Source organism: Bufo bufo, chromosome 5, assembly GCF_905171765.1.
Source record: "Bufo bufo chromosome 5, aBufBuf1.1, whole genome shotgun sequence".
In the NCBI taxonomy this organism is placed as follows: Eukaryota; Metazoa; Chordata; class Amphibia; order Anura; family Bufonidae; genus Bufo; species Bufo bufo.
Window position 1 is genome coordinate 536,103,224 of NC_053393.1, and position 1,153,433 is coordinate 537,256,656.

The 1,153,433-nt window shown below is 43.9% G+C and overlaps 3 protein-coding genes and 1 long non-coding RNA gene across 7 annotated transcripts; 2 read left to right on the forward strand and 2 right to left on the reverse strand.

Moving 5' to 3' along the window:
• Positions 1-259,624: 259,624 nt before the first annotated feature.
• On the reverse strand, positions 259,625-780,173 carry THSD7A (thrombospondin type 1 domain containing 7A). 4 transcript variants are annotated; one of them, XM_040431277.1, is made up of 32 exons: positions 779,963-780,173; positions 703,853-703,955; positions 592,389-592,445; positions 540,950-541,452; positions 389,596-390,427; positions 381,700-381,945; positions 379,225-379,406; positions 370,567-370,635; positions 357,023-357,178; positions 355,003-355,206; positions 349,707-349,898; positions 345,313-345,544; positions 344,430-344,545; positions 335,681-335,813; positions 323,178-323,281; positions 319,123-319,317; positions 318,473-318,736; positions 307,961-308,139; positions 301,025-301,030; positions 298,534-298,667; positions 297,348-297,501; positions 283,655-283,796; positions 278,554-278,669; positions 277,807-277,924; positions 276,357-276,502; positions 275,446-275,620; positions 273,057-273,230; positions 272,088-272,183; positions 269,234-269,316; positions 267,452-267,665; positions 266,425-266,512; positions 259,625-262,642 (listed from the first exon to the last, which is right to left on the reverse strand). In XM_040431277.1, exons 4-32 carry the CDS (start codon positions 541,086-541,088, stop codon positions 262,558-262,560), a joined length of 4,974 nt encoding a protein of 1,657 aa, XP_040287211.1. In that variant the 5' UTR covers positions 541,089-541,452; positions 592,389-592,445; positions 703,853-703,955; positions 779,963-780,173; the 3' UTR covers positions 259,625-262,557. The 4 variants fall into 4 exon arrangements, with proteins under 4 accessions (XP_040287211.1, XP_040287210.1, XP_040287212.1 ...); XM_040431276.1 differs by lacking the exon at positions 592,389-592,445; XM_040431278.1 differs by lacking the exons at positions 592,389-592,445; positions 703,853-703,955.
• Positions 332,881-350,661, forward strand: LOC121000681. The gene is made up of 3 exons (XR_005778876.1): positions 332,881-332,891; positions 346,386-346,389; positions 350,477-350,661. It is a non-coding gene; the product is annotated as an uncharacterized LOC121000681 (long non-coding RNA).
• Positions 780,174-875,293: 95,120 nt separating the features above from the next.
• Positions 875,294-886,908, forward strand: TMEM106B (transmembrane protein 106B). The gene is made up of 8 exons (XM_040431280.1): positions 875,294-875,418; positions 877,961-878,182; positions 879,510-879,573; positions 881,243-881,402; positions 883,062-883,202; positions 883,294-883,343; positions 883,604-883,657; positions 885,789-886,908. The coding sequence occupies exons 2-8, from the start codon at positions 877,969-877,971 to the stop codon at positions 885,919-885,921; spliced, it is 816 nt and encodes a 271-aa protein (XP_040287214.1). The 5' UTR covers positions 875,294-875,418; positions 877,961-877,968; the 3' UTR covers positions 885,922-886,908.
• Positions 886,909-898,350: 11,442 nt separating this feature from the next.
• On the reverse strand, positions 898,351-1,007,822 carry VWDE (von Willebrand factor D and EGF domains). Its single transcript, XM_040431275.1, has 31 exons — positions 1,007,662-1,007,822; positions 974,397-974,581; positions 971,031-971,262; positions 970,482-970,544; positions 970,147-970,397; positions 968,455-968,544; positions 967,916-968,060; positions 955,102-955,319; positions 954,349-954,422; positions 949,777-950,050; positions 942,953-943,161; positions 940,576-941,525; positions 940,363-940,499; positions 939,394-939,549; positions 937,506-937,610; positions 935,860-935,974; positions 934,706-934,956; positions 929,614-929,833; positions 928,726-928,860; positions 928,299-928,427; positions 913,055-913,624; positions 911,117-911,212; positions 910,932-911,027; positions 909,065-909,160; positions 906,989-907,084; positions 906,353-906,448; positions 902,831-902,926; positions 901,815-901,910; positions 900,378-900,473; positions 900,166-900,269; positions 898,351-899,004 (listed from the first exon to the last, which is right to left on the reverse strand). Exons 1-31 carry the CDS (start codon positions 1,007,738-1,007,740, stop codon positions 898,990-898,992), a joined length of 5,475 nt encoding a protein of 1,824 aa, XP_040287209.1. The 5' UTR covers positions 1,007,741-1,007,822; the 3' UTR covers positions 898,351-898,989.
• Between the last annotated feature and the right edge of the window lie 145,611 nt (positions 1,007,823-1,153,433).

Consider the following 1,153,433-nt stretch of genomic DNA (forward strand, 5'->3'; position numbering starts at 1 on the left):
GGGCGGTGAGTGCTCCACATTTAGCCTATTGCTTAAGCTGCAGAGAAGCTAGCCTCAAATATTAAATGTGCGAAAGTCAAGCACATGAGAATAAAGGAACACTAAATCCAGAATCCAAATATCATATGTGATACTGTCTGCAGAGTCGTGTATCTAAGCCTATCATGTGCGATACGTTTTGCTAAGGTATGTATCTAATCCTGTCATGTGTGATAATTTCTGCTCTGCTGTGTATCTAATCCTAGCATGTGTGATACTGTCTGCTAATCCTAGCATGCGTGATACTGTCTGCTGAGTTGTGTATCTAAACCTATCATGTGTGATACTGTCTGCAGAGTCATGTATCTAAGCCTATTGTGTGTGATAATGCCTGATGAGCTGTGTATCTAATCATATCCTGTGTGATACTGTCTGCTGAGCTGTGTATTTAATCCTATCATGTGTGATACTGTCTGCTGAGCTGTGTATCTAATCCTATCCTGTGTGATACTGTCTGCAGAGTCCTGTATCTAAGCCTATTGTGTGTAATACTGCCTGCTGAGTTGTGTATCTAATCATGTGTGATACTGCCTGCTGAGCTGTGTATCTAATCCTATCAGGTGTAATACTTTTTGCTAAGCTGCGTATCTAATCCGATCATGTGTGATACGTTTTGCTAAGATGTGTATCTAATCCTGTTGTGTGTGATCATTTCTGCTGAGCTGTGTATCTAATCCTATCATGTATGATACTGCCTGCTGAGCTGTGTATCTAATCCCATTATGTGTTATACTTTCTGCTGAGCTGTGTATCTAATCCTGTCATGTGTGATACTGCCTGCTGAGCTGCGTATCTAATCCTATTATTTGTGATACAGTGGCTCATTTTACATTCCCAGGTTTTTCTGTCTCTATCCTTCTTACAATTCCCTCTGGAGAGGAAGGTTTTATGTGAAGGAACAGATCTGAGCAGGAGGTCGGATGGAGGGAGAGAGAAGAAGCGTCTTGCTGGGTGCAGCGGTTTTCGGCAGTGCAGGAAAGTGGGGGTAATAGTTGTGGAAAGCAGAAACATTGTTTGCAGTGTATATTTCTTTAGTTACAATTCTTGTATAATTTGATTTTGAGCACTTAGGAAGTTTTCTTTTTGGATGAAGACCAATGTCTCAGAAGAACTAAAGCCTCACATTTACACTTCTAGGTGTGAACAATCGAGGAGCGGCTGGATGTAACTGAATCAGGGACTAATCACAGAACCGCTGGATACAATGGTGAATAGTCAGAGCAAACAGACAGCTAATAAAGAGAATGGAGCCCTGATAGAAGCAGTAAATATGAGGCCTGGACACCTAGATGATGGGACATTTGTGAGAAGCTATAATGCTAGATGCTAACATACCAGGGCTAAACACAGTGATTTTCAGCCAAAGACAGAAGTAGAAATCCTTCCTTTACTGTATATTTCTAATTCCTTTCCAATCCATTTCTGGAGGCAGGTCTGCTTCACATCCTCATCCCAAACACTTTATGTGGATTTAGCCTTAGTGCATTCACATGACCATATTTTTGGTCTGCATCCGATTCACATTTTTTAAGGACCCATTCATTTCAATGGGGGCAAAAAAGATGTGGACAACACCATGTGCTGCCTGTTCTGTATGCCTGTTCTGTGGCCGCCCAAAAAATATAGAACCTGTCCTATTCTTGTATGTTTTGGAGGGGGAAATCTCCATTGGCAATACAGGGTGGTCAATATATATTTATTGGCAAAGCATGCAATATGAGGAGGGAGGTCGACAGAGTATTATATACTGGCACTACTGGTGGAAACGGAGGAGCATTAACCACTTCCCGTCACACTAACGCCGATAGGCGTCAGGACGGCGGCGCTCTCAATGACGCGTATTGGCGTCATCTCGTGAGACCCGAGATTTCGCGTGAACGCGCGCGTGCATGCACGTTCACAGAGGCGCGCAGCTCTAAAGTTAAACTACAGCCTGCCAGCGCTGATCATTCGCTGGCAGGCTGTAGATGTTTAAAAAATCGCATCAGAAAGGTATATTAGACGCTGTTTTGTTAACAGCGTCTGATATACCTGCTACCTGCTCCTCTGGAGGTCCCCTTTGCTTGGATCGACCACCAGAGGACATAGGCAGCTCTGTAAGTAGCACCAATCACCACACTACACTACACCCCCCCTGTCACTTATTAACCCCTTATTAATCCCTGATCACCCCATATAGACTCCCTGATCACCCCCCTGTCACCCTCCTGTGATTGATCACCCCCCTGTAAGGGTCCCTTATCACCGGCAGTTACTTAGCTACTTGTTAGGTAGTTAGCGCCCACCGCACCGCAGTCCCTGATTAGTCGCTGATTAGCGTCATCGCTGTCGCTAATCAGCACTAGTACTATATAGTATCTGTAAGTGATCAAGACTGATCGCAATCAGATCTATATCAGTACATTAGGGTCACCTTAGGCTCTACAAAAATCGCAGTGTTCGCCCGATCAGGCCTGAACTTGTGCCCACACTTGCGTTCAGTCCGCCCCACCGCAGTGACAGAATAATTTTTTTCAGATCACTACAAAAACACCGTAAAATCGCTGCAGCGCTATAAAGATCACTTTTGAGCTTTTTGGATCTTTATTAGCGATCGCAGCTTTACTTCGCAAGCACTCCTTTTTACTAGGCAGGTGTGCTCTTTTTCCTGGGTAGTCTCAGAGGAATACCCCCTAAATTTAGTTAGCCCAAAATGGCAAAAAAGGGGTATTCCGCTGAAGAGTACTTTTAGGATTTCACAGGGCATTTTTACGCATTTGGATTCCAAACTACTTCTCACACTTTAGGGCCCCTAAAATGCCAGGGCAGTATAAATTACCCACAAGTGACCCCATTTTTTAAAGAAGACACCCCAAGGTATTCCGTGAGGGGCATGGCGAGTTCATAGAAGATTTTTTTTTATTTTTTTTGGCACAAGTTAGCGGAAATTGATATATATTTTTTTTTCTTACAAAGTCTCATATTCCACTAACTTGTGACAAAAAATAAAATTTTACATGAACTCACCATACCCCTCACAGAATACCTTGGGGTGTCTTCTTTCCAAAATGGGGTCACTTGTGGGGTATTTATACTGCCCTGGCATTTTAGGGGCCCTAAAGCGTGAGAAGTAGTTTGGAATCCAAATGCGTAAAAATGCCCTGTGAAATCCTAAAAGTACTCATTGGAATTTGGGCCCCTTTGCGCACCTAGGCTGCAAAAAAGTGTCACACATGTGGTATCACCGTACTCAGGAGAAGTAGGGCAATGTGTTTTGGGGTGTATTTTTACATATACCCATGCTGGGTGAGAGAAATATCTCTGTAAATTGACAACTTTTTAATTTTTTTTATACAAAGTTGTCAATTTACAGAGATATTTCTCTCACCCAGCATGGGTATATGTAAAAATACACCCCAAAACACATGCCCTACTTCTCCTGAGTACGGCGATACCACATGTGTGACACTTTTTTGCAGCCTAGGTGCGCAAAGGGGCCGAAAGTCCAACGATTACCTTTAGGCTTTACAGGGTTGCTCACAATTTAGCCCCGCCCAAAATGCCAGAACAGTAAACACACCCCACAAATGACCCCATTTCGGAAAGTAGACACCCCAAGGTATTCACTGAGGGGCATAGTGAGTCCGTGGGAGATTTTTATTTTTTTTTTGCCAGAAGTTAGCAGAAATGGAAACTTTATTATTAATTTTTTTTCCTCAGAAAGTGTCATTTTTTTTCCGCTAACTTGGGGAAGAAAATTAAATCATAGATAAACTCACCATGCCCCTCTGCGAATACTTTGGGGTGTCTTATTTTTAAAATGGGGTCATTTGGGGGGTATTTATTCTAGCACCTCAAGAAACATGACAGGTGCTCAGAAAGTCAGACAGTGGCGTAACTACCGGGGAAGCAGCTGCTTCGGGGCCGGGCTGCCAAGGGGGCCCGGCGTCCCGGCAGTGTGTGTGACAGTTTATTTTCAAGTTAGTTAAATATCGATGTCTTAATGTTCAGGGCAACTTCACAGCAGCGGCTGACCAGGCCCCCTCGCTAATATGATCTAATCTTACGGTCTCCTAAAGTCTCCTGATGTGCCTGGGTTTCGAACCCACAACCTCCAATGTATCAGTGTATCAGAGGCAAAGCATTTGTCCACACAACCATAAAGGCTGCATTGAAACTGATTGAAAAAATATGAGACTTCTACTGTTATAGCTGGCTAAGTGTACATCTATACACATGACAGCTGCCCCAACACACGCAGCACTGCTATATCTCTATATGACAGCTGTCCCAGCACACTCAGCTCTGCTATATCTCTATATATGAGCAGCTGTCATGTGTATAGATGTATACTTAGCCAGCTATAACTGTAGAAGTCTCATATTTTTTCAGTCAGCAGCAAGGCAGCTCTTATGGTCTTGTGGTTAGATGCTTTGACTCTGATACAGAAGGTCATGGGGTCGAATCCCAGCAGAAACTTTTCTGAAATACAAGCACTGACTCCATATATGGACATACAGGGCGGGACACAGGAAGAGGCTGCATCGCATCGCTGACATGGAGGTAAGTAGAAGTGTTTATTATTTTTTTTAATACCCGACTGTTACTGCCATGGGGGAGCGGGAGGCACTTGATACTGGCAACTGGGGGGGGGGGAGAGGGGTTGGCACCTGATATTGGCACATGGGGGGGAGGGAGAGAGGCACTTGATACTGGCACTTTTTTTGTGGGGGAGGGAGATGGCACTATGATACTGGGACATGGGGGGAGGAGAGAGAGGCACTTGATACTGGCACATGGGGGGGTTTGGCACTATGATACTGGCACATGGGGGGTGGGAAAGAGAGAGGCACTTGATACTGGCACATGGGGGGGTTTGGCACTATGATACTGGGACATGTGGGGGGGGGGGAGAGGCACTTGATACTGGCACATGATGGGGGGGGCATCTATGGGGACACTTACTGGCAAATTATTGGGGGGCATTATGGGGCACACTAGGCCGGCAGCCTATCAGAGGCCGGACACTGAGGGGCATCTACTGGTGCACTATATATGTGGCATTTTATACTGGTACATTATGGGGGGGGGGGCACTAGCAGGAAGGGGGGAGAGGAGCACTATGGGGGAATTTACTGGGGGCACTATATAGGGGTATTTTATACTGGGACATTATGGGGGCACTATGGGGGCACTATGGGGACATTAGCTCAACTGGGGCATTACAAGGGGGTATTTTTGCACTGTCACATTAAAAGGAGAATTATTACTATTGGGGGGGGCATTATAGTGGGCTTTATAACTCCCCCATGGTATGACCCCCTAGTAGCAGCACCATCCTCTCCCTGCTCTGCTAACCCTCTGCCCCTTCTCCAAATCCTTATTATGAAATCTTTCTCATTAGGATAAAACACATCAGCTCCGCCGACCCCCCGGCCAAAGTGTTGAAGTGGCGTCCGAGATCCCCAAGGACCAAGTAATTGTAAGTTTTCATATGAAATATGTTTATGTTATACACATATAGCATCCACTGTGCCACACAATATACAGTATACCGCTACACTGTGCCAAAGGATAATAACTTTTATAATTCTGTTAGTTAGGTGGGCGGCAGCGGCGGCGGCCATTTTATGCAAGCTCAGTGCACCAGCACTGCATCTGAGCTTTTGGGACATTGCAAATCACAATTTTTTTGGCAATCTACAACATTGTGATTAGTCAGTGTGCAATTTGAGGTAGAAATACACCCATCATTTGGTTGAGGTTTTAATTGAGGTTTTAATTGAGGTTTAGTTGAGGTTTTAAAAACACACTTTTTTGCCCAAAAACTGTATTTTCCCGATCTGCAAGTGTGAAATTCAAGTTTAATATATACAGCTTTCATATTCTGTTACCAAAAAAACACATTTTTTGGCAATCTGCAACAACTGGATTAGTCAGTGTGCAATTTAAGCTAGAAATACAGCCATCATTTTCTGGGGTTTTAAAAACACATTTTTTTCCCAAAAAACTGTATTTTCCTGATCTGCAAATGTTAAATTCAAGTTTAACCCCTTAGGGACTTAGGGCGTACCGGTACGTCCTAAGTTTAAAAAAAGATTGCGGCGCGGCGGGGTTTAATTGTGACAGGATGCCCGCTGAAATCATTCAGCGGACATCCTGTCACAACGCCGGGGGGGTCATGTGACCCCCCCATATCGGCGGTCGCAGCAAACCGCAGGTCAATTCAGACCTGTGGTTTACGGCTTTACCTGCGGTTTGCGGCAGCGATCGGGCGTGCCATCGGGTCCCCATGCGGCTGTAGGATCTCACAGCCCGGAAGTTGTATGAGTAATACACACAGTATTACTCATACAGCCAATGCATTCCAATACAGAAGTATTGGAATGCATTGTAAAGGATTAGACCCCCAAAGTCCCAAAGTGGGACAAAAAATAAAGTAAAAAAAAAGTTTAAAAAATATAAATATCACATGACCTACCCCTCAGATGAACACCGTAAAAAATAAAAAATAAAAGCTGTGCTAAATAAACCATTTTTTGTCACCTTACATCACAAAAAGTGTAATAGCAAGCGATCAAAAAGTCACACGCACCCCAAAATAGTGCCAATAAAACCGTCATCTCATGCCGCAAAAATCATACCCTACCCAAGGTAATCGCCCAAAAACTGAAAAAATTATGGCTCTCAGACTACGGAAACACTAAAACCTGATTTTTTTTGCTTCAAAAATGAAATCATTGTGTAAAACTTACATAAAAAATAAAAAAGTATACAATTTAGGTATCGCCGTTTCCGTATAGACCGGCTCTATAAAAATATCACATGACCTAACCCCTCAGATGAACACCGTAAAAAATAAAAAATAAAAACTGTGCTAAATCATTTTTTGTCACCTTACATCACGAAAAGTGTAAAAGCAAGCGATCAAAAAGTCACACGCACCCCAAAATAGTGCCAATAAAACCATCATCTCATCCCGCAAAAATCATACCCTATCCAAGGTAATCGCCCAAAAACTGAAAAAATTATGGCTCTCAGACTATGGAAACACTAAAACATGATTTTTTTTGCTTCAAAAATGAAATCATTATGTAAAACTTACATAAAAAATAAAAAAAAGATACATATTAGGTATCGCCGCGTCCGTATCGACCGGCTCTATAAAAATATCACATGACCTAACCCCTCAGATGAACACCGTAAAAAATAAAAAATAAAAGCTGTGCTAAATAAACCATTTTTTGTCACCTTACATCACAAAAAGTGTAATAGCAAGCGATCAAAAAGTCACACGCACCCCAAAATAGTGCCAATAAAACCATCATCTCATGCCGCAAAAATCATATTCTACCCAAGGTAATCGCCCAAAAACTGAAAATATTATGGCTCTCAGACTACGAAAACACTAAAACCTGATTTTTTTTGCTTCAAAAATGAAATCATTGTGTAAAACTTACATAAAAAATAAAAAAGTATACAATTTAGGTATCGCTGTGTCCATATAGACTGGCTCTATAAAAATATCACATGACCTAACCCCTCAGATGAACACCGTAAAAAATAAAAAATAAAAACTGTGCTAAATCATTTTTTGTCACCTTACATCACGAAAAGTGTAATAGCAAGCGATCAAAAAGTCACACGCACCCCAAAATAGTGCCAATAAAACCGTCATCTTATCCCGCAAAAATCATACCCTACCCAAGGTAATCGCCCAAAAACTGAAAAAATTATGGCTCTCAGACTATGGAAACACTAAAACATGATTTTTTTTGCTTCAAAAATGATATTATTGTGTAAAACTTACATAAATAAAAAAAGTATACATATTAGGTATCGCCGCATCCGTGACAACCTTGTCTATAAAAATACCACATGATCTAACCTGTCAGATGAATGTTGTAAATAACAAAAAATAAAAACGGTGCCAAAACAGCTATTTCTTGTTATCTTGCCTCACAAAAAGTGTAATATAGAGCAACCAAAAATCATATGTACCCTAAACTAGTACCAACAATACTGCCACCCTATCCCATAGTTTCTAAAATGGGGCCACTTTTTTTGAGTTTCTACTCTAGGGGTGCATCAGGGGGGCTTCAAATGGGACATGGTGTCAAAAAAACCAGTCCAGCAAAATCTGCCTTCCAAAAACCGTATGGCATTCCTTTCCTTCTGTGCCCTGCCGTGTGCCCTGTTTACGACCACATATGGGGTGTTTCTGTAAACTACAGAATCACGGCCATAAATATTGATTTTGGTTTGGCTGTTAACCCTTGCTTTGTAACTGGAAAAAAATTATTAAAATGGAAAATCTGCCAAAAAAGTGAAATTTTTAAATTGTATCTCTATTTTCCATTAATTCTTGTGGAACACCTAAAGGGTTAACGACGTTTGTAAAATCAGTTTTAAATACCTTGAGGGGTGTAGTTTCTTAGATGGGGTCACTTTTATGGAGTTTATACTCTAGGGGTTCATCAGGGCGGCTTCAAATGGGACATGGTGTCAAAAAATCAGTCCAGCAAAATCTGCCTTCCAAAAACCGTATGGCATTCCTTTCCTTCTGCGCCCTGCCGTGTGCTCGTACAGTAGTTTACAACCACATATGGGGTGTTTCTGTAAACTAAAGAATCAGGGCCATAAATATTGAGCTTGATTTGGCTGTTAACCCTTGCTTTGTAACTGGAAAAAAATTATTAAAATGGAAAATCTGCCCAAAAAGTTAAATTTTGAAATTGTATCTCTATTTTCCATTAATTCTTGTGGAACACCTAAAGGGTTAACACAGTTTGTAAAAATCAGTTTTGAATACCTTGAGGGGTGTAGTTTCTAGAATGGGGTCAATTTTGGATGGTTTCTATTATGTAAGCCTCGCAAAGTGACTTCAAACCTGAGCTGGTCCCTAAAAATTGGGTTTTTGAAAATTTCTGAAAAATTTTAAGATTTGCTTCTAAACTTCTAAGCCTTGTAACATCCCCAAAAAATAAAATATCATTCCCAAAATGATCCAAACATGAAGTAGACATATAGGGAATGTAAAATAATAACTCTTTTTGTAGGTATTACTATGTATTATAGAAGTAGAGAAATTGAAACTTGGAAATTTGCAATTTTTATTTTTTTTTTTGTAAATTTGGTATCTTTTTTTATAAATAAATAAAAATTTCCGGTGTACTAAACCTTTATGGAATTCCAGGAGAAACCCATTCTGATAGTGACCTGCTATCCAGTATACTCACTCCTGTGCAAAGTGGAGGTGTACCTGGTCCTGTAGCCACAATCTCTTTGTCAAATACTTGATCATCAATCAAATAGGACATGTGTACCTCCTCTGTAGCTGCTGCTTTTCTTTGCAGAGCTGAAGCCTCCTGAATTGCTTCCTGGACCCCTTTATGTACTTCATCCTTAATAAATTCTTTGAGATCACACACATGTGCCTGCAGATCATGCATACAGTATGTGCCTTCAAATCATTCATTTCCTGAATAAGCTGTCCCATCATTCCATTGCACTTACATGGAGCAGGGCTGACACAAGAGGATATCAGCTTTCGCCGTATCCATCTTTGGATGCGGACTATTGGCTTTTGGAGTATACTCGAGACGAAGTGGAAACATTTGTTGTTCTGCTCTATTCATTTGTGGCAGAGCTCGTTTGAAGTTGGTGCAAACATTCTCCTGGATGTCGACTTATTGTAAAAATGTCCAGGCTTTCTTTAAAAAGTATTCCAGTGGCCATCAATGAGTCTTCCGGTATGCTCATCTCTTCTTCTTTAGCCAGCACAGATGGTTCCTGCATTTCTGGGGACATCACACTCACTTCTTTTGACAATGTCCCCTTTGCTCTGCTGGCCAGGCTCTTTGTTTACTGCTTGCTATTCCGTCTTTGGCACATTGCATTCTTCTATTTTGCTAGTATATGACTGGGTTTGGGTTTCTGAGGTATCATCTCAGCAAGATGAGATGTAGTTGCACTTTAGAAGGTCTTCTTCTTCATTTTCTGATACAGTACCAGTAGAGCAGACAATGAAATGGGAGATGTACAGGACTGTTTGTTCACTTCTCCTAAAGTCCTGAGACAGTTTTGAAATCTTTTGAAGTTTCCCTCCTTTGGGTTTTCATTGGTTAACGGCTATGTTCATTACACCGTAGAAGTTTTTAAAGTTTCAGTTTACTTGCTGTGTTATTGTATGTCTGTACACTGTACATAAACGTTAAGATTTTCACTGAAGAAGATGACGTTCAAAATCTCCAAGTATTTGAGTGAGGTCATAGCTAACATGAAGAAGCAACATGTGGCAACAAGAGAGATTCGTACATGGCTGAAAAAAGTTGGAATCCAAGTCTCTATGGCAACTGTGCGCTATCATGCATTTAAAAGGACTCGACTCCGAATACTGACGCCTTCTAAATGAACATGGTATGTGTCATATGTTTTACTACACCATTCTAAAGTGCGGTGCTGTCCTTATGTCTATCACATGCATGTAAATTGACATTATACTGTCTGCTAAATTTTGTTGTAAGAGTATGAGGCAAATTGTGGATGCCTTGAGCCATAAAAATGATGAGCACACTGCTGCCCAAATACAGACCATTCTTCATTCATAGCATCGTCTTGACATTTCCTGCAGTAGTATTAAAAGAATCAGAAGGCAACTGGGATGGACTTTTGGTTGTACAAGGTACAGTGCACAGGAAACGTACAGTACACATACAGTCAGGTCCATAAATATTGGGACATCAACACAATTCTAACATTTAGTTTGCATATGTGCCTCCCACTTGTTAAGGAACCAAAAGTAATGGGACAGAATAATAATCATAAATCCGACTTTCACTTTTTAATACTTGGTTGCAAATCCTTTGCAGTCAATTACAGCCTGAAGTCTGGAACGCATGGACATCACCAGACGCTGGGTTTCATCCCTGGTGATGCTCTGCCAGGCCTTTACTGTAACTGTCTTCAGTTCCTGCTTGTTCTTGGGACATTTTCCCTTCAGTTTTGTCTTCAGCAAGTGAAATGCATGCTCAATCGGATTCAGGTCCGGTGATTGACTTGGCCATTGCATAACATTCCACTTCTTTCCCTTAAAAAACTCTTTGGTTGCTTTTGCAGTATGCTTTGGGTCATTGTCCATCTGCACTGTGAAGTGCCGTCCAATGAGTTCTGAAGCATTTGGCTAAATATGAGCAGATAATATTGCCCGAAACACTTCAGAATTCATCCTGCTGCTTTTGTCAGCAGTCACATCATCAATAAATACAGGAGAACCAGTTCCATTGGCAGCCATACATGCCCACGCCATGACGCTACCACCACCATGCTTCACTGATGAGGTGGTATGCTTAGGATCATGAGCAGTTCCTTTCCTTCTCCATACTCTTCTCTTCCCATCACTCTGGTACAAGTTGATCTTGGTCTCATCTGTCCATAGGATGTTGTTCCAGAACTGTGAAGGCTTTTTTAGATGTTGTTTGGCAAACTCTAATCTGGCCTTCCTGATTTTGAGGCTCACTAATGGTTTACATCTTGTGGTGAACCCTCTGTATTCACTCTGGTGAAGTCTTCTCTTGATTGTTGACCCTGACACACATACACCTACCTCCTGGCGAGTGTTCTTGATCTGGCCAACTGTTGTGAAGGGTGTTTTCTTCACCAGGCAAATAATTCTTCGGTCATCCACCACAGTTGTTTTCCGTGGTCTTCCGGGTCTTTTGGTGTTGCTGAGCTCACTGATGCGTTCCTTCTTTTTAGGAATGTTCCAAACAGTTGTTTTGGCCACGCCTAATGTTTTTGCTATCGCTCTGATGGGTTTGTTGTGTTTTTTCAGCCTAATGATGGCTTGCTTCACTGATAGTGACAGCTCTTTGGATCTCATCTTGAGAGTTGACAGCAACAGATTCCAAATGCAAATAGCAGACTAGAAATGAACTCTGGACCTTTTATCTGCTCATTGTCATTGGGATATTGAGGGAATAACACACACCTGGCCATGGAACAGCTGAGAAGCCAATTGTCCCATTACTTTTGGTTCCTTAACAAGTGGGAGGCACATATGCAAACTGTTGTAATTCCTACACCGTTCACCTGATTTGGATGTAAATACCCTCAAATTACAGCTGACAGTCTGCAGGTAAAGCACATCTTGTTTGTTTTATTTCAAATCCATCGTGGTGGTGTATAGAGTCAAAAATGTTAGAATTGTGTCGATGTCCCAATATTTATGGACCTGACTGTATATAACCATAGGATTTTAAGACTATTTAATCGGGAATTTAAACATGTGTTATTGTGCATTGGTTTGCTGTTTTTATCATTTGTCAGTTTAATGACTTTTTATTTATTTAATTTGTTTTAATTCATCATGAATCACCATACATCACGTATACGCAGGCTAATCTGCCTAAACGCAGCGTTTTTAAATCCAGCAGCAGCATCAGCAGTAGAGATAGAATCTTTTAGGCCAGGGATGCTCAACCTGCAGCCCTCCAGCTGTTGCAAAACTACAATTCCCAGCATGCCTGCACAGCCTACAGCTATTGAGGCATGCTGGGAGTTGTAGTTTTGCAACTGCTGTTGGGCCGCAGGTTAAGTGTCCCTGCTTTAGGCCATTTGGCAGGGCTGCAGAATCTTAAGGTGGTATGGCTGTGTTTATGTTACCGTTTATTTTTCCGTTCTTCTAATCCATTAGAAGTCTATAAAAATATAAAAATAAAGGATCCTGTATTATGAGCATCCGTAAGGTCTCTTTCAGCGTTATAACAGTGGTTGGTGGGTTGACTTTTTTTTTTTTTTTTGGGGGGGGGGGTATTTTTTGTGTATTTATTTATCCTATTTATCTTATTAATCATTTACATGGAATAAATATTTATATTATATTTGTATTTGTCACAAAGGATGGTTCCCATGATAAGAGATGAAAATAAAGTAAAGGCACGTCGATGGATTGAGAGTGGAGAAAAGTTTTACAATGTAATTTTTACAGATTAAAAAACCACTGTTGCCCTAGAGAGGTTCTCAAGGATGTCATTTAGAAAACGTTCCCATATTTCCATGAAACCTCGCCCAAAGCATCCTTTGAAAGTTCATGTTTGGGGTGGTATCTCATGTAGGGGTGTAGGACCCTTAGGCCTCTTTCACATTTTCCATTTACGGGCTGTTTTTTGCGTTCCGTATACGGAACGATTCATTTTAATGGTTCCGCAAAAAAAATACGGAATGTACTCCGTATGCATTCCGTTTCCGTATCTCCATTTTTCCGTTCCGTAGGAAAGATAGAACGTGTCCGATTATTGCCCGCAAATCACGTTCCATGGCTCCATTCAAGTCAATGGGTCCACACAAAAAAACGGAACACATACGGAAATGCATCCGTATGTCTTCCATATCCGTTTCTGTTTTTGTGGAACCATCTATTGAAAATGTTATGTCCAGCCCAATTTTTCCTATGTAATTACTGTATACTGTATATGCCATACGGAAAAGAAACAGAAACACAACGGAAACAAAAAATGGAACAACGGATCCGTGAAAAACGGACCGCAAAACACTGAAAAAGCCACACGGTCGTGTGAAAGAGGCCTTACTCATATTTAAAGGTGTAGTATAGTACTTATGCTATGATATTCTCTAATCCAGGCAATGACATTATTTTCTCACTTTTAAAAATGCATAAACTGCAATCACATTATAATGAATTTCCCCTTTTGGTTAGTCCTGTATGCCAGGTATCCTGGACAAAGTTTTCTTCCAGGAGGAAATTATCAAGGTTCGTCTAGTGCCATATGTGACAACCTACTGCCCAGGATAACGACCCAAAACACAAAGCTTCAGCAACATTTTTGATGGACAATGGAATCAATTGACAATGCAGCCCACCAGAGTAGGTACAATACTTAACACTAATTTGTGGTAAACTGTATAATAAATAAATCTGCAGCTCAGAATAGAGATGAGTGTATTTTGCAAATGACAGTATCTACAGTATTTACACCTGCAGATGCAGGAACAGAACGCATTGATTACAGACGCTGATGCAAATCGAAAGGGGGGAGAATGATCACAACTGCAATCGTCCATTACCCATTCCACTCAACTTACTATCGGCAGCACATTCCAGAATACATTGTTCTGCTGGCAATTTGCTTCTTTTATACCGCATAAAGGATGGAATCAGCCATCCACTGAGCAGTTTTTTTAATTGTTAGCTGATCGGCAGAACTATTCTGCTTTGTTCACACAAAAAGTTTTCTATGGAAACCCCCCCCCCCCCAAAAAGCATAAGAAATGAGTTTTTTTATTTCCTTGTTATGTACTGTGTAGCGTTAGACCCAAGTGTATAAGTACTTTACTGTTATCCACCTTGTCAGTAGCAGTGATGGTCAGTTCGCAGCTGCCATCTTTAGTAAGGTAGACTCACCCGTCCGGCGATGCACCAGTAAGCCCTTACCTGTGCCTGTGCCGGGAGCTGGTCTGAAATCAAATGCAGTCACCGGGAGCAGGCAGTTCCGAGAACAGCCGCCAGGGGCCTTCATCGGGCTGTTCTCGGGACTGCCTGCTCCTGGTGACTGCATTTGATTTCAGACCGGCTCCCGGCACAGGCACAGGTAAGGGCTTACTTACTAAAGATGGCAGCCCGCATGTGTTCGCTGGCGAGCACTGCGAACTGACCATCACTGGTCAGTAGCACTTGGTTATTTAATGGGGCTAATTTGTTTAAAGGGGTCGTCTTCTTACTTTACATTTTCATGCTTGAGGTGAGAATACCAGTGTCTCCGCCTATCTAAAGTGGTTGGGAATTACGAAAGCAGTCAAAGGCAACTATGCTATGCTGTTTCTGTATGTGACTTAGAGGCAAATATACAATAAGTTACGGAAACATCAGAGCTGAAAAAAAACTTTATTAAAGTTACATCCAAAGATATTTGTCCATCCGTAATAAATGTTCAGGATAACTTTACAGACTGGCTCTTATCCTTCTGAGGCTGCATTCATATGATGTGTTGTGGATGCATTTTCTGCAAACAAAAAAAGCATAAAAAAACTCATGTGTTTTGGAAACATGCACGCGGTTTATAAAAAGAACAACCTGAAATACTGCACTGGAAAGTGGTGCATCATCACGGGAGTGCTGCCTGTAGAGTCTACCTATTTTTGTAGTAGAATGTGGATGCTGTGAAAATTACCATTACTATATGGCTATTCAGTAAAGTGTGTTTTTTATTTGTTTTCTACGCAGATCACCAGACATGAATCCGATTAAGTTGGTCTGGGCCCAACTGAAAAGATTTATAAGGTCTGAAATAAAGCCAAGGACTAAGCAGGAGTTGATTGATGGGATACTTAAGTTCTGGGATGATGTCCTAACTGTACAACAATGCAACAATGACATTGATCATCTGTGTAAAGTCCTTCCATTAGTGATCGAAAAGAAAGGCCGTGCCACTGGCATGTAACATTCTGTATCACTAAAGCTTTTCATGTTAGCCCTTTCACACGGGCGAGATTTCCGCGCGGGTGCAATGCGTGAGGTGAACGCATTGCATTCGCACTGAATCCGGACCCATTCACTTCAATAGGGCTGTGGAGATGAGCGGTGATTTTCAAGCATCACTTGTGCGTTGCGTGAAAATCGCAGCATGCTCTATATTGTGCATTTTTCACGCAACGCAGACCCCATAGAAATGAATGGGTCTGTGTGAAAATCGGAAGCAAGTGCGGATGCGGTGCGATTTTCACAATATGGTTGTTAGGAGATGATAGGGATGAAGGCAACCCCGGACCCCATTAAAGTGTATTCATTTTATTATTTTCCCTTATAACATGGTTATAAGGGAAAATAATAGCATTCTTAATGAGGTGGTTATTATGGGGGACTTCAACTACCCAGATATAGACTGGGAAACTGAAACTTGTATATCTCATAAGGGAAACAGGTTCGTGGCTATAACCAAAGACAATTACCTCTCCCAACTGGTTCAGGACCCGACTAGAGGGACGGCCATACTGGACTTAGTATTAACCAATAGACCTGACAGAACAACAGACGTGCAGGTCGGGGGACACCTGGGAAATAGTGACCATAAAGTAATAACCTTCCAATTATCATTCAAAAGAGCGTTTCTACAGGGAGGAACAAAAATACCAAACTTCAAAAAAGCTAAATTTAGCCAACTAAGAGAGGCCATAGGCCAAACTAACTGGGACAAAGTCCTCAAAAATACAGACACAAAATGGGATATCTTTAAAAACATCCTAAAAACTCATTGTGAGAGGTACATACCGTATGGTAATAAAAGGTTAAGGAACAAAAAGAAACCAATGTGGATAAATAGAACTGTAAAGAAAGCAATAAATGACAAAAAGAAAGCATATAAAACACTAAAACAGGAGGGTTGCACGGAAGCACTGAAAAACTATAAGGAAAAAAATAGAACATGTAAAAAACAAATAAAAGCGGCCAAACTAGAGACCGAGAGATTAATTGCCAAAGAGAGTAAAACTAACCCTAAAATGTTCTTCAATTATATAAATGTTAAAAAGTATAAAGCTGAAGGTGTTGGCCCTTTAAAGAGTAATGAGGGGGGAGTCGCAGAGAGCGACGAGGAGAAAGCAAAGCTGTTAAATATTTTTTTCTCCAATGTATTCACTGAGGAATATAAACTGTCAGATGAAATGCTGAATGCAAAAATAAATTCCCCATTAAAAGTGTCCTGTCTGACCCAGGAAGAAGTACATCAGCGGCTTAAAAAGATTAAAATAGACAAATCGCCAGGACCGGGTGGCATACACCCCCGTATCCTAAAGGAATTAAGTAATGTCATAGCCAGACCCTTATTTCTGATATTTGCGGACTCTGTACTGACAGGGAATGTCCCACAGGATTGGCGCGTGGCATATGTGGTGCCAATATTAAAAAAGGGGCCAAAAACAGAGCCTGGAAACTATAGGCCGGTAAGTTTAACATCTGTTGTGGGTAAACTGTTTGAAGGTTTTCTGAGAGATGCTATATTAGAGCATCTCAACGGAAATAAGCAAATAACGCCATATCAGCATGGCTTCGTGAGGGATCGGTCATGTCAAACTAATTTAATCAGTTTCTATGAGGAGGTAAGTTCTAGACTTGACAGCGGCGAATCAATGGATGTCGTATATCTGGACTTCTCCAAAGCATTTGACACTGTACCTCATAAAAGGTTAGTATATAAAATGAGAATGCTCGGACTGGGAGAAAACATCTGTATGTGGGTAAGTAACTGGCTGAGTGATAGAAAACAGAGGGTGGTTATTAACGGTACACACTCAGATTGGGTCACTGTCACTAGTGGGGTACCTCAGGGGTCAGTATTGGGCCCTATTCTCTTCAATATATTTATTAATGATCTTGTAGAAGGCTTGCATAGTAAAGTATCAATTTTCGCAGATGACACTAAACTGTGTAAAGTAATTAACACTGAAGAGGACAGTATACTGCTACAGAGGGATCTGGATAGATTGGAGGCTTGGGCAGATAAGTGGCAGATGAGGTTTAACACTGATAAATGTAAGGTTATGCACATGGGAAGGAATAATGCAAGTCACCCGTACATACTAAATGGTAAAACACTTGGTAACACTGACATGGAAAAGGATCTAGGAATTTTAATAAACAGCAAACTAAGCAGCAAAAACCAGTGTCAGGCAGCTGCTGCCAAGGCCAACAAGATAATGGGTTGCATCAAAAGGGGCATAGATTCCCGTGATATGAACATAGTCCTACCACTTTACAAATCGCTAGTCAGACCACACATGGAGTACTGTGTACAGTTCTGGGCTCCTGTAAACAAGGCAGACATAGCAGAGCTAGAGAGGGTTCAGAGGAGGGCAACTAAAGTAATAACTGGAATGGGGCAACTACAGTACCCTGAAAGATTATCAAAATTAGGGTTATTCACTTTAGAAAAAAGACGACTGAGGGGAGATCTAATTAATATGTATAAATATATCAGGGGTCAGTACAGAGATCTATCCTATCATCTATTTATCCCCAGGACTGTGACTGTGACGAGGGGACATCCTCTGCGTCTGGAGGAAAGAAGGTTTGTACACAAACATAGAAGAGGATTCTTTACGGTAAGAGCAGTGAGACTATGGAACTCTCTGCCTGAGGAGGTGGTGATGGTGAGTACAATAAAGGAATTCAAGAGGGGCCTGGATGTGTTTCTGGAGCGTAATAATATTACAGGCTATAGCTACTAGAGAGGGGTCGTTGATCCAGGGAGTTATTCTGATTGCATGATTGGAGTCGGGAAGAAATTTTTTATTTCCCTAAAGTGGAGAAAATTGGCCTTTACCTCTCAGGGGTATTTTTGCCTTCCTCTGGATCAACTTGCAGGATAACAGGCCGAACTGGATGGACAAATGTCTTTTTTCGGCCTTATGTACTATGTTACTATGTTACTATGTTACTATGTTAATACAGAATGCTTAGTAAAATGTGGATGGAGGGGTTAAAAAATAAATAAAAAATTAACTCACCTCCTCATCTTGTTCGCGCAGCCGGCATTGTCTTCTTGCTTCTTCTTTCAGGACCTGCAAAAGGACCTTTGATGACGTAATCGCGCTCACCACGTGGTGAGCGCGGTGACGTCAGCGCAGGTCCTGCTGAATGATGATAGAAGATTATGTCACCAAAGGTCCTTTTGCAGGTCCTGAAAGAAGAAGCAAGAAGACGATGCCGGCTGCAGGATCAAGTGGATAATGTAAGTTAATTTGTTTTATTTTTTAACCCCTCATACCACATTTTAGTAAGCATTCTGTATTAAGAATGCTATCATTTTCCCGTATAACCATGTTATAATAGAAAATAATAAAATCTACAGAACACCGAACCCAAACCAGAACTTCAGTGAAGTAGTCCGGGTTCGGGTCTGGGTACCACATTCAGTTTTTTTCTCACGCGCGTGCAAAACGCATTGCACTCGTGCTGAAAAAACTGAACATCGGAACGCAATTGCAGTCAAAACTGACTGAAATTGCGTGCCTACTCGCGCGGTTTTCCCGCAATGCACACGCGACGCATCCGGAGCAAATCAGGAACGCCCGTGTGAAAGAGGCCTAAAGGGCACACCTACTGTAGATCCATGATGTGGTCCTGGACTACAGCTGCTCGATTGTAATTCATTGGGATTGGGAAATGTTGCAAATAAAAATGGTGCAATTGTTGTTTTCTGCATTAAACCCATAATTAAAGTTTATTAAAATTAAACCCTGAATCAGGAGTACTCAAGCATTTTTTCTAAAGGTCCACATACCTGGGTCTGCCACTAGGTGAAGGTCTGAACCGCCAAAAAAATTTAAGGGGGACAAAACCCCCTTTTTTTTTTTCAAAAAATAAGCACCGCCTCAGGGACCCAAGACAATAAGAATGTTTTGTGCTATGTTTTTCTTATAGCAACATGAATGGGCATCTATAACTTATTTAACTTGTAATACACAAGACAGGGAAATACAGGGACTGAAATCCATCAGCACCTGCCCCGCGGTGGCTGGAGTGTACAGTATGTACACGAGCAGAGCTCCTTATATCTGTATCTATATAACACTCTTTACAGATACATACAATAGCTTCATAGACAGTATCACACATAATAGGATTAAAACAAAAATGGAAATTGAAGACGCAGCACACTAACAGTCGGGTGCAAAATCAGGCCAATACGAACTGCCACCAGGGTCCCATTCAATGGAGAAAATTCAAAAAGCCAGCAGCACTCCAATATAATCAAAAAATCAACATGGTTTATTCACCCAGTGTCAAATAGCAGCGACGTTTTAACCGCTTGTTGCGGTCTTTCTCAAGCTAAGTGAACATGTGTTACAAACACAGAATATAAAAGTGTATCAATTCATTACATGAAATATCCAATTAAAAATAAAAACAATCACAATTCATAAGGGCAATGTTTAAATAACTACATATTCATCAGCATCAATGTGGAATTACATGCAGTACAGATAAAAAGACAGCGCCTCGTGCAAAAATACATAGTACATAGCAAAAATACATGATCGAATATAATTGATAGTTAAAAATACACGTGTTCCCAATATGTGGTGTTGATTAAAAACGTACAAAACCAGTTAGAAAACAGTGTCGACAGAGCATCGCGGTCTCGAGAGCGTCCACATTCAGTTAATGCGCATGTGCGAGATCCATGGATCTCGCGATATCTCAGGCGCAAAGGAGCTCTATGGAAACCTCATCAAAGTTGGCCAAATCTGGAAATACTTACATGTGCGCATGTCTGAGCAATAGTTGCCACCCAAAACAAAGTCATGTGATCATAGTCACATGATCCAGATCGCAACAAGTAAACATGATCAATGGTACATAAAGGATCAAGACTGTGTCAGCAGTCAACGGTTCACTAACTGTAGGTGATGGAGACGACGCCACGGATCCCCGGTGCCAAACGTCCCCCCAACTTACATAACGTTGTATAGACCCTAACAAATAAACTAATATAAACCGCTGGATTGAAGGTGTCTCACAGTCAAAACCGACCGGATCAGCAGTCAGGTCATCACTGTTATGGGGAGGCGAAGACGTTGGCACGGGTTAACGTGTCAAACCGTCAATGGCGCCCAAAAGACCTCAAACAAATCTATACGTACAGTATGGCAGATATATATATAAAACAGACGCAGTGTAACCCCCAAGGCCAGGGGGAAACCACCATCTCAATTTTTCCAAAAAATATCATAAATAGTCATATGTAAAGGTGGACAAAAAATTGCAATTTACAGCGTGACGCATGTATAGTACTATATAAATATGGCCATCCTATAATTATTAACAATATGTCAAAGAAACAGAATGTGGATAGCTGGTGTAAGGCCGCGATGCTCAAATCATCACACCGGATGTCCACTAGAGTTGTAACTCGTAGCTGAATCTAAAAAGATTTATAAAGAGAGAGAGTTTATTACTCTTTTTATAACATACTTGTAAAATATAGGCATAGTTATTTACACACATGTCCAAGAGGACTAGACCAGGGAAGGAGAACAACACGAAACACGGAGAAAGACACCATCAGTTCACCCTGAAGTCAACGTTCAGGCCGTTTGGTTTAAGTGGTGTCTTCAAAGTGAATATCCAAAATAATTCTCGCTTTTTAAGGAGAGCCTTCCTATCACCACCACGTGTGCCCACCTGTACCTGCTCCAACACACGGAAACTAAGGTCTTGTTCAGAATGACCTGCCTCCTTAATATGTTTGGAGACTGGCAAATCCATTTTCTCCTTCCTAATAGAATATCTATGTTGGTTTAAACGTGTTTTAACATCCCACGTGGTCTCCCCAACATACCACGCCTCACATGGACATGACAGTAGGTAGACCACGTGGGACGAATCACACGTCAAATACTGAGCAATCTTAATTGTTTTGTTTGTCGCTGGATTGAGGAAAGAGTCCCCCTTTAGAATGAGGCAACAGTTGAGCAGTTGAGCAGTCCATGTGGAGCCACAAAGACCTCACAGTGGTTCTGTTGCTGCCCACATCAGATCTAACTATTCTATCACCCAAATTTCACCCCCTACGGTAGGAGAAAAGTGGGGGTGTCCGAAACTCCTCAATCTGAGGGAAACTGTTACCAATAATCTTCCAATGTTTTCTGATGACAGGCGCAATCTGCGGACTGTCAGCAGAATACTGTGAAATAAAGGGAATGTGTGGGGCTACTGTAGTCTCTGCTATTTGACATTGGGTGAATAAACCATGTTGATTTTTTGATTATATTGGAGTGCTGCTGGCTTTTTTGAATTTTCTACAAAGTACATAATAGGATTAGATACACAGCTCAGCAGACAGTATCACACAGGACAGGATTAGATACACAGCTCAGCAGACAGTATCACACATGAAAGGATTAGATACACAGCTCAGCAGACAGTATCACACATGAAAGGATTAGATACACAGCTCTGCAGATAGTATCACACATGAAAGGATTAGATACACAGCTCAGCAGATAGTATCACACATGGTAGGATTAGATACGCAGCTCAGCAGACAGTATCAAACACAATTGGCTTAGACACATGACTCTGCAGACAGTATCACACATGGTAGGATTAGATACACAGCTCAGCAGACAGTATCACACAGAATAGTATTAGATACACAACTCAGCAGACAGTATCACACACAATAGGCTTAGATACACAACTCAGCAGGCAGTATCACACACAATAGGCTTAGATACACAACTCAGCAGACAGTATCAAACACAATAGGCTTAGACACATGACTCTGCAGATAGGATTAGATACACAGCTGAGCAGACAGTATCACACATGATAGGATTAGATACACAACTCAGCAGGCAGTATCACACACAATAGACTTAGATACACGACTCTGCAGACAGTATCAAACTCAATAGGCTTAGACACACGACTCTGCAGTCAGTATCACACATGATAGGATTAGATACGCAGTTTAGCAGACAGTATCACACATGATAAGATTAGATACATGACTCTGCAGACAGTATCACACATGATAGGATTAGATACACAGCTGAGCAGCCAGTATCACACATGATAGGATTAGATACACAGCTCAGCAGACAGTATCACACATGATAGGATTAGATACACAGCTCAGCAGACAGTATCACACATGATAGGATTAGGTACACAGCTCAGCAGACAGTATCACACAGGATTAGATTAGATACACAGCTCAGCAGACAGTATCACACAGGATTAGATTAGATACACCACTCAGCAGACAGTATCGCACATGATATGATTAGATACGCAGCTTAGCAGGCAGTATCACACATAATCTGATTAGATACACAGCTCTGCAGAGAGTATCACACAAGATAGGATTAGATACACAGCTCAGCAGACAATCAATAATCAATAAGTATTTTAAATGTCATGCAAAAATTGCGGTATATACTGACACCCAATGTGTCTGAATTGTATTATGTACATTTGTAACATGTAATGGGACTTTTAAAAGTATATAATAATCTCTGCATAATACTGTGGTTGGTGTGTTTTTTTGAATATAATAAATATAATACTAGACTAGCACTGTATACTGACACCAAGTGTATCTAAATCATAGTATACGGCATATAGAATTGTAGTGAACAATGGCACAGGTCAAAATATATGGTTATCTTTGCACAGTAAAAAAAAAGAGCATCCGTTGGAGAGATTTGTTTAATGTAAACAATATATTTTTTATATATATTAAATGTAAGACAAAAACCTGATGTGAACCCGGCCAAATTTCACAGTTGTAATTTCATTACCAGGTCATTACCTTAAAGGGATTCTGCCACCTAGTTTTAGGTTAGAGATGCGGACATGCACGGCTAGATCGCCGCTAGCATGTCCGCAATATACATGTCCTATAGGGCTGTGTGCTTTTATTTAGTTAAAAAAAAGATTTTATAGATATGTAAATGACCCTGGTAAGGAGCCCAAGGGGCTGTACTAACCTTCTTGGTGCCCAGCCACGCCCCCCTGTGAAGGAGCCCAGCACCCCCTGCGTCCTCCGAATCTCCTCCTTTCTTCACAGTTAGATTCCCGTAATCTCGCAATGCGCGAGATCGAGCATGCGCAGTGCCGGTATAGAGTTCCTTTCCTGTGCTGGCATTCAGCCTCAGGGACAGAACTGCGCATGCGGAAGCTCGCCCATCACGAGATTACTGCAATCTAACTATGTACTAACTATGTACAAGAATATAACTACTATAATACTGCTCCTATGTACAAGAATATAACTACTATAATACTGCCTCCTATGTACAAGAATATAACTACTATAAAACTGCCTCCTATGTACAAGAATGTAACTACTATAATACTGCCTCCTATGTACAAGAATATAACTACTATAATACTGCTCCTATGTACAAGAATATAACTACTATAATACTGCTCCTATGTACAAGAATATAACTACTATAATACTGCTCCTATGTACAAGAATGTAACTACTATAATACTGCCTCCTATATACAAGAATATAACTACTATAAAACTGCCTCCTATGTACAAGAATGTAACTACTATAATACTGCTCCTATGTACAAGAATATAACTACTATAAAACTGCCTCCTATGTACAAGAATGTAACTACTATAATACTGCTCCTATGTACAAGAATATAACTACTATAATACTGCTCCTATGTACAAGAATATAACTACTATAATACTGCTCCTATGTACAAAAATATAACTACTATAATACTGCCTCCTATGTACAAGAATATACCTACTATAATACTGTTCCTATGTACAAGAATATAACTACTATAATACTGCTCCTATGTACAAGAATATAACTACTATAATACTGCTCCTATGTACAAGAATATAACTACTATAATACTGCCTCCTATGTACAAGAATATAACTACTATAATACTGCTCCTATGTACAAGAATATCACTACTATAATACTGCCTCCTATGTACAAGAATATAACTACTATAATACTGCTCCTATGTACAAGAATATAACTACTATAATACTGCTCCTATGTACAAGAATATCACTACTATAATACTGCTCCTATGTACAAGAATATAACTACTATAATACTGCCTCCTATGTACAAGAATATAACTACTATAATACTGCTACTATGGACAAGAATATAACTACTATAATACTGCTACTATGTAGAAGAATATAACTACTATAGGAGGCGGAGCTTGACCGGCTTCCTGACCGGCTGCATGTGAGGAGAGCTCTCCTCTTCTTTGCCTCACAAAGTGGTTTATTTCGCTTCTTAATTGCACAAATATGGGGAAAATCGGCAAATACCTGCCCAAAGAAAGACCTGAACCCCTCAAGCAAGATCGGGGTCCCTCTGAGATGGAGAAATACTTTAACAAGCAGTCTGCAGCTCCAGTAACAGAGAGACCTAAGATGGCCCCTCCTGACCCTGATGACAGCATGGAGGAGGCTGAGAGAGCAGACAGCCCGGCTACTGAGAGCTCCCAGGGATCGCAGGCTGAAGCTGCTGAACCCATCTCAAAGCGGTTCTTGCAGCAGGCCCTCCTGTCAGTGATACGGCCAGTGATGCAGGAGCTCACTGAGATAAAGGAGGACATTAAGCACATCGGCCATAGAGTGGAGAGGCTTGAAGATACACAGGGGGCCATCCTGGATTACACCCGTGCGATTGGAGATAACAGTTCTGCTTACCTGTCTTCTCTGGATCATGCATATGCCCTGATTGAAGATCAGGAAAATAGAAGCAGGCGCAAAAACGTGCGCTTCAGAGGCTTGCCAGAAGCAGTGTCACATGAGGAGCTTCCTGCAGCAGCATCAGCCATTTTCACATCCCTGCTGGGCCCTGAAGGTGCATCTGCAGTCACAATCGAGCGCATCCATCGCTCTCTGCGACCTAAACCCAGGGAGGGAGAACCCCCTCGTGATGTGGTCTGCGGACTCTTGCGGTACGTAGATACCGCTGCGATTTTTAAAGCGGCCAGGGAGAAGGGAGATCTAAAGCATGATGGAGCCAAGATTCTGCTATTCCAAGATCTCGCGCCTTCAACCCTGAATAAAAGAAGAATCCTGCGGCCTGTCACCGAGATTCTGCGCCAGAGAAAGATCCCCTTTAAGTGGCTTTTTCCATTTGGCCTCACATTCTCCAGGGAAGGAAAGAGGTGCACGATCCGGACCCCCAGTGATCTGCCGGCAGCGTGGGAGCTGCTCAACACCACGCCACAAGATATCCCATCATGGCTGCCCTCAGCGGACACTGGCGTCCCGCTCCCAGAACTCCCTGATAGTTCCAGATGGTCGAAGGTGCCATCAAGAAAAGGAGCAAAGCAAAGAATTACTTGAACATTCTCCACAGGTTGTATGTGGGCTGTTAGATTGCAAGCTCCTCAGTTAATGTTCAATAGGAGCACATTTAAGATGGAGGACGTCATTGCTCCCTATGTGGAGGGTGGAAGCTGCATTCACTTCATGTTGTTATGGGCGACTACCATAGAGGTTATATAAGTAATGCATTCTCTCAGGTTGTCAGTTAGTAGGTGCACACAGTATACTGGGATTCCCTGATATGTATAGCCAGATTCTGTCAGGCAGTTATAGGAGTGGCTATGTTCACACATGCATACTAATGTCAGCACACTTTGTGGGGGTGGGGACCCCTGATTTGTGACCAGGAGCAGTACTGTCTGACACTATGTCACCCTGCTCCCACCTTGTCACCGGTGGTTCCTGTGCTCCCGCACGGAGTTCTCTTATTTCCTTTGACCCCCTTTTGCTTGCAGGATTACATATTTTGCTTTTATTAACAAAATTCTGGCTAAAGGGATCAAAGGACCTTGTCCAAGACAAGGCGTTCCCCTGTTTGTTCCCCCTGTTTCCCTGTCCATGCTCACGTATGTTATTATATGCACGCACATGTGTATATCATTACACTGATGGCTGCAGTTAACTGCACTACATTCAATGTACGGGGTTTTAATACCCCCCAAAAGCGCTCACAGGTGATCAGACTTCTAAAGAAGAGACGCACAGATGTCTGTTTTTTCCAAGAGCTGCACCTTAAGCTCGGCCATGTTCCTAAACTCTCCCAGTCCTACTTTAATCAGTGGTTCATCAGCTCTCATGCCAAGGCTTCCAGGGGCGCGGGGATTGCCATATCCAGGAGGGTTCCCTTCTCCCTTGTCTCATCCTTGACTGACCCAGAGGGACGCTTTATGTTCGTAAAAGGTAAAATTGGGACCGTGTTGGTGACACTGGCAAGTCTATACAGTCCTAACCGGGGTCAGGGCCTATGGTTGAAGACTACATTGACTAAATTTACTTCCTTTGCAGAGGGCATTTGTTTAATAGGGGGGGATCTTAATGTGGCCCTAAACCCACTAGTAGACGCTTCAGATCATTCCTCACAGTTGACCCAAGCGGCTATTGGCAGGATTAATAAGCATCTAGCAGGGGCCCATTTACTGGACACTTGGCGCCTGACTCATCCCACTGACTTAGATTACACGTTCTTCTCAGCTGCGCACAAGGTCTATTCCAGGCTAGACTATATTTTCATCTCTGACGCTCACGCTGAACTGGTGAGTAACTCCACCATTGATCCTATGACAGTATCAGATCACGCTCCTGTCACGACATCCGTGGTGTTCTCTGAATTACCTCAGCAATCTCGACAATGGAGGTTAAATGAGACTCTGCTGGATGATGTGGAGGGAATGAGAGATATAGAAGCTAAATTACAGCACTTCTTTAGGGAGAACACCACGGATGACGTCTCTGTCACGACTGTCTGGGAGACGCATAAAGCGGTCATCAGAGGGGAGCTGATTGCCCTGGGTAGTCGGAAAAAGAAGGAAAGACAAAAAACATTTCATACATTACTAGAGAAGATCTCAGCTTTAGAATCTCTGCACAAAAAATCCAGAACCACAGAGGCCCAACAAGAACTAACACTAACTAGGAAAAAATTAAAAGATCACCTTAACTATCACCAGGCCAAATCCTACCAATATGCCCAGTTCCGTTTTTATGCTCATGGAGACAAAGGGACGAGGCTTATGGCTTCGCTCCTTAAGCAGAAAAAAGATGCTTCCTATATAGCTGGAATTAAAGATAAAGATGGCAGGCTATTACATAAAACTTCAGATATTGCGAGAGAATTCCATAAGTTCTATAGTCAGCTTTATGGGCTCAAATGCCCAGATGACGACACAGAAGCTAATATAGAAGAGGCTGCTGACAAGTTCTTGGGGAACCTCAATCTGCCCAAACTGGAGACCAAAGATAGGGAAAAACTCCTTGCCCCAGTCACAATAGAGGAAATATCAAATATTCTGAGCTCCATGCCAATGGGGAAATGCCCTGGACCTGATGGGTTTTCTGTGGGGTATTATAAAAAATTATCATCTGTCCTAACCCCTCGTATGGCCACTTGGTGTAATTCCCTATTAAATGGTTCTGTTCTCCATAGGCAATCCCTGGAAGCGACGGTCACAATTCTCCCAAAAGCAGGTAAAGATCCTAACCAATGCGGCAGTTATAGGCCGATATCGCTTCTCAACGTAGACGTTAAAGTATGGGCAAAGTTGCTGGCTTCCCGCCTTGCTCCCCTTCTGCCGAAACTAATTCACCCGGACCAAGCCGGGTTTGTGCCTGGACGAGAGGGAAATCAAAACTCCTGTAGGGTTCTCTCAGCAATGCAATTAGCTAAGAAAGAGAAGGCCTCACTGGTCCTTTTGGGCGTGGATGCGGAAAAGGCCTTTGACAGGGTAAGCTGGAGCTACATGAGGAAAACCCTACATAAACTTGGCATTCCAGAGCAATTCCAAACTGCCATCATGTCCCTCTACCATGAACCTAGTGCACGTATAAGGGTAAATGGTACATTATCCCAATCGTTCCCGATTACAAACGGGACTCGTCAGGGCTGTCCTCTGTCACCTACACTGTACGTCATGGTAATGGAGACATTACTGCAAGCTATAAGAGAACACCCCGGTATAAAGGGTCTCAAAATTAGGGATAGTTCTGTAGAATTTATAAATGCCGCTTATGCGGATGACCTACTGGTTATGCTCACAAACCCTGTCGAGGCCTTTCCGCATCTTCTATCCCTTTTCGAATTATATGGGAGGATCTCTAACTTTAAAGTTAATTATACAAAGTCAGAGGCGATGAACGTCTCAGCGCCAAGCAAAATGATTTCCTCTTTAAAAGGCACAACCCCGTTTATCTGGCAGGGTTCTCATCTTTCCTACTTAGGAATTAAATTACCAGCAGATTTGGACCAAACTTTCAGTTTGAACTTTAAACCCCTCTTAAATAATATACAGAAGCAGCTTCACTCGCTTAAAATCCCATATGTCTCTTGGATGGGTAGAAAGAACCTTCTGAAGGCCTTCATCATGCCCAGGCTCCTGTATGTGATGCAAATGTTGCCCGTTTTTATCCCTATGTCCTTCTTTTGCCAGGTCAGGAGGTTATTTAGAACGTTCCTTTGGGGTGGGAAATCCGCTAGATTGGCCCATAGCAGGCTGATACAGGGGAGGAGCACGGGGGGGTTTGGGTTACCAGACGCACACCTATACTATCAGGCGATTCATTTAAAAAGATGGATTCAGCTACATGCCACTAAATACCAGACTTGGGGATGCGACTTAGAACTTGCCCAACTTTCATCTGTCCAGAGGGCGGGCCTCTGGGGTCTTACTACTTCTAATCTTAGGTCGCAAGTTCTGCTTAGGGGAACCGCCTCAGTAATTCAACAGTTAAATGGCAAACTTAACCTCCTAAATAACCCCTCTCCATCTATGCCAGCGGATCTTCTTCCTTTCACTATACGACCGAATACCAAACAAATAGCAACGACCTGGCATAAACTACGCAAGTTCACAACAGAGGAATTCCTGGGGGCGACCTCGGGGGACTTATCTGATCAACACCCACTACACAACCTTATAAAAAAGTGTAATTTTCTAGAACTGATTGAACTTAACTCAGTCTCCAGACCACTAATAGAGAGTAATAGACATAAACCTACACAGTCTTGGTTTGAGAAACTTTTAACATTTGAGTCCATCCCACGTAAACTGATCTCTCTGTGTTACTTGGCTTTGGTTACTCCCCGCTCCCCTGGAACACCGCAATACCTGAGGCATTGGGCTGCTGAACTTGAGGTGGAACTGAATGAGACTGACATTATGAGGATACATGCGCACTCCCACGGTTTCTCAAGGTGTACCAGGATACAGGAACACACATACAAAGTCCTCACCCAGTGGTACATGACTCCGAAGCAGATGTTTATCAGGGGTATGAGACAGGACGATAAATGCTGGAGGTGTATGGAAGATACAGGTACTCTGTCTCACATCTTCTGGTCTTGTCCTAGGATCCGTCCATTCTGGGAAGGTGTCTTATCCACTATTCAGAAAATAACACATGTAGTTGTGGAGGTGCCCCCTACTCTTGTGCTCCTGTGGCTCCCGACTCCCTCTTTCTCTCCCTCAAAAAGATGCTTAACCACCCAATTACTCCAGGCGGCAAGGCTGCTCATCCCGCAGCACTGGTTGAGTACAGAACCCCCCACTGTGGAGGCATGGCTGAACAAGGTGGACCATATCTGTCGTATGGAGAAACTGGCGAGTTGGGAGGACAGGAATCACAATAAATATGTGAAGCTTTGGACACCCTGGCTCATGTTTAGGGATGACCCTCCGAATAGTCAGACGGCACACGGGTCTGCTAGTAGAGGTACATTATGAGCTCACGGGTAGAGGGTATATATGCGCATTAATGGTACGCGTTCTAGACCATGTCTGAGTCACTGACAAAATAATACCTGTGAATATGAATACATTCAATATGCACTTTAGATATCTAATATGCTGCATACGAACGAGTGTCATGGATGGATTGTTGTTTTTGGTTATTCCTCTTTATCCTTCCCTCCCCCCTATTCCTTGTCCCTATCCCCATATCCTTCCCCTCCCCTTTTTCCTCTATTTCTGCGTCATTATGTTCACCAGTCATACTACAAGACCTTTATATACTGGTAAGATGCATCTGTAACCTTTGCATAATACTTGTATAATGGGATAGGATTATTCTGTCTATATGTGAAAAATGGGAAATTAGTATTGTCCTGTTATTTATATACGGAATTCTGTTTAGGTCCATATCTACAGTCCTTCAAGCTGTTATGTATACTCGAAGCAATGTACGATATCAACCACTTTGTATATGTCACTGCATAATGTTGTAGTATGTATTTTCAATATACTTTTCAATAAAAAGAGAATTTTCAAAGAATATAACTACTATAATACTGCTCCTATGTACAAGAATATAACTACTATAATACTGCTCCTATGTACAAGAATATAACTACTATAATACTGCTCCTATGTACAAGAATATAACTACTATAATACTGCCTCCTATGTGCAAGAATATAACTACTATAATACTGCTCCTATGTACAAGAATATAACTACTATAATACTGCTCCTATGTACAAGAATATAACTACTATAATACTGCTCCTATGTACAAGAATATAACTACTATAATACTGCTCCTATGTACAAGAATATAACTACTATAATACTGCCTCCTATGTGCAAGAATATAACTACTATAATACTGCTCCTATGTACAAGAATATAACTACTATAATACTGCTCCTATGTACAAGAATATAACTACTATAATACTGCCTCCTATGTACAAGTATATAACTACTATAATACTGCTCCTATGTACAAGAATATCACTACTATAATACTGCCTCCTATGTACAAGAATATAACTACTATAATACTGCTCCTATGTACAAGAATATAACTACTATAATACTGCTCCTATGTACAAGAATATCACTACTATAATACTGCTCCTATGTACAAGAATATAACTACTATAATACTGCCTCCTATGTACAAGAATATAACTACTATAATACTGCTACTATGGACAAGAATATCACTACTATAATACTGCCTCCTATGTACAAGAATATAACTACTATAATACTGCTCCTATGTACAAGAATATAACTACTATAATACTTCCTCCTATGTACAAGAATATAACTACTATAATACTGCCTCCTATGTACAGGAATATAACTACTATAATACTGCTCCTATGTACAAGAATATGACTACTATAATACTGCTCCTATGTACAAGAATATAACTACTATAAAACTGCCTCCTATGTACAAGAATGTAACTACTATAATACTGCTCCTATGTACAAGAATATAACTACTATAATACTGCTCCTATGTACAAGAATATAACTACTATAATACTGCTCCTATGTACAAGAATATAACTACTATAATACTGCTCCTATGTACAAGAATATAACTACTATAATACTGCTCCTATGTACAAGAATATCACTACTATAATACTGCTCCTATGTACAAGAATATAACTACTATAATACTGCCTCCTATGTTCAAGAATATAACTACTATAATACTGCTACTATGGACAAGAATATAACTACTATAATACTGCCTGCTATGTACAAGAATATCACTACTATAATACTGCTCCTATGTACAAGAATATAACTACTATAATACTGCTCCTATGTACAAGAATATAACTACTATAATACTGCTCCTATGTACAAGAATATAACTACTATAATACTGTTCCTATGTACAAGAATATAACTACTATAATACTGCCTCCTATGTGCAAGAATATAACTACTATAATACTGCTCCTATGTACAAGAATATAACTACTATAATACTGCTCCTATGTACAAGAATATAACTACTATAATACTGCTCCTATGTACAAGAATATAACTAATATAATACTGCTCCTATGTACAAGAATATAACTACTATAATACTGCCTCCTATGTGCAAGAATATAACTACTATAATACTGCTCCTATGTGCAAGAATATAACTACTATAATACTGCTCCTATGTACAAGAATATAACTACTATAATACTGCCTCCTATGTACAAGAATATAACTACTATAATACTGCTCCTATGTACAAGAATATCACTACTATAATACTGCCTCCTATGTACAAGAATATAACTACTATAATACTGCTCCTATGTACAAGAATATAATTACTATAATACTGCTCCTATGTACAAGAATATCACTACTATAATACTGCTCCTATGTACAAGAATATAACTACTATAATACTGCCTCCTATGTACAAGAATATAACTACTATAATACTGCTACTATGGACAAGAATATAACTACTATAATACTGTCTGCTATGTACAAGAATATCACTACTATAATACTGCTCCTATGTACAAGAATATAACTACTATAATACTGCCTCCTATGTACAAGAATATAACTACTATAATACTGCTACTATGGACAAGAATATCACTACTATAATACTGCCTCCTATGTACAAGAATATAACTACTATAATACTGCTCCTATGTACAAGAATATAACTACTATAATACTGCCTCCTATGTACAAGAATATAACTACTATAATACTGCCTCCTATGTACAGGAATATAACTACTATAATACTGCTCCTATGTACAAGAATATGACTACTATAATACTGCTCCTATGTACAAGAATATAACTACTATAATACTGCCTCCTATGTACAAGAATATAAGTACTATAATACTGCCTCCTATGTACAAGAATATAACTACTATAATACTGCCTCCTATGTACAAGAATACAACTACTATAATACTGCTCCTATGTACAAGAATATAACTACTATAATACTGCCTCCTATGTGCAAGAATATACCTACTATAATACTGTTCCTATGTACAAGAATATAACTACTATAGAGGGGGGCGGAGCCTAGCCACGCAGCTGAATGGCCGCACGAGCTTGAGCTCCTCCAGCATTCCGGCTCACTAACCCTATATAAGCCTATAATTTACTTTATTATGGGGAAACCTGGCAAGGAGAAGATCAGAGGAAGTTGCCTCCTATGTGCAAGAATATAACTACTATAATACTGCTCCTATGTGCAAGAATATAACTACTATAATACTGCTCCTATGTACAAGAATATAACTACTATAATACTGCCTCCTATGTACAAGAATATAACTACTATAATACTGCTCCTATGTACAAGAATATCACTACTATAATACTGCCTCCTATGTACAAGAATATAACTACTATAATACTGCTCCTATGTACAAGAATATAATTACTATAATACTGCTCCTATGTACAAGAATATCACTACTATAATACTGCTCCTATGTACAAGAATATAACTACTATAATACTGCCTCCTATGTACAAGAATATAACTACTATAATACTGCTACTATGGACAAGAATATAACTACTATAATACTGTCTGCTATGTACAAGAATATCACTACTATAATACTGCTCCTATGTACAAGAATATAACTACTATAATACTGCCTCCTATGTACAAGAATATAACTACTATAATACTGCTACTATGGACAAGAATATCACTACTATAATACTGCCTCCTATGTACAAGAATATAACTACTATAATACTGCTCCTATGTACAAGAATATAACTACTATAATACTGCCTCCTATGTACAAGAATATAACTACTATAATACTGCCTCCTATGTACAGGAATATAACTACTATAATACTGCTCCTATGTACAAGAATATGACTACTATAATACTGCTCCTATGTACAAGAATATAACTACTATAATACTGCCTCCTATGTACAAGAATATAAGTACTATAATACTGCCTCCTATGTACAAGAATATAACTACTATAATACTGCCTCCTATGTACAAGAATACAACTACTATAATACTGCTCCTATGTACAAGAATATAACTACTATAATACTGCCTCCTATGTGCAAGAATATACCTACTATAATACTGTTCCTATGTACAAGAATATAACTACTATAGAGGGGGGCGGAGCCTAGCCACGCAGCTGAATGGCCGCACGAGCTTGAGCTCCTCCAGCATTCCGGCTCACTAACCCTATATAAGCCTATAATTTACTTTATTATGGGGAAACCTGGCAAGGAGAAGATCAGAGGAAGTTCAGAGTCGACCCCACGGCACTCCAAACAGCCAGAGATGGAGAAGTTTCTCCGGAAAACGCCGAGAGCTGCCACACAGAAAGGCGCCAATATGGCGGCGTCTAATGCTCATGACTCCGACGCAGGAGAACTCTCTGATGCGGGCAGCGGCTCTGATATTTCAGATAGAAGGCCCAGAGATCCGCCTCTATCGGAGCGGACCCTTCGCCGGGTTCTTGAATCGGCCCTTACGCCTCTCAAACAAGATCTGGCGGACATCAAAGACGACATAAAACATCTAGGCCAGAGAGTGGTCACATTAGAAGGCACGCAAGAAGCCATTTTGACCTATGAAGGCAAAGCATCAGAGGTGCTAGCATCTCACAAGGCCCTATTGAACGATGCCTTCTTGAAACTGGAAGACCAGGAGAACCGGAGTCGCCGGCGCAACATACGCATCCGCGGCCTACCTGAATCTATTGCGGCAGAGGCCTTGCCGACAGTGGCGCGTGAGTTATTTTCCATGATGCTTGAACCGGAAAGAGCAGAGGGAATAGTGGTGGAGCGCATACACAGGGCGCTGCGCCCTAGGCCCAAACCTCAAGAACCGCCACGTGACGTGATTTGCGGCCTACTAAGTTTTGTAGATACCGCGGCACTGTTGAAAAGGCAAAGAGAAATGGAGGTACTAGAATATGAGAATACGCCGATTCAGATGTTCCAGGATCTAGCGCCATCTACCCTGGCTAAGCGGCGCTTATTTAAGCCCTTGCTGGAAGTCCTCAGGAAGACGTCGACCCCGTTCAGATGGCTATATCCCTTTGGGCTGGCGATCTCCAGGAATGGAAAGCTGCTTACAGTTCGCTCTCCCGCGGACCTAGAGTCAGTTTGGAGGTCCCTGGATGTCCCTCCGGTGGAGATCCCCTCGTGGCTACCAGCCGATCAAGATGGCCCCCTGCCTATCCCGCCACGTGTGTCCTCCTGGCAGACGGCATCTGCAAACAAGTCAGATCGTTTGGGTCGCAGCAGGATGGACGGAGCCCTTACCTGAGCTCAAACCAAGGTGACATTGGTACTATTTGTCTGCTAACATAGACTGCCAATATTAGGTCCTACCTCATTTTTCTACTATAAGAGATGACTGTCTCCCGGCCCCTCGGCATAGTGTTTTATGCGGAAGGTAGTGGCCTGTTCACGATTGTTCTGTTTTTGAGCCAATTTTTTACTTTTTTACTATTGGCTTAGAGTTATGTATGAGACGTCAGACCTTAACCGGGACACTCTTCTGCTGTTTTGGAACTCTGCCTTCATGAAGGCAACTTTTGCTTTCCCTATTTGCAGGGTAATGTCCGGATAGATTCCGGTGCTGGAAGTATTTTTTGTTGTTGGTCTCCCCTTTTTGTTGTAGACCAAAAGGTGCTTTACCTGCCCCCTCGCCAATCCAACCCTGTCTTGGATGGTGATAGGTAGGCACCTACTTTTCTCTAGATGAATATTTCATCTGAGCTGGTTTTATACCAGCCTGACATGCTGTTGGTTATCTTTCTCATTTTATATTATTTTATTTTATTCTATTTTACTTGTTCCCCTTTCCCCTCCTTTCCTCATCCTGCTCATATATGCTATGCTCTCTCAGATATTTCCATGGATAATATATGCTTTTTCTCCTTAGTATATATATTGTCATGTCCTCAATTGTAGTCGCCTCTCTAAACGCACACGGGCTGAACGAGCCATGCAAAAGGTCTCAAACCATCTCTCTCCTTCTGAGGGATAAAGTCTCAGTAGCCTTCCTGCAAGAGACACATTTTAGGACAAATAAAATCCCTAATCTTCCTCCCAGGAAGTTTGCTCAGTGGTTTCATAGTACACATGAATCCGCCAGTAGAGGTGTCAGTGTAGCTATACACAAAAACCTTCCCTTCAAGCATACCGCTACTTCAGCGGATCCTGAGGGCAGGTATATTTTTGTAAAGGGGGTAGTTGGTGACTCTCCAGTTACATTCGCCAATCTATATGCGCCTAATAGAGGCCAAGTACCATGGCTCGTTCAGACCCTCGCTTTATTGTCATCTTTTTCTGATGGACTGTTAGTTTTGGGAGGCGACTTTAATGTCGCTCTTGAACCGGCAGTAGACACGTCAGTAGGTAGACCGTCTGTGTCCTATAAGCTTTTGAAAAGGCTTAAAACTTCCCTGAGAAAACTGAAGGTCCGTGATGTTTGGCGTACTATAAACCCCAATGGCCGAGACTACACATTTTATTCACATGCCAAGATGTCATTCCATAGATTAGATTATTTGTTCTTGTCTGACTCACATATTCGTAATGTCTCTGGAGCCCGGATTGGTAGTATTACGTTATCTGATCATGCCCCTGTTATCATTAACTTCTCCCTGTCCGGACCACAGAGAAAAGAACGCCTATGGCGTTTGAACGACACCTTGATTTTGGACCCCACCCACGCGTGCAAAATCAGGGCCTCGCTTTCCGAATTTTTCGCGCTAAATGATACACCAGATTCCCCGCCTTCTCCTTCCATACTATGGGAATCCCATAAGGTAGTTATAAGGGGGGAACTAATTGCACTAGGGGCCTATGTAAAAAAGCAAAGAACACAGGCATTAGACGCTTTGCTAGCGAAGATTGCTCGCCTTGAATCCTCTCACAAGGAATCACAGGCTAAGCGCACCCTGACCGAACTAACTGAAGCCAGAGTACACTTAAAAAACCTATTAAATATAACCTCTGCAAAGCTGATCCTACGCTCACGATTTAAAGCCTATGCACATGGGGATAGAGGAAACAGACTGATGTCGGCGATTGCCAAGAAGCAGTTCTCTGACTCCTTTGTTTCCTCTATTAAGGACCCCAAAGGTAAAATACATAAATCTACCCCAGATATAGCTAAGGCATTCTGTGCTTTTTATGAGACCCTATACAATCTACCCCCCCCAGATGGTGCATCTGTTAGTGATCTCTCAGAAGCTACTGATAAATTCCTACAGAATTTAGATCTCCCTTCTATAGCCCCGGCCAAGGCATCTCAATTGACTAGACCTGTCACTGATCTAGAGATTCACAAAGTACTCATGTCCATCCCCTCGGGCAAAAGCCCAGGACCAGATGGGTTCCCCATCACTTATTATAAATCCTTCAAAGATGTTCTAATTCCCCGTTTCAGGAACCTGTGCAATCATCTTCTCACTGGTGGCTCCCTTGCCCCTCATTCCTTATTGGCACACATTACTGTCCTACATAAGGAGAATAAGGATCCGACATGCTGCAGCAACTATAGGCCGATCTCTCTACTAAACTGTGATGTGAAGTGGTGGGCGAAGATCTTGGCCACTAGGCTTCAGGATGTGCTGCCTGACATCGTCCATGAGGAACAGGTGGGTTTTGTCCATGGCAGACAGGGGTCAGAAAATACAATAAGGCTTCTTCATCTTGTAAATTGGGCTAAAAGATCATCTAAGCCCTTGGTGCTAGTAAGTACGGACGCGGAAAAGGCCTTCGACAGGGTCAGTTGGCATTATATGTCGCGGACCCTGTTGAGATTTGGCCTACCTGACCAATTTATTACTGCCATTTATACGTTATACTCGACCCCCTCTGCCATGGTCAAAGTTAATGGAACACTGTCACCACCATTTCACATCACTAACGGGACAAGGCAGGGATGCCCTTTATCTCCTGCACTATTCATCTTAGTGATGGAGACCCTTTTATGTAGAATAAGAATGGACCCAGAGATAAAGGGCTTACAAATAGGATCTTGTACACACGTTGCTGCGGCATTCGCGGATGACCTTTTAATCATGACCTCAAACCCCAGGGAAGCCTTGCCTAGATTGCTGTTCATATTTGAAGATTTTGGGTTTATATCGAATTTTAAAATTAACTATGGGAAATCCATGGCTCTCAATATCTCTTGTCCACAAGCAGTGATTAATGATCTTAAGCGTGCTACTCCATTCACTTGGGCCTCCAGAGACATTGTGTATTTAGGTACTCATGTTTCGGCTAATGTCCAAGATCTGGCTTCCCTTAACTACCTGCCGCTCCTTCAAACGGTCCGGACACATCTTCAAAACCTGAAACTCCCATTTGTCTCTTGGGTAGGACGAAAAAATTACATCAAGACCTTTATCCTTCCCAAATTTCTGTATTTGCTACAATCCCTACCTATTTGGCTTCCAAATTCATATTTTACTGAAATACGTAGGGTATTCACACGCTTTCTTTGGAATGGCAAGTCACCACGTATTGCTTACTCTGTCCTCACAAGGGATAGGAGGTTCGGAGGCTTTGGGATGCCAGATGTGAAGCTTTATTATACTGCTGTACAGCTAGGCAGATGCGTAACTATTATGTCTCGCCAATCTAGCTCTCTTTGCTCCCGTCTTGAAAATGCACTATTGTCTAACCAAGAATTGCTTACTTTATGGGGTATTAGGCCTATCTCTGCTAATCACTGTTATACGTCCCCGGTTTGGAAAGGCATGTTGGTGGAATGGTCCAAAATGGTTCAGTCCCGTATCTTTAATTTCCCTAACACTGGTATGCCGCTTAGACTACTACAAAGCCACATCCATCCAACGGTGTTAAACCCCTCCGGGATTTGGTCTAAGCTCGCTGATATTCCTCTGCGGGATGTCCTTCTCCCGGATGGCTGTTTAAAATGGGATTCAGTAATGGACCTCCCTGAGGTCAAAACAGCACCCTTTTTCCACCTAGCAAATTTCCAGAGAGATACCAAATTGTGTACCGGGCCATTTTCTGATAGTAGTTCGCCCTCCTGGCTTGAAAAGAAGGTCTTGGCTACCAAACCCCCCCTTAGGCCATTATCTCAGATGTATAAAGAAATGCTTTCCTCCCTGCCCCCGGAGCTTCGTTTTGTGGCCTCATGGGAACGGGAGCTCTCCATATCCCTTACAGAGCCAGAGAAAGCGTTCATACTAGCTCATTCACACGGCTTCAATCGTTGTGTGAGGATTCAGGAGAATTCCTTTAAACTCCTGTGTAGATGGTACAAAACACCTGAATTCTTGCATAAATTGAACCCAGAAATTTCTGAAAAATGTTGGAGATGTGGCCTGGACACTGGCTCCTTGTCACATATTTGGTGGCTCTGCCAAAAGATTCAACCGTTCTGGACCTTAATTGAGGATTTAGTTAATCAAATATGCAATACCAAGATATCACTGGATGCTAAGCTTATCTTGCTATGGTGTCCGAACAAATCCCTCACACCCACCAAACATGACCTTCCAACGATGCTGCTCACAGCAGCTAAATTACTTATCCCCTACTTGTGGAAGAACGACTCCCCACCAACTCTCCTTATGTGGACTGATAAAGTAGACCAGATCTACCGTTTTGAGGAGCTAGCGCACTGGGAAAATAACTCACGCTCTCGCTTCCTAAAATTGTGGTCTCCATGGAAAGCCTATAGAAACTTTACATAATAGAGCAGAAATTTATCACCTCCTTGTTTCCCTCCCCTCCTTCCCTTCCTGATCTTCCCCTCCCCCTTCCTTTTCTTGGATATCACTCTAGGGTCAATGATAATAACTGTTTTGTATTGCTTACACTTGACATGTATGCTGGATACTATTTGGTACCATATTGTCATCAATGTACTGTCTTGTGTGGGTCACGGCCCTGAATTTTTCTTTCAATAAAAAGAAATATGGTTAAGAATATAACTACTATAATGATCTTTTTATTTAAAATCAGGCAACAGAATATTACAATACATTTACAATAAAGTCATAGAAAAGAATAATATAAAGTTACATCACTCTGATAATAAACATCACAGCGCATTATACAAAAGCTTCTTCACACTGTTCACGTTTATAGAGCTGATTCTCAGCCTCATCCAGGTCACTTAGTTTTCTTACTCTTTTTTCTCCTTCCACTGCTGTGACCTGTATTGCCCCATCTTTTGGTGGACACTGGAGGGTCAGGTTCATCTTCCAGAGGGTCACCATCAGGGTTATGTGAAGCAACATACTCCATTTCTGCCTTTTCTTCTGACTCTTCTTCTCCTAGCGCACCATAATGCCCGGAGGTTATGGCCAGCACTGGCGGATCCGAGGTTTTCTTTGCTGTAGTGCTGTTCTTTCTTTTTACAGTCTGGAACCCCTCTTCATCCACAGAGGACCTCCTGAGCTTCCTGAGCCCTGCAGTTGGACCATCAGGCTTTGTAGACGTAGAGGGCAGTTCTTTAGGTGGTTTGGAAACTGGTTTACTGGTCACTTTACTCTGCATATAAGAATTCTCTTCAGTGGCTGGTACTTGTAGTGGTGAGTTGTTTGTGAGTCGGCCTTATGCTCCTGTAATTTGCCCACTGGCTCCTGGTATCGCCCATACGGCTCAGGTAGGAGAGTGTTAGGTCCCGGGCTACTTGAGAAACCTTGGCGTGGTGTCCGGGCTTAGACATGTTCTACACCGTAGGACATGTTGACTAATCTCTCAATTTTAAAATCAGTTTGAGGGTCTAGTGAGACTGCAGAGTGAACCTGTCCTTGTTATTGTTTTGTTATATTGTTATATTAATTATGACATCCGCACTTGTTATCTTGTGTAGGATGTCTATTGTGGTACTTGTGGTTCGCCGCGGGCATCCTCCATTATATGCATTTTGCTGGGGATTGCCATTAGCAACGGGCCACAAGTGCAGGATTTGCTCCCCTATATATATGCACAACTGCATGTGGGTTTGAGCACCTCCTGCTAATGCCAACCTGTCTTCTTAGCCTCCCCTCTACAGGCTTACTGACTCCATATTGTCCTGCAAATCCACCTGTGTCTGCTCCAGACTGCTGTGTACCTGACACTGTGGATGACTGAGGGTCCTGTATACTGACCTCCATGTCTGCTCCAGTCTGTGTAGTTGCCTCCTCTGAGAGCTGACTTTCATCCACAGCACTGAGCGGGGTCTCCTCCACAGCACTAAGCGGGGTCTCAATCACAGCACTGAGCGGGGTCTCAATCACAATGTCCATACATGAAGCAGTCTCCTGCTCACACACAGGATTGCTGTTCGCATTCACTTCACCAGAGTTACAAGCTGAGTCCACTGCAATTAACCCCTTGTTGGATGGCTCACTTTGCTCCATAGTATTCCCAGCATTTTCAGAGACTGACTGCTCAGACCCCATACATAGCGACCCTGAAAGCAATGACCCTCCAGGCGCTGCACCCACACATCTCTGAGGGTTTCCTTGCTTCACCATATTATGCACATCGCTGTAATTTTTATTTTTTATTTCTATGATTTCTTTTATCTTCACATTCTGTTCTCTGGCCTCCCTATTTTTCTCCATTGCCCAGCTTTCCACTTTAGGTATTGTGTTTTTACCTTTATCTAGTTTATTTTTTAATATATCAAGTTCACGCATGGAGTCATCCAGGCATTCATACTTCATCAGCTTTTTCTTGGGATCAGCCTCTGTCTTTATCTCATCTCTTAACTTAGAAATGCGCCTTTCCAGTTTAAATAAACTTTTCTTTGTCACAGTTGTACTCAATCCAGAAGCACTACAAGTTTCAGTTGACTCACCAGCCACCATTTCCAGATTATCGCTTCCACCATCTCCATGCTGCAGGCCACACTCCAAGCTCTGGGCTTTCCCAGGATCATCTGCCCAGCTCCACTCCCCTCCACCTGGGTCAGAAGCCATGCCCCCTCCCTGCAGGGAGCTCAACAGCACACGTCTATCCTCTGCTATGGACAAGAATAGAACTACTATAATACTGCCTCCTATGTACAAGAATAGAACTACTATAATACTGCCTCCTATGTACAGGAATATACCGGTAACTGCTATAATACTGCTCCCATGTACAAGAATATAACTACTATAATACTGTTCCTATGTACAAGAATATAACTACTATAATACTGCTCCTATGTACAAGAATATAACTACTATAATACTGCTCCTATGTACAAGACTATAACTACTATAATACTGCTCCTATGTACAAGACTATAACTACTATAATACTGCTCCTATGTACAAGAATATAACTACTATAATACTGCTCCTATGTACAAGAATATTACTACTATAATACTGCTCCTATGTACAAGAATATAACTACTATAATACTGCTCCTATGTACAAGAATATAACTACTATAATACTGCTCCTATGTACAAGAATATAACTACTATAATACTGCTCCTAAGTACAAGAATATAACTACTATAATACTGCTCCTATGTACAAGAATATAACTACTATAATACTGCTCCTATGTACAAGAATATAACTACTATAATACTGCTCCTATGTACAAGAATATAACTACTATAATACTGCCTCCTATGTACAAGAATATAACTACTATAATACTGCTCCTATGTACAAGAATATAACTACTATAATACTGCTCCTATGTACAGGAATATAACTACTATAATACTGCCTCCTATGTACAAGAATATAACTACTATAATACTGCTCCTATGTACAAGAATATAACTACTATAATACTGCTCTTATGTACAAGAATATAACTACTATGATACTGCTCCTGTGTACAAGAATATAACTACTATAATACTACTCCTATGTACAAGAATATAACTACTATAATACTGCTCCTATGTACAAGAATATAACTGCTATAATACTGCTCCTATGTACAAGAATATAACTACTATAGGGGGCGGAGCCGAGCCACGCTGCTGAATGGCCGCACGAGCTTGAGCTCCTCCAGCATTCCGGCTCATTTGCCCTATAAAAGCTTATAATTTGATTGATTATGGGGAAACCTGGCAGAGAAAAGAACAGAGGAAGCTCAGAGTCCACCCCACTGCGCTCCAAACAGCCAGAGATGGAGAAGTTTCTCCGGAAAACGTCGAGGTTCACGGCGCAGAAAGGCCCCAATATGGCGACGTCTGCTGCACAGGACTCTGACGCCGGGGAATTATCAGACGCAGGCAGCGGCTCCGATGTCTCGGACAAGAGACCCAGAGACCCACCTCTCTCAGAGCGAACCCTGCGCCGAGTCCTCGAATCTGCCCTCTCGCCCCTGAAACAAGACCTGTCTGATATCAAGGACGACATGAAGCATCTGGGGCAGAGAGTGGTGGCGTTAGAAGCCACTCAGGAGGCCATCATGACATATGAAAGTAAAGCGTCGGAGGTGCTGGCGTCTCACAAGGCCTTGCTAAATGATGCCTTCCTAAAATTGGAAGACCAAGAAAACCGTAGCCGCCGGCGCAATATCCGCATCCGCGGCCTACCTGAGTCGTTCGCAGCGGAGGCCTTACCGACAGTGGCACGTGAATTGTTCTCTAAGCTGCTGGACCCTGACAGAGCGGCGGGAATCGTGGTGGAGCGCATACACAGGGCGCTGCGCCCTAGGCCTAAACCGCAAGAACCGCCACGTGATGTAATCTGTGGCTTGTTAAGTTACGTTGATACCGCAGCCATCCTCAAAAGCCAAAGAGAATTAGAGGTACTGGAATACGAAAATACCCCGATCCAGATGTTCCAGGACATCGCGCCATCCACCCTGGCTAAGCGGCGCCTTCTCAGGCCTCTCCTGGATATCCTGAGGAAAACCTCGACCCCATTCCGCTGGTTATACCCCTTTGGGTTGGCGATTTCCAGGAATGGTAAGCTACTGACCGTGCGGTCACCTGCAGACCTGGAATCTGTCTGGCGGTCCCTGGACGTTCCTCCGATGGAAATCCCCTCATGGTTACCGGCTGACCAAGATGGCGCCCTCCCCATACCACCTCGTGTCAACGCTTGGCAAACAGCATCTGCGGGCAAGTCGGACCGTTCGGGACGCAGCAGGATGGAAAGGGATCCCACCTGATTAGAGGTGTTTGTAAGCATACCTTGCTGATATTTCTACCTCCACAGAATAGGAGATGACTAATGCTCACCTATGTGTTATATAGGTTATTGAAGGCGGACATGATCTTCCTACATTTTCAATGTTTTCTACATTTTTAGTGTTTTATTTTTGTGGCCTACTGGGCTCAATGTTATGTTTAAAGGGCCTTGTGCCGTGTCATGGCTGCTACAGGACGCTACCTCTAGGACATTGCATTCTGTTCCTCACTGCAGGGCGATGACCGGATAGATTAAGATGCTGGACACATCTTTCGTTTTTGGTCTCTTTTGTTCAGACCACAGGTGCTTTACCTGCCCCCTCGCCAGTCCAATCCTGTCTTGGCTGGTGATAGGTAGAGTGCCTAACCCTCCTCGGACGGGTATCTTGTCTGAGTCACTCATTTGTCAACTTGACATGTTTAATGTTCTCTTACTCACTTTTTGTTCTTTTGTACTTCCCTTACCTTCCTTCCCTCCTCCTGCTCATATCATCTGTGTGCTCTTCCATACTTCCATGGATGTATTATGCATTTACCCACCTGAAAATATGCAGAAATGTCTTCTATAACAGTCGCCTCACTAAACGCGCACGGGCTGAACGAGCCATGTAAAAGGTCTCAAACTCTATCTCTTCTTCTGAAAGATAAGGTCTCTGTGGCCTTTTTGCAAGAGACCCATTTTAGAACAGGCAAAGTTCCTAAACTTCCCCCCAAGAAATTTGTCCAGTGGTTTCACAGTACTCATGATTCCGCCAGTAGAGGGGTTAGTATAGCTGTGCATAAATGCCTCCCCTTTAAGCACTCAGCTATCTTAGCAGACCCAGAGGGCAGGTACATCTTTGTAAGGGGTTTACTGGGCGAATCTCCAGTAACCTTTGCTAACTTATACGCTCCCAATAAAGGCCAAGTACCATGGCTCGTTCAGACCCTTAATGCGTTGTCCTCCTTCTCTGAGGGCTTACTAGTTTTGGGGGGCGACTTCAATGTTGCCCTGGAGCCAGCGGTGGACACCTCGGCGGGCAGACCCTCAGTATCTTACAGGCTCCTGAGAAGATTAAAAATCTCCCTGAGGAAACTTAAAGTACTAGATGTCTGGCGGGCCCTAAACCCCAATGGCCGAGATTATACTTTTTATTCACATGCTAAACTGTCTTTCCACAGATTGGACTACATTTTCCTGTCCAGTTCTCACGTGCGTAATGTCTCTGGAGCCCGGATAGGTAATATAACACTGTCCGACCATGCCCCTGTCATTGTTAATTTTTCCCTGTTTGGACCACAGAGAAGGGAGCGCTTGTGGCGTCTCAATGATACCCTGATTCTAGACCCCAGACATGCAGACAAAATTAAGGCCTCAATATCTGAATTTTTCACGCTTAATGATACCCCAGAGTCGCCTCCTTCTCCTTCTATATTATGGGAATCCCATAAGGTGGTCCTCAGGGGGGAGCTTATAGCTTTGGGAGCTTTTTTGAAAAAACAAAGGACACTAGCCCTGGACGCCTTATTGGCGAACATAACCCGTTTAGAATCCTCCCATAAGGAATCTCGGGCTATAAGCATCCTAGCAGAACTAACTGAAGCCAGAACAAAACTAAAAAATCTATTGAATGTCACCTCAGCAAAGTTGATACTTCGCTCCCGATTTAAGGCCTATGCACATGGGGATAGAGGAAACAGACTGATGTCGGCAATTGCCAAGAAGCAGTTCTCTGACTCCTTTGTTTCCTCTATTAAGGACTCCAAGGGCAAAACACATAAGTCCACTCCAGATGTTGCTAAAGCATTTTGTGCCTTCTACGAGGCCTTATATAATTTGCCGCCCCCTAATGGGACTACACCGGGAGATTTATCCGAGGCCACTGATAAATTCTTGCAGTCTCTAGATCTTCCCTCTGTATCCCCATTAAAAACTTCCCTCCTGACTAAGCCTATTTCAGATTCGGAGGTGCGCAAGGTCCTTATGTCTATCCCATCGGGCAAAAGCCCCGGACCGGATGGCTTTTCCATTGCATACTATAAATCCTTCCAGGATGTGTTAATCCCACGTTTCAGGAACTTGTGCAACTACCTCCTGACAGGGGGGTCTCTTGCTCCTCATTCCTTATTGGCGCACATCACTGTCCTCCATAAGGAAAACAAAGACCCAACATGCTGCAGTAACTATAGGCCAATATCTTTACTCAATAATGATGTGAAGTGGTGGGCGAAGATTCTGGCTACCAGGCTTCAGGATGTCCTCCCTGACATTGTACATGAGGAACAAGTAGGCTTTGTCCATGGCAGACAGGGGTCGGAGAATACGGTGCGACTTCTACATCTTGTGAATCGGGCCAAGAGATCCTCTAAACCTTTAGTCCTGGTGAGCACGGATGCGGAAAAAGCCTTCGACAGGGTCAGCTGGCTCTTTATGTCGCGGACCCTGTCGAAGTTTGGCCTCCCGGACCAATTTATTAGTGCTGTTAACACCCTTTATTCGGCCCCCTCTGCCATGGTCAAAGTCAATGGAGCATTGTCCCCACCATTTCGCATCACAAACGGGACAAGACAAGGGTGCCCCCTCTCCCCGGCACTGTTTGTGCTGGTCATGGAGACCCTTTTGTGTAAAATTAGGTCAGATCCAGCTATCAAAGGCCTTCAGATTGGCTCGCAAACCCATGTTACTGCAGCATTCGCGGATGACCTTTTAGTCATGACCTCCAACCCTACAGAGGCCTTGCCCAAGTTGTTGAATACTTTTGAGGATTTTGGATTTGTATCCAATTTTAAAATAAATTATGGGAAATCCATGGCACTTAATATTTCATGTCCCCAATCTGTAGTCAATAGTCTAAAACAAGCCACCCCATTTACCTGGGCCTCCAGAGACATTACATTCTTAGGAACACGGGTTTCGGCCAATATTCAAGACCTAGCCTCCCTTAACTATGCTCCTCTCCTGCAAGAGGTTCGCACTCACCTACAGAATCTGAAACTCCCTTTTGTTTCGTGGATAGGGAGGAAAAACTATCTGAAAACTTTCATTCTCCCCAAATTTCTTTATTTGCTGCAAGCCATTCCCATATGGCTGCCAAACTCATACTTCTCAGAAGTCCGCCGAGTGTTCACGCGCTTCCTCTGGAATGGTAAGTCTCCACGCATTGCCTACTCTGTCCTTACAAGGGACAAGAAGTTTGGAGGCTTTGGGATGCCTGATGTAAAGTCATATTACACTGCTGTTCAGTTATGTAGATGTATATCTGCCCTGACCCACAAATCTAACTCTCTTTGCTCACGGCTCGAATCTGCACTACTCACCAGCCAAGATCAGCTCACTCTATGGGGTGTTAGGCCCTTTTCAGCCAATCACTACGCCTCTTCCCCGGTTTGGAAAGGAATGCTAGTAGAATGGTCTAAAATGGTCAAATCCCAGCAGTTTAACTTCCCTAACCCCTGTATGCCTCTTAAATTGTTACAGAGCTATATTCATCCTTCTGTGTCAAACCCCTCCGGGATTTGGTCAAGGCTCGCTGGTTTGTCCCTGCGGGATGTCCTTCTCCCAGATGGTAGTTTGCAATGGGATTTAATAATGGATCGCCCCGAAATCAAGTCAGCTCCTTTCTTCCACTTAGCAGACTTTAAGAGAGATACTAAGTTATGCGTAGTGAACCTTGCTAGTAATAGCTCCCCTTCCTGGCTTGAAAAGAAAGTCTTGGCCCCTAGGCCTCCTCTTAGGCCATTATCCCAGATGTATAAGGAATTGCTTTCCTCTTTACCTCCAGAGCTCGGCTATGTGACCTCATGGGAGCGAGAGCTTTCCATGATCCTGACGGAGCCAGAGAGAGCCTTTGTTTTAGCCCACTCTCATGGCTTCAGTCGCTGTGTAAGAATTCAGGAGAATTCTTTTAAGCTACTAAGTAGATGGTACAAAACTCCTGAATTCTTGCACAAACTTAATCCTGAGGTACCTGAGGTGTGCTGGAGATGTGGCATAGAAACCGGTTCACTATCACATATCTGGTGGTTCTGCCATAAGATTCAACCGTTTTGGAAATTGATAGAATCAATGATTAATAGCGTTTGCAAAACTAAAGTCCTATTAGATGCCAAACTTATCCTACTGTGGTGCCCTAATAGCACGATAACCCCTGCTAAGAATAATTTCCCTACAATGCTGATCACAGCTGCGAGATTACTGGTTCCCCTTTTGTGGAAAACTGATTCCCCACCAAATCTAGAGATGTGGACGGACAAGGTAGATCATATCTACCGCTTTGAGGAACTGGCGCATTGGGAAACAAACTCTCGCCATTGTTTCCTAAAGCTATGGTCCCCATGGAAATCACACAGGAATTTCACATGATAGAGCAGGATCCCCTCACTTCTCTGCCCCCTCCCCCACCTAACCCATTATCTCCCCCTCCTCCCCCTTTTCTCCTCCTTTCGATGTTTGTTTTATGGTGATGATGATGATGATAATCGCTAGTATTGTCTACACATGACTTGTATGCTGGATAACCGCTGTAACTTTTAATGTTATGATACTGATGTCCTATGTGGGCATGTGGCCTTGTTTTCTTACCTCAATAAAAAGAAATATGGTTAAGAATATAACTACTATAATACTGCTTCTATGTACAAGAATATAACTACTATAATACTGCTCCTATGTACAAGAATATAACTGCTATAATACTGCTCCTATGTACAAGAATATAACTACTATAATACTGCTTCTATGTACAAGAATATAACTACTATAATACTGCTCCTATGTACAAGAATATAACTACTATAATACTGCCTCCAATATACAAGACTTCAACTACCTCCTAGTATTATATTGCTCCTGATTTCAGATCTGATTCTGTTTTTATGTATATCATCAGCTGATTTCAAGTGATTGTAATAGTTATTCTTTTGGATTTATTTTATTACATTAACACCTTTTATAAGAAAAGATGAATCTGGAATCTTTGTTTCTACATTTTTTCTGCTTTGAGATATTGCTTTGATCTCCATTTGTACAGCCGAACAGTCAGGGTCACCAAGGATAAAATAAGGCTGACATGCCAGGTAAGCCAAACTGAAGCTGGAAGCAAATAAAAATAAATGTAACGAAAATTAAACGCAAAGGAAAAAAAGGAATCAGTGTCAGGAGAGAAAATAGAAAAATGGGAATCTGTAACATTAAGAAAGAAAGTGAATGAATGGAGATCACAGAGAAGCGTCTAATACAAAGACTCATAGCAGCAAGAATAACTCACTTTAACTGAGCCCTTAAAGGGCCACTAACCGTAAAGCCAGCAGTTTATAAGGGCTGCAGTGTTAAAAAAGGAGAATTGGATATTAGTTACATATAGAGGAAAATGTTTACATAGTGTCTGAGCACTGGCTTTTGACAACAAACAATATAGAGCTATTTTGGACAGAAATCCCTGGAAAAAGACACAAAACACCTTGCACAATATGATAAATCAATATGCGGATGTACAGTACAGACCAAAAGTTTGGACACACCTTCTCATTCAAAGAGTTTTCTTTATTTTCATGACTATGAAGGCATCAAAACTATGAATTAACACATGTGGAATTATATACATAACAAACAAGTGTGAAACAACTGAAAATATGTCATATTCTAGGTTCTTCAAAGTAGCCACCTTTTGCTTTGATTACTGCTTTGCACACTCTTGGCATTCTCTTGATGAGCTTCAAGAGGTAGTCCCCTGAAATGGTCTTCCAACAGTCTTGAAGGAGTTCCCAGAGATGCTTAGCACTTGTTGGCCCTTTTGCCTTCACTCTGCGGTCCAGCTCACCCCAAACCATCTCGATTGGGTTCAGGTCCGGTGACGGTGGAGGCCAGGTCATCTGGCGCAGCACCCCATCACTCTCCTTCATGGTCAAATAGCCCTTACTTTCAAAGTTTTCCCAATTTTTCGGCTGACTGACTGACCTTCATTTCTTAAAGTAATGATAGCCACTTGTTTTTCTTTACTTAGCTGCTATTTTCTTGCCATAATACAAATTCTAACAGTCTATTCAGTAGGACTATCAGCTGTGTATCCACCTGACTTCTCCTCATCGCCACTGATGGTCCCAACCCCATTTATAAGGCAAGAAATCCCACTTGTTAAACCTGACAGGGCACACCTGTGAAGTGAAAACCATTTCAGGGGACTACCTCTTGAAGCTCATCAAGAGAATGCCAAGAGTGTGCAAAGCAGTAATCAAAGCAAAAGGTGGCTACTTTGAAGAACCTAGAATATGACATATTTTCAGTTGTTTCACACTTGTTTGTTATGTATATAATTCCACATGTGTTAATTCATAGTTTTGATGCCTTCAGTGTGAATCTACAATTTTCATAGTCATGAAAATGAAGAAAACTCTTTGAATGAGAAGGTGTGTCCAAACTTTTGGTCTGTACTGTACATGGCTACATTTATAAAAGAAAAATCATAGAAAATAATCCACTAGCACAATAGATGCAAACATTATATCTGGACTAAGCCCCTCACTCTGATATGATAACATCCGAGACTCTAAGCCAGGGATGGCCAACCTGCGACTTTCTAGCTGCTGTAAAACTACAACTCCCACCATGCCCTGCTGTAGGCTGATAGCTGAAGGCAGTCTGGGCATGCTGGGAGTTATATTTTTGCAACAGCTGGACAGCCTCAGGTTGGCCATCCCTGCTCTAAGCCAATATATTTTGATCAAGCCACATCAGTGCCCGCCTACCGGCCACAAGGTGGTCTCAGTCAGGCAGGCCCTACTCTAAACCTACCTATGCTGTTGGGCATCTACATTCAGGAGAGCAGACCCTGCTCATATAATTTGTTGCTCCTAGTTACCTCTGTGTGCATCAGCAAGCAATGAGAGGAGGAGCGTGCACACCTATATGTACCACCTAATCAAGGTCGCCTGTGGGTTGGTGGTGCAAAAATTGCACAAGAATGCTACTCCCCAGATAATAGGAACGCATTCGTACTTGAAGGTGTCACTCCTTCAAGAACATAAACATCAAAAATCATGTGATTTTTCCATGATTTTTTATTTTATAAATGTAGCCATGCACATTCGCATATTTAGTTATCATAGCGTGCAGGATGTTTTGTATATTTTTCTGTGATTTTTGATGTTTATGTGGCACCTTCTAGTGTGAATACGCTTCTGTTATCAGGGGAGCAGCATTTTTGTGCAATTTTTGCACCACCTATCCCACAGACGACCTTGATTAGGTGGTACATATAGGTGTGCACACTCCTCCTCTCATTGCTTGCTGATGCACACAGAGGTAACTAGGAGCAGCACATTATATGAATGTAGATGCCCAACAGCATAGGTAGGTTTAGAGTAGGGCCTGCCTGACTGAGACCAGCTCGTTGCTGGTAGGCGGGCACTGATGTGTTTGAATCAAAATATATTGGCTTAGAGTCTCGGGGCTTAGTCCATATATAATGTTTGCATCTATTGTGTTAGTGCATTATTTTCAGTGATTTTTCTATTTTGGACAGATCTTCTCATACTTGGCTGTCTGTGGCCACTGGCCAGTCCTATAGACTTTTAATGCAGTGACAGGGTACATGCTCAAATGCTGCTCCTTTCAAGCTCCTTTTCACTGTGGTCATAGTATGAGGAGCATCGTGGGTATGGAAATCCCATTTTAGTAACATGGTGGATGGTTTGTGTGCTAGCACACGGTAGGGTACTTCTTTGGCGCACAAAAACGACCTTAATTCGGGGGCTTTTGGTGTAATAGCTGTTTATTGTGCAATGGACAACACGTTTCGGAGTTTATAACTCCTTTCTCAAGTCTTGGGGGCGCCAACAACAAGAATGGCCAGGTGGCTGGGAGCCTCCTCTGGTGCGTGCTGCTGTGTATGGCGCCCCCAAGACTTGAGAAAGGAGTTAGAAACTCCAAAACGCGTTGTCCATTGCACAATAAACAGCTATTACACCAAAAGCCCCCGAATTAAGGTCGTTTTGGTGCGCCAAAGAAGGACCCTACCGTGTGCTAGCACACAAACCATCCACCACTTCCTCCACAGTCCTTAGGAGTTTTTGGCAACTCCATCCAAAAGGACCGAACGGGTCCTGGCAGCACCGACCCCCTTCTCCCTGTGTATCTGCCCTTACGGACGTTGTGCTCACACACGCACAACACCAAAAGGTGAGCATACTCCATCCATTTCGCTAAACTGAACTATCATTGCTTACCACCCTATGAGCGCCTCTCCCCATTTCTCTCTTGCCATAATTGCTGCATTTTAGTAACAGTTGGGGCTCTCTGATCAGACATTTAATACCTATTGTATGGTCAATTATAAATTGTGGGAAAACCCCTTTAAACCCCTGGTGGTCTAGGTTAGTGAAAGGGTTCATTTGAAGTTCTCTGGTAGTCTAAAGCAGCAAAGTAACCTTAAAGCTAGTGGTTTATAATACTGCTACAGCTTTGTAAGAGGAGCAACTGATATTAGTGACATATGAAGGAAAATGTTTATGTATGCTCTCAGCACTGGAACTTGGACAACAAGCAATATAGAGCCCCTATTTGTTTATTTGAACACAGTTTATCATAAATGCCTGTCTCTGGTCTGTCTCATAGGCTTTGAATGGAGTGACAGGGTGCATGAGATATTTATCACCTAACCCATGGTCAATTGTAAATTAAGGGAAAAGCTTGTTACATTCCTGATGCTCTGGGGTAGTGTCACGGCGGACGTGCACAGTATAACAGATAACACACCAACCAGGCTCTGGACGAGAGACAGGGGAAGGGTCACCTCCTAGTCTCTCCCTGACCTCTTTCCCTTCACTGCTCAGCCCACAGGCAGACCTGAAGGTAGGTTTGCTGTGTCCTCCAGCCTGGACTGACAAAACCCTGAACTCCCTGAGATGGTGAAGTGGGGAGAGAGGAGCAGCCTGCTCGCACAGAACCTGGATGGGATAGATGACATAAACAACCAAACAAGAAATGACACTTATCTTCTGAGAGCAGGAACTGACAGCCAACCTTCCCTCCAAACTTCCCAGACCAAAATGAACAGTATAATCCGCTCAGAGCACTTAGCTGGAGACCATTTAAACTAATGACTCCACCCAGTGCACCTGATGCGAGGCGGATCCAGCACGGCATCAAAACAAAAACTAAACTCGTGCTGCAATCCTGGCTGACCTCCGCACATCGTCAGAGTGGGGCATGACAGTAGTGGGCATGGGAAAACGATTTTAGTAATCACTGGGGGTCCCAGTGGTTGGAAGCTTCAGCGATTAGACATTTATTATCTATTCTAATGTCAATTACAAATTGTGGGAAAACCCTTTACGTCCCTGGTGGTCTAGGGTAGTGAAGGGGTTCTTTTGAAATTCCCTGCTGATCTAAGGCAGCAAAGTAGTTCATGTTACAGTACATGGTGGTCTGGCCAGTGCAATGGTAAATTTGTCTCCTGATGGGGCCTTGGGAAATTGCCCATGCCCAGTTTACCATCCCCAAAAAACAGATATGCCTTGGAGGTTTCCAAAATGAAGTAGTACCCATAGGGGGACTTAATAGCAGCAAATCCACTGAATGATGTAACATTCAGCTTTACTGCCTGAAGTGGCGGATAACAGTGAACAATACATTAGTTTCAGATTCAGAAAATATATATTTTAGGGTTAGTATCCTTTTATTAGTGCATTTTTTTCTTTGGGAGAACTTTCATTTCATTTTGGAATTTCTTTTATTATATCTTTAAAGTGGCTAGTGCTCGTTTTTCTAATAGAGAGCTACAAATCTCCAAGTCCACACAGTCATAAAGTTACATGACAAAATTCTAGCTGCCTTCAGCCACAACTAGGGGGAGCTCACTGAAGATAAATTCAATTTTTTTAAAATTAATTTACATCTGTGTGCAGTGTTCTCCCCCTATTGGTGGCTGTAGGCAGTCAGCTTTTATCATGTAATTCTATTACTTCGTGACAGGAAGAAAGGAATTTCGAGCTCTGTATCAGAACACCATATTACATAACCCGATAAACATATATCATTAAATTAATGAGCACAGAATTTTGGACATATTTATAAGTGTTAAGAAAATCGAAGTGAAACTAATTGAATTCGATCCGAATTTCAGGAAAACTTCCATTTGCCACAAATCCGAATCTCCTCTCGCTTTGTTGTAACTAATCGATTTTTTTCTAAAATGTCGGCTATATGTGTTGCAAAGTAAAAGTAAGAAGCCCGGAAAGGGGATATGACCATGGAGCCAGCCAAACAGCAGATAGCCATTCCAACCGGTTTGCACCATTTTCCTATGAGCTGAGCATAGGGAGAGACATGGCAAGTGCTAGGAACAGTGTTTCCATAATCTTTTAATTATTGAATATTGGATAGGGACAGTGCAGGGACAGCGTAGGGAGAATTTTCAGACACTGTAGGAAGAGCATAGGGATAAATATGTTATTGGTGCATCAGACTAATTTTCAACAGGCGGTGTAACATTTAGATGCGTTTTTCTACTCTATCTGCTGCACCAATTTATACTTCATCTGTTACATTACTGATTAAGTTACTGTACACCATGACCAACAGACAGTTGCCTGGGCCCTGAAAAGGAACGGGCAATGGCAAAATGTTGCTGTATCCGGCACAAGTAGCAACAGAAGAAGGGATGGTGGTAGCAGCAGCCGCAGCAACAGGCCAGAGCTGCCACTGTCATCCAGAGGTCGTGTTTTGACCAACAATCCAGCTATACTGGAATGATTGACTGGCTCTTTAACATCATCTCAGGTGACAACAGATATACACAGCCAGGAATCGGTAGACTCCTCTGACACCACACTTAGTTGGCATGGCCCAGGAACAACCTCTGTGCCCTCAGTTGTTCTACCACTGCCTCTTTCTTTTGCTGCTTCTTCTGCTTAGGAAGTTATGCATTCTGCCAGCTCTGCTCCAGTTGTCTCCTAGGCTTTGTCCAGTAGAGGTCACTGTTTCTTCTCGTTTCGCACTATACATGCCTATCTGCCCACAGCTCGCTGTCTCTGCTGTGTGTGAGGAGTCAGAGATACTTCCGCAGCACAGCCAGCAGTCCGTACCCCATAGAGACGGGGATGCCACAGGTTGCAGGGGGTGAGCAGTGGGCAGGGCCGGCGCCATCCATAAGCAAAGTAGGCCATCGCGGGCGCCCCCAGCAAGAGTGCGCTCTACGCGGTGGCCTACTTTGCTTATGGGTGGCACCGGCCCTGGACAGACACAGCAAGTGCTGCATCCAGCGTCCCCACACACCTTCTCCAGCAGTCAGGGCTCCTCAACCTCAGCAGAAAGAAGCTGTCATTCCTTTCCTTTATCTATTGTTCCTGATGCTCCTCCTCCTCCTACTCCTCATCATGTGTTTCACCAACAATCGATCACTGAGGTGATTGCAAAGAGACAACGAATGCATGCACTCATCCAATGGCACAGAAGATGAATGTACACCTGGCCAAGTTGCTGGTGCTGCAGTCCCTCCCTTTCCATATCATGGAGAACTGATGGTTTGTGCCTACCCAAGGTGGACAGTCCCAAGCAGTCATTACGTCTCTACAAAAAAGCTGTACCAGCCCTGCACGCATATTTGGAGCAGATAGTGGGCCAGTCCTTGAGCCTGTCGGTGTCTGGTACAGTTCATAACAGTGTTGAATTGTGGAGGAGAGATGACCTTGTGGTTCGCCCGGCGGTCGTTTCGTGGCGAACTTTGCTCGTTCGCGATTCGCAGAACATATGGCGATATTTGCACGCTCCATATTTTTTTGCATAGAGCCGAACTTTGACCCATGACACATCCATCAGGTGGGACAGGACAGCCAATTGAGACGTTTCAGCACATGGACACCCCCCATACCCTATGAATAAACCCGATCTGGCCGCCATTTTACATTCAGTCTTTTGCCAGTGTAGGGAAAGGTTGCTGTGTGGAGCAGGGACAGACTGTTAGGGACACCAAACGCTAGCTAATAGGGCCACTAAAGTCTTTTTAAGGACTGGTATAGGTGTGCTATCGATAGGTGTGACATACTGAGGGGTGTGATATACTTCTAATATACTTTCTAATATAGAAAGTATATTATAGTGCATTTGTATTGTGCAGCAGTTGTGTGCGGTTCTGCTGCGATACCGCAGCTATATAGAGGGAGAAACGCTATTGGAATAACTAATTGCAACTGGTGTGATATGCCAGTTGTCCCCCAATAAAACTGATTGAGGCAGTGGTGTGATATACCTATAATATAATTTATATATAGTGCATTGGTATTGTGCAGCAGTTGTGAGCGGTTCTGCTGAGATACCGCAGCTATACAGAGGGAGAAACGCTATTGGAACAACTAATTGCAACTGGTGTGATATACCAGTTGCCCCCCCAAAAAAAATGATTGAGGCAGGGGTGTGATATACCTATAATATACTTTCTATATAGTGCCTTTGTATTGTGCAGCAGTTATGTGCGGTTCTGCTGAAATACCGCAGCTAAACAGAGGGACAAATGCTATTGGAACAACTAATTGCAACTGGTGTGATATACCAGTGGCCCCCCCAAAAAAACTGATTAAGGGGTTTGATATACCTGCTTTCAGCAAATAATTATTAAGGGGTTCTTTATACCTGCTTCCACAAATACTGCTCTTCTATAGGGACTTTGTCACAGGGTCATTTTGAAAATGACAAGCAGAGAAGGAGGCAGGCCATTCCGCAGGGGTGGTAGGGGTCGGATAGGTGCACCAGGCTGGAGCCTAAGTGGGAAGTTGGATAAGGTGCGTGCGATTACGTCAAAGGATGCAGCAGAGTTGGCTGAGTGGCTCACTCAGCCTTCCGGTTCTGCACCCTCCTCATCCTCTGTATCAGCACCCTCCTCACTCTCTGCTGTGTGCACCCCCAAAGACACCACCACCATAGCCCCTCCACTCGAGTCAGAGGATTTATTTTCCCATCCATTCCCAGACCTTACCGATGCGCAGCCATTCTTGGCATCGGATCAGGAAGAGGAGGTAGCAACAGCTGCCACCAAGCGGTCTGACAACAGTACCCAGATCAGCCCAAGGACTGAGGTCTCCGCTGTTGCTGCCTACTCCGAGATCTCTAATGTCAGTGTTGGTGAAGGTGACGATGATGACCTGTCAATGGACGTCACGTGGGTGCCCACAAGAGAGGAAGAGGAGGGGAGTGCAGAGGGAGAGACAGAGCAGCAGATAGGGGGTAGAAGAAGGAGAAGGAGGCAGAATTTGCAGTGCACAGGAGGCAAAAAGCAGACGGCAAATGTATCTGGAGCGAGCCATCCACCATGCACGGTCACATCTGGTGCTCCCAGGATGCTGGCACATGGCTCTGCAGTGTGGGCTTTTTTAACGTGTCAGCTGCTGACAATGGTGTTGCCATCTGCATCTTGTGCTGTCAATGCCACTCACCTAGGGACGACCGCCTTAAGAAGGCACCTGGCCTCCCATCACCGAGCCCAGTGGGAGAAACACCGTCAGAACCCACAAAGCCACACTCCCGACACTCCACGTCCTGCCTCTTCTTCTCCTCTCTCCTCCCATTTGTTCTCCACTCCACCTTCCACCATGCTGTCGTAGCGTTCATTGGGCAAAAGGCAGGCTTCCGTGGCCCAAATGTTTGAGCGTAAAAAGTTGATGACGCCGGATAACCCTCTTGCCCAACGGCTGACCGCCGGCTTGTTGGATCTGCTAGCCCCCCAACTACTGCCATATAAACTGGTGGACTCGGAGGCCTTTAGAAAATTTGTGAATTTGTGGCCATTGGCACACCGCAATGGAAGGTCCCCGGAAGGAAATATTTCTCCCAGAAGGGCATCTCAGAGCTATATGGCCATGTTCAGCGGCAAGTTAATGTATCTCTGGCACACAGTGTCGGTGCCAAGATACATCTGACCACAGACACGTGGTCTAGCAAACACGGGCAGAGAAGGTACATAACTTTTACTGCCCACTGGGTTAGCCTTCTGACGACCGTCAAGCATGCAACCTGTGGCACCCGTGTAGATTTGGTGTTACCGCCACGGATTGCATGCAGGCCTGCCTCTTCTTCTCCTCCTCCTCCATCCTCCGTCTCCTCCTCGGCTGACTCCTCCTTTTCCACTGCTACCACCTCTTCCGCTGCACCCCCCCAGCTCCCCAGAACCTATTTGATGTGCCAGGTGAGACGTTTCCATGCTGTGCTGTGGCTGTTGTGCCTGGAAGCCAATCTGCTGAGCGCGCTGAAACAGGGCAAAATGACACACGTGCCGTGCATGGCACACGTCCTGAATTTAGACGTGCAGCAATTCGTTGCCAAATACTCCGGGGTCCAGGACATCTTGCTGCAGGCTAGGAAATTCTCTGGCCATTTTCGAAGATCTTACACGGCCATGGCTCGCCTTGCTGACGTTCAGCGGCGACACCACTTGACCATCAGACGTCTGATTTGTGACTTCCAGACGCACTGGAACTCCACCTTGTATATGCTTGATAGGCTGCTCCAGCCTATCCAGACTACCTGTATGAACTCTTCAGCAGGACAGGTTCTGGGGAGCTTGTTTTTTTCACTGCAATGCATGCAGACTTCTGCGGTCATTTGATGAGATCACCAAACTGGTCAGTCGCAGCCAGGGCGCCATCAGTGACATCGTACCTTACGCTTTCTTTCTGGAGCGCTCATTCAATCGTGTCATTGATCAAGCCGTCAAGGAGCAGGAGCAGGAAGATGAGGAAGTTACAATGCTGAATGAATTCCCTGGGGGGGCTACTCCATCTGAGACAAGTCAGCAGGAAGAGGAGTCAGAGGAGGATGGTGCCTGGTGGGAGGAGGAGGAGGAGTGTAGTGTACGGGAGCTGTAATGCCCGTCACTACAGAAGGGTCACTTGTTGTGCTGTCGTTTCCCCTTATTTATGGGGAGGTTGGTATAAGTCATCTTCATAATGTAATGCTATGTACTTCCCTGTTACTGTGAAATTTGCGTGTGCAGGCCTGCTAGGGGTGTCATTCCAGCTCTGAGTCACTAGAGGGAGCTAGGGAGCCCTAGGTTATAAAAGGCCCAGTCAGGGAGAGGAATAGCAGATTTAGACTGTGTTAGAGATCAGACTATGTCTGAGTTAAGTCCAGGCCATGAGCCTGTGAAAGCAGAGCAGGCCTGGAGCTTGCAGACTAGGAGAGGGTATTGCAGTCCCTGTAACCGGGTTCCAGATCCAAGGAGAAGGTTCCCCTCCTGAGTCCATATTTGCAGAAGCAGGAACACCACGGTTAACCAGCCTGAGGACACTGAGAGCAGAGTCAAGTCTAGGAAAGCAAGAGGTACTAAAGACTGCAGAGGAGGTACTTGATATTTATAGACCCAAGGATATACGCCAGAGCTAGGGCATCGGGCCTTGGAGAAGAGTTTCCATGTTCCAGGATCAGTCAGGAATAGAGTGCAAGCCGCCTGTACTGCAAGTCCTGTGTTTAACCCTCTGAAATCACCTTGCTACATATGGCCTGCATTAAATGTACCAAAACTAACTGTCTTCAAAGGAACTGCGTTTCCAACTATGTCCGTGTATGACAACCACTGGAGAACAAGTAAAGCATAAGTTCTGTTTTATTATTACGTGGTTCCTCAGTTATTCCTGCTATCAGCAAACGGTGTGCCACCGTTACTTGGCACTGGCGTCACAAACACTACCTTTCACTACTTGCCCTTGCAGAGAGTCAGCTGTCTCAGGTTAGTGGTCACAATTGCACTACAACACCCAGGAACACTATTAACCCTAACTTGAGTACGCTGCAGCTCTCTTTTGGCGTCACGAACAGGATGCGCACGCTTTCTAGTGCAAGAAGCGTGAACTTTGTGCCTTATCCAGTTTGCCCTGTGACCAAAGTGACAAATTGCCTGTTTATTTAAAGTGGACTTTGTGGACTGAAAAACATACAAAAAGTGTCCCTAAAACCTCCAAAAAGCGCTGTGCGGTGTTGCGCTATCAAGAGGAAGAAAATCGCCACATCAAAGTGTGTTTTTATGGACTTTTTATCATCCTGCTTGCTGTCACTGAATAGCTGCATCATGGCGCCCAAGATGGCCGCCGGCGCCGTTGGACTTATTCCTGCGCCATCACTGTCTGCAGTGGCGCGAATATTTGGCGCCAAAACCCTCCAAGAGGGAGGAGAAAGCTGCCCTGGGACACCACCCACCTTGATGGATTATAATGTGGCCGCCGTCCCTATTGTGTTATGCCTAGGGGGCGGGCCTGTGACCAGGGGAGAACTGCCCAGTAAGAGGGAGGAGCCCGGGGGAGAGCTGAAGGAAGCTGGGAAAAAGATGGAGACGTCGGACGTTAAGATGCCTGAGCTAGAACCCATGATAGAGTGGGGTGCGACTCCACCAAGCTCTCCTGAGCCGGAAACCTGGGACCCTTCAGGCTGGATGATCGGCTTGAGGGATCAAGCCACAGAGCTAGCTGTGACCCGCCGCCGGCACCCGCAATGGCCGACGCTGATGGCTGAACTACGGGTAGTGGTGGCTAAAAAGACTACCACGAGAAAGAAGCGGTTTGAAGAAATGGCGAAGTCTATCCAGGCGGATCCATTCCCGGGTAAGCCCCAGTTGGAGCGGCGCCGCGGGATTGTGGTGACTTTCGATAAAGAACGGGGTTTCGGCTTTATCCAAGAGCTGGGGACAGGCCGAGATTTCTTTGTAAATAGGCGTTCGGTGAAGCGCCACTATCTGCCTGATCGTTTGCATAACCTCGTGATGGGAGAAATAGTGGAATACACTCCGGCGGAGGGTTTGAGGGGACCCTATGCCACTGCGGTTACCCGCCCTAGGGTGCTGCCTGAGAACTGGGAAGAAGAGGATGAGGGTGACGCACCAGCCCAAGATAAGGATCCAGGATCCCAGCCGCCCCGCTCCACTCACCTGCACAGCCAGATCTTTTTTGGGCCTGACGTGTTCTGGGAGCCCATTGTCCTGCAGAGGTCTGCTGACCCGTATCCCCCTCCTGAGGCAGTATAGCGGGAGGTCAAGCGAGAGATCCAGGACAGTTGCCGGAGGGCCGAGGTCTGTGCTGAAGCCCGACGTTTGGCAGCGGTCACCGCACCTCCACTGGAGCCGTCTGCAAACGGACCTACGGCTGTAGACCTACTGCAAAAGAGAATATACCGGGTGGAAAGTATCGGATACGCCGGGTGCGTGCAGTGGGTCCCGTTCCCCAGAACCCAAACGGAGGTAGAAGCGATGCTGGAAAAGCCCCCTCCAGTCAAAATAGTGCGAGGAGACGGATTCCAAATATGGCCTGCGAGGCCAGAACAATTGCTGTGGGAGCCCAATGATGATTCCTCTGAAGAAGAGTTCGATACACGCCTGTAAGTAGGCCTACTGGGCCCTTTTGTATGTCCCCACAGAGACATTACCGTTATGGCTGGAACTGTCTGCTATGTTTGCCAGGCTGGTGAAGCTTTCTGCCAGTTCTCCACGGCCGGTGGCATTATGCTAAATTGCCACTGTGAACCACTGCTCCCAGCCTGCCCATGTTTGTTTTCGGGACACCCTGCCTGCATCTGAGAATCCCAGTTGTGCCTTTAATTGCACAGTTTTCCCCTTTTAACCCCCATTTCAGGTTGAAAGGGTTCTTTTATGTCAGCACCGTTTTAAAGGGTAAGCAGGACTTGCCAGGATAACGTGGCCCTGGTATTGTCAGAGTCCTGTATTGTCATTTTATATGTGAGATGCTGACCGTATTTAGTAATAGGTTTTTATTCAAGTCTATGTGCCCAGAGATGGACTTCCTATGTGCGAGCCTCTGAGATATTGCTTTTATTATGGACTTATTCATTGTCATGGACTATCCTGGTTCCTTAACATCCGCTGTGCCAGGTCAGCGCCCCAGTTCCACCCACTATCCTGAGAGAAGAGAACGACGCCCCTTGTCACCACACTTCACCTTTGCCAATTGGACCTGATATGAATGTATATGCAGATGAATTACGTATATGTATGCCTGCATGTGTCTTTTTCTATTTCAGGTGAAAATTCCAGTTGGGCGGGCCCTGATGGAGTACGAGGTCGTACTCAGCTTAAAGCAGCGGGGTATGTAGTGTACGGGAGCTGTAATGCCCGTCACTACAGAAGGGTCACTTGTTGTGCTGTCGTTTCCCCTTATTTATGGGGAGGTTGGTATAAGTCATCTTCATAATGTAATGCTATGTACTTCCCTGTTACTGTGAAATTTGCGTGTGCAGGCCTGCTAGGGGTGTCATTCCAGCTCTGAGTCACTAGAGGGAGCTAGGGAGCCCTAGGTTATAAAAGGCCCAGTCAGGGAGAGGAATAGCAGATTTAGACTGTGTTAGAGATCAGACTATGTCTGAGTTAAGTCCAGGCCATGAGCCTGTGAAAGCAGAGCAGGCCTGGAGCTTGCAGACTAGGAGAGGGTATTGCAGTCCCTGTAACCGGGTTCCAGATCCAAGGAGAAGGTTCCCCTCCTGAGTCCATATTTGCAGAAGCAGGAACACCACGGTTAACCAGCCTGAGGACACTGAGAGCAGAGTCAAGTCTAGGAAAGCAAGAGGTACTAAAGACTGCAGAGGAGGTACTTGATATTTATAGACCCAAGGATATACGCCAGAGCTAGGGCATCGGGCCTTGGAGAAGAGTTTCCATGTTCCAGGATCAGTCAGGAATAGAGTGCAAGCCGCCTGTACTGCAAGTCCTGTGTTTAACCCTCTGAAATCACCTTGCTACATATGGCCTGCATTAAATGTACCAAAACTAACTGTCTTCAAAGGAACTGCGTTTCCAACTATGTCCGTGTATGACAACCACTGGAGAACAAGTAAAGCATAAGTTCTGTTTTATTATTACGTGGTTCCTCAGTTATTCCTGCTATCAGCAAACGGTGTGCCACCGTTACTTGGCACTGGCGTCACGAACACTACCTTTCACTACTTGCCCTTGCAGAGAGTCAGCTGTCTCAGGTTAGTGGTCACAATTGCACTACAACACCCAGGAACACTATTAACCCTAACTTGAGTACGCTGCAGGAGGAGCAAGAAGAGTAGGCTTTAAACTTTTCTGGGATCTCTGGTGTTGTCCGTGGATGGGGGGAGGAGACCGAGGACGACATTCTCCTGGGCGATGAGCAGGAGCCAGGCCGCTCCACCGCTTCCAATAGTGCAAATGGGGGCCTTCATGCTCTAGTGTTTGAAAAGGGACCCCCGTATAAAAAGCATAAAGGGCAAGGACCAGTACTGAGTGACAATGTACTTAGACCCCCGGTACAAACACAAAATGGCGGACATGTTACCAGCATTACAGAGGGGTGGCAGAATGCACCATTTCCAGGCCTTGCTTTGAGAGATGCTGCATTCTGCTGTTGCGGGCGCTGGCAGAGGAATCTCCTTCCACAAAGAAACAGTTGCGGGTACCAATCCTACTGCGCAAGCAATAAGAGGGCGGTTTGAAGATATGTTGGTCACTTCGGATATGAGATCATTCTTGCAACCAACCCATCGACAGCCGCCCTCCAGATCCAGTCTCAGGGAACGCCTAGACCGACAGGTGTCCAACTACATCGGGTTAACAGCTGATGCTGAAGCTCTGAGAAGCTAGGAACTCCTGGACTACTGGGTGTGCAGGCTTGACCTGTGGCCAGACCTGGCACAATTTGCCATGGAACTCTTGGCTTGCCCCTCGTCGAGTGTCCTGTCTGAAAGGACGTTCAGCGCAGCAGGGGGGATAGTGACCGATAAGCGCACTCGCCTAGCTCACGACAGTGTGGACTACCTCACATTTCTAAAAATGATTGAGGCATGGATCTCGGAGGAATTCAACACCTGTGACGACCACGTTTGATTGAATTTCACCTATTACTATTGAGGGTTTTTTCAAGAGGGGGGATTTTGTTAGCCATGTTTTTAATCCAATTTTATATTTTTTGTTCTTTTAAACATATGTATTTGACATGTATTCGCTTTGGCCTGCAGTACAATTGATATCCAATGACCGTCTAATATACCTCCAGCCACATAATCACTTGATGTTTTCTATCCAGTGAATGCTTAAAGTCTGGGGCCTGTACTCCTGTGGTCTAAAATACAATTTTTCTAGGCTCCAGCAGGGCACATTTTTGACAGTTTCCCTTTAAGACACATAAAAATGGCCCCTGATTAAAATACATATTTTTTGTGAGAATTGTTGCCATTGATCCCCCTATGGTATGTCACTGTCCATGTTGTGGGACGATTTTTGCACTTCTAGTAAGTATTTGTTGGCTGCAAATATGACCTGAAGGTTTTTCAGGTTCGCCTGCCATTAAAGTGAATGGGGCCCGCTGCGAACTTGCAGTTCATTTGATCGCGTTCATGCATCGTCCCGGCCGATGTTCGTCCATCACGATTGTGGAGCTCTAACTATGGTCAAGGACAATATATGTCCTTTACAGCCCACTGGGTAAATGTGGTTCCGGCCCAGGCACACCAGCAATTTGGCAAGGTGATGGCAATGCCACCTCTGTGTTTTCATAATAATGGGATTTCTGTGCCAATGTCCTCCTCATCCTCTATCTTGTCCTCAGTCTCCACTGTAAGCACAGTTTAGAGTGGTCCTCCAGCATACCACCTTTTCAAAGCACGACGTTGGCATGCAGTACTGCATTTGGTCAGCCTAGGCGAAAAACTGGGGAGGAACTGCTCCACGTCATCAACCAAGAAATCGAATCCTGGCTGTCTCCTCACCAACTGGAAATAGGAACCATGATTACTGATAACGGGAAGAACGTTCCATCTGCACTGCGTCAGGGAGACCTGACCAATGCGCACTGCATGAAGCACATCTTCAATCTGGTTGTCACCCAGTTCCTGAAGTCTTCCACCCAACTGCAAGATGTCTTGAAAATGTCAAGGAAACTGTGCATGCACTTAAGCCACTCTTATCGTGGAAAAGACACCCTTCTTGAGTTGCAAAGGCAGAATTGTGTTCCTCTACATCGCCTCATATGCAATGTTTTCACTTGTTGGAACTCCACCCTCCATATGTTGGACTGACTGTATGAGCAAAGGAAACCCAGGACTGATTTATTGATGATGCAGACGGACAGGACTACTCCGGTGTGTAACTTTGAGGAGGCCACTTTAATTGTCACTCGCCAGGACGACGGGATGAATGCTATAATTCCACTCCTTCATGTCTTGGAGGGAATGCTGATAAATCTAACTGGTGAGGGGACACAAAACATGGCCCCTACATCTAATGGCCATTTGAGCCCTGTGGAGGCTGAACTGGCACGGGGGGAGGATGAGGACAAGGAGAAGGACATAAACGCAAATAAATTCTATACTGAACTAGGTGGTTTAATGCCCAAGTGACGGAAGAGGAGCAGGAGGAGCAGGAGGAGCTAAAGGGCAATGATATAGACAACACAGATGACGCCGATAGACCATGTCAGTATGCAGTGAAGATGGAGGCAGGGAATCCCTCCGAGTCCCTTGCGCAAATGGCCATATGTGTGCTGAGTTGCTTGCGTAGTGACAGTTGCATTATCACCGTTCGGCAGAGGGATGACTACTGGCTCTCCACAATGTTAGATCCTCTATTTATCGGGCTAAAACGGTTCCCTTTTTTTGCACTTTCTGAGAGGGATGAAAAACTCAACTATCGAGACATCATTTGTAGTCACTGCCTACGCTCCCCTTCGCCCATCCTCAAGAAGATCTAACCGAGGGAACCTCTGAGCTCACACTCCACTGACTTGACTGCTGGAGGAGGGTGCAGGAGCAGCACTATCTCCATCAGCAGCAACTTAAGTCTTGAACTTAAACACTTTTCTTCACCCGCCTACTGAAGAAACCACCCAGCAGCAGCAGGACATTGAACAGTACCTGAACCAACAGGTGGTGGCATACTTGGACGGAATGCTGTCACCCCAGACCCAAGATCACCTAGACCACTGAGCAGCCAAACTTGAATTGTGGCCCCAACTGGCCAAGCTTGTCCTGGGCAAGCTTTCCTGCCCGACCAGTAGAGTGGCATCAGAGCAGGTGTTTAGTGTGGCGGGGGCATAGTTACCCCATGGAGAACTCACCTTTCCTCCAGAGATGAATCAGGCGTGGATCAGCCAGGATTTCCAGACACCTGTGCGTGATACAACAAACTAGATTATTCTGGCAGTAATGATTTGACTGTAGTGTGCTGCGACACCAGAACATTGTTACAAATGGCCCGTTACTTCTGCCTGCTGCCACTACTCTGATGCTGTCAGCCACACACCTGCTGTCTCTACTGTTATCTGCCCCTACTGTGATCTGCCACCATCTTGTGCTGTTACTGCCTAGCCTGTTTTCACCCCTCACCACTATTGTGACTCTTCATGCTGCTGCCATCCTCAACAGTCTGTTCCGGGGCCACTATTGTAAATCTTCATGCTGTTGCCACCCTCACCAGTCTGTTCCGGGGCCACTAGTGTCCCTGTTTGGCCATGGTGACATCACTATTTATTTTTACGTTCTTCTGATCCATCAGAACAACAGAAAAATAACAAGAAAAAATGGGTCCTGTTGTTTGAGTATCCATAAGGCCTCTATCACACGGTCAGTATTTTGTATCAAGATTTGGAAGCAAAAAGCTGAAGTGGGTACAAAACACAAAAGACATGCATATATTCCCATCACATTTTATCTCTATTTTGGACCCACTCCTGTTTTTGCCTTACCAATACTGATCAAACGCTGACCAAATACTGATTGTGTGAAGGAGGATTCTCAATCTACAGGATCTGCTTTTTTGGCCTGTTCTTCTGATAGATCAGAAGAAAGGAAAAATAAACAGTGATGCCTTACTGCTGACACCATTAACACTGTCGTGGGGCCACTAATTGAATTTTGGGCCACTGCACGGTTAAGTTCAAACAGATAAATTAGAGTTGACGCTAACATTGACCTGTAAGGCGGAGTTCTCACTTCTGTTATTTGGTCAGTTATTTCCATCACTTATTGTAAGGCAAATTCAGGAGTTAAGCCTTCTCTCGGATTAGGTATCATGAATAGATCTGCAACTTTTCTGTGGGTTTGACCCGCACCTGCTTTGGACTGACCAAATAAGTGAAGTGTGAACTAACCCTAATAGTGATGTGCAGTCATTCTACATCTAACAGAAGGGATTCAAATGGATGTGTTTGCACTGCCATAACATGGGTTAAAAGAAGCTGTTTTTCTCAACTACTTTATTGGCACATGTTATTTTGTTCCACTAAAGAGTCATTGGGACATCTGCAGGGGCACGCAGCATTTATTTATTTTTTTGCTTTACTGAAGGCTGCTGTATGCTTTTCTTTGGTTTAGCTAGATGTTAGATAGGAATGTTGTTAGCATGCACAATGATGTGCACAGCCATATATGTTATCTGCCTGTCATTCTGACACACAGAAACTGTTTCACTTCCAAAAAGGACTATCTATGTATGTTGCTGCACTACACAGTGATGTATACTAGGTTACATTCTCCCTAAAGCTAAACTGCAGGCCAGGATAGACCCGATTTAACGCAGTTTGTGAATAATAAATTTGCGTCAAAGCAAATTTTTGGGTATAATTTGGCAAAGTGACTGAATTGAATTTTTGAAAACTTCGCTCATCTCTAATATTTATGTAAAAAATAAGTAAAAAAATATATATTTCTACCACTAGGTGGAGCGCTAAAATCGAAAACTTGCCTAAATCAAAGTTCTTTGTGTTCACATTGCTCACAGGTGAGTCTCACCCTAACAGCGCACAATGTGGTCAGATGTGGTATTGCAGGTAAAAGGTTTGCAAGGCAAATTCTTGACTGAAAGCATTGCCGTGACACATGGACTACACAAAGGGTTAACGTTAGTCTTGCAACACTGGAAAGTAAGATAAAAACACAGATCCGGGATCTCTTTGAGGACAATTATAAGTCATGCAGAGATGTGTTCCCTTCTATGTATTCCTCAGTCTTCCAGCAGTGGATGTTGGTAATAATACTGTCCTGGAGTAGTAATGTGATCTGTGAGCATGCACCTGCTATTCCTTTCCCAGACACCTGTGCGGTTACCATTCTGTCGTCCTTGTGTCATTCGGAAGATGGAATCCAATTTATCCTCCCACGTTTTATAGTCTTGTAAATGAGTGTGTGTCAGACAGAACTGTGGCTGATTTAAATTTTGCTCGTCCCATCTGGAAACCTCTGACTTTTCATTATTTCTACGATTATTTCTATACATTCACTGATGGTCCAGGAAGAGAAGGAAAAATGTCAATTGTAGTGTTGATGTTTTAGCCTACAGCAGTCAGCCCAGGTCCTGATGCAAGACAGGGTCCAAACCTCAATAGAGTCTTCAAGGTCCTGTCAACTGCAACCCCATCTGGTGGTAGAAAGAGCATCACTATTTTTGGTTTATTACTGAGTCATTTTCAATGGTATGATGTCCAATGATAACAGTAGTATCTGTGAAGTCATTTAAAGGAGCTGTCCTGATGAAGGCTACATGGCCACCACTGACTGCTAGACATTTTGATGGGATATGAAGCCAAAGATATTATGATAGTTTCACTTTAACCCCTTAAGGACTTAGGACGTACTGGTACGCCATGTTTGCCGAGTCCTAAGTTTAAAAGTACATTGCGGCTTGGCAGGGGTTAATAGGAACAGGATGCCCGCTGAAATCATTCAGCGGGCATCCTGTCACAACGCCGGGGGGGTCATGTGTGCCCCCCGTATCGGCGATTGCCGCAAACCGCAGGTCAATTCAGACCTGCGGTTTGCGGCTTTTACCTGTGGTTGCGGCGGCGGGCGGTGCCATCGGGTCCCCATGCGGCTGTGGGGGGGACCCGATGGCATGGAAGGCAGCGCGATGTCTAAGGAAGGCATCGCGCTGCCTTCCGGTGAAGAGCCTGTGAGATCCAGCCCCCTGGATCTCACAGGCCGGAAGCTGTATGAGTAATACACACAGTATTACTCATACAGCCAATGCATTCCAATACAGAAGTATTGGAATGCATTGTAAAGGATTAGACCCCCAAAAGTTGAAGTCCCAAAGTGGGACAAAAAATAAAGTGAAAAGAAAAGTTGAAAAAAAATGTTTTCCCCCCCAAAAAATTAAAGTTTCAAGTAAAAATAAACAAAAACTTAATTTTCCCCAAATAAAGTTGAAAAAAAAATGGTAAAAAATAGGGGGAAAAAAAAGTGTACATATTAGGTATCACGCGTCCGTATCGACCGGCTCTATAAACATATCACATGACCTAACCCCTCAGATGAACACCGTAAAAAATAAAAAATAAAAACTGTGCTAAATAAACAATTTTTTGTCACCTTACATCACAAAAAGCAAGCGATCAAAAAGGTGTTTGCCCACCAAAATAGTACCAATCTAACCGTCACCTCATCCCACAAAAATGAGCCCCTACCTGAGACAATCGCCCAAAAAATAAAAAAACTATAGCTCAGAATATGTAGTAAAATGTCGCACTAGGAAAAATAGACCCCAAACTGGTGCTCCTGTGTAATTGAGACCACTCACTCAATCAAAAAGGTATATAGTAAATAATATAACAGGGCACTCAAGAAACCGTGACCATGTGGTTCATATAGTTAAATACTTTATTTGTAGTTATAATCAAAATGCTGGTATTGGATGGTATTATCAAAAAGATGATTGATATTAGGCAGCAAAAATAAAAGTGATTCGATTATCACAATAGGTACATCAATTTGTGCAATATACTGATAATGATACAATATAGTAATATGACTTGCAATTATGGATCAATAGTCCCAAAAAATATCTTGAATAAGTTGGTCGATCATTAGATCAAAACATAATTGTTGCACCTGGGTGTCGATATGTAAAATCAGATGTATAATAACAAATGTATAAAAATCGAGTCTTTGTGTCCACCCTCGGTATCGGCAGCGTCCCACCAATACGAGGCAAGTAGCGGCGTCCCGCTACGTAATTACTTGCAAGTTTTAAGCTGGTTACCTTGTCTCTGACCGCAGATTGTTAGATTTCCTCTCCCTTGATGTGCGCAGCACAATGTATCAGGAGGCTTTTCCTCGACGACTCTGTAGTTGTATTTCACGTCACTGCCTGGATTTCCGGCTTACGGCCTCTGAGTGAAGGATTCCGCAGTGATATTATACCGGAGGTTTTTGCAGCAGTGTTATATCAGAGATTTCTCGTCGGGAACGATGTCCAGTGGTCGATTTAAGGTGCTTGGATCTTTCAGTATAAATAAGCAGGGGGTGTAGCACCAGACGCGTTTCGGGGTCCAACGTATTGCCCCTTCCTCAGTGGTATGCTTCACCCCTACCATTACCCCTCTTATATACAGCCTCTTCTACGATTTCATTGGTCACTCATTTAAACATCCGAACCTGTTTGTTAATTAGCCCAGGTGTTCAAAATTACTATTCAAACTTAGTCTCAAAAATAACCTGTCTTAAAAGGATATTTGTACCTCTTAGCAATGTAATATAGTTGTATAATTTCACCCACTGATATAACTAGGAGTTGTGTTTCTTCTAAAGAAAAAACGCATGGTTACCCCATGCGTTTTTGATGCGGTTTCCATGCGTTTTTTCATTTTTCTTTCTTTTCATGTCTCTTTCCCTCAACACAAACTATTACTCCCTTACAGGCATTCTCATATAATTGTGCTTCATATTAATAAACATAAGTGAGGAACATTACATAAAATATACATATAAATGTATATATATAAAACTTTACAATATTAAGTGGCAAGATAAAATGAAAAATATTCAAGAATATAAAATATTAAATATTAAAATGGGAAATATACGAATTTTTTAGACAAATATAAATAAATATAAAAATGGATGTATATAGATGGAGACCCCTGTGTAGAGGAAAAACCGCATGCAATATATCGACATGCGGTTTATCGTCGACACATGGATCCCCATCTGACTCATAAAAATCCAAAGAGTTCAAATTCTGCGTTAAGACCCTTCGGTATCAGGGAATCAAATTCAAATATTCTCTTTGTTTCAAGTCTGGACATTCTCTCTATATGGTTGCCTCCTCTCCATTCTTTTTCTACTTTGTCTATGGCAAAAAACTTCATACCTGAGGGATCCTGATTATGACTGATTTTGAAGTGATATGATAATGAGTGGGTTTCTACTCCCTTCCGTATATTGTTCATGTGTTCCGAAACCTGCTTTTTTAATGTTCTTTTTGTCCTACCAATGTATATTCTTTCACATGGACATTCAATAGCGTAAATTACATTGTCGGAATTACAAGTCAGACAATCTCTAATTAAATGGCGATGGTTGTTATTGGTGGATATTAATTCGTTGGTTCTTTTCGAAAAGGATGTTGCTCTGCAATTACCACAGGTGCCACACCTAAAAAAGCCTTGTAGGCCAATCCAATTTGAGATGGTTAAGTCCCTATTTTGTTGTTGTTTTTTAACTGTGGGAGCCACCTTTAAACCTAAATTTGGGGCCTTTGTAAATGTGATTTTTGGATTTTGTGGTATTAGTGTGCCTATGATCTTGTCCTTCTGTAATAAATGCCAATGTTTCATCATTATTTGGCGGATTTTCTTATAGTTATCACTGAAGGGCAGGACCATCCGCACAATCTGCTGTAATGTGTCAGATTGTTGTGTCGTTTTCTCTTCAAAAAAGGACTTCCTATCCATATTTTTCACCTCTTGTAATGCTTTGTCTAAAATCTCGGTGGGGTAATTTTTCTCCAAAAAATTACTTCTCATTTTATCTACTTCCAAATCAAATTGATCTTCTAATGTGCAATTCCTTTTTGTCCTCCGGAATTGTCCCTGTGGAATGTTAGTTTACCAACTCGGGAGATGGCAACTATCAAATAAAATGTAACTGTTTCTGGCAGTGGGTTTGGTAAAAGTGCTACAAATCATGTCCTGATTCTGAATTTTGATGTTTAAGTCCAGATATTCAATATTAGTCTGACTTGTCGTACCTGTGAATTTTAAATTTCTATCATTGGAATTGATATCTTCCAAAAATGCCTGTAAATTTTCTTTCCCACTCTGCCAGACAAAGAGAATGTCATCGATATAACGTTGCCAGAGCACCAGATCCGTCCCCATCCTTGGCTGAATGGCCAAACGTTCCCACTCCGCCATAAATAGATTAGCATAACTGGGGGCGAATCTAGTGCCCATGGCAGTCCCCTGTATCTGTAAATAAAAATCTCCCTCAAAATTAAAATAATTATGATTTAAAATAAAATCTATCCCCTCTACTATAAAATCTATCTGTTCAACGTTCAATCGTCCTTCTAGTGTCAATTGGGACCTTACAGCTGCTTTCCCCTTTTCATGTTCTATTATCGTGTATAGGGATTGGATGTCCAATGATCCCAGTATCCATGAGTCTTGAAATTTCAATTTTTTTACTATTTGGATGATTTGAGTTGTATCCTTAGTGTATGACTCCGTTTTTTGAACCCTTGGCTGTAACATTTGATCTATGTATTGGGACAAATTGGACGTGAGGGATCCAATCCCCGACACTATAGGTCGACCTGGTGGATTTGATTGATCTTTGTGTATTTTTGGTACACAGTAGAACATGGGTATTCTAGGAGTTTTATTTATTAAAAATTTATGTTCCTCACTCGTTAAAATGCCTTTCTCATGGCCCTTTCTACAAAATTCTAAAAGTTCTGCATAATACTGGTTAGTAGGGTCATTAGGTAGTTTTTGGTAAGTGTTGATGTCCAGTAACTGTCTCAGACATTCCGTATTATATTTGGGTAGATCCTGAATGACAATGGATCCTCCCTTATCTGCTGGGCGTATTACTATATTGTTTTCTTTTTGTAATATTTTCAGAGCTTTTGTCTCATCATTGGATAGATTATTTCGTTTGTATTTGGTACTGTTTTTTATTCTCCGTATATCACTTTCAACGCATTTTTTAAAACTTGCCATTTCATGGCTTATTTCATTTCTAGGATATTTTTTTGATCTGTTTTTGCAAGTAGTATGTACATATTGATCTCCATTGTCCATATCTCTAGTTATAGGGTTTTTAAGGAAGTACTTTTTTAGGCATAAATGCCTGATAAATTTTTCTACCCCTATAAATGCGTCAAACTTATTGAGGGTAATTGTGGGGGCAAATTTAAGACCTTTATTTAATAATTGTTTTTGGGCATCAGTCAATTCCATTGAGCTCAAATTAATAATACAATCATTTGTTATTGGGTCTAAATTTATCTGCGATATCCCCTTTTTCTTCCTACATCCTCTTCTTGTTTTGATCTGTCTCCCTCGTATGACCTTATCCTTTTTGGGTAATATTGTTGTTTGTGATTGTGATGATTCTGTTGTGAAGTGTAGTGCTCTCGGTAAGGAATTTGGTGTTGCTGTGAATTCTCTACATGTTGGTGACGTGGGGTGTAAGGTACCTGAGGCCTGTTCCTCAGGTTGTATTGGTGATCTCCCTGGTTATTGGTATTGTGTGTTTGCAATTCCTCCTGTGATGTTAACCGTTTGGTCCGTGTCCTGTGATGGGGTGGGGTCCTGTCTAAAAAAACCTGTCTATCTTCCAGTGCTTCAAAACGATTGTGGGTGGGTATAGTGTATTTGTTTTTATGCATATTCTCTTTATCCACGAGTACTTGTGATTCACTTAAAGGGACCCCATTAATAGTGTCTACATTTATATTGTCTGTGTTTGTATTATACCCATTTTTGGGGACAAACAGAAATTTTTTAATTTTCTTATCCATTATTTCTTGTTCAACTCTATCGAGATTATGGCATAATTTAGTTTGCCAATAATTATACTCATCATTCTTTGGTATCTTATTCATGGTATTTTTCATCTCATTAATTTTATCTGTTACCTCGTTCAACATCTCATTCCTTCTTTTCATAATTAATTCCACCAATGAGAGGGAATGTAAGTGAAGCAGTTTGTCCCATTCAGAATTAAATGTGGGACTATGGAGATCCTGTGCTGGAGATTTGATAAGTGTCAGGCCCTTTGGGACCTTACCACATTCCAAAAATCTACACAGTGTTTTGATCTCCCATCTCTGTCTTAACTGCTTCACTAACAAATTTTCTAATTCCCTAAATGTATTTCTTATTACCACATTATTCTCCACATTACTTTCTTTGCTATTAAACATGAAGTTTTCAACCTTTAGTCTTTTGGTTTCCACATGGTCCCAGATATCTATGGTGTCTATATTTTCCTGTGCGGCCATCATGAGTGGGGTTGTTCAAAATCGGTAATGTAGTAAAATGTCGCACTAGGAAAAATAGACCCCAAACTGGTGCTCCTGTGTAATTGAGACCACTCACTCAATCAAAAAGGTATATAGTAAATAATATAACAGGGCACTCAAGAAACCGTGACCATGTGGTTCATATAGTTAAATACTTTATTTGTAGTTATAATCAAAATGCTGGTATTGGATGGTATTATCAAAAAGATGATTGATATTAGGCAGCAAAAATAAAAGTGATTCGATTATCACAATAGGTACATCAATTTGTGCAATATACTGATAATGATACAATATAGTAATATGACTTGCAATTATGGATCAATAGTCCCAAAAAATATCTTGAATAAGTTAGTCGATCATTAGATCAAAACATAATTGTTGCACCTGGGTGTCGATATGTAAAATCAGATGTATAATAACAAATGTATAAAAATCGAGTCTTTGTGTCCACCCTCGGTATCGGCAGCGTCCCACCAATACGAGGCAAGTAGCGGCGTCCCGCTACGTAATTACTTGCAAGTTTTAAGCTGGTTACCTTGTCTCTGACCGCAGATTGTTAGATTTCCTCTCCCTTGATGTGCGCAGCACAATGTATCAGGAGGCTTTTCCTCGACGACTCTGTAGTTGTATTTCACGTCACTGCCTGGATTTCCGGCTTACGGCCTCTGAGTGAAGGATTCCGCAGTGATATTATACCGGAGGTTTTTGCAGCAGTGTTATATCAGAGATTTCTCGTCGGGAACGATGTCCAGTGGTCGATTTAAGGTGCTTGGATCTTTCAGTATAAATAAGCAGGGGGTGTAGCACCAGACGCGTTCTGGGGTCCAACGTATTGCCCCTTCCTCAGTGGTATGCTTCACCCCTACCATTACCCCTCTTATATACAGCCTCTTCTACGATTTCATTGGTCACTCATTTAAACATCCGAACCTGTTTGTTAATTAGCCCAGGTGTTCAAAATTACTATTCAAACTTAGTCTCAAAAATAACCTGTCTTAAAAGGATATTTGTACCTCTTAGCAATGTAATATAGTTGTATAATTTCACCCACTGATATAACTAGGAGTTGTGTTTCTTCTAAAGAAAAAACGCATGGTTACCCCATGCGTTTTTGATGCGGTTTCCATGCGTTTTTTCATTTTTCTTTCTTTTCATGTCTCTTTCCCTCAACACAAACTATTACTCCCTTACAGGCATTCTCATATAATTGTGCTTCATATTAATAAACATAAGTGAGGAACATTACATAAAATATACATATAAATGTATATATATAAAACTTTACAATATTAAGTGGCAAGATAAAATGAAAAATATTCAAGAATATAAAATATTAAATATTAAAATGGGAAATATACGAATTTTTTAGACAAATATAAATAAATATAAAAATGGATGTATATATCTATATACATCCATTTTTATATTTATTTGTATTTTTATATTTATTTATATTTGTCTAAAAAATTCGTATATTTCCCATTTTAATATTTAATATTTTATATTCTTGAATATTTTTCATTTTATCTTGCCACTTAATATTGTAAAGTTTTATATATATACATTTATATGTATATTTTATGTAATGTTCCTCACTTATGTTTATTAATATGAAGCACAATTATATGAGAATGCCTGTAAGGGAGTAATAGTTTGTGTTGAGGGAAAGAGACATGAAAAGAAAGAAAAATGAAAAAACGCATGGAAACCGCATCAAAAACGCATGGGGTAACCATGCGTTTTTTCTTTAGAAGAAACACAACTCCTAGTTATATCAGTGGGTGAAATTATACAACTATATTACATTGCTAAGAGGTACAAATATCCTTTTAAGACAGGTTATTTTTGAGACTAAGTTTGAATAGTAATTTTGAACACCTGGGCTAATTAACAAACAGGTTCGGATGTTTAAATGAGTGACCAATGAAATCGTAGAAGAGGCTGTATATAAGAGGGGTAATGGTAGGGGTGATGCATACCACTGAGGAAGGGGCAATACGTTGGACCCCGAAACGCGTCTGGTGCTACACCCCCTGCTTATTTATACTGAAAGATCCAAGCACCTTAAATCGACCACTGGACATCGTTCCCGACGAGAAATCTCTGATATAACACTGCTGCAAAAACCTCCGGTATAATATCACTGCGGAATCCTTTACTCAGAGGCCGTAAGCCGGAAATCCAGGCAGTGACGTGAAATACAACTACAGAGTCGTCGAGGAAAAGCCTCCTGATACATTGTGCTGCGCACATCAAGGGAGAGGAAATCTAACAATCTGCGGTCAGAGACAAGGTAACCAGCTTAAAACTTGCAAGTAATTACGTAGCGGGACGCCGCTACTTGCCTCGTATTGGTGGGACGCTGCCGATACCGAGGGTGGACACAAAGACTCGATTTTTATACATTTGTTATTATACATCTGATTTTACATATCGACACCCAGGTGCAACAATTATGTTTTGATCTAATGATCGACCAACTTATTCAAGATATTTTTTGGGACTATTGATTCATAATTGCAAGTCATATTAGGCTACTTTCACACTAGCGTTCTGCTGTCCGCTCGTGAGCTCCGTTTGAAGGGGCTCACGAGCGGAGCAGAACGCTTCCGTCCAGCCCTGATGCAGTCTGAATGGATGCGGATCCGCTCAGACTGCATCAGTCTGGCGGCGTTCAGCCTCCGCTCCGCTCGCCTCCGCACGGCCAGGCGGACAGCTGAACGCTGCTTGCAGCGTTCGGGTGTCCGCCTGGCCGTGCGGAGGCGAGCGGATCTGTCCACACTTACAATGTAAGTCAATGGGGACGGATCCGCTTGAAGATGACACAATGTGGCTCAATCTTCAAGCTGATCCGTTCCCCATTGACTTTCAATGTAAAGTCTGAACGGATCCGCTCAGGCTACTTTCACACTTAGAGAAAATTTTCTAAGTTTTAATGCAGACGGATCCGTTCTGAACGGATGCGAACGTCTGCATTATCGGAGCGGATCCGTCTGATGAAACATCAGACGGATCCGCTCCGAACGCTAGTGTGAAAGTAGCCTTACTATATTGTATCATTATCAGTATATTGCACAAATTGATGTACCTATTGTGATAATCGAATCACTTTTATTTTTGCTGCCTAATATCAATCATCTTTTTGATAATACCATCCAATACCAGCATTTTGATTATAACTACAAATAAAGTATTTAACTATATGAACAACATGGTCACGGTTTCTTGAGTGCCCTGTTATATTATTTACTATAGCTCAGAATATGGAGACACTAAAACATCTTTTTTTTTGTTTTAAAAAAGCTGTTATTGTGTAAAACTTACATAAATAAAAAAAAAGGATACATATTTGGTATCGCCGCGCCCATATAGACCGGCTCTATAAACATATCATATGACCTAACCCCTCAGATGAACACCGTAAAAAATAAATAATAAAAACTGTGCTAAATAAAAAAAAAATTGTCACCTTACATCACAAAAAGTACAACAGCAAGCGATCAAAAAGGGCGTTTGCCCACCAAAATAGTACCAATCTAACCGTCACCTCATCCCACAAAAATGAGCCCCTACCTGAGACAATCGCCCAAAAAATAAAAAAACTATGGCTCAGAATATGGAGACACTAAAACATCATTTTTTTTGTTTTAAAAAAGCTGTTATTGTGTAAAACTTACATAAATAAAAAAAAAGTATACATATTTGGTATCGCCGCGTTCGTATCGACCGGGTCTATAAAAATATCACATGACCTAACCCCTCAGATGAACACCGTAAAAAAATAAAATAAAAACTGTGCTAAATAAAAATTTTTGGTCACCTTACATCACAAAAAGTGTAATAGCAAGCGATCAAAAAGTCATATGCACCCCAAAATAGTGCCAATCAAACCGTCATCTCATCCTGCAAAAAATTAGACCCTACCTAAGATAATCGCCCAAAAACTGAAAAAAAACTATGGCTCTCAGAATATGGAGACACTAAAACATGATTATTTTTTTGTTTCAAAAATGATATTATTGTGTAAAACTTACATAAATAAAAAAAAGTATACATATTAGGTATCGCCGCGTCCGTATAGACCGGCTCTATAAAAATATCACATGATCTAACCCCTCAGATGAACACCGTAAAAAATAAAAAATAAAAACTGTGCTAAATAAACCATTTTTTGTCACCTTACATCACAAAAAGTGTAATAGCAAGTGATCAAAAAGTCATATGCACCCCAAAATAGTTCCAATCAAACCGTCAGCTCATCCCGCAAAAATCATACCCTACCCAAGATAATGGCCCAAAAAAAAAAATATGGCTCAGAATATGAAGACACTAAAACATGATTTTTTTTTTGTTTAAAAAATGATATTATTGTGTAAAACTTACATAAATAAAAAAAAGTATACATATTAGTTATTGACCGGCTCTATAAAAATATCACATTACCTAACCCCTCAGATGAACACCGCAAAAAATAAAAAATAAAAACTGTGCTAAATAAACAATTTTTTGTCACCTTACATCACAAAAAGTGTAATAGCAAGCGATCAAAAAGTCATATGCACCCCAAAATAGTGCCAATCAAACCGTCATCTCATCCCGCAAAAATCATACCCTACCCAAGATAATTGCCCAAAAACTGAAAAAACTATGGATCTCAGACTATGGAGACACTAAAACATGATTTTTTTTGGTTCAAAAATGAAATCATTGTGTAAAACTTACATAAATAAAATAAAAGTATACATATTAGGTATCGCCGCGTCCGTAATAAGTTACTCTATAAAAATGTCACATGACCTAACACCTCAGGTGAACACCATAAAAAAAAAAAAAAGGTGTAATAAAAGCAATTTTTTGTTATCTTACATCACAAAAAGTGTAATAGCAAGCGATCAAAAAGTCATATGCACCCCAAAATAGTGCCAATCAAACCATCATCTCATCCCGCAAACAATTAGACCCTACCTAAGATAATCGCCGAAAAACTGAAAAAACTATGGCTCTCAGACTATGGAGACACTAAAACATGATTTTTTTTGTTTCAAAAATGAAATTATTGTGTAAAACTTACATAAATAAAAAAAATTGTATACATATTAGGTATCGCTGCATCCATGACAACCTGCTCTATAATAATACCACATGATCTAACCTGTCAGATGAATGTTGTAAATAACAAAAAAAACCTGTGCCAAAACAGCTATTTCTTGTTACTTTGCCTCACAAAAAGTGTAATATAGAGCAACCAAAAATAATATGTACCCTAAACTAGTACCAACAAAACTTCCACCCTATCCCATAGTTTCTAAAATGGGGTCACTTTTTTGGAGTTTCTACTCTAGGGGTGCATCAAGGGGGCTTCAAATGGGACATGGTGTAAAAAAAAACAGTCCAGCAAAATCTGCCTTCCAAAAACCATATGGCATTCCTTTCCTTCTGCGCCCTGCCGTGTGCCCGTACAGCAGTTTACGACCACATATGGGGTGTTTCTGTAAACTACAGAATCAGGGCCATAAATATTGAGTTTTGTTTGGCTGTTAACCCTTGCTTTGTAACTGGAAAAGTCACACGAAGCCCAAAATAGTGCCAATAAAACCGTCATCTCATCCCGCAAAAATCATACCCTACCCAAGTTTATCGCCCAAAAACTGAAAAAACTATGGCTCTCAGACTATGGAAACACTAAAACATGATTTTTTTTTGCTTCAAAAATGAAATCATTGTGTAAATGTCATGGATGGTGTACAGGAAACAAGACAATGCAATATATTCAATGACTCAATGGATCCACAACTAAGGAACAAAAGGGAAACCTCTGCATGAGACCTGCCACTCTCCCTGACTGCTCAGCCTATGCGAACACCCCAAAGGTGGATGGGCGCATATCCACGTACCTCGGCTATCTAATACCTGAAGACCCTACAATAGTGAGGGGACACGACCACCGGCTCCCTACACTAGACACAGAGGAAGTCAGGGTCTCCTGAAATCCAGCAGACAGAAAATCACAAATAAAGGAACAACACTTATCTTGCAGAGGACTGGGAAATAGGAACAGTATGCACACACACTCCAGGAAGTTGTATAAGCCGCACACTACTGCATTATGGGGAGGAACTTAAAGGGAAGCAATCAGTCCAACTGCATGACAGCTGAGATAGACTAATGAGATGAGGAACTGAAACCAAAACAAAGAAACTCAAGGAGGAGGATCTGGAAGGCTCCTGTCAGAGCTTCTCAGCTGTCTGGTTGTGACAGTACCCCTCTCTCTACGAGTGGACTCCGGACACTCAGAGCCCACCTTCTCAGGATGGGACCTATGGGCCCTGATGAGACGAGTGGCCTTAATGTCCGTCACTGGGACCCACATCCTCTCCTCAGGACCATAACCCTCCCAATGAACGAGGTACTGGAGGGAACCGCGGACAAGACGAGAATCCACAATTCTAGAGACCTGAAATTCAAGATTTCCATCAACCATAATCGGAGGAGGAGGCAAAGGCGAGGGTACAATAGGTTGAACATAAGGTTTCAATAAGGACTTATGAAAAACATTATGGATCTTCCAAGTCTGAGGAAGATCAAGACGGTAGGCAACAGGATTGATGACAGACAGGATCTTGTAAGGCCCAATAAACCTAGGACCCAACTTCCAGGAGGGAACCTTCAATTTGATATTTTTGGTAGACAACCACACCAGATCACCAACATTCAGGTCCGGACCAGGCACACGTCTCTTATCTGCCACACGCTTATATCTCTCACTCATGCTCTTTAGATTATCCTGAATCTTTTGCCAAATAGATGACAAAGACGAGGAGAATCTGTCCTCATCAGGTAAACCAGAAGACCCCTCTCCCGAGAAAGTCCCAAACTGCGGATGAAACCCATATGCACCAAAAAATGGTGACTTATCAGAGGACTCCTGACGACGGTTATTTAAAGCAAACTCAGCAAGGGACAAAAAAGAACACCAATCCTCCTGATTCTCCGCCACAAAACAGCGCAGATATGTCTCCAGATTCTGATTGACGCGCTCTGTCTGGCCATTCGACTGCGGGTGGAAAGCAGAAGAGAATGACAACCGAACCCCCAAGCGAGAACAGAAAGCCCTCCAGAATCTGGAAACAAACTGCGTGCCCCTATCAGAGACTATGTCTGAAGGAATACCATGCAATTTGACAATGTGGTCAATAAATGCCAGCGCCAGCGTCTTAGCATTGGGCAAACCAGGAAAAGGGATGAAATGCACCATTTTGCTAAAACGGTCCAGCACCACCAGAATCACAGTCTTCCCCGAGGAACGAGGCAAGTCTGTTATGAAGTCCATGGACAGATGTGTCCAAGGACGGGAAGGAATGGGTAAGGGAAGGAGAGGACCTGATGGCCGTGAATGAGGGACTTTGGCACGAGCGCAAGTCTCGCAAGCTGCCACAAAACCCTCAACCGACTTACGAAGCGCAGGCCACCAGAATCTCCGAGCGATGAGATCCAGTGTGGCTCTTGCCCCCGGGTGCCCAGCAAGGACCGTATCGTGGTGTTCCTTAAAAATCTTGTGTCTCAAAGCGAGAGGCACAAACAACCTCCCAGGAGGACAAAGATCAGGAGCCTCTGACTGGGCTGCCTGCACCTCTGCCTCCAATTCAGGAAAAAGAGCAGAGACCACCACACCTTCAGCCAAAATGGGACCCTGGTCTTCAAAATTCCCACCTCCCGGAAAACAACGTGACAGGGCATCTGCCTTCACATTCTTAACCCCAGGGCGGAACGTGACAACAAAATTAAACCTTGAAAAGAACAAAGACCATCTGGCCTGTCTCGGGTTCAGACGCTTGGCTGACTCCAAGTAGGCCAGATTTTTATGGTCAGTAAACACGGTAATAGGGTGTCTGGCTCCCTCTAGCCAATGGCGCCATTCCTCAAAAGCCAACTTGATGGCCAACAATTCCCTATCTCCCACATCATAATTTCTCTCTGCGGAGGAGAGTTTCTTCGAGAAAAAGGCACACGGTTGCCATTTGGCAGGAGAGGAACCCTGAGACAAGACCGCACCCACCCCTACCTCAGAAGCATCAACCTCAACTATGAAGGGTAACGAAATATCAGGTTGTACCAGGATGGGAGCGGAAGCAAAACTCTCCTTGATATTAGAAAAGGCCTTACGCGCCTCTACCGACCAGGAAGAAAAATCTACCCCCTTTCTGGTCATATCAGTGAGTGGTTTAACAACAGAGGAATAATTCAAAATAAATTTCCTGTAATAATTGGCAAAACCCAAAAAACGCATCAGCGCCTTCTGATTCTCAGGAAGCTCCCACTCAAGCACAGCGCGGACCTTCTCGGGGTCCATGCGAAAACCAGAAGCGGAGAGAAGAAACCCCAGAAATTGAATTTCTGGAACCGCAAACACACATTTTTCCAGTTTCGCGTATAATTTATTCTCCCGCAGGATGAGCAAGACCTGATGTAAGTGTTCCTTATGAGTCTTGAAATCAGGAGAAAAAATCAAAATGTCATCCAAATACACTAATACAAATTTTCCCATTAAATGATAAAAAATGCTGTTCACGAAATGCTGAAAAACGGCTGGGGCATTCATCAAACCAAAAGGCATAACCAAATTCTCAAAATGGCCCTCAGGGGTATTGAAAGCCATCTTCCATTCGTCTCCTTCTCTGACCCTGACCAGGTTGTATGCCCCTCTTAGGTCTAATTTGGAAAAGACTTTAGCCCCAACAACCTGGTTAAACAGGTCCGGGATCAGAGGAAGCGGATAAGGGTCACGAATAGTGATACTGTTCAGCTCCCTGAAATCCAGACAAGGTCTTAAAGAACCATCTTTTTTCTTAACAAAGAAAAAACCAGCGGCAACAGGTGACTTCGAGGGTCGTATGTGTCCTTTTCTCAGACTCTCAGAGATATAAGCACGCATAGCGACCCTCTCAGGTTGGGAAAGATTGTATAAACGAGATTTAGGCAGCTTGGCGCCTGGGATGAGATTAACAGGGCAATCGTACTCCCTGTGCGGAGGCAAATCCTGAACTCCACTCTCAGAGAAGACATCCGAAAATTCAGAGAGTCTTAGTAGATTCAGAGAGTCTTAGTAGAAACCTCAGAAACAGATGTCATGAGGCAATTCTCTCTGCAAAAGTCACTCCAACCATTTATTTGCCTCGCTTGCCAATCAATGGTGGGGTTATGTTTAGTGAGCCAGGGTAGCCCCAACACTAGAGGAGTAGGCAAACCGCTAAGGACGAAACATGACACATCCTCAACATGAGCATCACTCACAATTAAATGGATATTGTGAACTATGCCCTTCAATGATTTCTGAGAAAGTGGAGCAGAATCAATAGCAAAAACAGGAATATCCTTTCCCAAAGTGCATACCTGGAAACCATGAGTTATTGCAAATTGATTATCAATGAGATTGACAGCTGCTCCACTATCCACAAAAATCTCACAAAAAATGCTCTTGCTCTCTAGCGCCACCCTAGCAGGCAGGACAAAACGGGAACTACAAGCAAACAGAAAACCTTCAATTTCCGCCTCAACCCTGCCAATAGTAACAGACGGAACATTTTTAAAAGATTTTTTCCTTTTTGATTCTTTATTACTCCCAGAAGACTGCCTGAATCTCCTAGAGGGACAAACATTTGCCAAATGATTTATACCTCCACAACAAAAACAAACCCTCCCATGCGGGCTGAATCTTCTATTGTCAGAGGCAATCAACCCCAGCTGCATGGGCTCCTGCTCAGAAGGGGCTGACAGCGACTGAGACCCCTGCGCACAGAATGAGACCGCTGCACTGTCCCGGGACTGAGTATGACAGGAAGGAGAGATCTCTCCTCTCTCTCTAAGACGCCTGTCAATACGAACGGCCTGAGACATAGCAGAATCCAAGGAGGTAGGTCTCTCATGAAAGGCAAATGCATCTTTCAATCCCTCTGAAAGACCATGGCAAAATTGACTTCGGAGTGCAGCATCATTTCAACCAGTATCAGCTGCCCATCTCCGAAATTCTGAGCAGTATATCTCTGCGGATTGTTTACCCTGGCATAACAGACGTAGTCTAGACTCAGCCAGAGCAATACGATCCGGATCATCATATATCTGACCCAGGGCTAAAAATAATTCATCCACTGAACGGAGGGGCCGTGCCCCCTCCGGCACTGAAAAGGCCCAGGACTGAGCGTTACCCCTGAGCAGCGATATAATGATCCCCACCCTCCGTTCCTCATCACCAGAGGAATGGGGAAGAAGGCAAAAATGGAGTTTGCAAGCCTCTCTAAAACGTACAAAATACTCACTACCCCCGGAGAACGTATCCGGGAGCGAGATCTTAGGCTCAGAACAAACTCCATGAACGCAAGCTGAACCGGTCACTTGAAACTGAGAAAAAGTCTTACGGAGATCAGCTACCTCCAATGAAAGACCCTGGAAGCGTTCAGCCAAAAGTGAAACCGGATCCATGCTTGAGACGGGTTTTGGCGGCTTATAATGTCACGGATGGTGTACAGGAAACAAGACAATGCAATATATTCAATGACTCACTGGATCCACAACTAAGGAACAAAAGGGAGACCCCTGCATGAGACCTGCCACTCTCCCTGACTGCTCAGCCTATGCGAACACCCCAAAGGTGGATGGGCGCATATCCACGTACCTCGGCTATCTAATACCTGAAGACCCTACAATAGTGAGGGGACACGACCATCGGCTCCCTACACTAGACACGGAGGGAGTCAGGGTCTCCTGAAATCTAGCAGACAGAAAATCACAAATAAAGGAACAACACTTATCTTGCAGAGGACTGGGAAATAGGAACAGCATGCACACACACTCCAGGAAGTTGTATAAGCCGCACACTACTGCATTATGGGGAGGAACTTAAAGGGAAGCAATCAGTCCAACTGCATGACAGCTGAGATAGACTAATGAGATGAGGAACTGAAACCAAAACAAAGAAACTCAAGGAGGAGGATCTGGAAGGCTCCTGTCAGAGCTTCTCAGCTGTCTGGTTGTGACAGTAAAACTTACATAAATAAATAAAAAAGTATACATATTAGGTATCGCCGCGTCCGTATCGACCGGCTCTATAAAAATATCACATGACCTAACCCCTCAGATGAACACCATAAAAAATTTAAAATAAAAACTGTGCTAAATAAACAATTTTTTGTCACCTTACATCACAAAAAGTGTAATAGCAAGCGATCAAAAAGTCACACGCACCCCAAAATAGTGCCAATAAAACCGTCATCTCATCCCGCAAAAATCGTACCTTACCCAAGGTAATCGCCCAAAAACTGAAAAAATTATGGCTCTCAGTCTATGGAAGCACTAAAACATGATTTTTTTTTGCTTCAAAATGAAATCATTGTGTAAAACTTACATAAATAAAAAAAAGTATACATATTAGGTATCGCCGCATCCGTGACAACCTGGTCTATAAAAATATCACATGATCTAACCTGTCAGATGAATGTTGTAAATAACAAAAAATAAAAATGGTGCCAAAACAGCTATTTCTTGTTATCTTGCCTCACAAAAAGTGTAATATAGAGCAACCAAAAATCATATGTACCCTAAACTAGTACCAACAATACTGCGACCCTATCCCATAGTTTCTAAAATGGGGCCACTTTTTTGGAGTTTCCACACTAGGGGTGCATCAGGGGGGCTTCAAATGGAACATGGTGTAAAAAAAAAACAGTCCAGCAAAATCTGCCTTCCAAAAACCGTATGGCATTCCTTTCCTTCTGCGCCCTGCCGTGTGCCCATACAGCTGTTTATGGGGTGTTTCTGTAAACTACAGAATCAGGGCCATAAATATTGAGTTTGGTTTGGCTGTTAACCCTTGCTTTGTTACTGGGGAAAATGGATTAAAATGGAAAATTTGCCAAAAAAGTGCAATTTTTAAATTTCATCTCCATTTGCCAATAACTCTTGTGGAACACCTAAAGGGTTAACGACATTTGTAAAATCTGTTTTGAATACCTTGAGGGGTGTAGTTTCTTAGATGGGGTCACTTTTATGGAGTTTCTACTCTAGGGTTGCATCAGGGGGGCTTCAAATGGGACATGGTGTCAAAAAAACCAGATCAGCAAAATCTGCCTTCCAAAAACCGTATGGCATTCCTTTCCTTCTGCGCCCTGCCGTGTGCCGGTACAGCTGTTTACGACCACATATGGGGTGTTTCTGTAAACTACAAAATCAGGGCCATAAATATTGAGTTTTGCTTGGCTGTTAACCCTTGCTTTGTTACTGGGAAAAATTTATTAAAATGGAAAATTTGCCAAAAAATTAAAATTCTGAAATTTCATCTCTATTTGCCAATAACTCTTGTGGAACACCTAAAGGGTTAACGACGTTTGTGAAATCAGTTTTTAATACCTTGAGTGGTGTAGTTTCTTAGATGGGGTCTCTTTTATGGAGTATCTACTCTAGGGGTGCATCAGGGGGGCTTCAAATTTGCACATGGTGTAAAAAAAACCAGTCCAGCAAAATCTGCCTTCCAAAAACCGTATGGCATTCCTTTCTTTCTGCGCCCTGCTGTGTGCCCGTACAGTAGTTTACGACCACATATGGGGTGTTTCTGTAAACTACAGAATCAGGGCCATAAATATTGAGTTTGGTTTGGCTGTTAACCCTTGCTTTGTAACTGGAAAAAAATTATTAAAATGGAAAATCTGCCAAAAAAGTGAAATTTTGAAATTGTATCTCTATTTTCCATTAATTCTTGTGGAACACCTAAAGGGTTAACAAAGTTTGTAAAATCTGTTTTGAATACCTTGAGAGGGTTAGAATGGGGTTGTTTTTGGGTGGTTTCTATTATGTAAGCCTCGCAAAGTGACTTCAGACCTGAACTGGTCCCTAAACATTGGGTTTTTGAAAATTTCTTAAAAATTTTAAGATTTGCTTCTAAACTTCTAAGCCTTGTAACATCCCAAAAAAATAAAATATCATTCCCAAAATGATCCAAACATGAAGTAGACATATGGGGAATGTAAAGTAATAACTATTTTTGGAGGTATTTTTGGTAAATTTGGTATTTTTTTATAAATAAAAATGATTTTACCAGTGTCATGAAGTACAATATGTGACGAAAAAACAATCTCAGAATGTTATCAGCACTTAAAGTGACACTGGTCAGATTAGCAAAAAATGTAAGTCCGTAAGGTGAAATAGGGACGAGTCCTTAAGGGGTTAAAGGGGTTCTCAGTGTTGGAAAATCCCTACTAGGTTCCTTGAGAACATGGTGATCATAAAGAATTTCCCTGCCGGGACCTTATTGTTTAGCTGTAATCTGTAATGAGTTTTTAATTTCCCTGCAGCACTACTACAGGAGTAATGAGGTATTACACACTGTGCATTTACATCAATGGGTTGTCTGTCTAAGGGTCCATTCACACGTCAGTATTTTGTAATCCGCATCCATTCCACAAATTTGCGGGACGAAATGCGGACCTATTCATTTTAATGGCCCCGCAAAAAATGCGGACAGCTCTCAGTGTGCTGTCCGCATCTGTAAAAAAATAGAGCTTGTCCAACTATTGTCCGCAAAATGCGGTCCATGGTCCCATTGTAGTCAATAGGTCCGCAAAAATGCGGATGACATGTGGAATGCATCAATATGTCATCCGCAATTGTGGATCCGTTTCCAGGAAATAGAAAAAAAATAATCTTTCGTACCCTAGCAACATACTCTCACCTAAAGAATTATTAGGAACACCATACTAATACGGTGTTGGACCCACTTTTGCCTTCAGAACTGCCTTAATTCTACGTGGCATTGATTCCACAAGGTGCTGATAGCATTCTTTAGACATGTTGGCCCATATTGATAGGATAGCATCTTGCAGTTGATGGAGATTTGAGGGATGCACATTCAGGGCACGAAGCTCCCATTCCACCACATCCCAAAGATGCTCTATTGGGTTGAGATCTGGTGACTGTGGGGCCATTTTAGTACAGTGAACTCATTGTCATGTTCAAGAAACCAATTTGAAATGATTCGAGCTTTGTGACATGGTGCATTATCCTGCTGGAAGTAGCCATCAGAGGATAGATACATGTTCTCATTCTGGTTACGCCTGATTCGGACTCTACCATTTGAATGTCTCAACAGAAATCGAGACTCATCAGACCAGGCAACATTTTTCCAGTCTTTAACAGTCCTATTTTGGTGAGCTCATGCAAATTGTAGCCTCTTTTTCCTATTTGTAGTGGAGATGAGTGGTACCCGGTGGGGTCTTCTGCTGTTGTAGCCCATCCGCCTCAAGGTTGTGCGTGTTGTGGCTTCACAAATGCTTTGCTGCATACCTCGGTTGTAACGAGTGGTTATTTCAGTCAACGTTGCTCTTCTATCAGCTTGAATCAGTCGGCCCATTCTCCTCTGACCTCTAGCATCCACAAGGCATTTTTGCCCACAGGACTGCCGCATACTGGATTTTTTCCCCTTTTCACACCATTCTTTGTAAACCCTAGAAATGGTTGTGCGTGAAAATCCCAGTAACTGAGCAGATTGTGAAATACTCAGACCGGCTCGTCTGGCACCAACAACCATTCCACACTCAAAATTGCTTAAATCACCTTTCTTTCCCATTCTGACATTCAGTTTGGAGTTCAGGAGATTGTCTTGACCAGGAGCACATCCCTAAATGCATTGAAGCAATTCAGGGGCGGGCTGGGCCGGGGGGCAGGGAGGCAATTGCCCCCCAGGCCGCCCTAAATAAACGGCCGCTGGGCCGCCCGTCTTAAAAAAAAAAAATTTAATTTTTTTTTTTCTTCAGGGCCGCACCGCCGATCATCACCACAGGCGGCGCGGCCCTGGATGCCATTGCGGCCATGCTGTGTGTGTGCTGTGGGGCAGGGGAGGGAGAGGCGTGTCCCTCCCCTGTTCTTCTGATAGGCCGCAGGCACTAATGCCTGCAGCCTATCAGAGGCCGGCTCAGGCAGAGCGATGACGTCATTATCATCGCGACGCCTGAGCCCGGCAGCACACAGCAGGGACACAGGCCAGAAGAGGCTTGCATCGCTGCTGATGGAGGTAAGTATTAGTGTTTTTTTTTCTTCTTTGCGGGGGGCTGGCACTATGGGGGGGGGGATCTGGCACTATAGGGGGGGCTGGCACTATGGGGGTGGGCTGGCACTATGGGGGGGATCTGGCACTATGGGGGGGATCTGGCATTATGGGGGGGATCTGGCATTATAGGGGGGGGGATCTGGCATTATAGGGGGGATCTGGCACTATGGGGGGGGATTTGGCACTATGGGGGGGATCTGGCACTTTGGGGGAGCTAGCACTATGGGGGGGGGGGGATCTGGCACTATGGGGGGGGGATCTGGCACTATGGGGGGGGGGGATCTGGCACTATGGGGGGGGGGATCTGGCACTATAGGGGGGCTTGCACTATAGGGGGGGCTGGCACTATGGGGGGGGGGATCTGGCACTATGGGGGGGATCTGGCACTATGGGGGGGATCTGGCACTATAGGGGGGCTGGCACTATGGGGGGGGAGCTGGCACTATGGGGGGGAGCTGGCACTATGGGGGGGAGCTGGCACTATGGGGGGGAGCTGGCACTATGGGGGGGATCTGGCACTATAGGGGGGCTGGCACTATGGGGGGGATCTGGCACTATGGGGGGGGATCTGGCACTATAGGGGGGCTTGCACTATAGGGGGATCTGGCACTATGTGGGGGATCTGGCACTATAGGGGGGCTTGCACTATAGGGGGATCTGGCACTATGGGGGGGGATCTGGCACTATGGGGGGGGCTTGCACTATAGGGGGAGCTGGCACTATAGGGGGGCTGGCACTATGGGGGGATTTGGCACTATGGGGGGGAGCTGGCACTTTGGGGGGGATCTGGCACTATGGGGGGGGGGCTTGCACTATAGGGGGATCTGGCACTATAGGGGGGGATCTGGCACTATGGGGGAGCTGGCACTATGGGGGAGTTAGCACTATGGGGGGGGCACTATAGGGGGAGCTGGAACTATGGGGGGGCTGGCACTATGGGCGGAGCTGGCACTATGGGGGGAGCTGGCACTATGGGGGGAGCTGGCACTATGGGGGGCTGGCACTATGGGGGGCTGGCATTATGGGGGAGCTAGCACTATGGGGGGGCTGGCACTATGGGGGAGCTAGCACTATGGGGGAGCTGGCACTATAAGGGGGCTGGCACTATGGGGGAACTGGCACTATAAGGGGGATGGCACTATGGGGGGGGGGAGCTGGCACTATGGGGGGAGCTGGCACTATGGGGGGAGCTGGCACTATGGGGGGGGAGCTGGCACTATGGGGGCATTTCTTGCTGGCACATTATGGGGGGCCCCATGGGGGAGAGGAGCACTATGGGGGTATCTAGGGGCTCTAAAGGGGCTTTTTTTTTTTATTATTGGCACATTCTGGGGGGCACTATAGGGGAGAGCAGCACTATGGGGCATCTGGTGTTACTATAGGGGCATTATTTGGGGGCACTATGGGGAAGTGGGGGCTCTAAAGGGGCCTTTTGTATTGGAACATTATGGGGGGCACTATGGCATTTGGTATCACTAAGGGGGCATTTTTTACTGGCACATTATGGCAGGCACTATAGGGGAGAGCGGCACTATGGGGCATTATTTGGGGGCACTATTGGGGCATATGGTGGCACTAAGAAGGGGAATTTTTTTACTGGCACATTGTGGGGGAGAGGAGCACTATAGGGGCATCTGCTGGGGGCACTAAGGGGCATTTTTTTACTGGCATATTATGGGGGACACTATGGGGAAGGGGGAGAGGAGCAGTATGAGTGCATTTACTGGGGCACTATATAGGGGTATTTTATACTGGTATACATTATGGGGACATTAGCTCAACTGCAGGCACTAAGCGGGGGTATTTCATGTACTGTCATATTATAGGGAGAATTAGTACTACTAGGAGGTATTATGGGGAGCTTTACTACTACTGGGGGGCTATGAGGAACATGATTACTAGGGCACTATAGGGGCATTATTACTACTAAGTGTGCTCTGGCAGAGAATTATTTCTATTGGTGGGATTTTGGGGGGCACTGTTACTTTGGGGGCACCCTGGCATAGTATCAGCTTAGCACAATTATTTTTGGGGGACATTATCTTTATACTATTAGTGTCTGAGCGCAGTTATTTTTTAGAGCACTGTATGCCAATAATTGTTTAAGGGGGCACTATCTGTGTGGTAGTAGTATTCCCAGGGGTACTGTTTCTGCAGTATAGTATTAGGGGCACAGCGGGCACAGTATTGGGGGCACTATCTGTGTGGTAGTAGTATTTCCAGGGGGACTGTTTCTGCAGTATAGTATTGGGGGTGGCAGGAAACTAATGTCTGTTTCTCAATCTCTGCAGAGACGGGAGATGGCAGAAAAATCATCATGGCGGTCTGGTCTGAATGGAGAAGATGAGGAAAGAGAACGTCTACAACAAAGGTGACATCACTGGATGTAAGAGGTAGGGGGCGCTATGTAGGAGAGGAGATGCTCTGGCTCCCCCCCCCCCTGCCATTTGCAGCAGGAGGATTCAGAGCTGGGTGAGGACGGCCAGGGGGGCAGCAGGCCACGGGCGGGTGGCAGATGTTGGGGGGGAACCACAGGCCTTGAGCAGGATCTGGGAGGGAGGAGAGCGGAGGAGCTTCCTGGCTGTAGCTTGTTGTATAAGCAGGCAGTGCAGCCAGGACAGACCCTCCCCTCTCCGTATGATGTGTAGACCGGCCGCAACTATAGAATGTCAGCTGTACAGTGTGTGTTGGGAGTGGCCTATTATATGTAGGAGGGGCTTCTAATAATGGGCGGGGCTAAAAATGGGCCACTTGACTGGATTTGCCCCCCAGGACTAAGGCTGCCAGCCCTCCCCTGAAGTAACTGCCATGTGATTGGTTGACTAGATAATTGCATTAATGAGAAATAGAACAGGTGTTCCTAATAATTCTTTAGGTGAGTGTATATTCATCCTTCAAATTTTTTTTTTTGCGGAACAACTGAACGGATGCGGATGTACAATTGGTAAAAACTGAAGGTTTTTGCGGAAACACGAATCTGCAAAAAAAGGAACGAAAATGAGGAAAAGAAAAATACTGACGTGTGAATGAACCCTAATGCATGAAAGGACAAGTCCTCCAGATTGAGAAATGCTCTTTGAAACCTCTGTGTCTAATAGAGTTGAAGGCCCCCCAACAATAATTCAGAATTCCCTAGTAGGGTGTATGAACATGGGTTTTCCAAACTGTACACATCCTTGCAAAATAAATAAATAAATAAATAAAAAACCTAGACTGAAATAAAAAAAAACAATAGAATAAATGGATTGTACAAAGTTTCACCGCATCCAAAAATATTCAGGCTATTATGTTATTTATCCTGCATGGTGAATGGAAAGAAAATATGCCAGAACTGCCATTTTCTGTTTTCTAGTATTAAAATATAATAAAACTATATAAATTTGTTATCACCGTAATCGTACTGACTTGCAGAATTTAATTATAGTATCATGTCATTTTTACTGTACAAAGCACGCCTTAAAAACAAACCCAAAAAACAACCGTAATTTTTTTAATTTTTCAGCCCTCATACAATATAAATATGAAAAAGTTACAGCTCTTGAAAGGTGATAAGCAAAAATTGAAAAAGACTTTTCCAAAATTGTCCTGGGAGGGTTAAGCTCTACTTGTATTATATACATGTATGGTAGGCCCAAGCAGTGACATTCCATCATTGGAAGCAGACCACATCATTGCTATGGGGCACCCAGCAAGGTTGAATGGCCCCGCCCCTTTTGCAACACTTTAAGGAGTACCTCCCTGGCCCCTCCCTCTTTCAGAGGCTGCCTTCAACTGTGCTCTAAGGAGTCCCTGCTCTTTTGTATGAAGTCAGTACTCTGCGCTTTAGGAAACCCCTTAAAATGTATTACTATTTCATTACTATTATTATTACACTAGACCCCAAAATTATTGTCCTTGAACCCTCCACTTCATTAAACCAACAGTATTTTTTTCTAATTTTCTGTTGTCTAAATCTGGGGTTTGCCTAACAGGTGCGTCTTATAGTCTGAAAAATTGCAAAAATGTGAAATACAATAAACACATTTTTGGATATATATACTGTATATATATATATATATATATATATATATATATATATACTGGTGTATATATATATATACAAACCGGATTCCAAAAAAGTTGGGACACTATACAAATCGTGAATAAAAATTGAATGCAATGATGTGGAGGTGCCAATTTCTAATATTTTATTCAGAATAGAACATAAATCACGGAACAAAAGTTTAAACTGAGAAAATGTACCATTTTAAGGGAAAAATATGTTGAATCAGAATTTCATGGTGTCAACAAATTCCGAAAAAGTTGGGACAAGGCCATTTTCACCACTGTGTGGCATCTCCCCTTCTTCTTACAACACTCAACAGACGTCTGGGGACCGAGGAGACCAGTTTCTCAAGTTTAGAAATAGGAATGCTCTCCCATTCTTGTCTAATACAGGCCTCTAACTGTTCAATCGTCTTGGGCCTTCTTTGTTGCACCTTCCTCTTTATGATGCGCCAAATGTTCTCTATAGGTGAAAGATCTGGACTGCAGACTGGCCATTTCAGTACCCGGATCCTTCTCCTACGCAGCCATGATGTTGTGATTGATGCAGAATGTGGTCTGGCATTATCTTGTTGAAAAATGCAGGGTCTTCCCTGAAAGAGATGACGTCTGGATGGGAGCATATGTTGTTCTAGAACCTGAATATATTTTTCTGCATTGATGGTGCCTTTCCAGACATGCAAGCTGCCCATGCCACACGCACTCATGCAACCCCATACCATCAGAGATGCAGGCTTCTGAACTGAGCGTTGAAAACAACTTGGGTTGTCCTTGTCCTCTTTGGTCCGGATGACATGGTATCCCAGATTTCCAAAAAGAACTTTGAATCGTGACTCGTCTGACCACAGAACAGTCTTCCATTTTGCCACACTCCATTTTAAATGATCCCTGGCCCAGTGAAAACGCCTGAGCTTGTGGATCTTGCTTAGAAATGGCTTCTTCTTTGCGGATGGCACGGTGGATTGTGTTCACTGACAATGGTTTCTGGAAGTATTCCTGAGCCCATTCTGTGATTTCCTTTACAGTAGCATTCCTGTTTGTGGTGCAGTGTCGTTTAAGGGCCCGGAGATCACGGGCATCCAGTATGGTTTTACGGCCTTGACCCTTACGCACAGAGATTGTTCCAGATTCTCTGAATCTTCGGATGATGTTATGCACAGTTGATGATGATAGATGCAAAGTCTTTACAATTTTTCGCTGGGTAACACCTTTCTGATATTGCTCCACTATCTTTCTGCGCAACATTGTGGGAATTGGTGATCCTCTACCCATCTTGGCTTCTGAGAGACACTGCCACTCTGAGAAGCTCTTTTTATACCCAATCATGTTGCCAATTGACCTAATTAGTGTTAATTGGTCTTCCAGCTCTTCTTTATGCTCAAATTTACTTTTTCCAGCCTCTTATTTCTACTTGTCCCAACTTTTTGGGGATTTGTTGACACCGTGAAATTTTGAATCAACGTATTTTTCCTTTAAAATGATACATTTACTCGGATTAAACGTTTGATCTGTCATCTACGTTCTATTACAAATAAAATATTGACATTTGCCATCTCCACATCATTGCATTCAGTTTTTATTCACAATTTGTTTAGTGTCCCAACTTTTTGGGAATCCGGTTTGTATATATATATATCCATATGGGGAGGGGCCTAATTCTGACATTAGTACCCAATTATTTCTGTTTTCACCCCTGAGCCCAAGATACTTGGATACTTGTCCTTTTAACCGCTTGCCGCCACGCTAACGCCGAAAGGCGTCATTGCGGCGGCTCCCCCAGGCTACGCTAACGCCAATAGGCGTCATCTCGCGTGAGCCGAGATTTCCTGTGAACGCGCGCACACAGGCGCGCGCGTTCACAGGAACGGTAGGTAAGCGAGTGGATCTCCAGCCTGCCAGCGGCGATCGTTCGCTGGCAGGCTGGAGATGTGTTTTTTTTAACCCCTAACAGGTATATTAGACGCTGTTTTGATAACAGCATCTAATATACCTGCTACCTGGTCCTCTGGTGGTCCCCTTTGTTTGGATCGACCACCAGAGGACACAGGTAGCTCAGTAAAGTAGCACCAAGCACCACTACACTACACTACACCCCCCCCCCGTCACTTATTAACCCCTTATTAGCCCCTGATCACCCCATATAGACTCCCTGATCACCCCCCTGTCATTGATTACCCCCCTGTCATTGATCACACCCCTGTAAAGCTCCATTCAGATGTCCGCACGATTTTTACGGATGAACTGATAGACTGATCGGATCCGTAAAAATCATACGGACGTCTGAATGGAGCCTTACAGGGGAGTGATCAATGACTGTGGTGATCACCCCATATAGACTCCCTGATCACCCCCCTGTCATTGATTACCCCCTGTCATTGATCACCCCCCTGTAAAGCTCCATTCAGATGTCCGCATGATTTTTACGGATCCACTGATAGACTGATCGGATCCGTAAAAATCATACGGACGTTTGAATGGAGCCTTACAGGGGCGTGATCAATGACTGTGGTGATCACCCCATATAGACTCCCTCATCACCCCCCTGTCATTGATTACCCCCCTGTCATTGATCACCCCCCTGTAAAGCTCCATTCAGATGTCCGCATGATTTTTACGGATGCACTGATAGACTGATCGGATCCGTAAAAATCATACGGACGTCTGAATGGAGCCTTACAGGGGAATGATCAATGACTGTGGTGATTACCCCATATAGACTCCCTGATCACCCCCCTGTCATTGATCACCCCCCTGTAAAGCTCCATTCAGATGTCCGCATGATTTTTACGGATCCACTGATAGACTGATCGGATCCGTAAAAATCATACGGACGTTTGAATGGAGCCTTACAGGGGCGTGATCAATGACTGTGGTGATCACCCCATATAGACTCCCTCATCACCCCCCTGTCATTGATTACCCCCCTGTCATTGATAACCCCCTGTAAAGCTCCATTCAGACGTCCGCATGATTTTTACGGATCCACTGATAGATGGATCGGATCCGCAAAACGCATACGGACGTCTGAATGGAGCCTTACAGGGGCATGATCAATGAATGTGGTGATCACCCCATATAGACTCCCTGATCACCCCCCTGTCATTGATTACCCCCCTGTCATTGATCACCCCCCCTGTCAGGCTGCATTCAGATGTCCGTATGATTTTTACGGATCCACGGATACATGGATCGGATCCGCAAAACACATACGGACATCTGAATGGAGCCTTATAGGGGGGTGATCAATGACAGGGGGGTGATCACCCCATATAGACTCCCTGATCACCCCCCCTGTCATTGATCACCCCCCCTGTCATTGATCACCCCCCTGTCATTGATCACCCCCCTGTCATTGATCATCCCCCTGTCATTGATCACCCCCCTGTCAGGCTCCATTCAGACATTTTTTTGGCCCAAGTTAGCGGAATTTTTTTTTTTTTTCTTACAAAGTCTCATATTCCACTAACTTGTGTCAAAAAATGTAATCTCACATGAACTCACCATACCCCTCACGGAATCCAAATGCGTAAAATTTTTTAGACATTTATATTCCAGACTTCTTCTCACGCTTTAGGGCCCCTAGAATGCCAGGGCAGTATAAATACCCCACATGTGACCCCATTTCGGAAAGAAGACTCCCCCAGGTATTCCGTGAGGGGCATATTGAGTCCATGACAGATTGAAATTTTTGTCCCAAGTTAGCGGAAAGGGAGACTTTGTGAGAAAAAAATAAAAAATATAAATTTCCGCTAACTTGTGCCAAAAAAAAAAAAATTCTATGAACTCGCCATGCCCCTCATTGAATACCTTGGGGTGTCTTCTTTCCAAAATGGGGTCACATGTGGGGTATTTATACTGCCCTGGCATTCTAGGGGCCCCAAAGCGTGAGAAGAAGTCTGGTATCCAAATGTCTAAAAATGCCATCCTAAAAGGAATTTGGGCACCTTTGCGCATCTAGGCTGCAAAAAAAGTGTCACACATCTGGTATCGCCGTACTCAGGAGAAGTTGGGGAATGTGTTTTGGGGTGTCATTTTTCATATACCCATGCTGGGTGAGAGAAATATCTTGGTCAAATGCCAACTTTGTATAAGAAAATGGGAAAAGTTGTCTTTTGCCAAGATATTTCTCTCACCCAGCATGGGTATATGTAAAATGACCCGCCAAAACACATTCCCCAACTTCTCCTGAATACGGCGATACCACATGTGTGACACTTTTTTGCAGCCTAGGTGGGCAAAGGGGCCCATATTCCAAAGAGCACCTTTCGGATTTCACTGGCCATTTTTTACAGAATTTGATTTCAAACTCCTTTGCCTAAAAAACTACCATTTTTTTATACAGAGTTGTCTTTTGCCAAGATATTTCTCTCACCCAGCATGGGTATATGTAAAATGACACCCCAAAACACATTCCCCAACTTCTCCTGAATACGGCGATACCACATGTGTGACACTTTTTTGCAGCCTAGGTGGGCAAAGGGGCCCATATTCCAAAGAGCACCTTTAGGATTTCACAGGTCATTTACCTACTTACCACACATTAGGGCCCCTGGAAAATGCCAGGGCAGTATAACTACCCCACAAGTGACCCCATTTTGGAAAGAAGACACCCCAAGGTATTCCGTGAGGGGCATGGCGAGTTCCTAGAATTTTTTATTTTTTGTCACAAGTTAGTGGAAAATTATGATTTTTTTTTTTTCTTACAAAGTCTCATATTCCACTAACTTGTGACAAAAAATAAAAACTTCCATGAACTCACTATGCCCATCAGCGAATACCTTGGGGTGTCTTCTTTCCAAAATGGGGTCACTTGTGGGGTAGTTATACTGCCCTGGCATTCTAGGGGCCCAAATGTGTGGTAAGGAGTTTGAAATCAAATTCTGTAAAAAATGACCAGTGAAATCCGAAAGGTGCTCTTTGGAATATGGGCCCCTTTGCCCACCTAGGCTGCAAAAAAGTGTCACACATGTGGTATCTCCGTATTCAGGAGAAGTTGGGGAATGTGTTTTGGGGTGTCATTTTACATATACCCATGCTGGGTGAGAGAAATATCTTGGCAAAAGACAACTTTTACCATTTTTTTATACAAAGTTGTCTTTTGCCAAGATATTTCTCTCACCCAGCATGGGTATATGTAAAATGACACCCCAAAACACATTCCCCAACTTCTCCTGAATACGGAGATACCACATGTCTGACACTTTTTTGCAGCCTAGGTGGGCAAAGGGGCCCACATTCCAAAGAGCACCTTTTGGATTTCACCAGCCATTTTTTACAGAATTTGATTTCAAACTCCTTACCACACATTTGGGCCCCTAGAATGCCAGGGCAGTATAACTACCCCACAAGTGACCCCATTTTGGAAAGAAGACATCCCAAGGTATTCGCTGATGGGCATAGTGAGTTCATGGAAGCTTTTATTTTTTGTCAGAAGTTAGTGTAATATGAGACTTTGTAAGAAAAAAAAAAAAAATCATCATTTTCCGCTAACTTGTGACAAAAAATAAAAAGTTCTATGAACTCACTATGCCCATCAGCGAATACCTTAGGGTGTCTAATTTCCGAAATGGGGTCATTTGTGGGGTGTTTGTACTGTCTGGGCATTGTAGAACCTCAGGAAACATGACAGGTGCTCAGAAAGTCAGAGCTGCTTCAAAAAGCGGAAATTCACATTTTTGTACCATAGTTTGTAAACGCTATAACTTTTACCCAAACCATTTTTTTTTTACCCAAACATTTTTTTTTTATCAAAGACATGTAGAACAATAAATTTAGAGCAAAATTTATATATGGATCTCGTTTTTTTTGCAAAATTTTACAACTGAAAGTGAAAAATGTCATTTTTTTGCAAAAAAATCGTTAAATTTCGATTAATAACAAAAAAAGTAAAAATGTCAGCAGCAATGAAATACCACCAAATGAAAGCTCTATTAGTGAGAAGAAAAGGAGGTAAAATTCATTTGGGTGGTAAGTTGCATGACCGAGCAATAAACGGTGAAAGTAGTGTAGTGCCGATTTGTAAAAAAAAGGGCCTGGTCTTTAGGGGGGTATAAACCTGTGGTCCTTAAGTGGTTAAAGTGTAACAATATGAAACAAATAAAAATAAAATGCATCTTGATATACAGATATATAGCAGTTGCAGAGCTGAATTAGTCATTTACCCAGAGTGCACTGAAGTTTCTCGCTTGCATACTGTATATTTTAGGATTTGTAAATCCTTCTTATTCATTATTCCAAGACCAGTTCTGGTTCATGGAATAATAATTAATCCAAAAATCAGAGGGATTGCTGTTTTTTTTCCCCCTAGGTTGAGCCTTAAAAACCAGAATATGTAATTACTTTGAACAGCTCTGCCAAGATGACTTCAACAGCTTGAAAACTGCTGATAAACACCGTCAAAAAACCCATCCAGGAGCAAAGTTCATTCGGGCACTGCCTGTCCAGATAGACTTGGATGACTGCCACCGGGAGAATCAGATGTGGTTTGGACCAGGGTTGCAGGAGACAATCTGTTCCAGTAGCACTGGGGCCTGAAGACGAGTCCCTACATCAATAATACAATGTTCACTGTCTTTTTATCTTCAGAAAATATTCTCCTTACAGCTCTAGCAGGAGACAGTGAACAGAACATTTTTGCAGTCATTGTCCAAGCGGTTATCTCGAAGGATCAGGGGTGAAGGATGTGAGTATACATATTCATTGTGTTATAAAAGTTTTGCTTTTGTAATGATATATTGTTATATTACTCATCCAAAAGGCGGTAAGATAATGAATTAATATTTTATAAACATTCAAATTTGCTCCTTTCTACGATCTACCATCAATCCCCTGTTTCGTGGTCTCAAACTCTCTGCCAGCCTTGTCTGAGCTTAAAGGCTATGTATACCTTCGGAGGCAATTTTTTTTAGGATTGCATGTTGCTCATTTTTGGCTAAAAAAATCATATTTTCAATTGCCCTTTATTAAAAATATTGAGCTGTTCTGTCACACAGGGTTAACATTTTTTTTTTTAGCTGTGTGACTAATGTCATCTAATAAACCTTATTTCTAAATTGCTGAGAGGTCATCAACACTTATTTAAGCCACATTCTTATCAGTAGGATAAGAACTGAGCGATAATGAGTGTTTATAAAGTCAGAGGACAGAGATAAGGAGCCCCTCTGCTCCTGGTCTGAGGGAAAAGAGAAAATCCAAAGGGTGCTACTAGAGAATGTCAGCTCTGTACTGAAAAAAGGATGCCATATTTTTAATAAACTAAATAAAATGCCTACAATGCAATAATAAAAAAAATGCCCCCAAAGGTGTACATAGCCTTTAAAGAGACAAATTTTACAGAAAGGATACTTTTGGCTCATGTGTAGTCTGTGTGACCCCCTCACTCTAGGATGGGGCAACAAGCACAATGTTATACAGTTGCTCTACGGTTGTGGTGTCTCTGTCCTCGCAACCATTGCACACGCTCCACGGTATTCTGGTCCTCACAATATTCAGTATTGCTTAAAGGCGGCAGGCTGACTCTGTTTACTGTACAGGTATTACCTGCTGTCAGGGTGGCAGCTTCTGGAACCCTGGTTAGCAGCTTCTGACTACCACTTGCTCTAGCCTCAACTCGTAGCTGTGTCTTTGCCCTACCTGGGCACTAAGATGGTGCACCTTTAAAGCTAGTTCAACTCACCTGCACTGCTAGCTAGGTACACGCAAGAATATGTATCATCTTCCAGCTCACACTAGTGCTGTGTGACCCTTGACTATGTCCAGCCTCTGCCCTTTTACCAGGCTGTTAACCCTTAACTGCCAACAATGGTTCACTTCAATACTCATCATCTACAGTGTGTTTCTTACTGGAACTCTTTCAGTTCACCAGTAACCAATGTGTACCTTCCACATGGGCTGTTTGACACCCTGTCCAAGGTATGTGACTCTTCCGAGTTTTCAGGCCACTGTCAATGTTTTTTTGTAATATCATTACCATTCACCCTGCCATGGCCACAATACATACAAAGTGTTATCAAAACAGTGGTGAAAAAGAAATACAGGGTCACTATCAGGGACCACTACAAGCAAACACTTAATCTGCTACCTAAGGCTACTCCTTCATGTTTACAAGGTCCCGCCATGAGGCCAGTTGGACTTGGCTGCTAGAGACCCATGTTATGTCTGCGGAGTAAGGCAGCAGAAAACAGGTGCGAGCTCACAGGTAGCAGGCCTATCAGATGCCAAGGAGTATCAAGAGAGCAAAACAAGCCATAGTCTAAGCCAGAAGAGTCAGTAGAAGCCAAAACAGTAGATAGTATGTTATTCCAAGCCAAGGAGTCAAAGCCAGTAGAATAGGTAGAAGCCTAATCAGTAGACAAGGGGCTAATCCAAGAACAAGCCAAGGAGTCAAAGCAAGAAGAATTGGTAGAAATCTAATCAGTAGACAAGGGTTTAATCCTGAATCAAGCCAGGTTCAGTACACGGGACAGTCCAACAGAAATGCAGCACAGTAAAGAGCACACAGAACAAACTGGATATAATACATTTCATAACCATAGCATAAACATAATGCTGGTACGGTATGTTTACAGAAGCAGTCACATAACAGTTCAAGTAAGGTGGTATCACCACCAGAACATGGTTAGTGGTAACACACAGCAACAGAACATTGAAAAGAAAGCAATCTTTTTGTAAAAGTGGTAAAGCTGATTTCATTCTTGTTGACCTCTTCTTTACCTCTGGATTGACACCTTTGTTTTGTTGCTCCTGTTTTTATCACCTGGTTCTTGTAGTTCAGCTCCTTGGTTAATAAACTTTTTTCTCCTGTTTATATTACTCTTTATTCCAGATCCACCCTCCTGGTATTGACCCTTGGCTTTGTTCAGACTCTGCTTCAGTACTAAATTCTGTATGAATCCAACTGGGACAGGCCATAACCCTTGTGGCCATTCTAGAGTGCAGAATGGAGAGATTGCTTCAGCAATCCAAGGGTCCAATTCTCTGGTGAAAGCTATAAGTTGAACAAAACTGGGACTAAAAGGCAGCCCGGGTGCACAAACCACAACAGCCCATATATAATCTTGCTGCCCCCCATATCTTGAACAAATAGCAAGGCACCAATTTTGCAAGGCTTGGTCACACACCCCTCACTATTTTCTTAAAGGGATTGTGTGGGATTTTGATATTGATTGCTTATGCTCAGGAAGGGTAATCAATATCTGATTGATGGGGGTCTGACTCCTGGCAATCCCACCAATCTTGTTGTTTGAACAGGTCGTGGCCCTCCTGTGAGTGCTCCAGCCTCTTCCTAGGCAAGTGACATCATGTTTATTGGTCACGTGGCCTAGGAGCAGCTCTGTCCCATTCAAATGAATATACCTGAGCTGCACTACCAAGCACAGCCGCTATACAATGTACAGAACTGTGCTTCATAAGCTGTGAAGAGGTGGCACCTCTCACTGATGCAATGCTTCCTTTTAAAACAGCGATCAGAGGGGGTGTCGGGAATTGCCCCACCACCGATCAGGTACTGATGACCTCTCCTGATGATAGGACATCAATACTAAAATCCTGGACAACCTCTTTAACCCCTCCAGGACCTTGGACAAGAATGCTCATCCTAAAAGGCCGGTACTTTGCTCCCCAGGACAAGCATTCTCGTCCTGTGGTCCTTCCTCCCCCCCATGTGCGGTGCCGTGATCTGCAGCACGGATCCGGCTGTCCTGCTGCATCCTGCTGCATCCACCAGCATTGGTGATAACGCCGATGCCGGTGGATTAACCCCTCATATGCCGCGGTCAGCGCTGACTGCGGTATATGGGAGGTTTGCGCTCCCTCTCCTTAGCCATCGGGTCCGCACGCTGCGGTGGCGGGGACCCGATGGTTGCCATGGCCGCCCCAAGCCATTCCAAGGCCTTGGGGCTTGGCATGTATGGAGGCCTATAGGCAAACTATCAGTGTATTACACTGTGCAATACACTGATAGTCAATGCATGATAGTCTGTATTTGTTCGTGACACCAAATGCAGCGTGCGCAGGGTACTATCCCAGGGCCCTTCCAAGGTGTTATAACACACATCCCAGATTAGGAATGCCAGAGTGGTGTAATGGCCTATAATGTCTCTATAGGGTGGTGGTAATTGTGTCAACGGTGTCTCCTACCTGGGCACGGCTGGACTCATGGCTCCTGGCTCACTTGCAATAAATTTGAGTGTAGTGATAGTAGGAGTAATAGAGGAATTTTGCAGCAGAAATGTTTCTTTACTGAAGATAACTTGTGTCCAAGCAGTATACAGCTTTGGTCTCTGGTCCCAGCAGGTTTTGGCAATCATTGGTAGGAATAAATGCTTATGCTTGATATGTGGGGAGCTTGCAGGATAGGATGTCTGCTTGGTAGCTCTGTAATTGTGGCAGGAATTAATCTTCTGCACTTTTCTGTACCTTCTGCTTTGTGGGGACAGACTAGCTGAGGAGGAATGGCTTCTCCTAAGTCTCTGGACTTAAAGGGGTTATCCGAGTTATTTTTTTGTTCTTTCTATGTTCCTAACTAAGCAAATGTAACAGCTTTCCAATTAACTCACTTTATCTGCAGTGGCTGGTTTCTCAGATTTCACTGAGGGTCACATGACCTGTGATGTCAGCTTCTCTCCCTGCTCTGATAAAGGTCGTTTACAAGCCTGTAAACGAGACGTCACTGTGCTGGCCACGCCCCCCTTCACTGCTGCCTGCTCTCTCTCTCCGAAGATTCTTAACCCCTTCAGCTGCACATACTGGCTAGCTGCAGCAGGCAGTGAGGAGACAATTCTGGGCACAGGATCTGACAGGCTAGAGAGAGCATTGCACAAGAAGGTAGGGGGAAGATCCTGTGTGTATTAGCAGTGTCATTATACAGCTGGGACTTGTAGTTCTACACTTACAACATGCTGCAAAGTCTCCCAGCAGGCAGACATGTCACTCAGGGCAGCTCTTGTATTCACTCCCTTAGCAGTGACATTATACAGCTGGGACTTGTAGTCCTACACATACAACATGCTGCAGAGTCTCCCAGCAGGCAGACATGTCACTCAGGGCAGCTCTTGTACCCACTCCCTTAGCAGAGGAGGGGGAGGGGCAGAGATTGTCTTTATTGCATGTAAACAAAGGGCCAGAAAAGAACCAGGGAAATGAGGAAATATACAGTACAGACCAAAAGTTTGGACACACCTTCTCATTCAAAGAGTTTTCTTTATTTTCATGACTATGAAGGCATCAAAACTATGAATTAACACATGTGGAATTATATACATAACAAACAAGTGTGAAACAACTGAAAATATGTCATATTCTAGGTTCTTCAAAGTAGCCACCTTTTGCTTTGATTACTGCTTTGCACACTCTTGGCATTCTCTTGATTAGCTTCAAGAGGTAGTCCTCTGAAATGGTCTTCCAACAGTCTTGAAGGAGTTCCCAGAGATGCTTAGCACTTGTTGGCCCTTTTGCCTTCACTCTGCGGTCCAGCTCACACCAAACCATCTCGATTGGGTTCAGGTCCGGTGACTGTGGAGGCCAGGTCATCTGGCGCAGCACCCCATCACTCTCCTTCATGGTCAAATAGCCCTTACTTTCAAAGTTTTCCCTATTTTTCGGCTGACTGACTGACCTTCATTTCTTAAAGTAATGATGGCCACTCGTTTTTCTTTACTTAGCTGCTTTTTTCTTGCCATAATGTAAATTCTAACAGTCTATTCAGTAGGACTATCAGCTGTGTATCCACCTGACTTTTCCTCAACGCCACTGATGGTCCCAACCCCATTTATAAGGCAAGAAATCCCACTTATTAAACCTGACAGGGCACACCTGTGAAGTGAAAATCATTTCAGGGGACTACTTCTTGAAGCAAGAGAATGCCAAGAGTGTGCAAAGCAGTAATCAAAGCAAAAGGTGGCTACTTTGAAGAACCTAGAATATGACATATTTTCAGTTGTTTCACACTTGTTTGTTATGTATATAATTTCACATGTGTTAATTCATAGTTTTGATGCCTTCAGTCTAAATCTACAATTTTCATAGTCATGAAAATAAAGAAAACTCTTTGAATGAGAAGGTGTGTCCAAACTTTTGGTCTGTACTGTATATGTTTTTTTTTGCATAAAACTTGCTTAGCTCAGTTATATATTGCTGCCCATCATATTTTCAGTGCTATATTATTTTTTTTCATAACTCGGACAACCCATTTAACTCACAGATGATTTCTCAGGGGATGCTTCCTTCCGGGAACTCTGTAGATTGTAGTTAGTTTTCTGCTTCTTCATCCAGCTGAGGCTGAAGGTGCCCAGACTGGGGATGTGATCAGGTCTCAGCCGAGACCAGATCGTTGCTGTCTTCCCTATGCAGGGGACCTCCTGAACGCTATCACACAGCCTTCCCCTAGCAGGGGGGAGGCTACACTAACTCTAACTTCCTTCTCCACCCATGCTGCAGGATGTGGGAACAGTCCACACCTCCACAGAGGGGGAGCTACACTAAACTAGGACTTGTACCTGGCCAATGCATTTCTGCCACCTGCTGGTGAACCTGGAAAATTACAAGAAACTATTACATTTAACATGGTTTTATATGCACATTTGTGAAGACATAATAAAAAACTACATCAGATGACAATATACAAGCTCTTAAAAGATAGTAGCGGTGTAGAGGCATGTAGTAACACAACTCTGGAGTGTTACATATGGCTTTCAGAAAATAAGGACACCAAAACATCATTTTTTTTGTTTCAAAAATGCTTTGTTTAACCACCTCCGGACCGCCTAACGCAGATTCGCGTTCCGGAGGTGGCAGCGCTGCGCACAGTCACGCATATACGCGTCATCTCGCGAGACGCGAGATTTCGCTCCAAGCCGGCCCGCGCATGCGCATCGCGGGCCGGCAAAAGTTAAAGAACAAGTTAGTCACCAGCCTGCCAGCAACGATCATTGGCTGGCAGGCTGGCGATTTTTAAAAAATCCAATCACAAGCCATATAACAGATCATATTAGTAAATATGATCTGTTATATGGCTTCTCTGCTCCTGTGCTGGTCCTTTTCGTCGGTTGGATCCAGCACAGGAGCAGACTGAACTGTGAGTAGCACCAACACTTCACTGTAGCCCCTGATCACCCCCCTGCACCCCAATTAACCCTTTGATCACCCCTTTGATCGCCCCTGTCAATCACCAGTGAAAGGAAAAAAAGTGATCAGTGTAAACTGTCACTTTTTTTTTTTCACTAGTATTGGCTGTTAGGTTTTAGGGATAGTTTAGGCCCCTTGGTTAGGTAGTTAGCGTCAGTTAGCGCCCACCCCACCGCACCGCAGTCACTTTTATTCGCTGAATAGCGTATCGCTAATCAGCATTTGTACTTTTATAGTATCTGTAAGTGATCAAAACTGATCACGGTCAGATCTATAATAGTATTAGTGTCACTTTAGTTCGCCCTCCACCCAAAACGCAGTGTTTGCCCGATCAGGCCTGATCGGTCGCCCACACGTGCGTTCACCCACGCCCGCCCCACCGCAGTGACAAAAAAAATATATTTTTTGATCACTGCACATTCATTTTACACGCACTGCGGCGATAAAAAAATCAGTTTTGATATTTTTTATCAACCGCAGCGGCCTCCGGTACTTCGCTAGCCTCCCCTTTGTAAGACAGGTTTGCTTTTTTTCTTGGGTAGTCTCAGGGAATACCCCTAAATTTAGTAGTCCAAAATGTCAAACAGGGGGTATTCTTCTGAAGAGGCCTACAGGATTCTGACCCAGTCGGATGAGGAGTGGGAACCCTCATCTGATGAATCTAGCGGGTCAGAATATGAACCTGTGGAAAGCAGTGGCTCTCTGACCCAAAGTTCGGACGAGGAGGTGGAGGTCCCTGGCAGCACCAGGCGTACCCGGCCCCATGTCGCTAGACCACAGGTTATGCAGGATCCGCTTCAAGAGCAGCAGAGTGGGGCTGTCGCTGCCGGATCACGTGGTGAGGCATACACCAGCAGCGCAGCCCTCCCTGGACCTAGTACCAGCACTGCCGTACAACATGGTGACGTGGCGAGCACCAGAAGGGCAGTTGAAGCTGGTACGGTGGCACGTGCACTAGTTACCCCGTCGCAGCCACCGCAAAGACAGGCCCGTAGAGCCCCTAGAATCCCTGAGGTGCTGGCAAACCCTGATTGGCAGTCACCAACTTCAGCCGCACCTGTAGTTCCCCCTTTCACCGCCCAGTCTGGAGTTCGGGTTGAGACGGCTCAAATCGGTTCGGCCCTGGGATTTTTTGAGCTGTTCTTGACTGCGGAGCTCTTGGACTTAGTCGTGGCAGAGACCAACCAGTATGCCACACAATTTATATCCGCCAACCCGGGAAGCTTTTATGCCCAGCCTTTCCGGTGGAAACCAGTCCAAGTTTCCGAAATTAAAATTTTTTTGGGCCTTCTCCTCAACATGGGCCTGACAAAAAAGCATGAATTGCGGTCATATTGGTCAACGCACCCGATTCATCACATGCCCATGTTCTCTGCTGCTATGTCCAGGGCACGATTTGAGGCCATCCTCCGTTTCCTGCATTTTAGCGACAACACCACCTCCCGTCCCAGAGGCCACCCAGCTTTTGACCGGCTCCACAAAATTCGGCCCCTCATAGACCATTTCAACCAGAAATTTGCAGATTTGTATACCCCCGAGCAAAACATCTGCGTAGACGAGTCCCTAATACATTTTACCGGGCGCCTTGGCTTCAAACAGTACATCCCAAGCAAGCGTGCCCGGTATGGGGTCAAATTGTATAAGCTCTGTGAAAGGGCCACAGGCTATACCCACAAATTTCGTGTCTATGAGGGAAAAGATCAGACCCTGGAGCCGGTCGGTTGCCCTGACTACCTGGGGAGCAGTGGGAAGACAGTCTGGGACTTGGTGTCACCCTTATTCGGCAAGGGGTACCATCTTTATGTGGACAATTTTTACACAAGTGTGGCCCTCTTTAGGCATTTGTTTCTAGAACGGATTTGCGCCTGTGGCACCGCGCGAACTAGTCGCGTGGGCTTCCCCCAACGGCTTGTAACCACCCGTCTTGCAAGGGGGCAGAGGGCTGCCTTGTGTAACGAAGAACTGCTCGCGGTGAAATGGAGAGACAAGCGTGACGTTTACATGCTCTCCTCCATTCACGCAGACACGACAATCCAAATTGAGCGAGCAACCCGTGTCATTGAAAAGCCCCTCTGTGTCCACGACTATAATGCGCTCATGGGAGGGGTGGACTTCAATGACCAGATGTTGTCTCCGTATTTAGTTTCCCGCAGAACCAGACGCTGGTATAAGAAGGTGTCTGTATATTTAATTCAATTGGCGCTGTACAATAGTTTTGTTCTCTACAGTAAGGCTGGGAGAACACGATCTTTCCTCAAATTCCAGGAAGAGATCATCGAGAACCTCCTTTACCCAGGAGGTTCCGTGGCCCCATCCCCCAGTGTAGTTAGCCGTCTACACGAGCGACATTTCCCCAGTGTCGTTCCTGGTACCTCAACCCAACCGTCACCCCGAAAAAGATGTCGTGTCTGTAGCAGGAGTGGAATAAGGCGTGACACCCGCTATTTCTGTCCTGACTGTGCTGACCACCCTGCCCTATGCTATGGAGAGTGTTTCCGGAAGTACCACACACAGGTACACCTAGCATAGGGATTGCATCTCACAGGACAGGCACACAGGGCTATTAGGGCCCTTTTACTCTCAGCTGCTGCAAACCTCTCCTTTCACCTGGGATAAAGTGCATAACGTACTTCGCCACATCTTTGGGCGATTTGCGCTTTGCACATTGTCCCATGGGGAAGGAGAGGTTTGTTCTATAAAGGTAAAAAAAACTAAACAAAAAAAAAATTACCGGTAAGTAAAAAAGTTAAAAAAGTTTAAAAAAGTTAATATGTTCTGTTCTAAAGTTAATAAAGTTATTGCTTTGCGGCCTGGTTTTTTCTTTTTTGTTTCTTTTTTTTTACCTTCCAGGTGGACCAACCGATCGACCAGCTGCAGCACTGATGTGCATTCGGACAGAAGCATTGTGCTGCTGTCAGATTACACGCAAGTCGGTGTATGCGGCGCTGCAAGACGAGATTTCTCCTCTGCAGTAAAAGATATGTTTGCCGAGGCATATGAGCTGAGGAGGTGGCGGTGTTCATATACTTTGGCAAACACTTTGTATATATAAAAAAAAAATCCCGGCAATGATTTATTCATCCACATCGATTGATGTGAATGGAGAAATCTGGTTTGCCAGGGCATACGAGCTGAAGTGGGTATGGATGTTGGGCGGAGCTCCTATGTCCTGGCAGACGCCTTTCCCCTCCTTTTTCTTTTTTTGGCAGAGATTTTTTCATCCACATTGATCGATGCGAATGAAGAAATCTGTGCCGTTCATTTTTTTCTTTCAGCCCAGAGGCTGAACGGAAAAAAAAAATCTCATTACCCGTATGCTCAATATAAGGAGAATAGCAGAAACTCCTAATGCTGGGCATACATGTAATGATTGCGGAGACCCTCAAATGCCAGGGCAGTACAAACACCCCACAAATAACACCATTTTGGAAAGAAGACACCCCAAGGTATTTGCTGAGGGGCATATTGAGTCCATGAAAGATTGAAATTTTTGTCCCAAGTTAGCGGAAAGGGAGACTTTGTGAGAACAAAATCCAAAAAATCAATTTCCGCTAACTTGTGCCAAAATTTTTTTTTTTCAATGAACTCGCCATGCCCCTCATTGAATACCTTGGGGTGTCTTCTTCCCAAAATGGGGTCACATGTGGGGTATTTATACTGCCCTGGCATTTTAGGGGCCCCAAAGCGTGAGAAGAAGTCTGGTATCCAAATGTCTAAAAATGCCCTCCTAAAAGGAATTTGGGCCCCTTTGCCCACCTAGGCTGCAAAAAAGTGTCACACATGTGGTATCTCCGTATTCAGCAGAAGTTGGGGAATATGTTTTGGGGTGTCATTTTACATATACCCATGCTGGGTGAGATAAATATCTTGGTCAAATGCCAACTTTGTATAAAAAAAATGGGAAAAGTTGTCTTTTGCCAAGATATTTCTCTCACCCAGCATGGGTATATGTAAAATGACACCCCAAAACACATTCCTTACCTTCTCCTGAGTACGGAGATACCAGATGTGTGACACTTTTTTGCAGCCTAGCTGGGCAAAGGGGCCCACATTCCAAAGAGCACCTTTCAGATTTCACAGGTCATTTACCTACTTACCAGACATTAGGGCCCCTGGAAAATGCCAGGGCAGTATAACTGCCCCACAAGTGACCCCATTTTGGAAAGAAGACACCCCAAGGTATTCCGTGAGGGGCATGGCAAGTTCCTAGAATTTTTTATTTTTTGTCACAAGTTAGTGGAAAATGATGATTTTTTTTTTTTTTTTTTTTTTCATACAAAGTCTCCTATTCCACTAACTTGTGACAAAAAAAAAAAATTTCCATGAACTCACTATGCCCATCAGCGAATACCTTGGGGTCTCTTCTTTCCAAAATGGGGTCACTTGTGGGGTAGTTATACTGCCCTGGCATTCTAGGGGCCCAAATGTGTGGTAAGGAGTTTGAAATCAAATTCAGTAAAAAATGACCTGTGAAATCCAAAAGGTGCTCTTTGGAATATGGGCCCCTTTGCCCACCTAGGCTGCAAAAAAGTGTCACACATCTGGTATCTCCGTACTCAGGAGAAGGTGGGGAATGTGTTTTGGGGTGTCATTTTATATATACCCATGCTGGGTGAGAGAAATATCTTGGCAAAAGACAACTTTTCCCATTTTTTTATACAAAGTTGTCATTTGACCAAGATATTTATCTCACCCAGCATGGGTATATGTAAAAAGACACCCCAAAACACATTCCTCAACTTCTCCTGAGTACGGCAATACCACATGTGTGACACTTTTTTGCAGCCTAGGTGGGCAAAGGGGCCCATATTCCAAAGAGCACCTTTCGGATTTCACTCGTCATTTTTTACTGAATTTGATTTCAAACTCCTTACCACACATTTGGGCCCCTAGAATGCCAGGGCAGTATAACTACCCCACAAGTGACCCCATTTTGGAAAGAAGAGACCCCAAGGTATTCGCTGATGGGCATAGTGAGTTCATGGAAGTTTTTATTTTTTGTCACAAGTTAGTGGAATATGAGACTTTGTATGAAAAAAAAAAAAAAAAAAAAAATCATCATTTTCCACTAACTTGTGACAAAAAATAAAAAATTCTAGGAACTCGCCATGCCCCTCACGGAATAGCTTGGGGTGTCTTCTTTCCAAAATGGGGTCACTTGTGGGGTAGTTATACTGCCCTGGCATTCTAGGGGCCCAAATGTGTGGTAAAGAGTTTGAAATCAAATTCTGTTAAAAATGACGAGTGAAATCCGAAAGGTGCTCTTTGGAATATGGGCCCCTTTGCCCACCTAGGCTGCAAAAAAGTGTGACACATCTGGTATCTCCGTACTCAGGAGAAGGTGGGGAATGTGTTTTGGGGTGTCATTTTACATATACCCATGCTGGGTGAGAGAAATATCTTGGCAAAAGACAACTTTTCCCATTTTTTTATACAAAGTTGTCATTTGACCAAGATATTTATCTCACCCAGCATGGGTATATGTAAAAAGACACCCCAAAACACATTCCTCAACTTCTCCTGAGTACGGGGATACCAGATGTGTGACACTTTTTTGCAGCCTAGGTGGGCAAAGGGGCCCATATTCCAAAGAGCACCTTTCGGATTTCACTCGTCATTTTTTACAGAATTTGATTTCAAACTCCTTACCACACATTTGGGCCCCTAGAATGCCAGGGCAGTATAACTACCCCACAAGTGACCCCATTTTGGAAAGAAGAGACCCCAAGGTATTCGCTGATGGGCATAGTGAGTTCATGGAAGTTTTTATTTTTTGTCACAAGTTAGTGGAATATGAGACTTTGTATGAAAAAAAAAAAAAAATCATCATTTTCCACTAACTTGTGACAAAAAATAAAAAATTCTAGGAACTCGCCATGCCCCTCACGGAATAGCTTGGGGTGTCTTCTTTCCAAAATGGGGTCACTTGTGGGGTAGTTATACTGCCCTGGCATTCTAGGGGCCCAAATGTGTGGTAAGGAGTTAGAAATCAAATTCTGTAAAAAATGATGAGTGAAATCCGAAAGGTGCTCTTTGGAATATGGGCCCCTTTGCCCACCTAGGCTGCAAAAAAGTGTCACACATCTGGTATCTCCGTACTCAGGAGAAGGTGGGGAATGTGTTTTGGGGTGTCATTTTATATATACCCATGCTGGGTGAGAGAAATATCTTGGCAAAAGACAACTTTTCCCATTTTTTTATACAAAGTTGTCATTTGACCAAGATATTTATCTCACCCAGCATGGGTATATGTAAAAAGACACCCCAAAACACATTCCTCAACTTCTCCTGAGTACGGGGATACCAGATGTGTGACACTTTTTTGCAGCCTAGGTGGGCAAAGGGGCCCATATTCCAAAGAGCACCTTTCGGATTTCACTCGTCATTTTTTACTGAATTTGATTTCAAACTCTTTACCACACATTTGGGCCCCTAGAATGCCAGGGCAGTATAACTACCCCACAAGTGACCCCATTTTGGAAAGAAGAGACCCCAAGGTATTCGCTGATGGGCATAGTGAGTTCATAGAACTTTTTATTTTTTGTCACAAGTTAGTGGAATATGAGACTTTGTAAGAAAAAAAAAAAAAAAAAAAAAAAATCATCATTTTCCGCTAACTTGTGACAAAAAATAAAAAGTTCTATGAACTCACTATGCCCATCAGCGAATACCTTAGGGTGTGTACTTTCAGAAATGGGGTCATTTGTGGGGTGTTTGTACTGTCTGGGCATTGTAGAACCTCAGGAAACATGACAGGTGCTCAGAAAGTCAGAGCTGCTTCAAAAAGCGGAAATTCACATTTTTGTACCATAGTTTGTAAACGCTATAACTTTTACCCAAACCATTTTTTTTTTACCCAAACATTTTTTTTTTATCAAAGACATGTAGAACTATAAATTTAGAGCAAAATTTCTATATGGATGTCGTTTTTTTTTGCAAAATTTTACAACTGAAAGTGAAAAATGTCATTTTTTTGCAAAAAAATCGTTAAATTTCGATTAATAACAAAAAAAGTAAAAATGTCAGCAGCAATGAAATACCACCAAATGAAAGCTCTATTAGTGAGAAGAAAAGGAGGTAAAATTCATTTGGGTGGTAAGTTGCATGACCGAGCAATAAACGGTGAAAGTAGTGTAGGTCAGAAGTGTAAAAAGTGGCCTGGTCTTTCAGGGTGTTTAAGCACTGGGGGCTGAGGTGGTTAAAACCAAAATATACTGTATTTTTCGCCCCATAAGACGCACTTTTTTACTGGGAAGAGGAGCTGGGGGCCGGAATAGCGGCGGGGCGGTGCAGTCAGTGTACTATAGCCCCGCCCCGCCGCTCCGGTATAGTAATATTAAATGTCTTATTCAATTAAAATGTATTTCATATGCCCCCTCACTCCTAAATTCCTAATAGTACCTTACATCCTATTCCTAATAGGTTCTGCATAATGCCGGCAGCCGGCAGGCAGGCCGGGCGGGCGGCAGCGTAACTCCCTGATGTTACGTGCCTGCTCCGCCTACTTTATGAATGAAGCGGGCGGCGCAGGCAAGTGACGTCAGTGAGTGACGCGCCGGCCGCCCGGCCTGCCTGCCGGCATTGTGCAGAACCTATTAGGAATAGGATGTAAGGTACTATTAGGAATTTAGGAGTGAGGGGGCATATGTTGTAAATTTTAATTGAATAAGACATCTTATATTTGTATACTGGGGGGGGGGGGCTGGGGTGGCGGCGGCGGCGGCGGGGGGGGGGGGGGTATGATCCGTGGATAGCACAGTTAAGGGGTGGGGGGTCTGTGGATGGCACTGTTATGGGCTGGGGGGTCTGTGGATGGCACTGTTATGGGCTGGGGGGTCTGTGGATGGCACTGTTATGGGGTGGGGGGGGTCTGTGGATGGCACATATATAACAGTGCTATCCACAGATCCCCCCTGTAACAGTGCCATCCACAGATCCCCCCTATAACAGTGCCATCCACAGATCCCCCTTGTAACATTGCCATCCACAGATCCCCCCTGTAACATTGCCATCCACAGATCTCCCCTGTAACAGTGCCATCCACAGATCTCCCCTGTAACAGTGCCATCCACAGATCTCCTCTGTAACATTGCCATCCACAGATCCCCCCCTGTAACATTGCCATCCACAGATCTCCCCTGTAACAGTGCCATCCACAGATCTCCCCTGTAACATTGCCATCCACAGATCCCCCCCGTAACAGTGTCCGTCATCCACAGATCTCCCCTGTAACAGTGTCCGTCATCCACAGATCCTCCCATAACAGTGTCCGTCATCCACAGATCCCCCCATAACAGTGTCCGTCATCCAGAGATCCCCCCATAACAGTGTCCGTCATCCACAGATCCCCCCATAACAGTGTCCGTCATCCACAGATCCCCCATAACAGTGTCCTTCACAGATCCCCAGTAATAGTGCCATCCACAGACCACCATTAGTTCCAAACCCACCAAAAGCACACCTTTTGGTTAAAAATATTTTTTTTCTTATTTTCCTCCCCAAAAACCTAGGTGCGTCTTATGGGTCGGTGCGTCTTATAGGGCGAAAAATACGGTATTTTAAAAAAACAGACATATTGGGTATCGCCGCATCCATAACAACCTGATATATTAAAATATAACATGAGCTAACCCGTCTGGTGAACACCGTAACATTTTTTAAATAAAAACGGTGCAAAAACAAGCGATCAAAAAGTCATATGCACCTCAAAATAGTGCCAATCAAACTGTCATCTCATCTTGCAGAAAGATACCCTACCTAAGACAATCGCCCAAAATATTAAAAAAACTATGGCTCTCAGACTATGGAGACACTGAAACAGTTTTTTTATGTTTCAAAAATGATATTATTGTCTAAAACTTAAATAAAAAAAAGTATACATATTAGGTATCGCCGCTTCTGTAAGAACCTGCTGTATAAAAATATCACATGACCTAACCCCTCAGGTAAAAAAATAAAATAAAAACTGTAAAAAAAGGCATTTTTTTGTCACCTTACATCACAAAAAGTGTAATACCAAGTGATCAAAAAGTCATACGCACCCCAAAATCATACTAATCAAACCGTCATCTCATAGCGAAAAAAATTAGCCCCTACATAAGACGATCGCCTAAAAAATGTAAAACTATGGCTTTCAGAATATGACACAAAAATTTTTTTTTTTTCTTAAATGCTTTATTATGTAAAACTGAAACAAACAACGCAAAAAAGTAGTCAAATTTGGTATTGTCGTGTCTGTAACAACCTGCTCTATAAAAATACCACATGATCTAACCTGTCAGATGAACATTGTAAATAACAAAAAATTAAAATGGTGCCAAAACAGCTATTTTCTGTTACCTTGCCTCACAAAAAGTGTAATATAGAACAACCAAAAATCATATGTACCCTAAAATAGTAACAACAAAACTGCCACTTTATCCTGTAGTTTCCAAAATGAGGTAATTTTTTTGGAGTTTATACTCTAGGGGTGCATCAGGGGGTCTTCAAATGTGACATGGCAGCTTAAAATTATCCCAGTGAAATCTGCTTTCCGAAAACCATATGGCATTCCTTTCCTTCTGCGCCCGGCCGTGTGGGGTGTTTCTGTAAACTACAGAATCAGAGTAATAAATATTAAGTTTTGTTTGGCTGTTAACCCTTGCTTTGTTAGAGGAAATTTTTTTATTAAAATGGAAAATCTGCCAAGAAAGTGAAATTCTGAAATGTAATCTCCATTTTCAGTTAATTCTTGTGGAACACCTAAAGGGTTAACAATTTGTAAAATCAATTTTGAATACCTTGAGGGGTGTAGTTTCTAAAATGAAGCCATTTTTGGGTGGTTTCTATTATGTAAGCCTCACAAAGTGACTTCAGACCTGAACTGGTCCTTAAAAATTGGGTTTTGGATATTTTCTTAAAAAATGTAAGATTTGCTTCTAAACTTCTAAGCCTTCTAACGTCCCCAAAAAATAAAATGGCATTCACAAAATGATCCAAACATGAAGTAGACATATGGGGAATGTAAAGTAATAACTATTTTTGAAGTTATTACTATCTATTATAAAAAATAGAGAAATTAAAATTTGGAAATTTGCTAATTTTTCCAAATTTTGGGTAAATTTAGTATTTTTTTAATAAATAAAAATGACATTTTTTGACTAAATTTTACTACTGTCATGAAGTACAATATGTGACAATAAAACATTCTCTGAATGGCCCGGTTAAGTAAAAGCATTTTAAAGTTAGTACCACATAAAGTGACACATGTAAGATTTGCTAAAAATGGCCTGGTCGTTAAGGTGAAAAATGGCAGGGTCCTGAAGGTGTTAAGTATGTAAACCACATCCTCAGCGCAAGAAGAAAATTTAAGGTGAAACACAGAAGCACCTAGTCCTACAATAAAGGACGAACAGATGTGTGCTACCACCATGCTAGCACCAGTATAACCAATAATACCACCATGCAATGACCATATAGTGGTCAAATATCATTTCTACACAAGCTATACAAGCGACTACATACAGTCCTGATCAAAAGTTTAAGACCACTTGAAAAATGGCAAAAAAATCCTATTTAGCATGGCTGTATCTTAACAAGGTTCCAAGTAGAGCTTCAACATGCAACAAGAAGAAATGGGAGTGAGACAAAACATTTTTTGAGCATTCAATTTAATGAAAACAACGAATAAACTGAAACAGGCTGTTTTTCAACTGATCAAAATTTTAGGACCACATGCATTTAAAAGGCCAAATCTGTGCAAAGATGTGGATTCATTGTCATTTTCTGTCAGGTAGTCACACGTTGTGATGGCAAAGGCAAAATAACTCTCCCTTTTTGAACGTGGTCAGGTTGTTGAACTGCATAAGCAAGGTCTCTCACAGCGCGCCATCGGTGCTGAGGTGGGACGCAGTAAGACAGTCATTTGGAATTTCTTAAATGATCCTGAGGGTTATGGAACAAAAAAGTCAAGTGGAAGACCCCAAAAAAATTCTTCAGCACTGAGCCAGAGGATCCAATTGGCTGTCCGTCAAGACACTGGGCGATCCTCGACCCAAATTAAGGCCCTTACTGGGGCTGACTGCAGCCCCATAACCATCAGACGGCATCTGAGACTGAAGGGCTTCAAAAACAAAAAAACGTCTTCAAAGACCTCGTCTCCTTGAACGCCACAGAACTGTTCTTTAGGACTTTGCAAGAGAGCACCAAACATGGGACATTCAAAGGTGTAAGATAGTTTTATTCTCTGATGAGAAAAAATGTAACCTTGATGGTCCTAATGGTTTCCAATGTTACTGGCATGACAAGCAGATCCCACCTGAGATGTTTTCTACGCGCCACAGTGGAGGGGGCGCCATAATGGTCTGGGGTGCTTTTTCCTTCAGTGGAACAATGGAGCTTCAGGAAGTGCAGGGGCGTCAAACGGCCGCTGGCTATGTCCAGATGTTGCAGAGAGCATTCCCCATGACTGAGGGCCCTCGTCTGTGTGGTAACGACTGGGTTTTTCAACAGGACAACGCTACAGTACACAATGCCCGCAGGACAAGGGACTTCTTCCAGGAGAATAATATCACTCTTTTGGCCCATCCTGCGTGTTCCCCTGATCTAAATCCAATTGAGAACCTTTGGGGATGGATGGCAAGGGAAGTTTACAAAAAAAGGACAACAGTTCCAGACAGTAGATGGTCCTCGTGCGGCCGTCTTCACCCCTTGGAGAAATGTTCCCACTCACCTCATGGAAACGCTTGCATTAAGCATGCCAAAACGAATTTTTGAAGTGATAAACAATAACGGCGGAGCTACTCATTACTGAGTTCATGTTTGAAAGTTGTATTTCTGTTTTGGGGTTTTTTTTTTTTTTTTTGGGAGGTGTGGTCCTAAACTTTTGATCAGCTGAAAAACAGCCTGTTTCAGTTTATTTGTTGTTTTCATTAAATTGAATGCTCAAAAAATGTTTTGTCTCACTCCCATTTCTTCTTGTTGCATGTTGAAGCTCTACTTGGAACCTTGTTAAGATCCAGCCATGCTAAATATGATTTTTTTGCCATTTTTCAAGTGGTCTTAAACTTTTGATCAGGACTGTATTATTCGGAACAGTGGGAGGCCATGGAAAGTGGCCCAAGTGCAATCCCATAAAATTAGTCCTTTAGAATAGGCCGAGTTATATACATGCACGGCATCAGTGCTATAGATTATATAAATGGGCTGTACTGCACATGTATGTATTCATAGGTAAGGGTGGGGCACAAGTCTGAAATCTGTAAATGATTGTGATTGATGGGTTTTAATTTTTCATACTAAAGTTTGAATCATGGCTTCTAATGCTGGACTATCCCTTGATATAGTCATGAACCAAGCTGGACCAAAGCGGAGTCCTTATATACTACCCACCAGTGTAGAAATCTTATCAGCCTGGTGGCCAACGGCAAGAATTTGCTCACTGAGTCTATTAATTGGACTCACTGATACCAACTTACTGGCTCATTGTTGGATTCACTAGGTTTGATTGTTAGGTCTGTGATCCGTGCCGTCGCCCTCCTACTGTTTCCTGTGAGTGCGAAAACCTGCACCACTTCCCATACCATCCAACGTCCTGGTCGCTGACATTCGCTGCTGCCTCCATGCTCCTGCCTGATGCTTCCTTAGTATGCACACGTGCCCACCTCCCGTCAGAGTGCGCACTCTCAAATCCTTCCTGAGCCAATGGCTGAGGGTCCCTGTGTATTTAAGGCGCCATCTCCATCAGGAGAGTGCCTGAGATTTACGTTCTCTGTAGCCCACTAAAGGTATTTGATAGTTTAGTGCTTTTGGGATATCACTGCATTTATCCTGCGTTATCTCCTGCCTGTATTCCCACCGTGTTTCTAGTATGTGTCATCCTGCCTGTGCACACTTTAAAGTGTAAGTTTAGTACATTTTGTGTTTAAAGGCTATGTACACCTTCGGAGGGATTTTTTTTAAATGATTGCATTTTACTAATTTTGGGCTAAAAATATTTTTATTTAAGCCACATTCTTGTCAGTAAGATAGGGATTGAGCTATAATGAGTGTTTATAAGGTCAGAGAGCAGAGATAAGCAGCCCATCTGCTCCTGGTCTGACGGAAAAGACAGAAAAATCCACAGGCTGCTACTAGAGCATGTCAGCGCTGTACAGAAAAAATGCCGCCATATTTTTAATACATTTAAAAAATTATTTTTATCTCAAAATGAGTACAATGCAATAAAAAAAAAACATTGCCCCCAAAGGTGTAAATAGCCTTTAAGTTAACCCACTCTGTCTAGCCTGTCTGTGCTCATTAAGTCTCCAGCCTGTCTGCCTCGTGTTTGCCTCATCACTACTCCACCCACAAATCTGTGTCTGCATTAACTGCTCAGGCTGGATCTCTAAAAAACCGGGACTATCCCAAGAGGTAGCCATCTGATTACTTCCCTGCAGTGAAGTCCAGATCCCTGTATAAGGGTTAAAGGGCGAAAACCAGGGGAATGCCAGAAATAATGCCATTAGGGTTTAGCCAAAAGCCAAACAGGTTAGTTGGCACAGTGGATTCACACTAGCTGATTTCCAACAGCTTCCATTAGGGTACTGAACAAAGCGCCATTAAAGTGGTGTATTGAGCTCTTGAGTAGAGATGAGCGAATCAAGCTGACGAAGTGGAATTCGATCTGAATTTCAGTAATTATTCGATTCGCACCAAATCCGAATTTCCTCACGCTTCATAGTAACGAATCAAATTTTTTCCTAAAATGGCACATGTTAGGACATGGAGCAAGGAACTCTGGGAACGAGGGATCACCCACAATTCCATGCATGCAGCCATACAGCACCCAGCCAGCCCTGTGATGTCACAGCCCTATAAATAGCCTCAGCCATCTTGGATTCAGCCATTTTCCAGTGTGCTTAGTGCAGGGAGAGACGTCAGCAGGCGCTAGGGACAGTGCTAGGAAAACTTACATTTTGCTGAGTAGAAGTTCAGGGAAAGAGCATTAGAAGTGTAGGGAATGGATAGGGAGGAATCATTCCACAGTACTGAAACAGAACAGGGTACAATAGGGGAGTATACAGCCTGGGTAATAGGAACAATTCTATTACACGTTGCTGCACTGACTGCAGATCCAAATTGCCATTATACTGCTGCTCATTTCAGGTTTGCAATACCTCTGTAATTCCAGCAAACCGTTCTTGTTATTCGGGTCTTATTATCTTGAGTGCCAGGCAAGAAGGCCTGGGCTGCCTAGGAATAAACATGTGTGGAATAGAACTAAAAGACTGTAAGACTAAAAGGGTGGCCACCAGAAATCTTACTATTAGTGCAGATGGTTAGTCTAGGTCTAGCTGTAAAATACTTGACAAGCGTACTGTCGAGTCGTTCTTCCCTATATCCCCCCAATTCCCAACCAAATAAAGGCACAACACCTCATGTGGATTTTATTGGCCACAGCAGCCATTTTATTAAATTAAATTACCTCTAGCCGATAAACACCAGCTCAAAGGCAGAAAAACGGTAACCATGGGCAACAAATGTGGGCAGATACCCGCCATATCACGCCCCAAATTCCAGTACCTGGGGAGTCCGGATAGACTCCCATCGACCAATGCGACACATTAAATCATCCCCCAACCCCCTCCTAGCGGCCTCTGTGGCCGCGCCAATTCGAAAAGAGTGACCTCCAAACAGCGAGGGGTCTCTATTCAACCTTGCCAAACAAGCCCGAAGCACTGCTAAAAACTGGAACCGTGAAAAAAGACCCATCCTCGTGAACCAACAGCGGCCCCTCACCCCCAACCTTTTCCCCCTAAAATTCATTAAGACACCGAACTGGGCACCCGACCGATCCCACTACCTGGTATAAAACAACTCGACAACCACGACCCAACTGATCCGTTTTCAAACTCCTAATACAAAATTCCACCCTATAAGCAAATAACTCTGCATCCTCTCTCTGAAGCCCACCTGCGCGGCTCCTACTCGGACTGACCAATTCCACAATGCGCAATGCCCGAAAAAAGGCCAAAGAAAAAGCTAACCGAAACAACCTAACCTCCCCAACTGACACACAAACCCGACCCAACTGATCCATCATGTCTGGTAATAGCGTAAAGGAAATAGGCCTACGCTAATCCTCCCTGGGAGACCCCCTCCTCCAACCCTTTAAAGCATGCAACACCCAAAATGATTTTGTCACATCCGTTTAGCCCGACACTTACAACCAAAAGCCACCCCCGCTAAAAACGTCCCCATTCTTGACACCGACCACCCCTCCTCTCTGCAATGCCCCACAAACAACAACAACAGAACCCCATCCTCCAAACCATTCCCCTGAAAACACTGACACCATTCCTCCCACAATCCCCATGCCTTATCATATGCCGCCCAGGTCCCTGCTGACAAGGATCCTCTCACCAACTCTCCAACCGACCAAATGGCAGATTCCACAACTCCTGGGGAAAGCTCATTCGCGTCCCCACCTATCCCTTGGTTGAACTTGATGGACGTTTGTCTTTTTTCAACCGTATTAACTATGTAACTATGTAACTATGTTCCCTGTTCGTCCGCCTCCGGTGCTAACGCCCGAAACCGGTCCCACTGAAAACGAGACAATGTATCCGCAATTGAGTTACTGACCCCAGGCACATGGGTTGCTACTATCCAAGCATTCAATGATAGACAACCCAAAACCAAATGCTGAAGCAAGCACACAACTGGTAGAGATGAAGCCGAAATGCGATTAACCACCTCAGCCCCCAGTGCTTAAACACCCTGAAAGACCAGGCCACTTTTTACACTTCTGACCTACACTACTTTCACCGTTTATTGCTCGGTCATGCAACTTACCACCCAAATGAATTTTACCTCCTTTTCTTCTCACTAATAGAGCTTTCATTTGGTGGTATTTCATTGCTGCTGACATTTTTACTTTTTTTGTTATTAATCGAAATTTAACGATTTTTTTGCAAAAAAATGACATTTTTCACTTTCAGTTGTAAAATTTTCCAAAAAAAACGAGATCCATATAGAAATTTTGCTCTAAATTTATAGTTCTACATGTGTTTGATAAAAAAAAAATTATTGGGTAAAAAAAAAATGGTTTGGGTAAAAGTTATAGCGTTTACAAACTATGGTACAAAAATGTGAATATCTTGGTCAAATGCCAACTTTGCATAAAAAAATGGGAAAAGTTGTCTTTTGCCAAGATATTTCTCTCACCCAGCATGGGTATATGTAAAATGACACCCCAAAACACATTCCCCACCTTCTCCTGAGTACGGAGATACCAGATGTGTGACACTTTTTTGCAGCCTAGGTGGGCAAAGGGGCCCATATTCCAAAGAGCACCTTTCGGATTTCACAGGTCATTTTTTACAGAATTTGATTTCAAACTCCTTACCACACATTTGGGCCCCTAGAATGCCAGGGCAGTATAACTACCCCACAAGTGACCCCATTTTGGAATCAAGAGACCCCAAGGTATTCGCTGATGGGCATAGTGAGTTCATGGAAGTTTTTAATATTTCGTCACAAGTTAGTGGAATATGAGACTTTGTATGAAAAAAAAAAAAAAATCAGCATTTTCCACTAACTTGTGACAAAAAATAAAAAATTCTAGGAACTCGCCATGCCCCTCACGGAATACCTTGGGGTGTCTTCTTTCCAAAATGGGGTCACTTGTGGGGTAGTTATACTGCCCTGGCATTTTCCAGGGGCCCTAATGTGTGGTAAGTAGGTAAATGACCTGTGAAATCCTAAAGGTGCTCTTTGGAATATGGGCCCCTTTGCCCACCTAGGCTGCAAAAAAGTGTCACACATCTGGTATCGCCGTATTCAGGAGAAGTTGGGGAATGTGTTTTGGGGTGTCATTTTACATATACCCTTGCTGGGTGAGAGAAATATCTTGGCAAAAGACAACTTTTCTCATTTTTTTATACAAAGTTGGCATTTGACCAAGATATTTCTCTCACCCAGCATGGGTATATGTAAAATGACACCCCAAAACACATTCCCCACCTTCTCCTGAGTACGGCGATACCAGATGTGTGACACTTTTTTGCAGCCTAGATGCGCAAAGGGGCCCAAATTCCTTTTAGGAGGGCATTTTTAGACATTTGGATACCAGACTTCTTCTCACGCTTTGGGGCCCCTAGAATGCCAGGGCAGTATAAATACCCCACATGTGACCCCATTTTGGAAAGAAGACACCCCAAGGTATTCAATGAGGGGCATGGCGAGTTCATAGAATTTTTTTTTTTTTGGCACAAGTTAGCGGAAATTGATATTTTTAATTTTTTTCTCACAAAGTCTCCCGTTCCGCTAACTTGGGACAAAAATTTCAATCTTTCATGGACTCAATATGCCCCTCACGGAATACCTGGGGGTGTCTTCTTTCCGAAATGGGGTCACATGTGGGGTATTTATACTGCCCTGGCATTCTAGGGGCCCTAAAGCGTGAGAAGAAGTCTGGAATATAAATGTCTAAAAAATTTTACGCATTTGGTTTCCGTGAGGGGTATGGTGAGTTCATGTGAGATTTTATTTTTTGACACAAGTTAGTGGAATATGAGACTTTGTAAGAAAAAAATAAAAAAATTCCGCTAACTTGGGCCAAAAAAATGTCTGAATGGAGCCTTACAGAGGGGTGATCAATGACAGGGGGGTGATCAATGACAGGGGGGTGATCAATGACAGGGGGGTAATCAATGACAGGGGGGTGATCAGGGAGTCTATATGGGGTGATAACCACAGTCATTGATCACGCCCGTGTAAGGCTTCATTCAGACGTCCGGATGCGTTTTGCGGATCCGATCCATCTATCAGTGGATCCGTAAAAATCATGCGGACGTCTGAATGGAGCTTTACAGGGGGGTAATCAATGACAGGGGGGTAATCAATGACAGGGGGGTGATCAGGGAGTCTATATGGGGTGATCACCACAGTCATTGATCACGCCCCTGTAAGGCTTCATTCAGACGTCCGTATGCGTTTTGCGGATCCGATCCATCTATCAGTGCATCCGTAAAAATCATGCGGACATCTGAATGGAGCTTTACAGGGGGGTAATCAATGACAGGGGGGTGATCAGGGAGTCTATATGGGGTGATCACCACAGTCATTGATCACGCCCCTGTAAGGCTTCATTCAGACGTCCGGATGCGTTTTGCGGATCCGATCCATCTATCAGTGGATCCGTAAAAATCATGCGGACGTCTGAATGGAGCTTTACAGGGGGGTAATCAATGACAGGGGGGTAATCAATGACAGGGGGGTGATCAGGGAGTCTATATGGGGTGATCACCACAGTCATTGATCACGCCCCTGTAAGGCTTCATTCAGACGTCCGGATGCGTTTTGCGGATCCGATCCATCTATCAGTGCATCCGTAAAAATCATGCGGACATCTGAATGGAGCTTTACAGGGGGTTGATCAATGACAGGGGGGTGATCACCACAGTCATTGATCATGCCCCTGTAGGGCTTCATTCAGACGTCCGGATGCGTTTTGCGGATCGGATCCATCTATCAGTGCATCCGTAAAAATCATGCGGACATCTGAATGGCGCTTTACAGGGGGGTGATCAGGGAGTCTATATGGGGTGATCACCACAGTCATTGATCATGCCCCTGTAAGGCTTCATTCAGACGTCCAGATGCGTTTTGCGGATCGGATCCATCTATCAGTGCATCCGTAAAAATCATGCGGACATCTGAATGGAGCTTTACAGGGGGGTGATCAGGGAGTCTATATGGGGTGATCACCACAGTCATTGATCATGCCCCTGTAAGGCTTCATTCAGACGTCCGGATGCGTTTTGCGGATCCGATCCATCTATCAGTGCATCCGTAAAAATCATGCGGACATCTGAATGGAGCTTTACAGGGGGGTAATCAATGACAGGGGGGTGATCAGGGAGTCTATATGGGGTGATCACCACAGTCATTGATCACGCCCCTGTAAGGCTTCATTCAGACGTCCGGATGCGTTTTGCGGATCCGATCCATCTATCAGTGGATCCGTAAAAATCATGCGGACGTCTGAATGGAGCTTCACAGGGGGGTAATCAATGACAGGGGGGTAATCAATGACAGGGGGGTGATCAGGGAGTCTATATGGGGTGATCACCACAGTCATTGATCACGCCCCTGTAAGGCTTCATTCAGACGTCCGGATGCGTTTTGCGGATCGGATCCATCTATCAGTGCATCCGTAAAAATCATGCGGACATCTGAATGGCGCTTTACAGGGGGGTGATCAGGGAGTCTATATGGGGTGATCACCACAGTCATTGATCATGCCCCTGTAAGGCTTCATTCAGACGTCCAGATGCGTTTTGCGGATCGGATCCATCTATCAGTGCATCCGTAAAAATCATGCGGACATCTGAATGGAGCTTTACAGGGGGGTGATCAGGGAGTCTATATGGGGTGATCACCACAGTCATTGATCATGCCCCTGTAAGGCTTCATTCAGACGTCCGGATGCGTTTTGCGGATCGGATCCATCTATCAGTGCATCCGTAAAAATCATGCGGACATCTGAATGGAGCTTTACAGGGGGGTGATCAGGGAGTCTATATGGCGTGATCACCACAGTCATTGATCATGCCCCTGTAAGGCTTCATTCAGACGTCCGGATGCGTTTTGCGGATCCGATCCATCTATCAGTGGATCCGTAAAAATCATGCGGACATCTGAATGGAGCTTTACAGGGGGGTGATCAATGACAGGGGGGTAATCAATGACAGGGGGGTGATCAGGGAGTCTATATGGGGTGATCAGGGGTGATCAGGGGCTAATAAGGGGTTAATAAGTGACGGGGGGGGGGGTGTAGTGTAGTGTAGTGGTGCTTGGTGCTACTTTACAGAGCTGCCTGTGTCCTCTGGTGGTCGATCCAAACAAAGGGGACCACCAGAGGACCAGGTAGCAGGTGTATTAGACGCTGTTATCAAAACAGCGTCTAATATACCTGTTAGGGGTTAAAAAAAACACATCTCCAGCCTGCCAGCGAACGATCGCCGCTGGCAGGCTGGAGATCAACTCTCTTACCTTCCGTTCCTGTGAGCGCGCGCGCCTGTGTGCGCGCGTTCACAGGAAATCTCGGCCATCGCGAGATGACGCGTATATGCGTGACTGTGCGCAGCGCTGCCACCTCCGGAACGCGATCCTGCGTTAGGCGGTCCGGAGGTGGTTAATAGCCTCCACCACCCCCAAGTTGTCACAATGGAATCGCACCTTCCTATTTCGGAAAAATTCCCCCCAAATGGACACCGCCACCACAATGGAAAAAATCTCCGGCAGCACTAAATTCTTCACCCAACCTTCTTCTCTCCAACGCAGCGGCCACTCCCCTACACATCACTGACCTTGTAAATATGCCCCAAAACCGTGCACACCCGCCGCATTAGTAAACAAGTCCAGCTCAGCTGCCAACAGCCCCTTCACCATCCATAAAGACCGCCCATTATATTTTTCTGAAAAGGAAGCCCACACCTTTAAATCGTCCCGCAGTTCCCGATTAAGTCGCACAAAATGATGAGGAGCCTGAACCCCCGCTGTTGCCCTGGCAAATTTTCTAGAAGAAATCCGCCCCATAGGCATAATATGACATGCAAAATTAAGTTTTCCCAACAAAGACTGCAACTCGCGTAACCGCATTTTTTGACGGCTATATGCTGCTGACACCTCACGCTGAAGATCATCCAACTTGTCCTCAGGCAACCTACACTCCATAGCCACAGTATCTATGACGATACCCAAAAAACTCAGCACCGGCGTAGGGCCTTCCGTTTTTTCCCTGCACCAAGGGAACCTTAAAAAGTTCCGACATGGTTTCAAAAGAATGCAACATCACGGAGCATCCATTCGAATTTGGCGGGCCAATGAACAAGAAATCATCCAAATAATGGATAATCGAACCCCAACCAGACCACTCACGCGCCACCCATTCCAAAAATGTGCTGAATGTCTCAGAATAAGCGCACGACACCGAACAACCCATGGCCAAATACCAATCAGCAAAAAAAAAAAAACGTCCCAAAAACAACCCAGCAAGTGCTGACAATCCGGGTGTACTGGCAGAAGACGAAAAGCCACCTCAATATCCACCTTAGCCAACAACCCTCCCTGCCCATAAGATCGAACCCAACAAACTGCCTCACCGAACGACGTATACACCACCGAACACAACTCTGGCACAATCCCGTCGTTAACCGAACCCCCTTTTGGAAATGAAAGGTGATGGATAAGGTGAAATTTTTTTAGGCTCCCTCTTCGGAACAACCCCCAGTGGTGACACCCGCAGATCCTGCATCGGCAGGTCCCGAAAGGGCCCTGCCATGCAACCTAATACTACCTCTTTCCGCAATTTTTTGGTAACCACTCCCGGACGCTCTTTTGCTGACCAAGTTTTTTCTCCCTTGCCAAAACTTGCCCTCAACGAACGGAATCAGAAAACCCTCCCTAAAACCCCCCAACAAAAACTCTGCCGCCTCCACATTAGGGTACTTATTTAGGAAGGGCACCATCTCCGCCCCTTTTCCATACCCATCGCCCCACCTTTCCCCTTACGACTTTTGAAGCACCGCTGTGCTCCATGATTCCCCCCACATGAGGAACACTCGTGCTTAAATTTGCACTTATCCCCATACCTGCATCCACCCTTGTTAAACTAGAAACATAACCCCTTTTGCGAGGCCGCCGAGCGCTCCAATTGTCCAGAACCCCCGGCGCCCCCAGGAAAGGACTGCTCCGCTGTGACTGGAGCCATTAACCGCATCCACAAACCTATATCCTTATGATCCCACCGAATGCTAGACCGAGTTGCTTTTCGTTGCCGAAATTGCTCATCATACCTCAACCACCCCAGCCCCCCATATACCCTATATGCCTCCCCTATCGCGTCCAAATAACAGAAAAGCGCAGAACAATTCTCTGGCGCCTTTTTTCTAATGACACTGGCCAGGATCACAAACACCTGCATCCAGTTGGAATAAGTCAGCGGAATCAAACTGTACCGCCGCCTATCCTCGTCTTCCTTCATTTTATCATCCTTCCTCTCCCTATCCAAATTAAACCGATCCAGCGGGAGCAATGAAAAGATGTCCACGTATTCCCCCTTCCAGATTTTTTCTTTCACCTCCATCTTTCAGTGGGCCCGGCACTACTGACCCCTGCACACCCCAAGCGGCCAACGGTGACCCCGTCCCTGGTCCAGTACCCTCCAGTCCTTCTACTAACTCCCGTAAACCGAATAAGAAATCCCCCAGCCCACCCGCTATGGACACCCCCGGGCCCCCCCCCCCCCAAACCCCGGGAGCCCCTCCAAGACAAGCAACCGCTAAGGAGGATTCCCGTGTATCTCACTTGGCTGTGTGGACGCTGTGTGCCACTGAAGCCTGCAGCCACTCCTGACCCCTATTCTCCACTGCCGCCCGGAGCTGTGCCAGCAACACATTAATTGACGACATCCCTGCAGGTACCGAACAGCCACTGAAGAGGTGGTGCAACAGTTCTAACAATGGGGCTGCTGCAGATCCGCTGTCCATGCAAAATGGCCCCTTTTCCCGCTCTTCCCACCCCTTTTAAAACCTCCCCTAATGCAACGCTCACACTTACCTGGCAATTAACCCCATAACTCCCTAACAGCTCCACTCCCTCCAAGCCTCTGTCATGCCAGGCCTCCCCCCAGGGTTGCAGCCCTAAGTCCGGTCTGTTCTTTATCATGTTTCTCAACTTCAGGCTTCAAGTTCTGAATTGAATATGTGCCCATGGGAAGGAGACAGTCTGCAAACACAACCTGTTGGTGGAACTTGAATCCTGAATTGAGAAACATTGGTCTAGATCCTAGATTATCAACCTGTTGTGGGTGTACCTAAAGGAGTACAAGTCATGTCCCTGGTGGGCTGGCTGTACTGGTGCAGCACTGCATGCTCAAAGCCTTGGACATGCCTTGTTGTACTGTAATTAATTTTTATTAGAGGGTCCTGGACTTAAGAAATATTGGTCTAGACAAGAGTGTCTTAACTCCAGTTCCAAATTTACCCAACAGGTTATGATTTGGCAATAGATAGTCAGGTCCATAAATATTGGGACATCGACACAATTGTAACATTTTTTGCTCTATACACCACCACAATAGATTTGAAATGAAACAAACAAGATGTGCTTTAACTGCAGACTGTCAGCTTTAATTTGAGGGTATTTACATCCAAATCAGGTGAACGGTGTAGGAATTACAACAGTTTGCATATGTGCCTCCCACTTGTTAAGGGAACAAAAGTAATGGGACAATTGGCTTCTCAGCTGTTCCATGGCCAGGTGTGTGTTATTCCCTCATTATCCCAATTACAATGAGCAGATAAAAGGTCCAGAGTTTAGTTCAAGTGTGCTATTTGCATTTGGAATCTGTTGCTGTCAACTCTCAAGATGAGATCCAAAGAGCTGTCACTATCAGTGAAGCAAGCCATCATTAGGCTGAAAAAACAAAACAAACCCATCAGAGAGATAGCAAAAACATTAGGCGCTGGCCAAAACAACAGTTTGGAACAATCTTAAAAAGAAGGAACGCACCGGTGAGCTCAGCAACACCAAAAGACCCGGAAGACCACGGAAAACAACTGTGGTGGATGACCGAAGAATTCTTTCCCTGGTGAAGAAAACACCCTTCACAACAGTTGGCCAGATCTAGAACACTCTCCAGGAGGTAGGTGTATGTGTGTCAAAGTCAACAATCAAAAGAAGACTTCACCAGAGTGAATATAGAGGGTTCACCAAAAGATGTAAACCATTGGTGAGCCTCAAAAACAGGAAGGCCAGATTAGAGTTTGCCAAACGACATCTAAAAAAGCCTTCACAGTTCTGGAACAACATCCTATGGACAGATGAGACCAAGATCAGCTTGTACCAGAGTGATGGGAAGAGAAGAGTATGGAGAAGGAAAGGAACTGCTCATGATCCTAAGCATACTACCTCATCAGTAAAGCCTAGTGGTGGTAGTGTCATGGCGTGGGCATGTATGGCTGCCAATGGAACTGCTTCTCTTGTATTTATTGATGATGTGACTGCTGACAAAAGCAGCAGGATGAATTCTGAAGTGTTTCGGGCAATATTATCTGCTCATATTCAGCCAAATGCTTCAGAACTCATTGGACGGCGCTTCACAGTGCAGATGGACAATGACCCAAAGCATACTGCAAAAGCAACCAAAGAGTTTTTTAAGGGAAAGAAGTGGAATGTTATGCAATGGCCAAGTCAATCACCTGACCTGAATCCGATTGAGCATGCATTTCACTTGCTGAAGACAAAACCAAAGGGAAAATGCCCCAAGAACAAGCAGGAACTGAAGACAGTTGCAGTAGAGGCCTGGCAGAGCATCACCAGGGATGAAACCCAGCGTCTGGTGATGTCTATGCGTTCCAGACTTCAGGCTGTAATGGACTGCAAAGGATTTGCAACCAAGTATTAAAAAGTGAAAGTTTAATTTATGATTATTATTCTGTCCCATTACTTTTGGTCCCTTAACAAGTGGGAGGCACATATGCAAACTGTTGTAATTCCTACACCGTTCACCTGATTTGGATGTAAATACCCCCAAATTAAAGCTGACAGTCTGCAGTTAAAGCACATCTTGTTCGTTTCATTTCAAATCCATTGTGGTGGTGTATAGAGCCAAAAATGATAGAATTGTGTCGATGTCACAATATTAATGGACCTGACCGTATATGATGACAGAGAGAGAAGATATAAGACATTTCCCTTTAAAGATAATACAAATTTACATATGTCTGTCAGGTGTTGTGAGAAACTCAAATGTTTCAATGCCCTCGTGTCACTTATCTCAGGATATCTCATGCCTAGAAGAAAGGTAAAGAATTACATATCTTTACTGAGAAGATGCAGAAAACATGAGCAGTTGGGGGTGGGGTCTCAGTAGAGGATAAGTAATGTATGTACACAGTGACTGCTCCAGCAGAATAGTGAGTGCAGCTCTGGGGTATAATACAGGATGTAACTCAGGATCAGTACAGGATAAGTAATGTAATGTATGTACACAGTGACTGCACCAGCAGAATAGAGAGTGCAGCTCTGGAGTATAATACAGGATGTAATTCAGGATCAGTACAGGATAAGTAATGTAATGTATGTACACAGTGACTCCACCAGCAGAATAGTGAGTGCAGCTCTGGAGTATAATACAGGATGTAATTCAGGATCAGTACAGGATAAGTAATGTAATGTATGTACACAGTGACTCCACCAGCAGAATAGTGAGTGCAGCTCTGGAGTATAATACAGGATGTAACTCAGGATCACTACAGGATAAGTAATGTAATGTATGTACACAGTGACTGCACCAGCAGAATAGTGAGTGCAGCTCTGGGGTATAATACAGGATGTAACTCAGGATCAGTACAGGGTAAGTAATGTAATGTATGTACACAGTGAATCCACCAGCAGAATAGTGAATGCAGCTCTGGGGTATAATATAGGATGTAACTCAGGATCAGTACAGGATAAGTAATGTATTTACACAGTGACTCCACCAGCAGAATAGTGAGTGCAGCTCTGGAGTATAATACAGGATGTAACTCAGGATCAGTACAGTATAAGTAATGTAATGTATGTACACAGTCACTCCACCAGCAGAATAGTGAGTGCAGCTCTGGAGTATAATACAGAATGTAACTCAGGATCAGTACAGGATAAGTAATGTAATGTATGTATACAGTGACTCCACCAGCAGAATAGTGAGTGCAGCTCTGGAGTATAATACAGGATGTAACTCAGGATCAGTACAGGATAAGTAATGTAATGTATGTACACAGTGACTGCACCAGCAGAATAGAGAGTGCAGCTCTGGAGTATAATACAGGATGTAATTCAGGATCAGTACAGGATAAGTAATGTAATGTATGTACACAGTGACTCCACCAGCAGAATAGTGAGTGCAGCTCTGGAGTATAATACAGGATGTAATTCAGGATCAGTACAGGATAAGTAATGTAATGTATGTACACAGTGACTCCACCAGCAGAATAGTGAGTGCAGCTCTGGAGTATAATACAGGATGTAACTCAGGATCACTACAGGATAAGTAATGTAATGTATGTACACAGTGACTGCACCAGCAGAATAGTGAGTGCAGCTCTGGGGTATAATACAGGATGTAACTCAGGATCAGTACAGGGTAAGTAATGTAATGTATGTACACAGTGAATCCACCAGCAGAATAGTGAATGCAGCTCTGGGGTATAATATAGGATGTAACTCAGGATCAGTACAGGATAAGTAATGTATTTACACAGTGACTCCACCAGCAGAATAGTGAGTGCAGCTCTGGAGTATAATACAGGATGTAACTCAGGATCAGTACAGTATAAGTAATGTAATGTATGTACACAGTCACTCCACCAGCAGAATAGTGAGTGCAGCTCTGGAGTATAATACAGAATGTAACTCAGGATCAGTACAGGATAAGTAATGTAATGTATGTATACAGTGACTCCACCAGCAGAATAGTGAGTGCAGCTCTGGAGTATAATACAGGATGTAACTCAGGATCAGTACAGGATGAGTAATGTATGCACACAGTGACTCCACCAGCAGAATAGTGAGTGCAGCTCTGGAGTATAATACAGGAGGTGTTGTCAGTGGCTGACAGCTATCTCTCTATGTACACTTACACACACAGTGCCATCAATCCCTTTCCCTTGTACCAATAGCTGTTCACAGGAGGTAGAACAAGCACAGATAAAAATATATAAATTACAGGTTTTACTGAACCTTCCCCCCCCCCCAAAAAAAAATATTGCTCAGTTTCCCCTGCTCTATAACACAGTGCATTCAGATTGCACTACATTTTGTGGTGATAGGTCCACTTTTAGAGGTCATGAGGACGACCCCCTTAACTCTAGTCTTACGAAACGTAATAACACAGTTTTTTTTTAAATGACTTCTTTCCCTTTAAATGTTTTGCATTGTTTAAGTCTTCAGAAATCTGTGAAATTGTGTAAGTGCTGCCCTTCATCAAGAGCTGGCAGAGCAACAAAGCTGCGCGCCTTGATTACACTGACCTAGGAATCTCTTTCTATAAAATACTTGCATAAAAATGTAACTGGTAAGATCCCCCCTGCCGGCCTATAATGTGCTTATTTTTTTACATGTCAGGCAAAGTGCTATCATGTGAACATTGTAACATTAGCGAAATTAATTCATAAGCCAATTCTGTCTGTCACTGTGTTCTATCTAAATGCATGCTCAGCGTGCGACAGTGAAAATTGCCTACCGCAATAGTGGAGGGAAGAGGAGATGGAAGCAACGTCCCTTCTATGTTATTGTGGTTGGATAGAAGCCGCCAGTTATTGGCCTTTGTTTGCATGGAGATCCTAAAATAATTAAAGTGGATGTTAATAACCTTCTCTGCCTCCAAATGTTTTCTGAAACAGACAGCGATCCTCTGTTTCCTGCAAAAGGTCACTACCCGACAAAGGCTTGAAGAGTAATGGCGGCTGATATCACGGCGGGTGTTTGATTTTGTTTTTCTGATGTATTAATGTTGCTTTTGCAGTGAATTAACTTCAAATTGGTATTTTTCTTTATGTTAGAATATATCTAAATAAAAAGGGACAAGAAATGCAACATTGTATCACAATGTATCATTTGCAAACATCTATGCTCGCATCTCTTCGCTAAGTCACTGACCTACGACTCTCATTTTTCTCTTTCCTATCCGCAGGACTTTTCTCCCCTTCTATATTATGCATGCTTGACCTCCACCTATCACGAGATCAGGGCTCCTGCGGCCGGTCAAGCATGCTGCTGCAGCAGTCACAGGAGGAGCGGAGGATGGGAGTGGTTGTGACTCTGGCTGCAACAGTTATTCACATTGGCAATCCTCCTATGGATGCTCTCCTCGGGATATATTGTGGTAGGAGAGCACACCCTTTCATCTCTTGAGGCACACCCTGATGTTAGGGTTCCTGCTTGATAGTAGTTGGGGTGCCCCTGCTACAAGGCAGGAGATATGGCCGGCATATAATGCTGCTAAAGTGCAGAATAGAAGTTGTAGCACATCCAACGGTATCTCACAGTGCACCCAGATAGTAATGCATGGATATAAGCAAAAGTTGGGGGCTGTAATACTGCTTCCCTCTATCTCTCAAAAGTCTCTTTCGGCAGAATCTAAGACTGGCAACACTGTGAAGGAGCCCAGCATCGGGCCCGCATCCTCCGAATCTCTCCCTTCTTCCCCTGATGTCACATAGTTTATGCGTCGCAATCTCGCGCATGCCACCTAGAGCATGCGCAGTCCATTCCCTGAGGCTGATGTCAGCACAGGGAAGGAACACCATGCCGGCAATCACATGCAGCATACTCGCGCATGTCCGCAGCTCTATAGGCTCAAACTTGCTAACAGAATCCCTTTGATAGTTATTAGTTGTTTTAGCAGTGGCTATAATTTTATTTTTATCTCTTAGACCAGGGATTCCCAACCTGCCTTCCTCCAGCTGTTGCAAAACTACAGCTCCCACCATGCCCTGACAGCCTGCAGCTGGGCATGGTGGTTGTAGTTTTACAACAGCTGGAGGGCGGCAGGTTGAGCATCCTTTTCTTAGGCTATCAATTTATGTTGGGATTTTTTGTGACCTGTGCAAGTTTTTAAATTTTTTCTATAATTTTTATATGCATATTTTTATTACATATTTAAATAATTTAAAGAGTAAAAATTGTAAAAATACATGATTTGTATGTTCTAGTTCATTACTTTTGGTGTAACCCAGAGAAAGGCCTCATGCACACGACCGTTGTGTGCATTCGCGGCCATTGTTCCGTTTTTTTTCGCGGACCCATTGACTTTCAATGGGTCCGTGAAAAAATTGGAAAATGCACCGTTTTGCAGCCGCATCCGTGATCCGTGTTTCCTGTCCGTCAAAAAAATAAGACCTGTCCTATTTTTTTGACGGACAACGGTTCACGGACCCATTTAAGTCAATGGGTCTGTGAAAAAACACGGATGCACACAAGATTGCCATCCGCGTCCGTCATCCTTGTCCGTAGGCTACTTTCACACAGACGGATCCGCTGATCCGTCTGCATAAAAGCTTTTTAGATCTGATTTCTCACTTCGTGAAAACTCAGATCCGACAGTATATTCTAACACAGAGGAGTTCCCATGGTGATGGGGACGCTTCAGGTTAGAATATTCTAAAAGAACTGTGTACATGACTGCCCCCTGCTGCCTGGCAGGTGCTGCCAGGCAGCAGGGGGCAGACCCCCCCTCCCTCCCCCCTGTTTTTAACTCATTGGTGGCCAGTGCGGCCCCCCTCCCTCCCCTGTATTTAACTCATTGGTGGCCAGTGCGGTCGGCCCCCCCTCCCTCCCTCCCTTGTATTTAACACATTGGTGGCCAGTGCGGCCCCCCCCCACTAATTAAAATGACCGACCCCCCATCATTGGTGGCAGCGGAGTGTTCCGATCGGAGTCCCAGTTTAAATACAAGGGAGGGAGGGGGGGCCGGCCACACTGGCCACCAATGAGTTAAATACAGGGGAGGGAGGGGGGGCCGCACTGGCCACCAATGAGTTAAATACAGGGGGGGGGGTCTGCCCCCTGCTGCCTGGCAGCACCTGCCAGGCAGCAGGGGGCAGTCATGTACACAGTTCTTTTAGTATATTCTAACCTGAAGCGTCCCCATCACCATGGGAACGCCTCTGTGTTAGAATATACTGTCGGATCTGAGTTTCACGATCTAACTCAAATCCGATGGTATATTCTAACATAGAGGCGTTCCCATGGTGATGGGGACGCTTCAAGTTAAAATATACCATCGGATTGGAGAAAACTCCGATCCGATGGTATAAAAGGGACTCCTGACTTTACATTGAAAGTCAATGGGGACGGATCTGTTTGCAATTGCACCATATTGTGTCAACGTCAAACGGATCCGTCCCCATTGACTTGTATTGTAAGTCAGGATGGATCCGTTTGGCTCCGCACGGCCAGGTGGACACCAAAACGACTTTTTTTTTCATGTCCGTGGATCCTCCAAAAATCAAGGAAGACCCACGGAAGAAAAAACGGTCACGGATCACGGAACAACGGAAATCCGTTTTGCGGACCGCAAAAAAAAAAACGGTTGTGTGCATGAGGCCAAAGTCTTTTTATTCATGTTTGTTGTTGTCTACTAACAATTTTGATATATTACATGTCTATATTACATGTTGAGTTACAGGATTTGGACCAGGTTCCTAAAAAGATCTTTATTACTTTATACAGTGTGTATGTTTCTGCCGTACACTATTCCACTGTAACTAGAAATCTACATTTGTACAGGAAATCACCCAGAATCCCAGCAATCACATGACCAGTCATGTGATCACAGCGACCAAAAGCCGCAGCAGCAGCACTACCGCTTCCTCTGTTCCTCTGTTCCATACAGAGCATTTATTAAGTGCCACAAAACTGCATATCCAGAGTAGTGATGAGCGGCATAGGCAATATTCGTTTTCGCGAATAAATAAATTAGCAAATTCTAGAATTCGTGATCTCCAGTCATTATTTTTGCGATTGCGCAAATCGGCACTAATGATGCGCATATTTTTTGCGCAATACATGTAACTTCACATTTTATCAGGTCTGAGTAGATATTACTGATTGGTGCAGTAAGTATTGTTGTGACATCACAGCACTGTGTCTGTATGGACTGCAGAGAAACAGTAATCCCTATCACACTACCTAACACCCTGCACTGCAGCCTATCAGCTCCACTATATCACTATCTGACCTACACTGACTATCTCCTACTAACTGTCTGTATTATATATATATGAGCTAACTAACTATCTAACTAACTATCTAGTGTAACTGGATAAGGATCCAGATGAAAGCACAGAGCACAGCAATGTCACTGCTCTCACTCTCAGAACTGCAAAAAAACAGCAGAAAATGGCTGCTGGGGAGGTTCTTATATAGTAAGGGGTAGGCAACTTTCCTATTGGTTGCTAGGGATGTTGCTAAGCTCTGACAAAGACATTGCAGCCTTCTCATTGGCCCACAAGCAAGAAGGGAGGTTACTGATGAAAAAAAAATCTAGAATATTCGCGATTGCGTATATATAGCACAATTCTCGAAGTGCCGATATTCGCAATAAAAATTTGCAATAAGAATATTCACGAACAACACAAATTCAGAGCGTCAATCTGAGAGTCAGCCTTGGACATGTTACGTGGGTTGAATGTTGGATTTTTCCATCCATGTGAACATATCTATAGGGTCCTTAAAGAGGTTGTCCGTTTTTTTTTCTGTTGATGACCTATCCTCAGGATAGGTCATCAATATCAGATTGGCAGGGATCTGACACCCGGCACATCGGCCGATCAGCTGTATGAGGAGACGGTACGTGCCGTCTAACTTCCCTCTTTCTGCTCTCCACTGTATGTCTATGGAACAGCAGAAGCAGAGCAGGAAAAGAGAAGGGAGGCAGAACATTAGCACTGCGCGCGCCGTCTCCTCATACAGCTGATCGGCGGGGGTGCTGGGTGTCAGAACCCAGCCGATCTGATATTGATCAACTATCCTGAGGATAGGTCATCAACAGAAAAAGCCCGGACAACCTCTTTAATGCATACCCAACATTCAGGTCAGCATATAAAGTGCCAGGAAACTGTATCCTTTATAAAATTGTAAACTTGTAGACATAGAACATACAGTAGACACATCCCTTATTGGGACAGATGACCACTGCTCTTGCATACATATTAGCATACTATACTCTATGTAAATTTCTAGGCAAAGAGCATACAGTAGACACCTCCTGTATTGGGTTAGATGGGCATTACTCTAGCTAACATACTAGCATACCAAATTTAAATTTGTAGGCCTAGAACATGCAGTAGACACCTTCCTGGTTGGTGCAGATGACCATTGCTCTAGCATACATGCCAGCATACTATTTTTACATTTGTAGACATAGAACATATAGTAGAACCGTCCCTGGTTGGGGCAGATGACCACTGCTCTAGCATACATACTAGCATTCTACACTGTATATGTAAATTTGTTGGCAAAAAACATACAATAGACACCTCCCTCGTTGGGACAGATGGCCATTACTCTAGCTTACATACCATATGTAAATTCGTAGGCCTAGAACATGCAGTAGACACCTTCCTGGTTGATGCAGATGACTATTGCTCTAGCATACATGCTAGCATACTATATGTAAATTTCTAGACATAGAACATGCAGTAGTCAAGTCCCTTGTTCGGACAGATGACCATCGCTCTAGCTTACATACTGGTCTACTGTATATAAATTTGTAGACATACTGTAGAACATGCAGAAGACAGCTCCCTGGTTGGGGAAGATGACCATCATTCTAGATTACGTAGTAGCATACTATATGTAAATTTCTAGGCATAGAAGATACAGTAGACACCTCTCTGCTTGGGGCAGATGGCCACCTTTCTAGCATACATATTAAGATACTATAGGTACATTTGTAGATATAGAACATGTAGTAGACACCTCCCTGGTTAGGACAGATGACCACTGCTCTAGCATACAGTATCTTTTACAAGAGGATCCATATAATGAGCAAAGTCTTGACGTAAAATCTTAAGAAATTATTTTTTAAGAAATTGTTGGTTCTTGCTCTTTCTCCTACTGTGGGCTTTCCATAAAATTATTAATTGGAAAGTATAAACTGAAAAAAACTTAATTGAAAATGTTAATTAATGCATCTCAGACTGATATTCCAATAGGTTCCAGGCTCCTTAACTAGCAAGGGAACAGGATATATGATGCCATTGACTATACTTTAATATGTTTTTGTATTATAGTGAAATGAATAATAACTGATAAACAACATGAGAACGATTATCTGTTCCTCTATCACAGCAGTAGACTGGTTATAAAAATAATGGATGCAGAAAGCATCACTTCATGCCTTATCTATCCTGGTAGGACAAATCACTTCCTGCAGAGATGTTTTTTGCCCTAAGCCAATCCAAAAGAAATGTAATGCAAAAATAAAGCCACACTGTTGTATTTGTGAAACCAAGTTATTAAGGACTATGACATCTCCTGTAATAATAAGACTCACCGAGGAGAGGAACCATGGAAAGGTTCTCAGTTTCACCCTTTTCGATAACTTTTGTAATTAACAGGATGCCCACTCTTTACACTCCTTTTCTTGTAAGAAGGAATCCTAAAAGTTGAGCTGATGCCAGTTTTTCCAGCTACTGGGACTGTCATCAATCAGCTGTAATCTGTAGGAGAACCTGGCAGCAAGTGTCTAGTTTACCTGCAGCGCCACCACAGGGGAAAGTAAGCATTACATTGAAATCAGTGGACTGTCTATTTACAAATGGAAATGTTGGGTCATCCAGAGAACCTATGTAGTCATTCTGGCTTATTGATGGAGGTTCAGAAAGAGAATTTAATCTAATCTATATATAAAGAAGGACGTATATATGTGTGTGTTTGTATGTATGTATGTATGTTCCGCGATCACTCAAAAACGCAACCATCGATTTCAACGAAACTTGGTATACACATCCTTTGCTACCTGAAAAGAAATCTTGTGGGGGTCATCCGCCCCCTACACAGCAGCTGCATGGAGTTTGTATGCTCCAACTGTTTTTGCTGCACACCTATTGCTCTGTAACTCAAAAACTCATCAATCAATTTCTAGTGATGAGCGGCATAGGCAATATTCTAATTTGCGATATTTCGCGAATTTTTGGCCGAATATTTACCATAAATTTGCAAATTCGAGAATTCATGATCTCCAGTCATTATTTACTTGTTTGTCGAAAATTGGCAATGTAATATATTCGCGATAAAAATTCGCAATTAGAATATTCACGATCAACACTAAGGGGTAGGCAAGTTTCCTATTGGTTGCTAGGGATGTTGCTAAGTACCGATATTCGTGATTAGATCATTCGCGATCAACACTATTTGCGAAAACGAATATATAGCACTATATTCTAAACATTCGCAAATGCCCGAAGTGTCGATATTCACGATTAAAATTTGCGATTCGAATATTCGCGCTCAACACTAATTTCTACTAAACTTGGTGACATATCACTTACTATCTGGGGAAGAATACTGTGGAGGTAATATGCCGGTACACAATGAGTTTCTGTCTGTCCCGACGTCTGTCTGTTTGTTTGCTCTTTATGCGCGACCCGACTGGACCGATCTTCACCAAATTTGGAACACAGGTACATCACGTGTCCGGGAAGGTTTTAGACTGGGTCTCAGCTCTCTAGGAAGTACTGTTCCTGAGATATTCCCAAAAAGTGTCCTGCATTAGCCAATACAAGCCTGCAAGTCTTTCTCTTCATATCCCAACTGCCATACACACGGTCACATGTCCCTTATCAGCCAATAGAATCTCGCAGGCTCTTAGTCTCCACATACACACAGTTTTACTCCAGGTTTCCATAACAACCCAGCCATTTTTCTTCACTGCTGTAGGTCAGCTTTAGGCTAGGGCTACACGACGACATGTGTTGACTGACAACATGTGTTGAGTGATAATGATTGTTTATAATTAGTTAGATTATAATCAAATATCCACATGACAGGTTCCCTTTAAGTGTGATTTCCCCCTCCTTATCTGCTTTGTGAGCTCAGGAAACAACCATATTGGGAAGTAAGGGAAAGGACATCACAGCAGTACAGTGCTGGCAGATTCCACAGAAGGGAGACAACCTCTGCTTGTGAGAGAAATTCATCTTGCTGTGCAGCTGAAAAGTGGAATAATTAGGCTGAAAAGGTATTTAGGAAGCCCAAAAAATACCTGTTGCTTCACAGTTATGATTGTACAAAGAAGCACAGCCCTTATGCTAACTTTTTTTTTTTTTTTTACTCAGGAGGAGTGCAGTTAGTTATTATTTTGGATGGTGAGGGGAGAGTGGAAGGAGCATTGAAAAAAAATCATACGCACACACACAATGGAAAGAATGGAGGCAAAACAAAAAATTACCCAAGCAATTCCTGCCTTAATTTTCTCCTTTTCTTGTTTCCCATGCTGCCTCATATTCCACTCATCTGTGAAAATAGCGAAAATTATGAATTCTTTTTTGTCTGTCCCAGAAGAAGAGCAATTTTCCATCAGATCACTCTGGCTGTAAAGCAACTGATAGGAGCAGGAGCCCTCCCCGGGTTGCACTGTCTAAAATTGTAAGCAGGGGACACTAAAACCTATCTGATTTGCCAGCCAATTTAGCGACCCCTTTTATATGGATTCCTATGGATTGGGATGAATGGTCATACATTCAATACAAGGACAGCTCAAGTCCTGGCTCATAGAGGAGGAGTCGGGTGCAGGGGAACCTCTCGATGACATCAACGTGCCTGAAATAATGCATCTTTTTAGATTGCTGCACATACTGTACAGTTGATAATCTTTTAAGATGCTGCTGCTGCATAGACCTGCCTTAGAAATAGCCATAAGATCTACAAAAGATCCAGAAGAAATAAAAGGAAAGATGAAAGTATCAGTTGACGACTAAAAATAGACAACGCAATTCTAACTTGTCTTTTCTGCATACGCAACAGTCACCGCGTCAATTACTACGGAGGAAGTTTCCATGAGACGGCGATATTAGAAACTTTTCTGAGCTTGCTCTGGTAATATTTCATTATGTGACATCGTGCGAGGATGTGTCACACTGGCTGTGTTACAGCTGCTTCAATTAAGATAAATGTAGTTCTTAAAAAAAGAAAAAAATTCTAATTAAAAATGCTGAAATACACTCAATGTTTCATCCACTTTTCAAGTTTAATGACTGTAAGATTTTTTTTCCCCTCCCTTTCAGCAAATGAAATATGTTATGTGGAGTAATTATCATTTTTGCAGTTCTATATTTATTAAAGCATTTGAAGAATTTCACAGTTGAAACATTGTTATCAAACACGGCGCGTGCCCGTGCCGCCAAATCCGACCGGATAATGGTACAACAGGGGTAATCCATCCAGTGCTGCTATATGGTTACCATACCTGGTAGTGGCAACTGGGGAATGGAAAGGGGGCTTGGATGTGGTGAAAAAAATTGATATGGAGAAGTAAGGGTTAAAATCAGGGCCAGTATGAAGTTGATTCTACTGATGCCACTCCCTTATTATTCAAATATAGTCCCTAAATACAATCCTATAGCGCTCCAAAGTAACTATATGGTGCAGAAATACAACCCTATAATGATGAAATGCCAACATATGGTTCCCAAATACAACCATTTGATGTACAGGGTGGGCCATTTATATGGATACACCTTAATAAAATGGGAATGGTTGGTGATATTAACTTCCTGTTTGTGGCACATTACTTTTCAAGATGGGTGGTGACCATGGCGGCCATTTTGAAGTCGGCCATTTTGAATCCAACTTTTGTTTTTTCAATAGGAAGAGGGTCATGTGACACATCAAACTTATTGGGAATTTCACACGAAAAACAATGGTGTGCTTGGTTTTAACGTAACTTTATTCTTTAATGAGTTATTTACAAGTTTCTCTTTGTTTACAGCCATTGACATGTCGCCGAGGTTAACACGCGAGGAGCGGATAGAAATTGTGTTGATGTCTGGTGAACGCAGTAACCGGGTCATTGCAGCAGATCTCAATGCAAGACACCCTACAAGACCACCCATCTCCCATGCTACAGTTAGCAAACTGCTTGCTAAGTTTCAAGAAACTGGTTCAGTGTTGGATTTGCCAAAATGTGGACGCATGAAATCTGTCTCTAATGAAGAAACATCAGTGGCTGTCCTAGCTTCATTCAGCAAGAGACCACAGCGTAGCACTCGCCGCATGTCACAGGAGAGTGGCATTAGTCAAACATCCCTTCGGCGGATATTAGCTACTCACAAATGGCACCCTCACAAACTCCAGCTACTGCAGCATCTCAACGAGGATGACCCAGATCGGCGCTCCGAATTTGCAGAATGGGTAAAACAAAAATTGGAACAGGACCCTCAGTTTACGCAGAAGATTTTGTTCAGTGATGAGGCAAACTTTTATGTGAATGGTAAAGTTAACAAACAAAACCACCGCTATTGGTCTGACACTAACCCACATTGGATAGATCCCTCCAAGACTGATGGTATGGTGTGGTATATGGGGTACAAAGATAGTTGGGCCATTCTTCATCAATGGAAACCTCAAGGCCACTGGATATGTGAAATTGCTACATGATGATGTGTTTCCCTCTTTATGCACTGAAGCTGGCACGTTCCCTGAGTTTTTCCAGCAAGATGGTGCACCACCACATTATGGGTGTCAGGTCCGAGCATTCCTAGATGAACAGTTTCCTGGAAAGTGGATTGGTCGTCGTGGGCCAGTTGAATGGCCCCCAAGGTCTCCCGATCTGACCCCCTTAGACTTTTATCTTTGGGGTCATCTGAAGGCAATTGTCTATGCTGTGAAGATACGAGATGTGTAGCACCTGAAACTACGGATACTGGAAGCCTGTGCTAGCATTTCTCCTGCGGTGTTGCTATCAGTGTGTGAAGAGTGGGAGAAGAGGGTTGCATTGACAATCCAACACAATGGGCAGCACATTGAGCACATTTTATAAGTGGTCAGAAACTTGTAAATAACTCATGAAAGAATAAAGTTACGTTAAAACCAAGCACACCATTGTTTTTCTTGTGAAATTCCCAATAAGTTTGATGTGTCACATGACCCTCTTCCTATTCAAAAAACAAAAGTTGGATTCAAAATGGCTGACTTCAAAATGGCCGCCATTGTCACCACCCATCTTGAAAAGTTTCCCCCCTCACATATACTAATGTGCCACAAACAGGAAGTTAATATCACCAACCATTCCCATTTTATTAAGGTGTATCCATATAAATGGCCCACCCTGTATATATAGAGTACAATTATGTAGTGCCAAACAGTGATGGTCAGTTCACAGTGTTCGTCAGCGAACACATGCGGGCTGCCATCTTGACTCACCCGTCCGGCAATGTACAGATAAGCCCTTACCTGTGCCTGTGCCGGAAGCCGGTCTGAAATCAAATGCGGTCACCGGGAGCAGGCAGTTCTGAGAACAGCCCGATGAAGCCCCCCGGCGGCTGTTCTCGGAACTGCCTGCTCCCGGTGACCGCATTTGATTTCAGACCGGCTCTGGCAAACACTGCGAACTGACCATCACTGGTGCCAAATACAAACATATGGTGCTCAAATACAGTCATGTTTTGCCCATAGACAACCATGTGGTGGCACAAGTGCCTAAAATCAACGAAAAATTGCCAATATGGGGCCCATATGCAATTAGTGCTAAACACAACTATATGGTGCCCAAATACAATCATACTCCGTTCCTCCATTGAAGTGAATGCAATACTGGACACAACCCAAAGACAGGGGTGGCGCTGTTTCTGGAAGAAAGCAGCCATGTTTTTCTGGATACTCCCCCTCCCCTTGAATGTGTATAGTAAAACAGGGGCAAACATAACCCTTATGAACCCTTCCAACCCTCTTCTGAGTTAATTAGAATCTCAAGGCCGTCCATTAATCAATAATGAAAATCTCTGTCTCTCCGAGAAATACATTACAAATCTGTATTGATCTTCTCGAGGATAGATTTATGTGCCTTTAATTGGCTCTAATTAAAATTGATAAGTACAATTATTTTCACTTTTGATCACAAACTGCAGCCTTTATTTCATCTGAACTGGGTTCTAAGGTTAATAAGGAAAAGCCACGATTGTTGATTTGTATCAATATGTTACAATTAGGGATCAAGCAGAGATTGATCCCTAAGATATTTAAGTAGGAAAATTGATTACGTTCAGTGCGAATGTTGTGCGGAACCGGGCCCCTTTGGAGACAACAGGGTGCCGATACTGGTGGAGGTGAACGGGATGCAATGCATCCCCCCTTCCTCGGTCATCAAGCCTGACGAAGGGGTCAGTCGTACGTCCTATGTCCTCTGTCTCACCTACACCCACAGCCTTGTCTTCTTCATTGCATCAATAGACTCCCCTAGGCATCGCTATGTGGTCTCCAACTGCAACTTCCCTCATGTGGGTGCCAGGGGATAATGGAAGTTAGTGGCGTACCTGTTGTAGAGGAAGATTGCCATGTGGTCTATGGTGAGAGGTTCTGACGCTGTTTACTTGGCTTCTTGCCCCAGATCTAGAATTGGTCTGAAACTGCCACTAGGTGGAGCGCCCTACATACATCTCTTAAAGGGGTTGTCCAGAATTAGAATAAAATGGCTTCCGAAAACAGCAGTACACCTGTCCATAGGTCATCTGGTGGAAATGTAGCTCAGCAGCTTTTACTTCAAAGGAGCCAAGATGCCATGCCGTACACACCCTATAGAGAGGTGTGGTGCTGTTTTTAGGAGAAAGTAGCCATGTTTATCTAAGGATGGACAACCCCTTTATAGAAGTTTTGTCATAATCAGCACCCATGACAGGATAGATGAGAAGAGTCTTATTGTTGCAAGGGGGAGAGGAGGAACTGCTGGGGCCCCAATTGATCATATTACAGGGATCCCCTGTCTCCAGTCAGTTTGAATGGAGCGGGGTTCATGCATGTAAAATTCAATTTCTATGGGACAGATGGAGACAGCCAAGTACAGCGCTCCAGGAGAATTCAAGTTTGAAATGGTAATGTGCATGTGTGAGCACCGCTCCATTCAAATAGGGAGGGTGGCTAGAGATTCCTGTTCTAGTGATCAGTGGGGGTTCAGTGGTCAGACCCCCAGCAATCACATACTTATCCTTTGGGTAGTTGAAAAGTGCCGATTACGGATCTTTAATGTGACTGTCCCTGGCTGGTCATCATAATGGTTCCCCATAGGTTGGGGTTACTGTTGGTGGGTGAAAACATTTAGATCCACATATAGTGTCCTTTTAAAGGGATTGTCTGCATAGACAGTGCAGCGAGGTATGTGCACTTTATGACAGCTGCAATAGCTGGAAGTCCTTCAACAATGACATACGTTATTGCAGCCCCCAGGAAGTGATGCAGTAAAGCCCTTCCCCTGAGGATCAAGGATTGACAGGGGAGCTGCATATGAAGGTTTTTCTGTGTATGATGTTACAGTCTTGCCTTACCTAGGCATCCAGCAGTTTAATAGAATTTTCCTTTGTTGGGTCCATGGTCCCTGCCCACCACAGTCCTGCTCACATGCCATCAGTTGTTCTGGCCTCAGGCGTTCCTTACAAGCTGCTACCTCCATGCTGCTGCCCAGTATTCCAGTTGCTGTCTCCTTAGGGCATCTGTGCACTCACCTCCAGCCTCCTAAAGGGCTAGTGTGCGTGCTGGCTAATCCTTTCCCAGCCAATGACTAGGCACCCTCTTAAGTGCCTGAGCTTCAAGGTTCCTCGGTGAACAGCAAAGGTGTATTGAAGTCTAGTGCTTCAGCAATTTGTCTACAGTTTGCCTGTGTTACTTCTGTATTCAGTGGGTCTCTAGTCCTGAGCTGCCCTGCATGTGTGATCCTGATCCTGCACTTTCTGTTTCAGTTTTGTTTGTATTTTGAGTTAACCCAGTTTGTCTGTAGTCCTGAAAATCCCTATCCTGCCCTGCTTGTGTCTGTATACTACTCTGCCAGCCAGTCTATCCTGTGTCTGCATTCATCTACACTGTGGTTCCTGGATCTCTAAAGAAGCAATCAAGTCTAAGTAACTTTTGAGACTATACTTGCGGTTTTGGTGCGTTTCTTGTTATCCTGATGCTAGCACCAGGGTACCTGACCCAAGTAGGCCAGCTGCTAACTACACTGGAACTATCCCAGGAGGTAGAGGTCTGATTGTACCCCTGCCATGAAGTCGGATCTCTGTACAGGAGTTAAAGGGTAAATACCAGGGGAGCGCCCAAATAACACCCTTAGGCCTCTTGCACACGACCGTATGCCCTCCGAGACCATATGTCCAGGAGCTGCATTGATCGTGCGCACGGGGGTACACAACATCATAGATTGCAATGATGTTGTGCACATCAGGTCGTCAGCGGGTCTATTGTCCCCCACTCATAAGATCATATGAGTGCGGGAAAATAGTCCAGTGGGTGGCCCGACGTGCACAGCATCATTGTAATCTATGATGCTGTGTACTCCCGTGCGCACGATCAATGCCGCTCTAGGACATATGGGCCGCTCACGGACAGTATGTCTCGGAGGGCATACGGTCGTGTGCACAAAGCCAAACCACTTAGTTGGCACAGTGGGTCCACACTCAGTAATCCATAACATCTTTAAATCCCTTTAAATGATAATGAGATGACTTTGCTCATTGTGTCTCAAGCTATGCAGCAAAGCTGATAGAAGTGAAAAAGCATCTATTTGCTCCAATAGCCTTCCTAAAAATTGCAATTTTTCAAAATAGGGGCATAAAAATAAGAGAATACTTTTAGAAATATGTAAAAAAAAATATATATGATTATATAAAAAAAAATATATATATATATATATAAAATTTCCGATAAAAAAATTCCCTTATAAGAAAAAGTGTAAATTTCTTCCAGTTATGTTGTATGTATTATAGGAACTTGGAAGGAACAACTCAGCGGCACCCTGACCCTTTACTCTGCTCAATGTACCTTGCAATTTGTTAAGGAACAAAGTAACTTGTAAAAAAAAATATAAGAAAGAAAAACCTTATAAAAACAAATAATGTGTTCGAGTAACTGAGGTAATAAAAGGCAAAATACCAGATTAAAACTGGATAATGCTGTTTTTACCCCCTGCAGTAATTCAGACATAACATGGAATGCATGTTGTTCCTTAAAACGCTTCGCCCTCACAATAATCCCTCCTACGGTTGCAAGGCAAAAAGGTTACTTATTAAATGTCCCCGGCGGAATGGAAAAAAAAAAGACAAAAATTTTATTTTCCTATGTTTCAAATATTGTCTTTATTATTAGCCTGCAATTATTTAAATGAGAGCAATTTTCCTGAGATTTGATTAATAGTTGCATGGAAGTGTTTAGCTTCCCTTGACCTTTTGACAATAAAAGCATCCAGGCTGGAGCCCCCCATGGCACGGAGGAAATACATGAAAGAAAAAAACAATGTATGACATTGTTCCCACATCTGCCGCCAAACTATTTCATTACTTTCCTCATTCTATATAATTTCAGCTGATTTCCTCTCGGTGAATCCTGTTGATTTTCTTTTCTTTGCGCTGTACACTATAATCACCTTTGGTTTAGGTTCAGTACACTACTAAGCCACCCACCGAAAAACTAAAACCATTTTGATGAAGCAATGAGCTTTTTAGAACGCTGTTCCTCCACCTTCCCTGCTTGAGCTTTACATTTTCCCACCTGATTTTCTAAGGCTCTGGATTTCTTTATTTACTGTGCGCTAAGCCGTTCTTGCCCAATTTGGCTTTCATGTCAGCTTTAGCTTTAAGTGTGTCTTTTTTTCTACAATTTTTTTAGAAGCATGCACAGAACGATAGAAGTACACCGATCAGCCATAACATTAACAGGTAAAGTATATGACGTTGTATTGTGACTACAGGGTGGAGAGCCGAAGACCGGTCATTGCGTCCGCATTGACTCCTGTCCACTGCTGAAAAGCACCTACAATGGGCATGTGAGCACCAGAACTCGACCATGGAGTAATGGGAGAAGGTGACCTGATCCGATGAATCATGTTACAGTGCATGTGCGTCACTTACCTGGTGAAGAGATGGCACCAGGTGATAAGCCTTTGCAGGTAGTGTGATGCTCTGGGCAATGTTCTGCTAGAAACCTTGGGTCCTGACATCATGTGAATGCAACACATAACAGCTACTTAAAGACTGTACAGACTAGTAGCCCCATCATGGCAGCAACGTCTTTCAGTAGGATAATACCCAGGCAAAAACTGTTTGGAAATGAGGAACATAACAAAGAGTTGAAGGTAAAAATTTGATCTTCAAACTCTCCAGATCTCAATCGACATCTTAGGGATATACTCTAAAAAAAAAAGACCAACCCATGGAGGTCCCAACTCACAACCTGCAGCATCTGGTGCTAATGCCTTGGTGCCAAAAATAAGAGGACCTTCCATTCTATAGAGTCCATATTCCAATAGGTCAGAGCTTTTCTGGGGAACAAGGAACTTCATAACATTACAGAGGTTGTGTTAATGTTATGGCTGATTGGTGTATATGGCCAAATTCTATACTGCTAATTTTCTGTCTAAATTACGTTTATTTCACCAAGGAGAGAAAGCTAAAAGCTAAGCAGCCCGGAAAGCAGCAAACATTGTGCACCTGAGGAATGTATCAAAGAAAGAGTCCAGTGGAGCCTTAGATCCAAGTCTGGAGGCCAGAGTTGGAGTCTAGGGATGTGAAGTGAGGGATCATCATGGTTGTGGTGAGCCAAAGATGGCTGCATACGGGGTAGTAACCTTCAAAGTGTGGGGAACGAAGGTGTCTCCCTTGCTGTCAGACTGGATGCAAGTGTACAAAAGTGGTCAGGCAGTCTTTGATGCATAGGGGCTGCTGAGATGACCTGCAGAAGACAAGGCAACCTGAGGATGAGATAGCTGCAGAAGCAATGACTGCAGATGAGATGGCTACAGCAACAACAGCCAACGACGAGCTTATGTGAGGAGAAAAAGTCTCCCTGCATGACAGAGCGCCAGGTTATAGCTGGGTCCTTGGAAGAACAGACAGCCGAGAACAGAGTTAGTGCCCGCAGGCTTGAGGAGGCATGGGCACCCTCGCCTGTGTTTCAGACCCATGGAACACTAGAGCAGCAGTAGGAGTACTCACTGACGCAAGTGTGACAGGTGCATGTAGAGAGGAGACAAAAGCACTTGAGGCCTAGAGGCCAAACCTCATGCCTGGATTATGGAGGTCTCTCTTGGGACTTTTGTTATGGACTGCAAATATGGACTGGCTATAGTTTAAAAACTGTGCCTTTGAGTGATGTAACCCTTATGCATGTTTTGCCTTCATGTTGAGTGATGTAACCGGCAAGCATAGTGCCTGTAAATAATGTATGATAGTAACACAACGCTAAATAGTTCTGTGCCCTTCTGTGGAATGAATATAAGTAGATGTTATACAGTAAAGTTCAAGTTTACAACAAAACTGTAGGTGCCTATGCCTACCTTACTCTTCCAGATGAACTGAAAATGTTCCTGATTCACTTTACAGGTTGACAACTGAGGATGCTATTAGTAGTTATCATGTATGGACATTCAGCACCTGGTATCTGTCTGACTCAGGAACATATCCGTTAAAAGGGGTATTCTTGCTACTATAAATGACTCACTAGATTGGATAACTGATTGGTGGGGATTTCTGACCGCTGGGACTACAGATCCCATCATCCACCATCTGAATTGAGTGGAATATGTGCCTGCCAGATGTAGGATACTGTAGAACATCCTGTAGTCAGGACAGGATTAATGGGGAAGCACAAGATGCATGTTCTCCCTTCTATGGACCTAGGAGCGTTGTACTACCCACTCTCTCTGATGACTTCTCAGTATAGCTTAGCCATGACGATTTACATGAATGTCATCCAAACACTCTGATTTTGGTGAGACAAACTGACCACCTTATATGTATGAAGCTGTCATGACTTTTTCCAAATGGCAGATGTTGAGAGAAAGAAGGGTGGGTCATTCCCAATTTCAACAGGCCCAAAGATTTGTCCACAAGGGAGATAATCCATTTTATGTTGTTCTTATGCTAAAAAAGAAATAAAAAATCCAGTTTTTCCAGAACATTCTGCACTCAATCCCCCATAATGAGAAAGTGAAAACAGAATGTTCAAAATCTTTGCTAATTTATTAAAAAGGAAGAGCTAAAATCCTGCATTGACATAAGTATTCAGAGCCTTTGCTTAGGACATAAGTCTTCAGGCCCTTTACTCAGGACCTAGTTGAAGCCCCTTTGGCAGCGATTACAGCCTCCAGTCTTCTTGGAGATGATGCCACAAGGTTTGCACCTGTATTTGGGGATTTTCTGCCATTCTTCTCTGCGAATCTTGTCAAGCTCAGACAGGTTTGATGGGGATGGTCAGTGGACAGCCATTTTCAAGTCTCTCCAGAGATGTTCCAGTGGGATGCTTTCTTGGCAACTCAAAAACATTCACAGAATTGTCCCTAAGCAACTCCTGTCTTGTCTTGACTTGTCTTCAGGACACAGGGCGTACAGGTATGCCCTGATGTCCTGGTACTTAAGGACACAGGGCGTACCTGTACGCCCTGTGCATTTCCGATCACCGCCACGCGGCGGGCGGTGATTGGAAGCCGGTGCCTGCTCAAATCATTGAGCAGGCACCTCGGCTAAATGCGCGAGGGGGTCCCGTGACCCCCCATGTCGGCGATCGGCGCAAACCGCAGGTCAATTCAGACCTGCGGTTTGCGGCCTTTTATGGTGCGGGCGGCGGTGCCATCGGGTCCCCATGGGGCTGTAGGGGGGACCCGATGGCATGACAGGCATCTTAGGCATCTGCGCTGGCTTCCGGTGACGAGCCTGTGAGATCCAGCCCCCTGGATCTCACAGGTCGGAAGCTGTATGAGTAATGCACACAGTATTACTCATACAGCCAATGCATTCCAATACAGAAGAATTGGAATGCATTGTAAAGGATTAGACCCCCAAAAGTTGAAGTCCCAAAGTAGGACAAAAAATAAAGTGAAAAAAAAAGTTGAAAAAATAAAGTTTCCCCCCCAAAATTTAAAGTTTCAAGTAAAAATAAACCAAAACGTAATTTTCCCCAAATAAAGTTAAAAAAATAGACATATTAGGTATCGCCGCGCGCATATCGACTGGCTCTATAAACATATCACATGACCTGACCCCTCAGATAAACACCGTAAAAAATAAAAAATAAAAACTGTGCTAAATAAACCATTTTTTTGTCACCTTACATCACAAAAAGAACAACAGAAAGCGATCAAAAAGGCGTACGCCCACCAAAATAGTACCAATCTAACCGTCACCTCATCCCGCAAAAAATTAGCCCCTACCTGAGACAATCGCCCCAAAAAAATAATATATGGCTCAGAATATGGAGACACTAAAACATAATTTTTTTGTTTTAAAAAAGCTGTTATTGTGTAAAACTCACATAAATAAAAAAAAGTATACATATTCGGTATCTCCCTGTCCGTATCGACCGTCTCTATAAAAATATCACATGACCTCACCCCTCAGATGAACACCGTAAAAAAAAAAAAAAAAAAAACCTGTGCTAAATAAACAATTTTTTGTCACCTTACATCACAAAAAGTGTAATAGTAAGTGATCAAAAAGTCATATGCACCCCAAAATAGTGCCAATCAAACCGTCATCTCATCCCGCAAAAATCATACCCTACCCAAGATAATGGCCCAAAAACTGAAAAAACTAGGGCTCTCAGAATATGGAGACACTAAAACATGATTTTTTATTTTTTTCAAAAATGATATTATTGTGTAACACTTACATAAATAAAAAAAAGTATACATATTAGGTATCGACCGGCTCTATAAAAATATCACATGACCTCACCCTTCAGATGAACACCGTAAAAAAAATAAAAAAAAACCTGTGCTAAATAAACAATTTTTTGTCACCTTACATCACAAAAAGTGTAATAGCAAGCGATCAAAAAGTCATATGCACCCCAAAATAGCGCCAATCAAACTGTCATCTCATCCCACAAAAATCATACCCTACCCAATATAATCGCCCAAAAACTGAAAAAACTATGGATCTCAGACTATGGAGACACTAAAACATTATTTTTTTTGTTTCAAAAATGAAATCATTGTGTAAAACTTACATAAATAAAAAAATTGTATACATATTAGGTATCGCCGCATCCATGACAACCTGCTCTATAAAAATATCACATGATCTAACCTGTCAGATGAATGTTGTAAATAACAAAAAAAAACTGTGCCAAAACAGCTATTTCTTGTTACCTTGCCTCACAAAAAGTGTAATATAGAGCAACCAAAAATAATATGTACCCTAAACTAGTACCAACAAAACTTCCACCCTATCCCATAGTTTCTAAAATGGGTTCACTTTTTTGTAGTTTCTACTCTAGGGGTGCATCAGGGGGGCTTCAAATGGGACATGGTGTAAAAAAAAAACAGTCCAGCAAAATCTGCCTTCCAAAAACCATATGGCATTCCTTTCCTTCTGCGCCCTGCCGTGTGCCCGTACAGCAGTTTACGACCACATATGGGGTGTTTCTGTAAACTACAGAATCAGGGCCATAAATATTGAGTTTTGTTTGGCTGTTAACCCTTGCTTTGTAAAAGTAAAAAAAATATTAAAATGGAAAATCTGCCAAAAAAGTGAAATTTTGAAATTGTATCTCTATTTTCAATTAATTCTTGTGGAACACCTAAAGGGTTAACAACGTTTGTAAAATCCGTTTTCAATACCTTGAGAGGTGTAGTTTTTTTGAATGGGGTCATTTTTGGGTGGTTTCTATTATGTGAGCCTCACAAAGTGACTTCAGACCTAACTTGGTCCTTAAAAAGTTGGTTTTTGAAAATGTCTGAGAAATTTCAAGATTTACTTCTAAACCTCTAAGCCTTGTAATGTCCCCCAAAAATAAAATGTCATTCCCAAAATGATCCTTACATGAAGTAGACATATGGGGAATGTAAAGTAATAACAATTTATGTAGGTATTACTATGTATTATAGAAGTAGAGAAATTGAAACTTGGAAATTTGCTAATTTTTCCAAATTTTTGACAAATTTGGTATTTTTTTATAAATAAAAATTATTATTTTTTACTCCATTTTACCAGTGTCCTGAAGTACAATATGTGACGAAAAAACTATCTCAGAATGGCCTGGATAAATCAAAGCGTTTTAAAGTTATCACCACTTAAAGTGACACTGGTCAGATTTGCAAAAAATGGCCTGGTCCTTAAGGTGAAATTAGGCTGTGCCCTTAAGGAGTTAAAGGATATGGCCACCTTTGTAAAAAAAAAAAAAAATAATAATAATAATAATAATTTTACACTAATAAATTTATTTTGTGGAGAATTTTTTTTTTCCAATTGGTTTTATTTATCTTTCTTTTTTCATTTTGGTTCTGCAGCCTGCTGTGCTTCCTATTCACAGCAGGCTGCTCTCAGTGGATTTACAGAGAATCCCATCATCTGACGGATTCTCTGTAACTCCTCCTCGCTCCACATGGGAGCGCGCACTGTCTCTAATGACAGCCCCAGTCTACGATGTGTTTTACAGCTCCCAATACACATCCCAGGCGTCTGCACTTTGCCATGACTATTAGGGGCTGTAAAACACACCCCAGGCCAGTGCTGTCATTAGCATGCACATTGTATGATAAGGACAGTGCTCTGGCCTGTCATATGTCAGTGCTCCCCTTCACATACAGTGCGGTCACATTGGGGGACCGCTCCCTGCCCCTTGTTCATTCTCCCATTCCCACACAATCAATAAAAGAAGGCTGCCCAGTGCCCACTCTACCCCCATGATTCAGCAGCCAGGAGAAGCAGCGCAGCAGTGAAGAGGAGCGGCACAGCGGCACACATCGCTTGCATTTTCAGGTATGTGCCTGCTGCCTGCGCCCACCTGGCCCATGCCTGCAAGAAAGTTCTGGGCATGAGGAGAAGGGAAGGTGTGTGTGTGTGTGGGGGGTAATATATACAGAGCTGGAGGTATATATAGAGCTGGGGGTATATACAGAGCTGGGGGTATATACAGAGCTGGGGGTATATATTGAGCTGGGGGTATATACAGAGCTGGGGGTATATACAGAGCTGGGTGTATATATAGAGCAGGGGGTATATATAGAGATGGGGGTATATATAGAGCTGGGGGTATACAGCTCTGCGGCACGGTGGCCACTATATACACAACTTTGCCACATGGTGCCCACTACACACACAGCACTGCTACATAGTGCCCACTGCACACACAGCTTTGCTACATGGTGCCCATTGACACACAGCTCTGCCACATGGTGCCCACTGCACAAACATCTCTGCCGCACGGTACCCATTGTACACACAGCTCTGCCGCATGGTGCCCACTACACGCACAGCACTGCCGCATGGTGCCCACTACACACACAGCTCTGCCGCATGGTGTCCACTACATACACAGCTCTGCTACATGGTGAGTACTGCACACACAGCTCTGCTACATGGTGACCACTGCACACATAGCTTTGCTACATGGTGCCCATTGACACACAACTCTGCCACATGGTGCCCACTACACGCACAGCCCATGCCTGCACCCACCTGGCCCATGCCTGCAAAAATGTTTTGGGCATGAGGAGGAGGGAAGGCGGGGGGTATATACAGTATATACAGAGCTGGGGGTATATACAGATCTGTGGGTATATGTAGAGCTGGGGGTATATACAGAGCTGGGTGTATATATAGAGTGGGGGGTATATATAGAGCTGGGGATACATATATAGAGCGAGGGGTATATATAGAGCTGGGGGTATACAGCTCTGCCGCATGGTACCTACTACACACAGAACTTTGCCACATGGTGCCCACTACACACACAACTCTGCCACATGGTGCATACTACACATACAGCACTGCTACATGGTGCCCACTACACACACAGCTTTGCTACATGGTGCCCATTGACACACAGCTCTGCCACATGGTGCTCACTGCACACACTGCTCTGCCACACCATACCCATTGTACACACAGCTCTGCTGCATGGTGCCCACTACTCGCACAGGACTGCTGCGATCGGGGTGTCAGAGGTTAGAGCAGGTAAATACTGATCTATTGCTTCCATTATGCTCACAGGACAAACTAAGGGGATTCATTATTTGGGAACATCCACCCAGAAAGTATATTTAGCAGAAAAAAATAACTCTTCTGAGGAATCTTGTAACATTGACTCCAATCTTGCTCTACTTTGTGACGGTGTGAAGTGCGCCAAAGTTATTAATTTTTGTGAAGTGCTCTTGCTCATTTTGGTGCATCTCCTCAGGTCTGTGTGCCAGAATCTGAGATCTACGCCAGCAAGGAGCAAGAAGACTGGCGTAAGTAATCTTTAATCTGTCAGGCTGCGTAGGTTTTAAAATAGTGGCAAGTACGGCGTAAAGCAGAAAAACATGGGGAGTGTAAGAATTTTTACTTTTTGACATCAGTTTTCTGGAACTGAAGAAATGATAAATTCTCTTAGTCTTTGTTCAGACCAGGCAGTGAAACAGTATAGGGACAGGCAGAGGTCAGTCACAAGATCAGGGGAAAGTGATCATTTGTAACATAACGTGAATTCAAAAGATTTCAGAATGAATAAGCTTATGCAGGCTAAGTGAATAAATCAGTTTACTAAGTGTGATTAAATATACAATAACACCAACAAATCACATACTGAATAATAAAAAGTAAATACATCACTAGAATAAATATGCAATATGGGATGAGACTATGGGGTGAGACTCCAGAACCTGCTATAACACATGGCTGTCTACCACGTTATAACACATGACCAACATCCCAGGTCTTACAAGAGATAGGGCAAATCAATACTTACATCCTACCTAGGATGAAGTCTTCAATGGAGTCTTCTTAATGAATGTGTTTTACAGATTTTAAGCGTTTAGACCCTCCTTCAGTGTGCAGCACCTAGATCACGCAGGAATGTGGTATTATCAGCACAATGGGCGATGGGTACTAGATTACAAGGCACATCATTACACAGAATGGTAATAATAAAAGGGAACATAATTAAAGGTCAGAACCAATCAGTACTTTAAAAATACCCTTACAGTACATAATTGTTCTCCTTTCATTTCATATGGCAGGTCATAGGAAGACATCGCAAGACATGGATGAATTTAGAGTGAACTTTCAAGGGGTTCCTTCCTGTAGATTGTAGTTGGGATCGGGGTACCTTATGTTCCATGTGATGTCAGATTGGAAGGAACCCTCTAGAAATAATAGATTGTAAGCCTTAAAGTCAATCTCCGGTTATGTAATATACAGGGTGGGCCATTTATATGGATACACCTTAATAAAATGGGAATGGTTGGTGATATTAACTTCCTGTTTGTGGCACATTAGTATATGTGAGGGGGGAAACTTTTCAAGATGGGTGGTGACCATGGCGACCATTTTGAAGTTGGCCATTTTGAATCCAACTTTTGTTTTTTCAATAGGAAGAGGGTCATTTGACACATCAAACTTATTGGGAATTTCACAAGAAAAACAATGGTGTGCTTGGTTTTAACGTAACTTTATTCTTTCATGAGTTATTTACAAGTTTCTGACCACTTATAAAATGTGTTCAATGTGCTGCCCATTGTGTTGGATTGTCAATGCAACCCTCTTCTTCCACTCTTCACACACTGATAGCAACACTTCAGGAGAAATGCTAGCACAGGCTTCCAGTATCCGTAGTTTCAGGTGCTGCACATCTCGTATCATCTGAAGGCAATCGTCTATGCTGTGAAGATACGAGATGTGCAGCACCTGAAACTACGGATACTGGAAGCCTGTGCTAGCATTTCTCCTGCGGGGTTGCTATCAGTGTGTGAAGAGTGGGAGAAGAGGGTTGCATTGACAATCCAACACAATGGGCAGCACATTGAACACATTTTATAAGTGGTCAGAAATTTGTAAATAACTCATGAAAGAATAAAGTTACGTTAAAACCAAGCACACCATTGTTTTTCTTGTGAAATTCCCAATAAGTTTCATGGGTCAAATGACCCTCTTCCTATTGAAAAAACAAAAGTTGGATTCAAAATGGCCGACTTCAAAATGGCCGCCATGGTCACCACCCATCTTGAAAAGTTTCCCCCCTCACATATACTAATGTGCCACAAACAGGAAGTTAATATCACCAACCATTCCCATTTTATTAAGGTGTATCCATATAAATGGCCCACCCTGTATATCCCTCCTCTCTCCTTACCCTCACACATACATTTATCTCTCTATCATTAAGGGTGCAAACCCTTCAGGGGGTATAAATGTTACCCCCCATTATGATGCCCTTATGGTGAACAGTTGTCATGTTTTATGGCATCCAGTAGATGGTGAATACATTAATATTTTATGATTCACATTTTGGCAAGGTGTGTTACACCTCTACCTTTCTCTATCTCTTAGGTGCACACATGCACGCACACGCGCAGACACGCATCTATCTCTTTCTATACAGAGGTGGAACTGCAGCGGACCGGACCGCAGGGGCAGAATGTGAGTGCACAGTGGGCTGATGGGGGTAGTAGTCATACTCATGGTTTTGCAGCTCCCTGGGTTGGCGTGCAGTGAAGAGGAAGACAGCACTAAATCCTCCAGGGGACTCTCTATTGTAGGGAAGACCAGCCAGATGGAAGTTAAGGTGCTCTTGATGGTAGTAGGTATGCTTAGGGTGCTTTGGTGGCTGGGCCCCTATGTTCATGATGCCAGCACCGTAAGGTGCAATTAGGAGATGATGTAGAATAAGGAGACCAAGTTTCTTAACAAACTCACAGTACTTTACTGCAGCTGATCCAAAGGTCATCAATGTATGCAAAAGTCATTTACAGCAAAGCAACTTTTACAGTGATTCATTCTCTCTAGGAATACTATATGCTAACAGGTTTCTGTCCTTGGTTATGATGGGTAGCTTGTAGCTTAGAATCTCTCCTCCTAATGCAAAAGAGACTAGAGCCTGATAAACGACAGTTACCTTCCTTTGCCAATATTCTCACTCCCTCTCTGAGTTGCCTGGTTCCTCTGTAATCTTTCCCTTCTATGGGCTGGTTCATGGAACTAACTATGGAGTTTGGATAACTCTCCAAAATGGCTGCTGAGGTCAGACATCACACACACTGACATTTTTCTCCTTCTCCTCTGTACTGTGTGCAGGGCGGAGTCAGACCTGGGAGGCTTGTTAGAACCTCCTTCTCCCTATGCAACTTTATTGGAACTCATATATAAGCACAATTTACATGAAACACGATCACAGTATTAAGCAGTGTGTTTCAGGACACTGCATCCCCCCCTGCTTTAATGTAAGTTGTCCTCGACGCACTCTTGCCACGATGATGCATCACCTGAAAAATATAAAAAGAGCATGCATGCATGCATATACTCAGTACCAGTACCCCATTCTTGTGTTTCCTCTTTGGCTATAAGAGAATTTGGTTAGGCATATACATCAGGAGCATCACAATATAGAATGAGTAACAAGGGCCATAGTTTCTCTTGTAACTGGGAATCTGGGGGAGCTGACCTGGCACAGAGTACAGTAAAGACCAGGACAGTCCATAATGTAAACAAAAAGGAAACTTCTCAGGAGGCTCACAGGGTATGAGTCCATTCCCTGGGCATGAAGCATGATAGTTGCAGAACATCACGGGGGGCTTTAGTACGTGAAAGTCCATCTACGGGCACATGACTTTAATGTTGCAAAATAAGGGCAAAAGAGTCTATAGAGAGTCCTTAGAGCAAGGCAGATAATCAAGACAATGAGTCTCTTACTCTGTAGCTACAAATGATGTAAGAATGCAATCACAGTTGAACTGGAAGGGCTGGAAGTCTTCTCCTCGGCTGCAGCTGCTGGAATTCCCTATAATGAGCAGGCGGCTGACCTTTAGTGGTCTGGTCGGATCTCCAAAGTGTCTGTGGCTCTATAGGCCTTGGTTCAAGGTAAATTGGTACATCTTGAGCTTCTGAGGATCCTTCATGAGGTAGTTCTTCTGGCTGAAGTGGGGCTGTATTAGTCTTGACGGGAACAACAAAGTTAAGCCATGGTGTAAGGAATTACTGAAGGGGATCTGAGTCTAATAGTAATTTTCCAATAGACTGTGTTGGTTCCTCTGGATCAGGTGACTTTTCAGACAATTGCTCTGTGGATGGAGTTTCTTCTTGGACAATTTATTTCAAACACAACTTGATACGGTTGCGATGCACTATTTGTGGTGCTCTGTTCTCTTTGGGGATTTCGTAGAAATCAATTTCAGGATTAGTAATAGCTGTGATGACGTAGGGTTCTCTTTCCCATATACTATTCACTACCCCCTGATGAAGCATTAGCGAAACGCGCGTCGGGTCGCAGGAGGAGACGGCTTTTTAGGTATGATCATACATATGGATGCTATTTGACTTTGCGTGGGCTGCAAAAGGATATATATGTGAAACGAGCATATGCACTTTGCTCTTTATTTTGGCCCTACCATAATATGCATGTATATCTAGGTGGATCAATTGTCCAGCAATATGTTTACATTTAGCCATTAGCCTGTATTCCCTGCTAGGGCATTATTAGCCATGTATGTGTTCGTATCACCAACCATTTTAATATTGTGATTAGGTCTGAAACGATTACTCGATTACATTTTTTGCATCGAAGATTCGTTTGTGTCATGCTTGCTCTTACTCCCGCTCCGTGGTCTCTCGCTGCGCTTGGAATACTCACCTTTCCAGCAGGGGGCCTCCGGACACTTCACAGCACGTCCATGGTCCCACGCTGCACTGACCTCCTGACGTACACACGCCGTGACCGGATGCACTGTGTGACGTCAGGCGCAGAGCAGCGCGGAACGATGGAGTGTCTGCGGCGCCCCTCCTGGAAAGGTTAGTTGCTAAAACCAAGGGGGTGGGGGCACGACTAAGGCCGGGTGCCCGCAGTGCACAGCGTCATAGCAACCAATGACGCTGTGCAATCCGGGTGTCAGGAGGAGCAGGGCAGCAGAGATTATGGCACAAGGGGGGAGAACTGATGGCACAAGGGGGAGAGCTGATGGCACAATGGGGGAGAGCTGATGGCAGAGTGGGGGGGGAGAGCTGATGGCACAAGAGGGGAGAGATGATGGCACTGGGGGAGTAAAGCTAATGGAACAAAAGGGGAGATTTTGGCATGATGGGGAGAGCTGATGGCACAATGGGGGAGAGCTGATGGCACAAGGGGGAGAGATGATGGCACAAGGGGGGAGAGATGATGGCACTGGGGGAGTAAAGCTGATGGCACAAGGGGGGACAGATGAAGGCACAAGGGGGAGAGCTGATGGCACAATGGGGGAAGAGCTGATGGCACAATGGGGGAGAGATGATGGCACAAGGGGGGAGAAATTATGGAACTGGGGGAGAGCTGATGGCACTGGATGGGGAGAGATAAAGGCACTGGGTGGGGGAGAGCTGATGGCACTTGGTGGGAGAGAGCTTATGGCACTGGGGGAGTGGAGCTGATGGCACTGGGGTGGGGGAGAGCTGATGGCACTGGGGGAACGGACCTGATGGCATGGGGGAAAACTCATTGGGGGATAGTGGAGCTGATGGCACTGGGGGGAACTGAGCTGATGGCACTGGGGAGAACAAAGCTGATGGCACTGGGAGGAACTGATGCACTTGGGCTGATAGCACAGTGGGGAATGAAGGGTATTGGGAACTAATTGCAGGGGGTCTTATGAGTTCTTATAAAGGAAAACAGTCTATTAATTAATTTTTTCCTATTAGATTACTCGATTAATCGTAAAAAATTATTGATAGAATACTCAATTACTAAAAATACTGTAATTGTTTACTGCAGCCTTAATTGTGATTTTAATTATGAAATAATAAAGATATATTTTCGTTATTTTCTTCTTGGACTTGCTTTGATTGGTGTGACCATTTACTATCCAGCTTACTAGTGCGATTATTATTTTTCAGCCACACATGGTTACCAATTTTTAAGGGTTCTGCTTTTGCAGACTGATCATAGTCTTTCTGTTGCTTTTACCGTGCATTCGCCATGCGGATCTGGACAATCTCTTGGGCATCAGCTAGGCGTTTTTGATGTTCACTCACCCAATCTGTTTGTGGTAAAGGATTGATGGAATCTGGAACTTGTACATCCAAGGTGAGATCTGCAGGTAATCTGCCTTGACGGCCAAACATAAAGTAATATGGGGTGTATCTAGTAGAACAATCGATGGTATTGTAAAGATACATCAGTTGAGGTAGTAGAGTTGGCCAATCAGTTCTTTTAGCAGGTGGTACAGCTCTCAACATTTTAATCAAGGTTTGGTTCATTTTTTTCGCAAAGTCCGTTACCTTGAGGATAGTAAGCTGTTGCTCTCATCTTCTGACAATTGTGAAGTGAACATAGTTCATGGAAGATTTGGGATTCAAAGGCAGATCCTTGATCTGTGAGAATCTTTTCAGGGCATCCATAGGGCAACAGGAAATTCTTCCAGAAAACGTTTTGGCTGTCAAGTCTTTAACAGGTACAGCTACTACAAATTTTGTGTTGTGATCAATTATTGTCATGGTGTAGGTATATCCTGAGCAACTTGGTTCTAGCTTTATGTGATCAATGGCCACTATTTCTAGAGGTGTTTTGCTTACAATGGGATGTAATGGTGCTCTTTGGTCATGTCTCTCATTTCTTCCAATGGCAAAAGTAGAACATTCTCGACACCAATTTTCAATATCTTCTCTTATTCCAACCCAATAAAATCTTCGGCGGATGGTAGCTTCTTTTTTTGTACACCAAAGTGTCCTGACTTGTCATGATACATTTTGAGGACAATTCTGGCATCTCGGCATGGTATTATAATTTGATACAGCCAATCATTGGTGATGGGATCTAGGGTTCTTCTCAACATAAGTCCCTTCTGCATAAACAGTTGCTTTCTGTGTCTCCATAGCTTGAGCAACTCTGGATCTGCATTTTTTCTGCGGATTCTTTCTGGTGTTCTTCCACTAGTGAGGAAATCATGTAGCTCACCTAATACTCTGCTCTCTGCTTGCAACTTGATCCACCTTTCTTTCTCAACTTGGGGTTCTAGATTTCTCTGCTGTTGGAAGTTGAGGACATCTTTCCCTTTGTCTTTGATGGTAATAACATCTTGTTGGGCAAAATGTTTGTAGAAATCCGGCATCTCTACTTCTTCCCAAATATCTCCCTGTTCAGTAGGGTCTTCTCTGGTAGGCAGATGGGATAAGGCATCTGCATTTTCATTTGACTTGCCTGTTCTGCAATTGACCACAAAGTTGTAGTTGGCAAGACGTGAGGCCCATCTTTGTTCTAAGGCTCCTAACTTGGCTGTGTTCAGGTGCGCCAATGGGTTGTTATGAGTATCGGCCACAAATGGTGATGCTGCGAGGTTGTCTTTAAATTTTTCAGTGACAGCCCACATGAGTGTGAGGAATTCCAGCTTGAAGGAACTGTAGTTCTGGTCATTTCTCTCGGCACCTTTAAGAGATCTGCTAGTATAAGCAATTACACTCTCCTTACCTTCTTGCAGTTGATACAGGACAGCTCCCAGACCTTTCTTACTGGCATCAGTGTAGAGATGGAATGGCTGTTGGTTATCTGGATAGCCTAAGACAGGTGGTTCGGTCAACTTGTTCTTCAGGAGTTGGAAAGCAATATCTCTGTCTTCATTCATTCAAATTGGTATCTGGGCTTTCTGGTACTTCTTAGGATGTCCTCTCAGGAGTACTTGTATCAGTTCAGCAATCTGGGCAAAGTGAGGGATGAAATGTCTGTAGTATCCTGCAAAACTATGAAAACCTCTCACCTCTTTTACTGTGGTAGGAGTAGGCCAATTCCGGATTGTGGCTATCTTCTCTGGATCTGGTTTGACACCTTCAGAATTGACAATATGTCCCAGGTACTTGACTTCTGGTTTCAGTAGGTAGCACTTAGAGGGTTTGATCTTGAGTCCATGCTTGATGAGGACTTGAAAAACTTCTGCAAGATGTTTTAAGTGGTTTTCATAAGATTTAGAGTAGATGATGACATCATCTAGGTATAGCAAGACAGTTTCAAAGTTCTTGTGGCCTAAACAGAGTTCCATTAGTCTTTGGAAAGTTGCAAGTCCAAACGGCATAATAGTTAAATTCAAATAAGCCCTAGTGTTGAGCACAAATATTCGAATAGCCAATTTTTATCGCGAATATCGCCACTTTGAGAATTCGCGAATATTTAGAATATAGTGCTATATATTCGTTATATCGAATATTCAGCATTTTTTTCCATCTGAACACATGATTCTCTGCTTCTTGCTTTTTTGGCCAGGAAGCAATGTCAAGTTCACAACAATACTTAGTGCACCAATCAGTAATCTGTAGTCAGACCTGCTAAAATGTGAAGTTGCACGTAGTGCGAAAAAATATTCTAATCACTGCCGATTAGCGCAATCGCGAATATATTGGAGCACTTGACTCTATCTGCACATAAAGCTATTGTAATGTTCTGCCGTGCCAACCATTTTCTCCAGTCTCAGGAGAAACGCATGAAACTTCTAGCAGCTTGAAAAATGTAGCCAAAGTGACCGACGCCTGTATTTCTCGTTACGAATTCGCATCTCGCGATTTTTACATTGCCGTTTTTTCGCATTCAATAAAATAATCTCGAATTCTCGAAATTCGCAAATATATGACGAATATTCTACAAAATATTCTTGAAATATCACGAATTCTAATATAGCCCCTGTCACTCATCACTAATAGGCCCATAGGGGTACTAAATCCTGTTTTTTCACAATCTTTAGGAGCCATGGGTACCTGCCAGTACCCACTGGTTAAATCCAGAGTTGAAAAGTAAGCTGAGGATCCTAATGCTGTCAAGGACTGCTCGATTCTTGGTAAAGGATAGGCATCCTTGTGGGTAATTTGATTAATCTTCCTGTAGTCCACACAGAACCGAATATTACCATCTTTCTTTCGGACAAGGACTAGAGGTGCAGACCATGGACTATGACTCTCTTTGATGATTTTTGAATCTTTCACCTCCTGGATCATATTTTTCACAGATTGGTACATAGTTGGTGGCATAGGCAGGTGCCTTTCTTTTATTGGAGGGTGTGAACCGGTAGGGATGGTGTGCTTGATTACACTGACCTCTCCATAATCTGAAGGATGTTTACTGAAGGCTTGATGATATTCCATCACGACTTTTAAGACTCCTTCAATTTGTTCCTCAGGTGTAGCAGTATCTCCCACATTGAGTTCTTACCACCATAATGTATTTGGAGTATGATCTTGAGTATTCAGCTTCCGAGTAGACTGTTCAGTCGTAGTTGCAGGTAAACTGATAACATCTTGAAAAGTGACTTGTAACAACTGAGCAACAGGGTAGTGCTTGGTCAAGGTTATATTGCTACTACTTAAGTTCAGGAGAAAAATTGGCACTTTACCTTGAGAAACGGTCACTAGGCTTCTTGTAGTTCGGACTAGAGGATGGTCCTCTAGGTTGATAGGTTCTACTAGGGCTTGGTAGTCTTGACCTTGCATTTAAAAATCAGCTCGGCACCATAGGAGTGTTTCAGTATTGGGTTTCAGTATCACTGATTGGTTACCTTTGATGCGAGCACAGCAAATCTCTACTTTCTCATTATTCTGTTGTGCACTTAATACACGGATGGTCTGTTGTATCACCTTTTTGGAGGCATGTGAAGCGGTAGGCATGGACTTGTCTAAAGCTTCAAGCATTTCACTATAACAGTTCCTAAGGACGTTCATTCCTAGGACTACTAGAGGGTTGTTATCATCCCTGACTTGCACAACAATGATACCTTGTTGGGGTAGTGTGGTTCCTCCCACTTGAAGAGTTGGTTCCCAGTACCAATGCACTGGCACGGGTTTGTCGTTGCTGGCTATAATGCTCAACCAGGATTCTGCTGGCTGTGTCAGCTGGTCGTGGTCCCAGTATTTCTCAAATGCAGTCTGTTGGATAGTTGTAACTTGAGACCCGGTGTCCAATAAGGCAATAAAGGGAAACCCACTGATTCGGAGAACCACTTCTGGACGGGATCCTACATATCTGGGCATCCAGCTAGGATCTTCTGGACCTACTGCTTTACCTCCCGAGGGGCGGTCCTTGGCCTTGGGGGTCGGCCTTTTAACTGCCAGCACATCATTTCTGTATGGCCTGGCTTGTGACAGTATCTAAAAATGGGTTGCTTTTGCTCGTTAAAGCGGTCAGTGGGTCGTCTACAATGGTTTCTGGGATAAGTCGCTTTATCATCAGGAGGGTAATGTGCAGCGTACTCAAGTTAGGTTTAGAAATGTTCCTGGGTGTTGTAGTGCAATAGACACTAACCTGAGACGGCTGACTCTCTGCAAGGGCAGGTGATGATGAGAAATGTTCGTGACGCCAGTGCCAATTAAACGGTGGCACGCCGTTTGCTGATAGCAGGAATAACTGAGGAACCACGTAATGTTAAAACAGAACTCCAACTTTAGTAGTCATCATGCATGGACATAGATGGAAGCGCAGTTCCTTTGCAGACAGTTGGTTGCAGTACATTTGATGCAGGCAATATATAGCAAGGTGACATTCAGAGTGTTAAACACAGGACTTGCAATACAGGCGGCTTGCACTCAATTCCTGCCTGATCCTGGAACATAGAAACTCTTCTCCAAGGCCCAATGCCCTAGCTCTGGCTTATATCCTTGGTTTTATAATGATCAAGTACCTCCTCTGTTATCTTTAGTACCTCTTGCTTTTCTGGGCTTGCCCCTGTCTTTCTCCCTCAGCTTCCTCAGGCTCTAGAAACTTCTGAACTCCCTTCCTAGGCTAGGCCCTGCCTATTTATACTGCACTGGGAGCTCCCTCTGCTGACTGGAACAGGGATCACCTGCACAGGCCTAACTGGCTTAAAGGGAAACACACATACAACCTAGCAGTGTCGGGTAACCTACCCGTATGCTGCACACCCCCAGACTTTGACGTGAGTAAGGCCTCGTACTCACACACCTTCCTGAACCGGCATAACATGGTGCATACCTTAAGCATTACATTACAAATACATCAAATAATTGTTTCACACAGAAAAAAATAACATTGGTAACTTCATAAATAAGTGAAGCAAGGGAAAGGGGCGTCTTCTTGCTTCTTAGGCACGGCCGCTGACCTGGCACAGCGGACTTAGGGTGAACCAGGTTAGTCCATCTTTCTTTGGTGGCAGTATAATAACGGAACTACCCAGGAGTTTCCTGTGGATGTATCACAGGCAAGGGCTCACGTGGGGGAGTCCATTCTTGCGCACAAATGTCCAGCAAGGTATTACCAGTAGCAACTGTTTGGGAGGAGACACCACCAGAATAGTCAAAGTCTCCTAAACGGACTGGCGGGCGTCCCCTGGTCATCCGGGTAGACCTTCTCAATATAGGGGTCTCTTCTTCCCTTAGCAACGAGGTAGAAGAGAGAGAAACAACAGGAGGGTCTCCATCAGTGAGACCTTGGTCAGGAACAACAGGAACAACAGGAACAACTAGATCCACTAGATCCACTAGATCCACTAGAGGGGAAACTGGATCCGGGGCATCTTGAACCGGCTCTTCTGGAGGTGAAGATACAGTAGGTGCTGGAGCGGGCACCAACAAGTTCAGCCACGGTGTCAGAAGCCAATGCATGGGATCAGCGTCATATCTTAGATTACTGACAGCCTGCATAGGATCCTCGGGCTGTATTGCTGACTCTGACACAGGGGATTCAGATCCAGAACTCTCGGCACTTGGTTTTGGTGTCAGGCAGAGCTTTAACCGGTTTCGGTGTACAATTTGGGATCCCTTGCCTTCCCGGGTGATCTCATAAGTGTGAGTTCCAACATTTGGGATTGCAGTGACAACATAGGGACTTCGCTCCCATTTACTGTCCAGTTTACTGGTACGGCGGTTATTTTTTAACCATACCACAGCCCCTATTGTCAAGGGTTCTGCATGGGCTGCTTGATTATAGTATCTCTGCTGTCGGTCCCTAGCATAGTCCATACGTTCCTGAACAATGGCTTTGGCTGTATTCAATCGCCTTTGATGTTCAGCAACCCAGTCGGTGTTAGGTAATGGGTTAATGCAATCAGGTACGTGTATGTCCAATGAATGATCAGCAGGCAATGTCCCTTGGCGCCCAACATCAAATAAAAGGGGGTATACCCGGTGGAACAATGTATGGTATGATTGTATGTGAACATGAGCTGTGGCAACAGATTAGGCCAATCTCCTCTGGTTTCAGGAGGCACGGCCCTCAGCATCTCTATCAAGGTCTGATTCATTTTTTCACTTAATCCATTACCTTGAGGATGGTAGGCCGTTGTCCGGATCTTCTTACAGTTGTGTAAGCGGCACAGTTCATGGAACAGATGGGACTCAAAAGCAGGTCCTTGATCGGTGAGGATCTTTTCTGGACATCCGTAGGGCAGGAGGAAGTGCTTCCAGAACAGTTCGGCTGTAGTCTTGGCTGTCTGGTCTCTCACAGGCACCGCTACAACAAACTTAGTGAAATGGTCAATAATAGTCATGGCATAAGTATACCCTGAGCGACTAGGCTCCAGTTTCACATGGTCGATGGCGACAAGTTCAAGAGGACAAGTACTTACAATGGGTCTCAGTGGTGCCCTCTGATCATGGTGCTCACTTCGTTTTAAGGCACAGGCTACACACTCCCGACACCACTTCTCCATGTCTTCTCTCATGCCCACCCAGTAAAACCGCTGGCGGATAGTAGCCTCAGTCTTTTGGACCCCAAAGTGACCGGATTGATTGTGGTACATCTCCAACACCATACCTGCATCTCGTCGGGGTATGAGAATCTGGTGCACTCTCTCGTTGGACACTGGGTCTAGGCTTCTCCGTAGCAATAGGCCCTTTTCTATGAAGAGTTGATGGCGCTGTCTCCACAGTTTGATGAGCTCAGGATCTGCACTCTTACGCCGAATCCTCTCAGGGGCTCTGCCACTAGTAATGAAGTCCAACAACTCACCCAGCACTTTCAGACTGTAGTTTCACCCACCTTTCTTCCTTAGGATCAGGCCTACTGGAGGGTGAAGGAACTGCAGCTCTGTCATTGGTAGTTCGAGCCTGATCCTGTTGAGCAAATTTGTTATAGAAAGCCGGCATCTCTACATCTTCCCAAGCATCTCGCACATCATCAGGAGCTGTCTCTGTGGGAAGCCTGGATAAAGCATCAGCATTATCATTAGTACGTCCAGCACGATATTTTACAGAGAAATCATAGTTGGCGAGGCGAGAGGCCCATCTCTGCTCCAAGGCCCCTAATTTAGCTGTATTTAGATGTGCCAAAGGGTTATTGTCAGTGAATGCAATGAACGGGGTGGCGGCTAGATAATCCTTGAATTTTTCTGTCACTGCCCACACTAATGCCAGGAACTCTAGTTTGAAGGAACTATAATTCTGGTCATTTTTCTCAGCTCCTTTCAGGGAGCGGCTCGCATAAGCTATCACTCTTTCTTTTCCCTCTTGGATCTGGGCTAACACAGCTCCCAGGCCTCGCTTGCTAGCATCAGTATACAGATGGAAGGGCTTGCTGTAGTCTGGATAACCTAACACAGGAGGCTCGGTCAGTTTCTTTTTTAGCAATTGGAACGCTATCTCTCTTTCCTCATTCCACTCAATGGGCACCGGAGTTCTAGGGCTTTTCTTGGGTTGCCCCCTCAAGAGCTCCTGGATAGGATCAGCTATTTGAGCAAAATGGGGGATAAAACGTCTATAGTAGCCGGCAAAACCAAGGAAACCCCTCACTTCCTTGACGGTAGTAGGAACCGGCCAATTACGGACAGCCGCTAGCTTATCAGGGTCAGGTTGCACGCCCTCTCCGCTGACCACATGCCCCAGGTATCTTACTGCAGGTTTGAGCAGGTGACACTTGGATGGCTTTACCTTCAAGCCATATTTGATAAGGATTTCAAATACTTCTGCCAAATGTTTCAGATGGTCTTCATATGTTTTTGAGTACACAATGACGTCATCTAGATACAGCAGCACTGTTTCAAAGTTTTTGTGACCCAAACACCGTTCCACCGTTAGTCTCTGGAAAGTTCCTGGGGCATTACATAGCCCGAACGGCATACAATTGAATTCGAACAGGCCCATGGGAGTAGTGAAAGCAGTCTTTTCCCTATCTGCAGGGGCCATGGGTACTTGCCAGTAGCCACTGGTCAAGTCCAATGTGGAGAAATAGGCAGAGGAGCCCAGAGCAGTTAGTGACTCCTCAATGCGGGGCAGTGGGTATGCATCTTTGTGGGTTATTTGATTAATTTTCCTATAATCCACACAGAAACGGATACCACCGTCCTTCTTCTTTACAAGGACTAGGGGTGCAGCCCACGGACTACGGCTGTCCCGGATTACATTAGAGTCTTTCATCTCTTGGATCATTTCTTTTACAGTCTGATATGAAGTAGGTGGTAAAGGTCTGTATCTCTCCTTGATAGGAGGATGAGAGCCAGTAGGTATGGTGTGTTGTATGGCACTCACCTCTCCATAATCAGTAGCATGCTTACTGAAGGCCTGGTGGTACTCTTTGACAAGCTGTATAATCCCTTCTTGTTGTTGTTGTTGGGGGTAGTCTCGTCCCCCACATGGAGCTCTTCCCACCAGGGCACTTGTGGCTGGGTCACCAACGGACGTCCGCTGACTGCAGCTGGCGGCTTTTCTGTCACTGGAAGACGAATGACGTCTTGGAAGGACACCTGGGACAGCTGGGCAACACGGCAATGCTTAGTAAGCGCAACAGGATGATCACTTAGGTTAATCAGACGGACAGGTACTTTACCTTGGGAGACGTTCACCAGGCACTTGGCAGTTCTCACATAAGGGTAATCCTCCATCTGGATTGGTTCCACCAGGGCTGGATAATCTCGGCCTTGGACTCCCAGGACAGCACGACACCATAAAAGAGTTTGAGAATTGGGAGGCAAAGTCACAGGCTTAATATCACTAATCCTGGCAGTACAAATTTCTCCTTTCCCATTAGCAAACCTCTGCTGGGCACTTAACACTGTAATAGTCTTTTGAATCACCCTCTTGGATGCAGAGGAAGCAGTGGGCAAAGTCTGGTGTAATACGGCAAGTACTTCTGAATAACAGTTTTTGAAGACATTGGTGCCTAGAATGACAGGATGTCCTCCTCTGTCGCCGGCCTGTACTACTATCACCCCCTGTTGTGGTAAGGTTACTTCTCCCACCTGCAGGGTGGGTTCCCAGTATCCATGAATCTTTACTGGTTTGCCATTGCTGGCGATAATTTCCACCCAGGATTCAGGCGGCTGGGTCAATTGGTTGGTGTCCCAGAATCTTTCAAAGGCGGGCAGCTGAATAGTAGTGACCTGAGACCCAGTATCTAATAGGGCTTCAAAGGGGACCCCGTTGATCTCTATATTGATTTTAGGATGGGATCCTACATAACGTGGCATCCAATTTGGATCCTCTGGACCTAGTGTTCTACCTCCCGAGGGGTGGTCCTCAGCCTCAGGGGTTGCCCGTTTAACTACCAGCACGTGGATTCTGTGTGTCCCAGCTTTTTGCAGTATGTACACACGGGCCTCTTGCGACCTCTATTACGCCTCCCAGGATCCCTGGGGTGAGTCTCTTGGTATGGAGGTGGGAACGGCCTAGGAGGTGACAGGAACTCTTCTTCTGACATTATGGGTTTTTCCCATTCCTCTATTTTTCTGCACACTCTCTCTAGACTTTTAGTGAGGTGATTTACTTGCTCTGTCAGCATGGCAATAGTATCGGTAGCTGACACTTGAACAGCTTGACCGGCCTGAGCTTGGTTAGTGATAAGCGGTTTCGGTCTGCAGGCTGATGACTCAGATAGGGCGCTCAACTCTGTAGATACTGCTGACCCCAGAATTTTTATAGCCAGTTCTTTAATGTCCAGAAAGGCACTGTTAGGGTGCTGGGCGGACAGCATCTTTAATTGGGTCCTTATTTGCTCACTAAACACCCCGGTGATAAATTGTTCCCTTAGGGTCTGGTCCTGATTATCAGCCTCTTTGGGATCTATCTGGATTACAGCCCCTAAAGCCTCCTGAAATGATAGGGCATAGTCACGGAGGGACTCACCGGGCTTCTGTTTCTTGCCAAAGAAGTGCATCTTTATCTCTGAGGCAGTCCTGGTTTCAAAAGTGGCCCTGAGGCGGGTGAATATCTGTTCTAGAGTACTCCGCTCAGTAGCAGGCCAGGATAATACCTCCCTGCGGGCAGCTCCCTCCAGCTGCGCTAGCAGGATTTCCATTTGCTGATCGGCATTTATGGGGTACAGTTTGAATAATGCCAGCAACTTTTCTTTAAAGTCTCTCAGGGTATGGGTCTCTCCTTTATAGCGGGGAAACCATGGGGAACTGCTCGGGAACTCCCGGTTCTGACATGTTAGATTATTGCGATGCGGCCGCTGGCGACTAAAGGGGCCGGAACAATCCCCTTCCCTCCGGTTACAAGTTCTTACCGGTATCGCCGGGCTTGCGCAGGCCAAGTCTCGAGAGATTCCGGACGTCCTGAGTACGCGATGACGTAGAAGAAACCGGGCCGCGGCGGTGCGATGATGACGAGGGGCGGGATTTTCTGTGTCTTTGAAGGGATCCGCCCACGAAGGTCCTCAGCATCGCGGGAAACTTTACTCCAGGCGGCCGGTGGCCATCTTTTAGCAAGAAACGCTGTCTATTCACTGACAGCAAGCAGGATGGTAAAAAGTCCATAAAACCACACTCCGGTGTGGCGATTTTCTTCCTCTTGATAGCGCAACACTGCACAGCGCTTTTTGGAGGTTTTAGGCACACTTTGGGTATGTTTTTCAGTCCACAAAGTCCACTTTAATAAAACAGACAATTTGTCACTTTGGTCACAGGGCAACTGTATAAGGCACAAAGTTCACGCTTCTTGCACTGGAAAGCGTGCGTATCCTGTTCGTGACGCCAAAAGAGACGTGCAGCGTACTCAAGTTAGGTTTAGAAATGTTCCTGGGTGTTGTAGTGCAATAGACACTAACCTGAGACGGCTGACTCTCTGCAAGGGCAGGTGATGATGAGAAATGTTCGTGACGCCAGTGCCAATTAAACGGTGGCACGCCGTTTGCTGATAGCAGGAATAACTGAGGAACCACGTAATGTTAAAACAGAACTCCAACTTTAGTAGTCATCATGCATGGACATAGATGGAAGCGCAGTTCCTTTGCAGACAGTTGGTTGCAGTACATTTGATGCAGGCAATATATAGCAAGGTGACATTCAGAGTGTTAAACACAGGACTTGCAATACAGGCGGCTTGCACTCAATTCCTGCCTGATCCTGGAACATAGAAACTCTTCTCCAAGGCCCAATGCCCTAGCTCTGGCTTATATCCTTGGTTTTATAATGATCAAGTACCTCCTCAGTTATCTTTAGTACCTCTTGCTTTTCTGGGCTTGCCCCTGTCTCTCTCCCTCAGCTTCCTCAGGCTCTAGAAACTTCTGAACTCCCTTCCTAGGCTAGGCCCTGCCTATTTATACTGCACTGGGAGCTCACTCTGCTGACTGGAACAGGGATCACCTGCACAGGCCTAACTGGCTTAAAGGGAAACACACATACAACCTAGCAGTGTCGGGTAACCTACCCGAATGTCAGAGTGAGTGCAGTTGGGGAAAATTAACCTTAATAAGGACTGTTTGGGATCACAATCTGCCTTACAGAGCACCATAATCCTCTATATTAAGCTGTCACAGCGACTCTTAAAGGGTGATGATGATTCTCAGGCTGCAGGGGAGTTGGAGCACAATTTTTTTTCACGGTCGAGTTGCTTTTACTTCCTGTATGGGTACAGCTGTTTTTTATGTCCTCCTAGGAACTTGCACTCAAACACTTTTGTTCCTCTGTGGAGGCAGGCTGTTTGTCTCCCTTAGTACATGAAGAGCAAAAACAAGATGGCTGATTATCCCCTATTTTACCAGCAGCAAATAAATGCAATACAGTCACTTGTATTGGGTTTTTACAGATGCTGTAAGCTTCAGCAGTGATCTGAGAGCACATATATATTGTTTATACTAAGGCACAAAGGATTTGGATCCTGTTCGCGGACATCAAAATTAATGCAGCGGGCCGGACCGCAGAGGCAGTATGTGAGTGCATGGTGGGCTGATGGGGGTAGTAGTCGTACTCATGGATTTGTAGCTCCCTGGGTTGGCGTGCAGTGATGAGGAAGACAATACTAAATCCTCCGGGGCACTCTCTATTGCAGGGAACACCAGCCAGATGGAATTTGAGATGCCCTTGATGGTAGTGGGTATGCTTAGGGTGCTTTGGTGGTTGGGCCCCTGTGTTCGTGACGCCAACACCGTAAGGTGCAGTTAGGAAATTATGTAGAATAAGGAGACCAAGTTTCTTAACAAACTCCCAGTACTTTACTGAAGCTGATCCAAAGGTCATAAATGTATGCAAAAGTCATTTACAGCAAAGCAGTTTTTACAGTGATTGATTAGTTCCCAGTAGTTGCATAAGGAGCAGTTTTCTATGACAATCAATCTTTTCCCCTTATTTCTCCAGGCTGCAGGGATGTACAATCTCTGCGGTACTGTATAATCATATACTTCTGTATCCTCTCTGGGAATACTATATGCTGACAGGTGGCCTTTCTGTCCTTGGTTATGGTGGGTAGCTTGTAGCTTAGAATCTCTCCACCTAATGCAAAGGAGACTAGAGCCCGATAAACAACAGTTACCTTCCTTTGCCAATATTCTCCCACCCTCTCTGCGTTGCCTGGTTCCTCTGTAATCTTTCCCTTCTATGGGCTGGTTCATGGAACTAACTATGGAGTTTGGATAACTCTCCAAAATGGCTGCTGAGGTCAGACATCACACACACTGACCTTCTTCTCCTCTGTACTGTGTGCAGGGCGGAGTCAGACCTGGGAGGCTTGTTAGACCCTCCCCCTCCCTATGCAACTTTATTGGAACTCATACATAAGCACATTTTACATGAAACACGATCACAGTATTAAGCAGTGTGTTTCAGGACACTGCAGAACTTCCCAGAATCGCAGATGAGGCTCAAAGGTACCTCTGCCGCAAGGTAGGTCATCGGAGATGGCGAGGGCCATTGTGGATGACAAATGCCTGGACCTTGTATATAAATGCATGGGGTTAAAAGAGAGCTACACCTCTATCTCTGTCTCTTATACAGTCAGGTCCATAAATATTGGGACATGGACACAATTCTAACATTTTTGGCTCTATACACCACCACAATGGATTTGAAATGAAACGAACAAGATGTGCTTTACCTGCAGACTGTCAGCTTTAATTTGAGGGTATTTACATCCAAATCAGGTGGACGGTGCAGGAATTACAACAGTTTGTATATGTGCCTCCCACTTGTTAAGGAACCAAAAGTAATGGGACAATTGGCTTCTCAGCTGTTCCATGGCCAGGTGTGTGTTATTCCCTCATTATCCCAATTACAATGAGCAGATAAAAGGTCCAGAGCTCATTTCCAGTGTGCTATTTGCATTTGGAATCTGTTGCTGTCAACTCTCAAGATGAGATCCAAAGAGCTGTCACTATCAGTGCAGCAAGCCATCATTATACTGAAAAAACAAAACAAACCCATCAGAGAGATAGCAAAAACATTAGGCATGGCCAAAACAACTGTTTGGAACATTCTTAAAAAGAAGGAACGCAACGGTGAGCTCAGCAACACCAAAAGACCCGGAAGACCACGGAAAACAACTGTGGTGGATGACCGAAGAAATCTTTCCCTGGTGAAGAAAACACCCTTCACAACAGTTGGCCAGATCAAGAACACTCTCCAGGAGGTAGGTGTATGTGTGTCAAAGTCAACAATCAAGAGAAGAGTTTGCCAGAGTGAATTCAGAGGGTTTACCACAAGATGTAAACCATTGGTGAGCCTCAAAAACAGGAAGGCCAGATTAGAGTTTGCCAAACGACATCTAAAAAGCCTTCACAGTTCTGGAACAACATCCTATAGACAGATGAGACCAAGATCAACTTGTACCAGAGTGATGGGAAGAGAAGAGTATGGAGAAGGAAAGGAACTGCTCATGATCCTAAGCATACCACCTCATCAGTGAAGCATGGTGGTGGTAGTGTCATGGCGTGGGCATGTATGGCTGCCAATGGAACTGGTGCTCCTGTATTTATTGATGATGTGACTGCTGACAAAAGCAGCAGGATGAATTCTGAAGTGTTTCGGGCAATATTATCTGCTCATATTCAGCCAAATGCTTCAGAACTCATTGGACGGCGCTTCACAGTGCAGATGGAAAATGACCCAAAGCATACTGCAAAAGCAACCAAAGAGTTTTTTAAGGGAAAGAAGTGGAATGCTATGCAATGGCCAAGTCAATCACCTGACCTGAATACGATTGAGCATGCATTTCACTTGCTGAAGACAAAACTGAAGGGAAAATGCCCCAAGAACAAGAAGGAACTGAAGACAGTTGCAGTAGAGGCCTGGCAGAGCATCACCAGGGATGAAACCCAGCGTCTGGTGATGTCTATGCGTTCCAGACTTCAGGCTGTAAGTGACTGCAAAGGATTTGCAACCAAGTATTAAAAAGTGAAAGTTTGATTTGTGATTATTATTCTGTCCCATTACATTTGGTCCCTTAACAAGTGGGAGGCACATATGCAAACTGTTGTAATTCCTGCATCGTTCACCTGATTTGGATGAAAATACCCTCAAATTAAAGCTGACAGTCTGCAGGTAAAGGACATCTTGTTCGTTTCATTTCAAATTCATTGTGGTGGTGTATAGAGCCACAAATGTTAGAATTGTGTCAACGTCCCAATATTTATGGACCTGACTGTATACATAACCCATAATTACTGCACTCCTCATCCTCTCTATGTCATCCTCTGCACTCCTCTCTTTCCCTCACCCTCTCTATATCTGCACTTCTCTCCCTCCCTCATGCTTTCTTTATCACTGCACTCATCTCCCTTCCTTGCCCTCTCTATCTCTGCGCTCCTCTCCCTCCCTCACAATTTCTTTATCTCTGCACTCCTCTCCCTTCCTTGCCCTTTCTATCTCTGCACTCCTCTCCTTCCCTCGCCCTCTCTGTCACCGAGCTCCTCTTCCTCCCTCTATTTCTGCGCTCCTCTCCCTCTCTCATCCCTCTATCTCTGTACTCCTTTTCCTTTCTCGACCTCTCTATCTTTGCACTCCTCTCACTTGCTTGCCACCTCTAACTCTCCTCAACCACCTGCCCTTATCCTGTCTCCTCGCTATTTCACCTTTCTATGTCACTGGATGCTGTTTGATAACATCAGTCCACAGCCGCCACAATCCACACATATCACATGTATATATCACCCATAAACACACACATTACATATCCATCCTCCATACGCACACATTACATATCCATCCTCCATATACACACATTACATATCCATCCTCCATCCACACACATATTACATATCTCCATCCACACACATATTACATATCTCCATCCTCCATCCACACACATATTACATATCCATCCTCCATACACACACATTACATATCCATCCTCCATACACACACATTACATATCCATCCTCCATACACACACATTACATATACATCCTCCATACGCACACATCACATATCCATCCTCCATACACACACATTACATATCCATCCTCCATACGCACACATTACATATACCTCCTCCATACGCACACATCACATATCCATCCTCCATACACACACATTACATATACCTCCTCCATACGCACACATTACATATACATCCTCCATACACACACATTACATATACCTCCTCCATACACACACATTACATATACATCCTCCATACACACACATTACATATACATCCTCCATACACACACATTACATATCCATCCTCCATACACACACATTACATACACATCCTCCATACACACACATTACATATACATCCTCCATACACACACATTACATATCCATCCTCCATACACACACATTACATATCCATCCTCCATACACACACATCACATATACCTCCTCCATACACACACATTACATAGCCATCCTTCATACACACACATTACATATCCATCCTCCATACACACACATTACATAGCCATCCTCCATACGCACACATTACATATACATCCTCCATACACACACATTACATATCCATCCTCCATACACACACATCACATATACCTCCTCCATACACACACATTACATAGCCATCCTTCATACACACACATTACATATCCATCCTCCATACACACACATTACATAGCCATCCTTCATACACACACATTACATATACATCCTCCATACACACACATTACATATACATCCTCCATACACACATATTACATATACATCCTCCATACACACACATTACAAATCCATCCTCCATACACACACATTACATATTCCTCCTCCATACGCACACATTACATATACATCCTCCATACACACACATTACATATCCATCCTCCATACACACACATTACATATCCATCCTCCATACACACACATTACATATACATCCTCCATACACACACATTACATATCCATCCTCCATACACACACATTACATATCCATCCTCCATACACACACATTACATATCCATCCTCCATACACACACATTACATATACATCCTCCATACACACACATTACATATCCATCCTCCATACGCACACATTACATATACATCCTCCATACGCACACATTACATATACCTCCTCCATACACACACATTACATATACATCCTCCATACACACATATTACATATACATCCTCCATACACACACATTACAAATCCATCCTCCATACACACACATTACATATTCCTCCTCCATACGCACACATTACATATACATCCTCCATACACACACATTACATATCCATCCTCCATACACACACATCACATATCCATCCTCCATACACACACATTACATATCCATCCTCCATACACACACATTACATATCCATCCTTCATACGCACACATTACATATACATCCTCCATACGCACACATTACATATACATCCTCCATACACACACATTACATATACATCCTCCATACGCACACATTTAGAGTTCAACGGGTTCAGCTGAACTTTACAAAAAAGTTTGAGTTCGGGACCCGAACTTGACCCCGAACCCCATTATAGTCAATGGGGACCCGAACTTTTGAGCACTAAAATGGCTGAAAAAATGTAATGGAAAGGGCTAGAGGGCTGCAAATGGCATCAAAATGTTGTTAAGAGCATGGCAAGTGCTCTGCAAACAAATGTGGATAGGGAAATAACATAAAATATGTAAAAATAAAAAATAATAATCTTGATCTAGGAGGACGAGGCTCATATGGAGTAGGAGGTTGAGGAGGCGGTTGATGTTGCGGTGTAGGTGGAAGCGGCGGTGGAGGAGGCAGCCTTGAAAAAGGTAGCCTTTTTGGTTCTAAATTTATTTATATTTTTTAAAATTAGGGTACACCCCAAAACATTGGGAAATATAACCTGTGATAACCCCCTCCAGTCGTGCTAAACACACGTTCAGACAATTCACTGGCTGAGGGGCAGGCCAGCACCTCCAAGGGGTAAAGGGCAAGCTCAGGCCATGTGCCCAATTTGGAGACCCAGAAGTTGCAGGGGCTGACCCATCAGTCAGTTCGTGTAGGCGTGTGCACACTTACTGCTCCACCATGTCGCACGTCCCTGTGATGTTCACGATCCAATTGGATATCTTCTCTATCAACTTTTGATGTTCTTTTCTGCGCCTACCATGGTGATCACGGTTAGCGGCGAATCAGGGTTCCAGGCCGGAGAAGGAGCGTGAGAAAGGGATTGCACATCCAAAGGAGATCAATGAATGAAATTTAATTGTGCGAAGCGGAAATGTGGGAGAAGCTATTAAAACGGAAGAATTGAAGGAAAGGAGGGGGCGCGCGGCAATTACCCACTCCCGACTCGGGGAGGTAGTGACGATAAATAACAACACAGGACTCTTAAGATGCCCTGGTATTGTAATGATTAATAAAAAACTATAGGGAATGTCACTGGGGTATTTAGGATTTGGAAATGTTAGCCAGGAGAGGCCCTGCTGCCGCTTTGTTGACTCTAGATAACTTCTGCCTGATCGCACGTCCCTTTGACGTCCACCATCCATTTGGATATCTTCTCTATCAACTTTCGATGTTCTTTTCTGAGCCTACCATGTTGATCACGGTTATCGGCGAAACAGGGTTCCACGCCGGAGAGGGAGCGCGAGAAAAGGAATACCACATCTAAGGGAGGTTAATGGCTCCAATGTGATCGAGCGGAAATGTGGGACAAATAATGAATTTTTTTTACCTGTCTACTAGGTATAGCAGTGGTATATCACAGCCAAAAATTGGTGAATTTTACCAGAAAATGTAACAGACAAATTAGTGAAACGTTTTTATCTGTCTACTAGGTACAGCCGGGGTATATCACACCCAAAAAGTGGTGAATTTTACCCGAATATGTAACAGACAAATTAGTGAAATGTTACCTGTCTACTAGCAGGAGCAGGGGTATATCACACCCAAAAATTTGCAAATTTCACCAAAAAATGTAACAGACAAATTAGTGAAATGTTTTTACCTGTTTACTAGTTACAGCCGGGGTATATCACACCCAAAAAGTGGTGAATTTCACCCGAATATGTAACAGACAAATTAATGACATTTTTTTTTACCGGTCTACTAGGTAGAGCAGTGGTATATCACAGCCCAAAATTTTTGAATTTCACCAGAAAATGTAACAGACAAATTACATAAAATAAAATACGTAAAAATTAAAAAAAATAAACTTGATTTTTGAGGTGGAGTTCCATATGGAGTAGGAGTTTGAGGAGGCGGTGGACGTAACGGTGTAGGTGGAAGCAGCGGTGGAGGAGAACAAGATAGCCAACACTGATTTTTGGTTTTAATTTTTTAAATTTTTATTTTATTTTGTGAAATATCCAAAATACAACAATGAGCAATTGCGCTGCAGTATAACAATGGCTGGTTAGTGCCGGTATACATGTCTATTCTGCACAAGGTACGGACAAGTCCTGTGGGATCCATGCCTGGTTCATTTTAATGAACGTGAGCTTGTCTACATTGGCTGTGGACAGGCAGCTGCGCTTGTCTGTGATAACACCCCCTGCCGTGCTAAACACATGTTCAGACAATACACTGGCTTCAGGGCAGGCCAGCACCTCCAAGGCGTAAAGGGCAAGCTCAGGCCATGTGCCCAATTGGGGGACCTAGAAGTTGAAGGGACAGACCCATCAGTCAGTACGTGTAGGCGTGTGCACACATACTGCTCCACCATGTTGGTGAAATGCTGCCTCCTGCTAACACGTTCCATATCAGCTGGTGGTGCTGGTTGTTGTGGCGTGCTGACAAAGCTTTTCCACATGTCGGCCATGCTAACCCTGCCTTCTGAGGTGCTGGCGGTGCCCCAGCTGCGTTGGCGACCTCTTCCTCCTTCTCTGCCTTCGCTTTGTGCTTCCACTGTGCCCCCCGCTGTCAGGTGGGAATGCCACCAGCAGCGCGTCTACCAGCGTGCACTTGTACTCGCGCATCTTACGATCACGCTCCAGTGACGGAATTTAGGTTGGCACATTGTCCTTTTAATGGCCACCCAGAAATCAGCACAAGTTATAATGGGGCAACTCGGTGGTCGTTGCGGAGACACTGCAGCATGTAGTCGCTCATGTGTGCCAGGCTGCCCAGAGGCAACGAAAAGCTGTCCTCTGTGGGAGGTGTATCGTCTGTGTCCTCTGTATCCCCCCAGCCACACACCAGTGATGGCCATGAGCTGGTTTGGGTGCCACCCTGCTGTGAACACGGTTCCTCCTCCTCCATCTCCTCATCCTCCACCTCGTCATCCTCCAGAACTGTGCCCTGGCTTGACAATTGTGTACCCGGCGTTTGTGGGTGCAGGAACCCACCCTCAGAGCGACTTGTGAATGACTGGCCGGAAACCCTATGAAATGATCAAAGTGGTATTGTAACGCTGATAACGGCGTTATCGGCACTAGCCATGTTGGTGGAGTACTTGAAACAGCGCAACAGGGCACACAGGTCTCGCATGGAGGCCCAGTCATTGGTGGTGAAGTGGTGCTGTTCCGCAGTGCGACTCACCCGTGCGTGCTGCAGCTGAAACTCCACTATCGCCTGCTGCTGCTCGTACAGTCTCTCCAGCATGTGCAAGGTGGAGTTCCACCTTGTGGGCACGTCGCATATGAGGCGGTAAGCGGGAGGGCCGAAGTTACGCTGCAGCGCTGACAGGCGAGCAGCAGCAGGGTGAGAACGCCGAAAGCACGCACAGACGGCCCCTCACTTTCTGCAGCAGCTCTGACATATCGGGGTCATTTTTAAGGAACCTCTGCACCACCAAATTCAGCACATGCGCCAGGCAAGGGATGTGCGTCAAACTGGCTAGTCCCAGAGCTGCTACGAAATTTCGCCCATTATCGCACACCACCAGGCCGGGCTTGAGGCTGACTGGCACCAACCACTCATCGGTCTGTTGTTCAAGGCCCGTCCACAGCTCCTGCGTGGTGTGGGGTTTGTCCCCCAAACAGATAAGTTTTAAAACTGCCCGCTCTCGTTTACCCCTGGCTGTGCTGAAGTTGGTGGTGAAGGTGTTACGCTGACTGGATGAGGAGCTGGTAGAGGATGAGGAAGCGGAGTAGGAGGAGGAAGCAACAGGAGGAAAACTGAAGCGCCCTGCAATCCTCGGTTGTGGAAGGACATGCGCCAAACAGCTCTCCGCCTCAGGCCCAGCCGCCACTGCATTTACCCAGTGTGCTGTTATGAAGATATAACGTCCCTGACCGTGCTTACTGGTCCACGTATCCATAGTTAGGAAGCAGGAGGAGCCAGACCTTTCTTGGTTTTTGAGGTGTCTACTCCACTGCAGCTCGTGCCTTGCACTTAGATGCCTGGTCATGCAGGTTGTGCTCAGGTTGAGAACGTTTATGCCTCGCTTCAGGCTCTGATTGCACAGCGTGCAAACCACTCGTGTCTTGTCGTCAGCACATTGTCTGAAGAACTGCCACGCCAGGGAACTCCTTGGAGCTGGCTTTGGTGTGCTCGGTCCCTTGCTGCGGTGGGCAGTAGCAGGCGTACTGTCTAGAGCTGCGGTCCCCAACCGCCGGGCCGCGGCCCGGGACCGGGCCCTGGAAGATGGTTTGCCGGGCCGTGGCGATCAGGACAGTCTTTAACGCTGTACTAATGAAGCACTTCCATTATGGAAGTGCTTCATTAGTACAGAAGGACCAGGAAGCGGTGAAGGATCTGTACTCACCACTTCATGGTCCACGGCTCGGTTATTGGCTGTGCATGGCTGCGCACAGCGTAAGGTCTCTCTGTGACCTCACACTGGGCGCCGCTATACACAGCCAGCCGACAGCAGAATGAAGAGGATCGCGATGGTGACCAGGAGCAGGAGAGATAAGTGTTTTTTTTATTTTATTTTATTTGCACTGGGGGCTGATGGCTGACCTGGGGGATATGGGGCTGACATGAGGGACATGGGGCTGACATGAGTGGCTAATGGGGGGCTTATGGCTGACATGAGGGGCTAATGGTGGGCTTATGGCTGACATGAGGGGCTAATGGGGAGCTTATGGCTGACATGAGGGGCTAATGGGGGGCTTATGGCTGACATGAGGGGCTAATGGGGGCTTATGGCTGACATTGGGGGGCTTATGGCTGACATTGGGGAGGTTTATGGCTGACATTGGGGAGGTTTATGGCTGACATTGGGGGGGGGGGCTATGGCTGACATTGGGGAGGTTTATGGCTGACATTGGGGGGCTTATGGCTGACATTGGGGGGGGCTATGGCTGACATTGGGGGGGCTATGGCTGACATTGGGGAGGTTTATGGCTGACATTGGGGGCTGATAGATGGCTAAATGTTTGGGGGTTGATCTGAGCCATTGGGGGTCTGACCTGAGGTCTGATTAACATTGGGGGTCTGATTGCTGGTCTGACCTGAGGTGTAATGAAAAATATTTTTTTCTTATTGTTCTCCTCTAAAACTAGGTGCATCTTATAGGGTGAAAAATACGGTACAGTGCAGCAGAGATCAGTGCAGCAGAGACCAGTGCAGCAGAGACCAGTGCAGCAGAGACCATAGTCAGTTTATATAGTCGTTATATAGTGTTATATATTTTAATATGCACCTTGTGTTTTGTTATGCGTGTGAATCAGTCAGCCCCGCCCACCCCCTAAGCACCGCCCCAGAACCTACCCTGCTAACAGAGTCATCAAAAAGCAGAAGAGACTGCTGCATGACTTGGGGCTCAGACTACTTGGCTGATTTGCAAGGGGGTAAGGTGAAAGACTGATGGACATCGGCTGCAGGTGCCAACTCTGATCTTTCAGCAGGAGACTGGGTGGGAGACAATGTGAAGGAACTGGAGGCACTGTCAGCAACCCAATCTACCATAGTCTGTACTTGTTCTGGCCTCACCATTCGTAGAGTCGCATTAGGCCCAACCAAATAATGCTGAAGGTTCTGTTGCCTACTCGCACCTGAGGAAGGGGTTTCACTTGTGCGTGTAGCTGGCACAGATCGACTACGTCTTCTCCCTGCAACAGGAGCTCCACCAGCAGCACCATGACCAGGGCCACTTCTCTTATTTGACGCTCTCCTCATATTTCTCAAATTTAGGATCTTGCCCAAAATGGGTGTTTTTTTTAATAGGAGAATAGAACAACAGTATCTAAAGGGTGTATCTCACAATGACAGATGCAGCAAAGGCTGCAAAATTAAGTTTTTTCACCCAAAATAGGTGTTTTTTTTAATAGCAGAATAGCACAGCAGTGTCTAAAGCGTGTATCTCACACTGACAGATGCAGACAAGGCCGCAAATTAAGCATTTTGCCCAAAAAGGGTGTTTTTTTAATAACAGAATATGACAGCAGCATATAACGCTTGAATTTCACACGTACAGATGCAGCAAAGGCTGTAAAATTGAGTATTTTGCCAAAAAAGGTTGTTTTTTTATAGCTGTATTTCTAGCTTAAATTGCACACCGACTAATGCGGCAAAGGCCCCAGATGGGGGGTATTGCCAAAAATGGGTGTTTTTTAAAACCCAGAAAATTTTTGAAGTATTTCAAGCTTGTTTTTAACAATCACAGATGCAGCAAAGGCTGCAATATTAAGTACTTTGCCCAAAAAGGGTGTTTTTTTAATAACAGAATATGATAGCAGTATATAATGCTTGAATTTCACACGTACAGATGCAGACAAGGCCGCAAATTAAGTATTTTGTCCAAAATGGGTGCTTTTTTTAATAACAGAATAGCACAGCAGTATCTAAAGCGTGTATCTCACATTGAAAGATGCAGACAAGGCTGCAATATTAAGTACTTTGCCCAAAATGGGTGTTTTTTTTTACTAACAGAATATGACAGCAGTATATAACGCTTGAATTTCACACATGCTGATGCAGCAAGGGCTGTAAAATTTAGTATTTTGCCCAAAAAGGGTGTTTTTTAAAACCCAAAAAATGATTGCTGTATTTCTAGATTAAATTGCACACTGACTAATGCTGCAAAGGCACCAGATGTAGGATATTGCCAAAAATGGGTGTTTTTTAAACCCAGATTATTATTGCAGTATTTCAAGCTTGGATTTGAATGTCACAAAAATGTAGTGCTGGTGCACTGAGCTTGCATAAAATGGCAGCCGCCGCCGCCGCCCACTTAACTAACAGATGGATAAAAGTTATTTTTCTGTGTCACTGGGCTCAGGGCAGAGTAAAAAGATTGTGCACTGCACCCACAAAACTAAATCTATGTAGATCGCTGAGTTAACAAGCATTTCAGAATAAAGATTTTGTCATATTCTCTCCCTCACAGCAGCAGCATCCTCTCCCTACACTTGTAACAGCAGAGTGACGTGCAGCGCTACATGACTCCAGCTTATATAGAGGCTGGGTCACATGCTGCACTGGCCAATCACAGCCATGCCATTAGTAGGCCTGGCTGTGATGGCTTCTAAGGTCAGACAGTTAAACGCTTGTTGATTGCTCTGCAGCCTTTCAAAAAGTGCTAAGAAATCGCCGAACACCGAACCCGAACCCGAACCTTTACTGAAATGTTCGGGTCCGGGGTCCAAAAATCCTAAAGTTCGGTACGAACCCGAACTTTACAGTTCGTGTTCGCTCAACCCTACACATATTACATATACATCCTCCATACACACACATTACATATACATCCTCCATATGCACATTACATATACATCCTCCATACACACACATTACACAGCCATCCTCTATACACACACATTACACATATACATCCTCCATACGCACACAATTCATATACATCCTCCATATGCACACATTACATATACATCCTCCATACACACACATTACATATACATCCTCCATACGCACACATTACATACACATCCTCCATACACACACATTACATATACCTCCTCCATACGCACACATTACATATACCTCCTCCATACACACACATTACATATACATCCTCCATACGCACACATTACATACACATTCTCCATACACACACATTACATATACATCCTCCATACACACACATTACATATACATCCTCCATACACACACATTACATATATACATCCTTCATACACACACATTACATATATACATCCTTCATACGCACACATTACACATATACATCCTCCATACACACACATTACAAATACATCCTCCATACACACACATTACATATATACATCCTTCATACACACACATTACATGTATACATCCTTCATACGCACACATTACACATATACATCCTCCATACACACACATTACATATACATCCTCCATACACACACATTACATATACCTCCTCCATACACACACATTACATATCCATCCTCCATACACACACATTACATATATATCCTCCATATGCACACATTACATATACATCCTCCATACGCACACATTACATATCCATCCTCCATACACACACATTACATATACCTCCTCCATATACACACATTACATATCCATCCTCCATACACATTACATATCCATCCTCCATACACACACATTACATATCCATCCTCCATACACACACATTACATATACCTCCTCCATATACACACATTACATATCCATCCTCCATACACACACATTACATATCCATCCTCCATACACACACATTACATATACCTCCTCCATACACACACATTACATATCCATCCTCCATACACACACATCACATATCCATCCTCCATACACACACATTACATATCCATCCTCCATACACACACATTACATATACCTCCTCCATACGCACACATTACATACACATCCTCCATACACACACATTACATATCCATCCTCCATACACACACATTACATATCCATCCTCCATACACACACATTACATATCCATCCTCCATACACACACATTACATATACCTCCTCCATACACACACATTACATATCCATCCTCCATACACACACATCACATATCCATCCTCCATACACACACATTACATACACATCCTCCATACACACACATTACATATACCTCCTCCATACGCACACATTACATACACATCCTCCATACACACACATTACATATCCATCCTCCATACACACACATATTACACATCTCCATCCTCCATACACACACATTACATATCCATCCTCCATACACACACATTACATATCCATCCTCCATACACACACATTACATATCCATCCTCCATACACACACATATTACATACACATTTTAATCATGGAAATAATAATACTATGTATTTATATAGCGCCACCATATTCCGCAGCGCTTTACCAATTCATAGGGTTCTTGTACAAAACAAAAGTAACTGGCTAATATACAACTGAAACACTAGGAGTCAGGGTCCTGCTCGCAAGAGCTTACAATCTTTTATGGAAATAATTAAAGCAACAGACAATGAATTTTGTAAAGGGTGTATACAAAACAACTTGTAGCCAAAAGATCATGGAGGAGGAGAAAAGTCATGAATGGATGGAGACCAAACAGAAGTCAAGGTCAGATATTAAAGTGCACTTACCATTACACCTACTTTTAAAAATCCCTTGTGCCACCACTAGGCGGCAGCCTATAGTTGTACTGCAATTATTTGGACCTATATAGGAGCTTTATAGCAATCGGTGGTGACCCTAGTGGTGGCAATTGGAAGCTGAGCCTTCTGTAGAGGAGCAAGAATAGAGCTGTTTACAAGTCCTGAGCATCTATGTGATAGACACTGACACATTGTAACATCCCCAATGAATGGCCTTCCTAATCTCTGCTCCCAATGGTTATTAGAAATGGAGTGGCTTGAAATAAAATGACCTTTTTGGATTTTTCTATTTAATAATATGTTTAAATACGACTTGAGATAAATCTGTGTATGAGAAGATGGCTGCGTCCGAACTCTACAAGTAATACGTAACTATCTGACCCAAGTCTTCAAAGGAAAGAGCCTCAGAATAACTCTATATAGAAGGACTCTATAATGTGACAGATGCTTGTCTTCTGCCCCCCTGCTAATACACTTAGCATTGCATAGTCTCACTTTGGGTTTTACTGCCATCTAGTGGTCAGATTAAAGATTGCCACTGTAGATGAATACAGACGAAGCTGGGCTGGATTTGCCATTAAACTCTTCTATGGCATAAAGATTTATGGAAGGTCATAGATACCACGTTACGATATCTGGAATTCTGGATGTTTTTTGTTAAACAGCAAACTCCACTTTGCTACATTGGTCACAAACAGACTCACCTAGTACAGCTCTTCTCCTCTATTATACTGCCTGATCTGTCCAAGGCATGGTTTGGAACTACTAGGTTACAGGTACAGCAGTTACTATAGGGCCTGACAAGTAGGCGGGTCTCTTCTGCTGAGTGAGAAAGTGCAGTTAGTGATGACTGAGGAGGGTGGGTAACTGGGTGTAGAAAATTGTCTCTGGACTGTTATAACTTTTGCAATATTTGTGTACATTGTAATACCTGCATGTACAGTAACAATATTTAAAAAAAAATCCATACTATGATGTCACAGCGTACATAGGAATGTGTGTGTTATCCCTGTACTGTGACATCACTGTGTTTATTATCTCTGTACTGTGACATCATTGTGTGTATTATCCCTGTACTGTGACATCACTGTGTTTATTATCCCTGTACTGTGACATCACTGTGTGTATTATCCATGTACTGTGACATCACTGTGTGTATTATCCTTGTACTGTGACAACACTGTGTTGATTATCCCTGTACTGTGACATCACTGTGTTTATTATCCCTGTACTGTGACATCACTGTGTGTATTATCCCTGTACTGTGACATCACTGTGTTTATTATCTCTGTACTGTGACATCACTGTGTTTATTATCTCTGTACTGTGAAATCACTGTTTATTATCCCTGTACTGTGACATCACTGTGTTTATTATCTCCGTACTGTGACATCACTGTGTGTATTATCTCTGTACTGTGACATCACTCCCATATATTGTGACATCACTGTGTGTATTATCCCTGTACTGTGATATCACTGTGTATATTATCTCTGTACTGTGACATCACTGTGTTTATTATCTCTGTACTGTGACATCACTGTGTGTATTATCTCTGTGCTGTGGCATCACTGTGTTTATTATCTCTGTATTGTGACATCACTGTAACATCACTGTGTTTATTATCTCTGTACTGTGACATCACTATGTTTATTATCCCTGTATTGTGACATCACTGTGTTTATTATCACTGTATTGTGACATCACTGTATTTATCTCTGTACTGTGACATCACTTTGTTTATTATCCCTGTACTGTGACATCACTGTGTTTATTATCCCTGTAATATGACATCACTGTGTTTATTATCTCTGTACTGTGACATCACTGTGTTTATTATCCCTGTACTATGACATCACTGTGTTTATTATCCCTGTACTATGACATCACTGTGTTTATTATCCCTGTACTGTGACATCACTGTGTTTATTATCCCTGTACTATGACATCACTGTGTTTATTATCCCTGTACTGTGACATCACTGTGTTTATTATCTGTGTACTGTGATATCACTGTGTTTATTATCTCTGTACTGTGACATCAGTGTGTTTATTATCTCTGTACTGTGACATAACTGTGTTTATTATCCCTGTACTGTGACATCACTGTGTGTATTATCCCTGTTCTGTGACATCACTGTGTTTATTATCCCTGTACTGTGACATCACTGTGTTTATTATCCCTGTTCTGTGACATCGCTGTGTTTATTATCCCTGTACTGTGACATCACTGTGTTTATTATCCCTGTTCTGTGACATCGCTGTGTTTATTATCCATGCACTGTGACATCACTGTGTATATTATCCCTGTACTGTGACATCACTGTGTGTATTATCCCTGTACTGTGACATCACTGTGTGTATTATCTCTGTCCTGTGACATCACTGTGTATATTATCTCTGTACTGTGACATCAGTGTGTTTATTATACCTGTACTGTGACATCACTTTGTTTATTATCCCTGTACTGTGACATCACTGTGTTTATTATCCCTGTATTGTGACATCACTGTATTTATCTCTGTACTGTGACATCACTTTGTTTATTATCCCTGTACTGTGACATCACTGTGTTTATTATCCCTGTAATATGACATCACTGTGTTTATTATTTCTGTACTGTGACATCACTGTGTTTTTTTATCCCTGTACTGTGACATCACTGTATGTATTATCTCTGTACTATGACATCACTGTGTTTATTATCCCTGTACTGTGACATCACTGTGTTTATTATCCCTGTACTGTGACATCACTGTGTTTATTATCCCTGTACTGTGACATCACTGTGTTTATTATCTGTGTACTGTGATATCACTGTGTTTATTATCTCTGTACTGTGACATCACTGTGTGCATTATCCCTGTACTATGACATCACTGTGTTTATTATCCCTGTACTGTGACATCACTGTGTTTATTATCCCTGTACTGTGACATCACTGTGTTTATTATCTGTGTACTGTGACATCAGTGTGTTTATTATCTCTGTACTGTGACATCAGTTTGTTTATTATCTCTGTACTGTGACATAACTGTGTTTATTATCCCTGTACTATGACATCACTATGTTTATTATCCCTGTTCTGTGACATCACTGTGTTTATTATCCCTGTACTGTGACATCACTGTGTTTATTATCCCTGTTCTGTGACATCACTGTGTTTATTATCCCTGTAATATGACATCACTGTGTTTATTATTTCTGTACTGTGACATCACTGTGTTTATTATCCCTGTACTATGACATCACTGTGTTTATTATCCCTGTACTGTGACATCACTGTGTTTATTATCCCTGTACTGTGACATCACTGTGTTTATTATCCCTGTACTGTGACATCACTGTGTTTATTATCTGTGTACTGTGACATCACTGTGTTTATTATCCCTGTACTGTGACATCACTGTGTGTATTATCTCTGTACTGTGACATCACTGTGTTTATGATCTCTGTACTGTGACATCAGTGTGTTTATTATCTCTGTACTGTGACATAACTGTGTTTATTATCCCTGTACTGTGACATCACTGTGTGTATTATCCCTGTTCTGTGACATCACTGTGTTTATTATCTCTGTACTGTGACATAACTGTGTTTATTATCTCTGTACTGTGACATAACTGTGTTTATTATCCCTGTACTGTGACATCACTGTGTTTATTATCCCTGTACTATGACATCACTATGTTTATTATCCCTGTTCTGTGACATCACTGTGTTTATTATCCCTGTACTGTGACATCACTGTGTATATTATCTCTGTTCTGTGACATCGCTGTGTTTATTATCCCTGTATTGTGACATCACTGTATTTATTTCTATACTGTGACATCACTGTGTTTATTATCTCTGTACTGTGACATCACTGTGTTTATTATCCCTGTTCTGTGACATCACTGTGTTTATTATCCCTGTACTGTGACATCACTGTGTTTATTATCCCTGTACTGTGACATCACTGTGTTTATTATCCCTGTACTGTGACATCACTGTGTTTATTTCTATACTGTGACATCACTGTGTTTATTATCTCTGTACTATGACATCACTGTGTGCATTATCTCTGTACTGTGACTTCACTGTGTGCATTATCCCTGTACTGTATACACTCAATAGAGTGAAATATGCAAAGTAGATTTATTGTAGTACAGTCCAAAAAATTTGAAAAAAATTGTGGAAAATAATTGAAGATAAATTGGAGATAAATTCATAGTTAATTGCCTTGAACTGTAGGCATGTATTGTCTGATGACAGATGTGTATTACAGCTCTAAATTCTCGGTTTTGCCATATGTTGGATCGTTAATCTTGTCCAATGAGGCTGCGATATTTTAGACGTTTCGGTCGTTGTTGACCTTTATCAATCTATCGCTGTAACATAAAAGGAAAATATGAATATCTAGAGAGTGCCTATAAGCACTGTATATAAAGGAGGTTGCTCGTTATAACTGTGTTCACCTTTACTCTATTTCCTATATTTAGTGACTATGAGCTATAACAAGTGAGAGTACATTATAGTTAAAGATTATATGATTGAGCTATTCAGAATATTAGCAATCTACAGGTGAAACTTGAAAAATTAGAATATCGTGCAAAGTTCATTTATTTCAGCTAAAACTAATATATGAGAGAGACTCATTACAGGCAAAGCGAGATATTTCAAGCCTTTATTTGTTATAATTTGGATGATTATGGCTTACAGCTTATGAAAACCCAAAGTCTCAATTTTGAGGTCCCCTTTGCTCATGGGGTATGGATTAATTAGCTGACTAAAGTGCGACACTTTGAGCCCAGAATATTATACCTTTTCACAAAATTCTAATTTTAAGCTGCTTTAATGCAATTTCTTTTAATTTGCATTGAAATAAATGGACTTTTGCACGATATTCTAATTTTTCGAGTTTCACCTGTAGACGTTAGCTTAAAATTGTAAGGATAAGGCCTCCTGCACACGAACGTATTTTTTTGCGGTCCGCAAAAACGGGTCCCGTTTTTCCGTGATCCGTGACCGTTTTTTCGTCCGTGGGTCTTCCTTGATTTTTGGAGGATCCACGGACATGAAAAAAAAGTCGTTTTGGTGTCCGCCTGGCCGTGCGGAGCCAAACGGATCCGTCCTGAATTACAATGCAAGTCAATGGGGACGGATCCGTTTGACGTTGACACAATATGGTGCCATTTCAAACGGATCCGTCCCCATTGACTTTCAATGTAAAGTCTGGAGTCCCTTTTATACCATCGGATCAGAGTTTTCTCCAATCCGATGGTATATTTTAACTTGAAGCGTCCCCATCACCATGGGAACGCCTCTATGTTAGAATATACTGTCGGATATGAGTTAGATCGTGAAACCTCATTTCCGACAGTATATTCTAACACAGAGGCGTTCCCATGGTGATGGGGACGCTTCTAGTTAGAATATACTACAAACTGTGTACATGACTGCCCCCTGCTGCCTAGCAGCATCCGATCTCTTACAGGGGGCTGTGATCAGCACAATTAACCCTTCAGGTGCCGCACCTGAAGGGGTTAATTGTGCTATCATATCCCCCTGTAAGAGATCAGGGCTGCCAGGCAGCAGGGGGCAGACCCCCCCTCCCCCCTCCCCAGTTTGAATATCATTGGTGGCCAGTGCGGCCCCCCCCCCCTTCCTCCCTCTATTGTAATAATTCCTTGGTGGCACAGTGTGCGCCCCCCCCCCCTTCCTCCCTCTATTGTAATAAATCGTTGGTGGCACAGTGTGCGCCCCTTCCTCCCTCTATTGTAATAATTCGTTGGTGGCACAGTGTGCGCCCCCCCCCCCTTCCTCCCTCTATTGTAATCGTTGGTGGCACAGTGTGCGCCCCCCATTGGCCCCCCTCCCTCTATAGCATTAACAACATTGGTGGCCAGTGTGCGGCCTCCCATCTACCCCCCCCATCATTGGTGGCAGCGGGTTACTAGCAATAGTACAATAGTAAAAGATTCATACTTACCTGCGAGCTGCGATGTCTGCTTCCGGCCGGGAGCTCCTCCTACTGGTAAGTGACAGTTCATTTAGCAATGACACTTACCAGTAGGTGGAGCTCCCGGCCGGACACGAACATCGCAGCAGCCGGTAAGTATGAATCTTCTACTATTGTACTATTGCTAAGTAACCATGGCAACCAGCGTCCTGGTTGCCATGGTTACCGATCGGAGCCCCAGCGATTAAATCGGAACTCCGCTGCCACCAATGATGGGGGGGGGGGGATGGGAGGCCGCACACTGGCCACCAATGTTGTTAATGCTATAGAGGGAGGGGGGGGGCCGATGGGGGGCGCACACTGTGCCACCAACGAATTATTACAATAGAGGGAGGGAGGGGGGGGGGCGCACACTGTGCCACCAACGAATAATTACAATAGAGGGAGGGGGGGGGCCGCACTGGCCACCAATGATATTTAAACTGGGGAGGGGGGGGAGGGTCGGCCCCCTGCTGCCTGGCAGCCCTGATCTCTTACAGGGGGCCGTGATCAGCACAATTAACCCCTTCAGGTGCCGCACCTGAAGGGGTTAATTGTGCTGATCACGGCCCCCTGTAAGAGATCGGGTGCTGCCAGGCAGCAGGGGGCAGTCTTGTACACAGTTTGTAGTGTATTCTAACTAGAAGCGTCCCCATCACCATGGGAACGCTTCTGTGTTAGAATATACTGTCGGTTCTGAGTTTTCACGAAGTGAAAACTCAGCTTTGAAAAAGCTTTTATACAGACGGATCTTCGGATCCGTCTGTATAAAAACTAACCTACGGCCACGGATCACGGACACGGATGCCAATCTTGTGTGCATCCGTGTTCTTTCACGGACCCATTGACTTGAATGGGTCCGTGAACCGTTGGCCGTGAAAAAAATAGGACAGGTCATATTTTTTTCACGGCCAGGAAACACGGATCACGGATGCGGCTGCAAAACGGTGCATTTTCCGATTTTTCCACGGACCCATTGAAAGTCAATAGTTCCGCGAAAAAAAGCGGAAAACGGCACAACGGCCACGGGTGCACACAACGGTCGTGTGCAGGAGGCCTAACACTGCTGTATATCTCAAGGTACGAGGTAGAGAGGGGTTAGCACAGAATAATATAGGTAGACCATGGGACAGGTGCCGGGTCGGAGGAAAGGGGGCATGAGGAAGAGGAGGAATGAAGCTTACCAAGGGATGATCTGGTGAAGCAATGGCAGTCCAAATGTGGACTCAATGTAGAGCTGTTGTGTGGGGCTTTGGTGTGAGCGTCCAAAAATACGACCGTTGTTCATCACTTCCTGTATTTGCGCTAGGACGCGGGCGCATGCGTGTTGAGGATAAGAAGCACATGGAAGTCGTATAGGGGAAAGTGGCGCATGCGCACTGTGTATGAGAAGTTGCCTGTGGCCATCTTGCAAAAGGGAGCGCATGCGCTGTGTAGTCTAAAATGTATCAGTACTAGGGTTGAGCGAACCCGAACTGTAAAGTTCGGGTTAGTACCGAACTTTTGTTTTTTGGACCCCGGACCCGAACCCCGAACCTTTCCGTAAAGGTTTGGGTTCAGGTTCGGTGTTCAGCGCTTTCTTGGCGCTTTTTGAAAGGCTGCACAGCAGCCAATCAACAAGCGTCATACTACTTGCCCCAAGAGGCCATCACAGCCATGCCTACTAATGGCATGGCTGTGATTGGTCAGAGCAGCCTCTATATAAGCTTGGGTCACATAGCGCTGCACGTCACTCTGCTGTTACAAGTGTAGGGAGAGGATGCGGCTGGACTTGTGATTTCTGGGAGAGCATAGGAGAGAATCTAACTCAGCAATCTACCTAGAAATAGTTGTGTGGGTTCAGGGCACAATCGTTTTACCCTGCCCTGAGCTCATTGACAAAAAAAAAATGCAAGCTCAGTGCACCAGCACTGCATCTGAGCTTTTGGGACATTGCAAATCACAATTTATTTTGGCAAACTACAACATCTGGATTAGTCAGTGTGCAATTTAAGGTAGAAATACACCCATCATTTTCTGGGGTTTTAAAAACACAATATTTTTTTTCAAAAAACAGCATTTTCCAGATCTGCAAGTGTTAAATTCAAGTTTAATATATACAGCTTTTATATTCTGTTACCAAAAAAAAGACTTTTTTGGCAATCTACAACATCTGGATTAGTCAGTGTGCAATTTAAGGTAGAAATACACCCATCATTTTCTGTGGTTTGAAAAACACACTTTTCCCCCCAAAAAACTGTATTTTCCAGATCTGCAAGTGTTAAATTCAAATTTAATATATACAGCTTTCATATCCTGTTACCAAAAAAAGACTTTTTTGGCAATCTACAACATTTGTATTAGTTAGTGTGCAATTTAAGCTAGAAATACACCCATCATTTTCTAGGGTTTAAAAAAAAACACACTTTTTTGACAAAAAACACTATTTTCAGGCCTTGCAGCATCAGCACGTGTGAAATTACAGGCTTATATACTGCTGTCAAATTCAGTTGTTAAACAAACACTCATTTGGGCACAAAAAATTTAGTTGGCAGCCTTTGATGCAGATGTCATTGTGAGATACACCCTTAATACATTTGGGTTACATTCAGAGATTTTAAATACCGCCATTTGGTGCACCAATATTGAATTCAGGCCTCCACTGGTTCAGGCCATGTGAGATACTCCCTCTACATACAGGGGTTTGAATCAGGCATTAGAAATACAGCCATTTGAAATACAGCCATTTTGGGCAAAGAAATATTGACTTCAGGCCTACACTGGTTCAGGCCCTGTGAGATACCCCCTCTACATACAAGGGTTTGAATCAGGCATTTGAAATACAGCCATTTAGGGCAAATAAATATTTACTTCAGGCCTACACTGGTTCAGACCGTGTAAGATACCCCCTCTACATACAGGGGTTTGAATCAGGGATTTGAAATACAGCCGTTTGAAATACAGCCATTTTGTGCAAAGATATATTTACTTCAGGCCTACACTGGTTCAGGCCCTGTGAGATACCCCCTCTACATACAGGGGTTTGAATCTGGGATTTGAAATACACCCATTTGAAATACAACCATTTTGTGCAAAGATATACTTACTTCAGGCCTACACTGGTTCAGGCCCTGTGAGATACCCCCTCTACATACAAGGGTTTGAATCAGGCATTTGAAATACAGCCATTTGAAATACAGCCATTTTGGGCAAAGATATATTTACTTCAGGCCTACACTGGTTCAGGCCCTGTGAGATACCCCCTCTACATACAGGGGTTTGAATCAGGCATTTGAAATACAGCCATTTGAAATACAGCCATTTTGGGCAAAGATATATTTACTTCAGGCCTACACTGGTTCAGGCCCTGTGAGATACCCCCTCTACATACAGGGGTTTGATTCAGGGATTTGAAATACAGCCATTTAGGGCAAAAAAATATTTACTTCAAGCCTACACTGGTTCAGGCCCTGTGAGATACCCCCTCTACATACAGGGGTTTGATTCAGGGATTTGAAATACAGCCATTTGAAATACAGCCATTTTGTGCAAAGATATATTTACTTCAGGCCTACACTGGTTCAGGCCCTGTGAGATACCCCCTCTACATACAGGGGTTTGAATCTGGGATTTGAAATACAGTCATTTTGTGCAAAGATATATTTACTTCAGGCCTACTGGTTCAGGCCCTTTGAGATACCTCCTCTACATACAGGGGTTTGAATCAGGCATTTGAAATACAGCCATTTGAAATACAGTAAATTTGGGCAAAGATATATTTACATCAGGCCTACACAGGTTCAGGCCCTGTGAGATACCCACTCTACATTCAGGGGTTTGAATCAGGCATTTGAAATACAGACATTTGAAATACAGCCATTTTGTGCAAAGATCTATTTACTTCAGGCCTACACTGGTTCAGGCCCTGTGAGATACCCCCTCTACTTAAAGGGGTTTTTAATCAGGCATTTGAAAATACAGCCATTAGAAATACAGCCATTTTGGGCAAAGAAATATTTACTTCAGGCCTACACTGGTTCAGGCCCTGTGAGATACTCCCTCTACATAAGGGGGTTTGAATCAGGGATTTGAAATACAGCCATTTGATATACAGCCATTAAGGGCAAATAAATATTTACTTCAGGCCTACACTGGTTCAGACCGTGTGAGATACTGTCACGGATGTAGTAGGGGAGAACACCAAAAGACAACAAGAAGGAAGGGAAAAGACACTAGGCCTCACCGCTAGGGAAGGAAAAGGGTCACCACCTATAAAACCCTGCTCCTGGCCCTAACTCCTATCTGTATGGGCACCTCTCGATGGTAGAGATGTCCATACACAGGAACCTAGAAAACCCTGGTGGCCCTCGGATGCCCTAATGTTAATGACAGGGCAGAGACTACCTGCTCCTTCCCTGGTGAAGGAACCAGCGTCTCACTGAGGCCTAGTAAACAACAAAGGTGGGGGGGGGGGGGGGCTACAAAATAGAACAAACGGAACACTTAAATTCTGAGGCTGATGGATGATGGATGATGGATGAACAGGACTTCAACTAGAACCACACTCCATAGAAACATATAAACATAGAATGTATCGGCAGATAAGAACCATTTGGCCCATCTAGTCTGCCCAATATATCTGAATCCTATGAATAGTCCCTGGCCCTATCTTATATGAAGGATAGCCTTATGCCTATCCCATGCATGCTTAAACCCCTTCACTGTATTTGCAGCTACCACTTCTGCAGAAAGGCTATTCCATGCATCCACTACTCTCTCAGTAAAGTAATACTTCCTTATATTACTTTTAAACCTTTGCCCCTCTAATTTAAAACTGTGTCCTCTTGTGGTAGTTTTTCTTCTTTTAAATATGCTCTCCTCCTTTACCGAGTTGATTCCCTTTATGTATTTAAAAGTTTCTATCATATCCCCTCTGTCTCTTCTTTCTTCCAAGCTATACATATTAAGGTCCTTTAACCTTTCCTGGTAAGTTTTATCCTGCAATCCATGTACTAGTTTAGTAGCTCTTCTCTGAACTCTCTCTAGAGTATCTATATCCTTCTGGAGATATGGCCTCCAGTACTGCGCACAATACTCCAAGTGAGGTCTCACCAGTGTTCTGTACAGCGGCATCAGCACTTCACTCTTTCTACTGCTTATACCTCTCCCTATACATCCAAGCATTCTGCTGGCATTTCGTGCTGCTCTATTACATTGTCTTCCCACCTTCAAGTCTTCTGGAATAATTACTCCTAAATCCCTTTCCTCAGATACTGAGGTCAGGACTGTGTCAAATATTCTATATTCTGCCCTTGGGTTTTTACGCCCCAGGTGCATTATCTTGCACTTATCCACATTAAATTTCAGTTGCCAGAGTTCTGACCATTCTTCTAGTTTTCCTAAATCCTTTTCCATTTGCCGTTTCCCTCCAGGAACATCAACCCTGTTACATATCTTTGTGTCATCAGCAAAAAGACAAACCTTACCATCGAGGCCTTTTGCAATATCACTTATGAAGATATTAAACAAAATTGGTCCCAGTACAGATCCCTGTGGAACCCCACTGGTAACATGACCTTGTTTTGAATGTTCTCCATTGACTACAACCCTCTGTTGTCTGTCACTCAGCCACTGCCTAATCCACTCAACAATAAGGGAGTCCATGCTCAATGACTGCAGTTTATTGATAAGTCTTCTATGTGGGACAGTGTCAAAAGCCTTACTAAAATCTAGATATGCGATGTCTACTGCACCTCCACCGTCTATTATTTTAGTCACCCAGTCAAAAAAATCTATAATATTTGCTTGACATGATCTCCCTGAAGTAAACCCATGTTGTTTTTCATCTTGCAATCCATGGGATTTTAGATGTTCCACAATCCTATCCTTTAATAGGGTTTCCATTAATTTGCCTACTATTGATGTCAGACTCACTGGTCTATAGTTGCTCGATTCCTCCCTACTACCTTTCTTGTGAATGGGCACGACATTTGCCAATTTCCAATCTTCCGGGACGACTCCTGTTACTAATGATTGGTTAAATAAATCTGTTAACGGTTTTGCCAGCTCACCACTAAGCTCTTTTAATAATTTTGGGTGTATTTCATCAGGCCCCTGTGACTTATTTGTCTTCACCTTAGACAGCAAACTTAGAACATCTTCCTCTGTAAAGATACATGCATCAAACGATTTATTAGTCATCCTTTCTAGTGGAGGTCCTTCTCCTTTTTCTTTTGTAAAAACTGAACAGAAGTATTCATTAAGGCAGTCGGCTAGCCCTTTATTCTCTTCTACATACCTTCCGTCCTTTGTTTTTAATTTAGTTATTCCTTGTTTTAATTTCCTTTTTTCATTTATATATCTGAAGAATGTCTTATCCTCTTTTTTCATAGACTGAGCTAGTTTTTCTTCTGCCTGCGCTTTAGAAGTTCTTATAACTTGCTTGGCCTCTCTCTGCCTAATCTTGTAGATTTCCTTATCTTCATTGCTCTGGGTTTTTTTATAATTACAAAATGCTAGCTTTTTATTTTTAATGATTTGGGCCACTTCTGCTGAGTACCACAGTGGTCTCTTCCTTTTTTTGCTTTTACTGACAAGTCTAATGCAATTTTCTGTTGCCTTCAATAATGCACCTTTTAAGTAGTCCCATTTCTCCTGGACTCCATGTAATCCGTTCCAGTCTGATAAGGACTCATTTATGACTAATTTCATTTTTGAAAAGTCTGTTTTTCTAAAATCTAAAACTTTTGTTTTTGTGTGGTGGGACTCTTTCATAGTTCTTATATTAAACCACACTGACTGGTGATCACTAGATCCCAAGGTTTCGCCTACAATGACATCATATACCGAATCCCCATTTGTGAATACCAAATCCAAAATGGCCTCCCTCCGGGTTGGCTCCTCAACCACTTGTTGTAGAGATAACCCCAGTAGGGAATTTAGAATATCTGTACTCCTGGTAGAACTTGCTATTTTGGTTTTCAAAAACCAAATGAAGCTATCCAGAGCAAGGAGTGATGGGTAGAGTCATAATAAATAGGAGGAGGTAAAGGTCACATGATCCACACCTGAACAGGAGGTGTGGACATACAAGCAACACACAGACAAAGTGAAACCAAAACCAAAAGAGGTGCCACATCGTCTTCTATCATCGTCAGGAGCGTTTTTTTCAAGGAGGCATAGAAGTGGGATAGTAACGCTGAGAACGGCGTTATCGGCACTGGCCGGATACGACAGTGTCACGCCGTCTTGGGGTTGACTTGCCTGAAAGCAGAGAGTCACACCGGACCAGCACTCCTGTCCGCCCTGAACGCACAGGTGGATCAGTGGCTGACCCCGCACCAACTGGAGATCGGCAAAGTGGTGTGTGACAATGGAAGCAATTTGTTGGCGGCATTGAATTTGGGCAAGTTGACACATGTGCCGTGCATGGCACATGTGTTGAATCTGATCATACAACGCTTTGTGCATAAGTACCCAGGCTTACAGGACTTCCTCAAGCAGGCCAGGAAGGTGTGTGGCCATTTCAGGCGTTCCTACACGGCCATGACGCACTTTTCTGATATTCAGCGGCGAAACAACATGCCAGTGAGGCGCTTGATTTGCGACAGCCCGACACGTTGGAATTCAACACTCCTAATGTTTGAACGCCTACTCCAACAAGAAAAAGCCGTCAACAAGTATTTGTATGACCGGGGTGCTAGCCTCTGCGGAGCTGGGTATTTTTTTGCCACGTTACTGGATGCTCATGCGCAATGCCTGTAGGCTCATGCGTCCTTTTGAGGAGGTGACAAACCTAGTCAGTCGCACCGAAGGCACCATCAGCGACATCATCCCATTTGTTTTCTTCCTGGAGCATGCCCTGCGAAGAGTGCTGGATCAGGCCGTAGATGAGCGTGAAGAGGAAGAGTTGTGGTCACCAGAAACAGCCTTATCATCATCGCTTGCTGGACCTGCGGCAACGCTGGAAGAGGAGTCTGAGGAAGAGGAGTCAGAGGAGGAATGTGGCTTTGAGGAGGAGGAAGACCAACCACAGCAGGCATCCTAGGGTGCTCGTTGTCACCTATCTGGTACCCGTGGTGTTGTACGTGGCTGGGGGGAAGAAGAGACCTTCAATGAGATCAGTGAGGACAAGGAACGGGACATGAGTAGCTCGGCATCCAACCTTGTGCAAATGGGGTCTTTCATGCTGTCATGCCTGTTGAGGGACCCTCGTATAAAAAGGCTGAAGGAGAACGACCTGTACTGGGTGGCCACGCTACTAGATCCCCGGTAAAAGCAGAAAGTGCCTGAAATGTTACCGAATTACCGGAAGTTGGAAAGAATGCAGCAGTTCCAAAACAAGTTAAAAAGTATGCTTTACACAGCGTATAAGGGTGATGTCACAGCACAACGGGAATCTAACAGGGGAAGAGGTGAAAGTAATCCTTCTCCTACCACGACCACGCCGGCAAGGACAGGACGCTTTACAGACATGTTGTTGATGGAGGACATGCAGAGCTTTTTAAGTCCTACGCATCGCCACAGCCCTTCGGGGTCCACCCTCAGAGAACGACTCGACCGACAGGTAGCAGACTACCTCGCCTTAACTGCAGATATCGACACTCTGAGGAGCGATGAACCCCTTTACTACTGGGTGTGCAGGCTTGACCTGTGGCCTGAGCTATCCCAAATTGCGATAGAACTTCTGGCCTGCCCCGCTTCAAGTGTCCTGTCAGAAAGGACCTTCAGCGCAGCAGGAGGTATTGTCACTGAGAAGAGAAGTTGCCTAGGTCAAAAAAGTCTAGATTACCTCACCTTTATTAGGATGAATGAGGCATGGATCCCGAAGGGACTGACAGTGGGGGATGCAGATGAGGCCTGATGAGATGCCTTGGGCTAAAAACGGTCCACACGCGGCTGTATTTAATCTCTGCATGCCGGATGACTTGCATGACTTCTCTGCCACCAACTAGGGTTGAAGCCGCAATGTTTTAGTGCACTTTTTGCCTGGAAAACAACAATACCTAGTTTTTCAGGCATGTGTACATGTCTAATTTTTCTGGCCTCTGGTGCTGCACTGTGGCTGCAAAAACAAAACAAAAAAAAAAGGCACATACATGCGTCAATTCTCCTTCGTGATCGTTACCTTGTTGTGGTGAAGGGGCTTGCGTATCACAATGAAGCGATCACCTCTATGAGTGTGTTGGCAATGGCAATGTTGGCACACCCCAGATGATAAGGTCGTTGCTTCATTGTGAACAGACCAAAAGCGATCGGCTTAACATTAATTTTCTTTGTGATCATCTAAGGTGATCATAAAAGCCTACTAGGCCAACAATTGGCCCACACTGCAGAATCATTGTTTTCTGGGTCACTTAACTGTCACTGAACTACCTCAGCATGACCATAGGCTTTGAAAAACCGCCATCGCCTGCAATCTTCCAAACGTGCGCACGAGCACAGTCATCACTACACCAAGATTGACGCATTTAGGAATAAAATGTATGTCATGAATGTGTCAACTATTGACAACTCTTTGCGGTTGTCTAAAATCTATTCGATACACGTCCCCTGATAGGGGACGTAACAGGGATTAAACTGATAAGAATAGTACTACTTAACACATCACTCATATAGGGTGGCACAGTACATTGCACGGCGCACGCGCAGTGCCCCAAATTGGAAGTAAGAGGACCGACCAACCATCTTTTTCCATCTCCCGGTTCCTAAAATTTATTCCATACACCGGCCCCTGATAGGGGACATAACAGGGATTAAACTGATAGGAATAGTAATACTTAACACACCACTCATATAGGGTGGCACAGTACATTGCACGGCGCACGCGCAGTGCCCCAAATTGGAAGTAAGAGGACCGACCAACCATCTTCAGGCCGTAGATGAGCATGAAGAGGAAGAGTTGTGGTCACCATCACCACCAGAAGCAGGTGATGTCGTCGATTGCTGGACATATGGCAACGCAGAGAGAGGAGTCTGAAGAAGAGGAGTCAGAGGAGGAAGGTGGCTTTGAGGAGGTGGAAGACCAACCACAGCAGTCGTCCCAGGGGGCTTGTTGTCACCCTTGGTGTTGCACGTGGCTGGGTGGAGGAAGAGACCTTCAATGACATCAGTGAGGACAAGGAACGGGACATGGCTAGCTTGGTATCCAACCTTGTGCAAATGGGGAGTTTGCGGTTGTGCAAATAGACTGTTTGCGGTTTTTTGCGGTGCGTTAAACGGGAAGTTTGGTCTGTCAGAGTTTGGTCTGTCACTGTGAAGCGGGCGTAACCCTTACACTACCTGATCGATAGAACATCATACCTGATCGTATACACACACTGGATGTTTTAAAGCACGTTATTCCAAACAATTTAGGAATGTTAGGTGATTTATGCCCTTTATGGATTAAAACCTGACTCTGCGTCAACTACGTAAATTTCCATGGGAGTTTTGCCATGTATCCCCCTCCGGCATACCACAGTCCAGGTGTTAGTCCCCTTGAAACAACTTTTCCATCACTATTGTGGCCAGAAAGAGTCCCTGTGGGTTTTAAAATTCGCCTGCCTATTGAAGTCTATGGCGGTTCGACGGTTCGTGAACATTTGCGGAAATTCTCGTTCGCTGTTCGCAAACGGAATATTTTATGTTCGCAACATCTCTAGTACTGAATGACGGGTCTGCCCCCTTTAACTTCTGGGTCTCCAAATTGGGCACATGGCCTGAGCTTGCCCTTTACGCCTTGGAGGTGCTGGCCTGCCCTGCAGCCAGTCTATTATCTGAACGTGTGTTTAGCATGGCAGGGGGCGTCATCGCAGACAAGCGCAGCCGCCTGTCCACAGCCAATGTGGACAAGCTCACGTTCATTAAAATGAACCAGGCATGTATCCCTCAGGACTTGTCCGTACCTTGTGCAGAATAGACATGCATACCGGCACTAAGCAGCCATTGTTATACTACAGCGCAATTGCTCATGTTTGTATTTTGGATATTTCACACTCTTTTGGAGTGTACCTTAATTTTTCAAAATTAAATTAAAACCAAAATACCTGTGTTGGCTACCTCGTCCTCCTCCACTGCCGTTTCCACCTTCTCCGCTACGTCCACCGCCTCCTCAAACTCCTACTCCATATGGAACTCCACCTCATAAATCCATTTTTTTTTTGTACGTGTTTTATTTTATATCATTTCACTACTTTGTTATTTACATTTTCTGGTGAAATTCACCAATTTTTGGGTGTATAGTTCCACTGCTATACCTAGTAGACCGGTAAAAAAAAATAAAAAAAATTGTCAGTTACATTTTATGGTGAAATTAACACATTTTTGGGTGTATAGTTCCACTGCTATACCTAGTGGACCGGTAAAAAAATAAAAATAAATTGTCAGGTACATTTTATGGTGAAATTCACCAATTTTTGGGTGTATAGTACCACTGCTATACATAGTGGACAGGTAAAATTAAAATTGTCAGTTACATTTTATGGTGAAATTAACACATTTTTGGGTGTAATATACCCCTCCTCTACCTAGTTGACAGCTTAATAAATTTCAATAATTTTTCTGTTATATTCTTGGGTTGACATTATACAATTTTAGACGTGAATAAACCCCTGCTATGCATAGGTGACAGGGAATAAAATTTAATAAATTATTCAGTAATTAATGCGCACCATATCCTTTCATTCAATGCTTAAACTTTGAAAAGTTGTCACACTTTTATGCTTTAATAATTTGTCCCATAATTCAACTCTAATTTTAAATTTGAAAAAATGAATCCTCCCTTGGATGTGGTCTCTCTTTCTCACGCTCCCTCTCTGGCCTGGAACCCTGATTCCCCGCCACCCGTGATCACCATGGTAGGCGCATTAAAGAACATCGAAAGTTGATAGAGCAGATATCAAATTGGATTGTGAACATCACGGGGACGTGCGACATGGTGGGGCAGTAAGTGTGCACATGACTACACGAACTGACTGACAGGGGTCAGCCCCTGCAACTTCTGGGTCTCCAAATTGGGCACATGGCCTGAGCTTGCCCTTTACCCCTTGGAGGTGCTGGCCTACCCTGCAGCCAGTGTATTGTCTGAACGTGTGTTTAGCATGACTGGAGGGGTTATCACAGGTTATATTTCCAAATGTTTTGGGGTGTACCCTAATTTTAAAAATAAAATTTAAAACCAAAAACCAGTGTAGGCTACCTCCTCCTCCTCCACCGCCGCTTCCACCTACACCGCCACATCCACCGCCTCCTCAACCCCCTACTCCATATGGACCTGGTCCTCCTAGATCAAGATTATTATTTTTTATTTTTACGTATTTTATGTTATTTAAAGTCATTTCCCTATCCACATTTGTTTGCAGGGCACTTTCCATGCTCTTAACCACATTTTGACGCCATTTTCAGCCCTCTAGCCCTTTCCATGACATTTTTACAGACATTTTAGTGCTCAAAAGTTTGGGTCCCCATTGACTTCAATGGGATTCGGGTTCAGGGTCAAGTTCGGGTCAAGTTCGGGTCCCGAACTCGAACTTTTTTCCGAAGTTCGGCCGAACCTGTCGAACCCGAACATCCAGGTGTCCGCTCAACTCTAATCAGGACAATGCGCTTGCGTGTTTGTATGTGTAGATGTGGTGGTGGCCATCTTAGAAGTTGGTGGGATGTATGGAATGAGTATAATGATAAGGGAATGTAATATGTGCATAGTAAAGAGAAAATGAACAAGTAGAATAGATATGTAGTGGGAATGAGTAAAATAAGGATAGTGAGTAAGGTAAGAAAAAATTGAAAATAATAGAAAGGTGTGAAAGAATATGAAAAAATATATAAAAAATATAAAAATATATAAAAAATATAAAGAATTATGAGAAAATTATGAAAAATAGGAAAGATAAGGAAAAGAAGAAGGAATTAAGGGGAAAAAGGGGAAAAGAGAAAAAAAGGAAAAAGGAATTGAAAGGAAGAGATAGGAAAAGAGAAGAATGTAAATATGAAGAGAATAAATTAAATGAAAGTAATGGGTGGGGGGGGGAGGTGGGAACCTGATACTACCTGTGATGGACAGGGAGAATATTTTCAACGTGTCTGAGGAAAAAAATAAAAGTTGGGTTAATCAAAAATGAACAATTACATATAAATATCCACAATACAGGGAGTGCAGAATTATTAGGCAAGTTGTATTTTTGAGGATTAATTTTATTATTGAACAACAACCATGTTCTCAATGAACCCAAAAAACTCATTAATATCAAAGCTGAATATTTTTGGAAGTAGTTTTTAGTTTGTTTTTAGTTTTAGCTATTTTAGGGGGATATCTGTGTGTGCAGGTGACTATTACTGTGCATAATTATTAGGCAACTTAACAAAAAACAAATATATACCCATTTCAATTATTTATTTTTACCAGTGAAACCAATATAACATCTCAACATTCACAAATATACATTTCTGACATTCAAAAACAAAACAAAAACAAATCAGTGACCAATATAGCCACCTTTCTTTGCAAGGACACTCAAAAGCCTGCCATCCATGGATTCTGTCAGTGTTTTTATCTGTTCACCATCAACATTGCGTGCAGCAGCAACCACAGCCTCCCAGACACTGTTCAGAGAGGTGTACTGTTTTCCCTCCTTGTAAATCTCACATTTGATGATGGACCACAGGTTCTCAATGGGGTTCAGATCAGGTGAACAAGGAGGCCATGTCATTAGATTTTCTTCTTTTATACCCTTTCTTGCCAGCCACGCTGTGGAGTACTTGGACGCGTGTGATGGAGCATTGTCCTGCATGAAAATCATGTTTTTCTTGAAGGATGCAGACTTCTTCCTGTACCACTGCTTGAAGAAGGTGTCTTCCAGAAACTGGCAGTAGGACTGGGAGTTGAGCTTGACTCCATCCTCAACCCGAAAAGGCCCCACAAGCTCATCTTTGATGATACCAGCCCAAACCAGTACTCCACCTCCACCTTGCTGGCGTCTGAGTCGGACTGGAGCTCTCTGCCCTTTACCAATCCAGCCACGGGCCCATCCATCTGGCCCATTAAGACTCACTCTCATTTCATCAGTCCATAAAACCTTAGAAAAATCAGTCTTGAGATATTTCTTGGCCCAGTCTTGACGTTTCAGCTTGTGTGTCTTGTTCAGTGGTGGTCGTCTTTCAGCCTTTCTTACCTTGGCCATGTCTCTGAGTATTGCACACCTTGTGCTTTTGGGCACTCCAGTGATGTTGCAGCTCTGAAATATGGCCAAACTGGTGGCAAGTGGCATCTTGGCAGCTGCACGCTTGACTTTTCTCAGTTCATGGGCAGTTATTTTGCGCCTTGGTTTTTCCACAAGCTTCTTGCGACCCTGTTGACTATTTTGAATGAAACGCTTGATTGTTCGATGATCACGCTTCAGAAGCTTTGCAATTTTAAGAGTGCTGCATCCCTCTGCAAGATATCTCACTATTTTTGACTTTTCTGAGCCTATCAAGTCCTTCTTTTGACCCATTTTGCCAAAGGAAAGGAAGTTGCCTAATAATTATGCACACCTAATATAGGGTGTTGATGTCATTAGACCACACCCCTTCTCATTACAGAGATGCACATCACCTAATATGCTTAATTGGTAGTAGGCTTTCGAGCCTATACAGCTTGGAGTAAGACAACATGCATAAAGAGGATGATGTGGTCAAAATACTCATTTGCCTAATAATTCTGCACGCAGTGTATATATAAGGTACAATACACAAATTATGATGGAAAAATGTCATATTCACGATTGAGGCCTCTGGGGGTGTCGTTGTTAGAAGGTCTGAAAGACTGACTGCACATGAGTGATCTGACAGCCTCTTTTGGTTTCACTTTGTCTGTGTGTTTTGCTAGTATGTCCACACCTCCTATTGAGGTGTGGATCATGTGACCTTTACCTCTCCCTATTTAGTCTGACTTTACCCATCACTCTTTGCTCTGGATAGCTTTATTTGGTTTTGTAAAAGCTGGGGTGTGGTTCTTGTTGAAGTCCTGTTCATTCATCATCCTCAGAAGTTGTCTTCCGCTTGTTATGTTTTGCATCCACCCCCTTGATGTGTTGTTTACTAGGCCTCAGCGAGACGCTGGTTCCTTCACCAGGGAAGGAACGGGTTGTCTCTGCCCCGTCATTACCTTTAGGGCATCCGAGGGTTACCAGGGTATTCCAGGTTCCTGTGTATGGGCATCTCTACCATCGAGAGGTGCCCATACGGATAGGAGTTAGGGCCAGGAGCACTGTTTTATAGGTTGTGACTCTTTTCCTTCCCTAGCGGTGAGGCTTAGTGTCTTTCCTCTTCCTTCTTGTTGTCTTTTGGTGTTCTCCCCTACTACATATGTGACAGGGGGCCAGTGTCTCTAAGGTGTGGATCCAATAGGATTCCCTTCTCTTTAGAAGTCCAACGAGGTTGCCGCCATGTCTTGGTCTTGTGATCTGTTCGATAATTTGGAACCGTAACTGTGCGACATTATGTCCCGCCTTTTTGAAATGATCCGGTAATAGAAGCCAAGTCTTTTGACATCGTATGGTAGATTTATGGCTGGCTATTCTGTTTTCTCTATACAAGTATTTATGGGCACAGACCCGTACACCACGGCACCTCACAAAAAACATATGAGAGCATATTCCATCTTTTTTCTATTTTTTTCTCCCTGTACTGTGACATCACTGTGTTTATTAGGTAGGTAAAAATAATAATTAAAAAAATTGAGATTCCAGAATTGACTACTTTATTTAACCCCTTAAGGACCTGACCATTTTTTACCTAAAGGACCAGGCCATTTTTTGCAAATCTGACGTGTCAATTTAGGTGGTGATAACTTTAAAAAAGCTTTTACTTATCCAGGCCATTCTGAGAATGTTTTCTCGCCACATATTGTACTTCATGACAGTGGTAAAATTGAGTAAAAATAAAAAAAAATATTTATAAAAAAATTCCAAATTAGCAAATTTCCAAATTTCAATTTCTCTACTTTTATAATAGATAGCAATACCTCCAAAAATAGTTATTACTTTACATTCCCCATGTGTCTACTTCATGTTTGGATCATTTTGGAAATGCCATTTTATTTTTTGGGGACGTTACAAGGCTTAGAAGTTTAGAAGCAAATCTTGAAATTTTTCAGAAGATTTCTAAAACCCACTTTTTCAGGACCAGTTCAGGTCTGAAGTGACTTTGTGAGGCGTACATAATGGAAACCACTAAAAAATTACCCCATTTTAGAAACTACACCCCTCACGGTATTCAAAACTGATTTTGCAAACTTTGTTAACCCTTTAGGTGTTCCACAAGAATTAATGGAAAATATAGATAACATTTTAAAATTTCACTTTTTTGGCAGATTTTCCATTTTAAGCAATTTTTTCTACTAACAAAGCACGGGTTAACAGCCAAACAAAACTCAATATTTATGGCCATGATTCTTTAGTTTACAGAAACACCCCATATGTGGTTGTAAACTGCTGTACGGGCACACGGCAGGGCGCAGAAGGAAAGGAACGCCATACGTTTTTTGCAAGGCAGATTTTGCTGGACTGTTTATTTGACACCATGTCCCATTTGAAGCCCCCTGATGCACCCTAGAGTAGAAACTCCAACAAAGTGACCCCATTTTGGAAACTACAGGATAAGGAGGCAGTTTTGTTGGTACTATTTTATGGTACATATGATTTTTGGTTGCTCTATATTACACTTTTTGTGAGGCAAGGTAACAATAAATAGTTGTTTTGGCACCATTTTTATTTTTTGTTATTTATAACATTCATCTGACAGGTGAGATTATGTGGTATTTTTATAGAGCAGGTTGTCACGGACGCGACAATATCAAACATGACAACTTTTTTGGGTTTTTTGTTTAAGTTTTACATAACAAAGAATTATTTTTATTTTTTTTATTTTTTTGTGTCTCTACATTCTGAAAGCCGTGGTTTTATTTATTTTTTGGGTGACTGTCTTGTGTAGGGGCTCATTGTGTTCAGGATGAGATGACGGTTTGATTGGCACTATTTTGGGGTGCGTATGACTTTTTGATCGCTTGCTATTACACTTTATGTGATGTAAGGTGACAAAAAATGGCTTTTTTTACACCGTTTTTTTTTTTTTTTTTACGGTGTTCATCTGAGGGGTTAGGTCATGTGATATTTTTATAGAGCAGGTTCTTACAGATGCGGCGATACATAATATGTCGACTTTTTTTTATTTACTTAAGTTTTACACAATACCAGCATTTTTGAAACAAAAGAAATGATGTTTTAGTGTCCCCATATTCTGAGCCATAGTTTTTTTATTTTTTGGGATATTGGCTTAGGTAGGGGCTCATTTTTTGCGGGATGAGGTGACGGTTAGATTGGTGCTATTTTGGGGGGCATACACCTTTTTGATCACTTTGTGTTGCACTTTTTGTGATGTAAGGTGACAAAAATGGCTTTTTTTTACATCGTTTAAAAAAAAAAAAATTATGTTATTTATTGGACAGGGTGGATCATGTGATATATCTATAGAGCCGGTCATTATGGACGTGGCGATACCTAATATGTTTGTGTGGTTTTTTTTTCTTCTGTTTTTTATTATAAAATAAGGGTAGAGGGGCGTTTTTTATTTTATTACTTTATTAATTTTATTAAAAACACTTTTTTTTTACTTTTTTTTTCTTTACTTTATTTCTGATGTTCACTTTTGGGGGTCTGATCCCCTCTGCAATGCATTACAATACATTTGTATTGTAATGCATTGCCTGTTCGTGTTCTACAGTGAGTAACAGGTTGCCTATGAGACCCAGCCTGAGGCTGGATCTCCTCGGCTCCCATAGAAGACAGGTCTGGATGCCGTGCAAGGCATTCGGCAGCCTCTGCATGGCATCGGGCTGCCTGCTGAGACATCGAGTCCCCGCCACAGCAGCGCGGGGACTCGATGCGATCACTCAAACACAAACCCCTTCTATGCCACGGTCAGCGGCATAGAAGGGGTTAATCCGCAGCGATCACTGATACGGGGGGGGGGTCTACCCCGGCGTTGACCCATGGTGCCTGCTAATTGATTTCAGCAGGCACCCATTTCCCATCACCGACCGCCGCATGGCAGTGATCGGAAATACACAGGGTGTACAGGTACGCGCTGTGTCCTTAAGTGCCAGGACATCAGGGCGTACCTGTACTCTCTGTGTCCTTAAGAGGTTAAAACTATAAAATAAAATGCCTGAGTGCTATCTATCTATCTATCTATCTTCTATCTATGTATCTATCTTTCTATCTAATCAATCTACGTTAGATTTCTGCCTGGGTGCCCAGACCACTGGTAGTTGTCTTACATCTCCATGTACAGCAGTGCTGGGCCTGGCTGAGTGAGAACAAGTGCAATGAGCAGGACCGTGGTACGGTTACACTGACGCCAAATTATGCAGTGGGTCAGGATATGGGTATAATAGTCTATAGTTGTGTTCGTGACGCCAATTGCAGCGTGCGCAGGGTACTGTCACAGGACCCTTTTAGGGTGTTATAACTCACGCCCCAGGTTAGGAATGCCAGAGTGGTGTAATGTCTCTGTATGGTGGTAATATTGGTGTCAACGGTCTCTGCTACCTGAGTACGGCTGGACTCCTGGATCCTCATTTGCAATAAATTGAGTGTAGTGCTAGTAGGAGTAATGGAGAGATTTTGTAGCAGAAATTGAGATCCAGACCTTTGGTAAAGTTCAAACTTGTCTTTACTGATTGTAACTTTCATTCAAGCAAGATACAGCTTTAGTCTTTGGTCCCAGCAGGTATTAGCAATGTTTGGCAGGAATTTATCTTCTGCTCTATCAACCTGGAGCTTGCAGGAAAGGGCGTCTGCTTTGTAGCTCTATACTGTGGCAGGAATTTGGCTTCTGCACTTTCTATCTTCTGCTGTATGGGGACTGACTAGCTGAGGAGGAATTTGGCTTCTCCTGGGTCTCTGGACTTTACTCACAGTTATCTCCTTAGGGTATGATTTCTTCCTGGAACTGGAGGTTGTCTGCTTGCTTCATCCAGCTGAGGCTGCAGGGCTCAGATTGGGGATGATGATCAATGTCTCAGCCGAGACAAGATCCTGGCTTCCCTATCTATCTCAGGGAGCTCCTACATGCACACCCTACCCCTAGCAGTCCCACTTCCTTCTCTTCCCATGCTGCAGGATGTGAGCACAGCCCACTCTGCTCACATAGGGGGAGCTAAGCTGGAATGAACTATTCCAGCTTAGAAATACTAAACTGAACCTAAGTCCTTACCAACACATTGCTGCCACCTGCTGGTGAACATGGAAATTACAGCAATTATTAGAGATAACAAGGTTTTATCCACATTTGTGAGGATATAATGTAAAATTACATCAGATGACAAAGTGAAAGCTCTTAACAGATTGTAGCAGGGTAGAAGAGTTTCGTAACACAACTCTGGGGTGTTACACAAGTCTTAAGAGTATAGTCTCTTTGGTGTAGATAACAGGATGTGGGGGGTGGGGGTGGAGAGGGGGGATCCCTCCTTGAAGTGCTTCCCAGTACTTTTATTACTTTTACATAGGAGGGATAACAGAAAACATTACTTGCACAGAATGAGTTAAATACCGGCTGCATGCTGGACATGTACTGAGCTGTAACAAGCGGTAGCAGCGGCTACATTCTCATTAGACCTTGTGTTGTATTGTTTTTATCGCTCTGAAATTAAGTAATACATTTACTGGAATCATTTTGTAGGGAAATTTCACCAATTAGATGTTTATTGTTGTTTTATCTTCCTTTCATATAACCCATTACTATTCTATTATCATCCTGACATTATCCAAATAGGGCACTGTACACATTCACATTAACCTGAGTGCAGTACTATTAGCTTATATCTCTCTGTTAAAGAGTAAGTTAACGCTATAACACCAATCTATCTATCTATTCATCTTTCTATGTACAGTGGCTATAAAAAGTCTACACGCCCCTGTTAAAATGTCAGGTTTCTGTGCTGTAAAAAAATGAGACAAAGATAAATCATTTCAGAACTTTTTCCACCTTTAATGTGACCTATAAACTGTACAACTCAATTGAAAAACAAACTGAAATCTTTTAGGTGGAGGGAAGAAAAAATATAAAACTAAAATAATGTGGTTGCATAAGTGTGCACACCCTCTTATAACTGGGGAAGTAGCTGTGTTCAGAATTAAGCAATCACATTCAAAATCCTGTTAAATAGGAGTCAGCATACACCGGCCATCATATAAAGTGCCTCTGATTAACCCCAAATAAAGTTCAGCTGCTCTAGTTGGTCTTTCCTGAAATTGTCTTAGTCGCATCCCACAGCAAAAGCCATGGTCCACAAAGAGCTTCCAAAGCATCAGAGGGATCTCATTGTTAGAAGGTATCAGTCAGGAGAAGGGGACAAAAGAATTCCCAAGGCATTAGATATACCATGGAACACAGTGAAGACAGTCATCATCAAGTGGAGAAAATATGGCACAACAGTGACATTACCAAGAACTGGACGTCCCTCCAAAATTGATGAAAAGACGAGAAGAAAACTGCTCTGGGAGGCTACCAAGACGCCTACAGCAACATTAAAGGAGCTGCAGGAATATCTGGCAAGTACTGGCTGTGTGGTACATGTGACAACAATCTCCCATATTCTTCATATGTCTGGGCTATGGGGTAGAGTGGCAAGACGAAAGCCTTTTCTTACGAAGAAAAACATCTAAGCCAGGCTACATTTTGCAAAAACACATCTGAAGTCTGCCAAAAGCATGTGGGAAAAGGTGTTATGGTCTGAGGAAACCAAGGTTGAACTTTTTGACCATAATTCCAAAAGATATGTTTGGCGCAAAAACAACACTGCACATCACCAAAAGAACACCATCCCCACAGTGAAGCATGGTGGGGGCAGCATCATGCCAAGGGGCTGTTTTTCTTCAGCTGGAACTAAGCTAGAGGGAATTATGATCAGTTCCAAATACCAGTCAATATTGGCACAAAACCTTCAGGCTTCTGCTAGAAAGCTGAACATGAAGAGGAACTTCATCTTTCAGCATGACAACGACCCAAAGCATACATCCAAATCAACAAAGGAATGGCTTCACCAGAAGAAGATTAAAGTTTTAAAATGGCCAATCCAGAGCCCAGACCTGAATCTGAAGAGGGCTGTGCACAGGAGATGTCCTCGCAATCTGACAGATTTGGAGTGTTATTGCAGAGTGGGCAAATCTTGCCAAGTCAAAATGTGCCATGCTAATAGACTTATTCTATGCTATAATAAAATAAAAAGGTGCTTCAACAAAGTATTAGTTTAAGGGTGTGCACACTTATGCAACCATATTATTTTATTTTTATATGTTTTCTTCCCTCCACCTAAAAGATTTCAGTTTGTTTTTCAATTGAGTTGTACAGTTTATAGGTCACATTAAAGGTGGAAAAAGTTCTGAAATGATTTATCTTTGTCTCAATTTTTTACAGCACAGAAACCTGACATTTTAACAGGGGTGTGTAGACTTTTTATATCTACTGTATATATCTATTATCTATCTATCTATCTATCTATCTATCTATCCATCCATCCATCCAATCTGTCTGTATATTAGAGATGAGCGAATCAATTTGAAATAAATCAGATTTGTTACGAATTTCACCCAAAATTAATTTCCAAACAAATCTGATCTTTTGGTGATTTGTTTCAGACGAACTGCTTAAGGGCTCATGCACACGACCGTATGCCCTCCGAGACATACGGTCCGTGAGCGGGCCATATGTCCCGGAGTGGCATACATCGTGCGCACGGGAGCGCACAGCATCATATGTTACTATAATGCTGTGTGCATCACCGCACTATTGTCCCGCACTCATATGATATTATTAGTGCGGTAAAATAGCCCCGCGGGCGGCCCGATGCGCTCAGCATCATAGTAACCATTTTACTGTAGGGACTTTGATCCAGGAAACATATATAAAGAGAGTGAGGGGCTACTCACTCAAAATTGTGCGTTTAACACATAAACTCATGTTTTCTGTATATGAATAGACAGATGCTTTTTTTAAATCTCAAGTTTCAACAGTTCATAGGCTTAGTGCCAGTAGTACCCTAATAGCATTTTGATGAAAATAGCTGAGCAACATTTTTTTCTTCTAAAAACCAATTAAATGTATTATATCCATATTATTAAATGTGCATATTACTGCAAGATAAAGGGCAGTTATAACAAAATTTTTAACAGCAATATTGCCGATTTTATAACTATGTTATTAAATGCATTTTATTTTTACTGCAAAAAACATGCTGTATAACTGGAAGACACTGTGTAGCTCAAAGACATTAACTGCAAAAATTGCTTTATTATACCCGTGTTAGTAAACACAAAACTGCAACAGACCGTGACATTTACTGTAAACATGACATTGTTTTATCCATGTTAGCGAATGCATTACTGCAACAGACTGTGTAGTTTTAACTTACTACAAAAATTGGCTTATTACTAAAGTAAATTGTTGATACCAGTTTAAAGTGTGTTTGTAGAGAAGGGGACATTTAATTGTGCCTGAGGCGGCGTTCATATCAGGGCTACTTCCTCAAGATTATACTGCGTGTCGTCTCACTTGCTTCAAGTGAATGGAAAAAGCACTTGTGTATTACACTGCGCGTCATCCTGGAAGTCTCAGCGGCGCAGTGTAATACACAAGTGCTTATTGAAAAGGAAATAGCACTCCACTTCAAACAGCGGATCGGTGGAGATCATAGGAGTTGGACCATCACCAATCAGATATTGATCACCTATGCAGAGCTGACTGCACAAACCCTTTAATAATCTGTGTAATAAACCTGTGACTTTTCATTCATAGGCCTCATAATAAAAAGTCTGGTAAATGGAATAGTGCAAAACAAAAGATCCAGGTCTTGTCATCCCACAGTCAGAATGTGGGCAGTAGCAGCACTAACTCTCCGACCGTAAGTAGTTGTAGTAGTAGTGGTGGTAGGCTGCAGTTCTCCCTGGCTTCGGATAGGTGCGACATTATCATTGAAGACAGAAAGGATGAGATTGTTTATTGGATGGCTTACCCCTCCTCTCACAGCAAGATGAATTGGAGGTGACTTCAGAGTCCGACACTGTGCAGTAGAAAGAGGGGTCACAGCATTCCTCCTTCTCCTCCTTGCAGTCCCAGAGAAACTTTACAGTCAAATCTTCTCTGTCTTCCCTACCCCTTCCTAGTGGGGTGCCCTCCTTTTTCCTCATAAGAGGCACCAAGACCTCATGTGCTATGACAGATACTCAAGATAGTTTCCCTGTTGATGACTGTGTGACAACAGTCAATATTTGGACTACAATTAAGAGAAGGTTCATTGGGAGGTTGGGGACCCCCTGTAGTGCTGTGTTGGTGGTGGTAGCAGTGGTACTTGTAACAACGAAGGCACTGGTAACGACAATTTCACTAGGGCAAATACAGAGCAGGGAATTGGTAGGGGGCCATGGAGCCCACAATGACATTCACCGTCTGCCAAAAGTGGCGTGGAGGATGAGGATGACAATGTCGATGATCGTGTGTACGACAGCACCTGGGAGCCAGATTGGTGTGCTGAGGAGAAGGTAACATCAGAGGAGGAGAGTGAGGGTCATGACAGCAAAAATGAGCAGAGTCAACGTATGGCCAGAACCTCTAAAAGAACTGCCATGGCCAGATCTGCTTCTATTATAGTAAGCTCGGGAACTGGTGATGCCGTTGATACGGTGGAGGCTCAAAACATGCTAGACTTAATCAAAGCTCAGCTGCCGCTAGCTCTGTGTGAGTATCTCCCATTTGGCATTTTGTTTTCACAGTGCCGGAAGACAAAAGCATTGCCTTCTGCAAGATCTGCCAGATTAAAATAAGCTGTAGGCATACAAACATAGGAACCAGTGCTCCATTGTAGCACATCAGTCAGCATCACCAGTTACTGTGGAAAAATAAAAATGGTCACCAGCTAGTGCAAAAAGAGTCTCCTCCTTCTCTCGGTCTCCTTTGTGACGGTACAGTGTCCTAGTCATAATCAGTTACTGCTTCTCCCACTCAAACTTCTTCTCCTACTCTGCTCTGTTCTCAGCAATCAATAACAGAATATTTGGTCAGGAAACAACTCTAGTTGCTGGCGGTGCAGTCACTGCCATGCCACTTTGTTTTTTACACCCAATCAGACAAAGCTGCCTTCTGCCAGTGCACAAAACATCACTTATGTAAAAATGAATGGGGCATGGATGTATGAGTATTTTTACATACCTCTGGGTCAGAGAAATAAATACACTCACCTAAAGAATTATTAGGAACACCATACTAATATAGTGTTGGACCCCCTTTTGCCTTCAGAACTGCCTTAATTCTACGTGGCATTGATTCAAGAAGGTGCTGATAGCATTCTTTAGAAATGTTGGCCCATATTGATAGGATAGCATCTTGCAGTTGATGGAGATTTGAGGGATGCACATCCAGGGCACGAAGCTCCCGTTCCACCACTTCCCAACTGCTGCGGACATATGCACTACTGGCTCCTGCTTCACCGAGGCCAGGAACCTTGGTGACACATATTTTCCATCTATGATAGTCCCTTGTGCTTTTCTACATACACCCCCCCCCCCACACCTCTGCCCAAAGCCGGGCGTCTGGGCAACACCAGCAAACATGCAGTGTACCCTAGACAGGGCATCCGCATTTCCTTGTAGCCTGCCCGGCCTATGCTCTACCGAAAACCTAAAGTCCTGTAGGGCTAGAAACCAATGGGTGACATGGGCATTCTTACCCTTTTTCTCTCTTAACCATTGCAGAGGGGCTTGATCCGAGACCAGTGTAAATCTCCGTCCCAGGAGGTAGTATCGGAGATAATCAAGGGCCCACTTAATGGCCAAACATTCTCTTTCAATTATTATAGTAATTCCGTTCTGCCGGGGACAGTTTTCTGCTGAGGTAACACACTGGATGTTCCTCCTCATTTATGACTTGAGATATTACTGCCCCTAGGCCTACTTCTGATGCATCTATCTGAACAATAAATTCCCGGGTGAAGTCAGGGGTTACCAAGATGGGCTGTCTACAGAGGGCCTCTTCAGACTCCTGGGACCACTTGATCACAGCAGACTTCCCCCTTTTGTAAGGTCGGTCAGGGGTACTGCTATTTCTGCAAACTTAGGAACAAATCTGTAGTATCCCAATACCGAGAAAGGCTTTGACCTGTTTCTTGGTAAATGGGCGGGGCCATTCTTGGATAGCTTCCACTTTAGTTACTTGGGGTTTTATTATTCCTCTTCTTACGACATATCCCAAGTATAGAGCCTCTTCCAACCCCATGGCACACTTACTTGGATTAATAGTGAAGCCTTTTGTAGCGCATCTAGGATGCTTTGAACTTTACTAAGTTGACTCTCCCAATCTTAACTGAAGATCACTATATCATCACTATATCATCCAAGTAAGCGGCCGTATATTCCCGGTGTGGGAGTAAGATTTGGTCCATAGCTCTCTGGAAGGTGGTGGGGGCCCCTTGCAACCCAAACGGCATCCTAACGTACTGGAAGGACCCTTCCGGTGTAGAAAACACAGTTTTTTCCCTAGCTTCTCTCGACAACGAAATTTGCCAGTATCCCTTTGTAAGATCCAGGGTCGTTATGTAGCGAGCTGGGCCTAGTCGCTCAATTAGCTCATCCACCCGGGGCATGGGATAAGCATCTACTTTGGACACCTCGTTTAATTTGCAGTAGTCTTTACAAAACCGCCATTTTCCATTGGGCTTTGGGACTAGCACTATGGGACTAGATCACCCACTTTTCGATTCTTCAGTTACCCCCAGTTTTAACATTCTCTGGACCTCTTTGGAAACTATCTCCCTTCGGGCCTCAGGTATTCTGTACGGTTTAAAATTTACTCGCGCCTGAGGGTCCGTTAGAATCTCATGTTCCACAACCTTGGTTAACCCAGGGGTTTCTGTGGTAGTTGATGTGGTAGATTTGATAGGGCTTTCTCCTACCTGGCTGATGTATCTGGTAGTTAACTTCGCCCACCCTCTCAGTTATCTCATAGGGCCCTTGCCACTTGGCCAGGAGCTTGCTCTCTACTGTGGGGACTAAGACTAGAACCCAGTCCCCTGGACTGAAATGTCTAAGACGGGCCGTCCTGTTGTACATGTTTGCTTGTGCCTCCTGTGCATGGAGCATATGCTCTTTCACAATAGGTGTTATTTGAGCTATTCACTCCTGCAATGTAGTGACATGTTCAATGACACTTTTGTAAGGCGTGACCTTACTCTCCCAGGTCTCCTTAGCGATATCTAACAGGCCTCGTGGATGCCTTCCATACAATAGTTCAAAAGGCGAGAAACCTGTTGACACTTGGGGTACCTCTCTGATTGAGAACAGTAGATATGGCAACAGGTAATCCCAATCTCAGCCATCTTTCTTGACCACTGTTTTCAACATGGCCTTCAAAGTTTTATTGAAGCGTTCCACCAGATCATCTGTCTGTGGGTGGTTCACTGAGGTACGCAACCTGGTAATTTTTAATACCTTACAGAGATCCTGCATGACCCTGGACATGAACGGGGTCCCCTGGTCAGTAAGGATCTCCTTGGGCAGCCCTGTTCTGGAAAAAATCTGGAACAGTTCTCTGGCTATAACTTTAGAAGTAGCTTTCCTCAGGGTATCAGGTAGCATAATCCATTACCACTAATATATATTGGTGCCCCCTAGCGGACTTTACCAAAGGCCCGACTAAATCCATCGCAATTCTTTCGAATGGTATCTCGATAATTGGTAATGGTATTAGAGGGCTGCGGAAGTTTGCGACTGGAGAGGTTACTTGGCACATAGGGCAGGATTGGCAGTAATCCCTAATTTCTCTGTAACACCCAGGCCAATAAAACCTCTGCAAAACCCTTTCAAGGGTTTTATCAGCCCCTAAGTGTCCCCCTAATACATGGCTATGTGCCAGGTCCATTACCATGTGTCGGTATGGTTTAGGAACCACAAGCTGTTCCACTAATTCTTCCCGAATTTTAGTCACATGGTACGACAAACTTTCATTCATTGCAAAGTGAGGGTACCTTTCTTCTGCCCCTGGCTCTTGAGGTAACCCATTGTTTAAGGCCCCTTTTAGAGTCTCATCTTGGAACTGAGAAGTCCCAAAGTTTCCCACGAGACACCTCTAAGTCAGGGACGGTCTCCTCAAGAGCAGACTCCTCCTCATTCTCGCCTACCATGGCCAAGAACAGAAAGTCAAGGACCATCTCAGGGTCAAGGAGCATAGGGCTGTCTGCGGCCCCAGGGCATGGTTGCGGTACTGCCTTGGCCCACAGGTCCCAGAACACAGGACTGTCTCGGCCAATAATCATCTTGTGCATCAACCCATGCACGACCCCTACCTGGTGGTACACCGTACCCTCTTCTGTTTTTAAGGTGACCTGGGCTATTGGGTAGACCTTGGTATCACCATGAATGCAGGTGACTCCCAAGGTCTTCCCAGGAACCCACTTATGAGGAATACGGGGCGTTAGTAGCGTGACCAGGCTCCCTGAGTCCAGAAGTCCCTTTGTGGGGCTGTCATTCACATTAATTGCACAAAAAGGAAGTCCTTCCTCAACATTAAGAATCGCACTACACGCAAACACTGAGGTTCGTCTCCCCACGTAACAGTCCATTTGTTCTGGGCTGATGAGACATTGGGCTGCCATATGGCAACTTCAGCAGATGACCTCTCTTAGGGTAGAATGGTAGACTCTTGGCCTCATAACGTCCACCCCGGGGGGGTTTTAGTCGCTTTCTCTGAACTTCAGAGTCAACCCGCGCCTTCCAGTAAGGGGAGTTCAAGGATCCTGAGGCCGCTAGGGTCGGCTATATGGCATAGTACCTCTCTACCAAGCCTATTAAGTCATCTGAAGTCTGCGGATTTCCTTGTGCAACCCAGCACTGTACCGGCTTAGAGAGAGCATGCATGAATCGGTCCATTACGACCCGCTCCACCATTTTGGCTGGGGAACAGACATCCGGCTGTAGCCATTTTTGGACGAGGTGCAGTAGATCAAACATTTGGGACCTGGGAGGCTTGCCTCTCTGAAACTCCCACTGGTGCACCCTCTGAGCTCGGACAGTGATGGTTACCCCCAGACGTGCCAATATTTCTGCCTTTAGTCTGGAGTATTCCCGTGCATCCTGCAATGATAAGTCATAATACGCCTTCTGGGGTTCACCTGAGAGAAAGGGGGCCAGCACCTCGGCCCATTGCTCAGCTGGTAGTCTCTCATGCTCAGCGACCCGCTCAAAGATGGTGAGGAAGGCTTCGTCGTCTTCTGCGGTAATTTTTTGTAAGGCACGTTTTTTCTTCTGCCCACATTCTGTTCATCCACATACTCCACTGGTTGTGCTGCCATTCCCTCTCTTAGGGGTGCAATTTGTTCCGACAGTAGGCGGTTCATCTCCTGCTGATGGGCAATGGGCATTAGCCTGCCGTTGAGCCTGCAAAGCCTCTGCATGCTCCTTTGCTGCTGCTCCAAGGCCTGTCTCGGCTGCTCCAATGCCTGTTGCTGCTGCAGATTGCTCTGCACCATCTGCTTGATAAGATCCTCCATTTTCACTGACTCTTGTTGAAGCTCCGCTGCTGCTTTAACCCAGGACATCAATTGGAAAACTTCCTTCCAACAAAAAAATGTCCATTCAGTAATTTAGGCTACTGGCCCTTTAAGAGTCCAACCAGAGGGGGGGGGGGGGGGGGGGGGGGGGGAAGCTTCTAACATTTTAACTTGTTGCTGCTTCAAGCAATCCTGGGTGTTCCTGCATCCTCCACCAATTGTAGGGATTTCCCAAATGGTAGCCTTCGGATAAATACACAGCAGCCTTTTTTCGGTGAAAAAAAGTAATAAATGTCTTTTCTTGTTGACACACATCAAGTCAACAGGCGGCAGTAATCGGCTTACTCCAGCTGACACTTAAAGAAAAAAACAATTCAGTCCTGTATCTGGTGACATCACACACGTATTATTAAGGCACAGTACTGTAATCCCCACGGAGTGGAGTGGGATATTGCTTTGTCCTCTGTCTCTCGGAAGAGACCCTCTGACTTTCACTCAGCAAAAAAAACACCCAGCTATCCAGAGCTCCACAGTCAGCCAGGTAATCTCACACACACACCTCCTGACCCTGGTGGCTGACTTTTGTAAGCCAGTCAAAACCCGCCCTGGACCATGGAGAGTAGTCACCCGCCCAGCACTATGGCTTCTCCCAGTAAGAGCCGTCCTGGATTAGCTTTTCACAGCTATCCTAACTACCAAAGTGTCCATCAGCAACTTTTGTGGACATATGCACTACTGGCTCCTACTTCACCGAGGACAGGAACCTCGGTGACACATATCTTCCATCTATGATAGTCCCTTGTGCCTTTCTACACTGCCTACCATCATGTTCTGTGCCATGTGGCTGCTGCCGCTATCATGCCACTGCCGCTGTCTGTCTGCCTATTATCTTGTTCTGTATCATCTGACTGCTGCTGCCATCATCAAGCCACTGCCAGTCTGTCTGCCTACCACCATATTTGGCAACGTATGACTGCTGCCGCTGCCATCATGCCACTGCCGCTGTCAGCCTGCCTACCATTATGTTCTGTTCCATATGGTTGCTGCTGCCATCATGCCATGGCTGCTGTCTGTCTGTCTGCCTATCATCATTTTCTGTACATTGTGGCTGCTGTTGCTGCCTTCATGCCACTGCCACTGTCTGCCTGCCTATAATCATTTTCTGTACACTGTAGCTGCTGCTGCTGCCACCATCAAGCAACTGCTACTGTCTACCTGCCTACCATCATGTTCTGTACCATATGACTGCTGCTTCCACCATCGTGTCACTGCCACTGTCTGTCTGTCTGCCTACCACCATATTTCATATGTTATGGCTGCTTCTGCCATCATGCTACTGTCTGCCTACCTACCATCATGTTCTGGACCATATGGCTGCTGTTGCCATCATGCCAATGCGGCCATCTTTCTACTATCATGTTCTGTACCATAAGGTTGCTGCCGCTATCATGCCACTGTCGGTCTGCCTACCACCAAATTTTGTACCGTATGGCTGCTTCTACTGCCATTATGCTGCTGCTGTTGTCTGCCTACCTACCATCATGTTCTGCACCATATGGATGCTGCAGTCATCATGTCACTGCCTTTGTCTGTCTTTTTACCATCATGTTCTGCCACTGTCTGCCTTCCATCATGTTTGATACCGTATGGTTGCTGCTGTTCCAATCCTGCCACTGCTTCTGTCTGCTTGCCTACCATCATGTTCCATACCACCTGGCTGCTGCTGCCACCATCTTGCCACTGCCGCTGTCTGCCGATCACCAAATTTAGTACCATGTGGCTGCTGCAACTGCAATTATACCACTGCCACTGTCTGCCTGCATACCATCATGTTCGGTACCATATGACTGCTGCTACCACTATCATGCCACTGCCTGTCTGCCTACTATCATGTTTCATCATACCACTGCCGCTGTATGTTTGCCTACAGTCATGTTTCATACCATCTGGCTACTGCTGCTGCCATCATGCCACTACTGCTGTCTGTCTACCTAACACCATATTTGGTAATGTATGGCTGCTGCTGCCATCATGCCACTGCTGCTGTCTGCCTGCCTACCATCATGTTCTCTACCATATGGCTGCTGCTGCTGCCATCATGCCACCTCTGATGTCTGCCTGCCTATCATCATATTCTGTACATTATGGCTACTGCTGCCACCATCATGCCACTGCTACTGTCTGCCTGCCTACTATCATGTTCTATACTATGTGGACACTTCTTCTGCTGCTATCATGCCACTGCAGCTGTCTGCTTGCCTCCTATCATGTTCCATACCATATGACTGCTGCTTCCGCCATCATGCCATTGCCAATGTCTGTTTGCTTACCATAATTTTCTGTTCTGTATGGCTGCTGCCGCCATCATGCCACTGTTACCATCATGTTCTGTAGCATATGGCTGCTGCTGCCACTATCATGCCACTTTCGCTGTCTGTCTACCATCATGTTTTATACCATATGGCAGGGATCAGCAACCTCTGTCACTCCAGCTGTTCTGAAACTGCAACTTCTAGAATCCTCCTTTCACTGCTATGGGAGTTACAAGAGCAGCCGAGTATGTGTGCATGCTGGGAGTTTTAGTTTCACAACAGCTGGTATCTATCTATCTATCCATCTCATATCTATATGTCTATCTCCTATCTATCTACAGATGCAGCTGAGCTAAACTTGATAGTTAAAGCATTAAGTAAACAATGGCAGAAAAATTTTGACTGTTTCAATGGATTTCAATGTTATTTGTCAGAGATAACACTGTGACATCTCTTATCAGAGTCAAGTTTAGCTCAGCCACATCTGTATCTATCTGTAGGGGCACTAGAACGGAGAGATGCTGCAAAGAGCGGCTCCTACTTTGAAGCACTGGGTATGCCTATATACTGTATTATGTAGAATAATCGCCCATTCTAGGAATATGCACCATGTACTACCACATTTCTTCTATTGTGGCCGCTGAAGAAAGTATGGCTGATAATAGCAGCCGAAGCTCGGCGCTGTGCCTTTTAATAACACTAATGAAAAACTTTTCTGTTTGTCAGTGTGTATACTATACATTTATTCAAGCTACAGAAACAAACAGCCTGCCTTTAACATTGTGCGTTTCACACATGGATTTACATAAAACTTTGTTTTGCAGCAGTATGGAGAACTTTTTCTAACACTCAGCCAAAATTAGGCCAAGCCTATCCTTCACCCAAACCTATTGTTTAATTAGTTCAACAGAGGGGACAGATGGGAGACTTGAAATGATGGCGTCCATAGTGAGCTATGACTATTGGCTCCAGTAACATCCCGTAGATGCGTTTGCAAAATTATTCAACCCTTTATGTAGATTATATACAGGCATAAATTGGAAAATTACTGTATATTAAATATATGACCTCTGCTTTCTTCGCTAAAAGTTAAAAAAAATCAGATATCACACAAATCAGAGAGGTAGCTGAAGAACACGACCTTATCGGGAAACATAAGACAGAGACAGATGGATGGGATTCTGTCTTCGAACAGTTACCGTCTTCATAATTAAATAGAAAACATGGAAAATTTGATAAATCATAACGCACATGCCAGATGGCGGTAGAGAAAATGGCGCTCTGTGTATGCGATGCCAAGCAGCCCTATGTCCTATCCTGACAAGAGTGCGACAATTATGATCGATGATTAGTGGCTCTCTCCTCCTAACTTGGAACATTTCCTTCAATGTTATCGCCCACCATCTTGGGACAACACTTTGCATTTCAACGTAAACAGGTCCAAAAATCTGTGCTGAGTAATTGCTTTATTTTTCCTTATAGGGCTTGAATCTTTGTCTCTCAATATTAATGATAGCAGCAAGGAGGGGGCAGAGGTTATAAATGGCAGATCAGAGTGTGGAGGGTGGGGAAAGTATCTGCAACGGGCAGCCTCCCCCCAGGGCCCTCTATATATATCGTGTCCCAGGTGTAGGAATGCCGAGTGGTATAGTGCGGCCCAAATGTCTCTTTATGTGTCACGGTACTCCTCCCTGGATATGACTGGACCCCAGGCTTTGGCACCGAAGCAATAAATAGGGGGAATAATTGAGGGATTGGAAAGAATATCTTGAGTCCAGAACTTGAGATGAAATTCAATGGCAGCTTTATTACTTGAATAAACGTTTCTCCATAACATGATCAAAAAAGAAGTGACAGTGGCTCAACCCACTCAAGATCCAATGGTATAGTGATCGCCCCACGACACACCCGCAGTAAAAGTAAAAATGAACTAATAAAAGAAGAATTGGGGGACACTCCAATATCTAGGTATATGGATGAATATATCAAATAGCGTAGCTATTTTTTACTCAAATATTACATAAAATGAGGCATATTTCATAAGAGATCAATTCGGCTTCCACATTTAAATTACATAAAAAACATGCAAGTTAATCATCTTGAAAAAAACGCTTAAAAAGACAAAGAATAATAAATAAATAAATTAATAAAAAAAAGACACAAAAAATAGTGTCCAATTCCGTTACAGATGTTATAATGCTATATATATTTTTTGGCTTGTTGATATATCGCTCAGATTGCGTTATCCAAATGGCAATGTCACTATAGTAATATACACTCACCTAAAGAATTATTAGGAACACCATACTAATACTGTGTTGGACCCCCTTTTGCCTTCAGAACTGCCTTAATTCTACGTGGCATTGATTCAACAAGGTGCTGATAGCATTCTTTAGAAATGTTGGCCCATATTGATAGGATAGCATCTTGCAGTTGATGGAGATTTGAGGGATGCACATCCAGGGCACGAAGCTCCCGTTCCACCACATCCCAAAGATGCTCTATTGGGTTGAGATCTGGTGACTGTGGGGGCCATTTTAGTACAGTGAACTCATTGTCATGTTCGAGAAACCAATTTGAAATGATTCGAGCTTTCTGACATGGTGCATTATCCTGCTGGAAGTAGCCATCAGAGGATGGGTACATGGTGGTCATGAAGGGATGGACATGGTCAGAAACAATGCTCAGGTAGCCAGTGGCATTTAAACGATGCCCAATTGGCACCTAGGGGCCTAAAGTGTGCCCAGAAAACATCCCCCACACCATTACACCACCACCACCACCAGCCTGCACAGTGGTAACAAGGCATGATGGATACATGTTCTCATTCTGTTTACGCCAAATTCGGACTCTACCATTTGAATGTCTCAACAGAAATCGAGACTCATCAAACCAGGCAACATTTTTCCAGTCTTCAACAGGGAGCTCGTGCAAATTGTAGCCTCTTTTTCCTATTTGTAGTGGAGATGAGTGGTACCCGGTGGGGTCTTCTGCTGTTGTAGCCCATCCGCCTCAAGGTTGTGCGTGTTGTGGCTTCACAAATGCTTTGCTGCATACCTCGGTTGTAACGAGTGGTTATTTCAGTCAACGTTGCTCTTCTATCAGCTTGAATCAGTCGGCCCATTCTCCTCTGACCTCTAGCATCCACAAGGCATTTTTGCCCACAGGACTGCCGCATACTGGATGTTTTTTTCCTTTTCACACCATTCTTTGTAAACCCTAGAAATGGTTGTGCGTGAAAATCCCAGTAACTGAGCAGATTGTGAAATACTCAGACCGGCCCGTCTGGCACCAACAACCATGCCACGCTCAAAATTGCTTAAATAACCTTTCTTTCCCATTCTGACATTCAGTTTGGAGTTCAGGAGATTGTCTTGACCAGGACCACACCCCTAAATGCATTGAAGCAACTGCCATGTGATTGGTTGACTAGATAATTGCATTAATGAGAAATAGAACAGGTGTTCCTAATAATTCTTTAGGTGAGTGTATATAGCAATGCAGTAAGTTTCATATATTCTCCCAGAGGGATAAGAAGCCTTCCAAATTGTATAATGAAGAGGGCGTCCTGTTCGATAATTTCTATCAAATGGCAATAATGGTAACGTGGTATATTATACACTGTTCGATCAGGTCACTCATAATTGATAAGTATACTGTATGTGGAGCAACGAACAAAGCTCCTACTTAAATACAATGGCGCCTGTTTAATTCATATATCTCTGTGTCAATCTGTGTAGCTGTATCACAGAGATAAGTAACAGTAGCTGTTTGTAGTTGAATGCAGTACCTTACCCTTCTTGTACTTGCTAACGTCTCCTGGGGTGAAGGCTTGCAGGCGCTCGCACTTGATCTGTGCAGGTCTGGGTAACGGCGTAGCGTGGCGTCCCACGTGGTCTATGGTGCCGTATTATACTATTCACATCCAGAGAGCCAGTCAGTCAGCAGTATAGGCAATGGTCCCACCTACTGGAAGTAGATATCCATATAGGTAAGCGATGCGTCTCAGCACATTAGGAAACAATGCGTCTCAGCAAATTGTAGGGACACAATCTTTCAAAGTGTATAGAATATCTCTTCAATCACATAATACAAAACGCGTTTCGGAACAGCTTGTTCCTTCTTCAGTGATCTGCAGTGTATTATCCCAATGCATATATTTAAAGGGTATTAAATCATTAAGGGAGGTACTTCAGGAGATGTTCCATTTTGGAAGGTGTGTACAAAGAGATGGACTAGATTGATCGTTGAGAGTGTATGTATATAGTAGATGCATAAAACAAAGATCAAGTAATAAGTGAACATATAATCAACAGACATATATTCTTTGTCTTATATATGATAGTACATTGACTTCCATGTGAATCCCTAACAGTAAAAAATATAAATAACCAAAAATTTATATTATCAGAAAAAAACACGCATATGCGTTATTATATAATACTAATATATTTTCTAAGGTCGTGAGCATATAAAAATATAAAGAAGGCAAAAACATATCTAGTCAAGTCTGGCATGTGCAATACATTGCAATGTATATGATATAATTTAACAAAGCATCGATGTATTTTATTTTATTTTTCTACATGTGGATTTTTATAATTTTTATTATTATTTTTGCAGATGGGATTCTATGTGTTCCTCTATTCCAGAGGGTGTGGAGAGGAGACAAATGGGGATGGGGGCCTACCCAAGAGGGGAGATCGGGGTGCTGGAAAACAGCCAGACGCTGATGTCCCGTCTCAGATGGGAAATGCCAAATCTACAGAAACCCAAATATTTCCACTTCCGCGTTAAGTCCTGACGGGATTAGAGTATCAAATTCAAAAATTCTTTTTGATTCCATTCTGGACATATGTGAAATATGGTTGCCGCCCCTCCATGGTCTTTTAATCTGTTCGAGGACTATGTAGGTAAGTCCAGATGGATCTTTGTTATGATAGTCCCTAAAATGTTTGGACACAGAGTGTCGAAACCTTTTTTGATGTTTGTAATATGTTCCGCTACTCTCTTTTTTAATGATCTTTTCGTTCTGCCTACATATTGTTTGGCACAAGGGCATTTCAATATATAAATTGCATCCTTTGAGTCACACGTAAGACTATCCTTAATTTCAAACTGAAAAGAGTTCTTTAATGAACATACCACTGTTGTCTTCCTGGGAAGCGAGGTGCTTTTGCAGTTATTACACCTACCACATCTATAAAACCCCTTTTCTGTAAGCCAATTAGATGTACTTGAAATTGTCCTATTCTTAATTGGTGCTACTTTTAGACCTATACTTGGGGCTTTAGTGTATGTTATCTGTGGAAAATTACTTAGCAAAGAGCCAATGATCTTATCTCGTAGGAGGTGGTGCCAGTGTTTATGTAGGATTCTTTCGACCGATTTTTATTTGGCATGGAATGGTAATATAATCTGCAGAGTGTCATCTTGTTTAGAATTGGCCCACAAGCAAGTAGCAGGGAGGAATCATGTTTTTACTCGGCAATTAAAAAATTAGCAATAAAAATTTGCATTATGAAAATTCTACTCCTAAAGTCAAAGATACTGCAGCCTTCTTATTGGCCCACAATCTTGAGGCAGGGAGGGATCATGTGTACTGCTAAAAAAAAAAAATCTCGAATGTTCGAACTTACGAATATATATTACTATATTCTAAATATTTGCAAATTCTCGAAGTGCCTATATTAGCGATAAAAATTAGCAATTCGAATATTAGTGATCAACACTAGTAATGATTTGCTCTTCCCATTCTGCCATGAACAAATTAGCATAATTGGGGCAAACCTGGTGCCCATGGCTGTTCCCTGTGCCTGTAAAAAAAAAAATCACTGTCAAAATAAAAATAATTATGTGTTAAAATAAATTTTACACCTTCCACTAAGTATTCTATTTGTTCTAGAGATAGTAAGTTGTCTTTTAATAGTTGGTTTTTCATTGCTTCCATTCCTTGTTGATGGTCGATAATAGTATACAATGAATGTACATCTAAAGTTCCTATTATCCAGTGTGGTTCAATCCTCATATTTTCTACTATCCGGATCATTTGTGCCGTATCTTTTATATATGGCTTTGTCCTTTTTACTGTAGGTAATGCAATACATTATCAATATATTGAGATAAGTTTGAGATGAGGGAGTTAATACTAGAAATAATTGGATGTCCAGGTGGATTTGACAGATCTTTATGTAGTTTGGGTAAACAATAAAATACAGGCAACCTCTGCTGTGTATACTCCTGTTCTAATAGGATGCCTTTCTTTAAACCACCCTCACAGTATTGTATGAGTTCTAAATAGTATTTTTTGGTAGGGTAATTTTTCATTTTCGTATAAGTGGTTGTATCCATTGATTTTCTATTACATTCCATATTATATTTTTGTGTGTCCAGTACAGCAATAGCCCCCCTTTGTCGGCCGGACGGATGGTAATTCCTTCTTTCGCCTGTAGTTCTTTAATTGCTTTTATTTCTGTTTTAGTTAAAATGCCAGTATTATTATTATCATATTTATCATTCATTTTTCTAATGTCATATTCGACATTTTGGCGAAATGTAGCCAGTTACTCACTGATATCCTGCCTTGGGTACTTTTTAGACTTATCCCTGAGTCCTGTATGTTGGAATTTCTCAGGTCTAACTGTTTGTTCTCCCGTTATTATTGGATTTTTTAAGAAATATTTTTTAAGGCATAGTTTTCTTATGAATTTTTCCACCCCTATATATAAATCTAATTTATTTGGTTTGTTTGATGGTGCAAATTTTAGCTCTTTACTAAGTAAGCTTTTTTGTGCTTGTGTAAGTGTGATGGAACTTAAATTCACTATCTGATTATCTTCCTTTTCATCCGTCTCTATCTGTTGTATCTTCTTCCTATTTCTCCCCCCCCCCCTTTCGTATTCTCTTCTTCCCCTTTCGTGTCTGTGTGAGGTGTGATTGTGTCTCTGTGGTTGATTGTTTGTTATTTGGTGAGGCTCCACGATTGCTGTGACTCGTTTTCTGTGTCTGAGAGATCTGTGTCTGTTCCTCAAATTGTAGTGGTGTGCTACTGGTGACTTTAATATCCGTCTTGGTGATTGACGGAGACATGTTTTGTGATGGGGTGGGGTTTTGTCTAAAAATTTTGAACCTGTTCGTGACTGGTATAGGGGTATTTTGTTGGCATAGTTGCACTAGATTTTTGTTCTTTCTTCTTATATTGATTTGGTTGTGAGTTTGAATAGTTCTCAACCTGATGATTTTCTCTACAGTTATTGTTTTTAAATTTTTAGTTTTTTTTGTTAATAATCTCTTGTTCAACCCTATCTAGACTTTTGCATATCCTTTGTTGCCATACGTCATAATCATAATTTTTAGGTAATTGCTCTAGCCCTTCTCTTATTTGATTTATTTGGGTAGTCACCTGATCCAGCATTTGTGATATTCTTTTTGTAATCAATTTTACTAATGCTATACCCTGTGCTTGTAGAAGCGCCTCCCATTCTTTGTTAAATTCATCATTACATAAGTCCTGTGCCAGGATTTCGGATACCATTAATCCTTTCGGTATTTTCCCGCATTCTATATACTGTTTAAGAGATCGGATCTTCCATTGCTGTTTTAGCTGTTTAATTAAGAGGGATTCCAAATCTCTAAACATGTCTGTCATAGATCTTTCTTCCACCTGGTCATCTCGTATATCTGAATCAAATATATATGTTTCCACTTTCAAACGTTGATTCTCAATGTGATTCCAAATATCCATAATTAGTGAAAAGGGAGCTCAACCCTGTTTGGGTGTATAATGGGTAATATATAATATATAAAATGGGTGGCTCTCCCCTACAACATATGGAAAGATTGCAACTTTGTATCAATCTTCTGTAAATAAATAACTTTCCCCATGCATAAATATACACAATAGCAAGGGACCTTACTCAGTTAGAGAATACCATCTAACATATAAATATTGTTCTCAAAAAATCTCTAAAAAGGAGTTGCGATATTATAAACATTTTTACCCTCAGCAATTAAAGGGACAATATATATGCGCTGGGCATTAAATACGACAAGCGACATCAGGTACTTTATGATTGCAACAAGACTGTGCGGTGTTAAATACTAGCCAGTGCCTTACAAAAAGATATGGATAATTAATATGGACACCATGTAAATTGGATGGATTTGCAAAAGTATTAGTGTTTTGATGACTATATTATTATATTACTGCATATGGGCATATATTGGTGGATCCTCACAAGATGGTTTCCATTGATTTATTGACATTTTTATGTAATTTTATTGTTTTTTACTTTGATGTAATCAGCAATAATAAATTGGTTCTTGGAGTGATTCTGAAATAGGAGTGCCGATCCCTTTTTAATTCTATATTTTCTCGCTTTTTTATTGTGACAGGGTGAGTGACAGATGTCAGTGCACCCTTTCCATATGGTGTAGGGGAGAGCCACCCTATTTTATATATTACATATTTCACATATGCCCAGAATGGAATCAGCTCCAACACAGACATCTATACAGCAAGGTACCCATACCGCAGACTCCCAGCCTGCTAAGATGGGCCAAAGTGCTAAGCCTTCATCTTTAACATAGTAACATAGTAACATAGTACATAAGGCCGAAAAAAGACATTTGTCCATCCAGTTCGGCCTGTCATCCTACAAGTTGATCCAGAGGAAGGCAAAAAAAACCCTGTGAGGTAGAAGCCAATTTTCCTCACTTTAGGGGAATAAAAAATTCCTTCCCGACTCCAATCAGGCAATCAGAATAACTCCCTGGATCAACGACCCCTCTCTAGTAGCTATAGCCTGTAATATTATTACACTCCAGAAATACATCCAGGCCCCTCTTGAATTCCTTTATTGTACTCACCATCACCACCTCCTCAGGCAGAGAGTTCCATTGTCTCACTGCTCTTACCGTAAAGAACCCTTTTCTATGTTTGTGTACAAACCTTCTTTCCTCCAAACGCAGAGGATGTCCCCTCGTCACAGTCACAGTCCTGGGGATAAATAGATGATGGGATAGATCTCTGTACTGCCCCCTGATATATTTATACATAGTAATTAGATCTCCCCTCAGTCGTCTTTTTTCTAACGTGAATAACCCTAATTTTGATAATCTTTCAGGATACTGTAGTTGCCCCATTCCAGTTATTACTTTAGTTGCCCTCCTCTGGACCCTCTCCAGCTCTGCTATGTCTGCCTTGTTTACAGGAGCCCAGAACTGTACACAGTACTCCATGTGTGGTCTGACCAGTGATTTGTAAAGTAGTAGGAATATGTTCTCATCACGGGCATCTATGCCCCTTTTGATGCAACCCATTATCTTATTGGCCTTGGCAGCCGCTGCCTGACACTGTTTTTTGCAGCTTAGTTTGCTGTTTATTAAAATTCCTAGATCCTTTTCCATGTCAGTGTTACCGAGTGTTTTACCATTTAGTATGTACGGGTGACTTGCATTATTCCTTCCCATGTGCATAACTTTACATTTCTCAGTGTTAAACCTCATCTGCCACTTATCTGCCCAAGCCTCCAATCTATCCAGATCCCTCTGTAGTAGTATACTGTCCTCTGTAGTATATATATACAGTATACTGTCCTCTTCAGTGTCAATTACTTTACACAGTTTAGTGTCATCTGCGAAAATTGATATTTTACTATGCAAGCCTTCTACAAGATCATTAATAAATATATTGAAGAGAATAGGGCCCAATACTGACCCCTGAGGTACTCCACTAGTGACAGTGACCCAATCTGAGTATGTACCGTTAATAACCACCCTCTGTTTTCTATCATTGAGCCAGTTACTTACCCACTTACAGACGTTTTCTCCGAGTCCGAGCATTCTCATTTTATATACTAACCTTTTATGTGGTACAGTGTCAAATGCTTTGGAGAAGTCCAGATACACGACATCCATTGATTCGCCGCTGTCAAGTCTAGTACTTACCTCCTCATAGAAACTGATTGAATTAGTTTCCTCATAGAAACTGATTAAATAAATAACATCCCAAGATGCGCTACCTAATTCTGGTGCCGCTTTGTCTCAGGACCAGCTAAGTCCTTCAAAAACGGACCTAACGAATGAGCAATGGGATTGGAAATAGAACATGAAACTTTTGCCCACAAGACAGGAGATGGAGAAGTTCATCAAAAGATAGGAGGGCTCTTACAAACAAGAAATATCTACAGTTAAGGCGTTCATACAGGCTGTAGAGGAAAGAGTTGAAGAAGTGACCTCTATTCAGGACCATTCAGCAAGTAAAGTAGAAGATTTGGCGATGCAAGGTGCCATTAGAGACCGCCATATTTGTCAATTATATCGCCTACACGATGACATTGAGAACTTAAACAGGAGGAACATTAGGATAAGAGGTTTGCCAGAATCCACTAAAACAGAAGACCTGATACCTACGTTGCAAGGGGTATTCAGCTCCATACTAGAAAGGCAAGTCTCTGATCACTTAGAAATAGATAGGGCACACAGAACCCTGGCGCCTATCAATCCTGACCCCTCTAGACCGAGAGACATTATATGTCGTCTTCATTACTATTCTGTAAAGGACGAGATCATGCGGAAAGCCCGTAATCTCACCTCCATTGACTTTGATGGCGCCTCTCTGATAATCTTACAGGATCTTTCACGTGCTACGCTTGCTCAGAGGAGAGCTCTTAAACCTCTACTGGATATCCTGAGAGCTAACCATATCCCTTACTCATGGGGGTTCCCGTTCTAACTGATTGTAGGTAAGGATGGCTGCCGCCTTGAACTAAGAGAGCCTGAAGACCTGGATTCTTTCCTTAAGGCTTTAGATCTTCCTCCTATGTAACTACCGGACTGGCACAGCATTCTTCCTATTCCCACCGGCCTCCACTCAGAAGAAACAGAGATGACTCCTGTAAGGTGCTACGAGGAAACTCCTCCCACTTGAGATGGACACCCAGGCATCTGCTCCTACATGTCTTGAAAAGATGCGCTCTCATTAGGACGTATGTCTGGATCTTCTCCTAGTTGTGGTTTACCCTTGTTGGGTTTCCACCCCACGGTTCAACCTCACCCCCAAGTGGGGGATTTGGGGTTGCTTCCTTCTCTGTTAATTACAATGTTTACGATGCTTGTTGTATCTTATCTATACTCAGTGTGTTTTGCAGGGGTCCATCTTCTCGATGGTTACTTCAGGTCCGGATGGTCCCATTGCTCACAATGTGTGGGCGCCCTGCCTCGCCCTGTTGGGACTCATTGATCTCTACTCATAAGATGCCTCCGTTTAACTTGTTGAAGTATATTTTTGCTTCCCTAGGGTCATATCGTCCCTCATTGTTCTTACCTATCTTTTCCACGTTCCAGTTCCCCTTTTAGCTAGTGTTCTTTCCTTCTCCCCTTCCTTTATCTTCAGATATCCGAACCTGTGCCGAGATTCTTCTTGTCTACATCCAATATAGTTAGGTTGGGGTTTTCCTAGGTTACTTCAACTAGGCCAGCTCCCATTAGACCTTCCTAAAGCCTGGCCTTTCTGAGTTTATAGTCTCCTAGAATATACGGACTAGCTCCAATAGTTTTGGGCTTACTTAATATTTATTTTCCACTAGATTTCATTCCCTCTCTGTAAAATCAGGTCTGTTGAGTATGGCAGCGATGTCGCCACCTAGTGTCAAACTTGCCTCATTGAGTGTCAGAGGATTTAATGTTCCTGAGAAACGTTCTAAGATCCTGTACGATATGCATAGAGAGAGGATACAGATTCTCCTTTGGCAGGAGACGCATTTTAAAAAAGGCCATGTACCTGGAATTTCATCTAGGCATTTCACTTACTGGGCTCATAGCACCAACCCAGAAGCAAAATCAAAAGGGGTTTCCATTGCACTGCATAAATCTCTCCCTTATTCATTTGTAGATCTCCTGATGGACCCTCGCGGAAGATTCCTGCTTTTGAAGTTGAAGATCCATGAGAGAACGTATACTATCAGGAATCTTTACTTGCCAAATGTAAGACAATCCTATCCCGGCTAGATGAGTTCGCGGAGGGAATTGTTCTTTTGGGGGGTGATTTTAACATGGCGCTGGAACCCTTGCTGGACTCCTCCGCGTGTAAAACGACGGTTCGAAAATCCACACTCCTGAATGTAAAGCAGTCTCTTACCTTAAGACGATTGGTAGATGTATGGCGCATTTTACACTCTAGGGATCGGGATTACACTTTCTTCTCCCCCTCACATTTGCCCTAAAGCAGAATTGACATTCTTATTTCCCAATTTGCTCTGACATTTCAACTATCGGCGCGTATTGGACTCCGTATATGGTCAAACCATTCTCCGGTGTTCCTTTCACTAGAACTCCCGGGTCTAATAGCTAAAGAATGGACTTGAAGATTAAATGAGACATTGCTTAGAGATAGTGTGTGTAAAGCAGACATCGAAGCTAACATAGGAGACTTCCTAGAGATCCATACTTCAGACTCCACAACCCTCCCTGTACAATGGGAAGCCCTAAAGTGTGTCATAAGGGGTATTCTGATAAAACATGGGTCCAGGCTTAAAAAAGAAAAAGCGGCCAAAATCTCTCGTTTATGGTCACAATTGGCTACTTTAGAACAGGCTCACAAACGGTCCTTAGATTCTCAAACCCTCAGTGAACTTACTGCGCTCAGGGAACAGCTTCAGATGTTATTGACTGAATCATCACACAGGAATAGGGAAAGATTCTGTGGCTACCTATTCGAACATTATGGTAAATCAGGTAGGGCCTTAACGAGATTACTTCATCCTCGCTTACAAACGAACTACATCCCCAATATTAAAGACGTGTCAGGTTCCCTGATCCACCATCCCAACCAGATTGCTGAGACTTTCAAAACTTATTTTGAATCACTCTATAACAAAAAAGGGCAATTAGCATATATGCCGGTGACTGTGCTCGAAAACCAGATTAATCAATATGTACAAGACACAGCTCTCCCGACGATTTCCCAAACAACAGCTACTAAATTAGACGATGAGTTCTCAGACATTGAAATTGGGGAAGCCCTACCTAAGTTAAAAGGAGGGAAAAGCCCTGGGCCGGATGGATTCACTGCACCCTTTTTTAAATCATTTAATGACCTTCTTGTACCTTTTTTGAGGAAAGTGTTTAACAGTATCTCTCCCACATGCCCCTTCCCTAAACAGGCTTTAGAAGCCCATATTGTATTGATTCCAAAACCCAACAAGGATGCATTGGCTTGCAGTAACTATCACCCTATTTCATTAATTGTGACATTAAACTATACTCCAAATTAATAGCTACATGCCTAAACACAGTGATCCCGGAGATTATCCATAGAGACCAGGTGGGTTTAATACCAGGGAGGGAGGTTAGAGACAACACCATTAGGGCTGTCAATCTGATAGCAACAGTGAGACGCCGAAAGATCCCCCTATGTCTTTTATCGGTTGACGCGGAAAAAGCTTTCGATAGGGTACATTGGGGCTTTATGATAGCTTCCCTGCGACAAGTTGGTTTGGGCCCCATCCTAGTTAATCGGATCTGTGCTCTTTATTCACATCCCTCTGCTAGGGTCAGGACCAATGGCATTCTTGCTCCAGCCTTTGAGATCCGATACGGCACCCGACAGGGTTGCCCTCTATCGCCATTGCTTTATGTCCTGGTTATGAAGCATCTGGCCAATGCTCTGAGAAATAAACAGGATATTTTAGGGACAGATACGAAAGGACACCAACACAAATTAGCGTTATACGCGGATGATTTACTTTTGTACACTTTAAATCCCCATGTTTCCCTCCCATATATTAAAAGAATTTCAACAATTTGGGTGCCTTAGTAACTTTAAGATTAACCTCAATAAAAGTGAAATGCTGAACATCTCGTTACCAGAACGCGAGGCCTTACTTATACAGTCCAACTTCTCCTTCAAATGGCAGACCACGAGCATTACATACTTGGGGCTACAAATACCGGCACAACTTCCTCTCCTTTACCCACTTAACTATCTGCCTCTTCAAAATAGAATGGTAGCAGATCTGGGGAGGTATTCTCTTAAAACTCTATTGTGGTTTGGTAGAGTAAACGTGATTAAAATGGATATACTTCCAAGATATCTTTATCTTTTCCAAACCATTCCCATTTGTGTACCTGGGAAATTTTTCATCACCCTGACTAAAGCTATGACACGTTTCATGTGGGGTTCTAGCAAGTCTAGATTGAGCAATCGGACATTGACTAAAGCCAAACACAGAGGAGGCATGGGCATGCTGGACCTGAAACTTTATCATGCATCGGCATTTCTCATGCGGATTCTGAATTGGTCTGAAGGGCCAGGTGCGAAGCTCTGGGTTCAATTAGAATTTGATCTCTCTCCAATGGATCTAAAAACAGCGCCCTGGATAAGGGTTGTAGATAGACCTCTGATAGAGGAATGGCCCTTTTTAGTGCGACATACCCTCACTCAATGGGATAGTTGGCCCCTAAATTCTCAACTATCTCATAGACATGTCCAATGACTCCTCTTATGGGCAATCCAGCCTTTTCCCCAGGGTGTCAAGTGAACAGATTTCTGAAATGGCCCCAATCCGCGTGTCCGAGAGTTAGAGATACCATGACAGATTCTACATTGACTCCGTTTGATGCCTTGGTGCCCTCGAATGTGAGACAGGGAAGTTCTTGGCTCAATTATGCTCAGTTGAAAGCATTTATTGAAGAATTATTTGCACTCTCCTCATATCCGGCAATGGCAGATTTTGACTCCCTCTTTCTCAAACCCGAAGCACATGACAAACTGCTTTCACAGCTCTACAAAATCTTATTGAAACAATGTAATGATGATTTAGCGCCTTATTTCCAAAAATGGGAAACGGATCTCCGAGTGTCCTTCTTGCCCGAAGAGGTTGGCAAAATGTGTACGTTTTCTCATGGATTGTCCATCAACTTCAGCCCAGGAAAAAAACTTCATAAAATATTTCCTTCTGCTTCCAATTTATGTTGGAGGTGCAAGGCAGATGAAGGTACTTTGTTACATATTTGGTGGGCATGGCCAATGATCAAAAACTTCTGGGACAAGGTGCTACGGGTCTATAAGAAGTTCTCTGGGAAGGAAGTTGAGAACACTCCCAAAATTACCCTTATCTCGCTGGTGCCTGGTTCTTTGGCGCAAGTGAAGAAAAACGCGCTTAGATTCTTCCTCACGGCAGCTCGCATGATGATTCAGAGAAATTGGAAATCTCTCAGAATACCCTCTCTGTGTGAATGGGCTAAGGAACTTAGGCATTTATTCAGAATGGAAGAATTGATCGCTCTTTCGCATGAACAGGGTGAGAGATTTGAACGCAGGTGGCGTCGTCTCTCTGATTTCCTTTTCCCCTCTGAATTCTCTGTGGCAATTGACGTTCGGGTGGATACTGTCACTTAGCTCACGGAACCTTCTCTAATTCTAGTTGAGGGTTAATGCTTTAACATTTGAGATGACTCAATTGAGACTTTGACCGTTCTTACAGAAAACCCCCCTTATTATCTTCCCCTCCCTTCTCTTTCCTCTACCGTTCGTCCGTCCGTCCCCCCCCCCCGTTTGTCAGTCTATGTGTAAATGTTTAAATACTGCGACAGACCAGGTTGATTTAAAAAGTTATTTTATTACTGCTCGAAGTTCACAGCAATTCTCCTAGTGGTTTCAACAATACCAGGGTTCTCTCTACATAGGAAAGACAGAGAAGGCAAGAAGGAGGAGGGGTGGCCCTGTATGTGAAAGATAGCAAAAAATCTAATTTAATACAAGTTAGCGAGACCAATTTAGAGTCAGTTTGGGTTACCTTGCAGCTTGATAATCATAAGGTAACTCGTGTAGGTGTGATATTCAGACCACCTAGCCAAGTCAAAGAATTAGACGATCTACTAGTTGAGGAAATAGCTAAAATGACATTGAAGGGGAAGTTATCATTATGGGAGACTTTAATCTTCCTGATGTAAACTGGAAAACCAAAATAGCTAGTTCTGCCAGGAGTACAGATATTCTAAATTCCCTACTGGGATTATCTCTACAGCAAGTAGTTGAGGAGCCAACCCGGAAAGAGGCAATTTTAGATTTAGTATTCACAAATGGGAATTTGGTATCTGATATTACTGTAGGGGAAAGCTTGGGATCTAGTGATTACCAGTCAGTGTGGTTTACTATAAGTACAGTGACTGATTCACACCCCACAAAAACAAAAGTTTTAGATTTTAGAAAATCTGACTTTTCTAAAATTAGATTAGTGGTATACGAGTCCCTATCAGATTGGAACAGTTTCAATGGAGTCCAGGAGAAATGGGACTACTTAAAAGTGGCACTATTGAAGGCAACAGAAAATTGCATTAGGCTTGTCAGTAAAAGCAAAAAAAAGGAAGAGACCATTGTGGTACTCAGCAGAAGTGGGGAAAATCATTAAAAACAAAAAGATAGCATTTAGTAATTAAAAAAATTTAAAAAAACGAGGATGACAGGCAAATTTATAAGATTAGGCAGAGAGAGGCCAAACAAGTTATTAGAGCTTCTAAAGCACAGGCAGAAGAGAAATTAGCTGAGTCAGTGAAAAAAGGCGATAAGTATTCTTCAGATACATAAATGAAAAAAGGAAACTAAAACAAGGAATTACCAAATTAAAAACAAAAGAAGGAAGGTATATGGAAGAAGATAAAGAACTAGCTGACTGCCTCAATGAATACTTCTGTTCAGTTTTTACAAAGGAAAATGAAGAAAAAGGACCTCAGTTAGGAAGGAAGACTAATGAATCTTTTGATGCATGTGTCTTTACAGTGGAAGAGGTTCTAAGTCAGCTATCTAAAATGAATACAAATAAGTCACAGGAGCCTGATGGGATACACCCAAAGCTATTAAAAGAGCTCAGCAGTGAACTAGCAAAACCATTAACCAATTTATTTAACCAATCACTGGTAACAAGAGTCGTCCCAGAAGATTGGAAATTAGCAAATGTTGTGCCCATTCACAAGAAAGGTAGAAGGGAGGAATCGGGCAACTATAGGCCATAAGCCTATAGTTGCCCGGGGAAATAAATGGAAACCATACTCAAGGAGAGGATTGTGGAACATCTAAAATCCCATGGATTGAAAGATGAAAAACAGCATGGGTTTTCTTCAGGGAGATCATGTCAAACTAATCTTATTGTTTTTTTTGATTGGGTGACTAAAATAATAGATGGAGGAGGTGCAGTAGACATCGCTTATCTAGACTTTAGTAAGGCTTTTGATACTGTCCCACATAGAAGGCTTATCAATAAATTAAAAACGCAAAAACACAAATGCAATAGCACTCTGCAACCAGCACTCTGCCCTGCCTCTATGCTGGATGTTGAATGAGGCATTGGTGTACATTTTGGCCAAAGCGTAATAAGCCACTCACCACGTCAAGGTCGCCTCTATGAGTGGTCCCTAACACTAGTACCTACCTGTTATGGGCCATGATAGCCACACAAAATCCAGGGAGCGCAGGTACAGCATGCACGCCAGGCACACTCTGCTTTTAACCCCGTCCGGTGCCGTGACAGCTTTCATCGGATCCAGGGATGCAAGTACCAACATGCATGCTGAGCCCACTATATACTTCTCCTGGAGCCAAATGGCTACTGGTAGGCGCTGTAAAAGCAGACTCAGTTTTATACTGACTTTAAAACCAGCCTCCAGGGCAGACTAACTGGTCAGGTGTGCATGACTACATGGAGATCGCCACACCTCCAATATATACTCAATAAATTAGAGTCTTTGGGCTTGGACTCCCATATTGTTGAATGGATTAGGCAGTGGCTGAGGGACAGACAACAGAGGGTTGTAGTCAATGGAGTATATTCAGACCAAGGTCTTGTTACCAGTGGGGTACCTCAGGGATCTGTTCTGGGACCCATATTGTTTAATATCTTTATCAGCGAAATTGCAGAAGGCCTTTTTGCTAATGACACAAAGATTTGTAACAAGGTTGATGTTCCTGGAGGGATACACCAAATGGAAAAGGATTTAGGAAAACTAGAGGAATGGTCAAAAATCTGGCAACTAAAATTTAATGTTGATAAGTGCAAGATAATGCACCTGGGGCATAAAAACCCAAGAGCAGAATATAAAATCAGTGATACAGTCCTAACCTCAGTATCTGAGGAAAGGGATTTAGGGGTCATTATTTCAGAAGACTTAAAGGTAGGCAGACAATGTCATAGAGCAGCAGGAAATGCTAGTAGAATGCTTGGGTGTATAGGGAGAGGCATTACCAGTAGAAAGAGGGAGGTGCTCATGCCGCTCTACAGAGCACTAGTGAGACCTCATCTGGAGTATTGTGCGCAGTACTGGAGACCATATCTCCAGAAGGATATTGATACTTTGGAGAGAGTTCAGAGAAGAGCTACTAAACTAGTACATGGATTGCAGGACAAAACTTACCAGGAAAGATTAAAGGACCTTAACATGTATAGCTTGGAAGAAAGACGAGACAGAGGGGATATGATAGAAACTTTTAAATACATAAAGGGAATCAACTCGGTAAAAGAGGAGAGAATATTTAAAAGAAGAAAAACTGCTACAAGAGGACACAGTTTTAAATTAGAGGGGCAAAGGTTTAAAAGTAATATCAGGAAGTATTACTTTACTGAGAGAGTAGTGGATGCATGGAATAGCCTTCCTGCAGAAGTGGTAGCTGCAAATACAGTGAAGGAGTTTAAGCATGCATGGGATAGGCATAAGGCCATCCTTCATATAAGATAGGGCCAGGGGCTATTCATAGTATTCAGTATATTGGGCAGACTAGATGGGCCAAATGGTTCTTATCTGCCGACACATTCTATGTTTCTATGTTTCTATGTTTCTATAAGCTTAAATTGTGGGGATCCTGCGTGATCCTATAGTCTTACATTTTCTTAAATTTCCTATAGTATACATTTTCAAGAGACTGTCATGCTATTTTTGTCATTTAATGAAAATAATAATAATCTGAGTAAACATAAAATATATTAGTATTATATAATAACGCATTTGCGTTTTTTTCTGATAATATTTATTTTTGGTTATTTTTATTTTTTACTGTTAGGGATTCACACGAAAGTCAATGTACTATCTATCATATATAGATACATATATACATATGTTGATTATATGTTATACCCCCCAAAATCAGTTTTATCCTAATGCATTCTGAATGTTGAGCAATCCGTTCAGGATGCATCAGTTCAGTCCCTCTTATGTTTTTTGGCCAGAGAAAATACCCCAGCATGCTGCAGTTTTCTCTTCGGCCAAAAATCCTGAACACTTGCCGGAATGCCGGATCTGACATAAATTTCCATTGAAATGTATTAGTGCCGGCATTAAAATTGCCACATTTACGGATCCGTTCTTCTGGTCCGTGCATGTGCAGACCTTTAAATCTGTGAAAAAAATAAAATCAGTTTTTTCCGGAGGACACCGGAGAGACGGATCCGGTATTTCAATGCATTTGTCAGACGGATCTGCATCCAGATCCGTCTGACAAATGCCATCCGTTTGCGTCCGAATTGCCGAATCCTCTGCCGCAAGTGTGAAAGTACCCTTACTTGATATCTGTTATATGCATCTACTATATACATACACTCTCAACGATCAATCTAGTCCATCTCTTTGTACACAAATGTTCCATTTTACCATTGTAAAATGGAACATCTCCTGAAGTACCTCCCTTAATGATTTAATACCCTTTAAATATATGCATTGGGATAATACACTGCAGATCACTGAAGAAGGAACAAGTTGTTCCGAAACGCGTTTGGTATTATGTGATTACAGTGATATTCTATACACTTTGAAAGATTGTGTCCCTACAATTTGCTGAGATGCATCGTTTCCTAATGTGCTGAGACGCATCGCTTCCCTATATGGATATCTACTTCCAGTAGGTGGGACCATTGCCTATACTGCTGACTGACTGGCTCTCTGGATGTGAATAGTATAATACGGCACCATAGACCACGTGGGACGCCAAGCTACGCCGTTACCCAGACCTGCACAGATCAAGTGCGAGCGCCTGCAAGCCTTCACCCCAGGAGACGCCAGCAAGTACAAGAAGGGTAAGGTACTGCATTCAACTACAAACAGCTACTGTTACTTATCTCTGTGATACAGCTACACAGATTGACACAGAGATATATGAATTAAACAGGCTCTATTGTATTTAAGTAGGAGCTTTGCTCATTGCTCCACATACAGTATACTTATCAATTATGAGTGACCTGATCGAACAGTGTACAATATACCACGTTACCATTATTGCCATTTGATATAAATTATCAAACAGGACGCCCTTCATTATACAATTTGGAAGGCTTCTTATCCCTCTGGGAGAATATATGAAACTTACTGCATTGCTATATATGTTACTACAGTGACATTGCCATTTGGATAACGCAATCTGTGCGATATATCAACAAGCCAAAAAATATACACTGCCTGTCCCAAAAAAAAGTCACCACCTGGATGTAACTAAGCAAATAGTTCCGAGCCTCCTATTGGATAATTACTGCATAGGCGATTATCTTTCAGCTGGCAACAAGTTATTTAACCTCAACTGGTGCAATGAGTTGCTTCTCATTTCTTAAACAAACATGTCGAAAGACAAATCTCGTGGTCGTGGAAAATATGTTAGTCTGTTTGAGAAGGGACAAATCATTGGCATGCATCAAGCAGAGAAAACATCTAAGGAGATTGCAGAAACTACTAAAATTGGGTTAAGAACTGTCCAACGCATTATTAAAAACTAGAAGGATAGTGGGGAACCATCGTATTCGAGGAAGAAATGTGGCGGGAAAAAAATCCTGAATGATCGTGATCGTCGATCACTTAAACGTTTGGTGAAATCAAATTGAAGAAAACAACAGTAGAACTCAGGGCTATGTTTAATAGTGAAAGTAAGAGCATTTCCACACGCACAATGCGAAGGGAACTCAAGGGATTGGGACTGAACAGCTGTGTAGCCATAAGAAAACCACTAATCAGTGAGACAAACCAGAAAAAAAGGATTCAATTTGCTAGGGAGCATAAAGATTGGACTCTGGAGCAATGGAAGAAGGTGATGTGGTCTGATGAGTCCAGATTTACCCTGTTCCAGAGTGATGGGCGCATCAGGGTAAGAAGAGAGGCAGATGAAGTGATGCACCCATCATGCCTAGTGCCTACTGTACAAGCCTGTGGTGGCAGTGCTATGATCTGGGGTTGCTGCAGTTGGTCAGGTCTATGTTCAGCAACAGTATGTGCTCCAAGAATGAGGTCAGCTGACTACCTGAACATACTGAATGACCAGGTTATTCCATCAATGGATTTGTTCTTCCCTGATGGCACGGGCATATTCCAAGATGACAATGCCAGGATTCTTTAGGCTCAAATTGTGAACGAGTGGTTCAGGGAGCATGAGACATCATTTTCACACATGGATTGGCCACCACAGAGTCCGGACCTTAACCCCATTGAGAATCTTAAATTATTTTTGGGTGGGGACTTTTTTTTTTGGACAGGCAGTGTATATAGCATTATAATATCTGTAACGGAACTGGACACTATTTTTTGTGTCTTTTTTATTTCATTTTTTATTTATTATTCTTTGTCTTTTCAAGCGTTTTTTTCAAGTTGATCAACTTGCATATTTTTAATGCAATTTAAATATGGAAGGTGAATTGATCTATCTTATGAAATATGCCTCATTTTATGTAATATTTTAATACAATTTTTTTTTTATCAGCTACACTATTTGAGATATTCATCCATATACCTAGATATTGGCGTTTCTCCATAACGATTTGCAGGCCTTGTCTTGGTTCTAGCAGGCTTTAGCATGAATCTGGCAGCCAAACTGCCCTCTGCTATATATGTTTCTCTCTGACTCTGCTGTATTGACAGGCTGGCTGTATAACTCAGCTTCTTCTGTACGCTGCACTTCACTTTGTAGTCTGACTCTAGGTTACGCCAGGGAACTTTCCTCCTGGCTCCTGAGGCTTTAAGCTTTGGCCTCCATGGCCAGCAGAGCTTAAGGTGCTCTGGCTGGCTTTGACATGTCCAGCAGAGACATGCCCCTGCACACCTTTCCTCTAGCTGGGGGTAAGCTAGACTGAAGCTAACTAGAACTGGTCCCCACCCTTCCTGCAGGAAGTGGGACTTGCCCACTTCTCTCAATAGATGGGTTAAGAATGGAATAGAAAGCTCCATTCTACCTAAGTACACCTCTGTCGTGTTTGCCACCACCTGCTGGTGAACCAGGTACATTACATGAACATAACAGTTACAAGCAGATTAGGAATGCACATTGTGCAGGACCTGGAAAGACACACATAGGATTACATTATATTAGCCCATTAGAGATAGTAGCAGGGTGCAGTAGTGGTAACACCATTCTGGGGTGTTACATATCTAAGGTAGGTAGCTCTCACCAGCTGTAGATAGGAAGGAAAGCACAGACAATGTATTTTGCATGAGAAGGCAGCGGCATCGTGGACACACAGATTTGGATTTAACATGGATACTGGGCTTATTATCCTAGTCTAAAACTATTGATACAGAGAAGGCTGCAGCATCCTGAACACACAGATCCAGCATGGATACTTGGACAGAAAAGTCTGAAAGCTCAAGCAGGTTGCAAACTGAATGGTGCAAGTGATAGAGAAAATGCCCTGCTCTTAACTTCCTTCAATGTTATCACTGATACTTGGAAACCACCTTCTTTGGACAACATTTTGCTAAATAGGTCCAACATTCTGCACTGATTTATTTCTTTATTTTTCCTTATGGAAGCATTGTTTTTTTCTGACAGAGTTAAAAATTCTTTGCGTAGAAGCAAAATGATAAAAATCTGGCTGCCTGCAGTCACCAGTAGGGGGAGCTTTGGAGTTTATGGCATAATGTCATACATTTAATAGCTACAGTTGCAGTAATTTTCAGTCTACAATCTTCATTCCTTTGTTCATTTTCAGATGACTTCTTATTCAATTAGCTACCTGCTCCTAGTTTCAACCTTGGATGAGTCCCTCCCAGTATTCATGTTGAATCTGAATCTGTGAGTGTTTTCCTTCCTATCCACAGCCTGTGAGTGCTACCCTCCTTGGATGCTACCCTCCTGTTAGCACTCTGATCTGCTGTGTAAAACCTCCTCCCCCTCTCTGCTGCTCTCTGACCCAGAGAGAAGGGAAGGCTAGAGCACTGAGATAGATCACATACATTAGCTAGCATGGGGTTCTATAAGAGCCTTGGTTGGTTCCTACCATGTTATAACTGCGTCCTGTTGCTAGAAAAGCTGATTCTCCCTCCTCTGCTGCTCTGGCCCCCATCTTTTGTTGTGGCCCTGCTGTTTAAGACCATGCCTCCTGCTCTAGCTGCATGGCGGTGTCAAGATGCTAAGGCAGTTGACATTCAAGAATGATGTGAAGCCTAGTGGTCTATTTAAAGGGGGATAGTCCTGCCATGCCTTGCCTGCTGATTGAGGTCCATTACCTTTCCTGGCTCTTGTCCCTTGTGTTATTTACCCTGATCCTAATCTTAGCTTGTTCCTGATTTACCTTTAGCTCTGTTCCTGACTTTGCTCCTATCTCTTCCTCTTTCTGGTGACAAGCTACTACTACAAATTGATGTCCATTCTGGGGGTTAGTACCTGGGAATCTCCTGCAACAAAGTCCACCCCTCCTCGTGGAGTTTAAGGTTGAAGACCATGATATCCCTTAGACTCCTTACTGCAGTCTAGCCAGCACCAAACACAATATGGCTTAGAGATTTGGAGAAAGAGAAAGACATGGGAGAAAAGTCAGGAACAGAGCAAGGTATATCAGGAACAAGCTAAAATTAGGATCAGGGTCAATAACACAAGGGACAAGAGCCAGGAAAGGTAATGGACCATACCATAACACAAGGAAACACCAGACTCTTCTGTCCTTGGTGGGTGAACCCTCATGGAAGACCATGCTTGGCCTTTGCTTTGAGGTCCTTCTATAATATGTACCTCACTAGATGACAATGAAAAGTCAACCTGAAATTCAAAGAGGATCCTACAGTTTCTGTACCAGGAAGAATCTGACAGCTACCATTACCAGCCATATTAGCTCTCCTGTGCCAATTTCTTTGTCAATAGGTCACTGAGATGGTTCTCTTACTTGCTCTTTCAGGATTTTTGGCAATTAAATTCATAGGACCCTCTTGCAGTCCCTCCCACTGTGTCTATGTTAGTATGATCAGAATAGTTTATCAGTGGAGGAGGAAGTAGCTAACTTCTCCCCCTACTGGCTGGCCAGTGACATAGCTACAGGATAAAACGTGCAACATTGTATCAGTTATCATGCACCCAGAGACACAGCGCTGCGGTAACACAATTTATTCATTTTCATTCTACCGCAGTCCAGTTAATGAAAAATATCTACACGACCTAATAAAAGGTTTCTAAATTTTTATCGCTGGCCTCCGTAGAGGTGGAATTTAATTTCTTATTTTTTAGGATTTACATTCACACTAAGCTATTTTCTAGAGTGGGATTTTTTTTATTTTTTTGTAAATACATAGGCTGCATTTTCTGGCAATTTTATAGAGGCAATTTTAATAAAGTGAAATGCAAACCCCAGGAGAGTTTTTCCTCACCAGCCACTAAATCATCCGGACATTATTTCCAGTTTAACGTACGATGGATGAAGCTACAAATGCAGATTAGTCTTGTGCATGACGATCACAGCGTACATCTCACTTAGGACCAAAGAGCCAAGGTGTGGGGGAGATATCTAATCCAACAGTGAACCTTTGCTGCCCTCTAGTGGAAATGACATGTGGATACATTGCTTATTTTGAAAAAGTTGAGGGTAAGCTATACCGAAACCTAATACTTTACCCTTTTAGGGCCAAGATTTTTCTAATTTTTACCCCAAAATTCCAGTGCGTTTACATACTTCTGGGGACCATTATTAAGTCCATAGTCACACCAGCACTGATGGCCATACTATCCTCCTCTTTGTACAGTACAGTGATCTGGAAGGGTTAATTACCAGAATCATAGATGTCTCCAATCACAGCATTTGTGTCGGAAATCTGGCTGTGTATTTAATTTTTTTCTGTTCTATATATAAATACTGTATATAACACTAACATATTCCGCCATGTTGTCACCACTCATATCAATCCCTGTTCCGTGTAAGGACCCGTAATATAACGTAGAAGCCAATTAAAAGCTCCTATGGACAAGGTCTTCTCTTCTGTAGAGTGTAAGCTCTTATGATCGAGTCCTCTCTCCTGTAGAATGTAAGCTCTTATAGACAGGGCCCTCTCTCCTGTAAAGTGTAAGCTCTTATGGGAAGGGATCTATATCCTCCAGAGTGTAAGCTCTTATGGGCAGAGACATCTGTCCTGTAGAATGTAAGCTCTTATGGGTAGGGTCCTCCCTTAGGTACAGTGTAAGCTCTTATCAACAGGGTCCTCTCTCCTGTAGAATGTAAGCACTTATCAACAGGGTCCTCTCTCCTGTAAAGTGTACTCTTATCAACAGGGTCCTCTCTCCTGTAAAGTGTACTCTTATCAACAGGGTCCTCTCTCCTGTAAAGTGTAAGCTCATATGGGTAGGGTCCTCTGTCCTGTAGAGTGTAAGCTCTCATGGGAAGGGATCTCTATCCTCCAGAGTGTAAGCTCTTATGAGCAGAGACCTTTCTCCTGTAGAGTGAAAGCTTCTATGGGCAGGGTCCTCTCTCCTGTAGGGTGTAAGCTCTTATGGCGTGGGATCTCTATTCTCCAGGGTGTAAACTGTTATGGGCAGGGACCTCTCTCCTGTAGAGTGTAAGCTCTTATGAGTAGGGTCTTCTCTCCTGTAGGATTTACGCTTTTATGGAATAGTGCCTTTGGCCTGTAAAGTGTAAACTCTTATGGGCAGGGTCCTCTCTTAGGTACAGTGTAAGCTTCTATCTCCTGTAGAGTGTAATCTCTTATGGACAGGGTCCTCTCTTAGGTACAGTGTAAGCTTCTATCTCCTGTAGAGTGTAAGCTCCGAGGGGCAGGGACCTCTCTCCTATAAAGTGTAAACTCTTGGGCAGGACCCTCTCCTGTAGAGTGTAAGCTCTTATGGGAAGATACCTCTCCCTTGTAGAGTGTAAGGCTACTTTCACACTAGCGTTAATATTTTGCGGTATTGAGATCCGTCATAGGGTCTCAATACCGTGAAAAAACGCTTCCGTTTTGTCCCCATTCATTGTCAATGGGGACAGAACGTAACTGAACAGAACGGAGCGCTGCCAAAATGCGGATCCATTTTCTCTGACACAATTGAAAAATGATCCGTCCCCCATTGACTTTCAATGGAGTTTATGACGGATCCGTCTTGGGTATGTTAAAGATAATACAAGCGGATCTGTTCATAACAGATGCAGACGGTTGTATTATCAGTAACGGAAGCGTTTTTGCTGAACCCTGCGAGACCCAGCAAAAACACTAGAGTGAAAGTAGCCTAAGCTCTTATAGGTAGGGTCCTCTCTCCTGTAGAATTTGTGCTTTTATGGACATGGACCTCTCTCCTGTAAAGTGTAAACTCTTATGGGCAGAGTCTTCCCTCCTGTAGAGTGTAAACTCTTATGGGCCTCTATCCTCCAGAATGTAAGCTCTTATGTGCAGGGACCTCTCTTCTGTAGAGTGTTAGCTCTTATGATCAGGGGCCTCTCTCCTGGACAGTGTAAGCTCTTATGGGCAGGGACTTTCCTCCTATAAAGTGTAAGCTCTTAAGAACAGAGTCCTGTCTCCTGTAGAGTGTAAGGTTTTATGTTCAAGGTCTGCCCTCCTGTAGAATGTAAGCTCTTATGGGCAGGCATCTCTATCCTCCAGAGTGTAAGCTCTTATGCGCAGGGACCTCTAGAGTGTAAGCTCTTATGCGCAGGGACCTCTAGAGTGTAAGCTCTTATGGGCTAAGTCCTCTCTCCTGTAAGGGGCCATATCTCATCTTGTATCCAGGTTAGAGGCTGCATATCATCTTGTACCAGATTGGAACTCGTACCTCATCTTGTATACAGGTTAGAAGCTGCATCTCATCTTGTATCCAGACTAGAGGCTGTATCTCATCTTGTATCCAGACTAGAGGCTGTATCTCATCTTGTATCCAGACTAGAGGGTGTATATCATCTTGTATCCAGGCTAGAGGCTGTATATCATCTTGTATCCAGGCTAGAGGCTGTATATCATATTGTTTCCAGGCTAGAGGCTGTATATCATCTTGTTTCCAGGCTAGAGGCTGTATATCATCTTGTTTCCAGGCTAGAGGCTGTATATCATCTTGTATCCAGGCTAGAGGCTGTATATCATCTTGTATCCAGGCTAGAGGCTGTATATCATATTGTATCCAGGCTAGAGGCTGTATATCATCTTGTTTCCAGGCTAGAGGCTGTATATCATCTTGTAACCAGTCTAGAGGCCGTATCTCATCTTGTATACAGGTTAGAGGCTCTATCTGATCTTGTATTCAGACTACAGGCCGTATCTCATCTTGTATACAGGTTAGAGGCTGTATCTCATCTTGTATCCAGGCTAGAGGCTGTATATTATCTTGTATCCAGGTTAGAGGCTGTATCTCATCTTGTATCCCGACTAGAGGCCGTATCTCATCTTGTATCCAGGCTAGAGGCCATATCTCATCTTGTATACAGGTTAGAGGCTGTATCTCATCTTGTATCCCGACTAGAGGCCGTATCTCATCTTGTATCCAGGCTAGAGGCTGTATCTCATCTTGTATCCAGGCTAGAGGCCGTATCTCATCTTGTATCCAGGCTAGAAGCCGTATCTCATCTTGTATCCAGGCTACAGGCCGTATCTCATCTTGTCTCCAGGCTACAGGCCGTATCTCATCTTGTCTCCAGGCTAGAGGCCGTATCTCATCTTGTCTCCAGGCTAGAGGCCGTATATCATCTTGTCTCCAGGCTAGAGGCCGTATCTCATCTTGTCTCCAGGCTAGAGGCCATATCTTATCTTGTATACAGGTTAGAGGCTCTATCTGATCTTGTATCCAGACTACAGGCCGTATCTCATCTTGTATCAAACTTCTCCTTTCGCTTTAAGATGGTGATCACTTCCATTTATCATTACAATCACATATAGAAAGCTTCATTCCAGCATCTCTTTGTTGGTGCATTTTTTTTCAATGAGTGTATTTATATGGACATGATTTTGCTTTATAAATGTGTTCCATGTACTCGCGGTACAGCATTGCTTATCTGGGTCATCATATCTGGACACTGAGCTCAATTTAGCACTGATTTAGCCCAACTAGGTCCTACAATGGAGGTTGGAATCCGAGATTACATTTTGGACCTTTCTATTTACCTTCATCAGCTGCATATAGGGTATTTCTTGAAACTATGGCACAAAAACATAATGACGCGAACAACACAATTTGATTCATTTTTTTATTTTTATTTACATATTCTAGGTTACAAAAAGAAATGTACAAAAAATAAAGTTAAATGATACATTACAGAATGTACAAATGAACAGAAGAGTAAACATTCCACGGACAGGAACATGACTTAAACATTCATGGAAAATCCATTGGTCGGAGGTCGCATGAGTCTGAGCAATGGACTGCAAGTGTAAAGGTCTGGTTAATATCACTTTCAGACTGAAATAATTTTGTCTGCCCCAGTGAATATTTTAGTTTCGGTAAATTTAGAGTTTATATCACAGTTATAAATTATATAGAATTGTTATATTAGCTTTAGCACGGATTTGAGTAAAGCCTGTATTACACCAACAAATTATCTGACCAATGATTGGTGAGAAAATCCGTTGATAATTTGTAGGTTACAAGAAACATTGAAACATGAAAGAAAAGAAAGTAGGACTGCAGGATCAGACTACATAGGGCTTGTTTGTAGTCTGTAACCATGGAGACACATAGGTCTCTATAGGAGCAGTAGACACAAAACCTTAGAATATTTATGAAATTGTTGCTTTTTTAAACTCCAGAAAATGGTTGCAAAGGTGGAACCACCCTTGAAATGCCACCTTCAACAATCACTTGTAAAATGTATTGTTTTTCACTGCTTCAACTATTTGTTTTATCTCTGTATTGCTGAAATTCTCTGCTACAAGGGAACCACCAACAAGCTGCTGTTGATGGATCTTGTCATCCTTTTTATGTACTTTATGCTCGCTTCTGCCTGCCTTTCTAACAAAAGGAACACTCAAATATGTATCCATGAGATCAATGAGCAAAAGAAATAAACCTGACTGCAGCTCTGGATGTGAATGGAGTATAAAACCTGATTTAACCCCTGATGAATACACACCTCTTATAAATACTGCATATAATTATATACCGTGAAAAAAATGGTCCGAAAAGAGTCACCATTTAGAAGCTTTCCACAAACAGCAATCATCACCTGTCCATAGAATAGGTGATAAATATATGATCACTGTAGGTCTGAGTCCTGGAATCTTCACCAATCACAAGGATGGGGGTCCTTAAAGGGGTTTTTACGCAAATTTCAAGCAAGCACATGAATCTGAATAGTTGTGTGACGGCATGTAACTAAAATTTATCGCTACTGAGTTATTTATTGAAATCCATCTGTGTAGCGCCACCTGCTGTTTCCTCTTTTTCTAATTTCTCTGCCCTGCCCAATGAGATGGAAGCACATGCTCAGTTCCATCCTTCAACTGCCACCAGCTATAGCAGACAGGACGAGCCTCCTAATAAAGGACACCCCCCGTGAGCTGTGATAGGGAGAAAGCTGCAGCTGAAAGGACACCCCCCCCGAGCTGTGATAGAGAGAAATCTGCAGCTGAAAGGACACACCCCCTGAGCTGTGATAGGGAGAAAGCTGCAGCTGAAAGGATACACCCCCTGAGCTGTGATAGGGAGAAAGCTGCAGCTGAAAGGACACACCCCCTGAGCTGTGATAGGGAGAAAGCTGCAGCTGAAAGGACACACCCCCTGAGCTGTGATAGAGAGAAAGCTGCAGCTGAAAGGACACACACCCTGAGCTGTGATAGGGAGAAAGCTGCAGCTGAAAGGATACACCCCCTGAGCTGCCAACTTGAAATAAATCTAGCAGAACAATTGAAGCAATGAATAGGGAGATCTCTGGACTCATGTGATGTACAGGGCTGGTTCTAGCTTTTTAAATAGAAATTATCATCCACTATATGATGTATGATTTTCATTTTAATCATGGGATAACCCCTTTAACCCCCCTACGCGAATGAATAGGCTATGTGCATGTGTGCCCACTGCTCCATTTACTTCTATGGGACTGCTGGAGATACGGGCAATCAAGGGCTATCTCCATCAGTCCCACATGTGCACCACCAGTACATTCACTCAGGGAACTCGGGAACCCCCTGATCTCATGATCGGAAGCAGTCTTAGCGGTCACACCCCCATGGTCATACATTAATCACCTAGCAGGTCACTTTTTGTTCGTCGACCACCCCCTTTATTAAGGAATTTCATGTATGACTTACATTACTGGTTGGAGGTTGCGATTTTGGTGATTCTTTCTTTCTGCAACAATGCACTAAGAATACATTTTAACCAACTGTATATGAAGTTGTCTGGCGCCATACGAGGCGGCATGTGCCATGGTTCATATTGGCGCCTCGTGTAACTCTCCACCTTCAGATTGCTTCTCCAATGCAAAAATTGATAAATATATATTTTGAATTTTTTTTTAATGACTATTTTTGAAATATTACTGAAAGTCGAGGAATATAATGTAACTGACCTGGCTATACTGCAAACAAGTGCTAACTGCTAGATACTGTTCATGACTCTGCTATAGGTAGGTGCTATGAAGTCGAGGTATAGGTGGACTGTTGGTACAGGTACATGGATATACAGTAGTAGTCACACTTCACATTTACCGTAATATGTCAGCTGGATATTTCTGTGTGTAGATACAACAGCTCACCATATAATGCATTGGAAGCCAACGTAGAGCCGAAGAGAGATTAAACACAATAAGGCAGATAGGAAGCGTTTGCTATCTTGTCACAAATATATATTATTACGGTTATTATTAACGTTACATCATTCGTTTCATTCCGAGGCGGATCTTTCCTCTACGCAAACACTATTCTATGACCTTGGTCTTAAAGTAAATGTCCACTTTTTCACACCAAGCTGTTTAGGTGTGATATTCTGTGCTAATTTCTTTCTTAATCTATCTCCATAATGGTCAGATCAGACACAGAGCTCCGAATCCCCAGCATAGACATAGAGTTAAATATTGTCCACTTCCCTATCTGCAGTCACCACTAGAGGGAGCTTGGGAGCTTACTTCATAAGGCTTGTACATTGAACTGCAGGAGATCACAGTATTAAGCATCCTAGCTCCCCCTAGTGGCAGATGCAGAGGAAAAGGATTTTTATCATTTATCTGTATGCCTATGCAGTGGATTTTGAGGCTTGATAGATGAATGTTTTTGTTTTTTTTTGTTCTAGATTTAAGATGAATGATTTTTTATCACTATTTTTAAGGCATGCATTACAATTGTCTAAATTTCATGGCACCTACAATTTTGTGTTCAACCTTTTAGGCTCACACTTAATGGGGTATTCCTATCTCAGACATGTACGTCATAGTGCTAGGATATGCCATCTACAGGGGTGGATTGGCCATAGACCTTACAGGGAAATTTACGTGGGCCGATGCCAAGGAAGCCACCTGGGTCCTCCTCACGGTCGGTCAGTGGAAGTTTTTGGTTATGTATTTTGTGCTGCTGGCAGTATTTTGTGATGGACTGTGGTATTTGGCTCTGTTGAGGTGGTATAATGTGCCACAATATGGTATTGATGGCCCCCTTTACTTCTGTTGGCCCTGCCTTCCATCAATTTGGACCCAACTACAAAACGGGGCCACTTTTAGTACTTTTTCCTGGGCCACTTTAAGTTCCCAGTCCGCCCCTGGCCATCAATGTCAGGTAGGTGCAGGACCCACCTCTGGGGTAAAGGAGAGGACACCATGCATGTGCGACCCACCCAGAAATAGCCGAGTGCTGGCTTAGCTATTTCCAGCAGACTCATAGTGGTGAATGGAGAGGTGGCTGCGCATGCGCTGTGCTCTTTCCATTCAATTCTATGGGACGACTTAATAGCCAAGCGAGCACACTTCAATTCGGGGCCAAGTTCTGGAGATCGGAGCAGATTCCAGAGGTGAGAACCGCACCTAACATTGATTGCATATCCTACCGATGTGCCATCAATGTCTGAGATGGCGATACCCCTTTAAAGGGATTCTGTCACCTAGATTTTGCATGTAGAGCCGTTTATAGGGTTAGACAGATCTCCTATAGCATGTCCGCAATATATCTTTACCGTAGATATGAATGCTTCAGTTTATTCTGAAAATCGATTTTATCAATATGCAAATTACCTCTGAAAGGAGCCCAAGGGGCTGTTCCTAATATCTCTGGAGCCCAGCCATGCCCATTCTGAAGGAGCACTGCGGGGGCGGTGCAGAATAGACGCGGCTCTAGATACGTTAGGAACAGCCCCTTGGGTTCCTCTCAGAGGTAATTTGCATATTGGTAAAATCGATTTTTTAAATAAACTAAAGCTAAAGGACATGCTATAGGAGATCCAGCAGACCCTATAAACGGATCTATATGCAAAGTTTAGGTGACAGAATCCCCAAAAAGACTAACCATATTGTAATTCAGAGTTGGTGATGTCACGACACAAAAGTTGAAATTATAAAAACAAAATACCACAAAGAAAAGTAAAAATATACCACATAAAAAAAAAGATAAAATGTTTTAAAATTCCATGAAAAATAAAATAAATTAATTTAACAAATTAAATTTGAAAATAAAAGAATTTTAAAAATATAAATGTTTTAATATACCGTACACAAAAGCAAAATTAATTACGCTGAACATGAAAAAAATAGAAATTTCACATTAAATTTCAAATAAAAATAAACATAAAATACACATAAAATATTCATTTATGCATTATATTGACGTCACATTAAACATAATAACTTTGATGTACATAAGCATTAAAATTATTTTAACATACTGTATTCAGACAAAAGAAAATCCCAGTATTTTTTTTTTTAGTTTTCACCGTTTTCCGGTATTTGGCACTCAGGATTGGTTAGTGAAACGTTAGAAACCAGCAAGAAGAAGTTAACAGTTAGAAGACATGTAATAACTATATTATTAGCAGATTTAATAGCAATGTAAGTCCAACAGAAGAAATGTTCAGTGAACCATTAAAGAGGTTGCCTAGGATAAGACGTATAGCTTCTTTCTTCTAGAAACAGCACCACACCTGTCCACAGGTTGTGTTTGGTATTGCAGCCCTGCTCAACTGAAGGAAAAAGGGGCTGAGCTGGAAGAACGCATCCAAGTTCTTTAAATCCTGGACAACCCCTTTAAATATATTCGAGAAAACCAATGGATGGTGGTAACAAAATGTACATGTCGCTAAAATATTAATGTTATGATATAAAGCTACTATTTAAAGGGGTTTTCTGATATTGATGACCTGTCCTCCGGATAGGTCATCATTGTCACATCTGCGGGGGTCCGACTGACAGCACCTCCAATGATCAACTGTTTGAAGAGGCTGAGACGCTCGGGTCAGCACAATGACCTCTTCCTAGGCCAGTGAGATCACGTTGATCTGTCACTTGGCCTAAGGGTAGCTCAGTCCTATTCAAGTCAATGGAGCTGAGCTGCAATACCAAGCACAACCACTATACAATGGGCGGCGCTGTGCTTGCTAAGCTACGAGGAGGTTGCAGCCTCCAGTTGATCGGGTGGGGGGGGGTGATGTCACGTGTCGGACCTCAACCGATGCGATATCAGAATCTTGGAAACGCCTTTAACTGGGGTATTTCATCCAATTCCATGTATCATGTAGCCACTCGGTAGGAAATACAAGCAAAAGATATGACTGCTGGGTTTACCCAACGATCATTGGACTAAGAGACCCAAGACTCCCTTGACTTCCAAACTACCACCTCAACCGTGATAAGGAGGAGCATAGGAGAAATCTACAGGAATTACCGATGAGCACTCCCACTACTACTCCACGTAACTCCTGCTCATGGGCAAAGACCACCATTCTAGTGATCAGCGGGGGTTCCCTCAGTCAGACCTCACCAATCTAATATTTATTGCCTATCCAGTGGATAGGTGATACCTGTTCTTGGCTGAAATACCCCTTAAAATGCTAAGGGTTCAGGCAGTAATACCCCTTAAAATGCTAAGGGTTCAGGCAGTAAAGAGTTAAAAAGCATACATATGTATTGTTCAGTAAGCCATAATATGTGACTGACTTACTGTACTTTTTATACTTTACAATAGATGTAAAATTCAGCAAAACGGTAAAAAAAAAAAAAATAATGTAAACTCTAAGTTCTTACAGATCGGCAGTCAGTAGAGGAGGCGAAAGATATTCATTTACGTCACTTTTTTTTAGGATTTATATGGGTAGATACACAGATAATGTTCATCTGTTCAACTGGTGGTGTCTTGATTTACGGCAATTTTTATTAAATGAGTTGTATTAGACTTTTCTATATTTTCATCTAATATGACCTTACACTTATAAGTGTAAATACATTTCTTACATACCTAATTAAATAAGCATTGAATTAAATAATTATATCATTATTACATTAAATAAATTAAAAGAATGTAACTTGTAAAAGGACAATTATTACGAAAAAGTATAAATAAAAACTAAATTAAACCAGAAATCGATGTTCCGGATCCTCATATCTTCATCAAGTGGTTATAAAGAGTGTCTCTGGAGGACCTGTCCTGCATTACACACACACAACCCACTGATATGAATGGACACTGTGTAATATTTAATTTCACCTATGGTGGCGCCGCAGGGAAATTGAAAACGTACAGCCATGTTTCCTCACAGATTACACCAGATCACTGGGGTTCCAGCAGGAGGACAATTTGTGATCAGCTTATTGTTTAAAGAGGACCTGACACCTCTCGTGACAAGCCTTTTTTTACTATGTATTTGTATCCCACATAAAATGACAATTCTGGAGCATTCCTCTATTGCTCTTACTAGAAGTTTATGGGTGTTACCAGTTGGAGGTGTGTCTCTGCACGGTCTCACGTTGTCCAATCAGTAATGGCAATGGCTGGCTGTCCAGGAACACACCACTTTGACAAATGGGGAAATGGTAACACCCTCGTTGGCAATTTACTGATTAATTTATAGTAGGAATATTAGAGGAACCACACAGCATGCTGTTGTAAGAAAATATGTTCCAAAATTGTTATCTCATGGGGAATGCAGGTAGTTAATAAACCTGACGTTTCAGGAGACGTCACAGGTCCTCTTTAAGGGACCTTTCTAGCAAGTAGGGAATGTTCAAAACAAAGAACCCCATTGGATCATGGGGGGGGGGAGGTCTGACCACTGGAACCTCCAGCAATCCTGAGAACAAGGTGTCCTGAGTCCTCTCTTTGAATGTAATGCTAGTGCGTAAGTCCACCTCTTCATTCACTTCTATGGGACTGACACAGATAGAGCTCCGTCAGTCCCATAGAAGTGAATGGAGCAGTGGACTGACATGTGCACTAGGATTCCATTCAGAGAAAATACTCAGGTCTCCTTCCCTCTGATATCACTGGGGTTAGAGGGTTGGACCCTCTGCGATCTGATGCTTACTTTTTACTATTTTGGGATAATCCCTTTAAGTGTCATAATACATTTTTATTTTTCAATTTAAAATTAATAGGACTATTTTTTGAATTTTTTATTTTCTTAAAAAAACAACAAAGAAAGGGGGCTTCCTATGGGCTTTAATGAATTTATGGAAAAGCTGCAAGAATTTGTGACTGAAATAACTTATAGGGTTCGTCTTAAATCTAGACATGGAGGGTTGTTGACAAACAAGGGACACAACTTCATCTAACTAGAAAAAGAGCTGATTTATGTACAGATTGTAGATCCCATCACAAAACTCTACTCTCATTCAAGGTTTTCCATTTTTGTTTTTCCTTTTACAATTGTCAAATGGTGTGTCTAGCACAAGACACCTTATGAAAAGAGGCATTTTCTATGGCAATTCTAGATAAGTGCATAACATGCTGCACTAATATAGTGCAAGTCCCGCCTTGCATACAGCAAAACGAGATGTAGGCAAGAGTAGGAGAGTTAGAGAAAGTAGAAACATGGTGTAATTTACAAGCGTCTACTTTCAGAGGGTAGCTACAAAAAAATACTGCATCTTGCTGACGTGTTTCATGATGTTCTGGCACAAAAAAAGTGAGATTTGGTTGGTCCTGTGGTCCCATACTTTTCCTAAAGTTCAGACTGGTTTGTAAACTGCTCAAGTGTTTTCTCTAAGATCAGTCTCGAAGATCAGTCTCAAAGATCAATCTAGAAGATCAGACTTGATGGTCAGTCTCAAATATCAACCTTGAAGATAAGACTCAATGATCAGTCTCGAAGATCAATCTCGAAGATCAGACTCGATGATCAGTCTTGAAGATAAGTCTCAAAGATCAATCACGAAGATCAGACTTGATGGTCAGTCTCAAAGATGAATCTCAAAGATGATACTTGATGGTCAGTCTCAAAGATAAATCTCAAAGATCAGACTTGATGATCTGTCTCTAAGATCAATCTCGAAGATCAGACTCGATGATTAGTCTTAAAGATAAGTTTTAAAGACCAATCTCAAATATCAGACTCAAAGATTAGTCTTTAAGATCAGTCTTGAAGATCAATCTTGACGATCAGACTTGATGATCAGTCTCAAATATCAGTCTGGAAGATCAACCTCAAAGGTCAGTCTCGAAAATCAATCTTGAAGATCAGTCTCGAAGATCAATCTTTGTTGTCATAGAGATATTTACATCGAACCCCAAAACGGAGACACCAATAAAGTTATTTGATGTCCATGTTGTTGAGATCTCAGTGTATGGCATAGGTTCATGCGTATTGGTTACATGGGGTAAAGTCTTGCAACAGACCAAGTAGTATGTACATTTATGAGAAGACGGTTTCCCGCAAAATAAATGTTTTTGGGGTTCAAAAACATTGCATCTCTCCAGACTGTGCTTAAGCTGCCGCCATCCTCACGACATTATTTTCTTGTCACTTTCCAAGAAGGAATGTATATATGTTCAAGACTGCTCGTCTCTTTTACATGTCGGCGTCCCCATCATAAGCCAACGTCAATGGCTTCAGGCGGTTGTTTTGTCTTCTCGGGGGTTTCTTTGGCTTCTTACTGTAAGCAACAAAGGAATAACAACTTTGATATATGGGGACAAATATAAGCAGAACATGTAAAGAAACTGATTTTTTCCCAATATTAGTCTCCTTAAAGGGCACCCGTCAGCCGGATCAGCCTTATTAAACTAGGGATAGTGTCTGATAGGGTTGATAATGCTGATCAAAATGATACCTATCTTGTGAAAATCGATTGCGTCACTCCTAAAAAAAAAGACTTATATTCTTTATACAAATGAGGGCTTCAGTAAACCAAGAGGTGGAGCCTATCCCCACTGTGCACCTCAGCTTTCCAGTACTGGCCACACCCCTCAGTAACTCCCATTGTAGTGGATGGGAGCTACACAAACAGTGTATCAGAAAACGCTACGTTGCTTCCGTAACTACCAGAGTTATGAAAGCATAACTGCTTGTTCTGCAACGCTGTTTGCGTAAACAAAGAACTTACAAAAGTAAAAATTTAACAATGATGGAAATGGTGTTTAATTTTCCGTTGTTGTATTACCTTTTGGCCTAAAAAATAACAGTATACAATCAATAAATTAGATGTGCCCTAAAATGGTTACATTACAAAAACATGTGGTATTAATGGGTTTATATAAATATATGGGTATATATATATATATATATAAAATCATATATATTTATGAAATATTTATGATTTTTATTTTAAATTTACTTGATGACAGCTCATTCTCCAGAGTACACAATAAGCCATTACTCCAGTATACCTTTCAGGCCGGGTTGACATCACCATTTAGTTTTCCGTTCTTCTGATCCGTCAGAAGAAAAGAAAAAAAAAATCTTTCAAAAATGTTCATTTTGAGTATCAGTTATGCTCATTTTGTATCCATCTTTGTCTGAAGTAAGTCTTGCTGACGCACAACTCCCGGGGACACAATTGTCTTTTTAACCCCTTAGTGACATCATTAATTTTAGCCTTAAGGATCAGTAACATTTTCCAACTTGGTTTTACAGCAGTCATAACTTTTAAATTTTCCCTTCTAAATTTTTTTTAATTTTGCAGGATTTTTTTTAGGAACGATTTTGGTGTATATTAAAGATGAGAAAAAAAACGGCAATTTTAACATTATTTTGTGAAATGTATTTACGGCGTACACTGTGTGGTATAAATAACATAACTTTATTATGTGGGTCACTACAGTGATGATAATATCAAACTTCCATGTTTTTATTACTTTTCCTTTCCTGCTGCAGGCTGTCTGCTCACCAACTGCCCCCCCCCCCCCCCCTCCATACTGAAGGCGAAGGCGGGCAGCTGCTTTACCTGCTCATATCTCACACCTCAGGCAGAACAGTTAAAGGGGTATTCCCAACTCAGACAATGGGGGCATATCACTAGTACGGTCTGATAGGTGCAGTAACTACATCTCGTAAAGAAAGAGGGCGCACTGCACGTGCTCAGACGCCCTCTGTTCATTTCTATTGGGCCCCAAAAATAGCCAAGTACTGGCTCGGCTATTTTTTATCGGCCCTATTGAAGTGAATGGAGGCGGTGGCTGCGCAAGCGCAGTGCACCCTCCTTCACTTTGCTGGCTCAGAGGTGGGACCCGCACCTATCAGATAATGGGGGCATATCCTAGCGGTATGCCCCCATTGTCTGAGATGGGAATATCCCTTTCAAAGAGCCCAAACTGAGCTCAGGGAAAACCGTTAGGTGGTTAAGGAAAAGTGTAAATTTTTTCATACAGTTTTTCTGAATTAAAAAAGCTAAAAGAAATAAGACAATAACATAATAATAATAATCAAATAATAGAATAATAATATAATGCTAAATAATATAATATTCGGAAAGCAAATAATAATACAGTTATCATAAAATATGATACACCCTGTACAGAATTATTAGGCAAATGAGTATTTTGACCACATCATCCTCTTTATGCATGTTGTCTTACTCCAAGCTGTATAGGCTCGAAAGCCTACTACCAATTAAGCATATTAGGTGATGTGCATCTCTGTAATGAGAATGGGTGTGGTCTAATGACATCAACACCCTATATTAGGTGTGCATAATTATTAGGCAACTTTCCTAATGGGTCAAAAGAAGGACTTGACAGGCTCAGAAAAGTCCAAAATAGTGAGATATCTTGCAGAGGGATGCAGCACTCTTAAAATTGCAAAGCTTCTGAAGCGTGATCATCGAACAATCAAGCGTTTCATTCAAGATAGTCAACAGGGTCGCAAGAAGCGTGTGGAAAAACCAAGGCGCAAAATAACTGCCCATGAACTGAGAAAAGTCAAGCGTGCAGCTGCCAAGATGCCACTTGCCACTTGCCACCAGTTTGGCCATATTTCAGAGCTGCAACATCACTGGAGTGCCCAAAAGCACAAGGTGTGCAATACTCAGAGACATGGCCAAGGTAAGAAAGGCTGAAAGACGACCACCACTGAACAAGACACACAAGCTGAAACGTCAAGACTGGGCCAAGAAATATCTCAAGACTGATTTTTCTAAGGTTTTATGGACTGATGAAATGAGAGTGAGTCTTGATGGGCCAGATGGATGGGCCCGTGGCTGGATTGGTAAAGGGCAGAGAGCTCCAGTCCGACTCAGATGCCAGCAAGGTGGAGGTGGAGTACTGGTTTGGGCTGGTATCATCAAAGATGAGCTTGTGGGGCCTTTTCGGGTTGAGGATGGAGTCAAGCTCAACTCCCAGTCCTACTGCCAGTTTCTGGAAGACACTTTCTTCAAGCAGTGGTACAGGAAGAAGTCTGCATCCTTCAAGAAAAACATGATTTTCATGCAGGACAATGCTCCATCACACGCGTCCAAGTACTCCACAGCGTGGCTGGCAAGAAAGGGTATAAAAGAAGAAAATCTAATGACATGGCCTCCTTGTTCACCTGATCTGAACCCCATTGAGAACCTGTGGTCCATCATCAAATGTGAGATTTACAAGGAGGGAAAACAGTACACCTCTCTGAACAGTGTCTGGGAGGCTGTGGTTGCTGCTGCACGCAATGTTGATGGTGAACAGATCAAAACACTGACAGAATCCATGGATGGCAGGCTTTTGAGTGTCCTTGCAAAGAAAGGTGGCTATATTGGTCACTGATTTGTTTTTGTTTTGTTTTTGAATGTCAGAAATGTATATTTGTGAATGTTGAGATGTTATATTGGTTTCACTGGTAAAAATAAATAATTGAAATGGGTATATATTTGTTTTTTGTTAAGTTGCCTAATAATTATGCACAGTAATAGTCACCTGCACACACAGATATCCCCCTAAAATAGCTAAAACTAAAAACAAACTAAAAACTACTTCCAAAAATATTCAGCTTTGATATTAATGAGTTTTTTGGGTTCATTGAGAACATGGTTGTTGTTCAATAATAAAATTAATCCTCAAAAATACAACTTGCCTAATAATTCTGCACTCCCTGTACAATATGTACAGTTATGTTAAAATGATTTTTATACAATAACTTGGACTACAATAATGTACAAAAATATACTGTATATTCAAAAAAAAATATAACGTGCTGTACTGCCTTACTATGTGCCATGCACACGGTGCCTAATTTGGCACATTTTAAGCCACTTCCCTTTTCTAGACACTTTTGAAAATATAAAGGCGTAAAATGTGTAAAAAACATATAATAAATTTGGCATGGTGCTTGTACACCATGTAAAAAGAACAATTCCGGTGCATATAACGTAGTAAATCTCCATCACAGACTATGTGACTAATTTATAATATTTCATATAACATTTTAGAAACGATGGATAACACGTATAACGTCATGAAGACTCACCAAGCCAGATAGATCATAGAAACCACAAATAAGAGCAATACAAAGGCACCTGCAGCGACCCCGTACACCCAGGTCTTCAGCTTTCCGTCTGGAAGGAGCGAATGTTAGTTTTGGTTAGTACTATGTTGTTACATCGCTGAATATGCATAAAGCTGATTAGCTGTATTAAAGTGTTAATGCAATGTCACAATTTCTCCTTATTGTCATCCCTACCTGTTTATTTAAAAAAAAAAAGGCACAGATGACAATGGGAGGAGACCGTGATAACTGGATAACGAAGCCATCTTCCTGAGGTCAGTGTTTTTTAAGGTAACTTTTATTTATGTATTTTTGATATATTATTTTTGTGTATATTACATGCAAAAAAAACGAAACAAAGCAAAGCAATCCTACTTCAGAAGGCGTCCACTAGAGATGGGGAAATTTCTTAAAAGTTTGATTAGGCTGATTCACCGAATAAAATAAAAAAATTTGCTTTGTGCCGAATTTCTTCGTCACGAGGCGCATTTTTTTGTAAGTAGCGGGTGCAATGACACGGAGCTGCGATAGTGCTGCCCCCATCATTGTACCCCTCAGATGCCGCGTTCATACATGATCGTGGCATCTGAGTGTAAAATCAGTGTGAAATTAAGAATACATTTTTTTTAATGAAACTTACCGCCTCCATTTGCTCGCGACCGGCCGGCGCCGCCATCTTGCTTGAAGTTCTCAGCCGAAATCCTGTGCGGCACGAGATAACGTCATCACGCCGGCCGGCGTGATGATGTAATCTCGCGCCGCACACGTGATTTCGGCCGAGATCTTCAAGCAAGATGGAGGCTGGCGGCCCGTCGCGAGCAAATGGAGGCGGTAAGTTTGAATTTTTTGTTTTTTATACTATATCAGGTTAAATCGATTCGCTGACACAAAGCACGAGGAAATTCGGCCTCTAGGTGAATCAAATTGATCCTGAAATTTGGATCTAATTCCACTTTGTGGGGTTTGATTTGCTCATCTAGTGTCCACAGCTACCAATACTTTCACTTACCTGACCCGAATGGCTGCAAAAACCATGTCCTGCCCCCATAGCCTGACTGACTGCTGGAGGGTTGGGTTGGGTTAATGGCTCTGCTTGTTTTAACATCTCCTTTCTTGTCCCCACTAGTGGGTAAGATCACTACAGGAATCAGAGTGCACTGGTCAAGCGTCCCATCGGAGGAGGTGACTTCTGTGTAGCCGTCTTCACAGCCACATGACCTAGTCTTAAAATGAAGGAAGTATGAAAAAAAAAAAAAAATCAGGAATTTGCGCCATGATGACTGAACGATTGAAATGAGAAGTATTAACATTAGAGTATCTTCCTTCTGTGCTAAGATAAGACTGTTTGAAGGTACAGGCCGGAAGACTGAGGCTGCACTACTGAGAAACTCTGATCAAGCGTCCTCTTATGGATCTTGTGTAGCAGAGATATACGCACATTTTCCACCATTCAAGCCAGTCAGGATGTACACATTGATGTGGGTGGTGATCTGGATCCACACAAGCTCTCTAGAACAATAGGACCGATCCGCAAATAGGGTTGGGCTTATGGAAACGCCACTGCAAAGTGGGAGGATTGTGGGCATTCTGGTGCACTTTGGGTTCGTGGGACTGGGCGTAAATGGAATCACATCCACAGACACACAGTTTTAAGGGGAGTTTCCCAATTTTTTGCCTCAATCATCCAGTTGCTGGGGGGGGGGGGGGGGGGGGAGTGCAGTATCTTTTTAAATAAATGTAAAAAAAATGGTGCCCATCATCTACTGGATTAGTCCAATAGATAACAGCTTTGTATACCTACCCCCTCGGTTTTTATAAGCCACACCCACAAAAAGGCACTCCCACTTGTGCTACTTGAGTATCACTGAAAGGCTTTCATAGGCTGATTCTCTGAATCTAGAAATCTCTCACTAGTGCAGCCTCAGGCTTGGGTCCTGAGTTTTTTTATGTACTCTTAGATGACCTCAGTAAATTTTTTCCATGACTCCATTAAATAAGGAGTGAAGAAAAAGTTGATATTTCTGTAAAGAAAAATTGCAAAATTAAACATACACTAAGGTTGGCTCCACCTCTTCACTCTGCCCCTGGCTAGCCTTCTTCCAAACAGTCCTGATTTTGCTGGTCAAATACCATCAATGGGGCTTCAAAAGAGGATGGCCATAAACAAGCCACATCCAAAAGGGAGTGTCTTACAGCAGTGTCCCTCAACTCCAGTCTTGGTGGTGATTTGACAATATCCCACAGAATGAATACCTGTGGTAAGTCCTGATATAACCTGCTCAATACTAAGGAAATCCTGAAAACATGACCGGCAGGTGGTTCCTGAGGACCGGAGTTGAGGAACACTGTTTTAGAGGAATTCAGTGGGGCAGGGTTTACAGTAAATGTCCCGATTTTGACTTTTGTGTTGGTAAGTATGGTCTTAATAAGCATAGAGCATGTCTACCGAGGCCCACAAAAACTAGTGGGCCAGATACACACATTGCGTTGCCTAAGAGTTAAGATTTCTTGAAGTATTTGGGACATGACGTTTTACGCAGCCCCCACAGTCTCGCTGTCAGCAGGAGGCTAATAGGAGAAGCTATAAAAGAACTGCAAAATTATGAGTTAAGCCGCTACACCATTTTTGCAGAAATTAAAATGTCCCCAGTGGGATTTAGACAAGCCATTGATCATACTTATCTGACAATTAACTGCATGCTGCTTCCCAGACGGCGTCCTATCAGTTTTGGATTATATAGGAAATGTTGTGGAACTACAACATAATAGCCTCTTGTTCGTCATTACTTACCTCGGTACAATACGAGTGCTGCTGGGTACACGGTGGATTGCACACCCTCTCTCTCTCGGGTCTCAGTACTTCATAACAGCCCCCTAGAGGATGTAGGGAGAGAGAACCAAAATAAAATGAGGTATAAACATAATGTAATATATGGTGGTAACATCTAATGAAGACTACGCTGCACAGAACCCACCTCTATAAGCCAGAGCGAAAAGCTGGTAAGCAAAAGTAGCTCCAGCACTGGTGGAGGCAACCTGTCCATATCATGTTACCAGGGTTGGACTGGGGTTCCTTGAGCCCACCAAAATTATTCTCAAACCCCATATTATCAATAAAGTCTCAGAGGTTTTGAATACAAAAATATACCCTAGTGTGACGTTATTGGCTCCAAATGTTTTTTTCTTCTGGACCTTTGGGGCCCACGATGGTTTAAGAGCCTGGATTAACCACTGGTGCTCTGGTGTACTGGTGGGCCAATCAGATACTGTATGTTACCCATGTAGCAGCCGCATGATGTCTGGACAACCCTTCTTGGTTAATGCCGACTGATTTCCTGGATTTCCATAAATTGGATCCAGGTTCATTAGCTGATCGCTGGGGTAGCTCCTTTCAGAGAATGGGTGGTCTTCATGAGACAAACACTTTAAAGGCTATGGAGACCTTTACACAGAATTTTTGTTTGTTTGCATCATAAATGCAGAATTACAGGGCCGGATTGGGATAGTCAAGGACATATGTTACCCTCCCTAACAGCAACACATACCATGACAAAGCTCAAAATACCTCATAATTTCCAACACCATTGCCCCTTGACACACCCTCCTCCACTGGCAGCAGCATTGTCCCCAATTACCAGTAACCTCTTCCTGACACAGTGATTTTTAAATTTGTTTTTATTTCTTTACTCCCTGCCTTTTAATCGGTCATTTTAATTTTTTCCCATTATGGCATTCACCATACAGGATAAACACTTATATTTTAATAGTTTGGGCATTTGGGACACAGTGATATTAAATATCTTTCTTTTTTTACTGCTTATTTATTTTATATTTTTAAAATGGGGAAATGGGATGATTTTATATATTATACCCTTTTGTCTTTTTTTTTTAACTTTTTTTTACTATTTATTTTTAGTCTGCCTAAGGGACTTTAACATGCGATCGTCTGATCGCTTCTCTCATATACTGCAATGATTTACCCCTGCAGTCTAGGGCTGAACCACTACATTCCTCTGGCAGGGCTTGAACTTCGCTAGGACAGGCCTCAGAGCCTTCAGAAGGCCCAAGGCTGCCATAGCAACCACATGATCCCATAGCGGGAAACCAGTTCGGTCACTGGGATTGCAGCGCTCCTAGAAAATAACCACTCAGGTGCCGTGGCTGCAATTCACCACTGGCATTTGAGGGGTTAAAAGTTTGTTATTAGCATTATCACTGATCACAGACTCTGAGACCATGTGTCTGCTGTGTAAAAGCGCAAGCACCCAGCGGCTATGGCACCTACCCAGCTCCTGAGCGGGAGTCATCTATAAAGCTCCACCATATGCCGTACATGTATGGCAGATGTCAGGAGGGGGTTAAATTCTTCACCTCTCTTCCAGAGTGACAGTATAAGAGCAGTGAGTCTGGAGGGAGATGCTTCTCCTGCAGTTCCCCTCCATGCTCTCAGGGAGTTAAGCTCCTGTGATGATGTAATTAAAGCCATGTCCTGCACCCTCCTAGCCTTGGAACTGCACCCATATCAGCCTCTAAAAACAGAACACTTACATAAACGTTACTTTTCACCACTACCTCTTCACGTGACCTAAACCCGTCAGGAGCTCATACACTGTTTGTATTACCATTACTCAGAGCTGTTCCTGTACAGTGATTAAGGACCAGTGATTACATCATCACAGGTCCTTGAATGCACCTAACCTTGGAACTGCACCCTTATCAGTGGTGTTCCTGTACACTTTGGTGTTTTAGGACCTGTGATGATGTCATCACATGTCCCTGAGCGCTCCTAATCTGGAAACTGCCTTGATTATCAGTGCCGTACTCTCAGTGGGTTAAGGACCTGTGAAGATGTCATCACAGGTCCTTGAGCTGTCATATACTTGGTACTGCATTAATACTGCAGGTTTTCTGTCATGAGTGGAGTTCAGTCAGGTGGCCCCCTGACAAACAGGCCCACCAAGAATCTGCCTGGTAGGGCAGATTCCCAGTTTGGGCCTGCTGAATTAAACAACTTTTCAACAGTCTTTGTTAGAAATTTCCTACTATTCTGCTGCTGCAGAGTATACATAAGTCCTTCACCTAGCTGCTGCTGCTGAATGTAAAATAAATCCATCTGACATCTCTCCCTGCTTCCATCTCTAACACTGAGAGGGGAGCTGTAGGAGGTTGTACACGACAGATAAGAGTGTAAAAAGGATCAGAGGAGGGCAGGTTTTACATGTAGAGGAGGAAAGCAGAGACAAGGCAATCTGCATGGGGAAGTCAGCAGCATCCTGGACACACATACCCAGCATGTATTACTGGGAGGGACACATCAATATGAGAAAAGTCTAAACCTAGAAGGTGGTTGTAAACTGAATATTAGCAGAATGGAAAGGAAATGAGTGAAGGAAGGAATGACGATTGCCAACTGAAACGCAAGGTAACCATTATAGGTATATGTCTAAGGTGTCTACAGTCTAGAGAGTCCATAATTTCCTATTCATAACCATGCACAAGTCCACAAAATGACATGACATTGTAGAGATCTTTGAGGGGATGACCACATGGATTTATGGAACATCCACTGGAACTTTGATTCTGAGCAAATATTAGTTTTCAACTGAACTGATAAAATAATGAAAAGTGAAATATCACACAACCACCTGTCACATTAAAGCCATCAGATCGCTGACACCAAACTGCCCGGGAAGAACTTTTCCATGGACCTGTTAACCAGTTGTATTCAAAGCACTGTCCATCTGTATAAAAAGGTAAAGCAGATAAAGATTAGGATATCTATCTATCTATCTATCTATCTATCTATCTATCTATCTATCTATCTATCTATCTATATCCTATCTATCTCACATCTATCTCACATCTATCTCACATCTATCTATCTATCTATCTATCTATCTATCTATCTATCTATCTATCTATCTATCTATATCTATCTCTCTGTCTGTCTATCTATCTATTATCTATCTCTCTATCTATCTATATCTACCTATCTCATATCTACCTATCTATCTATCTCCTATCTATATCTCTCTCTATATCTCTCTCTATCTGTCTTTCTATCTGTCTCTCTATCTATCTATCTATCTATCTATCTCCAAATTCCCTTCTTCTTTGTGCATTCATGAATGCTTGTAGCCACCACTAGGGGGAGCACACTGCATACAGGTTCATATACAGAATAGAACAGGCTCCATGGCTAACTGTAACGCACCCTATGTGATGCATAAAGGACCTTCTATCGATCTTAACCCATCTCTTTTATGGCAAAAAGGGCAACATAACCGTCTGACTGATTCTTCTGCTTTATTCGATAAAATTGAAACACGCATAGGGCAGTGGAGCAATGATTAAATTATCATAACCCATTGGAGTGAGGCCAAACTTAACTAGTGCTCCCTCCCCACAGAACCCATAGCAGCTACCTGATAGTAAGCTCATGAGCTCCTCCTAGTGGTGGCTTCAGGAAGACAGAATTTTATTATGAATTATGCAGGGATTTGCATCAGAATAACAGACCTCCCTCCCCTATAAAGTTATATTATTTATTGATTCGGACCAGTAGGAGACGCCCTTGCTATCACTGTCATGAAGTACAAGTAAACGTCACTTACCGTGACACGATTTGGACTCGTAGGCTTGTTCTGGGCACAAGTGTTGGTTTTCCAGCTCTTGAATTATTACTGCTCTGGATCGCACTTTAACCCCTCCAAACCCAAGATCCTGCCTACTGACACAAGTCAAGTGGCATGAACTCCATTCAGACCATTCATTTAAGTAGCAGTCACCTAAGAGGGAAAGCATTATGGTAGCATTAATGAAAAGTATCTCGTAGGTTAACCAATAGGGTAGGTGAAGGGTGTCGCTAAGAGGGTGTGCAGGGGTACTACCTCAGTTAATGGCACATGAGAGATGGGCTGTTACTGATCTTTTACTCATTTTGGGGGGAAAAAATTCATTTGGTCTTTATTAAAAATTGTCACCAGTTTTTCCTATACAGCTTCCAGTTTCACTGCATCTGCAGACCGTTCTGTCTCCTTCTATGTGAGGTCCGTCAGACTGAGAAGAATTTAGCTTAAATGAGTGTTTCTGAGCTGTCAGGAGTTCAGAGACCAGGTCTACAGATCGAGACGCCAGAGCAAGTTTCACTGTGTCTGCAGACTGTTCCTTCTCCTTCTCTGTGAATTCCGTTAAACTGATTAGAATTTAGCTTAATTGAGTGTTTATGAACTGCAAGAAGTTGAATAGACGTGTATTTGCTCACCCTTTTGCAGCAGTACTGCCCCCCTTGGATCTCCATAGAGCCCTAGAGGAACCCAGGCTCGGCTGTGTCAGTTCAGTCCACCTTGACTCCTGGACAAATCTTCTGCCACTTGTGGTTAAAAACTCCAAATCCTTATTTCAAGCGCATAAAAATATCATCATGCAGTACAAACAACGTAAAAAAAAGCTACGCGTTTCAGAGGACATGAGGAACGATGATGTGTTTCATCCGAAACGCTTGTTTTTTTAAAGTTTTTTTGTACTGCAAGATAATGTTTTTATGCGCTTGAAATAAAGATTTGGAGTTTTTAACCACAAGTGGCAGAAGATTTGTCCAGGATTCATAGTATTAAGAAGTTCAGAGACCAGGTTTACAGATCAAGGTGCCAGAGCAGATCTCTGAGAAGGAACAGTCTGCAGATACACTAAAAGACTGATTGGACACAATCATTTTTCAGTGTCCATAGCTATAGGACAAAAAGGGGATTTTGACTCCTTCAAATCTTACTGTCCGTCACTTTACCTGTTATATTATAATGTTGAGGGGCATGGTTTTGTCTTGGACTGATGAGGGTTAATCTGTGCCATATATACGTGCCTCTGTAGTGGCGATATATGATGTAAAAAGGATTCCACTGCCACCTGCTGGTAACAGGCAGTAAAGCAGGGAAGGTCTACCTGCACCTTCCGTATTCAGTGCAGAGGCAGAATTTTGAAGAGGGCATGAACACCAACCTTCATGAAATTCTTCTGAATTTGAGAAATGTTAATACAGATTTCTACATTGTATATTGCATATAGAAATATAGGCACCAGCTGTGCTTTACTGTGTTAATACTGCTTCACAAAGGGTCGATTTTAGAGCATTTTTGCTCAGCTACTGCCGGAAGCGGACCACAGAGACTGGATAAATATAAAAAAGTATTCTATTTATTTATTTTTTTATCTGGTTTTGAACAGTGAAATTCCTTTAACTCTTTAAAAAACAAACAGTTGTAACCTTAAAGGGCATCTGTCAGCAGTTTTGTACCTATGACACTGGCTGACCTGTTACATGGCAGCTGAAGGCATCTGTGTTGGTCCCATGTTCATATGTGTCCACATTGATGAGAAAAATGATGGGACCAACACAGATGCCTTCAGCTGCCAAGAGCACATGTAACAGGTCGGACAGTGTCATAGGTAGAAATCTGCTGACAGATGCCCTTTAAATGAATGCCCATGCAAGCACCATTTTCCTTAACTAGGTCTAGAACTGTGTGCTGATTAATGTCTTAAAGGTTGGAGCTCTGTTTTTTTTTTTCTGATATAGAGCTTCAAAATCCTTTGCTAAGAAGTATTGCTAAATAATAATATCCAGTCACCCTGCAGCCACCTCTAGAGGGAGCTCAGGAGCTTACTGCATACAGTTTATAAATCGAGCCCCCTCTAGTGGTGGATGCAGGCAGCCAGAATATTATCAACTAACTGTATGCCTATGCAGGGGATTTGGAGCTCTGTATCAGAGAAATACAACAAGGTATCAAGATCTGTTGTGAAATCAATCAGCACATACTTTTTTTTTGGGCCTGCGGTATATGTTTTTAAAATCTGAAGTTCAAGAACAGACATTCAATCATGTTCAACCAGAAAAATGATTCAATTACAACTTCCAGCCAGGTGCCATAACTTTTATGCATTTCATATGACACAGTCATGCCACAGATACAGAGTCAACATCTAATAACATATACCCGGTACCTGGACACGGCACGGTGCAGGACTCCTCCAGTATAATGTTCTCATCTCCATCCACCATCAGTTCGATTTCTCCACAAAACTCCTCATCGACCAATTTTCCGGCATCTTCCCAGGATCCATTGTGAACTACACAAGAGATGTTCCTGAATCTGGTGCCTTCACCGCATTGAGCATCCTGCAAGAAACATTGGTAGTTGATCTAGATTTATCTTGCTGTTTTTTGACATCCTGGGGGATGATCTAACACTTTCACTGTTTGGGGTTGGAAAGGGAAACAGCGTCCTCGACATTTCCAACTGGAATTGGGGAAGAACTTCATGTACAGTAGATGTGGTATGTACAGTGTGCATGTGCAGGGATAGCTTCAGATGTATGTGGGCTCTCTGGGGCCATATGTCTACTCAAACCTGGGCATGACCCACATACAAATAGTTTTATTATACTGCCATGGGCCCTCCAAGCCCTTTGGGCCAAGACATCTACCCAGGCCATGAAAGGTGCCATCAGACATACCCCCCCCACACAGTTTTATAATGATGTCCGTAATGCCCAATGTAGTACCCACCATAGTAGCAGGGTAGTAAAGCACATTTACCTGTGCCATGCTCCCACTTCCTCTGTCAGCCACCAAGACGTTACATGTGGGCAGCTATGGCATCTGCCAAAATGGAGGGACACTGCAAGATATGAACTGGAATGGTGCATACACCATGTTCTGGCCAATGGGATACAATGCTGACACATAGTGACACATCACGTTGGGTCTCACCAAGAAGATACAATGAGGTCATGAAGGGACCTGGATGAGGTTTAAGGTGGAGTGAGGCTTTCAGACTTTTGTACCCATGATCACAATGTAGCAATATGGCTTTAGCATAAGGTAAATAAACAAGAAAACAGACAGAAATTACCTCCACCCTGCACTGGGACCAGCGGCCATACTGCCACTTGTAGCACGGCTTGACTGGGCATGGCTTGGATTGCTCCATCTGGAAAGGACAAGGTCTTCCATCTCCTTGGAAAGGCTGGATCACTGTCCTCCTCCTGGTCATCTTCCCTGTGGTAGATGTAACCAGTTATGAGAATATTAGGAATAAATACATTTCAAAATGTAACATAATAAATGAATAAACATTTGAAAATAATTGATTTACAGTCTTTATCCAAATAAAAGGGATTGTCCATCAAAAAAATGTGTTGGCACCACTGTTGGCCATTTACTATATCTGGTATTCCAGTGCGTCCCCATTTACGTGAATGGAGCCCAGATGCAAGAGCAGACACATCCCATGGACGAGTGTGGTACTGTTTCTAGAAAAAAAGAAGACCCTCCTCTTCCCGGAGAAGCCTTTTATGATATTTTATTATCTACCTTAGAGATTTGTCCTGGAGAAAGATCTCTATAAATAAGGGCTTCTAATGATTTCTGCAATAAAATGAACCAAGTGGGGGCGATTACAATGAGTAAATGGCCCCTAGGGGGCGGGCACTATACTGTAATCAGTGATTTTTCTCTCAATGGATTGACTGAGAGAGGTATGAGGCAGCATTGCTTCTTAACAAAAGACCCCGCTAGCACTCTAGTCCTGGAAAGGTTTCCATTTCCAGGACAGAAACTCTTTAAATTTTGATGTATTTGTTAATTTTCTGTTAATTAGACTTATACAGTATGTGTAATTACATTGTTACTTCTCAGGATCCATTTTTGGACAGATATCTACTGTAAAATCACCACTTTGCCCTCTACACCTTAAGGCATCCCCTAAAGTGGTGTATTTGGCATTTCTGGAGCCCCAAGCAAAGTTATGTCTCACCACTAAGCTCCACCCCTTGTAGCACCACTAAGCTCCACCCCTGTTGCACTGCTAAACCCCTCCCCTATCACAACTCTAGGCTCTACCCCAATTGCACTGCCAAGCCCCACCCCTGTCTCATTATTTAGCTCCTCCCCCACTAAGCCCCACTCTCAGCGAAGCAGTGCCACATGGCCACCTCTGCTACTGCTCTACAGCTGGGAAGAGCCCCTCTCCCTTGGCCCCGTGCAACTGGACCAGCTGATCATGCAATATGCCTACCCTTTCAGCCAACCGCTTGGGTCCAGCAGGGACCGCTTGATCTCTGAAGCCCCAAGCATTTACTTGGTTGATGTGGTGGTAATGTCTGACCCTGGTGCTCTGATGTCTAGAAGTCCAGTGTAAAACCACAGATTAATTATGCCACATGACAATGTCAGCACTGCTAATTCCATATCTACATATAATCCCTCGCCATGATCAGCCATTCAGGATATGGATTAGTCCACCAATTTGATTTTGCCACTTCCACTCATCACTTCCACTTAGGTTGATATTAGGTACAAACCTGAGAGTCCACAATCTGCTGAGCACTTCGACCATAGAGACCAGTCCGAGAGTTGACAATTTACAGGGCATTCGACAACGCAGGACGTGTTCATCTGCCAGGTCTTCTCCAAACCGAGCTGCAAGGGATAGGATAAATCTGTATCATACCATGGGTGTAATTAAAGGGGTAGTCCAGTCAAAACCATCCATTATCTATCCACAGGGTAAGCAAGGGATGTTGGATTGGTGGGCGTCTGATGGCTGGAGCCCCCGTTGACTGCTAGACCATTGCTACCTTCATACTTCCCCTCCATGCAACAGTTGCATAGCTGGGGTCAAGTAGGATCCAATCGTCCATTCTAGTGATTATCACAAAATCTGTACCAGGGCCCCCACCATGCACAATACTGTTGTCTTCTTAGGTGGTAGAAAGAACTTTGATGCCCCCAAGGGTCCAAAACCTGCAACCTTTGCACCTCCCATAGCTTCACCCCTGACTTATTGCCTGTCCAGTAGATAGGTGACACATCTTTATTGGCTGTAATTCCCCCATTGAGGACAAAATTCCAAAATTCTAATGTTTTGATGTTTTCTAGGATAGACCATCAAATTATGATTGCTGGAAAATGATACTGCGCACCCTAGAAGATCAGCTGTCCTGCAGTAGCTCCAGTGCTGAAGCTACCTAAACAGTGGACAGAGCTACTTACTGTAGTGTTGCTCCTATTGAAGTGAATATATAAATTCCTGCTGAGCAACCACTTACCTCTTCACAGAACTTCAAGGCCACTGATTTGGCATCACTACGGACACAGTCCAGCATCCTGGTTTTGATCCCATTCCCACACACAGCTTTGTCACTTAGCTGACATGTGCTCCAATCTACAGAGAAAAAAGTTACAATGAAACTTCCAACTTTTATTTTTATCAAAAATATGATTATACAGCTGAAACAGATAGAACAAATACAGAAAAAAGTCACTTTGTAAGAATTTAATTGTCCTGCACTGATCCTGAGTTACATCCTGTATTATACTCCAGAGCTGCACTCACTATTCTGCTGCAGCAGTCATTGTGTACATACATTAAATTACTTATCCTGTACTGATCATGAGTTACATCCAGTATTATACTTCAGAGCTGCACTCAGGATCAGCAAAGGATAAGTAATGAATGAATGTATACAGTGACTGCACCAGCAGAATAGTGAGTGCAGCTCTGGAGTACAATACAGGATGTAACTCAGGATCAGTACAGGATAAGTAATGTATGTACACAGTGACTCCACCAGCAGAATAGTAAATGCAGCTCTGGAGTATAATACAGGATGTGACTCAGGATCAGTACAGCATAAGTAATGTAATCTATGTACACAGTGACTCCACCAGCAGAATAGTGAGTGCAGCTCTGCAGTATAATACAGGATGTAACTCAGGATCAGTACAGGATAAGTAATGTAATCTATGTACACAGTGACTCCACCAGCAGAATAGTGAGCACAGCTCTAGTGTTCATCGAGCACTGAAGTGCTCGGGTGTTCGGGTCAAACACCTCGGGATGCTAGGGTCCTCTACTGAGCACCAGAGCACAATGGAAGTCAATGGGAGAACCCGAGCATTAAACCATGCACCCCCTGCTCTGAAGAGGGGAGGGTGTCTGGTTCATATGAAAATGTCAGAAATGGATGGAAACACTACCAAAATGGTAACCAGTAACTGCGTTGGTCAGGGCACGGGTGATGTTACGGGACACATGCTGGTGTAAGGCGGTCACAGCACACCATGAAAAATAGTGGCGGCTGGGGACTGCGTAACGAGGGACGGCCGCCTACATCAGGCTGCAGAAAGCCTCAGTGTCCACAAGCCTAAATGGCAACATTTCCAGGGCCAGTAATTTGGAAAGTTGCGCATTTAGTGCTATGGCCTGTGGGTGTGTGGCTTGCGTTCAAATGCCTGGGGTAAGGACATTTGTACACTGCGCTGGGACATGGAAGTGGATGTGGTCGCTGATGGTGCTTGCGAAGGTCCAGGTGCAGGGCGGGAGGCATCCGGGCCTGTGCCTTCGACAGGTGATTAGCCAGCAAGTAACACAAGGGAAGAGGGGGCAGTGGTGTGACCCGCAGACACTGATTGTGGACGTAGGCGTTCGGTGCTTTGATGCCATGTGATGGATCATGCTGATGGTGTTGAGGTTGCTAGTGTTCACGCCTCTGCTCATTTTTGTATGGCACAGGTTGCAAATTACAATTCTTTTGTCGTCCGCACTTTCCCTCCCGGCCTCCACAACATTTACCCAGTGTGCCGTCAGGGAAATGTAGCGTCCCTGGCCACCAGCACTTGTCCGTGTGTCCGTGGTTAAGTGGATCTTCATAGTAACTTCGTTGGTCAGGGCACGGGTGATGTTCTGGGACACATGCTGGTGTAAGGCGGGCACGGCATACCGTGAAAAATAGTGGCGGCTGGGGACTGCATACCGTGGGACAGCCGCCTACATCAGGCTACGGAAGGCCTCAGTGTCCACAAGCCTAAATGGCAACATTTCAAGGGCCAGTAATTTAGAAAGTTGCGCATTTAGTGCTATGGCCTTTGGGTGGGTATTTGCGCTTGTGTTCAAATTACTGTGTTAAGGACATTTGGATGCTGCGCTGGGACAGGGTAGTGGATGTTGTTGCTGATGGTTCATGCGAAGGTCCAGGTGCAGGGCGAGGGGCATCTGGGCCTGCGCCTTCGACAGGGGATTGGCCATTGCTTAACACAGGGGAAGAGGAGGCAGTGGTGTGACCCGCAGACACAGATTGTGGACCTAGGCGTTCGGCCCACTTATTAGGGTGCTTGGATGTCATGTGGCGGATCATGCTGGTGGTGGTGAGGTTGCTAGTGTTAACGCCCCAGCTCATTTTGGTACGGCACAGGTTGCAAACTACCACTCTTTTGTCGTCTGCACTTTTCTCAAAAAGCGCCAGACTGCGGAACACCTACCCCTTGGCAAGGGAGATTTCCACAAGGGTGTGCTCTGGGGAACAGTTGCGGGCCTGTTTGGTGTGGCCCACCTTCTCCCTTTTGCCACCCCATTGCCTCTTCCAGCCTGGTGCGGTGCTGTTGATCCCTCCCCCTCTGAACGGCTGTCCTCTCTCGGCTTGCCACCTTCCCAGGTTGGGTCAGTGACCTCATCGTCCACCACCTCCTCTTCCACTTCCTCACTCTGGTCATCCTCCTGACTTGTTGACCTAACAGCAACCTCAGTTATTGACAACTGTGTCTCATCCTTATCATCCACCTCGTGAAACACTAATTGCCGTTCCCCACCGCCATCTTCTTGTGACTGTGGATGCTCAAGAGTTTGGGAATCAGGGCACAAGATCTCATATCCCTCTTTAAGCGGGCTTGTCGAGAGGCCCAAATGAAAAGAGCTCCTCGGAATATCCGAGTGTGGGATCACTTGTTTGGCAAGACTCTTCATGGTGGGGGGGAAGGAGGATCAGGGTGAGGATTGTGTTGAGCAGACTCTTGGCTACTGAGACTGGACTTGGTGGAAGAAAAGGTGGTGCTGAACCGACTAGAAGCATTATCTGCTGCAATCCAACCGACCACCTGGTCGCACTGGTGTGACTTCGAGATTGGTGTCCTGCGCCGTCCTGCAAACTGGGACATGAAGCCAGGTATCGTGGATGATTGTTTTTCTTGTACTCTGGCAGCAGTCACAGTTTCAACGCGCCCAGGGCCACGGCCTCTGCGTGCACCATCAGCATGTAGAACAATTTAGCTAATATAGTGCTATAATCTTTTTTTTTAATAGTTGTAATTTTTTTCCAATCTGAACTTCTTAGACAAAGAAGATTATAGCACTATATTAGCTAAATTGCTCTATATTAGTTTTTTTTCGAATATTCGCTATATTGCTATATATTCTTGTTTTAGAATATTACGAATATTCGAAAAACGAAGTTATAGCAATATAGCGAATATTCGAAAAAAATACGAATATAGAGCAATTTAGCTAATATAGTGATATAATCTTCTTTGTCTAATAGTTGCAAGTGGAAAAATTTGTGATAAAAATTTGCATTACGAGAAATTCGCATATTACGCGATCATTACCTTGCCGATTTTTCGAGTAGAAAATCGTAGAATATAACGAATATTCAAATTCGCGAATATTCGACGAATATTCTACAAAATATTCGCAAAATATCGCGAATTCGAATATGACCTCTGCTGCTCATCACTAGTTGCCAACAGCTTATACATACGTTGATAAATTAGGGACATGCCATACCCTTATTAAAACTAACAATAATTTAATAACACAAACCATCTGACTTGTCTCCTAATATAGTGCACAGAGCACTTGGCTATGCTTATAACAGTCATTAGAGGTGACGTCAACCCCCCAGTCACCGCTAGCAACTACTAGCAGCCACTAGGTTAACCAGCATCAAACCCTACTGTGGACTGACAGTTTTAAGAAATCCTTTTTTCCTGACACTGAGTGTTTTAAATGATGAAATAAAGATATAATTTTTATTCTATACTTATTTATTAGAGACCCCTAAAGGGATATTTTTTGGTCTATTGACCGTTGAGTATTTGTATTTACATCCCGAGGGTCTCTATCAGGGCTTTTGAGTAGATTGATCAACACAGGAGATATACCGCAGATAATGTCGCTGATGTCAGCAGCGGCTAATAAAAAATTACAGGGAATGTCACAGGTATTTGGGATGTGGAAACGTTACACAGGAGATATACCGCAGATAATGTCGCTGATGTCAGCAGCGGCTAATAACAAATTACAGGGAATGTCACAGGTATTTGGGATGTGGAAACGTTACACAGGAGCTGTGGCACAGCTAATGTCACTGTCCACAGCGGACACCGTCTACGGAAAAAATACACTGGATGTCAGATATTTTTGGGATGCGCACACGTTACACAGAAGATGTAGCGTAGATAATGTCTCTGTCTGCAGCGGCCTAACTATTGCACGCTATTTAGCGCAGGATGCGCTGAAAAATAGATACTGCTGCCACACACAATAGTCCTTAAAATTACTTTTGGGTCTGTAAAGTTTTAGCAATTTAGCGCAGGTTGCAGTAAAATTTATATTGCTGCTGCCACACACAACAATAGTCCTTAAAAGGACTTTTGAGTCTCTGACAAGTTTTTCAACTTAAAATTTTTTTTTTCACTCCCTACACTGTCTTTCCCTTCTTCAGCACAGGTCTCCATGACTAACACTGAGCCGAACATGTGTCATCAGGTCCTATGTAGCACCCGATGACGCGTTCCCGCCAGCCAATCACTATAATGGCAGTAACCAACATGGCTACGGCATTACAGTGAAGGGCAGTACTTACTCGCACTTTTATTGGCTGTGTAGCATCCAACAAACGTGCGGGGAGGAGACTCGAGCATTTCGCTCGAGCACATGCGGTATTCGGCCGAATACCACCATGTGCCGAGCATCGAGATGCTTGAGCCGAACTGGTGTTCGGCCGAGCATGCTCGATCAACACTACACAGCTCTGGAGTACAATACTTGATGTAACTCAGGATCAATACAGGATAAGTAATGTAATGTATGTACACAGTGACTGCACCTGCAGAATAGTGAGTGCAGCTCTGCAGTACGTAAAACATTATATCATATAGTACACAACAACCTCTTTCTAACAAACTTAGAACCAGCCCTGTACCTCACATGGATCCAGAGATCTCCTCATTCATTGCTCCAATTGTCCTGCTAGATTTATGTCAAGCTGGCAGCTGCTTTACCAGCTCACACCCATGAGTATAATACATAAAGGTCATCTCTCACGATGGTCTTTCCTCCATGCAGACTACATACAGTACACCACTCGCACCTACCTGTTACATTGTATTCATAATGGAAGCAGTTGTTGTTCAAGACACAAGGTTCGGTTTCGGCGGCAATATGGCAGACTTTGCCTTCCGCTGCCTGTCGAATGGGCACGGCTGACCGCTCGCGAAAGCTGGTTCCATCACAAGGCTGTAAAACAGTAGAGAAAGGACATTAAGCACCATTAAGTAACAAGGTGAACATGGCAGCCTCTGAGGGCTTTCAATTACCGGCAGGCGCTCTTCTTCTGGGTCTGCAAACACACATCACACATCAGACAAGCAAATTAAGCAAACAACAATCTGAAGCTCAAACAGAGAATTAAAATACTAAACATGTCATTACGAAGGCTGGAGACGCATTTGCATAATAATGAAGATCTCCCAGACGTAATCACGCTGTTTTGCCAAGTTTGCAACTTCATTGTCATATTCTAATTATCCCTATTACTGCGTTTTCCACGTCTTCTATGCCATGGAAACTTAAAAAAAGGACCAAAATAAATAAATAAAAAAACACACAATTTAAATTTTTGGAGAAAAATAATAATAAATAAAATAATAATAACAGGAATAATAATAATAATAATAATAATAATAATAATTAGTGTTGAGCGAATTGAAATTAAACAAATTGACTCTGATGTAAGTTTCAGAATATAAAAAAATTCGCCACAAATCCAAATTTCCTGGCGCTTCGTGGTAATGAATCAATTTTTCCTGAAATGGGGGTAAAAAAAGACAAAACAAAACATACCTCATCCATTTGCTCGCAGAGAGGCTGCCGCGGCCAACTTTTGTGTGTATTGTAAGGGTAATTTTAAGTACTGATTGCTTCTGTCCCCTTCAATTCTATCCTCTTTTATATTATGTTTAATACACTGTGTAATGGTTTACAAGTTTTCCTTGTAATGTAGTGGGTTAGAAAACCATCCATTATTGTGCTGATAAGAACGCATCCCTGAGTGAACTCAGAGACATGCGTGAAGCACAATGGAGGAGGGGCTAATGGGAATAACTGTGGTCTGCACTAAAAAATATATGCCACTCCATTGAAGACTACATTCTAGGTAGGATGTAAGTATTGATTTGCCCTATTTCTTGTACACCCTTGGGTGTCGTCCATGTGCCACAACATGGCAACTGGAGTGCCACCCCATATTGCATGTTGGATATTTAGGCTGATAAAATAAATAAAGTGATGTTTATTTATTTTTTATTATTCAGCATGTGATTTGTTTGTGTTATCGTATATCTAATCACACTTAGTAAATATATTTATTCACTTAGCCTGCGTAAGTTTATTAATTCACATTACGTTACACAGCACGTGAGAGATTTGGCACGTTTTCTTCAATCAAGATGGCTGCGATGACATATATATTTTTTAACCCCTGATTTACCCCTGAAAGGCCCTCAATGTGACTGTCAGATGCCGCCATCAGCATTGAATGCAGCATCTGAGGGGTTCAATGATGGGGGGGGGGGGCGGCGCGATTTACCTTCACCTTCATTGCACCCGCTACAAACAATGAAATGAGAATCATGATGAAGTAATTCATTATGAATCAAATTTCTTTGCGAACTTCGGCGAAACAGCTGAATCGAATTTTTGAAAACTTTGCTCATCTCTAATAATACCAATACGGCATGTTTTCTTTATATCATTATGAGGGAAGCCATCTTGCGTGAGTTTCCTTTCCAGTATGCACCAGGACATCAGGCCAGAAATTATTTATTGATTTCTATGTGAGCATGTGCAAAGATTACTATGCTGGGAGGAGGAGGAGCTGAGCTGTCTATATCATTTCTTACACTGGTTGATCCTACTGTATGTTATTGCAGTTTTGCCTTATTCACCTGCATACCAGAAAGAGTCCTTAGGCAAGAGTGGTGGTAATCCCAGATAATCCCTTTAAGGTGAATTATTTCCATACATTAAGTTACCCCTTTAAAAGGGTATTCTGCCAACTTGAAATTACTCCTTATCTACAGCATGAGGGTTATCTATAAGATTAGTCCTACTGCCGAGACCCCCATAGCTCACGAGAGTAGGAGTCCCATAGTGCCCCCTTCCATCCAAAATGTAAGGAGCAGCAGACTGAGCATGTGCACAGCTGTCGGACTCATCTCTATGAGCGCTGTACTTATCTCCAGCAGTCTTATGGAGGAGTGATGCTTTTCAATTAGCATTGTTACCCTTAAAGGGGTTGTACAGTTTAATAAACATTTTATATACCCTGTTTAGGAGGGGAAAGGGTCCTCTTTTCAGGAATCTCACCTTTAACTAGAGTGGAGAGAGGTTACAAGAGTGTCTCTTGATCAGGAGGACCTGTCCTGTCCTGCATTGCACATGGACATCGTGTAATACTAAGCTTCTCCTTTGGTGTCACTGTAGGGAAACTGAAAACTTACTGCCAGGTCCCCGCCATAGATCACAGCTGATCACTGGTGGTCCTAGCAGGACGAGATTTTCTGATATGCTTATTGTCATGGAATCCTTCTAACCAGGGGAATCTGCCCAAAGAGAAGGATCCCTTTTTTAAGCGTTTCATCATGGAAACTATACTTTGTGACAACCAACATGGTCACCATTTTAGTTTTTCACTTTTTAACTAAGGAGTAAATGTTTTTTTTAAAGGGGAACAAACATTACAGTATGATGGCTCATCATACTGTAATGTAAAGCTTATCACTTAAGTCTGTATATGTCCTTGTGAATCTTACAGTTAGGTCCGTAAATATTTGGACAGAGACAACATTTTTCTAATTTCTGTCCTGTACATTACCACAATGGATTTTGAACAAAACAATTCATATGCAGTTGAAGTTCAGGCTTTTAGCTTTCATTCAGTGGGTTGAACAAAATGATCGCATAAAAATGTGAGGAACTAAATCATTATTTAAACTCGATCCCTTCATTTCATGGGCTAAAAAGTAATTGGACAAATTAAATAATTGTAAATAAAATGTTCATTTCTAATACTTGGTTGAAAACCCTTTGTTGGCAATGTACATAATATAGAAAACCGCGCTGCTTTAACTTGAGTGCAGTTCACACTGAAGGAGACAAAAGGTATCTATCGATGTGATTCCTCAGTTTTGGTTCCCACTAAGGTCGATGCTCAAATCTCCTAAAAGTCAAAGAAGAGACGGCCCAACCTAGTGAAATACCGCCGACTGAGTTTAAATAACGTGATTTATTGTACTCACAAGATCCATAAAACAACACGCATATAAAATGTGCACGTCCTGTCATGAAACGCCTGACCCGGGTTTCGCCTCCGCTTCGTCAGGGGCACCTGTGGACTCGTCTAGATTGCTCCTTTTTCGAGACACTATGGGCGTTACTACAGGCCTAATTTGCATGTTTACAAAATTCATTTCAAATAAGATTCAAGCTCTTTAAATACAAAACCATCAACTCACACTATCACATAAAATACAACAAGTTAAAACATCTCTTTAGTCTAATTCTGATTTCATAAAACTTTCTCTTTCTCCTCCTTTCAATATCACATGATTAGTTTTCTCTCTTTGTCTTCCATTAGTTCCTCCCCTCAATTCAAATAGATCGGCGATCCCCCCCCCTCTTTCTGGAAAAGCCGCATTCTCTTTTTACCTCCGTATAGACCTCGATAATAAACCACCGCACTGACATCCCAATGTCCACATCTAGGAAACAACTGACATCTCGATACTTTACATGTTCACTATACAAACTTTTAAGCCAAATTTGTAAGCGAAGTGCCGAGTTTGTAGATCCATTCTACTTCTCTTCTGTCGATTCTATTCAATGGATCGCCACTTCTCCAACATTTGCTCCAGCCCCATGAAAATCACACCATCTGGATTTTTATTATGTATTTATTTTAAATGTGCAGAGACACTATGTGTCTGTAAACCCTTCTTTATATTTCGTATATATCTTCCTGAATTCTTTTAGTTTTCTAGTGGTCCGTCCTACATACTGGAGGCCACATGGACACTCCAGCATGTAAACCACAGACAGGTGTTCACAAGAAAGCTCTCCCATTACTTTGAGTAGGGTCCCGTTGCTCCGAGACACCACAGTTTCTTTCCTACACTGTCTGTTAACTTTCAGACGGTTCTTGCACGGTAGACAAAAACAGCACCATGTGAACTGGTGTTTCATACCTTCAGTGGGTTGTGTAGATATAAAGCTGTGTACAAGCTTATTTTTTACACTAGGTGCTCTTTTGAAGATAACAGAGGGATTCTTGGGAATTATGTCTCCTAGTATGGGATCATTCTTAAGCACAGACCAATTTCTTTATCCAAAATAAATTCCCCTTGCTTAAACATCATTGCTGGATATTTTTCAAGACAATCCTTGATTGCATTCATCCATTTATCTTTGGGGATGATGGTGTACAGAGATGCGACATCTTCCGTGTATTGATCAATACTTCAAAATATCCCCTGCGTCTTTCTGAAAAGTCCACATATTCAGTAAGAGGGCTGGTTAGAGAATTAATCCCAGATACAATTGGTCTGGGAGGGGGGACGGACCACTAGAAAACTAAAAGTAAGAATTCAGGAACATATACGAAATGTAAAGAAAGGTTTAGAGACACATAGTGTCCCTGCACATAAAAAAAAAAATAATACATAATAAAAATCCAGAAGGTTTGATTTTCATGGGGCTGGAGCAACTTCGTAATAACTGGAGAGGTGGCGATCCATTAGAATCAACAGAAGAGAAGTAGAATGGATCTACAAACTCAGCACTTTACAGCCTGAGGGCTTAAATGACGAATTTGACATCAAAGTTTGTATAGTGAACATGTAAAGTATCGAGATGTCAGTTGCATCCTATTGTGGACATTGGGATGTCAGTGCGGTGGTTTATTATCGAGGTCTATACGGAGGTAGAAAGCGAATGCGGCTTTTCCAGAAAGAGGGGGGGGGATCGCCGATCTATTTGTATTGAGGGGAGGAACTAATGGAAGACAAAGAGAGAAAACTTATCATGTGATATTGAAAGGAGGAGAAAGAGAAAGTTTTATGAAATCAGAATTAGACTAAAGAGATGTTTTAACTTGTTGTATTTTACGTTATATTGTGAGTTGATGGTTTTGTATTTAAAGAGCTTGAATGTTATTTGAAATGAATTTTGTAAACATGCAAATTAGGCCTGTAGTAACGCCCATAGTGTCTTGAAAAAGGAGCAATCTAGACGAGTCCAGGAGCAATCTAGACGAAGCGGAGGCGAAACCCGGGTCGGGCGTTTCATGACAGGACGTGCACATTTTATATGATTGTTGTTTTATGGATCTTGTGAGTACAATAAATCACGTTATTTAAACTCAGTCGGCGGTATTTCACTAGGTTGGGCCGTCTCTTCTTTGTCTTTTAGGAGATTTAAGCATCGACCTTAGTGGGAACCAAAACTGAGGAATCACATCGATAGATACCTTTTGTCTCCTTCGGTGTGAACTGCACTCAAGTTGAAGCAGCGCGGTTTTCTATATGATAGCCATTGGTTATTTGTGAAGGGTACCCACCTCACAAGAAAAACTGCAGCGCAAAAGGACAATACTGATCTGGGGACTGTAACTTTTGTTGTATGTGTTTTTTTTGTTTGTAAGTGTTTATATGGGATTTTCTTTTCCTGTTTTTTTAGGGGGTTATTTTTATTATTCCTTTGTTGGCAATGACTGCCTGAAGTCTTGAACTTATGGACATCACCAGACGCTGTTTCCTCCTTTTTAATGCTCGGCCTTTACTGCAGCGGTTTTCAGTTGCTGTTTGTTTGTGGTCCTTTCTGTCTTACGTTTAGTCTGTAACAAGTGAAATGCTCTATTGGGTTCAGATCCGGTGACTCAACCATTCAAGAACATTCCACTTCTTTGCTTTAATAAACTCCTGGGTTGCTTTGGCTTTATGTTTTGGGTCATTGTCCATCTGTATTATGAAACGCCGACCATTCAGGTTGGCTAGATTTGAGCAGACAGTATGTCTCTGAAAACCCCAGAATTCATCCGGCTGCTTCTGTCCTGTGTCACCTCATCAATAAACACTAGGGTCCCCGGGGCCACTGGCAGCCATGCATGCCCGAGCCATCACACTGCCTCCGCCGTGTTTTACAGATGATGTTGTATGCTTTGGATCATGAGCTGTACCATGCCTTCACCATACTTTTTTCTTTCCATCATTCTGGTAGAGGTTGATCTTGGCTTCATCTGTCCAAAGAATGTTCTTCCAGAAGTGTGCTGGTTTTTTAAGATGTTTTTTTTTAGCAAAGTCCAATCTAGCCTTCTTATTCTTGAGGCTTATGAGTGGCTGCACCGTGCAGTGATCCCTCTGTATTTACTTTCATGCAGTCTTCTCTTTATGGTAGATTTGGATATTGATACGCCTATATCCTGGAGAGTGTTGTTCACTTGGTCGGCTGTTGTGAAGGGGTTTCTCTTCACCATGGTAATTATTCTGCGATCATCCACCACTGTTGTCTTCCGTGGGCATCCAGGTCTTTTTGCATTGTTGAGGTCACCAGTGCTTTCTTTCTTTCTCAGGATGTACCAAACTATAGATTTTGCCTCTCCTAATAGTGTAGCAATTTCTAGGATGGGTTTTTTCTCTTTTCGCAGATGAAGGATGGCTTGTTTCACCTGCACGGAGAGCTCCTTTGATCGCATGTTTACTTCTCCGCAGAATCTTCAAAATGCACCACACCTCAAATCAACTCCAGGCCTTTTATGTGCTTAATTGAGAAGGAAATAATGAAGGAATTGCCCACACCAGCCCATGAAACAGCCTTTGAATCAAATGTCCAAGTTCTTTTGGTCCAGTTAAAAACAGGGTGCCAGATGTAAAGGAGATGAAACTCCTAAACCCTTCATCCAATTTTAATGTGGATACCATCAAATGAAAGCTTAAAGTCTGGACTTTATGTCCATGTCCATTATATAACTATAACTTGAATATGTTTTAGTAAACAGGTAAAAAAATTATAATAATTTGTGTCAGTGTCCAAATATATATGGACCTAACTGTATATCCAGTCTGCCGCTCAGACTCCATTATGGTATTTACATACTAATTAGACATCGTCCATGATGCACCTGTAATAACTGGTGCGAGGCGGCATCGGAGTGATTAGCATTCTCCCAGCAAGTCATTGTCTGACACCTAATTAATGTCATAGCTATTGTAGTAGAAAGGATGAATATTCAATAAGACAATGTTACTCCAAGAAATGTTTCATATTATCAGGCGCTCAGTTTTTAATGTGTTTATTCACACTGGCGCTAAAATAGTATGGTATTCAGAATGGCACCAGGTATAAAACCTGGGAGAAAATGCCACTAAACAGTGTATGTTATGAGGTGAAGGCGGCAATTAAAGCAATGCACATGTATGTAGTCAGTGCAGCTCTGGAGTATAATACAGGATGTAACTCAGGATCAGTACAGGATAAGTAATGTAATGTATGTACACAGTGACTCCACCAGCAGAATAGTGAGTGCAGCTCTGGAGTATAATACAGGATGTAACTCAGGAGCAGTACAGGATAAGTAATGTATGTACACAGTGACTGCACCAGCAGAATAGTGAGTGCAGCTCTGGAGTATAATACAGGATGTAACTCAGGATCACTACAGGATAAGTAATGTAATGTAGGTACACAGTGACTCCACCAGCAGAATAGTGAGTGCAGCTCTGGAGTATAATACAGGATGTAACTCAGGATCAGCACAGGATAAGTAATGCAATGTATGAACACAGTGACTCCACCAGCAGAATAGTGAGTGCAGCTCTGGAGTGTAATACAGGATGTAACTCAGGATCAGTACAGGATAAGTAATGTATGTACACAGTGACTCCACCAGCAGAATAGTGAGTGCAGCTCTGGAGTATAATACAGGATGTAACTCAGGATCAGCACAGGATAAGTAATGCAATGTATGTACACAGTGACTCCACCAGCAGAATAGTGAGTGCAGCTCTGGAGTATAATACATGATGCAACTCCGGATCAGTACAGGATAAGTAATGTAATGTATATACAAAGTGACTCCACCAGCAGAATAGTGAGTGCAGCTCTGGAGTATAATACAGGATGTAACTCAGGATCAGTACAGGATAAGTAATGTAATGTATGTACACAGTGACTGCACCAGCAGAATAGTGAGTGCAGCTCTGGAGTATAATACAGGATGTAACTCAGGATCAGCACAGGATAAGTAATGCAATGTATGAACACAGTGACTCCACCAGCAGAATAGTGAGTGCAGCTCTGGAGTGTAATACAGGATGTAACTCATGATCAGTACAGGATAAGTAATGTATGTACACAGTGACTCCACCAGCAGAATAGTGAGTGCAGCTCTGGAGTATAATACAGGATGTAACTCAGGAGCAGTACAGGATAAGTAATGTATGTACACAGTGACTGCACCAGCAGAATAGTGAGTGCAGCTCTGGAGTATAATACAGGATGTAACTCAGGATCACTACAGGATAAGTAATGTAATGTATGTACACAGTGACTCCACCAGCAGAATAGTGAGTGCAGCTCTGGAGTATAATACAGGATGTAACTCAGGATCAGCACAGGATAAGTAATGCAATGTATGAACACAGTGACTCCACCAGCAGAATAGTGAGTGCAGCTCTGGAGTGTAATACAGGATGTAACTCAGGATCAGTACAGGATAAGTAATGTATGTACACAGTGACTCCACCAGCAGAATAGTGAGTGCAGCTCTGGAGTATAATACAGGATGTAACTCAGGATCAGCACAGGATAAGTAATGCAATGTATGTACACAGTGACTCCACCAGCAGAATAGTGAGTGCAGCTCTGGAGTATAATACAGGATGTAACTCAGGATCAGTACAAGATAAGTAATGTATGTACACAGTGACTCCACCAGCAGAATAGTGAGTGCAGCTCTGGAGTATAATACATGATGCAACTCCGGATCAGTACAGGATAAGTAATGTAATGTATATACAAAGTGACTCCACCAGCAGAATAGTGAGTGCAGCTCTGGAGTATAATACAGGATGTAACTCAGGATCAGTACAGGATAAGTAATGTAATGTATGTACACAGTGACTGCACCAGCAGAATAGTGAGTGCAGCTCTGGAGTATAATACAGGATGTAACTCAGGATCAGCACAGGATAAGTAATGCAATGTATGAACACAGTGACTCCACCAGCAGAATAGTGAGTGCAGCTCTGGAGTGTAATACAGGATGTAACTCATGATCAGTACAGGATAAGTAATGTATGTACACAGTGACTCCACCAGCAGAATAGTGAGTGCAGCTCTGGAGTATAATACAGGATGTAACTCAGGAGCAGTACAGGATAAGTAATGTATGTACACAGTGACTGCACCAGCAGAATAGTGAGTGCAGCTCTGGAGTATAATACAGGATGTAACTCAGGATCACTACAGGATAAGTAATGTAATGTATGTACACAGTGACTCCACCAGCAGAATAGTGAGTGCAGCTCTGGAGTATAATACAGGATGTAACTCAGGATCAGCACAGGATAAGTAATGCAATGTATGAACACAGTGACTCCACCAGCAGAATAGTGAGTGCAGCTCTGGAGTGTAATACAGGATGTAACTCAGGATCAGTACAGGATAAGTAATGTATGTACACAGTGACTCCACCAGCAGAATAGTGAGTGCAGCTCTGGAGTATAATACAGGATGTAACTCAGGATCAGCACAGGATAAGTAATGCAATGTATGTACACAGTGACTCCACCAGCAGAATAGTGAGTGCAGCTCTGGAGTATAATACAGGATGTAACTCAGGATCAGTACAGGATAAGTAATGTATGTACACAGTGACTCCACCAGCAGAATAGTGAGTGCAGCTCTGGAGTATAATACATGATGCAACTCCGGATCAGTACAGGATAAGTAATGTAATGTATATACAAAGTGACTCCACCAGCAGAATAGTGAGTGCAGCTCTGGAGTATAATACAGGATGTAACTCAGGATCAGTACAGGATAAGTAATGTAATGTATGTACACAGTGACTGCACCAGCAGAATAGTGAGTGCAGCTCTGGAGTATAATACAGGATGTAACTCAGGATCAGCACAGGATAAGTAATGCAATGTATGAACACAGTGACTCCACCAGCAGAATAGTGAGTGCAGCTCTGGAGTGTAATACAGGATGTAACTCATGATCAGTACAGGATAAGTAATGTATGTACACAGTGACTCCACCAGCAGAATAGTGAGTGCAGCTCTGGAGTATAATACAGGATGTAACTCAGGAGCAGTACAGGATAAGTAATGTATGTACACAGTGACTGCACCAGCAGAATAGTGAGTGCAGCTCTGGAGTATAATACAGGATGTAACTCAGGATCACTACAGGATAAGTAATGTAATGTATGTACACAGTGACTCCACCAGCAGAATAGTGAGTGCAGCTCTGGAGTATAATACAGGATGTAACTCAGGATCAGCACAGGATAAGTAATGCAATGTATGAACACAGTGACTCCACCAGCAGAATAGTGAGTGCAGCTCTGGAGTGTAATACAGGATGTAACTCAGGATCAGTACAGGATAAGTAATGTATGTACACAGTGACTCCACCAGCAGAATAGTGAGTGCAGCTCTGGAGTATAATACAGGATGTAACTCAGGATCAGCACAGGATAAGTAATGCAATGTATGTACACAGTGACTCCACCAGCAGAATAGTGAGTGCAGCTCTGGAGTATAATACAGGATGTAACTCAGGATCAGTACAGGATAAGTAATGTATGTACACAGTGACTCCACCAGCAGAATAGTGAGTGCAGCTCTGGAGTATAATACATGATGCAACTCCGGATCAGTACAGGATAAGTAATGTAATGTATATACAAAGTGACTCCACCAGCAGAATAGTGAGTGCAGCTCTGGAGTATAATACAGGATGTAACTCAGGATCAGTACAGGATAAGTAATGTAATGTATGTACACAGTGACTGCACCAGCAGAATAGTGAGTGCAGCTCTGGAGTATAATACAGGATGTAACTCAGGATCAGCACAGGATAAGTAATGCAATGTATGAACACAGTGACTCCACCAGCAGAATAGTGAGTGCAGCTCTGGAGTGTAATACAGGATGTAACTCATGATCAGTACAGGATAAGTAATGTATGTACACAGTGACTCCACCAGCAGAATAGTGAGTGCAGCTCTGGAGTATAATACAGGATGTAACTCAGGAGCAGTACAGGATAAGTAATGTATGTACACAGTGACTGCACCAGCAGAATAGTGAGTGCAGCTCTGGAGTATAATACAGGATGTAACTCAGGATCACTACAGGATAAGTAATGTAATGTATGTACACAGTGACTCCACCAGCAGAATAGTGAGTGCAGCTCTGGAGTATAATACAGGATGTAACTCAGGATCAGCACAGGATAAGTAATGCAATGTATGAACACAGTGACTCCACCAGCAGAATAGTGAGTGCAGCTCTGGAGTGTAATACAGGATGTAACTCAGGATCAGTACAGGATAAGTAATGTATGTACACAGTGACTCCACCAGCAGAATAGTGAGTGCAGCTCTGGAGTATAATACAGGATGTAACTCAGGATCAGCACAGGATAAGTAATGCAATGTATGTACACAGTGACTCCACCAGCAGAATAGTGAGTGCAGCTCTGGAGTATAATACAGGATGTAACTCAGGATCAGTACAGGATAAGTAATGTATGTACACAGTGACTCCACCAGCAGAATAGTGAGTGCAGCTCTGGAGTATAATACATGATGCAACTCCGTATCAGTACAGGATAAGTAATGTAATGTATATACAAAGTGACTCCACCAGCAGAATAGTGAGTGCAGCTCTGGAGTATAATACAGGATGTAACTCAGGATCAGTACAGGATAAGTAATGTAATGTATGTACACAGTGACTGCACCAGCAGAATAGTGAGTGCAGCTCTGGAGTATAATACAGGATGTAACTCAGGATCAGTACAGGATAAGTAATGTAATGTATATACACAGTGACTGCACCAGCAGAATAGTGAGTGCAGCTCTGGAGTATAATACAGGATGTAACTCAGGATCAGTATAGGATAAGTTATGTATGTACACAGTGACTGCACCAGCAGAATAGTGAGTGCAGCTCTGGAGTATAATACTGGATGTAACCCAGGATCAGTACAGGATAAGTAATGTAATGTATGTACACAGTGACTGCACCAGCAGAATAGTGAGTGCAGCTCTGGAGTATAATACAGGATGTAACTCAGGATCAGTATAGGAAAAGTTATGTATGTACACAGTGACTGCACCAGCAGAATAGTGAGTGCAGCTCTGGAGTATAATACTGGATGTAACCCAGGATCAGTACAGGATAAGTAATGTAATGTATGTACACAGTGACTGCACCAGCAGAATAGTGAGTGCAGCTCTGGAGTATAATACAGGATGTAACTCAGGATCAGTATAGGATAAGTTATGTATGTACACAGTGACTGCACCAGCAGAATAGTGAGTGCAGCTCTGGAGTATAATACTGGATGTAACCCAGGATCAGTACAGGATAAGTAATGTAATGTATGTACACAGTGACTGCACCAGCAGAATAGTGAGTGCAGCTCTGGAGTATAATACAGGATGTAACTCAGGATCAGTATAGGATAAGTTATGTATGTACACAGTGACTGCACCAGCAGAATAGTGAGTGCAGCTCTGGAGTATAATACTGGATGTAACCCAGGATCAGTACAGGATAAGTAATGTAATGTATGTACACAGTGACTGCACCAGCAGAATAGTGAGTGCAGCTCTGGAGTATAATACAGGATGTAACTCAGGATCAGTACAGGATAAGTTATGTATGTACACAGTGGTTTTTAGTAGAATATGCATATATATAAACTGTAATATGGTGTAAAGATGAATATACTGTGCAGAATGTAATAATAGGAATCCTGAGTCTGGAGTAACTACAACATCATTACCACTAAGCACTGTGATTATTGCACTCACATGATGCACATATTTTAGGCAGATATTTTACTTGATGCCGCCGTGATCTCAATTCCCTAGATGCCTCCTAGAGATGAATGAATTTATTGAAAATTCGATTTGGCTGCTTCGCCGAATTTTGCAAAAAAGCTCGCTTCATGACAAATTACTTTATCACGGAGCACATATTTCTTTTTTAAGTAGCCGGTGCAATGACCGGGAGCGGCGATAGCGCCACGCCCATCATTGTACCCCTCAGATGCCGCCTTCATACATGATCGCGGCATCTGAGTGTAAAATTAACAATAACATTTTTTTTTTCATCAAACATACCGCCTCCATTTAATTGCGACTGGCCGGCTTCCACCATCTTGCTTGAAGATCTCGGCCAAAATCCTGTGCGGCGCGAGATTACGTCAGCACGCAGGCTGGCGTGGCGACGTATGACATCATCACGCTGACTGGCGTGATGATGTAATCTGGCGCCGCACGGGATTTTGGCCGAGATCTTCAAGCAAGATGGAGGCTGGCAGCCCTTTCGCGAGCAAATGGAGGCGGTAAGTTTGAATTTTTTTGTTTTTTATACTATTTCAGGTTAAATCGATTCGTTGACACGAAGCACGAATTAAATTCAGCATCGAGGTGAATCGTTTTCCTGAAATTCGGATCTGGGATTTGATTTGTTCATCTCTATTACTTACCAAAGGACACTTGCTCCATTCACTCCACTCCGACATGACGCAGTCCTCAGGACAAGGCAACTTGCAATTCCTGGCTCCTAGAGGCATCTCTTCCGGCTCGCAGAGATAATCCTCTACGACATCTGCGGGACCGTCCACTGTGTTCTGCATGCATCTGAGGACATGGAAATGCAGGCATTGTAAAAAAAAAGTATCTATATGTGCACAGACCTAGCAATACCAGCTTTCACCAGCAGGCGGTGCTGCTGAGCAATTCTGTTATTTACAGATTATTTACAATAGTCTAATTTCTCAATCACAAGAATGTACAGAGGTAGCAAACATTAACATATACACCTGATAGTAACAGAACTCTTCAATGGCTTTTATTGTTTGTCACTTTAAAGCCTTCTGCAACAATGTATTTAAGTCACAGAGTCTCAAGTTAATGTTTGCTGCATCTGTATAAATGTAGATATTAGTGGAAAGAGAATATGTTTTATACATATTTATAGAGATTGCAGCACATTTCTTTGAGAACATTTCCTGCTTCCAATAAAGTTGTTTACATTTAATTCAATGCTGATTGCTGTGTAAACTTGTGCCCTGCCCATAAAATAAATACCCTATTACCACCCAGGAGAGCAGACTGTTCCTTATTTAAATAGGTTGTACAGGATTAGAAAAAATATGGCTGCTTTCTCTCACAAACAGCGCCACCCCCCCTTAATAGGATGTGTCTGGTATTGCAGCTTAGCTCCATTGAAGTATATGGGGGAGGGGGGTAAGCTGCAATACCACACACCACCTGTGGACAGGGGAGGCGCTGTTGTAGTAAAAATGTTTGTCTAATTCTAGACAACCCCTCTAAATCTAATTAACCAAATTGTTGCTCAGAGGCAAGAATGCTTAGTCGCCCATTTGGATGGATATGAATGGATGGAGGGCAGTGTTCCTAAGGCTATTTTGAAACTTTAGTGCTGTAACTTTGTTACAGTATGGTTTCTGCATTGCAGCAATCTGTGACCTGAAAATCAGTGTCAGGCCCCACCCCCTTTTTCCCTACACAGTAATATCGCCTCCTAAGCTCCTACGCACAAAGGGGCATAAATATATAAATAAATAAGGAATTGATACATTTTAGCCACACATTCTATGCTTGATCACGTCTCTCGAGTGGAGTTCCCCTTTAAGGCACCGCTCTTACCGGACTCTCTTGGTCTGGACCCCTTCCCCGCAGTTCTGCTTGAGGTCAATGCTGGTGACCTTACACACGCTCCACGGCTCTGTGATCCACACGTACTGGTTGCAGTCACTGTGACACGGGACCACTTCATACACCTGCAATGTATGGATCATTCATGTTACGTGGCGCGCTGGGTCGGCGTGTAAATGCCGGGAAGAAGCAATCGTCTGATTGCAGGTAAAAGATGACCTCATATTGTAATGTAATTGCAAATGGCATTTGGAGTCTCTCAGCCGCCGGATATCAAATTAATACCTTATATTCCCAGCATGAGGTCAAGGAGTATGGATTTCTGCCATGACAAAGTATACTGCAATTCCTTTAATCTGCCATCTAATAATCCAGAAAGTCTCAAAATCTAGTGCTCGTCTGTGGGAGTATAAAATACCCTTTACTGGGCTCTTTAGCAAAGGCGAATTTTCCATACATTTCTATGGTAAACCAATAATCCGGAATATTTTATAATCCCGCCCCTATTTTTTTCGAATATTCTCTATATTGCTATAACTTTGTTTTTTCGAATATTCGTAATATTCTAAAACAAGAATATATAGCAATATAGCGAATATTCGAAAAAAACAAATATAGTGCAAAATTCGCAAACAACACTACTCCTAAAGTCAAGTATATTGCAGCCTTCTCATTGGCCCACAAGCTAGAAGCAGGGAGGGATCATGTGTATTGATTAAAAAAAAAAAATTGAATAAAATAAAAAAAAGGGGGGGGGATTCAAATATTTGAAATTACGAATATATATAACTATATTCGAAATATTCGCGAATTTTCAAAGTACCTATATTCACGATAAAAATTCGAAATTCGAATATTCGTGATCAACACAATTTTTCAATTGAGTGGTGCAATTTATAGGTCACATTAAAGGTGGAAAAAGTTCTGAAACGATTTATCTTTGTCTCATTTTTTCACATCACAGAAATCTGACATTTTAACAGGGGCGTGTAGACTTCTTATATCCACTGTATGCTTCTACAGTATATGTCAACTCTTTAATGGCTCTCTAAGGCCATATGGGAATTATCCAACATGTCATTTAGTGGAATCTCTTATAGATATAGAAAAGTAACTGAACTTTATAATAAGATCCCAACGGAGAATCCGCTGATCAGAGGCGTACATAGAAATCATGGGGCCCCATAGAAAACTCAGTATCGGGCCCCTCCCTCCCCGCACAAATATAAAGTACAATTTAAGTTATATATATACAATTTATATATTTTTGCTTCTGATGGTTACTGTGCCCCAGGCAGAGTTCATGGGGACAGGGGCTGTCCTCTATATATGCAGCAGCAGCAAGCAGAGTTCATGGGGGGGGGGGGAGTCATTGGACACACTGTTCTCTCTATGATATGCATCCGCAGCAGAGTTCATGGGGGGGGGGGGGGGGGGGAGTCAATGGACACACTGTTCTCTCTTTGATATGCATCCGCAGCAGAGTTCATGGGGGGGGGGGAGTCATTGGACACACTGTTCTCTCTATGATATGCATCCGCAGCAGAGTTCATGGGGGGGGGGGGGAGTCATTGGACACACTGTTCTCTCTATGATATGCATCCGCAGCAGAGTTCATGGGGGGGGGGGGAGTCATTGGACACACTGTTCTCTCTATGATATGCATCCGCAGCAGAGTTCATGGGGGGGGGGTGGGGGGAGTCATTGGACACACTGTTCTCTCTATGATATGCATCCGCAGCAGAGTTCATGGGGGGGGGGGGGAGTCATTGGACACACTGTTCTCTCTATGATATGCATCCGCAGCAGAGTTCATGGGGGGGGGGGGGGGGAGTCAATGGACACACTGTTCTCTCTTTGATATGCATCCGCAGCAGAGTTCATGGGGGGGGGGGGGGGAGTCATTGGACACACTGTTCTCTCTATGATATGCATCCGCAGCAGAGTTCATGGGGGGGGGGGGGGAGTCATTGGACACACTGTTCTCTCTATGATATGCATCCGCAGCAGAGTTCATGGGGGAGTTCATGAGTTCATGAACGCTGCTTGCTGCTTATGCTTATATAGGGAACAGTGTGTCTCCCACCCCCATCCAAATAAACTCCCAACATCCCCCCCCAGCACGTCCCGCCCGCTCGCTCACTTCTTTCTCCTGCTGCTGTGATGCACTAGCCAATCAGCAGCAGGAGTCTAGCACTGCTAAAAGCTGATTGGCCAGTGCAGCGCCCAGCAGGCAGAGGAGAGCGAGTGGCATGCTCACCTGCCTGTTTGCAGTGCACACAATATATCTAAGAGAAGAGGGGAGCGGGGCTTGAACAGCGGAGAAGCAGGGCCCGCCCGAGCCCTGGATAGAAGACAGGCCATACTGCAGACATTGTAGGGGGTGGGGCTTTCCATCCACTCCGGGCCCCCACCTGCCACGGGAGCATAAAATCTGCAGTTTAGTAACATGATCAATAATAACAAATAAATGTATTATTACCTGAGCCTGGGGAGCGAATGGGGATCCAAAAATGAAAGAAAGGAGAAAAAAGAGAAAAACAAAACATATTCAATAAAATGATAATAATGTAACAAAACATTGTCCAGCATCACATGATAGTAGACTTGTCCATAATACATGTGTTCCCATACTAATGCATACTCCAGGATTTTCCACAAAAATCTACTGCAAATTTCACTTTTTTTTTGCATTGTCCCCATCAGTTGACCATCCCAAAAATATTCAAATTAAGAAAAAAGAAAAAATTTTATACCTTGAAAAAACTGTTTTTCTGCCATAGAAATACAAATAATTGCTCATCCAATATTTGGTCAAGTTGGCCAAACTTATGACAGTATATCTTAAAGGGAGTGTCCACCTAAAAGAGCTTGTCCAGCATTTTAATACTGATGGCCTGTCCTGGTGACAAGTAAGCAACATCCGATTGTGGGGGTCTGAATCGCAACAACCGGACGATCAGCTGCGTTGAGCTCTGTAGCCTGCTGACAGTTTACCAAGCACAGCGCCATATACTGTATAGTGGCTGTACTTGGTATTGCAGCCAAGACTCATTCACTTGAATACGACTGAGATGTACCTAGGCCAAATGACCGATGAAATTCACGTCACTGGCCTAGGAACAGAACACGGCATTCACCGGAGCACCGTGATCTATTCAAATAGCTGATTGGCAGGATTCAGACCCCCTTCGTTCAGATATTGATGACTTATCCTGAGGATATCCGATCAGGTAATGATCATCCGGCACTCTGTTCAAGAGGCGAGGATAGGCCATAAATATTAAAATACCCAACCACTCCTTTAACAAAAATATTTTAAGTTGTTTGAGTTTACAGCTCCTTTACAAACCTATGTGTCTCCATGGTTACAGACTACAAGCAAACATTTTGTGTAGTCTGATCCTTCAGCTGTATGTAAATCTCTTCCATCTGTCTCTTCCTTGAACCTACATACTGAGGAGAACATGGGACGGGGTAACACAATACTGCACATTACTAACAGATGAGGCTGCAAAGAGTTTGCATCATGCTGTCTATAGTAATGGAGATCCATAGGCTGCATAAGAGCTGCATACACCAAATATAGTTTTTAATCCAAACGATTTATAGAATTGTTGCATATTCCATGTTAGATGCATTGGAGTAATAAAAAATAAAAAATGGTTGCAAAATTCTGCACGCCCTTTAAAATGTGTTGTTGGAGACAGATGCATAAAGTTTATGAAGGATGCATTGCAGGTAGAGGTTCGATAAACCAGCACATAACTTACTTAGCAAAAAAATGTTATGATGAGGAACGAAAAACACGATTAAAGCAAGACACTGGAATTCAATGAAGGTGTAAAAGCCTAATTGTGCAAAAAAAAATGTAAGTTGTTGCTATTATTCAATGTAAAACAAGATATCTCAGCAGTCACACATCTTTTAGATTGCTGCGTATCTAGCAAATGAAAAAATCTGCAACACTAAAAGAGTTCCCAAAAATTAGGATTAGAGATGAGCGAAGTTTTGAAAAATTCAATTCGGCAACTTTGTCGAAGTTAGACAAGAAATTTGATTTGTTGCGAATTAATTAATTGAATTGCTATAAATCAGGCTACTCAGCCTAAGTGTACAGCCACATGGAGCGGCCGGGATGAAAGCGGGTTACGGCCATGCTCGGTGAAGAACTGTACGGCCAATGAGCCCGCAGCTGCCTTTCATGTAATCATGAAGACCGCACTGTATAGTTCTTCTTCATTGTAAATGGCCGCGCTGTACCTTTCAATGGACCTTTAAACAGGGGCTGATGCTGGTGTGGGATTTGGCTGGTTACGTGGCGGCACAATATACATATTATTGCTTTTCTTTCCTGCAATCTCCTGTAGGTTATTTGACAGTAAACACAGAATATTAATCAGCTCTGGCATACCCACTTCTCCAACCCCAGCGTTCTCCTGCCCTAGAGATGTGAGCCCTTCTTCTGCCATCTGCTTTTCCTCCTTTTCCACATCATCTAATATCGATGAGAACATGTCATCAGGAACATCCAGCTCCTCCTCTATCTTTATCTTGCTGACTCTTTTAGGACATGGAGACTTTAGAAGAAGTAAAGCCAGCAAAAGAGGAGGATGGTCATCATTAAGACCTGGCTCCCCTAAGGGGTGCACATTGGATGGTATTGGCTGGCACTGGAATAATAAAGGCTTCCATCTTATTGGTATTGAATTACATTTGCGGCTGATATAGGAATAGGTAAATAAATAAAACTGACGCAGGATAAGTCTCCCTGCACTATCCCTGCACTGTCCCTGCACTGTCCCTGCACTGTCCCTGCACTGTCCCTGCACTGTCCCTGCACTGTCCCTGCACTGTCCCATTCTAACATTCTTCTATTAATCGTTTTTAGCAACACTTTCCCTAGCACATGAGCGCGTGTCACGTCTCTCCCTATGCACAGCTCACAGGAAAATGGTGGAGACCGCATGGGATGAGGGTTTTATAGGGCTGTGACATCACAGGGGATGGCTATCTGCGTATCGGCTGGCTGCACGGCATTATGGGTGATCTCGCGTTCCCAGACTTCTTACTTTCACTGTGTAAAATGTGCAACAGGCATTTTAGGAAAAACTGATTCTTTACCACGAAGTGCAAGAAAATTTAGATTCGTTGTGAATCGAAGTTTTCCTAAACTTCAGACCAACTTCCACTTCAAATGCTTCACTTCGCTCAGCACTAATTGTAATTTACTAGTTTTCAGTCCTATGTCAGGAATTTTTTTCTCCAGCAGATTACTAGTGTTGAGCGCGAATATTCGAATTGCGAATTTTTTTCTCGAATATCGCAATTTCGAGATTTCGCGAATATTTAGAATATCGTTCTATATATTCGCGAAATAGAATATTCGTTTTTTTTCTTTTTTTTTTTTATTATATTTTTTTCTTTCCCACTTCCCTAAAGTTGTTCTTACCTGTCCTTTGGATTCCTGGCTTCCTGGCTGCTCCAGTCAGTGGCGTTTTCAACTTACTGCTATATTCCATATTAGCTAAATTACAATCTAATCTATATGTGTATTTTACGAAATTTCGCAATAGTCGCAATTGCGATGCGAGTAATATAACACGAAATATTCGCATGAACATTTCAACTTAGCACTGCTATACTCCATATTCTAGCCTAATATGGAGTATAGCAGTGCTAAGTTGAAATCTTCATGCGAATATTTCGTGTTATATTAGTCGCATCGCAATTTCGACTTTTTCAAATGTTCTTAATATTGCTCTAACTTCGTCTTTTAGAAATTTCGTAATATTGCTCTAACTTCGTCTCTTAGAATATTACGAATATTCTAAAAGACGAAGTTAGAGCAATATTACGAAATTTCGTAAAATACACATATAGATTGTAATTTAGCTAATATAGTGCTATAATCCCTTTTTTTTCCTGTAATTTTTTTTGCCTCTTCTGAACTTAAGTTTTGTAAAATATGTACACTATTAAAAATTATTACTATAGCAGTATATTAGCTTAAACACAATCTATGTGTATTTTACGAAATTTCGTAATATTGCTCTAACTTCATCTTTTAGAATATTACGAATATTCTAAAAGACGAAGTTAGAGCAATATTAAGAACATTTGCAAAAGTCGAAATTGCGATGCGAGTAATATAACACGAAATAGTCGCATGAAGATTTCAACTTAGCACAGCTATATTCCATATTAGGCTAGAATATGGAGTATAGCAGTGCTAAGTTGAAATCTTCATGCGAATATTTCGTGTTATATTACTCGCATCGCAATTGCGACTTTTGCAAATGTTCTTAATATTGCTCTAACTTCGTCTTTTAGAATATTCGTAATATTCTAAGAGACGAAGTTAGAGCAATATTACGAAATTTCGTAATATACACATATTAGCCTAGCCATAGTCATTAGCATAGGAACGTTGCCTTATACTATCAAGATAAATTTTCGCAATATGCGAAAAATAATTTCGCGATAATTGGAATAATTGCGAATATTCGATTTCGACGAATATAACACGAATATTCATGAGAATATTCGCGAAATATCGCGAAACCGAATATGGCACCTCCCGCTCATCACTACAGATTACATATATACTGTAGTTTACATAGTACATACAATGAAGACATAAAATCAACATATACATTTCATGCATTTCCCAGTGGAAGCTCAGAAAAATAAACAAACATCTGCAGCGTCTAGTACACCTGTATCATTATTTATTAATTTGAATAAAAAATAAATTCTAAATATTAAATATTTAAATTCTCTCTAGAGGGCAGTAGTGATATAAATTTGTCTTTCTATGGATCCAAGCTACTGCACTTTCACGAAGCATGCAATTATGTTGAGCAATTGCCTTCAACATATTGTAATATAACCGTGTGGAATAATACAGAAGAGGAGGTTCTAAGAAGATAGTCACAAAGCATCAAAACCACCCTGTTCTGAGAATATCTGCACACAACAATACATGATAATAATAACCATATACAGATTCTCCAGAGTGATTAACTAAAGTGCAAAACAATCATAGCTTATAATATTACATTCATAATCTACATATCACTATGCAAGATTATACAGTGCCTACTATAATTCTGCCTCCTATGCACAAGAATATAACTTCTATAATACTGCCCCTATGTACAAGAATATAATTACTATAATACTGCTCCTATGTACAAGAATATAACTACTATAATACTGCTCCTATGTACAAGAATATAACTACTATAATACTGCCCCTATGTACAAGAATATAATTACTATAATACTGCTCCTATGTACAAGAATATAACTACTATAATACTGCTCCTATGTACAAGAATATAACTACTATAATACTGCCTCCTATGTACAAGAATATTATTACTATAATACTGCTCCTATGTACAAGAATATAGCTACTATAATACTGCTCCTATGTACAAGAATATTACTACTATAATACTGCTCCTATGTACAAGAATATAACTACTATAATACTGCTCCTATGTACAAGAATATAACTACTATAATACTGCTCCTATGTACAAGAATATAACTACTATAATACTGCTCCTATGTACAAGAATATAACTACTATAATACTGCTCTTACATACAAGAATATACCTACTATATCACTAACCCTAGATATCTGTTTAGGTGCATGGACTGCCGGAGGATGCGCCTGCACCTCGCCATAAATCAGGCGCATCCTCCTGCACTTTCTGCGCTGGTATTCGATAAATCTCGCACTTTGGGGGTATACAGAGGAGCTTCTATAGATTTCTTCTACAGTAAGTTGGAAAAGATTGTGTTATAAGATTTCGGGTTTGACGTCTATAAAATACAATACAAAGGAAATCCCTTTTGCTTTCCTGTAATTTGAAGCCACGTTGATTGATTGTCATAATTAATAGAGACTCTAATGCCACATGTAACGCATCTCATATTTATGTTAATGTGCTATTCAATATGCACCATGAATAATTCACCCTCCAGAGGAGCATTCACAATGCAGTCTCTCGGCAGTGAGCACATCTGCCAATAGCAGAGTAAATCAGGTATAGATGACATATGGAGACATTTCTTAATATGTCTCTTGTGTAATGCACCGATGACATGTCCCCTCCCCGCTCCAACCATGGGACTTGTGGGGCTGCAGAGATGGAGATGTACTGTAGGGAACCCTACCTAGGCGTCTCATCCAGGAAGTTCTCTCCTATGGGCAGAACTTTTTATTTTGTAACAGAACTCTTACCAACTCATGTTTTGAGCATCTCCTTTAAGGTGGTTGGCCCATCTCACACATTGGTGGCATGTCACAAATATATGCCACCAATGTCAGATAGGTGCGGGTCCTGGAGGTATGCCTATAAAGTGGCCCCTAAAGCAAAGCGAAGGATTGGATGCAATCAGGGAGGCACCTGGCCTTTCTGCTGCCTGAGGCAAAAACTGAAACAGCACCCCACCAACCCAATGCCAATTTCTTAAGCTAACCCCTTCTCTTCAGCCCATGGCCCTTTGGCTGCCCCCCTTCTTGCCCATACCTGGTGCTGCCTGAGGCAATCGTCTCACCTGGCCTCATTGGTGGTGCACCCCTGAAATGCAACTCAAATTTTGTAGAATCATTTCGCTGATCACTACTCATTGATCCTCCTTGCTTCCATTCCGAACCTTCCTAAGTCCCCCACCGGTCTCTACTTCTCGTCTTTTCTTGACGCGCAGGAAATGAACGCTCAACCAATCACTAGCTGCCACAGAGACCCACTTTACCCAGTGACTGGCAAATGGCACTGTGAAGTAGTGACCAGTAGGAGTTGGGTATGGTTGGGGGCCGATGAAGTACAAGTTTGGAAAAAAAATTTACAGCATTTTGATACTTCTTGCGAACTTCCTCCTTGCAAGTAGTAAAAAGCTGCACTCAGAGAGCCCCAAACCAGGAACAATTACTGTGGTATATGGTGGTAATATCTTGGTACTATATGGCAGTTTAGAGGCATTTTGTAGGCTGAAATTAACAGCTAAACTGTCTGAAATGACAAGCATTTTTCCAAAAACTGCCACCCATCTTACTGATGACTTATAGGTAAGACCTATAGGGAAAGTGTAGGACCATTTTAATTTTCTCATTGATATGGCTTCTAGGGTACTTGGACCACATTTTACTTAATTGATTAAGGAACATGTTCTTGGTGACCAGCGCCACAAGAAATCACCCATAATGCAGTTGTACTATTTAGAGTCTAAACTATCCTCCAAGGGGAGTGTCTGTCAGGACAGCGTCAACATATATGATTGCCGGCAGAATTCTGCTTACAGCCCTGGAGGAGTAGAAGCCACGATGCCACTCCAGATCAATATTGTAAGTAGACTATGTTCAGATTTTGATTAAGTATTTAAATGTAAGATTCAGTAACCTGATTGGTATGGTCCAGCTTTGGACAGGGCCTCCCTCCATTATAAGGTTTCTCTCGTAGCCACTTGGATCGAACCTTGACTCCACTTCCGCATGATTTGCTGCATCGTGACCAGTTGGACCATTCGCTGAGCTTACAGTCAGAGGGGCAGGGGATAATGCACGCTTCTTCTATGTAACCTAATGGGGAGGTAAAAAGTGATCAACAACAACAAGATGGAGACTCGAATACATAAAGATGACATAGGGGAACCCAAAGGATTTATCCACATGGGCCGTAAGTACCCGCAATTCACATGCGAACATATCCGATCAGAGGACAGAATATTCTGGACAACAAACGTTTATAGATTTATAGGGAGCTGAACGGACTCCAGATATCCGCGCCAGGGGTTCTCAACCCTGCGAAGGAGCCTCGTCTGTGAGAAGGAAGAGCAGCTTCAATATAAGTTACATTACTCAGATATCCCACTGATGTCAGAGGGCGATGTGCAATGCTCAATTTCCCCTGTGGTGGCGCTGCAGGGAAATTGAGCACTTGCTGCCAGTTTTCCTTATACATTACAGCTAATCACTAGAGGTCCCAGCAATGGGACATCCTGTGGGGATGGACAAAAAAGTGAAGCCCCCTGCAAGGTCCATCCTGGGTATTATAACAAAAAAACACATTTCCTATCATTTCTCCAGAATACAACTGGATAGTATTAACTGCACTCCAAGCAATTGGTATCATCCTTGTTAGTCTACGGTAGTGAAGGCAGTAATGTAATACCCACGTAAAGGGGTTAATAACATGTCTGGCGGTTGAGATCTGTTCAAGGATTACTGGTAATAATTACAACAACCATAATAATAAATACTATTACTACTAATAATACGGGTGGTCTAGGGCAGTAAATAGGATGATAATAATAATATAATAAAATAATAAAATAATAATAATAATAATTATTATTATTATTGTTGTTGTTGTATTATTATTATTATTATTATTATTATTATTATTATTATTATTATAATATTCCTGGTGGCCTAGAGCAGTGAAGAGGGTTAGTAGTAGTTATAGTAGTAACTAGTGTTGAGTCAAGTTATGGAAAATTCTATTTGACTGCTTTGCTGAATTTAAAAAATAAAATAAAAATCTTTGTGAATAGCGTGTGCCCCCAGTCATTGTACCCCTCAGATCATCGCTGATCGCAGCATCTGACTTGAATATTAAAGTCTGTAAAAAAAAAAATCATACTTACCTCTTCCATTTGATCGCGAAGAGGCCGCCGCCGCCATCTTGATTGAAGATCCACCACAAAATCTCACTGGGATACTTGACGACGTCATCAAATTGGCCGGCGTGGTGACGTCATACATCACCGTGCACAGGATTTCGCACGGGCTCTTTAATCAAGATGGCGGCAGCGGCAGCCTCTTTGCGCTGAAATAGATGAGGTAATTCTGATTTTTTAAAATTTTTACTGCCATTTCACGGAAAATCTATTCATTACGAAGAAGCAAAAGGAAATTCAGCTTTGCTGCTAATTAAATTTTCCCTGAAATTTGGATAAAAGTCCACTTTGTGAACTTCGATTAGGCTACTTTCACACTTGCGGCAGAGTGATCCGGCAAAATGTGTGCCAACTGATGGCATTTTTAAGACTGATCAGGATCCTGATCAGTCTTACAAATGCGTTAAAATGCCGGATCAGTCTTTCCGGTGTCATCTGGAAAAACAAATTTCTTAAAAGTTCAATTCAGCTGATTCGCCGAATTTCACACAAAAATTTGCTTTCTGACTAATTCGTCACGAAGCGCATTTTTTTGTAAATAGAGGGTGCAATGACAGGAAGCAGAGATAGCGCCGCCCCCGTCATTGTGCCCCTCAGATGCCGAGTTCACACACGATCGTGGCATCTAAGTGTAAAATTAACAATAAAAAAAAAATGTTGTCAAACTTAGCTCCTCCATTTGCTCGCGACGGGCCGCCAGCCTCCATCTTGCTTGAAGATCTCGGCCTAAATCCTGTGCGGCGCGAGATTACGTCATCACACCGGCCGGCGTGATGACGTAATCTCGCGCCACACAGGATTTCAGCCGAGATCTTCGAGCAAGATGGAGGCTGACGGCCCGTTGCGAGCAAATGGAGGAGCCAAGTTTGAATTTTTTAGTTTTTTATACTATTTCAGGTTAAATCGATTCGCTGACAAGAAGCACGAGGAAATTCGGCTTCTAGGCGAATCAAATTTATCCTGAAATTTGGATCGAATTCCACTTTGTGGGATTCGATTCGCTCATCTCTAATAATAATAATAATAACAATAATAACATCAATGTATAACAATAATAATAAAACCCCCGGAGGTCCAGGGTAATGAGCGGGTTATCTCCATGTACTGAAGGCTGCAGGACTCTTTCCTCTTGCTCCTTCGTAGGCTCAGACAATCCTAGAGTCTCTTTGATTGGGAGTACGAGAGGGTGGAGTGATCCAAGAGACCCCCAGAATAGTGTTTTCAGAGGAAGGGGTGAGTGATGCAGGTTACGGTACTTGTTTTAAAACCCCTTGTCACTCTAGTGGGTCCTCTCCCCCCGCTGTGTCCTGTGGCCAACTTATCTGGGTTCTCATTTAACAAATACGGACTATCCAAAATTGACAACCCCTTTAAAAGATGTCGTCTCGCTTCAGCAAATGGCATTCATCCTGTAGACAAAGTTTGCTGAAGGGACACGACCCCTTTAAGTATTACTTTTTGACTTGAGTCACACGAGGGCGTTTCTTTTGTTCACTCGAGTTCACGGAGCTCGCTCGCAATCCCGTTATTCTCTCAGCACGTACAAAGGAAATAAAAATAATGGAGTCTATGGGAAACTTTACATAATTTTATCTCAGAAGAAGAATCATTTTCTTATCTCCGTGGCACAGCAGATCTAGATGTGGACTCTGCTAAATTCATATCTCTGCAGTTGGAAAATATTATAATCTGTGTAGCAGAAAGTAATATATCAAAAGGAAATCAGAGCCTACTATCTCCCCATGTAATCCAATAAAACATTTTATTACTTGTTTCACACATTAAATTATACTGGTAGCATGCAGAATTAATTGGGACTATATCTCGCTGTATCTTCGTGCACAGTGCCGCTCACTTCAGCTTAATCAGCGCTATCAATCATTATACAAAATTAATTTGCAGGAACTGTGGATTTGCCGTTTCTACGAAGGTTCGGCCTCCTTGGTTTTTTACCCGCGGAGCTTTATTTAATAACTAACCGCGAACACAAATTATTAGATGCAGATTTTTTAATTTTTTTTTGTACCGCTTTAGCTATAGCTCTTGGCTTCATCTGTGTAATTCAACAGTCAGCTAATAAAACTGGAAAAGCAATATTGTAGAAAATAATGGTGGCGGAGAATAAAGAGATGATATAAGTAAAATAAAAGATAGTCATAAAAATACTGGATGTTATTCATACAAAGATAATAATTTTAATTATATTATCATCAATAATTATTTCAATATATTATTATATCATTTTTATTATTTTGGACTATGTATGTATTATTATCTTGTCTTATTATAGTATACTTTTGTGTTTTGTTATTATTATTATTATTATTTTATTATTATATTTCCTATTATTATTATTTACAGCGTTTATTTTATATTTGTAATATTTGTAGTAGTCTTATTCTTTTCTAATTATTATTATTTTGTATTATTATTAATGAGCATAAATGGCATAAATTCGTTTTGGCTGCTTCACCGAATTTTACCCAAAAATCCGCTTTGTGACAAATTACTTTATCACGAAGCACAATTCTTTGTAAGTAGTGGATGCAATGACAGGGAGCAGAAATTGCGCCTCTCCTCGTCATTGTACCCCTCAGATGCATCATAATACATGCTCACGACGGGCTGGCCGCCAGCCTCTTGCTTGAAGGTCTGGCGCGAAATCTCACGAGGCCTGAGATGATGTCATCGCGTCAGCTGGCGTGGTGATGTCATACGTCGCCGCGCACGGGATTTCAGCCAAGATCTTCAAGCAAGATGGCGGGGGCAAGTCCGTTGCGAGCAAATGAATCAGGGAAGTACTATTTTTTTAGGTGTTTTACACCATTTCAGTTTAAGTCGATGGCTTCGGGGCAAATCGAATTTATCCTTATCACTAATTATTATGATTTGCTATTATTATATAACTATTGATTGATTGATTGATGGATTATTATAATGTTTTTATTATTCTATTTGCTATGATTGCTTATATTACGAAAGGGTTATTCCCATCGCAACGTTCTTCTGCATAAATGTAAACCTCAGGGATCTGCATCTATGCATGATAATGCAGGTTCCCCCCATCCCAGTCTTATGGCTGCTGTGAATGGAGAGGTGGCCGTGTACACACAGCGCTTTCCATTTACTTCTATCAGAGTCCTAAAAATAAACAAGCACATTCACAGCAGCCATGAGACAAGTGACCCCTGTCCTAGAGGTGGGACCCGTACCTAGTAAACATTTATTTCCCTTTAAAGGTATATATTATATTTGTGGTCGAGGCTACGGAAAATAGGATATGTTAGCTGAGGGGCGAAGAAGCTTAGTAAGGAAACTAACTGATGGCTGGTGGTGTGCCCTTAGCCATGAGCGCGGGTAGGCCTATAAGGGGGCAAAAAAACAAACGTAGGAATATATATATATATATATATATATACAGTACAGACCAAAAGTTTGGACACACCTTCTCATTCAAAGAGTTTTCTTTATTTTCATGACTATGAAGGCATCAAAACTATGAATTAACACATGTGGAATTATATACATAACAAACAAGTGTGGAACAACTGAAAATATCTCATATTCTAGGTTCTTCAAAGTAGCCACCTTTTGCTTTGATTACTGCTTTGCACACTCTTGGCATTCTCTTGATGAGCTTCAAGAGGTAGTCCCCTGAAATGGTCTTCCAACAGTCTTGAAGGAGTTCCCAGAGATGCTTAGCACTTGTTGGCCCTTTTGCCTTTACTCTGCGGTCCAGCTCACCCCAAACCATCTCGATTGGGTTCAGGTCCGGTGACTGTGGAGGCCAGGTCATCTGGCGCAGCACCCCATCACTCTCCTTCATGGTCAAATAGCCCTTACTTTCTAAGTTTTCCCAATTTTTCGGCTGACTGACTGACCTTCATTTCAGTCATGATGGCCACTCGTTTTTCTTTACATAGCTGCTTTTTTCTTGCCATAATACAAATTCTAACAGTTTATTCAGTAGGACTATCAGCTGTGTATCCACCTGACTTCTCCTCAACGCAACTGATGGTCCCAACCCCATTTATAAGGCAAGAAATCCCACTTATTAAACCTGACAGGGCACACCTGTGAAGTGAAAACCATTTCAGGGGACTACCTCTTGAAGCTCATCAAGAGAATGCCAAGAGTGTGCAAAGCTGTAATCAAAGCAAAAGGTGGCTACTTTGAAGAACCTAGAATATGACATATTTTCAGTTGTTTCACACTTGTTTGTTATGTATATAATTCCACATGTGTTAATTCATAGTTTTGATGCCTTCAGTGTGAATCTACAATTTTCATAGTCATGAAAATAAAGAAAACTCTTTGAATGAGAAGGTGTGTCCAAACTTTTGGTCTGTACTGTATATATATATATTTTTTTTATTGTAAATTCAAAGAGCATGCAAGCTTAAAGGGCCAGATGACAAAAGGCTTTTGATATCTCAGCATGAGGATTAGGAATGTACCGGGAAAAACAGGAGGACTTTCAACGACCCATTTTCTTAATGACATGTCCGGGCACCCGTGTTTCGAAGCCGCGGAGGCACTTCCGATTCTGAAGGAATGCCCGAATATGGCGGCAGGATCGAAGCCTAGGCCGGAGGCTAAGGACCGTACGTAGGAAATGAACTGGGAAGAGGTTAAAGGACCGTTCTTGAAAGGAAGCAGGGGACTGTTGGCCGGAGCGTCGACTAATACCGTAAGAAGTTTTCTGAGGACTTGGACTGGGCACCAAGCGTTGAGAGTTTCAAAATACTTAATGATCACTGGAGGACCTGTTTGGGAGGATTTTAAAGATGGGAGACGGAAGATAAAGTGGTTGTGCTGCCATTCTAGCTGGCCCTTTGACAGTCCCCTGTTTCTAGAGGAGGTGCTGGTAAACTCTCCTGGTCTCAGGAAGCCGTAAAAACTTAAATATATGGCGGCTTTGATGATGATGTTAGGGTATGGCCCAAAAGGATTCCCGTCTAGTGAGGTGGACAGTTTCCTGAAAAGGTCACCTGACAGGGGCGGTCTCCTTACTAGATTTCTGAATACCCCTGAGGGTAGCTTCAACTGTGTGGGAAGAGAATATTGACGCGCTACCAGGGCACTCGAGCATGGAATAATGCTGTACTCCCGACAGGTACAATCTAATGGTGCTATAGGAAATCTTGAGTTCCGTGTGACAATAAGCCAGAATGTAGGAGATTTTGTCGGTGTTGGAGAATAAGGCAGATGAATATTAGTGAGACAGACGAGGGAACGGAGAAGTGCTGCCGGACGAGGCCTGGAAGAGATGAGAGCCGAACAACCTGGGGTGAACCAGAATTACAATAGAGAGAGAGTGCGATGAGTGGACCCTAGCGGAATTTGAACTACGTGGCCTGGAAACGTGCAGACGGTGGAGTTGGGAACGTGAAACCTGGCCGACGTGGCAGGTTGACCCTATGGGAATTGGGGCAGCGAGACCTGGTTAGTGAGACAGGCAGTGACATTGACTACGAGGCCTGATCTGGGAGGCCGCTTTATTCTGAAATTTGAGCTACGTGGCCTGCGACGTAACAGGCGAGAAATTAATAAAACGTAAACCTACCAGACGTGGCAGGTTGTCCCTATGCGAATTGACTATGAGACCTGGCTGGAGAGGCAGGTGGCAACAGAGGCACGGCCTGGGTGGCTGGTTGATCCTAAAATTTTGAGCTACGTGGCCTGGGTCGTAACAGGCGAGAAATTAATAAATGTAAACCTACCAACGTGGCAGGTTGTTCCTATGCGAATTGACTATGAGGCCGGCTGGAGAGGGAGGCAGGAACAGAGGCATGGCCTGGGTGACCGGTTGATCCTAAAATTTGAGCTACGTGGCCTGGGTCGTAACAGGCGAGAAATTAAAAAACTTAAACCTACCGACGTGGCAGGTTGTCCCTATGCAAATTGACTATGAGACCTGGCTGGAGAGGCGGGCGGCAACATAGGCACGGCCTGGGTGGCTGGTTGATCCTAAAATTTTGAGCTACGTGGCCTGGGTCGTAACAGGCGAGAAATTAATAAACGTAAACTTACCGACGTGGCAGGTTGTCCCTATGCGAATTGACTATGAGACCTGGCTGGAGAGGCAGGTGGCAACAGAGGCACGGCCTGGGTGGCTGGTTGATCCTAAAATTTTGAGCTACGTGGCCTGGGTCGTAACAGGCGAGAAATTAATAAATGTAAACCTACCAACGTGGCAGGTTGTTCCTATGCGAGTTGACTATGAGGCCGGCTGGAGAGGGAGGCAGGAACAGAGGCATGGCCTGGGTGACCGGTTGATCCTAAAATTTGAGCTACGTGGCCTGGGTCGTAACAGGCGAGAAATTAAAAAACGTAAACCTACCGACGTGGCAGGTTGTCCCTATGCAAATTGACTATGAGACCTGGCTGGAGAGGCGGGCGGCAACATAGGCACGGCCTGGGTGGCTGGTTGATCCTAAAATTTTGAGCTACGTGGCCTGGGTCGTAACAGGCGAGAAATTAATAAACGTAAACTTACCGACGTGGCAGGTTGTCCCTATGCGAATTGACTACGAGGCCTGATTGTTGTGGCAGGCGGTGGCCGAGGCCTGGCTTGGTTGGACGGGATTATCCTGAAGATATGAACTACGAGGCCTGTGACGAACCAGGCGAGATATCAATAAACGCAAACCTGGCCGACGTGGCAGGTTGGCCCTAGAACGAATTAAACTGTATGGCCTGAGTGGAGTAGCGAATAGATATAGAACACGGGGCCTGGCGGCATGGCAGGCTGATGCTAGAGGGAGCAGAGAGATTTGTTAGTGTGACCAGATACCACAAAAAAGCGTGAAACTGTGCAGAGGCGACATGTGGAGCCGCAGAGGGAACCGTACCTTGAACCTAAGTGAGGAGGTAAATAGAGGAGGTTCGCTGAACCTGGCGAGGAGGACAATGGGCCGCGAGGCTGGAAGCAATAGGTAACGTATGCAAGAGTAAGTAGGTAGAGCAGGCGAGAGCAGGAAGTAACGTGTAGCGACGAGTGGAAGGGGTTTCGGCAGGCTCAAGCGGAGTTTAGTACTTTTTTTATTTTTTTTTGCATGGATACATATACACTCACCTAAAGAATTATTAGGAACACCTGTTTTATATATTATTAATGCAATTATCTAGTCAACCAATCACATGGCAGTTGCTTCAATGCATTTAGGGGGGTGCTCCTGGTCAAGACAATCTCCTGAACTCCAAACTGAATGTCAGAATGGGAAAGAAAGGTGATTTAAGCAATTTTGAGCGTGGCATGGTTGTTGGTGCCAGATGGGCCGGTCTGAGTATTTCACAATCTGCTCAGTTACTGGGATTTTCACGCACAACCATTTCTAGGGTTTACAAAGAATGGTGTGAAAAGGGGAAAAACATCCAGTATGCGGCAGTCCTGTGGGCAAAAATGCTTTGTGGATGCTAGAGGTCAGAGGAGAATGGGCCGACTGATTCAAGCTGATAGAAGAGCAACATTGACTGAAATAACCACTCGTTACAACCGAGGTCTGCAGCAAAGCATTTGTGAAGCCACAACACGCACAACCTTGAGGCGGATGGGCTACAACAGCAGAAGACCCCACCGGGTACCACTCATCTCCACTAGAAATAGGAAAAAGAGGCTACAATTTGCACGAGATCACCAAAATTGGACTGTTGAGGACTGGAAAATTGGTTTCTTGAACATGACAATGAGTTCACTGTACTAAAATGGCCCCCACAGTCACCAGATCTCAACCCGATAGAGCATCTTTGGGATGTGGTGGACCCGCAGGTAGGGAGACAAAGGGGGACGTGGGGGAGTGTTCGGCACTTACCCAGGGGATACGGCTGAAGCTGAGCGAACCCAGACGAGCCCTGCTTACCTTCAGAGGCACGCTGGGGAACCGCTCTTGCGATGAGAGGAAGGAGGAGGTGACGTGGCTGCTAGCGAGCACCGGAAGCGTACGTAGGGTGTGAAACACCCCGTGCGAGTTATAAGCGCACCTGCGCCCCTCCCACAAATGCGGGCTGATTAACTCAGCCCTCTAATTAATATTATAGTTTATTTTTTTTTATTATGACATCACCAATCAAATGAAATTAAAAGCTGTTTCTCATGCGATTGTCATTTAAGGGTTTCTCCAGGATTTTGATATTGATGGCTTATCCTCAGGAAGGGCATCAGTATGTGGTCAGTGGGGGTATGATTCCCAGCACCCGTCCCCCGATCATCTGTTTGAAGGGGTTGCTGACTACTTAGGCCTTTTTCTAGGCCATGTGACGTTACATTCATCGGTCACATTGCCTGGATGCAGCCCGGTCCCATTCAAGTGAATAAGGCTGAGCTGCAATACCAAGCACAGCCACTAAACAATGGATGGTGCTGTACTTGGTAAGCTCTGAGGGGGCCGTAGCGCTCACCAGTCCTCCTGTGAGTATTGCCTCATCCTAAAACAGCTGATCAGTGGGGATGCTGGGAGTCAGACTCTTGATGATATTGAAGAACCCCTTTAATGTGTCATTTGAAAAGAGTCAAAATAAAAAGGATAGATGTAAAAATAGCCCTGTCTATGTTTGTTCTGTGAAAGCTAGGTGACAGCCAATACAGATGTAATTTCAGGTCGAAACCCACATTTTCCAAAAACTTCAAGGAAATTATGACGTGTATCTTCATACTTACTAGTGAAGAACATTTTTATTTTAGTTTTAGTTTAGTTTACAACTCAAAGGTTTCAATCCAAGAGCCAGAATTGCTCCATGTCTGTCCCTTCTCATAGGAAAGTAAATGGTAGAGCCGATTTCATACATTACACACTCAACAGTTGCAAATGGAAGTTGGGAAAACCAGCAGTTGACCTCAAGGCGTTGGTGTTGGGGACACATCTGCCTGTTCATGGCCTTAATTTAGATCCCTAAATCCCATCATGCTTAATCTGTATGTTTTGGCTGTAATGAGTGTTTTTAATAAAGATCTACTTTATATTTTACAGGTACAAGGCTATAAGATATTTACTGGCCATTCCACCTTTGGACTCCTTGATTGGTGACACCTGTTTATAAGTACATCTTTAAAAACAAATCTCACCATGGTCAAGGGAACAACCAAGGAATGGATTCCATTTAACCTCAGAATCTCCTAGTTCAGGTCCCAGCTACTCAATCTCTTTTGGAGATTTCCAAAAAAGTTCAAGAACTGGAGTTTGATTAAAAATACATTGATGATCTTGACATTAAGGTCTTGACAAGATACCCACCATGGCTGTTACACCTTGAGGTTTGCACCAGCCGGTTGTTCTGGTCATAGCATGCCATGGCTTGATAACGATATCCTTGACCACATTCCTTGATGTCTCCTTGAACTTTCATCCCAAGAAGAACCTCAACTTTACCTTCTGGAAGAATACAGTCTGACCAGTTGCCCACAGGTTGAGCGTTGTATTTATCACATGGACAGAACTGTGTCTCTATCAATGGGTACAGCTGGGGATTCTTGCATTTGTCTTTTTTCTTACTCTTCCCTGTAGACAAGATGTTTAAATAAGAAAAATAAACAGGTTATATTAAAAAGGGCAATATCTAGAAACATAGATCTTTGGTCGCAAAGTGGGTTCCCTGGTGCACAGCTAGGTTTCTGCTAGGGAACAACAAGCTGAGGAGCTTTAAGATGGGCACCTAGCACAAAGTTCTGGGATGCAATTGGCCCACAACCTAAGCCTGTTCCCTCTACTGGTTGTATATGCCCCAAGTTCTGAAATAGCAACTATTATGTGTTACAGATGACTGCATGGACCAAGTTATGGTCAGCACTCAGCACCTGTCATAACATCTCACTTTTGACATGAGGTTTCTCTTCTTAATTTTGATTTGCACACCAGTATACATGACAAAAAGTGTAACTACATACCAAGAAGAGATCGCTTTCTAGTCCTGACTGCTCCACAGTCTCCATGACATGGTGTAAATTTGGACCAGTTGGTAAATTGGCAGTCATCCTGGCATGGTATCTGGCATAGCTGGGTTAAAGGTGGTAAAGGTCCAGCATGTTTAAGGCATTCCATAATGTCTGATTGTGCTCCGTCCTGTCTTCGACAAGTAATAGCTAAAACAAAAATGAAACAAAGACATAATAAAAGAGTAATGTCAACTAAGGTATAGCAACCATAAGAAAAGTTCTGCAGCCTATTGGTCTCCTAATATCTATGTAATGTCCAGTCTAAATTTCTCTCGATTATAAGCTATGGAATTTACAGCTAGATTTTGTCTTGACTCACGTTCCGTCGCCAACCATGACCAGGTTTGTTCATATCTCCTAATTTACTAATTGGTACGAATCTAATTTTTGGTTAAGTTAAAAATGGACCAGTCCTATAAATCAGGACCTTCTTACCTAACTTACCAAGTTAGGTGCCAAAGGATGTTTTGAACCTCCATATTCCCACTTTATACTCACTATACCTATTTCAGGGTCCTCACAGATTACAGCGACAGATTCAGCCCGGCTTATGGATTGTAATCTAGCAAGGGGAGACAATTCTGAAAAAAATGCTATCTTTTTGAGGCATTTTGCTCGGTTTAAGAGGGAATTTCCTGGTGACAGATTCCCTTTAACATCCTTTAAAGTATAACTGTCGTATTATTTTTTTTTCTGGAGTATTGGATTGTGGTGATTAATATCACCTTGGTGGTGTCACGAGGGTGTCAAGAACCACGCCTGACTCCGTTATACGCGGGGTCAGGAAGTCGCAGCGGTTAGCTGCGCGCTCTATGTAAGATAGGGCTGTTTCCTTAGGGTTTGGTTTGCAACCCTTTTGGCTCACTCAGGGATCCGTAGCTCCTTCTCCTCAGCTGTTCCTTGTCCAGCACTCCCAACCTCCTTATATTCCCCTCTCACACTTCTCTGGTTGCCAGATATAGAGCTTCCTGCCTGGACTTCTATACTGACCCTCTGGAGCTGTGTTGCTGCGTTCTCTGGTTGTTGGTCCAGAACGTTACCCTCCGGATCCCTGTTGGACCTTTGTGGTCTGCTGTGGTCGCCCACCTGGGTGTATGTGTTTGTCTGTATTGTCTGTCCTCTCCCTGGTGTTTCCCTCTTAGTGTCAGTGGTGCGGACTAGCGATCCCACCGGCCCGTTCACTATCTAGGGCTCATTTTAGGGAAAGCCAGGGTTTAGGCACGTGATCGCCGCACGGGTGAGGAACCCGTCTAGGGACGTCAGGGCAGTCAGGTGCCAGCCGCAAGGTGAGTCAGGGGTCACCACCTTTCCCTCTCCCTTGGGCAGGGCTTTCCCTTTTCCCTCCCTGTGCGTGACGCCGGTCATTACAGGTGGCCCTATTTCAACTTTTCACTGTGTATTCAATTACCCCTTAATTCCACATTTTTGTTCCCTGTACTGCATACTTTTACCAGTGCTTAAAATAGGGTTGCCAGGCATGGTCTGTCTATCTGTTGAAGGACGAAGGACGGAGAAGCACGCAGCGTGGAAGGTCACATTACTGACAGCCAGGGACTGTAAGTAAATTATTAAAGCCAGGTCCTCCCTAGCAGCTGATAACAGTGCCTGGGCTGTGTGCACTTCTCCCTGTTCCTGCGCTTGGCAGACGCTCCCTCACTCAGCAGAGCTGGAGAATGCAGAGTGGAAGCAGCGCAGACCAGGGAAGGGAGATCTGCCGTCTGCTCAGTGTATAAATGAAAGCAACATGTGGTAAGAGGACCCTTTTGTGCTGCAGGAGATTAACCCTTTAGGGGGGAGGGCTCTGGTTATTGACACTTTTGGGGGGCTATTGTTACTGGCTAGTGAGGGGAGGCGGGATTAGCCTCAGGGTGAGGGCAGTGGCGGCCATCTTAACTGAACAGTGACATTGCAGTTTTATGCAGACTGGTTGCTAAGGGCTGAATCTTATTAAATATGGGGTAAGTCAGTCTAATAGTAACTGATTCTGGAATATCATGTTATTAGTAACTACATATATGAAAATTGAAATTAGGGTCTAAGTGTGACAGTTATCCTTTAAGGAGAAAAGAAGGAAGGTAAAGCTAGCTTTGACACAGTCTCTTCAAATGCCTATTTGAATTCTCAAGTTGGCACTTTCATTAGGGGTCCTTGTCATACTGGGGTTTCTTGGACCATCCAGAGGAGATAGTTCCAAAGTCCACCATCCATCTTTACAGAACAAGTGACTTCCCCTTATGACTACATGGCATTCATTAATAAGATCTAATAGGTTATTAGTTAATTGTCCCGTAAAAAATAGACCGTAGTGGTAAGTGATTGCTCCAAAGTCTACTCCAAATGAGGCTGTCTTCTGCTGGACCTTTATTGTTCTATAACCTGGGCCCATCAGATGATCCTTGCTAATCCTGGTGTGATATCAGTTAGGTGGGGGTGTTTAGATGATCTAAACTAGGACTTGAATTAAACCCCACAGTTATGCCCCCTACAAGGGGGAGAAGGTCTCCACTTATATTTTATTATGGCTTCTTCCCTCTTGATGATCTCCATCTTGGGGAGAACTTCTCTCCTTTCAAGAGGGACAAGAAAACCAAAACATCTGCCTTCAGATCAGTGTCTCTTCCTTATGGAGGAGACTCTGTTTTGGCTATAATCACTAGACATGTTTGAGGCTCTTTTATGGGCCGAGCATTGATTTTCAAGGTAGTCACCTATAGATGGCACTAGAGAGACATTTGCTTCCTTTTGGAGGGAGCGGATTTGCATACAGACGATCTCCCATCATGCATTATTGACATTGTAACAATATTGTACTACACTTCAGAAGATGTAACAACCAATAAATAAAATAAAAAAATAATTACACAAATGATTACATGTAGATGTTTCGTCTACCAGAATCTCATCACGCTCATCAGTACAAATTTGCAAGAATTTGACTTTTATTTTCTGGGAATGGATCATGTAGCTCTTCAGGTTTTATCAACTGTTCCTTATTACGGGGATGAGAGAACTTAATTGAGCGGTGTAATCTGTACAACAAAAACGGCTTGTAGATTTTAATGGAATTTAGAAAGCAATTAAGTCCCATAATTATACAGATAATATACTCTGCGACAAGGTATGATTCCCTCTTGTCTACATGGTGAAAAAATCCCCAGTGCACCAGGTGAAGTTCCACAAGGAGGATGCCAATGTATAGAATGGTGGACAATAAAGTGGAGTTGGTGGGAGCAAAGTCTTACATGGAGTAACCTAATCAGCAAGGGTTCTACCGAGTAATAATATAGCAATAGTATCTTTACTAAAGGCCATAAAGACCTTGTTGGCCAAAACTTGCCGATTTTATTGGGATCAGTTGAATGTGTATGGGGGTTTCCTTCCTAACTCTTCGGGATCCGGCTGTTGGAGTTCAACATACCCAATCTTTTTGTTCTCAAGAGAGATAAGCCAGCAGCAGTGTCTTCTTACCCCCTGTCCTCATAAAGATCACAGGCACCCTTAACCAAACCAAACATGCGTGTGTATGGGAGGTACAGCTGTCAGTCGAACGAGCATTCGGCTACAGTGAATGGCCAAGCTTAAGGGAATGGGCTAATAGCTCACCTACCTTCCACGTCAGAACATAGCGGGCCTAAGCAGGTATCTATACTATACCTAAATCGATTTTCATACTTAGTCCATACCTATAGAAGCTTTGGTGCCAACATAGGAGTCACCAAATAGCTAATGGATACCTAGGGAGGTCAATATGTTGAATGTCAGGGACTGGGTCAATATAATACAGCGGTTAGTATGGCAAACATTACTGTGGCATGAAGGTCGCCACTGATTTTACCGCAATATTAGCGCAACAAAGAGTCATCATGGAGCGCTTGCCTAAAGGGGTTGTTCCCCCTTGATTATCTTAAATGTTGGGCTTATGCAAAATAATCTGTAAAATTAAATAAATAGAAGACAATCTTGACTATAATATTACTTTCTTCTCCAGACTGATCATTAAAATTCACCTCTTGCTTGCAGTCCAGGTCCACACGTCTCGTAAGCTCCGGGGCTGTCTTGTCTGACATACCAAGGAACCAGCTGGCATCTTCTCCACTTATGAGTTTTCCACCTATGGGCAAGACATTTGTAAAGAGTCAGAATCTAAATCATGATTGTCAGACGCCTTCAATCTTCCAAGCCATGATCATTTACTCTGTAGCGTTGCCCGTGCACTTCTTCATTTACTTGGCAGGAGCAGCGGGGGCTCTCTTAATGAAATACCCCTCTTCTGTAACCACCACCAGCCATCTGGATTAGACACATGGACCCGGGGAACCCAGGCATAGAAAATGAGGTCTTATTTTGATGCCGCCGAGGCCATGAAGGAGAGGAACTATGGATTTTATAATGGCCATGATATTGCTCTGATTTGCTGGCATCATTTTTAAAGCAGATGTTTTGATTTCCCAGAGGTGTCTGGGAATTTGGACGGCTTTACACCACTAGTTCATGCCACCGGGGACATCAGACGGAATGATCTGATTGTGGATTTTTCTAACGTCTCATATTGAACATGGCTGTGAGATGATGGAACGTCATATTAGGAGAGGTAGCGGGGAGCCAGAAGACCTTTTGATTTCTAAGCAGACAACGGGCTTTGAAGAACATTAGCTTTGTGTGTGTGAGTGATAAAATGTTGTAGAATATTCTCCAATGAAACACAGTGCTTACTCATATAGAAGGGACCCTTAAACACGAAATATAAAAATTGCAAAAGATTTTAATCCAATCATATTAATAACGCCATTATTCTCCTTTATTTTGCTCCTACAGTATTTGCAATTAAAATTGAGAAATCTACAAAAACAGCTTCTTTGTGTATCCCAGGATCTCAGCCATGTTCTCCTCCTGCTCCTCACTGTCATGTGTCTGGCTGTAGGACAACTGGCTGCAGAGGGAGCCTCCCGCACTGTCCAGTCTGTAGTAGGACACATGTATTGTTAAGCCCTGCTCACTGGCTAAACCCTTCTCTATAAGCCTTTCAGAAGCCTAATCACTGAGAGATTAACCCTGTGCTCTCTGTAGAAGTTCTACAAGACTGTTTGTTTGAAGCACATATACATAAAATCCCTGTATGAATGTAGTTGTAGAGCCTTATAAGGCTGCCAAGAGCTCAGCTACAGTATGTCTGGAAGTCCCATACTAGTGACTTGGAGACTCCCGTTCTCATTATCGGAGGAGGTCACAGTGGTTGGACCTCCATCAATCATACATTTAGTACCTATGCTAGGTGGTAAATGTTGTTCATGTTCGTCTTCTGAGATTCACATGGAACACATCTGTAGGGGTCCGACCATCCCTGCTGATCAACAGTGGAGGCCATTTCACTCCAACACAGCGCATTCCATGTATGTGGTTGTGTCTGGCAGGGGCCCTAAAGCATGTTAAAAAAGGCCGCTGGGCCATCTTTAACGAATCATTTTTATTTATTTTTAAATTCCTCAGGGTCGCACCGCCGATCACCACAGGCGGCGTGGCCCTGGTTCTAGTTGCCGGCGGTGGTGGGGGGCAGTTAGATGATGAGCTCTTCCATTGTGGAAGCGCTCATTTCCATATTCCTCTGTATCGCCTTCCTCAGGACAGCGATACAGATACCTGTGATGCGGCAGGGGTGCGAGAGGCATCTCCCTTCCCTGTTCTTCTGATAGGCTGCAGGCACTAATGCCTGCGGCCTATCAGAGGTCGGCTCAGGCGGTGCGATGACGTCATTATCATTGCTCCGCCTGAGCCGGGCAGCACACAGCAAGGACACAGGCCGGAAGAGGCTTGCATCGCATCGCTGCTGATGGAGGTAAGTATTAGTGTGTTTGTTTTTTTTTCTTTGTGGGGGGAGCTGGCACTATGGGGGCATCTGGCATTTCTTAGAGCCCCATTTTTTTGGGGGTGGCACTCTGGGGGCATTTATTTCTTGCCCATTTTGGGGGGGCACTATGGGGGCACTTCTTACTGGCACATTATGGGAAGGCACCATGGGGGAGAGGAGCACTATGGGGGCATCTGGGGGCTCTAAAGGGGCTTTTTTTTTATTGGCACACTATGGGGGGCACTATAGGACATCTGTTGACACTATAGGGGCATTATTTGGGGGCACTATGGGGAAGTGGAGGCTCTAAAGGGGCCTTTTTTATTGGCACATTATAGGGCGCAGGGCACTATGGCATCTGGTGGCACTAAGAAGGGGCATGTTTTACTGGCACATTATGGGGGAGAGGAGCACTATAGGAGCATCTGCTGGGGGCACTAAGATGGGGCATTTTTTTACTGGCATATTATGGGGGACACTATGGGGAAGGGGGAGAGGACCACAATTAGGGCATTTACTGGGGCACTATATAGGGGTATTTTATACTGGCATACATTATGGGGGCATTAGCTCAACTGCGGGCACTAAGCGGGGGTATTTCATGTACTGTCATATTATAGGGAGAATTAGTACTACTAGGGGGTATTATGCGGAGCTTTACTACTACTGGGGGGCTATGAGGAACATTATCACTAGTATGGGCACTATAGGGGCATTATTACTACTAAGTGTGCTCTGGCAGAGAATTATTTCTATTGGTGGGATTTTGGGGAGCACTGTTACTTTGGGGGGCACCCTAGCACAGTATCAGCTTAGCAGAATTATTTTTGGGGGACATTATCTGTATACTATTAGTGTCTGGGCACAGTTATTTTTGTTGAAGGGGGCACTATCTGTGTGGTAGTAGTATTTCCAGGGGGACTGTATCTGCAGTATAGAATTGGGGAGCACAGTGGGCACAGTATTGGGGGCACTATCTGTGTGGTAGTAGTATTTCCAGGGGGACTGTTTCTGCAGTATAGTATTGGGGGCACAGCGGGCACAGTATTGGGGGTGGCAGGAAAGGGTGTTCAGAAGATGTGAAGATGATGGAAATGTGGGAAACTAATGTCTGTTTTTCAATCTCTGCAGAGACGGGAGATGGCAGAAAAATCATCATGGCGGTCTGGTGTGAATGGAGAAGATGAGGAAAGAGAACGTCTACAACAAAGGTGACATCACTGGATGTAAGAGGTATGGGGCGCTATGTAGGAGAGGAGATGCTCCGGCTCCTCCCCCTGCCATTTGCAGAAGGAGGATTCAGAGCTGGGTGAGGACGGCCAAAGGGGGCAGCAGGCCACGGGCGGGTGACAGATGGTGGGGGGAACCACAGGCCTTGAGCAGGATCAGGGGAGGGAGGAGAGCGGAGGAGCTTCCTGGCTGTAGCCTGCTGTTTATTGTATAATGTGAAGCAGGCAGTGCAGCCAGGACAGACCTCCCCTCTCCGTATGATGTGTAGAGACAGGCCGCAACTATAGAATGTCAGCTGTACAGTGTTTGTTGGGAGTGGCCTATTATATGTAGGAGGGGCTTTTAATAATGGGCGAGGCTAAACATTTTGCGCGGCGCACTATGCGCGCTGCGTTTTTCTAATTCTACAGGGCTTTTAGAAATGGCCTCCTCTGTCATTTGGAGCATAAATACCACAGAGGCAGCCTATATGACTGTTATGAGCCACCTGAAAAGAAAGGGCAAATTCTAGGCTGGTCTTGTTCTTAGTGAGAAGATGGAAAGGGATGTGGTCTACTCATGTATTTAGGAAAGTCGAATGGGGCAAGCGGACCTCCTGTTGCAGAAGGTCAGGAGTATGGTGGTGTCAAGCAGAAGCTGAAAATGGGCTTCATTTTTGTCTTTGCCATGGAGAGCCATGTTCTCCCTGTGAACCATTGCCCAGTGCCATTTACATGAAAGCTGAGCTGCAGTGCAAAGTCAAACTTGCCAACCTGAGGACCAAGCTTGAAAATGAATGCAACAATCTCTGCCAATTCATTTCATAATACACATTTTTACAACAGTCAGGTTGTGTTTTTCTGAAACAAAGCTCTAAACTCCCTCCTTAGAGGTCAGAGATAAAATTATGCCTGCCTACAGTCATCACTAGGGGGAGCTCAGGAGTTTCCTGCATACTGTGTTATCATAGAGTTCAATGTATAAATAGTCTGCAGTAAACTCTGAACTCCCTCTAGTGGTGGATGCAGAATCTGCGACAGTCAAGCAGTATGTTGGTTGGATCCCTACAGAATATACTTGTATGAATAGCACCATGCCATTTTGGGTGGGAATATCCCAGGAATGGAAGTGTTATGTAAATATGTCCCAAGGTGGGAATTTCTGGGAGGTTTCTGTTGATATCCAAAAATTATAGGAAAGTATGTGCAAAATATCCTAAAAATTTGCAGCAAATTTTCTTTGTAAAGTGTCAGTTTTTACAATAATGTCAAAAAATGGCTTATGGGACTGGGGCAAAGTAGATGCCAACTATTACAGTTGGGCTATAATTGGAATCACTGGTAAATGGTGCCCACCTGTGACTGTCCCACAATGGCGTGCAAGGTTTTCCACTAGAGTCAAACTCAAGGAAAGATTTGTCTGTGAGAAATCGGGTGCGGGCCTAAAGGATCATGACATGAGAACATAAGGGTTAATTGTATCTACGTATGGATTGCTCTTTGATTTCCCTTTACCCACAGACCCTGACAATCATCGCTCAGGATGCAAGTCAAAGCCAAAGACGCTCTGCCACTTCAGAGTCAAGACAAGGCAGTAGGAGGGAGAAGGGAGCCCAATTACTGTAGCGGAAGAGCTGACGATCTGTTCTGTTGTCTGTCACCCATTGTCTCCCTATGTTTTATGTTCACATTGTAAAAAAAAAAAACTGCTGTCTTACAGGATAATGAAGAATTTCCAGCCAGAAAAACCTCAGATTGTGTAACCTTCAGCAATTTTGTTTGCACGAATGTGCCCAGAACTACAACTCCCTAATGACTGCTCGGCTGAGGCTGATCCCTTTGATGTTAATGACTATGACTGATATGACACAGTCGGGGCGGTTTATGAGCCGCAAAAGTGCAAATCTGCAGATTAAATGTTCCTTTGTGCAGCTTTTATGCAGGTTTATTTAGTGTAAGGCTGGCTGTAGACATGCAGTAATTGCTGCCGACTGTGAAGTACGGAGGAGGGAGACAATAGGAATAAATAGGGAAAATTATTTTGTTTCATCTCATGATCATCTAGATCTGACAGCACTGATATAACTGATATATAGTTGGCACATATGTTTAAGCAGTATTAAGACTGGCACTACCATATGGGAACTGATATAGTGGGCATATACATAGGCAGTATTATGACTGCCAATACTGTAGGGGAACTGATAGAAGTTGGCACATACAGTACAGACCAAAAATTTGGACACACCTTCTCATTCAAAGAGTTTTCTTTATTTTCATGACTATGAAGGCATCAAAACTATGAATTAACACATGTGGAATTATATACATAACAAACAAGTGTGAAACAACTGAAAATATGTCATATTCTAGGTTCTTCCAAGTAGCCACCTTTTGCTTTGATTACTGCTTTGCACACTCTTGGCATTCTCTTGATGAGCTTCAAGAGGTAGTCCCCTGAAATGGTCTTCCAACAGTCTTGAAGGAGTTCCCAGAGATGCTTAGCACTTGTTGGCCCTTTTGTCTTCACTCTGCAGTCCAGCTCACCCCAAACCATCTCGATTGGGTTCAGGTCCGGTGACTGTGGAGGCCAGGTCAACTGGCGCAACACCCCATCACTCTCCTTCATGGTCAAATAGCCCTTACTTTCAAAGTTTTCCCAATTTTTCGGCTGACTGACTGACCTTCATTTCTTAAAGTAATGATGGCCACTCGTTTTTCTTTACTTAGCTGCTTTTTTCTTGCCATAATACAAATTCTAACAGTCTATTCAGTAGGACTATCAGCTGTGTATCCACCTGACTTCTCCTCAACGCCACTGATGGTCCCAACCCCATTTATAAGGCAAGAAATCCCACTTATTAAACCTGACAGGGCACACCTGTGAAGTGAAAACCATTTCAGGGGACTACCTCTTGAAGCTCATCAAGAGAATGCCAAGAGTGTGCAAAGCAGTAATCAAAGCAAAAGGTGGCTACTTTGAAGAACCTAGAATATGACATATTTTCAGTTGTTTCACACTTCTTTGTTATGTATATAATTCCACATGTGTTAGTCATGAAAATAAAGAAAACTCTTTGAATGAGAAGGTGTGTCCAAACTTTTGGTCTGTACTGTAAGTCTAGGCACTGCTGTATGAGAACCGATACATGGTAACACATTTGTACTGAACTAATGTTCTAACATATGGGCACTGATATACAGCTGGCACCATTGTATAGGCAGTATTAGAACTGGAACTACTGCACGGACACTGATACTGTATATAGTTAGCACATTTGGAAGGATACTACTACTAGAACTTGCCATACTGTACAGTCACCAACATATAGCTCCATTTGTATAGGCAGCTTTAGGACTGCAATTTAGTGGGCACAGACATGGCTAGCATATGTGTATGGGCATCACTAACAACAAAGGTACTATTGTATTAATATCTATCTATCTCATATCTATCATCTATCTATCTACAGTGATGAGCGTCAGGGGCAATATTCGAATCCGCGATATTTCGCGAAAATTTGGGCGAACATTCGTCATATATTCGTGAATTTGAGAATTCGTGATCTCCAGTCATTATTTTCTTGATTGCAAAAATTGGCAATCGGAAAATTCTAGAATATTTGCGATTAGGAAGATATAGCACTATATTCTAGATATTCGTGAATTCTCGAAGTGCCGATATTCGCAATCAAAATTTGCAATTCGAATATTCGCGATCAACACTATCTATCTATCTATCTATCTCTTGCTGTAAGAATGAATAGGCAGTACTAGGGCTGGTCGTACTATAAAGGTCCTGATATATACAGTTTCAAGAAAAAGTATGTGAACCCTTTGGAATGATATGGGTTTCTGCACAAATTGGTCATAAAATGTGATCTGATCTTCATCTAAGTCACAACAATAGACAATCACAGTCTGCTTAAACTAATAACACACAAAGAATTAAATGTTACCATGTTTTTATTGAACACACCATGTAAACATTCACAGTGCAGGTGGAAAAAGTATGTGAACCCCTAGACTAATGACATCTCCAAGAGTTAATTGGAGTGAGGTGTCAGCCAACTGGAGTCCAATCAATGAGATAAGATTGGAGGTGTTGGTTACAGCTGCCCTGCCCTATAAAAACACACACCAGTTCTGGGTTTGCGTTTCACAAGAAGCATTGCCTGATGTGAATGATGCCTCGCACAAAAGAGCTCTCAGAAGACCTACGATTAAGAATTGTTGACTTGCATAAAGCTGGAAAGGGTTATAAAAGTATCTCCAAAAGCCTTGCTGTTCATCAGTCCACGGTAAGACAAATTGTCTATAAATGGAGAAAGTTCAGCACGGCTGCTACTCTCCCTAGGAGTGGCCGTCCTGTAAAGATGACTTCAAGAGCACAGCGCAAACTGCTCAATGAGGTGAAGAAGAATCGTAGAGTGTCAGCTAAAGACTTACAAAAGTCTCTGGCATATGCTAACATCCCTGTTAGCGAATCTACGATACGTAAAACACTAAACAAGAATGGATTTTATGGGAGGATACCACAGGGGAAGCCACTGCTGTCCAAAAAAAAACATTGCTGCACGTTTACAGTTTGCACAAGAGCACCTGGATGTTCCACAGCAGTACTGGCAAAATATTCTGTGGACAGAAGAAACCAAAGTTGAGTTGTTTGGAAGAAACACACAAAACTATGTGTGGAGAAAAAGAGACACAGCACACCAACATCAAAACCTCATCCCAACTGTGAAGTGTGGTGGTGGGGGCATCATGGTTTGGGGCTGCTTTGCTGCGTCAGGGCCTGGACGGATTGCTATCATCGAAGGATAAATGAATTCCCAAGTTTAACAAGACATTTTGCAGGAGAACTTAAGGCCATCTAATCCACCAGCTGAAGCTCAACAGAAGATGGGTGTTGCAACAGGACAACGACCCAAAGCATAAAAGTAAATCAACAACAGAATGGCTTAAACAGAAGAAAATACGCCTTCTGGAGTCGCCCAGTCAGAGTCCTGACCTCAACCCGATTGAGATCCTGTGGCATGACCTCAAGAAATCGATTCACACCAGACATCCCAAGAATATTGCTGAACTGAAACAGTTCTGTAAAGAGGAATGGTCAAGACTTACTCCTGACCGTTGTGCACGTCTGATCTGCAACTACAGGAAACGTTTGGTTGAAGTTATTGCTGCCAAAGGAGGTTCAACCAGTTATTAAATCCAAGGGTTCACATACTTTTTCCACCTGCACTGTGAATGTTTACATGGTGTGTTCAATAAAAACATGGTAACATTTAATTCTTTGTGTGTTATTAGTTTAAGCAGACTGTGATTAGTGTGTGCAAGAAAACTGTATACAGGGATAAGCATGGAGGTGAACCGCTAGATGGAGTGGTCCATAGTCATCCCGGTATCAGAAACAAAAATAATTAAAGTGCACGGCGGCACTATGGTGGTAACCAGTGTGTCCTACTGGTACCCAGGGAAGGTCGTCAGGTGCTCCACCACACGATATTGTAGCAGTTGTTCATCCGGTATGGATGGTCGGATGAATAACAGGGTATGAGAAAATTCAAGTCAGACAAATGCATGTAGGGTCCCTAGGGTGATCCCTATAGCTGTCTAAACACCAACCCTGATGCTATAGATATGGTAGCAGCCTGACCACAGGGCACTCGTCCTTGAAAGGACGACCCCGTCCGGAACCTGTCCCTGTTCTAGAATACTAAATGTCCCTAAATATGCATAGGCAAATCCCTACATGCACGTTTCGCTGCCAGGACATGGGGCAGTTCATCAGGGGAGATGGTAAGAAATCAGGCAAGTCAAACCTAGATAAAGTGATCAAGCCTGCAGACCAAAATGACACGATCAGTCATATGGTCATGAGGTGCACGAAGATATTCGGCCCCTGCGTGGGCTACCTCATCGGTAGGAGGTTAAGGAAAGATGCAGTATACAGATGAGAGTGACTGCATATGGGACGCCAACTGACCTGGTGTACCCTCCTTGTTTAAATACAGCTCGATTCCCGCTGCTGCCGTCGGTAATTGAGGCCAATGAACGCGCTAACCTGCCTGCACGTAAGCGCGGCGCATGCGCTCATCACAGAATGGAAACGAGGGCTGCAGCGCACAGAGAGTGCCTGATACAGAGCGCACTCCTGCGCATGCGCGAACTCACGTTGATATCGCGAGATCGCGGGCGCTGTACAATACAGCAAAAGAGATAAGAGGCAATTCAGGTATCGATTGCTCTTGAATATTCAGCAGAATACAATCGGTCGGACAAACGGGAGTACGGCTGAATATTGTGAACCACATTCGGTTCTAATTTATAGATATTTGTGGCCATTTATCCTGTGTGGGATAGGTACAGCTCAGGGATAGAGAAACAATCAGAAAAGCAGGTCAAAATAGGTGATTATTGAAAGTAGATTAATATTTCATGCAGGGTCTTGGTCAGTGTTGATTACTGACCCAGAAACTGAATGTACAGAGTTATGATACTTAGGGGTAAAGTCCAAAACATGTTCACACTCAAAATAGGTGTACATAATGTAAAACTGATGTCAGAAAGGTGACAGTTAATACAACAAGGTACACAGATCATTACTGACGGTGATAGGCCAACATGTATTCTTTCTACAAGAAGCAACTATAATTCAGCTGCTCGTTTAGGCCGTTTGGTGCGACAGTCTTCAAAAGAAATATCCACCGTGACTCACGTTGTAAAAGAATCTTGTCCCAATCACCCCCTCGTTTGGGGGGACTGACAGCTTCAATACCCATGACTCTGATGGCCTTGGGATTACCTTGGTGTAAATCGCAGACATGGTGGGCCACTGGGGTATCACGGCTCTTATCAATACCCAGGAGATGTTCTCCTATGCGTCTGCGCAGTTCGCGCTTAGTCTTACCAATGTATTCTTTTTGGCAAATACATGTAATTTTATATATTACACCAGCAGTTCTGCATGAGATGAAGTCTTTAATGTCAAAACTACGTTGGAGATTGGTGCTGTGGAAAGTTTTTCCTTGGTCAATATTGCTGCAGGCCACGCAACCACTGCATCTGAAGCATCCCACAGGACGACGGCTCAGCCACATACTAGGTCTAACTGGTGGTGCAAGATGACTATGCACCAATAAGTCCTTAAGACTTTGGCCTCTTCTGAACGTCACCTGTGGGTGTTCATGCAGTACTTCTCGGACATCTGGATCCATGAGTAAGATGGGCCAGTGTCGTGCAAGAATCTCTCTAGATTCCTTTGCAGAGCCGTCAAAAGTAGTAATAAATCTCACTTTCCTGTCACCCTCCTGTCTGGTCTTAGGAGTAAGTAAGGTCTCTCTGGGGGTGTTAGCCGCTCTCTGAAAGGCCCCTCTCAGTACCTTGTCAGGGTAACCCCTGGCCCTAAACCTTTGACGAAGGTCTGCTGCCTGACGCAAGAACTCTTCCTCATCAGAACAGTTCCTGCGTAAGCGCAGGTATTGTACATAGGGAATACCTCTCTTTAATGGCAGGGGATGGCTACTCTGCCAATGCAGGACTGAGTTGGTGGCCGTGGTCTTACGGAAAACAGTTGTAGAAAGTTCACCTCCAGTTCACCTCCAGGTTTCAATGATCACCTATTTTGACCTGCTTTTCTGATTGTTTCTCTATCCCTGAGCTGTACCTATCCCACACAGGATAAATGGCCACAAATATCTATAAATTAGAACCGATTGTGGTTTACAATATTCAGCCGTACTCCCGTTTGTCCGACCGATTGTATTCTGCTGAATATTTAGGAGCAATCGATATCTGAATTGCTTCTTATCTCTTCTGCTGTATTGTACAGCGTCCGCGATCTCGCGATACCAACGTGAGTTCGCGCATGCACAGGAGTGCGCTCTGTATCAGGCACTCTATGTGCGCTGCAGGCCTCGTTTCCATTCTGTGATGAGCGCATGCGCCGCGCTTACGTGCAGGCAGGTAAGCGCGTTCATTGGCCTCAATTACCGACGGCAGCAGCGGGAATCGAGCTGTATTTAAACAAGGAGGGTACACCAGGTCAGTTGGCGTCCCATATGCAGTCACTCTCATCTGTATACTGCATCTTTCCTTAACCTCCTACCGACGAGGTAGCCCACGCAGGGGCCGAATATCTTCGTGCACCTCAGGACCATATGACTGATCGTGTCATTTTGGTCTGCAGGCTTGATCACTTTATCTAGGTTTGACTTGCCTGATTTCTTACCATCTCCCCTGATGAACTGCCCCATGTCCTGGCAGCGAAACGTGCATGTAGGGATTTGCCTATGCATATTTAGGGACATTTAGTATTCTAGAACAGGGACAGGTTCCGGACGGGGTCGTCCTTTCAAGGACGAGTGCCCTGTGGTCAGGCTGCTACCATATCTATAGCATCAGGGTTGGTGTTTAGACAGCTATAGGGATCACCCTAGGGACCCTACATGCATTTGTCTGACTTGAATTTTCTCATACCCTGTTATTCATCCGACCATCCATACCGGATGAACAACTGCTACAATATCGTGTGGTGGAGCACCTGACGACCTTCCCTGGGTACCGGTAGGACACACTGGTTACCACCATAGTGCCGCCGTGCACTTTAATTATTTTTGTTTCTGATACCGGGATGACTATGGACCACTCCATCTAGCGGTTCACCTCCATGCTTATCCCTGTATACAGTTTTCTTGCACACACTAATTAGGATTTTATCAGCATTAACTAATAAATGTTATGTTTTAGGATTATTCTTTCAGAATTTTGCATATACCCCAGATGATCCAGAGCGCAGATATATATTGATCTGACCTCTATGCTTTACCTTTTGATTTTTACTTTAGTATGGACATTACAGGGATTGGCACTGCGGTAGAGACAGTATAAAGATATATGTACAGTATTGATGGCACTACTACACAGGCGGTATTAGGTCTGTCACTGTATGGGCAGCTGTGAGGCTGGCACTTACAGACCCTTTTCTGGGCACTAACATTCTGTATGGGCGGCACAGTGGATAAGTAAGGAACTAACTCATGATTCTCTGATGTATAAAAGTCTCCTTAAAGATATAAAAACCCATAAACTTTCCAGATAATAATATCAGAATCCATTACCCATCATCTCACAAGATAAAATGTTTACCTATAAAACCAAAAGACAAAAACTGATGATAATCACATAAAATCCAGCAACGCACTGAACCCAGGGAGGGGAAAAATCAATATATTAAGTAAAGCAAATAAAATATTTACTCAGCAGATTCCTGGGACATAAATTTAATAAAGACTCAATCAATGAGCAGACGCAGAGCAGTAATGACAGCGCCTGACATGTGCACACACACGACTTGGAGATCCGTCCTCCCAAGGTGACAAAAATCAGATTTAATGAGTGGAAAAAGCTGGAGACGGGCTCAGAAAACCTGCACCTCGACATGGGCTTATCTCACCTGTACGTGTGACAGGCGGCGGGGGGCTCACACTCGTTCTCCTCGTGTAACGTGTCAGGACAGTCGCGGCCTCCATAGGACGGGTACTGGATGATGACACGGTGGCGAGTCTGCTTCTTTACGGTGATGGCACCTAAACAAAAACACCAACATTGACATAGGAGAGAAACCCGAAATGTGCACAAATACAATAAAAATAGCATAAAACTGATATTGGTTACATCCACACTTATAGTATACTGGTAACAAGAGAGGTGGCAATATTATAGCCCCAAATTATAGTTTGGCCACTGAGATGAATCCAGACATTAAATAATATAGATATTAGATACTGTAGATAGATAGATAGATAGATAGATAGATAGATAGATAGATAGACAGATAGATAGATAATAGATAGACAGATAGATAGATAATAGATAGATAGATAGATAGATAGATAATAAATAGATAGATAATAGATAATAGATATGATATAGATAGATAGATAATAGATAGATAGATAGATAGATAGATAGATAGATAGATAATAGATAGATAGATAGATAGATAATAGATAGATAGATAGATAGATAGACAATAGATAGATAGATAGATAGATAGATAGATAGATAGATAGATAGATAGATATGAGATAGATAGATAGATAGATAGATAGATAATAGATAGATAATAGATAGATAGATAATAGATAGATAGATAGATATGAGATAGATAGATAGATAGATAGATAGATAGATAGATAGATAGATAGATAGATAATAAATAGATAGATAATAGATAGATAGATAGATAGATAGATAGATAGATAGATAGATAGATAGATAAATAGAAAATAGATTCTGGTTCTGATTTGAGCAAATATGCCGTCTGTTTCAATTAAAGTCCAATCAAAAGTGCACTAATTTCCTTAAAAAGTTCCAACCTCTTTCAAGCTCTTTAAAGAGGACCTTTCATCGGTCCAAACATTGTGAACTAAGTATCATGACATACAGTACACTGTCCTCTGTAGTATATATATATATATACAGTACAGACCAAAAGTTTGGACACACCTTCTCATTCAAAGAGTTTTCTTTATTTTCATGACTATGAAGGCATCAAAACTATGAATTAACACATGTGGAATTATATACATAACAAACAAGTGTGAAACAACTGAAAATATGTCATATTCTAGGTTCTTCAAAGTAGCCACCTTTTGCGTCTCCTTCTCCCAGGCTGTGAGTTCTGCGATGCGATTGGCCAGCGCTAGAAGGAGACGCCCAGCAGAACAAGGGCAGACTCCGCCTACTATAACCAAGTCCCATAAGTCTCCGCCTACTATAACCAAGTCCTATAAGTCTCCGCCTACTATAACCAAGTCCCCGAACATACCGGAGGACATAACTGGAGAACGGAGCGGCGCCCAGGGATAATAGTAAGTGCAGTGAGATCCCTGGGCGCCGCTGTATATGTCATGATACTTAGTTCACAATGTTTGGACCGATGAAAGGTCCTCTTTAACTCCACAACATCCTTAGTAATATAGGAGTGACAATGACATATTTCGCTAGGGGTAAACGCATGGTTGTCAGTGGTAGTAATCAGGATATTTAATAACACACAGAGCCGTCATTTGTGATGCTTTTTAAAATTAAAAATGGTCCAGAAATTGGCCCTTAATGTGGGCAGATGCCTGCTGTTACTTATACACACACAGCAGTATCAAAAGAAGCGGTCCAAAAATTATCCTTTTTTGGGAAGTAACAACAGGTATGGAGTTATGTTAAAGAAAATACTGTGAGACGGGACCACTCAGACAATCTCTTTTCCCAGGGTTTATTGGGCATACACAGGAAAACAATACAGGCTTGCTTCAGCAAACAAAATAACTGTTCATGGAAATAACAAAAAATGCGGCGACACAGACTTCTCACCAGCTTGTAGGTTTTCACCTAGAGATTCCACTTTGCATAGAGGTCTTGTCCATGTGTCTTCCTCTCAGACCAGCACACACCCACCGCTCTCTGAATTAGTTTTGGAGTACGGGATGGAGTACGGGAGTGACCTTCCCACCCAAGCTCTTCCGTCACTCCTAAATCCCGGACCCAAACTCCAGCTACCGCCAACTCAGTGATCTAGCATCACTGGTCACAACCTACCTCCGGGACTTATATCACTGAGAGTAGCTGCCTCCATGATACATACCATCTGCCATCTATGACCTGACCCATTGAATGCTTACAATACATATACAAAAATAAGTTCCCCTCAAGCTTATCAGTAACAGGGGGCACTGATTCGGTTGCTCCTCTGGCCCTCACTTCCTCATTCTCTGGAGTCTCCATGTGAGGTTCTTCTATGGTATACACAAGGCTATAATGTAGTCATGGATTTCTGTACCCCCCCCTCCCCCCGGTCTTAGGCCATGGATTTTTTGGTAGCAGATACATTCTAGTCTTTCAGACTCCACTCGTTACTTTGTATCTTTTCATTCTGAATTTAAATGATTTTGATATCATATACAAACACACAACTTTCATTTCCTCAGTGGAATTTGCATGGAGGGCAGAGAAATTAATTAAAACACACACTGCAGCATCTCGATCTTCTCTGGAATTCAAGATGAAAGGCTTTTAATATCGCCCGCAGCTTTTTCTGTGAGTAACAAGCAGTAATATAGGACACGAGACGTGTTTACGAGTAGGAAACACAGCAGATACTAAACGAGTTGCCGGTTCCTTCTTTGGTTAGATGGACTCCCTTAAAGGGGTTTTCCCATCTCAGACGATGGGGGCATATCGCTAGGATATGCCCCCATTGTCTGATAGGTGCGGGTCCCGCACCGAACAGACAATGAGGGCATATCCTAGCGATATGCCCCCATTGTCTGAGATGGGAATACCCCTTTAAAATCAGCAGTTATGGAGCTTCCCACTTTTGGGACCACCAGTGATTGGATGATATCTATGGAGCAGCAAGTGTTTACTTTCTCTGCAGCGCCACCACAGGTGAAATAAAACATAAAATAGAGCTCGAAATTAATTTTCGGGTCATATAATTTCTAGAAAAATCATAATGTAGCATCCTAGAGGTCCTGTATCTAAAAATGGGGGTGCTAGGTCTAATAGAACAAGAGTCACACCATGTGGACTCATAGACACTTGGCTCCAATCTTTGTAATGATATTCCTTGTAATGTAGTGAGTTAGGGATAGTTATATAATATACACAAACCCCCATTGTGCTGAGAAGGTCCCATTCCTGAGTGATTACCTCAGAGACATGCGTGCTACACACTGGACATCCTTAGGAGGAGAGGCTGAAAGGTATAAACTTTGTACACAAAGACAGTTAATTGGAACTCCACTGAGAACATCATCCAAGTAGGATGTTGTAAGTTTACTATCCCCATCTCTTGTATCACCATGGGGTGTCGGCCATATGCTTCGACATGGTGGCAGGAGTCCCCCCCCCCCCCCCATATTGTATTGTGCAGGCCATGCAATTGATTATTATTTATTCTTTATGTGACTTTTCTGTTTTACTTTATGTTTAATCACACTTTTTATCACTTATAACAATATTTTTATCACTTAGCCTGTTAAGCCTATTTATTCTCAAATGATCAAATTCACGTTAAACATCTAAAGATCTCAACTAATCTGTAATGAATGAATGAAGACCATAATAATGACGAACCTAAGACAACTAATCAATTGAATCTTATACCGATGAGCCATTCCTTACTTTTTGTCTTGGCTCAACATATCCAGAGATAAGTGGCGTGAGATGACCAGCTTTATAAAATATATTATTTTCCAATACTCTGTTGGGAATTATGTATGCTATATTTGTGTGTGTGGGGCCACCCACTGGCTGTGATGAGAATTGCAGCGTGCTAAAGGTTTTGTTGGCTTGTTGCCATAATGTATTCAGTTTGTATTGTGAAACATTGGAGTTCGTTGAGGAAAAGTAAAAGCTATGGACATCTTTGAGGCAATTTTTATGATTGCATTGTACTCATTTTGGACTGAAAACAAATTTTTTAAAGTTGATCTTTATTAAAAACTAGCAGAAGGACCCGGCTTTGCACAGATATGTTTCATCTATTTCCTTTAATGTTTGTGTGTGTGTCGTTAAAAGATATTGACAGTATCCCCTATATCAGTGACATCTACAGTACCCTGAACCCTTAACACTGACCCCCCCACAGTGCCCACCTCCTTAAAATGGGACCTACACAGCAGCCCACCGCCTTAACTTTGACCTTCACAGCAGCCTGCCCCTTTAACAGTGAGTTCCACAGTACCTCACCCCCTTGACAGTCACATCCACAGGGGCGCGCCCCCTTAACAGGGACCTCTACAGCACCCACCCCTTAACACTGACCATAGGTTACAGTCCCCTTAACAGAGACCTCCATAGCGACTTCCCCTTTAACATTGACTGTCACAGTACCCCGCTCCATTAACAGTGACCTCCACTGTACCCCGGTCGCTTAACAGTGACCTCACAGTCCCCACTGCCCCTGTAATAGTGGCCTCCGCAGTCCCCTTTTCCCTTAACAGTGACCTCCACAGTGCCCCCCCTTTAACAGTGACCTCCACAATGGCCACCGCTTTATTAGTGACCTCCACAGTACCCCATCTCCTTAACAGTGATTTCCACAATAATCTGCCCCCTTAATAGTGACCTCCACAGCAGCTGCACCTTTAATAGTGACCTCCACAGTCCCCGTCCCCTTAACAGTAATCTCCACAGCGCGCGCCCCTTTAACAGTGACCTCCACAGCGGACGGCCCTTTATTTGTGACCTCCACAATACCCTGTCTCGTTAACAGTGATTTCCACAATAATCCGCCCCTTAACAGTGACGTCCACAAAGCTCTGTTCCCTTAAAATGTGACCTGCACAACTCCCACCCCCTTAACAGTGACCTCTACAGCACCCCGCCCCTTAACACTGACCTCCATAGAGGACCGTCCCCTTAACTGTGACCTCCACAGTTACCAGCCCCCTTAACAGAGACCTCCACAGCACCCGCCCATTTAACAGTGACATCCACAGCGGCCCGCCCCTTTAACAGTGACCTCCACAGCGGACACCCCTTTATTAGTGACCTCCACAGTACCCCACCTCCTTAATAGTGATTTCCACAACACCTCGCCCTTTAAACAGTGGCCTCTAAATCAATCTGCCCCTTAACACTAACCTCCATAGCGGACCGTCCCCTTAACTGTGACCTCCACAGCAGCCTGACCCCTTAACTGTGACCTCCACAGCACTCCTCTCCCTTAGGGAGCATTCACACGACCGTGTTGGTTTTGCGGTCCGTAAATCACGGATCCGTGTGTTCCGTATGTCTTCAGTTATCTTTCCTTTTCCGTAAGTCCGTATAAAATACGGACGTGGTGCTTCCGTGTGTCATCCGTTTTTCAGGGTCCGCAAAAAACTGAAATGGGACTGAAATGGAGTTTCCTAGAATGTTATCAGTCCAGGGGTCCGTTAAAAACGGATGACACACGGATGCATTTCCATTTGCTATCCATTTTTCACGGACCCAATGACTTTCTATGGGGCCACGGACCGCGATTTGCGGCCAAGTATAGGACATGTTCTAAAAAAAAAGGAACGGACACACGGAACGGACACGGAACGGACAGCACACGGATGAGAATAAAAGGCATACCGCAATTTTCACGGACCCATAGAAATGAATGGGTCCGTACATTGTCCGTCAAAATTGCGGAACGGACACGGAAGAAAAACACGTTCGTGTGAATGCTCCCTTAACAGTGTCATCCATAGCGCCGTGCCCCTTTAAAGCTGACCTACAGCAGTAAATGTATGTGGAGACTAGGGTTGTCCCGATACCGATACTAGTATCGGTATCGGGACCGATTCCGAGTTTTCTCGGCGGTACTCAGCCGCCGATACCCCGCCCCGATACATAAATAGAATACTTTTTTTTTTTTTTTTACATCAAGCGGGCTGGTGAGCGGTGCATAGAGGGGGCAGTGAACGGCAGCTGAGAAGGGGTGGAGAGAGCCGGCAACGATAATTATTGCTGGTATGTGACTGGGTATTACTTACTGCATGGGTGTCATGCGGCCCGCAATGAATATTTTTGCGGCCCGGCAAAGATGCAGCATCGGGAGAGAGGAGGGGCCGGAGTCCGTAACTAGGGGCGGGGCCCGGTGCAGTCACTGTACTCTTACACCGGGCCCCGCCGCTCACCAAAGTATTTATAAACGTGAATCCTTATCCTGTTATTAAGTTGAACTAACGCTGCCCTCTCCCATGTTCCCCTGTATCCCCCTGTAAGCTTCAATAGCAGGCAGAGCAGACGGCAGCAGTAACGTCACTCACTGACGTAGAGCGCCTGCTCCGCCCGCTTTATGAGTGAAGCAGGCGGAGCAGACGCGCGACGTCAGTGAGTGACGTTACTGGTGCCGTCCGCTCTGCCTGCTATGGAAGCTTAAGTAAGTGCTGTGGGGATACAGGGGAACATGGGAGAGGGCAGCGTTAGTTCAACTTAATAACAGGATAAGGATTCACGTTTATAAATACTTCGGTGAGCGGCGGGGCCCGGTGTATTGGGGGACACTGTTATGAGGGGGATCTGTGGATGACATATAGCAGTGTCATCCACAGATCCTCCCCATAACAGTTCCATCCACAGATCCCCTATAACAGCACCATCCACAGATCCCCCACCAAATAACAATGCCATCCTCAGATCCCCCCACCCCATAACAATGCCATCCACAGATATCCCACCCCATAGCAGTACCATCCACAGATCCCCATAACAGTGCCATCCACAGATCCCCATAACAGTGCCATCCACAGATCCCCCATAACAGTGCCATCCACAGATCCCCCATAACAGTGCCATCCACAGATCCCCATAACAGTGCCATCCACAGATCCCCATAACAGTGCCATCCACAGATCCCCCATAACAGCACCATCCACAGATCCCCATAACAGTGCCATCCACAGATCCCCCATAACAGTGCCATCCACAGATCCCCCATAACAGTGCCATCCACAGATCCCCCATAACAGTGCCATCCACAGATCCCCCATAACAGTGCCATCCACAGATCCCCATAACAGTGCCATCCACAGATCCCCATAACAGTGCCATCCACAGATCCCCATAACAGTGCCATCCACAGATCCCCATAACAGTGCCATCCACAGATCCCCCATAACAGCACCATCCACAGATCCCCATAACAGTGCCATCCACAGATCCCCCATAACAGTGCCATCCACAGATCCCCCATAACAGTGCCATCCACAGATCCCCTATAACAGTGCCATCCACAGATCCCCCATAACAGTGCCATCCACAGATCCCCCATAACAGCGCCATCCACAGATCCCCCATAACAGTGCCATCCACAGATCCCCCATAACAGTGCCATCCACAGATCCCCCATAACAGTGCCATCCACAGGTCCCCCATAACAGTGCCATCCACAGATCCCCCACATGACAGTGCGTCATCCACAGATCCACAGATCCCCCAAAACGGTCACATGACATTTAAAAAAAGTATCGGTATTCGGTATCGGTGACTACTTGAAAAAAAGTATCGGTACTTGTACTCGGTCCTAAAAAAGTGGTATCGGGACAACCCTAGTGGAGACTAAGGGCCTGCAAGCTTCTATTGGCTGATAAGGGTCATGTGACAGTGTGTATGGCAGTTGGATTATGAGGAGAAAGACGTGCAGGCTTCTATTGGCTAATGTAGGTCATGTGATGTGCCATATTTGCATTTTTGGGAATATCTCAGGAACGGGACGTGCTAGAGAGCTGAGAACTGGTCTACAACCTTCCTGGAGACCTGATGTACCTGTGTACCAAATTTCGTGATTGTAAATGTGACGGTGCGGATTCCTTTGGCAGACATACACACATACACTCCGCTTTATATATTAGATTTTCAGCGGTTTTTGAGATATATACAGTTAAAAATCAATCTCTTTGCAGACCTTCCCTTCTGAGTTCTGCCAGCTGACAGCTCACATAAAGCCTTATCTGATATCCTGACCTCAAAAACACTCATTTAAGCCATATTCCTATCAGTTTGATAAGAGTTTAACTATAATGAGTGTATGTGAGGTCAGGAGATCAGAGATAAGGCTTCACATGAGACGTCAGCTGACGAAACTCAGGAGGGAAGGTCTGCAAATAGACTGATTTTTAACCACCACCACCACCATCTCTCAACCAAAACTGCCTTCCATGAGTATACCTATTGTTCTTATGAGGAAGAGAGATATTTCTGGATTCATCGAGTTGAACAACAGAGAACTCAATGAGCCAATATACATACATCCATGTTCAGCTTGGCCAAGTGTGCATGTGCTTTCCGTGAGGAAAGGGGACTAATTCACTGACTTATATCTCTGACGACGGCTTATGTACCTCGAGAACAAAGGATTGGGAATGTAGAAATTCAAGATGCTCACTCCTTTCTTTCCCTGATGTCAGCAGAACGAACGCCAATATCTAATACACATTAGTTGGATGATGTACCAAAATCAGTAGGCTAGTTTCTCAAGGTCATGGTCAGATCAGAAGTAGACGAGGCTCTGTTAGTATTCCTGGTACACTAGAAAATGGTCAACCCCTTTAAATTTTATGTTTTTTGTTTTTTTCCCCCACTGTTTACTTTGTATCCGTTGTGTATAAATGTTGCAGAGAATAGGATACAAGATATAAATATAAATAAATGTCTTCTCCGATTACCTTCCTGGCAGGTGGTAGGACAGGGTGTCCAGTCACTATATGGGGTGACGATACAGTCTTTACGGCACGGCAGCAAGCAAGGCCTCATCGTGTCAGGTCGAAGACTCTCCGGACATCTGGACAACAGATCATAAGAAAAAAGATTAAATGGAGTGTGTCACACCAAGGGAGTCACCAGGCATAATGCCTTGTAGAGCTAGCCCAGCTGAAGGTAATTATATGATACTTTTCACTTACTTACTTATAATACATATGCAAATGAGCAGCTAAGTGCACCAACGGCAGCTAAGTGCACCCTTGCTCATGTTTCCTATGCCAGCACCTCCCTCTCCTTCTTCATTGGTTCCTGCATAGTCATCTTGCCTGGCCCTTGGCTTGTCAAGTGTAAAGCATGCAACCCCTAAGTCTTGGTGGCCCCAACATCTGCCCAGGTTTGCCTGGTGCTGGGTCCTGTCTATGGACAGAGCAGACACAAGGTGGAAAGAGTGGGCAACCTTCATAGAGCATGTTTAAGCCATGGACCTCCCAGGGGGCCATTGCAATTGCTTGATACTGATTCTTAGCCTTGTGTATACATATATTGAAATTTGAAAAACACACGGGCAAGGATATGTGAGCCCTTGCTCAAAAGTATATCTCCTGACTAACCAAACCTTGGCTTGATAAGCTTAGACCATGTTTACTCAGACTACCATGGTCCTCCTGAGAACCAGTGGGCCCTGGCATCTGCCCAGAACCAGCTCAATCTCAGTTATAAGAAAAATGTGGGTGACAACCAGCATTGTCACTATTGCAACTCACACAATAGGTTCTGCCATTGTCAAATCTGCCCAGTTATACAGTAGTCATACCCCCTCCCCCACTCCCAGATATGGATTCTTACTTTTTAGGTCCAACTTGTCCAATATTGACTCTCACACAGATGACTTTCCTTGTTTGCATCCCAACAGCACACGCGGCCTCGCCATTCCAATTGGATGAGTTGAAGACAGACACAGAAACGTCCTCAGTGCACTGGCCCCAGGGGCCGGTGTGCCAGTGATAGACCGTACAAGGGTGCTCATTGCAGCTGCGAATCTCCTGCAGAGCGTTACTTTCTGGGCACTGAACGCCTCCTGTAAGAAGAGAGGAAATGAAAGTCAATGACCGTGGAGCACGACCGCTGGCTCTCTGCCGCACTGCATGCTGGGAAATCTCAGTAAAAAACCATCAAATTACAAAAAGGACTTTTTATTGTTCTGGTTTCAATTTTCTCTAAATTAACTGAGTGAAGACAAAGAAATAATGAGATCGCTCGCTGGGAAATTCTGTCGTCTCTGGCTCTTTGCTCAGCAGCCATCAGCTGCCATTACAGTTATCATCAATCACTTCCAGAATTCATTGTGGAGCTGAGCTGGAAAAGAGATTGTATAGGAGGAGTTATAGAGGAATCCTCCTGGTAATCAGGGGGACAGCTTATACATCTGTATTCTGTATATCCCCCGCGTAATCTATCTATCTAACTAATATTTATCTCTCTATCTAATATCTATCTATCATTTGTCCAGTGCGGGGGTTTTTGCAAATGGTCTATGATATTATGTTATATACACCTAGCATGACCTGGCTGGTATGTTGGCAGGGACAGGGTTAACCACTCTGTTCTTCCCCTGTTGGCAGGAGTGGGCTGGTTATGTTTCCTAACTAGAGGAGGAGTGAGTGTGTGAAGAGGAAGCATGTCCATGTGCTCCTTCTCTTTAGGCCTCAGGATTCAGAGACTAACTGATCTCTGTGAAAAATACTGTTTCTGCTACAAGAAAGAGAGAAAGAAAGAAGAACTCAGAATTTGAATGGCCACGCATAGGAGTCAGCCAGGTAGCCTGTGACTACACCTAACCAGACTTTGCAGCTTGTGAGGGCTTACAGTTAAGACACCCTACACACTTTACGATGTCCTGGCCAAACATGCCTCTAAAGACCTGTATCTCGCAGTGAATCCTACAGCCATAATTGCCAGATTACAGTAATCAGCCAGAGATTCTAACGAAAGAGGCTTTAGAAAAATAGTATACCAAGAGTGCTATTACTTCACACTTTGCCAGCCTCCATACCTCGCTATCCATATCTATCTATCCATCTATCCATCTATTGTGTCTCATGACTATCTTGCTCTTTCAATAGACCAATCTATGCTAGTTTTATGCACATTTTGAGTACATTGAACCAAGGAACATGACATTTACACATCATTCATGGCGTATTATTATTTTCTTTTGAATAATAACATCATGGTAGCTTATATTGGACTTTTCTCTTAAAGATATTTTCCAGTGGGAGAATTGACTGATTGGCTGAGCAGGTATTTCTAGACATTTCCTTTCAGGATCAGGAGGTGGAGAGTAGCAGGCATTGGAGCAGTGTGATAATGGCAGAGGCGGCGATCACTGACTTATGATTGTTTTTCTTTATTTTATTCCTTCTTTCACCATCTACTGGGAAAAACCTGACACAAGTTCTGCTAGAATAGACAGGTGCCACTCCCAGACTGGGCATGGCGCCCTTACCATACAAGTCTATAGTTGTCACAAGGAAATTTCCAAGCAAGCAGGGAACCATTGCTCTCCCAATAGTTAGCAGTCCCAGAGGTAGGACCCCATATACCTATGGCTTGTCTTATATTGACTAAAACCTGCCCTTAGTGTTCAGTGTAAGCCTGGTGACTACAGTCGTGGCCAAAAGTTTTGAGAATTACATTAATATTGGAAATTGGAAAAGTTGCTGCTTACGTTTTTATAATAGCAATTTGCATATACTCCAGAATGTTATGAAGAGTGATCAGATGAATTGCATAGTCCTTCTTTGCCATGAAAATTAACTTCATCCCAAAAAAACCTTTCCACTGCATTTCATTGCTGTCATTAAAGGACCTGCTGAGATCATTTCAGTAATCGTCTTGTTAACTCAGGTAAGAATGTTGACAAGCACAAGGCTGGAGATCATTATGTCAGGCTGATTGGGTTAAAATGGCAGACTTGACATGTTAAAAGGAGGGTGATGCTTGAAATCATTGTTCTTCCATTGTTAACCATGGTGACCTGCAAAGAAACGCGTGCAGCCGTCATTGCGTTGCATAAAAATGGCTTCACAGGCAAGGGTATTGTGGCTACTAAGATTGCACCTCAATCAACAATTTATAGGATCATCAAGAACTTCAAGGAAAGAGGTTAAATTCTTGTTAAGAAGGCTTCAGGGCGTCCAAGAAAGTCCAGCAAGTGCCAGGATCGTCTCCTAAAGAGGATTCAGCTGCAGGATCGGAGTGCCACCAGTGCAGAGCTTGCTCAGGAGTGGCAGCAGGCAGGTGTGAGCGCATCTGCACGCACAGTGAGGCGAAGACTTTTGGAAGATGGCCTGGTGTCATGAAGGGCAGCAAAGAAGACACTTCTCTCCAAAAAAACAATCAGGGACAGATTGATCTTCTGCAGAAAGTATGGTGAATGGACTGCTGAGGACTGGAGCAAAGTCATATTCTCCGATGAAGCCTCTTTCTGATTGTTTGGGGCATCTGGAAAAAGGCTTGTCTGGAGAAGAAAAGGTGAGCGCTACCATCAGTCCTGTGTCATGCCAACAGTAAAGCATCCTGAGACCATTCATGTGTGGGGTTGCTTCTCATCCAAGGGAGTGGGCTCACTCACAATTTTGCCCAAAAACACAGCTATGAATAAAGAATGGCACCAAAACACCCTCCAACAGCAACTTCTTCCAACAATCCAACAACAGTTTGGTAAAGAACAATGCATTTTCCAGCACGATGGAGCACCGTGCCATAAGGCAAAAGTGATAACTAAGTGGCTCGGGGACCAAAACGTTGACATTTTGGGTCCATGGCCTGGAAACTCCCCAGATCTTAATCCCATTGAGAATTTGTGGTCAATCCTCAAGAGGCGGGTGGACAAACAAAAACCCACTAATTCTGACAAACTCCAAGAAATGATTATGAAAGAATGGGTTGCTATCAGTTAGGAATTGGCCCAGAAGTTGATTGAGAGCATGCCCAGTCGAATTGCAGAGGTCCTGAAAAAGAAGGGCCAACACTGCAAATACTGACTCTTTGCATAAATGTCATGTAATTGTCGATAAAAGCCTTTGAAACGTATGAAGTGCGTGTAATTTTTTTTCACTACATCACAGAAACAACTGAAACAAAGATCTAAAAGCAGTTTAGCAGCAAACTTTGTGAAAACTAATATTTGTGTCATTCTCAAAACTTTTGGCCACGACTGTACATAAATAGCTGTTATGGATTACGTTGGGTGCCAACAAGCCAGTCTGCCTGGGCCACGGTTTTTACAATCTGAATCTTTGCCTCCAGTGAAGGAAAACCTATGACCTACAGTATGATATAGATCCTCAGATCATGCGAGATGCTCCGATTGACCGTACAATTAGCCAGAAGTGACCTCTGTAGGGGAATTGTAATATAACATGCAGGGCGCTCAAATGACCGAGTCTTCCTTAATGGGAACCTCTCTTAGTTAGCAGCTCCACCTTGCAGTTCAAAAATAGGAACACAATTTGGGGCCCCTTCTATGAGGTCCTTATACTTTAATGAGGCTTTTATGAAAAGAACAATTAAATTACCGTGTATATTTATTTGCCTATTGGTGTCAATAGAATGAATATTTATTATTTTATTTTATTTAGGTTTTTCCCTTCATTTTTTAACAAAATAATTTTTTCACGTTGTTTCTCCTGTATTTGGTAGCAAATATAATTTTAGAAAATCCACCGCAAAATCCGTTCATCACATGTGGCTTCTTCATAATGACAGAGCAAAATCCTCTTGGCGAAATGTCACTGGATTATATTATTTATTTTTGGATTCAGGAATGTCAAGGAAGATAGATTCAGCCGGAGATTGACTGCAGCTTCAGGGAAAAAGTCATTTCATAAGAAGTTTTTTAGGTTTTTTTTGGCTGGAGAGTCCCTGGGCTCAGAAAATTCCTTATGAATCAATTTAATTTTTTAACTATAGAAAAATGTCAAGGGAGCAAAGGCCCTTCATTATCGGAGTAGTGCAATGTTTTTCATCATTCTCAAAGAATGAAAAAATATCAATGAGTATGGAAAATTGCAATGTTTATTGTTAAAAAAGCAACAAAAACACTGTAATTAACCTTATAAAATGAATGTTCAAATGATTGAATTCATTTTTTCAATTTCATTTAATTTCACTCATTTTAAAATTGAATTTTGTCTTGTGAATTCTTAATTGTATAGAAAGACTGTTACATATCTTACCATCACCGGGATAAGCGAGGATTGTGCGGGATCTCGTCTGCTGTCCTTCCGTAGTTTTTCCAGAGCAGGTATGAGAACAGGCCGACCATTCAGACCAAGAGCTCACGACACAATCATTGGGACACGGAACGTCACAGGCAATAGGGATTGGATATATGGCATCTCTACATTGTTGTCTGTCCACCTCTTCTCCTGGGATAAAAAAATAAGCAGTTATTTTCTATGATCTCTATCTATCTATCTATCTATCTATCTATCTATCTATCTCATATCTATCTCATATCTATCTATCTATCTATCTATCTATCTATCTATCTCATATCTATCTATCTCATATCTATCTATCTCAGTGTGGACCCATTGTGTCAACTAAGGTGTTGTTCACATCTCCGGTGAAAGTCTCCGACAGGCTGTTCCGGCAGAGAACAATCTGCCAGTGTTCACTGGATCCAGTATTACCAGATTCAGCAGATCACCACCGGACACCTAATGACTATAAAGGGATCTGGTGGTGATTCGCCTGACAGATACAGCTGCATGCGGAAGTTTTTGTCTAGCTGACAGCTGACATTTATGCCACGTCAGGCTGTCGGAATATCTCTGGAACGCAGTCTAACCGATTTGGCTTTGGGCTAAACTCTAAGGGTGTTATTCCGTGCTCCCCTGGAATTCACCTGTTAACCCCTGTGCAAGGGCTGGCCAAGGAAATAACTGGACCACTACCTCCTGGGATAGTCGCAATGTGGTTGGAAGCTGACCCACAGAGGCAGGGGTGCACCACCAATGAGGCCAGGTGAGGCAATTGCCTCAGGCAGCACCAGGTAGGGGCGAGAGGGGGGCAGTGGAAGAGCCATAGGCAATGAGCACTTTTATTGTGGTAAAAGGGATAGGTTAAGAAATTGGCATTGGGGGAGGGGGGGCGCCGTTTCAGTTTTTGCCTCAGGCAGCAGAAAGGGCTAGGTGCACCCCTGCACAGGGGTCAAGGACTCTGGGCAAGCACCAGAAGCTCAGGATACAGAAAGCACCCCAGAAAATACCTAACCCTAGAGTAGGGAGGTATCCCTATTGTGCCCTATAGGATAGTTCCCGGGAACTATCCTATAGGGCACAATAGGGATACCTCCCTACTCTAGGGTTAGGTATCCGGATGGGCAGGGCGAGGCAGGGCCAGATTAGCAATGTCCCCATCCCTATTCAGGGATAACTAAGGATACTTGTTCCCTGCGTTGTCTACATTTTGAAACTACCAACAACCACACCAAGTCACCAGCCTAGACGTGGTGCATCTCCTTTACCACGCTTGGCCTGTCCTTATCGGGGTTATGTCGGAATGGTAAGACTGTTCCTTATTTCTAAAGCCATATCTACTATCCATTGAACGTGGCGCTAGGTTTTAATAATTACTAGTAAAAGTTATATTTTAGCTCCCTTTATGCTCCCTTAGAGAAATTGATGTTTTCTAATTGATTTTAGGAGTGCCACTATCTATTGCACATCGCTATATTCATTGCTCTCTTTAAAGAAAAAAATAGATTCAAATGGAAAATCTGCCAAGAAAGTGAAATTTAGAAATTTCATCTCTATTTTCCTTTAATTCTTGTGGAACACCTAAAGGGTTAACAAAGCTTGTAACATCAGTTTTGAGAAATTTGAGTGGTGTAGTTTTTAAAGTGGGATCATTTATGGGTGGTTTCTATTATGTAAGCCCCACAAAGTGACTTCAGACCTGAACTGGTCCTTAAAAAGTGGGTTTTGGAAATTTTCTTAACATTTTTAAGAATTGCTTCTAAAATGCTAAGCCTTCCTAAAAAAAAAAAAAAAAATGACATTTACAAAATGATGCCAACATAAAGTCGACATATGGGGAATGTTAAGTTACATGGACCCCTGACCAGCACCCCCTGCGTTACATGGACCCCTGATCAGCGCCCCCTGCGTTACATGCCCCCCTGACTAGCGCCCCCTGCGTTACATGCCCCCCTGACTAGCGCCCCCTGCGTTACATGCACCCCTGACCAGCGCCCCCTTTGTTACATGCACCCCCTGTGTTACATGCACCCATGGCCAGCGCCCCCTGCGTTACATGCACCCATGACCAGCGCCCCCTGCGTTACATGCCCCCCTGACTAGCACCCCCTGCGTTACATGCCCCCTGACTAGCGCCCCCTGCGTTACATGCACCCCTGACCAGCGCCCCCTTTGTTACATGCACCCCTGACCAGCACCCCCTGTGTTACATGCACCCATGACCACCACCCCCTGTGTTACATGCACCCATGACCAGCGCCCCCTGCGTTACATGCACCCATGACCAGCGCCCCCTGCGTTACATGCACCCATGACCAGCGCCCCCTGCGTTACATGCACCCCTGACCACCACATTTTGCGTTACAAGCAGAATAAGTAGTATTAGTTGCACACACCAACAACACCCACAGGGTTATTTCACAAAAGGGTGAAGAGTTTGGAGAAGTCAGGAGAAGTGAACAATATAGGACAACATGGCTGATTTGAATGTTGTCCTAGATTGTTCCCTTCTCCAAACTCTTCACCTTCTGTGAATAAGCCTGTGAGCGTCTGTCCATTGGTCTTCTTTAGTGACATGTTTAACATATGGGATTATTTACACAGCCCTGGTGTTTGCTGAAACTGCTTTAAACTATAAAGAAAGGTTTTCGAGAGTGTTTCTCTCTTTCTCAGGTCTGAAGCAAAACCGTGGAAGAAATGAAAACTCTTGAAAGCTCGTCTTTTCAGTATTAGGTTAGTACAATAGAAAGGTATCCCTGCATGCCGCAATACTCACGCATTTTGTAATCTTATTTATATATACTTATTTAAATTTTTTTTCAGTAGTATGATTAAATGGTGAAAATTATTAGTGCCCCCGATTTTTGACTGTGGTATCTTATGTGCCCCCCCCCCCTATATATTCTTTCCTAGAGTCGCCACTGGATACAATGCACATAAATATGTTCTCCCTCAGCTCTTTGACCAATGTAGCCCTAGATGAACCGCTATCTACATTATAGCAGGTTTCAGCTTCTCCTCCCTCCTCCCTCTCGCAGCGGATCGCAGAGCATGCTCTCTATACTCTCCCATAAAAGTCAGTGGTTATTTTTTTGCAATCAAAATCCTTCTAGCTTCCCAAATTCTGAAAAAGTTAGGGATACACTGTAATTGTTCAAAATGGAAACCCTCTGTCAGCCAATCAGCATAGTCAGATAGTGACACATGATCTTTTCTTATACTGATGCATAAATAGGAGGTTTACCATTCACGTAAAATTGCATTTGCATGATTACTGCAATCAGGTAAGATAATGCAGGTACTACTTAGCATAGTTCCCTGTATTTACCGCGCTGTTTGAGCACGGCTCTTATAATATTGTGTCCAATTATAACTTTCCACCTATTTACAGAATACTGTCATGGTGCCAACCTGAGCAGCGTCCATCCTCGTTACAATTAATAATTAATTCTTGCATCTTGACAATAGAGGACAAAAAATGCATTGCCTGTGATATTCTCCGCCAGAAATGTATCCTGACCAATTAAACTAATCAGCGGAGCCCGTGACACCCCGTCTCGCAACTTATCAGGGATGTTATGAAAGGGGAACGAGACGGCAGCGTACAGATGACAACGCAGGTAATAGCGGAGCTCTATATCTGGTTAGTGACTGTGTTATTGTAAGCTTGTCAAATATCGGGCTAATTAATGTCATTTCATAGCAATAGTTTACTATGAGGATTATAAACAATACATACCGCTGCTGTATACCTCATATACTATACTACATATGCCTCATGTACTGTACTGTATATCACAGTACCAGTAATAGTGCCCCTGGGAAAGCCTCAGCATAGTGAGAATGCCCCTTTAGTGCCCCATATAGTAACAGTGCCCCTGAAGTAAGTCCATGGCTTTCTGCTCTGCCATGGTTTTCAGCTGTATCTGCATCCTGAAGTAGAAGATACAGTGCAAAGTAGCGAGGAGAGGGGGAAGCCGTTCTTTTAAGACTGATCCCTCCCAGCCTTTCAAGGGTGGCCACAGCGCACATCAATTTGTATCAGGCTTTTGTGGGGTGCACGTCCCTTTATAGACTCATGTAGTCACAAAACGAGCAATGTTTTCACAGTGTTCAGAAATATTAGAACGCAGTACACAAACAAGTTCAAGTACCCAAGTAATACCACTAAACAGTGCGAAATAATACTACGAAATGGTGTCAAAATAATATCACAAAACAGTGCCCAAATACAGCTAAAGAGTGCCCAAATAACACCACTAAAGAGTGCCCAAATAATACCACTAAACATTTCCCACGTAATACCACTAAAAAGTGCCCAAATAACACCACTAAACAGTGCCCAAATAACACCACTAAACAGTGCCCAAATAATACCACTAAACAGTGCCCACATAATACCACTAAACAGTGCCCAAATAACACCACTAAACAGCGCCCAAATAATACCACTAAACATTGCCCACATAATACCACTAAACATTTCCCACATAATACCACTAAGCATTTCCCACATACCGTAATACCACTAAGCAGTGCCCAAATAACACCACTAAACAGTGCCCAAATAATACCACTACACATTGCCCACATAATACCATAAAATAATGACCAAAAACAACTAAACAGTGCCCAAGTAATACCACTAAACAGTGCGAAATAATACCACTTTATGGTGTCAAAATAATATCACAAAACAGTGCCCAAATATAGCTAAACATTGTCCAAATAATACTACTAAACATTGCCCACATAATAACATTAAAAAATGACCGAATACAGCTAAATAGTGTCCAAATATTATCATTAAACAATGCCCAAATTCAGCTATATAGTGACCAAACAATGCCACTAAACATTTCTCAAATAATACTGCTAAAAAGTGACGGAATAACACCACTAAGCAGTGCCCAGATAATACCATTAAACTGCATCCAAAATAACACCACTAAAGAGTGCCCAAATAATACCGCAAAACAGTGCCCAAGTACAGCTGAACAGTGCCCAAATAATACCACTATACATTGCCCAAATAATACCATAAACAGTACCCAAATAAAGATGAACAGTACCCAAATAATACTGCTAAACATTGCCCAAATAATACTTGTAAAAAGTGCCCAAATACATTTAAACAATGCCCAGATAACACAGCTGAATGGCGACTAATTATACAGCTAAGCAGCGCCAAAATAATTCCATATCAAGTGTCCAAATAACACCGATAAACAGTAATAAACCACCCTGTGGAGCCCCTGGTTAATCTCACCATCGCTGTTGATACACGTGACGAGAGGAACTTGTGTTCCACTCCCGCAGTTATTTCCATTGTCAGGGATACATTCTTCCAGTCTGTCCAATCTCCAGTCGTAACATGATGGTTCCTCGCATGGAATGGCTTCTATTAGATGAGGGCAGTTTCCAGTCCCACCGGTGGGCTCATTCGTGATGTAACGTTTCCTAAGCTTGAAACCTACATACAGGAAGTGCAGAATTATTAGGCAAGTTGTATTTTTGAGGATTAATTTTATTATTGAACAACCACCATGTTCTCAATGAACCCAAAAAAATCATTAATATCAAAGCTGAATATTTTTGGAAGTAGTTTTTAGTTTGTTTTTAGTTTTAGCTATTTTAGGGGGATATCTGTGTGTGCAGGTGACTATTACTGTGCATAATTATTAGGCAACTTAACAAAAAACAAATATATACCCATTTCAATTATTTATTTTTACCAGTGAAACCAATATAACATCTCAACATTCACAAATATACATTTCTGACATTCAAAAACAAAACAAAAACAAATCAGTGACCAATATAGCCACCTTTCTTTGCAAGGACACTCAAAAGCCTGCCATCCATGGATTCTGTCAGTGTTTTGATCTGTTCACCATCAACATTGCGTGCAGCAGCAACCACAGCCTCCCAGACACTGTTCAGAGAGGTGTACTGTTTTCCCTCCTTGTAAATCTCACATTTGATGATGGACCACAGGTTCTCAATGGGGTTCGGATCAGGTGAACAAGGAGGCCATGTCATTAGATTTTCTTCTTTTATACGCTTTCTTGCCAGCCACGCTGTGGAGTACTTGGACGCGTGTGATGGAGCATTGTCCTGCATGAAAATCATGTTTTTCTTGAAGGATGCAGACTTCTTCCTGTACCACTGCTTGAAGAAGGTGTCTTCCAGAAACTGGCAGTAGGACTGGCAGTTGAGCTTGACTCCATCCTCAACCCGAAAAGGCCCCACAAGCTCATCTTTGATGATACCAGCCCAAACCAGTACTCCACCTCCACCTTGCTGGCGTCTGAGTCGAACTGGAGCTCTCTGCCCTTTACCAATCCAGCCACGGGCCCATCCATCTGGCCCATCAAGACTCACTCTCATTTCATCAGTCCATAAAACCTTAGAAAAATCAGTCTTGAGATATTTCTTGGCCCAGTCTTAACGTTTCAGCTTGTGTGTCTTGTTCAGTGGTGGTCGTCTTTCAGCCTTTCTTACCTTGGCCATGTCTCTGAGTATTGCACACCTTGTGCTTTTGGGCACTCCAGTGATGTTGCAGCTCTGAAATATGGCCAAACTGGTGGCAAGTGGCATCTTGGCAGCTGCACGCTTGACTTTTCTCAGTTCATGGGCAGTTATTTTGCGCCTTGGTTTTCCCACACGCTTCTTGCGACCCTGTTGACTATTTTGAATGAAACGCTTGATTGTTCGATGATCACACTTCAGAAGCTTTGCAATTTTAAGAGTGTGCTGCATCCCTCTGCAAGATATCTCACTATTTTTGACTTTTCTGAGCCTGTCAAGTCCTTCTTTTGACCCATTTTGCCAAAGGAAAGGAAGTTGCCTAATAATTATGCACACCTAATATAGGGTGTTGATGTCATTAGACCACACCCCTTCTCATTACAGAGATGCACATCACCTAATATGCTTAATTGGTAGTAGGCTTTCGAGCCTATACAGCTTGGAGTAAGACAACATGCATAAAAAGGATGATGTGGTCAAAATACTCATTTGCCTAATAATTCTGCACGCAGTGTATAGATCAGATACAGTCATGTGAGATAATCTGCTTTAGACTCTTATATGGGCAATACAGCAGAAGTATCATATCGGTTTGTTGGTGGACTGGTCACTCTGAAGCATGACAAATATGTCTGATGGTTCCATACAAAGAATGTGAGAAATCTTAGGGTCCTCTTAAAGCGATAATTCAAGCTGATATTATGGAAACCCCAACACCATTGACACAACCAAAAATATTGCAACCTAAGATGTCTTACCTTTTTTACTCTGCTGGTCATCACAATTCTCAAATGTACATGGTCCCCATGCAGACCATGCGGACACTTCGCACTCTATCGGACATGGTACATGGCAAAGTTGACTGGTACTTAATGGCGGGTCGGTGCACAGCTTGTTATCCACTGGCTTTGATGCTGTCATAGAATGGAATAAAAAGAAAACGTGAATCACTGTTTTAGAAAATTGTTTGCCTCAGAAGTCTTTCTCTGAGATATAGGGAGGTTCTCAATGTGTCATACATGTACAGTAGCTAGAACTTTGGAACAGGAACTGGTGTGGAACCATGGAAGCTTGTAGTATAATGGCGGTTCCCGAAGCTACATGTATATTGGGGACCATGGAGAGAGTGAATCCAACCATGGTTGGTCTTGCCCTTTGCTATTGGGTGGCAAGAACCTGTGCAGGACTATCCTCTCCAGAAGGAGGTGGCAAATTGCAAAGGTTTTGGAGTGAGTAACAGACATCAGGCTATTCTGTTTTTCATGACAAAACCTGGTACCATTTTGCAGCCCAGTCTCTACACCTCTAGATAGCAAAAAACTATCAATAATGCGCCCCTTAAAGAAACTTCAATTACTAATTACTTTGAGACTGCAATCATGCGCTATAGCAACTGGGGCTTTGATGCTACCACTTTGATCCATGTTTGATGTCTAAGGTGGTGGGGGCTGAAAACCGTCTGGCTTCATATACCTTGATCACATCATTAAGATGATTGAAGGTGTGGAGTAGTGGACTGAATACTGTATGTATTTCCAAATTTTAGAGATGGAATCAAGAGACATACATATGTGCTATGAAGATCATGAGAAGCTTTTAAGGGGCAGCTTACCCCATACCACAAGGATACTTAGTTTAAAGGGAACCTGTCACCTGGATTTTGTGTATAGAGCTGAAGACATGGGCTGCTAGATCGCCGCTAGCACATCCGCAATATCCAGTCCCCATAGCTCTCTGTGCTTTTATTGTGTCAAAAAAAGATTTTATATATACGTAAATGAGGCTACTAACGTTTCCGGAGCCCAGCCACGCCCACTGTGAAGGAGCCTAGCACTGCCCCGCATACTCCGAATCTACTCCTTGATCCCCGACGTTACAAAGCTAGAGCGACATAATGTCGCGATGCGCGAGCTAGCGCATGCGCAGTGTCGGCATAGTGTTCCTTCCCTGTGCTGGCATCAGCCTCAGGGAACGAATTGCACATGCGCTAGCTCGCACATCGCGAGATTACAGCGCTCTAGCTTTGTGACGTCGGGGATCAAGGAGGAGATTGGGAGGATGCGGGTGGTGCTGGGCTCCTTCACAGTGGGCGTGGCTGGGCTCCAGAAACGTTAGTATTGGACACAATAAAAGCACAGATAGCTGTGGGGACTGGATATTTTGGATGTGCTAGCGGCCATCTAGCAGTCCATGTCCTCAGCTCTTTACACAAAATTCAGGTGACAGGTTCCCTTTAAACAGAGACAGTCTCCATTACAGTGACAGCTATGGTAACTCTATAACAAAGCCAAACTGCAACAGTAGCCACCAAAACAGAACCGAGCGTGAAACACTGCCCCATAACAGAGTGAGCCTGGAACATTGCATCTTTAAAAAAGACTACAACAACGCCAACATGAACAAGAAGCAGTGCATGTTTAACAGATGCACCCTGCAACTACAACTATCACAGCCTGCACATTTTCAACTATAACACAGCCAGCCTGCAACTTCAAAAGTATAACAGAGCCAGCCTACATCTTTACAACTATAACACAGCCAGTCTACACGTTTACAACCATACTAAAGCTACCCTGAAACTTTGTAACTATCGCAGGGACAATCTGCAAGTTTACAACTATACCAGAGCTATCCTGAAACTTTACAGCTATCAAAAAGCCAGCCTGTAACTTTAAAACTATAACAGAGCCAGCCTGCAAATATACCTATGCCACAGCTAACCTGAGGCTTTACAACTATAACAGAGCCAGCCTGCAACGTTACAACTATACCACAGCTAACCTGAAGCTTTACAACTATAACAGAGCCAGCCTGCAACGTTACAACTATACCACAGCTAATCTGAAGCTTTACAACTATAACAGAGCCAGCCTGCAACGTTACAACTATACCACAGCTAATCTGAAGCTTTATAACTGTAACAGAGTCAGCCTGCAACCTTACAACTATACCACAGCTAACCTGAAGCTTTACAACTATAACAGAGCCAGCCTGCAACGTTACAACTATACCACAGCTAACCTGAAGCTTTACAACTATAACAGAGCCAGCCTGCAACGTTACAACTATACCACAGCTAATCTGAAGCTTTACAACTATAACAGAGCAAGCCTGCAACCTTACAACTATACCACAGCTAACCTGAAGCTTTACAACTATAACAGAGCCAGCCTGCAACGTTACAACTGTACCACAGCTAACCTGAAGCTTTACAACTGTAACAGAGCCAGCCTGCGACTATAACTATGCCACAGCTAACCTGAAGCTTTACAACTGTAACAGAGCCAGCCTGCAACTTTTCAACTATACCACAGCTAACCTGAAGCTTTACAACTATAACAGAGCCAGCCTGCAACGTTACAACTATACCACAGCTAACCTGAAGCTTTACAACTATAACAGAGCCAGCCTACAACCTTACAACTATACCACAGCTAACCTGAAGCTTTACAACTGTAACAGAGCCAGCCTGCAACTTTTCAACTATACCACAGCTACCCTGAAGCTTTACAACTATAACAGAGCCAGCCTGCAACCCTACAACTATACCACAGCTAACCTGAAGCATACAATTATAACAGAGCCAGCTTGCTACATGGCACCTAAAACCAAGCCAGCTTGCAGCTTTACTACTATAACAGAGCCAGCCTGCGACTTTACAATTACATCAGGACCACCCTGCAACTTTACAACCATATTAGAGCCATTCTGCATATTTAAAACTATAGTTGAGCCAGCCTGCAACGTTACATCTATAGATGAGCCAACATACAACGTTGCATCTATATCAGAGCCATCCTGCATCTTTACCACTATAACAAAGTCACCCTGCAACTTTACTACTATAACAGAGCCAGTCTGAGATTTTACAACTATCACTGATATCACTGATCTGCAATTATAACACAGCTGCCCTGCAACTTTACAACTGTAACATATCCAGCCTGAAATTTTACATTTATACAGTAAATGAGCCAGACTGCAACTTTAAGACTATAACAGAGCTACCCTGCAACTTTACTACTATGTCAGAGCTACCCTGCAACTTTACTACTATGTCAGAGCTACCCTGCAACTTTACTACTATGTCAGAGCTACCCTGCAACTTTACTACTATGTCAGAGCTTCCCTGTAACTGTAACATAGCCAGCCTGCAACTTTACAATCTTTTTCATCTTATATTTACTGGCTAACACAGTACAAATATATATTTTTATACCAGTACTGATTCAGTAAGCCAGACAGCACTTGTAATAGGGCCCATCTGCAACTGTACCCCCAAAACCGAACAAAGCTTATAACAATGCCCCATAACAGAGCAAGCCTGAAACACTGCACTTTTAATAGACCCAACCTGTAACACTACACTTATTGCAGAAACAGTAACATGCTGCAAAAGTGTCCCCACAACAGGCTCAGCCAGTAACTATGTCTGGGGTATCTTATAGCAGGGTCCCCATAATAGATAAAGAGAGTGAAATGCTGTTTGTTCCCTTGGTCCTGTATGTTAGGATACATGTGCCAGAGGTTGAGGATCTCAAGGAGCTGAATAAGGTAGAAAAACCCCATGGAGAAGATTTCAGCACAGCTGCAATTATGTAAATGTGCTGGTTTACAGTTACAAAGACACAAAACTCATCTGTACATTCTCCAGAACATTCTTTGTAAGGTTTTTCCATTAATTTCTAAGATCTATTTTACATATTGGGGTTGATCAAACCTTTTATAGTTAATATTTTTTATATAATCCACTGCATTTTATTTCCTTTTATTTTTACCTATTATTATTATTATTATTTTGCAGTTGTTTTTTAAACTTAACAACAACAAAGAAGAGACAGAAGAGACACTCCGGGATATTCACAAGGTTACCGGGCGTTCTGCTGTGAACTGTGTAATATATGGGCAGATGTCGCTTGTCAATCAAGTCGTGTAAGAGGTGCAGGTTATTTGCATAGTAATCTAGAAGGACGGAACGGGGGGGGGGGGGGGGGGGGCACAATGAATACAAGGCCTGTTCCATCAAACAAACACATATGTCACTGCAAAAAATCACCACAATGCAGAACCATTCTCTGCTTCTTATACTGAAAGGAAAATATATTGGTGATCTTCAATTTGTACAAAAAGAAGTAAAATAGATGGATAGATAGATAATGTCAGATGCATTTATGTATCTACAGTTTGTACAGAACATAGATCTCTATTAGGTCTAGAATATATAGATACACAAAGATGGATGGATACATAGATAGATAGATAGATAGATAGATAGATAGATAGATAGATAGATAGATAGATAATTTAGTTCCACTCTTCTGATGCTATACTTATGCTCATATTCAATCAATTACTCAGAATTGCTGTATATTAGTGAGCTCTCTGGCCTTCATCTTACTGGAGAACATGAGATATGAAGCTCCAAGGTCACAATGTTCTTCCTGCAGTCAATCTCAGAACCTAATATAGAAAGTCTGAAATTACCCCCAGAAAACACTGTGTAAGAGAGGTCACTTACCGTAACACGAGCTGTGCTGTTTGATATCAAATGACTAATATTACAAGTGTCCTCTGTGAAGTGAGATGAAGTTCCTGGTAACATCTAATGGAGCACTTAGGAGGGAGAGGACCATCAAAGGCCTCGTCTTCCAGAAGTGTCTGATGAAGATTCTCTCTTTACGTCTATGTGTAGTAGGTGGGGCATGTATAAATGATACCTTGATATGCGATTGTCATCCATGCAAAAATAGTTTAATAAGGCCTTTAGCGCTATAGCACTAGCACTATAACCTCTTATGAAACACCCCCTCAGCAGGTCCTACACCACTTAAGCTAGTCGTGTGCACAGGCCCCCTCCCTGGTACAAACATCACCTACAGTCAGGTCCATAAATATTAGGACATCGACACAATTCTAACATTTTTGGCTCTATACACCACCACAATGGATTTGAAATGAAACAACCAAGATGTGCTTTACCTGCAGACTGTCAGCTGTAATTTGAGGGTATTTACATCCAAATCAGGTGAACGGTGCAGGAATTACAACAGTTTGCATATGTGCCTCCCACTTGTTAAGGAACCAAAAGTAATGGGACATAATAATAATCATAAATCAAACTTTCACTTTTTAATACTTGGTTGAAAATCCTTTGCAGTCAATTACAGCCTGAAGTCTGGAACGCATAGACATCACCAGACGCTGGGTTTCATCCCTGGTGATGCTCTGCCAGGCCTCTACTGCAACTGTCTTCAGTTCCTGCTTGTACTTGGGGCATTTTCCCTTCAGTTTTGTCTTCAGCAAGTGAAATGCATGCTCAATCGGATTCAGGTCAGGTGATTGACTTGGCCATTGCATAACATTCCACTTCTTTCCCTTAAAAAACTCTTTGGTTGCTTTTGCAGTAGGCTTTGGGTCATTGTCCATCTGCACTGTGAAGCGCCGTCCAATGAGTTCTGAAGCATTTGGCTGAATATGAGCAGATAATATTGCCCGAAACACTTCAGAATTCATCCTGCTGCTTTTGTCAGCAGTCACATCATCAATAAATACAGGAGAACCAGTTCCATTGGCAGCCATACATGCCCACGCCATGACACTACCACCACCATGCTTCACTGATGAGGTGGTATGCTTAGGATCATGAGCAGTTCCTTTCCTTCTCCATACTCTTCTCTTCCCATCACTCTGGTACAAGTTGATCTTGGTCTCATCTGTCCATAGGATGTTGTTCCAGAACTGTGAAGGCTTTTTTAGATGTCGTTTGGCAAACTCTGGCATTCCTGTTTTTGAGGCTCACCAATGGTTTACATCTTGTGGTGAACCCTCTGTATTCACTCTGGTGAAGTCTTCTCTTGATTGTTGACTTTGACACACATACACCTACCTCCTGGAGAGTGTTCTAGATCTGGCCAACTGTTGTGAAGGGGGTTTTCTTCACCAGGGAAAGAATTCTTCTGTCATCCACCACAGTTGTTTTCCGCGGTCTTCCGGGTCTTTTGGTGTTGCTGAGCTCACCGGTGCGTTCCTTCTTTTTCAGAATGTTCCAAACAGTTGATTTGGCCACACCTAATGTTTTGCTATCTCTCTGATGGGTTTGTTGTGTTTTTTCAGCCTAATGATGGCTTGCTTCACTGATAGTGACAGCTCTTTGGATCTCATCTTGAGAGTTGACAGCAACAGATTCCAAATGCAAATAGCAGACGTGAAATGACCTCTGGACCTTTTATCTGCTCATTGTAATTGGGATAATGAGGGAATAACACACACCTGACCATGGAACAGCTGGGAAGACAATTGTCCCATTACTTTCGGTCCCTTAACAAGTGGAGGCACATATACAAACTGTTGTAATTCCTGCACCGTTCACCTGATTTGGATGTAAATACCCTCAAATTAAAGCTGACAGTCTGCAGTTAAAGCACATCTTGTTCGTTTCATTTCAAATCCATTGTGGTGGTGTATAGAGCCAAAAATGTTACAATTGTGTCGATGTCCAAATATTTATTGACCTGACTGTATCTGTCATGGTAGATACATAATTTACAGGCTATGTACACCTTCGGGGCCATTTTTTTATAATAGTATTTTACTCATTTTGGGCTAAAAATTATTTGTTCAATTGGTCTATATTTAAAATATTTAGCTGTTCTGTCACAATGGGTTAACTGTGTGTCTACCTGCGTGAATCGTAATTTAAGCTCCACTTTATGCTGTCATCTAATAAACTTCTATCTCTAAATTACTGAAAGGTCAGTAAGATAAGAATTGAGCTAGTATAATGAGTGTATAGGACATCAGAGATAAGGAGCCATCAGCTGAGCTGCCTGAAGGGAACAGAGTAAATATACAGAACTTACTACTGGGGAATCTCAAGGCTCTACAGAGAAAGGGGCTCCAAATTGTTAATAAAGACCAATTAAAAAAAATATTTTTAACTCAAATGCTTACATAATAAAATAAAAAATTACCCCGTACGTAGCCTTCATAGTCTCTTCATTCTTTGATTTCCTAAAATCACAGGTACTAAAGGACGTTTCTTAAAGAGGACAGTGACTTTCTCTACTGGGCTCCGGAAGCCAATTGTGGGTGATCCCATCAATAATTATAATTGCCAGAAATGTGGGGCCAATCTGCATTCCACTATATGTGTTATCTAGTATTTAGTGTCGAGCGAATCAAAGTTTCCGAGTTCAGGAAAAATTGTCCCAAAGCCAGATTTCATGGCGTTTCGTGGTAACAAATACATTTTTCCGAAGAAAACCCGCCAAAGGACCTGGAGCGAGTGTGATGATGTAACCATGCTAAATGTGAGTCACAGATACTTCAATTAGCGTTGAACGTGGCATCTGAATAGAGGGAGGGGGAGGTGGCGTTCCCCGTCATTACGCCTGCCCCATACAATGGAAAGTGATTCTTGATGAAGTAATTTGTAACAAATCGAATTTCTTGTCGAAGTTGGGCGAAGCAGACAGGGTCTTTCAGACAATGAGCTGCTCTTTGTGGGGAGGGAGGATTGAAGCGAGAAACCTCCCTCTGTCACATCCTGCAAGGGCAAATGGACAGGCACAGCCTGAAGCAGACATTCCCTAGGAGCTCCTATTAGATATTCTATGTCTCCTTAATGTAGAGTAGCAGAAAGTAGGGAGCATGACTGCAGGATCTGACTACACAGGGTTTGTTGTCTGTTACCATGTAGACCAAAAGATCTGCACAGGAGCTGCAGATGCAAAACGGCAGGAAATGTATAATCTAGATGTACTGAAAGTTGCTTTATTTTTTTATTTTTGGTACATTTGGAACAATAACAAATTTGGTTGAACAAAATCATTAACTTGCTGAGACTTCAATGTTAATTGCAAAGATAATGGAATAATTTTATCTGCAGTCCAATGCAAATTACAGATTTCATGAATTTTGAATTAGAAAAATTAATTTTTCAAATTTCATGGATCCACAGGTTTATTATATCACAAAGATGAGTTACTGTGGGCCAAACTCAAACTCAGCTCTCTTACATCGTTAGTAAAACCTAGGAAACCACTCCAGTGATTCTGGTATTCCAGGAGGATCAGGATGAACAGAGCTGTTGAGCTGGCGGCTTGTGTCGGCGAGCAGGCGCTGTAGTCGCTCCGCTCATGCTGTGTGCATTGGGACTAGTGCTTAGTGAACTTCCTTTCAGCATTGCGAGCGTTAAAAGGGTTATCCAACCCCTATAATGCCCCCCCCCCAATGCTTGGGCCCCTGATATAGGTTATACTTACCCGCTCCCTGGCAATCGCGTTGCTCATGATGCCCACACAGCTGTAGAAGATCTCCCAGTCGCATGGATCAAAACATCCAGGGACAGGGGGACCGTGACATGGACGAGAATCCCTAGCATCGCCCATGAGACTAGGGAGGCTCGTGCAGGCATCAGGACTGATGTGGGTGCCGGGGAGCTGGGTAAGTATAACCTATATGATGGGCCCAGGAATTGGGGGGTCATTATAGCAGTTTGATAACCCCTTTAATCCTTTCCTCTTGCTCCTCGTCCAGCTGCTGAATACGGTGCTGGACTGTGTATTCACCTCCCTGCCTGAGCTTTGAGGTTTTCTAGTGTCTAGTAACCAGGTGTGATCTCTTGTCTGACTCCATGTACCATACCTTGACTTACTGCAGATTCTGCTCCTGCCGCCTGCCCTAACCTTGGAATTGCAATCTGGAAGACGCACTTACTCAGCCTGCCCTGACTTTGGACTGTGTTCAGACTACTCCTTTTGCCTGATCCTTTGTGCTTCGCATCGGGGCCTCGATTTCCCATGGGTCGGCTGACAACTACATCAGGACTACTCTAGGAAGTACCCTGCAGTGAAGTCCACATCCCTGTATAGGGGTTAAAGGGTGACTACCAGGGAATCGCCAGGATAACGCCGTTAAGTTTACCCCCACATCCACTGTCGTTTTACCTTGTCCCTTTTAAAAACTGTGAATTTAATATGTAGGCCATGAACCTGTGGCTATGCGTAGAATAATATTTTCACAGAACTTTATATGTGACTGAAAAAATATGAACATTTTACAAATGCAAGTTTACACATTATTAAAAGAATTCCTGTTTAAAAATTGTGAAAAAAAATTAAATTACAATTTTTTTAATTTTTAAATCTCTGTAATACACAGGTCTCGGCTTAGAGTACTAGTTTTCTATGTATTCACAAAATCTCTTTCTCTCAGTAAATTGTTTTTAGACCCTCAGGAAAATTTGCGAAATAGAAGAACGATTGACCCATTTATTACGTCGAATCTCTGAGGGAATTTTTACGATGACTGTCCCCGCCATCCCTTCCGCGTCTGCTGTAACTGCTTATTTTATTCCTTATAATTCATTTTAATGGAATCATTTCTAAGAACGATCCTCGCCGCGCTTGTTCGGGTGAAATATTACACAAGCTCTCCCGTCATTTATGAATGGGCATCTGTAACTAACATACCGTGGACTGAGTATGGCGGGTACGGGGGAGGGGGAGACATTGGTAGATTGAAAGGTCTCGTGGGCAGGGTCCTCTCCCCCTCTGTACCAGCCTATCAATACATTCTTGCTAGTTGTACTTGTGTTTTATACTTTGTGTATATTGTACAGATGTACAGTGCCATGGAGTTAACGGCGCTTTCGAAAAAATATTAACCCCTTAGTGACCAGCCTGTTTTGGGCCTTACTGACCAAGCGTTTTTCTTCCTTTTTTCATTGTCGCGTTCCAAGAGCTATAACTTTTTTATTTTTCCGTCTATTTAGCTTTATCAGGACTTGTTTTCTGTGGGACAAGTTGTAGTTTTTAATGGCACCATTTTGGGGAACACATAACTTTCTGATTAACTTTTATTAACTCTTTCTGGAAGGGAGATGGGAAAAACAGCAATACTGCCACTGCGTTTTTACGTTATAAATTTAACGGCGTTCATTTTTTGGTATAAATAACACAATATCTTTATTCTCTGGATCAGTATGATTACAGTGATACCAAAGAAATATATATATTTTTTTTTAGGTTTTACAACTTTTTTGCAATAAAACCCCTTTTTTTTTTTTAAAGAAAAAAATGTTTTTGCATTGCTGCTTCCCAAGACCCATAACTTTTTTATTTTTCTTTCTATGGAGTTGTGTGAGGGCTTGATTTTTGCAGGACGACTTGTATTTTTTATTGGTATCATTTTGGAGTAAATGTTTTTTTCGGTGGCAACTAAGAGAAAATTAGCAATTATGTCTTTTAAAAATTATATTTTTTGTTTACATGATATTTATGTAATCCGGCTCGTTACGGATGCATCACTACCAAACATATGGGGGAGATTTTTTATTTTTTTTTGCAATTTTTTTCATTGAAAAGAGTATTTTCAATGGAAAAAAAGCGTCATTTTTTAATGGGATTTTTTAAATTAAATAAATATGTTTTTTTTCCATTTTTTTTTACCACTTAATAATCCCACAAGGGGACTATAACAGACAGCTTTTTGATTGATTTTAAAATGCAATACATTATCCCTATAGTGCATTGCATTTTAATGGCAATGCTATTCTGACATTGACCTGCTGGAAATTACTCAATGCTGGTCTGGGGCCTACACGAGACCCCGGCCAGCATTCACACACATCGGCACCCAGCGATCGCATTTGTGGGGTGCCGATGGGAGACAGCACATGCGGCGGGCGCCATTGCCCACGGCATGAAAAGTGTTAAACAGCCCGGATCGGCACTCCTCCCGGTCCAGGCTGTTAGAGCAGGGCCGCGGCTCTTATGTGAGACCTGTGCAGTGCTTAGACTGGGCAGCCGTAAAAAAGCAGCGGGCCAGCCTAAGGTTAAGGGAACGCTGTAAAAAGGCGTATGGGTGGTCACTAAGGGGTTAATAATAATAATTTAGTGGCTCCATCGGTGACTATGTGTGTAATACATTTTTAAATCTCTATTAACATAATGCAGCCCGAGATTAGCATAAAACCCTCTAATCCATCACTGGTTGGAAATCAATATATAATGGCTTAACCTTCTGAAACACTGACGGCAGAAGTGTTAATTTATGATACATGGAGCGGCTCAATGTGAGGCGAAAACTGTAATCTTAATATTAAAATGATAGGACGGTCACTCACCACAATGGGGGAGAGCAGAATGAGGACAACAGAGTCTTACCATGGTGTGCACACAGATAGAGCAAAGTCTGTCATATGGCACAATGCTGTGCTATCTGTGGCTTTCCTCTGAATTATGTCAGAGTTGCCAACTTTCAAGTACAGGGAGACTATAGATGGAAAATTACATGGTCTCAAATCCTGGTCATGGCCCCAAAATAGCCTAAATGTCCCATTAATGGTGCCTCGTAACCCCCTACTACATCTCTATAAACAGGGCCAGTGTGACCCCCATTTCAGAAGTTTTCACTGAGTTTATAGACTCATCATGGAATTTTCTACCTCATGCTGTATAAATCTGGTCTAAAATTCTGGCCATGCCCATAAAATGGTTAAAGTGTCCCACTAATGGTGCCAATATAACCCAATGAACAAAGCCATGGCTTCTCCATAAACAGGGCCAGTGTGACCCTCATAGAATGCAGACGTTTTCAGGGAGTTTATAGACTCTTCATGGTCTCAAATTCTGGCCATGCCCATAAAATGGTCAAAGTGCTCCACTAATGGTGCCAATATAGTGGACCCTCAAGTTACAATATTATAATTGGTTCCAGGACGACCATTGTATGTTGAAACCATTCTAACTTGAGTAATCGGTTCCAAAGCCCCAAAATGTCATCCACGCTAAGAAAAATAAGAAGATTTAAGAAAAATAGGCAGATTAAACTAAGACAGATAACACAAGTCCTTCGATATAAGAGTCAGGAGTAGCTGCTAACTAGCAACTAATACAGTTGTTACAGAGAAGTGGGCTTGATTGGTTGGATTGAGTCTGAGACATTGTATGTTGAGTCTAGTTTCAATTTACGATGGGTCCGAAAAGACCATCGTATGTTGAATATATTGTATCCTGAGGCTTTTGCATCTTCAGGGATCACTGTATAACCCCATGAACAAAGCTATGGCTTCTTAATAAACAGGGCCAGACACAGAACCAGAGTGGACCAAAAAAATGTGTCAAATGTACCTCAACTAGTTCTGGAGTGCCCCTATGAACAGTTTAAAAACAGAGTACCCCGATAAACAGTTTTAGAAAGCCCCATAAACATAGAAAGTGTGTTCCACAAGCAGTTCCAAAGAGCCCCAAAACTAGTTCGGAAGTGCCCCATTACTAATTTCAAAATGCCCCATTAATAGCTCCAAAGTGTCCCATAACTAGTTTCAAAGTGCCCCATTACTACTTCAAATGTTCCCCAAAACAAGGACCTGGGAGAGTCTTGTAGGGCTACCTCAGTTGAATGTAATGATAGCTTTCACTTGGGGACCAATAGCTTCATTCAAGAGAAAAATGACTTTTAATCCAAGCCACTCTGTGCACCCATGCTGCTCCTGCTTGCTATGCCAGCCCCCTAGCTTTTTCTTGATTGTCAGGACCCAGTTCATACATAGCCATCTCTCGTGACGCTATCCATCAGAAAGGAGAGGGAGGGGATGGCAGAATAACTTGGGCCCTCCAAGTCACTTTCCATTTGCATAAAGATTAAAAGTTCTCCAGAATAAAACAACAGATCACTAAGCAAAATATATCATAACATTCAGCTGAGCTAAAACTACAAGGCACTGTATCTTGTGTAACAATGATTTTCCTGGTCTCCATGCCGGCTTCCGGCTTCCACGCTTATGCTCCTCATATTGGGCCTGGTGAAGGGCTACATATAGCCTGAAACGTTGCCTGAAATTATGTCCGGCTGAATAAAATTAGTAATTACTTCACTTTCAACTTTGGAGTGCTGTCTATTTGTATATATAAAGACAAAGTAGTTCCCGAGGTGGAGTTGGGGACCAACCCAGACGTGCACCCTGTTAAAACCAGTGATAGATGAGTACTGTGATCATTTGAATCTTAACACTAAATGATTTTCCTAGTGACGGGATCCCTTTAAGTATTTCACTGTAATAACAAACGAAAATTGCAGAAACAAAATGGTCAAAAACTGACACATAAATGAAATGTGTGACGTTAACCTAAGGCCTCTTGCTCACAGTAGGGTCATGTCGATGGAATTTGAGTAGAAGTAACGGGAGAACCTGTGGCTCTGTACTATAGAGGGGGGGAATTCCACTCAAAAGTTGCCTCAATATACTCATGTCCATGGGCCCTAGGGGTGACCACTCTAAATGATGATGTCATCTCACCTGTGATTTCAAAAGTAATTGACAAGAGCGGTGCCTCGCTGGACTTCGATGTGCCATAAGCATGGCTGTCTGAAATATGAAAAAAAATTCCAGTTAATTCATTACATTGATAAAAAATAAGATAGGATTTATTAGTAATAAAACACTGAGGAAGGAGCTAGTGCTCCGAAACGCGTCTGGCACTTTATATTCCATTTTATTGATATTTTTGGCATGCCTTTTATTGTACTCTTTTTCATCCAATACAAATTTGCTCCTGTTCGATTTCACAAACGGAAGGAGATGGCATAGCGCTGTGGCAAATAACATACCTACCTGGTGAGCAGCAGGAGGAAGAGGGGAGAACGCTAGGCGCCGCTTGCACCTTCTCCCATAGGAAATAACCGGATAAACAGAGGCAGAGGTAAGTGCACAGCCCCGTATACCTCCACCTCTGGAGCCGTTCATTGGGATCAAGTAAGTGAATCAACACGAAACAAAGACGCTGGCGCTAATTGAATTTATGAGGCCTGATACTATTATACAGTACAGACCAAAAGTTTGGACACACCTTCTCATTCAAAAAGTTTTCTTTATTTTCATGACTATGAAGGCATCAAAACTATGAATTAACACATGTGGAATTATATACATAACAAACAAGTGTGAAACAACAGAAAATATGTCATATTCTAGGTTCTTCAAAGTAGCCACCTTTTGCTTTGATTACTGCTTTGCACACTCTTGGCATTCTCTTGATGAGCTTCAAGAGGTAGTCCCCTGAAATGGTTTTCACTTCACAGGTGTGCCCTGTCAGGTTTAATAAGTGGGATTTCTTGCCTTATAAATGGGGTTGGGACCATCAGTGCCGTTGAGGAGAAGTCAGGTGGATACACAGCTATATGCATTAACTACCTAATCAATAATGTTCGTATTATTAAGAGGATCAATCATGGATACAAAGTATTAATCATGTTTGTTGGAGATCCTAATCATGGAATGAACATCAAATAACCTTTGGGATACCTCCTTGAAGCTATATTTTATGAACTTTTTTCAACATGAATGCATGATTATAGTTATCATGGCATTATAAGTTTATCATGATTTTGAACCCAAGTGCGTGAAGTGTCTTTTTATGTTATGATATCAGTATAACAATTGTTATTTTTGGGGACTTTATCTTATGAATTGATTAATTATGTGCAATATTGAATAATATTTTTTAATTTTTAATGTTTATTTTCATGTATATATATATTTTTTACACTTGTTTTATTACTAATACATTTTTTGTCCTACATACAAACCAGAAGGAGGAGTGCCTATCGTATTCTTTATCAGTTTATAATTTCAATATTGGGACTGGGTGACCCAAATTAATAGTGAACCCTTCAGTATGCATTAAGTCTCTGTGTGAGCCCCTCATTACTCTTACTTCTAATTCATTACACTGTTGTAGTTTTTATTTTTTTCCTTTTTAGGCTAAGATAATGAAATGCACAATATTCTAGAAGTTCCTTCACTAAGTAACAAAGTATTGGTCGTGTTCTTTCATCTATCTTCTCATTAAGCTCTGTCCTCATAAGACTTCCGATGAACTCATTTAATAGTCACGTATGAAACCTAGCTCATACTTTATTAATTAGAAAACAATCGTTTGTGTTTATGGTCCCAGAATGTTTCCGCGGTTCTCTCAAGAGGCGCAACATATATTTCTCAAAATCTGAATGAAATAATACTCAATTAAAAACAAATATTTTGCTAACGGGAGAAAAAAGTTTTCTCACTAGTGTTCTATTTTTAAAGAACTTTTTGACCTGCTCAACTTTTCCATATCATTAGGGTCCACACATGGCATTGATGTGATCCTGGACCATGTATGGTGCCACCATGTATGCATAGGAATTCCTCTTGTTGTGGAGCATGCCATGATCTCATTGAGTTTGTATAATAGATCTAGACCAGGGATGCTCAACCTATGGCCCTCCAGCTGTTGTAAAACTACAACTCCCACCATGCCCTGCTGTAGGCTGATAGGTGTGGGCTGTCTGGGCATGCTGGGAGTTGTAGTTTTGCAACAGCTGGAGGACCACAGGTTGGGCATTACTGATCTAGACAGACAGATGTGTTCTTCCTTATCTTTCCTCTTGGATCAAGATGTTTGGAGACAGGGGCGTAACTAGAAGTGACTGGGCCCCACAGCAAATTTTTGTATGGGCCCCCCCCCAACCGCTCCCAACCCCCCCCCCCCGGCTACGCAACCGTATTTTCCTTGGGTTGGTCACGATCTAGACCATACCTAAGTAAAGGGACCGAAGATTTATTCTCCGAGTGAAGGGTCTGAAGACTTATGCTCCGAGTGAAGGGGCTGAAGACGTATGTCAATGTGAGATTTAAGTTTTTCCTTTTCAATAAACTAGTAAAGATTTCTCACCTTCTGTTCCCACTTTCTCATTCTAGGGAAACTGATAGCACAGAGAGCGAGAGGACAGAATGTGAGGACACGGAGAGGATGTGATTGCAGTTTACATGTTCCACAGCGACACCAAATCAAATCTTCTACAACTTTCTTGCCACTCCACACATGTCGCCATTTGTCACGCAAATTGATGTGGCCGGATCCTTAATGCACTGTCTGGACGCACCCTAAAGCCTCATGTAGAAGTCCGTGGAACACGTTCCGTGAGATACCGGACTGGCATTGCAGGAACACACGGCGTCATAGCAACCAATGACGCCGTGCGCTCCTGAAATGCCAGTCCGATATCTCACGGACCGTGTTCCACGGACGTCTGCGTGAGGCTTAAGACTTCGGATTTCCAACACCTTATCTCCTTGTCACACACAGAAGAAAATCAATGATATGTTCAGATAAAACATCACATGGATCAGCACAGATCTGTCCCGGCTCCATCACCAATGGCCTCAATTGGTCGGTCTATAGACTTTCTCTGTCCCTATTCCTTGTAAATTTATACTTCTTGACCACAGCGCCCTCCACCCATGTCACAGGGTAAAGCAGCTGCACTGTATGAGGGCCCCATCAAACAGCTCCCCATAGCTCAGCCTCCTGGACTCTTGTGAGGGTGACCTGAGGGTTATACAATGAAATGACCAGACCTTAATTATACATTGTAACAGAGGTAACCAAAAGAAATACATAAACACAGAAATAACCTAAACAAACACCCCCCCCCCAGCAGAAACATCAGGGTAAACTGCCCCCCCCCCCCCCCCCCCCCCCCAGCAGTGGCATCAGGGGAGTTTCCTCGGTGCCTCCTACTGAGATCCACCTGCAGACAGTGACACCTTGAAATCAGTAATTTGGGACCCTCAGCATGGCTGGAAACAGTGGCCACATGTTCTGCAGTGAGACCAACAGGCTCTGCTGGGAGCACAGGGCATGGCCCCAAGTGTTCTGCTCTGCAGTGCAGCAAAACTACCTAGAAAAGAGATGCTCTGCAGAGGTAGAAAGGATCCATCCCTTCTGAGGCAGGACGGACTGAGCCCGGGCCACATCCTCATCATTGCTGCACAGCAGCCGACTCTGCATGAAGAAAGGATGAATCGCCCCAGGTCCCCACAGGCTGCAGAGCATCACACCTGACTGCAGCGCCGCTGCATTCGGGGGAGGATGCTGCAAAATCTCTTGACTGGGGGCAGGGGGAGGAGGATTGCAGGGAGGATATACCTGTCTGGCCTGGCAGGGTCAGCGCCGCTGGGTGACGGAGGGTCTCGGGGAGGCCTCCCAGCCCAAGCTCTGCTTCAGAGCCTCGCACTGACCGAGGGAACTCGGTGGGCGGTCCTAATTTAAACAGCGCGCTTCCGGCTTGTACCAGCTTGATTCCTGCACTGTCTGGCAGTAAGATGCACTGGGTGGCAGGGGCGGAGAAGGATGATGGACAGGCTGGGCCCCCAATGTTGACGGCGCTGCACTGAAAACTTGACTGACACACTGCCGGGTGCCGGGCCCCTTGTCAGCCCGGGCCCGAAGCAGCCACTTCCCCTGCTTCCCCGGTAGTTACGCCACTGTTTGGAGATAAATGCTGTAAGATGACTTGATTTGGAAATATCAAGTTTGTATTACTCCGAGACCCAATGTTCTATGGAGTAATGTTACATCATTTTGTTTTCAGAGCTGATCATCTTGTGACAAACATCTCACGATATTTTGAGCCAAGAGGAAAGGTAAGGAAGGACATGTCGAGAAAGGAGTGAAGGTAAGGAAGGACATGTCGAGAAAGGAGTGAAGGTAAGGAAGGACACATCTGTACTTGACCATACAACCTCCTAAAATGGTTGCTGTACATTTAAAATGTATCCCCTACTCATAGGTAAGGGAACTGCTACAGCCACCAATCATTAGAAGAGTGGTCTTGTGTCTCCCCCATACAGCAGCTTTCAAACATGTGTGCTGCAGTTATTTCTATAGGACTACTGGAGACTGCCAAAATATACCTTCAACTTCTCTTCTGCCAGTGCCCAGAGACAGATGGAACGGCAGTGTCGATAATCGACCACTGCTTTATTTATATGAGTGTACACAGGACCCGTTCTCATAATTCATGGTGATCCCAGTGGTAGGTCTCCCACTCATCAGAATTTAAGTTATATTTAAATCTTGAAACAAACCCGCAGAAACCCAGTGGATCACTGCAAAAGGGTTAATGTTGTGATTTATTGCCAAAGCATTTAAATGGTTCAAATATTCTGGTTGGGTATAGGCAGCAATTAATTTTAACTGGCAGTCTTAGTTTATTTTCCAGGGTGATGGGCTAGTCCCACCCTCCTTGTTAGCAGAGTCTTTTCTGAGCAAGCCTAGAAGGACATGCATGTGGGAGCTTCTGATAACTAGGCCTAGTCCAGGGAACCTTCACCTCTAAGGCCTTATTCACACAGTCAGTGTTTGGCCTGTGATTATGTAGTGCCCTGGAGCAGGGAGTACTTTAACATTTGGACATTTGTGGACATTTGCCTATATCCCCTATGCAAAGTTAAAACTTCTTACTTTATATATCTTGAAAGGGTTAACTTATACTGTTTAATACTGTGTACCTGCATTTTATATGTTGTGATATACATCCTGTTCATCGTCACTGTATTTACATGGCTCTGTGGAAAGGGTTAATGAATACTGAGAGACTGTTAGGGCTTTGATTGAGAAGCTGGTAATTTTCCACAGCTGCCAAAGGGTTTAAAGAAGAGCATGTTTTGGAGGGAAGAAACTCAGACTTGTTTACCATCATGTTTTGGAGGGAAAAACCCAGACTTGCTTACCACCAAAAGCAGACAGCCTGACCTTTAAAATGTCTGGTTTTAGCTATGTTGTTATGTCTGGAAACTTGTTTTTGTCTGGAAAACCTGCTGTGTCATTGCCATTGAGTGTCATTGAAGCTCTAATGTAAGTCTATACCAGACAGGAGCTGAAACAATGTATCTGTTTGTGCTGAGTTTCTCCATTCCACCCATCCCACTAGAAGGTTCTAGTCTAGCAAAAACTGTATATAAGGAGAGCAGTCAGAGCCTCTAGTGTGCTGCAGGTAGGGAACAGTGCTTGGAAGAGGAGACTCTGCCAGACTACTGAGGAGACTGGAGAAGCCAGCCCCATGCCTTGGCTGTATTGTTTTGTACCTGAACTCCTCCAGTAAAGAAGCCCCCCGGTTTACTGCAGACCCTGACTCTCTAGACTTATTTCCCATTGGGGTGCACCACACCTTACCATCCCTACTGGAGAGCAGCAACACGTGGTGAAAGCACAATGGCATCCAGGGGACATAGCGTAGCGTTGGGGCCACCCCAAACTCAGCCACTGCAATTACCATAGGTGATTGTGAGACAAATCCAGGAGTGGAGTCTCTACAAAGATAATGTATAATGGAAAGATTTGCACTCTTTACTTCTGCCCCACACTTGGTTTTGGCACAATCACTTATGTAAAAATACTGACCAAACACTGATGTGTAATTAAGGCCTGAGACTGAAAGCTGCCAGAAAAACAATAGAACTGATAGAAAACCATTGAGAGAAAGAGAACAGACATTTGCAGATGGCTGAGAACCACTCAGAGGCCAAGCTTGGACAGAGACAGTTAGGTACCCAAATGTTTATGGCAATAGACTTTACTGCATGTGGACAGGGTTAATTGCCTCTGGCGCCCACCACACTTTTAAGATAAACTGGTCATCTGATCAAAGTTCTGAACCCTGTAGACTGGACAAAGTGTTAATGAGAAAGGAATTGCACTTCTGTGGTTTTTTGGAAAGATTGAAAAGTGTACCTGGAGAGAGAAAAACTCACTGAGTACTACTACCATCATTGCCAGTTCCTTTGTACAGTTTTTGGGAGAGAGGATGTCTTATATACCTCAGAATTGTGACTACTTGCTTGTGTATGTACTACAACTTCCATCATCTGCTCACTAAAGAGAGAGACTTTATCTATTATAGCCTGGTCATTTAGTCCACCATCCATCAGCCAACCTCCTTCTGCCTTCTTGCCTTGCACCCATCTACCTGGTATAAAAGGCACTCCAGTCACCACCAGGCAGGATCCCCCAGGGTATGCCCTGAGGGAAGAAAGGGTGCATCCTCCACTCACTGCGAGTGGACCACGAAGCACTAGAGGGAGAGAGATTAAGACCATGAGAACTACAAAACCACTTTGCCTCCTCCACCACTCTCATCCTCTCCAGATCCTACAGCCACCGTGCCTCCACTGTTCTACTACTGGGATCTCCAGCAATCCACTCTAACCTGTAGGTGAACCTGGCAGCAAATGTTCAATTCCCTCCAGTGCCACCGCAGGTGAAATTAAGCATTATATGCAGCAGATGGAAACCAATGGGCTGTCGGCTGTCTTGATCGATCATGGATGTCCTGGGTCCTCCAGAGAGACAGATGCACTTTCTTTGCCACTCTGTTCTCTGACTGATTGATGTCCTGAATTAGGAATTCGTATTAGAAATCCAATAATAGGTTATTGGGAAGTGGGTTTCCTAAACCAGACAACCTCTTTAGTAGAAAATAAATGATTGCCTTACACGTCAGAGTAAGACCTGCTAGACACGTGAAATGCTTTTTGCACTACATTTTCTTCAGTATGTAAATTTACCAGTGAGAGTCTAAAATCTATAAAAACAGCATAATTGTAAAATGTATGCAGTTTTCCTATCATCGAGTGCAGGGAAATCACTCATCATAGGCCCGGTGCCGGGTGACTGATCAAAGTAAAGTATACATAATTATGCACATATTACCATGCAGATATTCACAGCTAAGGCATGTTTATTCTGCTGCCAGTGCAAAAGTGGTGAGATGAAATTTTCCTTTCACTGTTTGATTAGAGGGTTGTGTGCAGAGCGGGGCCAGAACTGCATGCATGTGTATTGTAGGGCCCCTGAACACCTTGAATTGGAGCTCTGCAAAACCTGGCACCACTTTATTATGCATTAGGAGTCTTAAAAGGGTTTTCAAATTAATTGAAATCAAGCTGGATATGGGTTAAAAAGAACATTGGCAAATCATATTATTGGGCACTTGTAAAAAGATCAGTCCCCTCAAAGGATAAAGCAAAGGAAAATTGATTGAGTTATGTGTTATGCTTAGTCAAGGTCCTAACTTGGGTGAGGTAGATAACATAGGGAACTTTCAAAAAATTCATCATTATTTCTTATTATGAAGGAGCACTCCAGGACATTAATATGGATGACCCATTTTGGGCTGGGCATTGGCCCAGGATTACCCTTCATGAATCTTCATATTTTAACCATTCTCTCTTGAGTAACACCAAAATGTTGATGAAAACCCAACAACTGGCTAAAATACGGCCCAGGTTCAGACTTCATGAATCTTCAAATTTTAACCATTCCCCATTGAGTTAGACCAAAATGTGGATAAAAATCCAACAAGTTGCTAAAATATGGCCCAGGATCAGTCTTTATGAATCTTAAAATTTTAACCATTCCCTCTAGAGCAGGGATGGCCAACCTGAGGCTCTCCAGCTGTTGCAAAACTACAACCCCCAGCATGCTCAGACTGCCTACATCTATTATCCTACAGCAGGGCATGGTGGGAGTTGTAGTTTTACAACAGCTGGAGGGCCGCAGGTTGGCCATGCCTGCTGTAGAGTAAGACCAAAAAGTGGATGAAAATCCAACAACTGACTCAAGTACTGAACATATTGACTAATGGCCAGGGCTGCATTATAGGGAGTTCAGAAGGTGTATGTGCCCAGGGGCCTCCACCACCTTGAAGATCTAGTGGGCCACCACTAAGTTTGGGTCTTCCAATTTGCCGTGCTCAACAATTTTAAATTACACCCCTTGAAGTCACTAAATGGGTAGGGTATACACTGCTCATCTCTATAACCTTCTGGAGAAATTGATACCCTTCATGGACATTTTGAAATCTTATCTAGTGAAGAATAGGTTAAGAGCTTGCCAACCATGCCTGTGGCTTGCTCTTTTGAAGTCTAAGGGAATTATTGGCTTGGTTGGTTATCTCCATTGCTCCTACAAATATCAGTGGTAAGGGGTAATGTGTGACTACCTCCCCCCGAAGTATCTACATTAGGAAGCCATGTGGGTTTTGTGCCACAGAGGTGGACCTGATAATGGTTTATGAGTATATGTCATACACAACTACTGTATATTCTAGAAAATACAAAATATATGCGCACCTTCCTTGTCTTTTACTGTATTGAGGTATGAAAGTAGATTCTCATTCGCTTGTACACAATAGATTTCTCGTGTCTGAATTCCTCCACCACACAGCGCCGTATGGTTTGCTCTTCTTTTGTCCTGCTGATTAAGCAGTGGATCAACCCGACATTCTGTCCATTCCGTGGATCTCCAGGCATACCTAGATCACAGATCACATCTTACATTAAATACAAATTATGGCTCAAAAAGCAGCAGATTAAAAACACTTGTAGGGTGCTTTTCCTCGAACAGAAAGTGACAAAAAATAGTTGTCACCTCATGATATGTATGTAAGACCCAAAGAAAAGCCTTGAATGTAACAACATTTCTATTTCAACAAAGATTAGCCCGATGGTATTTTATTTTTGGTTCTTCACAAATGTGAAAGCTGTGCAATACAGATTGGGGCCATAAATCTTAAGATCTCGTGCACAAGAAGTAATAAGAGCTAGATCCTTGATCATATCACGGTGAACCTTCAATTGTAGCCACAAATCACCAGACTGATACATCACCTTATTTTGGACAAAGGCCCTGACCACACATTGACTTCGGATGCCCGAGGGAACTTTACTCAAGGCACAATTGAGAAGGTTCAAGAGGCATGTGCTCCAGGGCTTCCACCACTTATCCTCCATGCCTAGGCTGGTTGTTCTAACTTATTCTACCCACAACTTTCTAGGCAGGACTCAATATATGGTATATGCACAGTTCACTTCTGGAACTAGCACCTTTTCAAAAAATATGGGTCCATTGGTAGCCCTTTGGTGATCCAATCCATCTGAGAATAGGTGAAGAGATAGCTATACATTGGTGTAGCGCTCTCTTTTAGAGCCATTGGCTTGGTTGTCTCCATAACTCCCATAGAGTTCAATATGGAGAGCAATGTGCTCTATGGTCACCTCTTCTATATGTGGCTGAGATAGGGAATCCAATGGGTTCGATCTTAATCTGGCCCTGAGCTGTTAACCCTTATGGAAGAGTAATGTCAACACCACTCTACAACTTTTTGCAGAATAGGCCATGTGTCAGCCATACTCATATATTTGTTCATTTTGGATAATCCCATTTTCTTAGAAGGATCTCCGAATAAGAGACACCAAGATATCGCTGTAAATTGTGAGGGAACCTGTCAACAAGTCTTCAATTCCACTGCAGCGCCAGTACAGGAGAAAAGAAGCATTATACATTTCCCATTGAAATCAATGAGCTGTCTATGTCCAGTGGGATGTACCGAGTCCTCCAGAGAGTTATAAAGGGTGAGAGAGATGCTTTATAATAGATGTCCCTGAATGAATTTGCTAATAGGGTATTTTCTAACCCAAACAACCACTTTAAGTCTTGCTTGAATGCTGTGGTCATTAGGCATATGGGCTTCGTTTTTCCCTTTTTTTTAAATCCCCAACTATTAGAAATCACAACTTTTGTGTCTGCAATAGTTTTCTTTAAAACATCAGTAAAAATCCTGCCACCAGCTACTAAATTTACCATGTATGTATAAAACAGAATAACATATCAGCTCTTATTAAGGATCACTTACATATCAATTTTTTATTTGCCTGCCAAAACTGCACAGTAAAAAAAAAAACATTTCATTAATGCTCACCCTGGCATCCGGTTCTGCAATTAGACTTTGTGTTGTCAGGATTTTTATTTTTAAGAAATAAAAAAATTAAAGCATTTTTTCATATATAATTCATTATGTTACTCAGTAATGGGTTTATGGGAACGCTGAAAAAGCCTTCTTGGTGTAAAGAAAATAATCTATGTCTTAAAGCAGACTTCTGGGGATTAGAAGAGCCAAAGAAATGAGTTTGTTACTAGAAGAAAGCTACAAGGTTTGTTTAAAGAAAAGTTTGCATCTAAGTTTTAAGTGGAAATATCTAGTACCCTGCCAGGACCTTTCAGCACAACATCACCATAGATCTATTATGTGGGAATGTGGCCATTCCTGCATAATGTGGGTTCTGCTTGTCTCTCTATATGTACATATACTTCTATACCCAATAGGAAGCAGATCGGAGCACATAAATGGGAGGGCAGTCACTCAGTCATGACATGGGAGGGAAGGATGGAGGAGAACCCTCATGCAATTTGCTCACTCATTAAAGATAGGTGACTGAGAGACCTGGCTGTAGTTCCATAACATGTCAGGTTTGACACACATAGTACATGGTTTTTAATGAATGACATGCTATATCATCGATCAGAGCTTGTTATGGGCAGAAACCCTAGGGCTAGTGCTACATGTTTTTGTTGGATTCTGTTTGTCCATGCTTAGTAGGTTGCTTGCAATCTTGTTTTCCATGGGGTCATGTTAACCTGTTGACCTCTTCTAGAGAAAATTGTAGGATGAGGAAAATAGAATTGTAGGTACAAGGGGAAATAACCAAAAGGAAATGCAGCATCCATGGAGACATAAGACGAAGATAAAGCTACACATCCTCACTTACTTGATGCATGCCTGTAACCCTTCTGGTGGTGGAGAACATGATTCCATCTCCTCCAACTCTGGACATTCCTTCCCTAGCCCAACGGGCAGCTGTTTGATGGTCCTTTTCCTTGTCCGATGGCCGCTAGGAGGAGATGAATTACAATCCGTAGAGCAAGAACTCCATTCTGACCACTCCAATACTTGACAGTCTTTATCTACCACACAGGCTTGGAAAGTGATCGGCAACTTCTCCTGCTCACAAAAGCTGTGGATGACATTAAACAATGTTAGTGTGGTAGTGTGATATATGGACATGACACATAATGATGCATGATGATACTACTTCTTATTCACAACCCTGTTCTAGGTAGCTATCACTAAAGTGGTCAGGACATATTCAACACACTCTTTTACCATATTGTATAATCAAGTACTCAATGTGTGGTGGGTGGCAGAGGCAATATTCCCTTTCCACACCAGCATAAACGGGTGCATACCTTGCTGTAGATATCTTGTACAGCCTTTATGGTTCTTGGCCTTTTAAGATGTCTGGTCTCTTTCCTTTAGAGTACTCTCAGAGATAAAGGTTCTTTTGACTTTGCTTTGCTTTGCTCAGACTGGACTCTCTAACCAGGGGGGTGGGCTAAGTCAATCACCCTAGTAACCTGACCTAATTTGCCAGTGTTCCCCATACATTTCTAAAAAGTGCACATAAAGCACAAAGAATTATGGAGCACAGTTATTAAGACCGGCATTTTAGACGCTGGTCTTAATAAACTCCTGCGCTGGCGGTGGATTCCACGAAGTTATGAAGAGGCGCCGGCCTCTTCAGAACCTTGGAGGATCCTCCACCAGTTCTAGATGTAATACAGCTTCATACCAGCCTACCATACCTTCCCCACCCACTCCTGGCGTGAGCGAGGAGAAGTTACATAATATAGGCGTATTTCAGCTTAATAAATGACCCCCTACGTGTTTTGACATCAAATCACAACAGTAAATTAACACTTTTAGCAGTAATTAACCCTTTGCAGTAGGCCTCTGGTGGCACTGTAAATAGTCTACTAACTTTTCTCTTTGTAAAAGTTGCTAACTAAAATGTTAATCATCTGTAACTAGGAAAATTTCCGACTTGTTACCAGCTACACATTTTGCTTTGTTGGAAAGCCTCGGGGGCTCGTGCCACTTTACATTGCCAACGCTGATTAGTGTAGAAAGAAGTAATCCTAGCGTATAATTATGATACTCTGTTTCCAAGCTTGTTGTTCTCTAAAAATCCATGGCTAGTGAATAGAGTCTAGAGGATGCCGCACTGTACTGCTCCAGGAGCATGCTAATCCTTCATGAACCACTGTGCTTGAAAGTGGCCTTAGCTTTGTAATGGGGCTTGTAACAAGACGGTAGAGAAATAAGTGATGTCTCTATTGGGTAAAGATTTTAGGGCACAAGCACTTACTGTACTACAGCTCCACACAACTTCTGAGTTGTACAGTGACGCCCTTAGACTTCTATGGAGCTCTAACATCAGATACTATATGCATGTTCCATGGGAGGTCATTAGAGATGAGCAAATTCTTGAAAAGTTAGATTCGGCTGCTTCAGCATTTTACAAAAAAATTTGCTTTGTGATGAATTACTTGTAAGTAGTGGGTACAATGTGCCGCCCCCGTCAATCTCGGCATCTGATATAAATAACACAGTGTAAAATTTTAATTTAAAAAATTTACTTAATCCATTTGCTCGTGACAGGTTGGCCGCCACCATCTTGCTTGAAGATCATACGTCACCGCGCACAGGATTTCATGTGAGATCTTTAAGCAAGATGGTGGCTGGCCCGTTAGGATCAGGTAAGTATGATTGCTTTTTTTATTTTTTACACTATTTCAGGTTAAATTGATTCACTACCACGAATCAGGAGGAAATTTGGCTTCCCGGCAAATTAAATTTATCCTGAAATTTGTGGATTTCGATTCACTCAACACTAGACGTCATGTTACGGAGCTATCCTCCCCTTCAAGCCTTGCTTGTAGGGTACAATAATTCCTAATATGGCTTCTTACTGGGCAACGTTTGGCTTGTTTGTTGGGTGATCAGGAATATCTATACATCCCAGTTTTTTGGAACTATTATTCATAGAAGCATTCGTTCCCGATAATTGGTCAAATCCTCAGTCCACGTAAAAGAGCCTTTGTAATAAAATTGTCTAAAGTTGTATAGATTGTGCAACAAACAGGTATGAATCAAGGTTGGTGGAGGCTTCTAGACTACAGATTTGGTGGGCCTTCCGAGTGTCAAACTAGTGTTCCTTGGGACTCCAGAGCTTCCTCCCCTGGAACATATAAGATGTAGCTGACTTACAGGGAGTCCGTCAGCAGGAATTTCATTACATATTGTCTTGTAGGGCTAGCTCAGCTAAGTGAAATGATACCTTTCACTTAGTGATCCATTGCTTTATTCTGGAGAAATTGAACTATAAATCCATAGGCAAATGAATAATTAAGTGCACTGAGGGCGGTCTCAAGTCATCCCTACACCTTTGCTCCTCCTGCTTCCTCTGCCAGCCCTTCCTCTCCTTGTTGATTGACAGGGCCAGGTTCCTACATAGTGGGCTGGCCAAGTCAATAAAAATCTGAGAGAGGGGTGGTCAGAAAAAGCAGGAGGAGCAAGAGGGCACAGAGTGGTTTGACCATTGCATATCTTCTAGTTATCAATACAGGTGGGATATTGAAGCTTTACCACATAGTGAAAAATATTAGAAAACATTGCACAATTCTTTTTTAGCGTTGGAGAGGCAATATAACATTTGAAAGGGGAACCGTTGGTTGTAGATGTCCCTGGGAAACTGACCCTTCGGCCCTCCCTACAATTCAGCCCTGGAGGCAAAGCAAACAGATCTCTACTATGATCGGAACAGGAAAATTGTTGCCCGTGGCTTTTAAAATTGGTGGCTGCAAATGTCATGGCAAGCAGAGAAGACATCTGCCATGGTTGTAAATAAGCTAGGGGGGAGGTCAGCTTCACTACTAATTATTATGACTCCATTCATGCTTCAGAGTATCGGCGATGTAGTGGTGACCTCAGAGTGAACTCTCCACTTAAGTGGCATCATTAAAGAACGATGAGGCCGTCAACTCAGAGCAGATCTCAGAACATGAAGCTTGAAGGCCTCCTATGTAGTGCCCATGACATTTACTGTACAAGCTGTCACTTTATATTTCTTGCAGCAGATAGATTTGTTTACAGAATGTTATTGCATTTTTGTTACATTTTGAGTTTTCTGATATTATGTATGTATTTTGTATCCATCTTGAGTTATATCATTTATTCTCCATCAAAAGCTGTACTCACAATTCTGCTTATTACTGAGCTCACATCTCCCAGCATGGGTCTTAGATTAAGACAAATTATTAGGAGTTGGTTCAAGGGGGGGCTTCTGCTCAGTCCTATTCAGATGATTCCTCGTATGTCTCTACAGGCAAAGTTGTCCGTGAAGAACCTAAGCTAAAGTTGACCCTATCTTTATTTCCAGGAGTTAATGAGAACATTAACAAGTGTTCCCCTCTTTATGGACACTTAGAGGGGTTATTTAGCTTTGGGATTGTTTCTGCCAGAGCCCCCCCCCCCCTCACCACCTTCCTGGACCTGAGGAGGGAGGCGTACTTGATTGCCACCCCTGAGTTCTGGGTCCTTCGGTTCCCCACTACCATTGACGAGGTCTGGTAAGCCTGGTAATCATAAACTGCTGGTTCCATGTGGGTCACTTGCAGCTAATAATTGGCCATAGATGTGGTTAGTCCCCCATATATCATGTGAACACCTTCCCCCAGCCCCCCGGACAGCCGGAGCTCGTCAATGGCAGCATTTAAAGTTAAAGAGGGAAGAACTTACCAAAAGGGTTATACTGACCTTTTTTTTATTAAAGAAGACAGCAGAAGGGGGCGAGGGAAAATCCAAGATGTTAGGAGCAGAGCTATCTTGATTTTGTTTTGGGGCTCTCTTCATTCTATGTATACCCCAAGAGTGGATTTTTGCAGACCGCAAAATACATACGGTCGTGTGCATGAGGCCTAAAGCAGTGCTTGGCTAGTGTTATCGATGCCATCGATTTTCATTGGAGCAACAGGATGCATGCTCAAACACGGGCTTTGTGGTTGGGGAGAATGGGGGGCTGGAATGCCCCATTTAGGCAATCATTGGAGCCAGGCTTGGACTGGGCCACAGGGGAAAAGGGGGAATCCCCTGATTGGCCCCTGAGCAAGATGGGCCCCTCCTCCACCGCCCGCACAAGTGGCACATGATACAGTAGACTGAGGGCAGCATACATGTGGTTGAGATGACTTCTAGGTATAGAAGGAAGACCAGCTAGCATCCTCTTTCCCCAGGGACCTGCCATCTTGAAGTCGATGCATGGACACCTATAATCAATCATCTTGTAACTTCTTGCTGCTGTCTATCCCTGTGTGAGCAGGTATGATTTGCATGTAGCTGTACACTGGCCCCCAGACTAAATTTTACTGGTGGGCCCTAGGCACCCCAGCCGGACACTGATTGGGGCACCAGCAGGTCAGACACCCACAAATCTAGAATCTATTGCCTTTAGAATGGAAGGAAATAATGAATGTATTGGCATAAATGAAGTCCAGCTTCTACTGTGCTGAAAACCCTGATAATATACTCTCCAGGTTCTACAGAACCATTTATCAATCCATAACTGTCCTCCCTTCCTCTTAAAAGAACCTGTCACGTTGAACATGCAGTCCTATCTGCCAGCAGCAAATTACAGAGCAGGAGGAGCTGAGCAGATTTATATAAAGTTTTAAGGGAAAATATTTAGTATAATGTGTAACGGATTGATTGAAATCTTTGCTTTTTCTTTCTATGCTTAGGTGTCCACTGGAGGGACACTGGGGAGGGTTCCTTCTCCAGCCAGTTGCCTTACAACCAGATTCAAGTATTTTCTGACCCTTTATAGGGAGAAATGGCCGATCCTTGGGATAGAGATAGAGAATGTCTTCACACATTTGGTCGCAATTTGAAAAAGAAAAGGAATAAAAGTAATGGTGGAGATTATGGTCAGAATTGTCGACATTTTGCTATATACCGGTATGTTTTTTCGTTACAAAGTATCTAATGATATCATTAACTTACTACGTTACAGTTGCCTAGGTAATGCTAATCTACCAAAATATTTAAACCAATTATCTATTGTTGGTTAATTACACTTGACGCGGGACCTATTCGAGTAATTAGTTCTTTTTTTTTATTCCATCGTTCAGCCACTTTCACTTAAACATCAACAATTTTCCATGTTGCGAATAAAAGTGAATCATTCCCTGAATAGTTATTAGCTCAGATTTAAAATGTCTCTGCTTAAGTAAGCATAAAATGGCCGTTAAGTACAAATGTATCTCCACAATGGCCGTCGCATGGGACTGCCATCAGCTGGCTTCTATACTCTGTAAATCTGATGGTTCAGATTAAAAGCTATGGGCATTTTTGGGTGCAATTTTTACATTCCACTCATTTTGAGCTAAAATTATTTTCTTCAGTTGGTTTTTATTAAAACCTTTAGACAGTTCTTTCCTCGACAGTTTTTACTTTTAGCCCATCTACAGACAATTGCTTCCTCTTTTCTCAGTGAATCTGTCAGATCCGAACTGTGGACCGATCTCTGAACTCCTGGCAGCTCCTATACACTCATTATAGCAAAATTCTTATCAAATTGATAAGGCTATGGCTTAAATGCATGAGCTGTCAGGAGTTCAGAGATAAGGGCTACAGATCCAGCCATCAAAGCAGCAATCTGACGGTTCAGAGTGAAACTGAAAGCAAGATACTCTGCAGATAGACCGAAACTATGTTTAATAAATGTTTGATAAAGACAAATTGAAAAAAGAGTTTTTTTCCCCCCAAAAAAATGCTAATAATTTGCCCCTGCAGATGTTCACAACCTTTAAAGTACTTGAAAGTGAGAAGACTTAAAGGTGTATTCCCATATGAGACAATGGGGGGGGGGGGGGCATATCGCTAGGAAAGGCTCCCATTGTCTGATAGGTGTGGGTCCTACCTCTGGGAACCGCACCTATCTTGTAAACAGATAGATGCATGGCTGCCCTCCATTCATTTCTATGGGGCCGCTGAAAATAGCAGAGGAAATGGCTTGGTTATTTCTTTCGGCCCCATAGAAGTGAATGGCGGAGGTGGCCCCGCAAGCACTGTGTGCTCCCATTCACTTCTATGGGGAGAGCGCTTGGTGGTGGCCCAGGGTTCTCCAGCCAAAACTTTTGCCCACTACGTTCTCGATATAGGTGCTGGTCCCCCATTGTGGGACCTGTACATATTAGACAATGGGGACATATCCTAGCGATATGCCCCATTTGTCTCAGATGGGAATACCCCTTTAAGAGAGCCATACATATCTATCTATCTAGGCTGAAGAAATCTATCTATCTATCTCCTATCTATCTCATATCTATCTCATATCTATCTATCTATCTATCTATCTATCTATCTATCTATCTATCTATCTATCTATCTATTATCTATCTCACTATATAGCTACATAACATCTATCTAATTTACCCTCTACTAACAGTTCTTGGAAGGTTCTAGCTTTCCTTGTGGAGATCCAGCAACTGAAGTTAGTCTTTAACAGCAATGATCCCTGGGAAATATTATCCAAATTATCCTCCCTGCAAATAAAATAAAAAAATCTCTCTAGCACCAACTACAGGTACCTAAGCTGTTAGCCAATGCCCAATAAAGAGTCAGAAATACAGTTTAGCTACTTATAGGCATACCATTACCTACCTATACATATAAAAAAAAAATCTTCTGGAAGAGAGCTAATTTCCATATCTGTTAACAATAATGTTATTACATTGTTTCCTGAGGTGACATTGATGGATCTTGAATCTGGCCTAGATATCCATCTCCCCTGTGAGCTTTAAAATCTCAGTCATTCGCCATAAATGACAGAGGCCACATGATATCAGCACGGGAAGCAGTGGTTCACTTCTTCAGGCAACCCAGTAATTCTAGAGAATTCTACCAAAAAACATAATCAAAATCAGCCTTGTCCTGATGGAGGTTTACCTTAAATGGCCACTTGTTTTCAAGTCAAATATTCAACAGTCAGTACCTACATAAACTATGGGGCCGTATGCAGAGGAAATCCAAGAAGAGAGCAGCTCACCCCATTCGGCACCCAACTTTGAAGTGCACAACTATTTTTGGAACCCCATTGTTTTGTACGGTTTAGATACTGCCCATGAACTTTATAGATAAACAACTAACAAACTCCCAAAATTAATAATAGCCGGCAACACAACTCATCATCTCATCTGACTGTTGGAGACATACCATTCTTAACACAAATGTTAAATCCTACTAAATAGAACCACTGTCCTCCATAGTAATCCACTGTCAGTTGACTGCTGCTGTGAGAGGAAGATGTTCTCTGAAGGATAATCCTCATGATAATAATAGGTGTAGAATTGAGATAACAATATGGCAGCTCTAGTGTTCTTTTGATATGCCTAGGTAAACACATCCACAAAACTGAACTGCCTTGATTAGTATAATGTATGATGCTCTGACTCAGGCTCTGGCCTCAGTGATTCATCCACAATTTTTTATTTGGAGGGGACCATTAAAAGATAAAAAAAATAAAATAAAAATACGGATAACCCCTTTATGCAAGACTGTGTGCCGTGCTAAAAGTACAAATAAAGAGGAAGTTGAAGAACCAGGACAGGAAGAACACATGGAGTGACTTAAAAAATTATATCCAGAAACCTAACCATCTGTTCAACAGGAAATTTTTGACCCATTACAGCAGCAAAGATATCATAAGACCAAATTATATAATGTGGTATACAAACATTTTGTGCTTTTGGCTTACAGAAACAGTTACCTTAGAGCAGCAGTTTTTCCGTTTTTGTGCATGCAGGTCACCAGTCGTGTCTGATACCCGATTTGTATATCCCAGTATCTGTTTTCCTGGCGATTCTTCCTGTTTCGGATCCTCTTCTTCTTAATGAGTTCTCTAGCTTCTGGGTCCTTCATGATCTTTTCTCTTTCTTTTGCTCGTTCTCTGTTTTTACCCCTCTTCCCGATTTGTCTTACATGTCTAGAAATCGGTATCGAGCAGGAACTCCAAGGTCCAACGTTCAGACTGTACATTGCTTCTTCTCCTTCACAAGGAGAACCTTGACAAACCTGAAATTCGGTTAGGTTAGGACAACCGGAGCCACCAAATTGTGGCATGGCCACCACATAGCGTGTCCTGTGCTTTAATCCATTGCCACATGTTTTTGAGCATTCCGACCACGGAGAATAATCTGATGCAATACAATCCTGAGGACAGGGAATAAGGCAACCTTGTTCTAGCCGGGGTTTGGATTCGAAGTAGTCACATATACTGTCATCTGCCGCCATCCCAGTGGCTTTCTGTAGACAGACGACTTCTCGCGTCTGAATTCCTTCCTCGCCTTTTGTGCATTCTGTTGGTTTCTCTGATAACCTTGAGGCAACTGGTGCACACTGGTTCCAACTACCCAGCTGCCATTCATAGAGTTCTTTATGCCAGTCACAAACTCGAAAACAGTTTTGCTGATTTTCCGGCCTATCTGTCTGTTTACAGTTTGTGGCGAGAGTCGTCCACCCTTCGGTGTGCGCACACCAGACCACCCTTGAGTGAACTCCTCCCTCACCACATTCATCACCCATACATCTTCCCCAAGGACCTGAAACAAGAAAATAAAGATGAGTTCTCAGGGCACAAAAAGGAATTTGATTTCTGGCATCACAATTTTCATTTCTGTACAGTATATCTAACATAATAATGAGATTAATGCAGGTCATAGATGAAATATAGTGGTCAACAAAATGGTCTCCTACCTAAATATTCTTAGCTTATTATATGATATACAGGTTATAGTTACTAGATTTCTGGAGAAGGGTCGTTGATCCAGGGAATTATTCTGATTTCCTGATTGGAGTCGAGAAATAATTTTTTCCCCTAAAATGAGGAAACTTAGTTTCCAACTCACTCGGTTTTTTGCCTTCCTCTGGATAAACTTCAAAATAACAGGCTGAACTTGATGGATGGATGTCTTTTTTCAGCCTTCTAAACTACAGTATGTTACAATGTTATGTTATGTTACTATACTATAGCAATTTGTTCCAAAAATTATATTACTGCAACTTCTATTTTCCTTGAAGAGGAGTCATATAAGGACTCACATAAACTATTGCTTGTTCCTGCTGAAATTGACCCAGAGGAGAATAGTCTAGTGTGTATCAGTGATTTTTAGAAACCATCCATTCATTGCCAAAAAAATGACCAAAGAAGTGGAAGAAGAGTTTAACACTATTACACGCAACTATGTTTGTTTCTATATTATTAAATAGTTGCCATAATATAACTACTATAAGACTGCTCCCTATGTACAAGAATATAACTACTATAATACTGCTCCTATGTACAAGAATATTACTACTATAATACTGCTCCTATGTACAAGAATATAACTACTATAATACTGCTCCTATGTACAAGAATATAACTACTATAATACTGCCTCCTATGTACAAGAATATAACTACTATAATACTGCCTCCTATGTACAAGAATATAACTACTATAATACTGCTCCTATGTACAAGAATATAACTACTATAATACTACCTCCTATGTACAAGAATATAACTACTATAATACTGCCTTCTATGTACAAGAATATAACTACTATAATACTGCTCCTATGTACAAGAATATAACTACTATAAAACTGATCCTATGTACAAAAATATAACTACTATAATACTGCCCCTATGTACAAGAAAATAACTATTATAAAACTGCTCCTATGTACAAGAATATAACTACTATAATACTGCTCCTATGTACAAGAATATAACTACTATAATACTACCTCCTATGTACAAGAATATAACTACTATAATACTGCCTTCTATGTACAAGAATATAACTACTATAATACTGCTCCTATGTACAAGAATATAACTACTATAAAACTGCTCCTATGTACAAGAATATAACTACTATAATACTGCCCCTATGTACAAGAATATAACTACTATAATACTGCCTTCTATGTACAAGAATATAACTACTATAATACTGCCTCCTATGTACAAGAATATAACTACTATAATACTGCTCCTATGTACAAGAATATGCCTACTATAATACTGCTCCTATGTACAAGAATATAACTACTATAATACTGCTCCTATGTACAAGAATATAACTACTATAATACTGCCTCCTATGCACAAGAATATAACTACTATAATACTGCCTCCTATGTACAAGAATATAACTACTATAATACTGCCTCCTATGTACAAGAATATAACTACTATAATACGGCTCCTATGTACAAGAATATAACTACTATAATACTGCTCCTATGTACAAGAATATAACTACTATAATACTGCTCCTATGTACAAGAATATAACTACTATAATACTGCCTCCTATGTACAAGAATATAACTACTATAATATTACCTCCTATGTACAAGAATATAACTACTATAATACTGCCTCCCATGTACAAAACTATAACTGCTACTAATAATAATTGCTCCTGTATCTTCAGCAGTTTCTATAAGCTATAGAGCTCCCAATCTCTGATTTTAGTACTCTCCCCCCTGCAGTCGCTGTGTATATAATATTGAGGCAGTGAGTGGTGTATTTTATATTTTGTACCCCGGCTTTCGGTGCAGCCAGCTGGAAGGCTAGATTAAGTCTTTAAAAACTCTTTTAGTATTCTACGATGATTACATTTAAATCTTAGCTTGATAGATTTTTGCGGCACCTACAATATAAATATATGGAAAATACAAATGCAATTTACTTTCTATTCCGGGAAGATTACACCTTGGCTTTATCTCTCATCGACCTCTCAGAAATAACAAGATCACAGCGGCATTATCCACACTCGCATACAAGAAGGCTCCCGGAATGGCAGGGAACACCGCTCGAGAACACCAACCGAGACCAAATACAAAAATCCTAAATGGCCTACTTAGAGGAAAAACCCGCCATCTAATCTCAGTGCTAGAAACATGGCTGCATTCACTTCGAGGAAACACATGGAGACCCTGTCTTATCACCAGCCAGCACCTTGGGCCAAACCATCTTAATTAGTACTTTTACTTTCAGGTAGAAGGAAGATTCCCAGCTGTAAAACTCACCATGAAAGCCCAAGTCCTGCAACGGTGGCAGATAATGGAGGAAATGGACGTCGCGAATAATTGGTTTTTCATATAATGAGAGAAGCCAATTAAATTAAATAGATAGATGTGAACTGTGAACATTTTGGGTCATCACCAGGTGAAGCCAAGAAAGGTATCGCGTTGTGTTAAAATGAAAAAAGACAAAACAGTTTGTACAATGTAACGCTAGAGAGGATTGTGGTACAGGTAGAGTAGACTTCAGCTCTTATTGTGCACTGTTGCATTGTCCCATCAGAAAACCCCCTCTAAATGTGGACTTGATGGTGGCCAGCAGATTGCTGCTGGTCTGGCAATTAAAACTCATATGGTTAACTCCTGAAGATTACCTATTTTCCTTTAGTAGCCCCTACAGGTGGTAACGCATGATGTCCATTCAAATGAATGGGTGACAATGTAATATATGAATGCATGGAGTCCTCCAAAGTAGAGTTACTCTGCTCTTTTCGGGTTCCAGAACAGGAAATACCCCACTATGATTTCAGAAGACGCCAAGAGTTCAAATGTTCAGGGGTTGTCCTAATGCCCTAACGCTATTGATGACCTATCCGTTTGGGCATAGCCACCATCAAATGTATGGACCTGGTAGACAATGAAGAGGACCCACCACTGAGTGCTTTGTCCCCTTCAGTCAGCAGATCAGTGGTGGTTCCAGGAGAAGACCCAGATCACCTTCTACTAGGGCATTAGGACAATCACTGGCCTCATAGAGGGATATTCCTTGAAGTGGTCACAGGAAGTTCTACCTGCTGTACAGTAGACTATCTCTCTGTACTGCTCAGACTTGCTCTCTTGTTTGGGCAAATGTGTCCTGAAGATAAGAATGTAAGACAAGTGCAGTATGAAGAACAGCATTCAAATAAATTCCAGCAGATGGGACAACCCAGATTTTTCCAGAATATATCACATCTAATCCTTAGACCCCGTGTATAGAACAAGGCTCTTGCATATCAAACTTGATTTCTTTTTTTAAAATTCAAAAAATCGGGTTGACCCGAGATGTTGGATGACTACTAAAGCCAAGATCACTAGCAATCAACTTTGATCCCGGAGGAAACCTGACAGTAAGTGTCTAGTTTTCCTGCAGTGCCACCACAGGTAAAATTAGGTATGACATGTTACTCATTCTTATCAATGTTTTAATACAGGACAGGTCCTCCCAAGGGAAAGATCGTTTTTGGAATTCTAGCCTAGAGATGAGGACCATGAACAGAGGACCACCCTTCTACTAATTAGAATTTAATAGTGTATGGGGATAAGGGTTTAATAGAGAAAACCCATTAAGATAGAAACTTGGCCTAGGGATCATTTGTATCAACAGAGCTTGGATGATGTGGAGAAGGGGGAGGGGGGTGCATTTAGCGGCTCTTATAATTACAGCTACCTGAAGTTCAGATATATTGTGTCTGAAAATCCGATGAGCCTGAACTGAGTAGCTGCCAATAAGTCCATCATTCTCCATGTCAAATTTTTCACCAGGGAAACTAACGCGGTTTGAAGCCGACATCAAAGACTCAATGTTCACTGAAGTTAACATCAAAGCCGCTGCTTCCCGATTCTTCTCCTACCCGTTCCTCCACATCCATGTACTAGCTGCTTGATGCCGTATTTTGTTTCAGGAAGTTTAGTTTTGGTAACTTTTTGGTAGTTTGGTAGAGTCGTAATGTGATAAGACTAATGATCCTCCCCCACCCAAAAAAAGTTTCAAAAATTGTCTAATGCAGGCAGTGGCGTAGCGTGGAGAAGGCCGTTGCCCCGGGTGCCGAACTGCAGGGGGGTGCTGGCTGGCCACTGGTGCAAAAACACTAATGTTTTCGCTCTGCTTCTCTGCTGCACTGTCCAGAGAGTGAGCGAGGACGCCCGGCCGAAGGAGCCTGTCTGTCCCACGACACTGACAGTGAGTGTGACACAGTCAGTGTCACAGACAGTTACTCACACAGCACACTGACCAAGTTAAGTCCCCCTGGCCTGAGGCATATAGTCGAGATGGGCAGAGATGGTATCCTCTGGGCAGTACTGTCTCTGGTCATCCTTCACCAGCACCCTGACTGCCACCTGAGTAGCCTGGCTCTTATGGCACTTCACTGCCTGCTGCTTGGCTATCAGTGAGTGACAGTCAGTGTCACAGGCTATGCAGGTGGCAGTCGGGGTGCTGGTGAAGGGTGACCAGAGACAGTACTGCCCAGTGGATGCCATCTCTGCTGTCCATATATATTAATAATACTGCGGGCATTATATATACTATTAATACAGAGGAGCCTCTATATATTATAATAATACAGAGGGGCAATTATATATTATAATACAGAGGGGCTATTATGTATACTAATAATACTGCGGGGCATTATATATACTAATAATACCACGGGGCATTATATATACTAATAATACAGATCTCTGCTGTCCATATACTAGGCCTACCAGTATTACCCCTTCCTATGCTGCCTGCCCACCTGGTCTGGGTGACCAGGCGGGCAGGCGGTATATGAAGGGGTAATACTGGTGGTAGGCCTGGTATATGGACAGCAGAGATCTGTATTATTAGTATATATAATGCCCCGCAGTATTATTAGTATATATAATGGCCCCTTTGTATTATTAATATATATAATAGCCCCTCTGTATTATAATATATAATGGCCCCTCTGTATTATTAGTACACTGCTCAAAAAAATAAAGGGAACACAAAAATAACACATCCTAGATCTGAGTTAATTAAATATTCTTCCAAAATACTTAGTTCTTTACATAGTTGAATGTGCTGACAACAAAATCACACAAAAAAAAAAATGGAAATCAAATTTTTCAACCCATGGAGGTCTGAATTTGGAGTCACACTCAAAATTAAAGTGGAAAAACACACTACAGGCTGATCCAACTTTGATGTACTGTCCTTAAAACAAGTCAAAATGAGGCTCAGTAGTGTGTGTGGCCTCCACGTGCCTGTATGACCTCCCTACAACGCCTGTGCATGCTCCTGATGAGGTGGCGGACGGTCTCCTGAGGGATCTCGTCCCAGACCTGGACTAAAGCATCTGCCAACTCCTGGACAGTCTGTGGATAGAGCGAGACATGATGTCCCAGATGTGCTTAATTGGATTCAGGTCTGGGGAACGGGCGGGCCAGTCCATAGCATCAATGCCTTCGTCTTGCAGGAACTGCTGACACACTCCAGCCACATGAGGTCTAGCATTGTCTTGCATTAGGAGGAACCCAGGGCCAACCGCACCAGCATATGGTCTCACAAGGGGTCTGAAGATCTCATCTCGGTACCTAATGGCAGTCAGGCTACCTCTAGCGAGCACATGGAGGGCTGTGCGGCCCTCCAAAGAAATGCCACCCCACACCATTACTGACCCAATGCCAAACCGGTCATGCTGGAGGATGTTGCAGGCAGCAGAACACTCTCCACAGCGTCTCCAGACTCTGTCACGTCTGTCACATGTGCTCAGTGTGAACCTGCTTTCATCTGTGAAGAGCACAGGGCGCCAGTGGCAAATTTGCCAATCTTGATGTTCTCTGGCAAATGCCAAACGTCCTGCACGGTGTTGGGCTGTAAGCACAACCCCCACCTGTGGACGTCGGGCCCTCATATCACCCTCATGGAGTCTGTTTCTGACCGTTTGAGCAGACACATGCACATTTGTGGCCTGCTGGAGGTCATTTTGCAGGGCTCTGGCAGTGCTCCTGCTGTTCCTCCTTGCACAAAGGCGGAGGTAGCGGTCCTGCTGCTGGGTTGTTGCCCTCCTACAGCCTCCTCCACGTCTCCTGGTAGCGCCTCCATGCTCTGAACACTACGCTGACAGACACAGCAAACCTTCTTGCCACAGCTCGCATTGATGTGCCATCCTGGATAAGCTGCACTACCTGAGCCACTTGTGTGGGTTGTAGACTCTGTCTCATGCTACCACTAGAGTGAAAGCACCGCCAGCATTCAAAAGTGACCAAAACATCAGCCAGGAAGCATAGGAACTGAGAAGTGGTCTGTGGTCACCACCTGCAGAACCACTCCTTTATTGGGGGTGTCTTGCTAATTGCCTATAATTTCCACCTGTTGTCTATCCCATTTGCACAACAGCATGTGAAATTGATTGTCACTCAGTGTTGCTTCCTAAGTGGACAGTTTGATTTCACAGAAGTGTGATTGACTTGGAGTTACATTGTGTTGTTTAAGTGTTCCCTTTATTTTTTGGAGCAGTGTATATATAATGCCCCACAGTATTAATAGTATATATAATGGCCCCTCTGTATTATTAGTATATATAATGCCCCGCAGTATTATTAGTATATACAATGGCCCCTCTGTATTATTAGTATATATAATGCCCCACAGTATTATTAGTATATATAATGCCCCACAGTATTAATAGTATATATAATGGCCTCTCTGTATTATTAGTATATATAATGCCCCGCAGTATTATTAGTATATATAATGCCTCACAGTATTATTAGTATATATAATGGCCCCTCTGTATTATTAGTATATATAATGCCCCGCAGTATTATTAGTATATATAATGCCCCACAGTATTATTAGTATATATAATGCCCCACAGTATTATTAGTATATATAATGCCCCACAGTATTAATAGTATATATAATGGCCCCTCTGTATTATTAGTATATATAATGCCCCGCAGTATTATTAGTATATATAATGCCTCACAGTATTATTAGTATATATAATGGCCCCTCTGTATTATTAGTATATATAATGCCCCGCAGTATTATTAGTATATATAATGCCCCACAGTATTATTAGTATATATAATGCCCCACAGTATTAATAGTATATATAATGGCCCCTCTGTATTATTAGTATATATAATGCCCCGCAGTATTATTAGTATATATAATGCCCCGCAGTATTATTAGTATATATAATGGCCCCTCTGTATTATTAGTATATATAATGCCCCGCAGTATTATTAGTATATATAATGCCCCGCAGTATTATTAGTATATATAATGGCCCCTCTGTATTATTAGTATATATAATGCCCCGCAGTATTATTAGTATATATAATGCCCCGCAGTATTATTAGTATATATAATGGCCCCTCTGTATTATTAGTATATATAATGCCCCGCAGTATTATTAGTATATATAATGCCCCGCAGTATTATTAGTATATATAATGGCCCCTCTGTATTATTGGTATATATAATGGCCCCCTGTGTATAATGATAGTAGAGGATAGTTAGTAGAGGATGATAGTAAAGTAAGGAATCTAAAAATGTTTACTGTGAAACTCTGCAGAGACGAGATGCGGCTGAAAGGTGTCATGGCGGTCTTATCTCCGAATGAAGACGTTGAGTAAAGTCTACATCACAGGAGAGGTCACTGGATGTACCAGGTGTGGTGCTGTATTATACTGTATATAATAATGTCCATCCACATATCTGTTTCACGGTAGAGTTGGCGGAGGAGATTGAAAGTTTGGCCCACCCTGCCGCATCCTGACCCCGGACTTCAGGTCACACTGTGCGTGTTCTGAATTCTGGGGGCTCACACCCATCAAATACATTATCTGTACTCAGAGAGTTATCACTGTGTTATCTGTGGTGTTACATAGGACTGCAGGTGACATCTACTACATTATTTGTACTCAGAGAGTTATCACTGTGTTATCTGTGGTGTTACATAGGACTGCAGGTGACATCTACTACATTATTTGTACTCAGAGAGTTATCACTGTGTTATCTGTGGTGTTACATAGGACTGCAGGTGACATCTACTACATTATCTGTACTCAGAGAGTTATCACTGTGTTATCTGTGGTGTTACATAGGACTGCAGGTGACATCTACTACATTATTTGTACTCAGAGAGTTATCACTGTGTTATCTGTGGTGTTACATAGGACTGCAGGTGACATCTACTACATTATTTGTACTCAGAGAGTTATCACTGTGTTATCTGTGGTGTTACATAGGACTGCAGGTGACATCTACTACATTATCTGTAATCAGAGAGTTATCACCATGTAATCTGTGGTGTTACATAGGACTGCAGGTGACATCTACTATATTATCTGTAATCAGAGAGTTATTACTGTGTAATCTGTGGTGTTACATAGGACTGCAGGGGACATCTACTATATTATCTGTAATCAGAGAGTTATCACTGTGTTATCTGAGGTGTTACATAGGACTGCAGGTGACATCTACTAAATTATCTGTAATCAGAGAGTTATCACTGTGTTATCTGTGGTGTTACATAGGACTGCAGGTGACATCTACTACATTATCTGTAATCAGAGAGTTATCACTGTGTAATCTGTGGTGTTACATAGGACTGCAGGTGACATCTACTACATTATCTGTACTCAGAGAGTTATCACTGTGTTATCTGAGGTGTTACATAGGACTGCAGGTGACATCTACTACATTATCTGTAATCAGAGAGTTATCACCGTGTAATCTGTGGTGTTACATAGGACTGCAGGTGACATCTACTACATTATCTGTAATCAGAGAGTTATTACTGTGTAATCTGTGGTATTACATAGGACTGCAGGGGACATCTACTATGTTATCTGCAAAAAGGGGCGTGTCCACAGGTGGGGGGGGGGGGGGGGGTGCAATACATGGCTTGCCCCGGGTGCTGGAAACCCACGTTATGCCACTGAATGCAGGAGAAAAATTTAAAGGGGTTGACCTATCTTGCTATCGTGGACATTGGTGGCATGTATCAATGTCCCAGATCGGAGTACCACTTTAAAGGGAATGTCTACTTTTATGTTAATGAGACTTCATCATTCATCGTATTAGGACATACAGGGACCGAATAGTTACATGGTAGGCTGTCTTCAGTCTTGATGGCCCTTTCAAATGAGAAAACTGATGGTTCCTGCACCTGCCACTAAGCACATCTATGTATACAGCTTCCATTGACCTCATTAGGAGTTTTACTACAAGCTCCCCCTAGTGGCAACTGCATATAACTAGAATTTTGTTATTTATTGATGACTTTGCTAAGGGAAGCAGCTGTAGTAATTTTCCTCCAGGCTCCTTCTAACCATGGGCCCAAAAACTGTGATGTGGTCTGCCTCTACGGTACAACTTTCTAGATAATGTATTTCTGGCAGGACAGACACTACTTGAGAGTTGAGAAGATTTGCCACCGTTGATCAGATTAACCCGTCAGAGACAATGGAAGGGAATTGATAAAAATGGTTAAAAAAGATTCTTGTCTTTAAATTTTATTTTTACCTAGTATGCTAACTTTTACAACCACTTTTTACCCTTCTGCACTGCACCCTGAATATTATAAGACTACCGACGCAAACAATTCTGCTCAAAAGTCACTTAGCATTTGTGTAGACAGCTCCTCGGCTGAGCTGCGGGTCTCTATGGCGACAGACTACTTGCACAGCCTCTCTCTTCACCCCTCTTCCTTCGTAACCCAAAGACAATCAAAGAGGAGGAGGCAATGGGAAGCGATGAACCCATTACTGCAGGATTACAGTTACCCATTACTGCAGGATTACAGTTATCATAGAGTTAGTTTGCCTTCTGGAGACACATACAGTGCTGCCCATAATTATTCATACCCCTGGCAAATTTTGACTTAAAGTTACTTTTATTCAACCAGCAAGTAATTTTTTGACGGGAAATGACATCGGTGTCTCCCAAAAGATAATAAGACGATGTACAAGAGGCATTATTGTGGGAAACAAAACATTTCTCAGCTTTTATTTACATTTGAGCAAAAAGTGTCCAGTCCAAAATTATTCATACCCTTCACAATAATCAATAGAAAAGCCTTTATTGGCTATTACAGCAATCAGACGCTTCCTATAATTGCAGACCAGCTTTTCGCAGGTCTCCGCAGGTATTTTTGCCCATTCATCTTTAGCAATGAGCTCCAGATCTTTCAGGTCGGAGGGTCTTCTTGCCATCACCCTGATCTTTAGCTCCCTCCACAGATTCTGAATTGGATTCAAGTCTGGACTCCAAAACGTTAATGTTGTTGTCTGCTAACCATTTCTTCACCACTTTTGCTGTGTGTTGGGTCATTGTCATGCTGAAATGTCCACTGGTGCCCAAGGCCACGTTTCTCTGCAGACTGCCTGATGTTCTCGTTGAGAGTCCTCATGTGTTGCTCTTTTTTCATGGTGCCGTTTACTGTGATTAGGTTCCCTGGTCCATTAGGTGAAAAACACCCCCAAAGCATTAGGTTCCCACCACCATGTTTGACAGTGGGGATGGTGTTCTTTGGGTTGAAGGCTTCTCCTTTTCTACGCCAAATGAAGGAAACCTCATTGTGACCAAACAATTCTATTTTTGTTTCATCTGACCATAACACAGAAGACCAGAAGTCTTCTTCTTTGTCCAGATGAGCTTTTGCAAAGGCCAAGCGAGCTCTTGTGTGCCTTATCTGGAGAAGTTTCGTCCTCCTTGGTCTGCAGTGTGCAGTGTCCGTTGGATTGTCTGCCTTGAGACATTGCCACCAGCAGAGCCCAGATTCAACAGGATGGCCTTGGTGGTGATCCTTGGATTCTTTTTCACCTCTCGAACTATCCTCCTGGCCAGCACCGGTGTCACTTTTGGCTTCCGACCACGTCCTCTGAGATTTTTCCACAGTGAGGAACATCTTGTATTTTTTGCTCAAATGTAAATCAAAGCTGAGAAATGTTTTTCCCCCACAATAATGCCTCTTGTACATCGTCTTATTATCTTTTGGGAGACACCGATGTCATTTGCCGTCAACAAAATTACTTGCTGGTTGAATAAAAGTAACTTTAAGTTAAAATTTGGCAGGGGTATGAATAATTATGGGCAGCACTGTAGGTCTGCATCGAAGCTGTATACACAAAACGGTAGGAGGTTGTTGTTTTTAAAAAAATCAAGACTAAAACATTGGTTTCCTTTATTATCTTAGTTGCATTGGTTGCAAAAGTACACATACCCTTCAGCATTCTATAGAACATCTCTTGCCTCTGCCTTTGCTTCCCTGGCGTTTTAACTATTGCATTGCTTACCCCCCCCCCCCTTCCCCGCAAAGCGGCATAATTCGTTCCTCCACTAAAAATCTGTGTGATATGTAGAGATACAGCGAACCCGCTGATCATTACCCCGCGCAGCCGCCACAACTAAAGAGATCACACAACGCTTCATTAAGCCCTTATTATGGCAGCCAGCAGGACGGACGCTTTACTAGAAGAATCAGGAAAAAAAATGAAACCTGAAAACGAGGCAGGGAGGGGGGGGGGGGACCTCCAAGTCCTGTCGAGATGACACAGAAGAATCAGCGGGGGGATCCGGACAGCTTTATAGATTCCTGCCCCCTCCAGATCTTCCATTACAATGAGTCATTCTCAACTTGGAGACCCAGAGAGCAAAAAAAAAAAAAATGGTATGAGGGCTCATGCACACGACCGTATGGATTTTGCGATCTGCAAAAAACGGATCCGCAAAAAAAAAATGGAAGACATCTATGTGACGCCCGCATCACATCTATTTATTTTGCGGATCGATTTTAACAATGCCCAAAACAGACAAGAATAGGAAATGTTCTATTTTTTGCAGGCTTGTGGACGTATGGAAACGGAATGCACACGTCATTTCCGTTTTTTAGCAGCACCATTGTTTCCGCATACGGGTCGCAAAATAAACGGAACGGATGTGGGCGGAAAAAAAAATTGTTTGTGTGCATGAGCCCTAATGCAACTTTTATTACACTTTCTGAATTAATTCCTCCCCAATTTCAAGATCTCTGCTTGCTGTCAGTGAATGGAAACACCCTCCCCCGGGGGGGAGGGGGGGGGGGCTAAAACCTGTCCTGGTCATGTTATTACAGTACAGTGACCCTAGCGTTGTGATTACTGGGGACAAATTTTGAGCCTCTGGAAATATAGAATGAAGGTTTCCATTCATTGACAGCAAGCATGAGGCATAGGTGCACAAAGGATATCAGGAAATTGCAGTTATCATGGTACAATGAATGAAGGTTTCCATTCATTGAAGGTTTCCATTCATTGACAGCAAGCATGAGGCATAGGTACACAAAGGATATCAGGAAATTGCAGAAGTTATCATGGTACAATGAGTAGGAGGAGGTTACTTACTCTGTTCACAGCGCCATTCATCTGGTAGTGGCTGTATCTGGTACTGCAGGGGATGAGCTTGCAGTACCAGGCACAGCCACTACCGAGTGCATGGCGCTGTTTCAGGTAAACAATGTAGCTGATTGGTAGGGGTGACAGATGACCATTATTTATGGCCATGGCCTATCCAATCCCAGTCTAGGAAACAGTCTACAACCATGTTCCTGCTCCATGTAAGCATCTTGTCAATGGATCCAGACTATGGCAGACCTTTGAGCTCCTTCAGGTGACAGGAATTGGATGGAGAACTGCCTCTGCACCCCTATAGCGACACTACTGTGTGCACCCATAATGCACCTCTGTGACTTCACACAGAGATTCCACAGACTTCTATGGGCGCCATATTACAGGTCCGTACACTACAGATTCATAACGCAGCCGGAGGCACGAGGCCGGAGGATGGATTCAGAGGGGCTCATTCTTCCTGCTTATAAACAGTCGACGACCCGCTGTGGACAAGCCCTGGACGCCCCCCTGAATATTAATAGCAGTATAATGGCAGAACACATTTCACCAGGGTTAATCCTCTGCGCGCCAAGGATCAGAAGTTCAAAGCCGTTCCCCCCCCCCCCCCCCACTGGCCGCCCCTAATCTCCTGGAAGACATTTCAAAGACTTGTCCCTGGGAATGTCCTTGTCTTCCTCCTACAGAAGAACTGGACGGAAATGTTTCATTACTTCAAGAATAGACCCCATATATAGGCGCTCGTGCACATGTACATAGTTTTTTTCTGTTGGTTTTTTTCTGCGTCCCGTATGCAGAATCCTTCACTTCAATGGGGTTGCAAAAAAAATGGAAATAAGTCTGTGTGCATTCCGTGACCGCAACGCCGTTACGCAAACAAATTACGAACTTGTCCTATATTGTCCACATTACGGACAAGGATAGGACTGTCCTATTATGGGCTGGACGCTCTGTTCTGCAAAATGCGGAATGCACACGGCCGGTATCCGTGTTTTGCAGATCCGTAATTTGCGGACTGCAAAACATACAACGGTCGTGTGTTTGAGCCCTAAGGGATATAAAATATCTATCTATCTATCTATCTATCTATCTATCTATCTATCTATCTATCTATCTATCTATCTATCTATCTATCTATCAGTGGTGCACATAGAGAAGTAAGGGCCCCATAGCATAGATCAAACCAGGCCCCCCACAGAGGACAGAAGGGTTTCTGCCTAAAACCCTTTTCAACGACCCTTGGGTAGGGTTGAGCGACCCCGTGGAAGTTCGGGTTCGGCCAAACTTCAGGTCAAAGTTCGGGACCCGAACTTCACCCCGAACCCGGACCCCATTTAAGTCAATGGGGACCAGAACTTCACTTTATTATTTTCCGTTATAACATGGTTATAATGGAAAATAATAGCATTCTTAAAACAGAATTTTAAATAAAATGTCTACTGAGGGGTTAAAAATTAAACTCATCTCATCCACTTAATCGTGCAGCCGCTATCCTCTTTTCTTCAGGACCTGCAAAAGGACCTGCGGTGACATCACCGCGCTCACCATGTGGTGAGCGCGTTGACGTCACCACAGGTCCTGCTGAATGAAGATCAAAGGACCTGCGGTGATGTCACCGCAGGTCCTTTTGCAGGTCCTGAAGAAAAGAGGATACCGGATTTAGCATTAGTGTTTTAAGAACCATGTTATAACGGAAAATAATAAAATCTGCCGAACACCGAACCCAAACTTCAGTGAAAAAGTCCAGGTTCGGGTCCGGGTGCAGTTCGGGTTCCCTTAACTCTACCCTTGGGCCATTTTTTCACTGCTTCATTTGCAAAAAGTTGTTCCTTTAGAGGGTAGAGTCCTGACCAAGTTTTCACCTCCAGTAGAACAGGAGATGATCCCAACTGGGCCCCCTCTGGCCCTGGGCCCCATAGCAGTCACATGGTCTGCAACTATGGTAGTTATGCCCCTGCAATCTATCTATGTATCTAGCTGCATCGCAAGGTCAAACCATCCAGGGCTTGGGCCCTGAATGTTTTGTCTAAAGCCCGAATACAGTGGCCCTCGGCTATACAACTGTATTGCCGTCCTCATCATCATGCGTTGGTTTAATTGTGATCGCAACAAAGCTGGCAACTCAGGCTGCAAGGCCGAAGAGGCCTGTGACCTGCATGGCACCATTTGGTGGGGAGTCAGGTGACTCCTAGGGAGGGGAATTTTATCTACAAGGGTATACTATAAGTACAGGGTGCAGTACATGGGCATTATACCCACTGGGGGCACTACATGGGGGCATTATAACTATGGGAACAACATAGGTGGCATTACTGAGAAGACTATAGGGAACATTATATTTACTGGAGGTGCAGTACCCCAGGTATCTGGGGTACTGCAATTGTTTTATTGTTTTGTATTGCTATGTTATGCACTTTATGTTATTTGGCCGTGCATTCCAGCAGAAAAGGCATCGATGGGAAAGGTTGGCAAGAACAGGGCTAACCACCCTGTTCATCCCCTCTTGGTAGGAGTAGGCTGATCCTGCTTCCTGCAAGGAGGGGGAGTTCCTGTTGAGAAAGAAAGGGAGCGGAAGCATATGCCAGAGCTACTACTCCTTGGAACCAGATTCAGTTCTCCTGTGAGACCAACACTCCAGACAGATCATCAGAATTCACATCAGTGCTTCCAGAAAGCATCAGTGTGTCAAGACAGCAGAGTGATCAGCAAAATTACAGCTTTACAGATATTGCTGCAGGTGAGGGGCTACAGCTCAGACACCCATCCTCTAAACCACCACTAGCCCAGACATATAACACGTCTATAACACAGTGGACACCTATATCCACAAGGACCTGCTAGTACTGATTAATTGCCACACAACCAGCCACCATACCGCCTAATCTGTTTCCAGAAACTGCACTTTGTATGTACTGCTGCTGGATGTGCCACAAGTTATATTTAAGTATTTACTAGTACTTTTACTTAAACTTTTCCACTGCACCGATCCCCAGGGAGCGAAAGAGTTGGTACACCGTGACACAACACCTCATCAGAGCCACTACCACTCCCATCCTCTGCACTGGGTCCTTAGGGGCTCACTGCAGGGGCACTACAGGGAGCATTATATCTACTGGGAGCACTACAGGGAGCATTATATCTACTGGGAGCACTACAGGGGGCATTGTACTTACTGGGGGAGCTACAGGGAGCCATCATAGCTACTGAGGGTACTAGAGGGGAGCACTATAGCTACTGGGGGCACTACAGGGAGAATTATAACTACTGGGCGCACTGCGGGGGGCATTATACCTACTGTGCGCCCTGATAGGGGACATTATAACTACTAGGGGCACTACAGGGGGCTTTATAACTACTAGGGATACTGTGGAGGGCATTATGACCACTGTGTGCACTATAGGTGGCTATTACAATTACTGTGGCACTATAAGAGGCATTCTAACTACTAGGAATACTGTGGAGGGTATTATAACTACTGTGGACACTATAGGTGGCTATTATAATTACTGGGGCATTATATCTATAGGGCCTCTACAGTAGAGGCCTTATCGAGGGGCCTTGTTACTTCTAGAGGCACTTTGGGGTGCTTTATCACTATGGGGCATTATTACTGCTGGGCGTTCTGTCGGGTATTATTATTGGGCACAAAAAGAGGGTCCTACTACGGGACGGAGGGGGAGCATTATCATTGTAAGGCACATGATTACTATGGAGGTCTGGGGCGAAAGGAGAAGATGAAAGAAAACATCTACATCAGAAGAGACATCACTGGATGTAATAGGTATGTGGTGCTGTATCCTCGTCTATCTATCTATTATCTATCTATTATCTGTCCATCTATTATCTATCTATCTATCTATCTATCTATCTATTATCTATCTATCTATCTATTATCTATCTATCTATCTATCTATCTATCTATCTATTATCTATCTATCTATCTATCTATCTATCTATCTATCTATATCTATCTATTATCTATCTATTATCTGTCCATCTATTATCTATCTATCTATCTATCTATCTATCTATCTATCTATCTATATCTATCTATTATCTATCTATCCATCTATTATCTATCTATTATCTGTCCATCTATTATCTATCTATCTATCTATCTATCTATCTATCTATCTATATCTATCTATTATCTATCTATCTATCTATCTATCTATCTATCTATTATCTATCTATCTATTATCTATCTATCTATCTATCTATCTATCTATCTATCTATATCTATCTATTATCTATCTATCCATCTATTATCTATCTATTATCTGTCCATCTATTATCTATCTATCTATCTATCTATCTATCTATCTATCTATCTATCTATCTATCTATATCTATCTATTATCTATCTATCTATCTATCTATCTATCTATCTATCTATCTATCTATCTATCTATTATCTATCTATTATCTATCATCTATCTATCTATCTATCTATCTATCTATCTATCTATCTATTATCTATCTATCTATTATCTATCTATCTATTATCTATCTATCTATCTCATATCTATCTATCTATCTATCTATCTATCTATCTATTATCTATCTATCTATCTATCTATCTATCTATCTATTATCTATCTATCTATCTATCTATCTATTATCTATCTATCTATCTCATATCTATCTATCTATCTCATATCTATCTATCTATCTATTATCTATCTATCTATCTATTATCTATCTATCTATCTATCTATCTATCTATCTATTATCTATCTATCTATTATCTATCTATCTATATCTATCTATTATCTATCCATCTATTATCTATCTATTATCTGTCCATCTATTATCTATCTATCTATCTATCTATCTATCTATCTATATCTATCTATCTATTATCTATCTATCTATTATCTATCTATCTATCTATCTATCTATCTATTATCTATCTATTATCTATCTATCTATCTATCTATCTATCTATCTATTATCTATCTATCTATTATCTATCTATTATCTATTATCTATCTATCTATCTATTATCTATCTATCTATCTATCTATCTCATCAGTCTCACAGTGACACACCTGTCCATAGCTTGTGTTTGGTAAATAGGATTGAGCCATGCAATCTGTGTGCAGGTGTGGCACTGTTTTTAAAAGAGAGTTGCCATATTTTAATCCTGCACAGCCCCTTTAATTAATGCACTGCCCCTTTAAATAATTCACTGCTTCCTCCCTTGTTTGCAGTAGGTGGTATGTGCTATGTGTAATGCATTCAGTCGGATTCAGGTTCCGGGTGATCGATGTTCTGCAAGTTTCAGCTGCGTAAAACAAGGGACATTGGCAAAGTGTGGATAAGGGAAGAACAGGAAGTGGAGCGGTGTTGTGTTCTCCGGCACCAGCCATCTTATTAGGGGGCAGATCACTATAAATCACACGCTTGGCGCGGGGGGCAGGCATGCACATCAATATGCAAGAGCTACAAGAAACCCCTCATTAAAGTTATAGTCAATCAAAAATAATGGCACCTAAATGTCAGAGGAGACCTAGTGCGGCGCCATGACTGGCATCACCTGGGAGACAATAAGCGAACACGGCACATATATGAATTATGTATGGAAGGACAATAAGTGTCACATGTAGTACAAATTGTCCTCTTTCTGTCACTTATTTTTCATAATTTATGACCAGCAGGTGGCAGTGTTTAGCATGGCTGGTGGTTCTGTGATGCACAGTAGTTGTCACTGTTATGGGGGCACTGTGGAGGTCACTGTTATGGGGGCACTGTGGATGTCACTGTAATGGGGAACTGTGGAGGTCACTGTTATAGGGACACTGTGGATGTCACTGTTATGGGAGCACTGTGGATGTCACTGTTATGGGGGCACTGTGGAGGTCACCGTTATGGGGGCGCTGTGGAGGTCACCGTTATGGGGGCACTGTGGAGGTCACTGTTATGGGAACACTGTGGATGTCACTGTTATGGGGGCACTTTGGAGGTCACTGTTATTGGGGCACTGTGGAGGTCACTGTTATAGGGGCACTGTAGAGGTCACTGTTATGGGGGCACTGTGGAGGTCACTGTTATGGGGCACTGTGGAGGTCACTGTTATGGGGGCACTGTGGAGGTCACTGTTATGAGGGCACTGTGGAGGTCACTGTTATGGGGGCACTGTGGAGGTCACTGTTATGGGGGCACTGTGGAGGTCACTGTTATAGGGGCACTGTGGAGGTCACTGTTATAGGGGCACTGTGGAGGTCACTGTTATAGGGGCACTGTGGAGGTCACTGTTATGGGGGCACTGTGGAGGTCACTGTTATAGGGGCACTGTAGAGGTCACTGTTATGGGGGCACTGTGGAGGTCACTGTTATGGGGCACTGTGGAGGTCACTGTTATGGGGGCACTGTGGAGGTCACTGTTATGAGGGCACTGTGGAGGTCACTGTTATAGGGGCACTGTAGAGGTCACTGTTATGGGGGCACTGTGGAGGTCACTGTTATGGGGCACTGTGGAGGTCACTGTTATGGGGGCACTGTGGAGGTCACTGTTATGAGGGCACTGTGGAGGTCACTGTTATGGGGGCACTGTGGAGGTCACTGTTATGAGGGCACTGTGGAGGTCACTGTTATGGGGGCACTGTGGCTGGATGAAGAGAGCAACGATTATCAATGAAAGCATATCTTTGCTGCCACAGATAATTTTTTATTTTTGGAGTGGTTCTCATGTATATCAGTCATGCTGCCTTACTAAGAGTTTGTGCTGTGGCTTATACTAATATTTTATGTTATCTGTCTAGATATATTTTAGGGTTGTTAATCTTTCTCTGCTTGTCTTTCAAGTTTTGTGCATTCAATAAACTTATTTTTGTTTTTATAATTAGTTGATATTTTTGTGCTCGAATTTCATGTTTACATTTTTCTTCAGTCCTTCTTTACACATGAGATATTTCCCTTTTTGGAATTGTAGTTATGGTGCCTGCTCCTTTTTATGTACTGTTTGTAAGACTGCACTCCTCTGAAGATCACAAGAGAAAATTCCATGTAGACCAGTGGCGTAGCTAGAAATGACTGTGCCCCACGGCAAATTTTTGAATGGGGCCCCCCTCCCCCAGTAATTTTTTCGCAACCCCTTCCTTTCAAGCCGCCCCATTCCTGTGGCTAGAAAAGATCGCTCTCTCAGACCAGGCCCGGCAGCTGTTCCATCCGTTTTCTACACTGTCTATACTTTCATTGTGTAATACTGTTGAGGGGGCCCTGACAAAATCTTTTAGTCCTCCTCCTGGATGGGCCCCCTTCTGGGTCAGGGCCCCAAAGCAGCCGCTTCCCCTGCTTCCCATATAGTTACGCCCCTGATGTAGACGCTGAACAAGCATGGAATGAAGTGAGATTTCAGAAGCCTTCAGAATTCTGAATGCAGCTCTGACGTATAATACAGAATGCAATGTGTGTACACAGTGACTCCACCAGCAGAATAGTGAGTGCAGCTCTGGAGTATAATACAGGATGTAACTCAGTATCAGTGCAGGATAAGTAATGTAATGTATGTACACAGTGACTGCACCAGCAGAATAGTGAGTGCAGCTCTGGAGTATAATACAGGATGTAACTCAGGATCAGTACAGGATAAGCAATGTATGTACACAGTGACTCCACCAGCAGAATAGAGAGTGCAGCTCTGGAGTATAATACAGGATGTAACTCAGGATCAGTGCAGGATAAGTAATGTAATGTATGTACACAGTGACTCCACCAGCAGAATAGTGAGTGCAGCTCTGGAGTATAATACAGGATGTAACTCAGTATCAGTGCAGGATAAGTAATGTAATGTATGTACACAGTGACTGCACCAGCAGAATAGTGAGTACCGCTCTGGAGTATAATACAGGATGTAACTCAGGATCAGTACAGGATAAGTAATGTAATGTACACAGTGACTCCACCAGCAGAATAGTGAGTGCAGCTCTGGAGTATAATACAGGATGTAACTCAGTATCAGTGCAGGATAAGTAATGTAATGTATGTACACAGTGACTCCACCAGCAGAATAGTGAGTGCAGCTCTGGAGTATAATACAGGATGTAACTCAGTATCAGTGCAGGATAAGTAATGTAATGTATGTACACAGTGACTGCACCAGCAGAATAGTGAGTGCAGCTCTGGAGTATAATACAGGATGTAACTCAGGATCAGTACAGGATAAGCAATGTATGTACACAGTGACTCCACCAGCAGAATAGAGAGTGCAGCTCTGGAGTATAATACAGGATGTAACTCAGGATCAGTACAGGATAAGTAATGTATGTACACAGTGACTCCACCAGCAGAATAGTGAGTGCAGCTCTGGAGTATAATACAGGATGTAACTCAGGATCAGTACAGGATAAGTAATGTAATGTATGTACACCGTGACTGCACCAGCAGAATACTGAGTACAGCTCTGGAGTATAATACAGGATGTAACTCAGGATCAGTACAGGATAAGTAATGTAATGTATGTACACAGTGACTGCACCAGCAGAATACTGAGTACAGCTCTGGAGTATAATACAGGATGTAACTCAGGATCAGTACAGGATAAGTAATGTAATGTATGTACACAGTGACTGCACCAGCAGAATAGTGAGTGCAGCTCTGGGGTATAATACATGATGTAACTCAGGATCAGTACAGGATAAGTAATGTAATGTATGTACACAGTGACTGCACCAGCAGAATAGTGAGTGCAGCTCTGAAGTATAGCATTTGACAGTTCAGGATAAGTAAGTTACTGAACATGTTCTATGTGAAACTTCAGAGCCCCAAAGCAAAAATCCGTAAATGGGCCCTAAATTACAGCGTGCCATTTATAATACTGGTGTCTTCTTATCCGACAGAGGGGCATTTGGGCCCCTCAGTCACCAGAATCCCTGTGCATCTGCTGCCCCCCCCCCCCCCACTACTCTTTTGATCAGATTCCTACCGTTTAACCCCTTAAGGACACAGCCTTTTTACACCTTAGGACCAGGCCATTTTTTGAAAATCTGACCAGAGTCCCTTTAAGTGCTGATAACTTTAAAACGGTTTGACTTATCCAGGCCGTTCTGAGATTGTTTTTTCGTCACATATTGTACTTCATGACACTGGTAAAATGGAGTAAAAAAAAAAAAAAACAAATTTAACAAAAATTTGAAAAAAATTTGCAAATTTCAAAGTTTCAGTTTCTCTACTTCTGTAATACATAGTAATACCCCCAAAAATTGTGATGACTTTACATTCCCCATATGTCTACTTCATGTTTGAATTGTTTTGGGAATGATATTTTATTTTTTGGGGATGTTATAAGGCTTAGAAGTTTAGAAGCAAATCTTGAAATTTTTCAGAAATTTACAAAAACTCAATTTTTAGGGACCAGTTCAGGTCTCAAGTCACTTTGCGAGGCTTACATTATAGAAACCACCCAAAAATGACCCCATCTAAGAAACTACACCCCTCAAGGTATTCAAAACTGATTTTGCATACGTTGTTAACCCTTTAGGTGTTGCACAAGAGTTATTGGCAAATAGGGAGGAAATTTGAGAATTTCATTTTTTTGTCTAATTTTTCATTTTAACCCATTTTTTCCACTAACAAACCAAGGGTTAACAGCCAAACAAGACTGTATCTTTATTGCCCTGACTCTGCCATTTACAGAAACACCCAATATGTGGCCGTAAACTACTGTACGGGCACACAGCGGGGCGTAGAGTGAAAGGTGCGCCGTTTGGTTTTTGGAGGGCTGATTTTGCTGGACTGGTTTATTTACACCATGTCCCATTTGAAGCCCCCTGATGCACCCCTAGAGGAGAAACTCACTAAAAGTGACCCCATCTAAGAAACTACACCCCTCAAGGTATTCAAAACTGATTTTACATACGTCGTTAACCCTTTAGGTGTTGCCTTTAGGTGTTGCACAAGAGTTATTGGCAAATGGCGATGAAATTTGAGAATTTAATTTTTTTGCCTAATTTTCCATTTTAACCCATTTTTTCCACTAACAAAGCAAGGGTTAACAGCCAAACAAGACTGTATCTTTATTGCCCTGACTCTGCTGTTTACAGAAACACCCCATATGTGGCCGTAAACTACTGTACGGGCACACAGCGGGGCGTAGAGTGAAAGGTGCGCCGTTTGGTTTTTGGAGGGCTGATTTTGCTGGACTGGTTTATTTACACCATGTCCCATTTGAAGCCCCCTGATGCACCCCTAGAGGAGAAACTCACTAAAAGTGACCCCATCTAAGAAACTACACCCCTCAAGGTATTCAAAACTGATTTTACATACGTCGTTAACCCTTTAGGTGTTGCCTTTAGGTGTTGCACAAGAGTTATTGGCAAATGGCGATGAAATTTGAGAATTTAATTTTTTTGCCTAATTTTCCATTTTAACCCATTTTTTCCACTAACAAAGCAAGGGTTAACAGCCAAACAAGACTGTATCTTTATTGCCCTGACTCTGCTGTTTACAGAAACACCCCATATGTGGCCGTAAACTACTGTACGGGCACACAGCGGGGCGTAGAGTGAAAGGTGCGCCGTTTGGTTTTTGGAGGGCTGATTTTGCTGGACTGTTTTTTTTGGCACCATGTCCCATTTGAAGCCCCCCTGATGCACCCCTAGATTATAAACTCCATAAAAGTGACCCCATCTAAGAAACTACACCCCTCAAGGTATTCAAAACTGATTTTACAAACTTTGTTAACCCTTTAGGTGTTGCACAAGATTTAATGGAAAATAGAGATACAATTTCAAAATTTCACTTTTTTGGCAGATTTTCCATTTTAATATTTTTTTTCCAGTTACAAAGCAAGGGTTAACAGCCAAACAAAACTCATTATTTATGGCCCTAATTCTGTAGTTTACAGAAACACCCCATATGTGGTCGTAAACAGCTGTACGGGCACACGGCAGGGCGCAGAAGGAAAGGAACACCATATGGTTTTTGGAAGGCATATTTTGCTGGACTGTTTTTTTTGACACCATGTCCCATTTGAAGCCCCCCTGATGCACCCCTAGAGTAGAAACTCCAAAAAAGTGACCCCATTTTAGAAACTACGGGATAGGGTGGCAGTTTTGTTGGTACTAGTTTAGGGTACATATGATTTTTGGTTGCTCTATATTACACTTTTTGTGCGGCAAGGTAACAAGAAATAGCTTTTTTGGCACAGTTTTTTTTTTGTTATTTACAACATTCATCTGACAGGTTAGATCATGTGGTAATTTTATAGAGCAGGTTGTCACGGACGCGGAGATACCTAATATGTATACAATTTTTTTTATTTATGTAAGTTTTACACAATGATTTCATTTTTAAAACCAAAAAAATGTTTTAGTGTCTCCATAGTCTAAGAGCCATAGTTTTTTCAGTTTTTGGGCGATTATCTTAAGTAGGGTCTCATTTTTTGCGGGATGAGATGACGGTTTGATTGGCATCTATTTTGGGGTGCATATGACTTTTTGATTGCTTGCTATTACACTTTTTGTGACGTAAGATGACAAAAAATGGCTTTTTTTACACCGTTTTTATTTTTATTTTTTTACGGTGGTCATCTGAGGGGTTAGATCATGTGATATTTTTATAGAGCCGGGCGATACGGACGCGGCGATACCTAATATGTATACTTTTTTTTTATTTATGTAAGTTTTACACAATGATTTCATTTTTGAAACAAAAAAAATCATGTTTTAGTGTTTCCATAGTCTAAGAGCCATAGTTTTTTCAGTTTTTGGGCGATTATCTTGGGTAGGGTATGATTTTTGCGGGATGAGATGACGGTTTGATTGTTACAATTTTGGCGTACATGCGACTTTTTTGATCACTTTTATTACCTTTTTTGGGAAGTAAGGTGGGCAAAATTTCAATTTCATCATAGTTTTTATTTTTTATTTTTATGGTGTTCACCGTTCGGGTAAAGTAACATGACCGTTTTATAGATCAGGTCGTTACGGACGCGGCGATACCAAACATGTGTAGGGAATTTTTTTTTTTTCATTTTTTATCAGTGATAAATGTGTTTTTTGATTTTTACTTTTTTTTCACTTTTATTCACTTTTTTTTTGACCCAGACCCACTTGGTTCTTGAAGATCCAGTGGGTCTGATGTCTGAATAATACAGTACAGTACAATATATATTGTTCTGTACTGTATTTTACTTACACTGAACAGATCTATGCCTTTCAGCACAGATCTGTTCAGCACCATGGACAGCAGGATGCCTGAGAGGCGTCCTGTTGCCATGGGAACCTTCCCCGTCTGCTCAGAACTTCGCAGACGGGGAAGGGTAAGGAGGGGATCTCTCGGGGGGCTCTCTGGGGGCTCTCTCCCTCCCCATCGGGGGGCTGCAAAGGCACAGCAGCCCCCCGATGGGAGAGGGAGGGAGCTCCCTGCGCTGTTAACCTTTTCCATACAGCGGTCCGTACGGACCGCTGTATGGAAAGGGTTAAACGGCTGACATCGCATCGCAGATGTCAGCCGTTTATACCAGGGTGCCAGCAATGTGCTGGCACCCTGGTATCCCCACTAGACACCAACGATTATACAAGGGGAGGCGGGCGGGGGATCGCGATCCCGCCTGCCGCACCGCCCGCCTCCCGCACCGCCCACACCGCCCGCAACCCTCCCCCTGCACCTCCCGCCACCATAAAAATCATTCGGGGGTGCAGGGGGGGGGTGAATAAAACTTTTTTTTTAGGCATATAAAGTTTCTGATCCCCGCGGTCAGGGACTGCGGGGACCAGAAACTTCAGAAATCGCAGCAAACCGCAGGTCTGAATTGACCTGCGGTTTGCCGCGATCGCCGACATGGGGGGGTCACGGGACCCCCCCGCGCATTTAGCCTAGGTGCCTGCTCAATGATTTGAGCAGGCACCGGGTTCCGATCACTGCCAGCCGCACGGCAGTGATCGAAAATACACAGGGCGTACATGTACGCCCGGTGTCCTTAAGTACCAGGGCACAAGGGCGTACCTGTACGCCCTATGTCCTTAAGAGGTTAAGATCTGAGTAAGAATCTGTATGACAGGAGGGGGTGATATGTTTCTGTAATGGGCACCAGTGAGGCTCCTCATTTCTCGCGCCTCTACAGTATTTGGCTCCAGCATTCGGACATGTTTAAGCAGAATTAGAGCAATTGACCTATTTTATTTGGATACAATTTGTGCTGTTGTTTTATTACCGCTTTAATCTCTTTCCACGTCAAATCCCATCAGCAGGCGGTAAGTTTTAAGGATGGCTTTAATCGCGTCTAACTATACAGAGAAGCTCCTCTGATTCTCATTATTTTATTGGGAAAGTATCTTCACAATATACTTATATACTATGTTACTACTGTATGTATATCCCGAGGAGCATCGAGGAAGAGCAGGGTGCTCCCTGTGTGGATTATGTGACCATGTACGGGGCTGTTAGATGGACCGATCCCTCGAAAAATGTCTGCTATTGACCTTAATCGCTATATCCTGTCATTCCAGGATCAGAAATACACAGCCCATGAGATGATATGGCCATGTTATCTCAGGATTACCCCTCCCTGACTGCAGGGGGCAGCATTTCGGCAGATGTACCATGAGCCGCACATCCTCAGGAAGAGGACGCTATCTGCAGTCTCTGCTGATCACATGGTATGAAAATGAGAGGGGCACTGTGGGGTCTGCAATATGGGCAGTACTATAAGCCAATCAGGCTGACACTATGCCTACCAGATGAGCATTGTCTGTATTTTTTATGGTAAAACCAAGTGTAATTTGGAAGGTGTGGCCACGGTATTCAGGGATGGGTCTTGCGTCCCCCAATATAAGTCAGGAAGTCTTGGTTAGACTGGGTGCTCGGAGAAGTGGCAGCCATCCACTTATTTCCACTAAAACAGTGACCACTACAGGAGAAATGTAGTATTACAGTATTAAAATAAATTGGCAACCACTTAAAGGGGTGTTCCATGATTTTACTACTGATGGCTTATCCTCAGGATGGGCTATCAATATCTGATTGGTGAAGGTCCGACACCTTGTAGACCTCATCAGCTGTTGTAAGTTTGGCACCAGAAGTTGACTCTGGAGATAAATCGCTCAGTCCACTTAATCGGCAACCAGTTAAAGGGTTATTCCAGGACTTTACTATTCATCCTTAGGAGAGGCCATCAACATCTAATCGGCCGAGGTCCAACACCTTGTATCAGCTGTTCTGCAGTAAGTTTGATATTGGAATTTGGCTTTGGAACTAAATAGGTTCTGTCCGTTTAATTGGCAGTTAATTAAATGGAACCTGTGACCATGAAAAAGATAAATAATCTGCAGGCAGCATGTTATAGAGCAGGAGGAGCTGAGCAGATTGATATATAGTTTTATAGGAAAAGATTCAGTAAAATCTGCAAATTATTCATTTAAGCTCATTCTGGGCTTTGAAGTCCAGGAGGCGGGGCTATCAATGATTGACAGCTCTAACTGTATACATAGTCATAGAGGGAAGGCTGTCAATCACTGATAGCTCCGCCTCCTGGACTTCAAAGCCGAGAATGAGCAGGAATTGAAATGAATAAATTACAGGTTTTACTGAATCTTTTCCTATAAAACTATATATCAATCTGCTCAGCTCCTCCTGCTCTATAACGTGGTACCTGCCGCTCAGAACAAAGGTCAATGTAATAGGTTCCTCTTAGGCTACTTTCACACTAGCGTTTTTACTGGATCCGGCAGGGATCAGCAAAAACGCTTCTGTTACTGATAATACAACCGTCTGCATACGTTATAAACAGATCCGGTTGTATTATGTCTTCTATAGCCTTGACGGATCCATCATGAACTCCATTGAAAGTCAGTGGGGGACGGATCCCTTTTTTATTGTGTTAGAGTTAAACGGATCCGTCCCCATTGACTTGCATTGGGGGTCTTGCTCCTCATCCCAGGACGGTATTCTCCGGTTTGCTCTCCGGTATGGGAACACAACCAAACGGAACGGAATGCATTTTGGAGCATTCCGTTCTGCTCAGTTACGTTTTTTTCCCCCATTGACAATGAATGGGGACAAAACAGATGCGCTTTTCTCCGGTATTGAGACCCTATGAAGGATCTCAATACCATAAAATAGAAACGTTGGTGTGAAAGTAACCTTAAAGGGGTTATCCCATCTTAGACAATGGGGGCATATCGCTAGGATATGCCCCCATTGTCTGATAGGTGCGGGTCCCACCTCTGGGACCCGCACCTACAAGGAGAACGGAGCCGGGGAGAGTTGTGGCTGGAGGACCCCGGGTTTCCCGGGGTCCGTCCACCACCAGGCGCAGGTCCCCACCTCTCCCATTGAAGTGAATGGGAGCGCACCGCGCATGCGCGGCCACCGCTCCCATTCATTTCTCTGGGGCCGACGGAAATAGCCGAGCCAGCGCTCGGCTATTTTCGGTGGCTCCATAGCAATGAACGGAGGGCGGCTGCGGCTGCACATGCGCAGTGTGCCTTCCTCAACTTTCTTCGCTCCGTTCTCCTTGTAGGTGTGAGTCCTAGAGGAGGGACCCGCACCTATTAGACAATGGGGGCATAGCCCTTTAAAGGGATATTCCAGGATTTTTTTTATTATTCTTATTTCTTATTACTTTTATTCCAGGATTTTACTGATTAAACATGACTATTTACTCTCCTCAGGACAGGCCATCCATATCTAATCTGCGGAGGTCTGACAATCAGCTGTTCTGCAGTAAGTTCGGCACCGGACGTTGGCTCTGGAACTAAACAGTTCTGTTCACTGTGATGTGGACGGGGCTGGTTACTGTGCTCGAAAGAAGTGCTGCAGTTACCAGCTCCGTCCACAACGCAAGGGGCTGCGCTGTGTAGTTCCGGCGCTAGGGTCACCCCGAACTAGCTGATGGGTGGTGATGTTGTTGATCAGGATAGCCTCAGGATAGCCATCTATAGTAAAATCCTGGACAACCCCATTAATATATGGCTAGATCAAGTCTTCCAAGGCCGACCTCCTTTCTCTGGCTAATAGAGGGGTGTCCCGGCTTGGGGTTCTCCACATATTAATAGGGAACATGTACGGGGATTGTCTTGATCATGTAACAACCCCATTAGTATATTAAGCTCACAGCATTATACACAGCAGCAAATCAATAAAAGTAAAAGATCCAACAACAGCAGCTTGCTGACTGTTTCCAGAAGCACAAGGAAGACAAAACAAATCAAACAAAAACTTAGTGAAAGTCACAAAAAAACAGAAAGTTATAGAATGAAATATTTTTTATTATTACTATTATTAACGTTCTTTCCCGCTGCATTGGCTCAGATTTCAGCGCTTTGTTACAAGCGATCGGCAGACGACTTATCGCAGTATTTTTATGGCGGCTAAACAGGATAATAAAACTAATCTCCGTTCTCTTACATTCTTCAACTTGAAATAACTAATCCTCCTTCCGCTACTCGCATTAAGCCGCCATCTTTCCGGAGTTCCAGCGCTGCGTGAAATGCCAGACAAAGGCTTCTCCGGCTTTCTAAATTCCGAGCGGAAATTATCATCGAATCAATTCTGCTTTTATAATCTTGACAAGACTGGGACGTGTCTGCCATCTTCAGATAGAGGAATTATTTGTGGGCAGATTACGGAGCGAGCGCAACGGTTTGGTAGGTGGTTATAGTTCTGATCAACCATCTGGGGGGGTGGGGGAGGGGGGCCCTACAAAAGGTAGAATAAAGCATTATGGCCGCGCCCGGGACTGTAACAGGGCGAGAGATTCACAGGACAGAATAAGAAACCAACGGGTTCTGCTATCAAATTGTAACTTTGTAAAAACTTTGCAGCAAATATTGTTAAGGACAAAAATCTCCGACCGTTTTGTGTACGCAGCTCCTCTGCGGAGCAATGTGTCTCCATGGTTACAAACGACTGAAAAAATAATGTCGTCTCATCCCGCCCTTCTGAAGGATCGGAATGCAAGGTAAGTCCTTCCTCACATCGGGATCCACTGTGTAATCATCTCAAGTCGTCTGCGTCCGAGACTCACAGGGAAACGCTGATATAAGTGGATGGAGCTATAACCTAAATGACAAACTCATCTGCACTTCATCTGACAAACTGAACCCTGCTGAATCCAATGTTCAACGTCATTGCTTTATATCTATTATCTATCTATCTATCTATCTATTATCTATCTATCTATCTATCTATCTATCTATCTATCTATCTATCTCATATCTATCTATTATCTATTATCTATCTATTTATCTCTCATATCTATCTATCTATCTATCTATCGTATATCAATCCATTATCTATCTATTATATATCCATCCATCTGTCTCATTATCTATCTATCTATCTATCTATCTATCTATCTATCTATCTATCTATCTATCTATCATCTATCTATCTATCTATCTATCTATCTATCCATCCATCTATCTATAGAATTCACTGTGTTCTTCTTAGATCACCCTTGTGTCTAAAAACTCAGAGATTTTACCCTCTGGCAAACTCAGAGTTAAAACTGCTTGCGCAACAAAACAGAAATCCTAGCCAATGACAAATGTTACGACGCCCAATGAGCCTTTCAGTTGGAATCAGCGGATTCTCTGCTTACCGAGGATTTTTTTTTTATCTTTGACCTAAAAGAGCTTTGGGTAAGATTAACCCTTTCCTACATACTGTCCCTGCATATTCCAGTGTACTATAAGTAGGAAAACACAGGGCTGGATTACAAGAGGACAATGGGTAGGAGACCCACACCCCTGGATCGGCCATTCCCATTGATTCACACGACCTTGACAAAGGGAGATACATTTCGTTTGGGCTCAGTGGTTTGCTCAGTTCTAGTGATAAATTACAAGTCATTCCTTTAAGAGCTCTTCTAATATATATATATCTATCTATATAATATTTACGAAGGTGCCTGCGACTCTATTATTGAGAACAACGGTCAAGGGATGAGTAAATCTCATTGATAAGGCTCTGGTGTCCACCTTTGAATATGTTTTTTCAATTTAAGTTGGCAGGAAATTCTGCATTGATTCATATCCATATATCTGTTTCGTCCAAATTCTCTGCAAGTTAAATGATAAAACTTTGCCTGCAGCCACCACTAGAGGGAGCTCATGAGCCTACCGCATACAGTTTATAGAATAAACTCAATAATAACATCATAAGCAGTAAGCTCCCCCTAGTGGTGGCTGCAGACAGCAAGGATTTTATTCTATAAATGGAGCTCTGACCGCGATATAGATATATTAAGAAATAATCCAGAACAGAATGTTCTTTAAAATGGGTTTGCTGGGTCCAAAAGAGACAGCTGAAATCCTGAATGTGCTTATTGAGTGATGTACTTTATATGTTGAGAAGATAAGATGGAGGTGATGTAAAAATCTCTTTCATGCAGGATATCTGGTTGAAATGCAGGAGAGGCTTGTGGAGATCTGAACAGGATGCCCACTCGTAGGGAGGGCAGCACCAGTCCTGAATTTTTGCGAGTTAAAAGGGGTTGTCCGTTTTTTTTTTTTCTCCTCAGGATAGGTCATCAATATCAGATAGGTGGGCGGTGACCGATCAGCTGTTTGAAGAGACCACAGTGCTCGTACAAGCACTGCCTTCGCTTCATTGTATACCTGCTCACCATCGCAGCTGGAGCAGTGAGCAGGTGTAATTACAACTCACTTCAATGGGACGGCTCCTTCCTATTCACTTGACCAGTAGGTGGCATCCCGTTGAAATGAATGGGATTTCGTATTTATAATTACATCTGCTCACCTCTGTGGTTGAGACGGCGAGCAGGTATACAATGAAGAGAAGGCAACGATCGTACGAGCACTGCGCTCTCTTCAAACAGCTGAGGATAGGACATCAATATAAAAAAAGCAGACAATTCCTTTAAAGGGTTTGTCTGAGATATATAAAAACTCGGGCAACCCCTGTGAATGGTCTAAAATAACAAATGAATGGATACTCACTAGTTTTTTTTCCCCCTGCTTCCCCTCCTGGCTGCAGTGATGCCATTCTGTGCACATCGGTCACCACTGCAGCCAATAACTGGCCTTAGCAGTACACAGGACATCTCTGTTGAGGCCAGGGAAGCGGCAACCCTGTATTGGTGACCTGGCTGCAGCCAGGAAGATGATGTCAGCAGCTGGAGGACTGGAGCTCAGCGCTGGAAGAAGCGGGGGAGAAATTGTGTGAGTTGTATCCATTTATTTGTTATTTTAGGCCATTCACAAGGGTTGCCCCAGTTTTTATATAACTTGTGCAACCTCTTTAAAGATAATTTGCTTAACCGTGGATTGATGTACAGTCGTGGCCAAAAGTTTTGAGAATTACATAAATATTGGAAATTGGAAAAGTTGCTGCTTAAGTTTTTATAATAGCAATTTGCATATACTCCAGAATGTTATGAAGAGTGATCAGATGAATTGCATAGTCCTTCTTTGCCATAAAAATTAACTTAATCCCAAAAAAAACCTTTCCACTGCATTTCATTGCTGTCATTAAGGACCTGCTGAGATCATTTCAGTAATCGTCTTGTTAACTCAGGTGAGAATGTTGACGAGCACAAGGCTGGAGATCATTATGTCAGGCTGATTGGGTTAAAATGGCAGACTTGACATGTTAAAAGGAGGGTGATGCTTGAAATCATTGTTCTTCCATTGTTAACCATGGTGACCTGCAAAGAAATGCGTGCAGCCATCATTGCGTTGCATAAAAATGGCTTCACAGGCAAGGATATTGTGGCTACTAAGATTGCACCTCAATTAACAAGTTATAGGATCATCAGGAACTTCAAGGAAAGAGGTTCAATTCTTGTTAAGAAGGCTTCAGGGCGTCCAAGAAAGTCCAGCAAACGCCAGGATCATCTCCTAAAGAGGATTCAGCTGCGGGATTGGAGTGCCACCAGTGCAGAGCTTGCTCAGGAATGGCAGCAGGCAGGTGTGAGCGCATCTGCACGCACAGTGAGGCGAAGACTTTTGGAAGATGGCCTGGTGTCAAGAAGGCCAGCAAAGAAGCCACTTCTCTCCAAAAAAACATCAGGGACAGATTGATCTTCTGCAGAAAGTATGGTGAATGGACTGCTGAGGACTGGGGCAAAGTCATATTCTCCGATGAAGCATCTTTCCGATTGTTTGGGGCATCTGGAAAAAGGCTTGTCCGGAGAAGAAAAGGTGAGCGCTACCATCAGTCCTGTGTCATGCCAACAGTAAAGCATCCTGAGACCATTCATGTGTGGGGTTGCTTCTCATCCAAGGGAGTGGGCTCACTCACAATTTTGCCCAAAAACACAGCCATGAATAAAGAATGGTACCAAAACACCCTCCAACAGCAACTTCTTCCAACAATCCAACAACAATGCATTTTCCAGCACGATGGAGCACCGTGCCATAAGGCAAAAGTGATAACTAAGTGGCTCGGGGACCAAAACGTTGACATTTTGGGTCCATGGCCTGGAAACTCCCCAGATCTTAATCCCATTGAGAACTTGTGGTCAATCCTAAAGTGCCTTTAATAGGCAAAGCACCCGTGAAAGCCACACTTCCAGTTTCATCTCCTTAACTGAAACACCTTTTGTTAATCAGCTCTTGGAGAATTCATTATCATAGAGGTTCACTTACTTTTTTCTCCCTGCACTGTGTATGCTTACTCAATAACAGACATGAAGGATACAACTGTTTGTGCTGAGTTACATTGTATCTATAATTGTGACTTTTCATAAGCATTCAATGCAGAAATCCAGGTCATTCTGCAGCGTTTGAAAAGTGCGCCATCACTTCATTACCATGGATTACAATATGAGCGCCGCCTACCCTATGCTGCAGAACCTAGGGGGCGTGCAAGAGGAAAGGTGGAGCCTGCACGATCAGTGGATAGTCTGCTGGAGGAGCTGGTGTTTCCAGACACACGCTGAGCCAGAGTACGGGATGAGGGCACCGCCTGCCTACCCATCAGGTGAAGGACTGCTGCCCTATCCTTGCCCATGGCCGCGTGAAGGATCCTGGAATTACCATCAAGGCATCTATGGGACTATCGCACGCAAACCGCTGTCACCACGACCGCGAGGAGGGTTCGACTCACCTAATCCATGATGGCCTGGTCTTATGGCTGAAATTCGCGAAGCTGCGATAAAGAAAACCAATCGCACCAAAATCTATTTTGAGGAGCTCATAAAGAGACTAATTGAGCACCCAGAGGACAGCCAGCCTGATTAGAACATAGAGCAGGGACCGTGCTGGCCTTCGATAAAGAAAAGGGCTATGGCTTCATAAAAGATCACGATACAGGTAAGGACTTTTATGTGAATCACCGGTCCGTGAAACGGAATTACTTGCCGGGTTACCTACATAACCTGACGGAAGGAGAAAAGGTGGAGTTCACCCCTTCTGAGGGCCTGCGAGGTCCATATGCGACAGCAGTATATCCAGATTGCGTGCCGAACCAGAAGACTGGTTGTGCACACATGATGCCGCGGAATCGGAGGGCACGTCTGAATTCCCGTCAGGGCCTGTCCGGTTCACTTATCAGCAGAAATCTTCTTGAATAGGCCCCAACATCTTCTGGCAGCCGACTGTGCTGGAGAGAAATGCCAGCCCATATCCGTCATTTGACCTTAGCCGTCGAGCCCTGGTAATGGCCGAGATGGAGGTGCAAGAGAAGCTTCGGGCCTACCTGGAGAACCAACGCCAGATGACTGCGCACCAAGGGATGAATGACCCTCCCGAATCGGAGCCTGAAAAACCGGTTGTCACACCGGAACCTGCACATATTCCAGAAAAATTGTGCTATGTTCGATCGAGGATCCGTACCCAGGAGGAGATCTTAGCTGATGCCATTGAGCCTACGGGAGTCCGGGTGCAGATCTTGTCCCCTGACGGTAGAGTTCTTTGGCCCGTATCTGTGGAGGATCCAGAAGAAGAGGACACCTACTTGTGAGTAGGCCTGTAGGCCATTCTCCAATGACTATGCCACTAGGTAGTCCTTCTTTGTTACCCAGCATGGACTGTCGCCAGTTTTCTAAGGCACAGTGACAGTTTCCCAAGTCGCCGCTCAGCCTGCTGTCCCTTTAAGGAACTTTCCAGGATCCCTTCTGGCCTGTGTTTTTCTGTCCCAGTTGCGCCTGCTTTGTGCACAATTTTACCCTTCCTATTCCCTCTTCAGGTTGATGAGGGTTATGCAACAGGACTATCATAATGTTTAAGTCATGTACCCAGAAGGACATTCTTCTGTGCTTGTTTTTATGTAATTCCTATGTTTACAATTCAACAGACTTTTTGGACTTTCCTTATTATGTTGCACAAAAAAGTTTTATATTCTAAAGACTTGGTTGTACTTTGCCATGGACTTTATATTATGTTTGTGAGATCAACGCCCATGTGTCACCGGCAAATACAGAAGAAATGCCGCCCCACATCCCATTTTGCGTTGTGATCCACAAAATGTATGATGTTTCATAATGTGTATTTCTACAAGGTGTATTTTCATACTGTTTGTTGTATTTATATCTGTATGCCTGCCTGCATGCTTTCCCTTTATATTTTTCAGGAGATTTCATCAGGTCCTGAATGTGTTGAGGCTGACACATATTAAACAAGGGTGTATGCAGTGTCCCACTAGTGTACGTGGGCACTGCAAAAGCTTGTTATGGCATATGTTATATCATGCTGTATTTTATTCTTATGTGAAATCCCTATTACCAGGCTGTCAGGTGCACTACACACATTCTACCACTAGATGAGGATAGCACCACAGTATATATAGCACAGTTCAGGCCTAGTTGTGGAGGTTTAGAGTGTGGGAGTTGAAGAAGGAGATAGAGTGAGGAGCTAGGGAGAAGGAGAGGACCCCTCTCCTCTCAGCTCTCTCTTGGGCTCCACAGCCCAGAGGAGCCAATTTATATCTCAGTGTCAAGCCAGGAAAATAGGCAGAGGTGAAGTCTGTATTCTACCATTTACTCTTCCGGAGTAGCAAGTGGATTTTGCTAAGTTGATTATGGAAAAGACAAAGGAAGGACAATAGCCATTATTCTAGGCTCTAGGCACCTTTGTATCAAGGTGAAGGATTTATTAGCTTCCGGCAGCCTCACCGTTACTTCAAGGACAGACAGGGCATCTGTTCTGTTGCATCACTTGTGTGTAGAAGATAAAGACTTGAACTACCTCTACTGAGACTGAAGCAAGGCAAAGAGCTGAATATCAGTGAGTACACAACTACCTACAATAGCCTGAGACAATACTACATATACAGCCTGTTACTGGGATTTATCACATCCAACCTGCATGTTTATAAGAGACTGTTTCATAACTGGATGTAAACTGTTGTCAAGATCCTGGTTATAGTAAAGTTCTCAGTTGGATTTAAACCTGCCTCATTCTTCTATCTCCATACTACAACCACTCTCATCATTTTGCACCATCAAGGTACTCGCGTCACAACATTTCTTGATTCAGGGGCCCAGCCGCACAAGCACTCGGAAACCCGATCACCATCAAGGGAACCTCGATCACCACCTGGCCGGTGTCCCCTGTAATAGAGTGTGCCCCGGAGAATCTAGTGCTGTTCTCCCACTGCACTGCTGGCACAGGGAGGCGTCTGCTAACCGCAAGTAACCGATGAACTGTTGAACCCGTCGGCCCACCGTGAACCTCATGTGTTCTCCCCTGCGGACCAGCACGCTGCAATTCCAAGGGGTTCACTTACTTTTTATTTCAACTGTAAAGCCAAGGACTATGTCAGTCCCAGAACAAAGAGACAGCCAACTAGAGATTGTCCACCACTGCAGTAGACCATCAACTAGGCATAGAATAACTTTCTACACATGATGATGATGAGTGACCTCTGCGCGGGCAGAGGGTTGTTCACTAACCCAAATTCTAACCCTAACCATCTAGATTCTGACGCCTGAGGTAGAAAGTTCCAGTCCAATGCTCATAAGCAGCACAAGAGACAACTCCTCAGCCCTAGACCATCTGCTCGAGAGAAGAATGACTTCAGTAAATACTATGGGGGGAAGGGAAGCTTGGAAGAATATTGGATGAGAAATGGAAGAAGAAGACATACTGTAAATGTAGAGTAATAGGACGTTCAAGAAGCTGTAATCAAATTGCTGATATAATTGGAGGAAAGGTGATCGCAGGAAGCTCTTAACGTGGTCACTTGATAAGAATGTGAGGTAATAACCCAATAACCCGACAATTCATATACTGAGGCCAGGAGGCATTGATGTAGGATTCTTATTGAGGGCGTCAGGTTACATTCTGGAGACAGGGAGGGGAGATCAATGTCTAGATGATATACAATGCCCATCATAGATGATGCTTCTGTGTATCTAGAAAGGTAGACCGTTCCATCAATGTCGTAAAGCCTTGTCCATTAATGTCAATGAGATTTACAAATACAGTAGATTTCATTCTGACCCCTGAGAGTACGTTCCTACAGGTTGTTATAAAATCACCACCGTGTAATGTGGGGGCTGGGGGTAGTAGGAATATGTGTGTAGTTGGTGGTGGTTCTTCCCTAAATCAGGGGTACTTGGCTGCTCTTGGTGCTTGTAGGCCAGGCTCTCACTGCTACCTCCTCTTACTACAGTACAGTAAATTAACCACTATGGAATCTGGCCAGAGACCACATGCCACCATTGCAAGTACCAACAAAGTACCTCCCAGGCTTTGGACAGAGGCAGAGCCCAATTTATCATGGGATGCATAGGATAGAACCACTACTAAAGGGATACAGCACCAAACACAGGCCAAAGGCAGGAAGAAATGTTTTTTTGGCATCAGACCAGCAACAGCAAGAAAAGTGACCCAATACATTTCATACAAATGGTTATAAACAAATTAAAAACTTGATGTAGTCCAATCAATGTTTGGGTGGCAGAGGGTCTCCTCCACACTTTACTGCCTGACAGTCTCAGTGACAGTGGATTACATAGAACAGAGCAAAAATGAGATTTAAAAAATGGACTCCCAAACTCCATCGCCTTTCCATGAGCCAACATGTTTACCGACTATCCCATGCAGCCAAATAAAGGGTGGACCTCCAGACTGCAGCAGATCTATCAAGTCTCCCGGACCCACCATCCTGACCAGAATACTCACCTGTCTGTGTTCTTGCAGTCCTCCTCCCCTCACACTAGGACTATCTACAGGCATTATCTGAGCTGCCGCTCGAGCAAAGGGGATTGCAAGTAGTGATGGACGAACATCGGCTGGGACGATAAGTGAACGCGATCAAATGTTCGCAAACCGCAAGTTCGCGGCAGGCCCCATTCACTTTAATGGCAGGCGAACCAGAAAAACCTTCAGGTCATTATTGCAGCCACCAAATACTTACAATAAGTGCACAAATCATCCCAAAACATTGACAGTGACATACCAGAGGGGGATCAATGGCAAAAATTCCCACCAAAAATATGTATTTTAAACAGGGGACATTTTTATGCGTCTTAAAGGGGAAACTGTCAAAAATGTGGCCTGCTGGAGCCTAGAAAATTTTTATTTTAGGCCACGGGAGTACAGGCCCCAAAAATTTGGGATTCACCTAACAGAAAACATCAATTGATTATGTGGCTGGAGGTATATTAGACGGTCATTGGATATCAATTTTACTGCAGGCCAGTATAAATACAGGTCAAATACATATGTTTAAAAGAACAAAAAATATAAAATTGGATTAAAAACATGGCTAACGAAATCCCCCCTCTTGAAAACCCCCTAAATGATAATAGTTGAAATTCGATAACACGTGGTCGTCACAGGTGTTGAATTCCACTGAGGTCCCAAACATTAGGCATCCACCGGACAGAAAAGGCCTTTTATGTATTTACCTAAGACAGGGACCATTCTTTGTTCTGGGTGGTGGCGGATATGTGTGGGCTGGCATGAGGAAATTCAATTAAACCTGGTCGTCACAGGTGTTGAATTCCTCCGAGATCCATGCCTCATTCATTTTTAGAAATGTGAGATAGTCCACACTGTCGTGAGCAAGGCTAGTGCGCTTATCGGTCATGATCCCCCCTGCTGCGCTGAACGTCCTTTCGGAGAGGACACTCGACGAGGGGCAAGCCAAGAGTTCCATGGCAAATTGTGCCAGCTCTGGCCACAGGTCAAGCCTGCACACCCAGTAGTCTAGGGGTTCCTTGCTTCTCAGAGTGTCCACATCGGCCGTTAACCCTATGTAGTCGGACACCTGTCGGTCTAGGCGTTCCCAAAGGTTGGATACGGAGGGCGGATGTCAATGGGTTGGCTGCAAGAATGATCTCATATCCTAAGTGACCAACACATCTTCAAACCGCCCTCTTCTTGCAGGTGCGGTAGGATTGGTACCCGCACCTGTTTCGCTGTGGGTGTAAATTCCTCTGCCCGCGCCCGCAACAGCAGAATGCAGCATCTCTCGCAGCAAGGCCTGGAAATGCTGCATTCTGACAGCCCTCTGTGATGCTGGTAACATGTATGCCATTTTGTGTTTGTACCGGGGGTCTAAGTATGTTGCCACCCAGTACTGGTTCTTACCCTTTATGCTTTTTATACGGAGGTCCCTCTTTAAATACTGGAGCAGTAAGGCCCCCATTTGCACTAAATTGGAAGTGGTGGAGCGGCCTGGCTCCTGCTCATCGCCCAGGAGAATGTCGTCCTCGGTCTCCTTCCCCCATTCACGGACAACACCAGGGATCCCAGAAAAGTTTAAAGCCTGCTCTTTTTGCTCCTCCTCTCTCCCCAGGCACCATCCTCCTCCTCCTCCTCTTCAGACTCCTGCTAACTTCATTCAGATGGAGTAGCCCCCCCCCTGGGAATTAATTCAGCATTGCGACTTCCTCATCTTCCTGCTCCTCGACAGCTTGATCAATGACACAACGCAATGCATGCTCCAGAAAGAAGGTGTAAGGTACGATGTCACTGATGGCGCCCTGGGTGCGACTGACCAGTTTGGTGATCTCATCAAATGGCTGCAGAAGTCTGCATGCATCGCGCATGAGCAGCCACTGGCGCGGTGAAAAGAAACCAAGCTCCCAGAAACCCATTTTGCCCTGTTTCATCGCGCTCAGCAGATTGGCACCGTTGTCGCACACCACTTTACCAACTGTCAAATTGAGCAGGGTTAGCCTGTGACCGCAGAGCTGAAAGCAGTGCAGGACCGGTGTGGCTCTTGGCTTCCAGGCAGAACAGCCGCAGTACAGCATGGCAATGTCTCACCTGGCACATCGAATAGGTTCTGGGGAGCTTGGGGGCGCATCGGAAGAGGCGGTAGCAGTGGGAAAGGAGGAGTTAGCCGAGGAGGAGACGGAGGATGTAGTAGGAGGAGGAGAAGAAGAGGCTGGCCTGCATGCAATCCGTGGCGGTAACACCAAATCCACATGGGTGCCATGGGTAACATGCTTGATGGCCGTCAGAAGGTTCAGCCAGTGGGCAGTAAAAGTTATGTACCTTCCCTGCCCGTGTTTGCTAGACCACGTGTCTGTGGTCAGATGTATCTTGGCACCGACACTGTGTGCCAGAGATACATTCACTTGCCGCTGAACGTGGCCATATAGCGCTGGGATGACCTTCTGGGAGAAATATTTCCTTTCGGAGACCTTCCATTGCGGTGTGACAATGGCCAAAATTTTCTAAAGGCCTCCGAGTCCACCAGTTTATATGGCAGTAGTCGGCGCGCTAGCAGTTTCCGACAAGCCAGCGGTCAGCCGTTGGGCAAGAGGGATATCCGGCGTCATAATTTTTTACGCTCTAACATTTGGGCCACGGAAGCCTGCCTTGTGCCAAATGAACGCGACGACGGCACGGTGGAAGGTGGAGTGGAGGACAAATTGGAAGAGAAGTAAAAAGAGAAGAGGCAGGACGTGGAGCGCCGCGAGTGTGGCTTTGTGGGTTCTGATGGTGTTGCTCCCACTGGGCTCAGTGATGGGAGGCTAGGTGCCTTCTTAAGGCGGTCGTCCCTAGGTGAGTATTGGGCTTACCGTGACTTATGCGTTGACAGCATAGGCTGCAGATGGCCACACTATTATCAGCAGCTGACAAGTTAAAAAAGCCCACACTGGGGAGCCATGTGTCGGCATCCTGGGAGCGCAAGATGTGACTGTGCATGGTGGATGGTTCGCTGCAGATACATTTGCAGTCTTTTTGCCTCCTGTGCACTGCTAGTTCTGCCTCCTTCTCCTCCTTCTCCTCCCTATCTGAGGCTCCGTCTCTCCCTATGAACTCCCCTCCTCTTCCTCTCTTGTGGGCACCCACGTGACGTCCATCGACACGTCATCATCATCACCTTCACCACAACTGACATTAGAGATCTTGGAGTAGGCAGCAACAGCAGGGACCTCCGTCCTTGGGCTGAACTGGGTACTGTCGTCAGACCACTTGGTGGTGGCCGTTGCTACCTCCTCTTCCTCATCCAGTGCCAAGAATGGCTGAGCATTAGTAAGGTCTAGGAATTGATGGGAAAATAATTTCTCGAGTGGAGAGGCTATGGTGGTGGTGGTGGTGTCTTTGGGGGTGCACACAGCAGAGAGTTAGGAGGGTGCACATATAGAGGATGAGTGAGCCACTCAACCAACTCTGGTGTGTCCTTTGACGTAATCTCACGCACCTTCTCCCACTTTCCACATGGCCTGCCTCTTCCTCTGACTGTCATTTTCAAAATGGCCCTGTGACAAAGTCCCTATAGAAGAGCAGTATTTGTAGAAGCAGGTATATAGAACCCCTTAATCCTTTTTTGGGGGGGGGGGGCAACTGGTATATCACACCAGTTGCAATTAGTTGTACCAATAGCATTTGTCCCTCTGCATAGCTGCGGTATCTTAGCAGAACCGCACACAAATGCTGCATAATACAAATGCACTATATGGAAAGTATATTATGGGTATCTCACACCCCTGCATCAATCAGATTTTTTGGGGGTATCTGGTATAGGACACCAGTTGCAATTATTTGTTCCAATAGCGTTTGTCCCTCTATATAGCTGCGGTATCGCAGCAGAACTGCACACAACTGCTGCACAATACAAATGCGCTATAATATACTTTTTATGTTAGAAAGTACATTATAAGTAAATCACACTCCTCAGTAAGTCACACCTATCGATAGCACACATATACCAGTCCTTAAAAGGACTTTTGTGGCCCTATTAGCTAGCGTTTGGTGTCCCTAACAGTCTGTCCCTGCTCCACACCGCAACCTCTCCCTACACTGGCAAAACACTGAATGTAAAATGGCGGCCAGATCAGGTTTATTTATAGGGTATGGGGTGTGTCTATGTAACATAGTACATAACATAGTACATAAGACCGAAAAAAGATATTTGTCCATCCAGTTCGGCCTGTTATCCTGCAAGTTGATCCAGAGGAAGGCAAAAAAAAAACTGTGAGGTAGAAGCCAATTTTCCCCACTTTAGGGGAATAAAAAATTCCTTCCCGACTCCAATCAGGCATCAGAATAACTCCCTGGATCAACGACCCCTCTCTAGTAGCTATAGCCTGTAATATTATTACGCTCTAGAAATACAGCCAGGCCCCTCTTGATCTCTTTTAGTGAACTCACCATCACCACCTCCTCAGGCAGAGAGCTCCATAGTCTCACTGCTCTTACCGTAAAGAACCCTTTTCTATGTTTGTGTACAAACCTTCTTTCCTCCAGACGCAGAGGATGTCCCCTCGTCACAGTCACAGTCCTGGGGATAAATAGATGATGGGAGAGATCTCTGTACTGACCCCTGATATATTTATACATAGTAATTAGATCTCCCCTCAGTCGTCTTTTTTCTAAAGTGAATAACCCTAATGCTGATAATCTTTCAGGGTACTGTAGTTGCCCCATTCCAGTTATTACTTTAGTTGCCCTCCTCTGGACCCTCTCCAGCTCTGCTATGTCTGCCTTGTTCACAGGAGCCCAGAACTGTACACAGTACTCCATGTGTGGTCTGACTAGCGATTTGTAAAGTGGTAGGACTATGTTCTCATCACCGCCATCTATGCCCCTTCTGATGCAACCCATTATCTTATTGGCCTTGGCAGCAGCTGCCTGACACTGGTTTTTGCAGCTTAGTTTGCTGTTTATTAAAATTCCTAGGACCTTTTCCATGTCAGTGTTACCCAGTGTTTTACCATTTAGTATGTATGGGTGACTTGCATTATTCCTTCCCATGTGCATAACCTTACATTTGTCAGTGTTAAACCTCATCTGCCACTTATCTGCCCAAGCCTCCAATCTATCCAGATCCATCTGTAGTAGTATACTGTCCTCTGTAGTATATATATACAGTATACTGTCCTCTGTAGTATATATATACAGTATACTGTCCTCTGTAGTATATATACAGTATACTGTCCTCTGTAGTATATATATACAGTATACTGTCCTCTGTAGTATATATATAGTATACTGTCCTCTGTAGTATATATATACAGTATACTGTCCTCTGTAGTATATATACAGTATACTGTCCTCTGTAGTATATATATACAGTATACTGTCCTCTGTAGTGTATATACAGTATACTGTCCTCTGTAGTATATATATACAGTATACTGTCCTCTGTAGTATATATACAGTATACTGTCCTCTGTAGGATATATATACAGTATACTGTCCTCTGTAGTATATATACAGTATACTGCCCTCTGTAGTGTATATATGCTGTATACTGTCCTCTGTAGTATATATACAGTATACTGTCCTCTGTAGTATATATTTACAGCATACTGTCCTCTGTAGTGTATATACAGTATACTGTCCTCTGTAGTATATATACAGTATACTGTCCTCTGTAGTATATATATACAGTATACTGTCCTCTGTAGTATATATACAGTATACTGTCCTCTGTAGTATATATACAGTATACTGTCCTCTGTAGTATATATACAGTATACTGTCCTCTTCAGTGTTAATTACTTTACACAGTTTAGTGTCATCTGCGAAAATTTATATTTTACTGTGCAAGCCTTCTACAAGATCATTAATAAATATATTGAAGAGAATAGGGCCCAATACTGACCCCTGAGGTACCCCACTAGTGACAGTAACCCCCCCCAATACTGACCCCTGAGGTACCCCACTAGTGACAGTGACCCAATCTGAGTATGTACCGTTAATAACCACCCTCTGTTTTCTATCATTGAGCCAGTTACATACCCACATATGTGCTGAAACGTCTCAATTGGCTGTCCTGTCCCACCTGATGGATGTGTCATGAATCAAAGTTCTGCACAATGCAAAGAATATGGCGCCGGCGGACATCGCTATATGTTCGCCTGTTCGGCAAACAGCGAACTAGGAAAGTTCGCCGCGAAATGACCGCCGGGTGAACCGCAAAGCCATCTCTAATTGCAAGCAGCTAAAAACAAGGCGTTAAGTATCCGCTAAGCCTGGGAACTGTATTTATATAGGGGGTCTGGTGTGAGGTATGGGTCTGCAGTTTCAAAATTGCCAACAGTCCCAAATTTTCAAAGACTATCCCTATTTTTTAATAGGACACTGACTGGTTGTTTTGTAGAGGACTAATCCTAAAGCATACAACATGCCAACAGTTCTGATCATATCTGACTGAGAAAGGGACTGGGACTTATGCAAGCCCTGTCCCAAGGTAGGCATTTTGTGGGTGTTCTGGATTTTTTGGACACATTCCTCACAGGTTTTTTTTGCCTTCCTCTGGATCAACTTGCAGGATAATAGGCCGAACTGGATGGACAAATGTCTTTTTTCGGCCTTATGTACTATGTTACTATGTTATTCCCAGATGTTCCAAGAGGCAGGGCTTAACTGTAGCGTATCCCTAACAACGAGTCTTTTAGCTATCAACGGAAGCGGACAATCTCAGTAAAGCGGTTGTCAATCCGATTGCAAGTTTTTAACAGGGTTGGAACAGGGCAGAATAATAAAAGTCATTCCTTACTAATCCCCTGACATTCCTGTTCCGACAATTCCCAGTTCACCACTGGTCTCTACTTCCAGGTCCCTCTCAGGACACACAGCCAATCACTAGCAGCCAACTATTGGCGGAACAGTCATTTCCTGTAAATCAAGAGGAACCAAGAAGTGGAGGCCAGAAGAAGACCAGGAAGCGATCAATGAGATGAGTCTATTTTCTTGTTTCAAAAATTGTAATTAACTGGACACCTCCTTTAAGGATTTTTTGTAAATATGTGTTTTCTTTTAGTTAATTAAACTCTAGTTGCATTAAGCTCAGTTGCATTCTGGGACATTTTTTAGCACCCCTCCTGTCTTTCATGACCAGATTCTTATGGCTGCTTATGCATGGCGGTGGCCTGACAGGAAACCTTTGTTACAGTAAGTGATGGATGCGGCTTCGTCAGGCAAGACTCCGCTGTTCTCCGATCAATAAGCACAAAAACACTATCACAATCCAGATCTTATCGGAGGCAAGGATGTGAGCGTCTGGAGACCCGCGAGAAGTGAAGGCTGCTATTAATAAGGAGTCCTGTTGTTTTGACAGCCTCTGATTGATCACCTCAGGGTAGAATGGAGGAGGTCGGGGTGAAGGGGAAGCCATTCGGATGAGACAGCATTTTTCACTCTCGAAAATAATGATCATAATGGCTGCACCCATAATGAATGTCTCAGGGGATGATGCTCAATGAGGCCCAAATTTGGAAAACAATACAACCTTCATGGAGGTCTCAGCAAGAAGAACTCTTCAAAGTTTCTTCAAAATTTTAAGCGGATGTTGTAGCAGAGCTGAATTTGTAATTTAAAGGGATAGGCAATCTTTTGTCTCATGTGTTACAACAATGGGTGCCATACTTTCCAAACATGTAAATATGTAAGCCCCACACTTCCGAGGAATACTCACTTATGGGCAGAGCTTATACAAACTGGACCCATTTTGGTCGTGGACAGATCAATTTTGCAAGGACTGTTTTACCAGGAACTATTGGCTACTACAGTGTTAGAAGCCACCCTTCAGAGTTTAGGGGTCCTGTAATACAGTCAAATGAATGTACTTTAGCGTTATGGCTGATGCATCCACTGGAATGCGCTTTATGGTACTGTGCCAACTGCCAAACAGCACAACTACGGACATTTTACTGCAAGTTTCAGTAGTAACGATACAAGTAACAAGACACGACGATGGGTGAGAAACACATGATCAGGATGGAATTTAAGGGCAGGATTAGACTTGGCAGCCAGCAGGCAGTCAAGATGTAGAAGTAGCCACCCACTCTCTCAGTCTTGAGCATAATTCCAAAATACACAGATTTAGACAGCCAGAGATGTAGAAGGCTCTATGCATATATCATGAAAGGTAGGGAACAGTGCATCCAAGTACTCCATTCACATCACTGTCCTTACCTACTTGCCTTGAATGGCGGCCCACAACTTTGCGACGGTCCCTGACTTAACTAAGTGCAGGGGCCTAAATGGGTAAAAGAGTAGTCAGAGGTCAAAACCAGACAGGAAAAACTAGGACTGGGTCAGAATCCAAAAGCTAAGTCAAATACACAGCAGATAGAAACCAAGAGATAACATCAGAGTCTAAGTCGGCAGGCAGAGACTGTGGCCAGCAGTTGCCTGTTTAAATAGGAAGCATGTGACGCCAGTGCCGTACCTGATTGGTTTGGCGTCTCTGCTCTCTGATAGGTCGACCAGCCCCACTGTCAGCAAGTGCCATGTGTAGTGCCCTGGAGAAGGGGTACTGTTAAGTCTGGACATTCGTGGACATTTGCCCCTGTTTCTCCTATGCAAAGTTATAAACTTCTTACTTTATTTCACTTGAAAGGGTTAACATGCACTGTTTAATACTGTATAAGTGTATTTTATTTGTATGCTGTGATATATGTCCTGTTCATTTGCACTGTATTTGCAATGCTCTGTAGAAAGGGTTAATGGATACGAAGAGACTTTTGGGACTTTGAATAAAAAGCTGGTCATTTTACACAGCTGCCATAGGGTTTAAAGAAGAGCATGTTTTGGAGAGAGAAAAAACAGACTTATTTAACACCAAAACCAGACAGTCTGACCTTTTGAATGTCTGGTTTATCTCTGTTATTACGTCTGGAAACTTGTTTTTGTCTAGAAAAACTACTGTGTCATTGCCATTGAGTATCATTGAAGCTCTAATGTAAGTCTATACCAGACGGGAGTGGTAACTTTGTAACTGTTTGCGCTGAGATTCTCGACTCCACTCTTCCCACCAGAAGGTTCCAGTCTAGTTAGAAACTGTATATAAGGAGAGCAGTCAGAGCCCCTAGTGTTCTGCAGTTAGGGACCAGTGCTTAGAAGGGAGACTCATGCCAGTCTGCATAAGTGATGAGAAGAAGATGGGGATGCTGAGCCACAGACCATGGGTCACCAGACCTGTGACCAAGGAGCCACCCTGACTACTGAGCTACAGCCGGTGGGACTTTGAGCAGGGTACCAGCCTTCTGAGAGAGAGAGAGAGAGAGAGAGAGAGAGAGAAGGACAGCTAGCTCAGGTCTTTCCTCTGCATTAAACCCTTCTTCTGCCAAGGAGGAGACTGGAGAAGCCAGACCTATGCCTCGCCTGTATTGGTTTGCACCTGAATTCCTCCAGTAAAGAATCACACTGGTCTACTGCAGACTCTGACTCACTGGACTTATTTCCTATTGTGGAAAAGAAGATGGCTTCGGCAGCATTCCGCAATATCAAAACGATCCTTTATTCGTACCTCCAGACACAATTGGCAACGTTTCGACTGTACACCAGTCTTTGTCAAGCCTAATGACATACATTCTGGTAGGCATATATATACCCCCCACATAAAAGACACACCCCGTTACATCATCAGTACAAATCACTGCACAATAGTATACACATGTTGATATTACAACTCACAGTTAATGATATGTCCACCCCGCTCGTGTTGTTCACCTCGGCGTTCCAATATCTGTAATGCGCAGCCGCATCTCAATGTATTTGCATATCGGAAGTGTCATACGTTGCCATGACTCCCGGCGGCGCACGTGTCTCCAGCCAATGTGCTGCAGGACGCACTCACTGACGTCACAGCTTGTGCGTCCACCCCATGACCCACACTCAAGTGCGCACAACAGTGCGTCAATAGCGTTAGTCACGTGGGGTACGTAGCCAATGAAGACCCGGCGCGAACATCGGCGCCATGGCAACGATGACGCCACGGTCACCACTACTTATTACATGTGTGATCTGTATCTAAAGTGGCCGGATCTATATATTACAGAACCTCCGCTCACAGCGATAATCACATGACTATAGAGGGAAATTAATCCTGACCCCACATATACACGCACATAACAGCTAATGGAAAAATGCATAACTTCATAAGTGTGGTGCACAATAATCACACATAACCATCATCTGGATGGTGTATCCCATATATACATCACATATGGACCATCAACATGGTCCTTTGACATATAGACTAAAGACTGTTGCACCAGGGATGTGCCACATATATATTTAAAAACATGATGTCACTATACTGAGAGGACAAAACAGTGACAATCATCAATCGATGGATGCGACATTAAACTCTAAATTCAGGCCAAAAGGTTGGAGGGACCTGAGGGTATGGATCCATTTAAGTTCCTTCTTCCTCAGGATTCCCTTCCTGTCCCCACCCCTTCTCAAGTATCCTACACTGTCAATAACTCGAAATCTCAATTGATTAATGGAATGTTTACAGTCAATGAAGTGTTTTGCAACCGGTTTGTCAAGTGCACCTGTTCTAATTGTGCTTTTGTGTTTGTTAATTCTTTCCCTCAATTCCATCGTGGTCTCCCCCACATAGATCAAACTGCATGGGCACTGTATCATGTACACCACATCCGTGGATTTACATGTAAAATGACCTTTGATCTTAAACCGTTTACCACTGTAGGGATGTGTAAAACCATCACCTTTCATGATGCCACCGCAGTTGCAACATGAAAGGCAAGGGAAATTACCATTCCTCAGTGGTGCTAGCCTTTTCTGTCTTTCGATGTCCTTCCCCCCTATATCCGCCTTCACCAATCTATCGCGTAGGTTAGGGCTCCGTTTGTATGCCATCATTGGGGGAACTGAAAATTCAGTGACTGTAGGCAATCCTTTCTGTAGGATCCGCCATTCCTGTCGTAGGATGTTGGCTATATTGCCGCTATCACCCCCATAGATGGATACAAATGGAATGCGGGGGGTCTCCTGTTTTTGGGATTTCCTTACCAGAGTGGCACTACGTTCCATGGATGTAATCCTATGCTTAGTACGGTTGATCAATTTGATGGGATATCCTCTCCTGCTGAACTTATTACACATCTCATCTACCCTAATACCAAAGAGGGTGTCATCCGATACGATACGGCGTACCCTAAGTAGCTGACTCCACGGGAGGGAGCTCACCATGTTCTGAGGGTGACTACTGTCATACATTAACAAGGTATTCCTGTCTGTAGGTTTTTGGAAGAGATCAGTACAGATCCTTCCATTGTGCACCTGAATTCGGACGTCAAGGAACTGCAGCTCACGGGCAGAATGCATCACGGTGAACTGCAGGTCCCGGACCCCAGAATTCAGGTGCGCATGAAACTCATCCAGTTCAGGCACGGTGCCAGTCCAAATCAAGAAAATGTCGTCGATGTAGCGCCACCAGCACAGGACTCTCTCAAAAAATATGGAGCGATACACCAGCCGATCCTCGACCTCCGCCATGAAGATGTTTGCGTAGGTGGGGGCCACATTGGACCCCATCGCCACACCCCGCTTTTGCTGGTAGAAGGTGTCACCGAAGAGAAAGTAATTCCTCCTCAGGACAACCTCCAAGAGGGCGAGGATCAGCCGGCGCGCCCCAAGAGAGAGCCCCGTGCCGGCCAGGGCCACATCGACGACATTTAAACCATAGGAGTGATCAATGGATGTATACAGGGATACAACATCAAAACTCACAAGTAAAAATTCCGCCGGCAAGTCAAGTGAATTCAGTTTAGTCAAGAAATGGCCAGTATCCCTGACATAGGAGGGGGCCGTGGTCGCGTGGATCCGCAATACCTTGTCCAGAAAGATGGATACAGGATTGAAGATGGAGCCCCTGCCCGACACTATGGGTCGGCCAGGGGGATCCACAAGGCTCTTGTGGATCTTTGGTAAGACATATATCACAGGGGTGATTGGATGGCTTACACGCAAAAAGCTGTTTAATTCATCATCAATGATTCCCTGGCTGAGAGCCTCATCCAATAGTACCCCTATGACACCTGCTATGTCCCACCTTGGATCCTTACTCAACATCTCATAGACATTGTCATCCCTTACCTGCCTTGTGATCTCATCAGTATATTTACATGTGTCCATCACGACCACGGCACCCCCCTTGTCAGCTGGTTTAATCGTCAATTGTTTGTTATGTTCCAGCTCAAGAACAGCCCGTCTCTCATCATGAGATAGGTTGTGTCTGAACTGGTGGGTACCCTCCACCCTCAATTGATCGATACGTTTTCTGACGAAACTGATATATGTTTCCACCACATGGTTGTTTTGTGGTGGAATAAAATGACTTTTATTGCGTAATTCGAAATTCCTACACATCAAAGTATCAGTGGATACAACAGTGGATACATCAGACTGACTGGCAGATACATCAGTATTTCTAGCTGAAAAGAAAGCTTTTAATCTCAAGCGTCTAAAAAACTTTTGTAAGTCGAGCTCAAATTCGAACCAGTCCCGTGAGGTTGTAGGGCAGAATGTCAAGCCACGGCTTAGTACACTAATTTGTGCTTTATCAAGCTGAATTACTTTCTCTTCGGTGACACCTTCTACCAGCAAAAGCGGGGTGTGGCGATGGGGTCCAATGTGGCCCCCACCTACGCAAACATCTTCATGGCGGAGGTCGAGGATCGGCTGGTGTATCGCTCCATATTTTTTGAGAGAGTCCTGTGCTGGTGGCGCTACATCGACGACATTTTCTTGATTTGGACTGGCACCGTGCCTGAACTGGATGAGTTTCATGCGCACCTGAATTCTGGGGTCCGGGACCTGCAGTTCACCGTGATGCATTCTGCCCGTGAGCTGCAGTTCCTTGACGTCCGAATTCAGGTGCACAATGGAAGGATCTGTACTGATCTCTTCCAAAAACCTACAGACAGGAATACCTTGTTAATGTATGACAGTAGTCACCCTCAGAACATGGTGAGCTCCCTCCCGTGGAGTCAGCTACTTAGGGTACGCCGTATCGTATCGGATGACACCCTCTTTGGTATTAGGGTAGATGAGATGTGTAATAAGTTCAGCAGGAGAGGATATCCCATCAAATTGATCAACCGTACTAAGCATAGGAGTACATCCATGGAACGTAGTGCCACTCTGGTAAGGAAATCCCAAAAACAGGAGACCCCCCGCATTCCATTTGTATCCATCTATGGGGGTGATAGCGGCAATATAGCCAACATCCTACGACAGGAATGGCGGATCCTACAGAAAGGATTGCCTACAGTCACTGAATTTTCAGTTCCCCCAATGATGGCATACAAACGGAGCCCTAACCTACGCGATAGATTGGTGAAGGCGGATATAGGGGGGAAGGACATCGAAAGACAGAAAAGGCTAGCACCACTGAGGAATGGTAATTTCCCTTGCCTTTCATGTTGCAACTGCGGTGGCATCATGAAAGGTGATGGTTTTACACATCCCTACAGTGGTAAACGGTTTAAGATCAAAGGTCATTTTACATGTAAATCCACGGATGTGGTGTACATGATACAGTGCCCATGCAGTTTGATCTATGTGGGGGAGACCACGATGGAATTGAGGGAAAGAATTAACAAACACAAAAGCACAATTAGAACAGGTGCACTTGACAAACCGGTTGCAAAACACTTCATTGACTGTAAACATTCCATTAATCAATTGAGATTTCGAGTTATTGACAGTGTAGGATACTTGAGAAGGGGTGGGGACAGGAAGGGAATCCTGAGGAAGAAGGAACTTAAATGGATCCATACCCTCAGGTCCCTCCAACCTTTTGGCCTGAATTTAGAGTTTAATGTCGCATCCATCGATTGATGATTGTCACTGTTTTGTCCTCTCAGTATAGTGACATCATGTTTTTAAATATATATGTGGCACATCCCTGGTGCAACAGTCTTTAGTCTATATGTCAAAGGACCATGTTGATGGTCCATATGTGATGTATATATGGGATACACCATCCAGATGATGGTTATGTGTGATTATTGTGCACCACACTTATGAAGTTATGCATTTTTCCATTAGCTGTTATGTGCGTGTATATGTGGGGTCAGGATTAATTTCCCTCTATAGTCATGTGATTATCGCTGTGAGCGGAGGTTCTGTAATATATAGATCCGGCCACTTTAGATACAGATCACACATGTAATAAGTAGTGGTGACCGTGGCGTCATCGTTGCCATGGCGCCGATGTTCGCGCCGGGTCTTCATTGGCTACGTACCCCACGTGACTAACGCTATTGACGCACTGTTGTGCGCACTTGAGTGTGGGTCATGGGGTGGACGCACAAGCTGTGACGTCAGTGAGTGCGTCCTGCAGCACATTGGCTGGAGACACGTGCGCCGCCGGGAGTCATGGCAACGTATGACACTTCCGATATGCAAATACATTGAGATGCGGCTGCGCATTACAGATATTGGAACGCCGAGGTGAACAACACGAGCGGGGTGGACATATCATTAACTGTGAGTTGTAATATCAACATGTGTATACTATTGTGCAGTGATTTGTACTGATGATGTAACGGGGTGTGTCTTTTATGTGGGGGGTATATATATGCCTACCAGAATGTATGTCATTAGGCTTGACAAAGACTGGTGTACAGTCGAAACGTTGCCAATTGTGTCTGGAGGTACGAATAAAGGATCGTTTTGATATTGCGGAATGCTGCCGAAGCCATCTTCTTTTCTATATGTGTTTTTCATGGCCTGATGGATCAAGGGCCTACGGCTAGGCTGTTGCATTGACATAGACGCATTATCTGGATACCGCATAGTGCTGCCTCTACACTACTTCTTGCATCTTTATCTGATCCGAGAGGCGTGCACTAGGGAGCTGGACGCAGTGGTGATTTTCATCATGGAGGGTCCCCCAGGTCCAAGTAAGAATATGGATACCTCGCAAAGACACATGTATGTATATACTGATGAGGACATACAGCGGCTTATCAATGTAGATGGATGTGATGTGGCCTTTTTGAGTTCCCCCTCCGTTGATATCCTGAAACGCAAAGCGGAGCAAGATCTCAAAAGATTAAACACTATGGAACTTCATCTAATCACTTTAAGAGAATATTATAAGCAACAAAGGATACCGAGGGGACTTAGATCTAACCTTCGCCCCAATTTATTCCCTACCAATGGTGATTTTTGTAAAGCCTTTGAAGCAATCAACAACCAATACTCTTTTGAATTAATGTTATTAAACATAGACTTTTTACAGAAAGAGGTTGACAACCTGAAGAAAACCACAGCCGAGTTGGATACCCAGATTCGGGACCTTGTGAGTATTGAGGATTATACAGTATACAAAGAAAAGACCACTCAACACATTGCCCGACACAAGTTGGAAGTGGAACACATCAAGAGAGATAAGTGGCATAGGGACTTAGAGGATTACCAATCTGGTAAAATATATAACTGGCAGGCATCTCAACCACAAAGGTTTAATAGGCGTAGACGCGGCAAACGCTTTGATCAAGGTAAATTCGGCTTTAGTACTGGTGAATCCGATTCTGCTGATGAATCAGGTGCGTCCAATTTTTTAGGCCCAAGCAGGAAAAGAGGGGAGGGCGATACAGAAGGGGTGGTAGGAAACACCACCGATCCAACAAGGACCCTTCCCCCAATACCAACAGAGGCCTGCACCCACATTCAGGGGAGAGTAACGAGACGCGGACAGCGGAAATGATGAATCTGGTAGTGAACATCTCCTCTTTTCAGCTTGATAAAGCACAAATTAGTGTACTAAGCCGTGGCTTGACATTCTGCCCTACAACCTCACGGGACTGGTTCGAATTTGAGCTCGACTTACAAAAGTTTTTTAGACGCTTGAGATTAAAAGCTTTCTTTTCAGCTAGAAATACTGATGTATCTGCCAGTCAGTCTGATGTATCCACTGTTGTATCCACTGATACTTTGATGTGTAGGAATTTCGAATTACGCAATAAAAGTCATTTTATTCCACCACAAAACAACCATGTGGTGGAAACATATATCAGTTTCGTCAGAAAACGTATCGATCAATTGAGGGTGGAGGGTACCCACCAGTTCAGACACAACCTATCTCATGATGAGAGACGGGCTGTTCTTGAGCTGGAACATAACAAACAATTGACGATTAAACCAGCTGACAAGGGGGGTGCCGTGGTCGTGATGGACACATGTAAATATACTGATGAGATCACAAGGCAGGCAAGGGATGACAATGTCTATGAGATGTTGAGTAAGGATCCAAGGTGGGACATAGCAGGTGTCATAGGGGTACTATTGGATGAGGCTCTCAGCCAGGGAATCATTGATGATGAATTAAACAGCTTTTTGCGTGTAAGCCATCCAATCACCCCTGTGATATATGTCTTACCAAAGATCCACAAGAGCCTTGTGGATCCCCCTGGCCGACCCATAGTGTCGGGCAGGGGCTCCATCTTCAATCCTGTATCCATCTTTCTGGACAAGGTATTGCGGATCCACGCGACCACGGCCCCCTCCTATGTCAGGGATACTGGCCATTTCTTGACTAAACTGAATTCACTTGACTTGCCGGCGGAATTTTTACTTGTGAGTTTTGATGTTGTATCCCTGTATACATCCATTGATCACTCCTATGGTTTAAATGTCGTCGATGTGGCCCTGGCCGGCACGGGGCTCTCTCTTGGGGCGCGCCGGCTGATCCTCGCCCTCTTGGAGGTTGTCCTGAGGAGGAATTACTTTCTCTTCGGTGACACCTTCTACCAGCAAAAGCGGGGTGTGGCGATGGGGTCCAATGTGGCCCCCACCTACGCAAACATCTTCATGGCGGAGGTCGAGGATCGGCTGGTGTATCGCTCCATATTTTTTGAGAGAGTCCTGTGCTGGTGGCGCTACATCGACGACATTTTCTTGATTTGGACTGGCACCGTGCCTGAACTGGATGAGTTTCATGCGCACCTGAATTCTGGGGTCCGGGACCTGCAGTTCACCGTGATGCATTCTGCCCGTGAGCTGCAGTTCCTTGACGTCCGAATTCAGGTGCACAATGGAAGGATCTGTACTGATCTCTTCCAAAAACCTACAGACAGGAATACCTTGTTAATGTATGACAGTAGTCACCCTCAGAACATGGTGAGCTCCCTCCCGTGGAGTCAGCTACTTAGGGTACGCCGTATCGTATCGGATGACACCCTCTTTGGTATTAGGGTAGATGAGATGTGTAATAAGTTCAGCAGGAGAGGATATCCCATCAAATTGATCAACCGTACTAAGCATAGGATTACATCCATGGAACGTAGTGCCACTCTGGTAAGGAAATCCCAAAAACAGGAGACCCCCCGCATTCCATTTGTATCCATCTATGGGGGTGATAGCGGCAATATAGCCAACATCCTACGACAGGAATGGCGGATCCTACAGAAAGGATTGCCTACAGTCACTGAATTTTCAGTTCCCCCAATGATGGCATACAAACGGAGCCCTAACCTACGCGATAGATTGGTGAAGGCGGATATAGGGGGGAAGGACATCGAAAGACAGAAAAGGCTAGCACCACTGAGGAATGGTAATTTCCCTTGCCTTTCATGTTGCAACTGCGGTGGCATCATGAAAGGTGATGGTTTTACACATCCCCACAGTGGTAAACGGTTTAAGATCAAAGGTCATTTTACATGTAAATCCACGGATGTGGTGTACATGATACAGTGCCCATGCAGTTTGATCTATGTGGGGGAGACCACGATGGAATTGAGGGAAAGAATTAACAAACACAAAAGCACAATTAGAACAGGTGCACTTGACAAACCGGTTGCAAAACACTTCATTGACTGTAAACATTCCATTAATCAATTGAGATTTCGAGTTATTGACAGTGTAGGATACTTGAGAAGGGGTGGGGACAGGAAGGGAATCCTGAGGAAGAAGGAACTTAAATGGATCCATACCCTCAGGTCCCTCCAACCTTTTGGCCTGAATTTAGAGTTTAATGTCGCATCCATCGATTGATGATTGTCACTGTTTTGTCCTCTCAGTATAGTGACATCATGTTTTTAAATATATATGTGGCACATCCCTGGTGCAACAGTCTTTAGTCTATATGTCAAAGGACCATGTTGATGGTCCATATGTGATGTATATATGGGATACACCATCCAGATGATGGTTATGTGTGATTATTGTGCACCACACTTATGAAGTTATGCATTTTTCCATTAGCTGTTATGTGCGTGTATATGTGGGGTCAGGATTAATTTCCCTCTATAGTCATGTGATTATCGCTGTGAGCGGAGGTTCTGTAATATATAGATCCGGCCACTTTAGATACAGATCACACATGTAATAAGTAGTGGTGACCGTGGCGTCATCGTTGCCATGGCGCCGATGTTCGCGCCGGGTCTTCATTGGCTACGTACCCCACGTGACTAACGCTATTGACGCACTGTTGTGCGCACTTGAGTGTGGGTCATGGGGTGGACGCACAAGCTGTGACGTCAGTGAGTGCGTCCTGCAGCACATTGGCTGGAGACACGTGCGCCGCCGGGAGTCATGGCAACGTATGACACTTCCGATATGCAAATACATTGAGATGCGGCTGCGCATTACAGATATTGGAACGCCGAGGTGAACAACACGAGCGGGGTGGACATATCATTAACTGTGAGTTGTAATATCAACATGTGTATACTATTGTGCAGTGATTTGTACTGATGATGTAACGGGGTGTGTCTTTTATGTGGGGGGTATATATATGCCTACCAGAATGTATGTCATTAGGCTTGACAAAGACTGGTGTACAGTCGAAACGTTGCCAATTGTGTCTGGAGGTACGAATAAAGGATCGTTTTGATATTGCGGAATGCTGCCGAAGCCATCTTCTTTTCTATATGTGTTTTTCATGGCCTGATGGATCAAGGGCCTACGGCTAGGCTGTTGCATTGACATAGACGCATTATCTGGATACCGCATAGTGCTGCCTCTACACTACTTCTTGCATTATTTCCTATTGTGGTGCACTATGCCTTACTATCCCTTCCAGAGTACAGCAACACATGGTGACACCTCAGCGGTGTCCGGGGGGGACCCAGCATATCATTGGGGCCACCCCAAACCCAGCCAATGCACATGGTGCAGCCGGACTCACAGGAAAGGTAGACGGGTAAATATTATTTTTAATCGCGAATATTCTAATCGCAAATTTTTATCGCGAACATTGACACTTCGAGAATTCGCGAATACCTAGAATATAGTGCTATATCTTCGTAATCGCGAATATTCGCGATTTTTTTCATCAGTACCCATGATCCCTCACTGCTACTTGCTTGTGGGCCAATGAGAAGGCTGCAATATCTATGACTTTAGGAGTAGTGTTGATCGCGAATTTTCGTATCGCAAATTTTCCGATTGCCGATTATTGCAATCAAGAAAATAATGACTGTAGATCTCAAATTTGCGAATATATGACGAATATTCGCCCAAATATTCGAGAAACATCGCAAATTCGAAAAATTGCCCCTGACGCTCATCACTGCCAAGTATGTGACATTACACAGATAGATGTGCCAGTCAGTGTCATGGTTATACCTGCTTGCTGCTCTCCTTCGTTTGACATGTGCTGGCGGCCATCTTGGGTCCTGGGTTTCTTGTAGCCTTCCACCCTGCAGCTCCTCCTTCCCCTGGGAGGAGCTGGATGCCTAGCTCATATATATAGGAGGTCTGTGGCTTCAGTTCCTTGCTTGGTCCTCTTGTGTTCACATGCTTCTAAGACTGCTGCTGCTTCTGGTTCCTGATCCTGGCTTCGTCTGACTACCCTGCTGGTTCCTGATCCTGGCTTCGTCTGACTACCCTGCTGGTTCCTGATCCTGGCTTCGTCTGACTACCCTGCTGGTTCCTGATCCTGGCTTCGTCTGACTACCCTTCTGGTTCCTGACCTCTGGCTTCGCAAAGACTCTGCTCGGTTTCACCATCCGTTGGACTTTTGCTTTACAGCTTTATTTTCAATAAAGCCTTCTTATTTTCACTTATCTCTTGTTGTACGTCTGGTTCATGGTTCCGTGACATTAGGACCAAGCCATGAATTCTGACGGTACAGGGCCATCCTCGCTACCCACGCTGGTTGCCAGACTTGATCAGCAGGATCACCTGTTGGGTCGGTTCGCTGTGGCGTTGCAAACCCTGCTTGAACGCACGGCTCATTTCGCTCCCGTTGCCGATGGGTCGGTTGTCGCTCCTGGGCTCGCTCCTACTGCCGCTCCGGTTGTTGCGCCAGAGTCTACCCCGACACCTGTTGTTGCGCCTGCGGTGTTTCGGGGTATGACCGGTTCTGCCCCTCTTCCACAGCGCTTTGGGGGAGAGCCAACTCAGTGCCGAGGTTTCCTTAACCAGGTGGGCATTTATTTCGAGTTGCTGCCACATGCCTTTCCTACTGAGAGATCAAAGGTGGGCTTCTTGATCTCGCTGCTCTCGGACAAGGCCTTGGCCTGGGCCAGCCCTTTATGGGAGAACAACAATCCGGTGGTTGCCGAGTTTTCCGGTTTTGTTGCTTCTCTTCGGAAGGTATTCGATGTGCCGGCTCGTGCTGCCTCTGCTGCGAAGCTCCTTATGTCCATCAGACAGGGTTCACGATCCGTAGCTGAATACGCCATTGAGTTTCGTACCCTGGCAGCAGAGGTGGGCTGGAATAATGAGGCTCTGGTCGCTGCTTTCTCTCATGGTCTCTCGGATGCCTTGAAGGATGAGGTTGCAGCTAAGGACCTACCAGTTGAGCTCGAGTCTCTTATTTCTTTCCTGATTTTGATTGACACCAGACTCAGGGAGAGACCTTCCTTTAAGGAGAACCTGCGGAGGTCTTCTAACAGATTGGTGCCTACGTTTGCTGTCCCACCCGTGCCTCCCTCTCCTCCCACGCCTCCTGGGGATGACTTGTCTGGGGGTGAACCCATGCAGCTGGGGTTTGCTCGCCTGTCCGAGGGGGAGAGGGCACTCCGGAGACGCGAGGGCCGATGCATGTACTGTGGTCTCGGTGGGCATTTTCGGTTGGCATGTCCGAACCGTCCGGGAAACGCTCGTACCCTGAGATCCTGTCGGGGGCAGATCTTGGGTGGAGTCTCCTCGTCCCCGGTTTCCCGTGTTGACAAACCACTGATCACTGTTGTCCTCTCCTGGGTCGGGGGCTCGGTGACGACCCAGGCGTTGGTGGACTCTGGTGCTGGTGGTTTGTTCATTGATAGTGTGTTCGCTGCCGCCAATTCCATTCCTCTGCAGGCTCGAGGTTCCCCACTGGCTCTTGAGGCGATAGACGGCAGACCCCTTCTGCCGCCACACGTGACTCATGAGACCCTTCCAGTGGGGATAGCCATTGGTGCCGTTCACAGAGAGTCGGTCTGCCTCCAGGTTATTTCGTCTCCACACTACTCGGTGGTCTTGGGGTACCCCTGGCTCCAGAAGCATAATCCGACTTTCGATTGGAGATCGGTCGAAATCCTCTCGTGGTCACCGCAGTGTGGGGCTAGTTGCATCCATGGGTCTGTCAAGTTGCTGTGTACTTCCTCGGACTCTCTGTTGCCTCCTGAATACGAGGAGTACCGGGATGTATTCGATAAGGTGCGCGCGGTTGCCCTACCTCCGCACCGCCCATACGATTGTGCCATAGAGTTACAATCTGGTGCCATTCCTCCTCGTGGCAAAGTCTATCCACTGTCGGTAGCGGAGAATGAGGCCATGGAGGAGTACGTGAGGGAGGCGCTTTCACGCGGACACATTCGCAAATCTTCGTCCCCGGCAGGGGCTGGATTTTTCTTTGTGAAAAAGAAGGGCGGTGAGTTGAGGCCTTGCATCGATTACAGGGGTCTCAATCGCATCACGATCAAGAACGCTTACCCGATACCCTTGATTTCCGAGCTGTTCGATCGCCTTAAAGGGGCCACGGTCTTTACCAAACTCGACCTGAGGGCGGCATATAACCTGGTAAGGATCAAGGCGGGCGATGAGTGGAAGACCGCGTTTAACACCAGGACCGGTCATTACGAATCCTTGGTTATGCCCTTTGGGTTGTGCAATGCGCCCGCAGTCTTTCAGGAATTCATCAACGATGTTTTCCGTGACCTGTTGCAGCAGTGTGTGGTAGTCTATTTGGATGACATCTTGGTATATTCTGAATCCATGGAGGCCCACATTCTGGATGTCAGACGAGTGTTGCAACGGTTACGAGAGAACAAGCTGTTCGGTAAGCTTGAGAAATGCGAATTTCACCGATCCCAGGTAACCTTCTTAGGTTACATCATTTCCGCTGAGGGGTTCTCCATGGATCCTGAGAAGGTTTCGGCTGTCTTACAGTGGCCCCAGCCCAGTGGTCTTCGTTCCCTGCAGCGCTTTTTGGGCTTCGCCAATTATTATCGGAAGTTCATCAGGGACTTTTCCATGCTGGCCAAGCCTCTCACGGATCTGACCAGGAAGGGCAGTAATTCCCAGGTCTGGCCGCTCGAGGCCATCCGAGCTTTTGAGGCCCTAAAGTCCGCCTTTGTGTCGGCTCCGATTCTGTCGCATCCCAACCCTGGGTTGCCCTTTGTCCTCGAGGTGGACGCGTCTGAGACGGGAGTAGGCGCCCTTCTGTCTCAGCGTAGAACACCAGAGGGTCCTCTGCTTCCTTGTGGGTTTTACTCCCGGAAACTGTCTTCCGCGGAGTGCAACTATCAGATTGGTGACAGGGAGTTATTGGCCATCGTGCAGGCCCTTAAAGAATGGAGGCACTTGCTCGAGGGTTCGGTGGTTCCGGTTCTCATCCTGACGGACCACAAGAATCTGACCTACCTTTCTGAGGCCAAGAGATTGACACCACGTCAGGCCAGATGGGCTCTGTTCTTGTCACGTTTTAATTACGTGGTCTCCTACCTACCCGGTTCCAAGAACATCAGGGCGGATGCCTTATCACGGCAGTACTCCGAGCTGTCCAGGGAGGAGTCGATTCCGACTTCGGTCATACCTCCGAATCAGATCCTGGCCGCCATTCGCACCAGCCTGACCTCTCCCCTGGGTGAGCAGATTTTGGCGGCTCAATCTGGTGCTCCCTCTGGGAGACCCAACGGCAGATGTTTTGTGCCTGAGGAGTTGCGCACTCGGTTGTTGCGAACCTACCATAACTCCAAGACCGCGGGGCATCCTGGAAAGAATCAGCTGTCCTGGGCTGTTTCACGTCTGTTCTGGTGGCCTTCCCTACGTTCCGACATCGCCGCATATGTAGCGGCATGCTCCGTTTGTGCCCAGAGTAAGTCCCCTCGGCACCTTCCGTTGGGCCTTCTGCAACCCATAGCCACCGGGGAGCGCCCATGGTCACACCTGGGGATGGATTTCATTGTGGACCTCCCTGCATCCCGAGGCCATACGGTCATTCTCATGATTGTGGATCGGTTTTCCAAAATGTGCCACTGTGTTCCTCTCAAGAAGTTACCCTCTGCACAAGAGTTGGCCACGATTTTTGCCAGGGAGGTCTTCCGGTTGCACGGTTTGCCTAAGGAGATTGTGTCGGATCGGGGGAGTCAGTTTGTGTCCAGGTTCTGGCGCGCCTTTTGCTCCCAGTTGGGGATTCATCTCTCCTTCTCCTCGGCCTACCACCCTCAGTCCAATGGGGCCGCAGAACGATCCAATCAGGCCTTGGAGCAATTCCTTCGTTGCTATGTCTCCGATCACCAAGACAATTGGGTTGACCTCCTGCCTTGGGCTGAGTTTGCCAGGAACACGGCGGTGAACTCTTCCTCTGGGACGTCTCCCTTCATGGCCAATTATGGGTTCCAACCTGCCGTGTTACCGGAGGTATTCTCTCCCCAGGATATTCCGGCTGTGGAGGATCACCTTTCCGTCCTACGTGCTTCTTGGGTACAGATCCAGAAGTCCCTTGAGGTCTCTGCGCAGCGCCAGAGATTCCAGGCTGATCGCAGACGAGCGCCTGCTCCTTCCTACCAGGTCGGAGACCGTGTATGGTTGTCCACCCGCAACCTCAACCTTCGAGTGCCCACTCCCAAGCTGGCGCCTCGCTTTGTTGGTCCCTTCCGAGTGCTTCGCAGGGTAAACCCGGTAGCCTATGCCCTTGCGCTTCCTCCTGGCATGCGGATCTCCAACGTGTTTCATGTCTCCCTGTTGAAGCCACTGGTGTGTAATCGTTTCACTTCCTCGGTTCCTCGGCCTCGTCCGGTCCAAGTGGGCAATCGTGAGGAATATGAGGTGAGCAATATCCTGGACTCACGCCTGGTCCGCGGTCGGTTGCAGTTTTTGGTCCATTGGCGTGGTTATGGTCCAGAGGAGCGTTCCTGGGTTCCCTCCGCAGATGTCCATGCTCCTGCCTTGCTCCGAGCCTTCCACGCACGCTTCCCTCAGAAACCGTTTTGTGCTCCGCGGAGGAGGGGCCCTTGAGGGGGAGGTACTGTCATGGTTATACCTGCTTGCTGCTCTCCTTCGTTTGACATGTGCTGGCGGCCATCTTGGGTCCTGGGTTTCTTGTAGCCTTCCACCCTGCAGCTCCTCCTTCCCCTGGGAGGAGCTGGATGCCTAGCTCATATATATAGGAGGTCTGTGGCTTCAGTTCCTTGCTTGGTCCTCTTGTGTTCACATGCTTCTAAGACTGCTGCTGCTTCTGGTTCCTGATCCTGGCTTCGTCTGACTACCCTGCTGGTTCCTGATCCTGGCTTCGTCTGACTACCCTGCTGGTTCCTGATCCTGGCTTCGTCTGACTACCCTGCTGGTTCCTGATCCTGGCTTCGTCTGACTACCCTTCTGGTTCCTGACCTCTGGCTTCGCAAAGACTCTGCTCGGTTTCACCATCCGTTGGACTTTTGCTTTACAGCTTTATTTTCAATAAAGCCTTCTTATTTTCACTTATCTCTTGTTGTACGTCTGGTTCATGGTTCCGTGACAGTCAGGTTCTCTTTTGGGATCTGCACATGTAGCCATATTGGATTTTACCCAACATTCCTAAAAAATAAATATTTGAAGAAATTATTTAACAACTTGACCAATTAGGTGGACACAAGAACCAAGCTCGGTATACAGAAATGTACTGTATACAGTGGGCCCAGTCTCTCGGACGCTGAGTATTTGCCTGTCTCGTAATAATGAGCAGGTGCGGCGCTGTTGACACATGCGGCGCTCAATAATTCATTATTAATCCCTGTTATCTTTGCTGAGCACTTGAAAGATGAATAATGTAACATGAGCGCGTCTCACCCGTGGCCATTTTTCACGGGAGGTGAAATCTCTGGCTATTAGGGAGAACACAACGGTCTCTGTACACAGATCTATTATCGGAAATTAATGAGGGTGATAAGCTTGTTACATCGCCATAGATGGCAGTGTAAAGGTGTGTATTTGTGACGAAGTATTTAAATGTATGTAAAAAATCATCAGAAGAAATAATTTGGAGCATTTTCCTAATATATTTCATCAGGCTCTGCGGCATTGTTTCTTTAGTATACAGCTCTGTTCTTCACTTCACCCAGTGACACGGCAAATATCAGCTGCTTACTGTCACCACTAGGGGGCGGGCTGGTATGCACCTCCTTATACAGTGTATGTACTGGTGGTAGCAACAAGCAGATGAGATAGTTACAAATGCTGGTGAAAATAGAGAGAGCACTTTGATGGCAGGTGCGACTGGACTCTGTGGTTCAAGGAGCCACGAAGGTGACCTGACACTTGCTGTGAATAATCAATATGTAACTGAAGTTATTAAAAAATATACTCTCCCCGTACTAGAGAGTGGCCGCAACTCTCATTCAACCATTTGCTCTGTCCCGATCCAATTCTAAGTACACTTCCCCCAAATGAATACAGTCTCAGTGCTGACAACCCATGCCTCCTTCTCCTGGTGACCCAGGAGGAACATGATATGGTTGATGTTGGAGGGGCTGCAGGAGTCCTCGTGGCAGGGCTGGGGTTCTGCAATGACTCCACTGCTGTAAGAGGGGCTTCTAGTGCCAGTGCATAAGGCCATGTGGGCACACAGGTGCTGGAGATGTAGTGGGACACAAGCAGACACAAGACTATGATGGAACCAAACTTTCTTCACCAGCAAATCCTGATGGTTATCAATGGCAAAGTTGTCAACGTAGGGCTGGATTTGGGGATAGGGATGTGTCTGCACTGGTTGCCGTTCAATGGGGGGGCGGTTGTAATAGAAGCTCCATGGTTCCAAGTTTGGAATTGGGCCCCATTCTTCTAGTTATGCTCTGGCAACACAGGTGAGCAAATTTCTCTGTAGAGGTATAGCTCTTTGGCCAGATAGAAGATAGTCTTCCTCAGAAGCTTTCTTTTACCTCAGTACATACTGTACAGAGTGTGGAGTCGTAAGGAATCCAACAGCTAAAACCTCTGAATAATAAGAGATACAAAGAGGTACTCATGCACCCCCACAGAAGCCCTATCACAAAAAAGAGCTGTGATATACTCATGTGCATGAGGTCGAAGGTCCAATTAGGATTGGAGATGAGGAAATCATGCACCTGGTTTTGACAGCCATGTAAACTGAATGAAATGATGGTGCAATGGAAATCAGTTCACCAGCTCTAATAAATTCCTGCAGGGTTTGTGCTTATATACATCGATGTCAGGAACTTACCCAGGCATGATTCAGTGCACAGTTGTTCTAGGAGGGGCGCCATGCTGACCAGCTCCATCTGTTCGACCTATCAGGTTACTGCCTCGGTGTCCTATGCCAAAGCTAGGTGGTGGATTTTAGACAGGCATTTGCTGATTGTCATTGCCTGTGATTTGTATGTGCCCCGTCTACTGTTAACTTTGTGCATTCTGCTACATTCAACTCCTGCTTGCAACTAACTTTGGCTTGTATCTGGGTTAATCCTTTGCCTACTGATTTGGATCCAACTGACTTTTCTGGAATAGACTCTGGCTCGACTTATCTCCTGCTACTCCATTGCATCTGATAGGGCTGCCACCTGTGAGCTCACACCTTACTTTGCAGATGTAACCTGTGTCAAATCCAACCAGCCTTACTGCGGGCTCTGACGAACATCTAGGGATAGGCCTACTAACCAGAACTGTGAAGGAAGATACAGTAGGTAACAGATTAAGAGTTTGTTGGCCCCAGATGGTGACCGCTGTGTTATAGTGAAGGCTTGTGGCTGCAACTTCTTTGCATCTGACCTCCAGATTGACACTTTGCTGCCTGCCCTGACCTCAGACAGTTTACCGTATAGCTCTGCCTGCCTTGACCTTGGCCTGTCACTGACTATGATTTTGACTAGCCCCTCTGTTTTCTGAAGTCCAGATCTTTGTACAGGGGTTAAAGGGTGAAAACTAGGGGACTGCCAAAATAACACCCTTAGATTCAGCCCAAAGTCAAGCAGGAAAACATATGAAAGGACCATGCACGCAGGTAACAATTGCTGATAAAAATGGACAATCCTATGGAACTACATTGACTTTTCTACCTACTAAAGATGTAGCCACAGTTATTCCCCTCTCATGATTGCCATAGTTACTCTTATTGAGATAGCTATCTGAATTTATCCTTGGAGAGATCAATAACACTCAATCCATCGATGGCTTTATGAAGACGTCTTTACCGTTTAGCCTGGTAAACAGTTTAGTTAAAGGAAGCTTTCATTACGAACCTACTGTATTGTAGATGGACGTGATTAATGAAGATCAGGCAAGATAATTATGGCTCTATGAAGGGCAGGTTTACTGCTTCCCGTTAGGGAGTCCTATATGAACAGTCACTGCAAGGACAAAGCTCAGTAGATGTTGCCCCATTGAGTCCTACTAACATAGGGAGTGACCTCCATGTTCTTGTGGAGACCAGTGTTGTCACCATCTATAGCCAGGATGGTGACATACAGCTCATGGGTCTAGATCTTGTGTGAAATAAGTGTCCAGAATTTGGCAAGATTCCTGGCACTGCCCCATGGTAGCAGAAAGTATGTAAGTCCCTCTTACAGACATAGAAGGAAACCAGGACCATAATAATAGCATGTTGTATTATAGGTGAATAGCATGTCCACTGCTGTAAAGTCTAGATACTGCTATGGGATGGGAACTATTATACTGGCACCATTATGTAGCTGGCACAATACTATACATATTAATATGAGTGTAGAAGGGCAGAGGGGGGGGGGGACAATAGTTGTAATGCAGCGGATGTGGATCTGCTGTTTTCACTTGACCAGATATCACTTAGGGCTACTCCTTAGTAAGTAGCCCCTAGGTCTTTAACCTTTAACACATGTATAGAGATCTGGACTCCACTACAGAGGAACCACCAGGCCAATACCTCCTGGAATAGTCTCTATTCAAGTGACTGCTGACCGGCGGGGGTCAAGGGACACCTGTGCGGAGCAAGGAGAGACCAGACAAAACCGTAGTCAGGGAAGGGCAGCCCAGGATTATTACAGAGATCAGGCAGAGGTCAAGTAAAGCAAAGAAAACAGGCAGAAGTTGGTAAGTTGGAAAATTGACTGAAGTATGAAGCACCTTTTTAGTATCTAGCTCGTAGAACCTATTGCTCAGGCACCCTCTAACACGGTAAGGGTGCCCCAAGTACCCTTAGGTGACCAGCCATTTGCTGAGGAAGATTAGGGTGCATGTGCTAGCCTTTTAAGAGCTGAAGGGAGCGTGCAATGGCAGAGGCAGGACCTTAGACTGCATGGAGGAAATAAATGCCTGCAGTGCTGCTCCAGCAGGCGGTCCTGTAGGTAAGAGGAGAGAGGCCCTGGCAGGTCCGAGCTAACGGCAGGTCAGCAGAGGAGCAGCCGTGAGTAGCGGTGACGTGCCTGGGCTGCCCCCATAAAAATAGTCTGGGTATTTATTATTATGTTGGCCTTACTATTTGGCTTACACTACTGCATGGGGGCAAGAAGAGGACACAGTGTTGCAGTATGATATAGATACTATGTGGTCATAGTCTGGGGCCACTCTGAGCACTACGATTTGCAACAATATAGGGGGGTATTTTCATCACTAGTTTTGGGCACCTGTAAATTCTTATGGTACAAGCTTCACAAAAAGTTGTATGTCAGGGCAGCCCTGCCCAACAGTCTATATCAGAGGTGCCCCTCCAGACTACAACTTCTAACGAGCTGTTGTAATACTACAACTCCCAGCATGCTGATCATTACACTTTCACAACAACTGGTGAGATTTACTTTGACAAGCCCCAAGGATGTCTGCCGTTTTGCCTTTTGTTGGTGAAGATGGTTGCTGGTAGGGCAACACTCAATGAAGGAGGACTAGGTTAATATGTATGGAATAGTAACCGCCCCCTTCCATGTAAAAATGTAAAATAACAGGTAATTTTCCATAAAAATATTAGTATTAGCATTGCCTAACCTTAGTTTTGTCAGAGCTTCTCCACTTTGGACAATCTCTAGTAGCAAGAAGGCCCCTCAGCTGTAATTTGTAGTGTTCTATTTCCCTGCAGCGCCACCACAGGAGAATCTAAGTATTACACAGTGTCCATCCACATCAATGGGTTGTCTATCTAATGAAGGACAGGACAGGTCCTCCAGAGAGAGACGAGTATCCTAAACAGGTTTTCTAAAATAGATAAGCCTTTTGAGGATCAGAAACCACATAGTGGGACAAATATGAAGAAATTCGGGACATCTAGGGGGATATATATATATGTTTTCCCTGCAAATTACAAATAAGTCAAAGACAAGCTTCTAATAAATTGTCTTTAATTAATGAAATGAATTACAGTAATTTTTGGGATTCCCTACGATTCTCCTTTTTCCCATAAGGCCGATGTGGGGATCCCGGGCCGCTCCTGCCACTCGCAGCCATGAAACATCCATTTATAGGAGGTGAAGCCGCAAAATGACGGTTTCTATTGAGCCGAAATGATACAAAGTATATTTATGTAACCGCTTGCGGTGAGGGTGGCCGGCGCACATTCTGCTCTGCTATGTATTACTTCATGTCATTTACTGCGGCTGAAAAATAATAGTTGTAAATATTTAGTGCAGCGTTTTATTTCCTTTGAGAAAAGTGAAGACTCTGACCTTCGGTTTATGGCTTCGCTATGGCTGAGAAGGGACGACTCTTAATCAAAGGAAATTCTTCTGCCACAAGCTGAATAGTCTGTATAAAGCATTATAGGTTCAGTTGTAGTAGAGATGGGTTTGTCATTCTGTACAAAAAATGGTAATGGTAAGTCCAGACCCGGGGGTATCTGCAAATGTTTGATTATGTATTGTTATGTTAGGCCGTTTATGTGGTAGAATTGGCAATAGTTGGAAGGATCCTACTTCCTGCCCGGAGGGGAGTTCTAGTCCAGACAGTGTGGAGGAAGGAAGCACAGGCCAGAGCTCCTACTCCAAGGTAGCGTGTCCAGTTATCCTGTGAGAACCTTACTCCAAGAAGATTGCCAGACTCAAGATACAGTTTTCCCAAAACCTACAGCTAATAAAGTCAACAGAGTGACCAGCAAGATTCAGCTTTACAGACCCTGCTGACAGTGAGGGAAAACAGGTAAGACACCCATCAACCAGAATAGCCACCAGGCCAAGCTAACTACAAGACTGTATCACAGTGAACACCTACAGTATATCCATACGTGCCTGCTAGTGCTATTAAATTGCCATCCAACCAGCCACCATACCTCTCATCTGGTGCCAGAAACTGCACTTTGTATCTAATACTGCTGGATAGATAGATAGATAGATAGATAGATAGATAGATAGATAGATAGATAGATAATAGATAGATAGATAATAGATAGATAGATAGATAGATAGATAGATAGATATGAGAGAGAGATAGATAGATAGATAGATAGATAGATAGATAGATAGACAGATAGATAGGAGATAGATAGATAGATAGATAATAGATAGATAGATAGATAGATAGATAGATGCATAGATAGATAATAGATAGATAGATAGATAGATAGATAGATAGATAGATAGATAATAGACAGATAATAGATAGATAGATAGATAGATAGATATGAGATAGATAGATAGATAGATAGATAGATAGATAGATAGATAGATAGATAGATAGATGGATAGATATGAGATAATAGATAGATAGATAGGAGATAGATAGATAGATATGAGATAATAGATTGATAGATAGATAGATAGATAGATAGATAGATAGATAGATAGATATGAGATAGATAGATAGATAGATAGATAGATAGATAGATGGATAGATATGAGATAATAGATAGATAGATAGATAGATAGATAGATAGATAGATAGATAGATATGAGATAGATAGATAGATAGATAGATAGATAGATAGATGGATAGATATGAGATAATAGATAGATAGATAGATAGATAGATAGATAGATAGATAGATAGATAGATATGAGATAGATAGATAGATAGATAACAGATAGATAGATATGAGATAATAGATAGATAGATAGATAGATAGATAGATAGATAGATATGAGATAATAGATAGATAGATAGATAGATAGATAGATAGATAGATAGATAGATAGATAGATAGATAATAGATAGATATGAGATAGATAGATAGATAGATAGATAGATAGATAGATATGAGATAGATTCACACAGTTGATTTGTAATACCTAGACAGCTCAAGGACATGTGGATTATAATTAGTTATTGCACAGAGAAGATGTCTTCTGAGAAGGTCCGTTGAGATGTGGTGTAACCCCTCAATGGTTTTTGTCATAATTTGTACACGCTACAGGGGACTTTGAGCCAGGACTGGTGACCGCACTGCTTCCGCAGATGGCGAGATCCATTCTAACAGATGATATTTATCCATAACGTGAAGGAGAAGGCAGAACACAATCACTCTGCGCCCTCCATACCCACCACGTAGTCAATGGAGGACAAGGATCCTGCATCTTGTTCATCAGCTCCTTGTCACATCTGTATGGATACAAATGGTTCAGCAGGACTTTTACTGGGTGAAGACATGATCCTGTACCCTGGACTACTCATGGTCCCTGTGATTCTGTGCTCTCATCTGTGGACACCCGGTTTATTAGGACAAATAAGCCCCGTACACATTGTATATCATCTCAAGGACAGCTCCAGGGTTAAATAGTCTCTATATAGTGTAATCAATCCATATCTACAGTCAGGTCCATAAATATTGGGACATCGACACAATTCTAACATTTTTGGCTCTATACACCACCACAATGGATTTGAAATGAAACAAACTAGATGTGCTTTACCTGCAGACTGTCAGCTATAATTTGAGGGTATTTACATCTAAATCAGGTGAACGGTGCAGGAATTACAACAGTTTGCATATGTGCCTCCCACTTGTTAAGGGACCAAAAGTAATGGGACAATTGGCTTCTCAGCTGTTCCATGGCCGGGTGTGTGTTATTCCCTCATTATCCCAATTACAATGAGCAGATAAAAGGTCCAGAGTTCATTTCACGTCTGCTATTTGCATTTGGAATCAGTTGCTGTCAACTCTCAAGATGAGATCCAAAGAGCTGTCACTATCAGTGAAGCCATCATTAGGCTGAAAAAACACAACAAACCCATCAGAGAGATAGCAAAAACATTAGGAGCGGCCAAAACAACTGTTTGGAACATTCTTGAAAAGAAGGAACGCATCGGTGAGCTCAGCAACACCAAAAGACCCGGAAGACCACGGAAAACAACTGTGGTGGATGACCGAAGAATTATTTCCCTGGTGAATAAAACATCCCTCACAACAGTTGGCCAGATCAAGAACACTCTCCAGGAGGTAGGTGTATGTGTGTCAAAGTCAACAATCAGGAGAAGACTTCACCAGAGTGAATATAGAGGGTTCACCACAAGATGTAAACCATTGGTGAGCCTCAAAAACAGGCAGGCCAGATTAGAGTTTGCCAAACGACATCTAAAAAAGCCTTCACAGTTCTGGAACAACATTATATGGACAGATGAGACCAAGATCAGCTTGTACCAGAGTGATGGGAAGAGAAGAGTATGGAGAAGGAAAGGAACTGCTCATGATCCTAAGCATACCACCTCATCAGTGAAGCATGGTGGTGGTAGTGTCATGGCGTGGGCATGTATGGCTGCCAATGGAACTGGTTCTCTTGTATTTATTGATGATGTGACTGCTGACAAAAGCAGCAGGATGAATTCTGAAGTGTTTCGGGCAATATTATCTGCTCATATTCAGCCAAATGCTTCAGAACTCATTGGATGGCGCTTCACAGTGCAGATGGACAATGACCCAAAGCATACTGCAAAAGCAACCAAAGAGTTTTTTAAGGGAAAGAAGTGGAATGTTATGCAATGGCCAAGTCAATCACCTGACCGGAATCCGATTGAGCATGGATTTCACTTGCTGAAGACAAAACTGAAGGGAAAATGCCCCAAGAACAAGCAGGAACTGAAGACAGTTGCAGTAGAGGCCTGGCAGAGCATCACCAGGGATGAAACCCAGCGTCTGGTGATGTCTATGCGTTCCAGACTTCAGGCTGTAATTGACTGCAAAGGATTTGCAACCAAGTATTAAAAAGTGAAAGTTTGATTTATGATTATTTTTCTGTCCCATTACTTTTGGTTCCTTAACAAGTGGGAGGCACATATGCAAACTGTTGTAATTCCTGCACCGTTCACCTGATTTGGATGTAAATACCTCAAATTAAAGCTGACAGTCTGCAGGTAAAGCACATCTTGTTCGTTTCATTTCAAATCCATTGTGGTGGTGTATAGAGCCAAAAATGTTAGAATTGTGTCCGTGTCCCAATATTTATGGACCTGACTGTATCTATCCATCTATTATCCATCCATTATCTATCTATTATATGGAAGTATACACTGTATATTATTACATTTGCTATACTACTGTATATAGCAGTGACTATAAATTCCCTTTCTTCATTACGTGTGATTCTTCCATCCCTTTAAGGCTACTTTCACACTGGCGTTTTGGCTTTCCGTTTATGAGATCCGTTCAGGGCTCTCACAAGCGGTCCAAAACGGATCAGTTTTGCCCTAATGCATTCTGAATGGAAAAGGGTCCGCTCAGAATACATCAGTTTGTCTCCGTTCCGCTCTGGAGGTGGACACGCTTGCAGCGTTTTGGTGTCCGCTTGACGAAACTGAGCCAAACGGATCCGTCCTGACACACAATGTAAGTCAATGGGGATGGATTTGTTTTCACTGACACAATCTGGCACATCAGAAAACGGATCAGTCTCCCATTGACTTTCAATGGTGTTCAAGACGGATCCGTCTTGGCTATGTTGCAGATAATACAAACGGATCCGTTCATGACGGATGCATGTGGCTGTATTATTGTAACGGATCAGTTTTTGCAAATCCATGACGGATCCGCCCAAAATGCGAGTGTGAAAGTAGCCTAAGGCCGCCTGTCCGGTATACCGGTGACGTTTCCCCTTTAATGGTCTATAAGTGAGGAGAACGTTCCAAATTGCTGCCTTTCCTGGGTGATGACAAGGTGAGGCGAGAGCCGCCCCTGATGTCTGCGCTGTCGATGTCGAGGCTCGGTAATCTCTTCTTGCGGCTCCTTGTCTTCCGCTCCGTGTGACCTTCAGCTCCAGCCTCCACTTTATCTCCATGAGTCTGGGCTTCTGGAATTGTAATTAGTTAATTAGAACAAAGAGCTTCCTCCCTGCAAGTTCTCGAGCGCGCCAAGGGAAATTCTCACTAGAAACGTCAATTTAATATTTCGTTTCAAGGATGGACTGAGACTGCGGTGAGAATAGTGACATCACTGCTCCGGGACTGGTGGCGTCCTAGAAAGCTGGACATAGGAGGGCTGCAGTAAACGAATATTTCAGTAATCGAGTATTCTATCGATTAATCGAGTAATCTAATAAGAAAAACCTTCTTTAAATAACGTATTGCTTTATAAAAACAATATTTTTATTTTATTTATTACATCTGATTTTCATCAGAACACAGATCAGCAGATCAAACCCCCCCCCCCAAAATCAGACTATCGCAGATCTCAGCCACAGATAAGCCCCCCCCAAGTCAGTCAGCCTTGCCCTCAAATCAGTCCCCCCCTGCCGCAAGCCCGCATTCAGACCCCCATGCCACCATGATCAGACCCCCATGCCACCATGATCAGACCCCCATGCCACCATGATCAGACCCCCATGCCACCATGATCAGACCCCCATTCCACCATGATCAGACCCCCATGCCACCATGATCAGACCCCCATTCCACCATGATCAGACCCCCATGCCACCATGATCAGACCCCCATTCCACCATGATCAGACCCCCATGCCACCATGATCAGACCCCCATGCCACCATGATCAGACCCCCATGCCACCATGATCAGACCCCCATGCCACCATGATCAGACCCCCATGCCACCATGATCAGACCACCATGCCACCATGATCAGACCCCCATGCCACCATGATCAGACCCTCCCTTGCTGCAGTGCAATCAGAGCCCCATGCCACCATGACCAGACCCCCATGCCACCATGATCAGACCCTCATGCCACCATGATCAGACCGCCTGCCACCATGATCAGACCCCCTGCCACCATGATCAGACCCTCCCTTGCTGCAGTGCAATCAAAGCCAGACCCCCATGCCATCCATTGCCATGTCCCCCACTCCCCCAGTGCCATCAGATCAGCAGCCCCTCCATGCCATGTCCCCAAGTGCCCCCATGATGGCACTGCCATCAGCCCCTCCATACAATCCAGATTGCCATGATGTCCCCCTTCCCCAGGGCCTCCATGCCATCCACCATGTCCCCCACTCCCCCAGATCAGCCCCTCCATGCCAAATCACAGATGCCCCCATTAACCCCTCTCCAAACCAATAACTTTATACATGCCATTGCCAAATCACAGGTGCCCCCATTAACCCCTCTCCATCCCCCCCACCTCCCTCTCGTATCTCTTTATACATGCCAAATCACAGCCTGGTGCCCCAATTAACCCGTCTCTCCTCCCCACTGCCAATAACATGCCATTGCCAATTCACCGATGCCCCCGTTTCCCCCCTGGCCCGCTGCTGCTGCCGCTGGTGCTGCTAACTTTACTTACCTTTAATGGCAGTGCGGCGTGTGCTGGCACATGGAGTCCGCAGGAGACGCGTCTTCATCCTAGCATGCACTGGGACCCGACGTCACACACAGCATTAGCCAGCGCGCTAACGACGTGTGTACGCAAGGCCCTGCAGCGCGGTGCAGAGTAGGGACTCGGGAGGCCACGGAGCGGTGAGTGAGAAGCTTCATTTCACTCCCGCCCCGTGGTCATGTGATTCAAACGATTCCTCAATGCAGGCTCGATTTGGCTCGATTTCATCGATGAATCGTTTCAGCCCTAGCTGGATACTCAACGTCAGATGGTGGAGCAGAGAGCTGCGGGTGGCCATGGGGTCAAAAGCAACCTTGGTCAGTTTTATAGAAAATGTGTCCCTGAGCGCTCCCGGTGATGTCACATTCATCAGTCACATGACCTTTAAGGGAATGAGTCTGGACTGCAATACCATTCTCGGCCACTATACAATGAACGGCGCTGTGCTTGGTAAGCTGTGAGGAGGCTGCAGCGCTCACCAGAGCACCGTGGCCCCTTCAAGTAGCTGATCAGCCGGGATGCTGGGAGTCGGACCCCCATGATCAGATATTGAAGACCTATCCTGAGGACTGTCCATCAATCTCATAAAACCACAAAAATAATAATAATAATAAAAAACTGTAAATCTGAGCTCTTTACCGTCCTACCATCTGCTTAATTACGTTTTAATGGCCCAGTGTATGCTAGGAGTTGTAGTTTCACACAGCTGGGGGCCACATGTTAGAGATAACTGGATTACAGTGCAACTCGTCTGATCAATACCATACAGTATGTAAATGGCGACATACCTAACAACGTTATATAGTGCTGCCATACACTGCAGACATACCGTACGGGGCCAGTAACAAAATGTACCGCCACGCGGTGCTCTAATGCTACAATATAACAGCTCCATACATAAAGTAAGCTAGCAACTATACTATAAAACTGAAATGCCTAATCTGATGGATACGGGGATGTTTCCCAGCCATGTGGTCTGAAGCCCCCCAAATGACCACGACTCCCAAGATGGCAGCAGTCACATGCTTAACCCAAGTGATTGCCTCCACATCTTAAGAGGCATGGATGCGGTCATCGGGAGGAGGGACCCCTTTTATAGTTTTGCATGCCTATGCCCATCCGATTTTGGAAATTTCATTGTCCAATTCCTTTCATTTCCAGCCAATTTTGGAAAATCCCGAAACTTGAGCCATCGTTATAAGGGAGTATGTGAAAAGAAGAACCCCGCGGCCTCGTCTCGGTTGAATATGAAGAATGTAATGCAGAATGTTTGCCGACCTCTGGCTGTTAATTGAATCGAATACAAATAATTCAATGAAATAATCCTCTAAAATCCCTGCGTTAAACAGATCTGGTACTCATTACTCTCATCATGTAGAAGGATGATGGTTCCACGCAAAAAACAACTTCAGGCTTCAGTGAAAAAATGAGGATGGATAAAAAATCTGTCCTCCCACAGCTCAGTATAGCACAGCAAAGGGTTACACATCTGCCACACTGTTCAGCCTGACCTTTCTGGTTCATGAACGGAATGCCAAAGCAACAGTGAAGACTGAAACTTGGGACTGATACACACAAACATGCTTGATCCAGGAAATACGGGCCGTATGTCGGACGCATCTCCTGGACCGACCCCGGCTAAGCTGACCCGAACTGAGTAATTTGTGATCCAGACGGTTCCTATCTGATTGTGGAGCTATTGTACTGTACTCACATGATGATGTCAGCACAGTACGATATAATAGCCCCGCGATCAGATACCAGACCGAGCACGGCTGTATGAATCAGGGCTTACATAGGCTAGGACAGGACTATATATCATTTGGGACATATAGGAAATTGTAGGACAAGAGCTATAGGCACCGCCAGGCTGCTAGGAGGTCTATAAGGGAAAAGTGCACTTTCATCTGTCCATTATGTGTTTACAGTTAAAGGGTTGTTTCATCGTAACCTATGGTTATAAATAGGGGGCAGAGTCCGGAGACCCCCAGCGGATACAGCTTGTTAGCAGCCTGTACTCAGCTAGCATGTAATACCCCATTTCCCCTGTAGTGGCCACTGCAGGGCAAATCGTTGGCCTCCGCTGATCGCTAGGCTGGCTTTAAGGGGTTGTCCAGATGACACGACTACTTTTAAAAGACTTAACGTTTAAAGGGCCAATGATTGGGAATGAAGGTTGTAGGGACAATCATCAGCCTGTCTAAACGCAGACCGATCAGCTGACAAATGGACAAGCGCTCACCTATCGGCCATAAAAACGTGGCAATAAAAACGCTTGCTCTGTAAACGGGGAATGTGCTGGTGACGTAATATCAAGTGCCATACAGTTTTGATTGTTTTGTGTAAAGGAGGAGCGTCGATCAGCTTGTTTTATGCTGGACTGGTGCTTGTTACAGCCCCACATCTGGGTTGTGTAAAAAGCCCCCTACAGGTGTACACTGGGAAGAGTTGAGGAAAAAGCTGCATTCGTACCCAAGTGAGTCGACAGGGGCCTAGCTAAAGGCTCATGCGCCCTGGTGCGAGAGTTCAGCTTGGGCCCCCTCCCCCTTCACTCAGCGCTGGTGCACCTAGCTTTTCTGCTGCCCAAGGCAAATATTGAAATGCCCTTCCCTCCAGTCCTACTGTTAAAGGGGTTGTCCTCTTTTTACTACTGATGACCTATCCTCAAGATAGGTCATCAATATCAGATCAGCCGGGGTCCTCCAGCACCCCGACGATCAGCTATTTGAAGAGAGGGCAGCGCTCATATGAGAGCTGCTTTCTCTGCTCTGTTTAGCATTTGCAGTGATGAGCAGGTAAACAGAGCAGAGAAGGCAGCGCTCATACAAAAAAAAAAAAGCAGACAACCCCTTTAAAGACATACTTTGAAAACATTACATACAGCGCTACAGAACATACAGGGTCATACAGCGCCACATATGTACCTCTTCCATCCAGTGACTTCTCTTCTCTGATGTAGACATTCTCTTTCCTCTTCTTCTCCTCTTAGACCAGACCACCATGGTGACTTCTTTCAGCCGCGCCTCGTCTCTGCAGAGTTTAACAAACAGTCATCTAACTTTCCTACTTTTCCATCCTCCTCCCACCTTCTCAACACCCCATCCTGCCAACCCCAATACTGTGTCCACTGTGCTCCCCAATGTTATCCTGCAGAAACAGTCCCCCTGAAAATACTCGTACCACACAAATAGTGCGTCAGTACGAAAACACCCCTTTATATTGTGCGCTAGTACAAAAAAATCCCCTCTTCCTTTCAGATCAGGCCCCCATATAAAATCCTAAATGAGATTCCCCATCCCAGACCAAACCCCCTTTAGACCTCCATGTAAGACCCCGACCCAATTTCAGACCTCAGATAAGACCCCCATTAGACCTCCAGACCCCCATTAGACCTCCAGACCCCCATATCAGACCTCCAGACCCTCATATCAGATCTCTAGACCCCCTTTAGACCTCCAGACTCCCACTAGACCTCCAGACCCCCATATCTGACACCCATTAGACCTCCAGACCCCCATATCTGACCCCATTAGACCTCAAGACCCTCAATCAGACCTCTAGACCCCCAATCAGACCCCCATTAGACCTCCAGACCCCCAATCAGACCCCCATTAGACCTCTAGACCCTCAATCAGACCCCCATTAGACCTCCAAACCCCCAGTCAGACCTCTCCAGACCCTCAGTCAAACTTTTCCAGACCCCCAGTCAGACCTCTCCAGACCCCCCAGTGAGACCTCTCCAGACCCCCACAGTCAGACCTCTCCAGACTTCCTCATTAGAACACTTCAGACCCCCAGTCAGACCTCCAGACTCCCATTCAGACCTCCAGACCCCCAATTGACCACTCCAGATCCCCATTAGACCTCTGCAGACCCTCAGTGAGACCTCTCCAGACCCCCATTAGACCTCCATATCAGACCTCAGATCAGACTATAAAATAATAAAGTAACTTACCTCTCCTGCTGCCACTCTCCTTGTCCTGGCGTCTTCTCTTCTCAGGGCCCGCGCTGCAGTAACCTGACCTCCTGCAGCGTCAGGTCAGAGTGCGCTCTGTACGTCTTGACGCTGAAGGCAGCCAGGACATAGCAGCGCGGGCCCAGAGAAGCCGAGCAGGAGGAGGGGTAAGTACTGTACAGCGCTCACATCGCTTCTCTCCCCCTCCTCCTGCAGACTAGTGAGCGCTTCCATTATGGAAGCGCTTGCTTGTATTCCCTTTATAAGATGCACTGCACTGGGAAAAGTACAGCACCACTGGCAAGGGGCGACCGCTGCAACCCCTATAGTTACGCCCGTGTAAGTCGATCAGTATGAACCAACATTGGGAACGTGTAGAAGAGACCTGGGAACAGATTTTGGTCAGGACATGCTTGAATCTGATCGAGAGCATGCCCAGAAGGATTCAGGCAGTGCTGAAAGCCAAAGGTGGATTTACAAAATACTAACAAAACAATAAAAATAAAAACAATTTGAATTTTAAGAACCAAAACAGTAACAATGCAGTTACATGACAGGAATCTGCAGAACTAATCATATGCTAAATAGCTGCAAGTCCAATTTATGTATGAGATAGCCAAGATGATTGTCTATAAAGTGATGGTGGTCTCACGTTCCAAGCTGTACTGGATGGTGAGATATGGATATGTGTACAGTTCTGGGCTCCTGTGAACAAGGCAGACATAGCAGAGCTGGAGAGGGTTCAGAGGAGGACAATTTAAGTAATTACGGGAATGGGGGGACTACAGTACCCTGAAAGATTATCAAAATTAGGGTTATTCACAGGGCTTTTTTTACTGGCGGAACGCACCGGAACGGCGTTCCGCCACCTTTTGACATCGCAGCCTGCCATGCTCCAGCATCGCAGATTGCGATGTATCAGCGGGGAGGGACTGGGAGGAGGAGCTGGGGGCCGGTGCGTTCACTGTGCTCCGGCCCCCAGCTCCAGTACAGTTATAGAATGTGTAAAATTAATAATGATTCTATTCATGAGGCCCCCTCTGTAGTAGAACATTCAATATATCCATCCTACTCACAGGGCTGTTATCGTAATCCAGGCCGGCCGGGCAGACGAGCGGCAGCGTCACTGACTGACGTCACGTGCCAGTGCCCGGCCTACTTTATGAATGAAGCAGGCGGCGCAGGCAGGTGATGTCAGTCAGTGACGCTGCCGCTCGTCTGCCCGGCCGGCCTGGATTACGATAACAGCCCTGTGAGTAGGATGGATATATTGAATGTTCTACTACAGAGGGGACCTCATGAATAGAATCATTATTCATTTTACACATTTTATAACTGTACTGGAGCGGCAATGGGGGGGGGTCTGCGGATGGCACTGTTATGGGGTGGGTGGGTCTGTGGATGGCACTGTTATGGGGTGGGGGGGTCTGTGGATGGCACTGTTAAGGGGGGGTCTGTGGATGGCACTGTTATGGGGTGGGGGGTCTGCGGATGGCACTGTTATGGGGTGGGTGGGTGTCTGTGGATGGCACTGTTATGGGGTGGGGGGTCTGTGGATGGCACTGTTATGGGGTGGGGGGGGTCTGTGGATAGCACTGTTAAGGGGGGGGGTCTGTGGATGGCACTGTTAAGGGGGGGTCTGTGGATGGCACTGTTATGGGGTGGGGGGGGTCTGTGAATGGCACTGTTATGGGGTGGGGGGTCTGTGGATGGCACTGTTATAGGATGGGGGGGTCTGTGGATGGCACTGTTATGGGGTGGGGGGGGGGTCTGTGGATAGCACTGTTAAGGGGGGGGGTCTGTGGATGGCACTGTTAAGGGGGGGTCTGTGGATGGCACTGTTATGGGGTGGGGGGGTCTGTGGATGGCACTGTTATGGGGTGGGGGGTCTGTGGATGGCACTGTTATGGGGTGGGGGGTCTGTGGATTGCACTGTTATAGGATGGGAGGGTCTGTGGATGGCACTGTTATAGGATGGGGGATCTGCGGATGCCATCCCCAGATCCCCCATTAACAGTGCCATCCCCAGATCCCCCATTAACAGTGCCATCCCCATCTGGGGGGTTTCTTTGCTGGGCTGGACTTTTATAGTCCACCCAAATTTTACTTGCATCCCTGTTCTCTAAAGGGGCGGTTTTAGGGGGCGGTCCTAGGGGTGGGTAGGGGCGTGGCCAGGGGAGGGGGGCTGAGTTCCACCACCTTTTCTCTGAGAAAAAAAAGCCCTGGTTATTCATTATAGAAAAAAGACGACTGAAGGGAGATCTAATTACTATGTATAAATATATCAGGGGTCAGTACAGAGATCTATCCCATCATCTATTTATCCCCAGGACTGTGACTGTGACGAGGGGACATCCTCTGCGTCTGGAGGAAAGAAGGTTTGTACACAAACATAGAAGAGGGTTCTTTACGGTAAGAGCAGTGAGACTATGGAACTCTCTGCCTGAGGAGGTGGTGATGGTGAGTACAATAAAGGAATTCAAGAGGGGCCTGGATGTATTTCTGGAGTGTAATAATATTACAGGCTATAGCTACTAGAGAGGGGTCGTTGATCCAGGGAGTTATCTGATTGCCTGATTGTATGTCATGGATGTTCCCGCAACAGGTGGCAGGAGATCGGTGAGACTGGCAACACGTGGTTTGATCTGACAGGTTTTCAGTTTGGATCAAATGACGTCTGTGTTGTTTCTGGTGCTTGTCACACCTTCTTTCCCCAGGTGTGTCTATTATGGTCATATAACCTTCTCTATTTATTGTTGTTTCTCCCACTATGCTATGCGGTTTACAGCTTCAGTTGGAGTTGTGGATAGCTGGTGTGTGGATCTCAGCTGAGTTCCTGGTGCTGCCATAGCCACTTTAAGTTAAGTGTTTTCTTTCCCTTTTGTATTTTGTTTGGGTTATTTTGTGTGTTGCATTTCCCTGTCATTTGTATTAAGGCCTGAGGGAGACTCCTGTTCGTCCTTCCTTTTGGAGGAACAGGTTGTCTCAGTCCTGACATTAGTACCAGGGTCCTATAGGGTGAGTTAGGACATTAGGTGTTCCTGTGTATGAGCTCACCTACCTCTGGGGTCTGTTCATACTGGTAGTTAGTCAGGACTTTGATTAGGGTTTTACTAGGAGGTGTCCATCTCCTTTCCCTAGTTTCCAGGCTTAATTCCCTCATCCCTTTCCCTCCTATGTTCGGTGTGGTGTTTCCCTCCCACACCAGAACGTGACATTGGAGTCGGGAAGGAATTTTTTTCCCCTAAAGTGAGGAAATCAGCTTCTACCTCACAGGGGTTTTTGCCTTCCTCTGGATCAATTTGCAGGATAACAGGCTTTTTTCAGCCTTATGAACTATGTTACTTATTTGTATTTTGTATTGATTATTTATTTACATTTTTATTATTTATATTTTTATGTCATTATTTATTGTATTATTTATGTGTTTATCATATACTTTTATTTTCATTTTTATATATATTATTTATTTATATTTTTATTTACCTATTTATTTTATTTTTTTATGCATGATTTTTTATATTTTTTATTTACTTTTTAAGGCTACTTTCACACTTGCGGCAGAGTAATCCGGCAAGCAGTTCCGTCACAAATGCATTGCAAGAATGGATCCGTCTCTCCGTTTGTCATACGGACAAACGGATCCATTTCAATTTTTTTCACATTTTTAAAGGTCTGCGCATGTGCAGACCGTAAGGACGGATCCGGCATTGCGGTATTTTTAATGCCGGATCCGGCACTAATACATTTTAATGTAAATTAATGCCGGACCCGGCATTCCTGCAGCTGATCCGGAATTTTGGATGGAGAGGATACCGCAGCATGCTGCGGTATTTCCTCCGTCCAAAACCCCGTTCAGTGACTGAACTGAAGACATCCTGATGCATCCTGAACGGATTGCTCTCCATCCAGAATGCATGGGGATGAAACTGATGAGTTCTTTTCCGGTATTGAGCCCCTAGGACGGAACTCAGTGCCGGAAAAGAAAAATGCAAGTGTCAAAGTAGCCTTATTTATACTGTATATATATTTATTTATTTATTTTTATTTTACTGTGGGGGTGCTCTTAAGTAAATGTAAAAGGTCTGAATTTTTTTACAACGCCCCCCAAATACTCCACTGTAATTAGGCTTTATTATCCAGAAACCCTTAGAGCATGATCTGACATTTACGGAGTGGAATGGTATAGAGCAGCGCTGCACATGCGGCAGATGGGAGCTTTTCTTCCCATCTCTAAATATTCCATTTACAAGAGGAAGGGACATATATCACTAAGACCAGATCTGGGCCGCCTAAGCTGAGCACAATGTACTTACAGGCTAATGTCTTCTAGTCTGATCTACTGCTTTACACTGTCTGGGAGCCTCTGAGATTTCCATTATGCTGCTGTGAATAATTTTAGATTATGGACCATTTGTCCTGAAAAATATTTTTCCTGCAAAGTACTGTTCACCAAATGGTCTCATGTGTCACTCACTATCATTCATCGTGTCCCGCGGCCACCGGCCATGTATGCTGTGATTCCCTAATAGCCTGATAGATAATGTATAGGAGGTTTACATATGTCCTCCATTAGGTAATAATATATTATATCTAATAATACATTGTATTTATCATTCTGAACTATTATTACTCGTATTATTAATATTTGATGTTTATTGTTATTCATTGCAATAATAATAATAATAACAAGAATAATAACTATGTTGTTATTATTATATTAATATTAATATTATTATTTGCTGTTTTTGTTGTTGTTGTTATTATTATTATAAGTTATTATAAAAAAGTTCAATTTTTATTATTATTAATTGACAGCTGTTTTATTTTAATTATAATTTATTATAATTTTATTAGAATTTTTGCCATAATTTTATTATTATTATTATTATATATATATTTTTTTCAATATTACTAGACTTGTTATTGTATTACCGGTTTATGGTAGATTAAGATATTATTTTAATATTGTAATTAGATTTTTTTAAATTGCTTATTAGTTTCATTTTATTATAATTGCAAATATATTATTATTATTATTATTTTTTTTCTATTATTATAAAATATTTCATTGTCAATTATATTTTAGTCTATTGTAACTCATTGTCATTTCTTTAAATTAATAGATTATGTAATATATATATATTAGGATTTATAGAAAAACTGTTACATTGTAGCAGCACGTACCGTCAGAGAGGGCATGTATGTTTTCATTGCAGTCCTTCGATAAAGCCATAAGTGTGAACACCAGGGTATTAGGAGCAGTACCTGATATAGTACTATTACTAAAGCCAGTGTTTGATCAGTGTTTGATCAGTGATTTCCATCAGTGATTGTTAGCAGTGTTGGGCCCGAATATTCTAATAGCGAATGTTATTTGCGAATATTGGCACTTCGAGAATTTGCGAATATTTAGAATATAGTGATATATATTCGTAATTTCGAATACTCTAGATTTTTTTTCATCAGTAACCTCCCTTCTTGCTTGTGGGCCAATGAGAAGGCTGCAATGTCTTTGTCAGAGCTTAGCAACATCCCTAGCAACCAATAGGAAAGTTGCCTACCCCTTACTATATAAGAACCTCCCCAGCAGCCCTTGTATGCAGTATTTTGCAGATCTGAGAGCGACAGCAGTGTTATTGCTGTGTAATTACATTAGATAGTTAGTTAGTTAGCTTATATATATAATACAGATAGTTATGGGAGATAGTCAGTGTAGGTTAGATAGTGATATAGTGGAGCTGATAGGTTCCAGTGCAGGGTGTTAGGCAGTGTGATAGGGATTAGTGTCCATACATACAGCTACAGACATAGCGCTGGGATGTGACAACAATACTTACTGCACCAATCACTAATAAGTAGTCAGACCTGTTCAAATGTGAAATTGCTCGTATTGCGCCAAAATATTCGCATCATTGGTGCCGATTTCGCAATCGCGAATATATTGGAGCCCTCTATCTGCATATGAAGCTATTCTGATGTTCTGCCGTGCCAACCATGTTCTCCAGTCTCAGGAGTGACCCACGCCTGTATTTTGAGCGCATTACACAAATATTACATTGCCCATTTTTCGCGATTAAGAAAATAATCTCGAATTCGCAAATATATGACGAATACTCTACCTAATATTTGCAAAATATCGTGGACTGGGATATTGCCCCTGCCGCTCATCACTAATTGTTAGCCCGAACCAGAAGTGGAGCCTCCACAGACACAAGGTGTGATGGAAAGATTTCCTTCTGATGTGTTCTTTGGACCCGTCTCTGGACCCTCACATTAACTGATGGAAATCACTGACCAAACACTGACCAAACACTGACCAAACACTGACTGTGTGAAAGCTGCATGCAGTACACTTTATCTTGCTGATACCCATTGGACCCCATTACTGTCAAAGGGGATCTGGCGGTGCTCAGCCGTGTCCGGCTATGCCAGATATGGTAAATGCCCTTTAGTCTGTTCCTCTCCTGGAACACAGATGTGAACACAGCCCGAGTGCATAATGGAAAAGGGCAATCAGTGGGGTCCATTCCAGGTTGTGTTATGACCCCCCATTCTTGCTTGTCTCACCTCTGGATGAAACAATAGGGATTGGGTGGAACTGTCCAACCAAGATCAGATGGGTGTCATGGCCCCAAAGAGAGCGAGGGCTATGCTGCACCTCTAGAAAGCTGGGTCTGTAAATGTGGCCAACATTGATATTCTATTCCAAAGACAGACATACTGTAGCAGAGCTGAATTTGTTATTTAATGGTATATTTTGTGCATTGTGAGCTCAGATCGGTCATTAGGATTTCCTGCACAGACAATGCAACAATGAATTGTGCTACATGACAAACTCAACCCTGCAATATTACTACGCAATAAGCTTTCTATAGTTGCCGTACAGTCCTGACCAGCATTCCACCAGTCTAGTGCATGATACGTCCTCAAAAATCCTGGACCATGGGATTACAAATTTAGAAGAGCTGAGTTTGTCGAATGTCACAGTGCTGAGCTGCATCCAGTCGACCACATCATGATGCATTAAATAAATACACAACTAAATGCTGGGCTAAATGACACCTCCGGCTCTGCTACATCTGTATTAGGCTCTATGCCTTTTGCCGGCTCTGCTACATCTGTATTAGGCTCTATTCCTTTTGCCGGCTCTGCTACATCTGTATTAGGCTCTATGCCTTTTGCCGGCTCTGCTACATCTGTATTAGGCTCTATGCCTTTTGCCGGCTCTGCTACATCTGTATTAGGCTCTATGCCTTTTGCTGGCTCTAAATTTACTGCCACTTTCCGTTTTCATGACTCTATTCACTTCATCACATTGTTTTATACCCATTTTTCAGAAGCGCTGTTAGCATGATGAATGTTAATCGAGGCCTGGAAACCGTATTACAACGCTGCGATATATTAATATGTAAATTTACAGGAAGAAAGGAAAAGATGCAGAATAGCAGAGAATTTATAAAAGGGCCAAATCAGTCATAGTGCCGGCACAGACAAGTGCATAAAGATTAAGCTCCGGGATTTACTACTATGTGGATAGGGAATATGCAGAAGGGGTCACATAGCAAAAATTTAAAAGTCCCCCCCCCTTCCTCCTCTGTCTGCTGTGGTACATCCTATCCCTTATTGGGCTCATATTTACTAATGTGTCTGCTCCAAAAATCACAGATTGGCGCATCAAGGTCTCTACACTTTTTTCAGACAAGCTCGACAAGGGGTGGGGCTTAGCGGAAAGGGGCAGAGCTTCACGAGAAAGGGGCGGGCCCAGTACGCACCACAATTCTGACCTGAACCCTGTCTCGGAGTAAGCCAAGCAACAGAGAAAATATCCGTCCCTGCTCCACATCCATCATCCAGCCTGAGCCCCCATGATAAATCTGCTGCAGGACTAGACAGTCGGCTTAAAGTGGCCACGAGTATCCACGTAACACAGCATCTGATGTGTGGGCAGGAAGTCAGTTTCTCCATGTATTCCTATATCAGTCTCATAGGAATGAATAAAGGAGATTCCTGTCCCTTTTGGAGAGGCGGAGAGTTGGTCACATGACACAGCTGAGGATCAGAAGGAAGGTTATAACTCAGAAATACATCATGTACCTTTCTAACAGTTCAGAGAATAAAAAAAATGAAAAAAAAAATTGTGGGAGTGCTTCTTTAAGTATACCCCATCTTTATGATTAATCATACTGAGCCTTTATTCTTTACCCTTTTCCGGCAACTCCCCCCCCCCCCCCCCCCCCCCCAATCCCTCTGCTTGTAGGAATGAAGGGTGTTGTAACCAGTGAAATAAATCAGTGTCAACCTGGTGTTTCTTGGATCAATCAGAGGAGATAATTGCAATGTAATATGTATATATATATATATTCTATCAATTTACCTAATATCTATCCATCCATCATCTTCCTGTGTCACCTATATATTTATCTCTCTATATACCTCAATCTAGACAGAACATGTGACTTATAATTACATCACAATTTACCACTGTACACAAGGGACATAGGATTAATAATGTAGGTTATTGGTGATTATCCAATAAGCAATGTACTCCAGTAGTCAATAATTTTCTCTAAAGTCACCTCCAAATGTGTTAGCCTTCTGTTGTACATTTAAAGGGGTATTCCCATCTTAGACAATGGGGGCATATCCATAGGGGCATATCGGCCCCATAGAAATGAATGAAGGGGCGGCTGCGCATGCGCAGTGTGCTCTCCTTCACTTTCGGGGCTCCGTTCTCAATATTGGTGCGGGTCCCAGCGGTGGGACCCACACCTATAAGACAATGGGGGCATATCCTAGCGATATTCCCCCATTGTCTAAGAAGACTCTTTTAAGTTCCTTTCTTTAGTCTAGACCAGGAATGTCCAACCTGCGGCTCTCCAGCTGTTGCAAAATTACAACTCCCAGCATGCCCAGACTCCCTACAGCTATCAGCTTACACTAGGGCATGGTGGGAGTTGTAGTTTTACAACAGCTGGACAGACACAGGTTGGCCATCCCTGGTCTAGACCCATCAGAGATTTCCCTGATACTGTGGTGTCCCAGTCTAGCCCTGGGCTCAAACCCCACTTTCTTCTTTTCTAGCGTGGGTTTCGATGGAGAGGAGGAGGGTCTGTGTAGGTTTACATCTGAAATATGGAGTTGACCTAAGTTGGGGCCCCCTCTTCAATGGCCTTGCAGTAGACTGACTCTATAATTCATGCACAGTTATTTAGGAATGTACCAACCGTGTATGCACTACAAAGATGGCTGATTGAGGGCCCTTGGAGAGGTGGATCCACATTAGGATAGCTTCTTGATCCAATCTTGTGGGAAATATGAAAACACACACAAAGCAACTTTATCTCAGCAAAAGCCCCATTTATTAGACTGAACTGTTTATGGTAAAGGGCATTTCCGCTGAAATTACAACTGTGACCTGTAAATAGAAACCCTCTTGGTTGACAGCAATATGGCTGCCACTACCACTTTTGCATGGTTTTTCCTGAAAAACAAATCTCCCTTGGGGATCGTTATGTGTTATAGCATGAGTAGTCATAATTATCCATTCAGATCTCCAAGCAGGGTCCTACTGGCCAACCAGAAGTGAAGATCCTTCAGTTGGCCCAAGCCCTTACATGATAATGGGACCCAGACACACCTAGAACCTTGAAGTTCTGCAATTTATGATGTAATTGAAGGGGATATTCTGTATAGCTTAATGCTGCCACATCTACTCTGGTGGGCTCAAGGTAGTAAACTCCACTGCTGTCTCCATGGCAGCCATATTGGATGCCTCCAGCTTATTCAATAACGAAATATAACTCAGAATTATATCTGACCCAAGTCTCTTAGTTTTATTACCGTGCAGACTGAATCTAGGAGACTCCATGTCCTATTAGGCTTTAGGCATCTTGCATGGAAAAATGTAAATATGTTAGCTTGGTAAAATTCCCATAGGCAATATAGTATAACGAGGAGCGCTACCAGTTCCATTAAAAACAAATTGCTTCCTAGTAGAGAAACCACACTAGATAATACCATGAAATTGAATTTGTGGCAGGCCATCGGGTATTGAGGTCTTTATGGAAATGATCTTTGAGTAAGAGGTTCTTGTGTTCTTACAGGGCAGACATTAGGGATCTCTTAGGTCAGATTGATAAAGAAACACCAGAGAAGTTAAAGGATTAAAAAAATGAAAGGGAGCATATAATGAAGTCTTCCAAAAGCAGCCAGGCTTAGAAATGCTTGGAAACTTATACTGGATTATGTATTAAAGGCTAGGAATACTTCAAGAATAATTTAAGTACTTGTTCTATAACTCCCAAAGAACTACAGTCAGGTCCATAAATATTGGGACATCGACACAATTGTAACATTTTTGGCTCTATACACCACCACAATAGATTTGAAATGAAACAAACAAGATGTGCTTTAACTGCAGACTGTCAGCTTGAATTTGAGGGTATTTACATCCAAATCAGGTGAACGGTGTAAGAATTACTACAGTTTGCATATGTGCCTCCCACTTGTTAAGGAACCAAAAGTAATGGGACAATTGGCTTCTCAGCTGTTCCATGGCCAGGTGAGTGTTATTCCCTCAATATCCCAATTACAATGAGCAGATAAAAGGTCCAGCGTTCATTTCAAGTCTGCTGTTTGCATTTGGAATCTGTTGCTGTCAACTCTCAAGATGAGATCCAAAGAGCTGTCACTATCAGTAAAGCAAGCCATCATTAGGCTGAAAAAAACAAAAATAAACCCATCAGAGAGATAGCAAAAACATTAGGCATGGCCAAAACAACTGTTTATAACATTCTTGAGCTCAGCAACACCAAAAGCTCAGCAACACCAAAAGACCCGGAAGACCACGGAAAGCAACTGTGGTGGATGACCGAAGAATTATTTCCCTGGTGAAGAAAACACCCTTCACAACAGTTGTTCAAGAACACTCTCCAGGAGGTAGGTGTATGTGTGTCAAAGTCAACAATCAAGAGAAGACTTCACCAGAGTGAATACAGAGGGTTCACCAAACGATGGAAACCATTGGTGAGCCTCAAAAACAGGAAGGCCAGATTAGAGTTTGCCAAACGACATCTAAAAAAGCCTTCACAGTTCTGGAACAACATCCTATGGACAGATAAGACCAAGATCAACTTGTACCAGAGTAATGGGAAGAGTATGGAGAAGGAAAGGAACTGCTCATGTTCCTAAGCATACCACCTCATCAGTGAAGCCTGGTGGTGGTAGTGTCATGGCATGGGCATGTATGGCTGCCAATGGAACTGGTTCTCTTGCATTTATTGATGATGTGACTGCTGACAAAAGCAGCAGGATGAATTCTGAAGTGTTTCGGGCAATATTATCTGCTCATATTCAGCCAAATGCTTCAGAACTCATTGGACGGCGCTTCACAGTGCAGATGGACAATGACCCAAAGCATACTGCAAAAGCAACCAAAGAGGTTTTTAAGGGAAAGAAGTGGAATGTTATGGAATAGCCAAGTCAATCACCTGACCTGAATCCGATTGAGCATGCATTTCACTTGCTGAAGACAAAACTGAAGGGAAAATGTCCCAAGAACAAGCAGGAACTGAAGACAGTTGCAGTAGAGGCCTGGAAGAGCATCACCAGGGATGAAACCCAGAGTCTGGTGATGTCTATGCGTTCCAGACTTCAGGCTGTAATTGACTGCAAAGGATTTGCAACCAAGTATTAAAAAGTGAAAGTTTGATTTATGATTATTATTCTGTCCCATTACTTTTGGTTCCTTAACAAGAAGGAGGCACATATGAAAACTGTTGTAATTCCTGCACCGTTCAACCTGATTTGGATGTAAATACCCTCAAATTAAAGCTGACAGTCTGCAGTTAAAGCACATCTTGTTTGTTTCATTTCAAATCCATTGTGGTGGTGTATAGAGCCAAAAATGTTAGAATTGTGTCGATGTCCCAATATTTATGCACCTGACTGTAAATGGACCTCTACAGAGCTGTCCATTAAAATCAAAGGACAAAGCATCAGCCACGAATAAATGAATGGGGTTAGGGATCATTTTTGTATTGACGTTGATGTTGGTCCCACCTCTGAGATCCTGATCTATCCTATGAATTTACCCCTTTAATTCCAAAAAGGATTTTGACAAGAATTTTAGACAAATTAGTAAAATTCATCCTAATGGAACTGATGCAATTGTATCTATTTATATATCCATAGATTGATCATAATTAATTTCACAGAAAACTTTGTCCAAAAAAGTCAACCACAACAGTAAAGGGGTAAAGACAACCCTTAAGCCAAGGGGTTGAAGAAACCAAACTCACAAACTGCCAAAGGCAAAAAGCTTTATAGCTGCAATTTTTTTATTTTATTTTTATATCATGCTTAGAATGATTCCCTAATGGGTGTACATAGCAGACCTGGAGGCCTTTGTTAAATCCTCAGCTGCCATGGAAACCTATCGGCACTCTACAATTGTGCGTGGTTGTGTTAACGGGTGATAGAGGGAGCTCCATCCCTCTGTCTAAGCAACTGGATGCCATGGTCACCAGGGTAAGGGTTTAAACAGCCACAATCAGAGTTATATCTCATCCTGGCCTCTGCAGCAGGGTGTAGGTTGAACGTTAAAGCTGACACCTGCAGCTGATCACCATCGTACATGTATGGTGGTTCATATTAGCAACATGGCACACTATATATATGAAGGGCTGAGAGAGGTGAAATATGGCCATATTATGGTTATGAGATATTTCTTAAGCTGGTTTCTCAAAAAGATTAGTATGGGCCTACTTGTGCACTTACAGACTAGGGCCTGAGTGTGGTCCTTACACCTGCAACCTTCCAGTATATCCACTGGTTTAAGTTGTATATTAATATGCTATGAAAGAGGCAAAGGTGAGGAAATATACAGAGGTCACCATTTGGGAACACTGCCAGCAAACACTTAATCTGCTACCTGTCACTCTCTACTATCTAAGGCTACCCCATGAGTTCACTGGAGCCTGCTGCAAGGCAGAGGAAGTGTTGGCTTCTAGGAACCCAGGTTATGTCTGCTGAGTTAGGCACCAGAAAGGTGTGAGCTCACAGGTAGCAGGCCAGAAGATGCAAAGAAAAGTAGCAGGAAAGCAGTACAAGCTAGAGTATTAGCCAGGAAAGTCAGTGGGAGTCAAATCAGCAAACAATGGATTAATATAGGGCTAAGACAAAGTCCTTTTACCAGGAGAGACATCAGAAGCCAAATCAATAAACAAGGGATTAATATAAAGATAAGCCAAAGTCAGTTTTCCAGGAGAGAGAACCAAAGCCAAATCAATAGACATGGGGTTTAACCCAGAGACAAATCAGTTCACCAGGAGTTCTAAGCAGGAACTGAAAGTAGAAAAATGCACAAATGAAGCAACAGGAGAAAAGAAACACTTGAATCACGGGCATTAACAAACAGCAAATTCCAGCCGTAAATCCCCTGCCTAGCTCTGGGATTGTGCAGTGTACTCAAGTTAGGGTTAATAGTGTTCCTGGGTGTTGTAGTGCAATCGTGACCACTAACCTGGGACAGCTGACTCTCTGCAAGGGCAGGTAGTGATAGGTAGTGTTCGTGACGCCAGTGCAAAGTAACAGTGGCACGCCGTTTGCTGATAGCAGGAATAACTGAGGGACCACGTGATGATAAAACAGAACTTGAACTTTACTTGATCTTTAGTAGTCATCATACATGGACATAGATGGAAGCGCAGTTCCTTTGAAGACAGTTGGTTTCGGTACATTTAATGCAGGCAATATGTAGCAAGGTGATCTCAGAGGGTTAAACACAGGACTTGCAGTACAGGCGGCTTGCACTCTATTCCTGACTGATCCTGGGACATGGAAACTATTCTCCAAGGCCCAATGCCCTAGCTCTGGCGTATATCCTTGGGTCTGTAATTATCAAGTACCTCCTCTGCTGTCTTTAGTACCTCTCGCTTTCCTAGGCTTGCCTCTGCCTCTCTCAGTTTCCTCAGGCTGGTTAACCGTGGTGTTCCTGCTTCTGCAAATATGGACTCAGGAGGGGAACCTTCTACTTGGATCTGGAACCCGGTTACAGGGACTGCGATACCCTCTCCTAGTCTGCAGGCTCCAGGCCTGCTCTGCTTTCACAGGCTCATGGCCTGGACTTAACTCAGACACAGTCTAATCTCCTCATTCCTTTCCCTGACTGGGCCTTATATAACCTAGGGCTCCCTAGCTCCCTCTATTGACTCAGAGCTGGAATGACACCCCTAGCAGGCCTGCACATGCACATTTCACAGTAACAGGGAAGTACATAGCATTACATTACATTATATTTTATGAAGATGACTTATACCAACCTCCCCATAAATAAGGGGAAACGACAGCACACAAGTGACCCTTCTGTAGTGACGGGCATTACAGCTCCCGTACACTACAATTGGATGCCAAGCCAAGAACCTGATTGGCTTGGTGTCTGGGTTAACTGATGGATTGACCAGTCGTAGCTTGGCTGGTCATCATGGCAACTTTCCTAGAACAGCCGTGCTCTGGATCGTGGCTGGGTAAGATCCTGGCAGTTAAATTTGGACAGGGTTTGGAGTCAGAAATGTAAGACCAACCCTAACACTATACTTTTTACCCTTTAAGAAAAATGTGTTGTTACTTTGTAAAGTGCTTAGTAGTTGACTTCACAATATATTCATTCTGTTTATGCTACTTTTATAATTAAAAACCTACTAAACAGAAGAAATCCCCCTTCAATTACTTTTTGCTTTAAATTTCCTATAACATTTAAAATTCCAGCTCAGCGTCTATTGTTTGACATTATAACTTGACATGACACCTCTTTACTCACTAGCAACATTCAGGCAATTAAGTTTTATTTTACTCCCCATGAGGTTAATGGAAATTAAGTACATGAATTAATAAGTAGATGCCTTCAACAATCTAACACTTTGCATTTTTTATGAAAAAAAAACAGAAGAGGAAAATGTAGACAGCTGCTTTTAATTATCAACATTTTTAAGCATAACTTTCAGATTTTAAATATTTTAAATAAATTATATAATGTGTTACTTTTGATCTGAAATAAGAATGTTTTTAATTTTTGCAAAAATATTTTACCTTTATAAATCATATTTTTAAATATATAATAATTTCTGAAAATGTAAATATTTCATATAATATATGTTTATAGTATAGTAAGTACAAGTCATTTATCTTTTTTGAAATGCATTATAAAATGTAATTTTAAAGGCATTAAATTCTGAATTTAGAATTATAATTCATTCATTTTATTTTATATTTTTATAATGTTTTAAACATTTAAGTCTTACAAATGTAATGTACAGTGTTGCATAGACAGAGAAGGTGGGTTTGTCTATCTCCAGTTTTTGCCTTTTTTCAGAATTAAATTAAATTTCAAATGTAATTTTTAGCCAGACCAGCTAAAATTAGTTCCTCATCAAATTCTGTCAGAAAACTCTGCCATGCCAAAATTATGAAGCCCTGGAGAAATTTTTTTTTTTTCTCAGAATTTTCCTGAAGGCAATCTGAAATTCAGTAACAGGAACTGCCACCAGATGAAAATTGGCCCTTGGGAGTTAATTTGCACATGAACAATCAGGTCTAGTAATTGCATTTATTGTGGTTTTCTTTTAAAAAATGCCTGAAAGCAAAATATATATTTATATATTTTTATTTTCTAATAATGTATTTTGCTTTTGTTTTTAAAAAGCAGATTGACTGTTATAATTGAAATAATTAAAAAAAATTGTAGTAGTTTATGTATACCATAAAATATGTTTGTATGTATAGAGAGAGAGAGATTTTGTTTCATTTTTGAAAAATTAAAAAAAAATTCTCTTGACCAATTGCCTATAGATGAAATGTTTTTTTCTTTACTTTGTGAGTTGAGGCTTCAACATCTCACATTTGTAATGGAATTCTTAAACATCTGTGCTATGAGTTTTTTTCTGCAATTTTACATTTCCTTTTTGTATTTTTGGCATTTCCTTGGTTCTTCTTTCATTTATTTGAAGCTTTTTTTTAAGCTAATAAAAAATATATATTCTGAGCGCTTTCAGCATTGTAAAGGCGCAGCTTCAGCATTTGATCCATAACTGTTAAATAGATTTATTGAGACATTTACTACAGAAAAGAGAGAGATCAGGAAGCAATAAAGTAACTTTTGCCAAGTGAGGTAACACCCATCTGTCCAGCTGTCACTCAGTATACATTGCAGTAAAGGAGACTATCGGTCTTGCGTTTTGATTAAAAAGGCTCAGGCCATCTGCTATAGATAAAGGCTGTCGCTAGTGATTACATTAAATTCCCAAGCCACAGATATAGCTTTTTCTACCATTAAGGACTTAACGATAAAGTCAAATAAAAATTAAAAAAAATATTAAAAAAACACAAAAATTGATCACAGACATGGATAGACATAATACTACATACAAAAATAAAAACAAAAATCTCTAGTATCTTCTCCAGGAGGATTTTCTAACTAATACTATTTAAAAGGAGGTTATGTGTACAGTAGGTCACATTTTATTAGCTGGACAGATGGGCGAATCTCCATTACAGCTCAATACTCATCTACAACTGGTTTATTTTTGGCTAGACATTGTATACTCTGCCTCATCCCACTTTTTTTTTCTTAGGATCACTTCTAAATTATTCATGCATGAAAAGGACAAAAGGGGCAAGATGACATGTAGTGTTATCAAAAAGCTTCTTGCTTTATATAGAAGTTAATACTTATTATTTTATTCTCTCTTTTATTGATTTTATATTTTTTCCTATGATGAAAACATGTTAATTTTTAGTTACATTTTGCAATTTTTCATATACGGTATATTTAGTATTTTTTGGTTTGTTTTACCTGCTAATCAAACGAAATTAAACCATATGATGATCATCCTGATTTAACACGTCTGTGAACACTAAAATGTCATACTAAGCTATTTTAAGGAAGATAATGCAATATAAAAGCTACAGAATGCAGTATAGTAATGCTAAAAGCACAGTACAAGAGATTACCCCCGATGATAGCATGTTGAAATTAAACAGGAGATTAAAAACTACACAAAAGATTTAAAAAACACAATTAATCACATAATAACAAAAACAAAACAAAATGAACAACTACGCCATATACAATTATGAATTCTTGCTACACAGAATTAGTCAGGTTGTATTTCCTTGATGTGAATGGCAAAGGTAAAAGAATGGGACAACATCTTCAGACATGAAAAACGGCTGCTTTCTCCAAGTACCAGTGCCGCATCTGTCCATGAATTGTGTCTGATATTGCAGTTCTGCCTATTTAAAAGGCACCTGAAAGAAAGATCAACCCTATTAAACCAGGCATACTGCCTGATAGCGTTAATCCTGCTGATTAAAATGATACCTGTCTTGTGAAAATCGGTTGTGGCGTTCCCAAGAAAAATTACTTTTATTCTTCATGTAAACAAGTGTTACAGTGCAACAAGAGGTGGGGCCTAGTCTGTAGCTTTCCAGTACTAGCCACACCCCTCAGAGCACTGAAGCCCTCTTTTGTGTAAAGGATAAAATTATTGTTTTCTTGGGAATGCTGCAGCCGATTTTCACAAGACATGTATCATTTTAATCAGCAGGATCAACCCTGCAGGGCAGTATGTCTAGTTGATCCTGATGAAAGCTCTCCTTTAAGTCCATGGGGCGCAATTTTAATGCCAAACAGAAAAAATGTGGACAAATGTGGTTGTTGTTTTAAAGAAATCAGCCATGTTTTTCTAATTCTGTATGACCCTTTAATTTGTACAAAATGTAAAAGATAAAATGCTTGAAATGCATGGGATTTCTATATATTTTTTTTAAAATGCAGGAGAAAAGTAAGTGTTTGAAGAAGACCTTAATCTGGCTACACTAAAGATTTAAGATGACCATTTGTCCATCAGGGTTAGTCTGTAAAGCATAGTTGTTGACAGACCATTCTATGCCCTTTTCTATCACCTGGGCTGGGTTTATATCAAATAGGAAGCTGTAGACCCATGATGTGCTTCTGACATGAATGACTTTCCAATGAATGTAATGGGCAATGACCAAAACAAGACTGATCAAATTCACACCACTAACTGCCTCTTTTTACCCACTTTCCTGTTACAAAGGGTGGGAAATTTCAGAATAATAGCCTAAATTGTCCTTTACGACCATCTGAAATCTTTTGCTTTTGTTTGTTTTTAGGGCTCATGTTGCAACAGTGGCCTGCAGTCACCGCTGTTTGGGACATCTGCCCCCGGTAAAATCATAATCGGCAATGTGGACCCACCTCCCACAGTTCCCTTCTTCCTACCTGCTCTGCCCCTTCATGCTGGCCATGTCCTGTTTGCCCACAATGTCTCTCCTTAAGCCCTTAATGGACCAGTGCCCATTAATTATCACTAGCCAATGGCTGGCCACTTGGGGGTACTTTAGGCACCTTCCCCTGCTGCAAGCTGCCTGACCAATAGTTTACCTAGTGTGCTAGTTACCTAGATGTGCTGATTATGTTGTCTGCCTATATACTGAATTCTGCCTATTTCACAGATTTCTGACCCTCATCTGTCTGACCTGACCCTTCTCTGACCTCTGTACTGACTCTTCTCTTCCTGCTGGGACCTTGCACTGTTTTCTATATAGCACATTCTCTGCCTGCCTGGATCTCAGCCATATGGTTTTGCCTGATCCTTTGGTGCTTGGCAGCTGCTAGGCCTATTGCACACAAACGTGGCCACATTGCGGACCGAATTTGCGGATGCGGACCCATACACTTCAATGGGTCCGCAAATCCAGAGATGCGGAATGGTGCAGAACGGAAGCACGGAACGGAACCCTACGGAAGCACTACGGAGTGCTTCGGTGGGGTTTCGTCCTGTACTTCCGTTCCGCAAAAAGATAGAACATGTCCTATCTTTTTGCGGAACGGCCGGATCGCGGACCCATTAAAGTGAATGCGTCCGCGATCCGCTGCGGCTCCCCCGCGCTGGGTGTTCGTGCATTGAGGCCTGAAATTTGAGGGCCGCAGCATGGCCACGGGGCGCACACATTCATGTGCAAGAGGCCTTAATCATACAGAGACTACTCCTCTTGATAGCAGACTGTTGGGTCCCCTGCGGCTAAATCCATATCCCTGTACAGGTAACAGTTTAAAGGGTGAAAAACAGTGAACTGCCAAGATAATGCCTTTAGGATTGGCCCAAAATCTATTCTGTTGTTTTATACAGTGGTTCGACACCCACACCCGGGGTAATCTTAGACAAGATTACAAAAAATATTAGTAAACAAAAGATTTGTAATCCATGCTTCCACATCTGCATAGTTTGAGCTCAAACACACATGGTGATAGTACAAATTCCTATTCTGAGGATCTGGAACCCATAGAAATCTATAGGTCTGAACTGGACCTCCATGTGCCTTGCCTCCAACTTTTACCTCATGTACCTCAAAGAGAACAAAATATCTCAAAAATAATTCCATTGAGTGTTTAATTACAGATGTATCATTAAGAAAGTATTATGTCTACTGTGATGTACCGCTGAGCCATATGGTAGCAAATGGAGCCATTAGGACTACCCCTGCATTATGTGTACCCATCTTGAATGCATGAGACTTTTTGTTTTTATAAGAAGAATTGTTTTTTCTTTTAAATATGAAATAATTTCTTTACTTCAGGCTAATTCTACGTTAGCATAATACAGGCGCGTTTTTGTACTCAGACCAGAGTCCCTTCCCTACCGTGTGTCTACTGACCCAAAGTAATCAGCAGGATGTGGCCATTTATTGCAAGTGTCAGCTTGATCTCTATGACCCCCACTTCTATGATACTTTTATTTTGGGTCATTAGAACCCTGATTGGGCTAGGACACTATCCACGATTGGTCCTACTAGTCCAATATATAAGAAGCTCCGTCAGTATAGACCAGATCCATCGCTCTACTGGATCTCTTGTATTTTACTTTCCATCTGAAATGAGAACTATATGCAAAATGAAATTGAATTGAATGGCACAGAGTGACATTTTATATTCTGCCACGATGTTGAGCCGTAATATGATTTTCTGAAGCTCTCATCATGAAAGCTTTCTCCCTGAGAGTCAGAGATCAAAAAATGTACAGAAGGAAGACTTCTGAGAAGATGGCCTCTGTGCAGCCCTTGAAGACTGCAGATGTGAAAGTGGAACATTTCAGCTGGGACTACTTTATGTAGAGTAATCGTATATAAAATACCTTCAGCCTTGAAAAGACTCATCGGGGCTTTAAAGGTCTATAAAAAGAAGGGAAGAGGTAACTTATACTTTAGAAGAATACAAATATATGGAGGACACATTTAGGGAATATTCACACACAGTCAGTTTTATGAAAAACAATGCTTGTAGGCACACCTTCATTCCCAAAAATACAGTAGTTATAATGAACATGCCCCCTAAAATATTTAAATTTCTGGGAACACTGTCCACCACATTGGTTGTCCAACGTCTACCCAATTTTTCCTAAACATAAGCAACTAAATGAAAATTGGTTTCCACAAAAAAAAACTTAATGGCATGCCCTACCTATCAAAAACCGAAGACCACCTGATCCATAGTCCAGAGGTGGAGCCACAAAATCAAGGGTCAGTTGACTTGTTCTCCTCATAGGAGAGGGTCCCAGAGGTAAAACCCTCACCTGTCAAGCGTTTTTACATAGTTGCCAAGATATCCTGGCACACCTCAACAATCCCAGAACCACCTCAAAACACCCAGAAAACTTTAGTAATTCACCCACTTAAGGGTAAATTTGCCTAAACCTTTCCCCCTTTCCCAAGACCTTTGGCAACTATGCATTTATGAAATCCAATTTTAGGAAAATCATTATTTCACTCCTAGGACTCAGGATAATGAGGACAGCCATGTGGACATCATGAAGTAAAGTCAGTACTGAAGTGTCTTCTTCTTTTATACTAGTTCAAGAGGTTATCAACTGCACAGTGGAATACATATTGGAGGAATATATGCAAGAGGGGGAGCAGATTGAGAGGGAGGAAGGTAAGGGAAGGGCCTGTGACATATCTGCAGGTTGGGTGACCAGGTGACCGAAGCTTCGCTTAGGCTGAAAGTGGTTTTGCAGCTTTCTTTGCCCAACTACTAACAGGAACCACACCTCACGTTTTAGTTATATCTTCTCTATAGGGCCATACAACTACTGTTGTTCACCTATGTGAACTTTGACACAAAACTGAGACAGGAGTTATCAATTATAGGAGGATTTTCAGGGATTTTCAGGCTCAGAGATTCATACAACATTTAATTAAATATTTTTCATTTAGAAATTTTTGATTGAATTTGTGACAGTGCATAAATCCTGGAGACCAGACGAGCAGAATCAATACCGCGTTCATCAACTCCTCATCTGTGATACGTAATGCAAACAATGTATCTGGTTCATAAGGCGCGGTGGCTGAAATCTGGACAGGAGCTTCATAACAGGATTACATTTCGGTACAGTATGTGTACTATAGACAGGAGGGGTCAGGGTGGCATGATGTCTTGGAATACAATACACAGAAAATGCACAAAAAATAATAATATATCCCAGCACTTCTTCACTTAGTCTCCACCTTCTCTTTAATACTAGTTTGTCTTTACAACTGAGAAATCTATAAAGGACTCTTCTCTGTGTGTCCCGGGAGCCATGTCCCCCCTCCTCCTCCTAAGGACTCTTGCACACAAACGTTATATTTTTTTTCGTTTCCGTTCGGTTTTTTGCGTTCCGTATACGGACCATATACGTAACCATTCATTTCACTGGGTCCGCAAAAAAAAAAAACAGAATGTACTCCTTATGCATTCCGTTTCCGTATTTCCGTTAAAAGATAGAACATGTCCTATTATTGTCCGCGTAACGGACAAGGATGGTACTGTTCTATTAGTAGAAAACAAAGCTAAGCCTCCTTGACTAAGACCTCTCCATTGTTCATTCGCAAGCTTAAAATATAAATATATATATATAGTGTAACCCTAAATTTTCTGCCGGATTTCTATTGCTGAAAGTGCAGTGTGTGTGTGTGGGGGGGGGGACTCTTGCATCAGCCAGTTGCCTTACAGTCAGACAAAGGACTGAACTGAGTGCAGGGAAAAGCTGGAAAATGTTCTCTACAGATTAGTGTATCATGGTTTGAGACAGTATAGGTTCAAAGGAGGACATTAAAGAGTTATTCATATCACAGAAATGGCTAGGATATCGGCAGTCAAGCTTCTACCGATCCTGAGAAGGAAGAGACCGCAAAGCTGTTTTCCTGTGGTGGACCCTTCATCTTTTCCCACAGTGCCATCAGAGCTGTGCTGGGTAGCTTCCTGCAAAGCTGGTGGCCAGATGCACTGCTGTGCAGGGTAAAACTGAGTGTAAGGCCTCATGCACACGACCGTTTTTTTTTAAGGTCCGCAAAAACGGGGCCTGTAGGTCCGTGATCCGTGACCGTTTTTTCGTCCGTGGGTCTTCCTTGATTTTTGGAGGATCCACGGACATGAAAAATTTAAAAAAAATCTAAGTCAAGTTTGCCATTGAAATTATAGGAAAAAACGGACACGGATCACGGACATGGATCACGGACGACAATCTTGTGTGCATCCGTGATTTTTCACGGACCCATTGACTTGAATGGGTCCGCGAACCGTTGACCGTGAAAAAATAGGACAGGTCATATTTTTCTCACGGCCAGGAAACACGGCTCACGGATGCGGCTGCCAAACGGTGCATTTTCTGATTTTTCCACGAACCAATTGAAAGTCAATAGGTCCGCGAAAAAAAAACGGAAAACGGAACCACGGACGCGGATGCACACAACGGTCGTGTGCATGAGGCCTAAGGGTTTAGCAGCACGAAGGGTACAGTCACACAGTTAGGTTTGCAATTTTGGAAGGCAAAACCAGGAGGGAATTAAAAAAAGAAGAGAAGTCGTATCTGTCTATTATTCTTTCTCTCCTTTTATGATCAACTCCTGATTTTGGCTTCCAAAACCGCATGCAGAAACCTTACCGATTGGACGTACCCTAAAAGAGTAATGAGATTCACAGCAAGTGGGCACCAACCAATCAATCAGAAAGTGAGGTTAAATATTTTAAAAAATGGCAACATTAAAAAAATACACATAAATGTAAACATTCAGCTGTTAAAACCTTAAGATACTGATGGGTTGATGATGTAACAGATGGCGCAGCCGTGTGTGGAGGACTCTCTGGTCGGCGTGGTGGATAGCCTCAGGCTATACTTCTATACACTGCGCTGGAGAATGGGAAGAGGAAGAATCAAGAAAGGAATTTTTGGTGGAATTTTTGCCATTAAAATGGAATGACGATTTGTCCCTATGACACCGGCTGACCTGTTCCATGTGAGCTCAGCGGCTGAAGGCATCCGTGTTGGTCCCATGTTCCTATGTGCCCGCATTGCTGAGAAAAAGTATGTTTTATATAGGCAAATAAGCCTCTAGGAGCAACGGGGGCGTTACCATTACACCTAGAGGATCCATTCTCTCTGCAACGGCCGAGCACTCTGCGCTTTTTATTGACAGGGCCAGACAGTGAAAACATCATCACACCTGTCCCTACAGGGGGTGCGGCAGTTGCAGAGAGAGCTGAGCCTCTTAGAGTAATGGCTGCTCCTAGAGGCTCATTAGCATATAGTAGAATGTAATTTTTCTCAGCAATGCGGGCACATATGAACATGGGACCAACACAGGTGCCTTCAGCTGCTAAGTGCACATGTAACAGGTCAGCCAGTGTCATAGGTGCAAAACTGCTGACAGAGGGCCTTTAATAGGATTTGGGGGTTTATATAAAAAAAAATTAAATATTTGTAAAATAAAACTCTCACAATGTTCTAAAACACTTTATGATTTGGTTTATTTTGAGATCATTACTTGTCAGTGAAGACTCTTGTATTCAGAGGCAGTCATCCTGTCCATCGCTGGTCCTGCTCTCAGCTGAGAAGTGGATACAATTGTATCCGGTCTGGACAATGCTCTGTGAGCTGAACGCATCAGCCAATGTGTATCAGTCTGTTTGGGTTACAGAATATATATATATATAATATTATTGGAATGTCCCTGAGAGTGGTAATCTGCGAGTACTGCGGCCCACCCAGACTATCCTCCTTCACTGGTATGGGCCGATCTGCCGTACCAGGCACAGCCATGCTTGCATGGACAGCACTGAATCGGGGACTCCAAAGAGAGCTGCTGCCCCTTCCTCCGACTGATCAGTCAGGGGTACAGAGGTTGGACCCCCCACCGATCACACATTGATAGGCCACCGATGTAAAATCTAAGAAAACCTCTTTGAATCCCATCATATCACCAAACTGTGCAACCTTTTTGCACTTTTTTTGTGAACTACACCATCGCTTTTAATGCTGTCTTAATAAGAACTGAATTAGATGTAGGTGAATTCCCCGGCACGGACGGCTTTTTTATTGCCACGAGGAAGGGATAACGAGCTTCAGCGGCGGTAGAAGCATCTCTCCAAACGGCAAATATCTCCTGTAACAAGGGGTCACGCCATTAAGCTGGAGGAAGGAGACACAAGGGAAAAGCGATGGGGGTGTAAGCAGAAGTTCGCTCCATATAAAATGCCGTATTTCACCGGAGACGCCCGACGTGATAATAACCCTGGGACAATACATGATTACCGAGCACTCGCTGGCATCATACCGTGTGCCGCCTAATTGTGTCGTATAATATTTTAATGTCCATGTGGCGTCAATTACCTGACACAAAGTCATAAATAGCTCTATATAAAAAATCTGCTTCATTTTATGATTATAGGATTATTCTATTTATTAGAGCATTTTTCATTAGGACTTAAAGGGATCGTCTCATGTCATTAATGCCTTCCACTAATTAGCACGCAGAAGAAAAAAAAAACATGCTTATCATTATTTATTTATTTTTTAAATGCCCATGGGACGGCCATGCTGGAGGCACACCCTTCCTGGATGCTCCATCTAGTAGTGCAGTACCATATAGTTTCTTTATGGCAGGTGCAATAATTGGGAGTTAAAGGGGACGGCCCTCTGGTATATTGATAGCATATTGCTAGGATATACCATCGACAGGGCGCCCAAAGTGAAGGAAAGCAAACTGCGCATGCACAGCGTAGTCTCCATTCACTACTATAGGTGTTCCAAAAATTGCCAAGCGATCAAGCGATGAATAAGAGTATGGGAGCATGGCCACCTCTCCAGTCACCGATCTGGAAGTAGGTGAGCCAGCGCTTGGCTATTTTCAGAACTCCCATAGTTTTGAATGAAGGGTTGCAGCGCAAGTGTGATGTCCTTCCCTTTGGGCGGCCCTGTTCTGGTGATAGGAGCGGATCCCAGCGGTGGGACCTGCAGCTATCTGATATTGATGGCGTATCCCCAGGGGTAGCAGAAGAGCTGCATACAGTCGTAACCACTGGAAATGAGCAGTGTATAATGTGATGGGAAAAATGAAAAGGGGCAATATGGACAATCACAAGTGCCTTGTATTAACTTCACATGATAAATGCCCATTACTGACGTGAGACAACCCCTTTAAGGCTTCGACCCTCTAATGATAATGAGATGACTGCCGATCCTGCCTTCCAGTGATAATAAGTTGTCTCTGCTGACTTTGCCCTCCAATGATGAGATGACTCTGCTGACTCTACCCCAGTCTACACAGCGAAACTGAAAGAGTAAGCTGCAGAATTGGAACTGTAGAAGACTAAAAAAAATAATAAATATATTAAAACCTAATTGTGAGGTTAATTTGTGATGATACATTTACTTTAACCCCTTAATGACCTCTGATGTAACGGTATGACATAGGTTGCAAAGGAGTTTGTGGAACGAGCTCAACGGGTGAACCTACTCCATACACAATAGGGGCGCCCGTGGTGTTATACAGCCGACACCCCCGCCTGTAATCTCTGATCTCTGCTTTTTAAACCCCTCAGACAAAATTGAGGGGGATCGATCACAATGAGGCGAGGTTATACCAGTACATGCAGTATGTGAGACATCTCTCTGAAAGCATCTGGATTCTCCTGAGAAGATACATAGCAGATCAGTGAGCTGGCCAAGGCCTGATCTACAGGAGGGTTGCCACCCAGCTTTTTATAGACCCATACTCATTTCATGTTTTCTATCTGCCATTATTGTGCCAGTGTCAGTCTTTACTGCAGTTCTGGCATTCTATTCATGAATCAGGCTGGTCAGGATGAACACATCCATCTAGATATGACCATACTGCAGCTCCTGGACACTGAATATAAAAGAATCATTAGTATGCAGGGTTGCTGCAATCTATGGGGCCTCCCGAAGTTGCTCTTTAATAGGATATCAATACAAATTTGACGATGCCTATCTCTGTTCCTTACAAGCCACTCACGTCAGTCAGTCAGTCTTCTCCTCCACCCGGATGACTTGCAGATCATTATCATCTATCCTACTGTTAGTAGACTATGAGAGATATAATCTCCCTAATGAAAATTTTATGTTAAAGGGACTCAGTCCAACTTATCTCATTGACAAAGCTGCGGAGACGCTCCTGCAACCCCCCCCCCCCCCCCAGAGCTGCACCAAGATTTGCATTCTGGATCCAGCTGACAATCTGACCTGCTGGGTTCAGGTTGGTATCCCCAGAAATCATTTCTAAGGACGAGCCTCTCTATTACTTAGGAAATAGCTTCATGTAAAGATGTAGCAGAGCTGACTACGTGAATATGGAATCATAGCTAATGAAATAGTTTTAAGCAATGCGATGGCCATAGTGAAGCTTCTGCCGCCGCCAGACTGGATGTCACCCCCTCTTCAAAGGTGATTACACAAAGGATTCTTGGACAAAAAGGAAGAATTAAAGTCAATGCTCGCTTTCCGGTGAAATGCGCTAAAGACGAGGTGGAAATTCCAAGACGGAGAACGGAATTAGACTAATGGGTTGATTTTCTCTTATTCTAAAACCTTCATTTGCAAATTTGTATAAAGCCTCCTTTTCTACGCTAGGGTTCATTTAATGAGCTGCATGTTCGGAGGAGAATGCAAGATTACATCCAGCAAGGCAATTATCCCTATTGTATGAATGGGCAGACTAATCAGGCCAGCCATAACCTACGCAGTGCCCAGAATGCAGATGTAGCAGCGCTCAGTTTGTCCTTTGGCACAGTTCATGATGCTTCATGCTCATCTGCCAATGCGAAACAGTATCTACCTTCCGAAAGTGAAGAAGACCTAATAGCCTCTACAGGTTTTCTTCTATAGTCTATGCAAAAAAAAAAAAAATGGTCTAAAACGCGTCAGTAAAGCCGAAATCCACTAGACCAATGTGTTTCCAACCATTCCAGTTGCCCATGGTCACTGCTGCCCCGCTCACCCCTGTGGGCTCGCATGCCACACTAATCACCATGCTGCTGCCCGTATGCTTCTGCCGAGTACTCCAGCCTCTGACCCCTTAGGGCTTCCGATTCCTTCTCCAGCCAATGGGTATTTAAAGGGCTTGTCCCATCTCATACTTCGGGAAGGGGGGGGCATATCACTAGGATATGCCCCCATTGTCTGACTTCTGGGACCCGCACCAATCCTTAGAACGGAGCCCACAACGTGAAGGAGAGCGCACCGCGCATGCACAGCCATTCTCCATTCTTTTCTACGGGAGTGTCAAAAATAGCCGAGCAGTGCGTTCGACTACTTTTGGAGTCCCATTGAAATGAATGGGAAGTGCACCGCGCAAGCTTGCTCACTGCTCCATTCACTTGCATGGGGCTGACGGAAATAGATGAGCCAGTGCGGCTATTTTCGTCAGTAGTGAATGGAGCCGTGCATGCGTGGTCTGCTGTCCTTTTCTTTGCGGACTCCGTTTTAGAGACAGGTGCAGGTTTCAGAGGAGGGACCTGCACCTATCAGACTTTGGGGCATATCTTAGCGATATGCCCCCAATTTAGGAGATGACACAACCCCTGTAAGGTGCCTGAGCTTTAAGGTTCCTGGTGACCAACACAGGTGTTGAAGTCGACTGTTCCTGCGTTCATCCTCAATCTGTCCCTGTTTGTGCTCTAGCTCTGTACTCGCCCTGCATTTGTGCTCCAGCACTTCCAGTTCTAGTTCTGTTGGTGTTTAGGTTTACCCTGTCCATCTGCCCTGTTTGTGTTTCTGTTAAGTATCCAGCCTGCCTGCCATGGCCGTCTGTTCACTGCTGCCCTTCCTGCCTGTTTGCCTGTTGTCTATATTTATCTACATCCCCAGTATGCTGCAGTCCAGACCTAGTAAACTGAATTTAAGCCTCAGTTACTCTTCTCATGTGCTTTTGGTGCATTTTTTGCATCCTGAACTCCCAGTACCTGCCAGTGGTTCAGCTGCCATATAGACCGTGACTGCCCCAGAAGGTAACAGTCCGGTTGCTTCCCTACAGTGAAGGCCAGATCCCTATACTGGGGTTAAAGGCTAAATACCAGGGGAGCAGCAGAATAATAGGGTTAGGCCTGCACAAAACCGGTTAGTTGGCACAGTGGGTCCTCCACACTCACTGATCCATAACACCGGTCCTTGTTCACACTGCATAGAGGTGAAATGACAAAGCCTGGACTTTCTGAAAAACTATTAAGCCCATGATGGTCTGAAACGCGTCAACCAAAGTAGAGAAACATCACTAGACTGCTGTGTTTTCAACCCGTCCCATAGCTATGGGTAAAGACCAGAATGGTCTGAAATGCGTCAGTAAAGAGAAACATCACTTGACTGATCATTTTCAGAACATTGCAGTTCTTACACTGCATAGAGGAGGTAAACTGACAAAAACAGAACTATTATCCCATAGCTATGTATAACAACAGAATGGTCAGAAACGCGTCAGAAAAAGGAGAATCACCACCAGCTGATGCATTTCAGACCATCCCAGACTTTACTAGATATGGGATAATACTTTTCGAAATATTCAAGCTTGGTCAGCTCACTTCTATCCAGTGGAATGGCATGAAACATGTCAGTATACTGGTGCCTCTCTTTGACTGACATGATACTTTGATGGTTTTTAGATAGAATAAAGAAGATACTGTAACTTCTGACGTCAGTTGTGGTGGTTTGCTTCCAAGTCATTTTGACAGCTGACCAATCCTAGGACTCATATCTGGTCCAAGTCTTGGTCTTGTGAAGATAACTTTCCATATGGTTCTCTGGTCTCAGAGCCTCGGCCATGGCTTCCACAAGGACATACTATTATTGTAGACTGAGGGACCCTCATGATTATGTGTGGAGGTTTAGATTCTACATAGATATATCTGGACAATTTCTAATTTTAGGCAAACATGGCTGCATCATGCCGTTTTTAAAGGGGCTGTCTCATCAGGACACCCCCTGTCTCCGATCTATTAAGGTATATGGAAGCCATGAAGGGGGTGACCGGGTCAGCACCCTCTTCTATTAGACCACTATCTATCAATCTATCTATGTCATATCTGTCTATTTTTCTATATAGAAAAAGAGATTTCTGATCAGGCGCAAAATCACAGGCTCCAATACGTCTCTTAATGGTGAATCTTCTTTAATTGCATAAAAGATGAAGATGTATAGAACAACGCGTTTCGGGGCTCAAAATGTCCCCTTCATCAGGTTAACAGTAGTTAACAGTAGTGGACTACTGTTAACCTGATGAAGGGGACATTTTGAGCCCCGAAACGCGTTGTTCTATACATCTTCATCTTTTATGCAATTAAAGAAGATTCACCATTAAGAGACGTATTGGAGCCTGTGATTTTGTGCCTGATTAGAAATCTCTTTTTCTACAAGCAACCTTTGGGGGATTGGGCATCCGATCCCAAAGATACCTCTTCTGCGGCTGCATTCACGGATCCGAAAGGTCTCTATATACAGTCAGGTCCATAAATATTGGGACATTGACACAAGTCTAACATTTTTGGCTCTATACACCACCACAATGGATTTGAAATGAAACGAACAATATGTGCTTTACCTGCAGACTGTTAGCTTTAATTTAAGGGTATTTACATCCAAATCAGGTGAACGGTGTAGGAATTACAACAGTTTGCATATGTGCCTCCCACTTGTTAAGGAACCAAAAGTAATGGGACAATTGTCTTCTCAGCTGTTCCATGGCCAGGTGTGTCTTATTCCCTCATTATCCCAATTACAATGAGCAGATAAAAGGTCCAGAGGTCATTTCCAGTCTGCTATTTACATTTGGAATCTGTTGCTGTCAACTCTCAAGATGAGATCCAAAGAGCTGTCACTATCAGTGAAGCAAGCCATCATTAGGCTGAAAAAACACAACAAACCCATCAGAGAGATATAGCAAAAACATTAGGCGTGGCCAAAACAACTATTTGGAACATTCTTAAAAAGAAGGAACGCATCGGTGAGCTCAGCAACACCAAAAAACCCGGAAGACCACGGAAAACAACTGTGGTGGATGACCGAAGAATTCTTTCTCTGGTGAAGAAAACACCCTTCACAACAGTTGGCCAGATCAAGAACACTCTCCAGGAGGTAGGTGTATGTGTGTCAAAGTCAACAATCAAGAGAAGACTTCACCAGAGTGAATACAGAGGGTTCACCACAAGATGTAAACCATTGGTGAGCCTCAAAAACAGGAAGGCCAGATTAGAGTTTGCCAAACGACATCTATGGACAGATGAGACCAAGATCAACTTGTACCAGAGTGATGGGAAGAGAAGAGTATGGAGAAGGAAAGGAACTGCTCATGATCCTAAGCATACCACCTCATCAGTGAAGCATGGTGGTGGTAGTGTCATGGCGTGGGCATGTATGGCTGCCAATGGAACTGGTTCTCTTGTATTTATTAATGATGTGACTGCTGACAAAAGCAGCAGGATGAATTCTGAAGTGTTTCGGGCAATATTATCTGCTCATATTCAGCCAAATGCTTCAGAACTCATTGGACAGCGCTTCACAGTGCAGATGGACAATGACCCAAAGCATACTGCAAAAGCAACCAAAGAGTTTTTTAAGGGAAAGAAGTGGAATGTTATGCAATGGCCAAGTCAATCACCGGACCTGAATCTGATTGAGCATGCATTTCACTTGCTGAAGACAAAACTGAAGGGAAAATGCCTCAAGAACAAGCAGGAACTGAAGACAGTTGCAGTAGAGGCCTGGCAGAGCATCACCAGGGATGAAACCCAGCGTCTGGTGATGTCTATGCGTTCCAGACTTCAGGCTGTAATTGACTGCAAAGCATTTGCAACCAAGTATTAACAACTGAAGGTTTGATTTATGATTATTATTCTGTCCCATTACTTTTGGTCCCTTAACTAGTGGGAGGCACAGATGCAAACTGTTGTAATTCCTGCATCGTTCACCTGATTTGGATGTAAATACCCTCAAATTAAAGCTGACAGTCTGCAGGTAAAGTGCATCTTGTTCGTTTCATTTCAAATCCATTGTGGTGGTGTATAGAGCCAAAATTTTTAGAATTGTGTTGATGTCCCAATATTTATGGACCTGACTGTATATCATACATACCTACAATAGAGTTGTGTCTATTATTGCACAACCTAAAAAGGTGAGCACCTCGACTTGTTTAACAATTCAGTTTGTACTGAACATACTACCCTATTGTGCGCCCCCCACACCTCTCTTTTGTCTCTACGTTCCCCTCCTGACGGAGGGTTACTTTAGATTCGCCCGTGGTTACCAAGACTATCTTTCTATATAGCTATAGATAAATATGATATGCATACCTAGATAGATACACAGACAGACAAAAACTAGACAGACAGATAAATAGATAGATTTTCAATAGATATACTGTATATAAATAATTAGATATACATGAGATAAAGACAGATAGATATGAGACAGACAGATCAGTAGCCCCTATATCAGCATCCAGTATACGGTAACACCTGAAGGGGGTCAATACTTATCTGCAGCCTTATTCATAAGACCGTACATAGGAGCCACCGTGGGCCTCCCGTTCAGGTCCGCTCTGTCACCGCACGCAGCTTGTTGCAGTCCCAGTCAGCATGTTATTTGTGATTTCAATGGAATTATCCGGATGATTTCCCAATGAGAGTTTACAATAAATGCTGTATTGCTGCAGTTTATAGAGTAGTAGAGAGATTCAGGGGAAGTTCCCAAGTGATTGTTCTGCCGGATGAAGCTTCAATCAAAGTTTGCATCTTACAGCCTAATGGCTTCATAGGGATCATCAGCGCCGCATACATCTCCCTCTCACCATTTAATTGACATTAATAGGCAGATGCACTAAGCAAGTCTTGCCAAGAGGAGAAAACATAAAACGACAAATGTTACTGCATACAACTGAGAAACAAAAGTCACTGCCATACAGCAAGCTGTGCCAAAGAGGAAATGTTCTATTTATTATGTCTATCTATCATCTATCTATATATCTATATCATATCTATCTATTATCTATCTATCTATCTATCTATCTATCTATCTATCTATCTATCTATCTATCTATCTATCTATCTCATATCTATCTATCTATCTATCTATCTATCTATCTATCTATATATTGGTCTATCTATTGCATGTATGCCATATCTACCTATGTCTTGCATGTTTATCTATCTGGAGAGGACTTATCGATAGGTCCATAACATGAGGGAATCTGGATAGATGGGGGATCTACATAGATAGAACAGATAATGTGAGATAAATTTCCATATCTGCAGGTTTTTGTTTTACAGAATCCATGTACAGAACATAGATCTCTATCTAGATTTGCATACAGTACAGACCAAATGTTTGGACACACCTTCTCATTCAAAGAGTTTTCTTTATTTTCATGACTATGAAGGCATAAAAACTATGAATTAACACATGTGGAATTATATACATAACAAACAAGTGTGAAACAACTGAAAATATGTCATATTCTAGGTTCTTCAAAGTAGCCACCTTTTGCTTTGATTACTGCTTTGCACACTCTTGGCATTCTCTTGATGAGCTTCAAGAGGTAGTCCCCTGAAATGGTCTTCCAACAGTCTTGAAGGAGTTCCCAGAGATGCTTAGCACTTGTTGGCCCTTTTGCCTTTACTCTGCGGTCCAGCTCACCCCAAACCATCTCGATTGGGTTCAGGTCCGGTGACTGTGGAGGCCAGGTCATCTGGCGCAGCACCCCATCACTCTCCTTCATGGTCAAATAGCCCTTACTTTCAAAGTTTTCCCAATTTTTCGGCTGACTGACTGACCTTCATTTCTTAAAGTAATGATGGCCACTCGTTTTTCTTTACTTAGCTGCTTTTTTCTTGCCATAATACAAATTCTAACCGTCTATTCAGTAGGACTATCAGCTGTGTATCCACCTGACTTCTCCTCAACGCAACTGATGGTCTCAACCCCATTTATAAGGCAAGAAATACCACTTATTAAACCTGGCAGGGCACACCTGTGAAGTGAAAACCATTTCAGGGGACTACCTCTTGAAGCTCATCAAGAGAATGCCAAGAGTGTGCAAAGCAGTAATCAAAGCAAAAGGTGGCTACTTTGAAGAACCTAGAATATGACATATTTTCAGTTGTTTCACACTTGTTTGTTATGTATATAATTCCACATGTGTTAATTCATAGTTTTGATGCCTTCATAGTCATGAAAACAAAGAAAACTCTTTGAATGAGAAGGTGTGTCCAAACTTTTGGTCTGTACTGTATATTGATCTATTTATTTGGTCTAGAATATATAGCTATAGATAGATAGATAGATAGATAGAGATAGATAGATATGAGATAGATAGATAATAGATAGATAGATGATAGATAGATAGATAGATAATAGATAATAGATAATAGATAGATAATAGATGATAGATAGATAGATAGATAGATAGGAGATAGATAGATAATAGATAATAGATAGATAATAGATAGATAATAGATAGATAGATAGATAGATATGAGATAGATAGATAGATAGATAGATAGATAGATAGATAGATAGATAGATAGATAGATAACTAGATAGATACTGTAGGTGGATCTAGCGTCAGAGTATCATTGGGGCCCGGACTCTGATCCCATAGTGATCCCCAAAGCTCCATGATAATAAAAAAAATACTTTTGGAGCTGCCTTTGGAGACAATAAATTGGCACTATGGTTTATGTCTTTGAATCAAAACTTATTAGACTTCATTGATGACATGGGGGTTGGGCCCTGAGAATAATTCCTCTGGTGGGCCCCAGAAACCTCAGTCCAATCGTGGGTGAATAGATAGATAGATAGATAGATAGATAGATAGATAGATAGATGATAGATAGATAGATAGATAGATAGATAGATAATAGATAGATAGATAATAGATAGATAGATAGATAGATAGGAGATAGATAGATAAATAGATAGATGGATAGATAGATAGATAGATAGATAGATAATAGATAATAGATAGATAGATAGATAGATAGATAGATAGATAGATAGATATGACAGTGACAGATAATGTGAGATGCATTTATGTACAGTATATACAGTTTCTACAGAATACATCTATTTACAGAACATAGATATATATCTAGATTTACATATCTCATGGATCTATCCATATGGTCTAGAATTAGCTAGATATTAATAGACATAAATAGTTAGATATCTATCTCACAAGTATCCTTGTTGTCATTCCATTCAAAGGCTTATAATAATTCTGTATTCTACTTCTGCACGGTCAGGATGGTCATGGACAAAATAAGACTCTACCCTTTTTTCCATGGCCAGTGTCTATGCAGCTGATAATGATATATGGCCAACATTCATACATGTAGAGATATGGCAGCACATATCACACAGATGTCAGCGGAGCTAAACCTACTGGTCAAATCAGGGATGGACCACTGTGTATCTATATACTGATATACTGAACTTCTGGGACTGAGGGTTGTGGGGTGAGCTGTGAAACCTCATGAACCAAGAGAGCAGTCCTGTCTCTGCAGTGCTGTATACAACTGTTTATTAACTATATACTGACTTATGCAGAAGAGGCATCTGTGCACTGCTCCAAATGTGTGGGAGGAAATAAAGTAATAATACCCCTGTAGGAGCTTTCTCCATTTCACAGACATGTAGACACAATTAGAGTTGAGCGAACACCTGGATGTTCGGGTTCAACGAGTTCGGCCGAACTTTCGAAAAATGTTCGGGTTCGGGATCCGAACTCGACCCGAACTTCATCCCGAACCCGAACCCCATAGAAGTCAATGGGGACCCGAACTTTTGGGCACTAAAAAGGCTGTAAAACACACCCGGAAAGGGCTAGAGGGCTGCAAAAGGCAGCAAAATGTAGTTAAATCCCCTGCAAACAAATGTAGATAGGGAAATGATGAGTTAACATAAAATAAATAAAAATTAAACAATATTAATTGGAGTGAGGTCCCATAGCACAGAATCAGGCTTCAAGTCACCCACCAATGGAGAAGGTCACTTACTATTATTTTGACCACAGCACCCAGACAAAGGAGAGAGGTCCCACAGCAGAGAACCAGGCATCATATCACCCACCACAGGAGTAGGCCACCATTTAGTTACTTTGACCCCTACACCCAGACGGAGGAGAGAGGTTACACAGCAGAGAATCAGGCATTTAGATCACCCACCACAGGAGTAGGCCACCATTGAATCAGACCCCGGCAACCATGTCAGATGGCACAAGCATAAGCTTTATATCAATCAGCACAGGAGAAGGCGACTTTGACAGACTTTGACCCCTACACCCGGACGGAGGAGAGAGGTTTCAAAGCAGAGAATCAGGCATTTAGATCACCCACCACAGGAGTAGGCCCCAATTTAATGGGACCCCGGCAACCATGTCAGATGGCACAACCATCAGCTTCATATCAATCAGCACAGGAGAAGGCGACTTTGAAAGACTTTGACCCCTACACCCAGACGGAGGAGAGAGGTTTCACAGCAGAGAATCAGGCATTTAGATCACCCACCACAGGAGTAGGCCCCCATTGAATCAGACCCTGGCAACCATGTCAGATGGCACAACCATCAGCTTTATATCAATCAGCACAGGAGAAGGCGACTTTGAAAGACTTTGACCCCTACACCCAGATGGAGGAGAGAGGTTTCACAGCAGAGAATCAGGCATCATATCAACCACCACAGGAGAAGCCACCATTTAGTTACTTTGACCCCTGCACCCAGGAAGAGGAGAGAGGCACCACAGCACATATTCTGGCATCATATCAGCCACCACAGGAGAAGCCACCATTGAGTTACTTTGACCCCCGCACCCAGGAAGAGGAGAGAGGCACCACAGCACATATTCTGGCATCATATCAGCCACCACAGGAGAAGCCACCATTGAGTTACTTTGACCCCCGCACCCAGGAAGAGGAGAGAGGCACCACAGCACATATTCTGGCATCATATCAGCCACCACAGGAGAAGCCACCATTGAGTTACTTTGACCCCTGCACCCAGGAAGAGGAGAGAGGCCCCACAGCACATATTCTGGCATCATATCAGCCACCACAGGAGAAGCCACCATTTAGTTACTTTGACCCCTTCACCCAAACAGAGGAGAGAGGTTCCACATCAGAGAATTAGGCATCATATCAACCACCACAGGAGTAGGCCACAATTTAATGGGACCCCGGCAACCATGTCAGATGGCACAACCATCAGCTTCATATCAATCAGCACAGGAGAAGGCGACTTTGAAAGACTTTGACCCCTACACCCAGACGGAGGAGAGAGGTTTCACAGCAGAGAATCAGGCATTTAGATCACCCACCACAGGAGTAGGCCCCCATTGAATCAGACCCTGGCAACCATGTCAGATGGCACAACCATCAGCTTTATATCAATCAGCACAGGAGAAGCCACCATTGAGTTACTTTGACCCCTGCACCCAGGAAGAGGAGAGAGGCCCCACAGCACATATTCTGGCATCATATCAGCCACCACAGGAGAAGCCACCATTGAGTTACTTTGACCCCCGCACCCAGGAAGAGGAGAGAGGCACCACAGCACATATTCTGGCATCATATCAGCCACCACAGGAGAAGCCACCATTGAGTTACTTTGACCCCTGCACCCAGGAAGAGGAGAGAGGCCCCACAGCACATATTCTGGCATCATACTAACCACCACAGGAGAAGCCACCATTGAGTTACTTTGACCCCTGCACCCAGGAAGAGGAGAGAGGCCCCACAGCACATATTCTGGCATCATATCAGCCACCACAGGAGAAGCCACCATTGAGTTACTTTGACCCCCGCACCCAGGAAGAGGAGAGAGGCACCACAGCACATATTCTGGCATCATATCAGCCACCACAGGAGAAGCCACCATTGAGTTACTTTGACCCCTGCACCCAGGAAGAGGAGAGAGGCCCCACAGCACATATTCTGGCATCATACTAACCACCACAGGAGAAGCCACCATTGAGTTACTTTGACCCCTGCACCCAGGAAGAGGAGAGAGGCCCCACAGCACATATTCTGGCATCATATCAGCCACCACAGGAGAAGCCACCATTGAGTTACTTTGACCCCCGCACCCAGGAAGAGGAGAGAGGCACCACAGCACATATTCTGGCATCATATCAGCCACCACAGGAGAAGCCACCATTGAGTTACTTTGACCCCCGCACCCAGGAAGAGGAGAGAGGCACCACAGCACATATTCAGGCATCATATCACACACCACAGGAGAAGGCCTCTTTCAGTGATTTAGGCCTTTGGACCCAGACAGAGGAGAGAGGCACCACAGCACATATTCTGGCATCATATCAGCCACCACAGGAGAAGCCACCATTGAGTTACTTTGACCCCTGCACCCAGGAAGAGGAGAGAGGCCCCACAGCACATATTCTGGCATCATATCAGCCACCACAGGAGAAGCCACCATTTAGTTACTTTGACCCCTGCACCCAGGAAGAGGAGAGAGGCACCACAGCACATATTCTGGCATCATATCAGCCACCACAGGAGAAGCCACCATTGAGTTACTTTGACCCCTGCACCCAGGAAGAGGAGAGAGGCCCCACAGCACATATTCTGGCATCATACTAACCACCACAGGAGAAGCCACCATTGAGTTACTTTGACCCCTGCACCCAGGAAGAGGAGAGAGGCCCCACAGCACATATTCTGGCATCATATCAGCCACCACAGGAGAAGCCACCATTGAGTTACTTTGACCCCCGCACCCAGGAAGAGGAGAGAGGCACCACAGCACATATTCTGGCATCATATCAGCCACCACAGGAGAAGCCACCATTGAGTTACTTTGACCCCCGCACCCAGGAAGAGGAGAGAGGCACCACAGCACATATTCAGGCATCATATCACACACCACAGGAGAAGGCCTCTTTCAGTGATTTAGGCCTTTGGACCCAGACAGAGGAGAGAGGCACCACAGCACATATTCTGGCATCATATCAGCCACCACAGGAGAAGCCACCATTGAGTTACTTTGACCCCTGCACCCAGGAAGAGGAGAGAGGCCCCACAGCACATATTCTGGCATCATATCAGCCACCACAGGAGAAGCCACCATTTAGTTACTTTGACCCCTGCACCCAGGAAGAGGAGAGAGGCACCACAGCACATATTCTGGCATCATATCAGCCACCACAGGAGAAGCCACCATTTAGTTACTTTGACCCCTTCACCCGAACAGAGGAGAGAGGTTCCACATCAGAGAATCAGGCATCATATCAACCACCACAGGAGTAGGCCACAATTTAATGGGACCCCGGCAATCATGTCAGATGGCACAACCATCAGCTTCATATCAATCAGCACAGGAGAAGGCGACTTTGAAAGACTTTGACCCCTACACCCAGACGGAGGAGAGAGGTTTCACAGCAGAGAATCAGGCATTTAGATCACCCACCACAGGAGTAGGCCCCCATTGAATCAGACCCTGGCAACCATGTCAGATGGCACAACCATCAGCTTTATATCAATCAGCACAGGAGAAGCCACCATTTAGTTACTTTGACCCCTGCACCCAGGAAGAGGAGAGAGGCACCACAGCACATATTCTGGCATCATATCAGCCACCACAGGAGAAGCCACCATTGAGTTACTTTGACCCCCGCACCCAGGAAGAGGAGAGAGGCACCACAGCACATATTCTGGCATCATATCAGCCACCACAGGAGAAGCCACCATTGAGTTACTTTGACCCCCGCACCCAGGAAGAGGAGAGAGGCACCACAGCACATATTCTGGCATCATATCAGCCACCACAGGAGAAGCCACCATTGAGTTACTTTGACCCCTGCACCCAGGAAGAGGAGAGAGGCCCCACAGCACATATTCTGGCATCATATCAGCCACCACAGGAGAAGCCACCATTTAGTTACTTTGACCCCTTCACCCAAACAGAGGAGAGAGGTTCCACATCAGAGAATCAGGCATCATATCAACCACCACAGGAGTAGGCCACAATTTAATGGGACCCCGGCAACCATGTCAGATGGCACAACCATCAGCTTCATATCAATCAGCACAGGAGAAGGCGACTTTGAAAGACTTTGACCCCTACACCCAGACGGAGGAGAGAGGTTTCACAGCAGAGAATCAGGCATTTAGATCACCCACCACAGGAGTAGGCCCCCATTGAATCAGACCCTGGCAACCATGTCAGATGGCACAACCATCAGCTTTATATCAATCAGCACAGGAGAAGCCACCATTGAGTTACTTTGACCCCTGCACCCAGGAAGAGGAGAGAGGCCCCACAGCACATATTCTGGCATCATATCAGCCACCACAGGAGAAGCCACCATTGAGTTACTTTGACCCCCGCACCCAGGAAGAGGAGAGAGGCACCACAGCACATATTCTGGCATCATACTAACCACCACAGGAGAAGCCACCATTGAGTTACTTTGACCCCTGCACCCAGGAAGAGGAGAGAGGCCCCACAGCACATATTCTGGCATCTTATCAGCCACCACAGGAGAAGCCACCATTGAGTTACTTTGACCCCCGCACCCAGGAAGAGGAGAGAGGCACCACAGCACATATTCTGGCATCATATCAGCCACCACAGGAGAAGCCACCATTGAGTTACTTTGACCCCTGCACCCAGGAAGAGGAGAGAGGCCCCACAGCACATATTCTGGCATCATACTAACCACCACAGGAGAAGCCACCATTGAGTTACTTTGACCCCTGCACCCAGGAAGAGGAGAGAGGCCCCACAGCACATATTCAGGCATCATATCACACACCACAGGAGAAGGCCTCTTTCAGTGATTTAGGCCTTTGGACCCAGACAGAGGAGAGAGGCACCACAGCACATATTCTGGCATCATATCAGCCACCACAGGAGAAGCCACCATTGAGTTACTTTGACCCCTGCACCCAGGAAGAGGAGAGAGGCCCCACAGCACATATTCTGGCATCATATCAGCCACCACAGGAGAAGCCACCATTTAGTTACTTTGACCCCTGCACCCAGGAAGAGGAGAGAGGCACCACAGCACATATTCTGGCATCATATCAGCCACCACAGGAGAAGCCACCATTGAGTTACTTTGACCCCCGCACCCAGGAAGAGGAGAGAGGCCCCACAGCACATATTCTGGCATCATACTAACCACCACAGGAGAAGTCACCATTAAGTTACTTTGACCCCTGCACCCAGGAAGAGGAGAGAGGCCCCACAGCACATATTCTGGCATCATATCAGCCACCACAGGAGAAGCCACCATTGAGTTACTTTGACCCCCGCACCCAGGAAGAGGAGAGAGGCACCACAGCACATATTCTGGCATCATATCAGCCACCACAGGAGAAGCCACCATTGAGTTACTTTGACCCCCGCACCCAGGAAGAGGAGAGAGGCACCACAGCACATATTCAGGCATCATATCACACACCACAGGAGAAGGCCTCTTTCAGTGATTTAGGCCTTTGGACCCAGACAGAGGAGAGAGGCACCACAGCACATATTCTGGCATCATATCAGCCACCACAGGAGAAGCCACCATTGAGTTACTTTGACCCCTGCACCCAGGAAGAGGAGAGAGGCCCCACAGCACATATTCTGGCATCATATCAGCCACCACAGGAGAAGCCACCATTTAGTTACTTTGACCCCTGCACCCAGGAAGAGGAGAGAGGCACCACAGCACATATTCTGGCATCATATCAGCCACCACAGGAGAAGCCACCATTTAGTTACTTTGACCCCTTCACCCAAACAGAGGAGAGAGGTTCCACATCAGAGAATCAGGCATCATATCAACCACCACAGGAGTAGGCCACAATTTAATGGGACCCCGGCAACCATGTCAGATGGCACAACCATCAGCTTCATATCAATCAGCACAGGAGAAGGCGACTTTGAAAGACTTTGACCCCTACACCCAGACGGAGGAGAGAGGTTTCACAGCAGAGAATCAGGCATTTAGATCACCCACCACAGGAGTAGGCCCCCATTGAATCAGACCCTGGCAACCATGTCAGATGGCACAACCATCAGCTTTATATCAATCAGCACAGGAGAAGCCACCATTGAGTTACTTTGACCCCTGCACCCAGGAAGAGGAGAGAGGCCCCACAGCACATATTCTGGCATCATATCAGCCACCACAGGAGAAGCCACCATTGAGTTACTTTGACCCCCGCACCCAGGAAGAGGAGAGAGGCACCACAGCACATATTCTGGCATCATATCAGCCACCACAGGAGAAGCCACCATTGAGTTACTTTGACCCCCGCACCCAGGAAGAGGAGAGAGGCACCACAGCACATATTCAGGCATCATATCACACACCACAGGAGAAGGCCTCTTTCAGTGATTTAGGCCTTTGGACCCAGACAGAGGAGAGAGGCACCACAGCACATATTCTGGCATCATATCAGCCACCACAGGAGAAGCCACCATTGAGTTACTTTGACCCCTGCACCCAGGAAGAGGAGAGAGGCCCCACAGCACATATTCTGGCATCATATCAGCCACCACAGGAGAAGCCACCATTTAGTTACTTTGACCCCTGCACCCAGGAAGAGGAGAGAGGCACCACAGCACATATTCTGGCATCATATCAGCCACCACAGGAGAAGCCACCATTTAGTTACTTTGACCCTGATGGGATATATGTGACTCCATTTTGTCTCATTTAGCCACGTGTATTACATTTGGTTAGTGCACTACAAAACCTCCCTCCCCCCTATGGAATGTGAGACACTTCCTTAAACTGTTTCAGGAAATCCATACATGTTGAAAGTATGAACAGCCTTCTAGCCATAAAAGGACATCTCGTTCAACTGTATGCTAGCTTATGTGTATATACCTGATTGGTCAAATGCTGTTACTATGAGTCAGCTATGATGTTAATGCAGAGCTTATGTGTGACCATACTATTGGTCAAATACTAATGCTAACATATGATTGGATGTAAAGGAAGCTCAACCCCCTCTATTAAAACTGTTTGCCAGCTGTGAATAAACCAGAATGGATTGGAAATAGACATGTGTTCATGTGGTCTATCTTCTTCATTCTCCCGGTACCGGTAAGGCTTAATTCAAGCTGGCCACTGAAATCATGTGTTAAGGGACACACCGTTAGGGAAGAGAGTAAATTTTCCTTACAGATCTGGGGACTCAGTCCGGGATTGGGAGGGTCAACTCTTCAGGTCTACCGTGAAAGACATCAATTTTTGTCCGCCTTGGACCTGGGAGCAATGACCAAAAATCCCATTCAAGTAAGTCGAACCATCTATTTATGATTTCAGTGGATTGCGATGTCTGGGACACGCGCAAAAGCTCAGGGAGCTTGTTGATTTTAAGCGGCTCATATCATAGGGTCCATATCGTTAGGTAAAAATGTTGATTATAAGAGGCTTAGTAAGTCCATATCGTTAAGAGATAGTGCACTATATAAGGATATCTGTTCCGGGAACAGAAGGATACAAGCTTGAATTAACTCTTATGTATATATAGTATAAGTATTTTAGAAGTATTAAGATTATCTGTCTGTGTGAGATGTTGGCCGGGTGGTAAGTTTACGGTCGCATCCCGCTTTGAAATCATTCTGTTTCTATCACTGCCAACATGTAAACTTTGTTGCACGGTCTAGTCCCACAAATTATTTTCTAGTTAACACATGAGTAGACAATTGGGCAAGATGTGAGAATTGACAGTTAAAATGTGAAACAGAATGTTATGCTAGGCTGGCAGGATTGAAAAGCTGCAAAAAAAAAAAATCTGTTAGAAGCTTACAGACAGTGTACATCAGAGCTCCTGTGATTGTGAAGGGGGGCTATAGTGAGTGACAAGACACAGCAGAGTCAGGAAGTTAATTCATGGCAAGGGAAAAAGTGTCTCAGTGTTTGCAATTAGAAAGGGCTTGTGTTAAACGTTCAGAAATGAACTGGTTAAGTTTTGTTGCCCTAATGATCTGTGTGTGTTTAAATAGTGACGATTTATAGTCCCTGGAATTAGAGATTACAGCACTAAAAGATGGACAGTTAATGCATAAGTGTATTGATAGTTGAAGAGAGAAGTTGTTAAAGGATAATAATAGCCTGGTGCAAGCTGAGTTATGGTGAAAAAGTGTATATGGAAGTGACTGAGAGAACTTGAAGTTAGAGAAATGAAATGAGCAGCATTTCTTATTTCAAGATGGAGGATTTTGAATCCTATAGAGAACAAAGGTTGCCATGAGGCATCCCTCCCCCCCACCACATTCCAAAATGTCACTTGTAGTACTACAAAAAAACTTCTTCCTGTCCTGTTTGAGATGTGTTTTCAGAGAGAACTCCCTCCCATCTCACCCCCCTCCTCTGCTCAGGAATTTCATATGGGGGTTGAGGGGGGAGGGGGGCTGCTAATTGGTAATGCATAAGCAGCAATGTGAAGATACTAACCTGTGTTATCTATAAGATATTCCAGACAGGGCTCCAGTATTGATTGTATCTTTCCAAATTGTATGTTCCGATGGTTTAAAATGTGCCTGCAGTGATGATGCTAATTAGAAGTGTCCACTCGTATCAATCTAAGGTTGCACCCAATAAGTTCTTATTCAGATGTGAGTAAAAGTTTGAGGAACATGTGGTACAGCTGAATGTCCTTGATGTATTGCTTTACTTCCCCTGTTTCAACACTCCTGAAATAGGAGACGCAAGGCAGAGGAAATGGGGGAAGTGTTAGTTATATACAATAAGTGGCGATGTGTGTAAAAAAAAAAAAAAAAAACACATGGCATATAAGATGATTTGTTAATTTTAACAAAATGACTGTATGATTAACATGTATATTGTTTTACAGCGACAGACCATCAGCAATTGCTGTGTTTGTCTGTGCTGCAAGTTTTGGGATGTAACAAAGAGATTGTGTGATTGGGTGAAAGATACATGATTCAGTGGAATGTGAATGGGTGTGGCTCTGAGTTGTATGTACGTAGCAGAGCTGTGTGTGTAATTCATATTTTATGTATAAGGGCGTGGTATGAGCTGGTTTGTGAAGATGAGTACATGAAAATGTATATGAATGCGTATGGAATACGGTATTTGTTTTTAAATATGCGCATTAAGAATTTTATTTTATTTTATTGGAAGTTTTTTGGGTTTTTTATTGGTACCAACAGCATTGATCAAGCTGTACATTTTTATTTCAATGAAAAGTTTTTATGGGCCCTTTGTGTGTTCATGTCTGTATTGTCAGATCTGTTTGTTTCAATGTTTGCAGTTACATGTTACATGTTCAGTGTTGTGCTTAACATCAGAGCTCTGCTCGTATGGACAGCTAAGATACTAATGGCTGAACAGAAGAAAGACCAAAGCGTCCACCAAAAGGGGCGGACTTAGGTGACTCAGAGTGTCAGGAAGGAAATGTGAGCCCTCTATGGGAATAAATGGGGTACTGACAAGGACATACAGAACAGATTCCTTACCAGTAGAAACCATGGACAGGGAATACATCATGTCATGTATTTAGCATTATACTAGATTACCCAGTCAGCCTATTAGGGAGAGATTTGTTCATTAGGCTTAACTTGCAGGTATCAGCAAAGAATCAGGACATAAGAGTACACTCAGGTCTCATTCCAGTCTCTACACCAGTGCCACTGATTCTTGCAAACATACAGGACCACCCAGAATAACATTAACCCTGCATTATGGTCCTCAAATGAATATGACACAGGATTCATAGATTGCACACATTACACAGCTACTGTGAAACCAGGTGTCATCTCAGTGTTCCAGAAACAATACCTGCTGTTAAAGAGAAACTTGATGGGCTTAGGCCAATGATAGAAGAATTCCTACAAAAGGGAATCCTGGAAGAGGTGATTTCACCCTACAGCACGCCCGTGAATCCAGTGACAAAGGCAGATGGTGCTGCCCGCTTTGTACAGGATTTAAGGGCCATCAACAACATCATTGTGCCTATAGCCCCTGTTGTACCTGATGTCACTTAATTATTATCTGCCATTCCAGCAGACGCTGTTTGGTTCAGCGTGATAGATCTGAAAAATGCTTTCTTTTCTATCCCAGTTGATAAGATAACCAGACTACTTTTTGCTTTTTCCTTTGACAGACGCCAACTGACCTGGTGCAGAGATGCCCCAGGGATATGCTGATTCACCTGTAGTGTACAGCATAGTCCTCCGAGCGATGTTAGAGTCATGGTACATCCCCCCAAGGTTCTGTGCTGCTGCAATATGTTGATGATTTATTACTGTGTAGCATGTCAGCGGAGGCCAGCATTCAGGATGGTTTATCACTGTTATAATGGTTGTCAGGATGTGGTCACAAAGTGACACTTAAGCAAATGCAATGGTGTAAAATGCAGGTTGAATACTTGGGCTTTGTCCTCACAAAAGGTGAACGGAGAATCAGCGCAGAAAGAGTCCAGTCTATTGCGGGTTTGGTCGCCCCGCACACCAAGAAAGAAATGTTATCTTTCCTTGGTATGATAAACGGTAGACAATGGATTACTGGTTGCTCCCACTATTGACAATGTTTTGAGGCAAGCCACTCTGGATGGAAATCCAGATTTGATTAAATGGTCTTCTGAAATGTACAATGCATTTGATTATCTGAAATGTTCGCTCATGTCGAGTCCAGGGCTGGGCCTCCCTGACTATAATATGCCCTTCCACATGTTTGCACGCCAAAATTGTAAAACCATGGCGGGTGTACTGACACAAGAAAACGGAGGCAAGTTGCGTCCTTGTGTGTTTTTCTCAAAGGTAATGCCCACCTCTGTCCAGGGGATGCCGGCATGTCTGCGTTCTCTTGCAGCCTGTGCTATGATGGTAGAGTCGGCAAATTCTTTCACAATGTGACATTACACCATTTTGCACACCACTCATGATGTTGTAGGCCTACTCAAGGACATCCGCACTCAACACAGCAGGCAGCTGAGCTTATTGCACTCACTAGGACATGTATTCTACATGCTGATAGACCTGTCACCATTCATACTGAGAGTAGGTACACACATGGGGTAGTGTGGGACCATGGTATGATCTGGCAGAGGAGAGGATTTACGGCAGCAGATGGTAAGGATCATGTCTCACAGGGCAATGCGCTGGCAGTTAAGATGGCGAAGTGAGTTGCCAAAAGCAACCTCACAGGTTTGTATAACCATTGGGAGATGCCATGTTTGGCATCTCCAACCCCTGAGATGCTGCAAATACTTACTGATCTTCAGTGGTATGTCACTGAACAGGAACAGCAGGACTGGTGTTATCCAGTATTGCAGAAAAATCCTGAGATAGGATTAGTCTGCGAAGAGGGGAAGTTATGCATTCCCCAACACCCCAACACAGTGCTTCCATTTTAAGTAGCACATTTCCACAGAGTGGGACATTCCACAGAGTAGGACATAAACAGCATTGAGATACTCATGGGTAGGCCTTTCCCCACACCATGGGCAAGACGCCCCCTGGTGGTACAGGAAGGGGACTTGGACCTGATCAGAGAGAAGTACTAATCTGATCAAAGTCCTCAGTAAAACTGAAGAAAAAGTTGCTTGTAAGTCTCCTTCTCTTTCACAGGAATCAACCCGTCCATTCCGGATAGGCAACCAGGTGATGATCAAGATCTTAAAGAAGGGAAAGGAACCAGGAAGTTTCACCTACGGACAACCCACCGAGGTAGTCGCGATCACCAGAACAGCGGTCCTCACTGAACAATCGCCCACGTGGATCCACGCCACAAGGATTAAGTTGGTGAAGAAAAGAGAGGTACTAACGGGGGCAGACAGCCCTGACCTCCAACGAGGCCCAGAGGTACTAACGGAGGCAGACAGCCTTGACCTCGAAGAAGATACAGAAGGGGTACTAACGGAGGCAGACAGCCTTGACCCCCAACGAGATGACGCAGTCGGGAGATTCCTCGAGATGGCTGAGATGTAGTGCCTTAATAATTGTAATTTTGTGTCTCCTACTTACTGTCCCATGGCTGTGGAACAGACAGATATACCTGGAAACAGAATGCAGAGGGGAAGACAGTCTATGCAAGACAAAGGAGAACTTATGGCTGTACCTGGCTAAAACTCTGAACTTAACTGACTTTTGTCTCCAAACCACTTTATCGGCATCTAACATTTTGGAGACATGTCTGGTAGCAGTCCCCACCCCACTAGACGTATGGACGGAGCTCCTACGTTCCCAATGGAACGACACAGACTTGGAGGATCATGATGTTAAATATGGATATGTAAATCCTTATCATGCTTGTTATGACTGTCCTACATATGAGAATCTGCAGAGTAATATGATAGAAATAATTACAGGTCTTGTCACAGCAGCAGAAATATGTTATAACTTCACCTGTGATGAGACACTATTGCCTCCCTGCATACAAGCAAAAATGCAGAATAAGATTAAGCCAAATATTTGTGATAGAGATTTAGGTAGTTGTAAAAAGATAATATCAGGAAAGAATATGCAATGTAATATTACAAAAACAGTACCATCCCTAGACAAACATGTACCTCTACCAGCAGGATGGGTATTGGCCTGTGGGAATACTAGTTACACATACATACCGGCCAATATTACAGAGGGACCCTGTACAATAGCCAGGCTGACATTAGCAATGATACCACTATTTCCAGCAATGCAGACACGACACACGAGAGACACTTTCCTACAGTTACCAGAAAATTGTGATTATAATGTGAATCTCCTCTCTAGATCAGAATATATGAGTTTAGGGGTATCTTTGATAGGAGTACCAGGGTTGGCCATATATAACCACAGGACAATATCAAAACTTGCCTGTTTTATGATAAAACAGATAAATGTCACTAGTGCAGTTCTGCAAGATATGCTGCTGGATATACAATCGTATGAAAAGGCTATCTTGCAGAATAGGGCAACTATTGACTATTTATTGCTCCAGCATGGTGTAGGATGCTCAGCGTTCGCAGGGATGTGTTGTTTCAATTTATTAGATCACTCCCGTGGAATAAAAGATAAAATAGGCCAATTAGAGGAGATGAGGAAACATATAAAACAGGATGTTGACCAAGGTTGGTGGGACTGGCTTTTTGGCTGAATACCTGACTTTGGTCAAATAAGATATGTTTTAGGAGTGGTACTCGCCGTGGTCGCTGCAATAGTGGGTCTCTGCTGTTGTCTGTAGTGTGTGCCCTTCCTTCTAGCCATATGTCAAAAAGGTGGCCGAAAGAGGGGTACACTCAACATTCCTCTATACACCGGTAGAGGTAGAAGAGGCAAACACAACCTCAACAAAGCCTCAGGATTATACTCCTGAAGGGTATATGGAATACCTAAAGGCTTATAAGCAAACCAAGGAAGAGCGGAGAAAGAACCATATAGTATAAGGTATATATATAAGGTTCTAAGAGGGGATTTGATGGGATATATGTGACTCCATTTTGTCTCATTTAGCCACGTGTATTACATTTGGTTAGTGCACTACAAAACCTCCCTCCCCCCTATGGAATGTGAGACACTTCCTTAAACTGTTTCAGGAAATCCATACATGTTGAAAGTATGAACAGCATTCTAGCCATAAAAGGACATCTCGTTCAACTGTATGCTAGCTTATGTGTATATACCTGATTGGTCAAATGCTGTTACTATGAGTCAGCTATGATGTTAATGCAGAGCTTATGTGTGACCATACTATTGGTCAAATACTAATGCTAACATATGATTGGATGTAAAGGAAGCTCAACCCCCTCTATTAAAACTGTTTGCCAGCTGTGAATAAACCAGAATGGATTGGAAATAGACATGTGTTCATGTGGTCTATCTTCTTCATTCTCCCGGTACCGGTAAGGCTTAATTCAAGCTGGCCACTGAAATCATGTGTTAAGGGACACACCGTTAGGGAAGAGAGTAAATTTTCCTTACAGACCCCTTCACCCAAACAGAGGAGAGAGGTTCCACATCAGAGAATCAGGCATCATATCAACCACCACAGGAGTAGGCCACAATTTAGTTTATTTGACCCCTGCACCCAGGAAGAGGAGAGAGGCCCCACAGCACATATTCTGGCATCATATCACACACCACAGGAGAAGGCCTCTTTCAGTGATTTAGGCCTTTGGACCCAGACAGAGGAGAGAGGTCAGAGATTAGCTTCATATCCCCCAGCACAGCAGAAGACCGCTTTATTTGACTTAGGCCTCAGCACCCAGACAGAAGACAGAGGTAGCATGGCAGAGGTTATGGCTTCATGTCACCCGTTAGTTTAACCGGCCACTTTCATCTGGTTAGGCCCCGGCGCCCAGACAGAGAAGAGTTTCATTCAACTGTGGGTTTCATAAAATTTGTATCAAATAAAGAAGTGGCCCGTAGCACAACAAGACATGTTTTAGGCAGTTAATAAGGACTACTCTGCACAAGGGAGGGACAGGTCCTGTGGGATCCATGCCTGGTTCATCTTTATGAAGGTCAGCTTGTCCACGTTGGCTGTGGACAGGCGGCTGCCCCCTGCCGTGCTGAATACGCGTTCAGATAAAACGCTGGCCGCCGGGCAGGAAAGCACCTCCAAGGCATAACATGCTAACTCTGGCCACGTGGACAATTTCGAAACCCAGTAGTTGAATGGGGCCGAACCATCCGTCAGGATGTGGAGGGGTGTGCAGACATACTGTTCAACCATGTTAGTGAAATGCTGCCTCCTGCTAACACGTTCCGTATCAGGTGTCGGTGCAGATAGCTGTGGCGTGGAGACAAAACTTTTCCACATTTCTGCCATGCTAACCCTGCCCTCAGATGAGCTGGCCGTGACACAGCTGCGTTGGCGACCTCTTGCCACTCCTCTGCCTTCACCTTCCACCTGTTCCCCTGTGACATGTGGGAATGCTCTCAAGAGCGCCTCTATCAGCGTGCGCTTGTACTCGCGCATCTTACGGTCGCGCTCCAGTTCAGGAATTAAAGTGGGCACATTGTCTTTATACCGGGGATCCAGCAGGGTGGCCACCCAGTAGTCTGCACACGTTAAAACGTGGGCAACTCTGCTGTCGTTGCGCAGGCATTGGAGCATATATTCGCTCATGTGGGCCAGGCTACCCATGGGTAAGGACAAGCTGTCCTCTGTGGGAGGCGTATCGTCATCGTCCACCGTATCCCCCCAGCCACGCACCAGTGATGGGCCTGGGCTGCCACCCCGCTGTGAACTTGCGTCATCCTCGTCCCCCTCCACCTCCTCCTCCTCATCCTCCTCGTCCTCCAGTACAGTGCCTTGGCTGGCGACTTGTGAACCTGTCCTCTGCTGCTTAAACAAACCTCCCTCTGAGCCACTTCGAACAGACTGGCCCGAAAGTGTTAGAAACGAGCCCTCATCCTCCTCCTCCTCCTCCACCTGGGCCACCTCCTCTAACATCATTGCCCTAAGTGTTTTCTCAAGGAGACATAGAAGTGGTATTGTAACGCTGATAACAGTGTCATCGCCACTGGCCATGTTGGTGGAGTACTCGAAACAGCGCAGCAGGGCACACAGGTCTCGCATGGAGGCCCAATCATTGGTGGTGAAGTGGTGCTGTTCGGCAGTACGACTGACGCGAGCGTGCTGCAGCTGAAACTCCACTATGGCCTGCTGCTGCTCGCACAGTCTCTCCAGCATGTGCAAGGTGGAGTTCCACCGGGTGGGCACGTCGCATATGAGGCGGTGAGCGGGAAGGCCGAAGTTCCGCTGTAGCGCAGACAGGCGAGCAGCGGCAGGATGTGAACGGCGGAAGCGCGCACAGACGGCCCGCACTTTATGCAGCAGCTCTGACATGTTGGGGTAGTGGTGAATGAACCTCTGCACCACCAAGTTCAGCACATGCGCCAGGCAAGGGATGTGCGTCAAACCGGCTAGTCCCAGAGCTGCCACGAGATTTCGCCCATTATCGCATACCACCAGGCCTGGCTTGAGGCCCACCGGCAGAAACCACTCGTCGGTCTGTTGTTCAATACCCCGCCACAACTCCTTTGCGCTGTGGGGCCTGTCCCCCAAACATATGAGTTTCAGAATGGCCTGCTGACGTTTACCCCGGGCTGTGCTGAAGTTGGTGGTGAAGGTGTGTGGCTGACCGGATGAGCTGGTGGAAGCAGTGGAGGAGGAAGCCGAGTAGGAGGAGGAGGCTACAGGAGGCAGAGAATGATGCCCTGCGATCCTAGGGGGCGGAAGGACGTGCGCCAAGGAACTGTCCGCCGGGGGCCCAGCCGCCACTACATTCATCCAGTGTGCAGTTAGTGAGATATAGCGTCCCTGGCCGTGCTTACTGGTCCACGTATCTGTGGTTAGGTGGACCTTGCCACAAATGGCGTTGCGCAGTGCACACTTGATTTTATCGGACACTTGCATGTGCAGGGAAGGCACGGCTGTCTTGGAGAAGTAGTGGCGGCTGGGAACCACATACTGCGGGACAGCCATGGCCATCAGCTGTTTGAAGCTGTCTGTGTCCACCAGCCGGAATGACAGCATTTCAAAGGCCAGCAGTTTAGAAATGCTGGCGTTCAGGCCAAGGGCTCGAGGGTGACTCGGGGGGAATTTGCGCTTCCTCTCTAAGGTTTGAGATATTGAGAGCTGAACGCTGCTGTGTGATATAGTGGAGACGCTAGTTGACGGTGGCGGTGGTGGTGGTGTCGGTGGCACATCCTCTGTTTGCTGCTCGGCAGGTGGCAACATTCCTCTCGAGGCGGAAGCCGAGGCAGCAGCGGTAGAGGGAGCAGGGGGAGCCTCAGCGAGTGCCTGGTTTTTAAGGTGTGTACCCCACTGCAGTTCATGCTTTGCATGTAGATGCCTGGTCATGCAGGTTGTGCTGAGGTTCAGAACGTTAATGCCTCGCCTCAGGCTCTGATGGCAGAGCGTGCAAGTCACTCGGGTCTTGTCGGTAGGACATTGTTTAAAGAAGTGCCATGCCAGGGAATTCTTTGAAGCTGCCTTTGTGGGGCTGGGTCCCTGTTGGCGATGTCCAGTAGCAGGCGAACTCTGGGGGCGGCGGCTCGTCTGCTTTGGCCCCCTGCTCCCTCTTTGGCTTCGCTGTTGTCTCGGTCTCACCACTACCTCTTCCTCTGAACTGTGAAAGTCATCGCCACGACCTTCAGTCCATGTGGGGTCTAAGACCTCATCGTCCTCTGCATCGTCTTCCACCCAGTCTCCCTCCCTGACCTCCTCCTGTTCAGTCTGCACACTGCAAAAAGACGCGGCAGTGGGCACCTGTGTTTCGTCATCATCAGAGAGTCGGTGACTCTGCTGTGGTGGTATTCCCATGTCCTCTTCATCTGGAGACATAATCGGTTGTGCGTCAGTGCATGGTATGTCTTCCTCCACTGGGGAAGGGCTAGGTGGACGCCCCTGGGAAACCCTGGAAGCAGAGTCTTCAAACAGAAGAAGAGACTGCTGCATAACTTGTGGCTCAGACCGTTTCCCTGATATGATTGGGGGTGATGTGACAGACTGATGGGCTTGGTTTTCAGGTGCCACCTGTGCGCTTTCCGCAGAAGACTGGGTGGAAGACCATGTGGTGAACGTGCTGGAAGCACTGTCGGCCACCCAATCGATTAATGCCTGTACCTGCTCAGGCCTTACCATCCTAAGAGCGGCATTGGGCCCCACGAGATATTGCGGTACATTCTGCCGGCTAGTTGAGGGAGTTCGTTCCCTACTGTGTGCGCCTGGGGCCGAACGGCCACGTCCTCTACCAGCAACAGAGGCTCCACGGACACCACCACGACCGCGTCCTCGTCCCTTAATAGTATTTTTCTTCATTGTTGCGATTCAACTCGCACCACAATGAAATATATTATTTTTTATAAGCAAAATTCCCTCACTGGAATACTTTCAGTCTTTTGACTGTATGGATTACAGATGGAATGACTGTTATATGTGAGTACCGCTTTCTTTGACAGATTCTAGTATGGGTACATATATGTTTTCCCAACCCCAGCACATTAGTTTGCTAATTCCAGATGTATGAAACGCAGGCCTAACTGTATCTAGTATATTGAACGCCAGATAAACTAACTTGGCCTTTTTTAAATAAAAAAAAAATTCCCTCACTGGAATACTTTCAGTCTTTTGACTGTATGGATTACAGGTGGACTGGTATTAGTAGGGGTGACACAAGCACACCCAAGTCCCTGATGTAGGATTTCTATGGCACAGACCACTATTACAAGTGATTAATGGACGTTGGGAGAGATTGTGCTGCAGCACTAGTCCCAAGATGGCCGCCGCCTATCAGCCCAGTAACATGTGCCACAAAATGGTCTGCACAACCTTTAAAAAAAATAGCCTTGGACTGTGCTGCTAAATCGCTATTGGTCTGAATCCCAGATGTCTGACTTGTTTGGAGCTTTGGAATGCACACTGTGGCAGCTTCTGCTGCAGCACTACAAGTCGCAAAATGGCGGCCGGCGGTCAGCCCAGGTACATGTGGATGGAAAAATCACTCTGGCCACTCTAAAAATAGCCAATCCCTATCAAAAAAGCAGCTCAGCTGCAGTTGTTCAGATGAATCACAGGTGGAGGAGAGAAATTTGCTTCCAGTTATTCAATTATCCCTGCCTATTCTCGCCCTAGCATCAGCTGCGTCCATCCCTGTTCTATTCACATCGGGAGTGAGCACGTCCCGACGTGCGCACAAGCTTATAAAGAGGCTGAGTCACATGCTGCACTTGGCCAATCACAGCCTTGCCAATAGTAGGCATGGCTGCGATGGCATCTTAGGGCAAGTAGTATGATGCATGTTGATTGGCTGCTTTGCAGCCTTTCAAAATGCGCCAAAATACATGCCGAACGACGAACCCGAACCCGAACTTTTACGAAAAAGTTCGGGTTCGGGTCCGTGTCACGAACACCCCAAAATTCGGTACGGACCCGAACTATGCTCGAACTGTTCGCTCAACACTAGACACAATGCAGCCGGTGGGCTGAATGCTATTCTGTGATTAAGATTTTGTTGGGACTTCCCGCTGGGAGAAGGAGAGAAGGAGCTGCTTTATCTAGATGCTATCACAGAGATACTTACACAATTGATTTAAAGATCATATCTTATATTAAAAAAATGGTAAGATACAAAGATAAACCTGATTATAGTTCTGAGATGGATTTTTTCAGTTTTTTTTGGAGGGTAGTTGTATCTACTACATCTGTAAATCTTCACAGCAATCAGGCGTCGGCTGTAACATTGGCACATGCAACATTTATACAATGAGAACAAAGCCTAGCCAGAGAAAACTGCAATGTCAGATCTTCCCGTCCCTTCAGCTGTAGAATTATATTCCATTGGCGGAGCATTAATATTTAAAGCACAATTTGGCCACGCACGGTCGCCGAGAAGCCAAAATGTACAAATAATCAAAATGTATTTTCCTACTTTACCAACTGCACTGCCAGATAATAGAAGTGAAGGGAATGGACATTTCCAGTCATTTTCATCTATCGAATTATAACAAGAATTTCTTCCAGTACAGAACGCTCTTCAGTCTCGCAGTGAGAAGAAGAAATCCAATCTAGATAAAAGATGTCAAGAAATTCAGGCTATAAGCTGAACATTTCCATACATTACAGTGACCCTCTAGGAAACAGGAGAAAATGCCCCTTTTACTCAAGTATAGTGCCCACCTCACCACCAAGGTAAGACCTGCTGCTCCCCCCGTATTCTGGAGATCAATGGTGTTCTGCATACTGACAACTCCTTCACCATGGCTGCCTGAGAAATCATTGTCCTGACTTGCTGTCATGGTTAGGAGCAATGAACCTTGAACTACCCTGCCCCACTGTCTCTACTTACTGGCATGATCAGCCCTAAGCAGCGGCCTTCAACTGGTCGACGGTCCCTTCCTAAAAAAGTGAAAGGGCCTAGATGGAAAGAGTAAAGAGGAAAAAAGATAATAAACTAGTGACAGATCGGCAAGACTGAGTTGACACTAGGAGGACCAGAAAAACCAGGCAAACTAGGAGATAGTTACCAAACTAGATTAGGTACCATCAATCAGAAACCAATACCAAAGTCAAAAGCAGGGGATCAGACAGGATACAATCAGAAACCCAAAACCAGAGTGAATACCAAGCCAGCCCAGCCTCTGATTGGCCAGCACTCTTGCACAGGGAGCGCCCAGACGGTTACACTGACAACTTGATGCTGGCGGTACTATCTGCAGGTACAGGGTTAGGGTTGATCAACCAGCTGTGTTAAAACCCAAAGTTCTTAAAATAGCAGGGACCAGGCAGGCATACTGCTGGTGGTGCTGTTCACTGAATTCCCAACCTTTTCCCAGAGGGTCATTTGAAGGCTTTTTCTTGAAGGAATGAGTCCTCCTTAAAGAGTTTGTCCATTTTTTATTATCTTCTTTTTAATGTGCCAAGAAACTCAGTAGCGAGTGTTCCATTTCCCTGCAGCAACTACATAACTCCCTTGGATATTATTTAACTGTCTATCAAATGTATGAATGTGCTGAGTCCTCCATTGAGAGTTGTTTTTTGTAGGTGTTCTCTACTTTCGAAATATTGACAGAGGTCCAAAGTTAGGGGGTTTACCTCAATTAACAGAGTTCTTTCATCAAAGACAACCTTTTTATATGGTAGCCAGTAGCGAATCAGCTAATGGCCATGTATCTGTACTGCATTCCAGAGAACTGGTGCAGCAGGGGAAAAGTCTTAGGAGTGAATGGGTCAGATTTTGGAGGATGTTGGTGAGTCCCAACACCTACAAAAAAACTGCTGAATTTGTTGTAGGAAGCTATGCCCAGCCAGACACCCCCCCCCCCCCCCTCTGATGGCTTGAGTCCATCAGAGCAGAAGCCTTTTGTACATAGCCTCTCTCTATTTTTGCTCATACAGGGGTGTTACAGGCAGGGGAACCCCTCTCTGATATCCATATGACAAAACACAACCCTCTGAACTCAAAATTCTGGTTTGGTTCTCTAAACTAGACAACTTCATTATTGATCCATGGTTGGACAGGATAAAGACTAAAGGCCATAATGGAGAAAACCTTCAATTGTATACTGTACGTTGCTATTAACATTGTCTTCCCCTTTGGGACATCCTACAATGCGCCTCATTAACCTGGATTTGACTTAGTATCAATGTGCTGTGGTCAGCAGGTAGCTTTTACATTAATAATGAAGGATTCAGACAAAAAGTCTTTAAACCAAAGTCATTTATGTGACCTTCTTGATTAAATCCTGTGATGGCTACAGGTAAAGATGTTGCTCTGAAACAATATTGTCTAGAAAATACAACAAGCCTCAAGAGTTCTTAAGAAATAGGTTGTCATGGAGATGAAGAGGACTCACTTCAAAGATGGGTGACATCAACAAGACCATAATAGCAGGAAAAGAGACTCTTGGAATAATGACTTGAGATGGCTCCCCTGCTTTTATTACTTTTATCTGCATTGGAGAGGTAGAGATTGGGAGTCGGGGCCTAACGACAGTCATACACCTTCAATTTCTCTTGGTCAATCACAGATTTGACTGACAGATATTCTTCCCAACCCCCTCATAATGGTGCATTCTTGGTTCAGCCAAGTGCATCTGTGTTCTCATGAGGGAAAATATAGATTCCCCTTACACATAAGTTATTCAGCTATTGTGGCCATATTTGTTAACTTCACAGCCTGTAAGAGGGCCACACAACTGACAGGTGCCTTTAATCATCCCAGTGCCTTCTTATGTGCCATATGAGCCTTTAGGTTACTACCCTATACAATTCCTGCATAAACTAAGTGTCACCATCTATGCTCACTGTGTCACTGCTGATGGCATGCCATATTTCAAAGTCAGCTCTGCTATTATAGCTCACTAACTCTACTATGTTACATGATCACACCCAGTTCAGCAGCTAAACAGTCCTTAACTGTCAAAACTGATCTCTAGTGGCTATTCAAGGACCCCTACCCCTCTGCTACGTGCCTTGTTATATAATTGCTTGCGGACTATCTGGATTGACATGACTTTGCTTGTCTTATTGTACTACATGAACTCTACCAGCCCCGAACTTATCTGCTTGGATTATTGTAATGCATGAATTATGCCAACAATAACCTTATCTGCTAGGATTGTCGTATTGTATAAACTCTTCCAGCCCTGAACTTATCTGCTTGGATTATTGCATTGCATGAACTATACCAGCCCTGAACTTTTGCTTAATCAACTACATATTCTGTCTCCTGACTTTGATTTTTGGCCTTTTTTTCTTGTAATGCCACTACAGGAGAAATCAAGTATAAAATGGTGTATTTTGAAATCGATGTCCTGTCCAGTAATACATAGGTGTGCCAAGTTCTCCAAAGTAAGGTTAGTTTCACACTAGTGCTAAACTGTTCTGACACTAGTAGAGGAACAGCCTGCCGGAATTCATCACATCTGGCATAGCCAAAAATTGATGGGGCACCACCAGGTCCAATGACTATACAGAGATCCAGTGGGTTTCTGGCCTTTTTCCGGCATAAGTGCTGAGATTCTATGCACTAATGATGGAAACAGGCTGATACCCCCCCCCCCTTCCCTGGGTCCGATTATAGTCAATGGGCCCTGGCCAGGAAAGGTAGTATCCAGCTATGCCAGATACGATGAACTCCAGCAAACTGTTCCTCTACCAGAACAGCCTGCCTGAACAGTTTAGTGCTAGTGCTAGCCTTAGAGACACAATTGATGAAGATTCTTAATGATGGCTTATAAACTAGACAACCCCTTATGTAGACTTAACTTATGCAATATCCATTTTTACTACCCAATGGGTTGTAATGTTGCAACATTACACCCCTTTTTCCCCCGCACATCACTACTACGACTCACTACTAATCATCACCCCTCAAAGCTTCTTCTACTGAGGGAAATTTCTGGTATATTAGTAATATGTATTCCCTACATGATTATTCCTTCTTTTTTGCAGATCACTGGAGAAGATTATGCTGTCACAGTTCGTTTTTCGTTGGATGCACTGGTTACTGTTGCACACGAGGAAGTTTCCCTCCCAGAAGATGAGGGTTATAATATTTTGTAAAATCTACGACAGACAAACTTTTAGAGCCTCTTGCTCTTATCAATATTAGACTGGTAGAACAGACTTACAGTCAGGTCCATAAATATTGGGACATCGACACAATTCCAAAAATTTTGGCTCTATACACAACCACATTGGATTTGAAATGAAACGAACAAGCTGTGCTTTAACTGCAGACTGTCAGCTTTAATTTGAGGGTATTTACATCCAAATCAGGTGAACAGTGTAGGAATTACAACAGTTTGCATATGTGCCTCCCACTTGTTAAGGAACCAAAAGTAATGGGACAGAATAATAATCATAAATCAAACTTTCACTTTTTAATACTTGGTTGCAAATCCTTTGCAGTCAATTACAGCCTGAAGTCTGGAACGCATAGACATCACCAGACGCTGGGATTCATCCCTGGTGATGCTCTGCCAGGCCTCTACTGCAACTTTTATTCAGTTCCTGCTTGTTCTTGGGGCATTTTCCCTTCAGTTTTGTCTTCAGCAAGTGAAATGCATGCTCAATCGGATTCAGGTCCGGTGATTGACTTGGCCATTGCATAACATTCCACTTCTTTCCCTTAAAAAACTCTTTGGTTGCTTTTGCAGTAGGCTTTGGGTCATTGTCCATCTGCACTGTGAAGCGCCGTCCAATGAGTTCTGAAGCATTTGGCTGAATATGAGCAGATAATATTGCCCGAAACACTTCAGAATTCATCCTGCTGCTTTTGTCAGCAGTCACACCATCAATAAATACAAGAGAACCAGTTCCATTGGCAGCCATACATGCCCACGCCATTACACTACCACCAACATGCTTCACTGATGAGGTGGTATGCTTAGGATCATGAGCAATTCCTTCCCTTCTCCATACTCTTTTCTTCCCATCACTCTGGTGCAAGTTGATCTTGGTCTCATCTGTCCATAGGATGTTGTTCCATAACTGTGAAGGCTTTTTTAGATGTCGTTTGGCAAACTGTAATCTGGCTTTCCTGTTTTTGAGGCTCACCAATGGTTTACATCTTGTGGTGAACCCTCTGTATTCCCTCTGGTGAAGTCTTCTCTTGATTCTTGACTTTGACACACATACACCTACCTCCTGGAGAGTGTTCTTGATCTGGCCAACTGTTGTGAAGGGTGTTTTCTTCACCAGGGAAAGAATTCTTCCACCACAGTTGTTTTCCGTGGTCTTCCGGGTCTTTTCGTGTTGCTGAGCTCACCGATGCATTCCTTCTTTTTAAGAATGTTCCAAATAGTTGTTTTGGCCACGCCTATTGTTTTTGCTATCTCTCTGATGGGTTAGTTTTGTTTTTTCAGCCTAATGATGGCTTGCTTCACTGATAGCGACAGCTCTTTGGATCTCATCTTGAGAGTTGACAGCAACAGATTCCAAATGCAAATAGCAGACTTGAAATTAACTCTGGACCTTTATCTGCTCATTGTAATTGGGATAATGAGGGAATAACACACACCTGGCCATGGAACAGCTGAGAAGCCAATTGTCCCATTACTTTTGGTTCCTTAACAAGTGGGAGGCACATATGCAAACTGTTGTAATTCCTGCACTGTTCACCTGATTTGGATGTAAATACCCTCAAATTAAAGCTTACAGTCTGCAGGTAAAGCACATCTTGTTTGTTTTATTTCAAATCCATTGTGGTGGTGTATAGAGCCAAAAATGTTAGAATTGTGTCAATGTCCCAATATTTATGGACCTGACTGTATGTAGCATTATATTACCCTTGGGCTGACAGTTATAACTATAGGATCCCATGTGTCTTCTCATAGAAATAACAACCATCAGACACTACGGTACAAAGGCTTGGTATATAAATTGTTGAAGATCCAAAGGGCAATTTCCAATGTATTTATATTTTGTAGGAATACTGGAGACAAAACTGATATACTCTGTTATAACTAGTGCAGGACCAGGGGGGACTGAGCATGGCCCTAGCTTCAAGGACTAGCAAAGAGGGAGTTCTTGTGCCATGTCCCACACCCTACACTAGACAGGACACAGCGTATCAGTTTTGCCTTGAGAGTTCTATAACTTAAAAAGTTGGGAGAAGGGTCATTACTGACTGTGTGATGGAGCTTATTAGAAATGTCCATGTTATTTTTAAGAATTTATGTCCATAATTGGTATAACTGATGTAGTTCTAGTAATCTCTGAACCCACTGGACCCTTGTATTGAGCTTAGGGAATCTTATCATTTTGGACATTACTAGGACTAGTTCAATGAGATGTCAATTCTTCATGATTGATGTAATGTTATGAACATACAGTAGATGTAGATCAATGTGCTGAAACCAGCTTTCTCCTTGTCGTGTTTGGGAAAATACAGTATTAGCCACAGTGTCATAATTATTGAAATATGAATTACAGGGGTTTTCCGAGATTAGAATATCAATGGCCTATCCTGAAGATCGGTCATCAATATCTGCTTGGTGGTGGTCCAACTTCCGGCACCACCATTGATCAGACACTTGAAGAGGCTGTGGTGCTTCTAACAACATACCAAGCAAAGCGCCGTACATTGTATAGTGGCTGTGCTTGGTATTGCAGCCCAGGACCATTCATGGGACGGAGCTGGACATATCCAATGTCATAGATGAATGTGATGTTGCTGGCCTAGCAGGAGGCTGCATCACACTCTTCAAACAGCTGATTGGCAGGGGTTGCCGGAGTCGGACCACCACTGAGCTGATATCGATGACCTATCCTGTGGATAGGTCATTAATATTGTACTCCTGGAAAACCCCTTTAAATATATAAGAAATAAAATGAGAAAAAATACAATAGAATTAGCTCGCTCAGTTTGTGCTGAATCTTAACTGTTTGCATGGCCAGACACCTCCCGAAGATACAATATTCAGCATGTATACATTGGAAATATTTCAGCCAGAACTCCATGTTTACAATATAAAAAATATTTTATTTAATTCAATTCACATACAAAAATAGATACTGGCTGCATGTTTAAAGCACATAGTGTAAAGTGGGCTTGAAACGCGTTGTTGGTGACTACCTTTGACTATTTTTGTATATGAATTACATTAAATAAATAGTGTTTATATATTGGGACCATGGATTGCTGGATGAAATATTTCCATTATAATGATGAAGCTGGAATGAACCTTATAAAATGTCCACTGTGACTTCAATTATAATATTATCCATGCGCCACCCTATAACTGGTATTATTCCCAACCTATGCATAGAGATATCCACTTAAAGAGATGTTGGTCCTAAAATCCAAATAATACATACAATACAATTCATACATACAATAATAGAAAGAAGTACCCAGTTCCTAGACCCCAATCTATATGACCAGAAGCCAATGTGCTGTGGCCAGTTATCGCCCTACAGGGCATACAACGATGCAGAAGTATAATGACCACACACGGCAAAATGTTCCATACATTGCCACCAACAGAGCTGAAGAGGGTCTAGCCGGACAAACACTTCCTCTCACTACTTCCATGTCTAAAAATTAGATGACCCCTTCCATCTGTCCTGTACACAGCAATAATGACGTCTCTGGGGGTTGAAAATTTGCATCTAGAATGTTTGTTCTTTGTGGTCCACATAATTCAGCTCAGATTATATTTAGCAGCCATGAAATAATAAAAGAGACCCCTTTAAGGCTGGGTGTAATTGCACATCTCAAAAGCCACCACAAGAGGGCTGTAAAGTAGCTTACTGCATATGCCCCTCCCCTTGATAAATATTTTAGCCAATCCACATTCTTGGCTGCTCATAGACAGGCCCATCTTTTGGGTCCCGGATCAGCAACTTTTTGAGTGCTATTGCATTAGTTTTGATAGGAGGCTATGCAGATGCCCTACTTTAAAGAACGGCTATCCAAGTGTCATGTGCCTTGCTAAAGAAGCCATAAAATAATAATAAACATAAAATGTGAATATAAAAAATAAATAAAAAATTTTCATCTTCGAGTGCGACACAAAGCTGTCTACCACATTCACCAAAATGATGTTCTCATTAGTTCATGAACCTGAAACCTGACAAGCTGCGGCCCAGAGTCGTAAGTTAGAAATATAGCCTCACCGATCACTATAGCCCTGATGTCAGGCCATGTAATAAAGATGAGCCAAAGGTTGACTGCAGAGCACAGTGTGCAATATCTGTAAATTATAGTCCAGAAGTCATTAGGGCTTAGATTACAAAAAGTTACATTTCCTTTATAAATGGACCAGAAAAAGGGCAAGGAAGAAGGCTGCAAATGAGATGCAAGGGGAAGGGCTGTAAAAACTGCAACCGCAGATGTGAATGTATGTTCCATGGTTGTGTATGGGACAGGGGTCTATGCATGCACTTTCCAAAATTCTCATATAACCATAGATATTAGATTATGGCATGGACACCACCTTTAATTCAAGGATTTCTTTATCTACCACTAATGGTGAGAGATCAATGGCACTACTACAGTTACAGTACTACCTATAGGATCTATGTACCTTTCCAGTTCATATGGTCAATCTGATGGCACCTTAACACGAGGACTACCAGGATGTAAGATTACCCTTAAAGAGTTTCTACTACCAGATTTTGAGATTTTTCGCTGACTGACACTAGCGATCTGCTAGTGTCTGCACTACCTAACAGTGCTCTTGTATCACCTTTGTCTGCTGCCGTTAAGCTTAAAAACATACTTTTATTGGTATGCAAATGAGCCTCTAGGTGCTATGGGGGCGTCTTTTCAGCACCTAGAGGCTCCTTCTACTCACTATTTCTGCCGCCCACCGCGTCCCTCCAGCCCGCCCCGATCCTCTTGATTGACAGCCAACCTCGCTCCATCTCGGTGCTGAAAAGACGCCACCATAGCACCTAGAGGCTCATTTGCATACCAATAAAAGTATGTTTTTAAGCTTAACGGCAGCAGACAAAGGTGATACAAGAGCACTGTTAGTTGGTGCAGACACTAGCAGATCGCTAGTGTCAGTCAGCGAAAAATCTCAAAATCTGGTGGTAGAAACCCTATAACATGTAATAGAAATACATAACATTTTTCATGAATTAGAAGCCATAAACATTTCAGACAGATCTAGTTCATCTAACTGCTCCACATCGGAAGCCTAAACATTGAAGAAGGGGTCTTAAAACAGGGAGGGCTTCTAATGCCCATCTTGTGGACCTTAGAGGCAGGAGATGTCTACATGTTCTCTCAGGTCAACACTTGGGCACCTCATTCTAAGAGAAGGTCTATTATCATGTGAGAGTAACCTCTATGTTTCAGAGGTCCATAGACCTTCCATATGGATCCATAAACATTTCAACACTTTGGACAGCAGACTTGGCATGTTCCCCTTTCAGCTCAATATAGCGGGGACTGTACATTGGATTAGTATTCTTTCAAAATGGTGAACCTTGGCTTCTATACAAACAACCCCCCCATCTACCACCATGTTCTATGAGATCAACACTTCCTCACTTATGATTTATTATGATAGAAGGTTAAGCTCAATAAGTAATAGAGCTCCATTGAATGGATCCACAAACATTTAAGCACCATGGACAGTAGACGAGACAGGTTTCTCCATCAGTTCCCCAAAGGACACTTGCATAGTAGCAGTCAGTGAAAACTGGTAGGGTACCCAGTTTCTCATTTTGTGGACCCTAGCTCCAGAAGATCAGGAGAAATCTATAATAGATATGTAGCCTTCATATACATAAACAATAAATTCTTGGTCTGCCACTATACTCTCTTGAGATCAACACTTGGAGGCCACTTTGTATCTTAAGGTCTAGTACATGTATGGTTAACCTCAGTGAGTAACAGAGCTTCATAGACCCTTGTATGGATCACTTTCCATAAAGATTATAGCACCTTGGCATCTGCATTTGGAGTAACAGTCTCTGGTGGACAACTGGTGAAAAATTCTTGTCGACACATGACATGTATGAGACGTGTTAGCACCTCGGACAGCAGACAGGACTGGTTCCTCTACCAGCTTCACATAAGAACCTGCATATGGTAGTTGGTGTAATAGCCAAGTGGTTGCCTTGTGGACCCAACCCACAGGGAGTGGGTAACATCAATTTACCCTTCCAATCCATATGAATGAAGAAATATAGGTAAACAATCCCCATCTGCCACCATGCTCTCTGAGGGCAACACTTGGGGGCAACGTTCTAACTGAAGGTCTGTTATCATGTAAGACAGGGATCAGCAACCTTCTGCACTCCAGATGCTGTGAAACTGCAACTCCCAGCATGCAAACATACTTGGCTGCTCTAAGTCCCAGAAATGAATGGAGCATTCTTGAAGTTGTAGTTTCTGAACAGCTAAAGTGTAAGAGATGCTCCCTGATGTAGGATGCATGGATGCATGTGTAGATCAGTTTGTAGAACATTTCAGTACCTTGGACAGCAGACTGCACAGATTCTTCTAACAGCTTCACATAGAAACCTGTGCATTGGAGCAGCAGCCTTTCAAAACTGGCTGCAGGATGTGGGGAGGCATCTATTGTATCTTTATACCCTTCTTATCCATATGGATGAGGGCATGTAAATAAACACTTCCCCATCTGCCTACAGAGCTCCGCGGGCTCTTTCTATGGATACATTTGTGTAAGCAGTTCAGCACCATGGACAATAGACAACACTGATTCCTATCAGCTCCACACAGGGGGCCGAAACTTTAAAAAAGCAGTCACATAAAACTGGACAACTCCATCCATTTATGGATGAAAAATGACTCACGCAGCGTGCAGAATTTGCAAATTAACTTTCTAATTTGCATGAACAGGAACACAAAGTTAATGAATTGAATGCATGTTGACCTGCGGTGATACAAAGACCATTCTTCCTGGGTTAGCCTCAAAGAGTCCTGTGATGACCCTTTCAGTTACAGAAGGACAAAGTTCATTGGCCTTAGTAACACATGCATAGGGCTCGAGTGGGACATGTCGTCCTCCAGAGGGACTATTAGACAGTGACAAATGGCTTGATAGTCCAGATGCTCCGTGTCTTATTAGAGGACAATGCATTTTTATATGAATCTCAGTGTATACACATTAATAATAAAGATATATATGAAGAGAAGACTCATTTGTCAGGTTCAGTTATCAGATCCTTGGACTTGGACACAATGTCAAATATAATAACTCCACTATGCAAGAGGTCTAATTAGGGATTTATGCTGATGTGGGGGAGCTGATTGTGTTGTTAAGTCTTTTAAGGCTACGTGGTTAAGATATTATACCAAAGATAAGAAAATGTAGTAGATATAGTTTTTGGTAGATGTTGTTGATGTACCTTGTGATAGATGCACCTTGTGATAGATGCACCTTGTGGTAGATGCACCTTGTGGTAGATGTTGTAGGTGTACATTGTGGTAGATATTGTAGATGTACCTTGTGATAGATGCACTTGTGATAGATGTACCTTGTGGTAGATTTTGTAGATGTACTTTGTGGTAGATATTGTAGAAGTACCTTGTGGCAGATGTACCGTGTGATAAATGTTCCTTTTGGTAGTTGTAGATGTACCTTGTAGTAGATGTTGTAGATGAACCTTGTAATAGATGAACCTTGTCTTAGATGTTGTAAATCTACCTTGTAATAGATGTACCTTGTGGTAGATGTACCTTGTGGTATATGTTCATATGTACTTTGTAATAGATGTACCTTGTGGCAGATGTTGTAGATGTACCTTGTGGTAGATGTTATAGATGTACTACGTGGTAGATGTTGTAGATGTACCATGTGGTAGATGTTGTAGATGTACCATGTGGTAGATGTACCTTGTGGCAGATGTTGTAGATGTACCTTGTGGCAGATGTTGTAGATGTACCTTGTGGTAGATGTTGTAGATGTACCTTGTGGTAGATGTTGTAGATGTACCTTTTGGTAGATTTTGTAGGTGTACCTTGTGGTAGATGTACCTTGTAATAGATGTACCTTGTGGTAGATGCTGCAGATGTACCTTTTAATAGATGTACCTTGTAATAGATGTACCTTGTGGTAGATGTACCTTGTGGTATATGTTCATATGTACTTTGTAATAGATGTACCTTGTGGCAGATGTTGTAGATGTACCTTGTGGTAGATGTTATAGATGTACTATGTGGTAGATGTTGTAGATGTACCATGTGGTAGATGTTGTAGATGTACCATGTGGTAGATGTACCTTGTGGTAGATGTTGTAGATGTACCTTGTGGTAGATTTTGTAGGTGTACCTTGTGGTAGATGTACCTTGTAATAGATGTACCTTGTGGTAGATGCTGCAGATGTACCTTTTAATAGATGTACCTTGTAATTGATGTACCTTGTGGCAGATGTTGTAGATGTACCTTGTGGCAGATGTTGGAGATGTACCTTGTGGTAGATGTTGTAGATATACCTTGTGGTAGATGTTGTAGATGTACCTTGTGGTAGATGTTGTAGATGTACCATATAGTAAATGTTGTAGATGTACCTTGTGGTAGATGTTGTAGATGTACCTTGTAGTAGATGTACCTTGTGGTAGGTGTTGCAGATGTACCTTTTAATAGATGTACCTTGTGTTAGATGTTGTAGATGTACCTTATAATAGATGTTATAGATGTACCTTGTGATATATATATATACCTTGTGGTAGATGTTGCAGATGTACCATGTGGTAGATGTTGTAGATGTACATTATAGTAGATGTAGATGTACCTTGTGGTAGATTTTGTAGGTGTACCTTGTGGTAGATGTACCTTGTAATAGATGTACCTTGTGGTAGATGCTGCAGATGTACCTTTTAATAGATGTACCTTGTAATTGATGAACCTTGTGGCAGATGTTGTAGATGTACCTTGTAGCAGATGTTGTAGATGTACCTTGTGGTAGATGTTGTAGATGTACCTTGTGGTAGATGTTGTTGATGTACCTTGTGGTAGATGTTGTAGATGTACCATATAGTAAATGTTGTAGATGTACCTTGTGGTAGATGTTGTAGATGTACCTTAAAGTAGATGTTGTAGATGTACCTTTTCATAGGTGTACCTTGTGGTAGATTTTGTAGATGTACCTTGTAATGGATGTTGTAAGATGTACCTTGTGGTAGATTTTGTAGATGTACCTTGTAGTAGATGTACCTTGTGGTAGGTGTTGCAGATGTACATTATAGTAGATGTTGTAGATGTACCTTGTGGTAGATTTTGTAGGTGTACCTTGTGATAGATGTACCTTGTAATAGATGTACCTTGTGGTAGATGGTGCAGATGTACCTTTTAATAGATGTACCTTGTAGTTAATGTACCTTGTGGCAGATGTTGTAGATGTACCTTGTGGCAGATGTTGTAGATGTACCTTGTGGTAGATGTTGTAGATGTACCTTGTGGTAGATGTTGTAGCTGTACCTTGTGGTAGATGTTGTAGATGAACCTTGTGGTAGATGTTGTAGATGTACCTTGTGGCAGATGTTGTTGATGTACCTTGTGGTAGATGTTGTAGATGTACCATATAGTAAATGTTGTAGATGTACCTTGTGGTAGATGTTGTAGATGTACATTAAAGTAGATGTTGTAGATGTACCTTTTCATAGGTGTACCTTGTGGTAGATTTTGTAGATGTACCTTGTAATGGATGTTGTATATGTACCTTGTGGTAGATTTTGTAGATGTACCTTGTAGTAGATGTACCTTGTGGTAGATGTTGTTGATGTACCTTGGGGTAGATTTTGTAGATGTACCTTTTAATAGATGTACCTTAAGGTAGATTTTGTAGACGCACCTTGTAATAGATGTTATTGATTTACCTTGTGGTAGATGTTGTAGATGTACCTTATAATAGATGTTATAGATCTACCTTGTGGTATATGTACCTTGTGGTAGATGTTGTAGATGTACCTAGTGGTAGATGTTGTAGCTGTACCTTATAATAGATGTTATAGATGTACCTTGTGGTAGATGTACCAAGTGGTAGATGTTGTAGCTGTACCTTATAATAGCTGTACCTTGTGGTAGGTGTTGCAGACATACCTTGTAATATATGTACCTTGTGGTAAGATGTATCTTGTAAAAGATGTTTTAGATGTACAGTATGGTGTGGTAGATGTTGTAGGTGTACCTTGTAGAATATGCAGAAGATGTTTGAAAACCTAAATGGATTTGCCAGGAAGAACTCTAGCTCTAGGGTGAGACCCAATATAACAACTGTAATAGTGGCCATATGTTACAATATATGTAGAGATAATCTGATAATATGACTGAGGTTGGGGATCCTGATTTGCAGACTGATAGCATGACCCAGATACAATACCGTTCAAATAATATTCCCAGTTACTATAGTCTGCACTGGAGAAAAGAAAGAGGTCTCCACCCATTAGCAGGCAAAGGTCAATTGAATTTAGGAAGTGTGAATTGCTGACGCTGTGTAAACAATGGCTGCTCTTGAGGGAAGAGGGGATGATTAGGTTTGGACTCAAAACTGGAGAAAGTACTGTAGCTGATAATTGGGACAGCCATACATTGATTTGCTGTAGAAATCCTTATGCTGGAACCGATACCCATTATTAATGTAATCAGCTTAAACCCACAATGTGCTTGGGAGGCCACCATTTATTGGATGGATTTGCAATGGTAACCATAAGACATTATTCATTTTTGTTTGATTTTGTTGGTGATTACTACGGATATCACACCAATGATGGAAAAACAAATCAACCATGTTGGATTCAAGCTTTTGGGTAAGGATTAGGATGCGATACCAGTTGGTCAACCAGCTTTCAGATAGAATTTATCAAGACCATATGGGTATCTTTCCTACATTTGTATGATTTTATTGTTCCCTGTTATCAACCCTGGGGAGAGGCTGATTCGTCAATGAGATCACTGCTCCCACTTTACGTCACAAATGTCTCCATTGTTGGGAACCTCCAGATAAATTCATGGGTGACTAAATTCAGCTGCTTCACTGGGTCCCGTCGTTTGGACAGTGGACATTAGCCTATAAGCTGAAGACCCTCAGACACCAATCAACTGACTAGTCTGAATTAATATATACACTACAGTATATATAATAAATAGATACACATGAGCACACACCATATATAGCATTAAAATGTGAGGCAATTAATCTAGGATGCATGAAAGGCAGGGCACATACCACAAGGCCTCAACAACCTCCTTAACCTGGTAGCCACAATCTACCAGATGTCCTCTTTACCATTCAGACTGGTGCCACCACTGTGCTAGCCTGCATGGAGCCTAAGGGTGCAATGCTATGATGTGGCTGCATGCACCAAGCCACGCCTATTCGGCCAATGACCTCGTGAATACGGCAGATCGGGCACCATTGGCTGCTACTGAGATGTGTGGCTTGGCTGGGTATGGATTCAAAAAAGGACCCAGTAGGGTGGTATGGATATTTTAAAGCTTATGGCCAACCACATCATGGGGGTCATACTATTCATACCTTTAAGAGATTGTCCAGGATTAGAAAAACATGGCTGCTTTTTTCTAAAAGGTGGTGTATGGCACTGCAAGTCAACCCCTTTGAGATCAACAGAACTGAGTTGTAGAACCAGAAGTGGCCCTGTTTTCAGAAGAAATCAGCCATGTTCTTCTAATCCTGGCAGAAAACCCCTTTAAGAAAGTCCATCCCATAGTCATATGCATCCACCTATTCTATACCCTACACCAAATATGACAGAAGATGGAAGGAGAGGAACAACCCCACCAATATTTTTTTTTTTTTACCCAGGGTCCTCCACCATCATGAAACCAGCTTGAAATCAACCAGTCAAGAGCACAGAAGAAAGTAATAAGGCAGAAGGGTCCCATTACCATCACGGGGTGGAGAGGGGACATGTGCATCCTCTTAGCTCCCAGCCCTTAGGCACTAACCTATTGATTGGTGAAGATCCCACAAAGACACGATTTATATACCACTATATAGCTCTATAAATGCACCATGCATGGCCTATACCAAGAGTGAATCCTGCTACCATTATTTTATGTACGAGCTTGTCCCAGTTGAACAGTTGTATAATTCCCAGATCCATTTCGTAATCACATTCGCATCAACCGGGTCTACGACTAGCACAAGCCCTTGAGGCAACGGCTGGGTTAAGACAAATCAAAGAATGAGTACCTTCCATTATGGTGATAAGCTGTGCTATCAGCGAGATGGAAAGCTAACCCAATTTACAGAGGCTTAGCAGTCTGTGTCACATATACTCTGTACTCCCAGCTCATCAAGGCAGCTTTGTGCATTGCAACAATACATGAGCACAGCCATCCGGAACGTACACAGTTAAACATGGCACTGACTTTCAAACACTCTTTAGAATCTCCAACACAGATGTAGCAGAGCTGTAATTGTGTGCAAGGTCTAGGCACATCTATGGTGATAGTTGAGAGGTTCTGCTCTGCCATGGATGACAACCCCAGCCCTCTACTGCTACATATTTATAAATACAAACAATATATTTTGCAACAAAGTATCACATTTCTCAAAATTCCATTTGCAGTAGAATGCACCCTTCCATTACCTAATGCTTATTTTAAGGTCGTCAAGGCCAATATCCTAGACTTAAGTCCTCTCCCTCACATCTGGACCAGTCTGTTACCCTAATAATCTCCATTATTTGTATTCAGCCTTTTATGCAAATTCTCCCATTGTATCCAAACAGCGCTAATTAAGCTTCTATTGAAACCAATGAAAACACATCCTCATCATTTCCCTCCTGAAGCCACATGGCACAAAGGATCACCCAGTGCCACATTTGCCCTGGCATCTGTAGGGCAGAGAACGGCTGCGCCCCTGGGTTAGGTTTATTACCCTATAATCTTTTTTCCACTGACCAGAATATCTATGCAATTGCCCTCAAGACACCATGCCAAGGTAGGTATCCTATGTAATTATCATATACTATAACATAGTACTGTACAATGACTGGGCATAGTTGGATATTTTTTGAGCCTGAACCAGGGCAGTGCCACCCAAATTTATACATTGCATGCTCCACGAGCCAATCAAGCCTACAATAATGGTCATTAGGTGACAACCCCAGGACCACTGCCAAACATCCCCCCCCCCCCCCCCACACACACACACAATGCAGAGCTGAGGCAGGGGCCCACTGTGGTGCCTGTCACACTGCGAAATGATGTCCCGGAGAGGCCTCATTTTCTAAATGTATGTCATCGCTAAATGCAAACTTGTCACTGTGGTCACATAAGAAATCAGGCCAGCCGGAAAGTTTCCTTTTGCATCTCTGGAGACTGTCACTGAGCCCGGGGTATCCAGAACTGAGGGGGATGCAAAGTGCAAATATATATATATATCACATACAATAACCAGCAGTCCTGTCACCTTCACCCCAAAACCACTTAATGCCCCCATGGACAATGCACATTAACTGTCACGTGGACCAGGCAAGTATAAGCTTATAAGACATATAGCACAGCAGACTGAGGATTTATAGATAGATAATACATAAATGATAGATAGAAAGATAGATAGATAGATAGATAGATAGATAGATAGATAGATAGATAGATAGATAGATAGATAATACATAAATGATAGATAGATAGATAGATAGATAGATAGATAGATAGATAGATAGATAGATAGATAGATAGATAGATAGATATGAGATAGATAGATAGATATGAGATAGATAGATAATACATAAATGATAGATAGATAATAGATAGACAGATAGATAGATAGATAGATAATAGATAGATAGATAGATAGATAGATACAGAGATAGATATGAGATAGATAATAGATAGATAGATAGATAGATAGATAGATAGATAGATAGATAGATAGATAATAGATAGATAGATAATAGATAGAAGATAGATAGATAGATAGATAGATATATAGATAATAGATAGATAGATAATAGATAGATAGATAGATAGATAGATAGATAGATAGATAGATAATACATAAATGATAGATAGATAGATAGATAGATAGATAGATAGATAGATAGATAGATATGAGATAGATAGATAATACATAAATGATAGATAGATAATAGATAGACAGATAGATAGATAGATAGATAGATAGATAGATAATAGATAGATAGATAGATAGATAGATAGATAGATAGATAGATAGATAGATACAGAGATAGATATGAGATAGATAATAGATAGATAGATAGATAGATAGATAGATAGATAGATAGATATATAGATAATAGATAGATAGATATGAGATAGATAGATAGATAGATAGATAGATAGATAGATAGATAATAGATAGATAGATAATAGATAGAAGATAGATAGATAGATAGATAGATAGATAGATAGATAGATAGATAGATAGATAGATATATAGATAATAGATAGATAGATAATAGATAGATAGATAGATAGATAGATAGATAGATAGATAGATTCAACTGGTTAGGTAAATATACCTGAACAACATCCATTTCCATCCTCACTTCCCATCAGATAATACAACTTCACCCATCATCCTCTATATAACCAGGGACAATCATACAATAAGATCATGGTCTCCAGCGGACTCACCTGTCTTCCACAGGTAGATACTTTTGCTGTCATGTTCGCCCTGTGAATCCGCTTCCCATAAAACCAGGACCAGGAGAAGCCCAACCACTCCACAGCAGGACCTGGAGAAGGGTGAGGAGCATCTCCCTGGCAGACCCATTGCCTTCAGGAACAGGAGGATATGTGGTTGCAGCTCGAAGACAATGGGGAAAGCTCCACTAGAGATGGTGTTTAGCCCTCAGTTGTCCTTTATTGTGTCAGCAGTGAGGAGCAGGGAGCTCTCCAGCTATTGTGCAGGCCAGATGAGCAGGAGAAACCATTTAACACCAAGGAACAATAGAGGAGCATAGAGCCGGTGCTGCTGATGCTGTGTGTGTATTGTCAGGCTCTGCTACATCCTCCTTCTATTCACTGGCTAGTGGCAGTTTTCCATCAGCTAAAAGGGAGACAGCTGTCCGCAGGGGGCTCCAGCTGACTGAACAGGTTATCTTGGTCTGGGAGGTTGCAGGAATAAATTATACCAGCTGGAGAAAAGAGAGAAGAAAAAAAATAAAAATTCTGAGAGAGGGTGGAAGGAAAAGCACGAGCCACCAAGCAACCTCAATTCCATATGACTGCAGGATCCCAGATGCCTCTCCACTAAAACAATGCTGTGAATGAAAGCACAAGCTGTAGGAGTAGAGCATCACTGGAGGCCGGGGATTAAGTCATTCCATGTCATTATAGAGATGGGCAAGGAAGGAAAGGCTTGTTGGCAACGTGACGGGAAGTTTTGGAATAATAATATTGATACAAACAATAATAATAATGAAATAATAAGCATAAATACTAATAATAAAAATAATACGGTAACATAAGGAAACAAAAATACAAAGAGAATAATAGCAATATAATACATTAAAAAACAATATTTATAATAGTAATGATAAAAATAATAAGAAAAGCTAAAGATGAGAACAATAATAGCGATATAATGTCATAAAACAATAATGATAGTAAAAATAATAAGGCAAAATAACAAAACCAAAATGTCAATACAATATAACAAAAAATATATATATAATAATAATAGTAGAACTAATATATTAACATAAAAATAAAAATATATGTAAATTAATAATTAAAAAAAATAAGAAGAAAAACTTGAAATGAAAATAAAAATAATAAAAACAATAAAAAGAATAATTAAAAAATCCCAGTAATTTTTCCCAAACCCTCTTTTCCTTTGATCCTAATTTATCTAACATTACAGTCAACACTATGAAATAGATAAAGAAACGGGAAGCAGGAGATCGGCCATGCCCCCCTCTCCTCCTCACTGTCCTATAACTGGCTGTAAGACAACTGGCTGCAGAAGATGCCTCTCCTCTCTGCTCTGTTTGCAATAGGAAACAAAGAATGTGAAGGCCCTGCCCCTATGGGATGCACTGCCTGAATCATCTACCAGCCAAATTGAAAAAAAATTGTAGAAAGTAAACTGTGGATTTTTTAAAGACTTCTACATGATTGCTCCAGCGGCATGCAGACAATCCTGACATTTGACAAACAGTGGAGCCAGTGTATGTCCTGATTACTTTATTTGTTCGTTTCTAGGTTTAGTGCTCTTTTTATGTGCCCGTCTTTGCAGCTATTTTCATTGCTTTGGTGCATATTAAAAAGTAAGCAAATAGTTACAATTGAAATAAGCTATGCAAACATATGTGTGTATACAGCTCCTATGCAGAACTATGTGTCTCCATGGTTACAGACTACAAATAGTCTGATTCTGCAGTCCGGTGTTACTCCCTTCTATCTGCCTCTTCTTCTAATGTGTGTAGGTTATGTTGACCATGGACAAAGGGAGCAATGTATCACAACTACAGGATCAGACTTGAGTTGTCACAGTAAAGGTCAAGCAGATAACATCAAGAAGCTGATGACATCACCAGAAACCAATCATGCGTGGCATGCTCAAGTATCATTGCCCTTGCTTCAGTCCATTTTAAAGTAAGACTCAAGCCATCTCATCTGTGGATCTAGTCTTCTGCTGGGACTTTGGGATCTCTTATATGTCAATGGCTGGGCCTATGGAGGATCCTTTGGTACTCTTACATTGTCTTCTTCTTCCACCCATCAAAAACTACTTTGCCACAACCTGTAAATCATTCTGCTTCAAAGTTCATACCCCCATGCGGATGTCAGGGGTGAAGAGGAAGTTCCTTAGCCTTAGCTCCTTGAGATATGCCAAATAGATTAGTATGTATGTAGTTATGGGAAAGCTTGCAGGTATAAACCCACAAAATCTTTCAACAAGAATTACCTATAAAAGGGGTTACCCCACAAATCAGTCCTTAGGCAGGGTGCTGAATCACCTTAAAGAGACCAGTCCTGTATGGAGACTTACTGGAAGCACTCCATGTTATGGAGACTTATTGGCAATGCTCCATGGGAAACAAATTTGAAAAGAAGAAGAGTACCATTGGAAATGTTCCCTACGAGTCAACATCCAACTTTCCAAAAAAGACTTAGGATGTGATAAGGGAATATAGCCAGCCAGATACCAACTGTAAACAGCTGTTTCAAGGAGCTTGTCCTCATCAGTACATGGTAGGATTCTGGCTGGCTCAGGAAAGAGCTAGGGAGCTAGGGAGCCACTTCCAATAGAAGACACTGGTGACATGGTTCTCTTTCTTGAGAGATACCTCTTTGCATATTTATTTTCCATGAAGCAATGCAAATAAGTCTCCATACCATGGAGTACAGGTACTTCCAGTAAGTCTCCATGCAAGACTGGTCTCTTTAAGGAGATTTAGCACCCTGCCTAAGCTGCTTCCAAGGCATCACACTGAGACAGCCAGAATCCTCCTCCGTACTGATGAGGGGCAAGAAATCGGAAACAGCTCTTTACGGATGGATATCTGGACTGGCTATATTCCTTTGTCAAATCCCAAGGCTTGTTGGAAAGTCAGATCTTGACTCATAGGGAGCCACTCCCAATAGGTAGCGCTGGTGAGATGGGTCTCTGTCTCAGGAGTTACCTCTTTATATATAAAAAGTCCCAAATGGTCATTACCTTATAGCTAGGTTAATAATTGTTAGAAACTGGTGCTGTAAGGAAAAGCCCCAGATTAGTAACTGGATACGTTTGGTTGATAAGAGTTAACTATTAGAAAACTCACTACCGAAAAAAAATAATCAACCGGAGAGCAATCTGGAGCTGTTGGGAAGGCTGACAGGATGGTTCTGGAATTCTTGACTGACTGTTTGGGTTTGTTGTTTTTTCCCCCCCTCTCTTCTCCTGGCCGGGGTATTATAGGGTGGATAAGGATAGTTTCCATCTCTGTTTCTCTGTGACCCCTCAGCTGCTTTGGGGGGCAATGTCACATCACCCAATTCTTTGTTTCCTACAAACAACCTTCTTCCCCCTCTGGTAGCTGTAAATATAGTCCCTAGCAAGTTCATAATTAGTTTCCTTCCTCCTCTAGCATCTGTAAATATAGTCCCCAGTAACTGTCTATTCAGTCTCCTCCCTCCTCTAGCACCTGAAAATATGGTCCCCAGTAAGTGTCCTGTTAGTCTCCTTCCTCCTCTAGCACCTGTTAATATACAGTAGTCCCTAGTAAGTGTCTAAACAGTTTCTGTCCTCCTCGAGCACTAATAAGTATAGTCCCCAGTAAATTAACATTCAGTCTCATTCCTCCTTTTGCACCTGTAAATATTGTGCCCAGTAAGTTTCCAATCAATCTTCTTCTTCCACTAGCACCTGTAAATATAGACCCCAGTAAGTGTCCAGTTAGTCTCCTTTCTCCTCTAGAACCTGTTAATACAGTTCCCAGTAAGTTCCCAATCAGTCTCCTTCCTCCTCTAGCAGCTGAAAATATAGTCCCCATTAGAGATGGCCTTGCAGTTCGCCCGGCGGTCGTTTCGTTGCGAACTTTGCTCATTCGCGATTCGCCGAACATGCGAACATATGGAGAAATTTGCGCCCGTCATATTCTTTTACATTGTGAAGAACTTTGTCCCATTACACATCCATCAGGTGGTACAGGACAGCCAATTGAGACGTTTCAGCACATGGACACACCCCCTACCTCATCAATAAACCTGATCTGGCCGCCATTTTACATTCAGTGTTTTGCCAGTGTAGGCAGAGGTTGCTGTGTGGAGCAGGGACAGACTGTTAGGGACACCAAACGCTAGCGAATAGGGCCACAAAAGTCCTTTTAACCACTTCCCATCTGGGCCATTTTCCCCCTTGCTGACCAGGCCTAATTTTGCAAATCTGACATATCTCACTTTATGTGGTAATAACTTTGGAACGCCTTTACTTATCCAAGTCATTCAGAGATTGTTTTCTCGTGACACATTGTACTTTATGATAGTCATAAATTTGAGTCAATATATTTCACCTTTATTTATTAAAAATATCCCAAATTTACCAAAAATTTAGAAAAATTCGCAATTTTCTAAATTTCAATTTCTCTGCTTTTAAAACAGAAAGCGATACCCCATAAAATATTTATTACTTAACATTCCCCATATGTCTACTTTATGTTGGCATCATTTTGGAAATGTCATTTTATTTTTTTAGGACGTTAGAAGGCTTAGAATTTTAGAAGCAAGTCTTCAAATTTAAAAAAAAATTGCCAAAACCCACTTTTTAGTCACTTTGTGGGGCCTACATAGTGGATACCCCCATAAATGACCCCATTGTAGAAACTACACCCCTCAAGTTACTTAAAACCGATTTTACAAACTTTGTTAACCCTTAAGGCGTTCCACAAGAATTAAAGGAAAATGGAAATCAAATTTTAAAATTTCACTTTTTTGGCAGATTTTCCATTTTGATCAAATTTTTTCTTTAACACATCGATGGTTAACAGCCAAACAAAAATCAATATTTATTACCCAGATTCTGCGGTTTACAGAAACACCCCACATGTGGTGATAAACTGCTGTATGGGCACACGGCAGGGCGCAGAAGAAAAGGAACGCCACATGGTTTTGACAATCTCCTGAACTCCAAACTGAATGTCAGAATGGGAAAGAAAGGTGTTTTAAGCAATTTTGAGCGTGGCATGGTTGTTGGTGCCAGACGGGCCGGTCTGAGTATTTCACAATCTGCTCAGTTACTGGGATTTTCACGCACAACCATTTCTAGGGTTTACAAAGAATGGTGTGAAAAGGGAAAAACATCCAGTATGCGGCAGTCCTGTGGGCGAAAATGCCGTGTGGATGCTAGAGGTCAGAGGAGAATGGGCCGACTGATTCAAGCTGATAGAAGAGCAACGTTGACTGAAATAACCACTCGTTACAACCGAGGTATGCAGCAAAGCATTTGTGAAGCCACAACACGCACAACCTTGAGGCGGATGGGCTACAACAGCAGAAGACCCCACCGGGTACCACTCATCTCCACTACAAATAGGAATAAGAGGCTATAATTTGCACGAGCTCACCAAAATTGGACTGTTGAAGACTGGAAAAATGTTGCCTGGTCTGATGAGTCTCGATTTCTGTTTAGACATTCAAATGGTAGAGTCCGAATTTGGCGTAAACAGAATGAGAACATGTATCCATCCTCTGATGGCTACTTCCAGCAGGATAATGCACCATGTCACAAAGCTCGAATCATTTCAAATTGGTTTCTTGAACATGACAATGAGTTCACTGTACTAAAATGGCCCCCACAGTCACCAGATCTCAACCCAATAGAGCATCTTTGGGATGTGGTGGAACGGGAGCTTTGTGCCCTGGATGTGCATCCCTTAAATCTCCATCAACTGCAAGATGCTATCCTATCAATATGGGCCAACATTTCTAAAGAATGCTATCAGAACCTTGTGGAATCAATGCCACGTAGAATTAAGGCAGTTCTGAAGGCAAAAGGGGGTCCAACACCGTATTAGTATGGTGTTGCTAATAATTCTTTAGGTGAGTGTATTATAGTGCATTTGTATTGTGCAGCAGTTGTGTGCAGTTCTGCAGCTTTATAGAGGGACAAACGCTATTGGAACAAATAATTTCTACTGGTGTGATTTACCAGTTGCCCCCCAAAAAAACTGATTGAAGCGGGTGGGATATACCTATATAATACTTTCTATATAGTGCATTTGGGTAGTGCAGCATTTGTGTTATCGAATTTCAACTATTATCATTAGTTGTTTTTTTCAAGAGGGGGGATTTCGTTAGCCATGTTTTTAATCCAATTTCATATTTTTAGTTCTTTTAAACATATGTATTTGACCTGTATTTGTACTGGCCTGCAGTAAAATTTATATCCATTGACCGTGTAATACACCTCCGGCCACTAATACATCATGCCTGAAATCTCCAATAACAGAGCTCCGTACAGTACAGAGCTTTGTTATTAGGGAGGAGGCTGCTGATTGGCCAGTATCCACAGGCTGCCGTTCCACTGGCCACTCCTCTCACTCCCCCTTCTCCCGCGCGCTGAACACAGAAGCAGCAGCTTCCTTTTCAGTTATTATGAAAACAGGGAGCGCGCGCCACCCCCACGCCATTGCCGACTATGGATGGTAGGGATTCAGTCTTCTGAGAGAGAAATTTAAAATGGTCAAAATTTGCTATTTCTGCATGGAAAACATTATAGAGAAGACTGGTAATGGTTTTCCTGCATAAATAGCAACCTCTTAATGTTATATAGGCCTACGTATTATATATATATATATATATATATATATATATATATATATATATATATATATGAATAACTGCAATTTTCGTACTCCTCCTCGGCTAAAAATACTCCTCAAAAATGGTAAGAGGAGTATTTTTACTCTTCCAGAAAAAAATTGAGTGCGACCTCTGATCCCCCGCCAGTTTTTAGTTGCATATATTAACCAGCATATAATTATTTGGTAATTAATTCCCCATTAACCAGAAGCCACTGATGAGCTTTCAGCTCCTGTTGTGTCAATTTATTGATAGCCGTTGCCTGGTGAATGTTTTAAGCACATGACCCAGGTGCAGTTTCCAGGAGGGCAGAGGAGCGCATTAGCCTCAGGCTTACGTCCTCAAGGGTCTTATAAAGTCACAATTTGTCCCTCACAGCCGGCAGCGTTTGCATCATGGAAGACTGTAGATCGATAAAATATGTAATGGAAGACTGTAGTCCTATAGGATACATCATGGAGGACATTAATTCTATAGGATACATCATGGAGGACTGTAGTAGTCATATAGGATACACCATTGTTGAGAACTGTGATTTTAAAGGATACATCATGGAGGACTGTAGTCCTATAGGATACATAATAGAGGACTGTAGTTCTATAGGATACATCATGAAAGACTGTAGTTTTATAGGATACTCCATGGAGGACTATAGTTCTATAGGATACATCATGGAGGACTGTAGTTTTATAGGATACATCATGGAGGACTGTAGTATATAGGATACACCATGGAGGACTATATTATATAGGATACATCATGGAGGACTGTAGTTCTATAGGATACACCATGGAGGACTGTAGTTCTATAGGCTACATCATGGAGAACTGAAATTCTATAGGATACATCATGGAGGACTGTAGTTCTATAGGATACATCATGGGGGACTGTAGTTCTATAGGATACATCATGGGGGACTGTAGTTATATAGGATATATCATTGAGGATTGTAGTTTTATAGGATACATCATGGAGGACTGTGGTTCTATAGGATACATCATGGAGGACTGAAGTTCTATAGAATACATCATGGAGGATTGTAGTTCTATAGGATACATCATGGGGGACTGAAGTTCTATAGAGTACATCATGGAGAATTGTAGTTCTATAGGATACATCATGGAGGACTGTAGTTCTATAGGATACACCATGGAGGACTGTAGTTCTATTGGATACACAATGGAGGACTGTAGTTATATAGGCTACATCATGGAGAACTAAAATTCTATAGGATACTCCATTGAGGACTATAGTTCTATAGGATACATCATTGAGGACTGTAGTCCTATAGGATACATAATAGAGGACTTTAGTTTTATAGGATACATCATGAAAGACTGTAGTTTTATAGGATACTTCATGGAGGACTATAGTTCTATAGGATACATCATGGAGGACTGTAGTTTTGTAGAATACACCATGGAGGACTGTAGTATATAGGATACACCATGGAGGACTATAGTATATAGGATACATCATGGAGGACTGTAGTTCTATAGGATACACCATAGAGGACTGTAGTTCTATAGGATACACCATGGAGGACTGTAGTTATATAGGCTACATCATGGAGAACTGAAATTCTATAGGATACATCATGGAGGACTGTAGTTCTATAGGATACATCATGGGGGACTGTAGTTCTATAGGATATATCATGGGGGACTGTAGTTCTATAGGATATATCATGGAGGACTGTAGTTTTATAGGATACATCATGGAGGACTGTGGTTCTATAGGATACATCATGGAGGACTGAAGTTCTATAGAATACATCATGGAGGATTGTAGTTCTATAGGATACATCATGGGGGACTGAAGTTCTATAGAATACATAATGGAGGATTGTAGTTCTATAGGATACATCATGGAGGACTGTAGTTCTATAGGATACACCATGGAGGACTGTAGTTCTATAGGATACACCATGGAGGACTGTAGTTCTATAGGATACACCATGGAGGACTGTAGTTATATAGGCTACATCATGGAGAACTAAAATTCTATAGGATACATCATGGAGGACTGTAGTTCTATAGGATACATCATGGGGGACTGTAGTTCTATAGGATACATAATGGGGGACTGTAGTTGTATAGGATATATCATGGAGGACTGTAGTTTTATAGGATACATCATGGAGGACTGTGGTTCTATAGGATACATCATGGAGGACTGAAGTTCTATAGAATACATCATAGAGGATTGTAGTTCTATAGGATACATCATGGAGTACTGTAGTTCTATAGGGTACATCATGGGGGACTGTAGTTCTATAGGATATACCATGGAGGACTGTAGTTCTATACATTGCTACATTATATTCATCTCTTGACTATTTGTAGTGTAAACATTACACAAAAACAGTGGCGTACTGCCAATATAGGCAGACCACGCAGCTGCTATGGGGCCCGTGGCACGGGGGCCCCGGAGCGAACGTAAGGCCCCGCCCACTTGTCCTCTGTTCCGGTTCAGGCCCTGCTTGCTTACCCTGTGCTCAGTCAGGGCCCCCCTCCCCCCATTGTGTGCACAGGCAGCACGCTCCGCTGGTGTCCCGAGTCCATCCAGGTCCCCAGGCATGCAACATAGCGATTAGCTCTCTCTCTCTCGGGCACCGCTGCACTGCACACTGGCCAATCAGCATTTAGCAGTGCAAAGCTCCTGCCGCTGATTGGTCAGTGTATCGCTGTTAGCAGGAGCAGCACAGCAGGTTCCAGTAGACAGAACTTTGAGGACGCGGCAGTTGTATACTGCGCTCACGCGCTGCCGGCCTGCCTCATCAGCCACCCACCGGACCGGACTGGAGAACAGTCGGTCAATGAACCGACATCTCTGCCGCCAGCCCAGAATAAACACTTGCCTGCCCCTGATGTGTGCCACAGCTGAGCTGCCCACAGTAAGAAGAGTGAAATAAGTTAATGTGGGTATTCTTGATGGGGGGAGGGCAGCAGCAAGCAAGAATAGTCCCTATGTGGTTGGGGGGTACACTGTAGGCTCATAGATAGAGGACTCAGGACAGAGTGCCCCCCCCCCCCCTCCCCATGAACTCTGCTTGCTGGCAGAGGACAGAGTGCCCGGCCAGCACAGCAGCACATCCCCACTCAGTCACCTTGCAGGGCTATGCACACTAAGCATCAGCAGCAAGGAGTTAAAGGTGTTATCCAACCCCTATAATGCCCAGGCACCTCATACAGGTAATACTTAGCCCGCTCTCCAGCACCCGCATCCCTCCTAATGCCTGCACGGCCGCCACTGCCTCCCCCCATCGTGCAGATGAAAACATCCGGAGACGTGGGGGGCAGCCAATAGCAGGCCACGATGGGAATGAGCCTCCGTAGCATCGCGGCTGACGCTAGGAAGGCTCATTTCCGTCGCAGCCTGCTATTGGCTGCACCTCTTACCCACCGGGCATTAATATTACCTGCATTTGGGGGGCATAATGGGGATTGGATAACCCATTTAACCATTAGGATACCGGATTTTTTTTTTTCGTTTTTGCATTTTCATTTTTCTTCCCCATCTTCCCCCTTGAGCCATAACTTTTTTATTCTTCTGTTAACCTATCCATTTGAGGGCTTATCTTTTGCAGGACAAGTTGTACTTTAATATGGCACACAATGTAGTGGGAAGTGGGAAAAAAATTCCAAATGGGGTGGAATTGGAGAAAAAAATAAAAAATTCCTCCACCGCTTTACGGGTTTTGCTCCTATGGCATTCCCTTTGCGGCAAAACTCACCTGTGCCCTTTATTCTCTGGGTCAGTAGGGATACAACAGGGATGTGGCAGGGGAGGAGCCAGGGCAGGTGGTGGGATGGGCCAGGGGTGGGTAGTGGGCGGAGTTAAGGGGGCCCAATTCAGATTCTTGTTATGGGGCCCAATCATTTCTATGTACGCCCCTGCGCAGAAATCTTATGTTTTTACAGTTTTTTATGCAGGTTGCTACACAAGTGACCACATTTAGCTACAAAATTAGCTATATTAACCCCTTTAAGGACACAGTCTAGTTTGGTACTTAAGTTTCCAGTGTTTTTTGCTGTTGAGTAGTGTCCAGTACAGTGATGGCTGCAGTGGTCATAGGTCATAGGTCATGTCCACACACCAGCGCTGGTGCAGGAGCCAGGCCGGGCACTGGGAGGTGGAAAGTTGTAATATAAAAAAGCTAATTTCATGGGGTTGGAAAACTCCTTTAAAGTATCAAATAAAAACACAGATGTAGCAGAGTTGAGTTTGTCATCTTCATGATCTTTCTTTAAAGTAATATCACAGTGCACAAAGAACAGAAGTGAACCATAATCTCAGCTCTGCTACATCCGAACCTCTTTGGGCAACATTTGCCTTCTTCGTAGAAATGACAGCAGAGTGTCTCTGGAGACGTCCACCATTGTGCAGGACCCGCTCTGGATCCGGCCTTCTCTCATGCATTAGATTAGGAGCGGCCATGATCTAATTACTGGCTGGCACTGCTCTGCCTAAATATTCTGACATTAGGAGACATTAGCGTTGGGGACGGCGGCCGCTCGGCCTTTGCATTTACTTTCCTCTCTGTTACACAGTTAAGATGGAATTAAAGGCTCAGGAGCCCGAGCATCGTCCGCCTGTGATTACCGGAGACACGCAAGTGTGGATTACTGGTCCTCAGCTGCCGAAGAACAGGCGGAGGCCGACAGATTGTGGACTGTCAGAGACCCACAGAGACCCACAGAGAGCTAGGAAGCATCTGGGAACCACAAGCAAAGCACCGACGGACAGATGGAAAGATAGATAGATAACAGATAGAAATATAGATAGATAGATAGATAGATAATAGATAGATAGATAGATAATAGATAGATAGATAGATAGATAGATAGATAGATAGATAGATAGATAGATAGATAGATAGATAGATAGATAGATAATAGATAGATAGATAGATAGATAGATAATAGATGATAGATAGATAGATAGATAATAGATAGATAATAGATAGATAGATAGATAACAGATAGATAGATAGATAGATAATAGATAGATAGATAGATAGATAGATAGATAGATAGATAGATAGATAGATAGCAATGTTCTCATCTTTGGAGAGCTCAATGCAAGAACAGGGAGGGAGAAAGACTACCTGACAACTGATGGAAATGTCTATATATTCGGAGCAGACACTGTGACAGCTCAGTGCACACCGAGAGCTATGACTGCACAGTAAAAAAAGTGGCAGAACATTGCTGAACTTATGTCGAAGCCTCGGACTTTATATTCTCAATGGGAGACTCTCTTGGTAGATATACCCTAAACTCCCATGTAGGCAACAGTGTGGTAGACTATGCCATCACAGATATGGACCCCAAAAATGTTGGTGGCTTCATAGTCACCCCACAGACACACCTGTCAGACCACAACCAACTGCTCCTATATAGAGTTGAGCGAACCCGAACTGTAAAGTTCGGGTTCGTATCGAACTTTAGGTTTTTTGGCACCCGGACCCGAACCCGAACATTTGCGTAAAAGTTTGGGTTCGGTGTTCGGCGCTTTCTTGGCGCTTTTTGAAAGGCTGCACAGCAGCCAATCAACAAGCGTCATACTACTTGCCCCAAAAGGCTATCACAGCCATGCCTACTATTGGCATGGCTGTGATTGGCCAACTGCAGCATGTGACCCAGCCTCTATTTAAGCTGGAGTCACGTAGCGCCGCCCGTCACTCTACTCGGATTAGTGTAGGGAGAGGCTGCAGCTGCTGTGAGGGAGAGATCAGGGAGAAATCTGATCAAGAACTGGTTTATGTACTCAGCGATCTACAGCAAATGTGTTTTGTGGGTGCAGTGCACAATTTTTTTAAGCCTGCCCTGAGCCAACTACTACTAAAAACGAACTTTTTTTACTTCAGTTAGTCAAAATAAATAATCGGCAGCCATTTTATACAACGATAGTTCACCAGCACAGGCTATCTGCATGTCTGCAAGTCCAGAAATACTGGTTTTTGCTTACTGGGGTTAAAAAAAAAACGTATTTTCATATAGTGCACATCTAGGATTAGACGTGCATAAGTGAGTGTCACATTTAGGCCAGAAATACAGCTTTTTACTTACTGGGGTGAAAAAAAAACATCTGTTTCATATAGCGCACATCTAGGATTAGACGTGCATAAGTGACTGTGAAATTTAGGCCACAAATACGGCTTTCTCATACTGGGGCATACTGGGGTGAAAAAAAAACCATCTGTTTCATATAGTGCACTTCTAGGATTAGACGTGCATAAGTGACTGTCACATTTAGGCCAGAAATACGGCTTTTTGGTTACTGGGGTGAAAAAACCCTCTGATATACTGCACATCTGGCATTAGACATGCATAAGTAACTGTGAAATTTAGGCCACAAATACCGCTGTCATATAGAGTTTAAAAAATAAAATAGAGTGCAATACCCTACATCAGGGTTTTTATTGGCGGTTAATTATTTTTAATTTGTTTTGTGAACGCTAACTATGAGGCAAACATCTAATAAAGGGACGCGGTCATGGTCGTGGTGTTAGTGTTGGTGGAGCCTCTGGTGCAGGGAGAGGACGTGGCCGTTCTGCCACAGCTACACGTCCTACTGAACCTACTACCTCAGGTCCCAGTAGCCGCCAGAATCTACAGCGATATTCGGTCGGGCCTAATGCCGTTCTAAGGATGGTAAGGCCTGAGCAAGTACAGGCGCTAATCAATTGGGTGGCCGACAGTGGATCCAGCACGTTCACATTATCTCCTACCCAGTCTTCTGCAGAAAACGCACAGGTGGCGCCTGAAACCCATGCCCATCAGTCTGTCACATCACCCCCGTGCATATCGGAAAACCTGTCTGAGCCTCAAGTCATGCAGCAGTCTCTTATGCTGTTTGAAGACTCTGCTGGCAGGGTTTCCCAAGGGCATCCACCTAGCCCTTCCCCAGGGGTGGAAGACATAGAATGCACTGACGCACAACCACTTATGTTTCCTGATGAGGACATGGGAATACCACCTCAGCACGTCTCTGATGATGACGAAACACAGGTGCCAACTGCTGCGTCTTTCTGCAGTGTGCAGACTGAACAGGAGGTCAGGGAGGAAGACTGGGTGGAAGACGATGCAGGGGACGATGAGGTCCTAGACTCCACATGGAATGAAGGTCGTGCCACTGACTTTCAGAGTTCGGAGGAAGAGGCAGTGGTGAGACCAAGCCAACAGCGTAGCAAAAGCGGGAGCAGGGTGCAAAAGCAGAGCAGCCGTCGTCAAAACAGTTTGCCTGCTACTGGCCACCGTAACCAGGGACCGAGTACACCAAAGGCAGCTTCAAGGAGTTCCCTGGCGTGGCACTTCTTCACACAATGTGCTGACGACAAGACCCGAGTGGTTTGCACGCTGTGCCATCAGAGCCTGAAGCGAGGCATTAACGTTCTGAACCTTAGCACAACCTGCATGACCAGGCATCTACATGCGAGACACGGGCTGCAGTGAAGTAAGCACCTTCAAAACCAAGAAAGGGCTCAGGCCCCTCCTGCTCCCTCTTCTGCTGCTGCCTCGGCCTCTTCCTCCGCCTCTGGAGGAACGTTAGCACCTGCCGCCCAGCAAACAGAGGATGTGCCACCAACAACACCACCTCCGTCACCAAGCATCTCCACCCTGTCACACAGAAACGTTCAGCTCTCCATCTCACAAACCTTTGAGAGAAAGCGTAAATTCCCACCTAGCCACCCTCGATCCCTGGCCCTGAATGCCAGCATTTCTAAACTACTGGCCTTTGAAATGCTGTCATTCAGGCTGGTGGACACAGACAGCTTCAAACAGCTCATGTCGCTTGCTGTCCCACAGTATGTTGTTCCCAGCCGCCACTACTTCTCCAAGAGAGCCGTGCCTTCCCTGCACAACCAAGTGTCGGATAAAATCAAGTGTGCACTGCGCAACGCCATCTGTGGCAAGGTCCACCTAACCACAGATACGTGGACCAGTAAGCAGGGCCAGGGACGCTATATCTCCCTAACTGCACACTGGGTAAATGTAGTGGCGGCTGGGCCCCAGGCGGAGAGCTGTTTGGCGCACGTCCTTCCGCCGCCAAGGATCGCAGGGCATCATTCTTTGCCTCCTGTTGCCTTGTCTTCCTACTCGGCTTCGTCCTCCTCTTCTACCACCTCCTCATCCGGTCAGCGACAGACCTTCACCACCAACTTCAGCACAGCCCGGGGTAAACGTCAGCAGGCCATTCTGAAACTCATATGTTTGGGGGACAGGCCCCACACCGCGCAGGAGTTGTGGCGGGGTATAGAACAACAGACCGACAAATGGTTGCTGCCAGTGAGCCTCAATTCCGGCCTGGTGGTGTGCGATAATGGGCGAAATCTCGTTGCAGCTCTGGGACTAGCCGGTTTGGCACACATCCCTTGCCTGGCGCATGTGCTGAATTTGGTGGTGCAGAAATTCATTCACAACTACCCCGACATGTCAGAGCTGCTGCGTAAAGTGCGGGCCGTCTGTGCGCGCTTCCGGCATTCTCATCCTGCCGCCGCTCGGCTGTCTGCTCTACAGCGTAACTTCGGCCTTCCCGCTCACCGCCTCATATGCGACGTGCCCACCAGGTGGAACTCCACCTTGCACATGCTGGAGAGACTGTGCGAGCAGCAGCAGGCCATAGTGGAGTTTCAGCTGCAGCACGCACGGGTGAGTCGCACTGCGGAACAGCACCACTTCATCACCAATGACTGGGCCTCCATGCGAAACCTGTGTGCCCTGTTGCGCTGTTTCGAGTACTTCACTAACATGGCCAGTGCCGATGACGCCGTTATCAGCATTACAATACCACTTCTATGTCTCCTTGAGAAAACACTTAGGGCGATGATGGAAGAGGATGTGGCCCAGGACGAGGGGGAGGAAGAGGGGTCATCTCTAACACTTTCAGGCCAGTCTTTTAGAAGTGGCTCAGAAAGAGGATTTTTGCAACAGCAGAGGACAGGTACAAATTTGGCCAGCCAGGGCCCACTACTGGAGGAGGATGAGGAGGAGGAGGATGGGGATGAAGCATGTTCACAGCGGGGTGGCACCCAACGCAGCTCGGGCCCATCACTGGTGCATGCTGGTAGACGCGCTTCTGAGAGCATTCCCGACTGACGCCGGGGGGCAAGTGGAAGCACAAGGCGAAGGCAGGGGAGGAGGAAGAGGTCGCCAACGCAGCTGTGTCAGCGCCAGCACCTCAGAAGGCAGGGTTAGCATGGCCGACATGTGGAAAAGCTTTGTCACCTCGCCGCAACAACCGACCCCAACTGCTGATATGGAGCGTGTTAGCAGGAGGCAGCATTTGAACAACATGGTGGAACAGTACCTGTGCACACGCCTACACGTACTGACTGATGGTTCTGCCCCATTCAAATTCTGGGTCTCCAAATTGTCCACATGGCCAGAGCTTGCCCTGTATGCCTTGGAGGTGCTGACCTGCCCTGCAGCCAGTGTACTATCTGAATGTGTGTTTAGTACGGCAGGAGGCGTCATTACAGACAGACGCAGCCGCCTGTCCACAGCCAACGTGGACAAGCTCACGTTCATTAAAATGAACCAGGCTTGGATCCCTCAGGACTTGTCTGTACCTTGTGCAGAATAGACAGTTCTAACAGCCTCAACCATCCATCCTTGTACTCAAGTGCACTTATTCCTTTTTTTTTTTTTATATGTCCCAATATTTTGGGGGATACCCCTATGTAAAAATGCAAAATAACACACATCTGTGTTGGCTACTTATTCCTCCTTCGCCGCCGCTTCCACCTAGACCGCCACGTGAGCCTACACGGCCACATCCACCCATTTACCGCCTCCTCAACGTCTTCCTCCTACATCATTCCTAATTTTTATTTTTTTAAGGTCTTTTATGTTTTTTTAATTCATTTCCCTATCCACATTTTTTGCAGAGCATTTCCCATGCTCTTAAAGAGGACCCTTCACTAGAATAAAACATCTAAACTAACTATACAGACATGTAGAGCGGCGCCCAGGGATCTCCCTGCACTTACTATTATACCTGGGCGCCACTCCGTTCGCCCGGTATAGCCTCCGGTATCTTCATAGTTAGGCTCCACCCAGGGGAACCTGCCGGCGTCTCTTTCTCCTATGCTGTAGCGCTGGCCAATCGCAGCGCTCAGCTCATAGCCTGAGAGAAAAAAAAGCCTCTCAGGCTATGAGCTGAGCGCTGCGATTGGCCAGCGCTACAGCATGGGAGAAAGAGACGCCGGCAGGTTCCCCTGGGTGGAGCCGAACTATGAAGATACCGGAGGCTATACCGGGAGAACGGAGCGGCGCCAAGGTATAACAGTAAGTGCAGGGGGATCCCTGGGCGCCGCTCTACATGTCTGTATAGTTAGTTTAGATGTTTTATTCTAGTGAAAGGTCCTCTTTAAGCATGTTTTGCAGCCCTCTAGCTCTTTCCATGACATTTTTACAGCCATTTTAGTGCTCAAAAGTTCAATTTTTTTTTCCAAGTTCGGCCGAACCTGCCGAACCCGAACATCCAGGTGTCCGCTCAACTCTACTCCTATACATTAAATCCACAAGTAAACTACCGGCACAAACATCTCAGCAGACTGGCCTCTTTAACCTACCTCCATCTTTTAAATGGTCCAAGATGTCAGCCCCAAAGTATATGGAGACCATAAACAGCGCAGAGATCCAGGAGATGCTCCATAACTTCCATAGGAAAGTGTATGAGCTGAATCCAGAAGGAGTAAATCTCGCGGTAAGGGACTTTAATAATATACTTTAGACCATGGTGGAAATGTCTGACCTCAAAAGATGCAACAAAAGGCCAAAAAAGCAACAACCAAGATTCGAACAACCCCAGTCTGAGGGAAGCCTACCAGTCTGAGGGAAGCCTACAACAACATACAAAGGCAATACAAAAATACCCTCAGAAAGAAAAAGCAAGGCAACATCTCAACCAAGCTCCTCCAACTCCAAGATGCTCTCCAGGGCAACTGCTTCTGGGAACTATGGAAGCAGATGGACAAAACCAGCAAGAACACCCCTCCACATCCAAAACGGCAACATCTGGCTCCAGTACTTCAAGGATCTTTACAAAGCCATCTCGAGGGAGGACCAAAGCCCAGAACAAAAAGAAATCACGAAAAAGCTGAAGGATATGGAGGAAAAATCAAAGATTTCCAAAACCCTCTAGACACACCAATCACGCTGCGATCCCAATGATAAAGAATAAAAAAGCCAGCGGCCCAGATGGGATCCTTCCAGAAATGATCAAATACAGCCCGCCAGGTATCCAGGCCGCATTAGTAAAACTCTGCAATGTTGTGCTGAGTGCCGGCTACTTCCCCCAGAGCTGGAACCAGGGCATCATCACCCCCATACACAAGGGCGGAGACAGGTACGACCAAGCCAACTATAGACGGATATGTCTCAGCAGCAACCTGGAAAATGTCCTCAGCAGTATCCTGAATAAGAGGATCCTCAGCTTCCTCACCCAGCACAACATCCTGTCACGAGGGTATCAAGAGCCAAGTCTGACTCAGTTATACCCGGGGTCAGGAAGTCGCAGCGGGTGGCTGCGCGCTCTATATCTAAAGATCACATTGTCTTTTAGTGATTGTTTTCTGTTTGCCTTGCTATCCTTTTTGTCTCACTCAGGGATCCGTAGCTTCTCCTCCTCAGCTGTTTCTTGTCTGCCACTCCCTACCTCCTTATATTCTCCCCTCACACTTCTCTAGTTGCCAGTTATAGAGCTTCCTGCCTGGACATCTATACTGACCCACTGGAGTGGTGAATCCTGCTTGTTGTTCCTGAGTGCTACCCTCCGGATCCCTGTTGGGCTTATTGTTGTCTCCTGTTGTCGCCCACCTGGGAATATATGTTGAGTCTGTGTTGTCTGTCCTCCCCTTGGTGTTTTCCCTTAGAGTTAGTGGTGCGGACTAGTGTTCCCATCGCCCTGTTCACTACCTAGGGCTCAGCTCAGGGAAAGCCAGGGCTTTAGGCACGTGATCGGCGTACGGGTGAGGAACCCGTCTAGGGACGTCAGGGCAGCCAGGTGCCAGCCGCCAGGTGAGTCAGGGGTCACCATCTTCCCTCTCACTTGGGCAGGGCCTTCCTCGTTCCCTCCCTCTGTGTCACGTATGTGATAGCCACGCCGACCGTGATATTATAACTGGCCATTACTTTTTGAGAAAAAAAAAAAATGTATATAATTTTTTATTTGTTGTTTTTTTTTTCTCTCTCTACTTAGATTCCAATATGGATCCTATTGATGCCTTGGCAGAACAGCTTCAAAGCCTGTCTTTGGCGGTGGCAGGATTGAAGGCGTCTGTTCTCCAACAACAGCAGCAAATGCAGCAGACCGCACCCCCAGCGGTTGCTATGGGTAACCAGGTTGTCACTGAACCCAAGGTTGCTCTTCCCGACAGATTTTCTGGGGGAAGGGACAAATTTGCGACGTTCTGTGAGGCCTGCAAATTATATTTTAAGTTGCGCCCTTACTCCTCAGGTCATGAAGAACAGCGGGTAGGGATTGTCATTTCCCTGCTTCAGGGGGATCCGCAATCCTGGGCGTTCTCGTTACCCCCTGGTTCTCAGGCTCTTCGGTCAGTGGAGGGATTTTTTGGGGCTTTAGGTCTCATATATGATGACCCTGACCGAGTCGCCCTGGCTGAGTCGAAGTTACGGAGACTCCTACAGGGAGATCGGTCAGCAGAGGAATATTGCTCAGAGTTCCGTAGGTGGGCTACGGATACTCAGTGGAACGACCCGGCTCTCAGGAGTCAGTTCTGCTCTGGGTTATCTGAAAGGGTTAAGGATGCACTGGCGCTGTATGAGACCCCCCTTTCCCTTGATGCTGTTATGTCCCTCTCTATCAGAATAGATAGACGTCTTAGGGAGAGATCGAAAATTCCGGAGCAATTGGTTACCTCTCCCAAGCAACAGTCAGCCTGTACTGACTTAGATGAGCCTATGCAGCTAGGCGGAACTTCTCGTCAGGTCCGTCCTCCCGAGGTTCGCCGTAGGGGGGGGGGGCTTGTTTTTTCTGTGGGGGGAGGGGTCATTTCATTAATGTCTGTCCCTCCTTTCTCAAAAACAAAAGACCGTCGGAAAACTACTAACCCCGGGCTGTGCGGAGGATGTCAGCCGGGGGGTATACGTTTCCTCCATACGAACATCTCAATTTGTGTTACCAGCGGTCATTGTTTTTGGTGTTAAGACGGAGTCTATTTATGTTTTTCTAGACAGTGGAGCAGGGGTAAACTTGATTGATGCCCATTTTGCCCGCACTATGGGTTTGTCTCTCTGCACGCTGCAGAGACCTATTCCCGTATTCGCTATAGATTCTGCTCCTCTGTCTCAGAGAAACCTCACCCACATTGTTCGTAATTTACACCTTCGGGTAGGGGACCACCATAATGAGTGTCTTTCATGTTACGTTCTGGAGGGCCTTCCCTCTCCGGTGGTATTGGCTCTTCCCTGGTTGATAGCGCACAATCCAGTGGTGGATTGGCAGGCCAGGGAGATATTGGAGTGGAGTGAGCATTGCAGAGAGAATTGCTTAAATAACAATTGCCTAATCGCCTCCATAGCTTCCCTACCTACATTTATTTCGGACTTTGAGGACGTTTTTTTTGAAAAGGGTTGTCAGAAACTACCACCTCATCGTCCTTATGATTGCCCGGTTAACCTGATTCCCGGGGCAAAATTACCCAAGTCCAGGTTGTATAATCTTTCGGGTCCCGAGAGACAAGCCATGAAAGATTATATCTCCGAGAGTCTGGCTAAGGGACACATCAGACCCTCTTCTTCACCCGTGGCTGCAGGGTTTTTCTTTGTTAAAAGGAAAGATGGGGGCCTGCGTCCTTGCTTAGATTTCCGTGAGTTAAACCAGATAACCATCCGTGACCCATACCCTCTTCCTCTCATTCCTGACCTTTTTAATCAGATTGCGGGTGCTAAGTGGTTCTCCAAACTTGATCTTAGGGGGGCCTACAATCTGATTCGTATCAGGGAAGGGGATGAGTGGAAGACAGCTTTTAACACCCCTGAGGGGCATTATGAAAATCTAGTTATGCCTTTCGGTCTGACCAATGCCCCTGCGGTCTTCCAACATTTCGTTAATGATATTTTTAGTCATCTCATCGGCAGGTTTGTAGTCATATACCTAGATGATATCTTAATTTATTCGGCTGATTTGAAAACACATGAGGTGCATGTCAGGCAAGTACTGCAGGTCCTACGGACGAATAAATTATATGCGAAAATTGAAAAATGTGTCTTCGCTGTTCAGGAATTACAGTTCCTGGGATATCTATTATCTGCTTCAGGTTTCCGCATGGATCCTGGGAAGGTTCAGGCAATTTTAGATTGGGATCTTCCTGAGAACCTTAAAGCCCTACAACGGTTTTTGGGTTTCGCTAATTTCTATAGAAAGTTCATTAAAAATTATTCAGTGATCGTTAAACCCCTTACCGACATGACTAGGAAGGGGACGGATTTTTCCAAATGGTCTGTCGCCGCTAAAGATGCATTTTCCTCTCTAAAGGAGAGGTTTACCTCGGCACCTGTTATAATTTAACCTGATGTCTCCCAGCCTTTTATTGTCGAGGTAGATGCGTCAGAGGTGGGAGTGGGAGCTGTATTGTCTCAGGGTCCGTCTCCTGGCAAATGGCGTCCTTGCGCTTTCTTTTCTAAAAAATTATCTTCTGCGGAGAAGAATTATGATATTGGAAATAGGGAACTGTTGGCGATTAAACTGGCGCTTGAAGAGTGGCGTCACTTCTTAGAGGGAGCAATCCACCCCGTCACGGTGATTACGGATCACAAGAACCTTCTGTACCTAGAATCGGCTAAGCGTCTCACCCCTAGACAAGCTAGGTGGTCGCTATTCTTTACCAGATTTAACTTTGTAATCACCTATCGTCCTGGGGCAAAAAATACCAAGGCAGACGCATTATCTCGTAGTTTCCCTGGAGGGGGTAATGTTTGTGATCCGGTACCTATTTTACAAAGAGGAGTGGTTGTCTCTGCTGTACACTCTGTTCTAGAGGGAAAGGTGTTAGAGGCTCAGGGGGACGCCCCGGCCTCTTGCCCTTCAGAGAAATTGTTTGTACCGTTAAACCTGCGTCTTGAATTATTAAAAGAACATCATAATTCGGCACTTGCTGGACACCCGGGTAGTAAAGCAACCTTGGAGCTATTATCTCGTCGTTTTTGGTGGCCAAGGTTGCGTCAGGATGTAATGGATTTCGTGTCTACTTGTTCTACTTGTGCACGCGCGAAAGTCTCTCATACACGTCCAGCAGGGTCTTTATTGCCACTTTTCATCCCCAATAGGCCATGGACACATCTGTCAATGGATTTCATCACTGACTTACCGTTGTCAGCGGGTAAAACAGTTATCTTGGTAGTAGTAGACAGGTTTAGCAAAATGGTACACTTTATTGCGCTACCCGCACTTCCTAATGCTAAAACTCTCGCTCAGGTGTTTATCAGTGAAATCGTGAAGCTTCACGGGGTCCCTTCCGATGTGGTTTCGGATCGGGGAACCCAGTTTATTTCTAAGTATTGGACAGCTTTTTGTTCCCGTTTGGGGGTTCCTTTTCCTCAGCTTTCCATCCTCAGTCGAATGGACAGACTGAGCGTACCAACCAAAACCTAGAAACATATTTAAGGTGTTTTGTGTCTGAAAACCAAGAGTTGTGGTCATCATATTTACCGTTAGCTGAGTTTGCCATAAATAATCATTATCAGGAGTCCACTGGCAAGTCACCATTCCTTGGTGCATACGGTTTCCATCCCCAATTTTGTACTTTCAAAGACGGGGGGTCTTCTGGGGTTTCCGAAGAGGAAAGGTTTTCTTCATCTCTTTCATCGGTATGGCAGAAGGTGCAAGTTAACTTGAAAAAGATGAATGGTAAATATAAATGCATGGCCGATAAGAAACGGTCGCCAGGTCCGGACCTAGGAGTGAATGACTATGTGTGGTTGTCTACTAGGAATATTAAGTTGAAGGTTCCTTCTTGGAAACTGGGTCCTAGGTTCATTGGTCCCTATAAAATAGTAGCCGTCATTAACCCTGTGGCTTTTCGCCTGGAGCTACCTCAGACTTTTAAGATCCATAACGTCTTCCATAAATCGTTACTCAAGAAGTATGTTCCACCTCTAGAACCATCGCCGCTGCCACCTCCTCCTGTCATTGTGGCTGGTAATCTGGAGTTTCAAATAGCCAGAATTGTTGATTCTCGTCGGGTCCGCCGCTCTCTTCAGTATCTGGTGCATTGGAGGGGTTACGGTCCCGAGGAAAGAATGTGGGTTCCAGCGTCAGAGGTAAACGCCAACAGGTTAATTCAGACTTTCCATGCCTCTCATCCGGAGAGACCTTGTCCTGAGTGTCCGGAGGCCCCTCGTGAAAGGGGGGGTACTGTCACGAGGGTATCAAGAGCCACGTCTGACTCCGTTATACCCGGGGTCAGGAAGTCGCAGCGGGTGGCTGCGCGCTCTATATCTAAAGATCACATTGTCTTTTAGTGATTGTTTTCTGTTTGCCTTGCTATCCTTTTTGTCTCACTCAGGGATCCGTAGCTTCTCCTCCTCAGCTGTTTCTTGTCTGCCACTCCCTACCTCCTTATATTCTCCCCTCACACTTCTCTAGTTGCCAGTTATAGAGCTTCCTGCCTGGACATCTATACTGACCCACTGGAGTGGTGAATCCTGCTTGTTGTTCCTGAGTGCTACCCTCCGGATCCCTGTTGGGCTTATTGTTGTCTCCTGTTGTCGCCCACCTGGGAATATATGTTGAGTCTGTGTTGTCTGTCCTCCCCTTGGTGTTTTCCCTTAGAGTTAGTGGTGCGGACTAGTGTTCCCATCGCCCTGTTCACTACCTAGGGCTCAGCTCAGGGAAAGCCAGGGCTTTAGGCACGTGATCGGCGTACGGGTGAGGAACCCGTCTAGGGACGTCAGGGCAGCCAGGTGCCAGCCGCCAGGTGAGTCAGGGGTCACCATCTTCCCTCTCACTTGGGCAGGGCCTTCCTCGTTCCCTCCCTCTGTGTCACGTATGTGATAGCCACGCCGACCGTGATATTATAACTGGCCATTACTTTTTGAGAAAAAAAAAAAATGTATATAATTTTTTATTTGTTGTTTTTTTTTTCTCTCTCTACTTAGATTCCAATATGGATCCTATTGATGCCTTGGCAGAACAGCTTCAAAGCCTGTCTTTGGCGGTGGCAGGATTGAAGGCGTCTGTTCTCCAACAACAGCAGCAAATGCAGCAGACCGCACCCCCAGCGGTTGCTATGGGTAACCAGGTTGTCACTGAACCCAAGGTTGCTCTTCCCGACAGATTTTCTGGGGGAAGGGACAAATTTGCGACGTTCTGTGAGGCCTGCAAATTATATTTTAAGTTGCGCCCTTACTCCTCAGGTCATGAAGAACAGCGGGTAGGGATTGTCATTTCCCTGCTTCAGGGGGATCCGCAATCCTGGGCGTTCTCGTTACCCCCTGGTTCTCAGGCTCTTCGGTCAGTGGAGGGATTTTTTGGGGCTTTAGGTCTCATATATGATGACCCTGACCGAGTCGCCCTGGCTGAGTCGAAGTTACGGAGACTCCTACAGGGAGATCGGTCAGCAGAGGAATATTGCTCAGAGTTCCGTAGGTGGGCTACGGATACTCAGTGGAACGACCCGGCTCTCAGGAGTCAGTTCTGCTCTGGGTTATCTGAAAGGGTTAAGGATGCACTGGCGCTGTATGAGACCCCCCTTTCCCTTGATGCTGTTATGTCCCTCTCTATCAGAATAGATAGACGTCTTAGGGAGAGATCGAAAATTCCGGAGCAATTGGTTACCTCTCCCAAGCAACAGTCAGCCTGTACTGACTTAGATGAGCCTATGCAGCTAGGCGGAACTTCTCGTCAGGTCCGTCCTCCCGAGGTTCGCCGTAGGGGGGGGGGGCTTGTTTTTTCTGTGGGGGGAGGGGTCATTTCATTAATGTCTGTCCCTCCTTTCTCAAAAACAAAAGACCGTCGGAAAACTACTAACCCCGGGCTGTGCGGAGGATGTCAGCCGGGGGGTATACGTTTCCTCCATACGAACATCTCAATTTGTGTTACCAGCGGTCATTGTTTTTGGTGTTAAGACGGAGTCTATTTATGTTTTTCTAGACAGTGGAGCAGGGGTAAACTTGATTGATGCCCATTTTGCCCGCACTATGGGTTTGTCTCTCTGCACGCTGCAGAGACCTATTCCCGTATTCGCTATAGATTCTGCTCCTCTGTCTCAGAGAAACCTCATCCACATTGTTCGTAATTTACACCTTCGGGTAGGGGACCACCATAATGAGTGTCTTTCATGTTACGTTCTGGAGGGCCTTCCCTCTCCGGTGGTATTGGCTCTTCCCTGGTTGATAGCGCACAATCCAGTGGTGGATTGGCAGGCCAGGGAGATATTGGAGTGGAGTGAGCATTGCAGAGAGAATTGCTTAAATAACAATTGCCTAATCGCCTCCATAGCTTCCCTACCTACATTTATTTCGGACTTTGAGGACGTTTTTTTTGAAAAGGGTTGTCAGAAACTACCACCTCATCGTCCTTATGATTGCCCGGTTAACCTGATTCCCGGGGCAAAATTACCCAAGTCCAGGTTGTATAATCTTTCGGGTCCCGAGAGACAAGCCATGAAAGATTATATCTCCGAGAGTCTGGCTAAGGGACACATCAGACCCTCTTCTTCACCCGTGGCTGCAGGGTTTTTCTTTGTTAAAAGGAAAGATGGGGGCCTGCGTCCTTGCTTAGATTTCCGTGAGTTAAACCAGATAACCATCCGTGACCCATACCCTCTTCCTCTCATTCCTGACCTTTTTAATCAGATTGCGGGTGCTAAGTGGTTCTCCAAACTTGATCTTAGGGGGGCCTACAATCTGATTCGTATCAGGGAAGGGGATGAGTGGAAGACAGCTTTTAACACCCCTGAGGGGCATTATGAAAATCTAGTTATGCCTTTCGGTCTGACCAATGCCCCTGCGGTCTTCCAACATTTCGTTAATGATATTTTTAGTCATCTCATCGGCAGGTTTGTAGTCATATACCTAGATGATATCTTAATTTATTCGGCTGATTTGAAAACACATGAGGTGCATGTCAGGCAAGTACTGCAGGTCCTACGGACGAATAAATTATATGCGAAAATTGAAAAATGTGTCTTCGCTGTTCAGGAATTACAGTTCCTGGGATATCTATTATCTGCTTAAGGTTTCCGCATGGATCCTGGGAAGGTTCAGGCAATTTTAGATTGGGATCTTCCTGAGAACCTTAAAGCCCTACAACGGTTTTTGGGTTTCGCTAATTTCTATAGAAAGTTCATTAAAAATTATTCAGTGATCGTTAAACCCCTTACCGACATGACTAGGAAGGGGACGGATTTTTCCAAATGGTCTGTCGCCGCTAAAGATGCATTTTCCTCTCTAAAGGAGAGGTTTACCTCGGCACCTGTTATAATTTAACCTGATGTCTCCCAGCCTTTTATTGTCGAGGTAGATGCGTCAGAGGTGGGAGTGGGAGCTGTATTGTCTCAGGGTCCGTCTCCTGGCAAATGGCGTCCTTGCGCTTTCTTTTCCAAAAAATTATCTTCTGCGGAGAAGAATTATGATATTGGAAATAGGGAACTGTTGGCGATTAAACTGGCGCTTGAAGAGTGGCGTCACTTCTTAGAGGGAGCAATCCACCCCGTCACGGTGATTACGGATCACAAGAACCTTCTGTACCTAGAATCGGCTAAGCGTCTCACCCCTAGACAAGCTAGGTGGTCGCTATTCTTTACCAGATTTAACTTTGTAATCACCTATCGTCCTGGGGCAAAAAATACCAAGGCAGACGCATTATCTCGTAGTTTCCCTGGAGGGGGTAATGTTTGTGATCCGGTACCTATTTTACAAAGAGGAGTGGTTGTCTCTGCTGTACACTCTGTTCTAGAGGGAAAGGTGTTAGAGGCTCAGGGGGACGCCCCGGCCTCTTGCCCTTCAGAGAAATTGTTTGTACCGTTAAACCTGCGTCTTGAATTATTAAAAGAACATCATAATTCGGCACTTGCTGGACACCCGGGTAGTAAAGCAACCTTGGAGCTATTATCTCGTCGTTTTTGGTGGCCAAGGTTGCGTCAGGATGTAATGGATTTCGTGTCTACTTGTTCTACTTGTGCACGCGCGAAAGTCTCTCATACACGTCCAGCAGGGTCTTTATTGCCACTTTTCATCCCCAATAGGCCATGGACACATCTGTCAATGGATTTCATCACTGACTTACCGTTGTCAGCGGGTAAAACAGTTATCTTGGTAGTAGTAGACAGGTTTAGCAAAATGGTACACTTTATTGCGCTACCCGCACTTCCTAATGCTAAAACTCTCGCTCAGGTGTTTATCAGTGAAATCGTGAAGCTTCACGGGGTCCCTTCCGATGTGGTTTCGGATCGGGGAACCCAGTTTATTTCTAAGTATTGGACAGCTTTTTGTTCCCGTTTGGGGGTTCCTTTTCCTCAGCTTTCCATCCTCAGTCGAATGGACAGACTGAGCGTACCAACCAAAACCTAGAAACATATTTAAGGTGTTTTGTGTCTGAAAACCAAGAGTTGTGGTCATCATATTTACCGTTAGCTGAGTTTGCCATAAATAATCATTATCAGGAGTCCACTGGCAAGTCACCATTCCTTGGTGCATACGGTTTCCATCCCCAATTTTGTACTTTCAAAGACGGGGGGTCTTCTGGGGTTTCCGAAGAGGAAAGGTTTTCTTCATCTCTTTCATCGGTATGGCAGAAGGTGCAAGTTAACTTGAAAAAGATGAGTGGTAAATATAAATGCATGGCCGATAAGAAACGGTCGCCAGGTCCGGACCTAGGAGTGAATGACTATGTGTGGTTGTCTACTAGGAATATTAAGTTGAAGGTTCCTTCTTGGAAACTGGGTCCTAGGTTCATTGGTCCCTATAAAATAGTAGCCGTCATTAACCCTGTGGCTTTTCGCCTGGAGCTACCTCAGACTTTTAAGATCCATAACGTCTTCCATAAATCGTTACTCAAGAAGTATGTTCCACCTCTAGAACCATCGCCGCTGCCACCTCCTCCTGTCATTGTGGCTGGTAATCTGGAGTTTCAAATAGCCAGAATTGTTGATTCTCGTCGGGTCCGCCGCTCTCTTCAGTATCTGGTGCATTGGAGGGGTTACGGTCCCGAGGAAAGAATGTGGGTTCCAGCGTCAGAGGTAAACGCCAACAGGTTAATTCAGACTTTCCATGCCTCTCATCCGGAGAGACCTTGTCCTGAGTGTCCGGAGGCCCCTCGTGAAAGGGGGGGGTACTGTCACGAGGGTATCAAGAGCCACGTCTGACTCCGTTATACCCGGGGTCAGGAAGTCGCAGCGGGTGGCTGCGCGCTCTATATGTAAAGATCACATTGTCTTTTAGTGATTGTTTTCTGTTTGCCTTGCTATCCTTTTTGTCTCACTCAGGGATCCGTAGCTTCTCCTCCTCAGCTGTTTCTTGTCTGCCACTCCCTACCTCCTTATATTCTCCCCTCACACTTCTCTAGTTGCCAGTTATAGAGCTTCCTGCCTGGACATCTATACTGACCCACTGGAGTGGTGAATCCTGCTTGTTGTTCCTGAGTGCTACCCTCCGGATCCCTGTTGGGCTTATTGTTGTCTCCTGTTGTCGCCCACCTGGGAATATATGTTGAGTCTGTGTTGTCTGTCCTCCCCTTGGTGTTTTCCCTTAGAGTTAGTGGTGCGGACTAGTGTTCCCATCGCCCTGTTCACTACCTAGGGCTCAGCTCAGGGAAAGCCAGGGCTTTAGGCACGTGATCGGCGTACGGGTGAGGAACCCGTCTAGGGACGTCAGGGCAGCCAGGTGCCAGCCGCCAGGTGAGTCAGGGGTCACCATCTTCCCTCTCACTTGGGCAGGGCCTTCCTCGTTCCCTCCCTCTGTGTCACGTATGTGATAGCCACGCCGACCGTGATATTATAACTGGCCATTACTTTTTGAGAAAAAAAAAAAATGTATATAATTTTTTATTTGTTGTTTTTTTTTTCTCTCTCTACTTAGATTCCAATATGGATCCTATTGATGCCTTGGCAGAACAGCTTCAAAGCCTGTCTTTGGCGGTGGCAGGATTGAAGGCGTCTGTTCTCCAACAACAGCAGCAAATGCAGCAGACCGCACCCCCAGCGGTTGCTATGGGTAACCAGGTTGTCACTGAACCCAAGGTTGCTCTTCCCGACAGATTTTCTGGGGGAAGGGACAAATTTGCGACGTTCTGTGAGGCCTGCAAATTATATTTTAAGTTGCGCCCTTACTCCTCAGGTCATGAAGAACAGCGGGTAGGGATTGTCATTTCCCTGCTTCAGGGGGATCCGCAATCCTGGGCGTTCTCGTTACCCCCTGGTTCTCAGGCTCTTCGGTCAGTGGAGGGATTTTTTGGGGCTTTAGGTCTCATATATGATGACCCTGACCGAGTCGCCCTGGCTGAGTCGAAGTTACGGAGACTCCTACAGGGAGATCGGTCAGCAGAGGAATATTGCTCAGAGTTCCGTAGGTGGGCTATGGATACTCAGTGGAACGACCCGGCTCTCAGGAGTCAGTTCTGCTCTGGGTTATCTGAAAGGGTTAAGGATGCACTGGCGCTGTATGAGACCCCCCTTTCCCTTGATGCTGTTATGTCCCTCTCTATCAGAATAGATAGACGTCTTAGGGAGAGATCGAAAATTCCGGAGCAATTGGTTACCTCTCCCAAGCAACAGTCAGCCTGTACTGACTTAGATGAGCCTATGCAGCTAGGCGGAACTTCTCGTCAGGTCCGTCCTCCCGAGGTTCGCCGTAGGGGGGGGGGGCTTGTTTTTTCTGTGGGGGGAGGGGTCATTTCATTAATGTCTGTCCCTCCTTTCTCAAAAACAAAAGACCGTCGGAAAACTACTAACCCCGGGCTGTGCGGAGGATGTCAGCCGGGGGGTATACGTTTCCTCCATACGAACATCTCAATTTGTGTTACCAGCGGTCATTGTTTTTGGTGTTAAGACGGAGTCTATTTATGTTTTTCTAGACAGTGGAGCAGGGGTAAACTTGATTGATGCCCATTTTGCCCGCACTATGGGTTTGTCTCTCTGCACGCTGCAGAGACCTATTCCCGTATTCGCTATAGATTCTGCTCCTCTGTCTCAGAGAAACCTCACCCACATTGTTCGTAATTTACACCTTCGGGTAGGGGACCACCATAATGAGTGTCTTTCATGTTACGTTCTGGAGGGCCTTCCCTCTCCGGTGGTATTGGCTCTTCCCTGGTTGATAGCGCACAATCCAGTGGTGGATTGGCAGGCCAGGGAGATATTGGAGTGGAGTGAGCATTGCAGAGAGAATTGCTTAAATAACAATTGCCTAATCGCCTCCATAGCTTCCCTACCTACATTTATTTCGGACTTTGAGGACGTTTTTTTTGAAAAGGGTTGTCAGAAACTACCACCTCATCGTCCTTATGATTGCCCGGTTAACCTGATTCCCGGGGCAAAATTACCCAAGTCCAGGTTGTATAATCTTTCGGGTCCCGAGAGACAAGCCATGAAAGATTATATCTCCGAGAGTCTGGCTAAGGGACACATCAGACCCTCTTCTTCACCCGTGGCTGCAGGGTTTTTCTTTGTTAAAAGGAAAGATGGGGGCCTGCGTCCTTGCTTAGATTTCCGTGAGTTAAACCAGATAACCATCCGTGACCCATACCCTCTTCCTCTCATTCCTGACCTTTTTAATCAGATTGCGGGTGCTAAGTGGTTCTCCAAACTTGATCTTAGGGGGGCCTACAATCTGATTCGTATCAGGGAAGGGGATGAGTGGAAGACAGCTTTTAACACCCCTGAGGGGCATTATGAAAATCTAGTTATGCCTTTCGGTCTGACCAATGCCCCTGCGGTCTTCCAACATTTCGTTAATGATATTTTTAGTCATCTCATCGGCAGGTTTGTAGTCATATACCTAGATGATATCTTAATTTATTCGGCTGATTTGAAAACACATGAGGTGCATGTCAGGCAAGTACTGCAGGTCCTACGGACGAATAAATTATATGCGAAAAGTGAAAAATGTGTCTTCGCTGTTCAGGAATTACAGTTCCTGGGATATCTATTATCTGCTTCAGGTTTCCGCATGGATCCTGGGAAGGTTCAGGCAATTTTAGATTGGGATCTTCCTGAGAACCTTAAAGCCCTACAACGGTTTTTGGGTTTCGCTAATTTCTATAGAAAGTTCATTAAAAATTATTCAGTGATCGTTAAACCCCTTACCGACATGACTAGGAAGGGGACGGATTTTTCCAAATGGTCTGTCGCCGCTAAAGATGCATTTTCCTCTCTAAAGGAGAGGTTTACCTCGGCACCTGTTATAATTTAACCTGATGTCTCCCAGCCTTTTATTGTCAAGGTAGATGCGTCAGAGGTGGGAGTGGGAGCTGTATTGTCTCAGGGTCCGTCTCCTGGCAAATGGCGTCCTTGCGCTTTCTTTTCCAAAAAATTATCTTCTGCGGAGAAGAATTATGATATTGGAAATAGGGAACTGTTGGCGATTAAACTGGCGCTTGAAGAGTGGCGTCACTTCTTAGAGGGAGCAATCCACCCCGTCACGGTGATTACGGATCACAAGAACCTTCTGTACCTAGAATCGGCTAAGCGTCTCACCCCTAGACAAGCTAGGTGGTCGCTATTCTTTACCAGATTTAACTTTGTAATCACCTATCGTCCTGGGGCAAAAAATACCAAGGCAGACGCATTATCTCGTAGTTTCCCTGGAGGGGGTAATGTTTGTGATCCGGTACCTATTTTACAAAGAGGAGTGGTTGTCTCTGCTGTACACTCTGTTCTAGAGGGAAAGGTGTTAGAGGCTCAGGGGGACGCCCCGGCCTCTTGCCCTTCAGAGAAATTGTTTGTACCGTTAAACCTGCGTCTTGAATTATTAAAAGAACATCATAATTCGGCACTTGCTGGACACCCGGGTAGTAAAGCAACCTTGGAGCTATTATCTCGTCGTTTTTGGTGGCCAAGGTTGCGTCAGGATGTAATGGATTTCGTGTCTACTTGTTCTACTTGTGCACGCGCGAAAGTCTCTCATACACGTCCAGCAGGGTCTTTATTGCCACTTTTCATCCCCAATAGGCCATGGACACATCTGTCAATGGATTTCATCACTGACTTACCGTTGTCAGCGGGTAAAACAGTTATCTTGGTAGTAGTAGACAGGTTTAGCAAAATGGTACACTTTATTGCGCTACCCGCACTTCCTAATGCTAAAACTCTCGCTCAGGTGTTTATCAGTGAAATCGTGAAGCTTCACGGGGTCCCTTCCGATGTGGTTTCGGATCGGGGAACCCAGTTTATTTCTAAGTATTGGACAGCTTTTTGTTCCCGTTTGGGGGTTCCTTTTCCTCAGCTTTCCATCCTCAGTCGAATGGACAGACTGAGCGTACCAACCAAAACCTAGAAACATATTTAAGGTGTTTTGTGTCTGAAAACCAAGAGTTGTGGTCATCATATTTACCGTTAGCTGAGTTTGCCATAAATAATCATTATCAGGAGTCCACTGGCAAGTCACCATTCCTTGGTGCATACGGTTTCCATCCCCAATTTTGTACTTTCAAAGACGGGGGGTCTTCTGGGGTTTCCGAAGAGGAAAGGTTTTCTTCATCTCTTTCATCGGTATGGCAGAAGGTGCAAGTTAACTTGAAAAAGATGAGTGGTAAATATAAATGCATGGCCGATAAGAAACGGTCGCCAGGTCCGGACCTAGGAGTGAATGACTATGTGTGGTTGTCTACTAGGAATATTAAGTTGAAGGTTCCTTCTTGGAAACTGGGTCCTAGGTTCATTGGTCCCTATAAAATAGTAGCCGTCATTAACCCTGTGGCTTTTCGCCTGGAGCTACCTCAGACTTTTAAGATCCATAACGTCTTCCATAAATCGTTACTCAAGAAGTATGTTCCACCTCTAGAACCATCGCCGCTGCCACCTCCTCCTGTCATTGTGGCTGGTAATCTGGAGTTTCAAATAGCCAGAATTGTTGATTCTCGTCGGGTCCGCCGCTCTCTTCAGTATCTGGTGCATTGGAGGGGTTACGGTCCCGAGGAAAGAATGTGGGTTCCAGCGTCAGAGGTAAACGCCAACAGGTTAATTCAGACTTTCCATGCCTCTCATCCGGAGAGACCTTGTCCTGAGTGTCCGGAGGCCCCTCGTGAAAGGGGGGGTACTGTCACGAGGGTATCAAGAGCCACGTCTGACTCCGTTATACCCGGGGTCAGGAAGTCGCAGCGGGTGGCTGCGCGCTCCATATCTAAAGATCACGTTGTTTTTTAGTGATTGTTTTCTGTGTTTGCCTTGCTGTCCTTTTTGTCTCTCTCAGGGATCCGTAGCTTCTCCTCCTCAGCTGTTTCTTGTCTGCCACTCCCTACCTCCTTATATTCTCCCCTCACACTTCTCTAGTTGCCAGTTATAGAGCTTCCTGCCTGGACATCTATACTGACCCACTGGAGTGGTGAATCCTGCTTGTTGTTCCTGAGTGCTACCCTCCGGATCCCTGTTGGGCTTATTGTTGTCTCCTGTTGTCGCCCACCTGGGAATATATGTTGAGTCTGTGTTGTCTGTCCTCCCCTTGGTGTTTTCCCTTAGAGTTAGTGGTGCGGACTAGTGTTCCCATCGCCCTGTTCACTACCTAGGGCTCAGCTCAGGGAAAGCCAGGGCTTTAGGCACGTGATCGGCGTACGGGTGAGGAACCCGTCTAGGGACGTCAGGGCAGCCAGGTGCCAGCCGCCAGGTGAGTCAGGGGTCACCATCTTCCCTCTCACTTGGGCAGGGCCTTCCTCGTTCCCTCCCTCTGTGTCACGTATGTGATAGCCACGCCGACCGTGATACATCCTCAGCAGAAGCCAAGCAGGCTTTATACCAAACCACCGCACCACGGACCACATCTACACCCTGCAGAGCCTCATCAAGAGCCATAGACACAATACAAAGCATGGAAAGATCTATGCCTGCTTTGTGGACTTTAAGAAGGCCTTTGACTCAGTGTGGCATCCGGGCCTATTCCTGAAACTTCTTGAAAGCGGAATAGGAGGAAAAACATATGATGTCATCAGAAGTTCCTACACTGAGAACAGATGCAGCGTGAAGGTAAATAGGAGGAGAACGGCTTATTTCCGGCAGAGCCGAGGAGTCAGACAGGGCTGCAGCCTCAGTCCAACCATGTTTAACATCTACATCAATGAGCTGGCGGCGGCTCTGGAGTCCTCCACAGCACCTGGTCTCACCCTCCATGACACAGAGGTGAAATTTCTCCTTTATGCAGATGATCTTCTGCTACTATCGCCAACTGAGAAAGGTCTCCAAGATAACCTGAAAATCCTGGAGAAGTTCAGTAACACGTGGGCACTGCCCATTATTAATCCAAAGAAAACCAATATCATGGTGTTCCAGAAAAGAAACCGAAAAGCAGCCGGGCGTCCTCCTTTCCTGCTAAACAACTGTCCAATTTCAGAAACCGACAGCTACACCTACCTGGGCCTAGAAATCAGCCAATCAGGGAGTTTTAAGAAAGCCATGGAAACACTGAAAGACAAGGCGAACAAAACCTTCTATGCCATCAGAAGGCGTCTGTATCACCTTAAAGCACCAGTGACCATCTGGCTTAAAATCCTTGACACCATCATCGCCCCAATCCTCCTGTATGGCAGCGAAGTCTGGGGCCCAGACATATACCCAGACCGGGCAAAGTGGGAGACTCTGGGCCAACAGAACTATTCCACCTAGAACTCTGCAAACACTTTCTCCAGGTCCACAGGAGCACCTCGAACAGCGCCTGTCGAGCAGAACTGGGCAGATTCCTACTCTACTTTGCTGTACAGAAGAGGGCGCTATCATTCAGAGCCCATCTTCATAGCAGCAGTCCCAGCTCCTACCATCACAAAGCCTTGCTACACCAAGAAGCCCCAGAAAAACAAAGCACCCTGCAACAAGTCACCCAAACCCAGCCTGCCCAAGCCACCAACCAATATAGCCTGACAAAGGGTGAAATCCAGAGGACGATGCACAAGTACAAAGAGGAGTATATTAGCGTCTGGAGGAACGACATAAGAACATCCCAGAAGCTGACAGTATAGCAGAGCCTGCAGAGGGAGTACAAACTGGCCCCATATCTGGAGAAACTCCCCAATCCAAGAGACCGACAGATCCTGAGCCGCTACAGACTGAGCGCCCACAGCCTGCTCATTGAATCCGGGCGTCACCGACAGAGGTACTGTACATGCCCATGGAGAGCAGACTGTGCCAGCAGTGCAACCAGGAAGCCATGGAGGATGAGGCTCATTTCCTGCTGCGGTGCCCCAAATACTCAGCAGTGAGGGATGCTCACTTCAGGAGACTGTCTGATCTCTGCCCAGACTTCACCTCCATGGAGGAGAAGGAGAGACTCTAGTGTCAGCACCTTCTGTGAGTGAGGGGAATGGGTATCCAAAGAGGTATCTCCCAAGAAAGAGAACCATCTCACCAGCGCCACCTACTGGAAGTGACTCCCTATGGGTCAAAGTCTGACTTTCCAACAAGAGAATAGAGCCACGGAAATATTGCCACGCCAGATATCCATCCATAGACAGCTGTTTCGGGATGGAGGAGGATTCTGTCTTAGGCAGGGTAATGAATCTCCTTAACCCCTTAAGGACTCAGCCCTATTTCACCTTAAGGACTTGGCCATTTTTTGCAAATCTGACCAGTGTCACTTTAAGTGCTGATAACTTTAAAACGCTTTGACTTATCCAGGCCATTCTGAGATCGTTTTTTTTGTCACATAGTGTACTTCATGACACTGGTAAAATGAAGTTAAAAAAAATCATTTTTATTTATTAAAAAATACCCCATTCTTTAAACTACACCCCTCAAGGTATTCAAAACTGATTTTACTAACTTTGTTAACCCTTTAGGTGCTCCACAAGAGTTAATGGCAAATGGTGTTAAAATTTCAGAATTTAGATTTTTTAGCAAATTTTCCATTTTAATCCATTTTTTCCAGTAACAAAGCAAGGGTTAACAGCCAAACAAAATGCTATATTTATTGCCCTGATTCTGTAGTTTGCAGAAACACCCCATATTTGGCCGTAAACTACTGTACGGGCACACAGTAGGGCATAGAGGGAAAGGTGCGCCGTATGGTTTTTAGAAGGCAGATTTTGCTGGACTGTTTTTTTTTTTACACCATGTCCCATTTGAAGCCCCCCCTGATGCACCCCTAGAGTAGAAACTTCATAAAAGTGACCCCATCTAAGAAACTACACCCCTCATGGAATTCAAAACTACAATTTCAAAATTTCACTTTTTTGGCAGATTTTCCATTTTAATTTTTTTTTTCCAGTTACAAAGCAAGGGTTAACAGCCAAACAAAACTCATTATTTATGGCCCTGATTCTGTCGTTTACAGAAACACCCCATATGTGGTCGTAAACCGCTGTACGGGCACACGGCAGGGCGCAGAAGGAAAGGAATGACATACGGTTTTTGGAAGGCAGATTTTGCTGGACTGGTTTTTTTGACACCATGTCCCATTTGAAGCCCCCCTGATGCACCCCTAGAGTAGAAACTCCAAAAAAGTGACCCTATGAAACTATGGGATAGGGTCGCAGTTTTGTTGGTACTAGTTTAGGGTACATATGATTTTTGGTTGCTCTATATTACACTTTTTGTGAGGCAAGATAACAAGAAATAGCTATAGATAATAAAAAAAATCATGTTTTAGTGTCTCCATAGTCTGAGAGCCAAAGTTTTTTCAGTTTTTGGGTGATTATCTTAGGTAGGGTCTCATTTTTTGTGGGATGAGATGACGGTTTGATTGGCACTATTTTGGGGTGCATATGACCTTTTGATCGCTTGCTATTACACTTTTTGTGACGTAAGATGACAAAAAATTGCTTTTTTCACACCATTTTATTTTATTTTTTTACGGTGGTCACCTGAGGGGTTAGGTCATGTGATATTATTATAGAGCCAGTCGATACAGACGCGGCGATACCTAATATGTATACTTTTTTTTTATTTATGTGAGTTTTACACAATGATTTCATTTTTGAAACAAAAAAAATCATGTTTTAGTGTTTCCATAATCTAAGAGCCATATTTTTTCCATTTTTAGGGCCATTATCTTGGGTAGGGTATGATTTTTGCAGGATGAGATGACGGTTTGATTGGTACTATTTTGGCGTACATGCGACTTTTTTGATCACTTTTATTACCTTTTTTGGGAAGTAAGGTGGGCAAAATTTCAATTTTCTCATAGTTTTTATTTTTTTATTTTTATGGCGTTCACCGTGCGGTGAACATAACATGACTGTTTTATAGATCAGGTCGTTACGGACGCGACGATACCTAATATGTGTATTGTATTTTTTATTTTTTTTTCATTTTTATTCATTGATAAATGTTTTTTTTTTTAATCTTTACTTTTTCCACTTTTTTTTTCATTTTTTTGACCCAGACCCACTTGGTTCTTGAAGACTTAGTGGGTATGATGTCTGTTTAATACAGTACAGTACACTATATAGTGTATTGTACTGTATTTTACTTGCACTTTGTCTGAACAGATCTATGCCTTTAGCACAGATCTGTTCAGCACCATGGACAGCAGGATGCCTGAGAAAGCGTCCTGTTGCCATGGGAACCTTCCCTGTCTGCTCAGCTGTGGCCACAACTGAGCAGATGGGGAAGGGGAAGGAGGGGGGCTCCCTCCCTCTGTCACCCCATCCTGTCTGGGGGCTGCAGAGGCACAGCAGCCCCCCGGTGGGCATGGAAAGGGTTAAACGGCTGACATCACAGCACAGATGTCAGCCGTTTATACCAGAGTGTCAGCAATGTGCTGACACTCTGGTATAACCACTGTACACAAATGATTATTCAAGAGGAGGCGGGCGGGGGATCGCGATCCTGCCTGCCGCACCGCCCACCTCCCGCACTGCCCGCAAAAAATCTATATTTTGGGCATGTTAAAGTTTCTGATCCCCGCGGTCAAGGACCGCGGGGATCAGAAACTGCAGAAAGCGCAGCAAACCGCAGGTCTGAATTGACATGACCCCTTCTGGCGTTGTCAATTGAAATCATTCAGCCGGCATCCTGTTCGGATTAACCCCCACGGCGCCGCAATCGCGATTTAAACTTAGGACGTACCGGTACGCCCTGAGTCCTTAAGGATTCGGGAAATAGGGCATACCGGTACGTCCTAAGTCCTTAAAAGGGTTAAAGACACCAGTCCGGTATGGAGACTTACTGGAAGAGGGGCAAGCTTTCTACGGATGGATATTTGTCTTTGTCCACTTCCAATAGGTGGCGCTGGCGGGAAGGTTCTCTTCCTTCAGAGATCGCTCTTTGCATGTTCATTTCCCATGGAGCATTGCAATAAGCCTGCATACAGGACCGGTCTCTTTAAGGAGATTCAGCACCCTGCCTAAACTGCTTAAAGAAATGGCTGGCACTGTGATTTCAGCACTGCACAGCGGTATTATTTAGGGACTGGATGGCACTGTTAGCTTTAGACTTTTATGCCAGTATTTTTTGTGAATCCATTTTGTTCCAGCACTGTCTTGTGGAATTACTTAGGCCATGGATGACATTTATATCAACACTGTATGGCAATACACTTTTTTGGAAATGGATGGCTCTATATTGTGAAATGGATGGCTCAGCACTATATTGTGGCATTATTTTGGCAATGGATGCTATTTCAACACTGTACAGTTGCACTGGATGGCACTGTCGTTCTAGCACTGTACGATGGCATTATTTAGGTAATATGTGGCATATTCATTTCAGGAGTATATGGCACAACTATTAAGAAACTAATAGCACTACTGAAGCAGTACTGCAGGGTGGTATTATTTGGGGAATGGATGGCACTGTTATTTCAACACTATAAGGCAGCGTTATTTACTGTAGGTAATGTACGGCACTGTTGCTTTTGGTGATATACAGCATGGTGCTACTATTAAGAAACTAATAGCACTACTGAAGCAGTACTGCAGGGTGGTATTATTTGGGGAATGGATGGCACTGTTGTTCCAGCACTATAAGGCAGCGTTATTTAGGTAATGTACGGCACTGTTATTTTGGTGATATCTGGCGCTAATATTAAACAATGAATGGCACTGTTGAAGCAGCACTACATGGTGTTATTATTTGGGAAAGCTCTAGTATTAACTGTATGGCAGTATTATGTAGACAATATATGGCGGTCTCTTAGGCTCTGAGCTATTAACTATTTCCATTCACGCCCAGCTAATGTAAGACAACCACACAATGTATTCTCCATGAACATCCACATACCTGAGCCCAGCCTGAAACACGTGAAAGCAGATGGTCAATCATGTTACTGGGGATGTATTAAAAGCTATGTAAACCTTCGGAGGCATTTTTATGATTCCATTTTACTAATTTGGGTCCCAAAATTCAATTCTTTCTCTTGGTCTCCATTAAAAAATGTTCAGCCATTTCTGAGGTCCCAAAATTCAATTCTTTCTCTTGGTCTCCATTAAAAATGTTCAGCCATTTCTGAGGTACAAGGGTTAAAAATCAGTCTGTTTGTAAGCTGTCACTTTCTATTTTCTTTGAATCCCGTCAGCTGATGGTTCATGTGTAGCTCTTGTCTTTGATCTCCTGTCCTTAGAAGCACTTAGTTAAGCCATTTTCTTATCGGTTCGAGCTATAGTGCATGAATGATCAGAGACAAGAGCTACACATGAGCCGTCAGATGACGGAATTCAATGAAAACAGATTGATTTTTAACCCTTGCAGCTCAGAAATGGCTGAACATTTTCTTTAATGGAGATCAATTGGAACAAAAAAAAAAGATTTTTAGCCTAAAATGAGTAAAATGGAGTCATAAAAGAAAATGATCCTGAAGGTGTCCACAGCTTTTAACCCTTAGTTAGACTTGAGTGGCTGGCGGGGTGAAGGCGGTATATACAGAATTTTGCTCATACAATGGTATATCCCACAGTGTAACGGTGACTTTCCTGCCCTGATACTGACATAGACATCCTAAGCAAGTGTTCAGGCGAGCAGATAGAAGCGGGGGGCAGAGGGGGATGCCATTTTCAGACAGGATGGATGAACATTGCTCACAGATTAAAAGGGCATCAGAGCAGAAATCATCTGAAAGGAATCTTGAAATATCTTCCTGTGGCAACAAAGAGAAGAAAGGCGAGCCTGGCGAGGTTATGGACTTCTCATAAGAGCGAGAGACCAAGAGGTCACCATAAAATAAAATCTCATTTGTAAGAGAGGAGCCGGACTTTATTCTTTACCTGTACTTTCCACCTCGTGTAGGTCACTATGCTGGTTCAAAGCTCCAATCCCACACCGATGTAGCAGAGCCGAGGTAATGGTTTGACCCGATTCATTGTAAAATAAAGAATATTGATCTGTAGATTCCTGTAGGACGCATTGCCTTTACTGAATGGCTAGATAGAGGGGTAGCTCTCTCCTCTGTTGGTGGCCCCAATAGACCCTGTATTTCACACTATACATTTTTCTGGGTACATAAGGCGGGGGGGGGGGGCACACAGGTACAGCTCTAGCTCTAGGGCCCACACTTTTTCCTTAAAGAGGTTGTCTGAATTAGAGAACCTAGCTTCAAAAACTAATAAAAAGCCACAAAGAGTAGCCTTACACTGAGAGTCCTTTTAAATACAAAATGATGTAATACTTCATCTCGCCTGTAGAGGCACTGCAGGAAAACTGAAGACTTGTTGTCAGTGTAAACTGTAGGGACACCTTGAGATGAGCTTCTTTTTGGGGAACCCAATAATAGACAGACAACTCCTTTATCTGAGAATTAACAAAGTACACAATGTTAGCCCAGCGGTCCGTGCCGGCGCTGCTGCCTCTACCCGTGGGCACGGGCGCCGGGCTCCCTCTTTCCCTCCTGCTGCCATGTGCCGTGCTGACACGAGTGGACAGTAGGTAGCTTAACTGTTGTATCTGTGCGCCGTGCCAGAGTTTACTTCCTGCTTTAGTCTTGTACTGTTGTTGGGGCGTGCACAGGCGTGTCTCTCCTCCCTTGTGAGGCAGCACGTACACGCCCTCTGTCTTACCAGCCTATGGTTGGATTGCAGGAAGTATTTAAAGGTGCTTCCGCCTGAGCAATCTTGGTCACTAGCATGTCTAGTTCCTTGTGTGTTTTGAAGCTTCTGCTTTACTGTGTACTGGACCCTGCTTCTCGATTCAACGGACCTTGCTTGCTCACTGCCTGCCCTGACTGCGGACTTCCTGACTATGTCTTTTCCCTCTGTGCTTTGCACCGGTATCTCTAACCCCATGGTCAGCTGTCACTGACTCGGGGACTGCTCTGGAGTGGCACCTGGTGACTACCCTAATGGCCCAAGCCTATCCTCACCATCAGAGGCTCTAGTGAAGACCAGATAGTTGCTTAGTCACGCCCCTCCAGGGTATAGCCGGTCAGTGGCTCTTGCATAGCACACAAACCATTCAATCCTCCAAGGAAGGTTCAGCTCTGCTACATCTGTGCTCATCCTGTAGAGATAACCAGAGCTGAATATCATTGAGTCATCAGAAGAAAAGATGATGCATTGAATGGGTAGAGGTTCCAGGATCACCCCATCTGCTTCACCCCTCATCCTCAGAAGGACCTGTGGCTGCTGAACTTTATGGACTTTTTTTTTTAGAACTGGGCCCTATTATTGAGTCAGAACCTGCTTGACCAGAGGATCATCTGGTGGCAGTTGGGTCCTTCAGGCAAAAACTGGAATAGACTGTATGTGATGGGGCTAAAGACTACAACCCCTATTCAGTGGTGTAACTTTAGGGTTTGCAGTGGTCACCTTTATGACTGGATCCATGAGCTAGGGGGGTTCACAGGACCCCCACCTCACTAAGGTAGGTTGCACATCATTGATCTCCTTTCATGTCTGGCAGTGGCAGCTTGTGTATCCTAACTTCTTCTCCCCCCTGTTCTGTGGTGCTGGAATGGAGGAGACAGGGGAACAGGATTTAAAGGGGCATTCTCATCTGAGATACAATGTCAGCGAGGTGCAGATCCCACATCTGGCACCTGCACCTAGCTCTAGAATGGGACCCCCAAAGTGAGGGGAGAGCAACCTAGCAAATGCGCAGCTGCCCTCCATTCATTTCTGTGTTAGTTTCAAGAACCCCCATAGAGGTGAATGGAGCGATGGCCCCGCTCACGCAGCATGTTCTCCATTCATTTCAGTGGGACTTCTGAAAATAGCCGAGCACGCTTACTTGGTTTTTCTTCAGAATTCCCATAAAAAAGAATGGAGAGAATGCCCCACAAGCGCAATATGGTCTCCTTTACTTTCGGGGGTCCATTTTGGATGACTCAACCCAACATCTGTGAGAAAGGAGATCATTAACCCTTTAATGCCAAACGTAGCAGTTGGACAGTAGATGAAAAATGAATGGTAATGAATAACGATAACATGGGCCACAAAGGGTCAACTCACTCCACTGACCTCCCGGGATAAATAAGCATTTTCATGAAGTGATCTATGTGAACATTTCTAGATCTGTTTTTGTGGAAGTCACCATCTTCTGGTATGACTAATCCCATCAGTCCCCTGGTGAATCCGCACTCAGGAGGTGGGAAGAATCGTACAGTATAGGGACTGATTGGGGGGGGGGGGGGGTAGGTTGCAGTGTTATAGGGTTCCCCCTTGCAGGGTGCTCTGCAATGTTAGGGTACTTAGGGTACAGTGCAGGGTCAGGGGCTCCTTCATCCTCCCGACCCTCAGCCTATTTACTAAACATATCAGCATTTTTTTGCTCTATTCCCACCATGGTACCCCTTTCTGCACCTCTTTGATTGTAATATTTATGGGGTTTTTGGCTCCCCTATCAAATTGTAAAATATGTCTTTGTTAGGCCTCTTTCAGACGGGTGTTGCGGGTAAAGGTGCGGGTGCGTTGCGGGAACATGCACGATTTTTCCGCGCGAGTGCAAAACATTGTAATGCGTTTTGCACGCGCGTGAGAAAAATCAGCATGTTTGGTACCCAAACCCGGACTTCTTCACAGAAGTTCGGGTTTGGGATCGGTGTTCTGTAGATTGTATTATTTTCCCTTATAACATGGTTATAAGGGAAAATAATAGCATTATGAATACAGAATGCATAGTACAATAGCGCTGGAGGGGTTAAAAAAAATAATATTATAATTTAACTCACCTTAATCCACTTGATCGCGCAGCCCGGCATCTCTTCTGTCTTCTTCTTTGCTGTGCACAGGAATAGGACCTTTGATGACGTCACTGTGCTCATCACATGGTTCATCACCATGGTGAGGGACCATGTGATTAGATCATGTGATGTGACGTCACCACAGGTCCTTAGCCGGCAGCTCAACATTACAGAAGAAGACAGAGACTACGCGATCAAGTGGACTCGGTGAGCTAATTAATTTTTTTTTTTTAACCCCTCCATCTCTATTTTACTTTGCATTCTGTATTCAGAATGCTATTATTTTCCCTTATAACCATGTTATAAGGGAAAATAATACAGATCGGGTCCCCATCCCGATCGTCTCCTAGCAACCATGCGTGAAAATCGCACCGCATCCGCACTTGCTTGCGGATGCTTGCGATTTTCACGCGGCCCCATTTACCTCTATGGGGCCTGCGTTGCGTGAAAAACGCAGAATATAGAGCATGCTGCGATTTTCACGCAACGCACAAGTGATGGGTGAAAATCACTGCTCATGTGCACAGCCCCATAGAAATGAATGGGTCCGGATTCAGTGCGGGTGCAATGCGTTCAACTCACGCATCACATCCGCGCGGAATACTCGCCCGTGTGAAAGGGGCCTTAGAGTAGTTCAATGTTCAAGTACAAGGTAATTAATATAACCAATTTGAAGAATCAATCAATCGGCCGATAGCACAGACACAATCAAGGATTGTATCTGAGGAGATCTCTGGGCCGCCTCAAAACGTTTATTGATATAAAGAGTGGAGAGTTATGGGAGTAACTGGGCGTTTCTGGGTGGTTACAACATTTATGATTGGATAACTAAGAATATAAGAATATACAATTACACGTGATACATTTGCATACATCTTATCATTATGTAACAAGGGTATATGTAATTTGGAAGTTCACGTTCCTAAGCTTTATGCCCATGTTGGACACGCAGACCGGACACCTGGGATGATTATCCTCGAAAAACATGTCGAGAACTTCTGGAGCAATTGCTTTATATCTGCCTGAAACTGCACATTTTAGTTGTTAATATTGTGTAACTAATCAGCAGATAATGCCCCCTTTTCCTTTGATTTATCCTATGTAAGCACAATTGCAGATGACCTTCGGGGTCCATCCTCAGGCTAGCACGTACAAGGCAGAGGAATATGATAAAGTTCAATCTTGGTTCAAGCTAACACTGCAGTCACAGGCAGTCCAAAACCGATCATGCATGCAGTCTGAATGGATAAGGATCAGTTCAGAATGCATCAGTTTGCCTCCGTTCCGCCTCCATTCCGCTCTGGAGGCAGCTTGCAGCGTTTTGGTGTCCGCCTGACGATGCGGAAGCAAACGGATCCGTCCTGACACACAGTGTAAGTCAATGGGGACGGATCAGTTTTTACTGACACAATCTGGCACAATAAAAAACTGATCCATCCCCCATTGACTTTTAATGGTGTTCAAGACGGATCCGTTTGGCAATGTTAAAGATAATACAAACGGATGCAGACAGTTGTATTATCGGTGCGGATCCGTCTGTGCAGATCCATGACGGATCCGCACCAAACGCGAGTGGGAAAGTAGCCCAAGTTGTACTTTGATAAATGTTAGGACATAGGGAGCAGTCTGTGTGAAAAAAGAGTGAGGCAAGGGAGAGAAGTCTGTGGGAGAAGAAGAGGGGCACAGACTGTGTGGGAAATAGGAGTATTAGAGAGAAGTCTGTGTGACAAAGTGGGGGTAAGGGGAACAGTCTGTGTGAGAGAAGAGGGGTGCATGGGGGAGCATTCTATGTGAGAAAGAGAAGCCATGTGGGGGTATTCTGTGTGAGAAAGACTAAGAAGGGGCATGGGGAGCAGTCTGTGTGAGAGAGACAAAGAGGGGGCATGGGGAGCAGTCTGTGTGAGAGAGACAAAGTGGGGGCACGGGGAGAAGTCTGTGTGAGAGAGACAAAGAGGGGGCACGGGGAGCAGTCTGTGTGAGAGTGACAAAGAGGGGGCACGGGGAGCAATCTGTGTGAAGAGACAAAGAGGGGGCACGGGGAGCAGTCTGTGTGAGAGAGACAAAGAGGGGGCACGGGGAGCAGTCTGTGTGAGAGAGACAAAGAGGGGGCACGGGGAGCAGTCTGTGTGAGAGTGACAAAGAGGGGGCACGGGGAGCAGTTTGTGTGAGAGAGACAAAGAGGGGGCATGGGGAGCAGTCTGTGTGAGAGAGACAAAGAGGGGGCACGGGGAGCAGTCTGTGTGAGAGTGACAAAGAGGGGGCATGGGGAGCAGTCTGTGTGAGAGAGACAAAGAGGGGGCACAGAGATCAGTCTGTGTGAGAGCGACAAAGAGGGGGCACAGGGAGCAGTCTGTGTGAGAGAGACAAAGAGTGGGCACGGGGAGCAGTCTGTGTGAGAGAGACAAAAAGGGGGAATGGGGAGCAGTCTGTGTGAGAGAGACAAAGAGGGGGCACGGGGAGCAGTCTGTGTGAGAGAGAAAAAGAGGGGGAATGGGGAGCAGTCTGTGTGAGAGAGACAAAGAGGGGGCACGGGGAGCAGTCTGTGTGAGAGAGAAAAAGAGGGGGAATGGGGAGCAGTCTGTGTGAGAGAGACAAAGAGGGGGCACGGGGAGCAGTCTGTGTGAGAAAAATAGGCACTGTGAGCAGTGTTGCCCATTAATGGTGTGTTGTAAGTGGTACATGCGTGTAGTGTGTGCATTTATTGTCTATGCAGTGTGTGAATATGTAACATAGTGTATGTTTGTTCATTGTGTATGTAGAGTCACAGTGTCAGGAGTGGTAATAGAGGGGTCTGGGGACTGATTACTAGAACTGGAGACGTTCTGATAGACCTGTACGTTCTGTTCTTTTAGGATTAAATATAATTGGAATATTTTTCATAGATTTGTCATCTTGTCATTTTTTGTCTTTCCAAATCCCCAATTCAATACCTCTGAAAGATTTTTCTTTTTTTTCTTTTAATTTCCTTTGTGTCTTCTGTCATCTATCCATCTCCCATTTATCTCTTCAGTTCCTATGAAATTTTATTTTTTTCCATTGTTATTTTCTGTCATCCTTTTTTCTTTATCGTCTTTTTCCCCTTTTTATCTTTGATGTTATCTTTTTTTACTTCCATCCATGCTTCATGATAATGATTTGCTGATCCCCCCAACAGTCGTTTATGGAAAGTGACCTAAATGATTCCAGATCTTTCCTTTCTAGTTATTTTTCAGTGTGTATCGTAACAATGGAGCGAGAGCATTAAAATGTAACGATGTAGAAAATCTGTCACAGACGCGGTCAGACTCATCAGCCTTGCTGGAATTTGGATGAGACGACTTGTAAACACATCCAGAATCTGCAGGAACAGATGTACAGAACCGGTCTTTCACTCATGGTACAACTGACACATGATGCGAGAAATTCCTAATTGCCCTAATTAAAGTAGATATTAAAGGGGTTCTCCGCTTTGGACAATCGATTTTCATTAGAAAAAGAAAAAAAACTCAAATTAGTTGATCATAGGTTTCATACTGCAGAAAGGCTAAGCGATCAGCTGTGATCTATGGAGGAATCTGGCAACAAGTGTTCAATTTCCCCGCAGCACCACCACAGGCCAAATGAAGTATTACACAGTACATCAATGGACTCTGCTTGGTTCTCCGGAGATATTGTTACCTTCTAAACCTGTAACATATTATCTATTAAGTTGCAGCATCTCCCATGTACAGAAATATTAGGCATGATATAGCTGAGATACCTCCGGGGACCATAATTACTGCTATAACTGCCCAATGACAAGAGGATTGGTTGGGTAGACATATCCCAGTACAGAGCGATCAATCATGGGATAGGAAGATTGAGTAGTCTACACATAGTATATGAGTCACAGTCAGATATACAATGGGTAAGGGGAAAGTGGGCAAATATATTTCCATTGTATATGAAAGTTGAGCTTAAAGGGGTTGTTCCATCTGGGATATTTATGGCATATCAATAGGATATGCCATACATATGAGAGAGGTGCAGGTTTCACCTCTGTGTAGGTGGCGACCCTCCATTCACTGGTATGGACTTCAGAAAATAGCCAAGAACTGGCTCCCATAAGGGTAAATGGAGGGGTGGCTGCACTTACACATCTTGTTCTCCATTCATTAATATGGGTCTTCCAAAAATAGCCAAGTGTGATTGGTCTCTGTTAATTTTGGAGCTCCAGTCTGGAGATAGGAGCGATTCATGGAGGTGGGACCTGCACCTATCTGACATTTTTGTATCATGCCCTACCGAATAAGTGATGAGTGGCATAGGCAATATTCGAATTTGTGATATTTTCAGAATTTTTGGCCGAGTATTCGCCATAAATTCACAAATTCGAGAATCCGTGATCTCTGGTCATTGTTTACTTGATTGCGAAAATCGGCAATGTAATATATTTGCGATAAATTCGCGATTAGAATATTCAACAGTATTCGCGAATACGAATAAATAGCACTATATTCTAAATATTCTCGAAGTGGCGATATTCACGAATAAAATTCGCGATTCGAAATATTCCCGCTCAACACTGCTACCGAAATGCCATAATGTCCTAAATGGAAATAATCCAGTAAAGGGGTTGTCCCACGAGAAATATTCTACAGTTTTCAGACCAGCACCTGGATGGGAATACTTTTGTAATTGGGGAATTGAGTCAGCACAACCTGTATGTAGGTGCAAATCACTATGGCGAAATATATATACAAACGGAGAATACAAATGTGATAGCACTCTGCATCCAGCATTCTGCCCTGCCTCTATGCTGGATGAGGCATTGGTGTACGTTTTGGCCAAAGCGTAATAAGCCACTCACCACGTCAAGGTCGCCTCTATGGAGTGGTCCCTAACACTAGTTCCTACCTGTTCATGGGCCATGACAGCCACACAAAGTCCAGGGAATGCAGGTCAGCATGCATGCCAAGCACACTCTGCTTTTAACCCCGTCCGGGGTTGCATGTTGGTACTTGCATTCCTGGATCCGATGAAAGCTGTAATGGCACCGGACGGGGTTAAAAGCAGAGTGTGCTTGGCGTGCACGCTGACCTGCATTCCCTAGATTTTGTGTGGCTGTCATGGCCCATAAACAGGTAGGAACTAGTGTTAGGGACCACTCAAATAGAGGCGACCTTGACATGGTGAGTGGCTTATTACGCTTTGGCCAAAATGTACACCAATGCCTCATCCAGCATGGAGGCAGGGCAGAATGCTGGATAAAGAGTGCTATCACATTTGTATTCTACTTTTGTAATTGCATTTAATTAAAATGTATTATAGCTACTGAGTTATCCAATGAAAACTATCTGTACAGCGCCACCTGCTGTTTGCCGTTTTTCTAATCTCTCTGTCCTGCTCACTGAGATGGAAAAACATGCTCAGTTCTATCCTTCAACTGCCACCAGCTGTAGCTGAAAGGAACCAACCCTGAGAAAGGCCCCCCCCCCCCCCCCCCGAGCATTTTTACTGGATCCGGCAAGGTTCAGCAAAAACGCTTCCGTTACTGATAATATGAACGGAACCGGTTTTATTATCTTTAACGTAGACAAGACGGATCCGTCATGAACTCCATTGAAAGTCGTCTATGTAGCTAAGAAATTAATCTCTTAAACAGTGCCCTAAAGCTACCGCCACGTAGTATGAAAATGGTTCCGCCATAGAATCTCCTAGCAATATTCACTTTGGGCAACCCATGATGCTAGAGGTCCATAGCCATGGCTGGAGTGTTGGGGGCCAAGGGGACAGTTGCTCTATTGGCCCCTTGCAAAATCCAACCCAGTTTATTTTGCCACTTGGTTCTAATGTAACTCTAGAAAGCTGAGATCCCCTTTTAGAGAATTTTAGCTCATAACTTTCAGCTGCTGATGCGTCTGAGCTTGTTATGCAAATATTTCTTGCAGTCGGCGCATAAACCATTCGCGAGCACAAATGTGCAATAAACAGACGGCGCGGGTGTTCTGTCGTATTTTATGCCCTGTGAAGCAGCGTGCATTTATTTAGGCTCCTGTCAGAATTGAGATATCTCGGTTTCGTTTGTTACGGTTCCGCTCTCCGGTTTGTTTATGTATCTGGGGCTGAGCCGCGCTGACGGTTTCTGCTGCGCGGTGGAAGCAGCCATGCTGTGTAATCATTTTGGTCGACTGCACTTTCCATCCACCTGTCAGGATGTGCGGACTATGTATTACATCTGAGGATTACACGGCCACGGCTCAGCATAAAATGTCTTTTTTATGAAAGCAAAACCAAAATATTAATACGAATAAATACAAAACATCAAAGTGAAGAAAAAAAAAGATACAAAATGTCCAATGATGGCCAACGGGCAGTCACCTTCCTCTATCGGCATTTGTAGCTCTTTTTAGGCCTCATGCACACAACTGTATCCGTTTTGCAGTCGGCAAACTGTGGATCTAGAAAATATGGCCGTCCGCATTTTTTATGGATCTATTGACTTGCAGACCAAATGCGACAAAAAGATGCAGGAAATGCAGATGTCACACAGTGTCCATATTTTGTGGATCCGCAGTTTCCAGACTGGAAAAAAGGATATGGTTGTGTGCACAAGGCCTTAGTCTGAAATATGCCAAAAAGGTGTCGTTTGGACCTATAGACATCGTGCTGACCACAGGATCCTAAGGGTAGTGTACAGTATACATTAGGACACATTGTAGCTTTGCATATATCTAAATTTGATTTGATCGTGTGAACAGATTGAGCGGTACCTGTAGGTAAAGGACATACAGTAGGTCCCTGTGGTTCTGGAGGACTGTATGGTAACCAATAAAATGGGGGGACGTCCCATGAGTCCCGACCATGCATGTAACTTTTTAGGTACAGTTTGGTAACTTTGGAGAACTGACATGCCATCAATGCAATCTACCAGCACACAAACCAAACGAACGCTTGGGGCCCCAGAGATCAGGGGACCCCTACTGACCACCATTACTTGGAGTACAGGGACCCCTTCCCAGTTGTAGGTTGCACTGCTAAGCTGTGAGAAGCGGGGGAGGGGGTTTAAAGGTGATACAATTGCAGGGCTTAGCAGTGCTAATGGGCGACACTTAGCAGTGTGATTGAAGCCCCCAGATGTAACTTTACGTGAAACCCCAGAAATGCCAAATCCGCCCCTGCGTCAATGTCTAATAATAAGGCTTCCCTTTTAAAGAGTAGTTAAAGAGGTTGTCCTGGACCTGAAGACTTTTGCAATTGCATCAATTAAACATTTTGTTCGGCCACTGTACAATAAAATGTATTTGCTCCGCTCCGCCTACTGTTTGTTCATTTCCTTATTTCTGTGTCCATCTCAGTAACATCATTGAGGTGGTCACACATGTTCAGTCCCAACTTTAACTACCACCAGCAGGATCTACTGTTAGAAGCTGTGATAGTTACAGGGAGAAAGCTGTGGTAGAATGGACACCCCCCCCCCCCTGAGATGCAGAAGAAAGGAAACACCGCCCTGAGCTGTGATAGGGAGAAAGCTGCAGCAGAAAGGTCACACACCCTGAGCTGTGATAGGGAGAGAGCTACAGCAGAAAGGAAACACCCCCTGAGCTGTGATAGGGAGAGAGCTGCAGCAGAAAGGAAACACCCCCTGAGCTGTGATAGGGAGAAAGCTGCAGCAGAAAGGACACATTCTTTGAGCTGTGATATTAGTGCGAGAGCTGTAGCAGAAAGGACACTTCCACTGAGCAGCCATCTTGAAATAAATTTAGCAGAGCAATTGGAGCACTGACTGGGGAGATCGTCTGGGTCCATGTGAGGTCCAGGGCTGGTTCTAGCTTTGTTAGAAAGAGACTGTCATGGACTATGCCGGGTTTTCCTGTTTTGCATTAGTCATGGCATAACCCCTTTAGGTAAAGTGTTTGGAGGTTGGATTGGATACCATCTATCCCTTGGTTGAACTTGATGGACTTACGTCTTTTTTGAACCATATTAACTAGGTCATTTCTAATTTCAAAGTTGAATTTGGATACAATTCTCCCAATGATCGTTTAAACCATTTAATAAAACATTAACAATATGATCGAATAATGAATAAAACCCCAGCAGATATGTAACAGCTTCCTACGAGATAAAACCCCGGACTCAAAGACGCCCCGGCGGCTGTATCTGACAGGTGCGTGCACGGCGCCCTAATGCTCGGTGTCATAAACATTGGGCTGCGGACGACACTGCCGGGATTCGCACCTTCTTGCTAAGTGGCTGTAATTGAAGCATAAACATCAGTGATAAAACCAGGCAGATTCATCTGCTCCACATCGAGGAGCAGGAGGCGTCGAGGCCGGGGGGGGGGGGGGGAGGCGCTGGGAAGCTCCCTGTATGATTAACGAGATCTTTTATTTCCATGAAAACAGGGCTCTGACTCTACCACCATTTCATATATCATCGTACAACAACCAGTGGCATAACTAGAGTGTTATGGGCCCCAGTGCAAACTTTGGATTGCCCCCCCCCTCCCCCCAATTCATACAAAGAGGCAGCAATTTATTATTTTTACACGTAGCCCAATGCATGGCTACACTCACCCAGTCCTAAGTAATAAAATCTGGCCCTACCTCATCCAGGGTGTCGCTGGTGTTGGCGTGATGTCCACTGGATCCGGAACAAGGTCCCTGTGGTGATAGAGAAAAAAAGAATAATCACATAAAGAAGGGATGGTGACTGCCCCTGTGAAATCACTAGCAGGGGGCGCTGTGCTGGCCTGTAAGACTGAGCCATGCCAATGTATAGCTGAGTAATCTAGCATATTCCCCCTAAGTGCTACCACACAGTACTAATGCCCACCTTGTGGCCCCTTCATAAAAGTTATGTCCTCCTTGTGGCCCCTCAAAACAGCTATACCCACCTTTATTCCTGTCACAGTAGTTATGCCCACTTTTGTGTCCCCTCACAGTAGTTATACAAGATATGTTCCCCCCTCACAGTAGTAATGCCTAGATATGTGCCCCCTCACAGTAGTGATGCCCAGATATGTGCCCCCTCACAGTAGTAATGCCCAGATAGGTGCCCCCTCACAGTAGATATGCCCAGATATGTGCCTCCTCACAGTAGTTATGCCCAGATAGGTGCCTACTCACAGTAGTTATGCCCAGATAGGTGCCCCCTCACAGTAGTTATGCGCAGATATGTACCCCTCACAGTAGTTATGGCCAGATATGTGCCCCTCACAGTAGTTAAGCCCAGATATGTACCCCTCACAGTAGTTATGCCCAGATAGGTGCCCCCTCACAGTAGTTATGGCCAGATATGTGCCCCTCACAGTAGTTATGGCCAGATATGTGCCCCCCCAGAGTAGTTATGCCCACTTTTGTGCCCCCCCTTGCTTCCAGTCTGCAGCTTTATGGGGGGGGGACATACTTACCCTCTTCCCTGATGACGAGCTCCCACACTCACATTGCGCTGCTGGCTGTGCTGGATCCCGATTCCCGGGCTTTCAGCAGCGAGATGTGCGGCCAGCAGGGGGAGTGCCTGAGCTCAAAAGAACAGTGAAGCAGAGAGCAGAGAGGGCTCCCTGCCTCACTCTGGAGAACAGCCCGGCAATGACAAGAACTACAGATGCAGGCATTACCCTCTTCAAAACCCAAAGACAGCCGTGATGCTGTCATTCATTTCTTTATTCACCAAAACTGCTAAAGATGCTGTTAATGACCCCTTCACTTCTTTAGATCACCAGAGAAGCTTTCAATGACTGCTCTACTTCCCTAGACCACCAGAGATTCTGGCAATGCCATCTGACTATCTTAGGACACCAGGGATGCTAGCAATGACTTCACTACCTTAGATCACCGAGGCTGGTGTCAAAAAAAATTTTACTACCCTATATGACCAGAAATAGTGGCAATAACCCCCTTTAATACCCTCTATCACCACAGTGGAAATAACCCTTTCAATACCCTTGATCACCAGAGATAGTGTCAAAAATCACCTCACTACCTTAGATCACCAGGGATGCTAGCAATGACCCATTCACTAACTTGGGCCACCAGGGATTCTGACAAGACCACTTCACTACCTTACAATACTAGGGTGTCACGACAGGTAGGTAAGCGGGGAAATAACCAAACACGGGGAAACAAACAGAACAAACGACTAGGCCCAAAAGCTAGGGAGAAAAGGGTCACCCCCTAGCGATCCCTAAAAGCTTTCCCTAAACTGCTGTGCCCATGTGCATATCCTAAGGGTAGATATGCACATGCCCTCGTGCCTAAAACCTAAACACCCTGGGCAAAACCCTAAGCAGCAGGGAAAAGGGAAGAGGCTACCTGCTTCTTCAAACCAGGAGGAAGCAAGCGTCTCCCTAGAGGCCTAGAGATAAAACACACAAAGGGAATTGAAGGAGAGGACTTATATTGAGCAGAGCTGGAGCAGACGATCCACCACAAGTCAAGAGCTCCCAGGAAAGAACTATAACCCGCACAGGCCACTGGGGGAAGGAGGGATAAATAGCCTCCCTAACAATGAAACCCAGTTCACCTGAGGGAAGGTGGATCCAGCTCAAACCCAAATCGAAACAAACAAAGAAGTCAGACAATGTGCAGCCAGTCTGACAGACCTCCGCACATTCACAGGGCAAGGCGTGACATAGGGATGCTGTCAATGACTGCTTTACCACCTTAGGCAACCAGGGCTTGTGAAAACAAATGCTTTACTGCCCAAGATCACCAAAGATGGTGAAAAAAAATAATCTTTACTACCCTAGACTACCAGAGAAAGTGACAATGACTTCCTTACCACCGCAGATCACTAGGCATGATGGAAATAGCCTTTTAACTACCCTAGATCGGGTAGCAAGATTGTGGCAATGACCATTTCACTACCCTAGATCACCGGGGATGCAAGCAATAATCATTTTCATATAGTTTATCAGCAAAGATACTAGCCTTGATCACTTCAATGCACTAGATGACCAAAGATGCTAAAATTAACTCCTTTGTCCTTTAACAAACTTACTGGGCTCTCGTCTCCTGAACTTCCCACATGAAATGTATGAATATAGAAGGAAAAGCAAAAATGTAGCCTTGTCAGAAGCCCCAGAAAGGCTGTTATACAGTTGCCATAAAAAGTATGTGAACCCTTTGGAATTATATGGATTTCTGCACAAATTGGTCATAAAATGTGATCTGATCTTCATCTAAGTCTCAACAATAGACAATCACACACAAAGAATTAAATGTTACCATGTTTTTATTGAACACACCATGTAAACATTCCCAGTACAGGTGGAAAAAGTATGTGAACCCCTAGACTAATGACATCTCCAAGAGCTAATTGGAGTAAGGTGTCAGCCAACTGGAGTCCAATCAATGAGATGAGATTGGAGGTGTTGGTTACAGCTGCCCTGCCCTATAAAAAAACGCACACCAGTTCTGGGTTTGCTTTTCACAAGAAGCATTGCCTGATGTGAATGATGCCTCGCACAAAAGAGCTCTCAGAAGACCTACGATTAAGAATTGTTGACTTGCATAAAGCTGGAAAGGGTTATAAAAGTATCTCCAAAAGCCTTGCTGTTCATCAGTCCACTGTAAGACAAATTGTCTATAAATGGAGAAAGTTCAGCACTGCTGCTACTCTCCCTAGGAGTGGCCATCCTGTAAAGATGACTGCAAGAGCACAGCACAGACTGCTCAATGAGGTGAAGAAGAATCCTAGAGTGTCAGCTAAAGACTTACAAAAGTCTCTGGCATATGCTAACATCCCTGTTATGAATCTACGATACATAAAACACTAAACAAGAATAGATTTAATGGGAGGATACCACAGAGGAAGCCACTGCTGTCCAAAAAAAACATTGCTGCACGTTTACAGTTTGCACAAGAGCACCTGGATGTTCCACAGCAGTACTGGCAAAATATTCTGTGGACAGATGAAACCAAAGTTGAGTTGTTTGGAAGAAACACACAACACTATGTGTGGAGAAAAAGAGGCACAGCACACCAACATCAAAACCTCATCCCAACTGTGAAATATGGTGGTGGGGGCATCATGGTTTGGGGCTGCTTTGCTGCGTCAGGGCCTGGACGGATTGCTATCATCGAAGGAAAAATGAATTCCCAAGTTTATCAAGACATTTTGCAGGAGAACTTAAGGCCATCTGTCCACCAGCTGAAGCTCAACAGAAGATGGGTGTTGCAACAGGACAACGACCCAAAGCATAGAAGTAAATCAACAACAGAATGGCTTAAACAGAAGAAAATCCGCCTTCTGGAGTGGCCCAATCAGAGTCCTGACCTCAACCCGATTGAGATGCTGGGGCATGACCTCAAGAAAGCGATTCAGAGCAGACATCCCAAGAATATTGCTGAACTGAAACAGTTCTGTAAAGAGGAATGGTCAAGAATTACTCCTGACCGTTGTGCACGTCTGATCTGCAACTACAGGAAACGTTTGGTTGAAGTTATTGCTGCCAAAGGAGGTTCAACCAGTTATTAAATCCAAGGGTTTACATACTTTTTCCACCTGCACTGTGAATGTTTACATGGTGTGTTCAATAAAAACATGGTAACATTTAACTCTTTGTGTGTTATTAGTTTAAGCAGACTGTGATTGTCTATTGTTGTGACTTAGATGAAGATCAGATCACATTTTATGACTAATTTGTGCAGAAATCCATATCATTCCAAAGGGTTCACATACTTTTTCTTGCAACTGTATTTAACACCCCATGGACCTTAGATGCATTTCATCCAAAAATTTAATGTTAGGTTTAGCTTGAACTTATTAGGTTAAAGGTTGGACTAATGCTATCCATCTATCATTAGTCAAATTTGATTGATATAGCAGATTTTTTCACAGCGTATTCACAGCACCCCCGTCCCCCTCCCCCACCTTACTGTACAGAGCTATGACATATATCGCTACATTATCATCTATTGTTTATAGTCCTGACGGACGTTTCCGGTGTTCACGTCTTACAAGTTTGTATGAAAAACCCAAAGAAATAAAAATTAAAATGTAAAACACGAGCAGCAAGAGCTACAAGGGGAGCGTCCTGTAGATGGGAGGCGGAATTGCTTTATAATGGTATAATTATATTTTGTCACCACAGGGAGGCAAATGCATTACCGCCAGTCTCTTATTCATCCCCGCGGTTCCATTTTTTTTGTTGCCGAGTATAAATCTCCTATGAAAGCTTTGCGTCCCTATTAATTAGCGTGTCTGCTATATGATCAAAAGGGACGCCATGAAAACGGGGATAATCATGCACAAAATGCCCAAACATTGCCTCCTATATGCATTTCCCAATATACGGTTTTACTGTAGACCATCTGCTTGTACCTTCATTTAGATAACGAACCGGTGTAATTACATTATTTTTTTTCCTTAAAAGTGAAAATATTTCGAGACAACGTAAGCGTATGTTCAGGTATTTGTTCCAAATTTCTGGTAGAGAAATGACTCTAGAGATGAACCTTATTATATTTTGTAGCCATTTACTCCTGGCTTCCTACCTGAGCAGAAAGAGATTACATGGTTAATTTCCAAAATGAAGGCGGACTGTCATGTGGCGGTTCTTGTATTGCCTTCTCTAGGCAAGTTACAGACGCAAGGTGGACGGACGGACACGCAGGAGGGGAGGAAGAGGAGAAGACGAAGCCTCTGTTATGTCTGCCCCTCTTCTACTGCCTACAGGTTAGCAGAGGAATACGACTGCAGGATCAGACTACAAGTGGCTTGTTTGTAGTCTGTCACCTTGGCGACACGTAGGTGTGCCTAGTGGCTGTATACACAAAATGGCAAAGAATTTTTTTAAATCAAAACTGTTTGCAAAGTTGCTCACTTCTTATCTAAAATATTTTAGAAAACATAAATAGTGTTGAGCGAATCGATCCGAGTTTCAGGGAAAATTGGATTCGCTGCAAAGCCAAATTTCCTCGGAGCGAATCGATTTTCCTCGAATAGCGGTAAGAAATTTAAAAAAAAATCATACTTACCGCATTAATTTCATTGTGATGAGCCGGCTGCCGCTATCTTGATAGAAGATCTCGCACAAAATCCCTTGCACTGTGATATATGATGTCAGCACTCCGCCCGACGTGATGACGTCGTCAGGGGCCACGCGAGATCTCGCTCTAGATCTTCAATCGAGATGGCGGCGGCCGGCTCGTCACAATCAGGCGTAGGAAGTAAGTATGGTTTTATTTATTTATTTTATTTTATTTTACACTGCAATATTGATGCCAGATGCTGCAATCAGCTATGAATGCGGCATCTTAGGGGTAGAATGACAGGAGGTGGCGGCGGGGGTGCGGCGCAATCACCGCTCCCTGTCATTGCACCCGCTACTTACAAAGAAATGCGCTCTGTGGCACGAAGCTAATTATTTTGTAAATTTCGGCGAAGCAGCCGAATCGAATTTTTGAATGCTTCGCTCATCACTAGTGATAACAATTGGTTCTGATTGCTGATTCAGTCCTAGGCAGGTATGTCTGGTATATGGCGGTAGAGTATCACTCTAGTGCGCTATTCCGAAATGCGCAGGATAAAATCTGCTATTTTTCACTCCCTCTGAAAATAAGATAAGGTACGTTTAACAGAAATCCATACTGGCTCATGCACACAGAAAAGACTCATCCATGTAACTGGTACTCAGTGTGTCGCCATATGGTGCCGCCATGACAAATGTGAAAAATCTGAAAGAGGGTCCTCACCTTCCACGTGCCAATCATTATATTGCTGTCTTGTTATGTGGCCCCCTCAGGCACCAGGGCCCAGGTGCTAATACTAACCCTGCGCTCTACAGCTGCCCCCCCCCCCCCCCCCCAAATATATTGTACAGATGACAGGTATACATTAATTTAGCTTGGGGTTTAAATATATATGCAAACAGCTCCTTTTTTAATTGACAATTTTATTTCTAGAAAAATGCTAACTTTAAATTTACCATAAGAGGATACAGATGAATATGAACTTTTTTAGGGCGTTGAATACTTTTGCAAATTTCTACGTTTATATAGATAGTCTTGTGTGCACTTGTGTTTGAACACCGGTTTCCTCCCACACTCAAAAGACATACTGATAGGGACCTTAGATTGTGAGCCCCATTGAGGACAGTTGGATGATAATGTATGTAAAGCGCTGCGGAATATAGTAGCGCTATATAAAATGCATAAAATAATAATAATAACAAATAAGTTTTGCAATTTTCTCTATCTAATCTGACCTGGACTGACCCTGTCCTCCGCAGCTCCAGGGACTGAAGGGCAGAGAACTGAGTGCACCTGACACTATAATTTCCGAAACAGAAGCTGAACCGTTATCTCGCTAACTATTCGGCAGCAGTAAGACCTGCGGGATCCCAGCAGCAATGTCCTTTGGAATGCAGGAGTCTGGAAATTTGTCAGGCCGAGAATATTTGTGCATGTTTTATGCAGAATGTTTTAGCCTACAGACATCACAAGATGCGGGAAGGTGGAGGGAGGTGTATGGGGGGATCGGGGCTCATGGTGGGCAGGTGGAAGTTACTAGCCTCAAGCACTTGGAATAATAATACTAGCGTATGGGGCTTAGAGCGAGGCACAAATGAGAACCGGGTTTTATTTATTGTGACTTTTATATATTGCAACTAGTTCTGTGGTCAAATGTAATTATGAACGTCTAAATATTTATACTGAAAACTACAATAAGTTACGTCACAGAGTTCAGTATGTTCCCGTGGTAACCGAACCGCAAAAAAGAGATCTCAATGTAAATATACTGTAGTAAATTGTCTCAATAGTGCTAATACCTAGAGTAACTATAGTAGTAGGAGCAGTATTAAGCCTCATTCACACGTCAGTTTTTCACGGACGTGTGCTGTATGTGTTCTCCGCGGACAGCACACGTCCCTATTAATTTTAATGTGTGTATTCAGACATCAGTGTTTTAGCACGGTCCGTGGGTCAGTGTTTTTAGCACGGATGCATGCTCGATTTTGTCCGTGTTCAACAGATCCATCAAGTCCATTATAGTCTATGGGTCCGTGAAAACCACAGATGCAACACGGATACCATAAAAAACAAAAGATCCATGCCTCATCATTTGAGAGTCATATTGTGGGTAGTAGTGCAAAAAGCAGTAGTAGTACCAGCCATCCTGCCAGTAATAGTAGTAGCAGACCACTGTCCTCCCTTATTTCCGAAAGGCGGCAGATTATTATTAAGGACAAAGAGGATGACATTGTGGACTGGATGTTTCCCTCCTCCTCTCAGTCACAACAGGATGATGTTGATGTCACCTCTGAGTCTGACATTGTGCCTAGGAGCCAGGGCTCACAGCATTCTTTCAGTTCCTCCTCCTTGCGCCCCTAGAGAAGCCTTTTCGTTGCATCCTCTCTGCCTTTACTGCCCCTCCTAGTGGGGTGCCTTTTTTCCATAACAAAAGGCACCAAACCCATATATGCTATGGAAGATACTGAAGATAGTCTCACTGATTATGATGTGTGAGAACCGTTAGCATTTGGACTGCAATGAGGAGGAGCTTCAGGGGGAGGTGGGGGATGACATGTATAGCTATGTTGGTGGTGGTGGTTGTAGTAGTAGTGGCCCCTGTAGCCATAGTGGTTGCACTATGGGTAGTGGTAGTGACAGTGGCACTCAGATCAAATACAGAGCAGGGAATCAGGAGGGGGCCAAGGCCCATTGTGAGATATCACGGTCTGATAAAAGTAGTAGGGGGGTGAGGAGCCGCATTGGGTTGCTTAGGTGGAGGTGACATCAGAGCCCATGGCAGTGACAATAAAAAGCAGAGGCAACATATGATCAGAACCTACAAAAGAACTGTCAGGGCCCAATCTGCTTCTATTATGGGCAGCTTAAGAACTGGTGATACCATTAATACTGTAGATTTAGGCTCAAAATGTTTCAGACCTAAGCCAAGCTTAGCTGCCATTAGCTCTATGTGGTGTGTGTGAATGTCGCCCGTCTGGCAGTTTTTCTACGATAAAAGCAATGCCATGTGTAACATCTGCAGGATTAAAATAAGCCATGGACATTAAAACAGAAACATAGGCACCACGGCTCTATTAAACCACATGAAACAGCACCAGTGGATCCTGTGGGTAACTAGAAGCGTCCGCCAGCCAGCACAATAAGAAGGTCTTCCTTCTCCTGACCTCCTTTGCAGCAGCAAGACCTGCATCCATGTGCAGTATAGTGTCCTTGTCATCATCAGTTACTCATTCTACTGCTCAGACTACTCTTCCTCCTCTTTAGCTTAGTTGTCTGCCATTGATAAGGAGATGTGTGGCCAGGAAACAACTCTACATGCCCAGCAATCCACAGGTGCTCAAGCTTAGTTCCTACCTGGCCAAGCTGTTGGCACTGCAATCACTGCTGTACACTTAAAGGATTCTGCCCCCTTTAGTGCGTGCTCAGATTCCTGGAAGATACCTTGTCGCCATGATCTCTCCAAAACAAACATCCACAGCAATGAGGCTAGGACCTATTGTCACCTCCACGTTTGTGTCAGTATTTTTCCCACAGCAGGCACGTTCTACTCCATGGACATCCTCCCATCCCCAAAACCTTTTCTCATGTGTAATGTGAAGCATTGCTATGTGGTGTTGGAGCTGATTGGCCTGGGCAAGCGTAGCCACATATCCAATCAATTGCTAAAGTGCATCAAGCAGCAAACATCCTGGCTGTCTCCCTGCCAACTCCAACTGGACAAGGTTGTGTCACAGCTTTGTCATGGGCTAGTGGTAGTGGACCATGACACTTTTGCCGTGCATGCTTGTTGCTGGTGGCAATGTGTAGTTTGTAGCATGTTTTGCCACTTTCCCTTTAAGTCTAGTTCACTTCCCATTTCTGGTGTGCATGGGGTTAAGGTGTGAGCAAGGTGGAGCTGGGTGTGGCCTCTTGGCTCTTATAGTAACGGTGTTTGGAGCCTGAGGTCAGAGTTGACTTCAGCTTCTGGTGGAGCTGGAGTTATGCTGCCATCCTGGACCTTTCCATCTCTCCAGCTTGAGGGCCACCTTGTTGTACATAGTTTGTCTTCCCATTCTATCCTTCTTGTTCCCCTACCTTACCTGTGTGGTTGTTTGGTGTGGGTTTATGTTCAGGGTGTGGTGTCTGGTCTTGTTGTTGCTACATGTCTGGTCAGTTGGTGTTTTATGACCGGCATGTATGCAAGACGTTACCCTGGGTGTTGTGCCTCCGGTGAGGGGGCTTTTGTGTTCCTCGGAGGGGGAACAGCGTTGACCACCAGCCTGCACAAGTGGGCTCCAAAATTTCCCGGAGGGGTGAGCCACAAGTCTAGGCAGTGAGTGTCTTTCTTCCCATTGCTGCGGCAGGTAAGTGCTATGTGTCCCAGAGCTTGTTATCCAGGTATGATTTCTGTCTATGGGTTCTTACCTGCCGACCCTCTTCGTTTTTCACTGTCTTTTCTGTTTATGTGTTTCAATGGGGATTCCTACAGTTGTGGTGATGTTCTAGGGGTCAGGTGGACCCCCTCTAGAACATGATTGTAGTATTGTTGTTTTCCCTGTTGCTACTGGCTGCTAGGCCTGTGGGAGACTCTGGTTCATCCGTGTCTTGGATGAACCAGTCGTCTCCTAGCCCTGACATTATTTCCAGAGATCTCCAGGGTTAGTAGGGCCCGAGATTACGGAGTATGAGCCCCCTACCATCAAGGCCAGCTCATACAGTTAGGAGGTCATTGACAGGATGCGGGTGGCATTAGGAGGTGACCTGCTCCCCATATCCTGGTATACAGGCCTAGTGGCATATCCCGCCGACCCTCATAGTACGGTGGGGAGTTTTCCCCACTCCCCACCGTGACATTATTTTCAACAAGGTGGCCCTCAAGCTGGACAGATGGAAAGGTCCAGGATGGCAGCATAACTCCAGCTCCACCAGAAGCTGAAGTCAACTCTGACCTTAGGCTCCAAACACCAGTACTATAAGAGCCAAGAGGCCACACCCAGCTCCACCTTGCTCACACCTTAACCCCATACACACCAGAAATGGGAAGTGAACTAGACTTAAAGTGAAAGTGCACGGCAAAAGTGTCACAGTCCACTACCACCATACCATGACACAGCCGTGACAGGTTGTCAGCGACAACGGAAGGAACATTGTGGCCATGCTGCATTTGGGAGAAATAAAACAATTAATACAGCAATTATTTTTGAAAATGTACAGTGGCTTGCAGAGTATGCTGGCCATGTCCAGGAGATTGTCCTTGCATTTCATCCATTCTAATGTGTCAAGACACTCCCTCCTGGACAGAACAGTCTGCCATTTACACCGATTGACATTCCAACTTGCTGGAATTCCACCTTGCATATGGAGCATGAGTACGAGTAGCATAAAGCCATAAATGATTTTGTCATGAACAGGACCACCTCACCAGGGAGCATGTGTTGTCTTAAGGTCAGGCAGTGTCAGCTCATCAGAGACATGTGTCTCATACTCATGCTCTTAGAAGAGTTTACCAGATTTGTCAGTAGAGACAACTGTAGCATCAATTATGACACCCCCCTAATATTTATCTTGATGCAACAAGTGATGTTGTAAGAAGAACAGCTTCCTCATCTTGCTGGCCACCCTGTGGGGACCCATACAGTGAAAGTCCCAGTGAGGAGGGAGTGGAGAAGAAGGATGAGGAACTACCACAGGAGGTGGAGGAGTCTCTTGTGTATATGCCATGAAGGGTAGGGAACACTGCAGCCTTGTAGTCCACTCACACCACTGGCCCAACTTATTAGCACTAACCTCCCGAAATAATGGTCCACAACTTGATGACAGTCCTTGACTTGACTAAATGCTGGGGCCTAAACCTAATGAGGCACAAGAGTAGACAGACAGAAAGAGGCCAAAACCAGACAAACAAAACTAAGACCAGAGCAGAAACCAAAAGTCAAATACACAGCAAAGTGTAGATAAAGTTAGAGACAGAGTCAGCAGGCAAAGGCAAGGTCACAACCTAGCAGTGATGCTTTTATGCTTTTAGAGCCTCACTATCAAAGTAAAATGGGGGAATGTTTTCCTGTTGCTGAAAGGGAGGCCAATTTTCTTTATTACCAGAATTCAGGAATTCACTGTCTACACAGATTGCCACAGCTTGGCAGGTGGCATTGTCACGGCCAAATGGACAAAGTTGTCCTCTGCCAATGTACAAAATATCTCTTTTGTCAATATGAATTAGGCTTGGATCCATGAAGATTTTCACACATCTCTGGCTGAGGACAAAGAATAGATCTGCCATTGCTGACGGTGGCTATTTATTGTCAGCCCCTTCATGCAACAGCTGTTGTCTGCTTGTCTGTTATTATGTTCTGTACCATATAGCTGCCGCCACCACCACTGCTGCTAATCCAGCTGTTAATCCTCCTACTGCTGTTTCCATTACACTCAAACCCAGCAGCCACTACTACTACCCCAACACAGCCGCACATACATCTACTGCCTTATATGTTCCATGCTATGCTGTTTCTGCAGCCGGTATTATTGTTTCTACATGCCTCTTATTATCCTACCCTTTCCACATCCACACTGCACTGCTCCAAACAAAAGAGAGACATTTTCTAGGCTTGTTCAGGACAAGGCACTCTTTCTTCTGACATTAACATGTGTGTGTACAAACAAGGGAAGGGTTCTGACCCCACTGAGGCATCATTTTTGGACACTTGTTTTCTTTTTCCATAACATCATGTGTGTTTAAACACCATCTGCCCTGGATAGAGACAATTTTTGGAACATTTTAATATGAAAAAGCATAACACATGCAACGGCGTGGTGTGTTTTTAAACAGCTTGTTAACACCCTCAACCATGCGTTTACCCATAGCTATGTCACTTTGACATTATTTGACAATGCAGTCATTGCGTTAAAGGGCGGGGGAAGGCAGAGAAAAAAACTTAGGAGACCCCAAAGTATCATATACCAATTTTCAGGCCAATTATAGTAAATTAAATTCGTGTAGAATCGATTCAGTCACCAAAAATTTGACAAATCAGACACGAAACGAGAAGTTTCAAGAACTTCCCTCATCCATGCATTATATTATAATGTATCAGTAAGGGATGCAGACACACGCTATTGTGTAAAAGCTTAGGTGTATTTCTTTAAATATCCCCCCCCCCCCCCTACCGATGACTACAGAAGAGTATAAAGTACCTCCTTTCCCATCAGTGCCTATAATACAAATATTGAGTAGGGAAATGTAGTGTTAACAGCTCTCAAAATATTGGCTTCTTTTCATTAATGGCCCCATAAGACCACTGTGCTCATCCTAAGGGAAACACAAGGACATAAAATGCAATGGAGTGAAAAGGTCTGTGAACGGGAAAATAAGCGCTGGGTGGGGGGTGGGTAAGAAAACATATCAAGCTCTTCTGTATTTCTGCCTGCTCATCACTTGTATAGGGGGCTTCTGCCATTCACATCGCACGGCCTCCTATTAACAGATGTCCTGATAACTTTACAGAAGGGGGAAGGTCCCGGCCAAGCTCTCTCGAGTCTCGGCCTATTGTCCATCCGTCAACCTCACACCTCGGCTGACTTGGATAGAGAAATAAGCAAACTGTTTATTATCACACTTCATCATACCCGCCGGCATCAGTTTTGCACAATAAGGAAAATATTAAGAAATGTCCACATTTAATTAGTGAGACAATCAATAAAATATTTTCTTTTCAAAGCTTAGTGGAAGCCATCAGCTAAAATATTCATCACTGAAACATTGTACATGTTTTATGCTTCTGTGTTCCCTGTTACAGTATAATAATAATAATAATAATAATAATAATAATAATAATAATATTTATTTATTTATTTATTTATTTAAATAGCACCACCATATTCCACAGCGCTTTACAAATTCATAGGGTTCATGTACAAAACAAAAGTAACTGGCTAATATCAAACTGAAACACTAGGAGTCAGGGCCCTGCTCGCAAGAGCTTACAATTTATGGTTTCTACATTGTAACAACTAGAGCCTGTTATCTCCAAGACAAGTCAGGAATGTTTTTAAAGGGTATTCCCATCTTATAAAGTGATGGTATATGATTGGTGGGAGTCCGTCCTCTGGGCCCCCCAATGATTGCAGGAAATGGGACCATCTGTAGGTCCATGCACAGCCGGATGGGACAACTTACAAGAGGATACAACACTGCACAAGGATTCGATGGACTGGTGAAGGTCCCAGAGTTCATAAAGTGATGCCATTCTGTATATTACCCTTAAAAGAGCATCTCTCAACTGGATAAACTCTATTAAACCAGACATGCTTCATGGTAGGGTTGATCCTTCTGATTAAAATGGTACCTCTCTTGTAAAAATTGGTTGTGGTGTTCCTAAGAAAAAATGACTTTAAATCTGTATGCAAAGAAGGGCTCCAGCACACTGAGGGGCGGAGCTCTGATCTCAGCTTTTCCAGTGCTGGCCACGCCCCTTGGTGTACTAAAGTCTTCTTTCTCAGGAATGCCAGAACCGATTTTTACAAGACTGGTATCATTTTAATCAGCAGGATCTTCCTTACTAGGTAGTATGCCAGATTTAATAGCTCCCTAATATCTCAGCTTCCCAGATCCCAGTGATGTTGCAGTCCCATGCAAGTTCCTTACTATTGAGTGGAGTCTGGCTTTAAAATGATATAATATACGTATAATGATTGTATAATAGAGGAATTCAACCAACGTATCCAAATATAGCAATGTACGATACCTAAAGAGGCCTTCAGACTGTGCTTATATTCAGCAGAAGCAGAGAGCAGATTGCCTGGTGTAAATTTTTTATGTTAATGCCTTCCTAGACGGAATATAATAATGATAAAAAAAAACATTCCTAGGTAATAGTAAATCTCCTGTTTATACGATTGTAGCAGTCAAAACCTATCAAAATTTCATGAAGGTAAATGTAGAATCGCTGGAAAAACTGCTAACGCTTACTGACCAAGCTGATGACTGCTATTACCGTATGTAAGAAGCTCACCGATAACCCAAACAGCAAATATTTCACTATAAATTGGTACTCATTTCAAGAGTCCATTCACATGTGCTGGAAACTGCATCCCCATCATGTTACAATCTGAGAGCCAGAGAACGCACAAACTACTCCACTCAGGAGAAGGCCCTAAAATGCTGTCCGACTGCCAAACTGCCCAGTTCCCCCTCTCTAGGACACCCCTGTGTCTATTCCCTCCAGTAAATGACAATATAATCTCAGGAAGGGCTCTATAAATTGAATTTGCTTTTTAATTAGGAGGAGGCGGAGGAAAAGGTCTATGTATCTAACTGAGGAGAAATGGGGTCCATTATCTTGGACACTGACAAAATGCCCAGCTACTCAATTCCCTCTCTCTAGAACACTCCATGGACCTTTCCTTCAGCGAGTGATAATATTGTCTCAGGACAAAGTCTTTGACTGCTTTTGATATCTTTAATTTCGGGGAGGGAAGAAAGTCTTAGGCTCTCCTCAGCTGTTACACTCTTAGGGCTCGTTCACACGACCGTGGCTGTGGACCGCAAAATGCACGTGTACCGACCGTGGCCCAGCCGCGTGGGGATCGTGGACCCATTCACTTGAACGGCTCCGTGATCCCTCCGTTCCGCAAAAAGATAGAGCATGTTCTATCTTTTTGCGGTGCGGAGGCATGGAACGGAACCCAAGGAAGCACTCCGTAGTGATTCCGTAGTGTTACATTCCGTGATTCCGTTCCGAACCATTCCGCATCTCCGGATTTGCGGACCCATTGAAGTGAATAGGTCCGAATCCGTGATGCGGAATGCACACGGAACGGTGCCCGTGTATTGCGGATCCGCAATAAGGCAACGGGCAGCACACGTTCGTGGGAACGAGCCCTTAGATACAGTACAAATGCCCAACTGCTTAATTCACCCTCACCCTACATACTCTTAAGAAGGGCTCCATGACTTTGCATCTGCTTCCTAATTAGGGAAAATGGAGTCTATGCCCCATATTAGTTGTTATTCTCTTGGAGACTATAAAAAGGTCCAACTGATCAATTCCCTCTCTCTAGAACACCCCAAGAAACTTTCCTTCAGAATGTGACAAAATCATTTCGGGACAAAGCCCTTGACACTGCTTTTTACACTGTCGAGCAAAAGGGTAACAATGTTTTCAACTTTTGACCTTCAGGCTCCGTATCTCACCATCCACTACAGCTTTGACCGTGAGACTCCCATCACTTTATAGACAATCATCTTGGCTATCTCATCCATAAATTGGACGTGCATTTATTTAGCATATGATTAGTTCTGCAGATTCTTCTCATATAACTGCATTGTTACTGTTTTGCTCCTGGTGGTAGAACAATCTTTTTCTTGTATACTACAGATTACAACCTATTCTCACATTCCGTAATGACTCAGTGTGTTTTTAGGTTGATTCCCAAGCGAAAGGTGACTGGTTCGAATCCAGGAGCAGCCATGAAGAATATTTCCTAAGAAAAGAGAAACAGCATCATCCATCTAATCGATAGGGGTATGTCGGCCAAGAAAATTGCCAAATTGCATCATGTGAGCGCCATGACAGCTGGAAGAATAAGAAATGAAGTCCGTCCATCCATTCCAAAGCAAAGAGGTGGACGTCCAGGCAAAATATAAGAGTCAACAAGTCAGCTCATCACAAGGTCTATCAGTTCTGGTGCGACAAACACGGCAGTGGAGGCGGCTCATATGCTTTATAATAGTGAGATCACAGACATCCATGCAAGCACCATGCAATGGGCATTACACAGGTCTAGAATGGTGGCCTGACAAAAAGGTGAAGAAACCTCAACTTCAATATCTTCATAAGAAGCGTCGGCTCGAGTTTGGAAAAAAGTACAAACAGTGACAGTAGAAGATTGGAAATGGGTGATTTTTGAGTGAAGAGACAAAAGGCAATACACTGGGCTCTGATGGTGCAAATGGGTCTGGAAGAAGCAAGAGAAAAGAGGACTAATGGATCGAGAAATTGAAGGAACTGTCAAGTTCAGTGGAGGAAGCCTGATGATATGAGATTCTTTCATAGCCAAAGGCTTTGGATACTTAACCAGGATCGATGGTGGTCTCAATGCTGAGCTTTATGTGACTATCCTACAAGACAAGTTATTTCGTACACTTGAGTCCTATTGGTATGAAAAGGACGACATAGTGTTCCAGCAGGACAACGATCCAAAGCATACATCAAGATTGGAGAAGAAATGGTTTAGTGACAATGAAGTAGAGGTGCGTGATTGGCCCCCACAATCCCCAGACCTCAACCCAATCAAACACCTGTGGATAGAGTTGAAGAAAATTTGCAACTCTATTGGGAATGTGTAGAAGAGACCTGGGAACAGATTTTTGTCAAGACATGTTTATATCTGATCAAGAGCATGCCCAGAAGGATTCAGGCAGTGCTGAAAGTCAAAGGTGGATTTACAAAATACTAACAAAGTAATATCAATTAAAATGTAGAATTTTAGGAACAAAACAGTAACAGTGCAGTTACATGAGAAGAATCTACAGAACTAATCATATGCTAAATAGTTGCAAGTCCAATTAACCAACTGATTAACTCGTTCTCTCTAAAACACTCCTATGTGTATTTCTTCCAGTAAGGGACAGTAAAATCTTAAGAAGGGCTCTATCACCTGGCATCCTCTTCCTAATTAAGGAGAAATTGAGTACATGCCCCATATTAGCTTTTATTCGCTTGGGCACTGTCAAAATGGCCAACTACTCAATTCACTCTCTCTAGAACACCCCATGGACCTTTCGTTCAGTAAGTGGCAATATCGTCTCAGGACAAAGTCTTTGAAATAAACTCTTTGGTCCTCCTCAGCTGTTGCACTCTTAGATTCAGTCCAATGGCCAAACTACTTAATTTACCCTCTTTAGAACAGCCCTATGTGTATTTCCACCACTAAGTGACTACATAATCTAAAGAAGGGCTCCATGACTTGGCATCAGCTTCCTAATTATGGAGAAATGAGGTCTATGGACCATATTAGTTTACTCGCATTCTGTCAAAATGGTCAACCACTCAATTCCCTCTCTCTATAAGACCTCAAGGACCTTTCCTTCAGTGAGAGACATTATCATTCCAAGATGAGGCTCTTCACTTTGACCATGATTTTTTAATTAAGGTAAAATAAGGTCTAAGGTACTCCTCAGCAGTTACTCTTTTAGATACAGACCAATTTTCCAACTGCCTAACTCAACGACTCTAGAACACCACTATGTATAGTTCCACATTAAGTGACAATGTCATCTCAGGTCCTTGACCTTGGCACTGATTTTTAATTATGGTTGAATAATGTTTATGCCCCCTTTAGCTGCTGCTACTCTCAAATACAGTCCAATTGCCTAAGTGCTCAATTCACCCTCTCTAGAACATGCCATGGACCTTTCCTTCAGTCTGTAATGATATCATCTCTTATCGGTAGACATGTAAGCATCATGTCCCCAAAGTATTAGTATGTATTACCAAATACAAATAGGAAGATGGGCTTATTTTAAAGTCACCAGAGTATGAACCTATCACTACATCTATCACTACATCACTGCACGGATCATATTAGTATACCCAGTTAGCAGAGCTGTAATGTCGAACCCTTAATGTTCCTCAGTATCTCAGAGATGATAAATGTTTTGCACTACAGGACTCCAATAGGCAGTCGGGGTGAATATTTAAAGTAAGAACCCATAAGAGTATAAATCATCATCAGCCTCAGGACTATTAGATGTGACTAGAGGCGTAGTCCCTTTATTGATAACGAAGCTGTTTCTGTTTGCTTGTTGGCTTCAACTTGACCTCTGTCGGGGATATGCCGGTGAACCAGCGTCTACACCACCCAGTCAAATGCTGCTAATGACATTTCTCATATCCAGAAGCAGTGTGTGGTTAATTCTCCTTAATGAATCAGCAACATAAGACTTGCAGCCAGAAACTTAACCCATCCTGTGTCTGGATCAGGAACAAAGGGGATATGGCCATTATACTGTGTAGTAGGACAGAATGAAAGTGCTATGATGCAGATGTTGAATCCCTCACAATCCTGCACATTAATTCCAGGATAATTATGAAGAAATGTTAAATTTACTTGCCAAGTTCTTTTCTAGGACATAACAAATCTCCTCGAAAATGGAAAATACACAATAAATTTGCATATTTCTGGGCACCCTGCACCTCCCTGAGTTGAAGATTGGTTTTAAATCAGTTGAATTTTTTCTTGCCCTTTGCCAACTTGGATTCAATGAAATTACAGCAAATTCTGGAAGCAAACATAACACAAAGGCCTCATGCACACGACCGTTGTGTGCACCCGTGGCCGTTGTTCCGTTTTCCGTGATTTTCTGCGGACCCATTGACTTTCAATGGGTCCGTTGAAAACTCGGAAAATGCACCGTTTGTCATCCGCCTCCGTGATCCGTGTATCCTGTCCGTCAAAAAAATAGGACCTGTCCTATTTTTTTGACGGACAACGGTTCACGGACCTATTTAAGTCAATGGGTCCGTGAAAAAACACGGATGCACACAAGATTGGCATCCGTGTCCGTAGGCTACTTTCATACAGACGGATAAAAGCTTTTTCAGAGCTGAGTTTTCACTTTGTGAAAACTCTAATCCGACAGTATATTCTAACACAGAGGCGTTCCCAAAGTGATGGGGACGCTTCTAGTTAGAATATACTACGAACTGTGTACATGACTGCTCCCTGCTGCCTGGCAGCACCCGATCTCTTACAGGGGGCTGTGATCCGCACAATTAACCCCTCAGGTGCCGCACCTAAGGGGTTAATTGTGCATATCATAGCCCCCTGTAAGAGATCAGGGGCTGCCAGGCAGCAGGGGGCAGACCCCCCTCCCTCCCCAGTTTTAATTTCATTGGTGGCCAGTGCGACCCCCCCTCCCTCTATTGTATTAATATCATTGGTGGCCAGTGCGGCCCCCCCGGCCCCCCCTCCCTCCCTCCCTTTATTGTATTATCATTTGCGGCCAGTGTGCCGCCCCCCCTCCCTCCCTCTATTGTATTATCATTGGTGGCCAGTGTGCGCCCCCCCCCCCCGCCCCCCCCCCTCTATTGTATTAATATCATTGGTGGCCAGTGTGCGGCCTCCCCTCTCCTCCCCTCCCCGATCATTGGTGGCAGCGGAGAGTTCCGATCGGAGTCCCAGTTTAATCGCTGGGGCTCCGATCGGTAACCATGGCAATCAGGACACTACTGCAGTCCTGGTTGCCATGGTTACTTAGCAATATTAGAAGCATCATACTTACCTGCTGCGCTGTCTGTGACCGGCCGGGAGCTCCTCCTACTGGTAAGTGACAGATCATTAAGCAATGCGCCGCACAGACCTGTCACTTACCAGTAGGAGGAGCTCCCGGCCGGTCACAGACATCGCAGCAGGTAAGTATGATGCTTCTAATATTGCTAAGTAACCATGGCAACCAGGACTGCAGTAGCGTCCTGGTTGCCATGGTTACCGATCGGAGCCCCAGCGATTAAACTGGGACTCCGATCGGAACTCTTCGCTGCCACCAATGATTGGGGGGGGGGAGAGGGGAGGCCGCACACTGGCCACCAATGATATTAATACAATAGAGGGGGGGCGGGGGGGGCGCACACTGGCCACCAATGATACTACAATAGAGGGAGGGGGCGCACACTGGCCACCAATGATAATACAATAGAGGGAGGGGGGGCCGGGGGGGGGGCGCACACTGGCCACCAATGATAATACAATAGAGGGAGGGAGGGGGGGCCGGGAAAGGCCGCACACTGGCCACCAATGATATTCAAAACTGGGGAGGGAGGGGGGTCTGCCCCCCGCTGCCTGGCAGCCCCTGATCTCTTACAGGGGGCTATGATACGCACAATTAACCCCTTGAGGTGCAGCACCTGAGGGGTTAATTGTGTGGATCACAGCCCCCTGTAAGAGATCGGGTGCTGCCAGGCAGCAGGGGGCAGTCATGTACACAGTTCGTAGTATATTCTAACTTGAAGCGTCCCCATCACCATGGGAACGCCTCTGTGTTAGAATATACTGTCAGATATGAGTTTTCACGATGTAACTCAAATCCGATGGTATATTCTAACATAGAGGCGTTCCCATGGTGATGGGGACGCTTCAAGTTAAAATATACCATCGGATTAGAGAAAACTCCGATCCTATGGTATAATAGGGACTCCTGACTTTACATTGAAAATCAATGGGGACGGATCCGTTTGCAATTGCACCATATTGTGTCAACGTCAAACGGATCCGTCCACATTGACTTGCATTGTAAGTCAGGACGGATCCGTTTGGCTCCGCACAGCCAGGCGGACACCAAAACTACTTTTTTTTCATGTCAGGGGATCCTCCAAAAATCAAGGAAGACCCACGGACGAAAAAACGGTCACCGATCACGGACCAACGGAACCCCGTTTTGCGGACCGTGAAAATGTGGTTGTGTGCCTAACTGTAAAAAAAATCTGAAGTTGAAAAGAAAATGGCTTCTACAAATGGCTAATTTCCACAATAGACAACCTCAAAAGGTGCAAGCTGAAGGTTTTACCATGGGCCTCATAATGCCCTGATCTGAACATCATTGAAAATCTGTGGGTAGACCTCACAAGAGCAGTGCATGCAAGATGGCCCAGGAATCTCACAGAACTGGAAAACTTTTGCAAGGAAGAATGGATGGAAATCCCTAAAACAAGATTTGAAAGACTCTTGGCTGCTACAAAAAGCGTTTACAAGCTGTAATACATTCCAAAGGGGGTGCTACTCGGTACTAACCATGCAGGGTGCCCTAGGTTTTGCTTTGAGCCCTTTTCCTTTTTTGGTTTTATTGAAAATGGGGGAATGTGTCATCTTTAACTTTTGGAGATCATTTTATCTTTAATTTGCATAACTGTTCACAGTCACAAACTGTTCACAGTTCACAGTGCCCAAACTTTTGCATGCCACTGTAAATTATAGGTGGAGGACAGGGGCGTAGCTATAGGGGGTGCAGAGGTAGCAGTCGCTACCGGGCCCAGGAGCCTAAGGGGGTCCAAAGACCCTTGTGCCACATAAGACACTGGCATTATAGAAAGTGCATACTGGTCAATTTACACCTCTGGCTGGAGGGAAGGGGTTAGGTTAAGAATTTGGCATTAGTGGGTGCCCTTTTAATGTTTGCCTCAGGCAGCAGGAAGGCTATGAACTCCCCTGCCCCTTGCCAACAAGCACTGAGGGATGGGGGCCCAAGCTGAACTCTTGCACCAGGGCCCATGAGCTTTTAGCTACGCCCCTGGTGGAGGACCTACACCGGGATTCCACTGATCAGCTGATTGAGAAGGCACCAGTGCTCACAGTAGTGCTGTGACCTTCTCTCTGCTCACCATGCACAGAGCTGTCCATTTGAGACTGTGTTTGGTATCGCAGCTCAGCCCCATTCACTACAATGGAGATGATCTGCGCCTAGGCCATGTGACCAATGAACGTGACGTCACTGCCTAGGAAAAGCTGTGAGAAGGCCGCGGCACTACTGCGAACACCAGTGCCTTTTCGAACACCTTATTGACGGGGGTCCTGGGTGTTGGACCCTCACCAATCAGACACTCATGACCTACTGTGGCAGATATAATGAATGAGAGTCAACCACCAGAGAAATGTCATAGACTCCCCACAGAGACCATGGGCCATGGATATAGAACTTTATCTGGGTGTATATTATAACTTTCCTGTCTTATCTAGGCCTTCAGTAACACAGTTATACTGTTTGCCCACCATCTAATGATAATGAGATGGCTCTGCTCATCATGTCCCATTCTTTACAGCAAAGCTGACAAACAAGCAGCAGAAAACAGAATTCCTACTGTGTCCCCTCTAGTAGCCAATGTGGAAACTGCAATATATAAACATATTAATTTAGCAATAAAAACAGTAAGCATGTTTAAAACATTGAAAGTGATTTATTAAATCTGATTTATTAAACCTGATTGAAATGATATATTGTTCTCTCATGATAGATTCCATTACAGTATTCTGCTTAGCTGCATTTGGAGATTTTCCAAATGCGCTGGTATTCATTACTGTTTCATTGTACATCTGATGTTGTAATACAGACGAGCACCACAGAAATAGCAGCGTGATATCATGAAAGTAAATGGCATATGCACGGCATTAGACGTTCTTCTGTTTCCAGGCTTCATAATTGACTATTTGCAGTTGTTACATGTTAGATCTTCAGAGTTGGATTTCAGTTACAGGAGATTTTACTAAGCTTAGATTTCAATAAAACATAAATCCCCAGCATTAGCAGAAAGTACAGGTAGATATTGCATTATGAAGTTCTGAGATGATCCTGGAAGTCTTACAGTATTTACTGTGCTGAAGGCAAAATATTTATATAGAAAATATATTCAATATAAGAAAATAATATATCATTTACAGTCAGGTCCATAAATATTGGGACATCGACACAATTCTTTTTTTTTTAAATTGATAGTTTTTATTTTCATAAAAAACACTCATATGAAAAATCAAGTAACATTCTGGGTCATGGGTGTCAAACATGCGGCCCGCAATGAATATCTTTGCGGCCCGGCAAAGATGCAGCATTGCAGACTGCTATGTATGAGCCGGGAGAGAGGAGGGGCTGGAGTCCGTAACTAGGGGCGGGGCCCGGTGCAGTCACTGTACTCTTACACCGGGCCCCGCCGATCACCGAAGTATTTATAAACGTGAATCCTTATCCTGTTATTAAGTTGAACTAACGCTGCGCTCTCCCATGTTCCCCTGTATCTCCACAGCACTTACTTAAGCTTCCATAGCAGGCAGAGCGGACGGCAGCAGTAACGTCACTCACTGACGTCGCGCGCCTGATCCGCCCACTTTATGAATGAAGCAGGCGGAGCAGACGCTCGACGTCAGTGAGTGACGTTACTGGTGCCGTCCGCTCTGCCTGCTATGGAAGCGTGTTCGTAAGTGCTGTGGGGATACAGGGGAACATGGGAGAGCGCAGCGTTAGTTCAACTTAATAACAGGATAAGGATTCACGTTTATAAATACTTCGGTGAGCGGCGGGGCCCGGTGTATTGGGGGACACTGTTATGAGGGGGATCTGTGGATGACATATAGCAGTGTCATCCACAGATCCCCCCCATAACAGTTCCATCCACAGATCCCCCCACCTCATAACAATGCCATCCACAGATATCCCACCCCATAGCAGTACCATCCACAGATATCCCACCCCATAACAATGCCATCCACAGATCCCCCATAACAGCACCATCCACAGATCCCCCACCCCATAACAATGCCATCCTCAGATCCCCCCACCCCATAACAATGCCATCCACAGATATCCCACCCCATAGCAGTACCATCCACAGATGCCCATAACAGTGCCATCCACAGATCCCCATAACAGTGCCATCCACAGATCCCCATAACAGTGCCATCCACAGATCCCCCATAACAGCGCCATCCACAGATCCCCCATAACAGTGCCATCCACAGATCCCCATAACAGTGCCATCCACAGATCCCCCATAACAGCGCCATCCACAGATCCCCCATAACAGTGCCATCCACAGATCCCCCATAACAGTGCCATCCACAGATCACCCATAACAGCACCATCCACAGATCCCCTATAACAGTGCCATCCACAGATCCCCATAACAGTGCCATCCACAGATCCCCCATAACAGCGCCATCCACAGATCCCCATAACAGTGCCATCCACAGATCCCCCATAACAGTGCCATCCACAGATCCCCCATAACAGCACCATCCACAGATCCCCCATAACAGTGCCATCCACAGATCCCCCATAACAGTGCCATCCACAGATCCCCATAACAGCGCCATCCACAGATCCCCCATAACAGCGCCATCCACAGATCCCCCATAACAGTGCCATCCACAGATCCCCCATAACAGTGCCATCCACAGATCCCCCATAACAGTGCCATCCACAGATCCCCATAACAGTGCCATCCACAGATCCCCCATAACAGTGCCATCCACAGATCCCCATAACAGCGCCATCCACAGATCCCCCATAACAGCGCCATCCACAGATCCCCCACATGACAGTGCATCATCCACAGATCCCCCATAATAGTGTCATGCACAGACCACCATTAATTCAAAGCCCACCAAAAGCACAACTTTTGGTTAAAAATATTTTTTTCTTATTTTCCTCCTCAAAAACCTAGGTGCGTCTTATAGTGAAGTTTAATATTTGTATATATATATAGGTCTCACTTGTGTTATTGGGCAACGGGATGTTGGGGGTCAGCAGTCATGAAACAACAATGTTCTATGAAAATGTACGATTTTTTTATATTTTTTTGATGCAGCCCACATAAACTTAAATTTTGTTTTTTTGGCCCATGTTAGCCTTTGAGTTTGACATGCTTGTTCTAGGTATATAAATCACTTGCATAATGTAGGTTTAAAGATAATAGAGTATAAGCGTTGACAACGTTACACTTCTTAAGGAATACATGTAAATGAGATGTTGATATGACAGCACAAGGCGTATAGGTTGTACATCCTAATAATCAGAGAGGGGGAGGGAAAAAAGGAGGGGGGTGGGGGGGTCGGTTAGACATAGAATAAGATCTATAAAGTCTCTTTATAACTTGCATGAAAGTACTATGAATAATGCCTGAATTTTTTTCCAGGGGCTCCATGTATTAAGAAAAACAGATCTTGTTCTCAATTCCCAATGAGATATCTCCTCCAATCTATATATCTGGTCTATCTTAGCATACCAACTTTCAAGACTGGGGATGTTTGAGGTAAGCCAGAGTTTTGGAAGGAGTAACCTAGCAGCCCCTAGCATAAGTGAGAAAAGGGAAGCCTTATATTTGGGAATTTTCTGGACCCCCAGGGTGAGGAGGGCTAATTCCGGGGTACAAGGAATATTAGTTTGACATATTCTGTTTATGGTTCTCATTATCTCATCCCACCACGCCCTGATCACCCCACAAGACCACCAAATATGAAGATAGGAGCCTTTTTCTGTTTTACATCTCCAACAAAGGTCAGAGGAGTCTTTGCTGTAGAGGCAGGTTTTGTCCGGGGTTTTGTACCAGCGAGACAAGATCTCGTAACTATTTTCTTGTGTTCGGGTCCATCTAGAGAGTCTGTGTGGGGCAATCAGCATGGAGAAAATCTCCACGTCTGATAAGGAACGTTGTAGATCTCTCTCCCACAGACCTACTATAGCTGGTTTGGGATCAGAGACTGGAGATTTTAGATTCCTATATATTGTAGAGATAGGTTTGGAGGGATAAAGTTTGGTGTTTAGAAGTTTTTTTCAAACCAGGAAAGTTCAACATGGGTCGAGGTGTTTTTAAGGGAAGAGAGGATTTCTGTTTTTAGGAAATTCAGTGGGATGGGGTTACAGAACCTTGTTTTAAGGAGGTCACATAGCTTTTGGTCAGGTAGTAACGTCCCTTCTGAGTCTATTAACATCCCTATGGGGGCGTCGGAGGATCGCAGAGAGGGGGGAAAGCTTGCTCTAAGTTCCTTCGGGGCTAGGGAGACTATATCCTTGGTAAGTAGCAAGGGGGAAGGAAGGGACATGAATCCTATTTTAGCTGAAAACCATCTCCATGTTTTTAGGGTATTTCTAATCATAGATTTAGGGATAAGGCGTAGACTAGGAAGGGGTTTTCCTGATAATAAAAGAGCCCGTAAGGGAGTGTTTAGGAATGAGTTTTCCAGCGCAAGCCATGATTTGGTGGGGGGAGATCTAATCCAGTCAATAATCCTATACAAAAGAATGGATCTCATGTACATTCCAGGATCAGGTAATCCTATCCCTCCATATTTTTTTAGTTTGGAAAGAGTAGAGAAGGAGATACGAGGGGCCTTACCTTGCTATATAAATTTCCGGATGTGCTTGTTCAAAAGCTTGAAGAATGAATTGGGCAATTCTATTGGGAGGGTCTGCATTAAGTATGTAAGCCTTGGCATTATCAGGGACATAAGTAGGTTTTTCCTCCCAAACCAAGATAAAAAGGGGAAATTGAGTAAGTCTAATTGGGCAATAATGGAAGATAATAAGGGTTTGAAGTTTAGAGCATAGAGATCGGATAAAAAGGGGGTAAGTTTAACGCCTAAGTATGTTAATTGCTGAGTATCCCAATTAAAGGGAGTGGAAGCTTTGAGGGAAGAGAGAATTGTGCGGGATAGTCCCATGTGTAGAACCTGGGATTTAGTAGGATTAACTTTGAAATTGGATAGGGATCCAAATTGGCTCAATAGTGAGAGAATAATGGGCATGGACTTAGAGGGGTTGGTCGTAATTATTAGAAGATCGTCTGCAAAAGCAGCCAATTTAAATTCCAATCCCCCAACTTGAAGGCCTCGAATGTCATTTTCCTGTCTCAAAGCTTGCAGGAGTGTTTCCATAATAAGGACGAAGATAAGAGGGGAAAGGGGGCATCCCTGTCTGGTCCCGTTTCTGATTGGGAAGCTAGATGAAAGGATTCCGTTAACTGACACAGACGCTGAGGAATGGGTATACATCGAGAAAACTGAGTTAATGAAAGAGTCTGGGATTTGGAATTTTTGTAATGTAAGACGGATATACGACCAATCAACCCTATCGTAAGCTTTCTCAGCGTCCGTGCCAATCAAGATCAGGGGTGAGGATTTATGAGCAGCGTAAAAAAGAGAATTCAGGACTTTAGTAGTATTATCTTTGCCTTCACGGCCCTTGACAAAACCCACCTGATCCGGATGGATTAGTGAAGGGAGAAAGTTATTCAGGCGGAGGGCGAGCATTTTAGCTAGGAGTTTTAAATCTACATTGAGTAGAGATATGGGGCGATAATTAGAGCAAGAGGTGGGATCTTTTCCGTCTTTAGGGATTATGGTGATGGTAGCTCTAGTCATGTCAAAAGGATACTGGAGTTCCCGCCAGGGAGGAGTTATAAATTGGGAGTAGGTAGGGGATAAGGATGTTTTTAAAAGAGGAGTAGTAGAGGATTGGGAGACCGTCTGGGCCTGGGCATTTCCCTCTTGGGGTAGATTTTATAGCTGACTCCAATTCTTGGGACGAAAAAGGCCTGGAAAGAAAATCTTTTTGGGAAGGGGTTAATGTGGGAAGTGTAAGGAAGTCCAGGAAGTGATTAATACGAGGTATTTTCTCCTCAGGGGAATATTTTAGCTCATGAGGGGGGAGATTGTATAATGATTCGTAGAAGAGTTTAAATTGATCGGCAATTTCCTCCCATTTAAACAAGGACGAGCCTTGCGGGGATTTAACACTTTGGACAAATCGGGACTCCCTCCTCTGTTTAATCCTCCGCATCATGTATTTAAAAGCCTTGTTGCCATGGGCGTAAAACTTCTGTTGGGAAGATAGAAAATATTTAGCTGAACGCTCATTCAAGAGGTTCTTAAGTTCAGATCTGAGAGCCAGGAGTTCCGAAAGGTGCAAAGCAAAATGTGATTGTTTATGTTTCTTCTCAATAGTGTGAATTTGCGTCAGGAGGTGGTTTAATTTTTTCTCAGCTTCTCTTTTGAGGAATGAGCAGAGGCTTATGAGTTTACCCCTGATATAGGGTTTGTGAGCGTCCCATAACGTTTGGGGGGAGACTTCTGGGGTATTATTAATAGAGAAATATTCCTCAAGGTAAGAGGCAATCTGGGTTTTGTGGGTGTTGTTGTTTAGTAAAGATTCATTAAAGCGCCAGTTTGGGGCTCTAGGGGGATACGGTAATAGATGCATCTCACATGAGATTGGGGCATGGTCAGATAGCGTGATGTCACCGATCTTAGCTAATTTGCATAATTGTAGTTTTTCTTTAGGAAGGAAAATATAGTCAATCCTAGTATATGTGTCATTTGCCGTAGAGTAATAGGAAAAATCTAACTCATCTGGGTGCAAAAACCTCCAAACGTCTACTAGGCCTAGATTAAATAATTTAACTTGTAGGGCTTTAAGGCTTCTGGAGGAAATTGAAGACTTTTTCGAGGAGGAGTCCAGCAGTGGGTTGAGGGTTAGGTTAAGGTCACCCCCTAGGATTAAGGAGCCTTCTACAGGGAGTGCAGAATTATTAGGCAAGTTGTATTTTTGAGGATTAATTTTATTATTGAACAACAACCATGTTCTCAATGAACCCAAAAAACTCATTAATATCAAAGCTGAATATTTTTGGAAGTAGTTTTTAGTTTGTTTTTAGTTTTAGCTATTTTAGGGGGATATCTGTGTGTGCAGGTGACTATTACTGTGCATAATTATTAGGCAACTTAACAAAAAACTAATATATACACTGCGTGCAGAATTATTAGGCAAATGAGTATTTTGACCACATCATCCTCTTTATGCATGTTGTCTTACTCCAAGCTGTATAGGCTCGAAAGCCTACTACCAATTAAGCATATTAGGTGATGTGCATTTCTGTAATGAGAAGGGGTGTGGTCTAATGACATCAACACCCTATATTAGGTGTGCATAATTATAACTCCTTTCCTTTGGCAAAATGGGTCAAAAGAAGGACTTGACAGGCTCAGAAAAGTCAAAAATAGTGAGATATCTTGCAGAGGGATGCAGCACTCTTAAAATTGCAAAGCTTCTGAAGCGTGATCATCGAACAATCAAGCGTTTCATTCAAAATAGTCAACAGGGTTGCAAGAAGCGTGTGGAAAAACCAAGGCGCAAAATAACTGCCCATGAACTGAGAAAAGTCAAGCGTGCAGCTGCCAAGATGCCACTTGCCACCAGTTTGGCCATATTTCAGAGCTGCAACATCACTGGAGTGCCCAAAAGCACAAGGTGTGCAATACTCAGAGACATGTCCAAGGTAAGAAAGGCTGAAAGACGACCACCACTGAACAAGACACACAAGCTGAAACGTCAAGACTGGGCCAAGAAATATCTCAAAACTGATTTGTCTAAGGTTTTATGGACTGATGAAATGAGAGTGAGTCTTGATGGGCCAGATGGATGGGCCCGTGGCTGGATTGGTAAAGGGCAGAGAGCTCCAGTCCGACTCAGACGCCAGCAAGGTGGAGGTGGAGTACTGGTTTGGGCTGGTATCATCAAAGATGAGCTTGTGGGGCCTTTTCGGGTTGAGGATGGAGTCAAGCTCAACTCCCAGTCCTACTGCCAGTTTCTGGAAGACACCTTCTTCAAGCAGTGGTACAGGAAGAAGTCTGCATCCTTCAAGAAAAACATGATTTTCATGCAGGACAATGCTCCATCACACGCGTCCAAGTACTCCACAGCGTGGCTGGCAAGAAAGGGTATAAAAGAAGAAAATCTAATGACATGGCCTCCTTGTTCACCTGATCTGAACCCCATTGAGAACCTGTGGTCCATCATCAAATGTGAGATTTACAAGGAGGGAAAACAGTACACCTCTCTGAACAGTGTCTGGGAGGCTGTGGTTGCTGCTGCACGCAATGTTGATGGTGAACAGATCAAAACACTGACAGAATCCATGGATGGCAGGCTTTTGAGTGTCTTTGCAAAGAAAGGTGGCTATATTGGTCACTGATTTGTTTTTGTTTTGTTTTTGAATGTCAGAAATGTATATTTGTGAATGTTGAGATGTTAGATTGGTTTCACTGGTAAAAATAAATAATTGAAATGGGTATATATTTGTTTTTTGTTAAGTTGCCTACTAATTATGCACAGTAATAGTCACCTGCACACACAGATGTCCCCCTAAAATAGCTAAAACTAAAAACAAACTAAAAACTACTTCCAAAAATATTCAGCTTTGATATTAATGAGTTTTTTGGGTTCATTGAGAACATGGTTGTTGTTCAATAATAAAATTAATCCTCAAAAATACAACTTGCCTAATAATTCTGCACTCCCTGTACCCATTTCAATTATTTATTTTTACCAGTGAAACCAATATAACATCTCAACATTCACAAATATACATTTCTGACATTCAAAAACAAAACAAAAACAAATCAGTGACCAATATAGCCACCTTTCTTTGCAAGGACACTCAAAAGCCTGCCATCCATGGATTCTGTCAGTGTTTTGATCTGTTCACCATCAACATTGCGTGCAGCAGCAACCACAGCCTCCCAGACACTGTTCAGAGAGGTGTACTGTTTTCCCTCCTTGTAAATCTCACATTTGATGATGGACCACAGGTTCTCAATGGGGTTCAGATCAGGTGAACAAGGAGGCCATGTCATTAGATTTTCTTCTTTTATACCCTTTCTTGCCAGCCGCACTGTGGAGTACTTGGACGCGTGTGATGGAGCATTGTCCTGCATGAAAATCATGTTTTTCTTGAAGGATGCAGACTTCTTCCTGTACCACTGCTTGAAGAAGGTGTCTTCCAGAAACTGGCAGTAGGACTGGGAGTTGAGCTTGACTCCATCCTCAACCCGAAAAGGCCCCACAAGCTCATCTTTGATGATACCAGCCCAAACCAGTACTCCACCTCCACCTTGCTGGCGTCTGAGTCGGACTGGAGCTCTCTGCCCTTTACCAATCCAGCCACGGGCCCATCCATCTGGCCCATCAAGACTCACTCTCATTTCATCAGTCCATAAAACCTTAGAAAAATCAGTCTTGAGATATTTCTTGGCCCAGTCTTGACGTTTCAGCTTGTGTGTCTTGTTCAGTGGTGGTCGTCTTTCAGCCTTTCTTACCTTGGCCATGTCTCTGAGTATTGCACACCTTGTGCTTTTGGGCACTCCAGTGATGTTGCAGCTCTGAAATATGGCCAAACTAGTGGCAAGTGGCATCTTGGCAGCTGCACGCTTGACTTTTCTCAGTTCATGGGCAGTTATTTTGCGCCTTGGTTTTTCCACACGCTTCTTGCGACCCTGTTGACTATTTTGAATGAAACACTTGATTGTTCGATGATCACGCTTCAGAAGCTTTGCAATTTTAAGAGTGCTGCATCCCTCTGCAAGATATCTCACTATTTTTGACTTTTCTGAGCCTGTCAAGTCCTTCTTTTGACCCATTTTGCCAAAGGAAAGAAAGTTGCCTAATAATTATGCACACCTGATATAGGGTGTTGATGTCATTAGACCACACCCCTTCTCATTACAGAGATGCACATCACCTAATATGCTTAATTGGTAGTAGGCTTTCGAGCCTATACAGCTTGGAGTAAGACAACATGCATAAAGAGGATGATGTGGTCAAAATACTCATTTGCCTAATAATTCTGCACGCAGTGTATATGTTCTTCTAACAGATTCAGGAGGGAGAGGAGCCAATCTACCTGACCTGAGTTGGGGGCGTAGACATTCACTAGGGTAAAGACTTGTTGGCCTATAGTTCCCTTCAGAATAAGGTATCTACCCTCCGGGTCTAGAGTTTGTGTATGGAGAATAAAGGGGAAGTTTTTGCGAAACCCTTTGCTCACACCCCTTGAGGTAGCGCCACTGGCTCCACAATGGAACCATGTGGGCAAGTTGGAATATGAGAGATTGGGATAATGGCCATGCTTGAAGTGAGTTTCCTGGAGGAAAATCACAGAACCATTTGCCTTTTTTAGTAATGAAAAGATTCTACACCTCTTCGAGGGGGATCTCAGTCCCTTAACATTATAGGAAACCAGGTGAACGCCCGCCATCATCTTGTGTAAAGTGTGGAAGGAAAGGGATTGGAGGACGCTAACCCGGTTCCCCTAAGGAAGGCGCTGCCTGGCGGGGCGAGAGACAGAGGGTATGCAAGTACAATATACAGAACCTGTATAATGAAGGGAAAAGGCAGAATGTGCATAGCAAAAATCTTACTTCCTATGCCTACAAGGTAGTGCTGGATCCTCTTAAGGTTGGATAGGGTATACCTGTCACAAAAAGAAAAAATAAGAACAGATAACGAAAAACAGAACAAGAACTTGTGATCAAGCTCAAATAGGAAATTACTGTTGAAACATGTTAGAGTTGAAGACAGTAACATTAACAGTGGGGGGAGATACAGACAAAACATCATGTAGGTAAGTAGATAGTACCCTCAAGGGCCAATACTACTGGAATATAGATGCTAGAGACCAGGGATAAAAAAGGTTATCATTTGTCTGGCAAAGAGAGTCTCTTAGGGGTAGAAGCAAGGTAGCTTTTCTTGGTCTTCTGCGATCTTGGGGTGCGCAGGGTCTCCCAGGAGGATATTGCAGGCAGAGGCGTCAGCAAAGAAAGGTTCTGGACTGTCTCCCAGTTCTCTATGTCCAGAGGGGAGATTTTCAAGTGGGCATACGCTTTTTCTAAGTCCCTATAAGAAGAGATGGTGATGCGGCGGCCGTCATGGAAAAACGACAGACCAAATGGGAAGGTCCAACGGTAGGTGACATTGTGCTGACGGAGCCATTCCGTTAGTGATTTCAGGGATCGGCGCTTCTTCAAGATGGACTGCGCTAAATCTTGGAAAACAGTGATAGGGTTATTCTCCCATCTCAGAGTCTCTGCTTGTCTGGCCCCGGATAATATGGCTTCCTTAACGGGGAAGTGCAAGAATTAGCAGATAACGTCCCGGGGAGGCTCTGAAGCCTGTGGCTTTGGGGCGAAGGGCTCTGTGCGCCCTCTCTATGATCACCTCATGTGCTGAGTCTGGGCCCAGGATTTGTAGGCAGATTTGAATAACCGTGTGCGGAACATCCACTGGGGACACAGACTCAGGTATTCCACGGAAACGTAGATTATTTCTCCTGCCGCTGTTCTCCTGTTCCTCGATGGCTGAGTACAGGGAGTTAAGGTGTTTCTGACATGCCATAAAGGCTGTTAGCTGCCTCAGATTGGTGTGTAATGGTGGCCGCCTGATTCTCTTCTAGGCCCTCCACTCTTCTACCTATGTGACGGACATCTTCCTTGATAGAAGCAAGATCCAGGCTGAGGGGACCCAGGGCATCTAATAAAGCCTCTTTGAGGTAAGAGCGGGAGATGGGGAGGCTGTCAGGGTCAGGGGAATCATCTCTTACCCCATCCGATTCGGCCGTCTCTCTGGCTGATCTGTTGCTGCCGCCTCTAGGAGTGCCGGGCGCCATCTTAAGATCTCTGTTCACTGCAGCAGCCGCTGCTGCTTTTCTGATGAAACAATCCATATCGCCGGGCTGGCTAGAGGAGCGGGATTGACTCGTTTGGTCAGGAGGTTTTTGGCCACGTATCTTGACCATTTTGGTGACCAGTAGAGCTGAAAATCCAAGCTTATAGGGTAAATCTGCAGGAGAGCAGCGCTTCATATGTCCGCTCGGCTCCGGCGCTAGCTCCGCCCCTGACATCGACACAATTCTAACACTTTTGGCTCTATACACCACCACAATGGATTTGAAATGAAACGAACAAGATGTGCTTTAACTGCAGACTGTCGGCTTTAATTTGAGGGTATTTACATCCAAATCAGGTGAACGGTGTAGGAATTACAACAGTTTGCATATGTGCCTCCCACTTGTTAAGGGACCAAAAGTAATGGGACAATTGGCTTCTCAGCTGTTCCATGGCCAGGTGTGTGTTATTCCCTCATTATCCCAATTACAATGAACAGATAAAAGGTCCAGAGGTCATTTCACGTCTGCTATTTGCATTTGGAATCTGTTGTTGTCAACTCTCAAGATGAGATCCAAAGAGCTGTCACTATCAGTGAAGCAAGCCATCATTAGGCTGAAAAAACAAAACAAACCCATCAGGGAGATAGCAAAAACATTAGGCGTGGCCAAAACTACTGTTTGAAACATTCTTAAAAAGAAAGAACGCACCGGTGAGCTCAGCAACACCAAAAGACCCGGAAGACCACGGAAAACAACTGTGGTGGATGACCGAAGAATTCTCTCTCTGGTGAAGAAAACACCCTTCACAACAGTTGGCCAGATCAAGAACACTCTCCAGGAGGTAGGTGTGTGTGTGTGTCAAAGTCAACAATCAAGAGAAGACTCCACCAGAGTGAATACAGAGGGTTCACCACAAGATGTAAACCATTGGTGAGCCTCAAAAACAGGAAGGCCAGATTAGAGTTTGCCAAACGACATCTAAAAAAGCCTTCACAGTTATGGAACAACATCCTATGGACAGATGAGACCAAGATCAACTTGTAACAGAGTGATGGGAAGAGAAGAATATGGAGAAGAAAAGGAACTGCTCATGATCCTAAGCATACCACCTCATCAGTGAAGCATGGTGGTGGTAGTGTCATGGCGTGGGCATGTATGGCTGCCAATGGAACTGGTTCTCTTGTATTTATTGATGATGTGACTGCTGACAAAAGCAGCAGGATGAATTCTGAAGTGTTTCGGGCAATATTATCTGCTCATATTCAGCCAAATGCTTCAGAACTCATTGGACGGCGCTTCACAGTGCAGATGGACAATGACCCAAAGCATACTGCAAAAGCAACCAAAGAGTTTTTTAAGGGAAAGAAGTGGAATGTTATGCAATGGCCAAGTCAGTCATGCATTTCACCTACTGAAGACAAAACTGAAGGGAAAATGCCCCAAGAACAAGCAGGAACTGAAGACAGTTGCAGTAGAGGCCTGGCAGAGCATCACCAGGGATGAAACCCAGCGTCTGGTGATGTCTATGCGTTCCAGACTTCAGGCTATAATTGACTGCAAAGGATTTGCAACCAAGTATTAAAAAGTGAAAGTTAGATTTATGATTATTATTCTGTCCCATTACTTTTGGTCCTGTAACAAGTGGGAGGCACAGATGCAAACTGTTGTAATTCCTGCACCGTTCACCTGATTTGGATGTAAATAGCCTCAAATTAAAGCTGACAGTCTGCAGGTAAAGCACATCTTGTTTGTTTCATTTCAAATCCATTTTGGTGGTGTATAGAGCCAAAAATGTTCCAATTGTGTCAATGTCCCAATATTTATGGACCTGACTGTATATTTGATATTTATTATTAGTGTTGATCACGAATATTCGAATTGCGAATTCACTTTGAGAACTCGCGAATATTTAGAATATCGCTAAATATATTCGTAATTGCGAATATTATGCAAATTTTCGCAATCAAGAAAATAATGCCTGGAGATCATGAATTCGCGAATTCTCAAATATATGGCGAATATTCACCCAAATATTCGCGAAATATCGCAAATTAGAATATTGCCCCTGCCGCTCATCACTATTTATTATAGCTACATTTTCAAACATAAATTGTATTTTTTTCTGCATTTACTATGTCACTATCTGCAATAAAAAATTTAAATTGTTACAACTGTAGGTAAGGACAGACAAGGGCAGTGAGCCCTAAGGCTAGAACCCAACCCACTTTCCCTACCTACTTGCAGAACAAGCCCTAGATAGCTAGACCACAACTGGTCGACGGTCCCTACGCTATTTAGTGCAAAGACAGACTAAGGCCCCTTTCACATGAGCGAGTTTTCCGCGCGAGTGCAATGCGTGACGTGAATGCATAGCACCCGCACTGAATCCTGACCCATTAATTTCAATGGGTCTGTGTACATGAGCGTTTTTTTCATGCATCAGTTTTGCGTTGCTTGAAAAACGCAGCAGGTTCTATATTCTGTGCTTTTTACGCAGCCTTGGCCCCATAGAAGTGAATGGGGCTTCAGTGAAAAACGCATTGCATCTGCAAGCAGGTGCAGATGCAATGCATTTTTGACTGATGGTTGCTAGGAGATGTTGTTTGTAAACCTTCCGTTTTTTATCACGCACGTGAAAAACGCATCAAAACGCATTGCACCCGCGCAGAAAAAACTAAACAACTGAACGCAATCGCAGACAAAACTGACTGAACTTGCTTGCAAAATGGTGCGAGTTTCACTGAACGCATCAGGATCTAATCCGTATCGTTCATGTGAAAGAGGCCTAACAAACAAAGACCTAATACACATGACCGTATTTTCTTTCCATGTCCATTCCTTTTTCTTTTTTTTGCGGACAATTTGCGGAACCATTCATTTCAATGGGTCCTCAAGAAAACTGAAGTTACTCTGTGTGCATTCTGTTTCCGTCAGTCTGTTCCGCAAAAAGATAGAACATGTCCTATTATTGTCCACATTACGGACGAGGATAGGACTGTTCTGTTAGGGCCAGCTGTTCCGTTCGGCAAAATATGGAATGCACACGGACGTCATCTGTATTTTTTGTGGATCCGTGTTTTGCGGACCGCAAAATACATACGGCCATATGCATGAGGCCAAAGGCAAACAAACACAATACCAGAATCGTACGAAAATGGGTCAGAACCAGATGGGCACCAAACGAGAGACAGATAGTGGTGAGAAGACAAGCAGAGGTCAGAAACACGAGCATTCCAAACAAGCACAGGGGCAAGAGTCAGGAACACAAACAGGCTCAGACTGGCCCACAGGGGTACAGGGGAATCCCCCGGTGGGCCCCTGGGTAAAGTGGGCCCCTAGTCTCCCACCCTCTGCACAAGTGGCACATACAGTACAGCCTAAAGTTTGGACACACCTTCTCATTCAAAGAGTTTTCTTTATTTTAATGACTATGAAAATTGTAGATTCACACTGAAGGCATCAAAACTATGAATTAACACATGTGGAATTATATTCATAACAAACAAGTGTGAAACAACTGAAAATATGTCATATTCTAGGTTCTTCAAAGTAGCCACCTTTTGCTTTGATTACTGCTTTGCACACTCTTGGCATTCTCTTGATGAGCTTCAAGAGGTAGTCCTCTGAAATGGTTTTCACTTCACAGGTGTGCCCTGTCAGGTTTAATAAGTGGGATTTCTTGCCTTATAAATGGGGTTGGGACCATCAGTGGCGTTGAGGAGAAGTCAGGTGGATACACAGCTGACAGTCCTACTGAATAGACTGTTAGAATTTGTATTATGGCAAGAAAAAAGCAGCTAAGTAAAAAAAAACGAATGGCCATCATTACTTTAAGAAATGAAGGTCAGTCAGTCAGCTGAAAAATTGGGAAAACTTTGAAAGTAAGGGCTATTTGACCATGAAGGAGAGTAATGGGGTGCTGCGCCAGATAACCTGGCCTCCACAGTCACCGGACCTGAACCCAATCGAGATGGTTTGGGGTGAGCTGGACCGCAGAGTGAAGGCAAAAGGGCCAACAAGTGCTAAGCATCTCTGGGAACTCCTTCAAGACTGTTGGAAGACCATTTCAGGGGACTACCTCTTGAAGCTCATCAAGAGAATGCCAAGAGTGTGCAAAGCAGTAATCAAAGCAAAAGGTGGCTACTTTGAAGAACCTAGAATATGACATATTTTCAGTTGTTTCACACTTGTTTGTTATGTATATAATTCCACACGTGTTAATTCATAGTTTTGATGCCTTCATAGTCATGAAAATAAAGAAAACTCTTTGAATGAGAAGGTGTGTCCAAACTTTTGGTCTGTACTGTAAGACATTAGACTTTTTGCACTACATACATTTAATAAATGTACAGCACCTCCACCAGCCTATGTTCATATAAAAAACTTGTTAGATTATTTATTTTATTTGAAAGTATCTGTATGGTGGGCCCCCAAAATAAATTTTACTGATGGGCCCTAGGTACCCCAGTCCGACACTGAACACAAATAATGAGTCATGACTATTACTAACAATGGTGTATGGCCAGGAATGGATTTTAATAGAGTGCCGAATCCCTGGATCAGAACCTGATAGGTCTATTGACTTAGTACTCCATTAGTCAGACACACTAGACACAGTAATAGGGCAGCTGAGCAACCAGCACACTGTGGGTAGAAACAGGGCATTGCATCCAGTTACTAAGGATGCTGTGCATGACCAGAGGTGTGGCTCAGCAGCTCTTCTCTCTTGGCGCGTCCAAGCCAAGGCTGAGGATCTCGCCTCTAGAGCCTGGACAGGTAAGTTTGTTACAGAAATAGTCTAATATTTCTCTGGTCACTATAAGAGTCACAATAGACTGACGCTTTTTGATTCCTACAGACTGTCGGCTTTGCTGTACAAAAGAAAAGGCAAATACGGCAACAGCACTCTCCAAACATAAAATATGTGGACTAATACTATAATTAAACAAATACACCCTGCATTGTATGATACAACCATCCCCTCAATCACAATGCTCATAATGTTAAGTAACCTTGTATCCTGCAACACCTATTAATCAATGGTATAAGCCCCCAATAAATATATGCACCTACAAAAAACTGAGCTTTTTATATACCGAATATCAGTTTTATTGAAAAATCCATAAATCACAATAATATAAAAAAATATATATACATAAATTTATAAAAAACCATGCCGAGTACACAGAAAAATGAAGCGACATTACTGAACAGCATGATTAATATAAACAATTCATCCTTCATTTTACAGCATGTGCTAACTTTGTCGTTGACTTTGCTGTACAGGTTGGGACGGGATGAGCACAGACATCTATTATCATTAGAAGGAAGACAAGTTAACGATTGCACTGCGAGTGGCCTAGATAAGGCAGAAACATCATATAACAGTATTATAAAGAGATGCAGCTCTATATGCTTGCCATTCCCTGGTCTCTGGGGAAGGAGCAGTATTTAATCAGCATAGACTGTAATAGTCATATTTCTCTGTCAATTAACTCGTATTCATTATTTCAGCTGTCATAAAGCTCACACACCCTCCAGCACTATACGGACAATATCTGTCTCCAATGCGGCTGTCCCTAGAAAAATTATTTTTGTGGGCAGATTTACTGATGAAAATGCCTACAGTCTCTCCATTATGGTTGGACACTTATTGGACTCCATTTTCATAAACAGGCACATTTCAGACCAGTTGGTCCTAATTATAATTGAACCACTATGCTACAGGATAACTCCCACATACAACCTTTCAATCTACACCATAAATCAATCCAAAATGAATTGGATTTGTTATCATTTTAATGAAAAATCTTCTGTCAAATGAATCTGAAGTTTTGGTGATTTGTTTTGAACAAATAATGCAAAAACAGTACCAGCGCCACTTTACTGTGAAAAGTGATGGGGAAAACAAGAGGGAGGATGAAGTTGAAAGAGCACCTGATACTGGGAGTGAAGGGGGTGAGGACTTAACCTGATTGGCTCAGAGGGTGTTAGCTAATCAGGGGCAGGATTCTGGCAGGTCCTTTTGCTCAGAAGGAAGAAACGCCATTCTTAGTCTAGTTTACGATCTGATAACGTGTGTGTGTCTGCCAAAAAAAAAAATTACAGTCACAAGCAATCTTGGTGTGACAGGGAGAGTATAAGTAGAGTTTAGGGAGAGTATAGGGATATAATTAGGTAGATTTAGGGTTTTTATTAGGGAAAGCATAGAGAGGGAGTTGTGTGTTTCATACAGCTGCTGGCAAGTTCTGCAAAGTCCTGCAACAACCTCCTTTTCTTCTGTAAATGGCCAAAAAGACTGCATTTATTTTTTTAAACAAGTTTCTACAGTTCATAGGCTTATTGCCAGCACCTCCAGCAATGGCATACATTCTACTGCAAATGCTGAACAATTGCCTCCTTTTTTTTTTTTCTTCTAAAAATCTGTTTCAATTTATCTACCATTTATAATTTGTCAATGCATCAATAAATCTGTTTCCATTAACAGGTGTTGTTCCAGTAACATGTTACTTCAAGATACTGTGCAGTTTCAGCTAAAGCATTTTACTGCAATAACTGCATTAGTATACCTGTTTTAGTTAACGAGTTGTATTACATCAATACACTGTGTAGTTTCTGAGAACTTGTACTTGATTATTATAGCTGTTTCTTTCAACAAATTACATTACCATTATAAACTGTCAATAACAGTATGCAGTGTGTTTGTAGAAGGACATTTAATTGCATCTCTGTCTGTAAATAGCAATTGGAATTTTGCTACCATTTAATAATCTGTGTACCAAACCTGTGACTTTACATTTATATAGGTCTCATAATAGAACGTCTGGTAAAGGGAAGAGTGTAAAGCCAAAGACCCATGCCTTATCATTCGGGAATCAGAATGTGTGTAGTGTTCTAAACAGCAGTAGTAGCACCAGTCATCTGGCCAGTAGTGGCAGCAGCAGCAGGACTACAGGACAAGATTGTGGACTAGATGGCTGACTTCATCTCTCAGTCACAGCGAGATGATGTAAATGTCACTTCTGACACCCTGTCTTGGAGCCAGGGCTCACAGCTTTCCTCCTTCTCCACTTCCTTGCAGCCCCAGAGAAGCCTTTCACTTGCATCATCTCTGTTTTCACTGCCCCCTCTTAGAGGAGAGCTTTCTTTTTAAACATGGTTTGTTAATGCAGTGTCCCACTGCTACGACAGTGGTACCCTGCTAAGGTGTTTCCAAATGTGCTTTGTTGTGATGCATTTTTCTGTGTAATAAGCAGTTAGGAGTTAACAGGTCTATATTGCTATCTTCGCCATAGGGAGGAAAGGTCAAGACTAGGGTTGGACGAAGGGAGCTGTGGATCATAGATCCAAAGTTGCTTCGGTCAAAATTTCATTTGAATGCAGTACAGAGATACGTCTCTGTACAGCATCCAAATGTATGGGCTCTGGCAAGGTGAAATTCGTTATCTCCTAAATCACGCGAGACTGAAATGAATAACTATGGCCATCGATTCTATTACTTGAAAAACATTTTAAAACTTGAATCCGAAGTCACCAAAGTGTTGCGAGACTTCGGAGATAACGAATTTCACCTTGCCGGAGCACATACATTTGCTGTACGGAGACAAAGTTTTGACTGAAGTAACTTCAGATCTGTGATTCGAAGCTCGTTTCTCTCAACACTAGTTAAGACATTCAATACCTAGACGGTAAAGTAGAAGGAGAGAAGGTACAGGCCTGGATAGGGATCCAGACAGACAGAAAGCTTAAAACCAACTAAAGTGGGGGAAATAGCAGAAAATATATGTTTATGGAACATATCAGTGTCAAGACGAGGTGCGTGCAGAAGCTCTGTGGAGATAACCTGTCTAAAAAGAAGCTTATAGATTCCAAAGCAACCTTGTTCAGAAGATTTAGGTCTTCTGGAACCTGGAATTACTTTACAAACATACTATGGAAATTGTTAAAGAACCACATCCTGCTGAGGACATTGTGGAACCATTTACTGTGTGTGTAGAAACCTGCAATAACTTAGTCTGTCGTAAAGAGGTGGCCACCCCATGGTTGCATTGTATAAGGTATTGCAGCCTTATTTCTGGATTCTTAAATGTGGGAAAGAAAAGTGTGCAGTGCAGTGTGAGGACAATTTGCTTTAAAGAGGCATCTTGACAGCAGTGTAACATGTGAGAACTGTGGAGATTGCACATTGTATAAGAACTTGATTCTTCAGTAAAGAACCATTCTGCCAATGCACCACTTCAACACCATCAGCTGCCAGGGACCTTGCATTGCACCTCACAACTCATCACTATCAAAGGCAACCTAAATAACAACAGACAGGAGAACCCCCAAAAACAGGGTGTGCCGGAAGGGAAGAAAGATGCACCCTTCCCATCACTGCACAGCCCAAGAGGGCATCAGAGTGATTAACTACCATCACCATTCTTGCTATCACTCCTATTCTCTCCCAGGTTCGCTGCATTAACACCATCAACTATGCGTGCCGTGTGTCAGAGTGTCATATACCAAATTTCAGGCCAATTGGTACACTTTTGAAACTGGTTGTAAATATGCAGAATCGGTCACAAAATGAATTTCAAGAAGTTTACTCATCTCTAATATACATATCTGGGACAGAAGGTTAGGTGACAGCTAGACATGAACCAGCCATGTAACCGATATCTCGTTCCGTCCCATACTTTTGACTTTTTATTTTGAGGCGTCCATGGAAAATACTGCAGTAATGAGATGCTAATGCTAATGTGTTCCTTTTTACTGCACGGCGTGCTCACAGCAGCTGGAAGTCTACCTCCAGATGTTTCATTAATACCATTCACCAGTGTGGATTATCAGTGAAGATCTACATATACAGTAGTAATTAATTCACCGGGGACGTGGTAATGAGCGCGGCTTCCATTCTGCATATACATGTATAATGCTAAAGACATAAAATATACATTGTCTTCCGTTCCTGCACCATTTGCATCTAAATAGGGGACTCTCGTTTACCTCCTCATCAGAAAAACCCTAGGACATCTGTCTGAGGTGTGAGATGTTGCAACATCCTTCTATATACTTGCTGAAGTCGGGGTGTGAAGAGACACCACAAGTAAAGAATGCCAGCCTTACCCACCAGGAATTTGTGAGGGTCACATTGGACACTGCTGTAATATGGCAAAGGGGAGCCAATTTTTGTAGAGGATCATATGAACCTAAAGTTGTTGAGAGATGTCAGAACATCTAAAATTTCCCTCAAGGGGTTACATTACTACTAGAGCAACCCCTGTATATGCCCTATTACATCAGCTGCTCTGTAAGAAGAGTTTTGGGTTGGATGGACCAAGTGCATCCATCGGCTTTGGTTCTATGTCGCCATTCGCTCCTGATCCAGCTCTGTGCAGCTTGTGACCACCGCCCCCAGTATATTGGACACCGAAAAGCTATTTGTCCTCACCATTTCTTATCATTTGCCGGATACAAAAGTGAGAAAAGCAATACCGCAGTGTAAAGAAACGCGTGGACCCTGAGGCTACGGCTAATTTAAAATCTTAATGGCAGACATGAAGAAAGGTTACGTGTGCTCTCTGGTGTCACATTAAATTAAATAGGCAATAAGAGGGAGACCATCTCTGAGGTTAATAGGGGACCTTACACCCAGGTGTCGGATGGAAGGAAACATCAATAAGCAGGAAGGATGTAAGCGGGGAATTTCACATTCTATAAAGGATACGTTCTACAAAACCTCCCAGAATTAAATTCAAATACTTAAACAGCATTGATCAGCAGGATCAACCCCATGAAACCAGGCTAATTCCTACTGAGCGCCAGAGCTTCCTTCTCCCACACAGGGGCAGCTTCAGGGGAGGTACTTTGTGGTGCTGGGGCAGTAAGTATATTGTGTCGCACCGTGGTTTTTGGTTGTGCCGGGGAAGTATATTGTGCTGCACTGTGGTTTTTGGTTCTGCTGGGGTGGTATTTTTTGCCACCATATAATATCGCTAGCCATACCTTCAGTCAATTCTGACCTTTCTACAACATGAGAGGATTGCAAGTTTAAGACCCCCTAGTGGGACAAAACAAAACATTAAAGTGTAGTAAAAAATAAAAAATCTAAAACTTTTTTTCATGCAAAAAATGGTATACATTTTGCATTAACGCTAGCATAACATATGGCATGTTGACCAGGGTAAAAATAATCCATTCCCCCCCCAAAAATGTATAAAAGTTAATCAATACTGTAAGTTACATTTAGCCCAAAATACATATTCAATGCATCGGCAAAAATAAAGACTTTATGGCTTTTGGAATTGTACTCACTGCATGGTAAAGGCCCCAAACAGGCCACATCCTTAACCCTTTAAGGTCTGGGACCATTTTCGTTTTTTCCTTCCCACATTCCAAGAGCCATAACTTTTAAATTTGCCATTCACATAGCCATATGGGGGCTTAATTTTTGCTAGACAAGTTGTATTTTTAATCACACCATTCCATTCGTCATGTCTTCTATTGGAAAAGAGGGGAAAAAAATTCTTAGAACCCCCAATTCTGCCAAGGTTTTTGGGGTTTTGATATTATGGCATTCACTGTCACGTCCTTATTCTGCAGCTCAATGCATTTAATACGATACTAAATTTGTATCATTTTTATTTTGTTTTACAAAAATAAAAACCTTTGCAAGAAATATAAATGTTCTTTGCATCACCATTTTCTGGCAGCCATAACTTTTTCATGCTTTTGTCTACAGAACTGTATGAGGGCTTGTTTTTTTGCAGGACAAACTGTAGTTGTGATTGGTATCATTTATAGGGTACAAATTTTTGGAGGGGGGACAAGGTGACCATTCCATTATGGCATTCAAAATATTTTCCTTACTAACCCCACAGAAGTCACGATCCCTTTGAACAAGGCATCTGAGGGATTAAATGACCGGGTTGGGCGTCATCGCCGATCCTGGTCATTGTGGCCGAGTGCCTGCTATATTATACATGTACAACAACTTTAAAGGAATTGTCTAGGATTTAGATATTGATGGCCTATTCTCATGATCAGCTGTCCTGAGACCGTCAATATCAAAATCCTCAACGACCCCATTCAGACGCTACTGCAGAGCCTGAGGGAGCAAAGATTGACTTTGGAATTCAGACACCATGAAAGTAGAAAGAAAGTATCCATGTGTCATGCCCCGCCCACTCAGGCTCTGGATAGAACACAATGTATCAGTTTGACCAGGAGTATTCCTTTAAAGTAGGGATGCCCAACCTGCGGCCCTCCAGCTGTTGCAAAACTGCAACTCCCAGCATGCCTGGATAGCTGACATCTATTAGGGGATGCTGGGAGTTGTAGTTTTGCAACAGCTGGAGGGCCGCAGGTTGAGCATCCCTGTTATAATGTGGACCATTATCTGCAGTAATACATTAGTAGTGCTGTAGAGATGGAGTACAGATGACTCATTTTCTTCCTGCCCCCCATTACCCTGCTGTCAACAGACAGAGCTGCGCTAAAATACATTGTCAGGACTGCTGCGCATGCGAGTCCTCTCCATTCTGTTAGAACAGCACAGGAGTGCGGACTGTGCAATTTCAGGGCAACTTTGAGAGCGGACAGCAAGGAAACCGGGGCCACTAGGAAAATAAAAAATAGTCATCCGGACTCCTTATCTGCAGGACTACGTATATATTACTGTACATAATATTCCAAAATCAGGGTGAGATAGTCCCTTTAAAGGGACTACACAGGGTTTAAAAAACATGGCTACTTGAAGGGGTTGTCCGGGATTGAGGACTTCGTTCCATTAGTACAAGACAGACATACACATGACATACATCCATGTCCTACCTCTTCCATATGTTTCTGAAGCCCCGTTTTCTTATAGGAAATTCTTCGCCGGAAGTGTTGTTTTCTTGCCGGAGTGCTGAAGCCTCTTCTTCCGGCTGCTCAGTGGCTCTGGTGACGTCACCGGCACTGATGGGCGGGCTTTAGTGCTGCTCTAGCCAGTAAAATGGCTAGGGCAGCGCTAAAGCCCGCCCATCAGAGCCGGTGACGTCACCGAACACACTGCCGAGCGGAAGCCTTCTCCCGGCAGTGTGTTACTGTAAACAAAAGAGCCTTTGCCCTGCGCGATTTAGCGCAGCGCAAAGGAGAGCATTGGAGCATGAATTGCTCCGATGCTCAAGTGAGGGGGGCTGTCTGGGTGAAGATAGAGGTTTGTCCGGGTTCAGCTCTGAACCCGGACAACCCCTTTAACATGGCTGCAATACCAGCTACAACCTGAAGACATGGGTGGCACTGCTTCTAAGGGAAAGCAGTTTTTCCAATCCTTTAAAGGGGTTTTCCAGGATTTTTATTGATGCCCTATCCTCAGCCATCAACATCAGATCGGCATGGTCAGACACCATGCACCCTCGCCCATCAGCTATGTTGAGGCCATCAGTATCACAATCCTGGAAACAGTGCGATGCCTGACATTGGAATTCAAACACCGTGATACAAAATATCCATGACTCATGCCCCGCCCACTCAGGCTCCGGACAGAACACAATGTATCAGTTTGACTTGGAAGGTTACAAAAACATGGCTGCAGCACTGCACCTGTCTACAGGTTGTGTGTGGTATTGCAGATAAGCTCCATACACATCAGTGAAGCTGAGTTGCAATACCCCTCACTACCAGTGGTAGGTGTGGCGCTGTTTTCTCTAATCCTGGTCAACCCCTTTAAATTATAATATCACGGAGCCCTCTTTTTTTCAGTCTATTAAACAGAATCCGTTTGAATTTTATATATATCCATTTATTCCAGCAAAAAGCAGAAAATTCCTCCATGACTTATTCATATTTCGGACTTGTAGCCGCGCGCCGGCGGTGATTGTGATGAATTGGTTTACATATTCTCCTGTTTATTTGTCCTAAACCTACAGCCATGCTCCAATGATATGGCTTATTACCAAGGAAAATGCTACGACACACTGAGATTTCCCATGGCGATCCATGCTAATAGGTATTTGTTTCCAATTTACCATCCCATTGTCTGTGTTAGCGGTGAGGTACACGCTGCGCATTCGCGCATCTAAGCTATGTAATGAGACAAAACCCAGCCTCAGCAGCGTCAGTCCCAGTGGACCTCACATATGCCCCCTTCATTTTGCCGACTTGTAGGTAATTTTTTGCTGAGATTCTGCTTTTTACAGAGTCTGGCATTATGTGCACAGCATCCGTCAATAATGCTACCAAAATACATGTATCCTTATTAGAGTCACGTGAGCTTCCATTATATCACTAATCCCCAAAAACAATGGTTACAGAATAGGAAGAGAATGAATGGAAAAGGATATCCAAGCATCTAAGATAACCCTGAATAGAAATAAATATATATAATTATTGTTACAGAAAAATAATATTAAATATCTCATTTATTGAAAATGCATTTCTCTAGTTGGAAACAGTTTATCATTTATTTTAATTGTTATTATTTTAAGTTTTTGTTCATTTTTATTTTTATTATATTGCATTTTTTATTTGTTATTATTTTTCTATTTTTATTTGCTATTTTTTTGTATTTTATTTATAACTTTTATTGTTCTTTATTTTTTATTTGTATTATTTTTTACTTTTATCTTTATTATATAGTATTTTTATTTATTACTTTTTATTACTATTTTTCTATATATTTTTATTTACTATTTTTATTATTTTATTCTATTGTATTTTAGCTATTACTTTTATTATTATTTTTCAAATTTTTTCTTATTTGTTATTTTTTATTACTTTATTTTTTTATATTTAGTTTCAATTATTTTTATTAGTTTCGTTTTCATTTTTATCCTATTGTATTTTTATTTGCTATTATTTCTTTATTAGTTTTTTCTTTTTATTTCTTATTTTTATTATTTTAAGTTTTTATAATTTTTTTACTTTTAGCTTTGATATTTTTTTTTATTGTATTGTATTTTAAGCTTTTAGTGGTGTTAAAGCATTTAATAACCCTCCCCAGTATGCCAACAGCTCCATAATATGGAACCAAAGGGGCTACATGGCTGCATGTGTCACGCACCCACTGTACATGTCTATGCTCCCGCTGCGAGTCCGGCTGCAATATGGTGGCAGAGCAAGCTTCGCCTTGTTGCTACGGCAACCAGCCCGCTGACAGTGGGTCTGCTTAACCTATCAGGGAGCCAGGACACCAGACCAATCAAGCTCCGTGCCAGCATCACAGGTGCCTGTGATTGGTTGTCTAAGCCTCGCTAGCTATCTGTGTGTTTGCTACTTTGTATCACTGATCTTTGCCTGTTTCTTAGACATTGCCTCTGATTACTGATTTTGCTCCTGACGTGACCTGCTGGTATATGACTCTGTATGTTGTTACTTCGCTTTTGCCAGCTGCTGTCTGTGCCTTTACTCTGATCTGGTCCTGGTTTTGCCTGTCTGGTTTTAAGTTCTTTCTGTCTTCTACTCTTCTTCCATTTTGGTTTAGGCCCCTGCACTTAGCTAAGAAGGGACTGTCTTCCAGTTGAGGGCCATCACTTAGGACAAATCGTGCAAGTAGGTAGGGACAGTGGTGCGGTTGGAGCACAGGGATGCACTGTTCTGTACAACATGTACATGGTAGAGCCTTAACCTGTTCAATAAAAAAAATTGTAATAGTAGTAGTAATAATAATAATAATAATAATAATAATAACAGTAGGGTAAAATCAAAGAATGTGAAGGGATTGAAATGCCCAATGGCCAAGCCATCAGGTGTCACCAACCTGAGGCCTATAAATGCCTTGGCATTCTACAGCTGGACTACATCAAGCAAGGGCAAGTGAAGTCCATGGTCAGCAAGGAATATATGCAAAGTGTGAGATAAATACTGAAGAGCAAACTGAACAGTGGGAATACCAGCAAGGCCATTAATACCTAGGCCATACCTGTCACAAGATACACTGCTGGGATCATCAACTAGGCGCAAGCAGAGTTGGATGCATTGGACAGAAAAACATAAAAACTGATGCTAATCCACCACAGTTTACACCCACATAGTGATGGTGATCAGCTCTACCTGCCCTGAACATCAGAAGGAAGACTACTGCATGTGAAACAGACTGTTGAAGAAGAAAGACATGCTAATTGCATCCAGGATAGTCCAACTAACTGAAGTCAGCAAACAGAAGCTGCTCAAAGTGCAGCCAACATGACAAGAATACAGAAATTGAAGTACCCCAGAGCAAGAGGTATCCGCAAATGATTTGTTATTTAATGTCTTGTATTGTCATGTAATGTACCCTACCCAGCATAACTACGTATGGAGGCACAGGCTCAGCCCTTACAGGAGGTTGGGTGAGGATTCAGGATCCACCCCCAATTCAGTTAGTTGGTTGAAAGTGAGAATTTGTCAATCTATGGATGAACCTCAGAAGGAGAGAAGGAGACAGACAAATGAAAGAACTAGAGAGCTTAAGATTTGCCTGGCTGAGCAAAGACTTTAGTGCAGTGAGGGGAATACTGTTAAGACACCCTTCACACCTGGACACGACCTGGCCAGTTGTATCACTAAAACCCTGTATCCCTCAGTGGATACTACAGCCACCATTGTAACATGAGACATACTGTATATAGAGAGAAGAGGGTCATAACTCCCATCCCGGCCTAATCTATACATACAGTAGCTAGCTAGGAGAGAATTGCACTGTGAACAGTTGGAAACGGTGTCTGCTGTCATTGGATGTACTACAACTGCTACATTGCACTTGAGTAACGAGAAACATTTATTCTGTTACGTCTTGCCTAGTTGCTGATCATACGCTGGCCATTGTACAATGTACGGTTGCAGCGTCTGGGGTATCCCTTGCCCCTTAGGAGGCTTTTACGATATATGTCCCTCTTACAGAGCAAATAGTCGTGACACCAGTTGCAGTTAAGCAACGAGGACATAGATCCCCTTTTGTAGATGGTGTTGGTACCCAGAAGTAGAATTGCCAGAGTGGTGTAGAGTGACCTACAATCTCTCTGAAGGTGTTGTATGCAAGTGTCACGTTGCTCCTACCTGGATGTCCTGATCCTAGACGTGGTCATCCGTTGCAGTGCAAAACGGGTCATTAACTTCGATGATGAAGGAAGTAGAATAAATGGACTCCAGACTTGTAGTAACGTTGAACACAGCTTTACTTGGCATAAACTTGCATCAAGGAACAATCTTCTGACTTTATCTTGGTCATCAGCAGGTTTCGGCATGAAAATGGCAGGCAAACACTCTCAGCACTGCTACATCTGTATTCTCTCAGCTCTGCTATGTCAACTGTATTAAATAGGTACTTTTCCTCTTCTGCTGGAACTTAGCTTAGCTGTCTGTAATCTGTCTCCTATTGTAATCCTATGAACTTCTTCCTGGCTTCAAGGTTACTTAGCTTGGCTTTAGGAAATGCAAGCCCAGGAGGGGACATGCAACCATGTAGAACTCACAGGCAGTGCCTCTCTGGCAGGGACGAGGCCTGCTGCTTCCCCAAGCAGGGAGAAAGCTACACACACAACATTTCCCCAGGAGGGGTAGGCTGGAACTCCCTCTCACTAACACTAAACTCCTCCCTCTCTAGAGAGGGGAATAGAATGGAAAAAGGGTTCCATTCTATCTAACATAGCTCTGCCAGAAATGCCGCCATCTGCTGGTGAACCAGGCACATTACATGTGAAACTATTGCAAAATGGGAAATATATTTACACACTTTGTAGGACATGGCAATAAATATATATGATGACACAGGATGCACTAATAAAGATAGTGGGGGCCAGAAAAAGGTGGTAATGCCCCTCTGGGATATTACATTTGTACCTTACACGTCCTGCCTTGCACCCATCCACTTAACATCACAAGCACCATCAGACAGTAACCCCAGAACCAGGGTGTGCCCCGGGGGAAGAAAGAGTGCCTTGCTTTCACTGCACAGACCCAGGAAGCAACATTGTGAGGAAAGCCACTGTGATTGGCTGTGACATCGACTACCACTCCCATCCTCCACTCCAGCTCCTCAGGGATTGCTGTAGAACAATATAGTGAAAACTAAAACTGAAAGTTGGCATAGCAATGCAATGCATGGCAAATTCTCTGAAAACATCAAGGGAGATGTGGACAAAGAAAAGGCCTGGCTATGGTCGATATCCGGATCACTAAAAATGGAGACCGAGGGACTGATCCTGGCTGCACAAGAACAGATCATCAGGATTAAGGCCACAAAAGCCAGGATTGAAAAGTCAACAATGATGCCAAGTGCAGACTTTGCATAGAAGCCGATAAAAAAATTGACCATGTACTCAGCAGCTGCAAGAAGATCGCACAGATTGACTATATATGGTCCACTGGAACCTTTGCAAAAACTACCGGTTATCAACAGCAAAGAACTTGTGACCTCAGAAGCCTGAGAAGGTGGTTGGAAACGAGTGTGCTAAAATACTCAAATTGATAAATTACTAGCTCCTAACACACCTAATTTGACCATCATAGAAAAGAAAAGGGTGAGGCACATTGACATCACAATACCTGGAGACAGGAGGGTTGATGAGAAAGCAAGAAAAAAGTGGGAAGAATTTTTAAGAAAAAAAAAAAAAAAGCTGCTCTCAGCCTAAACTACTTTACTCAACTATGTCGGTAAAAATGGGACAGGTTCTCCATAAAAATGACGCTCCCCCGCACTACTCTAAATCTCCTGTCTCTTTCCATATTGTATTTGATAAAACTAGCTGCCACCACTAGAGGGAGCTCACTGTGTAGTCATTTATACAGTTACCACTGAACTTAATGGAGACTGATGCCGTGGTTTTATGTTGGAAACAGGAGGAGTTTGACCCTAGTCATAGTCAGAACTTCCAATGACATCACATGACTATCCTGAATACTTAAAAAATGGACCAGCAGTGGAGGAGCCAACATCTCTTGCAGATTTTTTCAAGATTGAAAGATACTCTATTGATGCTCCAGTAAAAGGATTTCACTGGAGTCTCAGAACACCCTTTTCATGGAGAATGCAAACTGGGCAAGTGCAAAAACTTCAGTTGCCTCCTCCTGGACCCCCTAGGGCAAAAAAACCACCATTGCAAAGTGAAACATCACAGTTTTCTTTAGCACTATGTGGTGGTACTATTTGAGATGTGTTTTGTGATATTATGTGGGGTAATAAAAGAGTATATTTAGATGTTCCATAGTATTTGGTAAATATATTGTGGAATTTAGCAGGCACTGCATATGGCAGTATTATCACTGTAGGGCAGCATTATGTGGTCTTAAAAGGTTATTCTATGAATAATGCAAAACAAAAATATCAGGGGGTGTCCTTTCTGCTGAAGATCTCTCCCTGTAACTGTCACAGCTTCAACAGTAGATCCAACTAGTGGCAGTTGAAGGATGGAACTGAGCACGTGCGACTACCATAACGATGCTACTGAAGTGGACAGAGAAATAAAGAAAAGAGAAAACAGCAGGTGGCGCTGTACAGATAGATTTTTATTGAATAACTCAGTGGGCATCCTACGTTTTTACTTACTGGGACATTCAATTAGAAAACTAATCAGATCCAAGTTTGAAAAATGTAAAATATGGGAGAAACCCCTAGCAGAGATCTGTACCTCCAATCAGATGACATCACCAGTCGAACCACACATTTATCTTACAGTGACCTCTGCAGGGGACATGTAGAATTACACAGCTCCCAATCAGATGCAGAGGCAACAATTTACTAGATGGCCTGGCCACGTCTTCAGAGCTCTTTCTAATAGGCGGTCGCCCCGAGCATACGATGTCCATATGCCCAAGAGTTTTTCCCAACTGGCCAATTGTTTAATATAAATAAATAAATAGGGCTAAATTAGAGCGATTAATTTTGGATAAAATTAATCTGGAACGTTATAGCGTATGATATCCCAGATCGCTTTCCTGGTACACAACACTGAAAGCGAAGTGATTTACATAAGGATAAAGACCAATTAACGCGCTCGGCGTCGCTGTCAGGGAAACATTCTGTTACAATTAACACAAAACAACTGACGGCCTTTTTGTGAATGTTTCTTTTGTTCTGCGCCAACAATGAGAATGGAAAAAAGTAGGAGGTTGTAGGATTTCTGAAAGATGCAATTTTCGATTAGGAAGATATTCCACAATTTCCATTATTCCTTCAGATAAGAGTTGATGGAAAAGATAAAAAAATAAAAATAAATAACGGGCAGAGGCTGGAAAGTCTTACAGATTGGAAAGGAGGGAGGAGGGGGGGGGTTGGAAATCGATGGAAATCGATGGTCCTCACACTGGACTTCCAGCTATGAGAAGGATTCTTTTCTGTTGTAGCAGTGACGTTATGAAATATGATTCACTACAGACAAAATAATGTAGGTGTTTGTTCTGACATCTTTAGGGCCAGTTCACATCACTGATTTAGAAAAACATGCTTAAAAAATCAGCGTTGAATCAGCACTGAAAAAAGATGTGCATTTTTCATGCGGGTTTTGACGTGTTTTTGATGCAGTCTTTTGAAATTTTTATTTGAACCAATGAGTTCAATACAAAGCTGAATTTTCAGCTTGAGGTTTTTGAAAAAGAACTGCGCCAAAAAAGTGCGGGAAAACGCACAAACGCTTGGACTTTCTGCTTTCCATTAATTTCACTGGGAAATTCAATGCTGATTCTGCCTCAAGATAAGACATGCTGCTTCTTTTCTTACACGTGTAAATTAGGCCTCCTGCACACGAACGTTGTGTGCACCCCTGGCCGTTGTGCCGTTTTCCGCTTTTTTTCACGGACCCATTGACTTTCAATGGGTCCGTGGAAAAATCGGAAAATGCACCGTTTTGCAGCCGCATCCGTGATCCGTGTTTCCTGGCCGTGAAAAAAATATGACCTGTCCTATTTTTTTCACGGCCAACGGTTCACGGACCCATTCAAGTCAATGGGTCCGTGAAAGAACACGGATGCACACAAGATTGGCATCCGTGTCCGTGATCCGTGGCCGTAGGTTAGTTTTTATACAGACGGATCCGAAGATCCGTCTGCATAAAAGCTTTTTCAAAGCTGAGTTTTCACTTCGTGAAAACTCAGAACCGACAGTATATTCTAACACAGAAGCGTTCCCATGGTGATGGGGACGCTTCTAGTTAGAATACACTACAAACTGTGTACAAGACTGCCCCCTGCTGCCTGGCAGCACCCGATCTCTTACAGGGGGCCGTGATCAGCACAATTAACCCCTTCAGGTGCGGCACCTGAAGGGGTTAATTGTGCTGATCACGGCCCCCAGTAAGAGATCAGGGCTGCCAGGCAGCAGGGGGCAGACCCTTCCCCCCCCTCCCCAGTTTAAATATCATTGGTGGCCAGTGCGCCCCCCCCCCCCCCTCCCTCTATTGTAATTATTCGTTGGTGGCACAGTGTGCCCCCCCCCCCCCTCCCTCTATTGTAATAATTCGTTGGTGGCACAGTGTGCGCCCCCCCCCCTCCCTCCCTCTATTGTAATAATTCGTTGGTGGCACAGTGTGCGCCCCCCATCGGCCCCCCCCCCCCCTCCCTCTATAGCATTAACAACATTGGTGGCCAGTGTGCGGCCTCCCATCTCCCCCCCCATCATTGGTGGCAGCGGAGTTCCGATCGGAGTCCCAGTTTAATCGCTGGGGCTCCGATCGGTAACCATGGCAACCAGGACGCTGGTTGCCATGGTTACTTAGCAATAGTACAATAGTAGAAGATTCATACTTACCGGGCCGGCTGCTGCGATGTTCGTGTCCGGCCGGGAGCTCCACCTACTGTTAAGTGTCATTGCTAAATGAACTGTCACTTACCAGTAGGAGGAGCTCCCGGCCGGAAGCAGAAATCGCAGCTCCCAGGTAAGTATGAATCACTACTGCTAGTAACCCGCTGCCACCAATGATGGGGGGGGGGGGGGCTAGATGGGAGGCCGCACACTGGCCACCAATGTTGTTAATGCTATAGAGGGAGGGGGGCCAATGGGGGGCGCACACTGTGCCACCAAGGAATTATTACAATAGAGGGAGGAAGGGGGGGGGGCGCACACTGTGCCACCAAGGAATTATTACAATAGAGGGAGGAAGGGGGGGGGGGCTGCACTGGCCACCAATGATATTCAAACTGGGGAGGGGGGAGGGGGGGGGCTAGATGGGAGGCCGCACACTGGCCACCAATGTTGTTAATGCTATAGAGGGAGGGGGGCCAATGGGGGGCGCACACTGTGCCACCAAGGAATTATTACAATAGAGGGAGGAAGGGGGGGGGGGGGCGCACACTGTGCCACCAAGGAATTATTACAATAGAGGGAGGAAGGGGGGGGGGCTGCACTGGCCACCAATGATATTCAAACTGGGGAGGGGGGAGGGGGGGGGTCTGCCCCCTGCTGCCTGGCAGCCCTGATCTCTTACAGGGGGAGATGATAGCACAATTAACCCCTTCAGGTGCGGCACCTGAAGGGTTAATTGTGCTGATCACAGCCCCCTGTAAGAGATCGGATGCTGCTAGGCAGCAGGGGGCAGTCATGTACACAGTTTGTAGTATATTCTAACTAGAAGCGTCCCCATCACCATGGGAACGCCTCTGTGTTAGAATATACTGTCGGAAATGAGGTTTCACGATCTAACTCATATCCGACAGTATATTCTAGCATAGAGGCGTTCCCATGGTGATGGGGACGCTTCAAGTTAAAATATACCATCGGATTGGAGAAAACTCCGATCCGATGGTATAAAAGGGACTCCAGACTTTACATTGAAAGTCAATGGGGACGGATCCGTTTGAAATGGCACCATATTGTGTCAACGTCAAACGGATCCGTCCCCATTGACTTGCATTGTAATTCAGGACGGATCCGTTTGGCTCCGCACGGCCAGGCGGACACCAAAACGACTTTTTTTTCATGTCCGTGGATCCTCCAAAAATCAAGGAAGACCCACGGACGAAAAAACGGTCACGGATCACGGAAAAACGGGACCCGTTTTTGCGGACCGCAAAAAAATACGTTCGTGTGCAGGAGGCCTTAATCGGATGCTGTTTTTAGGTGTTTTTTTGGAGCAGATTTTGAGGCAGAAACATTCCAAAATCAGTTCAAGAAAACTCAGTGTGAACTGGCCCTAAAGGTGTAAAATACAGTTAGGTCTATACATATTTGGACAGAGACAACATTTTTCTAATTTCTGTTCTGTACATTACCACAATGGATTTTGAACAAAACAATTCAGATGCAGTTGAAGTTCAGACTTTCAGCTTTAATTCAGTGGGTTGAACAAAATGATTGCATAAAAATGTGTTTTTTTTAATTTTTTAAACTCAATCCCTTCATTTCGGGGGCTCAAAAGTAATTGGACAAATTAAGTAATTGTAAATAAAATGTTCATTTCTAATACTTGGTTGAAAACCCTCCGTTGGCAATGACTGCCTGAAGTCTTGAACTCATGGACATCACCAGACGCTGTTTCCTCCTTGTTAATGCTCGGCCAGGCCTTTACTGCGGCCGTTTTCAGTTGCTGTTTGTTTGTGGTCCTTTCTGTCTGAAGTTTAGTCTGTAACAAGTGAAATGCTCTATTGGGTTCAGATCCGGTGACTGACTCGGCCATTCTAGAATACTCCACTTCTTTGCTTTAATAAACTCCCGGGTTGCTTTGGCTTTATGTTTTGGGCCATTGTCCATCTGTATTATGAAACGCCGACCAATCAGTTTGGCTGCATTTGGCTGGATTTGAGCACACAGTCTGTCTCTGAAAACCCCAGAATTCATCCGGCGGCTTCTGTCCTGTGTCACATCATCAATAAACACTACGGACCCAGTGACACTGGCAGCCATGGATTCCCGTGCCATCACACTGCCTCCGCCGTGTTTTACAGATGATGTGGTATGCTTTGGATCATGAGCTGTACCGTGCCTTCACCATACTTTTTTCTTTCCATCATTCTGGTAGAGGTTGATCTTGGTTTCATCTGTCCAAAGAATGTTCTTCCAGAAGTGTGCTGGTTTTTTAAGATGTTTTTTAGCAAAGTCCAATCTAGCCTTCTTATTCTTGAGGCTTATGAGTGGCTGCACCGTGCGGTGATCCCTCTGTATTTCCTTTCATGCAGTCTTCTCTTTATGGTAGATTTGGATATTTATGCGCCTATATCCTGGAGAGTGTTGTTCACTTGGTCGGCTGTTGTGAAGGGGTTTCTCTTCACCATGGTAATTATTCTGCCATCATCCACCACTGTTGTCTTCCGTGGGCATCCAGGTTTTTTTGCATCATTGAGGTCACCAGTGCTTTATTTGTTTCTCAGGATATACCAAACTGTAGATTTTGCCATTCCTAATAGTGTAGCAATTTCTCGGATATTTTTTTCGCAGATGAAGGATGGCTTGTTTAACCTGCACAGAGAGCTCCTTTGACCGCATGTTTACTTCTCAGCAAAATCTTCAAAATGCAAGCACCACATGTCAAATCATCTCCAGGCCTTTTATGTGCTTAATTGAGATTAAAATAATAAAGGAATTGCCACACCAGCCCATGAAACAGCCTTTGAGTCAATTGTCCAATTACTTTTGGTCCCGTTAAAAACAGGGTTCCAAATGTAAAAGAGCAGGACACTCGATGAGGGGCAAGCCAAGAGTTCCATGGCAAATTGTGCCAGCTTCTCAGAGGGTCTACATCGGCCATTAACCCGATTTAGTCAGACACCTGTCGGTCTAGGCGTTCTCTGAGGCTGGATCCGGATGTCTGTTGTCAATGGGTTGGCTTCAAGAATGATCTCATATCCAAAGTGACCAAAACATCTTCAAACCACTCTCTTCTTGCAGGCGCGGTAGGATTGGTACCCGCACCTGTTTCGCTGTGGGTGGAAATTCCTCTACCAGTACCCGCAACAGCAGAATGCAGCATCTCTCGCAGCAAGGCCTGGAATTGCTGCATTCTGCCAGCTCTCTGTGATGCTGGTAACATGTCCGCCATTTTGTGTAGTCGTTAACGGCACGTTGCTGCTGGAGCAGCCTATCAAGCATATACAAGGTGGAGTTCCAGCGCGTCGGGCTGTCACAAATCAGACGTCTGACAGGCAGGTGGTGTCGCCGTTGAACATCAGCAAGGCGAGCCATGGCCATGTAAGATCTTCTAAAATGGCCAGAAATTTTCCTGGCCTGCTGCAAGACGACCAGGACCCTAAGGTATTTGGCAACGAATCGTTGCACGACTAAGTTCAGGACATGTGCCATGCATGACACGTGTGTTATTTTGCCCTGTTTCAGCACGCTCAGCAGATTGGCACCGTTGACGCACACCACTTTACCAACGGGGTTAGCCACTGAAAGCAGTGCAGGACCGGTGTGGCTCTTGGCTTCCGAGGCACAACAGCCGCAGCACAGCATCGCAAGGTCTCATCTGGGACGTCGAATTGGTTCTGGAGACCATGGGGGGCGCAGCGGAAGAGGCGGTAGCAGTGGAAAAGAAGGAGTCAGCCGAGGAGGAGATGAAGAATGGAGTAGGCGGAAGAGAAGAAGAGGCAGGCCTGCATGCAATCCGTCGCGGTAACACCAAATCCACACAGGAGCCACGGGTTACAAGCTTGACGGCAGTCAGAAGGTTCACCCAGTGGGCAGTAAAAGTTATGTACCTTTCCTGCCCATGTTTGCTAGGCCACGTGTCTGTGGTCAGATGTACAGTTATTGGCACCGACACTGTGTGCCAGATATATATTCACTTGCCACTGAACGTGGCCATGTAGCTCTGGGATGCCCTTCTGGGAGAAATATTTCCTTCCAGGGACTTTCCATTGTGGTGTGCCGATGGCAACAAATTTTCTAAAGGCTTCCGAGTGCACCAGTTTATATGGCAGTAGTTTATGGGCTAGCAGTTCCGACAAGCCAGCGGTCAGCAGTTGGGCAAGAGGTTTATCTGGGGTCATCAACTTTTTACGCTTGAACATTTGGGCCACGGAAGCCTGCCTTGTGCCAGATAAACTCACGGTGGAAGGTGGAGTGGAGGACAAATAGGAGAAAAAGAGGCAGGACGTGGAGCGCCTGGAGTGTGGCTTTGTGTGTTCTGATGGTGTTGCTCCCTCTGGGCTCGGTGATGGGAGGTCAGGTGTATTCTTAAGGCGGTCGTCCCTAAGTGAGTGTTGGGCTTACCGCAACTTATGCGTTGACAGCACAGATTGCAGATGGCAACACTATTATCAGCAGCTGACAAGTTAAAAAAAAGCCCAGACTGCGGAGCCATGTGCCGGCGTCGTGGGAGCGCCAGAAGTGACCGTGCATGGTGGATGGCTCGCTCCAGATACATTTGCAGTCTGTATTTTGCCTCCTGTGCCCTGCGAGCTCTGCCTGCTTCTCCTCCTTCTCCTACCTCTCTGCTGCTCCGTCTCTCCCTATGAACTCCCTTCCTCTTCCTCTCTTGTGGGCACCCATGAGACGTCCATCGACACGTCATCATCATCACCTTCACCACCACTGACATTTGAGATCTCGGAGTAGGCAGCAACAGCGGGGACCTCCCTTCTTAGGCTGATCTGGGTACTTTCATCAGAATGCTGGGTGGTGGCCATTGCTACCTCCTCTTCCTCATCCGATTTCAAGAATGGCTGTGCATCAGTAAGGTCTGGGAATGGATGGGAAAATAATTCCCCTGACTCGAGTGGAAGGGCTATGGTTGTGGTGGTAATGGTGTATTTGGGGGTTCACACAGCAGAGAGTGAGGAGGGTGCAGATAGAGAGGGTGAGGAGGGTGCAGAAGCGGAAGGGTGAGTGAGCCACTCAACCAACTCTGGTGCGCCCCTTGAAGTAATCGCACACGCCTTCTCCAACTTGTTATATACATAACAAGCAAGTGTGAAACAACTGAAAATATGTCATATTCTAGGTTCTTCAAAGTAGCCACCTTTTGCTTTGATTACTGCTTTGCACACTCTTGGCATTCTCTTGATGAGCTTCAAGAGGTAGTCCCCTGAAATGGTTTTCACTTCACAGGTGTGCCCTGTCAGGTTTAATAAGTGGGATTTCTTGCCTTATAAATTGGGTTGGGACCATCAGTTGCGTTGAGGAGAAGTCAGGTGGATACACAGCTGATAGTCCTACTGAATAGACTGTTAGAGTTTGTATTATGGCAAGAAAAAAGCAGCTAAGCAAAGAAAAACGAGTGGCCATCATTACTTTAAGAAATGAAGGTCAGTCAGTCAGCCGAAAAATTGTAAAAACTTTGAAAGTAAGGGCTATTTGACCATGAAGGAGTGTTATGGGGTGCTGCGCCAGATGACCTGGCCTCCACAGTCACCGGACCTGAACCCAATCGAGATGGTTTGGTGTGAGCTGGACCGCAGAGTGAAGGCAAAAGGGCCAACAAGTGCTAAGCATCTCTGGGAACTCCTTCAAGATTGTTGGAAGACCATTTCAGGGGACTACCTCTTGAAGCTCATCAGGAGAATGCCAAGAGTGTGCAAAGCAGTAATCAAAGCAAAAGGTGGCTACTTTGAAGAACCTAGAATATGACATATTTTCAGTTGTTTCACACTTGTTTGTTATGTATATAATTCCACATGTGTTAATTCATAGTTTTGATGCCTTCATAGTCATGAAAATAAAGAAAACTCTTTGAATGAGAAGGTGTGTCCAAACTTTTGGTCTGTACTGTATATCGTACCTTTGTGTTGCACTACCTCTTTATATTGCTACCTTGCGATTTATTGTTATTATCTTTTCACTTGTCAAGTGGTTTCGAGTATTCTGGACGCATCAGGCCTAAATAAAACACCCAAAAGATAGTATCTCGTTTACGCCGAGTGGGCTCACTGTCTTTAACCTATGGGTCCATAGGTTAAAGACAGTGAGCCCACTCGGCCTAAACGAGATACTACCTTGCAATTTAACACTAACAAGACAACTTCTGGTGTGTGGTTTTTTGTTTTTTTGTGGCAGCCCCACCTGATCACTTATCTTCCCTTCCACCTCCAGGGACGTTTTAGCATTTTATTACAAGCCTCCATTTATATATATCTGTGTTACACTATTCCTCAGGAGTGATTCGTACCACATCTTTTGATGTACTTTTGTGTCTTTTGTCATATTTATGTATTCAATAAAATTACTGATTATTTTAGCCTGTTTACTCTCAGTTTGCTTTTTTAGGATTACTTCATGATGCTGAGCTGGCTTCTTTAGGGTCAGACAATTTTGCCCAACATTTATGTGGGTTTTTCTTGTGTATGTTAACCTGTGCATGCCTATATACTTTCTATGTTAGAAAGTATATTATAGTTATATCACACCCCTGCCTCAGTCATTTTTTTTTGGGACAACAGATATATCACACCAGTTGCAATTAGTTATTCCAATAGCGTTTGTCCCTCTATATACCTGCAGTATCGCAGCAGAACCGCACACAACTTCTGCACAATATAAATGCACTATAATATGCTTTCTATGTTAGAAAGTATATTATAAGTATATCGCACCCCTCAGTATATCACACCTATCGATAGCACATCTATACCAGTCCGTAAAAGGACTTTTGTGGCCCTATTAGCTAGCGTTTGGTGTCCCTAACAGCCTGTCCCTGCTCCACACCGCAACCTCTCCCTACACTGGCAAAACACTGAATGTAAAATGGCGGCCAGATCAGGTTCTGTTATAGGGTAGGGGTATGTCCATGTGCTGAAACGTCTCAATTGGCTGTCCTGTCCCACCTGATGGATGTGTCATGGGTCAAAGTTCGTTGTGATGCAAAAGAATATAGCCCGGGCGGACATCGCCATATGTTCGCATGTTTGGGGAACCGCAAACGTGCAAAGTTCGCTGCGAAACGACCGCGGGGCGAACTGCAAGGCTATCTCTAGTCCCGGTATCTCTCTTGGCACCCTCGCCTACGATGCTAGGTTCGTAAAGACACTGCACAGATTTAATTGCTTGTCTCCAAAAAAGACCATCCCAGATCCTAATAGACTCCACTAGTTCCCAGTGAATTGCTTAATCTTATTGTAAAATACGACTTTGTGGTCCTGAAGAAACCCCTTGCTGTGTAATTGCCTGCTATCAAGTTATCAGAAAGGCATAAATGGGAAGAACTTAAGGCTGACATAGCTAACTTTCCTTAAGAAGAGGAATGTGCTCTCGGAGCAGCATGAATTCATTTATGGCAACTAAAAAAAAGCCCCGCTGTTATTTGTCTCCAGCTGGGATACTGATTAAACTTGGTGGGAGGTTAGGGTGAGTCAGAGCCACGAGCAAACCACCTATCCTATAGAAACGCAGCGAGCATTTCAGTCACTTTCCATTGTATTGCAAAGGGAAGAGTCCCAGGCGCCGCTCGTCTCCACTGGAAGCTGCTTGTCAGAGATGTGCATTTATTTTAATGTGACTTTTTGACTTCTAGAGAAATACTGTAAATGGGATCCATCAACGGATTTTAGACAAAAAGAGGAGTCAAACAATTGGTGTGAAACTTGTCTTAAGAAATGGATCCTTCGTGAATAGAGATGGCGGATTATTAAGGCTGTAGAGAAAATCACGTGTGGAGTGCGTGCACACGGTGCTGTTACCTGCAGATTTTCCATGTGGACTTCTGCGCGAAAAATCTGCAGCATTAAACAGTAAGATAATGAGCGTTTCTAAAGGTCATGTACACGGTGCAGGAGTCTTCAGTGTGGGCAGTGACTTGCGGTGCAGTTCTTGAAATCCACAGCATGTCAACTGTCTGTACGAGTTTACAGGGCAAAGCAAACGGTAGGATTGGTGGCAATCAGCGGCAAACCCATTGCAAAATCTGAGAGCAACATGGGCTCAGTTCTGGTGTTGAAATGTAGGGAACATCCAAGCGGAATATCTAAATAAAATAGACTGCCGGGTGCAGATATCTAGATAGATACAATAGATAACGATAGAAAGACAGATAATGGATAGATAGATAGATAGATAGATAGATAGATAGATAGATAGATAGATAGATAGATAGATAGATAATAGATAGATTACTTTTGTCGTAGAGCTATACATTACTTACACCTCTGCTTCCCTTTAGTACACACTGGACACTCTGTCAGGGCTCTTTCACACTTGCGTTGTTCTGTTCCGGCATAGAGTTCCGTCGTCGGGGCTCTATGCCGGAAGAATCCTGATCAGGATTATCCCCATGCATTTTGAATGGAGAGAAATCCGTTCAGGATGCATCAGGATGTCTTCAGTTCCGGAACGGAACGTTTTTTGGCCGGAGAAAATACCGCAGCATGCTGCGCTTTTTGCTCCGGCCAAAAATCCTGAACACTTGCCGCAAGGCCGGATCCGGAATTAATGCCCATTGAAAGGCATTAATCCGGATCCGGCCTTAAGCTAAACATCGTTTCGGCGCATTACCGGATCCGACGTTTAGCTTTTTCTGAATGGTTACCATGGCTGCCAGGACACTAAAGTCCTGTTTGCCAAGGTAAAGTGTAGTGGGGAGCGGGGGAGAAGTATACTTACCGTCCGTGCGGCTCCCGGGGGCGCTTCAGAGTGACGTCAGGGCGCCCCACGCGCATGGATCACGTCATCCATGCGCATGGGGCGCCCTGACGTCATTCTGGAGCGCCCGGGGAGCCGCACGGACTGTAAGTATACTGCTCCCCCGCTCCCCACTACTACTATGGCAACCAGGACTTTAATAGCGTCCTGGGTGCCATAGTAACACTGAACGCATTTTGAAGACGGATCCGTCTTCAAATGCTTTCAGTTCACTTGCGGTGTTACGGATCCGGCGGGCACCTCCGGCAAATGGAGTACACGACGGATCCGGACAACGCAAGTGTGAAGGAGGCCTAAGTCACATTATATTCCTCTTTCCGGCGGTCTCTATAGTAACCCGGCGGTTGTCTATCAGCACCATTATTGATATGTGTAGTAATTGCTTATAATTGGCTGACAGGTCGGTATTACTCGCCCCTGACATTACCAGGTTGAAGCACACTTCATTATTATGAGCACTGAATATCAGGCCATCGGGGACACACATAATAAGCTATTTTGGTTCAGCATTATATTCTCTACATTCTGTATAATTGACACTTTGCCCAGACAATATTTACTGGACTATTCTATGCAGAGAACCAAGGGTAAGGATAACCAGCCAAATACTTCACCGTAAGATGATGATGATTATTATTAATTACCTTTCTGCTGCTGTTTGCTAAATATTTGTAGAATAATCCTAATGTATGAAAGTAGAAAGTTCCAAAATATTATTAGATATTGTAAAGAAGGAAGAAATATAGATAAATAGATAGCTGCTTGTATTTATTGTGCACGATTTATACTAGAGATGATCGAACCACTTGAGATTTGTTTCAGGTCTGGTTCGACAAATTTTTGAAAAAGTTCGGTTCGGACTCAAATTGTTTCAGGCCGAACTGAAGTTGTTCTAATTGCCCTGGAAATTGGTATATAACCCCCTCTAAGTCTCCTAGGACACAAAATCTTTAGGAAAACGTGTTATCTCTTTTCGTTTATTTTATAACATGGTGTAAAATAAAATAAAAAATCATAATTACCTAATCCATTTGCTCGCAACGGGCTTCCTTTAAGATGGCTCTCACACAAGTTGGTGTTGGCTCTCACACAAGTCATCAACAGGGAAACTCTCTTGACTATCTGCTGTAGGGCATGGTGGGGTTTTCTTGCCACTTCTTAGGAAAAAAGAAGGCACCACTCTAGGAAGGGGCAGTGAAGACTGGCAGAACTCCACCGAATGCCTTCTCTGGGGCTGCAAGTAGAAGGAGCAGGAGGAATGCTGTGACCCTTGGATCCACTCTAAAGCCATCTCCACATCATCCTGCTGCAACTGAGAGTAGGAGTGAGCCATCCAATCCACAATCTCATCCTCTTTCTCCTCAGTTATAATGTTGCGCCTTTCTAAAGCCAGCAGGGACAACTGCGGCCTACAACTACCACTACTTCTGGACGGATAGACGGTGCTGCTACTACCCACATTCTGTCTCTTTCATTTGAAACCCTTCCTTAGCTTGGACATTTTTGGGCCTCTCAGGTAATGCTGTGCACTACCCTGTGTATTGGTTTTGTAATCACATATATATGATGCTGGTTTTAATATAATCAACAATCCCCCAAAAAATTCATTGGAATCATGTAGAGACTGAAATAAAGGGAAACCGAATTAGGCCTAAATTTGTTATCCCTCACAGATACTTTTGTGTGCTGCCATTGTATTATAAGTCTCCAAAATATTAAATTCCAATCATGTGGAGATATAAATGAATGGAAAGGGATGATTAAGGGCCAGGCCTGATGCTCAATTTCATGTTATCACTCACAGTTAAAAAGTTACCCTACCCTGTGTATTAAGGTACTGATTACCTATATGCTGATTTTATTAAATTGAACCCAGCAAAAAAAAATTCCAACCATGTAGAAATAGAATAAATGGAAATGGATGATTGAGGCCTGACCCTTAATATTGTGTTAACACTTACAAGTATTTTTTTTGCTCTAGCCTATGTATTGGTGTACTGATCACCTATATGCTGGTTTAACTAAATTCAATAACCATTCCCCCAAAAAATAAAACAAATAATTGAAACTGAACTGTATGTGTGGGGATACAATAAAAGGATTTAGCCCCAACATTTCATTCTCAATCACTAATGTGTACAATTTTTCAAACTAAAACAAGAAAATGTAATTCAATATGTGAGATGACCTGCTACAGAGTTCTCACTAGTATTCTATATGCTATGCTAGATTGATGGTAGAACACGTGTTTTACAGTTTTCAGTTATTCCAACCACCACCCCCACCACAAAAAAGGATTTCTGTAAAAATTGGAAAACAATAAAAGTAATGTCCTTGCAGGTAGCTGCTTTTGAGGGTTGCAGCATCTGCATTACTGCTAGGAGGCATAGCTAGCCTCAGCATCTCACTCCTCATTCCTTCCTCCCTGGCTGACAGCTTCTCTGCTTTTCCCCTATTCAACACAGACAATTCTTCTTCTTCTTCAATTCTAGCCTTTCCCTTCACTCTCCCTGGCAGTATGATACATGATTGATTTTTGACTGTCTCTGACTGATTTCTGACTCTCCCTGACTCCCTAAGATCGGTTTCCTCGGCAGACACTGTAACATCCAACCACCCTCTCTCACAGCCCAGCACAGAATGATGTTCTGCTCGGGCACCTCCCCACCTGCTGCAGCACCGATTGGTTCATCCAGACTGTTTGTCAGCCTGGGATGCAATCGTGGCAACCCCCCCTCCCCACCCCCACTTAATCTCGGGGTCATGTGAGACCCCTTCTTCTTCTTCCCTACAGCTTTTTTCCTGTCGACAAGTGCACTAAAATGCTGCTACGTGCTGTTTTAGTGGATTCGTCTGAAACTAACCCGGAAAGATTCGGGTTCGTCTGCTGTCCGAAAAATAGCAAAGTTCAGTCCGAACTGGTTCGCTCATCCCTAATTTAGAATGCAAACATAGACTAGATTAAATAGATATGAGTTAGATAGATTTGCACATGGCTGAGAGGCAGAGGAATAATTTGGCGGTTTATAAATAGACATGACATTTTTATGCTGGAAAATAAATATTTACCAGAGAATGAAACAACGTCCTCGACAAAAGAATGGAAAAGAAAATCATTATTCCGCCAGTCAATAGATACTTCTGTGGATGGAAATCAAAATGACTGAAATGATTGTTATTACTGAAGAGGAGTCATTTAAAAAATTGAACTAAATTATAGAAAGTCTCTCAGGGGAATTAAAGGAGATCGTTGTTCCAGTGCAGAAGAGTGGACTGACCGGAAAAGAGATGGACAGATAGATGGAATGCAGTGAGAAGGAGGAGGGAAGGGGTGATGTGACTGGTATGTGGGTGAGGTGACCAACATAGCTAAATGTGACTGCAAGTGTAGTACCCTAGAATGGGCACTACAATTCTAACACCTAGTTACTGTCTATAATACCTAACAAATAATGTAATCTCTGTATTTGATTCCAGGTCCGTTGATACTGTGCCTTAATAACATTGCTATGTAACCTATGTACTGTATTATATTACATGTAATGTGCCTGGTTCACCAGCAGGTGGCAGTGTACATGGCAGAGAGAGATATTTAGATAGAATGGAACTAACCATTCCATTCTTCCCCTTTTGGGCAGAACTGGGCTAGCCCTGCATCCTATCAAGGGAGGGGTTGCAGGAAGCTATGGGAGTCAATAGAACAATTGGAAAGAGACAAGACATGGCGCAGTGAGCTGAGCCCCCCCCCCCTCCCCTCCCGCAACAGTTGTCTTCCAAGAGAAGCAGCTCATAGAGCACCATGAATCCTTGCAGTTTAAAGACTGAGTATTACGAAGGGGCAACAGCAAAACGGTACCAGAACTGCTAAAAAGTCCAGTAGCCAGACTGAAGTCAGAGATTAGCACAGCGGAGAGAGTTTGCCTGCCAGTTTACCCCAAAACCTGCTGGAACCAAGAGAAAGATCAAGTGTTGTCTAGATGCAAGTTTATTCAAGTAAAACTATTGAACTTTATCAAGTCTGGACTCGACTTACTCTCCACCAACTACAACTATCTACTCTGAATGCTATGGGACCTCACCCTGGGGAACAACAGTATCCAGGTAGGAGCACTGTGACACACACTAAACTATCAGGCTCCATCACCACTTGGCATTCCTAAAACTCTGACCCTGATCGTGCCCTGGGGGGGCGGCCCGTTGCAAAAGTTTTTCACAAACTGAAATGAAATTTGACACTCTAACCCCTCAGTTTATAACTGTTCATCTTCCAACTTGGGGACACCCCTACTGAAGCCAGTTGTTGTCGGCAGCAGTGCAAATGTCCATCCCCATACCCGGCTGGAAAAAAAAAATCAGCGAGCAGGAAATGGCTGAGCAAGAGCCATTCTGCAGGACTGGAGCGACAGGGAGCAGTTAAGTGTACAGTAAATCTTTCAATAGTAATGTAGACTACGGGGAATAAGTAAAATGAGTGTAATTACTGGACACCCCTTTAAAGGTCAGCCCCAGTCCATGTGGGTGATGCAACACATCTGTATTCTGCACCTCTACATCTCCATGGATGGATCCCAAGGCTGCCTTCCCCGTTAGTAATGGCTGTTTTTACCCAGCGCCATATAGCAGAGACAATTCTTTAAGGGGGGTCCTAAAATACTGCAAAATACCAATCACAGATGAAAACCTGCAAACATACAAATGTAAAATGCAATACGACAATAAAATGTAGTCCCTGCACCACCTAACAGGGTGACCAGGAGACATTCTTGTCTCAATACCGTAGGATCTTCCTCTTCTCTTCTAATTTTGGTGCCATAGCCCAGTACTGTGAAGGCAATAACACCAGACGAAGATATAATGTGCAGAAGAGAAGGGAGGTTAGAGTAGGAACAGGTCCTGGCTTGTCTACTGGGTAGGTGACCAGGAGACAAAATTAATCATAGAGTTCTCATCTCTACCTAGATACGTCTATGTCAGGGTAGGATTGTCCAAGAGTGCGAAAAGACACAGAGATAGAAAAAGAGGATTAAACAGAAGCAATGACTCTGCTGACTTTTTTGTAGGATGGGGGAAGACACTACAACCCCCTGGCTCACCCCCCTTTTTCTGTGTAATTAGTGTGTATACAATGTGCATGGACTGGGACTGGGAGGTGGGTTTTCTTTCATTTTTTTCCCCATTATTTCTTTATTTTTTACTTTGAAATAATTAAAATTACATTTTTAAATATCAAAGTATATAGATGGGCCATACAAAAAATACGGTGAAAAGCTGTTCCATGTAAAATGCCCTCAAAAGACAAGGGGGCGCTGCCTCCGACTGAAGAAGAAAAAGTTCAGTCTCCAGAAGCGTCAAAGCTTCTTTACTGTGAGAACTTTGAATCTGTGGATAAGACTCCTCAGGACGTGGTCACAGCGGGAACAGTGGACGGTTTCAAAAAGGGTTTAGACGAATTCTTAAAAGTAAAAAACATAAATGCTTATGAAAACCTGTAGAAATCTGAGTCTCACTTCCTTCTGGGATTCGCGTCCCCAACCTATCCCTTGGTTGAACTTGATGGACGTTTGTCTTTTTTCAACCGTATTAACTATGTAACTATGTAAGGCTACTTTCACACTAGCGTTGTTTTAATCCGGCGTCCAATTCCGACACCGGAACTGCCCGCCGGATCCGGAAAAACGTGTGAAAATGGATTACATTTGAATCCTGATCAGGATTTTGATCACAATGAAAAAATGCATTGGAAAAAACGGATCCGCCATTTATGGACTTTAACTTTTTTTTCACATTTTTCGGGTTTAACATGCAAAAGCCGGATCCGTTTTGACTGAACACACAGTGCCAGATCCGGCGTTAATGCAAGTCAATGGGAAAAAGGCCTGATCCGGCGTTCAGTCAAAGTGTTCAGGCTTTTTGGCCGGAGGTAAAAATACAGCATGCTACGTTTTTCTGAAAAGCCTGATCAGTCAAAAAGACTGAACTGAAGACATCCTGATGCATCCTGAAGGACTGACTCTCCATTCAGAATGCATGGGGATAAAACTGATCAGTTCTTTTCCGGATTTGAGCCCCTAGGACGGAACTCAGCGCCGGAAAAGAAAAACGCTAGTGTGAAAGTACGCTGTGTTAAACTGCATACATTTCTGGCCAATGGACCTTCAGTGCTAAATAGCAGAATACATCCCTAGCGTCCAATTTCCTAATTTGTGTTCTAGGTCCTGACACCGAAGCGATTTGCTCAGATTTCTTTAATGATGGACATGGTGGCCTCCAGACAGCAACCACAACCATTGCTTCACGTCACGGTCAGGTATGATATTCTCTCGCGTTACCAGCCAGCTCCATTGCAACATGGAAAAGCTGACAGTATCTTCAGGTGTCCAGTCAGAGTCCAGTTCATGTGCTATAATATTCTATTAGGCTGGGTTCAGACCTGAGCGTTTTACAGCGCGTTCCTACGCGCTATAAAACGCTCAACAGGCAAAAACCAATGTTTCACTATGGGCAGGGTTCTCACCTGAGCGCTTTACAGCGCGTACGAACGCGCTGTAAAACGCCCTACGCCTCAAGAAGTACAGGAGCTTCTTTGGGGCGTATTGTCGCGCGTTCCCACCCATAGACTTCAGCAGGAACGCGCATAAATGGGCGTTTGCTTGTTTCCGCCCGATACAAACGCCCGATAAAAACGCCCGATAAAAACGCCTGTAAAAAGCGCATATCGAATACGCTCAGGTCTGAACCCAGCCTAATACTCTCCCAGCTGCACTGCTCTAACCAATGGGAAGCAATCGGGATGACAGAGTAACACAGAGAATACATTTCCCTCATTATTTATCCAGTTGCTAGAAAACAATCTTCCACTTTTCTTCCATTCACACAGTAAGACATGTCATATATCATCATTTAAGAAACAAGCCCTGTCGTACCTAATCCGTCAAGTAGTGCATCGCTTATATAACTTTGCCCTAAGGGGTCACATGACACGACGTCTCATAGTAAACATACATCTGTAGCATTAAAGGGCTAGTAACACAAATGTAACTATCTGATGTAATTGTGATCTTCCCAGCACAAGATCATCCAAAATATGACATTTACTGCGCACCGAACGGTATTATTGTTTGGCCACTGTGTGACAGTAATACTTGAGCACTCTGTGGCAGTAATATGTGAGCAGTCTATGGCAGTAATATGTAAGCTCTGTACGGTAATATTATTTGTACACTGTATAACACTATTATTTAAGCACTGTATTGCACTATTATCTGAGAACTGTAGAGCAATATAATTTGAGATCTATATGGCAATATTATTTGAGCACTGTATGGAACTACTATTTCAGCACTGCCTGGCAGTATCATTTGAGCACTGCCTGGCAGTACTATTTGAAAATTGTATAGCGGTATTAATTAAGAACTGTATGGTAGTACTATTTGAGAATCGTATAGCAGTATTATTTGAGTACCGTATTGTAATATTATTTAAGCACTATATGGAAGTATTATTTGAGCACTGTATGGCAGTATTATTTGAGAAATGTGTGGCAGTATTATTTGAGCACTGGATGGCAGTATTATTTAGCCACCGTTTCCAAAGTATTATTTGAGAAATATGAGGCAGTATTATTTGAGCACTATATGGCAGTATTATTTGAGCACTATATGGCCATAATATTTGAGCACTCTGTGCAGATATATATTTATTTTTTATTGTCACTTCATTACTTTGACACTATATGGCAGTATGTTGTGGCTTGTATGGTGGTATTTGGGCACTTCAGCCTGGTGCCTCTATGGTGTTTTGTTATGCGAAGTGATGGCCGGCCACACCACTGCAGAGGACATGTATGGTACTTTTACATGGTAGTCATTTACATAAAGGAACGTCCATATAACACATGAATGACTTCAGAGAGGGAGCGGCTCTACTAATGCAGCTACCTGTTCCGGCTTATAGAGGATTTCCGGAGCAGGGACCTATTTCTACAATATCTATATGGTCATATACAATAAGAGCCCTGATGCTGGGACCTCCAACCATCAGCTGTGGGAACCAGACAGTTTCCCCACAGCGCCACCGCAGGAGAACTGAAGTATTACACAGTGTCCAGTAAAATGAATGGCCTATCTATGGGGTGTCGGACAGAACAGGTCCTCCAGAGTCAGAAGCCTAGGATACAGGAGATCAAAGAATGAAATTCTTACAGTTCTTCCATACAATCCTAGTCAGCTTAGCAGCTGCTCTTCTACTGTTCTGCTGGAGAACGTCAGGCACATGTTCTACCATGAATCATTCATGAATCCAGCTCTGCTGCTTCCACCCTCCATCACTGGTAATAAGAAGTAGGTGTTACAATCCCCCCTCCTCCCCTGAAGTCTCTGCTCACCCTGGGGCACCTACAGCGTCTCGCTAGTAAACAGGAATTCATAATAATAATACTGGAAAGCTACACGGAGCGAATATTACTCATTATTACATTAGTCTGTAAAGCAGGTTCATCCGAGTGTTTAGAGGGAAATCTACTGAGTCATGGCCGAAGCTCACCGGGAACGACGAGATAAATCTAGGCCATTGTTGTGGCTGCGGAAATCACAGAACACGACACAGATAAAGAGCTTTTCATGTTCCGCCTCTTTACTAAAGCAGCTTTAGGAAGCATTTCTGGAAGCAGCAGCAGCGGCGCAGGATCCGAGCTGTGATCCGGGAGCCGCGTTTGGCTAAGGGTTATACGGCTCCGAAGTCCTGATTCTGCAGTTCAGGTTCAATGGAAGATTACAGACAGAAGCCTCCAGACAATGTGCTATGAAGGAGAGATCAAAATTCATTGGCTGCAGATGCCCTAAAGACGAGTTTCATCTCCGAGATACAATAGAAAATGTATCAAGGAATTCCATAAATGTAACAACGTTTCCATTTCATTTCCAATTTTTTTTAACAATTGCCCAAAGTAAATTGGAAAATTTGCACTTTTGGCTAGAGGAAGGTTCTTGTGATATTAACTTTAGATTGTCCCTAGGTGCATGGAATCATATGCCAGGCACACAAGGCACAGGACTAGATATGGTTCTGAGTTACACAGGTAGGTGAGCAAAAAAAACCTTGCATTAGGCCTCGTTCACATCTGCACCTCCATGTCAGACAAAATAACCATAAATGATGAACCCATTATCATTTGGGATGATTCGATTTGACTGTTTCACAAAAAAATTCACTTTGTGACGAAGCACATTTCTTTGTAAGTAATGGGAGCAATGACAGGGAGCTGCGATTGCACCCCCCTCAGTCATTGTACCCCCCCAGTCATTGTACCCCCCCAGTCATTGTACCCCTCAGATGCCGTGTTCATACATGATCGCGAAATCTGATGGGTGTAAAATAAAAAAATAAATAAAATGCAATCATACTTACCTCATTCATTTGCTCGCGACAGGCCGTCATATGTCACCGCGCACAGGGTTTCATGCAAGATATTCAAGCAAGATGGCGGCGGCCGGCCCATCGCCAGCAAAGGGCAAACATTTTTTATGTTTGCATTTTACTCATTGTGGGCAAAAAAATCTTTTTTTCAGTCGGTCTTGATTAAAAATGTTCAGCCATTTCTGAGATACAGGGGTTACATTCAGTCTGTTGGCAAGCTGTTACTCTCTGTTTTCTTTGAATCTCGTCATCCGACGGCTCATGTGCAGCTCTTATCTCCTGACCTCACAAACACATTTAAGCCATATTCTTATCAGTTTGATAAAAAAAAACTGAGCTAAAATGAGTGTTTATGAGGTCAGGAGATCAGAGATAAGAGCTACACATGAGACATTGGATGACAAAATTCAAAGAAAACAGACTGTGACAGCTTGCAAACAGATTGATTTTTAACCCTTCTATCTCAGAAACGACTGAACATTTTTAATAAAGACCAATGAAAAAAAAATATATTTTTATCCCAAAATGAGTAAAATGCAAGACAGGGGTGGCCGGTACATAGACCCTACAGGGACATTTCCCTATGGGTCAATGCCCCTGTGGGCCACTCAAGTCCTCCTCTCTGCTGCTGGCTGGGTACATAATGAGCTCTCAGTGGTAATTATCACTGTGCGAATTAGGTACTTGTGTACTGAGCCAGCAACCACACATACCTTCCTGAGTTCACCACCAAAGCCCCCTGCTCCATATTTTAATCAGAGACAACTGAAGTAGGATGAGACAGAAAATGGCAGCTATTGATGGCCACCACAGAGGGGCAGCTTTTGGGGCAATATATTGTGCCGCACTGTGGTATTTTATTCTGCTGAGACAGTATTTTGTGCTATGGTATTGATGACCCTGCCTACTTGTGTTGCCCCACCTTCTGTCAATTGGGACCTGCCTCAGACATGGGGCCACTTTTAGTTATTTTTTTCTCAGGGTCACTTTAAGTTCCTAGCCGACCCCTGCCCAAAGGTGTACATAGCCTATGAATTTTGTTAAATGAGTTCTTATTTTTATAGTGACATTTTATTACTCTGCCCTCAGTACCCCAAACACTGCATATTTGTGTCCCATATACCTGTTTTTCATGTCAGCACTTTCCTTCCATTGTTTTTGGCATTACTGCATCCTGGCAGGATGTTTACCTGCAGAACTTCCTGTTTTTTAACCAAACCCAGCAAGCATTGCTCTGTAAATCTTTTCATGGCTTGGTCCACTTCCCATACTGGTCATTGTGCAGTAACGTCACCCTCTACACCTCCTCTCTTTATTTTAACTAGGAGCAGCAATCCCTGGGAAACATTACAGAGCAAAGCATGCTGGGTGTGGTTAGAAAACCCAACAGAACGCTGATGAAAACAGGAAGTTCTTTATGTAAACATCCTGTCAGGATGCAGTGATGCTGAAATATCGGGGAAAATATGCTGTATTTGGGGTACTCTGGGGAGATAAAAATATAATTTAGAAAGCAGGGAATTCCTTTAAAGACTTAAATTTCTCACAAAACAAATTCAATACATTACCTATACATACTAGCAAAGCACTTGACAGGCTGGAGCTCACACCACAACCACTGGGTGACCACATATAGACTTATATAGGATGGACATCTTATGACAGATTATCATAAAATAATGTATTATTAAAAAGCGGCTCATCTTGCGTCACTTATTTCTGGATATTATGAGCCAAGAGGAAAGGTGAGGAAGGACACAGACTTTTTATGCTCTATGGATACAATGCTAGTGCTGAGCCGGTTTTGTATCAGGACCTCTGAGGGAGCACACACTACAGATCTAAGGGGAACATCCATTGTCCCCATGTCATGCTTCTTTCCCCTGATTCTGGCCAGATTGCTTCTGCTGGGACTTCATCCAGTACTGAAATACTCACAGTGTGCTGGCTGATCGCTTTAGTATCTGGATAGAATAGGATACAATGGAGAGGGAGTGTGGCAAAGCTAAGTCTTCCAATCCATAGTTTTTGGTGCAAGGAGCTGTGTCTGGACCAAGAAAGGTGCCCATACCCATAAGATGAACATTGGCCGAGGCAAGCAAACCATCTAATGTGTATAAGGGTGTCCTGACTTTCCGAGAGCAGATCTTAGAGCAAAGAATTGAGCATTTGCTTGTTTCTCAGGTGACCAGTAGTACCTTTACATAGGTTATACATTGGAAACAAGCATACATTGCCGATAATTGGCGAAGTCCAAGGCCAGTGTAGACCTGGCGCTGTTGTAGATGCACTGTTGCAATTAGAAGTAAATACACCTCCTTCCCTAGGAGCATGAATTAGGGGTCACTAACAGGAGCAGCACAGGGTCATATGTCATCAGCTAAGCAATTGAGGAATTGGTTGATCATTACTTTTTTAATGAAAGGTACTTGACTTTGGAGTAATCACATTACTATTCCTGTGCCAGCGAGAGAACGAAAAATATCTGCCATCCTCCAGCACTGGAATGAGAATTAAAGGGGTCGTCTACTTTGAACAATCCCTCTTTCTTAGATCACTCATGGTCAGATGGTGTCCTATTGTTGGGAGACCGAGCAAATGGTTGACATCTGTGATGAATCTCCAGCATGTCTTCATTCTCCCTGCAGCGCCTCCGCAGGAGAAATGAAGCATTGTACAATTCTCACTGAAATCAATGAGCTATCCTTGCAACCCATGGGCATGCCAGGTCCTCCAGAGTGACAGACCCTGTTTGCACTGCCAATTAGTCGAGGTGAGGTGATCGCCTCAGGCGGCGCGGCCCTGGAGAGTGTGGGGCGGAGGCAGGGCAGTGGGAGATGAGCGCTTCCATTGTGGAAGTGCTCATCTCTCTCTCTCTCTCTCTCCTGAGGACAGCGATACAGTTAGATGCTGCAGCAGGGCAGGGGAGAGAGCGTACAGCGCGGGACACAGGCCAGAAGAGTCCTGCATCGCATCGCTGACAGCCGCATGGAGGTAAGTATATTTGTTTATTTATTTTTTATTTGGCACAATGCAGGAGAGGAGCACTATGGGGGCATCTAGGGGCACCAAGAAGGGGCATTTTTTTACTGCCACATTATGGGGAGCACTATGGGGAAAGGAGCACTGAAGCACTATGGGGGCATCAACTGAGGCCTCTAAGAAGGGGTATTTGATTCTAGTACATTATGGGGGGCACTATGGGGAAAGGGCAGAGAGGAGCACTATGGGGGCATCTAATGGGGGAATTAAGAAGGGGTATTTTTTACTGCTACATTATGGGGGGTACTATGGGGAAGGGCGGAGAGTAACACTATGGGGGCATCTACTAGGGGCACTAAGAAGGGGTATTTTATACTGGTACATTATAGGGGGCACTATGAGGGCATCTACTGGGAGCTCTGTATAGGGGCATTTTATACTGGGATACATTATGGGGGTACTATGGGAAAGGGGGAAAGAGGAGCACTATTGGGGCATCTACTGGGGGAACAATGTAGGGGTATTTTATACTGGAACATTTTTGGGGGGCCCTATGGGGACATTAGCTCAACTGGGGGCAATAAGAGGGCATATTTTTTGTAATGGCACACAGAACAGGGGCAGTTTTGTACTAGTGCACATTATTACGGGGCATTTTTTTCACTGGCACACCTTATAAGGGGGCATTTTTTTGTACTGATGCTCATTTAAAGGGGGCATTTTCCTACTGTCACATTATAAGGAGAATTGTTACTACTGGGGGCATTATGATGAGCTTTATTGCTAGTGGGGACTATGGGGAACATGATTACTATAGTATGGGCATTATGGGAGCATTATTACTTCTGGGGCACAGTGAGGACATTAATACTGTTGGGGGCACTGTAGGGTCACTATTACTACCGAGAGCGATCTGGCAGAGAATTATTACTATTGGTAGGACTTTTGGGAGCACTATTACTGTTGGGGCACACTGGCACAGTATCAGTTAGCACAGTTATTTTTGGGGGATGTTATGTTTACACTATCAGTGCCAGGGACACTATTTGCCACTCAAATTTCCCTTGCAGCAGAATTATTTATTTCATGTATTATATATAAGTGATTATAAAGGCTCCTTGCTCCGTTTACCTCCGTTATTCTAATGTCTGGGGTCAGGACAATGAGAACTTCAGCTTTAAACAATTAGGATGATTCATTACACGGAGGCTGCGCAGCCGCCCCTAAATGAAGCTTTTAGTGCCGCGCTCATCTCTTACAAATCCTTATGATGTGACAAGATTAATCCCGATCTCGTTTCTTTCCTCCTCTTCCACAGCAATTCTAAGCACTTCTTAAATCCTTTGGCCTGTCCACGAACCCTGGAAAATCGTAAGAACAAGCGAATGCGGGGAAGTTAAAAATACTACAAGAGGCCTCTAATTGCTTTATAACTGGGAGGTTTGTAAATTATATATTAGGGACCATTAGTATTACAGCAGCGGTATACTCTATAGTGCACAAAATGAAGGCAACATTACCTATATATCGTTAAAGTACACGTGTCTCTCCTTACCTTTCCTCTTATGTGAACATATCCTGAGATGTGTGACATGAGATGACCAGGTTTGTAGAAAAAACAAGATTTACTATGTACTACGATAAGATGTACTAAGTGGGGGGTTGTTTATGCTATATGTGTCTATTTGTGGCCACCCAGTGGCTGTGATGTGAATTGCAGCCTGATGAGGATTTTGATAGCATGTTACAATCATGTGTCACATTTGTATTGTAAGAAAGTGAAGTTTTAAAACAAATTTTGAACTCATCTGTATGTGCCATGGGGTGTAGCCAAGGCATATGCTATTGGACCTTTTTAAAGAGGGGTAGCCAGATCAGGATGACTCCATTCCCCATCTACAAGGGCAGAATAAACCTGCACTAGGCTCCTCTTATTACAAATTCCCCAATGCTAGCAAAAATAAGATGAGGAACTAGAGGCCATACTGCCCTTCTTTTGAACAAATTATAGGAGAAAACACTTGACATTCATGTAGGTAAAATGCTGGAGTCTAAACCAGTACTAGGAGGATCAACAGGCGTTCAGAACCAGCTTAGTTGGGGGTAAACTCAGCTTTTTGTCATTGGTAGTCAATAGACCATTCAATAGTGTCTGGTGGTCAAGGGTACAGTCATAATTATTCCAAGTGGTCAGGAGTACACCCATCATGAACCCAGGTGATAACACGGTACGCTTATGATGATCCCTAGTGGTCACGGTTATACTCATGATAATCCCTGGTGGTCAAGGGATACACTCATGATGATTCCTGATGATCATTGGAGCAAAATTTGGTATTACAAAAAATATAGGAAGGATTAACACAAACTAAAAAGAGTCATTACTCATCTCCACTGATCTCCCACCACTGCCAAAGCTACTACAGTTCCTCCTGGTCTAAACCTCCTGGTCCCAGCTTTGATACGCAGAAAATGGCTAGAACTGCTGAATCTTTGAGGTGGATCACCTCTGGGGTCCTTGACCAGCAGGCAGTTTAAGCCATTTCCTGTGATTTGAGTGGCAAACAGTAACCGGGGAGCGGAGTAATATCAGAACGGCATTGGGGGGGACAGTAGAGGCTACTAATTCTTATAATTTTTAACCCATTTTGACCCATTTTTAAAAGTCATGTCCCTCAAAATTCTCTTTAAGTTCTCCATACTGAATTGTCATAGGTATGTTCAGTGCATATTTTTGGGTGGTCTCTTGGGCCCTGTTAAAGGGAGTATGTTAGCAGGAAGGTCACTAATAAACCAGGCACCGTGCCTTGTAGGACTAGCTTAGCTGAATGTAATGATACCTATGTAATGTTGCTTCATTCTGGAGAAAAGGGACTTCTGATCCATATGCAAATGAGCAGTTGAGTGCACCTAGGGACGACCAAAGCCAATCTGTGCACCCTTGCTCCTCCTGTTTCCTCTTCCAGCTCCTCCCTCTCCTTCTAGATTGATGGGGCTAGGGTCCAGCATAGTCCCTAGTCTCCCTGGCAGAGGAAGCTGGAGGAGCAATAGTGAACAGAGTGGCACCTTTCCCAAAGGCTTTACAAACAAGATCTTCATGGGAGAGGATGAAAAGGTAGCGGTCAGACCCAGGTTCTAGCCCGTGAGGTGGCCCATAAAGCTCCTCTGCCCGAGTAGACACTAGTACTTTTACATGTGCAACATGGTAGTTGGTGACCCAGGAGCTCTACATCAAACCTCTTGGTATCTGGCATCTATGACATAGCAGAAGATCATTTTCACCGGATTCCCTCTTTAAGTTACATCATGAATTACAACTGGGAATTTTACCGACTGGTGCAACTTCTCCATGTGACAATATGAATGCCTGGTATAAAGTCACTGGAGCCCATTAACATGAGAGCATTCTTATCATACTGATAGGCAGAGTCATAACCTGAAGCTATGAGGCCCCAGTGTAAAATCTGTAACAGCGCCCCCTACCTACCATGTGCATTAATAATACAGGTATCTTCCTATGTGGCAGAAAGGCTCTATTCTACTCCCCCATTCACACACATGTCCCCACCCTCACCTTGGTTAAGGACTCCAGTTTCTTAAGAATAAGCTAGCAAAACCATTGACAGGCTGCAATTCTCTTTACAACCACTGGGTGGCCACATATATAGTAGACTTCTACAGGATAGACATCTCGTGACACAGTATCACGATATTATGTTTTTTGAAAACAGCAGATATATTGAGCCAAAGGTTAGGAAGAGCACATCTGTAGGTCAAGTTCCAATGCTGAATATCTTCAGTAGCACGACATACGTGCAAGCGGGGACCTCTGTATATTTCATTGCACAGTACTCTTATTTCTTAAGCTATGTGCAGCCGCTCTGATGCTGTTTTAATGCTCTAAGATGATCTGTTCCCGGGTTTTATATTACAGTCCCAGCAGGTACCTTCATAGCTGATAGATCTTGATGTGGTTGATATCCCTGCTATCCTTGTTCCTATGCAACTGTCTGCTATGGAGAAGTCATAAATCATATTGCAGAGAACAATGTGAGTGCCCATACTGTGCTGAGCGACTGTATGACTGACATAAAGGGGTAATGAGGCCTGTGATGCTCTCTGTGCTGCCCCCTAGTTGCAGTGTCCTGTAGTGCATTGAAATATTGCCAAAAAAAAGTGAGCAGGTGCAGCACTTATTCTTCCCAGTACCCTAACACAGTAGTCAGCAACCTCCAGCATGCTAGTTGTTGTGAAACTGCGATTCCCAGTATGCCCCCTCCACTTCTATGGGAGCAAAGCAATAGTGCATGCTGGGATTTGTAGTTTCACAACAGCTGGAGTGCCAGAGGTTGCAGACCCCTGCCTTAAAGAGGCGCTGTATTACCTCTCCTGACATGTATACTTACAATCCCCCATGTAATAATTTTTAGGTAAAATTTGATTCTCAACTCGTGCTAACGAAGCGCATTTTTCCTAAAATGGCGGCTACACATGTGAGGACTAAGGACATGGGGCAAGGAACTCTGGGAAGGCGGGATCACCGAGATTGACATGCTTGCATGCAGCCAATCAGCAGCCAGCCAGCACTGTGATGTCACCTCTCTATAAATACAGCGGCCTGCTTGGATTCAGACATCTTCTAGCGTTCAGAGTGCAGGGACAGACGTGTGAAGGTGCTAGGGACAGCAATTGGAAAAACCTTATTGTGGAAAAAAAAAAGACAGAAGAAACAATTTCTAAGTGCAGGGAAAGATAGGGAGGAATCATTTCACAGCATCTGAATGCAGGCAGAGACGTCAGAAGGCACTAGGGACAGTGATAGAAAAGCAAAAAAAAAGTGTGGAAAAACAAAAATATATACGCACTTCACTGCTGCAGGTTTTTCTTGTGAAAGCGTATAGGGGCGTATTTCAGTTAAAAAAAAGAAAAATATATACACACTTCACTGCTGCAGGTTTTTCTTGTGAAAGCGTATAGGGGCGTATTCCAGTAAAAAAAAAAATATATATATATATACGCACTGCACTGTTGCAGTGATTTCTGTTGAAAGTGCATAGGGGCGTATTTCAGTAAAAAAAGAAAAATATATACGCACTTCACAGTTTAAGTTGTGTCTGGTGAAAGCGCATAGGGGTGTTTTTCAGTCCTACTAGAAAAATATATACGCACCTCACTGTTTACGTTATTTCTGGTGAAAGCGTATAGGGGCGTATTTCCAGAAAAAAATGAAAAATTTATATGCACTGCACTGTTGCAGTGATTTCTGTGGAAAGCATATACGGGCGTATTTCATAAAAAATATATATATATATACGCACTGCACTGTTGCAGGTCTTTCTGGTAAAAGCGCATAGGGGCATATTTCAGTCCTACAAGAAAAATATGTACGAACTTCACTGTTTAAGTTTTTTATTGGAAAAAGCGTTTAGGGGCGTATTTCAGTAAAAAAGGAAAATATATACGCACTACACTGTTGCAGTGATTTCTGTTGAAAGCGCATAGGGGCGTATTTCAGTCCTACAAGAAAAATATATACGCACTTCACTGTTTAAGTTTTTTCCGGTGTAAACGTATAAGGGCGCATTTCATAAAAAAAATATATAAATATATGCGCACTGGACTGTTGCAGTGATTTCTGGTCAAATCATACAGGGGCGTATTTCATAATCAACAAGAAAAATGTATACGTACTTCTCAGCTTTTTACCTGGTGAAAGCGTATAGGGGCATTTTTCTGTAACAAAAAGAAAAATCTATATTGCTCAATTTTTCCTGGTGAAATCGTATAGGGGCATTTTTCTTTAACCAAATGAAAAATCTATACACACTTCACTGCATAATTTTTTCCTGATGAACGCTTATAGGGGTGTATTTCATTAACAACAAGAAAAATATATTCTCCGTTTTCTTATGCGATTATTTTTGGGTAAAATCGTATAGTGCCCTATTTCAGTATAACAAGAAAAATATATCCGTCGCTTTTAGGGGTGTTTTAATTTGCTTTTAATTTATTTAGTTCAGCTAAAAGTATGTCAGGCAGAGAAGTGCCAGGCCATGCACAGAGGAGTGGCAAAGGCCTAAATGTTTCTGGCACAGGCAGAGGTTCGCAGCAGAGTAAGGGGTCATGGCAGCAGGAGTCGCAGTGAGCGGCCTGAGCTCCCGGTGTCATCTAGCAGGCGTGTCTTGACCAGCAACCCAGCGGTTCTTGATTGGCTAACTCGGTCATCCACGTCATCCCAAGTGACTTCAGACACCCCCAGCCAACAGTCGGTGGGTTCGTCAGGCACAACCCTTAGTTGGCTTGGCCCGGGAGCAGGCCCTGTGCCCTCACCTGTCCTTAACCAGCCTCTGTCCTTTGCTGTGCCATCACCCACAGAAGTATTGTATGCTGTGGGCTCAGGCCACTATACAGCGAGGACAAGCTACTAGATGACAGTCAGCAGCTACTGCCCAGCCAAGATCTGGAGGAGACATCCGCCTCTTCCTCCGCTAGGCAGGCAAGTAGTGATGAGGAGAGTGGTGTTTCAAGAGGTCAGGCTCCTGACCCAGAAAGCGTTGACGAGGACATCAGTGATGTGCAGACAGTACTCGATGATGATGAAGCCGATCGCACTTGGGAGCCGGGTGCAGAAGAGGCTTAATCATTATCAGGAGAAGAGGGTGGCAGCTTGCCTGTGAGCCAGCTGCGGAGCCAGCAAGTCGATAGGGTGGCCGGGAGTCAGCAGGGTGGCAGCAGTGGGAGGTTGGGAGCTGAATGGGCATGGGGTAAACCACCTGCTTCGAAGCAGCCTACCTACCCAGGAAGTAGTGGTGCAGGGGTTCACGGAGGCAGTGGTGGTAGCAGTCAGTCAGTGCGGACTGTTGGGGGAAAAATCACCTACTCGGTGGTGTGGAAGTTTTTTGTGAAGCCGACGGAGGAGGTGAATTTGGCCATATGTAGAATCTGTGAGCAGAAAGTGAAGCATGGCCAGGGGGCCAATGTTGGCACTATGGCCCTGCGTCAACATATGCAGTGTCGCCATACAGTGGCCTAGGAGAACCGTGGCTCCGATGTGGTGGTCCAGCCTGCCACAGCAACCGCTGCATCACCCACTGGCACGCACCCGGTTTGGGCCAGTCAAGGCTCCACCACCTCAGCCAAAGGGAGCTGCTTGTCATTCCCATCTTCTGCTGGTCCAGATGCTCCTGCTCCTCCTCGTCACGCATTCCATCAGCAATCAATCATAAAAGTGATTGCCAAGAGACAACAGTATGCGTGCACACATCCAACTCTGCAGAAGCTGAACATGCTCCTGTCCAAGTTGCTGGTGCTGCAGTCCCTTCCTTTCCAAGTGGTGGACTCTGCACCTTTCAGAGAACTGATGGCTTGTGCCGAGCCGAGGTGGAGAGTCCCAAGCCGTCATTTCTTTGCTAAAAAGGCAGTACCAGCCCTGCACAAACATGTAGAACAGAAGGTGGGCCAGTCCTGGAGCCTGTCGGTGTCTGCCAAAGTGCACGGCAGCACCGATGTGTGGAGCTGTAACTACAGTCAGGGACAGTACATGTCCTTTACGGCCCACTGGGTGAATGTGGTTCCTGCACAGCCACATCAGCAACTTGGACAGGTCATGCCGTTTCCGCCTCCACATTCTCACGCCGTTGGTCCAGAGACAATGTCCGCCTCTGCCTCCTCATTCTCCACCGTGTCCTCCACTGCCGGGACAAGTCACAGTGCCCCTCCAGCATACCACATGTTCAGGGCACGGCGGTGTCACGCTGTTCTGCACCTGGTTTGCTTTGGCGAACGGAGTCACACAGGGGAGGAACTGCTCTGTGTGATTCATCAAGTAATCCTGGCTTTCTCCGCAACAACTTAAAATCGGAACCATGTTGACCGACAATAGGAAGAACATGGTGTCGGATCTGCCTCAAGGAAGGCTTAGCCATGCGCCCTGCATGGCACACGTGTTCAATGTGGTTGTCAAGTGGTTTCTGAAGTCTTCCACCCATCTGCAAGACATCCTAAAAATGGCCAGGAAACTTTGCATGCACTTCAGCCACTCGTACACCGCCAAGCTCACCCTCCTTGAGCTACAGCGGCAGAATGGCATCCCCCAACATAGGCTGATATGTAACGTTTCCACCCATTGGAATTCCACCCTCCATATGTTGGACCGACTGTACAAACAGAGAAAGGCCATCAACGATTTCTTGATGATCCAACCGGATAGGAGTACTCCTCTGTGTAACTTCGATGTCAGCCAGTGGCAGCTCATACGTGACACCTGCCGATTGCTCAGGCCCTTTGAGCATGCCACGTTATTTGTCAGTCGCCAGGAGTACGGGATGAACAACTTCATTCCACTGCTTCATGTCCTGGAACAGATGCTGGTAACAATGGCTGGTCAGGGGACTAGAGACGTGGCGCATAGATCTCACGGCCACATGAGCCCTGTGGGGGCTGAATTGGAAGTGGAAGAGGAGGAGGAGGACATTAGAGCACAGGCAATGTTTAGAGAAATGGGTGGTTTTTCTACTCAGGTGACAGGAGAGGAGGAGCAGGAGCAGCCAGAGGAGCTACAGGACGATGGGTAAGACGAGACAGAGGACCCAGACACACCGTGGCAGTATGCAGTGGAGATGGAGGCAGGGGACCCTCCAAGTCACTTGTACGAATGGCCCGCTGCATGCTCACTTGCTTGCGTAGTGACAGCCGAATTGTCACCATTTGGCAGAGGGATGACTTCTGGCTCTCCACCTTGTTGGACCCTCGCTACCGATCCAGAATGGGGGCCTTTTTTACACCCACTGAGAGGGAGGACAAACAACGCACATTGAAGATCCGCTGTATTTGTGGCGCAACTTGCAGAGTTTGCCCTGGGAAAGCTCTCCTGCCCAGCCAGTAGTGTGGCATCAGAGCGAGTGTTTAGTGTGGCGGGGACCATAGTTAGCCCTTGGAGAACTCGCTTGTCCACCCAAAATGTGGAGAGACTGACCTTTGTCAAGATGAATCACGCTTGGATCAGCCAGGATTTCCACCCACCAATTCAGACTAGATCATCCATGGTGCCGCACCAACACTTTGACAAAAGATACTGGTTTCTTATTTCTACCTGACTCAGCTATTAATCTGATGCTGCCACCCACCTGATGCCACACATCTGATGCTAAGTGCTCCTTCTTTCACCCTCCTTCGTCAAAGGGTACTGGTAATCCCTCCCACCATCCCACTCTGTCACCGGCTCACTTTCTGGTCTCCTGATGCACCTGCTGCTTCCATCTCCACACTATGTCACCTTTCCGATCTGTGGTATCCTCCTGATGTTGCTGCTGCCACCTCCAGACTCGGGCATTGTGCCATTCTGTGGTCTCTTCATGCTGCTGCCAACTCCATACTCTGTCATTGTGCCAATCTGTGACCTCCTCCTGATGCTGCTGCTGCCGCCACCTCCAGACTCGGTCATTGTGCCACTCTGTGGTCTCCTCATGCTGCTGCCGAACCAGACTCTGTCATTGTGCCACTCTGTGGCCTCCTCCTGATGCTGCTGCTGCCGCCGCCACCTCCACACTCTGTCATTGTGCCACAATGCAGGAGTGGGTACAAAACACAGAAGACATGCAAATATTCCATTCACGTGTCATCTCTGTTTTAGATCTACTCCTGTTTTTTTTTGGCATTAGCAATACTAATGGATTACTGACCAAATGCTGACCGAGTGAAGGCGGATGCTCAACAGACAGGATCCGCTTTTTGGGGGTTATTGTTCTGATGGATCAGAGGAAGAGCAAAATAATCAGTGACGTCAACACAGACTTACTTAGTGTTTAATAGAAGAGGTTCTGTAGACATCTATGTGGAATCAGCTGACGACGGTGTAAAAGGAGTGCGCTTCTTCTTGGCGCTAACATTGACCTGTAAGGCTGAGTTGATACTTGAGTTATTTGGTCAGTTTTGGCCCCGTGATTGCCCAAATAAGTGAAGTGATTCTAAGAGCGACACCTGTCATCTGCATGTCATACTGACTCACAGTATTGTTTCACTACCACAGCAGACTCCCTATGTGTGTTACTGCAAGGTACAGCATTCTACACCCCTATAAAGGCTCTCTGCAGCCAGGAAATAGCAGTTTTTTAACAAAATTTGCCACGAATAAATTCGGATCTAAGCAAATTTTTCCGAAAAAATTCGGCGAACTGGCTGAATCAAATTTTTGAAAAATTCACTCATCTTTAAATAACATTTCTGGAGCATCTTTTCTTCTGACTCTATGCTGTGCCTTTGTGCGCGTGACTTCGTTGAATGAATAACTTTGGTAGTTGATTTTTAAAGTGGAAAACCACTTTAAAACTTGAAACTGAACTCGGCTTCAGTTCCAACTAGGACCTCTAATGAGCTGCCCACACAGGTGCAGGTTATGAAAGCTCTCCCATGCAATGAACCTTGCGGCTGTATAACATGGGCGCTATCAGGTTGGGTTTTCAGCCTCTGGATGTAATCACCATGGGCGTCAGTGTGCTACTGAAGCCCTGGAAATACGTGGTGGCCAATGGTCACAGAATTATGTGAGTAGGAACTTTTTTACCTTAAAAATCATGCGTCAGTTGGCCACCTCATGTTTAGATGCAGGCAGATGCCACAACTGCAGAGTGTACCCTAAAAGTTCTTAACCATAGCGAGAATATGGAAGACATAAAGCTGCAGAACTTAATATAACAGTCAAGCTCTATTCGCATGAAATAATCCTCCTCCAGAGTCTCTTATACATGGCACCTGTACCATACACGAGCCGCCCCCAGCACTATCCCATCAGTGGAAACGTTCAGGGACCATACGTGTCAGTGCAGTCGCTGGCTCATCAACTAACTGGTGGGGTCAGGCATCAGTCCCCGGGTACTTGCTGTCAATCTCATGCTCACGCTCAGGTTGGCTTTGTTTCTGAGCTGAGAGGGAAAGAGCAGAAATACAGCTGCACCTATGAATCAGCCACTAGAAGCTCCTGTGGCCCCAATGCAACATCTATAATGGTGCCCCGCACCTACCATGTGCCTTTTATGAGTTCTACTAGGGGACCTGATAATGCAATCGTTTGATCGCTTCTGAAATACACTGCAATACTCCTTTATTTCAGTGTATTATGCTTGTCAGCATAAAACTGATATCCCATCTGCACCCCAAATATCTGGGGCGATGATGGGATTAGAGAGTGAGCACAATCCCATAACCACTAAGTCGTGGTCACTAGTGACATCTGAAAGGCTAGTTCTTGATGGTCAGGCCATGGCTTGCTTTAGATTTTCCTCCTTTTTTAATTATTTTGTATACCGGTATATTCAGAGACAACCCCTTCTAGATCCATACTGTTGCAGTATGGTGAGCACAGCTCTTGATGAACTTGTAGATTGGGTATGGGGCCCATAACTGGAGTAGGAATACCAAGGATTAGAGATTAGAAAATTGATTCGTAAGTACCGATTTGTCTCATCAAGCAGAGTGCACCTGCAACGGGGCGTCTCAAAAGATGAGGACACCCCTCAGTGGACCCCACTGAGGAAGGGGTGAACATAAGTACCCCGAAACGAGTCTGGTGCCACATCCCCCGATATTTGTGTCTAGAGACTATTACCTACTGTCGACTGCCATTGACCAGAAGACTGGTATTTTATACCGTCGAAAGTTATCAACGCGATTTCTGAGGACAAACGAACAGAGGGCCGGACATACAATTGGCCCACGTGTCGATTAAGAGTCCGTCAGCGTGGTCTTCATCTATAAGGATAGGAGCACCTAGTTTGGTATCCTGGTTTCCTAGTGCGACATCCTAACTGTTTAAACAGGTCTGATCATCTCGCTCCTGCGCTGCTCCTCCGAGTAGCAGCGCAAGCATAGAGGCCCTGCTGCCACAAGCGGTACAGAAACTTTTCATGTGCAGTTGCTGCTCCAGTAGAGGAAGCAGGGCCTCTACGCTTGTACCACGTGCAGCGACACTGGCGACACTGGCATAAGATGTCCGTCTCTGTCCCTCAAGCGGCAGGAAGAGCGTCCTAAGCTTCAGAGATACTCCATTCCGGGTGCAGAACTCTGCTTGAGAAGATGAATCGTGTTCTTACTGATATGGTTGGTGATATATGGGCACAGGTGGTTATATATGGGCACAGTATGGCTTTATTATATAGTTGCTATTTTGGGCTATTACTTGGGTATTATGTATAATTTACTACTTGGAGGTATAACTTTAGCCACATACTGTATCTGACAATCTATGGTTACTTCATGGGGGACTGCATAGAAGACTTATGTTCTTATTGGACAGTTGAAATATATAAGCCCCGTACCACATGAGCCAAGTCATTTTAGGTTAACTTTATGTCTTCCTATGGTGTAGTCATAATGATAACTGGAGCCTGAGGCCTGTTTGTCTATAGGAACTTGATATGTAAATTGCTGCTTCCAGTCCTGCAAATTGGATTCAAATTAAATTGGACTTAACAGGTAAGAAAATTAGATTTGCAACCTGACTTTGATTTATTACAGTGAATATATTCAGATTAAGTGCATTCTGTATATGTAATAGGCAAGAAATAAGACAAATAAGACAGAGGTATGAACGTGATCCAAAAGGCATATTAAGGAACCTACATGAATAAATTGAGTTGAAGAAAGGTTGAAACTGATCTCTGAAGCTGACCATAGACACTAGATAGACATATTGGTTTTTTGAAGATTCTTCTTTGTTCATGTTTTTCACACAGTAACCATACTGTGTGAAAAACATGAACAAAGAAGAATCTTCAAAAAATTTTGATGAAGGGAAAGGATATCGTTGGCCAACACGTCTAAGTAGACCTCATTAAGGTATGGAGCAGGAGACCAACTTTAGTTGATCGAAACGCTTAAGAACAGTCTTCCTGTTGACATGTTAGGTCAGTCACCTGGTCATTCATAAGAAGGTCTTCTATCCATGGCTGTCCTTACTCCATAGTTGTCTTGACTATCTCCATAGTTACTATATAATAGTGATAGGTTGAAGGTGGCCATAAGCATTAGTTGAATGTTCATCGAACCCACCGATTTTGGTAGGGCAGGCCTTCTGTCTTATGTGTATGGGGTTGTTGGGGAAAAGAAGGTTTGGGCATTTTGGATTTTAACATGATCGATTCTTTTGTTTTCTAGGGAAATAAGCCAGCACCAGAGTTGTCCTAGTAATGAATTCTTTCCCACTCCTTACTGAGAATCCATGTATGCTTGGCTTAACCTAAGTATGCTTGGCTCAACCAAATGTTCATGTGTATAGGGGGATCAGCTGAAATGTCCTGCTGGACTGTGCTTATTTGGCAGTGGTGGCAGGAACCAGATCCATGCCAATCACTGTGCCGGATATAGAAGGAGTTGTCTCTAAACATATACAAAATAATTAAAAAAAGATGAAAATCTAAAGCAAGCCATGGCCTGACCATCAAGAACTAAGCCACAAGGTGCTTCCAATGATTAGACAAGACCATTAACAGGGAAGTAGATTTTCCAATATGGTGGAATTTCGACCTTTGGTAATTATTTCGCTATGGGTTACTAAGCACATGGACCAGTAGATAATTCCAGTGTTAAGGTTAATGACCATCATGTCATCCTAAGATTGGATACTTACATGGACGTAATGATCATATCTAGCTTACAGTGGTCCTCAATGGTCCATAGTAGTCATGAATACTCTACTAAACAATGATTTCCAATCATTTTGGAGACCAAGCACAATGTATTATAGGATTGAAGAAATGCCCAAGCCTGGAATAAGCATGTTTGAAGACCATGACCTGACCTTCATCTCTTTGTCCAATTTGCTATGTGTCAGATTTATGTTAGAAGCAAAAAAACCTACCGAAAAAAAAAAACCTGTAGACGCGAAAATTCCCCCAAGAAGGTTATAAATCCAATTTAGCACATTACTATTATATTCCAATTATTCGAGCCACAGTAGCTTCAGTTCTGTAGGGGACTATTGAAGAGGGTTAAAAGCCAAGTCACAGAGCAGAGACATGAACCTCCGGGAATGAGTAGCTCAAATAATTTATACTTTAAGAAAAAGAAAATACTTGATGTGAAACATTAAGACCTGGCAAATTCACAAAGGGCAGTCGATTTCAGCTCAAGCCTGTCATTTCTCAAATTGTATATAATGAAAGCCAAAGATCCAGAACGGACTTGGTGTTTAAGCTGAGCCGTGGATGTGTCAAGCCTCTGATGTAAGGTAACTGGGACTGTTTCCTTGGAACAGCAGGAACAAGGCTACGAAGATCTGGGGGCGAAGACATTTCAGGGCCACTGGCGGGTGGTTGAAATAATTGGTGGTTTTGTTTAAATGTCTTTTCAGGCTTGTTTAAATATAGGTGAGTTAAACAGCGAGTGAAGGCTTCTGTACATTATTAGAAAATACAGCTTTCACTGGATACGTTGTATATATGTGGAATTCCAAAAAACATCTATAAAATTCTTAGAAGTCTTAAGAATTTTGATCTTGACACTGAATGACCTGCACTATGTAACCATTCTGTGGACTGATAAAGGGACAAATTTTTGGGTCACCGTCTTGAAGCCCCAGTGGGTATTCACTTTCAGTCTGACTTGAAACAAATGTAAGAAGTACCTAACCTAATGGGGCAAATATCTGGGTGACATTCCTTTTTACCTTGTGTCCATGTATTAATACATGATGCAAAATATGCTAACGTGTTTATCCAGTATTATGTACAGTAACTCTGGAGGTACAGGTTCTCAGCGAGTGGGACACCTGAGGTATGAAGTCTCATCAACAATTCTTCATGGGAATAAGGCATGCAAATAAGATTTCCTCCAAAATGTAGAAAACTAGAGCCCTCTATGAATAGCTACCTTTTAAGTCAATGTCCAACTCATAAAAGTATCTTCACATGACTAGGGATTTTATCGAAACCATATATGGGTCAGACATGGAAATACATGCTAGCTACCTATAGGTGGCAGTAGAGAGATAGCTTTCTTCCTTCTGGAGGAGATCTTATTTGCATAATGAATGTTTTTTCTTAGATTTTCAGGTGATTTTCCTTCAAACCTGCCAATATATGAGCAGGCAGTCTGGTCTCTGGCTCTCTGCGTCTCTGTACTCCATTGGCTCCCCTCCTTCTTTTTCTCTACTTACGCATCCCAATCATTAGTGGCCTCTTATTGTCGAATCCATTCTCCGATTATCCTCCGATTGGGGGAAATGGGACATGCTTAGAGTGGGAAACAAGCAGAGCCCACACTGGAAAAATGGCTTTGCCCCCACACTGGGCAATGGAGAGACCTGTAGTTCTATGGTGGGTTCTTTGAGGTGGAAGGTCCTGGCATGGCACCACCGAGATAAGTTCCTACAGCCTGTTAATAGAATGACCGTTTCATGGAGGTCGCGGTGTAAAATTATCTTTATTTTTATTTTGAATATGGGAAAAAGGAAGTTAATTTGAATCTTTACACCTCACGACTATGGTTCCTGCTCAGCTTCTGTGCGGGCGCCATCTTTAAAGACCAGACTTCCACCAGACATATATGGTGGAGGTCCAGCAGGGGTTAATCCCCCACATTGCAGAATGAATAACAATCATGACATCTAGGTGGTTGAGCAGAGGGAGAAGGCTCCTCTGTCACCCCATCAGCACCCCTGCGAGGCAATTGCTTGAAAGCCTTTGGGTCTCGATTGCAGTCAGGGCCCAAAAGAAAATCTCAAGGTCTACCTAGTGTGCAAGCCAGCGGCATAACCAAATAGGTTCCCTGTCAGTTTTACAATAGTGGGATTACAAATACATACAAAAAAGTTATATATACTGTCCAAAAATAAAAAATAAATACAAATGAAAAATATATAAAAAATTTACTGTTACAACAATATGTAAAATATTTAAAAACCTGTAACAAGCCACACTATAACAGTATCACACTGTTTATTCTGCACAATGAACGCTGTAAAAAAAACACAGAATTGTGGGGATTTTTTTGTTCAACTCCTCTCTAAAAAAAAAACTACTGTTGAAAAACTACAACTCCCAGCATGTCTGGACAGCCTACAGCTATCAGGGCATGTTGGGAGTTGCAGTTGTGCCACGCCTGGAGGGCTACAGGTTGGGTATCCCTGATCTATGGTAAAAAAAAAAAAAAAAAACACACACAAAAAAACACATTTTACAAAGTTATAGATTGCAGAATATAGCAACAAAAATATAGATAACAAATATAGATTTTTTTTTTATTGTGCATAAGGACTAAAACATTAAAAAAACTATATCCCGTAATTTTGGTATCACAGTAATCATACTGACCTGCTGAATAATATTATCATGTCATATATGCTGAATGATGAATGCCATGAAAAAACAAAACACTGCTGTGATTTTTCTAGCCACCCCAAAAATAATAAAAGTTTTACAATATTTCGCTATATGTACCCCCAAAATGGTAGCATAAAACATAGCAAAAAATAAATAAAATAAAAAAATACTACCTCAACGAAAAGCAGTGATGAAAAACATTGCTGCATACTCAATATCACAGAGATAGCCCATAGGAAAAGAAAATTTAGCAAATAACCCAGGTGGCACCAGATGCTTTGAGCTGTATTAACCAGCACCAGAAGGAGGCGCCATTTTAACCTTTGCTACCCCCAGATATTGGCCATGCCCTATAATCAGTTGTATCTAACGCACAGACACATGTTTTATTCTGCTCTTGAGGTTGTTTGATCAGCAAGGGGCCAAAAGAAGTGAGCATCGTATCCCCCAGATATATTCGTGGACGAAAGCGCCGTCAACACATTTATGTCAGTGTGATCCATGGGCATGCATCACTCTGACAGCGGAGACGAGCGAAAAGAGAGAGGCACATTTATCACAGCGATGAAAACTGGAGGAGAAAGCTCTATGGGGAGCTCAATGCTCTTCTCTACTACACTTACGTATAGATCACTCATAGAGTCACATTTCTTAAAGGGAATGTCCAGATGTGTCTTAAAGAGCACCTGTCAGCAGGGGTACTGCCCGATACGGTTGACCTTGCTGATTAAAATGATACCTGTCTTGTGAAAATCGGTTGTGGTATTCCAGAGAAAATAGACTTTTAATCATCATGTGGATGAGGGACACGGTGTACTGAGGGGCGTGGCCAGTACTGCTCAGCTGAGGATCCAGGCCACACCCCTTGGTGTACTGAGGGGCGTGACCAGAACTGCTCAGCTGAGGAGCCAGGCCACACCCCTTGGTGTACTGAAGCTCTCATTGGCGTAAACAATAAAAGTGCTTTTTCTTGGGAAGTGTTTTAATCAGCAGTTTTCAGTTTTTGCCTCCTATGACAAAACAGAAAACCAGAAATGTCAATGCACATGTGAACTCAGCCTAATCTTATTTTCAATGTAAACCTCACCTATAAGTACAGGTCATATCCCAAAATGTCAGCCACAGTGTCTTTAATAGTGACAACTAATCCCCTACCCCTCCCTCCCTTTTTCCTTCACTTCCCGCACCCTCACCTCCATGAATGCAGTTTCCCTTACTAACGTTTTACCTCAAATCGTCTTACTGCTTATTTCATCCTGCATAGTGATGAGCCGCAGGGGTCATATTCGAATTCGTGATATTTTGCGAATATTTTGTAGAATATTCATCATATATTCGCAAATTCGTATATTCGTTATATTCTACATTCTTTTATATTTTACGCGAAAATCGGCAAGGTAATGATCGCATAATATGCGAATATTACGCGCTCAATACAGGCGTGGGTCAAAAACGAATATATAGCACTATTGAATCTAGTGCTATATATTCGTTTTTTAAAATATTCATAATTTTTTCCATCTGAGCACATGATTTCTTCCTGCTTCTTGCTTGTGGGCCAATGAGTCTCATTGGCCCACAAGCAACTTAAGGAGGGAGAAATCATGACTTCAGATAGAAAAAAATGACGAATATTCTAAAAAAACTAATATAATGTATAGCACTATATTGAATCTAGTGCTATATATTTGTTTGTTTAGAATATTCGTCATTTTTTTCCATCTGAAGTGAACACATGATTCCTCCCTGTTTCTTGCTTGTGGGCCAATCACGTAATTGGTCCACAAGCAAGAAGCAGGGAGGAATTATGTGCAACTGGTCGACAGCCACTGCGCTACTTAAGTGCAGAGACAGACAAAAACAAGGTCGTACATAAATGGGTCAGAACCAGACGGAAAACGCAGTACCAAACGAGAGACAGAGGGTGGTAAGAAAACAAGCCGGGGTCAGAGGAACGAGCAATCCAATAAGCACAGGAACCAGTAACACAGCTAGTGAGTCAGAGACTATCACTGACCCTGTTGTATGGTCAGGAAAAGGTTTAAATAGAGCACCAAGTTCCAGGATCAGAACCTGACAGGTCATGACTCAGCGCTCCATTAGTCAGAAACACTAGCACAATCCAGTAGCTGAGAAATCAGCCCACTGCTAATATCCTCCAGCACATGCCCACTGTGGGGAGAAACAGAGCCTTGTATTTTGCTGCAAAGGATGTTGTTGCATCACCAGGGAGCATTGTTTAGCACCTCGTCTATCCCAGCGTGGCCACACCAAAGCCAATCGTGTCGCTGGAGCCCGAACAAGTGAGTTTGTGACACCAACACTCCAGAGAGATCAGCAAACTCAAGAACACAGCTTGCAGAAAGCATGTGAGACAAGACAACAGAATAATCAGTCAAATACATGTTTACATGCAAGGTGAGGGACTACGGCTCAGACACCATCACCCATGTAAACAACCACCGGCCTAGACAAATATCAAGTTTATATCACAGTGGATACCTATCTCCATAGGTGCCTGCAAGTGCTGTTAAATTGCCATCCAACCCACCACCATACCTCATCTTCTGGTGCCAGAAACTTCACATTTTATTTATTACCAGTGATGAGCGGCATAGGCAATATTCGTTTTCACAATATATCGCAAATTTTTCACATAATATTTGCAATAAATTCACGAATTCTAGAATTTGTGAACTCTCCATTATTTCCACGATGATTGCGCAAATCGGCACTAATGATGCACAGATTTTTTGCGCAATACGTGCTGTAACGGATCTCCTAGCACCCCGACCGGGTACCTCCGTCGATAGATGCTCCTAGTGCTTTCCGAGGACTCCAAGCACTCCACTTGACACCGTACGCACTGCAGACCCCACGAACCGCCGAAGCTTGGTTGAGGTCTCACCGTCTCCTACCCACCCTGGACCTACGACAAGGCTCCAGGCTCCAGTGGGTGAACCTCTCCTAAAACCAGAGAGCAGGAACAGCTCTTACAAGAGCTAGTAGTAAAGCCAGGGGAGTATAGCAAATCTTCAGCGTATAGCAATCCCCAGTGTTGATCAGTTACCCAAACACCAGCCTCAACATGATGAAGGATAAAACAGGAACCCTTTATTGAGGGCTACCCGCCAGTATTTATGCAGGTCCCCATCTGGTGGACACGCCCCTAGGGGACCAGAAGGAAGACTGTGACACAGGACAGATATGCAGCAATTCAGGATACACAGACACAATACATCCCCACAATGCATCATGGTTTCCTCCTCTCTGCCCTGGAGACACCCGAGGAGTAATTCAGTTATCTCTCAAGACAAAGGGAAATCGCCAATACACATGTGGGGACAACAGGACAGAAATCACCATTTAAACATGCAATGTCACAACCCTTACAGTAAACACAGACATTTAACATATCCCCAGATAGCTCAAGTCTGAGTGCATATTATTAGGTGAATGGCACTCAGACTACATGAATACAATAAAATTAGCTATCTGGATACCCTCACATAACATAAAATACAATTCCAAAGACAGATTTAAGCTGTGCGGCCGGTCTGTCTTCTTTTTTTAAAGCTAGTATGGGCCATAATCCTGAGGCAAGAGGCTGGTAGCCAGGCCCCTCCGAAACCCAGTGGCGAGGTTGGTTTTGCCACACATCTCCCCCTCCCAGGGAAGACTAACCAGATACCTGACCTCATGCCGGTCGGTATCTGAGTTAGTCTGGCAGTCCACCCACAACCCAATACTGGACCTGTTGAATTTTGGGGCCTGGCTCTGCTCTGTATGTCCCCAGCTGTTGAGGGGGCATCTGCTACGCCTTGCTTCCTTGTTGCTCTCTAGCTTGGAGCTGTAGGTACTTGGTAGGCAGAGGCCGACTGCGCTCTGCCCAGATGCCAGCGCTTCCGCTGGGGTAGCCTGTGGAAAGGCAGCCTCTGGAGAAGAGGATAGAGGAGTGCAGAAGCCAACTGCGCTTTGCCCAGATGCCAGCTCTTCCGCTGGGGTAGCCTGTGGGATGTCCGGCTCTGGAGAAGAGGATAGGGGAGGACAGAGGCCGACTGCGCTCTGCCCAGATGCCAGCTCTTCCGCTGGGATGTGGTCAGGGAATCCTTTCCCCAGGACCTTGTTGCAGATCGGCTGTGGAGAGGAGGAATCGCTTACCTCCTCCTCCTGGCATTCCTGCAGGGTTGGTGGGGGATCTGAACCGGCCGTCCAGCATCCCGGTAGGCCTGGTGCAGAGACCGCGGTCCCATCTGCACCATCGGAGTTAGGGGTGCTGTCCCCCTGTGGTTGGGGAGAGAGATAGGTTGTCTCTTCTCTCTTTACAACACACTGCTGCTGGGGAGTCAGACCAACTGTCTCAACTCCCTGAAACTCCGGCAGCCATTTGGGATCTGGGCCGACTGCCCAGCATCTCTGTAGGGCCGGTGGAGAGACCTCGGTCCCATCTCCACCTGCCATCGGGAGGTCTTCCCAGAACCAGTCGATGAAGTTCCCTACTTTGGGAGTTGGTAGGGAAGCAGGGGGTATCGCCGGCAAGTCTTCCCAGTTGTAGGAGGGCAGATCTGGCTCTGTTTGTCGAGTAGGTTGGGGATGAATGGAGCTGAACAGGTGTTGGTAGGCTGCTCCAGCTCCCACTTCCTTGTTACCAGGTGGGTCATGTCTTTGCTCACCTCCCTTCCGTCAGCATAAACATGCATGCCCATCCGGTAGTCGTAGATGTCCCAAAACCTAGACTCCTCCATGCTGCCAAGATCAATGTCCTCCTCCAAGGCATCCCATAGTAACCCAGGTCCATCATAATCCTCACCCTCGGGTCTGTCGTGCTCAGCCATCCAGGGGGAATGTTGAATGACATGCCACCTTAGGGCCTGGTAAGCGTCCTCTAGCCAAAGCTCCTTACATACCAGGTTCTGGAGCTCTGTTACCCAGTCATCCAGGGGCTGCTCTCCCAAGAGACCCATCCGCATCGCCACACGCTTCTGTAGCCGCTGCTCATAACTGGGGAGACTCTCACCTCGCCGCCGCTGGGCATTTTCCAGGGCATCATACCAGACTTCCTTTCTGTCTGCATCCCTGTAGTCTGCGGCTGCCTCCTCCTCCTCGTCATAGAACGCTGTCCGAAGACTAGCCTATTCTATCCTGCTGTAGCCAGAGGCGCTGTACGGATACTAGCGTTGCCTTCAATTTAGTAAATCCACGAACGGTGTCTCCGATCTGCTTCTCCTCTCACTAGGACGCCATCCCACTGCTTGCCACCAAATGTAACGGATCTCCTAGCACCCCGACCGGGTACCTCCGTCGATAGGTGCTCCTAGTGCTTTCCGAGGACTCCAAGCACTCCACTTGACACCGTACGCACTGCAGACCCCACGAACTGCCGAAGCTTGGTTGAAGTCTCACCGTCTCCTACCCACCCTGGACCTACGACAAGGCTCCAGGCTCCAGTGGGTGAACCTCTCCTAAAACCAGAGAGCAGGAACAGCTCTTACAAGAGCTAGTAGTAAAGCCAGGGGAGTATAGCAAATCTTCAGCGTATAGCAATCCCCCAGTGTGATCAGTTACCCAAACACCAGCCTCAACATGATGAAGGATAAAACAGGAACCCTTTATTGAGGGTTACCCGCCCGTATTTATGCAGGTCCCCATCTGGTGGACACGCCCCTAGGGGACCAGAAGAAAGACTGTGACACAGGACAGATATGCAGCAATTCAGGATACACAGACACAATACATCCCCACAATGCATCATGGTTTCCTCCTCTCTGCCCTGGAGACACCCGAGGAGTAATTCAATTATCTCTCAAGACAAAGGGAAATCGCCAATACACATGTGGGGACAACAGGACAGAAATCACCATTTAAACATGCAATGTCACAACCCTTACAGTAAACACAGACATTTAACATATCCCCAGATAGCTCAAGTCTGAGTGCATATTATTAGGTGAATGGCACTCAGAATACACGAATACAATAAAATTAGCTATCTGGGTACCCTCACATAACATAAAATACAATTCCAAAGACAGATTTAAGCTGTGCGGCCGGTCTGTCTTCTCCTTTTAAAGTTAGTATGGGCCATAATCCTGAGGCAAGAGGCTGGTAGCCAGGCCCCTCCGAAACCCAGTGGCGAGGTTGGTTTCGCCACATGTGCAACTTCACACTTTATCAGGTCTGAGTAGATATTACTGATTGATGCACTAAGTATTGTTGTGACATCACAGCACTATGTCTGTAGCATGTATGTATGGACAGCAGAGAAACAGTAATTCCTATCACACTACCTAACACCCTGCACTGGAACCTATCAGCTCCCTATATCAGGATATAACCTACACTGACTATCTCCCACTAACTATCTGTATTATATATATGAGCTAACTATCTATCTAATGTAATTGGATAAGGAATAGGATCAAGATGAAAGCACAGAGCACAGCAATGACATTGCTCTCTCTCTCAGAACTGCAAAAAAAACAGCAGAAAATGGCTGCTGGGGAGGTTCTTATATAGTAAGGAGTAGGCAACTTTTCTATTGGTTGCTAGGGATGTTGCTAAGCTCTGACAGAGATATTGCAGCCTTCTCATTGGCCCACAAGCCAGAAGGGAGGTTACTGATGAAAAAAATAAAAATCTAGAATATTCGCGATTCCGAATATATAGCACTATGTTATACATCTTCGCGAATTCTCGAAGTGCCGATATTCGCGATAAAAATTAGTGATTGGAATATTTGCGATCAACCTTATTTATTACTGCTGGATGCACCACAACTGATATTCTGCACAAAGAGAGACTGTTATACGTTTACTTCTGGCCTGATTGTCCAAACAATCATTTACACTGAATAGATCCCCAGGGAGCAATGGCCTGAGGGAGTGCACCATGCACAACACTTCACCAGGGTCACTACCACTCCCATCCTCTGGGGCTCGCTGCACATGATCCCTGGCGCACATGATAAATGTATGGTGCAATGCTTTTTGCAGAAAGTACTGGCCATGTCCAGGAAACAGTCCTTGCATTTCAGCCTGGACTCTTCAGAATGGTCTCCCATTGCACCGCTTAACCTGCGACGTGCCAACTCTCTGACATTCAACATCGCACATGCTCAAGTGTCTGTATGAGCAGCAGAAATCCATGAATGATTTTGACATGCACCAGACCGCCTCAGCAGGGAGCATGTGTTGTTTCCAGGTCAGGCAGTTGAAGCTCACCTGAGACGCCTGTCGGGTGCTGAAGCCCTTGGAAGAGGCCACAAAATTTGTCAGTAGGGACAACTGCGGCATAAACAATCTCATGCCCCTGATATTTATCTTAGAGCAGACACTCGTGCTGATACAACAAAGGATGGCGGAAGAACAGGTAATGCATCTGTAGCTGTTGAGGACCCAAATGCAGAAAGTCCCATGGAGGAAGAAGTAGAGTATGAGGAGCTACCACTGAAGGAGGAGCAACAGCAGGAGGAGTCACTTGTGTAGAAGGCTGAAGACGATGACACTGGCCATGATGACCAATCATCACAGTGGAGGGGACAGAGCCAGAAAGAACTAGGTCTTTGGGCACATTGGTGAGAATGGCGACCTGTATGCTCGCTTACTTATGTGTCATCTCAGAGAGGGCTTTAAAGGGGCCCTCTCTGAGATGACACATAAGTAATCCATGCGAGTGCCGCTTCCTGTTCATTAAACCGTCCATCGTCTCGGAAGTGCAGTGTAATTACCTCGCTCCATTCACTCGCTCCACAGGAAATGACACGTAATGTAGTGAAGAGGAAGCAGCGCTCACATGGTGCGTCACCTCCTCGTCAAACAGCTGATCGGTGGGGTGCTGGTGAGAGGTCATCAATATAAAGGGCAGGACAACCACTTTAAGTGCAGCAGAAGGCTTGGTGCCACCCAAAAGGACCAAGTTGTCCACTGTACAAAACAGCACTTTTGTCAAAATGAATGAGGCATGGATCCATGTGGAATTTCACACTCCTTCAGCTGAGGTAGATGAATAGATCTGGCCTTGCTGATGGTGCCCCATCATGCCACTGCTGCCGCCTGCCTGCCATCATGTTCCATACCATATGGCTGCTGCTCCCGCCACTACTACTATTCCCTGCTACTAATCCCCTACTGCCATTTCCATTATCTCTTCTGCCACTACTACTACCCCTACACAGTCATCACTACTACTACTACTTCTATCCCTAAACAGCTGCACAGACATCTACAGTTATTTTTTTGTTCCATGCCATTCACTACTGCTGCTGTTACTATTGCAGTCACGTACCTCTTATTACCCTACCCTTTCATAGAATGTGTCGGCAGATAAGAACCATTTGGCCCATCTAGTCTGCCCAATATATCTGAATCCTATGGATAGTCCCTGGCCCTATCGTATATGAAGGATGGCCTTATGCCTATCCCATGCATGCTTAAACTCCTTCACTGTATTTGCAGCTACCACTTCTGCAGGAAGGCTATTCCATGCATCCACTACTCTCTCAGTAAAGTAATACTTCCTTATATTACTTTTAAACCTTTGCCCCTCTAATTTAAAACTGTGTCCTCTTGTGGTAGTTTTTCTTCTTTTAAATATGCTCTCCTCCTTTACCGAGTTGATTCCCTTTATGTATTTAAAAGTTTCTATCATATCCCCTCTGTCTCTTCTTTCTTCCAAGCTATACATATTAAGGTCCTTTAACCTTTCCTGGTAAGTTTTATCCTGCAAACCATGTACTAGTTTAGTAGCTCTTCTCTGAACTCTCTCTAGAGTATCTATATCCTTCTGGAGATATGGCCTCCAGTACTGCGCACAATACTCCAAGTGAGGTCTCACCAGTGTTCTGTACAGCGGCATAAGCACTTCACTCTTTATACTGCTTATACCTCTCCCTATACATCCAAGCATTCTGCTGGTATTTCGTGATGCTCTATTACATTGTCTTCCCACCTTTAAGTCTTCTGAAATAATTACTCCTAAATCCCTTTCCTCAGATACTGAGGTCAGGACTGTGTCAAATATTCTATATTCTGCCCTTGGGTTTTTACGCCCCAGGTGCATTATCTTGCACTTATCCACATTAAATTTCAGTTGCCAGAGTTCTGACCATTCTTCTAGTTTTCCTAAATCCTTTTCCATTTGGCGTTTCCCTCCAGGAACATCAACCCTGTTACCTATCTTTGTGTCATCAGCAAAAAGACAAACCTTATCATCGAGGCCTTTTGCAATATCACTTATGAAGATATTAAACAAAATTGGTCCCAGTACAGATCCCTGTGGAACCCCACTGGTAACATTACCTTGTTTTGAATGTTCTCCATTGACTACAACCCTCTGCTGTCTGTCACTCAGCCACTGCCTAATCCACTCAACAATATGGGAGTCCATGCTCAATGACTGCAGTTTATTGATAAGTCTTCTATGTGGGACAGTGTCAAAAGCCTTGCTAAAATCTAGATATGCAATGTCTACTGCACCTTCACCGTCTATTATTTTAGTCACCCAGTCAAAAAAATCTATAAGATTTGTTTGACATGATCTCCCTGAAGTAAACCCATGTTGTTTTTCATCTTGCAATCCATGGGATTTTAGATGTTCCACAATCCTATCCTTTAATAGGGTTTCCATTAATTTGCCTACTATTGATGTCAGACTCACTGGTCTATAGTTGCTCGATTCCTCCCTACTACCTTTCTTGTGAATGGGCACGACATTTGCCAATTTCCAATCTTCCGGGACGACTCCTGTTACTAATGATTGGTTAAATAAATCTGTTAACGGTTTTGCCAGCTCACCACTAAGCTCTTTTAATAATTTTGGGTGTATCTCATCAGGCCCCTGTGACTTATTTGTCTTCACTTTAGACAGCAAACTTAGAACATCTTCCTCTGTAAAGACACATGCATCAAACGATTTATTAGTCATCCTTTCTAGTGGAGGTCCTTCTCCTTCTTTTTCTTTTGTAAAAACTGAACAGAAGTATTCATTAAGGCAGTCGGCTAGCCCTTTATTCTCTTCTACATACCTTCCGTCCTTTGTTTTTAATTTAGTTATTCCTTGTTTTAATTTCCTTTTTTCATTTATATATCTGAAGAATGTCTTATCCCCTTATTTCATAGACTGAGCTAGTTTCTCTTCTGCCTGCTGCTGCTCCCAATTAAAAGGAAGAAATTTTGGGGTGCTCGTTCACAACAAGCCACTTTTTCTTCTGACAATTAATACTTGTGTGTGTCATACAGGCAGGCATTCCGACCCTGTCTAGGCATAATTTTTGGAGGCTTTGTCCGAACAAGCTACTGTTTTCCCATAGCACCGTGTGTGTTTAAACATCATCCGCCCCTGATAGGGGACAATTTTTGGAAACTTTGGAATATGAAAAAGCATAACACATGTGCCAGCGCAGTGCGTTTTTAAACACACTGTATGTTAATGCTGTCAACCATGCGTTTACCCAGCTATGTATGTCAGTGTCAATCAGACATCATTTACTATTACTGTCATTGCATTCAAGAGCTGAGGGAGGGGAGAGAAAAAGAGTCCTAGGAGAGTTCAAAGTGTCCGATATCAATTTTAAGGCCAATTAGAGCACATTTGATTTGCGCAAAATTCATTCGGCCATGAATCAAATTTTTTCATAAATTTGATGAGTCAGAATTTCAAGAAGTCTGCTTATCTCTAGCACATAATAAGTGTATGGAGAGCTGATATCTAGTACAGGGAGAAAATAGTGATTGTCAACTATATGGCAAACCCACCAGAAAAATATCAGGTAACTGGCACACATACACTGAGGAGAGGGGCTCATGGGGGGAGGGGCCTGTAGAGAGGATTTAAAGGTATACAACATATATTCATGATCCATGAGAATCCATTGTGTTGAGTGCCCTGACCTAGTGGATTATTTTCTTTTATAAATGTAGCCATGTACATCCGCATATTTATTTATCACATTGTGCAGGGTGTTTTTTTTTATATCTTTTTCACAGATTTTTGTTCAGTTAGTGTCCTGACCTCCTGCAACTATTCTGTAGATATCTGTCAATTCACTAAAAGAGAAAATCAATATCACTAAAGAAAGGCGTTGTTTCTCTCCATGTAATAGATCATTTATGGCTTCTGTTAATTTGCTAAAAATGTAATTAAGCCATCCGACCACCAATATGGCCACCAGTTGAGCTGTCACCCAGCTTCCCTAGGCTCCTGAATACAATGCTCCAGTCCCATTCCTCTGTATACATAATACATAATGGACACAACTTGTCTGCGGTTCCTAACTTGGCTCCTCTTTTTGTCCAGGGGCAGTAATGTTTGTATTTTGATAGGTCAGTGTCTTTCCCAGCCAATCGTTCCTTCAACTGTACTGGAGGCAGAGGTACAGTTCTGGATTTCATACCCTGCTCTACAGTCCTGGTAGATGTGCCTCACCTTCTGCCCTGATATCTGGTGTCAGGACTGTCTGGTGGGGGTGTCATGCTAGTGTAGAAGATAGAGTAGGTCAGGAAGAGGTTAACCACCATCAGGAGGAGTCAAACGGCAGGTCAGCATGTGGAGACGCGCCAGGGTAATTGGACATCTCTAAACCTCAGTGCTGTCTCCTAAATCCTACCTTGTTGCCACGGATAGGTTGCAGCTCTGGCATGTAAAGTGCCTGAGAATTGAGAGTGTAGATGTAGCAAACTTCAGCTTGACACCTAACTCATTAAACACAATGTTGCAGCAAACTTTAAATTGAAACATTAAGCTAAAGTTTGCATTAGGTGTAAGGATGAGCAAACCAGTTCGGTCCAAACTTTGGTATTTTTCGGACAGCAGGCGAACCCAAATCTTTCCGGGTTTGTTTCTGACGAATCCACTAAAATTACATGTACTGTAGCGCCATTTTAGAGCACATGTCAATGGGAAAAGAGCACTAGGGATTAAGAAGAAGGGGTTTCACATGACCCTGGGAGGAAGTGGAGGGGGAGGGCTTTCCCTGATTGGCTCCTAGGCTGACAGACAACCTGGATGAGCCAATCAATGCAGCAGGTAGGGAGGTGCCCTAGCAGAATGAGCATAATGCCATTCTGTGCTGTGCTGTGAACGAGGGTGGTTGGGTGTTACAATGTCTGCCGGGGAAACCGATCTTAGGGAGTCAGGGAGAGTCAGAAATCAATCAAGCTTATTGTCAGGGAGAGTGAAGGGAAATATACCTGTGTGTATTAACGCGAAATTGAGCATCAAGCCTCAATTGTCAGTTTACTGTGGGCATTCACTCTGGTAGACAGGGTGTGCGGATGCAGTACAGAGGCAAATTACGAGTTCTTAAATCAAACTTCCGTGTTTATTCACACATAAAGCAAAAACAAAACGTCACTTTGCAGTCTTGGTGTTAGTTCACACACAATGGAAAGTCCATATTAGTGATGAGCGGCAGGGGCTATATTCGAATTCGCGATATTTCACGAATATTTTGTAGAATATTCGTCATATATTTGCGAATTTCGAGAATTAGAGATTATTTTATTGAATGCGATAAATCGGCAATGTAAAAATCGCGTAATGCAAATTCGTAACGCAAAATACAGGCGTGGGTCACTTTGGCTACATTTTTCAAGCTGCTAGAAGTTTCCTGAGACTGGAGAAAATGGTTGGCACGGCAGAACATTACAATAGCTTTATATGCAGATAGAGTCAAGTGCTCCAATATATTTTCGTGATTGCGCTAATCGGCAGTGATTAGTATATTTTAGCGCACTACGTGCAACATCACATTTTAGCAGGTCTGACTACAGATTACTGATTGGTGCACTAAGTATTGTTGTGAACTTGACATTGCTTCCTTCTCATTGGTCCACAAGCAAGAAGCAGAGCGGAATCATGTGTTCAGATGGAAAAAAAATGCTGAATATTCGATATATTGAATATATAGCACTATATTAAAATTACTTGCGAATTCTCGAAGTGGCGATATTCGCGATAAAAATTTGCTACTCGAATATTCGTGCTCAACACTAGTTCACATAGCAAAAATCCCCTTGTTGGCAGTTCTGCCTCCAGCAGTCCATAGCAGGCTTTTAGGGGGCCCGTTTCCCTTACAGACGGGTCTCAGCCCTCCAGCACGGCACAAGCCTCAGATCCCAGCACACACACCTCCTGAGCTCCACTGTCATACTGAGGTAATCCTCCTCACCTGGCAGTGCTGGCTGGTTTTTAGGCCTGGCAAAACCCGGCCTGGAACATGGGGAGTAGTCACCCACCCAGCACTTTGACTACTCCCAGTAAGAGCCTTCCCTGATTAGCTATACAGCCATACTAATTATTAGGCTACATGCACACGAACGTTGTTTGTTTCCGTGTCCGTTCCGTTTTTTTGGGGATAGGATGCGGACCCATTCATTTCAATGGGTCTACAAAAAACGTCGACAGCACAACATGTGCTGTCCGCATCAGTATGTCTGTTCGGTTGCCCCGCAAAAAAAATAGTGCATGTCCTATTTTTTTCTAGTTTGCGGACAAGGATAGGCATTATTACAATGGATCCGCAAAAAAACGGATCCGCAAAAAAAACAGATACCATACGGAACGTCATCCATTTTTTTTGGCGGATCCTCAATTTGCGGACAGCAAAGCACATACGGTCGTGTGCATGTAGCCTTAAGGTGTCAAACAGCAACTGCTGCTGACACATAAAAACCGTCTCTTACTCCACCAAGGCCAGGAACCTCGGTGACACGTATCTAATATCCACGATGATTCCTTGTACCTTCTTACATTACATATATTCAGTTTCCACACGGTTGGAATTAAAAATTTTTGGGGGGTTCAATTTAATTAACCTGCATATATATGTGATTACTGCATCAATACCCACATTTTCACACTCCTCTGGCTGATTCCAATGGACAGACCTTGCCCCATCTTGGCACTGTTGATGTCTATTCCCAAGGTGTAGACGAAATCTACCTGAGTAATTGAACATCAAGCCTCAATCGTCCGTTTACCTATATTCAGTTTCCACAAGGCTGCAATGTCCATTTATTTTGGGGGGGGGGGGGGTTCAATTTTATTAACCTGCATATATACGTAATTACTGCATCAATACCCACATTTTCACACTCCTCTGGCTGATTCCGATGAGCAGACCTCACCTTGCTAGCGGTGCCTCATCTTGCCACTGTTGCTATCTGTCTGCATCAATACCCAAGGTTTTGCAGCAATCTAAATGTGTATATAAACGAGAAATTGAGCATAAAGCGAATCTCGACTGTCGGTACTGCATATACAGTACTGATGTACTGTATATCTGGGATTTATACAGGTATATACACGCTACATGCGGTAAATAATGGGTAAATATTTTATATCTGAACTGCAGATGAGAGATTTAAGGTATATCGGGGCTATATCCGTTCACATAGTCACTCGTTGCGAACTCCTTGTTCTTGGGTGGAGATTTTGCAGGGTTAGAGACTTGCATTAACAAAAGATATTTGCCCCAGCACACTGTGTCCTCCACCTGATGTGTCCCACTTTCCATTCATTAAAAATTAGGAGGGCTGAGAAATGTGTCCAGATTGGTTGTCACTTCCCTTCCCCTACTCTTCTGAGCATCTCCAATAACCTGTATTATTCTGTAGAGGGAGACAATGTGACAGCAGATGGTAGCTCCTCCTGGGGTAAAGACAAGTCCTTATCTCTTCGGCATGATGGGAGTAAGTAGCGCAGACCTCTTCAAACACAAATGTTTGTCAACTTACAATTTTCCAAAGAGCTGGTCCTCAAGAATCAGCTGTGTATGGGTCCTCAAAGGTTTGTCGAGATGAGCAACCAATATGGCAGCCATTACAGCTCCTGCATCGGTTGCTGTTCAGCTTTCTCAGAGTCCTGTGCACCAGAATTAAATTTAGATATAATAAATTCTCTTAAAAAACTCAAAGCTCCAATTAAACCCATAAGACTATTTATGATAATATTTGCAGTGGAGTTGCCCCTTGATGTCCCCAATTCATCTTCCAAATGTTTACAGAAGGGACAGAGTGGCTAATCTTTTCAGCCATGTCTTCTGTGGTCTTCACGAGAAAGTCCATCCTCTCTCCACTGAAGAATGATTAATTTCTATTGATTAAATAAGAAATACTGGGAAATGGCAAGATGAGACCTATAATTCTTGAAGACAGAGCCATACATCATGATGAGCATGTCAGTATGGACAATGGTGAGGAGGGTATTGTTTATGGAACTACCAATTAAAATATGAACTCCTACTTAATGGAGCTGCTCAGTCACATCAAATGCCCAATTTACCAAATTGATAGCCTTTCTGCAGTGATTATTTTTATTTGCATAAATAAAATCTGACTGAACGCTACCATCAAACTATGGGTAAACTGGAATTTGCTGATTATTTAGTAGAAGATAAGGAGTGGTCAAGAACATTTAGCAAGTCAAAGCTTATTCATCAATTAACTTGGTTACGTGTGTGGATTCTGGCCAAAATCAATAGGGTTTGGCCAGAATTAAATGTGTATTGGCTGAACTAACAGATCTTGTTGAGATTCGATATAGGGGCCTCCCAACTCTTGGCCAATGGCAGATTTTGAGAGAGGTGAAGACTGGGCATGTTGAATTTCAACTGCTTGATCCTTTTGATCACAGAGAGATATGGCACCCCCAGAAGTGCCCAGCAGTAACTTAATCACCATTATATATGCTCTGAAGATGCATATATTATGGGAAGGCCGAATGAGCTAGCTGTGAGATGAACAAGCATTAGGGCGACAAGTGTTTCACAGGTGTATGGCCAGTTTAAGAGCTTCATAGAAGTAAAACTAGACATTGGACAAAAATTGACCTGTCACAAGCAGCAACCTCTCCAGTCAGTTTGTGTGGCTTCACCATCTTGTGGATCTAACAAGACATATTCCATAAGAACTCCCAAATAACATATAAATCTGTGGTTTTTAAAGCCTGCATCTCATAAGAGTCATGATGGACCTATGTTGAAATTTACATTGATGTTTAAAATGTTTACCTCGATTATTGGACATATTCATGGTTCTTCAGGGGTCTAACAATCTAAGGTCACCATCTTTTCTAAACCAATTCACCATCTTGAGTGAACATAGCTATGGGCTTTGGTGATTGAATGGGCCCAAAGGTCCATATGCACAAAACAAGACACCATAAACCATTTATAATAAAGAATGAAAGGAGAACCCTCTTACAGATTTTGCATTAGAGCCCAGGGGCTTCAAGTTACACCTCTAATCGAGGTGGTCACTCCAGCAGCATTCGCTGAGTTCCTGGAAAAGTGAAAGAGCAACATCTCAAAGGTTCCCAAAATATTTTTACCACATAGGCTTTCCTTTTAAGAAGTCATTTTGGAAGGCCAATAAAAAGTAGCTCATACAGCTGATGTTCTATGGCCAAGAACATATCTTCTCTCTTAATGCTCCTAAAACATATAGGTATCCAATGGAGATCTATACCAACCGTTGACAGCAAGGAAAGGTTATTCAGTATAGGTTATGTGTCTGACCATTGAGATTCCAATCAACCACAAGAAAATGATCCCGTGTCTACCATTTGAATTGAGCAATAGTCGGGCACAACCCCTAAAAGTACAGTCTACAGGCTTCTATGATCCATGTGACAGATGTAAAAAAAAAAATTAATGCCGTTAACTGCAGCTCAGGCAAGATGGCCACCCCCATAATTATGTATGGAAGACTGAATAAAAAAATCTACAATCAAAAACTAAAAACAGATCAAGAAAAAAGAATATATGCCAGTATCTGGTTTTAATCAGTAAAGATAAAACACATGTGAGGCATCCTAATTTTTTTTGCTGTGATTCAACTTGCACATTTGTCTTCTTCTACTCATAGAGGTCAAAGGAAATGTTGTGTTATTATTACAGCAGTGGGTCAACCAACCAATTTGACTGTGATCCATATGTACTCCATATACACTCACCTAAAGAATTATTAGGAACACCATACTAATACGGTGTTGGACCCCCTTTTGCCTTCAGAACTGCCTTAATTCTACGTGGCATTGATTCCACAAGGTGCTGATAGCATTCTTTAGAAATGTTGGCCCATATTGATAGGATAGCATCTTGCAGTTGATGGAGATTTGAGGGATGCACATCCAGGGCACGAAGCTCCCGTTCCACCACATCCCAAAGATGCTCTATTGGGTTGAGATCTGGTGACTGTGGGGGCCATTTTAGTACAGTGAACTCATTGTCATGTTCAAGAAACCAATTTGAAATGATTCGAGCTTTGTGACATGGTGCATTATCCTGCTGGAAGTAGCCATCAGAGGATGGATACATGTTCTCATTCTGTTTACGCCAAATTCGGACTCTACCATTTGAATGTCTCAACAGAAATCGAGACTCATCAGACCAGGCAACATTTTTCCAGTCTTCAACAGTCCAATTTTGGTGAGCTCGTGCAAATTGTAGCCTCTTTTTCCTATTTGTAGTGGAGATGAGTGGTACCCGGTGGGGTCTTCTGCTGTTGTAGCCCATCCGCCTCAGGGTTGTGCGTATTGTGGCTGACAAATGCTTTGCTGCATACCTCGGTTGTAACGAGTGGTTATTTTAGTCAACGTTGCTCTTCTATCAGCTTGAATCAGTCGGCCCATTCTCCTCTGACCTCTAGCATCCACAAGGCATTTTTGCCCACAGGACTGCCGCATACTGGATGTTTTTCCCTTTTCACACCATTCTTTGTAAACCCTAGAAATGGTTGTGCGTGAAAATCCCAGTAACTGAGCAGATTGTGAAATACTCAGACCGGCCCGTCTGGCACCAACAACCATGCCACGCTCAAAATTGCTTAAATCACCTTTCTTTCCCATTCTGACATTCAGTTTGGAGTTCAGGAGATTGTCTTGACCAGGACCACCCCCCTAAATGCATTGAAGCAACTGCCATGTGATTGGTTGACTAGATAATTGCATTAATGAGATATAGAACAGGTTTTCCTAATAATTCTTTAGGTGAGTGTATATGAACCAGGCTGTTTCCCATTGGAGCTGTCATACATTCATCGCCACTGATCATACTTTGCAATCTAAGTGAAATATTGAGGTTAAGTAGATGAACATTTCCCATTGCTCAAGAATAAATATAAACACGTCAATGAATAATTAAGAACATTTATTATGATAACAAGACAGTAATGAAGATACCGTCATGGTTTCTACATTATATGGTAGATATTTTCTACCATATTAATGAGTCCGCATCAATTCTGCAATTTTGGGGAATGGGTCCGGACCCATTCATTTCAATGGGGCCGCAAAACTTGTTCCGTTCCGCGGCCACGGACCAGAATAGGTCCGTGGACCAGAATAGGCATTTTCTATCATAGTGCCGGCCATGAGCGGTCCGAAAAATGCGGAACGCACACGGGCCGGTATTCGTGTTTTACAAATCCGCAATTTGCAGACCGCAAAACATGACAGCCGTTTGAATGAGCCCTAAGAGATGCATCCAGTTGGGCCATTGTGTAAGGCCTATTAAAGACCATGCTTTAAGGTAATAGAACATTGTCCGATGCCCTTACCTGTGCAGCCAACATTGCCTCTGCATAGTAGTGGTTTATTAATGTAAGGGGACAATGTCTGGTAACCTATGGCTGATTACGTATATTAAACTGTTCAGACATGTCACTCCTTGCTTAAGCAGCAATGTTCATTGGTTCTTATCCATATTTTGGGTTAAGATGTTTCCTATCTGCCCTGACCTTAATCTGTCTTATGGTATTGCTTGAACTCTGCTAGACCATTTTTCTGTTTATACATTTTGGTACCATCTGCAAGTAGTTGGCAGTTGCTATTTGAGAAAACTCCAGGAACATGACCAAAGGATTAACTGCATAAAGTACATACTTTTGTGAGGGGTGTTTTAGGGTGAAGATTGCAAAATTCCTTAAACTTCGCCTCCTCTTTGACCCAAGCCAAATCCAAAGTGACTCAGGGAGTCCACAATCCTTTCCCAAGTGTTGATTATGGCACTTAAAAGTGATGGATTATTGCTAAGATAGGCCATGACTTTATGATCAGTGGGGTCCAACTCTATGATTTCCACTGTTTTTGAAAATGAAGGGGACTCAGCACTGGTATACTGCTCCCTTTCAATTTTTATGCTAGTTCAGCCAGGTCCCTGCACAACCAGGTAGCTGGGATCCACCATGCAGGGAAGAAACCGTGAAGAAGATATAGCAATAGACCAGCACTGCGTTCCCTTCATTCTCATGATCAGGGGGTCCCAGAAGATGGACTTACCAATGATTATAAAGTCCTGGCATGTTCTATATTGTCTAGTTTAGAAAACTATTTTCAGTTAACAGAGGGTAGTCCCCTATTCAATAGCAAAGAACATCGACAAAGAGCATAAGGCTCTGGTGGACCCAACATGTCCATACAAAGGACATTGATTTCTGAGAGAACCATGCAATGCCTTATTTCTCCAGTGGTGGCGCTGCAGGAGGATTTAGCACTTGCTGCTGGGTATCCCCACAGATCACAACTGATTTCTGAATTAAAGTGATCAGCATATTGCCATGGGACTTTACTAATAAAAGGAATTGTCCAAAGTGGAGAACCCCTTTAAAACCTTGTATTCAACCACTCCCATCTCAAAAAGAACAAAATATACAAACTTTTTTGTCAATAAGTGGTTTTCTTGGCTTGACAGTAGCAACATTCATAGGAAGAGACCTGCTGCCCCAATTCAAGATGTGGAAACTTTATGGATTTGCAATGCCACATCTCTAGCTGCAATCTATGGGGATCCTGAAATTTATAGCACCCTCTACCCAGTTGTATATGACTTGCATGCTTACTGTTCCACAAGTCCTATTCATGAGGAGGTCACACCTCAGCGATAAATGTGCTCTTCTGATAAAATATCACCTTGAAGGGAGAAGGTATTTGCATATATATTATCCTATTAATCACCCATAACCCTCCATGTGTCATCAGACGTGCATTCAGCATACTAACCGGCAGCCGGAGGAGAGTGGATCCTTTATGACAACTGAGAAACTTCATGCTGATACAACGTATTCATCACATCCCGAGGGGCGGAGCAAAGGACAATGGCTTCCTACAGGAAAGGAAAGTCGAGAGTTAAAATGCAGCATAAAGATACAATAATGAGAAGAGAGAAGCCCATAGCAAAGATCAAAAAAGCCTTTCCAACATGGTTTAGAAGGACCTTGTGTCCCTTCCCCCCTTCTCACTCCTTCTTCATGATCTTCTATTAGTAAAAACCCCCCTTTTTCTAGGTAGCAATAAAAAAAAAACACAAGGAATTGTGCAGAATGTTCAAAAAGTGAAATGCGGGTAATAAATATGGCACAAGTTTTTTGGAGTATTGTGTTTTGTCCTACTACAGTTCCATGAACTACAGATCTTCCCTAATGCCCCTTTCAGATGGACCATAGGAAACTCATTGTCACGGCTGAGGATGGCGAAAACCCTCAGCCGTGCGATGCCAGAAGATGTAGTGGCTGCTCGGCCAGGACGACAGAATTAGGGAGCAGGTCACCTCCTATCGCGTCCCTAATCTGACCCTGACTCCTAACCATATGAGCCAACCCTGATGGTGGGAGGGCTCATACACAGGAACCTAATAATCCCTGCTAGCCCTCAGGATTGCCCTGGAACAAGGAGCAGGGTAAGACGATCTGTTCCTCCTGGACACGGAGGAACAGGAGTCTCACTGGCCAAGCTGGAAAGGGAACAGGATACAAAAACAGATCTATGGATATGGCAGGTGAACTATACAAGTTCCACCTACCTGCCACAGCCTTGCTGACTGGATCCCTGTGCTCACAAGCTGCTGTCCAGACAATACATAAACGGACACAGCAAACACAGATACACACACAGGAACCCAGATCCATAGCTGCATTAAACCTGAAAGGAAAGCAACATCAACTTAACATCACATAACATGGTGTATCACAATTTATGACCACAAGGGTGGCTCTCAGTGGCTGATGGTATAAACCAGGAGAGTGCCTCCAGCTTACAAACAAAGCTGGAGTACCCCTCAGCTTCAGGTCTCCACTGAGGCTTTATAGCCCAAGTAGCCACAGCCACACAGACACACCCAGTGTTCACACACAGAAGGGATTTAACCCTTCTCACACCAGGGAAGGGAAAACAGCCACATACAGGGGAAGTGCACATATAACTAAAACCCTGTGCACACCAGACAAACACAAGGCACACCTAATAGAAAGGTTGCCAGGTGCAACCGCATGCAAATGACAGCGAACAGCCTAGCAACCAGCTCCAGCTGCTCGACTGCCACATAACTACATGTTGCCAGCGGCAACCACAAGTGAGGCACATACTAGCGGCCCTCACCTGTGGTTGAACAACCAAACCAGACCGCAGGCAACAGCATGCGGATACAGGAGTCACGACCATGACTATGGCCGTGACACTCATCCATTTGTAAAAGTGCCAATGTGAATACACCTATTGATCCACAGGGTTCACAGTCAGCCATGGGTGCAGTTCTGGAAACCTGCACTGACAGAAAGGAGACGTATGGGTGCGGAGAAGAAATGCCCTCTGAAACCAGGCACAATGCCTAGTAGGGCTAGCTCAGCTTCGCTTAGTGATATTTCGCTTCATTCTGGAGAAAAAGGACTTTAAATACATATGCAAATAAATTGTTATGTGCAAGATGGGTGGGCCCAAGCTTCTCTTCTTCTTGATCAGCAGTGTCGGGAAAACCGACTATGCAGGAACCTGGTCCTGACAATCAAGAAGGAAAGAGAGAGGAAGCAGGAGGAGCTAGAGTGCACAGAGTGGCTTGGGCCCACCCTTGGAGCACTTAACTGCTCATTTGCATATGCATTAAAAGTTATTTTTCTCCAGAAGGAAGCAATAGAAGTGAAAGGTATCATTACATTCAGCTACCCTAACCCTACAAGGCAGTGTGCCTGGTCTACCAGTGGGTTTCCTGGTGGCAGATCCCTTGTAAATGACTGAATCTTTATGAAATACACTCGGATCAAGGTGGAACATGAACTGTGCCTGAACGCTGCCCTTTCGAATGCTCGATGATGACATCCCATTGTTTCCAGATGCCAATGGTGGAGCTTACAGTCTCTGAGCCCCATTATTGAGTTGACCACTGCCCAAATTTTGTGGTGCATCTTCATAAACCAGAAGAGTTAATAAATTGAGTTGTGTTGTTATCATTCTGATGTTGTTGGCCTTTCTTTGGCGGGGGCCCTGGATAATTGCTCAGTTGCCATTCCTTCGAAAGTTAACGGCCAAAAGTCACAACACTACCGTACACAACCAGGGAAAAAAATTCCGATCCACACACCATGTGCAAAGCCACGTGACAACCTTGGCCTCTACACGTGCAGCCATTACTGGTTTTCACCCCAGCATCTATTATTATACATTTTTTTGGACATGTTCCTCTGAATAACAGATGAGCAGAGAGAATCCTCTTCATCTGGCGCTGTCCCTTTCCTTTCGAGCCTGTATTTTTCTATGTGATTGAGTTAGGCAGTCGGGCTCCAGCTATATTGCATTAGGTATTCTCCAGCCATTGCCATTTGTTAACCTAATCAGCCACCGAATTTCAGCCTCATTAAATGAAAACAGAAGAAAACACAATTCCATTCATCCTGCAATTACCTGATTTAATTAAGTGCAGATGGTTTTGGGAACGCTAATTGTAAATTTGCTTATATCTCTTTCGAAGGCGTCGTCATAATTGGCACAAGTGAAACACACCGCCATATTTAACATTACAGCGGTGATATAATTACACCGAGAACGGCTTTGATTGGTAGAGAGGGGAAATAAACTGCCATCAGTTGGCCGACCGGTAATCAATATTACGAAGTTCTGCAATCATCATCCTGGAAGTTGGAGACTAGCAAATAGCTGAGGTTTAATGACTCCAGAACCAATCTATTTACTGCATTTTTTGGCACTAGTCCCAGTGGTAGAGCCATAGCAAGGGAAAATCTGTAACATGCTTTCCACCTAACATGTTCTTTTATGAGATGTACTGTAACCAAAAATGGTAGCGGTCTTACCCCAGCCCTGGTGTCCCCAAAGGCTCCTCTCCTCCATAGACAAGAGGATGATTGGCACATGGTAGGTAGTGATGAGCGGCAGGGGATTTATTTGAATTCGCGATATTTCGCGAATATTTTGTAGAATATTCCTCATATATTCGAGAATTCGAGATTATTTTATTGAATGCGAAAAATCAGCAATGTAAAAATTGTGTAATGCGAATTCGTAACTCGAAATACAGGCGTGGGTCACTTTGGCTACATTTTTCAAGCTGCTAGAAGTTTTCTCCTGAGACTGGAGAAAATGGTTGGCACGGCAGAACATTACAATAGCTTTATGTGCAAATAGAGTCAAGTGCTCTAATATATTCGCGATTGCGCTAATCGGCAGTGATTAGAATATTTTTTCGCACTACGTGCAACTTCACATTTTAGCAGGTCTGACTACAGATTACTGATTGGTGCACTAAGTATTGTTGTCAACTTGACATTGCTTCCTTCTCATTGGCCCACAAGCAAGAAGCAGAGAGGAATCATGTGTTCAGACGGAAAAAAATGACGAATATTCGGTATAACGAATATATAGCACTATCTTCTAAATATTTGCAAATTCTCAAAGTGGCGACATTCGCGATAAAAATTCGCTATTCGAATATTCGTGCTCAACACTAATGGTAGGTGGAAAGGCTCAGGTCGTCAAATATTTTGCATTGGGATCTAAGAGGTTTTGGTTATGCTCCTTCAGGCGTTAAGGCTCCACACACTCCAAACCAATGCCCCCTGTGCTTAAGTGCAAGGAGGCACGCATCTAAAATAAAAATAAAAACTTAATATAACAGTGAAATAGAAATAAAAAAATATATATAGAAATCATGTGAAACATAATGAGATGTAACGTCTACTAGTTCCCATGTAAGAATTTAATACCCAGATGGCTACTTTATAGGGACCCTGACACCAGGATTGACCAACTGAAAACTGATTTGTGCAATTTAGGGTGAGACTTTCCCAAAAGAGTACAGTGTGCGGTGAGGCCCAGCCCCTCATCCCCCCTTAAGCAGCTATGCAGGTGGTGGCAACCAGTCCTGCTCACATTCTAGGCCATTTTAAACCATTCCCGGAGAACCCCTTTAACAGATATTTTCATGTACATGCTTACCTCATGTACATCTTTGCCAGGCTTTTTTTTTTTACTATTTGGACTCTCCTGACTTGTTTTCACCATGTGAACCAATCCCCCTGGCTTGTTTCCACCCTGTACGTAGTACTTTCTGTTCCTGTATCCAACCAAACTCATGATGCACTTCTCCTTATTCTACCACAACTCCAGTTCCACCGGTAATTTATAGCTCCTCCCACCCAGCTAGTTACATAGACACTCCCCATGGACATGACATGACAGGAAGTAAGAAATAGCAGTATGGACATGGTCATGTGACCACAGCCCAGAACAAGCAATAGGAGCACCAAAGGTAAAATAAATATATTACAAAATTACAGTGACCTTTATAAAGGGTTGATGAAACCAGAAAACCCTTCTAAGGATTCAGTATGCTCCAGAGGTCCAGCAGAAGCAACTCCATCTAGAGGACACTTTGGAGGCAATCACTGCCCACTAGAGTGTATTTTTGTGGGATGATTCACAAATAACCTATTAGACATTTTAGATGGTTTGCAAAAGTCAAAATTACGAAAGAATCCAAGAAAATGTTCCTTTATACTTCAAAAGTTCTTGGTTTTGTCTAAAAATGGCACCAAATGCACTTTGTAAACCCTACCTCATTGTACATCTGGTAGTCAGAAGGTTCTAATCTTCCCAGGTCCCTGCAACACTTCTGTATTCACTGACAAGACTTATAGAAAGGGGTTATCTAAAGTGGACAAGCCTTTTAAACCACCATCTGCTTGGCCATAAACCCAAAAATGCTGTTGCACTAGAACCTTGAGCTTCTGGCATGAGTACCCATGCATCTGTATTTGTCCCCCTCAACTTTTATAAAGCACATGTTGATTGGCCATAAGAGATTAATAAGAGGAGATACTAGCCAAATATTGTCATTGAACTTCTGCTAAATTGGATGGCTGCCAAACTGAAATTATATTTGTTGTTATCACTGTACACACAGGGCATATCATTGCATTTGCACATGACCCCTACCCTGTGGACCTGACCTGATGACCATTTACTATATGCAGCAATGTAACAAGTGTATATCGAATGGACTCAACAGGGTCTTGCTACATGTCAAGATGCTATAGGGTTGTTCACACATGGCTTTAACGCGACAATGATTTCTGCTTAACGTGGGAATATTTTGCAGTCACCAGATCTGATTTAAACTGACTATATGTGGGGTGAGATGACAGTAGAGTTGACATACGCTTCTAACTTAAGCATGAAACCCTGGGATTGAATCAGGATCCACATCTTATACAATCTATAATAGGATTGACTAATGTGATCTTGAAAAGGATTGAGCTGCAATATACAGATCCCGACCAGTTTTGCCAATCCCATAAAAAAGTTTTAGGCTTTGAGGGTTTAGCCATGTTCTACTCTCAGTAGCCACATCATTAGGTTTACCTTCTAGTAAATCCCTCATTGGCAGCAATTCAATCTACAAAAGGGTATGGTCAAGAGGTTCAGCTAAGGGTTAAAATCTGATGTAAACAATATGGATCTATGGATCCATTTGACCATTCCTCAACTTTTCAGGATGATAGCATAGTATGGTCCAGGGGTTCTGTAGGCACAGGACAAGCTTCTTCATGCTGATTAAACATCTGAGCATTCCCAGAGTTTTGCAGCTGCCCATCAGTAGACTCCTTCTGGGGCCTGGTCTACTCATCTTCTAATGGCTACTTCCAGGACAATAAACTCCCATACATCATGAAGGCCACATCATCTCAACATGGCTCCATAACAATGTGGTCAGTAGAGAACGCGAATGATTGCACAGTTCCTAGATCTCAACCATGTTTGAGATGTGAGGAGGGTCATGAGAAGATGTGTGCATGAATAATCTACAGAAATACAGTACATGTCAATATGGACCAAAATCTCGAAAGGCTCTTTCACACGAACCGATCCCGTGTGGGTAATCCGCTGTATGAAAGAGAGCCAAGCCCCGTTCCGGACAGCAGAGACACGGAGCATTAACATGATTGATAATGCTCTGTGCCTCTCTGTGAGCTTTTTACTACAAAATCACAGTGAGATAAAGTTGTCACTGTCTGATTTTTAGGACTAAAGTTATGACCATTGACCCTGTTCACGTGTCTATGTGTAACCCTCAAAAGGTTTGATAATGCTATCTCTAGCTCCTTGGAACACAAATTGAGAAGTCTCCTCAAGACATCTGCTGTCTATTTGTCCTTCTTTAGGAAATGGATGCCATATGGAGGGGCCTCCTGCACAAGATCCTTTTCAGTGAGCCCAAGCAAAGAGGAGCTTCCGTTTTGTTGGACCTGGCCACCATGTAATACTACTGTATGTCCAGACTAGTGCTTGCGCATCTGCAATTGCTTATGTTATGTATTGTTATATTATGTATTATGTTTTATATTCTGCCGTGTACTCCAGCAGATTTATGGTTGACAATGATTGCCAGGGACAGGCTTGGCGGGAGTGGGCTGGTCCTGCTTCCTGCCAGGAGGTGGAGTTAGAAGCCAGACAGAGAGGAGATAGGAAGCACATACCAGAGCTCCTATTCCAAGGGACTGTAACAAGTTCTCCTGTGAGACCTTCACTCCAGGAGTATCAGAATCAAGAACACTGCTTCCACAAAGCTTTAGTGTACCTAGACAGCAGAGTGATTAGAAAAAACAGAACTTTACAGACACTGCAGCAGATGAGGGACTACAGCTTCGACATCCATCACCTAGACCTCTTTCAGGACAGTGAGACACCAAGCCTGTATCACATCTTTGATACCTATATTAACAAGTGTCTGCTAGTGCCATTTAATTGCCACCTAACCAGCCACCATACTTCATCATCTGGTGACTGAACCTGCACTTTGTACCTACTATTGCTGGATGTCCCACAAATTATATGTTGTACTAAGTATAGAGAGACTGTTACGCTTTTACTTCTGGCCTGATTCTTCAAACCACCTTTCCACTGCAACGAATCCCCAGGGAACCATTGCCTGAGGGAGTAGACTATAACTAGAGATGATCGAATTTCAATTTTTTTTTCGATTCGATCCGAATTTATTCGTGGCGAATCGAGTTAAAAAAACAGCTATTTCCTGGCTGCAGAGAGCCTGTATAGTGGTGTGGAACACTGTGCCTTGCAGTAACATGCATAGGGAGTCTGCTGTGGTAGTGAAACAATACTGTGAGTCCAAAAAGTTCAAGGGTCCAGCTCCACTTCAGTAAAGGAATTCATTTATTTTTGCTTGCGGTAAAAACACATCCAATTTATAAAAAAGTCTTGTCTACGCGTTTAGGGCTACCAAAGACAATTGAAGCCCTTACTCATGAGTAAGGGCTTGAATTGTCTTTGGTAGCCTGAAACGCGTAGCTAAGACTTTTTTGTAAATTGGATGTGTTTTTACCGCAAGCAAAAATAAATTAATTCCTTTACTGAAGTGGAGCTGGACCCTTGAACTTTTTGGATTTGTGTTTGCCCGGTTCCTGACACGGGCCTTCCATGCTCACAGGTGAAGGTGGGGCAGGTGAGAGCTGCTGAACTTTCCTTTTCACAATACTGTGAGTCAGTATGACACGCAGATGACAGGCGTCACTCTTAGAATCACTGCACACATCACTTATTAGGGCAGTTACGGGGCCAAAACTCACCAAATAATACAAGTGTGAACTCAGCCTTACAGGTCGATGTTAGCGTCAAGAAGAAGAGCACTCCTAGAGCCCCCCGACAGAGTGGAGAGGGTGTCAACAGTAAGTTTGTGTTGATGTCACTGATTATTTTGCCCATTCTCTGATCCGTCAGAACAATAACCCCCAAGAAACAGATCCTGTCTGTTGAGCATCGCCTTCACTCTGTCAGCATTTTGTCAGTATTCCATCAGTATTGCTAAAGCCCAAAAAAAAACAGGAAAGGATCCAAAACAGAGATGACACGTGAATAGAATATTTGCATGTCTTCTGTGTTTTGTACCCACTCCTGCTTTTCAAATCATAAGCCAAATAAATGATGATGTTAACCAGGCCAAAAAAGCAAAATAGTGGCCCAGTCATGAAGTGGGGAGGGTGGGAACAGCATGAGAAGTCCACTGTGAGGTCCAATGACATAGTGGTGATGTGGCAGCAGCATGAGAAGACCACAGAGTGGTGAAGTGGCAGAAGCATGAGAAAACCACAGAGTGGCCCAGAGACATAGTGTTGAGGTGGCAGCAGCATGAGGAGACCACAGAGTGGTGAGGTGGCAGCGTCAGGAGGAGACCACAAAGTGGCCCAGTGACAGAAGGGGTAGGTAGGGGCAATACCAGTACCAGCTGAAGATGGTAGCTGACAGTAGGAGCACCTGGCAGCAGGTGTGGCATCAGGCAGGTGGCATCATCAGAATAGTAGCTGAAGCAGGTAGCCAGAAGAAACCAGTCTCTTATATCAAAGTGTTGGTGTGGCATCATGGATGATCTAGTCTGATGCATCAGGCATTGGTGTTTGAAAATCCTGGCTGATCCATGCCTGATTCATTTTCATAAAGGTCAGTTTCTCTACATTTTGGGTGGACAGGCGAGTTCTCCTTGGGGTAACTATGGCCCCCGCCGCACTAACCACCCGCTCTGATGCCACACTGCTGGCCGGGCAGGGCAAACTCGGCCAGTTGCAGCCACAATTCGAGTTTGGCTGCTCAGTAGTCTAGGAGATCTTCAATGTGGGGTGGCAGGGTGCACTCCAAGTATGCCATAACCTGCTGGTTCAGGTTCTACTCTATGTCTACCTGCTGTTGCTGGTGAGTAGTTTGTTCACTAGGTGGGTGAAGAAAACTGCTCATCAGCGACTCTAGACTTAAGTTGCTGCTGATGGAGATGGTACTGCTCCAACCCCCCCAGCAGCCATGGCAGTGGAACGTTGGCGCAGAAGGCCCCCCGGTCAGACCTGCGTGAGGATGGGTGATGGTGCACATAGGCAGCGGCCAACTGACTACATAGACTGTCTCGATAGTAGTTCAGTTTGTCCTCCCTCTTAGCAGGTGTGAAAAAGGTCCCCATTTTGGACCGGTAGCGAGGGTCTAACATGGTGGAGAGCCAGTAGTCATCACTCTGGTGAATGGTGACAATTCATCTGTCACTGCAAAAGCAAGTGAGCATGCATCGGGCCATTTGCACAAGTGACTCAGAGGGACTCCCTGCCTCCATCTCCACTGCATACTGCCATGGTGTGTCTGGTTCCTCTGCCTCATCTTCCTCATCGCCCTGTAGCTCCTCTGGCTGCTCTTGCTCCTCCTCTCCTGTCACCTGTGTAGAAAAACCACCCATTTCTCTACACATTGCTTGTGCTACAATGTCCTTCTCCTCCTCCTCCTCCTCCTCCTCCAGTTCAGCCCCCACAGGGCTCATGTGACCGTGAGATGTAGTCACCACATCTCCTGTCCCCTGGCCAGCCAGATTTAGCAGCATCTGTTCCAGGACATGAATCAGTGGAATGACGTTGTTCATCCCGTAGTCCTTGTGAATGGCAAATAAAGTGGCCTCCTCAAAGGGCCACAGCAAACGGCAGGTGTCACGCATGAGCTGCCACTGGCTAACATTGAAGTTACACAGGGGAGTACCTCTGTCCGCCTGTATCATCAAGAAATCATTTATGGCCTTTCTCTGTTCATATAGTCGGTCCAACATATGGAGAGTGGAATTCCAACGGGTAGAAATGCTGCATATCATCCTATGTTGGGGGATGCCATTCTGCCGCTGTAGCTCAAGGAGGTTGTGCTATGCGGTGTATGAGTGGCTAAAGTGCATGCAAAGTTTCCTGTCCATTTTCAGGATGTCTTGCAGATGGGCAGAAGACTTCAGGAACCGCTTGACAACCATATTGAACACGTGTGCCATGCAGGGTGCATGGCTCAGCCCTCCTTGATGCAATGCCAACACCATTTTCTTTCCATTGTCGGTCACCATGGTTCAGATTTTGAGTTGCCAAGGAGAAAGCCAGGATTCGATTTCTTGATGAAGGACGCAGAGCAGTTCCTCCCTGTGTGACTCCATTTGCCCAAGCAAATCAGCTGCAGAACAGCGTGACACCGCTGTGCCCTGCACATGTGGAATGCTGGTGGGGCACTGTGAATTATCCCTGCAGTGGAGGCTGAGGACGCGGTGGAGGATGAGGAGGCAGAGGCGAACATTGTCGCAGGACCAATGGCGTGAGAACGTGGAGGCGGAAGCGGCGTCACCTGGCCAAGTTGCTGGTGTGGCTGGGCATGAACCACATTTACCTAGTGGGCCGTAAAATACATATATTGTCCCTGACCGTAGTTACAGCTCAACACGTCGGCGCTGCCATGCACTTTGGCAGACACTGACAGGCTTAAGGACTGGCCCACCTTATGTTCTACATGTGTGTGCAGGGCTGGTAGTGCCTTTTTGGCAAAGAAATGGCGGCCTGGAACTCTCCACCTGGGCTCGGCACAAGCCATCAGTTCTCTGACAGGTGCAGAGTCCACCACTTGGAAAGGGAGGGACTGCAGCACCAGCAACTTAGACAGGAGCACATTCAGCTTCTGCGCAATTGCATGAGTGCAAGCATACTGTTGTCTTTTGGCAATCGTTTCGGTGATCTAAAGCTGATGGAATGACTGATGAGGAGTAGGAGGATGAGGATCAGGAGCATCAGGACCAGCAGATAATGGGAAGGATAGACAGCATCCTTCAGCTGAGGTGGTGGAGCCTTGACTGCATGAAATTGGGTGCATGCCCCTGATGATGCAGCGGTTGCTATGGCAGGCTGGACCACCACATCGGAGCCACGATTCTCCCTGGCAGGGGCGGACTGACCATTCGGGCACTCAGGCATGGACCGAGGGCCCGCGGCCACTAGGGGGCCCCGTGAGAGGCTCCTCCTGCAGGGCCATCTTTAACGTGGGGCAGCTGCCCCGGGTCTGTACTACTAGTACTACTCACTATCAAAGTACCACAGCAGGCAAGCATGGATGGACGGCAGCGTAATGTCACTCACTTCATCACGCGTCTGCTCTGCCTGCTTCATTTATAAAGTGGGAGGAGCAGGTGCGCAGGTGCGTGACGCAGTGCGTGACGTTACGCTGCCGGCCGTCCGACCTGCCTGCTATGCAACGCTACTTTGATAGTGAGAGTGAGTTCTATCACAACAAACAGAAAAAAGGACCCTTAAAGGGAGTCTTTCACCTAATTCATTTAAAATTGGACCCACAGATATAGGTCACCAGAAGGGCCCATAGATTAGGAAACCCTAGTGGTCAAGTAGGTACATAGTCACAGATACCAATCAATATCAGGTGATATATACAACATAACGGGACCCAGGGTAGTGAGGGGCAGTATGGTTAAAAGAGCGGGGGGGGGGGGGGGGTTGGGAGAACTTTCCCTATTGAAACCCTAGTCTACCCTCTGCCCGTAGACGATCCCTAGTGGTGGGGTCTCACCGTACTCGTACCTATCCTCATACACCCTGGAGAACCCTAAACAGTTAGGCCTTGTATTGGCATCACCCCAACACGTTTCCCCCAGGTGGGTTCATCAGGGGGTGGTATAAATTAGATAAGGCCCAGAAAAAACATATAGAAACAACAGATATATACCGATAGTCAAGAGATAATGATAAAAAAAGCTGGTTATGCACATATCAAGAGACCACAAAAAATTGATACATCACATGTAGTTTCCAATGTACGCAAAAGATGCTACATGTGAGTTGTCCCTGTGCAACCTATCGCTCCCACGGGACTCTCCTCATAACTACTTAACCACCTACCGGAGGAAGCAGCGGATGTTTCCTCAACATTTTGGCTGGGCAGTAGCTGCTCACTGTCCTCTAGTAGCTCGTCCTCGCTGAAAAGTGGAGCCGAGCCTATGGCATATAATACTTCTCGCGCTGAGGGAACAGAAAATGACAGAGGAGAGTTCCAGACAGGTGGGGGCACAGGCCATGCCAACTAAGTGTCGTGTCAGAGGAACCCACCGACTTTTGGCTGGGGGTGTCTGATGTCACTTGCGATGAACTCGAAGACCGAGTCAACCATTCAAGCACCGCTGGGTTGATGGTCAAGACACGACCGCTAGATGACACCGGGAGCTCAGGCCTCTCGCTGCGACTCCTGCCACCACCTCCCCCCCGCCCCTTTCTTCTGCTGCCTGCGACAGAAACATTTTGGCCACTGCCTGTTCCCTTTGAAGGGCCTGTCATCTGTCTGTCTGACATACTGTATGATAAAAGGCTGTAGTACAATGTTACTTCACCACTGAACGGCAATTAAGACATACAGTATATATATTTTTTTCTGATTAATAAACTCCCTCCCTGAACTTGTAAATTGTTTTTTTCAGCACAATGAAGTTTTTCTAGCACTGTCCCTAGCGCCTGCAGACATCTCTCCCTGCACTAAGTACGCTAGAAAATGGCAGCAACCAAGATGGCTGAGGCTATTTATAGGGCTGTGACATCACAGGGCCGGCTGGCTGCTGATTGGCTGCATGCATGGCATTATGGGTGATCCCTCGTTCCCAGAGTTCCTTGCTCCATGCCCTCACACGGGCAGCAGCCATTTTAGTTACCACGAAGCGTGTGGAAATTCGGATTCGGTGCGAATCGAATTTTTCCTGAAATTCGGATCGAATTCCACTTCGTCAACTTCGATTCGCTCATCTCTAACCATAACACAACACCTCTTTAGGGCGACTAACACTCCCGTTCTCTGCACTGGCTCCTCAGGGGCTTACTACACTTGTGTCCATTAGATCTCCGCCTGGATGGTTGTTTTTACTGCAGGGTTTATCTTGCATCATTTTCTGATCTCATATATAATTTTAAAACAGACGATGACATTAATTCGGTCAAGTGAGCTTTGGCCCCAATCTTGGAAATGATAGGGCCACGGTGACATTCCCCTTACGATGTTACAGATAAGGTATAACACAAAATATACAGTATAATAGAAATAGTAATAGATAAGATCAAAATGTGCCCACTTTTTGTGTTCTGTCTAAAGAAAAGATTTAAAAAAAATGTTGCCCCTTTTGGACAAAAAGCCCAAAGCTACTGATGTTTTCTCTGAATTCCAGCCATTTTCTGTGGAAATGATTTGATTACAACATGAAAATGGAAACCATCGCTTGGATCGGCTGCGGCTTCTAAGTCTCCCACTTCCTCCTTAGACACGTCTCTCCCGGATAACTGATCAATATCCTAATGAAATATCATCGGTGTGCATTGGATTTCTGATGGCACATACAGTGCATTGCCTCCATTAATCCTTTAATAATACATGCAGGGATATGTATGTGGTTTTGTCAAAGTGATGTTCAGGGATGTACTGATCACCCGCAATTAAGAGGCTGGTGTAGATGATGCTTAGCCTGCAGGGGGCAGCAGAGGGATCACCTACTGATAAGAAATAGCAGATCCTACCCAGAACAACCTACCAGGTCACTTCCTATGGACAAAAGTCGCAATTGCTAGAAGATACAAACTAATTTTCTGATTTCTGAATGATGATATGTTCAATGAAGGTAAGACCATGCAGCGGTCATTTTTATGTGACTTTTCAGTGTGCTATGGTGCCCTCTGCCAGGCCACATAATAGTGATATTTACAGTGACAGCTACAGCTTCCTAATGCAGTGACCGCCCTTCGACAAAACCACTGCCCTTTATAATAGGAACAGTCACTTCTCTGCCTAAGAGAGACAGCCACTGCCCCCATAAACGTGACAGCCACTGCCCCCCCCATATCAATGACAACTACTGCCCCTCATAACAGTGACAGACACTGCCCTCAAAATAGTGATAGCCACTGCCCCCCCCCATAAAAGTGACAGTCACTGTCCCTATAAATGTGACAGCCACTGCCCCCCATATCAATGACAACCACTTCCCTCCATACCACTGACAACTACTGCCCCTCATATCAGTGACAACTACTGCCCTCAAAATAGTGATAACCACTGCCCTCAAAATAGTGATAGCCACTGCCCCCCCCCCCCCATAAAAGTGACAGTCACTGTCCCTATAAATGTGACAGCCACTGCCCCCCATATCAGTGACAACCACTGCCCCACATAACATTGACAACCACTTCCCTCCATACCACTGACAACCACTGCCCCTTATATCAGTGACAACCACTGCCCTCAAAATAGTGATAGCCAATGCTCCCATAACAATGACAACCACTGCCCCCCCATAAATGTGACAGCCTCTGCCCCCCATATCAATGACAACCACTGCCCCCCATATCAGTGACAACCACTGCCCCCCATATCAATGACAACCACTTCCCTCCATACCACTGACAACTACTGCCCCTCATATCAGTGACAGCCACTGCCCCCCATATCAGTGACAACTACTGCCCTCAAAATAGTGATAGCCAATTTTCCCATACCACTGACAACTACTGCCTCCCATAACAATGACAACCACTGCCCTCAAAATAGTGATAGCCAATGCTCCCATAACAATGACAACCACTGCCCCCCCATAAATGTGACAGCCACTGCCCCCCATAACAGTGACAGCCACTTCCCTCCATACCACTGACAACCACTGCCCCCCATAACAGTGACAGCCACTGCCACCATATCAGTGACAACTACTTCCCCCATATCAGTGACAACCACTGCCCCTATATCAGTGACAGCCATTGCCACCATATCAGTGACAACCACTGCCCTCCATATCAGTGACAACCACTGCCCCCATAACATTGACAACCACTGCCCCCATATCAGTGACAACCACTGCCCCCATAACATTGACAACCACTGCCCCCATATCAGTGACAACCACTGCCCTGCATATCAGTGACAACCACTGCCCCCATATCAGTGACAACCACTGCCCCCATATCAGTGACAACCACTGCCCTCCTTAACAGTGACTGCTACTACCTCCCCCCAACATTGCCCCTAATAACAGGTCCAGCTACAGCCGCCCATAACATCAACAGCCACATATATCTCATAAGTGACAGGTACTAATAAACTAAACTGCACAGTGTAAAGTCTTCACTCTAAACATCTACAGCTAGAAGATGAACATCTGTAACACAAAGAGCAGAAATCTAACAAGAATAAAGGGAAGGCTTCCAGACATTGAGCGGAGGGTCATTATCTGGCTGTAAAGATATTTCCATGGAATGATTGATTGACCGGTAAATCCCTCGCCGTTGTCCTATTTATAGCTGAGTGAATGATTCCATTCAATGACCTTTAGGTAAGATAAGGAGGGAAGGAAACGTATTAATCAGGAGATCTGGACACATACAAGGACAAATCTCCATCCAACCCATCAGCATCAAGCTGCACATACTTGGGGCATGTGATATATGCTATCATACACCCAGGTCTTTAGCAATGTTTTGTAGCCATTTCCAGCTTCATGCCTCTCTATAACAGGTCTTCTGAGATTCTCATGAAAGTTGTTTGTATTGAGGCATGGTTCACACTAAGTAATATTTCTTGTGAAGAACTTTGCCAGTAACCAGGCTTTGTGTGCCTTTATTTATTTATGTACTGGACAAATCACCTGTAAAACCCACACTTCCAATATCCTTAGTTGAAACATCTTTTGCCAATTAGGTCTTGGAGAAGTCTTCAACAAGGAGGTTCACTTACTTTTTCTCCCTATACTGGGAATATTTCTACAATTTGCTCCAGAAAAGACATAAGCGGTACTAAGGTTTGGGTGTTGTTAACAATGAGGTTACAATTTATTGTTAATTATTGCAGAAATCTGGGTCATGCTAAAGGTTTTACTTACTTTTTCTTACCATTGTAAGCATCTGTTAACTTGACATGGTATTTGTTCCACTGGGGGTGCCCTGTGCCCCCCACTGTTAGTCTGCAACCTCCCCCATCATCAGAAAAGACCTAGCTGAAAATACTCTTATCTCAAAAATCTCAGATTTTACAAGATTCCCCTGGAAATATGCTGATCACAGGCTCATCTCCCTGCTGAGATCCCCAGCAATCATCTGCAAGGAAATTAGTCAGCATCAGCAAGTGTTCAATTTCCCAAGTGCACCCCCACAGGGAAAATTAAGTATTACATTGTGTCAATTAATATGAATAGGCTGTCCATGTAATGTATAAAGTGAAGGGTCCTCCAGAGAAAAGGATGTTCTTTGCAACTCCAGCTAACAGACCCAGTAGTCATTAATTTTCTGCACCAGAGAACCCTTTAGATGGGGGGTGCTTGCTAAATATATTTTGGAGGAAGTAGGAGAAGGAAGACAGTCCCCACCTCATGTGCAGTTATAAAATCTAAAAACCTACAAATCTGCCTTGTGTTTTTCGTCTACCTTCCTGCTGATGAATGAGCTTGTAGTGTCATTCACTGCTCTGGCACAGACTGTAGACCATCGACTGCGACCTTACAAAAGAGTCCCAAAAATGTCAAGTCACCAAGATGCCAGCGGACAGACATGGCATGTCACATCAGGGTGCTAATAAAATCAATCACTGAATTAAAAGCCTTGTTAGTGCGCAGTCATCTGGACTCGTTATAACTTCTTGTTCATATAAAATTCCTTAATAAGATTAGTACTGGTTTAAAGGAGCAACATGGTAAATATATGTAAAATTCGCTCTGCAGTAAAGTTGAGCGAATTTCTTGAAATTAATTTTGTATCTGATTTGTCGCATTTAAAAAAAAAATTGATTGTTGTACGAATTTGATTCTACATGAATCAAACGTGCCCCAATTGGCCTAAAGATTAGTATAAAACACTCTGGGGTCTCCTAGAAATCTGATTGTGTTCTCTTTCTTTTTAAGCCCTTGAACGCAATAACAGCAATAGTATATGTCTGAGTGACACCGACATACATAGCTATGGGGAAACGTAGGTTAACATACAACCTGTTTAAAAACACACCATGTTGTCACGTCTCAAGTTTTTTCATATTCCAAAGCTTCCAAAAATTGTCCCTTATCAGGGGCAGGTGGTGTTTAAATATACACAGTGTTCTGGGAAAAAACTGTGGCTTGTTCAAACCAAGAGTCCAAAAATAAGGCCCCAACGGGGGCAGATCTCTGCCTCTGTTTATACGCACATATGCCCTGAGAAACAGTGGCTTGTTTTTCACAAGCATCCAAAAATTATGGGGGTCATTTACGATCTGAAGTACGCCACTTTTTGGCCTACATTTGTTGCAGATTCAGTTGCAAAGGGGATTGGCGGACTAATCTGTGACTTTTTCCCGCTCACGCTACTTTTCCGAGGTGGCGGAACAAGGGGAGAGCGTAGGCCGTGAATGGGGCTGGCCGGCAGCCCATCTCATTTATTAATTTCTATGCCTGATTTTGGCATAGAAAATTACTTAAATCTACGCCAGCAAGGTCTTAAAAAATATTACCTCATATGTCTTAATGGGGGCATAATGCTTGCCTGCATTTATACACGCACAATTGTTAACTGACTTGTTCTGAATGAGCCTGTAAAAATTCTCCCTTTTAATTGGGAGCAGCAGCAGTAAAGTGTGGATGTGGAAAGGAAAAGGTGTGTAGGGGTGTAACGGATCTCCTGGCACCCCGACCGGGTACCTCCGTTGATGGATGCTCCTAGTGCTTCCCGAGGACTCCAAGCACTCCACTCGACACCATAACCACCACAGGAACAGGAACCAGGAACAGGAACAGCTCTTACAAGAGCTAGGAGTTATAGCCAGGGGAGTATACAGCGTATAGCATTCCCCAGTGTCGATCAGTTACCCAAACACCAGCCTTAACATGATGAAGGGTAAAACAGGAACTCTTTATCGAACACACAAGCATTGACTTATATACACATTTACCAACAAGGGTACCACCCCCGTGGACCTGGTTGAGAACTTACATAACATAGCAGCCAATCCTTACAGTTTAAACACAAAAACTATACATTCAACAAACACAATGGCATTGTCTGTGACGCAATTAACAAACACAATGGCATTGCCTGTGACGCACTCAATAACAGAATAGGCATTGTCTTTGACGCAATCTACAAAACACAATTACCAAAACACAATGGGCAATTACCAAACATATGGGCTAACCTAATCACTCACAGGCAGAAAACACAAATTTTTCCCCAAAACACAGAAAACACCTCAAAACCCCACATATCCCCATAATTTATATATCCATGGATAGCTCTGATCTGGGTGAACAACATATCCAAAAATCACCCAGATCTGAGCAGGGGTTCCCGAATTCCATGGAAGTCACATTTGGCCCACCGTAAGCATGGCTTTCCTGCCCAAAACAGTTCCACAGATTTAGGCTGTGCGGCTGGTCTACCTTCTCCTTCAAAATTAGTATATGGGCCATAATCCTGAGGCAAGAGGCTGGCAAACAGGCCCCTCCAAAACCCAGTGTCGAGGTTATTTTTGCCACACATCTCCCCCTCCCAGGGAAGACTAACCAGATACCTGACCTCATGCCGGTCGGTACCTGAGTTAGTCTGGCAGCCCACCCACAACCAAATACTGGACCTGTTGAATTTGGTAGCCTGTCTCTGTCCAGTGAGTCCACCAAGGTTTTGTTGGTAACTGGTACTCCCGGTCTCTGTGTTGCTCCCTGGCTTGGAGTGGAGGTTGCTTTGTGGGCAGGGATCAGCGGTACTCTGCCCTGGTGCAGAGCATCAGCTAGGCTAGTCTGTGGGGAGTCAGGCTCTGGACAAGAGGATAGGAGAGGGCAGAGGCCTACTGCGCTCTGCCCAGATGCCAGCTCTTCCGCTGGGGTAGCCTGTGGGGAGTCAGCCTCTGGACAAGAGGATAGGGGAGGGCAGAGGCCAACTGCGCTCTGCCCAGATGCCAGCTCTTCCACTGGGGTAGCCTGTGGGGAGTCAGCCTCTGGACAAGAGGATAGGGGAGGGCAGAGGCCAACTGCGCTCTGCCCAGATGCCAGCTCTTCCGCTGGGGTAGCCTGTGGGGAGTCAGCCTCTGGACAAGAGGATAGGGGAGGGCAGAGGCCAACTGCGCTCTGCCCAGATGCCAGCTCTTCCGCTGGGATGGGGTCAGGGAATCCTACCCCCAGGACCTTGTTGCGGATCAGCTGTGGAGAGGAGGTATCGCTTACCTCCTCCTCCTGGCATTTCTGCGGGGTTGGTGAGGGATCTGTACCGGCCGTCCAGCATCCCGGTAGGCCTGGTGCAGAGACTGCGGTCTCATCTGCACCATCGGAGTTAGGGGTGCTGTCCCCCTGTGGTTGGGGAGAGAGACCAGTTGTCTCCTCTCCCTTCAAGGTACACTGCCGCTGGGGAATGGAGACGATGCTCTTCTCTCCCTGCAAAACATACTGCCGCTGGGGAGCAGGACCAACTGTCCCTACTCCCTGAAAATCCGTCTGCCGTTGGGGATCTGGGCCGACTGCCCAGCATTCCTGTAGGGCTGGTGAAGAGACCTCGGTCCCATCTCCACCTGCCATATGGGGTTCCCCCCAGGACCAGTCTATGAGGTCCCCTACCTCCGCAGCTGGTACTGAAGCAGGGGATACTTCAGTCGGGTCTTCCCAGCTGTAGGGTTGTCGGTCTGGGACTGCAACCCAGCTCTCCGGCAGTGTATATTGGGGCTGAATTGAGCTGAGGAAGTATTGGTAATCCTGCTCCAGCTCCCACTCCATTATCACTAGAGATGACAGGTCTTGTCTCACCTCTCTCACTGTAGCCCAATCATGCAAAGCCTCCCTGTAGTCATAGATATCCCAGAACCGGGACTCTCCAGCATCTCCGAACTCTGGTTCTGTGAAGGACTCATACAACAGGCCAGGGCCATCATAATCCTCACCCTTGGGTCTGTCGTGCTCAGCCATCCAGGAGTGCCGAATCACATACCACCAGAGTGCCTGGTAGGCGTCGTCTAGCCAAAGCTCCTTCCATACCAGGCTCTCGAGTTCTGTCATCCACTCATCCAGGGGCTGATCTCCCAGAAGGGGCATTTGCAGGGCCACTCGCATCCGCAACTGCTGCTCCTCACTGGGGAGACTCTCGCCCCGCCGATGCTGTACATCTTCCAGGGCCTCGTGCCAGACGCCTTTCCGGACTGCATCCCTCCAGTCCGGGTAATCCTCCTCCTCGTAGTGGAATGCTGTCCAAAGACTAGCCGATTCCATCCTGCTGTAGCCAGGGGCACTCTACGAATACTAGCATTGCCCTCAATATACTCCATGAACAGTGTCTCCGAGCTGCTTCTCCTCACACTAGGACGCCGTCCCACTGCTGCCACCACTGTAACGGATCTCCTGGCACCCCGACTGGGTACCTCCGTTGATGGATGCTCCTAGTGCTTCCCGAGGACTCCAAGCACTCCACTCAACACTGTAACCACCACAGGAACCAGGAACAGGAACAGCTCTTACAAGAGCTAGGAGTTATAGCCAGGGGAGTATACAGCGTATAGCATTCCCCAGTGTCGATCAGTTACCCAAAAACCAGCCTTAACATGATGAAGGGTAAAACAGGAACTCTTTATCGAACACACAAGCATTGACTTATATACACATTTTCCAACAAGGGTACCACCCCCGTGGACCTGGTTGGGAACTGAGGACATAACATAGCAGCCAATCCTTACAGTTTAAACACAAAAACTATACATTCAACAAACACAATGGCATTGTCTGTGACACAATTAACAAACACAATGGCATTGCCTGTGACGCACTCAATAACAGAATAGGCATTGTCTTTGACGCAATCTACAAAACACAATTACCAAAACACAATGGGCAATTACCAAACATATGGGCTAACTTAATCACTCACAGGCAGAAAACACACATTTTTCCCCAAACACTAAAAACACCTCAAAACCCCACATATCCCCATAATTTATACATCCATGGATAGCTCTGATCTAGGTGAACAACATATCCAACAATCACCCAGATCCGAGCAGGGGTTCCCGAATTCCATGGAAGTCACATTTGGCCGACCGCAAGCATGGCTTTCCTGCCCAAAACAGTTCCACAGATTTTGGCTGTGCGGCCAGTCTACTTTCTCCTTAAAAATTAGTATATGGGCCATAATTCTGAGGCAAGAGGCTGGCAAACAGGCCCCTCCAAAACCCAGTGGCGAGGTTAGTTTCGCCACTAGGGGTAATAAATGAATAGCTGAAAATTTTTTGAGGACAGCCTCTTGGGCATTGCCAGCATCCTCTGTAAGCCGCTGTACTTTTTCAAAAAGCGTTGCAGAACTAGGTTTATCACGTGCGCCATGCAGGGAGCATGTATTATTTCCCTCAAATGCAGCGTAGCCAATGACATTGTTACTGACCACCTTGCCCAGTTGGGTTTGTCGGGGAGGCAGCCAGTGGGATGTTTGCTGCCTGATGCACTTAAGCAACTGATTGGCTTCGTGGCTACTCTCACCCAGGCTGATCAGCTCTAATTCAGCATGGCAACTTTTCACGTTACACATATGATAGGCAGGAGGAGGTGTGAGAGTGACATTGTGTCCTGCTGCTGTTGGGGACGGAAGGATGCCCATGGAGTAGGACGTGGAGGATGCAGATAAGCTCCTAGTGTGGGAACTAGACCAACACACATATGGAGGTGTCAATAGGACCTGGCCTTCTTGCTGCGGTGCGCCCTCACCGCAAAAAACATTGACCCAGTGAGCCATGAAAGACATGTACTGTCTCTGCCTGTAATAGCTGCTTTAGGTGTCCACCATGCCATGCACCTGGCCAGACAGAGTGAATTTGCAAGGAGCGGTCTAAGTTCTCGACCATGTGACAGTACAAGGCAGGAATGGCTTTTTGGAGAAATATTGCTGGTTAGTTAACTTACAGTGAGGCTGAGCACACGCCATCACTTCCCTAAAGGCATCAGAATACACCAAGTGGAAGCAACTGCACCGCCAGCAACTTGGACTGATGGGAGTTGAGCTTGTGCACCAGAAGATTGCTGGGCAGGTAGAGTTGTTTTCTGGTCACACATTCCGTTATCAATGGCTGACAATGGAGCCTAGGAGGAGGAGACTGAGTGGGAGATGCAGTAAGTGATGATGACAAGGACAAGGATACTGTGCTGCATGTAAATGTGGCCTGGCTGCCGCAAAGGGGACTAGAGGAAGGAGGACACTCTTGTTGCACTAGCTGGTGACCTTATATTTTCCCACAAGAACTGGTGATGCCGCTTCAAGTGCTGCAGTAGAGCTGTGATGTTTTGTTGTTATTTTAATCCTGCAGATCTTGCACATGGCAATGCTTTTGTCTTCTGGCACTATGGAGAAAAACTGGCAGAAGGGTGATACTCGCACACTCTGCACAGAGCTGGTGGCAGCCAAGCTTGGCTTAGGTCTTGCACGTTTTAAGCGTGCACCAGAGAGCCTGCACCAGTAATCAAGCTGAGCATATTAGAAGCTGGCATTTTTTGGGAGGTTCTGGACGTACATTGCCTCTGCTCTTTGTTGCTGCTGCGTCCACCGCCCTCCTCCTCTGATGTTTCATACTACTCAGCACCCCGATGTGGCTACTAGGTCCTGTCCAAAACACGATTATGGTTATAGTCCTCAACCTCCCTGCCACTTTTATATTACTATGATACGTCATTGTGGGCTCCTTGGCCCCCACCCGACTCCGTGCTCTGTATTTGCCCCAAGTGCCACTCTCACTACCACTGCCCCTACTGCCACAACCATGGCTACTTGTGCCACTACCACCACCATCACCAACACAGCTATGCATGGGGTCCCCTGCATCCCCCTGAAACTCCTTTTCATAGCAGTCTGAATGCTGTCTGTTCTCACACAACTCATCAAGTAGAACAAGTTATCAGCAAGCTGTGTGAAACACACAACTCTGAGTAACCAGCCCCTCACTCCTGTATGCTTTACCTGATCAAAGTCCCTAAAATATATACTCAATTATATCTTCCTATTCTCTCTCTGGCTTCTCTGCAATAGCTTATTGTCAGACACTGACACAAGATATCCTTTCAGGTCAAAAGTTGAACAGAGAATTGAGATTTCTCTCTCTCTCTCTCTGCAGAAGGACCTGGCTGAATGCTTCCCCCTGATTGGCTCTTTCAGCCTCTGAGCCAATTAGCGCATCCCCCCCCCCCCCACTTCATCTCAGTGTCATGTGATCCTCCATCTTCTTCCTCCCTCATGGTTTTCCCCATCAATATTTACAATAAAATGTAGCTGAGCGCCATTTTTACGCAATTCATCTGAAACAAATCGCCAAAGGTTCGGATTCGTTTGGCTACAAATTATTTATCAAATTCGTAATAAATCAGATTTGTTTGCAGCTACTCTGCAGCTATAACTACAACTCTCAGCTTGCATGCTGAGAGTTGTAGTGTCCTATCACTTATAGGCTCCCAAGTCGAGGAGCTCTGTTGGGAGCATTTATTCTGCAACAGTTGGAGCAGCATAGGTTGCAGACCACTAATCTGCAGGTCCCTTGAGCTTGCTAACTCTCATGAAATATCCAGGAGATTTACTAGAAAAGAGCAAACCTCCCTAATACTAAGAAGGGCAAACCAATCTCCCAGACTCCTATTCTATGAATTATACTCACCTCTCCCTTTTCTTCAAGTCATCTGCACTCCGAGACACCGGCAGACAGTATCCAGATGCCAGGACTGGTGTCAGCACATTGTCTGCGGCAGCGCCCATGAGTGAAGAGGACAGCAGAAATGAAGAGAGAGGTGAGTATATTCACATCTGGTCTGTGGTCTGTATTTAGGAGATCTAGTGTGGTTATTTCATTAGGTAATCTGGAATCTGTATTTATTAAGGAATCTAGGGTCTGTATAAAGGGGCTCTAGTCTAAGGTCTGCACTGAACAGTGGGATCTGGGGTCTGAATTTACCTATAGGGTCAGTTTTGGGGGTCAATATTCTTTAAGGATGTCTGATCTGGGGTCTGTATTTAGGAAGCCTAGAGAGGTTGCATTAGTTTAGAAGGTCTGATCTGGGGCCTGTATACATTTAGGAGGTTTGGCCTTCTAAATGTACTTTTTAGGAGCTATAGAGTGTGTATTTGAAGGCACTGTCTTGAGTGATTCAAATGCCATTGGTTAGGGCATGTCCAACTTTTCAGAAACGACCTAATGTCCCTCCTTGAAAGTACATCAGGATGACACTTCCATTACTGCATTGAAGAGAACATGAGGAACATGCCGGCTCCACTATCCTGATATGCCATTCGTGATGCGGCTAGCACATTACTCACTCACACAGACAGGGTATTGGGAAGTCCAGCCCATTGGGAAGTCCATGAGTGATGAGCAGTGATGATGGCCAGAGTGTGACTGCCCAGAAATAGGAAAGAAGGGGCCCTGTTATAAGTCATTTAGTGAGCAGCATGGTGTGCTCTGACCAAACCTGCTAAGGGTGAGCACAGAGCAAGGCCTGCTGAAGTAGCTGCTGCAGCAGGCAAACAAAAAAAGAGTTCTGCTACAGATATCGAGGAGTAGGCTATCACTCAGGACGACAGGGAGGTTTCCTCCAGCAAATACACTTTCTAGAGGATTGTAGCGATGAATGGAAAAGTAATCTCCATCTCATGTGCACACAGGAGAAAGTCGCACAGCAGCACTAGAAATCACCTGCGTCCCTCGGCCAGGGGTGTGCCAAAAAAGAAGGGTCTCCAACCAGGTCCAGCATAATAGGCTGCAGACCAGGACTGCAATAGATTTCCTGGCTATGGTTGTGGAGTGGAGTGCACCGAAACTGTGGTAACCAAAGGATAACTGCACGTGGCAGTAGTGACCAACCAAGCATGGAAGAAGAGCAAGTCTCCCTTGTTGCCAAAGTGCCATGTGATAGCTGGGTCCATGGGAAAAGAGGCAGCTGTCTTTACGTCTCTGAAAACTGAAGCTAGTTTCACATTAGTCAATCAGCTCCAGTGGGAAAAGACAGTATTCGGCGGCTATGCCAGAAGATTTTAGCGCTAGCGTGAAACCAGCCTGACGTGTACTATTGCAATGTTTCAGGTGTGTACTGTCACCAACATGTCGAATATTCTGCAGTGAGTTGCTGCAAATGCTTTGTCAAGGGGAGTGACAACAATCTCCACAATCTCCACCTCTATAAAGGTCACTACATAAAGATAGTGTAGTATATCATCCCACAGTCCTATATACAGTAAAAGTATAGGATATACATTTCTATATCATGATGCGAGGTGCCGGATAACAAACTCAGCTCTAAAACACCAATATAATATAATACAGAGCGTCTGTTATTTCAGTGCAGGAGACGAGCAATTTAACTAAACCGAGCTACTTAAGCAATCTGAATGGGAAGAAAGCAGTAAAGGCTGACATTTTCTAATATCCCTTCAGCCATTTGGGATCTATTTAGATGAACTTGTTAAAACAATGAATACGGAACGTAAAGTGAATTATAGTAACGCTGCACTCACATCAGGGACCCCGGGTGCAACACACAGACTATTAATAACCGTAGTAATAAATGAGGGTCGAGAGGCGGCAGCGACCTTGTGGTATTTGAAAATATTCTTCAACTATTAACCTACAAAGAAAATGTTGAAGAATAATATTAGATGTCTCATATGACACAAATACAGGACATTCTGCATGGTGGAGGTTGTATAAGAAATAAGATATCCTGCTTTCACCATCTATGATTACCTTATTACAAATTATATTTACTATTATTCTCTATAAAAAAAAGTTAAGTGACTGTGTATATACATAACATTACTTATCCTGTATTATACTCCAGAGCAGCGCTCACTATTCTGCTGGTGCAGTCACTGTGTACATACATTACATTACTTATCCTGTACTGATCCTGAGTTACATCCTGTATTATACTCCAGAGCTGCACTCACTATTCTGCTGGTGCAGTCACTGTGTACATATATTACATTACTTATCCTGTACTGATCCTGAGTTACATCCTGTATTATACTCCAGAGCTGCACTCACTATTCTGCTGGTGGAGTCACTGTGCACATACATTACATTACTTATCCTGTACTGATCCTGAGTTACATCCTGTATTATACTCCAGAGCTGCACTCACTATTCTGCTGGTGCAGTCACTGTGTACATACATTACATTACTTATCCTGTACTGATCCTGAGTTACATCCTGTATTATACTCCAGAGCTGCACTCACTATTCTGCTGGTGCAGTCACTGTGTACATACATTACATTACTTATCCTGTACTGATCTTGAGTTACATCCTGTATTATACTTCAGAGCTGCACTCACTATTCTGCTGGTGCAGTCACTGTGTACATATATTACATTACTTATCCTGTACTGATCCTGAGTTACATCCTGTATTATACTCCAGAGCTGCACTCACTATTCTGCTGGTGGAGTCACTGTGCACATACATTACATTACTTATCCTGTACTGATCCTGAGTTACATCCTGTATTATACTCCAGAGCTGCACTCACTATTCTGCTGGTGCAGTCACTGTGTACATACATTACATTACTTATCCTGTACTGATCCTGAGTTACATCCTGTATTATACTCCAGAGCTGCACTCACTATTCTGCTGGTGCAGTCACTGTGTACATACATTACATTACTTATCCTGTACTGATCTTGAGTTACATCCTGTATTATACTTCAGAGCTGCACTCACTATTCCGCTGGTGCAGTCACTGTGTACATACATTACTTATCCTGTACTGATCCTGAGTTACATCCTGTATTATACTCCAGAGCTGCACTCACTATTCTGCTGGTGCAGTCACTGTGTACATACATTACTTATCCTGTACCGATCCTGTATTATTTTCCAATCATGTCAATCTTCATAAATAGCAATTACCATCGCTCTAATTACATTGTCTACTCAGGAGTCAGAACTTGGACGTTTTTCAGGTCACATATAAGAAGCCAAGGTAATAAATCTGCAGCCGCTCGTGGACTTCTTCTACTATAGTAAGACTTTCTAAGATGTCAGCTTAAAGCGTTGACAATTCTTAAAGCAGACATTTATCTATGACTTCCCTAAATAGCAGCAAATCTGTCACACCGCATTATGGCTGAGGCCCGAGACTTGGCAGTGGAGAGCTGTGTTGTCAGCCTGTACAGAAAGCTGCCGCCAGCATTTAATATTCTGTGTACAAATCATTCTGCGAGAGTTCAAGGAAATCTCCAGCGTTTTACTAAGTTCCACAGATCAGATCTAAAAAACGTGCAAATCCTTATAAGTTACTACTTGTACGAATTCTCTCCAGTCACACCCAAAGCTGCATTCAAGATTCTACTGATTTCCTGCAGCCAGGGAGCGTTGCATTGTGGGATATCAGGTGTCATCTGACAGCTTATAATTAAACTTTCCGACTGCATGCTCAGTGGTTGGGGGTCACACCGATACTGTCATGGGATTTGCAATGCTGCCCCCGGGTGCCCTGGAGCAGGGGGACCTAGGATTATGGACATTTGTGAACATTGGCCCAAATTGCTTATATGCAAAGCCATGGACTCCCTATTTTACTGCAATGTGAAGGGTTAACTTGCACTGTGATTTACGCCGCTGTTTACAATGACACTGGTTTACATTGTTTAACTGCATTTTATATGTTTATTGTAAGATATCCTGCACTTTGGAAAGAGTTAATGCACAGTCAGCTAATACTGAGAGACTTTGAGACTTTCTACCTATGCACTGAGAAGTTAGAAATCTTCCACAGTTACTATAAGGGGCTATGCAACGTTTTGGAGGGGAAAAACAGTCACACTGATATCTGGTCTGTCTGGTTTAGCTGATGTCTGAAGATTTTTTATGTCTGAAAAAACAAATTAGTCATTCCCATTGACTTGCATTGAAACTCTATATAAGTCTGTCAGACTGAAATTGCAACATTGTTTCTGTTTAGGTTGTGTTTCTCCACTAGTTGTCTGCAGATTGGGACCAGTGTTTAGTAAAAGAGACTGTGCCAGACTGCACAAGTGACCAGAAGAAGATGCTGAGATGGAGATACTCTGCCACAGACCCTGGGTCACCAGTAATTTGACCAGAGGTCTAGCCAGACAACTGAGCCACAGACCATAGCCCACCAGCCTTTGGCCAGGGTACCAGCCTTCTGAGAGAAAGAGGAACAGCCAGCTCAGGCCTTTCCTCAGCACAGAACCTTCTTCTGCCAGGAAGGAGACAGGAGAAGCCAGCTCAGTGCACTGCCTGTATTGTTTTGCACTTGAGTTCCTCCAGTAAAGAAGCACACTGGTTTACTGCATAGACTGACTCTCTGGACTTATCACCATTGGGGTGCACCATGCCTTACCATCCACTCTGGAGAACAGCAACACATGGTGACACCTCAACAGTGTCTGGGTGACCCAGCAAAGTTTTGGGGCCTCCTCAAACCCGGTCACTGTGCACCACTACATAAGGTGTGGCATTGTCCTTTGTAAGCTGTGAGGGGACCTCAGTGCTCACCTGAGAGCCATGACCCCTTTAAACAGCTGATCAGCAGGGGTTGTCAGGAGTCAGACCGCCACCTATCAGATATTAATGATCAATACCTATACAACAGATATACCTCGTTTACGAGAGACTCACCAGCAGAATCTACACCTATATATTCTCCCAGTACATAAATAAAATAAAAAGTGTAAATAATACTCAAAATCATTGATATAAAATATAATACTTTATTGTTACCCCCAGAAGAAGCTGTTGGGGTGAAACGCGTTGGTCTCTGAGGAGTGCTGCACGATGTGTGTTTTGACTTGTGGGGTTGGTAACTATATATGGACTAGATTTGACCACAGTGTTTTTACTTTATTTATTAACATTAATGATGATAATAATATAATTTTTTGTTATATATCGTACAACACTTCAGTTTGATAGATTGCATGGAAATAGAGTTAGGCTACTTTCACACATGCGTTCGGTGCGGATCCGTCTTGTATCTGCACAGACGGATCCGCACCGATAATGCAAACGCTTGTATCCGTTCATAACGGAACCGTTTGCATTATTCATTAAAAAAAAAGTCTAAGTCAAAACGGATCCGTCTTGACTTACATTGAAAGTCAATGGGGGACGGATCCTTTTTCAATTGCACCATATTGTGTCAGTGAAAACGGATCCATCCCCATTGACTTACATTGTAATTCAGGACGGATCCGTTTGGCTCTGCATCGTCAGGCGGTCACCAAAATGCTGCAAGCTGCATTTTAGTGTCCGCTTAAAAATCGGAACGGAGCCAAACTGATGCATTCTGAACGGATCCTTATCTATTCAGAATGCATTGGGGCTGAACTGATCCGTTTTGGGCCGCTTGTGAGAGCGCTGAAACGGATCTCACAAGCGGACCCAGAAACGCCATTGTGAAAGTAGCCTTACCCATTGATAGTAATCAAATTTATCATATGATGTTCGACTACTTTGGTATCATATTGCTGTGTTATATCACAGGAGATGAATTGTTGATATACTATTCATGATCCTGTATGTATACAGTACTATATATGAATTGTACTATAGCGAATATGTGTACAGTATGTGGTCACCTATGACATTGTTTTCAATGGGTTTTTAGTGTATTTTTGTATATTTTAACAATAAAGTATTACAGGTTATATAAATGATTTTGAGTATTATTTACACATTTTTTCAAATTAATACAGTTGCAAGAAAAAGTATGTGAACCCTTTGGAATGATATGGATTTCTGCACAAATTGGTCATAAAATGTGATCTGATCATCATCTAAGTCACAACAATAGACAATCACAGTCTGCTTAAACTCACAGTGCAGGTGGAAAAAGTATGTGAACCCCTAGACTAATGACATCTCCAAGAGCTAATTGGAGTGAGGTGTCAGCCAACTGGAGTCCAATCAATGAGATGAGATTGGAGGTGTTGGTTACAGCTGCCCTGCCCTATAAAAAACACACACCAGTTCTGGGTTTGCTTTTCACAAGAAGCATTGCCTGATGTGAATGATGCCTCGCACAAAAGAGCTCTCAGAAGACCTACGATTAAGAATTGTTGACTTGCATAAAGCTGGAAAGGGTTAAAAAAGTATCTCCAAAAGCTTTGCTGTTCATCAGTCCACGGTAAGACAAATTGTGTATAAATGGAGAAAGTTCAGCACTGCTGCTACTCTCCCTAGGAGTGGCCGTCCTGTAAAGATGACTGCAAGAGCACAGCGTAGACTGCTCAATGAGGTGAAGAAGAATCCTAGAGTGTCAGCTAAAGACTTACAAAAGTATCTGGCATATGATAACATCCCTGTTAGCGAATCTACGATATGTAAAACACTAAACAAGAATGGATTTCATGGGAGGATACCACAGAGGAAGCCACTGCTGTCCAAAAAAAACCATTGCTGCACGTTTACAGTTTGCACAAGAGCACCTGGATGTTCCACAGCAGTACTGGCAAAATATTCTGTGGACAGATTAAACCAAAGTTGAGTTGTTTGGAAGAAACACACAACACTACGGATTGCTATCATCGAAGGAAAAATGAATTCCCAAGTTTATCAAGACATTTTGCAGGAGAACTTAAGGCCATCTGTCCACCAGCTGAAGCTCAACAGAAGATGGGTGTTGCAACAGGACAACGACCCAAAGCATAGAAGTAAATCAACAACAGAATGGCTTAAACAGAAGAAAATACGCCTTCTGGAGGGGCCCAGTCAGAGTCCTGACCTCAACCCGATTGAGATGCTGGGGCATGACCTCAAGAAAGCGATTCACACCAGACATCCCAAGAATATTGCTGAACTGAAACAGTTCTGTAAAGAGGAATGGTCAAGAATTACTCCTGACCGTTGTGCACGTCTGATCTGCAACTACAGGAAATGTTTGGTTGAAGTTATTGCTGCCAAAGGTGGTTCAACCAGTTATTAAATCCAAGGGTTCACATACTTTTTCCACCTGCACTGTGAATGTTTACATGGTATGTTCAGTAAAAACATGGTAACATTTAATTATTTGTGGTTTATTAGTTTAAGCAGACTGTGATTGTCTATTGTTGTGACTTAGATGAAGATCAGATCACATTTTATGACCAATTTGTGCAGAAATCCATATCATTCCAAAGGGTTCACATACTTTTTCTTGCAACTGTATAATGGGAGAATATATAGGTGTAAATCAGATATTGATGACCTATCCAGAGGACAAGCCATCAATATTAAACGCCCAGAAAACCCATTTAACACCTTCTTGCAGCAGCGATTTTCCATTTTTTATTTTTCATTTTTGACTCCTTGCCTTTCCAGAGCCATTTTTTATTTTTCCATCCATATAGCCAAATAAGGGCTTGTTTTTTGCGGGCCTAGTTGTTCTTTGTAAAGGGACCCTTTTATATTCCATACGATGTAGTGGGAAGCTGGAAAAAAAATCCACATGGAGTGGAAGTGGAAAAAAGTACAATTCCAACATAGTTTTATGGGTTTCGTTTTTAGGACATTTCCTAAGCGGTAAAACTGACCTTCATTCTCCGGGTCAGTACGATTACAGAGATACCACATTCATATACTGTAGTTTTCTTCTGTTTTAATACCTCTTATATAGTTACAACTACAGAGATGTATGAGACACATTCCCTCTCCTGTGCTTTAATTCTTTACCATTTTCAAGACCCCTGCTTGCTGTCAGTGACTGACAACACTGATAGGCAGTCATTTGTTTACATAGATGGTCCTCCTGTCTATTAAGAACTGGATACAATTGTATCCAGTCTACACAATGCCCTGTGACTCCAGACTGATACATTGTAGCAGACAGATTGGTGCAGCTGATTCTGCTGATGGGTTTAGCTCGCAGAGCATTGCCTAGACCTGATACAATTGTAGCAGGACTAGCTACACTCCCAGTCCTCAACATTGAAATTGTAACACCAAAAAGGACAAGCCGTAAGGTTATGTAAATCAAGGAAGTAGCAGGTGTCGCTAAGATCTGCAGATGATCAAATTTTCTGGCACCTAGCTCCAATCTGTGACATGTGGGAGGGGCAAAAAAGCCAGATTGAAAGCAAGTGTTTTTTTTACATTAAACCTCAAAAATGCAAGAAATGCCAGTTATCACCATTTGTCACAAACTGAGAGGGCCAGGACCCTTGACCTGAGAGACCTTGGTTTATTACTCTGGCAGGTCACCTGTTCAACGTTGTCTGTCGGTCGGTCGGGTTGGTAGAAGAGCAACAAACTGAAATGGCAGCAAGAGGTGCACAGAGGAGAACCTCTACACAGACGGATTGTCATTAGAAGAATGTGCTGCAAGTGAAATTGTGACATCCCAAGCCTAAGGTGGCAAACAGTGTCTACACAACCATCAGAAGGCATCTGCATGATATTGGGCTATGAACCAGATGTCCAGCTACAGGAGTCCTATTGACCTCATATCACCGCCCTCAGAGGCTATCATGGTGCACAGGAATGGAGGCTTCCTCAGCAATAAGTCCTGCTTTTGTCTCGGATGCAATAATAGCCAGATATTGGTCTGGAGACCATGTGATCAATGCCATGAAGAGGCCTTCACAAGGAAACGTCACACGGGTCCTACTCCTAGGATCATGGTGTGGGGTGGGGACATGTACATTGGCTGGACCCCTCTAGTCCTTAATTCAGGTACTAACAGCTCAGTATTACATTGATTTGGTCGTGAAACCATGTGGAGCCGCTTTTCAACAGGAACCACCGGGCCGCATGTTGCTTGCGCTATTGTGAGTAGCCTGTGTGACCTGAAGATGCCACATGGCCTGCAGCGTCTCCGGACTTGTCTCCAATCAATCACATCTGGGACGTCATTGGTCAGCAATTGTAAAGGGAGCTGCCAGTAGTGGATCTTGATGATTTACGTGCCCAAATGCATTTGTGGCAGAACATTCCTCAGACAACCATTAATAACCTTACAGACAGCAAGCCAAGGCGTGTGAGAGCGTGGATTTCTGCGCGGGACGCTCATTCTCCATACAGAATAAATTGCGATGTTTTGAATATTTTTTTCCATTTTTTTCTCATTAACATGTCTGTGATTTCCATAACTCCACAACTTTTCCTTCTTGGTGTGGAGGAGCGTACAGATGTGCAAGTTTACTGCTTCTGAATGTAAACAACTGTATTTTTATTCAATGAAAGCAAGCATAGATCTTGAAAACGATGATGAATTGAAACTTAATAAAGTATATTAGAAAGTTGCAGAACTCTGCATTTATCAAAAACTGGAGAAAAAAAAAACTCTTTGAGATCCTGTCTCTTTAAGCTCCCCGCTGCGGCACGTACACACCGCCGAATGCTCTTTTAAGGTGGAATCATTTGAATTGCAATGAATTACCCATAGACCCCTTGCCATTTCAGATCCTACAAAAAAAAAGCATCCGACATTACGGGTCTCTCGCCCATTTCCCTTGTACCGCTCGGCTCCCTTAACGCGCGTCTGTCAGCAGTGATTTATCTTGCTTGCACGAGTGAGCCTGCGTCTTTTATTCATGGCGCTTGCTTTGTAACCCTCCAGTAATATGCAGTCTGCGGAACATTTGAAGTCAAGGAATATTCTACGTGACAGTTGCCATTTCGTGGAACTATCTCGTCCTCATCTACATCTAAATAACACCTGTCAATCTGCAGCGTTTGCTGAGGCCGCGCGGCCCCCGCACCAGGTGCATTCGGGTTTCATCGTTATAAGTCGCGTCCTGGATTTTTATAAAAAGCCAAATGTTAAAAAATAGGAATAATATAAATAAGCAATAAGCAAACAGGATATAAATAATTACTAGTGATTATTGACGACAACTGGGTTAAAGGGATTTTCTGGGTCTCCTAGATCAGTGGTTCTCAACCTTTTCACGCAAAATACCCCCTAGTAACAGGAAGTTTGCACCGAGTACCCCAAAGGAAGCCAAAAGTGGTAAATGTTAACAAAATCAGACTATTGTCACACCATTGTCATACGCTCAGTTCTAAGCCTCTGACGGCAGTGTCTTCAGATTTGAGAGAACAGTTCATCATGCAGCATAATCGTCTTGTCAAAGTGAAAGACACCACATTAGGACCCAGGATGGATGACTACTACTATTAGGCCTTTTTCACACAGGCGTCATGTTTTTTGCCCGGATAAGATGCGGGTGCGTTGCGGGAAAATGCGCGATTTTTCTGCGCGAGTGCAAAACATTGCAATGCGTTTTGCACGCGCGCGAGAAAAATCGGCATGTTTGGTACCCAAACCCGAACTTCTTCACAGAAGTTCGGGTTTGGGTTAGGTGCTGGGTAGATTGTATTATTTTCCCTTATAACATGGTTATAAGGGAAAATAATAGCATTCTGAATACAGAATGCTTAGTACAATAGGGCTGGAGGGGTTAAAAAATAAAAATAAACTCACCTTAATCCACTTGATCGCGCAGCCGGCATCTCCTTCTGTCTTCATCTTAGCTGTGTGGAGGAACAGGACCTGTGGTGACGTCACTCCGGTCATCACATGGTCCGTCACATGATCCATCACCATGGTAAAAGATCATGTGACGAACTATGTCCTTTTCCTGCACACAGCTAAGATGAAGACAGAAGTGGATTAAGGTGAGTTTAATAATTTATTTATTTTTTAACCCCTCCAGTGCTATTGTACTATGCATTCTGTATTCAGAATGCTATTATTTTCCCTTATAACCATGTTATAAGGGAAAATAATAATGATCAGGTCCCCATCCCGATCGTCACCTAGCAGCGTGGAAATCGCACCGCATCCGCACTTGCTTGCGGATGCTTGCGATTTTCACGCAACCCTATTCACTTCTATGGGGCCTGCGTTGCGTGAAAAAGGCACAAAGAGGAGCATGCTGCGATTTTCACGCAACGCACAAGTGATGCGTGAAAATCACCGCTCGTCTGCACAGCCCCATAGAAATGAATGGGTCAGGATTCAGTGCGGGTGCAATGCGTTAAACTCACGCATCGCATCCGCGCGGAATACTCGCCCGTGTGAAAGGGGCCTTAGGGCAGCACAATGGTTCAGTGGTCAGCACTGGTGTCTTGCAGTCCTGGGTTCAAATCCAACCAAGAACAACATCAGCATGGAGTTTGTATGCTCTGCCCGTGTTTGCGTGGGTTACTTTCCTCCCACACTCAGAAGACATACTGATGGGGACCTTAGATTGTGAGCCCCATTGGGGACAGTTGGATGCTAATGCCTGTAAAGCGCTGCGGAATATGTCAGTGCTATATAAGTGCGTAAAATAAATAGATAAATTACATTTCACACTAGCAAACATACAGGAGAATACAACACCACATAGCTTTTTTCATCCAGTGACGTCTTCTATGATATATTTATTCGGACCAGACCGCCATGATGACTCCTTTCAGCCAGGTCTTCTCTGCAGACTTTGACACACAGACATCTTATTTTCCTACTTTTCCATCATGCTCCCACCTTCTGAACACCCCACACTGCCACCCCCAATACTGTGCCCGCTGTGCTCCCCAATACTATACCACAGAAACATAGGACCCCTTAGAATACTAGTACCACACAGATAATGCCTCCTTCAATAATTATTGGCACACAGTGCCCTAAAAAAACAATTGTACCCAGAAAATAGTGTCCCTGACAGTAATAATATGTAAAAATAGTGTCCCCAAAAAATAATTGTGGTAGGACAAGCTGCCCCCGAAGTAATAATGCTCCCAAAAGTCCCACCAATAGTACCCCCAATAGTTATAATACCCACCATTGTGCCCCAGTAGTAATAAAGCCAACCATAGTGACCCCAGTAGTAATATAGAGTCCATTAAAATTCTCCCAGTAGTAATAATCCCCCCATAAGTAATAGTGCCCTTCAGTTTTTATAAAGCCCACCATAACGCCCACAGTAGTATTAAAGTCCCCTCAGTGTGCCCCAGTAGTAAATATACCCCAGTAGTAATGATGCCCACCATAGTACCCCCAATAGTACTAAAGTCTCCATAGTATGGCCCAAAAGTAATAGTTCCCACCTATAGTACCCCAAGTAGTAATACAGCCCCCATAATGTGTGCCAGCAGAATAAATACCTCTGGCCCCTTATAGAATGTGCCAGTAGAAACGATACACATTATAGCCCCCCAATGTCCCTATTGTGCACCCCCAGTAAAAAGAAAAATAACTACCACAGATACTCACCTCCCTACCGCTGTCAGCGACGCGGTACAGGTCCATGCATTTCCCATCCAGCTTACAGCCCAGCTTAGGTGGCGCGTTGAGGGCGGAGATTCAGATGAATATTGAAATGCCCTAGCAGGGCCGCCCCGTGTACCCCCTCATCCTGTGGCACGTACCCCTCCGGGTATGAGTACCGCAGGTTGAGAATCTCTATTCAATATTGATGGGTTATCATCCGGTGAGCTCTGTCCGTGATGTCATCGGTCACATGGCCTAGATGCAGTTCAGACCCACTCAAGTGAAGGGGGCCTTTGCTGCAATACCAATCACAGCCACTATACAACGAACGGCGCTGTGCTGGGTAAACTGCGAGGAGGTTGCAGCACTCATCAGAGCACCACGGCCTCTTCAAGCAGCTGAACAGCAATATGACAGACCCAGAAAACCCCTTTAGTGGGAACTCCTTTGATCTAGAGCAAAAAGTCAAACTTTAATTAGCCTGAGGCTTAGAAAGATATTTGAAGGAGTACTAATGATGCACTGTATTAGGCCTGGTGCAGGGTCTAAGAGGGTGGGGGATGATGCAGAAACTGCTCCGCCCCCTTGCAATAGGCATGTAACAATGTATCAGCTGGAGTGTTCTTTTAACTCTTTCCTGCAGGATGCCTTAAGGGCTGTGCTCTCTCTCTCTCATCATCACCAAGTAGCTAGAAGTCTGGCAGCGACTTTCCACCTCTCTCCACTAAAAACACATGCATGCTTGGCTGAGATGAGTGTGCACGTAGTACATGAGTTGTAAAGTGGACATATTTTTTTAAAGTCATGTGCCATGTTTTGCTGTAAATTATTGGGGTACATGTATGCCAGCAGTGAGGTGGCATAAGGAAGGGAAATGTGTCTAACGAGTTGCAGTTGCCCCAAATATATTACTCAATGTAATAATTGGGGCGCCATCAGTGAGCAATTATGCAAACTCCTAAATGAATCACTCTTTATAAATCCATCTTAGGCCTCTTTCACACTTGCGTTGTCCGGATCCGGCGTGTACTCCACTTGCCGGAATTACACTCCGGATCCGGAAAAACGCAAGTGTACTGAAAGCATTTGAAGACGGAACCGTCTTCCAAATGCGTTCAGTGTTACTATGGCACCCAGGACGCTATTAAAGTCCTGGCTGCCATAGTAGGAGCGGGGAGCGGGGGAGCAGTATACTTACCGTCCGTGCGGCTCCCCGGGCGCTCCAGAATGACGTCAGAGCGCCCCATGCGCATGGATGACGTGATCCATGTGATCACGTGATCCATGCGCTTGGGGCGCCCTGACGTCACTCTGGAGCGCCAGGGGAGCCGCACGGACGGTAAGTATGCTGCTCCCCCGCTCCCCGCTACACTTTACCATGGCTGCCAGGACTTTAGCGTCTTGGCAGCCATGGTAACCACTCTGAAAAAGCTAAATGTCGGATGCGGCAATGCGCCGAAACGACGTTTAGCTTAAGGCCGGATCCGGATTGATGCCTTTCAATGGGCATTAATTCCGGATCCGGCCTTGCGGCAAGTGTTCCGGATTTTTGGCCGGAGCAAAAAGCGCAGCATGCTGCGGTATTTTCTCCGGCCAAAAAACGTTCCGTTCCGGAACTGAAGACATCCTGATGCATCCTGAACGGATTTCTCTCCATTCAGAATGCATTAGGATAATCCTGATCAGGATTCTTCCGGCATAGAGCCCCGACGACGGAACTCTATGCCGGAAGACAATAACGCAGGTGTGAAAGAGCCCTTAGTGTGCCAAATAACACACTCAGCCCTGCTACATCTGTATATGTCAATAAATCAGTGAAAAAAAAAGTAAACATAAAAACCGCCATGAAGCTGAGGAAATAAACAGAGGGCGACAAGGGTGAAATCTTGTTGCTGACACAGTGAAACATCAGCAGTAATATTATGCTTACCTGTCACAATGTGTCGAGGTTTAACATAAAATATTGTCAATATTTACAAAAAATGTAGCATTGAAGAAGCGTGACGCCACTGACCAGATTCTGATTAAAAAATAAAAAGGCAACTTCATATCATAAACTTTGTTACAATTTACGTCCGTCACAAAGAATCTCTTTTAAAACCATATTGTTATTAGGATCTGTTACGGGTGTGGAACCTCTGTGTCAACCAATCCTAAGGGTGTTGTCCTGGTCTCCTGGTTTTCACCCTTTAATCCCTATAGAGGGATCTAGATTTTGCTGCAGGGGAAACACTAGGGTTCTACCTCCTGAAGTAATCTTTGTGTAACTGACAGGAAATTTACGGGCTTCAGAAACATTGTTGCAGAGCACCAAGGGATCAGGCAAAACTATAGTCAGAGACAAGCCAAGGTCAGAACAGGCAGAGTATGCGCAGCCCAGTAAAAGGTCCGGATTCAGGGCAGGCAGTGAAGGGTCAATACAGAGTTCAGACGTAGGAAAGGCAGCAGAGGAAATGTGCAGAAAGTTGGTACAATAAATAAAAACTTGATACAAAGGCAGACAACAGAACAGCACACCTTCGTCGAATACTAGCAAGCAAGGGAACCTATTGCTCAGGCACCCGCCCACAGCAGAAGGTGGCAATAGGCTGGAACAGGTTAGGGTACATGAGCGCTGACTTTTTAAGAGTGTGTGTGTCCTACAGGCGAGATAAACCCTTATCGGTAAGCAGACTGGAGGGACACAGCGACCCCAGCACCTGAGCCTACCAGGAAGGGGAAAGCATGAAGTGGGTCAACACCTCCAGGACAAAGAACCCTGGGACTGATGAGTCGAGCAGCAGGCAGTCGACATAACAGGGTCCAAATGTTATGTGCATATATTAATAATCTTCATCAGTCAGAGGTTTGTTTTTCTGATACACAGCTCCAAATCCCCTCAATGAAAAATCAAAGAGCACAAAATGATGACTTCCTGTAACTGCCAGACTCAATTATAATACAGTATACAGTAAGCTCCCCATAGTGGTGGATGCAGGCACTTGGAATGTTATCATTTAAGGAGATTTTCTATTTCTAATGCTCTATAGTGTTGAGGGTGCTGTGCAAACCTCATGTACAGTATCCTCCGCCACTCCTGAACCAGCTACCCACTCCACCGCACAGTCTCTGTTTCCTGGTCTGGTGTTGACAATCCAACACAGTGGTAAGGGTGAAAAATCACTTAAAGAGGACCTGTCATCGCTCCTGACATACCTATTTTAGTAGCTACTTGCATTCCCCATATAATATCAATTCTGGAGCATCTAATATCATGACATTATGTTGTGCCGTTCAGTCACAGATGTACCGAGACATACGGACGTCCCAGTGAGTGGCAGGAGATCTGTGAGACTGGCAACACGTGGTTTGATCTGACAGGTTTTCCCTGTGGATCAATAGGTATCTGTGTTGTTTCTGGTAATGGCCACACCCTTAACCTCCAGGTGTTGCTTTTGTGATCATTTAACCTTCCTTATTTATAGTTGCTTCTCCCACAATGCTGTGTGCTTTATAGCTTTTGTTGGACCTTTGGATAGATTGTGGTTGGATCTCGGCTGAGTTCCTGGTGCTTCCATTGTTCCTCTGAAGTTAAGTCTTTCCTTTCCCTTTTGTATTTTGTTTGGGTTCTGTGTGTTGCATTTACCTTTTGTTTGTATTAGGCGTGAAGAAGACTCCTGTTCGTCCTTCCTTTTGGAGGAACAGGTAGTCTCGTCCCTGCCATTAGTACCAGGGTCCTATAGGGTTAGATAGGACTCTAGGTATTCCTGCGTATGTACACACCTACCTCTGGGGTCTGTTCACACTGGTAGTCAGTCAGGATTTTGGTTAGGGTTTTAGTAGGAAGTGTCCCTCTTCCTCCCCTAGTTCTCAGGCCTGATTCCCTGTTCCCCCCTTCCCTCCTATGCTCGGTGTGGTGTTTCCCTCCCACACCAAAGCGTGACATTATAAACCGCCAAAACCGTCATTTTTTGTTTGTGTGCAGCCATGGATCCTATTGCTGCACTGGCAGGTCAGCTGCAAGGGCTATCTTTGGAGGTAGCTGACCTCCGCACGACCGTCTCGCAGATGCAGAGATCACAGGCTCTTGGTCCTGCTGGTGGTGGTGGTTACCAGGCCTGTCTTGAACCTAAAGTTGTCCTCCCGGACAGATTCTCTGGGGGACGTGATAATTTCATTTTGTTTAGGGAGGCGTGCAAACTGTATTTTAGGCCACGTCCACACTCAACTGGGGATGAGAAACAGCGAGTCACTGTGGTTATTTCCTTGCTTAAGGGGGATGCACAGTCATGGGCTTTTTTTCTGCCAACCGGAACGCAGTCTCTCCGGTCAGCAGAAGAATTCGAAGCTTTGGTTTTATCTAAGATGATCCGAATTGGACCTCTCTAGCCGAAACCAAGCTGTGCGGCCTTCGTCAGGGTGATCGTTTCACTATGATTTATTGATCTGAGTTTAGGAGGTGGGCTACTGATACGGAGTGGAACGATCCTGCCCTCCGTAGCCAGTTTTGTCAAGGGTTATCAGAAAGGCTGAAGGACGCTTTGGCCTTTCATGAAACCCCAGTGTCTCTGGCTATACACATGGATAGACGTCTGAGAGAGAGATCTAGGAGCCCCCACTCTCAGGATGTACTATCACATGCTGTATCATCCTCCTCTTACACTTTGGGTGAAGATACTCCTGGGTTTATGTCTGGGGACAAACCCATGCATTTAGGGGGAGCTACTCCTGGATCCGCTTTTAAGCGTACTGGTAATAGGAAAGGAGTGTGTTTTTTCTGCAGACAGAAGGGACATTTTACCAGAGTATGTCCATGCATTCAACGGCAAAAAGAAAAAAGAGGGACATTTAATTTCCATCTGACTCTTGGAGGGGTGAGAGCAGAGTCAGAAAATGTGCATTTGTCTTTTACTGGTAGTACCCGATTTCTCCTGACTGCTGAGGTGGCGCTAGAGTCTAAAACTGTGGGGATTGAGGTGTTTTTCGAAAGGCGGGCCGGGGTGAACCTGATTGATGCTCAGTTCGTCCGTATGCATGGGTTGTCACCGAGTGCATTAGAAAAAAAAGGACGGAGGTCTTCGGCCATGTCTGGATTTCCATGAACTCAATCGGATTACTGTCTGTGATCCTTACCCTCTTCCTTTGATTACTGATTTGTTTAACCAGATTGTTGGTGCCAAGGTGTTCTCCAAGTTGAACTTAAAGGGCTTCTGTCAACCCACTAAAGTCTTTTTTTTTTTTTGGGCTAGTTAAATTCCTTATCCTGCGATATATGAAAATATAATGGTCTTACTTACTTTCCTTCAGCAGTTTCTTATAAAAAAGGAACTATTATAATATGTAAATGAGGTCTCTACCAGGAAGTAGGGCGGCTACTTGCTGGTAGCCGCCGCAAAAAACGCCCCCTCGTCGTGTTGATTGACAGGGCCAGCCGCGATCTCCTCCTCTGACTGGCCCTGTCAGCATTTCAAAAATCGCGCGCCTGTGTTGATTCGGCGCAGGCGCTCTGAGATGAGGAGGCTCGCCTCCTCAGCACTCCCTCAGTGCGCCTGCGCCGATGACGTCTTCTATTTCGGTGATGTCATCGGCGCAGGCGCACTGAGGGAGTGCTGAGGAGGCGAGCCTCCTCATCTCAGAGCGCCTGCGCCGAATCAACACAGGCGCGCGATTTTTGAAATGCTGACAGGGCCGGCCGGAGGAGGAGATCGCGGCTGGCCCTGTCAATCAACACGACGAGGGGGCGTTTTTTTGCGGCGGCTACCAGCAAGTAGCCGCCCTACTTCCTGGTAGAGACCTCATTTACATATTATAATAGTTCCTTTTTTATAAGAAACTGCTGAAGGAAAGTAAGTAAGACCATTATATTTTCATATATCGCAGGATAAGGAATTTAACTAGCCCAAAAAAAAAAAAAAGACTTTAGTGGGGTGACAGAAGCCCTTTAAGGGGGGCATATAATCTGGTTAGGATCAAGGAAGGGGATGAATGGAAGACGGCTTTTAATACTGCTGAGGGGCACTTTGAGAACCTGGTCATGCTCCTGCATTTTGTGAATGACATTTTTCATCACCTTGTGGGGAGGTTTGTAGTCGTGTATTTGTATACAAAAAAAGAAAAGAAATGCTATGCTATGGTCTCATCCCTGCTATTTTAGCAGACACATGTGTACCACCTCCTGTGCTACATGCTAAATGAGGCATTAGTGTACATTTTGATCAAAAGGCATAAGCCCACTCACCACGCCAAGTTTGCCTCTATGAGTGGGCCCTACTCTAAAATTGGCGTGGCACTGCACAGCGACCACCGACGCTGTGGCGCCAATCCGGCAGGTGGCGGGACCCAACAGTCGTGTATTTGGATGACATACTATCTTATTCTCCAGACGTGCAGACTCATCGGGATCACGTCAGACAGGTGTTACAATAAATTGTACGCAACATTAGAGAAGTGTGTTTTTGCGGTACACGAGGTGCAGTTTTTGGGCTACCTGCTGTCATCTTCAGGTTTCTGAATGGATCCAGAGAAAGTCTGTGCTGTATTGGACCGGGATCGACCCGAAAATCTGAAGGCTCTTATGCTGTTTTTAGGATTCACCAACTATTACCGAAAATTTATTCAGAACTATTCAATAGTAAAACCCTTAACTGACATGACTAAGAAAGGGACGGATGTCTCAGTGTGGTCTGATTCGGCGTTGCGAGCCTTTTCTGCGATTAAGGAGTGCTTCTTCTCCGCCCCTATATTGGTGCAGCCAGATGTGTCACAACCTTTCATTGTGGAAGTGGACGCGTCCGAGGTGGGGGTAGGAGCTGTTTTATCGCAGGGCCCGTCACCTGGTAAATGGCGTCCATGTGCATTTTTCTCTAAAAAACTCTCTTCCGCAGAGAGAAATTATGATGTGGGTAACAGAGATTTACTGGCCTTTAAAGGGTTTCTACCACCAGGAATACTGTTATGTAGCTGACTGACATTAGCGATGCGATACATAACAGTATGTTTCTAACATTAGTCCCTGCAGCCGTTTTTGTAAAAAAAGCACTTCTATAATATGCTAATGAGCCTCTAGGTGCTATGTGGGCGTAAAAGCAGCACCTAGAGGCTCCGTCCACTCACGCTTCATCCCGCCCAGGTCCCCTGTTCTGCCCGCCCAGCTCCTCTTGATTGATGGCACGGTCCACCGCGTCGTTGACGAAATCCCGCGCCTGCGCCGTTCACTTCTGTCGCAGTGAGTGAATGATGCGCCTTCACTCACTGCGCCTGCGCCGAAGACAGAAGTGAACGGCGCAGGCGCGGGATTTCATCAACGATGCGGTGGACCGTGCCATAAATCAAGAGGAGCTGGGCGGGCAGAACAGGGGACGTGGGCGGGATAAAGCGTGAGTAGACGGAGCCTCTAGGTGCTGATTTTATGGCCACATAGCACCTAGAGGCTCATTAGCATATTATAAAAGTGCTTTTTTTCACAACGGCTGCAGGGACTAATGTTAGAAACATACTGTTATGTATCGCATCGCTAATGTCAGTCAGCTACATAACAGTATTTCTGGTGGTAGAAACCCTTTAAGTTGGCTTTTGAGGAATGGCGTCATTGGTTGGAAGGGGCGATTCATCCGATCACGGTGTTCACAGATTACAAAAACCTGGCTTACCTGGAGTCGGCTAAATGACTGAACCTGAGGCAGGCCAGATGGTCTTTGTTTTTCACCAGATTCAATGTCACTGTCACCTATGGTCCTGGGGTTAAGAACGTCAAGGCAGATGCCTTATCACGTAGTTTTTCTGGAGGTGGTGATTTTGAAAATCCGAGTCTTATACTGTCAGAAGGGGTGGTGATATCCGCTCTTTACCCTGACCTAGAGGTGAAGGTATTAGAGGCCCAGGGAGACGCACCGGATTCTTGTCCCTCTGGGAAACTGTTTGTGCCATGGGAATTGCATCACAAGGTGTTTGAGGAAAATCACTGTATGGTTCTTACGGAACACCCTGGGAGCAGATCCACTGCCGACCTCATCTCTCGTAGATTCTGGTGGCCGGGGTTGCGTAAGTGTGTTGAGGACTATGTGTCAGCCTGTAGTACCTGTGCACGCGCTAAGGTGACACATACTCGGCCTTCCGGATCTCTACTTCCGTTGCCCATTCCGTCCAGACCATGGACTCACTTATCCATGGATTTTATGACTGATCCATCTAATTCTTCAGGAAAGACAGTTATTCTGGTGGTAGCTGATCATTTTAGTAAAATGGTGCCTTTTATAGTATTGCCAGGCCTTTCTAATGCTAAAACACTTGCACAAGTGTTTGTTGACAACATTGTGAAACTCCATGGCATTCCCTCTGAAGTGGTCTCGGATCGTGGATCTCAGTTTGTTTCCAGATTCTGGAAAGAGCCCTGTACTCGATTGGGGGTACAACTGTTTTTTTCTTCTGCTTTTCTTCCTCATTCGAACGGACAGATGGAGCGCACTAATCTAAGTCTGGAGACTTACTTGAGATGTTTTGTCTCTTAGAACCAGGAGGAGTGGTCCTTGTTTTTATCTTTGGAAGAGTTTGCCATTAACAAAAGTAGACAGGAGTCCACTGGTAAGTCGTTGTTTTTTGGGGCATATCGGTTTCACCCACAGTTTGGCTCATTTTCTTGTTCAGATACTTCTGCTTTCCCTAAGGAGGAATGTTTTTCATCATCATTGTCATCTATATGGCAGAAAATTCAAGATAACTTGATGAATATGGGCAACAAGTATAAACGTGTGGCTGACAGGAAACGTATGAATGGTCCGGACCTAAGAGTAAGTGATTTTTTGTGGCTGTACAGAAGAAACATTAAGTTGAAGGTACCTTCTTGAAAGTTGGGTCAAAGGTTTATTGGTCCATATAATATCACTTTTCGTCTTGAACTTCCTCAGGCCCTGAAAATTTATAACGTGTTTCATAAATCTTTGTTGAAGAGATGTGTTGAACCTTTGGTGCCGTCTTCCTTGCCACCTGCTCCTGTCATGGTGGACGGTAGTTTGGAATTTTAGATCGCCAAGATAATAGACTTTCAAGTTCTCCATAGATCTCTTCAGTATCTTGTTCACTGGAAGGGTTATGGATCAGAGGAGAGGATGTGGGTACCGGCATCTGACGTGAATGCCAGTAGTTTGTTGAAAGCTTTTCACAGGTCTCACCCAGATAAGGTCGGTCCTCGGTGCCCGGAGGTCACCTGTAGAAGGGGGGGTACTGTCACGGACGTACTGAGTCATACGGACGTCCCGGCGACAGTGAGTGGCAGGAGATCTGTGAGACTGGCAACACGTGGTTTGATCTGACAGGTTTTCCTTGTGGATCAATAGGCATCTGTGTTGCTTCTGGTAATGGCCACACCCCTTGCCTCCAGGTGTTGCTAATGTGGTTATTTAACCTTCCTTATTTATAATTGCTTCTCCCACAATGCTGTGCGGTTTATAGCTACTGTTGGACCTGTGGATAGTTGGTGGTTGGATCTCGGCTGAGTTCCTGGTGCTGCCATAGCCCCTTTGAAGTTAAGTCTTTTCTTTCCCTTTTGTATTTTGTTTGGGTACTGTGGGCTGCATTTCCCTATTGTTTGTATTAGGCCTAAAGGGGAGACTCCTGTTCGTCCTTCTTTTTGGAGGAACAGGTAGTCTCGTCCCTGCCATTAGTACCAGGGTCCTTTAGGGCTAGATAGGACTCTAGGTTATTCCTGCGCATGAACACACCTACCTCTGGGGTCTGTTCATACTGGTAGTCAGTCAGGATTTTGGTTATGGTTTTACTAGGAGGTGTCCATTTTCCTTCCCTAGTTCTTAGGCCTGATTCCCTGTTCCCCAGTTCCCTCCTATGCTCGGTGTGGTGTTTCCCTTCCACACCGAAGTGTGACACATTCTTTTCCTATTCCTACAGATGGGAGTTACTGGTTGGGGGGGTGTTCCTGCACAACATCCAATTAGTGCTGCCAGTGTCAGGGTGTGTCACACCCCCAAACAGTAACTCCCATCTGTACCTTTATCAATAAACATGTAGCATGAATAAGAGAAGAATGGCAGAACACAGAGTCATAAAAACATGCTCCTGAATTATTACATGAAGAATGCAAGTAGCTACTAAAACAGACACTTCCGGACAGGTGATAGGTCCTCTTTAATGGTGGTTGTCCATTTTGGACAGTACCTAGAAGGGTTCCTTAATAATATGATGATCATAAAGTGTCCCTCAGCTGGATACTCCAGCGATCACCTGTAATCTATGAGGACATCTGGCTGTAGGTGTTTGCTTTTCCTACAGCTCCACCACAGGAGAAATGAAGTATTACATGCATCCATTCAAAGCAATGGATTGTCTGTGAAATGCAAGAGAGAACAGGTCCTACAAAGTGAGAGTAACCCATCTCCAGTCTAGACAAGGGATAAGGTTCCTGGCAGAGGACCCTACTATTTTCCAAAATAAAGCCTATTTTGGCCTAAAGGAGGGTTTATCCCTTTTTGCTAGAACCATAACCATAATGATCACAGGGTATCTGAATTCTGGGACCTCGAGTGATCATTCGTAAACCATACTGCCACAAAGTGCTCAATTTCCCTGTAGCACCACCACAGAAGAAATGAAGCATTACACAGTTTTCCTTGAAAGCAATAGGCAGTCAATGAGGTGTTGGGTCCTCCACAGGCGATGTAACCATTCTCTGCACAGCCTAAAAGATGGAGGAACCTAAATGAACTACACGTTTTTTTTAACTTAGAATCCCCATTCTCTTGAAATATGAGACTGCATTTATCACATATCCTAAGAATCTGACATAAATGGTAGCAATGACCCTATAATCTTGCATTCTAGAGCTAGATGCTATGGATGTAGCCAGCACGGTGCAGCACTGGGTGACTCTAAACAGAGGGAAATTTATTGTAATTCCATGGAGCTCCTTGAGCGGTGGAGCCGTGTTTCTGAATGGCATCATTAACATCTGGCATATCTCATTCCAGCTCCGATTGCGTCCTCCAGTTCTGGCACAAACAACACAGGTTTCTGCAGATTTCCTCTTTAAAGAGCAATTCCAAGGATTGTTACTTGGGAAATAATCTTCACCAAGAAGCAGACGGTGCGCTGTCAAGTGCAAAGAGGGAAAGACAACCATCTCACCAGCTCCACCATTTGGAAGTGGCTCCAGGGGCGCATCTACCCTTTCTGCCCCCTCTCGCCCCTACCTGGTGCTGCATGAGGCAATCGAATCACCTTGCCTCATTGGTGGTGCACCGCTGAGTGACTCCTATAAGTAAAAAAAAACTAGATGTCCTGACAAGCCCAACCCAGGATTTGCAACGCTTTTTCAGGGGCTTGCCAGGACATCTGGTTTTATTAAATGCTTGTTTTGTATAATATCCGGTGAGTATAATAACTATCCTTGGCTGAACCTAGTATTACAGTACTTCACTATCTAGGATCTTCTCTGGTTTGCCTCTGATAGGGATTACAGGAGGAGGAAACCAGGAGAGAGGGAGGCAACGTGGCCAGCTTGCAGCGATTGTCTGTGTAATCGTGAGGAGAGGAGGAACTTGGTCTTCCCAGCTGCTTTGGATTTCTAGTTTGGATATCAGTAGAGCGGATCTAAATATCTGAACTTGTTTGCGGTGAAGGTGTCCTACTGCTATAGACCCTGCTGCGGCAAAAAAAACTGTGGACTCTGGACAATAAGATTTTTTATTCTTTGATTTTCCATGGAGCATTGCCTATAAGTCTCCATACATAGCTGGTCTCTTTAAGAAGAGCCAGTACTCTGCCTAAGGTGCACTTGAGTTGCTCTTGACTTCCCGGAGGGACTGGGAAATGTTTATGGGTAGCCCCTCTCTTACGGAGAGGGCCTGCGATAGACCGCAACCTTATGCACATTTTTTTGTATGGCGCGCTGCACGATTTTGTTGCACGGGTTAAAAAAAGCACGCTCCTCGGGCTTAAAAAAAAAAGAAAAAAGAGCAAATGCTCTTGAGCAGTCTTGAATGAATCAAAGTATCCGAAGTGGACGTCTAACCGAATTTCGGAAAAATTGGATTCGTCATGAAGGCGAATTTCCTTGCGCTTAGTGGAAACGAATCATTTTTTCCTAAAATGATGGCTGAAAGTAAAAAATAATTACTCACCTCATCCACGCACTTGCAGAGAGGCCGTTCGCTCCCGTCTTGATTAAAGAAAATCATCCAAAGGACCTGCGGTGAGTGTGATGAGGTCACCACGTGATCACGCTGGGCGCACGCGTGGCGTTTTCTTTAATCAAGACAGGAGCGGAGGGCCTCTCAATGATCAAGTGGATGAGGTGAATATAATTATTTTTTTTTTAACAACTGATTAATCCCTGAGCATCTGAATGTGAGTTTTGAAAGCGGTATCTGAGGGGTTAAATGACGGGGGGAGCGCAATCTCCATTCCCCATCTTGCACCCGCTACTTACAATGGAAAATGATTTGTGACAACGTAATTCATAACAAATCGAGTTTCTTGTCAAAATTTGGCAAAACTTCGCTCATCTCTACTCTTGAAGGATCCACCACCCTCCTCGATATAACAGTAGGGTCTAGCTACCAGTCTGTGATGCAGGGTCTATTTGGGCATTGTGTGGCACTGCATGGCATTATTGTTTACTCACTATTTGCACACTGTATGGTGGCTTTATTGGGACAGTTACATGTGCAATTTATGGCAATTATTGAACAATCTCATGGAGCTATAGTTTCTAACATATAATATATTGTAGCTATATGTTCTACATTTGTGCAACCAATAGTCCTGGAGTTCGGAAGGTATTCTTCCTTCCCATTATTTTCAAAGGTCTGTATGGTTCTCCAGAGCTGTATTCACAGTTCTGTTGGCAGGATTCTGAAACCAGATGCACCCCTGTCCCCTGCACTGTATTCTGGGGGGTATAGTCTTTTCTACAATGCATAACAATATCAGATGTAAAAGCAAAACTTCCTAGAAAGCAAATCATCATGGCATGTATTGTAGACTCTCGGGTCTCTAGGCACAATGGGAGATTTGAGCTCATAATCGATCTGCACCCCAAAATAGTGCCAATCAAACCATCATATCATCCCGCAAAATATGAGACCCTACCTAAGATAATAGCCCAAAAACTGAAAAAAACTATGGCTCTCAGAATATGGAGACACTAAAACATGATTTTTTTTTTGTTTCAAAAATGATATTATTGTTTAAAACTTAGATAAAAAAAAAAAAGAATACATATTAGGTATCACCGCATCCGTAATAACCTGCTCTATAAAAATATCACATGACCTAACACCTCTGGTGAACACCGTAAAAAATAAAAACGTTGTAAAAAAAAAAGCCATTTTTTGTCACCTTACATCACAAAAAGTGTAATAGCAAGCGATCAAAAAGTCTTAATTTCGTTTTCGTTTAATTTCAGACTGCATCCATGGGTAGAAAGGAAATCTTTAAGTACTTGATACAATTACCGTATAGTGACCACACAACACGACATATTTCACACATAATATCGCAACGCCAAAAAAATGTTAGGCAGTGTCTAAGTAACACTGCCATACAATGTTGAACTAGTAAACGTGTTACTCCTACTGCACCCTGGTGGTCCAGATCAGTGACTGTACCTTCATATTGATCCTGGGGGATTATTACCAGTTTACAAAGACCCTCTTAGAAATTGTGGCCTGGAAAATAACCCAGATTTCGATCCCCCTACAGCCAGTCAGTGTACCATAACTGGTTATCTGCTGCATAAAAACCATAGAGATCTATAGCCAACGTACACTTTTAAAGGGTTTCTGTCACCTGAAAAATGTGTATTAACCTCTTCCGGGCACATGACGTACCGGTACGGCCTGATGTTCTGGTACTTAAGGACACATGATGTACCGCCGGTGATCGGAACTAGGTGCCTGCTCAAATCATTGAGCAGGCACCCTGGGACAATGCGCGGGGAGGTCCCGTGACCCCCCTGTATCGGCGATCTCCGCAAACCACAGGTCAATTCAGACCTGCGGTTTGCGGCGTTTACGGGAGTTGCGGCGGGCGGTCAGAGGTGCCATCGGGTCCCCGTGCGGCTGTAATGGGGACCCGATGGCATGGAAGGCAGCGCAATGCCTTCCATAGGAATCGGCACTGCCTTCCGGTGACGAGCCTGTGAGATCCAGCCCCTTGGATCTCACAGGCAGGAAGCTGTATGAGTAATACACACAGTATTACTCATACAGCCAATGGATTGAAAAGGAATAGACCCCCAAAAAATAAAGTAAAAAAATAAAGTTTTCCCCCCAAAAAATGAAGTTTCAAGTAAAAAAATAAATAAAACGTCATTTACCCCAAATAAAGTAAAAAAAAAATGGATCAAAAATAAGGGGGAAAAAAAGTAGACATATTCGGTATCGCCACGTCCTTATCGACCGGCTCTATAAACATATCACATGACCAAACCCCTCGAATGAACACTGTAAAAAATAGAAAATTAAAACTGCTAAATAAACCATTTTTTTGTCACCTTACATCACAAAAAGTACAACAACAAGTGATCAAAAAGGCGTATGCCCACCAAAATAGTACCAATCTAACCGTCTCCTCATCCCGCAAAAAATGAGCCCAAAAAATAAAAAAACCTATGGCTCAGAATATGGAGACAATAAAACATCATGTTTTTTGTTTTAAAAAAGCTGTTATTGTGTAAAACTTAAGTAAAAAAAAAAAGAATACATATTAGGTATCACCGCATCCGTAATAACCTGCTCTATAAAAATATCACATGACCTAACCCCTCTGGTGAACACCGTAAAAAATAAAAACGTTGTAAAAAAAGCAATTTTTTTGTCACCTTACATCACAAAAAGTGTAATAGCAAGCGATCAAAAAGTCATATGCACCCCAAAATAGTGCCAATCAAACCATTATCTCATCCCGCAAAATATGAGACCCTACCTAAGATAATAGCCCAAAAACTGAAAAAACTATGACTCTCAGAATATGGAGACAATAAAACATGATTTTTATTTTTGTTTCAAAAATGATATTATTGGGTAAAACTTACATAAAAAAGTATACATATAAGGTATCGCCGCGTCCGTAATAACCTGCTCTATAAAAATATCACATGACCTAACCCCTCAGATGAACACAGTAAAAAAAAAAAAAATGTGTAAAAAAAGCCATTTTTTGTCACCTTATATAACAAAAAGTGTAATAGCAAGCGATCAAAAAGTCATATGCACCCCAAAATAGTGCCAATCAAACAGTCATCTCATCCCGCAAAAATCATACCCTACCCAAGATAATCGCCTAAAAACTGAAAAAACTATGGATCTCAGACTATGGAAACACTAAAACATAAATGAAATCATTGTGTAAAACTTACATAAATAAAAAAATAGTATACATATTAGGTATCGCCGCGTCCTTGACAACCTGCTCTATAAAAATACCACATGATCTAGCCTGTCAGATGAATGTTGTAAATAACAAACAAAAAAATATTGCCAAAACAGATATTTCTTGTCACCTTGCCTCACAAAAAGTGTAATATAGAGCAACCAAAAATAATATGTACCCTAAACTAGTACCAACAAAACTGCCACCATATCCCGTAGTTTCTAAAATGGGGTAACTTTTTAGGAGTTTCTACTCTAAGGGTGCATCAGAGGGGCTTCAATCGGGACATGGTGTCAAAAAAACGTCCTTCCCTCACTGCGCCTGCGCCGAATACTGAACAGCGCGAGATTTACACTGCAGACACGGCCGGCGGGAGGAGAGCACCGCTACCTGGCCCTGTCAATCAAGAGAAGAAGGGCGTTAAAAGAGGTGGGCAAACGGAGCCCCCTGCTCCTAGAGGTTAATTAGCATATTGTAAAAGTTTGTTTTTCTCAATAAAGGCTTTAGGCAGTGAGATGGCGGTAATATAGTTATGTTCAGCTGACATTAGCACATCGTTAATGTCAGCCAGATTAATTCACATTTTTCAGGTGACAGAAGCCCTTTAACAAATGAAAACACTTCAATGATTAATAAAACGAAAAGAGCCGATCAGACAGAATTGGAGCCATAAAGTGTATAGATCAAAGCTATTGCAAGTAAATTAACTGCAGCAATGCTCTCCTGCAGGATTACAATGATTAGGAGAAAACAATGGGATGGAAGGTACTAAACAAAAATCTACCTAATGAAATAAAAAAATAAACACTGCTAAAATGTAACAAACAGAATAATAATAATAACGTCTATCTACAAGAGTGTAACTACTATAATACTGCTCCTATGTACAAGAATATAACTACTATAATACTGCTCCTATGTACAAGAATATAACTACTATAATACTGCTCCTATGTACAAGAATATAACTACTATAATACTGCCTCCTATGTACAAGAATATAACTACTATAATACTGCTCCTGTGTACAAGAATATAACTACTATAATACTGCTCCTATGTACAAGAATATAACTACTATAATACTGCTCCTATGTACAAGAATATAACTACTATAATACTGCTACTATGTACAAGAATATATCTACTATAATACTGCTCCTATGTACAAGAATATAACTACTATAATACTGCCTCCTATGCACAAGAATATAACTACTATAATACTGTCTCCTATGTACAAGAATATAACTACTATAATACTGCTCCTATGTACAAGAATATAACTACTATAATACTGCTCCTATGTACAAGAATATAACTGCTATAATACTGTTCCTATGTACAAGAATATAACTACTATAATACTGCCTCCTATGTACAAGAATATAACTACTATAATACTGCTCCTATGTACAAGAATATAACTACTATAATACTGCTGCTATGTACAAGAATATAACTACTATAATACTGCTCCTATGTACAAGAATATAACTACTATAATACTGCTCCTATGTACAAGAATATAATTAATATAATAATGCTCATATGTACAAGAATATAACTACCATAATACTGCTCCTATGTACAAGAATATAACTACTATAATACTGCTGCTATGTACAAGAATATAACTACTATAATACTGCTCCTATGTACAAGAATATAACTACTATAATACTGCTCCTATGTACAAGAATATAACTACTATAATACTGCTCCTATGTACAAGAATATAACTACTATAATACTGCTCCTATATACAAGAATATAACTACTATAATACTGCTCCTATGTACAAGAATATAACTACTATAATACTGCTCATATGTACAAGAATATAACTACTATAATACTGTTCATATGTACAAGAATATAATTACTATAATACTGCCTCCTATGTACAAGAATATAACTACTATAATACTGCCTCCTATGTACAAGAATATAACTACTATAATACTGCCTCCTATGTACAAGAATATAACTACTATAGTACTGCCTCCTATGTACAAGAATATAACTACTATAATACTGCCTCCTATGTACAAGAATATAACTACTATAATACTGCTCCTATGTACAAGAATATAACTACTATAATACTGCTCCTATGTACAAGATATAACTACTATAATACTGCTCCTATGTACAAGAATATAACTACTATAATACTGCTCCTATATACAAGAATATAACTACTATAATACTGCTCCTATGTACAAGAATATAACTACTATAATACTGCTCATATGTACAAGAATATAACTACTATAATACTGTTCATATGTACAAGAATATAATTACTATAATACTGCCTCCTATGTACAAGAATATAACTACTATAATACTGCCTCCTATGTACAAGAATATAACTACTATAATACTGCCTCCTATGTACAAGAATATAACTACTATAGTACTGCCTCCTATGTACAAGAATATAACTACTATAATACTGCTCCTATGTATAAGAATATAACTACTATAATACTGCTCCTATGTACAAGAATATAACTACTATAATACTGCTCCTATGTACAAGAATATAACTACTGTAATACTGCCTCCTATGTACAAGAATATAACTACTGTAATACTGCTGCTATGTACAAGAATATAACTACTATAATACTGCTCCTAAGTACAAGAATATAACTACTATAATACTGCTCCTATGTACAAGAATATAACTACTATAATACTGCTCCTATGTACAAGAATATAACTACTATAATACTGCTCCTATGTACAAGAATATAACTACTATAATACTGCTCCTATGTACAAGAATATAACTACTATAATATTGCCTCCTATGTACAAGAATATAACTACTATAATACTGCTCCTATGTACAAGAATATAACTACTATAATACTGCTGCTATGTACAAGAATATAACTACTATAATACTGCTCCTATGTACAAGAATATAACTACTATAATACTGCTCCTATGTACAAGAATATAATTAATATAATACTGCTCCTATGTACAAGAATATAACTACTATAATACTGCTCCTATGTACAAGAATATAACTACTATAATTCTGCTGCTATGTACAAGAATATAACTACTATAATACTGCTCCTATGTACAAGAATATAACTACTATAATACTGCTCCTATGTACAAGAATATAACTACTATAATACTGCTCCTATGTACAAGAATATAACTACTATAATACTGCCTCCTATGTACAAGAATATAACTACTATAATACTGCTCCTATGTACAAGAATATAACTACTATAATACTGCTGCTATGTACAAGAATATAACTACTATAATACTGCTCCTATGTACAAGAATATAACTACTATAATACTGCTCCTATGTACAAGAATATAATTAATATAATACTGCTCCTATGTACAAGAATATAACAACTATAATACTGCTCCTATGTACAAGAATATAACTACTATAATACTGTTCATATGTACAAGAATATAACTACTATAATACTGCTCCTATGTACAAGAATATAACTACTATAATACTGCTCCTATGTACAAGAATACAACTACTATAATACTGCTCCTATGTACAAGAATATAACTACTATAATACTGCTCCTATGTACAAGAATATAACTACTATAATACTGCTCCTATGTAAAAGAATATAACTACTATAATACTGCCTCTTATGTACAAGAATATAACTACTATAATACTGCTCCTATGTACAAGAATATAACTACTATAATACTGCTCCTATGTACAGGAATATAACTACTATAATACTGCTCCTATGTACAAGAATATAACTACTATAATACTGCTCCTATGTACAAGAATATAACTACTATAATACTGCTCCTATATACAAGAATATAACTACTATAATACTGCTCCTATGTACAAGAATATAACTACTATAATACTGCTCATATGTACAAGAATATAACTACTATAATACTGTTCATATGTACAAGAATATAATTACTATAATACTGCCTCCTATGTACAAGAATATAACTACTATAATACTGCCTCCTATGTACAAGAATATAACTACTATAATACTGCCTCCTATGTACAAGAATATAACTACTATAGTACTGCCTCCTATGTACAAGAATATAACTACTATAATACTGCCTCCTATGTACAAGAATATAACTACTATAATACTGCTCCTATGTACAAGAATATAACTACTATAATACTGCTCCTATGTACAAGATATAACTACTATAATACTGCTCCTATGTACAAGAATATAACTACTATAATACTGCTCCTATATACAAGAATATAACTACTATAATACTGTTCATATGTACAAGAATATAATTACTATAATACTGCCTCCTATGTACAAGAATATAACTACTATAATACTGCCTCCTATGTACAAGAATATAACTACTATAATACTGCTCCTATCTACAAGAATATAACTACTATAATACTGCCTCCTATGTACAAGAATATAACTACTATAATACTGCTCCTATCTACAAGAATATAATTACTATAATACTGCCTCCTATGTACAAGAATATATCTACTATAATACTGCCTCCTATGTACAAGAATATAACTACTATAATACTGCCTCCTATGTACAAGAATATAGCTACTATAGTACTGCCTCCTATGTACAAGAATATAACTACTATAATACTGCCTCCTATGTACAAGAATATAACTACTATAGTACTGCCTCCTATGTACAGGAATATAACTACTATAATACTGCTCCTATATACAAGAATATAACTACTATAATACTGCCTCCTATGTACAAGAATATAACTACTATAGTACTGCCTCCTATGTACAGGAATATAACTACTATAATACTGCTCCTATATACAAGAATATAACTACTATAATACTGCTCCTATGTACAATAATATAACTACTATAATACTGCTCATATGTACAAGAATATAACTACTATAATACTGTTCATATGTACAAGAATATAATTACTATAATACTGCCTCCTATGTACAAGAATATAACTACTATAATACTGCCTCCTATGTACAATAATATAACTACTATAATACTGCTCCTATGTACAAGAATATAACTACTATAATACTGCCTCTTATGTACAAGAATATAACTACTATAATACTGCTCCTGTGTACAAGAATATAACTACTATAATACTGCCTCCTATGTACAAGAATATAACTACTATAATACTGCCTCCTATGTACAAGAATATAACTACTATAATACTGCTCCTATGTACAAGAATATAACTACTATAATACTGCCTCCTATGTACAAGAATATATCTACTATAATACTGCCTCCTATGTACAAGAATATAACTACTATAATACTGCTCCTATGTACAAGAATATAACTACTATAATACTGCTCCTATGTACAAGAATATAACTACTATAATACTGCTCCTATGTACAAGAATATAACTACTATAATACTGCCTCCTATGTACAAGAATATAACTACTATAGTACTGCCTCCTATGTACAAGAATATAACTACTATAATACTGCTCCTATATATACAGTAAGAATATAAATACTGTAATACAGCCTCCTATGGCTGTGGATCTCCTTTGGCTTCACCCCCTCTGAGACCAACTGTGCATGTGCCAATTTTATTAGGACAGTGAGGATGCCTAGCACTGTGAACTAATGGGAGAGGGGGAGAGGCAAAGGTAGAATGCTGAATGCTACACATCAGATGGAAGAGAGTTGCCATTACACTCAGAATACTCAGGGAGTATGGTTTGCTCGGGTTGATTACAGTGTATACCATAGTGGTAGTTACTATTGTTCCTGGCATCACAACAATCCTAAATGTTGTACTTGCCTCTGTGGAAAAACTCCATACAAAACTAATATACCGTATTTTGCCTTGTGCAGGGTCTGAGGGGCATGACACAGGTATTCGGAGCTCATCAATGGCCTCTTTTACACAAAGATATCTGCAATCTGTATATGGCGCATATGTTGTGTACCAGAATGTGCTGCTAATGTTGATGGATAGGGCTACTCACGTGAGCGTTTAATTTCCATCAGTATGTGAAATACGCAGAGTGTCCTAGTCTTCCACATAGTTTTCCTTCAAATACACCCACTATAGCCTATGTGAGTACATAAAAAATACAGGTAGGAAGGAATATGCGTGTAAATCTGGATGGATTACTGAAGCAATACTGATGACTGTCTGGATGGTACAGTATATCATCCAGAGTCAGAGTATGGATAGGGACATATTTCTAAATAGACACTTCAGGGCACGTGCCTAGGGTGGCAACAAGCTTGTGAGGGTGCTGCCAAAGAGGCAATTTTTATTTCCATTTATTTTTTTAAAAAATTCCGTCCACCGGCATGAAAAAACCTGGTGGGCAATGCATAGGTCCAGAGGGAGAAGGACGGACTTTACACAGTCCGTGGCACGCAGCGAGGCGCGTCAGCAAGGCGCCAACCCCCTCTACCATACCCACATAGTGAAGAGACAGGAATGGGGTACTGCAGGGCAGTACTTTGTGTGGAGGGGAGATATGGGGGTTTTACCTAAACGGGATAAGACTGCTGTTGTTTTGGAGGTGGCAACTGTGGTGGGAAGGGGAGTGCTGTTTACATGGGTCTGCCTTTTGGAGGGGGCAGGAGGGGATGTTGTTTATCTGAATACGGACGGATTTTGATACTTTGATACATTGTGTAAAAGAGGCTAAAAGCAGAGTCATGCTCCACCGCCTTCACTTAGCATAACTCAGCGTTACCTGCCTGCAGTGTTCCTTTAAATCCCCAGCATACAGATTGTGTAATCCTTTAAGCAGCCAAAAAAAATTAAAAATCTGAGCGTCTTGCCAACTAACAGAAATGAATGAGACTGCAGAAAGGAGTTATGGAGAAGCTACAGGATACTGGCACATTACTAGATGTGGGAAGAAAAATGCATATATTTCCTGCAGTGCCGCCGACTCCAAAACCTGACTGAGCAATATGAAAGATTTAGGGCATGAACAATGCAGACGCTGCCAACAATGTGTCTTCTGTCTATACGTAATGTGCCACTTCCCTCTGTGGGTAACATCAATGCTTAAAGGGGCAGTCTATGTGCAAAGGAGGATTACAATCTGACATGCTGCATGGTAGGGTTGATCCTGCTTATTAAAATCATACTTGTCTTGATGAAAATCGGTTGAGGGGTTCCCGAGAAAAAAATACATTTATTCTTAATGTAAATGAGGGCTTCACTGTACCGAGGGGCATGGCTTAGTCAGTTTCCCAGTAATGGCTAAAAAGTATTTTTATTGTGAACACCCCAACCGATTTTCATAAGGCAAGTATAATTTTAATCAGCAGGACCAACGCTACCAGGTAGTATGTTTGGTATAATTGTCCTTTTGACAATTTCTCATATTTTGTACTTAAAATATTTGCAATTTTATAATTTGGTTGCTTTTCTGACCATCTTAAGATCTCTACTTGCTGTTTAGAGGCTAGTGACCTGTGTCAACCTAATTTTCTTCCAAGTGGCTGGTTACTTAGGGTCCGTGGCTCGGCATCCCCATCTCAGCGTCTTCTTCTGTTCACTCAGTCGTCTGGCAGAGTCTCTTCTTCTAAGCACTGTTTCCTAACTGCAGACAACTTGGGCCTCTGACTGCTCTCTCTATATTCAGTTTCAAGCTGCTCTAGAATCTTCTAGTGGGAGGAGTGGGGAAATAGATACAATATTACAATTTTCGTCTGTCATAGACTTGCATTAGAAACTCAATAATAGTTTATGGGAATGACAAGTCTTCAGATATAATAACAGAGCTAAACCAGACATCTAAAAGTTCAGTCTGTCTGCTACTGGTGCTAAACAAGTCTGTATTTTTCCTATAAAACATTATTCTTTAAGCCTTGTGGTAACTGTGGAAAATTACCAGCTAGAAAGTCCCAAAAGTCTCTCAGTGCTCATTAACCCTTTTCACATTGCCATGAAAATACACTGCAAATGAACAGGATATGTACATTATCACAACAAACATATAAAATGCAGTTACACAGTATCAAACACTATAAGTCAGTACAAGTTAACCTGTTAAAGTGCAATAAAGTAAGACGTTGATGACTTTGCATAGGGGAAATAGGGGAAAATGTTCATAAACGCCCAGACTTCAATGAAACCCTGCTCCAGGGTACTACGCCTGTGCACTAGCCCCTCGGAACACTGCACCTGTAGACTACAGGGAGCATTGCCTTTTGCTGTATAGAGGTTTGCAGTGTAAATTTTTGATTCCTAGCAGCCATTCACGGTTATTGGACTCTCACACTGGGGTCCAATCTGAATCGGGGTGAAATTGGCAAGATATTTGTAGGTTCTCCCCTTGTTTGCATTGGTTCTCTGGTTTCACTCAGATGCACAGATTCATTGGCTTCCAATGCTACTAGCCTAAGGGCATGTGACATAGGAAAATTAGACCCATTGGGGCCAAGGACCATTGTAAGTGATCACAATATGGGAAATATAGGGCTTTCAGAAGACAAGAAAGTTTTGCAACTAACAATAATAAATAATGTGAAATTGCAGTTGTGACTTAATTTTACTTATTCCTAAAGGAAGAACAGTCATAAAATATTTTGCTACTATAGCAAAATTTCTAACATGTGCCTGCAATTTTACAAGTGACGTCACGTTTCCAAACCTCACCTAGGGACCGAAAGGCCATGTGGTCGAGCGCCAGCCTCAATGGTGCATCACTTGTATGGACACCTTACAGTAGTGGCATTTATTTGTATGATGTTCCATTGTATTAGTGAGGAGTATGGAAGGTGGCATAGAAAACTGAATATGGTTACTCCCTGAGACAAACTGGGAGCTGACAGTGGCCCTGGAAAAATACAAAAAGTGGACTCATGTTTTAGCTAGGTCCAAATTGACAGAAGGCGGCAGGGTCAGCAATACCTTAATGCAGCACAAAATACCGTCCCAGCAGAACCAAATACCACAACGCAGCATAAAGGCTGTCCCCCTGTGGTGGCACTAGCTATCAATAGCTGCCATGATCTGTTCTTCTTCGGCTCCAATCCTCTAATAAAGATAGAACAGGGGGTTTAGGAGGTGAGATATGCAGCATAGCTCCAAGCCAGCCCTACCTTCAGCATGCTGCCTCAACTGCTACTAGTAATGCCCCTCTAGTGCCCCCAGTAGTGTTCAGCAAGTGGCCCTGTGCCATCTATAGAATGCCTCATACAGTGGCCTTTGGCCTATGAGGCAGCAATACAATTGATTTCCTAAATATCTGATAATTACTGTTCTGCCTAGCAGGGTTAGGAAATGATTCTTTTTCATTCTGCCAGGGTTTTGGTATTTCTCAAGTGTTTAATGTGGTTATAGCACCATCTATCTGTGTTAAGTTGTAATACACTTTTTTTTTCTTGTTACAAAGACTGCTGCATTGTGGGTGGTGAAAAGCATTGTGGGAATGCAAAGCATCCCGGGAAAGAGAAGTCTTCAGTTACCAGGACACATCAGCAGAGCTGTCCTTCTGCATATCTCCTTCTCAAACTCCACCATCCTTGTATAAGCATATCTGGTGAGAGATCTTCCTTTGTTTCAGGAATATTATGTTATGCATAGCTGTTCAGCTAGTCGTAATTGTTACTCAGGGAAGCTGTTACTACTGTTTGCTAGACATGTAATCCTATGTATAGGCAGCCATTTTTCCATATGCTTTTAGTGTTCATGCAAATGTTATAGTACATGCTATCTATAGTAATAATTGCTATTTGTATTCTTATAGTTTTACCAATCAAACAATCCTGTTTTAACAATAAACAAGTTAGACTACAAAGAACAGTCCTCTTATTTGGAAGACAGGAATGGTTTATGGTAAACGTCATACTGCACACTGTGTGAACGTGTATGAAGACAGAACAGTAAAACAGATGCTAGTCACCAGCGATAGTGGATCTGACTATATGGAGCCGCCATCATACACGCGGTCCTGCGTACAAGGTTGCAGCGGCTGCCATACAGTCACAAGAAGTGAGAGTGCAGCCACCAGCAAGTGCAGCACGATCCAGACCACGCTGAAGTCTGTTCCTACCTAGACTGAGCCTGCACAGAGACATTAAGCAGCCAGCAAAAGGCACACAATGTCCGTTAGCCAGGCATCATCATACAGGACCAGGTCACAAGTAAGCTGCTCTTGCCCGTGCAGAAGCTGAGGCTGCAAAAGTAAGGTCTTCCTTTGCTGCACAAGAGATGCAACTAAAGCTAAGGCAAGCAGATCAAGAAACAGAAAGAGCATGCGAGCAAGCGTCAATGGAAGAAGAGAGAGTACGCCGCCAAGCGTCAATGGAAAAGGATAGAGTACTCCTGCAAGTGTCACTGGAAAAACTAGCCGCAGAGAAAGTAGCGGCAGCCACAGTATCCAAAGCAGAGTTCCTAGAAGCTTTAGAATTCCCCGAATCCGAGAAACACAGCCAAGTATTTGGGCAAGACCTAGATGAACAAGATCCAACACAGCGTGTATCAGAATACATCCATCATCATCCCACGACAGATGACGACTATGATCCAGTATATCATCCAGCTTCTACAGAGTGCCAAAGATCCTACCTTGAACCACAGTATCTCAAGCAGGACGGTATGCAACAAAGCAATGCTGACCACAACTACCGCCCTACAGAACAGAAGCCACAACCTTCGCTTCGACTTAAAGGGACAACCTTCGTATCAGAACAGTATTATACAGACTTCCCAAAGCCAGAAACCCCTAAATGGTATGTTGATACACCACACACGCAGCATAACAAGAGTACACTGGGTAGTATTGGCGCTAACCAGGCTGCCATGGACTTTGCTAAGTTCTTTGCTAAACGGGAGCTGGTTACCAAAGGACTTATAAAGTTCACCGATTGCCCCAAGAACTACAGGGCATGGCGAGCGTCCTTCCAGAAGTCCGTCCTTGCCATAAGCGACTTAGATCTTTCCTGTAGCAAGGAGTTAGATCTCTTGGTAAAGTGGCTTGGAAGCGAGTCTGCGGAACACGCCAAAAGAATCAGAGACATTAACATAAACTATCTGGGAAAAGGCCTAAAGATGGTGTGGGAAAGACTTGATGAGTGTTATGGGTCAATAGAAGTTATAGAAAATGCTTTATATAAGAGAATTTATAATTTTCCCAGAATAATGGATAGGGGTTACCAGAAGCTCAGGGAACTCAGTGACTTGTTGATAGAAGTACAGGTTGCTCAGGCAGAAGGAGAACTGGCGGGGCTAACATTCCTGGAGACCGCCAGAGGTGTCAATCCGATTGTCCAAAAACTCCCTTATAATCTACAGGAGAAGTGGATCACGCATGGTTCCCATTATAAACAGGTTCATAATGTACCATTTACCCCCTTCGTAGTGTTTGTATCACGGTCGGCGTGACTATCACATACGTGACACAGAGGGAGGGAACGAGGAAGGCCCTGCCCAAGTGAGAGGGAAGGTGGTGACCCCTGACTCACCTTGCGGCTGGCACCTGGCTGCCCTGACGTCCCTAGACGGGTTCCTCACCCGTACGCCGATCACGTGCCTAAAGCCCTGGCTTTCTCTGAGCTGAGCCCTAGATAGTGAACAGGGCGGTGGGAACACTAGTCCGCACCACTAGCTCTAAGGGAAAACACCAAGGGGAGGACAGACAACACGGACTCAACATATAATCCCAGGTGGACGACAACAGGAGACAACAATAAGCCCAACAGGGATCCGGAGGGTAGCACTCTGGAACGACAACCAGGTTTCACAACTCCAGTGGGTCAGTATAGATGTCCAGGCAGGAAGCTCTATAACTGGCAACTAGAGAAGTGTGAGGGGAGAATATAAGGAGGTTGGGAGTGGCAGACAAGAAACAGCTGAGGAGGAGAAGCTACGGATCCCTGAGTGAGACAAAAAGGATAGCAAGGCAAACACAGAAAACAATCACTAAGAAACAACGTGATCTTTAGATATAGAGCGCGCAGCCACCCGCTGCGACTTCCTGACCCCGGTTATAACGGAGTCAGACGTGGCTCTTGATACCCTCGTGACAGTTTGTAGACTTTGTTGCTCAACAGGCAAGGATCAGAAATTATCCCGGTTTTGACTTTACTTTGTCATGTCCCACTACCCCTTGTGTTAAACCTCATAAAACACCAGTGGCAGTCCACAAAACCAACGTTGCCTCCACAGATTCTCATTACAGGCCGTTTAAGTCTTCTCAAGAAGAGAACATACCAAAAGATCTTACTAAACAATGCCCATTGCACAAGAAACCAGATTCTCTACTAAAATGTAGAGCCTTCAGAGAAAAGTCTTTAGAGGACCACAAAGAATTCCTCAAAGAAAATAACATCTGCTTCAGGTGCTGCGCTACAACAGCGCAGCACCTGGAACATCGCTAGGAACTGTAAGGTCAGTGTGACATGCACAGAATGCGGTAGCACAGAACACAACACGGCTTTACACCCTGGACCACCCTCTTAGGTATCATCCCAAGCAGAGAAGCATGAAGGAAAGCAGATAGACACCGCAGTAGTCACTTCTCACTGTACAGAGATCTGTAAAGGACTCTCAGGAGGGAAGTCCTGCTCCAAAATCTGCCCTGTCAGAGTTTATCCAGTCTGCCACCGAGATAAGGCAATCAAGGTATATGCAATCTTAGATGATCAAAGCAACAGGTCTTTAGATAAATTCTCCCTCTTCGACATCTTCAACATTGTAGGGCTCGGTTCTCCCTACTTCTTAAGGATATGTGATGGTATCGTTGAGACAGCGGGGAGGAAAGGAACTGGGTACAAGGTAGAGTCCATGAATGGTCAGACCTGCTTGTCCCTGCCAACCATACTGGAGTGCAACCACATTCCTGATAACCGTTCTGAAATACCAACACCAGAGGTAGCGGCATACCACCCATATAGCTCACCTGATACCGGAACTGGACCCAGAAGCACTTATAGTCTTACTCCTTGGAAGAGACATACTACAAATTCATAAGGCTAGAGGACAGATTAACGATCCCTAAAACGTTCTATACGCCCAGAGACTTGACCTAGGATGGGTCATCATAGGAGACATCTGTCTAGGAGGAGCACACAAGCCGAACTTAGTCAACAGTATGCTCACCAACACACGCGAAAATGAACGTCCTTCCTTATTCCAACCGTGTCAGAGCAGTTTCCTGATAAAAGAATTGCCACACAGTGCTCCTGTGCTTTGTCCTTTCGCAGATACCTTCTGTGAAGAGCACGCCTGCGATGGTGAGCAAGACCACTTAGGGTGCACAGTCTTCCACAGGACAAGAGAAGACAGCAGGGTCACAATGTCCATAAAAGAAAGGCTGTTCTTGGATATCATGGATCAAGGAATAGTAAAAGACAAGTAAAAAAAAAGCTGGGTCGCACCGTTACCGTTTAAACCCCGGAGACAACGCTTACCTAACAACAAAGAACTTGTCTACAGTCGATTTATCTCCCTCAAACACAAACTTCAGAATATTCCAGAACAACCATGCAGAAATGGCACCTACGCTCCAAGACTACGAGTGGTTGGTACTTAACTATATTCAGCGTGTATCATCCTAAAAAGCCAGGGCAGATACAATTAGTAATTGACTCGAGCGCCAGGTGCAAAGGCGTCTCGCTAAATGACGTCTTACTGTCTGGTCCAGACCTCAACAACAGACATCTGGAGGTACTTCTACGCTTCTACAGAGATTACATGGCATTTATGGTCGATATGCAACAGATGTTCCACTGCTTCCTCGTCAAGGAAGAACACAGAAACTATTTGAGGTTCTTCTGGTACCGCAACAACGACCCCAATGAAGACATTGTAGAGTACCGAGTGAGAGTGCGCATCTTCGGAAACAGTCGTTTCCTTGCAGTCACTTTCTACGGTCTCAGGCTTTCAGCCAGAGAGGGTAAAGTAAAGTATGGGTCAGATGTCAGATCCTTTTGGAAAAAGATTTCTACGTGGACGACTGCTTGAAATCCACACCCATGATCGAGCCCGCAATCAGTCTCCTGAAAAGGGCTCAAGAGATGCTCGCTTTATCTAATTTGGGGTTGCACAAAATCGCCTCCAACAGCCGTGAGTTAATAGAGGCCTTATCACCCCAAGACCATTCAAGTGATCTAAAGGACTTGGATCTTAGCACCGACTCCCTTCCCATACAGCGGAGCCTCAGTTTGCTCTGGGATTTAAAGGCAGACACATTCACCTTCCAAATCAGCAAGGAAGAAAAGCCCTTCACACGCAGAGGAGTCCTGTCAACCATAAACAGCTTATATGATCCTCTGGGATTTGTAGTGCCTGTACAATCCAAGGCATAATGATGTTAAGAGATTTCACCACAGAGACGCCTGATTGGGATGATTCGCTTCCCACAGAGAAAAAGGACCCGTGGACAGTTTGGAGGAAGTCTTTTGAAGCTTTGATCAGCCTTCACGTGGCATGACCCTATGCTCCCATGCCATCAACTGAAGTCAAGATGCAAAGACTGTATATCTTCTGTGACACTTCAGTCAAGGCAATTGCTGCCGTAGCATACCTAAAGACCATTGACATCAAAGAACGATGCCATATAGGATTTATCATGAGTCGGACCAAACTAGCACCACTCTGCGAACACACGATTCCCAGACTGGAGCTCTGCGCTGCTGTGCTTGCAGTGGAGTTGGCTGAGCTTATAACAGAAGGGATGAACCTGGAAATCGAGGAAGTCAACTTTTACATGGACAGCAAGGTAGTCCTAGGACAGTGGTGGGCAACCTTTTTTGTCAACTGAGCCAAATATCGCCAAAACCACGATTGGAATTTCTTTCGAGAGCCACATTTTTAAAACCTAAAATATTGCATCAACAGTACCAGTGAGGACTATTAGGCTCATGCACACGACCGTGTGCCCGCAAAAAAGTAGCGCATGCTGAAGTGAATGGGTCCATGATGCGTGCTGCACACGGCCGTGTGCAGCCCGCATCAAGGACCCATTCACTTCAATGGGTCCAGGATCCGGGCGCATGCACTACTTTTTTGCGGTGCGTAGGCACAGCCAGAAGCACCACGGAAGCACACTGTAGCACTCATATCCCCGATCCTGGACCCATTGGAGTGAATGGGTCCATGATGCGGGCTGCACACGGCCGTGTGCAGCCCGCATCATGGACCTATTCACTTCAGCATGTGCTACTTTTTTGCGGTGCGGGCAGTCGGATGCGGATCGCGAACCCCATTCAAGTGAATGGGTCCGCGATCCTCATGCAGCTGCCCCATGGTCTGTGTCCATGCATTGCGGACCGCTATTTGCGGTCCGCAGCACAGGCACGGCGCCCTTACATTCGTGGGCATGAGCCCAGAGTGTGTTTTTGAATACTTTTATATGTACTTTCTTTTATTTGGATCTTGATTATTATTTCATTTTATCTTTATCATTTTTTACTTTTCTTAAACTTGTCTGCAGATGTGGATGTAATGTGGATGACGCACTTATGGGGGATATCTGTGGATGACGCACTTATGGGGGAGATCTGTGGATGACGCACTTATGGGGGAGATCTGTGGATGACGCACTTATGGGGGAGATCTGTGGATGACGCACTTATGGGGGAGATCTGTGGATGACGCACTTATGGGGGAGATCTGTGGATGACGCACTTATGGGGGAGATCTGTGGATGACGCACTTATGGGGGAGATCTGTGGATGACGCACTTATGGGGGAGATCTGTGGATGACGCACTTATGGGGGAGATCTGTGGATGACGCACTTATGGGGGAGATCTGTGGATGACGCACTTATGGGGGAGATCTGTGGATGACGCACTTATGGGGGAGATCTGTGGATGACGCACTTATGGGGGAGATCTGTGGATGACACATATATAGCATAAGATGCTATATATGTGTCATCCACATATATCCCCCATAAGTGCCCTCCACAGATATCCCCCATAAGTGCCCTCCAAAGATATCCCCCATAAGTGAGCCATCCACAGATATCCCCCATAAGTGCCTTCCAGTAAGTAATGTATTAGTGGGGGGAAGGAAGGAGGCAGGGACACTTGCGGTGGGGCCGGTGCAGTGCACACACCGGGGGCTGCTCCTACCTTTCTGCTGCAGGCCATTTCGCTCCTCCTGAGCGGCGGCCTCTTCACCACTCCACCCCTCCTCACAGTGGGCAGCCGAACTAGAGCCGCGCTGCCCGCCCTTCTGCTGCTGTGCGCAGCGTGACATCTCTCCCTCCGTCATGCGCCTCCTGCCCCGCCTGCCTGCTTCATTCATAAAGTGGAAGGAGCAGACAGACGGGGCAGCAGGCGCATGACGGACAATTTACAAGCAGCTTGAGCGGCGCGATATGGCTGCGCGGCCGCCCACCCGCCAGCCCAGTGGCGTAGCGTAGGTTGCCAGCACCCGGGGCAAGCCAAGTATTGCGCCCCCAACCTGTGACCACGCCCCTTTTTACAAATAATGCAGTAGATGTCATCTGCAGTCCTATGTAACACCACAGGTAACACAGGGATAACTCTGAGTACAGATAATGTAGTAGATGGGTGTGAGCCCCAGAATTCAGGACACGCACAGTGTGACCTGAAGTCTGGGGCCAGGCGTCGGCAGTGTGGCCCAAATTCTATATCCACCCCCCCCACCCAAACAGATATTTGTATGGACATACAGTAACATACATTGCTATGAAAAATACAGGAGAAGACCGCACCACACCTGTTACATCCAGTGACCTCTCCTGTGATGTAGACTTTCCTCAGCATCTTCATTCGGAGATAGGACCGCCATGACACCTTCTGTCAGCCGCGTCTCGTCTCTGTAGAGTTTCACAGAAAATGTTTGGGATTTCTCACTTTACTATCATCCTCAGATAACAGATCTCCCCCGTAGTTCCCATAACTATAATGCCCTCTGTATAATTATAATATAAACTGGCCCCTCTATATTATTATTATTATTTCCTCCTCCGTATTAATATTATTAATATTAAAATGGCCCCCTCTGTAGTATTATAGTAATAATTATGCCCCCCTTCAGCATACAGTCCCATGTAAGATACAACTTTCCCCCTGCCTTCAGCCCCTCCAGCATACAGTCCCATGTAAAATACATCACTCCCCGCCTTCAGCCCCTCCAACATACAGTCCTATGTAAATAATATCACACTCCCTCTCTTTGCCATCTGCCTTTAGTCCCTCCAGCATACAGTCCCATGTAAGATACATCACACCCCTGCCTTCCAGCCCTCCTTGCACAGTCCCAGCTACTTTCACACTTGCGTTTGGGGTTCCGCTTGTGAATTCCGTTTGAAGGCTCTCACAAGCGGCCCCGAACGCATCCATACTGCCCTAATGCATTCTGAGTGGATGCGGATCCGCTCAGAATGCATCAGTCTGGCAGAGTTCAGCCTCCGCTCCGCTCAGCAGGCGGACACCCAAACGCTGCTTGCAGCGTTCGGGTGTCCGCCTGGCCATGCGGAGGCAAGCGGATCCGTCCAGACTTACAATGTAAGTCAATGGGGACGGATCCGTTTGAAGTTGACACAGTATGGCTCAATTTTCAAACGGATCCGTCCCCCATTGACTTTCAAGGTAAAGTCTGGACGGATCCGTCTGAAGCTACTTTCACACTTAGAATTTTTTCTACAATATAATGCAGACGGATCCGTTCTGAACGCAAGTGTGAAAGTAGCCTAATAAAATGCATCACTCCCCCTGCCTTCAGCCCCTCCAGCATATAGTCCCATGTAAGATACAACCCCCCCTCTGCCTTCAGCCCCTCCAGCATACAGTCCCATGTAAAACACATCACTTCCCTGCCTTAGCCCCTCCAGCATACAGTCCCATGTAAAATATCACCCCCCCTGCCTTCAGCCTCTCCAGCATACAGTCCCATGTAAAATATCACCCCCCCCCTGCCTTCAGCCTCTCCAGCATACAGTCCCATGTAAAATATCACCCCCCCCTGCCTTCAGCCTCTCCAGCATACAGTCCCATGTAAATAATATCCCCCCCCCCGATTCCTTCTCCCTTCAGCCCCTGCAAAAAGCCCCCCCAAGTAAAAATAACAGACAGTCACTATTCTCCTCCACATACTTACCTTCACACTCTGCTCCTGCTCTGTAGAATCTCCCGCACATCGTTAGGCCACGCCCCCTGGATGACGAGACTCCGCCTCTTCCATTGACATCATCATACCTCCCAGGATCAACTACATTCTCTTACACTACGCTCGCTCTACTGCCTCATAGGCTTCAGGCTGAAACGGAAGAACATTGAAGTGTTTGCCGCCTGGCGCCCCCTGCAATTTTGTGCCCGGGGCAACGGCCCCACCCCCACGCTACGCCCCTGCGCCAGCCCGAACCAAAGAGCCGCAGTGAAGGATCAAAAGAGCCGCATGTGGCTCGCGAGCCGCGGCTTGCCGACCACTGTCCTAGGATATATTTGCAATGAAACTAGGCACTTTTACATCTATGTCAGCAATCGGGTGCTAAGGATGAGGAGATACACTTGTTCTAAACAGTGGTACTATGTGCCTACACAACATAATCCTGCTGACAACGCAACTAGATCTGTCGCAGTGAGCCACCTTAAGGACACAACATGATTTATAGGTCCTGAATTCCTGTATCGTTCAACGTCTTGCAGTACCAGAGCCGACACATTTGAATTGGTAGACCCAGATGCAGATGAAGAAATACGACCTGAAGTATCTGTTCTACGTACAGTGACTTCGGACCACCAACTCAAATCCCATAATTTCGACAGGTTCTCCACCTGAATGTCGCTTGTTTGTGCTATAATCTGTCTAGTTTATATAGTTCAGTCTTACAAATCGACATTACCTGTGAGTCAGAAGCTTTGCAAAGGTTGGCATCACTGGAAACACGCCTTAAACACACCTAATATGGAAAGGTCCAAAAGCATAATCATTTGCACTATACAACATGAATGTTATGCTAAAGAAATAGACTACCTCAGCAAAGGCCAAACAGTTTCTAAGGAAAGCACTTTGAAAAAGCTTGATCCCATCATTGACCAAAATGGGTTGCTAAGAATGAAGGATCTAGTAGTGGCATCAATTGACACCAGACGGGGAGTGTTCTGCCTAGCAGGGTTAGAAAATGATTCTATTTCATTCTGATAGGGTTTTGGTATTTCTCAAGTGTCTAATGTGGTTATAGCACCATCTAGCGGTGTTAAGTTGTAATACACTTTGTTTTTCTTGTTACAAAGACTGCTGCATTGTGGGTGGTGCAAAGCATTGTGGGAGTGCAAAGCATCCCGGGAAAGAGAAGTCTCCAGTCACCAGGACACATCAGCAAAGCTGTCCTTCTGCATATCTCCTTCTCAAACTCCACCATCCTTGTATATGCATATCTGGTGAGAGATCTACCTTTGTTTCAGGGATATTATGTTATGCAGAGCTGTTCAGCTTTCAGCTAGTTGTAATTGTTACTCAGGGAAGTTGTTACTACTGTTAGCTAGACATGTAATCCTATGTATAGGCTGCCATTTTTCCCTGTGCTTTCAGTGTTCATGCAAATGTTATAGCACATGCTATCTATACTTATACTTGCTATTTGTATTCCTATAGTTTTACCAATCAACCAATGAAGTTGTGAATGAACTTCTGCACCACCAATTCAGCACATGCGCCAGGCAAGGGATGAGCGTCAAACCGGCTAGTCCCAGAGCTGCAACGAGATTTCGCCCATTATCGCACACCACCAGCAGCAACCACCAGCAGCTCACCGGCAGCAACCACTCGTCGGTCTGTTATTCTATACCCCGCCACAACTCCTGTGCGGTGTGGGGCCTGTCCCCCAAACATATGAGTTTCAGAATGGCCTGCTGACGTTTACCCCGGGCTGTGATGAAGTTGGTGGTGAAGGTGTGTGGCTGACTGGATGAGCAGGTGGAAGAAGAGGAGGAGGAAGCCGAGTAGGAGGCAACAGGAGGCAAAAAATGTTGCCCTGCGATTCTTGGCAGCGGAAGGACGTGCGCCAAACAGCTCTTCGCCTGGGGCCCAGCCGCCACTACATTTACCCAGTGTGCAGTTAGGGAGATATAGCGTCCCTGGCCGTGCTTACTGGTCCACGTATCTGTGGTTAGGTGGACCTTGCTACAGATGGCGTTGCGCAGTGCACACTTGATTTTATCGGATACTTGGTTGTGCAGGGAAGGCACGGCTCTCTTGGAGAAGTAGTGGCGGCTGGGAACAACATACTGTGGGACAGCAAGCGACATGAGCTGTTTGAAGCTGTCTGTGTCCACCAGCCTGAATGACAGCATTTCATAGGCCAGTAGTTTAGAAATGCTGGCATTCAGGGCCAGGAATCGAGGATGGCTAGGTGGGAATTTACGCTTTCTCTCAAATGTTTGTGAGATGGAGAGCTGAACGCTGCCGTGTGACATGGTTGAGATGCTTGGTGACGGAGGTGGTGGTGGTGTTGGTGGTACATCCTCTGTTTGCTGGGCGGCAGGTGCCAACGTTCCTCCAGAGGCGGAGGAAGAGGCCGAGGCGGCAGCAGCAGAAGAGGTAGCAGGGGGAGCCTGAGTGAGTTCCTTGTTTTTAAGGTGTTTACTCCACTGCAGTTCATGCTTTGCATGCAGGTGCCTGATCATGCAGGTTGTGCTAAGGTTCAGAACGTTAATGCCTCGCTTCAGGCTCTGATGGCACAGCGTGCAAACCACTTGGGTCTTGTCGTCAGCACATTGTTTGAAGAACTGCCACGCCAGGGAACTCCTTGAAGCTGCCTTTGGGGTGCTCGGTCCCAGATGGCGGTGGCCAGTAGCAGACGGACTCTCTTGGCGGCGGGTGTTCTGCTTTTGCACCCTGCTCCCTCTTTTGCTACGCTGTTGGCTCGGTCTCACCACTGCCTCTTCCTCCAAATTCTGAAAGTCAGTGGCACGACCTTCATTCCATGTGGGGTCTAGGACCTCATCGTCCCCTGCATCGTCTTCCACCCAGTCTTCCTCCCTGACCCCCTGTTCAGTCTGCACACTGCAGAAAGACGCAGCAGTTGGCACCTGTGTTTCGTCATCATCAGAGACGTGCTGAGGTGGAATTCCCATGTCCTCATCAGGAAACATAAGTGGTTGTGCGTCAGTGCATTCTATGTTTTCCACCCATGGGGAAGGGCTAGGTGGATGCCCTTGGGAAACCCTGCCAGCAGAGTCTTCAAACAGCATAAGAGACTGCTGCATAACTTGAGGCTCAGACAGTTTCCCTGATATGCATGGGGGTGATGTGACAGACTGATGGGCTTGGTTTTCATGCGCCATCTGTGCGCTTTCTGCAGAAGACTGGGTGGGAGATAATGTGAACGTGCTGGATCCACTGTCGGCCACCCAATTGACTAATGCCTGTACCTGCTCAGGCCTTACCATCCTTAGAACGGCATTGGGCCCCACCAAATATCGCTGTAAATTCTGGCGGCTACTGGGACCTGAGGTAGTTGGTTCACTAGGACGTGTGGCTGTGGCAGAACGGCCACGTCCTCTCCCAGCACCAGAGGGTCCACTAACACCACCACGACCATGTCCGCGTCCGCGTCCCTTACTAGATGTTTTCCTCATTGTTACCGTTCACCACAATAAAAAAAAAATTATTTGGCCCAATGTATTGAATTCAAATTCAGGCCTTTTTTTTACATGCACCTAACACTTTCTGGCTATCTATTTAGGTACCGTATTACACTAATACAGGCACACCAGTAATTACAGATTTAGCTGAATATAAATTGTAGGCCTAGTATTTAGGCCCTGGATGACAGGTATCCCTTTTACGGACAGAATTAGACTTGGAAATGCATGGTAGCGTGTGAAGTTATTGAGGATGACCCTATCCGCACCTTCAATGTAATATACCCTTTTATGGATAGATTTAAACTTGGCCTGATACAGCAGAAACCACTGATTTAGGGAATTGCTAAGTTGGGAATTGTATTTCAACCCAGAACAAAAACTGTGCTTTGGTGGACACTAAATGAATTGACCAGCCTCAGCAATAAACACAGATTTAGCTGAATATAAATTTTAGGCCTATTATTTAGGCGCTGGATGACAGGTATACGTTTACGGACAGAATTAAACTTGGAAATGCACGGTAGCATGTGAAGTTATTGAGGATGACCCTATCCGCACCTTCAATGTAATATACCCTTTTATGGATCGATTTAAACTTGGCCTGATACAGCAGAAACCACTGATTTAGGGAATTGCTAACTTGGGAATTGTATTTCAACCCAGAACAAAAATATATCCTTTGCCAGACAGCAGACAGTATTACAATTGGCTAGCCACAGCTGAAACACCAGATTTAGGGTACTGCTATTTTGCTAATTGTATTTTACCCCTCAATAAAATAGCAAGCACAGCCAAGCCCCTGATGTAGGATATAGCAAAAAAAAATAAAACACTATTGATGGTTAAAAATGAAATTGGTGGCAGCTTGTGCTGGCGCACCACAAGACGCGAAATGGCCGCCTATCACCCGAGAAAAAAGTGACTGAAAAACGCTCTGGGCAGCCTTAAAACAGTGAGCAATTGAATAGCAGAGGTTGTATGATACACAGCTGTATATAGATCACTTCAGTAAATAAATCACTGCCTAATCTCGCCCTAACAGCAGCAGCTGCATCCTCTCCCTACACTGATCAGAGCAGAGTGACGTGCGGCGCTACGTGACTCCAGCTTAAATAGAGGCTGGGTCACATGCTGCACTGGCCAATCACAGCCATGCCAATAGTAGTCATGGCTGTGATGGCCTCTTGGGGCAAGTAGTATGACGCTTGTTGATTGGCTGCTTTGCAGCCTTTCAAAAAGCGCCAAGAAAGCGCCGAACACCGAACCCCGAACCCGAACCCAGACTTTTACGAAAATGTTCGGGTTCGGGTCCGTGTCACAGACACCCCAAAATTCGGTACCCTACTTATTATCCCTGTACTGTGACATCACTGTGCGTATTATCCCTGTCATGTGACATCACTGTGTTTATTATCCCTGTACTGTGACATCACTGTGTTTATTATCCCTGTACTGTGACATCACTGTGTTTATTATCTCTGTACTGTGAAATCACTGTGTGTATTATCCCTGTACTGTGACATCACTGTGTGTATTATCTCTGTACTGTGACATCACTGTGTTTAATATCCCTCTACTGTGACATCACTGTGTTTATTATCTCTGTACTGTGACATCACTGTGCTTATTATCCCTGTACTGTGACATCACTGTGTTTATTATCCCTGTACTGTGACATCACTGTGTTTAATATCCCTCTACTGTGACATCGCTGTGTTTATTATCCCTGTACTGTGACATCACTGTGTGTATTATCTCTGTACTGTGACATCACTGTGTTTATTATCTCTGTACTGTGACATCACTGTGCTTATTATCCCTGTACTGTGACATCACTGTGCTTATTATACCCGTACTGTGACATCACTGTGTTTTTTTTATCTCTGTACTGTGACATCACTGTGTTTATTATCTCTGTACTGTGACATCACTGTGTTTATTATCTCTGTACTGTGACATCACTGTGTGTATTATCTTTGTACTGTGACATCACTGTGTGTATTATCTTTGTACTGTGACATCACTGTGTGTATTATCCCTGTACTGTGACATCACTGTGTGTATTATCTTTGTACTGTGACATCACTGTGTGTATTATCCCTGTACTGTGACATCACTGTGTGTATTATCCCTATCTATTCTGCTAACGGTGTAGCAGGGACTCATTCCAAGTTTTGCTATGGATATGGTACTTCTTGCAGCACTGGCAGAAACACTAAAGGGTTAAACTCTTGGGTCCAACTACTTCCACCCTTCACTAATAAATGCAATGCTTAACCACTGTGCTGCAGTGCACTGAGCCTCATCCATAAGAGCACGATCCTGATGTCTTTGACCTGCGCAGGAAGAATGCAAATCCAAAGAAACTGCAATAACAAAACTTCTTCCCTCCTGCTTACAAGCCATTACATAACCCTTAGAAAACACAGATAGTATCACTCCGGCACATCCCAAGGGGGATTCATCACCCCCACCCCAAAAAAAAAATTAATCCCCTTCGGCTACTATAGCAAAATCGATAAGGTCTTCTATACAATGATCAATACAAAGGCAAAGTGACATTGAGACAGAGATAAGGAAGCACAAGAGCACCTAAGAACAGAGCAGCTGCTATTAACTCTTTACTGCTTGGGATGCAAACGTGCTAAGATCACTGGAAGTTACAGATAGAGCAGAGCCCAGTTTGTCTTTAAAATATTGTAGGTCATTATCTGATTGTACATACAATTACACCATGAAAAACCAATAAACATAGTTTAATAACCAGTTCAGCTCTGCTACATGAACATTCATCTAATTAATACGAAAGAAGAATTAAAATCCAAGATACACAACAAGCTCTTGTGAATTGTTACTTAAGAGGTAATAAATAAACAACCTTGCAATAGAAATCTCTACTTGGTATCTTTCCTGGTACCTGTAAGTACTCCCCAGTCAGCTGGCACCATGGTAGATCCATATAGGAGAAGAACTGTGGCTTGGAGGAGACGTCAGATCAACATCCACTGTGCATCCCCCTCGAAATCTTCACACATATCTGTATATCACATCTGTAAGAAGGAAGCCAAGGACAGGAGACATGAAGAGTTTCTGCAGTGCGACTGTGTGTGGTGGAAGGAGCTGCTGGAGGAGGGAGGGCTGCTGGAAGGAGAAGTCAAGAGAGCAAAGGAACCACAGGACAGAAAATGGGGCTAGACCGAGATCCGGCCAAACATCTGTCCCTAACTATATTAGGGATGACATCCCATGGAAAAGTCAAACAAACCTAAAACTGACCCTGTACATTAGAATGATGAGAAGGGAGGTCTCCAAATACTGCAAATCTATATTAGCAAATGTTATGGAAAGTATCAGGCATGTGGGAGTTGTAGAAGTGTTTGAGAAAGCTAAATTAAGTGATTGTTCATGTGGAGGTCTGTCAGTCATATACCCAAACAGCAGACCGCTCTCTTAAGTTTACAATAGAGCATACACTGACCCAGAATCAAGGCTGACCCAATTACCTCATTAATATTGGGGCAATTTTGTGTAAAACTTGACATTTAGTCAATTAGGCAATATTTTGCCATTCTTGATTAAGGGGCAAAGTATCGACTAAAATGCAAACTCTTTGTGTGGAAATGTGCCATAATTTCGGACAAAAAATGTGAAAGAAAGTAAAACAGCAAGAGTTGGCTTAAACTGTTCGACAAACAGTCTATATATATACTACATTCATTATACAACATTCTCTTTACTGGAGCATATAGCAACAGTAAAAGTACTATCTACTTTCTATGTACAAGAATATAACTACTATAATACTGCCTCCTATGTACAAGAATATAACTACTATAATACTGCTCCTATGTATAAGAATATAACTACTATAATACTGCCTCCTATTTACAAGAATATAACTACTATAATACTGCTCCTATGTACAAGAATATAACTACTATAATACTTCTCCTATGTACAAGAATATAACTACTATAATACTGCTCCTATGTACAAGAATATAACTACTATAATACTACTCCTATGTACAAGAATATAACTACTATAATACTGCTCCTATGTACAAGAATATACCTACTATAATACTGCTCCTATGTACAAGAATATATCTACTATAATACTGCCCCTATGTACAAGAATATAACTACTATAATACTGCCTCCTATGTACAAGAATATAACTACTATAATTCTGCTCCTATGTACAAGAATATAACTACTATAATACTGCTCCTATGTACAAGAATATAACTACTATAATACTGCCTCCTATGTACAAGAATATAACTACTATAATACTTCTCCTATGTACAAGAATATATCTACTATAATACTGCCCCTATGTACAAGAATATAACTACTATAATACTGCTCCTATGTACAAGAATATAACTACTATAATACTGCTCCTATGTACAAGAATATAACTACTATAATACTGCTCCTATGTACAAGAATATAACTACGATAATACTGCTCCTATGTACAAGAATATAACTACTATAATACTGCCTCCTATGTACAAGAATATAACTACTATAATACTGCTCCTATGTACAAGAATATAACTACTATAATACTGCTCCTATGTACAAGAATATAACTACTATAATACTGCTCCTATGTACAAGAATATAACTACTATGTGATCCTCTATTAGCGCCTATGCGCTAATAGAGGATCAGGAGAATCGCAGCAGGCGAAAAAAACCTCTGCATCAGCGCCGCTGTGTCCACATACTTTAGCAGACCACAAACGACATCTCGTGGATAGTCCGTATCTTTCGGTTTAGGTCTCAATGCCCTATGGATGCGTTCAATGTGTATCGCCACTGCTTTGGTAATGCCCAGGAGAGTGGTTAAAATGGCTGCGGCAGCCTCCGGTAAGGCCTCATGGGGCATGCTCTCAGAAAGGCACGCTCTTCCTGAGAGCGTGCCCCATGAGGCCTTACCGGAGGCTGCCGGAGCCATTTTTACCACTCTCCTGGGCATTACCAAAGCAGTGGCGATACACATTGAACGCATCCATAGGGCATTGAGACCTAAACCGAAAGATACGGACTATCCACGAGATGTCGTTTGTGGTCTGCTAAAGTATGTGGACACAGCGGCGCTGATGCAGGCCGCAAGAAACCAGAGGGAGATAGTTTTTGAAGGAGCCAAAATCTCTATATACCAGGACCTGGCTTCCTCCACGCTGAACAAGCGGAAGGCCCTGCGGCCTCTCACGGATTATCTACGCCATATCAAAACCCCATACAAATGGCTCTTCCCATTTGGCCTAACTTTTGCAGTTGGCGGACAAAGATGTGTCATCCGCCTGCCATCGGACCTACAAGCGGCGTGGGAGCTTCTCCAAACCACCCCACTGGACATCCCCTCGTGGCTACTGTCTGCTGGCGTTAGAATCCCATTACCGGACCTTCCGGAGGCCCAGGGGTGGACAAAGGCAACGTCGAAGAAGAGGAATATGCACAGGCCTCGAGACTCTTAACTCACTAATGATCTGAGCAGCTTGGGACCTACAGCCGAGTGGCCTAGCCAGAGGCACTGTTCGATAGCAGAATCCCGCTAGAGGACTCCCACGATCACCTCATTTCTGCCGTACATGCAAGTAACAGCAATTTGTTAAATGCAGTTTGCCCTCCCCTTCTGTATACTCCAGCAGACCTCGGAGGACCCCAATCATAGTGGGACCCCCACCGATATATATTCTCTTGTTAGACTGATTCGCAAACACCATTGTTATTATGGCGCCAGGTATGCAGGGCGCGCTGGTTTAATACATTGATGAACGAGACGCGCACTGACCCCCCAAACCCCACCAGGATTACAATAGCGCAGACCTGGTGTGTGCGCATACACGGGTGGCCTTCCATGCCTGCCCCGCCATATCTAATTGAACTGCTGTGGCGCTGCCGGCATGGGACCTACCACCCCATGCTCTCAGTTATCTTACCTTCTGTTATGTTGGATGTTATTTATGTTTATTGCTCACCTTACTGGTCGATGATTCTGCCTGAGTGCTCCTATGCATTGTGCACCCTGTTGTGGAAATTTTATTAGGATGTGTATTTAACCCCTTAAGGACACAGCCTTTTTACACCTTAGGACCAGGCCATTTTTTGAAAATCTGACCAGAGTCCCTTTAAGTGCTGATAACTTTAAAACGCTTTGACTTATCCAGGCCGTTCTGAGATTGTTTTTTCGTCACATATTGTACTTCATGACACTGGTAAAATGGAGTCAAAAAAATAATTTTTTTTGCACCAAAAAATACCTAATTTAACAAAAATTTGGAAAAATTAGCAAATTTCAAAGTTTCAGTTTCTCTACTTCTGTAATACATAGTAATACCCCAAAAAATTGTGATGACTTTACATTCCCCATATGTCTACTTCATGTTTGAATTGTTTTGGGAATGATATTTTATTTTTTGGGGATGTTATAAGGCTTAGAAGTTTAGAAGCAAATCTTGAAATTTTTCAGAAATTTACAAAAACTCAATTTTTAGGGACCAGTTCAGGTTTCAAGTCACTTTGCGAGGCTTACATTATAGAAACCACCCAAAAATGACCCCATCTAAGAAACTACACCCCTCAAGGTATTCAAAACTGATTTTGCATACGTTGTTAACCCTTTAGGTGTTGCACAAGAGTTATTGGCAAATGGGGAGGAAATTTGAGAATTTCATTTTTTGGTCTAATTTTTCATTTTAACCCATTTTTTCCACTAACAAACCAAGGGTTAACAGCCAAAAAAGACTGTATCTTTATTGCCCTGACTCTGCCGTTTACAGAAACACCCAATATGTGGCCGTAAACTACTGTACGGCCACACAGCGGGGCGTAGAGGGAAAGGTGCGCCGTATGGTTTTTGGAAGGCTGATTTTTATGGACTGGTTTATTTACACCATGTCCCATTTGAAGCCCCCTGATGCACCCCTAGAGGAGAAACTCCCTAAAAGTGACCCCATCTAAGAAACTACACCCCTCAAGGTATTCAAAACTGATTTTACATACGTCGTTAACGCTTTAGGTGTTGCACAAGAGTTATTGGCAAATGGCGATGAAATTTGAGAATTTCATTTTTTTGCCTAATTTTCCATTTTAACCCATTTTTTCCACTAACAAAGCAAGGGTTAACAGCCAAACAAGACTGTATCTTTATTGCCCTGACTCTGCTGTTTACAGAAACACCCAATATGTGGCCGTAAACTACTGTACGGGCACACAGTAGGGCGTAGAGGGAAAGGTGCGCCGTATGGTTTTTGGAGGGCTGATTTTGCTGGACTGTTTTTTTGGCACCATGTCCCATTTGAAGCCCCCCTGATGCACCCCTAGAGTAGAAACTCCATAAAAGTGACCCCATCTAAGAAACTACACCCCTCAAGGTATTCAAAACTGATTTTACAAACTTTGTTAACCCTTTAGGTGTTGCACAAGATTTAATGGAAAATAGAGATACAATTTCAAAATTTCACTTTTTTGGCAGATTTTCCATTTTAATATTTTTTTTCCAGTTACAAAGCAAGGGTTAACAGCCAAACAAAACTCATTATTTATGGCCCTTATTCTGTAGTTTACAGAAACACCCCATATGTGGTCGTAAACAGCTGTACGGGCACACGGAAGGGCGCAGAAGGAAAGGAATGCCATACGGTTTTTGGAAGGCAGGTTTTGCTGGACTGTTTTTTTTGACACCATGTCCCATTTGAAGCCCCCCTGATGCACCCCTAGAGTAGAAACTCCAAAAAAGTGACCCCATTTTAGAAACTACGGGATAGGGTGGCAGTTTTGTTGGTACTAGTTTAGGGTACATATGATTTTTGGTTGCTCTATATTACACTTTTTGTGCGGCAAGGTAACAAGAAATAGCTTTTTTGGCACCGTTTTTTTTTTTGTTATTTACAACATTCATCTGACAGGTTAGATCATGTGGTAATTTTATAGAGCAGGTTGTCACGGACGCGGCGATACCTAATATGTATACAATTTTTTTTATTTATGTGAGTTTTACACAATGATTTCATTTTTAAAACCAAAAAAATGTTTTAGTGTCTCCATAGTCTAAGAGCCATAGTTTTTTCAGTTTTTGGGCGATTATCTTAAGTAGGGTCTCATTTTTTGCGGGATGAGATGACGGTTTGATTGGCATCTATTTTGGGGTGCATATGACTTTTTGATTGCTTGCTATTACACTTTTTGTGACGTAAGATGACAAAAAATGGCTTTTTTTACACCGTTTTTATTTTTATTTTTTTACGGTGGTCATCTGAGGGGTTAGATCTTGTGATATTTTTATAGAGCCGGGCGATACGGACGCGGCGATACCTAATATGTATACTTTTTTTTTATTTATGTAAGTTTTACACAATGATTTCATTTTTGAAACAAAAAAAATGATGTTTTAGTGTCTCCATAGTCTAAGAGCCATAGTTTTTTCAGTTTTTGGGCGATTATCTTGGGTAGGGTATGATTTTTGCGGGATGAGATGACGGTTTGAATGTTACAATTTTGGCGTACATGCGACTTTTTTGATCACTTTTATTACCTTTTTTGGGAAATAAGGTGGGCAAAATTTCAATTTCATCATAGTTTTTTATTTTTTATTTTTATGGTGTTCACCGTTCGGGTAAAGTAACATGACCGTTTTATAGATCAGGTCGTTACGGACGCGGCGATACCAAACATGTGTAGGGAATTTTATTTTTTTCATTTTTTATCAGTGATAAATGTGTTTTTTGATTTTTACTTTTTTTTCACTTTTATTCACTTTTTTTTGACCCAGACCCACTTGGTTCTTGAAGATCCAGTGGGTCTGATGTCTGTATAATACAGTACAGAACAATATATATTGTACTGCACTGTATTTTACTTACACTGAACAGATCTATGCCTTTCAGCACAGATCTGTTCAGCACCATGGACAGCAGGACGCCTGAGAGGCGTCCTGTTGCCATGGGAACCTTCCCCGTCTGCTCAGAACTTCGCAGACGGGGAAGGGTAAGGAGGGGATCTCTCGGGGGGCTGTCTGGGGGCTCTCTCCCTCTCCATCGGGGGGCTGCAAAGGCACAGCAGCCCCCCGATGGGAGAGGGAGGGAGCTCCCTGCGCTGTTAACCTTTTCCATACAGCGGTCCGTACGGACCGCTGTATGGAAAGGGTTAAACGGCTGACATCGCATCGCAGATGTCAGCCGTTTATACCAGGGTGCCAGCAATGTGCTGGCACCCTGGTATACCCACTGAACACCAATGAATTTTCAAGGGGAGGCGGGCGGGGGATCGCGATCCCGCCTGCCGCACCGCCCGCCTCCCGCACCGCCCACACCGCCCGCAACCCTCCCCCTGCACCTCCCGCCACCATAAAAATCATTCGGGGGTGCAGGGGGGGGTGAATAAAACTTTTTTTAGGCATATAAAGTTTCTGATCCCCGTGGTCAGGGACCGCGGGGACCAGAAACTGCAGAAATCGCAGCAAACCGCAGGTCTGAATTGACCTGCGGTTTGCCTCGATCGCCGACATGGGGGGGTCACGGGACCCCCCCGCGCATTTAGCCTAGGTGCCTGCTCAATGATTTGAGCAGGCACCGGGTTCCGATCACTGCCGGCCGGGCGGCAGTGATCGGAACAACACATGACGTACCGGTACGTCATGTGTCCTTAAGTACCAGGACATCATGACGTACCGGTACGTCATGTGTCCCTAAGAGTTTAATATATTGTGTATTGTCATCATGTCTCTCAGTGTCAGGGTAAACCATTGGAGTGGATATCTTCCCGTGTATGTCCTGTCACAGCTGCTGGGCGCAGAGGTCTCCGTCGGACCATTGAGCAGTGTTTTGTTGGCTGATGTATGGACGCAGGCTAGGGCCCCCGCGCAAGACGCGGATTTATTGGCTTGGCGTGGATGCATTTGTTAAGAGAACAATATATGAAAGGAAGGTGCGTTTGTTGTCTCTAGTGCGCCTGATCAGCCGCTGGAGATAATGACGTTGTCCTGTAAATAATCAATTTTATAATTTTATCTGGCATTGATCACTGAGCAAGGCTGGATAAAATTAGCTCCAGTGGTAATGGTAGATTATTGTATACATGTGTTTGTTAGCTGGCTAGGTTATTATGGTGTCTTGTCTTCCTATGTCATCACTTCCTGTATGTCATCACTTCCTGTATCCTTGTCTTGGGCCAGCCCCTTTTACACCTTTTGTTAGTAAATAAAAGGAACAGACTGAGCAGGGCGGGGAGGAGTTGCTCAGCAAGAATTCAATATGGTAACACCTGGGTCTGCCTCTGACTGCGATTGAGATTTTTACCTTTCCTTACGCAAAGACATTGGGGAGCAGATTACAACTATTAATATTTCTACAACAACCCTAAATGTCATACCAGATGTCCCAAATTAAGTGCACCTCTTTCAATGTGAGGGGCTTCAATACCCCCCAAAAACGATCTCAGGTTATTCGCCTCCTTAGGAAATCCCGCACAGGAATTTGCTTCCTCCAGGAGCTGCACTTAAGGGCGTCCAATGTTCCTAACATTCAGAAATCCTACTTCCAACACTGGTTTATTAGCGCCTTTGACAAGGCCAAAAGGGGGGTGGGAATAGCAATCTCCAAGTATATCCCCTTTAAGTTGTTAACAACGCAAACCGACCCAGATGGAAGGTTCATCTTTGTGAAGGGAGTTATAGGCACACAAAAGGTCACTTTGGACAGTCTGTATAGCCCAAACAGGGGACAGAAACATTGGATTAAAAGCACTTTGCAGAAGCTCAGATTGTTTGCGGAAGGAGTATGGCTGCTAGGCGGAGATCTAAATGTCACACTGAATCCACAGTTAGACACATCAGACGGCACCTCACCACTAACACAATCAGCAATTAGAGTTGAGCGAACCCGAACTGTAAAGTTCGGGTTCATACTGAACTTTAGGGTTTTCGGCACCCGGACCGAACCCGAACATTTACATAAAAGTTCGGGTTCGGTGTTCGGCGATTTTTATGGCGCTTTTTGAAAGGCTGCACAGCAGCCAATCAACAAGCGTCATACTACTTGCCCCAAAAGGCCATCACAGCCATGCCTACTATTGGCATGGCTGTGATTGGCCAACTGCAGCATGTGACCCAGCCTCTATTTAAGCTGGAGTCACGTAGCGCCGCCCGTCACTCTGCTCGGATTAGTGTAGGGAGAGGATGCAGCTGCTGTGAGGGAGAGATCAGGGAGAAATCTTATCCAGAACTGGTTTATGTACTCAGCGATCTACAGAAAAAGTGTTTTGTGGGTGCAGTGCACAATTTTTTTAAGCCTGCCCTGAGCCAACTACTGCTGAAAACGAACTTTTTTTACTTCAGTTAGTCAATATTAATACATAATCGGCAGCCATTTTATGCAACGATAGTGCACCAGCACAGGCTATCTGCATGTCTGCAAGTCCAGAAATACAGCTTTTTGCTTACTGGGGTTAAAAAAATACATCTGTTAAATATAGTGCACATCTGGGATTAGACAGGCATAAGTGACTGTCACATTTAGGCCAGAAATACGGCTTTTTGGTTACTGGGGTGAAAAAAGCCTCTGATATACTGCACATCTGGGATTAGACGTGCATAAGTGACTGTCACATTTAGGCCACAAATAAGGCTTTTAGGATACTGTGGTGGAAAAAAACCTTTCTTTCATATACTGCACATCTGTGATTACACTTGCATAAGTGAGTGTCACATTTAGGCCACAAATACCGCTGTCATATAGAGTTAAAAATTTTTTTTTAGTGCAATACCCTACATCTGGGTTTTCATTGGCGGTTAATTATTTTTAACATACTTAACCACTTTTTACTTTGCTTTGTGAATGCTAACTATGAGGCAAACATCTAATAAGGGACGCGGTCATGGTCGTGGTGGTGGTGTTGGTGGAGCCTCTGGTGCAGGGAGAGGACGTGGCCATTCTGCCACGGCTACACGTCCTACTGAACCTACTACCGCAGGTCCTAGTAGCCGCCAGAATCTACAGCGATATTTGGTCGGGCCTAATGCCGTTCTAAGGATGGTAAGGCCTGAGCAAGTACAGGCGCTAGTCAATTGGGTGGCCGACAGTGGATCCAGCACGTTCACATTATCTCCCACCCAGTCTTCTGCAGAAAGCGCACAGGTGGCGCCTGAAAACCATGCCCATCTGTCTGTCACATCACCCCCGTGCATATCTGGGAACCTGTCTGAGCCTCAAGTCATGCAGCAGTCTCTTATGCTGTTTGAAGACTCTGCTGGCAGGGTTTCCCAAGGGCATCCACCTAGCCCTTCCCCATGGGTGGAAGACATAGAATGCACTGACGCACAACCACTTATGTTTCCTGATGAGGACATGGGAATACCACCTCAGCACGTCTCTGATGATGACGAAACACAGGTGCCAACTGCTGCGTCTTTCTGCAGTGTGCAGACCGAAAAGGAGGTCAGGGAGGAAGACTGGGTGGAAGACGATGCAGGGGATGATGAGGTCCTAGACCCCACATGGAATGAAGGTCGTGCCACTGACTTTCAGAGTTCGGAGGAAGAGGCAGTGGTGAGACCGAGCCAACAGCGTAGCAAAAGCGGGAGCAGGGTGCAAAAGCAGAGCAGCCGTCGCCTAAACAGTTCGCCTGCTACTGGCCACCGTCAACAGGGACCGAGCACACCAAAGGGAGCTTCAAGGAGTTCCCTGGCATGGCACTTCTTCACACAATGTGCTGACGACAAGACCAGAGTGGTTTGCACGCTGTGCCATCATAACCTGAAGCGAGGCATTAACGTTCTGAACCTTAATACAACCTGCATGACCAGACATCTACATGCGAGACACGGGCTGCAGTGGAGTAAGCACCTTCAAAACCAAGAAAGGGCTCAGGCTCCCCCTGCTCCCTCTTCTGCTGCTGCCTCAGCCTCTTCCTCCACCTCTGGAGGAACGTTGGCACCTGCCGCCCAGCAAACAGAGGATGTGCCACCAACAACACCACCTCCGTCACCAAGCATCTCCACCATGTCACACGGAAGCGTTCAGCTCTCCATCTCACAAACCTTTGAGAGAAAGCGTAAATTCCCACCTAGCTACCCTCGATCCCTGGCCCTGAATGCCAGCATTTCTAAACTACTGGCCTTTGAAATGCTGTCATTCAGGCTGGTGGAGACGGATAGCTTCAAACAGCTCATGTCGCTTGCTGTCCCACAGTACGTCGTTCCCAGCCGCCACTACTTCTCCAGGAGAGCTGTGCCCTCCCTGCAAAACCAAGTATCCGATAAAATAAAGTGTGCACTGCGCAACGTCATCTGTGGCAAGGTCCACCTAACCACAGATACGTGGACCAGTAAGCACGGCCAGGGACGCTATTTCTCCCTAACTGCACACTGGGTAAATGTAGTGGCGGCTGGGCCCCAGGCGGAGAGCTGTTTGGCGCACGTCCTTCCGCCGCCAAGGATCGCAGGGCATCATTCTTTGCCTCCTGTTGCCTCCTCTTCTTACTCGGCTTCCTCCTCCTCTTCTTCCACCTCCTCATCCGGTCACCGACAGACCTTCACCACCAACTTCAGCACAGCCAGGGGTAAACGGCAGCAGGCCGTTCTGAAACTAATGTGTTTGGGTGACAGGCCCCACACCGCGCAGGAGTTGTGGCGGGGTATAGAACAACAGACCGACGAGTGGTTGCTGCCAGTGAGCCTCAAGCCCGGCCTGGTGGTGTGCGATAATGGGCGAAATCTCGTTGCAGCTCTGGGACTAGCCGGTTTGATGCACATCCCTTGCCTGGCGCATGTGCTGAATTTGGTGGTGCAGAAAATCATTCACAACTACCCCGACATGTCAGAGCTGCTGCATAAAGTGCGGGCCGTCTGTTCGCGCTTCCAGCGTTCTCATCCTGACGCCGCTCGACTGTCTGCTCTACAGCGTAACTTTGGCCTTCCCGCTAACCGCCTCATATGCGACGTGCCCACCAGGTGGAACTCCACCTTGCACATGCTGGACAGACTGTGCGAGCAGCAGCAGGCCATAGTGGAGTTTCAGCTGCAGCACGCACGGGTCAGTCGCACTGCGGAACAGCACCACTTCACCACCAATGACTGGGCCTCCATGCGAGACCTGTGTGCCCTGTTGCGCTGTTTCGAGTACTCCACCAACATGCCCAGTGGCGATGACACCGTTATCAGCGTTACAATACCACTTCTATGTCTCCTTGAGAAAACACTTAGGGCGATGATGGAAGAGGATGTGGCCCAGGACGAGGGGGAGGAAGAGGGGTCATCTCTAACACTTTTAGAAGTGGCTCAGAAAGAGGATTTTTGCAACAGCAGAGGCCTGGTACAAATTTGGCCAGATAGGGCCCACTACTGGAGGAGGAGGACGAGGAGGATGAGGAGGAGGATGGGGATGAAGCATGTTCACAGCGGGGTGGCACCTAACGCAGCTCGGGCCCATCACTGGTGCGTGGCTGGGGGGATACGGAGGACACAGACGATACGCCTCCCACAGAGGACAGCTTGTCCTTATCACTGGGCAGCCTGGCACACATGAGCGACTACATGCTGCAGTGCCTGCGCAACGACTGCAGAGTTGCCCACATTTTAACGTGTGTGGACTACTGGGTGGCCATCCTGCTGGATCCCCATTACAAAGACAATGTGTCGTCCTTAATTCCCTCACTGGAGCGTGATCGGAAGATGCGCGACTACAGGCGCACGCTGGTAGACGCGCTCCTGAGAGCATTCCCGACTGACGCCAGGGGACAAGTGGAAGCACAAGGCGAAGGCAGGGGAGGAGGAAGAGGTCGTCAACGCAGCTGTGTCAGCGCCAGCACCTCAGAAGGCAGGGTTAGCATGGCCGACATGTGGAAAATCTTTGTCACCTTGCCGCAACAACCGGCCCCAACTGCTGATATGGAGCGTGTTAGCAGGAGGCAGCATTTGAACAACATGGTGGAACAGTACCTGTGCACACAACTACACGTACTGACTGATGGTTCTGCCCCATTCAACTTCTGGGTCTCCAAATTGTCCACATGGCCAGAGCTTGCCCTGTATGCCTTGGAGGTGCTGGCCTGCCCTGCAGCCAGTGTACTCTCTGAACGTGTATTTGGCACGGCAGGAGGCGTCATTACAGACAGACTCAGCCAGATGTCCACAGCCAACGTGGACAAGCTCACGTTAAAATGAACCAGGCTTGGATCCCACAAGACTTGTCTGTACCTTGTGAAGAATAGACATTTATACCACCATCAAACATACATTCTTGTACTCAAGTCAAGTGCAATGATTCTTTGTTTTCTTTTTTTAATTTGTCCCAATATTTTGGGGGCTACCTACCCCAATAAAAAATAAAATAAAAACACTGTTGGCTACCTCCTCCTCCTCCATTGCTGCCTCCACCTACAGCACCACATTCACCGCCTCCTCAACCTCCGACTCCATATCCACCTCCTTCTCTGAGTTGCAGGTTAATAATTTGTAATTTTTAGTTATTTTATTTCATTTTAAGTTATTTCCCTATTTACATTTGTTTGCAGAGCAGTTGCCATGCTCTTAAGCACATTTTACTGCCTTTTACATCCCTCTAGCCTTTTCAAGGACTATTTTAGAGCCATTTTAATTTAAAAAAGTGCAAATTTTAGTGCCCTAAATTGAAAAAAATCTTATTTTCAATTGTCGGGTGACATTTTACCATTTTTGGCGTATACCAACCCCTGCTGTGCCTGGGTGACAGGGGCCTAAATCTCTCAAAATCCTCTGTTCTATTGCTGGGTGACATGAACCCCCTTTTGCCGTGAATGAACCCCTGCTCTGCATTGCTGACAGGGGCCTAAATCTCTCAAAATCCTCTGTTCTATTGCTGGGTGACATGAACCCCCTTTTGCCGTGAATGAACCCCTGCTCTGCATTGCTGACAGGGAACTAAATTTAGTGAAAACATCTGTTACTGATCGGAAGATGCGCGACTACAAGTGCACGCTGATGATAGCATTCCCACCTGATAGCGGGGGCACAGTGGAAGCACAAGGCAAAGGCAGAGGAGGAGGAAGAGGTCGCCAACGCAGCTGGGGCACCACCAGCACCAGAGAAGGCAGGGTTACCATGGCCAAAATGTGGAAAAGCTTTGTCAGCCTTGGAGGTGCTGACCTGCCCTGCAGCCAGTGTATAGTGTGAACGTGTGTTTAGCACTGCAGAGAGCATTATCACAGGCCGCAGCCAATGTGGACAAGCTTACGTTTATTAAAATGAACCAGGCATGGATCCCACAGGACTTGTCCGTACCTTGTGCAGAATAGACATTTATACCAGCCTCAACCATCCATTCTTGTACTCAAGTGCACTTATTCTTTGTTTTATTTTGTTATATGTCCCAATATTTTGGGGGATACCCCAATTAAAAAATAAAAAATAACACAAATCAGTGTTGGCTACCTATTCCTCCTTCACCGCCGCGTCCACCTACACCGCCACGTCAACCTACACCGCCACATCCACCCATCCACCGCCTCCTCAACCTCCTACTCCTAGAACCAGATTGTTATTTTTAATTTTTCTGTATTTTATGTTATTTTAAGTCATTTCCCTATCCACATTTGTTTGCAGAACAGTTGCCATGCTCTTAAGCACATTTTGATGTCTTTTGCAGCCCTCTAGCCCTTTCCAGGACTATTTTAGAGACATTTTAGTGCCCAAAAGTTCGGGTCTCCATTGACTTCAATGGGGTTCGGGGTCAAGTTCGGGTCCCGAACCCGAACTTTTTTTTCAAGTTCGGCCGAACCTGCCGAACCCGAACATCCAGGTGTCCGCTTAACTCTATCAGCAATAGGATGTATAAATAACTACCTCGCTGAAGTAAACCTACTTGACACCTGGCGCCTAACACACCCGGACAGACGTGACTATACCTTCTTCTCGGCCCCCCACAACACATATTAGAGACTAGACTATATATTTATCTCCAACAACTCCATAGATATGGTAGAAAGCTCCAGCATAGACCCTATCACGGTCTCGGACCATGCCCCGATTTCAACAGTAATACACGTTCCCCGCTTACCCACACAATATAAACAATGGCGGCTAAATAAAACTCTACTGGACAGACCCGCGGATGTCAAATCTCTAGAGCAAAAGCTAGCATGGTTCTTCTCTGAGAACGCTACACCTGGGATGCCACACACAACATTGTGGGAGACACATAAGACAGTAATGAGGGGAGAACTTATTGCACTTGGCTACAAAGTTAAAAGGGACCGGCAAAAAACATTGCACTCTCTCCTTAAACAGATTGCGCAGTAAGAGTCCATCCATAAACGCTCCAAAGTGCACAGACAGATTTATGCAAACTTAGAACCCAACTTAAAGACCACCTTAATATTTGCCATGCGAAGGCCTACCAATACTCCCAGTTCCGATTTTACTCACATGGAGATAAAGGTACGAAGCTCATGTCCTCTCTCATTAAGCAGCGGAAGGACTCCATGTACATACCCAGAATAAAGTCGGAACAAGGGGATATATTATATAAGACGGCAGACATTGCCAACGAATTTCAAAAATTCTATAAGCAGCTGTATGGACTGGTGGATCATAACTCCCCCATAAACCTCCAGTCAGACACGGCAATAGACCAGTTTCTGGAACATCTCAATCTCCCCCAAATCACATCACAGGAAGCGGAGACCCTTCTGGCCCCAGTCACAGAAAATGAAATAAAAAAACTACTGTCTTCAATGCCATTAGGCAAAAGCCCCGGCCCGGATGGCTTCCCAGTAGGATACTATAAAAAATTTGCCACCTCCCTGGTCCCCCACCTACCAGCCTGGTACAATGCACTTCTTACTGGCTCACAGTTACACAAACAGTCGCTGGAGGCCACTGTAACCATCCTCCCCAAGCCAGGGAAAGACCCCACACTCTGTGGTAGCTACAGGCCTATATCACTGTTAAATGTGGACATAAAAATCTGGGCAAAACTCCTTGCCACATGCCTAAGCCTACTGCTACCAAAAATCATACACCCCGACCAGGCAGGCTTTGTGCCCGGTAGAGAGGGGAACCACAACTCTTGCAGGATAGTTACAGCTATGCAATGGTCAATACAGAAACACCTTCCCCTGACTATCCTCAGTGTTGATGCGGAGAAAGCCTTCGACCGGGTGAACTGGGACTTTATGACAAAAACTCTGCATAGGTTTGGCATTCCAGAGCGGTTTCAGGACGCAGTCATGACGCTGTACAGTGACCCGAGCGCAAGAATAAGAGTTAATGGCACTTTGTCGCCATCCTTCCCCATACGCAACGGGACGCGTCAGGGCTGCCCCCTGTCTCCAGCTCTCTACATCCTGGTGATGGAGACTCTTCTCCAGGCAATCAGAGACCACCCCGCAATACGGGGAGTCAGGGCCAATAACGACTCCATTATGTAGCTTATGCAGACGACTTACTGATAATGTTATCCAACCCTGTCAAGGCCTTCCCGCATCTCCTGTCTCTATTTGAGCGGTACGGTAAAGTGTCAAACTACAAGATGAACTACTCGAAGTCGGAAGCAATGAACATAACAGCTCCTCAACAAACTATAGCGGTCCTTAAAGCATCTACTCCCTTCCACTGGCAATCTGAGTCCATCACTTACCTGTGAATCAAAATCCCCCCCAATCCAAACAAGTTGTTCCAACTCAACTACACACCACTACTTACGGAGATTCAGCAACAACTTCAATCACTGCGCATCCCTTACACCACATGGATGGGTAGGAAAAACCTGCTGAAAGCTTTCACACTCCCTAAAATCCTCTATGTTATGCAAATGCTACCCATTTTTATCCCCAACTCATACCTTTCTCGCCTCAGGAGACTATTCTCCACATATCTTTGGGGAGGAAAAGGTGCTAGATTGGCTCACAATATGTTGATACTGAGACACAACCAAGAAGACTTTGCCTTACCTGATATTCACACATACAACCATGCAATCCACCTGAGGAGATGGCTACAACTACACGTCCCCCGTCACCGCACCATGGGAAACGAACTAGAAATGCTACAACTTTCCCAGGGTCAAAGGGCGGCTCTGTGGAACCTGACCTCCACATCACTACACACACAAGAACTATTTAAAGGGACTAGCTCAGTCATTAAACAGCTCAATAAGGAACACGATTTATTTCCTACTCCATCGGCTAAGATGCCTGTAGACTTAGCCCAATTCAAAGCTAGACCCAAGGTACAACGAGCACCACAGATCTGGAGCAGATTCAGGGAATACGTGATAGCAGATTTTCTTAATGGTGATAGAGGCGAGCTTCCTGACCAGCACCCTCTTAGACAGGTCTGGGTTAAAACCAATTTCCTAGACCTTATAGATCTAAGATCCATGAGCAAGACACTTCTGTCTAAACATAACCCTGACACTGCACCAACGTGGTTTGAGAGGTTACTAACACCCACCATGCCCCAACGCAAACTGATCTCCCTACTGTACCTAGCCCTGAACACCCCTCAATCTGGAGCAACCCCACAATATATACGGACATGGGTCGCGGATTTGAACACAACATTTTCTGAAACAGACGTACTACGCATCCATTCCCACTCACATGGGTTCTCCCGCTGTGTAAAGGTACAGGAGCATTCATACAAAGTCCTCACACAGTGGTACCGCACACCAAAGAACTTATATCTTAGTGGCCTTAGTGACAATGACAAATGTTGGAGGTGCAAGGAAGGTAGAGGGTCTCTGTTACACATATTTTGGACCTGCCCCAAGATACGACCATACTGGGACCAAATCTCAAGGGCCATAAACTTGACCTTGGGCACTAGTATACCACCATCACCAGAGTTAGTGCTTTTATGGCTGCCCACAAAGGCCCTTTCACCCTCAAGAGGTAATCTTGCAACACACCTAATACAAGCAGCTCGTCTGCTCATCCCTCAACGATGGCTTAGCTCAGAGCCTCCAACATTCTCTCATTGGGTATCCAAAGTCTACTGCTTACATAGGCTAGAAGAACTAGCTAGTTGGGGCACTAGGACTCATGAGAAACACAGGACACTATGGAGCCCTTGGTTAACTTCTAGGCATTTACTTGGGGACAATACTCCCTAGACCCAACATAGGGACACCTGATACGCAAACAGCTTCAGAAGTAGGCTCACCAAGGCGCTAGTCAGACACCTTGGAATTTCCCATCGACCACTCTGCCCAGTTAGAAGGGCAGGTCCCTCCCCTTCGTTACCGGTTACCGTTTATCTATAAATTGTGTTATGTCATTTACTGCAACTGCCCAAGTATACTGCATGACCTTTCATGCTGCTTAAAGGTTTCTTATATAGATTATTCTAATATGCCACATGACATTGTATGATCATATATACTATGCAATAAGTACTAGGTTACATGCTAATACTTGGTCATCTCAATAGAGAAAATAGAATGTACAATAGAGAAGCTATATGCATTACAATATGGTTTTATACCTTTGTATGATAGGCAAACATGAATGCTTTTCTATGCAATGTACTTTACTGAGATTATATTTACATACATTCATGTTGATAGCTACATGTATCGTGAAATAATTTGATATCTGTGAATACAATGTCAATGCCTTGGTATGCTTTCCAATATGCTGTTCAATAAAAAGAAAATTGACAAAGAATATAACTACTATAATACTGCTCCTATGTACAAGAATAAAACTACTATAATACTGCCTTCTATATACAAGAATATAACTACTATAATACTGCCTCCTATGTACAAGAATATAACTACTATAATACTGCTCCTATGTACAAGAATATAACTACTATAATACTGCCTCCTATGTGCAAGAATATAACTACTATAATACTGCTCGTATGTACAAGAATATAACTACTATAATACTGCCTCCTATGTACAAGAATATAACTACTATAATACTGCTCCTATGTACAAGAATATAACTACTATAATACTGCTCCTATGTACAAGAATATACCTACTATAATACTGCCTCCTATGTACAAGAATATAACTACTATAATACTGCTCCTATGTACAAGAATATAACTACTATAATACTGCCTCCTATGTACAAGAATATATCTACTATAATACTGCCTCCTATGTACAAGAATATAACTGCTATAATACTGCCTCCTATGTACAAGAATATACCTACTATAATACTGCCTCCTATGTACAAGAATATAACTACTATAATACTGCTCCTATGTACAAGAATATAACTACTATAATACTGCCTCCTATGTACAAGAATATAACTACTATAATACTGCTCCTATGTACAAGAATAAAACTACTATAATACTGCTCCTATGTACAATAATATAACTACTATAATACTGCTCCTATGTACAAGAATATAACTACTATAACACTGCCTCCTATGTACAAGAATATAGCTACTATAATACTGCCTTCTATGTACAAGAATATAACTACTATAATACTGCTCCTATGTACAAGAATATAACTACTATAATACTGCCTCCTATGTACAAGAATATATCTACTATAATACTGCCTCCTATGTACAAGAATATAACTGCTATAATACTGCCTCCTATGTACAAGAATATACCTACTATAATACTGCCTCCTATGTACAAGAATATAACTACTATAATACTGCTCCTATGTACAAGAATATAACTACTATAATACTGCTCCTATGTACAAGAATAAAACTACTATAATACTGCTCCTATGTACAATAATATAACTACTATAATACTGCCTCCTATGTACAAGAATACAACTACTATAATACTGCTCCTATGTACAAGAATATAACTACTATAATACTGCCTCCTATGTACAAGAATATAGCTACTATGGGGGCGGAGCCTGACCATGGAGCTGAATGGCAGCTTGTTCCTGAGCTCCTCTCCCTGGCAGCTATTATAGCCCCTTTTATTAGCTATTTACTCGGTGCCAATGGGGAAACCAGGCAAGGATCGACACTCTGAGACTCCAGAGCCGACAGGGGCCCGTTCCAGGCAACCGGAGATGGATAAATACCTCAAGAAACAGTCCAGGACTCCTGCTGCTGAAACAACCAGGAGGGCGCGGCAGCTCTCAGAAGCAGAGGAAGGTTCAGAGGCAGGAAGCACTTCTGATGTTTCTGATTGCAGACCACTGCGAAAGAGCTCCTCACTCTCCAAAGCAGATCTCAGGGACATTCTGGAGTCTGCTCTTGCACCTCTTAAAAAGGACTTGGAGGAGATAAAAGGAGATCTGCGGCAGATTGGGAATCGTGTGGAGTCCCTGGAGCTAGCAAGGGAAGCCATCCTGGTGCATGAGGGTAAGACCCGTGCAGCCCTGCAAACTCACAGAGACTTGCTAAACGACGCGCTGATGCGCATAGAGGATCAGGAGAACCGGAGCCGGCGGCGAAATATTCGCATCCGCGGCCTACCCGAAAATATTGCGATTGACGCGCTTCATTCAGTTGCATGTGAAATTTTCTCCTCCCTGCTGGGAGCTGAGAGAGCAGCTCCGATTGTGATCGAGCGCATCCACAGGGCCTTAAGGCCCAAGCCAAAACCTGGTGAGCCGCCGCGGGATGTAGTATGTGGCATCCTAAGCTATGTGGACACTGCTGCACTGCTCAAGGCGGGAAGGGAGGCCGACCGCATCATGTACGGTGAGACCCCAGTCCTATTCTTTCAGGATCTGGCCCCCTCCACCTTAGCCAAGAGGCGCATCGTGAAGCCGCTCCTAGAGGCCCTTAAAGCCACAGCTACGCCATTCCGATGGCTCTATCCCTTCGGTCTGGCCATCTTGAAAAACGGGAGGCAGTATACGGTGCGGACCCCGGGTGACCTGAAAGCTATTTGGGGCCCTCTTGGGATTGAACCCATCACAGTTCCCTCGTGGATGCTGGCTGATCAAGGGGATCCCCTGCCTACCCCTCCGGGTATAGATTCGTGGCAGCAAGTTTCACCTTCCAGAGCTGGGAAACAAGGAACAGGCCGGTCGCAAGCACCTGTTACCTGACTCTGTTCTGGGAGGCGCTGAAGACGCTTTTGTTCACTCTTCACTGAGTTCAATGTTCTGTGACTTTGCTGGGTCCCAGGACGTAGGAACTCTGTCTGGCTCTGTCTGAGCTGAATTTTCATAGTTTGTCCATTGGTTTTGGACTTATTTTAGGTCTTGGCCCACTGCCCCGTTCTCATGGGTTTTGGGCCTGACCCTATGCTTTACTACCTTGCCTGCATGAGATGCGGGTTACGAGCTGTGCATTAGGGCACTGAATGCACTGTTAGTTATGCGGGGGTTATATGTCTGCACTGTTGTCAGTTATGTTACTGATTATGTCCTCTCCCTCACCCCCTTCCTTTCCACCCCCGGTGGCCCCACAGGAGCCCCCCTCTGATAGATCCCGGCTGTCCGCCGCTATGAAAAAGGATCTCCATTGTGTCAGATGCTGGGTGGGGTCACGTGCTCCCTGTCCATGGGGAGACATTCTTTGTTATTTGGGTTGTGTTACTGTCTTATTTGTCTTTTATTTTTCTTTTGACTTTCCCTTCCTCCTCCTTCCTCTCTTTCTTCTCCTTACTCCGTCCGTGGCTTTCCAGACTGGATGTCCTCTTGCTCTGGGCCGACAGGCCTCCTCTGTCTTCACTATGGCCTCTGTTGTAGTTGCCTCACTGAATGCCAAGGGTCTGAACGAGCCATGTAAGCGGTCTCAGGTGCTCTCCTTGTTACTGAAAGATGAAGCCTCCGTTGTATTCCTCCAAGAAACTCATTTTAAATCAGGGAAGATCCCGAAATTGTCCCAAAACGCATTCCCACAATGGTTTCATAGCTCTTTTGCCTCGGCTAGCAGGGATGTCAGCGTGGCCGTCCACAAGCGCCTAGCCTTCAAACACTCCGCTGTCCTTGCGGACACTGATGGTCGCTTCTTATTCGTTAAGGGGCACATCGCTGACGCGCCTATTACCCTGGCTAATTTATATGCCCCTAATAGGGGACAGATCCCCTGGCTTGTTCGGACTCTTGAGCAATTGCAGGCTTTTAGTGAGGGCATGCTTATACTAGGTGGTGACTTTAATGTGACTATGGAGCCAGGCCTTGACTCGTCCTCCCAGAGGTCTGAGTTGTCCCACAAACTTCTGTGACGTCTGAAGACTGCGCTGAAGAAACTGCGGGTTATAGATGTGTGGCGCACTATGCATCCCTCTGGTAGGGATTATACGTTTTATTCAAACGCTAAAAAATCCTTCCATAGGTTGGACTACTTGTTTTTATCCTCCCCCCATATTTCTCAGGTGGTAGACACGAGGATTGGGAACATTACGCTTTCTGATCACGCCCCAGTATTTCTCCGAGTGTCTATGACAGCTCTTCCTAAACGAGAGAGAATATGGCGTCTTAATGACACATTGATCTCCGACCCTACCAATGCAGCTAGAATCTCCCGGATTATGTCTGAATTCTTCTCTCTTAATGCGGCGGGCGACCCTCCTCCCTCTCCCTCCATCTTGTGGGAGACTCATAAGGCAGTGGTTAGAGGAGAATTAATTTCCCTGGGCTCGCATGTTAAAAAGTTGCGCTCCAAGGCTGTAGATGACCTGCTGTCCCGCATAGCGAGTCTTGAACTGACCCATAAGCAAACCCAGGCTCAGGCTGTGGCTGCTGAATTAGCGGAGGCCAGGACGGGACTGAAGAACTTGCTCAACGCCAAATCAGCGAAACTTATATTCCGCTCCAGGTTTAAAGCTTATGCTCATGGGAACAAAGGGAATAAACTGATGTCTGCCATGGCTAAGCAACGCCACGCGGATTCATTTATCCCTGCTATTCTAGATGCGAAAGGCAATAAGCACAAGTCGACTCATGATATAGCAAAAGCGTTTAGTGCTTTTTATGTGGATCTATATAACCTCCCCACTCCAGACCGTCCTGGTTCAGCCTCTGTTGAGCAAGCCACAGATGAGTTCCTGTCCACTCTGAAGCTGCCCTCTGTTAGTCCCCTACAAGCTTCCCAACTAGTCGCCCCGGTATCAAGAGATGAAATTGGCAAGGTCCTTTCCTCCATTCCTTCAGGTAAAAGTCCTGGCCCGGATGGGCTCCCTATATCGTATTACAAGACCTTCAAAGACGTTTTGACTCCTCACTTTCAGGCACTCTGTAATTTCCTACTGTCTGGAGGTTCTCTACCCCCCCAAACGTTAGAGGCCCACATAACTATAATCCATAAAGAAAACAAAGACCCCCTCCACTGTGGCAGTTATCGCCCGATTTCACTGCTAAATGCGGATGTCAAGTGGTGGGCCAAGATTCTGGCGCAGCGAATACAGCTGATCCTGCCGGATCTTATTGATAGCGAGCAAGTGGGGTTTGTGCGTGGCAGACAGGGCTGTGAGAACACGATACGTTTGCTCCATCTTATGGATTGGGCTAGAAGCTCCTCTACGCCTCTGGCTTTGCTGAGCACGGACGCGGAGAAGGCCTTCGACAGGGTCAGTTGGCATTATATGTCGCGGGCCCTGTCGAGGTTTGGTTTCCCAGATTCGTTTATATCTGCGATCTTCACTCTGTACTCAGCTCCGTCTGCCAAACTCAAAATAAATGCTATGCTTTCTCCCTCCTTTTCCATATCCAATGGGACGAGGCAGGGGTGTCCTCTCTCCCCATCTCTGTTTGTCATAGTGATGGAGACTTTGCTGTGTAAGATCCGGCAGGATCCTGCGGTTAGGGGCTTGACCATTGATTCTCGGACCCACTTGACAGCCGCATTTGCAGATGACCTACTTATCATGACCTCCAATCCCGAAACATCCTTCCCTAGGCTTTTGTCTCTTTTTGAGGAGTTTGGCTATGTGTCAAACTTTAAAATCAACTATAGCAAGTCAATGGCCCTAAACGTTACTTGTCCAGAATCGGTTAAAGAGGCCCTTCAGATTACTACCCCCTTTCACTGGGCTACAAAAGACATAGTATTTTTGGGAGTGCACGTCCCGGCTCAGGCGAAGGGCTTATTTGCTCTGAATTATGCCCCCTTATTGTCCTCAGTTAGGAAGCAGCTGCACTCTATTAAGCTGCCGTTTATTTCCTGGTGTGGCAAGAGGAACTACCTCAAGAACTTTATAGCTCCTAAATTTTTGTACCTTCTGCAGGTGTTGCCTATCTGGCTGCCGCACTCATTTTTTGTAGACATCCGCAGAGTTTTTTCCCTCTTTTTGTGGGGAAGTAAACCCTCCAGAATTGCTTATTCGGTGCTGACCAGAGAGAGGAGGTTTGGCGGCTTTGGTCTGCCCGACATACGTTCCTACTATGTGGCCTTTCAACTATTTAGAGGTCTATCCCTCCTCAATAGCACTTATAGTGCTCCATATGTGTGTCTTGAGCGCTCTCTGCTCTCCACTAGAATGAAGCGGATTCTCTGGGGGCTGTCCCCTTGTTCTCCGGGTAGTTCCTCTTTGCCACTCCTATGGAAGGGTATGTTTGTTGAGTGGGCCAAGCAGTTTAAGGATAGAACACTTGAGTTTCCCATACCGGGTACTCCGCTTTCCTCTTTACAGTTTTATGTCCATCCGGAAGCCGAGAAGCCCTCAGGTATCTGGCCTCTTTTGGCCGAGATCCCTTTAAGTGAGATTAGGTCCCCGGATGGGTCCCTGGATTGGTCCACGGTCTTGAATGACCCTATAGTCAAAAAAGCTTCCTTCCTACAGAGTTTTGCCCTGCAGAAGGAGATTAAGATGATTAAGCTACCACCCCCCACCACCTCTGGAACCCCCTCTTGGCTGTCTAAGAGACTATCAGATGCCCGTAGGATCCCTAAACCGCTGTCTACCATATATAAGGAGTTACTCTCAGCCTCCCCTCCTGAGCTACATTTCCTTTCTTCATGGGAAAGGGAATTGTCCATCCACCTTACAGACCCAGAAAGGGCTTTTGTCCTTACACACTCTCACGGCTTTAGCCGCTGTATTAAGGTACAAGAAAACTCGTATAAGCTGCTTACGAGATGGTACAAGTCCCCGGAGTTCTTGCATAGGCTTAATGCAGATTTCCCAAGTGAGTGCTGGAGGTGTAGAAAAGACGTAGGCTCTCTGTCACACATTTGGTGGCACTGTGAAAAGATTAAAGTGTTCTGGACCAGTATAGAAGCTCTGATAAATGAGGTGTGTGCTAAGCAGGTTAAGCTGGATCCTAAACTGATTCTGCTTTGGTGCCCTAATGACTCGCTTTCCCCCTGTAGATCTGATCTTCCTACTATGCTCATCACGGCGGCGAGACTGCTCATCCCGCTGCTTTGGAAGGATACTGAACCTCCCACTGTTTCGATGTGGAGGGATAAGGTGGATCAGATCTACAGGTTTGAAGAGCTGGCCCACTGGGAATCTTGCACGCGTTCCCGCTTTCTGAAAATCTGGTCGCCCTGGAAGACATATAGGAAGTTCCCCTGAAGGAGTTGGGGAAAACTCCCCTACCCCCCCCCCCTTTCCTTTCCCTTCCTTTCCCTCTCTTTTCCTCTTATTTGTGTTATATTTGATTTTTATTGTCTGTCACATTTGATGTATCATTTTGTACAACATGTGTTGCACTGACATGCATTTGTGGTCACTTCCATGACCGATTTGTGACTTTGCCTTACCAGTGATGCTACGATGGTTTGTGATCGATTGATATGCCTTACTTACTTTGAATAAAAATAAATTTGGTTAAGAATATAGCTACTATAATACTGCTCCTATGTACAAGAATATAACTACTATAATACTGCTCCTATGTACAAGAATATAACTACTATAATACTGCTCCTATGTACAAGAATATAACTACTATAATACTGCTCGTATGTACAAGAATATAACTACTATAATACTTCTCATATGTACAAGATTATAACTACTATTATACTGCTCTTATATACAAGAATACAACTACTATAATACTACTCCTATGTACAAGAATATAACTACTATAATACTGCCTCCTATGTACAAGAATATAACTACTACAATACTGCTCCTATATACAAGAATACAACTACTATAATACTACTCCTATGTACAAGAATATAACTACTATAATACTGCTCCTATGTACAAGAATATAACTACTATAATACTGCTCCTATGTACAAGAATATAACTACTATAATACTGCTCCTATGTACAAGAATATAACTACTATAATACTGCCTATGTACAAGAATATAACTACTTTAATACTGCCCCTATGTACAAGAATATAACTACCATAATACTCCTCCTATGTACAAGAATATAACTACTATAATTCTGCTCCTATGTACAAGAATATAACTACTATAATACTGCTCCTATGTACAAGAATATAACTACTATAATACTGCCTCCTATATACAAGAATATAACTACTATAATACTGCTCCTATGAACAAGAATATAACTTCTATAATACTGTCTCCTATATACAAGAATATAACTACTATAATACTGCTCCTATGTACAAGAATATAACTACTATAATACTGCTCCTATGTACAAGAATATAACTACTATAATACTGCTCCTATGTACAAGAATATAACTACTATAATACTGCTCCTATGTACAAGAATATAACTACTATAATACTGCTCCTATGTACAAGAATATAACTACTATATTACTGCTCCTGTATACAAGAATATAACTACTATAATACTGCCTCCTATGTACAAGAATATAACTTCTATAATACTGTCTCCTATATACAAAAATATAACTACTATAATACTGCTCCTATGTACAAGAATATAACTACTATAATACTTCTCCTATGTACAAGAATATAACTACTATAATACTGCTCCTATGTACAAGAATATAACTACTATAATACTGCTCCTATGTACAAGAATATAACTACTATAACACTGCTCCTATGTACAAGACTATAACTACTATAATACTGCTCCTATGTACAAGAATATAACTGCTATAATACTGCCTCCTACGTACAAGAATATAACTACTATAATACCACCTCCTATGTACAAGAATATAACTACTATAATACTGCTCCTATGTACAAGAATATAACTACTATAATACTTCTCCTATGTACAAGAATATAACTACTATAATACTGCTCCTATGTACAAGAATATAACTACTATAATACTGCTCCTATGTACAAGAATATAACTACTATAACACTGCTCCTATGTACAAGACTATAACTACTATAATACTGCTCCTATGTACAAGAATATAACTGCTATAATACTGCCTCCTACGTACAAGAATATAACTACTATAATACCACCTCCTATGTACAAGAATATAACTACTATAATATTGCTCCTATATACAAGAATATAACTACTATAATACTTCTCCTATGTACAAGAATATAACTACTATAATACTGCTCCTGTGTACAAGAATATAACTACTATAATACTGCTCCTAAGTACAAGAATATAACTACTATAATACTGCTCCTATGTACAAGAATATAACTACTATAATACTGCTCCTATGTACAAGAATATAACTACTATAATACTATCTCCTATGTACAAGAATATAACTACTATAATACTGCCTCCTATGTACAAGAATATAACTGCTATAATACTGCCCCCTATGTACAAGAATATAACTACTATAATACTGCTCCTATGTACAAGATTATAACTACTATAATACTGCTCCTATGTACAAGAATATAACTACTATAATACTGCTCCTATGTACAGGAATATAACTACTATAATACTGCTCCTATGTACAAGAATATAACTACTATAATACTGCTCCTATGTACAAGAATATAACTACTATAATACTGCTCCTATGTACAAGAATATAACTACTATAATACTGCCTCCTATGTACAAGAATATAACTACTATAATACTGCTCCTATGTACAAGAATATAACTACTATAATACTGCTCCTATGTACAAGAATATAACTACTATAATACTGCTCCTATGTACAACAAGAACATGAATTGGAATGTCTTATCAGACCTGCCCTGTAACTGTGATTTCTATATGAATCCTGATGTATATAATATATAGTGATCAGGGTTGGCCGGTGTGAGCTTCATATATAATGCAGCTTCCTCATTATCCTTCTGCCCGGTAATAACCTTCCTTTTTATCTCAGAAACAGAGACCATTCTTCTGTGTCCTCCAGACTCTTCACCTCAGCCTAGACTTATCAGCTTCCTTATCTGCCTTGCTATTATCCTGGTCTTGTGTCTGTCCTCCTGTTACAGTGTGTCAGCTCCTCACAATACTGATCCGTCCTCGTCATTATTCAGTTCTTTATACCTTCAGATAATTTAGATTCTTCTTTTTCACTTAAATTTTCTCGGAAAACAGCAGATATTTCCTCCACTGCAGAGTCTGTGTTAGCGCAGAGGAGACTGATACGTAATATGCCAGGCCTCTCATATTCAACATATCTACATGAAACCGGCAGTATCAAGGCCGGGAAACATTTTTCTATAGATGTGATAGGGCTACAGTGCGCCATTTCTTTTTTATACGGCACTTTTTCTGTGTTTTTCCAGCAACACGTGCTAGAAATATCGCTGCTACCTGTCACCACTAGGGGGCAAGTTATTAAGTGACTCCTGTTATTGATGAACTCTTATCATGTATAATATAATATAACATTTCAAATGTTTTATTTTGTCGGTTGCCTGGAAACAATTGCAACAATGTGTTCACTGTAAAACTATACATCATCATCTCAATGCCATATGTCTGTGTTAAAGTCATTGAGGGAGATTTACTAAGCATGTTGCACCAGAATTATGGCGTAAAATGCGCCAGAAAGTATGGCGTTTTGATTTGCGCCAAATATATCAACTTTATCCTCCAGAATTTTCACCATAAAAAACGCATCACGCCAAAAATGAGTTATAAATGTCAAAGTGGGCAGGGCTATCAAACGCCTCTTTTATCACCCTCTTATTGGCAGAAATGGCTCAAATTGTTGGGGACAATAAAGTTAGCTCACGTGGCGGTGTTTTGTGTAAAAAGTTGCATTTATGTAAAGAAAACCAACTCGTCGTGGGAAGAAGTGACAGGTAAGTATTATTTATTACATATTTATACATTTTATAAATGTATAATATAAATGAGCTAAACAACAGTTTTTTGTCAGTAAATTGACATTCAACAAAAAAAAAAAAAACAATAACAAAAACACCCCGAGTCTGGGACAAAAGTCACAATTTACCAGTGGAAATGTCGCAAGTATGTTTCAAACGTCGCAAATATGTTTCAAAAATCGCAAGTGTGGTCTGGCAGGGGTCGGCTGGAATGGTGTGTTTCTGTTTAAAAAAAAAATTCAGGCAAGTGTTCAGTTTTTTGGGCCGGAGATAAAACCGCAGCATGCTGCAGTATTTTCTCCGTCCTGAACAGTCAAAAAGACTGAACTGAAGACATCCTGATGCATCCAGAATGCATGGGGATAAAACTGATCAGTTCTTCTCCGGTATTGAGCCCCTAGGACGGAAATCTATGCCGGAAAAGAAAAACGCTAGTGTGAAAGTAACCTAACCGATTATGGAGCTCACAATGACCAGGATAGGCTGGGTAAACATGACAGCCCATGGGCTCATAAAAAAAAAAAAATAATAATAATAATTTTTTTTTTTTTACTTTTAGATGATTTTAAAAAATCCATGTTAATTTTTATATTTAAAAGAAATTTCCTAAAATCGTGCAGTTTTTCACACTTACCACTAGGTGTAATAATTTTTCCATTCCATACAGGTAACTTTTCAGCAGTCATCTCATTATTATAATTAGGGATGAGCGAATCGACTTCGGATGAAACATCGGAAGTCTATTCACATAAAACTTCGTTAGAAGAGCGAGCGCTCCGTACAGTATTAGAATGTATTGGCTCAGATGAGCCAAAGTTATTGCTTCGCGAAGTTTTGCGATACTTCAGGTGATAACTTAGAAATTAATTTCTAATGTAAAATATGGAACCGAAACCGAGTTCGGGAAATGTTTTTTAACAGTAGAAATTAATTTTTTAAGTTATTACCCGAAGTCTTGCGAGACTTCGCGAAGCAATAACTTTGGCTTATCTGAGCCAATACATTCTAATACTTCTAACAAAGTTTTATACAAATCGACTTCGGATGTTTTATCCAAAGTCAATTCGCTCATCCCTAATTATAATGATAGATATCACCTCTGTACAGATAATGCAGAGTCCAACATTCACAATAGGTGATAGTCAGCTTTATCTACTCCCCTCCCTGCACAATGACCTCTGCACTGGTTACAGAGCATGCCTACAAAACTCTCCCATAGAAATCAGTGAGATCTCCTCCTTTCCATGGCGTCTATGGCCCATGGGCTGCTCACAAAGAACCGGAAGTCTTGACATATTTTATTCCTAGCAGTCAGTGTGAAAACGACACAATTTTAGGATATTTCTTTTATAATAAGTGACATGAATTTTTTTTTTTAAATTAACAACATTTTAAAAAAAAAATATGTTTATCATAAAAACTTGATTTAAACAATAGGTCATTTTCTGATACATTCCCTTTAAGATAAACCTTAGGATTAGAAAAACTGTTGATATGCACACACATTGGAACAAATAGTTAAAAGTGAAAAAAAACATTAAGAATTAAAAGATAAATACACTGAACAAAAATATAAACGCAACACTTTTGGTTTTGCTCCCATTTTGCATGAGCTGAACTCAAAGATCTGAAACATTTTCTACACACACAAAAGACCCATTACTCTCAAATAATGTTCACAAATCTGTCTGAATCTGTGTTAGTGAGCACTTCTCCTTTGCCGAGATAATCCATCCCACCTCACAGGTGTGGCACATCAAGGTGCTGATTAGACAGCACAGGTGTGCCTTAGACTTCCCACAATGAAAGGCCACTCTGAAATGTGCAGTTTGATCACACAGCACACTGCCACAGATGTCGCAACGTTTGAGGGAGCGTGCAATTGGCATGTTGACTGCATAAATGTCTACCAGAGCTGTTGCACGTGAAGGGAATGTTCATTTCTAAGCCGTCTCCAAAGGCGTTTCAGAGAATTTGGTACATCCAACCGGCCTCACAACCACAGACCACGTGTAACCACACCAGCCCAGGACCTCCACATCCAGCATGTTCACCTCCATGATTGTCTGAGACCAGCCACCCGGACACCTGCAGCAACAATCGGTTTGCATAACCAAAGAATGACACTATTATGGGGGATCTGTGGATGGCGCTGTTATGGGGGGGATCTGTGGATGACACTGCTATGGGGAATCTGTGGATGGCGCTATTATGGGGATCTGTGGATGGCGCTATTATGGGGATCTGTGGATGGCACTGTTATGGGGGATCTGCGGATGACACTGTTATGGGGGATCTGTGGATGGCACTGTTATGGGAAGGAGGATCTGTGGATGAAACTGTTTTGGGGGAGATCTGTGGATGACACATAGAGCATAAGATGCTATATAGTGTCATCCATAGATCCCCCCATAGCATGGTCATCCACAGATCCCTCCATAACAGTGTCATCCACAGATCCCCTCTATAACAGTGCCATCCACAGATCCCCCTCCCCATAACAGTGCCATCCACAGATCCCCTCCATAACAGTGCCATCCACAGATCCCCATAACAATGCCATCCACAGATCCCCCTCCCATAACAGTGCCATCCACAGATCCCCTCCATAACAGTGCCATCCACAGATCCCCATAACAGTGCCATCCACAGATCCCCCATAACAGCGCCATCCACAGATCCCCCATAACGGTGACATCCACAGATCCCCCATAACAGTGTCATCCACAGATCCCCCATAACAGTGCCATCCACAGATCCTCCATAACAGTGTCATCCACAGATCCTCCATAACAGTGTCATCCACAGATCCCCCATAACAGTGTCATCCACAGATCCCCCATAACAGTGTCATACACAGATCCCCCATAACAGTGTCATACACAGATCCCCCATAACAGTGCCATCCACAGATCCCCATAACAGTGCCATCCACAGATCCCCCATAACAGCGCCATCCACAGATCCCCCATAACGGTGACATCCACAGATCCCCATAACAGTGTCATCCACAGATCCCCCATAACAGTGCCATCCACAGATCCTCCATAACAGTGTCATCCACAGATCCTCCATAACAGTGTCATCCACAGATCCCCCATAACAGTGTCATCCACAGATCCCCCATAACAGTGTCATACACAGATCCCCCATAACAGTGCCATCCACAGATCCCCCTCCACATAAAAGCCCCGGCCCCGCTGCTCACAGCAGTAGAGTATTCCTTAACCGTCAGTAACTTTTACTTTAACTTTAAATCAGCGCATCTTTATTATCTTACAATGAAGCTCCAGTAACAGGCAGTGCGGGCGGCGTAACGTCACTCACTCACGCGACACGCCTGCTCCGCCCGCTTTATGAATGAATCAGGCGGATCAGGAGCGTCACGTGAGTAAGTGACGTTACGCCGCCCGCACTGCCTGTTACTGGAGCTTCATTGTAAGGTAATAAAGATGCGCTGATTTAAAGTTAAAGTAAAAGTTACTGCCAGTTAAGGACCCCAGGCATAGCGCCTGACCGCCCGCTCCCGCCCGCATAGCAACGAATCGGCCGATTATTCGATAACGGGATTCGTCGACAACGGATCCCGTTATCGAATATTATCGATAACTTCGATTAATCGTTGCAGCCCTAAAAAAGACTATCAAATTCAACCAAGAGATACACTCACCTAAAGAATTATTAGGAACACCTGTTCTATTTCTCATTAATGCGATTATCTAGTCAACCAATCACATGGCAGTTGCTTCAATGCATTTAGAGTTGTGGTCCTGGTCAAGACAATCTCCTGAACTCCAAACTGAATGTCAGAATGGGAAAGAAAGGTGATTTAAGCAATTTTGAGCGTGGCATGGTTTTTGGTGCCAGACGGGCCGGTCTGAGTATTTCACAATCTGCTCAGTTACTGGGATTTTCACGCACAACCATTTCTAGGGTTTACAAAGAATAGTGTGAAAAGGGAAAAACATCCAGTATGCGGCAGTCCTATGGGCAAAAATGCCTTGTGGATGCTGGAGGTCAGAGGAGAATGGGCCGACGTATTCAAGCTGATAGATCAACGTTGACTGAAATAACCACTCGTTACAACCGAGGTATGCAGCAAAGCATTTGTGAAGCCACAACACGCACAACCTTGAGGCGGATGGGCTACAAAAGCAGAAGACCCCACCGGGTACCACTCATCTCCACTACAAATAGGAAAAAGAGGCTACAATTTGCACGAGCTCACCAAAATTGGACTGTTGAAGACTGGAAAAATAGTTTCTTGAACATGACAATGAGTTCACTGTACTAAAATGGCCCCACAGTCACCAGATCTCAACCCAATAGAGCATCTTTGGGATGTGGTGGAACGGGAGCTTCGTGCCCTGGATGTGCATCCCTCAAATCTCCATCAACTGCAAGATGCTATCCTATCAATATGGGCCAACATTTCTAAAGAATGCTATCAGAACCTTGTTGAATCAATGCCACGTAGAATTAAGGCAGTTCTGAAGGCAAAAGGGGGTCCAACACCGTATTAGTATGGTGTTCCTAATAATTCTTTAGGTGAGTGTAGGTGGGGATTCAAATTATAGAAAAAAGGGGAGTGAGACACAGATTTCTACACATGTTTATAAGAATTAATGTCATTTACTTTTAAGAATTCATCATTTGTCCACTGTTCCTGCTGTGACCACGTCCTGAGGTTCACAGTACTGAAAGAACTCTGGAGGCTGAACTTTTTCTTATAATGACAAGAAAATCAACAAAAACTAATTTTGTATAAACTTAGCATATTTTTTGCTTTATAGGACGCACTTTTCCCCCCCAAAAATAGTGGGGGTGGGGGGTGGCTGTGCATCCTATAACGCGAATACTAGTAAGAATTTCCATTTTGAAAGTGCTCACTAGTATGCATACGCTTCAAGCCCTGTCTGTACTCAGCCCTCCCTGGCTTCCTCCAGCCCGACTCTGCTCTGTCCTGACTGCATATAGCGTCAGGGCGTAGTGTGCACTATGACCTGATGCTGTATGTAGTCAGGTCCCGATGCATTGTGGGCCCAGAGAAGACCAGTGAGCGTGACTGCAAGAGAGAAAGCCAGACCTGCAGAGAGGGTCTGACATGGAGGTCTAAAGAGGGTCTTATCTGAGGTCACATATTGGAGATCTTACATGGTGTTCTGATGGGGGTCTTATCTGAGTTTTGATATGGAGGTGTTATCTGAGGTCTGATATGGGGGTCTGATGTAAGGATATGATATAGGGGTCTGATCTGAGGTCTAAAATGGGAGATCTTATATGGTGTTCTTATGGGGGTCGAATCTGAGTTTTGATATGATGGTCTGATCTGAGGTCTGATCTGGGAGATCTTACATGGTGTTCTGATGGGGGGTCGAATCTGAGTTTTGATATGATGGTCTGATCTGAGGTCTAAAATGGGAGATCTTACATGGTGTTCTGATGGGGGTCGAATCTGAGTTTTGATATGATGGTCTGATCTGAGGTCTGATCTGGGGTCTGATGAGACATATTTTTCTCTTATTTTCCTGCTCTAAAAACTAGGTGCATACTCATTATATGGTTTATCGCCACACTCATCTTGACCGTACAATAAATTTATACCATTAGTTTATTTTAACACCATAAATAAAAATGAAAAGACAATGGCAAAATATTTTTTCATGCATTACTAAAACCGAAACAATGTTGTGAAAAATACACAAGGTCTCAAAAGGCAACATAACCTTTAAAAGTAAAAAAAAAAGCCTATGGCTGACAGAATGAGAGCAGGCAAAATCAATATATATTAATACATTAATATATTAATTCTCTCATGCCTTCAGGTAAAAAATGGCTTGGTCATTAAACACCTAACAGTTTGAAGGGGAATGAGTTGTCTGCTTTAGCTGCTCATATCTCTGTTTTGGTAGCAGCTAGAGACATGGGCATGGTCTTGTTTGTAAGCGGGAATTCAATGCTTTCATAGAAGCCCAGAATGACAGCATTAGCACTACATCAGCAGGAGATATCACTGTTAGAAATCGAGTTGGGAATAAAGGCCTGCTTTTACTTTTATTTTCAGCAGCATTCACTGCATCCCAACTACTAACAGACATATCTTCTCATGTAGTGTCCTGGTATTGTTTGAAAGCTTGGGATGTTAAATTCCAAACAATACAAAGCCCAATAGCTCTAGCTGCTACCTATCTAGAGATATGAGCAGAAAATGCAGCCAACCCCCCTCCCTGTCGGTCTGGAGGAGGAGGGGGAGCAGTTGCAGAGCTGACAACCTGCAGGAGAAAAGAAAAAATATATAAAAAAAATATATGGAAATTTGTCATTATCATCATTGTAGTGACCCAAATATTAAAGTTGTGTTATTTATACCACACAGTAAACAACTTCAATAAATTTCACAAAATTATGTTTAAAATTGCTGTTTTTTATCTTTCATCCCAAAAATAAAATAATAAAAGTTTCTTTAATACACAATATACACCCCACAAAAAAAAACTACAACTAATCCTGTAAAATAAAAATTATAAGAAAAAAATTACAAGTTATAAATGTTGGAAAACAAAGGGGGAAAAATTTTACCGATCCTTAAGGCTAAAATTAATTATGTCACTAAGGGGTTAAAAATGCAATTGTGCATCAACAAGATTTACTTCAGACACATATTAATAATCTACAATCAAAAAGTTACATTTTTGGGAGCTTTTTTCCAAATTTAATGTGACTGTTAGGCCTCTTTTACACGGGCGCCGCGTGTGAGGGGCGGATAGGATGCGGGTGCGTCGCGGGAAAATTGTGCGATTTTGCCTGCAACTGGGGTGAGTATTGTATGCGATTGCGTTTCGTTACTACGTTTTTTTCTGCGCGAGTGCAATGCATTTTGCACGCGTGTGAAAAAAAACTGAATGTGGTACCCAGACCCAAACCCGGACTTCTTCACTGAAGTTCGGGTTTGGAATCGGTGTTGTGTAAATTTTATTATTTTCCCTTATAACATGGTTATAAGGGAAAATAATAGCATTCTTAATACAGAGTAAATTAGGGATGGAGGGGTTAAAATAAATATATATTTAACTCACCTCTTCCACTTGTCTTCTTTCTTCTTCTTTGAGGACATGGGAGAAAAGGACCTTTGGTGACGTCACTGCGCTCATCACATGGTCCGTCACATGGTCCATCGCTATGGTGATGGACCATGTGATGAGCGCAGTGACGTCACCAAAGGTCCTTTTCCTCCCAGGTTATCAAAGAAGAAAGAAGATGAGCCGGGCAGTGCGAACAAGTGGATGAGGTGAGTTTAATTTTTATTTATTTATTTTTTAACCCCTCCATCCCTAATTTACTTATAGCATTCTGTATTAAGAATGCTATTATTTTCCCTTATAACCATGTTATAAGGGAAAATAATTATGATCGGGTCCCCATCCCGATCGTCACCTAGAAACCATGCGTGAAAATCGCACCGCATCTGCACTTGCTTGCGATTTTCACGCAGCCCCATTCACTTCTATGGGGCCTGCGTTGCGTAAAAAACGCACAATATAGAGCATGCTGCGATTTTCACGCAACGCACAAGTAATGCGTGAAAATCACCGCTCATGTGCACAGCCCCATAGAAATGAATGGGTCCGGATTCAGTGCGGGTGCAATGCGTTCACCTCCCGCATTGCACCCGCGCGGAAAACTCTCGCTTGTGAAAGGTGCCTTAGGGGTTTGAGGGATTAAAGTCATTTCTTCATTGATTTCTACATGAAAGGCTACATAATACATACCATGCATCAGCTCTGTGGGCTCCAGAGGGTCACTCAAGCCTTCCCTGTAGCGGGAGAATGCAGTAGTACGTGAATGGGAGCCGCCTTTACTAAGGGAAGTGTCCATTGTTCTCACTTCCTATTTACAAGGCTTCTAAAAATAATGACATGGGAACATTTCCCTATGTGAAAGTAGACGGCGTCTCAATGCCAATAGGGGTGAATCCTAGCACAGAACTGCTTCCCCTGCTTGCCATGACACTGTCATAGCAGTTACATGCGGCATTATTTCAACACAATGTAGCATTTTACTGCACGGCACTGCACAGTATAATATAGTTAGGCCTCCTGCACACGACCGTTTTTTTTCCCCGTTGACTGGTTCCGTATACGGAACCATTCATTTCAATGGTTCCGCAAAAAACTGAATGTACTCCGTATGCCTTCTGTTTCCGTATTTCCGTTCCTTTAAAAGATAGAACATGTCCTATTATTGCCCGCAAATCACGTTCCGTGGCTCCATTCAAGTCAATGGGTGCGCAAAAAAACGGAAGACATACGGAAATGCATCCGTATGTCTTCCGTTTCCGTTCCGTTTTTTGCGGAACCATCTATTGAAAATGTTATGCCCAGCCCAATTTTATCTATGTAATTACTGTATACTGCATATGCCATACGGAAAAACGGAACGGAAAAACGGACCGGAATCGGAAACACAACGGAAACAAAAAACGGAACAACGGATCCGTGAAAAACGGACCGCAAAACACTGAAAAAGCCATACGGTCTTTTTCAAGGAACATTGTTCAATGAACTATACTGCTACCATTTTTCCATCACCATCACTCCCCTCTCCTTGCTCTGTGTCCATTTGCATGGCTGCCATAAATGCTTGGCTGCTCTCTCAATCCCTGACTGAATTTGAAGCATTCTAGTGTTTGCTAGCCCTAGTAAAGGTCTTCTATGTATGAAATCTGCCTGTTTATTGACTCTGATCCTCTGCTGCCTGTCCTGACCTTGGACTTATTTTACGGATATGCACGAACTCTGTCTGCTCTGACCTTGGTCTGTTTCCTGACTATGAGTATTGCCTGACCCCTTAATGCTTTGCATCGGTGTTTCTGTTTACCGAGGGTTAGCTGCCAACTACAAGGGGCTATTCCAACAGGTAGCAGCCTGTTGGGTTCCCTGCAGCGAAGGCCAAATCCCTGTATAGGGGTTAAAGGATGAATACCAGGCGATCGTTGATCATTATAATTTGCCACTGTATGGTATGATTGTTTGCACACTGTATGGCAGTATATCACATGGGAGGAGTAGCACATATAGGATCGTCGAAGGCTAACCAAGCCTAAGCATTGGCTTGCAGGACATGCTGGTATATGTAGTTTTGCAGAGAACACCTGACTACTTAAATATTTATATGAGGCCAGGTTTAGTATTGAAAATCCATTACTCACTCTCTTTTATGGCTCCTTCCATCACAACGAGCGCTCTGAGCAACGCACAATTAAGGTGAACTCTCCAATCTCGTTTCTGCCCTTCTAAAAGCACAATTCACGGCTGTGATGGTGCCAGAAAGGCTCCTAATGTACCGCGCTTGCAGAAAGTGTGTCAGGGCTCTATTGATGAGATTTACAGAATTCATGTTTTGTTTTGTTTTTCTGTAGAAAGTGCCAATTACTTCTTCCCCGCTGTTCATATTGTGCAAATATTTCCGTGTTTTTATTTTCTCAATTATAACCACTCACTGCTGCAACACAATAGACTGCCTGGGAGACAAAGGGTTAACCCCCAGCCAATATTATGAAGCCGCTAGTTACATTGTAAATAAAGTCGCAACTACAATGTTACCATCTGTTTTTACACATGTATCAATGTTTTTTTTTCTTTTTTTTAAATGTTTTCATGATCAGTAGAACCCCATCTATTAATCAGAGTGAAGAATCGCATAAAGAGAGCGGCCGACCCATATATTACATGGGCGTTCATCTGTTTATATGTCCAGCATGTAATACTGCATAGCCCCTGCAACATCTAGCTGAGATTGGAAATTTCTCTAGGGCCTCTTGCGCACGAACGGTTTTTTTCTTCCGTTTACGTTCCGTTTTTTGCGTTCCGTATACGTATCGTACACGGAACCATTCATTTCAATGGATCCGCAAAAAAAAACGGAAGGTACTCCGTATGCCTTCCGTTTCCGTATTTCCGTTCCGTTCAAAGATAGAACATGTCCTATTATTGTCCGCATAACGGACAAGGATAGGACTGTTCTATCAGGGGCCAGTTGTTCCGTTCCGCAAAAAAACGTAATGCACACGGACGTCATCTGTATTTTTTTTATATGTCCGTGCCACACCTGTTCGGAGGTTGTGTATGGCATTGCCCATCAGCTCCATTGACATGTGCAATACCAGACACAACCCATGGACAGATGTTGTGCTGTGTCTGGAAGAAAGCAGACATATTTTTTCTAATCCCATGAACCCCATTTACCGGAGATCTATATACAATGCATTTGGAAAGTCTTAGGACCCTTTCACCTTTTCACATTTTGTTATGTTGCGCCTTGTGCAAAAAATAAAAAATAATCAACTTTCCCTTTCCCCCATCAATCTGCAGTCAATACCCACAGTGACAAAGTAAAAACAGAATTTTAGACAGTTTTGCTAATTTATAAAAAAAAAAACAATTATGTCCATGCAAAAGTTTTGCATGGACATACATTTTTTAGACTCTTTGCTATTACACTTGACCTCCCATTTGTCTTGATCATCTTTGAGATGTTTCTACACCTTGATTGGAGTCACCTTTGGTTGACTTTCTCCAGGTTTTTCTCCATGATTCTGCACTCAATCCCCAAATAATGAGGACGTGAAAACAGAATTTTAGAAATGTTTGCTAATTTATTGAAAAGGAAAAACTAAAGTCTTCGGCCCCTCTGCTCAGGACATAAGTCTTCGGCCCCTCTACTCAGGACATAAGTCTTCAGACCCTTTACTCAGGATTTAGTTGAAGTCCCTTTGACAGTGATTCCAACCTCCAGTCTTCTTGGGGATGATGCCACAAGGTTTGCACACCTGAATTTGGGGATTTTCTGCTATTTTTCACTGCATGTCCTCTCAAGCTTTGTCAGGTTGGATGGGGGCCGTTGGTGGACAGCAATTTTCAGATCTTTCAAGAGATGATCCATTGGGTTCAGGGCTCTGTGTTGTCTTGGCTGTGTGCATAGGGTCATTGTCTTGTTGGAAGGAGACCATTCGGCCCAGAGCTTTGGATCAGGTTTTCATTAAGAATATCTCTGTACTTTTCTCCACTCAGCTTTTCCTCCACCCTGACCAGTCTCCCTGTCCCCCAGCATGATGGACAGGTGATGGACAGCGCCTTGTTTCCTTCAGACATGACGCTTAGAATTGAGGCCAAAAGGTTCAATCTTGGTTTCATCAGACCAAAGAATCCTTTTAACCACTCCCCCAGATTGGTGGAGGCTGCAGATATGGTTGACCTTCTGGAAGTTTCTCCCATGTGCACACAGGATCTTTGTTGCTCAGGCAGACTTCCCATTGGGTTCTTAGGTCACCTCTCTTACCAATTCCTTTCCCCAATTACTTAGTTTGATGGGGCGGCAGGTCTAGGAAGAGTCCTGGTTGTTCTAAACTTGCAAATTATGGAGGTCACTGTGCTCTTAGGAGTTTCCTGTGCAGATTTTTTTTTTGTCCCCTTCTCCAGATCTGTGCCTCCTCATAATCCTGTCTCTGAGCTCTACAGGCAGTTCTTTCCTCCTCATGGCTTGGTTTTTGCTCTGATCTGCACTGTCAGCTGTGAGACCTTATATAGACAGGGCCGTGTCTTTCCAAATCATCTGAATTTAACACAGGTGACTCCAATCAAAGTGCAGACACAAGATGATGAAAATAAATTGATCATGGGAGGCCCCAGAGCTAAATGTCAAGTGTCATAGCAAAGAGTCTAAAAAACTCTTGTCCATGCAAAAAAAATTATTTTTATTTTTTAATAAATTTGCAAAAATGTCTAAAATTCTGTTTTCATTGTCATAATGGAACATTGAGTGCAGATTGATGGGGGAAAAGTAGATTTTTTTTATTTTAGCACAAGGCCACAAATGTAAAAAAGTGAAAGGGTCTGAAGAATTTACGAATGCACTATATAGGGTAGACTATATGGAGAAAAGTATTGGGATATCTCAACATTCGATCTCCAGGAGCTTCTATGACCTCCCATTCTACACCCATAGACATTAATATGGAGTTGTTCACCTCTACTCTCCTGGGAAGGCTTTCTACAAGAATTTGGAGGGTTTCTGTGGCAATTTTTTCCCCTTCATTCAGAAGAGCATTTGTGAAGCCAGACATTGATGTTGGATAGGGTTAAGGTCAGGACTCTGCTCAACCAGTCAAGTTCCACCAGACTCCCCCAACTATTCCTTTATGGAGCTTGCTTTGTGCACTGGGGCACAGTCATGCTAGAATAGAAATGGGCATTCTCCAAACTGTTCCCACAAAGTTGAAAGCATAAAATTGCCCACAATGTCTTGTCTACCGAAGTATTAGAATTTCTTTTCACTGAAACAAAGGGGCCAAGGCCGATCCCTAAAAACCCCCTACAGCATTATCCCTCCTCCACCAAATTTTACAGCCACGTTCTCCTGCAATTCACCAAACCCAGACTCATCCATCAGACCGCCAGATACAGAAGCATGATTGGTCAGTCCACAGAAGACAGCGGAATATCTAGGAGGGAAGACATGTCAGGAAGTGACTTGTGGCAGCGATGACATCCTATTACAGGACCACGCTGGAGTTCAGAGAGCTCTTTACATGGGCCATTCCTTCACATTTCTCTGTAAAGGCAGACTGCATAGTGGGGGCTGGATGTTACACACCTGTGGTAATGGTTGACTGCATGGTCAGAGCTGGATGTTATACACCTGTGGTAATGGTAGGCTGCATGGTCAGAGCTGGATGTTATACACATGTGGTAATGGTAGGCTGCATGGTCAGAGCTGGATGTTATAAACATGTGGTAATGGTAGGCTGCATGGTCAGAACTGGATGTTATACACATGTGGTAATGGTAGGCTGCATGGTCAGGACTGGATGTTACACACCTGTGGTAACGGCAGACTGCATGACGGTGGCTGGATGTTACACACCTGTGGTAACGGCAGACTGCATGGTCAGAGCTGGATGTTACACACCTGTGGTAATGGTAGGCTGCATGGTAGGGGCTGGATGTTACACACCTGTGGTAATGGTAGGCTGCATGGTAGGGGCTGGATGTTACACACCTGTGGTAATGGTAGGCTGCATGGTAGGGGCTGGATGTTTTACACCTATGGCAATAGTAGACAGCTTGGCCGGGGGCTGGATGTTATACACCTGTAGTAATGGAAGAATACATGGCCGGGGTTGGAAGTTATACACCTCTGGTAATGGTAGATTGCATGGCCGGAGCTGGATGTTATACACCTGTGGCAATGGCACAATGCCTGGAAATTAGACGTGAGGCCTGATACTTTTCTTTATATAGGGTACACTGTATATAGTACTAAAATCTGAAGGCCAGAGGGGAGAGCAGCTACAAAAACGCCTTTTACTCTGCAGGACCCAGCACGTCTACAGATTACAAAGACAGTCATTGATTTCAATGAGAACTGTGTAATGCTTCATGTCACCTGTGGTGGCGCTGCATGAAAATTGTTCACTTGCTGCCAGTATTGCTGGAGGTCTCAGCAATGGAAAAACTTGTGATGAGGCTATCCTTGAGATGATGTGGAAGAAAAGAACAGGCTTTATTGTTCCTGAGATTCTTCTGATGTGAACGCGGCACAAAGACAATTATATAAATTGTACTACAAATTGCTCGCCTTAATATTTTCTCCTGGAGTGAAAAACGCTTTCAAGTCTCCTCCTGGCAGACAATACAAACGTGGAGCAGCGGGAGGATATTTTATACAAAATCAACACTGGGTTATGTAATCTATAATCTGCTATTAACTCTCCATGAAATCAGACATCCTAAACTCCTCGCATCCCAGTGTCTTAAGGAACATTCAGTTCTTGCTATTATCTGTCTAGTAAAGGACCACTTAGTAGCCTCTACAGTGCAAGCGAGCAGAGCCGTGCCTCGTGATTGGGGGGAGTAATCATGGAAAACAGCTCCCTCTACAGGGAGACAACTGCGCTGCAGGAAATGATTATCAAGGTCTGCATTTAACCCATTAAGCTCATAGCTGATTTTCTAAATTTTGGCCTCACCACAATCTTACAACTGTTATTACTGCATTTTTAAAGTATTCTATGGGATTCTACGACTTTGGTGATACCAGACATGTTTAGTTTTGGCACCATATTATAATCAGGCATTATTTCTAGTCTCCCCTGTGCCATGCTGTAATAATAAAATAATCAACCCTGGCGATCACAACTACAAGAAAGTGGGCAGCTTCAGGCTAAGAAACCAGGAAAACAAAGGAAGGGAAGGGGGCAGGAACAGGAAAGGTTTATATAAATCGTATACCGTATGTATAGGCTGTGAGGGCAGCGAGGAACCCTATGTCCTAGGAGGACCCCAAGGATTAGGCTCGCATTTGTAACCTGAAAGTGTTGTAAAACTACAACTCCCAGTATGCCCAGTATGCCTACAGCTATAAGCCTACAGCAGGGCATGATGGGATTTGTAGTTTTACAACAGCTGGAGAGCTGCAGTTTGCCCATCACTGCCCTAGACCACCATGTTCTTTATCACTAACCTGTTCTCTAGAAGTATGGTATGGCGGTAATATTCAGTATTTAGGTAAAATTTCACGACTGCATGGCCTTAGGCAGGTTGTTGCATGCTCTGTATGTTACGAAAGTCAAAGCTTTGTCATTAACTTGAGCTTTAAACATCCATTCTGAACATTTCTGGTGGCGTTGAGTGGCGTACTCAATGCTGATCGAGGGTGGCTTAAGGATTATTAATAACATCCCTGGTGGTCTAGGTTGGTTCATGGGTTAATGCATATTATTCCTAGAGTTATTTTGGAGCTTAAACATCACACTCATGAAGTTCTAGAGTGAATAAAGAGTTAATACATTTTATCCCTCAAGTTAAATAGTAGATGGGTTCCTCGTGGTAAATGGGTTAACGGCAACATCCCTGGTGGTCTATGGTGGCAAAATGTTAATGGGAACATCCCTGGTGGTCTAGGGTGGCAAAATGTTAATGGAAACATCCCTGGTGGTCTAGGGTGGCAAAATGTTAATGGCAACATCCCTGTGGTGGTGACAAAGTTAATGGTGACATTATTATTGCTCTAGGGTTGTGAAAAAAATGCTAATGGAAATATCTATGGTGGTTTATGGTAGTAAAAAAACCTCAATGATAACATTCCTAGTGGTAGTTTATGGTAGTGAACAAGTCAATGCCAACATCTCTGGTAGTCTATGATAGTGAACAACGTAATGGTAACATTTCTAGTGCTCTAGGGTGGTAAAAACATCAATTAAAACAATCCCAATGGTCTAGGATAGTGAACATGCCAATGGTAACATCCATGGTGGTGTAAATATTAATGGTTGGATCCTTGGTAGTCTAGGTTGGTGAAAATATTGATGGCAACAACCCTTGTAGTCTAGGGTGGGAAATTATGATGGCAACATCCCTGGTAGTCTAGTGTAGTGGAAATATTGATGGCAACATGCTTGGCAGTCTAGGGTAGTGAACATGTCACTGGTAACATCCCTGGTGATCTAGGGTGGTGTAAATATTAATGGTTGCATGCTCAGTAGTCTAGGGTGGTGAAAATGTTGATAGCAACCTCCCTGGCAGTCTAGGCTAGTGAACATTTTAATAACAACATCCTTGGTGGTCTAGCAGTTTGAAGTGGTGAGATGCAGCGTACTCAAGTTAGGTTTAAAAGTGTTCCTGGGTGTTGTAGTGCAATCATGACACTAACCTGAGACAGCTGACGCTCTGCAAGGGCAGGTGATGATAAGTAATGTTCGTGACGCCAGTGCCAATTAAACGGTGGCACGCCGTTTGCTGATAGCAGGAATAATTGAGGAACCACGTGATGTTAAAACAGAACTCAAACTTTAGTAGTCATCATACATGAACATCCATGGAAGCACAGTTCTCTTGAAGACAGTTGATCTCAATACGGTTGATACAGGCAATATATATATAGCAAGGTGACTTCAGAGTGTGAAACACAGGACTTGCAGTACAGGCGGCTTGCACTCTATTCCTGACTGATCCTGGAACATAGAAACTCTTCTCCAAGGCCCAATGCCCTAGCTCTGGCGGATATCCTTGGCTTTTTAATCCTAAAGTACCTCCTCTGTTGTCCTTAGTACCTCTTGCTTTTCTGGTCTTGCCTCTGTCTCTCCCCGTTTCCTCAGGCTGGTTAACTGTGGTGTTCCTGCTTCTGCATATATGAACTCAGGAGGGGAACCTTCTCCTTGGATCAGGGACCCGGTTACAGGGACTGCAATACCCTCTCCTGGTCTGCAGGCTTCAGGCCTGGACTTGACTCTGACATTGTCTAGTCTCCAACTTGGTTCTCACTCTGGTTAGACTAGACTACCGACTCCTTTTCCCTTCCCTGACTGGGCCTTATATAACCTAGGGCTCCCTAGCTCCCTCTAGTGACTAAGAGCTGGAATGACACCCCTAGCAGGCCTGTACATGCACATTTTACAGTAACAGGGAAGTACATAGCATTACATTACGTTATCTTTTATAAAGATGACTCATACCAACCTCCCCATAAATAAAGGGGAATGACAGCACACCAAGTGACCTTTCTGTATTGACGGGCATTACAGCCCCCGTACACTACAGAGATAGTTAATGTTTTATTCTTGTTAATGTTTTGCTCTCATTATTCCAGGACCCAGTGATGTCCATCCACTCTACCTCCATATGGCCTTGACGTCAGGTATAGATCATAACCAACATGGTGCAAAGGTTAACATCCAGTGATGCACTATGACTTCTCCAGGAAACAAGTGGGGACATACTTCTACACCTTAGACCGGCTTCACACCCTGTCTTCTTTCTTGTTTTTCCCTCTCCTCCTTCTCCTTCTTCATTTCAAGCAAGATTATGTCAGCCTCCGGGCTCATTTCCTTTACCAACTCTCAGGCCACTGTTGTGACAAGCAGTGTTAATTGAGTAACAGCAGGAGGCAGAGGCAGCATGCTCCCTGCAAGGAAACCACCTATTAGCAGGCGTTTAATTTCAGGATAGACAAGGGATGGCTTGTGTCACTTCGCTCAGCCATTGCTGTGAGCTGCTGGTGATAGGACGTGACTCCCCCAATGCCTCAAAGAGGCTAATCATCACCGCAGATGGAGAGAATGTAATACGTAACTGCATTAACATGACATAACTTGTATTTGGCGTCTAATAGTTCAGAAATATTGATTCTATGACATTTGTGGGGGGTGGTGCACAGATTTTTTGCTTCCCCCGCCACCAGGCATGCACAGCCTCCATTATCAGTGCAGGGAGACACAACCAGAATGGGACGTGTATTGAATATTTGTGCCGGATCCCAACCGGGGGATAGGTATTGGCCCCATAAATACAAGTGGAGAATGGAATTGTCTTTATGGTGGAGTAACGTGGATTCTGCCATTAGTGTAGGCCATTAGTGTAGGATTGGGACAGTACCAGGGTTCTTCCTTTGGTGTGGAGCGGTGTAAAGGCGAGTGTGAATTCCAGATGGGCCCTGGCACCAGTACTACATGTGCTGTCCTAATGGCCTACCTGCTGATTTACCCAGCATGCATATCAGATCACCTTTTCTGCACATGGACTTCCTGTAATGTGACCAGCACTCTTGTGAATGTGTTTGAACAGTGGTCACATGACTGGAATTCTGTGTATAGCAGTCTGTTGATGCTACCATAGCAACCCCAGAGCAAGTTCAATAAAACAGGAGAAAAAAATAAAACATATACTATATGCATATTAAGTACCCTTATACTACCAGTGTACCAGTGTAAAAAAAGTGCCTCCAGAAAATAATATGTACATAAGCAAAGTGAGCTCCCTCTAGTGGTGGCTGCAGACAGCCAGAGTATTATCATTTGACATGGAAAAAAAAGATTTTTGCATATTTTAGTGTTTGCCTTGCATAAAAACTGATATTCACTTTACAACTTGCTCTTAGTTTCAGAATTGTCTCATGTGGTCAAGTTCCCCTCAGTATCCATGCTACTGTCATCCCCTGCAAACTGTCTTGTGTGTGCTTTCCTCCCTATCTAATGCCTGTGCGATCTGCCCTACTTGGATGTTTCCCCTCTTCTCCACACTCTGATCTACCATGGATAACCTCCTCCCCCTCCCTGCTGTTGTCTCTAACACTGAGAGAAGGGTGGGGAAGAGCAGAGAGAGCCGCCAGAAACAGGAGCAGAGCCCGGATTGATTTATGCCAGCTTCGGCAACAGCAGCAGACTTACGCACACTCTACAGCAGCAAATAGAAAGTTGCTTAATTTTCAATTTAGGAAGCAAATAATCAATAAAAATAGTGTAAATGTGTCTATAGCTTTTAATGATGTCTATGCAGGGGAGTAAAATGGAGCTCAGACCCCTATCAGGACATGCCATATAATTTATTGTCACAGAATATTAACCTATTTAGATTAAGACATGAAATTTTAGGGATGCTTGCATAAAATGCTCATGGGCGCAGGGTGGGACTGGGGTTCCTGGGACCCACCAGAGCAAATTATTCTTGGAGCCCAACCCCATATCATCAATAATGTCTAATAGGGTCAAAGAAATAGAGCCTAGTTGGAAGTTATTGATTTCAAAGGCAGCTCCAAATGATTTTTTTCTCCTGGACATTAAGGGCCCACTTTGGTATCAGAGCCTGTGCCCACTGGAAGATCATCTGGTGGGCCAGTCCAACGCTGCATTGGGGTATTCTGGGATGTAAGAATGTGTATACACAGGTTTTTTTTTAACGTTCCCTATATGATAAATCTAAAAAATTGCTTCATTTCAGATTTGGAAAAGTCTTCAAATCTAAAAAAATCGAAGTTCCCTTTCTTTTTAGACATAATAACTTCTGCAGAGACCGAGAGTGCTGGAAGTGGCCCTTACCCTGCATTTCAAGAAGCTTTTATCATCTCCAGGTCTCTACTTTCAAGCTCTCTGTTCCCTTGATTAAAATAATTACTCTTCATTTGAACCTATCTATTCAATTGTGCAAAAGCATGAAATATCAAATTAGGGCTCGGGAGGCGAGAACAAGCAGGAACGGAGGAGCTTGAACGAAAGAACAATCTCTTCTCGGTTAATCCTCGCTGTAAGCACGATCGTCTAAGCCGCTCTCTTGCATAATTTCACGTGGTGAAGGAGAGATAAATTAGTATGGTTCAGAGCACAGAAACCCTCGGCTCCTTCATTGTATTAGCAAAGTCACCAAGACCTTGAATGACCCGTGGAATAAGCGTCACTCATCACCCTGACGCTTGGCCCTTCGAAGAGAGATTTAACTGGAGCTTTGAGGAGAGGAACGATGGGAAATTTGCATTTGTTTGAAATGTTCAAGATTTTATGTCTCCAGACGGGTGTAAAAAACGTGAGATGGAAAAACAAGATCTCCCATGATGATGAGAGTCATAAAATAAGGGTGAAGAAAGAGAATAGAAGATCTTCAGATGTTTGGCCATCCATCAAGAAATAAATTGCGAGGTTGTTTCCAGATGACAACCTCTGGCCATAGGCTCTTTAAGGGCTTATGAACTTCATATATGGGGTTCCTTTACAAGCCAGATGAACACCACCATGTAATACTACATTTTATGATGAGAGTCAGAAGATAAGGGTGAGGAAGAGAATAGAAAGATAAAGAGATTAGAAGATCTTCAGATGTTTGGCCATCTATCAAGAAATGAATTAGGGGGGTTGTCTCCAGATGACAACCTCTGGCCATAGGCTTGTGAACATCATACATGGGGTTCCTCTACAAGCTAGATGAAAGCCACCATGTAATACTACATTTTCATCCGCTGGGCCTAGTTGTTGTGCTGGCCCCATGTGAAAGAGACATCTTTAGAAGCCTTCTTTTTAAACATTAAGGACATTTTACAATGGGCTTCAAGAAAGGGCGTCCCATAGTAAGGCCAAAACAGGTCTCCCTTCAACGATTCCCCACAGCTCCCATTCCGATGCTCCCCAGGATTCTAACAGTGCCTACAATCTTGGTGCCTCTTCACACTCTGGAACCTTCCACTCATAACTTCCAATCACCGGCCGCAGCAGCATCTGGCCTTAGACAGTGATTGGCTGAGCAGGCATTTCCTGTGTGTGGAGAGGCACCAGGAAGTTGTCACAACCAGACAGCTGAGAAGCTCTGACAGGAGCCGTCCAGATCCTCCTCCTTGAGTTTCTTTGTTTTGGTTTCTGTTTCTCACCTCGTTAGTCTATCTCAGCTGTCATGCAGTCAGACTGATTACCTCCCTTTAAATTCCTCCCCATAAGGCAGTAGTGTGCGGCTGATACTTCTTCCTGGAGTGTGTGTGCATGCTGTCCCAGTTCCCAGTTCCCAGTTCCCAGCTCCCAGTTCCCAGTCCACAGTCGTCTGCAAGATAAGTTCTGTTTATGCATTTATGATTTTCTGTTTTCTGGATCCAGGTGACCCTGACTCCCTCCGTGTCTGTGTAGGGAGCCGGTGGTCGTGTCCCCTCACTATTGTAGGGCCTTCAGGTCTAAGATAGCCGAGGTACGTGGATATGCGCCCATCCACCTTTGGGGTGGTCGCATAGGCTGAGCAACAAGGGAGAGCGGCAGGTCGATTGCAGGGGTCTCCCTTTTGTTCCTTAGTTGTGGGTCCAGTGAGTCATTGTTTGTATTGTTTTATCTTGTTTCCTGTACACCATCCGTGACATTATCAGCCGCCAAAACCGTCTCAAGCATGGATCCGGTTACACTTTTGGCTGAACGCTTTCAGGGTCTTGCTTTGGAGGTAGCTGATCTCCGTAAGACTTTTTCTCAGTTTCAAGTGACCGGTTCAGCTTGCGTTCATGGAGTTTGTGATGAGCCTAAGATTTCGCTCCCGGATACGTTTTCCGGGGGTAGTGAGAATTTTGTACGTTTTAGAGAGGCTTGCAAACTCCATTTTCGCCTTCTTCCCCATTCTTCTGGTGATGAAGAACGAAGAGTGGGTATCATTATATCGCTGCTCAGGGGTAACGCTCAGTCCTGGGCCTTTTCGCTGCCGGAGGGGGCACGGCCCCTCCGTTCAGTGGATGAATTCTTTTTAGCCCTGGGTCAGATATATGATGATCCGGATCGTATTGCTCTGGCTGAGTCTAAACTTCGTCTGTTATGCCAGGGTAAACAATCCGCAGAGATTTACTGCTCAGAATTTCGGAGATGGGCAGCAGATACGGGTTGGAATGATGCTGCACTCCGAAGTCAATTTTGCTATGGTCTTTCAGAGGGATTGAGAGATGCATTTGCCTTTCATGAAAGACCTACCTCCTTGAATTCTGCTATGTCTCAGGCTGTTCGTATTGACAGGCGTCTTAGAGAGAGAAGAGAGATCTCTCCTTCCTGTCATACTCAGTCCCGGGACAGTGCAGCGGTCTCATTCTGTGCACAGGGGTCTCAGTCGTTGTCAGCCCCTTCTGAGCAGGAGCCCATGCAGCTGGGGTTGATTGCCTCGGACAATAGAAGATTCAGCCCGCAGGGGAGGGTTTGCTTTTGTTGTGGAGGTATAAATCATCTGGCAAATGTTTGTCCCTCTAGGAGATTCAGGCAGTTTTCTGGGAGTAATAAAGAGACAAAAAGGAAGAAATCTTTTAAGAATGTTCCGTCTGTTACTATTGGCAGGGTTGAGGCGGAAATTGAAGGTTTTCCTTTTGCTTGTAGTTCCCGTTTTGTCCTGCCTGCTAGGGTGGCGCTAGAGAGCAAGAGCATTTTTTGTGAGATTTTTGTGGATAGTGGAGCAGCTGTCAACCTCATTGATAATCAATTTGCAATAACTCATGGTTTCCAGGTATGCACTTTGGGAAGAGATATTCCTGTTTTTGCTATTGATTCAGCTCCACTTTCTCAGAAATCATTAAAGGGCATAGTTCACAATATCCGTTTAATTGTGAATGATGCTCATGTTGAGGATGTGTCATGTTTCGTCCTTAGCGGTTTGCCTACTCCTCTAGTGTTGGGGCTACCCTGGCTCACTAAACATAACCCCACCATTGATTGGCAAGCGAGGCAAATAAATGGTTGGAGTAACTTTTGCAGAGAGAATTGCCTCATAACATCTATTTCTGAGGTTTCTACTAAAACTGTACCACCTTTCCTCTCTGAATTTTTGGATGTCTTCTCTGAGAGTGGAGTTCAGGGTTTACCTCCGCACAGGGAGTATGATTGCCCTATTGATCTCATCCCAGGCGCCAAGCTGCCTAAATCTCGTTTATACAATCTTTCTCAACCTGAGAGGGTCGCTATGCGTGCTTATATCTCTGAGAGTCTGAGAAAAGGACACATACGACCCTCGAAGTCACCTGTTGCCGCTGGTTTTTTCTTTGTTAAGAAAAAAGATGGTTCTTTAAGACCTTGTCTGGATTTCAGGGAGCTGAACAGTATCACTATTCGTGATCCTTATCCGCTTCCTCTGATCCCGGACTTGTTTAACCAGGTTGTTGGGGCGAAAGTCTTTTCCAAATTAGACCTAAGAGGGGCATACAACCTGGTTAGGGTCAGAGAAGGAGACGAATGGAAGACGGCTTTCAATACCCCTGAGGGCCATTTTGAGAATTTAGTTATGCCTTTTGGTTTGATGAATGCCCCAGCCGTTTTTCAGCATTTCGTCAACAGCATTTTTTATCATTTAATAGGAAAATTTGTATTAGTGTATTTGGATGACATTTTGATTTTTTCTCCTGATTTCAAGACTCATAAGGAACACTTATGTCAGGTCTTACTCATCTTGCGGGAGAATAAATTATACGCGAAACTGGAAAAATGTGTGTTTGCGGTTCCAGAGATCCAATTTTTGGGGTTTCTTGTCTCCGCTTCTGGTTTTCGCATGGACCCCGAGAAGGTTCGCGCTGTGCTTGAGTGGGAGCTTCCTTAGAATCAGAAGGCGCTGATGCGTTTTTTGGGCTTTGCTAATTATTACAGGAAATTTATTTTGAATTATTCCTCTGTTGTTAAACCACTCACTGATATGACCAGAAAGGGGGTAGATTTTTCTTCCTGGTCGGTAGAGGAGCGTAAGGCCTTTTCTAATATCAAGAAGAGTTTTGTTTCCGCTCCCATCCTAGTACAACCTGATGTTTCGTTACCCTTCATAGTTGAGGTTGATGCTTCTGAGGTAGGGGTGGGTGCGGTCTTGTCTCAGGGTTCCTCTCCTGCCAAATGGCAACCGTGTGCCTTTTTCTCAAAGAAGCTCTCCTCCGCAGAGAGAAATTATGATGTGGGAGATAGGGAATTGTTGGCCATCAAGTTGGCTTTTGAGGAATGGCGCCATTGGCTAGAGGGAGCCAGACACCCTATTACCGTGTTTACTGACCATAAAAATCTGGCCTACTTGGAGTCAGCCAAGCGTCTGAACCCGAGACAGGCCAGATGGTCTTTGTTCTTTTCAAGGTTTAATTTTGTTGTTACGTTCTTCCCTGGGGTTAAGAATGTGAAGGCAGATGCCCTATCACGTTGTTTCCCGGGAGGTGGGAATTTTGAAGACCCGGGTCCCATTTTGGCTGAAGGTGTGGTGGTCTCTGCTCTTTTTCCTGAATTGGAGGCAGAGGTGCAGGCAGCCCAGTCAGAAGCTCCTGATCTTTGTCCTCCTGGGAGGTTGTTTGTGCCTCTCGCTTTGAGACACAAGATTTTTAAAGAACACCACGATACGGTCCTTGCTGGGCACCCGGGGACAAGAGCCACACTGGATCTCATTGCCCGGAGATTCTGGTGGCCTGCGCTTCGTAAGTCGGTTGAGGGTTTTGTGGCAGCTTGCGAGACTTGCGCTCGTGCCAAGGTCCCTCATTCACGGCCATCAGGTCCTCTCCTTCCTTTGCCCATTCCTTCCCGTCCTTGGACACATCTGTCCATGGACTTCATAACGGACGTGCCTCGTTCCTCGGGGAAGTCTGTGATTCTGGTGGTGGTGGACCGTTTTAGCAAAATGGTGCATTTTATCCCTTTTCCTGGTTTGCCCAATGCTAAGACGCTGGCGCAGGCATTTGTTGACCACATTGTCAAATTGCATGGGATTCCTTCAGACATAGTCTCTGATAGGGGCACGCAGTTTGTTTCCAGATTCTGGAAGGCCTTCTGTTCTCGCTTGGGGGTTCGCTTGTCATTCTCTTCTGCTTTCCATCCGCAGTCGAATGGCCAGACGGAGCGTGTCAATCAGAATCTGGAGACATATCTGCGCTGTTTTGTGGCGGAGAATCAGGAGGATTGGTGTTCTTTTTTGTCCCTTGCTGAGTTTGCTTTAAATAACCGTCGTCAGGAGTCCTCTGATAAGTCACCATTTTTTGGTGCATATGGGTTTCATCCGCAGTTTGGGACTTTCTCTGGAGAGGGCTCTTCTGGTTTGCCTGATGAGGACAGATTCTCCTCGTCTTTGTCATCTATTTGGCAAAAGATTCAGGATAATCTAAAGAACATGAGTGAGAGATATAAGCGTGTGGCGGATAGGAAACGTGTGCCTGGTCCGGACCTGAATGTTGGTGATTTGGTGTGGCTGTCTACCAAGAATATCAAATTGAAGGTTCCCTCCTGGAAGTTGGGTCCTAGGTTTATTGGGCCTTACAAGATCCTGTCTGTCATCAATCCTGTTGCCTACCGTCTTGATCTTCCTCAGACTTGGAAGATCCATAATGTTTTCCATAAGTCCTTATTGAAACCTTATGTTCAACCTATTGTACCCTCGCCTTTGCCTCCTCCTCCGATTATTGTTGATGGAAATCTTGAATTTCAGGTCTCTAGGATTGTGGATTCTCGTCTTGTCCGCGGTTCCCTCCAGTACCTCGTTCATTGGGAGGGTTATGGTCCTGAGGAGAGGATGTGGGTCCCAGTGACGGACATTAAGGCCTCTCGTCTCATCAGGGCTTTCCATAGGTCCCATCCTGAGAAGGTGGGCCCTGAGTGTCCGGAGTCCACTCCTAGAGGGAGGGGTACTGTCACAACCAGACAGCTGAGAAGCTCTGACAGGAGCCGTCCAGATCCTCCTCCTTGAGTTTCTTTGTTTTGGTTTCTGTTTCTCACCTCGTTAGTCTATCTCAGCTGTCATGCAGTCAGACTGATTACCTCCCTTTAAATTCCTCCCCATAAGGCAGTAGTGTGCGGCTGATACTTCTTCCTGGAGTGTGTGTGCATGCTGTCCCAGTTCCCAGTCCACAGTCGTCTGCAAGATAAGTTCTGTTTATGCATTTATGATTTTCTGTTTTCTGGATCCAGGTGACCCTGACTCCCTCCGTGTCTGTGTAGGGAGCCAGTGGTCGTGTCCCCTCACTATTGTAGGGCCTTCAGGTCTAAGATAGCCGAGGTACGTGGATATGCGCCCATCCACCTTTGGGGTGGTCGCATAGGCTGAGCAACAAGGGAGAGCGGCAGGTCGATTGCAGGGGTCTCCCTTTTGTTCCTTAGTTGTGGGTCCAGTGAGTCATTGTTTGTATTGTTTTATCTTGTTTCCTGTACACCATCCGTGACAGAAGTAGTGGCGGAGTACTAGGAGAGCAACTGGATGAACAGCTGTCATTTGAAGAAGTTTGTTCTATAGTGCATGGTCGGCCGTAGGTGTGTCTCCCCAGAGCCGCACTTATATTATTAATATAAGTAAAGACATAAAGATGCAATCATTAGTCAGGCATTTTGGAGAGCGTGGTAAGTGATCTATAGTCAATCAGTCACCCACTCACTAAAGGCCATGTACACCTTCGGGGACAGTGTATTTTTATGATTAAAATTTACTCATTTGGGGATAAAAATAATTTTTTCAACTGGTCTTTATTAAAAATATTGAGCCGCTCTGTCACAAAGGGTTAGCTGTTTTTTCTAGCTGTGTGGATACTACTTTTACTTTAACTCTGTGCTGGTCATCTAATAACCCTTATCTCTAAATTACTAAAAGGTCATAAACACTTATTTAAGCCACATTCTTATTAGTAAGATAAGAATTGAGCTTTAATGAGTGTTTATATAGTCAGAGATCAGAGATAAGGAGCCCGTAAGGTCCCTGCCTGACGGAGCAGAGAGGAAATACAGATCCTGCTAGTAGATAAACTCAAAGCTGTGCAGGGAAAACGGCTCATCGTTTTTTAATAAAGACAAATTGAAAAAATTATTTTTAGCTCAAAATGAGTACAAATGCAATAATAATAAAAATTGCCACCAAAGGTGTACGTAGCCTTTAAAAGAGTTTTCCAGGAGTAGAATACTGATGGCCAATTCTCAGGATAGGTCATCAATATCTGATCGGTGGGGTCTGAATCCTGGCAACAGCACTGATCAGCTGTCTGAAGAGGAAGTGATGCTCCGGTGAGCGCTGTGGCCTCCTCACAGCTCACCAAGCACAGTGCCGTACATTGTATAGTGGCTGTGATTAATACTGCAGCCCAGATCTATTCACTTGAATGGGACTAAGCTGCACATAGGTCATGTGACTTATGAACATGACGTCACTGGCCTAGAAAAAGGCTGCAGCCTCTTCAAATAGCTGATCAGCAGGGTTGGTGCGCATTAGACTGCCACCGATCACATGTTGATCACCTATCCTCAGGACATCAATAATGCATCAAATTCTAAAGTCCATCAAATATATGTTATAAATGTAATATATGTATATATATATATATATATACACTGCTCAAAAAAATAAGGGGAACACTTAAACAACACAATGTAACTCAAAGTCAATCACACTTCTGTGAAATCAAACTGTCCACTTAGGAAGCAATACTGAGTGACAATCAATTTCACATGCTGTTGTGCAAATGGGATAGACAACAGGTGGAAATTATAGGCAATTAGCAAGACACCCCCAATAAAGGAGTGATTCTGCAGGTGGTGACCACAGACCACTTCTCAGTTCCTATGCTTCCTGGCTGATGTTTTGGTCACTTTTGAATGCTGGCGGGGCTTTCACTCTAGTGGTAGCATGAGACGGAGTCTACAACCCACACAAGTCGCTCAGGTAGTGCAGCTTATCCAGGATGGCACATCAATGCGAGCTGTGGCAAGAAGGTTTGCTGTGTCTGTCAGCGTAGTGCCCAGAGCATGGAGGCGCTACCAGGAGACAGGCCAGTACATCAGGAGACGTGGAGGAGGCCAACAACCCAGCAGCAGGACCGCTACCTCCGCCTTTGTGCAAGGAGGAACAGGAGGAGCACTGCCAGAGCCCTGCAAAATGACCTCCAGCAGGCCACAAATGTGCATGTGTCTGCTCAAACGGTCAGAAACAGACTCCATGAGGGTGATATGAGGGCCCGACGTCCATAGGTGGGGGCTGTGCTTACAGCCCAACACCGTGCAGGACGTTTGGCATTTGCCAGAGAACACCAAGATTGGCAAATTCGCCACTGGCGCCCTGTGCTCCTAACAGATGAAAGCAGGTTCACACTGAGCACATGTGACAGACGTGACAGAGTCTGGAGACGCCGTGGAGAACGTTCTGCTGCCTGCAACATCCTCCAGCATGACCGGTTTGGCATTGGGTCAGTAATGGTGTGGGGTGGCATTTCTTTGGAGGGCCGCACAGCCCTCCATGTGCTCGCCAGAGGTAGCCTGACTGCCATTAGGTACCGAGATGAGATCCTCAGACCCCTTGTGAGACCATATGCTGGTGCGGTTGGCCCTGGGTTCCTCCTAATGCAAGACAATGCTAGACCTCATGTGTCAGCAGTTCCTGCAAGACGAAGGCATTGATGCTATGGACTGGCCCGCCCGTTCCCCAGACCTGAATTCAATTGAGCACATCTGGGACATCATGTCTCGCTCTATCCACCAACGTCACGTTGCACCACAGACTGTCCAGGAGTTGGCAGATGCTTTAGTCCAGGTCTGGGAGGAGATCCCTCAGGAGACCGTCCGCCACCTCATCAGGAGCATGCACAGGCGTTGTAGGGAGGTCATATAGGCACGTGGAGGCCACACACACTACTGAGTCTCATGTTGACTTGTTTCAAGGACATTACATCAAAGTTGGATCAGCCTGTAGTGTGTTTTTCCACTTTAATTTTGAGTGTGACTCCAAATCCAGACCTCCATGGGTTGAAAAATTTGATTTCCATTTTTTCATTTTTGTGTGATTTTGTTGTCAGCACATTCAACTATGTAAATAGTATTTCAGAAGAATATTTAATTAATTCAGATCTAGGATGTGTTATTTTTGTGTTCCCTTTATTTTTTTGAGCAGTGTATATATATATACACACACACTGAGCAAAAATATAAACACAACACTTTCGGTTTTGCTCCCATTTTGCATGAGCTGAACTCAAAGATCTGAAACATTTTACATTTTCTACATACACAAAAGACCCATTACTCTCAAATATTGTTCACAAATCTGTCTAAATCTGTGTTAGTGAGCACTTCTCCTTTGCCGAGATATTCCATCCCACCTCACAGGTGTGGCATATCAAGGTGCTGATTAGACAGCATAAATATTGCACAGGTGTGCCTTAGACTGCCCACAATAAAAGGCCACTCTGAAATATGCGTAGTTTTGCCTTACTGGGGGAAGGGGGGGTCAGAAAACCAGTCAGTATCTGGTGTGGCCACTATTTTCCTCACGCAGTGCGACACATCTCCGTTGCATAGAGTTGATCAGGTTGTTGATTGTGGCCTTTGGAATGTTGGTCCACTCCTTTTCAATAGCTGTGCGAAGTTGCAGAATATTGGCAGGAACTGGAACATGCTGTCGTTTACGGCGATCCAGAGCATCCCAAACATGCTCAATGGGTGACATGTCCGGTGAGTATGCTGGCCATGCAAGAACTGGGATGTTTTCAGCTTCCAGGAATTGTGTACAGATCCTTGCAATATGGGGCCCGGAGATTTGATCCGATAAAACCCGCCCGGGATGTACCCACGGCGGACCTGGCTCTGATAGTCTGCTGGCGGTGTCAGGAGCCTGGCCATGTAAGGGCTGACTGTCCCCATCGTGTTGAGCCCATGGACACTAACTATGGCTACCGTCAGTCACTATATGCTAGGCTGTGTGCAACAGGTACCCCAGAGTCTCTAGATCACTTGTGCCAGGTGGAAGTGGGAGACACTCCGGTGGAGGCTCTGCTGGACTCAGGGAGTCTGGTGACCCTAGTAAGGGCTACCCTGGCGCGGTCCACTGAGTATACCGTCCGGAAAGTCGGGGTGATGTGCATCCACAGAGACTTAAAAGACTACCCCAAAGCACTGGTGTCTCTAACCATGGTGGCCGGTAGATGGACCCATGAGGTGGCTGTCGCCACAAATCTACATTATGAACTCATAATAGGGAGAGACTTCCCGGCACTGTGGCCTGCTATGAGAGTGACCAATACCCATGAGACAGGGGTAATCCTAGCAGAGTGGCCCGGCTCAGGGGGGAGACCAGAACCCTGGGAACCTGAGACTGAAGGGCCAGCGGTAAGGGTGACCACCGCTTCGGTGGAAGAGGGGAAGACAACCGCGCTAAGTGTGATGGTGGGAGATGTGAAGGACTTTCCGCGGGGTCCTGTATTGGCAGACCTCAATGTCTCCAGGGATAATTTTGGTACCGCCCAACGTCGGGTCCCAACCCTATCCCGCGCCTGAGAAAATGTGTTCATAGGTGATGTCACGAGTAGGTGGTGGGGAAAGGTGCAAAACTGACTCCACCCACACCTCTGTCCCTGCCTACTTGCACTTACCCGTCCTAGGTAACGGAGCGCAACTGGGCGGCGATTCCTAACCTGAGTAAGTGCGGGAGAGACAAACAAAACAGACAAACACAGAGTAGTCAAGCCAGCAAGGTCTAAACCAGGAGGTCAAGGCGGTACAAGGGGGCAAGCAGAAGCCAAGTCAGAAAACAAGCCAGGAGTAAATACCAGGAGAAGCAACAAGACACAGGGAGCAGACGAGGACAAGTTAAAGGCTAAGCAGGAGTCAAATACCAAGAGATGCAACCCGACACAAGGAGCAAGCGAGGATGAAGTCGATAAATGAGCCAAGATTCAAAATACCAAAACAGGAATATCACAGAGGAAGATTCACAAGGTATTGGACCTTAATCACAGGCAACCTGTGGCCAGCAGGCTGCCTGTTAAATAGAGGAGAGAAGGAGTCATGTGACGTGGCCAGCACCACATGACTCGTTCCCCTGCATACAGCTGAGCGCCGAGTGCCTAGCTCGGCGCTCAGACTCCTCACAGTAACCATGGGAGCTGAGGACGCCGGCCACACTAAGGAGGCGTACACGGCCGGGTCCTCCCCGCCCCCGTTGCTCTGGAGACGAGGACGCAGCGCACATCCTCGCTCCAAACTCACCGCAGGGCGCCGGCGGCACTGAGGAGGAGGAGTGCAAAGCCAGCGCCCTGTGACAGGTGAACCACAACAACGTGGGGCAGAGTCAGTCTTTCCTCGTTTTGTGGTTCATCAAGATAAGTTGTATGTATTGGGTTTTGGTTCTGGGGCCGACCGTGGACAGTAAGTTATTGGCTAGGTGGCAGAGGCCCTACGAGGTACTCGAGAAAATTGGAGAGGTACACCAGCCCGGCCGGCGAAAGCCGGAGCAGGTTTACCATGTGAATTTACTCAAACCATGGAAAGATAGGGAAACCTGTACAGAAGACAGCCCGCGGCTGGGTTTTCTAGGAGTAGAGGTACCGGCCCCTCTGTCTGATGCAAGAGAGGCGGCTGCCACAGTAAAAATTGCTGACAGCCTCTCCTCTAAACAGGCTCAGAAAGACAGGGAGTTCATTAGTCGGAACACGGATGTGTTCTCGGACCTCCCTGGACGCACTTCAATAATCCAGCATGACATTGTCACTGAGCCATAAATATTGGGACATCGACACAATTCTAACATTTTTGGCTCTATACACCACCACAATGGATTTGAAATGAAACAAACAAGATGTGCTTTACCTGCAGACTGTAAGCTTAAATTTGAGGGTATTTACATCCAAATCAGGTGAACGGTGCAGGAATTACAACAGTTTGCATATGTGCCTCCCACTTGTTACAGGACCAAATGTAATGGGACAGAATAATAATCATAAATCAAACTTTCACTATTTAATACTTGGTTGCAAATCCTTTGCAGTCAATTGCAGCCTGAAGTCTGGAACGCATAGACATCACCAGACGCTGGGTTTCATCCCTGGTGATGCTCTGCCAGGCCTCTACTGCAACTGTCTTCAGTTCCTGCTTGTTCTTGGGGCATTTTCCCTTCAGTTTTGTCTTCAGCAAGTGAAATGCATGCTCAATCGGATTCAGGTCCGGGGATTGCCATTGCATAACATTCTACTTCTTTCCCTTAAAAAACTCTTTGGTTGCTTTTGCAGTATGCTTTGGGTCATTGTCCATCTGCACTGTGAAGCACCGTCCAATGAGTTCTGAAGCATTTGGCTGAATATGAGCAGATAATATTGCCCGAAACACTTCAGAATTCATCCTGCTGCTTTTGTCAGCAGTCACATCATCAAAAAATACAAGAGAACCAGTTCCATTGGCAGCCATACATGCCCACACCATGACACTACCACCACCATGCTTCACTGATGAGGTGGTATGCTTAGGATCATGAGCAGTTCCTTTCCTTCTCCATACTCTTCTCTTCCCATCAATCTGGTACAAGTTGATCTTGGTCTCATCTGTCCATAGGATGTTGTTCCAGAACTGTGAAGGCTTTTTTAGATGTTGTTTGGCAAACTCTAATCGGGCCTTCCTGTTTTTGAGGCTCACCAATGGTTTACTTCTTGTGGTGAACCCTCTGTATTCACTCTGGTGAAGTCTTCTCTTGATTGTTGACTTTGACACACATACACCTACCTCCTGGAGAGTGTTCTTGATCTGGCCAACTGTTGTGAAGGGTGTTTTCTTCACCAGGGAAAGAATTCTTCTGTCATCCACCACAGTTGTTTTCCGTGGTCTTCCAGGTCTTTTGGTGTTGCTGAGCTCACCGATGCGTTCCTTCTTTTTAAGAATGTTCCAAACAGTTGTTTTGGCCGCTCCTAATGTTTTTGCTATCTCTCTGATGGGTTTGTTGTGTTTTTCTTAGCCTAATGATGACTTGCTTCACTAATAGTGACAGCTCTTTGGATCTCATCTTGAGAGCTGATCGAAACTGATTCCAAATGCAAATAGCAGACTAGAAATGAACTCTGGACCTTTATCTGCTCATTGTAATTGGGATAATGAGGGAATAACACACACCTGGCCATGGAACAGCTGAGAAGCCAAGTGTCCCATTACTTTTGGTCCCATAACAAGTGGGTGGCACATATGCAAACTGTTGTAATTCCTGCACCGTTCACCTGATTTGGATGTAAATACCCTCAAATTAAAGCTGACCGTCTGCAGGTAAAGCACATCTTGTTCGTTTCATTTCAAATCCATTGTGGTGGTGTATAGAGCCAAAAATGTTAGAATTGTGTTGATGTCCCAATATTTATGGACCTGACTGTATGTTATATATCATACATAGAAATACTTATATTTTTTATTAAAATATTTATCATAAAATACTGCCTAAAATATATGTAAAATGCACATAAAAAAGCATCAAATAAAGTGAAAAATGTCCCATCACCTCTAAAAAAAAAATATTATTATCCTATAGTAAGCCTATGAGTGTGCGTGTCCCCTGATAATTGATAAGAATGATTTGATAACTCATTTACTCCTTGATTTTTCTTTGTTTCTGTTCTTTTCAAGCTCGGTTTGGTGACACGTCATTTATTACCGGCCGGGTGCTGTACATGATGGCGCTGAAGTCTGATAATGAAGGTCACACTGTCCTCTGCCGTGACAGATGACATCATTAGACTTGAATTCCACTGGAAACCTAAATCACAGATGCTACCCAGCGGACTGCCTCCGATCCTGACATTTGTGCCTTCTCAGGGACGGCCATGTGTGACATCCCGTAGAAAAAAAAACAGATTTTGATTAATTCATTGTCAGATGTGATGTACATCGATATGAATATGAGCAGCGGATGATCCCCGGGCTTCCACTGGGTGGACTGCATAAATCATGTGTCCAGGTTACATTGTCATGAATGGGTATGAATACTTTTGCAACCAATTTTTAGTATTGTCCCAATGAGTGGGGGCTCTTCTATCAAAGACAGTAGAAGATGGAGGGCACCAGATTTATAGAAAATGTGATCCTAGGCAAACTGGAGCCCAGGCTACTTTTTTTTCCCATAATTTCAACTCAGAAAATACCATATATAGTGCTCGAATAATATTCAGCATCTATGAGATACCCATATAGTGCTCCCATAATCTTTAGCATCCATATGATACTGTCACTGTCTATGGTGTACGCCATGACACTGTTGCCATGCTTGCTGTTGCCGGTGGCAACGTTCTGCTGTTTTGGCATGTTGTGGCAGTGTCACGGGTTTTGCTGTGTGCGCCGTGACTTGCTTGCCACGCATGCTGTTGCCTTTTGCAGGTATCTGCAATTCCCCTTCAGTTGCTTCTTCCTTGTGTTTGGTTAACTTGGGGTTAATGTGTGTTCTTGGTGTGGTCGCTTCAGGCTATTTAGCTTCTGCTTGATGCCTGTAGCTCAGTGTTCCTCCAGGCTTGGTGTGTGTGCTGGTGGTTCACTGCTCCTGGCTTTACCATCTGTCCAGTGAGGGCCACCCTTGTGGTCATCAAGGTCTTCCCAGTTTCTCCTTCCCATCCTACCCTTTGTTGATTGGTGTGGTTTTTGTCCAGGGTGTATTTATGTCTAGTGTGTTGTGACTGTCTGGTCTGTTTATGTTGTTTGCAGCATGTCTGCTAGATATTCCTCTGTTGTATGTTGTACCTCCGTGAGGGGGCTGGTTTCCCGGAGGGGTGAACCATAAGCCTGTATGCAGCGCTGCCTGGGGCTGCCGTGCACCTTGCTGCATGGGGGTCCAGGCAGTAACTGGTATGCTGGTTTCCTGTATGCGTTGTTTGTGTTGTGCCCGTTTTGGTGTGTGGGCTCCGGTTCGTATGCACGGATTCCAGTCGTGGTGGCAGCGGCAGGTGAGTGAGTTTTCCGGTGTTCTTACCTGCCGATCCAGTTGCTGCATATGGTCTTTTCCCTTCCACCTGTTACTAGGCAGCTGGAGACTCCGGTTCGTCTGAGTCCCTGAGGAACCGGTTGTCTCCTATTCCTGACCCCTATGCCAGGGACTGTCAGGGTCAGCAGGATCCAGGTTCCAGTGCATGAGCCCTCCCACCTTCAGGGTTCGCTCATAGGGTCAGGATTAGGGCGGCTGTAGGTTGTGGCCTGGTCCCTTCACTGTAGTCTGGCCTAGTAAGGCCCCTTTCACACGAGCAAGTTTTCCACGCGGATGCGTTGCGGGAGGTGAACGCATTGCATCCGCACGGAATCCTGACCCATTCATTTCTATGGGGCTGTTCACATGAGCGGTGATTTTCACGCATCACTTGTGCGTTACGTGAAAAACGCACAAAGAGGAGCATGCTGCGATTTTCACGCAACGCAAGCCCCATAGAAATGAATGGGGTTGCGTGAAAATCGCAAGCATCCGCCAGCAAATGCGGATGCGGTGCGATTTTCACGCATGGTTGCTAGGTGACAGTCTATTCACTGTATTATTTTCCCTTATAACATGGTTATAAGGGAAAATAATAGCATTCTGAATACAGAATGCTTAGTAGGTGATCAATTGAGGGTTAAAAAATAAAATAAAATTAACTCACCTTCTCCTCTTGTTCGCGTAGTTCCCGGTCTCTTCTTTACTTCTTAAAAGATGAACTATCGGCTAGGACCTGTGGTGACGTCAGATCACATGCTCCAATCACATGGTCCATCACCACGGTGATGTACCATGTGATTGGAGCATGTGATCTGACGTCACCAAAGGTCCTTTAGCCCACAGCTCATCATTAAAGAAGTAAAGAAGAGACCGGGAACTACGCGAACAAGAGGAGAAGGTGAGTTAATTTTATTTTTTTTAACCCTCAATTGATCACCTACTAAGCATTCTGTATTCAGAATGCTATTATTTTCCCTTATAACCATGTTATAAGGGAAAATAATAACATCTACACAACACCTAACCCAAGCCTGAACTTCTGTGAAGAAGTTCAGGTTTGGGTACCAAACATGCGTGATTTTTCTCACGCGAGTGCAAAACGCATTACAATGTTTTGCACTCGCGCGGAAAAATCGCGGGTGTTCCCGCAACGCACCCGCACATTTCCTGCAACGCCCGTGTGAAAGAGGCCTAACAGTTCCCACTATACGGTGGAGAGTTTCCCCCACACAGTGCTCCAATAATATTCAGCATCCATATGATACTGTCATAGAGTGCTCCAAAAATATTCAGCATCAATATAATGCTGCTATCTAGTACCTCAGCAATATTCAGCATCCATATATTGCTACCATATAGTGTCTCAGCAATATTCAGTGTCCATATATTGCTACCATATAGTGCCTCAGCAATATTCAGCATCAATTTAGCACTGCCATATAGTGCCCCAATGCTATTCAGCATCCACATAATACTGCCATATAATGCACCAATAATATCCAGCATCCATATAATACTACCATAATACAGCATCAGATGAAGCATAACACATGGATGACATGGAGGTAGAGTACGGATCTATAGATTTCTAGGGGTGACATACACTGATCTATAATATGACCTGTGAACGAGCCCTCAGGTGAACAATCTCACCGATCAATAAGGCTGCTCCCGGGACCCCCGGCGGCACTTGTGTTTCCACAGCCTCCGACCTCCAGGCTTCCTGGAAATAAAATGTAAACCGAAGTTTATCACGTATGGAAATGTTTCTCCTTGAGGCGCTATTTCCTAAAATAGAAGAGCAGTGAAGAATCAGACGCCCCCCCCCCATCCATAATAAATGTCCCTTTCATTTGGTTCCTGCACAAAGAACACGAACAAAGAGGAAACATTAATCTTACATTAAAAAGAAATTATCTTTAATTATGTAAAGAAGTAAATATCCAGTCAGACCGTAAATCAAGAGCACAGAACGTTCCCTGTACCAGGAAGCATCGGAACAGGCGTCTGCATGCGGCCAAGTTACTAATGATAGGGATTATGTAATGCATTCACACCCAGGGTGATCCTTAAAGGGCAACTCCTATCACAGTTCATATTAAGGCGTACCAGCTATCGTTAGAATGTTTTGCATAAATCAGTAATATATGTGACTATAAGAAACTTTGTAATAATGTTATAAGAGGAAAAGTGGCAGCTTTGTCTTCTTTCAGCAGCTTGTAGCTCCCCTTTTCCTTCCTGTAGGAGTTCTGAAACCTCCTCAAGCACCAACAGTCCGTCTAGTGTAAAACTGAAATTATAAAACAGGGGGGGGGGAAATGCAGCTGTAGTCTTTCTCCTTTCTCCTAATGTGTCTGTGAGTGCCTGCTGTGAGAGGGGAGAGGAAGGAGGGAGATGCAGCTGCAGTATTTCTCCTATACTTTGTCTGTGAGTGCCTGCTGTGAGAGGGGAGAGGAAGGAGGGAGATGCAGCTGCAGTATTTCTCCTATCGTGTGTCTGTGAGTGCCTGCTGTGAGAGGGGAGAGGAAGGAGGGAGATGCAGCTGCAGTATTTCTCCTATAGTGTGTCTGTGAGTGCCTGCTGTGAGGGAGATGCAGTTGCAGTATTTCTCCTATAGTGTGTCTGTGAGTGCCTGCTGTGAGAGGGGAGAGGAAGGAGGGAGATGCAGCTGCAGTATTTCTCCTATAGTGTGTCTGTGAGTGCCTGCTGTGAGGGGAGAGGAAGGAGGGAGATACAGCTGCAGTATTTCTCCTATAGCGAGTCTGTGAGTTCCTGCTGTGAGAGGGGAGAGGAAGGAGGGAGATACAGCTGCAGTTTTTCTCCTATAGCGAGTCTGTGAGTGTCTGCTGTGAGGGGAGAGGAAGGAGGGAGATGCAGCTGCAGTATTTCTCCTATACTTTGTCTGTAAGTGCCTGCTGTGAGAGGGGAGAGGAAGGAGGTCGGTGCAGTTGCAATATTTCTCCTATAGTGAATCTTTGAGTGCCTGCTGTGAGAGGGGAGAGGAAGGAGGGAGATACAGCTGCAGTTTTTCTCCTATAGCGAGTCTGTGAGTGCCTGCTGTGAGAGGGAGATGCAGCTGCAGTATTTCTCCTATAGTGAGTCTGTGAGTGCCTGCTGTGAGGGGGGGGAGGGAGATGCAGTTGCAGTATTTCTCCTATAGTGTGTCTGTGAGTGCCTGCTGTGAGGGGAGAGGGAGGAGGGAGATGCAGCTGCAGTATTTCTCCTATAGCGAGTCTGTGAGGGCCTGCTGTGAGGGGGGGAGGGAGATGCAGTTGCAGTATTTCTCCTATAGTGTGTCTGTGAGTGCCTGCTGTGAGAGGGGAGAGGGAGATGCAGCTGCAGTATTTCGCCTATAGAGAGTCTGTGAGTGCCTGCTGTGAGAGGAAGGAGGGAGATGCAGCTGCAGTATTTCTCCTATACTTTGTCTGTAAGTGCCTGCTGTGAGAGGGGAGAGGAAGGAGGTCGATGCAGCTGCAGGGGAGAGGGAGCAGCAGGAGAGACTGATCAGAGCACACAGCACACCCACTCTGCTAATATTCTACTAATTCAATGTATACAGTAAGAGGAGCCATTAAAGTGCCTGTAAGAGTTTTCTCTTGACTATGCACAGATTACATACATAATTACACTGTATTACTACACAATGTGAACCTCTGTCCTCTCTGCCCCACCTCTTTGCTTTGGCGAATGTGTCAGCTTTCACTGCCATTTTATCATTCTATTCATAAACCAGGAACATCAGCACAACCCATATGTTTCATCCAGGTGTGAAATTGGTGCTGCAAGCCCATGGAATTGTGGGAGGTTGGATGTAAAATGGAAGGTAGGTGATACCTACATAGAGACATTTGATAACATAAATCAGCTTATAATCACCTGTAACCAACGTTCAGTTGGTGGCTGAAATATATAGGAACTGGCGGTGTAGTGTACCTACCGTAGAGACGGCACTGGAGACTGCGAGGGGTTGTGTGGTGGAAGTTCAAGACAATGAACTCCTCTTCCTCGTTGTATTTACAGCCATAGGAGCTATCTGCAGCCACCACTAGGGGGAGCTCACTGCATTCAGATGAGGGATGAGAAAATAGATTCTAACAAATCGACTCATCTCATTATAGGGGTTGACCCATCTTGGACATTGGGGGCATATTGGTAGGATATGACCCAATGTCTTATAGGTGTGAGTCCCACGTCTGGGACACGCACCTATCCTTAGAACAGAGCCTGCAAAGTGATGGAGGGCGTACCGCGCACGCACGGCCGCCCTACGTTCATTTCTATGGGAGCGCTGAAAACAACCAAGCAGCGCACTCTGCTATTTTCATAAGACCCAATGAAATGAATGGGAGCGCACCGCACAAACGCAGCCACCGCTCCATTCACTACTATGGGGCTTACGGGAATAGCCGAGACATTGCACGGCTATTTTCGGCAGTCCCATAGAAATAAATGGAGAGCGGCTGCACATGCGCGGTGGGCCCTCTGTCACTTTGCGGGCTTCATTCTAAACGTAGGTGTGGGTCCCACCTATCAGACACTGGGGGCATATCCTAGCGATATGGCCTCAATGTTCAAGATGGGACAACTCCTTTAACTGGAGTTCTTCATCTGCGAGGGGCCGTCCCCACAGGTGAAGAAGCGTCCACCTGCCTGTTGACTGACATGGTCGGACATCTAGCCCGACCTTGACGACCTTGAGCTTGCGCTGCTGCTCCAGGTAGCGACGCAGGTGCTGAAGCTGTAATTCAGCCTCAGGAGCTGCGACTGCGCATGCGCTGGCTACACTTCCAGGATAGCGGCTCGGAGTATCAGTGCAGGGCCTAGATTGTCAGGGGTGGGTTGGCTGCCTGGCAGGTGGAAGCTTCTTCACCTGTGGGGAAAGAAGTCCTTACCCTGAAATGTAGTATAGACAGTGGGATAGTCCCTGGTGGACTGCCTAGATCAGGGATCAGCAACCTTCGGCACTCCAGCTGTTCTGAAACTACAATTCCCAGCATGCTTAATTCATTTCTATGAGAGTTCTCAGAGGAGAATAGCAAGTATGCATGCTGGGAGTTGTAGTTTCACAACAGCTGGAGTGCCGGAGGTTGCCTACCCCTGGACTAGATGCTCAAAAAAGGACTCAGGTGATGACCGAGTTCCCAACTCCGAAACTGATGGTCTATCGCTAGGTAGGTGCGGGCCCCACCTCTCCCATCTTCAGAAGGGGCCCTTCTAAAGTGAAAGAGAGTGCAACGCGCAAGCGCCGCCACCCTCCATTAACTGTTATGGGGGTTTGGAAAATAGGTGAATGGTAGTCCCATAATAATGAATGGAGAAATGCGCTTGCACAGTACACTCTCGTTCACTTTGGAGGACACCTTCTGGAGATAGTAGAAGTGCACGCGCCTCTCCATGCCTGGTGCACTCTACATTCACCGTTATGGGGGGGGTTTTGGAAAATAGGCGATGGGTAGTCCCATAATGGTGAAAGGAGAGATGGCGGCGCTTGCGCAGTACACTCTCATTTTGGAGGGTCCCCTTCTCAACACAGAAGAGGTGGACGTGCCTCTCCATTCACCTTTATGAGACTACCAAAATCAGCCGTATAGCGATTTGCCTGTCACGCGGCACATGCGCAGTGCGCGCTCTTCCGCTTTGGGAGCTCTGTCCTGGAGATAGGACCTACACCTCTCTGACATTGATGATAGATCCTAGCGATATGCCACCAATGTCTGAGACGGTCACCAACCCCTTTAAGTGCTCTGTCACACCTTGGAGGTGCGGAGGATTTCCCAGCGTTTACCTAATTCTGCCTAAAAAGTGTGAACGTATTTTTTTTCGTCCGTGTCCGTTCCGTTTTGTTTTTTTTGCGGCCCGTATGCAGAACCATTCATTTCAAAAAGGCCCCAAAAACGAAAATGACTCCGTGTGCATTCTGTATCCGTTTGTCCGCGTTCCGTAAAAAAAAAAAAGAACATGTCCTATTCTTGTCCGTTTTGCAGACAAGGACGGGCATTGCTACGATGTAACACGGACGTCACACAGAAGACGGATCCGTGTTTTGTGCAGGAGCCTTCGGGTTGTATGCAGTACGTCCGTAAACACTATGTAACGGGCTGTGAAGTTCACAGTGGATTTAACCCTTTGCAGTAAAATGAAAGCAAATCAAAACGTAGGAACGCTTGAAAATCCCCCCACTGCACACTCACTCAATCCCCCGATCGCACTCACTTGTGTTGCACTTTGCTGAGGATTTACGGTGCACAAATCTAATTCATACGTGTGAACGCGGCCACATCCTGCGCTGACGGCCGCTGACAAGCCAGAAGCAGCAGCGCAGTGTTACATTGTATCGGGGCCGCTTTATTTACTAACCTTCCTCTCCCGCTAGAGATCGGTTATTAAATTCATCACTTTACACACATAAGAGGAGAGGAGAGCCGCCAGCCGTGTGTTCTTATGGAAATAAAGGCCATCTGGTTGCCATGGGGATTCAATATTCAAAAGTTTCAAAGCCTTATTTATGAAATGATGTTACTAATTATTACAGCCGCAGTAATGAGCGGGAATTCATTAGGACTGCGATCTGAAGAGAACAAAGGCTCTGAGAATTGTGTTTGAAGAGATATAGAGCGAACTGCAAAACTACAAGAGGGCCGAGGCAGGAACAAGGCGCCACCTGCAGGCGACGAGCCAGTACTGCAGTCATTGAATCTATTTCTGAAGATTGTGAAGCGCTGGTTGCCCCTGTAAAAATCACACAGAAAGAGCACAAACCTGTAAGAGCGGGAGACCTCTGGCTCCTAATAGTAAATCTGTAACAGGGGCCCATCCTACCACTTATAAGAGCGGTGTCTTCATATGGCCGTCCCAGGATAAAGGACCTAGAAGTGATTGCTACCTATAATCTAATCTGTCTACAGTATCTCACATATACAGTATCTCACAGAAGTGAGTCCACCCTCACATATACAGTATCTCACAGAAGTGAGTCCACCCTCACATATACAGTATCTCCCAGAAGTGAGTCCACCCTCACATATACAGTATCTCACAAAAGTGAGTCCACCCTCACATATACAGTATCTCACAGAAGTGAGTCCACCCTCACATATACAGGATCTCACAGAAGTGAGTCCACCCTCACATATACAGTATCTCACAGAAGTGAGTCCACCCCTCACATATACAGTATCTCACAGAAGTGAGTCCACCCCTCACATATACAGTATCTCACAGAAGTGAGTCCACCCTCACATATACAGTATCTCACAGAAGTAAGTCCACCCTCTCATATATAGTATCTCACAGAAGTGAGTCCACCCTCACATATACAGTATCTCACATAAGTGAGTCCACCCTCACATATACAGTATCTCACAGAAGTGAGTCCACCCTCACATATACAGTATCTCACAGAAGTGAGTCCACCCTCACATATACAGTATCTCACAGAAGTGAGTCCACCCTCACATATACAGTATCTCACAGAAGTGAGTCCACCCTCTCATATACAGTATCTCACAGAAGTGAGTCCACCCTCACATATACAGTATCTCACAGAAGTGAGTACACCCTCAGATATACAGTATCTCACAGAAGTGAGTCCACCCTCACATATACAGTATCTCACAGAAGTGAGTCCACCCTCACATATACAGGATCTCACAGAAGTGAGTCCACCCTCACATATACAGTATCCCACAGAAGTGAGTTCACCCTCACATATACAGTATCTCAAAGAAGTGAGTCCACCCTCACATATACAGTATCTCACAGAAGTGAGTCCACCCTCACATATACAGTATCTCATAGAAGTGAGTTCACCCTCACATATACAGTATCTCACAGAAGTGAGTCCACCCTCACATATACAATATCTCACAGAAGTGAGTCCACCCTCACATATACAGTATCTCACAGAAGTGAGTCCACCCTCACATATACAGTATCTCCCAGAAGTGAGTCCACCCTCACATATACAGTATCTCACAGAAGTGAGTCCACCCTCACATATACAGGATCTCACAGAAGTGAGTCCACCCTCACATATACAGTATCTCACAGAAGTGAGTCCACCCCTCACATATACAGTATCTCACAGAAGTGAGTCCACCCTCACATATACAGTATCTCACAAAAGTGAGTCCACCCTCACATATACAGTATCTCACAGAAGTGAGTCCACCCTCACATATACAGGATCTCACAGAAGTGAGTCCACCCTCACATATACAGTATCTCCCAGAAGTGAGTCCACCCTCACATATACAGTATCTCACAAAAGTGAGTCCACCCTCACATATACAGTATCTCACAGAAGTGAGTCCACCCTCACATATACAGGATCTCACAGAAGTGAGTCCACCCTCACATATACAGTATCTCACAGAAGTGAGTCCACCCCTCACATATACAGTATCTCACAGAAGTGAGTCCACCCCTCACATATACAGTATCTCACAGAAGTGAGTCCACCCTCACATATACAGTATCTCACAGAAGTAAGTCCACCCTCTCATATATAGTATCTCACAGAAGTGAGTCCACCCTCACATATACAGTATCTCACATAAGTGAGTCCACCCTCACATATACAGTATCTCACAGAAGTGAGTCCACCCTCACATATACAGTATCTCACAGAAGTGAGTCCACCCTCACATATACAGTATCTCACAGAAGTGAGTCCACCCTCACATATACAGTATCTCACAGAAGTGAGTCCACCCTCTCATATACAGTATCTCACAGAAGTGAGTCCACCCTCACATATACAGTATCTCACAGAAGTGAGTACACCCTCAGATATACAGTATCTCACAGAAGTGAGTCCACCCTCACATATACAGTATCTCACAGAAGTGAGTCCACCCTCACATATACAGGATCTCACAGAAGTGAGTCCACCCTCACATATACAGTATCCCACAGAAGTGAGTTCACCCTCACATATACAGTATCTCAAAGAAGTGAGTCCACCCTCACATATACAGTATCTCACAGAAGTGAGTCCACCCTCACATATACAGTATCTCATAGAAGTGAGTTCACCCTCACATATACAGTATCTCACAGAAGTGAGTCCACCCTCACATATACAATATCTCACAGAAGTGAGTCCACCCTCACATATACAGTATCTCACAGAAGTGAGTCCACCCTCACATATACAGTATCTCCCAGAAGTGAGTCCACCCTCACATATACAGTATCTCACAGAAGTGAGTCCACCCTCACATATACAGGATCTCACAGAAGTGAGTCCACCCTCACATATACAGTATCTCACAGAAGTGAGTCCACCCCTCACATATACAGTATCTCACAGAAGTGAGTCCACCCTCACATATACAGTATCTCACAGAAGTGAGTCCACCCTCTCATATACAGTATCTCACAGAAGTGAGTCCACCCTCACATATACAGTATCTCACATAAGTGAGTCCACCCTCACATATACAGTATCTCACAGAAGTGAGTCCACCCTCACATATACAGTATCTCACAGAAGTGAGTCCACCCTCACATATACAGTATCTCACAGAAGTGAGTCCACCCTCTCATATACAGTATCTCACAGAAGTGAGTCCACCCTCACATATACAGTATCTCACAGAAGTGAGTCCACCCTCACATATACAGTATCTCAGAAGTGAGTCCACCCTCTCATATACAGTATCTCACAGAAGTGAGTCCACCCTCACATATACAGTATCTCACAGAAGTGAGTACACCCTCAGATATACAGTATCTCACAGAAGTGAGTCCACCCTCACATATACAGTATCTCACAGAAGTGAGTCCACCCTCACATATACAGGATCTCACAGAAGTGAGTCCACCCTCACATATACAGTATCTCACAGAAGTGAGTTCACCCTCACATATACAGTATCTCACAGAAGTGAGTCCACCCTCACATATACAGTATCTCACAGAAGTGAGTCCACCCTCACATATACAGTATCTCACAGAAGTGAGTTCACCCTCACATATACAGTATCTCACAGAAGTGAGTCCACCCTCACATATACAATATCTCACAGAAGTGAGTCCACCCTCACATATACAGTATCTCACAGAAGTGAGTCCACCCTCACATATACAGTATCTCACAGAAGTGAGTCCACCCTCACATATACAGTATCTCACATAAGTGAGTCCACCCTCACATATACAGTATCTCACAGAAGTGAGTCCACCTTCACATATACAGGATCTCATAGAAGTGAGTCCACCCTCACATATACAGTATCTCACAGAAGTGAGTCCACCCTCACATATACAGTATCTCACAGAAGTGAGTTCACCCTCACATATACAGTATCTCACAGAAGTGAGTCCACCCTCACATATACAGTATCTCACAGAAGTGAGTCCACCCTCACATATATAGTATCTCATAGAGGTAAGTTCACCCTCACATATACAGTATCTCACAGAAGTGAGTACACCCTCACATATACAGTATCTCACAGAAGTGAGTCCACCTTCACATATACAGGATCTCATAGAAGTGAGTCCACCCTCACATATACAGTATCTCACAGAAGTGAGTCCACCCTCACATATACAGTATCTCACAGAAGTGAGTCCACCCTCACATATACAGTATCTCACAGAAGAGAGTACACCCTCACATATACAGTATCTTACAGAAGTGAGTCCACCCTCACATATACAGTATCTTACAGAAGTGAGTCCACCCCTCACATATACAGTATCTCATAGAAGTGAGTCCACCCTCACATATACAGTATCTTACAGAAGTGAGTCCACCCCTCACATATACAGGATCTCACAGAAGTGAGTCCACCCTCACATATACAAGATCTCACAGAAGTGAGTCCACCCTCACATATACAGTATCTCACAGAAGTGAGTTCACCCTCACATATACAGTATCTCACAGAAGTGAGTCCACCCTCACATATACAGTATCTCACAGAAGTGAGTCCACCCTCACATATATAGTATCTCATAGAAGTGAGTTCACCCTCACATATACAGTATCTCACAGAAGTGAGTCCACCCTCACATATACAGTATCTCACAGAAGTGAGTCCACCCTCACATATACAGTATCTCACAGAAGTGAGTCCAACCTCACATATACAGTATCTCATAGAAGTGAATACACCCCTCACATATACAGTATCTCATAGAAGTGAGTCCACCCTCACATATACAGTATCTCACAGAAGTGAGTCCATCCTCACATATACAGTATCTCACAGAAGTGAGTCCACCCTCACATATACAGTATCTCACAGAAGTCAGTACAACCCTCACATATACAATATCTCACAGAAGTGAGTCCACTCTCATATACAGTATCTCACAGAAGTGAGTCTACTCTCATATACAGTATCTCACAAAAGTGAGTCCACCCCTCACATATACAGTATCTCACAGAAGTGAGTACACCGTCACATATACAGTATCTCATAGAAGTGAGTCCACCCTCATTTATACAGTATCTCACAGAAGTGAGTCCACCCTCACATACAGTATCTCACAGAAGTGAGTCCACCCTCACATATACAGTATCTCATAGAAGTGAGTCTACCCTCACATATACAGTATCTCACAGAAGTGAGTCCACCCTCACATATACAGTATGTCACAGAAGTGAGTCCACCCTCACATATACAGTATCTCATAGAAGTGAGTCCACCCTCACATATACAGTATCTCACAGAAGTGAGTCCACCCTCACATATACAGTATGTCACAGAAGTGAGTCCACCCTCACATATACAGTATCTCACAGAAGTGAGTCCACCCTCACATATACAGAATCACACAGAAGTGAATACACCCCTCACATATACAGTATCTCACAGAAGTGAGTATACCCTCACCTATACAGTATGTCACAGAAGTGAGTCCACCCTCACATATACAGTATCTCACAGAAGTGAGTCCACCCTCACATATACAGAATCACACAGAAGAGAATACACCCCTCACATATACAGTATGTCACAGAAGTGAGTCCACCCTCACACATACAGTATCTCACAGAAGTGAGTCCACCCTCACATATACACAATCACACAGAAGTGAATACACCTCTCACATATACAGTATCTCATAGAAGTGAGTCCACCCTCACATATACAGCATCTCACAGAAGTGAGTTCACCTAAAACATACAGTATCTCACAGAAGTCAGTACACCCCTCACATATAGAGTATCTCACAGAAGTGAGTCCACTCTCATATACAGTATCTCACAAAAGTGAGTCCACCCTCACATATACAGTATCTCATAGAATTGAGTGCACCCCTCACATATACAGTATCTCATAGAAGTGAGTCCACCTTCACATATACAGTATATCATAGAATTGAGTCCACCCCTCACATATACAGCATCTCACAGAAGTGAGTCCACCCCTCACATATACAGTATCTGACAGAAGTGAGTCTACCCTCACATATACAGTATCTCAAAGAAGTGAGTACACCCTCACATATACAGGATCTCACAGAAGTGAGTACACCCTCACATATACAGTATATCACAGAAGTGAGTCCACCCCTCACATATACAGCATCTCACAGAAGTGAGTCCACCCTCACATATACAGGATCTCACAGAAGTGAGTCCACCCTCACATATACAGTATGTCACAGAAGTGAGTCCACCCTCACATATACAGTATCTCACAGAAGTGAGTCCACCCTCACATATACAGTATCTCACAGAAGTGAGTCCACCCTCACATATACAGCATCTCACAGAAGTCAGTACACCCCTCACATATACAGTATCTGACAGTAGTGAGTCCACCCTCACATATAGAGTATCTCACAGAAGTGAGTCCACCCTCACATATAGAGTATCTCACAGAAGTGAGTCCACCCTCACATATACAGTATCTCACAGAAGTGAGTTCACCTAAAATATACAGTATCTCACAGAAGTCAGTACACCCCTCACATATACAGTATCTCACAGAAGTGAGTCCACTCTCATATACAGTATCTCACAAAAGTGAGTCCACCCTCACATATACAGTATCTCATAGAAGTGAGTGCACCCTCACATATACAGCATCTCACAGAAGTGAGTACACCCCTCAAATATACAGTATCTCATAGAAGTGAGTCCACCTTCACATATACAGTATATCACAGAAGTGAGTCCACCCCTCACATATACAGTATCTGACAGAAGTGAGTCTACCCTCACATATACAGTATCTCAAAGAAGTGAGTACACCCTCACATATACAGGATCTCACAGAAGTGAGTACACCCTCACATATACAGTATATCACAGAAGTGAGTCCACCCCTCACATATACAGCATCTCACAGAAGTGAGTCCACCCTCACATATACAGTATCTCACAGAAGTGAGTCCACCCTCACATATACAGTATCTTACAGAAGTGAGTCCACCCTCACATATACAGTATCTCAAAGAAGTGAGTACACCCTCACATATACAGTATCTCACAGAAGTGAGTACACCCTCACATATACAGTATCTCACAGAAGTAAGTCCACCCTCACATATACAGTATCTCACAGAAGTGAGTCCACCCTCACATATACAGCATCTCACAGAAGTGAGTCCACCCTCACATATACAGTATCTCACAGAAGTGAGTCCACCCTCACATATACAGTATCTCACAGAAGTGAGTCCACCCTCACATATACAGCATCTCACAGAAGTGAGTCCACCCTCACATATAAAGTATCTCACAGAAGTGAGTCCACCCTCACACATACAGTATCTCACAGAAGTGAGTCCACCCTCAAATATACAGGATCTCACAGAAGTCAGTACACCCCTCACATATACAGGATCTCACAGAAGTGAGTCCACCCTCACATTTGTGTAAATATTTTATTCTATCTTCTCATGGGACAACACTGAAGATCTGACACTTTGATACAATGTACAGTAGTCAGTGTACGGTTTGTATAAGGCCTCTTTCACACTTGCGTTGTTGGGATCCGGCGTGCACTTCCGTTGCCGGAGGTGCCCGCCGAATCCGGAAAAACGCAAGTGTACTGAAAGCATTTGAAGACGGAACCGTCTTCCAAATGCTTTCAGTGTTACTATGGCAGCCAGGACGCTATTAAGGTCCTGGTTGCCATAGTAGTAGTGGGGAGCGGGGGAGCAGTATACTTACAGTCCGTGCGGCTCCCGGGGCGCTCCAGAATGACGTCAGAGCGATCCATGCGATCACATGATCCATGCGCTTGGGGCGCTCTGACGTCACTCTGAAGCGCCCCGGGAGCCGCACGGACGGTAAGTATACTGCTCCCCCGCTCCCCGCTACACTTTACCATGGCTGCCAGGACTTTAGCGTCCCGGCAGCCATGGTAACCATTCAGAAAAAGCTAAATGTCGGCTCCGGCAATGCGCCGAAACGACGTTTAGCTTAAGGCCGGATCAATGCCTTCCAATGGGCATTAATTCCGGATCCGGCCTTGCGGCAAGTGTTCCGGATTTTTGGCCGGAGCAAAAAGCGCAGCATGCTGCGGTATTTTCTCCGGCCAAAAAACGTTCCGTTCCGGAACTGAAGACATCCTGATGCATCCTGAACGGATTTCTCTCCATTCAGAATGCATTAGGATAATCCTGATCAGGATTCTTCCGGCATAGAGCCCCGACGACGGAACTCTATGCCGGAAGACAAGAACGCAGGTGTGAAAGAGCCCTAACAGTGTAGATTGGGCTGTGCCCTCAAAATAACTCAACACACAGACATTAATGTCTAAACTGCTGGCAACAAAAGTGAGGACACCCCTAAGTGAAAATGGCCAAATTGTGCCCAAAGTGTCAATATTTTGTGTGGCCGCTATTATTTTCCAGCACTGCCTTAACTCTCTTGGGCATGGAGTTCACTGGAACTACACAGGTTCCACTGGAATCCTCTTCCATCCTCCATGATGACATCACGGAGCCGGTGGATGTTATAGACCTTGTGCTCCTCCACCTTCTGAATGAAGATGCCCCACAGATGCTCAGTAGTTTTTAGGTCTGGAGACGTGCTTGGCCAGTCCAGCATCTTTAGCAAGGCAGTGGTCATCTTGGAGGTGTTTGGGGTCGTTATCATGTTGGAATATTGCCCTGCGGCCCAGTTTCTGAGAGGAGGGGATCATGCTTAGCTTCAGTATGTCACAGGACATGTTGGCATTCATGGCTCCCTCAATGACCTGTAGCTCCCCACAGTCCCAAACCATGACGCCCCCACCACCATCCATGACTGTAGGCAGGACACACTTGTCTTTGTGCTCCTCACCTGGTTGCCGCCACACACTGGACACCATCTGAACCAAATAAGACCTCACACTGTCCCTGCTGCTCTGTGCTTTGTGCACACAGCAGCAGGGAGATTACCATGGTAGCCAGGGCTTTAATAGCGTCCTGGCTGCCATGGAAACCGATCGGAGCCCCAGGATTACACTGCTGGGGCTCCGATCGGAGGAGGAGGGGACCCTGTGGCCACTGCCACCAATGATTAATACTGGGGGGGGGGCACACTGCGCCACCAATGTTTTTAATACTGGGGTGGGGGGCGCACTGCGCTACTAATGATTAATACTGGGGGGCTTGGGGGGGCGCACTGCGCCACCAATGAAGATAAGTCTCTCATTTATTCATATACAGGAGGCGGGAGCTGGCTGCAGAATCACATAGCCGGCTCCCGACCTCTATGAGCGGTAGCTGCGATCCGCAGCACCTGAGGGGTTAACGGCCGCGGATTGCAGCTACCGCTCATAGAGGTCGGGAGCCGGCTATGTGATTCTGCAGCCAGCTCCCGCCTCCTGTTCAATTTGAATGAGAGAGTAAGTTAACATCATTGGTGGCGCAGTGGCCACAGCCCCTCCCCTCCTCTTGTCCTCTCTCCTCTCATTGGTGGCAGCGGCCACAGCCCCTCCCCTCCTCTTGTCCTCCCTCCTCTCATTGGTGGAGCAGTGGCCACAGCCCCTCCCCTCCTCTTGTCCTCCCTCCTCTCATTGGTGGCGCAGTGGCCACAGCCCCTCCCCTCCTCTTGTCCTCCCTCCTCTCATTGGTGGCGCAGTGGCCACAGCCCCTCCCCTCCTCTTGTCCTCCCTCCTCTCATTGGTGGTGCAGTGGCCACAGCCCCTCCCCTCCTCTCATTGGTGGAGCAGTGGCCACAGCCCCTCCACTCCTCTCATTGGTGGAGCAGTGGCCACAGCCCCTCCCCTCCTCTTGTCCTCCCTCCTCTCATTGGTGGAGCAGTGGCCACAGCTCCTCCCCTCCTCTTGTCCTCTCTCCTCTCATTGGTGGCAGCGGCAGCAGCAGCACAGGGGGAGGGAGACACTGCTTCCTTCTCCCCTGTGCTGCTGAGGGAACACGGAGAGTGCTGTCAGCAGCGCGATCCGTGTTCCCCATACGTTATCGGAATATCGGCAAAATAGATGGCGATACCGATAACGGTCAAAATCCTGAATATCGGCCGATAATATCGGTAAAACGGTCGATCCCTAATATTGAGCCCCTAGGACGGAACTCAATACCGGAAAAGAATAACGCTAGTGTGAAAGTACCCTAACAGTGTAGATTGGATGTGCCCTCAAAATAACTCAACACACAGCCATTAATGTCTAAACTGCTGGCAACAAAAGTGAGTACACCCCTAAGTAAAAATGGCCAAATTGTGCTCAATTAGCCATTTTCCATCCCTGGTGTCATGCGACTCGTTAGTGTTGCAAGGTCTCAGCTGTGAATATGGAGCAGGTGTGTTACAATTGGTGTTCTCGCTCTCACACTCTCTCATTACTGGTCACTGGAAGTCCAACATGGCTCGTCATGGCAAAGAACTCTCTGAGCATCTGAAGAAAAGAACTGTTGCTCTACATAAAGATGGCCGAGGCTAGGGTTGTTTCAATTCGGTTTCGATACCATAAAAAAGTATTGCGATACTCGATACCACGCAAAAATAATAAAACGCCGAAAAAAAGCTGCGTGCATTCCGCATTTTATGGAACGTCCGGCCCATAATCGAACAGTCCTATCCTATTTTTTGGGGGGACAAGGTGACAAAAAAAATGGAGAATCACACAGTTTTTATTTATTTTTCTGTTATGGCGTTCACCGCATAGGAGATTTTTTTTATATTTTAATCGTTTGGACTTTTTGGATGTGGCGATATGTAATATGTTTATTTATTTATTGTTTATATATTTTATATGTAAAATTGGGAAAAGGGGGATTTAAACTTAATATTTTGGTGTGTTTTTTTTATTTTTATACTTTTTATTGAATAACTATTTCCCCCCTTAGGGGCCAGAACCTGGGATCTTTTAATCACTTGTCCTATTCACCATGATAAAGCTCTATTAGGGTGACTAGGATCTCACACTCTCCCTGCTGCCCTGTGCATAGTACACACAGCAGCATAGAGGTTACCATGGCAGCCAGGGCTTCAGTAGAGTCCTGGCTGCCATGGTAACCAATCGGAGCCCCAGGATTACACTGCTGGGGCTCCGATCAGAAGCTGCCACTGCCGCCAATGAGAGGAGGTGAGGGGACTCTGTGGCCACTGCCACCAATGATTTTAATACTGGGGGGCGCACTGCGCCACCAATTACTTAATACTGGGGGGGAAGGGAGGGCGCACTGTGCCACCAATGATTTTAATACTGGGGAGGGGGACGGGGGAGGAAGCACTGCACCACCAATGTTTTTAATACTGGGGGGGGGGGACGCACTGCGCCACCAATGATAATTAACGTTCAATACAAATACAGCGGACACCCAATCTCTGACAGGGAGCTGCGATCAGCGTCAGTTAACCCCTCAGGTGCGGCACCAGAACGGGGGGGGGGAGAGACTGCTTCCTTCTCCCCGTGCTGCTGAGGAAACATGGCCGCGCTGAGAGCAGCACAATTCATGTTCTCTGATTACTGGGCTGTGCAGTAACACCACCTAGTATCGATAAAAGTCAAATCCTGGTATCGTATCGATACCGGGACAAAAGTATCGATTGGGTATCGAAAATTCGATACCCGAAAATACCCTAGTCGAGGCTATAAGAAGATTGCCAGCACCCTGACACTGAGCTGTAGCACGGTGGCCAAGACCATAAAGCGGTTTAACAAGACAGGTTCCACTCAGAACAGGCCTCGACATGGTCAACCAAAAAAGCTGAGGGCACTTGCTGAGCGTCATATCCAGAGGTTGTACGAGTGCTGCCAGCATTGCTGCAGAGGTGACAGGGGTGGGGGGTCCGCCTGTCAGTGCTCAGACCATACACCACACACTGCATCACATTGTTCTGCATGGCTGTCGTCCCAGAATGAAGCCTCTTCTAAAGATAATGTACAAGAAAGCCTGCAAACAGTTTGGTGAAGACAAGCAGACTAAGGACACGGATTACTGGAACCACGTCCTGTGGTCTGATGAGACCAAGATAAACTTATTTGGTTCAGATGGTGTCCAGGGTGTGGCGGCAACCAGGTGAGGAGCACAAAGACAAGTGTGTCCTTCCTACAGTCAGGCATGGTGGTGGGAGCGTCATGGTTTGGGGCTGTGGGGAGCTACAGGTCATTGAGGGAGCCATGAATGCCAACATGTCCTGTGACACACTGAAGCAGAGCATGATCCCCTCCTCTCAGAAACTGGTCCGCAGGACAATATTCCAACATGATAACGACCCCAAACAACTCCAAGATGACCACTGCCTTGCTAAAGATGCTGGACTGGCCAAGCATGTCTCCAGACCTAAAAACTATTGAGCATCTGTGGGGCATCTTCATTCAGAAGGTGGAGGAGCACAAGGTCTCTAACATCCACCAGCTCCGTGATGTCATCATGGAGGATGGAAGAGGATTCCAGTGGAACCTGTGAAGCTCAAGTGAACTTCATGCCCAAGAGAATTAAGGCAGTGCTGGAAAATAATAGCGGCCACACACTATATTAACACTTTAGGCACAATTTGGCCATTTTTACTTAGGGGTGTCCTCACTTTTGTTGCCAGCGGTTTAGACATTAATGTCTGTGTGTTGAGTTATTTTGAGGGCACGCCCAATCTACACTGTTATACAAGCCGTACACTGACTGCTGTACATTGTATCAAAGTATCAGATCTTCAGTGTTGTCCCATGAGAAGATAGAATAAAATATTTACACAAATGTGAGGGTGGACTCACTTCTGTGAGATGCTATATATGTGAGGGTGGACTCACTTCTGTGAGATACTGTATATCAGGGTGGACTCACTTCTGTGAGATACTGTATATGTGAGGGTGGACTCACTTCTGTGAGATACTGTATATGTGAGGGTGGACTCACTTCTGTGAGATGCTGTATATGTGAGGGTGGACTCACTTCTGTGAGATGCTGTATATGTGAGGGTGGACTCACTTCTGTGAGATGCTGTATATGTGAGGGTGGACTCACTTCTGTGAGATACTGTATATGAGGGTGGACTCACTTCTGTGAGATACTGTATATGAGGGTGGACTCAATTCTGTGAGATACTGTATATGAGGGTGGACTCACTTCTGTGAGATACTGTATATGTGAGGGTAGACTCACTTCTGAGAGATACTGTATATGTGAGGGTGTACTCACTTCTGTGAGATACTGTATATGTGAGGGTGGACTCACTTCTGTGAGATACTGTATATGTGAGGGTGGACTCACTTCTGTGAGATACTGTATATGTGAGGGTGGACTCACTTCTGTGAGATACTGTATATGTGAGGGTGGACTCACTTCTGTGAGATACTGTATATGTGAGGGTGGACTCACTTCTGTGAGATACTGTATATGTGAGAATGGACTCACTTCTGTGAGATACTGTATATGTGAGGGTGGACTCACTTCTGTGAGATACTGTATATGTGAGGGTAGACTCACTTCTGTGAGATACTGTATATGTGAGGGTGGACTCACTTCTGTGAGATGCTGTATATGTGAGGGTGGACTCACTTCTGTGAGATACTGTATATGAGGGTGGACCCACTTCTGTGAGATGCTGTATATGTGAGGGTGGACTCTCTTCTGTGAGATACTGTATATGAGGGTGGACTCACTTCTGTGAGATGCTGTATATGTGAGGGTGGACTCACTTCTGTGAGATACTGTATATGTGAGGGTAGACTCACTTCTGTGAGATACTGTATATGAGGGTGTACTCACTTCTGTGAGATACTGTATATGTGAGGGTGGACTCACTTCTGTGAGATACTGTATATGTGAGGGTAGACTCACTTCTGTGAGATACTGTATATGTGAGGGTGGACTCACTTCTGTGAGATACTGTATATGAGGGTGGACTCACTTCTGTGAGATGCTGTATATGTGAGGGTGGACTCACTTCTGTGAGATACTGTATATTTGAGGGTGGACTCACTTCTGTGAGATACTGTATATGTGAGGGTGGACTCACTTCTGTGAGATACTGTATATGTGAGAGTGGACTCACTTCTGTGAGATACTGTATATTTGAGGGTGGACTCACTTCTGTGAGATGCTGTATATGTGAGGGTAGACTCACTTCTGTGAGATGCTGTATATGTGAGGGTGGACTCACTTCTGTGAGATGCTGTATATGTGAGGGTGGACTCACTTCTGTGAGATGCTGTATATGTGAGGGTGGACTCACTTCTGTGAGATACTGTATATGAGGGTGGACTCACTTCTGTGAGATGCTGTATATGTGAGGGTGGACTCACTTCTGTGAGATACTGTATATGTGAGGGTGGACTCACTTCTGTGAGATGCTGTATATGTGAGGGTAGACTCACTTCTGTGAGATGCTGTATATGTGAGGGTGGACTCACTTCTGTGAGATGCTGTATATGTGAGGGTGGACTCACTTCTGTGAGATGCTGTATATGTGAGGGTGGACTCACTTCTGTGAGATACTGTATATGAGGGTGGACTCACTTCTGTGAGATGCTGTATATGTGAGGGTGGACTCACTTCTGTGAGATACTGTATATGTGAGGGTGGACTCACTTCTGTGAGATGCTTTATATAGGGAGTGCAGAATTATTAGGCAAGTTGTATTTTTGAGGATTAATTTTATTATTGAACAACAACCATGTTCTCAATGAACCCAAAAAACTCATTAATATCAAAGCTGAATATTTTTGGAAGTAGTTTTTAGTTTGTTTTTAGTTTTAGCTTTTCCAGGGGGATATCTGTGTGTGCAGGTGACTATTACTGTGCATAATTATTAGGCAACTTAACAAAAAACAAATATATACCCATTTCAATTATTTATTTTTTCCAGTGAAACCAATATAACATCTCAACATTCACAAATATACATTTCTGACATTCAAAAACAAAACAAAAACTAATCAGTGACCAATATAGCCACCTTTCTTTGCAAGGACACTCAAAAGCCTGCCATCCATGGATTCTGTCAGTGTTTTGATCTGTTCACCATCAACATTGCGTGCAGCAGCAACCACAGCCTCCCTGACACTGTTCAGAGAGGTGTACTGTTTTCCCTCCTTGTAAATCTCACATTTGATGATGGACCACAGGTTCTCAATGGGGTTCAGATCAGGTGAACAAGGAGGCCATGTCATTAGATTTTCTTCTTTTATACCCTTTCTTGCCAGCCACGCTGGGGAGTACTTGGACGCGTGTGATGGAGCATTGTCCTGCATGAAAATCATGTTTTTCTTGAAGGATGCAGACTTCTTCCTGTGCCACTGCTTGAAGAAGGTGTCTTCCAGAAACTGGCAGTAGGACTGGGAGTTGAGCTTGACTCCATCCTCAACCCGAAAAGGCCCCACAAGCTCATCTTTGATGATACCAGCCCAAACCAGTACTCCACCTCCACCTTGCTGGCGTCTGAGTCGGACTGGAGCTCTCTGCCCTTTACCAATCCAGCCACGGGCACATCCATCTGGCCCATCAAGACTTACTCTCATTTCATCAGTCCATAAAACCTTAGAAAAATCAGTCTTGAGATATTTCTTGGCCCAGTCTTGACGTTTCAGCTTGTGTGTCTTGTTCAGTGGTGGTCGTCTTTCAGTCTTTCTTACCTTGGCCATGTCTCTGAGTATTGCACACCTTGTGCTTTTGGGCACTCCAGTGATGTTGCAGCTCTGAAATATGGCCAAACTGGTGGCAAGTGGCATCTTGGCAGCTGCACGCTTGACTTTTCTCAGTTCATGGGCAGTTATTTTGCGCCTTGGTTTTTCCACACGCTTCTTGCGACCCTGTTGACTATTTTGAATGAAACGCTTGATTGTTCGATGATCACGCTTCAGAAGCTTTGCAATTTTAAGAGTGCTGCATCCCTCTGCAAGATATCTCACTATTTTTGACTTTTCTGAGCCTGTCAAGTCCTTCTTTTAACCCATTTTGCCAAAGGAAATGCCTAATAATTATGCACACCTAATATAGGGTGTTGATGTCATTAGACCACACCCCTTCTCATTACAGAGATGCACATCAACTAATATGCTTAATTGGTAGTAGGCTTTCGAGCCTATACAGCTTGGAGTAAGACAACATGCATAAAGAGGATGATGTGGTCAAAATACTCATTTGCCTAATAATTCTGCACGCAGTGTATGTGAGGGTGGACTCACTTCTGTGAGATACTGTATATGTGAGGGTGTACTCACTTCTGTGAGATACTGTATATGTGAGGTGAACTCAATTCTGTGAGATACTGTATATGTGAGGGTGTACTCACTTCTGTGAGATGCTGTATATGTGAGGGTGGACTCACTTCTGTGAGATACTGTATATGTGAGGGTGGACTCACTTCTGTGAGATACTGTATATGTGAGGGTGGACTCACTTCTGTGAGATACTGTATATGTGAGGGTGTACTCACTTCTGTGAGATGCTGTATATGTGAGGGTGGACTCACTTCTGTGAGATACTGTATATGTGAGGGTGGACTCACTTCTGTGAGATACTGTATATGTGAGGATGGTTTCACTTCTGTGAGATACTGCATATGTGAGGGTAGACTCACTTCTGTGAGATACTGTATATGTGAGGGTGTACTCACTTCTGTGAGATGCTGTATATGTGAGGGTGGACTCACTTCTGTGAAATACTGTATATGTGAGGGTGGACTCACTTCTGTGAAATACTGTATATGTGAGGGTGGACTCACTTCTGTGAGATGCTGTATATGTGAGGGTGGACTCACTTCTGTGAGATGCTGTATATGTGAGGGTGGACTCACTTCTGTGAGATGCTGTATATGTGAGGGTGGACTCACTTCTGTGAGATACTGTATATGTGAGGGTGTACTCACTTCTGTGAGATACTGTATATGTGAGGATGGACTCACTTCTGTGAAATACTGTATATGTGAGGGTGGACTCACTTCTGTGAAATACTGTATATGTGAGGGTGGACTCACTTCTGTGAGATACTGTATATGTGAGGGTGGACTCACTTCTGTGAGATACTGTATATGTAAGGGTGGACTCACTTCTGTGAGATACTGTATATGTGAGGGTGAACTCACTTCTGTGAAATACTGTATATGTGAGGGTGGACTCACTTCTGTGAGATACTGTATATGTGAGGGTGAACTCACTTCTGTGAGATACTGTATATGTGAGGGTGGACTCACTTCTGTGAGATGCTGTATATGTGAGGGTGGACTCACTTCTGTGAGATACTGTATATGTGAGGGTGGACTCACTTCTGTGAGATACTGTATATGTGAGGGTGGACTCACTTCTGTGAGATACTGTATATGTGAGGGTGGACTCACTTCTGTGAGATACTGTATATGTGAGGGTGGATTCACTTCTGTGAGATACTGTATATGTGAGGGTGGACTCACTTCTGGGAGATACTGTATATGAGGGTGGACTCACTTCTGTGAGATACTGTATATGTGAGGGTGGACTCACTTCTGGGAGATACTGTATATGAGCGTGGACTCACTTCTGTGAGATACTGTAAATGTGAGGGTGAACTCACTTCTGTGAGATCCAGTATATGTGAGGGTGGACTCACTTCTGTGAGATACTGTATATGTGAGGGTGTACTCACTTCTGTGAAATACTGTATATGTGAGGATGGACTCACTTCTGTGAAATACTGTATAAGTGAGGGTGGACTCACTTCTGTGAAATACTATATATGTGAGGGTGGACTCACTTCTGTGAGATACTGTATATGTGAGGGTGAACTCACTTCTGTGAGATACTGTATATGTGAGGGTAGACTCACTTCTGTGAGATACTGTATATGTGAGGGTGGACTCACTTCTGTGAAATACTGTATATGTGAGGGTGGACTCCCTTCTGTGAGATACTGTATATGTGAGGGTGGACTCACTTCTGTGAGATACTGTATATGTGAGGGTGGACTCACTTCTGTGAGATGCTGTATATGTGAGGGTGGACTTACTTCTGTGAGATACTGTATATGTGAGGGTGGACTCACTTCTGTGAGATACTGTATATGTGAGGGTGGACTCACTTCTGTGAGATACTGTATATGTGAGGGTGGACTCACTTCTGTGAGATACTGTATATGTGAGGGTGGACTCACTTCTGTGAGATACTGTATATGTGAGGGTGGACTCACTTCTGTGAGATACTGTATATGTGAGGGTGGACTCACTTCTGTGAGATACTGTATATGTGAGGGTGGACTCACTTCTGTGAGATAATGTATATGTGAGGGTGGACTCACTTCTGTGAGATAATGTATATGTGAGGGTGGACTCACTTCTGGGAGATACTGTATATGAGGGTGGACTCACTTATGTGAGATACTGTATATGTGAGGGTGGACTCACTTCTGTGAGATACTGTATATGAGGGTGGACTCACTTCTGTGAGATACTGTATATGAGGGTGGACTCACTTCTGTGAGATACTGTATATGTGAGGGTGGACTCACTTCTGTGAGATACTGTATATGTGAGGGTGGACTCACTTCTGTGAGATACTGTATATGAGGGTGGACTCACTTCTGTGAGATACTGTATATGTGAGTATAGACTCACTTCTGAGAGATACTGTATATGTGAGGGTGTACTCACTTCTGTGAGATACTGTATATGTGAGGGTGTACTCACTTCTGTGAGATACTGTATATGTGAGGGTGGACTCACTTCTGTGAGATACTGTATATGGGGGTGGACTCACTTCTGTGAGATACTGTATATGTGAGGGTGGACTCACTTCTGTGAGATACTGTATATGGGAGGGTGGACTCACTTCTGTGAGATACTGTATATGTGAGGGTGCACTCACTTCTGTGAGATACTGTATATGTGAGGGTAGACTCACTTCTGTGAGATGCTGTATATGTGAGGGTGGACTCACTTCTGTGAGATGCTGTATATGTGAGGGTGGACTCACTTCTGTGAGATAATGTATATGTGAGGGTGGACTCACTTCTGTGAGATACTGTATATGAGGGTGGACTCACTTCTGTGAGATACTGTATATGAGGGTGGACTCACTTCTGTGAGAAACTGTATATGAAGGTGGACTCACTTCTGTGAGATACTGTATATGAGGGTGGACTCACTTCTGTGAGATACTGTATATGAGGGTGGACTCACTTCTGTGAGATACTGTATATGAGGGTGGACTCACTTCGGTGAGATACTGAATATGTGAGGGTGGACTCACTTCTGTGAGATACTGTATATGTCAGGGTGGACTCACTTCTGTGAGATGCTGTATATGAGGGTGGACTCACTTCTGTGAGATACTGTATATGTGAGGGTAGACTCACTTCTGAGAGATACTGTATATGTGAGGGTGTACTCACTTCTGTGAGATACTGTATATGTGAGGATGGACTCACTTCTGTGAAATACTGTATATGTGAGGGTGGACTCACTTCTGTGAAATACTATATATGTGAGGGTGGACTCACTTCTGTGAGATACTGTATATGTGAGGGTGAACTCACTTCTGTGAGATACTGTATATGTGAGGGTGGACTCACTTCTGTGAGATACTGTATATGTGAGGGTGGACTCACTTCTGTGAAATACTGTATATGTGAGGGTGGACTCACTTCTGTGAGATACTGTATATGTGAGGGTGGACTCACTTCTGTGAGATACTGTATATGTGAGGGTGGACTCACTTCTGTGAGATGCTGTATATGTGAGGGTGGACTTACTTCTGTGAGATACTGTATATGTGAGGGTGGACTCACTTCTGTGAGATACTGTATATGTGAGAGTGGACTCACTTCTGTGAGATACTGTATATGTGAGGGTGGACTCACTTCTGTGAGATACTGTATATGTGAGGGTGGACTCACTTCTGTGAGATACTGTATATGTGAGGGTGAACTCACTTCTGTGAGATACTGTATATGTGAGGGTGGACTCACTTCTGTGAGATACTGTATATGTGAGGGTGGACTCACTTCTGTGAAATACTGTATATGTGAGGGTGGACTCACTTCTGTGAGATACTGTATATGTGAGGGTGGACTCACTTCTGTGAGATACTGTATATGTGAGGGTGGACTCACTTCTGTGAGATGCTGTATATGTGAGGGTGGACTTACTTCTGTGAGATACTGTATATGTGAGGGTGGACTCACTTCTGTGAGATACTGTATATGTGAGAGTGGACTCACTTCTGTGAGATACTGTATATGTGAGGGTGGACTCACTTCTGTGAGATACTGTATATGTGAGGGTGGACTCACTTCTGTGAGATACTGTATATGTGAGGGTGGACTCACTTCTGTGAGATACTGTAAATGTGAGGGTGGACTCACTTCTGTGAGATCCTGTATATGTGAGGGTGGACTCACTTCTGTGAGATACTGTATATGTGAGGGTGGACTCACTTCTGGGAGATACTGTATATGAGGGTGGACTCACTTCTGTGAGATACTGTAAATGTGAGGGTGGACTCACTTCTGTGAGATCCTGTATATGTGAGGGTGGACTCACTTCTGTGAGATACTGTATATGTGAGGGTGTACTCACTTCTGTGAAATACTGTATATGTGAGGGTGGACTCACTTCTGTGAAATACTGTATATGTGAGGGTGGACTCACTTCTGTGAGATGCTGTATATGTGAGGGTGGACTCACTTTTGTGAGATACTGTATATGTGAGGGTGTACTCACTTCTGTGAGATACTTTATATGTGAGGATGGACTCACTTCTGTGAAATACTGTATATGTGAGGGTGGACTCACTTCTGTGAAATACTATATATGTGAGGGTGGACTCACTTCTGTGAGATACTGTATATGTGAGGGTGAACTCACTTCTGTGAGATACTGTATATGTGAGGGTGGACTCACTTCTGTGAGATACTGTATATGTGAGGGTGGACTCACTTCTGTGAGATACTGTATATGTGAGGGTGGACTCACTTCTGTGAGATACTGTATATGTGAGGGTGGACTCACTTCTGTGAGATGCTGTATATCTGAGGGTGGACTTACTTCTGTGAGATACTGTATATGTGAGGGTGGACTCACTTCTGTGAGATACTGTATATGTGAGGGTGGACTCACTTCTGTGAGATACTGTATATGTGAGGGTGGACTCACTTCTGTGAGATACTGTATATGTGAGGGTGGACTCACTTATGTGAGATACTGTATATGTGAGGGGTGTACTCACTTCTGTGAGATCCTGTATATGTGAGGGTGGACTCACTTCTGTGAGATACTGTATATGTGAGGGTGGACTCACTTCTGTGAGATACTGTATATGTGAGGGTGCACTCACTTCTGTGAGATACTGTATATGTGAGGGTGGACTCACTTATGTGAGATACTGTATATGTGAGGGGTGTACTCACTTCTGTGAGATCCTGTATATGTGAGGGTGGACTCACTTCTGTGAGATACTGTATATGTGAGGGTGGACTCACTTCTGTGAGATACTGTATATGTGAGGGTGGACTCACTTCTGGGAGATACTGTATATGAGGGTGGACTCACTTCTGTGAGATACTGTAAATGTGAGGGTGGACTCACTTCTGTGAGATCCTGTATATGTGAGGGTGGACTCACTTCTGTGAGATACTGTATATGTGAGGGTGTACTCACTTCTGTGAAATACTGTATATGTGAGGGTGGACTCACTTCTGTGAAATACTGTATATGTGAGGGTGGACTCACTTCTGTGAGATGCTGTATATGTGAGGGTGGACTCACTTTTGTGAGATACTGTATATGTGAGGGTGTACTCACTTCTGTGAGATACTTTATATGTGAGGATGGACTCACTTCTGTGAAATACTGTATATGTGAGGGTGGACTCACTTCTGTGAAATACTATATATGTGAGGGTGGACTCACTTCTGTGAGATACTGTATATGTGAGGGTGAACTCACTTCTGTGAGATACTGTATATGTGAGGGTGGACTCACTTCTGTGAGATACTGTATATGTGAGGGTGGACTCACTTCTGTGAGATACTGTATATGTGAGGGTGGACTCACTTCTGTGAGATACTGTATATGTGAGGGTGGACTCACTTCTGTGAGATGCTGTATATCTGAGGGTGGACTTACTTCTGTGAGATACTGTATATGTGAGGGTGGACTCACTTCTGTGAGATACTGTATATGTGAGGGTGGACTCACTTCTGTGAGATACTGTATATGTGAGGGTGGACTCACTTCTGTGAGATACTGTATATGTGAGGGTGGACTCACTTATGTGAGATACTGTATATGTGAGGGGTGTACTCACTTCTGTGAGATCCTGTATATGTGAGGGTGGACTCACTTCTGTGAGATACTGTATATGTGAGGGTGGACTCACTTCTGTGAGATACTGTATATGTGAGGGTGGACTCACTTCTGTGAGATACTGTATATGTGAGGGTGGACTCACTTATGTGAGATAATGTATATGTGAGGGGTGTACTCACTTCTGTGAGATACTGTATATGTGAGGGTGGACTCACTTCTGTGAGATACTGTATATGTGAGGGTGGACTCACTTCTGTGAGATACTGTATATGTGAGGGTGCACTCACTTCTGTGAGATACTGTATATGTGAGGGTGGACTCACTTCTGTGAGATACTGTATATGTGAGGGGTGTACTCACTTCTGTGAGATCCTGTATATGTGAGGGTGGACTCACTTCTGTGAGATACTGTATATGTGAGGGTGGACTCACTTCTGTGAGATACTGTATATGTGAGGGTGTACTCACTTCTGTGAGATACTGTATATGTGAGGGTGGACTCACTTCTGTGAGATACTGTATATGTCAGGGTGTACTCACTTCTGTGAGATCCTGTATATGTGAGGGTGGACTCACTTCTGTGAGATGCTGTATATGTGAGGGTGGACTCACTTCTGTGAGATGCTGTATATGTGAGGGTGGACTCACTTCTGTGAGATACTGTATATGTGAGGGTGGACTCACTTCTGTGAGATACTGTATATGTGAGGGGTGTACTCACTTCTGTGAGATCCTGTATATGTGAGGGTGGACTCACTTCTGTGAGATACTGTATATGTGAGGGTGGACTCACTTCTGTGAGATACTGTATATGTGAGGGTGTACTCACTTCTGTGAGATACTGTATATGTGAGGGTGGACTCACTTCTGTGAGATACTGTATATGTGAGGGTGTACTCACTTCTGTGAGATCCTGTATATGTGAGGGTGGACTCACTTCTGTGAGATGCTGTATATGTGAGGGTGGACTCACTTCTGTGAGATGCTGTATATGTGAGGGTGGACTCACTTCTGTGAGATGCTGTATATGTGAGGGTGGACTCACTTCTGTGAGATACTGTATATGTGAGGGTGTACTCACTTCTGTGAGATACTGTATATGTGAGGGGTGTACTCACTTCTGTGAGATCCTGTATATGTGAGGGTGGACTCACTTCTGTGAGATACTGTATATGTGAGGGTGGACTCACTTCTGTGAGATACTGTATATGTGAGGGTGTACTCACTTCTGTGAGATACTGTATATGTGAGGGTGGACTCACTTCTGTGAGATACTGTATATGTGAGGGTGTACTCACTTCTGTGAGATCCTGTATATGTGAGGGTGGACTCACTTCTGTGAGATGCTGTATATGTGAGGGTGGACTCACTTCTGTGAGATGCTGTATATGTGAGGGTGGACTCACTTCTGTGAGATGCTGTATATGTGAGGGTGGACTCACTTCTGTGAGATACTGTATATGTGAGGGTGTACTCACTTCTGTGAGATACTGTATATGTGAGGGGTGTACTCACTTCTGTGAGATCCTGTATATGTGAGGGTGGACTCACTTCTGTGAGATACTGTATATGTGAGGGTGTACTCACTTCTGTGAGATACTGTATATGTGAGGGTGGACTCACTTCTGTGAGATACTGTATATGTGAGGGTGTACTCACTTCTGTGAGATCCTGTATATGTGAGGGTGGACTCACTTCTGTGAGATGCTGTATACAGTCATGTGAAAAAATTAGGACACCCTTTGAAAGCATGTGGTTTTTTGTAACATTTTTAATAAAAGGTTATTTCATCTCCGTTTCAACAATACAGAGAGATTAAAGTAATCCAACTAAACAAAGAAAACTGAAGAAAAGTCTTTTCAAGATCTTCTGTAAATGTCATTTTACAAAAATGCCTATTCTAACTGAGGAAAAAGATAGGACACCCTCACATGTATTCCCTCTTAAATTGGCTCAGATCTCACACAGGTATATCACACCAGGTGCACATAATTAGTAGATCGTTACTCTGCATGTTGAATGAGGCTTGCCCTATTTAAACCTCAGACATTTAGTTTGGTGTGCTCCTGACTGTTGAAGTGAGAGTGAGCACCATGGTGAGAGCAAAAGAGCTGTCAGAGGACTTCAGAAAAAAGATTGTAGCAGCCTATGAGTCTGGGAAGGGATTTAAAAAGATCTCAAAAGATTTTGAAATCAGCCATTCCACTGTCCGGAAGATAGTCTACAAGTGGAGGGCTTTCAAAACAACTGCCAACATGCCCAGGACTGGTCGCCCCAGCAAGTTCACCCCAAGAGCAGACCGCAAGATGCTAAAAGAGGTCTCCAAAAACCCTAAAGTGTCATCTCGAGAACTACAGCAGGCTCTGGCTACTGTTGATGTAGAAGTACATGCCTCTACAATCAGAAAGAGACTGTACAAGTTTAACTTGCATGGGAGGTGTGCAAGGAGGAAACCTTTGCTTTCCAAGAGAAACATCGAGGCCAGACTGACATTTGCTAGAGATAAAGTTGACAAAGACCAGGACTTCTGGAATAATGTTCTTTGGACAGATGAGTCCAAAATTGAATTATTTGGACACAACAGCAGAGGACATGTTTGGCGTAAACCAAACACAGCATTCCAAGAAAAGAACCTCATACCAACTGTGAAGCATGGAGGTGGAAGTGTCATGGTTTGGGGCTGCTTTGCTGCAGCAGGACCTGGTCAGCTCACCATCATAGAATCCACGATGAATTCTACTGTGTATCAGAAGGTGCTTGAAGAACATGTGAGACCATCAGTTAGAAAATTAAAGCTGAAGCGGAACTGGACCATGCAACATGACAATGACCCAAAACATACTAGTAAATCAACCAAAGATTGGCTGAAAAAGAAGAAATGGAGAGTCCTGGAATGGCCAAGTCAAAGTCCAGATTTGAATCCCATTGAGATGCTGTGGGGTGACTTGAAAAGGGCTGTACGTGCAAGAAACCCCTCAAACATCTCACAGCTGAAAAAGTTCTGCATTGAGGAGTGGGGTAAAATTTCCTCAGACCGATGTCGAAGACTGGTAGATGGCTACAAGAACCGTCTCACTGCAGTTATTTCAGCCAAAGGAGGTAACACTCGCTATTAGGGGCAAGGGTGTCCTATCTTTTTCCTCAGTTAGAATAGGCATTTTTGTAGAATGACATTTACAGAAGATCTTGAAAAGACTTTTCTTCAGTTTTCTTTGTTTAGTTGGATTACTTTAATCTCTCTGTATTGTTGAAACGGAGATGAAATAACCTTTTATTAAAAATGTTACAAAAAACCACATGCTTTCAAAGGGTGTCCTAATTTTTTCACATGACTGTATGTGAGGGTGGACTCACTTCTGTGAGATGCTGTATATGTGAGGGTGGACTCACTTCTGTGAGATACTGTACCTAAGGAAAACTGTAGATCTCCAATGGCTTCAATAAAAGTGCAACAAGTGCATCCCGCCAGGTCTCAGCGGAGTGCTGCAGTTTTCCTTGGACACTGTTGGGATAACTAATCGGGATCACAGATGCTCGCACCCAGTTTTACGTGACATCCGGAGAGCGCGGCCTGTTTTTCTATCTACTTTCACATCTCCGGTATGTTTGATCTGAGCGGCTGCTCCGGCGGCGGTATTTGCTGGTACTTATGCAGGATAGCGGATACCACTATAGTCAATGGAGAACCGATGATGAACCGTAGAATCCAGCAATGCCGGACCAGGAACAGCCGGACGGATAATGTGAAAGAAGCCTAAAAAAAGAAAAAAGTTGCCGCTCTCTAGAATGAAATCAGAAATAGAGAAGTATCTATTGCTCCGCACCGAGATGTCCGCTCTGCCCCAAGAGCCTTTCTCAAGCAAGAAAAACTGTGAAGAAAGATCTGACGTGTAATACTGCGGCGACAAACACCACGGAGACAGATACCGCAGCGACAAATACCGCAACGACAAACATCGCAGCATCAGACACCGCCTCGACAGATACCGCGGCGAGAAACACTGCAGCGACAATTACCGCGGCGACAAACACTGCAGCGACAAACACCGCGGCGACAGATACCGCAAGTACAAACACCGCGGCGACAAACACCGTGGCGACAAACACCGCGACGACAGACATTGCAGCAACAAACACCGCAGTGACAAACACCGCAGCGACAAATACCGCAGCGACAAATACGGCAGCAATAAATGCTGCACCAATAAATACCGCAGCAATAAATACAGCAGCAACAAATATCGCAGTAACAAATACCGCAGCAGTAAATACTGCAGCAACAAATACCGCACCATTTCTGATTTCATTGTGGAGAGCTGCAAATGTTTTCTGCTTTTCCTGGAGCTCTATCCAGTGGACCTGCTGCTGTCCTGGGCTTCTATCTATTGCTGCATCACATGGAGCCATCAATTATCAGGGAGGAAGCTCCTCAGTGGATTTCCATCTATCCCCTATTCTCCTCAGTCCCCTGCTGTCATCACCCTGTAGTATAAATATCCCTCATGATATACCGCACCCACTGCTGACACCTGTACACACCCTGCAGCGCACACAGACCTTTGCTCACACCTCATCACCATGACTCGGGCGCTCTTGGGACTAGTTTGTCCCGTGCGCCTCCCCGTAGTGTGTGACGTCACCAGGAGAGGCCTTCTTCCATAACAGAGAGAGAGAGCAGCACCGAGCAGCTGAGGAGACGGAGAAGACACACCGACGGCCAGAGACCCCCGTACAGTGAGTACAGGCTGGTGCGACCCTCCAGTGTGACGTCACCAGCCCCGAGACTGTATCACTGCCAGGCTCGGAGCAGACCAAGCAGGAGAGGGGCCACCTGTGCTCCCCTCCAGCTGTGATGGGACCTGCTGGGACTTGTAGTGTGGCAGGGGCTGGAGTGGATGGAAGGCAATGTGACTACAACCCCCACAGTGTCCTGCTGAGTGCCTCTGGTTTTATAGTCTTAGATGGAGGGTCTTGTAGTCAGTCTCCTGTGAACACCCCCCCCCCCCCTCGTGTCTCTATGTACAGGTTTAACCCTGCAGCTCCCTGGTCTGAATGTGGGGACCCCCCCCCCCCCCCCCCTGATCATTTAAATAGCAGGCTGTGTGATGTCACCATGGACGCAGCGAAACTACAACTCCCAGTATGCACACTTGCTAGCCCACTCTCGGGACTTGCGTAGAAGTGAATGGCGCACACTGGGAGTTGTAGTATGGCAACAGTAGGAGTGCTGCTGGTGGCGGTACAGCTATAATACTGCCCTGATGGCTTGTCTTACAATTCCTTATAGTGAAAAGCCGTTCCTGTCACTAGTCGCAGCCAAAGCTGCAGCAAATTCAGATTCTACTTGTTTCTATTAATCTGTCAGTAGAATAAGAGAATGAGACCTGTCAGCTCACCCAGATTTCACCCCTCCTCCCCCATCCGATGAGATATAGTATGATACCTATGGAAGGGGGGCCCCCGGAGAAAACCTCCAGTAGTGGAGCGGGTGCAGATCAGCAATGTGTGTGTATGGAGGATGGAGATATGTAATATGTGTGTGTATGGAGGATGGAGATATGTAATATGTGTGTGTATGGAGGATGGAGATATGTAATATGTGTGTGTATGGAGGATGTATATGTAATGTGTGTATGGAGGATGTATATGTAATGTGTGTGTGTGTGTATGGAGGATGGATATGTAATATGTGTGTGTATGGAGGATGGAGATATGTAATATGTGTGTGTATGGAGGATGGAGATATGTAATATGTGTGTGTATGGAGGATGGATATGTAATGTGTGTATGGAGGATGTGTATGTGTAATGTGTGTGTGTGTGTATGGAGGATGGAGATATGTAATATGTGTGTGTGTGTATGGAGGATGGATATGTGTAATATGTGTGTGTGTGTATGGAGGATGGATATGTGTAATATGTGTGTGTGTATGGAGGATGGATATGTGTAATATGTGTGTGTGTGTATGGAGGATGGATATGTGTAATATGTGTGTGTGTGTATGGAGGATGGATATGTGTAATATGTGTGTGTGTGTATGGAGGATGGATATGTGTAATATGTGTGTGTGTGTATGGAGGATGGATATGTGTAATATGTGTGTGTGTGTATGGAGGATGGATATGTGTAATATGTGTGTGTGTGTATGGAGGATGGATATGTGTAATATGTGTGTGTGTGTGTATGGAGGATGGATATGTGTGTGTATGGAGGATGGATATGTGTGTGTATGGAGGATGGATATGTGTGTGTATGGAGGATGGATATGTGTGTGTATGGAGGATGGATATGTGTGTGTATGGAGGATGGATATGTGTGTGTATGGAGGATGGATATGTGTGTGTATGGAGGATGGATATGTGTGTGTATGGAGGATGGATATGTGTAATATGTGTGTGTATGGAGGATGGATATGTGTAATATGTGTGTGTATGGAGGATGGATATGTAATATGTGTGATGGTATGTGTATGTAGTATCTGGGTCAGGAACTTGCCCAGCCACATTCCTGCACACGGCTCTTCCGGTTGCCCCGGCTGGTTGACCTGTTAATGAGTCCAGACACGGGGACAGTCCGGCTAGGACTCCTAGGAGGGGATGTCATTCGAGCCCTTACTGTTGTCAGTGCCTGTGATCCTGGTTTTCCCGGCCCCTGGTCCGTCTCCTGGACCGTCCTGTGTATTAACCTCTGCTTGTTTCTGGATTAACCTCTTGTCTCCTGCTTTGTGTTGGCTCAGACTCTGGCTTGTTTTACTCTCTTGCTGCACCTTGGCATCTGACAGATCTGCTCCCTGTGAACTCACACCTGTTTTCTGCTGCCTTAGGGCTCATTCACACGACTGTATGTATTTTGCGATCCGCACAAATGGATCCGCCAAAAATACGGATGACGTCCGTGTGCATTCAGTATTTTGCAGAACGGAACAGCCGGCCCCTAATAGAACAGTCCTATCCTTGTCCGTAATGCAGACAATAATAGGACATGCTTTATTTTTTTGCATAACGGACAAAGGAATGCACACGAAGTAACTTCCGTTTTTTTTTTGCGGAATCGTTAAAATGAATAGTTCCGCATACAGTCTGCAAAAAAACCAGAACAGACACTGAAAGAAAATATGTTTGTGTGCGTGAGGCCTTACTCCGCAGGTTCCTAGCAGCCGGGTCCAACGGGCCTCATGATGGTGGGCTCTGGTGACCGCCCGTTTTTAGCCTCACGCACACAAGCGTCACCCGTATCCGTCACATTGCATATTGCATTTTATGTCTTTTTCTTCCAGTCTCCACTATGGGGAAGTCGTATTCTCGCATGACGCAGCACGCGCCGAAGGACGGGATGAACAATGGCGGTGTATCCTCTGACGACACCAGCGCTCTCGTTCAGTCAGACACTCACGAGGACGGCAGGAACGGAGATGTTTCCCATTTCCCATATGTGGAGTTCACCGGGAAGGACAGCGTGACCTGCGCCACCTGCCAAGGAACAGGACGCATCCCAAGAGGTGAGATGTGGGGGTCATTCGCAAAAAAGTTGCCGGAGCCGCGCCCATTTCAGGATGACCGTCTCCCTTCAGATCTAGTCCGATTGCTCTAGGGGGTTGTGATATAAAGACGACCTCATAGAAGAAGGAAGGTCGACTTCCATGGGGATTCGGGGATAGCCGAGCGCTGTACTCGCCTGTCTCTGTGGATATGGGATAGCTTGAAACAACCGGAACACCTCTTTAAGTTCTAAGCTACCCTGTCCTGGTGCCTGCATGCTGCCCTGTATTCCTACAGCCCACGGTATTACAGGTCGCATATAAACTGAACGGTTATGGGAACGTGCACACCGTGACGGTTGTATTTCATGGGAGTAATGTGATTAGAGGCGCTTAACAGAGCGTAACATACAGTGAGCGAGCCATGGCGAGAATGTGAAATGCGCTCACCAGTTCTGTGCTTCCTGCCTCACACTTTAAAATCTGTCCGATTGCACTTTTTTGGTGGGATACGTGTTATATTGAGCGGCTCCCGTTGACCTGCTTTGTCTGTCTGAGTCTTAGGTAGTCTGTAACCCTGTTTCATCAGAGGCTCGGGCTGCTGTACTGTCTATCCCCTTTGCTTTATACTGAAGCTCTGCTTGTTTAGATTGACTTCTGCTCATTGGCATAAGCCCCACAGGAAATCATTACACTGGGTTCAGACCTGAGCGTATTTGATATGCGCGTATTTGTCGCGCGTTTTTGTCCATAGTCAACGCGCGTATTACCCGCTTGACAGCAGTGTCCTATGGCCGCAAACGCGCGACAAAAAGCCCCAAAGAAGCTCAAGAACTTGTTTATGCGTCGGGCGTTTTTCAGCGCGTTCGAACGCGCTGTAAAACGCGAAAATGTGAACCAGTCCCATAGGGAAGCATTGGTTTGCATCGGTTATGCGTTTTACAGCGCGTTCGAACGCGCTGTAAAATGCGCAAGTGTGAACTTAGGGTTACATGGAGAGGCCATTTCTATGACCGCAGTAAGGTCAGATCAATTATAAACTGCAACGACCAGAGCGAAAAAGATCATCATCAGGGAAATGCTGCTCGTAGACTTAGGGGAGGGGCCTCAATGAGGGGGAGTGGTCGTGGTAGAGGGGAGGGGCCTCAATGAGGGGGAGTGGTCGTGGTAGAGGGGAGGGGCCCGGAGATTTACCTCTAAGTTGCCTTGTTAATGGTGAAGCACTGGGAGATTTGTCATTTCCATTTCCCCAGCTGGGCTGAGGCGTCACTGTTCTGGATTACGGTATTTCACGTGTTAAACGCTTTTGAATTTTTTCGCCAGGAGTGACGGTTTTCTTGTATTACAGGTCGGGAAAATCAGCTTGTGGCTCTGATCCCCTACAGTGATCAAAGACTGCGCCCCAGAAGAACGTAAGTGTTACTGTGTGTGTGTGAAGTACCAAAAATGAGGAGAATTTACCACGTTATCTGGGCAGTAGTAGAAAGTTTTGACACATGTTGGTTTTTTCACAAAAATTTACAATATTTTTCACATTGATGAGGATTCGCAGGATTTTTTTTCCCCATAATTTACGCCCAAAACTGCTTTTCTAGGGAATAGACTGCTAGAAGATTAACGAAATTTATTAAAGGAGTTCTCCCATGATTAATTTAAAAAATTTAAAATCCGACCTCCTATTGGACATGCCAACCTCTTTCTAACAAAGCTAGAACCAGCCCTGGACCTCACATGGATCCAGAGATCTCCCCAGTCAGTGCTCCAATTGTTCTGCTAGATTTATTTCAATCTGACAGCTCATGAGGCGTGTCCTTTCTGCTGCAGCTCTCTCCCTATCACAGCTCAGGGGGCGTGTCCTTTCTGCTGCAGCTCTCTCCCTATCACAGCTCATGAGGTGTGTCCTTTCTGCTACAGCTCTCTCGCTATCACAGCTCATGAGGTGTGTCCTTTCTGCTACAGCTCTCTCCCTATCACAGCTCATGAGGCGTGTCCTTTCTGCTACAGCTCTCTCCCTATCACAGCTCATGAGGCGTGTCCTTTCTGCTACAGCTCTCTCCCTATCACAGCTCATGAGGTGTGTCCTTTCTGCTACAGCTCTCTCCCTATCACAGCTCATGAGGTGTGTCCTTTCTGCTACAGCTCTCTCCCTATCACAGCTCATGAGGTGTGTCCTTTCTGCTACAGCTCTCTCCCTATCACAGCTCATGAGGTGTGTCCTTTCAGCTGCAGCTCTCTCCCTATCACAGCTCATGAGGTGTGTCCTTTCAGCTGCAGCTCTCTCCCTATCACAGCTCATGAGGTGTGTCCTTTCAGCTGCAGCTCTCTCCCTATCACAGCTCAGGGGGCATGTCCTTTCAGCTGCAGCTCTCTCCCTATCACAGCTCAGGGGGCGTGTACTTTTTGCTGCAGCCCTTTCCCTATCACAACTTGGATGGCATTCCCTTTCTCCTTTTAGCTGTCACAGCTTCTAACCGTAGATAAGGCTGGTGGCAGTTGGAGGGTGGAACTGAGCATGTGCGACCATCTCGTCAAAGCGGACAGAGAAATGAGGAGACGTGTTATTGAATAACTCAGTACTTACATATAATTTAAACATTTTGTATAATTACAAAGGTATTCAGATCCAGGTGCGGCTTTGAAACTTATTTTTTTTTCTTTTTTTTTTGTGGGACAACCCTTTTAAGAGTCCTGCTCCTTTAAATAAATTTGGCGCATCTTACTCCAGCGCACCTCTGGAGTATGAAGCTCAGATCTTAATGACCTCCCCACCAGTGGCTCATGTTTGACGGGGTCCGATTGTTGGCCACATAGTAGATCGGTCTAACGGCACCCTACACCTGGGGGACCCGTAGATCTTGATGTTGGGGGCAGCGGACTGTTCCTTGAAGGATTACGTCTCGATGAAGCATCTTCAGCAGTGTAGACCTCACCACCCTGGAAGCCTCTGATTGTGGCGTGGATGGTGTTAACTGCTACCAAGTCCGAATTTTCAAGTGTTTCCCAGTGGAATAATTTTATTTAGGGGTGGAATGGGTTTTATAAAACTAAAAGTCCCTTTGTGTCTCTTTACACTCGTTGCAGGAAGCTGTACGTCACTGTATCGGTCACTGTTTGCTTGCTCCTTTCTGGACTGGCGGTATTCTTCCTGTTCCCGCGCTCAGTGGACGTGCAGTATGTTGGCGTTAAGGCCGTCATCGTGACGTATGATGAGAGCGGGCCGTCTGTGTATCTTAACATCACAGTGAGTATCTTGGTTTTGCTCCAAGAGCACCCGTCAGCAGGATCAACCCCGTTAAACCAACCACGCTGTCCACTAGGGTTGATCCTGCTGATTAAATTGATACCTGTCTTGTGGAAATCGGTTGTGACGTTTACAAGTAAAAAATGCTTTTATTCTTAATGCAAATGAGGCCTTCGGTGCACTGAGGGGCGTGGCCAGCACTGGAAACCTGAGGAGCACCCAGGGGCCCCTTTGTGCACCTATAGCTGTCGTTTGCATAAAGAATAAAAGTTTTCTTTACTCTTGAACGCCTCATCAGATTTTAACAAGACAGGTGTCATTTAAATCAGCAGGGGCAGTATACCTGGTTTAGTGGGGTTGATCCTGCTGGCATGTGCTCTGTAAGGCCATCCACCCTTGGTACAAAAAACTATACATTTCCCCCAATATCAGTTACCTCACCAGTCTATTAGATGGGTTTTCCAGATTTCTGTAACTAAAGCTCTGGGTGTCCATTCACTACCATTTCCAAGATCTCTGCTTGCTGCCAGTGACCGGAAACATTTTAGGTGAAGTCCTGCTCTGATCTAACCCTTTGCAGCGCTGAGGATTTCTCACACTGCACTGGAGACTTTTCCCTGCAGTGATACATTGTAGCAAACTATCAGCACTGAAGTGAGAATTGTGCAACTGATGTGTTCAGCTCACAGGGAACCAGTGACTTCCACCTCATCTTCTGTGAACCGTATCGGGTCTGCTCCAGTTTTTCTGGATGTAGACAAGAGTATCCTCATTCACTGACAGGAAGCAGAGGTCTCAGTTTTTTTAGCAAGCGCTTGCAGCCTGCCTCTGTAAACAGAAGATTCGTACTTAGGGCTCATGCACACAAATGTGTGTGTGTGTGTGTATATATATATATATATATATATATATATTTATTTTTTCCTTTCTGTCTTTTTGGGCAGCCCATATGCTGCTTCATTCACTTCATTCACTTCATTCACACATTCACTTCGATGGAGCCGCAAAAAAAATAAAAACTGAAATTCCAGTCAAAGTCAAAGGTCGTGTGCATGAGCCCTTGTGTGGAGCGTTTCTTCTGGCGCTGCATGGGCATGGTCACATGCTCCACTGCAGCCAATGACTGGCTTCAGTGGTGCTGTGCTGCTTCTCTGTCATTGGCTGCAGTTTAGCATGTGACCATGCCCATGCAGCGCCAGAAGAAACGCTGGACAGAGTGGAGGCATCGCGGAGCGGCAGGGAGCAGGTAAAAATGAATCCTTTGCTTAGAAGGGGCGTGCTACGGGCAATTGCGGACAAGAATAGGACATGTTCTATTTTGCTCAGGAGCCGCGAACCGGAAGATCGGGGGGGGCGCTCCGGAAATGCGGATGCGGACAGCACACTGTGTGCTGTCCGCATCCATTCCTGCCCCGTAGAGAATGAATGGGTCCGCAGAACGGGTGCGGACACATTCCCGGACAATTGAATGGACCCTTAGTCTTGGTATATTCATCTCCAGTGATATCAGGTAGTGCTGGACCTCCATGCTGATGCTTCTTTATCCTCACCAGTCTTACACCCCTGCAAAACGGTTATGAAGCCCCTAAATTTTGGGACCCAATTGTCTCACGTTGACCTGACTTGTCGTCTTGATTTTAATTTTTATTTTTTTCCCAGAACACATTGAATATAACCAACAACAACTTCTACCCTATAGAGGTGGAGAACATCACCGGACAGGTGCAGTATTATAAAACCGTCATCGGGAAGTCAAAGTTAAACAACGTAACCAAGATCGGGCCCCTAGATACAAAACAAGTAAGACACGCCAAGCTCTGAGGAGGAGGGGCTTTGTCTTGGTGCCGGTTGATTGGGGATTGATTGATTAATTTTCCTTTTGTAATTGCAGATTGACTACACCGTCCCTACAAAAATCGGGAAGGAGTTTGACTACATGTAGTGAGTATCTCTATCCTCTACTTCATAAACATTATGTGCACCTTGTAACTTAAGTGGAGGGGCCGAGAGCTGTGACCCCACTCTGATCCCTAAATACTCAACTTGTTACCTCTATGGTTAATTAATACCGCAGCCTGAGAGGGTCCGCCATGGCAGCTGCCAGGCTACTTATACTAAACATCTCCTAAGAAGGTGTTATATGTATGTGTTACTATTCTATATCCTCTACATATGATTTGTTTTAATTTTGTTCTCCACAGCACATACTGCACGCTGCCAAGTATTAAGGTTCATAACATTGTGGTGAACATGCAGTAAGTATTCCTGTAAGAATATGAATATAACTACAGTGATAACCCCTATGTACAGGAATATAACTACTATAATACTGCTCCTATGTACAGTAATATAACTACTATAATACTGCATCCTATGTACAAGAATATAACTACTATAATACTGCTCCTATGTACAAGAATATAACTACTATAATACTGCTCCTATGTACAAGAATATAACTACTATAATACTTCCCCTATGTACAAGAATATAACTACTATAATACTGATCCTATGTACAATAATATAACTACTATAATACTGCTCCTGTGTACAAGAATATACCTACTATAATACTGCTCCTATGTACAAGAATATAACTACTATAATACTTCCCCTATGTACAAGAATATAACTACTATAATACTGATCCTATGTACAATAATATAACTACTATAATACTGCTCCTATGTACAAGAATATAACTACTATAATACTGCCTCCTATGTACAAGAATATAACTACTATAATACTGCTCCTATGTACCAGAATATAACTACTATAATACTGATCCTATGTACAAGAATATAACTACTATAATACTGCTCCTATGTACAAGAATATAACTACTATAATACTGCTCCTATGTACAAGAATATAACTACTATAATACTGCTCCTATGTACAAGAATATAACTAATATAATACTGCTCCTATGTACAAGAATATAACTACTATAATACTGCCTCCTATGTACAGGAATATACTGCTATAATACTGCTCCTATGTACAAGAATATAACTACTATAATACTGCTCCTATGTACAAGAATATAACTACTATAATACTGCTTCTGTGTACAAGAATATAACTACTATAATACTGCTCCTGTGTACAAGAATATAACTACTATAATACTGCTCCTATGTACAAGAATATAACTACTATAATACTGCTCCTATGTACAAGAATATAACTACTATAATACTGCCTTCTATGTACAAGAATATAACTACTATAATACTTCTCCTGTGTACAAGAATATAACTACTATAATACTGCCTCCTATGTACAAGAATATAACTACTATAATACTGCCTCCTATGTACAAGAATATAACTACTATAATACTACCTCCTATGTACAAGAATATAACTACTATAATACTGCTCCTATGTACAAGAATATAACTACTATAATACTACCTCCTATGTACAAGAATATAACTACTATAATACTGCTCCTATGTACAAGAATATAACTACTACAATACTGCTCCTATGTACAAGAATATAACTACTATAATACTACTCCTATGTACAAGAATATAACTACTATAATACTGCTCCTATGTACAAGAATATAACTACTATAATACTGCTCCTATGTACAAGAATATAACTACTATAATACTGCTCCTATGTACAAGAATATAATTACTATAATACTTCTCCTGTGTACAAGAATATAACTACTATAATACTGCCTCCTATGTACAAGAATATAACTACTACAATACTGCTCCTATGTACAAGAATATAACTACTATAATACTACTCCTATGTACAAGAATATAACTACTATAATACTGCTCCTATGTACAAGAATATAACTACTATAATACTGCTCCTATGTACAAGAATATAACTACTATAATACTGCTCCTATGTACAAGAATATAATTACTATAATACTGCTCCTATGTACAAGAATATAACTACTATAATACTGCCTTCTATGTACAAGAATATAACTACTATAATACTTCTCCTGTGTACAAGAATATAACTACTATAATACTGCCTCCTATGTACAAGAATATAACTACTATAATACTGCTCCTATGTACAAGAATATAACTACTATAATACTACCTCCTATGTACAAGAATATAACTACTATAATACTGCTCCTATGTACAAGAATATAACTACTATAATACTGCTCCTATGTACAAGAATATAACTACTATAATACTGCTCCTATGTACAAGAATATAACTACTATAATACTGCCTCCTATGTACAAGAATATAACTACTATAATACTGCTCCTATGTACAAGAATATAACTACTATAATACTGCCCTCTATGTGAATGAATAGGAAGTATTTTCTCATGTCTCGCCCTCTACATGCAGTTAGTAATATTTTCCTATCATGCACAGGGTAACGGTGACCATTTCGTATCTGGGTCATCCGGAGCAGTTGTCCCAGGAAGTCTACCAGTACGTGGACTGCGGCGGTAACGCTACCTACCACCTTGGCCAGTTAAGCCGCTCCATCTTCAAGCATGAATAACGTCTGAGGTTGGAGAAGAGACGCGAGCGGTGTCGGGTTTTTCGCAGCCGCGTGTTCGGTTTGGCTGTTTGAGTTGGAGCAGGCGGCTTTTCTTGGTGCATCTAGACTAGGATCTAACCCTGAAATCCATGGCCGAGGCTTTCCATTCACAGGTCATATGGTGAGGTTCGTACCTCGGACCCCGCGTACAACATAAGTGTGTGTGTATATAGTAACATGTTCTCTGTGTCTTAGCAGTGCGGTAACATAGTAACTATAGTCATGGTTTTACTTTTTCTTTTTAACTATTCTTTATCATTTTAGTTCTTTTCTAGGTTTTATGACGGCACGGATATAATCATTTTTTTTTTTTTTTTTTTTTTTTTCTTTTTATGCTTTTTGTTTCCTAGGAACACGTCTTATGTTCGCTTTCGAACATTAGAGCGTACGGCAAAAAGATCCATTAATATGGGTTATTCGGTTTTTTTTCTACCGTTTCTTTGTAACATCTTTAGGATCTCTTCTTGAGAAAGCTGGGTGACAACCAATATGGCTGCTTTTGGGGAATTTTTTTATATTTTTTTTTTTTTTTTGTCAATGTTGCCATCCTGGCCCTATAGACATAACTTTTCACTGCCAACGACATAAATGCCGCCTGCTTTCCTTGCAGCGTTCTGACATTGATGTATGATTCCCTTGAGGCCTTTGCACCATCTACTATACTGCTCTGTACTTAAAGGAGAGGTATATAATTAGGAAAACATGGCCTCTACCATTCTTGTATGTGGGCTGTTAGCTGCAGTACTGGACACGGCCATAGATTAGAGTGGCGCTGTTTCCTAACGAAAACAGACATATTTTTTTTTTTTTTATTATATACAAGCCCCCTCTAAATGTTCTGGGTTACGCAGTGATGGACCCCCTCCACCAAAGTAATTCATCATGAAGCAGGCTTACCATTCAGGACCCTGGGAGCTGTAATATTACCCATTTTGGATGCCAACCAGACGTCTTTTTGCAAAAACGGTCATCTTTTGTGTTTTTATTCTATTTTTTTTTACACCTTGATTGGGTAATTTTGTCGTCTGTTTAGCCCGCGGTGCCTGGTAAACCAGTGTAACGATCACTGCACCCTCTGACCACTTTGTTATTTTTTATGTTGAAGTTGTTAGTTGGTTTTATCCGTTCTAATGATTGACCCTGTGATTATTGTATCTCTCGTCTTCTGATCATTGTATGAATGAGCATTTACAGTTCTTTCTGGCCCCACGCTATAGCGGCTGTGGGTTGCACTATATGGGCGCGTGTATCTGCCTGCTGTAGGTGGTCATTGCTATTGATGTGCTCTTATTGATGAACTGCAAGTCCCAGCACGTTCTTTTTAAATCGGCATGCCTCCGCAAGCTGAACACATGCTATTTTTTTAACGGGAGATAAGCGGCTATTTGGGTGCCGCTGATCTTTGATAGACTATATTAGATCCTTCTCCGCCGGGGCCCCATAGCCATCTGCTGGATCCAGCCATGCCAGACACCACTGAGATAAAGATAATGGGTGGGCACAGTACACCCAGTCACCGACTCGGGAACCTGCAGAGAGAGAGAAGTTTAGATACGTTGTATGAGTAAGTGTATCTAATCGGGATATGATGGGCCACGGCTATTTCTGCAGTTTCTGCAGGTGACCAGTGCGCCACCCTGCGACTTGACTGCCAAGTGTCCAGCGGGCCTTTAAATAGACGCCTGGAGAAATGCTATCTGCAGAAGTTTAGGAGACGGCAGTGAAGTACCTGCCCTAGAGACAAGTCATGCTACTGCTAAAGGAGCCAGAAGGTGGGAGAAGGAGAGGAGCAATATGCTCCACCCCCGAGGAATAACCATTGGGCGCCCAGCTCCCTTCTGATTTCATACCTGCAGAATTGCCAATGCCAGAGGAGACGACTTTAGGCTGGTATTAGGTTTAGCATAGTACGTATGGAGCAGATTGTGGGCCAGAAAAGGTGGTGGTGGTGGGGGGTTCCTTTAGATTTTTCTAGGGCATCCTTCCTTAGTGGCTTTTAGGTTCCATGCTTCAGTATTTATCTTGATTACCTCCTTGACCTTGCCCTAGACTACTTCTGGCCAGTGGTTCCCCAGTCCTAGAAGTCCATTGGTTGTTCCCCCACCACAGTCTTCGGGCTCATGGTCCACCCGCTTCTCATCAGAAGTGTCCTACTTTCTCATACACTGATCTCAGGTGGCTTCAGGCTCCTGATCTCTGTCCATCAGGTGCCCAGCGTCCAGTCTCTATCAGATAGTTGAAGTCATCTATGAGTCAAGTTAAAAAAAAAAAACTGCTGCTGCCTGTTATTTTTTTATTTTTGTGCTACTTTTTTCTAGTGCCTTTCCACAAATTTCTGCTGTCCAGATCTTCAAAGGAAGGCAGTTTTAAAGGGAAGTTTACAGAGACAATTTGTCCTAGAACCCTGGGGGAATCTTCCTGGACCCTCCTGACCATGATGTTCTTGGTGACCACAATCTGGGCATATCGCTCTTGTACTAGTAGCAATTTTTTTTTAACCCTTTAGACCCCCTGGTGCAATGGACCAAGACGAGTTCTTAGCCTAAAAACAGATAGTCGAAGCATATCTCGTTTCCCTTCTGTCCACCAGATGGCGCCGTGCTGCTACTTGGAATACGCCAACGGTCCTGGTTGCTGCAGGCCTGCCTCATGAAAAGAACCACCAAGGGGCGTGGCTAATGTACATTTGCATTTAAAGGGGCATTTCTGGGAGCAGTCCTTGGTTATGGGACTTCCAGAATTTAGGATTGATGGGTTCCTGTAGGTAAATTTAAGGATCTACGATCAGTCCCATCTTATCTGCTGAAGATTTTTATTATGCTTACAGGGGACCAAGGCAGAGAGGAGCGCCCTCTATTGGCCATGTGTGTATAAACCACTGGGATTTGGTCAAAGCCGCAAGGAGGAATAATAATTTGGGGTCTCCCAGATACAGCACATAGAGGACAGGTCATGGGTATAGCATTGGGTGGGGGGGGGGGGGGTTGACGGGTCCTGTGTAAAGGGGTCCCTTTATATTGCACATTAACCTGATACTTTTTTGCACACTCCCCCTCCTAAGAAATCCATGTAGCACTAATATTTGCAAATACTCCTAGCTAGGCAAGAAAGCCGTATCGAAAAGGAGGGTGGAAGAAATGTAAAATTAATTAAGAATGGAGTTGCCCTTTAAATGACCTACTAGTTGAAGGCTGCCATTTTTTAATATATATATTTTATTTTTTTGCCATATTGAAGTGAAATGGTGACGTGTTATGTAAAGAGTTCTGCACCAAACTCAATATCTTCAGGATATAATATAAAAAGCACTTATTTTGCGCCTGAATTTAAAAATGAAACTCCTTGAAATGAAGTTTTTCTGTCAAAATTTGTGTTCTTGATCAGCTCCCATTCACTCCATTGGTTTCTGACCCCCAGCAGCCAGCGGTCTTGTTTGAGACATGTGATCGAAATGTCAGAATAGTGAATTGCTGATTAAATCCTGTTAAAGGGGGACTCCGCCTACATTTATTTTGAGAAAAATCTGATTAATACAGGATCTTTCGATGAGGACTAGTCTGGTGTGACTGCTGCCAAACTGCTTATCACTGTTACGACTGTCATCACGAGTCATATTTGACTGACATATATATTGCTAAAAAAAAAAAAAATAAATGCACTGCCTAGCAACCAGTCTTTTCAAAACGGTTGTCAGGAAATATGTCCCTAGCAACCATGAGGATTGTTCAGTGAGCCGATTGCCAAACTGCTTCTCATTATTGGTACTGCAGATTCAACTATGGGATGAAGTTGAGTCATGTTTAGTCTTATTCCTAGAGAATATGCTGCCTAGCAACCATTCCTCAGGAAGGTTGTCCGTAGCAACCAGTCTTTAGATGAGGACTAGTCTTGTGTGCCTATGGCCAAAAACGCTTCTCACTATTGGTACTGCAGATTCAACTATGGGATGAAGTTGAGTCATGTTAAGGCTACTTTCACACTTGCGGCAGAGAGATCCGGCAAGCCGTTCCGTCGCCGGAACTGCCTGCCGGATCAGGCAAAATGTATGCTAACTGATGGCATTAGTAAGACTGATCAGGATCCTGATCAGTCTTAAAAATGCCTGATCAGTCGAAAAAATGCATTGAAATGCCGGATCCGTCTTTCCGGTGTCATCCGGCAAAAACGGATCCGGCATTTATTTTTTCACCTTTTTTTCAGTATGCGCATACCGGAAGGACGGATCCGGCATTCCGGTATTCTGAATGCCGGATCCGGCACTAATACATTCCTATGGGGAAAAATGCCTGATCCGGCATTCAGGCAAGTCTTCAGTTTTTTTAGCCGGAGATAAAACCGTAGCATGCTACGGTTTTCTCTTTTGCCTGATCAGTCAAAACGACTGAACTGAAGACATCCTGATGCAAACTGAACGGATTACTCTCCATTCAGAATGCATGGGGATAATCCTGATCAGTTCTTTTACGGTATAGAGCCCCTGTGACGGAACTCTATGCCGGAAAAGAACAACGCAAGTGTGAAAGTAGCCTTAGTCTTATTCCTAGAGAATATGCTGCCTAGCAACCATTCATTTCAATATCTTCATGAAGTTTGTCCCTAGCAACCAGTCTGTTCTTAGTTCGGCAGTAGTCATACCAGGCTAGTGCTCATCTGAGCGATCACTTTTGCTGCTGCCAATCCAGTTATGAGGAGAACAGCTCAGTCATGTTTGAAAGTAGCAATTAGTCTTTTTTAAAGGGGTTGTCCGAGTTATGGAAAAAAGAAATAAAAATATAGCACTGTAAGGCCTCATGCAGACGACCGTTGTTGTGTTCCGTGTCCGTTCCGTTTTCCGTGATTTTCTGCGGACCCATTGACTTTCAATGGGTCCGTTTGAAAACTCGGATAATGCACCGTTTGTCGTCTGTGATCCGTGTTTCCAGTCCGTCAAAAAAATAGGACCTGTCCTATTTTTTTTTTTCACGGACAACGGTTCGCGGACCCATTCAAGTCAATGGGTCCGTGAAAAAAGTCATTTTGGTCAACAGGAAGCATGTCCCTAGCAACCAGTCTTGAGCTCAATCCAGAATTGACACCAAATTAAGAGCAGAGAAAAGCCAAAAAGACTTGACAGGACTTATACCATGGCCTCTTACTACTCTATCAACCATATTTTTGAAAAAATAAATTTTGATGGAGATCCCCTTTAAGTAACATGGCTGCTATTGATGACCTGCCCACTATAGATAAAGATGGCTCACTGTTTAGGAAGGACTGAATGCCCTCATGATTTTTCCATGTAAATAGTGCGATCTTGGCGCACGCGAGTAAACCGCGCGACTCGTGTATTTTACGTAATTAATTAACAACACTAATGAGCTTGTGTGTTCGGTAATTGCAGTTCTGTTTCTATGGCACAAGTTACAATAAAGATTGTTGAAAAGTGACATCTGTCCCCGTTGTTTCATGTCCACCGGCGCCGGATCGGTCCATAGTGGGCCACGTACAGGACTTTTATTGTTAGGACTGCTATTGTGAGCCTGGAATAAAAATCTGCAGGTTATCTGCTACAGGTGAACATCTCGCCGCAGCGTTCTTGAGTGAAAACCTGCAGTTAAGGCCTCCTGCACACGAACGTATTTTTTTGCGGTCCGCAAAAACGGGTCCCGTTTTTCCGTGATCCGTGACCGTTTTTTTGTCCGTGGGTCTTCCTTGATTTTTGGAGGATCCACGGACATGAAAAAAAAGTCGTTTTGGTGTCCGCCTGGCCGTGCGGAGCCAAACGGATCCGTCCTGAATTACAATGCAAGTCAATGGGGACGGATCCGTTTGACGTTGACACAATATGGTGCAATTTCAAACGGATCCGTCCCCATTGACTTTCAATGTAAAGTCTGGAGTCCCTTTTATACCATCGGATCGGAGTTTTCTCCAATCCGATGGTATATTTTAACTTGAAGCGTCCCCATCACCATGGGAACGCCTCTATGTTAGAATATACTGTCGGATATGAGTTAGATCGTGAAACCTCATTTCCGACAGTATATTCTAACACAGAGGCGTTCCCATGGTGATGGGGACGCTTCTAGTTAGAATATACTACAAACTGTGTACATGACTGCTGCCTAGCAGCATCCGATCTCTTACAGGGGGCCGTGATCAGCACAATTAACCCCTCAGGTGCCGCACCTGAAGGGGTTAATTGTACTATCATATCCCCCTGTAAGAGATCAGGGCTGCCAGGCAGCAGGGGGCAGACCCCCCCCCCCTCCCCAGTTTGAATATCATTGGTGGCCAGTGCGGCCCCCCCCCTCCCCTTCCTCCCTCTATTGTAATAATTTGTTGGTGGCACAGTGTGCGCCCCCCCCCCCCTTCCTCCCTCTATTGTAATAAATCGTTGGTGGCACAGTGTGCGCCCCCCATTGGCCCCCCCCTCCCTCTATAGCATTAACAACATTGGTGGCCAGTGTGCGGCCTCCCATCTCCCCCCCCCGATCATTGGTGGCAGCGGGTTACTAGCAATAGTACAATAGTAAAAGATTCATACTTACCTGGGAGCTGCAATGTTCGTGTCCGGCCGGGAGCTCCTCCTACTGGTAAGTGACGGTTCATTTAGCAATGCGCCGCACAGACCTGTCACTTACAGTAGGTGGAGCTCCCGGCCGGACACTAACATCGCAGCAGCAGGTAAGTATGAATCTTCTACTATTGTACTATTGCTAAGTAACCATGGCAACCAGGACTGTAGTAGCGTCCTGGTTGCCATGGTTACCGATCGGAGCCCCAGCGATTAAACTGGGACTCCGATCTCGGAACTCCGCTGCCACCAATGATGGGGGGGGGGGGGGGAGATGGGAGGCCGCACACTGGCCACCAATGTTGTTAATGCTATAGAGGGAGGGGGGGGCCGATGGGGGGCGCACACTGTGCCACCAACGAATTATTGCAATAGAGGGAGGGAGGGGGGGGGCGCACACTGTGCCACCAACGAATTATTACAATAGAGGGAGGGGGGGGGGGCCGCACTGGCCACCAATGATATTCAAACTGGGGAGGGTCTGCCCCCTGCTGCCTGGCAGCCCTGATCTCTTACAGGGGGCCGTGATCAGCACAATTAACCCCTTCAGGTGCCGCACCTGAAGGGGTTAATTGTGCTGATCATGGCCCCCTGTAAGAGATCGGGTGCTGCCAGGCAGCAGGGGGGCAGTCTTGTACACAGTTTGTAGTGTATTCTAACTAGAAGCGTCCACATCACCATGGGAACGCTTCTGTGTTAGAATATACTGTCGGTTCTGAGTTTTCACGAAGTGAAAACTCAGCTTTGAAAAAGCTTTTATGCAGACGGATCTTCGGATCCGTCTGTATAAAAACTAACCTACGGATCACGGACACGGATGCCAATCTTGTGTGCATCCGTGTTCTTTTACGGACCCATTGACTTGAATGGGTCCGTGAACCGTTGGCCGTGAAAAAAATAGGACAGGTCATATTTTTTTCACGGCCAGGAAACACGGATCACGGATGCGGCTGCAAAACGGTGCATTTTCCGATTTTTCCACGGACCCATTGAAAGTCAATGGGTCCGCGAAAAAAAAACGGAAAACAGCACAACGGCCACGGGTGCACACAACGGTCGTGTGCAGGAGGCCTAACGCTACAAAACGTGTGTGAATTCAGCCTAAAACTGTAACATTGCAGTTCTTTATCGCACCAACAGATGGCGCTTAGATCACACAGTTGTGTCTGTCCGGTCCACTAGATACCACCTCACCAGACATGGAGGGGGCAGGAACCTGAGATCAGAGCCGTTTCCTGCTCTCCCTTTAATTAGCCATCACAGAAGTGGAAGGTATCTGACAACTGCCATGATAATTACAGTTGGAGCAGAACTGATTGCACCACATCTGATATCTCATGTGTCTGGACATGCATGGTTACAGTGTCTCGTTCTAGCAGACGCAAGTCTCTTTGCACCAGCAGAATGAAACAGTCTCGATCTACAAGGATCCTCAGTCCAGAAATCTTCAGACGTGATTTGAGCCTCGTGTATTGTTGGGAAGCCTGTGGCCATATAGAAGGTTCGCGTGTTTCTTGAAGACAACGCGAAGAGACCCAGGCAAAGAAATGGAGGACATTTCTTTCTCATACCAGCGTCTTTATCCAATATTGTATTGACAGTCGAATGTTGAGCAGAATATCTGAGTTATTTGAGGTAGCCATTTAGATTTTTGTATCCGGATGGTGTGGGTTTGGTAGCACAAGGGTAGTCTAATCCAGTGTTTCCCAACCAGTGTGCCTCCAGCTGTTGCAAAACTACAACTCCCAGCATGCCCACACAGCCAAAGGATGTCCGGGCATGCTGGCAGTTGTAGTTTTGCAACAGCTGGAGGCACACTGGTTGGGAAACACTGGAATCGTCAAATTGGTCATGCACATCAGATGTGATATCCACTATATGGAGAAAAGTACTGGGCCACACATTCTAGTCATTGACTTCAGGGGTTTAATTCATTCCCATTGCCACAAGTATATAAAATGCAGCCTGCCATTACCACAGGTGTATAAAATCCAGACCCCGACCATGCAGTCTGCCATTACCACAGGTGTATAAAATCCAGACCCCGACCATGCAGTCTGCCATTGCCACAGGTGTATAAAATCCAGACCCCGACCATGCAGTCTGCCATTGCCACAGGTGTATAAAATCCAGACCCCGACCATGCAGTCTGCCATTACCACAGGTGTATAAAGTCCAGACCCCGACCATGCAGTCTGCCATTACCACAGGTGTATAAAATCCAGACCCCGACCATGCAGTCTGCCATTGCCACAGGTGTATAAAATCCAGACCCCGACCATGCAGTCTGCCATTACCACAGGTGTCTAAAATCCAGCCCTGGCCATGCATTTGCCTGGCTGTGAAAGAATGGCTTGTTGTAAAGAGCTCCCTGAACTCCAGTGTAGTCCTGTAATAGGATGCCACCACTGCCACAAGTCACTTCCTGACATGTCTAACCTCCTAGATTTTCCACCATCATCAGTGAGTGGTTTTATTGTAAAGTGGAAGGAACCACACCAACTCAGCCACGAAGTGCAGACCACGTAAGGTTACAGAGCAGGGTCACTGAGTGCTGAGGAGCACAGTGCATACAAGTCACCAACACTCTGCTGACTCCATAACTGCAGAGTCCAGGAGTCTGGAACTCTTCTGCCATTAACATTAGCACGAGAACTGTGCTGTGCCGAGAGCTTTATGACAAGGGTTTCCATGGCTGAGCAGTTGTCTGCCAGCCTTACATGACAAAGTACAATGGAAGCATGGGATGGAGCAATGTAAAGCATGCCGCCACTGGACTCTGGAGCACTGGAAACCTCTTCGGTGGAGTGACCAATCGCTCTTCTCTGTCTGATGGATGAGTCTGGTGATTGCCGGGAGAATGTTACCTGCCTGACTGCATTGTGCCAGCTGTAAAGTCCTGCAGAGACCTGTTTGTCTCTCACTGGTTTCATCTGTATTATTACTTGTTCAGCTGTGTAGGACACATCCCTGGATGTACTCTATAATACTGCTCCTATGTACAGGATTATAACTACTATAATACTGCTCCTATGTACGGGATTATAACTACTATAATACTGCCTCCTATGTACAAGAATATAACTACTATAATACTGCTCCTATGTACAAGAATATAACTACTATAATACTGCTCCTATGTACAAGAATACAACTACTATAATACTGCTCCTATGTACAGGAATATAACTACTATAATACTGCCCCCATGTACAAGAATATAACTACTATAATACTGCTCCTATGTACAAGATTATAACTACTATAATACTGCTCCTATGTACAACAATATAACTACTATAATACTGCCTCCTATGTACAAGAATATAACTACTATAATACTGCCTCCTATGTACAAGAATATAACTACTATAATACTGCCTCCTATGTACAAGAATATAACTACTATAATACTGCCTCCTATGTACAAGAATATAACTACTATAATACTGCCTCCTATGTACAAGAATATAACTACTATAATACTGCCTCCTATGTACAAGAATATAACTACTATAATACTGCTCCTATGTACAAGAATATAACTACTATAATACTGCTCCTATGTACAAGAATATAACTACTATAATACTGCTCCTATGTACAAGAATATAACTACTATAATACTGCCTCCTATGTACAAGAATATAACTACTATAATACTGCCTCCTATGTACAAGAATATAACTACTATAATACTGTCTCCTATGTACAAGAATATAACTACTATAATACTGCTCCTATGTACAAGAATATAACTACTATAATACTGTCTCCTATGTACAAGAATATAACTACTATAATACTGCCTCCTATGTACAAGAATATAACTACTATAATACTGCTCCTATGTACAAGAATATAACTACTATAATACTGCCTCCTATGTACAGGAATATAACTACTATAATACTGCCTCCTATGTACAGGAATATAACTACTATAATACTGCCTCCTATGTACAAGAATATAACTACTATAATACTGCTCCTAGGTACAAGAATATAACTACTATAATACTGCTCCTAGGTACAAGAATATAACTACTATAATACTGCTCCTAGGTACAAGAATATAACTACTATAATACTGCTCCTAGGTACAAGAATATAACTACTATAATACCGCTCCTATGTACAAGAATATAACTACTATGATACCGCTCCTATGTACAAGAATATAACTACTATAATACTGCTCCTATGTACAAGAATATAACTACTATAATACTGCCTCCTATGTACAAGAATATAACTACTATAATACTGCTCCTATGTACAAGAATATAACTACTATAATACTGCCTCCTATGTATAAGAATATAACTACTATAATACTGCTCCTATGTACAAGAATATAACTACTATAATACTGTCTCCTATGTACAAGAATATAACTACTATAATACTGCCTCCTATGTACAAGAATATAACTACTATAATACTGCTCCTATGTACAAGAATATAACTACTATAATACTGCCTCCTATGTACAAGAATATAACTACTATAATACTGCTCCTATGTACAAGAATATAACTACTATAATACTGCTCCTATGTACAAGAATATAACTACTATAATACTGTCTCCTATGTACAAGAATATAACTACTATAATACTGCCTCCTATGTACAAGAATATAACTACTATAATACTGCTCCTATGTACAAGAATATAACTACTATAATACTGCCTCCTATGTACAGGAATATAACTACTATAATACTGCCTCCTATGTACAGGAATATAACTACTATAATACTGCCTCCTATGTACAGGAATATAACTACTATAATACTGCTCCTATGTACAAGAATATAACTACTATAATACTGCCTCCTATGTACAAGAATATAACTACTATAATACTGCTCCTAGGTACAAGAATATAACTACTATAATACTGCTCCTAGGTACAAGAATATAACTACTATAATACTGCTCCTATGTACAAGAATATAACTACTATGATACTGCTCCTATGTACAAGAATATAACTACTATAATACTGCCTCCTATGTACAAGAATATAACTACTATAATACTGCTCCTATGTACAAGAATATAACTACTATAATACTGCCTCCTATGTACAATAATATAACTACTATAATACTGCCTCCTATGTACAAGAATATAACTACTATAATACTGTCTCCTATGTACAAGAATATAACTACTATAATACTGCCTCCTATGTACAGGAATATAACTACTATAATACTGCCTCCTATGTACAGGAATATAACTACTATAATACTGCCTCCTATGTACAAGAATATAACTACTATAATACTGCTCCTAGGTACAAGAATATAACTACTATAATACTGCTCCTATGTACAAGAATATAACTACTATAATACTGCTGCTATGTACAAGAATATAACTACTATAATACTGCCTCCTATGTACAAGAATATAACTACTATAATACTGCTCCTATGTACAAGAATATAACTACTATAATACTGCTCCTATGTACAAGAATATAACTACTATAATACTGCTCCTATGTACAAGAATATATAACTACTATAATACTGCTTCTATGTACAAGAATATAACTACTATAATACTGCCTCCTATGTACAAGAATATAACTACTATAATACTGCTCCTATATACAAGAATATAACTACTATAATACTGCCTCCTATGTACAAGAATATAACTACTATAATACTGCTCCTATATACAAGAATATAACTACTATAATACTGCTCCTAGGTACAGGAATATAATTCCTACAATTCTGCAGCTGCACTATAGGACTGACACTGGTGTTCGGATTGTAGTGCTGTAATACACAGACGTAGAAGTTTGTATTTATTACAGATCAGTGTTATGCATATAATAGATAACAGAACATTTCTTGTCTTTACCATGAATTATTTACATCTTTTTCGCACAGACTTCCAGGGCTCGTTGTCTGATGGGATGTAGCACACGTCCCAGTCTAATGATCTTTTGCTAGTTTTCTGTAAAATGTCCTGGACACGTAGTGGAGGTAATGTCCAGTGCATTTTACGGAAAATGTCACGATCGTATGGTTTGTCCTCCGCAGTTTTACGTAACCCTGCAGATCAGCTTTATTATTAATGGAAACAATACACATCTTAGTCTCAATGTACAAAATAACAAGTTTAGCTCTGCTACATCCGTATCCGACCGGCCACTGTTCTCACTTACAGTTTACAAGGCCGCAGCGGTACGCATTTACATGTGCCGTGTTATGGAAATGCCCATTTCTATACATGAAGGAATCGATGGCGTTCTCCGGTCCCGATATCGTTCCGCCCGGGGTTCGTTGTGCTACTAAATACAAAGTTCTTCTCTTCTATCCGAGCAGCTGAGACATCTTCATTCTCTGCGCCCTCTCAACGTGTGACCTTCTCCTGTCACATGTTCCTCTAAGTTATAGTCCTGTGGTCGATCAGTAATGCCAACGTTCTCCACAAGTCCGCAGGTTCATCCTCGCAACGCCTAGAAATTCAAGAAATATAAGGAAATAATCCCTGACGACCTGGTGGCTGCACATTAAAGGGGTTGTCCTCCCATCTAGGGCACTGATGGCGTATGGCTTATTATCAACGTCAGATAATTGCAGGTCCCACTTCTGGATGACCTCAGACTTTGATAGACAATGCGGCTAAAGCTGGAGCCCATGATCATAGGTGTGTCCTGATGGAATCGAAGTGCAGTGTAAAGCATGGAGGAGGGACAGAAGCTATACTGACTCAGATCAACTTCAGACTACCTCAGACTTTGATAGACAATGCGGCTAAAGCTGGAGCCCATGATCATAGGTGTGTCCTGATGGAATCGAAGTGCAGTGTAAAGCATGGAGGAGGGACAGAAGCTATACTGACTCAGATCAACTTCAGACTACCTCAGAGTTTAATAGACAATGCGGCTAAAGCTGAAGTGCATGATCATAGGTGTGTCCTGATGGAATCGAAGTGCAGTGTAAAGCATGGAGGAGGGACAGAAGCTATTCTGAGACAGGTCAACTTCAGACTACCACAGACCTCAATAGATCATGCGGCTAAGCTGGAGTCACTGAGGTGCAGTGAAAAGGATGGAGGAGGGACAGAATCTACGATGAATCAGAATGTCCTCTTCAGACTACCTCAGACTCTAATAGACTATGCAGCTAAGCAGGAGTCCTGATGGAACAGGGGTGCAGTATAAAGCATGGAGTAGGAACAGAATCTATGACGAAACAGGTTGTCAGCCTCGTACTCTAATAGACAATGAAGCTAAGCTGGAGTCATCAGTCCTATCTCTGCATACAACCAAAGCTGCTGCTGCTGCAGTGTAAAGCATGATGGAAGGAGAGAGCTGAATGATGGAAGTAGGAAATTCTCAGACTACCTCCGATTACAATGGACTGTGCAGCTAAGCTGGAGTCACTGGTCGTAGCTGTAACGTGAAAAGCATATAGGATAGACAGCAAAGCCAATAGTGCAACTAAGTTAGAGTCGCCAGCTGTGTGACCAAATGGAGCAGAACTGCAGTATAAAGCATGGTGGAGGGACAAAGAAACTATGAACTGGCAGAATTCGGATTTAAACTTTTCTGACTATTTCTGGATTCTGAATGATGTTTTTCTTCCATTGTGTGCTTCCAGAAGCGACTACTTACCTGTAATCTGTGCCCACACGTGACTCCGGTATAGCCAGGGCGACAGGAACACACGTTGGGAGCCGTGCAGCGCCCGCCGTACAGACACTTGTAATTGCAGACGGCTGAAGAAATAGTAAAAAAACACATAAAAGGTAGAAAATTTTTATTCCAGAACATTCGGAAACTGTGAAGCAATCACTGTAGGGGGGGGGGGGGCTGGTATCACTTACGCGTCTGGCACTGAGCCCCTTCCCACTCGGCCGGGCACTGACAGGTATTTGGGCCGATACATTCGCCCCCATTCTTACATTTCTGGAGACAGATTGCTGGGGGAAACACGAAAGCGCAATTAATTAACAAAATATACAAAAGACCTAATATAAACTCGCATTGTACGGCGTGCGAGCCTGTCTGACTCAGCCCCGGGGTAGGTTATTTCTACGGAAGATGAATGGGACTAATTACCAGGGGTGGACGGAACGAGCTGTGATCCCATGAGGCTACATTTGGCCCCATATAGACCATAGTAGTCGCAGCAGCTTCCACTTACAAAGGCATAGAAACAACGGGTAACATTCTGGATACCTGCAGCCACCACCAGGGGGAGCTCACCACAAATCTCATTACTATCAATGGGAATATAGTAAAGTATAATTTAGGTCCTTGAGGACAGGGTTAATTGTTACCTAGTCTTGGGGGGGGTGGCAATAACTTTACAGCATACACCAATCATTATAAATGTCGTTATAATTGTATTGCCCAAGTTGCTATGGATGTGACAAGACCAAACATATTCGACTTTTAATGTTATTTATTTTACTTTTTTTTATTTATTTTGTCTATTATTTTTATTTATTTTTTTAGATTTTTTTCAAACTACAAAGTACTGGCATATCCAGCATCTATACATCCTAATAGTATGGACTACAACGAACAATGAATTTTTAGAGATTTTTATTTTTATTTTTTTCACTTTCCATGTCGCTCTCTATTTGAACTGGCCTAAATATGTGAAGATCTTCCGGTTCTTTTAGTGCGGTCACATGGGCCAAAAACACAATGGGCAAGTGCTGACCCCATTGACTTTAATGGGACATATTTCTAGGCATGCTCTGTGAGGGGTCATTGTGCAGGGAGGAGGAGTAGATAAGATGATGATCAACGGATGCGAATGGTGGGTCCTGTGTGTTCTCCACAGAGGTGGTACCTGTCATTGTGATCCTGCCTGGGATGATCATGAGATGGCTACTGAAATGTTACCCGTACAGAACCAGAAGCCTCAACATTATTATGAGGCCTAGTGGTCAGTGCAGAAACTGCATGATTAGCCAGGATCGGAAATACATGGCCACTTTCAGCATCACACCTGTCAGGAACTGCAGCTCAGCCCCATAGAAGCAATCGGAGCCCGCCTGCAATACCTCACACCACCTGTGGACAGGAGAGGCGCTGTTTTTGGAAGAAAGCAGCCATGCAATTTTAATTCAGAATAACCACTTTAACTATAGGTGGTGCAGATTCGTGCTGAGCACCCAAGAGCCTGTCTGCAGCATAAAAGGGCAGCGAATGGCTGCGATAGTAACAGAAACACGCTGTGAGAAGGCCAGATCCCGCTGCCCTTGTGGAGATCCGCCATTCTCTCTCACGTTTATGTCTGAACTTCTTACGTATGCTGCATCGTTTCCCCTTCCAGCCCGATGGACAGGAGCAGATATTGGGTCCCACGCATTTCCCTCCGTTCATACAGGTCGGGTCACAGACACCTGGGAAGCAAACAGTTAATATTTTCAGTTTCAATGAGTTCCGCCACTTTAAATTTCAACATTTCTCAGTTTCTACTTGCTGTCAGTGAACGAGGGCTATCCTGTTTGCGTCCAGAATGTTAAAATCTCATGCAGACCCCATACTTCTCACAGCAGACGGTTCGTTAATTTCACAGCTAGTACAAACGATATGAGGTAAACACGTCGGTGGCGCCAATGTCTCTCCGATCCTGGATGGTTTGTTACAATGTATCAGCCAAACTGTTTACCTCACAGAGAGATGGATACAATTGTCATACTCTCTCAGCTGGGAGAATCATTCACTGAGTACATCATTCACTGACAGCAAGCAGGAACCTTCAAACTAGTGGTGACCTGGAAAGTAGATTAGAAAGCTGTTAAACTTTTCATTATTATTTGTTTAAAAGGGGTTTTCACAGAATCAAAAACTGCCATCTGCCCGCATGGGAAGGTGATGTGTCTGACTGATGGAGGTCTGACTGTTGGGACCCCCACAAAACATGAGGATGGGGGTCTGATAACCCCTGATTAAATAGAGCAGTACCGCCGCTCCATTCATAGTCTATAGCAGGGATGGCCAAGCTGAGGCTCTCCAGCTGTTGCAAAACTACAACTCCCAGCATGTCTACATCTAGTATCCTTCAGCAGGGCATGGTGGGAGTTGTAGTTTTACAACAGCTGGAGAGCCGCAGGTTGGCCATGCCTGGTCTACGGAAGTCTGCATGCTGAACCCCTGTCCATTCATTTCAGGGGTAAAGGCCCCCCCCATGCTCGTGATTGTGGGGTTCCCATTGGTCAGAACCCCTAATCGAATACTATAGATGGAGAGTCATTTCTTATAGCTGGCATACCCCTTCATGGTCCAGACAATGTAATGCTTGAGACTCGGGGTCACTTACTTGTCTGACATCTTTTTCCAGTGTAGCCTTCAGGACAACTGCAGATATTATTCCTCATGCACTGACCGCCATTCTTACATGATGGACTGCAGATCGCTGTAAGATATCATCAGTTACTGGCAAATTCACATACTATGTGCCTTAGGGGTCATGCACACACGGCTGTACCATATTCAGGCACCAGCCATTTTTGCACCGTATCATGGATGCGAACCCATTCATTGGAATAGGTCAGCAATCCGGAAGCTGCGGTGCGGAATGGCGACAAGGAATCCCACAGAAGCACTCTGTAGTGCTTCCGTGGGGTTTCTGTCCGTGCCTCCAGAGCTGCACTCACTATTCTGCTGGTGCAGTCACTGTGTACATACATTACTTATCCTGTACTGATCCTGAGTTACATCCTGTATTATACTCCAGAGCTGCACTCACTATTCTGCTGGTGCAGTCAATGTGCACATATATTACATTACTTATCCTGTAATGATCCTGCGTTATATCATGTATTATACTCCAGAGCTGCACTCACTATTCTGCTGGTGCAGTCACTGTGTACATATATTACATTACTTATCCTGTACTGATCCTGAGTTACATCCTGTATTATACTCCAGAGCTGCACTCACTATTCTGCTGGTGCAGTCAATGTGCACATATATTACATTACTTATCCTGTAATGATCCTGAGTTACATCATGTATTATACTCCAGAGCTGCACTCACTATTCTGCTGGTGCAGTCACTGTGTACATATATTACATTACTTATCCTGTACTGATCCTGAGTTACATCCTGTGTTATACTCCAGAGCTGCGCTCATTATTCTGCTGGTGGAGTCACTGTGTACATACATTACTTATCCTGTACTGATCATGAGTTACATCCTGTATTATACTCCAGAGCTGCGCTCACTATTCTGCTGGTGGAGTCACTGTGTACATACATTACTTATCCTGTACTGATCCTGATTTACATCCTGTATTATACTCCAGAGCTGCACTCACTATTCTTCTGGTGCAGTCACTATGTACATACATTACTTATCCTGTACTGATCCTGAGTTACATCATGTATCATACTCCAGAGCTGCACTCACTATTCTGCTGGTGCAGTCACTGTGTACATATATTACATTACTTATCCTGTACTGATCCTGAGTTACATCATGTATTATACTCCAGAGCTGCACTCACTATTCTGCTGGTGGAGTCACTGTGTACATACATTACATTACTTATCCTGTACTGATCCTGAGTTACATCCTGTATTATACCCCAGAGCTGCACTCACTATTCTGCTGGTGCAGTCACGGTGTACATACATTACTTATCCTGTACTGATCCTGGGTTGCATCCTGTATTATACTCCAGAGCTGCACTCACTATTCTGCTGGTGCAGTCACTGTGTACATACATTACATTACTTATCCTGTACTGATCCTGAGTTACATCCTGTATTATACTCCAGAGCTGCACTCACTATTCTGCTGGTGCAGTCAATGTGCACATATATTACATTACTTATCCTGTACTGATCCTGCGTTATATCATGTATTATACTCCAGAGCTGCACTCACTATTCTGCTGGTGCAGTCACTGTGTACATATATTACATTACTTATCCTGTACTGATCCTGAGTTACATCCTGTATTATACTCCAGAGCTGCACTCACTATTCTGCTGGTGCAGTCAATGTGCACATATATTACATTACTTATCCTGTAATGATCCTGCGTTATATCATGTATTATACTCCAGAGCTGCACTCACTATTCTGCTGGTGCAGTCACTGTGTACATATATTACATTACTTATCCTGTACTGATCCTGAGTTACATCATGTATTATACTCCAGAGCTGCGCTCATTATTCTGCTGGTGGAGTCACTGTGTACATACCTTACTTATCCTGTACTGATCATGAGTTACATCCTGTATTATACTCCAGAGCTGCGCTCACTATTCTGCTGGTGGAGTCACTGTGTACATACATTACTTATCCTGTACTGATCCTGATTTACATCCTGTATTATACTCCAGAGCTGCACTCACTATTCTTCTGGTGCAGTCACTATGTACATACATTACTTATCCTGTACTGATCCTGAGTTACATCATGTATCATACTCCAGAGCTGCACTCACTATTCTGCTGGTGCAGTCACTGTGTACATATATTACATTACTTATCCTGTACTGATCCTGAGTTACATCATGTATTATACTCCAGAGCTGCACTCACTATTCTGCTGGTGGAGTCACTGTGTACATACATTACATTACTTATCCTGTACTGATCCTGAGTTACATCCTGTATTATACCCCAGAGCTGCACTCACTATTCTGCTGGTGCAGTCACTGTGTACATACATTACTTATCCTGTACTGATCCTGGGTTGCATCCTGTATTATACTCCAGAGCTGCACTCACTATTCTGCTGGTGCAGTCACTGTGTACATACATTACAATACTTATCCTGTACTGATCCTGAGTTACATCCTGTATTATACTCCAGAGCTGCACTCACTATTCTGCTGGTGCAGTCACTGTGTACATACATTACTTATCCTGTTCTGATCCTGAGTTACATCCTGTATTATACTCCAGAGCTGCACTCACTATTCTGCTGGTGCAGTCACTGTGTACATACATTACTTATCCTGTACTGATCCTGAGTTACATCCTGTATTATACTCCAGAGCTGCACTCACTATGTACATACATTACATTACTTATCCTGTACTGATCCTGAGTTACATCCTGTATTATACTCCAGAGCTGCACTCACTATTCTGCTGGTGCAGTCACTGTGTACATACATTACTTATCCTGTACTGATCCTGAGTTACATCCTGTATTATACTCCAGAGCTGCACTCACTATTCTGCTGGTGCAGTCACTGTGTACATACATTACATTACTTATCCTGTACTGATCCTGAGTTACATCCTGTATTATACTCCAGAGCTGCACTCACTATTCTGCTGATGCAGTCACGGTGTACATATATTACATTACTTATCCTGTACTGATCCTCAGTTACATCCTGTATTATACTCCAGAGCTGCACTCACTATTCTGCTGGTGCAGTCACTGTGTACATACATTACATTACTTATCCTGTACTGATCCTGAGTTACATCCTGTATTATACTCCAGAGCTGCACTCACTATTCTGCTGATGCAGTCACGGTGTACATATATTACATTACTTATCCTGTACTGATCCTCAGTTACATCCTGTATTATACTCCAGAGCTGCACTCACTATTCTACTGGTGCAGTCACTGTGTACATACATTACATTACTTATCCTGTACTGATCCTGAGTTACATCCTGTATTATACTCCAGAGCTGCGCTCACTATTCTGCTGATGCAGTCACGGTGTACATACATTACTTATCCTATACTGATCCTGAGTTACATCCTGTATTATACTCCAGAGCTGCACTCACTATTCTGCTGATGCAGTCACGGTGTACATATATTACATATACTCAGCTGTACATAATATTATGACTCACCATTCTGACATTGAACACCAAAAAATCCGTTCGGACAGAGGCAGATATTGGACCGCAGGCAGGCTCCCCCGTTGAGGCACAGGGGCTGGCACAGCGCTAGAACGGAATCCAATGAACAGTTACCACATTAATATCCACATAGATTCTCTTACAGGAATCCGCTTACTTTTTCTGGTATCAGTTTCCCATTAGCTTTGCTCCATTGTGACACAGCCATGATCAGTGACTCCAGCCTAGCTGCATTGTCTGATGGAGTCTATGGCAATTCTAAGCTCCTGTGTAATAAGAGACTCAGAGTGCTGCTCTGTCTCACACTATTCTTTACACTGCAGCTCTGCTTGTTCAGATTGGCTGCTGTGTATATGCACAAGCCCAGCAGAAAATCCATGCACCTTTACAGCAATGCGTCCTCAATATCTACCCAATACCTTTACAGAGTATCCAAAATAAAAGACTATCGTGTAAACTCAGCTCCTTAACCACTTAAACGCTGGATATTCTTTGGTCCACTCTTGGGTTAAGGATCTCTTCCTAGAAAATGGGGGATATAGGCTGTTGCCCACTTTGGCAACTCCATAGCTGGCTCTAAATTTTGCTCAAAGCAATTATTACCCAGTGCACCATAGTTAAACTTACCTGTGCCGCAGGTAGGTCCACCCCAGCCAGGTTTGCACTTGCACACATCGGGGGCTACACATTCACCACCATTTTCACAGTGACGGTTGCACACCACTAATAAAATTAAAAAAAAGTGTATTACTAAGAAATACTGTCAAACTAAAAAAGTATCAGACTGATGATGTCATACAATCAAAACATATTGGACTGATGATGTCATACCATAGAAAAGTATAGGTCTGAATATGTCATACTATACAAACGAAGGATCAGTCAGATGATGTCATACAATGAAAACGTATAGGACCGATAATGTCATACAATAGAAAGTATAGGTCTGATGATGTCATGCCATTTAAAAAGTATCAAAATGATGATGTCATACAATAGAAAGTATCAGACTGATTATGTCATACTGTAAGGCCTCTTGCACACGGCCGTATGTATTTTGCGGTTCGCAAAAAACGGATCCGCAAAAGATACGGATGACATCCGTGTGCATTCCGTATTTTACGGAACAGAACATCTGGCCCCTAATAGAATAGCACTATCCTTGTCCGTAACGCGGGCAATAATAGGACAAGTTCTATCTCTTAACGGAATGGATACATGGAAACGGAATGCACACAGAGTACATTCCGTTTTTTTTTCAAAACTTTTGAAATGAATGGTTCCTCATACGGACCGCAAACGGAAAACGCAAAAACGGAACGGAAACGGAAATAAAACATGCAAGGTCTGTCACCTTATGAAAGGAAATGCACCAATAAAAACAATAGAAAGTGCTAAAAATGCTAAAGGTGTGATTGACTTCATAAAATGCCCATGTAAGAAAGTTGATGTGGGCAGAACCAAAAGAACACTGCAGACCAGAATAGGGGAACACATTAAAAACATAATAAAAAAATTTGAGGGCCATCCTCTTTCACGCCACTTTAAATACAAACATGGGGGGGATTTTTTTTAATTTTTTTTGGGGGGGGGGGTGGTCAATTTTTGGAGCATTAGAACAAATAAAACCTGATCATAGAGGAGGGGATTATATCAAATAAGGCTCCTTTCACATTAGCGGCAGGGGAGTCCGGCAGGCTGTTCCGGTGGGTGAACAGCCTGCCGGATCCGTTCTGCCGGATCCGTTAGGCTGCCGGACTAAAACTACGACATGCAGTACTTTTAGTGCGCTGCCGTGCTGCCGCCGGAACTCCACCCCTGCCCCCATTATAGTCTATGGGGACGGAGCGGCAGTCTGGGGGGCACATGTGAATTAGCGGCAGGACGGATCCCCGGACTCCCCTGCCGCTAGTGTGAAACCGCTAGTCTTGCTCCCTAGGATTACCAAGCGTGGTTTCCTTCGCGTGCACGTGTCAGCGGTCTTTTTTATCCACAGATCTACCTACAGCCTCCTCCTGACATGTCTGTTTTAGCACTTACTTACATCCCCCATGTAATAGTAATTCTGGAGCATATGTTCCTATGATTCTATGATGTGCCATTCCTTTATTATCCCTTCTAGAAGTTATGAATGGGTTGCTAGCAATTAGCAATGAAGGTCCAGCCGGGTGTTACCAATTAAAAGGGGGGGGAGGGGTTGTCCCTGCATAGTCAATTCATAACTTGTAGCAGGAATCATAAAGGAATGGCACAACACAGAGTCAAAAGAATAGATGCTCCAGAATTGTTATTACACAGAGGATGAAAGTAGTTACTACTAGAAACATGTCAGGAGAGGGTACAGCTCCTCGGGTACTGAGCTATTTGCCCACAGTGGCCACGACAAGATCTCTGCTAGGACCCTCTGCTCTTGGTGCTCCGTCATTTGGACATGATCAGAATGTGGTTTCAGCCACTAGGGGGAGCTCACTCCCCTAGAACATCATAGTAATAAACTCATACACTCCCCCTAGTGGCGACTTCAGGAAGTTAAAATTTTATCATTCCATTTGAAGCTATATAATAAAAAAAATGGGATCTCTGACCCCCCAAAAACACATATTCCAAAATGAACCAGTGCCAGATTTTGAACTTACGAGGCAAATAGCATTTAAGTCATTTTTACAGTGCTTTTCTTTTGCAGAGTAGCATGATAAGACTTACTCGTTTCACATCGGGGGCCAACGTAACCAAACGGGCAGGAGCAGACGTTCCTGGCCTGACAGATGCCTCCATGTTCACAGGGTGGGTCACAAAAAGCTGCAAATATAATATACAGTGACCCAATTATACGTACCCTATATAGGGGTATATTACAGTATAAAAGCCCTAGTGTCACACTCTGTAAGATGAGAGCTCCGTTCGATCCTCAGGGCACAGTGACAGGATGGCCACCATGTTGCCCTTGTCTACATTTGTATAAAATCGTCCCTTCTTTCGTACTGTTCTCCTGCTGTCTCTCTACTGAGGAGTCATGCAGTTTGGTATTGCAATACCACAGACAACCAGCAGGTGGCTGTGTCGTCTGTTGAGATTGCAGGCGGAATATATGCTATATGATGTCATATGGGTGCATAGGTCAGGGCTGCAAGTGATCAGGTAGTGTAGTCAGGAACAATCTGGGTCAGAACCAGAACATATATATACAGTACAGACCAAAAATTTGGACACACCTTCTCATTCAAAGAGTTTTCTTTATTTTCATGACTATGAAGGCATCAAAACTATGAATTAACACATGTGGAATTATATACATAACAAGCAAGTGTGAAACATCTGCAAATATGTCATATTCTAGGTTCTTCAAAGTAGCCACCTTTTGCTTTGATTACTGCTTTGCACACTCTTGGCATTCTCTTGATGAGCTTCAAGAGGTAGTCCCCTGAAATGGTTTTCTTTTCATAGGTGTGCCCTGTCAGGTTTAATAAGTGGGATTTCTTGCCTTATAAATGGGGTTGGGACCATCAGTTACATTGAGGAGAAGTCAGGTGGATACACAGCTGATAGTCCTACTGAATAGACTGTTAGAATTTGTATTATGGCAAGAAAAAAGCAGCTAAGTAAAGAAAAACTAGTGGCCATCATTACTTTAAGAAATGAAGGTCAGTCAGTCAGCCGAAAAATTGGGAAAACTTTGAAAGTAAGGGCTATTTGACCATGAAGGAGAGTGATGGGGTGCTGCGCCAGATGACCTGGCCTCCACAGTCACCGGACCTGAACCCAATCGAGATGGTTTGGGGTGAGCTGGACTGCAGAGTGAAGGCAAAAGGGCCAACAAGTGCTAAGCATCTCTGGGAACTCCTTCAAGACTGTTGGAAGACCATTTCAGGGGACTACCTCTTGAAGCTCATCAAGAGAATGCCAAGAGTGTGCAAAGCAGTAATCAAAGCAAAAGGTGGCTACTTTGAAGAACCTAGAATATTACATATTTTCAGTTGTTTCACAATTGTTTGTTATGTATATAATTCCACATGTGTTAATTCATAGTTTTGATGCCTTCATAGTCATGAAAATAAAGAAAACTCTTTGAATGAGAAGGTGTGTCCAAACTTTTGGTCTGTACTGTATATATATAATTTTTTTTTGCTCAGGACAGGATATGTTGTAATAGTGCATACTGTCCCTTTAAGAGGCCAAGCGTTTAACCTCTTATTGACTCCCCATACATGTTTTATGGCAGCTGTTAAGGGACCAAATTTTGCAAAAATCCTGGCTATTTAACCCTTTTGATAAAGAATTACTGCGGCATAATGAAAGGATGCGCAGCTCTGCTACATCTGTATAGTCCCAGGCACAGATACTACATTTCTAAAGTTTCTAAAATGTTACATCAGGGACACAGCCACAAAGTTAGCAATTGTCAATGGGCTCTAGTGCCTGAGGGCCCCAAAGCACTGCCAGATAAGAAGACACTGGTAGTTGGGGCCCCTTCTTCTCATATTTTGCATTGGGGCCCAGGAGCTTCACGTTACGCCTCTGAAATACATTGTAACCAAGTAGATGAGATGGGATTGTTGGGAGCGATAGTCACCTTCATCACAGGTGGCCCCTCCGTAGCCCAGGGCACACTCGCACACGTTGGGTCTCGTGCACCTCCCGCGGTTCCTGCAGTCCGGGCGGCACACAGCTGTAAGAGATCAGGACTCATTAGAAGGAAGCACAATGTCCCCAGCTGTAAACATTTATCGGGACAAATGCCGGCGTGCGGCCGCTTACCCGTCTGACAGTTGTATCCAGAATAGCCCGGCTTACATTTACAAACATTAGGAGCGACGCATTCCATGTTCCTTCCACATGGATGGCTGCAAATTGCTGAGTTATGGAGAGATAATTAATGGAGGGAATTAGTTTTATACTAACAGAACAGACGCTTATGCAAGAGAAGAAAAAACGGAATGTTCTACAAAGTAGTCGATGGATTTCCTAATGAATCACGAGATCATATGAAGTATAATCACAAAGTGGCCACTAGAGGCAGCAAACTGCTAGGAGTGAACTCAGTAAGCCTGTGTGACTTCACTTTGCTCCCTCTAGTGGTGGTCGTGTCCAGTCAAAATATAAATCGTTCTGGGCATACATCTCTGGAAACCTTATTGCAATGAATAGAGCCACCATAGAACAGCTTTTTTTTATTTATTATTAATGTCCATTTGGTTTCTAAATGCAAAACGGAACAAATTTCTAAATAGTCCTTCTTCACCTAACTGACTGCCCTTCTGAATCTGACAGATCCCACAACACACTGCTCTCTCTCTCTCTCTCTCTGCTCTACCTTCTCTCAGCAGTAGAGGGGAAGGAGGTCAGAGAGATCAGAGTGTGGAGAGGGGAGAAACAGCTTACATAGGGTGTAGATAGGGAGGAAAGCACATATAGGGCAGTGTGTGGGGAGAGAATCAGATAAGGCAGCATATAGAGAGATCAGAACACCCATATCAGACTCTGCTGGGTGATGGTGGGGCGGAAACCGCACACTCCTTAACATCAGTGACTGTCAGTAGCAGTTAGAGGAGATGCCTTGTGAGCTTTAAAATGGGAAATCAGTCAAAGAATGAAGCTATGCTGATACATGAGAGCTAGTGAAGACAGCAGCATCCTGGACACACAGATCCTGCATGTATTAATAGGAGGGGCACAACCACATGGAGCAAACTGAATATCAGGGGGTCTGTAAATTAATTAAAGAAAGAAGATTGCAGCCCGAAACTTGGCACAACTTTTTAAAAACTCATGGTATAACAACTAGCAGCTAAGCCCACTGGGGGGAAGTGGTGGGAGGCCACTACAGGGGAAATGTAGTATTGCAGGCCACTTAATCAAATGAACTGATTACCATGTAATATGTGGTCTTACCAAGTTGACCCCCTCTAGGACATCTATATGTATTATAGGGCATATAGACCACCATCGTCTTGAGGGGGCAAACCCTTTAATCCCTTACATGCAGATTTTGGTCTTCAGGATGCAACATATTTTTGCTTGACTACATTAAAAGAGCCTTACTTTTTGGATGAGGTTGTTTGTAAGGTCTCGTTTTCTTTGTTTTATGGATGATTTTGTATGTTACATATGTATGGTATATTTTTTACTTTGATGTTACAATAATATTTTTTTTTATTGGAGAACCTCTATATTCCAGTGTATTGCTGTCTTTGCTCGTAAATTGTGCAGACAGTTGTTATGGTCGGCGTCAGGTATACTCAGAAATTCACTGAGGACAGGGGAGCCTTATTAACCCCAGGGCTGTCCCTTAAAACTGTCAGTCCTCCATAACCATTCATGACCTTCATGAAACAAAGGGAGTCCTCCTCCCTTGTGATGCCATGATCTCAATCACAAGGGTGAACCAGATGGGATCATATTTTTCTCCAATCAACACTGCCATTCCCTGCTGATCCTCCTATGGACATTGCTGCAATCACAGTGCAATAAATATTTAGGCCTTGGGTGTTACATACTAGCTGTCAGCAGGGTACAGCAGGTCAGGAGAAGTTAAGCCTACATTACACAAAAGCAGAAGTCCCCAACCTTTGGGTCTCCATCTGTTGCCAAACTACAACTCCCAGCAGACTGTCACAGGCAACAACTGGAGAGCCACAAATTGGGGAACACTGCACTAAGGGATATTAACACTATTAGTATTCTGTTGTCCTTTACCTTGACAAGTCATTCCATCTCCATAATATCCGAAGGGACACCTTCCACATTTGAAGCCTCCTTCCACGCTCGGTTCACATTGAACACCACGGAAACACGGAGAATCGGCACAGGTCAGTTTCTCTGGAGCCAGAGTAAATGGGCTTCTCAACTCCCCTCGATCTTCTGTCCTGTTCATCAAGGTGGAAATATCTTCTACCTGCTGACTCTTCTCTTGGTCACCATTGTTGACTCTGTTTAGTATTTCATTGACTTCATTCTTTTTACTGGCGTGTTCCTTTAACATTGTCTCTTGGGCACCTGGTCGTTGCTGAGAGATGGAAGCTACACTTCTTCTGATAGGAAACTCATTGGTAGTAGTTCCTCTGTATCCATTCCTTGATGTATGGCTGGTGACCCAACCATTGCGGAGTAGATGAGAAGCTGTTCTTCGACCATTTAGTATTCTGGAGAATGTTGTCCTCTTTGAATCATTGATGGTCATAAGGGATGGAAGACTCCGGGTTGTTGGCACAATTGATGTTTTTGGTCTTTTGCTACTTTCTGTGGGGCTTGGAGCATCAGGAGAACCTATATTCATACACATTCAATAGGTACATAGTTATATGTCTATTCTGAGAAACAATTCTTCAAATTTTACAAACTTTAATTGGTAGAAATATTAAAACTCATCTAATATAAAGGAGTAGTGGCACTATGTACGTATAGCCCCCTTTAGTACTACTTTTAGACATCCATAATTAGAAATCTCTGAGGTCTCCACCAGCCTCCCACCCTAATGGTTAGAGATGAGCGAATTTCTCAAAAATTCGATTCGGTTGGTTTACCGAATTTTCAGAAAAAATTCAATTCGATCTGAATTTATTAGTGGCGAATTGCGTTAAAAAAACAGCTATTTCCTGGCTGCAGAGAGCCTGAATAGTGGTGTAGAACACTGTGCCTTGCGGAAACACGCATAGGGAGTCTGCTGTGGTAGTGAAATAATACTGTGAGTCAGTATGACACGCAGATGACAGGCATCGCTATTAGAATCACTGCACACTTCACTTATTTGCGCAGTTATGGGGCCAGAACTGACCAAATAACGCAAGTGTGAACTGAGCCTTACAGGTCGATGTTAATGTCAAGAAGAAGTGCACCCTTTTTACACCGTCGTCAGCTGATTCCACATAGATGTCTACAGAACCTGTTCTATTAAACGCTTATACAAGTAGAGCCCAACGACAGAGTGGAGAGGGTGTCAGCAGTAAGTTTGTGTTGATGTCACTGATTATTTTGCCCATCCTCTGATCCGTCACAAAAATAACCCCCCAAAAAACGGATCCTGTCTGTGGAGCATCCGCCTTCACTTGTTCAGCATTTGGTCAGTAATCCATCAGTATTTCTAAAGCCCAAAAAAATAGAAGTGGATCCAAAACAGAGATGACACGTGAATGGAATATTTGCATGTCTTCTGTGTTTTATACCCACTCCTGCTTTTGGCTCCCAAATCATAAACCAATGACACTGATGCAAAATAGGGACCATGTCATACAAGCCTTACAGCTGCAGCACAGACAAGATCCATTGTGCGTCCCATTTTTCCTTCCTTCTGACAGATCAGAAGGAGGGTCAAATAAATGATGATGTCAACCAGGCCAAAAAGGCAAAATAGTGGCCCAGTCATGGAGTGGGGAGTGTGGGAACAGCATGAGAAGTCCACAGAGTAGTGATGTGGCAGCATCATGAGGAGACCACAGAGTAGTGATGTGGCAGCAGCATGAGGAGACCACATAGTGGTGAAGTGGCAGCAGCATGAGGAGACCACAGAGTAGGGGTGTGGCAGCAACATGAGGAGACAACAGAGTGGCCCAGTGACATAGTGTTGAGGTAGCAGCAGCATGAGGAGACCACAGAGTGGTGAAGTGGCAGCATCATGAGGAGACCACAGAGGTGATGTAGCAGCAGTATGAGGAGACCACAGAGTGGGCCATTGAATAGTGTTGAGGTAGCAACAGCATGAGACCACAGAGTAGCCCAGTGACATAGTGTTGATGTAGCAGCAGCATGAGGAGACCACAGAGTGGCCTATTGACATAGTGTTGATGTAGCAGCAGCATGAGGAGACCACAGAGTGGCCTAGTGACGTAGTGTTGAGGTGGCGTCAGCATGAGGAGACCACATAGTAGTGATGTGGCATCAGCATGAGGAGACCACAGAGTAGTGATGCGGCAGCAGCATGAGGAGATCACAGAGTAGTGATGTGGCAGCATCATGAGGAGACAACAGAGTGGCCCATTGACATAGTGTTGAGGTAGCAGCAGCATGAGGAGACCACAGAGTAGCATATTGACATAGTGTTGAGGTAGCAGCAGCATGAGGTGACCGCAGAGTGGCCCAGTGAAATAGTGTTGAGGTGGAAGCAGAATGAGGAGACTACAGAGTGGCCCATTGACATATTGTTGAGGTAGCAGCAGCATGAGGAGACCACAAAGTGGTCCAGTGACAGAGTGATGAGGTGGGGGGCAATACCAGTACTAACTCTAGACTTAAGTTGCTGCTGATGGAGCTGGTACTGCTCCTGCCCCCCATCCCCCAGCAGCCATGGCAGTGGAACGTGCGTGACGATGGGCGATGGCGCACATAGGCAGCGGCCAACTGACTACATAGTCTGTCTCAATAGTAGTTCAGTTTGTCCTCCCTCTCAGCGGGTGTGAAAAAGGCTCCCATTTTGTACCGGTAGCGAGGGTCTAACATGGTGGAGAGCCAGTAATCATCCCTCTGCCGAATGGTGACAATTCAGCTGTCCATACACAAGCAAATGAGCATGCATCGGGCCATTTGCGCAAGTGACTCGGAGGAACTCCCTGCCTCCATCTCCACTGCCTCATCTTCCTCATCGCCCTGTAGCTCCTCTGGCTGCTCCTGCTCCTTCTCTCCTGTCACCTGTGTAGAAAACCACCCATTTCTCTACATATTGCTTGTGCTCAAATGTCCTCCTCCTCCTCTAGTTCAGCCCCCACAGGGCTGATGTGGCCATGAGATGTAGTTGCCACGTCTTCTGTCCCCTGGCCAGACTGACAAATAAAGTGGCCTCCTCAAAGGGCCCGAGCAAACGGCAGGTGCCACGCATGAGCTGCCACTGGTTAACATCGAAGTTACACAGGGGAGTACCTCTGTCCGCCTGTATCATCAAGAAATCATTTATGGCCTTTCTCTGTTCATATAATCGGTCCAACATATGGAGGGTGAAATTCCAACGGGTGGAAATGTTGCATATCAGCCTATGTTGGGGGATGTCGTTCTGCCACTGCAGCTCAAGGAGGGTGTGCTTTGCGATGTATGAGTGGCTGAAGTGCGTGCAAAGTTTCCTGCCCATTTTTAGGATGTCTTGTAGATGGGTGTAAGACTTCAGGAACCGCTTTACAACCAGATTGAACACGTGTGCGATGCAGGGCGCATTGCTCAGCCCTCCTTGACGCAGCGCCGACACCATGTTCTTCCCGTTGTCGGTCACCATGGTTTCATTTTTCAGTTGTCGAGGACAAAGCCAGGATTCGATTTCTTGATGAAGGACGCAGAGCAGTTCCTCCCCTGTGTGATTCCATTTGCCCAGGCAAATCAGGTGCAGAACAGTATGACACCGCTGTGCCCTGCACATGTGGTATGCTAGAGGGGCACTGTGAATTGTCCCTGCAGTGGAGGCTGAGGACACGGTGGAGGAGGCAGAGGCGGACATTGTCGCAGGACCAATGGCATGAGAACATGGAGGCGGAAGCGGCGTCACCTGGTCAAGTTGTGGTGTGGCTGGGCAGGAACCACATTTACCCAGTGGGCCATAATGGACGTATATTTTCCTTGCCCGTAGTTACAGCTCCATGCCTCGGCGCTGCCGTGCACTTTGGCAGACACCGACAGGCTCACGGACTGGCCCACCTTCTGTTCTACATATGTGTGCAGGGCTGGTACTGCCTTTTTGGCAAAGAAATGATGGCTTGGGACTCACCACCTCGGCTCAGCACAAGCCATCAGTTCTCTGAAAGGTACAGAGTCCACCACTTGGAAAGGGAGGGACTGCAGCACCAGCAACTTGGCTAGGAGCACGTTCAGCTTCTGCGCCGTTGGCTGAGTGCACGCATACTGTTGTCTCTTGGCAATCGCTTTGGTGATCGATTGCTGACGAAGTGACTGACTCGGAGCAGGGGCATCAGGACCAGCAGCTGATGGAAAGGACAGGCAGCTCCCTTCGGCTGAGGTAGTGGAGCCTTGACTGCGTGAAATTTGGTGCGTGCCACTGGGTGGCACATCGGAGCCACGGTTCTCCCAGGCCACTTTATGGTGATGCTGCATGTGTTGACGCACAGCCGTGGTGCCAACATTTGCACCCTGGCCACTCTTCACCTTCTGCCCACAAATTCGGCAAATGGCCATGTTCACCTCCAGCGGCCTAACAAAAAATTGCCACACCGCCGAATATGCCATTTTCCCCCCAACACTCCACGCTGACTGCCTGCTACCACTGCCTCGGTGAACCCCTGCACCGCTACTTTCCGGGCCGGTAGGCTCCTACGAAGTGGGTGGTCTACCACGAGCACTTTTGGCTCCCAACCTCCCACTGCTGCCACCCTGCTGACTCACAGCCACGCTGCCACCCTGCTGGCTCAGCCACTGCCTCATGCGCAAGCTGCCACCCTCTTCTCCTGATGATGAAGCCCCTAATTCACCCGGCTCCCAAGTGCGATTGGCTACATCATCATCATTCGCTACTGTCTGCACGTCACTGATGTCCCCCTCAATGTTCTCAGGGCCAGGACCTTGACCTCTCGCAACACCTGCTCCCATGCGACTCTCCTCATCACTACTTGCCTGTCTACCTGGAGGAAGCTGCGGATGTCTCCTCCAGATCTTGACTGGGCTGTAGCTGCTGACTGTCCTCTAATAGCTAGTACTCGCTGAAAAGTGGAGCCTAGCCTACGGCATATAATACTTCTCGCGCTAAGGGAACTGAAAATTACAGAGGAAGGTTCAGGACAGGTGGGGGCACATGGCCATCTCCCGGGCCATGCTAACTAAGCGTCATGTCAAAGGAACCCACCGACTCTTGGCTGGGAGTGTCTGATGTCACTTACGACAAACCTGAAGACCGAGTCAACCATTCAAGCTCCGCTGGGTTGCTGGTCAAGACACAACCTCTTGATGACACCGGGAGCTCAGGCCTCTCGCTGCGACTCCTGCTGCCACCCCCCCTTCTTCTGCTGCCTCGGACAGAAACATTTTGGCCACTGCCCATTCCCTTTGAAGGGCCTGTCATCTGTATGTCTGACATACTGTATAATAAAAGAATTACCGTATTTTTCGTTTTATAAGACGCACTTTTTTTCCCTCCAAAGTGGAGGGAAAAAGTCACTGCGTCTTATAAAACGAATGCGATGCAAATTAGGTGGCCATTAAACTGTTGGGTGGACTGGCGGTTTCACTGAAGGCTTCTGCCTCCAGCCCGCGCTTCCTTAACAAGACCGCACCAGGGATGGGCAGGCTGGCGGCTTCACTTATTATGCTCCGCTGCCGCCAGCGCCCGGGACGGGAGCCCGCAGCTCCAGTAAGTGAAAGTGTTTTCCCCCTGTCCCCTCCTCCAGCAGCCAGCCGCACATCCGGTGCGCACCCGGCACCGGAGTCCTCAGATCCTGTAAGTGAACATTTTACACCCTTTCCCCTCCTCCAGCAGCCAGCCCACATGTCCGGTGCGCACCCGGCACCGGAGTCCTCAGATCCTTAAGTGAACATTCTTCCCCCTTTCCCCTCCTTTGGCCGCCAGCCCGCACGTCTGGTGTGCACCCAGGACCGGAGCCTGCAGCTCCAGTAAGTATAATCTTCTCCCCACTGTCCCCTCCAGCTGCTGCCGGGAGCACTGACCTGAGCTCCAGGGTCCCATCTTCTCGTCTATGTGCTGGATGCCTGTCACACTGTGCGCTCCAGCGCCTCTGTTATTGTGCCTGCCAGCCCTGCTTCTCTCTGCTCATACATCCCCCATGTACTGCAGTGTATGAGTGGATTGCTATGGATGAGGGGGGTTATAGTATTTAATATAAACACTGTCCAGGGACTGTTCTGTAATTGGCATGTGTTTATATTAAATATGACTATAACCCCCCTCATCCATAGGAATCCACCCATGTACTGCAGTATATGAGTGGATTCCTATGGATGAGGGGGGTTATAGTCATATTTAATATAAACACATGCCAATTACAGAACAGTCCCTGGATAGTGTTTATATTTAATCTGACTATAACTCCCCTCATCCTTGAGAATACACCAATGTACAGTACATCAGTGTATTCTTTAGGATGATGGGTGTTATAATCACATAAGTGTCATCCACAGACCACCAATAGTTCAAAACCCACCAAAAGCACACCTTTTGGTTGAAAATATTTGTTTTCTTATTTTCCTCCTCAAAAACCTAGGTGCGTCATATCATCAGGTGCGTCTTATAAAGCGAAAAATACGGTACATTAAAATAATACCCCCAAAAAAAGGCTGTAATGCAATGTTACTTCACCGCTGAATGGCAATTAAGACATACAGTCAGGTCCATAAATATTGGGACATCGACACAATTCTAACATTTTTGGCGCTATACACCACCACAATGGATTTGAAATGAAATGAACAAGATGTGCTTTACCTGCAGACTGTCAGCTTTAATTTGAGGGTATTTACATCCAAATCAGGTGAACGGTGCAGGAATTACAACAGTTTGCATATGTGCCTCCCACTTGTTAAGGAACCAAAAGTAATGGGACAGAATAATAATCATAAATCAAACTTTCACTTTTTAATACTTGGTTGCAAATCCTTTGCAGTCAATTACAGCCTGAAATCTGGAACGCATAGACATCACCAGACGCTGGGTCTCATCCCTGGTGATGCTCTGCCAGGCCTCTACTGCAACTGTCTTCAGTTCCTGCTTGTTCTTGGGGCATTTTCCCTTCAGTTTTGTCTTCAGCAAGTGAAATGCATGCTCAATCGGATTCAGGTCCGGTGATTGACTTGGCCATTGCATAACTTTCCACTTCTTTCCCTTAAAAAACTCTTTGGTTTCTTTTGCAGTAGGCTTTGGGTCATTGTCCATCTGCACTGTGAAGCGCCGTCCAATGAGTTCTGAAGCATTTGGCTGAATATGAGCAGATAATATTGCCCGAAACACTTCAGAATTCATCCTGCTGCTTTTGTCAGCAGTCACATCATCAATAAATACAAGAGAACCAGTTCCATTGGCAGCCATACATGCCCACGCCATGACACTACCACCACCATGCTTCACTGATGAGGTGGTATGCTTAGGATCATGAGCAGTTCCTTTCCTTCTCCATACTCTTCTCTTCCCATCACTCTGGTACAAGTTGATCTTGGTCTCATGTGTCCATAGGATGTTGTTCCAGAACTGTGAAGGCTTTTGTAGATGTCGTTTGGCAAACTCTAGTCTGGTCTTCCTGTTTTTGAGGCTCACCAATGGTTTACATCTTGTGGTGAACCCTCTGTATTCATTCTGGTGAAGTCTTCTCTTGATTGTTGACTTTGACACACATACACCTACCTCCTGGAGAGTGTTCTTGATCTGGCCAACTGTTGTGAAGGGTGTTTTCTTCACCAGGGAAAGAATTCTTCGGTCATCCACCACAGTTGTTTTCCGTGGTCTTCCGGGTCTTTTGGTGTTGCTGAGCTCACCGGTGCGTTCTTCTTTTTAAGAATGTTCCAAACAGTTGTTTTGACCATGCCTAATATTTTTGCTATCTCTCTGATGGGTTTGTTTTGTTTTTTCAGCCTAATGATGGCTTGCTTCACTGATAGTGACAGCTCTTTGGATCTCATCTTGAGAGTTGACAGCAACAGATTCCAAATGCAAATAGCAGACTGGAAATGAACTCTGGACCTTTTATCTGCTCATTGTAATTGGGATAATGAGGGAATAACACACACCTGACCATAGAACAGCTGAGAAGCCAATTGTCCCATTACTTTTGGTCCCTTAACAAGTGGGAGGCACATATGCAAACTGTTGTAATTCCTGCACCGTTCACCTGATCTGGATGTAAATACCCTCAAATTAAAGCTGACAGTCTGCAGTTAAAGCACATCTTGTTCGTTTCATTTCAAATTCACTGTGGTGGTGTATAGCGTCAAAACTGTTAGAATTGTGTCGATGTCCCAATATTTATGGACCTGGCTGTATATATATATATATATATATATATATATATATATGAAGTAAAAAAAGGGGGGGTCAGTCAGCACATCCCATAGCACCGCAATATTGCAAATGCTATAGCAGCCAGTTAGAGATATTTGGCAAATCATTTTGTACAAAATTATCTGAGCCCGTCTGCCGAACGTCAAGGCAATCTCTAGTTAGACGGGTTCCTAACACTATATACCTGTCATGTGCCATGGCGGCTAACATGCAATTCAGAAGGTGTAGGTTCCACTCACATGCTGGGCTCACCTGGATTTCTGTCATTTCCGGTGCCAAAATGGCCTCCATTGGATCCAGGGAAGACATGAACCAGCATGCAAGCTGGGCCCACTCCACCCCAAATTTGCCAAATATCTCTAACTGGCTGCTATAGCATTTGCAATATTGCGGTGCTATGGGATGTGCTGACTGACCCCCCCTTTTTTTACTTCACAGTTTGCCTGGAGGCGTGGCAGCCTCTCCAGTCGTGCACTCCTGACCAGCTTGTTTGTCTCACAGGGTTATTTTAATTAGTGTTAGTACATAGCTTGGCCCACTCCCCCCCACTCACTGAAACCATATGGCACCAGGAGAGAGATAGTGTGTGGACTCTCATTGCAGTCCTTGGTGACCGTGTGGCGCCGGGGGTGGGGTGGAGTGGGCCCAGCGTGCATGCTGGTTCATGTCTTCCCTGGATCCAATGGAGGCCATTTTGGCACCGAAAATGACAGAAATCCAGGTGAGCCCAGCATGTGAGTGGAACCTACACCTTCTGAATTTTATGTTAGCCGCCACGGCACATGACAGGTATATAGTGTTAGGAACCCGTCTAACTAGAGATTGCCTTGACGTTCGGCAGACGGGCTCAGATAATTTTGTACAAAATGATTTGCCAAATATCTCTAACTGGCTGCTATAGCATTTGCAATATTGCGGTGCTATGGGATGTGCTGACTGACCCCCTTTTTTTACTTCATATATATATATATATATCAACGAAAAATGGCGGCACAGGCAAATGGACAAATGTGGGTGCACGTCCTTGAGGGAATAGGCTTCTTACCCCAATAATAGTCCAGAGAATGAACGGCACTCCAATAGATCATGGACAAATAACTCCTTCATTCACCCGTGCGGTGCAAAGTTTCGGCTCGATACTAGAGCCTTTTTCAAGCCAAAAAAAAAAAGCTCTAGTATTGAGCCGAAACGTTGCACCTTACGGGTGAATAAAAGAGTTATTTGTCCATGATCTATTGGAGTGCTGTTCATTCTCTGGACTATATATATAAATAAAAAACACAATTCACCCCAGAACGGCAATTAAGACATATTATTTTTCCTATTTCCACACCCCAAAAAAAGAAATATAACAATCACAATTCACCGCAGAACGGGTGATGGGACATACGTATATTTTCTTTTTCTACACCACGTAAATGGCTGTAGTACAATGTAACTTCACCGCTGAAGGGCGCTCATGACATATTTTTCCCTTTTTTTTCCTATTAGTAAACCCCCCAAAAAAAGTTAAACAATGTAAAATCAACGCAGAACGGCTAATAGGACATACGTATTTTTTCTATTAATACACCCCATAAATGGCTGGTTCACAGAACTTGCACCCCAAACACAAGCAAGGTTTGCTGGAATTAGTGATGTATCATATAGTGCAAACAACCTAAAAGCAGCAGTATAACTGCAATTTGGATCCGCAGTCAGTGCAGCAAGGTGTAATAGAATCGCTCCTATTACTTAGGCTGTACACCCTCCTATTGCACCCTGTTCTCCTTTTATAGTGTAGATGACTCCTCCCTATACTTTCCCTACACCTTGAATAATCTTTCCCTAAACTTGTAAATAATTTTTTCAGCACAATAAAGTCTTTCCTAGCACTTTCCCTAGCGCCTGCTGACGTCTCTCCTTGCACTAAGCACACTGGAAAATGGCTGAATCCAAGATGGCTGAGGCTATTTATAGGGCTGTGACATCACAGGGCTGGCTGCTGATTGGCTGCATGCATGGAATTTTGAGTGATCCCTCGTTCCCAGAGTTCCTTGCTCCATGTCCTAACACGTGCAGCAGCCATTTTAGGAAAAAATTTGATTTGTTACCACGAAGCGTGAGGAAATTCGGATTCGGTGCAAATCGTATTTTTCCTGAAATTCGGATCAAATTCCACTTCGTCAACTTTGAATCACTCATCTCTACTAATGGGCTATTCAGTGATACTATCCAGCAGAGGGTAGGTGGAGAAAGCATGTGGAGATTTCACTGAAGTCTTAGGGAGGCACTGGCTTGGTAATCTGCTAGAGGCATGTATGGCCACCTCTCCTATGTAAGTGGATGCCTGTCAGGTAAGGTCCATATCATAAAGGTGGGATGAATGTCCTTCACTTTTCTGCCCAGGGGCCTCCAGCAACCTTTATCTGGTCCTGTCCATATAGCATCTCAGTAGGATGGATTTACGTCACACGATATACCATATTGAGACAAACCTTTCCAATATGAAGTTTTATCCCATTCTTGATATGAGAAAGATGAAGAGGATGAAAAAGGAAGTCAAATCTGGAAAGCACTTATTAAAAAAGAGAAAGAAGAAATAGAAGAAGAGAAGATGCACATTAGAGTAATCAACTACAAAAGATAGGAAGACCCAAAAGATACATTTATTAAAATCATGACAATTCAGAAGCATGAAGACTTCAACAGAAGAAAAGACGCTGTGAAGAAACACTATTCTCTACTCTAAAGGGTATCAGAAGTCAAAATTATAACAAAGAGGAATAGGAAGAAGACATTGATAAGAAGAGGTCATCCAAGAAGAAAAAAAAAGAGGAAGATGGAAAAAAAAAAAAAGAAAGATGATTCATAATAATAAAGTTAAATGAAAAAGGAATAAAGGACAATGAAAAGAGCAAGTGGAAGAAGAGTAAAAAGGTAAAAAATTAGAAGCTATCAGAAGACATGGAAGAAGAGGAAGACACAGAAATTAATACATACGGAAGTCAACCCAAGACCCAACCCATGACAACACAAAGAATAGAGGAAGATGATACATAGAAGAGGATATGGACACAGATGAATAGAAAGATACAGAAGATGAAGAGGAAGATACAGAAGAGAATTCATATGAAAGTCAACCTATAACTGCACAAGGAACAGAGGGTGGTGAAGAATATCTAGAAGAAGACATGGAAGCAGATGAAGCCGAACACATGGAAGACAATCAATACAGAAGTCAACCTATGAAAGAGACAATATGAAGAAGATAATGCAGAGGAGGATGTGGAAGAGGAAGACATAGATCAAGCAATACAGAAATGAACCTATGACAACACAAGTAGTAGAGGAAGATGATAGGAATATTGAAATATAGAAGAGGACATAGAAGTAGAGAAAGACATTGAAGCTGATCAATAAGAAAGTGAACTTACCACAGCATAAGAAATAGAAAAAGAGTTACGAATGAATGTAAGAAAAGCAGGACAAAGAAGAAGAGGAAGAAGCAGAAGAAGGAATGGAAGATGACGAAGAAGAAGATAAAAGAGGAAGTCAAACATTGACATCAAGTAAAGACAGAAAAGTAAGAAGAAATAGATGAACAAGGTAAGAAAATTAAATGAAGAAGAGGAAGATAATAAGTGGAGATAGAAGTAAAACAGCAAGTAGAAGAGATGAGAAAGAAGATGAAGATAAAGGAGAAGAAGAGAAAGGAGAAGTAGTAAGAAACAGAAGAAAAAGAAGGAAAAGAAAATATAGGAAATACAAGAGAAAATATAAGAAGACAAAGATTAAAAAGAGGGAGAGAAAGAAGTACAATAAGAAATGTAGGATTATGATGAAGAGGAAGAGTAAGGAAGATTAGAAAATGAAATGATTATGAATAAAAGCAGAACGAATAAGAAGGAAGACAAAAAGTAAAATCATAAGGATGAGAAAGGAGAAAAAAGGGGAGGAATAATAGAATCAAAGAATAAAAAACAAAATAGTGAGGAGGAAGTGGAAGAAAAAGAAGAACAATGTGATAACTGAGGTGGTATGATGGTGGCACATTATGTAGCACATGGTTTGTGGGTCAACCAACATTTGTATGTTTCGGGTGACTTCACAACTTCCTGCCAGTTCCTCTTCCCCTGAATGGTTCCTCTTGGCAGTGACTTTCCTGCTGAATGTATTTTCTTTACCTTATCCGCACAGTACAATAATTTTTTGGCCCATTCCCTCAGAATAGCGGTCATTTTTCTCTGCCAGGCTCAGAAACAGATCAAATAAACATACGCTCCTCCACTCGAGAAGAATGTAGAACAACATCCCGCTAATGGTCACCATTTAATTCATTAGCTGCTTCAGTAAATTAACACTGATTTGTTATTACCTTATGGCCCTGGTTAATTATCCCGGTAAATTGTCCGTGTCGCCGCGGTCAGCAGCTCATCTATATAACATGTGCAGTGCTTCCACTTCATCGGACTATGTGTCTGTTTTTCTACAGATTCACAATCATACTTCTTCTAACATGGCTGGGCCTTCCTTCAGGAAAGGAGAACTCTACATCCAGCACTCTCAACCTCCAACATTTTGTCCATCCTACCTTCAGGATTTGACCCCCTATTCACTTTTTGCCCCATTTTGCATCTACACAGATGATTCCCATTATTCTGACCATCTCCTACTTTTGACATTGGCAGCGCATAGCTTATGAAGAAAGCTGAGCTGGCTCAGCGGGTATATAAGGTGTGGTGAGCTGGCTCAGTAGGTATATAGGGTGCGGTGAGCTGGTTTGGTGAGTATATAAGGTGTGGTGAGCTGGCTCAGTGAGTATATAAGGTGTGCTGAGCTGGTTTGGTGGGTATATAAGGTGCGGTGAGCTGGTTTGGTGGGTATATAAGGTGTGGTGAGCTGGCTCAGTGGGTATATAAAGTGTGGTGAGCTGGCTCAGTGGGTATATAAAGTGTGGTGAGCTGCTCGGTGGGTATATAAGGTGTGGTGAGCTGGCTCAGTGGGTATATAAAGTGTGGTGAGCTGCTCGGTGGGTATATAAGGTGTGGTGAGCTGGCCCGGTTGGTATATAAGGTGTGCTGAGCTGGCTCTGTGGGTATAGTGTGGTGAGCTGGCTCGGTGAGTATATAAGGTGTGCTGAGCTGGCTCGGTGGGTATATAAGGTACGGAGAGCTAGTTTGGTGAGTATATAAGGTGTGGTGAGCTGGCTCGGTTGGTATATAAGGTGTGCTGAGCTGGCTCTGTGGGTATATAAGGTGTGGTGAGCTAGCTCGGTGGGTATATAAGGTGTGGTGAGTGGGCTCGGTGGGTATATAAGGCGTGGTGAGCTGGCTTGGTGAGTATATAAGCTGTGCTGAGCTGGCTCGGTGAGTATATAAGGTGTAGTGAGCTGGTTTGATGAGTATATGAGGTGTGCTAAGCTGGCTCGGTGGGTATATAAGGTGTGGTGAGCTGGCTCAGTGAGTATATAAGGTGTAGTGAGCTGGTTTGGTGAGTATATGAGGTGTGCTAAGATGGCTCGGTGGGTATATAAGGTGTGGTGAGCTGGCTCAGTGGGTATATAAGGTGTGGTCAGCTGGTTTGGTGAGTATATAACAGTGATAGCTAACCTTGGCACTCCAGCTGTGGTAAAACTACAACTCCCAAGATGCCCCCCTTGCTTGGCTGCTCTTAGAACTCTATAGAAATAAATGGAGCATGCTGGGAGTCGTAGTTTCACCACAGCTGGAGTGCCAAGGTTAGCCACCACTGGTATATAAGGTGTGGTGAGCTGGCTTGGTGGGTATATAAGGTGTGTGATAGGCTCTCTGCACACATATCTCTTGTTGCTGTCATGGTTAATATGGGCGATTTATCAGTGCTGTTGTGGTGGAAGTGTTTGGTGAGTGGACAAATGGCACCATTGTGAAGAAGCGACGTGGAAACTATGGAGCACCACATGCCACTGGTGCGAGAGGTGAATGAAGACACCCTACAGTGGAGCAGCTCAGCACCAAAATGAACCAGGGGGAGATCAGACGTGTGTCTAACACAACAGTTCGGCGAACTCTACTGTGTATGGGGCTCCGGAGCGGACGGACGGTCACTGCACCTCTGATAATGGAGCTGCATCAGCAGAAAAGGCTTCAGTTTTTGCGGCCGTATTGGAATTGGACCTCCGCTGATTGGTAAAGGGTTGTCTTCTCTGACGAATGAACAAACACCCTCTAACAATTGCTGGAAGAACACAAGCTTGTGGTGGTGGCAGCGTTATGATCGGGGGAAGGTTTTCCTGGCATTCTCTGGGCCACTCATCCATGTGGAAGGCACTCTCAACCGATTTGGGTATGAATCCATCCAGGCAGATTTCGTACACCCCTACATGCTGATTGTCTCCCCTGAGGCAGATGGGATCTTCCAGCAAGACAATGCGACATTTGACACGGCTAGAAATGTCCGACATTGGTTGGAAGAGCCTGACCAAGACTTCCCAATACTACCCTGACCCCTAACTCCCCAGACTTGAACTCAATTGAGCATCTGTAGGACCATCTTGATGGTCGTGTTCGCTCGATGGATGGGATGCACTGCAGTCAGCATGGCTCCTGACACCTCTGACAACCTACCAAGACCTTATGGAGTCACTCCCAGCCCGTCTAGCTGCTGTCCGTGCTGCACATGGCGGGTACTCTGGATATTAGCTGCTGGTCAGAATAATGGGACTCTACTGTGTAAGATACCAAAAGGGTTCAGATTTAGGTCTAAATTAACAATAGTCGATATTCTTCTCTGTTACCCTTCAGAGCTACAAAATCAGCCTGATCTTCTGTTATCACGGCATTGCATACATCTCCATCCTGGATTGTCATAGGTTTTCCTGTGAACTGACCCAAAGGGACGGAGCTTATGTAACACAAATTCGGCTTGCAGAATTCTTTGCTTTGGATGTGAAAGGAGAAGAAAATACGATATCTTTCAAGGCTAAGATTTTTTATTTTTTTTGAAGAGGTGCTTGGCCACCTTTGGAGCAGATAACCAACAGTCACTCACCATTTAGACCAGATTGGGGCTCAATCATTTTACCCTCATCGTGGCTTCGTCTTCCTCCGCTGGGATCGTACGTACTATGATTCACCGGGGTCTCCGTTTTGGGAGTTTGAGTTGTCAGAATTATCTGCACTGTATGAAGAAAGAGAACAACATCACACCGGTGACATTCCTTTATTTTTCACTTACTTGGTTGAATCTGAATATTGAATTTGATCTTGATATAAGATTTGTGCTTACTGTCAGTGAATGGAAACCCAGGGGCTGCAAGCTTGTCTGGAAAATGTGCTAATCATGGTGCTTGTTAACATTTATTCTATTCACTGAAGCAAGCAGGTATTTTGAAAATGGAGGGGAATTGACGCATCAAGTAAATAAGAAAGCTTTAGAGAGTTGTTCTGCCTGATAGTGGGAATAATGAATTAATTACCACATATTCTTCCGTCTCCTCCATAACCATAAGGACATGAAGCGCAGGTGTATGAGCCAAAAGTATTTGTGCAGGGTACTCCGGGGTAACAAGGGGCCTCCAGACACTCATCCACATCCTCCTCACAGGCTTGTCCTAGGGGGGAAATAAAAATCTCAATTTCCTCCAAAGGTAATTATTAATGAACCAACTATTTAACGAGGTCGTCCCCTTCTACAATTCCTTTTTGTAAGATGCTCCCCCAATGCTAAGCAGAGTAGACAATGCCCCAAATGCTGGGACCGTCAGCGATCAGAGGTAATGAGCGAAGGAACCCAGAAACAAGTGTTTAGTTTCCCTGCAGCGCCCCCACGGGTGATATAAAGCATTACACAGCCTGCACTGAAAACAGAATGTAGTGATCTTTGCAGTCACTAATTCCCTATGAAGTTGCTTGCAAACGGGTTTTCTAAACTGTTTTCATGAGCAAGATTAAAATGGTGATAGGCTAGGAACAAATCCTATCATTCATGGTCAGCAATGTAAACCTTAAAGGGGTTTCCCAGCAAAAATAATATCCTACACTTTTTAAATCAGATCCTGAACCTGAATCCTGAACCTGAAGATCAATATCAGCAATAACATAAAAATAAACAATTATTATAACCATATAAAGAATTGTGACCCAAGAATCTATAAATAAAAAACTTTAAAAAAAAAAGAAAGGAGTGGGCCCTTTTCTAAGGCGGGATACAGCCATCTGACAGCTATCACTGTCGGTCATGGCGGTTGCTATTTCTAATACCCGAAGAATGTAAATTGCTCGAAACTGGAACTTCTTCCTTGAATGTCTCTCACAATGCCGTCTGAAATTACTATGAAGGTGCTCTGCTATGTTCAGCTCTGTACCTTTAAGGCCAGCAGGGCATTCACAGTGATAGCCGTTGACCTGGTCCACACATCTTCCTGCACGGCACGGGTTAGGCTGGCAATCATCGATATCTCTCTGACAGCTGTCTCCTTCATATCCTGGAGCGCAGACGCAGAGATATTCCCCTTTTCCTGGAGGGAAATTTACATTTGCTGTACACGATCCACCATTCAGGCATCCACAGGCTTTAACAAACATCTAAAAAAATATAAGAATGAACCGACCATGAATAATTAATTGTAAAAACTCCATGAAAGGGCTTATTTCATGCTTTTTCCAGAACTCAGTGTCACCCGTCTGTACGAGCTGCTCAGATACGTGAGGAATAGAAGGAAACAGTACAAACAGTGGTTGTCATCTGCTGACTGTACTTAGTTGTTCTCTGAAACTAGAATTGAAAATACACTACCAACACTAATACAATGGTACTACATGAATATTTATGCAAGGGGATATATTTTGTATAACACTGCCCCCTGTGTACAAAACTATAGCCACTATAATGCTGTCCCTTATATACAAGAATATAACTACTATAATACTGCTCCTATGTATAAGAATATAACTATTATAATACTGCCTCCTATGTACAATAATATAACTACTATAATACTGTCTCCTATCTACAAGAATATAACTACTATAATACTGCTCCTATGTACAAGAATATAACTACTATAATACTGCTCCTATGTACAAGAATATAACTACTATAATACTGCCTCCTATGTACAATAATATAACTACTATAATACTGCCTCCTATGTACAAGAATATAACTACTATAATACTGCTCCTATGTACAAGAATATAACTACTATAATACTGCTCCTATGTACAAGAATAGAACTACTATAATACTGCTCCTATGTACAAGAATATAACTACTATAATACTGCCTCCTATATACAAGAATATAACTACTATAATACTGCTCCTATGTACAAGAATATAACTACTATAATACTGCTCCTATGTATAAAAATATAACTACTATAATACTGCTCCTATGTACAAGAATATAACTACTATAATACTGCTCCTATGTACAAGAATATAACTACTATAATACTGCTCCTATGTACAAGAATATAACTACTATAATACTGCTCCTATGTACAAGAGTATAACTACTATAATACTGCCTCCAATGTGCAAGAATATAACTACTATAATACTGCCTCCTATGTACAAGAATATAACTACTATAATACTGCTCCTATGTACAAGAATATAACTACTATAATACTGCTCCTATGTACAAGAATATAACAACTATAATACTGCTCCTATGTACAAGAATATAACTACTATAATACTGCTCCTATGTACAAGACTATAACTACTATAATACTGCCTCCTATGTATAAGAATATAACTACTATAATACTGCTCCTATGTACAAGAATATAACTACTATAATACTGCTCCTATGTACAAGACTATAACTACTATAATACTGCCTCCTATGTATAAGAATATAACTACTATAATACTGCTCCTATGTACAAGAATATAACTACTATAATACTGCCTCCTATATACTAGAATATAACTACTATAATACTGCTCCTATGTACAAGAATATAACTACTATAATACTGCTCCTATGTACAAGAATATAACTACTATAATACTGCTCCTGTGTACAAGAATATAACTACTATAATACTGCTCCTATGTATAAAAATATAACTACTATAATACTGCTTCTATGTACAAGAATATAACTACTATAATACTGCTCCTATGTACAAGACTATAACTACTATAATACTGCCTCCTATGTATAAGAATATAACTACTATAATACTGCTCCTTTGTACAAGAATATAACTACTATAATACTGCCTCCTATATACTAGAATATAACTACTATAATACTGCTCCTATGTACAAGAATATAACTACTATAATACTGCTCCTATGTACAAGAATATAACTACTATAATACTGCTCCTATGTACAAGAATATAACTACTATAATACTGCTCCTATGTACAAGAATATAACTACTATAATACTGCTCCTGTGTACAAGAATATAACTACTATAATACTGCTCCTGTGTACAAGAATATAACTACTATAATACTGCTCCTATGTACAAGAATATAACTACTATAATACTGCCTTCTATGTCCAAGAATATAACTACTATAATACTGCCTCCTATGTACAAGAATATAATTACTATAATACTGCTCCTATGTACAAGAATATAACTACTATAATACTGCTCCTATGCACAAGAATATAACTACTATAATACTTCTCCTATGTACATGAATATAACCACTATAATACCGCTATGTACAAGAATATAACTACTATAATACTGCCTCCTATTTACAATAATATAACTACTATAATACTGCCTCCTATGTACAAGAATATTACTACTATAATACTGCTCCTATGTACAAGAATATAACTACTATAATACTGCCTCCTATGTACAAGAATATAACTACTATAATACTGCTCCTATGTACAAGAATATAACTACTATAATACTGCTCCTATGTACAAGAATATAACTACTATAATACTGCTCCTATGTACAAGAATATAACTACTATAATACTGCTCCTGTGTACAAGAATATAACTACTATAATACTGCTCCTGTGTACAAGAATATAACTACTATAATACTGCTCCTATGTACAAGAATATAACTACTATAATACTGCTCCTATGTACAAGAATATAACTACTATAGTACTGCCTCCTATGTACAAGAATATAACTACTATAATACTGCCTCCAATGTGCAAGAAAATAACTGCTATAATACTGCTCTTATATTCAAGAATATAACTAGTATGATACTGCTCCTATGTACAAGAATATAAGTACTATAATACTGCCCCTATGTACAAGAATAGAACTACTATAATACTGCTCCTATGTACAAGAATATAACTACTATAATACTGCTCCTATGTACAAGAATATAACTACTATAGTACTGCCTCCTATGTACAAGAATATAACTACTATAATACTGCTCCTATGTACAAGAATACAACTACTATAATACTGCCTCCTATGTACAAGAATATAACTACTATAATACTGCCCCTATGTACAAGAATATAACTACTATAATACTGCCCCTATGTACAAGAATATAACTACTATAATACTGCCTCCTATGTACAAGAATATAACTACTATAATACTGCCCCTATGTACAAGAATATAACTACTATAATACTGCCCCTATGTACAAGAATATAACTACTATAATACTGCCTCCTATGTACAAGAATATAACTACTATAATACTGCTCCTATGTACAAGAATATAACTACTATAATACTGCCTCCTATGTACAAGAATATAACTACTATAATACTGCCCCTATGTACAGGAATATAACTACTATAATACTGCTCCTATGTACAAGAATATAACTACTATAATACTGCTCCTATGTACAGGAATATAACTACTATAATACTGCTCCTATGTACAAGAATATAACTACTATAATACTGCTCCTATGTACAAGATATAACTACTATAATACTGCTCCTATGTACAAGAATATAACTACTATAATACTGCTCCTATGTACAAGAATATAACTACTATAATACTGCTCCTATGTACAAGAATATAACTACTATAATACTGCCTCCTATGTACAAGAATATAACTACTATAATACTGCTCCTATGTACAAGAATATAACTACTATAATACTGCCTCCTATGTACAAGAATATAACTACTATAGTACTGCTCCTATGTACAAGAATATAACTACTATAATACTGCTCCTATGTGCAAGAATATAACTACTATAATACTGCTCCTATGTACAGGAATATAACTACTATAATACTGCTCCTATGTACAAGAATATAACTACTATAATACTGCTCCTATGTACAAGAATATAACTACTATAATACTGCTCCTATGTGCAAGAATATAACTACTATAATACTGCTCCTATGTACAGGAATATAACTACTATAATACTGCTCCTATGTACAAGAATATAACTACTATAATACTGCTCCTATGTACAAGAATATAATACTATAATACTGCCTCCTATGTATAAGAATATAACTACTATAATACTGCTCCTATGTACAAGAATATAACTACTATAGTACTGCCTAGATGTTTAAGAATTTGCAGTAATTTGCATTCAGTGTGAGTTGCTCTTTAGTTTATTCCATGTCACTGAGTCTGATTTACTGTATGACGATACAATAAAGCAGTGATGATAAGTGACACAAGGTGTAAGCTCTTTATTCCATTCTGTTATTTGTGGGGCAGGTAAGTGCACATTTATGTGAAGTGACTGAGACTTTCATGTTGAAGAGATGCAGTTTACTGAGATCAGCGTGGTATGAACATCAAAGAGATGGCATTTGTGGTTCAGGTCATATAGGCAGAAGACACTTTAGGTTCTTCATCTTCAGGAAGGTCTCACTCCTATCAGGTCTACATTAATATTGCTTTGGATAATTCTATACTGAAACAATGTTCTGAAGAATTGTATTCTTCTGAAATTCAATATTAAGGTGTCTTCAGAATAAGAGTGAAAGCATTGATACCTTTGTCACTCTGACCATGAGAAGGATGCACAATTTGAATTTTGAAGAGACAGAACAAAGGTCTCCACAGTGCAGAGCTTTTTAGGAGAGTAGAGTGCTAGTCTTGTGTGAAGAGGTGACAGAGCTTGGTGAGACAGAAACATGTTCTTAAGATTAGGGTCTGGAAGGAGAAGATCTACTAAACTCTTGCTAATTAATTTCTCAATTTCTCTTCATACCTATTGGAGATCCATATTTCTGATACAAATCTCCAAATCCCCATCAAAGATGAATGATGGCATTTTTTCTACCAGTAGCCACCACTAGGGGGAGCTTACTTTATCCTATTCCTATATTGAACTCAATACTAACACAGTAAGCTCTTGAGATTCCTCTGGTGGCATCTGGAGGCAGGCTTAATTTTTTTCACTTGTCTATATCTATGCAGGGGACTTGGAGCTTTGTGTCATATGACAGGTAGACCCAAAGTATAAACTTCATGTAATATACCTCCACTGTGACGCTCGTCTTGGCATTGCAGTCATCTAAGACGGAAAACACAATTCTCTCTGTATCCAGTGACATAACTTTCCAGATCAGTAATCCTGCTGGAGATAAAATGGCGCCTTGTGGACCAGATTCTATAGAGAACAGGACTGCAGAACCTTCAGGATCTGACCCCACAAACTGGTAGACAAAGTTCTCGCCATAAAAGGTCTGCAGCTTTTCTGGTAAGGAATGGAGCTCAGGAGGCTGATTATCTGAAAGAGGAGAAGATGGTGGTGGGAGAGGCATGACCATGACAATAACCTTTCCTGAGCACGCTCATTGCTGATGGTGCTTATTGTAAACTGAATGCCCTTTACGAGTTTTGCTATAGGGCCCCATGCTAACCTATTACTGGACATCATCCAGGCATCAATGAAACTAAAATATGACTTTTTTGGTCTTTAATTTGGGACCATGATACTTTGTTGCAAAGTTTTTGTACTAGCCATTAAGCCTGCTGTCTATAGATTACTTCCCCTCAGTCATTTCTTTATCATCACAGGCAGGATTACAATGACAAGTAACATCTCTATATAGATAACACAGGATGCACTACTCAAAATAGGTGATGTCACAGCTTATCTACTCCCCCTCCCTTCACAATCATTTTTGTACAGCTCACAAAACAATGCAATCCGGAAGTTTCACACTTGCAACTAAGCCCCATAAAAGGCTGTGATTTCATGCTCTTTAGAGGTCACTTCTCAACAGTCATCTCATTATCATCCTGGGCAGGATTACAAGGACAAATAACACGTCAGTATAGATAACACAGGATCCACCATACAAAATTGGTGATATCACAGCATATATACTCCCCCTCCCTGCACAATCATCTATACAGAGCTCACAAAGGATGCCCACTACATACTCCCATAAAAAACAATTGGTCATTTCCAGACTATAGGTTCCTATGGTCCACGTGGCTGCTGTAAAGCATTTATTTTTATGCTGTGAGCAGTTCAGAGAAGATGGCCGCAATAATCATGTGCAGAAAATACTACTAAAATAGTCATGTCAGGACTAGCTGACAGGTCCTCTTTAAGAGGTCTTCTCTAAGAGTCCTGAGAAACCCTTCATCTTCTATGAATATTCCTGAGAGACAAGGATCTTACTTTCGGCAATGGACCAGGTTAACTTGGAGGCACTTGGCTTGCAGACTAAGCAGGGACTTGTTGGGTTTGTATCTCCTTCAGCATAGCAGAGTCCGTCAATGTTACACGTTTTCTCCTAAAAAGAATGAGAATTATTTTCTTCACACTGAGCTGAAGTCTAATTTCAATGAGTCAGACAATGGGGGGTTCGCTCCCACCCTGGAACATTGTCAGAACTGCCAGGATCGCAGCAGTTGTCAAGGAGCAGTGACTTCTGGCCAAGTGCCTTAGGATCACAACCTTGAGGGACTGATAAAAATGAAGGTTTCTTAAAAAATTTATTACAATAGACTGAAAGGGTTTCAAGGTAAATAAATCTGAAGTCAATGAAAAGTTTGACAACTTAAAGGGGTTGTGTCATCTCATACATCAGGGACATATTACTTGGATATGCCTCCGATGTCTGATAGGTGCTCGGCTATTTTTGGCATCCCTATAGAAATCAATGGAGGGCAACTGCGCATGCGCGTTCCTCGCTCCTTTTCTTTGCAGGCTCCGATTTGGAGATAGGTGCAGGTCCCAGAGGTGGGACAGAAACTCAGACATTGGGGGCATGTTCTAGTGATATGCCCCCGATGTATGAGATGATACAACCCTTTTAATTGCTCACTATCTTTAGGATCATTGCTTACAGTCAGTGAAGGAGAGCACTCTTGCTTCCATTCAGAGGCAGCAAACTTACCCATAGCTAAGTCCTGCTCTCAGCTGAGAAGTGGATACAATCGTTTCCGGACTAGACAATGCTCTGTGAGCTGAACGCGTCAGCCAACCTCTCTGCTACAATTAGCGATGAGCGAATCGACCTCGGATGAAACATCCGAAGTCGATTCGCATAAAACTTGGTGTTAGAGCGAGCGCTCCCTACAGTATTAGAATGTATTGGCTCCTATGAGCCGAAGTTATTACTTCGCGAAGTCTCACAGGATTTCAGGTAATAACTTCAGAAATTAATTTCTACTGTAAAAAAACTTATTCCGAACTCGGGTTTGGTTCCAAGGTACCACTTGGAACCAAAAGCGAGTTCTGTAAAAGGTTTATCATCTATAGCTCTGATCTCTGAACTCCTGACAGCTCCTAAACAGCCATTATAGGTAAGTTCTTATCATACTGATTAGCTATAATGAGTGTTTATGATCTGCGAGGAAGTACAGAGAAGGGCTACAGAATCAGTTCTCTGATGGATTCCCTGTGATTAAGTGTCAGTCTGCAGATGCACTAAAAGTGGAAGCTGTAGAGGAAAAACTGTTGAAAATGTTAACTAAACAGTAGACCAATTGGAAAAATAAATTTTTAGCCCAAAATGAGAAGAATATAATATACAAAAATTGTCCCCAAGGGTGTCCATAGCTTTTTAACTGTTATCTAACAGAGAGAATGGCAACAAAGAGCAGTTCCATCTCCTCCTGAAGGACTTGGCTTCTCTGTGCATAGCCACTGAGAACTGTGTAATACTTAATCCCGCCTGTGGAGGCACTGCATAGAAACGTTACACTTGGTACTACATTCCTCCATAGATCATAGCTGATCATTGGTGGCGATGAGAATATCATTGGAAGACCCTCTAAAATAAGGGATTATCCAATGTGGATACAAGTGCCATAACTTACCTTCAGTGTACAAAGCCCTTCTGACAAGGGGTCGCAGGTCTGGCAGGCTCCATCATATAGTGTCATCGATTTAAAGTTGCTGAATATTTCGCCATCATTTGACACCTGCAAATAACAGCATGAATTGTAAATGACTGCTCCATGACACGATGGTTGTGAGGTTTTTGGGCTGCAGTAATTGCGGTATGTTGCATTTTCTTACTATTAGCACTGGGCTTTGGCCTCTCCAGAAATGTTTCCAAGCCAGACCATAATTCTATATCTAGGGTTCAAAGCCATCCCTTTTCTATGAGAAAGGAAACATTCAGACACCGGAATTTCAATCCGAATGTTCTCCATAGATCAGGAAAATTAACTCCTGTAAAACCAGACGTAGGGTGTGGAAGGTGACAAGAATGAGACTAGTAGCAGTCTCAAAATATCAGCATACAGTGCCATACAATGTTATACATGATAATGATACCGCCATACAGTGATGTAGACCGTGATAACAATAATGTACAGTGCTATACACTGTCATAATGATACCGCTATACAGTTCTATACACTATGATAAAGATATTGCCATATAATGCTTTACACCATTATAATAATAACACTACATGCTTCTGTATATTTTAATAATAATACTGTCATACAGTGTATACACCATGATAATATTACCACCATACAGTGCTATACACTATGGTAAAGTTAAAACCATACTGTGCTATACACTATAATAGCACCATACAATGTGTAGTGCCCTGGAGCAAGGGTACTGTGAAGCCTGAACATTTGTGGCTATTTCCCCCTGTTTCTACTATGCGAAGTTATCAACCCATTACTTTATTTCACTTGAAAGGGTTAACTTGCATTGACTTGTACTGTTTAGTACTGTATAACTACATTTTATATGTATGTTGTGATTTATATCCTGCTCATTTTCACTGTATTTGCACAGCACTGGGGAAAGAGTTAGTGAATACTGAGAGACTTTTGGGACTTTTGGGGAAAGAGTTAGTGAATACTGAGAGACTTTTGGGACTTTGAATAGGAAGCTGGTAATTCTCCACAGCTGATTCGTTTACCACCAAAACCAGACAGTCTGACCTTTTGAATGTCTGGTTTAGCTCTGTAATTATGTCTGGAAATTTGTTTTTGTTTGGAAAAACTGCTGTGTCATTGCCATTGAGTATCATTTAAGCTCTAGTGTAAGTCTATTACAGATGGGAGTTGTAACTTTGTATCTGTTTGTGCTGAGCTTCTCCATTCCACCTCTCCCACTAGGAGGTTCTAGTTCAGCCAGAAACTGTATATAAGGAGAGCAGTCAGAGCCCCTAGTGTTCTGCAGGTAGGGAACAGTGCTCAGAAGAGGAGACTCTACCAGACTATTGAGTGACCAGAAGAAGACACTAAGACAGGGATACTCTGCTACAGACCCTAGATCACCAGCCTTGAACCAGGGTACCAGTCTTCTGAAGAGAGAGAGGGACAGCTAGCTCAGGCCTTTCCTCAGCATTAAACCCTTCTTCCAGGGAGGAGACTGGAGAAGCCAGCCCTATGCCTCACCTGTATTGTTTTGCACCTGAATTCCTCCAGTAAAGAAGTATAATAATAACACTATACAATTCTGCACACCATAATGATAACGCCATTCAATGATATACACCATGATAATGCTGTACAGTATTATATACCATGGTAACATCATACAGCACTACACATCATGATAATGCCATACTGTGCTATACTATACTATAGTATAATGGTGCTATACACTATAATAATACCACCATACAGTGCTGTACACCATTATAATGACAACATACAGTACCTAAAATTCTCCTTTCATAATAAGGGTTCATTTTATCATCTCCTGTCCAAAAGAACTAATTAGAGGCAATACCTTAACTTTCAGGCGAGCGATGGGTTTCTCATCTACAGGATCCATCCCGTCAGACTGGGCTACATCGGCAGGAATCTGGCAGTCCACAGCTCTGGGGTTTCTGAATGTAGCCTGTGTGAATACTGGCTCAAGAAGGATCCATCTGCCTCCACTATACTGGGAGCATGGGAAAAATGGAAGCAAGGAGGACAGTTTCGTTAGTCCATAGGGAGCAGCTCTGGAGCATAGTACAGGATGTAACTCAGGATCAGTACATTATATGTAATATATGTACACAATGACTCCACCAGCAGAATAGTGAGTGCAGCTCTGGAGCATCATACAGGATGTAACTCAGGATCAGTATAGGATAAGTAATGTATGTACATAGTGACTCCACCAGCAGAATAGTGAGTGCAGCTCTGGGGTATAATACAGGATGTAACTCAGGATCAGTACAGGATAAGTAATGTAATGTATGTACACAGTGACTCCACCAGCAGAATAGTGAGTGCAGCTCTGGAGTATAATACAGGATGTAACTCAGGATCAGTACAGGATAAGTAATGTAATGTATGTACACAGTGACTCCACCAGCAGAATAGCGAGTGCAGCTCTGGAGTATAGAATGTGTCGGCAGATAAGAACCGTTTGGCCCATCTAGTCTGCCCAAATACAGGATGTAACTCAGGATCAGTACAGGTTAAGTAATGTAATGTATGTACACAGTGACTGCACTAGGAGAATAGTGAGTGCAGCTCTGGAGTATAATACAGGATGTCACTCAGGATCAGTACAGGATAAGTATTGTATTATATGCACACAGTAACTTATTTTTCTCTGTATGGTCTCAAAATGAGACATCCTTTGATTCATCTACATCCTAGAAATTCCAATCATTTCCTTGAAGCTTGGCGTTGACACAAAGACATTTGACATAATATCTTCACCTGTCACTAACATGCAGTCACTCTCCCACAATCTACATACCTGTTGCTTTGTAAATTCACATTTTAGACTCTCTCCCTCCTTGAAGCCCAGACCGAATACTCTTACGGAGGTGCAGTCGTACTTTCGAACATCACAAAGTCCAAAATTTTCAAGCTCAGAAATTTCAGGCACCTGGTCTTTATGAGAGTTACAAGAAAATATGTCATTGATTGTCACATATCGACTGAAAATACACATGATGACCAAACTTACCAGACAAAATGCTACAGTCATAGGAGCTATACCCATCGAAGCAGGAACAGCCCCATTCCATACACTGCCCATTGGAGCTACAGAGGTTGGGACATCTCAATTCCAAGAGAATCTTCTCAACTGGAATCTGGTAGCTTCTTGCTTTGTCTTGTCTAAAGTCCAATATTTTTCTTTCACACTCATTCTCCAGGAGAGGTAAACCAGCTTCGGTCCATCCTAGGTCATCTTTCAATAATATATCTGTAATGCACATGTCAATGACATCCATGAGACGTTTCTCCAGGAATCCAGCGCACAATTTCCCAATACTGGAGTTAAAAATTGCCTGTTGGCAAACTGCTGAAGCATAGGAATGAGTCAACCCTGATGCAGTAGGCCAAGAAGGAATAAGCTCAGGAGGAGTTTCTGTGGAGTGATCCTCGGGAAAAAAGTAGCTGAAGCCTTCTAAGTCTGTTTGGCTTAGACTTTGATAGGGAAACATTGAGAGATCTTCATAATAATTTTGACGTTTAGCGCGATTTTTCATAACTTTCTCTTTGCTTGGGCTTCTGTAGCTCCGCACATGTTGTGGTGGTCTCCTTGAGATAACATTTCTTCTTGAAACATTCTTCACATCTACAGGGTTGGTGGGCATCCCTTTGAAGCCTATAGATAATGGGTCATACTCTTGGAGATTGTCCACGGAGCGCTTCCGAAGATCCCGACTGGTATCGGCTGAGAACACGTACTCATTCGTTACATCCAAGACTGGGATTAAGGTGAGAAACCTTACATTTTCTTTACCAGTGCAGGCAGAGACATCTTGTAGAGAATTGGTAAGGACTGTATATGGTGATTGCCGGGGAAGGTTTCTTCCTGGGGTAGATGTGCAACCACAATATTTGGTCTTCTCAATGTTTTGCGGAATGGAAGCTGGGATTTTATCAAATAAACTTTCTCCGGCAGGAATCCTGTAAGACCAAAAAAAGCATACATTGCATCATTTCTGATACTACATTATGGAAAACTTTGATAGGGAGTAGCTTTGTAGAGGGTGGCATATAACTCCTTGGGACAAGTCATACACTGGGCATAATGTAGTGCTCTTTTAGTTTTCTTTTTTTATTGATGCATCTAGATACAAGGTATTGCATCTGCTCTGCTCACTTAATGCATCTGGCATTGCTCTGCTCACTTCCCTCGGTCCCCTTGTTCCTGGCGGAACTTGCCTGCCTCTCTCTTCCTCTGCCATGCATGCACGGCTGCCGGGGTTACTCTCCCCCTCCTCACCTCAATGTCAGGTCACCTTTGGGTACTTAAAGGGTTTTCTCCGGGCTATTAATATTGATGACCTATCCACAGATCAGCTGCTAAGTCTATGACAAGCAGGAAGAGGGAAGGGAGATGGCACGCACGCACTGTCTGTGCCTTCCCTTCAGAAAGCTGATCGGCAGGGGTGCTGGGTGTCAGACCCTCGCCGATCTGATATTGATGTATACTGAGGATAGGTCATCAATAATAAAAGCCCAGAGAACCCCTTTAAGGCACTTCCCCTATGGGAGGATGCCTGAGCAATAGATTTCCTAGTCAGCTAGTTCCCTGCTAACATATGCTGTTTACATTGACTTTCTGTGTGCAGACTTCTGCATACTTCCCGGATTTTGACCCTACGCTGCCTGACCTGACCTCTGCCTCTTCACAGTACTGACCCTGAGCTGCCCACCCTGACCTCAGCTTGTCCTGACTACTTTGCCTGATCCCTCAGTACCCTGCATCAGTGTCACTTGCCCTCCACGGGTAAACAGTCCACCAAATAGAGACTACTGCAGGAGGCAGCAGTTTGGTGGTTCCCTTGCAGCAAAGTCCAGATCCTTGTGTAGGGGTTAAAGGGAATACCAGAGGACTATTAGGATAACAGACTTAACAGTAGCCCAAAGTCAAATCTGTTCGGTTGACATAGTAATTCCACCACACCCACTACCTTAACACAAGGATGCATTCTGGCACATGTTGAACCTTTCTCAATTGTACCATAAACTATAAGGCCAGCCCCAGTTTGCTGTGTCAATTGGTTCATGGACGTCCATGAAAAATCAGAACATTAGGTACAAGTCTGACCGTATGTACTATGGGTTGCTTTTACACTATTTTTGAAGTAAAGTTCTAGATTTTTACTCTGAGTTCTTTAATGACCCCTACTTTTTCTAGAAACAAAGACATTTTTGCTGTACTGTATTTGTTGATTTTTAAGGATCTACTCGAGCTGGCCACACACAGTTGGCCGAACTCACCGATTTCAACAAGATATTGAGAGGTCCCAAATGTGTGTCCGAGATATAAATGGCCTACGACAATACAATCATAAATGTATACCCCTAGTATGGAGTGAGCTTCTTACTTCCACTCATTGATGAAATAAAGGCGTCCATGCGAGGTCTCTTCCAGCTGGACTCCTTTTTTGTCATGAAAATCATTTTTCGCATTTCCATCAAACGTTCCACAAAGTCCCAGCGTGTTCTTGAAGTCCATGTTGGAAGCCCTCAACGTCAAACTCATCCCCCAGTCACTCACATCAGCTCGGATGAAAGCTCCAGATGAGAACAAAATCTGTAACCACAAGGTTGTGCATTTTACCATTCCGTGTTGAGATATTCACCCCTCCTGTAGATTTGAACCTTACTTAAAAGATTTCTCCAGCTTTAGAACCCATTTTTAAACATCAAGAGTGGAGAACAGCTACAAAGAGCATCTCTCACTCTGGAGGACCTGTCCTGTCCTGTGTTACACAGACAACCCATTGATATGAATGGACAAGGTGTAATGCTTCATTTCCCCTATGGTGGCGCTGCCGGGGAATTTGACACTTGCTGAGAGATATCCCCACAGATCACAGTTGATTTCTAGTGCCAGCAGGGCAACACTTTGATATTTTTTTTTTTTTTGTCAAAGGACCCTTCCAAGATGTAGGGACTGTCCAAGGTGGGCAACTCCTTTTAAAGTACTCATCAAAATATGGACTTCAGTGTGATATGCAAAATGCCAAACAGGAGAGCTGGAAAAGCCCTTCCTGATCCATGGATTCATAGACAGTTCTATATAATTCTTCACGGCCAACAAACAGCAAGAACAAAGATCGTGTGATCCCTTCTGTGACTCAAAAGAACCAGGAAGGACTTTATTTTCAGCATCCTTTAGATATCAGCATGGACATGTCCAGTCCTCTAAAAATAGAGATGCTCCTTCTATGGAAGGAGCCTGGACTTATACAGCTTGAGGAAGGCCTATGTGCCGAAACATTGCTGTTTTTTTTTTCACTTTTTTTTCACAATAAAGCAGTAATCAAACTGACATTTTTGAACTTCTGACTCTAAGTGAATCCAGGTGGAACCTGCCCGCAAGATAGCATGCTTGCCTTGGACCTGGTAGATATGACAACCTTTCTGACTCCTGTGAAGCCTGTACCAAGTTACATACAGTACAGCCATAGACATTCTACGAAGCACCATATTATCAAAATATTCTTCTCTAAGGCCTCTTTTACACGGGTGTCATGGTTTTGGGCCGGATAAGATACGAGTGCGTCACTGGAAAATGCGCGATTTTTCCACGTGAGTGCAAAACATTTTAATGCGTTTTGCACGAGCGTGAGAAAAATCGGCATGTTTGGTGCCCAGACCTGAACCCGGACTTCTGCACAGAAGTTCGGGTTTGGGTTAGGTGTTGTGTAGATTGCTATTATTTTCCCTTATAACAATGTTATAAGGGAAAATCTTAATACAGAATGCTTAGTAAAATAGCGCTGGAGGGGTAAAAAAATAAAATAAAAAAATTTAACTCACCTTAATCCACTTGTTCGCGCACTCGGCATCTCTTCTGTCTTCCTTCTTCAGGACCTGGGTAAAGGACCTTTGATTACATCACTGCGCTCATCACATGGTCCATCACATGATCCATCACCATGGTGATGGATCATGTGACGGACCATGTGATGAGCGCAGTGACGTCACCACAGGTTCTTTTCCTACTGCACAGCAAAGATGAAGACAGAAGAAAAACCGGGCTGCGTGAACAAGTGGATAGGGTGAGTTAAATTATTATTATTATTTTTTTAACCCCTCCAGCCCTATTTTACTAAGCATTCTGTATTTAGAATGCAATTATTTTCCCTTATAACCATGTTATAAGGGAAAATAATAATGATCGGGTCCCCATCTCGATCGTCTCCTAGCAACCGTGCGTGAAAATCGCACCGCATCCGCACTTGCTTGCGATTTTCACGATTTATTGGGGATTATTAGAGATCTTATATGCTCGTTATTTCTATAGTGACATACTCAGTAGCGCCATTTATTTCCATCTTCTATTTTAAAGTCTCGGATCACTATACGGAATATACTGCCCTTTGCAATGCTTCCTGTATCATTTTCTATCTTGCCATTTTCCTTCTCTTGAATTCTTATCTACTTATATTTATTAATTAATAAAGATTGTTATTTTTTTTTATATTTGGAGTCCCATTGCCTTTTTGGTATGTGTAAACGTGGTTTTGTTCTATGGGTTTTTGATGCTGTCTGATTGGACGGAGAGATTTTTGTAGGTTATTTTATAAAATAAAATAAAAATTTATATGCCATCAATGCCTGAGATGGGCCAACACCTTTAAGGTAGAGGAAGATCAAAAGGGTTAGGAAGAAAAGAGTAAGGCTACATGCACACGACAGTTCAGTTTTTTTGCGGTCCGCAAGCCGCGGATTCGCAAAACACGGATGGCGTCCGTGTGCAATTTGCGGAATAGCACGGACAGCCTTTCATATAACTGCCTATTCTTGTCCGCAAAGCACGGACAAGAATAGGACATGTTATATTTTTTTGGCGGGGCCACGGAACGGAGCAACAGATGCGGACAGCGCACGGAGTGCTGTCCGCATCTTTTGAGGCCCCATTGAAGTGAATGGGTCCGCATCCAAGCCGCCAAAACTGCGGCTCGGGTGCGGACCAAAACAACAGCCGTGTGCGTGAGGCCTAAAGAAGAAGCTTTGGAAAAGTTCTGGGTGTGCAAGAGATTATGTGAGATCAGAAACTGAGAGAGGTCAGGGAAATATTTTTGGTTTTGGAAGCCTAAAAGTTGATCAACCAAAACAATTGTTCTTCGGGAAAAATTTTACAACAAACTATCTTTTTAGCCATCCTTTGCTAAATTTATCAACTTAACAATCATTCACCAGGCGGTCATTCATTCAATGGCTGAACCTACGCTCAACCTATTTAAGGTGTGTGGATTGGCCACTGTCACCGCCAGCTCTCTGAGAAGGTCTGTTAGACGTTCTTCTCTACCTCTTGCATGATGTTCTTTATTTTGGTTTCACTTTGTCATCTCCTTTCCTTCTCCCAGCTGTCACCTATTTACACTGATTGCATCCCTTTATATTCCCTCCCATACTGCCTCACTTTGCGGTTTATACTACTTCCTGGATTGTGTTCACTGCTGGGGCTGCTGATTCCTCAAGATAAGTCTTTTTCCTTTATTTGTGTTTCCTTGCTGGCTTGATTCTAGGTGACCCTGACTCCGTCCGTATTAAGTGCAGGGAGCTGGTGGTCGTGTCCCCTCACTATTATAGGGTTTTCAGGTGTCTCATAGGATAAGGTACGTGGGCATGCAATCGTCTACCATAAAGATCTTTGCATGGGCATAGCAGTCAGGGAGAGCTCTAGGGGTTTTATAGGGCTCACCCATATGCTCCTTAGTTTGGGATCAAGCCAGTCGGATGTTTATTTATAAGTTCCAGCTTTCTGCAACACCATCTGTGACAGCCACCTTATGTGTCAAAAGTTACCTTTGTAGGTGCTGTGGCTCCTTGTGAAATTGGACACCCCAGGCTTTTAGGCTGCCTCTGTATAGAGTTTGTACAATACTTGCTTTGTTTTATTTTATAAATTTCTCTTGTTACATATTATAACTATTTGTAACATACTGTAAAGTATTGTAGCCAATTGTAAACATATTCTAATACATTGTAACATATTATAACCAATTGTAATAAATTGTAACATATTGTAACCTGCTCCGTTACTAATCCGCTAAACACCCCTGACCAGCAAGTCATCATTTCTACAGACAGATGTATCCTTTCAGGCATGATTTAAATACAATGTATTTGGCTTGGAAAGATAAGTGAATGACTCAAGCGATCCCCAGTCATTCTGAGCCTTGCAATAGCATTACATTATTGGCAGGGATCGGCTCACGCTTTCCAGACAATGGCGTTACAGTATTTGTGTGAGCAGAAAGCTGAGACCAGAAGCCTTCTCTGATGTGATGCCTCTTCTACAAGGTAAATATTAGAATTGCCTCGGCCTCTCCAATGAGTCCCTTTACTGGGAGCATCTGAAAACATCTGTTTTCTGGTGAGGGGACTTCATATTTTCCCACAGGCTGTTGAGTTAACCCCTTAGTCGGCGGAAGCCATGAATCACATTTCAAAGTCTCGCCTACAGCCATAAGACTGGTAATAAATCACGTAACGAATCTGAAGTGTTTGGAGAGGGAAGGATGCTATGTGGATGGTTGAAGGGGACGCGATGGCAGAACAGAAGACTATTAGATTTAGAGGAACATATGGAACCAAATGGGCGATAATACTTTACAGGAACCTTATAGAAAACAGACGTATCTTCAGAGGGTTGGATTACTGACACACATGCTTGATTCCCCATGTGATTGGCAGCTGGTGGCTCTTCTGATGACATCACTAGTCACCAGGCTCAATGCAATGGAATGGGTTTAATATGACTGCAAACATAGTATCATTAATAGGGCTCATGCGCACGAACGTATTTTATTTCGATGTCCGTTCCATTTTTTTTGAGGACCATATGCGGAACCATTCACTTCAATGGGTCTGCAAAAAAACAACGGAAGTTACTCTGTGCGCATTCCGTTTCGGTATGTCCGTATTTCCGTTCCGCAAAAAAATAGAACATGTACTATTATTGTCCGCATTACGGACAAGGATAGGACTGTTCTATGAAGGGCCGGCTGTTCCGTTCCGCAAAATACAGAATGCACACGGATGTCATGCGTGTTTTTTTGCGTATCAGTTTTTTGCGGACCGCAAAATACATACGGTTGTGTGCATGAGCCCTTACTATGAGCCACTTTGTTTAATATAGTTAAAAGGGTTCTACAGGCTACAGATATTGATGTCCTCAGGTTGGGTCATCAGCAGCACATGGGTGGGGGTCCGACACCGAGCACCCCCACGATCAGCGGTTTCAGGCAGCCATGGTGCCAGAAACTATACAGTGTACGGAGCTGGAAGCAGAAGGCTTGATGCACTGCAGTTTTCATCGCTGGCATACTGAAACTCAGCTCCCATTCACATAAATGGGATCTGAGCTGCAGTACCCTTGCATGGCCACTGTCTGCTTCCAGCTCCACTGCTGTCCAAAAGATCTGATCACTGGAGGGGCTGATTGTTAGGCCTCCATGAATCTGATATTGATGACATATCCTGAAGATTGGTCATTAATATCTGTAGCTCGGAAATCTACGTTAAGATGGTTTAAAAATGGGGAAACTTTAAATGAGTTCGAAAGTACGTTTCTGAAACTAGGAGCAGCACGAGAGAAGTTCTGGATGCACAAAGGACATTGTGAGAGAGGAGGAGAACAGATCAATATATATATATTTTTTTTTTAATAAGGTCTGAAATATGGCCAATAGAAGTGAAAAGATATTAGGCAATCACAAGAGGGGTTAGAAGCGACACAATCTGAAGGTAACTGTGAGTCTAACAGAGTGAGGAGGAATGTCCCAGAGGACTAGGGAATGGAGAAGCAGAGAGGGGTATATGCCACTGAAGTCTGAAATTCAGGGAGTACTGGTTACCAGTTTTGGAAGAGTACCATTTCGAGGGATTGTGTCAGAGTATTAAACATGGTGGAAGTCTAGGGTTTGGAAAGCAGTTCTGGAGGACTTGGTCAATATGTGGAAGAAGTAGAAAAGTGTTTGAGAGTAGCTGATAACTGAGCAGTGATGTTAGAAGAGCATTTTTGGTTGAAGCCTCTGGGTTGGGGGGAATCTAACAAGATGAGGAGGAAGATTCCAGAGGATAGGGGCAGCATGAGAGAAGTCCTGTATGCTTTACAGGAGATTATGCAGAACGTTTTTGAAGAGGAGTATTCATTTTAAAGGGAACATTTCGTTAGAGAATGACCTGTTGTTTAAAGGGGTTCTTCAGGATTTACACATTAAAGATCTATCCTCAGATCATTAGTATGAGTTCGGCGGAGACCCTACTCCCCGCACTTCCACCAATCAGCTGTTTGAGGAGGCTGCAGCACTCTCATAAGCTCTGCAGCCTCCTCACGGTTCACCAAGCGCAGCGCCGTCCATTGTATATTGGATGTGCTTGGTGCTGCAGCCCTAGTCCATTCACTTGCATGGGATTGAGCTGCGCCTAGGCCATGTGACCAATGAACATGATGTCACATGCATGGGACCCCCAACCGCCTCTTCATACAGCTGATCGGCGGGGCGTCCCGGAAGCTGGACCCCTACCGATCTCATATTGATGACCTCAATGCGTATGTATTGAGGTCATCAAAACGTAAATCCCAGAGAACTCCTTTATATTAAGTTTTTATGTTAAACATACGGTATATATTTTTTTTATTTTTGGCGATGCTATTTTTAAAAATTTTCCAAAAAACTGATGTCCTGTACTTTTCACTCAGGCCACCTACGGATGTAGTAGAGTTAACACTCATGATTTATGAGACGTGTTATCTAAACTAAATGCGTTAAGCAAACACCTTCAATTGCTTTGAGTTAAGAGCTTGAGTGGGTATATATATGAAAAACACAGGATCCACCATCCACAACAGATAGTGGTTGCAGCTTATGTACTCCCCCTCCCTGCACAGTAATCTCTACCTATAAATAAATCTATTAGAAAAAAGAAATATTTACTTAACTTATTTAACTTAAAACCAGATATTGATAAATATCATTGACACATTCCCTTTAAAGTTGGGGCTTAGGGTGAGGAAGAAAAGTCCAAACTGGAGAGGAGTTGTGCATACAAAAGTAGAGTGGAGAAAGTAAGAGGGATATTTTTGGCTGAAGCCTGACATTTATGAGATGGAATATATAAATGACATGGTCACTATAATATTATGTTACCACTCTTTGCTGCAGATGTTTTCTCTCGAGTTACCTACCGTCATCTTCCTCCCGTGATAAGATTCCGTAATCCTGAAGTTAGGCTCAGATGATTCCTGAGTCTTCACGGCCAGGTGAGGCTGAGACTCGTGGAGCTGCCCGCTGCACATGTCAAAAGTGATGATATCTCCCCCTTCCTTGGCTACAAAGCCGCAGTTACATGAAGCCGGGTGCTCGACGCTTCCACAATCCCACTGCCGGACGTGGACTTCGAAATCACGAGATGTACTTTTATAGAGCACAAAGGTCCCAGTGTTAAAATTATCATAATACCTGCAAAGAGATATACATGTTGGGTTATCCTGTCCTACGTGGGTGCTCAGCACTACCCCACACTAATCATTTTACTGCCCTAGACATCACACATAATACTATCAATGCTTTCACCATAATGAATCACCAGGAATCTCAGCAATCAGTCCAGTTTTCTTATCTACTTGCATGTCGTACTCCATGCAATTCATCTTTCAGGTAATATTCCTCAGGCATTATCAAATGTGCTGCGCTAGAACTACACCCTGAGCGGTTTGCCAGTGTTAGTAAAGGTGCCCTATTGAGCCTTTGATAAAGTTATGGCCACCTCTATAAGGAAGGCCACCCATTAAAACTTGGAAGCACAAGAAAGACTGTCTCTGTCACTGGAGGACCCAACATGTCCATGGATGACAGTCCATATATCTCAATGGGCATGTGGTGAAAATAACCTCGCCACTGGGTTTTGGAGGGGCCTGGTTGCCAGCCTCTTGCCCCAGGATTATGGGCCCTCTCATCAGCCCATGCAAAACTTAAACCCCATGGCGATTTGACTGTGTTTGTGGCATCTGAGCGCTCAGATCCAAGCCATATGGGGATATGTGGGGTTTTGAGGTGTGTGACAGAACCATCTGTCTGTGGAATTGTATTGTATGTTATGTGAGGGTACCCAGATAGCTAATTTTATTGTATTCGTGTTGTCTGAGTGCCATTCATCTAATGATATGCACTCAGACTTGAGCTATCTGGGGATATGTTAAATGTCTGTGTTTACTGTAAGGGTGTCTCCAGGGCAGAGAGGAGGAAACCATGATGCATATTGCATGTTTAAATGGTGATTTCTGTCCTGTTGTCTCCACATGTGTATTGGCGATTTCCCTTTGTCCTGAGAGATAATTGGATTACTCCTCGGGTGTCTCCAGGGCAGAGAGGAGGAAACCATGATGCATTGTGGGGATGTCTTGTGTCTGTGTATCCTGAATTGCTGCATATCTGTCCTGTGTCACAGTCTTCCTTCTGGTCCCCTAGGGGAGTGTCCACCAGATGGGGACCTGCATAAATACAGGCGGGTAGCCCTCAATAAAGAGTTCCTCTTTTACATTCAACATAGAGCCTTGTCTCATGTGTGTGGGGATTGCTATATGCTGTATACTCCCCTGGCTATTACTCCTAGCTCTTGTAAGAGCTGTTCCTTTTCCTGGTTCCTGTGGTGGTATCGGTGTCGAGCGGAGTGCTTGGAGTCCTCGGGAGGCACTGGGAGCATTTATCAACGGAGGTACCCGGTCGGGGTGCTAGGTGATCTGTTACATTGGTGGCAAGCGGCGGGATCGTTCCCACAGCCAGAAGGACAGCTACAGGAGACACCATTCCATGGATTTTACAATTCGAGGGCAACGCATGTCCTAGTACAGTGACCCTGACAGCACCAGAATGGAAACAGCAGTGGAGTATGATGAGGGTGTCATGGATGACCGAGATGCAGTCCGCAAAGGCATCTGGTACCAGGTACTGGGTATTGTGGACTATATGCAGGACGAGAGACTCCCCACGGAAGACCAGCGGTTGCAGAAGCGAGTAGCCCTGCGGATGCCCTTCCTGGGAGAGCAGCCCCGGGAGGAATGGGTAAAGGAATTGGAACTCCTAGCATGGCAGGAGCTGTGGCTGGAAGATGCCTACCAGGCGCTCTGGTGGTATGGGGCACAGTACCTACCCAGGACAGCTGAGCATGACAAGCCAGAGGGAGAGGAGTTTGATGGTCCTGGCTTGTTATGGGAGACTTTTTCAGAGCTGGAGTTTGGGAGCCCTACACAAGCCCGGTTCCGTGATCTCTTGGAATGGAGGGAGAGCAGGTATGACTGGGACGACACTCATGAGATTGAGCAGGACCTGGTCCACCTGGTGACCCGGGAGATGGAGCTGGAACAGGGCTACCAGCAGCTGTTCCACTCCAGTGAGAAGGCTCAGCAGGAGAGCAGAGTGTCAGACCCAGGTCCAGAGCCCTTCAGCTGGGAGGATATTGTGTATGTTTACTGGGAAGAACCCCAGGTGGCCAGTGGAGATGGGACCGAGGTCTCTCCACCAGTCCTGCAGGGAATTGGGAGCCCAGTCTCCATTCCCCAGCGGCAGGCTGAGTTACAGGGGGCAGAGACAGTCAGTCCTGTCCTCCAGCGGCAGAGTGTCCTACAGGAAACAGAGAGCCCAGTCTCCTTTCCCCAGCAACAGGACACTGTATTGGGAGCGGAAACAGTCGGTCTCCCTCCCCAGAGGCTGTAAGTATGTATGTATGGGAGAGGAGCTTGTTACCCCCTCTCCCTATTGGCAGTGTGAATTGCAGGGAATTGGGAGCCCAGTCTCCATTCCCCAGCGGCTGGGTGATTTAGTGGGAATTGGGAGCCCAGTCTCCATTCCGCAGCGGCAGGCGGAGTTACAGGGGGCAGAGACAGTCGGTCCTGTCCCCCAGCGGCAGAGTGTCCAGCAGGGAATAGAGAGCCCAGTCTTCTTTCCCCATTAGTAGGACACTGTATTGGGAGCGGAGACGGTCGGTCGCCCTCCCCAGCGGCTGGAAGTATGTATGGGAGAGGAGCTCGTTACTCCCTCTCCCCAGCAGTAGCTTAACGCACCAGGGGGAGACAGTAAGCCCCACAACAGTGCAGATGGGACCGTGGTCTCTGCACTTACAGCACAGGGGGTAGAGACAGTCGGTCCTGTCCCCCAGCAACAGGGCTATTTAGCCAAAGGGGAGACAGTCGGTCTCCCCCTCCAACAACCAGGCTCCAACCAGGCTTCTTCCATGGTAACGCTGGCACCAGGGCAGAGTACCGCTGATCCCTGCCCACAAAGCAACCTCCACTCCAAACCAGGGAGCAACACAGAGACCGGGAGTACCAGCTACCAATATAAACTTGGTGGATTCACTGGACAGAGACAGGCTACCAAATTCAACAGGTCCAGTATTTGGTTGTGGGTGGGCTGCCAGACTAACTCAGGTACCGACCGGCGTGAGGTCAGGTATCTGGTTAGTCTTCCCTGGGAGGGGGAGATCTGTGGCGAAAATAACCTCGCCACTGGGTTTTGGAGGGGCCTGGTTGCCAGCCTCTTGCCCCAGGATTATGGGCCCTCTCATCAGCCCATGCAAAACTTAAACCCCATGGCGATTTGACTGTGTTTGTGGCATCTGAGCACTCAGATCCAAGCCATATGGGGATATGTGGGGTTTTGAGGTGTGTGACAGAATCATCTGTCTGTGGAATTGTATTGTATGTTATGTGAGGGTACCCAGATAGCTAATTGTATTGTATTTGTGTATTCTGAGTGCCATTCACCTAATGATATGCACTCAGACTTGAGCTATCTGGGGATATGTTAAATGTCTGTGTTTACTGTAAGGGTTGTGACATTGTGTGTTTAAATGGTGATTTCGGTCCTGTTGTCTCCACATGTGTATTGGCGATTTCCCTTTGTCCTGAGAGATGATTGAATTTTTCCTCGGGTGTCTCCAGGGCAGAGAGGAGGAAACCATGATGCATTGTGGGGATGTCTTGTGTCTGTGTATCCTGAATTGCTGCATGGGGACCTGCATAAATACGGGCGGGTAGCCCTCAATAAAGAGTTCCTCTTTTACATTCAACATAGAGCCTCGCCTCATGTGTGTGGGGATTGCTATATGCTGTATACTCCCCTGGCTATTACTCCTAGCTCTTGTAAGAGCTGTTCCTTTTCCTGGTTCCTGTGGTGGTATCGGTGTCGAGCGGAGTGCTTGGAGTCCTCGGGAGGCACTGGGAGCATTTATCAACGGAGGTACGGTCGGGGTGCTAGGAGATCCGTTACAGGGCACACCATGTTATGCTTCACTTCTCCTTTGGTGGCGCTGCAGAGATATAAAGCACCTTCTGCCGGGTTCCCTCACAGATTACAGCTGATCTCTGAAGGTTTCAGCCATGGGACACCTTGATAGCTTATTTCAGTTTCAGCATCCGAAGTCGATTCGCTCATCCCTAGTAGCTGCCATGCACATACGTGACCGGTGCTCCATTCAAAAAAAGGGGCACAGGATCCTCCTCTCTCAATCAGTGTGGGTTCCACCAGTAAGACCCCCAGAGGTCAGACACTTATGACCTATCCAGGGGCAACCTCTTATGAAGCTCACAATATAATTTCTGTATAGCATCCCAGGATAGAAAGCAAAGACATGACAGGGGGCCCTGACCATTTTACAGTATGGGGCCCCAAATATATGCTGGTGCACCAGGTGCCATAAAGGAGCCAGTATGAGAGTAAAATTGGTTAACTAATTGACAAAGAGATGTATGAAATATTACCTGCCATCTAATGTGACAATATGGGGGTCAGTGAATGAATAGCAGTAAGCACTGGCGATGTCCGTCACTGTGATCTAAAGAAAACACATTTTTTTGCTAATTAATAACTTATTCTTATGTAATCTAAATGTTGCCTTGCTTTTTTCAAGATAAAGACCTCCAAATCTCTAGCATAGAGATTTAATTAAAATTATAACATTCCAGCTCTTTGCAGCTACCACTAGAGGGAGCTAATTGCACCGATTTATGACTGAGGTCTATGTATGCAGAAAGCTCTAACACTCCCCCTAGTGGTGGCTGCAGGTAGACGAAATGTGATAAAACTCCAATCTATAAGACCTAAGACAAATATATACTGATTCTTCTGCTAAGGGCTCATGCACACAAATGTATTTTGTTTCCGTGTCTGTCCAGTTTTGTTTTTTTTTTCCCGTATGCAGAACCATTCACTTCAATGGGGGGGTCGCAAAAAAAAAAACCAAAATGACTCCGTGTGCATTCCATTTCCTTATGTCAGTTCTGCAAAAAAATAAAAATAGAACATGTCCTATTATTGTCCGCATTACGGACAAGGATAGGACTGTTCTATTAGGGACCGGATGTTCCATTCCGCAAAATACGGAATGCACACTGACATCAACCGTATTTTTTGCGGACTGCAAAATAAATATAGTCGTGTGCATGAGCCCTTAGTGTGAGGTATATGGAGCCTCTTTAAATGTAGAAAAAGACTTTTGTTTAAAATTGTAACACCTGTACTGGGTCCAGTGTATATCCATTCCACAGGAAATTGCTGCTAACTATGGGGTCAACTTCAATGCTGGTCACTGTGTCCCCATCCGTGGCAAAGTCCATCACTGCAGTAAAATAGAGGGCGGATTGACCGCACGTTTCGTTTTGGCAGCTCGACTGGAGGAGATTCACTTCACAGGAAGAAAGTGCCAAATCTGAGTCATGTTTCTCTTCAGCTGCTAAAGACAAAATCATAAGAGGTTTCCAGATTTGCTACAATATAGCCAAAAGCATCGCTCACCATGAGACAGCGGCCAAAAGAAACACTAATCAGTATGTACTGACACCGAATATTCTCCAGGAAGGCTCTACTCTACTGTAAATACTGTTATTGTTTTAATAGATTTCATAATATATTCTAATTTATTATAGTGCAGTCATTGTATGAGCTAAAGCTATCAGCTATGTAGAAACATTATTATAGTAGTTATATTCCTGTACATAGGAGCAGTATTATAGTAGTTATATCCTTGTACATAGGAGGCAGTATTATAGTAGTTATATTCTTGTATATAGGAGCAGTATTATAGTAGTTATATCCTTGCACATGGGAGCAGTATTATAGTGGTTATATTCTTGTACATAGGAGCAGTATTATAGTAGTTATATTCTTGTACATAGGAGGCAGTATTATAGTAGTTATATTTTTGTAAATAGGAGCAGTATTATAGTAGTTATATTCTTGTACATAGGAGCAGTATTATAGTAGTTATATTCTTGTACATAGGAGCAGTGTTATAGTAGTTATATTCTTGTACATAGGAGGCAGTATTATAGTAGTTATATTCTTGTACGTAGGAGCGGTATTATAGTAGTTATATTCTTGTACATAGGAGCAGTATTATAGTAGGTATATTCTGGTACATAGGAGCAGTATTATAGTAGTTATATTCTTGTACGTAGGAGGCAGTATTATTGTAGTTATATTCCTGTACATAGGAACAGTATTATAGCAGCTATATTCTTGTACTTAGGAGTAGTATTATAGTAGTTATATTCTTGTACATAGGAGGCAGTATTATAGTAGTTATATTCTTGTACATAGGAGGCAGTATTATAGCAGCTATATTCTTGTACTTAGGAGTAGTATTATAGTAGCTATATTCTTGTACATAGGGGCAGTATTATAGTAGTTATATTCTTGTACATAGGAGGCAGTATTATAGTAGTTATATTCTTGTACATAGGAGACAGTATTATAGTAGTTATATTCTTGTACATAGGAGCAGTATTATAGTAGTTATATTCTTGTACATAGAAGTAGTATTATAGTAGCTATATTATTGCACATAAGAGCAGTATTATAGTAGTTATATTCTTGTACATAGGAGCAGTATTATAGTAGTTATATTCTTGTACATAGGAGGCAGTATTATAGTAGTTATATTCTTGTACATAGGAGGCAGTATTATTGTAGTTATATTCTTGTACATAGGAGCAGTATTATAGTAGTTATATTCTTGTACATAGGAGCAGTATTATAGTAGTTATATTCTTGTACATAGCAGCAGTATTATAGTAGTTATATTCTTGTACATAGGAGCAGTATTATAGTAGTTATATTCTTGTACATAGGAGGCAGTATTATAGTAGTTATATTCTTGTAGATAGGAGCAGTATTATAGTAGTTATATTCTTGTACATAGGAACAGTATTATAGCAGCTATATTCTTGTACATAGAGTGCAGTATTGTTGTAGTTATATTATTGCATATAGGGGCAGTATTATAGTAGATGCATTATATTATTCTAATTAGAACTTCTGAATTAAGGAACAAAACACTGAGAGACCTTCACAATCATATTCAAATTATTCAATGAGTGAAGTCACATTTTTATATATTTTTTCACAATAGTCATTTTTATATTTTTATAACTTCTGGTTTTGTGCAAATAATACAAACAATAACATGAGGAGTGAAATGTTGCCTTCAGCTACAAGATTTCAGACAATTAGAAAATTACTTCTTATATTATATTATTACTGCGTCTGAAAAATGTGCATTCATCAGAATGTTATAGGAAAAAGATTAAAAGAAACTAAAACCCCGGCCACAAGAGCCTGAAGCAACATGACTGAAGTTACTAATTTTATCTCAGTCTTTAACAGGAACAATTTATTTCTAAGTATTTTCACATTTCTGATGTGCTTGTTGAAATCTCAATGCTTGTGCCTCAAGGTTTCCTTTGATCTTTGTAATCAAAATTGATGGGTGAACAAAGTGTGAAAATAACTGCCGATGACATATGGTTGGGCACATTTTTGAATGCAATAATTGTAGGATTTTACTAATTTATGACGTAAAGTCATGATTTTATGAAAGACACGGAGGCGAGTATTGCTTAACTCTTTCTTTACTTGAAAATAGCAGCAAAGAAGATAATCTGAAAAAACCATTAGTACAGAGGTAACATAAGCCCCTCCCCCTTAGTCCTCCATAAAGGGACCTCCTCAACATCTCGACTTCCTCTTTCTTTGGTAACGGATCTGCAAACCGAAACTGGAACTGCCGAGAAACAGGAACATCGGCGTGACTTCAAACGACTCCAAACAAAGGAACAATCCCCAAACGAAATCCTGGTAAGACGTGACCACACTGGGGAACATCAATCACAGACTGCTGGGCCTTGTAATCAACCTGGAAAGAAACGTAAAAATAAATAGCAAGGAGCCAAGTAAGAGCTCCGAATAGTCGTACCAATACAGTAATAAACAGTGCAAAGGGAAAAAATCTTCAACTCTCAGTATTCAAAATAATACAAACATATAAAATAAAGGGAGGGAGAAAAGAGTGGGTGGGCAATACTCGCCTCCGTGTCTTTCATAAAATCATGACTTTACGTCATAAATTAGTAAAATCCTACAATTTTATATCAAGACACGGAGGCCTCATATTGCTAGTTTAAAGCCGACTTACAATGGATGAAAACATATGCGGACCCGGTCTGAAGTAAAATTCCCTGAAAGTAGAAACTCGAGACCAGTCCGCCAGTCTCATGACGTCCTCCAATTTAGCCCCCGAAAGGGTAAGGGACGTGGCCGCGGCACCTCGAACCGAATGCGCCGTGAAGATGGAGGTGTCGATGCCAGATAGGGATAAGATCCATTTCACCCAACGCGATAAAGTGACGCTAGTGACCGGAAGGTGAGGTCGACGGAAAGAAATGAACAGCTGCGAATGAGAAGTAGTCCGCAAAGACGAAGTCCGAGCTTCGTATTCTCTAAGGCATGCAACTGGGCACAGGATCAAGGATTCCGGAAAAACCGGATAATCCACAGACTTAATACTGGTCTTAGTGCGACGTGAGATATTAAAGGTCACACCATCCGGGGTGAACGAGCGAGCATCGTAGTCCAACGCCCGCACGTCCGACACCCTTTTACAGGAGACCAGACAAAATAAGGTAGCTAACTTGGCCGAAAGCTGACGTAAAGAGAGGTCCGAATTGATCGGCCAAGACGACAGAAAGGATAAAACTATGGATACGTCCCAAGAACTCGAAAAACGAGGACGGGGAGGTCGGGTAAGGCGAGAGCCTCTAAGTAACCGACAAACAAGGGGATGACGCCCCGCCGGGCAGCCTTCAAACCCCCTATGGCCAGATGAAATAGCCGACCTAAACACATTAATGGTACGATAGGCCTTACCATCCTTGTATAAAGAAGACAGGAACAAGATAATATTATTCACCGAGGTTGTAACGGGATCCAGATTCCTGAGCAGGCACCAACCAGACCAAGACTGCCATGCCGACTTGTAAGCTCTTCTGGTGCCGGGGGCCCATGCGCTCTCCAATAGGAACCTAGCCGTCTCCGAAACATCCGTGGGTGGATCGGGGTTCCCGAAATCCTGCAAGCCAGCAGGCGTAAGGAATCCGAGACTACAAGAGGGTGCGATTGATTCAATGGCCCCCGTAATAGGGCCGCTGAGTGGGGCAATAATAGGGGATAGTCCACCAACAGCTCCAGGAGCTGAGGGAACCACGATTGAGTGTTCCAAAACGGGATCACTAGGACCAATTCCGCCAATTGGTAACGCACCATGGCCAGGACCCGTGGAATCAGGGAGAAAGGTGGAAACGCATACATCAGGCTCCCTGACCACTGTTGTAAGAAGGCATCTACCGCCTCCGCGGATGGGTCCGGCCTCCAACTGAAGTACCTGGGGAGCTGGGCGTTCCAACGAGACGCGAAAAGGTCGATGGAAAAAGGACCCCAGAGAGATAACACAGAGGCGAAGATTTCCTCGTCCAATCTCCAATCGCTGGAGTCGGACATGAAACGAGAGCTCCAATCGGCCCGAGTATTGTGGAGCCCCGGTAAGTATTCCGCCACGACTGAAATGTTGTTGGAAAGGCAGAAGTTCAAAAACTCCTTGGCCAGGTGAGTTAACATCCTGGATCGGGTGCCTCCCATGGAGTTGATATACCGGACCGCCGAGACGTTGTCCATCCGAAGACGTACACACGCTCTGGCCCTCCCGTTGGCAAAACTGCGGATCGCAAAGGAACCCGCTAGGAGTTCTAGGGCATTGATGTGCAGGGATGACTCCGAGGACGCCCAAGGGCCCCCGGTGGACACTCCCTCGCAATGAGCCCCCCAGCCCAAGAGACTGGCGTCGGATTCCACTACCAGGTCCGGACGAGGACCAAAAATGGCCCTTCCGTTCCAGGCTGACAGGTTGGCAATCCACCAAAGTAACTCGTCCCGAGTGTCCGAGTCCAGAATGATGAGGTCCGCATAGGTGGCTCCCGCCTGAAGATGAGCAATCTTCAGGCGCTGCAAGGCCCGATAATGTAGTGGGGCTGGGAAAATCGCCTGGATAGAGGACGACAACAGACCTATCACTCTGGCCAACTGACGAAGGGATACTTGAGGTAGAGCCAACGTGCGACGCAATTCCTTGCGTATGGAACTGACCTTCACTGTGGGAAGACTGAGAGTCAGAGCCTCCGAATCCACCAGGAAACCTAGGAACTCCAAAGTCCTGGACGGGATCAAACAGGATTTCTCCCGGTTGATGATGAAACCCAAGCTGGTGAGAAGGGACATTGCCAGATGCAAGTGACTCAGAATGGTGGAATAATCTCCGGCCATGATCAAGATATCGTCCAGATATACTATGAGCCTCACACCTCGACTGCGGAGCCAGGCCATGACTGGACGAAGTAACTTTGTGAAGCACCATGGGGCGGACGACAGGCCGAAGGGAAGACACGTGAACCGCCACAGGGTGTTCCGCCAACGGAACTGCAACAGATCCCTTGAGGATGGAGCAATCGGTACCGTAAGGTACGCGTCCTTTAGGTCTAGTTTTACTAACCAGTCCTGAGGAAGGAGCATATCCCGAAGGAGGTGGATGCCCTCCATTTTGAAATGACGGTATCTCACAAAGGAATTTAGAGCCTTTAGATTTATCACTGGTCGGAATTGACCCCCTTTTTTCCCCACGAGGAAGATACTGCTGACCACTCCCCGAGGGGTTCGGGTGGCTGGCTCTATGGCTCCTTTCAGGAGCAACTGATTCAACTCCTCGTCTATGAGGGATTGGGCCGACAGGGGCGTCTGAGTATGCAGGGAAGACCTTAGAAAATACGGGCTTGACACAAGCTCTATGTGGAAACCTAGTATTGTGGACAAAATCCATGGATCCGAAGTTATAGTGGCCCAAACATGGGAAAAGGAACGGAGTCTGCCCCCTATACATGGGTCCAAAAAAGGGAGAGGAAACCGTTGACTTACCGAAAGGGCGTCGAAGGTTCGGTTGTCCACGATATGATCTGCCTCGTCCAAAAGAGCCCCTCGCCGGGAAGAATGATGGAGGATGCCTGGGGTCCTGACTGTAGGACCTGAAGGAAGATGAAGAGGGGCCTCGTCCCGAGCCTCGGGATTGGAAGGAGGAGCGGCCGGCCAGACGGCCCCTAGAACTGCCGGCCCTGGAGGAAACCCGGTTACTGAAAACCTTGCGCATAGAGGTTTGCGCCTTATCCAGGGCAGTAAACGTGCCCACGAACTTTCCCAGCTCCTTAATAAAAGGATCACCAAACAGGAGTCCCTGGGCGTCTTTGCCCGATTCAGTCAGGGCCATGTTGGCTAACTTAGGTTCCATCTTGATTAAGATGGCCTTCCTGCGTTCTATGGCAATAGAGGTATTGGCGTTGCCCGCCAGGCATATGGCCCTTTGGACCCAGCCTCTGAGTTCCTCGGGGTCTACTAGTCTGCCCTCAGCCTTAGCCGATTCCGCCAAATCAAAGATTTTGGCTAGTGGCCCCATTATGTCTAATAATTTGTCCTGGCACGCCCGAAGGGCTGAGTCCAGGCCTCTACGGGGACTAAATCCAGATTTCGACAAAAATTGTACGACCTTAGGGTCGACTGCGGGGGTTTCACAAACCCTGTTCGGAATAGTCGGACGGGGGCACTCGGCTCGCAGTTTGTTTCTAGCCTCCTTGCTAAGAGGCTTGCGGGCCATGGACTCAATGTAGCCAGCGACATGGGGAGCCGGCAACCACTCGGATGACCTGGGATGATGGAGTGAGTCCGGGTCAAATAGCGGGGCACCAGATGGATCCATGAGGGGTGTCTGCGCGTCAGTCGTCGCAGACGACCTAGCAGTAGTCGGCCGGGAAACCGGATCAGGTTGCCCCTCATCCAAATCAACCTCATCCCCCTCAGAGTTAGCTGGGGAACGTGTCTCAACCTCCTCCTCAGACTCCTGAGAGTCAGATTCTGGTTGCGGCTGTGCTCTAGCCGTTTTCCAGTTCCGTGCACATTCTGCCTTGCGCGGATAGGCTCGTTTGCGCGACCGGAGCGCGCTGTCAGATGATGGAACTAAGCCATCGGTCAAGGAGTTTCTGGAGGTGTTAGGTAAAGACACAGTAGTATCTTGTGTCAATGTTACTGTCTGGGCACAGAGGACCTGAGACAGGGAGCTGGTGAGGGCTGAGGAAACAGAGCCCATAGCAGACAAAATAGCGTCTGAAATGGACTGCTGTAAGGCCCTAGCTTGGGCATCAGCCATAGAGGGCATAGCTGCCCCAGAAGGGGGGGGCATAGCCTGGGGAGTAGCATTATTAGAGTCTAGCAAAGGGCTGCTAGAGATCAGAGAGGGGGCTGGAACCAGAGACATGACTAGCGATATTATAAGAGCAATGGGCGACAACAGTACCTAAAATTAAAGACCCTGAGGCAAGAATAATGCGACCGGACAGGAGCGCGGCAAGCCTAAGTGACCGTTGGCGAGGTACTGACAAAAACTTCCGAAATCTCGCGGGATCTCGGAAGCAGAGAGGCAGGCAGACAGCCGGGAAGTGCTCGCGCCCGAAATCCCGCAATCGCGAGATCTCGGGCGCAATCCAAAATGGCCGCCGAAACCTCGCGATACCTCCAGGCGCGCCCGAAGCGATGAAGAAGGAGGAAATGGCGCCCGGCAACAACGCCAAAGATAGCAGGAGACCCCTCAGTGCGGTAAGTAAACCAGAAGTCGCGGAGTGGTTAGCGACCACCGGAGGGCGAGAAAAAAGGCCTCACAGAGGAAGTATGAGGGGAACAAAACGGAACGGGGTAAAAGTAAAAACAAGTAATTACATAAAATATATATAAATATATATATAATAATGGGGAGAAAACGCGACCCCAAAACGCGCCAAACCTAAGGAAGAAAACAATTGCGGTACACAGGTAGTCCAAATTAACAAAAAACAATACTACAGACAAAATCCTTCACTCACAGCCCAGAGGGCTGTGGAGGGGTACTTATCTGAAGCGCAGCAGCAAAGAAAGAGGAAGTCGAGATGTTGAGGAGGTCCCTTTATGGAGGACTAAGGGGGAGGGGCTTATGTTACCTCTGTACTAATGGTTTTTTCAGATTATCTTCTTTGCTGCTATTTTCAAGTAAAGAAAGAGTTAAGCAATATGAGGCCTCCGTGTCTTGATATAAAATCTGAATTATTGTAAAAAAGGACTATGCATTAAGGAACTTAAAGGTGAGTGATATCTGAATAACGTCACTGCTCTTTGGTTTTTCTAGATTAATCATATAGTATCATGGTTTATGCCTTTCCAGTTGTTGAGGAAGGGTTGAGACGCATGCATATATATACATATATGCATGCAAACACGTGCATGCATGTATAATATATATGCATGCATTAATCACTTTATAGGAGGATGTGCGCAGATGTGCCCAGCATCTGCGCACATCTGCCCTTAGTGGCCCACAGGGGCTTATGGTGGGCCCTGTGGGATATATGATATAATGTAGGGGCTTGTGCCCCCTTATACAGGGAGTGCAGAATTATTAGGCAAGTTGTATTTTTGAGGATTAATTTTATTATTGAACAACAACCATGTTCTCAATGAACCCAAAAAGCTCATTAATATCAAAGCTGAATATTTTTGGAAGTAGTTTTTAGTTTGTTTTTAGTTTTAGCTATTTTAGGGGGATATCTGTGTGTGCAGGTGACTATTACTGTGCATAATTATTAGGCAACTTAACAAAAAACAAATATATACCCATTTCAATTATTTATTTTTACCAGTGAAACCAATATAACATCTCAACATTCACAAATATACATTTCTGACATTCAAAAACAAAACAAAAACAAATCAGTGACCAATATAGCCACCTTTCTTTGCAAGGACACTCAAAAGCCTGCCATCCATGGATTCTGTCAGTGTTTTGATCTGTTCACCATCAACATTGCGTGCAGCAGCAACCACAGCCTCCCAGACACTGTTCAGAGAGGTGTACTGTTTTCCCTCCTTGTAAATCTCACATTTGATGATGGACCACAGGTTCTCAATGGGGTTCAGATCAGGTGAACAAGGAGGCCATGTCATTAGATTTTCTTCTTTTATACCCTTTCTTGCCAGCCACGCTGTGGAGTACTTGGACGCGTGTGATGGAGCATTGTCCTGCATGAAAATCATGTTTTTCTTGAAGGATGCAGACTTCTTCCTGTACCACTGCTTGAAGAAGGTGTCTTCCAGAAACTGGCAGTAGGACTGGGAGTTGAGCTTGACTCCATCCTCAACCCGAAAAGGCCCCACAAGCTCATCTTTGATGATACCAGCCCAAACCAGTACTCCACCTCCACCTTGCTGGCGTCTGAGTCGGACTGGAGCTCTCTGCCCTTTACCAATCCAGCCACGGGCCCATCCATCTGGCCCATCAAGACTCACTCTCATTTCATCAGTCCATAAAACCTTAGAAAAATCAGTCTTGAGATATTTCTTGGCCCAGTCTTGACGTTTCAGCTTGTGTGTCTTGTTCAGTGGTGGTCGTCTTTCAGCCTTTCTTACCTTGGCCATGTCTCTGAGTATTGCACACCTTGTGCTTTTGGGCACTCCAGTGATGTTGCAGCTCTGAAATATGGCCAAACTGGTGGCAAGTGGCATCTTGGCAGCTGCACGCTTGACTTTTCTCAGTTCATGGGCAGTTATTTTGCGCCTTGGTTTTTCCACACGCTTCTTGCGACCCTGTTGACTATTTTGAATGAAACGCTTGATTGTTCGATGATCACGCTTCAGAAGCTTTGCAATTTTAAGAGTGCTGCATCCCTCTGCAAGATATCTCACTATTTTTGACTTTTCTGAGCCTGTCAAGTCCTTCTTTTGACCCATTTTGCCAAAGGAAAGGAAGTTGCCTAATAATTATGCACACCTAATATAGGGTGTTGATGTCATTAGACCACACCCCTTCTCATTACAGAGATGCACATCACCTAATATGCTTAATTGGTAGTAGGCTTTCGAGCCTATACAGCTTGGAGTAAGACAACATGCATAAAGAGGATGATGTGGTCAAAATACTAATTTGCCTAATAATTCTGCACGCAGTGTATAATCATGTGCCCCCTTATCATCTGTGCCCCCTTATCATCTGTGCCCCCTTTAGATAAATATGTCTATGTCCCTCATGTTGGTGTATACATGTGTATGGATGTGCCCCATGCATCCATACACATATATATTATACAATTCCCCCCCCCCCCCTCCATACACCTGAAACCAGATGCATCAGTGTGAATGTCCCCCAAGCATTCACACAGATGCAATCTGGTTGATTGCATCAGAATGACCGGTCTAAGGTCCGGTCATCCTGATAACTACAAAGGACTCGGATTCCACAGAATCTGAGCCCTTTGATATAATTGTCGCCAGCGCCGCTGGAGACAATTATACATGATAGAAGAAGGGGAGAAGCCTCCTCTCCTTCTATTATGCGCATTCCGGCAGCGAAATTAACATCTCGCTGGCCGGAATGCAGAGTGCCACAGGCGGGAGATCAAAGGCTTCTCCTGCCTGTTGGTGTGCAGCGCGTCCCCGATGTGCGGGCCGGCGCAGTGACGTCATATCACTGCGCCGGCCCATGTGGATGATGGGCGCGCGCGCGCGCCCCCTGGTGGGCGGCGCGGCGCAGGAGTGCGGGCCGCCGGGGATAAATATCCGGCGGCCCCGGCACTCAAGTAGTGAGGATCGGGACCCCCCACCTTGAAGAGGAGCGCATCCTGCGCTCAGGAGAGGCCCCCGACCGGACCCACACCCATATAGGAGAGCGCGATCGGCGCTCAAGGAAAGCTGCCCCCCCAGAAGGAGAGAGGGTCGGGACCCCTCTTACCTGGAAAGGAGCGTACCCATCCTGCCTCTGAAGGAGCGCAATCGCCGCTCAGTAAGGAGAGTCCTCGGCGCTCCGGAGGAGCGGAGCAATCCCCTGGACGAACGAGCAACTAAGTATCATTATTAATCCTATATCCCCTGATCCTCTACTGATATCTCTTCCCTGGTTACCCTATTACACCCCTTGTTACCCTGTTACCCCTGGTAACCCTAGACACCCCTTGTTAACCCTATTACCCCTGGTACTACACCCCTTGTTAACCCTATTACACCCCTTGTATGATTAGTGTCCCTGATGTGCACCCTGGGCCCTAATTCCTTGTTTGTGTCCCTGATGTGCACCCTGGGCCCTGATTAACCCTTGCCTTGTTGGTGTCCCTGGTACTGGGCACCCTGCCATATTGGTATCCTTGTTTGTACCCCTGATCCTGTGTCACTGGTTAACCCTTGTCCCTGATTCCCTGATTCGGTGCCCCTGATTGTATTTGTGGTTCACTTACACCCCTGTAAGACCACCGTTAACCCTCGTCGTACCCCGTAGGGACAGTGAGTAGCCAGGCGGGTGGGCTGCTAATACATGTGTGAGTGTATTGTATAGATAGTTTGTGGGTGGAACTTGGGATTGTGTAGTGTAGTCTAGTACTGTATATTTAGTGCTGTATTGTTAGTGTATTGCGTGCTTAAGTGTATTAGGTATTAATAAATACTGTTTTATTTATAACTATCTGTGTAATGTGTGGTTATTAGCGATAGTTAGTTTAGTGAGGCGCATGCAGCTAGCTTAGTGATTAGCGTAAGGCAAAGTATAGTAAAAGTATTGTATTATTGTTATATAAAGGTATAAATGGGCGGAGTCATCAATAGACGGCTCCTCACATTTATGAATGTTAATTATTGATATTTGCATAAATATTAGTGAATATTATTCCCCCTTTACACCAGTAAAACTAATTTCTCTTGTGTAGAACCTGGGAAGTCTATAACTTTAAAGGTCTTATGGACCCACTGTGTCACTGAACTGATTTAGATTAGGGCTACTAGTAATGGAATTATCTTAGAGCCCCCACTAATATTCACCCTTTCATCCCTATAAAGGGATCTGGTCTCCACTGCAGGGGAACCACCAGGTTGCTACCTCTTGGATTCTTGCAGTGACAGCTGTGACAGGTTAAGAGTTACCAATGCGTGGCACCAAAGGGGACAGGCAGAATCACAGCCAATGGACAGGCCTAAGTCAGGGCAAGCAGAGCTAATTTAATCCAGTAAACAGGCCAAAGATGGGGACAGGCAAAGGGTCAGTATGATAAACAGAGAGTGTTTAGGACAGGTGGAACAGGTTCAATATGGTAAATTGGCAGAAGTCAGGCATGGAAGATCAGATGGCAACAAACACCTTCACTTGGACTAACAAGCTAGGATCCTGTTTGCTGGGGCATCATTCTACAGGGGACAGTGCCTTAAAAACCCTGGCGCAGTTAGCCATAGGCTGGGCACAGACTGGCCCTTTAAGAGCCAAAGAGAAAATGCATGCCCTATGGGCAGAAAGGACTGCAAGCAGGAATAGAGAGGCTGCATCCCCAGCATGGAGTGGACAGGCTGAACACTACTCCAGCAGAGCAGAAAGATGCCACCAGGAACAGAATGTCGGAGAATCAGAGCAGGGGGATGGGTAAGCATTTATCTGGCTCTGCCTGCAGGGAGCACAGAAATGCCAGCAGACACACTCTGAAAAAAAATTCTATATTATGTAGTTTAGTACATGTATCTCAACAAGTCCATACTACACTCTGCAGAATCTCAACATGATTGTATAATGTTGTTTAGAACCTCTGTAAGTCCCAAAATACTGTAAGGACCCTTATGTGATTGTATCATGTTGTGTATAACCTCAGTAAGCTCAAAAAACACTCAAAATAAGCTCTACATGAGTGTATCATGTTGTGTAGAACCTCAGTAAGTCCACACCGCCATCAGAGGAACCTCTACATGTTGTAAAATACCTCAACAATTACATACCACATGCTGAGAAACATTAAAGTCATATAAGACACTCTGAGGAACCTGTACATGATTGTATCATGTTGTGTATAACCTCAGTAAGTCCATACCGCACTCTCAGGAACGTCTACATGTGTAGAACCTCTTACCTACCTTCATTTGTCGTATGGAACCTTAGTGTGAGTTTACAATCGTTCTGCAATTGACTTGCATCTGAGCATGAAATCGGAATTGTGCTCTTCACCATCATCCTGTGTTCCCTACCATCTTCTGATATGCTAAAAGTTTCTGGATACAGCTGTGAGAAGAAAACAAATGCGGGAGGTTTACTAATCCTGTCTAAAATGAGAATGCAGACTTGCAAAAGTAAGAGGGGAGTAACACAAACAGCATAATCAGACTACTTGGGTTTTGTTTGTAGACATATAGGTCTGCTTAGGAGGTGCATACATAAAACTATGAGGAGATTTTTAATCAAGGCTCCATAAAATGCTTGCAAAAGTATTCATACCCCTTAAAATGAAGAATTAAACTGAAAAAATTATCCCTTGCTGTGACTTGATCATGAGAATTCACCAACATGTCCAGAAGAAGGAACGTTATGTTTAGCATGTATTCTACTCAAGGGCAAAGGTTATCTGACAGTATATTTACCATAATAACAGGTCATAAAAATTTATTATACAATTTACCTTAATGCCAACAAAAAATTCTTTGCTTTCTTGAGGGAGACTATGAACATCTGGTTGTTCTAGGTTAAAGCTGGAAACACTGCAATATATCTGTGATAAAACAGAATGAGGTGGATGATAATCAGTGGTCAGAAACAACAACATCAAAGCACATGAGAATCAAGGGGACATGTAGGAGGTAATTTAGTTAAAACAAGATCTTGAGATGTAATGAGGTGTCCTTTAATGGACCGGGTGCAATAAACAATGCATAAGAGGACCTTGGAAAGTCTTGAAACTTTGGGACTTTGATGTAGCTAATGGCTTTGAGAAAACTCTGGTGAACAGAAAAATAGAGATCCTTCACCAACCAAGCTATTCTTCCAGTAGGACTCTAAATTAACATTTAGGTGGCCATACATAATGTCTCAAATTACGTCCAAAACCAACAATTTCACCATGACCAGCCGTCAATCTAACGTTTCTGGTGGTGTTCCAACTCTACTAATGGCAGGTGTAGGGAGAAAGAAGGGTTGGGTATGTTAAATGTAAACATATCGATCCTTTGGTTCTCAGGGAAGACAAGCTACCATCAGAGGTATCTGGCATCAGCTTATTCCACTCATCCTATTGAGAACACATACATGCTTAGATTGGGGGATTGGAACAATAGCTGTTCACCAAACAAGCATTCAACTGACAGCAAACTAAAGGGTATGACCTGCTTTAGGCCGGTTTGGTATGGCTGCTGGAAGTGACTTTCATTAGGGTACTAGGTTTTTTCACCCGGGTCAGAAGGTTTTGTTGTTTGTTTTCTCTCTACTGTCACGGTTTCTCCCATGACAGGGGTCAAAAGATCTAAGAGACTGGCTGCACGTGATGGGATCTGACAGCCTCTTTGGTTTTACTTGTTTCTGTGTTGTTGCTGGTTATGACCACACCTCTTGTCTCAGGTGTAGCTTAAGTGGTCATTCCTACTCCTCAATTTAGTCTGGTCTCACCCATCATGCTATGCAGTTGATAGCTCCTTCTGGTTGTGGAAGTGCTGGTGTTTGGTTCTCCAGTTCCTGCTCATCCGCGTACTTCGGAGTTAAGTGTCTTTTCCCTATTTCTAGTTTGTTGTATTCCCTTATCTTTTGGTATTAGGCCTGAGGGAGTCTCCTGGTCCTTCAGCTGGGAAGGAACAGGTCATCTTTTGTCCTGACACTATTTCCAGGATCCTTTAGGGTCAGATTGGGCTCTAGGTTCCTGCGTACCTTTCCCATAAGTAGCCGCTTCTCACTCTTGGAGGTGCGGTTTATAGATTTTCTTTCTGCCTTCTTACTAGCTGGTCGCTTGTACTCTGTGGTGCTTCTGGAGTTGCCAGTTTTCTACTTTAAGCTAAGTCTAAGTTATATTCCCTGTTTGCATCTGGGCCTGAGACAGAGACTTCCATTCGTCCATCTGGGGAGGAATGGGTTGTCTCTGGTCTTAACCTCATTTCAGGGCCTTATAAGGAAATAAGAGCCTAGGTTTACTGCATATGAATATTCCTACCTTCAAGGTCTATTCATATTGATAGGTAGTTAGGGCCCGGATTAGGGTTGTTTAGGAGGTGACCTGTTCCTTCCCTAGTTTCCAGGCCCAGTTACTGTTCCCCTTCCCTCCTGTGTTCAGTGTGGAGTTTTCCCCCCAAACTGATCGTGACAGATATAGAAGAAAAAATATTCTTACTTGGTCTCCAAGTCTGACATTTATGCCGTCCAATTCTATGATAGAAAATGGCAGCACTACAGCTTCTTGTCTAAGTTCTTCCTTCTGTCCACCACTCGATAGTCTAGACCATTTTACGATGAATCCCAGGGAGCTGTTCATAGTGGGAACCTCAAAAGAACACTTCAGATGGACACTGCTGCCAACCACATCTGGTACAATTTCCGGGCTAGATGGAGATTCAAGGAATAGGCTTTGTGAGCTTGATTCACCTAAAAATGAAGGATGTATTTAAAAAATATTATTCCAACGATAAAAAATACCGTTGAGATGGCTCAATATTATATGACACTTACTTGTGCAAACACCATTGACTTCTATCTCTCCCTTGTCACACTGGGATACAGATTCAGGAACAACTGGAAAAAAAGAGAGACAAAATCTGCAGAGACAAGACATGGCTAAAATAAGTCATCATGGCGGTCTGGTCCAAATGGATAAAATGAGGAAATAATGTGTATAATTAGATATAATGTAGTGTATAGTTCAGGGCACTGTATGTGATGTCCGTTCAAAATTTGGCATACAGGGTGGGGGCACCATTTAAGTTTTCGCAGCAGAGAAGCTAGAATTGGATCTGGCAACTAATTCTACACAACTATTTAAGAACTATGTAGAATCGTGACTAGTGAACCACTAATGGTATGGCTGATGAAGGAGACTTAGTCCTCCAACACAACAGTAGCAAATACTCAACACCTGTTTAACTCTTCCTCTGGACCCATAAGTAGATTTTAAGGATATTGAGGTCATTACCGAATACCAAAACCAAATGTGTCTTGCAAGCCAATCATACAGCTACTATGACAATCTTACTTTGCCTTACTCTCACTAGCAGGACTTACCTTCCGCACAGTAGCCCATACACCCTTGAGTAGGCTGCAACAAATACACAAAAAAGTCTCCACAATTTCTGACAGTCACTGGGATGCGGAAAAGACAACAATCCTTGGTGCTGCTGAAGAAGAACTGCCATGTGGCACAAGCTGTGAGCTGCATCACCTCCCCTGGAGCCGGGAGCGACTCTGTTTCCCTTAGAGACAACCAAACAGGAGCTTGTGTGCCACAGTGATTCATCTGCAATAGGAAAACGAGAGATGGAGTGAGGACTGGGAAGATCTTTAATTTACAGAATACATGATATGCCATGATACATGCCCCAGCATTTTCATGGACATATAATTTTAATGGACATATTCTAGATATTTCACATTTGACACTGCTGCCTAAGATTATACAAGTTTGTATTCTTCCTGAAGGTTATCCACTCTACATCTATACGGTATTCTATCAGTATCCGATTATCAAAAATACTTGAAAATCCAGACTAGTGTCTTTCAGGGTAAATTAGATGACAGACTAAAGGAAGTGTCTGCCATAACGCCTAATGATCCAGAGAATAAAGGAATTCCCACAAAATAGTTATATTCTTCTGCTTAGTAGCAGTATTATAGTATATATATTCTTGTACATACGAGGCAGTATTATAGTAGCTATATTCTTGTACATAGGACCAGTATTATAGTAGTTATATTCTTCTGCTTAGTAGCAGTACTATAGTAGTTATATTCTTGTACATAGGAGCAGTATTATAGTAGTTATATTCTTCTGCTTAGTAGCAGTATTATAGTAGTTATATTCTTGTACATAGGAGCAGTATTATAGTAGTTATATTCTTGTACATAGGAGCAGTATTATAGTAGTTATATTCTTGTACATAGGAGCAGTATTATAGTAGTTATATTCTTGTACATAGGGGCAGTATTATAGTAGTTATATTCTTGTACATAGGAGCAGTACTATAGTAGTTATATTCTTGTACATAGGAACAGTATTATAGTATTTATATTCTTGTACATAGGAACAGTATTATAGTAGTTATATTCTTGTACATAGGAGCAGTATTATAGTAGTTATATTCTTGTACATAGGAGCAGTATTATAGTAGTTATATTCTTGTATATAGGAGCAGTATTATAGTAGTTATATTCTTGGACATAGGAGGCAGTATTATAGTAGTTATATTCTTGTACATAGGAGCAGTATTATAGTAGTTATATTCTTGTACATAGGAGGCAGTATTATAGTAGTTATATTCTTGTATATAGGAGCAGTATTATAGTAGTTATATTCTTCTGCTTAGTAGCAGTATTATAGTAGTTATATTCTTGTACATAGGAGCAGTATTATAGTAGTTATATTCTTGTATATAGGAGGCAGTATTATAGTAGTTATATTCTTGTACATAGGAGCAGTATTATAGTAGTTATATTCTTGTACATAGGAGCAGTACTATAGTAGTTATATTCTTGTACATAGGAACAGTATTATAGTATTTATATTCTTGTACATAGGAACAGTATTATAGTAGTTATATTCTTGTACATAGGAGCAGTATTATAGTAGTTATATTCTTGTACATAGGAGCAGTATTATAGTAGTTATATTCTTGTATATAGGAGCAGTATTATAGTAGTTATATTCTTGGACATAGGAGGCAGTATTATAGTAGTTATATTCTTGTACATAGGAGCAGTATTATAGTAGTTATATTCTTGGACATAGGAGGCAGTATTATAGTAGTTATATTCTTGTACATAGGAGCAGTATTATAGTAGTTATATTCTTGTACATAGGAGCAGTATTATAGTAGTTATATTATTGTACATAGGAGCAGTATTATAGTAGTTATATTCTTGTACATAGGAGCAGTATTATAGTAGTTATATTCTTGTATATAGGAGCAGTATTATAGTAGTTATATTCTTGTACATAGGAGCAGTATTATAGTAGTTGTATTCTTGTACATAGGAGCAGTATTATAGTAGTTATATTCTTGTACATAGGAGGCAGTATTATAGTAGTTATATTCCTGTACATAGGAGGCAGTATTATAGTAGTTATATTATTGTACATAGGAGCAGTATTATAGTAGTTATATTCTTGCACATAGGAGGCAGTATTATAGTAGTTATATTCTTGTACATAGGAGGCAGTATTATAGTAGTTATATTATTGTACATAGGAGCAGTATTATAGTAGTTATATTCTTGCACATAGGAGGCAGTATTATAGTAGTTATATTCTTGTACATAGGAGGCAGTATTATAGTAGTTATATTCTTGTACATAGGAGGCAGTATTATAGTAGTTATATTCTTGTACATAGGAGGCAGTATTATAGTAGTTATATTATTGTACATAGGAGCAGTATTATAGTAGTTATATTCTTGTACATAAGAGCAGTATTATAGTAGTTATATTCTTGTACATAGGAGGCAGTATTATAGTAGTTATATTCTTGTACATAGGAGGCAGTATTATAGTAGTTATATTCTTGTACATAAGAGCAGTATTATAGTAGTTATATTCTTGTACATAGGAGGCAGTATTATAGTAGTTATATTCTTGCACATAGGAGCAGTATTATAGTAATTATATTCTTGTACATAGGAGCAGTATTATAGTAGTTATATTCTTGTACATAGGAGCAGTATTATAGTAGTTATATTCTTGTACATAGGAGGCAGTATTATAGTAGTTATATTCTTGTACATAGGAGGCAGTATTATAGTAGTTATATTCTTGTACATAGGAGCAGTATTATAGTAGCTATATTCTTGTACATATGAACAGTATTATAGTAGTTATATTCTTGTACATAGGAGGTAGTATTATAGTAGTTATATTCTTGTACATAGGAGGCAGTATTATAGTAGTTATATTCTTGTACATAGGAGCAGTATTATAGTAGTTATATTCTTGTACATTGGAGCAGTATTATAGTAGTAGTTATATTCTTGTACATAGGAGGCAGTATTATAGTAGTTATATTATTGTACATAGGAGCAGTATTATAGTAGTTATATTCTTGTACATAGGAGCAGTATTATAGTAGTTATATTCTTGTACATAGGAGCAGTATTATAGTAGTTATATTCTTGTACATAGGAGCAGTATTATAGTAGTTATATTCTTGTACATAGGAGCAGTATTATAGTAGTTATATTCTTGTACATTGGAGCAGTATTATAGTACTTATATTCTTGTACATAGGAGCAGTATTATAGTAGTTATATTCTTGTACATAGAAGCAGTATTATAGTAATTATAAAGTAATACATATGGGGAGTGTTATATTAGTTAAATTGTGGATTTTTTTTTAAATCTTTTAGACACTACCTATGTAATCAAGATTGGCATTACAAATACCTCCACACACTTGGTTGGCATCTCAGCAGGTTTATCAAAGATCATAAATCGGTACCATCCGGATGTGAGAGAGTGGTCACATATGAGGTCATGAATGGCAGATTGTTGAAGCCTCATGGAATCAAAGGCAATACTTCTGTAGGGGTTCTGAAGGATCTTATGTCCAGTTGGTGAGCACTCTGGAGCTGCAAGGACATAATACTTTGTTACATGGTCTGGAATAGTTACGCAATAGCAAGAAGCAAAGCATTTTTTAACACATACAGACACTGCCCATTGATTAGTGTTTGATTACTTTTTAAAAAACATCTACGTTTTCAGCCAAAATATCTTCTGTACTTAAAGGGGTTGTCCGGGTTCAGAGCTGAACCCAGACATATCCCCCTTTTCACCCAGGCATCCCCCTGATATGAGCATTGGAACATTTCATGCTCCGATGCTCCCCTTTGCCCTGCGCTATATCGCACGGGGCAAGGGCTGTTTGTTTATATTTTTTACACTGCTGGAGGCTTCCACCTAGCAGTGAACCCGGTGATGTCACCTACACTGATGGGTGGGCTTTAGCGTTGCTCTAGCTGTTTGTACAAGCTACGGCAGTGCTAATGTCCACCCATTAGTGCCGATGATGTCACAAGGCTCACTGCTAGGCAAAACCCTCCACCTAGCAGTCCCTGGGGAGAGCCCGATACATCAATGGATCTCCAAAAAAAGATTCAGCGCAGGGAAAAGGAGAGCATCGGAGCATGAAACGCTCCTATGCTCATGACAGAGGGCTGCCTGGGTGAAAACAGGGATATGTCCGGGTTCAGCTCTGAACCTGGACAACCACTTTAAAGGGCATCTGTCAGCAGTTTTGTACCTATGACACCGGCTGACCTGTTACATGTGCACTTGGCAGCTGAAGGCATCTGTGTTGGTTCCATGTTCATATGTGCCTGCATTGCTGAGAAAAATGATGCTTTAATACATGCAAATCAGTCTCTAGGAGCAACGGGGGTGTTGACATTACACCTAGAGGCCCTGCTCTCTCTGTGACTTGATTTCTATGACCAGGCAGTGAAAGAGTCATCAAACCTGGTCCTGTCAATCAAAGCGCAGAGGGCGCAGCAGTTGCAGAGAAAATGGAGCGTCTCGTTAATAACGTTAATAACGCCTCCGTTGCTTCTAGATGTTCATTTGCATGTAATAAAACATTCACCAAACAGATATATTTAAAATGTTATAGTCATTTGTAGATTTATTGCTGTTACCAGCTTTGAAAAAAAAACATACAGTTGCAAGAAAAAGTATGTGAACCCTTTGGAATTATATGGATTTCTGCACAAATTGGTCATAAAATGTGATCTGATCTTCATCTAAGTCACAACAATAGACAATCACAGTCTGCTTAAACTAATAACACACAAAGAATTAAATGTTACCATGTTTTTATTGAACACACCATGTAAACATTCACAGTGCAGGTGGAAAAAGTATGTGAACGCTTGGATTTAATAACTGGTTGAACCTCCTTTGGCAGCAATAACTTCAACCAAACGTTTCCTGTAGTTGCAGATCAGACGTGCACAACGGTCAGGAGTAATTCTTCACCATTCCTCTTTACTCTTGAATAAAGAAAAACCTTTTTTGTGGATCCCAGGAGTGCTGTTCGTTTTTCTATTTATATACCAAGGGGTAAGCAGCTCATTCCCCAGTGAACGTGCACCCAACCTTTCTAACTATTTTTTGTCAGTGCCGCCATTCTTCTATACTATATGTATATATTTTGACTTCTTATGCTAAGAGCCTTCATGAACTATAAGGCCTCCTTCACACGGGCATTGCGGGAAAATGTGCGGGTGCGTTGCGGGAACATGCGCGTTTTTTCCGCGCAAGTGCAAAACATTGTAATGCGTTTTGCACTCGCGTGAGAAAAATCGAGCATGTTTGGTACCCAAACCAGAACTTCTTCACAGAAGTTCGGGCTTGGGATCGGTGTTCTGTAGATTGTATTATTTTCCCTTATAACATGGTTATAAGGGAAAATAATAGCATTCTGAATACAGAATGCATAGTACAATAGGGCTGGAGGGGTTAAAAAATAAAATAAAATAATTAAACTCACCTTAATCCACTTGATCGCGCAGCCCGGCTTCTCTTCTGTCTTCTTTTTTGCTGTGTGCAGGAAAAGGACCTGTGGTGATGTCACTCCGGTCATCACATGGTCCGTCACATGATCTTTTACCATGGTGATGGATCATGTGATGACCGGAGTGACGTCACCACAGGTCCTTTTCCTGCAATCAGCAAAGAAGGAGACAGAAGAGATGCCGGGCTGCGCGATCAAGTGGATTAAGGTGAGTTAATTTTTTTTTATTTTTTTTTTAACCCCTCCAGTGCTATTGTACTATGCATTCTGTATTCAGAATGCTATTATTTTCCCTTATAACCATGTTATAAGGGAAAATAATAATGATCAGGTCTCCATCCCGAACCGTGCGTGAAAATCGCACCGCATCCGTACTTGCTTGCGGATGCTTGCGATTTTCACGCAGCCCCATTCACTTCTATGGGGCCTGCGTTGCGTGAAAAATGCACAAAATAGAGCATGCTGCGATTTTCACGCAACGCTCAAGTGATGCGTGAAAATCATCGTGTGCACAACCCCATAGAAATGAATGGGTCCAGAATAAGTGCGGGTGCAATGCGTTCAACTCACGCATCGCATCCGCGGAATACTCGCCCGTGTGAAAGGGGCCTAAGGATTATATGAGTCACTAAGGCATCCGGATGTCTAGTGCTTTATCAGGCGGCAATTAATCTCATTTTATTTTGTGACCTGCATGAATTTGGTATTATTTATAACTTTTTATCTATTTATATGATCATGTTTATCGATTGACGTAATTCATCTATTTATTTTTTGATGGATTACTACCTAATATACCTAATTGCGTGCATGGGTCACTTGATTATCTATCATTTCTCCAATTTTGCTCTGTAGATTAATGATTACCCACTACTATTCCCCTGATGAACCTAAGTGAGGGGAAATGCGTCAGGAAGTCGATAGGGTAACTGTAGGGATAGACAGGTTAGGCACGGGTCCAGAGGGCAACCACCATCCCGGTCCTCCTCTGGGTTTAGGCATTAGTGAAGGTAAACTCAGGGATGTTATTTCCAATGCGAGACCCTTTAGCCCCTGCATCCCTCATAATTGAATTAACGTGGCTCCATTTGGAGGAGTCCTAGCATCTTTATTTTTCTTTTGGGGAATTTTTGGTTTGCTTGTGCACACTATATATCAAGTTGTGCTCTACTTTTGAGCATATTTAACTGTATTTATTAAAAGTTAAGTTTTAATTCCTATGCCCTCTGTGATGATATTGTAATTAATTGCAGGAATTGATATTGAAATCATATATTACATGTTTTGGTCTTTTATTCAGATAATACTTTATTTTTTTTGTGGTCATGGCTACGGCGGAGAACTAGTGCCCCGAACGTGCCGAGACCTGAGAGAGGAAACCAACCTGCCTAAACTAATATGGCTGGAGAGGTGCCCTTAGCCATGCCGCGGGTAAGCCTAAAAGGGGGCATACCCTGAGGAGTATGGAAAGAAAAGGGGAGGGAGGGTGGGGTACTGAAAACGCACGCACATGAGGAGAGGGCGTGCCTCCTTTTAAGTGCGCCTACGCCGCTCCCACAAATGCAGGCTGACATGTCAGCCTTAAGCTACTTGTGGTCATGGCTACGGCGGAGAACTAGTGCCCCGAACGTGCCGAGACCTGAGAGAGGAAACCAACCTGCCTAAACTAATATGGCTGGAGAGGTGCCCTTAGCCATGCCGCGCGTAAGCCTAAAAGGGGGCAAAAACACATATGAGTAGGGAGAGAAAACCTTTATGCAGCTGACCAAGTTACAAAACCAAACGGTGAAAAGCCTGGTATATCTCGGCCTGAAGAATAGGTATGTGACGTGTGAAGCCTGAGGAGCGCCAGCGACCCCTTTTGCGGATGACTTGGCCGGGGACGTGCTCTGAAGCCGCGGATGCAGCTCCAATACGGAAGGAGTGTCCTGAAATGGTCTTGGGGTTGAAACCCAAGCCCGCCGCCAGGGTGTGAACGTGGGAGATGAACTGCGAGGCCGTGAGGGCCGAGGCCTGGAGCGGGAGCAATGGGCGGTCAGGGGCGGAGTCCCCCAGAGCTGCCAGCCAGCTCCTGAGTACCTGGACCGGGTACCATGCGTTGGTGGACTGGAAGAACTTCACCTCCACTGGTGGTCTCACCTGCGAGGTTTGGAAGTGAGGAGATGTAAGGAGAATGGTTGTCGTGCCATACCAGCTGACCCCTGGTTGAACCCTTGGACCTGGCTGAACTGTGGGTGAATTCGCTGTGTCCTAAGAACCCGCGGAACTAAGGTACATGGCAGCCTTTATGACAGTGCTGGAAAGGAGCCCAAAAGAAAGACCATCTAGGGAGGTGGAAGCTTCTAAATAATTCCCCTGACACGGCCTGCCTGCTCGGGACGGCTGCGTGACTACTCTTCTGAACACCCCTGAGTGTTGCCCTAACCGTTTGGGACAGAAAAACCGACCTACTTTCGGGGTCTTCCAACATGGAGAAATGTTGGACTTCGGCCAAATATCATTGATGGTGTTAAAGGATGGTTGAGGTCAGTGTGATAGGAAGCTATGCAAGCTGTGATGTAAGTGGTCTTGTCAGTGTCTTGTCTTGGATGTAAGCACATGAACCTGATGAAGGTGTTCCAAGCGGTCCTATAGTTCCTGGGCGTGTTACAAGATAAAGACTTCTGCATCAAGATTTTGCTGAAACAATAAAAAGGGGGTTTACACCCTCACGAGATTTGAGACATCGGAGGAGGGAGCCCCACTCGGTCTGCCTCTGGCGTGACCTGAAAGAAAGTTTTGAAATTAAAGCGGGACAAGGCGTCTGCGGCCGCATTAGGAAGGTGATTACCGTCTTGGGGCCTTCTGTCTTTGCGGGTGCCACTGGAACAATGGTTTGAGCAAACCGCTGGGGCAGCGCCTGGAGCTTGCTCAGCTGGCAGTCTGGGCTTTCGATTAGAAGAAAATCATCCAAGTAATGGATGACCAGAGGACAGTCGCAGTGGTTGAACAGGAACAAATGCAACGCCTGCGCGAACTGGTTGAACAGCCAGGGGCTGCTGTTGGACCCGAACGCCGGGCGATTGGCAAGGAAATACCGGTCTTGCCACTTGATGCCATGGAACCTCCAGGCTGTGGATGGATGGCAGCAATTTAAAAGCATCAGTGATGGCCGCCTTGGCCAACCACGCCCCCCAACCTACCTTTTTTTTTTTTTTTTTGGGGGTACACTGTTGGACACGATACCTATGGGGAGTATCCTCCAGAGGTCAAATGGCGCGAAGGCAAAGGGACCGATGAGGAACCCCTTGTCCAATTCTGACCTGACCAGAGTCCCCACCGGTTTGGGATCCCCGACAGAAGATTGAGACCCTCCCAAGAGGCTTGGATTCTAGCAGAACCAAATTGACCCCGCTTGGACCGGATGGCCTGGATATTGAGGACCTATAACCTGGGGGTGAGCCCTGAAACATGCTGCGCATGCATGAAGGGGCCCTACATTTGTTGTAATGACAGGCAGTTTGGATGTGGCAGGGAATGAAAAGCGAGGGAGCAATCTCGGGAGCGTACGGAACCCTACCTGGGGGAACGGGCCCTGGGGTGGAGGTTATTGGCAAGGCTAGAGTGGCCCGGTCAGGTGGCAGCCCCCGGTAGGACTCGACGGCCAGGAGTCTGGACCGGACGTCCGAAACCAAGGAGGCGACGGAGTTCATCCCAGCATGTAGCTGCGTCAGGGACACCTGAAGGGTGGACATGGAGACTTGCTCCAAGTCCGGGGCTGCTGGTTCAGCCATCAGTAGCCTATACAGCTCTGCTTTACGGCGGAGGCAGGGTATTGGATCCCTCTCTGGTTAAGCTCCGCAAACAACTTCGGAATTGACCAACTCCTTAGGGGCCGCTCGGATGCGGGTGTTTTTCGGTACCGATAGGGCTTCTTTGATGTAGGAAATATGCGACATACTGCAGCTGCGAAGTGACAAATAGAAATAACATTTGACCAGGAAGCCCCGTACCTTGCAAGCGACACCCGAGTCGTGAATGGTGGTTAAAAGGAGGACTAGCGAGTGTCTAGTGCTCTGAACAGCGGGACCATGGACTAAACGTGAAATGACGTGAGAAGGCTAACCGTACTTGGCCCCAGACAGGGAAAATGAAAACTGAAGAGAAAACAAACATCAAACCTGAAATCGTACCGGAGAAAGGACTACCAAATCGAGTCTAAAACATGACGGGCGAAAGAAACAGTAAATTAACAGTGTGAACCTAAAATGACAGGTAACAGAAAATAAATAATACCACGTAAGACCTTGAGTGGTACGGACACTGGAAGAGATAAAAGATCAATGTACGCCTGAGCGCGATAAACCATGGCATGAGAAGTGATGAACGTGCACCCTAAACGTAAGAGGCAATGGAAACCGGAAACGTACATCAATGCGCAGCCGGTGGCAGACACGGCGTGACATGAACGTGAGCCTAAAGCGTGACAGGCAACACCTGAAAAGTAAAAACACGTAAGCCTGAAGCGCAACAGGCAACAGATGATGAATTGAAACGTAAGCCTGAAGCGTAACAGGCAACAGATGATAAATTTAAAACGTAAGCCTGAAACGTAACAGGCAACAGATAATGAAAATAACACGTGAGCCTGAAGCGTAACAGGCAACCTATGATAAATTAAAAAACGTAAGCCCGAAACGTAACAGGCAACATGATGTATTAGAAACGTAAGCCTGAAACGTAACAGGCAACAGATAAATGAAAAACGTAAGCCTGAAACGTAACGGGCAACAGTCGTGGTACAGTGGATACGTAAGCCTGAAACGTAACAGGCAACATGATATATTAGAAAACGTAAGCCTGAAACGTAACAGGCAACAGAAAAATAAAACGTAAGCCTGAAACGTAACAGGCAACATGAAATATTAGAAACGTAAGCCTGAAACGTACCAGGCAACAGAAAAGAAAACGTAAGCCTGAAACGTAACAGGCAACAATTGAAACATTGCAATATGTGAGCCGTTTGAAGCGTGACTGGCAACAGAAAATGACGTGAGTTTGAAAGTGACGGGTGACAGATGATACATGAACTACAATCGTGAACCTGAACCGTGGTCGGCACCCGACATGGTGGGACGTGAACGGAAAACCTGGAGCGTGCCAGGCAGAAAAGTCAACCACACGCGCCTCAGAAGGTGTCAGGCCAAAGGGGAAGATGGAGCGAACGCCCGGAAAAACAGGCCGTGGATGGCAAGAGGCGAGGATCGACCATCGACACCCAGGCCTGACACGAAACAGTGACAGCGTGCTATCGACCGGCAAGATAGTGAAGCAAGCATGGTGCAATAGACGGGACGTGATCTGGGCCGTGACTGGGGACCACCCTGAGACTAGAAAGTGACGCTGACGCGGGCCACAAGAGGGTTTGGAAGTTTGTATTGCAGCGTGGACTGAGACACGGCAAGTGTGCGGGAAGAGCAGCAGTTACCGGAAGTATCCGTGGATTTGGTGAAGTGACCGAGCGGTGGTTGGATTAGACGACAACAAGGAGGGCAACTTGGCTGGCGAGAGCCGCTAGAATGACGCTTCAACCAGGGTCTGCAAACGATGGATGACGTGAAGGGGAGGATATGCAGACCAGAATGCACCCGCCAAAGGAATTGACCTGTGTAAGTGATTTAATGATTTAATTGTGTCTAGGGAGGAAAATGGTAATGAACTAGGATGACAGACACGGTCTGACATTCCTGGTGATTTGCGTATGACCTCAGCAGCGCCTGATACCCGGGTGCCGTACAAGATTTTTAATGTGTTTTTTATTTATTTTTTACTGAAACAACTGCCGGCCCGCGCTGCGGTGGATTGGAAGCGGCACCCCCGGCGCGGCCCCGGGCCAGAACGGACCCAACCCCTGGGCGACAGAGCCGGACCAGGAATGAGAGCACCCCCCCCCCCCCTCGCCGCACCACCGGCACCGCCCCGCCCCCACCGAGTGTGCAGGGTGAGTGAAGGACCGGCGATGCGACAGGAGCCAGAAAGGGGAGAGCAGATCGGAGCCTGGGAGGGTGTGCCTGAGGCAGCTAGGTCATGTGACAGCCGGGGGGAGGACGTCAACGGCGTTGCCGAGCAACAGGGACGCCGCGCAGACCAGGCCCGGGAGAGGGAGCCTGAGGGACCGCCGGCCACGTGACAACAGGAGAGGGAGGACGCCAGCGCCTGAAGACCCGGGTGCCGTTGAAGATTTAAGTGTGTAAATTTTTTTAAATTTTTTTTTTAAATTAATTAATTAATTTATTTTTTTTAACTTTATTGAAACTGACAACCGCCGGCCTCCAGCCAGCAGCTGCGGTGGAGTGGCAGCGGCACCCCCGGCGCGGCCCTGGCCCAGGACGGACCCAACCCCTGGGTGACAGGGCCGGACCAGGAATGAGAGCAAGCCGCTGCGGTGCCCGGAGCCGAGAGGGGGAGCTCGTCACGTGACGCTGCCCGGCATCCCACGTGACCTTCGCATGCCGGCGCCGGAAGCGTGGACCGCGCCGGCCGCACCACCTGGAGTAGAAGGTGGGTAGAGATTTGCAACGGGCAGAGGAGGAAAAGCACGCCGGGGAGGGGGTTCGGGAACATAGCACTTAACTTACCCTGGCAGCCGGAACGAGCGACGAGCATCGGTGGAGGACTCGCAGAAAAACTTACCTGTTGAGCAGCACGGCAGGACAGGGCGTAATGTTTAATGGCGGAAATAGCACTGAAAACGCACGCACATGAGGAGAGGGCGTGCCTCCTTTTAAGTGCGCCTACGCCCCTCCCACAAATGCAGGCTGACATGTCAGCCTTAAGCTACATGTAACTGTATCTTATAATAACTTTTTTTTTTTTTCTGTTTCTGTCAACTGTGATGTGTCGAAAATCTGATACTACCAATAAAAAGTAGGCACTATTTATGGATCTTATTATGATGTTGATGGATCTTATTATGACCTGTATGAATACACTCCATGCATGGGTTTAAAGGGCATCTGTCAGCAGATTTGTACCTATGACACTGGCTGACCTGTTCCATGTGCGCTTGTCACCTGAAGGTATCTGTGTTGGTCCCATGTTTATATGTGCCCGCATTGCTGAGAAAAACAAGAATTTAATATATGCAAATGAGCCTCTAAGAGCAACAGGGGCATTGACGTTACATCTAGAGGCTCAGCTCTCTCTGCAACTGCTTTGCCCTCTGCTTTGGTTGAGAGTGTCAGGCAGTGTAGATGTCATCAGGTCTGGCCCTGTCAAAGTGCAGATGGCATGGCAGTTGCAGAGAGAGTGGAGCCGGCACGAGCAATGGGAGTGTTGCCTTTACACCTAAAGGCTCTGCTGTCTCTGCAACTGCTGTGCCCTCTCCACTGTGATTGACAGGGCCAGGTACGAACACGTTTCCACTGCTTGGTCCTGTCAATCAAAGTGGACAGCTGTGCTTGTAAAGCTTTGTTATGATCATATATATGAAGGGATCCCCTGATCTTCACTCTTAACCATCACAAGGAGGTGTGTATTTGAAGTCAAGGTTGCCACAATGAGAACAGACAGGACATGACAAGTCAAGGGCATTCTTGCAACTGTGTTAAGTGTGGCATGAAAAGCATGTGGCCAAAATTTTCTTTGGGCATGGACATGCCCTTTTTAAAGCCCACAACACCTTTTTGTGATGATTTATGCCTCATGGTGGAAATTATGGAAAAGGAAAAAGACAGGAATAAAGTCTGAAGCAAGTCAGAACTCAGGACCAGAAATACAGTAAAATAACCAGGAACCAGGACCAGGAGAAGAAAAAGTACCAGGCCTAGTATCCAATGGTTGCAGCAGGAAAGTAGTCGGGAACCAGGAGCAATGGACAAAATAGAAATCAAGTCAAAACGGAAGACTGAAGAACCTTAATCAACAGGCAACATGTGATAGGGTGGTTCCCCTTTAAATAGGCCACCAGATTTGTCCAGAAGACAGAGAAGATATGTTCCTGCCCCTTCTGTTATTGGTCACCATAATAAGTCTTGCTATGCTATGGCAACCCTCTGATCTATGAATATCACTGCCTAAATGTAAGGCAAACACCTCGTGGCTAATATAGGGGTCAGAAATGGGTTGAGGGGGGCACCAACTCTGTTACTGTAATAGGAAATATGAAAAGAGCTGGGGACGATCCCTTTAATAATCTGTATAGCATTATGTGTACATTGTGAATTGCTTGTAGCTTATATTTTCCTTCCCTTTCCTAAGACAAACTATTTTCAAAGCAGGCCAATTAACCTATCAGTATCTTTGTGGAGAGTAGGAGCAAACCGGAGAGCCTGGAGCAATCCCACACAAACACGGGAAGAACATGCTAAACACATGCAGATGGTGCACTGTAAGACAGCCAAATACTGTACCTCAGCTATACAGATCACTATCCAGGGTCAACTGTAAGCATTTTACATTTTAAAACTCTGAAGAATACATAAATGGAAAGATGTGCAGGAGACATCTGGATGGGGGTTTCCATCCAATGTATGGTGCTCTTTACACAGATTGCACAGTCACCTTGCAGAATTACTATGGCCGAAATGACATCTGGTATCAATAATCCGTCTGCAGACTTAAACAGTTCCTGCGATGTCTGTGTAGAAGCCGGCACAAGGTAATTGATGCAAAATATTGATGCACAATATGCAAAAACACCATCTCCAGTTCATAGCCGTTCTTCACCAGGAATTATTTTTAAGAAAAATCTGATTAATAATGCATTTTCTACAAGTGACCAAATGGCACCATCTTGAAATCTGGTCAAAGCTCTTGTGTCTTAGAAGTCACATCGATCAGTCATAAATGATGCGAGTCCCAACCAAATAACTGGCAGCTAGGCCGATACCAGTCTAAGAACCATATTACTGGCGATCGACACCAAGAACTGTATTACTGGTGGCTGACACCAGACTAAGAACCATATTATTGGGAGCTGGGCTGATACCAGTCTAAGAACCATGCTAATGGTGATCGACACCAGACTAAGAACCGTATTACTGGCGACTGACACCAGACTAAGGCTACTTTCACACTAGCGTTCGGGTGTCCGCTCGTGCGCACCGTTTGAAGGGGCTCACGAGCGGCCCCGAACGCATCCGTCTGGCCCCAATGCATTCTCAGTGGAGGCGGATCCACTGGGAATGCATCCGCCTGCCAGCGTTCAGCCTCCGCTCCGCTCAGTGAGCGGACACCTGAACGTTGCTTGCAGCGTTCGGGTGTCCGCCTGGCCGTGCGGAGGTGAGCGGATCCGTCCAGACTTACAATGTAAGTCAATGGGGACGGATCCGCTTGAAGATGACACCATATGGCTCAATCTACAAGCGGATCCGTTCCCCATTGACTTACAATGTAAAGTCTGAACGGATCCGCTCAGACAACTTTCACACTTAGAAAATTTTCTAAGTTTTAATGCAGACGCATCCGTTCTGAACGGATGCGAACGTCTGCATTATCGGAGCGGATCCGTCTGATGACACATCAGACGGATCCGCTCCGAACGCTAGTGTGAAAGTAGCCTAAGAACATTATTAATGGTGGCTGACACCAGACTAAGAACCATATTACTGGCAGATGACACCCGGTTAAGAATCACATTACTGGCAGCTGACATCAGACTAAGAACTCTATTACTGATAGCTGACACCAGGCTAAGAACCACCTTACCGGCAGCTGACACCAAACTAAGAACCATATTACTGGCAGCTGACACCAGGCTAAGAACCATATTACCGGCAACTGACTCCAGACTAAAAACCCCACAACTGGCAGCTGACACCAAGCTAAGAACCATATTACTAGCAGCTGACACCAGACTAAGAACTGTATTACTGACATCTGACACTAGACTAAAAACCATATCACTGACAGCTGAAACCATGCAAAGAACCATATTATTAGCAGCAGACACCAGGCTAATAGCCATATTACTGGCAGCTGTGAGGGATACCACCCCTAGTGCCCACTTGACGTCAACTACGTCAACTGCGTCAAGCCCACGAGACGCGGTATGGTCACTGGTTACCAATACGTGACGTTACGCCCTCCCGGAGGAGCATGTAAGGTCAGCTTGGTACAGTTTACACAGACACCTCCTGTGCACGCGGGCACAGAGAGGCAACAAGCTGAGAGAGCCTTTTCAGTGCCACAGTGAAACAGCGCTTTCTCAGCCTGTGTATACTGCCACCAGCTTCTCGTTTGATATAAGCCCGGTCCGCTAACGGTATTATATAGGGTGAGAAACCAACCCACGGTAGCTTATAACTAGGCCGAAACACGTACGTGGGGATTCGTGATTGAGATACAACACAGCACAAGATTAAATTATATATTTAATCGCCTTAAGGGAACACTAGATAACACAATATACACAAGGAATATATACAGTGGTCTGAGGTTATAAATACAGGTAATATGGTACAAACAGGATTACACAGAGTACAAGTCAGTTACCGGGTAGATGAATGTTCCTTTAGGTTATGATTAGTCCTTTTCTGTAGTCACATGGAGGGCAGTGATGTCAGCTGGTTGCAGGTCCCTCTAAACACATGGCACGATGTGACCCTTCTTCAGAGAAAGACGCCGCCCACTGGCTTGCATGGGCTTTTGACCTGTAGCTGGTCCCTCCCCGCCTCTGGGCAGGGTCCCCTCCTCCTCTTCTGGGCTGGAAGCCAAGGACCCACAAAACCAATTAGGGCCCATAGCTCAAGACCAGAAGGTCACAGGGAGATGGTTCTGAGACAAACAGACCCTCCTGGGTTCCGGCTACAATTAAAATCAAAGCATGGTACCGTTATTGGGTTTCTGTGGGGACATATGTATATCTCCCTTCCCTGGCCTCCCACCACCACACTAAGACCACGGGCCTGTTCATCGTGGCCACAGCGACACTAAGATGTATCCGATTTGTGCCTGTGATGGCCGGGCGATTCATAATTCCTTATAAATCGCCGGTTCCATGCTTGTCTGCTAGATTTGATTGAACTGGGTATAGCTTAGACCTCATGCTAAGAGATTCTTCCGGTCACATCATTCTGGTTCCTGGCTGACTGGATGAGGTGTGAATTCGTATGCATGTGGCCTCCTTGTAGTCAGAACCCCTGGGGAGTTCACTACCTCCGCTATCTGACAAGCAGAGGGTTGAAGTTAGAACTTATTTTGCATGTAGACTGACAAAGGTGAATCAGATGAAAATTATGTCTGCCAGTAAATAATGATCCATATTCCTCTCAGAACCATATATGCAGCTGACACAAGACTAAGAACCATATTACTGGCAGCTAACACCAGCTCCCTGATGAACCATTGTATTATGGGGAAACGCGTCGGATAGAACTTGCAGTCAGCTATTAGAGGAAGGGATATACAGATCAGGCCCAAGGTTCCAGCGGCTGGGGGTCGCTCTTTTCAGGGCGAGTGCACCGACTACAGCCAGTTAGCCAATCTACCCACTCAAGACTAGAGTTAGGGTCAGAGATATTTAGGCTAAGCTGTACAGGAGTAATATCTGTTGATATCGCCAAGAAGCTACTCCCATCATAAAACCGCCTAGCCCTAGGGCAATAGACCTGACACCCCTTCTTTCAGCAAAGAGCCATACGCACAAAAGTGCGTGTGCAAGAATTTTAGTAACACTGCCTCACTCATTTTAAAAGAGATTAATAAAAGCTACGTATTATTTTATCTCACATACACTCAGTTCACGATATAACAGGCTAAGAACCATATTGCAGGCAGCTGACACCAGGCTACGAACCAAATTACTGGCAGCTGACACCAGACTAAGAACTATATTACTGGCAGCTAACACCAGGTTAAGAACCAGAATACTGGTAGCTAACACCAGACTAATAACCATATTACAGGTAGCTTACACCAGGCTAAGAATCACATTACTGGCAGCTGACACCAGACTAAGAACCAAACTTTTGGTAGATGACACCAGGCTGAGAACCATATTACCGTCAGCTGACACTAGAAAAAGAACCATATTACTGGCAGCTGACACCAGACTAAAAACCATATTACTGGCAGCTGACACCAGGTTAGGAACAAAAATACTGGTAGCTAACACCAGACTAAGAACCATATTACAGGAAGCTTACACCAGGCTAAGAATCACATTACTGGCAGCTTACACTAGGCTAAGAATCACATTATTGACAGCTGACACCAGACAAAGAACCAAATTCCTGGTAGATGACACCAGGCTAAGAGCTATATTATTGGCAGCTGACACCAAGCTAAGAACCATATTAATGGCAGCTGACACAAGACTAAGAACCATATTACTAGCAGCTGACACCAGACTAAGAACCAAATTACTGGTAGATGACACTAGGCTGAGAACCATATTACCGTCAGCTGACACCAGACTAAGAACCATATTACTGGCAACTGACACCAGACTAAAAACCATATTACTGGCTGCTTACACCAGGCTAAAAATCACATTACTGGCAGTTGACACGAGGCTAAGAATCACATTACTGGCAGCTGACACCAGGATAAGAACCATATTACTGGCATCTGACACCAGACTAAGAACCATATTACTAGCGGCTGACATTGGGCTAAGAACCAAATCACTGGCAGCTGACACCAGGCTAAGAACCATATTATTGTCAGCAGACACCAGACTAAGAACCATATTACTGACAGCTGAAACCAGGCTACGAACCATATTACTGGCAGCAGACACCAGACTAAGAACCATATTACTAGCAGCTGACACCAGAATAAGAACCATATTACTGGCAGCTGACACCAGACTAAAAACCATATTACTGGCAGCTGACACCAGGTTAAGAACCAAAATACTGGTAGCTAACACCAGACTAAGAACCATATTACAGGTAGCTTACACTAGGCTAAGAATCGCATTATTGGCAGCTGACACCAGACTAAGTACCATATTACTGGCAGCTGACACCAGACTAAGAACCATATTACTGGCAGCTGACACCAGACTAAGAAACATATTACTGGTTGATAACACCAGGCTAAGAGCTATATTATTGGCAGCTGACACCAAGCTAAGAACCATATTACTAGCAGCTGACACGAGACTAAGGACAATATTACTGGTAGATGACACCAGACTAAGAACCAAATTACTGGTAGATGACACCAGTCTAAGAGCTATATTATTGGCAGCTGACACCAAGCTAAGAACCATATTAATGGCATCTGACACCAGACTAAGAACCATATTACTAGCAGCTGACACCAGACTAAGAACCATATTACTAGCAGCTGACACCAGACTAAGAACCATATTACCGGCAGCTGACACCAGACTAAAAAACATATTACTGGCTGCTTACACCAGGCTAAGAATCACTTTACTGGCAGTTTACACGAGGCTAAGAATCACATTACTGGTAGCTGACACAAGGTTAAGAACCATAATATTGGTAGCTGACACCAGACTAAGAACCATATTACAGGCAGCTGACACCAGACTAATAACCAAATTACTGGCAGTTGACACCAGGCTAATAACCATATTACAGGCAGTTGACACTAGTTTAAGAACCATATTACCGTTAGCTTATACCAGGCTAAGAACCATATTACTGGAAGCTGACACCAGGCTATGAACCATATTACTGACAGCTGACACCAGACTAAGAACCATATTAATTGCAGGCAGTAGGACAGTGTGTAGACACTTAAAGGAGTTAACCAAGTTTTAAAACAGCCCCCCCCCCATGTGCTGGGCCTCTCACAGGTGATATAGTTACCCCGCTACCAGTGCAACTTCTGGTCCTGGCATCGCCGCTGCTGCTTCTCCTTTTAGACGGATGAAAACATCCGGTGTCGGGGGGAGAACAGCCAATGGCAGATGGGGACTAGCCTCCCTAGCATCATCCGCGATGCTAGGGAGGATCGTCCCTGTCTGCTATTTGCTGCTCCCCCCCAACAACGGATGTTTTCTTCCGTGTACAGGGAGAAGCAGCAGCGGCAGTGCCAGGACCAGAAGCGGCGCGTAGAGGGGGGTAAGTATATTACCTGTGAGGGGCCCGGCACATGGAGGGGCTGTTTGAAAACTTGGTAACCCCTTTAACCACCTCCCGACCGCCTAACGTACGGATGCGTCTGGAAGGTGGTTGATTCATTCCTCCTGGACGCATCTGTGCGTCATCTCGCGAGACGCGAGATTTCCTGTGAACGCGCGCACACAGGCGCGCGCGTTCACAGGACCGGAAGGTAAGCGAGTGGATCTCCAGCCTGCCAGCGGCGATCGTTCGCTGGCAGGCTGGAGATGTGATTTTTTTAACCCCTAACAGGTATATTAGATGTTTTGATAACAGCGTCTAATATACCTGCTACCTGGTCCTCTGGTGGTCCCTTTTGTTTGGATCGACCACCAGAGGACACAGGCAGCTCAGTAAAGTAGCACCAAACACCACTACACTACACTACACCCCGCCTGTCACTTATTAACCCCTTATGAACCACTGATCACCCCTGATCACCCCATATAGACTCCCTGATCACCCCCCTGTCATTGATCACCCCCTTGTAAGGCTCCATTCAGACGTCCGTATGATTTTTACGGATCCACTGATACATGGATCGGATCTGCAAAACACGTACGGACATCTGAATGGAGCCTTACAGGGGGGTGGTCAATGACGGAGGTGATCACCCCATATAGACTCCCTGATCACCCCCCTGTCATTGATCATCCCCCTGTCATTGATCACTCCCCTGTAAGGCTCCATTCAGACGTCCGTATGTTTTTTACGGATCCACGGATACATGGATCGGATCCGCAAAACACATACAGACGTCTGAATGGAGCCTTACAGGGGGGTGATCACCCCATATAGACTCCCTGATCGCCCCCCTGTCATTGATCACCCCCCTGTAAGGCTCCATTCAGATGTCCGTATGTTTTTTACGGACCCACGGATACATGGATCGGATCCGCAAAACACATACGGACATCTGAATGGAGCCTTATAGGGGGGTGATCAATGACAGGGGGGTGATCACCCCATATAGACTCCCTGATCACCCCCTGTCATTGATTACCCCCCTGTCATTGATCACCCCCCTGTAAGGCTCCATTCAGATGTCCGTATGTTTTTTACGGATCCACGGATACATGGATCGGATCCGCAAAACACGTACGGACATCTGAATGGAGCCTTACAGGGGGGTGGTCAATGACGGAGGTGATCACCCCATATAGACTCCCTGATCACCCCCCTGTCATTGATCACCCCCCTGTAAGGCTCCATTCAGATGTCCGTATGTTTTTTACGGACCCACGGATACATAGTTTGGATCCGCAAAACACATACGGACATCTGAATGGAGCCATATAGGGGGGTGATCAAAGACAGGGGGGTGATCACCCCATATAGACTCCCTGATCACCCCCCTTTCATTGATTACCCCCCTGTCATTGATCACCCCCCTGTAAGGCTCCATTCAGACGTCCGTATGTGTTTTACGGATCCACGGATACATGGATCGGATCCGCAAAACACATACGGACATCTGAATGGAGCCTTATAGGGGGGTGATCAATGACAGGGGGGTGATCACCCCATATAGACTCCCTGATCACCCCCCTGTCATTGATCACCCCCCTGTAAGGCTGCATTCAGATGTCCGTATGTTTTTTACGGATCCACGGATACATGGATCGGATCTGCAAAACACATACGGACATCTGAATGGAGCCTTATAGGGGGGTGATCAATGACAGGGGGGTGATCACCCCATATAGACTCCCTGATCACCCCCCGTCATTGATCACCCCCCTGTCATTGATCACCCCCCTGTCATTGATCACCCCCCTGTAAGGCTCCATTCAGACATTTTTTTGGCCCAAGTTAGCGGAATTTTTTTTTCTTACAAAGTCTCATATTCCACTAACTTGTGTCAAAAAATAAAATCTCACATGAACTCACCATACCCTCTCACGCTTTAGGGCCCCTAGAATGCCAGGGCAGTATAAATACCCCACATGTGACCCCATTTCGGAAAGAAGACACCCCAAGGTATTCCGTGAGGGGCATATTGAGTCCATGAAAGATTGAAATTTTTGTCCCAAGTTAGCGGAAAGGGAGACTTTGTGAGAAAAAAAAATAAAAAATCAATTTCCGCTAACTTGTGCCAAAAAAAAAATAAATTCTATGATCTCGCCATGCCCCTCATTGAATACCTTGGGGTGTCTTCTTTCCAAAATGGGGTCACATGTGGGGTATTTATACTGCCCTGGCATTTTAGGGGCCCTAAAGCGTGAGAAGAAGTCTGGGATCCAAATGTCTAAAAATGCCCTCATAAAAGGAATGTGGGCCCCTTTGCGCATCTAGGCTGCAAAAAAGTGTCACACATCTGGTATCGCCGTACTCAGGAGAAGTTGGGTAATGTGTTTTGGGGTGTCATTTTACATATACCCATGCTGGGTGAGATAAATATCTTGGTCAAATGCCAACTTTGTATAAAAAATGGGAAAAGTTGTCTTTTGCCGAGATATTTCTCTCACCCAGCATGAGTATATGTAAAAAGACACCCTAAAACACATTGCCCAACTTCTCCTGAATACGGTGATACCACATGTGTGACACTTTTTTGCAGCCTAGGTGGGCAAAGGGGCCCACATTCCAAAGAGCACCTTTAGGATTTCACAGGTCATTTACCTACTTACCACACATTAGGGCCCCTAGAATGCCAGGGCAGTATAACTACCCCACAAGTGACCCCATTTTGGAAAGAAGACACCCCAAGGTATTCCGTGAGGCGCATGGCGAGTTCCTAGAATTTTTTATTTTTTGTCACAAGTTAGCGGAAAAAGAAGGTTTTTTTTTTTTTTTCTTACAAAGTCTCATATTCTCAACTTGTGACAAAAAATAAAAACTTCCATGAACTCACTATGCCCATCACGAAATACCTGGGGGTGTCTTCTTTCCAAAATGGGGTCACTTGTGGGGTAGTTATACTGCCCTGGCATTTTAGGGGCCCGAATGCGTGAGAAGTAGTTTGAAATCAAAATCTGTAAAAAATGGCCGGTGAAATCCGAAAGGTGCTCTTTGGAATGTGGTCCCCTTTGCCCACCTAGGCGGCAAAAAAGTGTCACACATCTGGTATCACCGTACTCAGGAGAAGTTGGGCAATGTGTTTTGGGGTGTCTTTTTACATATACCCATGCTGGGTGAGAGAAATATCTTGGCAAAAGACAACTTTTCCCATTTTTTTATACAAAGTTGGCATTTGACCGAGATATTTATCTCACTCAGCATGGGTATATGTAAAATGACACCCCAAAACACATTGCCCAACTTCTCCTGAGTACGGCAATACCACATGTGTGACACTTTTTGCAGCCTAGGTGTGCAAAGGGGCCCACATTCCAAAGAGCACCTTTCGGATTTCACCAGCCATTTTTTACAGATTTTGATTTCAAACTACTTCTCACGCATTCGGGCCCCTAAAATGCCAGGGCAGTATAACTACCCCACAAGTGACCCCATTTTGGAAAGAAGACACCCCCAGGTATTTCGTGATGGGCATAGTGAGTTCATGGAAGTTTTTATTTTTTGTCGCAAGTTAGTGGAATATGAGACTTTGTAAGGAAAAAAAATAAATCATCATTTTCCGCTAACTTGTGACAAAAAATAAAAAATTCTATGAACTCACTATGCCCCTCACGGAATACCTTGGGGTGTCTTCTTTCCAAAATGGAGTCACTTGTGGGGTAGTTATACTGCCCTGGCATTCTAGGGGCCCTAATGTGTGGTAAGTAGTTTGAAATCAGAATCTGTAAAAAATGTCCGGTGAAATCCTAAAGGTGCTCTTTGGAATGTGGGCCCCTTTGCCCACCTAGGCTGCAAAAAAGTGTCACACATGTGGTATCGCCGTACTCAGGAGAAGTTGGGCAATGTGTTTTGGGGTGTCATTTTACATATACCCATGCTGGGGCCCACATTCCAAAGGGGCCCACATTCCAAAGAGCACCTTTAGGATTTCACCGGACATTTTTTACAGATTCTGATTTCAAACTACTTACCACACATTAGGGCCCCTAGAATGCCAGGGCAGTATAACTACCCCACAAGTGACTCCATTTTGGAAAGAAGACACCCCCAGGTATTTCGTGATGGGCATAGTGAGTTCATGGAAGTTTTTATTTTTTGTCGCAAGTTAGTGGAATATGAGACTTTGTAAGGAAAAAAAAAAAATCATCATTTTCCGCTAACTTGTGACAAAAAATAAAAAATTCTATGAACTCACTATGCCCCTCACGGAATACCTTGGGGTGTCTTCTTTCCAAAATGGAGTCACTTGTGGGGTAGTTATACTGCCCTGGCATTCTAGGGGCCCTAATGTGTGGTAAGTAGTTTGAAATCAGAATCTGTAAAAAATGTCCGGTGAAATCCTAAAGGTGCTCTTTGGAATGTGGGCCCCTTTGCCCACCTAGGCTGCAAAAAAGTGTCACACATGTGGTATCGCCGTACTCAGGAGAAGTTGGGCAATGTGTTTTGGGGTGTCATTTTACATATACCCATGCTGGGTGAGATAAATATCTTGGTCAAATGCCAACTTTGTATAAAAAAATGGGAAAAGTTGTCTTTTGCCAAGATATTTCTCTCACCCAGCATGGGTATATGTAAAATGACACCCCAAAACACATTGCCCAACTTCTCATGAGTACGGCAATACCACATGTGTGACACTTTTTTGCAGCCTAGGTGGGCAAAGGGGCCCACATTCCAAAGAGCACCTTTTGGATTTCACGGCCATTTTTTACAGATTTTGATTTCAAACTACTTTGCAGGCATTTGGGCCCCTAAAATGCCAGGGCAGTATAACTACCCCACAAGTGACCCCATTTTGGAAAGAAGACACCCCAAGGTATTTCGTGATGGGCATAGTGAGTTCATGGAAGTTTTTATTTTTTTGTCACAAGTTAGTGGAATATGAGACCTTGTAAGAAAAAAAAAAAAAAAAAACATCATTTTCCGCTAACTTGTGACAAAAAATAAAAAGTTCTATGAACTCACTATGCCCATCAGCGAATACCTTAGGGTGTGTACTTTCCGAAATGGGGTCATTTGTGGGGTGTTTGTACTGTCTGGCCATTGTAGAACCTCAGGAAACATGACAGGTGCTCAGAAAGTCAAAGCTGCTTCAAAAAGCGGAAATTCACATTTTTGTACCATAGTTTGTAAACGCTATAACTTTTACCCAAACCATTTTTTTTTTACCCAAACATTTTTTTTTTATCAAAGACATGTAGAACAATAAATTTTGAGAAAAATTTATATATGGATGTCGTTTTTTTTGCAAAATTTTACAACTGAAAGTGAAAAATGTAATTTTTTAGCAAAAAAATCGTTAAATTTCGATTAATAACAAAAAAAGTAAAAATGTCAGCAGCAATGAAATACCACCAAATGAAAGCTCTATTAGTGAGAAGAAAAGGAGGTAAAATTCATTTGGGTGGTAAGTTGCATGACCGAGCAATAAACGGTGAAAGTAGTGTAGGTCAGAAGTGTAAAAAGTGGCCTGGTCATTAAGGGTGTTTAAGCTAAGGGGGCTGAGGTGGTTAAGATGGATCAACATGACATGAGATTTTGCTGTAGACCCTCTGTCTGTAGCTCACCTATCACTGGGGTCAACTTTATTTCTGGTTTCTGCCTTTTAAACGTGTTCAGCCAGGAATACCCTTCTCAGGTCCCCCCATTACAGCTGTTCAGCTTCAACTTTTCAACTTTATGTCCCAATCGCATGTTACACGCCTGTTAACGCTACCGGGATGTATTTACCAGCCATTAATCCTCTTCATTGTGGGGATCTGAAGTGTTTATTTCAAGACTCTGCTGGAAATGGTGAATTGCAACAAGATGCAACAGACGAATAAATCCCACATTAATATAACTGCCTCTGTGTACAAACACTGTGACTAACGGGTCATTCCAGCTGCTGTATCCGCTCACTTCTAGGGATGAACCAAAATGCTAAATACAAGGGTTTCCAATAGTTTTGTCATTGCAATAATCACCAAAAACAGCTTTCTGATACATTTTATCAACTTAAGATTTGGGTTTTCACTGCATTGTGACTGCAGGCAGCAAAGGTAACATCTAAGGCTGCACTATTACTTAGATAAAAAAAAAAAAAAAAAAAAATACCATACAGCAGTGAATCTCTTTAGAGGGAATATGTAACGTCACGTCCACTTACACACAGGGGGAAGGATAGTGACCACTGCGCTCCACGCTCACCCCTGGCCCTGCCTACTTGCCTCACGAGTCCTGATGACAGGGGACAACTGGACAACAGTCCTTTACTTAGGATATGTGTAGGGAAGACAGACAAGACAAAATACGGAACGTGAACGGACCGGGTCAGAACCAAGAGAGCTACGCAGTTCAAAGGGTTAAGCAAAAAAGGGTCAGGAGAAGCCGGGGTCAAATACCAGGAGAGTAGAGAATTACCAGAGGAGTCCGCAAAGAGTAGTCAGGTGGGAGCCGAGGTCACAATACCAGGAGGGATGCGCAGTACTGGTGGAGCAGGCAAAGGATCGTCAGGGAACAGGATCAGGTGATTATTCAGTAGTCCAACAAATAGCCAGGAACCTAGAATTAACAGGCAACCTGTGGCCAGCAGGCTGCCTGTATTTATAGTGGGTTCTGAGGGTCATGTGACGTGGCCAGCGTCACATGACCGAGAGACAGACAAGTCGAGCACCGAGTGATCAGCTCGGCGCTCAAGGCAGACCTAGGAGCAGGGAGCCTCCCAGCTAGCAAAGCCGCCCTGGGAACGAGGCCAAACACAGATCCTCACTCCCGAAGCTAAGCAGCAGGTCTGTGGCTAATGGGAGACCGAGTGCGCCTTTGGCGCCCCGTGACAGAATACATATTTTTTTAGGTTTGCGCACCTATCTATATAAAAAAGTTTTGATATTTTGCATTTCTCATGCTGACCCTTAGAGCCGTCACAATAGGTATAATCAAGTGGCTCACTTGCCAGCTTCACTGTATAGATTGGGACAGAATTAGCAGAGTCATTTCCTTGCAGGATAGATGAGTAAATTACAAGTGTATTGCACTGCTGGGGCAGTTAATTCTTAGTAAGCGGCTCCCTTGTCATTCCCTGGTCTCTGGGGAAGTGGGAGACTAATCTGTGACATGTCTCTGTCAATTCATCCCCATTGAGTGTACTACGGCTACATAAGAGGATTGTTGCAACAGGCTGGTGGCATTCTGCAGGTATCTGATCTTCTGCAGGGCTTTACACGTTAATGATTGGGACTCACCTACTTCTATTATCCATGACTTATTAGATTATTCATTTTGATTGGATTCCCCTTTAAGGTTCCTGGAAGGTGGCGTTTTCACATAACACACTTTAAAATAAAATCTGCTCCTCCTGTAGAGCACTGACTCCGGACCTGTAAACATCAGCTCTTCGATGGCGAGTTTCTGTTCACCATGACATCTTGTTACTCATCTGAATGGAATGTATCCTCAGAAGAGAAACAACAAGAGTGATGAGACAGGCTACCAGTCCACAGATGTGTGATAGGAACACAACCGCAGACCGAAGACTCCACAAATCATACACACTAGAAAAAAAGCTTAAAGGGAGTCTGTCACCACATTTCAGCATATTAGACCGATCAAATAGGGTTATATGATCCACCCAGAACTTATAAACAGTATCTTTGTTGTAGAAAACAGACTTTTCTTTTAGCCGAAAATGAACTTATAAGGTTATGTTAATGAGCCCTCTCAAGTGCCCAGGGCGGTCTCTCAATCCTCGGAGCCCCAGGCAGCACCTCCTCAACTGGTCATAACCCCGCCCTCCGTGCGCCTCTGCCCGCCCGTTTACTCCCCTCCCCTGTCCTTTTCCACTGCGGCTGTGCGGTCCAAATCGTAGCGGGCGCATGCGCAATGCGATGCCCGCTCCTGGCAGGGCATCGCGATACCTACTGCGCATGCGCCCGCTACGATTTGGACCGCACAGCCGCAGTGGAAAAGGACAGGGGAGGGGAGTAAACGGGCGGGCAGAGGCGCACGGAGGGCGGGGTTATGACCAGTTGAGGAGGTGCTGCCTGGGGCTCCGAGGATTGAGAGACCGCCCTGGGCACTTGAGAGGGCTCATTAACATAACCTTATAAGTTCATTTTCGGCTAAAAGAAAAGTCCGTTTTCTACAACAAAGGTACCGTTTTTAAGTTCTGGGTGGATCATATAACCCTATTTGATCGGTCTAATATGCTGAAATGTGGTGACAGACTCCCTTTAAAGGGTAATTCTACATTTTCTAACTTCTGCAGTTTTTAAAGGCATATGTCAGGCAGACGCTATCCACTATGACCTATTTCCTAGTGTCACAGTGGATCTACTTTGACCTATTACCTAGTGTCATAGTGGGTACTATGAACTATTCCCGGTGGCACAGTGTATGTACTATGAACTATTCCCGGTGGCATAATGGATCCACTGAGACCAATTCCCTGGTGTCATAGTGGATTCACTGTGAACAATTCCTAGTAGCATGCTTGATCCACTGAGACCTTACTTGTGGCATAGTGGATCCACAGAGACCGATTCCTGCTGGCATAGTGGATCTACTGTGAACAATTCATGGTGGCATGCTTGATCTAATGCGAGCCATTCCTAGTAGCATAGTGGGTCCACTGTAAATTACTTTTGGTGGCACAGTAGATGTATTGTGACCTATTTTTTCTTGTGGCACAGCAAATTCTCTTTGAACTATTCTTGGTGGCATTGTGGATCCACAGAGACCAATTCCTGGTGTTATAATGGATCCACTGTGATCAATTCCGGGGGGCATGGTTGATCCATTGAGACCTATTCCTGGTGGCATAGTGGGTCCACAGAGATCTATTCCTGGTGACGTACAATGAAATCTTCCTGACATAAACCTCTAAAAAACGCTGTGTGTACAGAGGCAAGCAAAAGGTGAAAAGAAAATCAAAGCCCAGATAAAAATCCCAACAAGATGCATTCATCATCCAGCTGATACAAGTCTCAATCGAGGAGGGAAAAAAGGAGCAATTCCTGATATTAAAGATCAGAGTGCACTTAATGTTGAATTTTTTCTTTCATAGATTATTGCAGAGTTACTTTTTTGTGTTCTTTGGTCTAGTTACATCCCATTTTCTTTAGTAACTCTGAATGAAGGTTAAATATCAATTTGTCTACATATGGTATTGTACCTATTTAGCAAGTCTAAAGTTCCAGTTTGTTACATGTTCATTTGACCCATCTGTAGGGTGACCTTAATATGGACCTCTGACATCTCCACCTTTACCAGGTTAATGGAGACCTCTGACATCTCCACCTTAGGTGCTGGTGAGGGTTTCAACTTGATGATGGACAGCACTTCACCCCCTCAGTCTCTTGTTTCTACAACACTCGCGTTCTCCGTGACCTCCCTATGGCCTGGTAGGAAGAAGAGCAATCAATTATTGCAGATCAATGGACTGGGAGCAAGTTAGGGGTCAGAAGGAGAGTAAAAGCTTTGGTCTCTGCTGACACCTGAAAATAGGCAGAGAAAAGCTTCTCAATTGACCTAATCCTAAAAAAAAAACATGAGACCACAGAGGTCATGTCTGAAAAATCCCTATGTTCATCTGGATTAAATATAGATATATAATTGATTATTCATTCATTACTTAAGTAAAAAAAAAAAAGATATTACCGTAAATACAAAGTTTTACTTGTAATACCACTCCGGTCCAAAGGGAGTGCTGTTGCTAAAGAATGTCTGAAGCTAACCATAGACGTACAATGAGCTTTCTGATTATAATTTTTTAAATAGGAAAGGATCAGCAGTTCAGGTAATTAAAAGAATTCCAATAGTGTTCAAAATAAACGGTGTATGTGGATATAGACCCCAGAGTTTCTTCTTCTCCTCTTCCTCTTGATGTTGGAGTTCCTCAGGGCTCAGTACTAGGTCCTCTACTCTTCTCCCTCTACACAGCCCCCATCGTACAGACTATCAGTAGATTTGGTTTTCGATACCACCTCTATGCTGACGACACCCAACCATACACTTTGTCCCCTGACTTCACCCCTGCTTTACTCCAAAACACCAGTAATTGTCTGGCAGCTGTCTCTAACATCATGTCCTCTCTGTATCTAAAACTGAACCTCTCAAAAACTGAACTTCTTGTCTTTCCCCCATCTACTAACCCACCTAAACATGATATTTCAATTTCGGTCTGCAGCACTATCATAACTCCTGTGCAACATGTCCGCTGTCTTGGGGCCACATTTGACTCTGATCTCTACTTTGTTCCCCATATATAATCACTTGCACGCTCTTGTCGTCTGCACCTCAAGAATATCGCCAGAATCCGCCCTTTTCTCAAGGTCGAAACGGCAAAAACTCTTGTTGTTGCCTTGATTCATTCTTGTCTTGACTACTGCAACGCGTTACTAATCGGTCTCCCTCTCACTAAACTCTCCCCCTTCAGTCTGGCCTAAATGCTGCAGCCAGGCTCATCTATCCATCCAACCGCTACACTGATGCTACTAGTCTGTGCCAGTCACTTCACTGGTTGCCCATCCACCACAGAATACAGTTGGAACTTCTCCCTCTCACCCACAAAGCTCTCCACAGTGCTGCACCTCCATACATCTCCCCCTCATCTCCATCTACCATCCTACTCGTGCTCTCCACAGTGCTGCACCTCCATACATCTCCTCCTCATCTCCATCTACCACCCTACTCGTGCTCTCCACAGTGCTGCACCTCCATACATCTCCTCCTCATCTCCATCTACCACCCTACTCGTGTTCTCCACAGTGCTGCACCTCCATACATCTCCTCCTCATCTTCATCTACCACCCTACTCGTGCTCTCCACAGTGCTGCACCTCCATACATCTCCTCCTCATCTCCATCTACCACCCTACTCCTGCTCTCCACAGTGCTGCACCTCCATACATCTCCTCCCTCATCTCCGTCTACCACCCTACTCGTGCTCTCCGTTCTGTTAGCGACCTAAGATTAATAACCTCCATAATTCGTACCTCTCACTCCCGTCTTCAAGACTTTTCTCGAGCTGCACCTACTCTCTGGAATACTCTGCCCTGGAATACTAGGTCAATTCACAACTTCTCCACCTTCAAACGGGCCTTAAAAACACATCTTTTTAGGCGGGCTTATCAAGCTACCTAAACTGACTATTCCCCGACTAAACCTTTCCCCCACCAACTCCTCTGGCCTAAACTCGATCCTCTAACAGTCCCAAACCCGAAGCAGATCGGCCGGCACGGCTCCTGTCAGTTCAATAATGGCTCAAATCCTACGTATCGCAATCAACTACCTTATGTGTCACCCCCAATTCCTCATAGATTGTAAGCTCTTGCAAGCAGGGCCCTGACTCCTAGTAATATTAGCCAGTTACTTTTGTTTTGTAGATGAACCCTATGAATTTGTAAAGCGCTGCGGAATATGGTGGCGCTATATAAATAAATATTATTATTATTACTAGCAGAAGGACCCGGCTTCGCACGGGTATATTTCATCTATTTCATTTAATGTTTGTGTGTGTCGTTAAAAGATATAGACAGTATCCCCCATAACAGCGACCTCTAGAGCACCCCGCTCCTTCAACAGTGAACTCCACAGTCCCCCACACCTTAACACTGACCCCCCACAGTGCCCCACACCTTAACACTGACCCCCTACAGTGCCCCGCCACTTTAAAATGGGACCTCCACAGCAGCCCATCCGCTTAACTTTGACCTTCATAGCAGCCCGTCCCTTTAACAGTGAGTTTCACAGCACCTCACTCCCTTTGACAGTGACCTCCTCAGGGGTCCTCCCCCTTAACAGTGACCTCCACAGTACCCCACTGCCTTAACAGTGACCTCCACAGCAGTTGCCCCTTTAATAGTGGCCCCTGCCCACTTAACAATAACCTCCACAGTGTCCGCCCCTCTAACAGTGATCTCCACATCGGCCTGCCCCCTTAACAGTAACATCCACAGTGCCCGGCCCTTTAACAGTGACCTCCACAGTGCCTGCCCCTTTAACAGTGATCTCCACAGCGCCTGCCCCTTTAATGCTACGGGCTACACAACGACATGTGTCGCGCAACATTTTGTCTCAACAATTTTTATAATGATAGTCTGTGGTGTCGTACTGCGACATGTGACATGCTGCGACTGCGATGCGACAGTTTCCAAAAAATTCATCCAAAATTATACCAGTAGTAAAACAAGGCTGCTTTCTTCCAAAACCAGGGCTAGTCTTAATCATGGGCTGTCCAAATTATTCAATAGAATGGGTCTGAACTGCAATACCAGACACAACCCATAACTAAGAGTGGCACTGTTTATGGAAATAAGCAGATATATATATATATGCCCCACCCTCCCTCCCTTATCTTCTGATTTCCACAGGGTATGCCCACTTATAGGCCTACCCACGATCATGGCTTAGGGCACACAACAAGCCATTTAGTCAGGTTAACTAAGACACGCCTAGCTGGGTTAGGTTGTTCCCGTTGTTTCTCTCCCTAGGGTTTTTCGGATATCTCTTGGCCGTAGCCATGACCACAAATATGTAATACTGCTTTTCTCCTGTAGTGGCCACTGCAGGGAAAGTGTGTAACCAGACAAACATTGCAGGAATCAGGACAAGAGCGATCAGATGATCGATGGAGTCGCTGCTCAAAGCGACCAGTCAGTTATATATACTGGTATATAGGTATATACTGGATTATTTGCCTGAACGATTTGATCAATCTTCCCAAACTAACCTGGCAGATCAGAGAGAACGGTGAAAAAAAAAAAAAGAAGTAAACCAACAGAGTGGACAAAGTGTCAAATGATCGGATGTATTTGGCCAATCATGGCATACACGTGCAGTTCCAGTGGACAATGGACCAAAAAATCCAACCCGACGGATCACGTTTTTTCCATACTGGACTCTGCCGAAAGACATTGGCCGTGTAAAATTTTCAAACAGCGGTTTTCAAAATGGTAAAAAGTGACGATGTTGGCTATTATCTTATGTGTATGGACAGGGGTTGTAGAGTAGGGGTTGTCTTCATGAGAAATCGCCAATTTTTATGCCTAATTCACAGAATATAGATCTATCTATAAAAGCAATACATAACTGACACTACTATGAAATGTATCAGTTGTTTCTACAGTGTATCCTGCAGATTTGCTACAGACTATCTACCAGAAGTTCTTTTTTTTTTTTTTTTTTTATGAAAGCCCGAAGTGCGCGCTTTCTACACCCATGCATCAAAATCCTGCAGCGCGCCACACAAAAACGGCAGACACCTGTAACGGTGGCTTTTTTTCCGCAAGAACAAAGGCATCAGACATGTTGAAGTCCAACTACCTGACTCTGCAATGTCTGCTGTGAAGGACAGTCGGGGTGCCTCCATACAAGTTCAGTCCGTTTTGTCTGCGATCGCGTTCAGTTGCTCACTTTTTTCTGCGCGGGTGCAATGCGTTTTGATGCGTTTTTCACGCACGTGATAAATAAACTGAAGGTTTACAAACAACCGTCAGTGAAAAACGCATTGCATACGTATTTGCTTGCGGATGCGATGCGTTTTTCACTGAATCCCCATTCACTTCTATGGGGCCTGCATTGCGTGAAAAACGCAGGATATAGAACATGCTGCGTTTTTCATACAACGCAGAACTGATGCGTGGAAATAAAAAAAAAACGCTCATGTACACAGACCCGTTCAAACGAATGGGTCAGGATTCAGTGCGGGTGCTATGCGTTCACGTCACATATTGCACTCGCTCGTGTGAAAGGGGCCTTACCTGCTCTGGACTGCGGGGTCCCAGTTCCTTTGCTCCCCACCATCTTTGCTGCCTATCCTGGGTCCCTCGCTGTCCACGTCCACTTTGACACTGCTGCAGTCAATCTCTGGCCATAGCAGTGACCTGCGCCCCTCTTGTGTCACATGATCAATTGACACGATGCAATTGGGGTGTAGACAGATCGTAGGTCTGCATCCGCCAGTGCAGGCCCCCACGGGCGGTGCAATTTGCGGTCCCCAAAAACATCTTCTGGAATTTTAATTTTGTGCCCCAAAGGGAACAGGACCCATGTGAGTGATGCAAATCTATGTACAGCGCTACACAGAATATGTTGGCGCCATATAAATGAATAAATGCATGAAGACGGTCAACCCGGGGCATATGCCCAATGTGCTTGGTGTATGTGGGGGAGGGGGAGCATCATTGCTGTGAGTATCAAAAGTAGATAAGCAGCTGCCAGACTGGTCCTCGGAGGCTACAAAGAGCTTCTGTCCCTCTGGAGGACCTGGTAGGTCCCAGGCATTAAACAAGCTGCCCATTAATTCCTATGGAAACCATGTAATACCTCTTTTTCCCTGCGGAGGCGCTGTAAGAAAAATAGATACTTGCCACCAGGTCCCGTTTACCAATTACTGCTGATGGCTGGACACCCTGTCATCAGCTTGTTTTTGGGGGGAACCCTTCTAACAAAATGGATTGTTCAAAGTGGACTGTCCCTTTAAATGGATGCTACCACAGAGCAATAGCTTGCAGACAGCTCCAGTGTAATTATCCAGCGCTCGTTCTGCAAACTGAGGATTGTGCATTACATGTGAATGTCATTTATGGAAGACAACATCTGGTTTGCATTTAGTGTGCCGGTAATTCACCGTTTCACGTCAGACACCATACTTTGCACATACTGGAAAAACAGCAAATGGGAAAGAATTCTGAAAATTAATTAAAGGGAATTTTCAGATCTACATAAAGCGCAGTCGCCATATAATAAGAGCTTACACTTTGTGCATGAATTCCTTATTGTTTGTTAGATCTCTGTTTATCGTCTGTACAAAAATATTCGGATCCAGGTGCTGGTTTGACTCCCTTGATAAAGGACACCCCCCTGATAAAGGACACCCCCCTGATAAAGGACACCCCCCTGATAAAGGACTCCCCCCCTGATAAAGGACTCCCCTCTGATAAAGGACTCCTCCCCTGATGAAGGACACTCCTCTGATAAAGGACTCCTCCCCTGATAAAGGACTCCTCCCCTGATAAAGGACACCCCTCTGATAAAGGACACCCCCCCTGATAATGGACACCCCCCCTGATAAAGGACTCCTCCCCTGATAAAGGACTCCCCCCCTGATAAAGGACTCCCCCCCTGATAAAGGACTCCCCCCCTGATAAAGGACACCCCCCCTGATAAAGGACTCCACCCTTGATAAAGGACTCCTCCCCTGATAAAGGACACCCCTCTGATAAAGGACTCCCCCCCTGATAAAGGACTCCTCCCCTGATAAAGGACTCCTCCCCTGATAAAGGACTCCTCCCCTGATAAAGGACACCCCTCTGATAAAGGACTCCCCCCTGATAAAGGACTCCCCTCTGATAAAGGACTCCCCCCCCCGATAAAGGACTCCTCCCCTGATAAAGGACTCCCCCCCTGATAAAGGACTCCCCCCTTATAAAGGACACGCCCCCTGATAAAGGACCCCCACTGATAAAGGACACGCCCCCTGATAAAGGACACACCCCCTGAGCTGCCAGCTTGAAATAAATCTAGCAGAACAATTGGAGCAATGAATGGGGAGATCTCTGGATCCATGTGAGGTCCAGGGCTGGTTCTAGCTTTGTTAGAAAGAGGTTGTCATGTACTACATTATGTACATTATTCATGGGATAACCCCCTTTAAATTAGACTGGACTGTGTAATACCCTCATTTCCCCTGTGGTGGCGCTGTAGGAGAGTGGAACACTTGCTGGAGATCTCCCCTACAGATTATAGCTGATTGCTGGGGGTCCAAGACACTTCTAAGAAACTCTTCTAGGAAAAAGTGGACACCCCCTTTAAAGGGGTTCTGCACTTTGTTTTAACTGATGATCTATCCTCTGGATAGATCATCAGCTTCTGATCGGCGGGGGTCCGACACCCAGGACCCCCGCAGATCAGCTGTTTGAGAAGGCAGCGGCGCTCCAGCAGCGGCGCGACCTTCTCGCTGTTTACCGCCGGCCCAGTGACGTCACGACTAGTATCAACTAGCGTGGGCGGGGCTAAGCTCCATTCAAGTGAACAGAGCTTAGCCCCGCCCACGGTAGTTGATACTAGTCGTGACGTCACTGGGCCAGCGGTAAACAGCGAGAAGGCCGCGGCTGTGCCGGAGCTGAGCGGCGGGGGTCTTGGGTGTCGGATAGGTCATCAGTTAAAACAAAGTGCAGAACCCCTTTAAGTAAAATAAACAGATGTTTAATTACATGGACGTACAATGTATCGATCTGGAAGGGGGGCTTTTACAACGACTACAGTAAATGATTACTTGAGGGGGGGTTACAGCTTTACATACACAATGTATTTCTATGCTTCCAGATTGTTATAGTCCTTAGGGCTCATTCACACGACCGAGGTTTTGTTCCGCATCCGAGAGACGCATCCGTGTGCTGTCCGCATCCGTTGCTCCGTTCCGCGGCCCCGCAAGAATAATAAAACGCGTCCTATTCTTGTCCGTTTTGCGGACAAGAATAGGCATTCCTATAATGGGCCTCCTGTCCCGTTCCGCAAATTGCTGAAGGCACACGCGCGGACCGCAAAACATGGCGCGGTCATGTGAACAAGCCCTTACCTGTAAGTTGCCAGTTTCACAATGTACACCGCCACAGACTCTGACGGCGCCATGTCGATCACTTATAGGTTCACATTTCCTACGGCCATTACGTATATGGAGGAGAATTCTCCCAACATATAAAGTGCCCATAGACTTCTACAGGGAGTGGAAACACAGGCTTACATCTGGGGCACATATTGGGCACATTTCTGAACGCTATGCCCCCAACCTCACCCAGCCTTACCTGTGACTACCTGTCTTACGATGTACCGCACCATAGAAGGCGGTTCCAGATAAGATTACGCAGGCAAATTTGCGTCCCAATTTCTGGTCCCATCATGGGTCTAATGACCCTCAACGAACCCGACGACGCGGTTAGCTTAGGTCTCTAGACCTGCAGTCAGTTTCAGAATTTCCGACCAGAAATCTGCTACATAAATATGTAATAAAATAATAATAATAATAATAATAATAATAATAATAATAATAAAATAAAGTAAATAAATAAATACATTCTTACCTTGCTGACAGTTTCCAGGCTTCAAAACCATCAGTATAATCCACATCCCAGAATAAATTTGTACAGAGACGACCCCCATAGTTATAAATGGGATTGGTGCCCCTTTAAAGCCTGGTGCTAATGTAACGGATCTTCAGCGCAGAAAGCTCTGCTGTGTTGCAGTGAGGCTGGATCACAGGGCTGGGAGCTCCGTCAGTTTCCATGTGAGGATCCTCTCTGCAATAACAGAGCTGCAGGACTGTGACAGTGTCCACCTCTGTAATACTAGCCAGGCGGTGGGGGGGGGGGGGGGGGGGGGCACGCCTCCTCCAGAGGAGGATCTAAGGAAGAGCTGAGATGGATTTCTTGTGTCCTGTGCTTCCACAATCCCAAACTGGAGGAGAAGAGGAATCTTGGGGGATGACTTTTTTGCTAATGCTCATGCCTTTTTTTTTTTTGAAGGGGTTGGAGGAAATATTGTGTTTTATTCAGTTATATAACCTTTTGTCGATAGTGTTTTAGGAAAGGTTTATGTGCTCAAAATCTTTGATAATCGAGAATATTTGATAATCTGGTACCCCATGTAATAATTCCGGAGCATCTATTCTTATGACTCCAAATTGTGCTATTATTTTATTATTCCTACTAGAAGTTATGAATGAATTGCTAGCAGCCTGACACAGTTAGCACTGATCGGAGAGTGTCAGGCTGGGCAGGGACACACACCGCATCCACCCTCAACTGGTAACACCCAGCTGGACCTCCATTGAAAACTGTTAGCAATTCACTCATAATTTCTAGCAGGAATAACAGAGGAATGTCCAAAATTATAAAGAATGGACCAAAGTCAGGGAATATAACTAGAGATGAGCGAACCCGTGGGAGTTCGGGTTCGCCAGGTCAAAGTTCGGGTTGAGCACGGTGACGTCATCGCAGGTTCTTTTGCGGGTCCTGCAGAAAGAAGAAAGAAGAGGATACCGGCGGCGCGATCAAGTGGATGAAGTGAGTTTCTTTTTATTATTTTTAACCCCTCAATGGCCATTTAATTTAGCATTCTGTCTTAAGAATGCTATTATTTTCCGTTATATAACCATGTTATAATGGAAAATAATAAAAATCACCCGAACATCGAACCAGAACCCAAACTTCAGTGAAAAAGTCCGGGTCCAGGTAACCCCAACTCGCAAAGTACGGTACGAACCTGAACTTTGCAGTTCGGGTTCGCTCAACCCTAAACATGACCGACGTTCCAATGCTCGCAAGTTCATTCTTTCTGTTCCGCCAGCTTCATCAGCGTACGGTATAAGGGCTCATTCACACGACCGCGTGAAGCCCGTGCCCGTGCTGTGGTCCGCAAATTGCGGTCCGCAATGCACGGGCAACTTCCGTGGGGCAGTCGCATGGGGATCGCAGACCCTTTCACTTGAATGGGTCCGTGATCCCTCCGTTCCGCTAAAAGATAGATCATGCTCCATCTTTTTGTGGTGCGGAGGCACGGAACGGAACCCTAAGAAAGCACTCCGTAGTGTTCCGTTCCGTGCTTCCGTTCCGCATCTCCGGATTTGCGGACCCATTTGCCACCATATCCTCATTCACTATAAGGGGACCCGGCCTCTTTTCAGCATATATGCCGGCTATCGGCCAGACAAAAAATGCTGTGTGTAGTATTTTTTGTCCAGCCAAAAGCCAGCATGTACTCTGGATACAGTGACCGGATCGAGTGCCAAAGTTCCCAACACAGATGTGAGCCCGGCCTAAGATACACTGTAAAGATAAAGGTTCTTCTAATTGTAAGCCTAGCTGTAAGCACCTTATTTCCCTTCCTTTTCCTGTGTGATCTCAGCAGACGACTACCACCCTCATTATCTCTACAGTCTCATTATCTCCTCCGCTCTCTCATTATCTGTCTGTTCCCATGCAGTCATCATTAGGACAATGTCCTTGGGTCTCTCCAAGCCCAAAGACACCTCTATCACATAAGGCCTCAGGGCTCATGCATATGAACGTGTGTGCCTCGTTGCCTGTATTGCGGACCGCATGTGGTGGTCCGCAATATACGGGCACCGGCCCTGTGCACTCCGTGTCCTATTGACTTGAATGGGTCCGCAATCTGCAAGATACAGAGCGGTGCGGAACGGAGGCACAGGTCAGATGGCCACGGAGGCTCTACTAAGCGCTTCTGTGGAATTTCAGTCCGTGCCGTCCTATTTTTGCAGTTCGGACCATCTCTTGCAGATTGCGGACTCATTCACATCCACAAATGGTGTGCACACAAACGGTGCCCGTGCATTGCGGACCGCAATTTGCAGTCCACACCACGGGCATGGGGCACACACATTCGTGTGCATAAACCCTTATAGTAGGTAGGGGTCCTGTTGCAGAGTTTCCAGGGACTTAAGTTACACGTTTGGTCTTAGAAGATATCTCCAGCCCTATGCTGCCCATAGTCATAGGATATTTGTTGGAATCTCACCAAGGTCCACCTGGGGTATACATTGAAGTTAAGAGTTCCAATAGCAAAGATATAATGGCGCCCCTTTTTGGTATCAGGGATAGATTGCTCTCCAACCCCTGTCTTAGTGGTGACCATGGCAAGGTTCTTACCACCCATTAGATACTGTATGAGGATGAAGCCAACTTGGGTTAGGCACTTCTTTCCAATGGCTCCGATTGCTTCTAAAATACATATACCCTTGAGGTCCACTAACCCTTAGTCTAACCAGGTTAGGATAAGTTGAACTTTACTTGCCATGTCCTAGGCTTTATTACTATTAATAAATGTTCTCCAATGGTTCCCCAATTGGTCAATGGATAAAGAAGGTCTAATAGTGGACGTCTCTCAAATAGTGAAATTGAAAAGTTAAGTTCTCGTCTCCATATCTGTGATTCTCTTTGTCCCATACTGTAAGTTACTCTCCAGACAAATTTACTAATGTGATTGTACCTAGACCTCGTCGTAAAATCATGGTTGACAACATGCCTAGATTTTCTGAGACAATCTCAGCCAATTCAGCTTGTCAAGGCAAAAAACATTTATGGGGTTTATGTAAAATGTGCTAAGATTTTACTAATTTCTGGCCTATTTATGAACCAAATGCGCCCCCAAAAAAAAGCAATCGGTTAATGAGAGGAGGTGGTTTAGCTGGAAATTGGGTATGGTTTGTAGGAAAGGAGCATGGTTCAACATGCAACATGATTCTCCAAAATTGTGCATACAGTAAGCCAACCAATAGTTGGCAAGCATTATGCAAAAATGTCTCGCTAAGCACCAGATTCATCATCCATTCTGAGCTACTTTCATACACAAGAGCTCGGCCCATAACAGTGAAGAGAGAAAGAACGTAACACATGTGCAGCTTGTTCTACTTCACGTTGGAAACCCATTCTTGAGATAGGAGTGGGTCCCATTGGTGGGACCTGCACCTATCTGACATTTATGAAATATCCTGTTGATATGCCATAAATGTCCAGATAGGAATACCCCTTTAAATAATGAGTTTTCATACTCCCACCATTGCCCAGTAGATGGAGCCAGTTTTAAAATGTGGCCAAGCCAAGCAGCCGGCACCTGCTTAATCATCTCAGGTGCTCTGGCAGGCACATGCTTTGCTGGAAGCGGCTGCCAGAAATCACACTGGGTTGCTGGCAGTAGCTTCCGAACTCCAGTGGCTTCCGAACAAAAGTATCAGACATGTTGAAATCTAACACTCTTTTCTTACTTTTCCCTGGTATCTGCTGTCGGGGGAGAGTCGAGACAACCCAATACACATTAGATTCTTAGCCGGTGCCACTGAAAATGGCACATTCAATTGACATTTATTTAATGTACTGTATTGGGCCACCTTAAGACTAGTACTTGGTAGAACATGGATTGAAGACTTAGAGAGGGTCTCCAAAAGTATTGATGGATCTAGATTGAGGATCCGAACTGACCAGTCTATGAATAAATTATCTGTTGATCTGAAAGTTGGGCAATGAGGAAAAGGTTAGTCCAACTTTGGCGTTGGAGAAGTCCTTTAAGAAAACCATGGTTGCTTTTTTTACCTAGTTAAGCCAAATATTGAAGAAAATTTACTGAAGGTTCAATTATCCCACGAAGAGTTGAAGTTCACTGATGACATGATGAGTGGAGACAATCAAAGAAGACAAGTCATCGAGAATCCAGAAGACAGGACCTTCTGGAGAAGAACAAGTTCTATGGTCATCACCAGTTAGAACCAATTAATTTTAGGAGTCACCAATTTTTGCAATTTTCAGATTTTCAAATTTAATGCCTGGGACTCTTTTGAGTCTTTCTTTAGCTACAACATAAAGTACTATGGATAATGTGGCACCGCTGGTCTTTTCAAGGGACTTTATTATTGGATTGATCAAACCATAGGTCACCTATCTGCATTCCTCGGTTTGTCCCCATATCTAAAAACCAAAAGTTTCCTTGGGCCAAGATAGCAAATCTGGCCATAAGTGTAAGATAGATGTCAGCCAAATGCCTATTCAAGCAACATGTACCTCCCCACCCCTCATACACATGCCCCCTACGCTCAGCTGGGACCTGCTAGAGGTACCTGTGCCTTCAAGGCCAAGGATATCAAACCTATCTTTCCAAAGGTACTGAACAGTATATGCAATGATTGGCAGAATTATACCCTTGTTCATCCTTATCTCTCTTTCTGCATGTCTGTCTTTACTGTAATTCTGGCATTCTATTCAAGATGAAACAGGATGTCCAAAATAAACTGTGCTAGAGATCTCACCAGTGCATGTAAGTGAGCTTATGATCATAAATCAATGGCTGCCTCGTGGTTGTTGCGGTCAATCAGTGGTAGGGTCATCATATGTCACAGATTTCAATTATTTAGACAGTGAGATGAATCAAGTATTTCCTACTAAGTCCTTTCTATCCAGAAGCACCTGCTGAGGACAACCACTAGGCTCATCGTTCTCTTGTGAGTGATCTCTTGTTAAGCATTTGGCCATGCATTCCTACAGAGGAACAAGCAACCCCTAGGGAGGTCCCATTATGGACTGGGGCAGATATCACGGCTGGTTACTCAGAGGAAAGGCTGTGTAGATCCATGCTGTACTTGATAACTTTTAAAAAGAGACATCTGAGATATTGCAAAGATGGGAACGTCACGTCTGCACAATATTTTTCTTTTGCTTCCATTTATATAGGTTTAAATAAGTAAATCAGAAATAATGCACCCCAAAATAAATGCAGACCACACACCAGATCTCCTAAATTTATATAGACTTCAGATCAGATGTTTATACAGACACCAGACAAGACCCACTGTATACAGACCCCAAACTAAACATCCAACTGTATACAGACCCCAAACCAGACTCAACTATATACAGACCCCAAACCAGACTCAACTATATACAGACCCAAGACTAGACTCCACTATATACAGACCCCAAACCAGACTCAACTCTATACAGACCCACGTACCTCAGACCAGATTCACGGATTTACTGTTTGTATACCCCTAGACCAGAGCCCCATGTATACAGATCCCAGACCAGACCAACTGTATACAGACCCCAGACCAGTCCACTCCATTTACCCCAGACACCCCATTCACCCATGTACTGTATGTAGACCCAAGAATAGACTCTACTGTATATAGACCACAAACCAGACATCCCACTGTATACAGACACCAGACCAGACCAAACTATATACAGACCCCAGACCAGATTTACCCATGTACTGTATACAGACCCCATACCAGAACCCACTGTATACAGAACCCAGACCTGTCTACTTCACTTACCTCAGACCAGATTCACTCATTTACTCATTGCAGGCAGAATGTCTACCTGAGGCCATCACTAGGAGGAGCTGACTGTATACTGTGTTACATGTATTACTGAGTTGAATTTATAAGCCGTAAGCTCCTGAGCTCCCTCTAGTGGTGACTGCAGGCAGAATGTCTACTTGAAGCCACCAGTAGGCGGAGACCACTGCACACTGTGTTATTATTGAGTACAATGTTATAAGCTGTAAGTTCCTGAGCTCCCTCTAGTGGTGGCTATTGGCAGAATGTCTACCTGCAGCAACTAGTAGGGGGATCTCACTGCACACTGTGTTATTTTCAAAGTATAAGCAGTAGGCTCTTAAGCTCCCTCTAGTGGGGGCTGTAGGCAGAATTTTATAAGTCATCTCTATGCCATAGCTTTGGAGCTCTGTATCAGAAAAAAGAAGAGTTCACACCGGTATAAAGGTTTATTAGGAAATTGGTAACATAGTAACATAGTACATAAGGCCAAAAAAAGCCCTCTGTCCATCCAGTTTGGCCTGTTATCCTGCAAGTTGATCCAGAGGAAGGCAAAAAACCCTGTGAGGTAGAAGCCAATTTTGTCCACTTAACCACCTCAGCCCCTATGGCTTAACCACCTCCGGACCGCCTAACGCAGGATCGCGTTCCGGAGGTGGCAGCCCTGCGCAGAGTCACGCATATATGCGTCATCTCGCGATGGCCGAGATTTCCTGTGAACGCGCGCACACAGGCGCGCGCGCTCACAGGAACGGAAGGTAAGAGAGTTGATCTCCAGCCTGCCAGCGGCGATCGTTCGCTGGCAGGCTGGAGATGTGTTTTTTTTAACCCCTAACAGGTATATTAGACGCTGTTTTGATAACAGCGTCTAATATACCTGCTACCTGCTCCTCTGGTGGTCCCCTTTGTTTGGATCGACCACCAGAGGACACAGGTAGCTCAGTAAAGTAGCACCAAGCACCACTACACTACACTACACCCCCCCCGTCACTTATTAACCCCTTATTAGCCCCTGATCACCCCATATAGACTCCCTGATCACCCCCCTGTCATTGATTACCCCCCTGTCATTGATCACCCCCCTGTAAAGCTCCATTCAGATGTCCGCATGATTTTTACGGATCCACTGATAGATGGATCGGATCCGCAAAACGCATCCGGACGTCTGAATGAAGCCTTACAGGGGCGTGATGAATGACTGTGGTGATCACCCCATATAGACTCCCTGATCACCCCCCTGTCATTGATTACCCCCCTGTCATTGATTACCCCCCTGTAAAGCTCCATTCAGACGTCCGCATGATTTTTACGGATCCACTGATAGATGGATCGGATCCGCAAAACGCATCCGGACGTCTGAATGAAGCCTTACAGGGGCATGATCAATGACTGTGGTGATCACCCCATATAGACTCCCTGATCACCCCCCTGTAAAGCTCCATTCAGATGTCCGCATGATTTTTACGGATGCACTGATAGATGGATCCGATCCGCAAAACGCATCCGGGACGTCTGAATGAAGCCTTACACGGGCGTGATCAATGACTGTGGTGATCACCCCATATAGACTCCCTGATCACCCCCCTGTAAAGCTCCATTCAGATGTCCGCATGATTTGTACGGATGCACTGATAGATGGATCCGATCCGCAAAACGCATCCGGACGTCTGAATGAAGCCTTACAGGGGCATGATCAATGACTGTGGTGATCACCCCATATAGACTCCCTGATCACCCCCCTGTAAAGCTCCATTCAGATGTCCGCATGATTTTTACGGATGCACTGATAGATGGATCGGATCCGCAAAACGCATCCGGACGTCTGAATGAAGCCTTACAGGGGCATGATCAATGACTGTGGTGATCACCGCATGTAGACTCCCTGATCACCCCCCTGTCATTGATTACCCCCCTGTCATTGATTACCCCCCTGTAAAGCTCCATTCAGACGTCCGCATGATTTTTACGGATCCACTGATAGATGGATCGGATCCGCAAAACGCATACGGACGTCTGAATGAAGCCTTACACGGGCGTGATCAATGACTGTGGTTATCACCCCATATAGACTCCCTGATCACCCCCCTGTCATTGATCACACCCCTGTCATTGATCACACCCCTGTCATTGATCACCCCCCTGTCATTGATCACCCCTCTGTAAGGCTCCATTCAGACATTTTTTTGGCCCAAGTTAGCGGAATTTTTTTATTTTTTTCTTACAAAGTCTCATATTCCACTAACTTGTGTCAAAAAATAAAATCTCACATGAACTCACCATACCCCTCACGGAAACCAAATGCGTAAAATTTTTTAGACATTTATATTCCAGACTTCTTCTCACGCTTTAGGGCCCCTAGAATGCCAGGGCAGTATAAATACCCCACATGTGACCCCATTTCGGAAAGAAGACACCCCCAGGTATTCCGTGAGGGGCATATTGAGTCCATGAAAGATTGAAATTTTTGTCCCAAGTTAGCGGAACGGGAGACTTTGTGAGAAAAAAATTAAAAATATCAATTTCCGCTAACTTGTGCCAAAAAAAAAAAATTTCTATGAACTCGCCATGCCCCTCATTGAATACCTTGGGGTGTCTTCTTTCCAAAATGGGGTCACATGTGGGGTATTTATACTGCCCTGGCATTCTAGGGGCCCCAAAGCGTGAGAAGAAGTCTGGTATCCAAATGTCTAAAAATGCCCTCCTAAAAGGAATTTGGGCACCTTTGCGCATCTAGGCTGCAAAAAAGTGTCACACATCTGGTATCGCCGTACTCAGGAGAAGGTGGGGAATGTGTTTTGGGGTGTCATTTTACATATACCCATGCTGGGTGAGAGAAATATCTTGGTCAAATGCCAACTTTGTATAAAAAAATGGGAAAAGTTGTCTTTTGCCAAGATATTTCTCTCACCCAGCAAGGGTATATGTAAAATGACACCCCAAAACACATTCCCCACCTTCTCCTGAGTACGGCAATACCAGATGTGTGACACTTTTTTGCAGCCTAGGTGGGCAAATGGGCCCATATTCCAAAGAGTACCTTTAGGATTTCACAGGTCATTTACCTACTTACCACACATTAGGGCCCCTGGAAAATGCCAGGGCAGTATAACTACCCCACAAGTGACCCCATTTTGGAAAGAAGACACCCCAAGGTATTCGCTGATGGGCATGGCAAGTTCCTAGAATTTTTTTATTTTTTGTCACAAGTTAGTGGAAAATGATGATTTTTTTTTTTTTTTTTTTTTTTCATACAAAGTCTCATATTCCACTAACTTGTGACAAAAAATAAAAATTTTCATGAACTCACTATGCCCATCAGCGAATACCTTGGGGTCTCTTCTTTCCAAAATGGGGTCACTTGTGGGGTAGTTATACTGCCCTGGCATTCTAGGGGCCCAAATGTGTGGTAAGGAGTTTGAAATCAAATTCTGTAAAAAATGACGAGTGAAATCCGAAAGGTGCTCTTTGGAATATGGGCCCCTTTGCCCACCTAGGCTGCAAAAAAGTGTCACACATCTGGTATCTCCGTAATCGGGAGAAGTTGGGGAATGTGTTTTGGGGTGTCATTTTACATATACCCATGCTGGGTGAGAGAAATATCTTGGCAAAAGACAACTTTTCCCATTTTTTTATACAAAGTTGGCATTTGACCAAGATATTTATCTCACCCAGCATGGGTATATGTAAAAAGACACCCCAAAACACATTCCTCAACTTCTCCTGAGTACGGGGATACCAGATGTGTGACACTTTTTTGCAGCCTAGGTGGGCAAAGGGGCCCACATTCCAAAGAGCACCTTTCGGATTTCACTCGTCATTTTTTACAGAATTTGATTTCAAACTCCTTACCACACATTTGGGCCCCTAGAATGCCAGGGCAGTATAACTACCCCACAAGTGACCCCATTTTGGAAAGAAGAGACCCCAAGGTATTCGCTGATGGGCATAGTGAGTTCATGGAAGTTTTTATTTTTTGTCACAAGTTAGTGGAATATGAGACTTTGTATGAAAAAAATAAATAAAAAAAAAATCATCATTTTCCACTAACTTGTGACAAAAAATAAAAAATTCTAGGAACTCGCCATGCCCCTCACGGAATACCTTGGGGTGTCTTCTTTCCAAAATGGGGTCACTTTTGGGGTAGTTATACTGCCCTGGCATTCTAGGGGCCCAAATGTGTGGTAAGGAGTTTGAAATCAAATTCTGAAAAAAATGACCTGTCAAATCCGAAAGGTGCTCTTTGGAATATGGGCCCCTTTGCCCACCTAGGCTGCAAAAAAGTGTCACACATCTGGTATCTCCGTACTCAGGAGAAGGTGGGGAATGTGTTTTGGGGTGTCATTTTTTATATACCCATGCTAGGTGAGATAAATATCTTGGTCAAATGCCAACTTTGTATAAAAAAATGGGAAAAGTTGTCTTTTGCCAAGATATTTCTCTCACCCAGCAAGGGTATATGTAAAATGACACCCCAAAACACATTCCCCACCTTCTCCTGAGTACGGAGATACCAGATGTGTGACACTTTTTTGCAGCCTAGGTGGGCAAAGGGGCCCATATTCCAAAGAGCACCTTTCGGATTTGACAGGTCATTTTTTTCAGAATTTGATTTCAAACTCCTTACCACACATTTGGGCCCCTAGAATGCCAGGGCAGTATAACTACCCCACAAGTGACCCCATTTTGGAAAGAAGAGACCCAAAGGTATTTCGTGATGGGCATAGTGAGTTCATGGAAGTTTTTATTTTTTGTCACAAGTTAGTGGAATATGAGACTTTGTAAGAAAAAAAAAAAAAAAAAAAAAATCATCATTTTCCGCTAACTTGTGACAAAAAATAAAAAGTTCTATGAACTCACTATGCCCATCAGCGAATACCTTAGGGTGTGTACTTTCCGAAATGGGGTCATTTGTGGGGTGTTTGTACTGTCTGGCCATTGTAGAACCTCAGGAAACATGACAGGTGCTCAGAAAGTCAGAGCTGCTTCAAAAAGCGGAAATTCACATTTTTGTACCATAGTTTGTAAACGCTATAACTTTTACCCAAACCATTTTTTTTTTACCCAAACATTTTTTTTTTATCAAAGACATGTAGAACTATAAATTTAGAGCAAAATTTCTATATGGATGTCGTTTTTTTTGCAAAATTTTACAACTGAAAGTGAAAAATGTCATTTTTTTGCAAAAAAATCGTTAAATTTCGATTAATAACAAAAAAAGTAAAAATGTCAGCAGCAATGAAATACCACCAAATGAAAGCTCTATTAGTGAGAAGAAAAGGAGGTAAAATTCATTTGGGTGGTAAGTTGCATGACCGAGCAATAAACGGTGAAAGTAGTGTAGGTCAGAAGTGTAAAAAGTGGCCTGGTCTTTCAGGGTGTTTAAGCACTGGGGGCTGAGGTGGTTAAACACCCTGAAAGACCAGGCTACTTTTTACACTTCTGACCTACACTACTTTCACCATTTATTGCTCGGTCATGCAACTTACCACCCAAATGAATTTTACCTCCTTTTCTTCTCACTAATAGGGCTTTCATTTGGTGGTATTTCATTGCTGCTGACATTTTTACTTTTTTTGTTATTTTTTTGTTATTTTGTTATTTTTTTACTTTTTTTGTTATTTGCAAAAAAATTACATTTTTCACTTTCAGTTGTAAAATTTTGCAAAAAAAACTACATCCATATATAAATTTTGCTCTAAATTTATTGTTCTACATGTCTTTGATAAAAAAAAAATGTTTGGGTAAAAAAAAAAAATGGTTTGGGTAAAAGTTATAGCGTTTACAAACTATGGTACAAAAATGTGAATTTCCGCTTTTTGAAGCAGCTCTGACTTTCTGAGCACCTGTCATGTTTCCTGAGGTTCTACAATGCCCAGACAGTACAAACACCCCACAAATGACCCCATTTCGGAAATTACACACCCTAAGGTATTCGCTGATGGGCATAGTGAGTTCATAGAACTTTTTATTTTTTGTCACAAGTTAGCGGAAAATGATGATTTTTTTTTTTTTTTTTTTTTTCATACAAAGTCTCATATTCCACTAACTTGTGACAAAAAATAAAAAGTTCTATGAACTCACTATGCCCATCAGCGAATACCTTGGGGTCTCTTCTTTCCAAAATGGGGTCACTTGTGGGGTAGTTATACTGCCCTGGCATTCTAGGGGCCCAAATGTGTGGTAAGGAGTTTGAAATCAAATTCTGTAAAAAATGACCTGTGAAATCCGAAAGGTGCTCTTTGGAATATGGGCCCCTTTGCCCACCTAGGCTGCAAAAAAGTGTCACACATCTGGTATCTCCGTATTCAGTAGAAGTTGGGGAATGTGTTTTGGGGTGTCATTTTACATATACCCATGCTGGGTGAGAGAAATATCTTGGCAAAAGACAACTTTTCCCATTTTTTTATACAAAGTTGGCATTTGACCAAGATATTTATCTCACCCAGCATGGGTATATGTAAAATGACACCCCAAAACACATTCCCCAACTTCTACTGAATACGGAGATACCAGATGTGTGACACTTTTTTGCAGCCTAGGTGGGCAAAGGGGCCCATATTCCAAAGAGCACCTTTCGGATTTCACTCGTCATTTTTTACAGAATTTGATTTCAAACTCCTTACCACACATTTGGGCCCCTAGAATGCCAGGGCAGTATAACTACCCCACAAGTGACCCCATTTTGGAAAGAAGACACCCCAAGGTATTCGCTGATGGGCATAGTGAGTTCATGGAAGTTTTTATTTTTTGTCACAAGTTAGTGGAATATGAGACTTTGTATGAAAAAAAAAAAAATCATCATTTTCCACTAACTTGTGACAAAAAATAAAAAATTCTAGGAACTCGCCATGCCCCTCACGGAATACCTTGGGGTGTCTTCTTTCCAAAATAGGGTCACTTGTGGAGTAGTTATACTGCCCTGGCATTTTCCAGGGGCCCTAATGTGTGGTAAGTAGGTAAATGACCTGTGAAATCCGAAAGGTGCTCTTTGGAATGTGGGCCCCTTTGCCCACCTAGGCTGCAAAAAAGTGTCACACATCTGGTATCGCCGTACTCGGGAGAAGTTGGGGAATGTGTTTTGTGGTGTCATTTTACATATACCCATGCTGGGTGAGAGAAATATCTTGGCAAAAGACAACTTTTCCCATTTTTTTATACAAAGTTGGCATTTGACCAAGATATTTATCTCACCCAGCATGGGTATATGTAAAATGACACCCCAAAACACATTCACCAACTTCTCCTGAATACGGAGATACCACATGTGTGACACTTTTTTGCAGCCTAGGTGGGCAAAGGGGCCCAAATTCCTTTTAGGAGGGCATTTTTAGACATTTGGATACCAGACTTCTTCTCACACTTTGGGGCCCCTAAAATGCCAGGGCAGTATAAATACCCCACATGTGACCCCATTTTGGAAAGAAGACACCCCACGGTATTCAATGAGGGGCATGGCGAGTTCATAGAAAAAAAAAAATTTTGGCACAAGTTAGCGGAAATTGATTTTTTACATTTTTTTCTCACAAAGTCTCCCTTTCCGCTAACTTGGGACAAAAATTTCAATCTTTCATGGACTCAATATGCCCCTCAGCGAATACCTTGGGGTGTCTTCTTTCCAAAATGGTGTTATTTGTGGGGTGTTTGTACTGCCCTGGCATTTGAGGGTCTCCGCAATCATTACATGTATGCCCAGCATTAGGAGTTTCTGCTATTCTCCTTATATTGAGCATACGGGTAATGAGATTTTTTTTTTCCGTTCAGCCGCTGGGCTGAAAGAAAAAAATGAACGGCACAGATTTCTTCATTCGCATCAATCAATGTGGATGAACAAATCTCTGCCAAAAAAAGAAAAAGGAGGGGAAAGGCGTCTGCCAGGACATAGGAGCTCCGCCCAACATCCATGCCCACTTAGCTCGTATGCCCTGGCAAACCAGATTTCTCCATTCACATCAATCGATGTGGATGAATAAATCATTGCCGGGATTTTTTTTTTTATATATACAAAGTGTTTGCCAAAGTATATGAACACCGCCACCTCCTCAGCTCATATGCCTCGGCAAACGTATCTTTTACTGCAGAGGAGAAATCTTGTCTTGCAGCGCCGCATACACCGACTTGCGTGTAATCTGACAGCAGCGCAATGCTTCTGTCCGAATGCACATCAGTGCTGCAGCTAGTCGATCGGTTGGTCCACCTGAAAGGTAAAAAAAAAAAAAGAAAAAACCAGGCCGCAACGCAATAAATTTATTAACTGTTGAACAGAACATAGAAACTTTTTTTAAACTTTTTTAACTGAACGTTTAACTTTTTTACTTACCGGTATTTTTTTTTTGTTTAGTTTTTTTTACCTTTATAGAACAAACCTCTCCTTCCCCATGGGACCATGTGCAAAGCGCAAATCGCCCAAAGATGTGGCGAAGTACGTTATGCACTTTATCCCAGGTGAAAGGAGAGGTTTGCAGCAGCTGTGAGTGAATGGGCCCTAATAGCCCTGTGTGCCTGTCCTGGTGAGATGTGATCCCTATGCTAGGTGTACCTGTGTGTGGTACTTCCGGAAACACTCTCCAAAGCATAGGGCAGGGTGGTCAGGACAGTCAGGACAGAAATAGCGGGTGTCACGCCTTATTCCACTCCTGCTACAGACACGACATCTTTTTCGGGGTGACGGTTGGGTTGAGGTACCAGGAACGACACTGGGGAAATGTCGCTCGTGTAGACGGCTAACTACACTGGTGGATGGGGCCACGGATCCTCCTGGGTAAAGGAGGTTCTCGATGATCTCTTCCTGGAATTTGAGGAAGGATCCTGTTCTCCCAGCCTTACTGTAGAGAACAAAACTATTATACAGCGCCAATTGAATCAAATATACAGACACCTTCTTATACCAGCGTCTGGTTCTGCGGGAAACTAAATAGGGAGCCAACATCTGGTCATTGAAGTCCACCCCTCCCATGAGCGCATTATAGTCGTGGACACAGAGGGGCTTTTCAATGACACGGGTTGCTCGCTCAATTTGGATTGTCGTGTCTGCGTGAATGGAGGAGAGCATGTAAACGTCACGCTTGTCTCTCCATTTCACCGCGAGCAGTTCTTCATTACACAAGGCAGCCCTCTGCCCCCTTGCAAGACGGGGGGTTACAAGCCGTTGGGGGAAGCCCACGCGACTAGTTCGCGCGGTGCCACAGGCGCAAATCCGTTCTAGAAACAAATGCCTAAAGAGGGCCACACTTGTGTAGAAATTGTCCACATAAAGATGGTACCCCTTGCCGAATAAGGGTGACACCAAGTCCCAGACTGTCTTCCCACTGCTCCCCAGGTAGTCAGGGCAACCGACCGGCTCCAGGGTCTGATCTTTTCCCTCATAGATCCGAAATTTGTGGGTATAGCCTGTGGCCCTTTCACAGAGCTTATACAATTTGACCCCATACCGGGCACGCTTGCTTGGGATGTATTGTTTGAAGCCAAGGCGCCCGGTAAAATGTATTAGGGACTCGTCTACGCAGATGTTTTGCTCAGGGGTATACAAATCTGCAAATTTCAGGTTGAAATGGTCTATGAGGGGCCGAATTTTGTGGAGCCGGTCAAAAGCAGGGTGGCCTCTGGGACGGGAGGTGGTGTTGTCGCTAAAATGCAGAAAACGGAGGATGGTCTCAAATCGTGTCCTGGACATAGCAGCAGAGAACATGGGCATGTGATGAATTGGGTGCGTTGACCAATATGACCGCAATTCATGCTTTTTTGTCAGGCCCATGTTGAGGAGAAGGCCCAGAAAAATTTTAAGTTCGGAAACTTGGACTGGTTTCCACCGGAAATGCTGGGCATAATAGCTTCCCGGGTTTGCGGTTATAAATTGTGTGGCATACTGGTTGGTCTCTGCCATGACTAAGTCCAAGAGCTCCGCAGTCAAGAACAGCTCAAAAAATCCCAGGGCCGAACCGATTTGAGCCGTCTCAACCCGAACTCCAGACTGGGCGGTGAAAGGGGGAACTACTGGTGTGGCTGAAGTTGGTGACTGCCAATCAGGATTTGCCAGCACCTCAGGGACTCTAGGGGGTCTACGGGCCTGTCTGCGCGGTGGCTGCGACGGGGTAACTATTGCACGTGCCACCGTACCAGCTTCAACTGCCCTTCTGGTGCTCGCTACTTCACCATGTTGTACGGCAGTGCTGGTACTAGGTCCAGGGAGGGCTGCGCTGCTGGTGTATGCCTCACCACGTGATCCGGCAGCGCCAGCCCCACTCTGCTGCTCTTGAAGCGGATCCTGCGTAACCTGTGGTCTAGCGACACGGGGCCTGGTACGCCTGGTGCTATCAGGGACCTCCACCTCCTCGTCCGAACTTTGGGTCAGAGAGCCACTGCTTTCTACAGGTTCATATTCTGACCCGCTAGATTCGTCAGATGAGGGTTCCCACTCCTCATCCGACTGGGTCAGAATCCTGTAGGCCTCTTCAGAAGAATACCCCCTGTTTGACATTTTGGACTACTAAATTTAGGGGTATTCCCTGAGACTACCCAAGAAAAAAAGCAAACCTGTCTTACAAAGGGGAGGCTAGCGAAGTACCGGAGGCCGCTGCGGTTGATAAAAAATATCAAAACTGATTTTTTTATCGCCGCAGTGCGTGTAAAATGAATGTGCAGTGATCAAAAAATAAATATTTTTTGTCACTGCGGTGGGGTGGGCGTGGGTGAACGCACGTGTGGGCAACCGATCAGGCCTGATCGGGCAAACACTGCGTTTTGGGTGGAGGGCGAACTAAGGTGACACTAATACAATTATAGATCTGACCGTGATCAGTTTTGATCACTTACAGATACTATAAAAGTACAAATGCTGATTAGCGATACGCTAATCAGCGAATAAAAGTGACTGCGGTGCGGTGGGGTGGGCGCTAACTGACGCTAACTACCTAACCAAGGGGCCTAAACTATCCCTAAAACCTAACAGCCAATACCAGTGAAAAAAAAAAAGTGACAGTTTACACTGATCACTTTTTTTCCTTTCACTAGTGATTGACAGGGGCGATCAAAGGGGTGATCAAAGGGTTAATTGGGGTTCAGGGGGGTGATCTGGGGCTAAGGTGTAGTGTTGGTGTACTCACAGTTCAGTCTGCTCCTCTGCTGGATCCAACCGACGAAAAGGACCAGCAGAGGAGCAGAGAAGCCATATAACAGATCATATTTACTAATATGATCTGTTATATGGCTTGTGATTGGATTTTTTGAAAATCGCCAGCCTGCCAGCCAATGATCGTTGCTGGCAGGCTGGTGACGAAATACTTCTTTTAATTTTTCCGGCCCGCGATGCGCATGCGCGGGCCGGCTTTGAGCGAAATCTTGCGTCTCGCGAGATGACGCGTATATGCGTGACTCTGCGCATCGCTGCCACCTCCGGAACGCGATCCTGCGTTAGGCGGTCCGGAGGTGGTTAAGGGGAAAAAAATTCCTTCCCGACTCCAATCAGGCAATCAGAATAACTCCCTGGATCAACGACCCCTCTCTAGTAGCTATAGCCTGTAATATTATTACACTCCAGAAATACATCCAGGCCCCTCTTGAATTCCTTTATTGTACTCCCCATCACCACCTCCTCAGGCAGAGAGTTCCATAGTCTCACTGCTCTTACCGTAAAGAATCCTCTTCTATGTCTGTGTACAAACCTTCTTTCCTCCAGACGCAGAGGATGTCCCCTCGTCACAGTCCTGGGGATAAATAGATGATGGGATAGATCTCTGTACTGACCCCTGATATATTTATACATAGTAATTAGATCTCCCCTCAGTCGTCCTTTTTCTAAAAAGTGAATAACCCTAATGTTAATAATCTTTCAGGGTACTGTAGTTGCCCCATTCCAGTTATTACTTTAGTTGCCCTCCTCTGGACCATCTCCAGCTCTGCTATGTCTGCCTTGTTCACTGGAGCCCAGAACTGTACCCAGTACTCCATGTGTGGTCTGACTAGTGATTTATAAAGTGGTAGGACTATGTTCTTATCACGGGCATCTATGCCCCTTCTGATGCAACCCATTATCTTATTGACCTTGGCAGCAGCTGCCTGACACTGGTTTTTACTGCTTAGTTTGCTGTTTATTAAAAATGAAACTTTTTTTAAAAATAAATTTCTTGCGAAGTTGCGCCGCAGCGCCACCGGCCGCCCGCCCCAACCTGCGTGTGTGCCATGCGGCCCTGGCCCTCACTCATAGAGCGGCAGCGTGGCAACACGGTCACGGGGTCACGGGGGGGTGTGACTGGCGAGTGGCGTCTCGGCGGCGGGCGGCAGCAGGGACTGGAGGTCTGGAGTTGTTGGTGACTGTGACTCACACAGCCAGGCCCAGACCAGACGGACTGCCGTAGGTGGTAGGTGAGCGCAGAGCAGAGCGCATAATATTTTTACATAACACAACATTAATGAGGGGGGGTGACATGATGGGAGGGGGGACAAGACAATTGGACAAATGTCTGTAGTCTGTGTGGGGAGAAATGTGACATGGGGGGGTGATGTGACAGAGGGGATTATGTAAAAAGGAGCGGGAGAAATGTGACATTGAGGGGGAGAAATGTGACATGGGGAGGGGGGTGATGTGACATAGAGGGAGAGAAATGTGACATGGAGGGAGAAATGTGACATGGGGGGGTGATGTGACAGCAATATACTGTCTTCTGTAGTATATATACAGTATACTGTCCTCTGTAGTATATATATAGTATACTGTCCTCTGTAGTATATATATATATATATACAGTATACTGTCCTCTGTAGTATATATATAGTATACTGTCCTCTGTAATATAAATATACAGTATACTGTCCTCTGTAGTATAAATACAGTATACTGTTCTCTGTAGTATATATATATATATATATACAGTATACTGTCCTCTGTAGTGTATATATATATATATATATACAGTATACTGTCCTCTGTAGTATATATACAGTATACTGTCCTCTGTAGTATATATACAGTATACTGTCCTCTGTAATATAAATTTACAGTATACTGTCCTCTGTAGTATAAATACAGTATACTGTCCTCTGTAGTATATATATATATATATATACAGTATACTGTCCTCTGTAGTATATATATATATATACAGTATACTGTCCTCTGTAGTATATATACAGTATACTATCCTCTGTAGTATATATTTACAGTATACTGTCCTATGTAGTAAATATATACAGTATACTGTCATCGTAGTATATATACAGTATACTGTCCTCTGTAGTATATATATATACAGTATACTGTCCTCTAGTATATATTTACAGTATACTGTCTTCCTTAGTATATATACAATATACTGTCCTCTGTAATATATATACACAGTATACTGTCCTCTGTAGTATATATATATATACACAATATACTGTCCTCTGTAATATATATACACAGTATACTGTCCTCTGTAGTATATTTACAGTATACTGTCTTCTGTAGTATATATATACAGTATACTGTCCTCTGTAGTATATATATAGTACTAGCAGAAGGACCCGGCTTCGCACGGGTATATTTCATCTATTTCATTTTATGTTTCTGTGTGTCGTAAAAAGATATCGACAGTTTCCCCCATAACAGTGACCTCTACAGTACCCGCCCCTTTAGCAATGACCTTCAGAGTACTCGCCCCTTTAACAGTGCCTGCGCCTTTACCAGTGACCTCCACAGTACCCGCCCCCTTAACAATGACCTCCACAGTGCCAGCCCCATTAACAATGACCTCCACAGTGCCCTTCCCTTTAACAGTGACCCTCACAGTGCCGCCCCTTCAACAATGACCTTCACAGTACCCACTCCTTTAACAGTGCCTGAACCTTTAACAGTAACCTCCACAGTGCCCACCCCTTCAACAGTGACCGCCCCTTTAGCATTGACCACCCCTTTAACAGTGACCTTTTTAGTGGCTGCCCATTTAACAGTGACCTTTTTAGTGGCCGCCCCTTTAACAGTGACCTTCACAGTGCCCTCCCCTTTAGCAGTGACTTTAACAGTGGCTGCCCCTTTAACAGTGACTTTCACAGTGACAGCCCCTTTAACAGTGACTTTCACAGTAACCACCCCTTTTACAGTGACTTTCACAGTGACCGCCCCTTTAACAGTGACTTTCACAGTGACTGCCCCTTTAACATTGACTTTCACAGAGTCCGCCCCTTTAACAGTGACCCTCACAGTGCCGCCCCTTTAACAATGACATTCACAGTGCCCGCTCCTTTAACAGTGCCTGCCTCTTTAACAGTGACCTCCACAGTGCCCACCCCTTTAACAGTGACCACCCCTTTAGCATTGACCACCCCTTTAACAGTGACCTTTTTAGTGGCCGCCTTTTTAACAGTGACCTTTTTAGTGGCCACCCCTTTAACAGTGACCTTCACAGTGCCCGCCCCTTTAACAGTGACTTTAACAGTGTCTGCCCCTTTAACAGTGACTTTTACAGTGACAACCCCTTTAACAGTGACTTTCACAGTAACCACCCCTTTAACAGTGACTTTCACAGTGACTGCCCCTTTAACATTGACTTTCACAGAGACCGCCCCTTTAACAGTGACTTTCACAGTGACCGCCCCCTTAACAGTGACTTTCACAGTGGACCGCCCCTTTAACATTGACTTTCACAGTGACCGCCCCTTTAACTGTGACTTTCACAGTGACCGCCCCTTTAACTGTGACTTTCACAGTGACCGCCCCTTTAACAGTGACTTTCACAGTGATCGCCCCTTTAACAGTGACTTTCACAGTGATCGCCCCTTTAACAGTGACTTTCACAGTGACTGCCCCTTTAACAGTGACTTTCACAGTCGCCGCCCCTTTAACAGTGACTTTTACAGTGGTCGCCCCTTGAACAGTGACTATCACAGTGACCGCCCCTTTTTACAGTGACTTTCACAGTGACAGCCCCTTTAACAGTGACTTTCACAGTGACAGCCCCTTTTACAGTGACTTTCACAGTGACCGCCCCTTTAACAGGGACCTTCATAGCGCCCGCGCCATTAATAACAGTGACCTCAACAGTGACCTCCACAGTGCCCGCCCATTTAATAACAGTGACCTCCACAGTGCCCGTCCTTTTAATAACAGTGACCTCCACAGTGCCCGTCCTTTTAATAACAGTGACCTCCACTGTTTTTTGGAGGTCATATTTGGGAATATCTCAGATATTTGGTGAAGATCGGTCCAGTCGTTGGGTCGCGCATAAAGAACGTCCAGACAGTTGTCTAGACAGACAGACAGAAACTCGTTTTTATATATATCTATACAGTATACTGTCCTCTGTAGTATATATACAGTATACTGTCCTCTGTAGTGTATATATACAGTATACTGTCCTCTGTAGTATATATACAGTATACTGTCCTCTGTAGTATATATACAGTATACTGCCCTCTGTAGTGTATATATACAGTATACTGTCCTCTGTAGTATATATACAGTATACTGTCCTCTGTAGTATATATACAGTATACTGCCCTCTGTAGTGTATATATACAGTATACTGTCCTCTGTAGTGTATATACAGTATACTGCCCTCTGTAGTGTATATATACAGTATACTGCCCTCTGTAGTGTATATACAGTATACTGCCCTCTGTAGTATATATACAGTATACTGTCCTCTGTAGTGTATATACAGTATACTGCCCTCTGTAGTGTATATATACAGTATACTGCCCTCTATAGTGTATATATACAGTATACTGTCCTCTGTAGTATATATACAGTATACTGTCCTCTGTAGTGTATATATACAGTATACTGTCCTCTGTAGTGTATATATACAGTATACTGCCCTCTGTAGAGTATATATACAGTATACTGTCCTCTGTAGTGTATATATACAGTATACTGTCCTCTGTAGTGTATATATACAGTATACTGTCCTCTGTAGTGTATATATACAGTATACTGTCCTCTGTAGTATATATATACAGTATACTGTCCTCTGTAGTATATATACAGTATACTGCCCTCTGTAGTGTATATATACAGTATACTGTCCTCTGTAGTATATATACAGTATACTGTCCTCTGTAGTATATATACATTATACTGTCCTCTGTAGTGTATATATACAGTATACTTCCCTCTGTAGTGTATATATACAGTATACTGCCCTCTGTAGTATATATACAGTATACTGCCCTCTGTAGTGTATATATACAGTATACTGCCCTCTGTAGTATATATACAGTATACTGTCCTCTGTAGTGTATATATACAGTATACTTCCCTCTGTAGTGTATATATACAGTATACTGCCCTCTGTAGTGTATATATACAGTATACTGTCCTCTGTAGTGTATATATACAGTATACTGCCCTCTGTAGTATATATACAGTATACTGTCCTCTGTAGTGTATATATACAGTATACTTCCCTCTGTAGTGTATATATACAGTATACTGCCCTCTGTAGTATATATATACAGTATACTGTCCTCTGTAGTATATATATACAGTATACTGTCCTCTGTAGTATATATACAGTATACTGTCCTCTGTAGTGTATATATACAGTATACTGCCCTCTGTAGTATATATACAGTATACTGTCCTCTGTAGTGTATATATACAGTATACTTCCCTCTGTAGTGTATATATACAGTATACTGCCCTCTGTAGTGTATATATACAGTATACTGTCCTCTGTAGTGTATATATACAGTATACTGCCCTCTGTAGTATATATACAGTATACTGTCCTCTGTAGTGTATATATACAGTATACTTCCCTCTGTAGTGTATATATACAGTATACTGCCCTCTGTAGTATATATATACAGTATACTGTCCTCTGTAGTATATATACAGTATACTGTCCTCTGTAGTATATATATACAGTATACTGTCCTCTGTAATATATATATACAGTATACTGTCCTCTGTAGTATATATACATTATACTGTCCTCTGTAGTGTATATATACAGTATACTTCCCTCTGTAGTGTATATATACAGTATACTGCCCTCTGTAGTATATATACAGTATACTGCCCTCTGTAGTGTATATATACAGTATACTGCCCTCTGTAGTATATATACAGTATACTGTCCTCTGTAGTGTATATATACAGTATACTTCCCTCTGTAGTGTATATATACAGTATACTGCCCTCTGTAGTGTATATATACTGTATACTGTCCTCTGTAGTGTATATATACAGTATACTGCCCTCTGTAGTATATATACAGTATACTGTCCTCTGTAGTGTATATATACAGTATACTTCCCTCTGTAGTGTATATATACAGTATACTGCCCTCTGTAGTATATATATACAGTATACTGTCCTCTGTAGTATATATATACAGTATACTGTCCTCTGTAGTATATATACAGTATACTGTCCTCTGTAGTGTATATATACAGTATACTGCCCTCTGTAGTATATATACAGTATACTGTCCTCTGTAGTGTATATATACAGTATACTTCCCTCTGTAGTGTATATATACAGTATACTGCCCTCTGTAGTGTATATATACAGTATACTATCCTCTGTAGTGTATATATACAGTATACTGCCCTCTGTAGTATATATACAGTATACTGTCCTCTGTAGTGTATATATACAGTATACTTCCCTCTGTAGTATATATATACAGTATACTGTCCTCTGTAGTATATATATACAGTATACTGTCCTCTGTAGTATATATACAGTATACTGTCCTCTGTAGTATATATATACAGTATACTGTCCTCTGTAGTATATATATACAGTATACTGTCCTCTGTAGTATATATACAGTATACTGTCCTCTGTAGTATATATACACAGTATACTGTCCTCTGTAGTATATATATACAGTATACTGTCCTCTGTAGTATATATACAGTATACTGTCCTCTGTAGTGTATATATACAGTATACTGTCCTCTGTAGTATATATATACAGTATACTGTCCTCTTCAGTGTTAATTACTTTACACAGTTTAGTGTCATCTGCAAAAATTTATACTTTACTATGCAAGCCTTCTACAAGATCATTAATAAATATATTGTAGAGAATAGGGCCCAGTCAGGGCCGGTGCAAGGATTTTTGCCGCCCTAGGCAAGATAAAAATTGCCGCCCCCCCCCCCCCCCCATACTTATCAGATTATCTTCCCATATCATGTTCCACCCCTTTCTCAGCATTTAAATTAAAAGAACTGCTGCTATGTTTCCCTTAGGGTTAATCCAGCTTCTTGTAGATGTCTCCCTGACAGCCGCTACAGGTGCTTCCGCGATTCTCACTGTGAAAATTACAGTGGGAAGACGCGGAGCATAGTTTTGAATGCATGCGCATTCGCAGCTGAGAGGAGGATCGGGGAGAAGAGTTCCCAGTGCCGGCGCTGGAGAAAGGTAAGTGGCTGAAGCCCAGTGGGAGGGGGACACGAGGGTGCCCAACTCCTAACAACTATATAGTGCCAGGAAAATGAGTTTGTTTTCCTGGCACTATAGTGCTCCTTTACCACCAGTACTGCACAGTGTCTTTTCTCTGCAGGAACAGGCTATAGACACCAGTACCTCTACATTAAACTGTACTGGTTCTGGGACCATATTGTCCTTTTAATTTGTGGTAAATTTGTTTCCAATGTAGTATTAATAACTGAACAATTAAATAATAAACATATTGCATTGTCAACTTACCACCAGGACAATAAGATGATCTGGTCTCTGGCTCTGGGGACTCCCTCTCTTCTCCCCCCCCCCCCCCCCTTGTCACTCTCTTCCCCCCCCCCCCCCCCCCTTGTCACTCTCTTCCCCCCCCCCCTTGTCACTCTCTTCTCCCCCCCCTCCCTCCCTTGTCACACTCTTCTCCCCCCTCCCTCCCTTGTCACACTCTTCTCCCACCTCCCTCCCTTGTCACACTCTTCTCCCCCCTTCCCTTGTCACTCCCTTCTCCCCCCTCCCTCCCTTGTCACTCTCTTCTCCCCCCTCCCTCCCTTGTCACTCTCTTCTCCTCCCTCCCTTGTCACTCTCTTCTCCTCCCTCCCTTGTCACTCTCTTCTCCCCCTCCCTCCCTTGTCACTCTCTTCTCCCCCCCTCCCTTGTCACTCTCTTCCCTCCCTTGTCCCCCTCCCTCCTTTGTCACTCTCCCCCCCTCCCTCCCTTGTCACTCTCATTCCTCCCCTCCCTTGTCACTCTCTTCTCCCCCTCCCTCCCTTGTCACTCTCTTCTCCCCCCCTCCCTTGTCACTCTCTTCTCCCACCTCCCTTGTCACTCTCTTCTCCTCCCTCCCTTGTCACTCTCTTCTCCCCCTCCCTCCCTTGTCACTCTCTTCTCCCCCCCTCCCTTGTCACTCTCTTCCCTCCCTCCTTTGTCACTCTCCCCCCCTCCCTCCCTTGTCACTCTCATTCCTCCCCTCCCTTGTCACTCTCATTCCCCCCCTTGTCACTCTCATTCCCCCCTTCCTTGTCACTCTCATTCCCCCCCCTCCCTTGTCACTCTCATTCCCCCCCACCTCTAATGTAGCGTGGCCGAGCTCTGTTCGGTTCGCGGTACAGGAGCATTTATTTCCTGTACCCGGCCGGACTGAAAGGAAGTGCTCACTTAGTGCCCGGCCGCCATTTAACCAACGCTTTTTTTTTAAACTGCACGGGGCCGGCGCCCCCTGCTAAATTGCGCCCTAGGTGGCTGCATAGGTCGCCTTACAGGTGGCGCCGACCCTGGCCCCAGTACTGACCCCTGAGGTACCCCACTAGTGACAGTGACCCAATCTGAGTGTGTACCATTAATAACCACCCTCTGTTTTCTATCCCTCAGCCAGTTACTTACCCACATACAGACGTTTTCTCCCAGTCCGAGCATTCTCATTTTATATACTAACCTTTTATGTGGTACAGTGTCTAATGCTTTGGAGAAGTCCAGATATACGACATCCAGTGATTCGCCGCGGTCAAGTCTAGAACTTACCTCCTCATAGAAACTGATTAAATTAGTTTGGTGCAGAACTTTGGACCCAAAAAACGACATAATGAAAAAAGTGGACATTCCCTTTAAGTTCAACCTATGATTTCTACTGCCTGTGACAATTCAATAAGCTCTGCGTCCTAATATCACATGCTTTGAATTCTCTTATCTCCAACCCTGAGGCAGAGGTGGACTGGCCGAGGCTGCCCCCCGTGGGCATACAGTAAGGAGGCGACAGGTAGAAGTCATTCTCACATCACTAGTATTTACCACACTTTGACTCTGCTTCATTTTACGCCTGTGTGAAAGGTCAAAGTTGCTGGGGTTTATAGTCCTGTCGGGAGGGAGACTGTGTTGTGTCTCCTTGTGGGGATCATCCCTTTATTATGGGTAAGACTGATGCCTCGCAGAGTGACCTGGAATGTATTACATAAACATCAGGTCCCAGGGATTGTTTTCTGCTTCACATTGTATAAAAGTGAGAAAGAACCGAGCAAAGTCATGAAACTGCTGGGAATCAACACAGAAAGAAAAGTCTTCCGATCGATGTCATTTTGATGTTTTACTTATCGAATGTACAGAGGAAACATTTAAAGGGCCTTTCCAGTAAAACAGAAACAACGTGGAAAATGTAACAAATAATTATTACATTCTATCAATTTTTCAATTTATTTTTCTGGTTTGCTTGGAAAAACCCTTTAAATGTTCCTAGATTCAAAGAAAAATGGTTGATCGGCAATATGGCCACCACTTCAACTCCTGATATTGATACAGGACATAACTCAGGATCAGTACAGGATAAGTAATGTAATGTACACAGTGACTGCACCAGCAGAATAGTGAGTACAGCTCTGGAGTATAATACAGGATGTAACTCAGGATCAGTACAAGATAAGTAATGTAATGTACACAGTGACTGCACCAGCAGAATAGTGAGTGCAGCTCTGGGGTATAATACAGGATGTAACTAAATGATTTTCCTATTTCATGACGTAAAGTCATAGTTTTATTAAAGACACGGAGGCGAGTATTGCTATCTCCTTCTTTACTTCCACCAATAGCAGCAAAGGAGAAATTAACATAAACATAACAATAAAGGACCCTCCCCTGACAGATCCTATAATAAGCAGTGTCCTCTTGCATATATTCCTCTTTCTTTGAATCCACGACACCAACCGCCAAACCATAACCGAAACCGTAACCGAAACTGGAACTGGTTCCGAAACCGACAACCATCCTGGTCCGTCCAACTGTAGAACTCAAGCCAACATGGCTAACATCTCAGGAAACCTGGAACAACAAGGAATTCCATATGCCGAGGGGCTTTCAACCTGAAACAGAATAAATAATATAGCCAGTGTAAAAATTGGGTAAAACTGAGCAATCTCGAGCCTATAACGGTTGTACATCAAAAGGTCGCTGATAAACAGAACCATAAATAAACCTTAATGGCAATAAATGTCATAAATAACAATAAAAGACAATGTAACAGTCAATAATATCACCATAACGTCACAAAAACAGGGCGGGCAGGAGAAACCCAGGGTGGGCAATACTCGCCTCCGTGTCTTTAATAAAACTATGACTTTACGTCATGAAATAGGAAAATCATTTAGTTTTACAGCAAGACACGGAGGCTTCGTATTGCAAGTTCAAAGCTGCTCAATAATAGATGAAAACACATGAGGGGGCAGACGGAAATAAAATTCTGTGAACGTCGTGGCCCTAGACCAGTCAGCCAGACGCAGAATGTCCTCCAAACGAGCCCCCGAAACAGCCAGGGCAGTGGCAGCCGCGCCCCTGGCCGAGTGAGCGGTAAAGACCGCCGTATCAATCCCAGAAAGGGACATGACCCACTTCATCCAACGCGCCAAAGTGGGACTGGTCACCGGGCCAAAGGGATGGCGAATAGAGAGGAAAAGTTGCGGGTTGTCCGCAGAGCGGTGAGTCCGAGTGCGCAACTCATATTCCCGTAAGCAAGCTACAGGATAGAGCGCCGGAGAAGACGGAAAACAGGGATAGGACAGAGACCGAATATTGGTCTTGGTGCGCCGCGTGATGTTAAAAGTAACACCCTCGGGAGTAAAGGATCTCGCATCATGATCCAGAGCCCTGACATCAGAGACCCTCTTACAGGAAATCAGGCAAAAGAGGGTCAGCAATTTGGCCGACAGTTGACGGAGGGAAAGAACCGCGTTGTCAGGCCAAGCAGAGAGGAAAGAAAGGACCAGGGAAACATCCCACGTAGTGGTGAAACGTGGCCGAGGAGGCCGAGCCAAGCGTGAGCCACGTAATAGGCGTGACACCGAAGGGTGTTGACCAGCAGGAACACCATCAAAGCCCTGATGAGTCGAAGAAATCGCTGAACGGAACAAATTGATGGTCCGATAAGCTTTTCCTGCTTCAAAGAGAGATGTAAGGAATTGCAACAAATGGGTCACAGGTGCCGAAATGGGATCCAGGTCCCGTTCCATGCACCAGCTAACCCAAGATCCCCAAGCTGCCCGGTAAGATTTTCGGGTGCCGGGAGCCCAAGCGTTGTCCAGGAGGCGTCTAGTTGCCTCCGAAATTCCCTCGACCTCTCCTGGAGTCCTGAGATTCGGCACGCTAGAAGTTAAAGGGAGCCTTCGACCAGCAGGGGATGTGGGGCACCTAGAGGGTCCTGGAGGAGATCCGTCCGAGCCGGAAGGAGGAGAGGTACATCCACTAGGAGTTCCAGGAGGATCGGGTACCAGGCTTGAGACACCCAGAAGGGAATCGCCACCACCAATTCCGCCACCTGACGACGAGTCTGTAGCAGCATCCTCGGAATCATGGCAAACGGTGGAAACGCGTAATGTAGGGCTGAAGACCAGTCCTGGAGAAACGCATCCACCGCCTCTGCTTCCGGATCCGGGCGCCAGCTGAAGAACCTGGGCAGGTGAGTATTGAGCCAGGACGCAAAGAGGTCTATGGAGCAAGGACCCCAGATGTCCGAGATTGTGGAGAACATCTCCGGATTCAGCCTCCAGTCGCTGCCGTCCGTGAAGCATCGGGAACTCCGATCCGCTCGGTAGTTGTGAAGACCTGGAAGGTACTCCGCTTGAATCATGATGTCTCTAGACAGACAGTAGGACCAGAACTCCTTCGCCAGTCGGGCTAAGGTGGCCGATTGGGTGCCGCCTAGGTGATTGACATACCGGACCGCCGACACATTGTCCATGCGTAGACGGATGCATGCGTGAGCTATGCCCTTGGTGAAACTCCTGATGGCAAACGAGCCCGCCAGAAGTTCCAGAGCGTTGATGTGAAGATGGGTCTCGGTCTCCGACCATCGACCCCCAGTGATAATACCCTCGCAGTGGGCACCCCAGCCTTGGAGACTCGCGTCCGACTCCACCGTGAATTCTGGTTGGAATCCGAAGATTGCTCTGCCGTTCCAGGCTTCCAAGTTGCTTATCCACCAGCGAAGTTCCTCCCGAGCTTCCTGATCCAGAATCACCGCGTCTGCAAACGAGGCCCCGGCACGGAGGTGGGCGATCTTCAGGCGCTGTAGAGCCCGATAATGGAGCGGAGCGGGGAAGACTGCCTGGATAGAGGAGGCTAATAGCCCAATGATGCGAGCCAGGTGGCGTAGGGATAGGGAGGAAGTTGAGAGAGCATGTCTCAACTCCTTGCGTATCGTCCGCAACTTCTCTTAAGGAAGACTGAGAGATTCCGCAACAGAGTCCACCGTGAAGCCCAGGAACTCCATCCATCGAGTCAGTGTGAGGCAGAATTTCTCGGGGTTGAGTAGAAATCCCAGACCCGTCAGAAGGTCCGAGGTCCACTGGAGATGCTGAAGCAGAGACGACTGACATTGATGCATGATGAGGATGTCGTCCAGATAGATGACTAGACGCACCCCACGACTCCGCAGCCAGGCCATGACTGGGCGCAGAAGCTTGGTGAAGCACCAGGGCGCCGAAAAAAAGGCCGAACGGCAGGCAAGTGAAGCGCCACACTTCGCCACTCCACAGGAAGCGCAGGAGATCCCTGGACGAGGAGGCAATCGGGACCGTCAGATAGGCATCTTTGAGGTCCAGCTTCACCATCCAGTCCCCCGGAATCAGCAAGTCCCGAAGGAGGTGAATCCCCTCCATCTTGAAGTGGCGATAGCGCACCACAGAATTCAGGGCCCGGAGATTTATCACTGGACGCATTTGTCCACCTTTTTCTGCACTAGAAAAATGTGGCTGAGAACACCCCCCGGGGTAGGAGGGGCCCTTTCTATCGCATCTTTGTGAAAAAGGGAGAACAGTTCTAAATCCACTAGTTCCCTGTCTGGTAGTGCCAGGGATGGGGGTGAAAGGACGAGATTTGGCGAACCAGTAAGTTCTATGCGGAACCCCTGTACCGTGCTCAGCACCCATGGGTCTGATGTAATGCTGGACCAAACGTGGGAACATAGACGGAGTCTGCCCCCGACACAAGGAACCAAAGAAGTCCCCACTGGGGAAAGACTTACCAAAAGATTTTCGGAAGTTCGGATTCCCTCTAACGGACCTGGAATGCCATTGGCCGCCTCTGGCCGGGAAGAACGGAGGAGGATTCCTTTGGTTCTGGAAGGGAGGTCTCTGGTTGAAGGAGCCTCTGCCCGAGCTGCGGGCTTGAAAACTGGAGCGGCCGGACAGACGGCCCCTACTACTGCCGGCCCTAGTGGAGACCCGTCCCTGAAAGACCCTTCTCATGGAGGACTGGGCCTTGTCTAGGGCGGTAAATGCACCTACGTATCTGCTGAGGTCCTTGATAAAGGAATCCCCGAACAGCAGACCCTGAGCATCCTTCCCTGTCTCAGTGAGTGCCAGGTTGGCCAATTTCGGGTCAATTTTAAACAGTATGGCTTTACGCCGTTCAATGGCCAGGGAGGAGTTGGTGCTGCCCGCGATGCAAATGGCTCTCTGTATCCAGCCAGTAAGCTCCTCCGGATCTATCGGAGAGCCGTCCGCTCTGGCCGATTCGGCCATCTCAAAGATTTTGGCGAGGGGGCCAAAGATGTCAAGGAGCTTATCCTGACAACTCTTAATTGCGGAATCTAACCCCTTACGGGGATTCCAGCCGGTTTTAGCCAACCACTGTGTCATTTTTGGATCCACAGATGGCGTTTCACAGACCTTGTTGGGGATCAATGGTCTGGGGCATTCAGCTCGGAGCTTGCTGCGCGCCTCTTTGCTCAGAGGACGGCGCACCCAATGCTCAAGGTAATGGCTCACATGAGCTACCAGCAGCCACTCCGCCGACCTAGGGTGGTGGAGGGCATCAGGATCAAATAATGGGTTGCCTGAGGGATCCACCAGGGTATAAGCCGTGTTAGGGGCAGTGGCGGATGCGCCCACGGACCCAGAGGTGGAGGGCCTAGGGCCAGTGGTACCTGGAAACTCAGATTCCATCTCCATCTCCCCATCAGAGTGGTCGCTTGACTCCGCATAAGCCTCCATATCAGATTCAATATCCGAATCTATATCAGTAGTTTGTGCTCTAGCACATTTCCACGTTCGCGCCCTTTCTGCCTGGCGCGGTAAGGCTCTTTTGCGTGATCTAAGCGCGCTATCATGGGTGGCTTGGATCACACCAGTCAAAGTCTCCTGGGCAGGAGGTTCAATGGTAGGCTGCGGGCTAGTGAGTACAGGCAACTGAGTAGAGGGGCCAGGGGCATGGGCAGACAAGGCCTGGGAGATGGTTTGTGAGATCATAGAGGACATGGATCCCATTGCCTCAATAATAGCACTAGACACAGAGTGTTGTAGCTCCAGGGCCTGTGCACTAATGGCTGGCAAGCTGGGGTCCCCAGTGGATGGGGGTTGGATTAGACCCAGAGGGAAAGCGGTCAGAAGACATATTTAGGAGGTAACACTAAATAATATAATGGCAGAGAAACCTAATGGCGATGCCTAATATAGAGGGGGTCACTATGACAGATCCGGTAGCTACCTAACGAGGAGTTAATCACCCCAAGCGCCGCACTGTAGGAGCCGATCTGGAGCCGAGCGACGGACGTGCACGGCAGTAACTTCCGAAATCCCGCGAGAGGACGGGCGAGAGCTCCCCAAGATGGCCGCCGAGATCTTGCGAGATCTCGGAGCCGCGGGAAGCAAGCGGAATATGCCGCCGACACCTATACCGCCGGGAACCAGCGGGGAGGAATCGGAGCGGCGAATGCAGGTAGGGAGGAAGGAGGGGAGACGCAGAGCGCACCCCAAGCAAAAACGGAACAAACAATGAAATAAAATCGCAAGATGAAGCGAGGATGGGAGGGGGGAGAGGGGGAACGACCCCCTGATGAAAAACGCGATAGGCGTAGGGGAAATAAAGTTGTAAATTAATCAAATACCCACAAATGAGGGGAAAAGAGACCCTGTCAAAGAGCGGAAGCTATTTATAGTAGACAAGCCTTAATAAACACAGGGTAATGACATAGTGGCTTCATAACATGTAATAACACTCCATGAAATACAGAAATAACTTAGCTTTGGTGGAGCAGCAAAGAAAGAGGGAGATATGCAAGAGGACACTGCTTATTATAGGATCTGTTAGGGGAGGGGCCTTTATTGTTATGTTTATGTTAATTTCTTCTTTGCTGCTATTCGTGGAAGTAAAGAAGGAGATAGCAATACGAAGCCTCCGTGTCTTGCTGTAAAACTAAATGATTTTCCTATTTCATGACGTAAAGTCATAGTTTTATTAAAGACACGGAGGCGAGTATTGCTTACTCCTTCTTTACTTCCACCAATAGCAGCAAAGGAGAAATTAACATAATCAAAACAACAATGGATCCTCCCCTAATAGATCCTATAATAAGCAGTGTCCTCCTTATATCTTCCTCTTTCTTTGAATCCACGACACCAAACGTCCAACCATCCCTGAAAACGAACCGAACTGGAACTGGCTCCGACACCGACCATTCTTGTCCCTCCAACTGAAGAACTCAAGCCAACATGGCTAACATCACAGGAAACCTGAAACAACTTGGAATTCCATCTGCCAAGGAGTTTTCAACCTGAAACAGAATAAATAATATAGCCAGTGTAAACACATGGGTACAAATACGCAATCTCGACCCTATAACGGTCGTACATTAAAAAGGTCGCTGAAATAGAACCATAACAAACCTCAACGGTAAAATATCATAAATAACAACAGATACAGTGTAATAGTCAATAATAATACCATAACAGTAATAATAATAAGGGGGGGCAGGAGAAACCTAGGGCGGGCAATACTCGCCTCCGTGTCTTTAATAAAACTATGACTTTACGTCATGAAATAGGAAAATCATTTAGTTTTACATCAAGACATGGAGGCTTCGTATTGCAAGTTCAAAGCTGCTCAATAATAGATGAAAACACATGAGGGGGCGGACGAAAATAAAACTCTGTGAACGTCGTGGCCCTAGACCAGTCAGCCAGATGCAGAATGTCCTCCAAACGAGCCCCCGAAACTGCCAGGGCAGTAGCAGCCGCGCCCCTGGCCGAGTGAGCGGTAAAGACCGTCGTATCAATCCCAGAAAGGGACATGACCCACTTCATCCAACGCGCCAAAGTGGGACTGGTCACCGGGCCAAAGGGATGGCGAATAGAGAGGAAAAGCTGCGGAATGTCCGCAGAACGGTGAGACCGAGTGCGTAACTCATATTCCCGTAGACAAGCTACAGGACAGAGCGCCGGAGAAGACGGAAAACTGGGATAGGACACAGACCGAATATTAGTCTTGGTACGCCGCGTGATGTTAAAAGTAACACCCTCGGGAGTAAAGGATCTGGCATCATGATCCAGAGCCCTGACATCAGAGACCCTCTTACAGGAAATCAGGCAAAAAAGGGTCAGCAACTTGGCCGACAGTTGACGAAGGGAAAGAGCCGCGTTGTCGGGCCAGGAAGAGAGGAAAGACAGGACCAGGGAAACATCCCACGTAGTGGTGAAACGTGGACGAGGAGGCCGAGCCAAGCGTGAGCCACGTAAAAGTCGAGACACCAAAGGGTGTTGACCGGCAGGAACGCCATCAAATCCTTGATGAGTCGAGGAAATCGCAGAACGGAACAAATTGATGGTCCGATAAGCTTTCCCTGCTTCAAAAAGAGATGTCAGGAATTGCAATAAATGGGTTACAGATGCCGAAACGGGATCCAGGTCCCGTTCCATGCACCAGCTAACCCAAGATCCCCAAGCTGCCCGGTAACATTTTCGGGTGCCGGGCGCCCAAGCATTGTCCAGGAGGCGTCTAGTTGCCTCCGAAATTCCCTCGACCTCTCCTGGAGTCCTGAGATTCGGCACACTAGAAGTTGAAGGGATCCCTCGACCAGCAGGGGATGTGGAGCACCCAGAGGGTTCTGGAGGAGATCCGTCCGCGTCGGGAGTAGGAGAGGTACATCGACCAGGAGTTCTAGGAGGATCGGGTACCAGGCTTGAGATCCCCAAAAGGGAATCACCACCACCAGTTCCGCCACCTGACGCCGAGTCTGTAGCAACATCCTCGGAATCATGGCAAACGGTGGAAACGCGTAATGTAGGGCTGAGGACCAGTCCTGTAGAAACGCATCCACCGCTTCTGCTTCCGGGTCCGGCCGCCAGCTGAAGAACCTGGGTAGGTGAGTATTGAGCCGGGAGGCAAAAAGGTCTATGGAGCAAGGACCCCAGATGTCCGAGATTGTGGAGAACATTTCCGGATTCAGCCTCCAGTCGCTGCCGTCCGTGAAGCATCGGGAACTCCGATCCGCTTTGTAGTTGTGAAGACCCGGCAGGTACTCCGCTTGAATCATGATGTCCCTGGACAGACAGTAGGACCAGAACTCCTTCGCCAGTCGGGCTAAGGTGGCCGATTGAGTGCCGCCTAGGTGATTGACGTATCGGACCGCCGACACATTGTCCATGCGTAGACGGATGCATGCATGAGCTATGCCCTTGGTGAAACTCCTGATGGCAAATGAACCCGCTAGAAGTTCCAGAGCGTTGATGTGAAGATGGGTCTCGGACTCCGACCATCGACCCCCAGTGGAGATACCCTCGCAGTGGGCACCCCAGCCTTGGAGACTCGCGTCCGACTCTACCGTGAATTCCGGTTGGAATCCGAAGATTGCTCTGCCGTTCCAGGCTTCCAAATTGCTCAACCACCAACGAAGTTCCTCCTGAGCTTCCTGATCCAGAATCACCGCGTCTGCAAATGAGGCCCCGGCACGGAGGTGGGCGATCTTCAGGCGCTGTAAAGCCCGATAATGGAGCGGAGCGGGAAAGACTGCCTGGATAGAGGAGGCTAGTAGTCCAATGATGCGAGCCAGGTGGCGTAGGGATAGGGAGGGAGTTGAGAGAGCATGTCTCAACTCCTTGCGTATCGTCCGCAATTTCTCTGCAGGAAGACTGAGAGATTCCGCGACAGAGTCCACCGTGAAGCCCAGAAACTCCATACGTCGAGTCGGTGTGAGGCAGGATTTCTCGAGATTGAGTAGAAAACCCAGACCAGTCAGAAGATCCGAGGTCCACTGGAGATGTTGTAGCAGAGACGACTGACATTGGTGCATAATGAGGATGTCGTCCAGGTATATGACAAGACGAACCCCACGGCTCCGAAGCCAGGACATGACTGGGCGCAGTAACTTGGTGAAGCACCAAGGCGCTGAGGAAAGACCGAACGGTAGGCAAGTGAAGCGCCACACTTCGCCCTTCCACAGGAAGCGCAGAAGATCCCTGGAGGAGGAGGCAATCGGGACCGTCAGATAGGCATCTTTGAGATCCAGCTTCACCATCCAGTCCCCCGGAATCAGCAAGTCCCGAAGGAGGTGAATCCCCTCCATCTTGAAGTGGCGGTAGCGCACCACAGAGTTCAGTGCCCGGAGATTTATGACCGGACGAAATTGTCCCCCTTTTTTCTGAACTAGAAAAATGTGGCTGAGAACGCCCCTTTGGGTAGGAGGGGCCCTTTCTATCGCATCCTTGTGCAAGAGGGAAAAAAGTTCTACGTCCACTAGCTCCCTGTCTGGTAGTGCCAGGGGAGGGGGAGAAGGGACGAGATCTGGCGAACTCGTAAGTTCTATGTGGAACCCCTGCACAGTGTTCAGCACCCATGGATCTGATGTGATGCTGGACCAAACGTGGGAACATAGACGGAGTCTGCCCCCTACACAAGGAGTGAAAGAAGTCCCCACTGGGGAAAGACTTACCGAAAGATTTTCTGTAGTTCGGGTTTCCTCTAACCGACCTGGAACGCCATTGGCCGCCTCTGGCTGGGAAGAACGAGGGAGGGTTCCTTTGGTCCTGGAAAGGAGGTCTCTGGTTGAAGGCGCCTCTGCCCGAGCTGCGGGCTTGATAACTGGAGCGGCCGGACAGGCGGCCCCTACTACTGCCGGCCCTAGTGGAGACCCGTCCCTGAAATACCCTTTTCATGGAGGACTGGGCCTTGTCCAATGCGGTGAATGCTCCAACGTACCTGCTGAGGTCCTTAATGAAGGAATCCCCGAACAGTTGACCCTGAGCATCCTTCCCTGTCTCAGTGAGTGCCAGGTTGGCCAATTTAGGGTCAATTTTAAACAGAATGGCTTTACGCCTTTCAATGGACAGGGAGGAGTTGGTGCTGCCCGCAATGCAAATGGCTCTTTGTATCCAGCCAGTAAGCTCCTCCGGATCAATCGGAGAGCCGTCCACTCTGGCCGATTCGGCCATTTCAAAGATTTTGGCGAGGGGGCCAAAAATGTCGAGGAGCTTGTCCTGACAACTCTTTATAGCGGAATCCAGCCCTTTACGGGGATTCCAGCCGGTTTTTGCCAAAAACTGCATCATCTTTTGATCCACAGATGGCGTTTCACAGACCATGTTGGGGATCAATGGTCTGGGGCATTCTGTACGGAGCTTGCTGCGCGCCTCTTTGCTGAGAGGACGACGCACCCAGTGCTCCAGGTAGTCGCTCACATGAGCTACCGGCATCCACTCCGCTGACCTAGGGTGGTGGAGGGCATCAGGGTCAAATAGTGGGTTGCCAGAAGGATCCACCAGGGTAGACGCCGTGTTAGGGGCAGAGGTGAATGCGCCCACAGACCCAGATGTGGAAGGCCTAGGGCCTGAGGTGCTTGGAAACTCAGGTTCCATCTCTAACACTCCATCAGAGTGGTCACTTGCCTCCGCATAAGCCTCCATGTCCGATTCATTATCAGAATCAATGTCATCAGTTTGTGCTCTAGCACATTTCCACGTTCGCGCCCTTTCTGCCTGGCGCGGTAAGGCTCTTTTGCGCGATCTAAGCGCGCTATCATGGGTGGCTTGGATCACACCAGTCAATGTCTCCTGGGCAGGAGGTTCAATGGTAGGCTGCGGGGTAGTGGGTGTAGGCATTAGATTAGAGGGGCCAGGAGCATGGGCAGATAAGGCCTGAGATATGGTCTGAGAGATCATTGAGGACATGGAGCCCATGGCCTCTATAATGGCACTAGACACTGAGCGTTGTAGCTCCAGGGCCTGTGCACTCATGCCTAGCAGGCTGGGGTCCCCTGTGGGTGGGGGGAGATTAGGCCCAGCGGGAGAGCGGTCTGAGGACATGATCTCGTTTATTTTTTAGAGTTAAAATCTAAATGCAGGGTAACCTATGGGGGTACCTATTCTAATGGTGTTTAATTTTTTGGCAGACAACTAACCTAAGCAGGGGTTAATCACCCCAAGCGCCGCAGTGAAGTAGGAGCCGATGCGTAGCCGAAGTGGAGCAGGAAGGCACTGGTGAGCGCTCCGAAATCCCGCGAGAGGACGGGCGGGAGCTCCCAAGATGGCCGCCGAGATCTCGCGAGATCTCGGAGCCGCGGAAGCTACAGAAATATGCCGCCGAGAGCCTATGCCGCCGGAGACCAGCGGGGAGGAATCGGAGCGGCGACAAAGGTAGTGGGAGAGGAGGGGGGTCAAGGCAACACACCCCAAAGAGGAAACAATTCAGGGGATAAATCGCCGATGGAACAAAGCAGAGGGGAAAGAGAGGGAGGGGGGGGGACGGCCCCCAGATGAAGGCCGCAATAGGTGTATGGGAATACAGTAATACAGTGATAAAATCTCCACAAATGAAGGGAAAGAGGGGAGACCCTGTTACAGGCAGAACAGTGTATATATATATATATATATCTACTAGGCCAGTAATAAAATACCATGCAAAGACATAATTGCTTCCCAATCCAAAATCACATAATCGCACATATAGATCACTTAGCTTTGGTGGAGCAGCAAAGAAAGAGGAAGATATAAGGAGGACACTGCTTATTATAGGATCTGTTAGGGGAGGGTCCTTTATTGTTTTGATTATGTTAATTTCTCCTTTGCTGCTATTGGTGGAAGTAAAGAAGGAGTAAGCAATACGAAGCCTCCGTGTCTTGATGTAAAACTCAGTATCAGTACAAGATAAGTAATGTATGTACACAGTGACTCCACCAGCAAAATAGTGAGTGCAGCTCTGAAATATAATACAGGATGTAACTCAGGATCAGTACAGGATAAGTAATGTATGTACACAGTGACTGCACCAGCAGAATAGTGAGTGCAGCTCTGGAATATAATACAGGATGTAACTCAGGATCAGTATAGGATAAGTAATGTATGTACACAGTGACTGCACCAGCAGAATAGTGAGTGCAGCTCTGGAGTATAATACAGGATGTAACTCAGGATCAGTACAGGATAAGTAATGTATGTACACAGTGACTGCACTAGCAGAATAGTGAGTGCAGCTCTGGAGTATAATACAGGATGTAACTCAGGATCAGTACAAGATAAGTAATGTAATGTGCACAGTGACTGCGCCAGCAGAATAGTGAGTGCAGCTCTGGAGTGTAATACAGGATGTAACTCAGTATCAGTACAAGATAAGTAATGTATGTACACAGTCACTCCACCAGCAGAATAGTGAGTGCAGCTCTGGAGTATAATACAGGATGTAAGTCAGGATCAGTACAGTATAAGTAATGTATGTACACAGTGACTGCACCAGCAGAATAGTGAGTTCAGCTCTGGAGTATAATACAGGATGTAACTCAGGATCAGTACAGGATGAGTAAAGTAATGTATGTACACAGTGACTCCACCAGCCTAATAGTGAGTGCAGCTCTGGAGTATAATACAGGATGTAACTCAGGATCAGTACAGGATAAGTAATGTAATGTATGTACACAGTGACTGCACCAGCAGAATTGTGAGTGCAGCTCTGGAATATAATACAGGATGTAACTCAGGATCAGTACAGGATAAGTAATGTAATGTATGTACACAGTGACTGCACCAGCAGAATAGTGAGTGCAGCTCTGGCGTATAATACAGGATGTATCTCAGGATCAGTACAGGATCAGTAATGTAATGTATGTACACAGTGACTGCACCAGCAGAATAGTTAGCGCAGCTCTGGAGTATAATACAGGATGTAACTCAGGATCAGTACAGGATAAGTAATGTATGTACACAGTGACTGCCCCAGCAGAATAGTGAGTGCAGCTCTGGCGTATAATACAGGATGTAACTCAGGATCAGTACAGGATGAGTAATGTAATGTATGTACACAGTGACTGCACCAGCATAATAGTGAGTGCAGCTCTGGAGTATAATACAGGATGTAACTCAGGATCAGCACAGGATAAGTAATGTAATGTATGTACACAGTGACTGCACCAGCATAATAGTGAGTGCAGCTCTGGAGTATAATACAGGATGTAACTCAGGATCAGCACAGGATAAGTAATGTAATGTATGTACACAGTGACTGCACCAGCATAATAGTGAGTGCAGCTCTGGAGTATAATACAGGATGTAACTCAGGATCAGCACAGGATAAGTAAAGTAATGTATGTACACAGTGACTGCACCAGCAGAATAGTGAGTGCAGCTCTGGCGTATAATACAGGATGTATCTCAGGATCAGTACAGGATCAGTAATGTAATGTATGTACACAGTGACTGCACCAGCAGAATAGTTAGCGCAGCTCTGGAGTATAATACAGGATGTAACTCAGGATCAGTACAGGATAAGTAATGTATGTACACAGTGACTCCACCAGCAGAATAGTAAGTTCAGCTCTGGAGTATAATACAGGATGTAACTTAGGATCAGTACAGGATAAGTAATGTAATGTATGTACATAATGACTCCGCCAGCAGAATAGTGAGTGCAGCTCTGGAGTATAATACAGGATGTAACTGAGGATCAGTACAGGATAAGTAATGTAATGTATGTACACAGTGACTCCACCAGCAGAATAGTGAGTTCAGCTCTGGAGTATAATACAGGATGTAACTCAGGATCAGTACAGGATAAGTAATGTAATGTATGTACACAATGACTCCACCAGCAGAATAGTGAGTGCAGCTCTGGAGTATAATACAGGATTTAACTCAGGATCAGTACAGGATAAGTAATGTAATGTATGTACATAGTAATTGCACCAGCAGAATAGTGAGTGCAGCTCTGGAGTATAATACAGGATATAACTCAGGATCATTATAGGATAAGTAATGTATGTACACAGTGACTGCCCCAGCAGAATAGTGAGTGCTGTTCTGGCGTATCATACAGGATGTAACTCAGGATCAGTACAGGATGAGTAATGTAATGTATGTACACAGTGACTGCACCAGCATAATAGTGAGTGCAGCTCTGGAGTATAATACAGGATGTAACTCAGGATCAGCACAGGATAAGTAAAGTAATGTATGTACACAGTGACTGCACCAGCAGAATAGTGAGTGCAGCTCTGGCGTATAATACAGGATGTATCTCAGGATCAGTACAGGATCAGTAATGTAATGTATGTACACAGTGACTGCACCAGCAGAATAGTTAGCGCAGCTCTGGAGTATAATACAGGATGTAACTCAGGATCAGTACAGGATAAGTAATGTATGTACACAGTGACTCCACCAGCAGAATAGTAAGTTCAGCTCTGGAGTATAATACAGGATGTAACTTAGGATCAGTACAGGATAAGTAATGTAATGTATGTACACAATGACTCCGCCAGCAGAATAGTGAGTGCAGCTCTGGAGTATAATACAGGATTTAACTCAGGATAAGTACAGGATAAGTAATGTAATGTATGTACATAGTAATTGCACCAGCAGAATAGTGAGTGCAGCTCTGGAGTATAATACAGGATATAACTCAGGATCAGTATAGGATAAGTAATGTATGTACACAGTGACTGCCCCAGCAGAATAGTGAGTGCAGCTCTGGCGTATGATACAGGATGTAACTCAGGATCAGTACAGGATGAGTATTTAAACTAGTAAGGGGGGGCAAAAGAGTGAAAATAAAACAGTCCAATTGCCCCCCGAAACAATGCCAGAACAGGTCAGAAGCACAGAGGTTAAGAAATGATAAGCTCAGAGTCCTGTCTACAAATGCTCGCAGTTTAGGTAAAAAAATCAATGAACTTGGGTCAATAATGGCATCTGAGAATGTAGATTTAGTGGCTGTTACGGAGACATGGTTTAATGAAAGAAATGACTGGGACATAACCATACCAGGGTACTCTTTATACAGAAGAGACAGAGAAGGCAAGAAAGGAGGAGGAGTGGCCCTGTATGTGAAAGATAGCATTAAATCTAACCTAATACAAGTTGGTGAGGCCAACATAGAGTCAGTTTGGGTTACGTTGCAGTTTGCTAACCATGCAGTAACTCGTGTAGGTGTGATATATAGACCACCTGGTCAAGTTAAAGAACTAGATGATCTACTAGTTGAAGAAATAGCTAAAATGACAATAAAAGGAGAAGTTATCATTATGGGAGATTTCAATCTTCCAGATATAAACTGGAAAACCAAAATAGCAAGTTCTACCAGGAGTACAGATATTCTAAATTCCCTACTGGGGTTATCTCTACAACAAGTGGTTGAGGAGCCAACCCGGAGGGAGGCCATTTTGGATTTGGTATTCACAAACGGGGATTCGGTATATGATGTCATTGTAGGCGAAACCTTGGGATCTAGTGATCACCAGTCAGTGTGGTTTAATATAAGAACTGTGAAAGAGTCCCACCACACAAAAACAAAAGTTTTAGATTTTAGAAAAACAGACTTTTCAAAAATGAAATTAGTCATAAATGAGTCCTTATCAGACTGGAACGGATTACATGGAGTCCAGGAGAAATGGGACTACTTAAAAGGTGCATTATTGAAGGCAACAGAAAATTGCATTAGACTTGTCAGTAAAAGCAAAAAAAGGAGGAGACCACTGTGGTACTCAGCAGAAGTGGCCCAAATCATTAAAAATAAAAAGCTAGCATTTTGTAATTATAAAAAAACCCAGAGCAATGAAGATAAGGAAATCTACAAGATTAGGCAGAGAGAGGCCAAGCAAGTTATAAGAACTTCTAAAGCGCAGGCAGAAGAAAAACTAGCTCAGTCTATGAAAAAAGGGGATAAGACATTCTTCAGATATATAAATGAAAAAAGGAAATTAAAACAAGGAATAACTAAATTAAAAACAAAGGACGGAAGGTATGTAGAAGAGAATAAAGGGCTAGCCGACTGCCTTAATGAATACTTCTGTTCAGTTTTTACAAAAGAAAAAGGAGAAGGACCTCCACTAGAAAGAATGACTAATAAATCGTTTGATGCATGTATCTTTACAGAGGAAGATGTTCTAAGTTTGCTGTCTAAGGTGAAGACAAATAAGTCACAGGGGCCTGATGAGATACACCCAAAATTATTAAAAGAGCTTAGTGGTGAGCTGGCAAAACCGTTAACAGATTTATTTAACCAATCATTAGTAACAGGAGTCGTCCCGGAAGATTGGAAATTGGCAAATGTCGTGCCCATTCACAAGAAAGGTAGTAGGGAGGAATCGAGCAACTATAGACCAGTGAGTCTGACATCAATAGTAGGCAAATTAATGGAAACCCTATTAAAGGATAGGATTGTGGAACATCTAAAATCCCATGGATTGCAAGATGAAAAACAACATGGGTTTACTTCAGGGAGATCATGTCAAACAAATCTTATAGATTTTTTTGACTGGGTGAATAAAATAATAGACGGTGGAGGTGCAGTAGACATCGCATATCTAGATTTTAGTAAGGCTTTTGACACTGTCCCACATAGAAGACTTATCAATAAACTGCAGTCATTGAGCATGGACTCCCATATTGTTGAGTGGATTAGGCAGTGGCTGAGTGACAGACAACAGAGGGTTGTAGTCAATTGAGAACATTCAAAACAAGGTCATGTTACCAGTGGGGTTCCACAGGGATCTGTACTGGGACCGATTTTGTTTAATATCTTCATAAGTGATATTGCAAAAGGCCTCGCTGGTAAGGTTTGTCTTTTTGCTGATGACACAAAGATATGTAACAGGGTTGATGTTCCTGGAGGGAAACGCCAAATGGAAAAGGATTTAGGAAAACTAGAAGAATGGTCAGAACTCTGGAAACTGAAATTTAATGTAGATAAGTGCAAGATAATGCACCTGGGGCGTAAAAACCCAAGGGCAGAATATAGAATATTTGACACAGTCCTGACCTCAGTATCTGAGGAAAGGGATTTAGGAGTAATTATTTCAGAAGACTTAAAGGTGGGAAGACAATGTAATAGAGCAGCACGAAATGCCAGCAGAATGCTTGGATGTATAGGGAGAGGTATAAGCAGTAGAAAGAGTGAAGTGCTTATGCCGCTGTACAGAACACTGGTGAGACCTCACTTGGAGTATTGTGCGCAGTACTGGAGGCCATATCTCCAGAAGGATATAGATACTCTGGAGAGAGTTCAGAGAAGAGCTACTAAACTAGTACATGGATTGCAGGATAAAACTTACCAGGAAAGGTTAAAGGACCTTAATATGTATAGCTTGGAAGAAAGAAGAGACAGAGGGGATATGATAGAAACTTTTAAATACATAAAGGGAATCAACTCGGTAAAGGAGGAGAGCATATTTAAAAGAAGAAAAACTACCACAAGAGGACACAGTTTTAAATTAGAGGGGCAAAGGTTTAAAAGTAATATAAGGAAGTATTACTTTACTGAGAGAGTAGTGGATGCATGGAATAGCCTTCCTGCAGAAGTGGTAGCTGCAAATACAGTGAAGGGGTTTAAGCATGCATGGGATAGGCATACGGACATCCTTCATATAAGATAGGGCCAGGGACTATTCATAGGATTCAGATATATTGGGCAGACTAGATGGGCCAAATGGTTCTTATCTGCCGACACATTCTATGTTTCTATGTTTCTATGAGTAATGTAATGTATGTACACAGTGACTGCACCAGCATAATAGTGAGTGCAGCTCTGGAGTATAATACAGGATGTAACTCAGGATCAGCACAGGATAAGTAATGTAATGTATGTACACAGTGAATGCACCAGCATAATAGTGAGTGCAGCTCTGGAGTATAATACAGGATGTAACTCAGGATCATCACAGTATAAGTAATGTAATGTATGTACACAGTGACTGCACCAGCATAATAGTGAGTGCAGCTCTGGAGTATAATACAGGATGTAACTCAGGATCAGCACAGGATAAGTAATGCAATGTATGTACACAGTGACTGCACCAGCAGAATAGTGAGTGCAGCTCTGGAGTATAATACAGGATGTAACTCAGGATCAGTACAGGATAAGTAATGTAATGTAATGTATGTACACAGTGACTGCACCAGCAGAATATTGAGTGCAGCTCTGGAGTATAATACAGGATTTAACTCAGGATCAGTACAGGACAAGTAATGTAATGTATGTACACAGTGACTCCACCAGCAGAATAGTGAGTGGTACTCTGGAGTGTAATACAGGATGTAACTCAGTATCAGTACAAGATAAGTAATGTATGTACACAGTCACTCCACCAGCAGAATAGTGAGTGCAGCTCTGGAGTATAATACAGGATGTAACTCAGGATCAGTACAGGATAAGTAATGTATGTACACAGTGACTGCCCTAGCAGAATAGTGAGTGCAGCTCTGGGGTATAATACAGGGTGTAACTCAGGATCAGCACAGGATAAGTAATGTAATGTATGTACACAGTGACTGCACCAGCATAATAGTGAGTGCAGCTCTGGAGTATAAAACAGGATGTAACCCAGGATCAGTACAGTGTAAGTAATGTAATGTATGTACACAGTGACTGCACCAGTAGAATAGTGAGTGCAGCTCTGGAGTATAATACAGGATGTAACTCAGGATCAGTACAGGATGAGTAAAGTAATGTATGTACACAGTGACTCCACCAGCATAATAGTGAGTGCAGCTCTGGAGTATAATACAGGATGTAACTCAGGATCAGCACAGGATAAGTAATGCAATGTATGTACACAGTGACTCCACCAGCATAATAGTGAGTGCAGCTCTGGAGTATAATACAGGATGTAACTCAGGATCAGCACAGGATAAGTAATGCAATGTATGTACACAGTGACTGCACCAGCAGAATAGTGAGTGCAGCTCTGGAGTATAATACAGGATGTAACTCAGGATCAGTACAGGATAAGCAATGTATGTACACAGTGACTCCACCAGCAGAATTGTGAGTGCAGCTCTGGAATATAATACAGGATGTAACTCAGGATCAGTACAGGATAAGTAAAGTAATGTATGTACACAGTGACTGCACCAGCAGAATAGTGAGTGCAGCTCTGGCGTATAATACAGGATGTATCTCAGGATCAGCACAGGATAAGTAAAGTAATGTATGTACACAGTGACTGCACCAGCAGAATAGTTAGCGCAGCTCTGGAGTATGATACAGGATGTAACTCAGGATCAGTACAGGATAAATAATGTATGTACACAGTGACTCCACCAGCAGAATAGTGAGTTCAGCTCTGGAGTATAATACAGGATGTAACTCAGGATCAGCACAGGATAAGTAATGTAATGTATGTACACAGTGACTGCACCAGCATAATAGTGAGTGCAGCTCTGGAGTATAATACAGGATGTAACTCAGGATCAGCACAGGATAAGTAATGCAATGTATGTACACAGTGACTCCACCAGCAGAATAGTGAGTGCAGCTCTGGAGTATAATACAGGATTTAACTCAGGATCAGTACAGGATAAGTAATGTAATGTATGTACACAGTGACTCCACCAGCAGAATAGTGAGTGCAGCTCTGGAGTATAATACAGGATGTAACTCAGGATCAGTACAGGATAAGTAATGTATGTACACAGTGACTGCCCTAGCAGAATAGTGAGTGCAGCTCTGGGGTATAATACAGGGTGTAACTCAGGATCAGCACAGGATAAGTAATGTAATGTATGTACACAGTGACTGCACCAGCATAATAGTGAGTGCAGCTCTGGAGTATAATACAGGATGTAACCCAGGATCAGTACAGGGTAAGTAATGTAATGTATGTACACAGTGACTGCACCAGTAGTATAGTGAGTGCAGCTCTGGAGTATAATACAGGATGTAACTCAGGATCAGTACAGGATAATTAAAGTAATGTATGTACACAGTGACTCCACCAGCATAATAGTGAGTGCAGCTCTGGAGTATAATACAGGATGTAACTCTGAATCAGTACAGCATAAGTAAAGTAATGTATGTACACAGTGACTGCACCAGCAGAATTGTGAGTGCAGCTCTGGAATATAATACAGGATGTAACTCAGGATCAGTACAGGATAAGTAATGTAATGTATGTACACAGTGACTGCACCAGCAGAATAGTGAGTGCAGCTCTGGCGTATAATACAGGATGTATCTCAGGATCAGCACAGGATAAGTAAAGTAATGTATGTACACAGTGACTGCACCAGCAGAATAGTGAGTGCAGCTCTGGAGTATAATACAGGATATAACTCAGGATCAGTACAGGATAAGTAATGTATGTACACAGTGACTCCACCAGCAGAATAGTGAGTGCAGCTCTGGAGTATAATACAGGATGTAACTTAGGATCAGTACAGGATAAGTAATGTATGTTCACAGTGACTCCACCAGCAAAATAGTGAGTGCAGCTCTGGAGTATAATACAGGATGTAACTTAGGATCAGTACAGGATAAGTAATGTATGTACACAGTGACTGCACCAGCAGAATAGTGAGTGCTGCTCTGGCGTATAATACAGAATGTAACTCAGGATCAGTACAGGATATGTAATGTAATGTATGTACACAGTGACTGCACCAGCAGAATAGTGAGTGCAGCTCTGGAGTATAATACAGGATGTAACTCAGGATCAGTACAGGATAAGTAATGTATGTACACAGTGACTCCACCAGCAGAATAGTGAGTACAGCTCTGGAGTGTAATACAGGATGTAACTCAGGATCAGTACAGATTAAGTAATGTAATGTATGTACACAGTGACTGCACCAGCATAATAGTGAGTGCAGCTCTGGAGTATAATACAGGATGTAACCCAGGATCAGTACAGGGTAAGTAATGTAATGTATGTACACAGTGACTGCACCAGTAGTATAGTGAGTGCAGCTCTGGAGTATAATACAGGATGTAACTCAGGATCAGTACAGGATAATTAAAGTAATGTATGTACACAGTGACTCCACCAGCATAATAGTGAGTGCAGCTCTGGAGTATAATACAGGATGTAACTCTGAATCAGTACAGCATAAGTAATGTAATGTATGTACACAGTGACTGCACCAGCAGAATTGTGAGTGCAGCTCTGGAATATAATACAGGATGTAACTCAGGATCAGTACAGGATAAGTAATGTAATGTATGTACACAGTGACTGCACCAGCAGAATAGTGAGTACAGCTCTGGAGTGTAATACAGGATGTAACTCAGGATCAGTACAGGATAAGTAATGTAATGTATGTACACAGTGACTCCACCAGCAGAATAGTGAGTGCAGCTCTGGAGTATAATACAGGATGTAACTCAGGATCAGTACAGGATAAGTAATGTATGTACACAGTGACTCCACCAGCAGAATAGTGAGTACAGCTCTGGAGTGTAATACAGGATGTAACTCAGGATCAGTACAGATTAAGTAATGTAATGTATGTACACAGTGACTGCACCAGCATAATAGTGAGTGCAGCTCTGGAGTATAATACAGGATGTAACCCAGGATCAGTACAGGGTAAGTAATGTAATGTATGTACACAGTGACTGCACCAGTAGTATAGTGAGTGCAGCTCTGGAGTATAATACAGGATGTAACTCAGGATCAGTACAGGATAATTAAAGTAATGTATGTACACAGTGACTCCACCAGCATAATAGTGAGTGCAGCTCTGGAGTATAATACAGGATGTAACTCTGAATCAGTACAGCATAAGTAATGTAATGTATGTACACAGTGACTGCACCAGCAGAATTGTGAGTGCAGCTCTGGAATATAATACAGGATGTAACTCAGGATCAGTACAGGATAAGTAATGTAATGTATGTACACAGTGACTGCACCAGCAGAATAGTGAGTGCAGCTCTGGCGTATAATACAGGATGTATCTCAGGATCAGCACAGGATAAGTAAAGTAATGTATGTACACAGTGACTGCACCAGCAGAATAGTGAGTGCAGCTCTGGAGTATAATACAGGATATAACTCAGGATCAGTACAGGATAAGTAATGTATGTACACAGTGACTCCACCAGCAGAATAGTGAGTGCAGCTCTGGAGTATAATACAGGATGTAACTTAGGATCAGTACAGGATAAGTAATGTATGTACACAGTGACTCCACCAGCAGAATAGTGAGTGCAGCTCTGGAGTATAATACAGGATGTAACTTAGGATCAGTACAGGATAAGTAATGTATGTACACAGTGACTGCACCAGCAGAATAGTGAGTGCTGCTCTGGCGTATAATACAGAATGTAACTCAGGATCAGTACAGGATATGTAATGTAATGTATGTACACAGTGACTGCACCAGCAGAATAGTGAGTACAGCTCTGGAGTGTAATACAGGATGTAACTCAGGATCAGTACAGGATAAGTAATGTAATGTATGTACACAGTGACTCCACCAGCAGAATAGTGAGTGCAGCTCTGGAGTATAATACAGGATGTAACTCAGGATCAGTACAGGATAAGTAATGTATGTACACAGTGACTCCACCAGCAGAATAGTGAGTACAGCTCTGGAGTGTAATACAGGATGTAACTCAGGATCAGTACAGGATAAGTAATGTAATGTATGTACACAGTGACTCCACCAGCAGAATAGTGAGTACAGCTCTGGAGTGTAATACAGGATGTAACTCAGGATCAGTACAGGATAAGTAATGTAATGTATGTACACAGTGACTCCACCAGCAGAAGAGTGAGTGCAGCTCTGGAGTATTATACAGGATGTAACTCAGGATCATTTCAAGATAAGTAATGTAATGTATGTACACAGTGACTCCACCAGCAGAATAGTGATTGCAGCTCTGGAGTGTAATACAGGATGTAACTCAGGATCAGTTCAGGATAAGTAATGTAATGTATGTACACAGTGACTCCACCAGCAGAATAGTGAGTGCAGCTCTGGGGAATAATACAGGATGTAACTCAGGATCAGTACAGGATGAGTAAAGTCATGTATGTACATAGTGACTGCACCAGCATAATAGTGAGTGCAGCTCTGAAGTATAATACAGGATGTAACTCAGGATCAGTACAGGATCAGTAATGTAATGTATGTACACAGTGACTGCACCAGCACAATAGTGAGTGCAGCTCTGGGTTATATACAGGATGTAACTCAGGATCAGTACAGGATAAGTAATGTATGTACACCGTGACTGCACCAGCAGAATAGTGAGTGCAGCTCTGGAATATAATACAGGATGTAACTCAGGATCAGTACAGGTTAAGTAATGTAATGTATGTACACAGTGACTCCACCAGCATAATAGTGAGTGCAGCTCTGGAGTATAATACAGGATTTAACTCAGGATCCGTACAGGATAAGTAACAACAGACCCACTCATTTCTTATCTGAGCTCTTACAATGGGCTGCATTGCCTTGTGGGGAGATGCTTTTCCTGCAGCAGATTACTATACAGAGCCTGCGGTACATGCATCATGGGCTTATCTCTGTGCAGACTCCGAATAATGGGGGTATTCTCATAGAAAGCCTTCATGGATGTGTTTGGAGGTTGCTTCTCTGGACTGGATCTATATATCGTCTGTACTAAGGTGAGCCCAGGTCTTACATTTGTACTTAGATGATATTTCTCACTTGTTTTAATTCAAATTTTGTCTCGAGCTTTGAAATCACAGTTAAATATGGTGATGAAATTGATGCCAGACGCATGGAGAGCTTTACATCAAGGCAGGTTTTATGTTTTACAATAAGTGACCGGTCAACTCTAATAAATGCCATCTGCTCCGAAATATAGAGAAACGAGGGTCGGAACGTGAACTCCAGCTGGCTGAGCCCTTAAACATCATTGCTTCTCCAACAGGCGGAAAATGAGAGTCATAACCAAGGTGACAACAAGATGTCTGGTCTCACCTAGGGGTTGTGTAGACCATCTAGAGCAGGGACGCCCAACCTGCGGCCCTCCAGCTGTTGCAAAACTACAACTCTCAGCATGTCTAGACAGCCTACAGCTGTCAGCCTATAGCAGGGCATGGTGGGAGTTGTAGTTTTACAACAGCTGGAGGGCGTCAGGTTGAGCATCCCTGATCTAGAGTCTCCCGTCTGAGCTTTTCAGAGAGAATATTAACTTAAAGGTCAATATATTAAAGGGGATGTCATCAGAAAATGACCTGTTGTTTAAATCAAGTTTTTTTGTTTAACAAATTTTAAAAGATTTTTTTTATGTTATTTTTAACCCCTTCCCGACCATCGCTGTACATGAACAGTGCTGCAGGACGTGACTTAAAGGGGTTGTGTCACTTCAGCCAATAGCATTTATCATGTAGATAAAGTTTAATACAAGGCACTTACTAATGCATTGTGATTGTCCATATTGCTTCCTTTTGCTGGCTGGATTCTTTATTCCATCACATTATACACCGCTTGTTTCCATGGTTACGACCACCTTGCAATCCATCATTGGTGGTCGTGCTTGCACACTATAGGAAAAAGCACTGTCCTATGTGCGGTTCAACGGTCCCGGCAGCTAAATAGGCAGGCGCTTTTTCCTATAGTGTACAAGCACGACCACCACTGATGGATCGCAAGGTGGTCGTAACCATGGAAACGAGCAGTGTATAATGTAATGGAAAAATGAATCCAGCCAGCAAAGGAAGCAATATGGACAATCACAATACATTAGTAAGTGCCTTGTATTAACTTTCTCTACATGATAAATGCTATTTGCTGAAGTGAGAGACGACCCCTTTAAGTCACGTCCTGCAGCACTGTTCATGTACAGCGATGGTCGGGAAGGGGTTAAAAATAACATAAAAAAATCTTTTAAAATTTGTTAAACAAAAAAACGTGCCGATTAGCGGCAGGGAAGCGACAGTCACTGACAGCCAAGCCCCTGCTGTATACGCCGGCAAAAATACTGATGCCGACGCATTAACCCCTTCTATGCCGCAGTCAGCACTGACCACTGCATAGAATGTGGTTGTGGAGGATACTATCAGGTTTTAACTTGCAGAAAAAAATTTGGTGACACATTTCCTTTAGGTTATCCTCTTTCGACTATTCGATCAGTGGGGTCCTACTGCTGGGATGCCCTTTGATCACGAGAACAGGGGAACCTAACCCTGATCGATTCGGCTGCTTCGCTGAACTTTGACAAGAAATGTGTTACGAATTACTTTGTCACGAATCACATTCCATTGCATGTAGCAGGCGCAATGCCAGGGAATGGCAATCGCGCCACTACCCCCCACCCCAATTTTTCCTGAAATTCGGATCGAACCCCACTACATTAATTTTGATTCTCTGAACATTACTAGTAATGACGATAGAGGTTGTAGTAGTGTTACCAGTGGTAGTCGTGGGTAGTGATAATGGCGGTAGTAGTAACGACCTACAAATAATTTCTAAGCACAAACTGGCAGCAAAAATATAATGACACAATATGGGCTCATGCACACGAACGTATTTTCTTTCCGCGTCCGTTACGTTTTTGTTTTTTTACTGACCGTATGCGGAATTATTCATTTCAATTGGTCCGCAAAAAAAACTGAAGTTACTCCGTGTGCATTCCGTTCGGCAAAAAAATAGTACGTGTCCTATTATTGTACTGCTTTACGGACAAGGATAGGACTGTTCTATTAGGGGCCGGCTGTTCCGTTCCGCAAAATACGGAATGCACACGGACGTTATCCGTATTTTTTGCGGACCGCAAAATACATATGGTCCTGTGCATGAGCCCTTATCCATATAGGAATCACGCGAAGCTGATTTTTCTTAGTTATTACCCAAAAGAACAGATCATCTCCTGCGCTGATCAACCCGAAGAGGCGGAGGATTGTCTCTGGAGGTGACTGATGTGACCCATCAGATGAAAGGGCCCTAATGACGGATTTCCTTTCTCCCGGAATGAGATGTTTGATAACATCTGAACCGCAAAGCAAGACAACTAATTGATACGGAGATTTAATGGTGGGAAAACATTCAGCAAGGGCCTGATTGGTCTAATACTGAATTTATTTTAAATTGGTTATGCAAGGGGTTCACCCATCCAATAAACACCCCATATAGTATCATCAGGAAAACCCAAAACTACAAATAGGGGACTCAATATTCCTGATCCATCTAACAGAACACCGAAGCCGGATCACAAGATGGCCACTAAAGCAAGTGTTCAAGTCACCTGCAGCACCCCCTCAGGAGAAGTAGAGCATTGCACCTTAAAAACAATGAGATTTCAATGCAAGAACATGTCGGGTCCTCCAGGGCAACGATCACTGCTCTGGCTAATGAATGAGGTTTCTGAATGGTTGACAACCCCCTCCCCCTCAACTCTTGACCGACAACTAGAAGTATGCAAAAATTGCATCCGACACCAATTGTGGGAATTCGCTCTGGTAGACAGGCTTGCAGACGCAGTACTTGAATGGAGCTTAGCCCCGCCCACTCTAGTTGATACTAGTCGTGACATCAGTGGGTCGGCGGTAAACAGTGAGAAGGCCGTGGCGCTGCTGGAGCGCCGCTGGCCCGCTGCCTTCTCAAACAGCTGATCGGCGGGGGTCCCCGCCGATCAGAAGCTGATGATCTATCCAGAGGATAGATCATCAGTTAAAACAAAGTGCAGAACCCCTTTAAAGATGTTGTCATTGCCTCTGTACTGCGTCCGCAAGCCTGTCTACCAGAGCGAATCCCCACAATTGGTGTCGGATGCGGGCAAACGCAGTGAGGCAGGCCTGAAGGCCGAAAAACTTTTGTTTTTCCCCGGCACAAGTGCATGTCCTACATTAAGCCGGCAAGGTTACGACCCGTGTCCCCTAACAAAATGGAGTCGGCTGTGAAGGCCCTTGTGGAGGCTAACTTGCAGCAGTGGTAGGCTAAGAAGCATCAACAAGAAACTAACCAGCTGCTATTGCAACATGTAATGACATTGCAGGCGGCAGGAGCGTCCCAGAATGTCCACGATGCCCGGAAAACTGTCCGCGTGGCGATGGGCCGTGAGGGAAAAGTTCCTCGGAGACCAGTGGGCTGAGGTCGTTGCTCCGTTCCTGGCGTCTGCTCCCCAGCAAGTATTGTTTGATCTCCCCGATGATCAAGCGACCGACTACACGACAGTAAAAGGTGAGATCCTCGCGAGACTCGGGGTGAATGTATTGGTCCGGGCCCAGAGGGTGCATCAGTGGGAATTTAACACGGCTGAACCCGCCAGACCACAATATTACGATCTGCTCCACCGATTGCAAAAATGGCTGCAGCCTGACATATTGGCCCCCACTGCTATGTTGGACCGGCTGTTGGCGGATGTGTTTTGGAGGGCTTTGCCGTACCCTTTCCAGCACTGGATCGGCCAGGTGTCTCCGAATAATGCCTTGGAGATGGTCGACCTGGTGGAGCGCTATGAGGTCACCAGAAATCTGCAGGGGGGTTCTTTTGGGAGGGGACTATCTAAACCCCGGAAATCTCCACTCCAAACCCGGCGGCTGGTGCCAGCCAAACCCGCCCGGGATGTACCCCCTGCAGACCCAGCCCCGGTGGTCTGCTGGCGGTGTCACGAACCTGGACATATAAGAGCCGACTGTCCACATCGGGGTGAACGCATGGATACCAACTATGGCTACCGCCACTCATTGTATGCCAGGAAGCTGTGTGCCACAGGTACCTCCAAGACTGTAGACAATATTCAGGGAGCCTGGTGTCCCTGCTAAGAGCTTCCCTGGTGCGACCCGCCGAGTATACTGGCCAAAAAGTCAGCATTGTCTGCATTCATGGGGACTTAAAGGAGTATCCCACCTCCCTGGTCTCTCTGTCAATGGTGGCCGGCAGGTGGATGTATGAGGTTACCGTATGAGTTTTTAATTGGGAGAGACTTCCCCGGTTTCCCGGCACTCTGGCTTGACACGAAAGTTACCGATACCCGGGAGACAGATGTAACCCTAGCAGAGTGGCCTGGCTCAGGGGGGAGACCAGAACCTTGGGAACCTGAGTCAGAAGGGCCAGCAGTAGCGGTGACCGCAACTTCGGTGGAAGAGGGGGAGACAACCCCACTAAGTATGATGGTGGGAGACGAGGAGGACTTGCCGCCGGGTTCTGAGCTGGCAGACCTCAATGTCTCTGGGGATCATTTTTGTACCACACAGCACCAGGACCCGACTCTATCCCAGGCCTGGGAGAATGTGGTAGTAATTGAGGGTGAGCCGCAACAACCGGGGGCTGAGTCTATGTTCCCCCGTTTTGTGGTTCAACAGGAGATGCTGTATCGGGTAAATAAACTACGGGGTGAGCATATTGAACAGCTGGTGGTGCCGAAGACGTATCGCAAGCTCATGTTCGAGTTAGCCCACCAACATGTTCTTGGGGGACACCTGGGCCAGCAGAAAATGCAGGACCGGATTCTACAGCGGTTCTACTGGCCCAGTGTGTTCAGAGAGGTAGAAGAGTATTGCAAGTCTTGCCCAACCTGCCAGATAACCGGCCCCTAGCCACATTTCCGTAGTCCTCTGATGCCTCTCCCGATTATTGAGGTTCCATTCGAGCGGATCGCTATGGATCTCATAGGCCCAGTACCGAAGTCCGCTAGAGGGCATCAACACATCTTGCCACTTGGTACCCGGAGGCGGTGCCACTGCGTCATACATCAGCCAAACTCATAGCTAAGGAGTTAATGGAGATGTTTTCTCGAGTGGGTCTGCCTAAGGAGGTTCTGACTGACCAAGGGACCCCGTTTATATCTAAGGTCATGAGGGAACTCTGTAAGTTGCTCCACATAAAACAGTTACGGATGTCCATATATCATCTGCAAACCGATGGCCTGGAAGAAAGGTTTAATCAAACATTAAAAAATATGTTAAAAAGAGTGGTGTCTAAGGATGGGAGGGACTGGGACCTTCTTCTGCCCTATCTCATGTTTGCAGTGCGAGAAGTGCCCCAGGGGTCTACTGGGTTCTCGCCCTTCGAACTGATATATGGCAGACACCCCCACGGTCTGTTGGATGTCGCCAAAGAGGTGTGGGAACACCAACCCACACCACTCAGAAGTGTTGTTGAGTACGTCACCCAGATGCAGGGACGGATGCAAACAGTGTTACCTCTGGTTAGGGAGCATATGTAGGCAGCGCAGCGAGCCCAGAGTAGGGTCTATAATAGGCAGGCTCGGGTCCGGAACTTTAACCTGGGTGATCGGGTATTGGTGCTGGTACCAACCGTAGACAGTAAGTTTCTAACTAGGTGGCAGGGGCCCTACGAGGTACTAGATTACAAGGTACAGGGCCGGTGCAAGGATTTTTGCCAACACAAGCAAAGCTACATTTTGCCCCCCCCCCCCCCCACCAGAACTCCCCCTAAAACCATCATCCCACCCGGACCCCACTTCAATCGCCTGAATGCCTGCATCGCAAAACCCTGCAGTCCACCTACCGCACCCACCTCCTGTGCATATAGGATGTCATATAACCTCACATTGACTTCATAGCCTCAAGTTTCATGACATGTAGCATCCTGGCCACTAACTTATTTTGCTGGCTCCTAGATTCATAACAAATTTGTGAAGCTCTGCCTCACTGTGCCCCAATACAAATATTCTCCCAGCAAGTTGAAAACCGGTCAGGAGAGACGCTCTCTCTTTAACAGGCGGGTGACTGAATACTTGGAAACCCTGGGAACACAAGACCCTAAATTTTCTGCTTCCATAATTGCAGTTTATTCATATTGTTTTAAAACAAGAACACTTTTATTAAGCTTCTTTTTAAGCGTTTTATGCTATTCGAAATTTTTATCAATTTTTTGTTACATACTATATATATCTTCACTCATTTGATTATTATTTTTTCACACCATCCTTTTTGCACGGACTTTTGTACCTATTTACTTCATTGATTTGCTCACATGCTATTATATTGAACATCCTTCTGGAACATCACTACCTTACAGGATAGAACTAATGCATCCTGAAGGACTTGTGTGACCTTTTATTGAGTGTGTTAAATTCACTGAACTTGTTGAATGAACTTTTGATCAACTGAATATCAGCTGCATTCTTTCGGACGTATTGATCCCATTCATCATTAACCATTATTAATATACATTCCAGATCAACCCCATCCCATCCCAAATAACGACCACGATCTGCCACTTTATTTTACCATTTTATTTACCTATAGTTACCCATTTTATTCTGAACAAACAATAAATATTTTAATCAATAATAATAAATACCTTTTAGTTTTAACCAAATGAGAGTGTGCCATCACAATTCTTCTTTTTAAAATATATATATATATATATATATATATATATATATATATATATATATATAGTACAGACCAAAAGTTTGGACACACCTTCTCATTCAAAGAGTTTTCTTTATTTTCATGACTATGAAGACATCAAAACTATGAATTGACACATGTGGAATTATATACATAACAAACAAGTGTGAAGCAACTGAAAATATGTCATATTCTAGGTTCTTCAAAGTAGCCACCTTTTGCTTTGATTACTGCTTTGCACACTCTTGGCATTCTCTTGATGAGCTTCAAGAGGTAGTCCCCTGAAATGGTTTTCACTTCACAGGTGTGCCCTGTCAGGTTTAATAAGTGGGATTTCTTGCCTTATAAATGGGGTTGGGACCATCAGTTGCGTTGAGGAGAAGTCAGGTGGATACACAGCTGATAGTCCTACTTAATAGACTGTTAGAATTTGTATTATGGCAAGAAAAAAGCAGCTAAGTAAAGAAAAACGAGTGGCCATCATTATTTTAAGGTCAGTCAGCCGAAAAATTGGAAGGTCAGTCAGCCGAAAAATTGGGAAAACTTTGAAAGTAAGGGCTATTTGACCATGAAGGAGAGTGATGGGGTGCTGCGCCAGATGACCTGGCCTCCACAGTCACCGGACATGAACCCAATCGAGATGGTTTGGGGTGAGCTGGACCGCAGAGTGCCTTAATTCTACGTGGCATTGATTCAACAAGGTGCTGATAGCATTCTTTAGAAATGTTGGCCCATATTGATAGGATAGCATCTTGCAGTTGATGGAGATTTGAGGGATGCACATCCAGGGAACGAAGCTCCTGTTCCACCACATCCCAAAGATGCTCTATTGGGTTGAGATCTGGTGACTGTGGGGGCCATTTTAGTACAGTGAACTCATTGTCATGTTCAAGAAACCAATTTGAAATGATTCGAGCTTTGTGACATGGTGCATTATCCTGCTGGAAGTAGCCATCAGAGGATGGATACATGTTCTCATTCTGTTTACGCCAAATTCGGACTCTACCATTTGAATGTCTCAACAGAAATCGAGACTCATCAGACCAGGCAACATTTTTCCAGTCTTCAACAGTCCAATTTTGGTGAGCTCGTGCAAATTGTAGCCTCTTTTTCCTATTTGTAGTGGAGATGAGTGGTACCCGGTGGGGTCTTCTGCTGTTGTAGCTCATCCGCCTCAAGGTTGTGCGTGTTGTGGCTTCACAAATGCTTTGCTGCATACCTCGGTTGTAACGAGTGGTTATTTCAGCCAATGTTGCTCTTCTATCAGCTGGAATCAGTTGGCCCATTCTCCTCTGACCTCTAGCATCCACAAGGCATTTTTGCCCACAGGACTGCCGCATACTGGATGTTTTTCCCTTTTCACACCATTCTTTGTAAACCCTAGAAATGGTTGTGCGTGAAAATCCCAGTAACTGAGCAGATTGTGAAATACTCAGACCGGCCCGTCTGGCACCAACAACCATGCCACACTCAAAATGGCTTAAATCACCTTTCTTTCCCATTCTGACATTCAGTTTGGAGTTCAGGAGATTGTCTTGACCAGGACCACACCCCTAAATGCATTGAAGCAACTGCCATGTGATTGGTTGACTAGATAATTGCATTAATGAGAAATAGAACAGGTGTTCCTAATAATTCTTTAGATGAGTATATATAAGGGCTCATGCACACAAACGTATTTTCTTTCCATGTCTGTTTATTTTATTTAGCGGACCATATTCAGAAACATTCATTTTAATGGGTCCACAAAAAAATGGAAGTTACTCCACGTGCATTCTGTTTCCGTATGTTCGTTCAGCAAAATAATAGAACATGTCCTATTATTGTCCACATTAAGGACAAGGATAGGACTGTTCTATTAGGGGCCAGCTGTTCCGTTTCACAAAACATGGAATGCACACGGACGTCATCTGTATTTTTTTGCAGATCCGTTTTTTGCGGACCTTAAAATACATACGGTCATGTGCATGAGCCCTAATGGGACAGACCCTATGATTTAGAGTAGTGCTGTTCCAGGCAAATATCAGCCATGTATTTCTAATTTAACTTAAGCCAAGGATTTGAAGTAATGGATGACTTTTTAGGGAATATTACAAGTGTCTCATTTTTACGCCTAAAGATATTCCTGGTCAAGAAAGAAAAGGAATTGAAATAACATAGAACACCAGATAAATCCGTGATCCAGTGTCTAATATAAATCGCCTTAAACACTCTGTAAGACAAAGAAAGAGAAAAAAAACATGTAAAACACTGCGGTTCTCACTTCAAAGGTCTGAGAACATTTACAATGCTGATCACCATTTGTTGGTCATAAAGAGTAAACATCTGTTTCTTAAATATAAGCTTATGACACAGAACAGCTGGAAAAGCGCCCGTCCGGATTATCATATTGATCAAACACAGAGGATTATAGCAGAGATCTGGACATTAAATCTTATTATATCAAATAAAAAATAATTTGAAACAAATTCACAAACTGAGAAGAGGAGAAATATCACTGTCAGAAGTTCCATACATACAACATACAGTACATTGGGGCCCAGGGAACTGAGAAAACGGCTGCAAAAGTTAGATTTGGGACATGTGTGGCTGAAACACTGAAAACTTTAGTTGCATGTGCTCATGGTACAGACTGAATTCTGTCTTTTATTCCAGGGGAGCCAGGAACAGATCATCAGAGAATGAATAAGAAATCAATTGTTTAAAATAAGATATAGTTTGTGCCAGAAATCAGCTAATCATCCTCATATACACTCACCTAAAGAATTATTAGGAACACCTGTTCTATTTCTCATTAATGCAATTATCTAGTCAACCAATCACATGGCAGTTGCTTCAATGCATTTAGGGGGGTGCTCCTGGTCAAGACAATCTCCTGATCTCCAAACTGAATGTCAGAATGGGAAAGAAAGGTGATTTAAGCAATTTTGAATGTGGCATGGTTGTTGGTGCCAGACGGGCCGGTCTGAGTATTTCACAATCTGCTCAGTTACTGGGATTTTCACGCACAACCATTTCTAGGGTTTACAAAGAATGGTGTGAAAAGGGAAAAACATCCAGTATGCGGCAGTCCTGTGGGCTTGTGGATGCTAGAGGTCAGAGGAGAATGGGCCGACTGATTCAAGCTGATAGAAGAGCAACGTTGACTGAAATAACCACTCGTTACAACCGAGGTATGCAGCAAAGCATTTGTGAAGCCACAACACGCACAACCTTGAGGCGGAGGGGCTACAACAGCAGAAGACCCCACTGGGTACAGAATGGCACATGGGGGCACAGAATGGCACATGAGGGCAATGTGGGGCACTGTATGGCACATAGGGGCAAGGAATGGCACATGGGGGCACTGTATGGCACATTGAGGCAAGGAATGGCACATGGGGGCACTGTATGGCACATGGGGCATTGTATGGCACATGGGGGCAAGGAATGGCACATGTGGGCACTGTATGGCACATGGGGGCAAGGAATGGCACATGTGGGCACTGTATGGCACATGGGGGGCATTGTTAGGCACATGGGGGCAAGAAATGGCACATGGGGCACTGTATGGCACATTGGGGCAAGGAATGGCACATGGGGTAAGGAATGGCACATGGGGGCACTGTATGGCACATGGGGCAAGGAATGGCACATGGGGGCACTATGGCACATTGATGCAAGGAATGGCACATGGGGGCACTGTATGGCACATGGGGGGCATTGTTAGGCACATGGGGGCAAGAAATGGCACATGGGGCACTGTATGGCACATTGGGGCAAGGAATGGCACATGGGGTAAGGAATGGCACATGGGGGCACTGTTTGGCACATGGGGCAAGGAATGGCACATGGGGGCACTATGGCACATTGATGCAAGGAATGGCACATGGGGCACTGTATGACACATTGGGGCAAGGAATGGCACATGGAGCAAGGAATGGCACACGGGTTCACTGTATGGCACATGGGGGCAAGGAATGGCACATGGGGCACTGTATTGCACATGAGGGCACATGGGGGCATTGTACGGCACATGAAGGCTAGGAATGGCACATGGGGGCAAGGAATAGCACATGGGGCACTGTATGGCACATGGGGCATTGTATGGCACATGGGGGCAAGGAATGGCACATGGGGACACTGTATGGCATATGAGGGCACATGGGGGCTAGGAATGACACATGGGGGCAAGGAATAGCACATGGGGGCACTGTATGGCACATGGGGCATTGTATGGCACATGGGGGCAAGGATTGGCACATGGGGGCATTGTATGGCACATGGGGGCAAGGAATGGCACATGGGGCAAGGAATGGCACATGGGGCACTGTATGGCACATTGGGGCAAGGAATGGCACATGGGGGCACTGTATGGCATATGGGGCACTGTACGGCACATGGGGGCACTGTACGGCACATTGGGGCAATGTGGGGCACTGTATGGCACATGGGGGCACTGTATGGCACATGGGGGCAAGGAATGGCACATGGGGGCACTGTATGGCACATTGAGGCAAGGAATGGCACATGGGGGCACTGTATGGCACATAAGTGCAATGTGCGGCACTGTATGGCACATGGGGGCACTGTATGGCACATTGAGGCAAGGAATGGCACATGGGGCACTGTATGGCACATTGAGGCAAGGAATGGCACATGGGGGTACTGTATGGCACATGAGGGCAATATGGGGCACTGCATAGCACATAGGGGCACTGTATGGCACATGGGGGCAAGGAATGGCACATGGGGCACTGTATGGCACATTGAGGCAAGGAATGGCACATGGGGGCACTGTATGGCACATGGGGCATTGTATGGCACATGGGGGCACTGTATGGCACATGGGGGGCATTGTATGGCACATGGGGCAAGGAATGGCACATGGGGCTCTGTATGGCACATTGGGGCAAGGAATGGCACATGGGGTAAGGAATGGCACATGGGGCACTGTATGGCACATGGGGGCAAGGAATGGCACATGGAGGCACTATGGCACATTGGGGCAAGGAATGGCACATGGGGGCACTGTATGGCACATGGGACACTGTATTGCACATGGGGCACTGTATTGCACATGGGTGCACTGTATTGCACATGGGGGCAAGGAATGGCACATGGGGACACTGTATGGCACATGATGGCACATGGGGGCATTGTATGGCACATGGGGGCAAGGAATGGCACATGGGGGCACTGTATGGCACATTAAGGCACAGAATGGCACATGGGGGCACAGAATGGCACATGAGGGCAATGTGGGGCACTGTATGGCACATAGGGGCAAGGAATGGCACATGGGGGCACTGTATGGCACATTGAAGCAAGGAATGGCACATGGGGACACTGTATGGCACATGATGGCACATGGGGACACTATATGGCACATGAGGGCAATGTGGGGCACTGTATGGCACATTGGAGCACTGTATGGCACATGGGGGCACTGTATTGCCCATGGGTGCACTGTATTGCACATGGGGGCAAGGAATGGCACATGGGGACACTGTATGGCACATTATGGCACAGAATGGCACATGGGGGCACAGAATGGCACATGAGGGCAATGTGGGGCACTGTATGGCACATAGGGGCAAGGAATGGCACATGGGGGCACTGTATGGCACATTGAGGCAAGGAATGGCACATGGGGACACTGTATGGCACATGATGGCACATGGGGGCATTGTATGGCACATGGGGGCAAGGAATGGCACATGGGGCACTGTATGGCACATTAAGGCACAGAATGGCACATGGGGGCACAGAATGGCACATGAGGGCAATGTGGGGCACTGTATGGCACATAGGGGCAAGGAATGGCACATGGGGGCACTGTATGGCACATTGAGGCAAGGAATGGCACATGCGGACACTGTATGGCACATGGGGCATTGTATGGCACATGGGGGCAAGGAATTGCACATGGGGGCACTGTATGGCACATGGGGGGCATTGTATGGCACATGGGGGCAAGGATTGGCACATGGGGCACTGTATGGCACATTGGGGCAAGGAATGGCACATGGGGTAAGGAATGGCACATGGGGGCACTGTATGGCACATGGGGCAAGGAATGGCACATGGGGGCACTATGGCACATTGAGGCAAGGAATGGCACATGGGGGCACTGTATGGCACATGGGGGCACTGTATGGCACATGGGGCATTGTATGGCACATGGGGGCATTGTATGGCACATGGGGGCAAGGAATGGCACATGGGGCACTGTATGACACATTGGGGCAAGGAATGGCACATGGAGCAAGGAATGGCACATGGGGGCACTGTATGGCACATGGGGGCAAGGAATGGCACATGGGGCACTGTATTGTACATGAGGGCACATGGGGGCATTGTATGGCACATGGGGGCTAGGAATGGCACATGGGGCAAGGAATGGCACACGGGGGCACTGTATGGCACATGGGGCATTGTATGGCACATGGAGGCAAGGAATGGCACATGGGGACACTGTATGGTACATGAGGGCACATGGGGGCATTGTATGGCACATGGGGGCTAGGAATGACACATGGGGGCAAGGAATAGCACATGGGGCACTGTATGGCACATGGGGCATTGTATGGCACATGGGGGCAAGGATTGGCACATGCGGGCATTGTATGGCACATGGGGGCAAGGAATGGCACATGGGGCACTGTATGGCACATTGGGGCAAGGAATGGCACATGGGGCACTGTATGGCACATGGGGCACTGTATTGCACATGGGTGCACTGTATGGCACATGGGGGCAAGGAATGGCACATGGGGACACTGTATGGCACATGAGGCACATGGGGGCATTGTATGGCACATGGGGGCTAGGAATGGCACATGGGGCACTGTATGGCACATTGGGGCAAGGAATGGCACATGGGGGCACTGTATGGCACATGGGGCACTGTATTGCACATGGGTGCACTGTATGGCACATTGAGGCAAGGAATGGCACATGGGGGCACTGTATGGCACATGGGGCATTGTATGGCGCATGGGGGCAAGGAATGGCACATGGGGGCACTGTATGACACATTGGGGCAAGGAATGGCACATGGGGCAAGGAATGGCACATGGGGGCACTGTATGGCACATGGGGGCCAGGTATGACACATGGGGCACTGTATTGCACATGGGGCAAGGAATGGCACATGTGGACACTGTATGGCACATGAGGGCACATGGGGGCATTGTATGGCACATTGGGGCAAGGAATGGCACATGGGGGCACTGTATGGCACATGGGGCACTGTATTGCACATGGGTGCACTGTATGGCACATTGAGGCAAGGAATGGCACATGGGGGCACTGTATGGCACATGGGGCATTGTATGGCGCATGGGGGCAAGGAATGGCACATGGGGGCACTGTATGACACATTGGGGCAAGGAATGGCACATGGGGCAAGGAATGGCACATGGGGGCACTGTATGGCACATGGGGGCCAGGTATGACACATGGGGCACTGTATTGCACATGGGGCAAGGAATGGCACATGTGGACACTGTATGGCACATGAGGGCACATGGGGGCATTGTATGGCACATGGGGGCATGTATGGCACATGGGGCAAGGAATGGCACATGGGGCAAGGAATGGCACATGGGGGCACTGTATGGCACATGGGGCATTGAATGGCACATGGGGGGCACTGTATGGCACATAGGGGGCATTGTATGGCACATGGGGGCAAGGAATGGCACATGGGGCACTGTATGGCACATTGGGGCAAGGAATGGCAAATGGGGCAAGGAATGGCACATGGGGGCACTGTATGGCACATGGGGCACTGTATTGCACATGGGTGCACTGTATGGCACATGGGGGCAAGGAATGGCACATGGGGACACTGTATGGCACATGAGGGCACATGGGGACAAGGAATGGCACATGGGGCAAGGAATGGCACATGGGGGCACTGTATGGCACATGGGGCATTGAATGGCACATGGGGGGCACTGTATGGCACATGGGGGGCATTGTATGGCACATGGGGGCAAGGAATGGCACATGGGGCACTGTATGGCACATGGGGGCAAGGAATGGCAAATGGGGCAAGGAATGGCACATGGGGGCACTATATGGCACATGGGGCACTGTATTGCACATGGGTGCACTGTATGGCACATGGGGGCAAGGAATGGCACATGGGGACACTGTATGGCACATGAGGGCACATGGGGACAAGGAATGGCACATGGGGCAAGGAATGGCACATGGGACAAGGAATGGCACATGGGGGCACTGTATGGCACACGAGGGCACTGTATGGCACATGGGAGCAGGCGCGTACATACAGGGGTCGCAGTTGCAGTGACGGGGAAGGGGCACCATGGATCAGTTTCGCACTGGGGCCCCATGGAATGTGTGTACGCCACTCACCTGGGCTAACCTATACTGGGGCACTATACCTGTCTAACCTATACTGGGGCACTATACCTGGCTAACCTATATTTATTGGGGTACTATACCTGGCTAACCTATACTGGGGTACTATAGCTGGCTAACCTATATTTATTGGGGTGCTATACCTGGCTAACCTATACTAAAGCACTATAGCTGGCTATTGTCTAACCTATACTGGGGCATCTATATCTGGCTACTTAATACTGTGGGCAACTATACCAGGCTCCATATACTGGGGGCTACTATACCAGGCTACCTATACCAAAATTCAAGTGATATAGCTAAGCTTGCTGTTGCTAACTGCACACAGAGGTATGGGGACTGGTTATTGCGGATGTGCTAGCGGCCATTTAGCAACCCATGTCCTCAGCTCTATGCACAAAATCCTGGTGACAGGTTCCCTTTAAGGTTACAAATACTTTGGTGTTGACAATAGGTGTTGACAAATACTTTGTTAAAAAAGTAAGGACTCTTTATTTTTTAATATTAAAAGAATATTGAGTTTGGATCAGTTTGTTTCTTACACCGTTCACACAATTCTTATGTATAGGATTCGTAGGATTCGAGATTCGAAAGATTCGAGAACCTATTCGGATTTGAAAAAAATTGGATTCGTCCCAACTCTAATATCTAATACTGCTCCTATGTACAAGAATATAACTACTATAATACTGCCTCCTATGTACAAGAATATAACTACTATAATACTGCTCCTATGTACAAGAATATAACTACTATAATACTGCCTCCTATGTACAAGAATATAGCTACTATAATACTGCCTTCTATGTACAAGAATATAACTACTATAATACTGCTCCTATGTACAAGAATATATCTACTATAATACTGCTCCTATGTACAAGAATATAACTACTATAATACTGCCTTCTATGTACAAGAATATATCTACTATAATATTGCTCCTATGTACAAGAATATATCTATTATAATACTGCCTCCTATGTACAAGAATATAACTACTATAATACTGCCTCCTATGTACAAGACTATAACTACTTTAATACTGCTCCTATGTACAAGAATATAACTACTATAATACTGCCTCCTATGTACAATAATATAACTTCTATAATACTCCTCCTATGTACAAGAATATAACTACTATAATACTGCTCCTATATACAAGAATATAACTACTATAATACTGCTCCTATGTACAAGAATATAACTACTATAATACTGCTCCAATGTACAAGAATATAACTACTATAATACTGCTCCTATGTACAAGAATATAACTACTATAATACTGCCTCCTATGTACAAGAATATAACTACTATAATACTGCTCCTATGTACAAGAATATAACTACTATAATACTGCTCCTATGTACAAGAATATAACTACTATAATACTGCTCCTATGTACAAGAATATAACTACTAAAATACTGCCTCCTATGTTCAAGAATATAACTACTATAATACTGCTCCTATGTACAAAAATATAACTACTATAATACTGCTCCTATGTACAAGAATATAACTCCTATAATACTGCCTCCTATGTACAAGAATATAACTACTATAATACTGCTCCCATGTACAAGAATATAACTACTATAATACTTCCTCCTATGTACAAGACTATAACTACTATAATACTGCCTCCTGTGTACAAGAATATAACTACTATAATACTGCTCCTATGTACAAGAATATAACTACTATAATACTGCTCCTATGTACAAGAATATAACTACTATAATACTGCTCCTATGTACAAGAATATAACTACTATAATACTGCCTCCTATGTACAAGAATATATCTACTATAATACTGCTCCTATATACAAGAATATAACTACTATAATACTGCCTCCTATGTACAAGAATATAACTACTATATTACTGCCTCCTGTGTACAAGAATAAAACTACTATAATACTGCTCCTATGTACAGGAATATAACTGCTATAATACTGCCTCCTATATACAAGAATATAACTACTATAATACTGCTCCTATGTACAAGAATATAACTACTATAATACTGCTCCTATGTACAAGAATATAACTACTATAATACTGCCTCCTATGTACAAGAATATAACTACTATAATACTGCTCCTATGTACAGGAATATAACTACTATAATACTGCCTCCTATGTACAGGAATATAACTACTATAATACTGCTCCTATGTACAAGAATATAACTACTATAATACTGCTCCTATGTACAAGAATATAACTACTATAATACTGCTCCTATGTACAAGAATATAACTACTATAATACTGCTCCTATGTACAGGAATATAACTACTATAATACTGCTCCTATGTACAAGAATATAACTCCTATAATACTGCCTCCTATATACAAGAATATAACTACTATAATACTGCCTCCTATGTACAAGAATATAACTACTATAATACTGCCTCCTATGTACAAGAATATAACTACTATAATACTGCCACCTATGTACAAGAATATAACTACTATAATACTGTCTCCTATGTACAGGAATATAACTACTATAATACTGCTCCTATGTACAAGAATATAACTACTATAATACCGCCTCCTAAGTACAAGAATATAACTACTATAATACTGCCTCCTGTGTACAAGAATATAACTACTATAATACTGCTCCTATGTACAAGAATATAACTACTATAATACTGCATCCTATGTACAAGAATATAACTACTATAATACTGCTCCTATGTACAAGAATATAACTACTATAATACTGCCTCCTATGTACAAGAATATAACTACTATAATACTGCTCCTATGTACAAGAATATAACTACTATAATACTGCTCCTATGTACAAGGATATAACTACTATAATACTGCTCCTATGTACAAGAATATAACTACTATAATACTGCTCCTACGTACAAGAATATAACTACTATAATACTGCTCCTATGTACAAGAATATAACTGCTATAATACTGCTCCTATGTACAAGAATATAACTACTATAATACTGCCTCCTATGTACAAGAATATAACTACTATAATACTGATCCTATGTACAAGAATATAACTACTATAATACTGCCTCCTATGCACATGAGTATAACTACTATAATACTGATCCTATGTACAAGAATATAACTACTATAATACTGTCTTTAGACTGATTAGTTTGATATAAATGTTATTTGTGGCTTTTTTCTCCTATCAGTAAGAATCTATGAGAAGTCGGAGAACATTTGCCCAGTTCAGGAGGAAACGTTCATGGCTCTAAGATGCTTTTCATTACACGCAGTTATTCTTGTATAGTCATTGTACAGGGGACCCCACAATAGAGGCTGCTGTGTCCTCCTGGAGGTCTGGGCTTCTCCTCTGTCACATAATGAACCTCTAGGTCCTGTACATAACACAGAATACTTGTTTCTCCTGTGAGTTGAATCTTCCATTGTGCGGAGGTTTCTTTGAAGCCTCTATCTGTGGTATCCAAGGATTTTTGGTTATTCCTGCCTCTTCTGCTACAATGTCAATTAGGAGCAGCAGTTGAGTTTCTGAGGAGCTGAACCATTTGAGATCCAAGAGGAACATTTTTTGTGAGGATAATTTGCTGAAGGGCAGTTTTTTATTTAACCCCTTCACATCCGTCAACATGCATGAACATCAGTGTGGTCCTGCTACATCACCCTCTGGTGGGTGGTTAGCTTCACCAACTCAGCTCTGCTACATTTTTGTTTGAAAAATCACACATCATCTAGTCTTGGATAAATGTGGTGTTGTCCCGGCTCTTGTCTCTTACAGATGGAATAAATGGAGGGTAACAGTGGGTGTCTGGGTGTCAGGGTCCTCATCACTGTCCTATTCAGGGCATGATGAGAGCTCATCACATTTACACAGACTTTACACAGACAGACGGAACGTGAATGGTGAACGTTGAGGTCTTAAAGGTGCAATGATCCAGGGAAAAAGTGTGCAAATGAGTCCTCCTCCAGAAGAAGGAAAACTGTCTCTAGAGCCACCTCTTAGGAACTTCTTTGTAATCAATGTCCGACACAGAAATGTGAGACACGACTATGGATCTGAGCCAAGCTAAAGTCGCCTTTAAAGAGAAGAGACCCCTATTGAGAGATCCGCCGGTTTGGGGATTTTGCCTTTCATTAGTACAAGCAGAGCACTGGTCAACTGGAAGAAAATCCTGGGATGCAGCTCTTAAGGATGCTCTGGGTGGTAGAGACCACCTTGACACTTTGCTTCCAGCTGGAAGGAGTAGCTGCCATTTCCCCTGAGGAGTCACAGATACCGCTGGCCTCCCAGTGGCAACCAAGTCAGCAATAAAGGGGAGGGACAGCATAGTTTAAAGGGGTAGGACGCACTTTTTTTTAAGATAGATGAGATACAGATAGATAATAGATAGATAGATACATGATAGAATAATAGGGATAGATGATAGATAGATAGATAACAGATAGATAACAGATAGATAATCGATAGATAGATACAGATAGATACATGATAGAATAATAAGGATAGATATATAGATAGATAGATATGAGCAGTGATGTGCGGCAGGGGCAATATTCGAATTTGCGATATTTCGTGAATATTTGGGCGAAGATTCATCATATATTCGAGAATTCGTGATCTGCAGTCAAAATCGGCAATCGGAAAATTTGCGATTAAAAATTTGCGATAAATATTTGCAATCAACACTACTCCTAAAGTCAAAGACATTGCAGCCTTCTCATTGGCCCTCAAGCAAGAAGCAATGAAGTATCATGGGTACTGATGAAAAAAAATCTAGAATATTTGCGGTTACGAAGATATAGCACTATATTCTAGATATTCGCAAATTCTCCAAGTGCCAATATTCACGATAAAAATTTGCGATGTGAATATTCGCGATCAATACTAGATATGAGATAGAATAGATAGATAGATAGATAGATAGATAGATAATAGAATAATAGATAATAGATATGAGATAGATAAAAATAGTTTTTCCACATAGTTGCTGTGGTAGCTTGCACCTGCAATTATCTCTGGAGGTGCTGTTACTTTTTTTTTTATAATGTATAGATAGATAATAGAATAATAGATAGATAGATAGACAGATAGATAGATAATAGATAGATAGATAGATAGATAGATAATAGATAGATAATAGAATAATAGATAGATAGATAGACAGATAGATAGATAATAGAATAATAGATAGATAATGATAGATAGACAGATAGATAGATAGATAGATAGATAGATAGATAGATAGATAGATAGATAGATAGATAGATAGATAATAGAATAATAGATAGATAATGATAGATAGACAGATAGATAGATAGATAGATAGATAGATAGATAGATAGATAGATAATAGAATGATAGATAGATAGATAATAGAATAATAGATAGAATGTTCCAATATTGTTCACATTGGCCCTATCCATATGCATGAATTTTAACTATAGAACTAGGGGGTGCTTTCTTCTACCGGAGATCACAATGGGACCCTGCATTCCACCTCCTAGATAAGGACTTACATTCCCTCTTTCCTGGGGAGCACTGTCTGACCTGTAATTCTCCACCAGCCGGTGGTCGGCACAAGGAGAATGGTGCAGCCCTAGACGTAGATCGGAGGCCTCTCATCTAGTAAACCGCACTCTGCACTGATTAGCGGCAAGAAGACCCAAACAGCTGTCTGCAGATGGTTGTCTTTTTATTATGGTAAATATACTGGTTTTGGCTCATGTTTCAAGGCCTGTTGCAGGGTCAGACGCTGACTTAGGTCTAGTTCACACTTTAGTGTTTCGACCACCATTTCCATCAGCGATTGTGAGCCAAAAGCAGGTGCAGGTCAGAGATACAGAACAGAAGCTAATCTTTCTATGATATCTTATTCCCGTGGAGGCTCCACTCCTGTGTGAAGAAGGCCTTGTAGAGCAGCCGTCCATCAGGTGTCACCAGAGAGGCCTCCGTCCTCCGGGGTTTGTTTACCTCTCTGGAAAGAATTGTCAACAATTTATCGGAATGTTTCAATGTTTAATCCATTTCTAGGGATTCAGTCTCCGATCCAGTGCCTCCGAGAAGTCCAAGCCCCGACCTGTCCAGGGTTTGACAAGTCTGATAATGGGAGGAGGGGGGTAAATGTCTGGTTAGTGAGAATGACGCCCCCTGGAGAGGAAATATCCGGACTGGAAACGTGTGTTTGATTTGGAGAAAGTGGAATCTCCGGAGAAACAAAGGTCACCGGGAGCAGCTGCCCGAGGAGCGAGGGCTCGTGTTCAGGTACAGACGAGGCTCTACATAAAGGTTACGTGCAAATCATCCACATCCTTCCTATATGATCAGGCCTGGGACAAAACTGAGGGATTTAACCCCATAACAACCACAAGATTTAGTTCTTAAACTGCAGCATGACTGGGAAGTAATGTGCCCTACAGCAAACGTCTGCAAGCCCCGGCCAATTACTTTACTATATATAATATTTGCCCCCAGTACCTGCATTTTACCACAATAGACCGCGTAAATATAGTGCACCGGAACATTAAAGGAGCTGTCCCAGTATAAAAACCGCCCTCCTCTACAGGATACCTCTATCCAATGTTAATAATCTCCAGTTCTTATGAGTATTTGGATCTGTAAACTCTACCAGATCATTATATACTGGGGGGGAACGTCTCTTCACATCTGCTCCTCACTTCTATGGATAATTCCATCAGGAAGTCCTTGTTCTTTTAGTGCCACAAAAATGGAATGATCCTCGAATTGGACCCCCATGGACCACAACATTTCTTTGACCTGTGAGCAAAGATTCCTTCTAGAATAATCTATTTGGTACAGAGATTATTATATGTTTCATGTGTGTACTGTATATAAGATGGAAAGAAGGAAGGATAGATAGATAGATAGATATGAGATAGATAGATAGATAGATAGATAGATAGATAGATAGATAAATAGATAAATAGACAGGGCTGTCTTTAACATGGGGCAAAAGGGGCAGCTGCCTCTTGAGCCCCGCTGGCCACTGGTGACGTGGGGGTCGGCGAGGCACAGGGAGATGAGCGCTTCCATTGTGGAAGCGCTCATCTCCATAGTCATCTGTATCGCCATCCTCAGGACAGCGATACAGATGGTAGTGCTGCGGCGGTGCAGGGGTGGGAGAGGCGTCACCATTCCCCGTTCCTCTGATAGGCTGCAGGCACTAGGCCTGAAGAGGCCTGCATTGCATCGCTGCCAGCCTGATGGAGGTAAGTATAAGTGTTTATTTTTTTTATATGGTACTACTACTGGCACATGATTGCGGGCATCTATAGGGGCACTTGTTACTGGCACATGATTGGGGGCATCTATGGGGGTACTTGTTACTGCCACATGATTGGGTGGCATCTATGGGGGCACTTGTTACTGGCACATGATTGGGGGGCATCTATGGGGGCACCTGTTACTGGCACATGATTGGGGCACTTGTTATTGGCACATGATTGGGGCATCTATGGGGGTACTTGTTACTGGCACATGATTGGGGGGCTTCTATGGGGGTATTTGTTATAGGCACATTATTAGTGGGCATCTATGGGGGCACTTCTTACTGGCACATGATTGGGGGCACTATGGGGCATCCGCTAAGGCCACAAAGAAGGGGTGTTTTACATGGGGGGCTCTGTATAGGGGCATTTTATACTGGGGCACATTATGGTGAGTACTATGGGGAAGGGGAGAGAGGAGTACTATGGGCTCATCTATGGGGGACACTAAGAAGGGGTATTTTATACTTGCAAATTATGGGGGACACTGAAAGCATCTACTGGGGCACTATATATGGGGCATTTTATTCTGGTACATTATGGGGGGCACTAGGAAGAAGGGATGAGAGGAGCACTATGTGGCATTTACTGGGGGCACTATGTAGGGGTATTTTATACTGGCACATTATGGGGGCACTATGGGCACATTACCTTAACTGGGGGAATTAAAAGGCGGTATTTTTTGCACTGGCACATTATAAGGAGAATTATTACTACTGAAGGGCATTATGATGGGCTTTATTAATACTGGGGGTCTATGGGGAATATGATTACTAGTATGGGCACTATGGGAGCATTATTACTTCTGGGGCACAGTGGGGACATGTTGGGTGCACTGTAGGAGCACTATTACTACCATGTGTGCTCTAGCAGAGAATTATTCCTATTGGTGGGATTTTGGGAAGCACTATTACTGTGGGGGCACCTTGGCACAGTATCAGCAAACCACAATTATTTTTGGGGGACGTTATGTTTACACTATTAGTGTCGGGGGCACTATTTGCTGGGCGCAGTTATTTTAGGGCACTATCTGCATGGTACTACTATTATCAGGGGGTTTATCTGTTTCTGCAGTATAGTATTGGGGAGCACAGCGGCACAGTATTGGGGATGATAGGATGAGTTGTCCAGAAGATGTGAGGATGATGGAAAAGTAGTAAACTAAGATTTTGTTTGTCAAACTGCAGAGACGATAAATGGCTGAGAAATGGTCTGAAGGTCTAAAAGGAGAAGATGAGGAAAGAGAACATCTACATCAAAGAGACGTCACTGGATGTAAGAGGTATGTGGCTGTATTACCCTGTATGTAGGGGTGGATGGAGGGGTTAGTAGTACAATACTATCTGCACATTGTAAAAAAAATAAAAAAAAAAGTAATCTGCAAAATACTATATATTTGTGTCAGAAGTTGTGCTTTTTTAATTTTTAGAGTAATGATACAGCCTGTTTATTTGATACTTTTGTGCTGATTGATTTTTTCCCTCTATATTAAGGGACACCATAGTCACCAGAACCACAACATCTAAACGTCGTAGTTCCGGTGTCTATAGCATGTCTCTGCAAGATTTGTAATGTGAACACTTCCTTTTCAGAAAAAAGGTCAGTATTTACATTACTGCCAAGGAACAGCTCTAGGGGCCACTCATCATTATTAAGGTTTACTACTCTACGAGGTGTGTGGATTATTTTTTTTTGTATGTTGTGGTGGAGGGCGTGAGTGCATGCTGGGGTGTGGGAAGGCGGGATCCAGGGGGCTAAAGTAAACTCTTGCCCAGGGTCCAATCAATATTAAAGACGGCCCTGTAGACAGACAATGACATAGACATAGATAGATAATAGATAGATAATAGATAGATAGATAGATAATAGATAGATAATAGATAGATAGATAGATAATAGATAGATAATAGATAGATAATAGATAGATAGATAGATAATAGATAGATAATAGATAGATAGATATGCAACGACCGGGCCGCAGGGGTAATATGTGAGTGTTGGTGGGCTGATGGGGGTAGTAGTTGTTTACTCACTGTTCTGTAGAGCTCCCCGGGCCGGCGTGCAGTGAAGGGAAGGACAGCACCAGTTCCTTCGGGGCACACTCTGTTGTCCAGGGATTCCTGCCAGATGGTGGTTGAGGTGCCCTTGGTGGTGTGGGTTTAAGGTGCCGTGGAGGCAGGGTGCATGGTGTCCGTGACGCCAGCACCGTTAGGTGCAAAGGAAGGTGGTAGAAAGGATGAGGAGTCAATGGTTGTGAACAACAAAACTTTTACTTGATCAATGGTCTCAGGGTCGTCGGTACAGTTAATTTCTAAATAGCAAAAGTAATAATCCAAATATCGGCTCAGCTGTAATCCTTCTATCAGGCGCTTGGCAGAAATCGCTTGCAGAGTTTCCTCTCTAACAGGTGGGAGAGATTCCTCCTTCTATCTGTCTACACGATGTCCACACTCCAGCAGCCAGGTCCTGGATATAATAACTTCTTACTTCTAATTAGCAATCTACAGGGCGGTCTCCCTAACGGCTCTAGTGTTTGAGCCGAAACGTCGCGTCCACATTAGTGATGAGCGGCAGGGGCTATATTCGAATTCGCAATATTTCACCAATATTTGGGTGAATATTCGTCATATATTCGCGAATTCGAGATTATTTTCTTGATTGCGAAAAATCGGCAATGTAATATTCGCGTGATGCACGCAAAATACGGGCGTGGGTCACTTTTGCTACATTTTCAAAGCTGCAAAAAGTTTCCTGAGACTGGAGAAAATGGTTGGCACGGCGCAACATTAAAAATGGCTTTATATGCAGTTAGAGCGCTCCAGTGTATTTGCGATTGCTCTAATCGGCACTAATGATGCAAATATTTTGGCGCAATACGTGAGGTTCTTATATAGTAAGGGGTCGGCAGCTTTCCTATTGGTTGCTAGGGATGTTGCTAAGCTCAGACAACGACATTGCAGCCTTCTCATTGGCCCACAAGCAAGAAGGGAGGTTACTGATGAAAAAAAAATCTAGAATATTCGCGATTACGAATATATATCACTATATTCTAAATATTCTCGAATTCTTGAAGTACCGATATTCGCGATTAATATTCGCGATTCGAATATTCGCGCCCAACACTAGTCCATACGGGTGAATACATTTTCTCTTACTTTTATTTGACGAGAGTGCTGCTGATTTTTGCTTTTGTATATTTGGCCAATAGTCCTATTTGGCTTGCACCTCTGTTATTACTTTTTCTACTTTTCTCCAGTGATGCCATGTTTTCATTTTCTAGATAGAAGGTAGATTTTTATATTTCTTCCCTCGGTTATACCCGCAGGGCTCGGTTTTGGTGCTGTCGGACAGGCCAGGGGCAGGTGGTGCAGCTGTTGGACGTTTACTGTAAGTTCTATGTTGGGAACTTGGCAGAAATCATCTCTTCTCAAAATCTGATAAAGAACCAGGTGTTCAGTGTGATAATCTACAGAGACCTGTAATCAGCCTGGAGATTATAGCTTTGTGTCTTCTTGGGAGCGTCAGGTATGGCGTAGGTGGGGCAGAGGACGTGGTGGTCACATCAGTCACATCTTGTTTTTTTTTTTCCAAAAAAATAAATGAACTTTCATTGAAAGAAATGAAGGATTCGGACAGTGATCTCCTGTCTTATAGGAAAGGAATAAAGGAATATAAGGCTGGGTTCACATCACGTTTTTCCCATCCGTTTAACACGTAAAAAAAATGTATACGTTAAACGGATGCCTCAGACTGATACCATACAGTGGCATCCTTTCCCCATAGAGTTTCATTGTGAAAAAAAATTTATACGTTTTTTATTTTTTACCGGACTGTGCAGGATACAAGAAAGTGGTGAGTTGCGTTTTTGTATCCTTTTTTTTTTCCTAACATGTACGTCAAACTGAGGCTTAAAACGTGATGTGAAGCCACCCTAAGATTGAGCTCAGGTATCACTGACCCGCTACATCAGGCGCAAAGTAAAAGGAATACCTAAAGTGTTCAAGTACCTCTAGTTCAGGCCAAGACATTTAGAGGAGAGGGTCGGAGCGAACACAAAACACGTGGCGTCCTCACAATATAGACGGATTATACAATGTTATTCCACATAATCACAGGGATGCAGAAACATCTGCACCCCGGCCCCGATGTCCGGCCCTCTGCCACATAAGAAGTCACCAGAAATATAGATGGGACATAACTATTGGAGCCCCCTTTAATTTACCCTCCGCCATACTTGGTTGTCGGCTGTTCCCTCCGTTGTGTTCTGTGAGGTCTATGTAGAGGGTCGGAGGCGTCAGTCTGAGCCTGAACTTCTTCTTGAAGCTCTTTGTGTGAATTTATTATCCCTGACTAGGGATGAGCGAACCTGAACTGCAAAGTTCAGGTTCGGGTGCAAAGTTCAGGTTCACCGATCCGGGTACCCGAACTCGCAAAGTTCAGTACAAACCCGAACTTTGCGGGATCGGAACCCGGACTTTTTCACTTTAGGATTTTGGAACCCCGGACCCGAACCCGAACATTTCAGTGAAAGTTCGGGTTCGGTGTTCGCTGCTTTCTTGACGCTTTTTGAAAGGCTGCACAGCAGCCAATCAACAAGCGTCATACTACTTTCCCCAAGAGGCTATCACAGCCATGCCTACTAATGGCATGGCTGTGATTGGCCAGAGCAGCATGTGACCCAGCCTCTATATAAGCTTGGGTCACGTAGCGCTGCACGTCACTCTGCTGATTCAAGTGTAGGGAGAGAATCTAACTCAGCGATCTACCTAGAAACAGTTGTGTGGGTGCAGGGCACTATCGTTTTACCCTGCACTGAGCCATTGACCAAAAAATATTAACTTTTAGAATTCTGTTAGTTAGGTGGGTGGCGGCGGCGGCGGCCTTTTTATGCAAGCTCAGTGCACCAGCACTGCATCTGAGCTTTTGGGACATTGCAAATCACCATTTTTGGGGGGCAAACTACAACATCTGTATTAGTCAGTGTGCAATTTAAGGTAGAAATACACCCATCATTTTCTGGGGTTTGAAAAACTCACTTTTTTTTCTTCAAAAAACAGTATTTTCCAGATCTGCAAGTGTTAAATTCAAGTTTAATATATACAGCTTTCATAATCTTTCAAAATATTTTTATTAGGTTTTTCAAAGTGTAAGTACACTTATACTTTAAATAAATTATAAGTATAAACATGGAATTATAATACTTTACATGTTGTTACATAATATTAAAGAAAATGACATGTTGTATCTTCTTCATCATTCCATTTGTTACTTTGGTAAAAGGAATACTGATAATGTAAATTAAATAACAAACATTTTTAAACCTGCAGGTGAGGCAGTGATTTATGATAGATTCTGAAGTAATAACTTCATTAGTGTGTCTAAGTTTCTGTTAAGAAAGAAACTCTAATTTTCAGTCCTTAATTCTAGTATCAACATCTGATGAATCCAGGTGTCTGATGAATTTCTTAGCTACGCTTTAGTTTTCGGTCTAGTTCTCCTCGGCTTCGTAATCTGTTAGCAAAAAAAAAACTTTTTGGGCAATCTACAACATCTGGATTAGTCAGTGTGCAATTTAAGCTAGAAATACACCCATCATTTTCTGGGGTTTGAAAAACACACTCTTTTGACAAAAAACACTATTTTCAGGCCTTGCAGCATCAGCACGTGTGAAATTACAGGCGTATATACTGCTGTCAAATTCAGTTTTTAAACAAACACTTGTTTGGTCACAAAAAATGTAGTTGGCAGCCTTTGATGCAGATGTCATTGTGAGATACACCCTTAATACATTTTGGGTTACATTCAGAGATTTTAAATACCGCCATTTGGTGCACCAATATTGAATTCAGGCCTACACTGGTTCAGGCCGTGTGAGATACACCCTCTACATACAGGAGTTTGAATTAGGCATTTGAAATACAGCCTTTTTGTGCAAAGAAATCTTTAATTGAGGCCTAGTCTAGTTCAGGCCGTGTGAGATACACCCTTTACATACTGTCGTTCTTTTCTACTATTAATTAAACACCCATTTAGGGCAAGATCCTAAATTAAAAAAATATGAGGAGAGCGTCAAATAAGAGAAGTGGCCCTGGTCGTGGTGCTGCTGGTGGAGCTCCTGTTGCAGGGAGAAGACGTAGTCGATCTGTGCCAGCTACACGCACAAGTGAAACCCCTTCCTCAGGTGCGAGTAGGCGACAGAACGTTCAGCGGTATTTGGTCGGGCCTAATGCTGCTCTACGAATGGTGAGGCCTGAACAAGTACAGGCGATAGTAGATTGGGTTGCTGACAGTGCCTCCAGTTCCTTCACATTGTCTCCCACCCAGTCTCCTGCTGAAAGATCAGAGTTGGCCCCTGCAGCCGATGTCCATCAGTCTTTCACCTCACCCCCTTGCAAATCAGCCAAGCAGTCTGAGCCCCAAGTCATGCAGCAGTCTCTTCTGCTTTTTGATGACTCTGTTAGCAGGGTTTCCCAGTGCCATCCACCTAGCCCTGCCCCCGAAGTGGAAGAGATTGAGTGCACCAATGCCCAACCGCTTATCTTTCAAGATGAGTACATGGGAGGACCATCGCAGCACGTCTCGAATGATGACGAAACACAGGTGACAACTGCTGGGGCTTTTAAAAGTGTGCAGACCGACAAGGAGGGCAGGGGTGAAGACTGGGTGGAAGATGATGTGGAGGACGATGAGGTCCTCGACCCCACATGGAATCAAGGTCATGCGAGTGACCGATGTAGTTCGGAGGAAGAGGCACATCGCACAGAGCCACCAGCACAGCAGAAGAGGGAGCAGGGTGCAAAAGCGGAGCGGCCGTCCTCTAGACAGTACGCCTGCTACTGCCCACCGCAGCAAGGGACCGAGCACACCAAAGCCAGCTCCAAGGAGTTCCCTGGCGTGGCAGTTCTTCAGACAATGTGCTAACGACAAGACACGAGTGGTTTGCACGCTGTGCAATCAGAGCCTGAAGCGAGGCATAAACGTTCTCAACCTGAGCACAACCTGCATGACCAGGCATCTAAGTGCAAAGCACGAGCCGCAGTGGAGTAGACACCTCAAAAACCAAGAAAGGTCTCTGGCTCCTCCTGCTTCCTCTTCTGCTGCAGTCTCGGCCTCTTCATCCACCTCTGGAGTGACAGTGCCACCTGGCACCCCACAAACAGAGGATCTGCCAGCAACACCAACACCTGGGTCACCAAGCATCTCCACAATGTTCCACGGAAGCAATCAGCTCTCCATATCCCAAACGCTGGAGAGGAAGAGGAAGTACCCCCCTACCCACCCGCGATCCCTAGCCCAGAATGCCAGCATTTCTAAATTACTGGCCTTTGAAATGCTGTCATTCCGTCTGGTGGAGACAGATAGTTTTAAAGGCCTTATGGCGGTGGCTGTCCCACAGTATGTCGTGCCCAGCCGCCACTACTTTTCCAGGAGAGCCATCCCTTCCCTGCACAACCAAGTAGGGGACAAAATCAGGTGTGCACTGCGCAACGCCATCTGTGGCAAGGTGCACCTGACTACGGATACGTGGACCAGTAAGCACGGTCAGGGCCGTTATATCTCCATAACAGCACACTGGGTAAATGTAGTGGCGGCTGGGCCTGAGGCGGAGAGCTGTTTGGCGCATGTCCTTCCACCACCGAGGATTGCAGGGCGCTTCAGTTTGCCTCCTTCTGCTTCCTCCTCCTACTCCGCTTCCTCATCCTCTACCAGCTCCTCATCCGGTCAGCGTAACACCTTCACCACCAACTTCAGCACAGCCCGGGGTAAACGTCAGCAGGCCGTTCTGAAACTCATATGTTTGGGGGACAGGCCCCACACCGCGCAGGAGTTGTGGCGGGGTATAGAACAACAGACCGACGAGTGGTTGCTGCCGGTGAGCCTCAAGCCCGGCCTGGTGGTGTGCGATAATGGGCGAAATCTCGTAGCAGCTCTGGGACTAGCCGGTTTGACGCACATCCCTTGCCTGGCGCATGTGCTGAATTTGGTGGTGCAGAGATTCCTTAAAAATTACCCCGACATGTCAGAGCTGCTGCATAAAGTGCGGGCCGTCTGTGCGCGCTTCCGGCGTTCACATCCTGCCGCTGCTCGCCTGTCAGCGTTGCAGCGTAACTTCGGCCTTCCCGGTCACCGCCTCATATGCGACGTGCCCACCAGGTGGAACTCCACCTTGCACATGCTGGACAGACTGTGCGAGCAGCAGCAGGCCATAGTGGAGTTTCAGCTGCAGCACGCACGGGTCAGTCGCACTGCGGAACAGCAAAACTTTACCACCAATGACTGGGCCTCCATGCGAGACCTGTGTGCCCTGTTGCGCTGTTTCGAGTACTCCACCAACATGGCCAGTGGCGATGACGCCGTTATCAGCGTTACAATACCACTTCTATGTCTCCTTGAGAAAACACTTAGGGCGATGATGGAAGAGGCTGTGGCCAAGGATGAGGAGGAGGAAGAGGGGTCATCTCTAACACTTTCAGGCCAGTCTTTTAGAAGTGGCTCAGAAAGAGGATTTTTGAAACAGCAGAGGCCAGGTACAAATGTGGCCAGCCAGGGCCCACTACTGGAGGACGAGGAGGACGAGGATGAGGAGGAGGATGAGGATGAAGCATGTTCACAGCGGGGTGGTATCCAACGCATCTCGGGCCCATCACTGGTGCGTGGCTGGGGGGATACGGAGGACGCAGACGATACGCCTCCCACAGAGGACAGCTTGTCCTTACCTGCGGGCAGCCTGGCACACATGAGCGACTACATGCTGCAGTGCCTGCGCAACGACAGCAGAGTTGCCCACATTTTAACGTGTGCGGACTACTGGGTGGCCACCCTGCTGGATCCACGGTACAAAGACAATGTGCCGTCCTTAATTCCCTCACTGGAGCGTGATCGGAAGATGCGCGACTACAGGCGCACGCTGGTAGATGCGCTCCTGAGAGCATTCCCGACTGACGCCGGGGGACAAGTGGAAGCACAAGGCGAAGGCATGGGAGGAGGAAGAGGTCGCCAACGCAGCAGTGTCAGCGCCACCACCTCAGAAGTAAGGGTTAGCATGGCCGACATGTGGAAAAGCTTTGTCACCTCGCCACAACAACCGGCCCCAACTGCTGATATGGAGCGTGTTAGCAGGAGGCAGCATTTGAACAACATGGTGGAACAGTACCTGTGCACACGACTACACGTACTGACTGATGGTTCTGCCCCATTCAACTTCTGGGTCTCCAAATTGTCCACATGGCCATAGCTTGCCCTGTATTCCTTGGAGGTGCTGGCCTGCCCTGCAGCCAGTGTACTCTCTGAACGTGTATTTAGCACGGCAGGAGGCGTCATTACAGACAGACGCAGCCGCCTGTCCACAGCCAACGTGGACAAGCTCGCCTTCATTAAAATGAACCAGGCTTGGATCCCACAAGACTTGTCTGTACCTTGTGCAGAATAGACATTTATACCACCATCAAACATACATTCTTGTACTTGTACATTGTTTGCTGCCTCCACCTACAACACCACATTCACCACCTCCTCAATCTCCGACTCTATATCCACCTCATTTTCTGAGTTGCAGGTTAATAATTTGTAATTTTTCTGTATTTTATTTCATTTTAAGTCATTTCCCTATCCACATTTGTTTGCAGAACAGTTGTCATGCTCTTAAGCACATTTTACTGCCTTTTGCAGCCCTCTAGCCCTTTCAAGGACTATTTTAGAGCCATTTTAGTGCCCAAAAGTTCGGGTTCCCATTGACTTCAATGGGGTTCGGGGTCAAGTTCGGGTCAAGTTCGGGTCCCGAACCCGAACTTTTTTTTCAAGTTCGGCCGAACTTGTCGAACCCGAACATCCAGGTGTCCGCTCAACTCTAAATATGGGTCAAATTGATCAAACCCCACACTTTGATAAAGCACAACATTTCTGTCTTTAGATACTACTCCAGCTTTATACACCTCTACTGGAATAAGATCACGCACTTTTTTTCACAGTTGAAAAATCCGGCATACACCTAATTACACGGCTAACCACGCCCACTTGCCGATCCTCTTTTCAAAAATGGCGAGAACAGTGTAAAGTCACAAAAAGTGGCATGCACTAAAATTTCTTCTTTTTTTTTCACACCAGAGTTCTGGCGCATGGAATGATAAATCCCCCCTTTACGTTTCAGTTCATTACCCCTCTCAAGATCACTGCTTACTGTAAATGAATGAGGATCAACTTGTCTATATTCAAAAGCTAATAGACTTAATAGATGTCACAGCTGAGAGTTCGATACAATTGTATCCAGTCTGGAGAATCCTTTGTAACATTGCCAGGACTCCAGACTGATACATTGTAACAAACTATCAGTATAGCAGGGAGATTTGTGCAGTTGATGTGTTTACCTCACAGAATATTGTCTAGACTGGATACAATTGTAACAAACCTTCAGACATGTTAGGATGAACAGGCACATGGCACATTTGTTGCAGAAATGCCTGTTACTGTGTCATTTATCTGAATGGGGCTTTCAAAAACCTACACAAAGCTGCAAACTAAACAACAAACTTCTGCTGAATGCGACTTATTTTAAAGGGGTTCTCCGGGAATTAAGAAAATGAAAATACTTAAATATTACTTTATTATAAATATATTCCCAAATACCTTTCATTAGTTATAATGGCTCGTTTTGTCTGGGGAGCAATCATTAGGAGAAACAAAATGGCCACCGTCCTATTAGCACACACAGAACCTGTCCTAATCATACAGGAGGACAAGTTACTTCACAACTCTGAGCTAATGAGCTGCCTCATCCTCCTCTCTGCTCTGCTCATCAGGGGTTATGATCCGGAATACAGGTGATAAGATCTTCAGCTGAATCTCTGTAGGAATGGAGTCCATGAGGAGACATGAAGTACAGAGAGGAGAACCCCTTTAAGCACAGAAATATCTGCAATAAATCTGCTGTTTGTGAATATCCTCTTTGGCCTGTATAGGTTTTACGCCTATGGATTTAAACAAGAATTCCATGCAGGGGTTCTCCTGCATCTAAAGATTATGAATTTATAGATTTCCAAGTAGGATCTGTAGATTTCCATGTTGGATCCATACATCTACATGCTAGATCTGTAGATTTCCATTCAGGATTCATCTTTAGATCCTTTCCATACGGGGACCCATCGATTTCCATTTTGGATCATAGATTCCCTTGCTGTATCATAGATTTCCATGCAAGGCCTACAGCTTTTCATTCTGGATCTATAGATTTCCATTCTGGATCTATAGATGTCCATGTTGATCCCATACCCATAAATTTTCATCTTGGGTCTAAAGATTTCCCATCTAGGTCCTTATATTTTCATGCTTGATATATAGATTTCCACTTTAGATCTATAGATTTCCATGCTAGATCCATAGTTTCCATTCTGGATCCATAGATTTCCCTTCTGAATGTTTGATCTATAGATTTCCATTCTAAATCCATATATTTTTCATGCTGGGTCCTTAGATTTGCATGTTGGGTGTATAGATTGTAGTATCCTTATATTTTCACACTGGATACATAGATTTCCATTTTGGATCTATTGATGTCCTTGCTGTAGTGATTTTCATGCTAGATCCATAGCTTTCATTCGGGAATCGGGATCCATAGATCTCCATTCTGAATCTATAGATTTCCATGCTAGATCTTTTGATTTCCATGCTCTCAATTGCTAAGTGGTTACCCTTGGTTATTCTTACAAGGTAAATACTGAGTGAGAACGACCTGTAGATCACTCTCATTTTTGTCATCTGCTGATTCACATTTGGGGAGCAGATTTCCCGACTTTTATTTAATCTCCTGTAATTACAAATAGTTCAAGGAATACTCCAATCAAATATCTCCGCTTTGGACAATCCCTTTAGGAAGGATGATGACAAATTAATTGTAGGATGTCTCACTGCTCAGATCCCCAGCGATCAACTGATCTGTAAAAGGAACCCAGCAATAAGTGTCCAATCCTCCTGCAGTGCCACCGCAGGTGAAATGAGGTATTACATGGAGCTTGTTGAAATGGGCTTTCTGTGTATTGCTGGATCCTCCAGACCAGGGATGGCCAACCTGAGGCTCTCCAGCTGTTGCAAAACTACAACTCCCAGCATGCCCAAACTACCTACAGCAGGGCATGGTGGGAGTTGTAGTTTTACAACAGCTGGAGAGCCGCAGGTTGGCTATGCCTGCTCCAGACCATGCTGCTCTCCATCTTGGCTAATAAATGAGGTTCCTGTATGAGGGACCCCAATTTATTAAGTCAGCATTCGCTAAAAGGGTGTATGAAAATTGATTTTCTAAGCCAGGCAACCCCTTTAATGAGTTAATTATGGATCACAACTAGTGTTGACCACGAATATTTGAATTTCAAATTTTTATCGCGAATATATGTACTTCGCAAATTCGCGAATATTTCGAATATAGTGATATATATTCGGAATTTCGAATATTCAAGATTTTTTTTAATCAGTACACATGATCCCTCCCTGCTTCTAGCTTGTTGGCCAATGAGAAGGATGCAATATCTTTGACTTTAGTAGTAGTGTTTGCGAATTTTCGTAATGCAAATTTTTATCGCAAATTTTTCAACTTAGAACTATTAGGCGAAGAAGATTATAGCACTATATTAGCTAAATTGCTCTATATTCATTTTTTTTTCGAATATTCGCTATATTGCTATAACTTAGTTTTTTAGACTATTCGTAATATTCTAAAACAAGAATATATAGCAATATAGCGAATATTCGAAAAAAACGAATGTAGAGCAATTTAGCTAATATAGTGCTATAATCTTCTTTTTTAATAGTTGTAATTTTTTTCCAATATGAACTTCAGATGAGAAAAAAATTGCAACTATTAGACAAAGAAGATTATAGCACTATATTAGCTAAATTGCTCTACATTAGTTTTTTTCGAATATTCGCTATATTGCTATATATTCTTGTTTTAGAATATTACGAATATTCTAAAAAACGAAGTTATAACAATATAGCGAATATTTTAAAAAAAAAAAGAATATAGAGCAATTTAGCTAATATAGTGCTATAATCTTCTTTGTCTAATAGTTGTAAGTGGAAAAATTTGCGATAAAAATTCGCATTGCGAGAAATTCGCATATTACGCGATCATTACCTTGCCGATTTTTTGAGTAGAAAATAGTAGAATATAACGAATATTCGAATTCGCGAATATTCAACGAATATTCTACAAAATATTCGCGAAATATCGCAAATTCGAATATGACCCCTGCCGCTCATAACTAATCACAACACAACCTTCTCTTACCGTATAATGTACTGTATCAACCAGACAGGGTCATATTAGATTGGACATTGCATCAATGAGATCCAGATGTGGGAGTATGTCCGTAGAAGTTCTGATCTGTATGCTACACTCTATACATAGGGGTCTGGGGACTTCACCTTATCCCACAGGACTCTTAGCAGCAGCGTGTGGATGGGCTGGGGGCTCCGGTCTGTGCTCTGGTGGAGTAGTCAAGGCTGCATTGATAATCTGTAGACTTGAAGGACACATTCTAGGTGGATAACCTGTTCTTGTTGCCCCCAATTTATTTGAACTGTGTACCTCTTCTTCTCAAGACATAATTATGGCTCCCAGCAGCCACCACTAGGGGGCGCTAACCTTATATGGATTTATACAGCTTGAACGCAATGGAAGATGCATACATTTGTATGCACTGAGCTCCCTCTAGTGGTGGCTGCAGGTAAATAACATGACTTTGGTCGTAAGAAGTTCAGTGCCATAGCAGTGACCTATGGTAGGCAGGTCACTGCTCCTGGGGGTCTTGATGAAGTCTCCACTAGTTATAAGACCAGTAATGTATGCTGCAGTGTAGCACTCTATACCTCCACCTCCAGACATCATATTCACCCCAGTAATACCCCCCGGACCACCATATTGGGTGAGAAGACTCCGCTGGTCACCGCATTCATAAAGGCAAATAAGTTCAGCGAGACGCCTCAGATCTGACTGATATCTCTTACCAGATGTGACTTCAAAGAGCGCAGCAGAGCCCGCGCCGGCTCAGATCCAGCCTGACGGCACAACCGGAGGGGCTGTAAACCATTCTGTGTGTGACGGACGGGGGTCAGTACTGCTGGACAGGACAGGATTAGATACACAGCTCAGCAGGCAGTATCACACATGAGAAGATTAGATACATAGGGTCAGCGGACTATCACATGAAAGGATTAGATACATCTGGCTCAGCAAACACCATCAAACATTATGGACTTAGATACAACAGCTTGGTATGCAGTATCCGACACAATAGGCTTAGATACACCAAACTAGCAGACAGTATCACACATTATAGGATTAGATACACAGCTCAGCAGACAGTATCACACATCATAGTTGCTTAGATATACCACCTCAGCAGACAGTATCACACATTATAGGATTAGATACACAGCTAAGCAGGCAGTATCACACATTATAGGATTAGATACACAGCTCAGCAGGCAGTATCACACATTATAGGATTAGATACACAGCTCAGCAGACAGTATCACACATGATGGATTAGACACACAGCTCAGCAGACAGTATCCCACATGATGGATTAGATACACATCTCAGCAGGCAGTATCCCACATGATGGATTAGATACACATCTCAGCAGGCAGTATCACACATGATAGGATTAGATACACAGCTCAGAAAACTGTATCACGTGACAGGATTAGATACACAGCTCAGAAAACTGTATCACACGTGACAGGATTAGATACACCAGCTCAGCAGACAGTAGCACACATGATAGATTAGATACACAGTTTAGCAGGCAGTATCACAAATTATAGGATTAGATACACCACCTCAGAAAACAGTATCACACGTGATAGGATTGGAGACATCAGCTCAGCAGACAGTATCACACATCATAGTAGCTTAGATACACCACCTCAGCAAACAGTATCACACATAATGGATTAGATACACAGCTCAGCAGGCAGTATCACATATGATGGATTAGATACACAGCTCAGCAGACAGTATCACACATGAGAAGATTAGATACACAGCTCAGCAGACAGTATCACACATGAGAAGATTAGATACACAGCAGTACACTTGGAACCGAACTGGGAAATGTTTTTTTACAGTACAAATTAATTTATGAAGTTATTACCCGAAATCTCACGAGACTTTGCGAAGCAATAACGTTGGCTCATCGGAGCCAATACATTTTAATACTGTACTGAGCAGAAGTTTTATGCGAATCGACTTCGGATGAAGCATCTGAAGTTGATTCGCTCATCCCTAATGGTGACCTATGGGTGTCAGATGTCGCTGTATGGCAGTTGTCACAGGCGTCCATTAAAATACACCAGGTGCTTCTCAAGACGTAATCCACCATGACAGCCTGTGGGTGAGGGGGTCACTGCGACAGCCATTGCATTCTCGGTTTCCGGTGTACATCGCAAACTTTTGTTAAACGGAGCCCATAAGTGGAATGTGAACACGGCCAGAGACTTTCTGTCATTGTGTCAGTCCTTCGCCATCTAGTGGCCATCTCCCATAACTGCACATCTTTGGTCCAACATCTGCATTTCCAGCGCCCTGCGGCACACAGCTGCATGTCATTTACTGCGCACCTTACCCATCACTCACATAGGGATGTGTGTCAGCGCTGATCATTATAAGGGGTCGGCCGGGGTTGAGAGTCGGCAAAACGTTACAAGAAAACAACCCCCCACAGCCAGATTTCTAGATAATATATGAAGCTCTCATGCTTATTCACAGCAGATATCCAGGTTCTTATCTTCTCACATGTGCACATGATACAACCCCATGAGACTCATCAGCAGCCTCTCCTTACATACATGTGCGCTATGTCTGTTCTTTATAGTCACTGCTCTTTTCATCAGGAGCTGTATACCCAAAATCTCCTTTACTGGAGGGAACCTGAAACAAGTCCAGTGCACTAGAGCAAAGCAAACCAACTAATCTCTTGTAATAGATTTTAATAGAAAACCTAACAGCTTTGGAAAATTATTCCGTAGTTAAAAAAAAAAAAAAAAATCACAGAGGTATGCTGTATCATAAATGACCACAAGGTGACGCTGCATGCCCACTGTAGACCAGTACCTGGGCTCAGGCAGACCTATAGGAGGTATATACTGTCTGCAGCTGCACGGCCTCCTCTCCAGGCATCACTGTGGTGCAGGGTCAGGCACTCCTGTCCAGCTCTATACCGACTATTGCTTGCACCAAAAAAAGTTCCATTTTAGTCCAGGCCCCTTCCCGCTAAGCCTGCCCCCTTTTTGAGAGAGTCCATATAATCGGACAGTTTGTGTTATGTAGAGTTTAATTGAAAAAGTTTAATTGGGGTTGCAGAGAATTTTTTTTTTTTTTTTGCCAAATGTCAACTTGTGTGTAATACATTTATTTCTCTTCTCACTTAACTGGAATCAATGTGTAAAATGAAGAGTCAAAACACTGGAGAAACTCAAAATGCACCAAATTACTCCAAAATGGTGGACAGATTCTAGGAGCAGAAACATTAGTAAATCTGGGCCAGTGTGTGCGGAGGTAACCTGCGCTATGTCTGATGGACTGGAAATAATCCTAGTGAAATGGATGGATAGATAGATAGATAGATAGATAGATAGATAGATAGATAGATAGATAGATAGATAGATAGATATATGATAGATAGATGATAGATAGATAGATAGATAGATAGATATATGATAGATAATAGATAGATGATAGATAGATAGATAGATAGATAGATAGATAGATAGATAGATAGATAGATAGATAGATATGAGATAGATAATAGATAGATAATAGATAGATGATAGATAGATAGATAATAGATAGATAGATAGATAATAGATAGATAGATAGATAATAGATAGATAGATAGATAATAGATAGATAGATAGATAGATAGATAGATATGCAATAGATATGAGGTCCATCGGAGCACCTCTAACGGTGCCTGTCGAGGGGAGCTGGGCAGATTCCCTCTACACTTTACAATCCAGAAGAGGGCGCTATTATTCTGGGGCTATCTACATGGTAGTAGTGAAGGCTCCCATCACCATAAAGCCTTGCTACACCAAGGGATCCCAGGCAAGGCAAAGCCCCAAAATCAGCTTACTGAAACCCAGCCTGACCAGATAATTACCCCACACCACCTCACAAAAGCCGGGATCAGGAACACAGTAAACAAGAGACAAGAGGAATACATCAGTGAATGGAGGAAGAAGGTGAGAGCATCCCAGAAGCTGACGGTGTACCAGAGACTACAAACTGGCCCCATATCTAGAGAAACTAGGGAACCCCAGAGACTGGAAAATCCTGAGCCGCTACAGACTGAGCGCCCACAGCCTGGCCATAGAATCCGGACGGCATCGACAGAGCTACATGTCTAGAGAAAGCAAACTGTGCCCGCAGTGCTCCCTGGAGGCGGTGGAGGATGAGGCCCACTTCCTGATATACTGTCCCAAATACTTAGCAGTGAGGGACATCCACTTTAGGAGACTGTCTGATCTCTGCCCAGACTTCAGCTCCATGGAGGAGGAAGAGAAACTGCCCATCCTTTTGGGAGAGGAAGAGAACACTGTGGACATAGCAGCACAATATATCAGTGCCTGCCACAGACTGAGAGGAGCCTGATATGCCATGGACTCCGATACCCTGACCCGGGGTGTGTTCGCACCCCCCACCCCTCTCCCCGTCATGATACGCCAAGGACTCCTATACACCGACCCCGGGTGTGTCCCCATTTCTCAACCCCCTATTTCCCACATCCTTTGGCAATACTAATGTATAATTTTAGACCTGCCAATAAAGCTTTTTTAATTTGATTTAATAGCTAGATAATAGATAGATATGAGTTAGATAGATACATACAGTGCTGCCCATGATTATTCATACCTCTGGCAAATTTTGACTTAAAGTTACTTTTATTCAACCAGCAAGTAATTTTATGACGGGAAATGACATCGGTGTCTCCCAAAAGACAATAAGACGATGTACAAGAGGCATTATTGGGGGGAAAAAAACATTTCTCAGCTTTTATTTACATTTGAGCAAAAAGTGTCCAGTCCAAAATTATTCATACCCTTCTCAAAAATCAATAGAAAAGCCTTTATTGGCTATTACAGCGATCAGACGCTTCCTATAATTGCAGACCAGCTTTTTGCAGGTCTCCGCAGGTATTTTTGCCCATTCATCTTTAGCAATGAGCTCCAAATCTTTCAGGTTGGAGGGTCTTCTTGCCATCACCCTGGTCTTTAGCTCCCTCCACAGATTCTCAATTGGATTCCAGTCTGGACTCTGGCTGGGCCACTCCAAAATGTTAATGTTGTTGTCTGCTGACCATTTCTTCAGCACTTTTGTTGTGTGTTTTGGGTCATTGTCATGCAGAAATGTCCACTGGTGCCCAAGGCCACGTTTCTCTGCAGACTGACTGATGTTGTCGGTGACAATCCTCATGTGTTGCTCTTTTTTCATGGTGCCGTTTACTGTGATTAGGTTCCCTGGTCCATTGGCTGAACCCCCCCCCCCCCCCAAAGCATTAGGTTCCCACCACCATGTCTGACAGTGGGGATGGTGTTCTTTGGGTTGAAGGCTTCTCCTTTTTTTACGCCAAATGAAGGAAACATCATTGTGACCAAACAATTCAATTTTTGTTTCATCTGACCATAACACAGACGACCAGAAGTCTTCTTCTTTGTCCAGATGAGCTTTTGCAAAGGCCAAGCGAGCTTTTGTGTGCCTTATCTGGAGAAGTGGCGTCCTCCTTGGTCTGCATTGTGCAGTGTCCGTTGAATTGTCTGCCTTGAGACATTGCCACCAGCAGAGCCCAGATTCACCAGGATGGCCTTGGTGGTGATCCTTGGATTCTTTTTCACCTCTCTAACTATCCTCCTGGCCAGCACCGGTGTCACTTTTTGCTTCCGACCACGTCCTCTGAGATTTTCCACAGTGCGGAACATCTTGTATTTTTTAATAATACTTTGCACTGTAGCCACTGGAACTTGAAAACATTTAGAAATGGCCTTGTAACCCTTTCCTGACTTGTGAGCAGCCACAATGCGCAGCCGCAGGTCCTCACTGAGCTCCTCTGTCTTAGCCACAAACCAACTGCAGAGAGCTGCTGTTTTTCACCTGTTGAGTTGATTAAAACAGCTGTTCCCAATTAATCAGGGTAATTAGGATGCTTTAGAACAGCTTGGACTATTTGGAATGGTATAGAACTTTTGATTTTCCCACAGACTGTGAAGGGTATGAATAATTTTGGACTGGACACTTTTTGCTCAAATGTAAATAAAAGCTGAGAAATGTTTTTTTTTCCCACAATAATGCCTCTTGTACATCGTCTTATTATCTTTTGGGAGACACCTATGTCATTTCCCGTCAAAAAATTACTTGCTGGTTGAATAAAAGTAACTTTAAGTCAAAATTTGCCAGGGGTATGAATAATTATGGGCAGCACTGTAGATAGATATGCAATAGATATATATGATATAAATAGATAGATAATAGACAGATAATAGATAGATATGAGATAGATAGATAGATAATAGATAGATAGATAATAGATAGATACAGTCATGTGAAAAAATTAGGACACCCTTTGAAAGCATGTGGTTTTTTGTAACATTTTTAATAAAAGGTTATTTCATCTCCGTTTCAACAATACAGAGAGATTAAAGTAATCCAACTAAACAAAGAAAACTGAAGAAAAGTCTTTTCAAGATCTTCTGTATATGTCATTCTACAAAAATGCCTATTCTAACTGAGGAAAAAGATAGGACACCCTTGCCCCTAATAGCGAGTGTTACCTCCTTTGGCTGAAATAACTGCAGTGAGACGGTTCTTGTAGCCATCTACCAGTCTTCGACATCGGTCTGAGGAAATTTTACCCCACTCCTCAATGCAGAACTTTTTCAGCTGTGAGATGTTTGAGGGGTTTCTTGCACGTACAGCCCTTTTCAAGTCACCCCACAGCATCTCAATGGGATTCAAATCTGGACTTTGACTTGGCCATTCCAGGACTCTCCATTTCTTCTTTTTCAGCCAATCTTTGGTTGATTTACTAGTATGTTTTGGGTCATTGTCATGTTGCATGGTCCAGTTCCGCTTCAGCTTTAATTTTCTAACTGATGGTCTCACATGTTCTTCAAGCACCTTCTGATACACAGTAGAATTCATCGTGGATTCTATGATGGTGAGCTGACCAGGTCCTGCTGCAGCAAAGCAGCCCCAAACCATGACACTTCCACCTCCATGCTTCACAGTTGGTATGAGGTTCTTTTCTTGGAATGCTGTGTTTGGTTTACGCCAAACATGTCCTCTGCTGTTGTGTCCAAATAATTCAATTTTGGACTCATCTGTCCAAAGAACATTATTCCAGAAGTCCTGGTCTTTGTCAACTTTATCTCTGGCAAATGTCAGTCTGGCCTCGATGTTTCTCTTGGAAAGCAAAGGTTTCCTCCTTGCACACCTCCCATGCAAGTTAAACTTGTACAGTCTCTTTCTGATTGTAGAGGCATGTACTTCTACATCAACAGTAGCCAGAGCCTGCTGTAGTTCTCGAGATGACACTTTAGGGTTTTTGGAGACCTCTTTTAGCATCTTGCGGTCTGCTCTTGGGGTGAACTTGCTGGGGCGACCAGTCCTGGGCATGTTGGCAGTTGTTTTGAAAGCCCTCCACTTGTAGACTATCTTCCGGACAGTGGAATGGCTGATTTCAAAATCTTTTGAGATCTTTTTAAATCCCTTCCCAGACTCATAGGCTGCTACAATCTTTTTTCTGAAGTCCTCTGACAGCTCTTTTGCTCTCACCATGGTGCTCACTCTCACTTCAACAGTCAGGAGCACACCAAACTAAATGTCTGAGGTTTAAATAGGGCAAGCCTCATTCAACATGCAGAGTAACGATCTACTAATTATGTGCACCTGGTGTGATATACCTGTGTGAGATCTGAGCCAATTTAAGAGGGAATACATGTGAGGGTGTCCTATCTTTTTCCTCAGTTAGAATAGGCATTTTTGTAGAATGACATTTACAGAAGATCTTGAAAAGACTTTTCTTCAGTTTTCTTTGTTTAGTTGGATTACTTTAATCTCTCTGTATTGTTGAAACGGAGATGAAATAACCTTTTATTAAAAATGTTACAAAAAACCACATGCTTTCAAAGGGTGTCCGAATTTTTTCACATGACTGTAGATACATAGATAGATATGAGATAGATGATAGATAGATAGATAATAGATAGATAGATAATAGATAGATAATAGATAGATAGATAGATAATAGATAGATTTATGATAGATAGATAATAGATAGATAATAGATAGATAGATAGATAGATGATAGATAGATAGATAATAGATAGATAATAGATAGATAGATGATAGATAGATAGATGATAGATAGATAGATAATAGATAGATAGATAGATAGATAATAGATAGATAATAGATAGATAGATAATAGATAGATAGATAGATAGATAATAGATAGATAGATAGATAGATGATAGATAGATAATAGATAGATAGATAGATAGATAGATAATAGATAGATAGATAATAGATAGATAGATAGATAATAGATAGATAGATAGATAATAGATAGATAGATAGATAGATAATAGATAGATAGATAGATAGATAGATAATAGATAGATAGATAGATAGATAGATGATAGATAGATAGATAATAGATAGATAGATAGATAGATAGATAATAGATAGATAGATAATAGATAGATAATAGATATGAGATAGATAGATAGATAGATAGATAGATAGATAATAGATAGATAGATAATAGATAGATAATAGATATGAGATAGATAGATAGATAGATAATAGATAGATAATAGATAGATAGATGATAGATAGATAATAGATAGATAATATATAGATAGATAGATATTAGATAGATAAAGGGACAGGTTACCAGGGACTTGCGCTGTCAGGTACGTCAGTTGAGGATCTGCCTCAGTGACAGACGGACATATAGGACAGGCTTCAGCCATTTTTACTAGGAGGCTCCGGCTACTCTCTTAGCTTTGCCCTCTAGCGTTGCCCTGACTCTGTAGTCATAGATCACAGTAGCCTCATACATCTGCTGGCAGTTCCTGGATAAAATATCTGGAGAAACTGTCCATAAGAGTATTCAAGAGTACTTCAGGGCAGAGTAGAAGTAGCAGAGCGGGATCTCTGGAAGTCCACCAGACTATAGTCAGTGGTGCACCTAGCCTTTCTGCTGCCTGAGGCGAAAACTGAAACGCCCCCCCCCCAATGCCAATTTATTAACCTAACCCCTTTGCTACAATGAAAGCGCTCATAGCCCATGGCCCTTCTGCTGCCCCCCTCTTGCCCCTTCCTGGTGCTGCCTGAGGCGATCGCCTCACCTGGCCTCATTGGTGGTGCACCCCTGACTATAGCGAAGGAGGAAGCTGAACCTGAGATACCCTGAGGAACTTAGAAGCCTTTCCTGTTATTGACAAAAACCAAATGTGTTTAAGGAGTTGTCTTTAGAGGCCCCGGATACTGCACATCGGCCTCATTCTCCGTGCATGTCCTGTGTAAAAAACAAAACTTCCTTCTACGCCATCTTACTGCTCAACCTCGGTACAGCAGCAGAACCCTGAATCCCCTGGAGACCAGCCATCACATCTGGAGAACCCTTGTTTGCATTGGAGATCAACCTTTATTGGGAAGAAGTTATACTTAATACGGGGGGATCCTAAACCGTGACTGTAGTGGTGTGCACACAATTAGGGGAACGTAAGTGTTAGCATTATTTACTAATATTTTGTTTATTATATCTCACTAACCATAATTCTGTGGTGTTCCTCGCATCCAAATAAAAGTTGTCTTATTTTGGGAACTCCATGGTCGAGCCATATCACAGCACATTAGTAGGGGCGCATCTAGCTTTTCTGCTGCCTGAGGAAAAAACTGAAATGATGCCCCCCCATGCCAAATTCTCAACCTAACCCATTCCCTCCAGACATACTTGGAAAACATTACATATAGTGCTACAAAACATACTGGTTAATATAGTGATACAGTTGGATATGCAGAGATGAACGCTTCCACAATGAAAGCACTTATTGCCCACGGCCGTTCTGCTGCCCCCCACTTGTCCCTATCTAGTGCTGCATGAGGCAATCGCCTCACCGCGCCTCATTGGCAGTGCACCCTGCACATTAGCCACCCAAGTCTTTAATATAGATAGTTAGATAGATAGATAGATATGAGATAGATACACTGGTGTAGTTATAGGGGTCGCATCGGTCGCAGCTACGACTATGCCCCTAAGCCAGGTGCCAGTGGTGCTCATTGTATATCTTATAAAGGGAATACTAGTGAGCGCTTCCATAATGGAGGTAATTTACTTTCTTTTTTTCACAGTCTGATATAGGGGATCTGAGGTCTAATGGGGTCTGAAGGTCTGATATGAGGGTCTGAAAGTCTAATGGGGGTCTGAAAGTCTAATGGGGGTCTTATATAGGGGTCTGGAGGTCAAATGGGAGTCTGATATGGGGGTATGGAGGTCTGGTCTGAGGTCTAATGGGGGTCTGGTCCGAGGTCTAATAGGGGTCTGGAGGTCTGGTCTGAGGTCTAATATTGGACTCTGGAGGTCTAATGGGGGTCTGATATGGGGTCTGGAAATGTAATGAGGGTCTAGAAGTCTAATGGGGGTCTGATATAGGGGTCTAGAGGTCTAATGGGGGTCTGATATGGGGGTCTGGAGGTCTGGTCTTAGGTCTAATGGAGGTCTGGTCTGAAGTCTGATAGTGGGTCTGGAGGTCTGGTCTGGAGTCTGATATGGGGGTATGGAGGTCTAATAGGGGTCTTGAGGTCTGATCTGCGGTCTGATATTGGAGTCTGGAGGTCTAATGGGGGTCTGATATGGGGTTCTGGAAGTCTAATGGGGGTTTGGGAGGTCTAATGGGGGTCTGGTCCGAGGTCTGATATGGGGGTTCGGAGGTCTAAGGGGGGTCTAATCTGAGGTCTGATATGGGGGGGGTCTGACAGAGGTCTAATGCGGGTCTTATCTGAAGTCTGATATTGGGGGATCTGACATGGAGGTCTGATGGGGGTATGGTTTCTGACATAGAGGTCTAAAGAAGGTCTGGTCTGAGATGGGGGGTCTCATCTGAGGTTTGATATGGGGGTCTTATCTGAAAGGAAAGGGGGTAATTTTGCACTGGCGCACTATATGTGTGGTACCAGCGGGCACAGTATTAGGGGTGGCTGGATGGGGTCTTGAGAAGGTGAGAGGATGATGGAAAAGTAGGAAACTAAGATGTCTGCTTGACAAACTCTGCAGAGGAGAGATGGCTGAAAGAAATCATCATGGTGGTCTGGTCTGAGAGGAGAAGATGACGAACGAGAACATCTACATCAGAGGACACATCACTGGATGTAAGAGGTAGATATGTGGGCTGTGTTCTCATGAATGTTCTCTAGCGCTGTATGTAACGTTTTCCAAGCGTGAACTCTTACATCAGGGCCCATGAGCCTTTGGCTACGCAGATAGATAGATAGATACAGCCCAGGTCCTGTCAGCGATTCAGTTTGACTATGTATACAGAGCTAGCTGTCAATCACTGATTAGCACCGCCCACTGGACTCCTTAGCACAGAATCAGCAAAAAGTTCCCACCCATGTATCAGTCTTAGCTCCTCCAGCCCCACCACCTGCTGCCCATGGACCTGGCACCATGTTTAATGTCACATATTGGATGGGGGCCTTCACTTCCATTGACCGCCTTCTGCTGGAATTGCAGGTGAAGGTGTGGCTCTGGATCTCTGTGGATTACGAACTCCAGTGAGGACAATTCCCCCCCGGGTCCTGCTCTGACTTGTCTTCTATATAGAAGTGAAATCCTTATTCAGCACTTTACGGGCAGGAACAATGGCCGATACATTGTTGCTAAGTTCCTCTGAATGCACCTTTACCAGTCAATACACAGAAAGATCTGCAGTTGGTATTTTGTGAGAAGCCAGTTACTTAGTATCCAGGCAACTCTGGCACCTGCAGAGACAGAGAGCACCCGAGGTGTCACCATCCCCCCCATCATCTACTTACCTGACTACTACTCCTCTGCAACCTACAGACAGAGCACGAGAAACAACCTGAAGCCTCAGAGGTAAGAGACGTCTTTGAAATTCTCATGTCTGATCTTCTGAATGTTAGATGCTGCATTATCAGAGATTATGGATAATCAGATTTAAAAAAGTATCTAAAACTCATTGACAGAGGATAAATACTAGAGACCCCAAAGTAGAATATTACTACAAAATCTGCTGCAAACGTGTCTCATTCCTCAGTGCTGGATTATCAGACTGTCTGGAGTAATGGATGTGGGGGTATTGATTGCTAGCCCCAGTGCTAAAGGCATATTTGGATGAACAGTACAGTCAGACATATCAAACATACAGGAGAATACAGCACTATCTATCTATCTATCTATCTCAAATCGATCATCTATCTATCTACAAACAAGGACTTCATGTAGAAGCACACTGCTCTTTGCTCAAAGACACAGGCAAACACTAGAAGCATGGATTTGTCTGAATTGCATCACTGCTATAATTATTACATGAAAATTAGAAGCTTTTTGTGCACATTTCAATCAAAATTGTTTCAGGCCCACCTACCAGCGACAAGGTGGCCTCTAACAGATAGGACCCGCACTATCAGACTGCCTCTCCTGGACCGAAGTCTAAAAAAATTCAGGGCAATGTAAAATCCAACTATAGTATTGATTTGAAGCCTGGGCAGATGGACGGAAGTTTGACCAGCACCTCCAAACTATAATATGACACAAAGTACAGGCGCACGCTACTATGGTTGCAATGCAAAAGAAACAAACACTACATGCAGAAAACATGTGCAAAGACACATGTTAACACTGGAAACATGGATCTATCTATCTAGAACAAGAGGAAACAATCTGAAATTTGGTGGGATGGGATGATTAGAAGCAATGTCAGAAACAAGTATTTTAAAGAATGAGTAGTGGAGGGTTGGAAGAAACCTCCAGTAGATGTGGAACTAAAATCAACCATAAGTGAATGTATCGCCTGTATTACACAGCTCGATTTAACAGGCGATTGTCGGAAGAGAATGGTTCCTTTCCGGCGATCGTCTGCTCGCTGGTGGAGGAGACCGCTGCTATTACATGCAACAATCTGCTCCTCAGTATAGGGAGTAGTGATCGTTATGCCATCGCTCTTTCCTGTACAGTACTTAATCATTCATCGGGCAATCGGCAGCAGTATTACACTGCCAGATGATCGCTAACGAGTGTTACTTCAAACACTTATTAGCGATCATCTGCAGAAAAATCGGCCGGTGTAATACACCCTTGAACCTACCCAGGAAAAACAAATATATACCTATGTCATAGCATAACATTGTACAGAGGATAGATAGGTAGATAGATAAATAGATACCGTAGATAGATAGATAGATAGATAGATAGATAGATAGATAGATAGATAGATACAGTAGATAGATAGATAAATAGATAGATAGATAGATAGATAGATAGATAGATAGATAGATAGATGATAGATAGATAGATAGATAGATAATAGATAGATAGATAGATAGATAGATAGATAATAGATAGATAGATGATAGATAGATAGATAATAGATAGATAGATAGATAGATAATAGATAGATAGATACAGTAGATAGATAGATAATAGATAGATAATAGATAGATAGATAGATAGATAGATAATAGATAGATAGATACAGTAGATAGATAGATAATAGATAGATAATAGATAGATAGATAGATAATAGATAGATAATAGATAGATAATAGATAGATAGATGATAGATAGATACAGTAGATAGATAGATAAATAGATAGATGGATCTGAGCAGATTGTTGTTTCTATACTTAGGAGTCCAGTGGGCGGTCCTGTCAGCGATTGACCACATGACGATGTATACAGGGCTAGCTTTCAAACACTGATTTGGACCGCCCACTGGACTCCTTAGTTCAGAATAAGTAGAAAATGTAATTAATGAAATACATTTTTCCCCTCAAAACCACGTGTCAGTCTCAGCTCCACCTGCTCCATAACCTGACACCACGTTTAAAAGAGTTTTCTGAGATTTTGAATACTAATGACTGATCCTCTGGATAGGTGGGGGTCCAACATCCTGTGCGTGACGCTGCCTTCTCCCTGCTTGCCGAGCACAGCGCCGTACATTGTTTAGTGTCCGTGCTTGGTATTGCACTCAGCCCTATTCACTTCAAAGGGCAGAGCTGCGCCTAAGTCATGTGATCGATGAACGTGTTGTCACTCGGCCTAAGAAAAGTTGAGAGAAGGCTGCGGCACTCACAGGAATGCCACTGCCTTCTCAAACAGCTGATAGTCGGGGGTCCCGGGTGTGGGACTCCCACCGACCAGTTACTGATGATGTATCCAGAGGAGAGGTCTTCAGTAAAAAAATCTCGGGAAATCCCTTCAATGTTACAAGTTGAATGGGGACATACGCTTCCACTGACCGCCTCTTGCTGGAATGGCACAACTGAAGAGACAGTGGCGCTCTGGCCGCAGATATGGACGGATGCTTCTGTTCTGTGAAATTCCACATTATTTTGAGAAGTGATGGATTATCAGATCTTCTGGATTGCTGGATGCCAGACAGAAGGCAGATTACATTCAGCCTGCCTTTGCTGGTTTACTTGCCATGAAAACAATTACAAAATTTTCCAGTGCCCCTTCATGTTTAGCTGGCTTTTGCAGCAGCTGCTTGGCATTGAGTGCTGTTGATTTGTGTCTCTTACTAGATAAGAATGTCCATCAGTATCGGAGATCCGGATGATACCGAACGTTGTTACTTGTTCTCCAGACAAGTGAAATTTAGAGCAAAGGAGACGTTGGCCGCGGAGAGAAGCGACAATTTTATCATTCAGAAGCCAATTCCAGAGCCTAACATCTGGAAGAAGAAGCCTCCAGACTTCAGCGTCAGGCTGTACAGGTCTCTGACCTTACCTAGGAGGACAGAAGAAAATGATGTGAAGGAGAGGAAGGACCTACATCGGGTTCTTAAGAGAAATGAGATTGAGGTGATCAGAGAGGCCCAGTCCCTGTGTCTGACAAAATCTAAGGAACCCGAGAGATTTCTTACAAGATTCAAGCCGATGGAACCATTTGAAGCCAACATATTATATGTTAAAAATGGCGTCTACCCAAAAGATAAATACAAGGACCAAAAACCACACGACTTCAGACAGGTAAGAAAGTATCATCAGGTGCATGATGGGAAGTGACGGAGCTAAAGTTGGGCTGAATGTGGGAACCTCATACAGAACCACAAAATCATACAGGAGTGGAAAGGTTACTTACTACCTCCCACAAATTCCACACACTGCTCTCCTGAATTACTCTTTGCTGCTTGAGGCCCTGCTTCTTTAAATATGTGGCTCTTAATCTCTAGCATCCACTTTTCTCCTTTCCACTCCTCACATCCTGACACTTACCCTATATACACATGAGAGAACAGGTCACTGCCTCCTGCAAGATCAATACACTCATCTACTGAAATACTCTGTTGCTTGAGACCCTGCTTCTTTTAGTATGTGGCTTTTAATTTGTGACTCCCAACTATCTCCATTGCCCTCCTCATATCTTGACACTGCCCCTATACTCTTAATACCATTAGCGAACAGGTCACTGTTTCCTACAAGATCAACACACTCATCTGCTGAAATGCTCAGTGTTGCTGAGGACCCTTCTCCTTCCACTAGGTAATTTTTAGTCTAAGACCTCCCTCTTATCTCCATTCTCCTATTCACATCATAACACTGACCTTGTTACATGCAGCCCTGTCCTCACTAACATCAGAATAGAAGTGGGTAGGTCACTGTCTCCCTCAAAGTCAACACAGTCATCTACATAAACACCCTGTGCCTCTGGTGCCCTGTTCCTTCCATTTTATAATTCTGAGTCTGTCTGATTTTCTTTCCTAACATCATGGCCCAGCTCTTGTCGCATCCAATCCTATCATCACATGAGAGCACAGGTCACTATTTCAACAAAATCAACACAATCATCACCTACTGTTGTACTGTAAAACACTCTGTGCTGCTGGGGGAACCCTGCTCCTGCCATGATCTCACAGGTTGTTAGCATTTCTCTCCATTCCTTTCCTTTCATCCTTTCAAGCATAATCAAATTCATGGACAGGTCACTGCTTCTTGCAAAACCAACACAGTCATCGTCTGTGCTGCTGAGAGAGACCTACTTCGGGAAGAACCTAAATGAATGTGATGACACTGCCATGATTGTACCATTAATCTTCAATTTTAGCCAAGAGAGAAATCCTGAAATTTGGGTCTATAATGACTTGCACTTAGAATGCACATTTCTACCCCTAATTAAACAAAAGTCTGGGGTGGGTGATGGAATTAGCAGATTTCTGGCTCCGAGCAAAGGTTGTCACCCTTGTAGCAACTCCCTCAAAAGTAATTCAAGGGTGGGTACACTACAAAGAGTTAAACCATAACTAATGTGTAATTGTCTCCTAGCAGTTAAGGTTTCAAGTTCCTGGTAGTTCCTTATTGCTGCTGATGTCTCAAGGTCTGACCTTCTGCAGATCAGTTTTGCTCCAAGATATCCTCGTCACGTTCTCAAGTAATTCCCCATACCTTAATAATGTATCTCCCGATAAGCAGGATAAGTATTCTTCAAGACTTCCGGGGATAGTTACAAAGTAACAGCTCTGCTTTGCAACATAGTAGACAATAAGCTCCACCTTTTCTTAAAGGGGAAAAACCCCAATTAACATATCAATTATTGCCTGAAGTAAGCGGTGGTGGGGTACATGGCCACTGAGGTGGCATATGCTTACACATTGGGTGAAAGCAGGGGAGGAGGCTGGCAGGAGAACATTATTTGCCTTAAATTATTAGAGAATTGCTAGAAAGGCAATTGCTAATATTGAGATACTGTTCTTTCAATAACCAGGAGTGAGGATGCTATAGCACAATTAAAGATGTGCCCCCTACAGGTGCCAGTTCACACCTTCACAAACCTATATCATCGATTGTTTGCCCCGATCCTCATCCTGTTTTTAATAGGAGACAAGATCCTCTGACTTGTTCTTCTTTAGTTCAGGTGGAGAACCTCTAACAACCCCAAGGGAACTAGGGTGCAATTGCCTGAGGAGCACCACCCCTTCCCCCATCTCCATGGGCCTAAAGAAGTCTGTGTGGTGTGTCCTTGCCTCTGATGGTACTGGGGAGGCTTCTGTTATGAAAGCAATCTCTGTTATGGGAATACTGTGGATGGATCTCTTATAGGGGCACTGTGGATGGATCTCTTATAGGGGCACTGTGGATGGATCTCTTATAGGGGCACTGTGGATGGATCTCTTATAGGGGCACTGTGGATGGATCTCTTATAGGGGCACTGTGGATGGATCTCTTATAGGGGCACTGTGGATGGATCTCTTATAGGGGCACTGTGGGTGGATCTCCTATAGGGGCACTGTGGATGGATCTCTTATAGGGGCACTGTGGGTGGATCTCTTATAGGGGCACTGTGGATGGATCTCTTATAGGGGCACTGTGGATGGATCTCTTATAGGGGCACTGTGGATGGATCTCTTATAGGGGCACTGTGGATGGATCTCTTATAGGGGCACTGTGGATGGATCTCTTATAGGGGCACTGTGGGTGGATCTCCTATAGGGGCACTGTGGATGGATCTCTTATAGGGGCACTGTGGGTGGATCTCTTATAGGGGCACTGTGGATGGATCTCTTATAGGGGCACTGTGGATGGATCTCTTATAGGGGCACTGTGGATGGATCTCTTATAGGGGCACTGTGGATGGATCTCTTATAGGGGCACTGTAGATGGATCTCTTATAGGGGCACTGTGGGTGGATCTCCTATAGGGGCACTGTGGATGGATCTCTTATAGGGGCACTGTGGGTGGATCTCTTATAGGGACACTGTGGATGGATCTCTTATAGGGGCACTGTGGATGGATCTCTTATAGGGGCACTGTGGATGGATCTCTTATAGGGGCACTGTGGATGGATCTCTTATAGGGGCACTGTGAATGGATCTCTTATAGGGGCACTGTGGATGGATCTCTTATAGGGGCACTGTGGATGGATCTCTTATAGGGGCACTGTGGATGGATCTCTTATAGGGGCACTGTGGATGGATCTCTTATAGGGGCACTGTGGATGGATCTCTTATAGGGACACTGTGGATGGATCTCTTATAGGGGCACTGTGGGTGGATCTCCTATAGGGGCACTGTAGGTAGATCTCTTATAGGGGCACTGTGGGTGGATCTCTTATAGGGGCACTGTGGGTGGATCTCTTATAGGGGCACTGTGGGTGGATCTCTTATAGGGGCACTGTGGATGGATCTCTTATAGGGGCACTGTGGATGGATCTCTTATAGGGGCACTGTGGATGGATCTCTTATAGGGGCACTGTGGATGGATCTCTTATAGGGGCACTGTAGATGGATCTCTTATAGGGGCACTGTGGATGGATCTCTTATAGGGGCACTGTGGATGGATCTCTTATAGGGGCACTGTGGATGGATCTCTTATATAACACTGTCAGTGGTTCTTTTATGGGGGCACTGTGGATGGATCTGTTATGTGGGCATCGTGGATGGTTCTCTTATGAGGGCTCTGTGGATGGTTCTCTTATGGGGGCACTGTGGATGGATCTCTTATGGGGGCACTGTAGCTGGATTTCTTATGGGGGCACTATGAATGGATCTCTTATGGGGGCACTTTGAATGGATTTCTTATGGGGGCACTGTGGATGGTTCTCTTATGGAGGCACAGTGGGCTGATCTTTTATGGGGGCACTGTAGCTGGATTTCTGATGGGGTCACTATGAATGGATCTCTTATGGGGGCACTTTGAATGGATTTCTTATGGGGGCACTGTGGATGGTTCTCTTATGGAGGCACAGTGGGCTGATCTTTTATGGGGGCACTGTAGATGGATTTCTGATAGGGTATTGTGGATTAATCTCTTTTGAGGGCACCGTGGATGGATCTCTTATGAGGTCTCTGTGGATAGAACCCATATGTGGGCACTGTGAGCAGATCTTTTATGGAGGCACTGTAGATGGATGTCTTATTTGGTCACGGTTGATGGATCTCTTATGGTTGCATTGTGGAAGGACCTCATATGGGGGCACTGTGGATGTCACTGTTATGAGGGAGGACTCACATAAAGACTTCTTATTGGACACAGAAGGCAACCTATATGGTCTTCGGAGCTGGATGTTATGAGGGGTCAATTACTTATATTCATAGATGTTAATTACTGGCTTTCTAATTTCCAGAACCTGTATCCAAAATTGTGGAACATTTTTATTGACTGGAACAATCTCCCAATAATATTAATGACAGATGTCACTTTCCCCTGCAGTACCAGACGGACCTGCCGGATATTATTACAAGTTATTCCCGGGATCCATTCAATCTTAAATTCAAAGCCCAAGTTTTGAGTTCTTGTGAGTAGTGTTATATATTATGTATGTACACGACACCATTATTAAAGTGAAACTCCGCCGCTGATCTACAGTAAGAAAAGGAAACATCTAGAATCAGTGCAACGAATCTTCATATTTTGATAGAAAACTACCAACAAGCTGCTTATGTGGTATGGGTATTTTTTTGTAAATTGAGATCAAACTGGATCTGAATGTGCTGTCCACAAACTGTCTGTTTCCAACAACAACCACCAGCAGAATAGTGAGTGCAGCTCTGGAGTATAATACAGGATGTAACTCAGGATCAGTACAAGATAAGTAATGTAATATATGCACACAGTGACTCCACCAGCAGAATAGTGAGTGCAGCTCTGGAGTATAATACAGGATGTAACTCAGGATCAGTACAGGATAAGTAATGTAATGTATGTACACAGTGACTGCACCAGCAGAGTAGTGAGTGCAGCTCTGAAGTATAATACAGGATGTAACTCAGGATCAGTACAGGATAAGTAATGTAATGTATGTACACAGTGACTGCACCAGCAGAGTAGTGAGTGCAGCTCTGGGGTATAATACAGGATGTAACTCAGGATCAGTACAGGATAAGTAATGTAATATATGTACACAGTGACTCCACCAGCAGAATAGTGAGTGCAGCTCTGGAGTATAATATAGGATGTAACTCAGGATTAATACAGGATAAGTAATGTAATGTATGTACACAGTGACTACACCAGAAGAATAATGAGTGCAGCTCTGGGGTATAATACAGGATGTAACTCAGGATCAGTACAGGATATGTAATATATGTACACAGTGACTCCACCAGCAGAATAGTGAGTGCAGCTCTGGAGTATAATACAGGATGTAATTCAGGATCAGTACAGAATAAGTAATGTAATGTATGTACACAGTGACTGCACCAGCAGAATAGTGAGTGCAGCTCTGGAGTATGATACAGGATGTAACTCAGGATTAGTACAGGATAAGTAATGTATGTACACAGTGACTGCACCAGCAGAATAGTGAGTCCAGCTCTGGAGTATAATACAGGATGTAACTCAGGATCAGTACAGGATAAGTAATGCATGTACACAGTGACTGCACCAGCAGAATAGTGAGTGCAGCTCTGGAGTATAATACAGGATGTAACTCAGGATTAGTACAGGATAAGTAATGTATGTACACAGTGACTCCGCCAGCAGAATAGTGAGTGCAGCTCTGGAGTATAATACAGGATGTAATTCAGGATCAGTACAGAATAAGTAATGCAATGTATGTACACAGTGACTGCACCAGCAGAATAGTGAGTGCAGCTCTGGAGTATAATACAGGATGTAACTCAGGATTAGTACAGGATAAGTAATGTAATGTATGTACACAGTGACTGCACCAGCAGAATAGTGAGTGCAGCTCTGGAGTATAATACAGGATGTAACTCAGGATCAGTACAGGATAAGTAATGTAATGTATGTACACAGTGACTGCACCAGCAGAATAGTGAGTGCAGCTCTGGAGTATAATACAGGATGTAACTCAGGATTAGTACAGGATAAATAATGTAATGTATGTACACAGTGACTCCACCAGCAGAATAGTGAGTGCAGCTCTGGAGTATAATACAGGATGTAACTCAGGATTAGTACAGAATAAGTAATGTATGTACACAGTGACTGCACCAGCAGAATAGTGAGTGCAGCTCTGGAGTATAATACAGGATGTAAGGCCCCTTTCACACGAGCAAATATTCTGCATGGGTGCAATGCGTGATGCGAATGCAATGCGCCCGCAATGAATCCAGACCCATTTATTTTATTGGGGCTGTGTACATCATTGGTTTTCATGCATCAGTTCTGCGTTGCGTGAATATCGCAGCATGTTCTATATTCTGCGAGTTTCACGTAACACTGGCCCCATAGAAGTGAATGGAGCTGCGTGAAAATCGCATCGCATCCGCAAGCAAGTGCAGATTCAATGCGTTTTTCACGGATGGTTGCTAAGAAATGTTGTTTGTTAATTTTTCGTTTTTTATCACGCACGTGAAAAACACATCAAAACGCATTGCACTCGCGCGGGAAAAAACTGAACAACTGAACGCAATCGCAGACAAAACTGACTGAACTTGCTTGCAAAATGGTGCGAGTTTCACTGAAAGCATGCGGACCTAATCCGTCACGCTCGTGTGAAAGAGGCCTAACTCAGGATCAGTACAGGATGATAAAAAAAAAAGAAATGTTTGCCTATTGCTGTCGGCAGTTTAGTATCATCTACAGACTCCTTTTAATTCCAGCCATTGGGTGCATTTAATTTTTAAACGTGTAAAAAAACTGTAATAAATTCTTATACTAATTGACATGAACCAGTTTTACTACCAGTTATTCATTTTCTCTTGCACTTTATGACACCTATGTGTATAGTACAGTATATACATTCACTTTGTATCGTGTGGCATAGTCGGCTACAGTTCAGTAGGATCTGTAGATACCCTTAAAGGGATGATCACATGAATAATTTTCGTGTCTAAAATCCTAAAAGGCTGGTTTGAAATAATGTTTCTAGCAAAAACAAAACACTTTTTATATCATATTTGCTTCTATGTGCCCCCTTAGTACTAGTGAAAATGCGTGCTACTGGGGTGGGATCTGAGGGGAATCAGCCTTCTTCCCCCTCTTGCAGCTGGCTCTGCAGGAGGAGCCGTGTTACTGCAGAGGCTCTGCTCCTTCCCTGGAAAGCAGAGAAGAAAGCTATTTCTATTGGCTGCCCTGCATCAAATAGAGAGCCATAGAGCATGTGTGTCCACCAGCACTAAGCTCACCAGGTGGACCTGCACATTTCTATACACTCTAAACAGCAGATGGCGCCATGCTTTGCAAGTAAATGTCATAGCTTTTTACTATATTATATTATATAAGTAAATTATAAATTGCCTGACAGTAATAAAAAGCAACTTTTTATTTTCTTTAGAAACAGCACCACTCCTGACTACAGGTTGCATCTGGTATTGCAGCTCAGTTCCCCTCGCTTTAATTCTGAAAGGTCAAATGCAACCTATAAACAAGATTTAGGCTACTATGGGGGGAAAAAATGACATCAAATATTCTGATCTCATAAAACAGGCTGGGATTGCTGTTGCTTGTTGTGTGGCTTGTGTCTACAGAGGGCAGAGCTGACATACAGAGCAAGGTATTACTGTAAGTCTCACCTAGCCAACCAGGGGTCAGACATTGACTATAGAATGGCTACCACCACTAGGTGGCACTATGGAGGTAGTGTTCTTTCTCTTGGAAGAGAGCTAGTCTGCATATCCCCATGCCTCCCATGACACTATGTTGCAAAGAACCTTCTGAGGATAATTGGATAATTCTTCATCCAATATTCCAGCGTGTGAACTTCCACCCATCGAAGCCAAGAAGAGGCAAGCGAAGGTGAAACGCTTCATCTTACATAAGCCTACCGATCCTCAGTGGGATTCGGGACTTGTCTTACCCAGAAGCCCCTGGCCCCGCAAGTCTGCATCGTACACTGTGAGTACACTTCGTGTTGCACTAGCTGGTGTGTTGTTCCAGACATTATGATATAATTTGTATGAGATTCTAACTATTTTCAAGAGTCCTGCCACATGTCAGTGAATGGAAAAATCCTTGGTTACATCCAGAGCTTAATAACTTGTCCTGATGATGTCTGGATGAACAAAGTTTTGATGGCACGTCAGGCCAGGATGTGTGAAGGGTGCCTTAATGGTGTCCCTCACAGCAGCAAAGTCTGTATGGCTGTAGTAGCAGGTTACCTTGCTGACTCCTCTGCTTATAACAAGCCAGGTACCTCTGTCAGCAGGACATGACTAGGACTGGTTTTCAGTCTCTGAATGTGGACAGTGAAGGTTCTGTTCATTGCCAGCAAACATAGATCTTGAAAGTGGTGAGGAATCGAATCTACAGTTTCTGAGCTCTCTTTGCACAAACCCTTAATAAGTGAAGTAGCTGAAACTTTATAATCTACATTTGTATTGGACTATTGTTCTTGAGTAGAATGCCAAATGTGCAGTAAAGACTGACATAGCACTTATCTAGGCAGTCATGTGATGAGGTTGCATGGGTTAGGCAGGCACCATACTAAATTAATACTGATATACAGTATGTGACATTCAGCGGAAGCAGAAAGCAGGGTCACAACTTCCCTACTGGAATATCTGAAATGAGTGGATTTCTGCTACTATAACTCTCATCATTATATCCTTATGTCAGAGGCACAGAAGACGACGTGGTGTATACACTGCATTCATGGATCGGGTGGAAGAGAAATTCACTGCCAGCAATCAGGTGAGTATAACACTTAAAGGAACACTCCAACGAACCTGATACATTGTGCTATATCTGGTGCAGGGGCTGAGGGAGGGGGGCATAAAACAGGGGTCCTCTCTTCCTTTGATGGATTACTGTACAGGTTTAAGCTAAAAAAAAAATATATAAATTCACCCAAAATGCAATTTTCCAGAACCAAAAATACACCAGTAGAATTTTGGATGCAGCTTTGAATGTGACTAGAGTACATCCCCATATTGTATTGCCAAGGGCACACATATACGCGTGGAGCTGGCCTTATAGTCGTCTATGGCTTCCACCAGACAAACATTGTCCTTCTATAAGCTCATTGTCAGAGCGGGAATCTGTACGAAAGTAAAAAAATAGCAAAATGTAACAAATATAAAATAGCTGCTTATATTACACTTTATGTATCTTTATTTATTACACTTTATGTATCTTTATTTATTACACTTTATGTATCTTTATTTATTACACTTTATGTATCTTTATTTATTACACTTTATGTATCTTTATTTATTACACTTTATGTATCTGGTTTGTTAACTCTTGAGTACCAATTCCCTTTTACAGCCTAGCACAGGCAAAAAGTGTTGATGCTCAAAGGAAACCTGCTGTTGATGGATCCTTTATTCACATTTTGGTGTCTCTTTGGTTCAGTTTTGGGCTTTATATTGGGAAACGGATATAGAAATGAGTGATTGAAGGGGACTGCCCTGACATATGCCATAAATGTCTATGAGTGCCACCTCTGAGTGCTCATGTATTGGGAGAATGAGGATCCCATCATCACCACCACTCATTGGTGAGGTGGCTCTGCTCGAGTGTGGACCTCTCCACTGATGTCCGCACTGCTCCATCTTCTATCCGTAGATGTAGAGTCCTACAGGTACTTATGGCATGATTAGGAAAGGAGTATCCCAAGAATAGTACAAAAGGCCCAGAGGACAGAAAAAGAAAGGCAGCTTTAAGATGACTATGAGGAAGGGTTCTTTACAGTTACAGTAGCATTACGTGAAGCTCCTGAGCCTCAATGTAAATCTGTAAGAGGGTGGCCCCCAATTCTTACATTGAATTTGTACTACGGGTCTCCTCATATATAGCAGAGGCAATTTTTGGGCGCCCTCAGGCACCACAGCACAGGTGTGACCGCAAGCGTATACTGTATACTGATACAAACAGATGATACAGTTAGGTCTAAGATTGGAAACACTTGATAGATACCTCTCTTTGCAGCCCTTCTTTATTCTGGACATGCTTTGATTCCACTCTTTTTTTAATTTTTTTAATTTTTACAAATTTTTTATTGTTATTGTTATTTTATTATTTATTTTATTAGTATTGTAATTTAAATTATAAAGATCCTTATGATTATTTTACTCTTATTTTTTTATAAATTTTTTAGTAATTGTTCATTGTTATTATTTTATTATGTATTAGTTTTGTAATATGAATTATTTATATTATTTATCTTATTATTATCATGTATTGTTATATATATTATGCCGGATCTGGCCCCAAGTGTTCCGGCAAAACGGATTCTTTAGAAATGCAAAAAAATAAAAAAATACCGGATCCGTTTTTTCCGGATGACACCGGAGAGACGGATCCGGTATTTCCATGCATTTGTCAGACTGATCCGCATCCGGATCCGTCTGACAAATGCCATCCGTTTGCGTCCGGATTGCTGGCGACGGAACTGCCTGTCGGAATCCTCTGCCACATGTGTGAAACTACCCTTACCTGATCCATTTGCTAGCGTCGGGCCCGGCTGCCGCCATCTTGCTTGAAGATCTCAGACGAAATCCTGTGCGCGGTTACATAGGACGTCACCACGCCGGCTGGCGTCATCTCGGGGCCGCGCGCCAGACCTTCAAGCAAGATGGCGGCAGCTGGCCTGTCGCAAGCAAATGGATCAGGTAAGTATGATTATTTTTTTTAATAAATTGTACACTCTGTTATTAATTTCAGATGCCGCGATCATGTATGAACGCGGCATCTGAGGGGTACAATGATGGGGGGAGGGGGCGGTGCAATCGCCGCTCCCTATCATTGCACCCACTCCTTAAACAGAAATGCGCTCCGTGACGTAGTAATTCATCATGTTTTGTAAAATTTGGCAAATTTTTTTAATACTTCACTCAATTTTCTTTATCTTTAAAATACATTATTTTTTATTATTTATTTTTTCAGAAATTCAATTGAACGCTAAAACGGTTAAATCTCCAGTGAAGTAATGCACGTTGTGGACCATGTGGACATCTTCAATAAGGCAGCGTTCCTGTACAAATTGTTGTATGAAGCCTAAATTCAGCTTCTGGACGTAAATTTACAACTTTCAGAGTTAAAGGGGTTATCCCATCTTAGACAATGGGGGCATATTGCTCGGATATGCCCCCATTGTCTGATAGGTGCCTCCCATATCGAGAACCTATATCGAGAACGGAGCGGGGGTCCGTCCACCACCAAGCGTTAATCCCCGCCTCTCCCATAGAAGTGGATGGGAGTGTGCCGCGCATGCGCGGCCCCTGCTCCCGTTCATTTCTATGGGGCAGACGGCAAAAGCCGAGCCAGCGCTCGGCTATTTTCAGCGGCCCCATAGAAATGAATAGAGGGCGGCTGCGCATGCGCAGTGCGCTCTCCTTCACTTTCGGGGCTCCGTTTCCCAGTGGTGGGACCTGCACCTATAAGACAATGGGGGCAGATCCTAGCGATCTGCCCCCATTGTCTGAAATGAGAAAACCCCTTGTGGGAGCTCAGATGACTCTTAGGCCACTGTCTGACAACGGGTGGAACTAATCTGCTGTCTGTTTCCAAGGGCAACCAGGAGAATTTTGATAGAAGCCGATAAGATTACATTGTGGTTTATATATTTGAAGATTCCAAGTGATGTAATAAATCCATGTGACACTACATAAGGTTGTCTTTGTTTCTCAACCAAAATTAACTTCTTCAGTACCGAGCCACTTTTCACCTTAAATCCTAAGCCGATCCGACACGTGTCACTTTATGTGGTAAGGACTCTGGAACGCTTTTACTAATCCAAGCCATTCTGAGATTATTTTCTTGTTACAAATCGCATTTTTGAAACAAAAAAAATAATCATGTTTTTGCGTTTCCGTTTTCTGAAAGCCATATTTTGTTTTATTTTTCTGCCGATCGTCTTGTGTAGGGGCTAGTTTTTTTGTGGAAAGAGTTGATGATATATTGGTACCATTTTTGGGAACGTGTGATTTTTTTGGATCGTTCAATATTACACTTTTTGGGGAAAGTTGACCAAAAAATGGCTGTTTTGGCCCAGTTTTTTATTTAAGGCATTCCCCTGAGGGGATAGATCATGTGATATTTTTATAGAGCAGGTTGTTTCAGATGCGGTGATACCTAATATGTTTATTTTGTCTTATTTTTACATTTTACACTGTAAGTTCACTTTAATGGGTCCGCGATCCGGCCGTTCCGCAAAAAGTTAGGACATGTTCTATCTTTTTGCGGAACGTAAGTACGGGACGAAACCCCTCACGGAAGCACTCCGTAGTGCTTCCGTAGGGTTCCGTTCCGTGCTTCCGTTCCAGACCATTCCGCATCTCCGGATTTGCGGACCCATTCAAGTGAATGGGTCCGCAAGCGTGATGCGGAATGTAGACAGAACGGCGCCCGTGTATTGCTGGTCCGCAAATGCGGTCCGCAATACAGCCACGGAGCGCACGCGTTCGTGTGAAAGAAGCCTTACTAACCCTGGTTCAATTAAAAAAAAATCACGGAGACATGCACTACTTTGGTCTATGACTTGGACTGAAAATGACAACTGAAGTCTATGGGTTCGTAAAAGTCACAGACACAACATGGAGGGCATCCGTGATGCGTCCGATTTTCACGGAAGACAGATAAGAAATTCCCTTGTAGCTAATTTTCAGCTGAGCAACGTCCGTGGATTACTAATGACTCAAGGAGGGTAAAAACCAACCATCCACAGATCTTTCACGGACATCCTCACGGATTAAATAAGGACGCTTTTTTCACGTATGTAATACTGACACAGAGATGTGAACGAGGCCTAAAAGCATTTTTCAAAAGAAAAAAATCTTGTTTTTGTGCTGCCATGTTTTTTATTTTTTGGGGCGATTGTCTTATGTCGGGGCTCTTTTTTTGTTGGATGAGGTGATGGTCTGATTGGTACCATGTTGGGGTTCATACGACTTTTTGATCGCTTGGTATTACACTTTTTGTGAGGCAAGATGACCAAAAAGAGGTTTTTTATTTTAACGACGTTCACCTGACGGGGTGGATCATGTGATATTTTTATAGAGCCGGTCGTTACGGACACAACAATACCTAACATGTCTGTTTTTATTTTTTTATATTTTTTACTTGATATTTTTATTTATTTTTTATTATGAAAATCACTTTTTTCAAACTTTGCTTTACTTTTTATTCTTGTCCCACTGTGGGACAAACTGTGGTTTGATCCCCTCTACAATGCAGTGCCTATGAGACCCAGGCTGGGGCTTGGATCTCATAGGCTTCTGTTGGAGGCAAGCCCCGATGTCTGTGCAAGGCATCAGGCTGCCGTTCCTGCCATCAAGTCCCCGTCAACGCTGCACGCGGACCCGATGGGGTGCGGGAGGGTGCCCGTACCCTCCGCAAACACTGTGCATGCCGCAGCCTACAAGGGCTTAGTACGTCAGGATCGGTGTATGCACTGATGCCGGCGCATACAGCAGGGGCCCCTGCTGCTGATTGAGCGGGCTCAGCTCCTGCACCCACCCGATCAGACCGCCGTACATGTACAACGTTGGGATTTGTCACGTCCCGGAGCGCCGTACATGTACGGCACTGGGATCCTATGGGTTAATGGATATTCATGAGGAGGCTAGATACACCCATGAACTCCTCGCTTCAGGTCCTTCCACAACATTTTGATTTGATTAAGGTCAGGGCTTTGACTTGGCCACAAAACTTTAACTTTCTTCTTCTTTAAAGGAAATGTGTCATCAAAATTAGTTTTCTACCAGTTAAAACCAGATAGTGAGACAGCTTAGTTTTTCTAATCTCTTTTTATTTTCTGATTGCAGATTTATTTATTTTTATTCTATTTTCTGAACGTGATTATGGGGGTGGCCATCTTGCCTGAGATGTTCTTAACAGCATTTAGAAAGCATTAAGAAATCGCTTTACGGCAGTTCCATGGTCCATAGACACCATGGTCAGGTGTGGACCTCATGGACGTCTATAGGAGAGTCTTCTAGGCATTCTCTGTGACCTGTGCAGAGGTCATTGTACAAGGAAGGAATAGATAGGCTCTGACAATCACCTATTGTGAATGGTGGATCCTGTCTTATCTGTCATTCTAATCCTATCACCACTGTGTATAGATAAGCAGGTAACTGCAGTAAAGTGGCGCCCATTATTAGGCTTAGTGGCCAGTGCAAAAACTGCAGGATTTTATGGCTTTTATTTAAATGTAGATAGTGACATGGAAAATTAACATCACCAAAAATTATTAAAAAATATGTTAAACATAAAAACGCGATTTAAACAGTAGGTCATTTTCAGATGACACATCTCCTTTAACCATTCTTTGGTAGAATGACTTGTGCTTAGGGCAGTTCTCTTGCTGCTCATGATCCACGTTGTCTTGAGATTCAGCTCATGGACAGTTGTGCTGACATTTTTCTTTAGAATTTGCTGGTATAATTCAGAATTCATTGATCCATCAATGATGGCAAACCGTCCTGGCCCAGATATAGCAAAACAGGCCCCAACCATGATACTACCACCATCGTGTTTCATAGATGGGATGAGGTTTTTATGCTGAAATGTAGGGTTTTTCATTCTCCAGACATAAAGCTTCTCATTTAAACAAATTAGTTCCATTTTGGTCTCATCCGTCCACAAAACATTGTTCCACTAGTCTTCTGCAGATGGGCAGCAATGATCGTTTTGGAGAGCAGGGGATTTCTCCTTGCAGCCCTGCCATGCACACCATTGTTGTTCAGTTTCTTCCTGATGGTGGACTCACGAACATTAACATTAGCTAATGTGAGAAAGGCCTTTAGTTCCTTAGAGGTTACCTGGGGTTCGTTTGTGACTTCGCAGACTATTACATGCCTTGCTCTTGGCGTGATCTTTGTTGGATGACCACTCCTGGGAGGGCAATAATGGTCTTGAACTTCCTACATTTATACACAATCAGACTGTCTGTGGATTGTTGGAGTCCATACTTTATAGAGAGGATTTTGTAACTTTCTCCAGCCTGATGAGCATCAACGACTCTTCTGCCGAGTTCCTCAGAAGTCTCCTGCCATGATACACTTCCACAAACGTGCTGTGAAGATCAGGCATTGAATGATTGAATAATTTTATTTAAATAAAACAGGTTGTCCACTCACACTAGACTGTCATCCCATTAATTGAAACTGACTCTGACTCTAATTTCAAGGTTCAAGGTTCTAAAGGTTCACATTTCACACACTTTTACCACTCACAGACATGTGATATTGGATCATTTCCCTCAATAAATAAATGACTGAGTCTAATATAACTCGTTTGATTTGATCTACTTTGATTTGATCTGAAAATCTGATGTAGTTTTACTGTAGAGCAAACGTTCAAGCACCACTGAACATACACTCAGATACATACACACATAAATTCATACATATCACATGCATGCACATATACATTCATAACTACTTACCCTGAGATGAGATACATACACCCATGTATGGATTGGGAGAATATACAGTATATGTATGTGGGTAAGGCTACTTTCACATTTGCGTGAATTTCACATTGTTGTATTATCTTTAAAATAGCAATGACGGATCCGACTTTAAAACCATTGTAAGTCAATGTGCGCCGGATCCGTTTTCTATTGTGTCTGAGAAAACAGCTCTGGCACCATTAACTTACATGGTCATGCAGGATCTGCCCTTGCTTTGCATCCCATCCCGGACAGAAAAATGCTGCTTGCAGAGTTATTCTGTCCGGTATGGGAATGCAACGCAACCAAATGGAACGGAATGCATTATGGTGCACTCCATGCAGTTCAGTTTTGTCCCCATTGACAATGAATGGGAACAAAATGGAAGCATTTTTCTCCGATATTGAGATCCTCTGCCGGATCTCAATAGCGGAAAATAAAAACACAGATGGGAAAGTAGCCTAAGTAACCAGCTCAGTGATAGAAAACAGAGGGTGGTCATACTATACACACTCAGATTAAGTCAGCTTTTCTAGCAGGGTACCACAGGGGTCAACATTGGAGAGGTGACAATCACTGGTGGGGTACCACAAAGGTCAGTATTGGAGTGTTCACCATCACTGGTGGGGTACCACAAAGGTCAGTATTGGAGTGTTCACCATCACTAGTGGGGTACCACAAAGGTCAGTATTGGAGTGTTCACTGTCACTAGTGGGGTACCACAGGGAGCAATGTTGGAGGGGCCACTATCAATAGTGGGATACCACAAAGGTCAGTATTGAAGGGGTCACAGTCACTAGTAGGGTATAACAGCGGCCACTATCAATAGTGGAGTGAAAAAGGGGTAAGTATTGGAGGGGGCACTGTCACTAGTGGGATACCACATGGGTCAGTATTGGAGGGGTGACCATCACTAGTGGGGCACCACAAAGGTCTGTATTGGATGGGTCACTATCATGAGTGGGATACCACAGGGGTCAGTATTGCAGGGGTCACTGTCACTAGTGGGGTACCACAAGAGTCAGTATTGGAGGAGTCACTATCAATAGTGGGGTACCACAAAGGTCAGTATCGGAGGGGTCACCATCACTAGTGGAGTACCACAGGGGTCAGTATTGAAGAGGTTGCCATCACTAGTAGGGTACCACAGGGGTCAGTATTGGAGGGGCCATTATCAGTAGTGAGGTACCACAAGGATTATTTACGGTAAGAGCAGTGAGACTATGGATTCTTTACGGTAAGAGCAGTGAGACTATGAAACTCTCTGCCTGAGGAGGTGGTGATGGTGAGTTCACTAAAAGAGTTCAAGAGGGGCCTGGATGTATTTCTAGAGTGTAATAATATTACAGGCTATAGCTACTAGAGAGGGGTCGTTGATCCAGGGAGTTATTCTGATGTCTGATTGGAGTCGGGAAGGAATTGGCTTCTACCTCACAGTTTTTTTTTGCCTTCCTCTGGATCAACTTGCAGGATGACAGGCCAAACTGGATGGGAAAATGTCTTTTTACAGCCTTTGTTACTAGAGTTGAGCGAACCCGAACTGTAAAGTTCGGGTTCGTACCGAACTTTAGGGTTTTCGGCACCCGGACCTGAACCCGAACATTTACGTAAAAGTTTGGGTTCGGTGTTCGGCGATTTTGATGGCACTTTTTGAAAGGCTGCAAAGCAGCCAATCAACAAGCGTCATACTACTTGCCCCAAAAGGCCATCACAGCCATGCCTACTATTGGCATGGCTGTGATTGGCCAACTGCAGCATGTGACCCAGCCTCTATTTAAGCTGGAGTCACGTAGCGCCGCCCGTCACTCTACTCGGATTAGTGTAGGGAGAGACTGCAGCTTCTGTCAGGGAGAAATCTTATGAAGATTCAGAACTGCTTCTTTACTCAGTGATCTACAGCAAATGTGTTTTGTGGGTGCAGAGCAAGATTTTTTTAAGCCTGCCCTGAGCCAACTACTGCTGAAAACAAACTTTTTTTCCTTCAGTTAGTCAATATCAATACATAATCGGCAGCCATTTTATGCAACGATAGTGCACCAGCACAGGCTATCTGCAAGTCCAGAAATACAGCTTTTTGCTTACTGGGGTGAAAAAAATACATCTGTTTCATATAGTGCACATCTAGGATTAGACGTGCATAAGTCACTGTCACATTTAGGCCAGAAATACGGCTTTTTGGTTACTGGGGTGAAAAGACCCTCTGATATACTGCACATCTGTGATTAGACGTGCATAAGTGACTGTGAAATTTAGACCACAAATACCGCTGTCCTATAGAGTTTTGAAAAAAAAATAGAGTGCAATACCCTCCATCAGGGTTTATATTGGCGGTTAATTATTTTTAACATACTTAACCACTTTTTACTTTGCTTCGTGAACGCTAACTATGAGGCAAACATCTAATAAGGGACGCGGTCATGGTCGTGGTGGTGGTGTTGGTGGAGCCTCTGGTGCTGGGAGAGGACGTGGCCGTTCTGCCACAGCTACACGTCCTACTGAACCTACTACCTCAGGTCCCAGTAGCCGCCAGAAACTACAGCGATATTTGGTGGGGCCTAATGCCGTTCTAAGGATGGTAAGGCCTGAGCAAGTACAGGCGCTAGTCAGTTGGGTGGCCGACAGTGGATCCAGCACGTTCACATTATCTCCCACCCAGTCTTCTGCAGAAAGCGCACAGGTGACGCCTGAAACCCATGCTCATGAGTCTGTCACATCACCTTCGTGCATATCGGGGAACCTGTCTGAGCCTCAAGTCATGCAGCAGTCTCTTATGCTGTTTGAAGACTCTGCTGGCAGGGTTTCTCAAGGGCATCCACCTAGCCCTTTCGCAGGGGTGGAAGACATAGAATGCACTGACGCACAACCACTTATGTTTCCTGATGAGGACATGGGAATACCACCTCAGCACGTCTCTGATGATGACGAAACACAGGTGCCAACTGCTGCGTCTTTCTGCAGTGTGCAGACCGAAAAGGAGGTCAGGGAGGAAGACTGGGTGGAAGACGATACAGGGGACGATGAGGTCCTAGACCCCACATGGAATGAAGGTCGTGCCACTGACTTTCAGAGTTCGGAGGAAGAGGCAGTGGTGATACCGAGCCAACAGCGTAGCAAAAGCGGGAGCAGGGTGCAAAAGCAGAGCAGCCGTCACCAAAACAGTTCGCCTGCTAATGGCCACCGTCACCAGAGACCGAGCACACGAAAAGCAGCTTCAAGGAGTTCCCTGGCGTGGCACTTCTTCACACAATGTGCTGACGACAAGACCCGAGTGGTTTGCACGCTGTGCCATCAGAGCCTGAAGCGAGGCATTAACGTTCTGAACCTTAGCACAACCTGCATGACCAGGCATCTACATGCGAGACACGGGCTGCAGTGGAGTAAGCACCTTCAAAACCAAGAAAAGGCTCAGGCCCCTCCTGCTCCCTCTTCTGCTGCTGCCTCGGCCTCTTCCTCCGCCTCTGGAGGAACATTGGCACCTGCAGAGGATGTGCCACCAACAACACCACCTTCATCACCAAGCATCTCCACCATGTCACACGGAAGCGTTCAGCTCTCCATCTCACAAACCTTTGATAGAAAGCGTAAATTCTCACCTAGCCACCCTCGATCCCTGGCCCTGAATGCCAGCATTTCTAAACTATTGGCCTTTGAAATGCTGTCATTTAGGCTGGTGGAGACAGACAGCTTCAAACAGCTCATGTCACTTGCTGTCCCACAGTATGTTGTTCCCAGCCGCCACTACTTCTCCAGGAGAGCCGTGCCCTCCCTGCACAACCAAGTATCGGATAAAATCAAGTGTGCACTGCGCGACACCATCTGTGGCAAGGTCCACCTAACCACAGATACGTGGACCAGTAAGCACAGCCAGGGACGCTATATCTCCCTAACTGCACACTGGGTAAATGTAGTGGCGGCTGGGCTCCAGGCGGAGAGCTGTTTGGCGCACGTTCTTCCGCCTCCAAGGATCGCAGGGCAACATTCTTTGCCTCCTGTTGTCTCCTCTTCCTACTCAGCTTCCTCCTCCTCTTCTTCCACTTGCTCATCCAGTCAGCCACACACCTTCACCACCAACTTCAGCACAGCCCGGGGTAAACGTCAGCAGGCCATTCTGAAACTGATGTGTTTGGGGGACAGGCCCCACACCGCACAGGAGTTGTGGCGGGGTATTGAACAACAGACCGACGAGTGGTTGCTGCCAGTGGGCCTCAAGCCCGGCCTGGTGGTGTGCGATAATGGGTGAAATCTCGTTGCAGCTCTGGGACTAGCCGGTTTGACACACATCCCTTGCCTGGCGCATGTGCTGAATTTGGTGATGCAGAAATTCATTCACAACTACCCCGACATGTCAGAGCTGCTGCGTAAAGTGCGGGCCATCTGTGTGCGCTTCCGGCGTTCTCATCCTGCCGCCGCTCGGCTGTCTACTCTACAGCGTAACTTCGGCCTTCCCGCTCACCGCCTCATATGCGACGTGCCCACCAGGTGGAACTCCACCTTGCACATGTGGACAGACTGTGCGAGCAGCAGCAGGCCATAGTGGAGTTTCAGCTGCAGCACGCACGGGTCAGTCACACTGCGGAACAGCACCACTTCACCACCAATGACTGGGCCTCCATGCGAGACCTGTGTGCCCTGTTGCGCTGTTTCGAGTACTCCACCAACATGGCCAGTGGCGATGACGCCGTTATCAGCGTTACAATACCACTTCTATGTCTCCTTGAGAAAACACTTAGGGCGATGATGGAAGAGGATGTGGCCCAGGATGAGGAGGAGGAAGAGGGGTCATCTCTAACACTTTCAGGCCAGTCTTTTAGAAGTGGCTCAGAAAGAGGATTTTTGCAACAGCAGAGGCCAGGTACAAATGTGGCCAGCCAGGGCCCACTACTGGAGGACGAGGAGGAGGAGGATGGGGATGAAGCATGTTCACATCGGGGTGGCATCCAACGCAGCTCGGGCCCATCACTGGTGCGTGGCTGGGGGGATACGGAGGACGATGACGATACGCCTACCACAGAGGACAGCTTGTCCTTACCTCTGGGCAGCCTGGCACACATGAGCGACTACATGCTGCAGTGCCTGCGCAACGACAGCAGAGTTGCCCACATTTTAACGTGTGCTGACTACTGGGTGGCCACCCTGCTGGATCCCCGTTACAAAGACAATGTGTCGTCCTTAATTCCCTCACTGGAGCGTTATCGGAAGATGCGCGACTACAGGAGAACGCTGGTAGACGCGCTTCTGAGAGCATTCCCGACTGACGCCGGGGGACAAGTGGAAGCACAAGGCGAAGGCAGGGGAGGAGGAAGAGGTCGCCAACGCAGCTGTGTCAGCGCCAGCACCTCAGAAGGCAGGGTTAGCATGGCCGACATGTGGAAAAGCTTTGTCACCTCGCCGCAACAACCGGCCCCAACTGCTGATCTGAAGCGTGTTAGCAGGAGGCAGCATTTCACTAACATGGTGGAACAGTACCTGTGCACACGACTACACGTGCTGACTGATGGTTCTGCCCCATTCAAGTTCTGGGTCTCCAAATTGTCCACATGGCCAGAGCTTGCCCTGTGTGCCTTGGAGGTGCTGGCCTGCCAGTGTACTCTCTGAACGTGTGTTTAGCACGGCAGGAGGCGTCATTACAGACAGACGCAGCCGCCTGTCCACAGCCAACGTGATCAAGCTCACGTTCATTAACCGCCTCCGGACCGCCTAACGCAGGATCGCGTTCCGGAGGCGGCAGCTCCAGGCAGAGTCACGCATATACGCGTCATCTCGCGAGACGCGAGATTTCCTGTGAACGCGCGCACACAGGCGTGCATTCACAGGAACTGCAGGTAAGCGAGTGGATCTCCAGCCTGCCAGCGGCGATCGTTCGCTGGCAGGCTGTAGATGCGATTTTTTTAACCCCTAACAGGTATATTAGACGCTGTTTTGATAACAGCATCTAATATACCTGCTACCTGGTCCTCTGGTGGTCCCTTTTGCTTGGATCGACCACCAGAGGACACAGGCAGCTCTGTAATAAGTAGCACCAAGCACCACACTACACTAAACCCCCCCCTGTCACTTATTAACCCCTTATTAACCCCTGATCACCCCATATAGACTCCCTGATCACCCACCTGTCATTGATCACCCCCTGTCATTGATCACCCCCCTGTAAGGCTCCATTCAGACGTCCGTATGTGTTTTACGGATCCACGGATCCATGGATCGGATCTGCAAAACACATACGGACGTCTGAATGGAGCCTTACAGGGGGGTGATCACCCCATATAGACTCCCTGATCACCCCCCTGTCATTGATCACCCCCTTGTAAGGCTGGCTCCATTCAGAGGTCCGTATGTGTTTTGCGGATCCACGGATCGGATCCGCTAAACACATACGGACGTCTGAATGGAGCCTTACAGGGGGGTGATCATTGACAGGGGGTTAATCACCCCATATAGACTCCCTGATCACCCCCCTGTCATTGATCACCCCCCTGTGATTGATCACCCCCCTGCAAGGCTCCATTCAGACATTTTTTTGGCACAAGTTAGTGGAAATTGATTTATTTTTTCTCATATTCCACTAACTTGTGACAAAAAATAAAATCTCACATGAACTCACCATACCCCTCACGGAATCCAAATGCGTAAATTTTTTTAGACATTTATATTACAGACTTCTTCTCATGCTTTAGGGCTCCTAAAATGCCAGGGCAGTATAAATACCCCACATGTGACCCCATTTCGGAAAGAAGACACCCCAAGGTATTCGCTGAGGGGCATATTGAGTTCATGAAAGATTGAAATTTTTGTCCCAAGTTAGCGGAAAGGGAGACTTTGTGAGAAAAAACCCCAAAAAATCAATTTCCGCTAACTTGTGGCAAAAAATTTTTTTTCTATGAACTCGCCATGCCCCTCATTGAATACCTTGGGGTGTCTTCTTTCCAAAATGGGGTCACATGTGGGGTATTATACTGCCCTGGCATTTTAGGGGCCCTAAAGCGTGAGAAGAAGTCTGGGATCCAAATGTCTAAAATGCCCTCCTAAAAGGAATTTGGGCCCCTTTGCGCATCTAGGCTGCGAAAAAGCCACACATGTGGTATCGCCGTAATCAGGAGAAGTTGGGCAATGTGTTTTGGGGTGTCATTTTACATATACCCATGCTGGGTGAGATAAATATCTTGGTCAAATGCCAACTTTGTATAAAAAAATGGGAAAAATTGTATTTGCCGAGATATTTATCTCACCCAGCATGGGTATTTGTAAAATGACACCCCAAAACACATTCCCCAACTTCTCCTGAGTACGGTGATACCAGATGTGTGACACTTTTTTGCAGCCTAGGTGGGCAAAGGGGCCCAAATTCCAAAGAGCACCTTTAGGATTTCACAGGGCATTTTTTACACATTTTGATTTCAAACTACTTCTCACACATTAGGGCCCCTAAAATGCCAGGGCAGTATAACTACCCCACAAGTGACCCCATTTTGGAAAGAAGACACCCCAAGGTATTTTGTGATGGGCATAGTGAGTTCATGGAAGTTTTTATTTTTTGTCACAAGTTAGTGGAATATGAGACTTCGTAAGGAAAAAAAAAACCAAAAAAAATCATCATTTTCCGCTAACTTGTGACAAAAAATAAAAAGTTCTGTGAACTCACTATACCCATCAGCGAATACCTTACGGTGTCTACTTTCCGAAATGGGGTCATTTGTGGGGTGTTTGTACTGTCTGGGCATTGTAGAACCTCAGGAAACATGACAGGGGCTCAGAAAGTCAGAGCTGCTTCAAAAAGCGGAAATTCACATTTTTGTACCATAGTTTGTAAACGCTGTAACTTTTACCCAAACCATTTTTTTTTTTTACCCAAACATTTTTTTTTTATCAAAGACATGTAGAACAATAAATTTAGAGAAAAATTTATATATAGATGTCGTTTTTTTTTTTACATTTTACAACTGAAAGTGAAAAATGTCATTTTTTTTGCAAAAATTTTGTTAAATTTCGATTAATAACAAAAAAAGTAAAAATGTCAGCAGCAATGAAATACCACCAAATGAAAGCTCTATTAGTGAGAAGAAAAGGAGTTAAAATTCATTTGGGTGGTAAGTTGCATGACCGAGCAATAAACGGTGAAAGTAGTGTAGGTCAGAAGTGTAAAAAGTGGTCTGGTCCTTAAGGGTGTTTAAGCCCTGGGGGCTGAGGTGGTTAAGATGAACCAGGCTTGGATCCCTCAGGACTTGTCTGTACCTTGTGCAGAATAGACAGTTCTAACAGCCTCAACCATCCATCCTTGTACTCAAGTGCACTTATTGCTTTTTTTATTTTTTTATGTCCCAATATTTTGGGGGATACCCCTATATAAAAATGCAAAATAACACACATCGGTGTTGGCTACCTATTCCTCCTTCACAGCTGCTTCCACCTAGACCTCCACGTGAGCCTACACGGCCACATCCACCCATTCACCGCCTCCTCAACCTCTTCCTCCTACATCATTCCAAATTTTAAGGTCTTTTATGTTTTTTTTATTTATTTCCCTATTTACATTTGTTTGCAGAGCATTTGCCATGCTCTTAAGCACATTTTGCTGCCTTTTGCAGCCCTCTAGCTCTTTCCATGACATTTTTACAGCCATTTTAGTGCTCAAAAGTTCGGGTCCCCATTGACTTCAATGGGGTTCGGGGTCAAGTTCGGGTCCTGAACCCGAATTTATTTTTCAAGTTCGGCCGAACCTACCGAACCCGAACATCCAGGTGTCCACTCAACTCTATTTATTACTATGTTACATATAAATGCATACAGACACAAAAAGATACACATTATACATTCATACAGATACACACGCACACATGCATACAGGCACAAACAAATATACTCACATAAAGATACACATGTACATATACAGTACAGACATAGGCTCAGATACATATACAGTACAGACATAGGCTCAGATACATATACAGTACAGACATAGGCTCAGATACATATACAGTACAGACATAGGCTCAGATACATATACAGTACAGACATAGGCTCAGATACATATACAGTACAGACATAGGCTCAGATACATATACAGTACAGACATAGGCTCAGATACATATACGGTACAGACATAGGCTCAGATACATATACGGTACAGACATAGGCTCAGATACATATACAGTACAGACATAGGCTCAGATACATATACAGTACAGACATAGGCTCAGATACATATACAGTACAGACATAGGCTCAGATACATATACAGTACAGACATAGGCTCAGACACATATACAGTACAGACATACGCTCAGATACATATACGGTACAGACATAGGCCCAGATACATATACAGTACAGACATAGGCTCAGATACACATACAGTACAGACATAGGCTCAGATACATATACAGTACAGACATAGGCTCAGATACATATACAGTACAGACATAGGCTCAGATACACATACGGTACAGACATAGGCTCAGATACATATACGGTACAGACATAGGCTCAGATACATATACAGTACAGACATAGGCTCAGATACATATACAGTACAGACATAGGCTCAGATACACATACGGTACAGACATAGGCTCAGATACATATACAGTACAGACATACGCTCAGATACATATACGGTACAGACATAGGCTCAGATACACATACAGTACAGACATAGGCTCAGATACATATACAGTACAGACATAGGCTCAGATACATATACGGTACAGACATAGGCTCAGATACATATACAGTACAGACATAGGCTCAGATACATATACAGTACAGACATAGGCTCAGATACATATACAGTACAGACATACGCTCAGATACATATACAGTACAGACATAGGCTCAGATACACATACAGTACAGACATAGGCTCAGATACACATACGGTACAGACATAGGCTCAGATACACATACGGTACAGACATAGGCTCAGATACATATACAGTACAGACATAGGCCCAGATACATATACAGTACAGACATACGCTCAGATACATATACAGTACAGACATAGGCCCAGATACATATACAGTACAGACATAGGCTCAGATACATATACAGTACAGACATAGGCCCAGATACATATACAGTACAGACATAGGCTCAGATACATATACAGTACAGACATAGGCTCAGATACATATACAGTACAGACATAGGCTCAGATACATATACAGTACAGACATAGGCTCAGATACATATACGGTACAGACATAGGCTCAGATACACATACGGTACAGACATAGGCTCAGATACATATACAGTACAGACATAGGCTCAGATACACATACAGTACAGACATAGGCTCAGATACATATACGGTACAGACATAGGCTCAGATACATATACGGTACAGACATAGGCTCAGATACATATACAGTACAGACATAGGCTCAGATACACATACAGTACAGACATAGGCTCAGATACATATACAGTACAGACATAGGCCCAGATACACATACGGTACAGACATAGGCTCAGATACATATACGGTACAGACATAGGCTCAGATACATATACAGTACAGACATAGGCTCAGATACACATACAGTACAGACATAGGCTCAGATACATATACAGTACAGACATACGCTCAGATACATATACGGTACAGACATAGGCTCAGATACACATACGGTACAGACATAGGCTCAGATACATATACGGTACAGACATAGGCTCAGATACATATACAGTACAGACATAGGCTCAGATACACATACAGTACAGACATAGGCTCAGATACATATACAGTACAGACATAGGCTCAGATACACATACGGTACAGACATAGGCTCAGATACACATACGGTACAGACATAGGCTCAGATACACATACGGTACAGACATAGGCTCAGATACATATACGGTACAGACATAGGCTCAGATACATATACAGTACAGACATAGGCTCAGATACACATACGGTACAGACATAGGCTCAGATACATATACGGTACAGACATAGGCTCAGATACATATACGGTACAGACATAGGCTCAGATACACATACGGTACAGACATAGGCTCAGATACATATACAGTACAGACATAGGCTCAGATACATATACAGTACAGACATAGGCTCAGACACATATACAGTACAGACATAGGCTCAGATACATATACAGTACAGACATAGGCTCAGATACACATACAGTACAGACATAGGCTCAGATACATATACGGTACAGACATAGGCTCAGATACATATACGGTACAGACATAGGCTCAGATACATATACGGTACAGACATAGGCTCAGATACATATACAGTACAGACATAGGCTCAGATACACATACGGTACAGACATAGGCTCAGATACATATACGGTACAGACCTAGGCTCAGATACACATACAGTACAGACATAGGCTCAGATACATATACAGATAGTAGCCCGATTGTAGAGTCGGGTGCCGTCAGACATTTGTTATTGAGCCCATGTGTCTATTGCAGTCATAGAAGATCCGCCAACAGCAGCCGCCAAATGCCGACTGTTTCCAGGTGTAATTATAACTAATTCAAAGAAACATCCATTTAATGGTTCAGATGCTTTATTTGGGTAATATAAGTAACACTCAATCCGCTGGTGTAAACATTGGTGCCACAAATAGATATTTACGCATATTTAATATTGTCAACATATTCAGCAGCGCTGTACAGAGATTGTCATCACTGACATTGGTTCCCGTCCCCCTCGGGGCGCACATTCTAACTCATTATAGCGGTCACCTAATAGAATCAGCCTCAACAATATAATGTACAGATCGGGGTCCAGCAAGATGTCGGATCGGGTAGAACCGTTTCCAGCTTATATTGTTCGAGGGTTTGAGATAGAAATGACGTGAGATGGAAATTGATGAATAATTCATATCACGGGGCAATGATACTTGGGGGAAGAGGAAAACAATAAGATCACCTTACTGTATTACCAATCAAAAGAGTGAAAGGAAACATGGCTTTAAGTGCAGATGCAGCAGAGCTGAGTTTGTCATGGGGACCCTTCATTCACTTTGTAAAAGGCCTGAACAGAGCAGCAGGAAGGAGCGCTCACATCACCCCCCTCAGCCATTTTAAGAACCATATAGGGGTCTCATGTAAAGCCTGCAGAATTTCTTCTCCTCCTAGTGTTCCCCAGGGACTCCCCTTTTTAAGGGTATCATAGATTCCCCCAATATAGAGAGATCTCAGGTGACGGGTGCTGTCCTATGATACTGAATATCACTCCCATCATGCCTCAGGATGGAGCACCTATTTTGGAATCAACCCTCCGAGGAGCCTTTACCTGTGCTCACTGCTGCCCCCTGATGCTCAACATCAGTAATCTACTTGAAGAGGAGCAGGAAAAGGAAGTGACAACTGATCTGAGCTGATTTCTGGCTTACGAGCATGGTTGTCACTCTTTGAGGCAAAATAAGCAGAACATCCTATATGGTTTACCTTCTTGACTGGCCATGAAGAAGTTCCCCCATTCCGTAGAGATGACTGGTCAATGGTGAAAGAGCAGACAGCACTTTGGAGAGCAGCTCCATGACAGGCTACTGAGGGGTCTCCGTCAGAGAACTGCTCCCCGAAGTCCCATCAGCTAGAAAAAGTCCTTCTGCTTGGTCCTACCTGAAATGACTTCGGACCAGACTGAGCTCCTAAAGTTCTCCTGTCCTTTATATTTCCTCCTCGTAGACTGTTAGCATTTCTTGTTGCCAATGGTGTCGTGACTCGTTACCAAGCTCCAGAATGATGACAATACCTATCATTGCTCTGTGTGATCAGTCATGGAGGTTGCATGGCCGACAGATCATGACTGGTGACTACGTTGACTCGACATTCTGTTTCTGTTTCTACTTCTATTGTCTTCTTTATGCCTGAAGAAAGCTGAGTTCTTGTATGACATCAGTGCAGATAATGGATTGGTTACATTGGGATAAGGAGGAAAGTATTCACGTCCTTGCCTACCTTGGCAGTGGTGTCTTTTGTCCTCCAGGTCATGAGCCTAATTATCAACCAGAACATCTATGCTGCTGAGCAGTGCTCTCCAACTTGAGGCTCTCTGGTTGCTTGGAACCTACAACTCCCAACAACACCCTACTTGAAAACTACAACTCGCAACTGGGATGTTTTGAAAATTGGCCTGGCTCTTTCTAGTGTGATGTTAGATCTGTGCTGAATTTTAAGCCAATCAGATGCCTCCTCCTGCCCTAGAGAGATTGCAATATGCTCTTCCTCCGCCTCCCTCTCCCACCGAGGGAAAGATAGTGTTGCAGCTGCATTCCCCTCCTACCCCCTCTGCTCTGTCTTTGACTTACTGTTTTACAGTAGATGGATTTTCTGCTGACTGAGAAGGTTTAGCATTTATAGAAGCCAAAAACAGGTAACAGGGAGACCCTAGGGTAGAAGAAGATGAGAAAGGTCTTATAGACTGACACATAATACTGATTTATAGAAGAACCTTATAACTAGAGTTGAGCAGACACCTGGATGTTCGGGTTCGGCAGGTTCGGCCGAACTTGAAAAAAAAAATAAAAATCAGGTTTGGGACCCGAACTTGACCCCGAACCCGAACCCCATTGAAGTCAATGGGGACCCGAACTTTTGAGCACTAAAATGGCTGTAAAAATGTCATGGAAAGAGCTAGAAGGGCTGCAAAAGGCAGCAAAATGTGCTTAAGAGCATGGCAAATGCTCTGCAAACAAATGTGGAGGATAGGGAAATGAATTAAAAAAACATAAAACACCTTAAAAAAATAAAAATTAGGAATGATGTAGGAGGAAGAGGTTGAGGAGGCGGTGAATGGGTGGATGTGGCCGTGTAGGCTCATGTGGCGGTCTAGGTGGAAGCGGCGGTGAAGGAGGAATAGGTAGCTAACACAGATGTGGGTTATTTTGCATTTTTATATAGGGGTATCCCCCAAAATATTGGGACACATAATTTTTTTTTAAAAAGGAATAAGTGCACTTGAGTACAAGGATGGATGGTTGAGGATGTTAGAACTGTCTATTCTGCACAAGGTACAGATAATTCCTGACTCCTGAGGGATCCAAGCCTGTTTCATTTTAATGAACGTGAGCTTGTCCACGTTGGCTGTGGACAGGCGGCTGCTTCTGTCTGTAACGACGCCTCCTGCCGTGCTAAATACACGTTCAGAGAGTACACTGGCTGCAGGGCAGGCCAGTACCTCCAAGGCATACAGGGCAAGCTCTGGCCATGTGGACAATTTGGAGACCCAGAAGTTGAATGGGGCAGAACCATCAGTCAGTACGTGTAGGCGTGTGCACAGGTACTGTTCCACCATGTTGTTCAAATGCAGCCTTCTGCTAACACGCTCCATATCAGCAGTTGGGGCCGGTTGTTGCGGCGAGGTGACAAGGCTTTTCCACATGTCGGCCATGCTAACCCTGCTTTCTGAGGTGCTGGCGCTGACACAGCTGCGTTGGCGACCTCTTCCTCCTCCCCTGCCTTTGCCTTGTGCTTCCACTTGTCCCCCGGCGTCAGTCAGGAATGCTCTCAGAAGCGCATCTACCAGTGTGCGCCTGTAGTCGCGCATCTTCCGATCACACTCCAGTGAGGGAATTAAGGATGGCACATTGTCTTTGTAATGGGGATCCAGCAGGGTGGCCACCCAGTAGTCAGCACACGTTAAAATGTGAGCAACTCTGCTGTCGTTGCGCAGGCACTGCAGCATGTAGTCGCTCATGTGTGCCAGGCTGCCCAGAGGTAAGGACAAGCTGTCCTCTGTGGGAGGCGTATCGTCTGCGTCCTCCGTATCCTCCCAGCCACGCACCAGTGATGGGCCCGAGCTGCGTTGGATACCATACCTCTGTGAACATGCTTCATCCCCATCCTCCTCCTCCTCCTCGTCCTCCAGTAGTGGGCCCTGGCTGGCCAAATTTGTACCTGGCCTCTGCTGTTGCAAAAATCCTCTTTCTGAGCCACTTCTAAAAGAGTGTTAGAGATGACCCCTCTTCCTCCTCCTCGTCCTGGGCCACCTCCTCTTCCATCATCGCCCTGAGTGTTTTCTCAAGGAGACATAGAAGTGGTATTGTAACGCTGATAACGGCGTCATCGCCACTGGCCATGTTGGTGGAGTACTCGAAACAGCGCAACAGGGCACACAGGTCTCGCATGGAGGCCCAGTCATTGGTGGTGAAGTGGGGCTGTTCCGCAGTGCGACTGACCCGTGCGTGCTGCAGCTGAAACTCCACTATGGCCTGCTGCTGCTTGCACAGTCTCTACAGCATGTGCAAGGTGGAGTTCCACCTGGTGGGCACGTCGCATATGAGGCGGTGAGCGGGAAGGCCGAAGTTACGCTGTAGGGCAGACAGCCGAGCGGCGGTAGGATGAGAACGCCGGAAGTGCGCACAGACGGCCCGCACTTTATGCAGCAGCTCTGACATGTCGGGGTAGTTGTGAATGAATTTCTGCACCACCAAATTCAGCACATGCGCCAGGCAAGGGATGTGCGTCAAACCGGCTAGTCCCAGAGCTGCAACGATATTTCGCCCATTATCGCACACCACCAGGCCGGGCTTGAGGCTCACTGGCAGCAACCACTCGTCGGTCTGTTGTTCTATACCCCGCCACAACTCCTGCGCGGTGTGGGGCCTGTCCCCCAAACACATCAGTTTCAGAATGGCCTGCTGACGTTTACCCCGGGCTGTGCTGAAGTTGGTGGTGAAGGTGTGTGGCTGACTGGATGAGCAGGTGGAAGAAGAGGAGGAGGAAGCCGAGTAGGAAGAGGAGGCAAAAGGAGGCAAAGAATGATGCCCTGTGATCCTTGGCGGCGGAAGGACGTGCGCCAAACAGCTCTCCGCCTGGGGCCCAGCCACCACTACATTTACCCAGTGTGCAGTTAGGGAGATATAGCGTCCCTGGCCGTGCTTACTGGTCCACGTATCTGTGGTTAGGTGGACCTTGCCACAGATGGCGTTGCGCAGTGCACACTTGATTTTATCCGATACTTGGTTGTGCAGGGAGGGCACGGCTCTCTTGGAGAAGTAGTGGCGGCTGGGAACGACGTACTGTGGGACAGCAAGCGACATGAGCTGTTTGAAGCTGTCCATCTCCACCAGCCTAAATGACAGCATTTCAAAGGCCAATAGTTTAGAAATGCTGGCATTCAGGGCCAGGGATCGAGGGTGGCTAGGTGGGAATTTACACTTTCTCTCAAATGTTTGTGAGATGGAGAGCTGAACGCTGCCGTGTGACATGGTGGAGATGCTTGGTGACGGAGGTGGTGTTGTTGGTGGCACATCCTCTGTTTGCTGGGCGGCAGGTGCCAACGTTCCTCCAGAGGCGGAGGAAGAGGCTGAGGCAGAAGCAGAAGAGGTAGCAGGGGGAGCCTGAGCCCTTTCATGGTTTTGAAGGTGCTTACTCCACTGCAGCCCATGTCTCGCATGTAGATGCCTGGTCATGCAGGTTGTGCTAAGGTTCAGAATGTTAATGCCTCGCTTCAGGCTCTGATGGCACAGCGTGCAAACCACTCGGGTCTTGTCATCAGCACATTGTGTGAAGAAGTGCAGCCAGCCAGTAGCGCAGAGGCAACACGTGAGGTGCACGGTAGACCGATGAGGGGCCAAAATATAACACACAGTTCATCAGTTTACTCACGGTTAGCAGAAAGCCTCCCTGGGCTGGCAGCACAGTGTTGAGGTGGACAGCACGAAATCCTCCGGGGCACGCTCTGTGGTAGGGAAGCATCAGCCAAGATGGTGGTTGAGGTGCCCTTGATTTTAGGGGTGCTTAGGGTGCTTGTTGCGGCTGAGTCCCTTGATGGTTTTTTTCGTGACGCCAGTACCGTTAATGGTGGTACAACCAATAATAGTAAAAATGAGGTAGACAGTGGTAAGATGCAACTCACAACTTTTACTGGTGATGACTTTGGTTGCAGCAGTACAAGAATACAGTCTCTTGATGGTTTTAGAGTAGGTCTGCAAATCCACTGTTTCTAGGCTTTTTAGGTTAGACTTGGAGCTTAGCTGGATATTTTCTATATCAGTGTAATTTGGTGAGGTTGCCAGAGGCTATGGTATCCTTCACCTGAATATCCCAAAGGTCCTTGATGCCTGATTTGTGGCTTTTATCCTTTGGATAGATAAGTCTGTTCTTTGGTCCCTTTCTGGACTAAACTTTCATCAGAGCAGAAGTGCTAGATCTGCACTCTCTCACTCTCAGCATCAGTCTACTACTCACTGATCTCTGGTCTCAACTGAACTAACTAGGCCTGAACTAGGTATATATATAACCTAAGTTTTATCCCCATCTAGTGGTGGGATGTATAAATTACACCTAATCTGCCTAGTAACAGGGATTTTGCAGATACATTAGTACAAAGTACCACGATACAACATAATGCAATTGTCAAGATAAAAAGTGCTTTTAAGCAGTGCCCACACACACGTAGTGGGACGCTGCAGAAGTGCCATGCTAGGGAACTCCTTGAAGCTGCCTTTGGGGTGCTCGGTCCCTGGTGACGGTGGCCAGTAGCAGGCGAACTGTTTTGGCGACGGCTGCTCTGCTTTTGCACCCTGCTCCCGCTTTTGCTACGCTGTTGGCTCGGTCTCACCACTGCCTCTTCCTCTAGTCAGTGGCACGACCTTCATTCCATGTGGGGTCTAGGACCTCATCATCCCCTGCATCGTCTTCCACCCAGTCTTCCTCCCTGACCTCCTGTTCAGTCTGCACACTGCAGAAAGACGCAGCAGTTGGCACCTGTGTTTCGTCATCATCAGAGACGTGCTGAGGTGGTATTCCCATGTCCTCATCAGGAAACATAAGTGGTTGTGCGTCAGTGCATTCTATGTCTTCCACCCCTGGGGAAGGGCTAGGTGGATGCCCTTGGGAAACCCTGCCAGCAGAGTCTTCAAACAGCATAAGAGACTGCTGCATGACCTGAGGCTCAGACAGGTTCCCCGATATGCACGGGGGTGATGTGACAGACTGATGGGCATGGGTTTTAGGCGCCACCTGTGCACTTTCTGCAGAAGACTGGGTGGGAGATAATGTGAACGTGCTGGATCCACTGTCGGCCACCCAATTGACTAGCGCCTGTACTTGCTCAGGCCTTACCATCCTTAGAACGGCATTAGACCCGACCAAATATCGCTGTAGATTCTGGCGGCTACTGGGTCCTGAGGTAGTAGGTTCTGTAGCTGTGGCAGAACGGCCACGTCCTCTCCCAGCACCAGAGGCTCCACCAACACCACCACCACGACCATGACCGCGTCCTTTATTAGATGTTTGCCTCATAGTTAGCGTTCACCAAGCAAAGTAAAAAGTGGTTAAGTCTGTTAAAAATAATTAACCGCCAATAAAAACCCTGATGTATTGCAATTTTTTTTAAAACTCTATAGGACAGCGGTATTTGTGGTCTAAATTTCACAGTAACTTATGCACGTCTAATCCCAGATGTGCAGTATATCAGAGGGTTTTTTCACCCCAGTAACCAAAAAGCCGTATTTCTGTCCTAAATGTGACAGTCACTTATGCACGTCTAATCCCAGATGTGCACTATATGAATCAGATGTATTTTTTTCACCCCAGTAAGCAAAAACCTGTATTTCTGGACTTGCAGACTTGCAGATAGCCTGTGCTGGTGCACTATCGTTGCATAAAATGGCTGCCGATTATGTATTAATATTGACAAACTAAAGGAAAAAAAGTTCGTTTTCAGCAGTAGTTGGCTCAGGGCAGGCTTAAAAAAATTCTGCACTGCACCCACAAAACACATTTGCTGTAGATCGCTGAGTACATAAACCAGTTCTTGATCAGATTTCTCCCTGATCTCTCCCTCACAGCTGCTGCAGCCTCTCCCTACACTAATCCGAGCAGAGTGACGGGCGGCGCTACGTGACTCCAGCTTAAATAGAGGCTGGGTCACGTGCTGCAGTTGGCCAATCACAGCCATGCCAATAGTAGGCATGGCTGTGATGGCCTTTTGGGGCAAGTAGTAAGACGCTTGTTGATTGGCTGCTTTGCAACCTTTTAAAAACCGCCATAAAAATCGCCGAACACCGAACACGAACTTTTACTTTACAGTTCGGGTTCGCTCAACTCTACTTATAACCAGTGATGTAACTGAAAGCTTGTTGGTGCCAAAGCAAATGTATAACAGCCCTCCTTCCCTACCATGAGCCATTTAATACTAGTCTTCCTACATGTACATGGGGTCTTCGTCCCCCTCTGGGACTAATTTAGGGCCCATGTGAAACTGCAGTGTCTGAATATAAAATATATAATAATCCAGTGAATTTTTACTAGTACTGGTATATCAGTGACATAAATGACAGTCATAAAACAGTAAAGCAATAAATGAGTGGATTCCTAAAAATCCATGATAATAAATACTAGGAATAACCACAAACACTACATCTACATCCTGGTGTATACAGAAGATTACACTAAGGGCTGTGCTCTTAAAGGGGATGTCCATCCAGGATAACCCCTGTCCATATGGTTGGCATTTAATATGTTGCAGACATGCCCTAAAATGTTAAATGTGTCTATTTTCTTCCCCAGAGAAGCTGTTGGGTGGCCTCTATCTGGTCAGACCAGTTATACCCTGGAAAAAGGTTTCCTTAGAAAGATACAATGTATTCTTTATGTTGCTACAACAATGGTGTAACTCTGCAAGACAATTAAAGGGATTGCCCCAAAAAAACAAACGTATCCCTTATGCAAAGTAAGTATCTAATTATGGGTCCTGACTGCATGAGCCCCCACCAATCATGAGGTCCTAAGTAGTGATGGACGAACATCGGCCGGGACGATTCATGAACACGATCAAATGTTCGCGAACCGCAAGTTCGCGGCGGGCCCCATTCACTTTAATGGCAGGCGAACCTGAAGAACCTTCATATTTGCAGCCACCAAATTTTTACTAGAAGTGCACAAATAGTCCCACAACATGGACAGTGACATACCAGAGGGGGATCAATGGCAAAAATTCAGACCAAAAATATGTATTTTAATCAGGGGCCATTTTTATGCGTCTTAAAGGGAAACTGTCAAAAATGTGCCCTGCTGTTAACCCAAGATAAAGAATGGACCAAACTGTCTCCCTTGATAAAATGGGAATTTGACCTGGGTCAAACATTCTCCGATAACCAATGGCTGGCGGCTTTCCGAACTGTTCACTCAGCTTCTCGGTGCGTGACCCACCAGGAGGAGATCTTTAAAACTAGCCTACGGTGGTATTATACACCGACCAGACTACATATGATGTTCCCCTCTACTAAACCTGATTGCTGGAGGAAGAATGGGAATAGAGGATTTCTTCTTCACATACTTTGGTCCTGTCCTAGGATCTCCCAGCTTTGGAGAACGGTGCAGAACCTCATAAACGACCTTATCCCCACTAGCCTTACGTTATCACCAGAATTAGCACTCCTTTTTATCAACATTGATACCCTACCATTCAGAACGATAACTACTCACATACTTATGGCGACCAAATAGGTTATCACCAGACATTGGAAAGACCCATTGTCACGACAGGTGGGTAAGTGGGGAAACAACCAAACACAGGGAAAACCAACAGAACAAATGACTAGGCCCAAAAGCTAGGGAGAAAAGGGTCACCTCCTAGCGATCCCTAAAAGTTTTCCCTAGACTGCTGTGCCCATGTGCATACCCTTAGGGTGGATATGCACATGCCCTCGTGCCTAAATCTGAACGCCCTGGGCAAACCCTAAGCATCAGGGAAAAGGGAAGAGGCAACCTGCTTCTTCCAACCAAGGAGAAGCAAGAGTCTCCCTAGAGACCTAGATAACACACACAAAGGCAAAGGAAGGAGAGGACTTATCTTGAGAAGAGCTGGAGCAGACGATCCACCACAAATCAAGAGCTTGTAGAAAAGAACTATAACCCCCACAGGCCACTGGGGGAAGGAGGGATAAATAGCCTCACTAACGATGAAACCCAGTACACCTGAGGGAAAGTGGATACAACTCAAATCCAAATCAAAACAAACCAAGAAGTCAGACATGTGCAGCCAGTCTGACAGATCTTCGCACATTCACAGGGCAAGGCGTGACACTACCTCCCCTTCTATGGGTGACCTCCGGACACCCCGGACCAACCTTATCTGGGTGTGCCCTGTGAAAGGCCCTCACCAGGCGGCTAGCACTGACATCAGCCGCTGGAACCCACATTCTTTCCTCGGGACCGTATCCCTTCCAGTGCACCAGGTACTGGAGGGAACCCCGAAGAACACGTAAGTCGAGAATCTTAGAGATTTCAAACTCCAAATTGCCATCCACCAGGACAGGGGGAGGTGGCAATGGAGATGGTTCCACAGGTTCCACATATTTCTTTGATAAAGACCTGTGAAACACATTATGGATCTTCAAGGTCTGCGGAAGATCCAGACGAAACGCCACCGGGTTGATAATCGCAGAGATTTTGTAAGGGCCAATAAATCTTGGACCCAATTTCCAAGATGGTACCTTAAGTTTAATGTTTCTAGTGGACAACCACACCGAATCACCCACACACAGGTTCGGACCAGTCATACATCTCCTGTCAGCCATTCATTTATATCTTTCACCCATCTTTTCCAAATTAACTTGGATCTTCCGCCAGATAGATGACAAGGCGGACGAGAATCTTTCCTCTTCTGGCATCCCAGAAGATCCAGTCCCAGAAAAAGTACCAAACTGTGGGTGAAAACCATATGCGGCAAAAATTGGTGACTTATCAGTGGACTCCTGTCTACGGTTATTCAAGGCAAACTCGGCTAGAGACAAGAACGAAGACCAGTCATCCTGGTTCTCAGCAACAAAACACCTCAAATAGGTCTTCAGGTTTTGGTTAGTGCGCTCTGTCTGACCATTCGACTGGGATGGAAAGCAGAGGAAAAAGACAGTTGAATACCCAGGCGAGAGCAGAACGTCCTCCAAAACCTGGAAACAAATTGTGTCCCCCTATCAGACACCACATCAGAGGGAATGCCATGTAGTTTCACAATGTTATCGACAAAAACCTGAGCGAGAGTCTTGGCATTGGGCAAGCTAGGCAACGGTACAAAGTGGGCCATCTTACTGAAGCGGTCCACTACCAACAAAATGACAGTTTTCCCAGAGGAACACGGTAAATCGGTAATAAAGTCCATGGACAAATGCGTCCAAGGACGAGACGGGATGGATAAAAGAAGAAGGGATCCTGAAGGCCGAGTGTGAGCCACCTTCGCGCGTGCACAGGTCTCACAAGCTGTCACATAACCCTCCACACTCTTGCGCAACCCTGGCCACCAAAATCTCCGGGAAATTAGATCTATGGTGGATTTGCTTCCAGGATCTCCCGCAAGGACCGTATCATGATGTTCCTTGAACACCTTGTATCGCAGTTCAGCAGGAACAAACAACTTGTCTGGAGGACAAGAATCAGGAGCCTCCTCCTGGGCCCCTAACACCTCCATCTCCAACTCGGGGTACAGAGCGGAAACCACCACCCCATCAGCCAAAATCGGAGGGGGATCCTCTGGATCACTCCCCCCAGGAAAACTACGTGACAACGCATCTGCCTTGACGTTTTCAACCCCAGGGCGAAAGGTGACCACAAAATTGAACCTAGTAAAAAACAGTGACCATCTAGCCTGTCTAGTATTCAGGCGCTTAGCAGACTGCAAGTAAGCCAAATTTTTGTGGTCAGTATATACCGTAATTGGATGAGTAGCCCCCTCCAACCAATGACGCCATTCCTCATAGGCCAATCTATTGGCCAGCAACTCTCTATCTCCCACATCATAATTTCTTCCAGCGGCCGAGAGCTTTCTGAAGAAAAAAGCACACGGACGCCATTTGCTAGGGGATGGACCCTGCGACAAAACTGCTCCGACCCCCTCTTCTTTTTTTTTTTAAATTTTTCAAAAGCTTTATTGAAGATGTAAAATTACAGTACAGAAATTTCTCATCAATAGGTGTACCTAATCGTACATTGTGAAGTACTGTTTAGTCATCAATAAAATAACAACAATAGGTTAACAAAATTAACTTAGTGGATGTCGGTTCACATACATTGCAAATTATTGAGCATTAGTATCTATATATGATAATGTCTAAAGCCGCCAGTATATTCTTAAGTGTAGTTGTACACTAGTTTTTTCATTTACAATTACATTTAATAGGCCTCTTTGAAATGTCTGAATTGCACCCATGGTTTCCAGAGGGCTTCAAACTTATTATGGGAGTGATTCTCCCAGGCGGACATGTCTTCGAACCTGTAAATGGAGTCCACCTTGTTTATCCAGAAATCCAGTGGAGGAAGATCTGACAATAGCCAAAATCTGGGGATTAGGAGGCGAGCTGCTGAAAGCAGTTTTTTAAACAATGGAGTGATGACGGTGGTAGTGTGAGGATAGGGAAGGCCTAGTAGAGCCAATTGAGGCGATGGCAGAATTGCGGTTTTGCAAATTGAGTTGCATTGTTTAAAGATCATAGACCACCACTTTTGCAGCAGTGGGCAGGACCACCAAATATGGAAAAATTTCCCCACCCCCTCGCCACACCTCCAGCAGACATCAGATCCATTAGAGCTATACCTACAGGTGATATCAGGTGTTTTATACCACCTGGACAGAATTTTGTACCCATTTTCCTGAATCCTAACACATCTGGAGGATTTGTGGGGTTCTTTAAAGAGCTTCAGTTGGTCTTCAGCAGAAAGTGGGGTATTCAGGTCTTTTTCCCAGGCTCCAATGAAAGACAATTTAGGGGGACATATAGGGCTATTCAATCTTCTGTATAGCTGAGAGATCAATTTTCTTGGGGGATGTTTAGAATCAATTAGACTTTCGAACCATGTAAGAGGTCTTAATAGTGCCTGGTAGGGGACCCATTTTGTTAGGTTGGCAGATATATACGAATATAGAGAGGGAAAGGGTTTAGCTTCTGGGAAGAGTGAATCAAAGTGGGTTTTGTGAATCACATTGCCATCTTCCTCAAAGAGGGAGAGCACTGGGGTTACAGATTTACGGATTTGTATGGGGAGACTTTGCTTCAATTCAGGTGTGGCTAAATCTATTAAATCTCTAATTTGAGTTAGGGGAGAGGGCAAAGGGATCCCATGAGCCGAGTTTTGGAATTTATTCCAGGCTTCAAGAGTAGCAATAATAGAAGGACTGGTGGTTTTAAACTTAAAGAGGACCTTTCACCGATTCTTACCCTATGAACTAACTATACATACATGTGGAGCGGCGCCCGGGGATCTCTCTGCACTTACTATTATCCCCGGGCGCCGCTCCGTTCTCCTGCTATGTCCTCCGGTATCTCCGTTCCCTAAGTTATGGTAGGCGGAGTCTGCCCTAGCGCTGCCCAATCGCATTGCAGAGCTCACAGCCTGGGAGAAAATAACCTCCCAGGCTGTGAGCTCTGCGCTGCGATTGGCCAGCGCTAGGGCAGACTCCGCCTACTATAACTTAGGGACTGGTATCTCCTCCTACTATAACTTAGTGAGCGGAGATACCGGAGGGCATAGCAGGAGAACGGAGCGGCGCCCGGGGATAATAATAAGTGCAGTGAGATGCCCGGGCGCCGCTCTACATATCTGTATAGTTAGTTCATAGGGTAAGAATCGGTGAAAGGTCCTCTTTAACTCGGTCCTGTTGGGGCAGGATGAGGAGGGTTCTGAAAGAGACTTTGGCCATTGCAGCTTCCATCCTAGGCCAAGATTTATAGATAGGATCTCTGAACCAATCTACCACTCTGGTTAGTAATATTGCTGAATTATATAGTGAGGGGTTTGGGAGGTTGATACCCCCGGAGAATTTGGGGTTCTGTAAGGTAGGGAAACTGATGAGAGCTTTCTTACGGCTCCATATGAATGACCTGATTTCTTTGTCTAAGGCTTGAAAAAAGGATTTAGGTATTGGAAGAGGGAGGACTTGTTGTAAATAGTTAAGTTTAGGGAGGACTAGTGAGGTAAATATATTTTTCCGGCCAAACCAGGATAATGTTTGTGGGTGGAGGTTATTTAATTGATCTTGCATGGATTTTAATAGAGGGAGGAAGTTGAGATGAAATAATTTGGAAAGGTCAGTACTAATTTTAATGCCTAGGTAAGTGATGTGGGGAGTATCCCAATTAAACGGGGAATGAGCTGCTAAGTCAGCTTTAGTACGGGAGTTTAGGCCTAAACTTAGAATGTGAGATTTCTTCATATTTATTTTAAGGTTCGAAAGAGGACTTATTTTTTCGAAGATATCATAAATTAAGGGGAGGGATGTCTTAGGGTTGGAAGTTAAGAGCAATAGGTCGTCCGCAAATGCTGCGATTTTGTGTTCGTGGTCTCCAAGCTTAATGCCTCTAATTTCGTCATCTTGACGGAAGGCTTGAAGAAGTGGTTCCATAGAAAGTACGAAAACCAGAGGGGAAAGTGGACACCCTTGGCGCGTGCCGTTTCTAATGGACCGACCCCCTCTTCTGATGCATCAACATCCACGATAAACGGTTGAGACACATAAGGTTGCATCAGAATGGGAGCAGACGCAAAACATTTCTTAATTGCAGAAAAGGCCTGTAATGCCTCATCCGACCAGACAGAAAAGTCGGTGCCTTTTTTAGTCATATCAGTCAAAGGTTTTACAATGGTGGATTAATTCAAGATGAATTTTCTGTAGTAATTGGTAAAACCCAAAAACCGCATCAGAGCTTTCTGATTCCAGTACCGCCCGGACCTTTTCGGGGTTCATACGAAAACCAGAGTCAGGTATCCTAAAAACGGTAGCTCCTGGACAGCAAATACACATTTTTCCAATTTTGCATACAATTTATTCTCCCGAAGGATCGACAACGCCTGTCTCACGTGATCCTGATGGGTCTCCAAATCGGGTGAGTAAATTAGTATATCATCAAGGTAAACAACAATGAACCTTCCCACTAAATGATGGAAAATATCATTCACAAATCGCTGAAATACTGCTGGCGGATTAGTTAAACCAAAGGGCATGACAAGATTCTCCAAATGACCTTCGGGTGTATTGAAGGCCGTTTTCCACTCATCTCCTTCCTTGATTCTGATCAGATTATAGTGGCAGTGGCATGGGACTGAAACAAATACAATAGCAACCTCACTGTACCAGCGCATAATACTCTGTGGAGTACCAGTGTTATTGGAGATTTCTCATACAGCAAGATCTCTAATATACATCTCTAATATACATCCTAAGGGTACTTTCACACTCGCGGCAGACTGATCCGGCAAGCAGTTCCGCCGCCGGAATTGCCCGCCGGATCGACAAAACGCACACCGCTGCACATTTTTAACGTAACGGATCCGTCGTTCCGTCGAGGACCATAAAAGCCGGATCCGTCATTCAGTTTCATTCCGTCATCAATTTTCGCCGGATCCGTCGTAAAAGCGGATCAGTCTATTCCGTTTTCTTCCGTTTTTAGACGGAAAGACGGATCCGGCGTTTAAATTTAGAGATAAAAAGATGCTATCTGTTAAGCAAATACTACAACTGGCTATAAAAGATAACAGAAGGTCACAAAAAGATGCAATCTGTTAAAGCAAATACTACAACTGGCTATAAAAGACCACCGAAGGTCACTTACCACTCAGATTGGTACTTACCACTGGATTTCAGGCTTTAATTCTGGTTTCACGCTGGAGAAGACGTCTTCAAGCCAGACGGCGTAGAAAGCGTCGCTATTGGGTGCATCCAATAACCTCTGCAAGAGTAAGAAGGGGAGTTTTTGAAACTCTGTTTCCTGAATTGAGGGATTATCCTGAAAAATTCTTTAACTACTTACGGATGACGGTAGAAAGTTTTGATGATCTTTTACAACGTGTGTCACCTCACATTCAAAGACAAGACACCACTTTCCGTCGCTGTTTCCCCAGCAGAACGCCTATTGTTGACCATAAGGTAAAGTATATACTTTATTACATATTGTACCAATATTTGGTCTAAATTTTTAAAAGCTGCTGTTTGGTAGTGTGAAGCCCTACATTTTTTAATCAAAATTTGCTTACTTTTTCTGGGATCACTGTACTTTTTGGGATCACTGTACAAAGTGTCTAATTTTGGCGCCAATTGATGCTCATCTTTCTTTTTTTTTATTGTACATCTTGTTTTGAAAAGTTTGAATCAATATACTCGTCATTGAAGATGTAGAATGAACTGTGATGAATATTGTTCGCCATGGAGAACAAACATTTATCGTTGAATTTTATAAAAAATTATATTGGCCACAGAAAAAATCTTGACCAAACTAATAAATGTAGGGGTGCAATAAAAATGCGTCAGATTGATATACCTTGTATATTATGTTGTTTGGTCAAATTTTTTATACCCTTTTTTTTTTCTTTTAAAATTTAGGTTTTTGGCAAGTGGAGAAAGTTTCAGCTCACTCCATTTTCAATTTCGCCTTGGGATATCAACTGTCTCAATAATTGTCAAGGAGACATGCCGTGTTTTGTGGTAACAACTGCATGATGAATTCATCCCGCATCCAACTCGACAGCATTGGACAGAAATATCTGAAAGATTTTGGGATGTTTGTCAGTTTCCCAACTGCATAGGTGCGGTAGACGGGAAACATATTCGTATTATCAAGCCCCACGGAACCGGATCCGAGTTTTTCAATTACAAGAAATATTTTTCAATAATACTAATGGCCATCGCAGATGCTCAATATCGTTTTGTTGCAGTGGACGTAGGGGCCTATGGACTCGCCAACGATTCCATGGTATTTAAAAATTCAAATATGGGCCGTAGTCTATATAACGGACAATTCGATTTTCCTCTCCCTCAACCACTGCCAGGTACTGATGGCCCACCCATGCCGTTTGTATTGGTTGGTGATGAGGCATTCCAAATGTGTGGAAATCTAATTAAACCATATTCCAGCCGCGGGTTAGATTTAAAAAAACGCACATACAACTACCGCTTGACCAGAGCTCGAAGAATGGTTGAATGCACATTTGGAATTTTGGTCGCAAAATGGAGGATTTTCACTAAACCAATTCAGATGAAGGTTGAATCGGTCGACGAGGTTGTAAAGTCTGCTGTGGTGTTACACAACTACCTCCTTCAAAAAGAACCACTCAATTTGGAACAGGTACCAAAGGACAGCAAGATCGCAAGCATTCAAAGTTGTTGACATCGGTCAACTGTAGCGGTTGCACGGATGAGAGACTCGTTTGCGGATTATTTCTGCTCTGAAGCAGGAAGGGTGGACTGGCAGGACCAATTTGTATAAACATTTTGGGATTCATTTTCAAATAACCGGTAATTTATGTTTGTTGTCCCGTTGGTTGATCGTTACAGTGTGTTGTATTTTATTTCAATTGCATTTTGGGTTCAATAAATATTGTTTTTACGTAATTAAGATTTTATTTTAATATATTGATGTGCCCACGCTGGAGGAGCGACACATACTTGTGTCGCTCCACTGGCGCTGGTAGATTTAATCAGGCCTGTTATGGAGACTGAGGTTAAATCTGCCCACGCTGGAGGAGCGACAATTAGTTGTGTCGCTCCGCCAGTGCTGGGAGATTATGTCTGGCCTATTAGACACCTAGCTTTCTCACAATCTACCAACGCTCGAGGAGCGACAATTTCATGATTTTCCTATTCCATGACGTAAAGTCATGATTTTATAAAGGACACGGAGGCGAGTATTGCTATTCTCTCTCTTTACTGTTTCCATAGCAGCAAAGACAAAACATTTAAAATATGCAGCAACTATGGCAACAAGCCAACCCTCTCCCTCCCAGTGTCCATATAAGCCACAGTCACACTGGAACAGTCCTCTTTCTTTGTGGTCAGTAAATTTCAACCTGGAACTCCTCCCAGCAACGAAGGAAGAAAAAGGTCTTCGGAATCCAAGAGCCGAGAACAGGAACATAGGTCCGGATCCAACTTGACAATAAAACTTTGCATATCCCGGACATCTGGTGAGGAACATCAGCCTATGGAAAAACAAACAAACAAAAGCGGTAGCAAGAATTGAAGGCACAGAATATGAGTTACGTCAAGGAACAATAAGTTAAATAACAAGAGTCATATCTCAAATAATTACGCAAAAGGGAGGGAAGAAAAACCAAAACTGGGTGGGCAATACTCGCTTCCGTGTCCTTTATAAAATCATGACTTTACGTCATGGAATAGGAAAATCATGAAATTTTATTCCAGGACACGGAGGCTCCTATTGCAAGTTTAAAGCTGGTTCACCACAGCAGAGAAAGCGTGAGATGGTGGCCGAAAGTAAAACTCACGGAAGGTAGAAACCCTGGACCAATCCGCCAATTTCATGACGTCCTCCAAACGGGCTCCGGAAACCGTCATAGAGGTGGCTGAAGCGCTCCGAACCGAATGAGCTGAGAAAATAGAGGTGTCAACCCCTGCGAGGGACAAAATCCATTTAACCCAGCGCGAAAGAGTAACACTGGTTACTGGCCGAAAGGGTCTGCGAAAGGAAATGAAGAGATGAGGAAACTCAGGAGAACGCAAACCATTAGTGCGCGGTTCGTATTCCTGCAAGCATAGACCGGGACAAAGCTCCGGACACGTCGGAAAATACGGGTAAGACACCGAGCGGATGTTCGTCTTCGCGCGTCGGGAGATATTGAATGTCACTCCGACTGGCGAAAAAGAGCGGGCGTCATGATCCAACGCCCGGACGTCAGAAACTCTCTTGCAGGAGATAAGGCATAAAAGAGTGACTAACTTAGCCGAAAGTTGCCGTAGTGACAAGGTGTCATTAGAGGGCCAATTCTGAAGGAAAACCAACACGATGGAAACATCCCAAGTAGCAGATAAACGCTGTCTCGGAGGACGGGATAGGCGAGAGCCACGCAACAACCTGCAGACCAGAGGGTGTTGTCCAGCAGGGCAGCCGTCAAAGCCCGAATGCCTAGAAGAGATGGCAGATCTATATAGATTAATTGTACGATATGCCTTGCCCTCCTCGAACAACGCAGACAAAAAGGACAAGATCGCCGTTACAGGCGCGTCAGTGGGATCCAGGTTCCCTGCGAGACACCAACGAGCCCAGGAATCCCAAGCTGAGCGATAAGCCTTTCTGGTTCCGGGTGCCCAAGCGCTCTCCAGCAAGAATCGAGTCGTCTCCGAAAGTCCTGAGACCTCCCAGGGGCTCCCGATACCCTGCACGCGAGAAGTTGTAACGTTCCTGCGACGAGCAACGGATGAAAATGACCTGCCGGCCCCCTGAGAAGGTGGGATAGAGTAGGGAGCAAGAC

What these genes read in the sequence shown, in the direction of transcription:
- THSD7A (XM_040431278.1), bottom strand. Translation starts at nt 541,088, where the DNA reads ATGGGTCTGCCAGGGAGATGCTCCTCACCCTTCTCCAGGTCCTGCTGT. An exon ending in TGACCAGCAGAGTAAAAAAG is followed by an intron (nt 355,207 to 357,022) that starts GTAAGACATCTT and finishes TCCTGTATGTAG; the next exon opens with GTTTCAAGCTTAGGAAACGT. An exon ending in TGATGGCTTTAATGTGACAG is followed by an intron (nt 269,317 to 272,087) that starts GTGGTTGTGTGA and finishes TACATCCTCTAG; the next exon opens with GGGGCTGTTATGAAGTACTG.
- TMEM106B (XM_040431280.1), top strand. Translation starts at nt 877,969, where the DNA reads ATGGGGAAGTCGTATTCTCGCATGACGCAGCACGCGCCGAAGGACGGG. An exon ending in AGACTGCGCCCCAGAAGAAC is followed by an intron (nt 879,574 to 881,242) that starts GTAAGTGTTACT and finishes CACTCGTTGCAG; the next exon opens with GAAGCTGTACGTCACTGTAT. An exon ending in GGCCCCTAGATACAAAACAA is followed by an intron (nt 883,203 to 883,293) that starts GTAAGACACGCC and finishes TTGTAATTGCAG; the next exon opens with ATTGACTACACCGTCCCTAC.
- VWDE (XM_040431275.1), bottom strand. Translation starts at nt 1,007,740, where the DNA reads ATGGGGGTCGTCTCTGTACAAATTTATTCTGGGATGTGGATTATACTG. An exon ending in ATGTCAGACTTGGAGACCAA is followed by an intron (nt 968,545 to 970,146) that starts GTAAGAATATTT and finishes GTTTTATCACAG; the next exon opens with ATATATTGCAGTGTTTCCAG. An exon ending in AGACGAGCGTCACAGTGGAG is followed by an intron (nt 929,834 to 934,705) that starts GTATATTACATG and finishes ATATTTTTTTAG; the next exon opens with ATGTTTGTTAAAGCCTGTGG.